At 40.7% G+C, this 810,000-nt stretch overlaps 15 protein-coding genes and 2 long non-coding RNA genes across 87 annotated transcripts in view; 9 read left to right on the top strand and 8 right to left on the bottom strand.

Moving 5' to 3' along the window:
- LOC139746171 (uncharacterized) overlaps positions 1 to 206,471 on the bottom strand; it is a 254,221-nt gene extending 47,750 nt beyond the window's left edge. For 3 of the 41 annotated variants that reach the window (XM_071657068.1, XM_071657063.1, XM_071657058.1), the window contains exons 1-6: positions 206,337 to 206,471; positions 192,791 to 193,004; positions 192,486 to 192,665; positions 188,588 to 189,074; positions 162,421 to 162,444; positions 100,279 to 100,353 (exon numbers count right to left, since the gene is read on the bottom strand). In XM_071657068.1, the coding sequence (XP_071513169.1) occupies positions 100,279 to 100,353; positions 162,421 to 162,444; positions 188,588 to 189,074; positions 192,486 to 192,665; positions 192,791 to 192,976 (952 nt within the window). In that variant the 5' untranslated portion in view covers positions 192,977 to 193,004; positions 206,337 to 206,471. The other 38 variants (XM_071657072.1, XM_071657066.1, XM_071657061.1 and 35 more) reach the window with 36 other exon arrangements.
- LOC139746175 (uncharacterized) lies at positions 16,843 to 20,255 on the top strand. Its single transcript, XR_011712085.1, has 2 exons — positions 16,843 to 17,633; positions 17,738 to 20,255. It is a non-coding gene; the product is annotated as an uncharacterized lncRNA (long non-coding RNA).
- LOC139746174 (uncharacterized) lies at positions 82,828 to 92,221 on the bottom strand. The gene is made up of 2 exons (XR_011712084.1): positions 85,638 to 92,221; positions 82,828 to 85,606 (listed from the first exon to the last, which is right to left on the bottom strand). It is a non-coding gene; the product is annotated as an uncharacterized lncRNA (long non-coding RNA).
- Positions 206,472 to 218,042: 11,571 nt separating the features above from the next.
- Positions 218,043 to 239,212, top strand: LOC139746306 (uncharacterized). Its single transcript, XM_071657424.1, is given in 11 exon segments — positions 218,043 to 218,437; positions 218,922 to 219,177; positions 220,472 to 220,599; positions 222,021 to 222,197; positions 223,119 to 223,293; positions 224,653 to 224,831; positions 225,282 to 225,493; positions 227,811 to 227,933; positions 231,556 to 231,744; positions 234,707 to 235,192; positions 235,194 to 239,212. Coding segments are annotated over 11 exon segments (2,973 nt in total). The 5' UTR covers positions 218,043 to 218,434; the 3' UTR covers positions 236,239 to 239,212.
- A 594-nt stretch (positions 239,213 to 239,806) lies between these two features.
- On the bottom strand, positions 239,807 to 255,518 carry Tfb4 (transcription factor B4). 2 transcript variants are annotated; one of them, XM_071657422.1, is made up of 5 exons: positions 255,397 to 255,518; positions 251,092 to 251,307; positions 247,430 to 247,652; positions 244,263 to 244,417; positions 239,807 to 240,547 (listed from the first exon to the last, which is right to left on the bottom strand). In XM_071657422.1, the coding sequence occupies exons 2-5, from the start codon at positions 251,296 to 251,298 to the stop codon at positions 240,293 to 240,295; spliced, it is 840 nt and encodes a 279-aa protein (XP_071513523.1). In that variant the 5' UTR covers positions 251,299 to 251,307; positions 255,397 to 255,518; the 3' UTR covers positions 239,807 to 240,292. The 2 variants fall into 2 exon arrangements, with proteins under 2 accessions (XP_071513523.1, XP_071513524.1); XM_071657423.1 differs by lacking the exon at positions 255,397 to 255,518 and adding an exon at positions 255,254 to 255,390.
- A 1,758-nt stretch (positions 255,519 to 257,276) lies between these two features.
- Positions 257,277 to 264,834, top strand: LOC139746294 (uncharacterized). 2 transcript variants are annotated; one of them, XM_071657384.1, is made up of 3 exons: positions 257,314 to 257,373; positions 259,615 to 259,811; positions 261,560 to 264,834. In XM_071657384.1, the coding sequence occupies exon 3, from the start codon at positions 261,641 to 261,643 to the stop codon at positions 264,518 to 264,520; it is 2,880 nt and encodes a 959-aa protein (XP_071513485.1). In that variant the 5' UTR covers positions 257,314 to 257,373; positions 259,615 to 259,811; positions 261,560 to 261,640; the 3' UTR covers positions 264,521 to 264,834. The 2 variants fall into 2 exon arrangements, with proteins under 2 accessions (XP_071513484.1, XP_071513485.1); XM_071657383.1 differs by lacking the exon at positions 259,615 to 259,811 and having other exon boundaries at positions 257,277 to 257,373.
- LOC139746296 (putative 3-methyladenine DNA glycosylase) lies at positions 257,296 to 270,053 on the top strand. Of its 2 annotated transcripts, none has more exons than XM_071657385.1 (5): positions 257,296 to 257,410; positions 264,736 to 265,179; positions 266,895 to 267,101; positions 268,852 to 269,012; positions 269,355 to 270,053. In XM_071657385.1, the coding sequence occupies exons 2-5, from the start codon at positions 264,804 to 264,806 to the stop codon at positions 269,559 to 269,561; spliced, it is 951 nt and encodes a 316-aa protein (XP_071513486.1). In that variant the 5' UTR covers positions 257,296 to 257,410; positions 264,736 to 264,803; the 3' UTR covers positions 269,562 to 270,053. The 2 variants fall into 2 exon arrangements, with proteins under 2 accessions (XP_071513486.1, XP_071513487.1); XM_071657386.1 differs by lacking the exon at positions 257,296 to 257,410 and having other exon boundaries at positions 264,801 to 265,179; positions 269,355 to 269,522; positions 269,650 to 270,053.
- On the bottom strand, positions 269,325 to 279,955 carry LOC139746297 (transmembrane protein 231). Its single transcript, XM_071657387.1, has 5 exons — positions 279,770 to 279,955; positions 277,068 to 277,228; positions 276,736 to 276,864; positions 275,667 to 275,892; positions 269,325 to 272,219 (listed from the first exon to the last, which is right to left on the bottom strand). The coding sequence occupies exons 1-5, from the start codon at positions 279,906 to 279,908 to the stop codon at positions 271,954 to 271,956; spliced, it is 921 nt and encodes a 306-aa protein (XP_071513488.1). The 5' UTR covers positions 279,909 to 279,955; the 3' UTR covers positions 269,325 to 271,953.
- Positions 279,956 to 283,582: 3,627 nt separating this feature from the next.
- On the bottom strand, positions 283,583 to 352,417 carry LOC139746195 (exportin-T-like). Of its 3 annotated transcripts, none has more exons than XM_071657121.1 (20): positions 352,214 to 352,417; positions 350,968 to 351,110; positions 346,823 to 346,939; positions 346,312 to 346,431; positions 344,212 to 344,373; positions 340,738 to 340,854; positions 338,345 to 338,445; positions 335,961 to 336,129; positions 331,728 to 331,807; positions 328,202 to 328,343; positions 327,630 to 327,836; positions 325,901 to 326,083; positions 317,346 to 317,546; positions 311,669 to 311,801; positions 309,518 to 309,702; positions 307,266 to 307,409; positions 303,502 to 303,690; positions 303,126 to 303,335; positions 298,498 to 298,644; positions 283,583 to 291,921 (listed from the first exon to the last, which is right to left on the bottom strand). In XM_071657121.1, the coding sequence occupies exons 2-20, from the start codon at positions 351,025 to 351,027 to the stop codon at positions 291,637 to 291,639; spliced, it is 2,952 nt and encodes a 983-aa protein (XP_071513222.1). In that variant the 5' UTR covers positions 351,028 to 351,110; positions 352,214 to 352,417; the 3' UTR covers positions 283,583 to 291,636. The 3 variants fall into 3 exon arrangements, with proteins under 3 accessions (XP_071513222.1, XP_071513224.1, XP_071513223.1); XM_071657123.1 differs by having other exon boundaries at positions 325,940 to 326,083; XM_071657122.1 differs by lacking the exon at positions 352,214 to 352,417 and adding an exon at positions 351,483 to 351,985.
- A 119-nt stretch (positions 352,418 to 352,536) lies between these two features.
- On the top strand, positions 352,537 to 366,779 carry RpL18A (ribosomal protein L18A). 2 transcript variants are annotated; one of them, XM_071657130.1, is made up of 4 exons: positions 352,537 to 352,687; positions 356,971 to 357,150; positions 361,805 to 361,981; positions 366,591 to 366,779. In XM_071657130.1, the coding sequence occupies exons 1-4, from the start codon at positions 352,670 to 352,672 to the stop codon at positions 366,750 to 366,752; spliced, it is 537 nt and encodes a 178-aa protein (XP_071513231.1). In that variant the 5' UTR covers positions 352,537 to 352,669; the 3' UTR covers positions 366,753 to 366,779. The 2 variants fall into 2 exon arrangements, with proteins under 2 accessions (XP_071513231.1, XP_071513232.1); XM_071657131.1 differs by lacking the exon at positions 352,537 to 352,687 and adding an exon at positions 352,821 to 352,844.
- A 2,776-nt stretch (positions 366,780 to 369,555) lies between these two features.
- On the bottom strand, positions 369,556 to 554,579 carry LOC139746192 (uncharacterized). 7 transcript variants are annotated; one of them, XM_071657115.1, is made up of 43 exons: positions 554,508 to 554,579; positions 538,467 to 538,619; positions 529,495 to 529,591; positions 526,915 to 527,790; positions 511,308 to 512,213; positions 510,367 to 510,444; positions 506,198 to 506,287; positions 504,255 to 504,388; positions 500,905 to 501,292; positions 494,496 to 494,564; positions 492,538 to 492,627; positions 485,581 to 485,798; positions 479,403 to 479,598; positions 476,408 to 476,652; positions 475,767 to 475,974; positions 474,464 to 474,529; positions 473,021 to 473,278; positions 465,310 to 465,498; positions 465,041 to 465,103; positions 464,266 to 464,352; positions 457,968 to 458,206; positions 455,903 to 456,092; positions 452,328 to 452,530; positions 452,006 to 452,228; positions 445,742 to 445,920; positions 440,351 to 440,503; positions 432,859 to 433,000; positions 429,459 to 429,551; positions 425,260 to 425,489; positions 419,903 to 419,987; positions 419,154 to 419,246; positions 417,644 to 417,729; positions 415,901 to 416,065; positions 409,012 to 409,159; positions 407,903 to 408,025; positions 406,469 to 406,542; positions 406,265 to 406,345; positions 403,081 to 403,296; positions 398,811 to 398,969; positions 398,584 to 398,688; positions 390,986 to 391,078; positions 380,715 to 380,933; positions 369,556 to 371,212 (listed from the first exon to the last, which is right to left on the bottom strand). In XM_071657115.1, the coding sequence occupies exons 5-43, from the start codon at positions 512,152 to 512,154 to the stop codon at positions 370,985 to 370,987; spliced, it is 6,753 nt and encodes a 2,250-aa protein (XP_071513216.1). In that variant the 5' UTR covers positions 512,155 to 512,213; positions 526,915 to 527,790; positions 529,495 to 529,591; positions 538,467 to 538,619; positions 554,508 to 554,579; the 3' UTR covers positions 369,556 to 370,984. The 7 variants fall into 7 exon arrangements, 6 of the variants coding, with proteins under 6 accessions (XP_071513216.1, XP_071513212.1, XP_071513211.1 ...); XM_071657111.1 differs by having other exon boundaries at positions 526,915 to 527,001; XR_011712100.1 differs by lacking the exons at positions 538,467 to 538,619; positions 554,508 to 554,579 and adding an exon at positions 531,078 to 531,216 and having other exon boundaries at positions 408,914 to 409,159; positions 526,915 to 527,001.
- Positions 531,289 to 548,664, top strand: LOC139746200 (LYR motif containing protein 1-like). Its single transcript, XM_071657132.1, has 3 exons — positions 531,289 to 531,402; positions 536,833 to 537,060; positions 548,525 to 548,664. The coding sequence occupies exons 1-3, from the start codon at positions 531,342 to 531,344 to the stop codon at positions 548,662 to 548,664; spliced, it is 429 nt and encodes a 142-aa protein (XP_071513233.1). The 5' UTR covers positions 531,289 to 531,341.
- Positions 554,580 to 554,607: 28 nt separating the features above from the next.
- Positions 554,608 to 605,823, top strand: rin (ras GTPase-activating protein-binding protein 2). 5 transcript variants are annotated; one of them, XM_071657125.1, is made up of 12 exons: positions 554,608 to 554,749; positions 566,637 to 566,746; positions 573,521 to 573,695; positions 575,294 to 575,416; positions 577,653 to 577,853; positions 579,106 to 579,144; positions 584,065 to 584,199; positions 585,859 to 586,149; positions 588,987 to 589,158; positions 594,687 to 594,802; positions 600,911 to 601,054; positions 603,509 to 605,823. In XM_071657125.1, exons 2-12 carry the CDS (start codon positions 566,652 to 566,654, stop codon positions 603,746 to 603,748), a joined length of 1,731 nt encoding a protein of 576 aa, XP_071513226.1. In that variant the 5' UTR covers positions 554,608 to 554,749; positions 566,637 to 566,651; the 3' UTR covers positions 603,749 to 605,823. The 5 variants fall into 5 exon arrangements, with proteins under 5 accessions (XP_071513226.1, XP_071513229.1, XP_071513230.1 ...); XM_071657128.1 differs by having other exon boundaries at positions 554,609 to 554,749; positions 594,705 to 594,802; XM_071657129.1 differs by having other exon boundaries at positions 554,617 to 554,753; positions 594,705 to 594,802.
- A 4,311-nt stretch (positions 605,824 to 610,134) lies between these two features.
- Positions 610,135 to 643,599, bottom strand: Cog2 (conserved oligomeric Golgi complex subunit 2). Its single transcript, XM_071657124.1, has 13 exons — positions 643,231 to 643,599; positions 640,720 to 640,953; positions 637,478 to 637,593; positions 634,851 to 635,046; positions 629,834 to 630,010; positions 629,145 to 629,263; positions 627,867 to 627,987; positions 625,253 to 625,392; positions 623,904 to 624,150; positions 622,004 to 622,262; positions 618,689 to 618,971; positions 610,632 to 610,812; positions 610,135 to 610,537 (listed from the first exon to the last, which is right to left on the bottom strand). The coding sequence occupies exons 1-13, from the start codon at positions 643,306 to 643,308 to the stop codon at positions 610,442 to 610,444; spliced, it is 2,247 nt and encodes a 748-aa protein (XP_071513225.1). The 5' UTR covers positions 643,309 to 643,599; the 3' UTR covers positions 610,135 to 610,441.
- A 201-nt stretch (positions 643,600 to 643,800) lies between these two features.
- Positions 643,801 to 717,534, top strand: LOC139746194 (CCAAT/enhancer-binding protein zeta-like). 4 transcript variants are annotated; one of them, XM_071657117.1, is made up of 20 exons: positions 643,801 to 644,030; positions 644,522 to 644,682; positions 647,015 to 647,277; positions 652,403 to 652,543; positions 655,365 to 655,500; positions 667,846 to 668,037; positions 669,912 to 670,108; positions 678,193 to 678,428; positions 681,725 to 681,860; positions 686,063 to 686,265; positions 688,518 to 688,665; positions 694,439 to 694,663; positions 699,164 to 699,409; positions 699,745 to 699,901; positions 701,581 to 701,713; positions 708,644 to 708,822; positions 709,005 to 709,211; positions 710,396 to 710,457; positions 712,570 to 712,717; positions 717,296 to 717,534. In XM_071657117.1, the coding sequence occupies exons 3-20, from the start codon at positions 647,017 to 647,019 to the stop codon at positions 717,481 to 717,483; spliced, it is 3,195 nt and encodes a 1,064-aa protein (XP_071513218.1). In that variant the 5' UTR covers positions 643,801 to 644,030; positions 644,522 to 644,682; positions 647,015 to 647,016; the 3' UTR covers positions 717,484 to 717,534. The 4 variants fall into 4 exon arrangements, with proteins under 4 accessions (XP_071513218.1, XP_071513219.1, XP_071513221.1 ...); XM_071657118.1 differs by lacking the exon at positions 644,522 to 644,682 and having other exon boundaries at positions 643,821 to 643,934; XM_071657120.1 differs by lacking the exon at positions 644,522 to 644,682 and having other exon boundaries at positions 643,845 to 644,030; positions 647,064 to 647,277.
- Positions 717,535 to 723,296: 5,762 nt separating this feature from the next.
- On the top strand, positions 723,297 to 757,094 carry LOC139746268 (uncharacterized). Its single transcript, XM_071657307.1, has 7 exons — positions 723,297 to 723,593; positions 732,693 to 732,945; positions 735,487 to 735,749; positions 740,940 to 741,103; positions 746,339 to 746,479; positions 749,427 to 749,576; positions 753,153 to 757,094. Exons 1-7 carry the CDS (start codon positions 723,485 to 723,487, stop codon positions 754,734 to 754,736), a joined length of 2,664 nt encoding a protein of 887 aa, XP_071513408.1. The 5' UTR covers positions 723,297 to 723,484; the 3' UTR covers positions 754,737 to 757,094.
- LOC139746269 (uncharacterized) lies at positions 755,356 to 798,483 on the bottom strand. Of its 12 annotated transcripts, none has more exons than XM_071657313.1 (7): positions 796,604 to 796,728; positions 795,528 to 795,666; positions 794,034 to 794,182; positions 790,904 to 791,119; positions 784,589 to 784,800; positions 781,901 to 781,974; positions 755,371 to 755,494 (listed from the first exon to the last, which is right to left on the bottom strand). In XM_071657313.1, the coding sequence occupies exons 3-7, from the start codon at positions 794,154 to 794,156 to the stop codon at positions 755,448 to 755,450; spliced, it is 672 nt and encodes a 223-aa protein (XP_071513414.1). In that variant the 5' UTR covers positions 794,157 to 794,182; positions 795,528 to 795,666; positions 796,604 to 796,728; the 3' UTR covers positions 755,371 to 755,447. The 12 variants fall into 12 exon arrangements, with proteins under 12 accessions (XP_071513412.1, XP_071513409.1, XP_071513414.1 ...); XM_071657314.1 differs by having other exon boundaries at positions 795,528 to 795,756; positions 796,604 to 796,681; XM_071657315.1 differs by lacking the exon at positions 796,604 to 796,728 and adding an exon at positions 796,219 to 796,532.
- Positions 798,484 to 810,000: the final 11,517 nt, after the last annotated feature.

Here is an 810,000-nt window from a genome sequence, read left to right as displayed (position 1 = left end):
CCAGTGCATTTCCACCACTGACCCTCAACAGTGCTCAGTACAGACAGACACACGAGGCTGCCAACAACATTCACTCCACCAAATACTGCTACCTCCTCCTCCTCACACATCCCCCAGCCACCTTCCCATGCACTACCTCCTCCTCCTCCTCCTCCTCACCCATCCCCCAGCCACCTTCCCATGCACTACCTCCTCCTCCTCACCCATCCCCCAGCCACCTTCCCATGCACTACCTCCTCCTCCTCACCCATCCCCCAGCCACCTTCCCATGCACTACCTCCTCCTTCTCCTCCTCCTCACCCATCCCCCAGCCACCTTCCCATGCACTACCTCCTCCTCCTCCTCCTCCTCACCCAGCCACCTTCCAATGCACTACGTCCTTATAAGTATTTGGTGTGAGGTCAAATCATGAAAGAATTAGAATAGCGTTTAATTGCCTCAGACAAATCATTGTCGATTTATTCAGATATACATGTGTGTGTGTGTGTGTGTGTGTGTGTGTGTGTGTGTGTGTGGGTGGGTGGGTGGGTGGGTGGGTGGGTGTGTGTGTGGGTGTGTAGAGTGAGTTGTGACTTTATCAGTCATTATAATCACCTCTTGGCTTACTGGTCTATATACATTAACATCAATGTCTTCTGCACATCCCATTTTCTACAAGTGCATCACCAGTTTCAATTAGCAGCTATTGTGTACCGTGGTGTGAAAACGATATTCATATATGTATTAAAAGTTTCTGGGCGAAAAAGTTCGTGTTAACTGCAGTGTTTTGAGTTCACCATTTGCATCTGGCTATATTTTCTCTCAATACGTATCAAAACATCCCCCTTTTTCTTTGTTTATTTCAAGCATCGTTGACTTATGGGTTGGACGAAGTGGAGGTGCGAGTGGCACGTGAAGGAGAACAGCGCTCACACGTGAGAAAATCGAAAAGACGAAATTAATGTCAATTCAAATGATGACAAGGAAGGGTCAGGGGGAGAGCGACTGGCGTGCCTTCTTAGGAAACCTTCTACGTTTTCCAGTTCACTGACTGCTTTCTGTGTTCTCATTCCGGGTGTTGCAAGGATGTTGCTCGTGTGGCCAAACCAAGTGACAATTGTTGCTAAAGACAATAAAAATGACGAACCCTCACACACAAATAATGTTCATGTAGGTTCCAGGACTCTATATAAGCGTCTGAACCTGTCTTTATTACGTGTTCAAACAGAGGGAAGGGTTTGTCTTTAATATGGGTAGTAGTAAGATTATATCAGAGAGGCGCCAACTAAACAGAATGACGTTTCACTTCTGGCAAAAATATCTGGCCAAGATCTTATTGCAAAAGGTGTCCAATTCCCTCATACATGTCGAAATGGGCGCCTGAAAACATCAAGGACTCCCGGGCAAAAACTAGCAGATCGGGATACTCTTTCAAACACCTTTAAAAAAAGAAGTGAAATTGTGTGTTTGTTAAGTGTATTCTAACAGCCATATGGGGCTCTGTAGAGCGACACCTCTCCCTCTCTCTGCAGCGGATCTGTATGCAAGTCTCCGGCAGCGGCCTCACCAGACACAAAGCTCAACATGTATGTGAACAGATGATAGAATTCTCCAGAGCTTATAAAAACTATACAGATCAAGTAACAAAGAGGGTTTAATGGCTTGACGTCAAAAATAAAAGAGAGGCTCTATGAAGATAATGCCAAACAACAGGCTAGTTCTGAGAGTCATTTCACTATGTAAAAGAGGCGGAGTTTGACCCACAGAACCCTCCATCTTACGCAAGGTAGTATACACGACCCAACACAGCCTCTGATATAAGAACCACAAAAAAATGAACATAAGAGACACTTCCTAAAAACGCGCACCATGTTTTCAAGTCTTCTACGGAGAATCTGATGCAAAACGGGAATCAGAATAGGTAGAAAGACTTGCGAATTCACAGTGAGGATGACGCGTTGGCGAGTGGCACCATACTGCCAGGGGGACACCACCTTCTGTCTTGGTCTCCCGCTTGAAACCATGGAGTGGAAAACGGCGCTGAGGGTCTGAGTGAATATGGACACCCCACTTGAGCGATCAGACTGGCGCTGTTCGAATCCAAAGAACCATAAGACAGCCAAGGAAGTGTGAGATCACGATCAAATACATGATGTCAGATTGTCGACCTACCCGCAGGTCCTGCAGGAGACACAGTGACGATGGATATACTGAAGAACTGTCAGCCAAGTAGCCACATGACACAGTACGGGTTGGCTATGGAAACATGACGATTGGTGAGGGAGAAACACACCATCCCCTCAGTGTACAAGCCAATCTTAGACAGAGCAAGACAAATAATCAAGAAATCCCCAGGTCTAAAGGAATATTACAGACTAGAGGGGAAATACCAAGGGGAAATACCAGGAACCATGTAGGACACCAACTATATCTCTGTTTCAAAACCAGTTAAAGAAAGAACATGGAAGATGGACATAAAGCCATGGGCCAGCCTAGGTTAACAAGTATGAGTCTATAAGTCTCATAATGGCTGAGGAAAAAAAGAGTCTGATTTTTTTTTTTTCAAATACTAAGCTTTACATTGGTACTGGAGAAATATAGCCTCAAATAGTGTCAAAATATTCAAAAGTAAATACTCTTGTGTATTCAAATTTTGGTGGTCATTTTGACATATTTCTGACCATCTAAAACAACGATGTCAAGAAAATCAATATCGGAAAAAATTAAATTTTATTCATACATACCAAGAGAAAAAATTAAATCTAATCCGTTTAGTTTTATTTGTGCACATATTTATTTCTTCGGCAATCTAGAATTTGTGGTACAACGCCTGACCCAATTTCTATCTAAAAGGGGGAGGAGGGAGGAGTTCGTTTCAGAATTCAGCTTACTTCTTTACCTAAGAAACTGTCTTAAAGCTTTATTGGGGACAAAGACCCCCCCCCCCCCCTCAGCTGTGGGGCTAATGTCTCGAGTGGGAGATGTGGGTGTCTGCAGTGACGTGTGGGTACTGATGCAACCTGTGGGCTGTGTATGTGAGGGAGGAGAGAGAGTCTGTGATGTTGGGGGAAGGGGGGTGCTGTAGCTTGTGGTGGAGTGGTGGGAGAGGCGTGTAGACCTGTAGGTACTTGTGGAGTGGTGGGAGAGGCGTGTAGACCTGTAGGTACTTGTGGAGTGGTGGGAGAGGCGTGTAGACCTGTAGTTGTGGTGGAGTGGTGGGAGAGGCGTGTAGGCCTGTAGCTTGTGGTGGAGTGGTGGGAGAGGCGTGTAGACCTGTGGGTAGTGGGAGAGAGAAGGAGAGGCGGTGGGACGGTTCGTGAGAGTACTGGCCACACGCGGTTCACACTGTGAACCAACCTGAGACGAGACCCCAGGAGGCCCGGGCGGTGCGGGAGGGTCGGGCCAACTTGGACGACACTCCTCCTGCAGTTTCGGCTCCCCCCCTGAGGCTCACTGGGAGGGCCCGGGCAGCTGCGGGTGCAGGAGCTGGTGCGACATCTGCGGCTTGTGTTCCCCGAAGTCCACCGGAGGGCCGGGCAGGGGTGCCGGCAGCTGCGGGGACATGTGGGGATGCGGCAGCTGGGAGGAGGGCTCCAGCAGCTCCACCGTCGGGAGGGGGACGGGTCCTGGCTCCCGCTCGCGGTGGTAGCGGGAGATGTGGGAGAGGAGGGAGTTGCGGGAGGAGTACTCCTTGGAGCAGTGCGGGCAGGTGAGGCGTTGGGGGCCCGAGTGCCGGTCCTCCATGTGCGTCCGGAGAATGTACTTGTTGGAGCACACGCGGCCGCACACGGGGCACCTCACCGGCGCCCGGCACGGGAACCTTTCTCCTCCGCCACCCGCCACCGTCACGCCGCCGCCGCCGCCGCCGCTCACGCTGACGCCGCCGCCGACGACGCCACCGCCGCCGCTGGCCACGCCGCCACCTGAAACAGCACCACCACCTCGTACAGCCTCCATGGTTACAAGCATGAGCCAGTGAGGCACACAGGTGGTCTGCCCCACCATGCCTCCACACCAGACCCGACCACCACATAGCCAGCACAGCCACCAAGACAACCACTTGATGACCATCGCCACTAGTTACACACGACACACTACAGCTGTGGCGTCATCACTAACACATACGCATGCGCAAAGACAGGGGGTTAGTTAGTACGTACCGCCACCCATGACGTCATGGCAGATCTTGCTAGTGGTGTAAGGTATGTGGCAGGGAGGAGCCTGGGCACATGGGAGGTGTGAGGGAAGAAGAAGAGGTTAAATAATGAAGAATGAAAAGGATGGATGGATGGATGGATGATGATGAAGATGATGGTGATGATGATGATAACTGTGGTGATGATGGTGATGGTGATCATGGTGATGATGATGAGTCAATCCAGAAAAGCATAATCGATAACACAAAGAGTAACTGGAACCAAGAGACAGACAGACAGAGAGACAGACAGACAGAGAGAGAGACACACACACACACACACACACACACACACACACACACACACACAAGTCAGCATCAAAGGCTACAACACAGGAGGAGGAGTCAGGAGGTGGTGGGGTCTCAGGGAAGAAAGAGGAACCAAGAGAGGCTACCGAGAGAGCGAGAGTCTCTCTCTCTCTCTCTCTCACTCTCTCCCTCTCTCTCTCTCACAAGGGAGATCCAGCAGTGAGACAAAGACAGACGAAAAGCAAGGGGGAATGAGAGGTCAAGTAGCGGGAGGAAAGAGGCTTGGGCAGCGCGTGATGATGCACCGAAGCAGAGACGCTGCCATGAGCGACAGACCCACAAGATGGCATCCACCACAGTAAGACACACAAGAACAGGGACACGAGCTGTAACCCGTAGAGTGACGGGTGTTTCACGTGGAGGGGGCGGGGGAGCTGGGGAGTGGGGTCATGTCTAAGAAAGAAGAAGAGGGTCAGGTCACAGGCCAAGACATTCGTATCTCATGAGCTCCCCCCACCCCGCACTCGTGCTCAGGGAGGCGTGCGCACGGAGATGGAACAGGATCGTGAATGAGGGACGCGTTCAACAGGTCATCACCGTCAGGATACGAAGAGCGAGATGGAGAGGACCACAAACCCTAACGTCGGAGGCGGTGCAGACGACGATATACAGAGGAGGCGGCGGCCGACGACGCGAAGATGAGAGAGAAACGAGAGCAGAGAAACAAGGATAAATGGTGTGAGCGGCCCACACCACCCCCCACAGCAGCGAGAACCCTGATAAGGTAAGTCGTGCTCTGACGTGAGGCGTCGGGCCCCTGAGGGCGGGAGGGTGGGGAGGCCGGGTTTGGAAGGAGGGAGGGAGGGAGTGGGGGTGTTTGGAGGCTGGAGGGAGGGAGGGAGGGAGGGAGGGGGTGTTTGGAGGCTGGAGGGAGGGAGATCGGGGATGTGGGGAGGGGCGGGACACAGGGTTGGCAAATACAGGACTGGTACAAGGGTTGTAAAGCGGAGGTCGGTCGGTGGTGGTATAGGGTCACGAGAGGCGGGTTGTAGAGTGAGGCGGAACCGAGATTGTGGTCGGGTTGTGAGGTGGGCTCTCGGGAGGATGGGGGTGGGGTGGGTTGGGGGGGTTAAAAGTGGGGTCACATAATCAGGTCACGGGTCAGTAAAAGAGGGCAGGACGAGCCAGGGACTGACAGGGGAAAGCTTGAGACAAAGGCATGTCGTAATGATGGGCCGCAAGATACGGTAGAGTGAAGGGTCCAGCAGCAGAGTGAAGGGGGCCTCTGACAAGAGAGGCGGGGGTAAGGCAGCAGAGTGAGGGGGGGAGGGGCTGGCAGGGTAGAAAGAGGGACGAAATAGCAGAGTAAAAGGTGTGAGGCAGAGTAAGGAGCCTGGTCGAGTAGAGCAAGGGTGTGACTTGGTAGTTCGAACGCCTTGATGGGGCAGAGTGAGAGTGAGGGGTCTGACATCTTAAAGTGAGGAGCGTGATAGGGTGGAGTGTGAGGGTGACGGGGTGGGTTGAGGGCATGAATGAAATGTCTGACAGGGTAGAGTGTGGGAGGTCTTGACTGGGGTCCCCCTCCCCTCTCACTCTACCTTGTCAAACGAGGTAGGGTGAGGCAGGAACACACCAAGAGGGACGATGACAGGAGCCAGAGGGTGAGGACCGAACTAGGGTGAGGCGGGAACACCAGGAGGAGGGACAGGGGTAGCGTGCTGCCCTAGCGGGTAGGGTTAGTACCCTAGGCCACCATCTCCACACTACTACTACTACACAAACTAGAAGCTATAATAGCAGAAGTATAACCAAGGTCAAGAAGTACACGTATAACCAACGTTAACAAGCAACCAAAGTCTAGCAACAACAGCACAACCAAGGTTTAGTAGCAATAGTACAACCAAGGTTTAGTAGTAACAGTAAAACCAAGGTTTAGTAGCAACAGTACAACCAAGGTTTAGTAGCAATAGTACAACCAAGGTTTAGTAGCAATAGTACAACCAAGGTTTAGTAGCAATAGTACAACCAAGGTTTAGTAGTAACAGTAAAACTAAGGTTTAGTAGCAATAGTACAACCAAAGTTTAGTAGCAACAGTACAACCAAGGTTTAGTAGCAACAGTACAACCAAGGTATAGTAGTAATAGTACAACCAAGGTTTAGCAGCAACAATATAACCAAGGTTTAGTAGCAACAGTACAACCAAGGTTTAGTAGCAACAGTACAACCAAGGTATAGTAGTAATAGTACAACCAAGGTTTAGCAGCAACAATATAACCAAGGTTTAGTAGCAACAGTACAACCAAGGTTTAGCAGCAACAACACAACCAAGGTTTAGCAGCAACAGTATAACCAAGGTTTAATAGCAACAGTACAACCAAGGTTTAGTAGCAACAGTATAACCAAGATCTAGTAGCAGTAGTATAACACAAGTTAATCAAGAACATGATGAAGATGATGATGATGATGATGGTGGTGGTGGAGGTGGTGGGAGAGTGTCAAGCTAAGCTGGTGGGAGAGAGTCAAGCTAAGCTGGTGAGGGTTCGTACAACATATAGCTTAGTTTCCTCTGTGTTAACATATATCGTCAGGCTGTCTCCCTTCCCTCAGGTGGTGTTCGTGTTCATATGGCTCTAGACAGGACATTATAATAATAATATCAAGAGTCAGCACTCAATAGAAGATAATAATAATAATATTATGAGTGAGCTATGATTTTTAGCGTCTAGGGTTTCACTCGCCAGCAAATGTAAACATCATTCTCAATCGAAAAAGTTCATTTCTTTTTTCCGTTCCGTTTTCTTTCAGCAACAGAAAATGTCCGCGTTCTTTTGTTCCCACTGATACATATGTAAATGACAGGTTTTATGAAGTATCAAAATACCATTCACAACGCGTGTGGCATAAACCATCTCAAGTGAAGCAGGTGACGATCAGCCAGCGATCGGAGGAGGAGGAGGAGGAGGAAGAAGTGAAATGAGAAAAACAGGTCATGGAAAATTCATGAACAAAGGTGGGTGGGGAGGGGCGAAGACGAAGCCAAGAAATGGGTAAGGGGGTAATGGAAATTCTGTCTCAATACGAGTCCCGACCTTAACCGTCTCACCTGGTAACGATATAAAATAAGAGGGACTTCACAGGAGACAAGAGCCTCCGGGAGGAGTCATGACAGTGTTGCAGTGATGACAAATGTGTTGGTCGTGAGATCCTCCCCGACAATGGTAACAGTGTGGGCTGGTCGCGTCAACCGCCGGCAATCTGACCCCGGTTATATGGCCGGTATTCCCACAGAATAAATCATCTCCCGCCTTCCTTAACGGCTCCAGCCATCCGCCTCCTACGGCTATGATGGAGGGAACACCTACGGGTATTTCCTGATATTCCGAGATACGAAGGACGACACTGTTTGTTTTATCTATGGTTGACATCCATTACACCCGAACCTCCTCCGCCCACAGCCCTGTGTGGGGCTCCTCCCTCACCCGTCAAGACGCGGTAATACGTTATAAATCTTCGACGCCACCTTCCCCTGCGTCAGTTGCGAGGTTAGTGGCATCGGTTATGACAAACGTTAAATGGTCCGCCACTGGCAGAAGCGCCCACTAGTGTCAGAGTCTTCACCACTGGGAGTCTCCCCCCAGGTGGATAGGCTCTCCTCGAGTGGATGCGTCTCCATTAGTGGAGTCTTCACCAGTGGATGGTCTTTAAAGGTCCTGACCAGTGGAAGGTCTCCACCAGTGGCGAATCTTCACCAGTGGAAGGTCTCCACCAGTGGCGAATCTTCACCAGTGGAAGGTCTCCACCAGTGGCGAATCTTCACCAGTGGAAGGATCAGGGACCCCTCAGCATTTACGGCCAAAAGGTCAACAGTGCACCACTCAGCAGAGCTGCTGTTTCCACCAAGCCAGACGCCCTCCCGCCACACCAGACCATCACAATGTTGCCCTCATATACACAGTAATTTCAACAAAGAACGTAAATATTAAGAACCAATACATAATTCGTAACATCTCTGTTGTTCTTTGTTGCAAAAAAAACAAGAATTCATTTCTACTCTGCTCTCAAACATACCAGTACCAAAATCTATGCATCACGGCCTCAATGTTCCATCGTCTAGAACCTGATACGAAATTTCTTAACCAGCGAACAAGCACGATCTTATGACACTGTCAACTCTAGCATTACCCACGACACCATGGACATGGGCATGACAGCAGTGAAGTTTCTTCATACTTTTCAGCGAGCGTCCGCGGTCCAGATATGAAATTCACCTGGCCATCAACGTCTGGCAGGAGCCACAACACCCTCACAAACCCACAACGCTTCCTACGTTCACTGCCTTTGACTCCTTCTCCAAATGACTTCCCAACAATTGCTGATCCTCCTGTCATACATACGTCTGACGCTTTGGCCCATGATGTTCATGGGAGTATAACCCCAAAGTGCCAAGATATACCTGTATAATTATGTATCATTTTCCGGTTATATAAGGCTCATGTCATAGATTGAAGTCTTCCTCTGGGTCGGATCTTCAATGAAGAGGAAAAAATAAAAATAACTTGGTGTCAGGCCTGTTGGGTCAGTGTTACAAATATGTTGATGATGGGAGACTTTATTAACAGTGCTACAAACTCTGTCGGAGGCCAGAACGGCAGACGTCAAGCAGTGTTACAAAGTCTGTGGGAGGACAGAGAACAGCAGTCAAATGACTATGTTCACCATCATCTCACTAAGACTATTCCACACAACCTCCAGTCCGTAATACTGTGGTAAAGGCCTGCCACCACCTGTGTTCAGTCCCGGTCCTCACACAACAAGCTAGGCTGTAACACAAGGCCCAGGACCTCACAGGACAGGCTAGGCTGCAACACCAGGTCCCGGCCCAACAGGATAGGCTACAGAACCAGGTCCCAGCCCTCACAGAACAGGACAGGTGCAACATCCAGGTCCCGAGCAGGATAGGCGACAGCACAAGGTCCCGGCCCTCACAGAACAGGATAGGCCACAGCACAAGGTCCCAACCCTCACAGAACAGGATAGGCCACAGCACAAGGTCCCAACCCTCACAGAACAGGATAGGCCACAGCACAAGGTCCCAACCCTCACGGAAACACCCGCACTAATTGCGTCCTACCCACTACCACTACTACTACTACTACCAAACTCCAACATTGCTTCAGAACACTGTCTTATCAGGGTATAACGAGTTCCGAACCCCTGCTTGCCTTAGTCACTTTGGATCAAGAGACCAACCAGCCAGTGGCGTCTCCTTCACACATATTACCATATATATCTTACAAAGTTACCATATATATATATATATATATATATATATATATATATATATATATATATATATATATAGTATTTTTTGAACAATGTTTGCAAGGCGTTACACGCCAGTCACAGTAACGAGCCAGTAGGCCGTTACTGACCTACTTTTGGTAATCAACTCAAACTATTGTCATCCAGAAGAACTTCACTGAGACTTGGAGGATGAAAACAAACACATCAATCTTCTTTTTATCTTTATTAAGTAAAATAATACGCACCTGGCTTTTTATACTATATAAGTGAATATATATCTAGGCCTGTGAGACTGCATAACTGTAACACAAAAAAAAAAAATATCGAACATGATAAATGACACGTTGGATGATGCGGTAGGAAAAGCCATAGACGATACAAAATGAACTACAGGGCTACCGAGAGGCCTGGGGGAGAGAGATCCGGTACCAGACACCTTGCTGCCCCTCAGCACAGGTCGCCTTGTGTGCGTGTCCGGCTCTCCGGAGGCACTGGGCAGCGTTACTGTAGTACACGTCTAGAAAACATGATATATATGTAAAAAAATAACACCAAAAATATAAAGTGTGGGCGACCCAATGTTTCTCTTGCGGTAAACGGGTGCGTACTAGATTGTTCAGGAACAGGTGTGGTTTAATGACCTGAGGTTATTGTGCTGCCAGCAGCCCAGCCAACGTAAGGAACACCTTCTGCCACATTCCCCACACATACACACACATACACACACGCTACACACCTCCACAGGAACCACATTGGTAAGTATGGTCTATCTTAAATGCCGGCGACACATCCATCGGCGTGCGTTAACTTTAAACGCCTGGGAATCCTACATGCTGGGTAAGAGACCAGTACTCCACCAAGCCAAACCAGGCATTTAATTCTTAAATAGCATAAAAAAACACATTAAATACTTTCTACATTAGTAACTGTACCGTTATTTTGGTTAGTATTTGGAATAAATAATGTCCACCTAAATTTCCCATCAGGCTGAGTATTTATTAAAAAGGACTGAACCGCGCGGGAGGCAAGTGTTTCTTGATCAAGCAGCAGCAGTCCACACCCTCTGCTGGATATGTGTTTCAAATCCTCCCACAGATCCGCACGAAGGACTCGGTAAATGAGAACCCGTCGTGGATATGTACGGGGGGAACTTTCTGTCCTCTCGGAGGTCAAGGCATCAGCAGCAGCAGGAGGCTGTTCCTTCGCTCAGAAGCCGCATTTATAAAATGATTACCCTCAATGGAAGAGCTACACCCGTCTGTGGTCTCTATGGCAACGGCCCACACTAGGCAAAGATGACGCCAGCCGCTGGCCACAGAAACCGGTCTACTTCGTCTCCTCCTCCTCTTCTTCAAACTGGCACAACTTTCGCGCACTTATATTTATCGGCAATATAAAAAAAAAAAAAGTTATATACCAAAGTTGGTTTTATAGTAAGTCACGACTTCACAAGAACCGTCCCGGCTCAAATGAGTTGGGTCCGGGGGTCCACGAGCGTGTAGGTAGTTCGCAGCACACCTCACCCGTCCCTCCACCTGCGTCAGGAAGGTCCGACCCGCGCTACTCTCAATAGCAGTCGTCCACACACACACACACACACACACACAGCTTGCGAAGATCTCCTTCATGCCATGGATAGCGCTGTAGCGCTACAGAGACGGCTGATGCCTTTGAAGGAAGTTTGGTGAGAGAGAGAGAGAGAGAGAGAGAGAGAGAGAGAGAGAGAGAGAGAGAGAGAGAGAGAGAGAGAGAGAGAGAGAGAGAGAGAGAGAGACCTCGGTTATTGATCTGTTGCCTCAGTCATCGCCTCAAACTACACTAATTATTCCTTCCTTCGTTCGCCAGACAAACACACACACACACACACCAGGCAGTCATGGCAGAATCTTCCAGGTGATCTTAAGTGATCGTTGCGCTGCTGCAAGACAAAAATGATACAACAAAGACAACAAAAACACCATAGTCTTCACTGACAGTTAATCTTTCACAAACGGACCCCCCCCATATTTTTTTCCCCCAATTCTCCAGCCCAGGAGGCTATGTGAGCCCACCACACAATACTTCTTGATGTCCGCTATGCGATCGAACGGCAGCAATCCAATAGATTAGGTTACTCACAATACTTGACAAATACTCGACTATATTAATCATCTTACAGACCGGCTGCTCTGGCACAATATTAGCTGGACAAGCTTCGGTAGTGTCGCAACCTCACAACACTGGGAAAAAAGGTGCATATATATATATATATATATATATATATATATATATATATATATATATATATATATATATATATATATATATTCCAGCAGGTGTTGAGGGACCGGAGGGAGCGTGTGCGGAAGGAGGGCAGAGCAATGGGGTCCAGTCTTGGAAGAACTCGTGGGGGTTTTTTGAGAGCAGACCATCATCGCCTCCTCCTCCTCCCCGACGCCTCCCTTCCACTCGACACCCGCCACACTGAGATGGGTAGAGTCCGGTCCACTCCTCCCTCGATCCACTCCACATATCGTTATTCAGTTACGGGGGGGAAACAATGGCATAAAAGGAACATGGGTTATACCGTCGGGTTGACAGTAACATTTAACGTGTGTACTGGCTAGACAAAACCTATCACTAGAATCGCTACACACTATAGGTTCACACGGGCGCGCGCGCGCGCGCCGCGCCCCGCCCCCCCACGATTCAAGACATTAGCTACTACTCCTAAAAACCATCTATCAAAATGTAAAAAATAAGCAAAGGTGTAGAAAATTACTAAATAATTCAAAAGCACTGTATCCTTCACCTCATACATTCAACAAGTACTTAAAAATCGCCATCACAAATTTCTAAATCGTTTATCTTTTTTTCTTTTTTTTTTTGACAAACTTTGACTAACCCCCATGAACACGAGGGTATGGCCCCTTTGGGTATGATGGTCTAGCCTTATACCCGAACCTCCACGGTCGGGTATAAGGTTACCACATCCAAACCCCACGGGTTCCATCCTCATACTCGAGGGGGTTACGTTGTGTGTGTAGTCTTACTGATGTCATCATAAAATATAATATTCTGGAGATTGACACGTCTCACCTTAAGGTCTAATGATAAATATAAGTCACATATTTAACTAATGGCTAGATTGACCCTCTAAAGCTAACTAGAACCAATATAAACTTGACTACGTATAAAATCGTATACAACTGATATCAGCGCTTGCCACTACGACAAGCGGGAAGAGATCTAGTTCAGCCTCGAGGAACGCTCGAGACTTCATTAAATTTACGTCTAGGAACTTCTATGTGTAATGTGTATAGACTATACATGAGGCTAATAACATACACTGAAATACAAACTGATTTGATCATGACAACGGCCCTTAAACCCCTCCTTCTTCTCCCTCCTCCCCCATCTCCTGGCGTCGGCCACACCAGCAGGCGATCTGCTGCCTGCTGGTGTGGCCGTCCACGGGCGTCCGGGGGAGGTGGTTGGAGAGGACCTGGTCGTAGAGAGTCATGCATCAGCCAATGTCACCGGAGAACCATCTCATGGTTTGGGTGATGCAGACAGCAGTCTACCAATTGGCACATAAAGCACTACTGCATATATGACATTTTGATAACAAATCAATTCAATTTATTGCATAATAGACAGCGCGTATATAGCAAAATAATGTACCACTAAAACTCGTCAAACAAATACACATTCTGCTCAAACTTTATACATTACAAACGGGCGATCAAGCCTTTACGTCACCCACGCACATTTTACAACTTAGGAGCTTTAGTGACGCTCTCTACGAACATCCAATATCTGAGTCCTGATTTATTCACACACACAACAACAATAATAATAATAATTATAATGATAAAAAAAAAATACTGAATTAAATCTTACATATATGACAGGACTGTGTCTGTGTGACAAGCTCAACTAAAGGTGTTCTAGTGCGTAGTGGTACTGATGAACAAACACACACACATACACACACACGCACGCACACACCACCACCCACACCCCTCCCTAGCAAAAAAAAAAAAAAAAAGAAAAAGAAAAAAACACACACTTTCACCTGTGCTACTCAATGAAGGGAGGGAGCGTCATGCTGGAAACCAATCTGAGAACTACATTAGGAAATGCGAGTGAGAGCATCATACACAGTAACCCAGGGTGCTAGAAGACTAGTCAGTGGTGGTGCTGCGAAGCCAGATGGTCCAGGAGGAGGTGCTGGGGGTAGTGATGCTGCTGCTGCTGCTGCTGCTGCTGCTGCTGTTGTTGGTCTTGTGAGGAGGGCTGCTGGGACTGAGGGGGCTGGGGTTGCTGCTGGGGCGGCGGCTGCGGCTGCTGCTGCTGCTGCTGCTGCCTCTTCCTGTAGCCCCTGTGGGAGAGACTGATGTGGTTGGTAAGCGTGTTCTTGGTCTTATACACGCGGTTACACACGGGACAGGTAAACACGTGTTGCACGGCAGAGTGGATGTCGGCAAGGTGAGTCCTTAACTTATACTTGTCTCGCAGTATCTTGAAACATATTGGGCACTGGGCCCCGACCCATGCAGGCCCGGAAGTAACGGCAGCAGCAGCAGCGGCAGCAGCAGCAGCAGCAGCAACAGCAGCCCCCGCCGCCACGCCCCGCCCACAGCCGCCCCCAGCCGTCACCACACCACTGCTGCTGCTGGTACCGCACGTCACCACCGCCATTGGTGAGGTCTGCGGCGGTGGGAATGGTGGTACGAAGGTGGAGGGCACCGAGGCTGGTGGTGTGGACGACAACGGGCCCCCTGGAACGACAATCACGCATTTAGCATCTCCCTGACACCAAGAGCTGCTGCAGAACACCCATCTTGAGGGATGGCGCCCGTCTGCTCTCGGGGTTAGCACAACACATGTAGCTATGCTCTAGCGTAAGCCTCAACACTTGTAATACTACTTTCACACTCATCTTTCTTTAGACTTGTCACACATGATACACTGGTATAGCTATTCACCTTGGTTTAAGATGCAATATATATCTTAACATATCAAGTACATGCCTGTCTCAGTACAGCATGTTCGTGTTAAGGAACCTTGACGAGAAACTGTTTTGTCCTCAATGAAACCTATAAAAATCTTTAAGTACAAAACACATTCATCAGGTAACAAAATATATTTTTCACTGAGGTAATTTTTTTTTTTTTAGTACTATTTTGTATGAATAAGACTTTGACAGTCAGAAGAGCAACAGCTTCTTATGTTAGTTAATTTCATAAACAAAGCTTGTTACAAAATATAAAGTCCACAACATTATTATTATTTTTTTTTCGATTCACTTTTCAAAAATTGATATCACCCATGAGATAAATCTTTGTGGTTTGATTGGTCGGGGAGACAGCCGCCAGCGGGAGCTACTCATCCACAATCTCGGTGACAACGTATTCCTGCTGTGGGGCCGAGTTCTTGTGGGCTAGCTGAGGACTGGCTGCCATGTCAGTGTCCCCCTGCAAGAGGGACTCGAACCCGCCCGCGCCCTGCCCGAGCTCCCGCGGGGCCTCACTCTCTTGTAAAGCGGGCGCCGAGGGGACGGGCTGGGGCTCTACGGGCAGGGAGGCCTCGTGGGACATGCCCTGGGAAGCACTTGGGATATCGCGTGCTGTGTGTCGGGCGGCTGCCTTAAGTGCAGCCAACTGGTGGGCGTTGGTAGGTCGGAGGACGGTGTAGGACGGGTAGCGTCCCCGCCGCCCCCTGGTGCCCGTCGCCCCGCGGTGGTACACGCTCAAGTGGTTGTGGAGGGAGTTCTTGGTGCGGTAGACGTGGTAGCAGATGGGGCAGATGTGGGCGCCGCCCTGCGTGTGCTTGTCCTCAATATGGCGGCGCAGGCTGGTCCATCGACTGAGGCCCTTGTTGCAAAGTGGGCACCGCTGCTGGCCGGCTCCGACAGGGCTCCCGGCTGCGCCACCTGCAAGACAACCTCCATCAATATCCGTAGCGCCTCTCTCTCTCTCTCTCTATCTCTCTCTCTCTCTCTGCAGCCACCGCTACCACCCCACCGCCGGCACCATCACCCTCACTAAAGAAGCAGCTACAACTAAAAAGCTAGTGACTCTGGTCACCAAGTCAGGCATGTGTGTCATGTAGTGGTAGGGCCCGCAGGTCCCCCAACCCTAGTGGTGTCAGCAGGGGTGGTTGGAGGGAGGATGCCGTGCCAAGAGTCGTCCTCTTGAAGACTGTAGGTCATCAGTCAGCCACAGTCACCACCTCACTCCACCACGCCCCTCCACAACCACCTCTTCCATACTCCAACGCCTCTCCACCTGCCCGTGGTGGCGTAGTGTGCACCACAGAAGTCCATGTGCCTCCGAGTTGTAAAAAAGAGCTGAGTGTTAAATGACGTGTGCTAGGGGGGAAAAAAAGAAGGGGGGAGAGGTCAATAATACGGCAGATGAGGTCTAGCAGTTTATTTGGAAATGCCAATACACAGCCAGTACACTACAAGCATGGAGTGTGGGCCGCCGCAGCCGGCCACTCCGCATCTACGTCAAAGCGTTGGGGCTGCGAAAACATTTCACTTCATACCTAATCTCGTGTGTCAGATAATATAGTAATGCGTTCTAGGCAAATTTGTCGTAACAAAAATAGTTTCACTTCTGTATATAAAGCGTGTTTAGGCAACCACAATATCTCGGGTAACTTACGGCTATCTATCACAGCACTAGTTGTATATGACACCTATAGAAAATTATCATATAGTCTCGACCTAAAGCTATAGAGCTAGAGAAGCACAGTATCTCAAGACATATCTTTCATATAAAACTAGTCACATTTATAGGGATGGGAGGGAGGGAGCAGTGGGGCAGGGCACTGATGTGGGGGAGGAAGCCAAGAGGAAGTCGGGGTAAGGAGGGAGGGAGGAAGGAAGGAAGGAAGCCAGAGAAGGGAGAGGGGGGGCGGGGTGCGGGTGGGGAGTCAAGAGGGAGGGAGAGCCGGGAGCTTAAGAGATGGTGGGGTGGGGAGGATAGAGGAGCGAAGGGAGAAAGGGAGGGAGGGCTGAGTGGCGGAGGCTCGAGGGAAAGACGGAGCGGAGATGGAAAAGAGGGCGGGGGGAGATGAGAGGGTACGAGTTGGGAGAGGTAAGCAGGGAGAGGGAGGGTAGGTGATGAGTGACGGGGGTGGGGGGCGCACAGTGAGGAGGGAGGTCGGCAGAGGCGGGAAGATGGCAGGGTGAGGAGGAGGAGGAGGCTGGCAGGGTGAGGTGGGAGGGTGGCAAAATGCTGGTAGGGGTTGGGGATACTGGCAGTGTGAGTGGAGACTGGCAATGGGAGTGTAAGGCTGACAGGGTTAGACGGGGATGGTGGCAGGGTGAGGGGTGGCGGCTGGCAGAGAGAGAGAGAGAGAGAGAGAGAGAGAGAGAGAGAGAGAGAGAGAGAGAGAGAGAGAGAGAGAGAGAGAGAGGTTGGTAGAGGGCTGGAGACGGTACCCAAGAGGGTCGGGCCTCAGGACGCGGCAGATCACCAGGTGAAATCAATGGAACATATAAAGTAAACATTAGGTCTGTTTATATCCGTGGACCACGAGTGATCACCTTGAGATGTGTCACGAAGACTGGCTGGCACACGCTGACTGTCTCCCTCCACCTGACAGGTACACACACTCACTGACTGCCTCCACCTGACAGCTACACACACTCACTGACTGCCTCCACCTGACAGGTACATACACTCACTGACTGCCTCCACCTGACAGGTACACGTCCTCACTGACTGCCTCCACCTGACAGGTACACACACTCACTGACTGCCTCCACCTGACAGGTACACACACTCACTGAATGTCTCCACCTGACAGGTACACACACTCACTGATTGCCTCCACCTGACAGGTACACACACTCACTGACTGCCTCCACCTGACAGGTATACACACTCACTGACTGCCTCCACCTGACAGGTACACACACTCACTGAATGTCTCCACCTGACAGGTACACACACTTAATGACTGCCTCCACCTGACAGGCACACACACACTCACTGACTGCCTCCACCTGACAGGTACACACACTCACTGACTGCCTCCACCTGACAGGTATACACAAACTCACAAACTGCCTCCACCAGCCACAACCTTCCATGATTTCCAGCATGACGTTACAACCGTTAGTCATGGATAATGGTGTGACCTTTCGCCCGACTCTTCATGAGTCAGGTCAAAGGTCACGCCATCAACCCGCACCCCTTTCCAAGGATCGTACCGTCAAGCTCCAAGACCGTCTCCGCGTGAACATACCCATTCAAAGAATATTTTCTGAACGTATTCGTAAATAATCAATGAAAGCTAAACTTCATACAATCCTTCTAATTTGCAACTATTATATGTCTATTCCTACACAACTTATTACACAAAAAGAGTCGACCCCTCCACCTACATCTGGGTAAGTTTCCCTGCCAGACAACGGGTCGTACGTATTATTAAACATGTGCCCCATGTTTTGCACCGGGATCTCTCTCTCTCTCTCTCTCTCTCTCTCGGGGGTTAAGAAAATAAGCCGACAAGTCGAAGCGAAAATGAATTCGAGACTTAAAAATAGCACATTATGGATTACGTATCCCATGATAAGGGGGGGAAGATGTGGCTGTCAAGAAGGAAGACGTATCATTGTGCGGGACGTCGACCAGCGGTGGTGAGGAGAGAGCCGCCACGACAGTCAACAAATAAAGGGGTAGGCCCAGGCGATGCCTCAGAGGACGAACTGAGAGGCTAGGGGCGGAGGTGTGTGTGTGTGTGTGTGTGGTGAGGGCGGGGGTGTCTACGAAGAAGGAAGGCCTACCCCCCGAGGAAGGAGAGATGATAAGTTAAGAAGCGGAGCTACTGAGGTTTGAGGGGGGGTTGGGCGAAAGATCAAATGTGGGTTCTGGGCTCAAGCAGAACCCACGGAATGGGAATCAGGTAAGCAACACGTTACAACGGAATGGGAATCAGGCATGTAGCAAAATATGAAGGGCTGGAAAGGAGACGGTGAAGCTGGGAGGGTAGTACCTCTGAGGTCATTGTGACCCAAGTGTGACGGGGACAGCAGAAGGCATGTGTGAAGGGGATACAAGGAGGAAAGTGTAACGGGTATAGAAGGGGGCATACTAGACAGACAACAAGTAGGGATTTTTCCCCTTTATTGGTTCACTTGATCGCCGTTTCCCGCGTTAGCGAGGTTGCGTCAGGAACAGCCGAAGAGAAGCCGCATTCGCTAGCATTCATTCTATACCTGTCATGCGCAGTACACCAACACCATAGGTCCCTATCCACATCCATGCCCTACGGGTCTTTCCATGGTTTACCCAGGACGCGTCATATGCCCTGGTACAGTCCAATGAAAGCACTTCGACCCCTGTACACCCACATCGTTCCAATTCAGTCTATCCCGTGCACACCTTTCATACTCTTGCATGATCAGGCCCCGATCGCTCAAAATCTTATTCACTCCATCCTTTCATCTCCAATTTGATTTTACCCTTCTCGTTCCCTCCACTTATGACACACATATCCTCTTTGTCAACCTCTCCTCACTCATTCTCTCCCTATGTCCAAACCATTTCAGCACACCTCCAGCTCTCTCAACCACACTCTCCTCATTATCAAACCTCTTTCTTACCATTGTATTACTCACTCGATCAAACCACCTCACACCACATACTGTCCTCACACATTTCATTTCCACCACATTCAACCGAATACACACACACACACACACACACACACACACACACACACACACAAGAAGGCAGATGAGATCAAAATTTGCTCCTCGAGGAAAAGCTGTATCACAACAGTCCATCCTCGTATGGCTGGTCTTCACACAAAAAAAAAAAAAAAGTGAAGTGCAACAGGCATGCCTTTCCCTGTGTCCAAGTCTTACTGGTAGGGTCACAAAGACGGAAGAAGAAAAAAAGGTGCTGAGAGAGAGAGAGAGAGAGAGAGAGAGAGAGAGAGAGAGAGAGAGAGAGAGAGAGAGAGAGAAGAGCCACCCACCCAGGGGTATGCAAGCAGTGAATGTGACCTCTGCAGATATGGATCAGCTACTCACAAGAGAAAATACCTGCGGCAACACCCGCAGCTTTTGGGATGCAAATTCTGTGGCGTTCTCTATCTTGGGTTTCCAGGACAGGGTGGAGACCATAGCTCTGCCCAGAATGTCTAGGGTAATGTGATGTCTTGAAAAATTTAGTAGAGAGAGAAAGGATTCCAAAGGATATAGAGGTAGAAACTGCCATTTTGCTCAACTGTACTCACACGGGTTACTCCTTCCCTCTGCACAAGTCTGAATTAAGGAGAAATATGACTGGTGTGAGGAGGAGGAGGAGGAGGAGGAGGAGGAGGAGGAGATGGAATGTGCGATGATGTATGCAGAGTGAAACCATCAGCATAAGAATGAAAAAAAAAAAGGTCAGAGGAGGAGGAAAGACTATTCATGGACAGAAGACAGAGAGAGAAAGAGAGAGAGAGAGAGAGAGAGAGAGAGAGAGAGAGAGAGAGAGAGAGAGAGAGAGAGAGAGAGAGAGAGAGAGAGGGAGAGAGTAAAAGATAAAGACAGAAGCTCTTCAGAACAACAATGCTGACACGGGAGTCAAGTCGCACAAGTAATGAATGATTACCGAGAAAGAAAACGACAAACGAAAAACTTGTGAATTACAGAACTATAAGACAAGTAGGAAATACACAGGAAACTTATAAAGGCCAGGCTTGAGTGATGCAGAGGAAGTGGGATGTTCAAGGGGATCCGGGGCATGAGTTAGGGTGATGTGGCAGGCTCTGTAGGTAGGGCAGTAAGGCCAGAACCATCGTCAAGGGTAAATAAAAAAGTTAAAAGAAACAAAAAAACATGGGAGGAAGGAACTGCAGCGGGTCAAGGTGGTGACATCAGGAAGTAGAGGGTGGTAAAGAGTGGCAGGAGGGCTGGAGTACATGGTAAATAGACAAGGAGGCGGGAGGGGGAGGGAGAGGGGGACAGGGTGGTGTGTGGTGTCATGTTACAAATCTAAGGTCTTAACTATTATCTATAAAAAAATGGTGGGCGAGGAGACGGCGCACACACTGGAACATGGCATGACTACAATCAGATGAATGGGTTGTGTGTGTGTGTGTGGGGAGGGAGGAGATGGTCTATGGCAGAGGATGTTAGGAACAACGTAAGAGCTGGCGAAGCTAACCAGCTCCCCATAAAACGACCCTGCCATGTATATGGCAAGGGGCGGTGTGTCTCACAATCAAGTGTTGCGCCCTACAACTATTGATGCTCCATAATCGTAATCTCACTATTTCATGTTACAAATCTAAGGTCTTAACTATTATCTATAAAAAAATGGTGGGCGAGGAGACGGCGCACACACTGGAACATGGCATGACTACAATCAGATGAATGGGTTGTGTGTGTGTGTGTTGTGTGTGTGTGTGTGTGTGTGTGGGGAGGGAGGAGATGGTCTATGGCAGAGGATGTTAGGAACAACGTAAGAGCTGGCGAAGCTAACCAGCTCCCCATAAAACGACCCTGCCATGTATATGGCAAGGGGCGGTGTGTCTCACAATCAAGTGTTGCGCCCTACAACTATTGATGCTCCATAATCGTAATCTCACTATTTCATGTTACAAATCTAAGGTCTTAACTATTATCTATAAAAAAATGGTGGGCGAGGAGACGGCGCACACACTGGAACATGGCATGACTACAATCAGATGAATGGGTTGTGTGTGTGTGTGTGGGGAGGGAGGAGATGGTCTATGGCAGAGGATGTTAGGAACAACGTAAGAGCTGGCGAAGCTAACCAGCTCCCCATAAAACGACCCTGCCATGTATATGGCAAGGGGCGGTGTGTCTCACAATCAAGTGTTGCGCCCTACAACTATTGATGCTCCATAATCGTAATCTCACTATTTCATGTTACAAATCTAAGGTCTTAACTATTATCTATAAAAAAATGGTGGGCGAGGAGACGGCGCACACACTGGAACATGGCATGACTACAATCAGATGAATGGGTTGTGTGTGTGTGTGTTGTGTGTGTGTGTGTGTGTTGTGTGTGTGTGTGTTGTGTGTGTGTGTGTGTGTGGGGAGGGAGGAGATGGTCTATGGCAGAGGATGTTAGGAACAACGTAAGAGCTGGCGAAGCTAACCAGCTCCCCATAAAACGACCCTGCCATGTATATGGCAAGGGGCGGTGTGTCTCACAATCAAGTGTTGCGCCCTACAACTATTGATGCTCCATAATCGTAATCTCACTATTTCATGTTACAAATCTAAGGTCTTAACTATTATCTATAAAAAAATGGTGGGCGAGGAGACGGCGCACACACTGGAACATGGCATGACTACAATCAGATGAATGGGTTGTGTGTGTGTGTGTGGGGAGGGAGGAGATGGTCTATGGCAGAGGATGTTAGGAACAACGTAAGAGCTGGCGAAGCTAACCAGCTCCCCATAAAACGACCCTGCCATGTATATGGCAAGGGGCGGTGTGTCTCACAATCAAGTGTTGCGCCCTACAACTATTGATGCTCCATAATCGTAATCTCACTATTTCATGTTACAAATCTAAGGTCTTAACTATTATCTATAAAAAAATGGTGGGCGAGGAGACGGCGCACACACTGGAACATGGCATGACTACAATCAGATGAATGGGTTGTGTGTGTGTGTGTGGGGAGGGAGGAGATGGTCTATGGCAGAGGATGTTAGGAACAACGTAAGAGCTGGCGAAGCTAACCAGCTCCCCATAAAACGACCCTGCCATGTATATGGCAAGGGGCGGTGTGTCTCACAATCAAGTGTTGCGCCCTACAACTATTGATGCTCCATAATCGTAATCTCACTATTTCATGTTACAAATCTAAGGTCTTAACTATTATCTATAAAAAAATGGTGGGCGAGGAGACGGCGCACACACTGGAACATGGCATGACTACAATCAGATGAATGGGTTGTGTGTGTGTGTGTTGTGTGTGTGTGTGTGGGGAGGGAGGAGATGGTCTATGGCAGAGGATGTTAGGAACAACGTAAGAGCTGGCGAAGCTAACCAGCTCCCCATAAAACGACCCTGCCATGTATATGGCAAGGGGCGGTGTGTCTCACAATCAAGTGTTGCGCCCTACAACTATTGATGCTCCATAATCGTAATCTCACTATTTCATGTTACAAATCTAAGGTCTTAACTATTATCTATAAAAAAATGGTGGGCGAGGAGACGGCGCACACACTGGAACATGGCATGACTACAATCAGATGAATGGGTTGTGTGTGTGTGTGTGTGTGGGGAGGGAGGAGATGGTCTATGGCAGAGGATGTTAGGAACAACGTAAGAGCTGGCGAAGCTAACCAGCTCCCCATAAAACGACCCTGCCATGTATATGGCAAGGGGCGGTGTGTCTCACAATCAAGTGTTGCGCCCTACAACTATTGATGCTCCATAATCGTAATCTCACTATTTCATGTTACAAATCTAAGGTCTTAACTATTATCTATAAAAAAATGGTGGGCGAGGAGACGGCGCACACACTGGAACATGGCATGACTACAATCAGATGAATGGGTTGTGTGTGTGTGTGTGGTGTGTGTGTGTGTGTTGTGTGTGTGTGTGTTGTGTGTGTGTGTGTGTGTTGTGTGTGTGTGTGTGGGGAGGGAGGAGATGGTCTATGGCAGAGGATGTTAGGAACAACGTAAGAGCTGGCGAAGCTAACCAGCTCCCCATAAAACGACCCTGCCATGTATATGGCAAGGGGCGGTGTGTCTCACAATCAAGTGTTGCGCCCTACAACTATTGATGCTCCATAATCGTAATCTCACTATTTCATGTTACAAATCTAAGGTCTTAACTATTATCTATAAAAAAATGGTGGGCGAGGAGACGGCGCACACACTGGAACATGGCATGACTACAATCAGATGAATGGGTTGTGTGTGTGTGTGTGTGTGTGGTGTGTGTGTGTGTGGTGTGTGTGTGTGTGGTGTGTGTGTGTGTGTTGTGTGTGTGTGTGTGTGTGTGGGGAGGGAGGAGATGGTCTATGGCAGAGGATGTTAGGAACAACGTAAGAGCTGGCGAAGCTAACCAGCTCCCCATAAAACGACCCTGCCATGTATATGGCAAGGGGCGGTGTGTCTCACAATCAAGTGTTGCGCCCTACAACTATTGATGCTCCATAATCGTAATCTCACTATTTCATGTTACAAATCTAAGGTCTTAACTATTATCTATAAAAAAATGGTGGGCGAGGAGACGGCGCACACACTGGAACATGGCATGACTACAATCAGATGAATGGGTTGTGTGTGTGTGTGTGTGTGTGTGGTGTGTGTGTGTGTGTTGTGTGTGTGTGTGTGTGGGGAGGGAGGAGATGGTCTATGGCAGAGGATGTTAGGAACAACGTAAGAGCTGGCGAAGCTAACCAGCTCCCCATAAAACGACCCTGCCATGTATATGGCAAGGGGCGGTGTGTCTCACAATCAAGTGTTGCGCCCTACAACTATTGATGCTCCATAATCGTAATCTCACTATTTCATGTTACAAATCTAAGGTCTTAACTATTATCTATAAAAAAATGGTGGGCGAGGAGACGGCGCACACACTGGAACATGGCATGACTACAATCAGATGAATGGGTTGTGTGTGTGTGTGTGTGTGTGTGTGTGTGTGTGTGTGTGTGTGTGTGTGTGTGTGTGTGTGTGTGTGTGTGTTGTGCGCCAAGATGCGGTGCTGTTGATTGTTCCTTAGTTTAGTCGCCTGCTCGTGTTGCAGGGCACGTCAGGTGAGGTGAGGGGGGGTTCTGAGGAGGAGGGCGGTGGCACACACACAAGACACACACACACACCCTCCCCCCTACCTCCTCACGCTATGCTCAATCACTGCCCTCGGAGAGAGCCACATACACACGTATCTCATGACATTGTTTACAAAGGTCTATCGGTGTCCGGCTTGCTGGCCAACCCAAACCACGACCCACCACGCCACCACACTCGCCCAGGGGCTCCTCACCTTGACACACCTTCCACTCGGCTGTCTTTCTCTACACTCTTTTGCAACTCTCCTCATACCATACATGTAGGTGACCAATACGACAGCGTCATGACAACGGTGAAGGTGTGGTGTCGTCCTGGCGACGAATGGTGGTGGTGTGGGCAGAAGACAACAGTGGCGAGGGAAGGAATGGGCCAACGTGCCACCTGTTCCGGAGCCTGCCGCCCGGAACAAGGCACGGACCAGGCACTTCAGTACACCATACCACCTCTCCTTATCACAAACACTTGGCTAAATTCTCCTCTTTTGCCACATTTATAATTTATCTCATCAGTTTCCTTCAAAAAAAAAAAAAAAAGACTACCACTAATTTCTTTTTGTTTTGTTTCAACCACATCAAAATAAAGAAGGGTCACCTTTTCAGTTATCGTTAGTCCACATCTACAATATATATATATAAAAAAAAAAAATCCTTTATTCTAGCACAAGACTATGTGGTTTGAAATGAATTTCCTTAACAACTCTGAACTTGTGGCACGATCATAAGAAAAAAAATAACATATGTTTCTCCGATACTGTCCACACAAGCAGCACCCACCAGGACACTGTGATCGCCACTCAGGTTTTAGATCATCCTCAACATATTACTTGTGTACAATAATCATGAACAAAAAATAAAAAAAAGGGGTTACTTTTCCAGCGTAACATATGGCAGTGTAAAATTACAAAGTGCTACATTGGTGGTAGGCAAAAGGACACCTACATTGCTTGCAAGCTCTAGGTCTGCCGTATACAGTATGTTGACAAGAATGCCTTTAATACTACAGGTGGTGGAGGCCAGGACCACCATCATGTTCACTACTGTGATCACAGCTAGAGTCAAGGTTATTCTCAGACGCTGTAGTGTGCTGGGAGGCGGGTGGAGGCACCCCTACCGCTCACAACCTTAGCGGCCATGATGACGGGCAAGCAGGGCGCCGTTACAGGAGGCTGCGGCGCCCTTGGTCGCCGCCGGCGGGCGGGCCAGGTCCGGGGCAGCGCTCCTACTGCTGGTTTACGGGAGCGGGTGTGCTGGCGGCGGCGGGGGCATCCTGACGCCTCGGTGACGGATGCTCATGTGGTTGTGGAGGGAGTTGCGCGTCTTGTACACGTGTCCGCACACCGGGCAGGGGAAGGCGTGCTGCAGCGACGAGTGTTTGTCCTGCACGTGGATCTTTAAGTTGGACCTCGTACTCAGTAACTTGTAGCAGACTGGGCACTGCCACTTGGGCTTGTTGTCTGCCAGTACCCCGCCCACGCCTGCAATGACAACAACAGTGCGCCCGTTACACTCTGTTTACCGGACAAAGCCACTCCAAGCCCCACTACCATCACACACTCCCGAGCAGCAGCTCTCCTGCGTCAGCTCGGGCCTCTCTGCTCCTCCACCCGCTGACACAAGGAACTTCAACATATTGTTTACAAGACAAGAATAGAACAGTGATGAACGTGTCTGCGTCAGGAGTTGGAATGCTCACTGTCAAGGTGGATGTGTCATGTCATATGTCAATGTTTTAAGAGGTGGTGTGGGGCCATGTGGGCGGGCGTGAGGGCGGTGGGTGGGTGGGTGGGGGGTGAGTTGTGTGTGTGTGTGTGTGTGTGTGTGGGGAGTTGGGGGGCCGAGCAGCAATATCCGGGAGACTCACAAGGTTACCTCGCCTGCCCTCACCACCCACCCAGTCATCCCGCCAGCCCTACACGCACCGCTCACCTCGCCCTACTCATCTCTACAAGTAACCCACACTCCTAGCATCACAATTCGTATCCCACTACACTACGACTTCCCCCCCATGAAATTTGTATCTAATTACTGTACTTAAAATATCAGAGGAGTACAAATCAGGAATACTTCGTGGACTAATGTTAACGCAAACAACGACGGGTCAGGTCCGTGTTCAGGTCAGCCACGCTTCTACATCTCTCTTTATGGTGTTTCTAGTGCCATGTGCACCTCTTTTTTTTTTTTTTTTGGAGTGTTTCTCAGTACCACGCTACACCTTTGTTACTGAAAGTGTTTCTGACAGGAGGCAAAACGCTGTAAAGACCGTGACCTGACCTCTGTTCGGTACTACAGGCTTGCCGTCTGACCTCGAACGATCGGAAGGTCTAAGATCAACACAGGGGGGCGACAGCGGTTCACATCTTGGGCATCTTAAGTCCGCGGTGCCGCATGGAGAAGTGGTTGTGGAGGGAGTTGCGCGTCTTGTACACGTGCTGGCATATGGGGCAGGGGAACACGTGCTGCAGGGGGGAGTGCTTGTCCTCCATGTGCGTTCTCAGGTTGTATTTGTTGGAGAGGACCTTGAGGCAGACCGGGCACGCGGCGGGGCCCTCCCAAGATCCTGACCCACTGCCGCCGCCCGCGCCCACTATCACCCCTGCAACGAATTTAAACATGCCCTCGTCAGTCAAGGACCTCGTACCCTGATCTACTGCTAATACTACTAACACTCCTCTAGTTACACCACAAGGTTACTGCGGAGAGGGAGGGTTGGTCAGGTGCGACACAGCAGCAAAGGTTGGGAGGGGCAAGAGACACCCGTGATATAGAAGTCACTGTTGGCCACCTCACCTCCACCATCTACCCTCTTTTTTTCCCGCCACACATACACACAGACACACACACCCTAGATGGCCACCACCAGTGCAATCGTTGTACATGCCAACTCCCGTATTGTACGAGCGTCTGGGTTGTCTAATGTCCGTGGAGACAACAGATAATGTAGGACAAATATACAAATGGGTTAGCTAAAATAGTTTTTATTAATATGTAGTAATAATGATAATAATAATGATAATAATAATAATAATGATAATAATAACATGAGAACGGCTTAAAGCGGGCGGGAAGAGGGAAGCATCTGGATTTCATAGCGAGAGAAGAGTGTGGCAGCTGAGGTGAGAGAGGTTGGGGAAGGTTTATATGGATGGGCCAATCTCAGCCAACCCCCCCCTCCCTCCCTCACGCCACCAACCCCCTGCCCCTCACGCTAACCTAACCACATTGTTCATCACCATCACACACTCTTCATCGTCTAGCATCACTACACACATTCACCTGTCATAACCAACTCACACATCCGACCTCATCGTCACTATCACAAAGTAGTTATCACCACTACACCTACCCGACCTTCTGTCATCACAGCAACACACACACACACACACACACACACACACACACACACACACACACTACCTCACTCATCACCACAATCTACCTTTCTGTCATCTACCTTACACTATCTGTCATCACCATGTTACTCGTCCATGACCATCATCGCATCACCATGTCACTATCAACCTACACTCTGCCTCTGTCATCATGACCACAATCTACTTCACCATCATCACCATCCCACACTCCCTCACTCATCATCTAGCTACTCTCTACTTCAATCTACCTCACTATAATCATCACCCACCCCCCTCACTATTCCCGTTACATACAGTCAATACCCCCCCCCCCCCAACTAATCACTTCAAAAGCTCGTACCTTAACTAACCTTAACTATCAACCATGTCACACTCATATTCAGTACCTCATTATCCCCTCCTAACTCGTATTTACTACCTATCATTACTTCACTCACACTCACTTCCTCATAATCATCTCTCATCACATCATAATCACTTCGCACTTTCACTACCTCATCATTACCTCACTCACCTAAACTACCTCACTGTCAACTTAATCACCTTCTCTATCTCATCATTATTGCCTCGCGTCTCCAGTCCCTCGCCATCACCATCTCACATTCTCACCTTCGCTCCCTATCACCACAACTTCAATCAACCTCAATCACCATAACCTCAATCATTATCGCTACCATCCGGTGCCTTCACTGCCACCACCTCACACTACAATTCACCATCCCACAATCACCATCTCTACTTCATTATCACCAACGCACACTACTACCACCACCATCTAACTCCCCTCGGGCTCTCATCCAATGTATTTCACCAACTCAGATCCACTATCGCAGTTTTCAACAGCCATCAACTTCACCTCATTATCATCAGCGCCCACTCATTTTTCATTACCACCACCTCATTCACTGACCTTCATTATCTCACTATCACCTCACACACCCCCACCTCCACCACTTCATCATAATTATCCCCCCCTCACACACTCATTATCAATGCACCCCCTACACTAACTCCCTATCCCCACCTTCTCACTACCTCCATCTTACACACTCACCCTATCATCACCCTTTCACATACCTTGATCCCCTCATAAAACTCTCAGCACCTATTATCTCATCACCCGGTAAAACCACCTCACACAACACACACACACACACACACACACACACACAATCATCTTCACTACCTGTTATCCTGCGCACACATCTTCACTACCACACACACACACACACACACACACACACACATCTTCACTACCACCATCACTGGTATTTATTACCTCACTATCACCACCTCACACTCACCTTCACTCCCTTAACACCACAACTACACAATGGCGTTTCCTGCCTTTCTCCATATATCATCTTTCCGCCCCGTCGACAGTTTATCCTCTGCGACCCATGTCGAGAGCACAAGCTACTGAGAGTATGGCACATGATCATTAATGTTCTGCTCGGTGAAGAGAGAGATAGAGAGACCGACCCCCTCCCCCACTAAGTCCGGGTACTAAGCGATGCCGTCACACCAGCGTCCAGAGCGCCAGCCTCCACCGTTGGTGTGTGTGTGTGTGTGTGTGTGTGTGTGTGTGTGTGTGTGTGTGTGTGTGTGTGGAGGGGAAGGGCAGGAGCAGGGACAGGCAAGGGAGGTGGACGCATCCGCTAACTCTCTCAGGCATAAGGCAACAGACATGATGTAGCCAAAGGAACTAGTACAGGGTTATAAACCCCTTGCGTACGCTGGCCTAGTTTCCCTCATGGCCTTTTAGGGAGGGTATAAGGCAAAAAGAAAAAAGAAAAATAAAAAAAGAGAGGGGTGAGGCCATGCCATCGTACGCAAGGGTCTCAGAGCGCCGTGTTTTGGAGGTTTTCTTCTTGAAAGCAAGGGCTTGGTGTTGTAATTGTGCGTGTGGCGAGCCGGGCAATTGAATCCCGACTCGCGCAGTAAAGTACTCGATTTATATATGTATATTGGAATCACTCATACTAGTGCTACACGTTCAAAATATATAGTTCTCTAAGTTTTAACGTAAAGTAAGATCACAGCTGAAGCATCAGTAACATTTTCTGGCGGCGGGGGTGGTGAGGAGCCACGACAGAAGACGTGGGAGCGGGCTGGAGATGGGGATGGGTTTAGTGCTTAGTGGTGGCTGTGTGTGTGTGTGTGTGTGTGTGTGTGTGTGTGTGTGTGTGTGTGTGTGCCGGACACGCTCTATATGGCACAAACACACACACACACACACACACACACACACACACACACACACACACTGGGGTAACAATACCCCGACACCCGGCCACCACCCTCACCTCTCGCCCGCTGGACTCCACCGATAACCACTCATATCATGGTATCCTGCCCACAGCCACACCACACACTACCCCCCAGCGGGGCCGTGCCAGCACGAAGGCGTAGGTATGAACATCAACCAACTAACAATGTATGAAATATACAACTTTATAGAATGGAAGCGAACAGGCTGAGAGGATAGAGGGGAGGTGAGGGAGGGAGGGATACAGGCCGTGTCATCCACACCGGACGCTCTCCATCCTACACAATGTTTACGAACAGGATCTAATGAACTATGTACACTGACAGTATAAGGATGACACTTCGGTGCTGGGAGAGATAGATATATATATACATGTATATATATATATATACTGTGATTTGGCCAGGCGCGTCAGTATGTGTGTGTGTGTGTGTCATTACTATGTGTGTTACAGGGTGAGGGAGGTTTTATAGTGAGTGTGTGTGTGTGTGTGTGTGTGTGTGTGTGAGGGCATCTCATGAGCCAGGCCACACACGTTCTATATCACAATTCAATACTGGTGTATCACACGAGGGGGGGTCCTGGCGACACTGTGGGCTACTCCAGCCCGGGGAAGGACTGGAAAGAGGGCAGCGACTGGGCCAGACTCTGGGCCATTGCCTGGATCTGCTCGTGTGTGGGGCCCCCTTCCAGCGGTGCTGGGGGCAGTTGTGCCGCCACCTCGGCCAGGGAGGGCCCCTGGCTCCCTGACGAGGTCATGGTCGGCACTGTGACAGAGCCCACGGACACCCGAGGTTCTGGCTGCAGTGCCTCAGGCACTGTGATGGCCTGCTGCTGTTGCTGCTGCTGTTGCTGTTGTTGCTGCTGCTGCTGCTGTTGCTGCTGCTGTTGCGGCTGCTGCTGTTGCTGTCTGGTGTCAGGATGAAGCGGGAGGTGTGGGGCGGGCGAGGGGTGGGCGGCGCGGGCGTGGTGGTGGTGATGGTGGTGGTGGTGGTGGTGGGCGGCACGGTCACCGCGGTGGACGGTGGAGGTGTGGGTGGCCAGCGAGTGCTTGGTGGAGTAGACGCGGCCGCACAGCTCGCACGGGAAGCGCTCCGTCTGCACTGTGTGCTTGTCCAGTATGTGCGTCTTGAGATTGTACTTGTTACTGATCACCTTGTTGCAGTACGGACAGACGCACGCCGTGTGCAGCAGTGACCGCCGCCCACCTGAAACAGCAAAACACACACCTTAGAGTGCGGGCGGCGGTCACCTGCGACCCCCTCCCCCCAATTGGGTTAGTTAGCGTTACCCCGCCCGCGCGCGCCTCTCTCTCTCACCCGCCAACTTGTTGTTATCCTGCCACCCACAACCATCTGCCGCCCACAACCCCTGACACCCACAACCAGTGACTCCCACCGCAGCAGCTCACCCCTCCCCCAACCCGCCTACAAACACACAACCCTGCAGCAGAAGAGCTACTACGTTTAACCCCATCAGTACGACGGCACGACCCTTGGGTTGGGAAATGGCACGGGTCGCGGCGTCGTGCTCAACACTGAAGCAGGTCACAGTATAATGTATAATAAGACTGTCATACACTGGTTAATGATATAAATGATATATAATACTTTTATTTCACTGTAAAATAATCTACACTGGTTTGGCACTTAACACAATACTGTCCTACACTGCAAACATAAAACTTGGTAAAGTATAATACTTTTGATTATCAACTAACACACACACACACACACACACACACACACACACATACACACACACACACACATACACACACACACACACACACACACACACTCAGCTTGCCACAAACGACAGGCTTAGAGGCACTTACCCCCCAAGCACAAGCACTCACACACTTTCCTACCGCTCTGCTACACAAAAAGCTTCTTTTATAAAAGTCCATGTACATTAAATATCATCATTATTATCCAACTGAGAATTAATACGCTACTTAAGGACTACGAACATTGCACGGATGACTAAAATAGTGAAGGTGACAACAGGAACCTTGAGGAAGGCTGGCGGAGCCGCGGCGGGCTACTGGGGGTTGGGTGGGGTTGGGTGGGTCCCACCACCCGCCACCGGCTCCCCTCTGGTGGCAGATCAGCTGTGAGACTGACCTCTGCACACACACACACACACACACACACACACACACACACACACACGACAGAGATCATGAGACATTTGCACACTTCGTCTGGTCACTAGTATAAAAATCCAAAATGACAGGAACATACCAGAGTTAAGGAACTTTTCATCTCCTCACATTTACAACGACAGCCCGAAGTACTACGGCCATGCCATCGGCGTACACAGTGTTAACACGTACTTCAGGCGAAAGAGGACAGCAACTTCCCTCCCCCCGACATCAGATGACACCACAAACGTGCATGGCCAACTGGAGCCAAGTTTCTCAAACCATTCCGTGAGGACAAAAAGTGAATGCTGACAGTAGAGTTCGTCCCTCCCAGCTGAGGCTGTATGTCAAGGACGCGACACTAACCAATCACTGTCAACTGTGCATCATCGTCAGCTGGCTAAGGTGCTGTGCCAACCACACACGCATAAACTCACACACACACACACACACACACAAGCACACACGTGGTTCAGAGCGTCGTCACAATACCAGCAATGCATCAGTAACCATCTCCAGCCGACCACGTGTAACCAATCTCCAGCCGACCACGTGCATCATACGTTTTACCACTACAGATCTGGGCTTCCTGGCACACAAGAGCTGGAGGGGTGTAATGGTGGCTCGGGGGCGCTCCAAAAAAAAGGGGGGGGGAGGGGAGGTATACTCTCATGGGGTATACCAGACCGGGGGCAGGGTGTAGAAGTCTGGTGTTGGAGTGTACCCCGCCTGGGTAAGGTATATAAGGTGTGCTGATATCGAGTTACCCACATGAGAAGAGGGTGTGGTGTACCGAAGGAAGGTAGACTGTGGCGGTGATGCACCGCAAGAGGGGTACGGTGGAGCGATGTAGTTTTACCACAAGGGGACAGGGTGTGTGGTACCACAGGATGGCCAGGTATGATAGCGTAGCACCAAAGGAGGAAAGACTGTGGTGGTAAGTGTGGTGAAGCACAGGAGGACTGAGAGGATGAGTGTGGTGTAGCACATTGTGTGGTAGTGTGATGCACAACGTGACGGCAGGGTGTAGAGGCTTGGTGCACCACAGGGTGCAGGATGTGGCAGTGTGGTGACACAGAGGAGGGCAAGGTGTAGCAGAATGTGAGTGAGGATGGCTGGGTATGCCGGTATGATGTACCACAGAAGAGCAGGATGTGGTAGGGTATGGCGGTGTGGTGCCACCACATGAGGGCAGATTGTACAGGTGGTTTAGAGTACTACAGGAGGGCAAGGTGTGCATGTATGTGGTGGTGTAGTGTACCACAGGTAGGACAAGGTGTACATGTAAGTGGTGGTGTAGGTGTACTACAGGAGGGCTGGATAGGGCGGTCTGGGGTGTGTGGTGGTGGAGCGCGCCCCAGGAGGGCAAGGTGTGGTGGTGTTCCAGCTGGGGTGTGGTTCAGGGAGCTAGTAGCGCAGGGGAGGCTGCTGCTGTGGCTTTTTGTGAGTGCCGCTCATGTGTGCCCGGAGGGAGTTGAGCGAGGCGTACATGCGGTGACACACGGGGCACTGGTGGCTCTGGCGGGGCCCGTGCATGTCCCGCAGGTGCGTCTTCAGCACGTACTTGTTGCACAGCACCTTGCCGCACACGCCGCAGGCCACCTCCTCCCCGGTGGGCGGTCGGCTGCGGGCGGCCGGCGGGGTGAAGCCCAGGGCGGTGAGCGAAGCGGCGGCCGTGGTGGTGGCGCTGCTGCTGCTGGCGGCGCCTCCGCAGGGGTCGGTGCCAAAGCTCACTTGTGGGGAGGTGGCCTCCAGGTTGGGCAGGGAGGGTGGGCCGGGGCCGGCCAGCGGAGGGGCGCCATAGTCGCCGTGGGCCGAGGGCGGCGGGTTGGAGGGCAGCTCGCACACCGACGCCCCAACGTCATACTCGGCACTCACTACTGCCGCCGCCGCCGCCGCCGCCGAGACCATCCTGAGCCCTCCGCCTGAAACAGCCGACCGACCATCAGTTGGGGACACGCCGAGGGTGGTGGGTGGTGGTGGTGAGCGCCGCCTCCCCCAGCACCCCTCGTGCAGGAGACACGTCTTACTCTCCTTCCAGCAAACCATATGGACAACGAACAAGTTTTTTTCGGGCAAACATTTGTGTTAATGAATGTGGCTCCAAAAGGGGGGAAAGAAAAAGCATCAGCTAAATGTATGATGGCCTTAACATTACCCAAGAGATATAAAAATAAGTATTTCAGTCATAATACTGATGAAAAATTGAATAACTGAGGTAATGTACAAGTACATACAATATAAGGACTAGCTGCTCCGTTCCACTATTGCTACAACTTCCTCGGTACACACGATCAAGGAATAACACAAAAAAAACTAGAACACTGCCTTCAAAAAATTTTCTTTTTCAACCACAAGAAAATCATGAAACTAAAAACTTATTTGTGAAGGATGTCAAGCTACAGGATTAAAAAAAAAAAAGAAAAAAAGAGAAAAGCCAGGCATCCAGGCTGGGGAGGCTGCACAAGTCTACACACACAAGCAACACTCCACCTCACACTACCTCCACAACTGAATTTTTTTTTTGATCCAACATTTATGAAATATGTCGTCTGATGACTTGCCAAGATGGCAACTATGGTTCTGGACACTGTGTCAATGGCGCTTCCTCAGTGAGCTGTGCTCCCCCTAGGTGTGGCAACCCTGACCGCCGCCGCCGGCACCCCAGGAGCCAGAGAGCACCAGGACTGGACCTAACCCGTCTGGGTTCATGTTCTGAGGGTCTTCCTGAAGAGGGCGGCGATGGCGGCGGCGTCGGAGGGGTCGCCCTCCACCTGGTACAGAGGCTGCGGCAGCAGCTCCTCCCGCGCCAACATGGCCGGATATTCCTCGGGATGATATTTAATCTGAGGCTGATGGTGAGGGACAGGATGCTGCTGCTGCAGCGACGGCTGTTGCGGCTGCTGCTGCTGTGGCGGCTGCTGTGGTTGCGGTGGCTGCTGCTGCTGCGACTGCTGTGGCTGTTGTGGCTGCTGGGGTTGCTGTGGCTGCTGTGCGAGGTTGATGTGCAAGGAACTCAGCGAGTTCCTCCTGCGGACGACCCCAGTGGGATGAGAGTTGCTGCGGTGGACCTGAAGGCTGTTGAGTGAGCTGTACTGACGGTTACACAGATCGCACACAAACTTGGCGCCGCGGTTCAAGTGCATGTCCCGCTCGTGCTTCTTCAGGTTGTAGCGATTGCTGCACACCTTGCCGCAAAACCTGCACACATTGGCCTCCTCGCCTTCACCTGCAACACGAAGAAAACAGCTGGGGTGAGGGAGGGCGAGTGTAGGTGCAGGTCAGGCGTGCAGGGCAGGTCAGGCAGGCAGGCAGGCAGGCAGGGCAGGGCGGGTCAAGTCAGGCGGGCAGGTCAGGCAGGCAGGGGGCAGGTCAGGCAGACGGGAACACCAGAACACACGTCACGCCTCACCCTCACAACAACCAACATGTCTACCACACAACCAGCTGGTCCAGGTGGGGAGCCAAGAGCCCAAGATCCCTGTGTGTGTATATATATATATCCGGGCTCCCAGCCTCCCTCAGGACCCAGCTGCCTCCATGGCCAGTGCAAGGTTAACCATCAACGCCTCACCAATTCCTTTCATCAATACGTCACAGAGTGTCACAGATACATCACTACCACGTGCCTTCCTTATATCTGTCAACATGAATCGCGTCATGTATGTATGTATGTATGTATGTATGATCAAAACCATTCCATCAGCCCCTCAAGTACGACGGTACGACCTCTGTGTATAATACCGAGGTCTGGCCGGGCCATTAGTACCCTAAAGTCGTACCGTCGTGCTGACAGGTCGTGCCACGGGAGGACGGTACCATAGTCATATGGGGTTGAGAAGGACGTGAAACACACACAGAGAACACTACACGTCACATAAGGAGCCAGCAGGACTCACGAGGAACGTTCACCTCAACACGTGTAAACACATCAAACAACTACAACTACTAACACTACTACTACTACTACTACTACTACTACAGCTCAGTAACCCACACGTCAACCAAATGCCACACCAACTACATCAGCTGCTCACAAAGACACCCAGTAACTTCATCCCACAAGTCTCTCTCCCCAGAGTCTTTGAACGCTACCCATAACAGTCGTCTTTCTATTGCCCTTCCGAAGTTGCATTAAGGGACCAAAATACATATAAGAAAACGCATTATCTTTTCTCTCTCTCTCTCGCTTTCTTTCTTAGCTGATATCAGCTCTTAAGATAATTTGGCTGCGTGGCCAAAGCAGTCAGTCATCACACGACATCCCATCCGGATGAACGTAACGAAGCGACATTACCCCAGGTAAATACAAAGCTTTGATCCCTTGAGCAGGACGGCAAAACGCCTCGGCTATAACACGGCAAGTATTGTTTTCATATCATCCCTCTAGGTCAGGTCAGAGGTCATGCCAAGATACCCAGTATAGTCGTCCTCCAGGGGTTTCATTCACGTAACCAGCAATCATTCACACGGCGAGCTGGCGACACTGTCAGCCACCACCTCCTGCGTACCGCCCCATACGCCACCTCACATTGCCCCCAGAACCCCGACCATAATGACCCAAGCCACGAAACAGATGACAAAGAAGAAATTCAGAAAAAAGCGGTGACTAAAACATCTTTTTCTATGCACTGATCATTTTTTCATATTATATATATATATACATATATATATATATATATATATATATATATATATATATATATATATATATATATATATATATTTTTTTTTTTTTTTTTTTTTTTATACTTTGTCGCTGTCTCCCGCGTTTGCGAGGTAGCGCAAGGAAACAGACGAAAGAAATGGCCCAACCCCCCCATACACATGTACATACACACGTCCACACACGCAAATATACATACCTACACAGCTTTCCATGGTTTACCCCAGACGCTTCACATGCCTTGATTCAATCCACTGACAGCACGTCAACCCCGGTATACCACATCCCTCCAATTCACTCTATTCCTTGCCCTCCTTTCACCCTCCTGCATGTTCAGGCCCCGATCACACAAAATCCTTTTCACTCCATCTTTCCACCTCCAATTTGGTCTCCCTCTTCTCCTCGTTCCCTCCACCTCCGACACATATATCCTCTTGGTCAATCTTTCCTCACTCATTCTCTCCATGTGCCCAAACCATTTCAAAACACCCTCTTCTGCTCTCTCAACCACGCTCTTTTTATTTCCACACATCTCTCTTACCCTTACGTTACTTACTCGATCAAACCACCTCACACCACACATTGTCCTCAAACATCTCATTTCCAGCACATCCATCCTCCTGCGCACAACTCTATCTATAGCCCACGCCTCGCAACCATACAACATTGTTGGAACTACTATTCCTTCAAACATACCCATTTTTGCTTTCCGGGATAATGTTCTCGACTTCCACACATTTTTCAAGGCTCCCAAAATTTTCGCCCCCTCCCCCACCCTATGATCCACTTCCGCTTCCATGGTTCCATCCGCTGACAGATCCACTCCCAGATATCTAAAACACTTCACTTCCTCCAGCCTCTCACCATTCAAACTCACCTCCCAATATATATTTCATATTTCTTTTTTCATACTATTCGCCATTTGCCGCATTAGCGAGGTAGCGTTAAGAACTGAGGACTGAACCTTTGAGTAAATATTCTCACTTGGCCCCCTTCTCTGTTCCTTCTTTTGGAAAATTAAAAACGAGAGGGGAGGATTTCCAGCTCCCCACTCCCTCCCCTTTTAGTCACCTTCTACGACACGCAGGGAATACGTGGAAAGTATTCTTTCTCCACTATCCCCAGGGATAATATATATATATATATATATATATATATATATATATATATATATATATATATATATATATATATATATATATATGTGTGTGTGTGTGTGTGTGTGTGTGTGTGTGTGTGTGTGTGTGTGTGTATAAATTCGCTGGACTCCACCTGCTCAAGGTTACACTGTAAGTGAAAAGTTGCTTTCGGCGAAGCTGTGCCGCTGGGAGCACAGTGTTTGTCAAAGGACTTCTCAATAACAAAGCAGTCCACATTTCCCTGCGACTGAAAACAGCGCAGCCTTCTCCCTTGAGGTGAGTTTTCTCAAAAAGATTGTGGCCCCCCTAATGATACAGCCTCGCCAAAGGTGTTGCATTCTAATCTACATCAACATCGTCGTCTACCAAAGGTGTTGCATTCTAATCTACATCAACATCATCGTCTACCAAAGGTGTTGTATTCTAATCTACCTCAACATCGTCGTCTACCAAAGGTGTTGTATTCTAATCTACAATCAACATCGTCGTCTACCAAAGGTGTTGCATTCTAATCTACATCAACATCATCGTCTACCAAAGGTGTTGTATTCTAATCTACCTCAACATCGTCGTCTACCTAAGGTGTTGCATTCTAATCTACCTCAACATCGTCGTCTACAAGATCTCTCCTATGTCTTATCCCCATCCACGCTTCCTCCTATTTCATATTCAAGACCGCCCTATTTCCAGCCTACCGTCAGTCCACTACAGTTGTGGGGGATGTCGCACACTCTGGCGCACGTCTGGTGCGCGGGCTGTTAGGTGGCCCACCACCTCGGGTCAACACAGTCATAACAGCTCCTCCTACTGACGGGAAGGAAGGGCCATACCTCGACACGTTCTTTGCCCCACCCAACCCAGCCCCTTTCCTCTGTAGCGTGCGGCTCTTGTGGTTTCCAAGCTGCACTGCGCTCATCATTTCTGTCTAACGTCACCTTTATAATCTCATAAAATCACCGTGAGGGACAACTCTCACTGTGAGGTATAACTACTAATTCTCACTGTGAGGTATAACTACTAATTCTCACTGTGAGGTATAACTACTAACTCTCACTGTGAGGTATAACTACTAATTCTCACTGTGAGGTATAACTACTAATTCTCACTGTGAGGTATAACTACTAATTCTCACTGTGAGGTATAACTACTAATTCTCACTGTGAGGTATAACTACTAACTCTCACTGTGAGGTATAACTACTAATTCTCACTGTGAGGTATAACTACTAACTCTCACTGTGAGGTATAACTACTAATTCTCACTGTGAGGTATAACTACTAACTCTCACTGTGAGGTATAACTACTAACTCTCACTGTGAGGTATAACTACTAATTCTCACTGTGAGGTATAGCTCTCACTGCTCGAGGGACTGTGGCGGGTCTCCAAAAAGAAAGAAAAAAAAATGTACTATGGGAAGCAGGAGTCACGGCCCGCGCCAGTCATGGGTCGAACGCAGCCGCCCCTGGTGACTGTCAGGGACAAATGCTGACGGCTCACGAGAGCAGCCAGCGGTCGCTCAGGGGAATATGGACGACCCAGCCACATGCCGGCGTGACAGGGAGCGATGGCTGGGGAGAAGTGATACTGAATATAATATAATATATATATATATATATATATATATAGAGAGAGAGAGAGAGAGAGAGAGAGAGAGAGAGAGAGAGAGAGAGAGAGAGAGAGAGAGAGAGGGGGGGGGGGGGGGGAATGCAGTTCGACGCCCAAGAAGATCAAGTGAGGGAGGAGGGTGGGTGCACCTGCCTCCACGTTGATCGTCTGGTGATGCTGATCAACACACCACAGTTGCCGCTCCGGGTTCGTCCGTCAGTCAGGCCACATCCATTTCCCTGGTGGTGACCCCCATTAACATCCAGCCTCTCGACCACAGGCCACTGCTCTACAAACTGTTCATATATATATATATATATATATATATATATATATATATATATATATATATATATATATATATATATATATATATATATATAATCCCCAGTCGTATCTCTCAAAATTCGTTTCCAACACTGAAGTTTACATTTTCTTTCACAATCAATATGGACTAGAATGTCTTGGAATGAAGTTCACGTTCCGAATATGACCTGAATATACTGAAATCCCTTCTAAATCACTACCTACATAATTCAGCCGCGGTCCCACAGAATATCATTTACACTCGAACAACGAAGCCGAGCACTATTAACCTGACCAACATACTGGCTACGTTAGCTGTAAATACCAGAACACACCTGACCTAGACACATATCAGGTTCCCACACCAGAACTCTACACCTGCCAGAACCCTACATCTGGCAGGCTCCCACACCAGACCCTACACCTGCCAGGCTCCCATACCTGATCCTACACATACCAGGCTCCCACACCAGACTCTACACCTGGCAGGCTCCCATACCAGACTCTACACCACCCAGGCTCCCACACCTGACCCTACACCTGCCAGGCTCCCACACCTGACCCTACACCATCCAGGATCCCACACCAGACCCTACACCACCCAGGCTCCCACACCTGACCCTACACCTGCCAGACTCCCACACCTGACCCTACACCTGACAGGTTCCCACACCAGACCTTACACCAACCAGGCTCCTACACCAGACCCTAAACCTACCAGGCTCCCACACCAGACCCTACACCTGCCAGGCTCCCACACCAGACCCTACACCTGTCAGGCTCCCACACCTGAACCTACACCACCAGGCTCCCACACCTGCCAGGCTTCCACACCTGACCCTACACTATACCCTACACCTGCCAAACTCCCACACCAGACCCTACATCTGCCAGGCTCCCACACCAGACCATACACCACCCAGGCTCTAACACCAGACCCAACACCTGCCAGGCTCCCACACGCGACCCTACACCATACCCTACACCCGCCAAGCTCCCACACCTGACCCAACACCTGCCAGGCTCCCACACCAGACCCTACACCTGTCAGGCTCCCACACCTGAACCTACACCACCAGGCTCACACACCTGCCAGGCTCCCACACCTGACCCTACACCATACCCTACACCTGCCAAGCTCCCACACCTGACCCAACACCTGCCAGGCTCCCACACCAGACCCTACAATATAATTTACCTGATGCATTACAGATTTCCCCCAGAACTTCCCACTGGCGCTGGCGAACGCTGACTCGCTCTCGCCACAGACACAACCTCCTCGGCAATTTACTCTCTCGAGCACGACTGTTCGACGGGTAAGGGCCATGAGATTGGCCAAGCCGTCCTAACTAATGGTTCAATCACTGACCACACGAGTCGTACTACCCGAATCATGCATGGGTCGTAACAAACGAGAAAGAGGTCGGTGGGTCTTAGCACACCTAACCTGCAGGTCCAAACGCTTCCACGATCAACCACAGAACAAGCGTGTCCAATCGTCATTCGTACTACATTACCACAAACAAGGCACTACCCCTTATAGCCCAGCACTGGCACTAGCTAACAACGCCACAAACAAAGCAGCAACACCACACAGGGGGCAAACAAACAATACCACTAACATAGCAATATTAACACATTAAATATGGCACTACTGCAGACATCAGAGTATTACCTACAACATAGGAACTTTATAACTCACACGACAGCACTGTCTGTAACACGGTAAAGTAACTTACAAATATAAGTAAGACAACCACCAGAGAGGCAACACCAGTAACACATCGGTGCAACACAACATCAAGACTAATTTCACCACACAGCCACTAACACAGCAACATGTGTACAACCGTGCACTTCCACGCCACATAAAAGGATTATACACAACACTTATAAAAAAATATACGACTAACACAACACTTATAAAACACCACTAACACAACACTTATAAAACACAACTACCAAAACACTTATAAAACACCACTAACACAACAATGCACTGAAAATAAAAGCCATCAACTTACAAAAGTATAATTTCATAATACAACCCACTTAACAAAACACTTCACAAACAAAACATATTCATAGAGCATTTTTCTAACACTGACACTACCCGCAAGCCATACAATTCCGCAAACCACGCACACACACTGAACGAGCAGAGGCAAACAAAACAAACAAAAAACCCAGTAAAATTACAAACACATCAATCACTGGCACTAGATGAAAAAAAAATTAGTTAACATCATCACCACAAACAATATTAATTGGACTACAAACATCACCACCACAAACCAGTGTGCAAAACCATTAACATAATCGTAATATTACTTATGTAAATACTAACAGACAAACTGGGCTACTACCTCTACTACTACTACTAATACTAAGACAACAGAAATTCTAAAAGACAAAAAATCCATAAACAAAACAGTTCTAACAAGCAAAACAGCTCTAACAAACAAAGTAGCAATATCACCAAAGAGCCACAAATATCACTTGACAGCTCAAACTACCAACAAACAAAACACCAGTATCACTAACAAGCCACAAACACTACTAACAAAACACCAGTATCACTAACAAGCCACAAACACCACTAACAAAACGGCAATATCACTAACAAGCCACAAACACCACTAACAAAACGGCAATATCACTAGCAAGCCAGCACAACACCGCCTAACTACCCATACCAAAAGAATCCACACCTGCAAACAACGAGCAACTGCTACTAAGTAGAGCAATACACTAACCAGACTGCTTTGCTATTAACTAGAGCAATACACTAACCAGACTGCTTTGCTATTAACTTGGGAGCAATACACTAACAAGATAGCTTTGCTATCAACTATAGAGCAATACACTAAAAAGATAGCTTTGCTATTAACTAGAGAGCGATACACTAACAAGATAGCTTTGCTATTAACTATATAGCAATACACTAACAAGATAACTTTGCTATTAACTAGAGAGCAATACACTAATAAGATTGCTTTGCTATCAACTAGAGAGCAATACACTAATAAGATTGCTTTGCTATTAACTAGAGAGCAATACACTAATACGATTGCTTTGCTATCAACTAGAGAAGAATACACTAACCAGACAGCTTTGCTATCAACTAGAAAGCAATACACTAACAAGATAGCTTTGCTATTAACTAGAAAGCCATACACTACCAAGATAGCTTTGCTACTAACTAGAAAGCCATACACTACCAAGATAGCTTTGCTACTAACTAGAGAGCCAATACACTAACAAGGTTGCCTTGCTATTAACTAGAGAGCAATACACTTACAAGATTGCTTTGCTATTAACTAGAGAGCAATACACTAACAAGATAGCTTTGCTATCAACTAGAGAACAATACACTAATAAGATAACTCTGCTATTAACTAGAGAGCAATACACTAACACGATAGCTCTGCTATTAACTAGAGAGCAATACACTAACACGATAGCTTTGCTATTAACTAGAGAGCAATACAATAACACGATAGCTCTGCTATTAACTAGAGAGCATTACACTACCAAAGTAGCTTTGCTATTAGCTAGAGAGCAATACCCTAACCAGACTGCTTTGCTACTAGCATAACATTAACTGGCCACCACTTCCATGAGCCATAACTAAGACCACTAACACAACATATCATCCGTGGAGCCTCATTAACCCACCACCAACAGCATGCCAGACCATCCCCCACTAACTAAGGAGCACTGGCACAGTGCCACAAACAAGAGAGCCACCTCCATAAACCAACCTGCATCGCCACTAACCACGATACGACTAAAAGCAGCGCTCCGACATCATGCGCCACAAACAAAGCAAACACACACACACACACACACCAGCAACATTATCTACCAACCGGCCAAACTCTACATTAAAGACTTGTCTTCTTTGTCATATTCTTTGTTTTGCCTCCGTGGCGTGGCGGGAGCGCCGCTGACCGTGGCGCATTCACGGGCCGCCCACGGTTGAGCGTATAGGTTCGAATTCTGGTTGTGGGAGTCTGTCCACAGTCAATCCACCTGTTCATCTTCCCGCGGGGTTGGATGATAAAATGGGTACCTGGCTTAGGTTTTGCATATATATATATATATATATATATATATATATATATATATATATATATATATATATATATATATAACGTTCATGGGATGACCTTGATTTGGCCATTCAGTTGCCCGTGCCGAGAGAGAGAGAGAGAGAGAGAGAGAGAGAGAGAGAGAGAGAGAGAGAGAGAGAGAGAGAGAGAGAGAGAGCCAGATGTGTATATAACTTGCAGCACTTGGACAGAGCCCGTGTGTGACCGGCTTTAATGGCTACCTACATCGTTCCATCTGATGATGGTAATAATACAAGATGGTCCACGCGGCGTCGGGCAAAAACTGGCTGCGCGGCCAATGGGCCCACCAGAGTCTAACGCTGGCTGGGTGTGGTGGCCACCACGGACGGAGGGAGGCATGTGGAAGGAATGTGGTCGGTGGAGGAGGGATGGGGGGTGTTGGTGGAGACAACGGACATGGGAGGACGTATATCAACACGGATGGACGTGGGAGGATGAGGAGGCAACGGACAAATGAAGGGGAACGTGCACACCACGGACGGATGGACGTGGGAGGATGGGGAGGCAACGGACAAATGAAGGGGAACGTGCACACCACGGACGGTCGTCTGTAGGGAAGTGTCAACGTCACAGACGGGCCGGCGTAAGGCAGACCTTCCGCCCACCAGACTAATGAGGAGGAGGAGGATGTGATCAGAGAGTGGCTGCCAGCCTCCTGTACCACTGCTGCACGGGAGGGGGAAAGAGAGAGAGAGAGAGAGAGAGAGAGAGAGAGAGAGAGAGAGAGAGAGAGAGAGAGAGAGAGAGAGAGAGTAGTATGGTGCACGCGCGTTCATGTCCAGGAAGAGCAGGGTAAGTAATCGAGTACTAAGCATTCCATGTCTTTCTTGAGGTGTAAGCAGTTGTATCGTGGCCATGAAGGGTTTTGGTGTGTGTGTGTGTGTGTCGAAGCCATGTCTGTAGCGTTGCAGGGTTGGATGACTTCCTGAACGTAGACGGGAAAATGTGATTCATATCTGTCTGGAGAGTGTGATTCGTATTTGTCTGGAGAGTGTGATTCGTATTTGTCTGGGAAGTGTGGCTTCTGATGTGTGTACGTCTGGTTGGGATGGTCGTTTAAGACTCGAGGAGGGGAAGTTGGTTGTCAACAGTACTTGTTGGGTTATTTCAGAGACCATGCGTTTTGTTATTGTTATATCAGTTGTGGGTAGGGAGCTCTGTCAGTAGAGGTTACTGAAGTGTGAGGCAGGGGTAAGCTTTTTATTTCTACTTGAGGAGTTGGTAGTTAGCTATGGTGTTGTTTGGTCGAGTGATGTTGCACAGAACCGAGCCCCAATTATGTTCAGGTGGGGTTGTATTGGAAAGGATCATGATTTCGTGTCTGGGTTTCGATTGTTTCTGGAAACACTAACTTGAGTGGTCTACAGCTTTCTTCTATTTGGTCTTGAGAGAGCGAAGGATCAGGCGGGAGAGGCGTAGCGTAAGGAGGATGTTTAGCGATCAGTATCTCTCTCTCTTTCCAAATATTGTGCCCGTCACTGTTATATGGGCTTTTTGTTTTTTATTTGCTTTTGTGTTGATGTAACTGCGTGTGGAGAGTCAATGCCATGTCTGATGTATTTGATGACTAAAACCTTTGGTGTTTGGTTCACTGAGAGTGATTTTCTAGTCAAGGTAACAAGAAGTTGTGAGCTGAATTCATCTCTGTCTGGGGTTAAGAGTGACTCAAGACTTTTGTGGAGATTCAGACATTCTGTTCTGGGTTAGCCAATGTTCCAACTGTGTGATGTAGTGTTGCATGTCTGTTTTTGCTGTTGTGGCGTAAGGGCGTTGTGGTGTGCCTGTGAAGTCTGCCTATGATCGGACCTTCATTATCGTCGAGTACGAAGAGACTGCAGAGGGTTGGAGAAAGAAATGCCCCTTGGGGAACTCCATTGTAGATATCATTTCAGAGTTGAAGCTACTGTGAGTGGTTCTGGCCATGGCCGCCGAACTATAAAGTCGACCAACCACTTTTCGTCACTGTTGCAGTGGAAGGTGATGCCATGTACCTTCCAAGGTGATGAGGTGTCGGGGGAATGGGTCGAATGGTTTGTTGACATATACTGTCACTAGTACTGTGTGCGGGAGGGGGGTTCTGTGGCTGGTTTAAGCCATCTAGGGTAAGTTGTGTATGGCCGGAGTGTTGCATAATGGTGATGGGAGTTGGGTAAGATGCCATGTTGTGTGGGTGAAAAAAGGTGCTTCGTTTGACTCTGTTGTGGATCAGTTTCTCGTGGTTATACAATGATCATATATATATATATATATATATATATATATATATATATATGTGTGTGTGTGTGTGTGTGTGTGTGTGTGTGTGTACCGTCACTGTAAAGCCACCTGTGGCAAGGTTGCCTGGTCAAAAGAATTTCTCATTCCAAATGAGTGCATATTTCCCTGCAAATGAGAGTAGCGCATTCTTGGACTGCAAGAGAGAGACTGGAAAGAAGTTCTGGATTTCTTTTTTTAAAAAAAAACAACTTGCGGATTAATAATAATAATATTAACTTTCTTTCCCGACACCTCATGTGTTTCCCGATAATTATGATCTGCCACATTTTAAAGACAGGTTTTTTTTTTCTTCCTCCAGATTCGAAAATACATTCCCGTGTCTGAACGTTTTTTCCCTTTCATTAACCTCGCTTATATTTCAATTAAGGCCCAGCCCTGATGGGAACTTTTGTCTCCAACGTAATAATATATATATACATATATATATATATATATATATATATATATATATATATATATATATATATATATATATATAGGATGTGGGCATGTGGAAAAAGGGTAGCGAATGGGTGAGTGATGGGATGAGAAAATTACAACCTATGTGAATGAGAAACGAAAGGAGCGTGTGCATTATCTGTGAAGGGAAGGCGTAAGAAATATTGTACATCAATCAATCAAAATTTTCGAAGTACGTATGGCTGAGGGTGAGTGAGGAGTCTGAAGACTGGCGAAATGACTGCATTAGTCCTAGCAGCTGTATAAAGGCGAGGGAGGCAAAAGTGACCATTCACATTACAAAAGTATTATCATCTCGATCAATATACCTCCAAGCTGTATGGGAGAGTAGTGGTATATTGACAGTGTGGTGGCAGGTATAGATGTGGTAGGATTAAATCGTCTTTATGAGAGGTAGGGGATGTGTGGATCAGGCGTTTGCTTTGCCGTATCTATGCGAGATAATCCGATGAGAAACAGAAGGATTTGTATGTCAAATTCATTGGATCTAAAGGAGCGTTTGAGAGCGTCAATAGATGCTTTATGAAAACTGTTACGAGTACATGGTGTGGGAGGGAAGCTGCTACAAGCAGTGAGGAGTTTCTAACAAGAGAGTAAGGAGTGTGTGTGTGTGTGTGTGTGTGTGTGTGTGTGTGTGTGTGTGTGTGTGTGTGTGTGTGTGTGTGTGTGAAGCTGGGTCTGCGGCAGGCGTAGGTGATATCACCACGGCTCTATGTTTATGGATGGAGCGGTGAGGAGGCTAAATGCAAGTGTCTTGGAGACAGTAGAGCGGGTCTTCCGTCACTGACGCAACGGCGCTGGTGGCAGACTCGAGTTGAGAAAAGTGGAAGAGATGGTCCCCGAGTTCAGAAGACAAGTGTGAAAGACGAAAGCTGATAGTTAACATAAATAACAAAAAATAAGATTAAGAAGTTTACGAGAGAGAGAGAGAGAGAGAGAGAGAGAGAGAGAGAGAGAGAGAGAGAGAGAGAGAGAGAGAGAGAGGATGGGGGGGGGGTGTACAGGTGGGAGCTCTTGTACGAAGTGAACCCGAAGGAAAAGGCGAGGTTTTGACACCTGGGAGCAGAGATGACAGTGGATGGAACGATGACAATGAAAGTAAGCCATAGGGAGGGTGTGGGGGAGGGGGGGAGACTATGGTCCTGGGTGTTCTGAGGAGTGAGTGGAGACAGGTTAAGAGTGTGCGAGGAGCAAAATGGATACGATCGAGTCCCGGCAGTACGGCTTATGGCAGGCATGGAGGGAAAATATAGCACAGGAGAGGGTTATAGGATAGCATGTGGTGTGAGGAGGTTTGATCGAGTAAGAAATGATGAGAGAGAGAGAGACAGGTGTGGTAGGAAGAAGAATATGACTGAGAGCGATAAAGGGGTCGTACTGAAATGGTTCGGACAGAGGGATGGGATTAGCGGGGAGATGCTAAGAGGGTGTCCGAGTCAGATGTTCAGGGGAGGAAAGAAGGGAGGAAACCACACGGGAAATGGAATGGACGAAAAGATGCTTCAATTGATCAGGGCCTCAGTATGCAAGAAGGTGCGAGGCTTGCACAGAATAGAGCGACCGGGAATGCAAGAATGTTACATGATGACAATGGGCTGAGACAGGGCACATGAAGCAGTCTGAGTACACCACAAAAAATATGGTCCTTCTGGCCTTGGTTCCAATGCATTATACCTGACATGTAGAGTGGATGTGATCAAATGAGGCCATTCTTGGTCTGTTCCTGGCACTACCTCGCTACGCAAGAAACGATAAACAACTCTAATATACTGGTGTATGTAAATACATAAATGAATAATCATTACGTCAATTAATTCTGGAGGGATGACATGTATCAAAGTACTTCCTGCATTACAGTGTAGTGTAGCAGAACTTGATATATCTAATCCCTTGTGGTGGCGCAAGAGAATGTGTCTCAATATTTCCACAAGAACATTCCGAGTTGACTAATTGACTATGGGCAGCAGGAAATACAGGTAAAGATCACTCAAGCCGACACACTCAAGAGTCGTTACCATCTCGATCAATACTCGCCACTAATCAAGAGCTCTATGTATCTGGTCGGTGTACACAACTGGCGCTCTACACCTCAAGGTTCTTCACAGCTGTTAAGTGGTCAAAGGTCCGCGTGTGGGGGGAGCATCAAGGCCTGCTATAGCAGCAGCCCGGACACACCCCCGCGTGGCCGGTACGAGTCAGCCTCCACGCACACCGACCACAACTTACGACACCCGTCGCCACCACCAAACTAACCCATGGGTAAGATGCTTGCCTGGCCTTAGGGGGTCAAGTCAAAGACCAGGCCACCATACCCAAGGGTTGTATAGCCAGGCTTCAGGGTCGCAGCATCGACCTTAAGGATTGAACTTCATCTGGTGCTGTAGTTAGCGACCCAGCTGGTCAACATTACACATACAAGACACACTTGGTGTTTGTATGTCTGCCTGTCAACCTCAGGTATATATATATCCTCTCCTACAGGATCTATGGTCTGTAACATGATATATATATATATATATCTTCTCCCACAAGATCTATTGTCTGTAACATGCTATATACCTTCTCCGGCATCTATGGTCTGTAACATGCTATGTGCTATATCTCCGCCATCTATGGTCTGTGACATGCTATATGCTATATCTTCTCCGGCATCTATGGTCTGTAACATGCTATGTATCTTCTCCGGCATCTATGGTCTGTAACATGCTATATGCTATATCTTCTCCGGCATCTAGGGTCTGTAACATGCTGTATACTTCTCCGGGACCTATTGTCTGTGACATGCTATATGCTATATCTTTTCCAAGATCTATTGTCTGTGACATGCTATATGCTATATCTTCTCCAGGAGCTATTGTCCTTAACATGCTATATACTATATCTTCTCCGGCATCTGTGTAACATGCTATATATACAACATCTTCTCCAGCTTCTATGTAACATGCTATATACTATCTAAACAGTTTTGGAAAAATCCCTAGATCATTTTCAACTGATATACGGTATCTATCTTATCTATAACAGGATTGATATCAAAGACATGATACTTAAAAGAGTTTACTACAAAAATGTACATAGTACATATGAATCAGTATTAAACCGAACTGATTGTGTCACCTATATAATCGATATGTCTAAGGAGGCATTTTTTTGTTTTTGTTTATTACAACCCAAGACAACAACAGTTCTCTGGTTCATCCCAGTGTTGTTAAGTTTTGATCAGAAAATGTTAGGAATACATTACAAATACTGTTCATCATGTGTTTGTCCCGACGAGGGAAGGTGTTGAGTAGGTCGGTGCCTATGACCCCTTGTGAGGGTGGAAGTTTGTGTCGTGGAATGTAGGCGAGGCGAGGCGCGGGCTGGGCTCCTGGGGGCGCCCTAGTGCATGTGCCGCGCCCCCGGTGGGCGTGGCGGCGACCACCACGGGGGAAGCGTACGGCTCCCGACCCTCCTGACACAGGCCGAGCCGCGGCCGCTCACCGTGGTGGGGGGCCGACGCCAGCACGTGGGGGTACTGGTCGAGGTAGTGGTGTGTGGATGTGGTGGTTGTGGTGGTGGAAGTGGCAAGGTGTGAGAGGGGGTGGGCTGGTGGGGTGGTGGGCGAGCCCCCGGGCACACTATTGTGGTACATGGCTCTCATCCTGTGCCTGTTGCTGACGTGGCCGTGCTGCTTGATGGCGTGGACACGGAGGCTATTGGCGTTCTTGAAGGTGCGGCAGCAGGTGGCACAAGTGGGGCGGGCGCCTTCCTGCGTCTCGTGTTTGTCCCTCACGTGGATGCGGAGGTTGTACTTGTTGCTGAGCCGCTTGCCACACACCGGGCACGACACCGCCCCACCCCCGCCCACCACCCACGCCCGCGCCCCTGCAACAAAGACAACACGCCGTAAGCGCTGCTCGTCTACTGCCTTGACACACCCAATACTTCATCATCACAAGCAACATAAACACACCAGGCAGAGAGGAAAACTGCAAAACTGACTACTTACGCTACTACTCAAGAGTAAGAAAATCTTTTTTTTTTTTGATCATTCAGAAAATTGTTAAAATAAATACTCTATACTACTACAACTTATGTGATGGGTGTATCATCCAATGCGAGGCGACACATGCATGGGCAGCGAGGCGCCCTCTACTCCCAGCCATGGCAAGTGACGAGGTGCGTGTCACATCCGCCACAGGTAACACTGGTTACCCCGACAGTAGAGAGAGTGTCAGCAGGTAATGCTACAAGGAGAGCACAGAGGGAGGCGGTCCGCAACCCCCGGAGAGTGCCTTGCTGCAGGAGGCGTTCCAGCTGCCCCACTACATCTCCTCCTTTTGCGACAAAAACCCTAGGGTTTCTGGGTGCATGTTACGCACATGGGTCTTGAGATTGTACTTGTTACTGATTTTCTTGCCACAGACGGGGCACAGCACCGGTATGTACACGAGCGGGCTGCGCATGAAGGTCGGCTTCCCTGCAACGATACAACACCGCGGTGAGTGCGGGCCCAGCCACTACCTCCCTCCACCTGCACCACCAAACCACTCAAGAAAGGAAACAAAAGTAGCCACAAACTGTTCAGGTGAGTGCCCACACTGGAGATCCCCCGGCAGCCGCTGCAGACAAGTGACGCCTGTCGCACCCGACCCTCCCAACCCCGTCCACAGTCCACCACCCTTCCCCTCAGGTCAGTATTACACCCGTGAGAAAGAAGCACATGATACACACACACACAAAAAAAAAAAAAAATCCCTCTGTCTAGCCTGAGATTCACAACATTGCACACATGGTAAGGGAAGGATAAGAGAAATACTGGCCGACCATCAACCTCTTTATTATCACTGCCCAGACTACATAACAAGATCACATTTTGGCACATTGTTCTTCGTTTACAAAAAAAGGGGCACTTCAATAACCTCCACTGTTAATCATATGGTAGCTAAAACGAGGATCCACAGTGTGTAAAGATGTCCACGCTAAATCTTTTTTTTATTTTCCGAAGGATCCTAAAGTCGTTGAGCAACAGTTGTGTCGACTACGTGAGGGTGTAGGGATGATGACTAGAGAGCCAAGATAATGATGGAGCGGAAGTGTGGCGGGACGGCACTACTGGGCGGCGCTGGGGGCCACGCTCGGGTATCTGTGGTACTGGCTCACGTGACTAAACAGCGTGTGTTTGTTTTTATACACTTTATGGCAATATTTGCACTGGTAGCCAGGGGAGGCGGGGGCGTGAACACAAGCTATGTGCTGCTTGAGGCTGCGCCGCCCACCCAGCACCTTGTTGCACTGGCCGCACCGCACCCACTCTGCAACAGAAGAGACAGCGCCCCAGTCAGAGCAGACAGTCACCGAGAGGTAAGATCACAGTCACGGCACTCAACATAGTACAGTTCTAGATATTAAAGGTGCCGAAAACAAGGAATACAGGACACGGCAGTAAACAGGAAGTATAGAGTATGTGAGGTGGTGTGTAGTGGTGGTGTTGTCAACGGTACCACACTAGCTAGGGTGCAAAAGCTACTCCTGAGATTTGCAGGAACGTGAACCATACACATGAGGGGGGCCTCGACTTGCTCTCTCTCTCTCCCCTACACCACTGGCCTCGGTACACCTAACCTCCTCAACCTGGTCTCTCCCCACACCGTCACACCGCTGACCCCGGCACCTAATTCCTCAACCTGTTCTCTCCCCACATCACACTACTGACCTCTACAGCTAACCTCTCAACCAGTTATCTCCTCACACCACCCGCCTCTACACTTTAACCTGTTATCTTCCCACGCCACTGACTTCTACACCCCAACACGTTCTCTCCCCACACCATCACCCCCATCAGCCTTTACACCTGTTATCTATCCTACCATTGCCCGCTACACTAAACTTGTTGTCTCCCCAAACCACTAGCCTCTATAATTAATCCTCCAACCCTTTATCTCCCCACACCAATGGCCTCTACACTTAAAACTCCACAACCTGTTATCTCCCCACACCACTGGCCTTACAAACTAACCTCTTAACATGTTCTCTGCCCACACCACTGGCCTCTACACCTGTCAATAACTTGCCTTCAACCACTTGGTATCAATCCCTGCACGACTAAGTCTTACAGAATCTTGACAAAAGTTGGAAGATTAAGGTGGGTGGAGATAAATGATGATTGAGGTGGGTGGAGATAAATGATGATTGAGGTGGGTGGAGATAAATGATGACTAAGGTGGGTGGAGATAAATGATGATTGAGGTGGGTGGAGATAAATGATGATTGAGGTGGGTGGAGGTAAATGATGACTAAGGTGGGTGGAGATAAATGATGATTGAGGTGGGTGGAGATAAATGATGACTAAGGTGGGTGGAGATAAATGATGATTGAGGTGGGTGGAGATAAATGATGATTGAGGTGGGTGGAGATAAATGATGACTAAGGTGGGTGGAGATAAATGATGATTGAGGTGGGTGGATGGGTGGAGATAAATGATGATTGAGGTGGATGGAGATAAATGATGATTAAGATGGGTGGAGATAAATGATGATTGAGGTGGATGGAGATAAATGATGATTAAGGTGAGTGGAGGTAAATGATGGTGTTGGTGATGGCAGCGGTGACGTACTGAGGGTGGGGTAGCGAGTGTGTTCATGGTGATGATGATGGCAGTGTTGGGAGTGACGGTGGTAGCAATGAGGTTATCAGGGTTTGGGGGGCTGATGGTTTATACCGACGGCTGACAGCAATGGTGGTTAGTGTCAGTCAACTGACGGATCACGTCGGCGACAGGTCCTGGAGCACTGATGGCCTGGTGTCTTTCAGTGGACCCGTCAGTACAAGGGTCAGGTCAAACACCAGGCCACCATACCTGAGGATCATATATGCTCTCGTGCATATGGGGGGGTCGAGGCACTGTATGGGGGCGGCACGCGGTATGCACGACCATACACCAATGCTGACCAGATGGTCGGTTTAGCTGTGGAGTTGACTGGTTTAGTTAATGCAGAGCGGTCATGACTGACTGGTTTAGTTCACGCAGTGTAGACATGACTGACTGGTTCAGTTCACGCAGTGTAGGCATGACTGACTGGTTTAGTTCACGCAGTGTGGAGATGACTGGTTCAGTTCACGCACTGTGGTAATGACTGGTTTAGTTGATGTAATTTGGACATGACTGGTTTAGCTGATGTACTGCTGAGATGACTGGTTTAGTTGCTGCAGTGTGGAGATGGCTGGTTGAGGAGGGTTTGATGATGACCAGTTGACTGGCTTGTTGATGTTTTGTGATGACGACTGGTTTAGTTTCTGCAGTGACGACTGGTTTCAAAATGATGCAGATGACTGGTTTAACTGATACAGTGATGACTGGTTTAAATGACGCAGTGATGACTGGTTGAATTGATACAGTGATGACTGGTTTCAAAATGCGGCAGTGATGACTGCTGTATGGTGCTGGTTTAGCTGATGCAGTTTTCACTTTAGTGACGACTGGTTTAGTTGACGGTGATGACTAGACTAATTGATCCAGTTCAAAGATGACTTGATTTAGTGTGTGTTGTGATGACTGGTTTAAATGAAGGTGATAAATGATTCCGGTGGGCTGGTTTAAATGCGCTGTCGTGAAGGCTGGTTTATCTGATGATGGTTAAATGGTTTAGTTGACGTAGTGATGATGACTGGCTTGGCTGGAGAGTGGTGATGACTGGTTTAGTAAGGGTGTGGTGATAAGTGTGACGACCGTTTCAGTTAATGACTGTGATGAACGGTTTGGTTAAACAAGTGATGACTGGTTCAGATATGATACTAAAGTGACGACCAGTTTAGCTGACAAGTGGTTTAGGTGCTGACACCAGTGACGGCCAGTTAAGCTGACGAGTGGTTTAGGTGCTGACACCAGTGACGACCAGTTAAGCTGACGGGTAGTTTATGTGCTGACACCAGTGACGAAGTTTAGCTGACGAGTGGTTTAGGTGCTGACACCAGTGACAACCAGTTAAGCTGACGAGTGGTTAAGGTGCTGAAAATAGTGACGACCAGTTTAGCTGACGAGTGGTTTACGTGCTGACACCAGTGACGACCATTTTAGCTGACGAGTGGTTTAGGTGCTGACACTAGTGACGACCAATTAAGCTGACGAGTGGTTTAGGTGGACACCAATGACGAAGTTAAGCTGACGAGTGGTTTAGGTGGACACCAATAACGAAGTTAAGCTGACGAGAGGTTTTGGTGCTGACACTAGTGACGAGTGGTTTAGCTGACGAATGGTATCAGTGATCGTGGGTGTGGGACGAGACTGGTGCAGACGATCCACTGGTTTCTGGGGAGGAGCGATGTGATGACACAGGCAGTAGGGGGAGCAGATGGGGCCACTGATGTGTACAGTGGTGGTGGTGGTGAGCGGTGCTGGAGATGGTGCGCAAGACACACTCACACTTAACACCTGACTAAAGTACGACGAGTATTGGGTAGGGGCGCTGTTGCTACTGTCGGCCAGACTGTGATGTGTGACGTGTGTGTGTGTGTGTGTGTGTGTGTGTGTGTGTGTGTGTGTGTGTGTGTGCGACTGCTGGACACGATGGCCAGGCCTTTGACCTGACCCTTTAGGGGGTCCGTCCAAATTCTACACCAGTATCATTAAACCCCCCTCGTGCTCAAGGGCCTGACACCTCATACTACTGTCTTAAGTAATGAGCGAGACTTGCGGCAGCTGGGTGAAGTAAGACATGTTACTACTACTACTACTACTACTACTACTACTACTACTACTACAGCAGCCAGGTGACGTATTAAGTACGTCCATAAGTTATTTTCCTTACAGTGTCTTCTGACTGCTGCTGCTGTCTCTATCACCAGCTCTTCTACTTTCGTGTCTCCGTCAGCGTTCGTAAACATAAGTTTGGAAGCTTGAGAGCATACGTCCAACAAACGTACCGACGCTCTCTTACGTTCCTGGCAACATGAAAGTGCACGTTACGACAGCCTCTGCATACGTTCCCAGCAGCAGGATGCACACGTCAACACAAGTTCACCATGTTGGGGTGTTTGAACCAAGATACGTGTATTGGCAGTATGTGTGGGTCAGTGTTACATCAACCAAAGGTATGTTGAAAGTTATGTCGTATTACTATGTCCTGCTGGTCAGTGTTAACTTCGCTCGAAGACAAGGGAGAGTGTTGATCTGCAGAGTCTTTTAACTCTGCTTAAAGACAAAGGAGAGATAAGCTGTAGAGTCTATGTAGAAACTCTGCTTGAAGACAAAGGAGAGATAAGCTGTTGAGTCTATGTAGATCACAGTACTAAAATCAACCTATGATTAAGGACAGGTCAAACAACGTACATAATTCGTGTAGGTCAGCGTCATAAGTGGATCGGAGGTGAAGGAATAAAGTCAAGTCGCTTTAAGAGCCAGTGATAAGCAGATGTCAGGGTAGAGGTCAGCGATAAGGGAGGGACCAACACGTGTCCGTGGTGTTGGTAGCCGAGGCCAAGATGCCATCGAACGTCCACTTGGCCCTGAGGTTGGTGTACTAGCCACGCTACTCCAGGTATAAACGAAAGTACAAAATGAATACCTACATGACAATCACACTACGTCATTGCTAATACAAACTGTACATGGGAAGAGTCTCTACCTCAGTACGACCTCCGTCAACGGACAGACCTAAGACGTGGCAGCAGTTGTGGTTGTCTCGAAGACGTTGACTGCCGGAAGGCCCATAACACACTACAGGAGCACACGCGCCGAGAGACCCTCCAGCCAAACACACATAGAACATTGTACTATAAGACTAAAGAAGTTCTTGCCGTCTTCCTCAACCTTGCCCTTACAGGGATGACCCGTGGTCAGCAGCAACAAACAGGGCATTGAAACAAGAACCTTTAAAAGACAGGTCGTACAAACAGGACGATATGACGCCTTAGATCAGCAAGCGATGCCTAACCCTCGCGTGGGACGACTTATAGCAGGAGATGCCTGAGCGCTGGAAGCACAAAACTTGTTCGACGACCTATCCCACTGGAAGCCAGACTCAGGATGTCATGGTACTCCTTTGCTCCTTCGACCCGGAGGTTCGACTGGAGCCAACAATGAACACCCTGTCAAGTCAAACTGTCCCAGGATCTTGTCTCAGCCCGAGGGCTGCAATGATCTACCTCGCCCTCAAATGGTTGGCGAGGTTGCGCTAGGTCCTACACAGACCACCATCCAGCACCAAGGCCTCGCCGTCAATACCAGACCCATCTTGCAGCCAGTCCACCGCAGGCAAGCGAGAGAAAGGTGATTGATCAAGAAAGCATCTCATCCCTGAGGCAAAAGGAATGAGATGTATCCCTTCAGGACCTAAAGGCTCCCGCAGTGACTGAAGTCCGGAAATGAAGTGGATAACTGCGGGGATCGCAAAAGTTCGCCGCACATTCCCTCCGGGTCTCATGAGAGCAATGTAACGCATTTGCAGTGACATACACCGTCTTGATATCAAGCCCGCGTATTCTTGCGTTCGACTAATTCAGCCCCTTGAAGAAAAAAAAGAATTCCCAAAACTTACAAAAGACTATCTTGCGTCCAACAGAAACCTGTTATTGGCCGAAATACATTTCATAAGATGGTTTGTCAACCAGAGCGGCCGTTCAGTCAGGTAAACATCTGCCCAGTTTCCATTTCTACTCTAAAGTTCATACTGTGCCTTGTACTCCACTGATCACTAGACACACATACTTGACTACTACCAAGTCCCAGGTACACGACCCTGAAACTTTCAGAGAGCGCAGGCTGACCAGGGTCGGACATCTGGTGAGAAGAGACAATCCTGGGATCTTTCTAAAGCTCAACTCGTCATGGAGATAGAGAGGCTTCCGGCCCGACCCTGGAACTAGGGTGTACTGGACTTGAGGAACTTGAGTGTCAAGTGGTCCCCGGGTGGAGGCGAGGGGTCAGGAAGCACTAAGGTTGGGGAGGAGTGAGGGTCAGCGCGGCCCCCTGGGTTGCCTGTGGTAGATGCTCATGTGGTTCTGGAGGGTGTTACGCGTCTTGTAGTGGCGGTGGCAGAGGGAGCACTGGTGGTTGTGGGAGGAGGGCGTGTGCACGTCCTCTATGTGTCGCCGCACTTTGTACTTGTCTCTTAAACACTTGCCACAGTGAGGGCAGACGCAGGGCTCACCACCACCGCCGCCGCCGCCCACGGTAAACCCTCCACTCTGACCAGTAATGGCAGCTGGCACGGGCAGTTGGACGACATCCGGAGGGCCACAGATTGTGGCTGTGTTGGTGACCCCGGTGGCGGGGGCGGCGGTAGGAGATGTTGGGTGTGAGGGCGCGGAGTGTGGGGCCCCTGGAAGACGCCCCCCGCCTGGGTCCCCGGATGGGAGGAGCGGGCCGGGCGTCAACTCGGGGAGCCCACACGACCACGACCTCCCCAGGCCGCCTGCAAGGAGGAGCACCGTCAGAATATTACACCTCACACACCACACCACACCACACTCCCTTCCTCCCTCCCCACACCACACCACACCACACCACACTTACATACACCCTTCCCTCTGGATCAGCATGCTCTTGTATCATAACCCTCTACACACGATGACTCTAACATTCATATTTCGTGATTCCTCTACTGGGAAAACATCACATTTTGCAGCTTCAAAGACACACTCGGAGGCGTAAATTCAATGTCCATGGAAGGTAACATGTGGGGACCTTAAAGGCTTACGTCCATGGCGGGCTGGGAGGAGAGCGCTCCAACCTTTGGACTGAGATGGTTTACTTCCTCTACAGGTTCAGGAAGGAGGGGAAACGAGCACATTGCTTGTGAGTGGCGCAGTTTATCATCAGTGTGAGTAACATATTATTCTCAGTTGATCAGGGTAGGCTTTCCTGTACCGAGACTTCATTTAACGCTTCTCTATTCAAGTGTACATCACGTCAGTTAGACAGGCGTTCCGTGACCATCACATATACCACAAGAGCTTTATTAGGTTAATGTCCTCCACATCTACCATTTGATAACCAGAATCCCTATCTGGTGCACTAAGGTGGCATTTTAATTATGCTCACGACGGAAGGAGGTAATCCAGGGTAGCAAGAAAGGAGAATAAAAAGGAAAGCAAAGACAAAAAGACGAGACAAAACAAGTAAGAAAAAGACGGGAGGGAGAAGAACTTTCAGCCCTAGTACACGCCGGCAAGGACGAATGGAGAGTCACAAGCCACCTCCGGTGGAACCCTGGCTGCTAATGAATACAGGTACCTGGCTCATAAAAGACAAGAAGTTGCACTTGTGTTTTTATCTTTATCCTGACGGCCAGTACTAGAGCAGCATGGCCAATACTGCGACCACATCTCGTCCTTCCCCGAGGGGATTTAGCAAATACATGGAGAGGGAGAACCGTTTCACCTTGAGGGAGTGTGATTTGGTATAGGAACCTCAGCCTAGTCATCGTCCACCAATACAGCTGATCCACCACTCTCACCAACACCATAAGGTAAACAACCAAGAACCATCAACTTCCATCACCAAAATGCCCATAGCCTTAAAGACCCACACATATCAAGTCAAAAATAATCTCAAGGAATAACAAACCCTTTGTTTAATCAGGTGTTCGACCCTGAACACCTTTAGTTTGATGAAGTGTTCGACTCTGAACCTGCTGAACACCTTTAGTTTGATGAAGTGTTCGACCCTGAACCTGCTGAACACCTTTAGTTTGATGAAGTGTTCGACTCTGAACCTGCTGAACACCTTTAGTTTGATGAAGTGTTCGACCCTGAACCTGCTGAACACCTTTAGTTTGATGCAGTGTTCGACCCTGAACCTGCTGAACACCTTTAGTTTGATGAAGTGTTCGACCCTGAACCTGCTGAACACCTTTAGTTTGATGAAGTGTTCGACCCTGAACCTGCTGAACACCTTTAGTTTGATGAAGTGTTCGACCCTGAACCTGCTGAACACCTTAAGCCTGATCAAGTGTCGACTACCACCCTGCTGCATAGCTTTGTGTTTTATCAAGTGTCGACCTTAACCTAACCTGTCTGCAACCCCTGTTATCAAGTGTCGACCTGAAACCTAACCTGTTTGCAACCCCTGTTATCAAAGTGTCGCCCCCAAAACATGACCTGCTGCACAAACTCTCTGTCTTATCAACTCCCGCCCCTCAATATGTTCTGCGGCACACCCTTTATCTAGTTGGTGTCCACCCTCAGCCCCGACCTCCTGTACATCCCCTGAGTTATCATCCACTCCAAGTGGGCGCCATGGTCCTCGAACAGCTGATAACACGAGAGTTCTTCCACCTCTGGCGACTCGCGGCTTCTAATCCTGTGATGTACGATATTTCAACTTCGAGATGATTCGGTGTCAACCCTGGGGTGAATCTAGCTATCTAAATCACCCAACCGCCTTCTGGTTTGACATGTCGGTGTGTGTGTGTGTGTGTGTGTGTGTGTGTGTGTGTGTGTGTCCCCCCCCCTAGTGATCACAACCAGTGGGGGTGACCAGACCCCCATGCCGGACGGAGACCTGGCGAACCACAAATACCAACAACTGCACTGTCTGGACACAACGCCAACAACTGCACTGGACACATGCCACTCATAATGTAGATAGCAACAGCGTATTTGCAAAGATATGCAGCATCCTTTTCGCCGTATCTACTGCCTCCTGAACATCTGCATCGCCAAGAGATTCTCATAAAATGCCGCCGAGTGCATCGCGAACTCCCATAACCGACGCTAGCTAGCCCAAACTCTACAGGGAAACGAGTGTATGATTGACAACACCAGCGGCACTGAGAGCCGTGTAGGTCAAGACGGTACCTTAATCATAGCATCACTATGGTCGGGCCTTGCCCTCTCGGTGATCACACCAGAAGAAAGTCAATGATATATTGGCTCCATAAACTGTGGCAAAGACTCCAGCCATCATCACACGAGGTAAACACATCAGCTGTGCCGCGAATGCTTCCCTCAGAAGAGAGGTGCTAACGTCTTCACGACTTCATTCTTTTGTTCTTTCTTCGAAATGCATTTATTTCATTCATCATTCAGCCTCATAAACCGACGTGCGGTATAAACTTTCTATCCTTATCTGGGCAACAACATTTCATTTCTGGCAGCAATCACTTCCCGTGCGGGAACATGTTTGTTTCATAGTATTTTTGGGTATCACACTGTGAAAATGGGTGAAGCCTAAACTTGCATAAAGAGATACGGGTCGACCTTGGAGGGAAAACAAAATAATGTTAAAAATTTTGGTCATTTTATTATCACAAACTAAATACATGTACAGTACAAACATAAATGCACCTACTTGGGACTTAAATACGAGATCAAGTCTACTTCAGCAAAACTAGTGACTATATTATTCATCTACAAAACTAAATCTACATTTTGACACTGAACGAGCCTTGGGTTCTTACGGAAAAATAGGAATTCATGGCAATATATATATATACATATATATGTAATGGAAAACTGTTCCTCTTAAGTTGGAGTGTACAAAATTTTCAGTTCCAAAATGTTCACTTTGTGAAGTAGCACGAAATATGGCACCAGTTTTATATGAGTCGTATACATGATGAAAACTCTGTAGGATTATCACAAAAGTCTTACACCACGCGTTGGTGGTGGTGCTGCTGGAGACTGGAGTGATAGGGTTAGCTGGGTGGTGTTCCACCTGCCCCCTGCAGTATAAATGTACACAATGATGAGGAACCCTGGAAGCCGTGTGCCTCAGTGGCATCACAGGTTCTGTGTTGGGGAGAAGGTGGAGGTGAGCACCCCAGGGGAAGGCTCGTGGGTGTTGTGATGAGAGGTCCCCGAGTGTGTCAGGTGGCCGGAGCTCGGCGACTCGTGAAGACTTGGGCGAGGTGTGGTTACCGCGGCCTGTGGGGCGGCTGGTGATTCTATCGTGTTGTGGAGGGCCGTCTGGAGCCCTGGCAGTGTTGCTGTGGTATCGTGGCTGCTGTGGCGGGGTGTGGTGGTGGAGGACGCGCCCACTCCCAGCGCTCCTGAGGTACCGTCCTGTGTATTGTGGCGAGGTGGCGAGGGGCCATGCCCCCGGCCTGAGAGCAGCTGACTGTAGGATCCGTCGCGGCAACTATGTTGCAGTGGCGGGGAGGAGGAGAAAGCACAGCCGTCTTGTGCGAAGGTGTGAACCTTGACCATAGCCTGTCGGGTGTCACTAGTGCCACCCCCCACAGAGCCCACGCCCATGGCCTGCAGCGCCGCGCTGAAGGTGGAGGTGCAGCTGGGGTCGGCCCGGGCGTAGGGACGGGTGTGGAAAAGGTTCTCGCCGTGCGCCTGAATCATGTGTCTTTTGGCTGAGTACTTATTGAAGAACCGCCGTTTACATAGTGGGCACTCTGCTGGCGTGTACAGAATGCTGGTCTTCCCTGCAACAGGAAAGGAAAGTGCCGTTACAATCCACTCTCGGTCCAGCCTCCCGCCACCATCATGGCGGGTACAATAGGTTAGTGTCCCCCATAACTCGTCAATACCTCTAAGTGTCTCTGCCTTAATCATACATCATGCCTTAACTCCTGGGAAACTAGGTCATTGTTTCAGAGTTTTCTCTGTGCTCAATTGAAGATGTCAGAGAATGATATGACTTTGTCCGGCGGGGTATGGTTCTCCGGGGGAGGGGGCGCCCCGTTACTGAGGCCCGGGGTGCGCGGGCTGACGTGCACGGAGGCGCGGGCAGCGGCCGCCGCCGCCAACAGAGAGGACAGCTGGTGAGGCACGGGAGATGGCCCGGGACTCTGGCAGTGAGATAAGGTATCGTAATCAGGTCCCGGCAACTCCGTACGCTGCCGCCGGTGATAGCGGCTACAGTGGTTCTGGAGGCTGTTGGGAGTGCGGTAGTGTCTGTGACATATCTTGCATTCGTAAGAAGTCAGGTGAACTGTATGCATGTCCTCAAGATGTTTGCGTAGACTTGTGCCCCTCAACAGTTTGTGGCAATGGGGACACTCTAAGCGACCGTTGTTCTCTGCAAGAGAGAAGGAAATGGTCATGTGGCGGGGGTTGAGAGCTGCTCTACATGGCATGCCACTACTACGTAGGCTCTGGCTACAAGGCTTCAGGAAGCAAGGCGCACACTACCACTCCTACAAATAACTCACCCTCAGCTCTTTCCTTCTCTTTTGTGGTACACATAGATATGATTTTGGAGACTATTTGGCGTGCGGTATTCTTTGTTGCAGACGTAGCAGCGGTATGAGGTGAGGTGGACAGTGTGCCTGTCATTAATGTGCCTGCGCAGGCCATGGCTGGTGCTCAGCACTTTGGAACAGACAGGACACTCGAATCTGGCACGCCCTCCCGCCATGGGCGACGCCCCCATCCCGTCCCCAAACAGCCGGTACATTTCTGCAACAAACAACACAACCCGTCAGTACGGCACACTCCCTCCACTGTCCAGCCAGCCTTTGCTACTTGCTGCGTCGAAACTAGAACACACACACATCTTCCTCAAGAGGAATATGACATGTTGGTTTATTTACCGACTACTACAGGAGGATGGGAGGGTGGGTAGGGTGTTGTTGGCTCAAGTAGCTCGGGGTTCGGTGCCGGGTCGGGTGGCCGCGCTACCGTTACTTCCTTTATGATAAAGGCTCATGTGGTTGCTCAACGAGTTCTGGTTCCGGTACGACTTGTGGCAGATACTACAGGTGACCTGAGTGTTGGCGGTGTGTTGGTCTCGTATGTGGGTCTTGAGGCCCGAGTGTGAGCGGAGGAGCTTGTGGCAGTAGGGGCAGGCGACGGTGCCCTGGGTGGGTCCCAGCGTCACGTGGCCGGCCAGGCTCGGCCCTCCACCCACCAGGTAGGTGGGTGGTGAAGTGGCCCCCGCCAGACTAGTGGTCCTCAGGCCGCCTCCCACTGTCCTTACCCCACAGGTCGGAGGCCCGCCTAGAGGCCTGCTGCTCCCTGACAAGGCTGGGGTGTCCTCGGGGGGGCCGCCCTGGGGAAGGGCCTCGCTCACGACGCCCGCAGACACCCCACCTGCAACACGAGACGCCCACGTTACCCTCCAACCACAAACCTGCTCACTGGACGCTACATTCCTGCAGTATTGTGGTCAAGACTGCTCAGGCTACACTGTCACAGTCTTGTCATCAAGACTACTCAGGCTACACTACTGCAGTATTGTGGTCAAGACTGCTAAGGAGGAGGACCCAGGCCCCTACCGTCATCCACACTGCACACTCCCCCTGGCCTCACTTCCACGCACACCAGCCCCCACCTCCCCGTCTTAAGGACATGCGAGTTCTGGCACATCACTAGAAGCACTTCTCAAACAGCCTCACCTTTCACAAGACACATAAAACAAAACATTAACAAGTGGTTGGACAGCATTTGGACAACTGTTGTTAACATGTGGTGGCTATCTCATTATGAGTCAGGTGAAAAGGCCCATTTACGGCATCGTCCACTCCATATAAACTTCCTGTTTCGCATTTCACTGGTGTAACGAAGTCCTGGTGGGAGGGACAGATGTAAGGAAGTCCTGGTGGGAGGGACAGATGTAAGGAAGTCCTGGTGGGAGGGACAGATGTAAGGAAGTCCTGGTGGGAAGATGTAAGGAAGTCCTGGTGGGAAGATGTAAGGAAGTCCTGGTGGGAGGGACAGATGTAAGGAAGTCCTGGTGGGAGGGACAGATGTAAGGAAGTCCTGGTGGGAGGGACAGATGTAAGGAAGTCCTGGTGGGAGGGACAGATGTAAGGAAGTCCTGGTGGGAGGGACAGATGTAAGGAAGTCCTGGTGGGAGGGACAGATGTAAGGAAGTCCTGGTGGGAGGGACAGATGTAAGGAAGTCCTGGTGGGAGGGACAGATGTAAGGAAGTCCTGGTGGGAGGGACAGGTGTAACGAAGTCCTGGTGGGAGGGACAGATGTAAGGAAGTCCTGGTGGGAGGGACAGATGTAAGGAAGTCCTGGTGGGAGGGGCAGATATGAGGAAGTCATGGTGGGAGGGACAGATGTAAGGAAGTCCTGGTGGGAGGGACAGATGTAAGGAAGTCCTGGTGGGAGGGGCAGATATGAGGAAGTCATGGTGGGAGGGACAGGTGTAACGAAGTCCTGGTGGGAGGGACAGATGTAAGGAAGTCCTGGTGGGAGGGACAGATGTAAGGAAGTCCTGGTGGGAAGATGTAAGGAAGTCCTGGTGGGAGGGACAGATGTAAGGAAGTCCTGGTGGGAAGATGTAAGGAAGTCCTGGTGGGAGGGACAGATGTAAGGAAGTCCTGGTGGGAGGGACAGATGTAAGGAAGTCCTGGTGGGAGGGACAGATGTAAGGAAGTCCTGGTGGGAAGATGTAAGGAAGTCCTGGTGGGAAGATGTAAGGAAGTCCTGGTGGGAGGGACAGGTGTAACGAAGTCCTGGTGGGAGGGACAGATGTAAGGAAGTCCTGGTGGGAGGGACAGATGTAAGGAAGTCCTGGTGGGAGGGACAGATGTAAGGAAGTCCTGGTGGGAGGGACAGGTGTAACGAAGTCCTGGTGGGAGGGACAGATGTAAGGAAGTCCTGGTGGGAGGGACAGGTGTAACGAAGTCCTGGTGGGAGGGACAGATGTAAGGAAGTCCTGGTGGGAGGGACAGATGTAAGGAAGTCCTGGTGGGAGGGACAGATGTGAGGTACTCCTGGTGGGAGGGACAGATGTAAGGAAGTCCTGATGGAAGGGGCAGATGTGAGAAAGACCTAGTGGCAGGGACAGATGTGAAGAAGTCCTGGTGGGAGGGACAGATGTAAGGAAGTCCTGGTGGGAGGGACAGATGTAAGGAAGTCCTGGTGGGAGGGACAGATGTAAGGAAGTCCTGGTGGGAGGGACAGGTGTAACGAAGTCCTGGTGGGAGGGACAGATGTAAGGAAGTCCTGGTGGGAGGGACAGATGTAAGGAAGTCCTGGTGGGAGGGACAGATGTAAGGAAGTCCTGGTGGGAGGGACAGATGTAAGGAAGTCCTGGTGGGAGGGACAGGTGTAACGAAGTCCTGGTGGGAGGGACAGATGTAAGGAAGTCCTGGTGGGAGGGACAGATGTAAGGAAGTCCTGGTGGGAAGATGTAAGGAAGTCCTGGTGGGAGGGACAGGTGTAACGAAGTCCTGGTGGGAAGATGTAAGGAAGTCCTGGTGGGAAGATGTAAGGAAGTCCTGGTGGGAGGGACAGATGTAAGGAAGTCCTGGTGGGAGGGACAGATGTAAGGAAGTCCTGGTGGGAAGATGTAAGGAAGTCCTGGTGGGAGGGACAGATGTAAGGAAGTCCTGGTGGGAGGGGCAGATATGAGGAAGTCATGGTGGGAGGGACAGGTGTAACGAAGTCCTGGTGGGAGGGACAGGTGTAACGAAGTCCTGGTGGGAGGGACAGATGTAAGGAAGTCCTGGTGGGAGGGACAGATGTAAGGAAGTCCTGGTGGGAGGGACAGGTGTAACGAAGTCCTGGTGGGAGGGACAGATGTAAGGAAGTCCTGGTGGGAGGGACAGATGTAAGGAAGTCCTGGTGGGAGGGACAGATGTAAGGAAGTCCTGGTGGGAGGGACAGGTGTAACGAAGTCCTGGTGGGAGGGACAGGTGTAACGAAGTCCTGGTGGGAGGGACAGGTGTAACGAAGTCCTGGTGGGAGGGACAGATGTAAGGAAGTCCTGGTGGGAAGATGTAAGGAAGTCCTGGTGGGAGGGACAGGTGTAACGAAGTCCTGGTGGGAGGGACAGATGTAAGGAAGTCCTGGTGGGAGGGACAGATGTAAGGAAGTCCTGGTGGGAAGATGTAAGGAAGTCCTGGTGGGAGGGACAGGTGTAACGAAGTCCTGGTGGGAGGGACAGGTGTAACGAAGTCCTGGTGGGAGGGACAGGTGTAACGAAGTCCTGGTGGGAGGGACAGGTGTAACGAAGTCCTGGTGGGAGGGACAGATGTAAGGAAGTCCTGGTGGGAGGGACAGATGTAAGGAAGTCCTGGTGGGAGGGACAGATGTAAGGAAGTCCTGGTGGGAAGATGTAAGGAAGTCCTGGTGGGAGGGACAGATGTAAGGAAGTCCTGGTGGGAAGATGTAAGGAAGTCCTGGTGGGAGGGGCAGATATGAGGAAGTCATGGTGGGAGGGACAGATGTGAGGTACTCCTGGTGGGAGGGACAGATGTAAGGAAGTCCTGGTGGGAGGGACAGACGTGAGGAAGTCATGGTGGGAGGGACAGGTGTAACGAAGTCCTGGTGGGAGGGACAGATGTTAGGAAGTCCTGGTGGGAAGATGTAAGGAAGTCCTGGTGGGAAGATGTAAGGAAGTCCTGGTGGGAGGGGCAGATATGAGGAAGTCATGGTGGGAGGGACAGATGTGAGGTACTCCTGGTGGGAGGGACAGATGTGAAGTACTCCTGGCGGGAGGGACAGATGTAAGGAAGTCCTGGTGGGAGGGACAGATGTAAGGAAGTCCTGGTGGGAGGGACAGGTGTAACGAAGTCCTGGTGGGAGGGACAGGTGTAACGAAGTCCTGGTGGGAGGGACAGATGTAAGGAAGTCCTGGTGGGAGGGACAGATGTAAGGAAGTCCTGGTGGGAGGGACAGATGTAAGGAAGTCCTGGTAGGAGGGACAGACGTGAGGAAGTCATGGTGGGAGGGACAGGTGTAACGAAGTCCTGGTGGGAGGGACAGATGTAAGGAAGTCCTGGTGGGAAGATGTAAGGAAGTCCTGGTGGGAGGGACAGGTGTAACGAAGTCATGGTAGGAGGGACAGACGTGAGGAAGTCATGGTGGGAGGGACAGGTGTAACGAAGTCCTGGTGGGAGGGACAGATGTTAGGAAGTCCTGGTGGGAGGGACAGATGTAAGGAAGTCCTGGTGGGAGGGACAGATGTAAGGAAGTCCTGGTGGGAAGATGTAAGGAAGTCCTGGTGGGAGGGGCAGATATGAGGAAGTCATGGTGGGAGGGACAGATGTGAGGAAGTCCTGGTGGGAGGGACAGATGTGAGAAAGTCCTGGTGGGAGGGGCAGATATGAGGAAGTCCTGGTGGCAGGGACAGATGTAAGGAAGTCCTGGTGGGAAGATGTAAGGAAGTCCTGGTGGGAGGGACAGATGTAAGGAAGCCCGGGGGAGGGGAGATGGGAAAAGCCTTGGAGGGCAGATGTAAGAATTTGGGGGGGGGGAAATGCGAGAAAGTCCTGGTGGGCTGAGGTACCGAGGAACAAGGCCACATAAGGGAGAGGAGGCTGACGGACGAAACGACCACAATTTTGCCGATATTGTGATACAAATGGATGGTAGAGACTCCAGGAAGAGGGCGAGTGGAATCGATAAACCCCGGGAATTTAGTTAGAACGCGAGTTTTAGGATTATGTAGCCCAATGGATGGGGCGGAGGGGTGGTGGAGGGGGGGAAATTAAAGCGATGCAGAGTCTACGATGTGGTTAAATGAAGAGAGAGAAGGCTGCGGCCAATGTGTCACTACCAATTTCTACAGTAAGGGGAAAGAGTTCTAACTACATTCAGGGGGGGAGTTCCATCTCTGAAAATTTGTTTCCCATGAAATTCTTAAAATTTTTAAGCTGTCACATTCCACATCATCATTCTTCCATTCATCCACTACAATCTTATAAACCAAGCCCATCTTTTTTATTAATTATTTGTTTTTTTTTATGGCTCTGGGTTTGGGCTATCCCTGATCCCCGCTACTATGTCTTTAAATGGTCTAAAAAAAGAAAGGTTTTATCGATTCCCCCAATCTTCTCTCCCCCAAAATGACAAATTCTTGTTCCCTTCCCCCTTTAAATCATCAAACTGGTCTAAAGAACTTAAATGTTGTGACATCAGTATCCCCGTCTAAAACTGGTCTAAAAAAAACTTATTGTTGTGTATCAGATCACCCCCTTTTTTCTCCTCCAAAGGTGACGAATCGACCCCTAAAATTTCCTGTAATCAGTCATAATTCGGTACCAGTTGCCCCCCCCCCTCTTGACCCTTTTTATTAGTTTTTGTGTTAAATGCGGTAAACCCAAATGAGAAGGTGTCCCTTTGGGTTTTGGGATGATGTAGGAGGGAAAAATTGTTGAAAAAACCCCTTTGCCTGGGTTGTATACGTGCCAGCGAGGCTTGTCTCTTTTGTTCTTAGTGGGTCTGGACCGCGTAAGGAAAGGTCTATCCCCAAATCCACATATTCAGTTCCTGCAGATTTTATATATAAAATTTTTCAGGGTTCTTGAATGCCTATGGATAATACTTTGCAATGAGTCGTGTGGAATGTCATCAAAGATGTGTCAGACCCCCTTGAAAGGGATAGGACCCCAGGTACGTGAAGCAATCCCCTTTTTTTACCCCCCCACGACTTTCGGCATCTCCGCAAATGTTCGGGTTTGGGAATAAACCCATTGGCGATCATTTACAAGAGAGAAGGGAAACCCTATCCCCCTTGTGATTGACCCTTTGAGAAGGTTCCCTGCATGCTTCCTTTGATCCCTTCCACTTATGCAATATTCTATCCATCAAAGGAATTTCCTCCCTTATTCTGGTCTGAACTTTACGCTTCTTTAACCACCATCGTGCGTGGAACAGTGCCAAATGCTTTTCCAGCAGTTTGCATGAAAACAAAACCCCGCCCCGCTAAACGGGTCCTTCTCTTAGAAATTATGAGCTTCTTAAAAAGCAAAATTTTTTCCCAAAATCCGACTCCCGCTGCAAGACGTCATCCATCTACTTTCTGATTATCTTTTTACTCATTACTTTGGCTTGCTGTCATTCCCATCATCATCACGAACAACTTTCCAAAAGGTATGTCAAGTGTATCTGCACATATCTTTAGCACACGCACAGACATATTATGAGGGCCATGGTCATTACATGGGTCAAGACCCTCAACAGCTCCTTCCTCCGTATCACTTGTTAATAACTGTTATGTATCTAACATTATACTCCTAATCAACAGTTGGTAAAAGTTTTACTTTCTCTCCTGCCTTGTCCACAATATTCCTTTCAAAGGGTCACTGTTCCTACTCTCTTAATCTGCTCTACTACCATCATCAAATGCTGACTGACTTAACCACATATCCCTTTTAACTCTACCTCTGTAATTGAATGGTAAAAGTACTTATGTTCCTATTACTTCCTTGCAAATTTCACAGAACCCTCTACCACAATGTATGGCTCCTGGCAAAAGAACTCTATTTTCCAATTTATATTACAGAGAAACTCTTGTGAGTTTTATATCATTCCCGTGATCATACGCTTTTTTTTTTTTTTTTTTTTTTTTTTTTACATCCTCATTAACCAAATAGTCAAACTCCAGCAATAAATGATCAATTTTCCAACTGATGTATCATATATATTCTTAATACTCATGTTATGGTGTGAAGGTAATATCAAGTAGCGATGGTGTATCATTCATTCGGGTGATAGTGAGATATGTGACATACCGGGGTGGGCAATTCTCCTGCACACAATCTCAAAAACTTGTGTCTTCATGACCCTCGCTCGCTATGATGATCCAAATTATTCCTGTCTCTTTCTCTTCATAATCAAAATCCTACATTATTTGTCTTAAATAAAGCGTGTTCTACATTTTACGTACCATCCTGACTGCTCTTTCGTTGTATATCTCTGTATACTTTCCGCGGTTCATTACAATATTTTCGAGGATTCTATATCAATACCACTATGCACATCTCTCCTACAATGTCTTTATCGATGCATTGTTTACATGGATCTTCTAACTGCATTTCCTGAAACTTATGGGTTTTCTTATCCGGGGGAGCCAACCCCCCCCCCCCCCCTTTTTTCCTTTTTCCTTTTTTTTTTTAAAAAAACCAAACCCCCCCCCCCCCCTTTTTTCTTCCCTTTTTTTCTAATTTTTCCCCCCCGGGGAAAAAAGGTTTTCTTTTGGGGGTTTTTTCCCCCCTTCCCAAAAAAAAAACCCCCCCCCCCCCCCCCCCCCCTTCCCAACTTAAAAAAAACCTTTTTTTTCCCCCCCATTTTTTTTTCCCCCCCCCTTTTTTTTAAACCCCGGTTGGGGGTTTTTTAAAAAATTTTTTTCCCCCCCTTTTTTTTTCCCCCCCCAAAAAACTTTTTTTTTTCCCCGGTTTTTTTTCCTTTTGGGAAAGGGAAAAAAATTTAATTTTAAACCCCCTTTTTAAACCTTTTTTTTTTAAAAATTTTTTTTAAAAATTTTTCCCCCAAATTTTTTAAAAAAGGGGGTTTTCCCCGGGTTTTTTGTTTTTAAAGGGGTTTTTATTTTTTCCCCCCCCCCCCAAAAAAAGGGGGGGAATTTTCCCCCTTTTTTTTTTTTTAAATTTTTTAAAGGGGAACCCGGGGGAAAAAAGGGTTTAAAAACCCCAAAAAACCCCATTTTTTTCCCCCCTTTTTTTTTTCTTTTTTTTTTTTTCCCCCCGGCCCAAATTTTTGGGGGTTTTTAAAAAAACCCCAAAAAAAGGGGGGAAAAGGGCCCCCCCTTTTTCCCAAAGGGTTTAAGCAAAAAAAAAATTTTTTTTTGGGGGTTTTAAGGGGGGGGGGGGTTTTTTGGGGGGTTTTTTCCAAAAAAAAAACCCCAAAAATTTTTTAAAAAGGGGAAGGGTTTTTAAAGGGGGGAAAAAACCCCAAAAAACCCCCCCGGGAAAACCCCCCCCCCCCCTTTTTTTTTAAAAGGGAAATTTGAAATTTTTTTTTTTTTTCCCTTTGGGGGGTTTTTCCCCAAAAAAAAACCTAAAAAAAAAAAAAAATTTTCCAAAAAGGGAAAGGGGTTTTTAAGGTCCCCTTTTTTTTTTAAATTTTAATTTAAAACCAAAATTTTTTTTTGGGGTTTTTTTTAAAAACCCCAAATTTTTAAAAATTTTCCGGGGGGGGGAAAATTTAAAAAAAAGGAAAAAAAAGGGGGGAAAATTTTTCCAAACCGGATCTAAAGGGTCCTTCTGGGGAAAGGGGAAATCTTGCACAGATTTAATGCCAACCTGATCTCAAGACCCTTTCTGGGAAAGGGGAACTTACGATTTAAATTTCCAACCGTGATTAAAGATCCTTTGGGGAAGGGAATCTTGCACAGAGTTAATGCCCAAAAACCGTGATCTCAAGACCCTCTGGGGAAAGGGGAATCTTGCACAGAGTTAATGTCCAAACCGTGATCTCAAGATCCTTCTGAGGAAGGGAATCTTGCACTGAGTTAATGTCCAAACCGTGATCTCAAGATCCTTCTGAGGAAGGGAATCTTGCACAGAGTTAATGTCCAAACCGTGATCTCAAGATCCTTCTGAGGAAGGGAATCTTGCACCGAGTTAATGTCCAAACCACTCTCATCAATGTTATGTCTTCCCCTTACATTATAACATGTTTAGAGAACTTTGGATGTTGGTCACATACCTCACTTCCTCTACCAGTAAAAACATACTCATATGAAGAGTTAAGTGTCCGTTTACACCTAGAGAGGAAACTTTAGGCCAAGTTCTTTTGTAACTAACATTCATACGGAGCTCACAAAAAACTTTCCATACAGACTTTTAACTTTACAACATCTGAATTCCCCCAAGGTTATGGACAACGTTGACCACTTATAGAATTTGTGGCTAAAAAAAAAAAAATCTGGAATAGTGGTCAACAAAAATATCTTCGGGAATAGTGGTCAACAAAAACATCTTCGGGAATAGTGGTCAACAAAAACATCTTCGGGAATAGTGGTCAACAAAAACATCTTCTGGAATAGTGGTCAACAAAAATATCTTCTGGAATAGTGGTCAACAAAAACATCTTCTGGAATAGTGGTCAACAAAAACATTTTCTGGAATAGTGGTCAACAAAAACATCTTCTGGAATAGTGGTCAACAAAAACATTTTCTGGAATAGTGGTCAACAAAAACATCTTCGGGAATAGTGGTCAACAAAAACATCTTCTGGAATAGTGGTCAACAAAAACATTTTCTGGAATAGTGGTCAACAAAAACATCTTCGGGAATAGTGGTCAACAAAAACATCTTCGGGAATAGTGGTCAACAAAAACATCTTCTGGAATAGTGGTCAACAAAAACATTTTCTGGAATAGTGGTCAACAAAAACATCTTCTGGAATAGTGGTCATCAAAAACATCTGGAAGTGGTCAACAAAAACATCTTCTGGAATAGTGGTCAACAAAAACATCTCCGGGAAGTGGTCAACAAAAACATCTTCTGGAATAGTGGCCAACAAAAAACATCTGGAAAAGTGGTCAACAAAAACACCTCTGGAACAGTGGTCAACAAAACAACTTCTAGGAATAGCGGCCAACAAAAACCTCTGGCAAACACAATCCAAGTTTTCTACCTCACGGGCCACAAGCACAGTGAGAGTGTATGTGGTCATATAATGATCTGTTAACACCTGAAGTATATTTCTCGGTTGTCGGATGTGGCTTAACGCCCCAGGTAGTGGATGAAAGGCCTAAAGCCAAAAGCAAAACCAACCAAGTTTCGATCTACAAAATGTTTCTTATAACTTCATCGTGGTTTTCCATACGCTCCCACCACTGGGACACTACCTTCAAAATGTTTCCCTACAAGAGAGACACTACCTTAAAAATGTTTCCCCACTACGGAGACACTACCTTCAAAATGTTCAGCAACTTGTCACTTTCCTTTTCAAGCTGTTGGCATCAGAGATCAATTGGAAAAAAAAAGCCTCTTCAAATGGAATTGAATGCCTCTCTGTGATACGTATGAAACTGTTGACTTTCTTAAGTGTTCTAGCTGCATGATGGGACAAACATGGCACAGTCTAGTACTAATGGAACGACTGGAGGAACGTGTGGTGGTGGTAAGAAGCAGAGACTGATGGAGTGGTGGTAGTAGGGGGAAGGGACGTGTGGTGGTAGTAAGGGGAAGGGACGTGTGGTGGTGGTAGTGGGAAGGAGAGGCTTGTGGTGGTGGTAGGAGGCAAGGACTGGTGATGGGAGGCAGGGACTGATGATGGTGGTGGTGATAGTGAAGTCTAGGTCTGGGGGAGGAGCAGGGAATGTTGGCGGTGATGGTGAAGGCCAAGGTCTGTTGGAGGAGCAGGGAATGTTGGTGGTGATAGGCAGGGACTGACGATGGTGATAGTGATAGGCAGGGACTGACGATGGTGATGGTGAGAAGCAGGGACTGGTGGTGCTGGGAGAAGGCACCTCCCTTCCCTAAGAACCCAGACTGCCATGCTGGCGGACAGGATCCTTGACGTGATGTCACTTACCTGAGACACCAACGCCGCCAGGATACAGGTCTCCACATGACGCCATTACCTGCGTCGCTACCAACCCTGGGGTGCCTCAGCGAATGTGCCAGTACGGTAGAAGGAAGAGGAACTGTGGCAGAGAGGGGGAGCTGGAAAGCTGTAGTGAGAGATCCAAGAAAGGGAGGAAAGGGGTTAAGAAAGAAATCGTGATGGAATCCAGAAATAAGTAGTGTTTGGGGAGGAGGGTCTAGTCTCTGGGAAGGATGGAAGCTATGGGAATGGCACAGATCTGCGGAGAGAGGTAAGCGGGAGGGGGGTACACGCACGGTGCACGCGTTACGACGAGAGTTGCCGAGGAGGACTGGCGGTGTGGAGGAAAGAGCCCGGGCGTGGCCCGAAGAGGGAGGGGAATATGGCAGGGAGAAAGGAAGTTCACTAGCGAATAAAGGAGCACTGATGGCGGGGAATACAAGGAGCTACAGTGATAAGAGTAATACACAGGTGCTGAGGTGAGTCTGGTTCGCGGAGGTGTGACGGCTACGACATGAACTACGTGGAGGGAGGAGGCAACTACGCCTCCAGGTTTGGTATCCACCATATCCCCCAATGTAAAAATGAATCCAAGATCATATATGGACACCGCAAACCTTGAATACTATCAATATAATTCTGACGCCAAGAGACACCAGACGATGAAGCAACCTCTCTCTCTCTCTCTCTCTCTCTCTCTCTCTCTCTCTCTCTCTCTCTCTCTCTCTGACAAACATTCACTGATGGTCACCACCTCCCAACTTCTATTTCACGTGGAACAAATACTCAAAACGAGTCGCATCAAAATTCGGTGGTACTTAAGAAAGCTAGAGGTCAAACTTCAATGGTATATGACGAGGATAGAGTATATGACAAATCCAGAGGTCAAAATACAATGGTATTTGACAAAGCTAGAGGTTAAAATTCGGTGGTATCAAACAAAGCGAGAGGTCAAAATTCAATGGTATTTGATAAAGCAAGATCTAGGTCTAAATTCAAAAGTATTAGACAAATCTAAAGGTCAAAATTCCATGATGTTAAACAAAAGCTAAAGAGACAAAACGCTTGAAAGCAAGTGGTTAAAGCATATTTCTAAACATACAGCGCTTGGGTGGGGAAAACCATGGACGCAAGATTCACCTGCACCTCAAAACTTACCAATGGAAAAAGCAATTAAATCACCAGAAATGACTTAAGCAGCATTGGCATCATAAACGTGAGGTTTGGGAAGTACGTTTACCACGTCCACACGCAGCGTGGACCCAACTCTTTCTTTATCTTACAGTGTATCAGCTCAAAGCCATAGGATCAAGCATTGCACAATCATCATCATCATCAGTCTACATGTGACGGAACCGAACAAAAACCTGCTCACAAATTGAGGAGAAAAAAAAACAATAATATCCAGTGGAACAAGTTAACTATCGGATAACTATACCTTCCATTCTTCACATACAATGATGGTGATGATATGATAACGATGATGATGATATAATAATGATAGTGATATGATGATAATGATGATGATGACTGACCATATGAGGTCATCTCGACGAAGGTATGATGCGAGGTGTCAACTTACGACACCTGCTACAGTAAAAACCCACGACTGGCTGGCAAGGCCACCTTACTGCAGCCGAGCTCCTAGGGCACTGGTGACAATGTGGGCAAAAAGGGTTTCTAACACTATCACAGTGGCATACTATATGAGTTATTCCTCAGTGGTAAGGATGGAGAGTGGTGCATCAGTGTGGGGAGGTGGTTCTACAGAGGCACTGGGAAAGGGTCGTTACAGTCATCAGTGGATGGCGATTCGACTGGACCACTGGTTACCGGTGGTTCCACACTGGTAGGGCACTAGTTCCAGTGGTACAGCAGTGGGACCACTTTGATACTTTTACTAACGTCTATGGTAGTGTATGTGAGTACCTGTTCTTGAGTAGTATGTGGGAGTACAGTTCCAGGATGGTAATAGTACATGCTGGTTCTACAGTACCACTGGTGGGGTCTGGCACCATGGTAACCCATGGTTCAACAATGGGGTGGGGTGGGGACAGTGCTGGTATCACTGTGGTACCCGTAAGAGCCAGAGTGCCTCGTACATAGACAGTGAAAGGTGCAACTAGTGAGTACTAGTTGCCAAGAGATATAGCGGTACACCAACAGGGAGTGATGGTAGTGGTGTATCACTAAGAAGTGGAGGTAGTGAGGTAGTGGTGTATCACCAAGTGGTGGTGGTGGTAGAGGCATCAGGATGGAGTGGAGATCGTGGTGTATCACAACAGTGGTGGTGTTAGAGGCATAAGTATGGAGTGGAGAAAGTGGTGTATCACCAAGAAGTGGTGGTGCTGGTAGAGGCATCAGGATGGAGTGGAGGTAGTGGTGTATCATCAAGTGGTGGTGGTGGTGGTGGTGGTAGAGGCATCAGAATGGAGTGGAGATCGTGGTGTATCACCACAGTGGTGGTGCTGGTGTCCCAACACTCAAAGAGTATCTGTAGCACGTAATTTACTACCAGGAGCAGCCTGACATACACTGAAGCCGAGGTAAGCGAGCACACACACACACTCTTGGGAGGAGAAGCCATACTGATATCTGGAAAAGGCTGGGAAAGTAGAAACAATACAGAGTGGAAACTGAAGCCTAGTGGTGAGGTAGGGCAAGGGGTTAAGGCGCAGCTATGTCTACCTGATCTAATGATTTGATTTTACGAAATTTGCATAAAGCTCTACAATCTAATGGTTATTATTCTGCGATTCTCAACAGGAGAGAAAACATGTTTACAACCTACTTTTTAAATATATGTACACGTAAAACTGGACTCATTGTGAAGATGTTTAAAAAAAAAAAGCTTAAAACTATCAATCTAAAACTAAATACCTTGACTTCATCAAATATATATATATATATATATATATATATATATATATATATATATATATATATATATATATATATATATATGCTTTAATATTCCAGAAATTCCTTCTATAATATATATATATCTTTATTTCCACCGTTAACATATTACTAATAGACTAACACCTTGCCTCTCCGTTACTACAAGTTCCTCGGCAATGTGGTGGTGGCATATGTCATGTACTAGGGCAGGTCGCGATCTCTCCATTTAAGTAACTATGGGGGTCTGGTAGCACACGGTATGGCCACTCCTCAGTCCACACCAGTCCGTCTCAAAAGGCGATTCCTCCCGACCGGAGAGGGACTGCCATCCCTGAACACCTTTCTTTATGCCGTGTAAGGAGAGGCCTTTGTCCACCATACTTGAGGGACAGATGAATCACCACAAATAGCTCTAGCGGATGACCCCAAGGAGACGTGCATTCTAGACCAGAGAGGACACCCCAGGTTCCTGAAGGCAGTCGTGAAGCGCTGGCCATATGGATCTCTCACAAGACTTAACATGGTGAAGTCACGCGTATTGATAACATAACGAGGATATGACGATCATAAACTTCAGAGGGACTCATAAAATCCCTCATAAAGCCAAGAATGGATTTAGACCTTCACAAAGACATGTGGCTCAAAAGGTATTAAATGTAGGTAGATTACCTCTACCTTACCATGAGATATACCGGATATTGCTGGACATTAAACGGTAAGTGTCAGGAACAGCTGTGCTGGTGTGTCAGGAAGTTGTTGTTGTCATTAAGAGTCGTGGTGGTGTTATGAAGAGTTGTGGTGGTGGTCGGGAACAGTTGTGGTGGTATGTCTGAACAGCTGACAGGTGTCAAAAAGTTGTGGTGGTGTGTCAGGGACAATTATGGTGGTCTACAAGGAAAAGTTGTGGTGGTGTGTCTGGTACAGTTGTGGTGGTGTGTCTGGTACAGTTGTGGTGGTGTGTCAGGTACAGTTGTGGTGGTGTGTCTGGTACAGTTGTGGTGGTGTGTCAGGTACAGTTGTGGTGGTGTGTCAGGTACAGTTGTGGTGGTGTGTAAGGAACAGGTGACTGAGGTGTCAAAAAGTAGCGGTGGTGTGTCATGGACAACTATGTAGGTGGCAATGTGTAAAAGCTTACTGTGTCGGCAAGTTACAGTGGCTCGTCACGAACAGACGGGGTGCTTTGTCGGGATCGGCTGTGGTACTGTCTGGATATGTGTGACTGCGGTGTGAAAGGGACAGTTGTGGTGTTGTGTCGGCAAGTTGTGGAGGTGTATGGAACAGATGAGGTGTCAGGAGCAAATGTGGCGGGGTCAGGTACAGATGTGGTGTGTCAGGAGTAAATGTGGCGGGGTCAGGAACAGATGTGGTGTGTCAGGAGCAAATGTGGCGGGGTCAGGAACATGTGTGGTGGGTCAGGAGTAAATGTTGAGGGGTCAGGAACAGATATGAAGTGTCAGGAGTAAACGTGGCGGGGTCAGGAACAGATGTGGTGTGTCAGGAGTAAATGTTGCGGGGTCAGGAACAGATATGAAGTGTCAGGAGCGAAAGTGGTGGGGTCAGGAACAGATGTGGTGTGTCAGGAGCAAAAGTGGTGGGGTCAGGAACAGATGTGGTGTGTCAGGAGCAAAAGTGGTGGGGTCAGGAACAGATGTGGTGTGTCAGGAGCAAAAGTGGTGGGGTCAGGAACAGATGTGGTGTGTCAGGAGCAAAAGTGGAGGGGTCAGGAACAGATGTGGTGTGTTAGGAGCAAAAGTGGTGGGGTCAGGAACAGATGTGGTGGCGGTATCATAAGTTATGGTTGTGTCTTCGGAATAGTTGTTGTGGCGTGTCGGGATGCGATCTAATGATGTGTGTGAAACAGCTGAGGTAGTTACAAGCATGTGGTGTGGTCAGGCACAGCGATAGTGGTCAAGGACACGCGGGGGTAGTGCATCAAGGAGACGAGTGGCGGTGGTAGTGTATCCAGTGAGATGAAGGGTGGTATTAGTGTACCATTAAGACGAGTCGTGGTGATAGTGCATCAGAGACGAGTGGTGGTATTAAGTGTCCCAGTGAGACGAGTGGTGGCGGCAGTGTATCAGAGACGAGTAGTGGTGGCAGTGTATCAGAGACGAGTGGTGGTGGCAGTGTAACAGAGACGAGTAGTGGTGGCAGTGTATCAGAGACGAGTAGTGGTGGCAGTGTATCAGAGACGAGTAGTGGTGGCAGTGTATCAGAGACGAGTAGTGGTGGCAGTGTATCAGAGACGAGTGGTGGTGGCAGTGTAACAGAGACGAGTAGTGGTGGCAGTGTATCAGAGACGAGTGGTGGTGGCAGTGTAACAGAGACGAGTAGTGGTGGCAGTGTATCAGAGACGAGTAGTGGTGGCAGTGTATCAGAGACGAGTAGTGGTGGCAGTGTATCAGAGACGAGTGGCGGTATTAAGTGTCCTAGTGAGACGAGTGGTGGAGGCAAAGTATCAGAGACAAGTGGTGGTGGCAGTGTATCAGAGACAAGTGGTGGTGGCAGTGTCAGTGAGACGAGTGGTGGTATTAAGGGTCCCAGTGAGACGAGTGGTGGTGGTGGCAGTGTATCAGAGACGAGTAATGGTGGTGGCAGCTTATCAGCGAGACTGGTGGTGGTAGTAACAGCATATGAACGATGCATGTCTTTAAAATGGTGTTCCTGAAACGAGAGGCGAGGAAATCAAGTGACCTTAATCATGCATCTTGGCAGGAAACCCTATGGTTCCACAAATGGGATTAATTTCACTCTAATTTTCCCCAAAACCGGCTCATCTTGGCCAGCATTTTCCGGGACGTTCGGCTCACGCTAACATCTCGAGGAGTTGATGGGTTCTACTGAGAAATGAACGTCTTCTGCAGTCTGATCCCTCTCGGCTACAGAAGCAATACTTCAGCAAGTAGGACTCGAAATTAATGTTCAGCTTACACACCTGCCTTACTGATGACACTAAAGGAGAGAGTGTGGCTAGATCCATATACAAATGAACATCTCTTGGCTCTACCACTTTAATTATTTCAAATGTACTTACTTCAAACACTTACTCTATCCTTTACGGGCCGTTTAAACGTCCAAGATATGTAGACCCCTACTGATGGCTGCTTCTACAATTATCTTTTAGACATAAAACATATAAAACAAATATATGTTGGTCCTCAGGTTCCTGGTGTTAGATCTTACACCAGGAGTCCCGTGTCACCACTAAATGCCCCACATCCGTCAACCATATACCCAAAAGCCACTTGAACATTACTGGCCTCTTATGAATTAGACTCAAATTAGCCTAACATTCATTACTGGACTCTATCAAGTAGACTTCAATTAGCCTAAGTTCAATGCTTAGAGTATCAAAGAAACTTACTCTCATTCAGGTTCTTTCAAAATACTTCTAATCACTCATAACTACAATAAAAATAAATGGATTTAGAAAGTGATATAAAGTATGTAATAACTGCTATCCTGCCTTCGCTACAAGTAACATGCCCGGGAACCCAAATGCTTCTGCTTGCACCACCACATTTCTTCAAACCATTCGAGCAATAACCAACATACACATGATCATTATAATTATCTGATGCTAGTCTTCGTTAATGTGTTTCCTTTTGCCATCTCAGTGACTTGTATGATAAAGGGATTCATTCCTACAAGAATTTCCTTGTCTTTTTTTAGTAAAGTTATTCCCTTAAGCATGAGGGCAAGACACTGAGGTACGATGGTCTACAGGCTCTGACCTGACCCTTCCGGGTTCAAGATATACCTCATCATACCCAAGGGTCCTACCATGGCCCTCACAAGGTGAACAATACTATCTAGACATTACTTAACCTCGCAAGACTGTCATGAGCATGAAATATTACTGTGTAGCAGTGAGAAGTTTGTTAGTGCCATATTATGTATATAAATATATATATATATAATAAAAATGGAGTTATCATTACTAGTAGTTGGTGAGGACGCTGCACCTTAGGTGGGTGGGGCGGGCGTGCTGAGCTGCGGGGCCGAGGCCGTGGTGGGCGGCCCGCTGGAGGTCACCACGCTGCTGGCAAAGCTTCGCGGCGCTAACCTGGTGATGTGTGGTGGTAGGGATTGTGGCGTCCTCTGGGGGGTTAGCGAGAGCGAGTGTTGGGCAGGAGGCATCGCAGGTCGGCCAAGAGCCAGCGTGGGTCCGCCCCTGGACGCGCCAGAAGGAGACACCTTGACCGAGCCGTCGGGGACCTGACGCCGATGGTAGACGCTGCGGTGGTTCCTGAGACTGTTGTTGGAGCCATAGTACTTGTGACAGAATTCACACTGCCAGGGTGTGACCTCGGCCCGGCCAGCGACCGACCCCCCGCCTCCCGCCCGCCCATACTCGCCTCGCCCACCACCTCCACCACCACCACCACCATAGTCGCCACCCCTGTAGCGCACCACCACGCCGCCGGCCCCTGCAAGTGACCAGACACAACACCTCAGTACGGCCGCACCAACCTCCCGTCACCCGCACCACACCTCCAGCTCCACGCTGGTCAACATGCACCAATACAAGAACATAACCTTACCATTCATCTCGTCTCCCTCGTCGATATGGTATACATAGACAAGACAATTTCATCAATTTATTGTTGAGGTAGGACTAGAGCTACACTAGCATCGTTACAAAGCAATCTACTACGTGTTACACACCAAAGTTAGCACAGCTTGCTAAGCCGACTAGTATCCTAATGCGTTAGAAACGCATGCATCATCATTTTGGCTTCTCATGTAAATCAAAATTTAAAAATAAATGATTTTTGTTTGTAAAGTCTTAATATACAAAATAATCTTGCATAAAAGTATTTCTTTGACATGTCCGTCATAGACAAAAAATTTGAACATAAATCTGAGGTTCAATGGTATTATCATCAGCTGCGTCATGAAGACACATGTATAGGAATTGCTTTTGGCAGAGAAGCGTTACAACATGGCACTTGTAGGCCACTTGGGCCGGACAGGACAGGAGCAGCGGCGGCAGCGGCGGCGGCGGCGGCGGCGGCAGCAGCGGCAGCAGCGACGACTCACACCCATCACGTGTTCTCCTTGTCACGTTCCAGGATCCTCTGGAACCCTCGGGCATTCCAGGACTGTTCCCTATGATATACACTCTTGTGCTTCTTGAGGGAATTCCATGTGGAATACTTCTTGAGGCAGAAGGGGCACTGGAGATCGTGGGCGGGTGCACGCGGGCGTGGGCGGGAGTGGAGGCGGAGGTGGGCGGGGAGTTGAGCGTGTGAGACCACAGCACGACACATGGGGCAGGCCACAGCTCCCGAGCCCGCCTCTCCTGCAAACAGAAAACAGCTTCGTCAGCCCACCTGGTGCCAACCTGCGACGCCGCCGCCCGCGCCCCACACCTGCCCCACCACTCACATCACCACCCCCGCCACTCTCACGGGGGCCCTTGCTGAGGTCCGGAGGGAAGGGACTGCTGCTGCTGCTGGTGCTGCTGCCGGTGCTTCATGCTCATATGCACCCGGTAAGAGTTCTGTGAAGCGTACACCTTGTTGCAGATGGAGCAGGTGAAGAAGCGGCGGACTTGCGTGTGTACGTCGCGCATGTGCACCTGGAGGGCATACTTGGATGAGAGTGTTTTGCCGCACACGTCACACTGGCGCCGCCCGTACCAGCCACCTGCAACAGAGTGGGCGGTGAGCGCCGTGTGCTGGCTGCCCCCGCACGCCTCTACACCAAACGCTCACACGTCGCCACCGTGGCCACGTTCGGCCAAGTGGCCACATATTAACATATCTACCAACTTGGGGGGTTTCCACCGCTTCGTGTTTAGGGAAGCGTGTGAGAGACACACACACAAGCACTATCAAACAATAGAAACGGGCTTTCTTTTTTATTTCATTTATCTTTTTTTTTTTGCGACAACTAAAATGAAACTAGCAAGATATTCGCACTAATTTATTAGCAATACTGCGCTATAATACACGACTAGGTCTATAAAGTTACTGTGGAAGCGCTACTATGGTTCACAATTTGGCAAATGAAGAACCTATTTAACAACCAGTTGTGTTACTGCACAGCATATACTTGTCGGCACCAGTTACACTTGGCAAATATGACTTGACAATACACCAAACTCTACAACAAACAAAAAGGTTTTAAACTAATATCGGTCCCCAAAATACTGTCATTCCCACAATTCCCAATAGCACCCACGTCCCTCAACCGAGTCCCCACCCAACGATTGCGGCGCTAACTCCTCCCCACAAGGTGTCAGGACCCCACCCGACTACTACAGTGGATGTGCCCTCCCCCGCCCCAAGCGTGAGGCAGGGGAGACTAGATCACCTGAGGAGGACCACTCTCCTTCGCCCTTACCTCCCGTGAGGCAGGGCAGGTTGGATCACCAGAGGATGGCCACACTCGCCTCCACCTCGCGTGAGGCAGGGTCACCCTCACCTCGCGTGAGGGCAGGGGAGATTAAAGACCACCTGAGCATGGCCCACTCTCACCCTCACTCCCCGCGAGGCAGGGGAGATTAGATCACCTGGGGAGGGCCGCTTCTCACCCCCACCCCATCGTCCCGGCCCGTCATCACAACAATGCAGACGCAACAATAGTATCACGAGAGGCACTAGCGCTATCACAGTAGCCGTCCGCCTCGCCGTCAACCATCCGACCACCACCACCACCACCACCTACCTCCTCCTCGTCCACCACCACGGCAGGCGGGTCGCGCCTGGCGCCCCACCCGACCCGTCAACACTGGGAGGGAGAGAGGCGATGGGGGGCGGCCGAGAGGGACGGGCGTGCAGACCTTCATCCCACCTGACGGTATCACAAGTTTTTAAAGCTTCCGAACTAACCCTAAGTATGTGTGTGTGTGGTGACATGTGACACACATGACGCCTCTCTCTCTCTCTCTCTCTCTCTCTCTCTCTCTCTCTCTCTCTCTCTCTCTCTCTCTCTCTCTCATACTATACTCTCACGAACCGTGAATACCCCACACTACCTCACGCTCACGTCACGGAAACAACAACGTCGCTCTCATGTACCCAGCCGAAGACGTAAACTTATAAAATGGTTGTTCTGACGTACTCACAGCCGAGTTGCAATTCCTCACAGCCCTGTTACACGATCTCTCCAAAGCTGTTACGAGCTCAGCTGTGTTACGTACTCTCACCAACGTGACGAACACAACCGTTACACAACCGCGTTACGTAACTCAGCCGTGTTACGTGCTGCTCTCAGCCGCTGCCTACTGTCAACGCAGTGTTACCAACCACACGCAGGCGTCTTATGTGCACCCACAACGTACATTCTCACAGCCGTTACGACAACTGAGCCATGATACGACCACTTATGGCCATGTTACGTACCATCTCAGCCCTTCTGACAAACTCACAGCCATGTCAAGTACACTTGGCCGTGTTAAGAATACACAGCTGTGTTACGGGCACTCCAACAGCCACGTAATGTACACTGGGAGCAGCGTTTATGAACAATCTCAGCCATGTTGTGTACATTCAGCCACATTAAGTACACTTAAGTCATGTCACGGTACACATACAGCCGTGTTACATACCCAGCCGAGTTCTGACCACTCGCCCGTGTTAGGACCCCTCTCAGCCGTGTTACGTATACACTCACAAAGCTATGTTACATACGCTTTCAGAGCCGTGTTACACATGCTAGTACAGTCACGTTTACGCAATCAGCCGCGTTACACGCCCTCACAACCGAGTTATAGGACTTTCACAACTATTTAAGTAAACTGTTAACAACCATGTGACGAAAACTTTTACAACCGTGTTGTGTACACTCACTCAAGCCATACTGTCTACACAAGAGCCAAGATGTTACACACACACTCACTGCCACGGTGTTTACACAGCCATGTTACGTACATTCTGTCATGTTACGCACACACACACACACACACACATAACAGCACCGTCAATCACGCAGGGCAAACAACAAACAACAGGACGGTCACTTCCGGCAAACAACAAACAACAGGAGAGTCACTACCAAAATCATGATAAACAAACACACGTACCTTGCCTCCAGGCACACACACACACACACACACACACACTACCTATCACGTAGACGAGTTTTCACTGTCAAAGAGACTAATCATTTGTCACAGACTATCACTGCCAATCAGACATGACCTACCACGCTCAGACGATTACTACTTTCAGTCAAGACATATCACGCAGAGCAGGCTACCACTGCTAATCAGATATAACCTAGCCGGCTATCACAGCCAATCAGATAGCCGGCTATCACAGCCAATCAGATATAACCTTGCAGGCTACCCCTGCCAATCAGATATAACCTAGCCAGATATCACAGCCAATCAGATATAACCTTGCCGGCTATCACAGCCAATCAGATATAACCTTGCGGGCTATCACAGCCAATCAGATATAACCTTGCGGGCTATCACTGCCAATCAGATATAACCTAGCCGGCTACCACTGCCAGTCAGACATAACCTTGCAGGCTGCCACTGCCAACAGACATAACCTTGCAGCCTGCCACTGTCAATCGAACATAACCTTGCAGGCTGCCATTGCCAACAGACATAACCTTGCAGCCTGCCACTGCCAACAGTCATAACCTTGCAGCCTGCCACTGCCAATCAGACATAACCTTGCAGGCTGCCACTGCCAACAGACATAACCTTGCAGCCTGCCACTGTCAATCAGACATAACCTTGCAGGCTGCCATTGCCAACAGACATAACCTTGCAGCCTGCCACTGTCAATCAGACATAACCTTGCAGGCTGCCATTGCCAACAGACATAACCTTGCAGCCTGCCACTGCCAATCAGACATAACCTTGCAGCCTGCCACTGCCAATCAGACATAACCTTGCAGGCTGCCATTGCCAACAGACATAACCTTGCAGCCTGCCACTGTCAATCAGACATAACCTTGCAGGCTGCCACTGCCAACAGACATAACCTTGCAGGCTGCCACTGCCAACAGACATAACCTTGCAGCCTGCCACTGCCAATCAGACATAACCTTGCAGCCTGCCACTGCCAATTAGACATAACCTTGCAGGCTACCACTGCCAACAGACATAACCTTGCAGCCTGCCACTGCCATTCAGACACAACCTTGCAGCCTGCCACTGCCAATCAGACATAACCTTGCAGGCTGCCACTGCCAATCAGACATAACCTTGCAGGCTGCCACTGCCAACAGACATAACCTTGCAGGCTGCCACTGCCAATCAGATATAACCTAGCCGGCTACCACTGCCAATCAGACATAACCTTGCAGGCTGCCACTGCCAATCAGACATAACCTTGCAGCCTGCCACTGCCAATCAGACATAACCTTGCAGGCTGCCACTGCCAATCAGATATAACCTAGCCGGCTACCACTGCCAATCAGACATAACCTTGCAGGCTACCACTGCCAACAGACATAACCTTGCAGCCTGCCACTGCCAATCAGACATAACCTTGCAGCCTGCCACTGCCAATCAGACATAACCTTGCAGCCTGACACTGCCAATCAGACATAACCAGTCACGCAGTCATTCAAACGAACCAAAAAAAAAAAAAAAAATCGCATTGACACACGACCAATACCACTCATGCATCACTACCTATCTTCAAAACGTTACCACTACTACCATTCAGGTAATCACCACCAGTCACCATGGATACCGCGTTACCACCAATACACCATACGTGTACTCTGCTATGGTAAAGGTCGTAAAAAGACGACTACCACTAAAAGCGTAAAGTACCAACGAAACGGAACTTCGTCACAACCATTCGAACAAAAGGCCATTCCCAGTCACACACGTTACCACTACCAGTCACCACACACAACTACCACAGTCACTCTCTCACTCTCGCTGGTCATGCCACACGCTACCGACACTTGAGTCATTTCATTAGCATGTCACCGAGTACTGTCACCACCAGTCAGATACGTTACCATTACCAGTCCAATCTGATGTCATACCCAGTCATGTTACCATCAACCAGTCAAACATGCTACCATAACCAGTCAGACATGCTACCATAACCAGTCAGAAATGCTACCATAACCAGTCAGACATGCTAACATAACCAGTCAGACATGCTACCATAACCAGTCAGTCATGTCACCATAACCAGTCAGTCATGTCACCATAACCAGTCAGATATGCTACCATAACCAGTCAGTCAGGTTAACATCACCAGTCAGATACGCTACGATAACCAGTCAGTCATGATAACATCACTAGTCAAATAGGCTACCATAGCCAATGCCATAACCAATCAAGTCTAAAATGTTATCACCAATAAATAAAAAGCAAAATAAATGTAAATTATTAGACACCACACCAGTGACCATCGAGCTACCATTACCAGTAACAACTCACAACCATGCTACCATTACCAGTACCAACTAGTAACCATTCTACCATTACCAATAACACTTGTAACCAACCACAACCATTCTACCATTAACAATAACACTTGTAACCAACCACAACCATGCTACCAATACCAGTAACACTTGTAACCAACCACAACCATTCTACCATTACCAGCAACACTTGTAACCAACCACAACCATACTATTACCAGTAACACTTGTAACCAACCACAACCATGTTACCAATACCAGTAACACTTGTAACCAACCACAACCATGTTACCAATACCAGTAACGCTTGTAACCAACCACAACCATGTTACCGATACCAGTAACGCTTGTAACCAACCACAACCATGTTACCAACACCAGTAACACTTGTGACCAACCACAGCCATACTACAATTACCAGTAACACTTGTAACCAACCACAACCATGTTACCAATACCAGTAACGCTTGTAACCAACCACAACCATGTTACCAATACCAGTAACGCTTGTAACCAACCACAACCATGTTACCAATACCAGTAACGCTTGTAACCAACCACAACCATGTTACCGATACCAGTAACGCTTGTAACCAACCACAACCATGTTACCAACACCAGTAACACTTGTGACCAACCACAGCCATACTACAATTACCAGTAACGCTTGTAACCAACCACAACCATGTTACCAATACCAGTAACGCTTGTAACCAACCACAACCATGTTACCAATACCAGTAACACTTGTAACCAACCACAACCATGTTACCAACACCAGTAACGCTTGTAACCAACCACAACCATGTTACCAATACCAGTAACACTTGTAACCAACCACAACCATGTTACCAACACCAGTAACACTTGTAACCAACCACAACCATACTACAATTACCAGTAAAACATGTAACCAACAACAACCATACTAAAATTACCAGTAACACTTGTAACCAACCACAACCATGTTATCAATACCAGTAACACTTGTAACCAACCACAACCATGTTATCAAGACCAGTAACACTTGTAAATAACCACAACTGGTACTGATAGCATGGTCATGACGTTACTAGTATTCCATTACCAGTAACACTTGTCCCACAACCAGGCTACCAATACCAGTAACCAGCCACAACCATGCTACTAATACCAATAACCAGCCACAACCATGCTAACTACTAGTAACACTTGTAACCAGCCACAACCATACTACAATTACCAGATAACTAGTAACCAAACAACCGTACAACAATTACTCGGAACCAATCGTAAAACCATGCTACCACTACCAGTAACCCTGGTAACTAGTCACATAACCTCTCTATCGTTACCGGTAACCAGTCACATAACCACTATCGTTACCAGTAACCAATCACATAACCACTATCGTTACCAGTAACTAGTCACACAATCATGTCCCCTTTACCAATAACTAGTAGTCACATGCCCACACCTAACATCACCCAGTGACCATTCACACAACCATGCCACCAATACCAGTCACACACACCCACCCACACACAATGGCAACCAGTCACAACCATGCTACCATCAGTAGTACTGTATACATTCGTAACTCAGTAACACTACCATCGCAAGCCACATAGGCTGATCAACCACGTCTAGTCTGTCGCAGTTACGTTACCATTATCGAAAATCCTACTCGAAAAACCGATCAATAAATAATGATAATCAATATACCAAATAAACCACTCTAACCATGACGAGAGTAAGTAATGTTTGTACTATACATGTCTGACGTATGGAATAGGTTCTGGCTGAACGACCTTCACCTGTCATCAGAAACAACAAAACATATATAATGTGCTAACAAGGCGAACAGCACACGCTCCTGACGAAGGCGCTGCCGCAACACTCGCAAAACAAACAACCAATTACCAGTCAATCATCAACCACCTTGGGTTGAATGACCTAGCCAGAGACCCGTTAGGGGTCGGTTCTATGAAGTTATACCGTCGAGTCCAAGAGGTTTGAAGATGTTAGCCAAACCCTTCAAGAAAGACACGAAACGTACTTCCATACAGAGCAAAATCCTGGTTAATTATTTTGGATATCTGGATCAAGCAGAGCAATTAACCCATCATCAGTCACACCCCGGCCATTCTATTACCTTCAGACCACCAGCGTTAACAACACTTAAGAGGTGAGATGACTTATCTGGAAATTAACTTGTAAACATCCACGTCAGGGAAACTAACAACCATCCACGTCTCTAAACAACCACCATCCACGTCACTAAACAACAACCATCACGTAACTCATAAAACAACAACCATCTATGCCACTAACAAAAGCCATCCACGTCTCTAAACAACCACCATCCACGCCACTCATAAAACAACCATCCACGTCACTAAACAAGCATCACGTCACTCATAAAACAACAACCATCCACGTCACTAAACAACCATCCACTCATAAAACAACCATCCACGTCACTAGACAACAACAATCACGTCACTCATAAAACAACAACCATCCAAGTCACTAACAAAAGCCATCCACATCACTCATAAAACAACAACCATCCACGTCACTCATAAAACAATAACCATCCACATCACTCATAAAACAACAACCATCCACGTCACTCATAAAACAACAACCATCCACATCACTCATAAAACAACAACCATCCACGTCACTCATAAAACAATAACCATCCACGTCACTCAAAACAACAACCATCCACGTCACTCATAAAAACCATCATCCACGTCACTCACAAACCACCATCACCCATGCCGCTCAACAAACTACCCCATGCCACGTCAGTCCCAACGACCCACGTTCCTCATACCCCAACCACCATCCATGACATTAACAAACAAACAAAACCATCCGCGTCACCCGTCAACCCACCACCATCCATCAGTCACACGACCACCCAACCGTCAGTCAACTCACACAGGCTACGTGCACCCGTCCCTTGGACCACCGCTCTCGCACGCCAGACCGCTCGCACAGCGGCTACTGGCTGGCACCAACTCCGCACACCTCACTCACTTGGCTGCGGCTCCCTCAAACCCCATTCATCAGGACAGCCCACAGCCAATAATTACTCAGTATACGCACACATTCCTCTCTCTCTCTCTCTCTCTTCAGCCACTGACGCAAGAACCAAGCTGCCAAAATCACCACCATCACAGACCACCAGACTAACCTTACACTTTACTCAAGGGAAAAAATCACATTCTGCATTCTCAAGCACCAGCAATGTCACTTATCTTCAAGGTATAATGTTATTCCCAAAGGCAAACATTCATCTCATCCTCTTGACATTATAGAAAAAAAAAATTGTGTAAAAAAAAAAAAATTCTTGTCTCCATACAAGCACCATACGTGTTTACTTCCACCTTGCATCTGTTTACACTCACATTTACATATGTCACCTGCGTATTTAGTATACATATTGCTGTACAAAATAGCTACCAATTCATATATCCTAAACCAACGGATCACAGTCAAATCTTTGATAATGTACTCCCGTCCTTCGTTCACCAGCATTATCACCACCTTACCGTAATTTAGCGAACTATACAAACTGTGTGGAAAATATTTACCCATCTGGTATCCTTACCCATTAAATCACAGTCAAAGCCATCATATATCACTAGAACGTGTGGCAGCTCCCCATGAGAAAGGCCTCTTGGTTCTGGTCCTATTCCATGTAGCTATTAGCAAACTGCCATGAATGGTTTTTTCCAAGGAGCTAAATATGGAATTATATAAGGACCCTGGGACAAATATCAATCAACAGACTCCCATGTTTTTCTTTGTTTTGTTTTGTTTTTCCCCCCCTACCCACCAATCAATAAAGCTGCACTCTTATCTTCCCGTTCTAACTAGTCTTTGGAAGTGGTGACTTCCAAGTCTTAGGTCAACCCTTTTTACTCAACAGTGTAAACATCTTAATGTGTAAAATATACTTCTATCTCCTTATGACAAGAGAAATGTCCTTAAGAGTTGAAAACTCACAGATGAACAGTTACGGATGTACATGTCACACTATATATCCATTATGTGACAAGGCGAGGACTTTTGAACGCGCTTATAAGTTTCTTCCTCAGCTCTATTGTTTGGTATATTGTATTCACTGAGAGTGTCCTGAATATATATATCCCTTAGTGTACATAAAAAGATTTGTTTAGCCAAGCGGCCCGCTAAACGAATGTAAAAGTAGCCATATGCACCTCCTTGCAAACCTCAAAAGCTACAAAATAAAGCCTTTTTAAACTGTGCTCTGGACTAACAAGTAGACTAAAACACAAACTTCGGGTGATGTATTTATCCAAGCAATGTCCTTACGGAAATCTGGCAGTGTTATTTAGAAACTTCCCCAGCTTCTGACAACTGTAAACTTCATCTCACCCACTTCAGTGTGTGTGTGTGTGTGTGTTTGTGTGTGTGTGTGTGTCCTTAAACTGTATTCAAGAACCTCATCATGTGAAGACATTGTTCCCAATTACTACAAAGCCTTTATAAATGTCAACACCTGTTACACAAACGAAAGATAACACATCTCACATTCCCCCCCTCCTCCTCCAACACTAAATTAAGCTCTTGGCGATTTCCATGTACAAATAAATCATGTAATGAACAAATTAATAAAAAGCTATCATTTACTGTAGCTAACCTACTCCTGAATAAAGCAGAAGTCAACGCCCATAGGCAGCTAGCTAGCTGGCTGGCCCTAATGAACATCCATAGTTGTGTGTGTGTGTATGGTCATTGTGTGGTCAGTCGGAGTCGTAAACCCCGGGTTCTAGTATATGAAACACTACAAGAATATCCGTGTAATGATGGGTAGTAACATGACCAGCAGAGGAACGCTGGAGGCTAATCTTTAACGGCCAGGAGCCTCTATAGTCTGACACCCGCCCATCAGAGTAACCCCTTAATATATATATATATATTTATATATATATATATATTATATATATTTATATTTATATATATTTATATATATATATATATATATATATATATTCAATAAATAACAAGGTTCTGTACACACCCATCAACATGAAAACTGACATCCCATACTATACCTGGATTATCATATCTGTGAAACGAAAACCCCCCAACATTTATCATACTACTCTTCAGATGAAAAATGGAATGCATTTTAAAAAGAAACCCTACAACTTGTGAAAAGCCTCGACAATCAAACACTTTGAGAGCAGTTCAGTGACTGTACCTTGCATACAATCAGAAACAGCTTAGTTCTGAATGATGATGAGGTAGTTTGAATTTAAGTTAAGATTTTACCTGAACAGCAGTACAAGAAGGATTGGCCGGAATTGTAACTATCTATAAGTAACCTCAGAGAAGAGATGTTACGTTCACTGTATCCATCTTAGGTTGAACCTTCCCCACCAACCCCCCCACAAAAAAAAATTTAAAGACTGCACTCACCCTGTCATGTAACTGTGCAAATATAGTTCATGTTAACAAACCGAATCGACTAAATCAACGCTCCCTATTCCTTTATATGAGAAGTGAAGTTACAATGTCAGTGTAAATAACAAGTTCCCCTTCATCACCACACAAGCAAGAACTTTTTTTTTTTTAAAGTCAGGTATGACTTATATAAATTAAAACAGCCTTTATTTCCCCCAGTATTAGTAGTATAACGAGCCAACACCACAAAAAAAAAAAGACTATTGTGGTGCCATGTCAGTGTTTCACAAAGCAGAGGCAGCCGCGAGCGTGTATGTGTATCACTTGGCTGCAAAAAGGAGGCATTACTCAACGTTGGGTTGGGCTACACTGCTCAAACCTAGTTTCTTTGACATTCATTAAATAGGAACACTTAAACTTCCCCGGCAAGCTTTCTTGTGTTTTATATAATGACCAGCGCGGGTACATTTGTACAGCTATATCGTTTTTCCCTCTGAGTGGGCGTAACCAGGTTTGAGAGAGAGCAACCAACAGTATATAGGAACGAGTTGAGGGCTCTTTTTAAAAGGTTATACACGCATAACGTGACTTAAAGGATTCTCAAAGGCAGGCCCCTGTGGTAGGTATAGTGATGCTTCTGAAGAGCATTTTTAGTTTTGCATAGACTGCCGCAGATTGAACACCGGTAGGGCTGTGTAAGCATGTGACGATCCTCAATATGCCTTAAAAGACTTTGGCGTGAGGACAACATTTTCAAGCAATGAGGACACTGCTGCTGCTGTTGTTGTTGATGATGGTGAATTTGGAACGACAACAGTGAAGAAGGACTGGTTGGTGTGGAGGGGGTAGTGCCTGTTGCTGACCGGCCTGAAAAAACAAGAAAGAGGCCCAGGTCAGTCAGGTCACAAGACCAGGCTTCCACATCAACGCCAATTAAGAGCAAGTCATCCTACTTCCACAAGGCCACTTTTAAAACTGTTTACTTCAGCCCTCCCGTCTGTTTCTTACTGCTTTTTTTTTTTAAACTGCAAAACACAATGGTAAACTCAATAAGAGAGAAAAAAAAATATGGGATGCAGTTCTCTCAAGTCTCACATGTAATGAGATGGGATTATTAAATAAAATAATAATAATAATTGAAAAATTCACTCATTGTGTGCATGCTCTGCATTTTCACAGAACTGCATAACCCAAGCTAGCAGTGATGACTCGCGGTTCTTCAATGCTTTGTTTTAACACATATGTTGAGAAACAAAAAATTTCAAGAGTCTTCCTTACAAACTTTCATCTGGTAAAAAGAGCACAAAAACACATCAAAAATTCCTCTTTTCTAACATCCAGGGTTACACGAAACAACTCCTACTATTTATCTTGAGTATTTTATTGTATATATCTACTGTACAAATACCCTGTACATGTGGGTTTGTGATTATGTTGTGTACGTTATTTCATTAATTAATATACATACATATATCTATATATATGATCAACATACATACACTGTGGAGGTATATGACATGAGGTTTGCGTTTCCTGGCTGTCTTTGGCACCTAGGCACTAATGTTAGCAGTGACTAAAATAGCAATATCTATATAATTCTCTTTTGATCCCTCAGTCTTGTACGGCAGTGGCATTTTTACAATTGAGGTTGGGATGGTTTGTGATACATTTGAATATGCTGAGGAATTAGTTTAAGACGAGAGGTAGATATGATTCTGGGATGCATAGCATCTCCAAATGAGGTGATAAATTGAGGCGTTAATACTGCAGGAAATGTATAGACCCCAAGGGGCCATTCTCTGTCAGTGTTTGGGGTGGTACTTGAGAAGGTGTTGCCTGAGACCATTTTTGCTGGTGGTTTGTTTGCCACACAGCGTACAATAAAATGCCATTTGTATGGGATTAAAGTGGACGTCCTGCTGGTGTACTTTAAGGTTGTATCTACGAGTGAAGCCTTTCCCACAAAGCTCACAAGGAAATCTGGGGCGAGACTCCCTGAGATCCCCACTCAGCCACTCGTAGCCTGAAAAACGACAGTGGTGTGTGTTACTACCACGCTCAACTATTTCTGGATGACCCAGCTACACAACCTATAGTCTACAGCTAGCCAAGTAATGGCACCACAGAGCCATTCAAAGTGCTGGTTGGCTCCTAAGTTTCATCCTGTTACAGATGTATACTTCGATGGTAACGGTGTACATGCATTTTGAGAGCTTTCTGTGTCGCAGCAGTACGACCACATTCTCTACACTTGAACACTGTATCAGGTCGAGTGAAGTGGGAGTCGCGCTGGTGCACCTTTACAGAGTACCTGCGAGTGAACTCCTTCCCACACAGCTCGCATGCGAACTTGGATCCATGTGGTCTGGACCAGCAGGTGGGTTCTGCAACTATCCTTGGCTGCCACGACCCTACACAGTCAAGGCCGCTGTTGTCACCGCAGCCATCCCGGCCACCACCAGGGATGACAGGGGCCAGGGGGATTGTGCTGCCCACGGAGCCTGTAATGAGACACCACAGGGGTTACTGCTGCACGGTCAGGCGTGCAGGCGCGGGTCATCCAGTGCCTGTGTGGTGGTAGCAGAGGTAGAAGGGTTGGTCTTGCTGGCCGGTTTGCGGTGGTAGTTACTCTTGTGCACTCGAAGTGTACTCAGATTTTTGAAAGATAGGCCACATATCTCGCACTTGGCACTGCCAAGGCCTGAGTGCTGGTCCCGCATGTGGACCTTCAGATTGTACACATTACTGAATGTACGACCACAAACTGAGCATTCATACCGGATCTGCCTGCGTTCACGGACCAGGGGGAAAAAGCACAAACCTGTAATGACAAAACAACAACCTTTACTATCTACTGCTATGACAGGAGTAGCATCATGTGAGGGCATGCAAAGTAAGATGCAGGCAAGTCAGGCAGCAGGCAAGTGGACTACAAAAGTCTACAGTCCCGTGACTTACTGGCAACATGCTCTCACTCTACTGTGCCCTGACACTTGCCACCAACCTCTTAGAAAAGCTTAATCAAACTTGTCGGACCCACAGCTGTTGAAGGTTTCATTATGGCTATATACTCCAACTTCAAAGTTTATAGCCAAACAAGAAGCCATACAAGACAAAAAAGCTCAAAACTACAAATAATGACATTTCTTACACAGTGTCACTGCCTTACAAGAGAGAGGGACCAGCTCTAGCACAAGGCATTGACAATGAGGCCGGCTTTAGCTTTCACCCGTATACCAAGCTCAGAGGACCTCTTGTTTACCCTTCATTATAGACTCCTTATAAGCCACTTATGGACTCAACATCACCAACAACCACATACATTATATTCACCCTACATCCAAATTCACAAGGCCTTGGTGTTCACTCATTCTTATCACTGTGCCAAGACCCATTTCAAAAATACACAGGAAGTATCATACAAAAATAAAAAATTAAATCTTTTAGCAGTTGAGATAATCTGAGGATACGAGCTTGTGATTTCCTCATCAAGCGCAAATAAACAATTCTGTGTTCCATCCTAAAAGCACCATTTCATGCATACATCTAACTCTCACTGTCAGCTTAATAAGCACTTAGTGGACACGATTTGCAAGCATGGCACTGGCCAATCCTACTGCATCCTGAGTGAGGTGCCGTCAGTTGACTTTGTTGCGGTGGTGCCTTTGTATGTGCATCCTCAGGCCCGACCGGGTTCTTGACACTTTATCGCACATGGAACATGGGAAGGGCCCATAGTTGAGATGTGCATCTTTAAAGTGCACCCGGAGATTGCCAATGGACGTGTACGTTTTGCCACAGTATGGACAATGAAGTAAGCCCATATAGGAGCTGGCCCTGCCTGGAAAGAGACGGAAATCTTAATGTAGAGGTTGTGAAGGAGTAGGAAGATGGGGAAGGAGTGGGTGCTGGAGGTGTCTATGATTGCGATGCATGTGTACGCGCAGTCCATTTACACTCTTAGAGAGCTTGTTGCATAGATGGCAGATATAGGGCCCGTCCGTACCGTGCACATCACGTATATGTACACGTACATTGGATACACATGAGAATACTTTGCCACACTGCGGACATTGTGGGACCACTGACTGAAGTTGCTCACTGACATTTGATGATGGTGGAGGCCGGCCTGCAAAACGAGAAGACACTGCTGAAGGGACCTGTGTTTCAGACACATAACTTCACAGTCTAAAGCCTGCAATCTTCTGTCTCAGCACTACTGCACACATATATCACGACTAGAAGCAACAATTATACAGTGCTCTGCTACATTCAGCTATCACAAGCTATCACTACTATTCCACCCCATGTCCACAGACTACAAATCACTGGTTATCACAACGCCTGTGATTCCTGTGAATGTGCACCCTCAATGCATTCTTATTTTTGGCCGGCTTGTTGCACATGGGGCACCAGACAGGGCCACTTGCAGTGTGTATGTCCCTGATGTGGATGCGCAGGCTACCTGCGCAGGAGAATAGTTTCCAACAGTGAGGACAAGGCAGGCCCGAGGATACGACACGGCCTGGAAAGAGACCAAAGGCCTTCTTAGTCTTGCAGATGGTTGATGCTGGTTTAGTTACGATGGTGTCTCTGGATGTGCATTCTTAATCCCGACTGACTCTTTGAGGGTTTGTTGCAGTGGGGGCACCAATACGGGCCACTATTGTCATGGATGTCTCGGATGTGCGTGCGCAGGCTGCTAATGCACGAGAAGGTTTTCTTACAGAAGCTACACACAACGAACCCAATGTTTAGCCTTCCTGTAACAGAGAAGACAAGGGGGCTCTTAATGACTGTTGGAGGTGGATGGAGTGTGATGGTAAATGGTAGCTGCTGCTGTGGGGGTGCTAGTATGATTGTTACCCTTCACCTTTATGCCTGGGTGTTGCCTATAGGTGTGCGTCAACATCGAGTTCTTGGTGCGGAACACTTTGGCACACACCATGCATCTGAACTGGTAGTATATTCCAGAGTGCATGTCGGCTATGTGTTTTCGCAGGTTACTACGGTGCCTGATTACTTTACCACAATATGGGCAATACTGGCTTGAATCGTCTGAGGCCAGGCTGGGCCCTGCAAGAGTGAAAACATCCCACTTAGAATTTTATACAGGCCAGCTTTTAGGACACAGCAACCACAGTATGGAAAGTTTAATCTGAATGAAACACAATATGGCTTCATCCATTTAATTGACAAATCTTACAGGACTGTAGCATAACATTAATACAGTACAAAGAGAATTATTGCGGGTACAATTACATTACAGGATAGATATCCTTACATGTCATTTCTGACTAGGAAATTAGATTGCAAATTGTCAAGATATAAAGCACCATTGGAGGTCAAACGCTCCAGACGAGAACTTCACGAAGTGTTTTAAGTGGGCACTTGTTTACTCATAGCTCAATGCTATTCACATCTGCATCGTAAAGCGTTCAGTTATTACTGTAACTTTAGCAACGCTGGACAAATGTTTCACTTAATTCAGGTAATACAACGAACACTTTCACTCTTTCCATCTTTCTTCCCCATAAAAAATAATAATAATAATAATGATAATAATAATAATAAAGGTAGTAGTAGTAGTAGTAGCAGTAGTAAAAAAATAATGAAAAATTATTGATAATAATATGTGAAATCACTTTCTCTTTATGACTTCTTTTTCTTGATCATGTCACAGACTTTGATGGCCGGATGTGTCTCTAGGAGGTGTTTGGAGAATGAGCGGCGGCAAAACGTGCTAAAGTCACACACTGTACAACTGTAAGGCCGATTGAAGCGCACTTTGATCCCTCCTGAAACGGTAGGAAAAACCGGCAATCAGAGTCTGACCTCCAACAACATGGCCTTATAGCACAATTATGTGTAATAATGTCATTGAGTTCCCCTCACCAGTCTGTGGTACTTGTGTTAGCTTTAATCGCAAGAAGCTCCAAGAAGGCTAAATAAAGCCTGGTTTCATATATATATAGATTTTTTTTTGACTTTTGTTTGAATTCATCATATATATATATATACTTTTTTTTTTGTTACTTTCCTTCATGATATTTGCTAGACATACGAATCCTGCAGGAGGCACATAAGAGACTCAGGGTGAAAACTTCTGTCCATAATATATGATACTTTTGCATGTCAGGGTTTTTATCTTTTTTATATATTTATTTTTTTATATATATTTATTTTTTTTGCTTTTGCAAATGACAGTTTCGGGATTGGTGTTACTTGTGTCACAGTTCACTCTACACAGGTGCAACTGCCATTCACCTACCTGCTCATTAAAACAGCAAGAGTTGTATATTCTAGTAATCATCAGGCTATTTAAAAAAAGATCCCTTCATTCATATTCACACACATGTGGACTCTCTAAAATTCTCAACTTTACACAATGTCCAAATAAAAAAATTTTCCTCAGGAAAAAAAAATAGACATATACATATACATATATAGATATATAGATATATTTATATATACATATGTATATATATATATAGTACTAACAGAACTCACTGTTTTAAGGCAGTTGCAGAAGAAGCATTACCTCATGTCTTGAGATATTACTTCTCTCTTCTTAAATATATTGTTAATTCATAATCAAATGGATACTACAAGCCAAACACCATATGAGGTTAAGCTTCAGTGTAACTACTGCATGACAAGTTCCAAATAATGTAATAAAAGAGACACTGGTGTTTGGTAATGGCCCAACCAGTATATATGCAACAAAAACATAGACCACAGGGTTCCCAAGAGAAGAAAAGAGCTACTATAAGTCAATACAACCCTAATCCACAGTGGTATATAAAAAGGACAAATTGCTAGCCCCAAATATTTTCTTTTAAGAAATAACAAATGAGGGCAAGAAGAAGAACAATGACAATGACCACCAAAAATACTACATCCTAATCTATGCAAGACAGAGATGATTGGGCCATTTCGGAATCTACATCAATAAACAATAAAAATAAGAACTGAATATTCACACACAATATTCAATTCGTATCATTAAATAATCAAGCACTCAATTGAAAGAGCAGTAAAGGGGCAAAATAACATGTCTCGAAAGTGGAGATACTGGAGACTGTAGAGCAATGCATCAATAACTTTAAGCTTTCTCAAAGAAAGAAATGAAATGATTTGCAGAGGAGATTTATCTTGTTAATTATGCCCATTTACTATTACTTATTCTATCATAATTAGGAATGACTGAAAACCATACACAGACTGACTCAAATAAGTATTCATGACAACATTGTATTCTGAAGGCTACAAGAAATGCTTTTCTCATATTCATCATCTGGTTTTCAATCATTCCACTGGAACTTCACAGTCTTTTAATTTCAGCTAACAAATGCGTGACCATTTAAAACATTCTTACTAATTTTGTTCTTTATCAATTACAAACAAAAATGTATAAAAAAAATAATAAAATCTACATTTCTCAAAGAGTACATCTTTGAAAAACGTGTAGACAACCAAGGAGCCAAACAGGGCCAATTCACAGTCAAGTTCAAGTGGGGGGGAGGGTGTGAGACTGTGATGTGCCAAAGTAAGAGCCATGAGAGTGAGCAAATGGTACATACCTTGGCTGGCATCTTGACTAGCAGCACCTTGTGACATGGAAGGGCCCGGCAGTGCCGAGATCCCAGGAGGAAGGCCTAAGTAAGACACCATAAGCAGCCATTAAAAAAAGGGAACCGTCATGGAGAAAATTAAATTTAAACACATTCATAAACAGATGCTAATCACGTACGTACATAATGCACACTGCAGGAAAAAAAATTTAATATTTTTTTTCTTTTGGATAAAAATACAGAATGTTTAAGACCCACACGAGTAACACTCCATCTATCTACAGCACAACTAGGTAACTAGGTACATATTCAAATCCATATAAATACATATTCATCAACTGACTCGTAAATCCTCCTGAATCCCTTTCTAAGAATGGTTCCAGGAGTTTCCCCAGGACCTTCCTTCTTTCCGGACCCACTTCCAGCTAAAGGTTTGGCTACTTCAGGTGTCGGCAAAATAACAAAGACTCCTCAGCTGTGAGAAGTTCTTTGATGAAACTGTACTCCTACTGATACAGTCTCGCTAAAGCTATAACCTCGTACAAGAGGAGTCATATATATATATATATATATATATATATATATATATATATATATATATATATATATATATATGCATGTGTATGTGGGTGGGTTGGGCCATTCTTTCGTCTGTTTCCTTGCGCTACCTCACTAACGCGGGAGACAGCGACTAAGTATTAATACATATATATATGAAAGCGTTCCATTATTACCTATTACACTTTTACATGCTCATGCAGCCCAAGGTTGCAATACAAGTACCTTGGAAATGTAGATTCCTGTGGAGTGACAAAGCCCTGCAAAAGGTGCATTTCCACTTCAGGTGTAAGCTTGAGCAAGCACAGAGAGAGAGAGAGAGAGAGAGAGAGAGAGAGAGAGAGAGAGAGAGAGAGAGAGAGAGAGAGGAGAGAGAGAGAGAGAGAGAGAGAGAGAGAGAGAGAGAGAGAGAGAGAGAGAGAGAGAGAGCCATGTTGTATGGAAGTGAGGCTTGGACTATACAGATACGGCTGTGCTGAGGAGGGTGGTAGCACTGTAAATCAAATGTTAAAGGACAATTTGTGGTGAGAGGTGGTTCGACCGAGTAAGCAATAAAAGGGGTAAGAGAGAGGTATCAGTGGTGTGTGTGTGGTTGAAAGAGCTGAAGGAGGCTGTGCTGAAATGGTTTCGACTTACAGAGAGAGAGAGTGAGGAGAGGGTGATAAGGAGGATATGTGTCTGAAGTGGAGGGGACCAAACTGTTGAAAAAAGGGAACTGAACATGCAAGGGGGTGAAAGACATGTACGGGACAGGGTGAACTGGAACGAAGTATAGCGGGGTCATGGTATTCCGTGCGGTAGTGGTTAGCGTTTCTGACCGTGACGTATTCACGGGTCGCCCAGAGTTCGATTTCTGGTTGCGGCAGTCAGTCTACAGTCAACCCACTGTTCATCCACCCCTGGGAGTTGGTGGACAAAATGGGGACGTGGCTAATGCTAGGATATATATATATATATATATATATATATATATATATATATATATATATATATATATATATATATATATGAGAGAGAGGGAGAGCAGTGGTGTCAAGATTCGAGTGAGAAACTGTAGAAGCTGGTGACTTGAGTTTGTAGGAGTATATGGAAGGAGAAAGTTGAGAGTAGATATAAATAAAGGGAAGGTTATTAAGGTTCATCAAGGTTGAGGGAAAGGTTGGTTGAGGTGTGAGTTTCATTGATGAAAATTTGGAGGAAGTGAGGAGTCTTAAGTACCTGGGAATGGACATGACAGCGAATGGAACCATGAAAGTGGCTGCGAGTCACAGAATGGGAGAGGCGAAGGTTAAGAGGATTTGCGTGTAAGAAGTGAAGGGTACAAGGAAATAGGGAAGATCAAATTTTTGGAGACGGAAAGTTGGAGTGAAATTTTTTTTGAGCGATCGGGGCCAGAACATGCAAGAGGGTGAAAGGCGTGCACGTGCTGTCAATGGACTGAACCAGGGCATGGGAAACGTCCGGGGTAAACCAGGGAAAGTCCTGCAGGGCCTGGATGTTTACGGGTGCTAGGCATTCAATGATAACTGTAAATGCACTATTTTGTGTGACTTCTATCTATATTTGCTTTTAAGAGGGTGGATGAGGCATAGCTGAAAGTGAAACAGATGAACTGTTTGTAAAGGAAGTGGAATTCTAGTCCTTGCTCAAATCTTTTGCCAGTTAGTGATCTGAGGGTATTTACCTTGTTTGTTGATAATACCGATGAGGGGAAAATAAGTATGATTCTGAGAGAAACAAAAGGGGGAAAGGGGAAGAATGGTCAAGGAATGTTTTAAAGAGTAAAATCTGAAGTTGGTAAAAGGCAAAAGCTAAGGAAAGGGTAACAATACTGTTGAAGCAGGAGTTTGGGGAATATGTCAATGTTTGTAAGGAAGTGAGCCCCACACTGACGTAGGTACAACTGAATGTGAACTGCGAGAGACGGGTAATTATTAGTGCTTATGCACCTGGCTATGAGAAGAAAGATGATAAAGACCGAAGTGTTTGAGAACAGCAAAATAGACTTGAGTGCAGAATGTGAAAAAGGAGAAATTAAACGAGGCTAGGAAAGTGGGTGTGGGAACAGAAGGTAATTACGGAAGCACTGCTGGCATAAGCGAGAGAAGTGTGTGGCATGCGAAACGTAAGAATCAAGCAGGTGAGAAAAGGTAACGAGTGGTGGGATGAAGGTAGGTTGCTTGTGAAAGAGAAAGGTGAGGTGTATGGGCGGTACTTACAGGTAACGAGTGCCACTGTTTGGGAGATATACAAGAGAAAGTGACAAAGAGGTCAAGAGGAAGGTGCAAGGGTTGAAAAAGAGGGCAAATGAGAGTTGAGATGAACGAGTATTAGTAAACTTCAAGATTTTTTTTTTTTGAAGAAGGTTCACAGCGAGAGAAAAACAGGAGAAATGGAGACATCTGTAAAGGTGGCAACTGGAGATGTGGCAATAGGGAGTGATGAGATGAGAGACAGATGAAGTGAGTATTCTTAAGGGCTACAGAACGTGTTTGATGACAGGGTGGCAGATGTAGGGTGTTAGGGTAGAAGAGTTATGCGAAGTGCGAGTCCTGGAAAGTGGTTTGGTGAAGAGAGAAGAGATGGTGAAAAACTTGCGTAAAATGAAATAGGAAAAGGCGGCTTGAGTGGATAGATTTAACCCTCCTGCCGTTTTCTTTTGTACATTTCCCGATCATTCGTAGTTCTTCCTATATACTTTAAATACCCATTCTCCTTCACAAGCAACTTCGTCATCGACCACTCACTGCCCTTCTCCATTTTCCCACATCCCATCTTCTGCATGCCATACATATCTTGATGGTGATTTTTTCTCACAGTGTAACCACAAGTGCGCTCGCACGCACACACACGCACGCACACACACACACACACACACACACACACACACACAGAGGAACTTCACACCCTCCGAAGTTGGTCTGATACACGACGGATGAAATTCAACCCAAGCATATGAAAGGTACTGGGGATGGGTCCACGTGAAAGAAGAGCTCAACACGGATTATGATCCAGCGGGGAATACGCTTCACGATTTTATACGAGAGGAGGACCTGGTAATCAACATCTTCCCTAACCTGACGCCAAAATCGGACGGTAAGACAACAGTAAAGGTGACAAACTGTTCCGGCAGATCATATTTGCCCTCCGATTATATGGATATGGAACTATTGAGCACGCCCTTCGTATCCTACTGAGAGGCAAAACTACAATATCCTTCTCAAGATGGGTCAATGCAGCAGCAGCAAAAAAAAAAAAAAAAAAAAAAAAAAAAAAAAAAAAAAAAAAACACAAAGATCTAAAAGAGGAAGTCCAGAAAAGGGTTACAGAGATGGTACCGGAATGACGAGAGGTAAGTCAGAAGGTAAGGGGGTAGGCTTTTTCATTTTCCCATTTGGACGAGAGAACAGGGATGGGTGACTTAATTTGAAAGTCTTAGGAAAAGATCGATGATACGAACAGCTGCTAACAGTCTTCGAGAGATGTAGGGACAGAGCAACCAAACAACCATAACATGCAACTCAGGAAGAACCTTATAAAATGTAAAGAAATTTATAGAGTACGAGAGGCGGATGAATAAGCCAGCATTCATAAATGTAAGAGGTTGTATGTATGACAGTACTAGAGAATGCTCAAGAGATGGGCCCAACGAATGTACAGCTAGCTCCCCACAGAATGAATCACATACATACATATCTATGTAGTTATAAGACAGGAGAGAATGTTCAAGAGATAGGGCAACAAGAGTGTCAAAACACCACGCCATACAGTACAAAGAGGGAATTACATATGCAAAGCATACATAAATTCAGGAAGTTGTACGCAAGAGATATAGCCCCACGAGCATAAAACTCCCTCCCCATACGATACATACAGGTAATTACACACACACACACACACACACACACACACACACACACACACACACACACACACACACACACACACACACAAATCCTCAGCGTGGCAATCGGGCTACACCCAACCCTGCTGCCTGGTGTTTATCCTCACCCCGGGGCTGGTGGATAAATGGTTGCCTGCCTTAACCAGTGTGTGTGTGTGTGTGTGTGTGTGTGTGTGTGTGTGTGTGTGTGTGTGTGTGTGTGTGTGTAAGTACATACGACGAAAAAAACAAGGTACACACACAAGGTTACGAGACGGGTCAACACGAAAGTAATACTATCTCCCAGTAACACGAAAATAGTAATCAGAGACGCACACGGGGTTCGGTTCTGGGAACCACCACTCTTCTGGCTCTTAGTAAATGAGTTAAAGGGATGGATTCCTACCTAAATACGTTTACATACGATGTACAAGTCATGAGGGAAGTGACAAGCGAGGAGGACTGCATCAGCTTGAAAAGGAACCCATACAGACGAAAGAGTTGGTCTGAGACATGATAAAGAAACAGATCAGACTGACTAAGGGCATGGTTACTGCAAACAGCAAACATGAATGTAAGAGACTGTACGGTAAAAAAAAAAAAGAATGTTCAAGACAGAGGGGTTCTACGTGTAAAAAAAAAAAAAAAATCCTTCCGGAAAGCTGCAAACAGGTGGTTACAAACACTACTTCCAGCAGAAGGGGACTTTAGACTCCTCTGGAGGGAGAAGTTCTTTGACAAGACTTGTGCTTACAGTGATAGAGTCACTTTTCACTCGCGGTGTAATCTCGACCAGATGGGAGTCCAGTAACACACAAGCGAAAAAACTGTGTGTGTGTGTGTGTGTGTGTGTGTGTGTGTGTGTGTGTGTGTGTGTGTGTGTGTGTGTTGGATTTGACTGGACTCCACTTTCGACAGGTTATACCGCGGATAAAATGTCACCTTTGGCGAGGCGGTATTACTAGTGGTGCAGTCTCATTAATGAACTCACCCCAATAGAGACTACATTTCCCTGCCACGGGAAGAAGCGCAGATTTAAGCAAGAGGGGCTTTCAGAAAAGGTCCTGGGTAACACCAGGATTCTTACAGAAAGTGGTCCTGGGATAATCACACACACACACACACACACACACACACACACACACACACACACACACACACAATCCCTCAGGATTGGGGAAAAAGAACACTTCCCACGTATTCACTACGTGTCAAAGAATGGAACAGGGGAGGAGGAGGAGCAGAATGCTGGAAACCCTCCCCTTCTTGTATTTCAATACCGAGGGTTGAGACAGGAAGAGGAGCCAAGCGTGGATTGCTGCTCCTCCTCAAAGGCTCAGTCTGAGATGTGTCAATGCGTTTACATATGTAACGAAGGATGAGAAGGAGAGAGAGGTAGAGTGTTTGAGGAAAGGAACCTGAATGTTCTAGCTCTGAGTCACATAAAGGGGGAAGAACGGTTCAGAAATGTCTAAGGGGTAAGGTAAGGGTCAGAGTGAGTGCAGGGGCAGGGTGGGTAAGGACGAGGGAGCACTCACACTGAAGAAGGAGTTGATGTGTGAAGGTGGAAGGAAGTGAACTCCACACAATGACGTGGGTAAAAATGAATTATTATCAGTCCTCATGCACCTGGTCACGAGAAGTCTGACGAAGAAAGACCAGACTTTTGAGGGACCTAGTGTTAGTGATAAGTGACCAGTGCAAAAACAGGTGATAAGGAAGTTCATGGCACAATAGGGGGGGATATTGAGCAAGGTGAATGGTGCACAGCCTGTGGAGTTGGAGGAATGGGCTACTGAGTGAGGGGAATGAAAATGGTCGACAAGTAGTGGAATTGTGCTAAAAAAAAAAAAAAAAGTAACTGGTAATACCAGGTTTAGAAGAAGGGCATACACAAGTATAAGCGAGTAGAAAAGATAAGATTCCATAATAACTAATAGGCGTACAAGAGAGAGACAGAGACTTCGGGATGCGAAATGTGCTGAGAAGGGCAGCTGGTGGGATGTCTGATCATTACCTACTGGAAGTGAGGGAGAAAATTCGTAGAGGTTTTCGGAAAAAAAGAGATATGTGGGTTATCGATATGAGGGCGGTGAAAGCAAATGAGCTTGGAAAAGAGGCTTGTGTGACGAGATACCATGAGAGCAGAATGGCAAAAGGTAAGAGTACATGAAGCTAGTTGTGGGTGAGGAACGGGAGGAGCTAAGGGAAGCAGTGCTGACGTGCGAGAGAAGCGTGTGTGGCATGCAGAACGTTGGAGGTGGGCAAACGAGACAGGGTTGTGAGAGACGAACCTAAGTTGCTGGTGAATGAGATAAGAGAGCTATATGCGAGTCACTTACGTACAAGGAAGGACTGTGACCGAGTGAGAAATGTACAAGAGAAAGCGGCAGGAGGTCAAAAGGAAGGTCTGAGGGACAAGCCGAGCTGGGGGTGAGCGAGTACCAACAAACTTCAGGGTGAATATGAAAGTGTTTTGGAAATTAAACGTGCAAAAAAAGATATGAGAACATCAGAAGGAAAAGAATGAGGAGGTGATAACAAGCACAAAATTGGTGAAGAGGAAATGGAAGGAGCACTATGAAGGATTCTTAAATGGCAGTTGTAGGATGACTGGGTTGGGGCGGCATGCGAAGTGACTCATGGCAAGTGGTGCGGTGGAGAGATAAGAGGCAGTGAGAACCTTGTGTAAGATCAAAAGTGGCAAAGCAGGTGAAGTGGATGATACTGCAGTTGAATTTCTGAAGACTTAAGGAGGTGGCTGTGCAGTTGACTGGTTGGGATTTTAAAGGTGTGTATCATGGTGAGGTACACAATGCCTGTATAATGCTAACGTATCAACGAAAGGGACACAAATGCGGGTGATCGAAACAGCTGGACTTGTATGTAGTATCTACGTATCCGAAGAAAACATATGATAGATGCCTCGAGAGAGGTTTTGCGAATATATGTGTGGGAGGAAAAGATATCGAAAGGAGTGAAGAGTTTTATCATGAGAATAAAACATTTGTGCAAGTAGGTAGTGCGGAAGGCGAGTGGTTCCATGTAAAGATAGGTTTGTGAAAGGCTGTTTAATTTGTTTACGAATAGCGATGTGAAGGAGGCAAATGCAAGGGTCTTTGAAAGAGCAGCAGCTTTAAAGGCTGTTGAGGGTGAGGGAGCTCATGAGGCAAGTCAGTTGATGTTTCCTGATGAAAAGGTGCTGGTGACAGATTCGAGTGAGAAACTGCAATTGTTAGTACCTGAATTTTTGTGTTTTGAAAGAGTGAGAGTCTGTGAGTTATGAGAGTATGTCAAAGAAGAAAGCAAGAGAGAAAACGTGAATACAATAAAGGTTATTAGGTATAGCAGTGGAAAGTGACAGATCAGCTGCGGTGTGAAGTGGCGAAGGTTCTGAAAGCGCTGAAAAATGTTTGGAAAACGAGAACCCTATCAGGGAGGCCGAAAATGGGTCTGTTTGAAGGTATATTAGTCTCCCTGATGCTGTATGGAAGCGACGCATGTGCTATAGATGAGAATGTACGGAAAGGGATGGATGGATGCGTTTTAAAAGAAATGCTTGTGGACAATATGTTGTATGAAGAAGGTTCATACAATAAGTATTATATGGGTACGAGAATAGTGTGGTTATAAAAGGAGTTTGGTTGAGAGAGCTGAAGCGGCGTGCTGAAATGGTCTGGACGTGTGGAGAGAATGAGAAAGACAAAGAGCATGGACGTCAAAAGTGGAGGGGTCAACAGGGGGGGAAACCAAACTGGACATGTAAGGATGGAGTGGAAAAGACTTTAAGGTCTTGAGGGCTGAACATGCATGTGGGTGAAAGGCGCGTCGGAGATAAAGCAAATTGGAGCGATTTGATACACAAGGGGCGACGTGCTGCCTCTGGACTGAATTGGGGCATATGAAGCAGCCAGAGGAAACCACGTAAAGGTCGGTGAGGCCTGGCTGTGGATAGGTGACAGCGGTTTTGGTGCAGTACACGACAGCTAAAAACTGGATGAGAGCGAATAATGCCCATTTTTCGTCTGTTCCAGGTGATCCCTCGTTAACTCGGGAAACGGCGATGAAATTATATATATATATATATATATATATATATATATATATATATATATATATATATATATATATATATATATATATATATATACACACACACACACACAAAACCAGGCCCTAAAACTTTTCATGGTTTACCTCGGACGCTTCACATGCCCTAGTTCACTCTAAGGACAGCACGAGCACGTCAAACCCAGAACACCTCATCGTTCTATTTCGCGCTATCCCGAGCACGCCTTTTACCCTCCTGCATGTTCAGGTCCCGATCCCTCAAAATTTATTTTTCACTCCATCCCTTTATCTCCAATCTGGTCTCCCCTTTCTCCCAGTTCCCTCCACTTCTGACACATATATCCTCTCTATCAACCTTTCCTCTCATTCTCTCCATATGTCCAATTTCAGCACACCCTCTTTAGCTCTCTTATCCACGTTATATTACCACCTCTCTCTACTACCCTTTCATTATCTACTCGATCAAAACACCTCATGCAAACATATCCAACCTCCTCCCTACGTCCTAATCTATAGCCCATGCTTCGCATCCATATAATACTGTTGGGGCTACTATACCTTCAAACTACCTATCTGTGCCCTCCCAAATAACGATCTCTGTTTCGTCACATTCTTCAGCGCTCCCAGAATCATCGACCCCTCACCCACCCTACGACTCACTTCCGCTTCCATTCGCTGTCGTGTCCACTCCCAGGTATCTGAAACACCACTTCCTCCAAGTTTTCTCCAATCAAACTCACGCCTCACCAAACAAGTCACTTAACGCTGCTAAACAGCATTGTTTCATTTACATTTGCTCTCAACTTCCTACTTTCACACACTCTTCCCAGCTCAGACACCAACAAACAACAGACTTACTTCCCAGGCCCTGTCATCCACTTACAGAGTGCATACATGCCCCTATATATATATATATATATATATATATATATATATATATATATATATATATATATATATATATATATATATATATATATATTATGCGCGCGGGTGGTAAATTCGAGAAACTGAAGAAATTGAGGTTCTTAATTTTGGAAGTGTGTATGGAGACCTGAGCATAAATGTGAATAAAAAGCAAGGTTAAAAGTTTAGCAGTGGAGAGAATGCGAGTTCGAATGGAAAGAACCTGATGGAAGTGGACTGTTTTACAAAAATGAAAGTCGATATGGCAGAAAATGGAACTATAGGAGCGGAAGTAAACCATATGGTGGGTAAGGGGGTAAAGGCCGAAAGAGAGGTCACTGTCTTTAGAGGAAAAGATGCTGTATGTCTCGAGGCGTGCTAAAGAACACGATGAATTTGTTGGAAATGTAATGTGAGGATATGTGATGTAAGGAGGGTTAATCGAAGATATGACTGATTAAGAAAGGTGGATAATGTGTGAGAGCTGAAGGTGTGCTGAAACATTTCGGACATAAGGGGAAGATGAATACGGGATATAAGTGTCAAAGGTGGAGTGAACAAGGAAAAGGAGGAAAACAGGGAGGTGGAATGATGAAAAGAAAATTCTTTAAAGATTTGGGGGCCAGGACATGCATGAGGATGTCAAATGTGCATGGAACCGAGTGAACTGGAGTCAAGACGGGACAACGTGCTTTCAATGGGCAGAGCTAATGCATATGAAACTGTTGGGGAAAACCACGGAAAGACGCGTGGGGTCTGGTTTAAAAAAAGAAAAAAATTATAGATGAGAGTGGAGGTAAGCGAATGAGGTCCTATCATATCTTCGAAGCCTCTTCCTAACATTACCGGGTTGACGTAGGAAACGGCGAGGTATTAATAAAATCACTAAGCCACTGCGAACACCGTTTCAACATATCCCAAAGACTGTTGATGTCCAAGATGCAACTACAATAAGAAAGACACCAAGCACTAAGTATCCAACCGCCATGTTCTCTCTACACATAGACGCATAAAATATCAAACACTCGCCTCTTTTTTTCAAGTCCTCTGATTTTCTGATGCATAAGGACTAATAATCATCCACCTCTTATAATCAACTATCATATTTAACCACATCAATGTGAGGCTCAATTCCTTATTCTCTTTCACACACTCCCACAACCCCTCCTTCAGTAGAAGTGCTAACCCTTCCTCTGCGTTTACCCTCACACTTACCCCCGACTTTACTACCCATGAGACATTCATCTTCGGCTTTGTTCCACTTAAAGCGACAAAGAACAAATTACTCCCAGACATACTACCTATCCATCCCTTATTCTCGTCTTGCTTCCATCCACACGCATCCAGACACCCCTAGCCTTAGCCTTCAAGGAGAATCAGCACTCCTTACTTCGATCCTTCAGTTCCAACTTTTAGGAATTAAAATATAAGCAAGGGAAGGTTTACAGACCCCTAGTTCCGTCCGTGGTAGTCTTACATAACAGGCAGGAAATACGTGGGGAAGTTTTTCTCCCATAGCGTCAATGACAAACTAAACATATTGAAGTCAACACCAATGGCATAAGATACACACTTACACAGAAATACTCGACCATCTCCGAAAACACATCCGCATACCACTCATCCAAGAAACTAGATTCATACCCAAATCCTTCATCTACAATGCGCAACCAGGACAACGAGGTGAGACTCGTAACACTTGTCCTCCATACCGCATCACTCTCAATCACCAATGACAATACAAAGCAGTTCACGAAGAATGACACCACCTTAACATCCATGTCCATACTCAAACTTCACGGAACGAACTCAAACGCAGTAAACACACACCTATAAACCTCCTTCCTTCACATGCCCCTCTAGATTAACTCCCCAGCGACAAAACCAGACCAACGCGACCAACAATGTGGGAGATTCCAATACCCACGATGCCGCTTGCTGGGCGCAGCAGCACTCACACCCAAAAATTCAAGGTAAGCAACTCATAAACCTACAGCAAACAGCCAGTCACATTCACAACCCATCACCTTCAGCAACCAACCTCGCCACGGGTCACCTGCTGACTAACCCTACAAAACACGAACTGACCCGGGCACGCTACATGAACCGTCTTCTGACCACCTGGTCATCCTAATAACCCTCCACCTAGGCCACACAACCCATACAGCCATCTGAAAGACTGACACAAACTACAGGAAAATATAAGGGCTAAGCCTTCACACAGGAACAAAGCTTCAAAACTTCGCCACAGATGACTTCCCATCCATAGTTATGCTATCTCACGCTTCAAATATTCAAAAACAAAAGAAGCTATGTAAAAGCACCTAAACTTCTCCCCATAAGTTAAACATCTCACGAAACAAATAAACCAGCTGAGACAAAACCACTCATCCTCAGCAGAGATCAGATAACAAAGACAACCTTTAAGTAAACATCACTAACCTAATCATGGAAAAACAAACTGCAAATTGGCACTCCTTCCTCAACATAATGAGCCGCTAGACCCAACATCAAACAACTCTGGTTCTGGTGCATGCTCTCAAGAAGATCTGCACCAATCCAACACCCACTCATGAAGCACTCTTGACCCATTCCAATGACACCCCTTTTTCCCAAACACAACACAAACTCAAGAGACACTACACACACACACAAAAAAAAAAACTAACCTCACCCTTAAACAGGAGTCATGACGAACCTACAGAGTCCACCCAGACATAGTGGCCACCCACCTTTCATTCCCAATGAAAATATTATCCCAACTCGCTTCAATTCAAATACAGTACCGTACCTCTATCTAAAAAAAAAAAAAGTGATGGACAAGATAATCAAATAAAACATCCCACTCTCACCCACAGAAATGTTACACAATGACCGCACACAAGGCCAAGCTAACTTCAACCAACCACAGTTCCATCTCGTGCATGGCACTAGTGACAATAGACATCATATTCGAGAGTGTGCCACAACACATCCTCACACACAACACGCGTGACGCCACCCATAACAACAACAACAACAATAAAAAAGTGGCTGGCCGATTTCAGGGCCGGTCGCCATGGCAGTCATTCACAATGGCTTCACCTCAAAAACACTTGGGCTCTACAATGGAGTCCCCCATGGTACAGTTCTTTCTCCACCAAGAGCAGAATGTCTGCATCGCCACAGGAATTTTCAATCACTCTTTTAACCCCCAGAAAGGTACGAATTCAGCTTACACCCTTTAACACCTTGAATGGAGAATAACTCCCACTGAACAAAATACGAACCATTCTAGGCATCACATATGACACACAATATTCACTCTCTACATAAAAAAGCGACAAACAAAATGACCTTACACCACAAATCCATTAAAATCCTCTATAAACAATTCATCCGTTCTACTCTTAACTACACCTCACCTGCACGTTCAGTTCCACTCTCTCGAAAGCACATAAAACAAAACTGCAAACCACACATAGAAAATAGTACACACTCAAAACAATCACTGGCTACCAAGTAACCACAAACACTCAACACCTATACAATGATACGAAGAGCCTATCCATACAATCCCACATCTACTTGCTCGGCAATCAATTCTTTGCAACGGCATAACACTCCTCTCTAACCCAAACCACTCCATACCTAACCACTAACCCAAAGTAGAAATAAATGGCTAACTTAACCCTGCCTCCCACTTCAGCATCCTTTACTCACTAATCCCCAAACCCTAGCCAACATAACAGACACAAAACATATAGAACAATGAGATAACCGTCAAGCGATAAACAACCACTCTTTAAAATTCAACCCACCGGAAGTATATGCGTCAGAAGCAACACTCCCCCAGACAAAGTCCGAGTTAACACTTCCCGTCTACGTTCTAGAGATCACTCATCCCAACAACTCCACGACCACCGTTTCAACATATCTCAAGACCCTTTATACCCACGATGCAACTACCGCAAAAGAAGACACCGCGCACTAAAACTCAACTGCCCGGCACATAGACGCACTCACACCATCTGGTGTGGCGGGGTGGGTTAAGGTGTCTATTTTGAAGTGTGCAAGAAAAGCGAAACAGAGCAGAAGGATGTATATATGACATCTACGGATCTAGAGACAGCATGTATCAGGAATGGCTGAAACGCACAGTGGAGCATGTGACTAAGATACGGTGTAAAAGGAAATATCAGAAGCAGTGGGGCGTTTCTACCATCATGAATGTAATGCACGTATGGTCGAGTACGTAAGAAGGAAGGCGAGTGGTTCCTGGTGAAGGTGGGTCTGCGACAGGGAGTGTATTATGTCACCATGGCTGTTGAATGTATATATGAATGGGGTAACGAAGGAGGTAAATGCAAGGGTCTTGGACAGATGGATAGGTATGCAGTCTGTTAGGGGTGGGGGCGTCTGACACGAGAGTTTTGTTTGCTGATGCTGGTGGTAGATTAGGAAGAGGTTCTGTACATATTGGTGTTTGAGTTTGGGAGATTTCGTGAAAGGAATAAATTTAGAGCAAATGTCAATAAAGGCATGGATATGAGGTTTAGCAGTGGAAAGAGGAAGGTTGGTTTAGTTTGAGTATAAACTGAGAAAACTTGAGAGGAAGAATTGTTTTTGAATTCTGGGGGCGGACATGGCAGTGACCGGAAACAAAGAAGCGGAGGCGGGTCATAGGGTGGGTCAGGGGGGCGAAGTTTCTGGAAGCAATGAGAAATGTGTGGAAAAAAAAAGAAGTGGTGTATGGATGTGACGCATGGACTATAGACGTAAATGAAATGTTTGAGGACAATACGTTGTGTGAGGAGGGTTGAACGGGTAAGTAACGACTGGGAAGTAGAGAAGTATAGTAATACGACGAGAATAGTTGAAAGAGCTGAAGAGAGTGTGCTGAAATAATTTGGAAAGAATGAATGAAAGAGGTTGACAGAACTGATATATCTGTCAGAAAAGCGGGGGACAAAAAACGGAAGAACGAACTGGAGGTGAAACAATAGTGAAACAGCTCCTGAGTGTTCCCACCTGGACATTCTGGAGAGTGAGAAGCGTGCATGGGATAGAGTACAGTATAGCCATGTGGTATAAATGTGGATAAAGAAGAGCAAATGAGGCCTTTTCTTCGACTGTTCCCGACGCTACCTCTCTAACAAGGAAAACTACTAAAAAGTATGAAATATATTAAAATATATTAAAATTTATTAAAAAAGGGGGTGACTGTATTGTTGACTGGTTGGTAAGGTTATTTAATGTATGTATGACTCATGGTGAGGTGCCTGAGGATTGGCGGAATGCGTGCATAGTGCCATTGTACAAAGACAAAGGGGATAAGAGTGAGTGCTCAATTTACAGAGGTATAAGTTTGTTGAGTATTCCTGGTAAATTATATGGGAGGGTATTGAATGAGAGGGTGAAGGCATGTACAGAGCATCAGATTGGGGAAGAGCAGTGTGGTTTCAGAAGTGGTAGAGGATGTGTGGATCAGGTGTTTGCTTTGAAGAATGTATGTGAGAAATACTTAGAAAAGCAAATGGATTTGTATGTAGCATTTATGGATCTGGAGAAGGCATATGATAGAGTTGATAGAGATGCTCTGTGGAAGGTATTAAGAATATATGGTGTGGGAGGCAAGTTGTTAGAAGCAGTGAAAAGTTTTTATCGAGGATGTAAGGCATGTGTACGTGTAGGAAGAGAGGAAAGTGATTGGTTCTCAGTGAATGTAGGTTTGCGGCAGGGGTGTGTGATGTCTCCATGGTTGTTTAATTTGTTTATGGATGGGGTTGTTAGGGAGGTGAATGCAAGAGTTTTGGAAAGAGGGGCAAGTATGAAGTCTGTTGGGGATGAGAGAGCTTGGGAAGTGAGTCAGTTGTTGTTCGCTTATGATACAGCGCTGGTGGCTGATTCATGTGAGAAACTGCAGAAGCTGGTGACTGAGTTTGGTAAAGTGTGTGAAAGAAGAAAGTTAAGAGTAAATGTGAATAAGAGCAAGGTTATTAGGTACAGTAGGGTTGAGGGTCAATTCAATTGGGAGGTGAGTTTGAATGGAGAAAAACTGGAGGAAGTGAAGTGTTTTAGATATCTGGGAGTGGATCTGGCAGCGGATGGAACCATGGAAGCGGAAGTGGATCATAGGGTGGGGGAGGGGGCGAAAATTCTGAGAGCCTTGAAGAATGTGTGGAAGTCGAGAACATTATCTCGGAAAGCAAAAATGGGTATGTTTGAAGGAATAGTGGTTCCAACAATGTTGTATGGTTGCGAGGCGTGGACTATGGATAGAGTTGTGCGCAGGAGGATGGATGTGCTGGAAATGAGATGTTTGAGGACAATGTGTGGTGTGAGGTGGTTTGATCGAGTAAGTAACGTAAGGGTAAGAGAGATGTGTGGAAATAAAAAGAGCGTGGTTGAGAGAGCAGAAGAGGGTGTTTTGAAATGGTTTGGTCACATGGAGAGAATGAGTGAGGAAAGATTGACCGAGAGGATATATGTGTCGGAGGTGGAGGGAACGAGGAGAAGAGGGAGACCAAATTGGAGGTGGAAAGTTAGAGTGAAAAAGATTTTGTGTGATCGGGGCCTGAACATGCAGGAGGGTGAAAGGAGGGCAAAGAATAGAGTGAATTGGAGCGATGTGGTATACCGGGGTTGACGTGCTGTCAGTGGATGGAATCAAGGCATGTGTATGGGGGTGGGTTGGGCCATTTCTTTCGTCTGTTTCCTTGCGCTACCTCGCAAACGCGGGAGACAGCGAAAAAAAAAAAAAAAAAAAAAAAAAAAAAAAAATATATATATATATATATATATATATATATATATATATATATATATATATATATATATATATATATATTTTGTGTTGCTGAGAGTAAATGTGAATAAAAACAAGAATCTTAGGTTTAGCATTAAGGAGAGAGAGGTTACTTTGAGCGATAGTTTGAATGAAGAAAGCTTGGAAGATGTGGAAATGTTTCAGATACGAGAGTAGACGTGGGAGCGAATGGAACCTCGGGACATGAAGAACGCCATAAGACGGACTAGGAGGCAATGGTCCTGGGAACTCAGAGGAATATGTGAAGAAGGGTCACTGTCTAAGAGGGCAAAGATGTTTAATAGCACAGTAATCCCATCAGTTGTAGGGACGAGAGGCACGGACCACTGGAGGAAAAAGAACAGAAGAGGATGAATGTATTGAAAATAAAATGTCTGAGGATATATCAGGTCTATGGGGCCTGGATGTGGATGGGGCCACTGTGGTTTCAGCGTAATATACACCCGACAGCTAGAGAACAGGCGCGAGCGAGACCATTTCTTCGTCTGCTCCTACCACGACCATGTAAATGCAGTGAACGACGAACATCATTCTTTTTCTATGACAGTGTCCTGGTGTTCCCCAGGGTTGCTCTAAAGGCTCCAGCGGCCCAAGGGTACGCTACCCTCAGTAGGGAAAAGTAAACTCATCGGCGAAAGAACTTCTTTGACGAGATTAGAGACTACTTTCAGGGATACAGCTACGCTACAGGCAACTTTCCACCGTGTCTGGGAGTGGCAGAGACCAAATCCACAAAGGATCTGATCCTTTGAAGTCGAATCTATTCTGCCCGGAGGGGTGCAATGTAACAAGAGGAGACAGACAGGGCAAAGAAGGGAAGGTTGGCCCTCTACTAAGAAAAAACAAAAAGGAAATCCAAATATCAGAATCGCTGTCAAGTATAAGTATCTATTTAGTATACTGTTCATAACCTAAGTTGGGCAAGAACTAGAAAATGGTTACAAACTTAATTACAGCATCTATCGGAGCACAAAGTGCTAATAAAGCCGAGAGGGGAAAGCAAAAAGATGGTACAGAAATCAAGAGACACGAGCAACAGGCTACAAGCCTTCCATTTGCCAACCATGAAACAAAGGAAGGTGAATGTAGACCGAATAAGCTCAAACTTCTTACAACAGATTAATCGTACTGACAGTAAGCCTTTCCTCGAGAGATGCTGGGAGAGGATAACTAGAGAATATGGCATGAAGTCAAGCAAGAAACTTAAGGAAGATGTAATATTTTCACAAAATGACGAGTGGTGGATGTGTGACATAAACCGAAAGAGGATGCGGTAAATATGGACAGCATACAACGGTTTAAAAAGCTGTATAAAACCGAGCAATTTTCAAGAGATGAAGCCCCACCAGTGTAAAACTCCCTCCCCCCAGTACATTGCTCATAAAGTAACCATTTCATTCATCTTTCCTATCATCAACCCAGGCCCTCTTCCCACTAGAGTAACTTTTCCTGATGTGACCCAGGGTCTCTCTCTCTCTCTCTCTCTCTCTCTCTCTATCTCTATCTATCTATCTATCTCCTTCAGCCAAGGAAGCACTGCTTCCAGTAGCAGGGAAATGTGGACTCCTTATGCTTGAGGATACGACAAGATTGTAACCGTTTGGCGAGGCTGTACCGTATCATCATCCAACTGTCAGAAAAATCTTCTCTGCTTCAAAGAAATCCATCCTTTCCCTCCTACCCAACGCAGTGCAGCCTTAAAAGGTGGAGGAACCTCAGAGAAGCTAGGGAAGGAGTCCTGGGGTTATATAAACATATAAACCTTACTGAACACTTTATGTTTGAGTTTACACCGCGAGTAAAGGGTAGGATGAATCATATGTGTGAGAGAGAGAGAGAGAGAGAGAGAGAGAGAGAGAGAGAGAGAGAGAGAGAGAGAGAGAGAGAGAGAGTGTGTGTGTGTGTGTGTGTGTGTGTGTGTGTGTGTGTGTGTGTGTGTGTGTGTGTGTGTGTGTGTGTCGTCAAATAACCCATTGTTCTGAAGACGTTCGTCCTGTCCCTGCTACTATGTATGGCACAACACTAAAACTGCAGGCGCCCCTAGATAAAGAGGTATTTTTTTTTTTTTTTTTTTAGCACCACGACCCCTTCATACAGTCAATGCTATATGACTGATCTACCCCTACAACATGCCCTTCCCGATATATTCCCAACGTGTAAAAACCTGGCCAACACACCCGTCGCTGTGGAGATTTCAATGCCTCCATCAGTACGTCAAGGGATCAGAGCCTAAGCTTCGCCATTCTTTAACATTTTTTCAAACCCCACTTCATATTCTATTCAAAATAAAAACCCTTGTCCTTCTAAACCATCGTTACGTAATAAACTGCACTCAATTCTTTTTTATGGGCTCGTTGCTGTCCTAATTTAGGACTTTGTTTCGTTAAGTTTATAAAAAGAAAAGTTATAAACGAGAGAAATGGCCCCTAGGAACATGGCTGAGCCTCCCTTCTAAGGGTAAAGGGTACTTGTTTGCACCGAGGACCGTGCTAGCTTTCGCGGCCCCTGTCCACGATCCCGGCGGTGAACCAAAAAACCAACACCATTCCCTTAATATCCTCAACCTTGAAACCAGCCACTCAGAATTCCAACCCACCATCTCTAACAGTCAACCTCACCAAAACAAGACCTTCTGAAGAGTAGTGTGGTTTCAGAAGTGGTAGAGGATGTGTGGATCAGGTGTTTGCTTTGAAGAATGTATGTGAGAAATACTTAGAAAAGCAAATGGATTTGTATGTAGCATTTATGGATCTGGAGAAGGCATATGATAGAGTTGATAGAGATGCTCTGTGGAAGGTATTAAGAATATATGGTGTGGGAGGCAAGTTGTTAGAAGCAGTGAAAAGTTTTTATCGAGGATGTAAGGCATGTGTACGTGTAGAAAGAGAGGAAAGTGATTGGTTCTCAGTGAATGTAGGTTTGCGGCAGGGGTGTGTGATGTCTCCATGGTTGTTTAATTTGTTTATGGATAGGGTTGTTAGGGAGGTGAATGCAAGTTTTGGAAAGAGGGGCAAGGATGAAGTCTGTTGGGGATGAGAGAGCTTGGGAAGTGAGTCAGTTGTTGTTCGCTGATGATACAGCGCTGGTGGCTGATTCATGTGAGAAACTGCAGAAGCTGGTGACTGAGTTTGGTAAAGTGTAAGAAAGAAGAAAGTTAAGAGTAAATGTGAATAAGAGCAAGGTTATAAGGTACAGTAGGGTTGAGGGTCAAGTCAATTGGGAGGTGAGTTTGAATGGAGAAAAACTGGAGGAAGTGAAGTGTTTTAGATATCTGGGAGTGGATCTGGCAGCGGATGGAACCATGGAAGCGGAAGCGGATCATAGGGTGGGGGAGGGGGCGAAAATTCTGGGAGCCTTGAAGAATGTGTGGAAGTCGAGAACATTATCTCGGAAAGCAAAAATGGGTATGTTTGAAGGAATAGTGGTTCCAACAATGTTGTATGGTTGCGAGGCGTGGACTATGGATAGAGTTGTGCGCAGGAGGATGGATGTGCTGGAAATGAGATGTTTGAGGACAATGTGTGGTGTGAGGTGGTTTGATCGAGTAAGTAACGTAAGGGTAAGAGAGATGTGTGGAAATAAAAAGAGCGTGGTTGAGAGAGCAGAAGAGGGTGTTTTGAAATGGTTTGGTCACATGGAGAGAATGAGTGAGGAAAGATTGACCAAGAGGATATATGTGTCGGAGGTGGAGGGAACGAGGAGAAGAGGGAGACCAAATTGGAGGTGGAAAGATGGAGTGAAAAAGATTTTGTGTGATCGGGGCCTGAACATGCAGGAGGACCTTCTGGAGCAAGCAACACAATACGTCCTTAAGGACCTTCTGGAGCAAGCAACACCATATGTCCTAAAGGAGCTTCTGGAGCAAGCAACACAATATGTCCTTAAAGACCTTCTGGAGCAAGCAACACATTATGTCCTTAAGGACCTTATGCAGCAAGCAACACAATATGTCCTTAGGGACCTTCTGGAGCAACACAATATGTCCTTAAGGACCTTCTGAGCAAGCAACACCATATGTCCTCTCACCACCTTCCCACCCTGGTAACCTTCTACCTCGCCCATCAAATCCAGAGAGCCACCATTAAAAGACCGTTTCGTATACTACTCGCAAGATGTCAATGGAGAGAGGAAAGTAAATATCAAGAGAAGGGTAAAGAGCAAACATCATCTCTATATATAAACAGGGAGACCCAGAGCAGGTACTGAACTAAACACTGGTCTCAAGTGATGAGTGCGGCCGGTAAGGTTCGGGAAAAGATAATCGGACATGAAGTGGATGACTTTCCATTGAGGAGATATTAACGAAGGGAGAGACATCACACATTTAGGAAAGGGACGACCCGTCTAAGTAAGTAGCCTCCAAATGAGTCGAGGTCACCCAGCAGAATGCCGAGGGTGTCTGTGTCTGTGTGTGTGTTCTGATCTGGGGCCCAATACTCTCCCTGATCTTTTGTAAATGACTTGCCTGAAGGTGTGGACTCCTACCTGAATATGTTTGCACGGGAGGCAAATGTCATGAGGGACGTGAAATACGAGATGGGCTGTGGTAACTTACAGGGGGAACCCACACAGACCCCGAGCAAGTAATGAGGACGGGTCAAAGTGAAAGAAAGGCATCAAAATAATTCTCATGCAGGAAATAAGCTTCAGGAATGTTACGTGACCCACATCAGAATAGTTCAAGAGTGACACTGTCTGCCGGCAAATATTGGAATATCTTTCCAGTGTACTGATAAGGAAATACCCAGCAAGCTCTTCATGAGGAACATAAGGCTAGTATCAGGATAAGGTTTTCTAAAGTTTGGCCACCGCACGCAAAGAGACACAAAACGTTAATTGATAAAGTTAAAAGGAAGGTAAAAGAATGATAGAATCTAAGTTACAGGGAGAGGATAGAAGCCTTAACCCTCCACGTCTTGGAATAGATAAGGGTGTGGGACAACCTGACCACAACTTTTAAATTTCTAGATCAGATCGATGAGTACAAGAACGAAATAAAAAGATTGAAGATATGGTTAATGCAAACAATATACATAAATCTGAGTAGCTGTAAGATAGAGGAGACAGTTCAAGAGATGAAGCCACACCAGTGCTAAACTTCTTCCTTGTACAATACACGGGTAATTACACAAACTAAGGACTGGCCAACTTTCACACACTACAAGGAATCAAAAGATCTCAAACTGGAGAGGATTTTTCAACCCTACATCGGGCATTCTCACACTCCATCAAAATCACTGACTACATCATCAAAAAACATACACTACGACGAGACACAGAACTTGCAAACTTCATCAAACAAAGAATCTGGTCAGACAAAACCACACGCCACCTACTGAAAGGGAAAAACCCAAACTCTTAATAACACAATCACTTACAACAGCAAACTAGCACTCATTCCTCAACATAAAGAACTTCCAAGACCCACAGCAACACTCTCTGGTCCACGTTTAAGAAGATCCGCACCTACCAAGCAAACCAAACCCCACTCGAGAAGCATCTTTGACCCGGTCAAATGACATCCCTTCTCCCAAAGAACACACAATCAATCATGAGGCACAACGTGAAATCCATTAAGATACGACTGTTCACCCACCCTCCACTACCAGTGACACAAGTAATGCAATTAAAATCTACACAACTTTCCTGCAACAAGCCAATCCTTCACATACAACACTAGGCTAGTTCCAACTGGTGTGTATAAACCTGCCGACATATTACCAATCCTTAAGACTCTCTCTAAATCACCCAAACCCCACTCTTCCTACTACCCTATATCATGTCTGTCTTGTCCTCAAACTCTTTAAGGAACTGATCCAAAGCACAAGGTAAATAGTCAACCAACAGAACAGGACTTCATATCGAACCACTCCACCACCACAGAACACAAACCTTGCACACAAAATTTCTAGATAACTTAACCCAACCACAAACCCCGTCCCGCACAATGCATATGCAAACAGGCATCAACAAAGCATTTGACACAACCCTACACAACATAATAAAAACTGGTTGGCCAACTTCATATCTGGCCGTCACACCAGTCACTGACAACGGCTTTACCTCTTAAAACCTTTCAACCTCACACAACCCTCACCCACACGATGCTGGACACCACCCTCCACAACCCTCACCCACACGATGCTGGACACCACCCTCCACAACAGTGACAAAATGTGGTAGGCCACCTTCATAGCCAGCCACCACACAAGTGTCATTCACAATGGCTTCATCTCCGAAACCCTTAAGCTCTGCAATGGAGCTCCCCATTCAGCAGTTATTTCTGCAACCCTCATCCATCTCTTCCTACATGGCCTCCCAATACCTCCAGCATACCACAGCGCGAAGGTCCACAAACAGGGAGACAGCCTACCAAGCACACAACAGCCTGACACCACCGCAGCAGCACTATACTTCAAGGCTGGTACAATGACTTACCCAGAGCAGAAGGCCTGCATCTCAAGGAAAGTCTTCTACCACCCTTTCAACCCCAGAGACACGAATCCAACATGCACCCGACAGTCACCTTGAATGCACAATCACTCCCCCTTCAACAAAGTATCAATTATCCAGGGTATGACATACGACACACACACATATGCCATCGATCCCCCACACCTCAAAAGCAACATACAAACGATGTGTCAAAACTCCGGCACCAGATTTGGACAAGATAGAATGAATCCCTTGATGTCGCCTTTCTAACAATTCACCTTCACACTAAACTATGCCTCGCCTGCCTGGATGTCCACCCTCCCAAAAGCAATTACAACAAAACTGCAAACCACAGACAATGGAGAACACAACACAAATCACTGTCTGGCAAGCGAGCACAAATACTCAAAACATACACGAGATAAAGATTTCCCCCATACAATCCTCCTCAACGTGCAGCACTCAAGGTTATAGGTTATTTCCAACAGCTCTAAGACCCTTCCCACCCAAACCACAACTCTCAAAGGAAAATATAACATGAAAATACACATCTTGCCTTTGCTTAACAATTCAGCAACCTCTAATCACACATCAGAGAACATATACACACCGATAGGACCAAACAAGCACTAAACGATCGCCCTCCCAATTGTCTTAAACATTCTGTTACTAAAAGCCTAAAATTCAGCGTCACTAACCTATCACAATTTGGATATTTTGAGGCCAAGGCGATCCAAGCGTTCGTGATACAATGCCAATTCCAATACTACCATCAACGTCTTCCAATATTTTTCTGATATGTACATAATCGTTATAGTCTTCCTAGATCGACTGTATGTATATAGTATGTGCTTAAGATTTACGTCATTTTTTACGAGTAATCTTGAGACTTTATAACTCGTCATCCGAAAAATTGGACATGGCCGGCTTCCTGAGCGCTGCAGGAGCCTTACGTAAGATAAGAAGGGATATCTACCTATTTCTATGTAACTTGAACAATCCTGCATTGTACTTCTTAATTCTATGTACGATGTCTACATTAATTAATTAACCACGTCTGCAGTCATTTTACTCCAATGATCCACCACTCATACAGCACACGTACTAAAACATCTACTAATAAGTACCAAAACATCTATTAACGAGTTTCTCGATTAATTTCGTGTGTCCTCTGGCTGTTCTATCTCCAACTCTCTCGTATTGCTCACTTTCTACATCACCAATCTTTCAAATTCTGGCGCTACCCATTTTTGCTACCAAATCCTTCAATGTAGTATTGTCCATATCTTGTCTCTGCACCTTTCTAAGAACTCTTCAAACGAACCAAACACTACGACACGTAAGGCTTGCAATTTTCGAAACGCCCCATCTACTTCCTCGACTATTCCGTCGCAAAATCCGCATTATATTCTTTAAACACTTCGATCTTATCACCTGCAGAACTGTGCGTGTGTGAACCTTTATACAGCGAGTCTGTTTATCACACCCCGACCTCGCTCCTCTGTACTTCCCTGTACTGTGGAGAGAGGGTGTGTGGCTGGTTTAGTCCCTCCTTCTATTAACTGAAGAACAACAACACATACTGAACCCTCTGGCAATTTCCCTCCCCACTGTTGTCTGCAGGTTCGGTCCTGCTTTAGTCCTGTCCTCTACGGGAATATAACTGCTCATGTTATCGCTCCTTCTGCACCTTCCCTGCCCACTAGTGACACCAGGTTTCGTCGGCTATGTTTCATTCCTCTCCTCCCAGTGAACGAATTCTGGTACATCTGCACACCCATCAAACCTTACTTGCTTTTTACTGACCAATTTTCTCAGGATTTCCCATCAAACCTTAATATCTTTTTATTGGCTTCATATATTTTTTTTCTCTGAATTTCTATCTCCTAAATCCCTTCCGCCATACTGATTTTTTTTCTTCTTATCCAATGACTTTAAATACTCGAATCCCCCAATTTCCTCTCTCATTTCAGGACACATTTCATGATCCTGAAATGACTCCTCAGTTTCCTCAACTACAGCTGAAGTTATGTTACGTTCTGGTATTGCTCCTTAACACTGGCTACGTTACGTATCTTCCTCCTTAACAGTAGTAATGTTACGTTTTGATCTTGCTCCTTAACACTGGTTATCTTACGTTTAGATCTTACTCCTTAAGACTAGTTGTTACGTTCTGGTATTGCTCCTTAACACTGGTTAGGTTACGTATCTTGCTCCTTAACAGTACTTATGTTACACTTTGATCTTGCTCCTCAACATTGGTTATCTTTCGTTTTGATCTTACTCCTTAACACTGGTTATGTTACGCTCTGGTATTGCTCCTTAGCACGTTACGTTACGTCATGATCTTGCTCCTTAACACTGGTTATGTTACGTTCTGATATTGCTCCTTTACACTGGCTATTAATCTTCCTTCTTAACACTGTTTATGTTACGTTCTGATCTTGCTCCTTAACACTAGTTGTTCCATTATGATCTTGCTCCTTAACACTGGTTATGTTACGTTTTGATCTTGCTCCTTAACACTGATAATCTTACGTTTTGATATTACTCCATAAACTGGTTATGTTACGTTTTGGTACTGCTCCTTAACACGTTACGTTATCCTGCTCCTTAACAGTGGTTAGGTTACGTTAACAATGGTTAAGTTACTTAACAATGGTTAAGTTACGTTACGTTTTGATCTTACTCCCTAACAGTAATAATGTTACATTTTGATCTTGCTCTTTAACACTGGTTATCTTACGTTTTGATCTTGCTCCTTAACTCTGGTTATGTTACGTTCTGGTATTGCTCCTTAACACTGGTTAGGTTACGTTTTCATCTTACTCCTTAACACTGGTTATGTTACATTTTGATCTTGCTCTTTAACACTGGTTATCTTACGTTTTGATCTTGCTCCTTAACTCTGGTTATGTTACGTTCTGGTATTGCTCCTTAACACTGGTTATGTTATGTTTTCACCTTGCTCCTTAACACTGGTTATGTTACGTTTTGATCTTGCTCCTTAACACTGATAATCTTACGTTTTGATCTTGCTCCTTAACTCTAGTTATGTTACGTTCTGGTCTTGCTCCTTAACACTGGTTATGTTGCGTTTTCATCTTGCTCCTTCACACTGGTTACGTTACCTTCTGATCTTGCTCTTTAACAAGTTCTCAAAACATTTCCAAGTGTTCCTCTGCTGGACTCTCTTTCGTATCCTCTTACCTCTACACATCTGGTAATGTCGGAATCTATACCAGACTTTCTTGGCACTGGAGTCGTGCCATGAGGGCTCGAGGTCTTCAACTGATCCCCTTCATAACATTACAAATAACACAACTTTAGCTGATTAGCACATGAAGCATCATTTATGAGAATTTAATCATAAAATGAGAGATACCTTTTTGAGTTGCAAAATTTTACTCCCTTTTGTCCAAGGAGAACTGAACTGTCTATTAGTGTGTGTGATTAATCTTTTTGCATTGTACGGGGGGAGGGGAGTTTTGCAGTCCATGTCGCCCCATCTCTTGATTTTTATCTACCATCATACAAGTTCTTACAGTATGTATACTGCCCGCATTAACCATGTCCTCAAGCCATCTTATACCCATCATCCACCACTCATATATCATAAAAGTATTCGTTTTCAACTTTTATTGTTGAAAGTTTCTTTCTTCATGTTATGTCCTCTGGTTACTCTAGCCCCACATTTCTCGAGAACTGTTCCATTTCTAAGTCACAAAATCTTTTTAAAAAACTTAGGGGCTGTGATCAGGTCTCGCTTCGCTCTTCTCTCTGCCAAGATGGGAAAATACAAAGCCAATAGCCTTTCCCTGTAACTAATACCTCCAAATTCTGGTACCATCTCTTGTTACACTTGCTCGGGTTGAACATGGCCAACCATATATATAACACCAAATTTGGTCTGTTTTAAGTACCCTTGTAAACTAATGCAATCCTTTTCGTTATTATTTCCCCCTTGACCTTTGCCACATCTGCAAACAAAAACAGGTGGGAATCCATACTTTCAACTTAGTAATTTACAATGCTCGAGAAGAGAAAGGGCCACAGAGAAGAACCCTGGAGCACTCCGCTGGTCACGTTGACCCAATTGGAGGAGGTTCCTATGCCACGCGCCCCTCGTTCCCTTCCACCGAGGTCAGCTATCCACTGACGAGTTTCCTGATTACTGCAATGTGGTCTCGTATCTTTCAATGAGCTTCCCATGCGGTACAGTGTCAAATGCTTTCCGGCAGTCCTAAAACAAACAATTCAACCAGTCTTCCTTTATGTCCCAGGCAAAGCTCACCCTCTAAGAGAAATCTAAACAGGTTTCTTTTAAACATGACCTCCTTTCTCTAAAACCGTGCTCTCTCTCTCTCTCTCTCTCTCTCTCTCTCTCTCTCTCTCTCTCTCTCTCTCTCTCTCTCAGTTCATCTCCCCCCTCTGTTAAAAGTCATCCATTTGCTTTCAATCTTTTACAAAGTCACCCATGTAGCTTTCTAACAATCTTTTATAATCTACACTCGCCATTGAGACGGGTCTGTAGTTCTGCATCTGTTACTCGTCTCCCTTTCTTATAGCGAGGTCGCCCTATTCCTTCCCCTTAGGCATAGTCTTCAGTGACATCTAACAACAAATAGTAGTACTCATCTTCACCGTACGTGGCGCAATTTCATCAGGAGCATAAGCCTTGTTTAGGTCAAGACCTTTTCGTATTCTGCTCACTTCATTTGTGGACATCTCGATGTCTTCTAAAAAAAAAAAAAAAAAAAAAAAAAAAAAAAAAAAACTCCTTCCCTTCCCATCTCAGTGGTGTTGTAGGGTATAAAGTCTTCCAAAGAGAAACGATTATGAACTTAACGTAATTTCCTTTCCTCGCACCAGTTCTTCCTTCGAAATCCCTTACCCTCATGAGCTGCTTTGGAAATTACAAGTGACGTCCGGTAAATCTATGGAAACAGTTCGGACTTTTTCCCTTTATTTTTTTTTTCTTGATCTTCTTTTCAAACTTTCGTTGTTCCTCCTTCCTCATCCTGGTGCTCTCACTCACCTCTCTTATAACCCTGCAGGTGCTGGCCGGCTGGAAGGCCCTCCACCATATGCATTCACCACTGCACTAGCTCCTCTGCTTTTTTTTTGCTATTCATTTTACACCTAATCTTTCCTCCTCCTCCTCCTTACTATTCATTCCCTCTATATAGGAGGCTAGAGAGATTCCCCTCCTCCCGGTACAAAGCCCTGGCTTCTGGCTACTCGAACTCCATTGCCGAATCTGTCACGACGAAAACTCTTGCTTGTATAATAACCACTATTATACCGCCCCTCTCTCTCTCTCTCTCTCTCTCTCTCTCTCTCTCTCTCTCTCTCTCTCTCTGTACCTCTGTATGACACCAGGTCTTTGTTCCTCTGCATCCACCTTCAAACACTGCCTCTGTCATCACCCAACGAAAACTACTGCCTTCTGCATTTTCTTCCCCATTATCAACAAAGAGATTCAGCATATGTTTTAACCCTTTCCTCTAACCAGATCTGCTGCCAAAATGACTCCGTCTATACCTACACACTCAATACTGAAAAGATTCTTTGACTGTTTTAGTCCTTCCTTTAAAGTGAACAGCCTCTACATCTCGACCGGATCTATGCGACTTCATTGGAAAAAGAATTCATTTTCTCTCTCGTGATTGTGTATGTACCTCCGGAATCCTATCAACTAAAAATTCTTTTTTTGGCTTCCCAATTACGATATTTATCAGATCCCTCAACTCCTCTCTCTCATCCCATGAAATCCCTCAAAACTGTTCGACTGACTCCTCAGTCTCTTCAATTCGACCTCAAGTTTGTGTTAAATTTAGGTCCTGGTCATTAACAATTTCCCATATCTGGTCCTGGTCATTAACAATTTCCCATATCTGGTCCTGGTCATTAACAATTTCCCATATCTGGTCCTGGTCATTAACAATTTCCCATATCTGGTCCTGGTCATTAACAATTTCCCATATCTGCTCCTGGTCATTAACAATTTCCCATATCTGCTCCTGGTCATTAACAATTTCCCATATCTGGTCCTGGTCATTAACAATTTCCCATATCTGCTCCTGGTCATTAACAATTTCCCATATCTGCTCCTGGTCATTAACAACTTCCCATATCTGGTCCTGGTCATTAACAATTTCCCATATCTGCTCCTGGTCATTAACAATTTCCCATATCTGCTCCTGATCATTAACAATTTCCCATATCTGCTCCTGGTCATTAACAATTTCCCATATCTGGCCCTGGTTATTAACAATTTCCCATATCTGCTCCTGGTCATTAACAATTTCCCATATCTGGCCCTGGTTATTAACAATTTCCCATATCTGCTCCTGGTCATTAACAATTTCCCATATCTGGCCCTGGTTATTAACAATTTCCCATATCTGCTCCTGGTCATTAACAATTTCCCATATCTGGCCCTGGTCATTAACAATTTCCCATATCTGGTCCTGGTCATTAACAATTTCCCATATCTGCTCCTGATCATTAACAATTTCCCATATCTGCTCCTGGTCATTAACAATTTCCCATATCTGGCCCTGGTTATTAACAATTTCCCATATCTGCTCCTGGTCATTAACAATTTCCCATATCTGGCCCTGGTCATTAACAATTTCCCATATCTGGCCCTGGTCATTAACAATTTCCCATATCTGCTCCTGGTCATTAACAATTTCCCATATCTGCTCCTGGTCATTAACAATTTCCCATATCTGGCCCTGGTCATTAACAATTTCCCATATCTGGCCCTGGTTATTAACAATTTCCCATATCTGCTCCTGGTCATTAACAATTTCCCATATCTGGTCCTGGTCATTAACAATTTCCCATATCTGCTCCTGGTCATTAACAATTTCCCATATCTGGCCCTGGTCATTAACAATTTCCCATATCTGGCCCTGGTTATTAACAATTTCCCATATCTGCTCCTGATCATTAACAATTTCCCATATCTGCTCCTGGTCATTAACAATTTCCCATATCTGGCCCTGGTTATTAACAATTTCCCATATCTGCTCCTGGTCATTAACAATTTCCCATATCTGGCCCTGGTTATTAACAATTTCCCATATCTGGTCCTGGTCATTAACAATTTCCCATATCTGGTCCTGGTCATTAACAATTTCCCATATCTGGTCCTGGTCATTAACAATTTCCCATATCTGGCCCTGGTCATTAACAATTTCCCATATGACCAAAAACTGGTTCTCTTGTGGTTTCTCTTCCATCTAGATCTCTGTCGCTTCCCTATGGACCTTGTTATGACTGACTGAAATTGGTACATATCCTTACAGGGTTCCCTCCCAGACCGTAGTCCTATTTGAAACAAACTCCTTAGTACAGTATTTTGGCTTGTCCTGTGTTTCGTAAGCTTGTCCAACACCTCCAGTCTAATTTTCCTGCCCAAATCAAAACCTGTAATTCCTGTCTTCTTGTCTCGTGCATTGTTAACGGTCTCAAATTGATCCCCCCAAAGTAATTCCATTAACAGTAATGAAACTTACGAGCAAAAAAAAATCTTAAATCGTGAGGAAAACTCGTATAATTTACCAGACTCTTGACAGCGTTCCATTTTAGTTATACATAAACTTTACACACTTTCATCAAGTCAGAGCTGTTATTCTATATATCAAACATGTGGCAACACTTATTCACCACCCTAAAGTTAGCCATTCTTTCTCATAAAAGTCGTGACTCTTTATAAAACGCAATACATTATAAATGTGTGTGAATACTATTTGTGCAAAACGGGTGAGAATTAAACGTCTCTATATGTTGTATGTGTGTGTGTATATATATATATATATATATATATATATATATATATATATATATATATATATATATATATATATATATATATATTGTGTCTCCCCTGATGATGTTATTACACGAAAGTGCACTTGGGAACTTTTCGCGTTTCATTTTCCCTGTGGACTCGTAGGAATATATATATATATATATATATATATATATATATATATATATATATATATATATATATATATATATATATATATATATGTAGGAATATATATATATATATATATATATATATATATATATATATATATATATGGTAAACAGTGCATATGAACGCGCACTACAATATAACATACTAACCTCCAACAGCCAGGATCGAACCCGGGTCCCCTGCGTAGGAGGCGGGAGCACTACTGCTATGCTATAGCTAGGATATATATATACATAGACAGGAACCCATTTATGAACCAACTCAACGAGAGAATGATAAACACCTGAGTTGGATGTAGGCCGAGACAAACCTAGTTTTTGCGTTTTGTTTCGTAAATTACCTACTTATACTGTAGGATGGAGGAGGTTCACACAAGCGAGGGCCCCATAGCTTCAATATTCTTTACTATCATACACCTCAAAATATGAAGTGATGCTGTCCGCATTAACCATGTCCAAAGTCATCATGTTTCATTCACCCACATTCTTTCTTCATGCTTGATCGCCGTTTCCCGCGTGAGTCGCTCATTCCCTAATCATTCCTCAATGACCCGTTCCCTCTGCAAGTTATCGACATTTCAAAAAAAAAAAAAAAAAAAAACTGAAAAAGTTATAATGGGTCACCCCTCACTCTTCGCTCTTCCAAAGTGGGCAAATTTAAACCTTTCAGCCTCTCCTTATGAATTAGCTCTCTCTCGCCTCTAAAACCATCTTTTAATCTCCTCCTTCCTCGATCAACTCTCTGTGTTTTTCCAAGTATTTCCTTAACCATTTACTTGAAAGATATTCTTACAGCATCTACCAACACGCACAGGTTTGGCTCGCTTACGACTTGTCCCAACGTGGGACTCTGTTGGCAGGTTAGGGACGGGGTCGCCCCCCCCCCCCCCCACGTTCTTCCCACAAATAGTAGCCTGAATCTCTCTCTCTCTCTCTCTCTCTCTCTCTCTCTCTCTCTCTCTCTCTCTCTCTCTCTCTCCTCACTACCAAATGGAAGCCTGTGATATTTAACCTCAACCCTGGACCACACCAGAGAGATGTGCCCACAATGTCAACCCCCCCCCCCCCCAATCACCAAAGGAGCTCTGGCCTCTACAGGTGCCCCAGCTGCCTTCCGAGGCGGTCACCTCCAAAAGGGACGACTCAAGCGGGCCCCTGGACACGCAGCATCCACTCAAACACTGACTCAAACCCTGACAATCGCACCACGCACGCACACACACACACACACAAACACACACACACTCACCAAGCAGCAACACAAAATACACAAACACAACCTTCACAAAACTAATCCTACGACTCCTTTACCAACCCTAGTCACACACACACACACACACACTTGTCTACAGCAGAGAGAGAGAGAGAGAGAGAGAGAGAGAGAGAGAGAGAGAGAGCGCATTCACACATTTCAAGCCCCCCAAACCTTCATCACAGGGCATTTCTCACTCCCGTATCATCTCGCACTTCAACACATCCAACCAGGCCAGGAAAAAAAACACCAAAAAAACGAGGATAAAATATAAAACAAAATGTAACCCAAACGTCTCCCCACAATTTGCCGAGCACACAAAACGCAGAAATACGCTACCCACGACATATCCAAACGTTAAGCAATGCCATCAACTAACCTCAGCCCTGAAAGGCAAACTCCAAACTGGTACTCCTTTCTTATTAACACTACGAACTACGAAACCACCATAAAACAACACTGACAAGCGATGATGATAACGTTCACATCGATCACACCCAAATACATATATAATGGCCTTCTAACCCAAACCAACGGAACATCCCTTGCTTCCAAAGACAACAAAAAACCACTCATAAACCACGACCCACCAATTATCAGTCAAAACACCAACCATACCCTCGAACTGGACAGTGGCGCAAAACATGCATAAAACATATGCTGACCCCACCCTTCACAACCATGACTGGCAATGCAAAACCTTAAAACAGTTGTTCCCTACGACACACACTCTCAAAATATACCTCCAACTTTCAAAAAATCGCTTCACACCAATTGCAATCCTAGTCAAAATATACGAAACATTTGGAAACTTCCAACATAAAACTCGTCCTAAAGCCATCGAGGCCACCAAGCTCTGATCTCCTCCTCCTCCTAACACCCAGTATCAATGATGTCTTCATTAGGCATTCTCCCTTGAAAAACTGATCCATAACCTAGTTGAGAAATATATTCAACTCACGCCTACACACAATTCTGAGACCCAATCACTCAACCAATAATAAACTCACACAACACATCCTGGACGGTTGCAACCAACCACACACACTCCTTGCCACGGCGTTACGACCAACGGATAACATACCAATTCACACAGTTTTCTCTGTATATATACCTGGCATCACCTTCCACAATAATGACAAAAAAAGACACGTAAACCAAACTCAGTGTAAGCAACCACGCCAGAGTCACCCACAAAGGCTTCCCCTCCAAAGTCCTCAGGCTCTACCATGGAGTTCACCAAGGATCAGTCCTTTCTCCAACCCAGTTCCAATCTCCCTCGACAAGACCTTTTCCCCTCTCATCACCCGCAGTAAGTCGTCTCATACCAGATGACGTCAGAGCACACAGACATCACCCATCGGCCACAGTCTCAGCCCATGACAGCCATACTAACGATCAAGCCACTGTCTTAGCCCAGGACAACCAGGAATACAACCTGCCCCTTGGCATCACCCTGGCCAATACGTGAATCCACCCGATCAATCACTCGCACCCAACAAAACTACGACCATACTGGGAATATAATGAGACACATGACGTTTGCTTTCCTACACCACAACCATCAAACACAAAGCAGGCCTTAAAACAAACTAACTGCCCTTAGAGAACTTAGTGGAACCTAAAATTTGGGGGGGAAAAAATCACTCAAGTGTCCTATACATACAATTCATCCACTCCACCTAAACTACTACTCAACTCCCACGTCATTCACCCGTCCAGAGCAAAATTTACGAAAAAGCTCTGAACCACACAAAACATAGAACTATGAATGATCCCCAGCTGCCTAAGTACCGCAAACATTCAACACCCGCACAAGGAAACAAACATACCATTAATACATTCTAATCACAATGTGCTTGGCGCTTAGTTAGCATCCAGATCAACCATCAATATCCAAGCATAAATAAATAAATATATAAATAATCACCCCCTACCTCACATTTCAACAAAATATATGGACAAATTCCCCCCCTCCCCATCAATAAAACAATGAAAAAAATGTATCAACACTACAATGAACCCAACCTTAATAAGCCACCACCCTTCCAATCCAGTCTTTATACACAATCCCATCTCATACACTGGCCCATCTGAAACTACACCCCACTCCAGGCGTGTGTGTGTTACTCCTCTCATCCGTGTTCTAACCAATGCCAAGCATGTTGCCCAAACTGTGATTTCCTGCGACAAATGCCTTTCCAAAGTCAAGGAAAACAATATCAGTTCTTTTTCCTTATATCAATCCCTCATATGTGTGACAATGTAATGGGCTGCTAATAACTGGGATTGCGTACTTTATCCTGTTGGCACAAAAGGATTCGAACTGTATGAGTATCAGCTTGGATCTTCCTTTGTGTCTAGTGTTACATTTGCAAATTTCCTTTCATCCAGACTGTACCTCAATCATCACTGCTTCCCGTAACTGCTGGTTTTTTTTTTTTTTATCTTTTTGAGGAATATGGCTAGGATTCCATATGGACGTGGAGCTGTATTTTCTCCGAGTTGCCCTAATCCCACCGATTATATCATCATCTGATATCTAAATATATCTAAGTCAGTTGCATTATCATCATACTGACCAAACGGTTCATCTACCAATTTCTCGTTCCATTCTGAGTTTAATACCAATGTATACAGTTCAATCATTACCATCCAGCATATATCCTTGGAGTCACATTCGTATTCGCCTTCTGCCTTAAAAGGTCCAGAAAACCTCTTTTTTTTTCCATATATGTGAAGTGTCTTTGGATTTCTTTCCATGTTCAATATCACCTTTTCATTCTTTTTTTTTTCTTCAATGAAATTTAATCATTTCTTCATGTACATTCTTTCTCATCTCACACAATACTTTCCTCTTATTTCCTTTCGTCATTATCCTTTTCTTCTCTTCCCAGACCTTCTTCTACCCATCTACAGTTTCCTATCGGTAGGTACTTTCCATTTTGTACGTATTCACCCTTTCTCTGGCATCTGCTCGGTGATTTTCTGGCATAGCCTCTCTCAAGATGCTTGTGTTACATACAAGGTTACTTTCTCTAAAGATCTCGTTATAAATTCCAATCGCTTTCTCAAAATATTTATAAAGATCTCGTTATAAATTCCAATTGCTTTCTCAAAATATCTAATTAAGATTTGCGTTTAGAATCCTCTCTCAAATGATCTTTTTCCAGTCAAAAAAATTGTCGTCGAGAAAATCTATACCAGAACCCACTGCTTTCTGCTGTTGTATCACGTTCACATTCATTTATTTCCACTTCATACAAGCAGCCATTTCTCTATTATGAGCTGATATAGATGAATAGAGCTTACATCTACTTCTGTATGTGAAAACTGTCGTGTCGTTTGTAGAATCATGATCTACATGTACTGCTATCTACTGTGGGCCTGGGGTCTACCTGCACAAGGCTGAAGGAATCACACAAGTTGATCACTCTGGTCTTGAGAACTCTTCACTTTCCCAGGATGATCCCCTTTTTTTTATCTTTATGGTCGTATCTACCGTCTACTGTGGACGTCACCAGGCCATACTATCAACAAGAGTCTGGATTCTCTAATCCCTCCAAGTTTCCTGCCACTGGAGTCATCTAGTCTTGGCCTGTACGACACGATCTGTATAGGACTGATCTTCGACATATATATATTTTCCCTTTACATTTACAGACGCATCTTCGACATATATGTTTTCATTCTACATTTACACAGACTCATCTTCGACATATATGTTTTCCCTCTACATTTACAGACACATCTTCGACATATATATTTTCCCTCTACATTTACAGACGCATCTTTGACATATATGTTTTCCCTCTACATTTACAGACTCATCTTCGACATATATGTTTTCCCTCTACATTTACAGACTCATCTTCGACATATATGTTTTCCCTCTACATTTACATACTCATCTTCGACATATATGTTTTCATTCTACATTTACACAGACTCATCTTCGACATATATGTTTTCATTCTACATTTACACAGACTCATCTTCGACATATATGTTTTCATTCTACATTTACACAGACTCATCTTCCACATACGTGGTTTCATTCTACATTTACAGACTCATCTTCGACATACATGTTTTCATTCTACATTTACACACTCATCTTCCAAACATGTGGTTTCATTCTACATTTACAGACCCATCTTCGACATACATGTTTTCATCTTACATTTACATAGACTCATCTTCGACGTATGTATTTTCCTTCTTATCATCCACAAATATTCCTGCTCCTACACCTTTTTTATAAACATGGTTCTATCTGCTCTGAATGTTTCATAATGTTCCCAGATCGCTTCATCTTTCACATTTTCATTAAGAAGTGCTTGTAACATAGGACTGTTTTTACCTTTAAGTATTCATCAACGTAATTAACACTGGTGATTTTTGAGTTCTCACTATATATATATATATATATATATATATATATATATATATATATATATATATATATATATATATATAATCACGTAATTCCCTCCCACAGCAGGGATTTGTACCGCGCACCATTTGCGTGGCAGCATGGAACGCTAACTACTCGGCTATGATCACCCATAATAGGGAAATGACTATTCGATTTCTAGTAATCGAATACACTTCGTCACACATTCGATTACTAGTAATCGAATAGTCATTTCCCTATTAGAGGCGATCATAGCCGATTAGTTTGTGCTCCCAACTACCACACAAATGTTGCGGGGTTCGAATCCTTGCTGTTGGTGGCCATTGTGTTCTATAAAAAGTGCACGTTCATTTGCAATATATTGGAGTGTATATATATATATATATATATATATATATATATATATATATATATATATATATATATATATATATATATATTCCAAAAATTCGCTTATGTCAAATCGATGGTTTACTTTCTCGTATTTAGTTCACATATGATTTTAGGAGAGGGAGGGAAGGAGGGAGGGAGGGAGGGAGGAAGGGAGGGAGGAAGGGAGAGAGAGAGAGAGAGAGAGAGAGAGAGAGAGAGAGAGAGAGAGAGAGAGAGAGAGAGAGAGAGAGAGAGAGAGCAGAATACATGGGGATCTGTGCGTCTTCTCGAAGGCCACGACCACGTACGTACTCGTCACCCACCAGCTCAACCACGTCATTGTTTCAGTGGGGCCCGAGGTGTTTCGTTTCGTCATGGGTTCATTCTGTACAGAGTGAGACCCGTGTCATTTCCAAGTCTCGTCGTTCTCCCCTTGCCTCTGTATGCACAGCTCTGTGTTTTATGGACATAAATATGGTGTGACCAGCACGAGGGATCTGTCTCAAGTGTCCCTGATAGGTGGCTGACGTGTTCAGCCAACGGCTTGCGTTGTCACTTTTCAAACTTTTAACCATTAATTGCCCGATACTGGGAGTGAACACATGCATCCTTACCCCCAACAAAGCATTTACCCTTCTTTAACGCCTGTCTACACATGTTCTGGGGAGTTGAGACTTACATTTTCCTTAATATAATATGCCTCTCTGGCCATATTTGCCAATTCCATTAATACACTACCGAATCTTTTTTTTTTCTCCATGGCATCGCCTCTCATCACACTCGCTGTGCCTGTTTCCTGGCCTCGACTCGCTCCTTCCCTCACTATCTCCACTTGTGCCCGAGTCTCTCTCTCTCTCTCTCTCTCTCTCTCTCTCTCTCTCTCTCTCTCTCTCTCTCTCTCTCTCTCTCTCTCTCTTCGCATTCATGTCTGAGCTCGAGAATTCCTGGCCTTCATTTTTTTCTCCCTCACTGTCCATACTCGAATGTGTGTGCCTGTCTCCTCCTGCGCTCATAATAGTGGCTAGCGACGCAAAGTCCATCCACCCCCCCCCCCCACACACACACACAAACACAACTTTGAACGTCCTTTCCTACATTAGAGTCTCTCTCTCTCTCTCTCTCTCTCTCTCTCTCTCTCTCTCTCTCTCTCTCTCTCTCTCTCTCATCATCATCATCATCGTCATTTTCCTACACTCTCCCTTTACACAAAGAACAGCGTCTCAGAGCCGATGGTTCCGACACCTTCACAGTCAATTTCCGCATCTCCTACCTCAGTGTCTTTGCCACAGTGGGAAGGGTGCACACTGGGTTTCTCCCACATGACACAGAGCGAAGGTTAATCATGCGCAAACTAACTCACTCTTCCATCCCCAGACTCCCATTCACCATACCACCTGCCCACAAGTTACTGGTGACGATTATAATTCGACAACGGAATATGTTTGCTGCTGAAATGAGATGTCGCTTTACCAGTGCATGCAGTTCACTGATGATCGAACGGCCGCCCTGCACATATAAGCAGTCTCCAGTCATTTACCAAACCATATGTTGCCCTCTCCCAATACAATGATAGTGAATATTCTATTATTTCGGTGTCATGTCTCTCCCTTCCTATTTGTTACCTTTTTTTATGTTAGCTGAGACGGTAGGGATAGCTGAGGCCGTAACATTTATATATATATATATATATATATATATATATATATATATATATATATATATATATATATTTTTTTTTTTTTTTTTTCATACTATTCGCCATTTCCCGCGATAGCGAGGTAGCGTTAAGAACAGAGGACTGGGCCTTTGAGGGAATATCCTCACCTGGCCCCCTTCTCTGTTCCTTCTTTTGGAAAAAAAAAAAGGAACAGAGAAGGGGGCCAGGTGAGGATATTCCCTCAAAGGCCCAGTCCTCTGTTCTTAACGCTACCTCGCTATCGCGGGAAATGGCGAATAGTATGAAAAAAAAAAAAAAAAAAAAAAAAAAAAAAAATATATATATATATATATATATATATATATATATATATATAATGTTATATATCCCTGGGGATAGGGGAGAAAGAATACTTCCCACGTATTCCCTGCGTGTCGTAGAAGGCGACTAAAAGGGAAGGGAGCGGGGGGCTGGAAATCCTCCCCTTTCGTTTTTTTTTTTTTTTTTTTCCCCAAAAAGAAGGAAGGATATATATATATATATATATATATATATATATATATATATATATATATATATATATATATATATTATCCCTGGGGATAGGGGAGAAAAAACTTCCCATGTATTCCCCGAGTGTCGTAAAAGGTGACTAAAGGAGGGGGGGGGCTACAAATCCTCCCCTCCAGTTGTACTATTCCAAAAGAGGGAACAGAGAAGGGGGCCAAGTGAGGATTTTCTCTCAAAGGCTGCTCAGTCCTCTGCTCTTAACGCTACCTCGCTAACGCGGGAAATGGCGGATATATATATATATATATATATATATATATATATATATATATATATATATATAAATATATATCCTATCGTGGTTCCAACAATGTTGTATGGTTGCGAGGCGTGGACTATGGATAGAGTTGTGCGCAGGAGGATGGATGTGCTGGAAATGAGATGTTTGAGGACAATGTGTGGTGTGAGGTGGTTTGATCGAGTAAGTAACGTAAGGGTAAGAGAGATGTGTGGAAATAAAAAGAGCGTGGTTGAGAGAGCAGAAGAGGGTGTTTTGAAATGGTTTGGTCACATGGAGAGAATGAGTGAGGAAAGATTGACCAAGAGGATATATGTGTCGGAGGTGGAGGGAACGAGAAGAGGGAGACCAAATTGGAGGTGGAAAGATGGAGTGAAAAAGATTTTGTGTGATCGGGGCCTGAACATGCAGGAGGGTGAAAGGAGGGCAAGGAATAGAGTGAATTGGAGCGATGTGGTATACCGGGGATGACGTGCTGTCAGTGGATTAAATCAAGGCATGTGAAGCGTCTGGGGTAAACCATGGAAAGCTGTGTAGGTATGTATATTTGCGTGTGTGGACGTATGTATATACATGTGTATGGGGGGGGGGGGGCCATTTCTTTCGTCTGTTTCCTTGCGCTACCTCGCAAACGCGGGAGACAGCGAAAAAAAAAAAAAATCCTATTGTGAGCCAGGTAACCATCTTATCGATACCAACCCCAAGAGAAGGATGAAGGGCTGGGCTGACTGTGGACCGAATTCCGCAACCAGGATTCGAACCTATTCGCTCGACCCTGGGCGGTCCGTGAATGCGTCACGGTCAGGAACTTATAAATCTACTCACTATACAGCTACAGACATATCTGTAGATATATACCATCTCATTTTTAGCATTTTTTTTCTCGATTTCTTTTTTAATATCAGTTTTACCCCCATCTATTTCCTCTATCGTTTTATCTTTCGTGTCAATTATTCTTTTTTCTTGACACTTTACTCCTCCCTTCTCAACTCACACATCATCCTCCGCAGGTGGGTGAGGGTGGCCAGCAGGCTCTCAAACTCTATGTTCCCACGACTAATTTCTATGAAACAGTCCTCATGTTAACCTGGACTTTGGTAGCTTCTTCTAAGGCCGAGGGCTGCGCTACTTTCAGTAACAGGGAAACGCAGACTTCTCCACACCGTAAGGCCAAAAGGTAACAGTGTGCAGTATATCACAAAGAAAAACTCCATCCATCCCTTTCCTTTACCTTCTGACAAATACATACATCTCTCTCTCTCTCTCTCTCTCTCTCTCTCTCTCTCTCTCTCTCTCTCTCTCTCTCTCTATGGAGTCACTCGTTTCATATAATGCAAAAACACGACACACAGAAAAACTAGAATTTTAAGGAAGCAAATGTGGTGTGCAAAAACTCTCCCGCCCAAGATGTGGGGCATCGCTGGGATACACATGTCAACGGTAACTGTGTCTTTACATCTAGGGTTACGTAACCAGCCAACACTCACTTGTCATAATAAATGCAAACCCTTTACAACCCCAAATGTAACAGCGTCTCGAAAGTACAAGAAAAAAATAAGGAATGGAAAATCTCTGAAGAATACCGAGGTGCCTGGCAAGCTAAATGAACTCTCCCCCCCCCCCCCTACACACACACACACACACACACACAAAATATGGGTGCATATATATATATATTTTTTTTTAATTTTCCAAAAGAAGGAACAGAGAAGGGGGCCAGGTGAGGGTATTCCCTCAAAGGCCCAGTCCTCTGTTCTTAACGCTACCTCGCTATCGCGGGAAATGGCGAATAGTATGAAAAAAAAAAAAAAAATATATATATATATATAATATATATAAATATATATATATATATATATATATATATATATATATATATATATATATATATATATATATATATTTGCCGCTGTCTCCCGCGTTTGCGAGGTAGCGCAGGGAAACAGACTAAAGAAATGGCCCAACCCACCCCCATACACATGTATACACATACACATCCACACACGCAAATATACATACCCATACATCTCAATGTACACATATATACACACACAGACATATACATATATACACATGCACATAATTCACACTGTCTGCCTTTATTCATTCCCACACACACACACACACACACACACACACTCGTGGATAATTAATGTATCCATTCCCAAAGTCGAAACATGAAATAACTAAGACCTCTGATACACTGAACCCGCTTTTCCCATCTCCACTCCGGTGATTACCATTACCTTGGCAGGCCATCATCGCACTGAGTGAGGGTAAATCAGGTCCATTTCTACGTTCGTCCTTTCAGTGAGAGGGTCTGTTCACCATACCGGTCGCCCATGCCATCATGTACTATATTCGTCTTTGCTTACGCTGAGAACACACGTATTTGCTTCACCACCATTTGGGATACTTTATCTGGCTCACTTCATCCGACCCAATGCCCTACATAGGGCTGAGAATTACGACCAACTTCCCTACAAAGAGCTGAGGATTACGACCAACTTCCCGACATAGGGCTGAGAATTACGAACAAATTCCTTACATAGGCCTGAGAATTACGTCCAAATTCCCTACATAGGGCTGAGGCTTACGACCAAATTCCCTACATAGAGCTGAGAATTACGTCCAAATTCCCTACAAAAGGCTGAGGATTACGACCAAATTCCCTACATAGGGCTGAGAACTACGACCAAATTCCCTACACAGGGCTGGGAATTACGACCAAATTCATGATCCACAACGTACCTTCCCAGCACAGTTGCCAAGTTAGTACATCCTGCAGTGCTCGCATCCTCTCCCCAACCAGGAAATGGCACCACTGTGCTGCCCCAAGGTGGCATCTGGCGGCGGAAACTCACACATAAACAATGACTCAGTCAGCTGACTGTCACCACCCACTCCATGATTCCTTCGCCTCTCTCCTATCTTTAACTTTGCTCGCATTAATATCTAATTTCTGGGCATTACAATGTCAGGAAATGCTGTGTAACTGTCGTGTTTTATAATGTAAAATGAATAATCATACCACGTCCTTTCATATTAAGATTTTTTTTGTCTCTACCATGTGTTCATCGTCACGAACGTAATAAGGTGGAAGACATTCAATACACTTCAGGATGATTGTACGTCATCCGTACACAACTTCCCACCAGCCCTAAACAATCAGATGTTGCTTTAAGAAACACTAATGTCCGATGTGGTAAACTGATCGCCTTCCCTCGAAACATAGAAAAAAATTGTAAAAGAGGCCGTTAACATTTTCACTTTCTACGACAGAACAATCTACTTTTCTTTCTCATTAAATAAGTTAAAAGTGTAATGACCAAAGCAAATCAAGAGTTGGTTCGAGTTGTACTACACACTAGTCCACCTTCGCCAGCATCACATAACATAGTCTTCTGTCTTAGCTGGTATGTACATATCATCGTCTTCATGGCTGGTGTAGTTCTTACAGCTGGCTTGATATCAATACCTGATTTCCCTCCAACTGGCTCTGACGTTGCTAACTTTCCTTGTGTAGCTTCGGTCTACTCTACATATTTCTCGGTATTCTTCCTCAGCTCAATTCTCTCATCCAGCCAAGTCTTTTGTATCATTAAGGAGTATCACCATCACCTTCACTTGTATAAGTCACGAAGATCACAGTTTTTAGTCTGTATTATTCCCGAGTTAAGGATCTGGGTGCACACCTACATAACACACACCTATGATTGGTCGACTTCCCTTCCTTCCCGTGAGTTGTTCTATTATCTTTAGGTTTTTGCCTGCCCTGTTTCACATGGGGAGTGAATGACAAAATCTAAATGCTAGGGATGAAGTACCACCCTGGGAAGACCACCATCTCCTTGCTTCAAGCCCGGGGATCGCGGTGTGCCTCCCGCCTCCAGGGTAAGTGAACTTGAAGGAGGAAATTCCACCAATACCTCAGTAACATCGAGAGTAAGCCTTCGATGAGGGAGTGGTGGAAGACTGGTGGAAGACGAGCGACATTAAAGATGCTGTGAACAGCATCGCACAGTCGTGGGAGGAAATCAAACCCACAACAATCAACAGAGCCTGACGTCGTCTATGGCCTGGATATGTAGCATGGCTTCTCGGATTTGGGGGGCAGGAGGAAACACGGACTCAGATCCTGCAGACAATGATTGCTCCTCCTGCCAACAGTGCTGCTGGCTTTGTACAAACTGGAGCAGATGATGCAACCGAGTTGTCAGAGACGTATTCCGAGGATCTGACATGTGAGCAACTCAAGGAGGCAGGAAAACCCCACGAGAAGGAATGGTCTAGTGGTAGCGGCATGTCTCCCCCAACTAAAGGCTGAGTTGGAACCAACAGCTTAGCGGAAGTGTTACATCATGTGGACAAAGCTGTGGCCCTCAGTGTAAATATGGATGCCAACAACGAGCATGTCCAAGTGACCTAGAGAGAGATTAAAGATGCCCTACTTGCCTGTAAGGGGATTTACATTAGAGAAATAGGCAGGTCACACACCTAACACTGAATAATAAGCTTTTCGAAACACCAAAGCACGCTTCTCCTCCCTCCTCTCCAGCTGAAACGGCTGCTGAATTCCATCGCTCCGAGGGGAATGTGTGTACATACGTCTAGTTGCTTCCTTCCTCATCCCAATAACCCTCACTTCATCAACAGGTCAAGTCGTCGTCACCACCTGTATCATATATAAAACCCGTCTGAATTACCTGTCATATGGCCAACAGCAGCTGTCGGATCAAGACTGTCTCAATTACATCATACTGGAGAGTGGTATACGGATGGTAGTCTAAGTTCTTGTGGATATAACCCATAAATATGAGTTAGATCAGGGAACTGTGTGTGTCAAGAACATAACTCCCTCGTAGAATATGGGGTTTCAATGATCCACCATCTAGCCACAACGAAAAATATCCAGAAGCCTTCAGTACTTTGGTTGTCATTATTTTCTGTATGGTTCATCGTCTTGGTAAATCTTTTCCTAACTCTCTACTCTCCTTGACCGAGCAGCTTTTCGGGTTGAAGACGTTTTCTTTCACAATTTCCGTTTGTGGCCATGTGTGGTATACCACCATGCAGCTTTCTCTTCTCTGTCGGCTGTAGAGTTCCGCTTCTTTTTTTTTTCAGCCTTTCATGACTTAAGTAAATTTCATCCATCCCCTTGATACTTACTGCTCGTGAGATGCTTCAGAATTCTCTCTGCTTTGTTCACTCCCATTTGTTTCATCAATAACCATATGCCACAGTAGTGTTCTACTTTTAATATGCACATGAAGGTTTCATCCGCAGGTTTTCTATCTCTTGTGGCGAAAGTCCTCCTACTGTGACCTCTTCACCTGCCTCGATGGTGTTCATCTTCTCAATATGTTCTGTGAAATCTGGCAGCTCAGTCTTGATGGTAGCCAAATCTTTCACATCAAGATTCCACTTTCTATGACGAGCCATCGTTTGGTGCTACCGAAGTATTTCTATTCGTTAAAACTTGCTAAAAAAAAAATCTGTTCATTTAAATCCCATCATGTTCACCTCTGTCACACTCGTAAATCATCTCTTGAAGTCTTTCTCCAACTACTTTTCATCCCTCTCTTACCCCGGCGTTCTCCTTCGTCCGCTGTCATCAGCAGAGCTCCTTCCTCACTACACTTTTCCCTGCTTCCCTATCCGTGTCTTATGTAAGAGCACTGTACTGATACTACCATTCCCTCTGGTACCCAAGACAGGAGGACCCACACCTCACCCTCCTCCAACAGCGTTCCATTCTTTCCACTTCGAACCTTGTCATTTAGAAACTTTAATCTACCCGTTTTAGTCTCATTTAGAAACTCTTTCATCCATCTCCCTGTTTTAGCCTCATTTAGATACTCTTTAATCCATCTCCCTGTTTTAGCCTCATTTAGATACTCTTTAATCCATCTCCCTGTTTTAGTCTCATTCATAAACTCTTTAATCCATCTCCGTTTCATTTAGTCTCATTTATAAACTCTTCAATCCATCTCCCTGTCTTACTCACAATGTTTTCTTTCGCTACTCTGCAGATAAAAAAGTTGTCTGTTCCTCTTCCGTTCAGTCCTCGTTCATATAAGCCACGGTGGTGAGCTAATAATACCCGGGTTTACCTGCTTTTTTTTCCCTCGTTCAAATCAATGTTGGCCTTCATCATGAAACTGGTCTTGCTGAGGCGGTTTTAATATTTGTCTTAGAGTTGCAAGGTTCCGCCTGCCCGATGTTACGACGCCAAGTGAACTCGTCGCCTTCAGCGAGGCTGTATGAATTGGGAGCGCAGCCCCGTCAACCAACTCGAAACGAGACTACTCCATTTCTCTGCTACTGGAAGTAGCACAGCCTTGGGCCTGAAGGAGTCTTTTAGACAGGTCCTGAGGGTAATCAATATATGTCCTTTTTAATCACTCCTTCAAGGACTTTAAATTACATGTCAAGCTTATTCGCCTGTAATGTTTACGTACTGGATTGGATCCTTCTGGATGTATTGGTGTAGCATAAGCAATGTTACTTGGTTTGCTATTTCTATTTCTTTTCTTCCTTTAATCACGTCTCGGATCTTATGTCCTGGAGTCGAATTTCCCGAGCTGATCGATCGCTCTGATTATGGAAACTCCAGATATTTTGATATTTTGGAATACATCTTAAATGTACTGAAGTTCCTCATTCAAGTTCTCCTTACGTCATGGGCTGCTTGCCAATTTACGCCATTCAAACAACATCCAGCGTATATATCCTCGGGATCATTTTCATATCCATCGGCTATTTTAAGTCCAATATCTGTGCTCTTTATTTTTGCTCTGTGCTGTATTACTCGCTTTTCATTCATATTCTTTTTTTCTTCAATGAAATTTTACTACTGTCACGAGCGCATTCTTTATTTTCTCGTAGAATTCTTTCATTCTTGATCCTTTCTTTGTTTTTCTTGTCCTCTGCTTCCATGCCTTTCTGTTCATCCACAGTTTTCAATCCCAAGTTATCGTCCACTTTGTACCTGTTTTCTTGATCTTTGGTGTCTGGTCAGAGATCACTAGAGAGAAAGAGACAAGAGAGTACCATCTGTGACACTGATCACGCTATTGCTCTCTGCTGTGGCACAGTCGTTGCACAGTCCATCAATTCTGAATGCCATCAATGACACTGATCACGCTATTGCTCTCTGCTGTTGCACAGTCCATCAATTCTGAGTACCATCAATGACACTGATCACGCTATTGCTCTCTGCTGTGGCACAGCTGTTGCACAGTCCATCAATGACACTGATCACGCTATTGCTCTCTGCTGTTGCACAGTCCATCAATTCTGAGTACCTTCAATGACACTGATCACGCTATTGCTCTCTGCTGTGGCACAGCTATTGCACAGTCCATCAATTCTGAGTACCATCAATGACACTGACCACGCTATTGCTCTCTGCTGTGGCACAGCTGTTGCACAGTCCATCAATTCTGAGTACCATCAATGACACTGACCACGCTATTGCTCTCTGCTGTGGCACAGCTGTTACACAGTGCATCAATCCTGGGTTCATCTGGGACTGATCTCAAGCGCCTCAAAGTTCTCTCGCTCTATGTTGAAGCAGACTGGAGGAGACTGAGAGAGAGAAAGACCCGCCCTCACTACAGTGTCTATGACTGAGATTCTGCCATGATAGCAGGGCTAGCTAAAGTGTAGCGCTCACCGCTACCTTGTCTCGTGTGCTGTTGTATATCTTAAAAGACTTTCTCTCCGTCTCCCATCCACTTGTTATGTTTGTATATCCCATCCATACACACGACTCCTGCGACAGAGTTATCATCCCAAGATTTGTCTGGAAATGTCTTCATCATCCCAAGACTCGTCCGGGACTGTCTTCATCATCCCAAGACTCGTCCGGAACTGTCTTCATCATCCCAAGGCTCGTCCGGAACTCTCTTCATCATCCCAAGGCTCGTCCGGAACTGTCTTCATCATCCCAAGGCTCGTCCGGAACTCTCTTCATCATCCCAAGGCTCGTCCGGAACTGTCTTCATCATCCCAAGGCTCGTCCGGAACTGTCTTCATCATCCCAACACTCGTCTGGAACTGTCTTTATCATCCCAAGATTTCTGGAAATGTCTTTACCATCCCAAGCTCGTCTGCAACTGTCTTCATCATCCCAAGGCTCGTCCGGAACTGTCTTCATCATCCCAACACTCGTCTGGAACTGTCTTTATCATCCCAAGATTTCTAGAAATGTCTTCATCATCCCAAGACTCGTCCGGAACTGTCTTCATCATCCCAAGACTCGTCCGGAACTGTCATCATCATCCTAAGACTCGTCCGGAACTGTCTTCACCATCCCAAGACTCGTCCGGAACTGTCTTCATCATCCCAAGACTCGTCCGGGACTGTCTTCATCATCCTAAGACTCGTCCGGGACTGTCTTCAATCGAGTCTACTCCCCATGAACGTTTCTGTACTCGCACCACACAAATTCCTTCGTCCACCAAGTACTGCACGAAACAAGACAGTCCTAGTCTCATCCCTGGACACCGGTGTATTCTATCCAACTTAAATGTTATATTCTCCGGAATTCCACCTGACAGTGATTCTTTATCTTCTTCATCACTGAGTCCCTACCAAGGTTGGAAACCATATTCTTTATGCTCTCTCTCTCTCTCTCTCTCTCTCTCTCTCTCTCTCTCTCTCTCTCTCTCTCTCTCTCTCTCTCTCTCTCTACATGTGTATGGTTTCTTCAAATGCCCCCACTGATTCGTCTTGTACATAGTCTCTACATTCTCAATATCAAAGTTTATTCCTATCTGCTTTCCTGGTAACCATACAGCAGAGCGATATTAAATCTTACCTCTTAAAACAAACATTGGACATTTTCATTATCAACTTCTTGTATAGGTCCATGTCATGCCACTCGATACTCGGCTTGTGAAACCACCTCACCAAAGTCTACCTTAAACTGAAGTTTTTCATTTACAATATTTCCAAGATCCTTGACTTTACAATCTTCTTGTCCTGTATGGCCTTTACATGTGGGTGCTGAAATATTGTTCGTTCCCCTTAACACATTCGTTCAAATTTCTTAAATTCTAAGTTCTTACTTTGCCCGTCTGTAATTTACATCCAAATATCTCAACATTTTTGTATTTTCCATTTCACTCATGTGTACACATCTCCAAAGACCGAACTACACCATCTACCACTTATATATCCAAGTCTGATATCAAAATTTGAAACGGTGTTGAAGCTGGAACAGTTATGTGGTACACCTGAAAGTCCATCTTCAGCCATGTTTCCATTGGCAACTACTCCGAGCTTCCTCTTGCTTAGAAATTCTTCAGTCCGCTTCCCTATCCTTCCTTTATATGTTCTGTCTTGCTACTTTCTTTTGTGGCCCTGTGTCGTAGCCTTCATCATACGCTCTTGCAAAATCAAGAGACGTCCTCTTTTTCCCATTTAGCGAAGTCTGACATGTCATTATTGTGAGTTATTAGTATAGTCTCTGTGCTTCTCTAGGTACAAATCTGTGGTGTCTATCACTTACGAGTTAATTTGTATCAAGACGATCCATTACATCTATATCACTTGCTCATATATTTCAAGTGCGTTGCTAGGCTAATAATGATCTGTACTGTTTCAGCAGCAATTTGGTTCCTACTTCATATACTGGTCTTATGTGGGCCATTTTACTTTCATCTGCTAGGCTAGATTATAAGAGGTGTGGCTATTATTCCCTTAGTCTTTTTTTCTTTAATGTTGCCTGAATTCCATCTAGCTTTGGTGGTCAGTTCTCTTTGAATGACTATATGTCTCTTTCAGCATTTTACGCAGCGAGGTCACGTGATGAGTACCAAAACATTTGGCGAAGTGGCAAATTCCACAATAGCATGACGTCAATTTCAATATAAATGGGAGGTTATGGACGGTGGTGGCTGATTCATGTGAGAAACTGCAGAAGCTGGTGACTGAGTTTGGTAAAGTGTGTGGAAGAAGAAAGTTAAGAGTAAATGTGAATAAGAGCAAGGTTATTAGGTACAGTAGGGGTGAGGGTCAAGTCAATTGGGAGGTGAGTTTGAATGGAGAAAAACTGGAGGAAGTGAAGTGTTTTAGATATCTGGGAGTGGATCTGTCAGCGGATGGAACCATGGAAGCGGAAGTGGATCATAGGGTGGGGGAGGGGGCGAAAATTTTGGGAGTCTTGAAAAATGTGTGGAAGTCGAGAACATTTTCTCGGAAAGCAAAAATGGGTATGTTTGAAGGAATAGTGGTTCCAACAATGTTGTATGGTTGCGAGGCGTGGGCTATGGATAGAGATGTGCGCAGGAGGATGGATGTGCTGGAAATGAGATGTTTGAGGACAATGTGTGGTGTGAGGTGGTTTGATCGAGTAAGTAACGTAAGGGTAAGAGAGATGTGTGGAAATAAAAAGAGCGTGGTTGAGAGAGCAGAAGAGGGTGTTTTGAAATGGTTTGGGCACATGGAGAGAATGAGTGAGGAAAGATTGACCAAGAGGATATATGTGTCGGAGGTGGAGGGAACGAGGAGAAGAGGGAGACCAAATTGGAGGTGGAAAGATGGAGTGAAAAAGATTTTGTGTGATCGGGGCCTGAACATGCAGGAGGGTGAAAGGAGGGCAAGGAATAGAGTGAATTGGAGCGATGTGGTATACAGGGGTTGACGTGCTGTCAGTGGATTGAATCAAGGCATGTGAAGCGTCTGGGGTAAACCATGGAAGGCTGTGTAGGTATGTATATTTGCGTGTGTGGACGTATGTACATGTGTATGGGGGGGGGGGGGGGGTGTTGGGCCATTTCTTTCGTCTGTTTCCTTGCGCTACCTCGCAAACGCGGGAGACAGCGACAAAGTATGAAAAAAAAAAAAAAAAAAAAAAATATATATATATATATATATATATATATATATATATATATATATATATGTGTGTGTGTGTGTGTGTGTGTGTGTGTGTGTGTGTGTGTGTAAATTCACATATTTCTTCCCTGTACCTCCCCTGACGATGTGATAATTACACGAAAGTGTACTTGGGAGCTTATCGTGTTTCAATTCTCTATCCCGCGCACACCTTTCACCCTACTTCATGTTCAGGCCCCGATCACTCAAAATCTTTCTCACTCCATCCTTCCATCTCCGATTAGGTCTCCCCCTTCTCCTCGTTGCCTCCACTTCTGACACATATACATCCTCTTTATCAACCTCTCCTCACTCAATCTCACTATGTCCACACTATTGCAGCACACCCTCTTCATTTCTCTCAACCACACTCAATCTTATTACCACACATCTCTCTTACCCTTTTATTACCTACTCAATATTATTACCACACTTCTCTCTTACCCTTTTCTTCCCTACTCAATCAGACGACCCCCTTCAAACCACACACTGCCCTCAAGCATCTCATTCTAACACATCCACTCTCCCACGTCAATTCTTATCTACGGCACATGCCTCCCATTCACACTAAGTCCTTAGTACTACTATACCTTCAAACACCTTTTCGTCCTCCCAGACAATGACCTTTCTTTCCACACATTCCTCAATGCTCCCAGGACCTTCGCCCAACACCCATCCTATGACTCGCTTCCGCTTCCATGGTTCCATTCGCTGCCACGTTCACTCCTAGGCATCTGAAACCCCTCACTTCCTTCAAATTTTCTCCATTCTAACTCATAACGCATCTAACCTATCTCTCAACCTTATTAAACCTAATAATCCCATTTTTCTTCACAGCTATTCAACAATTCCTTGTTTCATTCGCTCCCATAATCAGTCGCCAACATTTTCAGTTCCTCACTCGTAACTTCCACCTGTGCTGTGTCCTCCACAAACAACTCACTTCCTCGGTCCCTTCAAACTTAACACCCCTGAAGTTCGAGCGTTCGCCTGTAACCCCCTTGCCTTCGTACCAGGGCATTATAGATGCAATCAATCCTCAGGCACCTCCCCCCATAATCCACACATACAATGAAAAATCGTAACTAACGAAACAACACCACAGCCATCGACTCCAGCCTCCTTGCCCATTCTAATCGTACACAAGGCTTTAAGCAACCTCCTGACCCTCCTCATAACATCCACCCGTCACATAATATTCAAGTATATCATTCCATTCAATGAAGTAGTAACATAGCAAGACTCATAATAAGAAAAAGTCGAAGTGTGCAATGAGTATGTAAAACCACCAACATATTTCATGTCAAGTCGTACAAAATAGCAACAAAGGACCGTCTACTTTGTGCCAAGCGTATATATCTTGCGATGTCGAGCGTGGCAGCGTAGAACAATGTGCTGGATGATAATATAATATCCATTCTTGTAATCACATATTTGCGCATGAGCCAAAAGAACTATATTTGTTTTCTACATTCTATGACCTTGACCTCTGCTATTCTAAGAAGAAAAAGTTTGACCATAAACAATGAAATTCCCAAATTTTACGGTCAGGGAGAAACATCATTTTTGAAGACGTTGAAAGTTCAATGGAAGAGCATCCTCGCATCTTCACGTTTACGTCCACATCCTGAAGATGCATGGCCATCTTCGAAAGAGATCGCTGACTAAAGGCTTTCCTGATAAACACGTTCGTTATGATGTAGACGCATCTCTCACTGACACAATAAAGGCGAGCGCCTGCTGAAGCGCTCGCCCCACACTCGCGTTCGTACAGCATCGCTTGTAGTCGGAGTATTTGCTGGACGCTTGGGCACACGGTGATGACGGTTCAAGTGGGGCAAAAGCGTGGAAACACACCAGTGGCAAACGGTGAGTCGTCCCTACTCACACTGGATGCAACATTAACATTTTCCGGATTCTTTTGACGACATTTACCTAACTGTCCTCCACGACTCTGTCCAAACCCAAGCTTGCGCAGGGTATCAGGGCGCGAGCCAGCCGGCAAAGTTGGGAAGGATCGCTGTGGATGTTGAAGGCATCACAAAGTACCTTCCTCAACCGGGGAAAACGAAAACCCTTCCACACATATTGCGATGAAGGGCCAGACCCCCCCTAAAACTTCGGCCTTTGCTGCCTATGTTGATATCTATTTCAGTCCTTGAATGATGTTGACGACTGGGAATGCCTTGTCTGCGACTATAATGCAAGGGAAGGGGCAGGTGGAGGACCTCTGCGCCAGGAGTCCTTCATCACATCGAAAACGTCTTTTTTATGTTCTCGATTTGCCTGGGTAAGTGACGTCGCCGACACCGCTGCAGAGGAGGTTTGTGTAATCCCGACACCATGCTTGGTATTTTCGTGTAGGTGCTAAGGACCTGCTGAAGGAGAGGTCGAGGAGGAGCTGCTTGTGAAATGCCACCAGCTCACTCATTAGTCTCGGCATTAATAACATTAGGATCTCAAGGGCACTTCCCAGGATCGGCACTGAGAATGCCGTCTTTAGTATGGCGTGTACCATCTCCATAACAGATCAGTTCACTTTTTGTTCTTCCCACGTTCAGTCTCGGTAACAGATCAGCGAACCTTTGGTTTCAGCAGGGAACTCGTCACGCTCGTAATTTCTGGCATCACTTCTACGAGTGTTCTGATACGTTCACAAACAATGGACTACACCCGAACGAACTTCAAGCTTTTGAGTTTAGTTACACTCCTTCGTCAGTAAATCTATTCAAGCGGGTTTTTTCAGAGAGCTTAAAGCTTTTCAGTTTCGTTACACTTCGTCAGTAAATCTATTCAAGCGGTTTTTTTTTTCAAAGAGCTTAAAGCTTTTGAGTTTCGTTACACTTCATCAGTAAATCTATTGAAGCGGTTTTTTTCAAAGAAAATAAAAACGCAGCATGTATGGGGCAGCCGTCCCCTTCTATAAGTACTTTTCGATGAGTCAGACTCGTACCAAAACATTTTCTCTTAATGCACAGACGATCATACGGAACACAATTCTTGGCAACAGACAACTGTATCTAAAAATTATAAGTTCTAAATCTTGATTTCATATCAAAATGAGATTCCCTCTCTCTCAATACGCAACAGCAGGTTAAGCTATGACACTAAACACATAAGGGAAATAAAGTAGGCACTCGTGCCTTACGTTCCATCACAAGCTCATCTTCAACCCGGGGTGAAAAATGTTATGGTCGTTGATAACAACCTCAATTATGTAGACATTAATGATCAGTTTCGTACGTACATAAAACAGGACTAGCTTATACACCCGCCCGCCCCTACCCCGGGTAAAGATACCTAAGTAGACGAAGGACTTGGTTCTCAGCGACACAAAATTGTAAACCAATTAGAGAGGAACACCATGCGGTAAGCAAATCTCAGCATAGTTCTCCACTATATGGTTAAAGTCCGAAAAATACGATTTATTTACTTCTTATGATCTAAACAACGTGTAAGGGTGAAAGTAAAGCAGCTGTCTTTTTTTTTTTTCTTTTTTGAAAGCTTTTGTGAAAGTTCGTCATCGAAGGCTATTATTAGCGAAAGTTAAGTCATGAGGGACTGGTAGGGCTGTGCTTCGGTGGTTAGGAAATTGGCTGACTGGCTGTAAACAATGGGAAGAGCCTCTCAGAACAGTTAGACGTAAGAAGTGGTGTCCCTCGGGGACCAGTTCTCGAACCAGTTCTCTTTCTCATATACTTTAGCAATGATAATGGGTTGCATTGTAAGATATGAACATTCACACACGACACTAAGCTGGGAAATAATTCTACCAACAAAGTTGAACGTCTACAGCATCAAACTGGACTGGGCTCACAGGTGGCCAATGAATTCTATTAACGGTACGTGCAAAAGTTTACAAACTGGAGTAAAAAAAAAAAAAAAAAAAAAAACGTGAGCTAATGCATGATTTCTGTTGAGCTGCAAGAGGTACGTGAGGACAAAGACATGGGCGAAATAACCGCTGGTAACCTAATGCCAAGCAAGCAGTGCGCAGTAGTAGTCGAGAGAGAACAAAATTCTTGGATTCATCGGAAGGGATTTCGGATTTAAATAGGAACTTTATAATTCACTGGTGCATCCCTATCATGAATACTGCGTTCACTTTCGGTCACCCCACTTGAAAAAAGACAGACTTGAAAAAAGAGAGAAAAAAGGAGCGAGTACAGTGTCAAGCTACCAAAGTGATTCCCGGACTGAGAAACAAATGCTAGAAGAGTTCACTAAATTATATAAATCCATTTAACTTAGCAAAGAAACTGTTCTGAGGTGATCTAATACAATTCATCAAAATATGGGCCTTCATACGTTCCTTATGGATTGATTTGTCGGATTTCGCTTGTACTAATGGATACACTCAGGATACACTCATGGGCCGAAGTTTTAACTCGAACGAGATGAAGTACTTTCTCTTCGACACAACTGTTAACACTTATCTATTTGCCAAAGTACTTTCTCTTCAACACAACTGTTAACACTTATCTATTTGCCAATCAGTCACTGAAAGTAATGCTGGCATTATTTGCGCCTCCTTTATCACATGAACGATTTGCAAGTTATTCTCTCTGAAATATCCTAGGCCTTTAATACCTTTTTCACGACACTAAGTTTCTCATAGCTTCCACTGCCACAAACAGCCTCAAGGACCCGCTGGTCTGTTGCTGTCTGAATTCCTTTGTGTTTGTATGCGGTGGGCTGGTGACAGATGTGATAGCTGAATGATTCGGTTGGAAATACTTGGGACAAAATAGACATTCCGGTGGCTGTACGAAACAAAATAGAATGGAAATGGTATAAAAAAAAAAAAAGAAATAATTTTCAAAAAATGGAACAGAAAGCAAAAGGAGGTAATCTTAAGACAACCTTACGAACTTCAAATTCCTCCATTCTTCGAGTTATGGTCTGGGTTTAAACGTATGGGAATGTTAAAACGCACAACTCATAGCCTTCTTCGACCTATAACCAGCTGAATTCCCTTGCCGCCGTAAAAGCTGGCGAAGAGACTGAACGAACTTTGGACGCCCTTTAAACCGCTCGGTCTGTCGTCGGCCACCGACTTCTTGGTCCTAATTTCGACCTCTACTGCAGACGGAATGATCGACTTCGAAGATGTAGAGTCCCTCTTCACAAATGTAACAGTGGACCAGAATATCGAGCTGATCCTCAATCTAATATGTAGAAACAACGACACTCCCATACTGGATATCACTGACTTAGCCATCAAAACCCTCCTCCAGCAGTGTACCAAGAAGGCCCCATTACTGCGTCCCCACAGACGGATGTACTTCATAAGGACGGCGTCGAAAAGACACCAATGGACTGTCGATAGGTGGACGACATCTTCGAGTTCGACTGACAGAGACAGAGACGCACGAGTTGAGGAGGAGGTTTATGGACAAGTCAAGCCTCAACTTCAAGTTAGAACTCAGCACCGAGGGCGCCCTCCCTTCCCTAGATACCTACTCAAAGCGATAGGACGACCACTTCGACACCACCGTTTACGTCAAAGCCACCAAGCCTGGACACTGTCACAGTGGCAAGAATGAGTGTCCCCAGCGGTATAAGGACTCCACCATGAGTGCTTACGAGAGAGAGGCCCTATCTCACCGTTCGTCGAGGGACTCCAGCAAGCAGAAACTAGACCAGGTCACTCAGGTCCTGGTGATTAATGGATAATCAAAAAGGGGGAAATCTGGGCCTCTATTCGCAAGAACCAGAAGAGATGGTAAAGAAGGAAATACACAGGATATCATCCGAAGTACACGCTCCCAAATCAGACAGCTCCCCCTGACTCCATCCGCCTTTACTACAAGGCCTTCTCGTGTGATCAAGGGCATAATCAGCAGAACTCTGAGGTCTACCAGCAACGACCAGAAAACGGATTTCATTATCTATTACCCAAGGGAGGAAACATCACATCTCTTGCTCAGAAACAACCCAGCACCAAGACCAGCGACTTTCCAGAGCAGTCGTGTCATACACGAACTCCGATGCCTAGAAGAGGAGTGCACGGCCCGTCCGTCATATATATATATATATATATATATATATATATATATATATATATATATATATATATATAGGCATGACCCCCATTAAATTGTCCCGAAGTATTTCGTGTCATTTACAAAGCGGGAGCCCAAAGAGACACCGGAGATCCCGCCACATCACCACCCTCACAAAGGAGAAGTTGGAGAACGGAACGTCTATGTTCGACACTTCACCCGAACCTTGGCGCTTTCAGACCCTCGAGGTCCAGCTCTACATTAAGGAGAGATACCTGAGCAGAAACCTACAGACTGGCGGATCTTCTTGCGTGACCGAGTGCTCCACATGTGACCTGTTGCAACGAAGGCGAGACGACAACTGGTGGCGGCACACATCACAGCAAGCCCGTCTGGCCTACAGCGGGCCAGCGTTCACTGGTCAGATAAGGATAAACTGCCTAACGTAGTCATCCCTCAATCGTCAATAACCTTCCCTTTGATCTTTGATTTTTTTGTGTATATAAACCTAGACCAAACCGTACTGTTCTTACCGCTGAAAGTGTGACACGAGATACGTGGTGTGTTGTGTTGTGCCGTGTTACCGTATACCTAAGAAGAACTACACTAGTGGTTCCGACGTCTGGTTCTACCCCTGATATGAACTTGTCCAGCTAAATTTATTGGTGATCTACCTCAGCAGTCCATGAGAATCATTTGAAAAGTTGAGAATATCAACAAGAAACTGATAAATACTAAATTAAGTTATAATGAATGATACATATCTGAGGTCACCTGCCGAAATACAGTTCCTGACAATATGTCAAACTTATCACATGAAACACTATGGCCCATTTGAGATATTTGCAACTACTGCCTACACAAAGAAATCGCGCCATCATCTGGAAACTAACCACCATAGTAATACCAACCCTAAAACCACCCAATTCCCGCTACTCCTACCGCCATATATCACTTCTAACCTCAGTATCCAAACATGTAAAAAGCAAGTCATACGAATCAAATACTACGTCCCTGTCTCGCCCACACAGCAAGGCTTCAAACCCAACCACTCATCCCACCATCCGAGATACTGACGTCATATAACAAATCCTGGACGGATTCAACCAACCACATCCCCCATCCCGCAAAGCCCTTGTGGCAGTAGTCCAACGAAGTATCTCGAACCGTCTCCCAACACGTCCCTAAACAAAGAATACTTAACCTCATCCTCCACAACAATGACAAAAAAGGGGCTAGCCTATTTCACAGCTGGCCACCGTGCCAGTATGCCGACTTCATTGCTGGCCATCCTCCCAGAATCACTCGCAATGGGTTCAGCTCTACAAGACTAAAGCTATAAAATGAAGTTCCCGGGGAAGATTTCTTTCTCCAGTTTCCTTCAACCTCTTCCAACACGACCTCTCATTAACACAGGCAAACCTTAAGAAGGTCCTTTCATATGACGGTAACCTCACATCACACCCTGACACCGCAGCGGAAACTTGAAACACAGTGGCTGACCCAGAACAGAATGTCTCCATCTCCACACAAGTCTTCAATCCCTCTGTGAACCCCAGAGAGACAGGCATCCAGCTCACAACCACCACCAGTCACCTTGAATGGACAGTGTCTCTCTCTGAGCAAAACACCAACCGTTCTTGTCATCACATACGACACACATATGACATTCCCTCCCAACACCAAAAACAAACAAACGAAATGCCATCAAAACATTAACTGGAACTGGATTCAGACGAGAAAAAGAATCTCAATTGAGATACCCTCGACAAGCAATTGATCCTCTCCACAATGAACAGTTTCTTTTTCCACCCCCTCCCGAGCATACATAATAAAGGAGTAACCCACACGAAATAGGGCACTCGGAACAATCCTAGGATGCCGAGCACCCGCGACCACCAAACATCTTCACAACGAAACGAATCCTCCCAATAAGCCAGTTCCAGCTAAACATGCTTGGCACTCAGTCCATAAAACAGTACTAGAAGTAGATATGAAAAGCTCGCCCATGCCTCAATTCAGTAACCTTTACTCAAGAGATCACTCTACCCCACAACAAATATAGCATAGACAAAACATTTACAATAACATGAAAGGCAGTAAATAACCCGACCTCCCAACCCAACAGGGATACACCAATCAAAAAACCACACTCCCTAGACACACCCGAGTCACACTATCCCCCTTACGCTCTCGACAAACCCTCATCGACACAACCAGACAACCATCACTTCAACATACCCTCAGACCCTTCATCCACACGGACCAAACTACCATAAAGAAGATACAACAGAGCACACTTAATAATCACCCGCCCTGCACGCTCTGCATAGGACACATTTGACGACTACTTCGGTGAGGTAAATACCACGGTGACACTTGGAGTTAAGACATTCAAAGATGTAACACATGAAGTACACAGACCAAGAACAAAAGAGCTGTGGTAAAACCTGGCTAGAGACAAGCCGAGCACAAGGGTTGATGTTAAAAGGGTGAAGGTGAAGGCCACCAGAAGTTACATATGTGATGAATATGTCTGCAGAAGGAAGGAGTATGGATAAGCCACACTGGCCACGGTCAAAGAAAGGTGAAGGGAAGCTGTTCTTTGTTCATAAGACTTTATTTCATAGCACTTATAAAAAAAAAAAAAAAAACTGCATTCAACATGAAGATGAAGCCTCAGACAGTGCCAAAATTCATAAAAATATGAACGCCCAAGAGGTATTAATGGAGGTAAGGGAGATACATATTCAAAATGAACGGGATCATTGAATACGACATGAATTAGGCACATCCCAAACACTTGAAAATGCTTCCCAGGGAAACCAGCCACAGAGGAGTTGAATGTTTAGATGTGTACCGGCAGCAAGTATTCTATCGTCCCTAATGGGTCAACCGTCCTGAATAACATCATGTTCCAATGGGATCAAAACTTTGCCAAATATAAACGACATATGCACACCTTCAGTAATGGGGTCATCCATTGCCCAATATCCCATACCTTAACAAAAACAGATCACTCGGATTTTCAGCATGAACCAAGTGTATGGCAACTAAAAATTTCCTTTAGCACAAAAAGCTACACTTTTACTTCTCAATAAAGATGGGACTTAGTCCCAGGTAAGATTAAATTGCAATTTCCTACTCAAATCTTTTATCTATTCAGTGTGAATGACTTTTCCGCTTTATCTGACGAGTTTGTATCAACATACACGAATGATTAACGACCAGTTTTCTGATCAACTTAAGTATCAAGCATACATTTCGGCAGGACTCGAATGAGTAAGCCCCACCACCTTAGTACAACTAGGGGAGCAGTATATGACAAACATGCATCTTGTGATATATACATACATAGAGAAAATGGACAGAGGAAAAGATGAGGAAAAATCAACGAAAGAAAAAAACTTTGGCTCATTAGAAAGGCAAGAAGGAATATGGGTATAGGATTGGCATTCAAAACATTAGCAGTGAAAACATTCACTACTGTTGATTAGTGATATATATATATATATATATATATATATATATATATATATATATATATATATATATGAGTAAAACAAGTATCTGTCAGCTGAATATGAAGACATAACAGCAGAAAGTACACTACCATCAGCATTATCAATCATAGTAAGAAGAAAACAGCAAAACTAAATGACCTACGATCAATGAAGCGTTTAGCGGCAAGACAGGAAAAACGTGTAATACGTATCAATTACGATCATAAATGCGTATACGAGCGTAAGATGTGTGTGTGGGGGGGGTGTCTACCCTGCTGAATTTCAACCCTCCAATAGGCTAATGGTGGATCCGCCCATTAACTAAGTCTGCCCTTATCTTTTATCAGTTGTGTGCTTCTTTACGGCAGTAATTACAAATGCTGGCATAAAAAAAAAAGAAATCACAGGTGACATGCAAATAGCTCATCTAGCTCCACTTCCCTTATCTTGATGGGTATAACCTCATCTCTAGCTCCACTTCCCTTATCTTGATGGGTATAACCATATCTCTAGCTCCAATTCCCTTATATTGATGTATAACCACATCTCTAGGTCTACTTCCCTTAATGTATAACATCTCTAGCTCCACCTCCCTTACCTTGATGGGTATAACCTCATCTCTAGCTCCACTTTCCTTATCTAGATGGGTATAACCTCATCTCTAGCTCTACTTCCCTTATCTTGGTGTATAACCACATCTCTAGCTCCACTTCCCTTATCTTGATGGATATAACCACATCTCTAGCTCCACTTCCCTTATCTTGATGTGTAACCACATCTCTAGCTCTTCTTCCCTTATCTTGATGTATAACCACATCTCTACCTCCACTTCCCTTATCTTGATGGGTATAACCTCATCTCTAGCTCTACTTCTTATTTTGATAGGTATAACAACATCTCTAGCTCCACTTCCCTAATCTTGATGGGTATAACCACATCTCTACCTCTACTTCCCTTATTTTGATAGGTATAACCACATCTCTAGCTCTACTTCCCTTATCTTGATGGGTATAACCACATCTCTAGCTCTACTTCCCCCTTATCTTGATGGGTATAACCAGGTCTCTAGCTCCACCTCCCTTATCTTGATGGGTATAACCACATCTCTAGCTCCACTTCCCTTATCTTGATGGGTATAACCACATCTCTAGCTCCACTTCCACTTTTATCTTGATGGGTATAACCACATCTTTAGCTCCACTTCCCTTATCTTGGTGGGTATAATCACATCTCTAGCTCCACTTCCCTTATCTTGGTGGGTATAATCACATCTCTAGCTCCACTTCCCTCATCTTGATGGGTATAACCACATCTCTAGTTCCACTTCCCCCTTAACTTGATAGGTATAACCACATCTCTAGCTCTACTTCCCTCTTATCTTGTTAGGCATAACCACATCTAAAAAGCGACCACACAGTAGTAAGTGACTGGCCTACACCAATGACTTTACGCCTCACCTTGAAGAGGGACTGATAACGTGAACTTGATGTACAATGAAGTGAATTTTACTTTTACGTAGCAGCCATGTCTTCATAAATGCAGTCAATGGAACAACAGACATACAAATCGCACTTCACCCCCGTCTAAACTGTGGTAGTCCCGTCTTATAAAAGCGCATTTCATTTATCAACAATTACTTAAAACAATCGGCCTCAAGGGATTTAGGGATCAAACCGCTCCTAAGTGGGATCAAACTGCTCCTAAAAGTGACTGCTAATAAATGTGAAAACTTGTTCATTCTTCACGGATTGAATGTAGCTGAATTATAGAGACTTTCTGGGTGTGCAGATCTTGAACACTAAATAGGGCATAGGCATGAGCAAGCACACATTATGTACGTCAACAAAAATGCAGTTCACCAACAATAACTTGATGTTCATTTCTTTTCCCTCCCCCTCAGCAACCTTATACATACCATGTATTTACGACCCAACACATCACACAACGCTACCGTTTTAACGAAGTCATTTACTAAGTTCTTTAAGAGGCAATTACGGCTGGACGAACAACGTGGGCACTCCCAGGAGCCCTTACATCAAGCCCTGACATATCAAGGGGTCGCTGGACACTTTCGAACGGTATGAACTTCACCAGATATCATGGCGCTTCGAAGAGGTTTACGTACACACATGGAAAAGGAAAGCAAAGAAAAAAAAAAAAGAAGGGAATGCCTTAGCTTAAGACTACAGCTACTTACGTGCAGCCAACTAATGCAAATATGACTGCAAGCAAAATGCTAAGCACTTCTATAATAAGAATCTTCGGTCCAACACAAGGAGTGAATTTATGGTTTAGTTAGACGTCAAAAAACAATAATTTCATATTCTCATTTTTAAAGATTGTATTCAAGAAATCTAAATAAGGGAGGCAGCTGCACCCAAGTGGGAGAGATTGTAATAGTATAATAGTAGAGATGAAGCAAGGATGAGAGATACAAAAAAAATATATATATATGCAGTATAAGATAGGCCAACAATGTAGTCATGACATACAATAAATGGCTCCACAGAAACAAACCAAAAGACACAACATATTCAAGAAATGTGTCCATACAAACACATATCCCAAATCACAGCAAAACTAACTCTTCCTACCTTTGTTATTGTACAGGCAGGTGTCTGAGACAGAGACATGAAACAAAAAGAAATGCACATGTACTATCTATCTATTATCTTCAACTCCATTCCCATTTACATGGGGGCTCACCAAGTGCATGCATGCACCGTGTGCGATTCAAGTTTTCCAAAGGGTTGGGGTTCCTAAACCCCCCAACCCCGACATGTATTCACAATATCATCATGCCCCCGTAGCCAATATTCGCAAGGGGCCACATCACACCTTAGTGGAATCTAGATACAAACTATACTGACACAATTCTTAATAAACCCAACAAACACAGGACAAGTTTCTACAGACAATCAAGGTACAGGAAGCAACTTAAGGCAACGGCATGCAACCACATAATTGAAAAGATAACATGCCTAATCCATACAAAGATGGCAATAAATTCAATATCAATATAATCATATCACTTACTGCAGCCCCAAGACCCTCAACCCCAAAAATGTATAGAATAAAACCATGGTACGGCCATGACCTGATTCACATGCAAATACCAAACACACACATACAGTAAATTGATACTGAAATGACGAATAATTTGTATGAATCATAAGTTTGACATGCCAGCAGCTTATAATTTACTTTAGTGCAGATATCCATATGCATATGACGAGTATTCTTTCCTTAGGCATCCAGCTAAGAAAATAATCAATTTACTGAACAAGAGAGAAAATGGTAAGACCTGAACAAGGTTCTTTAATAATGGGTATTAAGAAAATAAAAACTGTGGGTCAAAATGGAATCTCATTCGAGTAATGCTTGACCATGGAAAACACAACAGGGGGATAAAGATGACTATATATGACAAGGAGAGGTGACAGTGTGGAGGCAAGCACAGAATATCAGACAGGGAAGGAAGGATGTGGATCAGGCATTTGCTTTGAAGAACATGGGTGACAAATACTTACCAGAGGGATTTGTATGTGGTATTCATGGATCTGAACAAAGCATAGGATACGGTTGACAGAGATGCCTTAAGGGAGGTGTTACGAATATATGGTGAAGGAAGAATGCTCCTAGAAGCAGCGAGGAGTTTATACCGAGTGGTGAAAGTCGCTCTGCGACAGGGGTGTGTGTCACCATGGCTGTTTAATTTGCTTATTATGGATAGGGTGGTAAGGAAAGTAAATGCATGGGTCTTGGAGAGTGAGGCCTGGGAGGTAAGTCTGTTGTTGGTTGCTGGAGACACGGCGCTGGTGAAAGATTCTAGTGAGAAACTGCAGATGTTGGTGTCTGAGGTTGGGAGAGTGTGACAGGCGAGACTCGATAAAAATGTGCACAAAAGTAGTCATTAAGTTTGGCAGAACAGTGAAATAAGACAGGTTCGTCGAGGCGAGTGTGAAAGGGAAGTGTTTTAGATAAGTAGGAGTAGATATGGCAGTGGATGGAACCACGGAAGCCAAGCATGACTCAGTGTGGGTGAGGAGGCGAAGGGTTTAGGAGCATTGAGGAATGTACGGAAAGAGAGACTGCTATTTGGAAGGGCAAAACTGGGTAAGTTTGAAGGCCTGACAGTGTTGGGACGGATGCGAGGCATGGGCTATAGCTAAGAATGTACGAAAGGGGGTGACCATGTCGGAAAAAATATTCGAGGACAATGTGTGACGTGAGATGGGTTCATCGGGAACGTAATAATAGGGCATGAGAGAAGCGTGGTCATGGGAATGGTTAAGAAAGCTGAAGAGGGTGTGCTGAAACTGGAAATATTGACAGGATAAGTGAGGAGAGTTTGACTGAGAAGATATATGTGCCAGAAGTGGAGAGGACAGGGAGAATGGGGAGGCCTAACTGGAGAAGGAGAGATGTAGTAAATAAGATTTTGAGTGCTGTGGGCCTATACGTAGAGGGCGAAATATGTGCATGGGAATTAACAAATTGGAGTGATGTACTTTACAGGGGACAGTGCTGTTAATGAGGTGAACCAGGGCATGTTAAACAGTTGGGGGGAAACCAAGGAAAAGTCTCTGGGGCCTGACTGTGGTGGATAGGGGCCATTTTTTCGTCTGTTCCTGGTGCTACCTCGACATGGCAGGAAATGGCAAACATGCATTAAAAAATTATAGTTATATTTTATATGAGAGAGAGAGAGAGAGAGAGAGAGAGAGAGAGAGAGAGAGGTACCTAACCTAACCTACAAGACATTTAGCCATAATGGCGTGTCTAAGACAGTCAGCACACGTTCTGTGTGAGGAGCAACGACCCGCTTTACATAATCATCTACCTGGGTTCATCGGCGACTAATTTCAGCCAGGAGGAAGAGTATTCGTTAAGGTGTCTCAGTAGTTCGTCCACCCAGACATGTTTCTGGCAACTAAACCGATCACTCATTTGTGTTTCCTGGTTGGGTTTATCATACACTTTTGTCCCGATACATTTAGCATTGTTCCACAGTATTATCAAAGACAATAACAACTCTGTATCTTCCCTGTAGTGAGGCTTTATATCTTCAATTGGTGGCCAAGCGCAGATTACCATATGTTATGACTCGCTCTCTCCTTTTCTTTCTCAAATATTATTGCAATTCTTGCAGCTTTTTGTGCTGTTCCATCCCCCTCAATTTTACTTATGAGGTGCTTCTGAATTCTCAGTTTATTTCTACCATTTGTTTCACTGCAGACCATACAACACAGAAGTATTCCACTTCACTTCATATATATATATATATATATATATATATATATATATATATATATATATATATATATATATATATATATGTGTGTGTGTGTGTGTGTGTGTGTGTGTGTTTGTAAACCTTTTCATCAATGTTTTTTTCTCTCTCTCTTGTCGAGAAAATTCTCAGAATCATACCACTCATCACCTGACATGCTGGCGATACCTTCTCAATACGCTTTCTGAAATCTTGAAAGTTTCTCATTCCCAATGACACCCAAATCTTCCACTGTGTTCCACCATGACACCCAAATCTTCCACTTTGTTCCACCTTCCATCAATGTCCCTGCTGAATCACAGATTTCCTCTGGGTGACCTTCATCAAATCCCATCGGGTTGGCTTCAGCCCATACAGATGTGTCAGTCTCAGTCTTTTCGCATGTCCTCTTACATCAACTTCTCATCCAAACATTCTACTAACTCTGGGGTGTCATCAGCAAAGCCCCCTTGTCGCACTTTGCCCTTGATGTCCGATAACATTCCAATGAGCACTGGGGTCAACACTGCCCCCTGTGGTTCCCCCAGATGGAACACCCTCCACAGATATGGTTCTCTCCGCTACCACACTTTGACCTGGGTCACGTTAGAAAATCCTCGACTCATATTTCTCCCTTTTCATGTTATGTTCAGCAACCTTCCCCAAGCAGAATTGAGCGTTCATTTCTACCTTTTCTTAATGTTATGTTCTGCAACCTTCTCCAAGAAGAATTATGCGTTCATTTCTACCTTTTCATGTTCTGTTCAGCTACCTTTCCCAAGCAAAACTGTGCGTTCATTTCCACCTTTTCTTAATATTATGTTCTACAACCCTCTCCAGGCAAAATCGTGCGTTCATTTCTACCTTTTCTTAATGTTATGTTCTGCAACCTTCTCCAGGCAAAATCGTGCGTTCAATTTATCAAATGCTTTCGCAAAGTCGTGGCAAACAGTATTCATTATTTTTCCCCTGGATTAAACTTCCTTATTATAATGAGGTAATAATTGGGTTTGCCTTATATCATTTTTTTTTCTGGCACAGATCTATGTTGGCCTTCGTTTAATGAAGCCATTCTTGCTTACATGGCTTACTGACCAATTCTTCCATCACTTTTCAAACATGGTTTATGACCAATTCTTCCATCACTCTTTTAAAACATGGCTTATGACCAATTCTTCCATCACTCTTTTAAAGACTTATTACAATCGAGGTCAAGCTCAATGGCAAGTATTATTTAGGCATTTGCTAACCTACTTTGTGTGTCAAGTGTTACATATGCCAATATGTGAATGTCTGCTATTCTGCTCTCATCTCGACTATGCCTCAAACATCATCTGTAATGCTACTGCTATATTCGTCTTGGTGACACATGTGGCTGCGATTCCACCTGGAGCTGGAACTGAATTTTCTCTGGAATGACCAATCTCCCTCAATATATTTTCCAATATTTCAATATATATGAGCTTATTTTCAACATGCTGGCTCTCTCTCTCTCTCTCTCTCTCTCTCTCTCTCTCTCTCTCTCTCTCTCTCTCTCTCTCACAAATTTTGAGCAGACTACCCATCTATATTGTTCAATCAATAAATTGCAAATTTCCATAGACACGTTTACGTACTTTCTCTCCCACCATCAAGGAGGTAATCTCTGATTTCGTATAATTCCTGATTTCCCGTTACTCCTACTTCATGTATGTGTATATAATATCTTTGGGTTTCTTTCCTTATCATTCGTAGTTTTCTTCATTCATTCTTCCTTCTCATGGGAACTCACTACTTCTCTATCTACAGTGTATCTTTCATTCTAACTGGTGTTTACATTCTTCGCGGGTGATCTTTTTCCAGTGTGAACCGTCTGGATGGACAGCTTTCACCACTCAGCCGATGTATAACATTTCACGTTCACTTCTACATTAAGCACTACATGGATCGCCATCAATGTATGATCTGAGAAACGAATTATTTACTTCTATATCTCAAAATAGTACCACGTTATTTGCTAAACTCTTCTCGGTGTCTGGTTCACACATGCACAAGGCTAAACGAATCACAGAAATCACTTAGTCTTGGGAGCTGTTATCTTTCATCGCCAGATCCAATGAATCACATAAATCACTTAGTCTTGGGAGCTGTTATCTTTCATCGCCAGATCCAATGAATCACATAAATCACTTGATCTTGGGAGCTGATATCTTTCATCGCCAGATCCAATGAATCACATAAATCACTTAGTCTTGGGAGCTGTTATCTTTCATCGCCAGATCCAATGAATCACATAAATCACTTGATCTTGGGAGCTGTTATCTTTCATCGCCAGATCCAATGAATCACATAAATCACTTGATCTTGGGAGCTGTTATCTTTCATCGCCAGATCCAATGAATGACATAAATCACTTAGTCTTGGGAGCTGTTATCTTTCATCGCCAGATCCAATGAATGACATAAATCACTTAGTCTTGGGAGCTGTTATCTTTCATCGCCAGATCCAATGAATCACATAAATCACTTGATCTTGGGAGCTGTTATCTTTCATCGCCAGATCCAATGAATCACATAAATCACTTGATCTTGGGAGCTGTTATCTTTCATCGCCAGATCCAATGAATCACATAAATCACTTGATCTTGGGAGCTGTTATCTTTCATCGCCAGATCCAATGAATCACATAAATCACTTGATCTTGGGAGCTGTTATCTTTCATCGCCAGATCCAATGAATCACATAAATCACTTGATCTTGGGAGCTGTTATCTTTCATCGCCAGATCCAATGAATCACATAAATCACTTGATCTTGGGAGCTGTTATCTTTCATCGCCAGATCCAATGAATCACATAAATCACTTGATCTTGGGAGCTGTTATCTTTCATCACCAGATCCAATGAATCACATAAATCACTTGATCTTGGGAGCTGTTATCTTTCATCGCCAGATCCAATGAATCACAAAGATCACTTAGTCTTGAGAGCTGTTATCTTTCGTCGCCAGCTCCATTCTCCTCCCTGATGAATACTCTATCTACAGTCAGAACCCATCCCTCTGCTCCAGCCAATCAATAACAACATGGAAGTTCAAATCTGCAGCCCAGGTTATTTTGGCATCAGGTTTCGCTAATTCCTTCGGCTATGACTCAAATTACTCTAATGCCAATTAGTCGTTTTTGGTCTAATCATGTCAATTATTCTTGTGTTCGGTGGTCCGCATGACACACACTTATTCTACTGTGTGGTGGTCTGCATGACACTATTGTTTGGTGGTCCGCATGACACTTATTCTATTGTTTGGTGGTCCGCACGACACTATTGTTTGGGGGTCCGCATGACACATTCTTGTTTAGTGGTCTGCATGACGCTTATTCTATTGTTTGGTGGTCTCCATAACACTTATACTTGTATTCGGTGGCCTGCATGACGCTTATTCTTGTGTTCGGTGGTCTGCATGACACTTATTCTTGTGTTCAGTGGTCCGCGTGACACTTACTCTCGTGTTCGGTGGTCTGCAGGATACGTTTTCCTACATGGTCTACATGACACTAAGTTCATTATGTTCATGTTCAGGTACCCTTTTTATCGACCAACCCCTAGAGGTGGATGAACAGCTGGGTTGACTGTGGACCGCCTGCCGCAACCAAGATTCGAACCAATGCGCTCGACCCTGAGCGGGGGCCCGTTGAACGCGTCATGCTCGGGAACGCTAACCAATACCCCTTTTCTTCCAGAGTTCTCATTCAGACCTTGTCCACATAATAAGTATATGATACGCTCGTTGTCTGTCTTGGACAATCACATGTTTTCCAAATGGCGTCCTAGCTACGTCTCTTCGTTGTATATCAACTGACTTTGTTATATTTCTCTCTAGTGTCTTCCCCTGATGATGTGATTATTACACGAAAGTGCACTTGGGAACTTAAAAGTGTTTCATCTTCCCCGTGGACTCATAGGAATATATATATATATATATATATATATATATATATATATATATATATATATATATATATATATATATATATATATATTTCTTTTTTTTTTTTTTGCTTTGTCGCTGTTTCCCGCGTTTGCGAGGTAGCGCAAGGAAACAGACGAAAGAAATGGCCCAACCCACCCCCATACACATGTATATACATACGTTCACACACGCAAATATACACACAACAGGGTATTTTTTCCACTTTTTTCGTTCTATATTAAAAGAAAATTCCGTTTATCAGGTACGAGTTTCCGTGGTGGCCATAATGCGAGCAATGATTGCTATAGCTCTCCTTCCATCTTGTTGTGTTGTCAATAGACATCTCGTGTTCTTGCCATAATCAATTCATAGCAACATACATACCCTTCTTGCCATCACTGCCCCATACCAACGCACCATTCCATTCCTGCGTGGATGGTGTTATGTATTCTCTACAGACATATACTCAGGCCCCTCTGGATTACGTCTTTTGCATGGCATCTCTGGTGATTTCAATGCTTCTCCATCTGTTTCCTAGATCATGTTCTATTTCTTTCTTTTGGTTTCCATTTAATGGTCTCCATTTGCGTTCGCGTCTGTCAGTACTTCTTACTGTCATATCTATGATGACTGTCATTCCCTACCCTTCCTGCATTTTCACTATCTTCTATACTGGCTCTTTTTACATCCCTATCAAAAGATTCATTTCACGCCTCTCAAGATGCTTCTAACGCACATAAGACCACTTTTTAAGAATCATATCTGCATGAAAGTTAATAAAATTCATGACTTCTGAAGACCTACGTAAGCCCTAAAATACAATGATTTTAATACACTATTTTTCAGAGAAAAACGATTCAAGTTCACACAACGAACATTAATCTTTTAGAACCCCCTTTTTTTTTAAGATCTGACGATAAAGAATCTAACAAAACCGCAATTTCAAGCCAGGTTACAGATCTTAATGGTAGAATTTTCAATCACTTTGACAAAAGCATTTGAACCCTGTAAAAATCACACAAAAACCAAGAGTAGGTGAGATTCGATGGTGAGGTAAGACTTCTGAGAATTTTGGTCAGTAACCAATTCACAGGAAGTGAGGGTTCATCAACTGGGAGAGGAAATTGAGTGCTTTTTCTAGTTATCAGGAAAAAGGAGCATTCTGAGTACTTATCAAAGGTCAAGTGCAAATGTAATGCTATCTGCTGTTAGAGTAACACATGTGACTTGCAGCAATTTCTTGAAAAATTACCTCAAATAACAAAGCCAAAATAACAAAGACAATGACCATACATTGCTGTGGTTATCATGTGCTAACTCATCAATAATAAACAGATCTTCATCTCCATTTCAATCTGATTTGAGGGAGAAAGAGGAAAATTTTGAAAGATGTAAACTACATAACTCTGAAAAGACAGGAACTAAAATAGCGAATGAGAGGGACGTAGTACACGCAAGGATTAAAAACAATCTTAGCTTCAAGCATGACCTCTTGAGCACACACTGATCAATTCTGCTGCTAAGTCTGCTATACACGTTGTTCTACAATTCAACTTCTGGCGAGAGCAGTTAAAGACCAACACTAGGAACACCCACAGATTGGCATAATGGAGGGCCATTTTCTAATGCGAGCCAAGGATCAAGTGATTTCACCAAGTCTGAGCCCAATTCAATGTGACGGTATATAATACACCACCAAGCTGGTACATAACAAAGAGACAAAGCATTAGTATCTATCCAGCCTCTATACTCAAAGCAGAACTCAAACCTTATAAGCAACGGCGGAATGTCTGTCTTTGTTCTTTCATGACACGGCAAAGATGACAGATAATCAATACACGGATACCAGTGCGTGTATTCTGTAACTGAAGATTTGGCCTCATCTCTGAATACAAGATGAGACTCACAGAAATGAACTATCCAAACAAAGCTGCTCAGCGTCCATCCAGGTCCAATAAGACCGTAGTTAACAAAGCGATTTTCAACGCATGTGAATGGCCAATCATGTGGATGTGCAAAGTTCAATATTCTACCCAACTTTGCAGGCCAAGATGGATGAAAGTGTTATTCAAACACATTCATGAATAACACATTCATATAAAAAATGTGGTGTATATCATATCTTTTACAAGGACTGCTTCTGCTACAAAAACAAAGGTCGTATCACGAACAAATAAGTCTAAATTGCACACGTCCAAGTCTCCATCTGGCACACAGAATCTACTCAACCCCCCCAGGTGTTTACCATCCACAGGTAAGCCACACAGGATACCCCACCAGGCTCTCCCTTGATCCACTTCATATGCCCTGTGACTGCAAGCCGAGACCCCCCCTATATACTACATCAATTCCTTCCATCCCACATCTGCCTCTGTTCCTATATGTTCTGTCCCCAATACTCCCAAAGCTCCATCCACTCTAACCTTCCACCTCAGTCTCCCACTCCACCCTGCACACTTCACTTCTAACACGTAGATCCTTCGAGGTCAGCCTTCTTTCATTCCTCTCCTCTCCACGTGCCCTTAACAATGAACCACCACCAGCAAAGAGTACCCGACCAGCTAAAGCTGCAGCGGCATTGCGAGCCTAAGGGCCGCCTGCAGCTCCCAACTGCGTGACTGATGAATGATCCAATCCAGCAGTCTAGGCCCATCCCGGGCTGTAGGGGGGTGAAGACCCCCGAAGACTCCACCAGGTATTGATCGGGTCATGTTTATATAAACAGTCTTGAGTCAAAAGACAACTATATCAAGTATCCAGCCCTCTCGGACAACTTTCCGAGAAGGTCAAGTTTCTAAACCTGAGGGAGGAGGGGCGCCCTAGCCAAACTGTAGCCCAACATCCACCTGTTGGGGGTCTAGGGAGCCAAAGGTTCCTAACTGAGACAAATCTTCAGCATCTGAAGGGTGTCAGAGACAACCTCTCGTGTCAACAGTAACTCACTGTCACACCTGGGCATGTCATCATTTTGTTTTGAAAATTTTGAAAAAGTAGAAGGTTGTTTGGCAAGTAGGAGGGTATCTAGCCATTAGCCTCCTTCAAATGAGACTACATGTTATCAAAATCCAGAAGTTTTGCAAAGCTGCCTGTTGGAAGTCACTGCACAAAACGTAAGTGTGTGGGTGATTCGGCCGAAATTGTAAACAACCAGAATGATACGTAGGAAATCAAAACCTACACAGCAACTGCAGCCAATCCATTTGGGCTTTCTAAAAATCAGCACAAACTGAACAGCTGTTCCAACCAGCCAAAAACAAAATGCAATCAATCACTAAGCATCTAGAAATATTCAACAACTCCCATATACCGAAATATTATGCCTTTCAGCTGCATGCAAGGCTTTTCGTAGCCTACACTACCATTTCTGGTCCCACCAAAGGTTCAACATACCTACCAAGGAAAAAAAGGTCGACAGAGCAATGGTAACTCCTTTCCTACATTACTTGACTCTGTATTGATCACACAGGAAGAAACAGATGAGCCTTCAGTTCAAACATCTACAACACATCAAGGGGATCAAGAGGCGAGACCGAATTCCAAACCACCAGGGTCTTGGCAACAACTGGAATTCCCAGTATGAAGGCAATGGTTACCTCCTCTCCTCACAGGTGAGATAACTAAGGCACCTAACTCGAACGCCTTATCATCAACAACCTAAAATCCTTTTTTGGGGGGTGAACCTAAATAGGGAAAGAGTGCTCCAAGTGGCCAAAATCTGCACTTTAAAAGTGTCCGGAAATGACATCTCACGACTGCCACCAAAAAAGTGGAAATGAAAAGAGGAACCAGAAGCCAACCATATTAAGCAAAGAAGTGGTGTAGCCGACTCGGCCATGTGAAGAGCAACGAGAGGCAAATCAGTACCAGTAAAAGACAAATTCTATCCACAGACTCACGTCTCATGTCCACGGTTCTGGACTTTCAACCCAGCGGCACACCGGAAAATGCTTTTTACTCTCCACAGTCATCATCATAACAGACGAACAAAAGACAACTGAACATCAATCTAATACACCTCAAGAGCCATCATGCAACAACCACAATGATTCCACTGTTCCATACACTCGTAGGTCATCACTTTTATGACCACCTGAGGTCACGCCCAGAGGAGTGCCGCTTGTTTCCTGAAGGCTGCTACAAGGGCGCCCCATACACAACAGGAAGGGCTCCCTGTGCAGAAGGGGTAATAAAGGCAGTGTGCATCAAGTGTGTTACGTATATGTCTGTACGTTTACTGTACAGGGAGTTTTTTTTTTTTACTCATGAGACCCCCATCTCTAGAACAATCACTAATATAATTTAAAGTGTGCGTTTGCTGTCTGCATCAACCATCGACTTGAGTCGTTTTACCACTGTTCCATGTCTCCCTAAAAGGAGTCCTCCTTCCCAATTACTGCCTGGTGATCCAGTTTCTTAATCAAGACTCTTAGACAATACAGTGTCAAGTGGCTTCTGATACTCCAGATACATACAATCCAACCAGCCTTCCTTCTCGTCTAAGAGAGCTCATTCTCTTGCAAACATGATCTTTCCCTAAAACAGCGCTGTATCTCACAGTCATTTCTCCTCTGTAGAAAGTCATGCACCTGCTTTCTAATTACCTCCTCCGGGACCTTACAAACCACACTCCTCCTCAATGAGACCAATCTGCAGTTCAGTGCCTGTCTGTCCACAAGTCTCCTTTCTTTGAGACGGGTATGGTCTGCCCTTTTCCATTCCATTGTCACTTGGCCCATCTAATGACCCCTTAAACAGTGCTTCGAGAGGTTTCCCTAGCATTTCTGCACATATCGTCAGCACATCTTGTGAAATATCATCACGACCATGGGCCTTGACTGGGTCAAATCAAGACATTTTAGTATTCGGTTGATGTCTTCTCGAGAGAGCTGAACGTCTTCAAAAACATTCTCACCATTCCATCTCACTTGTGCTGGGATGAAAAAAAAAATATGTTATCTAGTTCCTTACTTATGTTTTCTTTCATCCTTTACAGTTCTTCCCTTCAAATTGCTTAGCCACATCACAGCCGCTCTTCAACTGACAACCGACTCCAGATGAACGTATGGGAGACTCGTGGATTTTCTCTTCCCTTCTACACAACATCCTTTCCAAAGTTCCTTTGGTCCTACTTTCTTATACTGGTATGATCATCCCTTGCGCTCTCATACCTTGCAAATGCTGGCGGAGTGAGTGCTGTCTGTATATGTATTCGCCACTGCACATCTTGAAGGTATCTTTGCTTTTGACATCTTTCAGAGAACAATTCTTTTCTTTTTTTTTACAATTCCCTCTATAATTGAGTCTAGAGGTACTTGTGTTCCTACTCGAATGTAAATCTCTCAAAACCTCTGACCATAAAGCCATAGCTCGTGGCAAGTGACCTCCTACCTCCTAGTCTGTGTTACCTTACTTTCTATGCTGTGGTTTGCGTAGTGTCCATCATCTATATTTCCTCGCTATATCTTACTTAACCTTTACTTTTAATGTACTTATTTACCACACCATCAAACTCGAGAACGACAGGGTCACTCTTCCAGATAGCGTCTCGCATGTAATGTTCTCAATATCCATGGTAGTATAACATAATTCATCAAGAGAAAGTCATCAATTTGCTTTCTAATTATTATCTTGACCAGAATCTTGTAGATCATGCTTATTAGCGAGTCCAGCCAGTAAGTAGTTCGCAGCTCGTTCCAAATCTCCTTTCTCAATACATAGGAATGATGTTTGACCTTCCCCATTCCCTTGTCAATTTGTCTCTGTTTCTGTATGCCTGATTTGGTCCATACTTTTCCATCTCAATCTTCAATCTCCGTCTGCTGACCAGCCACCCAAACTGCACCTCTCTGCCTACTAGCGTCAGTAGATTCTGCGCGCGTTTTACTCCTTCACCCTAACTGAACAGCTACCAATATTGCTCTTGCTACACCTCCCTGCTCACTATTGTCAACTGACTGTAGACGGGTTGGTTCTCTCCTCTGACTGAGGAGCCAGCCTCTAGGACATCTAGAAGTAACCAATGATACCTTATTCAGTTTCTAATGACTTTACAATCTTTCCTCTAACAGTGCACCTCTTCAATCCCTTCCACTATAAGAAAAAAAAAATCATACCCATCGATTAAATTTTTCAGTTCCCTCTGATCCTCTCTCACCTCTTGACACACAACTTGCATATCATCTTACCCTCCCTGAAGTGTAATATTACTCGCTCACCCTAAATCTTGTTTGCCCCTTTTTTCAACCCCTGCTACATCCTCTTCACTCGTTGCTACTTGCTCTTGTACATCTCCCAATCATTTGCATTATTTCCCTATAAGTACTGCCTAAACACCTCTCTTTCCTCTAACACTAACAACTTTACTTCGACATCCCATCCCCTACTACCCTTTCTCAACCGCCCATCTCCAACCATCCTCTTGATCTCCAGCCACTTTCTCCTTTTTGTACATCTAATCATTCACACTCCTTCCCTGTAAGTACCGCCCATACACCTCTCCGTTCATTTTCACTAGCAACGTTAATTCGACATCCCACCACTCACTATCCTTACACACGTCTATCTTCCACCTTCTGCAAGACGCACACTCCTCTCACATACCAACAATGCTTCCCCAAATGCCAACAATTCCTCATCCAATCCCCTCAGCTGCTCCCAGGCACTTGCCTACCATCATCTTTCTTCTCATGGCCAGGCGAATAAGCACAAATGATAATCCATCTCTCGCATACCTCCATCCACATGCAGACACCATAAACCTTCTCGTAGTTTCCCCTGACTGCTTCATAAGCCCTTGTTCAATTCATTAACAGTACATTGCCTCCTGTATACCACATCGGTCCAATTCAGTCTATTCTGTACACACCTTTCACTCTCATGCATGTTCAGGCCTCGGTCACTAAACGCATTTTTCATTCCGTCCTTCCATCTCCAATTTGGTCCACCTTTCACCATTTTCCCTCCACTTCTGATATATATTCCTCTTTGTCAACCTCTCCTAATCACTTCATCATTACTTGTTACAATTTCCCCATTCAATCCCCTCACCAATGTCACTACCAGTTACCATTTCCCTATTTGCTCCCTTCGCGAGTGTTCCAAATTGTTCTCTTGTTTTTCTAGTTTTTTAAACACTTATCCTCCCTACAGTTAACAGGCAATATCGGTAAGACGCAAATGGGGAAGTGGTAGCAAGTAGAGAGATGTTGACAGTGTGTATTTGGAAGGTTTGTTAAATGCATTTGATGAGAGTGGCAGATATGAGTTTGGGGCTGGTAGGTATGAAAAGCGAGTCACGGCGAGTGGCTTGGTTAAACGAGAAGAGGTGGTGAAAGCCTTGCGTAAGATGAAATGCGGTAAGGTGGTTGGAATGGATGTTATTGCAATTGAATTTCTTTAAAAAAGGAGGAATAACTATGTTGTTGACCTGTCAGATAACATTTTCAGTGTTTGTATGGATCATGGTGAGGTGCCTGAGGATTGGCAGCATGAATATATGGCGCTATTGCATAGGTGCAAGATGGACAAAGGTGAGTGTAGTTGGCAAGTTATATAGAAGAGTGGTAATGAGATGGTGGTAGCATGCACACAGCAACAGATCAGGGAGGAACAATGGGGTTTCACGAGTGGCAACGGATGTGTGGATCAGGTCTCTGCATTAACAAGTGTGTGAGATAAAGGAACGGAAGAATTTGCATATAGCATTTATGGATCTGGAGAAGGTACATCATAAGGGTGATACAGATGCCCTTTGAAAGGTGCTACTGATATATGGAATGGGAAGTAAGCTATGACAAGTAAAGAGTTGTTGTTAGCAAGAGACTTAGGCATGTATGCGAGTGGGATGAGAGAGGGATGAATGGTTCCAGGTGAAAGTAGGTCTTCGGCATGGGTGTGTCATGTCACCATGGCTGTTTAATCTGCTTATTGATGGGGTGGTGAAGGATGAGAATGCAAGTGTATAAGAGAGATAAGCAGGTGTGCAGGTGTACAGAAATGGTTCGGTCATATGGCGAAAATAAGCGAGTCAAGGTTGAAAAACAGGATATATGTCAGCAGTGGAGGGAATAAGGAAGTCCAAACTGGAGATGGGATATAATATTGTTGTGACGAGTATACCTTCAAAAATATCCATTTTTGCCTTCCCACACATCCTCAGTATGCCCAGAACTTTCACCCCTTCACCCATCCTAAAACTCCCTACCTCTTTCATGGTTCAATTCGCTACCAACCATCTCCACTCCTATGAATCTAAAACAGCTCGTTTCCTCCAATTTTTGTCTCATTTTAAACAAAACCTTAGTAACCTGTCCTACGAGACCCTACAACGAGGCTTTTACTCACATTTACTCAACGTTTCCTCCCTTCACACACTTGCAAACTCAACAACTTCAGCAGCTTCTCACATGAATCTACCTCCAGTGCTGTCATCTACAAACAACAAATGACGCTTCCCAGGTCCCTTCATCCCCTTACAGACTGCATCCTCGCCCCTGTCTCTAAGACTCTGGCATCTACCTCCCTCACCATCCCATCCATTACAAATTAAACGACCGTAGTGACATAGCAAACCCCTGCCGCAGACCAACCTTCACCAAGAACCACGCACTCCTCTCTTCCTATCCGTTCACATCCCTTACACTTGTAACAAAAACTTCTAACTGCTTCTTCAAGCTTTCCTCCCAAACCACTTTTTCTTTAGACTTTCCACAAGGCATCTCTATCCACCCTATCGTATTATAATTTCTCCAAAACCATAAATGCCACATGCAAATACTTCCATTTCTCTATATCTCAGACAAACATTCTTTAAAACAAAGACATTATCTCGCTAACGCGGGAAATGGCGAAAATAGTTTGAAAAAAAAAAAAAAAATTATCCGCAAACCCTCCACCACCTCATAAATTACACAGTTCCTCCCCAGTCTTATGCTCTGCATACCTTCACCCTCTCAATCACTACTACCCTATCAATTTTCCATGTGAACTCAACAAAATTACACCTCTGTAGTTTGAATACTCATCTTTGTTCCCCCCTTTGCCATATACAAAGGCACTAAATATGCATTCCATCAATCCTCCAGCACCTCCAACCACTGCTCTTATACATCCCCTTATCATTTGCACTCGTATAACTACTACCCATATACCTCTTAACTCTCCTTTATAAGCCACTTTACTTGGCCAGCCCATCCTTTCTAACCTGCCCATCTCCCAACTTACACATGCCACCAGCACCGCTTCCTTAAATACCTCCCATTCCATAACCACTTCGCCCACTTTCCATTTATTCTTATATACCATTCTACACCAAATAAAGTCTTTTCCAAGCTCATTACTTTCACCTATATCTTCTCATCCAAAACGTTTTCCCCCTTTCCATATACTTCTACATGCCTTCACCCTTTCCTCCACATGGTAATCTTCAGACACCCCATCAGCTGCCCCTTTCAGCACATTCACATCCAAAAGTCTCTCTTTTACATGCCTAGCCATTACTATGTAATCCAATTATGCCCATCAGCCATCTATCCTACTCACATAAATTAACTTGTGTATGTCCCTCATTTTAAACTCATTTTAAACTGGTCATCTTTACATTCAAATCACCAATACCTAGTACCTTGCACCTCGTGACACTTTCTCACCTACTCTAGCCTCTCACGTTCTTTCTTCTCGTGGCGTGGTGCGCAAGTACAAAAAAAAAAAAAAAAAAAAAAAAAAAAAAAATCTTCATCCACTTTTATCTTTAATTACGTCAGTGTTGAGCTCACATCCTTACACTCTTTCACATACACTCCTGAAGCAGCAGTGCTACCCCTTCCTTAGCTTTCACTCCCATACCCAACCTCTGACTTTATTAGTAAGGCATTTCTAAACCACTATTCCCCCTTGCTCTTGAGCTGCCTCAAGCAGCCAAAACATGTTTCATTTCCTCAAACACACTGCCTAACTCTCCGTCTCAACTTCGTTACATCCAAACACATTCAGACAATCCAGCCTGAGCTGGTGAGGATAATGAGCACTCCCTACAGGACTCATTCTGTTCCACTGATTAGATATGGCAATACAAGGATTTTTCAGCACCCAACTCCCGACCCTTGTAGTCGCCTTCTACTACTACACACGAGGAAAACAAGGAGGTAGATTTTCTTTCTCATATCCCAAGGATATAAACTAAAATAGGGCACGTGAAGAGGCCGGGGGGGAGAGAGAGAGAGAGAGAGATGGAAAGGTCTGCGGGGCCCGGCTGTGGTTTCAGCGAAACAGATGGGGGCCAAGCGAGGAGTTCTCCCTCAAGGCTCACTCATCTGTTCCTCGCTAACAGGGGAAATAGTATGCATTATATAGATAGGGTTGTGCACAGGAGGGTGGATGTGTTGGAAATAAGATGTTTGAGGACAATATGTGCTGTGAGGTGGTTTGATCGAGTAAGTAATGAAAGGGTAAGAGAGATGCGTGATAATAAAAAGTGTGTGGTTGAGAGAGCAGAAGAGGGTGTTTTGAAATGGTTTGGTTACATGGAGAGAAAAAGAGTGGAGAGACTGACATTAACAGCAGAATAAGGTTTATTGAAATGGTTTGGTCACATGGAGAGAATGAGTGAGGAAAGATTGACAAAGAGGATATATGAGTCAGAGGTGGAGGGAACGAGAAGTGGGAGACTAAATTGGAGGTGGAAAGATGGAGTGAAAAAGATTTTGAGCGATTGGGGCCTGAGCATGCAGGAGGGTGAAAGGCGTGCAAGGAATAGAGTAAATTGGAACGATTTGGTATACCGGGGTCGACGTGCTGTCAATGGATTGAACCAGGGCATGTGAAGCTTCTGGGGTAAACCATGGAAAGTTTTGCGGGGCCTGGATGTGGAAAGGGAGCTGTGGTTTCGGTGCATTATACATGACAGGAAGAGAGTGAGTGTGAACGAATGTGGCCTTTGTTGTATTTTCCGAGCCCTACCTCGCGCGCGTGCGGGGGGGAGGGGGGTGCCATTTCATGTGTGGCGGGGCGGCGACGAGAATGAATTAACGCGGCAAGTATGAATTATGTACATGTGTATATATGTATATGTCTGTGTATGTAAATATATGTATACGTTGAAATGTATAGGTATGTATATGTGCGTGTGTGGACGTGTATATGGGTGGGTTGGGCCATTCTTTCGTCTGTTTCCTTGTGCTACCTCGCTAACGCAGGAAATGGCGAAGATATGAAATAAATAAATATATATGTATATATATATATATATATATATATATATATATATATATATATATATATATATATATATATATATATATATATATCATATCTTCGCCATTTCCCGCGTTAGCGAAGTAGCGTTAAGAACAGGGGATTGAGCCTAAGAGGGAAAAATCCTCACTTGCCCCAATTCTTTGTTCGTTCTTTCGGAAAATCACAAACTGAAGGGAGGGAGGGGGAACCTTGCACTCACTCACTTCCCTCACCACCACATCCATCAACAACTTAAACAGCCACGGTGAACTCACACTCGCACTGCTACACACCCACTTGCACCAGGAACCGCTCCTCTTCCTCTCTCCTTACTGGCATGCATGCTTTCTTCTTTTCATATATAAACACTTGCTTCCTGCAGCTTTCTTCCACAGGCACACATTCGTAATACCTTCCGCAGAGCATCTCTATCAACCCCGGTAACATACTTTTCTCCAAGCTCCATAAACACGACATACAAGTCCACATGTTTCTCCAACTCTCACAAATGTTGTTCAAAGCAAAACTCCTGATCCAAACATCCTCTACCACTCCGAATGATTACGTTGTTCTTCACCAATCTGAAACTCTGCATGCCACCACCCTCCCTCTCAATCACCACTCTTCCCTACAACGTAACAGCATTTCCTATAAAAAAAAAAAAAAAAAAAAAAAAAAAAAAAAAAAAAAAAAAAAACTATCTCTGTAATTTGAACATTTACTTCCTTCTGTCCTCCGTGTCTTTATGCAATGGTACTATACAGGTATTTGCCAGTCCTTAAGAACTTTACATAAGCCATACTTACAATGTATCTCCTCACAAGCCAATCACCAGCACAATCATGCATAGTCATTCCTTTTCGAGCACAATCATCCCCTTTCTTTAAAAAAAAAAAAAATTACCTGCAATCTCATCCATTTTGCTGCGCCTCGTCTTCCACAGGGTTTTCACCAACTTATTTTTTTCACCACACCACTTTTCATGACACCCACTTCGCATATACCTCCATGTCCAAAACACTGCACGTCTGCCACCCTCTCAACAAACACACAAACAAAAAAAAAGAAAGTACTCTCTCCATCTCTCTTCACCTGATCACTGCCTGTTATCACTTCCCCCAATTTGCTTCCTTCACTGCCACTTTTCTCACACGACTATATACCCCTATCCAAACATAATTCCAGTTCTCCCTAGTGTGTGCTAATACTCACTCAACTCGTATTTGCCCTCTTTTTCAGCCCCTGTACTTGCTCTTGACTTCCTATGGCTTTCTATTGTACATCTCACAATCACACGCACTCGGAATAATGCCCATGAACCTCTCTTTCCTCTTCACTTGCAACTTCATTTCGTCAACCTATCAACTCACTACCCTTTCTCATCTGCCCACATGACTATCAACTCACTACCCTTTCTCATCTGTCCACATGACTATCAACTCACTACCCTTTCTCCTCTGTTCTCATGGCATTTTTTCACATGTGACACAAATCTCTTTAACATGTCAACAGCGCTTCCCTAAACATCTCCCATCCTTCACTCACTCCCCAAACCTTCATTTACTCCCACCTTTGCCATTCCACACTCAACATCTCTTGGTATCTCATTTCACAAGCCTCTTTTCCAAGCTCACTCACTTTCAAAGACCTCTTGTAACCCAAATCATTTCCTTTTTCCCTGCGGCTTCTACAAACATTCTCCTTCACCCTCCTGTAGCTTTCTCCCTTAGACTATGCACTAACTATAACCCAAAAGACTTTCCACGGCCATTTTCTTACAATTTCCCTTTCAGTTTTTTCGCTCACGGCTAAAAACATCCTGGTTCCTCTCCTTAAAAATATCACCAACTCTTCCTTCTCCTCATCTGGGTTATATCCATACACCAGTGCCTGAGCCTTCGTGGGGGGATGAGCACCCTTCAAACAGCACTTTCTATTCCAACTTTTTAGAAAAAGTTTTTTTCTTTCCTTCTCCCTTTCGTAACCTTCAATGACACAGGCGGAATACATGGGAAGTATTCTTTCTACCCTATTCCCAGGGATCCCACCCCTTTAACCTGTATTCTCCAACAAGCAGGGAAAACATGCAAAGTATTTTCTTACATATCCTCTGTAATTTCAACATTAACTATCGTAACCCTTGCCACTATACAACAGCACTATACAGGCTATTCTGTCAATCCTTACGCACCTCACTACAAGCTAAACATACACTGAATACCCCAACTTAACAATCAATATCATGTTTCAATGGCAATTTCATCCACTCTAACCATTTTGCCACTCTGCATCTTACGCAAAACTTTCACTTCTTTTCTTTTCACCAAACCACTCACCATGACTCCCTCACTTCTCATACCTCTACATCTGAAACATCTCGCATGTCATCCTATAATCAAACATTTAACTAATCCTTCAGTGTACTAACTCCATCTCTCCACCTCATTTCTGAATGTTGCCACTTCCCCATTTACTCCCTTACCGATTTCCTATCTTTCTATCGATATCAATCTACTTCAACATTTTTTCATTCTCCCTGAAATTTATCGAAGCTTGCTCATCCCAATTCACATATTCTCTACTTGTCAGCAAATGAAACCACCTACCTCCCTGACCTACTGGCACTTTTTCTTGGACATCTCCAAATTAACCGCACTCCTTCCCTACAAATAAGACTCACACACCTCTCATTTTTTCATTCATCAGTAACTTAATTCACTCATTCCACCACTCATTACCTTTTCTCACCTGTCCACCTCCAACCTTCTCCATGTCATACACTTTTCTGGCACATGTGAATCCCTCCTTTTGCTAACCCACTCCACAAACTTTTTTTCTCAACCTTTCTCTCATTCTACATTCAATCTCTCCTGGCATCTCTTCATGCAAGCCTCTCTCTCAAGCCCACTCGCTTTCAACAACCTCTTCCCACCTTTTATCATTTTCTCCTTTCCTACAACCTCTATTAACCTTCACCCTCACCTCTAAACAATAATAATCACATCCTACAAAGCTGCCTCTCTCAACACATTACTACACAATAGTGCCCCTTCCACAATCCCTATCCACCTGTGTATACTCATGCAAGTCCCTGGTTTAAATGGTATTCCCTATTACTAGTCCTATTTCTGCAAACAACTCCAAACGCTGTTCACCATTTTCATCCACAACACTGGGTACACCACAATCCCAAATCACACCCTTAAATACCACATTAACTACTACTGCATATGAATAACTCATAACAAACCCTCAAACCTTTAGTTTCAGAACTGCTGACATGCGCACTCAGCATGTTTGCCTCTTCCTTAGTCCTCTAATTTCCACGGGCAAAAGCATTCCAACCACGTACCTCTCATCACCATTTTCACTTTTACCCACATCAGTCTGTGCCTTACTTCCTTACACTCTTTCACACATTCCCAAAACTCCAGCAGCAGTATTACCCCTACCTTAGCTCTCACCCTCACACTACCCGACTTTAGCCGCAAGACATAAACAAACCATTCTTTCCCCTTCCCTTTAAGCTTAGTTTCGCTTAATAACAGTTTTTTCTCCTCAAAAATACTACCTATCTCTCCCTTCTTCTCTTCAGCCAACATTCAGACACCTCCAGATTTGAGCGTTCAAAGAGGAAAAACACTCCTTGGTCGGCGTCTTAGGTTCGAACTTTTAGAAAAAAAAAAAATACAATGAGAAGAGGGTTAGCTCCTGTCCCCTTCACTACCCTTCAAAGACATGCATGCTAAGTATTCTTCCTTCCTTATACATGTTTCCTAGAACCCAAGTCAGCCCCAGGAACAGATGAAGGAATGGCATCATTTTCTCAGTTCCACTCTCTCACCATCATGCATAATGCTCAAAATTCAAGTCCCTTTCCACCACTAAACGCTACAGACCTTTCTGTAGTTTCCATCGACCTCTTCCTTTGCCCTAGTTCAGCCCACTGACAGCACATTGTTGTGTGTCCCTTGTGACACACCACTCCCATGCACTCGATTCCTTGCAAACCTTACACCCTACATGTTCAGACCCTAAGCTTTCAAAGCATCTTTCACTCTATCCTTCCACCCTCCTCTGGTTCCTCTTCCACTTCTGATGTGTTTACCTTCTTTTTCATCCAATCCTCACTCATAGTCTTCATATATCCAAACCATTTAAGCAGACCTTCTTCAGCTCACTTTCTAACACACTTCTCTTTTACCCTATTAATTCATCTTCAATCAGCCATACTTGTACCACATACTGTCCTCTAACATATAATTTCTGATTATTACGATTATATCATTATCATTATTACTGATCGACGATTCCCGCATCTGAGAGGTAGTGCCAGGAAACAGACAAAGAATGGCCCATCCGCTCATATACACATATATATAAATAATTTTCCCCGTGGACTCTTATGAATATATAAATAAACATCCATACACACACATATACATACATATACATATAAACATATGCACATATATACACATATACACACACAGATATAAACATATACACATGTACATATTCATACTCACTTGCCTTCATCCATTCCTGGCATTACCCCACCTCACAGGAAACAGCATTGCTACCCCCTGCTACAGCGGGGCAGACAGGAAAAAAGACAAAAAGGCCACATTTGTTCACACCCAGTCTCTAGCTGCTGTGTTATGCACTGAAACCACAAATTCCCATCCACATATAGGCCCCACAGACCTTTCCATGGTTTACCCCAAACATTTCACACAAAGAATGTGGGGAAGAGAACATTATCTTGGAGAGCAAAAATGGGTGTTTTAGGTAACAGTAGTTCCATCAATATTATACGGCTGCGAGGCATAGGCTATAGATAAGGATGTACGGAGAAGAGGGTGTGTTGAATGGTTTGGACATATGGAGAGAATGAGAGGAAAGATTGACTAAGAGGATACATGAAACTGAGGTGGAGGGAACAAGGAGAAGTGGGAGACCAAACTGGAGATGGAAAGATGGAGTGGAAAAAATTTTGAGCAATCAGGGCCTGAACATACAGGAGGGTGAGAGGCACGTAAAGAATAGTGACTTGGAACGATTTGGTATTTCAAATATATTCACTATATTCTTTACATTCTTGACCTAAGACCACGCCTTACATCCATGCAATAACAACAGAACTACTACATCATCAAACATACTCATGTTTGCTCTTACAAACAGTGACCTCTTTCCACCCATTCCTTAAAGCAACCAAGACCTTTGCCCCTTCACCCATCCTATGGCTAACTTCAGCATTTATGCTTCAACTCCCAAGCACCTAAAACACCCCACTTCCCTACAAGTTCTCTTCAATCATACTCACACTCCACATAACCTGTCTCTTTTCACAATTCAACGTGAAATGCTTGCTTTTATTCACCTTAACTCTAAACGTTTTCCTCTGACACACTCTTCCAAACTCAGACATTAGTTTCTGGTTTCTCATTATTCACTTTCACCGTATAAACTTTTTCCTTTGAAGCACTCTCCTAAACTCGAGTCACTAGTTTCTAAAATCTCTAATTCAAATCTGCCAACAGCACCTTATCTTATGCAAACAACTGACTCTTCTCCCAGACCCCCAACATCAGATGACTGTGCAGCAGGTTATACACCTGCACTTCTACCCCAGATCTCCCTCACAACCCTATCCACAAACATGAAACAGCTAGTGGAAAATCACACAGCCCTGTCCCAAGTAAAAAAAACATCCTCCTCTCTCAAACATGCATTACTTTCTTGATAAAAACTCACTTCTTACAGCCTTCCTCCTACACCATATAACTGAAAACAACCTCCATGACAAAAAGCAGTCTGGCCAATTTCATAGCTGGCCACCAACCATAACACTCTCACAATGGGTTCAACAGGTTATAAATCACAAACTCCACAGAGGAGTTCCTAAATAGCAGTTCTTCCTTCTAGTCACTTCAATCTATTCCAACACAACTTCCCACTACCTCGAGCAAACCCACAGGAGGGTCCTTTCATAGGCAAACAACCTCACATTCACTACACAATTGTAAGGGACTCACCAAGAAAAGAATGTCTGCATCTCCAAAGAAGTTTTCAATCATTCTTTTAACCCTAGACACAAATCCGACTCACACACTCCACTCATGAGTGTTAATCTAAACACTCCCACTGAATAAATCATCCATTCTGGTCATCACATGCGACACACGAAAATTGGAACAAGGCCCCACTAAAAAGAACATCCTCATCTCCACAGAAGTCTTTTAACCCTACACATGAATCCAACTCACCCATTCTAGGCATCACAGACAACTCGCACAACATTCACTTCCTTAGAGAGAGAGAGAGAGAGAGAGAGAGAGAGAGAGAGAGAGAGAGAAGAGACTATATGCCCTCAGAACACTAACTGGCACCAAATATTGGACAAAACAAACAAACAAAAATACTGCAACATCCTCAAAAAAAAATCATGTTCCACTTTATGCCTCAAAAACAAACATGACAACACTGCAAACCACACTAAATACTTCACTCAGAACAATCACTAACTGCCTAGAAACCACAAACACTCAAAGATCCTCCTGATACAATCCACATCAAATTGTTCAGCACTAGACAATGTAAATTTACAAGGTTGTGATAGAAGAAACTATTAAAGAGATGGGGCCCCACAAACGTAAAATTCCCTTCCCAAACAGTAAAATTAGGTAATTACCCAAAACACTTCAAGACTAACTAACTACCAACCCCCAAGTATAAACCAAGTATAAATAAAAAGCTTAAACCTGCCCCACTCTTAAGTAGCCTATAATCACAGATCATTCCACCCAAAAATATACAACACTGGCAAAACAACATGGAAATAACCTGAGATTTTATCCTAGGGAATAGGGGAGAAAGAAAACTTCCCATGTATTCCCTGCATGTCAAAAAAGGTGACTAAAAGGGGCGAGAGCATGGGGGGAGGGCTTAAATCCTCCCCTCCTATTTTACTTTTCCAAAAGAAGGAACAAAGATGTGGGCCAAGAGAGTATTTTTCCCTCTAAGGCCTAGTCATCTGCTCTTGATGCTACCTTACTAAGGTGGTAAATGGCAAATATGTATAAAAAAAAAAAAAAAAAAAAAAAAATAAGCATTTCACCCTCCCATCTCAAGTCTAAAAGTCCAACTCATCGGAAGCCACACCCACTGACAAACACGAGTAACACTTTCCTGTCTATGATCCTGACATTGTCAATCTCTAAAACACCACAAACACCTGAATTTCAACATATTCTAGGACACTTCATGCCCAAGATGTAACTACCATAAAGAAGACACCGAGAAAATGCTACTTAAAAGTCTTGCACACACCACCTAATGCTCCTCCCTAAATGTTCATACCTACTACTACTATCTACTGCTCATATCATTTTGCCAAAAGGCAGGAGTTGCACATGGTGCTCACCACAGGAAAATCTAGTTACGAAGAATGAGCTGCACAAGTTAAAATCCAGTTACGACGAATGAGCTGCACAAGTTATGTTGCCAAGTTATAATGACAAGGAAAGATTGTAAGTTAGTGGACAGAATGCCAGTAGTACACATGTTAGCAAGGCAGAAAGAAGAGACTGCTACCTGAATCAGAGGAGTGCAACTCGACTCACTAAAGTGCTGGCTCACTAAGCAAATGTCACTAACCCTACTGGGTAGCACTGGTAATATACCTCCCTGATCATTGACTGCCACACAAACATCAGCACAGTTTATGACCTACCTATCTACTATCCAAGACTGTAACTTTATCTTTTACCCAAAACAAAAAAAGGCAAAAACCACATCCAATACATAACCAACTGGAACTCTTTAAAAATCAAACTAAAATACATTTAATACTAAACTTTAACTATGAACTATCAAGTCTTCAGGTCTGTATGCCTATGACATTTTATCAAAAATACCTTAAACCACTGGAAATTCGTAGAACAAACAAAAAGAAAGCAGATGTACTAAACAATGGGGAAAAGCACCATACCATGGAATAATTAATCCCCTACACAGGCATTTATAGAAATCTACATTAAAGACAAAGTTTAGATGAAAATTAGAGCTTAAGATCATACCATCAATGATGAGCAGTAGGAAATGCTATAAAGGTAGAAAGGGGACTTATTAGCAGCAAAGGCTAATGCTTTGAAAGTAGAAAGGGCACTTATTAGCAGAGACATTACAAGAAAAACACTAAACTAGCTGAATTACAAGATGCTCTAATAACTACAGCCAATAAGCTAAAATGTGATAGCACAAAAGATGCTGGAAAAAAAATGGATAACAAGTAACAGGTGCTTACCTTGAACTCCCTCCAGTGGGTAGGGTGGAGGTCTTGGCATGTCAGTAGCACCTTGAGGGAGGAAGCCCGGACTCTGGCCCATACCCGGCAGGAACGAACCAAACGATTCTTGTAACTGCTGCATAGCTGCCTGGCTCCTGCTAATTGTTACAGATTCTGAGGGACCAAAGCTTCGCTCCTCACTGTCTTCAATATCTGTCTTTATTAAATCTTGCTCCACACTCTGACTTAACGCATCTTCTTCCTCATTAAAGTCCTGAGGTTCATTTTTCACACTACTGTCCCTGGCTTCACTTAGCACCGTTTCATTTGTGTCTTCTGCAGAGTGTAAAGACGCCCCTGACCGCCGTCTCTGTCGCTTGGGTGGGGGTGAGTCACTGAGGTGTGTATCAGGAGCACTACTACCCTCCTCGGGCCGAGGCGACCCCGGATCAGGAGGGTCTCTAGGTGGGGGAGGCGAGCTGGACTCATTGTAGTTTTCAGCATCCTGAAGAAAAATTTCAGAAAAATCATTACAAGAGAGCTCATATATCCTCTACTACATCCCTATTTATCATCATATCACTTTCATACTGATATCTGCCAGATATCCAACACAAGCATGATTCTACTATATGCTTGATATTCTGCACAGTGTAATTTTACTATCTACCAAATATGCAGCACAGTGCAATCATAAATCAATAATTCATTTGATTACCTAAACTTCAAATCATGGGCACAAAAGATCTTGCCAAATAAAATGATAATCATACCCTTAACCCTCAAATAGCGGGCTAACACCTATAAGTGAATCATTACTTTTTCCAAACTATTCACCATTTTATGCGCTCTGTAGATAACACATGGAACAAAAAAGATTTTGCTTCATTCACCCACATCCACTCTCATGTGTAATGTACCAAAACCAGATCCCCATACACAACCAGCCCCCAAAAAACTTTCCTTGGCTTCATCTGATTACTTATGCCCTGGTTCAGTCCACTTACAGCACAATGCCCCTTGTATACCACATCGCCCCAGTTCACACTATCCAATGCAAGCATCACACCTTAAGGTCTCCTCCTTTCCTTCATCCCCATACACTTCAGACATATATCTAATGTCAACTCTCCCCATTATTCTCTCCTGATGTTCAAAACATTTCACCACCCACTTTACAGCTCTCTCAACCATACTCATCACACCTTTCTCTTACCTTAACATTTCTTACTCAACTATAAGATTTCATTTCTCATCTAGATCTCAGGCCTTGGATCAAGACAAAACCATTGGGACTACTATACTTTCGAATATAGCTATTTTCAACTTCCAAGATAGTGACCTCTGTTTCCAAACATTCGTTGATGCTTCCTGGGCTTTTGCCCCTTCATCCACCCGATGACAAACTTCAATTCCAATGTTTCTATTCCCTGCCATGTCCACTCCCAGGTATCTAAAACACTTCTCTTCATCCAAGTTCCAAGGTATCTAAAACACTTCACTTCCTCCATGTTCCCGGGTATCTAAAGCACTATACTTTCTCAAAGTTTTTGACATTCAAACACATTTACCAACCTACCAGTGTCTGTGTCTCCAATGCTCAATTCAACCATGCTACAGATCACATATGATCTTATCTCTCTCTCTAATACACTTATAAACTCAGAAAACAACTACAGTAGTTTCAAAAACAAATCTATCACCAGTATGGTGTCATCAGCAAACATATACATTTTTCATACAGTTGCCACTTTCCACATTAGTGAGGCAGCTACGAACAGATGAGGAAATAACCATTTGCTCACATCCACTTTCTTGATGTAATGTATAATACACCAAAACTAGAACCCAACATCCACAACTAGGTCCAACGGACCTTTCCATGGTTTCCCCTACTGCTTCATCATATGCCCTAGTTCAGCCCAATGAAAACATTGTTTCCTGTACAACACGTCACTTTAATATTCTCTATTCCTTACAATCCTCAAACCTTCATAATGTTCAGGACTCGGAATCCTCAAAGAATCTTTCACTGCCTCACTGGTACTAATTTTCCTCATTTCCCAGCACTTCTGATATGCAAACCCTCGTAGTCACCCTCTCCATTCATCCAACCCATTTCAGCAAACCCTCAACTTCCTATTAAAACCAAATCTCTCTCATACCCTACCATTTCATGCGAGATCAAACCCCCTCACCCCACCACATAGTCCTCAAACATTTTATTTCAAATGCATTCACCTTCTTTTCATTTATGTCTAAACCCCATGCCTCACATCCTCACAGCACAGACGGGACAACTATATCTTCAAACAAACTCATCTTTGCCCTGAGACTGACCTCTCCACACATTCCTTAATGCTCCAAAGGACTTTCCCCCTTACCTACCCTATGGCTCACATAGCCCTCACTGTTCCATTTACTGCCATATGTACTACCCAGTATCTAAAACACTCAATTTCCTCCAAATTATCTCTTTGCATATCTACCTGACAATTACCTTACACCAGCCATCCATCATTTAACAAATTCAATAATCCTTCAAAGAACTCACTCCATCTCCAACGTACTTCACTTCATCTCTGCCTGTTACTACTTTCCCATTTGCATTCTTCACTTACGTCCCCATTTGCTTTCATTTCTCTCTTTATTAACCACCGTCCAGAACATTTTCTCATTCTCCTTAAACTTTGCTAATACTCGCTCAATCCAACTCCCATATGCCTTCCTTTCTGGCCCCATATAATACATAAGAACAAAAAAAACTAACTTTCTGTTCTCTGTATACAAAATTAAACATACATACAAGTAAAGGATATGTACACATTGGAGAGCTGACACCACTAACATGACCATGGTATAAATCTAACATGGATATCGCCTAATGGTGGTGGAGGAGAGAGAGATACAGAGTGGGGTGGGCCTTGGGATGAATATTCAATATCAACACTATTCTATCTATCTATATGTATATATATATACATACATACATACAGATAGATGGACAGGAGAGCAATACTTCCCACGTACTCCTGTATTCCCCACGTGTTGTAAAAGGCAACTAAAAGTGGAAGGAGCAGATGGCTGAAAATCCTTCACCTCCAGATTTTACTTTTCCAAAAGAAGGAACAGAGAAGGAGGCCATGGGAGGATTTTCCCTCTGAGGCTCAGTCCTCTGTTCTTAACGCTACCTCACAAACATATACGAAATGGCAAATATGGAAAAATATCTATATATATATTCATATCACTGAAAAAAGGCATTCCATAGCCCATGATGTCTTATCTATGAAAAAATAAAAACATCCCAGCAGATTGGGTGATGGAAGAAGGAATGAAGTGTGGAGGGGAACTTCGATGCCTAAATTCACTAAATGATCCATCGCTATTTTGATTATTTACATGTAAGTCTACACGTACAGAATTTACATTTATTTACATAAATATCTACACTATAGGTTTGTCTTCAGACAGTGAAGAGAGCACCCTCAGTAATCAAGGTGACAATTAGAAGCCATACAAATTTCAAAACATTGGCAGGGGATTTAAAAGTTTTCAAAAATCAAGTGCTAATATGATGATACCTATTCCCTAAAAACCAAAACTTATCACAGCTCGAACTAGTTTAAAACGAAATCCGACACTGGCAAATATGCAGGATACAAATAGAAAAATCAATATGCTAATAGATAACCATATAAAGTGATATACACTTAAATCCTTACAGCATATATTAGTGAATAACAAATACTGCATATTTCCATATTGTGCATGACCAAAACATTTATCAAGCTTCAGCTACAGGCTATGGTTTTCAAAATAAGAAAAAATCAATGAATTTACTATATTTTCTGTAAAACCTTCTTAAATCAAATCTAGAACTATCTAGAAGTTAAAGTAATAAAGTAAGACTTACTTTCTTCTTTTCATCTTCTGCTAGTCCTCTAACTTTGAGTGCCTCCGCTGTCTTAAGGAAGGTAGCAAGCTCATTATGTGATACGTTAACTTCTCCATGGTACATAAAGTCCAGGATAGAAGTTAGATTGGCGAAGGTCACATCCTTAAGAAATACTATGGGGTGCTGACAAGGGTTACCCTGAAAAGAATTAAAAAAAATAGTAAAGATACTAGATTCTAAACAAACTTTATACACAAAATTAATGCATTAATATGAATTACATTAAAACAAAATATAGCATTTCTTCTTTACATGGTACTAACTTTTAGTAAACTTCTGAAGTATGGACTACAGGCACTAAGGACCATTTTGTGTGCTTTTATCTGCCTGCCCTCACAGGCAAGTGTGATGTCGACAAAGTCCTCATCATCTCTCAAGGACTCAAATGCTGAGGTAATGTTAGAGTGAAAATTGTTCCATCGGAGGCAAAATTGCTGATCTGCCCCCATCCTCGCCCCCCTCCACCTTGTATACTATCTGTAAAAAGATGATTAAAAGATATTACAATAAGATAAAAGGTGAGCAAGTACAATGACAAATTTTGAATATTTTCCATATATCACCTTGCCATTAATAAAGGCTGCCATCTGTTATTGGCTTGGTTTATCAATAAAATTTGCTTTACTTCAATGAAGGAACCAATACTAAAAAAATGTATCAACATCAGATGACACTTCTACTCTAAAGCAACCACTTACAAATGAAAATGTATCAAATTCTGGATCAGATTTACGACATTAGTTGAGCCTTGGGCAGTTACTGTAAATATATAAATATCTACAAATTGTAAAGTTTTTTGTTCCACAAATGACAGTATGAACTCCATTTTCTTCCAATAATCCTCTATCAATCTAATATACAATTAAAATCCAGTCTATTTCCACAGTACAAAGGAAAATCTTCCAAATCAACACACTTTAAAAAGCTCAACTTAGTATAGTGTTGAGGCTGTATGCCAGCGCTATAATGTTACAGAGGCAGTTTGCCTATCCAATTTCATATAGTGATGAGGCAAAAATTTGTCAGTGTAACTAAATGCTTTCTAAGTTTCCTTACTACATTTGCAATTGTGCAGTTAAGATTAATATATTCATGTATATACACTTGCTTTCCTGCCCCAAGATCCCCTTCTGTAGTGCTCCAACATTACTCAGGAAGCTAACCACATACACCAGGATGGACCAAAGGTCAAGAACTTTGGTAATTACATGTAAGGTGAGTGCAGAACAAACAAGAAATAAGGGTTTAGTGTCCTCAATAATGAAGTTACATTTTAGATATAAGGGGACCTATGATGTAACAAATCAGTGCTTGTTATGTTAAGGGAGATGGATAGCATTTCAGGGGTCCCCATTATACAAGTATCCACTTATAATACAAATGTGTGACTGTAACCAATATATCTGATATAAAGGAGCAAAAATTTGTTTAATCAAACATTTACCTTAAAATATTTTCAGCTACATGCTTTGGCTCACTTAGTCAGGACGACCTATGGTGTATAGCTACTACTATTCACTTTCCTGCGCACAAGTTTATGTAGCCATCATCATCTCCTGTGCCCCATGACTACATTTTTTCATGTTGCACAGATATTCATCCTTACACATATCTAAATCTGTTCTAGTCCACATATGCTACCTGTAGTGAGTGTTCCATGTTATGAGTCTGCTGATCTTTACTGTGAGTCTTAACACTTTCTGAGTGACCATCATCTTTTGTAGCAAAAGACCAGCAAGTTCTGTGTACTACCCTCTCGCCAAAAGGCATCATACACCGCTTAATTTGGGTGAAGCTAGGTATTATAGAGACATATAAAAATTACCAGACTTTTGAAATTGCTAGGGTGTATGGATTAACAAGCTCAATGGGGTGCAATGTTATCAAGAATGCCAAGAAAATCAAGGAGTGGGGAGAAAAAGTTACAACTGCTAGTGCAACAAGACATGGGTATGTAGTTTATCGAAGCTACTTGTTTCTTCTATGTTGAATATTATATTCTTCAATGTTGCATATTATAAACTTAGATGATTACATTGGGAAAATTGGCTGAGGTGTCCCAATGCCCAAGACCATGAACAGATATGCTCCTTTTCATATCTAACAATAGGTTAATGATACTGATTAATAAACATCTACTGTACAAGCAGTTTTCTAGGGAACCCCCTATGTGGCATATATGTATAAGTATATACATACATATACATGCATATGCATATACTAGATCACGCGCACCACAGCGACCTCTTGCAATACATACATATGCACACACACTATACATATACTAACACACATGTATACATTATGTGTGTGTGTGTATGTGTAATGGACATAAGGAGATGATGACTAAGAAAATATACAGGTCAGAAGTGGAGTGAACAAGGAAAAGTGAGAAACCCAAGGATGAGGTGAAAGTGAAAAATGCTTTGAAGGTTCAGGGCCTAAACATGCAGGAGGGTGCAAGGCATCCTTAGGATAGAGCAAATAGGAGAAAGGTGGTATACCACAGACAACATGCTGTCAATGAACCAAACAAGGGGATATGAGGCAATCTGGGGATACCACAGAGAGGTCTGTAAGGCCTCATTTTCTACAGGAGGTCCTTTTTTCAGTGCATTATACATGGCAGCTTGAGTGTGCATGTCAGCAAATGAGGCCATTCCCTTACCTGTTCCCTGCACTATCTCACAGATGTGGTGAATGGTGAACATTTATGGGGCAATAAATACATTTATGCTATTAATCTTATCTATTATACTTAATCGCTGTCTCCCGCGTTAGCGAGGTAGCGCATGGAGACAGACAAAGGATGGCCCAACCCACCCACATACACAAGTATATACATAAACGCCCACACATGCATATATACATACATATACATTTCAACATACATACATACACATACACAGACATATACATTTTTTTTTTTTTTGCTTTGTCGCTGTCTCCCGCGTTTGCGAGGTAGCGCAAGGAAACAGACGAAAGAAATGGCCCAACCCACCCCCCATACACATGTATATACATACGTCCACACACGCAAATATACATACCTACACAGCTTTCCATGGTTTACCCCAGACGCTTCACATGCCCTGATTCAATCCACTGACAGCACGTCAACCCCGGTATACCACATCGCTCCAATTCACTCTATTCCTTGCCCTCCTTTCACCCTCCTGCATGTTCAGGCCCCGATCACACAAAATCTTTTTCACTCCATCTTTCCACCTCCAATTTGGTCTCCCTCTTCTCCTCGTTCCCTCTACCTCCGACACATATATCCTCTTGGTCAATCTTTCCTCACTCATTCTCTCCATGTGCCCAAACCATTTCAAAACACCCTCTTCTGCTCTCTCAACCACGCTCTTTTTATTTCCACACATCTCTCTTACCCTTACGTTACTTACTCGATCAAACCACCTCACACCACACATTGTCCTCAAACATCTCATTTCCAGCACATCCATCCTCCTGCGCACAACTCTATCCATAGCCCACGCCTCGCAACCATACAACATTGTTGGAACCATATACATACATATACATATTCATACTTGCTACCTTCATCCAATCCCGTAGCCACCCCGCCACACATGAAATGGCACCCACCCCTCTAGCAAGATAGCACTAGGAAAAGACAAAAAAGGCCACATTCATTCACACTCAGTCTCTAGCTGTCATGTCTAAAGCACCGAAACCTCAGCTCCTTTTCCACATCCAGGCCCCAAAAAACTTGCTATGGTTTACCCCAGACGCTTCACATGCCCTGGTTCAAATCCACTGACAGCACATCCACCCCGGTATCCCACATCGTTCCAATTCACTCTATTCCTTGCACAACTTTCACCCTCCTGTATGTTCAGGCCCCGATTGTTCAAAATCTTTTTCACTCCATCCTTCCACCTCCAATTTAGTCTCCCACTTCTTGTTCCCTCTACCTCTGACACACATATCATCTTTGTCAATCTTTCCTCTCATTCTCTCCATGCGACCAAACCATTTCAACACACCCTCCTCTGCTCTCTCAACCACACTCTTTATTACCACAGATCTCTCTTACCCTTTCATTACTTACTCGATCAAACCACCTCACACAACATGTTGTCCTCAAATATTTCATTTCCAACACATCCATCCTTCTCCACACAACCCTATCTATAGTCTATGCCTTGCTACCATATATCATTGCTGGAACCGCTATTCTTTCAAACATACCCAATTTTCTCTCTGAGATAATGTTCTTGCCTTCCACACACTCTTCAACGCTCCCAGAACCTTCAACCCCTCCCCCATCCAGTAACTCGCATCCATTTCCATGGTTCCATCCACTGCTAAGTCCACTCCCGGAGATCTATAAAATACCCATTTTTGCCCACACAGATCACTGATCTCTCCACGCATTCTTCAGTGCTCCTAGAACCTTTTCCTCCACACCCATCCTATGACTCACAACCCACCATGGAAGCAGAAGTGAGCTATAGGATGAGTAAGGAGGGAAGGTTCTGAGAGCGCTCAAGAATGTGTGGAAAGAGATCATCATCTGTCATGAGAGAAATGGTTGTTTGAAGATATGGTAGTCCCAGAGGCATGTGTGGAGGAGGGTGGATGAGTCAAATGAAATGTTGACTATGTGGTGTGCCAAAGTGGTAATAAAAAGTGTAGGTGAGAGCTGAAGTGAGTGTCTTGAAATGGTTTAGACATATGAAGAGAATGAGAGAGGAATGGTTAAAAGCATGTCTGTCAGGTGGGGAGGGAAGAACAGACACACCTAATTGGAGATGGAAATATGAAGTGAAAAAGAATTTGAGTGATCCTGACATGAATATGCAAGAAAGTAAAAGGGTGCATGGGTCAGGGTGAATTGGAACAATGTGATGTACAGTAGTTGAAATGGGAGGACTCTAGGACCTAGTTGTGGTCTAGGGGTGTTTCAGTGCAATCACAGGATTGTTTCAGTACCTAAATCAGCATTTAAAGCACGCGAGAAAGACAAGATGAGGAAATAAAGACCTTGGTAGAACCTGCACCTACCTACGAGTACCTACGATGAGATTTTGCCATGATGGCAAAGCTAGCATGTAGCACCCACTGCACAACTTGTTTGTTGAATGATGTTTCCCTCGTCCACCACCCCTCCACTCATCATATATCTTGCTTGCTGTGTAATGCTGTATCTTTTTTTTTTTCTTTGGTTATTTTGCTGGTGTTATCATCTATTTGGGGTTCATCTGGTATCGTCTTCAACGTTGACACAAATCAAATCCTCTTTTGAAAATTTCTGTGATCAGTCCATACACATTTCTTAGTTCTCCTGGCTCCGCATTAACATCTCAAATGTCCAAATAAATCATTTTTTTCCCAACCCCTAAACAATTTAAAATTTTCAAGTTGTTTGAAAATGTATTCAACATCACAATTTCAGATATTCATAATGAAAAATCACCTCAAAAGTATTTCTCATCCACCACTTTCACTATAATAACATAAAAGTTTCGTAAATTTCTACATAACATGCTAAATGAAATGTGCAACTGTAAGGTGGAAGTGTCAAAATGAATACCTGGTGAGGGAAGTCAGTTGCCAATGCACATATTTCACCACCAGAAAACTGATTACTGATCATTATCGTTATATTCTATAAGTCTTTTCAGTTATAATAAGTGTCATGCTCAGACCGCCTTTTTTTTTTTTTTTTATAAAAGTCTGCAGAATTAGGTGCCACACCAGTCAGAAGTGGTGCTGCCAATGTCAAGCTGGAGCCAGCAGAGCTGCCTCTACTTCTGCTAGAAAATCTTTTCCTGCCTCACACTGGTCAACTTTTGAAAATGAATCAATGTCCATAAGATCACTTTCCATATAACCCAGATGCATCATCACTGTCAAATAATTCAGGGTCATCACCTGCTTTGTCCTTTAAATCTAGCAAAAAGCTGCAGAATTTCCTTTCCAGAATATTCATGCAAATGTGCTCTCATCAGCATGGCTGGAGGATGACTGACTGCGAGGATTGCCTCCATATCAAGGCAAGAAAAACAGTTTGAAAATATCTAACTAAAGGTGTTGCCTAGCTCATGTAAATATCCATCTGGAAGCATCAAGGGTTTAGAAATCCACTCCAGTTTCCTCGCAGGGCAGACATTCATGTACTTATGCTTGGTGCCTTTTTGCTATATTTCCAGGTACTAACCTTGTTATAATGATTGTTTCTACCTCTCTAAGTTGCTTTCAGGTTTTATCAATCTGCACCTTAAATTCACAATTTTCATAAGTAATTATCAACAAATCTTTAACAATACCTTAACCCTCAATCTTTTTTCCTATAGGTTCTTTGTATACAGGCACTTAAATGATGTTCCTTTTGCATGGCTTATTTATTCAAATCTTTCATCAACTTTCAAAAGATTCTTTTCTACCCATATGAATATGTTGACCAAATCAACCTTGTATCACCATCAAAGCTCCTTCCTACAAACTCATTTACAACTTCATCTACGTCAGATACCATAATTACAGTAATAAGTAATACAGTTCCCTGCAGGATACACAAATCATGTCATATGCAACTGCATCAGAATTGGTACAATACACCAGTAATATTACAGAAGACCCAGTCAACTAATAAAATTTACATTCGTATCAACAGTTTATTACTTTTGTCTATCTTTTTAAGTGAAAAACTATTTCTCATATCAAAACTAAACCATCATATAAAAATATAAAACTACTAAGAAACAAGTGATACAGTCCTCAACTTACCCGAAGGAGAAATGAAAAACTTTCGAATAAGAGCATATTAGTATGATAATGGTAAGTGCTATGCTGTATGATGTCATTTCTTGCTTGGCAGCACTTATTTCTTTTTATATTTGAACAACCCCACTTCCCAGTGATGTATCATGGATAAATACCCTTGTTCTGCATATTTCCCAAGATGTGTATATAGTTTCATGATAACACACATTATGTGGTTATGGGTGCACTGCACAAAATGGATGTAAGCAAATGCAGCTTCCTTCCATCTGTTCCTGGTGCTACTTCACTAATGCAGGAAATGGCAATCGAGTATGTCCATCTATCTATGATGCCTGTTTCCTTCAAGACCTCCTCACATCAAGAGGGTGGCCATAGCAAAAGTCTCCACATATCCCTGTCCTTAGAGGGATACATTCACCATACATACATACATACACACAAGGACACCATTTCACGTTCTGACACCATTTTTCTCCTTCCAGTACTCTTACCCTCTATTTCCCCAAGTCACAAGGTCTTACTCTCCCACCAACCCCTTTTAATCACACTATAATACACTATCCTCGTAAACTCCTCGTTCTGCAGTCTTTCAATGTGCCCAAAACACTCTCCTTGGAAACTCCTGTTTTTGCATTTTCTTTTTTTTTCTACTAAGAATAAGCATTCTTATTCTTGAAAAATTTCAGTTCCTGACAAAACCAGAACTCTAAAAAAAGGGAGGGGAGTGCATTCCTGCCAGATGTAACCAACAGGAAAAAGTTCTAGAGCAACACTAAAATTAATTCCCAACACAACAACCGTTCCACCAAAGGATTTCTTCAATCTTCAGCCATTCCAATTTTGTGTAAATGAGCAAGCTCTATCTGAACATTTTTCTGATATGTCTACCAACTCTTCTAATTTACTTATTGTTTTACAGTTTGATATAGAAATATGTCAAGGGATCTTGTGACTATATAAGTTCACATAAGAGGCAAGCATATTAAGTCAAGCTCTAAAATGAGGAGTATATCCTACCAACGATTGCAATTCCCTCTAGTGGTGAGGTATTGAAGCAATGTTCCATTATTACCAAGGAATTATACCATCACTAGTATTAGAAATTGCTTCAGTAATCCTTATCTAAATACGTTTGAAATAAGACCTTTCTATAGGATTTAACATCAACTGCGGCAGAAACAATAATGTTAATCAAAATTGTTTCATAATAAAGTTAAAAGTATAACATAATGAGAAACCTGTAAGATTTATTTCAGTCATATTCACCAAGCAACAGGATTTAGTAAACAAATATACCATTATATTGTTATAAAAATAATAACTACTACTACTTTTACATCTATTTCCATAGTCAACAGCAAATGTAAGTCTATTTAAGTAGAATAGCAAAAAATGAAACATCATATAACGACTGTCCAATGATTGTTACCCAGCAGCGATCCTTTTACTTCCAGTACAGTACCCTGACCTTACTGTTGCCACTGTTTCTCATGAGTCAAGACTGATGCAGTCAAGAACTTTACTGTTACTTATCACATGGTGCCACAAAGACTACATCGCAATTCCCCACTTAGGTAAGGAAAGTCAGAAAGTGGGCAACACACAAGCCACATTAGCAGGGCCATCCAGTTCTCACCTCTCACAACACACAGCCAACAGCTCTGAAACTGAAGAGCCTTCACATCAACATAGCAACCTCAAAGATGGGCAAAGCCGCAATGATTTTTAGCACAACTTAATTCTCCTAACCGAATAAGCCAAATATTAATATTTGTAATAATACATATTTGATCAAGCAAGGTTCATATTACCTTCACATAATGTACATAAAGATCCAAACATGTCTACTTATTGCAGGAAATATGAAGAGTACACTGCTTAGTTCCATGAACTGATTGTGAAACAGAATTTGGAAACTGCTGCAAGTCAAGGATGAGAGAGTAACCAATGAGTGTGTTACTTATGAACAATTATATGCAAGAAATCATATTTAGCCAATAAAATTATCACTTAGAAGCTGTATTAGCATGGAGAAAGCCCTCTTATCCCCCTCTCCTCTTCTCCATTCTCAATACTCCTCATTCCACACATACTCATAAACAAACCATTTCCCAGTCTTGCTCCCATTCTTTAATGCCACAATCAACTGATGAGCTAATGAACATCTTATATCAATCTGGTGAACATTATACACGAGATATGTTTTTGCCAGCATTAGACTATTGTAACGAACCTTTCTATTTTTGTGAATAAACTTAATGGGTCATAGCACTACAACAATACAATATAATGCCTTGCTATTGTTAAGCACCTTGTATATCCACTCCTGTTGCTTACCAAATATACCTATGAAATAATCATTACACTCATTACAAACATATCATTTTGTGCGTTTCATGTAGGTTACGAAAGCTTAAATTTAATAACCATCATGTAAAGATAAGGTGGAGAACTAGGTTATTACTTGCTCAAATGTACTCCAGTATATATACTTGTAGTTAAGTGACTAAAGTAATATTTTCCTTTGATTATCCGGATGACGACGGTAGCTTCCAATAGTAATACTTTAAGTTAAAACATCATTTGCAGTTTTTCTCTTCTTCAAGGGTTTATGGGCTGTTTGGTATTCATGAACTATAAAATGTTTGATCAACGTTCAATGAAATGATGCATCATGCACGATAAGCCAGCAGTTTTTCAACTCATGTACAGTCACACGCTAAATGTCAGGTGAATACTTGTCGGTGAGAAGCCATATCAACAAGCAATATAACTAGAGTTTCCTATCACCAATTTCAGTGATGTAAATAATCTGGGAATTATAAATACTTGGAATGTGTTATGATCATAGAACCTTGCACAACCTAGGAAACTCTGGTTACAATGTTCAGTGGTTTGACTTCTAACCGACAGGTGGAGCCAAACATTTCTAGTAAAGAGATGCTGTTGTGTATCAAGGAGCAAGCTCCTTCTATGTGTAAGGGTGTGAGCTACCATCGTGTGCTACGGAGTGAGACACCATCATATGTAGCCATCATCTTGTGTCTAGAAGTAAGCTGCTGTCATGTGTTTGGAAGTAAGCCACCAGTTTGTCAGAGAAAACCACCATCATGTCAGTGAGCTAGACAAACACAAACATGGCTTAAAGGAAATACTAGAAATATTTTGCCTGTTTTTCTTGAATTCAATTTTCAAACTGAGAAGTAAACCCGGAGAGAGAAGTCTGGAAGACCTAAACTTATTCAACTTACAAAAGGAGTGGTTGGGAAGTGATTTGATATAAAGTTTAAAAAGCATCAACAGCCTTCATTAAAGCATCAACTTAAGAGTGTTTGGGAAGTGATCTGACATAATCATTATAAAGTTTAAAAAGCTTCAACAGCCTTCATCCAAGCATTAATTTTAAAGGTAGAATTGTCCGATTTCACTCATAGTAATGAACATAAGACTCTCAAGACAAATATGTTCCTTCAAATGAGTCACATTACATTTTCTCAAACAGGGCTACCTTACAAGGTGATTTAACAACAAAAGCAGGTGAAAGTACCACTTTTAAATATCTACTTGATGAATACTTCAAGTCCAAGACTAACACTGTTTGCAACTCAAAGTTCAGAGGTACATCTCGGCAAGTAATCTGCTTTAGCTTTTTACTCTCAAGACAGTCTCAAAAGGATACAAGTCTGTTGCTGTTTACTTTCCTTTGTTAATCATCTAATGAACCTCATAAAATTGAGATGCATCTTACATAAATGCAATGACTAATTAATGCTCAAATGTTCTCATCTGTGGTAGCAAATCACTGCAACAGACCACTGGGTCCTAACGAAGCTGCTTGTGACAGTAAAAAAAGAACAGAAACTCAAGGATTACTGTGGTACGAGAAGAAAGACAGATTTACTAAAGAAGACCTGTAAACCCTTCATATAGCAGAGGAAGCACAAATAATGTCAGCTGTTGATTTGAAGGATAATATCTAAGCTTCTGCTTAAACATATCCAATATACTGCTCTCAAACACTATCAACTGGTAAATTATACCATATGTTAACAATCCTCTTAAAGAAAAAGTACTCTGCCTCATTCAAGGAAAGTGTGCAAACGATCCTATATCCATTACGAAGTGAAATCAGACAAATCTTTTCTTTAGTATTTTATTAGATCAAGGTTATAAAAAACTGTAATGATTTTGAATAACTATTGGATCACCTCTCAACTTTTTCTTTTGTACGTTAAACCTAATTCCTTTAATCGTGTCTAGCAGGATTGGATTCTCAGGCCAGAAATCATCCTGGTAGCGCACCTCAGTACTCTTTCCATCTTCTTTGTCTTTTCCCAAGTAGTGTGACCAAAACTGAACACAACATTCAAGATGGGGACAAAACGCGAGTTGTAAAAGAAAATAATTTCCCTCAAATTTAAAAGCCCGAACAATGAAGCCAAAAACTTTGTGGTTTTTACTCATTCAATGCAATGCTTACTTAGCTTCTGATCATCTGATTATTTTATTCATGTCTTATCTTCATATTAACCTTTCGAAACCCAACAGAATTCATTCTGTAGCTTACCTTTTCATTTTTATTCACAATATGCAGAACTTTGCACTCGTCAATATTAAAATTCATTTAAAGCTGTAAACTTCTAATTTGCTGTACATTTATCTCCCAACATAAAATCATCTCCAAAATATTGATATCTTAGTCACCCATTATCAATACAATCAACATATATAAATATATATATTTTTACTTCCAATTTTACCATCAAGAACAGCCAAAAAGGCCTCATTAGCTTACGTCCACTCTCTAGCTGCCATGTGCAATGCAGAGGAATCACAGCCCCCTATCCACAACCAGGCCAAACAGACCTTTACATAGTTTACTTTAGCTTCCTTTAGGCCTTCGTTCAGTCCATTATCAACACACTGCCACTGTATTCTACATCGCTCCTATTCACTCTATCTTGTGGATGACTTTCACATTCAGGCCCCAATCAACAAAAAATATATTTCACTCTATACTTCCACCCCTGGTCTCCCCCTTCTTTTCCCATCCACTTCTGTCTCATGTACCATTATTGTCAACCTCACCCATATCAGTTTGTTCATTGTTAATTTTTCTTGCATGGCGTTCTTTCGTTTCATGATGGGGTGTTCTTCATTGTACTTAAATCACACGTTTTTTATAGAAACAGAATTATGGAATCACACCATTGGGTGGGACATCAAAAAATGGGTACAAGATAGCATGACTGCTGATATCAACAATAATTTCACTACATGACTGGGTCTTCTAAAGTATTACAAGTGCACTGAACCTAATCTAAAGCAATCCTCTTAAATTTCGGAGGTATTCTGAGCTGAGGGATACTTTACAGTTTCTGACTGCTTATTATGGTGCCACTCTTTAAGCCACATCTGTCAAAGGACACTGTAACTCTGGCTCTACTTAAAAAAAAAAAGATCTGGCAAGCTAAATCAATAGTGGTATGATTCAAATATCAAAGATCTTCCCATGTAATTTCACAGAATAACCAAATCCAGTACTTGTGAATATCATCACTTCATCCTAAACACTCAAATTTCTGTCTTCTCTGACACATTTCAAGCTATTTGGGCAGAACGGGAGCACTGCCTTCATAAATCAGATGAATGGTTTACATTTATCAAATTATTGTGCCAAGAAACTAATTTTGTAAAAACTGAATTTTATCCATCAAGTAATCCAAACTTACTTCCTAAATGCAATATCACTTGTTCATGACTCCAGCCCTAAATATTTATGCCATTATATATATATATATATATATATATATATATATATATATATATATATATATATATATATATATATATATATATAGTGTGTGTGTGTCTGTGTACCTGTGCGCGTGACCACATGTGTTTAACACATTAATCTTTGTAAATATATATGCAAAAATACGCCTGTTTTTAGTTTGAGCTTTGTACTCTGCTTCGAAAACGTAATCCTTTACAGATACGCCATTGAAATACGATCTCAATGATCATATGGCATATCCTGTACCAAAGTTAATATTAACACTTTCAACATCACTCGAGCATCATAGCTCCACTAGAACTCATATAACCCATCCAGTTATTTCAGACGATGTGGAATGGATGGTTCTTCTCAAGAAAACTACACGCGAAACAACATGGCACGAGGATATTGCCTGGGTCATAGTCTTATTTTCATGTAAACACCTGACGGACACACACTTCACTCCCTCGGCCGTACACACACACAGGAACTTTGCAACTTTTGTAAACAAACAATTTCAGGACAAATCCGTACTTTTGAGACCAAACTTCATCCAGGGATTTCGGGCACGCACCACACCACAGTCCACGGCACTTCACGAACAAAGGCAGTAATTTCTGCTCACGCACATAGTTTACTAAGCAAAAAGATCGAAACAACTTCAAATTTATTAATCAATCCAGCCCGGGTGAGAGCTGGCAGCAGCGCCCGTCGCTCGGTAGCGTTCACTAACGATAGCTGCAACATTAGCAAGCTCCATCCAATAATTTACACTGTAGCCTGGGGGTTAAATGAGCGAGAGGGCAAGCAAGAAATGGACGCCTTTGGCTGTTTCTTTGTCTGTCCCGAGGGCTGGCCGAGCCGCGGACGCGATCTCCCCAGATGCCATCATCACTATTGTCTCACACTTCCATGCCTGTTAGGCCTCCAAATACCGGACAAACTCAACGGATGACTATTAAGCAACCGATTCTCCACTGCTGAACTGACACCAAGTTTCATTGTGGGACAAGGTAAGTAAAGTGTTACTACGAATAATTCCGACTCAGCAACCGCAGCGCGCGTCCCCTCCCGGCAACGGACGCCGCCAAACGCCCAAATCCCGGAACACGAAATTCAACTTCCGATTTTCACATATTTCAACCTTACTTCAAAGAAAATCACTACAAAAGTTACACCAGAATAATCTCTACACGAAACCTCAGTTAATGGTACAACTCTACAGCGTAAACAAGGCGTATTGCCAAAATTACGGGAGGGAAATAAATCATACTCACATATCACAGCCAGACAGGAACGTGCGAGACGCTTGCAAATGGCGGGAGGCGCTGGGCGGAGGAGTGACGCACTTGTGACGTCATCAATCAATACACGCGTAGGGGGTAAGCTTTCCAATTGTCGTTGAATTATTTCTTATGAATCACTCTATATCTTAGTAATAAGATGAAATTATTATAATTACGTAAGTACAATCGATCTGGCATCATCGAACACTTATATTTGTTAAGAAGTACTACCTTGGATTTGGCACTACTTTTGAAAAATATATGTAGCGCTCTTGGGGCGATCTTGGATGCTGTTTTGTTGAAATCAATCTCACTGCACACATTTATTGTATTTGGTGTCCTTCCATAATTCAATATATTAATGGCAATTAAGGAAGGTGTAAGAACTCAAGATAAAACGTAAAAGTAACCCTTCAACATAGCAATGAAAAGGCAAATGATAAGTATTCAAGGAGTATTGCTATTCTTAAATTAAACCATGACCTTAGCTAGATTTAACCAGAATGTGGCTAAAAATATACTTTATCGCAATACTTAAATTTGTATGCTAGTATTTCGTTAGTATATACAACAGACAAAGTTTGATCGTAAATGTCTCTCTTGGGTGGGAAGCGTCTCTTTGCGTTCTGAGTTCTTTTTTAAAACAAAGACATGCCTATGAGCAGTGAATGTGGGGGAGAAGAATAAGAATATTAACCTGGACTTGCCATAGACTCGAATCTTACAACAGTGTGATCTGATCACGATTTAGCGGTGTTCGCTGATAGTCTAGAAGTCAAAATTAAATCATTTTTCCAAAGCATAGAAGGATTTAATCTATTCCTTAATGCGATTAACCTCTTTAATTTTCAAGTTGTAACCTAACAGTATCAAAATCATTAGTTTTATCATTCATACATTGCCCTACCTCTAGAGGGAAATATAACCTCGAACATTACTTTCACAAATCAAAGTCCCCTACTTTCAAAATTACTTCGCCGCTATTGGTGATTAAAGGGGGGATTTATAGCAAGTTGGTGACACAATTATTTTCCTAAATATATATGTTTAAATGTACTGTACAAATTCTAGCTTTTCATAAAACCATTAAAACCAACAAAATACACAGAGGTTGGCCGCACAGGCAAAGTTGAGAGTGAGCTGCCAGACGTAAGATTAACAAAAAAGTGACAAATTCACGGGTTTATCTTAACGAAAAATGGCTGTTCTGAAATGTGGATCTTTTGATTTTCTGATACTTATATCAACTTATAAATCTGCAAATCAGAATTAAATATGAAACGTGAACGAGACACAGGATTCCCACCTTACCTGACAGACCTAAGGCTTATGATTCCTCTTAGTTACAGCCATACCTGTAAATACATGTAAGTCAAATATATTACCAAAGTGTAACAGAAGGTTCTTAACTGTAATATTCATTTATGAACAGAATTATAATTCACAATGCTTAATACGAGATGAAACTGGCGTATCACATCCAAGGGAAATCAATTCTAGAAATAACTTCTGACCAATATGAAGAGTTAGGCCTCCTAGCCTTAGCCAAACCCAAGAACAATGTCCTTTCATATGTAGTTTTATGGCAGTACTAATTACTGCATGTATCGGAGGCCCCCAACGTACTGGTACAGTAATTCTCCTATGGATTACTGTTGCCCAGGCGGAGATAAATTCCAAAGATGCATCATTAGTAAATTAATATAAAAAGTTTTTACAAGATTAGGGGCAAGTCCGAGAGAGCAAAGATGGCAACTGAATACATTAAACGCACTTCGTGTGATATTCTTACACTTCTAAATACTTTCGGGCCTACTGACCTTTATTTTAAGAGGTGTTCCAAAATCTTAGTCTTCTCGATCCTCTAAGTTCGTTTAAAGATGGATAGTTCAGACCTTAAGGTAGTTTATCCTTGTTTCAACAGGTGATCCAAAATTTAAAGTCTTTTAGATCCTTTACAGATGGCTATCTTAGGCCTTAGGCCAGAGAGGCTATCATTTATCAACGAATCTCTAAAAGAAATGATGAACAGCTGGGTTGACCAATGCCACTTTGTCTTCTCTTTCCAGATAATAAACTTGTAAAATTCGCGGACGGCAAACCACTAAACCACGGCAGACATTTGTGGACTGGATAGTGTTGACACCATAACGTGAAACAAATGAATAGAGGGCTTCAATTTTTTTCTTTTTTTTTACACTAAAGTTAATAAAAGTTTTATGTCCATAGAGCTTTTAAAGCTGTAAATTAGGTTGTATTTTTTTCCTTGCTTGTCAAACATCATACAACGTTTGCAAACGTCATAAACCCTTACAGTGAATTTTTGAAAGAACGTGAATTGTAAGGAATTTTTTTTTTTTTTGAAAAAGTGAGCTATAAACCAGGAGGGTGAATGTTTAAAACATGGGTTGGAATCCCGTATAGTTTTTATGGCGTGTGGGTTCTAAGACACATCATAGATAGTTTAGAGTAGTTTAACGTGGGTCGTTAGTCTACACATCATTTTGATTGTGAAACATTTATCTAAGGTTTACAATTTGATACTTTTTCGTTTGTTTAGCGTAATATAGTTTATAAACTTTTTTATCTATAAAGGTTATAACGCTGCGTTTAATGTAATTAATTGTGAAATACTTTTTGTTTATGAAAAGTATATTCAAATCACAAAGATGTTTTGCATGTGAACTATAGGATGCAATGCCGTAGAATTTTTTTTTTCATTTATGAAGCACAAGTTGTAAATCCATAGATATATTTATTTTGAGTTAGGAGAGATGGGGGAGCAACGTAGGTTGTGAGCCTATGAGCTGTTTTGCTCGTTACAGTCGTAATCATATATCTACCTATTTTGTCAAAATCGAATTGTAAGTCTGCGGAATTTTTAGAGGCTTAACATGCTATTACAGTCGCTCAATTTTTTGTTTTCTTAATTTATGTTTCACGAGATACGCTCTTCAAGTGAAAAGTTAAACTTTTTAGAAAAAGTATAACTATGTCAACAGTGTACAGAACCCACCCCTATACACTTTTGCATCCCAGTAAACGTGAGATATTGTGGGTCCTTCAGAATCATCCTGGAAATAAACGGATTTCATTCATTACCTCTCTGTCCACAATAAAAGCAGGAAATCTGTAGTATTAACTGGTTTAGCCTTTTCATTTGTGCCACACACACAAAAAAAAAAAGTTACTGAAGCTTTCCTGAAATTGCGTTACCTTAGAGGATTACTCTTACACCTGAGTAACAAGGCGAAAACCCATGGAGAGGCTTCGGGCTAATGACTGGGAAGTAGGCAGGGCTGGGCCAGCTAGCCTAGCTGATGCTCATACGTTAGTTTATACGCGTTTATACAGAGAAGGGGGCCAGGTGAGGATATTCCCTCTAAGGCCCAGTCCTCTATTCATAGCGCTACCTCGCTAATGCGGGAAATGGCGAATAGTACGAAAGAAAGAAAAAAAAAAAAAAAAATATATATATATATATATATATATATATATATATATATATATATATATAAAATATATATATATTCATTTGTTTATTTGTTTTCTTTATTATACTTTGTCGCTGTCTCCCAGATTACCGAGGCAGCTCAAGAAACAGACGAAAGAATGGCCCAACCCACCCACATACACATGTATATACAAAAACGCTCACACACGCACATATACATACCAATACACTTCAACGTATACATACATATACATACACAGACATACATCTATACACATGTACATATTCATGCTTGCTGCCTTCATCCATTCTCGTCGCCTCCCCGACACACATGAAATGACCCCCCCCCCCTCCCCCGCGCGCGTGCGAGGTAGCGCTAGGAAAAGACAACAAAGGCCACATTCGTTCACGCTCATTCTCTAGCTGTCATGTGTAACGCGCCGAAACCACAGCTCCCTTCCCACATCTAAGCCCCACAAAACTTCCCATGGTTTACCCCAGACGCTTCACATGCCCTGGTTCAATCCATTGACAGCACGTCGACCCCGGTATACCACATCGTTCCAATTCGCTCTATTCCTTGACCGCCTTTCACCCTCCTGTAGGTTCAGGCCCCGATCGCTCAAAATCTTTTTCACTCCATCCTTCCACCTCCAATTTGATCTCCCACTTCTCCTCGTTCCCTCCATCTCTGACACATATATACTCTTTGTCAATTTTTCCTCACTCATTCTCTCCATGTGGCCAAACCATTTCAATACACCCTCCTCTGCTCTCTCAACCACACTCTTTTCATTACCACACATCTCTCTTACCCTTTCATTACTTACTCGATCAAACCACCTCGCACCACATATTGTCCTCAAACATCTCATTTGCACATTTGCAACACATCCATCCTCCTCCGCACAACCCTATCTATAGCCCGTGCCTCACAACCACATAACATTGTTGGAACCACTATGCCTTCAAACATACCCATTTTATCTCTCCGAGATAACGTTCTCGCCTTCCACACATTCTTCAACGCTCTTCGACCCCGGTATACCACTTGGCTCCAATTCACTCTATCGCGTGCATACCTTTCACCCTCCTGCAAGTTCGGACCCCGACTTCCCAAAATCTATTTCACTCCAATCATCCATCTCCAGTTTGTTCCACCCCTCTTCATTTCCCCCTCCACTTGTGACACATATATCCTCTTTGTCAACCTCTCCTCACTCATTCTCTCCATTCGCCAAGACCATTTCAGCACACTCTCCGGTTCTATCTTCCACACTCTTCTTATCACCACGCTTCTTTCTCTTACCCTTTTTATCACTTATTCGATCAATCACCCCACACTACACTGTCTGCAAAGATTTCATTTATAATACTTCCAACCTTCTCCGTATATTATCACCTATAGCATCCGTACATTAACGTTAGGACTACTATACCTTCAAGCATAATGTCCATTTCGCCCTCTCAGACAACGTTCCTTCTTTCTACGCATTCTTCAGTGCCCCCATAACCTTTGCCCCTTCACTCACCCTATGACTCACTTCAGCTTCCATGGTCCCATTCGCCGTCATGTCTGACTCCCAGATATATAAAACACTCCACTCACTCCTAGGTGTGTAAAACACTTCACTTCCTCCAATTTTTCTCCATTCTAAGTCACACCCCCAACTAAACTGTCTCTTTACCACGCTAAACCTAATAATCTTACCAATTGGTTACATATGATCTCAACTTTCTCATTTTACACTCTCCCAAACTCAGCCACCAACTATTGCAGTTTCGCACCAGTGCTGTATCATCAGTAAACAACATCTGACTCACTTCCCAAGCTCCCTCAGCCCCTACAGACTGATATATACACTCGCCCCTCTCTCCCAGAGCATTGTATTTACCTCTCTCGCCACCCCAACCATAAATGAATCAAACTGCCATGGTGACATCACACACCCCAGCAACAAGACTCACATTCACCTAGAAACACTCACTCTCCTCTCTACCTCCTCACTCACCCCTTACAATATAAATAAAAATTTATCACATGTCCTAGCTCTCCCCCTACACCATATATTCGTAAGATCTTCCTTAAGGTGGCTCTGTCAACCCTATTATATGCATTTTCCATATATATATATATATATATATATATATATATATATATATATATATATATATATATATATATATATATATATATATATATATATGGGGATAGGGGCTAAAGAATACTTCACACGCATTTCCTCCTTGTAGAGGGCGACTAAAAGGGATAGGGGCAGGGGGGGACAGTGAGGGCTAAAAATCTTCCCCTCCTGGATTTTTTTTTTCTTTACATTTCCAAAAGACGGAACAGAAGAGGGAGCCAAAAGAGGATTTCTTTTTCCCCCTTTGTGGCCCAGTCCTCTGTTCTTGACACTAGCTCGCTTACGCGGAAAATGGAGAATACGTATCATCCATATCATCCTTGAGGAAAAGGGAGAAAAAATACTTCTCACGTATTCCCTGCGTGTCGTAGAAGGCGACTAAAAGGGGAGGGAGCGAGGGGCTGGAAATCCTCCCCTCCCGTCTTTTACTTTTCAAAACAAAAAACAAGGAAGCCAAGTGAGAATATTCCCTGTGAAGCTCAGGCTTCTGTTCTCAATGCTACCTCCATGGTGCTGGAACTGGCGAATATGTATGATATATATATATATATATATATATATATATATATATATATATATATATATATATATATATTTTTTTTTTTCAAACTATTCGCCATTTCCCGCGTTAGCGAGGTAGCGTTAAGAACAGAGAACTGGGCCACTGAGGGAATATCCTCACCTGGCCCCCTTCTCTGTTCCTTCTTTTGGAAAATTAAAAAAAAAAAAATTGAGGGGGGAGGATTTCCAGCCCCCCGCTCCCTCCCCTTTTAGTCGCCTTCTACGACACGCAGGGAATACGTGGGAAGTATTCTTTCTCCCCTATCCCCAGGGATAATATATATATATATATATATATATATATATATATATATATATATATATATATATATATATATATATATATAGACAAATTTGGGAAAGACCACAAGTGATAATGACTAATGCATATCGCATATCTAGCATGTGTATGCACAGGTGCAGCAGACACTTGTGTTTTCCAGGTATGAATTAAGATTGCAGAAAAGAAATCTGCAATCACTCGAGATAAAATCGTAACTCAAACAACACAAGTCTGATGAATATAACACAACATGGATTTAGAAGACAGGCGTCATGCTCTACAAACCATGGTTTTTTTTAACCATAAATCATTCAACCTTGATTTTTGTCCGGTGACATAGGAAACGAAGTAGAGGCTAGGTTACGTAATAGTTAGCAAGGAGTCGTAATGAATGGGGGAATCATTACCATGGTCACCCATTGCTAATGGGGTCCCCCAGGGGTCTGACCTGGGACCTATACCTTTTATCATTTATATTTATGACATTAATATAGGGATGAATGACTTCGTGTCCAAATTTGCAGATCAAACAAAGATCGGCAAATCCACATTGAAGAAAATAGGCTAAGATTACAAGATGGTCTAGGTAAAATAGCTGAATCATCTAGAAAATGGCAAAGGCCTTTTAACCTAAGTAAATGTCAGGTGTTGTAGGTAGGAAACTTCAAGAAGAAATTCGATTGTGTACTGATGAGCCTCAAATTTTCCCAGCATTGTACAGGATCTGCGAAGAACGAATATAAAGATGTTTCGAATTTCTAACAGAAACTTTACACATAAAAGCATGGATGTGGCATTGCCACTACACATATTTCTAGTTAGACCTGTCTTGAACATACGGTGCATATTCTCTCTCTCTCTCTCTCTCTCTCTCTCTCTCTCTCTCTCTCTCTCTCTCTCTCTCTCTCTCTCTCTCTCTCTCTCTACCGATATTCTTGAATTGGAAGCAGTACAGCGAAGAGCAACTAAACCGATTCTTTCCTTACGTAACTAACCGTATGAAGACATACTACGAGAATTGAATTTGTCCTCCCTAAGAGGCACCTCCGAAGCAAGTGAACGGAATGTTTTACCATAAAGGATTCAACAATGTCGGTATAGGAAAATTCTTTACAGTCGCACCAGTGCTGCTAACGAGAGAAATTAGACAAAGGTGGAAGAAGCTGGCAGAATATGTCGTTCAGATCAACACTTAATATATTTAGAATTTGGCTTTGTTCGTTACCTATCACCTTCCGATATTGAATATATCTCTTAAATTAATCATCATAATGTAATGGTATAGTGTACGACCTTGTCAACCACTGATCACGCCTTAACCATACTACGGTAACGAGCCAACATTAATTAACCCGAGCAGTCTGCTTCAAGGGCAGAAGATGGAATGACTGTATAATCCTTCCACATCATGAGTAATATAGACATGGTAGGCCGCGAGGCTGGGTCTCAAAATTTTATCATTAATCATTGTCTTTAGAGCTAATACTGCAAGGATGCTGGTCTTTGGCGATAGGATGCAAACCGTGTTCATGTTCATTTTAACTTCTGACTTTCCTATAAACATTTCCTTCGGGCATTTTACTCCTGCAAGGCATTTTTTTTCCTATGTTTCCTGTCCGGCGTATTGCCGGAGGGAGTGGAGGCTGCAGAGAGCCCCTTTGCTTTGCTATTCAAGGCCAGACCGACTGGCTGATACCTTGGGGTCTGTCTATGGAACTCAAGTATTCATTGCATTACGTCCTTTTACGTAATAAAAAAGATTAATTCTATCAATACTGTCTGGCAGGCTCTGGCATCAATTACCGTTATGTTAGTAGCCAGACTTACAGGGCAGGAGGTCCGTGCAGGGTAGGCTACGATAGCTGATACAGCTGTATCTAAGTAATTTCAAAATCACGTAATCGTATTACGGAAAGGATTCACCTCCATGGATCTCATATATGAGCTAATACCTCCAGAGTTGACGAGTGTGCGATGGGAGAGGACAGAAATAACCGGTAATGAGCATAACCACATCAGCGAATTGCTACCACCATACACACAGGTAGCTCATGGACCCCATATTGTCCAGTAATGTACTACTTAATTTGACGTTCCCACTGAAACCAGCTGACCATTTACGCGATTTTCAATACACTGTAAACTAACTGAGGCACAAGCCTAGAAATTATTCATCGACTGCGCCCAAAAAACCTAGAAAATATACATCAATTGCGCCCAAAAACCTAGAAATTATACATCAACTGCGCCTCCCCCCAAAAAAACTAGAAATTATACATCAAATGCGCCCAAAAACCTAGAAATTATACATCAACCGCCCAAAAACCTAGAAATTATACATCAACTGCGCCCAAAAAAACTAGAAAAAATACATCAACTGCGCCCAAAAACCTAGAAATTATACATCAACTGCGCCCCAAAAAACTAGAAATTTTACGTCAACTGGGCCCAAAACCCTAGAAATTATATATCAACTGCGCCCCCCAAAAAACTAGAAATTATACATCAACTGCGCCCAAAAACCTAAAAATTATACATCAACTGCACCCAAAAACCTAGAAATTATACATCAACTGCACCCAAAAACCTAGAAATTATACATCAACTGCGCCTAAAAGAAACTAGAAATTATACATCAACTGCGCCCAAAAACCTAAAAATCATACATCAAGTGCGCCCTAAAAAACTAGAAATTATGCATCAACTGCGCCCAAAAACCTACAAATTATACATCAACTGCGCCCAAAAACCTAAAAATTATACATCAACTGCGCCCCCAAAAACTAGAAATTATACATCAACTGCGCCCAAAAACCTAAAAATTATACATCAACTGCGCCCAAAAAAACCTAGAAAATATACATCAACTGCGCCCAAAAAACCTAAAAAATAAACATTAACTGCGCCCAAACCTAGAAATTATACATTAACTGCGCCCAAACCTAGTTTACATCTCCGAAGGCACAAGCCTAGAAATTATAGATCAACTGCGCACAAATTTAGTCTGAATTCTCCGCTGATTGTAACGATTTTCTTCGCTTGGCATAGTTGGTATTTAAGGTAATATGGCATATATTGATCCAGTGAACGGGGCAATCAGGATAAGTAGCTGACGCCATTGCACTGTGAGGCTATTCCTCTCTGTAAGGCTCAGCTTCCATCACGAGACAGATCATGAAAATGGTCTCTTCATGATTTGGAAATCTGAATTTCAGTAACCTTAGAAGTTAATGCCATTTGGCAGCTTCTCAAGCAGCAGAGCACGACAGTATGACCCTTGAGCACGACGACACGACCTTTAGGTATATGATGACATGACCTGACTCTCCCAGGTCAGGTCAAAAGCCAGGCCATATTCTAGTTACTATTTACACAACAACGAAACTACATCTCACTATGCATAACCAAGCACCATGGACTATGTACTAGATACCACATACTTGACGGCTCATCGTCCCCCATATACCACATCGATGCAGTTCATTTTATCCCGTGGACGCCGCTTGCATTCGAAAGTACACCTGGTCGTTCTCCAGTCTGATCCAGACACCATCTTGGGCGTGAGAGGAAAATATATTCCTTCCTTAATACCTGTTTACTGTTTCCTGCGTTAGCGAGGACACGGCGAAAGGTTTCCCTCTTCATCGAACTTAAATGAATCTTCTTTATATCTAAGTATGCCTCTTCCATGTTTATTTGAGGCCTGGCTTCAGTAAAAACTATCCTTCATAACTTGATTCTTAAAACACCTGAAAGAAGAAGAATAAAAGAACGATAAGACGAAGTTCCATCATTCATAGATAGGTGTTTTGAGAACCTATGAACTTATGTTTGAATACAACAGAACTTCTTATAAGAAAAGATCAAACCTATCTAACCATTACGTAAATTAATTATCACGCCTTAAGTTTCATTTCGAACGGCGGCTTTGAAGGAACCGGTCTCTTTCAAGTTCGGCACCGTGCTATCTTAAGATGGGCAAGATTCTCGACCTGGCGTCACTGCTTTACGCGGGATGCTCAAAAAGCGTTACCACTCAATTACTGAAAATAAATGTAATCGGTTCAAGATCCTGATTGATACCGTTACCTTTAATCAGTTGACTATAGTATTCTGTTTATCGCTTGAGGCCAGGATAAATGGCATATGCAGTAAAGTGGATAAAGGGTGAATGTTTAAATCTTTATATTGCTTCATGTAGTTAATAATCTCCCAATTGATGATGATATATCAATTACAGGACAATCTATCATATGACTTCATGTGAAAGACCTTCATTCTTAAACTTTTTCAATACTTCCCATTAGGTAATGGTGCACGTGTGTCATCTATATACTGCTTGTGAAGTTTAACAAACCTTCATTTTTCCTTAAGTAAGTTTATGGTGATAGTGCCTAACGAATAATGATAAAATCGCAAACTCTAGCCCTCAGAATCTACAACTATCATTTTCCTTTTTACTCTTCTACCATCAGTCCCTTCACTTTATACTTCTTTCGCTATATCTCTCGAGGCACTGACCCCAATCTCTTCTGCAACTCTCCTTTCCTCATTAATGTAATCCATAACTTTGACCGTATGCGCCCTAAACTTATTACAGTTCCAACCTCATCTTTGAGCTCCAGCAGCATTAAACAGAATTAATTTCATTAATTAAGATCCAGCGGAACTATTCAATTATACAATAAGTGTTTGCATTAAAGGAATGGCTATCATTCAAAAGTTCGTGTTGGAATGTACAGCTACTTGAATGGAGATGCGGTGGAACTAAAAGCACTATATATATATATATATATATATATATATATATATATATATATATATATATATATATATATATACACAAAGGAATAAGACTTGTACGACTTCTTATAGCATGAAAAAGATCCAGGATGTATTAATTAAAGGTAGTGAAGTTGCAATACGAAAAGGTGTATCTAAAAATACATATGTACAGTAACAAATTGAAAAAAATTGGTAGTCCAGGTGAAAATGAAACTAGAACTTCGGCGTTAACAGGATTATGTTTATATTATGTAAGAGGGAAAAGAATCAAATACTTCAATATTGTTAGTGTTCCCCAAAACAACAAATTTGGAAGTTTTATACTAACTATAATTTCAAATTTGTTAAATAAACGGTGATTATGAATCATAAAACGCTATATATCTACCTCACAATGGGTCCAAAGCTTTATAGAATTTATCCCTGAAATTGTAAGGTACGATTTACATTTACCATCCCTAAGGCACGCAATGTGTTTGTAAACAAATTGCTACCAGATAACCTGTCAAGTTTAGACTCTGGAGATGTGGTCTAGTCTCAATATTTGGAAATTGAACGGATAATAAGGACGTAATTGGGCGATATGACAAAAGAAATGGACAGGAGGTCAACATTACGTGGAATAAAGAAAAGATGTTCGTTTTTTACTTTAGCAAGGATTGATAAACGACCTATGATATCAGTAACAAGTCGCGGGCAGCGACAGTAAAAAAGAATTAAAAATGTTGACTTTGATGGATGTGGAAGGGTGCTAACGAAGAAAATCAACGGTCTTGTGTGTGATGATTATCCACTGTGGTTAAGATGACGGGCTTTTATTAGCAAATATATTGGCTGAGCCACTAGAAATGATCGACTTATTATGGTAATTTTTCCGTTGAAGTTCTTACGTGGTCTAGTACAGATTTTGACGAGTGGTACCACTATAGAGTTGATATAGTGAGTGGGATTATAGGTGTAGCAACTCCTACTCCGACAATTTTAAGTTCTCGTTAAGTGGGTAGGGAAATTGTGGGGGTAAATACACCATGTCAACAGCTGAGACTGCAGAGAATACATTGATACCAACTTCGTCGAAGTCTGAATGTAGATTATGAACAGGAGAGCCATCTATGGCGTCCCTTCATCTTTTTTTGTCATTAATGAGCTTCGCTCCCAAAGTACACTTTTACCTAGATAAATACTGCTGAATACTACACAATTCATTAAGTAACTAGATTTATTAGTTATACTAATATTTACAAAAAATATTCAAAACATTGTTTATGAAATCAGAAATATCTAATTATGGAACACGTAGAAACTTATGACCACAAATGTCTTATAATCACCTGTTTGTATCATTCCAGGCACCTTTTAACAGGAAGGCTCAAAAGTCCCTGAACATGCAACTGCTTGGAGAAACCCTTACACGTCACTATAGATTAGCCTGTGAATTATATGATACTTATCCAGCTGGGCGCTTTACTAATCAACTTTCTCAAGGAAACTTAGATCTCAGTTTATCTGAAGTTGATCTTGGACATTTGGAGGCATTGTGTCATGTCATTCAACACAAGATATCTCCTTTGTGTATTCACATTAATATTTCTACTGAAAAAGAAGGTAAAGGTGTTAACTTCATTATACGTTTTCTTGTTTATTTAGCACTTGCACAAAGAATCATGCAATATTGCTGTCAAGCATTACATTTTACAGATACCCATATATAAGTTCTTGTAGGAGCTTTAGGTATCCTTATTTTTTTCTCATCCATATCTGAGAATGTAAGTAGGAACTACTTGTTTTGTGTCAGAGATGAACCATATGGCAAAATATTTTGGTAAACATGCAAAGCTTTTCATTTAAAAATCATCTGTAAATTGATGTGAGGAGGTTAGTATACAGACAAAAGAGTGCTGTATGGAAATGAGGCAAGGCTCAGTAATAGATGGATAGTCTCAATTTATAAGGGTGATTAAGAGACAGTTAAAATATGAATGCTATTATGTGCATATAAGGAAGTTGCAAGAACTCAAGAAAATTTTTAGTGAATTTCTAGGGGAGATCAAGTTGCTAAAATGGTACAATTCACTCCCACTAATGGAGACAGAGATATTAGTGTGAAATGTTTGAAACTAAATACAGTGCATGTGACCTGGTTGAGTTTTTAAGGTCAGGTGAAATTTGGAAATCAATTGATGTATGCTTGATGTAACTGATAAAGTATAAGTGATGAGGTGACTTAAGGATTTAAACCATTTAGAGAAATCACTGGTTGCTTTAGAACAACAAATACCTGCACGACAAAAAACAAAAATACTCCCTGTATAATTTTGCTTCAACTTGCTCAGCACCAAGTTCTCTGTAACAGAGCTAACTCCCTCCCACCCAAATCACATCATAATGATCGAGTAACCTTCACAGCAATGGTGTGTATCATTAAGAAGCAAGGTAAGTCCTGCTTACCAAATGAAATTTATTCTCATGTTTTTATACATAAAAAAAAATCCATGCTGTTATGATTTAATTTAATGTTATAATTGCAATCCAGACCTACAAGACAAAATTATTTGAACTTCAGAAAAGTTTCACTTGATACAAAGTAACAGGGTTTGCTTCTTGGACCTTTCCCTACATTGGCTTAGCTAATGATCTGCCAGTGACAGACAAATGGTAAAAGCTGTTAATTTAAAATACAGTCAAGCACTTCTTCCTTTATCCAAGGTAACATGCCAGACATATTGTAGAAGCTATTGATTTAAAATGCAGTCAAGCACTTCTTCCTTTATCCATCTATCATTCTGTCAGTCAGAGCCTCCTGGGAGAACCTTCTCCCCTTTCATGTTGTAATATGAAAGTACTTAAATGTATAATTGCAAATTCATAATTTTTGGTGAAATAAAATTATGTTTTACAGTTGGAGTGAAGGTCATCCAGCGAACTCTGCAGGGAATCAGTGTGTGTCTTTCAGTGTCACAGACTCTTGCAACTCTTGAACTGTACAATATCAGACTGAAAGGGAAGAACCTTGATATACTGTGTCAGGTAAGGATTAGGTATTAATTTAGCGAATGCACTACTTATCATATATGTTGTAGGTAATACTGTTGTTATTATTATTATTATTATTATTATTATTATTATTATTATTATTATTATTATTATAGAGAAAAATGTAAGAGAACATGTGATTCACAAATATGCTGGTAGCCACATGAAGATTCAAGCTCTTTTGTGATATTTCATGGCTTCAGGAATACACTACCAGCACATTACTTTCATATAACACTAGCAACCCTCTATTGAGGTTTTTACAGGTAGAGGCTGCTATCCACATGGAAAAAGGGTAAGATGGACTACTTTGAAGTGGGAAAACTTTAACAATGCTCTACTGTACTCTTTTCTGTCTGTTCATGGTGATAAAATTTCATCGAAGGTGACTTCCCACTTGTGGTGTTTCCATCTACAGGTAGAGTCTACAGATACCTATATATATATATCTATTTATGAATTTACAATTATCCCAGCTCAAATTTCTATTGTACCATATGGGGAGGGAGTTTTAAACTTGTAGGGGCCCTTCTCATGAACATTCTCCACTATGTATGCATGTATGTTGTAGAAAAGCATAAGAAATTATTGCATTGATGTTAATATTTAGATAATTGTTAAGAAAATATTGACTTCTTGAGAATCAACCCCAAATAGGTAACCTTTGTGTAAGGGTAACTGTTAAATGCCCTGGGGATCCAAAAGACCCCAGTGGAAACAAATGTTCTACTTACATTTCAGTTACATGAGGAACATCGTACTCAAAGCCTTTGTAATAATTTTAGTACAAAAATAGATCAGTATTTTGTTAAGAAGTAATTTCACTTAATTTGTATTAAAAAGTAATTCAGCCTAAAATTAAGTTCTAAATGAGAAGTAGATACTGGATTCCATTACTGTTTCGGTAATAGTGCATTTCCCTGTAGCCACATACTTCACAAAGCACTCCAAATTTGTGGTTATATATAATCCATTGTGTAATAACAGCAGTGACAGCTGCAAATTGTAAATATCTAAGGGTCTATTGGACCTAAAGCATCTCAGTAGCACACAAATAAAGCTTGTCCTGTACCACAAAGACAGTGCACTGCGACAAGCTCCTACCATGTAGTGTCAAAAATCTCTTAGGCTACCCATGTAAGGTTTAAGCATATATATATATATATATATATATAAATGAACTTTGTATATTTATGAATGCAGTATATCTAGGGCATGACAAAAACAATATTCCCTTGAGAATGGTATGAAAGTGAATTAATTGAATACAATAATATTTGAGAAATATTTGGCTCATAATTTCCATATATTGCTTGTATGTGGAAAATAGTACTAAGTAGTTTCTGTTTTTATATTAGGAAAAAACTTTATCTTTAGTGTATACATAACTAAAAATTACTGTATTTTTGTTTAAGGGCCTTGTGAAATCACGAAATCTGAAATCTCTGAGCTTGAATAAATGTGACCTTGGAGATGTTGGGGTTCAGAATGTGTGCCATAGTATCAAAAATATACCCAGCATCACACATCTCTCTCTGATTGATTGTCATTTAGCAGACAAAGGGGCTTCAGCTGTTGCTAGTTTGGTACAGGTAAGATGAAAAATAAACATTATGATATTCTTGCCAAGATGTCGGGGCTCTGAAACCCTAAAGCTATCTTCTACAGTCTATCCTTCTATCTCTAGGGTCTTCCCTTTCAACCTTGCTCCTTCCACTTTTGATGTATATTTGTTGATCTTTCTTCACTCGTCCTTTTCACATGTGTGAATCACTTTAGCTTGCCCTGGTCAACCTTCTTGGTCAGACTGCACTTACTACCAGACCTCTTACTGACATTGTCCATATATGATTAATGAGTCTGACACCTCGTACTGTCTTCATGTTTTTCTAATATATCCATCACCTTTTCCTCTGCACTCATGGCTCAAATCTTACATCCATACAACGCTGAATTACTATACCTTGAAGCATACACATCTTTGCATTTACAGACGGTGATCTGTCTTTCCACATGCTACTTAATTCGCCAGAACCTAAGCCTACTCCTCCACCCAGACTTGATTCAGCAACCATGGTTTCATGTGCTGCTACATCCACTCCCAGATATCTAAAAGACTCCATTTCCTCCAAGTCCTTCCTAGCCATACTCACTCAAATCATGCTGTTTCAACCCCTGCTACAACCTTACTTTTGTTCTTGTTTACTCTCAAATTTCCTCATACACACACTCTCCAAAACACTACAGTTTATCTCTGGAGTATGCCATCATAGTTGTGTCATCCAGACAGCAACTGATTTACCTCCTTATATAAAATAAAATTTGCAGCATTCAATTTGTTTATGTAGAAATCCTTGATACATAAACTGAGTAATGCTGTTATATTTTAGACAATTCAAGCTGGGATACAGCCATGAAACATGTTACTTGAGTAAAATTATAGAAGTATCATTGGCTTGAATGCAGAGTATGTCATACTTGATGCTAATATTTATCAATTTTCAATATGATAGCACCAAAGGATGAATCGAGATTCTGCTATGTGGCAAGACACTCTTCGATTAAGACAACCACACCTAGATGGAATGAGAGGTCTTCGCAGAATAACTCTCAATCACAATCCCAAGCTTAATGACAGTGGAGCAGCATTCATTGCTAATGCCCTTATGGAAGATCTGTGGATCAAAGGTAATTATAAGAAAAGTCAGTCGCTCAGTAATTGTAGATAACGTTCAAAAAACAAAAATATATTATTGGGAGTAAATTTGATAATAGATACATGTACACGACAGAAAAATGTTATTGCTGATGAGTTTTCATGCTTAATAAAAATCCTGAGTATTAATTAATGATGTTAAAGTGATGTGCACAAGAGATTGAGTACAAATTCAAAGTAAAATCAGACATATTTGTTTAAAAGAAAGGGTACTGACAGATTAATGTGAATGAGTTGTGATATTTTTTACAATCAGTAGGGGTATGAGTTTTGGGAGAAACATTAAAAAGAAAATATTAAATATGTAAAGTAAGAATATCTTTAAATATGAATTGCAGCGCAACAGCTTCTTTAGGGAGCACTAAATGCTTATGAGAACTTTCAGTAAAATAACCATACAGATGAGAACAGTCATCACCACAAATTTTACGCCTTTTTTGTTAAAATGGTACAAATTATTGTGGCTGAGTAATAAAAATTGAATGTTTCAGTTGTACATTGATTTCATCGAGCTAGCAAGATATGTTTTATATTATTTCCTCTTGAATTGTCATTTCCTTCTTCCATTTCATTTACATCCTCCTTTTTTACATTTCATTTTCAATCTATCGTTCAATAACCTTTATATTTGAAGATTCAGTTACTGATTTCAGTCTTTTATCATCACTGCTTCTTTGAATTATCATTCCATCCTTCTGATTTTCTCTTTCCACATCCTATCCTCACTGTTTGAGATACAATTTCATCAACCTTTGCAAATGCAGTCTTTACCTCTCTTTCTTTGACTCAGCTTTTATCCTTTGTGCTTTGGCATTCACTTCTCTAGTCCAGAACAGTTATTATTATACAATTCCATGACCCTTTAAATGGGGCTTCTGAAGCACTGAAGCTACAATACACAGAGGGATAAGGAATGGTGGACTCTTTTGGAGCAAGAAGATCCTTGACAAGATTGTACTCTTTTCTGTCCATTGATGATGGTACAACCTTTCTGAAGTTTACTTCTTGTGTACTCCTTTCTGTCCACTGATGATGGTACAGCCTTGCTAAAGGTATTGTACAGCCTTGCTAAAGGTAACTTCTTGCTTGCAGTGTAACCATTAGCAGGAAGAGTCTCAAACACCAGTCTTAAACTATTCTGAAAAAGACTGTACTAAGCTACCTAATCCCCCCTGTGATTTGATAAGATCCCACCAAATCTTTTCATCGGCTTATATTCTAAATATGAAAATGGTGAAGAACAAATATATTACCAACTAATAAAAGCATTGGTATTGCTAAAGAAGACACTGATAAAATCTCTTGGGTATAAAAAATAAAATTCCCCTCAGCCTTGGATCTTCAACACTGTGGTATTGGTGCTGAGGGAGGACTGCTTTTGAGGAACATACTAAATGCTAACCAGACATTGGAGGTGCTAGATTTAAGACAGAATCCATTTATTCCAAGCGATTTACTCGATGAAGTGACAGAGGTACTTCAAGGACGGTGGGATGACTCAAATATGCAGGTGAGTTCTCATACCATACATTTCATGAAAATGCATTAATTAGAGTAGGTCAACCCAACTTTCCTAAAAACTTTTTCTAATCTGTGGACTACATTTTCTATTATTCTTTCATTAATTTCTACAGTGCATCTTTAATTTACCCATCATAATAACACTTCAGTATTTCATTCTCACTTAAATATTTGAAACAACTTTTACTATTTTCTGCTTAGGCTGCCAGAGTTCACATTCTGACTCCTTAGACCAGTCACTAATTCCTTCACTTCTTGAAACATTCATTACTGTATTTGTAATAAACTCACCAATATTTGGAGCTTATATGATGTAGTTACCATTGTTTAAGAAAGTAAGAGAATCAGTTTTAATCCAGTATTTTTCTTTTTGCAAACATCCAGATATTTATCCAATAAGGTTAGGGTATATTATACAAATATAAGCTTATGATTCCAGTACATGTGGTTGGAACCCTCAGAAGGTAAATATGTCAAGCAGCAAGAGGTTTCTGAGAGTGGAAAATCAAGAGGATATTCTGCAACCAGAAGAATAAGCATTTTTAAAAAAGGGAGTCATCACACAGTTTATTTTCCACCCAAAAAGGGACCAAAACCTCCTGGACAACTTGGGGTACCATGGAGAGTGGAACATAGATTATTTGAACGAAGGTAATACTGATTTTACATCTGGATATGTATTTACGATGATTATTATTGTAAATATTTCCAGTAGTGCAAATTTGCATGTTACTGCATGTCTGGAAATGTGGTTATATGTACAGGGAGACATCATAGTATTTACATATACATAATTCTTATGTTTTTTTCTGAAACATATATCTTCACACAAAAGATACTTGATACCATCCTTTGTCATAACAATGACAAAATGGTTGGCTGATTTCATAGGTGTCTACCTTTGTCTTTTTTTTCCAAATTGCTTGCCATTTCCTGCATTAGTGAGGAACAGGAACAGATGAAGTGGCCTCATTCACCTACATCTCCTTCGATGCCAAGTGTAATGCACTGAAAGTACATTCCCTATCCACAATCAGGCCCAACAGACCTTTCTGTGGTTTCCCCTGGCTGCTTCATTTGCCTGGTTCAGTTCATTGACAGCATGTTGCCCGCTATATATCACATCTCTCCAGTTCACTCTCTCCCATACAGGCCTTACATTCTCTTGCACATTCAGGCCCCAAACACTCAAAATCTTTTCCATGCCATCCATCCATCTCCAATTTGGTCTTCCCCTTGTCCTCTCAACTTCTAGCACATATACCCTTTTTATCAACTTCTCGCCCATTCTATCCCTATGTCAAAGCCATTTCAGCAAACACTCTTCAGCTTTCTCAACTATACTCCTCTTATTCCCACAACTCTGTCTTAATCAATCAACCCACCTTACATCACATATTGTTCTCAAGCAAGTAATTTACAACACATTCACCCACTTTTGTACTGTCTAATCTAAAGCCAATGCTTCACATCCATACAACACCTTCAGGACGATTGTACCATTAAACCTAGCCATCTTTGCTCTTACTAAGAGTGACTTCTCTTTCCAAACATTCCTCAATGCATTCAGGATCTTAGCCCCTCTCACCCATCCTGTGGTTCATTTCAAGCTTCCATGGTTCCATTTGCTGCCTTGTCCACTCCCAGGTATCTAAAATAACCCATTTTGTTCTGGTCCTCTCCATTCAGACTCACACTCCAACTAACCTGGCTCTCTCACTCTCCACTGATAAACCTGCTCTTACTTTTATTTACATTTACCTTTAACTTTCTTCTTTCAAACACTCCTCCAAATGCAGATACCAGCTTCTGCAGTTTTTCCCTCAAATCATCATCAACAGATAAAAGCTGACTCACTTCCCAGACCCTCTAACCCCTGAGCAGATTGCTCCTCTCCCTAAAACCCTTGCTTTCACCTCCTTCAACACTCCAACCATGAACAAATTAATCAGCCCTAGTAAAAATCACACATCCCTAATGCAGACCCACCTTCTTGTGGTTCCACTCAGCCTCCTCTCCTCAAACTTGCCTTACTCTCTTGATTAAAAAACTCTTCAATGCTTTTAGCAGCTTTCCTCCCACACCATACATTCATAACATCTTCCACACAGCATCTCTAACAACCCAATAATACACTTTCTCCTGATCCATGAATGCTACATACTAGTCCTTTCGCTTCTCTACACGTTTCTCATACACATTCGTCAAAGCAAACAACTAATCTATTCATCCTCCACTACTCCTGAACTTACATTGCTCTCCCCAATCCAAAGCTCTATGAATATCCTAATTAGTCAACAACACAGTCACCCCATTTCTAAAGAAATTTAATTGAAATCCCATCCATTCCAACTCCTTTGCCATCTGTTTACCATTTTTATTCACGTTATACCTCTAAATGCCTGATTACCTACTTTTGCATTGAAATGACCCATTACTAATACTTGATCCCTTGCATCAAAACTTCTGACATATAATCTTGAGAGCAGTGATTAGATCTAAGGACATTGCATATAAGGATTCTATTGGAATGATTGGCAATAGGATGCAGTGGAAGCATTTTGTGTATTGAGGTGGTATGATTGGAGATGCTGTCTCAATGAATTAACTTAGTGTTAGGGTGAAAGGCCTTACTTCATGTTCACATGTTGAGCATGAGTTAAAAATGTCTGACTGATTTTTGGAGGTTACAGTTATTTGATCAGCCAATTAGGAACAGTATGTTGATAACAAATAGATAGATATATAGATTTTTGTGGTACAGATATCGTTGTAAGATACAGATGATCTCTTGGTGTGAAAATATTTGAGTATGAATGTTTTGAAACCTTTAACTAATTTTCTGAGATAATGCTGCAATAAGTGAGAGGCCAGTTTGTTTTGAATTTTATAACTCCATTGGCACTTGCTGTTAAAACATTTCATTTGAATAATCAATATTACCTTTTTCTATATTCTCTATTTCCAGGGAAGGTTTAGCTCCTGGTTCAATGCTGGATGCCTTTCATAAAGTACAACAAAGCAGCAATCTGGTATCAAACCCACCTCAACAGCCTGATGAAGAGGATGTAGAGGGCTTAACAAAAGTTAGGTATGGTAAAAGATTGATAAATAAAATGAAAACGAAATACCTTAATATTTAGTAATCCTTGCAAAGAGTTTGTAAATCATGATGAATCATTGTTATAGGAATTTAATTTTGACAATTTTTTTATTTTCACAGTTACATTTTATACACCCACACATGCATGTATGATTACATGCACCTCCATACTGTAGGGAGAGCTTTAGCATCCCACGATAGAAGGTTGTAGCGAGTACCTGTCCAAAAAAGCACTACCTTCCTCATTTGGGAGTGTTAAAGGTATTTCCTGGAATGAGCTTACACTATCTATGTCAAGGTTGTCTTATTATTATTTTTTTCATACATATTCACCATTTCCTGCATTAGCAAGGAAGCAAATTATTATTATTATTTTCATTATTATCATTATTATTTTATTTTTTTACGGAGGCACCGGTGACAGACAAAAGACCACATCAAGGCTGGGCCTTAAATGAAATACAGAGAGGTTGATGAAAGGGAAAAAGGAAAGACAAGGGAAAGTATTTACAAATTCTGGAGGAAGTGAAAAATCTGTCGTTTAAAATGTGCCAAGTCATAGTTATTGGGAAAGACATGAGAGAGTAGAGAGTTCCACAGCATTAAGATGTAGGGAAAGAGACAGTTATTAGAATGAAACAACTAGGTTAATCTTAATATCTCCCCATTCCTCTCAATTTTTGTTCACTTTTCACACTTTTTCATACTACCTAATGTTTCATTGTAAATTGCAAATATTTTATTCATATAACAACAGGATCCTGTTTATGAAGCTCCTGTAGCTTTAAGGCTGCACTATAAGTAGTAAGGATGTGATAGAATCCTTTGAAGTGAGAAGTTCCTCAATGAGGTTGTACTTCTTTTCATTTGCTGATGATGATAAAACATTGCCAGAGGTGACTTTTCACTCATAGCATACCCACTTGCATGCAGGGTCCAATATCCTTAAAAATATTTGTGTTTTTCATTACAGCTATAGAGTGCTTTTCAAAACGAAGGTTTTCCACCTCCTTCAACTCTTAGGTTAAGCCTTGCCTCATTAAATTTTGCTCATGATTTTGGATTCTTCAACATAGATTATATGGATGATTGTCAGTGCTTATGCACCTTTTAGTGAGAGGAATGAGAAAGAAGGGTGTCAATGGGGAGAAGCCAAGTGAGTGTAACAGCTACTTTGATGTCTTCATGAGGAATGAGTATTAGTGGTGGGAGATTTGAATGCAAGAGTGGGTGATGTGGCAGTAGAGGTATTATTTTGGGGGGGACGTTGGGTACCCAGCTTAACTGAAGAGGGTGAGCAGTTTGTTGTGCTGTATGCTGAAAAATTATTGGTGACTGGGAATACCATATTAAATAAAGTGCATACATAAACATCCTTGGATGAGATGGGTTCAGGGTTACCAGCCTTTATTGGATTTTGTTTTAAATGACAGGCGTCCAAAGGAGAGATTGTTTGATGTTAATGTGCTATGATATGCAGCTGGTAGGATGGCAGACCACTTGATGGTGGAGCTGAGTGTGAATCTGTAATAGTTTTAGAAAAGAGAGGAAATGCCATAGGTGAGAAGTGGGTGGTGAAAGTGAGTGAACTTGAAAAAGAGGCTTGTGTGTGCACATACCAATAGAGATTGGTAAAGAATGGCAGGTGATAACAAATGAAATTGGGGGGGAGTGAGCAAGAAGTGGAAGGCAATTAGGGAAGCTCTGACAAAATACTAAACATAAAGTTCTTCATCACACCCCAGTTACCCAGGTCAACCCCAACCACATGATCCCCTTAACCACTCTCCCTTTTAACAGTTACTACTACCTAGTCAAAGCAGACAGTAGTTGGTATGTACCGGCTGGTGCTAGATGGCGGTATCCAGTGTGATGCTGGGATTTCAATAACTTTTTAAAGTACCGGTAACTGAAGAGGTGGATTGTCCCCATGAAACATGTTGTGCCACATGTATAGAAAAATTACATGTTGAATAAGCTTGTATGAACTCCGACTAGGTGTAATTTCACCTTCATATGATTTATTATTATTATTATTATTATTATTATTATTATTATTATTATTATTATTGGTGGTGTGTAATTGGTTTTCTGCGTCAGCAAGGTAGCACCAGAAAACAGATGAAGAATGGCCCATCCACTCATGTACACATAAATGGGTTGATGTGCTATCAATGGACTGAACCAGGGCATGTGAAATGTCAGGGATAAACCATGGAAAGGTCTGTGTGGCCTGGATGTGGATAGGGAGCTGTAGTTTCAGTGCATTACATATGACAGCTAGAGACTGAGCGTGAAAGATTGTGGCCTTTGTTGTCTGTTTACCTGATGCTACCTCACTGGAGCAGGGAGTAGTGATGCTGTTTCCTGTGAGGCAGGATGGCTCTGAGAAGGGATGAAGGCAAGCAAGTATGAATATGTGCATGTGTGTATATGTAAATGTCTGTGCATGCATATGTATACATGTATATAAGTGGATGGGCGGTTCTTTTCTGCTTCTTGGCGCCACCTCGCTGAAGCAGGAAATGGCTATTAAGTATAATAAAATAAATATATGTAGTGATTAGTGAAATGAAGAAGCAAAGTTGATAGGGAATAAGAAAAGAAAGGCATTGGGATGATACAAGGAAAGAGTGTAAATGACTGGGAGGTGTATAAGAGAAAGCGGCAGGAGGTCAAGTGGAAGGTGCAAGGGTCGCAAAAGAGAGCAAATGAGAGTTGGGGTCAGAGAGGATCATTGAACTTTAGGAAGAATAAAGAGATGTTTTGGAAGGAGGAAAATAATGTGTGTGAGATGAGAGAACAAATGGGAACATTGGTGAAAGGGTCAAGGGAGGAAATGATAACAAGTAGTGAAGTGAGATGTAGTGAGTATTTTGAAGGATTGTTGAGTGTGTTTGATAATAGGGTGGCAGATATAGGGCATTTTGGTTGGGGTGGTGTGCGAAGTGAGAGAATCAGGAAGAGTGATTTGGTGAAGAGAGATGAGATGGTGAAAGCCTTGCAGAAGTTGAAATTCAGCAAGGCGGCAGGACTTGGTGGTATTGCAGAATTTATTCAGAAAGGGGGTGACTATGTTGTTGAATGGTTGGTTGGTAAGGATATTCAATGTATGTATGGATTGGCAGAATGCATGTATAATGCTCCTGTACAAAAGCAAAGGAGGTAAAGGTCAGTGTTCAAACTACAGAGGCATAAATTTGTTGAATATTCCTAGAAAATTGTATGGGAGGATATTGAATGAGAGGGTGAAGGCATGTGCAGAGCATCAGATTGGGGAGGAGCAGTGTGATTTTAGAAGTGAGAGAGGATGTGTGGATCAGATGTTTAATTTGAAGAATATATGTGAGAAATACTTAGAAAAAAAGATGGATTTTTATGTAGCATTTGTGAATCTGGAGAAAGCATATGATAAGGTTGAAAGAGATGCTTTGTGGAGGGTATTAAGAATATATGGTTGTAAATTGTTACAATTCACTTCATCATGCTTTCACTGTAGAGTAATTGGTTACAATATTAATCATTCGTATCCAGACTTTACAATTTAATAAGTCTCATCCAGTTCATCAAATGGATACTTTAAAAAAATTTACATATATCTTTCCAACAGAAAGCAGCTGAGCCTTTACAAGAGAAAATATCAGAAAGAACGAGAACGAAGAAAACATACTGAGAAAAAACTGACCCATCTGCAAGCACGTTTGGAAGAGATTCACTTCTTAGATGAAGAAACTGTCTCTCACATAGAAACATGCTTTATGAAATTTCAAACATTTTTAACTCATTTACAAAGTACTGGGTAAGTAATATTTTCTGCCTGCTTGTCAAAATCACAAAGTCATGCCTATGACCTGTCTAATCTAGAAGCAGCATTAACCCTTGGGAAGCAGGAAGTCATACCAACTTACAGTGGTCAAAACCTCCTCAAATTACAGAGCACTTATCAGGTAAGAGCTGAACTGACTGAGACAGACATTGTAAGCCAGTGACTAGGCTAACTAGCTGTCAGTAACATGAACACATTCATCCACATGGTACACTACACCAGGTGGCTCCTTAGAAAAACATCGTCGGAGAAGCAGACTGTAACAAAGCAAAACAGAGTAATTCCTAAGGCATTATATTTTGTATAGAACATGAGGAATTTAACAATTTGGGAGATGGTAGGGCCTGACCATCATTCTAGGTGAATCTTGGGTGCAGCACCTAGCAATGACTGGCTTGTACATGTTTACCCTTTTAATTTGTTCATCTTTTCATTCATCCATTTGTCATCCAGCGACAAAGTATAATAAAAAGATAAAAAATAATAATTTGTGTCTAATATATATATACTCCACAGCCACATCAGGAGAATTATCAATGGGACAAATTGTCTGCTGGCAAATATTAGAACTGAATTCAAGTATATAAATAAGATGTTTGGTAATCAAAACATATTAAACTATTATATATTCTTTTATTTTGCTTTGTCGCTGTCTCCCTGCATTAGCGAGGTAGCGCAGGGAAACAGATGAAAGAATGGCCCAACCCACCCACATACACATGTATATACATACATGTCCACACACACAAATATACATACCTATACATCTCAATGTATGCATATATATACACACACACACACACACACATATACATATATACACATGTACATAATTCATACTGTCTGCCTTTATTCATTCCCATCGCCAGCTCGCCACACATGGAATAAAAACCCCCTCCCCCCTCATGTGTGCGAGGTAGCGCTAGGAAAAGACAACAAAGGCCACATTCGTTCACACTCAGTCTCTAGCTGTCATGTAATAATGCACCAAAGCCAGAAACTTCTTTTCGTGTCAGGTCACTGCACCTGAAGAAGCATAAAGGTTAAATTCTAAGGGTCCAAAGAGGAGCATTACCTTGGCTGAGGTCACCAGTGGCATGCCACAGGGTAGTCTTGGGCCCATTGCTGCTCTTGGTATATGTAAATGACTTGCCTTATGGGCTGAACTCTTATCTGAACATTCTGTAGATAATGCCAAGGGCAAGAGAGAAAGAAAGAGTGATGATTGCATTAGCTTACAAGAGTACCTGGATGAACACTAAATAGTTGATGAAATTTAATATGAATTAGCACAGAGTAATAATGATTGGACAATGAAAGAAAGCAGTAGCACAATTATTACTTGTTGGGAAGTAAGCTGCAGGAATCATTGTGAAAGAGACCTAACACTCAGCATTGTGCCTAACCTGTTGCTAAAATTCCACACAAGGAGAACTGTAAAAGAGGCGCACTATTAGCAAATACCTGAATTTCATTACAATTTATGGATAAGTAAATGTTTGACACACTTTGAACACCATAGACCAAAACTGGATTGTGCTTCTCAGGTTTGGTCAATACATCTAAAGAAGTGCATAGTGCAAAGATTTAATTGAGATAATCCAAAGAGTGGCAATTACGATGGTACTGTACCTGAATGAATAAAGCTGAGCTACAATAAGAGGCTGAAGGCTAAGGTGACCTAATTATGAACTTGAAAGTTTCTGAATCATTTGGATGATGTCAACAGTGAATAGTCTTTTGTGATAAGCAATGACAGAATAACCTGAGGCCATGACAAGAAGCTAGGCAAGAGCTTGTTGGAAAGGATAAGAAAAAGTAGTGTTTTATATGAAAAGTAATGGATGGTTGGAATGGACTAAGCAGTGAAACTGAATGTCAGCGGTATGCACATTTCAAATGTTGTGTGCCAAAGTTGGTTGCTGTGGGTCTTGTAACATTCTTTTGAATGTTACTGTAGTCACTTTATGTGAATTCTTAGTTCTGGTATTGCATAAAATAAACACTAGTTTCCTCACAAGGCATTCATTGACCTTAATTTGGTGCCTTTTCCTATATTTATGGATATGACATATGATTTGTTATTTCTGTATCTTCCTTGCAGATTGCTTTCAGTTTTAGGATGTTTCTATCATCTATTTGTTGTCAGGCATATAGTACCATATGTCTTTCTGTATGTCTCTCTAAACAATATAGTTAAAACTTTTCATTTTTTCTTGGTAGTTCAGACATTCAGGTCCTCATATTCTACTGGTAAAGTGTTTTTGAGTTCACTCCAGTTTAACTTGCTACCATACAACACAGCAGTATTTCAGCTTTACCATATATACAAAGGTTCTTAATATCATCCCACTCATTATTCTGTTAGGGGGTGTTATCAAGGTGTTCCCTAAGAAAAAAATTGAGAGCTGATTGTTCTTTTACCTATACCTAAGCATACTGCCTGCTGGAGGTTAACTGTTTGAAAATCATTCTAAGGTGTTGCCAGATTAGGAAAGTAAACTCTTCCCATGATTAGTGGGTGCTGGTGGTTGAAGACGTACCCATTCTGTTACATACTGAAATTCTTGTTTCCTGGATGTCTTTGCTACCCATCATCCAGGCAGGTTCAAGTTACATTCCTTGTTCAGAGGTACAGCAGCCAGCCTCAAATTTTTTTTTTTCAAAATCTTTGTTGTCATATACCTAAATATAGCTTTATATTATGAACTATGCCATTCAGTGATTATTGTATTAGATCTTGTGAGTCTTGTCTGTTCTGTAAGTGTCAGCAATGTATACTGTGATGGAAAATGTCAACAAGTTCAGACATGTCCTACCTTAGCTGTGTTCTGTTTCTTAATACAGAAAGATGAAATTTAGTGTTATGGAGATCTGTTAGTTTAAGTAATGCTGTTGTGTGCTGTCTAGCTCCTAATTGCTTTTCTTTAAACAGATTTCACTGGCAGTCATCCTCATCTGAAGTCAAATTACAAGATGGAGAGAATGGTACCAAAGCCAGCAATACATCACAGACCATTGTTCAAGCAGCAGCCTCATCTGAGCATACCACTTTTTTATCAGCAAATGCTGAAAACTTTCCTCCTTCAGATATACCTATTCCAGTTATTTTTGTAAGTAAAATAACAGAAAGTGATCCATCTTCCCAGGGAAATTGTGTAGAGACAGATAATCCATTAGAAACCGTCAAAATCATGAAAAATCCTCCTGTGAGTTTTGGTTTGGATTTTAAGCCTACAGAGAATACACTAGCATTAACACTTAATAGAAAAGATGATATAATGGAAGAACTTAAAAAAGACATCCAGAATGGGAGAAAAATGTTGTCTTTTCAACCAAAAGATGTAGTTCTAGAAGAAAATATGGAAGATATAGTACAAGAGAAAAAAGTTGTTGATATGAATGAAATATTTTCTAAAGTTCATGAAGAGTTATCAAAAGAAAAAGAAAGCACTGAGGAAAATTTCCCATGTGCAGATGTACCTGAAAGGAAAACTAGAACAAGGAAATTATATTTTATGTAAAAATCATGTTAGTGATAAGACTTACTGTGAAACAGTTCCTAAAAAGTGTGCTTCAAATGATGAGCCACTGATCAGTGAAAATGAGTTGGGCATGACTAAGTGTAAGTTAGTTCATAATGATAATGAAACAGATGAAGAGGATGTACCAGATTATGAGCAACATTCTCCTCTTAGGTGCTTGGAGGAAAAAACAGAGAGAGATATTTCTAATCATATAAGAAATAAAAAGATAATTAGAAGTGAATTGTCTGAATTAGAGTTAAAAAGACAACAGGAAGATACAGAATTAAACAAATCACATATGGAAAGAAATTCACCTTTGAACCTAAATAAGAAAAAACATGACAGTGATGAAGATAGTACAAGCTTTATTCATAAAGTCAAAGCTAATGAACAGATTTCTTTATTTAACAAAAAGAAAGCAGTGCTTGTGGACATATTTCAGACATCTGCCGATGAAATTCATGGATATGAAGAGACAGTGACAGAAAATCAGAATTCCCATGTTAAGGAATATAGTCATGGTACTGATTTGGCTGAAACAGATGATGAAAAACTTAGAATGCAAAAAAACTCCTTCCAAATTTCTAACAGAAGTTCATCTGTGTCATCAGTGAGTATTACTGATCATCTTAGTAACTCTCACTTTCGCTGGTCGAAAGGAAGTAAAAAAAAATCAAACAAACATGGGTATTCAGAATCCAATTCTTGTGAAGCACCTAAAGTAGAAGTGACCAGAAGTAAAGACAATGGTAGAGTGAAGCATGATAAGGTGAACCTGGGCACTCATTCACCTCATTTTGTAAAGAATGAAAATGGACTTCAAGATTATGGCAGTGATTTTGAAATTAGTGATGTTGAAGGAATCAGTATATCTGCCTCGTCTTTGACTACTACTTCCATACCTGATGATCTTCTAACACCAGGAGAGGAAGAATTTTGATCATCCAAGTTTGCTTTTCCTTAACATTTTTGATAAATATCATGCTCATCTACTATCAGTGATAGTAATTTCCTGAACCTTCCTTTGTTTCAAGATTATTCCTGACTAAAAATAAGCTACCGTGGCTAGACTTTACATCTTCTCCATAAATACCTATCCTTTTCATACCTTTCATCTTTACCCTTTTCTTGCTTACTGTTTTCAATTTTCACATATTTTTCACTTTGAGCCTGGCTGGACAAGGACTTGTGCCAATTGTTATATCTTCAAGGACTGTGAGGTGTGCAGCAGGCATACTGGTTCAATCCACGGACAGCATATCGACCCCTGTATACCACACTGTTCCTATTCATTGTATCCCGTGCATGCCTATCACCCTCAAGCACCATTCAGGCCCCAATTCCATCCTTCCATCTCCAATTTGGTCTATCCCTTCACCTTGTTACCTCCACTTCTGACACATATACTCTCTTTGTTAACTTACCCTCACTTACTTTCTCTGTATGTCCAAACCATTTCACCCATTTGCCAAAAGACAAAAACACATAAGAAATTCAAATCAATGGGAACCAATTAAAAACAGGAATTAATCAAAATTCAAACAGAGTATAAGAAGTAAACGTGAGGAAGAAAAAATAATTTCCTTGAAAGTTAAGAATAATCCTAAGGAATTCTTCATATATATAAGAAAAAGGAAGGCAGTAAAAGAAGGAAATGGACCATCACGAAATGAACATGACACACTAACAACTGACGACAATGAAATGGCTACCATACTAAATTATTCCTTTATATCTGTATTCACAATTGAGGAAACATCTCAAATACTGCAACCAATGAAAATATTTCAAGGATCTGAAGAAGAGTTGAAATTAGATAAACAGATAGCTCTGAAGTACTTAAATACCTGAACCAATTAAAACCTAACAAATCCAACAGCCCAGATAACTTAGCTCCAAGATTTTTAAAAGAGCTTAGGAGACACCTGATACACCCATAACAAAAATATTTAACATATCTTTATCAGACTGGGAAGTAGCAAGTATTACTCCTATATATATAAAAAAAGGAGACAAAAAGTGTGCCTTGAACTACCACTCATTTAGCCTTACATCAGTATTAGGTAAAGCAATGAAAAAAATAATACAAGATAAAATTTTCACATTTCTAGAACACAAAATTATACCGGACAATCAACATGGTTTCCACAATAGAAGATCCTGCATGACAAATTATGAAAGTTACTTGGATGCCCAGCTATAGTCTGGTGACCACAATTTAGTAATTCATAGCATAAGATCTAGTAGGTAAGAACATTAGGTAGAAACCCCTGCAAACACTGCACTATAGTTGTTCTCTCCCGGAGGCCTGTTAAGGGTGAGGCACTAAAGGCTAAGACATGGTACTAGAGTTCACTAGTTATGTAGACTATTGCTGTGTCCATCCCCTGAGGGAGTTCTTGGGGGAACAGGTGTCAGTCTATAAGGATAGACTGAATAGATGAATTCTGCACATCTCTTTTATTCTTTGCTCAGATTTAGTGTGAGTCTGCCATTAAGAAAGAACTCTAATTACAAAGGCACCTGAGTAATTAGGTTAACGTGCATCACACGTTTTTTGACAGACGGCTATTGGGAACAAGTTGTATAAAATAAGAGGTATCCACATGCTTTTCACATATCATGTATGACATGTAGTAATTCATCAGAGTTACATCAGTCAGTACCCTTTCTAAATGTTTTTTATCTTTTTGTGCTGATTTGTGATGACTAATGTAATTCTAAAAAGATTTTCACTGGGAAGGTACATTTACTGATGAAAGAAATAGCATGTAGAAGTGTGTGTGGAATAAGATATTTGAAATAAGATTATTGAGAAATATATACATTTCCATGGTAAATCATCGAGTTTTGTGGGGCCTGGATGTGGAAAGGGAGCTGTGGTTTCGATGCATTACACATGACAGCTAGAGACTGAGTGAGAACGAATGTGGCCTTTGTTCTCTTTTCCTAGCACTACCTCACATGCGTGTGGGGGGAGTGGTGACAGGAATGGATGAAGGCAGCAAGTATGGATGTGTACATGTGTATATATGTATATGTCTGTGTATGTATATGTATGTATATGTTGAAATGTATAGGTACGTATATGTGTGTGTGTGGGCGTTTATGTATACACATGTGTATGTGGGTGGGTTGGGCCATTCTTTCATCTGTTTCCTTGCACTACTTCACTAATGCGGGAAGACAGTGACTAAGTATAATAATTTTTTTTTTTTTTTTTTGCTTTATCACTGTCTCCCGCGTTTGCGAGGTAGCGCAAGGATAAATGAATAAATCTACCAAGAAAGAAACTTTTGTGATGATTATATTTAGAAATGGTTTAAACAACAATGTTTCCAACATCTTTTCAGAAACTGTGGTGCGATATTGGTGTTAGTCTCATATACAGTGTTTTTAGGATGATGGATGTAGAAAAAAAAACTGTGAAAGCTTCAACAAAAAGCAACTCTATTTTTAAGCTTGTTCCTTCTGTTTCTAACCTTTAAAATGTCAAATTATGGAGGATATTACTCAGTAAGCAAGTTTTAAATTTTCATTTTGAAACAGATGTTTATACTTGAGGATCACTAACCTTATCTTTTACAAATTTGGCACTTAAGGCATGCCCTATCAAAAATATCTGTGAGTCTAACTCATTATTTCAAATTTTTCTAGTCTTAGTAGTAAGGACCTTAGTACTAAACGCAAGTAATTACAGATCTACCATCCGTGGTACGCTTTACAAAAGAATCAGCAAACCTTACTTCTTTTCTCAAAAATTTGATTCATTAAAATCACCCTCAAAGATACAATAATAAGGGTATCAAAGAATGGAATTAAGCTTTTTTCAAATCAAAGTCAAATAAAGCAAATATTTTCTAAAAAGATCATACTGCAGGGTCCATGAAATATCATGATGTACAACGTGCTGACATGAAGTACTTCATGATCACTAGCAAATCCAACATGCAACTGGAATGCCAGTATTTTTGGACTTTGCATTAGATTTTAGACGACTTTTTATGAGGGTTTAACAATCGCAAAGAAAGAGTATCAAGTGACCCAGTTCAGAATACTACCTACATACCTTTTAAACTATGAATGGTTTCCTCTTTCTAGCATTCATGGTTAATAACTTTGCATATGCCTTTTTCTCCTAGTTACTAGTTATTTATAATTTGAGTGCCTTTGACCTGCATAACCACAGAAGTCAAGAATTTGTAAATATTCAAGATTTATTATAATGAAAACCAATAAATATGCTCCTACACAACATACTTTCAGAATTTCATTACCTAAATGATTTTTCTAAAACTTGTTCCTCCCCAGCCTCAAAAGGTATCAGAACCAGAAATTTTTTACTCCAATATTTCATCCAAAAAAAACGACATCCAATATAACTAGATTATGCAACTAACATGGATCTTATGAACTTGGAAAAAAAAAAAATCTGATCCAGAAATTACCTATGCAAATATACAGCCTTACAAGCAAGCTACTAAGCACATCAAGGGAAATTAAAACCATTCTCTTTCATGCCATTTATGACATTGACATAAGTTTTATTGGTAAAACTAGTTTCTCTTCTCCTTAGATGGTAATCTGACATTGTTTCCACTACGACTCCTTTATTTAGTCCTGTCTAAACTAAAATCTGCCCGAGTCCTACAAACCTGTGTTTCATAGACCAAATACCAATTCCCTATGTCTAAATATGCACTGCATAAGCTTTTCGTTGTATGCCCTTTAACATTTTACAGCAAGACACTTTTGTAAATCATAACATATGATGATCACAACATACTTATGACTAAACTAAGGACCAGATGCCATGATCTGTTTATTACACAAATGATTTTATGAAGTTTCTTTAAGTCTTCTCTTATTATACGATAACAAAAATGATATACTTTACAGTATATTCCTGTCTAATTAATTCTGTGAACGATATGGTCCCTAAGTGAAGTATCAAATAATCATTATCTTTATATTGAGATAATTACCTTTCAAAACTATTTTTTCTTTTTCACTATTTTCATGAGAGGCCTGTCAGTCTGAAAGATAACATTACATGTAGTACACAGTGGTACTGCTTTGCAATAGACTGAGAGGCAATTGGAGCAAACATTGCCCATATCAACAAGTGTGCGGTGGCAAAAGCATGCAGCTCGATAATCAACGGTGTCAGGTGGAGGTACATTTAGCTTCTTTCGTGTAACAACATCTGCCTGATACATCAATATCAGAGACTGAAGTAGTTCTGATACCTGGAATTTTTTTTACAGTTCTATTAAGATGAAAATTCACTAAAACAGGCATGTGGTTATTACAAGGCAGGGCCATATATATTAATGCTCATTATATAACTAGTATGTGCATATTTCAAGTATAAAATTTTGAGTAAGAAAGTGCTGTGATTATTTATGTTAATGACCACTGTTAAATAGTGTAATTAGTGGCTTTACTGAAGAGTAGCAAAATATACATATTGCTTCCTTACTGTGAAGTGTAACTCAAGAACAGAATCATTACTGAGGAAATATTAAGGTATGAGATTACTAAAGTGCAGAGTATAGTCATTAGAGTACTTCATAAAGGCATAGAATCAATAATATTCACAATATGACCCTTAAATGCCATATGACTTGCTATTATTTATCACAGAAAAGATAAAGAATTATGATCTTCAAATTCTCAGTTTCCTATCACAAAACGAAAGAAATATGTATATAACACAACTTACGTGACTAGGGTATAATGATAAAGTAAACATATATCTGGTCTGAGGAAGGGAAGAAAGGGAGAGCTACAGCAAAGAATTAGCCTTGTAAATGCATGTTTAGTAAATGATACTTCAATAATTGTGGTTAGTGTTTACATATATAAAAATATACTCACATTTATTTACATATATATTTACAATTCAGAATTATTTACAGAGTGGTACAATTATCAAGATACTGGTGGGACAGTTCAAAAGAAGCCTTGTTACAAAACAGTGCTTCATACGGAGACTCCCAGCACCTAATATGTAAGTCTGCAATCAAGATGCCCAATGTCTAAAGGTTAATGATTAATGATGTATGTCACAGCCAGAATGTGTTGTGAAATACCAGCCTCTACATACGGTAAAATCAAAGCACATATTAACATGGTAAAGCTAAACACGTTCAGTGCCTATGCTAGTCAAATCAAATGTCACATCCTTCTTTTCCCTCTTTCTATCCCTCTCGCTCACCTCCTTTCTAAGTACCCATCATTCTTTGTTCTTACTTTTCTATCTCTCTCCTTCCCCTGTCTCCCATCCCTCTTTCTATTTTGGAATACAATATGTGGCATCATGTCACTAAGGTAGGACAAAGCTAGCAAACATGACAAAAATATTACAAGAGATTTGCTTTATGAGACCTTGTTTATCAATCTGACCAATGTTCCCAGAACCCACCTGCCAATGGTAACACAGAGAGTGAAAAGTCATCTTCGATAAGTCTATAGCACAGATAGTGAACATAAAGGGGTATAGTGCCACTAAGAAACTTCCTGCTCAAAAGGAGTCTACCCTGTCATCCCTAAGTATGGAGCACAGCTTTAAAGCTGCAGATTCCAAATAAAAGGAGTTCTGAGGTTGCACAATAATAATAATGAATAATAATATCAATAATATCATTATTATTAATAATGATAGCATTTTGGGAGCACTGAGGAATGTGAGGAAGGGTGAAAATGGGCATGTTTTTGGGTATAGTAGTCCCTACAATGTTGTATGAATGTGAAGTATGGGCTATAGATAATGAGTAGAGAAGAATGGATGTGTTGGAAATGGAATATCTTAGGACACTATGTCGTTTGAAGTGGTTTCATTAAGTTATAAATGGGTAAAAAAGAAGTGTGGATATTAGAGAAGTATGGTTGAATGAGATGAAATATTTTGGACACATAACAAGAATGAGTGAGAAGTCATTGACAAAGAGAATATATCCATCAAAAGTGGAGGGGAAAAGGAGAAGGGGAGGCCATATTTGAGATGGAAAGTTGAAGTAAAAAAGATTCTGAGTGACTGGGGCCTGCACATGTAGGAGGGTGAAAGGTGTGGATGGGATAAAAAAAGAGAACTGGAGCAATGTGGTAAGCAAGGCGTGATGTGTTATCAGTGGCCTGAACTAAGGCATACAAAGTAGGCCTGGTTGTGGATATAAGCCATGGTTTTGGGGTATTTTACATGACAGGTAGAGAATGGATGTAAGTGAATGAGGCCTTTTCTACATCTGCTCCTTGTGTTACCTTGCTGATGTGGGAAACAAAAAACAAGTATAGAAAAAATAATAGTAACACAGGATAATAATAATAATAATAAATGGAAATGAGATGTTTGAGGACAATGTGTGGTGTGAGGTGGTTTGATCGAGTAAGTAACGTAAGGGTAAGAGAGATGTGTGGAAATAAAAAGAGCATGGTTGAGAGAGCAGAAGAGGGTGTTTTGAAATGGTTTGGGCACATGGAGAGAATGAGTGAGGAAAGATTGACCAAGAGGATATATGTGTCAGAGGTGGAGGGAACGAGGAGAAGAGGGAGACCAAATTGGAGGTGGAAAGATGGAGTGAAAAAGATTTTGTGTGATCGGGGCCTGAATATGCAGGAGGGTGAAAGGAGGGCAAGGAATAGAGTGAATTGGATCGATGTGGTGTACCGGGGTTGACGTGCTGTCAGTGGATTGAATCAGGGCATGTGAAGCGTCTGGGGTAAACCATGGAAAGCTGTGTAGGTATGTATATTTGGGTGTGTGGACGTATGTATATACATGTGTATGGGGGTGGGTTGGGCCATTTCTTTCGTCTGTTTCCTTGCGCTACCTCGCAAACGCAGGAGACAGCGGCAAAAAAAAAAAAAAATAATAATAATAATAATAATAATAATAATAATAATAATAATGGGGATAGGGGAGAAAGAATACTTCCCACGTATTCCCTTCGTGTCGTAGAAGGCGACTAAAAGGGGAGGGAGCGGGGGGCTGGAAATCCTCCCCTCTCACTTTTTTTTTTTTTTTAATTTTCCAAAAGAGGGAACAGAGAAGGGGCCCAGGTGAGGATATTCCCTCAAGGGCCCAGTCCTCTGTTCTCAACGCTACCTCGCTAATGCGGGAAATGGCGAATAGTATGAAAGAAAGAAAGAAAGATAATAATAATAATATCCCAGGGAATAAGAGAGAAATTATACATCCCACTAATTCCCGGGTATCACAAAAGGCAACTTAAGAGCTGGAACCCTTCCTTTCTTTTTCAATTTCTAAAAGTTGAAGCAAAAGTGGGAGCCAAGTGACAGAGTACTTATCCTCCTCGATGGTTCAAGCTGTGGTGTCTGAATGTCTTGGATGAAACCAAAAGATGGGAGAGATAGGTAATATGTTAGAGAAAATGAACTTAGATGTTCAAGCTCTGAGGTAAACAAAGCTCACAGGTATATGGGTAAATGGCTTACGAATATCTTTGGGGTAAAAACAGGGGTATGTAGATGAGAGATAAGGAAGGGGAAGCACTTCTACTGCAGGAGCTGTGGAAATGATGCATGTAAATGGAAATGGATTACAAGAGATGGGTAATCATTAGCACTCATGCACTCTGCCTTATTTGATCATGTCAAAACCCTTAAAGCTTCACACAAGTACAAATAACTGGGTGTAGCCGAGATGTAATCTGCCCTAAAAACTCTTTTAGAGATCTGTTAACAGTTTATAACTTTAAAAACAGGCCTCTAACTGCTTGCAGGTGTTCTAGCAGTCAAACCGTGTTTGCATTTTGGACTTCTCTTTGATGTTTAAGTTAAATGTGATGAATGATGAAAGCTTACAGGCTGAAGTAACGGAAGTACCTTTTTCAAAACAAGTAAAGAGCAAAAAAATGGTAAATTATACATGATAGGCTGCTAAACCTATTGGTCTCCTAGCAAACAAATGTTTTTTATTCAGGACAATACTTAAATGCTTACCTCTGGAACACAATGGTAGTAGCCACCACTGATGTCCGCACCTTGCTGAAGCAACCCACAGTCACTTCCAATAACACAAACATCAATTGGCGTGCTGATTTTCTGTGCAGTTAGGTAAGTATTGATATAATTCAGGTATTGACTACCTGTGTCAACTGTGAAAGAGACAAATTGTAAATATTAATCCACATGCAAGATATTATTTTACAACATAATACTCTGCTAAAAAAAGCTCATATTTAACATAATACTCTGCTATAAAAGCTCATATTTAAACATAAAAACTATCAGAATTTTATACATTATAGGGCACCACAGTGCAAGGATAATTTTCTTTGTTCAAGCCATAAAACAGGTTTCTGTCATTCAGCTAAGGTTATTCACAAAGGTATAATAAAAAGCTGGTCACTCATGTTCACTTTTGATGAGATACCTCACACAATATTTGGGTGAAGCATCAAAGATTGTTTCATTAGCTAAAGCACTCTGACAATTGTTATATCATTTCATATTCCAGGCAGCACAACCACCCATCCATTAGTAACATTTCAATGACAGTAGATGTTATAAATTATAAGCAACCCTAAGTATATGCATAATAGCAAAGACTATCTGCCAACTCTACCCACCTACAAGAACAAACCAATCTCAACAAGTAGGGATTTAGACAAAAAGCTATCTCGGGGCTATAAAGATGATCCCCAACTTAAGATGAGATTATGTTCCGATAAATCCATCATAAGGTGAAAATACATTTAATACATGCAATATTGTTGATTACACTCGTGATCGCATGGCTGACTGGAAGCTGCAGCTCACTGCTGCTGTGCAGCATCACGAGAGAGTATCATACCGCATATCACAAGCCTGGGAAAAGATTAAAATTCAAAATTCGAAGTATGGTTTCTACTGAATACTTATTGCTATTGCACCATCGTAAAGATGAAAAATTGTAAGTCAAACCATTATAAGTTGGGGATCATCTGTATATCTTTTACGCTTACATTTGTGAATCTTGATGATGTATATGTATTCATTTTATTTTGCATCTAAAGTGAATGTAAATATTTTTGAGGATGCATCTGATTTGTATAAATTACACTCTTTACACTAAACCAATATTCTTATTAGCAAATGAAGAAATAACAAATTTCAATGTAGATGCGGAGAACATTTTACTTTAAGTAAAATATTCAATGAAAAGAATGGACTAGATATGATGTCCGCAAGCACAAGCAATAAAGAAATAAATGACTGTGCACAAATGCACAAAAAGAGCTTGATATCAAGAGAATTGCAGATCAAAGAACACCCATAAAAATTTTCCTACATAACAATGAAGCAAGGATGTGGAGTTTGATGCTCTGTATACTTAAAAAATGTAAAATAAAAAAATTATTCAACCATTACATATCATACTGTTCTTAGTACGGTAGTTAATCTTTATTCCAAATATATCTATATCTTGAAGCACAGGTGGAAGAAATACAGCAACTAGAATCAAACTTCCCAAAATGAAAAGACAACCAGGAAGAATAAATAATGTCCTTTCCTAAAGCTAGCCTGAGGCACACTGAGTCAGGATGCTGATGCTCACACCAAAAGAAACACTAGTCTCAGCAACCATATATATAATACTTTCACCCTGAGAGTGTCATATGATTGTACTGTACCCACAATAGACCTTTGCTGTGAAAATATTTGGGAGGCAGACAATGTTTTTTGCAGACACTGAACCCGAAAGTGGAAATGGCCAGGGATGGAACCATGGGAATTGAAGCAAGTCATAAAGTCGGGAAAGCAAGCCAAGTTTCAGGTTGCACTGAGGACTGTGTGGAAGGAGAGGTTCATGTTTGTTATGGCAATGATGGGTATGGTTGAAAATAGAAGTCTCAACAGTGTTGTGTTGATCCAAGTTTTGGGTCCTGAAAGAAAAGATATGGACAAGGGTGGAAATGTTGAAAATAAAATGCCTAAGGACAATACATGGTGTGTGTTGCGTTGATTGTGCAGAGAATGAGTGTAAGATAAATGTGCGGTAGTAAGCACAGTTTGATTTAAAGAGCAAACCAGGATGTGCTAAAACAGTTTAGACATAGGGAAAGGATAAGTAACAAAAGATTGATGAAGAGGATCTGTGTCAAAAGTGGAAGGAGCAAGATAAACCCTAAGGAGAAAGAAGGATGAAGTGAAAAAGGCTTTGAGATATCATGGCCTGAACATCCAGGAGAGTGAGATGTGTGCACGGAATAGGGTGAATTGGAATGATGTAGTATATTGGGGTGACATGCTGTCAACAAGTTGAACCAATACATATATAAAGTGGTCATGTCAAGAAAAGGAATGGTCTGTGAATCTTGGAATATAGATGTTGGGCTCTAGTTTTGGTAAATCATATATGACAGCAAGAAATTGGAAAAAAAAATGAGCATCATTTGGACGCAACAAATACATCAACTTGCCTCACTTTTCTCTTCAGTTAATTATCTCATCACAATCATCCCTTCTCACTCTCAATTCATGCAATACCCATTCATAAAATCATTAAATAACCACAGGGACATCAGAAAACCTTGACACAGTCCATTTCTTTCAAACCACTGCTTAATCTCATACATGCACTACTTCCACCAAAAAAGCTCTGAACAGCATTCAGAATTCCTCCATGCTCACCAACAGAGTCAAAACTTTCCAAAAAGCTCTCCTATTCACTTCATCACATCATTTTTATGAATTCATAATTGCTGCATACCTCATCTTTTCCTCTAAAACTCTCTCCATCATGTGTTTGAGTGTAAAAGGCTGATCAATACATCCTCTCTTACTAAACCCATCTTGTTCTTCATAAACAATGAGTTCTCTGATCTTTTTAACTCAATCAATCATTACCCTACCATACACCTTGCCAACTATGCTCAGGAAAATTATTCCTATATAATTTCTAGACTCAATTTTACTTCCTCTTTCTTTATACGGTAGAACAATTACTTGCTTCATCCAGCCATCAAGTAAAAAACCACACCGGAAATCAGAAGGAAAAGACAGCAACCTACTGCAGTGCTGAATTACTACCACTGTTGTAACTATTCTCCAGAAAATCCCTAATTTGTGCCTGCCTAACATTTGTGACTTTATATTTATGTGAACTAAGAATAATGAATACCTACTTGATATTTTGATAACCAGTATCCTTGCATGAATTTTTTTTCCTAATATGTTTTCTACTTCTTGTCGCTTAATGTACAAGAGAGCTCGACCAAGGGCCCCTGAGAGAAGGGATTCTGTCTGGGCAGCCTTTGAGTAATGCATGATCATACTTCTTAATTCCTTTTCAATGTCTTCATCTACTTGTCCCAAGAGTTCTAGTCTGCCATCCTTTTGGTGGTCAACCTAAAATAAAAATGAAGCAGTGCTACACTGTCTCTCTTAATGCAGTAAATAAAGTGAGTTCTACAGAATTAAAAACTGCTTCTCTCTTGGCTGGTATCCTGCAAACTGAGAGAACTTCTATGACCTCTTAGGGTTAGGAGCCTCTAACCCCTACCCTCTGGTAAGGTTAACCCTCATATCCTTCACTGACTAACCAAGCATAGGTTGCACCATCAGCTCACTCTGGGAACTCTACCTTCCAATCAGCAATCATCACCCAGTGATGTCATCATCATACTGCTGGTTGTCAGGCTGCATGAGGCTGATCACCACATAATTATTGAAAGCAAGGACATCAGCCCAATGGTGATTAGTCAGTTTAGAAGTTTATCAAATCAGAGGGAAAGCTAAGGTGAGATAACACAAGAAAAATTACTCACAGCACACTGCCCTGGAGAGAGACAGTTCTTTCTTCAATATTCAATTTTCTCTCCAAGGTAAATTTGTTCCTTGAACTATGAAAGAATAACAGCATGGAAGTAAGGGTTGGAAAAAAAATTCTTATCTAAGAGAACATATGACCATTAGCATACCCACATGTTATTTCTTTCTCTATATCTCCTCTGTGACAACTTCATGAGGTTGAGATTGAGGGTGAGGTTGCTGTATAATACTGTGTATGCTTGACAAAAGCATTAAGGGATTTCAAATACCTCTTTAAAACTTGCTTAGGGAAAAATTTCCTCATAAGAGCTTGTATAGACATATCCTTCTGACATCATGATTCTGACATAAAAGACAAGTTGAGCCAACAATACCAGAACAATTCCAGTCTTTTCATCTAAATGGAAAAATTCCCGAACATAGATTTCAAATTGTCTAGACAAACTAAAAAGGATGTTCCTCAATGCTAGTTTCTAAAGATCTTAAGATATTCTTAAAGATAATTGGGAACACAAACTGATGAAAAATATAACAAATATAAGAAAAAATGAAGAAAAGGGAAAAACAAAAGGGGTAATCATAGCCATACTCTTGTTGGGTAACTACGCAATAGTATCCAAAATTCAGTTTGCATAAATTCTACAAAAAGTACATAAAACAACAACCTGACTTCAATACTAACCTGCTGATGCCAAGTCAGCTCATGAATGAAGACAATATGTGCCACCTAGCCCTGGTTAGAAGAAATCACTAACAGTGGCTTAGCAAACAGCATCAAGGAAAGCCATGTTGTTAACATGTCTTGCCCCTTCCTCACCCACCTCAACTCCACTAGAAACTTGCGGAACAACCACTTCACACACCAATCAGCAGACTTTTTGATAAGTACAACTTTTTCATTTCCTCTACAATTACACATGAGAATATCTAGGTCCCGAATTACATATTATCAATAGCATCAAAAATGTGATTATATTATGTTTTTGGTAAGAAAAACTTCCTGTAAGAACATATTTTCAGTTACATAAGTTAGTGGGAATTATGATTCAATTTATGAAAAATTGAATTAAGAAAAGATTTTTAGGAATGGAACCTTTCTGAAACACAAGGAATAGGTGTACTTCTTTTCCCCAGTAAATCTCCCAGATAGAGCTCTCCCCAAAACCTTTTGTTTCTTCAAGGTTTAATGACTTTAGTAGTCACAGTTGATTCTACAAGCATTCCTAGACTACTTCTAATTGGAGTTGCATTTTCAGATTAGAAGCACTAGGATTTGGAACTTTTTTATTATTATTATTATACTTTGTCGCTGTCTCCCGCGTTTGCGAGGTAGCGCAAGGAAACAGACGAAAGAAATGGCCCAACCCCCCCCCATACACATGTATATACATACGTCCACACACGCAAATATACATACCTACACAGCTTTCCATGGCTTACCCCAGACGCTTCACATGCCCTGCTTCAATCCACTGACAGCACGTCAACCCCGGTATACCACATCGCTCCAATTCACTCTATTCCTTGCCCTCCTTTCACCCTCCTGCATGTTCAGGCCCCGATCACACAAAATCTTTTTCACTCCATCTTTCCACCTCCAATTTGGTCTCCCTCTTCTCCTTGTTCCCTCCACCTCCGACACATATATCCTCTTGGTCAGTCTTTCCTCACTCATCCTCTCCATGTGCCCAAACCACTTCAAAACACCCTCTTCTGCTCTCTCAACCACGCTCTTTCTATTTCCACACATCTCTCTTACCCTTACGTTACTCACTCGATCAAACCACCTCACACCACACATTGTCCTCAAATATCTCATTTCCAGCACATCCATCCTCCTGCGCACAACTCTATCCATAGCCCACGCCCCGCAACCATACAACATTGTTGGAACCACTATTCCTTCAAACATACCCATTTTTGCTTTCCGAGATAATGTTCTCGACTTCCACACATTCTTCAAGGCCCCCAGGATTTTCGCCCCCTCCCCCACTCTATGATCCACTTCCGCTTCCATGGTTCCATCCGCTGCCAGATCCACTCCCAGATATCTAAAACACTTCACTTCCTCCAGTTTTTCTCCATTCAAACTCACCTCCCAATTGACTTGACCCTCAACCCTACTGTACCTAATAACCTTGCTCTTATTCACATTCACTCTTAACTTTCTTCTTCCACACACTTTTCCAAACTCACATGTATAAATTTTCTCATACAATTATACAGCCTAAAAGTTGGGAAACATGTGACATCAACTTACTTCATGATATCCATGTGTCTACTCAGTATCAGTTAGTTTTAAACTTTTTCAAGTATTCTTTAAGATTCAGATTCTTCTAGGATTTCTGAAGCTCTCTTTAGAATTCTACTCTTAAAAAGAAGTAACTCCCATTATCAGGAATTCTGGGATTAACCTGTTTGGGACCTACCAGGGATAACTTCTCAAGTTTTTTTTTAGGAGAATTTTTGCCAACCCTCCCCATGCAACCTAAGTGGTGACTGGAAAATACCTTGGTATTGTCACAATTAAGGGCTTTCAGGCTATCCAGCAACAGGAAATATAATTTTTGATGATAACATGTCTTAGGTTTAGATGCTCTAACATAGAGTTTTGGTAAAGTTAAGCACGTAAGTTTTGAGTACCTTTACATTGCTTTCTTAAAGACTAATATCAAAGATCATTATGGCTTATATCCAGTTACACTACTTGCAAATTCCAGAATATTTTGTATAAAAGAAGAAAATAATGTGCTTTGACATTACCAATTTTCAGTATTTCATCATCATCATGGCAAGCTCATACTTCTCCCCTTGAAAAAATCCTGAGTACCTAACATAATCAAGTGTAAAAAATAATAAACTTCCATGGGCAATCATCTCCCATGGTTCTCTGAGGTTATTGTAAATTTGGCAATACACAATGGCTGCGATGAAACATAATATCAATACATTAAAAATAATCATCTTATTCTCTTTTTCATGGACATACTTTGTATATTTACAATAGTAACTTTACCTTTTCATCTGCAGTCTGAGGATAGAGGAACCGTGTTTCTAAATGATTAGCCGCTATAACAGCAAGTGTGTTCTTGACACTGGCTGCCAGGTGAATATTAGCAAAGGAGATGCAGGCATTAAAGTAGTTCTGAACATTAATTTCATGTTCTGCTATTTGGGGGTGCACATCAATCACCATCACCAGCAGGCAACCATCACCAGCCATGATCCAATTCTGGAAATCATTTCACATGTTAACATCAGTAACTTGGTATGGCTATTTAAAAAAAAAAAGTATTAGAAACAGGGAAAATGGGTTTCTTTGATATATGCAATAAATAAGTCTACAAAAAATTTTGCCAGTCAGCAGGTGCCCAGTATAAAAAAAAAAAAATCTAAGAAAATTTTTCTTTTCAAGCACTGTGTTAAATCAAGAAGGTGGAAAACAAGATGAGAGGGGGGCCAAAGTGAGGGAGAAATCTTGATGAGGGAAAGAACAAAAGGGATGGCAAAACCAAGGGTGAAAAGAGAGCCAATGAAGGTAGTTTTGTTGGAAGAAGCATAGTGAATACCTACAACAAGATTTTTGCCTTTGACCAGGGCAAATGTGTAATGCTTACTACAATAAAATTTCTCACTGAAAATAAAGTTGAGTTATGTGTGAGATGGAGTGTGTTTGTGCTAATGGACTGAAGGCTAACAAACCACATGCATGTGGCCAGTTGGTCTATTTTATTATATTTAGTGGCATTCGTGCAATGTTGAATCATGAGTGTGAGTGGTATACTTCGACTAAATTTTTAAAAAGGGTATTATTTTACATTAATTAACACCATAATTTCCTTCATATATATATATAGTTCTTATTACTATCACCTTTTCAAATATCAATCAACAGAATAAATTTCTCCAAAATATTGCAACACAACTGTTATTGGCAATCTATTGTTAACAGACTTCAATAAGAATGACAAAACTTTATTTGGATCACCATATGTATAAATGGTTATTCTTTTTTTTCACATTTATCTGCCATTCCCACATTAGCATCAGGAATAGATGAAGAAAGGCACCATTCATTCACATTCATCCTCTAGCTCCCGTGTGTAATGCCCTGAAACCACAGCCCCCTATCCACAGTCAGGCCCCACAGATGTTTCCAGGATTTCCCCCAACCATTTCACATGCCCTAGCTCAGCCCACTAACAGCATGTCTCCCTCTCTATACCATCTTTCTCCAGTTCACTCTATCTCATGCATGCCTTTCACCTTACTGCATGTTCAGGCCCTGAGCACTCAAAATAGTGTTCACGCCATCCTTCTATCTCCGATTGTCTCCTTTTTTTTCTTGTTCCCCTCCATTTCTGACACATATTCTTGTTAACCTCTGTTCACTCATTCTCTCTATAAGTCCAAACCAATTCAGCACACTTTAGCTCTCTCAACCACACTCTTCTTATTGACCACAACTCTCCTACTCTTTTGTTACTTATTAAATCAAACCACCTCACAGCATTTACATTCCTTAAACAGTTCATTTCCAAAACATCCACCCTCCTTGGCACACAAACATCTACCGCCTATGCCTTGCATCATACAAGATTGTTGGGATTGTTCTATTTTCTATACTGTTTTACAAATACATATGTCAAATACGGCAGCAGTAGTGAGGGTTATAAAGATCTATGAAAATGTAGGGTTAATGTAAAAGTCCTGGCATAAAATTCACCAAACTTCCCCTAACAGTTGATATATGGTTGGAATGTACCACTATGGCCTGCTGCTGGGGTCCACATTGAATGTGAGAAGGTTGGGCAGTGGTGTGAATGGTCACTTAGTCTTTCTGGTTTTTCAAAGTGGGCAGTTGGGATGAGGCTTAATCATGGGTATATTTGATATATTTCAACGAGAATATTGAAAATCAGAATAAATCTTGACTGCCAAGGGAGGTTACATGGTTTTCATAGGTTGATTCTTTTAATGTAATTTACTTACTCTTACATTAATTAACCAAACATTTTCTCTGATATTCACTATCCTTAACAGCACTGCCTTATTCAAATAGAGTGAAATACAATACTACAAATTATGCTTCATAATTCTTTAATGTATTCTCTAAGCACTATATCTACATTTCTGACACCTGCTCCATGCTGGAACTCTTTCAAGGGGGTGACAATGCCAATAGAATCTTTATACTAGCTCTGTTAAATAAAATACTCATTACCTAATGCAGGTTTTGAAAAATAGCTAAATTGAGAATTATTGGATGACATACATTAAGAAAAATGTGGGGTTAATTTATGTAAGAGGAGGTAATAGACATAAAACAATCAGCATAACTTGTGAAAACTTCATCTAACCTACATAGCAGTCTTACTTCAGTGTTTTACCTTTTTCATTAATACCTCATTTTTTCTGATATACATAACCCACATTAGTAATGCTTCATTCAATATATATACAGGGTAAAAGTCTACCATAGCTCTGTGCTACTCAGAGCTACTATGTATATCGAGTAATTTTGTTTTGTGGTGCTAGTTTAATACTTAGAGAATACAAAAACACTTGCAGAGCAATGATGTGAGCATTATATTATACAGAAGATACTAATTATGGCGCGAGTTGTAAGGATTATGCATACAAGGGAAACTGTTGGGTTTATCAGTGCAAAGGTAAGTGATTCACTTGAATATCAACAGAATTTATATAAACCTCACCAGAATAAGACTGAAAAAAGAATTAGTTTAGGAATGCCACCTTTCTAGATGAAAGAAATCAAAATTTTTTTTCAGGAATGCATTGTCACAATGTGTACAGGAGACGGTGAGTGTAAGATTGTAGAAGTAGCACCTGTAACTCCAACAATTTTAAATTTCCTTAAAATGGACAGGGTTCTGAAGTATTCGTAAAACAGGAAGGACTTTGAAATAAAACGAAACTGTGGGGTAAAAACACTCAAAATCAACCCAGGACAGTTTAAGTGATGTATTTGTAGCACTTTCATGAAATCCTGCAAATAGTACAAGAACAAAATGTCTTTATGCTATGTATGAGGACATCAGAAAAGTGACTGTCCCAAAGACAGCTGACCAAAAACATTCACCTGGTGCTTGTTGAGAATCAATAGAGCTTTATTCAATTTACAAACCAATTTCCAAACCAAAACCATATGATGCCATAATGAAGCAAAAAACTTGCCTGTAGCGTGCAAGAAATGCATACTATTCTTTACTAAGTATGCACTCCAATGAATGCACCATGCCTCGTAACATTTCAATCCAACTTAATCAGAGTTTTGGAAATATGTTGGTTGAGTTCAGATATCTACATTAAGGCTTGAATTAATGGTTATGAGATTTATCCCACACAGTGTCATATTTTTCATATCACTTTAAACATCTGTGCTCACTAAATGAAAAAAACATGGTAGAGATAAGTGGAGTACTGTACATTTTTCATATGAAAATATAATTCTGAAATCTTCATAAGTGCAGTCTTTAAACATTAAAAATGTAAATCATTTGATTTCCATATTTCATAGTATCACAGTATTATCATTTCATCCCAGTTTCCTCATGTTTCATGAGTCAACCACTGACAATTTGATATCGACAGTTAGAAAGAGTATTAAAGCACAATTTCACACTTTTATATCATTCCTTTAGTAACCCCATAGATTCCCTAATCTAAAAACTAAGATATCAAACACATAAATGTGGCGTCTCTATTCTAGAATTTGAGTTTACTCGAAGTCATTTGCACAGTACTCCATCAAGCGTTTGACCAGTATATTTTGGCTACAGTTAAGAGAGGTTCTCTCATGGTTTGATGATATTTTACATGCATATTAACTACTTTTACATTAAGTAATCCCATCTTTTCCTGATATACTATTACAGTAATCTCTTCACATTCAGTACAAAAGATGATAAAGTCTGTGGTCCTCCGCAGGTATTTGCATTATCACAATCAACTATATACAGCATTTGATCAGTAAGCAGCCAAAGCTAGTTCTAAGACAAGAGCTAAAATGGATATTTAATAATACAAAGCTCCAAATCATGTTCTGTAACCCTTTCTGTATTCTCCAATTAGAATCCTATCCTAATGTATTACCATTTCCACTTATCTACATTGGATGGAACATGTGTGCCAACATAGGCCGGAGTATTACGTACCCTACAGCACTACGGCCACTTATCATGTACCCCATTTGTCCTTACGTCTTGTGGGGTTGATGGCTACCCATACATCAGTCAGCCATGAAGTCACACATCATTAAACTATCATAACTGTCTAACAATATCTTTGATAAAGATACCTTTGATGATAATTCTATGGAGTATCAGTAGCCGTAATCCTCACCAACAGTATAATTCACTAACAACCACAATCATCAACTAGCCACTGTTACCATCTTCACACCAACAGTGTTCATAGATTTCATCCAATAAAGATTTTATTTCTCTATTTACTTACCTATATAACTACTCGTGCATACCATTTTCTTTATATAATCATCAATGTATATATATATATATACATATATATATATATATATATATATATATATATATATATATATATATATATATATATATTTTGAGAGAGAGAGAGAGAGAGAGAGGATAACATTTGCACGTTAAAGGTAAAAATAAAAACTAGTGGGCCTTTTGTTTACCTTATCTGAGTTTCTACTACTTAAAACATATAAAGATTTTCAATGATATCATAAATGTGATAACTATTATAAATATGTATAATTCAAAAAGCTTCCAAGACCCGCACAATGTGACGGTATCAAGCTTAAAAGTTCAGTAAATAAGCGTTGGCATGGACGGCTTGTTCCCGCTTTTCTTTCCTTTCATTAAATATATTCAATAATTTGTCCTTTAGACCTTTATTTTTTTTTAATGGCATTAACTGTGACCAGTGGGATTATGGTTAGGCTAATCCCCAACTCGAACAATTATGAGACAATTCCTCTTACTGATCAACTCATGTTTTAATAGCGATCTTGCTGTACGATCCATGGCATTCAAGTTCATAAAATATCAATCATTTCAATATTTTACCTGTACTAACAATTAGCAACATCATGTTAGCAGTAATTTACAGATAAAGCTGTACTGGGTGAAATAAAAGATCATCTGGAATGATCGTTAGCAATTAGGATCGTTCATTTTTACAGACTACCAGTAGCCGGTTGTGGCGATCGCTGGCATTGGTAAATGGCAGTGGTCACTGGCAATGGTAGATAGTGGTCACTATGAGCAGTTGCTGATAATGACAGATGGCAATAGTCACTAGCAGGAGCCACTGGCAATGGTCGCTCACAGGAGTCGCTGGCAGTGGTCACAAGCAGGAGTCGCTAGCAATGGTAGATGGCAGTGGTCACAAGCAGGGGTCACTAGCAATGGTAGATGGCAGTGGTCACAAGCAGGGGTCACTAGCAATGGTAGATGGCAGTGGTCACAAGCAGGAGTCGCTAGCAATGGTAGATGGCAGTGGTCACAAGCAGGGGTCACTAGCAATGGTAGATGGCAGTGGTCACAAGTAGGAGTCACTAGCAATGGTAGATGGCAGTGGTCACAAGCAGGGGTCACTAGCAATGGTAGATGGCAGTGGTCACAAGTAGGAGTCGCTAGCAATGGTAGATGGCAGTGGTCACAAGCAGGAGTCGCTAGCAATGGTAGATGGCAGTGGTCACAAGCAGGGGTCACAAGCAATGGTAGATGGCAGTGGTCACAAGCAGGGGTCACTAGCAATGGTAGATGGCAGTGGTCACAAGTAGGAGTCGCTGACAATGGTAGATGGCTGTGGTTACTAATAGGAGTCACTGGCACCGGTAGATGGCAGTGGTCACTAGCAGAAGTCGCTGGCAATGAGAGATGATATAGGTCATTAGTAGGAGTCACTGGCAATGGTCACTTGCAGGATTCGATGGCAATGGACACTTGCAAGATTCGATGGCAATGGTCACTAGCAGAAGTTGCTGGTGATGGTCAATAGCAGAAGTTGCTGGCAATAGTCACTAGCAATGGTTACTAGCAGAAGTCGCTGGCAATGGTCACTAGCAGTTGTTACTAGAAGTCGTTGGCAATGGTTGCTAACAGCAGTCTTTGATATTGCTTACTTCGAACGGATGCTAGTAGTCGCTGTCAGAAATGATCGCTGACAGTGGTTGCCAGCGGCGGACTAGTGGGCTCTGGTAATGGTTGCCAGAGGTGATCGCAACCGCAACATCAACAGAAAGTAGTGGATCTGCACACATAGTTGTGTACAGCACTGGTTATAGGTAACAGGACATTTTGAATTACCACGGGTTTTACCACGTAGGTACATGGGCTAGAATATCTCATCCATTTTTCTTTACATGGTGTGTGAGTATTGGCTGTAGCAGATATCAAAGTTTACCAATGGATGAGCATTAGTGATTTAGCAAACGATATTTAGTATTTAATTAGAACAGGATTAAGTTTCACTAGAATGCCTGTTATAAGTGGAACTGTAGAAGGCTACATCATGCTTGTGTCCTTATGGATTTAGGTTAATTATTGCGGATATGCTTCTTTCTCTAAACAGTGCAATGTACCTTTAGTTGTGCGATCTTCATACTAGATTCACGAAACCTCGAAATGTGTTGAAATGCATCAGAATAACATCACTGGTTATGCCATCCAAACTATCGAAGTTGTACTCAAATAAGATGGTAGGGCAGTGTTTGTAAAAGACGAAAAAAGTATTATCACAATCAAAATATCATTTCGCCTTAGTGTTCTCATCAGATTGGTCTCCGAAACTACAATAAACCTCGTAAGTAGCGAAATAAGAAAAGACATTCATTACAGCAGCTGATGGCCAGGAACATAACTCTGTTGAAGTGATGGCACCAGACTGGACCTGCTTAAGGCTACATCATGTGTGAAAAGTCACTTTGGGCTAGGTTGTATAAGTTCAGTATTATCAGGCTGCAGGAGCTCTGGGAAGGGGTGTCCTAGGTAATACCAGAATCCTTTCTTATGGTAGAGTACTCAGGCAATTGTAAAGACTAAACAAATAAATACATGATCTATTCGAGTTGAATAAATCAAGATATCTGTCAACTAACTTGTCAGCAACACTCAGCGGTAGTCATATTAAAAATAAAGCTGGGGCATCATTGACATGTCATTATGTATTTGTAATTTTCTTACTGTGTGTATGTATAATTACCTGTTAGTACTGTATAGGGAGGTAGTTTTACACTTGTGTGGTGCATCTCTAGAAAACTGTCTAATGTCTTACACCCTTTTAAACATCTGTATACTTTCCTTTTCTTCCCCTTCAGTAACCTATTCATATTTCAGTTAAGGCCTGGCCATGATTTGGACTTTTGTCTATGACTGGAGCTTCCAATGTAAAAAAAAAAAAAAAAAAAATGCTGAGTAAAGGTTATTAGATGCTGTATGTGCTTTTATGTGCAGAGAATGTAGGCAATTGAGCAGCTGCTGCTCAGTGTCTTCATTATGGTAGTTGCATTGTGGGTATTATGGTCTTGGGATATGATGAAATGGAGTTTGTTGTGTTGAAGAGATGAATGATGTCCAAAGTGTTTATGGGAAAGTTACCTGTGTTTGTCTGACGAGTGTAGCTTCTGATGATTACACGTCAGGAGGGTTAAATTTTAAAACTGCCTTGAGAGGGCTGTTCAGTGATTGTTGGGTCATTTCAGCATCTATGTGTTCCGTCTGTGTTATATTCCATACAGATAGATGTGTGAGTAGAGGTTGCTGAAATGTGAGGCAGAGATAGATGTGTGTAGATTGCTGAAATGTGAGGCAGAGATAAATGTGTGAGCAGATTGCTGAAATGTGAGGCAGGGTCAAGTTATTATTTCCACTTAGGGATTGGTGGTTAGTAATGGAGTAGTTGGAATAGAATTGAATGCTCAGGATGTTAATGTGAGACTGTAATTGGAGGATCGTCATGTAGGTATTGAGTGTCTGTGGTTGCTAGGCAGTCAGTGATTGTTCTGGGTGTAATATATTGTGTGATTTGCTTTTATTTTATACTGTATAAATTGAGTTGAGAGAAGACTATGCAGGTGAGGTGTAATTTATAGGGGAGCAAACGAATTGTTTGTAGATGTTTAGGGATTCTTTTGTCAAAATTTGGTGTTATTTAGTTTGTATGTTGTTTTTGTGTTGTGTTTTTGGTGTGGGGAGTGAATGTCATGTATGTCATATGTGATACTTTGAATGGTTGGTGTTTTGTTCAGTGGGAGTGAATGTCCATTCATGTTGACTGGAGGGTGTAAGATGGATATGTGTCTGCATGGGGCTAAGTGACTGTGGAGCTGCACACATTCTGTTCTGGGTGAGCATTGTTCCATTTTTTAGTGTATTGCCGTATGTTTGTTGTTGGTACTGTGGTGTCAGGGTGTTGTGATATGATTAAGGTCACCTACATATCAGAGGACCTTCATGTTGCTAAAGGCAATTATAACAAAGGTGCAATCACACAAATAATGCACTGAGAACAATCTCTCTCTACTTAGCAACCCTTCATGCCTATGATGCAGCTTCCATAAAGAAAACAACCAAGCATATAATTACTACCTCTGCACTGTCTGCACATAGATGTACACACATCACAACCCCTTTATGACCTGTGGTCCTGTCTGGTAGATGTGGCCAGCTTCAGGAGTACTGCAGAACTCTTAAGAACAGAAGAGACTCCTGAAGCAGCAGGAAGGTAAGTTATATTCATATATATTCATACTTGATCGCCATTTCCTGCATTAGCAAGGTAGCGTGAGAGACATGAAGAAAGGCAACAGTCACACATCAATTCTGAAGCTGTCATATGCAGTGCATAGAAACCATAGCCTTCTATCCACAACCAGGCCCAACAGACCTTTCCATGGTCTACCCTGTCCACTTCGCATGCCCTGGTTCAGCCTGTTGACAGCAAGTTGACCCCTGTATACCACATCATTCCAATTCACTCTATTCCATGTGTACATTTCATCCTCCTGCATGCTCAGGCCCTGATCACTCAAAATCTGTTTCAATCCATCCTTCTCATTCTGGTGGTGGTGTCTGATATACCCAGACCAGCATCTAAAGGGTTCAGTAACATTTGAATAGTTAGTATAGCACTCTTCAGAGTGAAAAGAATGTATTTTAGTCATATTCATTATGAATATACTGGATAAGCCTTTTCAGTCCAAAGTAAATCCTACTTCCAAATTATCATGGCAATTTTTGAGGATATTGCACCTGTAGTTATCGGATATTCCTGATACTTATTTGTTCGTTCTTTTTCACTTTCATAACTTTTTATCTCTATATCTGTCAGTCAACCTGTGTATTTCTTCATCATTTTGTTATCAGGTGATTATAATCAATATTCCATTTCTAGTTTAATGGAGTCGTGCAGGTACATACATTCTCCAAATAACATATACAAATCCTTAACATATGTCTAGTATGTTACAGTGAAGCACAGTTGTCCTCACTCATGAAAGTGCTTCTTACATTTTTACTTAATTCAACAGTCGATTCATCAAGTTAGACCAACATCTTCATCTCCCTACCTAAAATGTTTTCATTGCATTCAATCTATGGTTATTCCTTTATCACCTGGATTATCCCTAACCATAATGTTTCCTTTTACTTCATTTATTCATTGCTTTTACTTCTTATATCTTCTTGATCACCCTATTTCTACCTTTCTTTTTACACAACTCTAGCATCTAGAGAAACTTATCCAAGCACTATTTTGACATCATCGCACTTCTATCTTTTATGTCTTATCCTAATTCCAGTTGTAATATGCAAGTTATCTGTCTAATTTGCTCATATTTTTGTACCCTTTTTGAACTGATTACTCTAGGGCTTCATATCTTTACAACAGTAGTGGGACAAGTACTTCATACAAGCTTCTTGCACACTCTGAGCTTGAATATTTCCCATTCACCTGAACCTGTTTTAGTGCACCATTTTTTTTTTAAGAATTTACTTTTACTTTCAGCTTTCCCACCAGTGTCCTTGCTTAACTCTAAATATTTCCTTTCAAAATAGTGTTTGAATTGTACTTGCATTCACTTCCAGCATCCTCCTCCTAATTGCACTATCAAACCAGTCCACCAGTCTGTTCAGTTCCTCCTCAAATTAAGATAAAACAGTATCATTAGCATAGAAAAAATGCGACAGTTTCCATTCTATTTCCCCCTGGTTAAGTATCACACTGCATTCACCCTGCCATATTAACACCTCACAGAACGTGCCCCATCCACAGATATGTAATATAACCATAAGAGCATCACACAGCCTTAAAACACACTTTCTCTCAAGCATTTGCAACTTCCAATATTTATTGATTGATGATTGAATAATGTAAATGAGGTCATAGAATTGAGTGATTCAAATTTCAGTTACTGATTTTAATCTTATAATAAATATAAATTTATCATTAAATACCTGTTATTTATATTTCAGATAAGTGTAGAAGCTGGTGCTAAGTGAGGGATGTGAGATAGTATAGTTTAAGTTTGAATATTGTTCAAGAATCCAAAAAAAATGGCTCAGAGAAAAGCTCATAAACTTGAAGACAGAGAAAGAACAGATGACATTCTTATTGAAGAAAATGTAGACTTTGCTGGTATGTACTTATCAGATCAAGTGTTGCAGGGGCTAAAGGCAGCAGGGTTTGAGCGGCCAAGCCCCATTCAATTAGCTGCAATCCCTCTCGGTCGCTGTGGGCTAGATTTAGTCGTTCAGGCTAAGAGTGGCACTGGTAAGACATGTGTTTTTACTGTAGTTGCACTGGAAATGATAAGTGTCTCTGCCATAACAACACAGGTTCTAGTTATTGCACCTACTCGTGAAATTGCTGTGCAGATAACACAAGTAGTTAATGCTATCGGTAGTGGGATGCCAGGATTAAGAGCATCTACCTTTATTGGTGGGATTCATTTAGCTCAAGATAAAGCTAAACTTCGTTGCTGCCACATAGCTGTGGGAACACCTGGTCGCATCACTCAGCTTGTTGAACTCGGATACCTTAAATTAGATAATGTTAGATTGCTTATACTAGATGAAGCTGACCAGCTTCTGACAGGACAGTTTACTGAAAGTGTGGTCCAGTTGGCTTCTGCACTTCCCCTGAATAAACAGATACTAGCACTTAGTGCAACTTATACTGAAGATGTAGCCAAAGTGGCTGAAAGACTTATGCGATCACCAAACCATGTCCGACTTGGAAGGGATTCTCCTGCTCTACTTGGTGTTAACCAGTTTGTAAGATTACTCCCATATCACCATCAGCCATATCGCAGACAGCAGATCAAGTTCACAGAGCTTCTAACCATTCTCACCACAGTCACATTTAACCAGTGTCTTGTATTTTCTAATTCTCAGTTACGTGCTGAATCTCTTTGCAATGCATTACGAGCCTCTGGATGGCCTGTTTCATACCTGACTGGTGGGCAAAAACAGAGTGATCGTTTAAAGGCACTGGAGGAATTGTGCTCCTATAAATGTCGAGTTCTTGTATCAACAGACCTTTCCGCTCGAGGCCTGGATTCAGAACATGTGAATCTTGTAGTCAATCTTGACATGCCACGTGATCAGGCTACATATCTTCACCGTGTGGGACGTGCTGGCCGCTTTGGCTCTCGAGGAGGCGCTATTACTCTTGCTACAGAAGGAGATGAATGGCAGGCTATGAGGGCTATTGCATCTCTGGCAAATGTACAAGTTTATATGCTACAAGAGGATTGGAAATCTAGCATTGCCAGTAAAGATGTTGAGGGTATGGAGGAACTGGAACGACTGTCGGATGAAGAGCTGAAAATATGGCTGGAGAAAAATTTTTTGCAAATATATGATAAAAGAAAAGATAACAGCTGTCAAGCGCTAGAGCAGGAAAATACTTCACGCAAAAAAACATCAGCTCCAAGAGAAAAAAATGGTTTCAAAATGAAGTTAGAATACTTTGAAGACTCTGGTAAAGAAAATAGAGAAGGTGCAGTCTCAAAAAAACACACTCATAAGTTAAAAAAATTGCAAGAGTCAAAAGACACTATTAATAGGTATAATGGGGACATGAATGCAGACAAGAAAAAGCAAAACTGGAAAATGAAAGACAGTGAGAATAAGAGCACCACTGATGAAGAAGTGCTGAAAAGGAGGAAACAGGAAGCAAAAAGGAAAATGGAGAATGAAAGAATTCAGATTAAGGCAGAAACTTACAAAAAGGTCTTGACCTTATTACAGGGATTAAGCCCTAAATCACCCTCCGTGAATGTTTCGTATTCAGATATACTTCTAGACTGTTTAGAGAAGTATGACAGTATTTCAGTTACAGATAATCCAGTTGTAAGAGTACCATCTTTACCAAGCAAACTAAAACCAACTGAAGCAGATATTAAGGCACTTGATGATCACTGGAAGGATATACAAGAAGAACATGAGCAGAGAGTAATTGAAGCTGATGAAACTTGGAAATGCAGTGGGGCTGATATTGAGAAAGCTCTACAAGATATGATAGAAGGAAAAGATGCATGCTTGTTAAATCAGGTTAAGAGAGGAGAAACAAAAAGCAGTATGACAGATGACCACACATCAGTACTGTCATCTCAAGAAAATCAGTCATTTTCTGGGGAAGAATCGCATGAAAACCGTACTGCTGACAATGCTTTTAAAGCAAAACAGGCAAAGGTCTATACTAAGAGTGTGAACTATCAAGAAGTAAAACACAAAGTGCAGCAGACTGCTGATCCTTGTCTTTTGACAATGAGTTCTTCAGGTGATAATGCTGTCAATAATCAGTATCATAAAAAGAATGTCAAGGAGAAACATTATTCTAAGTCAAATAATTTTAGACAGAGTACACATGCCAAGCAACAAGATCAAAAGGGGCAAAAACCGTATGAATATTACATGAATATGAGAAGCATGGAAAACCCAAAGACTAAAAAGCATCTGAAAAAAAGATTACATAGTAAAAAGCAAACTTCATTTAATAGCCCAAATGAATGTTACATACATCAGAGCAATAATAAATATAATGATGGTAGATACTGGGGACAGTGGGATTATGGAACTAAGCCTATGAATGAATATCAGCACCAACCAAATTATACTGATCATAGGGCATGGCAGCAGAATGATAGTACTAGCAATATCCAGCAGCAAGGCAATTACTATGAATCTCAGGGAACTAATCCTATTGATACACAAACAGGTTGGACACCACAGCAAGAAGAGGAAGATTACCAAGATTTATACGGTGCATGTTGGGACACATACTATTCTAGTGCTTACTGGAATCAGAGATCATACATAAAAAGTACTTATAAGTTTGCATCCATGATGGATTATGTTCAAACTATGGGAAGAATGAGTGCATGGATGGCGAGAGACTTTTATACACGTAATGATGAAAGCAGTAGTTAGAACATGAACATGGAAGATAGATCTGTGACTTTTTAATTACAAACTGTGTTGTGAGATCAGTTGTGTTTATTATGTTGAATATTTCATTAACATTTTTTTAAACTTATGATTAAAGGGGGAAATGTCGAAGTTGAAAATTCCATTGTTATCTTTAATGTTAAACTACTGCACTGCTGTACCTTTAAGTTGACAGAAAATTTTATTACCTCTTTTAGGATAAAAACTATCAGAAGAAAGACAAAATAAACATTTGTAACGTTTCTTAAAGTACCATAGAGAAAACATGTCCAAAAGATTTCGTAGAAAATTGTCAGGTGGTGGTGATAAATTGCCGAGGACTTGTGATTTTTCCAATACTGCACTGGATTCAACATTAAGTCCATATTTTTCTAAACAAATCAGTGGGTCTTCGGACATTGTTAATGAAGGAAATGAAAAAGTGGAAGAGAGTACAAGAGGAACTAAAGAGGACATGAACACAATAGAATTAGAAGAGACTTCCATTAGAAGCAGATGTGTGAGAGGTAATAAAGTACCACAAGAGTTAAGTGCATCTGGTGGAGATTCACAGATTGCAGGAAAGACTATTATAAATGGACCAAGACTGTCCCAAGACTTCTATGACCAAGACAGCATTACTCTTGCTAAGGCACTTTTAGGTAAGTTCTCTTTATTTCAACATTGATATATTTTTTACTGTATGTTATGTACATTTTTTTCTTACACATATAATCTTTCCAAATATTATTTTCACAAGACATATTTGTCTGAGTTTCTAATCATGAAGATTATCGGGTAAGATTGTAAAATTTATACGGAATATACGGTGTATGAGGAAAACTGTAAGAATTTCTTTGAAAAGAGCTGAGCATGCACTATTAGTTACAGTTTACCAAAAGGATTGGGTTGCATAGTCATTGTATGTATTGAGAAAAACTATACAAGTGATGTTGATGGAGGTTTCCATGTACACTTTTAGAAGGGAAGGAAGTTGGACATGAAAAAACTGCTATAAATATACAGTAAGAAAATGTCAGGTATGCTGTTCTGTATAATGTGGTTGACAAAGTACAGTACTTGTATCATGTCATCAGTGATTTAAACATTTATGTGTTTTTGTAGGAAAAGAGAAAATGCTTGATACTGGATAAAACAGACTTGGTTAACATAAAAAGAGCAGTTGGAATTTATAACCAGTTGGACAGATAGCCATTTTAAAAAAGTTTATAGATGTAATTAATTTATAGATATAATTAATAATAATGGATTGGTGCAAATTATGTCAAATTAGATAGTTCAGTAAACCTTTGAGGAGCAATTAAAAGAAGAGAATAGAGCATCTAGGTGTAGTATAGTATGTTAAAGTTGAACTGGTCCAGCCCACTTAAGAATAGAATAGTTTATACTGTGAAAATCATAATGATTAACATGGGGCTGTGTGGGAATGGATTTAAACCCGGGAAATAGAATGAGAAATTAAGAAAGTGGAGAGTTATATTGTATTCTTAAAAGACATCTTGGTGCAAGGGAAATATGATTTATTGGCATCTTATGGACCATTTGTTTTGTTTTGTGGCTTTGGAGAGATGGGAGTTATAATTACCCAGGATTGTGTACAGATAGTTGCTTTTGAGTTAAAACCTTTCCTGCACAAAGTAACTGTTTTCTACAGCTGTTAAAGAACATCTGAAATATGAGTTGTTTATTGGGGTATTTTGAATGGAATAATCAGTCATTGACGTGATCACAGGTAAACTAATTCTGTCTTGTGGTAAAAAATTATTAAAAACTTTGTTCAAGTGACTTTAGCAGTTGATGGATAGGATTGTTGAGTAAGAAGATAATGATCAGGAAAATGCATGATGTTTATCGACAGTGTTTTTGTACTTGAGGCTGTAATTATCTATTTTTACTGTACTGGGAGAAAGTTTTACACTCATGGGCACCCAATTCTTTAACACACTTTACTATCATACAACATAGCAGAAAACTTCGCAAAGTGGCTGGACAGATGATTGGAGAATTATGTGAGGTTGTTTTACATGTATTCATATGATCTTAGCACTCTCCTTTGCCTTTTCTACATATGTTACTCTGTACCTCTTTATTATACATTCTAAATACTGTTAGCTCTCAGAAAAGAATTTTCAGGTGTTAGCTCTGTGGATCATGATTATATCTTAAAATACATCACTGCTGAACATATTTTTTGTGTATGTAAGGTTAATTTTATAGTTAAGCCTTTCATTCTACACCTGTAGAACATTTATATTAAAAGCCCTCAGCTCTTTGTTGTATTTGAGTTTAATCTACAGATGTCACTTTTTTCATAATCCTTTAAGTACCCTGTAATATACTGAAAATTTTTCAATAGGTCAAGTTGTTGTCAGGCTTGTGGACGGTGTTCGTATATCTGGATGTATTGTAGAGACAGAAAGTTATTTGGGTGGCCCAGATGTAGCCTCACACAGTCATAATGGGAAAAGAACTGCCAGAACAGAGCCAATGTACATGAAGCCAGGGACCTCTTATGTTTACTCTATATATGGAATGTACCACTGCTTCAATATATCTAGCAAAGGTGAGTTTGTTACTATTTTGCCTTTTGCTTATTTTCCTTACATTAATGTGTGGGTTTTAGATTGAGACTTTGTCTAAAACCTACAACTCATAGCAGTTTGTACATGTGTTTTATAATTGAAAATCTTTTTTCATATAAATGTAGTGTACAAAGATTTTCTTGATTGGAAAGAGCAGGCAACATAAGCAGTTACTCAGCATTTTTTATTGTAAGAAAGGTAGTTTGTTGTTCACTGTGAAATGATAATACTTTTATACCTTACTTTATTAATCATTGGAGATTCAGTACCTTTCCTTATAACTGAAACATTGGTTGGTTAATGACAACAGCATAACAAACCTAAGAAATAGTTATATTGCTAATACTAGCTTCCTTTTTTAAACTAGATATTGAATTCTTAAAAAAGCCAGCACTGATGAAAGTTCTGGACTGTACTAAGTTTTCGTGCTTACAAACATCAATACAGTTTCTTGATTTTTGTACGAGGAGAGGCTGACATTTGCCAAGATGGTATTTACAGTCCATTGCTGAGGCTCCCTCACCACTCTTTAGTCTTTAAAAATCTTGCAGCTTTATTTCAAGGTTTAACATCTATTTTGGCTTTATCATTTGTTGAAGCACTTCCAGGATATTTAGGGTGCAGTGCCATTAGCAAAGAGCACAGCTTCATGTAAGGAACACCATGAAGTACCTGGTGTCAGAAAGTTGCTCTTCCCATGATTCATTACAATGTTGACATGGAATCTCATTGTTGTCATGTTTCATTAATGATTTCCTTTAAAAATTTATCATGTAATATATTTTGATGGAGCTTTATTTCTTGGCTTAGAAGTGTCTGCAAATTTTGATATCTTAAAATGCAGCCCATTGCAATATCATTAATATATCTGAGAAAGAGAATCAGTCCTGTGGTACATCACTTACACCTAAACATTCTGTTGTTTCACCACTAATTACTACTGTTAATGGCCAGCCAACCAAGGTTACAACCACAAAAGTACAGTGCTACACTACATATACATTATGAAGGAACAACAGGTGGAAATCTCTCGTTTTTCTTTTGTACTTGTTTGCTGTTTCCTGCATTAACAAGGTAGTACCAGGAACAGATGAAGAAAAGGCCTCATTCAGTCATATCCATTCTCTAGCTGTCATGTGTAATGCACCAAAAACACAACCCACTGCCACAACCACAGATGTTTCTGTGGTTTTCTCCAGCTGCTTCATGTGCCCTGGTTCAGTCCACTGACATTATGTTGCCCCCCTGTATACATCACCACTCCATCCTCTGCACATCTTTCACCCTCCTGCATGTTCAGGCCCTGTGCAGTTGGTGGAAATATGGCTTGGAGAAAACATTGTAGGTCTGTGTACGATGGCCAAAGGTGAAATTTTCAAGTTATAAACTAGGTCATGCTCAGGATTAAATAAATCCACAAGGGACTTCATTCATGAAAAATCCAAACCATTTTTATAGATCATGGGTAACAGCTGCATGAAGAAAACAGTTTGATGTTTTTTTCTTTTTTTTAAGTACATTTTCAATGACAGCTGGAAAGAGGCTGTGTAAACAAAAAATGCCAATGTTCATTTGTTCTTGATGCTACCTCACTGAGGTATAGTCAATTAGGTATCAAAGAAATAATAATGAGCTTTAGAACATACTTCCCTGCCTTCCTAAATTTTTAATATTTGTTAATACCAGTTATTTCTCACACTTCTCACTGACATTTATCATTATTTTACTTAGGTGATGGCTCATGTGTTCTGATAAGATCATTAGAACCCTTGGAGGGCTTTCAGAAAATGGTAGCTGGCCGGAATCAGAGACGTAAGAGCTCAAGTCCTCTCAAAACTCATGAGCTATGCAATGGACCATCAAAACTTTGTCAAGCACTATATCTAACCAAGGTATGAAAAATGTTTAGCATTGTATATGTATTTAATATATCAAAAATTCATATACAGCCTGAGAGTCCTTATATAATGTATATGATCAGTCATTGTTCAACTTTCCTCCCATAAATAATGATTAAATGAACCTGTTTACTACATATTCACAGATTGTTTCCACTTCCTTAGTTTACTCAAATGCTTTATCTCACCAGTCATGAAAATAAATTTGACAGCTGTACCATTCATTTTTTCCTCAAGGAATGATCAATGATTAATCACCTAAATTCCCTCTTACAAGTTTGTTATTCAAACATAATGAATTAAGGCTTTTTTTTTCTTTTTTTTTTTTAATAACAGGACTCCTGCAATAAGCTGGACCTAACAGAATCAGATACCTTCTGGTTAGAAGTAGGCAAGTCCGTTCCTGAGAATCTAGTGGTAATCAGTAAGAGGATTGGCATCGAGTCATATGGTGAAGAATGGGCTAATAAGCCACTTCGATTTTACGTATTTAACAACAAGTATGTAAGTGTCAGAGATAAAACAGCAGAGAAAAATTACTAACATTTATCTGTTTTGCATGTAAAGAGAAAGGTCAAATTAGTTCTAGGTGTTGGACATGACATTAACTGGAATTTTTTTGCACACACAGATGACAAGCAGTGAGCCATCCACATAAAGATAAGGGTCAAATTAGTTCTAGGTGTAGGACATGACATTAACTGGACTTTGAGACAGACACAGATGACATGCAATAATCCCTACTTGGCTAAAAATTGAACTTGAATCTCCTGGATTTAGTGCCAATTTCTACCATTGTGCTATGATGCTCCAGAACAATTTACAGTATTATTAACTTATTGGTTTCTGGCATGAACTCTTCTCAAATATGAATACACTTATGAGAATCCAGTGACAGTAAAGTTATACTTAATGAAATTGTACTTTTAAGTAATATTAAGGTTCTTACATTTTCTTTTTCTGTAAATAATATTTTCGGTAAAGAAATTTTTGTCTTTTTAGCAAATAAAAGTTTTGTTTTATTTTACTGTCATTTATTTAAGTATTATTTTCCCTTCACTGTTGAAGTTTTTTACCTAGAGGGAGCATATTCCCTTTCATCCTCTAACATGGAAACAAGATATTGAAAACATCTATTTCATTGGGGGAGGGAATATATAAATGTATTTACCTCCCGCCCCAGAAGTCCCATCTATCCTTACATGGCTCTTAAAGCACTCAAGAAGCCAGCCAGGATTAAAGGTCACAAAGTGCTGTGATGCTGTGTGTGCATCTATAAGCAGAGAGTGCAGTGTAGTTCAGTTCAGTATAAAGTACTCCGAGTCTTCTTTATGGTAGTTGCAGTGTGGATATGAAAGGCCTTAAGATATGGTGAATTAGTATCTGTAGTGATGGGTGATGTCCACAGCATAATTAGCAGAGTGTGACTTGTGTCTGATTAAGAAGTGTGGTTTATAAAGGATGTATGTCTGATGGATTGTACTTTTAGAATGAGTTAGGTTGGTTGTTTAGTGCTGGTCTGGTTATTTCAGTATATATGTTTAACCAGTCATATATTTGTTCGGTAGGGGATCTGTGTGGAGTTTACTGAAGTGTGAGGCAGGGGTATGCTTTATGCTTTTCATTTCTACTTAGGGGATTGGTGACATAATGGTACATGAAATTCTCCCAATTTGTGTTTTTATAACTGAAATTATCTCTGCTTCATGCACCATCCTGAATGTTTCTTCGCTATTATTGCTGAACGTTTGATCTGGTTCACTGAAATTCTCTTGAAGAATACAAATTATCATCACCACTGCATAAGTCTCTCCATCAGTTTTTCTTCCCACTGTGTACCGTTTGAATGGACCATCCATAAGTATTTTCAGATAATTAATGTTTTCCATTTGTACTTGGGGTAATCCCTCAGACAGATTACATGTCTTTAGCATGTTTTATACCTAACTGCTGTTTCCCGCATCAGTGAGGTAGCGCCAGGAAACAAACAAACAATGGCCCATCCACTCATATACAATATATACACAAACACCCATACATATACATATCAACATATACACAGACATATATATACACATGTACATATTCATACTTGCTTGCCTTCATCTATTCCTGTCGCTACCCCTACTTCAGCGAGGCAGCACCAGGAAAACTGGCAAAAAAGGCCATGTTCATTCACACTAAGTCTCTTGTTGTCATGACATATTTTATTTTCTCTGGATATATTTCCCAACTTTCTGCCTTCTTCCAATTGTTTTATCTTTTTAACTGGAAAGACTACTATCTATACTTTTTCATCACAGAGCTCAGATTTCAGCTGTTTTGTCACATTTTCCTACTCTAACCGTTTCTTTTTCATTAGGAAAACCACCAAAATCAAAATCTACAATTGCCCCACTATGCATCCTAAGAGCAACTTGTTAAAATTTTCTGCTCTTTCTCTATGGAGACGACATGTGAAACTCTTTGCCTTTACCTTTAGTATATGTCTACTTCTCTCTGCTCTGACTTGTGTCTCATAAATCACACAGCAATAAACTTCTTAAGATTATCAAATCAAGTTGTACAACTGTTTAATGGATTGAGCAAAAGAAAAAAAATAAGTATGTGATGTATTTATCAGAAGAGGTGTTAGAGATTTTCTAATCAAGTGTCTGATAAGGGCAACAAAAACATATATAGGTGTAACAAGACTCTGTCTGCCTATTGTTACACTGCAAATGAAAAGTCACATTCTTTTGAAAAAAGTGAGCACAGCCTCTTCAAAGAACTTCTTACTCTAAAGGATACCATTATTTTGGAAGTAGCTGTTGGAACTCCAACAAAAGGAATCCTGGAGTAACACATGGACCCCTCTCAAGAAAGGGGTCCTAAGGCAATCATAAATAGATAAATAAACAAAATAATATTAATTCAGAATAACTTCTGAGGAGCCTCAACGCAAGTGGAATAACTTTTGAGGAGCCTCAACCCAAGTGGAAACTATCTGATTCTGGAAAACCCATTCCTTTAATAAACTAATAATATATAACACAATTACCAAAACAGATAAATACTGGATCCAAGCCCACTTTATGACAAACCAAAAACCTGGAATATATAATATACTTTGTTCTGGATAGTGCACTTGAAGACTTACAATGAAGGAGTCACTTTCTCCAGTCTGCAGACTTGTATAAGTATTGGTGAATCTTGTGGTTACTGAAAAATATGTACGAAATGGAAACATATACAAATGTGTATATACAAGCTTACATCAATGAGAGGGGTTTAGGTTAACAGTATTTAGATTATGTGCTATGTGAAAGGCTTGCAAATGAGAGTTTGTCAGAAATGAACAAACTGAAGGGGTAGCAGACGGGATGTTTGATATTTCCTAGTTAGGGCAAGAGAGGAAGTTTGTAGAGGTTTTAAGGAAAAGAGGTTATGACATGAGTGTGAAAGAAGTGGTAAAAGTGAGTGAGCTTGGCACAGGGTGAGAGTAAATGAAACTCAGCCATCAGTAAGAACATTAAGTAGGAACATCTGCAAACACAGTGCTAGAGTAGTCCTCTGACAGTGGCCTGTTAAGGGTGAGGCACTAAAGGTTAAGAGGCAGCACTGGAGTTCACTAATCATGGAGGCATTATTACTGTTGTGACCCCCTTGAGGGAGTTCCAATTGGAACAGGCATCAGAGATATAGGTAGAAAAATGAAATAAGGGGAACAGAAGAGTAATGGAAGGTATTTCTGGAAGCAGCCCTTGCATGTTCATGTGAAGTTTGTGGCACACACAAGGTGGTAGTTAGGGATATAAGAAAGGATAGAGAGGTGGGAATAAGTTTAGATGTTAAAAGAAAAAGAAAAAATAAAGAGAGGTGTTTGGACAGTGGCATAATGGAAGGCATATAATTTATTAGTTGTACCAAAGGAGGCAGCAGGTCAACAGAAAGGTAAATGAACTGAAAAAAGAGCATAAACATGGAGTAAGTAAATTTCAGGGAGAATAAGAAAATGTCTTGGAAGGAGGTCAACAGCCTGAGGAAAATGAGATTACAAACTGGAATGACAGTGAAGGAAGCAGTAACAGGCAAAGAAGAGGTAAAAAGAGACAGGATGAATGTTTTTAAAGGATTGTTGCAAGTGTTACACGACAGTGGTAGATGTCCTGTACTTGGGACAAGGTGGCAAGGGAAGCGAAAGAGCCCTGCTGAGCGTTCTCATGAAATGAGAGGAAGCAATGAGAGCCTTGCATGGATGAAGTGTGGCAAAGATACACGAGTGGATGGGATTGCAGTAGAGTTTCTCAATCAAGACGCTGACAGTGCTGTGGACTGGTTAGTCAGGCTCTCTAGTGTTTGTATCGCTAAAGATGAGGTGCTTGAGTACTGACAGAAAGCATGTACTGTATTGTGCCTTTATTTAAAGGCAAGGGAAACATAACAAAATGCTCAAATTACAAAGGTAAAAGCCTGTTAGAAATATAACTGACAAGGTGCTTGGGAGACAGGGGTAGTCTGCACAGGACATCTGCTTTGGTAAAAACAGTGAGGTGTCACAAGATGATGTGTGGACCAGGTATTTCCTCCAAAGAATTTGTGAGTGACATGCTTGGATAAAAAGAGTTACAGTAACTGTATGTGAAATTTATGGATCGGGAGGAATCACATAATAGGACTGACAGAGGGGCCTCCATACTGTTGTGGTTAATGATGCTGACCATGACCCATTCACAGGCCACCCAAGAACATGTCCACAAAGGTTCGAATACTGGTCACAACATCTGCTTCACAGTTAACCTAGTTGGCCAATAAAATGAATAACTAGCTTTGGCTAGGACATATATATGTGTAGACATATCACTCTTTTAACCCCTGACAGACATGAATCCAGCTCACATCCTCCAGTCACCTTAAATGGACAGTGTCTTCCATTGAATAAAACACTAACCATTCTAGGCATCAGATACGACACTCATGCAAATAAAATGTCCTCAGGCCTCTAACTGGCATCAGATTTAGACAAAAAAAAAAAGCATTCCTAAACATTTTATACAGACAGTTCATCTGCTGCACTTTAAATTATGCCTCGATTCCCTGTTCTTTCACCCTCTCAAGAGAAAATATAAAGCTGCAAACCACATAAAATAATGAACTCAGAACAATAACAACCACAGATCCTCCCAATACAGACCCACCTCAACATGCTCAGCATTCAATTCTATGCAACAGCCCTAGACCTCTCCTATCCAAACCACTCTATATCTAACCACCCATCCCAAAGTCGAAACAAAATACTTACCCCTGCCACACACTTCAGTAACCTCTACTCACAGATCCCCCTTCCACAACAAATATATTAACGAAAAAACATACACAATGAAATAACCCAACAACTACTAACCAACCAACCTTCCAACTCAGATAAAAGGGACTCTGGGAGAGTTAAGTAAGTTTTTAAAAGCAGTGAGGGTTTTCACCTTGATAATAAGGCAGACTTACGAGAAGGAAGGGACACTAAAGCATGAGTGCAAGGAAGAAGGGAGTAGGGTAAGTGTTTTTCGGTGCAGGTAGGTCACTGTCGAGGATGTGTGATATCACCATGGTGATGCTGTATCAATGTCAGTTGACAAATGAGACAACAATCTCATCTGAGAACTTCTTTCAAAGAAATCCATTCTGTTCCTGTAACAGAGTGAAGTTCAGTCTTTGTAGCTGCAGTTGCCCCTAAGGGGCCCTGGGATGCTGTCACTGGATTGAACCAGGGTCCGTGAAGTGGCCAGGAGAAACCATAAAAGGTCTGTGGGGCCTAGATGTGGATAAGGGCCTGTGGTTTTGGTGCACTGCATAACAGCCAGAGAATGGATATGAACAAATATAGCCTTTCCTTGTCTGTTCCTGGCAATACCTAGCTAATGCAAGAAATGGATATCACGTGAAAAACTATTAATACAAAATATAGACAGAAACATAAACAGATAAATAGATAGATATTGACAGACACAGATAGATAGAAAAAGAGACAGGTAAACTATTTCAAATATCCCTGGTTGAGAAAGTCTATGAAAAAAATTCAGATGTATAGTCTAATGACTATCATGATTCCACAAGCCTTTTACTATTACACAACAGTGTCATGCTCAGTTTACTTAAATCATCAGTAACTGTATATTACAAACTGTTCCATGCTAAAGTTCATCTCCCACACTCCTTCACTACCTGATGCGAAATTTCCCGTTATCTTACCCTGTATGTATTGTCCTTCACTTTAATCTTGTAATTTTTCTCTTTCCCTCTCTTAGGGTACTCTTATTCCCTCAGCATTTCATCTTTTACTTCATCAACCATATCTTCACAATTTGTCCTCTATAAAATTTTCATTTCTCACCCCATTTATCCCTAACTCCTCATCAATTTCTGCTAGATATCTAACATAACTGACTGCACTCTACTTTCTATTCTACTAAAACAGACTCACATTTATCTGGTATGTATGTAAGTGGACTAATTTCTTCCTTTCATGTCATTCATACAAAAAAGAGTTATTTACATGTCTTCTACAACTATCTGCAACATCAGCATCCAGTCCATATTTTCCTTGATCCTTGTATCTATGCCTTTTTCTACATTAAAAACATCCACAACATTACAAAAACTCCTCATACTTACAGTTCCTCTTCCAGTAGTTTGAAAGAATATGATGCAGTTTCCAGTCTTTAGCAGAGGAATATACTGAAGGTAAGACAGATGTATTGTACAATGAATGGATCCCAGAGTAAGGCAAAGGAAAGCGCTGATGAAGTGTCAGATCAGCTGAGAAGTAGACAGCAGATAATGGAATTCCACTACTGTGCTGAAGAAACCCTAGTCCTTCCAACACAGCTTCACACATGTGCTGTTGAATAATCAACATGTTACAGAGATATAACAAAGTCTTCTCTTAACTATCTATCAAGGTACTACAGGCAAGAGATCAAAAGATCAACTTTACACACAGAAGTACTACCAATAATTAAGTATTTACTCTCCTGATGATGGTTCCATCCTTTGACTTCAAATTATCGATTTGCTACAAACTCTTGAACACTACATGATCCATCAAACACTGTCCCCTCTCCTTTTACAAATTCTGAACTTGAAGTTTTAAGACTAAGGTAACCATAAAATATTTCTTAATCCTTTCAGTCCTAACAACAAACAACATATGATTTTTGCCACAGTTCTAAATACCAGTGCCTCACATCACCGTTTTACTCATTAAGTGGATGTATTTTTTCATACCTGATCCCCGTTTCCAGCGTTAACAAGGTAACACCAGGAACAGGCAAAGAAAGGTCACATCCTCTCATCTATTCTCTAGCCGTCATATGTAATGCATTCATACCACAGCTCCCTATCCACAACCAGTCCCCACAGACCTTTCCATGGTTTATTCAAGACCTTTCACATGCCCTGGTTCAGTCCATTAACAGCATGTCAACTCCAGGATACCATATCATTCTAATCCACTCTATCCTATGCATGCCTTTCACTAAGTAGCAGAAGAGTACATCCACACCAAACTGCAGGCAGCAACTACTAAATTAAGTTGTCTGTAAGGGGTGAGAGGTTTTTATCTCACCAAGTATTTAACAAATCCTCAAAAAAGTAACCCTGGAGAGAAAATGCTGTATATAGATTTAGTCAAAAAGCAAACATATGAAAAACATTTTTCAACAATAAATGAAATAGTACTTACATGCAATCTGTAGTCAAATGTAACAAGAAGGGTTGTGCCATACACTAATTCAGTGTTTAACAAAGGCAAAGTTACAGTCAAGTCAAGTCCTTCCAGTACACCATCATGGTTCTTGTCTATTTCATGAGACTGAAATAATACATCAATATCAAAATAAAAATAAATAAATAAATTACTCTAAGAATCCCTAAACCACCCTGTGCTTGCCTGATTCTTCAGACATGTATTTTGCTGTCCCACAAAGTTTCTTTCACTATGTTACAAACTATATAAATATAAACTACTAATTTTCAACTAAAAATAGAGCAAACAGAATAAGCAAGATTTCATACCTTAATTAAGGGAACTCTTAGATAATTCTTCATCAAAGAATTAAAGGCAGGGTTGGTAGACCACACAACAGGCCCTAAAGAGGTATCAGTAAGCATGAGCACTTGATGCTTGAAACGAATGTCTGCTTGTTCTCGAAACTCTGCCTCTTTAATCCAAAGCCCTGATGGAAAAAAGAAAAATACTGAGATCTCTGCACAGCATTTATCCATACATTTCTGCAGAATGTCATATTACAGTTCATACATGGAAAGGAAAAAATCTTTACACTTTCAAATCAACTTTGTTAGTTCTCATACACTCTGTAACATACTGATGGAGGCATTTATCCTGTATACATATTCTAGAGTGTCTCATTAGCTCTCTCCTTAAGGGTGAAGAATTTTTGTGGTCTGTTTTCCTGTAATTGAAATCCCCCATTATCAGGACTTTACCTTCTCCGTGGAGTGATTGTCTTGCCACTACTTTCACCATCCTGAATGTCCCCTCACTATTAACAATGTACACTTGTTCTAGGTCACTGTAGGTCCTTTGAGGGTTGTACCCTAATATCATCACTTTACACTTACTATGGACTATAACTGTATCCAAAGAGTATGATTAGAATGAGGTAACCATCAATGATCTTAGCAACAGGTTTATTTCCATGAGCACGAAAAAAAATTCCTGTTATGAAATGATAGACTGGCATGCAAAAGTAAAGGCAAAATGCTCAGGAAATATACATAGTCACTTTTTTGTTGGCTAGATCAACTGCTAAGTAGGGGCAGAATGGGGTGAAGTTAGCACATCTGACAGCTCCCAGTGATAGAGAAAAATGTGGAGATGTTTCTTTGTTTCTCTTGAACTTGATTGTACACACAACTCTTATTTCAAGTTACTGACATTGATGTTCGATAACATGGGTATATTTAGAAGTATAATATTGTAATCCTTAACCTTTTTACCACCATGGAAAAATTATAGATTAGGTAAAGTACTGAAACAAAGCAAAATGGAATGAGACATTAAAAAACATAAAAATGTCAAATTTTCTATTTCTTATTTGTTTTGAAGCCTTAATCACCATGTTGGCGTACAATAGATGCCGTAAACAAACAGCAAAATAGAAAAGGAAACAAAGCAAAATGGAATGAGACATTAAAAAACATAAAAATGTCAAATTTTCTATTTCTTATTTGTTTTGAAGCCTTAATCACCATGTTGGCGTACAATAGATGCCGTAAACAAACAGCAAAATAGAAAAGGAAATATAAATCATGAGCACGAAAAAAAATTCCTGTTATGAAATGATAGACTGGCATGCAAAAGTAAAGGCAAAATGCTCAGGAAATATACATAGTCACTTTTTTGTTGGCTAGATCAACTGCTAAGTAGGGGCAGAATGGGGTGAAGTTAGCACATCTGACAGCTCCCAGTGATAGAGAAAAATGTGGAGATGTTTCTTTGTTTCTCTTGAACTTGATTGTACACACAACTCTTATTTCAAGTTACTGACATTGATGTTCGATAACATGGGTATATTTAGAAGTATAATATTGTAATCCTTAACCTTTTTACCACCATGGAAAAATTATAGATTAGGTAAAGTACTGAAACAAAGCAAAATGGAATGAGACATTAAAAAACATAAAAATGTCAAATTTTCTATTTCTTATTTGTTTTGAAGCCTTAATCACCATGTTGGCGTACAATAGATGCCGTAAACAAACAGCAAAATAGAAAAGGAAATATAAATCATGGCCTTACAGGTTATAACATACAAAAGTGATAATGTTTTCTTAGGTTATTTGAATACCTACATGTTTCAGTAACTTTTCATTGAACACCTCCTCCGCCCATCTCCCTTTAAACTAACTGATATCCCTCCCCATTACTGCATATCTAATGGTGCAAGTCATAGTTCCCCATTCTGAATAACGTATGCTAATTGAAAGCAATTCATACATTATCTCATAGATGCCTGTAAACTGAAACTTTACCGAGTCATCCTATGGAGTTAAACTATTTGCAGATATCAAAATTCATATAACCATACAGTCTGATGAGGAGAAAAAGATCAACATTTGCAGATATCAAAATTCATATAACCATAAAGTCTGATGAGGGAAAAGGATCAACATTCATTGTACAAAGTCCGAAGAGGTTACAGGAGACTTCATACCAAACACTTTCTTAAAGACTAGACATTACAACTGACAATCATTTGATTTCATCATTATACAATGGTTTGCGTATCCATTATGTCCCCACCATTAACGAAACAATATTAAAAGACAGTTTTAAAGGGTGGTAAAGCAAAATTCCAAACTCATATCATTCCATCACTCCTTACAATGGCACAAAATATCATTCAAAAGAAAAACTATTAAACCTATCAAAGTGGCATCTCTATTCCTGACTTTTACGCTTTAATTATCAGTAAAACCCTAAGCTGCTGCTAATATCTCATCTATAAATACCATTGTCACTTGCAAATTCCTAAGGTTTCTGTAGATGTGCATACACTTTTTATGTGGTATTCTTACCATTACGGACATTTATATAGTGTCGATACTCGGCATAACTAATACATACCCTATTAGTATAGTCTTTGAACACTGCATAAGCAATATAGAACACAGTAAGTCAACATTCAAAGGTAATAAGCGAGTCGAATTATTCAATACAATCACCATACCTTCACCATCCAGTTAACCCTTACCATGGCTTCTGTACACTATCAGCAGTGGCGTTATGGCGGTCACCACAAAGGTAACAACGGAGAACAGAGTGGCCTTGGAGCAGAGGCTTGTCTTATAAAAGATATTCTGGGGTCTGTGGTACACCACGTACAAACCCATCTTGAAAAATCTCAGCAGCACAACAATAACAAAAGGATTTGTAGTGAAGACTGGAAACTCTGGTTGGTAATCACCGTTTTCTGTGATGGGAAACTCTAGTTGTAGTTTGACTTTTAATCAATAGATGTCACGTTGTTAAACCAACTCCCTCAACGTCTGTATATATTGTTGACAACCAGCCTATAATATTTATGTTTAAATTGTTGTTTTTTTATAGTTTACTGACGACGATTTTAACGTAATTTGTTACATCTTTAATACGTAACCTATACAGGACGGGTTGGATAAGCAGCTAACAGTAGTAGTGGTAGAAGAATGTGTTAAGTTTGGAAATCATGTAGGTAATTCAACTATACCTTCCCTCTCTCTCACATTATTTTCCAAAATTTATACATCAGGTCTTTAGAATGTTCTGTATTTTGGTTTCAAATATCATTTTTCATATCTGGTTCTGGTCAGCCATATATGGTTGCTGTAGTCTTCTTTCCTTTTATAGTTGTACTCGGGCAACAGAGGATGAAGAGACAAATTACTATCGCTGCCACAGTGGGTTTTTTTCTAGCCATCATTTCTCTTTTAATCTCTAAATTTCTAACATGAATTACTTTCCATATGCTTTGGAATACCATTCCTTTATTTTCCTGTCGTGATTTTCAGAAGATTGTCGTATTTTATCCCGTCTCTGAAATACCGTTCTGTTGCTTGAATCCATTTACCTATTTTCTCCATTTTCATTTCTTATATTATTCTTCCCAGTAGTTCATGTCCATTATCCTGAAAGGCATACTGTAGATATTTAATATGCCCTTCTTTAAATCATGCTCTCACAGTGAATGCTCCTGTCTCCCCTTTTGAACATAGTGAGGACCTTAACCTTATTTCATTCACCATATCCTGCTACCCGCCATGGAGCAATGCTTCCCACACAACACCTCACACATTCATTGTCAACATCTCTGGTACGAAAATTTTTTTGAAATCTTCATTTCTGAAATTTATATCTCCATTCATGTTTTTTAAAATCTCCATTCATGTTTTTAAAAGCCACTTTTTACAAAAAAAAAAAAATCCTGCATGAACGCATCTTCTGACACGGTAATACACGTGAAGATATAGTTTGTACTATGAAAATTCAAGATAATTTTTCAAGAACAAATTCTTTCCCTGAGTTAGGGGTATATATATGTAATTAAGTTAATTTGTTCTGATAACTCCTGGGAGAATTACACATACAAGGCCTCCATGGATTTAATAACAACTACCGATCAGCAGAAATTCATCATTCCGACCTGTAATTTGTATTCATGTTGATGATAATGGAATTCTAATGCAAAACAATTGCCTTTCTTTTTGGCCAGTTTATTTAATACTACATAGGAAAGAATTTGTGACGAGGACAGCTGTACCAGATCTGGGCCGTTACATGATTTTTGTTAGTGTTATTCTTACTAAAATTTCGGATGAAAAATTTTTAGTATTCATCCTTGTGACAAATCAAAAGACAAGTCACTTTGTATTCCGGAAAAAGTCCAGGTTAAGTTGTATAGCTTTAAATCATAAAAATTCGTTATAGTTAATCTTAAGAACTCAAAATATTTTGAGCTTTCTCCTCAATTGATTCTGAAATTTTTTTTTACATTTTTTACCTTAACGAAGACTTAAAATCTCACCGTTGGTCATAATCATCATGCCGAAGTGAAGGCACAGTATCTGTTAAACTTTGGCTCATTAAAATTATCATGTCAGTTATATGGTTTATCCCTTGGAAAATGCAAACACCTTGTAAAATGTAGATAATACCTTTGCTTCACGATATTAACCAAGTCAAATTATTCTTTTTATGGATCGTTACAATGATTTTCTATACCCCTATTAATGTAATTCTCTTTCTGGATGGGTACAATGATCTTATACACACCGAGTAATTTATTCTCTGTCTGGATGGTACAATGATTTTCAAAATGAACAAAAGTGTGTTGTTTCAGCCGAGTTGGGAAGCATAAATGCGACTTGCATTTCTCAATCATCAGTGAAGCTTCTATGTGCAGTAATTATCAAAATACAAAATATATTTTCCCTCTTAGGCAGATCCTCTGCTCTCAGCGATACCTCGCTAACGCGGGAAATGGCAAATATGTATAAAAAAAATAAATGATACATTATAATTTTCTGAAACATTAGCTCTGCATTCTACAATTTGCTTTACGCACACTGGGTAATATATATATATATATATATATATATATATATATATATATATATATATATATATAGTCTTTCTTTCAAACTATTCGCCATTTCCCGCATTAGTGAGGTAGCGTTAAGAACAGAGGACTGGGCTTTTGAGGGAGTAATCCTCACCTGGCCCTCTTCTCTGTTCCTACTTTTGGAAAAAAAAAAAAAAAATATATATATATATATATATATATATATATATATATATATATATATATTTATATTCTTTTCTTTTTCTTTCATACTATTTGCCATTTCCCGCTTTAGCGAGGTAGCGTTAAGAACAGAGGACTGGGCCTTTGAGGGAATATCCTCACCTGGCCCCCTTCTCTGTTCCTTCTTTCTTGGGGAAAAAAAAAATCCCTGGGATCGGGGAGAAAAATTACCGCCTACATATTCTCTGTTTGTCGTAGAAGGCAAAAAAAAAAAAAAAAAAAAAATGTGGGAAAGTAAAAACTGAAGGGGAGGATTTCCAACTTCCAATACATTTTTAGATGTCTTCTACAACATGCAGGGAATACGTGGGCAGATCCTGGGTAACACTGGGGGTTCTTACTTAGAAAGAGGTCCTGGGGTAACCATACATAAAATCATATTTACACTACATTCAACTTCCATTTAATCCTTATGGTTCTCTAATGATTTTTTTGCCATCTTTAGTGCAGAAAAAATAGCGCTTTCTTTACTCTTTAAGGAACACAAAAGACTGAAGCAATTTCTTTCTTAAAAATTAGAACAATCATTACTATAAACATAATCTACTGGTTAAGCTAATCACGAGAAATTTACATTTTGTATATTTTTCAATTTACATGATTAGCTGAAAAAAAAATATGAAAACCATTTGTTCCTTAGAATCAAGAGGTAAGGATTTTAGAAAGAAAAAAATATCTACCATATTGGCCAGGCCTACGTACTGACAGCATGGGTGCAGTGGTGGTTGGTATGGGTGGCACTGGGCACCACAGACATGGTATGTCTCAAGAAAAAGGTACAAAACCAACCACTGCGGCCTCCTGCAAGTAACTGAGGCCTCAGGGTAGCTTGTGACTCATTCAATGTTTGTGTTGTTATCCAAGGCGAACGAGCAGAGCTTACAATGCATAAGGAATTCAATTTGTGGTAGGATATTACATTTGGAGATTGATGCCATTAGCACACTGCTACACAAGCACAGACTGACACCAGACTGACACAAATAGGTTAAATTTGTTTGAGCATTAACCAAGGTCTCTATATTACTATTAAGGCTGAACCACAATAATAATCTAAATTCTTTTTTACATTACATACAATTTGTATTTACATTTTGTTTGAGCACAAACCAAGGTATCTGTGTTTACATACTCAGGACTGGAAAGAGATCAGTAACTTGAAGGATGCTAAGTGCTCTACTCAGTCTTCTGATTCAATCTTATGAATGATAATCATAATGCAACTGTTGTGGTATATTTTATTATAAAACATTTCCGGATGAATCTAGCTATATTTACATCTTTATCAATATAGGACAAAGCCACTTTTAGCAAAGTTAATACCATAACACTTCTTTTAATGTAAATGCCTTACCCCTCAGAATATTTTCAATGAACTCTCAAGCAATACACTGCAAGTTAAATATTGAGCATAAATGCTTCTAATTAGTCCTCCTATTGGAAACATGGAAAAGCTAAATGCATCACTTTAATGGCACTGTTCAAAAATTTAACTATCAACTGAGAGTTCACCATATCATTTGTGCTTATTCAGAGTCTAAATTTTCTCTACAACTTAAGGCACTTATAAAAACCCATTAGAAGTGCAGTGTAAGGAAAGCCATGCTTGAAGGAATGGTGGAATATACACAATAATAACTGGCTTAATATGTGTATATGTGTGTGTGTGTGTGTGTGTGTGTGTGTGTGTGTGTTTGTTTGTATGTCTGTGTCAGGAAATACTCAAGCTGTGGATTTAAAGATGATAGTACAATCTTAAATCTTTTTATAATAAAATTCATTTTACTAACATGCCTGTATATTTATTTCCTAAGGCAAGATATAACAATATCCTATATGTGATTTAGTACCCATGGAAATGTTTTATAGGTATGATGGAATGAACAATACATTAATGAGGAGTGAATATGTATGATGATAATACAGCAAAGTCGACAAACAAAGGTACAAGAAAATTTGAAAAATGTCAAAAATATGGATTATTCATGCAGGATTCTGCAAAAACATCACCAGTATTAGCTGTTACAAGTACAAAAGCCCAAAGTGCTATGAAAAATGCCCAAAAACCTAGTTTAGGCTTCTCAAAAAGAACTAATGAACTTACATGTATGTTTCAATGTCACTCTTAGTTTTGAGCACTCTAATCATATCTGCCTATCACAGTCAAAAAACACCCCTTATGACTGAATTTTTGGTCATGAGTATAGAATTACAAAAATGATGGATTTGCCTTGACATTTTCACTGTTGTCTTCATATTGCAGTTCAAAGATACTATTGAAGACCACTTCAATTTGAGGAATTCTTTTACATTTAAAGTAAAAATTTTCTCCTCATTGCATCCGTACCATAATGCCATAAAATAAAAGTGCCTCCTCTCAATAACAAATGTCTACATAGATTTTCATTAAAACTTGCAACTAGCAGTTAAATGAACATAAGCATGATAAACTTTTTTCATTAAGTCAAGTATGTAGTAAGTCTACCAGACTCCTCTCATTCAAACCATCTTACATAACTAAACACCAACTTCCAAGTAGAAATAAACAGCTTATCCCTGCCTTACATTTCACTAACCTCTGCTCGCAGATCCCCCTGCCTCGAAGAAGACACCAGCAAAACACAAACACACTGGAATAATCTGACAAGCACTAAACAACCAATCTCCCAAATCAGTCAAAAGAAAACTTCAACCCATCAGACATACACACCTTAAACCACATCTCCTAGACAAACATGAATTGCACTACTCCATCCGCTCTGGGCATTACCTATCACTACAACCCTACTAACACCATTTCAACACATCCCAAGACCCTTCATGCCATGATACATGATACATGATTCAGACACTGAATACTTACTACTAAATTGTCTTGGAGTCTCTTCACATAGTTGCATACACATCACAACACTTTATGACCTGTCTCAAGTTTGTTTCTTGAGCACGAGAATAGAAGGGACTCCTGGTGCAGGAAACTAGTTTTATATATGTATATACTTTCCAACCTACTTCCTGCCCCAGGAGCCCTTTCTATCTCCTGCAGTGCTCTGGAAGCATAGCATGTCCACTTGTTGGGACCATATGTCATAAAGTATTGTGATGATGTACATAAATAATTAAATAAATAAATAATGGTCTATTGGAAATAAAGTAGCCAATTGGCTGAAAAAACACAAGATGTGGTATTAAAAAAAGATATGACAGAACTGGGAAGTCGTGATAATTACTTGTCAACTAATAATGCATGAGCTTAAGATTAGGTGAGCTGGATATTTCAACACTTTGGATAAGGATATGGGTGAGGTGCATTTTAGGTAAACAGGGTGGCAGTTATAAAGGAAAGTCTACAGAGTAAACAATGTGCTTTATACAATATGATCTTGGTTGAATACTTACAGAAACACAGTTCGTAACTGACATATGGCATAATCTAACAAAAAGAAGTGTGTGTGCATCTGTGTGCTGAGAATGCACAGTAAATGTGTAGTAAAGTGCTTAGTGTCTTTACTGTGGTAGCTGCATCATGGGCAGAGTCTTGGGATATGATGAAACACTGCATTGTGTGTCTGGAGTGTAGCTGGGAAAGCGTGATTCATGTTTGTCTGTGGAATGTTGCTTCTGGTGAGTATATGTTTAGTGGGTTGGAGTTTAAAACTGTATTGGATGGGTGGATGTTTAGTGCTAGACAGGTTACTTAAGTGTTTATATGATTAGTCAGTGATATATTTGCTGGGGGTTCTGTGCTGCTGCACAAAACTGAGTACTAAACATGATGAGGAGGGACTGTAATGAGATCTTTGTTTCATTGTGCAGGTTTCCAGTGCTTTTGGTTACTAAATAGCCAGTTATTATTCTAATAGCATTATCTGTTTTGCAGATTTGTTATATTTGCTTTGGAGAGGGTGGAACTCCACTTAAGTGAGGCATAGTCTAGAGTGGAGCGGATGAATTATTAGTAGAGGATGTTATGGAAATCCACATCTCATGTCCCTTTGTGTTCTCAAAGCATTCAGTTTGGCTAGTGCTTTTGTGTTGATGTTACTGGCAGGGGTATTAAATGTCATGTGCATATCATATGTGATGTCTAGAATGGTTGGTGCTTTGCTCAGGAGCAATTATCCATTCAAGATGACTGAACGGTGTGAGCTGGTTTCCAGTTTGGGGTTAAAAGTGATTACAGACTTCTGGAGAGAGGCAGACATTTGTTCTGGGTAAGCCACTGTTCCAATATGCATTGCTGCCACTGTGATGACGCAGAGTTGTGATGTGAATGCAAGGTTGTCTGCATATGAAGGGACTTTCATGCTGTGGTTTTTGTTAAGGGTAATAGGAGGTCATGTAAGAAGAAATTGAAGACAATAGGAGAAACAACTGCAACTCTCTCATCACAATCAGTCCCCTGGTATTCAACAAATACTTCATAAGCCATGGTTCAAACCACTGACAGTCCATCATCCCCTTTATACCACACTGCTCCAATTCGCTCTATCCCGTGAATGTTTCACATCCACCTCCTTGGGTTACCCTTTTTCATTGTTCCCTCTACAACTGACATGTATACCCTCTTACTCATCCTCTCCATACATCCGAGCAATTCAGCACATCTTTTTAGTTTTCTCATACTCTCTTACTACCACACCTCTCTCTTACCCTACCACTTCTTATGAAATCAACCTTCCTGATATTACATACTGTCCTCAAACATTTCATTTCCAACACATCCACCTTCTTTTTCACATTTTGTACTCAACCCCATGCCTTGCATCCGTACATCACTGACCAGACTACTGCACCATCAAATGTGCCTATCAATGCCCTTGAAGACAGTGACCTCTCTTTCTACACATTCCCCAATGCACTTAGGGCCGTTGCCCCCTCATCCACCCTATATAGGCTCTCTTTAGCTACCATGGTTCCACCTGCTGTCACATCCACTCCCAAGCACAAAAAAAAAACGCACTTCCCCCAAGCTCTCTCCATTCAAACTCACACCATAAATAAGCTGTCTCTCTTCACAGGTAAACTTAATAATAACCTTGCTTTTACTCAAATATACTCTAAACTTTCTCTTCTCTCAAGCTCTCCTAACCTCAGACACCAGCTTCAACAGTTTCTCGCTTGAATCTGTCACCAGTGCCATGTCATCAAGAAACACAACAGTGTACCCTTGAATTCTCCTCACTCACCACTTCATCCATAAACAAATTAAAAAGTCATGGTGAAACAGCACATTGAAATACCTAAAAATCAACTGAAGCATAAAAAATTAGTTAAATACTGCTAATAGCAGGTATTAAAGTTTTTATCAAAGGAAACACATGATTATTCAGTTATTTGGTGTCTGATATAAGAACAAATAAATCAGTCACACCGAATATTATCACAAAGATGTTTCTGTTCATTGAAATGAAGAATAAACAATTAGTAGTGAACTTAATCTCAGTGTATACCAATGACTTTTAGTCAACCCTTAAACAGTGGGCATGGTCAAATATTTCATCACACATTGTGAATAAAATCTCTGATATGAGAGATATGTCTTCAAAAGTAAAAGAAAGTACTCAGATACCTAAACAGGTAAAGCATACAAAATTCAAAAACCTCTAAAATTCAAATGAAATTTGCTTTTCAACTTGTTTTTCTGGATCAGCTTGGATCATGTACACCCCAAAGGTTCACAATATTAAACATACAATCAAATGAAATGATATGGTAATATTTTTCATATAATTTCTGTACACAGTTCTCTTCAATAGGTTCTTACCTGATGCATGAAATGATATCATGTACATATTCAAAAAAATTACCAGAGTTACTGGAGAAAAATGGTAAAGTAGATGGAGGTCTTACATTCTCCTAAACACCACTGATTGTGTTCCATCAAAACTACCAAAGCTGAATTCCAATGAACTACAAGGACAATGTTTGATATAACAAAAGATTTGTAAACCAATCATTCAAAAAAAAAAAAAATTTCTCCTTCATGCTCACATCAGATTGTTTTCCTAAATATGAATACACATCTTTAATAACAAAACAGTAGTTATAAAAAAACATTTCTTTCTTAAGACATGAAAAACATCAAACAAGAATAATATAACAATCAAAAAATGTGATACTGTCAGCTTACCCAGGAAGAAATAAAAGAAACTTATGGGGGGGCAGAAAACTGGTAACCTTACCAAAAGATTCCTTTTTTTCCCCCATACAGATTCGCCATTTTCCATGTCTGAGAGGTAGCAATGAACATTACAGGGAAAATCCTCTCTTGGGCCCCCTATCTCTAGCTATTTTCTCTTATATTTTCCTACACATGTAGACTATTAGGATTTCACTCATCAGTTAGAAACCTTCAAAGAAGAATTATGTAAAAAAATATAAGAAATATATAATAAGCCATCTCAATTCATCAATATGATCTTGAATGCTTTAAAATGAATACGATCACTAATGACCAGTAGAATGTAAGACCTCAATCTATTTCAACCATTTTCTCCTCTAACTTTGCACTCACTGTGCATGGACAGAATTTTAAAAACTAAATCTCATTATGACAATACCCATGAAATAGGTGAATTATACCAGAATAACAATGTATGCCATCGAAATTGCCCAATTTGTGTTCAAATGAGCTAGCAGCAAAATGTTTTACATAAAATGTAACAAGATTGTTGTCAATTAAAGACAAAAACATTATTTTGCCCTAATGCTTACACCAGATTGGTCTCCCACATACGAAAATATATCTTTATATAGTGAAACTGTAAAGCAGTGAAAAACAACCATCATGAAATGAAAGATCATACTATATGAATAATAAAACATCCTTTCGTCTGTTTCCTTGCACTACCTCGCTTATGCGGGAGACAGTGACAGAGTATAATAAATAAATAAATGAATATAAAAAACAAGTGATGTAATCCTTAAATATCATCCACACTGACATATAAGAAAAATGTGAATGTACTGGCAAAGATGACGTACCAATACACACCCAACTTGTTTAGATATTTTCTCTTGCTACATATGTACAAGAAAATTTATTCAATCATCAAGAACCTTTTGAAAAGAAATGTGAACAAAATTTATACACTGATTTCTTTGGTTATAACTTGAATCTTGATAAAAACATCATCACCAACAACCAGTACACAATATGACATCCATCTATCTCACCTACTCTCTCCAATAATTGTCAGAATATGTAGATAATTTTCCCTGGGGATAGGGGAGAAAGAATACTTCCCACGTATTCCCTGCGTGTCATAGAAGGCGACTAAAAGGGAAGGGAGCAGGGGGCTGGAAATCCTCCCCTCTTGTTTTTTTTTTTTAATTTTCCAAAAGAAGGAACAGAGAAGAGGGCCAGGTGAGGATATTCCCTCAAAGGCCCAGTCCTCTGTTCTTAATGCTACCTCGCTATCGCGGGAAATGGCGAATACTATGAAGAAAAAAAAATGTAAATAATTATTAATTTGTGCATTAGATAAGACCATGATGAAGAAAACTAATTGTGTGCAAATAATATACGAAAAAAGCAATTTACCATATTCTATCAATTACATGTTGACTATTTTGAAATGAGCTACTAGGTAAGTATTCCATCTCAGTTCAACAAAACCCTGAAAATAGGTGAAATATACCAGAATAACACGGTGTATGCCATCAAAATTGCTTGATTTGTGTTCAAAAGAACTTGCAGAATAACGTGTGAAATAAGAAAAGTTCTGTAGCCAAAGGAAAAAAGAGAATTATTTCATCCTAGTTGTATCACTATATCAATTCAATTTGCATTCATTTTTGCACAGACACAAAGTTTAGGGCTCCATCTCCAAAGTCCAAATTTTCCAAAATTCACACGATGCCTGGTCCCAAACAAGTCCAATTATGAAAGTTATATCTGTATTATTAATTTTGTTTTTGCATGCAATTCTGACATAACTTTAAAAAATTAAAACACTTATTGGCTCCAAGCCATCCCAAATTTGAAAGTATTATATGTATTACCAACTTTGTCATAGCAAGTATTTCTGGCCTGCTTGCTCTCATTCAATGCTATGTTGTATTCTTCAAATACGAGCTGTAAATTTTTGACTGTAAAATGTTGATGCTTGCTCTCAGTCCTTACAATTCCAAATCATGTTGCATCATAATTTCATAAATCATGTTGCATCATAATTTCATAATTTCTTTTGCTACTTCCTTCTTCATTTGACCCTCATCCTCATCTGACTCAATAAGTAGATATCATGGCAGTGAAGCACTACTAATTCCTCATCAATCTGTTCATACTGATAAATCTTTTGAGCTTTTATTCAGTATCAGCTCCTAGTCTCTCCTCATTGATGGGAAATTTGTTCATGACATCAATGAAGGTTTCATCATTTACTTCTTGGTCATCATACCTCTTAGAATCATTCGTCAAGTGAAGAGGTTCACTTTCCTCCACACACACTTAAGTGCAGATTTCCTTACATTCTGCCTGGCAAACTTTAAGCATGTGACCTGCATCTAGGATTTCAGTTTTTCCAGGCTTCTTTCAAGTGTCTTAATCCTTGACCAAACTTGTACACTTGTAGTAAAAAGCTGTGGGTCTTCAGGATCACCAACGTTGATGGTTGTGGAGGAGGTAGCTGCCTGGGAATTGCTGAGCAGAATTCCCGGGAGTACATCTGTGTAATATTTCAAACAGCAATATGGAGCTACAACATGACGTATTAACCATATGGGGTGATACACCAATGACAGCAGCATGGATGGCCAGGTGTGACCCTGACAAGTAATGTAGATGGTGGGCGTTTCAAAAAAGCGGAGAGGTAGCAAGGGTGGTAGGCAGCTGAATACATGGAGTCAGAGTTAGTAAGGGATGGGTAAACCATCTAGTGATTAAATGAATGTTGATTATGTGAGCGTCCTCTGTATTTTCAGTACATGATGTGATGTAAAGTAGGTGTAATATACATTACTATGAATCTGTTTCTATGTACAATGAAGATGTATGAGCAGAATTTCCAACATTTGTTGGTGAATATAGTGAACACACAAAGCAAACCCAACTGTGCAATGATATTTATATTGCACCATGAATTCATTTTATGCATAAAATATATCTATACATATGAAAGACCAACACTGTCAATCACTTAGGATATCATAGCTATCTACTACTGGGTTTCAGCAGATATGACTAATTCATCCCATTAATGTTAAATTATATAATTCAGAATAAAAATCTTTGACAAATTTAAACTGGTCAAATTAAAAAATGCTAGGGGAATTCAATTTCCACACTTCATGATTTTTGCCCTCTGAAAGAATAATTTACTATAATTTCTAAATAACTTAGCATCAGAGGTGAGGGCCTGACAATATTCATTAATAAGTTCTGGTGAAAGTTCCATCGTTGGTAAATACTCTGAACGTAGATATGAAATTAATTCTTCTCCCTGTTTCTTATATACACTTTGCAAGCACATTACTGATTCATGTAGGGCCAAAATAGTCTGTGCATCATTCAGATCAAAATTGGTCTTGAGTGGTGCCAGGAAGCATGCTGGGACAACCTGAAAAATTAAATATACTGGAAATAGTGACTTTCATCAAAGATTAACTATGCTGTAACATAAGCAGCAAGTGTATGCACACTCACCCAGACAGGCAAATGGATAGGATGAATGGAAAGAAGAGACAGGACAGAAAAGGAGAGAACAGAAAGAGTAAATATACAAAAAGATAGGAGTATACCTATAACATAACTACTTACAGAGGAAATGACAAAAGATTACAAAGAGGTTTGTCAAAGAGGTAACTAAAAATTAGAAACATGGCATTTAGTGTGGTAAGAGTAGAAAGAAAACAGGTGACTTAAGGATAAATGACCATAAATTTTATATGTAACAAAGAGGGTTCATAATATCAAGGCTATAAAAAACTATGTTGGGGTAGACTGAGGTGCTTACATGGGTATTTGAATGCTTCCACAGGACAATCACACAATTACCATGCACACATGATGGGGTAAAGAAAGGTGGTGTGCATAAATGTTGTCATATTTGGCACTAACTATTGATCATCTATATTTTTTTTTCTTTTTTTTTTTGCTTTGTCGCTGTCTCCCGCGTTTGCGAGGTAGCGCAAGGAAACAGACGAAAGAAATGACCCAACCCACCCCCATACACATGTATATACATACGTCCATACACGCAAATATACTTACCTACACAGCTTTCCATGGTTTACCCCAGACGCTTCACATGCCCTGATCCAATCCACTGACAGCACGTCAACCCCGATATACCACATCGATCCAATTCACTCTATTCCTTGCCCTCCTTTCACCCTCCTGCATGTTCAGGCCCCAATCACACAAAATCTTTTTCACTCCATCTTTCCACCTCCAATTTGGTCTCCCACTTCTCCCCGTTCCCTCCACCTCCAACACATATATCCTCTTGGTCAATCTTTCCTCACTCATTCTCTCCATGTGCCCAAACCATTTCAAAACACCCTCTTCTGCTCTCTCAACCACGCTCTTTTTATTTCCACACATCTCTCTTACCCTTACGTTACTTACTCGATCAAACCACCTCACACCACACATTGTCCTCAAACATCTCATTTCCAACACATCCATCCTCCTGCGCACAACTCTATCCATAGCCCACGCCTCGAAACCATACAACATTGTTGGAACCACTATTCCATCAAACATAGTCATTTTTGCTTTCCAAGATAATGTTCTCGACTTCCACACATTCTTCAAGGCTCCCAGGATTTTCGCCCCCTCCCCCACCCTATGATCCACTTCCGATTCCATGGTTCCATCCGCTGCCAGATCCACTCCCAGATATCTAAAACACTTTACTTCCTCCAGTTTTTCTCCATTCAAACTTACCTCCCAATTGACTTGACCCTCAACCCTACTGTACCTAATTACCTTGCTCTTATTCACATTTACTCTTAACTTTCTTCTTTCACACACTTTACCAAACTCAGTCACCAACTTCTGCAGTTTCTCACATGAATCAGCCACCAGCGCTGTATCATCAGCGAACAACAACTGACTCACTTCCCAAGCTCTCTCATCCCCAACAGACTTCATACTTGCCCCTCTTTCCAAAACTCTTGCATTCACCTCCCTAACAACCCCATCCATAAACAAATTAAACAACCATGGAGACATCACACACCCCTGCCACAAACCTACATTCACCGAGAACCAATCACTTTCTTCTCTTCCTACACGTACACATGCCTTACATCCTCGATAAAAACTTTTCACTGCTTCTAACAACTTGCCTCCCACACCATATATTCTTAATACCTTCCACAGAGCATCTCTATCAACTCTATCATATGCCTTCTCCAGATCCATAAATGCTACATACAAATCCATTTGCTTTTCTAAGTATTTCTCACATACATTCTTCAAAGCAAACACCTGATCCACACATCCTCTACCACTTCTGAAACCACACTGCTCTTCCCCAATCTGATGCTCTGTACATGCCTTCACCCTCTCAATCAATACCCTCCCATATAATTTACCAGGAATACTCAACAAACTTATACCTCTGTAATTTGAGCACTCACTCTTATCCCCTTTGCCTTTGTACAATGGCACTATGCACGCATTCCGCCAATCCTCAGGCACCTCACCATGAGTCATACATACATTAAATAACCTTACCAACCAGTCAATAATACAGTCACCCCCTTTTTGAATGCAAAGGTGAGTAATGTGGCAGTTGAGGGAATAATTGGTATACATGGGGTGTTCAGTGTTATAAATGGAAATGGTGAAGAGCTTGTAGATTTATGTGCTGAAAAAGGACTGGTGATTGGGAATACCTGGTTTAAAAAGCGAGATATACATAAGTATACGTATGTAAGTAGGAGAGATGGCCAGAGAGCATTATTGGATTACGTGTTAATTGACAGGCGCGCGAAAGAGAGACTTTTGGATGTTAATGTGCTGAGAGTGCAACTGGAGGGATGTCTGATCATTATCTTGTGGAGGCTAAGGTGAAGATTTGTATGGGTTTTCAGAAAAGAAGAGTGAATGTTGGGGTGAAGAGGGTGGTGAGAGAAAGTGAGCTTGGGAAGGAGACTTGTGTGAGGAAGTACCAGGAGAGACTGAGTACAGAATGGAAAAAGGTGAGAACAATGGAAGTTAGGGGAGTGGGGGAGGAATGGGATGTATTTAGGGAATCAGTGATGGATTGCGCAAAAGATGCTTGTGGCATGAGAAGAGTGGGAGGTGGGTTGATTAGAAAGGGTAGTGAGTGGTGGGATGAAGAAGTAAGATTATTAGTGAAAGAGAAGAGAGAGGCATTTGGACGATTTTTGCAGGGAAAAAATGCAATTGAGTGGGAGATGTATAAAAGAAAGAGACAGGTCAAGAGAAAGGTGCAAGAGGTGAAAAAGAGGGCAAATGAGAGTTGGGGTGAGAGAGTATCATTAAATTTTAGGGAGAATAAAAAGATGTTCTGGAAGGAGGTAAATAAAGTGCGTAAGACAAGGGAGCAAATGGGAACTTCAGTGAAGGGCGCAAATGGGGAGGTGATAACAAGTTGTAGTGATGTGAGAAGGAGATGGAGTGAGTATTTTGAAGGTTTGTTGAATGTGTTTGATGATAGAGTGGGAGATATAGGGTGTTTTGGTCGAGGTGGTGTGCAAAGTGAGAGGGTTAGGGAAAACGATTTGGTAAACAGAGAAGAGGTAGTAAAAGCTTTGCGGAAGATGAAAGCTGGCAAGGCAGCAGGTTTGGATGGTATTGCAGTGGAATTTATTAAAAAAGGGGGTGACTGTATTATTGATCATCTATATATATACACATATACATACATAAATGCTCAAACACACTACCTTGCTAATGCAGGAGACACTGATTAAGAATAATAAATAAAACAAATATATATATATATGTGCGTGTATGGGCGTTTATGTATATATGTGTGTATATGAGTGGATGAGCCATTCTTTGTCTGTTTCCTGGCACTACCTCGCTGACACGGGAAACAGCGATCAAGCATAATGAATAATTAAATCAACATATACACATACATAGACATATACATATATACGTATTCATACTTGCTTGCCTTCATCCATTCCAGGTGCTACCCAACCCACAGGAAACAGCATCGCTACCACCTGCTTCAGCATGCTAGCTCCAGAAAAACAGACAAAAAAAGGCCACATTCGTTCACATTCAGTCTCTAGTTGCCATGGGTAATGCATCGAAACCATATCTCCCAATCTACATCCAGGTGATGATATGATTATCACACTAATCCATCATGATACCAATGAATGTGGAGGATACTGATGAATGTGGAAATTGCACTTCAGTTGCAGATCAGATATTCACTTCATTAGTACTTTACAACACACAACATGTTTTGCACAGAGAATCCAGCTCATCAACTGAAAACAGTTCATACAGTCTCAAATTCCAACAAAAGCACAAAGACTTGTACATCATTTCCATCATTCTAGAGCAGACACTGACCTGACTTTTAAAGAATCTCCTGAATGATGAATTACCAATATATGTCTGTGTTTAGTACAAGAGAAAATGGAGTAATTTATGATGAAATATCTAACTAAGAAGAATATGCACTTTCTGACAGTGATATATCAAGAGAAATAGCTGAAGCAACTGATCAAATTAAGAGAGCTAAGCAAGGGCCAAATATATCTCTACGAATATTTCTAAAAAAGACAAAGAAAAAATAGGAAAAATTCTCTTAATGCTAACAAGACAAAGAACTGACCAATTTAGCATATAAAAAAATGGCAAACACATCATCAATACATGGGGAGGATCCAAACTGCTGCCAAAACAGTAAAGACCATACAGGAGGATGTGAAACGTACTGGATAAATCAAACTCAAGGGATATGGTACACAGGGATCCTGGTTCAGCACACTGACAGCAGGTCAAACCCTGTATACCACATCATACCAATTCACTTTATCCCATGCACCTATTTCACCCTCCAGCACATTCAGATCCCAACCAATTGAAATCTTTTTCACTACACCCCTCCATCTCCAATTTGGCCTCCCCCTTCTCCTTGTTCGTTCCACTTATGACACATATATCTTTGTTAACTTCTCCATATTCATTTTCTCCATATGTCCAGATTAGTTCAGCACATCCTCCTCAGCTCTTTCAACTACACACTTTAAATTAGCACACCTCTCTCTCGTTCTTACCCTTTTATTACTTGCTTAACCAATCCACTTTAAACCACATACTTAACTTAAACTTTTAATTTCCAGCACATCCACCATCCTCTATTAACTCATGCCTCACATCCATACATCACTGGGACTACTATACCTTCAAATATACCCATTCTTGCCCTCCCATATAACACTCTCTTTCCACACATTCCTCAATGCTCAAAGAACCTTCTTCCCCTTACCCATCCTAAGGCTAATTTCAGCTTCCATGATTATATTTGCGACCATATCCACTCTAAGGTACCTTAAATATTCCACTTCATCCAAATCTTTCTCCATTCAAACTCACACCCTATCTAACCTGTCCCTCTGTACTGCTAAACCTAATAACCTTGCATTCATTCACATTTACTCTCAACTTTACTCTTCCTCCTTTGACACATTCTCACTATGTCCCCAGTCTGATGCTCTGTATATGCCATCATCCTCAATCATCATCAATCACCACTATCCCAAACAAATTACGAGGTACATTTAACAAATAAATACCCCTGCACTCCATCAACCCTTAGGCACCTCATTATGATCTACACAGTGAAAATCCTAATCAACCAATCAACAAAAAAGTCACTCACTTTCTTAAGAAATTCAACTTTAATACCATCTACTCCACCTGCCTTGTCACACTTCATCTTACACAAGACTTTCGCCACCTCTTCTCCCTTCACACCACTTTCCATGACTCTTTCATTTTACATACCTCCCTGATCCAAACACCCTACACATGCCACCTTATCATCTAATACATCCAATAATCCTTCAGAATACTCGCTATCTCCTCCGCATCTCATCACTGTCTGTTACCATTTACCCATCTGCCTCTTCATCGATGTTCCCATCTATATTCTTGCTTTTTCTCATACTATTAATATCCTTTCAAAACATCTTACTTTCCCTGAAATTTGCTAATCTTCTCTCAGTATTTCCCAGGTATTGCAAGGTGCAGATGAAGAAAAGGCCTATTTGCTCACAGCCCACCATCCACAACCAGGAACCACTGACCTTTCCATGGTTTCCTCTGCTTCATATGCCCTTATTCAGTCTACTGACAGCATCTCATTTTGCTTACAACCACCCCACCCAAGGAGGATGAGCTTTGCACAGGACCATAAACTCCCATACAAAATCCCACCCCCTCTTTCCAAGTGCTTCTAACACAAATTTTTCACTGTAATAACCTGCTCCATTCATCCTCTGCCTCTCTTGAAGCTACATTGTTCCTCCTCAGCCTGATGATTTTAACACTGCATCACTCTCTCAATAACCACTTTCCTATGCATCTTTTAAGTATGTAATATGAGCCCTCACTTTTGTTCTTGCCATCATATAAGGGCACTTTATGTTCATTCTGCCAGTCCTCAGGTGCATTACTTTGTGTCATACTTACACTGGAATTCCCAACTAATTAATCAACAACAATGTGGCCTACTCTCCTAAGAAATTTAACTGTAATCCCATCCAATCCTACTACTATGGCACACTTCGTCTCATGCAAGGCTTTCACCACTTGCTCTCTTTTCACCAAATCATTTCTAAAGATTCTCACTCCACATACCATCTAATACTAAATACCCTACCATCTAACACATTCACAAGTCTTTAAGATACTCACTTGATCTTTCTTAACCTCTTCTTTGCTTTGTTACTACTTCTCCATCTTCTTCCCTAGCTGACTCTACCATCTGTTTTCTTGTTCTCACTCCTTTACCTCCTTCCAAAACATCTTATTTTCAAACATCTTATTTTCCTGCAATTACACCAATCTTTTCTCAAGCCATTTATTTCATTACCTGAGAACATATAGATCCCTTATTTAAATGATGACTATATGCTGGTGTCATATCTTAATCTAAAAGGTTAAATCATGATTTATATATTTCTCTCACCTGCGTATAAAGAAATTCAACAAAGCCAGGGGGACCTGCATCTTTAACACCCCAAGCTTCTGTCAAACGCCTTAAGATTACAAAGCAGTTCTTCTGAGCTACTGGATCAGGAAACTCTACCGCTCCTTGCACTACTGACATCAGGACCTAGAAAAAGCATAAACAGGAAATCTAAGAGTAATGCAGTTATATATTTCTTAAATAACTGAACTTCATGTGTAAGAAAAAACTAGAATTAAACTTTTCTGCTACCACAAAATGGACATATACAATGTTGTCTTTACTCATTTAAAAGAATGGGTTCAGGCTGCACACAGTGAAGGAGTAAAAGAGCAAGATATGAGGAAGAACTTTCACATCTACCTGTATTTTTCTCATTATGGTTGATGATGCAAATTTTTATTAAAATATCATATTTTCTGGCATGTAAGACCAACCCTAACTTTAGAAGGAAATATTCTGCAAAAATCATGAACTTTAACCTTGGCATTAGACATTTATCATTATCAGTCCATCTATCTATATCTCTTGATGCCTGTTCCCTTTGGAAACTCCCTCAAGGAATGGCCATGTCAAAGCAGTCTCCATAACTGCAAACTCCACTACTGCTTCTCTGCCTTTAGTGCCTCACCCTAAACAGGCCAAAGGCATAGGACAATTCTAGTGCAGAATTTTCATAGGCTACTACCTAGTGTTCCTAGCAACTTATTACTACCTAATATGTTTATCTAATGTTCTTGCCTAATGCTCCCAGCTAATGTTCATACCTACTGCTTCTACTTAATGCTCCAGTCTAATGTTTCTTCCTACTACTTATATCATCAAACAAAAAAGTCAATTTAGCATGCATAGAATGCCTTTTCCTGAATATGTAATAAAAAGATGTTGTTCATGCAAAATCTGACCACAGATACTCTATTCCCTGGTAAGATCTGTTGGGACAGGCCTATTACTAGAGTGTAATTCGGTAATACCCTGGTTAGCCCTATCCCTTAAGGCACTGTTTCATTACAGTACTCTTGGTTTCATCTACGAGCTCTAAGTTTTACGACAATTTTTTTTTGAAAATCCATAAAAGAAGTTAATTTGAAAATCCATATAAGAAGTCAAAAGTCATGAGTCTGAACACTCACAACATGCCAAGGGCAGCCCTCTCTGTTTACACTCACCTGGACACTCAGAGCACCAAACACACATACATCCAATCAGCACATTCTTTCTGACTTACAGACTTGTTTATATTTTTGTAACTATTTTTCATCTATCATGTCTGGGAAATGGCCTACAAGTTCTAGTGCTGCTAATGCATCTGAAGTATTTGTGAAAAGACTATGCTCACATAAAGAATTAAATGTGTTAAGGCTGTTGGAAGCTGGTGTGTGGCACACTAAGGTCGGTAATGCTTTCAAATTGGATAAACTGATGGTTTAAAAACATTCTTATGAACCCAGACAAGATAAAATCTTCTGACATGACAACCATGACGTTAACAGCAACAAAGGTGATTTGCTCAAGGAGCAGTTTGTCAAACTGGCCAATGAAGTGGGACTGGGGGATGTTGATATAGATGATATGGAGGACCAACAGCAGTCTTCTGGTGACAGTCTTACTACTTACAAACAGTGGAAATTGGCACAACAATGAATTCAAAGTGAGAGTGACACTGCTAATACAGAAAAGCCAGAGACACCACCAAAGAGAAACCTCACCACAGCATTCCTCAGTGACAGCATCACCAAGATCAGATGAGTTTGATGAGAACATCCTACAGTGGGAGTGCAGCAACAAAGCAGTGAGGTGTTCTCTACATGATTTACTAATACAGGGAACTGCTTAGTGAGAGAAAACAAAGAAAAGGCAATCAACCCTAAATGCACTCTTTACGAAGTGTCTGAAATAAGAGGAGCCATTGCTCAGCCTGTCATCCCAGCAGCAGCCTCTTCTGTCCTATGTTATTTCCTGTTGCTGTTGTGATGTGTTGCTGCTTTAGTACTTTGTTGATGAGCACCCATAATTGCTACTGATTATTAAATGTGTTAAAAGTGTAGGTCTTACTGTATGACAAAACTGTATGTAGTTAACAGAAGCACCAGTGCATGGTATTGAGTGTGGTGGTGGGTTAACTGTCAACTGGTGAGGAGCACTTGACAATAAATCTGGTGTGTGTTGCCAATCTGCCTCTCTAATCAACCCTACCTTTCTGCTTTCTCACTCCATATTTCAAAATATTAAGTACTGTAATGATGAAGGTATAGAATGCTGCTCATTTATGGTTACAATTAGTTTATAAGGTAAGCATCAGCTGTTCAACAGCTTGTGTGCAGTGCTGCAGCCAGTGTTACCAAAGAAACCAATAAATGCATTACCTCCTTTCCACTTACCACAATCAACCTCACCACCACCGCAACACCTTCATCATCACCACTACCTCTAATAGCACCACCTAAATCATAATTTCAGAGATTAAAGATGCATTAGCTTTAGCCAGGACCTGTACAATATCCCCTGCCTCCTACCTCCCACCCACCTCACCAACACCCTGCATCTCTAATACATTATACAACAATTGTCATTATTCATCAAATGACTGTCATTCATGATAAAAAATTCTATAAACTGGTTAAATGTTATCTATGAATTAGTAAAGATATGTTAAGGTCATAATCTGCATTTACTGATACCTGTAACCCCATACAGTACACAATACTGTATACATCTCATAGGCAATAAATAATATTATCAGGAATACATCTCATATATGAATACATCTCATATAAGCAATGGTATAGTGACCCTGCACAGAGCTGTTTTGCTCTGTTGTCGAGGAACATATCTTGAGTGCTAATCATGGTACTATTGTAGTAACCCAATAATATCCTCTTACCATCTTTTCTAGTCAGACATGTATACTTATGTATGTCCATCCTATTCAACCAAGTCTTTTCTCAGCATACAACTTCACAGGCTGTTCACCATTCCTATTCACCTCACTGAATATCCAGGTCTCCCAATTATACCCTTAACTGCCACATTATTCACTCTTACATTCAAATCACCCATCTCCATTAACTGATTTCTAGCATCAAAACCACTGACACGATCAGCTGCTCCCAAAACAATTGTGAGAAAAGCAAGAGGACAAATGAAATGGCAAATGGGGATATGGTAACACATAGTGATGAGATTAGGAGATGGATTGATTATTTTGAAGGATTGTTGAATATGTTCGATAACAGGGTGGCAGATGTAGGGTGTTTGGGTCAGGGTGGTATGTGAAGTAAGAGAGTCATGAAGAGTGGTTTGGTAAGGAAAGAAGAGGTGTTGAAAGCCTTGCAGAATGTGGCAAGACAGCTGGAGTTGATGGTACTGCAGTTGAACTTCTTAAGAAAGGGGGTGACTGTGTTGTTGATTGATTAACCAGGGTTTTCTATGTATGTATGGATCATGGTGATGTGCCTGAGTACTGGCAGAATGCATTAGTGCCACTGTATAAGGGCAAGGGGGACAAAGGTGAGTATTCAAACTATATAGGTATAAGTCTGTTGAGTGTTCCTGGTGTGTTGTATGGGATAGTGGTGACTGAGAGGGTGAAGGCATGTACAGAGCATTATATTAATATAACAGGAGAGGATTCCTGTGTATTCAGAAGTTATAAAGGGTGTATGAATCAAGTGTTTGTTTTACAGAATGTGTGAGAAATACTTAGAGCAACAGAGGGCACTGAATGTGGCATTTATGGATCTGGAGAAAGCACATGATAGGGTGAACAGAGGAAGTTCTTATGAATAAAAGGTGCATAAGGAAAGTTGCCAGAAGTAGTGAAAAGTTTTTCTCAAGGGTGTAAGGCTTGTGTATGAGCATGAAAAGAGACCAAGTGGTTCCAAATGAAGGCTGGTCTGCTGAAGGGGTGTGTGATGTCACCATGGTTGTTCTATTTGTTTGTGGATGGGATGGCGAGAGAGGTAAACACAAGCATCTTGGGGAAAAGGGCAAGTACATAGTCAGATGGGGATGATGGGGGCCTGGGAAGAGAATAAATCATTCTTTGCTGATGATGCAGCACTGGTGGTAGATCCAAGTGAGAAACTGCAGAAGTTGGAGAGAGATTTTGGAAGTGTGAATGGAGGAAATCAAGAGTAAATGCGAGTAAAAGAAAGGTAATCAATTTTACCTGGCTAGAGTAACAGGTTAGCATGGGTGTGTTTGAATATAAAAAATTTAAAGGAAGTGAGATGTTTTAGATACCCAGGAGAGGACTGCAGCAAATGGAACCATGGGAGCAGAAGTGAGCAATAGAGTGGGTGAGGGGGCAGAGGTTCTGGGAGCAATGAAGAATGCGTGGCAAGAAAGGTCATTATATGGAAAGCCAAAATGAGTATGTCTGAAGGTATAGTAGTCCCAATGATGTATGGATGTGAAGCATGGGCATAGAGAAAGATGCTTGGAGGAGGGTGAATGTGTTGGAAATGAAATGCTTTGAGTACAATATGTGGTGTGAAGTGGTTAATGAAGCAAGTTATAATAGGGTAGGAGAGAGGTATGGTAATAATAAGTGTGGATGAGAAAGCTGAGGAGGGTGTGCTGAAATGGTTTGTATATATGCAATGGAAATTTAAAGAAATACTTACCTGTTGCAAAATACCAGAATCTAATGAAACCAAGATATCCAGGAGATTATTGGATACAATAGTTGTTACAAAAAGATAGTAGTTCCTCTGGAGTAGTCTTCTTGTTCTTTTTTCTTCCTCGTCATTTTCTTCAAGAGGTTCAGACAAAGCAGTGAAGATGGCAGATACGAGAGGAACAAATATACTTTGTAGGAAAGGACCAATATCTTTCTGAAAATCATAAAAGACAACCTTTAATTGCAAAAGACCAAATTATGAGTATATGGATACCCAACACATGCACTTTCATGCTATATGAGTGTGCAAATGACAATTACTATTACATACCATTACTTTTCTTACTTGAGAAAACTGAAAGTCTTTTTTAGGTTCTTACTTGAAATTTGGTGATAATCTGATTGATTAGAGGAAGATATTCAGTAAGAACTGTTGGTGAAGGTGTATGTAGGAGAGCCTGAGATGCTGACGGTAACAAGGGCAACAGGCTTCCTCCATCTAGGCAAACTACCAGTCTGTGCATCAACTGGCGCACACCAGAACCCACTATTTCGCGCTCCACTCCAACCTAGAAATACGAAAAAAATTAAAACATATCTTGAAGCAATTCATCTAGTAATATTACCTTAATACAGTCACATCAAAATGTATGTATTAAAAAGCCTTTTTTTTTTGACTGTCAAAAACAGATCTGTTTACCCTGGAATCATTAATGTAGATGCAAGAGTTCATGGAAAAAATAATTGCTTTTCCTCTAATCCTTTAATAATACAGAGTTCAAAGCAATGAATGTAGCCCAACAGAGAAATAAAGTATATTTCTAGTAAGGAATATTATATTTTTTTTTCTTTTTTTTTCCGCCGTCTCCCGCGTTTGCGAGGTAGCGCAAGGAAACAGACGAAAGAAATGGCCCAACCCACCCCCATACACATGTATATACATACGTCCACACACGCAAATATACATACCTACACAGCTTTCCATGGTTTACCCCAGACGCTCACATGCCTTGATTCAATCCACTGACAGCACGTCAACCCCGGTATACCACATCGCTCCAATTCACTCTATTCCTTGCCCTCCTTTCACCCTCCTGCATGTTCAGGCCCCGATCACACAAAATCTTTTTCACTCCATCTTTCCACCTCCAATTTGGTCTCCCTCTTCTCCTCGTTCCCTCCACCTCCAACACATATATCCTCTTGGTCAATCTTTCCTCACTCATTCTCTCCATGTGACCAAACCATTTCAAAACACCCTCTTCTGCTCTCTCAACCACGCTCTTTTTATTTCCACACATCTCTCTTACCCTTACGTTACTTACTCGATCAAACCACCTCACACCACACATTGTCCTCAAACATCTCATTTCCAGCACATCCATCCTCCTGCGCACAACTCTATCCATAGTCCACGCCTCGCAACCATACAACATTGTTGGAACCACTATTCCTTCAAACATACCCATTTTTGCTTTCCGAGATAATGTTCTCGACTTCCACACATTCTTCAAGGCTCCCAGAATTTTCGCCCCCTCCCCCACCCTATGATCCACTTCCGCTTCCATAGTTCCATCCGCTGCCAGATCCACTCCCAGATATCTAAAACACTTCACTTCCTCCAGTTTTTCTCCATTCAAACTCACCTCCCAATTGACTTGACCCTCAACCCTACTGTACCTAATAACCTTGCTCTTAACTTTCTTCTTTCACACACTTTACCAAACTCAGTCACCAGCTTCTGTAGTTTCTCACATGAATCAGCCACCAGCGCTGTATCATCACTTTAAATTTGTAGCTTATGGTATAGGCTAAGGACATAGCCCCCTTTTATTCACATTGGTCTACCAAAGTAACGATTTAAGAAGCTCCTGGCAAGAGTTTTTGGAAGATCCCTGCTTTCTGCAGAAATAGCATTTATCCAACATTTTGGACTGGAGCCTTACACCATGTCATTGCACTGGGTTGCAAAAGTGAACTTTACCAGGATCTGCTTTTAATGATGTTAACAAACTAAGGCCTTAGATTGTAAGGTAATCACAGCATCTGCATAATCACAAGCTTTGTCCTGGTGAAGACAAAGACAGCCAGTCTGAGAGTTGCACTCTATTCTTAGCCCTGTAAAGATCTAGCTGAGAACCTGGGATTAATCCCATCTGATGATGAAACCTACATTTTGAAATGTCTCCCTTTTTCAAAAACCTTGTCTGGTGCATTCCTCCTTTGATGGTGACAGCACCAGCAAACTGTTGTGGTAAGCCAAACCTATCACTCTAAGAAAGATAAGTTTACTTTGTAAAAGAAAATTTGGAGTGGCTATGCATAAACCAAAAGGCATCATCAAAAACTTTCTCATTCTTGAATGTATTGGAATGAGTGAATAGGCATCCTTTCAGTCTAGGATAACTGTCCAGTAGTTTAACTACAAGGTCTAGTGGATGCTCTGAGAAGTGATCATATTAAACTGTGATTAGGAATAACAGCATTATATTAATACAAGCCTAAAATAATTTTCTCTTGATTTCCTTTTTATTTTTTATTTTTTATTTTTTATTTTTTTTGCTTTGTCGCTGTCTCCCGCGTTTGCGAGGTAGCGCAAGGAAACAGACGAAAGAAATGGCCCAACCCACCCTCATACACATGTATATACATACGTCCACACACGCAAATATACATACCTACACAGCTTTCCATGGTTTACCCCAGTCGCTTCACATGCCTTGATTCACTCCACTGACAGCACGTCAACCCCGGTATACCACATCGCTCCAATTCACTCTATTCCTTGCCCTCCTTTCACCCTCCTGCATGTTCAGGCCCCGATCACACAGTAGGGTTGAGGGTCAAGTCAATTGGGAGGTGAGTTTGAATGGAGAAAAACTGGAGGAAGTGAAGTGTTTTAGATATCTGGGAGTGGATCTGGCAGCGGATGGAACCATGGAAGCGGAAGTGGATCATAGGGTGCGGGAGGGGGCGAAAATTCTGGGAGCCTTAAAGAATGTGTGGAAGTCGAGAACATTATCTCGGAAAGCAAAAATGGGTATGTTTGAAGGAATAGTGGTTCCAACAATGTTGTATGGTTGCGAGGCGTGGGCTATGGATAGAGTTGTGCGCAGGAGGATGGATGTGCTGGAAATGAGATGTTTGAGGACAATGTGTGGTGTGAGGTGGTTTGATCGAGTAAGTAACGTAAGGGTAAGAGAGATGTGTGGAAATAAAAAGAGCGTGGTTGAGAGAGCAGAAGAGGGTGTTTTGAAATGGTTCGGGCACATGGAGAGAATGAGTGAGGAAAGATTGACCAAGAGAATATATGTGTCGGAGGTGGAGGGAACGAGGAGAAGAGGGAGACCAAATTGGAGGTGGAAAGATGGAGTGAAAAAGATTATATTCTATCTCCCAATAATAACTTATTTTAGTCACATCCATAGTGCTGAGTTGCTTAACTCTTACAATGCTTTGGACTTCATCTGAGAAATCCATGAGAGCTCAAGACCTCATACAAGGAATTAGGGGTTCCTAACATCAAATGAATTAACAGTAATGTTTCGTTCCACCCCTTATCCACAACATAATTCAACCACAAAACAGGAAGAACATGCATGTAAGATGACTGGCATGTTAACATTCTTATGTGCCCAAGATTGTGTGATAATAACAATGACTGATGATTAAGATGAAGTGGAATGCTTATATATAGACATATTACACTTTAAGTCAGGTCTACAAACATCTGCAAAGCTCCAATTAATTTCTATTTGACAACTTTTCACCTGAGATGGCCTTGATTAGGGCATGTTATTTGCTCAAGCCATGTTAGAAAAAAAGCCAGAGGTTTCTAACCCACAGGAATCTTTGAGAACCTCTAACAGGTCATGTGACAAACTGACCCAGGAAGAGAAAATTACCATTCATAACTGATAAACATCCCGAGTTTATTTGTCTGCTTAAATACGAAATCTCTACAAATGCACTCTTCTCAATCAGTAAACAGCTCTTTTTCCACTAATCAAATCTACTGGATAGGATCCTCTATTACATAAATGGGTACTACACTAATTATGATTCAACTGGAAACAAGCTTTTCTTTTCATATCAAGTATTACACAAAAAACAGTGAGACAACATGGTAGAAAAATATACATACATTGAGGCAGTTGATGAACAGTTGCATGGCATCCAAGTACAACTGAACACAACCACACGCTTGAATTGAGTTCTGGTTTGAAAATGCCTTTGAAGTACGTGCTGTGACTGATGTTCCATGACAGATACTCTTTGCAATGCTCATCTGTAACATGAAAAAAAAGTAGGTTTTGAAATCTGAAAAACATTTTCTCTCCAAGGCAGTGTCCTCTGAGCAAATGAGAGACAATCCTTGGGATTATCAGAGTTCTGATAACTATGAACCCCAAAAATCGTGCAGATGCCCTTTTATACACACCCCTTTTCACTTGAATCACCCATCAACTGTACCACATTTGCTCAAATCAAGTTGTGCTCAGCCAGTCACTGGAAAGAATGGATCCTTTTTCTTGACTTTCCTAAGACATTTGATAAAGTAAATTAATGAATTCTATCAAGAAAACTAAGGCAGCAATACATAAATGTCAAAGTAGGGTGACTGAACAAGGGGTTTTAAACTAAGAATAAATCTAAAATAGTAGCAAAAGAACTATGATTTAGATGTTCTAATAGGTGTAAAAAAGGAAATAGTTCAAGCTCCAATGTTATTTATGACAATGGTATACAGACAGAGAAATAATAAATAAAAAAAAAATTGCATCCAGATGCTCTCCTGACACATTAGTCAGTAAAATAACACAATCAAAAGATAAAAGGAACATGCAAAAAGATCTATATATAATTCACAGCTAAGCTGAAGAGAACCTAAAGAAGATAATATTGAACACATAAGCTAAAGAAGGGTTAAAAATGTGATGGTGATCCAGTAACAGAAGAAACAGGGAGAGGGATAAAACATGAAGTAAACATCAAAGATCTGAAAATTTGAAACTTGAATTCAGTGAGCATACCAACAAAACAGGACTTTCAAGCCAAGTAATGAGTGGTATGATAAAGACAACTTTCAATATAAGAGACAGAAAGCTGATGATGAAAATGACCAGTGCATACATAAAAAAGCAAAATCAGATATTGGTGCTACTACACTGTATGGTCATAAACCAAACCAGATAAAATAAATAACCTAAGGAGAATTCAGAAACATTCAACATGCAGTTTTGAGAACTGAACATCATTACCACGAAAAACTTAAGTGAACTGCAACTGTACAGACTCAAGAGAATAAATGCATTTAATTATTTATGCATGGCAACACAGAGTCAGTAGAAGAAAAATGTTCTGGCTATAAAGCTTCACACACCATGGCTGCCTTGCAACAAAGATGAAAAGAATATTCAACATTCCATCATGTAAAATAACTAACAAGAGTGAGAAATGAATCCTTTAAAAGTAAACCAGAAGAATGCAATATCAACCAAAAACTGATAAGCATGGCTTAACTGTAGCACCAGAAAATAACAGCTTAGAGACGCAAGCACTTATGCAGTGAGCACTAAGTACTAGCCCTGCCCCAGACAAACTCATATTGAAAGTACCTATAGGTCCCTCCTCTTCTGATGTGTGGATCCTCTCATTCAGTGTTTTTTACTTATCCTCCCCATATGTGTGAATCATTTCACCACACTCCCGTTAGCTCTCTCAATAAGACTGCCACATCTTTATCTTACACTGCACCATCCTTTACTGGAGCAACCTGCCTCACACCACACATCATTCTTAAGCATCTAATTTCCAACACAACCACATTCTTCCTTTCTTTTGTGCTCATGGCTCAAGACTCAAATCTATACAACATTGTCATTCCTATTACAACTTCAAATATCCCATCTTTGCCCTAACAAACCTCCTCTACACAATCCACAATGTACATGGGACCCCAACTCTCTATGACCACCAGTGATAAAAGAAGTGCAAAGTTCCTAAAGTCATAAAAATTTGCTCATTCACAAAATTTGGTCAACTGTTAATATCCAGCTTATTCATAAGACAGCCAAATATCCTGAAATTCATATTGCCCATCTAAGTGGAAGATAACTCAATTTGTAGCTTCAACATTGTTTCTTTACCTTAAAATCAATTAAAAAAACAATGAAACTTTTTAATTCAGAATTAAATAAGAATACTACAGTATCTGCATAAACACTGCTTCATAATATATCTTAATTCTCTTTCTAACCTATATCATATACTTTTTCACTTTAAAATACACATGAAACTCCAGGTTCACTAACATTAACATAAAATAGCACATTTATGACTATATGCCTTGAAACATATTATGATGTTCAGATATTTCTAATGCATGGTACACACCTGTCTAACAGGATCCTGCTCTTGAGCTAGTCTTTCTGCTAGGCAACTAACTTTGGTGAAAACTGGTGACAGAAGATTTCTCATTAAAATTTCTTTTCGTTGTACTTCATTATTACCAGATATAATTAACATGGCAGCAGCTTCAAACACATACAGTTGATCATCATTTGTCAGTAATGGACAGACTGAAAAATAAGATTTCTATTAACGTAAGAACATTTAACACAGTATTATATTACGAAAATTTGACAACAATATTTCACAAAAACAGGTGTAACAGAGGCAAGCATGAAAATGTAAATGCGAATTCGAGTTTTGCCAATTGTCATGACTCCACTGAATTTACTCTATCAACCCTTCTCACACCATATATTTTACTCAAAAATTTCATCCTCTTCCATACATTCTCCTTTACAGTCCATGCCTTCAAACACACATTTTCACACTCTCTTTCCACACATCCTCAATGTTCCCAGAACCTTTGACTCTTCACTCACCCAGTGACTCACCTCTGCCTCCATCGTTCCAGTTGCTGCCATGTCCACTCCCACATTACATACTTTATGGTATTTTTTTTTTTACCAAGCATAACTTCAAACATTCTGTACAAACTATTTACATATAGTTTACATGTTCTACATATTCTTTTATTCTATATGCATGATCAACATACTTATGATTTACACACATCAAATTGCTAACATTGCAAATAAAAAAATCTATATTTTCATCTCATAAATAAACAATAATACACAAGAAACCATTAACTTTTCTATAAAATTGATTACTTACTACAAAAAATCTAGTTTTCTGCCATGATGATGCAGTTACAATGTTTTGGTGATTTGTGGATAACTGATGTGTGATATTACAAGTATTTCTAGCCACATTATGTTGCCAGTAGCATCTAAGATGTGGAGTCAGACATCAACTGGGAATTCAAATGAGGGCACAAAAGTTTAGAACCACAAGTTGGCTCAGTGTAATGTACTAAATCCAGCCACAAATGTGGCTTGGTATAATTAAAGGTTTATTACTCTTTGATGGTTTATGGGTGCCCGTGATGCATGATATTTTATCCAGCCATGCTGTTAGGTTGCTTGACATCTATGTATAAGATATGGAATCACACAACAGCTGGGAATTCAATTGAGGGCATGAAAGCTTACAACCACAACTGTGACTCAGTGCAACATGCTATGGCTGGCCACAACTGTGGTTTGGCACAATGAGATGGTTAAGATCAACAAATAATCCCTGAGTGTGGTCAGCTGCTGTGACACATTCCTGAATGATCACTAACCAAACTCACTGGTTCTCACATATCAATGTAACAGATTTCACGACCATTATACAGTGATTCTAAACTATCATTCAAACAAGACTCAGTATCAGAATTCTCCCACAGTTTAAAGTCATATAAACTCACTGGATTTACTCAAGGTATATGAAGTCAGCATCATGATGCACTTTTCAGTTTTGCATGCTTTAAAACTTTGTCACCAGTAACAGCAAGAAATTCTAGTTGTAGGGCACAAACTAAAGCATCATAAATTTCATACAACTAAGTTCATAAAGTAAAAGTATAAGAGAGGGATATTAATAGCAAGGTAGTCAGATGAAAAGTAAGTGCTTTTCTTATGAGTTAATCTCTTTGAGTTACTCCTTACAAGATCTGTTATACAAGGAAGTTGAAGTACGACTGTTACTTTCAACTGCAACTTATTATCAAATTGCTTAATAATGGTTTTCTTGTCATTTGATTAGGTCTTTTCGGGAACCAGTCATCAAATAAACAGAGGCCATTTCTCTCTGGTGAATGTAATGGTTATTCACCCATTCCGTAATCATTCATCCCTCTGCTAAACTGAGTTCTGTTTCCATGAACCCTTCACATGGAAGTTCAATTCATGCCTGATAACAAAGCTTCTCAAATACAATAATCACATTCCTTTCTACATACAATTCCACTGTGGCTCAATATCTAAAAGAAATGCTCACTAAAAGCACAAAACTCAGCAGCTGCTAAGTCACAAATGATGGCATAGCAAAGCAAATAAAATTGATGCAATGCCTTGCCACCTCAAGTGAGAGAGACTGAGAGATAAAAAAAAAAACTTAAAAGGTCTAAGACTTTCATCTGACACTTACTTTGGCCATTGTCAGGAGGTGCCATCACCAACAGCTCTGTAAGCTGACTTAGAATTTCTTCGGTGTAACCCAAAATGTGGTTTTTGAGGCAGCGAACAATGCGTGAGAACAAGTAACTTGCTCTACTGCGGACCTTTCAAGGAAAAAGTATATAAATTAATGACAGAGACATATGATAATAAGAGTACCTACCTAAATAAAAGTACCCATAACAAGAATTAGCAGGAAAGGTAAGGTTAGTTAACAGCACACTGCCTGTCTTACTTGATGGACTTTTATCTCCACTGTCACACACCTAACAACTTCCTTAACAACAATCTGAGGATAATCAAGGAATGACCTCAACCTTATGTCAAATTGCTTTATAACACACATGAAGCAATATGCAAAAAGGCACACAGGAAGTAAGGCTGAGGATGGGAAACTGGATGTTCTAGCTCTGGCTGAAACAAAGCTCAAAGGGAAGGGGCAAGAATTGGTTTGGAAATGTTTTAGGGGTAAAATCAAGATGAGAGCATGAGTTAAAGAAAGGTCAACACTTCTGCTGATGAAGTTGTGGGAATGTGTGAAAGAGTGTAAGGAAGTAAGCCCCAGACTGATGTAGGTAAAAATGACAGTGGATTACAAGAGGTAGGTGATTAGTGCTTATGCACATGGCCACAAGGAAACTGAGGAAGAGAGGAGAGTGTTTTGTAAGGAGCTGTGTGTGTCAGCAATTCTCATAAGATGGATCAGATATGAGTGATGGGTGATTTGAATGTAACAGTGGGTAATGTGCACTTTAGGGTATAATTTGGAGGCATAGGGTTCTCAGAGTTGTGAATCAAATTGTAAATAGCTTGTGGAGTTGTGTAGTGAAAAATACTGGTAACTGGGAAGACAGCTGGGTCACAATATAGAATAAGAAAGGTACCAAAAAATTTCACTCTTGAGCAAATCACATCTTTGTGACATCCATTTCCATGTAAGGGGTTGGGAACTGGGGGTGGGGGTATATACTCAAAACATGAAGAAATAATACACAAAATGTTATCAAAGCAATGAAAATAATATACAGTAGTGTCATGATACAGCGTGGTTCAACAAAATTTCCATATGGCACAAGCACCTAAATTACTCCCATTTTTTCATTATTGGTATAATATGGGTGGTCACAGTGTAACAAAAGCATGGCTGGCTGCATGCTGTGGGTTGCCAATGAAGTGCATGACACATATGCAATTCTGGTAGACGAGAATCATATATCAGTTAAAAACATTCATCTGTGAACGATAAACTGCGTTTCACTTATACAGATAATTTTTCTATATAGAGCCCTTCTGTAGGTTCTTCCTATTCCTTGAACTACTAATCATCCACATCCACAAAGACTATAAGACTAAACATTATCTTGACTATTCCAGGGCCTCAAAGGAACGGAGATGTAAGAAATGGGGACATACCTGTCTAACTTTTTCTGTACGCATTATAGATCATTCTTAAGTGTTACAGATAATTCTTATTTCTTGGGTAACATAGTGTTATTTGGTACATTATTTCCATTACTCACAAAATGTTTTGAGTGTATTTCATGTTTGTTTCTTTCCTCTATGGTCCTTAACCATTTACTTACATGGAAATGGATGTGAAGACATAATGCAATTCACTGCTACATAAACTTTTTTTGTACCTAAATCATGCAGTATCATAACCCAACTATATAAAGCATACAGAAAGTGACAGACATGTTTCTGCTTATAGGCCAGGTAAGGATTTGCTATATATTCTTTTGGAATGGTAGATAATCATTAGTTCATGTGTTAGGTAAGAACCTACTGAAGAGAACTATATGGAAAAAATGCCATTAGAGTATGAATAATAATAATAAAAAAAAAATCAGCTCATGCCTTTACTTTCTGTGTAGACTGTAGGTATTACATCATAGCTAAAATAAAGCTGAATTTAGCACAACTCACTGTCACTGTCTACAGAGCAGTGTACACCACCAAAGGACATTAATTCCCCTGAGCAACAGTGCTTCCTTCCCAATTATGGGGCTGTTATTTTCCTCAAGTAAAGTATAGCATGTCTTCATAACTAACAATAGCCCGAACTGAATTCATGTAATGTCGGGTTAGGCACCTTGTTCCTTGGGTAACAGTGGGTCAGGATGGGACCTCTGTCCCTTTTAGATCTGTTCATATACCTCCATATAAAAGTTGTTTGTTACTTTCCCCAAAGAGGTATCGAAAAACAGATTGAAACATGGGAAGATGTTCTTTCATTTCTTCTGAGTTAACAAAATTTTGCCTATCCATTGTGGATGATGATGATGGTACATGTTAACTTGCTGTCTACAGAACAGAGCATGCTACCTTCACTATCCACCAACGAACACTATTTCCCCAAAGAGCTTTCCTTCCCCAAAAGGAACACAGCTTCCTACCCACCTATGGGCCTGTTGTTTTCCTGAAATACAGGTATCCATTAATAACTCAAATAAACAATGTTTGAATAACAATATGGTAAAACTATTAGTAAGCTTTCAAAGATAAGCATAGGCTGTGCTTTGTTAACAATACTGTAACAACTTCATTCACACATTATTCATACATTATGGTACATCTTCATGACTCACCACTGCCTGGACTGAATTCATGTGAGGTAGGGTTAGGCACCATATTGTTCTAATGCCAGTGAGTCAGGTGCAGTCTACTTCTTCAGGTATTGGTGGGTCAAGCTAGGAGCCTTGTTCCTTTTAAATTCTTTCATGTACTTCCATGTACATGTATCATTAAACTTTAGGGAGAATAAAAAGATGTTCTGGAAGGAGGTAAATAAAGTGCGTAAGACAAGGGAGCAAATGGGAACTTCAGTGAAGGGCGCAAATGGGGAGGTGATAACAAGTAGTGGTGATGTGAGAAGGAGATGGAGTGAGTATTTTGAAGGTTTGTTGAATGTGTTTGATGATAGAGTGGCAGATATAGGGTGTTTTGGTCGAGGTGGTGTGCAAAGTGAGAGGGTTAGGGAAAATGATTTGGTAAACAGAGAAGAGGTAGTGAAAGCTTTGCGGAAGATGAAAGCTGGCAAGGCAGCAGGTTTGGATGGTATTGCAGTGGAATTTATTATAAAAGGGGGTGACTGAATTGTTGACTGGTTGGTAAGGTTATTTAATGTATGTATGACTCATGGTGAGGTGCCTGAGGATTGGCGGAATGCGTGCATAGTGCCATTGTACAAAGGCAAAGGGGATAAGAGTGAGTGCTCAAATTACAGAGGTATAAGTTTGTTGAGTATTCCTGGTAAATTATATGGGAGGGTATTGATTGAGAGGGTGAAGGCATGTACAGAGCATCAGATTGGGGAAGAGCAGTGTGGTTTCAGAAGTGGTAGAGGATGTGTGGATCAGGTGTTTGCTTTGAAGAATGTATGTGAGAAATACTTAGAAAAGCAAATGGATTTGTATGTAGCATTTATGGATCTGGAGAAGGCATATGATAGAGTTGATAGAGATGCTCTGTGGAAGGTATTAAGAATATATGGTGTGGGAGGAAAGTTGTTAGAAGCAGTGAAAAGTTTTTATCGAGGATGTAAGGCATGTGTACGTGTAGGAAGAGGAAAGTGATTGGTTCTCAGTGAATGTAGGTTTGCGGCAGGGGTGTGTGATGTCTCCAAGGTTGTTTAATTTGTTTATGGATGGGGTTGTTAGGGAGGTAAATGCAAGAGTTTTGGAAAGAGGGGCAAGTATGAAGTCTGTTGGGGATGAGAGAGCTTGGGAAGTGAGTCAGTTGTTGTTCGCTGATGATACAGCGCTGGTGGCTGATTCATGTGAGAAACTGCAGAAGCTGGTGACTGAGTTTGGTAAAGTGTGTGGAAGAAGAAAGTTAAGAATAAATGTGAATAAGAGCAAGGTTATTAGGTACAGTAGGGTTGAGGGTCAAGTCAAGTGGGAGGAGAGTTTGAATGGAGAAAAACTGGAGGAAGTGAAGTGTTTTAGATATCTGGGAGTGGATCTGGCAGCGGATGGAACCATGGAAGCGGAAGTGGATCATAGGGTGGGGGAGGGGGCGAAAATTCTGGGGGCCTTGAAGAATGTGTGGAAGTCGAGAACATTATCTCGGAAAGCAAAAATGGGTATATTTGAAGGAATAGTGGTTCCAACAATGTTGTATGGTTGCGAGGCGTGGGCTATGGATAGAGTTGTGCGCAGGAAGATGGATGTGCTGGAAATGAGATGTTTGAGGACAATGTGTGGTGTGAGGTGGTTTGATCGAGTGAGTAACGTAAGGGTAAGAGAGATGTGTGGAAATAAAAAGAGCGTGGTTGAGAGAGCAGAAGAGGGTGTTTTGAAGTGGTTTGGGCACATGGAGAGAATGAGTGAGGAAAGATTGACCAAGAGGATATATGTGTCGGAGGTGGAGGGAACGAGGAGAAGAGGGAGACCAAATTGGAGGTGGAAAGATGGAGTGAAAAAGATTTTGTGTGATCAGGGCCTGAACATGCAGGAGGGTGAAAGGAGGGCAAGGAATAGAGTGAATTGGAGCGATGTGGTATACCGGGGTTGACGTGCTGTCAGTGGATTGAATCAAGGCATGTGTAGTGTCTGGGGTAAATCATGGAAAGTTGTGTAGGTATGTATATTTGCGTGTGTGGACGTATGTATATACATGTGTATGGGGGGGGGGGTTGGGCCATTTCTTTCGTCTGTTTCCTTGCGCTACCTCGCAAACGCGGGAGACAGCGACAAAGTATAATAAAAAAAAAAAAAAATACTTCCATGTAATATTCTTTTGTTATTCCCCTCAAGAAGTCTAGGAAAATATATGAAAATCTGCAAAAATATTCTTTTACTTTTCCTGTGAGTTATGAAGATTTTGCCTACCCCACATCATTGTGGACCAACATTATCAAGGTATCTGTTAACTCACAAATCAGTCATCACACACACTTGCTGTCTGTGCAGTGGTGCATGCCACCTTCGCTTACTGCTATGGAAAACTACTTCCCTCAAAGGAACAATGTTTCCTCCCCAAATACATGTCTGTTGTTTTCTTGAAGTATAGTTCTCCACTTTATAATTAACATAAATAATGATTCTCAATGAGAATGCTGGTGTTGAAGTTGGTGGAGGTAGAGCATGAATGGTTTGTCAAGCCTTCCAAAGTAAGTTTATTCACTTCAGTAGGTGATATTCATGTCTGTTGATATGTTTGGCCTTTATATTGCCCACTTCAACATTTCAAGTTAGGTATCTCTCTCTTTTATGGCTTACTAAGAACATGAAATCTTGTTGTACCTTACAAGATGACCAACAAGAACTGGAATATAATGATCTCTGATGCCTGTTCCAATTGGAATGCCCTCAAGGGGTAGTGTCGGCAACAGTCTTCATAACTAGTGAACTCCAGCGCCACTTCTTAGCCTTTAGTGCCTCACCCTTAACAGGCCACTGGCAGAGGGCAATCTACTGCAGTGTTTGCAGAGGCTCGTACCTAATGTTCCTACTGACTACTACTATCTAATGCTCTTACCCACTACTTCTACCAAATGTTTCCAATGTCATGTTGCTGTGACATCACTGTAAAAGGCATTATAAGTGAAAAAACTTAGAATATACTTAAATATTTCAACAACAGAGACAAAATTTCAATAAAAGAGCACAGTGCATATCACAACTACAGTTATGATAATGTCTTACCCTTGGGGTCCTATTCCTCATTCCCCGAGAGTCAAGGAAAGCTGCAAGAATTCCTAGGATATATTGAGGTTCACAAGAGAAGAACTTTTCATATCGTGCTACACACTCAAAAAACTGGAGAGTGACAGCTGGATGGCTATGACTTGATACACCAGATGTTACCAGGAGACGCATCATTTCCTGCATTGTGGATGATTTCACCTGTCAAGACAGAAAATTACATGTGTCACAAGCTTTAACAAGAAAGTAAAAATCTTTTAAATGGGTCACAGAAACAGAAGTCCAAATAAATAAAGTGATGAAAATACATTTCCTGAAAGGGTGTTTAGTAATTAGACAAATTAATGTGTAAAATGAAATGAGAAAGATTTATGACAAATATGCAAGAGACTGCTTAAGTAATCTGGATGTGTAAGGAACAATCTAATTATATTTTCAGAGGCAAAATAAAGTGATGACAAGGAAGATGAAAACCACTCCAATATTTTCATGAGTTTGCTTAAAACATAACCATATTGGTACAGCTCTACTACAGGGACAGTTGTACAAATATCACTCTCACAAAATTCAGCTATTAGGATGACTTTTGGATTAGTGTATACATTCATTAGTTCTGTACTGAGGTGGTAATATGCATAGTGAATGCATAACAAGATTTATCTCTGACTTTGCAGATTACAGAATTCATGTTATATATATATATATATATATATATATATATATTATTATCATTATTATTATACTTTGTCGCTGTCTCCCGCGTTTGCGAGGTAGCGCAAGGAAACAGACGAAAGAAATGGCCCAACCCCCCCCCATACACATGTATATACATACGTCCACACACGCAAATATACATACCTACACAGCTTTCCATGGTTTACCCCAGACGCTTCACATGCCCTGCTTCAATCCACTGACAGCACGTCAACCCCGGTATACCACATCGCTCCAATTCACTCTATTCCTTGCCCTCCTTTCACCCTCCTGCATGTTCAGGCCCCGATCACACAAAATCTTTTTCACTCCATCTTTCCACCTCCAATTTGGTCTCCCTCTTCTCCTTGTTCCCTCCACCTCCGACACATATATCCTCTTGGTCAATCTTTCCTCACTCATCCTCTCCATGTGCCCAAACCACTTCAAAACACCCTCTTCTGCTCTCTCAACCACGCTCTTTTTATTTCCACACATCTCTCTTACCCTTACGTTACTCACTCGATCAAACCACCTCACACCACACATTGTCCTCAAACATCTCATTTCCAGCACATCCATCCTCCTGCGCACAACTCTATCCATAGCCCACGCCTCCCAACCATACAACATTGTTGGAACCACTATTCCTTCAAACATACCCATTTTTGCTTTCCGAGATAATGTTCTCGACTTCCACACATTCTTCAAGGCCCCCAGGATTTTCGCCCCCTCCCCCACCCTATGATCCACTTCCGCTTCCATGGTTCCATCCGCTGCCAGATCCACTCCCAGATATCTAAAACACTTCACTTCCTCCAGTTTTTCTCCATTCAAACTCACCTCCCAATTGACTTGACCCTCAACCCTACTGTACCTAATAACCTTGCTCTTATTCACATTTACTCTTAACTTTCTTCTTCCACACACTTTTCCAAACTCAGTCACCAGCTTCTGCAGTTTCTCACATGAATCAGCCACCAGCGCTGTATCATCAGCGAACAACAACTGACTCACTTCCCAAGCTCTCTCATCCCCAACAGACTTCATACTTGCCCCTCTTTCCAAGACTCTTGCATTTACCTCCCTAACAACCCCATCCATAAACAAATTAAACAACCATGGAGACATCACACACCCCTGCCGCAAACCTACATTCACTGAGAACCAATCACTTTCCTCTCTTCCTACACGTACACATGCCTTACATCCTCGATAAAAACTTTTCACTGCTTCTAACAACTTTCCTCCCACACCATATATTCTTAATACCTTCCACAGAGCATCTCTATCAACTCTATCATATGCCTTCTCCAGATCCATAAATGCTACATACAAATCCATTTGCTTTTCTAAGTATATATATATATATATATATATATATATATATATATATATATATATATATATATATATATATATTTTTTTTTTTTTTTATACTTTGTCGCTGTCTCCCGCGTTTGCGAGGTAGCGCAAGGAAACAGACGAAAGAAATGGCCCAATCCCCCCCATACACATGTACATACACACGTCCACACCCGCAAATATACATACCTACACAGCCTTCCATGGTTCACCCCGGACGCTTCACATGCCTTGATTCAATCCACTGACAGCACGTCAACCCCTGTATACCACATCGCTCCAATTCACTCTATTCCTTGCCCTCCTTTCACCCTCCTGCATGTTCAGGCCCCGATCACACAAAATCCTTTTCACTCCATCTTTCCACCTCCAATTTGGTCTCCCTCTTCTCCTCGTTCCCTCCACCTCCGACACATATATCCTCTTGGTCAATCTTTCCTCACTCATTCTCTCCATGTGCCCAAACCATTTCAAAACACCCTCTTCTGCTCTCTCAACCACGCTCTTTTTATTTCCACACATCTCTCTTACCCTTACGTTACTTACTCGATCAAACCACCTCACACCACACATTGTCCTCAAACATCTCATTTCCAGCACATCCATCCTCCTGCGCACAACTCTATCCATAGCCCACGCCTCGCAACCATACAACATTGTTGGAACCACTATTCCTTCAAACATACCCATTTTTGCTTTCCGGGATAATGTTCTCGACTTCCACACATTTTTCAAGGCTCCCAAAATTTTCGCCCCCTCCCCCACCCTATGATCCACTTCCGCTTCCATGGTTCCATCCACTGACAGATCCACTCCCAGATATCTAAAACACTTCACTTCCTCCAGTTTTTCTCCATTCAAACTCACCTCCCAATTGACTTGACCCTCAACCCTACTGTACCTAATAACCTTGCTCTTATTCACATTTACTCTGGTTTCAGAAGTGGTAGAGGATGTGTGGATCAGGTGTTTGCTTTGAAGAATGTATGTGAGAAATACTTAGAAAAGCAAATGGATTTGTATGTAGCATTTATGGATCTGGAGAAGGCATATGATAGAGTTGATAGAGATGCTCTGTGGAAGGTATTAAGAATATATGGTGTGGGAGGAAAGTTGTTAGAAGCAGTGAAAAGTTTTAATCGAGGATGTAAGGCATGTGTACGTGTAGGAAGAGAGGAAAGTGATTGGTTCTCAGTGAATGTAGGTTTGCGGCAGGGGTGTGTGATGTCTCCATGGTTGTTTAATTTGTTTATGGATGGGGTTGTTAGGGAGGTAAATGCAAGAGTCTTGGAAAGAGGGGCAAGTATGAAGTCTGTTGGGGATGAGAGAGCTTGGGAAGTGAGTCAGTTGTTGTTCGCTGATGATACAGCGCTGGTGGCGGATTCATGTGAGAAACTGAAGCTGGTGACGGAGTTTGGTAAAGTGTGTGGAAGAAGAAAGATATATATATATATATATATATATTTTTTTTTTTCTTTTTTGCTTTGTCGCTGTCTCCTGCGTTTGCGAGGTAGCGCAAGGAAACAGACGAAAGAAATGGCCCAACCCACCCCCATACACATGTATATACATACGTCCACACTTGCAAATATACATACCTACACAGCTTTCCATGGTTTACCCCAGACGCTTCACATGCCCTGATTCAATCTACTGACAGCATGTCAACCCCGGTATACCACATCGATCCACATCTATTCCTTGCCCTCCTTTCACCCTCCTGCATGTTCAGGCCCTGATCACACAAAATCTTTTTCACTCCATCTTTCCACCTCCAATTTGGTCTCCCACTTCTCCTCGTTCCCTCCACCTCCGACACATATATCCTCTTGGTCAATCTTTCCTCACTCATTCTCTCCAAGTGCCCAAACCATTTCAAAACACTCTCTTCTGCTCTCTCAACCACGCTCTTTTTATTTCCACACATCTCTCTTACCCTTACGTTACTTACTCGATCAAACCACCTCAAACCACACATTGTCCTCAAACATCTCATTTCCAGCACATCCATCTTCCTGCACACAACTCTATCCATAGCCCATGCCTCGCAACCATACAACATTGTTGGAACCACTATTCCTTCAAACATACCCATTTTTGCTTTCCGAGATAATGTTCTCGACTTCCACACATTCTTCAAGGCCCCCAGGATTTTCGCCCCCTCCCCCACCCTATGATCCACTTCCGCTTCCATGGTTCCATCCGCTGCCAGATCCACTCCCAGATATCTAAAACACTTTACTTCCTCCAGTTTTTCTCCATTCAAACTTACCTCCCAATTGACTTGACCCTCAACCCTACTGTACCTAATAACCTTGCTCTTATTCACATTAACTCTTAACTTTCTTCTTTCACACACTTTACCAAACTCAGTCACCAGCTTCTGCAGTTTCTCACATGAATCAGAAGTATTTCTCACATACATTCTTCAAAGCAAACACCTGATCCACACATCCTCTACCACTTCTGAAACCACACTGCTCTTCCCCAATCTGATGCTCTGTACATGCCTTCACCCTTTCAATCAATACCCTCCCATATAATTTACCAGGAATACTCAACAAACTTATACCTCTGTAATTTGAGCACTCACTCTTATCCCCTTTGCCTTTGTACAATGGCACTATGCACGCATTCCGCCAATCCTCAGGCACCTCACCATGAGTCATACATACATTACCAACCAGTCAATAATACAGTTACCCCCTTTTTTAATAAATTCCACTGCAATACCATCCAAACCTGCTGCCTTGCCGGCTTTCATCTTCCGCAAAGCATTTACTACCTCTTCTCTGTTTACCAAATCATTTTCCCTAACCCTCTCACTTTGCACACCACCTCAACCAAAACACCCTATATCTGCCACTCTATCATCAAACACATTCAACAAACCTGGGGATAGGGGATTAAGAATACTTCCCACGTATTCCCTGCGTGTCGTAGAAGGCGACTAAAAGGGGAGGGAGCGGGGGGCTGGAAATCGTCCCCTCTCATTTTTTTTTTTCTTTAATTTTCCAAAAGAAGGGACAGAGGGGGCCAGGTGAGGATATTCCAAAAAAGGCCCAGTCCTCTGTTCTTAACGCTACCTCGCTAACGTGGGAAATGGCAAATAGTTTAAAAAATATATATATATATATATATATATATATATATATATATATATATATATATTTATCTATATATTATACTTGATTGCTGTCTCCCGCGTCAGCAAGGTAGCATACTGAAACATAAAAAATGGCCAAACCCACCCACATACACATGTATATACATAAACGCCCACACACGCACATATACATACCTATACATTTCAACGTATACCTACATATACATAAAAAGACATATACATATATACACATGTACATATTCATACTTGCTGCCATCATACGTTCCCGTCGTCACCCCACCACACATGAAATAGCAACAGCCCCCCACAGGCATGCGTGAGGTAGCGCTAGGAAAAGACAGAAAAGCCATATTCATTCACACTTAGTCTCTAGCTGTCATGTGTAATGCACCAAAACCACAGCTCCCTTTCCACATCCAGGCCCCACAAAACTTTCCATGGTTTACCTAGATGCTTCACATGCCCTGGTTCAATCCATTGACAGCACGTCCACCCCAGTATACCACATTGTTCCAATTCATTCTATTCCTTGCATGCCTTTCACCCTCCTCTATGTTCAGGCCCAGTTACTCAAAATCTTTTTCACTCCATCCTTCCCCTCCAATTTGGTCTCCCGCTTCTCCTCGTTCCCTCTACTTCTGATACATATATCCTCTTTGTCAATCTTTTCTCACTCATTCTCTCCATGTGACCGAACCATTTATTATACTTAGCCACGGTCTCCCACGTTAGCGAGGTAACACAAGGAAACAGATGAGGAATGGCCCAACTCACCCACATACACATGTATATACATAAGCGCCCACACACGCACATAAACATTTTTTTTTTTTCTTTTATGCTTTGTCGCTGTCTCCCGCGTTTGCGAGGTAGCGCAAGGAAACAGACGAAAGAAATGGCCCAGCCCATCCCCATACACATTTATATACATACGTCCACACACGCAAATATACATACCTACACAGCTTTCCATGGTTTACCCCAGACGCTTCACATGCCTTGATTCAATCCACTGACAGCACGTCAACCCCGGTATACCACATCGCTCCAATTCACTCTATTCCTTGCCCTCCTTTCAACCTCCTGCATGCTCAGGCCCCGATCACACAAAATCTTTTTCACTCCATCTTTCCACCTCCAATTTGGTCTCCCTCTTCTCCTCGTTCCCTCCACCTCCGACACATATCCTCTTTGTCAATATTTCCTCATTCATTCTCTCCATGTGCCCGAACCATTTCAAAACACCCTCTTCTGCTCTCTCAACCCCACTCTTTTTACTACCACACATCTCTCTTACCCTTACGTTACTTACTCAATCAAACCACCTCACACCACACATTGTCCTTAAACATTTCATTTCTATCACATCCATCCTCCTCCACACAACCCTATCTAAAGCCCATGCCTCACAACCATACCCATACAAATAATAATTTATATGTATGTGTACATGCATGTATGTATATATGTCCATATGGGTCTTTCTTCATCTGTTTCCTGGTGCTACCTCACTGGTGCTGGAGACAGCAATCAAGAATAATAAACATATGAATATATATCCCCTTTAAAATTCTGTCATCTGTTCTTCTCACTACCTCGCTCATGCAGGAAATGATAAGCATATATCAAAAAATATTTTCAACTTTATTCCACTTGTCCTGGTTACTGTATTTCCTTGTCTTTCAAGATCTTCATGATTTATGTTGTTAAAGTCTGCATTTTTTTAGAGAAAAGAGATATAATCTTCTTTGTTTCTCTTCATATGATAGGTATCCCAGAGACGGAATTAGCTTTGTTGTCTGTCATTTTACATGTTCAAGTTTTCCCTAATCTTTTTCATAGTTTGGTGACCAGAATTGAGCTGCATATGGAAGGCTCAGTGTTATAAAAGCATAAAAGGGTGAGCACTGTTTGTGGTATTTTTCTGTCAATATTTCTGGCTATAAAGCAAACATACTCAGTAGACGAAACGCAATACAAATTGATATACAGCACAGTATCATACATGTAAATACATATAAATATCAATACAAAGTACAGCATAATAAGAAAATAAGAAAACTTACCAAATAAGAATAATAATAAGAAAACTTACCAAATAGTAATCTTATAGCTTTTTAAAAGAAGTGGGTTGAGGGATGGGTGAATGTTAAGTAAGCTGAGTGTGGCAAAACTGTCCATGGATGAAACTGCAGAAGTTGTGCAGGAAATTGGATGTGTAGACTCTTGCAGCTTCTCTTCTTGCTTTGGCTTGAGCATGAAAACTGATCCAAAGACAGATGGACAAACTTCATTTTCTTCTGCTATTGAATATCTTTATAACAACTGATGGCTTCAGCCACCAGCCCACCAACTGAAAATATGGTCTCTCCTTGGATTTGATCATTGTTAAAAAAAAAAAAATAATAAAGTCTTGTTTCAAAAAGTTTCTTCTTCAGCTCACTGTGATCTAAATTTCAACAAACCCTCACTTAACAAATTGTCTTCCTGTGATTGATATTTCAACAAACCTTCACGTAACAAATCGTCTTCTAGTGCTGCAAGTAACTCCTCTACAGCAGTCTCATCCACTTTCTTTTGGTGACAAAATTTCCTTTCCATTAGCATATTAGTCATCTATATTTATAGGTCGAGAAGATGCTGCCCAAGAGTAACAGTTTTAATATCTAAGTTTTCCTTAGCAAAATAACTTTTTTTAAGCTGGATGAGCACATGAAGACAACCAGTCTTGAAAGAATAATATTCTTATCCTGCCTTTCTAAACAGACAGCAAAATGAAAGGATGATGCTCTTTTATGCAAATCTTGGTGCCTTACGGTGATACATCAATAAAGTTTTCAGCTTGAAATCTCTGGAAGTATTCCAACCAAAGCAGCAGAGAGAAGCAATCCATTTTAGCTTTAAATGATTTAGAAGTCTCTTCCTTTCTACCTTTATCATAAAAGTCTTCTGTGCCATTTTCTTCCAATACAACCCTTTCCCATCCACTTTAAAAATCTAATTAGGGAGCAACCACCCTCTTCTATAATTTTCTTTATCTTAGCAGAAAATGCATGGGTTGCTTTCATATGCAAATGAGCTGCTTCATCAATCAGGCTATGTATGTTATGAGACCTGTTACGTTACTTTACACTTTTTTTTTCAATGGTAGCTGAGGCAGCATAGTCAACATAATGATGATTAGCAATTAATAGTGCTTTTGTATCTGGAAACAAGAGGAGGGAGGAGGAGAAGCAAGTATTTTGGGAGGAAACGAGCCTTTGTGTCAGCAATTTTGTATGTGAGACTGGGTTATGTGGCAGTTGAGGATATAACTGGGGAGAGGCATGGGTCATTCTACTGTGCAGGTAAATCAACTTTTATCACTGACCTGCAACTTATGTTCCTGAGGAGCAGCTGGGTCACCCACCTGGCTGGGCCCACAGAAGTGATTGCCATGCGATGCAGGTAAAGCTTCACCAAGATTATACAACAGTGACACAGCAGCTTCCACATCCTCGTATGATGATGCCTGCCATCGATTCAGGGTTGTAACAACATATTCCTTGCTCACCTAGGAATAAAAATTAGTTCAAAATTATTCCATCACATTCTGATATCATACATACAACCATGTATATTTTTTTCAAGCATGTTTGCCATTTCTTGCATCAATAAGGAAGCACCAGGAAAAAGACAAAGAAATGACCTTAATCATCCACTTCCATGCTCTAGCTGCTTAGCATAATACATCAAAATGAGAGCCTCCTATCCACAATCAGGCTCCACACACCATTCCATGGTTTCCCCGCATGCTTTATATGCCTTGGTGGCTTGTGCAAAACATCAGACTAGGGAAGAATAAAGTGGTTTCAGAGTGGTAGAGGATATGCGGATGTGTTTGCTTTGAAGAATGTGTGCAAGAAATAGTTAAGGAACAAGAAAGATCTGTTTGTGACATTCACAGATCTGAAGAAGGTATATGATAAGGTTGACAAAGATGTTCTGTGGAAGGTGCTACAGAAATATGGTGTAGGAGACAAGCTATTAGAAGCAATAAGAAGTTTATGTCAAGACAATACAGCATGTATTTGAGTAAGTACAAAGGAGGGTGAGCAGTTCTATACATGTGTCAGAAGTGGAGGGGACAAGAGTAAAAGGGAAGACCAAACTGGAGATGTAGGGATGGAGTGACAAAGATTTTGAGTGACTGTGGCCTGAATATACAGCAGGGTAAGAGGCATGCATGGGATAGAGCGAAATGGAATGTTGTGGTATAAAGGGGTTGATATACAGTCAATGGATGGAACCAAGGAATGTCAAGCAGCCACAGGAAACCATGGAAAGGTTTGTGGGGCCTGGTTCTGGATTCCACATGACAGCAAGAGAATGGATGTGAGCAAATGAGGCTTTTCTTCAACTGTTCCTGGTATGACCTCATTAATGTAAGATATGGTGAACACGTATGAAAAAACACTAATAATGGAAATTTGTGTGGTTGAGTAGACCATTTGTAATTCAGGTAGGCTTGACAAGATGAGTGATCAAAGTTCAGTCAAAAACCATAATTTTCAAATGACTGATATGGTAAACTGCATTTTATATATATTCTCCACATATTTTTTCAACATAGTTCTCTTCAACAGGTTACCTAATACATAAACTAATATGCATCTAATCTTCAGAAAGAATAAACAACAAAACCTTATTGCGCCTATATCAGAGTTCCAAATAAATGTGGATGTGACATATCGATAGATATCTGTCTATGATTTCCTGAATGTGGTGCATATCATTTTGATTACTTGTAGAACATTCTGAGTATATTTCTGTCTTCCCCACAGTTCAAAACCCCTTATTTACATGGAAATGGATGTCATAGCACAACTCACTGGTGTACAAACGTTTTTGGTACCTATCTCATGACCCTACTGTACAAGCACAGAACCATTGATAAGATATCTGGCCTGAACAGGGAAAGTACATGTGCATGGAAATGAATATGAACTAAAATGAATCAAATGTGCAAACTCTTTGATGTCTGAGTTAATGTCCATGTTTAATCCTCCTGTAGGAAAACAATGTACTGATTACAAAAGAGTAAAACAAAAAGTTCTTACTTTTAATACAAGCTCAGGTATAAGTGCTGCTAGATTATCAAAAACAACTTTAAGCTTTTTTCTGTAATCATCAAACATTGCTTCATCTTCTCCTGCTTGTTCAAAATTATATGATTCATCATATTTTGTCTTTGTGATTACTACATACAGCATATTCTCAAGAAGACCACGTTCCACATTTGATATTTGACCAGTCTGTTTAATCAACTGAAATAAAAAAAGAAAATATTAGTCAACTGTGTAAATGTATATGTCTAGGCAACTTTTCAGTAAAAAAGACAGGTACAACACCATTCTGAAACTGGTTCTCCCTAAACAATATCAACAAAGACTACATTTTCTAAATAGGTCATCAGCTTATTTCCTGTCTTCAACAGATACATTGTAATGAGTAGCAAGAAAAGGTAACAATATTCATGTAATAACATGAGACATCAACATTATGATGATAATGTATGTGTTTCTGAGAAAACTTAAGAGACCACTACTTCATTTCATGAATACATGATCACTTTTTTCAAATTGTGTCTCTCTCATCTAAAAATCTAAAACAGAATACAGCATAATCTTACCTGGATATAGTCTCGTGCAAAATCAAAAACTGCAGCAGATATGTCATCATAATCACTGGCCATGAATGTCAGAAGCAGTGTAACTTTGTTCTCCACAGCTTGTCGAATCATTTCCCTTTTACTACAGTCTTTCTTGTCTAGTCTATAAACATAAAAAATATTTTTTCAGTGATGGTTTTCAGAGCCTTTTCCTATGCCTAATAATGCACAGGTAGTGAAATATCTAAAATTGAATCCTAAAATGTACTCTGAAAAAGATTCTTTTCATCAGGCAGATGGGTACCTCTCAGCTAATCATGAGCAAGAAAAGGCAAATCTTAAACTGGTTAGACTACCCTTAAATGGCAGTACTAAAAAAGTTCTCAATCATACACAGCACTCTCAGAATACTGAATATTTCACAAAATATAAATCTATTTATGTCGATATAACTCCTTGCTAGATGAAAGATCAGAGCTAAATTCACTCAAGTAATAAGGAAGAAATCCTCAAAGGGATCATTTTGCCAGTATATGAGGAAAAATCTTTCTGAGTCAATCGCTCAATCTAGAAAATGAAGATATGTATCTATACTGTTAAAATTAGAGATTCACATTCCTGTTAACTGGGATGTAAAAAATAAATGCTTGAAAGAAAAGGGAAACTATGAACACTATACAAAACATGGAGCACCTACCTTCCACAAATTTGACAAAACAGTGTTATTCATTCTTAAATCACCTTAGAAATGTTCAATAACTTAGGGTGCTGTAAGTCAGAGCAGAAAAAAGAAACTTTATCAAATCTTGGCTTTACAGTTGAATCCCCATACAGCCTATAGATATATAGTCTAACCCCACACTGCCTACAGTTATGCTAAGCTTTATTATCAAACACCCACAATGTCTATTGCTTTAATAGGCTTCATACTTTAAACTCCACACAGTCTTGAGCTTTGCTAAGTTTCACACTCTAACCCCAAGACAGTGTATGGCTAAGCTATGCTATATACTCTATCCCAAGATAGTTTATCTTTAAACTTAGCACTGAAAAATCAAGGGGATATTTCAGAGACAAGCAAAGAGGACAGTGAAGATTCAGTTAAAGAAATTAAGATAAATGATACTACCAGAATGTCTAGTGAGAATCTGATCGTAAATTATTTTTTGCACTTTCAAAATGAAAAATGGTGGCCATGTGGACATCTAAACCATAAATGAAAGTCTCTTTGCTACGGTTATAGTATACAAAAGTTTAAGTACAGAATATACCCACCCAACGATATTTTAGAAATAGGCATAGGAAAGTTAGTATGAGAATTCAAGAGCTGAGATTAAGTAAAATGATAAGTCCAGGATATTTAGCATGAATCTGGAAGTACAGAAGTTTGTGGTCTTTCAAAATGAAAATAATGATACCAATGGGGAGATGGAAACATGCCAATTGAAAGGTTCTCTAGTATGGTAGAGTATGAAGGTTTAAGCACAGAATATATCAGCATGAGAATATGGTGTAGAAATTGATATTGCTAAGCCAGAAAACAAGATGAAGTGGACAAACTGAAAATCTCTGTATTGGAACATGACTATAACACAAAAAACTGAATGATTTAATTCATTTATTTATAACTGTCCCAGGACTCCTTTCTTGAAAGAGTCCTGGAGTTACTCCGTGAGCCCTTTGCTAAAAGCTGCTGTTGCTCTAAGGAAGCAACTTTTCCAGTGGCAGGGAAATGAAGGACTCCTTTGGAGTGAGAATTTCTTCTTGGAGAATGTATTCCTGATGATACAGCCATGTCAAGGGTGACTTTCCACTCACAATGTAACCTTGAGCAGGTGGAATACAGGAACACCAATACATGATTTCATATGTTAATTAATCCAGGACTAAATTCTGATAGTCTTATTGTTACCTAGGACCTCTTTCTGAAGGTTCCTACAGCCCAAGGATGTACTACTTCCAGTTGCAGTTACTCCTTTGGAGTAAGAGGTTCTTCGACAAGACTATATTATCAGTAATACAGCCTTGCTAAAGTTGACTTTTCATAAGCAGTGTAAACTTTTGTATGAAGAGCACATTAACACTCCAAATGATGATTAACATGGGTATACATAAACATGGGGTCTCCCAAGGACGAGAAAAGATGGATAAAGAAAGTGGTCTGGAAGTATTAAAAAAAACAATGAAGGGAATGAAAGACAGGATCTAGGTGATGGAAAAGAAAGAATACAGCCCACATATGGTAAGGAGTGGGTGGGCTCCCAGCCTTCCATTTTCTGCAACAGATATCAATGTGTGTGTAATTACCTATTTGTACTGCATGGCGAGGGAGTTTACACTCCTGGAGCCCAATCTTACAAACATTCTTTGCTATCATACAATCTCTTATATTCATGTACATTGCCTGCGTTAACCATGTCCTTAGTCGCTCTATTCGATTCATCCACCACACTTATAATGTGAAAGTACTTCTTTTTATCCTCTTTATCAAATTTCTTGCTTAATTTCATGTGTATTCGAGTGCAGTTACTTATTTATGTTGTATTATGAAGAAGTTTTACACTCATCGGGCACATCTCTTGAACATTTCCTACTACAGTATCATACAACTTCTTATAAATTCATGTATGCCGTCTGCTGTGTATGCTCTGCACGTGTGTGTGTGTGAATGTGTGTGTAACACCTATCTGTAATGCAGGGGAGGGAGTTTTACACTATATAGCACCTCCCCAGAGGATCTAGGTATCTACTTCACCACTCTAAAACAGCCATTTAAGGCATGTTAGCATACTTTCATTGCTGTTTTAACTTCTAAATAGAGTTATGCCATTACACAACAGAAAAGTGAAAATTTGACAATCTTATTTTTAGTTCAATTTGTGCGCAACAACTGCAAATCATCTTGGGCATGAGGGGTAACATTAAATTCTGACAAAATAAGACTTAATCTGCATGGTTAGTGAAACCAAAAATTTAACAAACACCCAAATCATATATCATATAACCCATGAAAATGTACCTAAAGTTCAAATCTAAGTGAATTCTGCCTAAAAACAAAACAGTTACAGTTATCTGAAGTTTCCAGTTTCAGCAGCCACTGCTAGGTTAGTTTGAAATTGGCCCTGCAGTTTCAGAGAAGACTGAAATGTGATAAGTTAATATATGGACAACACTGGCTGACAAGACACCAAATGATGGCAAAAGCTCACACATAGCCTTTGGTTAGGTCAGCTAAAAACTAAATAACTAATATAACTATCTTACACATGGATAAAAAAAGGAATGTTTGGAATTATTAAAAAAATTCTATGCTTCTTTTTATTTCAAGCAAACTGCACAAGCTTCACTTATAACACACCCAAAACCAAAATATGTCCTTGGCAAATGCTCTAGGCAACATTATTTCACCTTCACCTTAAAAGTGTGGATATGATGATCAACAACAGAATGTTTCGGGAATATTCAGGAAATATCCTGAAGAAGAAGAACTGCAAAGAGGGAAGTGAAATAGGATCACAAAGCTATGGTCAAACAAACAAAAACTTACTTTTGCCAAGACTGAATGAGCTGCACTCCAATCCCATTGATGAGACGAGCAAGCTTGACCAAGAAGTCTGAGTCATCATCCTGTAAATTTGATGATACAAGAAATTACATCTAATGATTAATATTTGAAAAGATAAACATTTAACTGAAAAAACAAATGGAACTTATACCAAGTGCAGTGATTCGGAATACATGATATGCCACTTTTACATATTTCTAAATATTTGTGCCAACGCAATTATCTTTCACACCTCATCATCACTGACCACACCAGTAAAAAGCATAAGTCCACTACTATCTATAAAAAAAATTTCTCCAAGTTCTCCATTCAAGCTCACACTTGACCTAACCCATTTCTCCCCACTACTGAACCTCATTACATTACTTTTATACACATAAACTTCAACTTCCTCCCTGCACACACTCTCAGCATTTGAAGTTTTTCACTAAGTCTACCACCAAAGCTGTGTCATCTGCAAAAAGCAAGTGACTCACCGTCCAGGCCTCACTCATGCATACTGCAGACCTTCCATTCTTTCCTAAACCTTCAAATCTACCTCCCTTAACCTATCCCTAAAAAGATTAAACAGCTACAGTGACATCATACACCCTTGCAGCAGACCCACTTTCACCTGGAGCCAGTCACACTCTTCCGTTCCTTCTCACAAGCATACCTTACTCTGTCTATTAACACTTCCACAAATTAATTCCATTAATGTCAAAAGCTTTTCCCAGATCCATGAATGCCATATAAAAATCCTTCTCTTTTTCTAGGTATATCTTTACCAAATTCTTAAAAGTAAATGAACTAGCCTACTCATCCTCTACCACTACTAGAGCCACATTACTCTTTCCTAATCTGATGCTCTGTGCATATCACCACTCTCTCAGTCACCAATATCCCATCTACATTACCAGGTACTCTCCATAATTCAAACAATCACTTTTGCTCTCTTTCCCCTTTTATTATAATACTATACAGGTATTCTCCTAGTCCTCTTGCTTCTCACCTTAAGCTATCCATAACACTGAAAATCTTGACATCCACTACAGCTACTTTGCCACACTTCAATTTACGCAAGGATTTCTCCACTTCTTTTTTCACAAACCATTTCTCAAGACTCTCTCTTGCTCCACAAACCTCATTCTAAACATTCACATTTATCACCCTATCATCAATACTTCTAAAAGTCTTTCAAAATACTCCATTTGTTCTTTACCTCTTCCTCACCTGTGACCTCTTCCCCATTACCTTCCCTCATTGATACCCCCTTTCTCTTGTTCTCATCACACAAGAGAAATAGGGGCATCAGTGTGGGGATTCGACAGCAAAGTGGTAAAGGGCAAGGAAAAGGTAAAGAAAGGATGGAGCAATTTCAAAGAACGTGGAAATGTTAGACGAGAGTGACATATAAAAGGGTGTTTGAGATGTGGAGGTATGTGGAACAAGAATCAATGGTAAGGACGAAAAAGAAGTGGGTGTGAAAGCCTTGCCGAAGGTGAAATGTGACAAAGCAGCTGCATGGATGGGACTGTGGTCGAATTTCTCAAGAAATGGGGTGACAGTGTTATTAAGACTTCTTCTAATCCATGGTTCAACTGCTCCTGTTCTGAGGCCATTCAGACACTATAGGACAAGAAGCAGCACTGGAGTTCACCAGTTTTGGAAACTCTTTTGCTGTGGCCACACCCTCCAGGAAGTTCCTAAAGGGAACAGGTGTCAGAGATATAGACAGATAGTATTGCTCAAGGTAAGGTATAAGAGGACTCCCTGAATGCCTGTTTAATCCCATTATCATCAGACCCACCCATTCACTCAAACTTATGTATGTCCCTCTTTTTAAGCCAGGTATTCCCAATCACCAGTTCGTTTTCATCACAAAATTCCACAAGCTGTTCATATTCATTCACACAAGGTACCCCATGCCCTGAGACATACCCTCAACCGCCATGTCACCCAAACTTGCAATCAAATCACCTATCAACATTACTCAATCCTTCACATAAATTTTGTTGATGCAATAAGTTAGCTTCTCCCAGAACACTCACTTCTCTTCCTCATTCCTCTTGCTACCAGGTATTATAGCACTAACAATCATCCACTTCAGATCACCCACTTTCACTTTCATCCTCATCAGTCTTGGGGTCACTTCACTGCACTTTCATTCAAGTCTTGGGCTCACTTCCTTACACTCTTTCACAAATTCCCAGATCTCCTTCAGCAAAAATGCCACCTTCCTCATTTGCTCTTATTCTCTCATTACACCTAAACTTTACTTCCAGTCATTCCAAGACCATTCTCCCCAATACCCACTGAGCTTTTTACACTCAGACAAAGAACACCCTAGTTCCTTTCCCTAACCATACTACCTATCTCTCTCTCCCTTTTTTCATCATGGTTACATCCACACACATTCAGATACCATAGCCAGAGCTTTCCAAGAGGATAAGCACTCTTTGCTACTCTATTTTTGTTCCATCTTTTAGAAATCAAAGTACAAGAAGCTTCTAGAAGGGTTTCCATCCCCTAACTCCTGCCTTTTTATATCATCCACAATACACACTGAATATGGTGGTAGTTTTTCTCCCCTATCCCCAGGGTCTGGGGGTTAACTTCAGGCAGATTTTCTAAATCCCTATCAAAACCTTTTCACTGCAACTGTGTCACATATGTCTCAGTAATTTTTTTCTATTTGCTACAGCTGGGCGTATACACCTCTGTAACATTTTTCGTAGTCTGGGAAAGTATGTGAAAGGAATAAGTCAAGAGTAAATGCAAACAAAAGCTAGGTTACATGGTTTAGCAGGAAAGAAGAACAGGTTAGTTGGGTACAAATCTGAATGGAGAAAATCTAGAAATCAAGTGTTTTAGACACATGATAGTGGATATGGCAACAAATGGAACAATGGAAATGGAAGGGAGTCACAGGATGGATGAGGGGGAAAAGTTTCAAGAAGCACAGAGGAATGCCTGGAAAAAGAGGTCATTATATGGGAGGGCAAAAATGGGTATGTTTCAAGGGATGGCAGTCCCAACATTGTTTTGTGGAAGCAAGGAATAGGCTATATATAAGAATGTGCAGGGAAGAATGGATGAGTCGCAAATGATATGTCTGGGGACAATGTGTGATGTGAGGTGGTTTGATCGAGTAGGTAACAACAAGGTAAGAAAGAGGTATGGTTATAGGAAAAAGTAGGTTGAGATAGCTGAAGAGGTGTGCTGAAATAGATTAGCCATATGGAAAGAATGGGACTAGAGAGATTGAAAGAGAGCATAAATATGTCAGAAGTGGAATGGAATATAGCAGGCATAGACTAAATTGGAGATGGAAGAATGGAGTGAAAAAGATTTTGAATGCTAAGGGTCTGAACATGTTGGAAGGTGAAAGGCATGCAAAAGATATAGTGATTTGGAGCAATGTTTTAAGGGTCTGAACAAGTTGGAAGGTGAAAGGCATGCAAAAGATATAGTGATTTGGAGCAATGTGGGATACATAATGTGCATGCTGTCAATACACTAAACCAGGGAATGTGAAGCTGCTGCAGTAAACAACAGAAAGGTCTGTGGGGCATAGATTTGAATAAGGGGTTGTGGTTTCAGTGCATGTGAGAGAATGAGGCCTTTTCTTCATCTTTTCCTGTGCTAACTCACTGATGCGGGAAATGGCTAACAAGTAAGAAAGAGACTTCTCCCAAAACTTTCCCATAAACTGGTCAGTATATGCAGGGATATCAAGGAAGTCTAGAGGAAATCTGCACTATAATTCTAGGCAATAACTTTTGAAGCAGTATCACTATGACAAGATAACAGACTTTACTGATGAAAACCATTGGTAATCACATGTGTTTGTGACAAAGACACTTCCAAAAACACAACAAACCTCACTAAATATGCCCAAAACTATTCCTTAAGTCCCTGATACACCTGGCAGCAAGGTAGCAGAAGACAATGGCTGCAAACCACAAGTAAACAATGTCTCACAGGTTGACTTATAAATAATTTCATTTAGAAAATAAGTTCTAGGTAATCACAATAACAAGCTTAACAAGATACTTTTTCCCATATTTTTGGATGCCCTATATATAAAGTGTACTTTAGACATTAGGAAAGCCAAAGTGAAAAGGTTAAAAATCTTAATGTACATGCAAAATATAGAGGTTAATTATTAAGTAAACTAAAGCAAAGCAATCAACCCAGACTTCAGTAAGTAAGGAAAGAGTACAGAATGCTTACATCTATCGGTTTCAAAACACCTGCTTGATCCAACACTGTGACAAAGGACTCAATGAGCTGTGTTTTGGTTACAGGATCCATGCCTTTTGTGATGATTTCGTGGATGCAGTCTGCAGCAGCTTCTCGAATTAGTGGTTCCTTAAGGTGGTCAACGAGTTTACGCACAAATCTAGAATTAATCATATATGTTTATGAATATTTCATACAAAGAGCAAAATAACCATTACTATGTCAGTGATGGTATTGGCTTACTAAAATAAGCTAATTGAAGAAGTAAGCTATATCAAACAGGCTGTTTACTTAAACTATTAAAGGATTGCCTAACAGCTGAGCCATACAAAGACCTTTGACTGAATCAAAAAGCAAAAACTTTTCAAAAATTATATAATGTCAAAAATGGAACAACTATCTTTTAAAATTTGTCAATGATTATGATATAGTCTCATTTCTTTCATTTAAATGTGCTCACATTCTAAAGTAAAACAGGAAAACAAAGAAATAGTATGTGCAGTAAAACAGGTGACAATGTGGAGTATGAAGAAACATACAGTATCTCTGGAATAGAGGTTCTGTATCCCCCACAATGCTCTACATGTGTAGTGAAATGCACAAAACATTAATCAAATAGGATCACATGGATGCATGGAACAGTCTGAAATACAGACTCTTTCTGTCATCTTTACATGATTTGAAATAAAAAAAAAATAAATAAAAATGTTTGTGAAAGTGGGTGATAATTCTAGAATAAGGTAAAACTCAACAAGCAATCAAATTACTTCACACTTCCTATAACAGACAAGTGTGTGGTTGTAGAGGGATGCTAAAAGATAAAAATTAAGTCAAAGCCAGCTACTTCTTAAACAGCAACTCTTAGATATACTGAAACACGACTATGCTAAGTTGAAATATAAAAAAGAGTATGGTCAGGCAAATATTCACTGAAACAATGATATAAAATACATAATTATGTAACAATACATAAAATGACTGTATGAAGATATTACATATGCATTCACAAGCTGCATAGAAGATAGAATATCTCACAGAAATAAATAGTCTTTGTAAAATCTACCTATCTATATTTCTGACACCTGTTCCCAACTGGTATTCCCTCAAGGGGGTTGCCAAAATAATAGTCTCTCAACAACTAGTGAGCTCCCATCACTCCTTAGCCCTCAGTGCCTCACCCTCAACAGGCTACTGGCAGAGGGCAACTTTAGTACACTGTTTGCAGAGGCTCTTACCTAATGTTTCTATTGACTACTTTACCTAATGCTCCTTCCTAATGTTCCTACCAACTACTTCTATCTAATGCTCCAGCCTAATGTTCCCATCTACTTCTACTATCTATTGTCCCTATCGATTTGCCAAAAGGGAGAGCTAATACACAGTGCTCACATCAGGCAAATCTATAGTTATGAAGAATGAGCTGAGTTAAGCACTGTCAAGAGATTTTATGTTTATAGATGGAATGCTAATAGTCCACGGGTGGGTGAGGTAAAAAGAAAAGACAGCTACCACGGTCAGAGGTGTGCAACTTGACAACCACAGAAAAATGGCTCACAACTCAGCCATTACTAACTTTCCCAATACTCAGGCTGGTGACTACCAACTATTACTAATAATATCCTATCCAAATCAGTAATCACTACATCCTCCTTTAATTATGAAAGAGCAAGAAGTCAAGCAAGAGATCAAATCATGTGCCTCACAATCATTATGGAGAAATTTCTAGATAGAAAAAAAAAAGCCAAATTATACTTATGTGCATCAGTATCTAATAATCACTTAACATCATAATTGCAGGCTAGGGGTCAGATTAGGAGAAAAATGAGACACCAGTTTATATATTCACCTATGGCAGGATTGAAGAGGATCAGGTTTACTTTAATGCAGAGAACAACAGCATTTTAGTAAAGCCTGTAAATCTCCACAGGATAAGAAAGCTTAAATGTCCCATTACATCTCTAGTAAAGCTTCAGTGCATTAAATATGTCTGGTGTTAATCCTTGAAACTGTACACACATCAGTGGTACAGCTCTGATGCCCTTATATGCTTCACTAGCCATTAATGCCAACAATAGCTTGAAAAGCAATCTAGTTTTCTTACTCAAACAAACATAGAATGTACAATGAAAAGTGATTAAAACTTCAGTGACTATCAAATCAAACTACAATTTCCTGATTAGTACAAAGTGTCTTCCTACTACAATAATGCTATAATAGTACATGCCAATCCCAGTATTAAATATTGTAAGAAAAAATAACACCACATGAAAATTTACTGGATATCACAATGCATGACTAAATTACCAAAAGGAAAACATAAAACAAAAAAAATCTGAAGATGGTATGAACCAAAAATCGAATTAGCTTGTACTTACCTGTCATTAGCAATAAGAGAGATATCGATCCAAGAGATGTATGCACCAATGACATCATGGCAGTGGCAAACTAATTCTGGGTTGGATTTGTCATATTTAACCTAGAAAATGAAATCATCATTTTCTTACCAGACAACCAAAGAAGACATATTACTCAACATAATTCAATAATATGTGCTTTGAACAATGAGAAACAAAATAATTATTTTGAACACATCTTTAATAAGACACTACACTTCAGATATGTCATTACCACATTAAACACCAGCCATAAAACCCAATCAATATTCTTTATTTCTTTCATACATGTTTGCTATTTCCCACATATGCAAGGCAGCACCAACCAGGGTATTGTACCTCCTTCCTGCCCCAAGAGACTCTTTTGTCTTTATGGGGCTCTTGCATTACTCAAGAAGCTGGCCATGTCCACCACTAAGAACCACAGAGCATAAAGTGCTGCGATGATGTGTGTGTATTGATGTCCAGAGAGTGCAGGGCACTTGAGCTCAGAAGACCATTACCACCATCTGGGTTTTTATTCTAGGAAGACCATGTGGTTGTCAAAACTATGGATGGCAAGGTAGAGGGTTTATGGGAAAAGAGCTGTTGGGGAAGGAAGTCACCCTTGAATACATACTTTAATGGACTCAAAAGGGTTAATGATAATCATGTTTTAGTTCATAAACAACAAACTTGTTCCATGAAAATACAAAGAAATGATGCACATATCTGTAAGGCAGTGGGAGACAGCGACAAAGTATAATAAATAATAAAGAAAAAAATATCTGTAAGGTAGTATAATGGCAGTATATCTCTATTGATGCTGTTTCTCCTTACTCCCACGAAGCAGCCAGCCATCTGTGTTGCACAGAAAGTTACCTTGATGCTTTCCCTAGTAACTATCTGTCTCTGACATCTGTTCCCTCTGGGATCTCCCAATCAAGAGTGTGGTCGTGGCAAGTCTCCATGTATTCCTGTTGTTACATGCCTCCCTGGCATACACCATTCCATGCATTCTTTCCCTGTTTCTCTCCCTCAAAAGCTCTTTTGCCCTGTCTCCCTATGTCTTAGATGATCTTCCTCTCACACCAACCGCTTTGATTGTACTATGATATACTCCCCTTGTAAACTCCCCAAATTACATTCTTTCCTCATGACCAAACTACCTCAAAGTATTATATTTTACACTGTCTACCTTTCCACAATTCATTCCTATTTCATTCTCTTCCATACCAAATCTTTCATACACCCTCTCATTTTTTTCTTTAATCCATATATTTATACCACATGCTCTTCTCAACTAGCCCATTTCCACAACTTGGATTTTTGGCCTTGTGGCATAATCTGCTAGTCATGACTGTATGAAGTCCGAGCATATGGGTGGTAGTGATACATGAAATGGAGGTCCCTTGCTGGCGTCCCCCCACCTTACTCCATCTAAAGTCTCTTTGTCATTTATATCTTCACATTTCACCTGTTATTCTTTTTCATTTTTCTCACCAGATGATACATTTGACAATTACTGTTTCTCTTCATTATAATGGTCATGGACCAATCCACTTATTTTCCAAAGAATCACTGTACTCATGACCTGAGGTCCACAAACATGCATCTACAATGATGATTTTTTAGGTATGTAGAGGATCAGAATTTTTTTTTAAACCTACCTGGTAACAGAAAAGTCATCTGTAAGATACTAATGTTACCATGAATCATATGGATATTTGGACTGAGGCAAAATATTTTTAAAAACTTTATGAGATGTTGGCTGCAGTTCTGGTAAGAAATCATCACGTTTATAGTTAAAACAAATCTTTTTTCCTATATTGAAACTTGGAGTCATGGACAACAGTCCACATCAATGCTAGACCTTAATGTAAATATGAAGTGGGATGAAGAAAGGGAGAACCAAGGAAAGAGAAAAAATCTGAGTTATTGAGGAAACAGACAAGATGCAACTCAAAAAGGGGCAGGTTGTTGGTATTACGATAGACATGAGAGGGTACATAATTCCAGAGCTTCAAGGTGTTGGGAAAGAACCATACATCATACTAACACATTCCAAGTTGCCAGCAGCCACACAGAAATTGTGTGAGAAGGTGCCTTGCCAAGTCTTACATAGTTTGGCAAATGGTGGAAGCACACAAGCACCCAGCTCTTGGAAGCATAAACCAAAGTGAGATATATTGAAGAGGGAAAATGGGCAAACTTCATGGAAAAGGGCAAGTGTGTCAAGTTCCAAGGTCATATTGAAAAGAATGATAAGATGTTAAAGTGCTTTGGAGGCAAACTTGCAACTGTATTTATGCATGTCACACTGTAGTTGTCAAAGTATTCTTAAAAAAAAATATCTATAGTATACAATAACTTAAATCTGAATTAAATGCACTTACTAAAATGTCATACCAGGATTCTGTCATGTCTACAACACAATGTTCTCGCATGGTATCTTTTATCAGGCTATTTCGGTCAGTCTCTACCTGACTGTGTATAACTTCTCGGTCCACAACCTGAGGAAAAATAAATATGCATTGTTATCAACTCAAAAATCACTTAAAAGAAAAAAAGATTACACCAATCTGTACATGCAAAAATCCCCAAAAAGGACAGTGATACTTTACAGAGTGTATTAAGCATGAGACACTACAAAATCAACAATGAAATATGGAAAGGCTTCTATGATGAGATCACAAGGATAAAGGCAAGTCTTAAGAATAAAAAATGGTTTCTCTCTATAGCAGTGTCCCATGAGCTATGAGGGAATCTCCAGGAAACTGGAACCTCTAATCCTCAACCTCTTTATGAAGTCTATGTCTGTCACCCTTTGCAAACCACCTAAACAGTGTTTAAGGAAATAACTCACTTCTAAAACTGTGTAGTGCCAGTGAGAATGGAATATTTTGCTTGATTCTGTCATGGATCAGTTTTTCAAAAAGCTTGGATATAGGGTGGGGTAAGGAAGCGAAGATGTGTTGTATGAAGAGTTTTAAAACTGGTACTATGTTGGCAAGTGTTGCTATGTTACAGATTTTGTTGCATAACCAGTAGTGGTTACAGTTAAGTGCCTAGATTGTGACTAAACTAATTGGTTTTATAAGAAAGTTTGATGATTGGTTAATTGGTTTTATATGAAAGTTTGGTATGGTGTCAGGGCCCGTTGCAAAGGAGTTCTTTCAGGTTTCACCAGCACTGTATGCATCACTGAGAAACAGTACACTCCAAGCCTATCAGCTGACTAAGACCAGCTGTCATGTTAAAAACAAGCAGCTAAACATTAAAATGAACCAGAGACCTCTTGATCTGCAGCTGAGTTCTCTACAATGAACTATACCCACTAGTCCCATCCAAATGGTATCTCAAAAACATTAAAAAATAATTGATATATCTGACATGCTTAGAGATCCAAAGAATTATGAAGTGGTCAACCTGATGCAGCCAAAAGGCCAGGGAGATGATGTCAGTGCTGGACAATGATTGGATTGGAAGGGAGAGTTTCAAAGCAAATTACTGCTGTGAACACTGTTTGGATGATTTGTGAGGGGTAAGAGGCATTAAAATCTCTGGGAGGAGGAGGTTAAAGGCTTCAAACCCCAGGAAGTTCATGGGGATTCATTCATAGCTCACAGGGCAAACTGACCCAATAGAGAAAATTCCACAAAGATGCTTTTATATAACTGTATACAAACATAACAGTTGTAACTTGATCACACTGCATGGTCTTTCAAATAGCCGACTGGAAGACATAATATATCTGACTTATACACTCTCAATGTCTCATACATACAAAATTTTCATACTCATTCTAGCATCCACATATGATAATAAAAGACTGGTGTTTGTATTTATGATTATGTTACATATAAGAAACAGCTTCTCATCATGGAAGCACCACACACTGCCTTGAGTTCAAACTGTAACTGTTCTTAACACCACCTCGCTATCACGGGAAATGACAAGTATGTATGAAAAAAAAAAAGATAATATTTGAGTCAAAAATCCCTCTCCAAAAAAAGCCTCATGCCCAAAGTAATAGTGACTTAGATTTCTTAAAAAGAGACCTCTGTGAGCTGACTGCATGGACATGCTGTCAATTACTATCCAAATTCCCAAATGGTAGTGAACTCTACTGAAGGGGACATGTGGGGATTAATGTTTCAAAAAGCAATATTTGGGTTACATGCAGTTTAATTGATTTTGGGCTCACTGAACAGTAATTCTTAATGTTTCTTTGGTTATTCTCTTACCTTGTACTTAACATCATGCATGTATCTTCTCATGTGAATGAGAACTTCAGATGACTTAAATTGCCATATCTGATCTTTTTTCTTTAATATTTGTCTACCATTTCCAGTGTCACCAAGGTTGCATATCATTTGCTCACACCCATTCTCTAGCTGTTGAGTGCAATGCACCAAATCCACAACCAGACCCTATCCATGGTTTTCCCCACATGCCCAGATTTAATCCACTGACTGTATGGCAGCCCCTGCATATCAAAATGTTCCAATTCACCCTATACTGTCCAAACCTTTCATCCTCAGGCATGTTTAGGTCCTGATTCAAAATATTTCTTTCCATCCTTCCCTAGTTTGGTCTCCCCTTCTCCTTATCCCCTCCACTTCTAACACATATATCCTCTCTGTCAACCTTTCCTCATTCATTCTCTCCATATGTTCAAGCCATTTCAGCATACCCTCTTCATCTATCTCCACCACTCACTTCTTATTACTACTCCTTTCTCCTATCCTTTTATTACTTACTTGATTAATCCACCTCTCCACATAATTTTCTCAAATATTTCATTTCCAACATTTCTACCCCATTCACACATCCTCATCTACAGCCCTTCCACCCTCCTGCACACATCCTCATCTACACCCCATGCCTTGCATCCAAACATCACTGGGACTACTAAACGTTCACAAATACCTATTTTCACATTTCAGATAATGACTTCTTTCCACACATTTCTTAATGCTCCAAGAACCTTCAACCCTCATCCAACATGAATCTCACTTCCAGGTCCATGAATCCATTTGTAGCCATGTCCACTCCCAGGTATCTAAAACACATTACTTCTTCCAAATTTTCTCCATTCAAATTGACACTCCCAACTACCCTGTCCCTCTGTACTGCTAAACCTAATAACCCTGTCTTTATCATTACTTAATCTCAACCTCCTCCTTTCTCATACACTCTCCCAAAATTAGTCATCAACTTCTGCAGTCTCTCACTCAAATTTGCTACAGTAACACAAAATCAACAAACAACTGAGTCACTTCCTAGGTCCCCTCATCCCTACAGACAGCATGCTTGCCCCTCTCTCCAAGACCACTGCACTTACCTTCCTCACCATCCTATCCATAACAAATTAAAACAGCCATGGTGACACCACACACCCTTGCCACAGACCACCTTTCACTCTCCTCTCTTCCAACTCTAAGCACATGCCTTTACACTGCTTCTAACAGCTTTCCTCCCACACCATATATGTACTTATGACCTTCCACAAGGCATCTCTATTCACCTTATTATATGCTTTCACCAGATCAACAAATGTCACTTACAAATCCTTCTATTTCTAAAAGTATTTCTCACAAATTTTTCAAAGCAAACACCCGATCCACTCATCTTATTATGTTGCTTCTTGGATACATAACCTCCATGAGCATAAAGAAATACATCCATTCCATATAAAAAGGTCACATGGTACTGTCATATTCTATTGATTCTTATATGTTACAGACATAACATACATTCACAATGCCACAATGTCTGTGCCATCAAACATGACCACGACGATTTAGTACACCTATCTGAATTACACCTATCCTACAGCCACATTATCAACTACATTTCTTACTCACCTCAGCATCAATAGCAAGAAGTATTCGCAGATACAAATCAACAGCATGTGGTCCCAGCTGAAGCATAGACAGGAGGTCAGCCATGAAGGAAGGCCAGCGAGATGGATAATCCACCACAAAAACTAATGACATTAACTGTGCTGTTTTATTCTGGATGAAAACCTGAAATCATATGAAATTCATCAATTACAAGCTTTTCAAACGGGTACAAAAACAAAAGGCCAACAAAGATCTACACATGTAGTAGCAACACTAGCAAGATATACTGTATGGCAGGAGGTCAATCAAGCAAGTAAGTATAAGATAACTATAGAGAAGACAAGCTCTTAACCCTTAAATGGTGGCCAACAACAATCTATGTGGTTAATCTTACCACCAAATTAAATATCCAGCTAACTTATTCTACCATTAGTAGCCTATAGAGGTTTTTTTCCACTGTTAAGACAGCACAGGAAAAATTCTGCTATTTTATGTACATAAGGAACCAGCATTATCAGTGCAAGACTGTCCCCATGAAGGTTGCACATACACGGTGACCATGCAGTAAATATGTAGTTTGTTCTATCTATCTATATCTTTGATGCCTGTTCCCACCTGGAACTCCCTCAAGTATCCATAACTTGTGAATGCCAGTGCCTCTTCTTAGCCTTTAGTGCCTCACCCTTAACACACCACTGACAAGGAGTAACTCCAGCACAGTGTTTGTGGAGGCTCCTACCTAATGTAGTTTACTGGATGACCTAAACTGTTAGAAATAATTATGTATCATTTTGTATGGAAGGAGAGAACATCATTAGAAACATTATGAAATTAACAGCTTAGAGAAGTGGTCCCTAACTTATCTAGCTGCAAGCCAAATTCTGGTCTCATTTTTATAATGACTGACATGGCGTGGACCAAACATACCCCAATCAAAAGATATCACATGGGAGAGTTAAAGTGGGAGAAAACAAGAGCAGACATAATCAGGGCTCTGCAGGCATTTGAAGCTACAGAGGTTATACAAAGCAGGAATACAAAAGGAGGAACAGCATTCCATACCTTATCTGTCTGATATCTTGAAATGGTCTTTATATCGTTGATTGCTATTTTCCACCCCGAGGGAGTTCCAGAAGGGAACAGGTATTAGATATAAATACAGATACAGCCATTTTCCTTTACTTCCACAGTTAATTCTCCTATACTATCCTATACTATTCTGAACTGGGCGATCACTTATTCTTTTTTTTTTTTCTTTTCATACTATTCGCCATTTCCCGCGATAGCGAGGTAGCATTAAGAACAGAGGACTGGGCCTTTGAGGGAATATCCTCACCTGGCCCTCTTCTCTGTTCCTTCTTTTGGATGAGCTTATCATTGGATTTGCAGATAGCTGTAGTAATAAGATGTATTTGAATGTTTTCCTGTTCAGGGTTGATTAAGAGAATCTTCATGATTATCAGACTCCTGCCTCCTGGTGACCTTCCTGTTTGTCATCCTTTGCCAACCACCCAAATACCAGTTTTGGCAATTGCTCAATTCTAAACTCTCCTCTTGAATCAGCAGTCTCCCTTGGTGATGACTGTGGGAATACAGGTTTTGTGGAAGCTTGAAAAGAGATGTACAGGACACAGCAGGGATCTCAGTTTGTGGTATTACATGTAGAAGTAAGGATGATATTGAGAAACAAATGTGTGAATATTTGAAAAATAGAATAAGTGATCGCCCAGTTCACTATTCTGAACTGGGCGATCACTTATTCTATTTTTCAAATATTCACACATTTGTTTCTCAATATCATCCTTACTTCTACATGTAATACCACAAACTGAGATCCCTGCTGTGTCCTGTACATCTCTTTTCAAGCTTCCACAAAACCTGTATTCCCACAGTCATCACCAAGGGAGACTGCTGATTCAAGAGGAGAGTTTAGAATTGAGCAATTGCCAAAACTGGTATTTGGGTGGTTGGCAAAGGATGACAAACAGGAAGGTCACCAGGAGGCAGGAGTCTGATAATCATGAAGATTCTCTTAATCAACCCTGAACAGGAAAACATTCAAATACATCTTATTACTACAGCTATCTGCAAATCCAATGATAAGCTTATGCAGTGACTTACTTTCTCAGGTTCATTATACATGCACAAAGTTGTCATCCACTGTGAGAGGTACTGTCTGAAGAGGGACTGTTCTTCAGGAGCAGCATTTAAATACCTAGTACGAGCATAATGCTCCAGAACCTGCAAAAGAAAATACTCTTTAATATGTACAACTATGGACAGTGTATCCCTTACTCAGCTATGGCCACTGTCCACTCTCCTTTGGCTACTTATTATGAAGGATCACAAGTGTTTCATCTAAACAACATATAACACTTCATTCATGACAAAGCTTTATGAGGATTATAGAAATAATTCACTCTATGAATAATATGACTCATCTTCCACAACAATGAATCTGATGATTTCAGTCTAAAATATATACACCATTAGCCATTATGTTCTGGCTCTTGCATCAAGAAATCCCAAGGAAAATAGTACAGCTGCATATGATTACTGGCATACAATATATACAAAACTTTTCTATTTCAAGCCCTTTTACCTACTGAATTTTGAGGAAAGCATTACACACCTGCAAGCATACAAACTTGACTTTCTCATCAAGTGGCAGTCCACCAGTGGTCAATGTTGCTCCACACAATTGCCAACCATCGCTACTCTCACGCACTTGCTGAAGGTATTCTAGTGCCTTAAACATAAAAAAAAGATGTTAACAATGTAAAAAATGCAATACCCATATCACTAAATTCTTACAAAAAAATGTACAGATGCCCAATATAAAACTTTTCATGGACAACTACATTTCAATCATACATATCCATATAACACACTAAAATGACCCCTTAATTTATTCTCTTACCCAATTTTTGGATACCCTTAAAAAAATCTATGAGCATTTCAACAAACAATTCCAACACATAAACACACACAACTTACTACATAGTATAAGTGCAGTGACATATTAATACACAATGTGATAAGGTTTGTCTTGTAGTATTATGAACCACTGACCTATCTTCACACCTCCCCTAATGAAGTACATAACCCTGTTTATACAGTACTTCTAAAATCCTGAAATATCAAATTCAAATATCTGTGCATTTAAGATTCCCGCCCAAAATAGTGGATGAGCTCCTAAAGAACACCTCTATGTAATGTTGTAGCCCATGCTAATCTCAACAACTTTTATAAGCAAGGTGGCAGTGCTAAAAGCTTTTCACTTTCATTTCTGTGGTGCTTTTGCCCTTATAACACTCATACCAGTGTTCACCATGCATCCAAATGGTAGTATTGAGTATGTTGGTGTGATAAGGATGCACTGAATACAAAAGTAATAAGCCAAAGTCAAGTTGATACAAAAATTGTGGGAGCATAGTACATACCATCACTTCATCCCTCTTCTCCCAGACAGGAAGTGAAGTGTTCCCAGTTCAAACATGGGATGCAAAAGTTTGGGGTTTGTGCGCACAAACAACTTTGAAATATCACAATCATAATGATAAAATCTCCAACAAAGAGGTGAAGCATAAAATGCAAAAATATTAATATCACCACAAGTTACAATATATACATTACAAAGTAATGTTCGACCACACTATTAACTCAGAGCAGACAAAATCTCTACAATTCACAGGAAAAATGAATAAAAAACTTTGCAAGCTTTTGTCTACTTTTCAAAATCTTATGAGGGTAAATCATACAAGAACAGTATGAAGTTATATAAAATATAAGGACATTCTAGATAACATTAGAGATAGCTCCACATCAGAATTGTTGGGGGTGAAACCTGGATAACCATTTCTAAAACCTGAGTAATGGAATCTAACATCAATCAACTGTCTGATGTTGACAGACACACATAGAGAGTTTTACAGCCAAAGGTGAACATTTCTTCAAATATGAACAAGGTTCATCCCTGGGGATAGGGGAGAAAGAATACTTCCCTTGTATTCCCTGCGTGTCGTAGAAGGCGACTAAAAGGGGAGGGAGCGGGGGACTGGAAATCCCCAAAAGAAGGAACAGAGAAGGGGGCCAACTGAGGATGTTCCCTCTGAGGCTCAGTCCTCAGTTCTTAACGCTACGTCACTGACACGGGAAATGGCGAATATGTATGGAAAAAAAATGAACAAGGTTATGTTTCCAGTTAAATTTTTTGAAGGTATAGTAGTTTCAACAATATTATGTGGGCTACAGCTAAGGCTGTGTGGAGGAGGGTAGATATGTTAGGGAAGAAATGTCCGAGGATATTGTGTAGTGTGATGGAGTAAGTAATGAAAAGGTAAGAGAAGGGTGTGGTAATAAGAAGAGTGTGGTTGAAAAAGCTGAAGGGAGTGTGCTAAAATGGTTTGGACATATGGAAAGAGTTAGTGAAGAAAGGTTGACAAAGAGTATATATGTGTCAGAAGTGGAGGGATCAAGGAGAATGGGGAAACCAACTCGGATGGAAGGATGGTAGTGAAAAAGATTTTGAGCAATGGGGACCTGAACATGCAAGGTGAAAGGAGTGCAGGTAGAGAGTAAACTGGAATGAAGTGTTATGCTGGGGTTGACATTCTGATGATTGACTGAACCAGGGAATGTGCAGTGTCCTTGGATAATAATGGAAAGGCCTGAGGGACCTGGTTTTTGATAGGGAACTGTGGTTTCAGTGAATTACATGTGACAACTAGAGAATGGATGTGAACTGATGTAGTCTTTCTATTTCTGTTCCTGATGTTACCTCACTATCATGGCATTCAAGTAAGGAATTTTTTTTTCATTTCTTGGGACACATCCACCATTCATAGTGAAGGAAGCCTGACCAAATAAACAAGATTAAATCTAAACAAGGCATACAGAAACATCACACTTAAAATATTCTAGGCCCACAAGAAAGTATCAATAATGCAAAAAAAATCCATAATTTGAACACATTTTAGCTCTTAGGATTTTAGACCAGAGATCTACCTGTATCTCATAATCTTTGCTGTCCTGCAATACCATCATCTCATCTAAGTATTTCTCAACCTCAAAGTCTATTATCATAAGTAACAATCGCACCATAACTGTATCTTCTTTCATCTTCTCTATATCCAACATTTATATCAACAGTAATAATAGAAAAATAAAAAACAAATATTTGAAAGATAGTGCACCGATTGGAAGCAAATTATGTTTTTGGCTATTTGCTGCACTGTAATGTGAATCTGCCTGACAAAAAGCCCACATATTCAAAAGGTGCCCCTCTAAAAGCAACCATAGCTTACTCAAATAAATATATATTTATTTCAATCTTATTATACTTTGTCGCTGTCTCCCACTATTCCTTCAAACATACCCATTTTTGCTTTCCGAGACAACGTTCTCGCCTTCCACACATTCTTCAACGCTCCCAGAACTTTCACCCCCTCCCCCACCCTGTGACTGACTTCCGCTTCCCTGGTTCCATCCGCTGCCAAATCCACTTCCAGATATCTAAAACACTTCACTTCCACCAGTTTTTCTCCATTCAAACTTACCTCCCAATTGACTTGTCCCTCAACCCTACTGTACCTAATAACCTTGCTCTTATTCACAATTACTCTCAGCTTTCTTCTTCCACACACTTTACCAAACTCAGTCACCAACGTCTGCAGTTTCTCACACGAATCAGCCACCAGTGCAGTACCATCAGCAAATGACAAATGACTCACTTCCCAAACCCTCTCATCCCCAACAGACTGCATACTTGCCCCTCTTTCCAAAACTCTTGCATTCACCTCCCTAACAATCCCATCCATAAACAAATTAAACAACCATGGAGACATCATGCACCCCAGCCGCAAACCGAAATTCACTGGGAACCACTCACTTTACTCTCTTCCTACTCATACACATGCCTTACATCCTTGATAAAAACTTTTCATTGCTTCTAGCACTTACCTTCCACACCATATACTCTTGATACCTTCCTCAGAGCATCTCTACCAACTCTATCATATGCCTTCTCCAGATCCATAAATGCTACATACAAGTCCATTTGCTTTTCTAAGTATTTCTCACATACATTCTTCAAAGAAAACACCTGATCTTAACCACACTCTTTTTATTACCACACATCTTTCTTACCCTTTCATTACTTACTCAATGTTAACCACCTCACACCACATATTGTCCTCAAACATTTCATTTCCAACACATCCACCCTCCTCTGCATAACCCTATCTATAGCCCACACCTCACAACCATATAACATTGTTGGAACCACCATTCCTTCATACATACCCATTTTTGCTCTCCGAGATAATGTTCTCATCTTCCACACATTCTTCAACGCTCGTAGAACCTTCGCCCCCTCCCCCATCCTGTGACTCACTTCCGCTTCCATGGTTCCATCCGCTGCCAAATCCACTCCCAGATATCTAAAACACTTCAATTCCTCCAGTTTTTCTCCATTCAAACTTACCTCCCAGTTGACTTTTCCCTCGACCCTATTGAACATAATAACCTTGCTCTTATTCACATTTACTCTCAGCTTTCTTCTTTCACACTTTACTAAACTCAGTCACCATATATAAAACTATATGCTACCAAATCATGCAAGTATTCTTCAATTCCTAAATGTTTTAAAACTATCTTTTAGCTTTTGGAAATTCAATAAGTAATGCTCCTACCATGCAATCAATTGCTGAAGCATGATGGAGGGAATGTACTATATAAAAAAAAATGGGTGAACTCATAAGCTATGTCCCATCTTACCTGAGTGTGCTGTTGCTGATTATCTGGAGCCCAAAGACCTTGAAGCATCTGGGCATCCATGTTACTCAAAAGGCTAGCACAAGTGCCAAATCCACTTATGCGTACCTCTTCATGTAATCTCCTACAGTACCTTTACCCCCACTCTGAAAAAAATATAAATGTAGTTTTAGAAAATTGAAAACCCTTTTCCACAATAATCTCAAGGAAAATCAGGGTCACGGGAATGCATAAATGATTAAGGATAATAGGCATTTCTATGATATATACAAGTTTTCTTGTTTGATTATCAAATCATTCACTTTGCATATCAACAAATGAAGTGAGTAAAGCTTTGTCAAATCTGAACAATCATCAAAAGAATTTTTTTGGTGAGCAGTCTATAGGACAGTCACTTTTCTAATACCCTTGTGAGAAGTACAAGGATATCAAAAAAAATGACATGATGCTGTGGGTGACTCTCCTGTTTGTATATTGCTTGCAAGGCTTCAATAACAGTGTATGAATGCACCACTTACACTATCAACAGTAGATTCTGAGAGTTTTCACCTCACAAATTCCCTTTACTTCAAATCCCTGTTGTCCAACTGACAATAAAACAGTCGATAGTTTTAGGAAACTACCAAATCACTTTCACCTTATTCACTAGTGCATTATAAACTGAAGAGTGCTTTACTATGCTCCACAATCCTTACTGTACCCTATTGCCTCACATTTCGTCAGCAGTGAACAAAACCAAACTGGGTTACAATGCGTGATGCAATTAATACATTTCCAGAAGCCAGTAAATAATGACAGTCCAGCAAACGTCGAATGAGACAAGTAGCATAATTACACTGCCATCTAGTCATCCTTCACAATTATCTATAAACAATGCAGGACTTTCCTGCCGACGGTATGATACGAGATAAAGTGGCATTAAGCAAATGTTTTGCACCAAGGCGGAAAAGATTATCCTGTCGTAAATTTCTATAAACATATCAGTATATTCAGGTATCAGCCCCGTGGTTATAATTTCTTGCAAGTTCTCGCTGAGAAGTGACAATACCGGGAGACATGTCCTGTCCACAAAACATGCCAACATGACATCTTGCTGACCTCTCGTCAGCTGTTCATTCAACGCTCCAAGACATCCCTGATGAAAATAATCAGAGAAAGTGCCTCTCCCTTATCGTTAAACTCATTGTCAAATGTACCAATGTGTAGGAAAATCATTTATATATTCTACCTCATCAAAGTTCTCTAATACCTCTTTAAGGTGTGTCAGGAACACAGTAATGTTGTGCTCCACCTTCCGCACGAGGATTCCAGGATTTTCAATGTTGTCACTTGACGTGTTCCAATAATTAGAGTGTTACAATACTACCATCTTTATATAATTTTGACCTGTCACGTAATATTATCAATATGGAAATTAACTACATAAATTTAGTTGAAGTTTGTGCATGAATTAGAAATGTTGTATCAATTGATTTTCATATGCGTTATCTCGTCGATGTTTTAATATTGAAGGAGTGATCAAAATAAGTAGAAACCACTCAAGTAAGATTTTAAGCCAAAGATAATCTATTCCTATTAAATCATTGTGAAATAAAGAACAGCATGACATATTTTTCCTTCTTTAAAAGACTTTCTATAGTCAGTGAAGTTCGGTCAGTGTTGTAGTAGCTGTTGGTAACATCTTTCTCACCAACACACCGCCACCATGAAGGCGTCTGGCATGGTACGGCACTTTATATTTACAAATATATGATTATTTGAGGCAAACATTTCATATATCCGTTCAGCAACAGTTACTTTAAATGCACGTCATGAAATGGAGCATGTTTTGCGTGTTATAACTTAAAGTGAAGTGAAAAACTACGAAATGAATGCGCAAGGTCTGTGATATGTGATGCATGTTTACGGCAAGAATATAATAAACGCGTATTGAAACTTTGGCCAAAGATTTACGTGAAAATATTGAATGGGTAATCTGCCAGTGTAATGTATGGTGTAATGGCTAAATATGGATGTGAAATGGTCGTTGATGCAGGAGATATTTGGCGATGGAGAAAACTTTTTGCCATGTCGGAGTGTTGTTGGTGTACAGTTGTGTAGTTTAAAATGAGTGTTGGATAATGTTGTCGCTGGCAAACCCATCTTGTGTTGTGTGATATTTATCCTTGTAAACACGTACACAGTGTGGAATGAAGTTTGAAATTGAAATTTGTTAGGTAAAGTATAGCAGAAGACATGTATAACAATAATTAAGTTTTGTTCTCGAATCGGTATTAGTTTTGGATAGATGGCGACTTCTTTTTGTGTAATATAATTATTTATGGGACCAGATTACCATCACTGTTTTACTGAGTACAGGAGATAGTAGTGAGTGGTATTTAGGTACATACTTAAGTCTGAATTCTAGTAGTAGGTCCAGTCTGGCCACTATAGTAATTCTATAGTCGTTATAGTCACAATGAGTGCATGGTTTGCAACAGAACTGATATTGCTTGTTTCTGAAAAGACTTTACTGCTTCAGCTACAGTAGGCGGTTAATGGAATCATGTCAGGCACTTTTGGGGGAAGTACCAATGAAATGGTAGCGTATGGATTTGGAAGACATGCATATTAAATTCCTTGGTAGAGATAGATTAGACGGGGAGCATGGTTTGGAACATTGGCATGGTAGTAATACGTAATCATAGGGGTTGGCTGATTTGGGAAAAATAAGGGAAAAGTAAAATTAACATTTCTGGATAACTGTGAAGACCATGGAAATTCCCTCGGGAATCTAATTTGTACGATGATATTTGAAAAATTCATTAGCATGTAGTTCCTGGGTAGTTTTGGTAATTAAAATCCATTTTTTTATGGGTTTGATATCTTAGTTTTTCTGATGTGGAATTGTTGCTTGCAAGTGTGTGGAATATGAGTGGGATTTTGCCTTACTGCTCTTTAAAACTATCTTTCTGTATTTCACTCATTAGTTGTAGGGTCATGAAGGATAGGGGAAACTTGGAGTTAAATGATTATGTAAAATGTGGAAATCAAATGATCAATGTGCACTTAACATTAAAAAATGCATTTTGAAGTTATTTTTTCATAATCGAATGAAAATGTATGGTACTCTACCAAAATCTGCTATATTCTTTGATTTGATTGGCATTGTGAGCAAAGTTCAAATGTCTAAAGAGATATAAGAATCAGACCCTGTGTGGGAGAGATCTCTTAAGAGTTAGTGCCCATAATTTATGGAGACACCTGAACACGTTTAGCTTATTTGCAAAACTCGGATTGTTGGATTTGGATGTTACAAGGCAAAGCAGCATTCATTGGAATGCATAAATACTGAAGGATTAAAGGAATTTCTACACCACAAGGAAGCTTTATTATTTTATCAGCACTGTTCACTTTGTATATTGTCAAATGAATTTGTTTCAATTAAAGCTCTATAGCATCTGAACAAGCTTAAGGTGAATGTTTTTGGTGAGCTGTCCACAGGATACATACATGCCTTAATTTTTTGTTTGAAATTCTTGACTGATTCTAGCAGCATTCTTCAACCCCATATATATGTAACATCTTCCAAGGAGCATCATTTTCAGCCTTGTTTGCTTTCTTTTGATCTATAAATGCCATATACAGATGTTTCTGTTTCACTATATATTTTGGCTTTTTTTTGTCAGCAAACATTAGGTCCTCTACCATTTTTGAAGCCACATTGTTCTTCCCCAGTTGAATCAATGTTCATAACATCCCCACTCGTACAACTTGTGCTTCCGTTATACCTCTCTGCTTTCTCCACAGATCCATTAATGCAACATGCAAATTCTTGTTTCACTAAGTATTTCTTGCTCACACTCTTCAAAGCAAACACCTGATGCACACATCCTCTGCCACCCCTGAAGTAGCATTTTTTTCACCAGTCTGAAACTTTGTTCATGCCACCACCATCCACACTTGTTTTGTTACTCTGATACAACTTATTATATACACCAAGCAAATGTATACCTCTGTAATTATGTTCACTTTTGTACCCCATTCTTTTATACAGTGGCGCAATAAACATTTTGCCAGTCTGCATGCACCTCACCATGAGCCATATAGGTATGCATTAAAAATTGTAACAAACCTATCAACACACAGCCATCTCCTTTCATGATAAATTTATTTACAATCCCATCCATACCAGCTCTCTTGCTACTTTATCTTAAACAAGGCTTTCACCACCATCTACCCTTTCACTTATCGACTTAAGACCAGTGCACTACCTCCCCACTATTTCATCTCTTTTTTTTTCTTTGGTAACCTCCTCCCAAATTATTTTCTTCCTGAAGTTTGCTGATACTTGTTCATCCCAACTTGTTTACCTCTTTTACAGCCCATACACCTTCCTTTTGACCTCCTTTTCTCATTTGCACATCTCCTAATCACTTGCACTCCTTTTCCTCAGGTCACATGCCTCAAAAGCAAAGAAAGCAGCTCCGAAGGAACCAGTCACCATCATTAAATCGTAGAACAAGTCACAGTTATATATATCACCATCACAATTATAGTCACTGAAGGACAGACTGAAAACTGGCTTCCCATTCTCAACACAATGACCATAAGACCAATAGCAGGATCCACACTTTCAGCACCAATCCTGCCCAACTCGTGATGCAATTTTGACCTATTCCAATGGAATCCCTTCTCCTAGAGAGCACACAAACATACTCGTGAGACACTAGCCCAATATCAGCCACAATTGCGCCTCAAACCTAAACAGGAAATTCATGAAAAACCTACACAAATCCATGTAGATGCAACTCCCCACCCACCCTTCACTTCCAGTGATATAAGCATGGCAACTGAAACCTTAATGAACTCTCCTGCTTCAGACCCAGACACCATATCACACTTTCTTGTAAAACATCTAGGGCCATTTGCAATTCAAGCACTTTCAATATTGTTGACCACTCATGGGTACACAGTAATATCCAGAATGTCTGGAAGTGCCAAAACAATACCAGTCTTAAAACCTTCCAAACCACCAAACAATCCCTCCTGGATTAGATCACTTCCATTCTCATTATCCAAACTCTTAAAAACTGGTCAGCATAAGACTCAAACAAAACATATGATCTCTGTATCCCAATATAAAGACTCGAGTTTACACAGCAGCCTCTGCCATTTTCGTGGGTTCTTGCAAGCCAAATTAGGGTTTATCCATATTAGTATGTTATATGTATTTAATGTAAAGGGTACTCTGGTTATATTGTATGGGTTTTAATGTTTTTATTGGGTAGTCTTATACAGCACATTATTATTTTTGAATGTTAAACTTGTTTCTCTACTTTTCAGCGGATGGAATATGATTCCAGTCAATTATTCTGGTGCTTGTGGGATAGGAAAATATTTTCTCATATGATTATAAAAGACATTAATTCTAAAAAACTTTCAAAGAATATGAAGCACCACAAACAAAAACTTTGTATTACCTTCAATGTCACTAATAGGAGGTGATAAGTGATTCCAAGTGATTTTCCTCAGTGCTTGTGGGTAGGAATCTAGTATTGTTTCAACATCATCATGAGAGATGACTGAAAAGCCCTACAATGTTGTTAAATATTTCATTAATGAAAAATATTGAACCTGTTGCTTTGTGAGGCCTTTGTGTCAATATAAGAATTTGTGCCCTAATTCATGTGTCACTGTATGAGCTGTCAATCTTTGAGGGCCCCAAGTTTTTACTTTATTGCATTTTTCCCCCCAACTTTGGTTGGCTTTAACCCAGTTTGTCTCGGATATGAAAACCTCAGTACTCTGTCTTTTTACCTGGTAGAATTAATGAAGTTTCTTTTTTTCCTGGTAAAATAATGGTTTTAGGAACTGCGAAGTTTCTTTTTTCCTGGTAAAATAATGGTTTCAGGAACTGCGGTTTCTTTTTTTCCCTGGTAAAATAATGGTTTTAGGAACTGGCTCTTGAAACAAAATACACATCCAAATGGTTGAAATATTTTAAATGTAATTTTTTACTTTCAGCTTAAAGAGTATAGCGTCATTGGGCGCAAATTACCATCGGATTCAGACCCAGAACCACAGCTCTACAAAATGCGCATCTTTGCTCCAGACAGAGTTACTGCCAAGTCCCGTTTCTGGTACTTCCTTTCAAAGCTTAAGAAGATGAAAAAGTCCAGTGGTGAAATTGTAACTATTAATCTGGTAAGCAAAAATTAGATTGAAGTTATATGCTTGCATGGTAGTTACTTAGGAATGTAGTTAGTTACTTAAAGATGTTGAAATAGTGCTCATTGTACACCCTGTGGTGAAGATTGCTTCCATTTTGTCTGTCATATCTATATTTCTGACAGTCATTCCCCCCAGGGACTCCCATCAAGGGGGTGGCCATGGCAAAAGTGTGTCCACTTACCCATGTCCTAACATGCCTCCCTCATACACACCATTCCATGCATTCTTCCCCCTTTTCTCTCCTTCCAGTACTCTTCCACTTTTACCCAGTGTTGCAGGTGGTCTCCCTTGAAACACCAGTCCCTTTCAATGTACTTTCGTACACTCTTGTAAACTTCTCGTCTTGCATCCTTTCCACGGGCCACCCTCTCTTCCACTCCATAATTCATTCCATTTGCATTCACTACCATACCAAATATCTCATACCCCCCCCAGTCATTAATTTATACATTCCATCTATTCATAGCACACAATCCTTTCGTATAACTGAATTCCACAGCCTGCATTCTTAACTTCTGTGACTCATCCTATGTCCATGTTTCAGCTGCTTGGTTTGGGCCGGGAGCATTGTTCTGTCCCTTAATCCTTTCTTCACTCCATACTTACACCTCTATACTTGTTTCATCATATCACAAAAATTGTGATAGTGCGTTAAACGAGATATTTTCCATAAGTTCTATATCTTTCTAACACACACATCTGAGGAATATGTGGAAAGAAGATTCATTATCTGGGAAGGCAAAAATGGTTATGATTTGAGGTATATTAGTCCCAACAATGTTATGTGGATGTGAGCCATGGGCTAGAGAATGGATGAGCAAGTGCAGCATTTCTTCATCTATTCCTGGCACTTCCTTGTTATTGCTTGAGACTGCAATCAAATATAAGAAAAAATTGGATATTTATTTATATACATATTTTTTTTTTTTTTTTTTTTTTTTTTTTTTTTTTTTTTTACTTTGTCGCTGTCTCCCGCGTTTGCGAGGTAGCGCAAGGAAACAGACGAAAGAAATGGCCCAACCCCCCCCCCCCATACACATGTACATACACACGTCCACACACGCAAATATACATACCTACACAGCTTTCCATGGTTTACCCCAGACGCTTCACATGCCTTGCTTCAATCCACTGACAGCACGTCAACCCCTATATACCACATGACTCCAATTCACTCTATTTCTTGCCCTCCTTTCACCCTCCTGCATGTTCAGGCCCCGATCACACAAAATCTTTTTCACTCCATCTTTCCACCTCCAATTTGGTCTCCCTCTTCTCCTCGTTCCCTCCACCTCCGACACATATATCCTCTTGGTCAATCTCTCCTCACTCATTCTCTCCATGTGCCCAAACCATTTCAAAACACCCTCTTCTGCTCTCTCAACCACGCTCTTTTTATTTCCACACATCTCTCTTACCCTTACGTTACTTACTCGATCAAACCACCTCACACCACACATTGTCCTCAAACATCTCATTTCCAGCACATCCATCCTCCTGCGCACATCTCTATCCATAGCCCACGCCTCGCAACCATACAGCATTGTTGGAACCACTATTCCCTCAAACATACCCATTTTTGCTTTCCGAGATAATGTTCTCGACTTCCACACATTTTTCAAGGCTCCCAAAATTTTCGCCCCCTCCCCCACCCTATGATCCACTTCCGCTTCCATGGTTCCATCCGCTGACAGATCCACTCCCAGATATCTAAAGCACTTCACTTCCTCCAGTTTTTCTCCATTCAAACTCACCTCCCAATTGACTTGACCCTCACCCCTACTGTACCTAATAACCTTGCTCTTATTCACATTTACTCTCAACTTTCTTCTTCCACACACTTTACCAAACTCAGTCACCAGCTTCTGCAGTTTCTCACATGAATCAGCCACCAGCGCTGTATCATCAGCGAACAACAATTGACTCACTTCCCAAGCTCTCTCATCCCCAACAGACTTCATACTTGCCCCTCTTTCCAGGACTCTTGCATTTACCTCCTTTACAACCCCATCCATAAACAAATTAAACAACCATGGAGACATCACACACCCCTGCCGCAAACCTACATTCACTGAGAACCAATCACTTTCCTCTCTTCCTACACGTACACATGCCTTACATCCTCGATAAAAACTTTTCACTGCTTCTAACAACTTGCCTCCCACACCATATATTCTTAATACCTTCCACAGAGCATCTCTATCAACTCTATCATATGCCTTCTCCAGATCCATAAATGCTACATACAAATCCATTTGCTTTTCTAAGTATTTCTCACATACATTCTTCAAAGCAAACACCTGATCCACACATCCTCTACCACTTCTGAAACCGCACTGCTCTTCCCCAATCTGATGCTCTGTACATGCCTTCACCCTCTCAATCAATACCCTCCCATATAATTTACCAGGAATACTCAACAAACTTATACCTCTGTAATTTGAGCACTCACTCTTATCCCCTTTGCCTTTGTACAATGGCACTATGCACGCATTCCGCCAATCCTCAGGCACCTCACCATGAGTCATACATACATTAAATAACCTTACCAACCAGTCAACAATACAGTCACCCCCTTTCTTAATAAATTCCACTGCAATACCATCCAAACCTGCTGCCTTGCCGGCTTTCATCTTCCGCAAAGCTTTTACTATACATATATTTTTTATTATACTTTGTCGTTGTCTCCCATGTTAGCAAGGTATCTTAAGGAAACAGACGAAAGAATGGCCCAACCCACCCACATACACATGTATATACATACACGTCCACACACGCATATATACATACCTATACATTTCAACGTATTTATTTATTATACTTTGTCACTGTACAAAGGCAAAGGGGATTGAGTGCACAAATTACAGAGGTATAAGTTTGTTGAGTATTCCTGGGAAATTGTATGGGAGGATATTGATTGAGAGGGTGAAGGCATGTACAGAGCATCAGATTGGGGAAGAGCAGTGTGGTTTCAGAAGTGGTAGAGGATGTGTAGGTCAGGTGTTTGCTTTGAAGAATGTATGTGAGAAATACTTAGAAAAGCAAATGGATTTGTATGTAGCATTTATGGATGTGGAGAAGGCATATTATAAAGTTGATAGAGATGCTCTGTGGAAGGTATTAAGAATATATGGTGTGGGAGGTAAGTTGTTAGAAGCAGTGAAAAGTTTTTATCCAGGATGTAAGGCATGTGTATGTGTAGGAAGAGAGGAAAGTGATTGGTTCTCAGTGAATGTTGGTTTGCGGCAGGGTTGCGTGATGTCTTCATGGTTTAATTTATCTATGGATGGGGTTGTTAGGGACGTGAATGCAGGAGCTTTGGAAAGAGGGGCAAGTATGCAGTTGGTTGTGGATGAGAGAGCATGGGAAGTGAGTCGGTTGTTGTTCGCTGATGATATAGTACTGGTGGCTGATTCAGGTGAGAAACTGCAGAAGCTGGTGACTAAATTTGGTAAAGTGTGTGAAAGAGGAAAGCTGAGAGTAAATGTGAACAAGAGCAAGATTATTAGGTACAGTAGGGTTGAGGGACAAGTCAGTTGGGAGGTAAGTTTGAATGGAGAAAAACTGGAGGAAGTGAAGTGTTTTAGATATCTGGGAGTGGATGGAACCATGGAAGCAGAAGTGAACCATTGGGTGGGGGAGGGGGCGAAAGTTCTGGGAATGTTGAAAAATGTGTGGAAGTCGAGAACGTTATCTTGGAAAGCAAAAATGAGTATGTTTGAAGGAATAGTGGTTCCCACAATGTTATATGGCAGCGAGGTGTGGGCTATGGATAGAGTTGTGCGGAGGAGGGTGGATGGGCTGGAAATGAGATGTTTGAGGACATTACATGGTGTGAGGTGGTTTGATCGAGTAAGTAATGAAAGGGTAAGAGAGATGTGTGGTAAGAAAAAGAGTGTGGTTGAGAGAGCAGAAGAGGGTGTTTTGAAATGCTTTGGTCACTTGGAGAGAATGAGTGAGGAAAGATTGACAAAGAGGATATATGTGGCAGAGGTGGAAGGACGAGAAGTGGGAGACCAAATTGGAGATGGAAAGATGGAGTGAAAAAGATTTTGAGCGATTGGGGTCTGAACATGCATGAGGGTGAAAGGCGTGCAAGGAATAGAGTGAATTGGAACTATGTGATATACCAGGGTCTACGTGCTGTCAGTGGATTGAACCAAGGCATGTGAAGCGTCTGGGGTAAACCATGGAAAGTTTTGTGGGGCCTGGATGTGGAAAGGGAGCTGTGGTTTCGGTGCATTATACATGACAGCTAGAGACTATGTGTGAATGACTGTGGCCTTTGTTGTCTTGTCCTAGTGCTACCTCGCACACATGCGAGGGGAGGGGGTTTTCGTTTCGTGTGGTGGGGTGCCGATGGAAATTAATAAGGGCAGACAGTATGAATTATGTACGTGTGTGTATATGTATATGTCTGTGTGTATATATATATGTATACATTGAGATGTATAGGTATGTATATGTGCTGTGTGTGGATGTGTATGTATATACATGTGTATGTGGGTGGGTTGGGCCATTCTTTCGTCTCCTTGCGCTAACGCGGGAGACCGACAAAATATAATGAATAAAAAAATGTATATTTTTTATTTATTATTTTGATTTATTTATTTATTTTTATTTTAAGGTAGTGGAACCCAAGCCCCAGTTGGTAAAGAATATTGGCATCTGGTTGCGATATGACTCACGCTCTGGAACCCACAACATGTACCGAGAGTACCGTGATGTGACAGTATGTGGAGCTGTCACACAATGTTACCGTGACATGGGTGCTCGTCATCGTGCCCGTGCCCATTCCATTCAGGTACGTCATTGCTTTAGGCATATTTTATGGCTTTCTCTCTCTACCTTTTTATGTCTAGTTAATTTTTCTTTTTTTCTTTAGAGGATATAATAGCACTTCAACATGATTGCTTCAAAATACATATGCTAAAATAATTATATGGATTACATGGGATGCAAAAATCAGTGAACCTTTGCTATATTGGACTAATTTGGGATTGATCCTGTCCAAAAAAGCCTCTCTTCTTTTACACAGTACTGTTAAATGGTTTTTGTAACAATAAACTGTAATGTACCACAACTTACCAGAGCAGTTGTTGGTGGCATGCTAGTACAGTACTTGTACTTAAATGCTTTTGGGGCAAATTACAGTAATATTTTTCCATTAACAGCTTTGGAAACACTTATCTGTCTTGTCATGTTTGAGAGTTTGTTCCAGTTTCACACACACATTCTGCATTTTCCCCATAGGAGTTGATGAAATTTCACCTCTGGAAACCATGATGCAAAACAGTAAAGTCAGTAAGAAAGCAGAAAACTAAGAAATTCATTTTGAAAGCAAAAAGTTAGTTTTCCCAAAAAAAAAGTCACAAATCATAGAATGCAGGTGATGTTGATAGCTTAGGTGGCATCACAAGACTGTGTAGGCAGAGATGCCAGAACAAATGAGCCTTTATGTGATATTGCTCTGTATACAGTATTGTTAATGCATTAGTTTACTAAAGTATATATATTTTTTTTTAATAAATATATTTTATTAGCAATAAGTGTGATGGATTACATGTCATTGACAAAATAACTGTAAAAGTTCATTCATGGTATGATGAGTTGTTTTTAAAAGATTTTAAATATTTTTATTCTTTTGTGTTCCTGCCAAAATATTAATTGTCTTTCCTGGCACTACCGTGCTGAAGCAGTGGGTAGTGATGCTATTTCCTGTGGGGCAAGGTAACACCAGGAATGGATGAAGGCAAGCAAGTATGGATATGTATATGTATGTATATGTCTGTGTATGTATGTTTTTATATGTATATGTGCATGTGTGGGCATTTATGTATGATTGTTTTTGTTTATGGATGGGATTGTTGGGGAGGTGAATACAAGAGTTTTAGAGAGAGGGGCAAGTATGCAGTCCATTGTGGATGAGAGGGCTTGGGAAGTGAGTCAGTTGTTGTTCGCTGATGGTACAGCGCTGGTGATTGATTCAGGTGAGAAACTGCAGAAGTTGGCAACTGAGTTTGGTAAAGTGTGTGAAAGAAGAAAGTTGAGATTAAAAGTGAATAAGAGTAAGGTTATTAGGTTCAGTAGGGCTGAGGGACAAGTTAATTTGGAGGCAAGTTTGAATGGAGAAAAACTGGAAAAAGTGAAGGGTTTTAGGTATCGGGGAGTGGACTTAGCAGCAGATAGAAGCGGAAGCGAGTCACAGGGTGGGGGAGGGGGCTGAGGTTCTGGTAGTGTTGAAGAATGTGTGGAAGGCGAGAAAGTTATCCCAGAGAGCAAAAATGGGTATGTTTGAAGGAATAGTAGATCCAACAATGATATTGTTGCGAGGCATGGGCTGTAGATAAGGTTGTGCGGAGGAGGGTGGATGTATTGGAAATGAAGTGTTTGAGGACATTATGTGGTGTGAGGTGGTTTGATTAAGTAATGAAAGGGTAAGAGAGATGTGTGTTAATAAAAAGAGTGTGGTTGAGAGATCAGAAGAGGATATATTGAAAATAGTTTAGTCACTTGGAGAGAATGAGTGAGGAAAGATGACAAAGAAGATATACATGTCAGAGGTGGAGGGAATGAGAAGTGGGAGACAAAATTGGAGGTGGAAGGATGGAGTGAAAAAGATTTTGAGCGATCAGGGCCTTAACATACAGGAGGGTGAGAAGCATGCAAGGAATAGAATGAATTGGAACGATGTGATATATCAGGGTCGACATGCTGTCAATGGATTGAACCAGGGCATGTGAAGCGTTTGGGGTAGACCATGGAAAGTTTTGTGGGGCCTGGATGTGGAAATGGAGCTGTGGTTTTGGTGCATTATACATGACAGCTAGAGACTGAATAAGAACGAATGTGGTCTTTGATGTCTTTTCCTAGTGCTACCTCGCGGGGGGGGGGTTCATGGGTGGTGGGGTAGCGACGGAAATGGATGAAGGCAGCAAGTATGAATATGTACATGTGTATGTCTGTGTATGTGTACGTTGAAATGTAGAAGTATGTACATACATGTGTATGTAGGTGGATTGGGCCATTCTTTCGTCTTGTTTCCTTGCGCTACCTCGGTAATGCAGGAGACAGTGATTAAGTATAATATATAAATATATATGTGTGTGTATATGAGTGGATGGGTCATTCTTTTTCCTTTTTCCTGGCACTACCTTGCTGATTCAGGAAACACCGATTACGTATAATAATAATGAAAAAATATTGATTTTTGATTAAGTATAATAATGAAAATTATTAATATTATCAATATTGTACACACAGTTACAACATAAGAATTATATGTTCTGAAACTACTGTACTTAGTGCAGTTGTTAATTACAAATGTGGTTTACTTTGAACTGTCAGGATAACTTAAAATAGTTCTAATATTGGGGAAGAGCAGTGTGGTTTCAGAAGTGGTAGAGGATGTGTGGATCAGGTGTTTGCTTTGAAGAATGTATGTGAGAAATACTTAGAAAAGCAAATGGATTTGTATGTAGCATTTATGGATCTGGAGGAGACATATGATAGAGTTGATAGAGATGCTCTGTGGAAGGTATTAAGAATATATGGTGTGGGAGGAAAGTTGTTAGAAGCAGTGAAAAGTTTTTATCGAGGATGTAAGGCATGTGTACGTGTAGGAAGAGAGGAAAGTGATTGGTTCTCAGTGAATGTAGGTTTGCGGCAGGGGTGTGTGATGTCTCCATGGTTGTTCAATTTGTTTATGGATGGGGTTGTTAGGGAGGTAAATGCAAGAGTTTTGGAAAGAGGGGCAAGTATGAAGTCTGTTGGGGATGAGAGAGCTTGGGAAGTGAGTCAGTTGTTGTTCGCTGATGATACAGCGCTGGTGGCTGATTCATGTGAGAAACTGCAGAAGCTGGTGACTGAGTTTGGAAAAGTGTTTGGAAGAAGAAAGTTAAGAGTAAATGTGAATAAGAGCAAGGTTATTAGGTACAGTAGGGTTGAGGGTCAAGTCAATTGGGAGGTGAGTTTGAATGGAGAAAAACTGGAGGAAGTGAAGTGTTTTAGATATCTGGGAGTGGATCTGGCAGCGGATGGAACCATGGAAGCGGAAGTGGATCATAGGGTGGGGGAGGGGGCGAAAATCCTGGGGGCCTTGAAGAATGTGTGGAAGTCGAGAACATTATCTCGGAAAGCAAAAATGGGTATGTTTGAAGGAATAGTGGTTCCAACAATGTTGTATGGTTGCGAGGCGTGGGCTATGGATAGAGTTGTGCGCAGGAGGATGGATGTGCTGGAAATGAGATGTTTGAGGACAATGTGTGGTGTGAGGTGGTTTGATCGAGTGAGTAACATAAGGGTAAGAGAGATGTGTGGAAATAAAAAGAGCGTGGTTGAGAGAGCAGAAGAGGGTGTTTTGAAGTGGTTTGGGCACATGGAGAGGATGAGTGAGGAAAGATTGACCAAGAAGATATATGTGTCGGAGGTGGAGGGAACAAGGAGAAGAGGGAGACCAAATTGGAGGTGGAAAGATGGAGTGAAAAAGATTTTGTGTGATCGGGGCCTGAACATGCAGGAGAGTGAAAGGAGGGCAAGGAATAGAGTGAATTGGAGCGATGTGGTATACCGGGGTTGACGTGTTGTCAGTGGATTGAATCAAGGCATGTGAAGCGTCTGGGGTAAACTATGGAAAGCTGTGTAGGTATGTATATTTGCGTGTGTGGACGTATGTATATACATGTGTATGGGGGGGGGGTTGGGCCATTTCTTTCGTCTGTTTCCTTGCGCTACCTCGCAAACGCGGGAGACAGCGACAAAGTATAATAAATAAATAAATATAAATATCTAGTAATATCCTGGCCAGGTTTTGGGTGTGTAATAAAGCCAATTTCTGATATGAAAAGGTTTGTGGGGCTAGGTTGTGGATAAGGGGGCTGTGGTTTTGGTGCATTACTTATGACGGACAGAGAATGAATGTAAGTGAATGATCTTTTCTTCATCTTTTCTTGTTGCTACCTTGCTAACATGGGAAATGGCAAATAAGTATGAAAGAAAAATGTGTGTTTGTGTTCTTTTCCCAAATATCATTAATATTCCCATGTTTTAACAATTCGAGCAGGGAATTTTGCTGGTCAGAATATGTCTTTGAAAAACAATATATCACATAGACCTTTTAAGTTCTGGATTTCAACATATGCACAGTAATCATGGGTCATTAAATATTAATGATTTATATCTAAACTTGTGCAAATTAAAAGCATCTTGTCGCCTCCATAAGCCTTGTTAAACAGCCATTGGAGTGAAGTAAGAGAGCAACAAATCTTAAGCATACATTTTTGGACAGGTAGGCCCAGTAAATCCTAATTCTCAGGGTAGAGTATGGAATGCTTTCTAAGTTCGTAATTTGTAAGTTATTTCATTTTAAACTATGTTAGTGCTTTAGTTTGTGTTACACTTTTCATATCTTGCAGATTATGCGTGTGGAAATTGTATCCGTTAGCAAATGTCGAAGGCCCTTGACCACTCAGTTCCACAACTCCAAGATAAAGTTCCCATATTTATCATACACCAAGAAGAAGAATATGAAGAAGGATCGTATTACGTTTAACAGGCCAGCTCCCAAGACTTTCTAAGTTGGTTCAAATAAATGCGTAATGCAGTTATGTGTTTTGTTTACCTATCAGATGATAAAGCATATATAAGCACTACAGTTTTAGATTATAGAAGTGAGGGTGGCTTACCAAAATGCTTTGTTCTAGGTAATGAGAAATGTCAATTAAACAACCCCAAGACCACATTTATAGGGACTCTCCAATTTCAAGGATACATTCCAATCAGGAGTAAAGAAATGACAGACACTTTTTAAGTGAAGTTCCTTAACAAGACTGTATGCCATTTCCCTTTGACCATCGTGTGACATCACTTGTAGTGTAATCATATGTGGATGGAGTCTGGTAAAAAAAATGAATACCATGAAGAGAAAAGTTAGAAAATATGAAGTTCTATCATTTTTCTCTGCAAGAAAGGAGGAAAGAAGTCTCCCTTCATTATGGACAAATTATTCATATTTGGGTACAAAGAAAAGTTATTTATTTATTTATTTCGCTTTGTCGCTGTCTCCCGCGTTAGCGAGGTAGCGCAAGGAAACAGACGAAAGAATGGCCCAACCCACCCACATACACATGTATGTACATACACGTCCACACACGCAAATATACATACCTATACATCTCAACGTGTACATATATATATATATATATATATATATATATATATATATATATATATATATATATATATACACACACAGACATATACATATATACACATGTACATAATTCATACTGTCTGCCTTTATTCATTCCCATCGCCACCCCACCACACACGAAATAACAACCCCCTCGTGTACGAGGTAGCGCTAGGAAAAGACAACAAAGGCCATATTAGTTCAAACTCAGTCTCTAGCTGTCGTGTAATAATGCACCGAAACCACAGCTCCCTTTCCACATCCAGGCCCCACAGAACTTTCCATGGTTTACCCCAGACGCTTCACATGCCCTGGTTCAATCCATTGACAGCATGGTCGACCCTGGTATACCACATCGTTCCAATTCACTCTATTCCTTGCACGCCTCTCACCCTCCTGCATGTTCAGGCCCCGATCACTTAAAATCTTTTTCACTCCATCCTTCCACCTCCATCAACTTTCAGTTTTACCCATATCAATCTAGAGTTTACTTTCTTACACTCTATCATGTACTCCCACCACTCCTGTTTCAGGAGTAGTGCTACTCCTTCCATTGCTCTTGTCCTCTCACTAACCCATGACTTTACTCCCAAGACATTCCCAAACCACTCTTCCCCTTTACCCTTGAGCTTCGTTTAACTCAGAGCCAAAACATCCAGGTTCCTTTCCTCAAACATATGACCTATCTCTCCTTTTTTCTCATCTTGGTTACATCACACACATTTAGACACACCCCAATCTGAGCCTTCAAGGAGGATGAGCTCGCCCCGCGTGACTCCTTCTGTTTCCCCTTTTAGAAAGTTAAAATACAAGGAGGGGAGGGTAGCAATTTTTTTTAAGGTGAGGGCAAAACAAAATAGTTCACGAGAGAATCCAGTATATAAATTTCGTTCACTTGTAATAAGAGTGACCTTCGAGGAAATGTACTGTTACCTAGTTTGTAAAAGTGGTAAAGACTATGTTGGGAAAAGGGGGGAGATTTGAGTTTAGCTATGTCCATGTGAGGGACTGGAAGTATTTGATGTAAAGCATGTCAGTAGATCTAGGAGGGGAGAGAAAGAAAGACGTCAGACCTATGAGCATCACACTAGAAAGAAAGAATGATGAGAATGGCCTTAAGATGAAGAATATTGGCCAGGGGGCAAATAGCATTTAATAGGCCAAACCTGTCACAGACATTAAGGTTTTATGGGTGCTTTAGAAAAAACTATGCCCGATGCAAGAGATAATTCTATCTTCAGGGAAGAATTAGAGAGACTTTCCAAAACCTAAGGGGAGGGTGGGACACAACAACCAGAAATCTGAGTTATCACTGGTAAATGAAATGGATGAATTTTAATTTCTTTAAAGTTTTATTGGCAAATTGAATTTGCAACAATTTTAAAGGAGTAAAACAATGGGTTTACTGAGATTGGATAAAGTACATAAGGGACTGTTAAACATGAAACTTATGATCTGACAGGATTTAATTATAGTGTAAAGTGGTACAGTAATGATCAACTAGGAAGGCAAGAGTTTTGTGACACTGTAATAAAGTTATGGAGAAAGTCACTACTAGTGGGTGGAGGTTGAATATTTAGTTGCAAAGATTCTGACTTGATAAATTGCTGGACTTGCTCAACATGATTGATATTCAGAAAGCATCACATACTGATTCTTTACTCTGATCAATTATCTGGAAAATGCTCAAGGAATATTACGGCAACATAGATGTTCTACTCGGGTTTCCTTAAGGCCAAAAATTTGTACTCTGATTTCAGTTGATGTCAAGAGGTTTTGTCTAAACTGGTTTCTATGTTTTATGAATGTTACTTTTGGAGAGAAGTATGCATCAAATTTCTTTCTATGTCCTATTACATGCCTTTTGCCAGCTTGGGTAATGATGATGACTACAATTCAAGGATGGGGAACCATCTACAACGAAGTTTTAGAACTTTTGTTCCCATGTAGTGGGTGATGGCTAGCAAGTCTGCTTTCCATGAAGTCTGTAAGCTTCTGGTGGCGAAGTGGGACAGGTGGGGTGACATGGAGCAGTAATTGGTCAGGGGACATATCAAATGACATGCTCCAGGTGGTCCTTTATATAATTCAACACAACAATAATTTCAACTACTTATGTCTGACCCACAGCTCCCTTCCTTCAAAAGTAAAGTACCGTTTCACAATCATAAAATGGGTATTCACACAACTTTAAATGCACCCTTATATTTAATGCATTACTGACAATATGAACACCTGTTTTATATGTACAAAAGCTTTGTGTTGGTACTGTTTAAATAATGTGATTTACAGATTCTACAAATAACCAAAATTCTAACTTGAATGAATTTCAATCATTGGGTGAAAATGTGAATAGAGTTAATAAGATTAATAAGATCCAATCTTCTACGAGATATGGTTAGAAAACAACTGATTTTTGTCTGCATTATTATATACAGGCAAGACTGAATTACAAATTGGGTACATCAAGAAAACATCAGAAATTATGCAACTGAAACTAGTTTCTCAAAACAAAAGAATTGGGAAGAATGTGCTTCATGATGCTACCAACATCTGATATAACGTAGCAGGTACTCTGTTCTTTACTAGGCTAATGATAGCTAAAAATGAAACAATCCTATGATTATTATGATAATGGAAATGGGAACAAAATCTCAACCAAAAATGTTTCTGGACAGCATATATATATGCACACACACACGCAAACATACACACGCACACATCCCAACGTACACACACAGACACACACATGCACACAATTCACACTGTCTGCCCCTACTCACCCCCATCGCCACCCCGCCACACATGGAATAACATCCCCCGCCCCCCTCATGTGTGTGAGGTAGCGCTAGGAAAAGACAGCAAAGGCCCCATTCGTTCACACTCAGTCTCCAGCTGTCATGTAATAATGCCCAAAACCACAGCTCCCTTTCCACATCCAGGCCCCACAGAACTTTCCATGGTTTACCCCAGACGCTTCACATGCCCTAATTCAATCCATTGACAGCACGTCGACCCCGGTATACCACATCAATCCCATTCACTTTATTCCTTGCCTGCCTTTCACCCTCCTGCATGTTCAGGCCCCGATCACTCAAAATCTTTTTCACTCCATCTTTCCACCTCCAATTTGGTCTCCCACTTCTCGTTCCCTCCACCTCCGACACATATATCCTCTTGGTCAATCTTTCCTCACTCATTCTCTCCATGTGCCCAAACCATTTCAAAACATCCTCTTCTGCTCTCTCAACCATGCTCTTTTTACTTCCACACATCTCTCTTACCCTTACATTACTTACTCAGTCAAACCACCTCACACCACATATTGTCCTCAAACATCTCATTTCCGGCACATCCATCCTCCTGCGCATAACTCTATCCATAGCCCATGCCTCGCAACCATACAACATTGTTGGAACCAATATTCCTTCAAACATACCCATTTTTGCTTTCTGAGATAATGTTCACGACTTCCAAAGGAACAGAGAAGGGGGCCAAGTGAGGATATTCCCTCTTAAGGCTCAGTCCTCTGTTCTTAATGCTACCTCGCTAAAGTGGGAAAGGGCGAATATGTATGAAAAAATATATATATGAATAAGAGACGGGATAAATTTTCTATCAAGTTTGAGACATATATGTAAATTGCTGGCCATCTACTGCTTCCATTATTACCTGACTCTCACTGAGCATTAAAACACCTTGATCACCAACTCCTGGCTGTACAACTACCATATGCTGGCCGGCAACTTCCCCACCCTCTAAACCAGGCATTCCATCAGCTACAACAACAACATGGCCTTCTCCATCACCCATTTCATATACTGATCCACCAGGATCCTGTATCACCTGAAAAGATTAGATGATTAACAATATTTGAAATTTCATAGGTAAAAAGTTGCTCGTATTAACTTAAATTATCCAGAAAAATGGTGACTTCGGTAATCAGGCTATGGCATAGATATAACATGATTTGTATTATTATTATTACAATTAATTGCCGTTTCCTGCATCAGCGAGGTAGCACAAGGAAACAGATGAAGAATGGCCCAACCACTCATATACACATAAATGCCCATACATGCATATATACAATCATATACATATACACACATGTACTTATTCATACTTCCTGCCTTCATCCATTCCCGTCGCCACCCCACCAAACAGGAAATAGCACCTCCCCCCTTTTAGTGGGGTGGCGCCGGGAAAGGACAAAAAGGCCACATTTGTTCACGAGTTTCTAGTTTTCATGTGTAATGCATTGAAACCACAGCTCCCTTTCCACATCCAGGCCCCACAGACCTTTCCATGGTTTACCCCAAACGCTTCACATGCCCTGATTCAGTCCATTGACAGCATGTCTACCCTGGTATAACAAATTGTTTCAATTCACTCTATTCCTTGCATGCCTTTCACCCTACTGTATGTTCAGGCCCTGATCGCTTAAAATCTTTTTCACTCCATCCTCCCACCTCCAACTCATATTTGCCAATGAAGATGCAGCTTATTTCCAGATTGGTCCAGCCCCATTGCTTAAGGAAAACATTCTGCTAAATAATGACATGATATACCACCAGTGCCTGATAATGATAACATTTATCCATTGAACATTTTGCCTTTCTCTGATAAAATATTGAACAATATTCCAAAAGGTTTGTCTAGTGTATCTACACACCTTCAGCACATATGGAGAAATTTCACCAGGAGCCTTGTTTTGGTTAAGACCATTTAATATTTTGTTAATGTCTATTCTAGAAATATCAATGTTTTCTAGAATCTCCTCTTCATTCCAGCTCACTGGTGATAGGGCTAGAGCACTTTCCACTCTGAAAATAGTTCTGCACTTTGGTTCTTTTTTTATCAAAATTTCTTCCTTACTCAACATCAAAGAGGTCAAGTCAGAAGCATTTGGCTCCTCTAACCATCAATGAGTTTTTATCAAGGGTGTAAGGCATGTGTGTGAGGGGGAAGAGGAGAGTTGGTTTGCAGCAGGGGTGTGTAATGTCACAATGGCTGTTTAATTTGTCCATGGATAGGGTGGTAAATAAGGTATATATGTGAGTCTTAGAAACAGATGTGAGTATGCACTCTGTAGGGGATGAAAGGGAATGAAAAGTGGGTCTGTCACCTTGCCAACAATACAGCACTGGTGGCACATTCAAGTGAGAAACTACAGAAGTTGATGACTGAGTTTGTATGTGTGTGTGTGAAAGAAGGCAGCTGGTGAGTGAGTTTCGAAGTGTAAGAGTTGGTGAAAGGCAGAAGTTGAGAAGTTGGTGACAGCTTGGAAGAGGGTAAGTGTGTGTGAAAGGAGAAAGTAGAGGGTAAATGTTAGTAAAAATAAGTTTATTAGGTTTAGCAGGGTTAAGGGACAGGTTAGTTGGGGTTTGGGTCTGGATATATATATATATATATATATATATATATATATATATATATATATATATATATATATATATATTTTATTTTATATTTTATTTATTATACTTTGTCGCTGTCTCCCGCGTTTGCGAGGTAGCGCAAGGAAACAGACGAAAGAAATGGCCCAACCCCCCTTCATACACATGTATATACATACGTCCACACACGCAAATATACATACCTACACAGCTTTCCATGGTTTACCCCAGACGCTTCACATGCCTTGATTCAATCCACTGACAGCACGTCAACCCCGATATACCACATCGCTCCAATTCACTCTATTCCTTGCCCTCCTTTCACCCTCCTGCATGTTCAGGCCCCAATCACACAAAATCTTTTTCACTCCATCTTTCCACCTCCAATTTGGTCTCCCTCTTCTCCTCGTTCCCTCCACCTCCGACACATATATCCTCTTGGTCAATCTTTCCTCACTCATTCTCTCCATGTGCCCAAACCACTTCAAAACACCCTCTTCTGCTCTCTCAACCACGCTCTTTTTATTTCCACACATCTCTCTTACCCTTACGTTACTCACTCGATCAAACCACCTCACACCACACATTGTCCTCAAACATCTCATTTCCAGCACATCCATCCTTCTGCGCACAACTCTATCCATAGCCCACGCCTCGCAACCATACAACATTGTTGGAACCACTATTCCTTCAAACATACCCATTTTTGCTTTCTGAGATAATGTTCTCGACTTCCACACATTCTTCAAGGCCCCCAGAATTTTCGCCCCCTCCCCCACCCTATGATCCACTTCCGCTTCCATGGTTCCATCCGCTGCCAGATCCACTCCCAGATATCTAAAACACTTCACTTCCTCCAGTTTTTCTCCATTCAAACTCACCTCCCAATTGACTTGACCCTCAACCCTACTGTACCTAATAACCTTGCTCTTATTCACATTTACTCTTAACTTTCTTCTTCCACACACTTTACCAAACTCAGTCACCAGCTTCTGCAGTTTCTCACATGAATCAGCCACCAGCGCTGTATCATCAGCGAACAACAACTGACTCACTTCCCAAGCTCTCTCATCCCCAACAGACTTCATACTTGCCCCTCTTTCCAAAACTCTTGCATTTACCTCCCTAACAACCCCATCCATAAACAAATTAAACAACCATGGAGACATCACACACCCCTGCCGCAAACCTACATTCACTGAGAACCAATCACTTTCCTCTCTTCCTACACGTACACATGCCTTACATCCTCGATAAAAACTTTTCACTGCTTCTAACAACTTTCCTACCACACCATATATTCTTAATACCTTCCACAGAGCATCTCTATCAACTCTATCATATGCCTTCTCCAGATCCATAAATGCTACATACAAATCCATTTGCTTTTCTAAGTATTTCTCACATACATTCTTCAAAGCAAACACCTGATCCACACATCCTCTACCACTTCTGAAACCACACTGCTCTTCCCCAATCTGATGCTCTGTACATGCCTTCACCCTCTCAATCAATACCCTCCCATATAATTTACCAGGAATACTCAACAAACTTATATATATATATATATATATATATATATATATATATATATATATATATATATATATATATATATATCTTTCTTTCTTTCAAACCATTCGCCATTTCCCGCATTAGCGAGGTAGCGTTAAGAACAGAGGACTGGGCCTTTGAGGGAATACCCTCACCTGGCCCAATTCTATGTTCTTTCTTTTGAAAAAAAAAAATGAGTATTTTGAAGGTTTGTTGTGTTTGATGATAGAGAGGCAAATATAGGGTGTTTTGATCGGGGTGGTGAGCGAAGTGAGAGGGTCAGGGACAATAGTTTGGTTGAGAGAAGAGGTAGTGAAAGCTTAGCGGAAGATGAAATCTGGCAAGGCGGTGGGTTTGGATGGTTTTGCAGTGGAATTTAGTAAAAGAAGGGGGTGACTGCCATGCATAAGGAACCAAAACCACAGCTCCCTATCCACATCCAAATCCCACAAAACTTTTCATGGTTTACCCATATGCTTCATATACCCCGGTATAACACACTGTCCGAATTCACTATTCCTTACATGCTGCTCACCCTCCTGTACATTCAGGCCCGGACCACTCAAAAATTTTTTTCGCTCCATCTTTCCACCGTCAATTTGGTCTCCTGCTTCTTGTTCCCTCCACCTCTGACACATATCCTTTGTCAATCTTTTCTCACTCATTCTTTCCATATGTTCAAGCCATTCAACACACCATATTCTGCTCTCTCAACTGCACTCTTTTCATTTCCACACATCTCTTACCCTTTCATTACTTAATCAAACCATCTCACACCACATATTGTCCTTAAACATTTCATTTCCAACACATCCACCTTTCTCCATACACCTTGCAACCATATACCATTGTTGTAACTACTACTACTACTATTCCTTAAAACATACCCATTTTTGCTCTCGGAGATAACATTCTCTCCTTCCACACATTCTTCATCGCTCCCAGAACCTTTGCCCCCATCCCCCACCCTGTGACTCACTTCCGCTTCCATGGTTCCATTCGCTGCTAAGTCCACTCCCAGATATCTAAAACACTTCACTTCCTCCAACTTCTCGCCATTCAAACTTACATCACAAATAACTTGTCCTTCAACCCTACTGAACCTAATATCCTTGCTTATATTCACATTTACTCTCAACTTTCTCCTTTCACACACTTTTCCAAACTCAGTCACCAGCTAATGCAGGTTCTCACTCAAATCAGCCACTAGAGCTGTATCATAGGCAAACAACAACTGACTTACTTTCCAGGCCCTTTCATCCCCAACCTACTGCATACTTGCCCCTCTCTCCAAAACTCTTGCATTTACCTCCCTAACCACCCCATCCATAAAAAAATTAAACAACCATAGGGACACCACACACCCCTGCTGCAGACCGACCTTCACTGGGAACCAATAACTCTTCCTACCTGTACACAACATACCTTACATCCTTGGTAAAAATTTTCACTGCTTCTAGCAACTTACCTCCCACACCATATACTCTTTGAAACCTTTCACTAAGCATCTCTATCAACCCTATCATATGCCATCTCCAGATCCATAAGTGCTACATACAAATCCATCTGTTTTTCCAAGTATTTCTCATATACATTCTTCAAAGCAAACAACTGATCTACACATCCTCTAGCACTTCCCCAATCTGATGCTCTATACATGCCTTCACCCTCTCAATCAATATCCTCCCATATAGTTTCCCGGGAATAATTGACAAACTTATGCCTCTGTAGTTTGAACATTCAACTTGATCCCTTTTGCCTTTGTACAATGGCAATATGCATGCATTCTGCCAATCCTCAGGCACTTCACCATGGTCCATACATACACTGAATATCCTTACCAACTAATCAACAAAACAGTCACCCTCTTTTTTAATGAATTCCACTGCAATACCATCTAAACCTGCTGCCTTGCTGGATTTCATCTTCTGCAAAGCTTTCACTACCTTCTCTGAACCAAATCATTCTCCCTGACCCTCTCACTTCGCACATCACCCCAACCAAAATACCCTATAACTGCAATTCCATCATGAAACATTCAAAAAACCTTCAAAATGTTCATTCCATCTCCTCACTTCATCACTACCTGTTTTTGCCCCCCCCCCCCCCCCCCCCCCCCCCCCCCCCCCAGAACGTTATTTGCCTCTTTCCTAAACATCTTTTTATTCTCCTTAAAATTTAATGATACTCTCTCACCCCACCTCTAATTTGCCCATCTTTCAACCCTTGCACCTTTCTCTTGACCTCCTGCCTCTTTCTTTTATACATCTCCCAGTTATTTGCATTCCTTCCTTGCAAGTATCGTACAAATGCTTCTCTTTTTTCTTTCACAAACAACTTTACTTTTTCATCCCAACGATCACTTTATATACAATACATTAAGAAATATTACTGTACTTACAAGAAATATCACAATCTTTACACCTGTAATAAGTAATGTTTTGCTTTATCACTTGAGTTTTTTTTTATTCTTAACATTACCACAATGATGTGTGGGGAGTACTCAGAAGTAAAAAAATATAATTCAAATTTTTTCTAAAAGCACCAAATGCTCTACAATATGGTTTTCCTTCAATCAGTTCATCTTATAATACAGAAAAATATTTTTATATTATATACTCTGTTGCTGTCTCCCGCGTTAGCGAGGAAGTGCAAGGAAACAGATGAAAGAATGGCCCAACCCACCCACATACACATGTATATACACACGCGTCTACACATGCACATATACATACCTATACATCTCAACGTATACATACATATACACACACAGACATATACATACATACACATGTACATAATTCATACTCTGTCCTTATTTATTCCCGTCGCCACCCCACCACACATGAAATGACAACCTCCTCCCCCCGCATGTGCGCGAGGTACCACTAGGAAAAGACAACAAAGGTCACATTTGTTTAAACTTAGTCCCTAGCTGTCATGTATAATGCACCAAAACCTCAGCTCCCTTTCCACATCTTGGCCTCACAGAACTTTCCATGGTTTACCCCAGACGCTTCACATGCCCTGGTTCAATCCATTGACAGCACGTCGACCCTGGCATACCACATCGTTCCAATTCACTCAATTCCTTGCATGCCTTTCACCCTCCTGCATGTTCAGGCCCCAATCACTCAGAATCTTTTTCACTCCATCTTTCCACCTCCAATTTGGTCTCCCACTTCTCATTCCCTCCACCTCTGACACATATATCCTCTTTGTCAATCTTTCCTCACTCATTCTCTCCATGTGACCAAACCATTTCAAAACACCCTCTTCTGCTCTCTCAACCACACTTTATTACCAATCATCTCTCTTACCCTTTCATTACTTACTCGATCAAACCACCTCACACCACATATTTTCCTCAAATTACAGAGGTATAAGTTTGTTGAGTATTCCTGGTAAATTATATGGGAGGGTATTGACTGAGAGGGTGAAGGCATGTACAGAGCATCAGATTGGGGAAGAGCAGTGTGGTTTCAGAAGTGGTAGAGGATGTGTGGATCAGGTGTTTGCTTTGAAGAATGTATGTGAGAAATACTTAGAAAAGCAAATGGATTTGTATGTAGCATTTATGGATCTGGAGAAGGCATATGATAGAGTTGATAGAGATGCTCTGTGGAAGGTATTAAGAATATATGGTGTGGGAGGAAAGTTGTTAGAAGCAGTGAAAAGTTTTTATCGAGGATGTAAGGCATGTGTACGTGTAGGAAGAGAGGAAAGTGATTGGTTCTCAGTGAATGTAGGTTTGCGGCAGGGGTGTGTGATGTCTCCATGGTTGTTTAATTTGTTTATGGATGGGGTTGTTAGGGAGGTAAATGCAAGAGTTTTGGAAAGAGGGGCAAGTATGAAGTCTGTTGGGGATGAGAGAGCTTGGGAAGTGAGTCAGTTGTTGTTCGCTGATGATACAGCGCTGGTGGCTGATTCATGTGAGAAACTGCAGAAGCTGGTGACTGAGTTTGGTAAAGTGTGTGGAAGAAGAAAGTTAAGAGTAAATGTGAATAAGAGCAAGGTTATTAGGTACAGTAGGGTTGAGGGTCAAGTCAATTGGGAGGTGAGTTTGAATGTAGAAAAACTGGAGGAAGTGAAGTGTTTTAGATATCTGGGAGTGGATCTGGCAGCGGATGGAACCATGGAAGCGGAAGTGGATCATAGGGTGGGGGAGGGGGCGAAAATTCTGGGGGCCTTGAAGAATGTGTGGAAGTCGAGAACATTATCTCAGAAAGCAAAAATGGGTATGTTTGAAGGAATAGTGGTTCCAACAATGTTGTATGGTTGCGAGGCGTGGGCTATGGATAGAGTTGTGCGCAGGAGGATGGATGTGCTGGAAATGAGATGTTTGAGGACAATGTGTGGTGTGAGGTGGTTTGATCGAGTGAGTAACGTAAGGGTAAGAGAGATGTGTGGAAATAAAAAGAGCGTGGTTGAGAGAGCAGAAGAGGGTGTTTTGAAGTGGTTTGGGCACATGGAGAGAATGAGTGAGGAAAGATTGACCAAGAGGATATATGTGTCGGAGGTGGAGGGAACGAGGAGAAGAGGGAGACCAAATTGGAGGTGGAAAGATGGAGTGAAAAAGATTTTGTGTGATCGGGGCCTGAACATGCAGGAGGGTGAAAGGAGGGCAAGGAATAGAGTGAATTGGAGCGATGTGGTATACCGGGGTTGACGTGCTGTCAGTGGATTGAATCAAGGCATGTGAAGCGTCTGGGGTAAACCATGGAAAGCTGTGTAGGTATGTATATTTGCGTGTGTGGACGTATGTATATACATGTGTATGGGGGGGGGTTGGGCCATTTCTTTCGTCTGTTTCCTTGCGCTACCTCGCAAACGCGGGAGACAGCGACAAAGTATAATAAAAAAATAAAATAATAAAAATCTCATTTCCAACACATCCACCCTCCTCCACACATCTCTATCTATAGCCCATGCCTCGCAACCATATAACATTGTTGGAGCCACTATTCCTTCAAACATACCCATTTTTGCTTTCCGAGGTAACATTCTCGCCTTCCACACACTTTTCAACGCTCCCAGAACTTTTGCCCCCTTCCCCACCCTATGACTCACTTCCACTTCCATGGTCCCATCTGCTGCCAAATCCACTCCCAGATATCTAAAACACTTTACTTCCTCCAGTTTTTCTCCAATCAAACGTACTTCCCAACTGACTTGTCCCTCAATCCTACGGTACCTAATAACCTTGCTCTTATTCACATTTACTTTCAGCTTTCTTCTTTCACACACTTTACCAAACTCAGTCACCAGTTTCTGCAGTTTCTCACCTGAATAAGCCACCAGCGCCATATCATCAGCAAACAACAACTGACTCACTTCCCAAGCTCTCTCATCCACAACAGACTGCATACTTGCCCCTCTCTCCAAAATTCTTGCATTCACCTCTCTAACAACCCCATCCATAAACAAATTAAACAACCATGGAGACATCACGCACCCTGCCGCAAACCGACATTCACTGAGAACCAATCACTTTCCTCTCTTCCTACACGTACACATGCCTTACATCCTCGATAAAATCTTTTCACTGCTTCTAACAACTTGCCTCCTACACCATATATTCTTAATACCTTCCACAGAGCATCTATATCAACTCTATCATATGCCTTCTCCAGATCCATAAATGCCACACACAAATCCATTTGTTTGGCACTATGTAAGCATTCCGCCAATCCTCAAGCACCTCACCATGAGTCACATGGAGAGAATGAGTGAGGAAAGATTGACAAAAAGGATATATGTGTCAGAGGTGGAGGGAACGAGGAGAAGTGGGAGACCAAATTAGAGGTGGGAGGATGGAGTGAAAAAGACTTTTAAGCGATTGGGGCCTAAACATGCAGGAGGGTGAAAGACGTGCAAGGAACAGAGTGAATTGGAATGATGTGGTATACTGGGGTCGACGTGCTGTCAATGGATTAAACCAGAGAATATGAAGTGTCTCGGGTAAACCATGGAAAGTTTTGTGGGGCCTGGATGTAGAAAGGGAGCTGTGGTTTCGGTGCATTACACATGACAGCTAGAGACTGAGTGTGAACGAATGTGGCCTTTGTTGTCTTTTCCTAGCGCTACCTCGCACGCATGCAGGGGGAGGGGAGTGCCATTTCATGTGTGGCGGGGTGGCGACGGGAACTTCTAAGGGCTGTATGAATATGTACATGTATATATATGTATTTGTCTGTGTATGTATATGTATGCATACATTGAAATGTATAGGTATGTATATGTGCGTGTGTGGGCATGTATGTATATACATGTGTATGTGGGTGGGTTGAGCCATTCTTTCGTCTGTTTCCTTTTGCTTCCTCGCTAACGCGGGAGACAGCGACAAAGTATAATAAATAGATATAAATAACTACCATAAAACTTTAACCACCTACTTGTCCATCAGGAATATCTGCAACATGAGTGTAATGTGCATGATCTTGGTCTGAACCAGTGGTGTCTGCTACAACTTGCACACCAGTCTGATACTCATGGCCTCCATCTTGAACAGCATCAAGCAATGCTGTTGCAGGAATATTTTCAACATACTCAGTTGATGGTGTATCTTCTGAATAAATCTTCCCTGTAGTTTCTTTTGACTGACCAGTCAATACCTGATAAAAAGCATTATGAGTATGGAAGCAAGCAAACATATGTTCTGGGGCAGGATTTTCTTTAATCTTATTTCTTAATAATAAAAGGAACTGTGAACTAATAGCACATATATCCTACTTCACATCAACTCAACCACAAGCATGCTCATTTATATGTAGACATAAACTTTTTATACCCAACAGTAAAACCCATGATGTACCATGTTCCTGCTCCTAATACTCCTATGGCTGGCTGCTAATTCTCAGTTTGTGTGTGGAGACCAGCCACATAAGGAAACACTATTTTACAGAGTATTGCCTTTTGCCATTTAATGAGGCTTAGGATTTCTCTTGCTTCTTTTATCTTTCCATACTCGTAGGATGAATGTTTTAGAATTGAAATGTTTGAGGATGATAAGTGGTGTGAGAAGGGTTGGTCACATAAGAAATGATAGGGTAAGAGAGAGATGTAGTATTAAGAGAACTGAAGATGTAGTACTATGAGAACTGAAGAGGATGACTAAGTGGGTTTACATGTCAGAATTGGAAGGAACAAGGAAAAGAGAAAACTAAGCAGGAGGTGGAAGAATAGATTGAAAGATGCATTGGAGGCTTGGGGCTTGAATACGCAGAAGGATGCAAGGCATGCTATCGGTAGAGCAATGTGATTTACAGGGATCAACGTGATGTCGGTAAGCTGAACCAGGGCATGGGAAGTAGTCAGGGTAAGCCAAGGAAAGGTCTGCAGGGCTTGGTTGTGGATAGAGGCCTCTGGTTTCAGTGCATTATGCATGACGGCCAGAGAGTGGATATGTGTGTAGGAGCCATTTTTTCATCTGTTCCTTGCATACTTTGTTATTGCAGGAAATGGTGAATGTCCATGAACAAAATTTATGAAAAGAGAAAATTCTCATAGACTTTGAAAATATTTAGACAATTTTTTCCAGCTTGTTACAAGTTGAAGCACATTATCATAAGTCTGTGCATTATACTCCAATTCTAAAGTGCCATAAGGTCTTGAGGCCTTCAGATATTCAAATCTTGTTTAATTCCACAGTGCATTATGTATGTAAATATATAAGAAACTGATTTCCTTTTTTTACATTGATTTTTAGACTATTTTATTTTTTATTTTTTTTTATTATTATACTTTGTCGCTGTCTCCCGCGTTTGCGAGGTAGCGCAAGGAAACAGACGAAAGAAATGGCCCAACCCACCCCCATACACATGTATCTACATACGTCCACACACGCAAATATACATACCTACACAGCTTTCCATGGTTTACCCCAGACGCTTCACATGCCTTGATTCAATCCACTGACAGCACGTCAACCCCGGTATACCACATCGCTCCAATTCACTCTATTCCTTGCCCTCCTTTCACCCTCCTGCATGTTCAGGCCCCGATCACACAAAATCTTTTTCACTCCATCTTTCCACCTCCAATTTGGTCTCCCTCTTCTCCTCGTTCCCTCCACCTCCGACACATATATCCTCTTGGTCAATCTTTCCTCACTCATTCTCTCCATGTGCCCAAACCACTTCAAAACACCCTCTTCTGCTCTCTCAACCACGCTCTTTTTATTTCCACACATCTCTCTTACCCTTACGTTACTCACTCGATCAAACCACCTCACACCACACATTGTCCTCAAACATCTCATTTCCAGCACATCCATCCTCCTGCGCACAACTCTATCCATAGCCCATGCCTCGCAACCATACAACATTGTTGGAACCACTATTCCTTCAAACATACCCATTTTTGCTTTCCGAGATAATGTTCTCGACTTCCACACATTCTTCAAGGCCCCCAGAATTTTCGCCCCCTCCCCCACCCTATGATCCACTTCCGCTTCCATGGTTCCATCCGCTGCCAGATCCACTCCAAGATATCTAAAACACTTCACTTCCTCCAGTTTTTCTCCATTCAAACTCACCTCCCAATTGAATTGACCCTCAACCCTACTGTACCTAATAACCTTGCTCTTATTCACATTTACTCTTAACTTTCTTCTTTCACACACTTTACCAAACTCAGTCACCAGCTTCTGCAGTTTCTCACATGAATCAGCCACCAGCGCTGTATCATCAGCGAACAACAACTGACTCACTTCCCAAGCTCTCTCATCCCCAACAGACTTCATACTTGCCCCTCTTTCCAAAACTCTTGCATTTACCTCCCTAACAACCCCATCCATAAACAAATTAAACAACCATGGAGACATCACACACCCCTGCCGCAAACCTACATTCACTGAGAACCAATCACTTTCCTCTCTTCCTACACGTACACATGCCTTACATCCTCGATAAAAACTTTTCACTGCTTCTAACAACTTTCCTCCCACACCATATATTCTTAATACCTTCCACAGAGCATCTCTATCAACTCTATCATATGCCTTCTCCAGATCCATAAATGCTACATACAAATCCATTTGCTTTTCTAAGTATTTCTCACATACATTCTTCAAAGCAAACACCTGATCCACACATCCTCTACCACTTCTGAAACCACACTGCTCTTCCCCAATCTGATGCTCTGTACATGCTTTCACCCTCTCAATCAATACCCTCCCATATAATTTACCAGGAATACTCAACAAACTTATACCTCTGTAATTTGAGCACTCACTCTTATCCCCTTTGCCTTTGTACAATGGCACTATGCACGCATTCCGCCAATCCTCAGGCACCTCACCATGAGTCATACATACATTAAATAACCTTACCAACCAGTCAACAATACAGTCACCCCCTTTTTTAATAAATTCCACTGCAATACCATCCAAACCTGCTGCCTTGCCGGCTTTCATCTTCCGCAAAGCTTTCACTACCTCTTCTCTGTTTACCAAATCATTTTCCCTAACCCTCTCACTTTGCACACCACCTCGACCAAAACACCCTATATCTGCCACTCTATCATCAAACACATTCAACAAACCTTCAAAATACTCACTCCATCTCCTTCTCACATCACCACTACTTGTTATCACCTCCCCATTTGCGCCCTTCACTGAAGTTCCCATTTGCTCCCTTGTCTTATGCACTTTATTTACCTCCTTCCAGAACATCTTTTTATTCTCCCTAAAATTTAATGATACTCTCTCACCCCAACTCTCATTTGCCCTTTTTTTCACCTCTTGCACCTTTCTCTTGACCTCCTGTCTCTTTCTTTTATACATCTCCCACTCAACTGCATTTTTTCCCTGCAAAAATCGTCCAAATGCCTCTCTCTTCTCTTTCACTAATACTCTTACTTCTTCATCCCACCACTCACTACCCTTTCTAATCAACCCACCTCCCACTCTTCTCATGCCACAAGCATCTTTTGCGCAATCCATCACTGATTCCCTAAATACATCCCATTCCTCCCCCACTCCCCTTACTTCCATTGTTCTCACCTTTTTCCATTCTGTACTCAGTCTCTCCTGGTACTTCCTCACACAGGTCTCCTTCCCAAGCTCACTTACTCTCACCACCCTCTTCACCCCAACATTCACTCTTCTTTTCTGAAAACCCATACAAATCTTCACCTTAGCCTCCACAAGATAATGATCAGACATCCCTCCAGTTGCACCTCTCAACACATTAACATCCAAAAGTCTTATTTTTAGACTATTTTATTTTCTCAAACTTCCTTATGGTATCTTACAAAAAAGAACTACTTTATATTTTTGGAATGTGTTACATCATATTCAAAATGGCATTTTATGCTAATTTCAACACATGATAGACTTTAAATGTTTCTCCCTCAAACCATATAAGTAAATGATTTTTTCACTTGTAGTCGCACTTTTTTACATTTATCTTATTTCATATTTTACAGTTTTTTGCATATTACAGTTATCTGCTTTCTTGCCAAAGTGCAGTGGATCACAGTTCTCCAACTACAGTGGTCCTTTTCTTCTCAGACAACTCAGTCATCAGTGCCCAAATTGTTACACAGCAATCATAAAAGTTTTCCTCAGTAATTTGATGAGAGGGAAATATAGTGTCCTCCCCTTACATGCCATGCACATGGAAGTTAGGGTGAAAATAATTGTATCATTTTTTAAATGACATGAGAAGAGTTCCAGTATGGATTATTAGGTTTCGTAGATATTTTTTTATTAAGGGAGCGGGGGGCTGGAAATCCTCCCCTCTCATTTTTTTTTTTTTTTTTTTTTCCCAAAAGAAGGAACAGCGAAGGGGGCCAGGTGAGGATATTCCCTCTAAGGCCCAGTCCTCTGTTCTTAACGCTACCTCGCTAATGCGGGAAATGGCGAATAGTATGAAAGAAAAAGAAAGAAAGATTAATTTTCTAATTCTAAGGGTCAGGTCTACAAACACATAAGCTCAAACTGATCACTACTGCTACTGTAATTACCTTTGTACTGTAGAGAGAGGGAGTTTTACACTCATAGGGGTCCTGTGCTTTAAATATTATCTGCCTTTTAACTTTGCATGCTGTTTGAACTCAAATTCTTATTCAGTTTATTCATCAACTACTATTTACTATAAAAGTACTTTTTTTTTTTTTTTTTTTTTTTTTTTTTTTTTTTTTTATACTTTGTCGCTGTCTCCCGCGTTTGCGAGGTAGCGCAAGGAAACAGACAAAAGAAATGGCCCAACCCCCCCCCATACACATGTACATACACACGTCCACACACGCAAATATACATACCTACACAGCTTTCCATGGTTTACCCCAGACGCTTCACATGCCTTGATTCAATCCACTGACAGCGCGTCAAACCCTGTATACCACATCGCTCCAATTCACTCTATTCCTTGCCCTCCTTTCACCCTCCTGCATGTTCAGGCCCCGATCACACAAAATCTTTTTCACTCCATCTTTCCACCTCCAATTTGGTCTCCCTCTTCTCCTCGTTCCCTCCACCTCCGACACATATATCCTCTTGGTCAATCTTTCCTCACTCATTCTCTCCATGTGCCCAAACCATTTCAAAACACCCTCTTCTGCTCTCTCAACCACGCTCTTTTTATTTCCACACATCTCTCTTACCCTTACGTTACTTACTCGATCAAACCACCTCACACCACACATTGTCCTCAAACATCTCATTTCCAGCACATCCATCCTCCTGCGCACAACTCTATCCATAGCCCACGCCTCGCAACCATACAACATTGTTGGAACCACTATTCCTTCAAACATACCCATTTTTGCTTTCCGAGATAATGTTCTCGACTTCCACACATTTTTCAAGGCTCCCAAAATTTTCGCCCCCTCCCCCACCCTATGATCCACTTCCGCTTCCATGGTTCCATCCGCTGACAGATCCACTCCCAGATATCTAAAACACTTCACTTCCTCCAGTTTTTCTCCATTCAAACTCACCTCCCAATTGACTTGACCCTCAACCCTACTGTACCTAATAACCTTGCTCTTATTCACATTTACTCTTAACTTTCTTCTTATTCACATCTTAAATTCTAACATGTTTCTTACATCATCGATCTGGTTTAAGAACTTAAAAGTAGTGATCAGGTCACCCCTCATTGTTTCTTACTTCCCTGAAGTACTGATTTAAGTTCTCTTGCTGTTATCTGTAACTTTATCTATCTATATCTTTGATGCTCATTTCGCCAAGAACTCTGTGATGAGGTGGCCATGGCAAAAGTCTCTACTATCCCTGTCCTTACATGCCTCTCTTACATACACCATTCTACACATTCTTGCCATTTCTCTCCCTTCAGTGCTCTTCCACTCTATTTCCCTATGTCACAGCTCTTATAATTTTGGTACCATTTTTGTTGCTCCCCTCTTAACTTCTATTGGCTTTTTGTGCTTCTTCATGGTCAAGACCATACTTAAGAAACATATTCTAATTTTGGCCTTATGTATGATGTACAAACCTTACTGTATATGTTCATATCCATATACTTGAAAGCTATGCTAATATTTGCCTGCAGACAGCATCTCTTACACTATTTTTCTCTTATGGTAGTCTGGCAACAGTTATCCCTATCATTGTTAGAGAAAATGTCAACTCCCAAGTCTGTCTCACATAGAAATTCCTGCAGCTTTTTTCCAGCTATATAATACTCATTGTGAAGCCTTCTTTAACTCTGTCCCATCATCATTACTTTAGATTTACTCTATCCATTGAAGGAGTCTCCCCCTTATTCCTACATAATAATCCAGTTTCATAATTACCCTATCATTCAGCAGAGTGCCTAAAGCTTTCAAACAGTCCAACTATAAACAATCCTTTCTCTTTTGTTTAACACTGAGCTAACTCTCATAGAAGTTGAAGAGGTTTGTTCATTGTGTATAATTTTCTAATTACCTACATGTATGGGAAGGAATTTTGCACATATGAGGTGAGAAAGTTTTGCACATGTGGGTTCTCAACTCATGAACATTCTCTACAATTGTACAACTTTTTAAACTTAATGCATGCTATCCACAGTTACCACACCCTCTTTCAATTTATTCCATTCATCCATTACTCTTCTACTCCAAAAGTACTTATATATATCTTTTTTTCTAACTAGTTTCTTGCTTAACTTCATGGTGTGTACTCTAGTCACTACATCCATACATCTTTAAAAGAAGTTTTCACAGTTATATTATCAATCTGTTTTAAGAGGTTGTGATCACGTCATCCCTCACTCCTCTCTTCCATGCTTAGAAAATTTAAGGCTTCTAGCCTCTTCCAGTAACTAAGCTCTTTTAATTCTGATTTAAACTGTGATGCCCTCGTTGAGGCCTTCTCTATTAGCTCTGAATTTCTATAGGTACAGTGTTGAAGTTCAAAAATTTTTCTTTATTTAGGATATGAAAAGCTTGCTGCATATTTCATTCATATGCTTGAAAACTATTTTAATATTTGTCAGCACAAAGTTTGTCTCCAAAATTATTCTTGTAAAGTGGTGCTCTTGTAAAAGGTTAGGGACAATGTCATCCCCAAAGTCTTTCTTACACACAGAATCCTGAAGCTTATTTCAGGCATCATAATAATCACATTAAGGCCTTCTTTCACTCTGACCTATCCTCATTATAACATTTACTCAGGTTCAATTTCATCAGCTGTGTGAAGGCTGTCTAGCTACCCCTTGTAAGTTGAAGCAATGCTCCTTGCTTTTCACTTCCCTTAAGATCTTTGCATCATCTACAAATATATCCTGGTTGGAGTCAGACCCTTTAGACATTCACATAGATCAAGAGGAGTTACGGCCCTAGAGCAGCACCCTGCAACACCCCTCTCAAGAAGGCTCCTCCAACGTGTTCTTTGTTCCCTTCCACCAAGATAGCCTTTTTCATCCATCAATGGAGTCTCCCCATTATTCCTGCCTGGTAATCCAGCTTCTTAATCAGCTTCCAGCATGGTTAAGTGTTAAATGGTCTCTAACAGTCCAGATACAAACAATTCGCCCAGCCTTCCCTTTTGTCTACAACTGAACTCACTATCTCATATCATGGAAATATAAGAGGTTCATTATATTTGACATCCTTTTCCCTGGAACCATGTTGTCCCTTAATTTGATGATTTCTCCTCTGTAAGAAGTAATCCATTTACTCTCTGATCATCTTTTCCAGTAATTTGTAGACCAAAGTCAGAGACTGGTCTGTAGTTTAGCACCTCTTCCTGGTTTTCCTTCTTAGAAACAGGTATGACATTTGTCCTTTTCAACTCATTTGGCACTTTGCCTTTCTTCACTAACATACTAAACATTATTTCATGTGATCTCTCAAATATATTTGCAAACACCTTTGCCACATATGCTGACTTTCATTTGGGCTACGAGCAGTAGTCAGGACCCTTCTATCTTCTGATTCTGCCTTTACTAGATATCTCAATGCTTTCCAAGACCTTCCCATTCCACAACAAAAAACACTTCTGAATTTGACATTCAGCCCCTCTTACTTCATCCTCTACAATTCTTACCTCTGAATCCCCTAGCTTGATTAGATGCTCTTTGACTGACAATTTACTCCTAATGAACTGAATGGAAAAGTTTTGGATTTTCTCCTCCATCACCACAATATACTTTTCAAAGTTTCATTGTTCTTTCTTTCTTATCCTCCTATACTTGTAACTTGCTCTTTATACCTGCTGACTGACTAGAATGCCACCTATATCTCCTCCAAAGCACATCCTGAGGCTTCATTCTTTCTCACATCTTCCATTGAACTATTTGTCCCTCTTTCACAATCTTCTCTCTGCATTTTGCAGCTAAAGGTACCCATATTACTACTTCACTGTAAATTCCACAGGTCCTTTCACAATACCCTGGTTCCTGAACCCTACCTCCCATTTTGTTACCAAAGAATTTGTTTGGTTCTATGCGGTTAACACAAATATTTTTTCTTTCAAACTGTTCGCCATTTCCCGCATTAGCGAGGTAGCGTTAAATCTTTTTTTCATTTCCTCTCTTTTTACATCCACATTGACCATAGAATTAAATCAAAGCATTATGTGATCACATTTTCCAACCATCACATATATAATATTCTTAATATCCATGCTAGTATTTGGGAAGATTAAGATCTAGTAATGATAGTGTATCAATCCCTCTCATCTAGGTTTGTTCACTGACATGATGGCAAAGGATGTTTTCTTACATCCTCACTTAAAAACTTGTGTCTCCATGACTCTGTGTCACCTTGAGACTCTAATCTCTCAGTCTATTTATAATCAAAATGCTCCACGATTTGTACTATTCCATCTCTACAAAATGCATGTTTTACTGCTTCAAGTATATTCTAACAGTCCTTTCATTATAATCATTGTGTATTTCTTCTGGATCACCAAAATTCTCTGGAGGATCATATAACATTAACACCACAACGCATCTCTTTCCTCACAGTTACTCCTCCCATTATGTATCATCTGAATGGGCCATCTTACACTGTTTCCTTATTAAAGTAGGAGGGTGAATCCCTTCCCTTGTCCTCTCTTTCCCCTTTTATTAACTACTGTATACCAATCTAGACAGAAAAGGGGAACTCTTATCTCTGTAGTAAGCTTAGTTTCATAACTCCAATAACATCTGGTACATTTTCCACAATACAATCCTCAAATTGTAGTTCTCTGCCATTTGCTATTAATCCATCGGGATTAGTTTACACTGCTTTCAGTCTCACATTACCATCACCTAACATTTCTGACCTCTCTCTGGTACTGTTGTGGATGTTCCATCCTTTTGTCTCATTTGGTGTCTCCTACTTTTAGCCTTATTACTGTTTTTTGCTTTGTTCCCACTCTTCCCTAGGTCAATCATGCTTGATGAATACCCCATAGACTTCCATCTTGTTTTCGAGTTTTGTAGCCTGCATAAATATTTCCTTGCTTGGTAACTTCAAAGTAAGTGTAACCATAACTGATCATCCCCTTATGCTATGATTATAACTACCAAGTCTCCTTTTTCTATCACAGAAATTGCACCTGGTAATCTTATAGCCTTCAATAATATTTATATAAACATTTCTTCTTTCTCTCTCCTTCCCTCTTTATCTAGTGTATGATCTACTAGTCCAAAGAAAATTTATATACATCTATAAACCTCTTGGTTCACACATTTTCCTCATTTTGGCACCTCCCACATAATGGCCAAGTCCTTCAGCACTGATTCATCAGCCTCTTCACTTTCTTACTTGAGACAACCAGGGTGGGAGCTATAAACTCATGAGACCAAAATTTTTATCCCTGTTATTTTAAGTCATATAGTTCTTAAACTTTCCTGTAATCTAACTTGTCCCATGAGTCCGCAAATCTATTGCTGAAGAACTGCTCCCTCACATCTCTCCTCCATACACCATTCTTATTTAACTTCCATTCATTCTCTGAGAAATTTGTGTGCAGTTATCATGTCTCCAGTTGTTTTTCCTTCAATATGAGCAGACTGAAGGTTTCCCTCCTCTCTTCAAATCTTATTCCACTTAAGTCTGTTGTGAATGCATATGTGCAATTTATCAAATAATATTAAAACGCGGGAGACAGCAAAAAAAAAAAAAAAAAAAAAAAAAAAAAATAAATAAAAAGAAGTTTACAACAAGGACACATAATGATACACTCTTACACTAAATATGGTAAAAGAAAAATATGTCAAACTACCTGGTTAATGATATCACTTGCTTTCTGTTCCCTCTCTTCCATGTACCTGTCAATGTCTCGCACAACAAAAGTAGGCTTTCCATTACCACTCACCTGAAAAATATGAGTTAATATTCCATTTATAAAAATTTGACTGCATTTTCTGTCTATGTAAGATTTATATATGTGCAGCTACATATGTCTGAATGCACCACAGTGTATTATCCCCTTCCAGCTCTTCTAAAATACTGTAAACATTTTCACTGGGATATCTGATGGAAGACAAATGGTTAGAAAGGAGGAATAATTACACAGATGTATGCTCTAAGATATATACTACAACAGCATATGCACTGTGCATTGAAAGTGAGGATGGAAGAATTAAAAAAACTCACAGGAAAGAAAATGAAAGAATGGCTAAAAAGTGGATTCATGAAGGAAGCTATTTGTAACAGGTTACATGAATGGATAAGCGAGAGATCCAGTGGAAGACAAGTAAGGTAAGTAAAGGGTTATTGATGAATATGACAATGAGAGATGGTATACAGAATGGGACAGCAAATATGAGTGTTGTAATTATTATCATTATTATTATTATGAAACTTCTAGCTAGAAGTTTCAGTTTTCTAAATTGTTTCTTACATTTCTCATATGTATATATATGTATGTGTGTGTGTGTGTATATGTGCATATGTATGTGTATGTGTGTGTATGTGTATATGTATATATATATGTATATTATCCCTGGGGATGGGGGTGAAAGAATACTTCCCACGTATTCCTCGCGTGTCGTAGAAAGCGACTAGAGGGGACGGGAGCGGGGGGCCAGAAATCCTCCCCTCCTAGTATTAACTTTCTAAAATGGGAAACAGGAGAAGGAGTCACGCGGGGAGTGCTCATCCTTCTCGAAGGCTCAGAGTGGGGTGCCTAAATGTGTGTGGATGTAACCAAGATGTGAAAAAAGGAGAGATAGGTAGTATGTTTGAGGAAAGGAACCTGGATGTTTTGGCTCTGAGTGAAACGAAGCTCAAGGGTAAAGGGGAAGAGTGGTTTGGGAATGTCTGGGGAGTAAAGTCAGGGGTTAGTGAGAGGACAAGAGCAAGGGAAGGAGTAGCAATACTCCTGAAACAGGAGTTGTGGGAGTATGTGATAGAGTGTAAGAAAGTAAATTCTCGATTAATATGGGTAAAACTGAAAGTTGATGGAGAGAGGTGGGTGATTATTGGTGCATATGCACCTGGGCATGAGAAGAAAGATCAAGAAAGGCAAGTGTTTTGGGAGCAGCTGAATGAGTGTGTTAGTGGTTTTGATGCACGAGACCGGGTCATAGTGATGGGTGATTTGAATGCAAAGGTGAGTAATGTGGCAGTTGAGGGAATAATTGGTATACATGGGGTGTTCAGTGTTGTAAATGGAAATGGTGAAGAGCTTGTAGATTTATGTGCTGAAAAAGGACTGATGATTGGGAATACCTGGTTTAAAAAGCGAGATATACATAAGTATACTTATGTAAGTAGGAGAGATGGCCAGAGAGCGTTATTGGATTACGTGTTAATTGACAGGCGTGTGAAAGAGAGACTTTTGGATGTTAATGTGCTGAGAGGTGCAACTGGAGGGATGTCTGATCATTATCTTGTGGAGGCTAAGGTGAAGATTTGTATGGGTTTTCAGAAAAGAAGAGTGAATGTTGGGGTGAAGAGGGTGGTGAGAGTAAGTGAGCTTGAGAAGGAGACCTGTGTGAGGAAGTACCAGGAGAGACTGAGTACAGAATGGAAAAAGGTGAGAACAATGGAAGTAAGGGGAGTGGGGGAGGAATGGGATGTATTTAGGGAATCAGTGATGGATTGCGCAAAAGATACTTGTGGCATGAGATGAGTGGGAGGTGGGTTGATTAGAAAGGGTAGTGAGTGGTGGGATGAAGAAGTAAGAGTATTAGTGAAAGAGAAGAGAGAGGCATTTGGACGATTTTTGCAGGGAAAAAATGCAATTGAGTGGGAGATGTATAAAAGAAAGAGACAGGAGGTCAAGAGAAAGGTGCAAGAGGTGAAAAAAAGGGCAAATGAGAGTTGGGGTGAGAGAGTATCATTAAATTTTAGGGAGAATAAAAAGATGTTCTGGAAGGAGGTAAATAAAGTGCGTAAGACAAGGGAGCAAATGGGAACTTCAGTGAAGGGCGCAAATGGGGAGGTGATAACAAGTAGTGGTGATGTGAGAAGGAGATGGAGTGAGTAGTTTGAAGGTTTGTTGAATGTGTTTGATGATAGAGTGGCAGATATAGGGTGTTTTGGTCGAGGTGGTGTGCAAAGTGAGAGGGTTAGGGAAAATGATTTGGTAAACAGAGAAGAGGTAGTGAAAGCTTTGTGGAAGATGAAAGCCGGCAAGGCAGCAGGTTTGGATGGTATTGCAGAGGAATTTATTAAAAAAGGGGGTGACTGTATTGTTGACTGGTTGGTAAGGTTATTTAATGTATGTATGACTCATGGTGAGGTGCCTGAGGATTGGCGGAATGCGTGCATAGTGCCATTGTACAAAGGCAAAGGGGATAAGAGTGAGTGCTCAAATTACAGAGGTATAAGTTTGTTGAGTATTCCTGGTAAATTATATGGGAGGGTATTGATTGAGAGGGTGAAGGCATGTACAGAGCATCAGATTGGGGAAGAGCACTGTGGTTTCAGAAGTGGTAGAGGATGTGTGGATCAGGTGTTTGCTTTGAAGAATGTATGTGAGAAATACTTAGAAAAGCAAATGGATTTGTATGTAGCATTTATGGATCTGGAGAAGGCATATGATAGAGTTGATAGAGATGCTCTGTGGAAGGTATTAAGAATATATGGTGTGGGAGGAAAGTTGTTAGAAGCAGTGAAAAGTTTTTATCGAGGATGTAAGGCATGTGTACGTGTAGGAAGAGAGGAAAGTGATTGGTTCTCAGTGAATGTAGGTTTGCGGCAGGGGTGTGTGATGTCTCCATGGTTGTTTAATTTGTTTATGGATGGGGTTGTTAGGGAGGTAAATGCAAGAGTTTTGGAAAGAGGGGCAAGTATGAAGTCTGTTGGGGATGAGAGAGCTTGGGAAGTGAGTCAGTTGTTGTTCGCTGATGATACAGCGCTGGTGGCTGATTCATGTGAGAAACTGCAGAAGCTGGTGACTGAGTTTGGAAAAGTGTGTGGAAGAAGAAAGTTAAGAGTAAATGTGAATAAGAGCAAGGTTATTAGGTACAGTAGGGTTGAGGGTCAAGTCAATTGGGAGGTGAGTTTGAATGGAGAAAAACTGGAGGAAGTGAAGTGTTTTAGATATCTGGGAGTGGATCTGGCAGCGGATGGAACCATGGAAGCGGAAGTGGATCATAGGGTGGGGGAGGGGGCGAAAATCCTGGGGGCCTTGAAGAATGTGTGGAAGTCGAGAACATTACCTCGGAAAGCAAAAATGGGTATGTTTGAAGGAATAGTGGTTCCAACAATGTTGTATGGTTGCGAGGCGTGGGCTATGGATAGAGTTGTGCGCAGGAGGATGGATGTGCTGGAAATGAGATGTTTGAGGACAATGTGTGGTGTGAGGTGGTTTGATCGAGTGAGTAACGTAAGGGTAAGAGAGATGTGTGGAAATAAAAAGAGCGTGGTTGAGAGAGCAGAAGAGGGTGTTTTGAAGTGGTTTGGGCACATGGAGAGGATGAGTGAGGAAAGATTGACCAAGAGGATATATGTGTCGGAGGTGGAGGGAACAAGGAGAAGAGGGAGACCAAATTGGAGGTGGAAAGATGGAGTGAAAAAGATTTTGTGTGATCGGGGCCTGAACATGCAGGAGGGTGAAAGGAGGGCAAGGAATAGAGTGAATTGGAGCTATGTGGTATACCGGGGTTGACGTGCTGTCAGTGGATTGAATCAAGGCATGTGAAGCGTCTGGGGTAAACCATGGAAAGCTGTGTAGGTATGTATATTTGCGTGTGTGGACGTATGTATATACATGTGTATGGGGGTGGGTTGGGCCATTTCTTTCGTCTGTTTCCTTGCGCTACCTCGCAAACGCGGGAGACAGCGACAAAGTATAATAAAAAAAAAAAAAATATCATTATTATACTTGATTGCTGTTTCCCGCATCAGGAAGCAGACAAAGAATGGCCCATCCATTCATATTCACTGGTAATTGGGAATACCTGGTTTAAAAAGAGATATACATAAGTATACGTATGTAAGTAGGAGAGATGGCCAGAGAGCGTTATTGGGTTTCATGTTAATTGATAGGCACGTGAAAGAGAGACTTTTGGATGTCAATGTACTGAGAGGTGCAACTGGAGGGATGTCTGATCATTATCTTGTGGAGGCGAAGGTGAAGATCTGTAGAGGTTTTCAGAAAAGAAGAGAATGGTGAGAGTAAGTGAGCTTGGGAAGGAGACTTGTGTGAGGAAGTACCAGGAGAGACTGAGTACAGAATGGAAAAAGGTGAGAACAAAGGATGTAAGGGGAGTGGGGGAGGAATGGGATGTATTTAGGGAAGCAGTGATGGCTTGCGCAAAAGATGCTTGTGGCATGAGAAGCATGGGAGATGGGCAGATTAGAAAGGGTAGTGAGTGGTGGGATGAACAAGTAATATTATTAGTGAAAGAGAAGATAGAGGCATTTGGATGATTTTTGCAGGGAAATAATGCAAATGTGTGGGAGATGTATAAAAGAAAGAGGCAGGAGGTCAAAAGAAAGGTGCAAAAGGTGAAAAAGAGGGCAAATGAGAGTTGGGGTGAGAGTATCATTAAATTTTAGGGAGAATAAAAAGATGTTTTGGAAGGAGGTAAATAAAGTGCGTAAGACAAGGGAACAAATGGGAACATCAGTGAAGGGGGGTAATGGGGAGGTGATAACAAGTAGTGGTAATGTGAGAAGGAGACGGAGTGAGTATTTTGAAGATCTGTTAAATGCTTTTGATGATAGTGGCAGATATAGGGTGTTTTGGTCAAGGTGGTGTGCAAAGTGAGAGGGCTTGGGAGAGTGATTTGGTAAACAGAGGAGGTAGTAAAAGCCTTTGCGGAAGATGAAAGCCGGCAAGGCAGCAAGTTTGGATGGTATTGCAGTGGAATTTATTAGAAAAGGGGGTGACTGTGTTGTTGACTGGTTGGTAAGGTTATTTAATGTATGTATGACTTATGGTGAGGTGCCTGAGGATTGGCGGAATGCTTGCATAGTGCCATTGTACAAAGGCAAAGGGGATAAAAGTGAGTGCTCAAATTACAGAGGTATAGGTTTGTTGAGTATTCCTGGGAAATTATATGGGAGGGTATCGATTGAGAGGGTGAAGGCATGTACGGAGCATCAGATTGGGGAAGAGCAGTGCGGTTTCAGAAGTGGTAGAGGATGTGTAGATCAGGTGTTTGCTTTGAAGAATGTATGTGAGAAATACTTAGAAAAGCAAATGGATTTGTATGGAGCATTTATGGATCTGGAGAAGGTATATGAGAGAGTTGATAGAGATGCTCTGTGGAAGGTATTAAGAATATATGGTGTGAGAGGCAAGTTGTTAGAAGCAGTGAAAAGTTTTTATCAAGGATGTAAGGCATGTGTACATGTAGGAAGAGAGGAAAGTGATTGGTTCTCAGTGAATGTAGGTTTGCGGCAGGGGTGTGTGATGTCTCCATGGTTGTTTAATTTGTTTATGGATGGGGTTGTTAGGGAGGTGAATGCGAGAGTTTTGGGAAGAGGGGCAAGTGTGCAGTCTGTTGTGGATGAGAGAGCTTGGAAAGTGAGTCAGTTGTTGTTTGCTGATGATATGGCGCTAGTGGCTGATTCGTGTGAGAAACTGAGTTTGGTAAATTGTGTGAAAGAAGAAAGCTAAGAGTAAATGTGAATAAGAGCAAGGTTATTAGGTACAGTAGGGTTGAGGGACAAGTCAATTGGGAGGTAAGTTTAAATGGAGAAAAACTGGAGAAAGTGGAGTGTTTTAGATATCTGGGGGTGAATTTGGCAGCGGATGGAACCATGGAAGCTGAAGTGAGTCATAGGGTGGGGGAGGGGGTGAAAGTTCTGGGAGCGTTGAAAAATGTGTGGAAGGCGAGAACAATATTTTGGAAAGCAAAAATGGGTATGTTTGAAGGAATAGGGGTTCCAACAATGTTATATGGTTGCGAGGCATGGGCTATAGATAGAGTTGTGCGGAGGAGGGTGGATGTGCTGGAAATGAGATGTTTGAGGACAATATGTGGTGTGAGATAGTTTGATCGAGTAAGTAATAATAGGGTAAGAAAGATGTGTGGTAATAAAAAGAGTGTAACCTAACCTCAACAGCTCCAGCAGTTTCTCACCCAAATCAGCTACCAGTGCTGTATCATCAGCGAACAACAACTGACTCATTTCCCAAGCCCTCTCATCCACAACAACAGACTGCATACTTGCCCCTCTTGCATTAACTTCCCTAACAATCCCCTCAATAAACAAATTAAACAACCATGGAGACATCACGCACCCCTGCCACAAACTCACATTTACTGTGAACCAATCACTTTCTCTCTTCCTACTCGTACACTTGCCTTACATCCTCGGTAAAAAGTTTTCACTGCTTCTAGCAACCTGCCTCCCATACCTTATACTCTTAATACCTTCCACAGAGCATCTCTATCATATGCCTTCTCCAGATCCATAAATGCAAAATACAAATCCATTTGTTTTTCAAAGTATTTCTCACATACATTCTTCAAAGCAAACACCTGATCCACACATCCTCTACCACTTCTGAAGCCACACTGCTCTTCCCCAATCTGATGCTCTGTACATACCTTCACCCTCTCAATCAATACCCTCCCATATAATTTCCCAGGAATACTCAACAAACTTATACCTCTGTAATTTGAACACTCACCTTTATTGCCTTTGCCTTTGTACAATGGCACTATGCATGCATTTTGTCAATCCCCAGGCACTTCATCATGAGCCATACATACATTGAATATACTTACCAATCAGTCTGCAACACAGTCATCCCCTTTTTTAATAAATTCCATAATAAATTATAACAAAAAAAAGTACAAGGATGATAAAGCACTGTATATCCTGTAAGGCTGTGTTGCAGTGGATGGTGTAATGCTACAAACATTAGGCAAATGGAGACTTACGGACCACACAGGTTGGTATACATTCTAGAGAAAAGCAATCAATAATTTTCTTATTCTGTCTCATAAATATATATCATTTTTTCAGTATTTCCAATAATCATTTCTAATCTCTCTTGTATACAGAGAAGTCGTTTAACCAGCACCATCAAGGTCCCAATGGTGCCAGATAATGGGAAGTTGAACATACCAGTCACAAACATAGACCACTGTAGTATAAACACATAACATAGTCTGAATTGTTGGTCTGAGTTTGCAGATCTACTAGATAGGTAATCATTTCTACACAATAAAATTCCTGAGTTATTAATAAGACTAAAAAGGTGATCCCTAACTTCACAGCTGGCCTTAACTCTTTGAGGATAACAGTTATCAGTCTTCTAAAATTACAAAACTTACCTACCAGAAGACTATTTCTCAAAGATCATGCACAATTCTATGACAAGCTAATCTTTTCTTGTTCAGAAGATTACAGTTACATAATGCAGGTCCCAGTGCAAAATTATACAACTTCCCCAAGATGTACACTTACTTGAAGGCTAAAATTATCATCCATGGGTCTCACTTGCCGATGAAACATAAGATAAAATGGAGTCTGACCACTTGCAGTAATATAAGTTGTGTTTATTTCATATACCTGTAATGAAATCAAAATCAACTTAAGCTAAATAGCATTATTTCACAATATAAATCCAACTAAACCTTACATAAAAAAGTTTACTCATGTTCATAGCAAACTAAAAGAAATTATAAGTCAACCTTTCTTTGAAGTAGATCATCCCAAATATTGCCAGATGCAATGGAATGGTGAAGAATTGCTGTCTTGATACTTGCTTCATCTGGACGGTTTATCTGAGTTTTGCTTACTGCTACAACATTACCTATGAGCCCTGTATCTAACGCCAGTCCCAAATTCAGCTGAAAGAAAAATAATGTGGTTACATTGGTAGGTTAATGTAATTTACTCCATATCCATTCACTGAGAAGTGAAAATCTTAACACATAATAACACAATTCCAACTAAATATTTTTTTCTACATATTCCCCATTCCCCACATTAAAGAACTAATGCTAGAAACAGACAAAGAAATGACCTAATTTGCTCTCATTTACTCTATTTGTCACAAAAGATGCAACTTAAACCAGAGCCCACTGTCAACAATCAGACTTCACAGACAATTCTGTGGTTCCCCCAACCACTTCATATGCCCTAGTTCAACCCTGTTTACCACAATGCACCAATTTGTTACATCCATTGCACTTCTCACATCCTCCTGCTTATGCAGGAGGCCCCAAACACTAAGAACATCTTTCACCTTATCCTTCCATCATCTAGTTGGTTATGCCTTTTCTTTGTTCCCTCCACTTCTGACAAGAATACCCAAGAATGTCCACTTCTCACTCATCCTCTCAATAAATCTAAATCATTTCAGCATACCCTTTTCAGCTCTCTCCTAAATAATCTTCTTACTACCACACCTTTCACACAAAAGGTCCAGCACAGCAGCTAGAAACAGCTTAAGGCTGCACTCCATGAAGGAGCAGGGAAATAGTCTCTTTGGAGCAGGTATTGGCAGACTTCACTTGCCTGAAGTTGCACTGTAAATGAAAAATCACCTTTGCCATGGTTGTATCACTGTCAGTTGATGAAATAGAGTAAAGTATCATCAAAGAACTTCTTGCCTCAAAGGAGTCCATCCTGTCCCTGTTACTAATTGTAGTGCAATCTTAAACTGTAGGAGCACATGAAGGTAAAGTCTGGACCCTTTCTGAAGTTAGTCCTACGGTAACTATAATTACTGTAAATATATATGTACACTAAAGATATTACCATATTCCACCTGCTCAAGGTTACATCATTACATCATTGACACCTTTGGTGAGGCTCTATTATCTGAGGTACAGTCTAATAAAAAAAAAAATCAATTCAAAATAAGTCCAGCATTGCCATACTAATGAGAGTAGTGCAGCCTTAGGAAATGTAAGAGCACTTAGAAAATAGATCCTGGGGCAATTATGAATAGATGATAACTTATCATTATACATTTTATACTTTCTCACTGTCTCCCACGTTAGCAAGGTAATGCAAGGAAAAAGACGAAAGAACGGTCCAACCCACCCACATACACGTCCACACAAGCACATATACATACCCATACATTTCAACGTATACACATATATACATAGACATATACATATATACACATGTACATAATTCACACCTGCTGCCTTTATTCATTCCCATCACCACCTTGCCACACATGAAATGACAACCCCCTCCCCCCCATGCGTGCGAGGTAGTGCTAGGAAAAGACAACAAAGGCCACATTCATTCACATTCAGTCTCTAGCTGTCATGTATAATGCATCGAAACTACAGCTCCCTTTCCACATCTGGGCCCCACACAACATTCTATGGTTTACCCCAAACACTTCACATGCCGTAGTTCAGTCCACTGACAGCACATCGACCCCAGTATACCACATCGTTCCAATTCACTCCATCCCTTACACGCCTTTCACCCTCCTGCATGTTCAGGCCCCAATCGCTCAAAATCTTTTTCACCCCATCTTTCCATCTCCAATTTGGTCTCCCACTTCTCGTTCCCTCCACTCTGACCATTTATCCTCTTGGTCAATCTTTCCTCACTCATTCTCTCCATGTTACCAAACCATTTCAAAACACCCTCTTTTGCTCTCTCAACCACACTTTTTTTATTACCACACATCTCTCTTACCATTTCATTACTTACTCGATCAAACCACCTCACACCACATATTTTCCTCAAACATCTCATTTCCAACATATCCACCCTCCTCCGCACAACTCTATCTATAGCCCACGCCTTGCAACCGTATAACATTGTTGGAACCCCTATTCCTTCAAACATACCCATTTTTGCTTTCCGAGATAAAGCTCTTGCCTTCCACACATTTTTCAACGCTTCCAGAACTTTCACCCCCTCCCCCACCCTGTGACTCACTTCTGCTTCCATGGTTCCATCCGCTGCCAAATTCACTCCCAGATATCTAAAACACTTCACTTCCTCCAGTTTTTCCCAATTCAAACTTACCTCCCAATTGACTTGTCCCTCAACCCTACTGTACCTAATAACCTTGCTCTTATTCACATTTACTCTCAGCTTTCTTCTCTCACACACCTTACCAAACTCAGTCACCAGCTTCAGCAGTTTCTCACCCGAATCAGCCACCAGCGCTGCATCATCAGCGAACAGCAACTGACTCACTCCCCAAGCTCTCTCATCCACAACAGACTGCATACTTGCCCCTATCTCCAAAACTCTTACATTCACCTCCCTAACAACCCCATCCATAAACAAATTAATCAACCATGGAGACATCACGCCCCCCTGCCGCAAACCGACATTCACTGAGAACCAATGATAACTATATGTTCTATTACTATTGCATGTCATGATCTATTACTTGCTAATAAATAATATATTTATATCATTAATTTTTCTCTTTCATATTGGTGTTCGCAAAGCTCATACTGTAATATAATTATTCATTAATATCTACATTGGTGGAAATTGAGAGGAAAACAACTCTCCTGGTTGTTCACACTGTTCTACATTATTCTATACCATCTTATATTCACTAATATTTATATGCTTGGGTGGGGTGTGGGACCTGCAAATGTTTTGGGAAGTGCTGACTATTTCATAGAAACAACCATTGCAATTTTGATGCAGATCACTGCCCTATATTGCACCATGATCATGGTGAGGAGCATGGAAAGGGTTAAATAACTAAAAAGCAATAATTGACTAAAGGTTATCAAAAGTAGAATTTTTTTTTTTTTTTGCTTTGTCGCTGTCTCCCGCATTTGCGAGGTAGCGCAAGGAAACAGACGAAAGAAATGGCCCAACCCACCCCCATACACATGTATATACATACGTCCACACACGCAAATATACATACCTACACAGCTTTCCATGGTTTACCCCAGACGCTTCACATGCCTTGATTTAATCCACTGACAGCACGTCAACCCCGGTATACCACATCGATCCAATTCACTCTATTCCTTGCCCTCCTTTCACCCTCCTGCATGTTCAGGCCCCGATCACACAAAATCTTTTTCACTCCATCTTTCCACCTCCAATTTGGTCTCCCTTTTCTCCTCGTTCCCTCCACCTCCGACACATATATCCTCTTGGTCAATCTTTCCTCACTCATTCTCTCCATGTGCCCAAACCATTTCAAAACACCCTCTTCTGCTCTCTCAACCACGCTCTTTTTATTTCCACACATCTCTCTTACCCTTACGTTACTTACTCGATCAAACCACCTCACACCACACATTGTCCTCAAACATCTCATTTCTAGCACATCCATCCTCCTGCGCACAACTCTATCCATAGCCCACGCCTCACAACCATACAACATTGTTGGAACCACTATTCCTTCAAACATACCCATTTTTGCTTTCCGAGATAATGTTCTCGACTTCCACACATTCTTCAAGGCTCCCAGAATTTTCGCCCCCTCCCCCACCCTATGATCCACTTCCGCTTCCATGGTTCCATCCGCTGCCAGATCCACTCCCAGATATCTAAAACACTTCACTTCCTCCAGTTTTTCTCCATTCAAACTCACCTCCCAATTGACTTGACCCTCAACCCTACTGTACCTAATAACCTTGCTCTTATTCACATTTACTCTTAACTTTCTTCTTCCACACACTTTACCAAACTCAGTCACCAGCTTCTGCAGTTTCTCACATGAATCAGCCACCAGCGCTGTATCATCAGCGAACAACAACTGACTCACTTCCCAAGCTCTCTCATCCCCAACAGACTTCATACTTGCCCCTCTTTCCAAAACTCTTGCATTCACCTCCCTAACAACCCCATCCATAAACAAATTAAACAACCATGGAGACATCACACACCCCTGCTGCAAACCTACATTCACTGAGAACCAATCACTTTCCTCTCTTCCTACACGTAGAAATATAAAACATATTTCATAAATCAACTAAGGAAGAAGACAAGTAATCTTACCTCTCTAATAAAATCTTCATTCTGGTCAGATACAAACTTTCTTGGTGGACCTTGCTGATATACTGCTGTTTGTAGTGCAGATGTTAAGTCTGAAACTGTTGTATCTCTCAGAGGTACTGCTATGGTATATTTGGTAAACATGTCAATGATGACAGCTACAAACACATGACCATGATCAGAAGTAACAAACTGTCCGATAATATCAATACTCACAACCTAGGGACAAAAAATTGAACGGTTATTAGTTAAAATGAAGCACTAAGAAATCATTACATTACTGGTAAAAGTAAAATTTTTACTGATACCAAAATTTTTTTATCAACAGGAAAGTAAAATATTTCAAAAACTACCTGTGTATGTAAAGACAGCTTACAAGGTAGTAATGCATTTTGGTTGATTTTTTTTCACACTCGTAATAACAAAGCTCTAAAATCATAATCTCTTAATATTTATACTTGTCCGGTAAGGTATGTCATCAAAAGGTTATCTCCCCATGCCTAAGATTCTAAAGCAGCAAATAATATGAAAATAAAATCCATTTGTAAGATAACTATACTTGGTATAACTATCTGCATATATATTTCTTTCTTGAAGAAAAGTTATTTACAAAGGTCATAACATCTATAAAACAAACTTGCCAACAATGGGGGTTACATTTTTGGAACATCCCATGGTTGTCAAAGCTGCATTTAGCAAGGTATTAGGACTAGGAAAAATAGGAGGTTGGGGTAATGATCATAACATCACCTATTCTAGGCATCACGTACAACACACACGTCATTGATTCACTACACCAATAAAATCAACACACAAACATAAGTGCTCTCAGAACAATAACTGCAACCAGATTTGGAGTAACAAAGAATCCCTCAACATCTTATGCAAATAATTCATCCACTCCACATTAAGCTGAGCCTCACCTGCCTGGTCTTCCACCCTCTTAAAAGAAAATATAACAAAGCTGCAGACCACACAAAATAGAGCACTCAGAACAACCCTTAGCTGCCTCGTAACTACAGACACTCAACACCTTCACAATGAAACAAAGATCCTCCCAATACCATGCTCAGCACTCAATTCCATGTGAAAATAATAGGCTCCTCCCACCCAAACACTATAACTAACCACCAACCCTCAAGTAGGAATAAAATGATTACCCCAGCCTCACATTTTAGTAACCTCTACTCACAGACCACCCCCTCATCCTCAACATATATAATATGCACAAAACATTTATGAATACACACTGAAATAACCTGACAAGCAATAAACAAATGACCTTCAATCTCGGTCTTTAACTCCAACCCATCGGACACACACTCATCAGATACCACGCTCACCAGACAAACATCAGTCACTCTCCCCCTTAGACTCTGGACATCAATTATCACTACAAACACCATTTCAATATATACCAAGATCCTATACACCCACAATGCAACTACCAAAGAAAAAGTACCATGCACTTACTACTCAATGACCCTGTACTTTCTGCAATCAAGTGCACACACAACACTTTATGACCTGTGGTCCTGACTGGTTGAGATGGCCAGCTTCCTCATTACTGCAGAAGCTTCATAAAGACAGAAGGGATTCCTGGGGTAAGGTATATATCAACTAAGTAATAAAAAGGTAAGACAGATGTGTGGTAATAAAAATAGGAGTGTGCTTTAGAGAGCAAAAGAGGGTGTGTCAAAATAGGTAGGACACATAGAATGAATAAGGAAGGTTGACAAAGAGGATATATGTGTCAGAGGTGAAGGGAACACTAGTCTGAAAATTTCCTGAAGAGGTAACCACACTTTAATAACAGTTCAGATCATTTCATTTATTGGAAATTTTCAATACACTTCATGTTTCACAAAAGAAATCCATCTCATCAGGTGAAAACAATGCACAAAGTTTCAACATGTAACACAAGCACGCAGACCTGTACACCCTTTTGCCACCATGCCAGAACAGAAACTATATCTTGGCCTTTATGGGGAAAAAGGGACAGGAGGATGCCTTGTGGTTAAGGGAATTAATGCTGGGGTGTTTGGCCTGGGTAGCTACTCTACTCATGCTACCTTGTTTTGAGAGTTCCTTCATAATGATTTGGTCGATAACAGAATGCTTTAAAGTTACCTTGCGAAAGGTTAAAGTTATTGATATTAGCAATTACGACAGATACAATGACATTACAGGTAGCATAATCCAACGAAAGTACAATGTGATTCAGTTTGAAAGTGACTTAAGTTTGGAATAATGCGATCATTATTGGGCTGGCAGTGTGGTGGTTTGGCATTGCAAGTGCCATGCAAGAAGCACACAGGTACAAGTGGATGCAGCCTATAGTTGTGGAATGCTACAGTATTTTGCACTGCAGTATACTGTACACTGCATGTGTCTTGCCCCTTGCAACATGCCACCAGGTACTATCCACCATGAGAAGACAATGAAGTCAAAACAGACTGCATTTCTATTTGAAGAAAAACAGACACTTGTAAGAAAGACCAGCCATCAACATCCAGTGACATAACAGCTCAACTCACTTGACCATCACCACCATCTTCCACAACTACATCATCTGACCCAGATGAACCCCTTCTCCAGCTGCTCCTACATTCACATCCTCCCTCTTCACCAGCACTAGCAAGAAATTCAGGAATAGCCATAAATGTAAGTATTGGAATTACATTTGTTATCTTCTGCTTTTATCAATAGAATTCACTGTACAGCATGTATATCATAGTACTTTATATTTCATGGTATGTGTATATAGTAGTTTTCACTGGTATACTATTCAGTACTGTTTTATCAATAACAAATCTTCCTAATCTTCTCCATTTGCATTATATGAGCTACATGACCATTATCAAGAAGAAACCATCACATAAATCATGAGGTTTCTGTAACTATGACCTGGCACTTTTTAGAGAAGCCTGTCAATTTCTCCAAAATTCATAAACACTTTTCCATGTTTCTTCCTTCTCTTTTCATGAACCTCCATATATTTCAATTTAGGCCTAGCTGTGATGTGGCATTTTGTTCATAACTAGAGAAAAGCAAAATCTGATTCTTGGCAATGCCTGCAAGAGATACTGTAAGTACTCCAGGTTAGATCTTAGCACCATAACTAATGTATAACCACTTAATGTATATATAATCAGACAGAGTAAAGAAAAGATTCTCAAAATCTCACCTCCCATGGTTCAGTAACACGGACATAACGTTGGTTTGGTCTATTGAGTTTGCTAAACTCACAAGTTTTACATCTAACAATCTGTGAAGACAGAAGAATATTACATGAACATGGTATACTTGTTAGACTTTATTGTTTATATCCATATATCCAGATCCATAAATGATAAGCAGAATGAAGTTGCTAAATATCAAAATAACTTACCATTGCAACAATGTCTTCTACCATACTTGTCCAATAGTATTTTTCTGTAAGGCGACGTAATGTTTTAGTACGACCTGTAAAAAAGTATATGGAAATAACAACGAGAAATAAAAACTACGAAGTATATTCCTTATAAATTGGTTGTCAAGCTACTACATTTGTCTTCAAATTACTCAAGAGCTAGACCTGATGAATACATTTGCTAATAAATACATAAATTAATGGGATGAAGGTGGTTGTGGCACTGGTGGTGGTGTGCCTGGTAATGTAGCTAATGGTAGAAGTTAGAGAGGCTACTGTATGATTCAAGGAAATATGAGAATGGAGCAATTTCTGCAGCCAGTGTATGTCATTTGCAGGTACAGTATAAACACAAATGCAAACTCATGTATGACAACAATCTGAAGCACTTAATTCACAAACATATTTTATCAAAATATAGAGAATCATCACTGGGGATAATGGGAGAAAGAATACTGCCCACATATTCTCTAAGCATTGTAGGAAGTGGCTAAGAGGGGCAGGAGCAGGTGGCTGGAAATCCTCCCACAAAACGTATTACTTTAAAACATAAGGGACTTATAAAAGAGCCAAGTGGGGACTTTTCCCTCCAGGGTTCAATTTTCTGTTCTTATTGCTCTGTCACTCACACAGGAAATGGCAAGTACATATACAAAAATTACATGCTAAACTTTAATTCTTACCAAACTGCGTCTTACTTAATACTGAGGTAGTATTATGTTGGTAGCATCATATGAACAAGAGCCTCATTTGTACAAATCCACTCTTTTATTTCATGATGGAGGCTCCAGTCATAGAAAAAAGTCCACATCAGGGATGGGCCTTAATATAGAGAGGTTTATGAAAGGGGGAAAAAAAATGAGGAAAAGTATTTAAAAATTTTGGAGGAAGTGGAAAATCTGTTTTTTTTTAAGATGTATTAAGTCACAGTTATTGGGAAAACATGAGAGGGTAGGGAGTTCCAAAGTTTTGAGGTGTAGGGAACAAACAGTCGTCAAAATGGCTCACCCTTCAGTCATGTGAAGCAGCAGCTTACTGAGTATTTTTGGGCCTAGCTGGTGGGGCGCACACTGATAAAGATGGGTGGCACTGATGATCTATTTGTAAAGGTTAATGAGGGAATCATTTTTCTGTTTAAAACTGGTGCCAGTGTGTGTTTCAAGGGTACTGAGCTTGTGTATAGCCTGTGTTAATCATTGTGGTGTGGGAAGTAAATATCATGTGTTTCTATATGGAGTTCTAATGAGTAGGAGTGTTTGAGGGTTAAGAGGAATGGATTATGTCTCTCAAGTTAAAAGGATGACATCGGATTTAAGCATGTATATCTCATGTAAGCAGACATATGAAAATAAAGTTTATCTGCAGCTAAAACAACAATATCTATGCAAAGGTGTTTCAAATAGGCCAACATACCACAGTGTTCTCCAGTCTTTGCAATTACATGGCATTCCTCAAATGCTTTATTCTTTTCTTCATTTGTATATAAAACCAACCGCCTTTCATTCCCATCCTTGCCGATGTAATACAATGTTTTACCTGGAAAGAATTTCTTGTTTTTAAATCTGGATATTCATACAATATAATAATTCCAAAACACAGTATGGTGTAATAAATCTACCACACTGTATCTTTCTCTGAACACCTGGATTCACTCTATTCAGCATTTTCACATTAATCTTAATCCCAACTTACCATATGGAGCTACTGCAACTTCAGTTTTCTTATTCTATGATCAAGGGTGGATATTTCTCGAGAAACTTTATACCTGATATTCAAAAGAAAATCTCTAAAATGTTTCCTACCTGCAAGATTATATTTACCAACAGACAGACAAAGAACTGTACATTAAACCCTTTATAATGAATCAAAGACAGCACAAGATCTCATCCTTGACTCAAAACTGCATTTAGACTACAAACCAAATAAACAAATTTCATGAGGTACAGTGGTTCCAATATTGCTATTTACCACAAATAACCAACCACCTGTTATGATCACATTCGTTTTGGAATCATCGAGCCAGGGTATACTAAGGTAAGCAATGAAGCATAATGAAAAGTAAAACTGAGCAAGGTATTCATGAAATGTAATATGTCAAAGGAAGAAAGGAGAAAAGCAAAGAATAAATCAGAAGACAAAATATTGGAGACACCAAATGGGGCAAAAGAACATAGTAGTCCTGTCAGAACTATATACAGGTCAGGAATCTTAAATGGTAACATACCTGGCAGACATTCAGAATAGTATCCTTCTAAGCTCACTATGAGGCTCAGCATAACACAAAATGCTTTATATCTATCAGCCTAAGCTAATGGACATCATGCTTACAAAATCTACCTCTTAGACAAAGGACTGACCACTGTAAAAATAGTCATAAAAACCCTGATTAATCCTGAAAAGTAATTATTCTCACTTTAACTGTACCTGAAAAGAGCAATTCCTTTCACTTTTCACAGTAATGTAAATGTGTTTAGCCAAACAGTTTTCAGAGACAGTGGAAAACCATTCTCCTTCAAAAGTACCTTCAATCATAAATTTTTTAGCAGATTTCCTTATGCCATTCTTCTCAGTTACATGAACAGAAGAAAGATATGCCCCTGTTTCCATATAGTGTCTAATCTGACGCAAATGAAGTGCTCCATCTTTACCTTTTCGTACCATTTCACCGCTCTGAAAGAAAAGTGAATAAGTTCTTGTTAACAATTCTGCAATTTTCACAGGTGATATATCAATAAAGATTTAAACAAAATATTCCCATAATTTACAAGCATCTGACACCTTTTCTTTGTCTGTTCATGGCACTATCTTGCTAATGCAGGAAACAGAGAATAAGTATGAAAAAATCCAGTAACAAAAGAAATCCATTAAGAGGGAAAGTATATATACAGCTAAACTTCACCCTTAAGAAATAACGTCATTCTAAAAAAGAATGCAACATCCCCTTATGCCCACTAATATGTGGATGCTGCATCTATGTACACATGACCAAATATGTTTGAGGATGATGGTAGTCATGGAAGATGTAAGAAGTGCCAAAACTGTGATAACCTTAAAAGTGACTGATACATGCTCCAGAGTTGGTCAGATAGTTAACAAGTGTTATCCAGGGCCTCATAACTCTCATCACTATAGGACAAAAGTAAAAAATGACACTGTCTGTTCATTGCACTACCTTGCTAATGCAGGAAACAGAGAATAAGTATGAAAAAATCCAGTAACAAAAGAAATCCATTAAGAGGGAAAGTATATATACAGCTAAACTTCACCCTTAAGAAATAACGTCATTCTAAAAAAGAATGCAACATCCCCTTATGCCCACTAATATGTGGACGCTGCATCTATGTACACATGACCAAATATGTTTGAGGATGATGGTAGTCATGGAAGATGTAAGAAGTGCCAAAACTGTGATAACCTTAAAAGTGACTGATACATGCTCCAGAGTTGGTCAGGTAGTTAACAAGTGTTATCCAGGGCCTCATAACTCTCATCACTATAGGACAAAAGTAAAAAATGACAATGTAGACTGAACCTCTGAAAGAATTATATAAAGAACCTACAACATCAGTAGCCATTTCCCAAAGCTAATTTTGATGCAGAGATAAAACAAACTTTTGCCAATTCAGTTTGGATAGCATGGGTTAACATAAGTTGGAATTGGGATGAATGATAATTGTTCCACACAAATCACATGGCACGCTACTACAGTGTTACTAATGTAATATAAATAATACTTAAAACTGTGGTTAATGTTATCTGTTGTGGGAAATCTGGAGAGATTTTTACACTTTGTCAGTTTCTGTAATTCTCACCTCTGCTAATTAGCCCCATATTTCCCTGAACTTTATGTCCCTCCCAACTATCACATTTCTTTCATCAATAAAAAATCCAATGATACTGAACCATTTGTAATTGTCTAAACATACTCTACACTTGCATCTCAAAACAATATTATTCGAATTCCACACATAACAGAGTGTGAGAATTAAACTGGCACTTAATCTGATGCAATTTCCATCACCATAATAAATGTACTGCCCCATCCTTTACCAAACTCTTCTCTTGCAGTGTCCTTTACATATTTGACATGTGAAGAATTAGGTATACAACAAATCTTTACATGATCTCTAAAATATTACGTTGATGTATGAGTTATAAATCAACGATTTCTGATGGCTAGGATGTGCAACAGACTGGTCTCACAAATGTAATGCTTCCTGTAATGGGCCTGTACCACTGTACCAGCAGCGGTGTAACACTTTGGCTAATGTTTTCTTAGAAGCTGCCATGGTATCCATCCTCATACACCATTAATGCACTTTATGTATAATACTCTAACGGTTTTCCCTTTCTGAAATAAAAATAGTACCACAGAATGCTTTTTTTCTGAATTCCAATGTATTAACTTTTTTTAATTGTATTTTTCTTCTTTCGTTTTCTCCGAAATCGAACTGGTGCTTCTCGTGACATATTTTCCAAAACAAAGGACTGACGTCACTGTTTGCTAAAGATGCCGGGATAGTAAATAACGTAATATATATTGGAAAACTTATATTCAACAAATATATATATATATATATATATATATATATATATATATATATATATATATATATATATATATATATATATAGTAGAAATGATAAGTATAATAAAAAAGATACCGGGATAGTAGATATCCTAAAGTATATAGGCAAACATATTCACAATATATATTTTTATATTTTATTATACTTTGTCGCTGTCTCCCGCGTTTGCGAGGTAGCGCAAGGAAACAGACGAAAGAAATGGCCCCCCCCCATACACATGTATATACATACGTCCACACATATAATATAAATATATATACCTACACAGCTTTCCATGGTTTACCCCAGACGCTTCACATGCCTTGATTCAATCCACTGACAGCACGTCAACCCCGGTATACCACATCGATCCAATTCACTCTATTCCTTGCCCTCCTTTCACCCTCCTGCATGTTCAGGCCCCGATCACACAAAATCTTTTTCACTCCATCTTTCCACCTCCAATTTGGTCTCCCTCTTCTCCTCGTTCCCTCCACCTCCGACACATATATCCTCTTGGTCAATCTTTCCTCACTCATTCTCTCCATGTGCCCAAACCACTTCAAAACACCCTCTTCTGCTCTCTCAACCACGCTCTTTTTATTTCCACACATCTCTCTTACCCTTACGTTGCTCACTCGATCAAACCACCTCACACCACACATTGTCCTCAAACATCTCATTTCCAGCACATCCATCCTCCTGCGCACAACTCTATCCATAGCCCAAGCCTCGCAACCATACAACATTGTTGGAACCACTATTCCTTCAAACATACCCATTTTTGCTTTCCGAGATAATGTTCTCGACTTCCACACATTCTTCAAGGCCCCCAGAATTTTCACCCCCTCCCCCACCCTATGATCCACTTCCGCTTCCATGGTTCCATCCGCTGCCAGATCCACTCCCAGATATCTAAAACACTTCACTTCCTCCAGTTTTTCTCCATTCAAACTCACCTCCCAATTGACTTGACCCTCAACCCTACTGTACCTAATAACCTTGCTCTTATTCACATTTACTCTTAACTTTCTTCTTCCACACACTTTACCAAACTCAGTCACCAGCTTCTGCAGTTTCTCACATGAATCAGCCACCAGCGCTGTATCATCAGCGAACAACAACTGACTCACTTCCCAAGCTCTCTCATCCCCAACAGACTTCATACTTGCCCCTCTTTCCAAAACTCTTGCATTTACCTCCCTAACAACCCCATCCATAAACAAATTAAACAACCATGGAGACATCACACACCCCTGCCGCAAACCTACATTCACTGAGAACCAATCACTTTCCTCTCTTCCTACACGTACACATGCCTTACATCCTCGATAAAAACTTTTCACTGCTTCTAACAACTTTCCTCCCACACCATATATTCTTAATACCTTCCACAGAGCATCTCTATCAACTCTATCATATGCCTTCTCCAGATCCATAAATGCTACATACATAAATATATATATATATATATATATATATATATATATATATATATATATATATACACGAATAAAGTGTATATGAACGTATATTTATATCTATATTTATTTTGCTTTGTCGCTGTCTCCCGCGTTTGCGAGGCAGCGCAAATAAACAGACGAAAGAAATGGCCCAACCTACCCCCATACACATGCATATACATACACGTCCACACACGCAAATATACATACCCATACATCTCAATGTACACATATATATATACACACAGACACATACATACATACACATGCACACAATTCACACTGTCTGCCTTTATTCATTCCCATCGCAACCTCGTCACACATGGAATAACATCCCCCTCCCCCCCTCGTGTATGAGAGGTATCGCTAGGAAAAGACAACAAAGGCCCCATTCGTTCACACTCACTCTCTAGCTGTCATGCAATAATGCCTGAAAACCACAGCTCCCTTTCCACATCCAGGCCCCACACAACTTTCCATGGTTTACCCCAGACGCTTCACATGCCCTGATTCAATCCATTGACAGCATGTCTACCCCGGTATACCACATCGATCCAATTCACTCTATTCCTTGCCCGCCTTTCACCCTCCTGCATGTTCAGGCCCCGATCACTCAAAATCTTTTTCACTCCATCTTTCCACCTCCAATTTGGTCTCCCACTTCTCGTTCCCTCCACCTCCAACACATATATCCTCTTGGTAAATCTTTCTTCACCCATTCTCTCCATGTGCCCAAACCATTTCAAAACATCTTCTTCTGCTCTCTCAACCACGCTCTTTTTATTTCCACACATCTCTCTTACCCTTACGTTACTTACTCGATCAAACCACCTCACACCACATACTGTCCTCAAACATCTCATTTCCAGCACATCCACCCTCCTGCGCACAACTCTATCCATAGCCCATGCCTCACAACCATACATCATAGTTGGAACCACTATTCCTTCAAACATAGCCATTTTTGCTTTCTGAGATAATGTTCTCGACTTCCACACATTCTTCAAGGCTCCCAGGATTTTCGCCCCCTCCCCCACCCTATGATTCACTTCCGCTTCCATGGTTCCATCCGCTGCCAAATCCACTCCCAGATATCTAAAACACTTTACTTCCTCCAGTTTTTCTCCATTCAAACTTCCTCCCAATTGACTTGACCCTCAACCCTACTGTACCTAATACCTTTGCTCTTATTCACATTTACTCTTAACTTTCTTCTTTCACACACTTTACCAAACTCAGTCACCAGCTTCTGCAGTTTCTCACATGAATCAGCCACCAGCGCTGTATCATCAGCAAACAACAACTGACTCACTTCCCAAGCTCTCTCATCCCCAACAGACTTCATACTTGCCCCTCTTTCCAAAACTCTTGCATTCACCTCCATAAACAAATTAAACAACCATGGAGACATCACACACCCCTGCCGCAAACCAACATTCTCTGAGAACCAATCACTTTCCTTTCTTCCTACACGTACACACGCCTTACATCCTCTATAAAAACTTTTCACCACTTCTAAAAACTTACCTCCCACACCATATCTTCTTAATACCTTCCACAGAGCATCTCTATCAACTCTATCATATGTCTTCTCCAGATCCATAAATGCTACATACAAATCCATTTGCTTTTCTAAGTATTTCTCCCATACATTCTTCAAAGCAAACACCTGATCCACACATCCTCTACCACTTTTGAAACCACACTGCTCTTCCTCAATCTGATGCTCTGTACATGCCTTAACCCTCTCAAGCAATACCCTCCCATATAATTTCCCAGGAATACTCAACAAACTTATACCTCTGTAATGTGAGCACTCACTTTTATCCCCTTTGCCTTTGTACAATGGCACCATGCAAGCATTCCACTATTCCTCAGGCACCTCACCATGAGTCATACGTACATTAAAAAATCTTACCAACCAGTCAACAATACAGTCACCCCCTTTTTTAATAAATTCCACTGCAATACCATCCAAACCCGCTGCCTTGCCGGCTTTCATCTTCCGTAAAGCTTTAACTACCTATTCTCTGTTTACCAAGTCATTCTCCCTAACCCTCTCACTTTGCACACCACCTCAACCAAAACACCCTATAACTGCAACTCTATCAACATACATACTAACATGTGCATATTCATACTTGTTTGCCTTCATCCATTCCTGTCGCTACCCTGCCCCACAGGAAACAGCATCACTAACCCCCGCTTCAGCGAGGTAGCACCAGAAAAACAGACATTAAGACCACATTCATTATCTCTCTCTCTCTCTAGCTGTCATGTGTAATGCACCGAAACCACAGCTCCCTATCCACATTCAGGCTCCACACACATTTCCATGGTTTACCCCCTCACATTTCATGCCCTGGTTCAGTCCACTGACAGAACATTGACCCTGATATACCAAATCGTTCCAATTCACTCTATTCCTTGCATGTCTCTCACCCTCCGGCACATTCAGGCCATGATCACTCAAAATCTTTTTCACTACATCCTTCCACCTCCACTTTGATCTCCTGCTTCTCCTTGTTCACTCCACCTCTTAACACATATATCCTCTTCGTCAATCTTTCCTCACTCATTCTCTCGATATGTCCAAACCATTTCAACATATCCTCTTCTGCTCTCTCAACCACAATCTTTCTATGACCACACATCTCTCTTACCCTTTCATTACTTACTCTGTCAAACCACCTCACACCACATATTGTCCTCAAACATCTCATTTCCAACACATCCACCCTCAGCCATGCAACCCTATTCAAAGCCCATGCTTTGCAACCATATAATATTGTTGGAACTACTATTCCTTCAAACATACCCATTTTTGTGCTCTGTGATAACATTCTCTTTCCACACATTCTTCATTGCTCCCAGAACCATTCCCCCCCATGACTCATTTCCACTTCCATGGTTCCATTCACTGTTAAATCCACTCCCAGACATCTAAAACACTTCACTTCCTCCAATTTTTCTCCATTCAAACTTACATCCCAACTAACTTGTTCCTCAACCCTGGTGAGCCTAACAACCTTGTTCTTTTTCACATTTAATCTCAACTTTCTCCTTTCACACACTTTTCCAAACTTAGTCACCAACTTCTGCAGTTTGTCACATGAATCAGCCACCGGTGCTGTACCATTGGCAAACAACATCTGACAATTTCCATGCCCTTCCAATCTTCACTTGGAGCCATTCATTTTCCTCTCCTCCTACTCGTACACATGCCTTACATCCTTGATAAAAACTTCTCATTGCCTCTAGCAGCTTTCCTTCCACAGCATGTATTCTTGAGACTTTCAACATGACATCACTGTCAACCTTATTACATTCTCTCTTTAGATCATAACTATATACCTAACCAGTTACATGGATGTACTCACCAATGTTTCATCTCCAAGATAATGGATGATAATATAGGCCTGTTTTCTTCTAGTTGTGGGTATCTCAACACCAACAGATGAGAGGTCAAGCATTCTCTCCCAAGTCACTCGAATAAAGGCATCAGACTTTGTTCCATCCACTGGGTCAACAGAGAGATACTTGATCTGGAAAAAAAAAATTGCCAAGTGATTTTTACCATTACTTATATGAAGTAAAATAAATTTCAGAGCATATGGATATCACTGTTAAGAAGAAGCAGACACATCATAAAGCATGCATAAATGAAGTAAAGAGCACTCTTCTTATTACCACATTTCTCTCTTAACCTACCATTTCTTACTTGATCAACCCTCCTCCATCCACATATTTTCATTCTCAACTGCAGCCCATGCCTGACAACACACCACTGGGGACTATCATACCTTCAAACATACCCATCTCCACTCTCCCAGGCAGTGACCTCTCTTCCTCAGTGCTCATAAGATCTTTGTTTCTTTGCCCACCTTATGACTCACCTCAGCTTCCATGGTTCCATTCACTGCCATGTCCACTTCCAGGCATTTAAAAAAACTTTACCTCCAAGTTTTCTCCATCCAAACTCACACCCTATCTAACTTGTCTTTCTGCACTGCTAAATGTAATAACCATGGTTTTATTCACAATTACTTCAAACTTCTCCTTCACATGCTCTCCCAAATTCAGGCACCAACCTCTGAAGTTTCTCATTGTTCATTACCACAAGTGCTGTGTCATCACCAAATGACACTAAAAAAAATCTCTGGAAGCTGGTGTGTTCATAAGCAACGAGTATAAACAAGAAAAGAACAAGTGCTGCCTTGTGAAGAAAAAGTAGTTGTAGGGATGCAGAAAAATTATGAAGATGAGGTGAAACAATGGTATGCTCAAAGGAATAGCAGTTCCGACAATATTATATGGCTGCAAGGAATGGGCTATAGATAGGGTTGTGCAGAGGAGGGTGGATGTGTTGAAAATAAAATGCTTGAGGACAATATGTGGTGTGAGTTGGTTTCATCGAGTAAGTAATGAAAGGGTAAGAGAGATGTGTGATAATAAAAAGTGTGTGACTAAGAGAGCAGGAGTGTTGAAATGGTTTGGCATTTATGTGCATATATGTGTATATGAGTGGATGGGCCATTCTTCATCTGTTTCCTGGTGCTACCTTGCTGATGCAGGAAACAACAATCAAGTATAATAAAAAGTAGGTTGTATGTTTGAGGAAAGAAACCTGGATGTTCTGATTCTGAGTGAAACAAAGCTCGAGGGTAAAAGGAGAAAAATGATTTGAAAAAGTCTTAGGAGTAAAGTCAGGGGTTGGTGAGAGGACAAGAGATAAGGAAGGAGTAGCATTACTCTTGAAGCAGGAGCTGTTGGAGTATGTGATAAAGTATTAGAAAGTAAATTCTAGATTGATGTGGGTAAAACTGAAAGTGGATGGAGAGAGATGGGTGATTATTGGTGCTCTTGCACCTGGACATGAGAAAAAAGATCATGACAAGCAAGTGTTTTGGGAGCAGTTGAGTGTCAGCAGCTATGATGAACGAGACCAGGTTTTAGTGATGGGTGATTTAAACGTGAAGGGAAGTAATGTGGCAGTTGAGGGTACAACTGGTGTACATGGGGTATTCAGTGTTGTGAATGGAAATGGTGAAGAGCTTGTGGGTTTGTGTCCTTGCTAAAGTTCATAATAGACAAGTATTAAAAAAAAAGGAATCTAAACTAACCTTACGCACAACTGGCCGTTTACCTCCAATGTGCTTTACTTGCCCTTCGCTCCATGTGAGGTTGTCATACATCATCTCCCTTTTTGCTGAAAAGGTTATTAAAATATATCATGTAAGAATCATTATGGAAATGTTGCAAGTTACATTTCACAACATCAAAAAATTTAGAGATATACCATACATTTATCCTTTATCCCTGGGGATAGGGGAGAAAGAATACTTCCCACGTATTCCCTGCGTGTCGTAGAAGGCGACTAAAAGGGAAGGGAGCGGGGGGCTGGAAATCCTCCCCCTCATCTTTTTTTTTTAATTTTCCAAAAGAAGGAACAGAGAAGGGGGCCAGGTGAGGATATTCCCTCAATGGCCCAGTCCTCTGTTCTTAACGCTACCTCACTATCGCGGGAAATGGCGAGTATGAAAAAAAAACCATACATTTAAACATATAAACAAAATGAGCGACATTCATGACAAGTGAAAGGACATCATAAACAAAAACTTTGTCAATCTTAATGGGGAGTTGGGGAGGGAACAAAGGTTCTGAGAGCGATGAAGAATGTGTGGAGGGCGAGAACATTATCTCTCAGAGCTAAAATGGGTATGTTTGAAGGAATAGTGGCTCCAACAATGTTATATGGTTGCGAGGCATGGGCTATAGATAGGGTTGTGTGGAGGAGGGTGGATGTATTGGAAATGAAATGTTTGAGGACAATATGTGGTGTGAGGTAGTTTGATCGAATAAGTAATGAAAGGGGATAAGAGATGTGTGGTAATAAAGAGTGTGGTTGAGAGAGCAGAAGAGTCTGTTGAAATGGTTTGGACACATGAAGAAAATGAGTGAGGAAAGATTGACAAAGAGGATACATGTGTCAGAGGTGGAGGGAAGAAGGCGAAGCGGGAGACCAAATTGGAGGCGGAAAGATGGAGTGAAAAAGATTTTGAGCTATCGGGGCCTGAACATACATGAGGGTGAAAGATGTACAAGGAACAGAGTGAATTGGAACGATGTGGTACACCGGGGTCAACGTGCTGTCAATGGATAGAACCAGGGCATGTGAAGCATCTGGGGTGAACCATGAAAAGGTCTGTGGGGCTTGGATGTGTAAAGGGAGATGTGGTTTTTGGTGCCTTACATAAGACAGTTGTCTGTTCCTGGCGCTGCCTTGCTGGTTTTTTTTTTTTTTTTTTTTTTTTTTTTGCTATTTTCATGTGTAGCAGGATGGCGATGGGAATGGATGAAGGCAGCAAGTATGGATATGTACATGTGTATATATGTATATATCTGTGTATGTATATGTATGTATATGTTGAAATGAATATGTATGTATATGTGCATGTGTAGGCGTTTATGTATATACATGTGTGTGTGGGTGGGTTGGACCATTCTTTGTCTATTTCCTTGTGATACCTTGCTAACGCGGGAGATGGCGGTTAAGTATAATAATAATAATAATAAAAAAAAGTTGAGTATTAATATGTATAGCTATATGCTAACTACATAGCCTATGCTTACCAAGATTAACAGAGGGAGCCTTGACAATATATACCTCACCAGCTTTTGGATTCTGAATTGGAAGATCGCACAAATGATACATAGGAGGGTCATCTGAAATACAAAAGAATTAGTGAATATTGTTCCAAAATTATAAACATAATCTAATACAGCCACATCAATAGTTTGGCAATAGAAGCACAACAAAGGTCTGGCAATAAAATAAAACCAATGCTGGCAACATGAATACAACACCAGTGTTGACAGTATAAATACAACAGAGGTTTGGCAATATAAGCACCCCAGAGGTCTGATGATATAAAAACACAAGAGGTCTAACATATCAAGCACACCACAGGACTGGCAATATAAGTACACCAGAGGTTTAACAACAGAAATACACCAGAGGTCTAGCAATATAAACATACCAGAGGTCTGGCAATATAAACACATCAGTGTTTACACACACCTGCCAGAGACCCACCTTCACCTGAATTTTTTTTTCTTTTTCATGTGATTTCTGCATAATTGGGTTCACAAGCCCATATATGCAGGTACAAAAGGTAGGTATAGCATCAAAATCTTCATAAAAAGCTATGGTATAAACAGCAACACATGTAACTTCAGAATAAGGGAAATGATGAAAGAGACATAGGAAAACAGGACCACGACAAGTGAAGAGTTTTTACAAGAATCATGACATTAAACTGACAGAAAGTTCACTGAATTCTTTAACTAAAGTTGCTCATATACCTCATATGATTACTCACTAATGATAAGCAGTGCATCTCTGTGTGTCATGGAAGCTGTATATGCCCTATACAAAGGCCCACAGCCTTGCCCTTCTGGTTCCTCCTGAAAAATTAACAGCACTTAATTTCCACACAATCCTGAGTTGAAAGACATTGTATAAATGAGTAATTTTTTGTAACAGATTATGGAGCAAATGAGATAAAGTTTATGGCTAAAAAAATACAAAAGTACAGGGAAAAGGGGAAATACAATCTATTTCTTTTTTTCATGCACCTAACCTTCTTCCAAAACACCTTATTCTCCCTGGAGTTTACTGAAACTAGATCACCTCAACTCTCATTTGCCCTCTTTTCCAACTCCTGCACCTTCCTCTAGACCTCTTGCCATGCTCTTTTGTACACTTCCCAATCACTTAAAACTACTTCCCGGTAATTACTAGACATACACCTCTTTACTCTCTTTCACTTGCAATTTTACACTGTCATACTACCACAAACTACCCTTTCTCAATAGCCCACTTTCTACCTTCTCCATTCCACTCACTTCTCAGACTAAATACCTCTCACTCTTCACCCATTCCCCTAGCTTTGTTTACTCTCATCTTTTGCCATTTCACAATCAATCTCTCCTGGTATTTCTACACACATCTCTTTTCCAAGCTCATTACTTTTGTCAAACTCTTCTCACCCATATTGCTTCCTGTTTTCGGAAAACTTCTACAAATCTCTTCATCCTTGCCTCCATTAGGTAATGATTAGACATCCCACCAGCCACCCCATAAGCACATTCATATCCAACAGTCTTTTGCATGCACATCAATTCGTATGTGATCCAATAATGCCTGCATATCATTTTCCCTACTCACCCTTGTCCCTGTTCTTAAACCAGGAATTCCCAATCACAGTCCTTTTTCAGAACATCCCCACAGGCTGTTCATCATTTCCATTCACCTAACTGAATATTCCATGCCATATTAGTAATTTTCACATAAAAAGCACCTATCACTAATAACTGGCCTCTAGCATCAAAACTGCTGACATTCACTAAGATACTCCCAAAACATTTGCCTGTCTCTTTTCCTTCTCTGCCAAGTGCATCAGCACTAATTAAAAACATCTTTTGCAATCCACTTTCACTCGTATCCACAGCAGACTGAAAGCCACTTTCTTACACTCTTTCACATATTCCCATAACTTCTGTTTCAGCAGTAGTGCTACCCCTACTTAAATTGCCCTCAAACCAATTCCTTTCTACCCCTAAGACATTCCCAAAACATTCTTCCCCTATACCTTTGAGTCTCTTTCACTCAGAGCCTGAATATCCAGGTCCCTTTCCTCAAACATTCTACCTATCTCTCTTTTCTTCTCATCTTGGGTACATCCATGCACATTCAGACAACCTAGCCTGAGTTTCAAAGATGAGCACTTCTCACTTGGCTCCTTCTGTTCCATGTTTTAGAAAGTGAAATACAAGAGGGGAGGGAATTTCCATACCCACACTCCACCGACCTTAGCCATGTATGACATGCAGGAAATAGGGAAGTACAATTCTTTCTCCCCTACCCCTGGGATAATGTATATACCTGAATCCCAACTTATGACCATCCGAACATATGAGGGAGAAAATGTAGACTAAAAAAATATGTAAATATAAAAATTACACTTGCTCGTACATCCACCACTGCTGACAGCTGCATAAATGAGATAGTGACTATGAGACAATATCCTGGCATTGTGTTCATCACAGCATCTCTCATCCAACTTCTGTCCATTTTGAGATAAGACCAGCTGGTCAGAAAAGAACTTGGACATATGTTGGGGAATGGCATGGTGAGATAGTGCCAGGAAAACAGACTAAAAAGGCCACATTCATTCACACTCAGTCTCTAGCTGTCATATGTAATGCACCAAAACCTCAGCTCCCTATCCACATCCAGGCCCCATAGACCTTTCCATGGTTTACCCCAGATGCTTCACATGCCCTGGTTCAGTCCATTGACAGCACGTCTACCCCAGTATACCACATTGTTCCAATTCACTCTATTCCTTGCACTCCTCTCACCCTCCTGTATGTTCAGGCCCTGATCACTCAAATTCTTTTTCATGCCATCCTTCCACCTCCAATTTGGTCTCCCACTTTTCCTTGTTCCCTCCACCTCTGACACATATATCCTCTTTGTCAATCTTTCCTCACACATTCTCGCCATATGTCCAAATCATTTCAACACACCCTCTTCTGCTCTGTCATGTGAAGCATCTGGGGTAAACCATGGAAAGGTCTGTGGGGCCAGGATGTGGATAGGGAGCTGTGGATTCAGTGCATTATACATGACAGCTAGAGACAGTGTGAATGAATGTGGCCTTTTTTTTCTGTTTTCCCAGTTAATATGTATATTTATATGTGCGTGTATTGAATTACGTGTTAATTGATAGACGCATGAAAGAGAGACTTTTGGATGTTAATGTGCTGAGAGGGGCAACTAGAGAGATGTCTGATTATTATCTTGTCGAGGCGAAGGGGAAGATTCGTAGAGGTTTTCAGAAAAGAAGAGAGAATGTTGGGGTGAAGAGAGTGGTGAGAGTAAGTAAGCCTGGAAAGGGGACTTGTGTGAGGAAGTACCAGGAGAGGTTGATTGCATAATGGAAAAAGGTGAGAGCAAATGACATAAGGAGAGTAGGGGAGGAATGGAATGTATTTATGGAAACAGTGATGGCTTGTGCAAAAGATGCCTGTGACATGAGAAAGGTGGGAGGTGGGCAGATTAGAAAGGGTAGTGAGTGGTGGGATGAAGAAGTAAGATTGTTAGTGAAAGAGAAAAGAGAGGCTTTTGGACGATTTTTGCAGGGAAATAGTGCAAATGACTGGGAGATATATAAAAGAAAGAGGCATTAGGTCAAGAGAAAGGTGCCAGAGGTGAAAAAGAGGGCAAATGAGAGATGGGGTGAGAGAGTATCATTAAATTTCAGGGAGGAGGGTGGATGTGTTGGAAATGAGATGTTTGAGGACAATATGTGTGAGGTGGTTTGATCGAGTAAGTAATGAAAGGGTAAGAGAGATGTGTGGTAATAAAAAGAGTGTGGTTGAGAGAACAGAGGCAGGTGTATTGAGATGGTTTGGTCACATGGAGAGAATGAGTGAGGAAAGATTGACAAAGAGGATATATGTGTCAGAGGTGGAGGGAACGAGAAGTGAGAGACCTAATTGGAGGTGGAACGATGGAGTGAAAAAGATTTTGAGCGATCAGGGCCTGGACATACAGGAGGGTGAAAGGCATGCAAGGAATAGAGTGAACTGGAACGATGTGGTATACCGGGGTCAACGTGCTGTCAATGGACTGAACCAGGGCATGTGAAGCGTCTGGGGTAAACCATGGAAAGTTTTTTGGGCCTGGACGTGGAAAGGGATTGGTGGTTCCAGTGCATTAAACATGACAGGTAGAGACTGAGTGTGAACGAATGTGGCCTTTGTTGTCTTTTCCTAGCACTACCTCACGCATGCGAAGGGGGAGAGGGATGCCATTTCATGTGTGGCAGGGTGGCGACTTGAATGGGTGAGAGCAGCAAGTATGAATATGTACATGTGTATATGTATATGTGTATGTGTCTGTATGTATATGTATGTATATGTTGAAATGTATAGGTATGTATATATGCATGTGTGGGTGTTTATGTACATACATGTGTATGTGGGTGGGTTGGGCCTTTCTTTTGTCTGTTTCCTTGTGCTACCTCGCTAATGCAGGAGACAGTGACTATGTACAATAAAAGATATAAAACATGTGTGTATGAGTGGGTGGGCCATTCTTCATCTGTGTCCTGGTGCTACCTCACTGACGCGGGAAATGGCGATTAAGTATAATAAAAATAAGATATATAGTCTGTGCATGTGTATGTATATGAGTATATGTTAATGTGTATTTGTGTGTGTATGGGCGTTTATGTATAAATGTATATATGTGAGTGGATGGGCCATTCTTCACCTGTTTCCTGGCACAACTTCACTGACGTGGGAGAAGGTGATCAAGTATAATAATAAATAGTAACTGAGTGGATGGGCCATTCCTTGTCTATTTCCTGGCGCTACCTCATTGACATGGGAAACAGCAATCAAGTATAATGAATAAATAATAAATATATCAGTGGGTAAGAACACTGGGCAGGAGCATCAGTAGAAAAAATCAGGTAGAACATGAGGTTGGAGCCTCTGGAAACACTGCGCTAGAGTTGCTCTACAACAGTGGTATGTAAAGGGTGAGGCACTAAAGGCTTAGAAGTGAAACTGGAGCTCACTGTTTATGGAGATGTTATTTCTGTGGCCACCCATTTGAGGGAGTTCCTAGAGGGAACAGGTATCAAATACATAGATAGATAGCAGGTGACACCCATGAAAATTTTTTTCATTTTCTTCCTCCACCTCCTTTCTCTGCTATCAGATGTTGTTTTTAAATGTTAATACCACATACGGAAACATTATGGTTTTGCCTTGTAAAACAGGATCAATTACCATTCAAATACTTTATGGAAAACTGACGTTTTCCAGGAATGTAAGTGGAAATTCATGTAGTGGCCAAAGGGTTAAACTAAATTAATAGAAATTAAAAGAAAGTGAAAGAATGTTGAGCAAGAGGATGGAAAAAGCTGGTTTAGCAGTGGAAGTCCTGTCAGTACAAAATCACTGAAGAAATTGTTCTCTCAGGCAGTAAGAGGAGGAAGTTAATGGCACCATCTCTGTAGCAGTATCTGACTGGCTGAAAGCAGGCCAGAAACAAGTAAGCTGTCCTTGCTAAGTTTAAGTGGACAACAAAGAGCAGAGTAGGAAAACATTAACTCACCAGAAATAATAAGGGTTAGAAAATCCTAGCCCTGATATTACATATCTTAAGAGAATCTTTAATGCCCAGAGGACAGACCTTAGAGGAAAGAAAGAAATTGTATATAACTGTAAAGTTACTTCCCTTGTATCTTCTTATGGGATTTGTCCTTCAATCTAATTTCATATTTTCTTCTTTACCAACTAACTACATTCTCAAATTCAAACACTGCTTGGTCACTCATCAAACCTAGGCTGCAATATCCATGTTTCCTCAGACCACCAATCCAACATGCTGCTAGACACTAATAATCCCAATGAATTTTTGATAGGTATGTAAGAAGGATGAGTCATAACCTAAACAAGGATGAAAGAGAAAGATGAAGGACATGGGAAACAATTTCAGCATACATGTCATTTTAAAAGTCTAAGGGTTTTTGAACATGACAGATTCATACTACTGAAACTGAGAAATGCTTGAAGCAATGCTAATCTTACAGTTGGGGATTTTCAAAATGACAGATTCATACTAATGAAAATAAGAAATGCTTGAAGCAAAGCTAACCTCATAGTTTGGTTTTTTCCCAACACACTGTACTTGGTGTCTTGGGTCACCTGGGATGTAATGGATAACTCTCAGCCCAGGAGTGCTCTCCCAGGAATAATCATATGTGTAGCGAAGTAATCGATGACTTATGTTTCCATCTTCTTCCCGAATATAGCTATATGTGCGTCGATATTTACCTTTCTTGTGTCCTGTTACATACCAGTTATAACAATCCATTCTTCTCACTTCTAAAAGAAAAATCATAAATAAATATTCTTAATATAATGACTAGTTCATTTTGGAATATCTTCATAACAACACAATCAACATATCATATGTGAATCAACAATAATGGTAAGTCAAAGTAATATACTTGTTGAAAAGAAGTAATGAAGTACTTTTACAGTATCAGGGTAATGAATGAAATGAAATTAGTTACAGAGTGAAAATATGAATGTTTAAAAAGCTGCATGAGAGCACAGGAATTTCCAGGGAGGGAGGCCCTACAAATGCAAAACTCCCTTCCAACAGAGTATGAACAGATAATTACAAAGGTTTAAGTGTCATATGAATATCTCTGTATCTGTGGTCTTCACCTCATTCCCAATTCAATGGAGTGGATCAGGTAAACAGCTTCCACAACATCTCTCACCCATACTTCCCTTCCTTTTTTCTGCCAATCCTCAGGCATCTCACATGATCCATGCAAACAATGGAAATCCTACCAGCCAATCAGCAACACAGCCACCCTCTTTCTTAATAAATTCAACAACAATACCATCCACTTCAGCAGCCTTGCCACATTTCATTCTTTGTAAGGCTTTCACTACCTCTTCTCTCTTCACCAAACCACTCTTCATGATTCTCTCACTTTGCGTACCAAACAAACCCAAACACCCTACATCTGCTATCCTATCATCAAACACAATCAACAGCCCTTCCATATATGTAATGTGAGGTGGTTTGACTGAGTAAGTTATGAAAGGGTAAGAGAGATGTGTGGTAATGAAAAAGTGTGGTTGAGAGAGTAAAAGAGAGTGAGTTGAAATGGTTTGGACTTATGGAGAGGTGGGGGAGGGGGCAAAGGTTCTGGGAGCGTTGGAAAATGTGTGGAAGGTGAGAACATTATCTCGGAAAGCAAAAATGGGTATGTTTGAAGGAATAGTGGTTCCAACAAAGTTATATGGTTGTGAGGCATGGGCTATAGACAGGGTTGTGCAGAGGAGGGTGGTTGTGTTGGAAATGAGATGTCCAAGGACAATATGTGGTGAGAGGTGGTTTGATCGAGTAAGTAATGAAAGGGTAAGAGAGATGTGTAGTAATAAAAAGAGTGTGGTTGAGAGAGCAGAAGAAGGTGTATTGAAATGGTTTGGTCACATGGAGAGAATGAATGAGGAAAGATTGACAAAGAGGATATATGTGTCAGAGTTGGAGGGAATGAGAAGTGGGAGACCAAATTGGAGGTGGAAAGATGGAGTGAAAAAGATTTTGAGCGATCGGGGCCTGAACATGCATGAGGGTGAAAGGCGTGCAAGGAATAGAGTGAATTGGAACAATGTGGTACACCAGGGTCGACGTGCTGTCAATGGATTGAACGAGGGCATGTGAAGCATCTGGAGTAAACCATGGAAAGTTTTGTGGGGCCTGGATGTGGAAAGGGAGCTGTGGTTTCAGTGCATTATACATGACAGCTAGAGACTGAGTGTGAACGAATGTTTCCTTTGATGTCTGCTCCTAGCGCTACCTCACACACATGCAGGGGGAGGGGGTTTTCATTTCATGTGTGGTGGGGTGGCGACAGGAATGAATAAGGGCAGACAGTATGAATTATGTACATGTGTATATATGTATATGTCTGTGTGTGTATATATATGTATACGTTGAGATGTATAGGTATGTGTATGTGTGTGTGTGTGTGGACGTGTATGTATATACATGTGTATGTGGGTGGGTTGGGCCATTCTTTCGTCAGTTTCCCTGTGCTACCTCGCTAGCGCGGAAGACAGCAACAAATTATAATATAAATATATATATATATGAAATATATCTTGTAATACAACTGAAATATTAAAAGAATTCTCTCAAAACAGGTCTTGACAATGAATCAAACATTCTTATAAAACACTATGACTTGATTCCAATCCAAGCTCCTACAGATATCTTCAACCACTCCTGGCTACACAACAAAATCCCTGACAATTGGATGGCTTCCAACATAGTACCAATCCTAAAGCCCTCTAAACCACCCAATTAACCTTCCTCTTACTTATCTATGTCACTTCTGTCCTCATGATACAAACTCCAAAAAATTTCCCACTCTTTAACTACACAATATGGGCTTAGACCCAGTCACACCACTAAAATACCTCACAACGACCTCATACAACTACCTTAAATGGCTTCAAATCCTGTTCTATACAGAATTTGTGGCTATAACATCAACAAAGCATTTAAAACCATCCCCCACAACAATAACAAAAAGTGGTTGGTCAACTCATAGTTGGCCATCAAACCATAGTCACTTACAAAGACTTCATCTCTTTAGTTTCTTCCAACATGACCTCCTATAGACTAAAGAGTGAGTCCTCTCATATGGAGATGACCTTACTATCAGATCACAGCACCCTGACATCAAAGAAGCAACAACAAAAATGCAGTATTAAATAACAATTGGAAGTGCAGCTCCTCAAGAACAGAATATCTTCATCTCTGCAGAGGTCTTTGGTCACCTTTTTGACCCTATAAAGACAGGAATCCAACCTGGACCTTCCTGGCCTTGAATGCCTAATTGGTTCCACTCAACTAAACAACAATATTCTGGGAATCACATATGACATACAGTTGACAAACAATGCAATCTGCTCCACACCCTACACCACCTCAACCTAAACTACACCTCAACTGCCTGGTCATCCAGCAGTCAAAAGTAAATATAATAAAGATGCAAATCACACAAAACAAAGTGCTCAGAATAATCGGGGCAAATAGCCTCCCAGTGCAATCCTGCCTCAATATGCTCAGCACTCAATTCTTGGAAACAACAACAGACCCTCCCCATCAAAATCATAGCATAACTAACCGCCAACTCCCCAGTAGAAATAAGAGCTTACTCCTGCTTTACACTTCAACAACTTACATTCACAGATTCCCTACAATAACAAAACATAAATGTATATGTTGCAATGTCCTCAAAAGCACTTACCAACTATCTTCCCACCTCAGTCTTAAACACTACCCCATTAGATGTACTCCTATCTAAAACTACATTCCCTTCACATCTGAGTTACACTTTCTTGTCTATGCTCTGGACATCATTCATTTCTACAGCATTACAATCACCACTTAAACATACCTAAAGACTGCTCATGCCCAAAATGCAACCTCCATACTAAAAATATTGAACTCTCACTTCTAAACTGTCCTGCTCTAACTTCACACTGACACACTCAAAACATCACCACACTCCTAGACCTATGGTCGAGCTCAGCAGACATAGTTGGCTTTCTGAGCAATGTAGGAGCTCTGCAGGACGGGTTCCTGGGGAAGGAATTTACGAGTAAACATAAAGGCATACAATTTAATCATACCTAGTTACTATTCCCACCTTGGCAAGGAAGCATCAAGAACAAACAAACAAGGGTCCCACTTGCATATATCCACTCCCTCACTGTCATGAATAATGTACTAAACCTAATTGTTACCATCAACAGCCAAGCCCCACAAAGTATTTCATGGTTTACCTTGACTACTTCATATACCCTAGTTCAGTCTACTAACAGCAGGTCATCTCCCACATACATAATGACTGAGTTTATGGTTAATGAAAACACCATACATGAATTCAAGAAGTTGTATGACAGTAGAGAATGTTCAAGAGATGGAGCCATGAGAGTGTAAAACTTTCTCCCAATACAGTACAAATAGGTAATTACAAAATGGGTAATTACACTGGTCTAATGTACGATATCTCATGCACATAAAAGTACTTAAATGACAGAGGATGAAATGAAATACAATTCTGATTGAGCTGAAAATTCTTAATATTCTACTATAATCCTGCAAAGGCATGTTACCAAAACTTCCCTGCTACATAACAAAATATCACTTAAACTCTAATATACTTCCAACCCTCTAAACCACAGACTTATGACTTCACTAGTGCATTTTTCTCCAACATGTACTTTCATTCACTAATGATATATGAAAACTTGACGTACCTCCTTTTCTATAAGGTATTGCTACAACATACACATCCCCAGGTTGAGGTTCAAGCAGAGGCAGAAAGGATATACGGCTTACATCTGGGTTACCTGGGTGAAAAAGATAACATATAAGTGATTTTGATTATATAACTCATAAACCCCATTCATGGAATTCCTTCAGCTCAGAGGATATGCTTATCCATCAGCAGGAAAATGCTGGACTCCTTTGGAGTGATAAAATTCTCAATGAGACTGTCCTGTTTTTCATTCACTGATGATATAACCTTGCAGAAGGTGATTTATCATTTGCAACATAACCTCATGTTGGTTGAGTTTACTACTGTCAGATCAAATACATTTACCCCTTTCAGTGCACCTGGGGCATAAACATACAGTTACTAATGTTACAGCGGCATCTCACACATTGTTTTCAAACACTACAGATTATATGTTTCCCGTACACTGGTCAGAGCATGTGGAGACATCCAGGAAGCATGTATGATTTATCTACCTTGCACTGTGCAACAGTTTCTAACATTGTATCACTCTTATCAGATGAGAGATTTCATTAAGGAAAATCATTAACAATCATATTTGTTTGCCATAAAAACACTACCAAAAATACCAATCATCTCACCAAAGATTGCCTGAAAATACTCCTTGAGTAACTCGTACACTTGGCATCACAGCAGCATAAGTAAAAGGGCACGAAGCAAATGTAAGCAATCTTTCATGTGACTGAAGTGCATATTGTTTTATTTAGTGACCTGTGTTGCAGTTAACATCTTTAATCACAATAATAACTTATAGAGATACTCTAGTTGAGAGAGCAGAAGAGGGTGTGTTGAAAAGGTTTGGACACACAGAGAGAATGAATGAGGAAAGATTGACAAAGAAGATAAATGTGTCAGAGGTGGAGGGAATGAGGAGAAGCGGGAGACCAAATTGGAGGTGGAAGAATGGAGTGAATAAGATTTTGAGCAACTGGGGCCTGAACATATAGGAGGGTGAGAGGCGTGCAAGGAATAGAGTGAATTGGAATAATGTGGTATACCGGGGTCAAAGTGCTGTCAATGGACTGAACTAGGGCATGTGAAGCATCTGGGGTAAACCATGGAAAGGTCTGTGGGGCCTGGATGTGGAAAGGGAGCTGTGATTTCAGTGCATTATATATGACAGCTAGAGACTGAATGTGAACAAATGTGGCCTTTTTGTCTGTTTTCCTGGTGCTACCTCATTGAAGTGGGGGTAGCGATGCTGTTTTCTGTGGGGAGGGGCAGCAACAGGAATGGATGAATGCAAGCAAGTATGAATATGTGCATGTGTATATATGTATATGTCTGTATATGGACATTCATATATATATATATATATATATATATATATATATATATATATATATATATATATATATATATATGTATATATGTATATATATGTATATGATAGAGTTGATAGAGATGCTCTGTGGAAGGTATTAAGAATATATGGTGTGGGAGGCAAGTTGTTAGAAGCAGTGAAAAGTTTTTATCGAGGATGTAAGGCATGTGTACGTGTAGGAAGAGAGGAAAGTGATTGGTTCTCAGTGAATGTAGGTTTGCGCCAGGGGTGTGTGATGTCTCCATGGTTGTTTAATTTGTTTATGGATGGGGTTGTAAGGGAGGTAAATGCAAGAGTCCTGGAAAGAGGGGCAAGTATGAAGTCTGTTGGGGATGAGAGAGCTTGGGAAGTGAGTCAGTTGTTGTTCGCTGATGATACAGCGCTGGTGGCTGATTCATGTGAGAAACTGCAGAAGCTGGTGACTGAGTTTGGTAAAGTGTGTGGAAGAAGAAAGTTGAGAGTAAATGTGAATAAGAGCAAGGTTATTAGGTACAGTAGGGGTGAGGGTCAAGTCAATTGGGAGGTGAGTTTGAATGGAGAAAAACTGGAGGAAGTGAAGTGTTTTAGATATCTGGGAGTGGATCTGTCAGCGGATGGAACCATGGAAGCGGAAGTGGATCATAGGGTGGGGGAGGGGGCGAAAATTTTGGGAGCCTTGAAAAATGTGTGGAAGTCGAGAACATTATCTCGGAAAGCAAAAATGGGTATGTTTGAGGGAATAGTGGTTCCAACAATGTTGTATGGTTGCGAGGCGTGGGCTATGGATAGAGATGTGCGCAGGAGGATGGATGTGCTGGAAATGAGATGTTTGAGGACAATGTGTGGTGTGAGGTGGTTTGATCGAGTAAGTAACGTAAGGGTAAGAGAGATGTGTGGAAATAAAAAGAGCGTGGTTGAGAGAGCAGAAGAGGGTGTTTTGAAATGGTTTGGGCACATGGAGAGAATGAGTGAGGAGAGATTGACCAAGAGGATATATGTGTCGGAGGTGGAGGGAACGAGGAGAAGAGGGAGACCAAATTGGAGGTGGAAAGATGGAGTGAAAAAGATTTTGTGTGATCGGGGCCTGAACATGCAGGAGGGTGAAAGGAGGGCAAGAAATAGAGTAAATTGGAGTCATGTGGTATACAGGGGTTGACGTGCTGTCAGTGGATTGAAGCAAGGCATGTGAAGCGTCTGGGGTAAACCATGGAAAGCTGTGTAGGTATGTATATTTGCGTGTGTGGACGTGTGTATGTACATGTGTATGGGGGGGGGGCCATTTCTTTCGTCTGTTTCCTTGCGCTACCTCGCAAATGCGGGAGACAGCGACAAAGTATAAAAAAAAAAAAAAAAAAAAAAAAAATGTATATGAGTGGATGGACCATTCTCCATCTGTTTCCTGGTGCTACCTCGCTGATGCAGGAAACAGCAATTACATATAATGATTATTATCATTATCATACTTAACCGCTGTTTCCCGCATCAGCGAGGTAGTGCTAGGAAACAGACAAAGAATGGCCCATCCACTCATATACACATAAATGCCCGCATATGCAAATATACATACATATACTGCCGTCTCAAACCCAAACCTCATCATTTTAATCCTCAACCTATCAATAAACCTGTTTCGGTTAAATGCATTATTACTGTTCCTGTCTCCTTCCCTGCAGCTTTTCATCAATTTTCCCAATCTTCACTCTTACAGTACCAGTACCCATATATCCTACAAAATCACTAAAATCCAGTAATTGAAAGTATTCTTTTCACATCTCAAAAACTTCATTCTTTATCAAAATCAATTCCCAAGAGTGCCTTGTCTAGTGCACCCTTACATCTTACTCTGTTCTTTTTACAGTAACCACCTTATTTCAAAGCAACTGATTAATCATCCTTAAATTGCTATCTATCTTTTTTCCAGATCCCAAATTGAAGGCAAGATGACAAGTTTGAAATCTTTCCCAAAACACTTCTGGTAAAAAACATCATCAAAAGCCACATTTAAACTGTTTCTGATAAATTCTGCTGCAGACTATGAACATGAAACTATACTTACAAAGCATGTGATCTAATTGTTTCTCAGTCAAGTTTTCCTGCTGTCTCATGTATACAATAGTTCGAGGTTCTGTAGTTGTGATCTGCAAACGAGTGCGTCGAAACTGTTCTCCTTCCTCACCATCCTCGTTTTCGTCGTTCTCCTTAAATTTGGTGAATATAACATCAATACACACACATATTACCTATACTTAATCAAAAAATGTACAGTTTATAAATCTCCCTTGGTGATAAATCTTTATCTACTTTCATCTGATGCCTGCAAGTGTTGAGTTCACTAGTTTGACTGTTTTTCCATTTCACAACAAAGACTTCAGTCATGGATAGAAACCTTTATCAAACCCAAGCCCTAAATGAAACAAATTTAAATTCTACTTGCTGAAAAACCTTTTCAAGGCAGTGTCCCATTAGCAGGGCAGATTTTCTAGGGTACTTGTCTTTGAAAATCGGAGTTATTACCTACTAACCCTCTGTTTGCTGGTGGAGATAAGTGGCTTCTTCATATATTGCAAAACTCCCCAACTAGGTAGCAAGTGCTCACTCATTCTGGGCCCACCTTTGGTCAATCAGAGACCACTATAAAGATAACATCATTGATCTATTTACTTCTGTCTGCCTGGCAGCTTAGAATTCACGAATAATGGGTATCAACCTAAAAAAAAAAGGGGGGGGGAGGCAGGCCAGGGTAGAAAAAATAAGGAAAAAAATTGCTTATACGATACCATCTTGAAGAGAAAAGGTTTACCAAATTTCAAAAGCTGCATTTCTCTCCCTTTAGGAATAAAGCATACCTATGTGAAGGAGAAGGCTTTAAAGGTCAACTTTCAGATAAGATTACCAAACCCAGAGGCAGAAATACCTTTACTGGTGAAAAGATGGCAAATTAGAATCTGTCTCTCCTGGAGGAGGAATTTCTAAAGCCCCCCCCAAAAAAAGAAATTCACAAAGTCTTAGCTCTGATGGTGGTGGTAGGTGAATGCCGAAGATCGCTTCTGTTGATTTTCACCAACAAAACATTTCTAGGGAAGCCTATATTAGAGGCCAACTTTCTCACATCACATGCTCTAGAATAAAGCTCAGGTTGAGCCATTAAACAAATATCTTATTTCATGTAGATATATTCCTCACCAAATGTTTCAAGGTCTAGAGGGCAGACACAAATGTTTTACTTGATAATCTGGGTAAATCTGAAATTTCTGCAAGAGATTTAACTCGGCACAAGGTATAAATTTTTCTTGGAAATTTCATCCAAAAGTTGATGGCAACAGGGGTCATTCTAAATTCAATACAGCAATTTCAATCTTAGCTTGCCATACACTGTCTTATGTGAAGTAGAACTGAAGTACTCATTAAAGTCAGAGATGTATTTCTGATACACAGATCATATTCAGTTCACAAAACCAATTTCCTTTTACCATTTCAATTTTCAAAGACATGCCAATTTCAAAAGTGTCATTTTCATTACTCCTCTCTAATCTAAGATTTAAAATGTCATCCCTTTAAGTGAATGATAAAGTTATTCAACACCAATAAAAAAAATTCTCATATTTAATGTCTATTTATCTATCTATATCTCTGATGCCTACTCCCAGCTGGAACTCACTCAAGGGGTTGACCACAACAACAGTCTCCATAACTAGTGTACTCCAGTGCTGCTTCTTAGTGTTTAGTGCCTCACCCTTACAGGCCACCGGCAGAGGGCAACTCTTGCAAAGTGTTTGCAGGGCTTCCTGCCTAATGTTCCGAATGACTGCTTCTACCTAATGCTCCTGCCTAATGTTCCTATTGACTACTTCTAACCAATGTTTTTATCTAATGCTCCAGCCTAAATGTTCCTAACTACTGCTTCTGTCTACTGTTCCTAACATTTTGCCAAAAGACGGGGTTAGCACACAGTGCTCATGGCAGGAAAATCTAGAGTTTAGAAAAATGAGCTATGTAGCTAAGTGTTGTTAAATGTTATGTATAACAAGAAAAGATTGTATGTTTGTGGACTGAATGAGTCCCAGTGAGGGGTGAGGCAGAAATAAAAGGCAGCTACTTGGGTCAGAGCAGAGCAACCTGACAACCACTAAAGTATTGACTCACTACACAGCCATCACTAACACTCCCAATACCCAGATGGGTAGTACTGGTGATATACCTTCCTGGTCATTGGCTGCCTACCAACTACCACCAACCTATTTACTGTTTTCATTCTTTTATATTCAATATCTGTGGTATACTGAAAATTACACACTGCATTTCTCTTTTTCCTGTGTCTAGCCTAATCTTTTAAAGTATGCAATAAATTGCCTTCACCTTCTACTTTTCTTTCCAGCACAGGGTTACAGCAGTGTTTTCAACATCTTTCCTCAGCTTACTTGTTTTTGATCAAATGAACTAACTACAATATTTTTCATTTATTCTTTTAACTTTTTCATAGATGTTGTCACTGTGTACACATTAAAAACATGGTATGTGCATGCATTAATAAACGAAATCCCCATCAATTGTATTATGTGAAGCAATCCTAACAGTGGCATTTTACCAATTTATTGTTTTTATTTCTGCTTAATCGCTGTTTCCTGCATCAGCAAGGTAGAGCCAGGAAATTGATGAAGAATGGCCCGTCCACTCATATACACACACATATATACATGAACACCCATACATACACATATACATACATATACATATACACATCAACATATATAAACACATACACAGACATATAACATTTTTTTTTTTTTTTTTTTTATACTTTGTCGCTGTCTCCCGCGCTTGCGAGGTAGCGCAAGGAAACAGACGAAAGAAATGGCCCAACCCCCCCCCCATACACATGTATATACATACGTCCACACACGCAAATACACATACCTACACAGCTTTCCATGGTTTACCCCAGACGCTTCACATGCCTTGATTCAATCCACTGACAGCACATCAACCCCGGTATACCACATCGCTCCAATTCACTCTATTCCTTGCCCTCCTTTCACCCTCCTGCATGTTCAGGCCCCGATCACACAAAATCTTTTTCACTCCATCTTTCCACCTCCAATTTGGTCTCCCTCTTCTCCTCGTTCCCTCCACCTCCGACACATATATCCTCTTGGTCAATCTTTCCTCACTCATTCTCTCCATGTGCCCAAACCACTTCAAAACACCCTCTTCTGCTCTCTCAACCACGCTCTTTTTATTTCCACACATCTCTCTTACCCTTACGTTACTCACTCGATCAAACCACCTCACACCACACATTGTCCTCAAACATCTCATTTCCAGCACATCCATCCTCCTGCGCACAACTCTATCCATAGCCCACGCCTCGCAACCATACAACATTGTTGGAACCACTATTCCTTCAAACATACCCATTTTTGCTTTCCGAGATAATGTTCTCGACTTCCACACATTCTTCAAGGCCCCCAGAATTTTCGCCCCCTCCCCCACCCTATGATCCACTTCCGCTTCCATGGTTCCATCCGCTGCCAGATCCACTCCCAGATATCTAAAACACTTCACTTCCTCCAGTTTTTCTCCATTCAAACTCACCTCCCAATTGACTTGACCCTCAACCCTACTGTACCTAATAACCTTGCTCTTATTCACATTTACTTTTAACTTTCTTCTTCCACACACTTTACCAAACTCAGTCACCAGCTTCTGCAGTTTCTCACATGAATCAGCCACCAGCGCTGTATCATCAGCGAACAACAACTGACTCACTTCCCAAGCTCTCTCATCCCCAACAGACTTCATACATGCCCCTCTTTCCAAAACTCTTGCATTTACCTCCCTAACAACCCCATCCATAAACAAATTAAACAACCATGGAGACATCACACACCCCTGCCGCAAACCTACATTCACTGAGAACCAATCACTTTCCTCTCTTCCTACACGTACACATGCCTTACATCCTCGATAAAAACTTTTCACTGCTTCTAACAACTTTCCTCCCACACCATATATTCTTAATACCTTCCACAGAGCATCTCTATCAACTCTATCATATGCCTTCTCCAGATCCATAAATGCTACATACAAATCCATTTGCTTTTCTAAGTATTTCTCACATACATTCTTCAAAGCAAACACCTGATCTACACATCCTCTACCACTTCTGAAACCACACTGCTCTTCCCCAATCTGATGCTCTGTACATGCCTTCACCCTCTCAATCAATACCCTCCCATATAATTTACCAGGAATACTCAACAAACTTATACCTCTGTAATTTGAGCACTCACCCTTATCCCCTTTGCCTTTGTACAATGGCACTATGCACGCATTCCGCCAATCCTCAGGCACCTCACCATGAGTCATACATACATTAAATAACCTTACCAACCAGTCAACAATACAGTCACCCCCTTTTTTAATAAATTCCACTGCAATACCATCCAAACCTGCTGCCTTGCCGGCTTTCATCTTCCGCAAAGCTTTCACTACCTCTTCTCTTTTTACCAAATCATTATCCCTAACCCTCTCACTTTGCACACCACCTCGACCAAAACACCCTATATCTGCCACTCTATCATCAAACACATTCAACAAACCTTCAAAATACTCACTCCATCTCCTTCTCACATCACCACTACTTGTTATCACCTCCCCATTTGCGCCCTTCACTGAAGTTCCCATTTGCTCCCTTGTCTTACGCACTTTATTTACCTCCTTCCAGAACATCTTTTTATTCTCCCTAAAATTTAATGATACTCTCTCACCCCAACTCTCATTTGCCCTTTTTTTCACCTCTTGCACCTTTCTCTTGACCTCCTGTCTCTTTCTTTTATACATCTCCCACTCAATTGCATTTTTTCCCTGCAAAAATCGTCCAAATGCCTCTCTCTTCTCTTTCACTAATACTCTTACTTCTTCATCCCACCACTCACTACCCTTTCTAACCAACCCACCTCCCACTCTTCTCATGCCACAAGCATCTTTTGCGCAATCCATCACTGATTCCCTAAATACATCCCATCCTCCCCCACTCCCCTTACTTCCATTGTACAAATACATATACATATTCATGCCTCCTTGCCTTCATCCATTCCTGGAGCTACACTGCCCTACAGGAAACAGCATCGCTACCTCCTGCTTTAGCGAGGTAGCACCAGGAAAGCAGACAAAAAAGGCCACATTCGTTCACAGTCTCTAGCTGTCATGTGCAATGCATGGAAACCACAGCTCCCCATTCACATCCATGCCCCACACACCTTTCCACTGTTTAACCCAGATGCTTCACATGCACTGGTTCAGTCCACTGACAGCACGTTGACCCCAGTATACCACATCATTCCAATTCACTCTATTCTTAGCATGCCTCTCACCCTCCTGTATGTTCAGGCCTCAATTGCTCAAAATCTTTTTCACTCCATCCTTCCACCTCCAATTTGGTCTCCTGCTTCTCCTTCTTCCCTACACCTTTGACTCATATATCCTCTCTCCTCACTCATTCTCACCATATGTCTAAACCATTTCAACACACCCTCTTCTGCTCTCTCAACCACACTCTTTTTATTTCCACATATCTCTCTTACCCTTTCATTACCTACTTGATCAAACCACCTCACACCACATATTGTCCTCAAACATTTCATTTCTAACACATCCACTCTCCTCTGTACGACCCTATCAATAGCCCATGTCTCGCAACCATATAACATTGTTGGAACCACAATTCCTTCAAACATGTCCGTTTTTGCTCTCTGAGATAACGTTCTCTCCTTCCATACATTCTTTATCACTCCCAGAACCTTTGCCCCCCTCCCCGACCCTGTGACTCACTTCTGTTTCTATGGTTCCATTCACTGCTAAGTCCACTCCCAGTTATCTAAAACACTTCACTTCCTCCAGTTTTTCTCCATTCAAACTTACATCCTAGTTAACTTGTCCCTCAACCCTACAGAACCTAATAACCTTGCTCTTATTCACATTTACTCTCAACTTTCTTCTTTCACACACCTTTCAAAACTCAGTCACCAACTTCTGCAGTGTCTCACTTGACTCGGCCACTAGAGCTGTATCATCGGCAAACAACAACAGATTCACTTCCCAGGCCCTCTTATCCACAACAGACTACATACTCGCCCCTTTCTCCAAAACTCTTGCATTTACTGCCCTACCCACCCTATCCATAAACAAATTAAACAACCATAGGGATATCACACACCCCTGCTGCAGACCAACATTCACTGAGAACCAATTACCCTCTTCTCTTCCTACTCATACACATGCCTTACGTCCTTGGTAAAAACTTTTCACTGCTTCTAGTAACTTACCTCCCACACCATATACCCTTAAGACCTTCCACAAAGCATTTCTATCAACTCTATCATATGCCCTCTCCCGATCCATAAATGCTACATACAAATCCATTTGTTTTTCTAAGTATTTCTCACACACATTCTTCAAAGCAAACACTTGATCCACACATCCTCTACCACTTCTGAAACCACACTGCTCTTCCCCAGTCTGATGATCTGTACATGCTTTCACTCTCTAAATCAATACCCTCCCATGTAATTTCCCAGGAATACTCAACAAACTTATGCCTCTGTCGTTTGAACACTCACCATTATCCCCTTTGCCTTTTTACAATGGCACTAAGCATGCATTCCACCAATCCTTAAACACTTCATCATGATCCATACATACAATGAATATCCTTACCAACCAATCAACAACACAGTCACCCCTTTTTTAATAAATTCCACTGCAATACCATCCAAATCTGTCACCTTACTGTATTTCATCTTCCACGAAGCTTTCTCTAACTCTTCTCTCTTAACCAAACCATTCTTCCTGATCCTCTTTCACAAACCACCCTGACCAAAACACCCTATATCTGCTACTCTATCATTTAACATATTCAACGAACCTTCGAAATACTCACTCCATTTCCTTCTCACTTCATCATTACCTGTTATTACTTTCCCACTTGCCCCCTTCAACGATGTTCCCATTTGTTCTCTTGTCTTATGTACTAATGTTATTTATCTCCTTCCAGAACCTCTTTTTATTCTCCCTACAGTATAATGATACTCTCTCACTGAACTCTCATTTGCCCTCTTTTTCAACCCTTACACCTTTCCATTGACCTAAGTATGTGCTAGAATGTCTTAAATCACCATCAACTATAGAAATACTGTGTACAGATCAAACAAATGCTTCACTGCCAAATACAAAAGAATATTCATTCTGAACATAGTCAAAACTGAAGTACTAAAATTTTACAAAATGAAGATCGGGCAATAATACTGAAACAAGTAATTCCAAAGACTTTTCCTGTGACTTTTGATACCATTCTTAGTACTTTCTTTCTCATATAAATCTGAGTTCATGAATATATCAATCACAGGACTGTAATTGATCCTCATCAATATAGAAATTATTTGTCATATGGACTTTACACCAAAATAATTTATTAATGGCACATATAAAAATAAAATGCAATGATCATTCTACATAATCTTCCCAACAAGATCATGCTGTACTGTACTTACATTCCAGTCCTCTATGGTTCGAGGAATAGCACGATAGGTGCCCCGCATTGTTACGTCTTCATCTTTTGGTTCAACTTTAGGCTCAGATAATTCAACGAGATTATCTAATCTTCTCTTTTTGGGAACATAATCACCAGGCTCCACTTCTAGGATCTGCAAAAATTTGTATCATCATTAAAGATCCTAAAGTTGTCATACTCAGCATCAGTTCCATCTCTTGACAGAAAAGTTCCTAAACAGTGAGCATAATATCCTTACATTCATTATCCTCATCACCTTTCCTCTTAAATTCAAAGATCTAGCTGTCTCATTTCTACCTTATTTACCTTTCAACACACACAAGTGCATCTCAATTTGCTATGCACCACATGATGAGTAAAGCCCCTTTTATAGCTTGTTTTGATAGTTTCCTAGAAACTTTTTCTAATGTACTTAATACTATATCATTCAAAATAACTGTTAACCCTTAGCTTTAAGAGACTGATTTAAATAAACACAAAAGAAAAGAGTATGCTGCAAAGCTTAATTCCAAAGGATGCAGTGTCCTTGACAATTTGGGAAAAATAGAAAAAAAAAATGTCTATTTTGTTTCCTTACATCAAGGGCAGAAAATACTGTAAAGCAACTTAAGTTTGAATTAAAGCAAGAATCAGCTTCTGAATCTCCACTCTGATACAAAAACCTTTTTAGTGATGAAGAAAGTCAAACCTCAACATCACAACAGCAACAGAAATCATGCCACTGTCTATCATAAAATGCAAGGAACTTATCGAAAAGTCTGCTTTGCGCTTGTCTAATGCCTGTTTTCAAGCTACATCATTCACTTACCCTCAACCATCAGATTATCCTACATGTGGGAAGAGCAACCATGATTAATAATTCCAAAATAATATCTAACACAGGCATATGTAGCCTTAATGTGCTCTGAAGATCATCTGAAAATTTTGCTTAACCTTTTACTGAAGCTGTAGTGTATACACCTTCATAATTCTTTTTTTCCTGTTGACTATTGGGCCATATAAACCTTTGCATATATATTTTTTTTCTCAGTAGCTTTTTTTTTTTTTTCATACTATTCGCCATTTCCCACACTAGTGAGGTAGCGTTAAGAGCAGAGGACTGAGCCTTTGAGGAAATATCCTCACTTGGCCCCCTTCTCTGTTCCTTCATTTGGAAATTCAAAAAACAAGAGGGGAGGATTTCCAGCACCCCGCTCCCTCCCATTTTAGTCGCCTTCTACAACACGCAGGGAATACGTGGGAAGTATTCTTTCTCCCCCTATCCCCAGGGATAAAGTGACTCACTTCCACTTCCATGGTTCCATCTTCAGCTAAGTCCACTCCCAGATATCTAAAACACTTCACTTCCTCCAATTTTTCTTCATTCAGACTTACATCCCAATTAACTTGTCCCTCAACCCTACTGAACCTAATAACCTTACTCTTACTCACATTTACTCTCAACTTTCTCCTTTTACACACTTTTCCAAACACAGTCACTAACTTCTGCAGTTTCTCACTCGAATCAGCCACTAGAGCTGTCATCAGTGAACTACAACTGACTCACTTCCTAGGCCCTCTTATCCACAACAGACTCCATACTCACCCCTTTCTCCAAAACTCTTGCATTTACTTCAACGTCTGTTCAACATTTACTTCTCAGTAGCTAAAGTATGTATATATGTGTGGAAATAAAAAGAGCTTGGTTGCGAGAGTAGAAGAGGGTGTTTTGAAATGGTTTGGGCACATGGAGAGAATGAGTGAGGAAAGATTGACCAAGAGGATATATGTGTCGGAGGTGGAGGGAACGAGGAGAAGTGGGAGACCAAATTGGAGGTGGAAAGATGGAGTGAAAAAGATTTTGTGTGATCGGGGCCTGAACATGCAGGAGGGTGAAAGGAGGGCAAGGAATAGAGTGAATTGGATCGATGTGGTATACCGGGGTTGACGTGCTGTCAGTGGATTGAATCAGGGCATGTGAAGCGTCTGGGGTAAACCATGGAAAGCTGTGTAGGTATGTATATTTGCGTGTGTGGGCGTATGTATATACATGTTTATGGGGGTGGGTTGGGCCATTTCTTTCGTCTGTTTCCTTTGCGCTACCTCGCAAATGCGGGAGACAGCAACAAAGCAAAAAAAAAAAAAAAAAAATATATATATATATATATATATATATATATATATATATATATATATATATATATATATATATATATGCTATTAATACTTAGAGTGGCATCCAACACATTGTTTCCAGACATGAGAACCAAAACACTTTTCATACAATTCCAAGCATATGCAGATGTCACACATGCTTTTATAAGATCTGTGCTCACATTATACAGCAATTTTTGAAGCTTTGTTAATTTTACAAAATGACTGACTTTATTGATGAAAACCCTTATTAAACATATTTGCTTGTGGCAAAACACTTCCAAAAACACCACACATCTCAATTCATACCTCTGAAAATACTCATGAATTACCTCACATGCCTGGCAATGGAGAGGAATAAGTTAAAAGCTACAAAGCATGTGTCACTAAGCTGAGTTATCATATCATTTCATCTTAAAATTTAACAAGCCTTCCTTTAGAGTATTCTAGATTATTCTGCAAACAAAGGTGACCTTAGACATTAGGATCATTACAATTAAAGAGTTAAAAACAATGCCATAATCACTCATTAAGCCATAACCACCTCACTCAGCTGGTTGTGCCGTCATGTCATTAAAATCCCTCAAAACAGTTGCCATTAAGCTACCAATTTTGGACTACATACATCTCAATCTAAATTTGAAAAGGATGGCAAAGTGATGGGGTGAGGGCAAATGATAAGTCAACCTCAAAAAATGTGCTTTAGGTCATTGTCCTTGAAGATCTCATTCCAATTTGTGTTTAAAGTCTTTTAATGGTTTCTTTCCTCCCACATATGTCATGGTAAAAATTCATGTTGCTCAACCTGTTGTTATCAGAGGTTGTTGTATTCTGTTCACATGCATTTATTTCCACACAATGTGATGTGTAATTTCTGATACTGTGATCTGATAAGTCTGTATTATTCACTTCTACTTCTGAGAAAAATGTCATGTCATTTGTAAAAATTTATCATATTCTTCCTCCTCATCATTCTGTGGCTCACGCATAAAGGCTCATTGATTAACACAAAGGTTTAATTGCCTCCAGAACTGTTCTCATCCATCTACTGAGATGTTATTCCTTTCCTTTATTTATATCTACATCTACAATCTAATCCCCTTTCCTATTCATATTTATTTTTTATTTTTTTGCTTTGTCACTGTCTCCCACGTCAGTGAGGTAGCACAAGAAAAATGATGAAAGAATGGCCCAACCCACCCACATACACATGTATATACATATACGTCCACACATGCACATATACATACCTATACATCTCAATGTATACATATATATTGACACACAGACATATACATATATACACATGTACATAATTCATACTATCTACCCTTATTCGTTCCCGTCGCCACCCCGCCACACATGAAATGACAACACCCTCCCCCCTTATGTGCACGAGGTAGCGCTAGGAAAAGACAACAAAGGCCACATTCGTTCACACGCAGTCTCTAGCTGTCATGCACAATGCACTGAAACCACAGCTCCCTTTCCATATCCTGGCTCTACAAAACTTTCCATGGTTTACCCCAGACGCTTTACATACCCTGGTTCAATCCACCGACAGCACGTCAACCCCGGTATACCACATCGTTCCAATTCACTCTATTCCTTGCACACCTTTCACCCTCCTGCATGTTCAGGCCCCGATCACTCAAAATCTTTTTCACTCCATCTTTCCACCTCCAATTTGGTCTCCCACTTCTTGTTCCCTCCACATCTGACACATATATCCTCTTTGTCAATCTTTCCTCACTCATTCTCTCCATGTGACCAAACCATTTCAAAACATCCTCTTCTGCTCTCTCAACCACACTCTTATTACCACACATATCTCTTACCCTTACATTTCCAAGTCACTAGTCCTTTTTCAATGCAAAACACCACAAGCTGTTCATCGTTTCTGTTCACCTTACTGTTTATCCAATGCCCCATACTTATAACCTTAACTGCCAAATATCCTCTTCTTACCCTTATGATTTCCTCATTTAAAAAATGTTACAAATCTTCACCTGAACTCCAGCAGGTATTGATCAGACATCCCACCAGCTGCTCCTCTGAGCACATTCTCATTATAAAGTCTCTCTTTTGCTAATTTATCAATTAGTGTGTAAAGCAGTAATACCCAATGACCATCTTTCCTACTCACACACATATATCTATACATGTCCCTTTTTTAAAACCAGACATTCCTGATCAATAGTTCTTTTTCAGGACACAACTCTACAAGCTGTTCACTGTTTTTGTTCACCTTACTGAATACCCCATGCCCATCAATTATCCCTCAACTACAGCATTACTCACTTTCACATTTAAATCATCCATTACTATTATCTGGTCTCTTGCATCAAAAAAGCTGATCCATTCACTCAACTGCTCCTTACATACTTGCCTCTCTTCCTTCTTCTTGTGGCCAAGTGCATAAGCAATAATAATCACCCATCCCTTGTAATCCACTTTCATTTTAACCCATAATAAACAGAAATAAACAAATCAAAGAGATTTCAGAGCAATTAAGAAAGAAAATCGAAGGGATGGAACATTTGAACTACCACAAAACAAAGAAAGAAGAGGAACTACATGGTCTAATGAAAAGAAAAGAGAGATTTATGATAAATTCAGTATGGCAACAAATTGGAGATAAAAAGAAAATGCACTGAACTTGAAATCCTCTCAAATAGGAAGACACTGAGTTATCTAATCTGCAAGAATACCATGGAACATTACAAAAATAAAGCAGTCAAAAACATATGAGAGCTCAGTCAGGAAACTTGAGTGGCTGTTCAATGTACTACCAGGAGTAATAAGAAACATGAATGGAACACAGACGGAAAAATTAAAAAAAAAATGACATGGTGTTGAAATCAATCCCAGATAACCAGAGAACAGATAATTATGTTACACAAGTGGTATCATAAAGGAAGAGTATTATTCATAACAGATATACTTTGAATACTATGCACTAGCTTTGCCATTTTGGCAAAATCTCCCCATAGATACTTGTAGGTAAGTACTCTACCCTGCTCCCTCCACTTCTGACATACATATCCTCATAGTCACTCTACGCTCATCCTCTCAGTGTGTCCAAACCATTTCAATAGAACTTGGTCAGCTCTCTCAATCATACTCTGCTTGCTATCACACCTCTTTCTTACAGTCATTTATGTGATCATCCTGCCTCATATCACATACTGTCTTTCAGCATTTCATTTCTAAAACATCTATGGTGCTTTATGGATACCTTCTGAATTGTTATCTTCGGCAGTCCTTCAGGAAAAAGGTCTTTAACAATATTGGTGGTTGACACAGATCCAAACGGAACATCTATAGGAGGAAGGTTGGCATCACGTAAGTGGTCATCCTCAGGTCGTGTTGTGAGGAGTGCTATGCGTCCTTCACATAACCCCTCAACCTCTCCACCTATGAAGAGAAAATAATTTTAAGTGAATGATATGGAGCTTATTGGTAGGCACATTGGAAACAGATGAAAATCTAAAACTCATAATTCTACTGCCACTATGAAACACTCTTTTTATAATTCCCAATAGAAATCTGTCCTTGAACATGAAAATTACTATGTAAAATAAATGTTCAATTCCTGTATTCTAATAATATTCATATCTATAACTAATGCACACTGGTAATTTCCTGCTTCAAAATAATCTGGTCCAGAGTCTATATTATGACTTGAATTGAGTCATTGTCTGAATACAAGGCTTTTCTTGACTGCAACGGGGTTTTGCAATTCATATTAGGATGACCTAAGCTTGGGATAAATATACTCTTACTGATCTTATATTTTTCTTGAAGGTTTAGATGACTGTATGTGCAGATGTAAGATATTTTGAGTGGCTATCATTATGCAATAAGAAATTCAAATTTCCTCACCATCATAGCAGGGATGATTAACACTGAACACTCAAATTCTCCCCAGTCCAGCCTACTTAACCCCATCTCAGATATTTCAGTCACTATGGGCTGATTCATTTCACTAGACAGGACAAATATGTTTTCTGGCCAGTTCTCTAATCTGAATTTAAATACTAGAAAATGTCAGTTTTCACTGTCCCTAATCCTATGAAATACACCCTCCTCTCTGTCTCTCTCTCTCTAGCACCCATATGATTCTGCCATGATGGTACTGAGTGGCCACATACACTGTCCTGCTGCAGAGGCACATTATGTTGTGATATATTTCCATGAGTAAAAAAAAACACACAAAAACACTGAATGCTTAGAATGAGTCAACACATTACAACATATTCAATGATTTAACACAAAGTGAAGTAAAAATTGAATTACAGCCATCTTGGATAATAAAGAGAGCTTTATCATTAAACTTATCAAATGATATCCACAGGCCTCAAATGACAACAAGTAAATATGTGATAGATATGTGATATTTTCTCCCGTTCAGTCTCTTCCATTTTGTTTACATTTATGAAACATCAAATCAACCCTTCAAACTGTTCCGTTGACTTTATCATACTTGAATATCATAATACAAGAAAATACTACGATTGAAAATGAGCTCAACCTGTATTTAATGGCTTTCCTAACCTTCTCTGGTTACTGGTAAGAGGACAAGTTTTATCAGGATTTCCATTCACTGTTCTACTTTTTTCTTTTTCTTTTGCAAAATATATACCTTTTCATCGTAAGCTATATGTACTATATGCAAATATCTAATGGCATAATATGAGTATGAGACCTCATATGATTGATATTTGCTGATAACTTTGACAGAGCCAAAGGCAACCTTTGCTACTTTACCCATGGGTTGTATGCATCTTTGAATAACATTTATCAAGCATGTATTTGCAGTCTTCCCGACAATTCAAACTTATAATTAAACCTTGGCATATAATACCCAAGTTTGGCTTCTATACCAATCTAACTCAAATTACATTAACACACCCTATGGTTATTAAGCATAATTTTGCTTCACTTACCCAAATTTACAAATCCTAATCTATCTTTGAATAACATTTATCAAGCATGTATTTGCAATCTTCCCGACAACTCGAACTTATAATTAAACCTTGGCATATACCTACGTTTGGCTACTAAACCAATCTAACTCAAATTACATTAACACACCCTATGGTTATTAAGCATAATTTTGCTTCACTAACCCAAATTTACAAATCCTAATCTATCCTAACCTACCCTACCAATATGCAGAGCCTATGCCCAAGAAATCCAATAATTACCATATGAAATAAGTTTTTCATGCATTATGCTTCATCAGCAGAGCAAATCCTATTACTTGCTTATGGTAGAGACATCATATCCTACAGTATGGTACAGTCTTAGATGACATGATATTACAACTCTTAGCCCCATGGTATTGAGAGCAGAAGAACATAATTTTTGTTTGCAATCCTTGTGTTAAGTGAAATTCTCACTCTTTCTGTGCAGGTGATATTTTCCTCTACAAACTCACCATGGATCTTACAGAGTTGTCCCAGGAAGAAAAGGCAAAAATATATTGTCTACAATCAAGACTTCAAGACATGCTGGCATGGTCAAGCTTCCTATTAACATGCTTTTTTTCTTCTTTCGAACATTGTACTTCACTGAAAAAATGGGTCAAGTTGCACTAGGAAAAAAAGGCAACTGATAACCTGACAGGGATATGTTTTTCAACACCATGCTTTATCAGGTCATCAGTCATCTTAATGGTCTTCTTGATCAACCAGACCAAGCTTCTCAGGGAGGGATGAAGTCAGAGGGAAAAAAATGTGGATGATGAAATCGGTCCCGCCAGTGGATCCTGAAATCTCATTTGCAGCCACATTTTCTGAACTCCAAAAAAGTAAGAATACAGGCCTTTTCTTCCTGGAGCCCTTTGTAAATTTCTGATAGAAAAAAATATCATCTGGAGGAGAACCAGTAAGAATATCACTAAATATAAGGACAGCAAACAAAAGTTATATCCCTCCAGTCTTAATACCACTATGTAACTGAGGCAACAAATCATGTCATCAGACTCCTAAACTGTACCATGTTGCCAATCTATGATATTCCCTAAATGAGCATAGAATAGGATTTCTTAGTTAAATACAACCTGATACATAAAACATAAAAGCCTTAACTTAAACAGTAACCCTTGGATCTGACTAGGCTGAAGTCATAAATTAAGGCTAGATGACTTACTCTGGCCTATCCTGAAGTAAATGATTGCAATTCAGCCGAGCAGATTCTTCCCTAATCTTACTGAATCTCTCTTAATAATTTCAAATGTTTGTGCATTCATGACCTTGTGTGTTTAAGCATACCTTTTTTAAGGATGAACTATATCCTAAATGTTGGGTATAGTACTTCAGGATCTATGCCAAGGCTTTAGGTAAATGCATGCTGGCCTTCAAGGTTATTTTCAAGCCACTAAAGACCACCAAAAGTCGACATAGGCTTACATATTACACTTACTTCACTGCACCTATTCAAAATAGGTAGCCTAGCAGCCTCATATTATACTCAAGGTAACTTAGGAACAAGGTAGGCAAAATGCAAGAATACCAGACCTGGGTCTTAAATGCCAAAAAGAAGCTACCTTTCAATCTTTAGACTTACAATAGCTTCATGTGGCATCTAGAAGCCCTGAATTTTGGGTGTAAGTACTTAAGAATCTAAGTGAGGTTTTAAGCTACCACACATTGGCCTTTGAAGGCCATTTTTATGCCACTAAAGCTATCAAATGCAACACCAACCTTATACATTGCTTAGTTCCCTGGACTCATTCTAAATAATTAACCCAGTAGCTTCAAAGATAATCAACGTACCTGAGGTTCTTAAGCAATATCCAAGGGTACCAAAATCTGTCCTTCAAGACCAACAAAATTTCATGTAGCAACTACCAGCCCCAAATTTTGGATGTATGTACTTCACACTTTCAGTAAGCAACTACTTTATGCAAGCCTTGAAGGCTGTTTTAAGATCATGAAAGGCCACCCAATCCTTATATATTACACTTAGTTAACTGCATTCACTCAAATAAGTGACAAAGCAGCATAAAATCATAATGAGGGTAATGAAGGATCAAAGGCAGCATCCAAAGGTACCACAGCCTGTCCTTAAACAACAAATACCACTTTTCAAGGATCAAAATTACTACAGCTTCATGTAGCACGAAAAGGCCCCATATTCTGTGTATAAGTAATTCAGAGTTTTGGCAAGGTTTTAAGTTAGCACAAATTGGCTTTGAAGGCCATTTTGATATGAGAACCTCAGATTATAGTGAAGGTACCTCAGGATCAAAGGCAGATCTGTAGGGCACAAGAGCTTGGCCTTAGAAGACCAATACAGGCCATCTTTCAAGATTCAGACTTAATACAGCTTCATGTAGTATGTACAACCCCCAAATCTTGGGTGAAGGTACTTAAGAATCTGGACAAGGTTTTAAGGTACTGCATGTTGGCCTTGAAGGCTACCTTGAGGACATCCTAACCTTACAGGTTACACTTAGTTCATGGCACTCAATCATAACAGGCAACCAAGCAGACTTAAATCTTTATGAAGGTACCTCAAGATTACAGGCTGGATCCACAAACACTAAAGCCTTGCCTTAAAGACCAACAAAAGGCAAATTTCAAGGTTTCAAGTTGCTGCAGCTTCATAGCATCTAGAAGGCCACAAATTTGGGTACAAGTACTTCAAAATCTGGGCAAAGCTTTAAACTAACGCATGTTGGCTTTGAAGGCCACTCCAAATTTTAATATTACACTTAGTTCACTGCACTCATTCAAAATAGGCAACCTAGCAGTTTCACATCAAGATACTCAGGATCAAAGGCAGGATCCAAGGGTACCAGAGTCTAGTCACCAAAGGCTACCTTACAGGGTTCAGAGTTCTTACAACCTCATTGCACTCACTGAACTAAGTGTGCTCATATTTCAAATTTTCAACAGTTGGCCTGGCCTTAAAGGTCACCTTTCAAGGTTCTCACTTGCTACAACTTCCTATAGCAATTAAGGACCATACATTCTGAGTATAGATACTTCAGAACCTGGGTGAGGCTCTATGCTATTACATGTTGGCCTTCAAGGCCATTTTGAGGCCACTCGAGCCAAATAGATTACACTTTGTTCATAGCACAAGAGCCACCTTTCAAGTTTCAGTTATTACTTCTTCCTGGTAATCAATTCAACTCAGAAGTGAGCACACATGATGGACATCTAAAAGCTAAAAAGAAAACGGTCATTTAGATAGAAATCCTTTTCCATGAAAGCAATTTCTTCTTGTGTAACACTGGGAAACCCTTCTAGTACTTCAAGAACCTAACCTAACATCACCTGTTTTAACATCACGTTCATGTTGAAAATGCCTGTTCTACCTTTTTGAAGCTTTCTCATACCACACATAATTTTTACATATATTTTCTTAATTTCATTATACTGTATAGGTTATTCACTGCTTTCCTTTTCCACTTATCCATACCAGGAAAATCTAAAGTTTTACAAGCAACATAAGAAGCAATAAGTACTTCAACATGCTGATTCATTCCTTACCCACTTTAATCTCAATTTCTTCCCACTCACCAACTCACTTTCATTGTATCACTCTACTTTCGGTTTCAATGTTTCCATTGCAATCCTCTCTGGACATCACTTCCAACTACTTAAGAGTTCTTTATGAATTCAAATCATTCTCCTGTCAAATTGATATTATACTGAGCCTGCTAATGAGAATCATGGAGTGTTATGAGAATACTAGCATTCATTTTCAATGAATAATTCTTACATACATCATCATAGCAATTTTCCACAGTAACCAATACTTCTTTTGATTTAATTAACAAAGCAGAATCATCTATGTCCATGTAAATATATGTGAAGCAGCTTTCATTCATGATCAGCTTGAATCATCCAGTCCTATTCACACCTCATGAAATAATTCATGAAACAACCATGGTACGAATACAAGTCCCTGGTGGACTCTCAATGAATAATTTCCCATCCTATACACAAACTTTACTGTGTATGCTCCAAACACTTTGTTCAGCAATGGTAACACACAAAGAGAACTGCAATGGAAACAGAAAGATGACTGGAGTGTTAAGCATATGACAGAAAAACACATAATCTTTCACTAGGTAGAGGCCTATGACAAAGAAGGGTGTATTACCAATATCATACAAGAGAATCAGGTACATATGCAGGAGAGTATAGGAAAGCCAGATTCACCTAAGTAAAATAAACAGTTTTATAAGAAAAGGATGTAATAGGAATTAGTGAAAAAAAAACTGAAGTGGTATGGAAAAGTAAAGGGGGAGAGGAGATTAGATGAAAATGATGGATGGAGAGAAAGACTAACAATGAGTATTGGTTAATTCACTTTTTGGAAGAACTAATTGAGACACATAATAAGCTAGGTGCTTGAAAAAACACCAAACAGAATCTTTTGGTGATGAGTATTTATGTGTATCAACACAAAAAATTAATAGTCTAAAGTATACTCTGAACTTCCAACTGTTCTTAACATAAATTCAAACACAAAATAATACCTAATTCAGCAAAGGTTTGATTTAGGGTATCAGTGTCCATAATATTGGATCCTAAACCAGCCAGTATAGAGCCCACAGCTTCAGTTGCAGCATCTCGGGAGCCAGACACTATTTCTGGTAGAGACAGTTGAGCTTCGTGAAGATTACTTGTGTCACTCTCAATACTGTTTCCAGATTTTTTTCTAATGTAATCTAGTTTTCTTTGCCGTTCCTCCTCTTCTACCTGGAAAGTCAAGATAATATTTTGAAAAGGGTTCTGATTTCTGAATCAAATGTTAAAATCTGAAATATATATTCTCAAACATTCTATCAGTTTCCTTACCTTTGCTCTGTCTATGTATGGCCTACAGTCCCCAAGGTAGTGGATAACAGTTCTGTTTCTGATAAGAGGTGTATGGTAGGTAAGGCGGGCAAACTGCCCTTCTGGCTCCCACTCAATAATAAAAGAAGTCTCTGTCAGTCCATAATCATTTGAAGATAATCGAATATCGCCCAAAGTTTTCCAACGGAAAAGATCAAGCTTATCTGTAAGCAAATACATATCTTAAAGTCATTTATAGATTGAGAAGCTAAATTTTCAATTCATTTATGTCAAATACACTGTTCTCACAATCTGCTATGAAGTCTGTCTTACACTTTAAAGTTACAGCATATCATTTCATGTGTGGCGGGGTGGTGACGGGAATGAATAAAGGCAGCAAGTATGAATTATGTACATGTGTATATATGTATATGTTTGTGTATGTATATATATATGTACATGTTGAAATGTAAAGGTATGTATATGTGCGTGTGTGGACGCGTATGTATATACATGTGTACGTGGGTGGGTTGGGCCATTCTTTTGTCTGTTTCCTTGCACTACCTCGCTAACGCGGGAGACAGTGACGAAGTACAATAAATAAATGGGTATGTTTGAAGGAATAGTAGTTCCAACAATGTTACATGGTTGTGAGGCATGGGCTATAGATAGGGCTGTGCAGAGGAGGGTGGATGTGTTGGAAATTAAATGTTCGAGGACAATATGTGGTATGAGGTGGTTTTATCAAGTAAGTAATGAAACGGTAAGAGAGATGTGCGGAAATAAAAAGAGTGTGGTTGAGAAAGCAGAAAAGGATGTGTTGAAATGGTTTAGGCATATGGAGAGAATGAGTGAGGAAAGATTGACAAAGAGGATATATGTGTCAGAGGTGGAGGGAACAAGGAGATGCAGAAGACCAAATTGGAGGAGGAAAGAGAGAGTGAAAAAGATTTTAAGCGATTGGGGCCCGAACATACAGGAGAGTGAGAGGTGTGCAAGGAATACAGTGCAGTGGAATGATATGGTATACTGGGGTTGAGATAAAGTTCTTGCCCTCCACAAATTCTTCAACGCTCCCAGAACCTTCACCCCCTCCCCAACCTTGTGACTCACTTGCACTTCCATGGTTCCATCCGCTGCCAAATCCACTCCCAGATATCTAAAACTTCACTTCCTCCAGTTTGTCTTCATTCAAACGTATCTCCCAATTCACTTGTTCCTCAACCCTACTGTACCTAATAACCTTGCTCTTATTCACAATTACTCTCAACCTTCTTCTTTCACACATCTTACCAAGCTCAGTCACCAACTTTTGCAGTTTCTCACCCGAATCAGCCACCAGCACTGTATCATCAGTGAACAACAACTGAGTCACTTCCCAAGCCCTCTCATCCACAACAGACTGCATACTTGCCCCTCTCTCGAAAACTCTTGCATTCACCTCCCTAACAACCCCATCCATAAACAAATTAAACAACCATGGACACATCATGCATCCCTGCCACTAACCAACATTCACTGGGAACCAATCACTTTCCTCTCTTCCTATTCGTACATATGCCTTACATCCTTGATAAAAACTTTTCACTGCTTCAAGCAAATTGCCTCCCACACCATATACTCTCAATACCTTCCACAAAGCCTTTTTATCAACTCTATCATATACTTTCTCCAGATCCATAATTGCTCCATACAAATCCACATACATTCTTCAAAGCAAACACCTGATCCACACATCCTCTACCACTTCTCAAACCACACCGCTCTTCCCCAGTCTGATGCTCTGTACATGCCTTTACCCTCTCATTGAATACCCTCCCATATGTGTATGTGTTTGAATGGAGAAAAACTGGAGGAAGTAAAGTGTTTTAGATATCTGGGAGTGGATCTGGCAGCGGATGGAACCATGGAAGCAGAAGTGAATCATAGGGTGGGGGAGGGGGCAAAAATCCTGGGAGCATTGAAGAATGTGTGGAAGTCGAGAACATTATCTCACAAAGCAAAAATGGGTATGTTTGAAGGAACAGTGGTTCCAACAATGTTGTATGGTTGCGAGGTGTGGGGTATGAATAGAGTTGTGCGCAGGAGGGTGGATGTGCTGGAAATGAGATGTTTGAGGACAATGTGTGGTGTGAGGTGGTTTGATCGAGTAAGTAATGTAAGGGTAAGAGGGATGTGTGGAAATAAAAAGAGCGTGGTTGAGAGAGCAGAAGAGGGTGTTTTGAAATGGTTTGGGCACATGGAGAGAATGAGTGAGGAAAGATTGACCAAGAGGATATATGTGTCGGAGGTGGAGGGAACGAGAAGTGGGAGACCAAACTGGAGGTGGAAAGATGGAGTGAAAAAGATTTTGAGTGATCGGGGCCTGAACATGCAGGAGGGTGAAAGGCGGGCAAGGAATAGAGTGAATTGGATCGATGTGGTATACCGGGGTTGACGTGCTGTCAGTGGATTGAATCAGGGCATGTGAAGCATCTGGGGTAAACCATGGAAAGCTGTGTGGGGCCTGGATGTGGAAAGGGAGCTGTGGTTTCGGGCATTATTGCATGACAGCTGGAGACTGAGTGTGAACGAATGGGGCCTTTGTTATCTTTTCCTAGCGCTACCTTGCACACATAAGGGGGGAGGGGGATGGTATTCCATGTGTGGCGAGGTGGCGATGGGAATGAATAAAGGCAGGCAGTGTGAATTGTGTGCATGGGTATATATGTATGTGTCTGTGTGTGTATATATATGTGTACATTGAGATGTATGGGTGTGTATGTTTGCGTGTGTGGACGTGTGTGTAATACATGTGTATGGGGGTGGGTTGGGCCATTTCTTTCTTCTGTTTCCTTGCGCTACCTTGCAAATGCGGGAGACAGTGACAAAGCAGAATAAATAAAATAAAATAAATATGTGTGTGTGTATGTGGGTATGAGTGGATGGGCTATCCTTTGTCTGTTTCCTGGCGCTACCTCGCTGACGTGGGAAACAGCAATTAAGTATAATAAAATAAATATATAAATATTTTTTGATGCATATTTGCCATTTCCCAAACTGGTACGGTATCGTCAAGAACAGAAGACTGAGCCTCAGAGGGAAATAAACTACTTCCCATGTATTCACTGTGTTGCAGGTGACAAAAAGGGGTGAGAGCAATAGGCTGGAAATCCTTCCCTCCTATTTCACTTTTTCAGATGAATGAACTCTTGTATGATGTGACCAGACACTTAACCACAAGGTGCATTTTTCCAATGAAATATTTCTAAAACACAGTGGCACAAGAGTCATCTGGGATGTGGTGATAATAACCGTGGTTTTAAACCTGATTAGACTGAGTCTGGGTTGAAAGTGAAGTCAGATAGATGCTACCCTGACTCTTGCAAAGTTACCTCTCTTTTTGGTAATTTGTGACAAGGTGAACTAAATACCCTTGAATGCTCAAGTAAAGTGATGATTACAGGAAATCTCTGAGGTCATACGGTTTATTAACAACAAATAAAGTTGTTCCTTCTGACATAGTAAGACTCTTTAGAGTATACAGACTTCCGACTATTCACCAACAACTGAATTCACTTACACTACATGGGTAAACATGAAACCAATGGACCTACCTTTGGCACCAAGATTGATGACGTAAACACCCCCTGGTTGTGGCTCTGACACGGGGTCCATTAATCCCCCTCCAGCATTTAACAATTCCCAGATATGGCTGGGAGGCAAAGGACTGTTGGTCAAAAGTTGTGAGTGTTGACCAAAATTTACATCTCCCAAAGACAGTAAAGTGTGAGTCTGAGTCCTTACCTGCAATAAAAAAATACACTACTGCACAAAAAAAGTATAAAGGCAGGAAGTATGAATTATGTATATGTGTATATATGTATATGTCTGTGTATAGGTATGCATATGTTCGTGTGTGGATGTGTACGTATATACAAGTGTAGGTGGGTGGGTTGGGCCATTCTTTTGTCTGTTTCCTTGCGCTACCTTGCGTTAGCGAGGTAGTGCAAGGAAACAGACAAAAGAATGGCCCAACCCACCCACATAAACATGTATATACATACAAGTCCACACACGCAAATATACATACCTATACATCTCAACGTATACATATATATACACACACAGACTTATACATATATACATATGTACATAATTCATACTGTCTGCCTCTATTCATTCCCATTGCCACCATGCCACACATAAAATGACAAACCCCTCCCCCCTCAAGTGCGCAAGGTAGCGCTAGGAAAAGACAAAAAAGGCCCCATTCGTTCACACTCAGTCTCTAGCTGTCATGTAATAATGCATCGAAACCATAGCTCCCTTTCCACATCCAGGCCCCACAGAACTTTCCATGGTTTACCCCAGACGCTTCACATGCTCTGGTTCAATCCATTGACAGCACGTCGACCCCGGTATACCACATCGTCCAATTCACTCTATTCCTTGCACGCCTTCCACCCTCCTACATGTTCAGGCCCCGATCACTCAAAATCCCCTTCACTCCATCTTTCCACCTCCATTTTGGTCGTGCCTCCTGTCAAAGACCTGACAAACCTTTCACTTCACCTCCATTCCACTACACCACTATCAACCTCAATCTCTAATCAACATTATCTTCAGTAATCATTACATATCCTCTAGTCTATCAGTGAAATGGCAACAGTTGCTGCATCAGCAAGTCCAAGTTACATCATGTTAAAGTGTGGTATACTGATGGTAAGCTCAGATGTTTCAGGTATGGTGCATACAAGAGAATTAAATTGAGGACATTACTGGTCTGGGATGTACACCCCCTTAAAAAATGGGTTTCAATCATTCACACAATGGCATTTCATTTGAATGAGGACCCACTGTACTAAGTGTAACTTTCTCCCAGTACGGGATAACATCTCGTGTTTTCTATATCCATGTTATAGTATGTAAAAATAAGATCCAGCATCAAGGTGACACTGCTCCTCCAGATCTAACGCTCTTCTTCAACTACTAAAACAAGAACTGTGCTAAACACAGTCAAATAATTAATATCTCCAAGATTCTATACATTTCATGTATTCAGGTGTTTTCACTCAATATATCTTTAGGTGAAATCATCCATGACTGGAAGTTTTCCATCCAATGAGACTGCTGCCTGCACAACTGTGCCTATTCCTTTATCATTCTCATCATATATTAATTCAAAATTTACAAAACCCTTAAGTAGGTATGCCCTTCTCCTAATTCTCCCATTATGAACTGCTTGAAACCAGAAGTTCCTGAAACTTTAAGCTACCTGTCACTAAAATGGCCAAGTTTCTCCTTTGTCTGTATTATATTTCCTTGCTACTGTTTATCATTTCTATTTAAAGAATTTGAAGTTTACAAGAAAAAATTGGAATATCTGTACTTATTCTAGATCTTTTATGCTTAGTCACAATTACTCAAGAAGCATTTTTCTGAGGACCCTTGCAACCTAAGGCTTCTCTACACTGAAGCAGGGACAGATAAACTCCTTTGAGGTGAAAAGTTCTTTGATAACAATGCACTCTCTTTTGCCAATGGTGACATCATGTGAAGTGCAACATCAAGCAGGCAGAGTCCAGTAAGATAAACATCTTAATTCTAATCAATGGATATTGAGACAGAGATATATCAACTAATGAAAATAAAATACTTCAGTTCAACTCTTATACTTACAGACACAACTGCACTCCTAATTTCCAGCATCATTTCATTATCTTTTGTTGGTACATAATGTACAAGCATAAGGTCTGTGTTAACTCTGAGGTGAACATAATCAATTCTGATGAGAGGGGGTGCCCAAGTTTGCTTCTTGTGTCTCAACAGCCCCCACCTCCACAACACAACTGGGTCTCTACGAGGAATGGGCTGCCAACCTTTTTGAGTCCACTTGTAGGAATCAATGGGTGCCTTAGCTGTAATTACATATTGAAAGCTTTAAGGCATTCCTGTGTTAGCAAGATGTAATTCTATATGAGAGTAAATGATATCAAAACTAAATGTCCTTTGGCACTTAATTTCTGCAGTCGTAAAGAGTAATGACAGATAATAAGAGAAAAGAAGAGGTATTCAGGTTCTGAAATGAGCAATCAACTTAGTTCACTTACTTTTTCAAGTTTTCCTGCCTTATGTGCTTGCCATCAGAGGACTTTGCAAAAAAATCAACCTTAATCCTATTTTTAGACAAGATGGAAATAATGTCAGCAGAAACTTTTAATAGCCGAGGGTGACAAATGTCCCTCTAAAAATTCTACAAAAAATTTAAATACATGGAGATGACCTTAATGACTATGAAAGTTAACCTTAAAAACCCCTTCTCAAGCTGTCTGAATCAATGGTACTCTTCTTGATTTTTACTGGAACTAAATCTATCAAGATCATATCAGAGTTGGATTTAATCATTCCTGTGAGGGGGTCAGTCAACTGGAGGACATGCACTGATCCAGCACCAATATAAAAGCACGTTACTGAAACATCATAACAATGAAAAGAGGCCATATGCCAGCCATCCTATCTAAATAATGATGTTATCAATAGCCAATGATGATTAAGATAGGGAATTAAAGCCAATGAGAGAAACCAGAAATGATGACATATCCCACAAAATTCAAATGGCAATGGGAACTGGACATTTCTTATGGAAACCCCTCCAAATCTACCTATGGATCACGTTACAATCTAAATAATCTCAAAACATAAAAATCCATAAACTTAATTGTCTGATCACACTGATGGTACAAAATTTAGAAAAAAGATGGATTTGTATGTGGCATTTATGGATCTGGAGAAGGCATATGACAGGGTTGATAGAGATGCTTTGTGGAAGGTTTTAAGATTATATGGTGTGAAGGTAAGTTGCTGGAAGCAGTGAAAAGTTTTTAGCAAGGATGTAAGGCATGTGTAAAAGTAAGAAGAGAAGAAAGTGATTGGTTCCCAGTGAATGTCGGTTTGCAGCAGGGGTGTGTGATATCCCCATGATTGTTTAATCTGTTTATGGAAGGGGTGGTTAGGGAGGTAAATGCAGGAGTTTTGGAGAGAGGGGTGTGAATTCAGTCTGTTGTGGATGAGAGGGCCTGGGAATTGAGTCAATTGTTGTTTGTCGATGATACAGCTCTAGTAGTTGATTTGGGTGGGAAACTGAATTAGTTGGTGACTGAGTCTGGATAAGTGTGTGAAAGGAGAAAATTGAGAGTAAATGTGAATAAGAGGAAGGTTATCAGGTTCAGAAGGGTTAAGGGACAAGTTAATTAGAAACTAAGTGTGAATGGAGAAAAATTGGAGGAAGTGAAGTGTTTTAGATATCTGGGAGTGGACTTGGCAGCAGATGGAACTGTGGATGCAGAAGTGAGTCACAGGGTGGGGGAGAAGGTGATGGTTCTGGGAGCGATGAAGAATGTGTGGAAGGAGAGAATGTTATCTTGGAGAGCAAAAATGGGTATGTTTGAAGGAATAGTAGTTCTAACAATGTTATATGGTTGCGAGGCATGGGCTATAGATAGGGTTGTACAGGGAGGAGGGTAAATGTGTTGGAAATGAAATGTTTAAAGACAATAAGTGGTATGAGGTAGTTTGATCAAGTAAGTAATGAAAGGGTAACTGAGATGTATGGAAATAAAAAGAGAGTGGTTGAGAGAGCAGAAGAGGGTGTGTTGAAATGGTTTGGACATATGGAGAGAATGAGTGAGGAAAGATTAACAAAGGGGATACATGTGTCAAAGGTAGAAGGAACAAAGAGAAGTGGGAGACCAAACCGGAGGTGAAAGGATGGAGTGAAAAAGATTTTGAGCAAACAGGGCCTGAACATACAGGAGGGTGAAAGGTGTGCAAGGAATAGAGTGAACTGGAACAATGTGGTGTCCTGGGGTGATGGGCTGTCAATGGACTGAACCAGGGCATGTGAAGCATCTGCAGTAAACCATGGAAAGGTCTGTGGAGCCTGAATGTGGATAGGGAGCTGTGGTTTTGGTGCATTACACATGACAACTAGAGACTGAGTCTGAATGAATGTGGCCTTTTTCGTCTGTTTTCCTGGTGCTAACTCACTGAAGGGAGGGTAGCAATGCTGCTTCCTGTTGGGGTGGGGTTGCAACAGGAATGGATAAAGGCAAGCAAGTATGAATATGTACATGTGTATGTGTGCATATGTTAGCATGTGTGTATGTATATTTATGTATATGCATGTATATGGGCATTTATGTATATATAAGTGTACATGAGTGGATTCACCTGTTTCCTGGAACTACATGGCTGGCACGAGAAACAGCGATTATGTAAAACAAATAAATAATACATATATAATACATATGAATATGTATGTATATGTGTGTTATCCCTAAGGATAGGGGAGAAAGAATACTTCCCATGCATTCCCTGTGTGTTGTAGAAGGCAACTAAAAGGGGATGGAGAGCAGGGGAGCTGAAAATCCTTCCCTCTTGTTTTTTACTTTTCCAAAAAAGGAACACAGAAGGGGCCCAAATGAGGATATTCCCTCAAAGGCTCAGTCCTCTGTTCTTAACGCTACCTTGTAAATGCGGGAAATGGCGAATATGTATGGAAAAACTGTATTTTTTTTTTCTTTGTCGCTGTCTCCCGCGTTTGCGAGGTAGCGCAAGGAAACAGACGAAAGAAATGGCCCAACCCACCCCCATACACATGTATATACATACGTCCACACACGCAAATATACATACCTACACAGCTTTCCATGGTTTACTGTATATGGTTTACTGTGTATTTATGTATATATGTATGTGTAAATGAGTGGATGGACCATTCTTCGTCTGTTTCCTGGTGCTACCTTGCTGACATGGGAAACAGTGATTAAATGTAATAAATAAATAAATCTATGTAATATATTCATTTCCATTTTCATTCAAATGGGATGGATTAATTAAACAAAGCTTTTTAGTTCATGTTAAAGCATCTCATGCCCTGTGTGCTTAAATGAATCATAGGCTTCCAGGTTATTATACATAACTTTTACTATTATCAAGCATGATCTGATGTCTGTCAGGTGAGACTTCATTCTCCAATCACATTTTCATCTACATATGCAAAGTTCATAAAATACAACTCCTAATTCTTCTCCATTCAACCTTATATTTCACTGTGCCAGCCAATGTCTTTCAAAATTAAAATTCATCTTGTTAGCATTTACTTTTAACACTGTCCTCCTATATACTTCAAAGCAACCTCCTACTTCATTCAACTCTCCTTGTTAAGCAAACAGAAAAGTACCTTCTTCATACAACTGTGGTAATCACCATTCTCTCAACATGGCTCATTAGCACACTGCAAACATCCCATCTCACTCTCACCTCACATAATGCTTCATCTATAAAACTTGATATACCAGTGGTAACATTAACCCTCTGATTGCTGATGAACCATGTATGAACTGGGGAAACTCTGACAGTTGATTGTGAGTATGCCATATACGGTCTGGTGCATTTAGAAATCCTGGGTGCACCAAATAGCAAAGGATTAAGTCAGGAAGGAATAACTGGCTACTCAGACACCATTTCCACATTTTTTGCACATATTCTTTCAACTCGGCTGGTCAGTAACTATCAAGATGCCATGAAGAACAGTATACTATTTTTCAATTACTCAGGCAGCAAATCTTTTTCTTATAGATGTACAAAGACGTATAAAGAATTATACTTTTTTTTTTTTTTTTGCTTGCCGCTGTCTCCCGCGTTTGCGAGGTAGCGCAAGGAAACAGACGAAAGAAATGGCCCAACCCACCCCCATACACATGTATATACATACGTCCACACACACATACACAGCTTTCCATGGTTTACCCCAGACGCTTCACATGCCCTGCTTCAATCCACTGACAGCACGTCAACCCCGGTATACCACATTGCTCCAATTCACTCTATTCCTTGCCCTCCTTTCACCCTCCTGCATGTTCAGGCCCTGATCACACAAAATCTTTTTCACTCCATCTTTCCACCTCCAATTTGGTCTCCCTCTTCTCCTCGTTTCCTCCACCTCCGACACATATATCCTCTTGGTCAACCTTTCCTCACTCATTCTCTCCATGTGCCCAAACCATTTCAAAACACCCTCTTCTGCTCTCTCAACCACGCTCTTTTTATTTCCACACATCTCTCTTACCCTTACGTTACTTACTCGATCAAACCACCTCACACCACACACTGTCCTCAAACATCTCATTTCCAGCACATCCATCCTCCTGCGCACCACTCTATCCATAGCCCACGCCTCGCAACCATACAACATTGTTGGAACCACTATTCCTTCAAACATACCCATTTTTGCTTTCCGAGATAATGTTCTCAACTTCCACACATTCTTCAAGGCTCCCAGAATTTTCGCCCCCTCCCCCACCCTATGATCCACTTCCGCTTCCATGGTTCCATTCGCTGCCAGATCCACTCCCAGATATCTAAAACACTTTACTTCCTCCAGTTTTTCTCCATTCAAACTCACCTCCCAATTGACTTGACCCTCAACCCTACTGTACCTAATAACCTCGCTCTTATTCACATTTACTCTTAACTTTCTTCTTTCACACACTTTACCAAACTCAGTCACCAGCTTCTGCAGTTTCTCACATGAATCAGCCACCAGCGCTGTATCATCAGCGAACAACAACTGACTCACTTCCCAAGCTCTCTCATCCCCAACAGACTTCATACTTGCCCCTCTTTCCAAATTATGTAAACAATGGGACTAATACTACTGGAAATTCTAACATATTTGCATAATGGAATGTGTATATATTATGCCATTATATTGGACACATTGCATGCCTTGCAGTGTTGCAGCTTTACATATGAGTAACAAGTTGCTATGGTGATGCATACATCACTTGTTCAAAAAAAGAGTTCTTTCAAAGGGTAAGATGGTAAGATCAAACAACTAACAGAATTCTTTCTAACTTTCCTATAAAGTGCTACACTGAGGGCACACTAAATATCTAAGTAGCCAAAGTCAGAGAATAAAACTATCTTGACTCATTTCCATATTCAACCCTGACTGTTCATGCTTACCAGCATTAACCCTCATAGAAGCAATACAAGTAGAAGACCCCAACTCAAGCAACCCAAAAACTGAAATGCTCCAAAAACTGGAAACAGAGCTACATCTACGAATATTACATATAACCAACTTGAAAGGAAGAAGCCAAATTAGGGAAGTTTGGAAAGCAAAACCTTCTACCATGTCATAAAACGCTTTAAAGATGTATGGGCCATGATTAAAGATTATGCAAGTCCCTAAGTGATGTAGTCATATCAGGAAGATCACTGGTATATCTTGTGCCAATACCATATTGATGATCTGAAAGAAGTATTTTAGAACATTAGAGTGAAGGAGAGTTTCAAAGATTTTTAGGACAACAGAAGTAAGAGCAATGGGATGATAGTCAGAAGGATTAGAATAATGTTTCCCAATAAACAAAGGCATACATACAAGAAAAAGTTTGGGTTTTTAGAAAGATGAAACAGATAGGCAAGGATCAGAGTTAAATCAACAGTGCATTCCTTTGGGGCTTGAGGAGGCATACCTTCTTGTAGGTGGAAGAGCATCCCTCAATAGTCTGTAATCATTCACATATGTAAATTCTATACTACAGTGTTAGTGCAACTTGCTTATATTTTACTTCTATGTTAGTGTAAGGCCTGTCCAATGATACCTTGCTAACAGTTGATAATATAATTGTAGGATGTAAAAAATATCCAAAGATAAAAGAGGCCAATGTGATTAGTGTGAATAATTGTAATGGTGAGTAGCAACTGGCGTTTCATTGGAAAGACTGCAAACAATGCCTGTAAACTGCTGAAGTAACATGAACTTTCATCAAGTATCAAATGTAGAATGAAAAGAGTTAGATAAAACTGCATGGATAACTTACAACAATATGCATTTAAATTTAATACTGAAAAGTCTGGATATCAAAGACTCCCATTACACAATATAATGAAGCTTCTGTAAGCTTACTGTTGGCAGGTTTTGTTACAAGATATGCCTCCCCGGCCTCAGGATTCTTGATGGGAAGCTGAGTCTTTTGACTTCTGTCCAGATTTTCTGAAAGGAAAGCAAAGTGGGCAAAAGCAAGATACAATCCATACAAAGAAACATGACAAAGTCCATCATTCCAAATACAGAAAATAGTACATTCTTTATGTATATAAAAAATACAATAAAGACACAGTACAATCACATTTGAAAAGCTTCTTATGATATTCTTTCCACATTAGAAAGGTAAATTGTTCTACAAAATATAAATTGGACAAAATATGCAACATAAGATAATCTGAAACTACAAAAAACAAAACAAGCTAATTAACATTAATGACTGCAAAGACATCATTATTCAACAACACATTCGTTAGATCTTTAATCTAAACACCAAAAGTATCAAGATAAATTGTATTCAAACAAATTCAAGCAAGTAAATGTGACAAAAGAAATGCAAAAATAAGATAGCCTGAAACAACAAAAATACAGTACAGTAACTGCAATACAGTTGTCCTTAACAAGTACAAAATCACAGGACCTTACTTATCTACTTCTCAAAACACCAATCATAACCTACAAGGGTTTATGCAACTAAACCTTTTACTGTAGACCAAATTCTTCACCTAAGAAAGTGCAATTTTTATCATTGTATAGATTTTCATGATTAAAAAGATTATCACCTGGATCACTAAATCCCTCACTGATATGGAGCAAATACTGTTTCATAAAACAGTCACAAAAACTTAATACATACCTAAGATACGAACTATTCGTTTCCTCATCATTCTATGACCATACAGGTATAGTCCAAGTTTATCTGTAGAAAGATTTAATTAGCTTAAAAAGTATTCTTTTAAATGCTATCCCAGAGAATCTTAGTGTTGCATTTACACGTTACTCAGTTTGTTATCAAAAAGATTTATTGAGAGAAAAGCAATACTGTGGGTATGTAAAATCAGTGAATATCATCTTTTATGCAACATAATACCAATGTAAAGTACAAAAGGAACAATTAAGAGTAACCTGGAGCTATGAGTTCTTCTTGCCCATCTTGCTGTTGATGTATTTCAGCTTTTACCTCAATGTCAAGGTCCTCTAATTTCAGGGGTATGCAGCCTACTTCCCTCATATGACTGGTGCTAATCTTGTACAGTTTTTCCTCAATTAAGGAATAGTCAGCAGGCAGAAATGCTTGTTGTTTGCTCTTCTTGCCTAAAAAGAATATCTCTACTAAGTGAAAAAAAAATATGAACAAATTGGAAGGTTCATAACAGCAGTAAAAAGAAGTAAAACAAAATGTAAAATCAAAACTGATAGGAAGCTGGTTAATGGCCTAGCTGAACTTTGATGCCCATGGATCTATCAAAATAAAGTAAAAGCCTTACAATTTTCCCTTCTGATAGTCCTTTTGCTCCAGCACATTTACACTGTAGCATCATGGTACTCTGCAACATATCCTCAGAAACTGTACTATTCACTGCACAGTGTTGCTCCAACTTCTCTGTCTTTTGCTCCTTTCCTTTTAGTTTATAATTTTCTGATTCCTTACCTCTACTCTTTATCCTCAATGTGACTGCTAAGGCACCCTCAGTCTATTCATACATCCTTACTTTTATGACTTGAAAAAGCATACACACCAAAATTGCAGTGCAGATAAATTTTGATGTACCAATTTACAACAGATGGGACAATCACCAGAGCATGAAAAGGTTACCAATTAAAGGTACAAAGACGCTGCTAACTAGTAAGTACAATATACCAAAACATATGAAGAACTTAATTGCAAGTAATAACAAGATGTTACCATGACCATCAAAGCAGGGTTAACGTAAAAGTATGAAGAACAGTACGGAGTGCCAATGACAGTCAGAGAGTTCTTAAGAACTTAGAAGATTCAGCACTATCATGGAAGGATGTAGATTTAGAATCTACCAGAAAACCAAAAAACACACAAAAAAGGCATTCTCAGACTGGCAAGCACCAGGAAGGAATATGAGCAAGGACAGTGTGTGTCTCTGTGCATATGTGAATAATAATGGAAAACATGAGATCTGTAATTGCGGAGTACGTTAAACAAGCTAGAGAGTTCTACAAGACTTTGGAAAAGGTTCAAGTTATCTGTTACAACAATGAGATTAGCTGATTCCTCCAGGATCACTTAGAAACTGCTTCTTCAGAATTTCTTTTTCAAAAGCGAAGAAGTATCTAGGAAAAAAAAAAAATTTCTACATCTGATGATCTGAAAGCAGTACTTTTCATCCTGCATTTGATCACCTGTGCTACTAAGGTGCAAAAGGGCACTATTCCTGCCTCTAATAATAATACCTCTGGTCCAGTTCATGAATCTAGTAATTACTTCACACAAGAACATATAGACTGAAACAATCAAAGCAGTACCTCACATTGCTGAAAGGCTAAAGCAAGGCAAAGCAGGAAAGGTGTGGAGCTACAACTTCCCCACAAAAGATACCTACAACTACATGAATATCATTTTCAATTAGGCTAAAAATTGGTAAAGTGTAGAGCTACAGAAACTGATGAAAGATTAGATACTGTAACACACAATGTAGACTTAATATTACTCTATACTTTTTTTTTTTTTTTTTTTTTTTTTTTTTATACTTTGTCGCTGTCTCCCGCGTTTGCGAGGTAGCGCTAGGAAACAGACGAAAGAAATGGCCCCCCCCCCATACACATGTACATACACACGTCCACACACGCAAATATACATACCTACACAGCTTTCCATGGTTTACCCCAGACGCTTCACATGCCTTGCTTCAATCCACTGACAGCACGTCAACCCCTGTATACCACATGACTCCAATTCACTCTATTTCTTGCCCTCCTTTCACCCTCCTGCATGTTCAGACCCCGATCACACAAAATCTTTTTCACTCCATCTTTCCACCTCCAATTTGGTCTCCCTCTTCTCCTCGTTCCCTCCACCTCCGACACATATATCCTCTTGGTCAATCTCTCCTCACTCATTCTCTCCATGTGCCCAAACCATTTCAAAATACCCTCTTCTGCTCTCTCAACCACGCTCTTTTTATTTCCACACATCTCTCTTACCCTTACGTTACTTACTCGATCAAACCACCTCACACCACACATTGTCCTCAAACATCTCATTTCCAGCACATCCATCCTCCTGCGCACATCTCTATCCATAGCCCACGCCTCGCAACCATACAACATTGTTGGAACCACTATTCCCTCAAACATACCCATTTTTGCTTTCCGAGATAATGTTCTCGACTTCCACACATTTTTCAAGGCTCCCAAAATTTTCGCCCCCTCCCCCACCCTATGATCCACTTCCGCTTCCATGGTTCCATCCGCTGACAGATCCACTCCCAGATATCTAAAACACTTCACTTCCTCCAGTTTTTCTCCATTCAAACTCACCTCCCAATTGACTTGACCCTCACCCCTACTGTACCTAATAACCTTGCTCTTATTCACATTTACTCTCAACTTTCTTCTTCCACACACTTTACCAAACTCAGTCACCAGCTTCTGCAGTTTCCCACATGAATCAGCCACCAGCGCTGTATCATCAGCGAACAACAACTGACTCACTTCCCAAGCTCTCTCATCCCCAACAGACTTCATACTTGCCCCTCTTTCCAGGACTCTTGCATTTACCTCCCTTACAACCCCATCCATAAACAAATTAAACAACCATGGAGACATCACACACCCCTGGCGCAAACCTACATTCACTGAGAACCAATCACTTTCCTCTCTTCCTACACGTACACATGCCTTACATCCTCGATAAAAACTTTTCACTGCTTCTAACAACTTGCCTCCCACACCATATATTCTTAATACCTTCCACAGAGCATCTCTATCAACTCTATCATATGCCTTCTCCAGATCCATAAATGCTACATACAAATCCATTTGCTTTTCTAAGTATTTCTCACATACATTCTTCAAAGCAAACACCTGATCCACACATCCTCTACCACTTCTGAAACCGCACTGCTCTTCCCCAATCTGATGCTCTGTACATGCCTTCACCCTCTCAATCAATACCCTCCCATATAATTTACCAGGAATACTCAACAAACTTATACCTCTGTAATTTGAGCACTCACTCTTATCCCCTTTGCCTTTGTACAATGGCACTATGCACGCATTCCGCCAATCCTCAGGCACCTCACCATGAGTCATACATACATTAAATAACCTTACCAACCAGTCAACAATACAGTCACCCCCTTTCTTAATAAATTCCACTGCGATACCATCCAAACCTGCTGCCTTGCCGGCTTTCATCTTCCGCAAAGCTTTTACTACCTCTTCTCTGTTTACCAAATCATTTTCCCTAACCCTCTCACTTTGCACACCACCTCGACCAAAACACCCTATATCTGCCACTCTGTCATCAGACACATTCAACAAACCTTCAAAATACTCATTCCATCTCCTTCTCACATCACCGCTACTTGTTATCACCTCCCCATTTACGCCCTTCACTGAAGTTCCCATTTGCTCCCTTGTCTTACGCACCCTATTTACCTCCTTCCAGAACATCTTTTTATTCTCCCTAAAATTTACTGATAGATAGGTAGTATGTTTGAGGAAAGGAACCTGGATGTTTTGGCTCTGAGTGAAACGAAGCTCAAGGGTAAAGGGGAAGAGTGGTTTGGAAATGTCTGGGGAGTGAAGTCAGGGGTTAGTGAGAGGACAAGAGCAAGGGAAGGAGTAGCAATACTCCTGAAACAGGAGTTGTGGGAGTATGTGATAGAATGTAAGAAAGTAAATTCTCGATTAATATGGGTAAAATTGAAAGTTGATGGAGAGAGGTGGGTGATTATTGGTGCATATGCACCTGGGCATGAGAAGAAAGATCAGGAGAGGCAAGTGTTTTGGGAGCAGCTAAATGAGTGTGTTAGCGGTTTTGATGCACGAGACCGGGTTATAGTGATGGGTGATTTGAATGCAAAGGTGAGTAATGTGGCAGTTGAGGGAATAATTGGTATGCATGGGGTGTTCAGTGTTGTAAATGGAAATGGTGAAGAGCTTGTAGATTTATGTGCTGAAAAAGGACTGATGATTGGGAATACCTGGTTTAAAAAGCGAGATATACATAAGTATACTTATGTAAGTAGGAGAGATGGCCAGAGAGCGTTATTGGATTACGTGTTAATTGACAGGCGTGCGAAAGAGAGACTTTTGGATGTTAATGTGCTGAGAGGTGCAACTGGAGGGATGTCTGATCATTATCTTGTGGAGGCTAAGGTGAAGATTAGTATGGGTTTTCAGAAAAGAGGAGTGAATGTTGGGGTGAAGAAAGTGGTGAGAGTAAGTGAGCTTGGGAAGGAGACCTGTGTGGGGAAGTACCAGGAGAGACTGTGTACAGAATGGAAAAAGGTGAGAACAATGGAAGTAAGGGGAGTGGGGGAGGAATGGGATGTATTTAGGGAATCAGTGATGGATTGCGCAAAAGATGCTTGTGGCATGAGAAGAGTGGGAGGTGGGCTGTTTAGAAAGGGTAGTGAGTGGTGGGATGAAGAAGTAAGAGTATTAGTGAAAGAGAAGAGAGAGGCATTTGGACGATTTTTGCAGGGAAAAAATGCAATTGAGTGGGAGAAGAAAGAGACTCTATACTTATGATTTATAAATAATGAATCTATAAACAGTGAAAACTGAAGAGCCATAAGTTGGTGAAAAAATCTGTTTATGGATGGTGTGGCTGGATGCTGTTCTTGGTTTCCATCTACAATACAAAATCAATCAAAACTATTTGTCCACCCACAATACTTTACTTCCCATCTAGATGCCAAAAAGTCTGACGCAAGGAAATTAAATTTTCACAGCAAATTGAAACTGTCCATCAAAGTCAGTATCAAATGTAAATATTCTTCACCTAACAATTTGATATAGTGGTGAAATTCTTAAAACAAGCTGAGAAGTATGTGCATTAAACTGTTAGTCAAATCTTAATCTACTGTGCCATAGTACAGAAAGAAATCATAAAACTACTTATGGGTAACAAAACATAAAATTACTTGTGGGATGCCACCGCAGAATGAAAGGTCTCTCCAACGTTAAACCTATATGTCTCTCCTCTACTGTTCTATCTTGCAAGCATGGACAGCTTACCCATACGAAGGAGGAGGGGTAAGAAGAGAAACTTTCTGGTAAGAAGACAATACCTAGAAGTGGATAAAATACCTTCTTATGGCAGACCAAAAACTCTCCTGACAGAGGAATCCCAGGCCACACAGGTTCTTAAAACCAATGTGTCTAGATTAAAAAACTAAGAAAGTCTACTAGAAAAAAAATCTCTTGAAAAAGATTTCTATGACTTGGTAACATAAGAGCTATTAGACTTGAGTCACACTTAACCAATTATCCTGAGTTTGGATTATTTTCGTCCATAAGTTATCTAATGTATACGTTCAGGGTGTGATAGGTATGCATGGGGTGTTAATGGAAGAGTGCTTGATAAAGAGGACTAACTTCCAACAGACCACAAGCATCATGCGAGAAAGAATATGGAAGAAATGACTAAGTCAAAATAGCTCATAAGTAGAAAGCAGATCATGCTGCAATTGTCTTAAACTATCATAAATAATAATGTTCTAGAATTATGTATATTATGTAATACAAAAAAGACCATAGGTCAATATATATATATATTTTTTTTTTTTTTTTTATACTTTGTCGCTGTCTCCCGCGTTTGCGAGGTAGCGCAAGGAAACAGACGAAAGAAATGGCCCAACCCCCCCCCCATACACATGTACATACACACGTCCACACACGCAAATATACATACCTACACAGCTTTCCATGGTTTACCCCAGACGCTTCACATGCCTTGATTCACTCCACTGACAGCACGTCAACCCCTGTATACCACATCGCTCCAATTCACTCTATTCCTTGCCCTCCTTTCACCCTCCTGCATGTTCAGGCCCCGATCACACAAAATCTTTTTCACTCCATCTTTCCACCTCCAATTTGGTCTCCCTCTTCTCCTCGTTCCCTCCACCTCCGACACATATATCCTCTTGGTCAATCTTTCCTCACTCATTCTCTCCATGTGCCCAAACCATTTCAAAACACCCTCTTCTGCTCTCTCAACCACGCTCTTTTTATTTCCACACATCTCTCTTACCCTTACGTTACTTACTCGATCAAACCACCTCACACCACACATTGTCCTCAAACATCTCATTTCCAGCACATCCATCCTCCTGCGCACAACTCTATCCATAGCCCACGCCTCGCAACCATACAACATTGTTGGAACCACTATTCCTTCAAACATACCCATTTTTGCTTTCCGAGATAATGTTCTCGACTTCCACACATTTTTCAAGGCTCCCAAAATTTTCGCCCCCTCCCCCACCCTATGATCCACTTCCGCTTCCATGGTTCCATCCGCTGACAGATCCACTCCCAGATATCTAAAACACTTCACTTCCTCCAGTTTTTCTCCATTCAAACTCACCTCCCAATTGACTTGACCCTCAACCCTACTGTACCTAATAACCTTGCTCTTATTCACATTTACTCTTAACTTTCTTCTTCCACACACTTTACCAAACTCAGTCACCAGCTTCTGCAGTTTCTCACATGAATCAGCCACCAGCGCTGTATCATCAGCGAACAACAACTGACTCACTTCCCAAGCTCTCTCATCCCCAACAGACTTCATACTTGCCCCTCTTTCCAGACTCTTGCATTTACCTCCCTAACAACCCCATCCATAAACAAATTAAACAACCATGGAGACATCACACACCCCTGCCGCAAACCTACATTCACTGAGAACCAATCACTTTCCTCTCTTCCTACACGTACACATGCCTTACATCCTCGATAAAAACTTTTCACTGCTTCTAACAACTTGCCTCCCACACCATATATTCTTAATACCTTCCACAGAGCATCTCTATCAACTCTATCATATGCCTTCTCCAGATCCATAAATGCTACATACAAATCCATTTGCTTTTCTAAGTATTTCTCACATACATTCTTCAAAGCAAACACCTGATCCACACATCCTCTACCACTTCTGAAACCGCACTGCTCTTCCCCAATCTGATGCTCTGTACATGCCTTCACCCTCTCAATCAATACCCTCCCATATAATTTACCAGGAATACTCAACAAACTTATACCTCTGTAATTTGAGCACTCACTATTATCCCCTTTGCCTTTGTACAATGGCACTATGCATGCATTCCGCCAATCCTCAGGCACCTCACCATGAGTCATACATACGTTAAATAACCTTACCAACCAGTCAACAATACAGTCACCCCCTTTTTTAATAAATTCCACTGCAATACCATCCAAACCTGCTGCCTTGCCGGCTTTCATCTTCCGCAAAGCTTTTACTACCTCTTCTCTGTTTACCAAATCATTTTCCCTAACCCTCTCACTTTGCACACCACCTCGACCAAAACACCCTATATCTGCCACTCTGTCGTCAGACACATTCAACAAACCTTCAAAATACTCATTCCATCTCCTTCTCACATCACCACTACTTGTTATCACCTCCCCATTTACGCCCTTCACTGAAGTTCCCATTTGCTCCCTTGTCTTACGCACCCTATTTACCTCCTTCCAGGTATATATATATATATATATATATATATATATTTCATGTGTTTCCCAAACGCGGGAGACAGCGGCAAAAAAAAAGAAAAAAAAAAAATTCATGTGCAACATCTGTATTATATATATGTATTCAACTTACACATTCCTTTAGTTCTATAAGATGGTTCTCCAGTATAATCATCAATGAAGATTTCACATTCTTTTACCAAGTATGGCCGTGTGTCTCCAAGGTAATGTACAAGCACTTTATGGGGAACCTTGGGAGAGGTGTAACATAATCGTATAAGGTATGGCTGAGCTTCATTAATCTTCTCACACACCTCAACAATCTGATATAATCTTGGCTGTATTTGGAGTTTTCCAAGTTCCTCCCAAACTAACAAGTCAGGAGCATCATCTGAAAATTGTAAAATTATCATATAGTCCAAATAATCAGGTAAGAATTGCTGATTCATGAAGTTAAAAAATAGAGAACCTAGGATCAGATTTCACGTATGAATTCGGTAAAAAATTTCAATGGCCTAAATTGATTGGGAGACTCCTTTCCCAAATCACTAAGATTTCCTAATCAATGTAACTAAGGAGAAAAAATTTAATTTGCAGTCACCAAAGCAAAGGCGAGTGGATGTGCCTTTCTTTGACTGTTTCCTGGTACTACCTAGCTACTACGAAAAACGGTGATCAAGTATGAAAAATATACATGTGTGATATCACCATGGTTGTTTAATTTGTTTAAGGATGGGGCAAGTATGCAGTCTGTTGGGAATGAGAGAGCCTGGAAAGTGTCATTCGTTGTTCGCCAATGATACAGCACTGGTGGCTGATTCAAGTGAGAAACTGCAGAAGGAGGTGACTGAGTTTGGAAAAGTGTGTGAAAGGAGAAAATTGGGATTAAATGTGAACAAGAGCAAGGTTATTAGGTTCAGCAGGGTTGAGGGAAAAATTAGTTGGGATTCAGGTGCGAATGGAGAAAAATTGTAGGAAGAGAAGCGTTTTCAATATCTGGGAGTGAACTTGGCAGCAAATGGAACCATTGAAGTGGAAGAGAGTCATAGGATGGGGGAGAGGATGAAGGTTCTGGGAGCAAGGAAGAATGAATGGAAAGAATGTGATCTTGGAGAGCAAAAATGGGTATGCTTGACGGAATAGTAGCTCTAACAATATTATATGGCTGCGAGGCATGGGCTATAGATAGGGTTGTACGGAGGAGGGTGGATGTGTTGAGAATGAAATGTATGAGAACAATATAAGGTGTGAGGAGATTAGACAGAGTAAGTAATGAAAGGGTAAGAGAGAGGTGTTTCCTAGTGCTACCTCGCTAATGCAGGAGAAGGTGGTTAGGTATAATAAATAAATATAAAAATCAAATAACTCATGGAGACACTGTATACAGTAACTATTAATATCATCTGTATCATCTCTGTATACTTTCAACCTTTGGCTGCTTATTATGAACGTCAAGATTAGAGCAACTTATCGGTCTTGCTATTTCAATAGGAACATCTCTTTATTAGTTTATCTAATCAAGTTCTCTACTATTAATAGTCACCCAACAGTGAGTTTAGTTATCATTATGACTTACAATCATCATTGTTGTGCAGTATTCCTTTCTTGCTTCTACAGGCTGAGTATCCCTTATCTGAAATGCCTGGGACCAGAAGTGTTTCAGATTTTGGATTCTTTTGGATTTTGGAATATTTGCATATATGTAATGAGATATGAGGAAAACAGGAAGGTATGGAAACAAACTCGTTAGAGCTGAGACATACCTCAACATTTCAACCATTCAATGGTCTTCCTCAGGAGATACTGATTCCAGCATTCAGCAGGGTTGTGTTCCCCAGCAAGTGATGGTCACCCAGTCAGACGCCTTGGCATATTGCTCTCTGACTGGACTGCTTGTCCACTCATTCACAGCATTCTTCTCTGCCTATCGTGATTAGTGGATGAACCCAGACCTTGTATCAACACTGACCTTAATCCCGTCCTCTAGGTAAGCTCTCACACTATCACTAAACAGTTTGTCACTTTCCTGTAGCTGCTTTGGCATCAACTGTTTATAGCATGAGAGCTTACTGAGAGGAAAGGATTAAGAATAATGTTAAAACATTGGGTTCATCTGTTGGTCATTTCAGGCAGCAGAGATCACTGTGAACAGGTGGAGGCAGCAGGACTGCCAAGCAATCCAATCATAGTGATATGCCAAGGTGTCCAACCAGGAGAAGAGTTCCGCTGAATGCTGGAATCAGTATCTCCTAAGGAAGACCACTAAACGATCGAAACATACAGGTATGTCTCAGCTCTAACCCATTTGTTTCCATACCATCCTGTTTTCCACATATATCATGATGGATAATAGATAATACAATATCTTGGGGATGGAACCCTAGTCTAAACACAAAATCCACTAATGTTTCATATACAACTTATACACATATCCTGAAATTAATATATACAGTATTCTTAATAATTTTGCAAATGAAACAAAGTTTGTGTAATGCTGAACCATCAGAAAGCTAAGGTGTCACAACATCAGCCGCCCATGCAGACAATCTGTGGTTGTTTGGCATCACCTTCATTCCTGACTCTGAATATGTATGCTACTGATAAGCAATCATTTTCTTACACTCATTCACACAGAGGGGAAAAAAGTGAACAATGCACATAGGCTTGGCAGTGATGATGGTTTGTAACAAACTGGCACCAACAGAGCTTCAGAGCCCAGCATGGGCAAGTGAGGTCAGGTGTGGAATTTTCCACTTGTAACATCACATCACCACTCAAAAAGTTTTGGATTTTGGATTAAGGATGCTCAACCTGTATCATAAATGTTTCAGCTAGCCCCTCTGCATAATGTAATAAAAGAGACTTAGACAAAATCTTACACTTTGTGCTGAGATAAACTCCTCCTGGCTGGGGTGTAATAATCTCCATCCTGACAGCACCAGGAAGATTAGCACTGCCAACATCCCTGGTAAGCAAGTCCCACACCATGATGGGTTTAAGACGTGTTGTTGAGGTGTGGAGAGGAGTCTCAGACTCGAGTTCCATGGTTTCCCATCCCTCTCTTGATAATTCTGTTGTTACCTGCATCTATAACAAATAAATATTCATCATACTAATAACAAATGCTCCAATCTAAATGTTCCTACCTACATAACTGGACAAAATAAACATGATATTCCTTACAATAATATGGGACCCATTTGTATCTTGCTACTATGTCAATCTTCCAGTTCTCAATTTTGACTTCGCTGTAAACAGATATTTTCCAGCTAGCTGGCTAGTTTTCAAAAAGGTAAATTTCATGCAATCTTTGTAAGGATACACTGATTTAAAGACTGTTTCATGTATGGACTATGAACGGCATGAGGAGAATAACTGCTGGGACATGGTTGACATGTTTTGGGTATCAGAGCTCCCTCTAGGGTTTAACTGCCTTATGTAGAAAGAAAGATCTATCTCATACTTTGAGCCCTGTCAATATATAAAGAAAAAAAGTGGAAGTAAAACAAACAGTATATACCTGTTTTGCAGCATTTGCTATGACAATGAATTCCTTGAACTCTCGTGTAGGCATGTAATGTACAACTCGCAGATCTGGAGATGCAGATGTGTGCTTAAATTCATGTCTCATTAAAGCTGTGCACATCGCAGTTCGAGACATTTTCATAGGGCAGTGGTAACAAAGTAATTTTGTCTCAGAACTACTCACTCCTAAAGGCCAGCGCTTGAAACCCTTGTCAGTCCATCTATAGTTGTCAATAACTTCTGTTGACAAAAGACCATGAAAAATGAAAGAAAGACATTAACAGAGACAAAAAAAAATTAATAAACAGAGAATGAGCACATACAATTGAAAATAATAATAAAAACAAATATTTCATTTATACTTCACTAAACTTAATCACTGTTTCTCATGTCAGTGAGGTAGCGCAAGGAAACAGATGAAGAAGGCCCACCCATCCACTCTATACATACACACATAAACATACACGCCCATACATGCACATATACATACATATACATATGAACATATACATACACAAACGTATATACACATGTACATATTCATACTTGCTTGCCTTTAACTATTCCTGTCGCTACTCCACCACACAGGAAATAGCATTGCTGCCTTCTGCTCCAGTGAGGTAGCGCCAGGAAAACAGACAAAAAAGGTCACATTCTTTCACACTCAGTCTCTAGCTGTCTGGCATAATGCACCAAAACCACAGCTCCCTATCTACATCCAGGCCCTACAGACCTTTCCATGGTTTACCCAGACGCTTCACATACCCCGGTTCAGTCCATTGACAGCATGTCGACCCCAGTATACCACATCACTCAAATGCACTCTATTCGTTGCATGCCTCTCACCCTCCTGTATGTTCAAGCCCCAATCACTCAAAATCTTTTTCACTCCATCGTTTCACCTCCAATTTGGTCTCCTGCTTCTCCTAGTTCCCTCTACCTATGACACATATATCCTCTTTGTCAGTCTTTCCTCAGTCATTCTCTCCATATGTCCAAACTATTTCAACACACTCTCTTCTGTTCTCTCAACCAAACTCTTTTTATTTCCACACATCTCTCACCCTTTCCTTACTTACTTGACATACCCTAGCCTGAGCCAGACACCCATTTTAACAACTAAACCCTAAGAATGGATGAACAGCTGGGTTGACTGTGGACTGACTGCCTCAACCAGTACTCAACCTATGCACTCAACCCTGGGCAGCCTGAGAATGCATCAAGGTCAGGAATGCTAACTACTACACATTGGAAGTCCATATCATTGCCTTGGCCAGCCCCTTATGGGTGTTTCTGAAGGGCACAGCATCAGAGATATAAATAGACAGACAGATAAATTATCTAGAGTTTAACTTTGTTCTCTGATTTCTGTTGATGGTGGGTGGTTTTGTCTGTTCTGATTTCTTTGCTTTATCAAGTGTGTAACTTGTTGGGTGAAGTTTTGATTGTATTTCCCTATATGCCCTTGTGGTATGTGCTTTTTGCTGAATTGATTGAAGATGTTGATGAAGTGTGGGGTCATATTATCTAAATATGAAAAATAACCTAAAATGAAATTTTGAAGCTTTATTTCCATGCAATGTGGAGACTGGCCAGCCTATTTTCCTGTACTTTGTGTAAATCTTTCTGATGGCTGTGTAGACTGGGTTCACCAGGTGGAGTATCATCAGGGTGGGCAGACAGTCTGAGCACAGTTCATGTAGCATGCTCCAGGCAGTGTAAGGATGGTAAAAAGGTGATGTCTGCTGAGTTCAGCTGCTGGAAGTAGCAGGCTGGGAGCCTAGTCGGCTGGAATAACCACACTGACATCACAAAACCTTGACACACTCCTACATTTATTTCATATCACTCATTCATACCACAACTTACTCTCATGTATGCGCTAATTCCATTTTAACAGCCTCCAAAAGTATTCCATGCAAACCACATCGAGTCAATACCCCCAAACTGCTTTCCTATTTCATCATATTCCTTTTCTAAATCACATATAGTGTGTACAACTTCTTTTCACTTAAACTTCCTGTTTTTTTTCTAAGTGCAAAAATCTCACCTATACTCCCTCTTCCCTACCTAAACCCACCTTGTCACCAACAAGAGTTTCACCAAACTTTTATAAATGATCAGCCTTTAGCCTGTCATACACCCTACCAACTATGATAAGGAAAATTACACTTCAATGATTCATTCACTCACCTTTAATCCCTTTCCCTTTACCACCTTCACCCTATCATCAGGCACCTGATCACTCTTCTATGCTTCCATATAAACTTTCCAGATTCATTCCACAGTAATCTCACCTCAACTCTTCATAAACTCACTCACCATTCCATCTATACCCCAGCTTTTCCCTTCTTTACAGCTCTTCTTACATCCTCCTATATAATGGTTTCCTATCCCATATACCTGTTTATCTTTCTTATCTCTATCACTATTGTATAAAAAATAAAAAATATCTCCAACAACTTTCATCAGTTCATTAAAATATTCTTAACATGTCCCACAAATTTCATTCTTTGTTACCAACATTCATTCAGACTTGTCTGATATACTCTACTTAAATATACAGGCAACTATCTTTTACTTTCAGTTACCCACTTCCAAATAGCTTATTATTTTCTTTCCGTTGCTGACTTTTTTTCTTCAATCCTCAGATGTTTTTCTTTTACTTATGTATACCACTCTTTTAATTATTCTATTCAGGGCTTTATATTCTACACTATTTGCACTCCACTCAGCAATATTTTCTGATAGATTCAGCTTCTCCCTCCAATCTCTTTTTCTTCCTTCTCCAACTTTTCTAATCTTAATTTCATCATACTGTGCCTGCTTCACACAACCCAAATACACTGCAGTTTAAAAAAAAAAAAAAAAACTTGTCATCACATTACCACATTACCTTAACCTCACCCAAAAACTGTTGTGAATCCTCTAAGAGAAAAATATTAAGTTACAAGAGTCAGAATAGCATTACAAAGGTAAAAGAAACTTACTTGAATTCTTTTCATTTGATAGTCTTAGAAGATAAACTTGGAAAGGCTGGGGATTCAAAACAGGAGCAGAGACAATTCTGTTTTCATCTGGGTTGGTTAACATGGCATCTACCAGAGAGAGAGTCATATTCGAATTGGATTCAGTATATATCCCAGACCGACGATCACAATCCTTAGTTTCTTCAGATTTTTCAAACTGCAAAAATCAAGTCACATACTAAAATTTTAATACTGCCAATATAAGCATAATAATAAAAACATGGTGCAAAGACATAGATACAGAAATTATCCCATGTCCCCCAGTTATACCCTCAAATGCCAAATGACTCATCCTCATATCTAAATCATCCATCACTAGTACCCATTCTATACCATCAAAACTGCCCAGCTGCTCCCATAACACTTGCTTCTCATCCTTCTCCTTTTCATGGCCAGGTGCATAAGCACTAATAATAATCAACCAACCCTTGCATCCCATTTTCATTTTAACCTATATCAGTCTGAAGCTCACTTCCCTAAACTCTTTCATCCATTACCACAACTACTGCTTGATCAGCAGTCCTAACCCTTCCTTAGCTCTTACCATCTTACAAATCCCTGACTTTACCCCTAAGACATTCCTAAACCATTCTTATAATCTATTATTGAACTTTGTTTCACTTAGAGCCAGAACATCAAAGTTCCTCTCCTAAAACATACTACATATCTCTCCTTTCTTCTCATTGTGGTTACATCTAAACTCCAGCCTGGGCCTTCGAGGAGGAATGAGCACTTCTCACTTGGCTCCTTCTGTTCCATGTTTTAAAATTGATATACAAAATGAAGGAAGGTCCAACCTCAAGCTACCACCTCTTTTAGTTGCCTTCTACAATACACAGGGAAGCTCATTCATCTCTATTATAATACTTGTACACAACAATTTGCGTCTATGAAAGATGTTGAAACTGAGGGTGAGTAAGAGCACTTTTCTTGTTTCTGGAAAAGGAGGGCTATCACAGTGCCACACCAGTATGAGCAAAACAGAATTTCTTGTCTTTCTTTCATGCTAATCATCCTTTCCTACATTTGTGAGAGAAAGCAAGGAAAAGATAAAGAAAAGGCCATATTTACTCACATTCATTCTCTAGCTGTCATGTGTGATGCACTGAAACCATTGCATCTGCAAGAAGCTCTACTATTATAAGCTTACTTATCTCTAGCATAATACAATATTTGTACAGCACAATTGTATATATGAAACATGTTGAAAATGAGGGTGTGTAAGGACAATTTTCTTAGTCCCTGACAAAGGAGGGCTATCACAGTGCCACATCAGTATAAGCAGAACATAATTTCTCATCTTTCTTACATGCTAATTTGTCCTTTCCTATGCTAGAGAGAGAAAATGGAAAAGATAAGGAAAAGGTCTCATTTACTCACATCCATATTCTCCAGCTGTCATGTGTAATACACCGAAACCACAGCCCCCTATTCACAACCAGGCCTCACAGACCTTTCCGTGGTTTAACCCAGCTGCTTCATATGCCCTCAATCACTCTGCTGACAGTATGTAGCCCCTGTAAACCATATTGCTCCAATTCCCTCTCTCCTTTCTGACAATCAGGCCCAAAGCATTCAAAATCTCTCCATCTTTCCACCTCTAATATGGTCTCCCCCTTCTTTTCCCCTCCTTTTCTGATACATATATCTTATTTATGTTGAAGGCTCCAGCCAGGGAACAAAAGCCCACATCAAGGCCAGGCCTTAATTGAAATATAGAGAGAATTATGAAACAGAAAAAGAAAAGACAAGGGAAAGTATTTACAAATTTTTGAGAAAGTGAAAGACCTGTCTTGAAATGTGCCAGGTCATAGTTATTGGGAAAGACATGAGAAAGTAGAGAGTTCCAAAGCTTCAATGTGGGGAAAGAAGCAGGTATCAAAACAGCCCACCCTTAAGTTGCCAATGGCCACACATCTATCATGTGATCAAGCAGCTTTGTCAACCTATCCTCATTCATTATCTCCATATGTCCAAATCATTTCAGCACACCTTTTTCAGTTCCGTTAAACATACTTTCTTATTATCATACCTCTTTCTTATCTTATCATTACTTATCTGATGAACCCTCCTATCCCAACATACTGTCTTCAAACATTTCACCTCCAACAAAATCTACCTTCTTCCATACAGTCTCATCTATAGCCTATGCCTTGCATCCATACATACAAACTATAAATAAGTTTCAAGTTTCTGAAAGTGATCAGTAAGGCTGGCAGGGGGAAAGCTTCATCTAAAGTTATTCAAAGAGGGAGAACTGATGGTGCAACAGAAGCTCTGTTGAATGGGAAGAATTTATAACTGTTTCTCTTGAGCTGATAATAAACTTAAAAGGAGAGGAGCAAAGTTACAGATGCGTTGTGTACGTGAGCCATCCCACTGAAATGAAAATGGAGTGATGATGATACATGCATATACAAACAGAGAGATAGTTTTTCTTGGTAAGAATAAGTGAAAATTGAGCAGTAAAGATGGATACCTTAAGTAATACACATGTAAATAGGAGAACAGATAAAGTAAAGGATGAAGATGTGAGAAGGATGTATGATGTGAAGAAATGATGGTTTTGAAAACTTAAAAGCCTTTACTATTTGATTATCTCTTGGAGGTCTATATATAAACTGAATTATATGCCTCAAATAAGGCCATTACTTTATTTAAATGCTCTAGTTCATCTCCTAATGCCTTGTTATCATGTTTGATTTTAAGTTTATATCCAAATTCTATGACACCTTTTTCCCATTCTATGAAATCAAAATTGAAGTCACTGGACAAGGTCACTGCTGATTGATTTTGGTTTGTCTATATTCTCAGGTATCTCGGTTTTTATTAACACTACACTGAATTCTGCCATTTTTGTTTTGGGTGGTTTGTCAGTTACAATGTTAGCTATTGCTTAAGGCTGAGATGTTTACTGCTAGTGGTGCAATGGTTAGTAAAGCAGACCTTAATGCATTCATGTGCTGCTAATGGTTGAGCCCATATAGGTTTAAATTCTGGTCTCAGAAGTCAGTTTGAAGTCAACCCAGCTATTCACATTCCCCTATGAAGCTTGTTGATAAACTGGGTACCCTGACTTATGCTAGGCTGTATTTATCTATTTCTCTTTCATACATGTTCACTGTTTCCTGCATCAGCAAAACAGCACCAGAAGCAGAAAGCTACGCTTTATCTATCTATTTCTCTTTCATACATGTTCGCTGTTTCCTGCATTGGCAAAACAGCACCAGGAGCAGACAAAGAAAATGCATCATTCACTCACATCCATTCCTTAGCCACTATGCATAATGAACCGAATCCACAGCCCACTATCCACAAGGCCTCATAGACCTTTCAGCAGATTCCCCCAAGTGCTTCACATGCCCTGGTTTGGTTCACTGACAGCAAGTTGTTCCTCACATAAAATATCACTCAAATTCACTTCATCCCATGCATGCCTTTCATCTCCCTGCATATTCCATCCCCAAACACTCAAAATCTTATTCTCTCCATCCTATCCATATGTCTAAAACATTTCAGCACAACCTGTTGAGCTCTCTCAAGTGTCCTCTACCTAATACATCCTTCTCTTACAATGTAATTCCTTATTCAATCAACCTTCCTCACACCACATACTGTCCACAATCATTTAATTTACAACTTATCCACCCTTTTCCATAGTTTTGCATTTAGGGCCTTGACTTATATTCATACAGCACTATCAAATGACCCATCTTTGCCCTAACAGATGGTGACTTCCCTTTCGACACACACCTCAGTGCATCTAGGACTTTTATCCCCTCATCCATCCTATGATTCACATCAGCTCTCAAAGCTCCATCCACTGGCATGTCCACTTCCAGGTAACTCAAGCAATCCACTTCCTACAGGTTCTCTTTATTCAGACTCACACTTAAAACAACCTGTCTCTCCCCCCTCCTAAACCTCATACCCTTATTTCATTGACATTAACTCTTGACTTCCTCTTTTCAAATATTCTCCCAACAGAACCATGTCATCAGCAAACAGCAACTAATTCAACTCCCGGGCCCTTCCCATCCCAAAAGACTGCAGACCCATCCCTCCAAGATCCTTCTAGTCACTTCCCTTACATCCATAAACACATTAAATAGCCATGGTGACATCACACTCCCTTTGTGCAGAACCACCTTCACCCAGAACAAATCATCCTCCTTCCTTCCTACTCACACCCACTCTTTCCTCTCATGATAAAAACTCTTCACTGCCTTCAGCAGCTTTCCTTCGATGCTATATATTTGCAGCACCTTATAAAAAGCATCCCAGCAAGCCTATCCTATGCTTTCCCCAGATTCATAAATGCAACATACAAATCCTTCTCTTTCTCCGTGTATCTTTCACACAAATTCATCAATGCAAACACCTACTCCACACATCCTCTGCTATTCGTGAGGCCTCATAGTACCTTCTCAGTCTAATACTCTGTTCATGCCATCATCCTCTCAACCACCACTTTCCCTTACATCATACCAAGTGTACTCAAAAGATTTATATCCCTGTAAGTTTCAGGCATTCACTTTTGTCTCATTTCCTTTCTATCTCTCACTATGTAGGCATTCCAACAGTCCTCAGTAAACTCCCCTTAAACCAAATATACAATGAAAAACTTGACTAACCAATTAACAACAGTCATCCACTTTCCTCAGAAATTCAACTGCAATCCTCTCCACTCCATGTGATTTGCCACACTTCATCTTATGCAGAGCTTTTACCACCTCTTCTCCTTTCATCAATCCATTCACCATGACTCTCAAATTGCATACCTCCTCATCCTAAATATCCCACAACTGCCACCCTATCATCTAATACACCCAACATTCCTTCAAAATGCCAACTCCATCTCCTCTTTACCCTTTCTTTGCCTGACCTCCCCTCTTCATTGATGCTCCTATCTGTTCTCTTGTTCTAACACTATTCACCACGTACAATACATACAAAAGAAGTAAGTCTATCTCCTCTTTACCCTTTCTTTGCCTGACCTCCCCTCCTCACTGATGCTCCTATCTGTTATCTTGTTCTAAAACTATTCACCACGTACAATAAATACAAGGCAAACCAAGGCAAACATAAGCATGAAATTCACTGAGACACAAATCAGTAAATATAAAAGAAAGAAAAAGGATACAGATTCATGTAATGGAAAAAGCCAGTCTGGTAGCAGCAACACTCTGACTGCAAAATCCCCAAGAACTGTGTGCTCTGAATGGATGAATGTACATGGGTCAATGATGTCATCCTGCTGGCAGTCAATAACTGGCCAAGGGTGGTTCCAAAACAAGAGAGCCAATGCAATCACAACTGTGTGGTTCGCAAAGGTTGAGGATGGCTGGTGCATCCTCACTGAAGATAATGAGTGCCTAAAGGTTTTGACACTATTTTTCCTAAAGATTATCCAGGAGAATCTTACATACTCAATAGGAAGACCATAAAGGAAAGAAATTACTAAAAACATAAATGAATGAAAACCTTTTAAGATGGTATGGCTATGAAGAACATATAGTAGATAAATTGTTGTATAGCTGAAAGTACAAAGGGAAGAGGTACACTGAAAGATATGGACAGAGGGAAAGTAATGTGAATAATGCTAGTAGCACTTAAGATGTTGTTATCAGAGAAATGATATTAGATAGCGTAGGAAGGAGTTCTATTTATAAAGGTAGGCATGTAAAATTAGGCTCCAATCTTCCCTGAAGAATTAACTCAGCATCCAAATTGAAAAAGGAAGGACCTGTATTAGAATATAAACCAATGTAATGCTTCACTTAGCACACCTGATATGGGGTAAGGATGTGTGTGAGTAAACTGAAAATCTATAGGAACTTCAATCACCCCACTGGTCCACAGAATATATAAATTGTAATCTTTTTCTTAAAAGAACAAACTTGAATTTCAAATAATACAACTTTAACCATAACACACAATTTATCCTTTCATGAATTTTGCTTTAACAGTTCTGGATTAAATCTGATTTTACAAAAAAAAAAATACAACTGCAAAGGTCATGTAATTAATGTAGCATCCATGCAATGAGATCCAACACTTTCGGTATTTTTTCACAAATGAGATCATATCATTATGAAACTTTCTGTAAATGAATTTCAGATTTCTTGTAATAACATACCTTTTGGACAGTTTTTCCATTTCCAAAAACACCCTTCTCATAATGAACAATACAAAGTGGAGGATCATTCTCGAAGAGTGTGAAAACAGATTTGCTGGCTGGAGGCAATGGGTAAGTGAATACATCCTTGGAATCTCGAAGAGTAAATCTTTCCATAACAACTGAGTGTGCCTTGTAGTAGTATTCTCTCACCCATGGGAATGAGTCACTATAAGGGACTGAAAAATGATATGTCATTATCAAATAATTTCAAATCACAAAAATACTGTAATGATGATTATAATGCAAAAATTATGTTACTCTTTTCTTTATTCCAAGTGCTTCTCCCACCTGAGAAGGTAATGTCAGAAATACATGAACAAGAGCCTCATTTGCACACCCCCATTTCTCTAACTGTCATGTATAATGTACTAAAACTTGAGTTTATCACCCTCAGCTAAACCCTATAGACTATTCCATGGTTTACAGTAACCTGGTTCAGCTTACTTATAGTAAATTACCATCATATACTGTACCATAAAGATTCAATTCATTCCATATCATACATGTCTCTCATCCTCCTGAATGCTCATAGGCCCTCATACCCCAAAGTCACCCTCACTCCATAATTTCATCTTAATGGTTTCCCCCTCTCCCTTCCACCCTCCACTTCTGATACATAGTTCCACCAAATCAGCCTTTCTTCTTTGCTTGTCCTCTCTGTATACCTGAAATTTAGAAATCATTTGTCATCTCTCTCACACAAACTGGGCTTCCTAACACAACTCTCTTATGCTGCCATTCTTTACACAGTCAATCCTCCCCATGCCACATATCCTCATGCATTTCATTTCAAACACATCATATTCTTCCTTTTTTTTGTTGTATTCTAGGACCACGACTAAACTTCATACATCATCAAAACTATTTCACCATCAAATATACTCATCTATGCCCTAACAGACATAGATCTCCCATTGCACACATTCCTCCATGCATGCAAGACCTTAGCCCCCTTTCCCACCAAAGAATCACTTAAGCCTCCATGGATCTATCTGCTGCCTTCTCCACTCTGTGACCAAAAACATTTCATCCCTCCCAAAGGTCCTCCCCATTTAAATTTACATTCATGCTAGGCTGTCTCATTCCCCTGCTGCACCTCTTTACTTTTGTTCATTTATACTCTCAACTTTCTCCTTGTGCACACTCTGCCAAATTCAGTCACCAGCTTCTGAAGTTTCTCTCTGGAATTTGGCACAAGAGCAAAATCATCTGCAATTAGCAGATGATTCATTTCCCATACACCCTCCCCACCATCAGCATACATTAGATACACTCCTCACAATGCTACTTTCAAATTCACCTCCCTCACCACTCCATCCACAGATATAATAAATAATCTTAGTAACACCACACATCCTTAATACAGGTCCATCTTCAGTGGGAACCAATTACTCTCTTCCCTTCCAATTTACATACATGCCTTACTCTCTCAGTAAAAACCACTCACTGCCTTTAGTAACTGCATACACAATATGTATATGTTTCTGTCAAATATGTCATAAGTTTTCTCAATAACAATAAATGCCACACAGTTTACTCACTTTTTCCACGTATTTCTCATTTAGATTCTTCAAGAAAACACCTGGCATTTAATTGATTGTGTGCATAATGGAAAAAGGTGAGAGTAAACAAAACAAGGGGAGTGGGTGAGGAGAGACTGATATAAGGGAAGACAGGAGCATTAGGTAGAAACATTAGGTAGAAGAAGCAAGCATTAGACAGAAGTAGTCATTAGGACAATTAAGCAGAAGCCTCTGCAAACACTGCAGCAGACTTGCCCTCTCCCAGTGGCCTGTTAAGGGTGAGGCACTAAAGGCTAAGAAACAGCACTAGAGTTCTTTAGTCATGGAGACTGCTGCTGCAGCCTTCTCTTAGGAGTTCCAATTGGAACAGGCATCAGAGATATAGATAGTGCTGGTATGTGTGAGAGAAGTGTGTTACATGTGGAAGTTGGGAGGTGGGCAGGTGAGAACGGGTAGTGAGTAGTGAGATGACAGAGTAAAGTTGATAATGAAAGAGAAAAGACTGGTGCATGGGCAGTAGTTAGAAAAAAGAGTGCAAATAATTGGAAAATGTAAATGAGAAAGCAACAAGAGGTCAAAAGAAAGGTAAAGGGGTTAAAAAGAGAGAGCAAACGAAAGTTGGGGTAAGCAAGTATGTAAACTTCAGGGAGAATAAGATATTTCAGAAGGATGTTAACAGAATGAGAAAAACAACAGGACAAATGGAAAAAATGGTGAAGGGGACATATGTGAAAGTGGTAACATGTAGCGATGAGGTGAGGCTAATTGAGGTGTGAGTTTGAATGGAAAAAACTTGGAAGAAATGAAGATTTTAGATGCCTGGGAGTAAACATGGGCACAAATGGAACCATGGAAGCGAAACGGAGTCATAGTGTAGGTGAGGAAAGGAAGGTTCTGGGAGCACTGAGGAATGTGTGAAAAGAGAGGTCATTATTTGGGAGGGTGAAAATGAGTATGTTTGAAGGTATAGCAGTCCCAAAAGTGTTGTAGGGATGTGAGACATGGGCTATAGATGAGGATTTGCAGAGAAGGGTGGAGGTGATGGAAATGAAATGTCTTAAGACAATATATGTTGAGAGGTGGTTTGATCAAGTATGTATTAAAAAAGGTACGAAAGAGATGTAACAATTAGAAGAGGGTGGTTGAGAGAGCTGAAGAGGGTGTGCTGAAATGAACTGGACATATGGAGAGAATGAGTGAGGAGGAATTGACAAAAAGGATATGTGTTTTCAGAAGTGGATGGGACAAGAAGAAGGGGAAAACAAGGTGGATATGGAAGGGTAGGATGAAAAATATTTTTAAGTGAGAGACCTGAACATGCAGGAGGGTGAAAAGCATGCGCAGGTTAGAATGAATTGGAACAATTCACCTCCAACAACCACAAAACTGACAAAACATGTACACATTGACAAGCACTAAACAAGCGACCTTCCAACTCAGGCTTAAACTCCAGCTCCCTATCAAAAACTATACTCCCCAAGCAAACATGAGTCATACTCTCCTGTCTATGCTCTGGACATCCAACAGCACTACAAACACCATTTCAACGTATCCCAAGACCTTTCATACCTAAAACTAAACAACCATAAAGATGACAATGAGCACTTGTTACAGAGGTCCCTTGCCCACCAAGGTTTTGCCAACATTTTTCAGTATACATGCTTAGAAAAATGTATATCATTTTGCTAACCACAACATCAAGTTTTCAGTTTCCATGGTTTTCCTCAGCACCACCAAAATTTTATTCATGCAATTAGGCAAGTGTCATGTGGTCATGGGCAGTTTGCTGTCCAATCTGACACCACCTATTTCTAGGCTGAGACATGAGGAGGGTCACACACAGGTTGAGGTGTAAGTGTGGAAGTGAAGACAGGATTAAGTGACAGCATAGACATCCCAACCCTGACCTATGCAGCTGAAACATGGATATGGAATAAGGCACTGAGGCCAAAAATCCAAGTTGTGGAAATGCACTGCTTGAGAAGAGCATGTGGTATAACTATATGGAGGTCAAGAGAAAGGTGCAAGAGGTGAAAAAAAGGGCAAATGAGAGTTGGGGTGAGAGACTATCAGTAAATTTTAGGGAAAATAAAAAGATGTTCTGGAAGGAGGTAAATAGGGTGCGTAAGACAAGGGAGCAAATGGGAACTTCAGTGAAGGGCGTAAATGGGGAGGTGATAACAAGTAGCGGTGATGTGAGAAGGAGATGGAATGAGTATTTTGAAGGTTTGTTGAATGTGTCTGATGACAGAGTGGCAGATATAGGGTGTTTTGGTCGAGGTGGTGTGCAAAGTGAGAGGGTTAGGGAAAATGATTTGGTAAACAGAGAAGAGGTAGTAAAAGCTTTGCGGAAGATGAAAGCCGGCAAGGCAGCAGGTTTGGATGGTATTGCAGTGGAATTTATTAAGAAAGGGGGTGACTGTATTGTTGACTGGTTGGTAAGGTTATTTAATGTATGTATGACTCATGGTGAGGTGCCTGAGGATTGGCGGTATGCGTGCATAGTGCCATTGTACAAAGGCAAAGGGGATAAGAGTGAGTGCTCAAATTACAGAGGTATAAGTTTGTTGAGTATTCCTGGTAAATTATATGGGAGGGTATTGATTGAGAGGGTGAAGGCATGTACAGAGCATCAGATTGGGGAAGAGCAGTGTGGTTTCAGAAGTGGTAGAGGATGTGTGGATCAGGTGTTTGCTTTGAAGAATGTATGTGAGAAATACTTAGAAAAGCAAATGGATTTGTATGTAGCATTTATGGATCTGGAGAAGGCATATGATAGAGTTGATAGAGATGCTCTGTGGAAGGTATTAAGAATATATGGTGTGGGAGGCAAGTTGTTAGAAGCAGTGAAAAGTTTTTATCGAGGATGTAAGGCATGTGTACGTGTAGGAAGAGAGGAAAGTGATTGGTTCTCAGTGAATGTAGGTTTGCGGCAGGGGTGTGTGATGTCTCCATGGTTGTTTAATTTGTTTATGGATGGGGTTGTAAGGGAGGTAAATGCAAGAGTCCTGGAAAGAGGGGCAAGTATGAAGTCTGTTGGGGATGAGAGAGCTTGGGAAGTGAGTCAGTTGTTGTTCGCTGATGATACAGCGCTGGTGGCTGATTCATGTGAGAAACTGCAGAAGCTGGTGACTGAGTTTGGTAAAGTGTGTGGAAGAAGAAAGTTGAGAGTAAATGTGAATAAGAGCAAGGTTATTAGGTACAGTAGGGGTGAGGGTCAAGTCAATTGGGAGGTGAGTTTGAATGGAGAAAAACTGGAGGAAGTGAAGTGTTTTAGATATCTGGGAGTGGATCTGTCAGCGGATGGAACCATGGAAGCGGAAGTGGATCATAGGGTGGGGGAGGGGGCGAAAATTTTGGGAGCCTTGAAAAATGTGTGGAAGTCGAGAACACTATCTCGGAAAGCAAAAATGGGTATGTTTGAGGGAATAGTGGTTCCAACAATGTTGTATGGTTGCGAGGCGTGGGCTATGGATAGAGATGTGCGCAGGAGGATGGATGTGCTGGAAATGAGATGTTTGAGGACAATGTGTGGTGTGAGGTGGTTTGATCGAGTAAGTAACGTAAGGGTAAGAGAGATGTGTGGAAATAAAAAGAGCGTGGTTGAGAGAGCAGAAGAGGGTGTTTTGAAATGGTTTGGGCACATGGAGAGAATGAGTGAGGAGAGATTGACCAAGAGGATATATGTGTCGGAGGTGGAGGGAACGAGGAGAAGAGGGAGACCAAATTGGAGGTGGAAAGATGGAGTGAAAAAGATTTTGTGTGATCGGGGCCTGAACATGCAGGAGGGTGAAAGGAGGGCAAGAAATAGAGTGAATTGGAGTCATGTGGTATACAGGGGTTGACGTGCTGTCAGTGGATTGAAGCAAGGCATGTGAAGCGTCTGGGGTAAACCATGGAAAGCTGTGTAGGTATGTATATTTGCGTGTGTGGACGTGTGTATGTACATGTGTATGGGGGGGGGGGTTGGGCCATTTCTTTCGTCTGTTTCCTTGCGCTACCTCGCAAACGCGGGAGACAGCGACAAAGTATAAAAAAAAAAAAAAAAAAAAAAAAAAAATTAAAGAAAAAAATGAGAGGGTGTATGAAAGATTTGCTATGGAAGAGAATGAAACAGGAATCAATTGTGGAAAGGTAGACAGGGTGAAATATAAAACTTTGAGGTAGTTTGGTCATGAGGAAAGAATGTAATTTGGGGAGTTTCCACGGGGAGTGTATCATAGTACATTCAAAGCAGTTGGTGTGAGAGGAAGATCATCCAAGACATAGGGAGACAGGGCAGAAGAGCTCTGCAGGGGGAAAAACAGGGAAAGAATGCGTGGAATGGTGTATGCCAGGGAGGCATGTAACAACAGGGATACAAGGAGACTTGCCACGGCCACACTCTTGATGGGAGATCCCAGAGGGAACATATGTCAGAGACAGATAGTTACTAAGGAAAGCATCAAGGTCACCTTCTCTGCAACACAGATGGCTGGGTGCTTTGTGGGAGTAAGGAGAAACAGCATCAATGGAGATATACTGCCATTATATTACCTTACAGATTTTTTTTTTTCTTTTTTGCTTTGTCGCTGTCTCCCGCGTTTGCGAGGTAGCGCAAGGAAACAGACGAAAGAAAATGGCCCAACCCACCCCCATACACATGTATATACATACGTCCACACACGCAAATATACATACCTACACAGCTTTCCAGATATTTTTTCTTTATTATTCATTATACTTTGTCGCTGTCTCCTGCTACCTTACAGATATGTGCATCATTTCTTTGTATTTTCATGGAACAAGTTTGCTGTTTATGAACTATAACTTGATTATCATTAACTCTTTTGAGTCCAATAAAGTATGTATTCAAGGGTGACTTCCCCAAAAGCTCTTTTCCCATAAACCCTCTACCTTGCCATCCATAGTTTTGACAACCACAGGGTCTTCCTAGAATAAAAACCCAGATGGTGGTAAGGGTCTTCTGTGCTCAAGTGCCCTGCACCCTCTGGACATCAATACACACACATCATCGCAGCACTTTATGGTCTATGGTTCTTAGTGGTGGACATGGCCAGCTTCCTCAGTAATGCAAGAGCCCCATAAAGACAAAAGGGTCTCTTGGGGCAGGAAGGAGGTCCAATACTCCTGCCAAAGCCAGGAACTTGAAAGGAGGATGAACAATTGGGTTAGCTGTGGGCTGATTACTGCAGCAAGGACTTAAATCCAGGCAGAAGCATACATGAAATCTTAGCCAGCAACACTAATCACTACACTATGGAGCTCTATCCAGGGCATGCCTCTTGCCTTTCCCTTGGACTCCTCCTGTACTGTAATGTTTCTACTACAAATTAAGATTATGACTTGAGGCTTTCCTCTGTCCACAGGAATATAAGAGAAAAACACTTACCAAAACTCTTATCAAGGACATATATGTCTCCATATTGTGGCGTTTTAACTTCACACTTGTGAACTGCAATTTCTCCTTGATGTACCCTTTCTGAAAAGAACATATATGCTAGTCTCATAATTTTTTTTTTAAAGTGATGCACTGCTTAAGCAGATTAAATTCTCATAAGATGATTATTATCATTAGAAAAAAGATGCTGCTGGAGAAAGGTGAAAACCACAGGAATGGAAAAACAAACATCATACCCATCTATAAGAAGGTCCAGAAGAGATACTGAAGTACAGACCAGTCTCCTTCATAAGTGTGGTCTGTAAGGTACTAGAAAATCTAATCAGAAAGCAAATGGATGATTTTGTTAAAAGGAGAAATTGCCTAAGCAAGAGCCAACACAGTTTTAGGGAAAGGAGGTCATGTGCAAAAAACCTCTTAGATTTCTTTGAAGAGTGAACTCTGCCTTAAACAAAAGTGAAGGCTAGATAGACTTTATATCTTGATTGCCAGAAAACATTTGACATTGAGCCACATGAGAGCTGATTAAGAAGCTAGAATACCAGGCAGGAACAGAGGGGAAAGTCCTCCAATGGATGGACAATTGTTTGTGGAAGTGAATTCAGGATGCATGTTAGAGAAGCTTTCTCTACATGGGTGGAGATCACCAGTGGAATGCCCTACGGTTCTGTTCTGGGAATGTAGCTCTCAGGTAGTATGCTCATGTGGAAAGAATACAATTTGGAGAGTTTACAATGTTTGCAGATGATGCTGAGATCATTTGGGAAGAGAAAAGCAAGGAGGATTGCATCAGCTTACAATGCACCTATATGGACTCCAAAGTTGGTTTGATACATGGTTGATTAGATTCAACCCAAGCAAATGTAATGATGATGGGACAAAGCAAAAGAAGGCCTCATTATGATTGCAATCAGACAAAAAATGTACTACAAGATTCTGCGTGACATGGACTTGAGAGTAAGCAATGTCCCTAATCTATCATCAGAGTCCCACATTAGAAGGATAGTAAAGGAGATAAAGTGTCTTCTGGTAAATACAATAGATAGTAAAGGAGATAAAGTGTCTTCTGGCAAATACAGTAGATAGTAAAGGAGATAAACTGTCTTCTGGCAAATACAGTAGATAGTCAAGGAGATAAACTGTCTTCTGGCAAATATAGTATATAGTAAAGGAGATAAACTGTCTTCTGGTAAATACAGTAGCTTTTATTTAAGTATATGGATAAGGAAATATTCAGCAAGCTATTCATATCATACAAAAGGCCAAAACTAGAATATGCTTCTCAAGTTTGGTCACCTCACCTAAAGAAGCACAAAGAGATAAAAAAGGTCCAGAGGAGGGCAACAAAGATGGTACCAGAATAAAGAAGAGCTAAATTACAGGAAAGGACTAATGCTTTAAATCTGTTGGCCCTGAAACCAAGAGTGAGGGCTGACCTCATTACAACCTTTAAACGTTTTAGAAAGATCGACGTGGACAGTGAACAGTTCTTTGACAGATGTAGGGATAAAGCAACTAGAGGACATAACATGAAATTAAGCAAGAAACTTTGCTAAAAATGGTATAAAGAAGTGCTTTTAATGTATAAGGGGAGTCTGAACAGAACAGAATGACTGAGGACATGGTTAATGCAGACAGAAAACATAAAATTAAGAAGTTGTATGATACAAGAGAATGTTCAAGACATGGGATCTCATGAGTGTAAAACTCCCTCCTCTTACAGTACAAATAGATGATTATACAAACATTCTGAAGGGAACATAAAGAAAAAGAAAAACATTAATGCAGACAGTGTAAACAAATTTAAGAAGCTGATGGACGAAACGTCAAGAGATGGGGTCCCACAAAAGTAAAATTCCCTTCCCATACAGTGCAAATAGCTAATTACAAATAGGTAAAGACACTACACTTCCATTAAGAATCAACTGCTTGAAGAAATAACAACTTACGGAATATCTCTTCAGCATCTGCATGGTATAATTTTCCACTTGTGTAAATGCGAAATGGACGAGATTCATCTGAAAAAATCATTTCATAAATTAGAATACCTCAAATTAGACCTTAAATTCTAAAGTCACAGCAATCTCAGTATATTGACTCAAGTTAACATGAATGTTGGGATATTCCAGGCTTCATGTTCATATTTTCAAAAGTAAAAATGTTATGGCCAGGACACAACTGTAACTAAAAAGCATTTCTCACCAAAAAACAATTCTGTAGCATGAGATAATTTGCTTACCAAGTGATTCTAAAAAATTTCCCACCCACTTGCTCCTCACTCTCATGTGCTAGGAGAAAAACCAGCCTGAATCATCCATATACTAGTCTACCCCTTATGCAAGTGCTAAAATGAAAGTGCATATGCCTGTGGTGTGGCCCAGGTGCAGTTGCATATTAAAAACAAATTCTAAGTGCATTGCAAAGGTCTATATATAAGTTTCAGTTCCATACATTTAGCACAGTGTACATGAGATTTCAAAACTAAAACAAACAATGACATGCAACTTAATATCATAGAGGTTTCCTGCATATAAGGAAAACAACAATCATACACCAACCATCATACACCAACTGAAAGCTAATGCTCAGAATTTAATGCATCACCCCTTCCCCCTTCATTGTATCTTTCCTTACCAGTTCTTTAAGACACCATGTACATATGCAGAAGAAATACAAAATAAGTATAAAGAAAAAGTATCCTTGGAAATCAAAATGAAATATTTTTCATACATGTACACCATTTCTTGCACTAGCAAGGAAGAGACAAATAAATGGCCTCATTCAATCACATGAGTTCAACAGATGTCGAGTTTAATGCAGTGAAACCAAAACAAAATATATCTAAGCATAAAATCCTTCAAAACAGACAAGCAACAAACGCTACTCAAACTGTGTTTTGATCAGCAAAAATTTTTTCTTATTAGGACTTTTATGTTGCTTCAGTAAAAGCCTACCAGCCCTATCAAAATTCCCATCACTATCAGTTACTGTCTTCATTGGCAAAGTTAATGACAAGCTTAAAAACCAACAAAACAGTCATTGCACTGCCATTACCCTACCCTGGAGTCAGGACAATGTACAAATGTGAACAAAGCTTTCATCAAATACAAGATAATCAATCAATCAATCAAGTGCAGAAAGCTCTGCTAAAAATAAATGGACCTATGGATTACAAAAAGTACCAATCAACTTCAAGAGCAACAAAGTTATTTGTAATCAAATACAGAAGACAGTGAAAGGCCAAACAAAAATTTATAAAGAATTTCTAAATTCTGTTCTGCCCTCACAGCAAAGGGCGATCAAAATTTTGATTGGGTAACTTTAATTTTTCTGCTTTATCTGAGAGCTTTCTAATATCAGGATATAATGAGCTTCTAAGTACTGCCCAAGTGCCTCTCTTTTCTCTTTCAATAGCAACTTTACTTCTTCATACCACTACTCACTACCCTTTCTAATCTGCCCATCTCCAACCTTTCACATGTCACATCACATGCATCCTTTGCACATACCATCACTGCTTCCTTAAATCCTCCCATTCCATGCCCACCACCTCACTTCATTTACCCCTCATCTTTTGCCATTCTACACTCAAGCTCTCCTGGTATTTCTTCACACAAGCCTCTTTTCCAAGCTCACTAACTCTCACTACTTTCTTCTCCTCGATACTGTTATCTCTTTTTTCGAAAACCTCCAAAAATCTTCAGCCTCACTTAACAAGACAAAGATCAAACATCCCACTGGCTGCCCCCCATTCTCCCCCTACAACCCCCAGCATTTTTCTTTTTTATAAGATCCTAAAGTCTCTTTTCTACATGCCTATCAATTAATATGTAATCCAATAATGCCTACTGAACATCTCTCCTACTCGCATAAGTGTACTTGAGTATAACCTCTTTTAAACCAGTCCTTTTTCACACAACTCCACAAGCTCCTCACCATTTCCACTCATAACACTGAACACCTTATCCACCCTAATTATACCCTCAACTGCCACATTATTTACTTCTGCATTTAAATCACCCATCACTAATACCCAGTCTCTTGCATCAAAATTGATGACACACTCACTCAAATGCTCCCAAAACACTTGCCTCACCTGATCTTTCTTCTCATAGCTAATAATCACCCACCCTCTTGCCATCCGCTTCCAGTTTTACCCACATCAATCTGGAATTTACTTCCTTACACTATCACACAACTTCAATAGTGCTACTCCTTCCTTAGCATCCACACACATCTAGACCCCCAGCCTGAGCCTTTGAAGACGATGAGCACTCCCTGCCTGGTTTCTTCTTCTGTTCCCTATTCTCAATACTGAAGCAGAAGGGAAGGTTCCACCTGCCTGCTCCTGTCCCCTTTAGTCACTTATAAAAATGAAAATAATAATAATAATAATAATAATAATAATAATAATAATAATAATAATTTTTTTTTTTTCATACTATTCGCTATTTCCCGCGATAGCGAGGTAGCGTTAAGAACAGAGGACTGGGCCTTTGAGGGAATATCCTCACCTGGACCTCTTCTCTGTTCCTTCTTTTGGAAAAAAAAAAAAACGAGAGGGGAGGATTTCCAGCCCCCCGCTCCCTTCCCTTTTAGTCGCCTTTTGTCTGTTTCCTTGCACTACCTCGTAAACGCGGGAGACAGCGGCAAAAAAAAAAAATAATAATAATAATAATAATATATTCATTTCATTTTGCTTTGTCACTGTCTCCCACATTAGCAAGGTAGCGCAAGGAAACAGATGAAAGAATGGCCCAACCCACCCACATACACATGTATATACATATACATGTCCACACATGCAAATATACATACTTATACATCTCAATGTATACATACATATACACACACAGAGACACATACATATTTACACATGTACATGATTCATACTGTCTGCCTTTATTCATTCCCATCGCCACCTCGCCGCACATGGAATAACATCCCTCTCCCCCCTCATGTGTGCGAGGTAGCGCTAGGAAAAGACATCAAAGGCCCCATTCGTTCACACTCAGTCTCTAGCTGTCATGTAATAATGCACCAAAACCACAGCTCCCTTTCCACATCCAGGCCCCATAGAACTTTCCATGGTTTACCCCAGATGCTTCACATGCCCTGGTTCAATCCATTGACAGCACGTCGACCCCGGTATACCACATCGTTCCAATTCACTCTATTCCCTGCACGCCTTTCATTCTCCTGCATGTTCAGGCCCTGATCACTCAAAATCTTTTTCACTCCATCTTTCCACCTCCAATTTGGTCTCCCACTTCTCCTCGTTCCCTCCACCTCCGACACATATATACTCTTGGTCAATCTTTCCTCACTCACTCTCTCCATGTGACCAAACCATTTCAAAACATCCTCTTCTCTCTCTCATCCACACTCTTTTTATTACCACACATCTCTCTTACCCTTACATTACTTACTCGATCAAACCACCTCACACCACATACTGTCCTCAAACATCTCATTTCCAACACATCCACCCTCATCCGCACAACTCTATCCATAGCCCACGCCTCGCAACCATACAACATTGCTGGAACCACTATTCCTTCAAACATACCCATTTTTGCTTTCCCAGATAATGTTCTCAACTTCCACACATTCTTCAACGCTCCCAGAATTTTCGCCCCCTCCCCCACCCTATGATTCACTTCCGCTTCCATGGTTCCATCCACTGCCAGATCCACTCCCAGATATCTAAAACACTTCACTTCCTCCAGTTTTTCTCCATTCAAACTTACCTCCCAATTGACTTGACCCTCAACCCTATTGTACCTAATAACCTTGCTCTTATTCACATTTACTCTCAACTTTCTTCTTTCACACATTTTACCAAACTCAGTCACCAGCTTCTGCAGTTTCTCACATGAATCAGCCACCAGCGCTGTATCATCAGCGAACAACAACTGACTCACTTCCCAAGCTCTCTATTCCACAACAGACTGCATACTTGCTCCTCTTTCCAAAACTCTTGCATTCACCTCCCTAACAACCCCATCCATAAACAAATTAAACAACCATGGAGACATCACACACCCCTGCCGCAAACCTAAATTCACGGAGAACCAATCACTTTCCTCTCTTCCTACACGTACACATGCCTTACATCCTCGATAATAACTTTTCACTGCTTCTAACAACTTGCCTCCCACACCATATATTCTTAATACCTTCCACAAAGCATCTCTATCAACTCTATCATATGCCTTCTCCAGATCCATAAATGCTACATACAAATCCATTTGCTTTTCTAAGTATTTCTCACATACATTCTTCAAAGCAAACACCTGATCCACACATCCTCTACCACTTCTGAAACCACACTGCTCTTCCCCAATCTGATGCTCTGTACATGCCTTCACCCTCTCAATCAATACCCTCCCATATAATTTACCAGGAATACTCAACAAACTTATACCTCAGTAATTTGAGCACTCACTCTTATCCCCTTTGCCTTTGTACAATGGCACTATGCAAGCATTCCACCAATCCTCAGGCACCTCACCATAAATCATATATACATTAAATAACCTTACCAACCAGTCAACAATAATAATAACAATAACAATAATAATGACAACAATAATGTATGTATGTATGTATGTATGTATATGTGCGTGTGTAGACTTGTATGTATATAAATGTGTATGTGCGTGGGTTGGGCCATTTTTTCGTCTGTTTCCTTGTGCTACCTCGCTAATGTGGGAGACAGCAACAAAGTATAATAAATGAATATAAATAATAACAATAATAATAATTTTTTCATACATATTCACCATTTCTTGCATTTTCGAGGTAGTGTTAAGAACAGACAACTGAGCCTTAGAGGGAATATTCTCACTTGGCCCCTTCTCTGTTCCCTTTTTTTTTTTTTAAGTAAAAATCGGGAGGGGAAAATTTCCAGCCCCCCGCTACCTCCCTTTTAGTCGCCTTCTACAACACACAGGAAACACGTGGGAAATATTCTTTCTCCCCTATCCCCAGGAATAATAACAATAATAATAAAAACAATGCGCAAAAACCACAGCTCCCTACCCAAATCCAGGCCCCACACACCTTTCCATGGTTTACCCCAAATGTTTCACATGCCCTGGTTCAGCCCACTGACAGCATGTTGACCCTGGTATATCACATCGTTCCAGCTTACTCTATTCCTTGCATGCCTCTTACCCTCATGCATGTTCTGGCCTCAATCACTCAAAATCTTTTTCACTCCATCCTTCCACCTCCAATTTGGTCTCCCGCTTCTTATTTCCCCCACCTCTGACATGTATATCCTCTCTGTCAATCTTTCCTCACTCATTCTCTCCACATGCCCAAACCACTTCAACACACCCTCTTCTGCTCTCTCAACCACACTCTTTTTTTATCTCCATACGTCTCTCTCACCCCTTTGTTACTTACTCAATCAAACCACCTCACACCAAGTAATAATTATCTACCTAATTCGACTGAAGCAGTAGCTGCTGCTCGTATCTCCCATTCACAGCCTAACTGCCATCATTTCCATTTGTTTTTCTTTAGTGGTAAAGCTGGATTCACTAAACAGTACTTCTTACATCATCCCAATGCACTGGCAGCTTGTCTTTATCCTAATGTATTTAATACAAATCCCACTGCTATGACCTTTCATGGATTCTCCCTTCTATGTAGTTTCTAGTAAGCTTCAGGTCATATTTCTGTGTTCATATTTTTTTATCATACTCAATCGCTGTATCCTGTATCAGTGAGGGAGCGCCAGGAAACAGACAAAGAATGGCCCATCCACTCATGTACACATGTATATAATATATAATAAAGTAATTTTCTCCAAATAATATTCAACCTTTACTGTGATTTAACTGCAAAGGTACTAACAATCAGAGATAATTATTAGTATAAAGAAAGGCCATGATATATATAAAAGTTTATCCCTGGGATAGGGGATTAAGAATACTTCCCACGTATTCCCTGCGTGTCGTAGAAGGCGACTAAAAGGGGAGGGAGCGGGGGGCTGGAAATCCTCCCCTCTCGTTTTTTTTTTTAAATTTTCCAAAAGAAGGAACAGAGGGGGCCAGGTGAGGATATTCCAAAAAAGGCCCAGTCCTCTGTTCTTAACGCTACCTCGCTAACGCGGGAAATGGCGAATAGTTTAAAAGAAAGAAGATATATAAAAGTTAAGCTACCAAAGGCAGACACAAGACCTAAAAGTTTTGTGTAATAGCAAAGATAAAATATGAGATGTATAGGTAACGTTTCTCCCATTTGCATGCATATGTGCAAGTATCAGAATATTTTCAACAGATTTACAAAAACCATCATTCATGGCAAAAAAATGACAGTACAAAACTATTATCAGATACAACATACCATCAGCATACTGTTGTTTCCTTCCATCTTCCTGCCCATCCTCAGCAGTAATGATTTTGTTTTTCTGACAGCTATCTTCCACCATCAGTGCCCTATTCCTTACTCTTCCAATTTTTCCCTTCCTTGTTGGGCATATCTTGTTCTCACATTCTTGCTTCAAAGATTTTCTATATGCACTAGTTTCATCATTTTCAGTAATTTGATTTTTTATATGGCTCTCAGAAACAGAGGCCCCTAAAGAATCATCAGAGATTTGTAGATGGAAGTCATTTTCAGCATTAGGGAAGTTCTGGTCAGACAAGATGAGAGGTTGTTCTAAACCCAGCATTCCAGATGCAAGATAATGGACCAAGCAGAATTGTGGATGCTTGTTTGTTCTGTATATTAGCTGGAAACAGTACAGAAATACAATGAATAATTCATAATGACAGGCATCCACCTCAATAGCTATTTCAACCTGTAAGTAGATTAATGAAGAGCAATAAAAATGGACATATTACAGTCCTCACTATCTCTCTTTGTCTTCACTAGCCTAATGACTGTGTTATGGAGCTAAAATGCAAAATGGAAAGAATTCAAGATGGGAAGTTTACAAGGAAAGTGTATGATAGTATGGCTAAAGGGGATGTTGAGAGGGGAAGACCACCTGTAACATTGGGAAATAGAGTAAAAGAGTCCTGGAGGGAGTGAAATGGTGAAAGAATGCATGAAATGGTTTTGTGAGGGAGGCATGTCAGAACAGGTTTAAGTGGAGATTCATATGCCATGGCCAATCCCTCGACGGAAGTTCCTAGAGGGAATGAGTGTCAGAGATATAGACAGACAGATAGATGTGAAATGCACAGAAAACAGATTCCACCATCCACAGTCAAACCTCACAGAGAATCCCACACATTACGTGACCACTTCATATGTCCTGGCTCCGCCTACAAACAGCATGTCATCTCCTTTACACTGATCTGATATGTTCTACCCCATGCATGCCTCTTACCCTCCTGAAGTTCAAATCCAAATAATCAAAAGCCTCTTTCACATTATTTCTCCACTTCCTTCTTGATCTGCTCCTTTCAATACTTTCCTCCACTGATACACAACCAAGATTTGCTTAAAGGTGAGGAGATAATGAACTCACCAAACTAATGATGAAAAGCTCAAAACAAGACTATGTAAGAACATACTATTTTCTCATGTACCATATACAAAATATTCTGGAATTACCAAATATGTACTGCAGCTGTTGCTTATTGTGGTCATTTTAGCATAGGTTTTTTTTCATGCCTGATTACCATTTCCTGCATTAGCAATGTAGTGCCAGGAACAAACGAAGAAAGGCTACATCAACTCACATCCATTCTTTAGCTATCATGTGTAATTTACCAAAACCACAGCTCCCTATCTACAGCTCAGCCCTTCAGACCTTTCCAGACCTTGGTTCAGCACCACTTTATCTCAAAGAATTTATTTTTTTGAGTCATTTGAATGTCAAATTAAATCACTAATATTAATCTACTAATAAAATTAAATGTAATTGCTGTAAAATTACTATGAGATTTCAGCAATTGTTTTTGAATAAATAGAAAATTAGGATATTTGATAACTAACAGCAATAAGGAAAAAGAGATTTGTTTAATTAAATAAATATGTATCATGAGATAAATTCTTTTTATCATAAACATTTCACTGTTTAGGGAAGGCGGTGAAAAAGATACACTGTTCCACTGGTCACTAAATCATTGAACCTCAGTTTAGTATACTGCATGCTGTTTTTCCTTTTGAGGTACTAATGGAGCTAGATTATTGTAAAAATATCTAAATCATCAGTTCTACTGAGCAAGGTTATTGTACGCTCTATAGCTCAAGGAAAGAGAGCATCTCTCTCTCTCTCTCTCTCTCTCTCTCTCTCTCTCTCTCTCTCTCTCTCTCTCTCTCTCTCTCTCTCTCACATACACACACACACACACAAAGAGGAGACACATGTAACCAATCATGGTCATGTTTGACTTAGAATCATCTACTAGAGCCAGAAGGAACTAACACAGGATAAGAAACTCAAAATAAGCTGGAATTCAATATATCATTCATAAAGCATAATAGACTAGAGGAAGAAAGGGGGGAAAAATAAAGAATATAGTCAGAAGGCAAAAAATGGAAGACAATAAATGAGGCTGGAGGAAAGACCATCCCTGCCAAGGCTGCACAGGGATGAGGAAAGTTAGACAGCGGTAATGGCAGACTGAAAGAATTGTATACAAATGCTGATGGATTAGAAGTGCAGGGTAAAGAGCTGGAATCTAAGGATTATATAAGGGAAAATGCACCAGATATCATTCTAGTTGTGGAAACAAAGCTTACGAAAGAGATAGAATTTCACCTTTTTTGTCCACAAGGATCTATAACAGTAAGGAGGGAAAGATGATACAGGAGGAGTTGGGTTGGCTCTCCTAATACGAGATAACCATAAGCTTCAGGAAACATTAGTAGATGCCCCATTAACACAAAACATAATGGGAAGGGTTACTGTAGAAAAGAAGTGCATACTTATGTTGATAGTAAATAATTCTCCAAAGAATTTTAGAGATCCAGAACATAAAAACAATGACAATAACAAAAGACAGGTCTAGATGGTATATGAATGGGTAAATCATGCACTTCACAAAGAAGGTAAAGTATTGATAATGGGGGATTTCAACTATGAATACATATAATGGCAGAATCTGGAGTCTCATGGTGACAAGGAATCATGGAAATACAAGTTTCTCGAGTGTGTGCAGGACAATTTCCCATACCAGCAAGTCAAAGAACACATTAGGAAGAAAGAGACTGATTCACCCTCATTACTAGATCTTATCTTCACAGAGACTATGGAGCATGGATGGTGAAAATATCAGGTACGACTAATCACTTGAAAAAAGTGATTTTGTAATGCTTAAGTTTATGTGCTGAATGAGAATGTTAAAGAGCAGAAATGAGACAGGACTTGGGAAGGGAATATAATGATACAGTCACATAAACTACACATAACAATTTCTATAGAAACAGAGACTGATATATGGGGGTCAATAGTCAGGAACCAGGGTACTGTGGTGACAGGTTCTGTGATATCTATGGTGGAGGGATGAGTGTAAAACAATAAAAAACAAAAATAGAGGCTAGGTTAATCAACAAAACAAAGTTCAGTGCAATATTGCGGCAACTGAAACTAGTATCATGTCCAGATACATTAAAATCTTCAGAATACAAGTTACAAATTATATACAGTATATATAGCATGATTCTGATTTTAAGATTTTACATGGACTCTCCCAATAGTTCATTTCACAAGGTTACAGTATAGCAAACTGGATACTCACTTTCACATCTGGATCTTTAACATCTGACCCAAGGCAAACTTGAGCTGACTTGGTTTTGTCATACCAGGTGACTGATAACCCTTTTCCTTGAGGATACCTGCTGCCAAGTATCCAAATATCACCATCATCCACAGCTGTAGAGTATTTTATGATATATCTATTGACATCAGTAATTTTCCTGGATACACTATCAAAAAATTATAAACATGCTTGAGCTAAAACAATAATACCAAATGATTCTAAGTAAGCACTGAAGGTAAATGAGGTAATGTTTAGGAACTATGATGTTTGAGAATACATTAACTTTAACTACACCAGAAATAAATGAACTTTCTGTTTCAGTGAAACACAACTTTTTTATTAGGCACTATCAGTTTCTATACTACAGAAAATTTACTTTAGATACAAAAGTTTCAGTTGAAGATTTCTTTCAATTCTTTTATGACGATGTATGAAGAGAAAGAAATGCTGTTATAAACTATAAAATTGGTTGGAGAAGGAGACCATCTCAGTGTGTAAAGAAAATAAATGTAAATGCAGGATTCACCATGAAATACCTTTTAGGAATAACGAGCAAGTTACATGGATGAACTGCGATTGGTTCAAATGGATTAATAGCCCTCTGTGAATATGAAGCAAAAAGGAGTATAGAGGAGAGGGTATCTAAAGTAATTTTGTGCATTAAGTCAGTTATGAGGAAGACACAAAAGAAAACAGAAATCATAAAATGTTTTGTTGTCAGAAAATGTATTCTTTTCATCTATCTATTTTATCATACTTTGTTGCTGACTCCCATGTTAGTGAGGTAACGCAAGGAAACTGAAGAAAGAATGGCCCAACCCACCCACATACACATGTACATACATACACGTCCACACACACACACACATACACATATCTATATATCTCAACGTATACATATATATACACACACAGACATACATATATACATATGTACATAATTCATATTGTCTGCCTTTATTTATTCCCACCACCACCTCGCCACACATGAAATAACAACCCCCTCCCCCCTTATGTGTGCGAGGTAGCGCTAGGAAAAGACAACAAAGGCCCCATTCGTTCACACTCAGTCTCTAGCTGTCATGTAATAATGCACCAAAACCACAGCTCCCTTTCCACATCCAGGCCCCACACAACTTTCCATGGTTTACCCCAGATGCTTCACATGCCCTGGTTCAATCCACTGACAGCACATTGACCCCGGTATACCACATCGTTCCAATTCACTCTATTCCTTGCACGCCTTTCACCCTCCTGCATGTTCAGGCCCCGATCGCTCAAAATCTTTTTCACTCCATCTTTCCACCTCCAATTTGGTCTCCCATTTCTCCTCGTTCCCTCCATCTCGAACAAAGAAATAATTAATGGAGAAACCATTCATCATGGTCTGGAAACAAATTGGGCCAAATCAATTGCCTTGTAGCACTGTACAGTTTAGCTGTTCCATTCTAATATTTCACTGCAAGAAAAAGATCAAAGAATAAATTCAGAATACTGTAAAGGGGAAGAGCAAAGAGTGACATCTTGATTATGGCCTCAGTTCCCTGTTCCGTCTCAATTAACATAAAAAAAGAGGGGGAAAAAAAAGCATCTCAAAGAAAGCACTGGTATTGTCCATATAATTCAATATTTTCTTAAAATTAATCACTAGCAGAACAGTAACATTCCTAAATGTTAGTTCCTCAAAGAATATGGCTTAAAAATCTTAAACTCTATAATCTCGAACATTCCTGCAATTACGATACTGGAAGCATCAGGTTTGGCCATAACTTTACAGTGGACAATGTTCTCATCATCAATTCCATGCTTTTACTTTTACAGCATTTGGGAATATTTCTGAGATGGCTTGCTTTGACAGGAACAAAGCAAATGTTCTCTTGACCTATTTGCAATGAAATAAACTAGTCAGAATCCATACTTACCAATATCATCTTTTAATATAAAAAGTTCTCCCAGCTTTGGCAAAAAGGCAGCGGATGCATAGACAAAAGTTTTCCCCTGGAGTATCATATCTGAAATTTAAGTATGAATGTGAAATTATGTACATCAGAAATAATAAGAATTGAACAGAAATGATATTCAAACATTTGAAAACCTATTCCTCTGAAGGGAAGTCCTGTGAGCATAAATATTAAGTATATCTGTTATCTGGTTGCGAGGCATGGGCTATAGATAGAGTTGTGCGGAGGAGGGTGGATGTGTTGGAAATGAGATGTTTGAGGAAAATATGTGGTGTGAGATGGTTTGATCAAGTAAGTAATGAAAGGGTAAGAGAGATGTGTGGTAGTAAAAAGAGTGTGGTTGAGAGAGCAGAAGAGGGCGTATTGAAATGGTTTGGTCACATGGAGAGAATGAGTGAGGAAAGATTGACAAAGAGGATATATGTGTCAGAAGTGAAGGGAACGAGAAGTGGGAGACCAAATTGGAGGTGGAAGGATGGAGTGAAAAAGATTTTGAGCGATCGGGGGATCGGGGCCTGAACATGCAGGAGGGTGAAAGGTGTGCAAGGAATAGAGTGAATTGGAACGATGTGGTAAACCGGCGTCAACGTGCTATCAATGGATTGAACCAGGGCATGTGAAGCGTCTAGGGTAAACCATGAAAAGTTTTGTGGGGCCTGGATGTAGAAAGGGAGCTGTGGTTTCGGTGCATTATACATGACAGCTAGAGACTGAGTGTGAATGAATGTGGCCTTTGTTATCTTTTCCTGGTGCTACCTCGCGCGTGTGCGGGGGGAGGGGGTTGTCCTTTCACGTGTGGCAGGGTGGTGACGAGAATGAACAAAGGCAGCAAGTATGAATTATGTACATGTGTATATATATATATGTCTGTGTATGTACATATATATATTCATATGTTGAAATGTATAGGTATGTATATGAGTGTGTGTGGACGTGTATGTATATACATGTGTGTGTGGGTGGGTTGGGCCATTCTTTCGTCTGTTCCCTTGCACTACCTTGCTAACGCAGGAGACAGCGACAAAGTATAACAAATAAATATCCGTATACAGTGAGGCCAAATGGCCCATCCTTAGGAGTTATCTTGCTCATGCCACAATTATCACCAGTACCACAGAGCTAACTTACAAATGTACCTCTAGAAACTCAGAGAGGTCTCACTCCCTACCAGTATGTGTAATGGAGAGGCAATGAGAGTGATTCATGCTAGGGTTAGATATGGGGATCAGGGATTTCCTGGGAAGGGCCAACTGAGTATAAATGACACCAAGACAAAAACAAATTAGCTTAATCTCTCTAATCGCAAGATAAAGCCAACGTAGGAAAGGGAAAAGCACCCAAGTACAACTCAGATGCTTCAAATGCCCTAGTTCAGTCCACTGATAGAGCAATGACCCTTGTATACCAAGTCTTTCCAATTCACTCTATCCTGTGCATGCCTTTCACCATTTTGCAGGATGAGGCCCCAATTGCTCAAAATCCTTTTCAATCCATCTTCCATCTCCAATTTGGTCTAATGTTCTCGTTTCTCCCTCCCTTCTGCCATTTACAGTCTATTTTGTCAACATTTCCCTGCTTATTATTTCTATATGTTCAAATCATTTCAGCAAACCCTCTAAACTTTCTCAACCACACTCATTTTATTATCACATTTCTCTCTTACTCTCATTGCTTAATAGGTAACCACCTCACACCACATACTGTTCTTAAACATTTCATTTCCAACACATCCACCCTCCTAAGCACACTTATCTGCAGCCCATGCCTTGCATGCATATGATGCTCTTGGGACTAATATACCTTCAAACATTCCCATTTTTGCCCTCGCACATAATGTTCTCTCTTTCCAAATATTCTTCAGCCCTATTAGAACCTTTGCCCCTTCATATACCCTATGACTCTCTTCTGCTTCCGTGATTCCATTTGTTACCATGTCCACTCCCAAGTATCTAAAACACTTCACTTGCTCCAAGTTTCCTCCATTCAAACTTACACCCCAACTAACTTGTCCCTCAACCCTACTAAAACTAATAACCTTGCTTTTATTCACATTTACTCTCAACTCACTCTTTTCATGCACTCTTCGAAACTCAGTCACCAATCTATTCTGAACACCTTCCTCAGAGCATCTCTATCAACCCTATCATATACTTTCTCCAGATCCACAATAGCCAAATAAAACTCCGTCTGCTTTTCTAAGTGTTTCTCACACATTCTTATGGGCAAACACCTGATCCATACATCCTTTACCATTTCTGAAACCACACTACTCCTCCCAAATCTGATGCTCTGTACATGCCTCACTCAATCAATAAAAACCCTCCTACACAACTTATCAGGTGCACTTAAGAAACTTACACCTCTGTAGCTTGAAAACTCACCTTTATATCCTTTGCCATTATACAGTGGCACTATACATGCATTCTGCCAATCCTTAGGTACCTCTCCATGATCCATATCAATAACACAGTCACCCTTTTTCTTAATAAATTCAATTACAATACCATCTATTCCAGCCACCTTGCCTTATTTCATCTTACATAAGGTTTTCACCACCTCTTTTCTCTTCACCTAACCACTTTCATTTTGCATACCTCCCAAATCCAAACACCCTATTTCTGCTACCCTGTCATCAAACACATTCAAAAGTCCTTCAAAATGTTCACTCCTCCTCACTTCATCACTCCCTGTTACCACTTCCCTTTTAGCCCCCTTCACTGATGTTCTTACCTTTTCTCTTGTTTTTTTTGTGCACATTAACAACTTCCTTCAAAAAAATCTTATTCTCCCTAAAGTTTACTGATACTCACTCACCCTCTTTCCAACTCCTGCATCTTCCTCTTGACCTCCTCCTGCTGTCTCTTATACATACCCAATCATTTGCACTCCCTCCCTGTAAGTACCATCCAATTGCTCCCTTTTTCTCTTTCACTAACAGCTTTACTACTTCATCCCACCACTCATTACCCTTTCAAATCAGCCCATCAGTCTCTCTTCATGCGTGTGTATAATCATCTGTTTGTACTCTAAAGGGAAGGAATTTTTACATCTGTGGAGCCCAGTCTCTTGAACATTCTTTCCTATCATACATCTTTTTAAATTTCATGTATAGAGTCTGTATCAACCATGTCCTCAGTCATTCTATACCATTTGTCCACCACTCTTATACTATAAATGTACCTCTTTATACCTTTTTTTAACAAGTTTCTTATAAAATTTCATATTATGTCATTTGATTGCTCTCTCCCTACATTTCATAAAGAACTGTTCACTGTGTACGCATGCATGTGATTACTATTTGTGTGTTACATGGCAAAAGTTTTTTATTTGTGTTGACCTGTTTCTCAACTTTGTATCTATGTACTGCATGCGTGCGTGCATGCGTGTGCGTGTGTGTGTGTGTGTGTATATACAATTTAATCCTAGTCTAAGCTTATCAATTATTCACCTTCTCTGTGGTTGGTGCATTCTTTTGTGTAGATCTTTAGATTCAAACTCCTTTTGAATAAACTGTTGTTAGATTTTCAATACTGACCTTTCTGGTGGAGTATCATATATCTAAATGTTATTTGTGTGCAGGCCCATCAAAAGGAAAGGGAACTGGAGCAAAACTGGAGTGGAAGGAAGGCTGATACTAAGAATATTAGGAAAGTGACTGAACAGAAAATATAAGTAAACATATTCTATGGAGATTACAATTCTTTGCAGTCTTTCCCTCTCGCCCCCATCCCCCAACCCGGGACAGCCACATGTATCCATAATATGCCAACTCTTTCCCTAAGACCGATGTGAGCTCTCAGCAACCCTGTCTGTGTAAATATGTAAATATATACTACATATGACATCTAAAAAACATCTATTTATAGTACTTAACCAAGCTTCTTCTACATCTGTTTCTAACAAGCATAATTCACAGAAGATGAAGTATCAGGGGTTGGCTACTACTGTAGGGCAGAACAGCAAAAAACACAAAAATAAAAAAATTAACTAGGTAAAGCATGGAGAACTACTGCATTGAATTCAAACTTCACAAACTCCAGCACCATCTTGGCAGGAGTCATAAACACTCAGACATTCTATATGTATTAACATACCACAATATCAGTGCAGAAAAATTCATATACTCTTACCAATTACATCTCTTATTTCTGCAACAGTCAAAACAGTTTCTGATGTTGTAAGGGGAGAAGGTATGTCAACTGAGTAACCTGCAAAAAGAAACACAGTAATCAAGATAACTACCATTAACCAACAACTTATCAGACTACAGTAAAGCATCCACTGAAAGAAAATAAAAAAGGGATATAAAAATCAGAACTGGACAATTCTTAATTTCTCCAACCATGATATCCACAAAACTTAATGTTTGCACTTCATATTCACACCAAGCTTTTCAAACCATACAAAACCCATCAACATAGTAATCATGATCTTTAGATTGATACTATTAGGGATGCAATTTCCTAATAAAGCAATTCACAAAAATCTTTCTAGTGACAGAAACTATAAAATGGCACTGTATAATAAGTACCATTAATTAGCACAATTACAGGGACACATATACTGCATCAACAAGCTTTAAAAGTATGTAGGGAGTGTTCTGAAGCCTAAAGGAATCTTACAGGAAAACTATCCTGATGTTTGCATACAAGATTGTACATTGATGGAAATTTCTGGGTTTCAATTAAAAGGAAAACTAAACACAGCCTGTAATTTAACTACAGATACATCAAACATAATGCAGTCTTTCATATAGGTTCATAAAAAACCTAATCTACATTCAGTAGGAAGTCTTAATTTACAAAAACTGGTGGATTGCACCCATCTCAAGAAACCATGGTTACAAATTATGGGGCAAAAGATTTGAAACTTGATTAAATGAACTTCATATAAAGTGAGCTACTCTTGGTGTTTTGTTCAATGTGATTTTACCTAAAAGTTGTAAGAATATTACTGAAACATGTAAGAGTACCAGCATACGTTTGGAAAGACACACCAACATAATCAGACATGTTTCAGTTTGTGCATATGTGTATCAAAAATGTGAAATACCAATATCAAAGGCACTTACTTATTAACTGGGGAAGCTCTTCAATTTCATTTTCCTCATTTTTCCTTCCAATTTTTTCAGTATCACTCTCAAAATCATTGGATTCTTCTCTACATAATTCTTCTTTACAGAATTCTTCTTCAACATTTTCATCCTCCTCCTCTTCATCATCATCACACATTCTAAATAAGGAAGAACTCTTTGGCTTAGTCTTCTCCAAGCCATAACCAGCCATCCAAATTTTATTCCCATGCTTAGATCCTCTTCCTCTTCCCTTTGGAGGTCTACCTCTTCGTCCCCTTGAAAAAACTCTTCTTCTAATTATTCCTAAAGAATCAAATGAGTCTCCATATATATCCTCATCATTGTCATAATCCTCATAATCATTATCAGACCTATCTTCATCAAAGGTATGATTTCTTGTAGTTGTCAATTCAACATTGTAAAGGTCTAAATACCGGCTATTTGGCTTTCTTCTTCTACCAAAACTACTTGCTGATGCCTGTGAATTTCTTGCTTCCTTTTCTGACAGTTCAGCATCTTTTTCTTTTTTCAACAATTCTGCAAGCTGTCTAAGCTTTGAGTTTTGTATTTCCAGGTCTTGTTTTATCATTTCATCTACATAATTAGGTAATTTCTCCATATACTGAACAACGTGAAAAGCAGTATCTGATTTAACTCTATACCGAACTCTAGAATTTTCCTCTCGACATTTTATGTCATCAACTGCAGCATCAGTTTTGAATTTATAAACAATCCTCACAGCACCATCACAAAGGTTATCATGGCTCCCACGTTTTTTATTGTAACGAACTTCAATCATATCTCCAAATGAATCCTCCATCCTTTCTGAGCTCAAAGCCCCCATTCCATCATGCTTGTGGTAGGATGTCCAACGATGTACATCATAACGGGCAAACCGTGCACCTAGAATAGATCACAAAGTCAATGTGAATATATCCAGTGAAGGTAGTGAGGTAGCGCAAGGAAACAGACGAAAGAAATGGCCCAACCCCCCCATACACATGTATATACATACGTCCACACACGCAAATATACATACCTACACAGCTTTCCATGGTTTACCCCAGACGCTTCACATGCCTTGATTCAATCCACTGACAGCACGTCAACCCCGGTATACCACATCGCTCCAATTCACTCTATTCCTTGCCCTCCTTTCACCCTCCTGCATGTTCAGGCCCCGATCACACAAAATCTTTTTCACTCCATCTTTCCACCTCCAATTTGGTCTCCCTCTTCTCCTTGCTCCCTCCACCTCCGACACATATATCCTCTTGGTCAATCTTTCCTCACTCATCCTCTCCATGTGCCCAAACCACTTCAAAACACCCTCTTCTGCTCTCTCAACCACGCTCTTTTTATTTCCACACATCTCTCTTACCCTTACGTTACTCACTCGATCAAACCACCTCACACCACACATTGTCCTCAAACATCTCATTTCCAGCACATCCATCCTCCTGCGCACAACTCTATCCATAGCCCACGCCTCACAACCATACAACATTGTTGGAACCACTATTCCTTCAAACATACCCATTTTTGCTTTCTGAGATAATGTTCTCGACTTCCACACATTCTTCAAGGCCCCCAGAATTTTCGCCCCCTCCCCCACCCTATGATCCACTTCTGCTTCCATGGTTCCATCCGCTGCCAGATCCACTCCCAGATACCTAAAACACTTCACTTCCTCCAGTTTTTCTCCGTTCAAACTCACCACCCAATTGACTTGACCCTCAACCCTACTGTACCTAATAACCTTGCTCTTATTCACACACACACATATATATATATATATATATATATATATTATCCCTGGGGATAGGGGAGAAAGAATACTTCCCACGTATTCCCTGCGTGTCGTAGAAGGCGACTAAAAGGGGAGGGAGCGGGGGGCTGGAAATCCTCCCCTCTCACTTTTTTTTTTAATTTTCCAAAAGAGGGAACAGAGAAGGGGCCCAGGTGAGGATATTCCCTCAAGGGCCCAGTCCTCTGTTCTCAACGCTACCTCGCTAATGCGGGAAATGGCGAATAGTATGAAAGAAAGAAAGAAATATATATATACATATATATATATATGCCGGCAAGGCAGCAGGTTTGGATGGTATTGCAGTGGAATTTATTAAAAAAGGGGGTGACTGTATTGTTGACTGGTTGGTAAGGTTATTTAATGTATGTATGACTCATGGTGAGGTGCCTGAGGATTGGCGGAATGCGTGCATAGTGCCATTGTACAAAGGCAAAGGGGATAAGAGTGAGTGCTCAAATTACAGAGGTATAAGTTTGTTGAGTATTCCTGGTAAATTATATGGGAGGGTATTGATTGAGAGGGTGAGGGCATGTACAGAGCATCAGATTGGGGAAGAGCAGTGTGGTTTCAGAAGTGGTAGAGGATGTGTGGATCAGGTGTTTGCTTTGAAGAATGTATGTGAGAAATACTTAGAAAAGCAAATGGATTTGTATGTAGCATTTATGGATCTGGAGAAGGCATATGATAGAGTTGATAGAGATGCTCTGTGGAAGGTATTAAGAATATATGGTGTGGGAGGAAAGTTGTTAGAAGCAGTGAAAAGTTTTTATCGAGGATGTAAGGCATGTGTACGTGTAGGAAGAGAGGAAAGTGATTGGTTCTCAGTGAATGTAGGTTTGCGGCAGGGGTGTGTGATGTCTCCATGGTTGTTTAATTTGTTTATGGATGGGGTTGTTAGGGAGGTAAATGCAAGAGTTTTGGAAAGAGGGGCAAGTATGAAGTCTGTTGGGGATGAGAGAGCTTGGGAAGTGAGTCAGTTGTTGTTCGCTGATGATACAGCGCTGGTGGCTGATTCATGTGAGAAACTGCAGAAGCTGGTGACTGAGTTTGGAAAAGTGTGTGGAAGAAGAAAGTTAAGAGTAAATGTGAATAAGAGCAAGGTTATTAGGTACAGTAGGGTTGAGAGTCAAGTCAATTGGGAGGTGAGTTTGAATGGAGAAAAACTGGAGGAAGTGAAGTGTTTTAGATATCTGGGAGTGGATCTGGCAGCGGATGGAACCATGGAAGCGGAAGTGGATCATAGGGTGGGGGAGGGGGCGAAAATCCTGGGGGCCTTGAAGAATGTGTGGAAGTCGAGAACATTATCTCGGAAAGCAAAAATGGGTATGTTTGAAGGAATAGTGGTTCCAACAATGTTGTATGGTTGCGAGGTGTGGGCTATGGATAGAGTTGTGCGCAGGAGGATGGATGTGCTGGAAATGAGATGTTTGAGGACAATGTGTGGTGTGAGGTGGTTTGATCGAGTGAGTAACGTAAGGGTAAGAGAGATGTGTGGAAATAAAAAGAGCGTGGTTGAGAGAGCAGAAGAGGGTGTTTTGAAGTGGTTTGGGCACATGGAGAGGATGAGTGAGGAAAGATTGACCAAGAGGATATATGTGTCGGAGGTGGAGGGAGCAAGGAGAAGAGGGAGACCAAATTGGAGGTGGAAAGATGGAGTGAAAAAGATTTTGTGTGATCGGGGCCTGAACTTGCAGGAGGGTGAAAGGAGGGCAAGGAATAGAGTGAATTGGAGCGATGTGGTATACCGGGGTTGACGTGCTGTCAGTGGATTGAAGCAGGGCATGTGAAGCATCTGGGGTAAACCATGGAAAGCTGTGTAGGTATGTATATTTGCGTGTGTGGACGTATGTATATACATGTGTATGGGGGGGGGGTTGGGCCATTTCTTTCGTCTGTTTCCTTGCGCTACCTCGCAAACGCGGGAGACAGCGACAAAGTATAATAAAAAAATATATATATATATATTTTTTTTTTTTTTTTTTTTTTTTTTTTTTTTTTTTTATAATTTGTCGCTGTCTCCCGCGTTTGCGAGGTAGCGCAAGGAAACAGACGAAAGAAATGGCCCAACCCCCCCCCCCCATACACATGTACATACACACGTCCACACACGCAAATATACATACCTACACAGCTTTCCATGGTTTACCCCAGACGCTTCACATGCCTTGATTCAATCCACTGACAGCACGTCAACCCCTGTATACCACATGACTCCAATTCACTCTATTCCTTGCCCTCCTTTCACCCTCCTGCATGTTCAGGCCCCGATCACACAAAATCTTTTTCACTCCATCTTTCCACCTCCAATTTGGTCTCCCTCTTCTCCTCGTTCCCTCCACCTCCGACACATATATCCTCTTGGTCAATCTCTCCTCACTCATTCTCTCCATGTGCCCAAACCATTTCAAAACACCCTCTTCTGCTCTCTCAACCACGCTCTTTTTATTTCCACACATCTCTCTTACCCTTACGTTACTTACTCGCTCAAACCACCTCACACCACACATTGTCCTCAAACATCTCATTTCCAGCACATCCATCCTCCTGCGCACATCTCTATCCATAGCCCACGCCTCGCAACCATACAGCATTGTTGGAACCACTATTCCCTCAAACATACCCATTTTTGCTTTCTGAGATAATGTTCTCGACTTCCACACATTTTTCAAGGCTCCCAAAATTTTCGCCCCCTCCCCCACCCTATGATCCACTTCCGCTTCCATGGTTCCATCCGCTGACAGATCCACTCCCACATATATAAAACACTTCACTTCCTCCAGTTTTTCTCCATTCAAACTCACCTCCCAATTGACTTGACCCTCACCCCTACTGTACCTAATAACCTTGCTCTTATTCACATTTACTCTCAACTTTCTTCTTCCACACACTTTACCAAACTCAGTCACCAGCTTCTGCAGTTTCTCACATGAATCAGCCACCAGCGCTGTATCATCAGCGAACAACAATTGACTCACTTCCCAAGCTCTCTCATCCCCAACAGACTTCATACTTGCCCCTCTTTCCAGGACTCTTGCATTTACCTCCTTTACAACCCCATCCATAAACAAATTAAACAACCATGGAGACATCACACACCCCTGCCACAAACCTACATTCACTGAGAACCAATCACTTTCCTCTCTTCCTACACGTACACATGCCTTACATCCTCGATAAAAACTTTTCACTGCTTCTAACAACTTGCCTCCCACACCATATATTCTTAATACCTTCCACAGAGCATCTCTATCAACTCTATCATATGCCTTCTCCAGATCCATAAATGCTACATACAAATCCATTTGCTTTTCTAAGTATTTCTCACATACATTCTTCAAAGCAAACACCTGATCCACACATCCTCTACCACTTCTGAAACCGCACTGCTCTTCCCCAATCTGATGCTCTGTACATGCCTTCACCCTCTCAATCAATACCCTCCCATATAATTTACCAGGAATACTCAACAAACTTATACCTCTGTAATTTGAGCACTCACTCTTATCCCCTTTGCCTTTGTACAATGGCACTATGCACGCATTCCGCCAATCCTCAGGCACCTCACCATGAGTCATACATACATTAAATAACCTTACCAACCAGTCAACAATACAGTCACCCCCTTTCTTAATAAATTCCACTGCAATACCATCCAAACCTGCTGCCTTGCCGGCTTTCATCTTCCGCAAAGCTTTTACTACCTCTTCTCTGTTTACCAAATCATTTTCCCTAACCCTCTCACTTTGCACACCACCTCGACCAAAACACCCTATATCTGCCACTCTGTCATCAGACACATTCAACAAACCTTCAAAATACTCATTCCATCTCCTTCTCACATCACCGCTACTTGTTATCACCTCCCCATTTACGCCCTTCACTGAAGTTCCCATTTGCTCCCTTGTCTTACGCACCCTATTTACCTCCTTCCAGAACATCTTTTTATTCTCCCTAAAATTTACTGATAGTCTCTCACCCCAACTCTCATTTGCCCTTTTTTTCACCTCTTGCACCTTTCTCTTGACCTCCTGTCTCTTTCTTTTATACTTCTCCCACTCAATTGCATTTTTTCCCTGCAAAAATCGTCCAAATGCCTCTCTCTTCTCTTTCACTAGTACTCTTACTTCTTCATCCCACCACACACTACCCTTTCTAAACAGCCCACCTCCCACTCTTCTCATGCCACAAGCATCTTTTGCGCAATCCATCACTGATTCCCTAAATACATCCCATTCCTCCCCGACTCCCCTTACTTCCATTGTTCTCACCTTTTTCCATTCTGTACACAGTCTCTCCTGGTACTTCCCCACACAGGTCTCCTTCCCAAGCTCACTTACTCTCACCACCTTCTTCACCCCAACATTCACTCCTCTTTTCTGAAAACCCATACTAATCTTCACCTTAGCCTCCACAAGATAATGATCAGACATCCCTCCAGTTGCACCTCTCAGCACATTAACATCCAAAAGTCTCTCTTTCGCACGCCTGTCAATTAACACGTAATCCAATAACGCTCTCTGGCCATCTCTCCTACTTACATAAGTGTACTTATGTATATCTCGCTTTTTAAACCAGGTATTCCCAATCATCAGTCCTTTTTCAGCACATAAATCTACAAGCTCTTCACCATTTCCATTTACAACACTGAACACCCCATGCATACCAATTATTCCCTCAACTGCCACATTACTCACCTTTGCATTCAAATCACCCATCACTATAACCCGGTCTCGTGCATCAAAACCGCTAACACACTCATTTAGCTGCTCCCAAAACACTTGCCTCTCATGATCTTTCTTCTCATGCCCAGGTGCATATGCACCAATAATCACCCACCTCTCTCCATCAACTTTCAATTTTACCCATATTAATCGAGAATTTACTTTCTTACATTCTATCACATACTCCCACAACTCCTGTTTCAGGAGTATTGCTACTCCTTCCCTTGCTCTTGTCCTCTCACTAACCCCTGACTTCACTCCCCAGACATTTCCAAACCACTCTTCCCCTTTACCCTTGAGCTTCGTTTCACTCAGAGCCAAAACATCCAGGTTCCTTTCCTCAAACATACTACCTATCTCTCCTTATATATATATATATATATATATATATATATATATATATATATATATATATATATATATATTCACCTCCCTACAACCCCATCCATAAACAAATTAAACAACCATGGAGACATCACACACCCCTGCCGTAAACCTACATTCACTGAGAACCAATCACTTTCCTTGCTTCGTACACGTACACATGCCTTACATCCTCGATAAAAACTTTTCACTGCTTCTAACAACTTGCCTCCCACACCATATATTCTTAATACCTTCCACAGAGCATCTCTATCAACTCTATCATATGCCTTCTCCAGATCCATAAATGCTACATACAAATCCATTTGCTTTTCTAAGTATTTCTCACATACATTCTTCAAAGCAAACACCTGATCCACACATCCTCTACCACTTCTGAAACCACACTGCTCTTCCCCAATCTGATGCTCTGTACATGCCTTCACCCTCTCAATCAATACCCTCCCATATAATTTACCAGGAATACTCAACAAACTTATACCTCTGTAATTTGAGCACTCACTCTTATCCCCTTTGCCTTTGTACAATGGCACTATGCACGCATTCCGCCAATCCTCAGGCACCTCACCATGAGTCATACATACATTAAATAACCTTACCAACCAGTCAATAATACAGTCACCCCCTTTTTTAATAAATTCCACTGCAATACCATCCAAACCTGCTGCCTTGCCGGCTTTCATCTTCCGCAAAGCTTTTACTACCTCTTCTCTGTTTACCAAATCATTTTCCCTAACCCTCTCACTTTGCACACCACCTTGACCAAAACACCCTATATCTCCCACTCTATCATCAAACACATTCAACAAACCTTCAAAATACTCACTCTATCTCCTTCTCACATCACCACTACTTGTTATCACCTCCCCATTTGCGCCCTTCACTGAAGTTCCCATTTGCTCCCTTGTCTTACGCACTTTCACCCTCCTGCATGTTCAGGCCCCGATCACACAAAATCCTTTTCACTCCATCTTTCCACCTCCAATTTGGTCTCCCTCTTCTCCTCGTTCCCTCCACCTCCGACACATATATCCTCTTGGTCAATCTTTCCTCACTCATTCTCTCCATGTGCCCAAACCATTTCAAAACACCCTCTTCTGCTCTCTCAACCACGCTCTTTTTATTTCCACACATCTCTCTTACCCTTACGTTACTTACTCGATCAAACCACCTCACACCACACATTGTCCTCAAACATCTCATTTCCAGCACATCCATCCTCCTGCGCACAACTCTATCCATAGCCCACGCCTCGCAACCATACAACATTGTTGGAACCACTATTCCTTCAAACATACCCATTTTTGCTTTCCGAGATAATGTTCTCGACTTCCACACATTTTTCAAGGCTCCCAAAATTTTCGCCCCCTCCCCCACCCTATGATCCACTTCCGCTTCCATGGTTCCATCCGCTGACAGATCCACTCCCAGATATCTAAAACACTTCACTTCCTCCAGTTTTTCTCCATTCAAACTCACCTCCCAATTGACTTGACCCTCAACCCTACTGTACCTAATAACCTTGCTCTTATTCACATTTACTCTTAACTTTCTTCTTCCACACACTTTACCAAACTCCGTCACCAGCTTCTGCAGTTTCTCACATGAATCCGCCACCAGCGCTGTATCATCAGCGAACAACAACTGACTCACTTCCCAAGCTCTCTCATCCCCAACAGACTTCATACTTGCCCCTCTTTCCAAGACTCTTGCATTTACCTCCCTAACAACCCCATCCATAAACAAATTAAACAACCATGGAGACATCACACACCCCTGCCGCAAACCTACATTCACTGAGAACCAATCACTTTCCTCTCTTCCTACACGTACACATGCCTTACATCCTCGATAAAAACTTTTCACTGCTTCTAACAACTTGCCTCCCACACCATATATTCTTAATACCTTCCACAGAGCATCTCTATCAACTCTATCATATGCCTTCTCCAGATCCATAAATGCTACATACAAATCCATTTGCTTTTCTAAGTATTTCTCACATACATTCTTCAAAGCAAACACCTGATCCACACATCCTCTACCACTTCTGAAACCACACTGCTCTTCCCCAATCTGATGCTCTGTACCTGCCTTCACCCTCTCAATCAATACCCTCCCATATAATTTACCAGGAATACTCAACAAACTTATACCTCTGTAATATGAGCACTCACTCTTATCCCCTTTGCCTTTGTACAATGGCACTATGCACGCATTCCGCCAATCCTCAGGCACCTCACCATGAGTCATACATACATTAAATAACCTTACCAACCAGTCAACAATACAGTCACCCCCTTTTTTAATAAATTCCACTGCAATACCATCCAAACCTGCTGCCTTGCCGGCTTTCATCTTCCGCAAAGCTTTTACTACCTCTTCTCTGTTTACCAAATCATTTTCCCTAACCCTCTCACTTTGCACACCACCTCGACCCAAACACCCTATATCTGCCACTCTGTCATCAGACACATTCAACAAACCTTCAAAATACTCATTCCATCTCCTTCTCACATCACCACTACTTGTTATCACCTCCCCATTTACGCTCTTCACTGAAGTTCCCATTTGCTCCCTTGTCTTACGCACCCTATTTACCTCCTTCCAGAACATCTTTTTATTCTCCCTAAAATTTACTGATAGTCTCTCACCCCAACTCTCATTTGCCCTTTTTTTCACCTCTTGCACCTTTCTCTTGACCTCCTGTCTCTTTCTTTTATACTTCTCCCACTCAATTGCATTTTTTCCCTGCAAAAATCGTCCAAATGCCTCTCTCTTCTCTTTCACTAATACTCTTACTTCTTCATCCCACCACTCACTACCCTTTCTAAACAGCCCACCTCCCACTCTTCTCATGCCACAAGCATCTTTTGCGCAATCCATCACTGATTCCCTAAATACATCCCATTCCTCCCCCACTATATATGTTAAAAAGCCACGGTGACATCAAACAGCCTTGCCTCACACCCACATGTATACTAAAACTCGCTGAACTATTCATCCGCTCTTACACATGCATTTGCTCCTACATGGAAGGCTTTCACACCATCCAACAGTTGTCCCCCTACTCAATATATCCTTGACACATTCCATAAAACATTCCACTCAACTTTGTCATACACTTTATTCAGATCCATAAAAACTGCATAAATCTTAACTTTTGCTACATACATACATATTCTCACTGCAAAATTCGATCCACACATCTCTCACCTTTCCTAAAACACCCTTGCTCCTCACCTACTCTGCATTATGTCATTTCCATTACTTTATCAATCAACACTCCTGCATTCACTTTTCCTGGCATACTTAACAGAATTATTCCACTTTAATTACTACATACAACCAAAGCACCTTTTCCTTTGAATAAAAAGAATAAAAGCTTTCACCCAATCCTCAGGCACAACCTTTTTCTTCCATGCTAAATCACATGTGAAATGCATCCACTTTTATCATGCTTTCTCCTCCATATTTCAACATCCAAGCCATAATCCCATTCAACTGAGGTCCCTTTCCTATCTTCAACCTCATTATTGCCCTTTTTTACCTCCCTTCTTGTTATCAGCCCCTGCACTGCATTCTTTTCCTTCTATCCTCTATACCCATGCATGTAACAAATGCTGCCTCATCTTCTCCCACATTCATTAGTTCTTCAAAATACTCTTTCCATCTTCCTTTCACTTCTTCCTCTTGATTCAGCAACTCCCCTTCCTCACCATTACAATTACATTTCCACTCTTACATCCACCTCTTTCCTCATTCACCTCCTTCTAGTGCAATATCTCATTTTCCCTAGACTTTCTACTCAACTTCTTTCCAAAACCTTTATCTATTCTTTCTTTGTTTTCCTCTGTCAGCTTCTTAATATTCTGCTTACACATCTTATATTCTTCCCTCCTCCTTTGCTTTACTTCCACTGATACATTCCTTTTGAGCAATCTACCATATGCCTTTTTCTTCACTTCCACAGCATTTCTCATCAAATCCATCCATCATTAATTTCCTTTTTTATTCTTTTATCTCACAACCTTGTATCCAATTACAAATTCTACAACCTTTAACTGTCTTTCTCTTTACATTTTAACTGCTTCATTCACATGACTGCATCCCTACACTTACTGCACTTTCATCTAAACTTTCTGTCACCCTTCTGTCATACTTGCATTCTTTCTAATTCATCTTGCTTGCCAACATTTTTACCTATCCATTTTCCTTTACACTATACCTCCACTTATCCCTGAAACTCAACTTCTAACATCCAGCTAAATATTCAATCAAACCCTTTTGTTCTTCTCTTCCATCATTTTTCCTCCATGTATATCTGTGTATCATCTTGTGCTGAAAAAGGGTTTGCAATGAATCCCTCTCAGCACTGATATCCACAAGATAATCCTCATTCTCACGTACTCCAAGCACTCCTCATTTACCAACTATCTTGCCAATCTCATAAAATCCCACCTTTGAATTCATATCACCCATTACAACCAGTTTCCTTTTTCTCTCAAATCCATTCAGACAGTCATTCAAATTTCTCCAGAAATGCTTCACTTCATCCTTACCTCACACAGTTCTCATATTCACAAGCACATGCATCACAATTCCAATCTTTCTATCCAATCACTGTAACACCCCCCATACTCTTGGTGAAGGCACAAATGCACATCCTTCTTTCCCTCTTCTCTGACAATTTTCATTTGTTCCCATTCAAACCACTCCTCCTTATATGCTCTCCCATAACTTGTATTCATACCCTCCATTTTCACTCCATACAACCTGCAAGAGTTTTGGAAAGAGGGGCAAGTATGAAGTCTGTTGGGATGAGAGAGCTCGGGAAGTGAGTCAGTTGTTGTTCGCTGATGATACAGCGCTGGTGGCTGATTCATGTGAGAAACTGCAGAAGCTGGTGACTGAGTTTGGTAAAGTGTGTGAAAGAAGAAAGTTAAGAGTAAATGTGAATAAGAGCAAGGTTATTAGGTACAGTAGGGTTGAGGGTCAAGTCAATTGGGAGGTAAGTTTGAATGGAGAAAAACTGGAGGAAGTAAAGTGTTTTAGATATCTGGGAGTGGATCTGGCAGCGGATGGAACCATGGAAGCGGAAGTGGATCATAGGGTGGGGGAGGGGGCGAAAATCCTGGGAGCCTTGAAGAATGTGTGGAAGTTGAGAACATTATCTCGGAAAGCAAAAATGGGTATGTTTGAAGGAATAGTGGTTCCAACAATGTTGTATGGTTGCGAGGCGTGGGCTATGGATAGAGTTGTGCGCAGGAGGATGGATGTGCTGGAAATGAGATGTTTGAGGACAATGTGTGGTGTGAGGTGGTTTGATCGAGTAAGTAATGTAAGGGTAAGAGAGATGTGTGGGAATAAAAAGAGCGTGGTTGAGGGAGCAGAAGAGGGTGTTTTGAAATGGTTTGGGCACATGGAGAGAATGAGTGAGGAAAGATTGACCAAGAGGATATATGTGTTGGAGGTGGAGGGAACGAGGAGAAGTGGGAGACCAAATTGGAGGTGGAAAGATGGAGTGAAAAAGATTTTGTGTGATCGGGGCCTGAACATGCAGGAGGGTGAAAGGAGGGCAAGGAATAGAGTGAATTGGATTGATGTGGTATACCGGGGTTGACGTGCTGTCAGTGGATTGAATCAGGGCATGTGAAGGGTCTGGGGTAAACCATGGAAAGCTGTGTAGGTATGTATATTTGCGTGTGTGGATGTATGTATATACATGTGTATGGGGGTGGGTTGGGCCATTTCTTTCGTCTGTTTCCTTGCGCTACCTTGCAAACGCAGGAGACAGCGACAAAGCAAAAAAAAAAAAAAAAAAAAAAAAAAAAAAAACCTGTGTAAAAGTGTGTGATCTCACCATGGCTGTGGTAAGGGATGTGAATGCAAGGATCCTGGAAAAAGGAGTGGGTATGTAGTTTGTTGAGCATGGGGGTGCCTGGGAGGTGAGTCATATGCTGCCTATTGATGACACAGTGCTGGTGGAAGAATTGGGTGAGAAACTGCAGAAGCTGGTGTCTGAATTTGCAAGTCTGTGTTAAAGGAGAAAGTTGAGAGTAAATGTAAATGAAAGCAAGTCAAATAGAGTTAGTAGTGGAGACAGGTTGGATGAAATGGTTTGAATGGAGACAACCTGGAGGAAGTGGGGCATCTGAGACACCTGCAAGTGGATATGGCCACAAATAGAACCATGGAAGGTGAAGTGAGCCATAGGGTGAGTGAAGGGGCAAAGGTCTTTGGTGCATTGAGGAGATGATGTGTGAAGAGGATGGTGAAAGAGAGAGAGCTTTGAAAAGAAGCTTGTGTGAAAAGATACCAAAAGAGATTGGGTGTAAAATGAGTGACAGTGAGAATAAATGAAGCTACAGGAGTAGTTGAGGAATGGAAGGTGCTTAAGGAAGCAGTGGCGGCATGTATTAGAGAAGTTTGTTGCATGAGGAAAGTGGGAGGTGGGCAGTTGAGAAAGAGTAGTTAGCAATGGGATGACAATGACAAAGATAACTTGCTAGTGAAAGAGAAAAGAGAGGTGTATCGGTGCTTCTTATAGGGAAGGAGTACAAGTAAGCAGATTTACAACAGAAAGTGGCAGAAGGTCAAGAGAAAGGCACAGGAGCTGAAAAATAGGGCAAATGAGAAGCAGTACATGAGTATCAACAAACATTAGGGAAAATAATAAAAATGTTTTGGAAGGAGGTTAATAATGTGAGAAAAACAAGACAACAGGCAGAGATGAGGTGAACAGATGGAATTAGTACTCTGAAGGACTGGTGAATGTGTATGATGATAAGGTGGCAGATGTAGGGTGTTAGGGTCAGGAAGGTATGCAAAGTGAGATAGCCACAGCAAGGCTATGGAAGTGGATGGTATTAATGTTGAATTTCTGAATAAAGCAAGTGACCGTGTAGTTGATTGGTTCATTGGGATCATAGTGAGCTGCCTGAGGAATGCCTGTATAGTGCTACTGCATAAAGGGAATGAGAACAAAGGAGAGTGTTCAAATTACAGAGGCATAAGTTTGTATATAAGAGTGGTGATGGAGAAGGTGGGAACAAGCACAGTGCATCACATTGGGGAAAACAATGTGGTACCAGGAACGACAGGATATGTGTATCAGGTGTTTCCGTTGAAAAATGAGTGTGTGAAATACTATGAGAAACAGAAGGGTTTGCATGTGGCAATGATGGATCTCAGGAGAGCATATGATAGGGTTGATAGAGATACTCTGTGGAAGGTGCTACAATATAAAATGATGTATGAAACCTATCAAAAGCAGTAAGACTTTATCAAAAGAGTAAGGGATATGTGAAAGTGAACAAAGAGGAGGGTGAGTACTTCAAGGTGAAACTGGGTCTGCAGAAGGGGTGTGTGATGTAACCATGGCTGTTTAATACGTTTATGGATGGGATGGTGAGGAAGGTAAATGCAAAGGTCTTGGAAAGAGGAACAGGCATGCATTTTCTTTTTTTTTTTTTGTGTGTGGGTGGGGGCTATCATTTATTGTTTGCTGATGACATAGCACTCATAGAAGATTCAAGTGAGAAAGTACAAAAGCTGGTGTCTGAGCTTGGGAGAGTGTGTGAAAGGAAAAGGGATATTTGGCATGTAAGTTTAAATGGAAAGAGATTGGAGGAAGTGGAGCATTATAGATACCTGAGAGTGGACATGGCATCAAATGGAACCAATCTGATGTGAGCCATAGGGTGCATGAGGGTGGAAAAGGTCTTGGGCACATTTAAGGAGAATGTGGAAGGAGAGGTCACTGTCTTTAAGGGCAAAGATGGGCATGTTTGATGGTAGAGTAAGCCTTAAAAAAAATATAAAGGACATGGTAAATGTATTAGAAATGAAATGCTTGAGGAAAGTATGTGGTGTGAGGAAGGTTGATCGAATATGGAATGACAAGGAAAGACAGAGGCATGGTACTTAGAAGAGTATAGATGATGGAGCTGAAAAGGGTGTGCTGAAATGGGTTGGACTTATGGGAAGGATGACTAAGATGGTTTACATGACAGAGGCAGAAAGAACAAGGATAAGGGGGAAACCAAGGAGGTGGAAGAATGGAGTGAAACATACTTTGATAGCTCAGGCCCTGAACATGCAAGAGGGTGGGAGACTCAAAAGGGATGGAGTGAATTGGCGCTATATGGTTTACAGGGAACAATGTGCTGTCAATGGGCTACACAAGGGCATATGAAGTATTCTAAGGAAACCATGGAAAGGCCTGTGGAACCTGGTTGTGGATAAGGGGCTCTGATTTCAGTGCATCATACATGACATCTGGAGATTGTATGTAAACAAATGAAGCCATTTCTTCATCTGCACAACCTTGCTAACGCAGGAAATGGTAGACATGTATAATTATATGTGTGTGTGTGTGTGTATTCAACATATGGATAAAATATTTGCAGTATTTTGTGGGATATGATTTGGCATATACATCAATGAAAAGGATGCCTAGGAAAACAACAAAATAAAAACAAACATTTATATACAGATTTAACCAAATATTACTATCTACCTTTCACCTGTTTCAAAAAGGCATAATATACATTAAAAGGCAGCACATAAGTCATTTGAAGAAAATCTTGCAAAGTATATATTGCTTTGTTGAGCATATTGGATTGATAAGAATGACTTATTATAAATGAATATCTGTTGACATACAAAATTAAACAAGAACACTAACCTGCACATTCAACTAAAAATACTTGTCCAGCTTTAGGTGAGGTTACATGAGACACTACAGCTTTGGATACAGCATCATCTTCACTGTCTAAAGAAATAATTTTCCCTTTGTCATCTTTATATACTTATAAATGGCAAAAAAGATTTAATGTAATTAATGAATCCATTTATAGACTAAACATGATAAGTAGAGCTTTTCTACTTTAACTCATAAATTCAGTGGGACAATGTCATAATCAAGTAAATTACATGACAGTAAAATGAAAGTGTAAGTACCTATTTGTGCAGTAGAGAGAGGGTGTTTTACATTCATGGCATGGTGCCCATCTCTAGAGCTTTCTTACATTTACAGTTTGACCACTATGCTTTTTCCATTCATCCACTACTCTGACACTATTAAAGTACTTCTTTACATAGTTTCTTACATGATGCTTGTTCAATTTCTTGTTACAGCCTATACCTACTCTTTATCTTTGCATCTTTTGGCAAAATGTTCAGTCAACATCAAACTGTTTATGAAATTTGAAGGTCGTAATTAAGGCATCCTTTATTCTTCTAACTTCTATGGTGTGTAAGTATATGGCCCCTAACCTCGCAATTTAACTCAGTTCTCTTAAAACTGGTAACATCTTTGTTGCCCTCCTATGGACAGCATTATTATGATAATGCTTCTTGTGAATAAATATCAGTGGAGAGTCTTTGGATAACCTGAAATATGCTTGTAAAACATTGATCGGAGCAATATTTCTAACTTTTTCTCCTCAGACATTTGCAGCTAGATTTAGATAACCATGTAGATGATCATGTATTTCTTGATGATGATCTGACTTCAGAACACGAGATGGGTAATCTTATAGGCAATATGGCTCCTTCAGGACTGAAAGTTGACCAAAATGAGGCATGAGAAGGTTTCCTAACAAAAGTGGAGGCATTATTGCCAACACCTGTCTGACCTTAACAACACTGCGTCTGATGCAGCTGGAAATTTCACAAAGTTTTATGGTTTTGGTGCAAAGAAAAATCATAACTGAATTAAACTGATTATAAGGAAAACAATATTGTAAGATAATTAATAAAGATAATTAGCAACACATTATTCAGTATATATATAAATGATAAAATATGGACAGTGTCGTGCCAAAACATCTGAAAAAAAAATTCAACATATTATTAGGGAAAAAGTATTGCAGAAAAAGTTCTTCTAAAATTATTCTTATTGCTATTATGTAAATACCTTTGAAACTGTAAGACTGAATAATTTTTTGTAACAACTCTTAAAAAAAAAAATGTGAATCTTAAAGGTTGAAAAGGGAAACTTAGTTGTGCGTTTAGGGGTTACATCTTATATCATCTCTAACTTTTAACATCATCTTTTACCACAAAATCAAACATAAGTGATTCTGGCGACCCTAGTTTGTTCACTGACATGCTAGTATAAAAAATACTAATGTATACACTCTATACACTTGCCTCCATGCCTAACTGTTAGCATGAGAATCCAAATTCCTCCAGTCTGTCTCTTAATAATTAATATCCCCTATTATCAGTACTCAATCATCTCTGAAAAGTGCCCATTTTACTGTTTCATGTACCATCCTGATTGTTCCTTCATTGCTTTCGCTGTGTATTTGTTCTGGGTCATTACAGTTCTTTGGAGGTTTACATATCACCAGTAGGCACTTCTTTCCTGAAGTTACTCATTCTATTATGTATTGTCTGAACGAGCCATTTTCCATTATTCCCTAAAACATATGGTCAATTCTTGTAAGGAGGCAGATATTCCTCCTCCCTGTGATCATGTGCCCCCTGGATGGAGCAGGCATGATCTTATCTCTTTAGTAAACTTTGTTTCCACAATTATAACAACAGCAGGTCCACTTTCCCTTGTATGATCCTTAAATTCTAGCTCTTTACTATCTACTAATAATCCATGAGAATGAGAATTTGTGTACAGTATATAAGTCTAAGTGTGACATTAACAATAACAAATGTCTGATCTCTCAGCAGATCTGGGAAGGCTGCTTAATCCTCTTGCCTTACATGATATCTTAAACTTTTTGCCTTCTGACTGTGTTCTTTGCTTTTCTATTCTTCCATTGGTCTATGATTTTTGATGAAATACTCCATTGAATTACATCTCATCTGTAAGTTTCTATAGGAACACTCACCTTGGAAAGTAACCACTTGTAAATGGAGATCATAGGTCACAATGTTAAAAAACATGAAAAACAAGGAAAATATAATCTGCCCGGGAAAGTTTGCTATATATTTCACAAGTTTTTACTTACTTATGATTATCTGTTTGCTGATATATACAAAAATTTCATCTACTTTTACAGTACTTAACACCAAATTTTTCCAGATCTTCAGGAACTTCTCTAGTGTCATTACTTAATGATGCAGGAATTGAGAAAATGATTCCAGTCCAGCCCTCCTAGTTTCAATCTATCTATGCCTATGAAATAAAACTATTTCCAAGAAAATCTATAAGGTTTTACATTTAATGAGGTGCAGAGACTAAACTGGAATATTACCAAAAATATCAATCTGTATAGTTACAAGAATATCCTGTACATCTTACCAAAGATTTTGCACAGCTGTTCCACTGACAGAGGCTCATGCTGCACAAGGTATGGTTCAGGATCCTTCCCAGGTTTCTTCTTTCTCCCCATTTCTGTCTGTAAGTATAAACAGTCTATGTCATTTCTATTACAAACACTTTATAATTTGATTTAAGCTACTACCCATCTGAAACCTAACAGATATGTGAAGAGGGTTTCATGTAATGAAATCCTACTTTGACCTTTATATCTTACCAGTATATGTAGCATTTAAAATATCCAACAAAAGAACAAAAGTCTAGTAATACTGATGTCAAGACTTAACGATTACTCTTAATATGATTCTCCTGCCATCTAACAACCATGATATGCTGAGACAAATTGTGCAGGATGAGTTCTGGTGAAAATCTTTTAATACAATAGCAGAGCTAAAAAAAGATGTCTTGAAACTCTGGAAAATATAAATGTCTAAATATATGCTTGTGCCTACAGTCTAAATGCAGCCACATAAACCTCGAAGAGAAATATTAACTGATCCAGATGATCAAGAATACATTACAAGGGTTTTGTACAAACACAAGATTTCCCCTAATGAAATGGATATGGTATCAACAAAAGCTAAGATACAAGTCATTCATAGAGCTCTGACCTAAGATAGCACCTCCCCCCCAAGTTAGAGGTTAGGTATAGTGACTTGCTTTGACTGTTTTAAACTAACACATATCCATACATCAAGATGGCAATGGGTATGAGTCCTATCATGAACCCAGGGGACTTTGTGAGATTATTATCAAACTTTTCACTCATCAAAACTGATATTTCAGGGACTCTCAAAAGTTATCAATCAAATGTTGACAAATCCGGTCAAAAGTGAAGTCAAGAAAAAATTACTAGTCATAAAAAAAATAGTTCATCCATCATTGCCAACAAGTAGGCAAATAACCATAGCCATAAAACAATATTGGTTCCACAAAACTAAAATCTAGGAAACAAAATACTATGTCTTCCAGACTCTTTCTTGTTATGCCATCAAAAATACTATGTATTTTCTCCACTTACATTTCAAAATAATCAAAAACGTTTTTATACCAATTAATATTATGAATTATAATTACAAATTACATTTTCTATTGTCATCTGGTTGTTTAGTTACTTTAGTTAAAATAATTATAATCAAGCAATACCAAGTAGAATATGGTAATTCTTTCCTCCTGGGTTTAATTACTTTAAAGTTAGAAATGATCATAATTAAGCAATACCAAGTTGAACATGGTAATTCTTTCCTCCCCTAAAAATTAAGATGATCTGAGTACAAATGTAGACTGCCTCCTTATGCTGATTCTCCCACTCTACAGTATCTAGAAAAGAAAAGAACACAGCATACGATAATATTCAAAATATTGTAAATGGAATGGTTGCTACTTAAATATGTTGACTACAAATTGGAAAATAAAATGATCCTTAGTTTGACCGTTTTAGAACGCCTAATCTTTGAACTTCTGTGACCGCTAAATATTTTTTAATTTCCCCACAAAAAATAGTAAAATGTAACTGGACAGCCCATTCTTCTAGCTATATTAACAGTATTTGATATATTTCTTACCTCTTACGCTGGAAAAATAACAATTTTGTGTGAAATTGTAGAATAACTCTCAGCAAGATGAGACACCATTGACGAAGTGTATTTTCAGGAAATCAAGTATGCTATCAAGATGACCATTATGTTTCAATATAATGTAGGTATGAAGGAACGATTTTATACTGATAGGTATGTTAATTTCTCCATAATTACTGTCTGGACTATCTGTGCTCATATAAGGATTAGATTTTCATTCAACGTCAAAATTCCTGACTACGTTACGTTTTCATGAATATTGTTACGGTCGTCAGATTTGTTTATACTGAGGTCAAGCTTTCGAAAATACAATGTAAGAAAACATGAACATTTTTAGAGACTTATTTTAAAGCAAGGTTATGACTCAATATATATCTGAGAGTAAAATATCAAGGTGTTTTAATCGGGGAACAGTGCACAGATAACAACGAGACCAGAGAAAAAAGTTTACACTGGAATTCGTAGCATTTTCATAATTTATCTTCTATGATAAATTTGATAAGTGACAAGGGGTTATGAAGACCAGGGTAAATGTAGGAATAAAATATTATATTTAAAAGAATCAGAGGAAAACCATGTAACCTCTCAGCAGCCAGGATTTGTTGTAGATATATAACAAAGTGAATGGAGTCGACTAGTGTGAAATTCATGAGATGACCCATCGTAGTAAATTTGGGCCACGAACTGACACCTACCCTGCCCTCTGTCTGTTTGCATTTGCCAGCTGACGTGACTGTAAAATCCTGTGCGATATATTTCGACTATATCTTTGAAAACGGATAACATTTCGCCTTAGGTGAAGCTCTGATTGGTGTGTGCTTCATTTAACACCACATTATCCTCTCCTTATAACCCTCCTTAGTAACTTACCATTAAAAGATAGAATTTAATTCTCCCGATCACTGAGTGCCAGTCTACATCACTTGTGTTAAGAAAACGAGTCTGCTGATAGGCACCTCTTCCAAGTTTGTAAATTATTTCTATGGTACCTTTTAAGTAAAATTTTACCCAAAGTACCCTACAGGGAATTAATCAGTAATGAATGTTTAGCCTGTGTAGGATATATAGTTATCTTCACTTGTGCGAGGGTTAGTATTATTTAGGGACTGGAAACCATCTGTACAGAAGTTTTAGAGCTTAGCTTCCTTGTACTGTGTGTAGACTGGCTAGTCTGCATGCCTGTAGTTTGTGTGTTTTTCATGGTTGTATGGACTGCACGAGCCGGTTGGAGTTGTATCAGGATGCACAGTTGGTCAGAGGACAATTCATGCTATGTGCTGCAGGCAATCTGTGTATATAAGGTTGCTCAATGCTGAGCAGATGAGTTTGGCTGTCAGAGGTAGCAAGCTGGAAATCTGGTTGATTAATTGCATAGGTTGAGGATATTGAGAGATTGCAGCTGGTTTATGAGCAGTTCACCTCGGGGGACATTGGATGAAAGTGTTGTAAGTATTAGGAATGCAGGTCAAGATTTCCTGTTATGGAGTGTATCTGGAGGGGTATGTGGAAGTTGGGTAGGTATGTAGATTTGGTTGTTTGAAGGTATAGTCGTCCCTACAATTTTGTATGGATGCAAGGTATGGCTTACAGCTGAGGTCGTGCATAGGAGGGTGGACGTGTTGGAAATTAATTGTTTGAGGATATGTAATGTGAGGTGGTTTACGTGAATAGATAATGAAGGGGAAGTGAGAGGTATAGCAGTAAAAAAGAAAAAAAAAAAAAAAAAAGGTGGCTAAGGGAACTGATAGGTTGTACCAAAAAGGTTTGGACTGAAGGAGAGAATGAATGAATATATATATATATATATATATATATATATATATATATATATATATATATTTTTTTTTGCTTTGTCGCTGTCTCCCGCGTTTGCGAGGTTGCGCAAGGAAACAGACGAAAGAAATGGCCCAACCCACCCCCATACACATGTATATACATACGTCCACACACGCAAATATACATACCTACACAGCTTTCCATGGTTTACCCCAGACGCTTCACATGCCTTGATTCAATCCACTGATAGCACGTCAACCCCGGTATACCACATCGCTCCAATTCACTCTATTCCTTGCCCTCCTTTCACCCTCCTGCATGTTCAGGCCCCGATCACACAAAATCTTTTTCACTCCATCTTTCCACCTCCAATTTGGTCTCCCTCTTCTCCTCGTTCCCTCCACCTCCGACACATATATCCTCTTGGTCAATCTTTCCTCACTCATTCTCTCCATGTGACCAAACCATTTCAAAACACCCTCTTCTGCTCTCTCAACCACGCTCTTTTTATTTCCACACATCTCTCTTACCCTTACGTTACTTACTCGATCAAACCACCTCACACCACACATTGTCCTCAAACATCTCATTTCCAGCACATCCATCCTCCTGCGCACAACTCTATCCATAGTCCACGCCTCGCAACCATACAACATTGTTGGAACCACTATTCCTTCAAACATACCCATTTTTGCTTTCCAAGATAATGTTCTCGACTTCCACACATTCTTCAAGGCTCCCAGAATTTTCGCCCCCTCCCCCACCCTATGATCCACTTCCGCTTCCATGTTTCCATCCGCTGCCAGATCCACTCCCAGATATCTAAAACACTTCACTTCCTCCAGTTTTTCTCCATTCAAACTCACCTCCCAATTGACTTGACTCTCAACCCTACTGTACCTAATAACCTTGCTCTTATTCACATTTACTCTTAACTTTCTTCTTTCACACACTTTACCAAACTCAGTCACCAGCTTCTGCAGTTTCTCACATGAATCAGCCACCAGCGCTGTATCATCAGCGAACAACAACTGACTCACTTCCCAAGCTGTCTCATCCCCAACAGACTTCATACTTGCCCCTCTTTCCAAAACTCTTGCATTCACCTCCCTAACAACCCCATCCATAAACAAATTAAACAACCATGGAGACATCACACACCCCTGCCGCAAACCTACATTCACTGAGAACCAATCACTTTCCTCTCTTCCTACACGTACACATGCCTTACATCCTCGATAAAAACTTTTCACTGCTTCTAACAACTTGCCTCCCACACCATATATTCTTAATACCTTCCACAGAGCATCTCTATCAACTCTATCATATGCCTTCTCCAGATCCATAAATGCTACATACAAATCCATTTGCTTTTCTAAGTATTTCTCACATACATTCTTCAAAGCAAACACCTGATCCACACATCCTCTACCACTTCTGAAACCACACAGTCCAAACCTTTTTGGTACAACCTATCAGTTCCCTTAGCCACCTTTTTTTTTTTTTTTTTTCTTTTTTACTGCTATACCTCTCACTTCCCCTTCATTATCTATTCACGTAAACACATATATATATATATATATATATATATATATATATATATATATATATATATATATATATATATATATTTTTTGCTTTGTCGCTGTCTCCCGCGTTTGCGAGGTAGCACAAGGAAACAGACGAAAGAAATGGCCCAACCCACCCCCATACACATGTATATACATACGTCCACACACGCAAATATACATACCTATACAGCTTTCCATGGTTTACCCCAGACGCTTCACATGCCCTGATTCAATCCACTGACAGCACGTCAATCTCGGTATACCACATCGATCCAATTCACTCTATTCCTTGCCCTCCTTTCACCCTCCCGCATGTTCAGGCCCCGATCACACAAAATCTTTTTCACTCCATCTTTCCACCCCCAATTTGGTCTCCCACTTCTCCTCATTCCCTCCACCTCCGACACATATATCCTCTTGGTCAATCTTTCCTCACTCATTCTCTCCATATGCCCAAACCATTTCAAAACTCCCTCTTCTGCTCTCTCAACCATGCTCTTTTTATTTCCACACATCTCTCTTACCCTATTATTACTTACTCGATCAAACCACCTCACACCACACATTGTCCTCAAACATCTCATTTCCAGCACATCCATCCTCCTGCGCACAACTCTATCCATAGCCCACGCCTCGCAACCATACAACATTGTTGGAACCACTATTCCTTCAAACATACCCATTTTTGCTTTCTGAGATAATGTTCTCGACTTCCACACATTCTTCAAGGCTCCCAGGATTTTCGCCCCCTCCCCCACCCTATGATCCACTTCCGCTTCCATGGTTCCATCCGCTGCCAGATCCACTCCCAGATATCTAAAACACTTTACTTCCTCCAGTTTTGCTCCATTCAAACTTACCTCCCAATTGACTTGACCCTCAACCCTACTGTACCTAATAACCTTGCTCTTATTCACATTTACTCTTAACTTTCTTCTTTCACACACTTTACCAAACTCAGTCACCAGCTTCTGCAGTTTCTCACATGAATCAGCCACCAGCGCTGTATATATATATATATATATATATATATATATATATATATATATATATATATATATATATATATATATATTTTTATTTATTCATTATACTTTGTTGCTGTCTCCCGCGTTAGCGAGGTAGCGCTAGGGAACAGACAAAAGAATGGCCCAACCCACCCACAAACACTTTTATATGCATACATGTCCACACATGCACATATACATACCTATACATCTCAATGTATACATATATATACACACAGACATATACATATATGCACATGTATATAATTCATAGTCTGCCCTTATTCATTCCCGTTGCCACCCCGCCAATGGATTGAACCAGGGCATGTGAAGCGTCTGGGGTAAACCATGGAAAGTTTTATGGGGCCTGGATGTGGAAAGAGAGCTGTGGTTTTGGTGCATTATACATGACAGCTAGAGACTAAGTGTGAACGAATGTGGCCTTTGTTGTCTCTTCCTAGCGCTACCTTGCGCACATGCGGTGTGTGCGTGTGTGTGTGTTGTCATTTCATGTGTGGCGGGGTGGTAATGGGAATGAATAAGGGCAGACAGAATGAATTATGTACATGTGTGTGTATATATATGTATACGTTGAGATGTATAGGTATGTATATGTGCATGTGTGGACGTGTATGTATATACATGTGTATGTGGGTGGGTTGGGCCATTCTTTTGTCTGTTTCCTTGTGTTACCTCGCTAACGCGGGAGACAGCGACAAAGTATAATAATAATACATGTGGGGTAGGAACAGGAATGGATGAAGGCAAGCAAGTATCAATATGTACATGTGTATATATGGATATGTCTGTGTATGTATATGTATGTATATGTTGATATGTATATGTGTGTGTATGGGCATTTATGTATGTATATGTGTATATGAGTGGATGGACCATTCTTCGTCTGTTTCCTGGTGCTACCTTGCTGATGCTGAAAACAGCGATTAAGTATAATAAAAAAGAATAATAACATATATGCGTGCAAGGAATAGAGTGAATTGGAACAATGTTGTATACCAGGGTCGAAGTGCTGTCAATGGACTGAACCTGGGCATGTGAAATGTCTGGGGTAAATCGTGGAAAGGTCTGTGAGGCCTGGATGTGGATAGGGAGTTGTGGTTTTGGTGCATTACACATGACAGGTATAGGTTGAGTGTGAATAAATGTGGTCTTTTTTGTGTTTTTCTGGTGCTTTTTCAATGACACAGGTGACGATACTGTTTCCTGTGGGCGCCAGGAATGGATGAAGGCAGGTGGTAGACAGAAATGAAATATGGTAGTAAGTTTTCCCCTTAGATATAAAAAATGCAAGATGTAATTAAAAAGTATATACAAGTGTCCTGAATTTGTAGACTTTGGCATTAATACTGAGTCCTGTATCCTTTTCAGGTATTTTTCATCTCATGGCAAATAGTCTAAGAAGCAGAGTTTTGGCTTTGTATCGACGCATTCTGCGTATCGGCTTTTCATGGGAAGCTCAAAATCCTTCAGAAACAAAAGTAGAGCAGAATTACATTATTAATGAAGCAAAGCAGTTGTTCAGAACAAATAAGAACATTGTAGATGTGAAGACCATTGAGCAGCATATTATTGAGGGAGAAGCCAGACTTGAAATTGGTTAGTGTATGAATTGATTTTAGTGCTTAATAAAGAATTAATTTAATCTGATATAATTCATTTAAGCTTCAGTGTAAGTTTTTCATTCAGTGAGTCATCCAAGAGAGCACGTCACCGGGGTAGAATATATATGAAACACACCACTTGTAAATATTTACTCATTTTAGCCTCACTGACAAGACAGTAGTTCTCAGAACACTTGTGAATGTCTGTAAATGGGTTTAGTTGCTCCTCAGGTGAAACTGACACTGAGGAAATCATATAAATAGAATCTGCTGAGAATGAAGACAAAACCACTGTAACAGTAGTAACACATATATGAATAAAGTGTAAGCATTGTGAAAATGAGCCATTATATATGTTAAGGTTCATGAGGGAGAGTGTGAAAGTACTATGGATGTAAAATAGTGAAATATTATGTTAAAGAGAATAAGTAGCATTTGAATATAAGCAACTAAGATAGGTTAGAGGTTGTTGAGCTGTGACGATCAATAAGGGGAAAAATACAGTAGAAAAAATAATGACATGGTTACATTAAAAAAGTAGCATCAAAAGTAAAGTGATGAGGCATTCAAATTGTGTTGACATGTAGAGAGAAATGAATTAAGAAAAACAGCAGTGTTGTGATGGTTCTCTTTTGTCTCATTCTCACCGACTCCTCCTCAATTGGTGGTGTCAAGAAATATTTACCCTTTACAGTGTCTTTCAAAGATTGCTTTATCCCTCTCGATCTCAGTTATGTTTCATTTATAAATTATTCTAGGCAGGTCATGCTTTTGTGCCCAGGGTATGAACATTTGTCATTTGCGTTGGAAAAATAGCAGTAATGAATGTGGTAAAACTTTATTACTGGTTCTCCTCCTCATATTTAGATCATCAAAGGATGCTGTGTAATAGCAACAAAATGGATGCCAAAATAATTGTACTGAAAAGATAAATTAAGAGTTGTGACAGTTGACAGCAATACATACAGTGCCTACCAATGAAGTATGCATGAGTGGGCCTGCAACAGTTACACTGCAGCAAAGTATTTTACTCCATCTAAAATAGTGTTGTTGTCCACCATGAATCTGGCACCCTCTAGCATACAGTGGCAATCATGTGATGTGCCAGCATACCACATAAGTCCACCTCAGTAGCAGTTTAGCTGTTGTAGATGGGAATGCTGTGTAATGCTACCCATTTTCCTTTTTTTTTTTCTTTTCCTTTTTGTACCCCTACCACCTACTATTGTTGGAAATACTAACATTTGACAAAACAGATTCTATAGTTGCATTTCACAAGTGAAAGAGGCCACTTTAGAAAATTTCTAATATTACCAGTATGAGCTTGAGGTCAGTACAACAATAGGAAGAAATTTAATGATAGCAGTGCCCTGGGAAGGCCAGAAAAAACCTTTCACTTACCTCTGAGTGTTCTTAAATGTCAAGGGAATGCAAATTGATTTAAAGAAAAGGTCTTAGACTGCTCAGTGATGTGTTGATAAGGATAGTGTAGGACCCCTTACATGAGGACCTTGAGCACTGGAGCTGCAGGCAGCATCCCAAACCTCTCATAACCTGTAGGCACCAGAAGAAAAGAGTAAATTTTTGTAAGAAGTATGTAGTGTGGGATATGGCTGAGTTCAGAAGTGTCTTGTACACTGATAAGTCCCCCTTTTCTGTGATACGTGGCTGTAGTACAGTTGACCAGGATGTGATCCATTTGACTCCAAGTACACTGCAAGCACTGTAAAGCTCCCTGCTTCTCTTATGATATGGGATTGTTTTAGTTATTTTAGTGTGGGAGACCCTGTAGTGCTGCCAGAGAATGAAACTGTTAACAGATACTTAAATTGAGCTACTGTGAGACTGTCTTCCAGATTCATTCAAAAAGTGCAAGACTGAGGTTTTCATGCAGGGTGGGGCTTCCTGCCACACTGCCAAATTAGTCAAAACTGACAAAAAAGACTACATTCATTCACACTCAGTCTCTAGCTGTCATGTATAGCGCATCAAAACCACATCTCCCTGTCTCCATCCAGGCCCCACAGACCTTTCCAAATGGTTTACCCTAGTAATTTCACATGCCCTGGTTCAGTGCATTGACTGCACGTCGACCCTGGTATACTACATTGTTCCAATTCACTCTATTCCTTGCACGCTTCTCACCCTGCTGTATGTTCAGGCACTGATCACTCAAAATCTTTTTCACTCCATCCTTCCACCTCTAATTTACTATCCTGCTTCACCTTGTTCCCTCCACCTCTGACACATATATCCTCTTTATCAATCTCTCCTCACTCATTCTCTCCATATGTCCAAACCACTTCAACACACCCTCTTCTGCTCTCTCAACCTTACTATTTATTTCTACACATCTCTTACCCTTTCATTACTTATTAGATCAAACCACCTCGCACCACTTACTGTCCTTAAACATTTCATTTCTAACACATCCACCCTCCTCTGTACAACCTAATCTTTAGCCCATGCCTTGCAACTATATAAAATTATTGGAACTACTCTTTCTTCAAACATACCCTTTTTTGCTGTCCGAGATAATGTTTTCTCCTTCCACACATTCTTCATCGCTCCCAGAACCTTCACCCTATCCCCCACCCTGTGACTCACTTCGGCTTCCATGGTTCCATTTGCTGCTATGTCCACTCCCAGATATCTAAAACACTTCACTTCCTCCAATTTTTCTCCATTTAAACTTAATCCCAATTAACATGTCCCTCAACCCTACTGAACCTAATATCCTTGCTCTTTTTTACATTTACTCTCAACTTTCTTTCACACTTTTCCAAACTCAGTCACCAACCTCTGCAGTTTCTCACATGAATCAGCCTCCAGAACTGTATCATCAGCGAGCAGTAACTGACTCGCTTCCTCGGCCCTCTCATCCCCAACAGACTGCATATATGCCCCTCTCTCCAAAACTCTTGCATTTACCTCCCTAACCACACCATCCATAAACAAATTAAATAACCATGGGGATATCACACACCTCTGCCATAGACTGACATTCACTGAGAACCAATCACTCTCCTATATTCCTACTCATACACATGCCTTACATCCTTGGTATAAACTTTTCACTGCTTCTAGCAACCTACCTCCCATACCATGTACTCGTAAGACCTTCTACAAAGCATCTCTAACAACCCTATTGTATGCCTTCTCCAGATCCATAAATGCTACATAGAAATCCATTTGTTTTTCTAAGTATTCTCACACACATTCTTTAAAACAAACACCTGATCCACGAATCTTCTACCACTTCTGAAACCACACTGCTTTTCCCCAATCTGATACTTTGTACATGCCTTCACCCTCTCAATCAGTACCCTCTCATATAATTTCCCAGGAATACTCAACAAACTTATGCCTCTGTAGTTTGAACACTCACCTTTATCCCCTTTGCCTTTGTACAATGGCACTATGCATGCATTCCGCCAGTCCTCAGGCACTTCACCTTAATTCCATACAAACAATGAATATCCTTACCAATCAATCAACAACATGCTCACCCCCTTTCTTAATGAATTCTACTGCAGTACTATCCAAACCTGCCTCCTTGCTGGATTTTATCTTCTGCAAAACTTTCACTACCTCCTCTTTCTTAACCAAACCATTCTCCCTGATCCTCTCGCTTTGTACACCAGCCCAACCAAAACACCCTACATCTGCCACTCTGTCATCAGATACATTCAACAAACCTTCAAAATACTCACTCCATCTCCTTCTCACTGAATCACACTATATATTTAATGCTTTCTCGTCTTCATCTATTCCCGGCTCCACCCCAACCCTGGATGTTTCACATTCCCTGGTTCAGTCCAGTGACAGTATGTTGACCTCAGTATACCACATCATTCCAAGTCACTGTATTCTTTTGACCCTTTTCACCCTCCTGCATGTTCAGGCCCTGATCACTCAAAATCTTTTTTTCACTCCATCCTTCCATTTCCGATTTGGTTGCCCCATTCTCCTTGTTCCCTCCAGTTTTGAAACATATGTCCTCCTTGTCAATCTTTCCTCACTCATTCTCTCCATATGTCCAAACATTTCAACGCACCCTCTTCTGCTCTCTTATCCGCACTCCTTTTATTACCGCACATCTCTCTTACGCTTTTATTAGTTACTCGATCAAACCATCTCACACCACATACTGTCATCAAACACTTAATTTCCAACACATCCAGCCTCATCCACACACCCCTAACTATAGTCCATGCCTAGCAACCATATAATATTGTTGGAACTACTAATACTTCAAACATGTCCATTATTGCCCACACAAGATAACATTCCCTCTTTCCACACATTCTTCATTACCCCCTCCCCCAACCTAAGACTCATTTCCGCTTTCAAGGTTCCATTTGCTGCCAAGTCTACTTCCAGATATCTTAAACACTTCACTTCCTCCAGTTTTTCTGCACCCCCATCCTTGATTGCTGTTTTCCATATTATCAAGGTAGTGCCAGGAACAGACAAAGAAAGGCCACATCTGCTCACATCCATTTTGTAGCTGTCATGTGTAATGCACCCAAACCACAGCTCCATATCCACAACCAGGTCCCACAGATCTTTCCATGGTTTACTGTAAATGTTTCACATGCTGTGGTTCAGTCTATTGACAGTATGTTGGCCCCAGTAGACGAATGTGTATAGTAAAGTTAAAGCATGAATAAAAGCAAGATTATTAGGTTTAGTAGGGTTGAGGACAAGTTAAGAGGGGTTTGAGTTTGAATTGAGAAAAATTGAAGGAAGTGAAGTGTTCTAAATATCTGGGAGTGGTCATGGCAATGAATGGAACCATGGAAGTGGAATTGAGTCAAAGGGTGGGGGCAAAGGTTCTGGGAGTGCTAAAGAAAGTGTGGAAAAAGAGAACATTATCTGGGAGAGCAAAAATTGGGTTGGTTTAAAAGAATAGTAGTCTCTGTATATAGCCCTTGTAAGGCAAGGCCTATATATAGATAAAGCTGTATGGAAGAAGGTGGATGTTTTAGAAATGAAAGTTTGAGGACAATATGTGGTGTGAGGTGGTTTGATCAAGTAATTAATGAAAGAGTAAGAGAGATGTGTGGTCATGAAAGAGTGTGATTGAGAGAGTAGAAGATGGTGTGCTAAAATGTTTAGACATATGGAGAGACCTGTGTGAGGAAGTACCAGGAGAGACTGAGTACAGAATGGAAAAAGGTGAGAACAATGGAAGTAAGGGGAGTGGGGGAGGAATGGGATGTATTTAGGGAATCAGTGATGGATTGCGCAAAAGATGCTTGTGGCATGAGAAGAGTGGGAGGTGGGTTGATTAGAAAGGGTAGTGAGTGGTGGGATGAAGAAGTAAGAGTATTAGTGAAAGAGAAGAGAGAGGCATTTGGACGATTTTTGCAGGGAAAAAATGCAATTGAGTGGGAGATGTATAAAAGAAAGAGACAGGAGGTCAAGAGAAAGGTGCAAGAGGTGAAAAAAAGGGCAAATGAGAGTTGGGGTGAGAAGGAGGTAAATAAAGTGCGTAAGACAAGGGAGCAAATGGGAACTTCAGTGAAGGGCGCAAATGGGGAGGTGATAACAAGTAGTGGTGATGTGAGAAGGAGATGGAGTAAGTATTTTGAAGGTTTGTTGAATGTGTTTGATGATAGAGTGGCAGATATAGGGTGTTTTGGTCGAGGTGGTGTGCAAAGTGAGAGGGTTAGGGAAAATGATTTGGTAAACAGAGAAGAGGTAGTGAAAGCTTTGCGGAAGATGAAAGCCGGCAAGGCAGCAGGTTTGGATGGTATTGCAGTGGAATTTATTAAAAAAGGGGGTGACTGTATTGTTGACTGGTTGGTAAGGTTATTTAATGTATGTATGACTCATGGTGAGGTGCCTGAGGATTGGCGGAATGCGTGCATAGTGCCATTGTACAAAGGCAAAGGGGATAATAGTGAGTGCTCAAATTACAGAGGTATAAGTTTGTTGAGTATTCCTGGTAAATTATATGGGAGGGTATTGATTGAGAGGGTGAAGGCATGTACAGAGCATCAGATTGGGGAAGAGCAGTGTGGTTTCAGAAGTGGTAGAGGATGTGTGGATCAGGTGTTTGCTTTGAAGAATGTATGTGAGAAATACTTAGAAAAGCAAATGGATTTGTATGTAGCATTTATGGATCTGGAGAAGGCATATGATAGAGTTGATAGAGATGCTCTGTGGAAGGTATTAAGAATATATGGTGTGGGAGGAAAGTTGTTAGAAGCAGTGAAAAGTTTTTATCGAGGATGTAAGGCATGTGTACGTGTAGGAAGAGAGGAAAGTGATTGGTTCTCAGTGAATGTAGGTTTGCGGCAGGGGTGTGTGATGTCTCCATGGTTGTTTAATTTGTTTATGGATGGGGTTGTTAGGGAGGTAAATGCAAGAGTTTTGGAAAGAGGGGCAAGTATGAAGTCTGTTGGGGATGAGAGAGCTTGGGAAGTGAGTCAGTTGTTGTTCGCTGATGATACAGCGCTGGTGGCTGATTCATGTGAGAAACTGCAGAAGCTGGTGACTGAGTTTGGTAAAGTGTGTGGAAGAAGAAAGTTAAGAGTAAATGTGAATAAGAGCAAGGTTATTAGGTACAGTAGGGTTGAGGGTCAAGTCAATTGGGAGGTGAGTTTGAATGGAGAAAAACTGGAGGAAGTGAAGTGTTTTAGATATCTGGGAGTGGATCTGGCAGCGGATGGAACCATGGAAGCGGAAGTGGATCATAGGGTGGGGGAGGGGGCGAAAATTCTGGGGGCCTTGAAGAATGTGTGGAAGTCGAGAACATTATCTCGGAAAGCAAAAATGGGTATGTTTGAAGGAATAGTGGTTCCAACAATGTTGTATGGTTGCGAGGCGTGGGCTATGGATAGAGTTGTGCGCAGGAGGATGGATGTGTTGGAAATGAGATGTTTGAGGACAATGTGTGGTGTGAGGTGGTTTGATCGAGTGAGTAACGTAAGGGTAAGAGAGATGTGTGGAAATAAAAAGAGCGTGGTTGAGAGAGCAGAAGAGGGTGTTTTGAAGTGGTTTGGGCACATGGAGAGGATGAGTGAGGAAAGATTGACCAAGAGGATATATGTGTCGGAGGTGGAGGGAACAAGGAGAAGAGGGAGACCAAATTGGAGGTGGAAAGATGGAGTGAAAAAGATTTTGTGTGATCGGGGCCTGAACATGCAGGAGGGTGAAAGGAGGGCAAGGAATAGAGTGAATTGGAGCGATGTGGTATACCGGGGTTGACGTGCTGTCAGTGGATTGAATCAAGGCATGTGAAGCGTCTGGGGTAAGCCATGGAATGCTGTGTAGGTATGTATATTTGCGTGTGTGGACGTATGTATATACATGTGTATGGGGGGGGGGGTTGGGCCATTTCTTTCGTCTGTTTCCTTGCGCTACCTTGCAAACGCGGGAGACAGCGACAAAGTATAAAAAAAAAAAAAAAATATGGAGAGAATGAGTGAGGAAGATTGACTGAGGACAAATGTGTCAAAACTGGAGGGAACAAGGAGAATGAGGAGACCAAATTGGAGATGCAAGGATGGAGTGAAAAATATTTTAAGTTATCAGGGCCTCAAAATGTAGTAGGGTGAAAGGCTTGCATGGGATAGAGTGTATTGGAACGATGTGGTATAATGGGGTCGATGTGCTGTTAATGGACTAAACCAGCTCGTGTGAATCATCCAGGGTAAACAATGGAAAGGTCTGTGGGGCCTGGATGTGGATTTGGTGCATTATACATTGCAGCAAGAGAATGGATGTGAGCAGATGTGGCCTTTCACATGCCCTGGTTCAGTCCATTGACAGCATATCGACCCCAGTATACCACATTATTCCAGTTTACTGTACTTTGTGCATGCCTTTCACCCTTCTACATGTTCAAGCCCTGATCATTCAAAGTCTTTTTCACTCCATCCTTCCATCTCCAGTTTGGTTTTCCACTTCTTGTTCCTTCCACTTGTGACATATATATCCTCTTTGTTAAACTTTCCCCACTCATTCTCTCCATATATCCAAACCATTTCAACACACCCTCTTCTAGTGTCTCAACCACACTCCTCTTATTACCACATATCTCTGTTGTCCTTTCATTACTTACTTGATCAAACCACCTCACACCACATACTGTCCTCAAACATTTGATTGCCAACACATCCACCTTCCTACGCACAACTGTATCTATAGCCCATGGCTCGCAGCCATATAGTAATGTTGGAACTACTATTCCTTCAAACATACCCTTTTTTGCTCCCTGAGATAATGATCTCTCTTTCCATACAGTCTTCATCATTCCCAGAACCTTCACCCCCTCCCCCACCCTGTGACTCACTTCTGCTTCCATGGTTCCATTCACTGCTAATTCCACTCCCAGATATCTAAAACACTTCACTTCCTCCAAATTTTTCCCTATTCAAATGTACATCCCAACTAACTTGTCCCTTAACCCTGCTGAACCTAATAACCTTGCTTTTATTCACATATACTTTCAAGTTTCTCCTTTCGCACACTCTTCCTAACTGAGTCATTAACATCTGCAGTTTCTCACAGGAATCAGCCACCAGTGCTGTATCACTGGCGAACAACAAATGACTCAATTATCAGGCCTTTTCATCCCAAACACACTCCATACTCATCCCTCTTTCCAAAACTTTTGCATTTACTTCCCTCACCACCCCATCCATAAACAAGTTAAACAACCATGATGACATCACACACCCTTGCCGCAGACCAGCTTTCACTGTGGACCAATCACTCTCCTCTCTTCCTATTTGTACACATGTATTACACCCCTGATAAAAACTTCTCTGTTCTAGCAGCTTACTTCCCACACCATATATTCTTAAGACCTTCCATAAATCATTTCTGTGAACCCTATCATATGCCTTCTCCAGATCCATAAATGCCACATACAAATCCACCTGTTTTTCTAAGTATTTCTCACACACTTCAAGGAAAACACCTGATCCGCACATCCTCTCCCACTTCTGAAACTACATTGCTAAATCACTAGAAATATAATTGGAATATTTTTCACCCATAGGTGCTATGATAATGATATTTTAGATACATTTAAGTAAGTACTGTGAAAAGTTTCAGACAAATACTTCAACAATGATGAAAGCTATAGATTATTTCACCTGTAAGTGTAAAATCTATTATTCATCCCAATGATGTAGTATCCTATTAAATGGTCATAGTAAACATCTCTCAAGCACAGAACATTATTACCTCATAGAAACTAGTCAGTTATATGCACTTTATCCACATGCCTCATGTCGATCATGTGATAAGTGCATTATAGCTCGGATTTTATTGGCCCAGCCAGCAAAGGGATAGCTCATCTTTCAGTCGCATTTGAGTGCTCTTAGAGGAATGGTGTCATGTTTATTTTCATTTGTGAAATGGCAAACTGCAGTACTGGGCAAGCAACTAAATGTCCAATATTTGGTCAACAAGAACAACTGAAATAAACTGTTTTACCAACATATCAGGAGTTAATTAAAGCATGCCAGTTAGAGCAACCAACATACTAACCAATCAACAACACAGTCACCGGCTTTTTTGATAGTTTTAACTGCAATACAGTGCAATCCCACTGCCTTGCTGGATTTCATTATCTGCAAGGCTTTCACCACCTCTTCTCTTTTCACCAAACCACTCTCCCTGACTCTCACTCTGCAAACCACCACAACTCAAATACTTTCTCTGAAACACATATACTTGTTTGCCATATCCTGCATTAGCGAGGTAGCACCAGGAACTCGTGAAAAAGAGGCCTCATTTGCTCACACCTTCTCTAACTGGTTTGTATATTACATTGAAACCACAGCCCACAGCATTCAACTTGGCCCTCAGCATTTACCTCCCTCACCACCTCATCCATAAACAAATCAGTGTGGTGACATCACTTCTGTAGACCTACTTTAACCTGGAACTACTCACCCTTCTCTCTGTCTACTCTCAGACATGCATTACTCTCGTGATAAAAACTCCTCACTGCTTCTAACAGCTTTTCTCTCACATCATATATCTGTAATCTCATCCAAAATACATCTTTATCATCCTTAATATATGCTTTCTCTTGATCCATAAATACCTCACACAGATCCTTCTGGTTTTATAAGTATTTCTCAGAAACATTCTTTAATACAAGGACCTTATCCACACATCCTCTACCACTCTTGAAACCATGTTGTTCTTCCCCAGGCAGGTGTTGTGTGTGTGTGTGTGCCACCAGCCACACAGTCACTGCTCTCCCATACAACTTACCAGATACACTCAGTAAACTTGTATCTCTGCAATCAATTTCAAACATGTTGGCTTTAAACAGTGCAGTGCTTTACATATTTCCTTTCCTTGTGGCAAAAGTAAACTGATCAATAGGTATATAATTACATATTTTCTTTGGAAGCTTACTAGGTTATATTCATTAATCTTATTTTGTTCATCCGAAATTTTTGCTTAAATGATTTATGTGTCTCCTGTATGTTATACGTGATCTGCTGGAGAAAGTCCCTCTCGAAAGACAGCATAACTACCTGCTGTGTTGACCGATTATAATTTTGATATGAATTATGCTGCTTGTCCACTTTATGAATTTTAAAGCACTTATCTAAATATCTGCATTGCAGGTGGGTCAGTCACTAGCAATTATTTGTTTTAGATTTTGGACTTAAAATCTCTAATGTATTAGTCAAGATATGATTCCTTAATCAGGTTTTTTTTTATTCACCTAGGAACATTATTTTCAAAATTCATATGTATCTAAACATAGTTTAAGTTCAATATTTTCCAGTTTGTATCATTGCCATAATTTATGGCAAATAATTTTGAAAGAGGAGTGGATGTTTTTGAGTGATACAGTTGTCATGTGCAAGTATTCTCCTGTTGAAATAAGCATGTATATGACGCTATTTTGAGAGAAAAAGAATGTTTTATGGTGATATTGAATTCTTGAGGGTGATAAAAGTTTGACAGACAAATTCATCTGCCATCCATACATCTTACTTGTTGAGATGTATCAATGTATTTTGACACCTGAAATCAATCGCTCTTGTTGTCAGATGGGATGTAGATAAATTGCATGAGATGTGATGGGTGATGATCTAATTTTTGTTTCAGTTATTCCAGCTGTAACTGACTGAGCTTTGATAACCAGTTATTTGTTAGGAAAGTTTGACTCTTGATTCTTGGTTAGCATAAACTGGAGAGGACTGTCAAAGGTGTCTGTCCTGCCTCCTCTGCTTAAAAGACAAAAGTTTGTTTTGGAATTTAAACTGATTTCTTATTTGATTTTGATTTTTTGTCTTGCACTAATTTTTTCCCCTTTACATTAAGAATGAGAAAATAATGATCCTCACATAAACCTGTATGGGTCACGAGAAATCAGTATCATAACTGTTTTGCACATAATCATTATTCATCTCAAGTAACAAGATATCAAAGTTCAGACTTTTAATTCAACACTCATTTTATCTTTCCAGCATTACATTACAAGAATCCTTATCCAAGACCAGTGAATATGCCACCAAACACTATAACCAAAGGATGGGGTAGGGGCAATATAAAACGTCAAAGAGTCTCTAGACCAGTCTATGTAAAGTCACTTGATAACAAGACATGAATAAAGTATTAAGTAATCCTTGAATGTTATGTAAATAGTCATGGATTAGGCATATGTGTAGCATTTTTATGTCTTTATTATAGTTATGCTCCTGAACCACTTTACATTTTTCTTTCTTGGAGACGGAAAACTTGCATGATCAGTATCAAGGAAAAAGGACATTAATCATGCTCCAGACATGACAGCCATTTATCAAATGTATTATTTCATCTCAACTGAAGTGTGATTAACTGTGAAAGTATGTGATCCTTATGATATGTCTACTGACAATAAAGAAATTTGGAAATTGCTATACCATTTGGTATTTTATTCATCAAACCTCAAAAGATGTGATTTGCATCTGGCAGTCCCATAACCTGCTTAAATCTTTTGATATTCATTTCCACCTTTTTCCCCTTTCTTCCTTTTCTGAAATATGATCTTCCACAACAAAAATAACCACTGAATTACTCATATCAACCTCCTTCTTTACAAATCTTTCTGATTTTGGTGCTCTTTATGCTCACCCTAATCCTGTCATGAAAAAAGTTACAGCCAATGATAATGTCAAGGTCAATTTTGCATAAATTTAAAAGATAAGGTTCATTAGAAAAATAACAGGACTAGTTTAAAGGCCCCTTATACAGACACCAGAGACAGAAGAAAGATTTGGTGACCAGTTAACATAAAATGTAATGAACACAATTAAATCATAGCACAAAATTTTACCATACCAATATCTAAGTGGGGAAAATCTCTTTCCAATAGCTCCAGGGGCAGACTCTACTTTGATATGCTTGATATTGCCCCTATCCAATTCGATGAGAATCCTATTTGCACTTAAGAACAGAACACATACAATATTCTAGCAAGGGAGGCATGTCAGAACAGGGATAAGTAGAGATTCTATTGCTGTGGCCATCCCCTTAATGGAGACCCCTTGAGGGAATAGGCATCAGCAATATAAGACAGATAAAAAGATCTAGCTACACACTAGGATCTCATTAATAATGCTGACGAAGAAAAGCTCAAAACAAGTGATCACTGAAAAATTACCTTCAAGTCTGTGAGTAATCTCAGTCAACATGAAAGTCAGGAAAAATATGAAGGTCCTTTCATATGCAGGTGACCAAACAATCACACCACAACACCCTGACACCATAGTAGTAACTACACACATGAAACTACATCACACTGTTAGAACAATGGCTCACCCACAAGAAAATGTCTGCATCTTAACAAAAGTCTTCATTCATTCTTTTAATCCTTAACTGACATGAATCCACCTCATACCCTTCATTCTCCTTGAATGGTCAAAATCTCAATCATTCTAGGTATTACGTATAACACCCACAACATTAACTCCCCACATCAATGATATAAGCACAATAAAACACACAAATGCTTTAGCACTAGATTTGAACTAAAAAGAAAAAGAATCCCATGGCATCCTCTATGAACAATTCATCTGCTTCACTCAAAACTACCTCTCATCTGCCTAGTCTTCCACCTTCTGAAAACCAAATATAACGAAGCTACAAACCATACAAAATAATGCACTCAGAATAGTCAATGACTGCCTACATAAACTAAAGCCCTCAGAATACTATCTGGGACCTGAATTGGACAAGAGAAAAGACCCCTTAGCATCCTGTATACACATTTCATCTGCTTCACTCAAAACTACCCCTCACCTACCTCTTCGACTACCCTTTCAAAAGTAAATATAATAGAGGTATATACCATACAAAGCAATACACTCTGTACAATCAATGACTCTCTAGCTTTCACAAACAGTCCACATCCACACCGTGAAGCAATTCCACCACAACACAGGCTCACTGGTCATTTCTTTGCAAAAGCACTAACTCCCCTCCCACTCAAACCTATCCAAAACTAATCGTTAACCCCAAGGTAAAAACAAAACACTTACCTCTGCCTTACACTTCAGCAACATCTACTCACAGGTAGTATGTTTGAGGAAAGGAACCCGGATGTTTTGGCTGAGTGAAACGAAGCTCAAGGGTAATGGGAAGAGTGGTTTGGGAATGTTTTGGGAGTAAAGTCAGGAGTTGGTGAGAGGACAAGAGCAAAGGAAGGAGTAGTACTACTCCTGAAACAGGAGTTGTGGGAGTATGTGATAGAGTGTAAGAAAGTAAACTGTAGATTGACATGGGTAAAACTGAAAGTGGATGGAGAGAGACTGGTGATTATTAGTGTCTATGCACCTGGGCATGAGAAGAAAGATCATGAGAGGCAAGTGTTTTGGGAGCAGCTGAGTGAGTGTGTTAGCAGTTTTGATGCACGAGATCGGGTTATAGTGAAGAGTGATTTGAATGCAAAGATGAGTAATGTAAAGGTGAGTAATGTGGCAGTTGAGGGAATAGTTGATGTATATGGGGTGTTCAGTGTCGTAAATGGAAATTGTGAAGGGCTTGTAGATTTGTGTGCTGAAAAAGGACTGGTGATTGGGAATACCTCGTTTAAAAAGAGGGATATACATAAGTATACGTATGTAAGTAGGAGAGATGGCTAGAGAGCGTTATTGGATTACGTGTTAATTGATAGGCACACGAAAGAGAGACTTTTGGATGTTAATGTGGTGAGAGGTGCAACTGGAGGGATGTCTGATCATTATCTCGTGGAGGCGAAGATGAAGGTTTGTAGAGGTTTTCAGAAAAGAAGAGAAAATGTTGGGGTGAAGAGAGTGGTGAGAGTAAGGGATCTTGGGAAAGAGACTTGTGTGAGGAAGTACCAGGAGAGACTGAGTGCAGAATGGAAAAAGGTGAGAGGAAAGGATGTAAGGGGAGTGGGGGAGGAATGGGATGTATTTAGGGAAGCAGTGATGGCTTGCGCAAAATATGCTTGTGGCATGAGAAGCGTGGGAGGTAGGCAGATTAGAAAAGGGTAGTGAGTGGTGGGATGAAGAAGTAAGATTATTAGTGAAAGAGAAGAGAGGCATTTGGATGATTTTTGCAGGGAAATAGTGCAAATGATTGGGAGATGTATAAAAGAAAGAGGCAGGAGGTCAAGAGAAAGGTGAGAAAAAGAGGGCAAATGAGAGTTGGGGTGAGAGAGTATCATTAAATTTTAGAGAAAATGAAAAGATGTTTTGGAAGGAGGTAAATAAAGTACATAAGACAAGAGAACAAATGGGAACATCGGTGAAGGGTGCTAATGGAAGGTAATAACAAGTAGTGGTGATGTGAGGAGATGGAGTGAGTATTTTGAAGGTTTGTTGAATGTGTTAGATGATAGAGTGGCAGATATAGGGTGTTTTGGTAGAGATGGTGTGTGAAGTGAGAGGGTCAGGGAGAATAATTTGTTAAACAAAGTGAAAGCTTTGCGGAAGATGAAATCCGGCAAGGCGGCAGGTTTGGATGGTACTGCAGTGGAATTTATTAAAAAAGGGGGTGACTGTTGGTGAGGATATTCATTATATGTATGGCTCATAGTGAAGTGCCTGAGGATTGGTGGAATGCATGCATAGTATGTAAGAAAAACTTAGAAAAACAAATGGATTTGTATGCAGCATTTATGGATCTGGAGGAGGCATATGATAGAGTTGATAGAGATGCTCTGTGGAAGGTATTAAGAGTATATGGTGTGGGAGGCAGGTTGCTAGAAGCAGTGAAAAGTTTTTATCAAGGATGTAAGGCATGTGTACGTGTAGGAAGAGAGGAAAGTGATTGGTTCCCAGTGAATGTCGATTTGTGGCAAAGGTGTGTGATGTCTTCATGGTTGTTTAATTTGTTTATGGATGGGATTGTTAGGAAGGTGAATGCAAGAGTATTGGAGAGAGGAGCAAGTATGCAGTCTGTTGTGGATGATAGGGCTTGGGAAGTGAGTCAGTTGTTGTTCGCTGATGATACATCGCTGGTGGCTGATTCGGGTGAGAAATTGCAGAAGCTGGTGACTGAGTTTGCTAAAGTGTGTGAAAGAAGAAAGCTGGGAGAAAATGTGAATAAGAGCAAGGTTATTAGGTACAGTAGGGCTGAAGGACAAGTCAGTTGGGAGGTAAGTTTGAATGGAGAAAAACTGGAGGAAGTGAAGTGTTTTAGATATGTGGGAGTGGGTTTGGCAGCGGATGGAACCATGGAAGTGGAAGTGAGTCACAGGGTGGGGGAGGGGGGGCGAAAGTTCTTGGAGCATTAAAGAATGTGTGAAAGGCGAGAAAGTTATCCCAGAGAGAAAAAATGGGTATGTTTGAAGGATTAGTGGTTCCAACAATATTATATGGTTGCGAGGTATTGTGCGGAGGAGGGTGGATGTGTTGGAAATGAGATGTTTGGGGACAATATGTGGTGTGAGGTGGTTTGATCGAGTAAGTAATGAAAGGGTAACAGAGATGTGTGGTAATAAAAAGTGTGGTTGAGAGAGCAGAGAGGGTGTATTGAAATGGTTTGGTCACATGGAGAGAAAAAGTAAGGACAAATTGACAAAGGATATATGTCAGAGGTGGAGGGAACGAGGAGAAGTGGGAGACCAAATTGGAGGTGGAAGGACGAAGTGAAAAAGATTTTGAGCGATCGGGGCCTGAACATACAGGAGGGTGAAAGGCGTGCAAGGAATAGAGCGAATTGGGGTCGACGTGCTGTCAATGGATTGAACCAGGGCATGTGAAGCGTCTATGGTGCGTCTATGGTAAACATGGAAAGTTTTGTGGGGCCTGGATGTGGAAAGGGAGCTGTGGTTTCGGTGCATTATACGTGAAAGATAGAGCCTGAGTGTGAACGAATGTGGCCTTTGTTGTCCTTTCCTAGCGATACCTAGCGCGCGTGCGGGGGAAGGGGTGTCATTTCATGTGTGGCTGGGTGGCGGCGAAAATGAATAAAGGCAGCAAGTATGAATTATGTACATGTGTATAAACGTATATGTCTGTGTATGTATATATATGTATACGCTGAAATGTATAGGTATGTATATGTGCGTGTGTGGACGTGTATGTTTATACATGCGTATGTGGGTGGGTTGGGCCATTCTTTCGTCTGTTTCCTTGCGCTACCTCGCTAACGCGGGAGACAGCGACAAAGTGTAATAATATAAAAATTTCCATTTTATCTACTGTATTTTATAAACAAGTTATATGTCCTATAATATAGGTAATTACAAGCGAACGCAGGGCAGGTCACTGAAGAGGGTACACAAGGTTTATTTTGTGCTTGATACAATGCTATTCTATGCTTAACCGGTAACGTTAGTCGTTAATGTCAATATACCCACATAAGTAGTACTACTCTTGCTCAAATGCTTTTCTCACTGAAGTGCCCAATTCGGAAATAATGCACGGAATCCACTGGAAATGATTGGAATGGCTCTCCCGGATCGACATGGGACCCATGAAAATGTAGTCGAGGGGACCATTGTAACTTCTGTATTCTCCATAAGCTTTCAAGTTTTAATTTGTATGAACCGTGTAGCAATGTAAAGATTCTTAGTTGTCTTTATAATTAGATTAAAAGTTAGGGAAACTTATTTGGGTAATATCCCTGGTGTTTCTTAGTGAAGAGTAAATACTCATTGCCATGTCGTCCGGGAGTCGCCATTAAACAGGTTGCCCTTTTTCGAGCACTCCCGGTAACGTTTATGTTGCGCCTAACACAAAATCATTCATATACATGAATGAGGACGTGTTGCACAAGGAAAAAAATAAAGTTCGAAGTCCAAAATAGGTGTGCATAAATTCTATATATAGTTTATACTGGCTATACATGCTTTACAGAAAATTTGGATTTACCTCTCGACTGAGTCTACACAAGTTTAGAATGTTAAATCATCTCTTCCATTCGTTATATTTAGTAGCATAATAATACATGGTTTAGTAAACTACATCTAGGATACGTTTTAGGAAAAAAAAAACATACCACAGATCATGAGGAAGGTGAATGTGGTGGCTCTCGGTTACGCCATTTGAAGGTGGCGGCGGCTGCGGGTGCTGGTGGAGATGGATCTCGTCACCAAAACGTGTCAGGCCTCGGGACCGCATGGTGCGTTTTTGGGTTTGAGATACGCGGGTGCGCGCTCGCCATTACGCACCATCACAAACAGCCATATTACAGAAGGAAAATACGTCATCTATTTAAGCAAGTCTCTACTCGCTCGTAAAGTACGTAAGTTATTCCCATCAGGAGGTTGTGGAGGGGTAGTTGATAGATAAGAGTGAGGGATTATCTCTCCATTTTCGAGGTAGACTGAGAAATAACATGGAAATAAACATAACAAGTTACCGGTGCCCCACTCGACGGAGCAGTGTCAGGCCCTCACCAGAGTTCTTTGTGCTTCACTGCTTCCCCAGCTCATGCACGTATGTGTGTTTTGTGAGAAGGAAACGTGTAATGAGTCGGTAGGTGAAATTCTGTAATACCCGTTAAGTTAGGGAGGTTTAAGGATATACATGTATGTCGGGTAAACAATGGTGGTGGGAGTATCACGTTTTGTGAGGGAGAAGGAATCCTTATCATCCGGTCCTCACAGGTCCCGCTGTCTCTTCCCTTGTTGCTTTATCATTACTATTGTGTGTGTGTACTTTAGTGCCTACAGTTGTGTATCTTTAGATCGCCTCGTACCGAAATCGCGAGGCTTAAAAAGCTGGTAGATTTTTGTACAAGTCGAGGAATGAAATCTTTTGATAGATGGACTTGTCCAGCAACGTGTATAAAACCTAGTACAGTGCAGGACGGTACACCAGGTAAAGCAGCCTTCCTTCAGAGTGAAAAGCTGTTACGGGTTGCCCGTCTTTGGGTATGGAGTCTTTGTAATGACGATTCCGATTGCATGTAGAGGTATATTCTAGTAAAAGCGTATTTAAATGGATAGAAGGTATGAGGAAATCACGCTAAGTAGAAAGGTTGAGAAATTACAGACCTGAGGTCAAGTAAACGTAATGACGATTCCGATTGCATGTAGAGGTATATTCTAGTAAAAGCGTATTGAAATGGATAGAAGGTATGAGGAAATCACGCTAAGTAGAAAGGTTGATAAATTACAGACCTGAGGTCAAGTAAACACAGGTTTGAGTCATTACAAAATACTCTTGTAAAGATGATTGAACAGTTTGAAATGATTACATGAGTGGTGCTATTGTGTAGTTAATCCAAAAACATTATGGAAAGATTGAAAAAAATGATGATTCACTTGATGTTGATGTGATAATTCACCCATTGAGCGACCCATTAAATTTAGCTATGGTTATTGATTTAGCTCTTAGTTTATTTTGGTTCCACATTGCTGTTGAGGTTGGATAGATTAATTTTGTTCTGCAGCGCTAGAGTACTGTGAATATGTAGAATTACAAACAACATGAATTCTAGATTTGTTTTATTGAATGAAGTAAGGCATTCATAGTGAGGCCTATATATTTTAGGTAAATGAATGTTAGTGCATATGTAGGTAAATGTAAATGATAAGAAATTTTTAGAAGCCCCACCTTACTATGTTTGATAGCTAAAGTTATAGTAGAAATACTACAATAATTTCCACGTCTGCCAAGGATTGAATGTCTGTATATTTTATTTTTATACATTTAGTTGTGTTTGCATGGCACTTAACCTAGGGTTAGACAAGAATGTTTTGACCATAATTCTAAACATTAAGATAATGACAGCTAAGGAGGTTAGGTAAGTTTTTCGTAAGATTGTTTTTTAGAAGTTTGTCAAGTGTATTACTGTAAGTTTCCCAGATGTACTTCATTATATTTCTTTATGATTATCCGTGGACCATTTTTTCTGAGAAAGCCCTGGTGTTACTTGGGACTTTTCTTAAGGTTCCTGCAGTCCAAATCTATAATGTTTCTAATTGCAGGGAAATGCAGACTCCTATAGAGTAAGAAGTTCATTAAATTTACTCTTCTTCCCCAATGATGATCCTTGTCAGACGTGACTTTAAACTTGTATAACCTTGAGCAGTAGTCAGTGTACCGCAATCACCCATGATATCATTTAGTTGAAAAGCAGATAGACCAGTCGTCCATTAGTATTTTTGTAGTTACAACACATTATTTGAAGCATCCAAAACTTAAAGAATATGCTAGACGTAGCTTTGATGATTCTAAACCAAAGAATTTGCCAGAGGCAGCTTTGATGATTCTAAACTGAAGAATTTGCCAGAGGTAGCTTTGATGATTCTAAACCGACGAGCAGTTACTTTTGGGTATTTTCCGTGTACAGTTACATGTGTTTCAGTCTATAAATTTTGATTAAAGTTGTACCACTAGATTTCCAATTATCAGAAACTTAGAAAATGTGTTTTCTTAAATGGATGAAGTATCTGAATTTGTTAAACAGCATAGGACTCAAAAAAATGTAGAGGAAGAAGTTTAAGCAGAAGATATTCTATAAGTAACAATACTTGGAAATAGATTTGAGTATTGAGGAGAAAATTAAGACCACATATCATCCATTATGGTCCATTATTCAAAGTTAAAAGCAATGGTGTCCACCTGAATGATAGGGAAAGGCACAACAATGAAGACGCTGAATGTAATCTTTGCAGGGGCAAGAATTATGAACTTAGCTTGCGCTTTGGTGTCCTGAGTTATTTGGAGAGGAATGAAACATCTGTGCAACTATGTAATGAGAAAACAGAAAGGATATTAGGGAGCTTCTCTGTTAGTGACTTTAAAACCCCTAAAAGTTTTGGGTAAAAAAAAAAAGAAAAAAGTCTAGCACAGATGATGGCATTTGGGAAGAAAAAATTCAGGTGTTTATACAGAGGGATAACTATCTATATATCTATTTATATATGTGACTCCTGTTCCAATTGGAACTCCCTCAAGGGAGTGACCATGGCAACAGAGTTGCCATAACAAGTGATCTCCACTACTGCTTTTTTAGGCTTTAGTGCCTCACCCTTAACAGGCCACCAGCAGGGGGCAATTTGAGTGCAGTGTTTGCTGAGGCTTTTTTTTTTTTTTTTCCAATTGTTAGTTGAGTGCAGAGCTGAGTGGATTGTGTGAAAGTTAGTAAGGTAAGACTATATATATATATATATATATATATATATATATATATATATATATATATGTATATATATATTTTATTTATGTATTTATTTTGCTTTGTCGCTGTCTCCCGCGTTTGCGAGGTAGGGCAAGGAAACGGACGAAAGAAATGGCCCAACCCACCCCCATACACAATGTATATACATACACGTCCACACACGCAAATATACATACCTATACATCTCAATGTACACATATATATATATATACACACAGACACATACATATATACCCTTGCACACAATTCACACTGTCTGCCTTTATTCATTCCCATCGCCACCTCTCCACACGTGGAATACCATCCCCCTCCCCCTCATGTGTGCAAGGTAGCACTAGGAAAAGACAACAAAGGCCCCATTCGTTCACACTCAGTCGCTAGCTGTCATGCAATAATGCCTGAAACCACAGCTCCCTTTCCACATCCAGGCCCCACACTACTTTCCATGGTTTACCCCAGACGCTTCACATGCCCTGATTCAATCCACTGACAGCACGTAAACCCAGGTATACCACATCGATCCAATTCACTCTATTCCTTGCCCTCCTTGCACCCTCCCGCATGTTCAGGCCCCGATCACACAAAATCTTTTTTACTCCATCTTTCCACTTCCAATTTGGTCTCCCACTTCTCCTCGTTCCCTCCACCTCCTACACATATATCCTCTTGGTCAATCTTTCCTCACTCATTCTCTCCATGTGCCCAAACCATTTCAAAATACCCTCTTCTGCTCTCTCAACCACGCTCTTTTTATTTCCACACATCTCTCTTACCCTTACATTACTACTCGATCAAACCACCTCACACCACACATTGTCCTCAAACATCTCATTTCCAGCACATCCACCCTCCTGCGCACAACTCTCTCCATAGCCCACGCCTCGCAACCATACAACATTGTCGGAACCACTGTTCCTTCAAACATAGCCATTTTTGCTTTCCGAGATAATGTTCTCGACTTCCACACATTCTTCAAGGCACCCAGGATTTTCGCCCCCTCCCCCACCCATTGATTCACTTCCGCTTCCATGGTTCCATCCGCTGCCAGATCCGCTCCCAGATATCTAAAAGACTTTACTTCCTCCAGTTTTTCTCCATTCAAACTTACCTCCCAATTGACTTCACCCTCAACCCTACTGTACCTAATAACCTTGCTCTTATTCACATTTACTCTTAACTTTCTTCTTTCACACACTTTACCAAACTCAGTCACCAGCTTCTGCAGTTTCTCACATGAATCAGCCACCAGCGCTGTATCATCAGCGAACAACAACTGACTCACTTCCCAAGCTCTCTCATCCCCAACAGACTTCATACTTGCCCCTCTTTCTAGAACTCTTGCTTTCACCTCACTAACAACCCCATCCATAAACAAATTAAACAACCATGGAGACATCACACGCCCCTGCCGCAAACCTACATTCACTGAGAACCAATCACTTTCCTCTCTTCCTACATGTACACATGCCTTACATCCTCGATAAAAACTTTTCACTGATTCTAACAGCTTGCCTCCCACACCATATATTCTTAATACCTTCCACAGAGCATCTCTATCAACTCTATCATATGCCTTCTCCAGATCCATAAATGCTACATACAAATCCATTTGCTTTTCTAAGTATTTCTCACATACATTCTTCAAAGCAAACACCTGATCCACACATCCTCTACCACTTCTGAAACCACACTGCTCTTCCCCAATCTGATGCTCTGTACATGCCTTCACCCTCTCAATCAATACCCTCCCATATAATTTCCCAGGAATACTCAACAAACTTATACCTCTGTAATTTGAGCACTCACTCTTCTCCCCTTTGCCTTTGTACAATGGCACTATGCACGCATTCCGCCAATCCTCAGGCACCTCACCATGAGTCATACATACATTAAGTAACCTTACCAACCAGTCAACAATACAGTCACCCCCTTTTTTAATAAATTTTAATATATATATATATATATATATATATATATATATATATATATATATATATATATATATATATATATATATATATTATCCCTGGGGATAGGGGAGCAAGAATACTTCCCACGTATTCCCTGCGTGTCGTAGAAGGTGACTAAAAGGGGAGGGAGCGGGGGGCTGGAAATCCTCCCCACTCATTTTTTTTTTTAATTTTCCAAAAGAAGGAACAGACAATTGGGCCAGGTGAGGGTAGTCCCTCAAAGGCCCAGTCATCTGTTCTTAACGCTACCTCGCTAATGCGGGAAATGGCGAATAGTTTGAAAGAAAGAAAAGAAATATATATATATATCTTTTTCTTTTTCTTTCAAACTATTCGCCATTTCCCGCATTAGCGAGGTAGCGTTAAGAACAGAGGCCTGGGCCTTTGAGGGAATACCCTCACCTGGCCCAATTCTCTGTTCCTTCTTTTGGAAAATTAAAAAAAATGAGAGGGGAGGATTTCCAGCCCCCCGCTCCCTCCCCTTTTAGTCACCTTCTAAGACACGCAGGGAATACGTGGGAAGTATTCTTTCTCCCCTATATATATATATATATATATATATTTATTAATTCATTTATTTATTTTGCTTTGTCGCTGTCTCCCGCATTTGCAAGGTAGCGCAAGGAAACAGATGAAAGAAAATGACCCAACCCACCCCCATACACATGTATATACATACACGTCCACACACGCAAATATACATACCTATACATCTCAACGTACACACACATATACACACACAGACACATACACATATACCCATGCACACAATTCACACTGTGTGTGTGTGTGTGTGTGTGTGTGTGTGCCTGTGTGTGTCTGTGTCAGAGGTGCAGGAAACAAGGAAAAGCGGGAGACCAACCTAAAGGTGGAAGGATGGAGTGAAAACGATTTTGAGCAATCAGGGCCTGAACATACAGGAGGGTGAGAGGCTTGAAAGGAATAGAGTGAACTGGAACAATATGGTAAACTGGGGTCGACAAGCTAGCAATGGACTGAACCAGGGCATGTGAAATGTAAAAGTATGGGAAGAAAAACAAAAGTGAAGTGTAGGTAAAGCATATATATATTTTTTTTTTTTTTTTTTTTATACTTTGTTGCTGTCTCCCGCGTTTGCGAGGTAGCGCAAGGAAACAGACGAAAGAAATGGCCAAACCCCCCCCCCATACACATGTACATACACACGTCCACACACGCAAATATACATACCTACACAGCTTTCCATGGTTTACCCCAGACGCTTCACATGCCTTGATTCAATCCACTGACAGCACGTCAACCCCTGTATACCACATCGCTCCAATTCACTCTATTCCTTGCCCTCCTTTCACCCTCCTGCATGTTCAGGCCCCGATCACACAAAATCTTTTTCACTCCATCTTTCCACCTCCAATTTGGTCTCCCTCTTCTCCTCGTTCCCTCCACCTCCGACACATATATCCTCTTGGTCAATCTTTCCTCACTCATTCTCTCCATGTGCCCAAACCATTTCAAAACACCCTCTTCTGCTCTCTCAACCATGCTCTTTTTATTTCCACACATCTCTCTTACCCTTACGTTACTTACTCGATCAAACCACCTCACACCACACATTGTCCTCAAACATCTCATTTCCAGCACATCCATCCTCCTGCGCACAACTCTATCCATAGCCCACGCCTCGCAACCATACAACATTGTTGGAACCACTATTCCTTCAAACATACCCATTTTTGCTTTCTGAGATAATGTTCTCGACTTCCACACATTTTTCAAGGCTCCCAAAATTTTCGCCCCCTCCCCCACCCTATGATCCACTTCCGCTTCCATGGTTCCATCCGCTGACAGATCCACTCCCAGATATCTAAAACACTTCACTTCCTCCAGTTTTTCTCCATTCAAACTCACCTCCCAATTGACTTGACCCTCAACCCTACTGTACCTAATAACCTTGCTCTTATTCACATTTACTCTTAACTTTCTTCTTCCACACACTTTACCAAACTCAGTCACCAGATTCTGCAGTTTCTCACATGAATCAGCCACCAGCGCTGTATCATCAGCGAACAACAACTGACTCACTTCCCAAGCTCTCTCATCCCCAACAGACTTCATACTTGCCCCTCTTTCCAGGACTCTTGCATTTACCTCCCTAACAACCCCATCCATAAACAAATTAAACAACCATGGAGACATCACACACCCCTGCCGCAAACCTACATTCACTGAGAACCAATCACTATATATATATATATATATATATATATATATATATATATATATATACAAGTTTAGATAGTGTAAGAAGAGGTTGGTTAACCAGTAGTGTGTAGGTCAGTAAGAGGAAGACAAAGGTCAGACTGCAGATAGCATAGGTGGAAGAAATGATAAGAGGCAGAACGAAGTGTGGTTGGGCCCTCCCTTACCTTACAAGGCTCTACCCAGTCCAGCTTCCAGCCTTTTTCGCTGTCCAGTGCAGCATGACAGACAGGAGCAGCATGTGATTCTGCCAAGATGCCTACTCCCCCCACCACACAGAGCTGCCTTTGGGAACTGGTACTTGCCATTGAACCTTGGGGGGGACAAACAGCCAACTGTCTCCCACTAGTGCACAAAGGGGGAGATATGCCCAACCAGCATGAGGGCTGACACCAGATGTTCCATGGCAGGCAACCAAGTTTTTACCTGTGTTCTTGGACCACATCCTGTAAAGGGAATAGGTCCAGGTTAGGGCTTTCATGGAGCACACCTCCAGACCCTGGTTTGAAAGCCCTACCCTTCTGATAGCACTTGCACTCTCAACACCATGTGCCTCGCCAATTAATTGTGATGCATCTCGTGCTCACAGTTTCTTTACCATTTAGTTCCTGTATTCCCTGAAGGACTTCCAGGGTGCTGTAGTAGCTGCACATAAGATCATGTGCAGCTGAGAGCGCAAAGCAAACTCCAGAGACCTGTGTATTGATGATGCAGGTCTCTGACCCTGCAATAGGAATTTGAGGCTCACAGACCCCCTTTTGACCCTTTTGCCTCAACTGTCTGGCTAAAAAGGCATTGATGTCATGCTGTTTGACTCTTCCCCCGTGGGTACATGGGCATACCTGTGTGATACGCCCAATCGTCCCGGGCTGTTGACATATGTTACAGAGGCTGGAAATGTCGGGCCGGCCTCTTTTAATCCCGGTGGAGTGGGAAGTGTTCCTGATCACGCTTGAACAGCTTTAACGTAGTCACTGCCTATGAGGAGTTGGGTCCCACTGGTAGCCCCTCTACTGACCTGTGATACAGGAGCAGATAGGGTGAGACCTAACCCATTGCAGGTACTAACTAGGTCATAATGCCATGTGTGCGGTCGTTCAGTCTTATTACTTTACTGTCAACTGGCAGTGCATGCAGGGCCTGACCTACTCTGCAGGTTCTTGGACCACTACCTGAATCACTGGATCAGACAAGGTAAGCAGTTTCTTGAAGTGGACTTGTTTATTTAGCTGCACAGTCGAGACAAAGTCGGGTATACCCAAACTGCCATCCCCTGCCGCTGTGTGGAAGAATGCGTAGGGCACATCATGGGGCAGCAACGGTGAATCTCTACTCTAACCTGCTTGTCCATACGCTCTAACTGCATCTTATATACCTCCCCCAGCACCAAGCGATGCATTAGTTTGGGTACAAGATGATCTACAGGGATCGTAATCCTCTGCTGAGGTTTTAGAGGGGCCCTGGTGATGGTAGCAAGACCCTCTTCAAGCAGGGCACCGTAGGATCTATGCCTACCCCCTGCCCCAACGAGAACACCGAGGTACATGTCATCCTCAGCATCCATGGAACCAATAGTGCTGCCCAAGACTTGTAACTTCCTGTTCTTATTGATGTACCAAGTCTTGCATTTGCCATCAATTTGCTTGCTAAGGGACTGACATTTTCCTGGGTTCACTTGAAGGCCATCCCCTTGTAAGTGTCTGCCAAAACGTCAGTTGCTTTTTGCAGACCACCCGCCGTCTGTGCCACCAGAACCAGGTCATCAGCAAAGACTAGTACTGGCACTTTCTGGTCTCCAAATCTCACCCCCAGCACCCACTTCCTTAACTGTTGTGACCCTTTCATCGCTGCCTTTCAATATGTGTGAAGGCTTGGTTGTATGTTGAATGTATACCCTGACTGGGGCAGGATTACCATTCCGCGATATGGCCTGCTCGATAGTGCTATGATTAACACTATTGAACGCTTTAGCCATGTCGAGGAATGCCAGGTGCACAGCATGAGACTATCCCTGCATATGACCAACTATTGCATCCAGGATCGTGAAGTTCTCAAGACATCCATCTACAGGGACGAATGCCTTTTGAGCTCCATTGGTCTGGACGAGGCTCGAGATGCTGCTGCTCAAGATTTTTTTTTTTTTTTTTTTTTTTTTTTTTTTTTTTTTAGCAAACAGACTACAGCACATGAGATGGTGATCAACCTGTAGTCCTTGGGCTGTGTGGGATTCGGTATCTTTGGTATCAGTGACATCCTATTAGCCTTGAGTGGCTCAGGCAGTGCAGAGGTGGCAATCCACAGATTGAACAGAATAGACTTCAGGAGCCTCGTCTGCATTCCATCAGGATTGGGGACCAATGTTTTAGTAGCTTTGAGGTGGTGTGCTACCTCTCCTAAGGATAGGACCTCTGCGAGTGGTTTACTTAATCGGTCAAAATCGGTGATGGAATATCTGTCCGGTTCGGATGGCTGTGAAAAGAGGGCTACCCAAAAGGGGTAGAGGGTTTCCTGCCCAACTGTCATTGGCAATACCTCCCATTCACCTTTAAGTACCTGTCCAACGGTCAGCGACTTAATCATTAGATAAAGCCACTGTATCTTTTTGTATTGTTCCCTTCGCAGCTGATTGGCATGCACAGGGACTTTGTCAGTCCAGCAACCATTGCCTGCATTCTCTGGTTGTTCTGATCTGCCCACACCATGATTCTGGCCATCTAAAGGCAAGCCACAGGAACTTACCAGTTTTCTGGCGTGTTCTGTGGCTGCCCTGATGGCAGAGAGGCTGTCCCCATGATGCAAATGCCTGAGGGAGGCATTTAGCACTTCCTCACCCCATAGAGGATTTGTGGGGCCAGGCTCTAGTGTGTTGAGGTAAGACACAGTCTCCGCAACAAAAGAGGCAACGGGTTGGGGAACCCGCTGAGCGTAGGGGACAGATAAAACCGTAGGTCAGCAGCACCACCAGGAGTGACAGGTTCCCCTCCTCATGGGTGCCACTCTGTGTGTTGTCTCTTTTGTCAGCTGGGACATGACTCTCACATGACACACTTCACACCACCTCCCCACCTACACTGATCTCGTGGTGGGCGTTAGTGTTCAGGATCAACTCCTGAACACAGGTCTTATATGTTGCTTTCCATCGGAGGCTCTTGATTGCCTCCACCGACCGGTAGGGAACAGTAGCCTGTAACTGCTGGTTCAGGCCCCGTACGCCTTTTAAAGAGGGACCAGCTGCCATCGTTGCCTCTGCCCTAGTGAAGAGCTCAATCTCCTTGTTGGTCCATCTTGCCTTAGACAAGACATGCCATGTCACCAACTCTTGGTGAATGAAGTTGGTGTGTGCTCCCCACTTGTGGACCCTGCAGCCTCGATAGCTGGTGAACATATCCCAACAATGTGGGGAAGTGGGAGAGTAGTCATCAGCCACTCTTGGTTTGTGTCGGCACCCGATTTGCCAACAGTGGTTGGCACGTAATTCCTGAGAGGTTTGTTTCTGCATAACTGTTACCTTGGAATGAAAACCCGTGACAATGATAGACATCCTGGAAGATTTAACGCAGTGCTACTGCATGAAGACAGCAGAGGACCACAGTCAAGTGATGGAGGCTGCCACATAGGGGAATCCCTCCAATGCATTAGAAGGTGGAGAGGGGAGAGTACATATAACTGTGCTAGCAACTTTTTATTGCATGTTTTTTCTAAGGTAATTCTTTCCTGGGAGATTTAAGTTGACACACTTAACCTGAAGTTGCAGAGGGGGATTGAAGTACAGCACGACACACCTTTCCACAGACCAGCATTATTATGAGCTTATTGTTGCTCTCAGCTATTTCACAAATCTAGGGTATGGGACATTCAGTTGCTTCATTTAGTTTTCACAGTTCTAACTTGTTTTATTCAGGTGTTTCCTTGGAAAAGGTTAATTTCACAGGCCTACTGTATATGAATGAAAATAGTTTTACACGAATAACAGTGGAAATATTTGTGGTATAGTAGAAAGTTTTGCAAATCCTGCTCTAATATTACCCTACAAGGAAGGCAAAATTGTGGAATTATAAAGTTTTCAGATATCTTTCACAGCTGGCATTAAAGTTGTAAAGGAATTAAATGGATACTGGGGACGACTGAGATCACTGAGGTTGTACTCTGGAGCGCATTTATATGTGTTCAATCCTTTAAGGCATGGTCTCCAATTTGTAAATTAAATGTGTAAGGTACGTTCTCTTAACCAGCATATTCTAATACTTGGTAATGCTTAGGTCTGGCAGATGCCAGATAATGTTACCTTTTGTAAGCTATGTTACACAGAGTTTGCGTCAACATAGTGTTAAAAACAAGCTCTAAGAATTAATTGTTGGTTATCACACAACCCAGAAAAAAAAATTTGAAATGCATAAAAATACTGATTTGGTTATTGATCTGTTCGGACGGATACATATCTTCATTACTCCCCCAAAAAAATCTTATTGAATTGTCTCTAATAGTTACTGATTATTTAATTTTTTGTGTTTCTTTGATAAAAGTCATTAACCTTTAGTGTAGATAATCTTAATAGGGAATGCATCTGTGTATTGTGAGGTAGGCTTCTCTATCCTTTTTTGGCTCTGCTGATGAATCAGATTGATTTGGAAAGGAAGCCTCTTTCTTTTCATGTGTTTTATTTAGTCATGATTGGTATGATCTTTAGAAATAGATTGTTATTTTGCTTTGAATGGTTAGATTTTCTCCCAGTAATGTTATATTTGGATTATGAAATGGTTCAAGAAAAATAATTTTGGTTTTCCTGCAGGAGTTCTAACAGAGGATGGTCATGGAAACTCCATCACCGCAATGCGTTGGCCTTGAGTTTGTGCGCCAGTACTACACGGTGCTCAACAAGGCCCCCTTGCACCTCCATCGGTAAGTATACCCACGTACGCTGACGTACTCCAGTACATTGTCTGACATTCACATGATACAACACAATTTGCCCCATAAAGTAACTTATCACATCAACATTTAGTTATATACATGTGTATGTGGGTGGGTTGGGCCATTCTTTCGTGTGTTTTCTTGCGCTACTTTGCTAACGCGGGAAACAACGACAAAGTATAATAAGTAAATATACTTAGTTATATGAAGATGTACGACAGACTATCTCATCATCTCCCTCATCCTAGAGAAATGCAAGTCCTTAGTGGCTTTCTCTTTCATTGATTTAACTAGAGCTTTGTAGGTAATCACCTACTACATAATGATTTAATAAATGTTGAACCTTAGGTTGCTAAGAAGTGTCATTCTGTAGGTTGCAGACTTCTCCAGTGAACTTAGTCTGGCTGTATGCTTCCAAGGGACCTCAACCACTTTCCATTTCTACACTTATGGGTTCCCATTGGGCTTAAAGAGTACGCTCCTTCATCATTTTATATGATACCCTTTTGGATACACTATTTCATTGGAAGTACATTGACTTATTTGCTTTGAATATCAATATTGACAACTGCCTCAGATACATTGCCTATCAGGACAGCCTCAGCAGCCAATAGAACTGGACCACTGCCAACTATTTCACCATTAACTAACCCAAAGCTAGTTGTTTATATCAGTTTTGCTTCCAGTTACAGTATGTCCCACCCTTTCCATTTCTCATTAGGCCTCATTTCCCTTCAGGTTTTTTTATTTCACCAAGCATCTAGAGTCATTCTGAATGACAAGCTGAGCCGAGAAGAAAAGGTCAGGGTCATTATAAAGTATTTCAGTTATCTCAGTGTACTCTGATGATTCATAACACTTGGATCCAACACCTGAACTGAGAACTTGTACAGTTTTCACTCTTCCCAGTTGTACCTATGTATTCCCTACCTTGCCTTAAATGTAGTATTTGAAAAGATACAGAAAATAGCTTGCAACGTGATACTCACTCTTTTACACGACATATCAAGAAGCACACTACACACAAACCGCTCCCAACTTTCTCAAATCATGTCCTGGACCTACTTTGACCGCTTGGGATGACACTAATTCACCATGCTTGTCACCAGCACCACATTAACCCCTCCCAACTCTCTCAAACCATGTCCTGGACCTAGTTGGACAGCTGGGGATGAAGGTGTTGCACCATGATTTCACCAACACCACCTTCCACTTCAAATCCCAAGTCCACGAGTTTTAGATTAGGACCACAACTCCATCAAACCCATGTGAAGTTGTATAGGCTGTTGTAAGAGCAGTCCTATCTCTTCCATTGCAAACATCATTAGTTTATAGCTGACTGCTTATAGATTTATAATGTATTAGTAGATAGATCATTTTTTCAACTTTGATATTTGATTCATCTCTGATATGTAGAGTAAGAACTGTTTTTCGACAATTTACATACAAGTTCATTGTCCACTTAAGCACATCCACACTATGCTTAAATTAAATTTTACATTCATATATAGAGATGGTACTGGACTCTGCCTGTAAGAGGTTACACCGCAAATGAAAACTTGCTTTGGCTAGGCTGTACCATCAAGAGTACAGTCTCAGACTGAAATTGGTGATGAACTCCCTTACCTCTTCTCAAAACACTGTACCTTTTTCCTCAGTCTTAGGCACTAATTGTCATCCACATCTCAGTATCCTCTTCCAGTTTTCCCCCATTAGTCTGGTGGTCACTTCCTTATCCCCTTTCATGCATTCCACATCTTTATCATCTGTGCTGTCTGTCTTTTTTTTTTTCCCCATATCTCTTGCCATCGTGTTAATCCCAAAGGCATTCACAAACCTTTCTTCCCCATACTTTGTTTCACTTTGGGCTAGAAATAATGTTGATATTGATGTCAATACATTTTTCATACATTATTGCCATTTCTCACATCAGTGATAGGAACAGATGAACAAAGGCTGTATCTGCTCACATCCATTCTATAGCTGTCCTGTGCAGTGCATCGAAACCACATCCCCATATCCAAAACTAGGTCCCACAGACCTTTCCATTACTTCCCTTGTTCAGTCCATTGGCAGCTCATCGACTCCTGTATACCCCGTCTTTTCAATTCACTTTATCCTATGCACGTCTTTCACCTTCCTGCATGTTCATTTCTTGGTCACTCAAAATCTTTTTCACTCTATCCTTCCATCTCCAGTTTGGTCTACCCCTTTTTGTTCCCTCCACTTTGGACACGTATATCCTCTTTGTAAACCTCTCCTAACTTCTCATTTTTATGTCCAAACCATTTCAAGCACACCCTCTTTAGCTCTTAACCACACTCTTTTTATTGCGACACCTCTCTCTCTCTCTGACCCTTTTATTATATTACTTACTCAATTGGATCCTCACGTACTATATATTGTCGTCAAGCATTTAATTTCCAACATTTCCACCCTCCTCTACATGTCCTCATCCATAGCACCTACCTTGCATCCATATATCATTTTCGGGAATGCTATGCCTTCAAACACCCATTTTCGCTCATTCAGTTAAAGACTTCTCTTTCCATTTATTTTTCAGTGCTTTGAAAAGCTTTGCCCCTCACGCACTTTGTGACACTTTTGCTTCCATGGTTCCATTTGTTGCCATGTCCACTCCCAGTTATCTGAAACACTTCCCTTGGTCCAGGTTTTCTTCATTTAGACTCACATCCCAAGTAACCTGACCCTCTGCACTGCAAAACCTAATAACCTTGCTTTTTTCACCTTTACTCGCAGCTTCCTTCTTTTGCACACACTTTCAAACTCAGTCACCAACTTATGCAGATTCTCACTCCAATCTTCCATCATTGCTGTGTCATCAGCAAAGAACTAGTAATTTAATTTTCAGTTTGACAGCATACTTGCACCTCCCATCTTCATGACTGCATTATCATAATGATGATAATAGAAATAAAAATGTTAGGATAGCAGTCATACTTAACATTGTTTTGAGTGGGTTTACTTTTACCTGCATGAGCAAGGTGGTATAAGGAAGATGAGCAAGCATTAAAGGAACAAATCCTTGCTTAACTTCCTCTGTCCCCTCTTTTGGAAAGTGATACAGGAGGGTAAGATTTCCAGTTCTCTGCTCCAACAACCATGATTGTACCAATAAAGATAGAAATAACAATAGTAATGGTAATGATAGCAGCGGAGAGGAATGAAAGTATCAGAGAAATGTTTGTGTGAATAGACTGAAGAATTTTTAAAAGCATCTGAAATATGTGAATTTACTCAGATACCTTATGACACTTCCACACCCACCAATATTTTCAGTAAGCAAGAAATAGAAGAGATTTGGACTTGTGTACCATTACCATAGATAGTATGGCCTTTCTATCCATGAGGAGCTAAGAATGCACTCATGTGAACTGGAAAAGCTTAGACTTTCGTCATGCACTGTGTCAGTTTCCTTTCCTATATACTCCATGAAGTTTAAAATAGATCTTGTCAATCACAAAGTGCAAAAACTTAAGCTCCAAAACAATGACATTTTGAGGGTGTATATATAAGGATTTGTATGTAGCATTTATGGATCTGGAGAAGGCATATGATAGAGTTGATAGAGATGCTCTGTGGAAGGTATAAAGAATATATGGTGTGGGAGGCAAGTTGTTAGAAGCAGTGAAAAGTTTTTATCGAGGATGTAAGGCATGTGTACGTGTAGGAAGAGAGGAAAGTGATTTGTTCTCAATGAATGTAGGTTTGCGGCAGGGGTATGTGATGTCTCCATGGTTGTTTAATTTGTTTATGGATGGGGTTGTTAGGGAGGTGAAAGCAAGAGTTTTGGAAAGAGGGGCAAGTATGAAGTCTGTTGTGGATGAGAGAGCTTGGGAAGTGAGTCAGTTGTTGTTCGCTGATGATACAGCGCTGGTGGCTGATTCATGTGAGAAACTGCAGAAGCTGGTGACTGAGTTTGGTAAAATGTGAATAAGAGCAAGGTTATTAGGTACCGTAGGGTTGAGGGTCAAGTCAATTGGGAGGTAAGTTTGAATGGAGAAAAACTGGAGGAAGTAAAGTGTTTTAGATATCTGGGAGTGTATCTGGCAGCGGATGGAACCATGGAAGCGGAAGAGGATCATAGGGTGGGGGAGGGGGCGAAAATCCTGGGAGCATTGAAGAATGTGTGGAAGTCGAGAACATTATCTTAGAAAGCAAAAATGGGTATGTTTGAAGGAATAGTGGTTCCAACAATGTTGTATGGTTGCGAGGCGTGGGCTATGGATAGAGTTGTGCGCAGGAGGATGGATGTGCTGGAAATGAGATGTTTGAGGACAATGTGTGGTGTGAGGTGGTTTGATCGAGTAAGTAATAATAGGGTAAGAGAGATGTGTGGAAATAAAAAGAGCGTGGTTGAGAGAGCAGAAGAGGGTGTTTTGAAATGGTTTGGGCACATGGAGAGAATGAGTAAGGAAAGATTGACCAAGAGGATATATGTGTCGGAGGTGGAGGGAACGAGGAGAAGTGGGAGACCAAATTGGAGGGGGAAAGATGGAGTGAAAAAGATTTTGTGTGATCGAGGCCTGAACATGCAGGAGGGTGAAAGGAGGGCAAGGAATAGAGTGAATTGTATCGATGTGGTATACCGGGGTTGACGTGCTGTCAGTAGATTGAATCAGGGCATGTGAAGCGTCTGGGGTAAACCATGGAAAGCTGTGTAGGTATGTATATTTGCATGTGTGGACGTATGTATATACATGTGTATGGGGGTGGGTTGGGCCATTTCTTTTGTCTGTTTCCTTGCGCTACCTCGCAAACGTGGGAGACCGGCAAAAATATATATATATATATATATATATATATATATATATATATATATATATATATATGATCCCTGGGGATAGGGGATTAAGAGTACTTCCCACGTATTCCCTGCGTGTCGTAGAAGGCGACTAAAAGGGGAGGGAGCGGGGGGCTGGAAATCCTCCCCTCTCGGTTTTTTTTTAATTTTCCAAAAGAAGGAACAGAGAATTGGGCCAGGTGAGGGTATTCCCTCAAAGGCCCAGTCCTCTGTTCTTAACGCTACCTCGCTAATGCGGGAAATGGCGAATAGTTTGAAAGAAAAGAAAAAGATATATATATATATATATATATATATATACTTGCATCCGGCCACAAATTTCAAAGAATCATGAACTTTATCTGGGATTTTCTTTATTCAAGAATTGGCTGGGTTATCTGAAACTTCTCACATCCTTCTACAAGTTGTTTGTTGCCTACCAAATGAATGACTCAGTGGTTAGAGAAGACAATAATGAGACATTAGCTTTCCAAAGATCATCTCATACAGATCACCCATTGTCCAGTTGTCATTTGTTCTCTTTATGTGTGGCATAAACATTACACCGAAAAAGATATATCTCATCCTTGGCAGTTTCCTTCCATTAAGCCAGTGTACAATGAGATGAAAATGGAGATGCTGATAATGTTTCCACATCAGTCTTTTTTCATTATGCTTGTATCAATAAACTCAGAAAAAATCAAGTTCCTCTTTGAGTTATTGAATACTGTATAAGATCTGTTATCCCTGAGTTTGTGGAATCAAACTTAAAGCCTTTTGGCATGAATGGCACAACCTGCTAGTCCCATTTCCAGCCTCTTGCTGTATCACTGACACCCTCACCACTAGCACAATATGTTTGTTTTGGTGGCAGTGTGTGTGTACATGTGCATCATCTCCCCAGATTCTCTGTGCCTTTCATCTTCACTAAAGGGGCATTCATCTTTTGTTAATTCACCAAGTTGAATTTGAGTCATATCTAGGTAGAATATTAGCATAATTAGTGGGTTCAAAGGATTGGATGGTTAGTGTGGCAGCAGCTTCCTGCTGTTGCACTGTCCTCTCTGTCATGATCAAGCACACTGACCCATGCAGGTTTGAAAAAAATGCCCATGTCTTATGGTAACATTAAGAATTTTGCTAACTAGGCCTTTTTATTTTTTCCCCAAAAATTTGCCTGTGAAACTCCTGTCTGGGCATTTTGAATACAAACTCCATATTTGTTCCAGTGGCATTGAACCCCAATTGTCCAAAGATAACACATATGTATCAGCAGGAGTGAATGAGAAAGTCTCCCTAACTCCTGAAAAAAATAATGGAGAAAACTTGAATGTTCTTGACATATATGTGCATATAGGCAGGAAAGAGTATTATATACATTTAGGGGGGAAAAAGGGTAGTGAAATTGGAATTGTAGTTTTTCATAGGAAGACTGAAGCATGCTGTCAGTTCAAAACATTCCAAATATGACTGTTAAAAGTTATTAAACTGTATTTTTCATATATTATTTCTTCAACTTGTACCTTTGTTATCTTCACATTACCCAGTCTTTCACATCACTTGCTTTTTAGCTCATCATTTTCTTTGGATAAAGCAGTTATGTAATTTGTATTGTACACTGTTAATTTAGAATACTTTGTGTCATTCTAGACTTCCTTAGTCGTTTAGTTTTCTGTGGATAAGTGATACTATGTTAGTAATTGTTTTTTAATGTGAACAGAATTCTGTTGTATGACCTAGGGAGGGGTTGAAGAGCATGAACCCTGTTTCTCTGTATGGAAGTAGTAATTTTTTTTTCCATGTTTTTCTCAAGGTTTAGGGTACGAGGGGGAATTATATATGCTAATGAATACTTCAGAAAAAATGGTTGTCCAGTAGCCATTTTCTGGAAGACAGCATTGTGGCTTACTTGCAAGTGATTCTTATGAAAGATGTCTTCATTTTATTATTTCTTTCAGGTTTTTCAGTCATAACTCATCTTTCATGCATGGGGGCCACAATTCCATGAGTGAACCAATTATTGGCCAAGCAGATATACATAAAATGATCGTGAGCCTCAACTTCCGTGACTGTCATGCCAAGATCAGAATGGTTGATACACAAGCCACGCTTGATAATGGAGTGGTTATTCAGGTAACTCATTTTCCTGTGCCTGCATTTTTTGGAAGTAAGTTAAGTTGAATACCATTACAGGTTGAGCATTCCTAGTCCAAAATCTGAAATGCTCCTGAATCTGAACCATTTTGAGTGGCGACATGACGTGGAAAATTCCATGCCTGACTTCACTTGCCCATGCTGGACTGTGAAGCTCTGTTGTTGCCAGTTTGTTACAAACCGTAGTCACCACCAGGACTACATGCATAACTCATTGTGATTTTTGCTTTACCTCTGCTCTGTGTGAATAAGTGTAAGAAAATGTTTGCTTATCAGTAGCATAGAAATTCAGAGTCAGGAATAAGGTGATGCCAAACAACCACAGATTATCCACATGGTTAGCTGACTTTTGTCACCTTAGCTTTCTGATGGTTCAGTGTTACAGCAAACTTTGTTTCTTGAGCAGAATTGTTAAAGATATTGTGTACATTACCTTCAGGCTGTGTATAAGTTGTATATGAAACATATATGGATTTTGTGTTGAGATTGGGGTACATTCCCCAAGATATCTAATTATCCATCATGACAAATGTGGAAAACAGGATGGTATGGAAAGAAACATGTTAGAGCTGAGACATACCTCAATGTTTCGACTGTTCAGTGATCTTCCTCAGGAGATACTGATTCCAGCATATGGCGGGACTATTCCCCAGCAAGTGATGGTCACCCGGTTGGACACCCTGGTATGTTGCTCTCTGATTGGATCACTTGTTCTGCTGCCTCCATCTGTTTCTGATCTTTGCTACCTGATGTGACCAACAGTGATCTTTGCTACCTGATGTGACCAACAGATGAGTCCAGACCTTGTGGTAACATTCTTAATCCCTTCCTCTAGGTAAGCTTTCACACTTATCACTAAACGGTTGATGCTAAAGTAACTACAGGCAAGTGACAAACCATTTAGTGATAGAGGAAGATCGTTGAACAGTCAGAACATTGAGGTATGTCTCAGCTCTATCCTGTTTGTTTCCATTTCATTCTGTTTTCCACATACCTCATTATGTATATGCAAATATTTCAAAATCCGAAAAAATCCCAAATCTTAAACACTTATGGCCCCAGGCATTTTGGATAAGGGTACTTATTCTGTATATAAGTTACACGAGTTAAGGATTAAGACAGCTTTTTAGAGGTTATGATTGTAATGAACTTCTGCTTTGTATTGAAAGTATTTTGGAAGCAAGAAGAATTTATGTCTGGATAAAGTGTATATGGTGTGAAAAACAATATTTGATAAAAATTAAGTTAAACTTTCACTACAGTTTTAATAGGGATAGCTGAAATTATATAAGAATATGCAGACATAGTTCATAGGCAGTGTAGGTGTAGGAGGCTGCATGCTGTAAATTTTTATGTGGTTGCTCCACGTAGTCTGACATGGTATGCATATCTTTTTTATGCATAGGTTCTCCATCAACTCGCAAGGTTTTTTGTTTGTTGATTGCTCAATCACTTATTAATGTTGGCAGGTCAAGGTCATAAAGCTCATTTGTAGTCATATATACCCAAAAAAATATATATTTCTCATGTGTGTTGACTTCATTGAGGATCAGTATTAACTAAATGGTTGTTTCTAGGTAACTGGAGAGTTGTCCAACAATGGTAATCCAATGCGACGATTCATGCAGACATTTGTCTTGGCTCCGCAAACTCCCAAGAAGTACTATGTACATAATGACATCTTCCGTTATCAAGATGAGGTAAAAGATGTTTGAAATTAAGAAAGTATCATGTAGATTATTTGGGAAAATATTATCTTACTAGTTGGCTTGATGGGTTTTGAATCATTTAGATATTTAAAGAACTTACTTAGGAGCTAAGGTAGGAGAACAGTTAAGGAACAGGAATGGAGTGGGATGAGAGGGATGCTGGTAAGGTGATGGGAAAGGTTAGAGGGGAATGTTTGTGGGATGATGGAATGGTGAAGAGAGGGATACTGGTGTGAGGGGAAGATGAGGAATGCAGGAAGAATGGTGGTAAGGGGGGAAGATACAGAAGGTGTAGGGGAGAAGAGGTATGTAGGTGGTGTTGAATTTAAGACCTTGTCCTCTTGTATCATTGTGTCAAGTTTAGTGCTTATTTGTATATAGATGTGAAAACCTATAAGGTTTACACACATGCACACAAAAGGGAAGTTGGATGGATTGTATTTGTCTGGACTACCAGAAAATACTTGACAGTATTACTTTGGAGGTTTATTTTGAAAGTGGATCACCAGGCAGAACTAAGAGGAAAACTCCTATTGATAGAAGGTTATCTTTGATGGAGGGAATATAAGATGCATTTGAGAGGAGCTTTATCCAGATGAGTCAGGTTGACCCTCAGAGTGCTCCAGGGCTCTGTTTAGGGGCGATTATTCTTCTATATCTGTATAAGCAGAAATGTTTGCAGATGACATAAAGGCTGTGTGGGAAGTGAAAAGGGGACCCAACAGACTCCAAAGTTGGTCTGTTAAATGGTTGATGAAACTCATCCTAAGAAAATTTAAAGAGATTAGGTTGGAACGAAGTGAGGGAAGGCCTCAGAATTATCATTGTTTAGCAGGAAATAAACTGCTAGATTCTGTGAAAGGGACTAGGAATTTATCATCCTGAATCTATTGCTAGAGTTGCACAGTAGGAGAATAGCTAAGGAGACAAATTGTTTGCAGGCATATATTAGAATAGCTTTCAAGTGTGCAGATAAGGGAATATTTAGGAAGCTGTTTACATCATGAATATGGCTAGAACAAGAATGTGCATGTCAAGTCTGGTGACTTTACCTATAGATGCACAAAGACCATTTTGAGAAGTTCCAAAGGAGGGCAACAGACATTATACCAGGATTAAGAGGATGAGAGGCATGTGTTTTGGGATGAGCGGGGTGAGTTTGCAGTTAATTTTGAGGCAAGTGATTGAATATTTGTTGTGGGTGGTATGATTGTGAGAGTGGATAAAATGTGACAGTTGAAGGTATAAAAAGGGGGCATGGGATCCCCACTGATGTCAATGAAAATGGTGAATATCTTTTGGAGTTTACTTATATTTTTCACTCCATCATACCATCTCCAGTTTGGTCTCCTCCACTCCTGACATGTTTGTCCTCTTTGTCAACCTCTCCTCATTCATTTTCTCCTTTTTTCCAAACCATTTCAACGCATTTTTTATGTACAATAAGCTACATTCTTCTTATTACCAAACCTCTCTTACCCCTGTATTACTTAATCAAACAGCCTTACACCAAATATTGTACTCATCTGCCCTTCTCGGCATTCCTCATCCAGTCCTCTTGCACTATTTACACTCTCCTATTGCCATTCTACACCCAGCCCCTACTGGTATTTCTTCACACACATCTCTTTTCCAAGCTTATGTACTTCCACCACCCTCCACTCTGTGGTAATAAATAGAGTGTGGTCAAGAGAGCAGAAGAGGGTATTTTGAAATGGTTTGGTCATATGGAGAGAATGGGTGAGTAAAGGTTGACAAAGAGGATATGTCAGAGGTGGAGGGAACATGTAGAAGGAAACCAAATTAGAGGTGGAAGGATGGAATGTAAAAGATTTTGAGCGATCGGGGCCTGAACATGCAGGAGGGTGAAAGGCATGCATGGATTAGATTGAATTGGAATGATATGATATACCGGGGTCGATGTAGTATCAGTGAACTGAACCAGGGCATGTTAAACATCTGGGGTAAATCATGGAGAGGTCTGTGCAGCCTGGATGTGGATAGAGAGCTGTGGTTTTGCATGACACATGACAGCTAGAGAATGGTTGTGAGCAGATGTGGTCTTTCATAGGATGTTTCCAGGGTTCACGTATCATACTTTTAAAATTCATACTAAGTTAGATGTATTTATAAGATGTATTAATTTTCCTCACAGACTTTGAGCACAAAATTGTTGAAATATTGCTATTTATATACTCTAATATCACTATTTTTGTGATTTTTACAGGTGTTTAGTGATGAAGAAGGGGGAGATGAAGCTGGCAGTGAAGTTGAGGAAGATATGGAAGCTCCAATGCCTCCTCAGAATTTCACTGCTCCTTCAGCCACTGTGAATGGCTCAGCTCATCCCCCTGAGCCAGAGCCAACACCGCCTGCTGTGCCTCAGGCCCAGACTCCAGTTGCTCCTCAAGTTCCAGCTCCAGTACCTGTAAGAATATTGGTCTTGAAAATGCATTTCCTTTGCTACTACACAACATTCACATCCACTTGAAACAGCCTATACACTCACAGATGCTTGGTTCAACCTGTGCCAATAATGGTTTCCCCAAGAACTTTCTCATTTACAAGAGACTTTGCCAGGCATAGATTTGGTGAATCTTTACAAACACACATTCCCTGAATCATTACAAACACACATTACTATACCAGTATGTTATTGAGCAAACTAGGATGAGAGGGACTGATGTATGATCATTGCTATGATCATCTTCACTTAGACTAGCATGGATATTTTGAAGGATTTGTATAGAGAGATGGCATGCTCCTTTAAAGATAACTATTGGCTATAGAATTGCAAGCTGCAGTTTTCATGATGAAGAATTAGTGGTTACCATAGAGATATAACAACAATTCATTGTTTACATTTGATTTAGAGTCATGTAGCAAGGAGACACTTAAGCAAGCTAAGGAATTAGAGACAAGGTGAAGTTCAGTGAGATATTCATCAGATATCTAAGATCAAAGGAAGAGTGGTAGAAAATTGAAGAATACAGTCAAAGGCAAAAAGAAGGAATAGATGCTTGTCTACACAAGATATGAATGCTAGGTCAATGGATTTAGAGCAGACTTATCATACATCCACCTAACTGTACACAGTTCTACCTCTTGTTTAATTTCTGGATGTTGCAGGTCAGAAGTAAAGGTCACAAAGTGTCAGTATCATGGGGGTAGGTAAAGAGTTTAATGCAGGTGTTATAGTATTTTACTAAAACTAGTTCAAGTTATACATGTAAACCTTATATCATCACTGATGAATATCAAGTTTGTATCCTCTTGAAGTAGCTAATCTTGTTTATTCTTTGATGTGTGATCCATTTTGGTTTAAGAATGATAGAAGGGGAACATACCTTTGTGTGCAAAATGTCATTTGCTCAAATGTAATACAATAATCCATTGTTGTAATATTGCCTTGGATCTGTGATTATCCAAATATTTCCTCAACTTCATTCTTATGCAATACAATGATACAGGGTTGTATTATTCCTTTGTATCTGTGATTATTCAAATTTTCCTTGACTCTTCAGATGAATTATGATTCATGTAAATTCCTGACCTAGATCTTACAGTGGATTCATCACTGCAAGATTTTTGCACCCGTTTTATTTTCTCCCATTTACCTTATCCGAGATGTTGACATCAGAAAGTATGTGCATACATTTTTATCTTTATTTACATTTCAGACTGAGTGGGGAACCCAGACACAGCAGAGCTTGAGAGAGGTATGTGCAAAATCTTGCATTGTTGCAGCACAATTTTGGTCCTTTGAAGTTCAAGGTGTAATGATGTTAACAGTAAATTAACATTAGGTAAATTTCTAAGATCCTTAGTTTTATTAGTTTTCTTTGACATTATGTTAAACTGAAACTTTTTTTTATTTATTATACTTTGTCGCTGTCTCCCGCGTTTGCGAGGTAGCGCAAGGAAACAGACGAAAGAAATGGCCCAACCCCCCCCCCTACACATGTATATACATACGTCCACACACGCAAATATACATACCTACTCAGCTTTCCATGGTTTACCCCAGACGCTTCACATGCCTTGATTTAATCCACTGACAGCACGTCAACCCCGGTATACCACATCGCTCCAATTCACTCTATTCCTTGCCCTCCTCTCACCCTCCTGCATGTTCAGGCCCCGATCACACAAAATCTTTTTCACTCCATCTTTCCACCTCCAATTTGGTCTCCCTCTTCTCCTCGTTCCCTCCACCTCCGACACATATATCCTCTTGGTCAATCTTTCCTCACTCATTCTCTCCATGTGCCCAAACCACTTCAAAACACCCTCTTCTGCTCTCTCAACCACGCTCTTTTTATTTCCACACATCTCTCTTACCCTTACGTTACTCACTCGATCAAACCACCTCACACCACACATTGTCCTCAAACATCTCATTTCCAGCACATCCATCCTCCTGTGCACAACTCTATCCATAGCCCACGCCTCGCAGCCATACAACATTGTTGGAACCACTATTCCTTCAAACGTACCCATTTTTGCTTTCCGAGATAATGTTCTCGACTTCCACACATTCTTCAAGGCCCCCAGAATTTTCGCCCCCTCCCCCACCCTATGATCCACTTCCGCTTCCATGGTTCCATCTGCTGCCAGATCCACTCCCAGATATCTAAAACACTTCACTTCCTCCAGTTTTTCTCCATTCAAACTCACCTCCCAATTGACTTGACCCTCAACCCTACTGTACCTAATAACCTTGCTCTTATTCACATTTACTCTTAACTTTCTTCTTCCACACACTTTACCAAACTCAGTCACCAGCTTCTGCAGCTTCTCACATCAATTAGCCACCAGCGCTGTATTATCAGCGAACAACAGCTGACTCACTTCCCAAGCTCTCTCATCCACAACAGACTTCATACTTGCCCCTCTTTCCAAAACTCTTGCATTTACCTCCCTAACAACCCCATCCATAAACAAATTAAACAACCATGGAGACATCACACACCCCTGCCGCAAACCTACATTCACTGAGAACCAATCACTTTCCTCTCTTCCTACACGTACACATGCCTTACATCCTCGATAAAAACTTTTCACTGCTTCTAACAACTTTCCTCCCACACCATATATTCTTAATACCTTCCACAGAGCATCTCTATCAACTCTATCATATGCCTTCTCCAGATCCATAAATGCTACATACAAATCCATTTGCTTTTCTAAGTATTTCTCATACATTCTTCAAAGCAAACACCTGATCCACACATCCTCTACCACTTCTGAAACCACACTGCTCTTCCCCAGTCTGATGCTCTGTACATGCCTTCACCCTCTCAATCAATACCCTCCCATATAATTTACCAGGAATACTCAACAAACTTATACCTCTGTAATTTGAGCACTCACTCTTATCCCCTTTGCCTTTGTACAATGGCACTATGCACTCATTCCGCCAATCCTCAGGCACCTCACCATGAGTCATACATACATTAAATAACCTTACCAACCAGTCAACAATACAGTCACCCCCTTTTTTAATAAATTCCACTGCAATACCATCCAAACCTGCTGCCTTGCCGGCTTTCATCTTCCGCAAAGCTTTCACTACCTCTTCTCTGTTTACCAAATCATTTTCCCTAACCCTCTCACTTTGCACACCACCTCGACCAAAACACCCTATATCTGCCACTCTATCATCAAACACATTCAACAAACCTTCAAAATACTTGTCATATGACTGAAACTTGTCATATGATTCTTTGTCTATCTATATGCAGGTACGTTTTTTATATTTCCTCAGTTTTAGGAAAAATCCACACTCAACCATTTCCTCTTACATCTTTTAGACAGTAATATAGGATGGTTCACAGGGAGTGATTTATTTTCTTTGTATAGATCCATGGCAGTCAGAGGAAAGGTTTGTGGGACCTGATTGTGGATAGGGTGCAGTGGTTTTGGTGCATTAAACATGATAGCTAGAAAAAGGACGTAGTCAAATGAAGCTGTTTGTTCATCTGTTCCTGGAACTACATTGCTAGTGTGGGAAATGGTGAACAAGCATGAAAGTTTTTCATGTTCACCATTTCCCACGTTAGTGAAGTGGCGTCAAGTACAGAGAACTGAGCCATAGAGGGAAATTCTTCACTTGGCCCCCTTTTTTGTTCCTTTTGGAAAAGTAAAGACTGGAGGGAAGGAATGGCCCATATGCGCACATATACATACATAAACATTTCAACATACATATACATATATACACATGTACATATTCATACTTGCTGCCTTCATCCATTCCCATCACCACCCCAACACACAGGAAACAGCACACACACACACACCTCGAGGTAGTGCCAGAAAAAGACAAAAAGGCCACATTCATTCACACTCAGTCTCTAGCTGACATGTGTACTGCACCAAAACTACAGCTCCTTTCCACATCCAGGCCCTACACACCTTTCCATGGTTTACCCCAGATGCTTCACATGCCCTAGTTCAATCCATTGACAGCACGTTGACCCAGATGTAACACATTTTTCCAATTCACTTTGTTCTTTGCATGCCTTTCACCCTACTGTATGTTCAGGCCCTGATCACTCAGAATCTTTTTCACTCTATCCTTCTACTGCCAATTTGGTCTCCCTCTTTTCCTTGTTCCCTCCACCTGACATATATCCTTTTTGTCAATTTTTCCTTGTTCATTCTCTCTATGTGTCCGAACCATTTCTACACACCTTCTGCTCTCTCAACCATTTTTTTTTTCTTTTTTTTTTGTTACCACACCTCTGTCTTACTGTTTCATTACTCACTTGATCAAACCACATCACTCCACATGTCCTCAAACATTTCATTTCCAACACATCCACCCTCCTCCGTGCAGCCCTATCTATAGCCCATGCCTCTCAACCATATAACATTGTTGGAACCACTATTCCTTCGAACATACCCACCTTCCTCACATTCTTCAGCGCTCCCAGAACCTTTGCTGCCTCCCCCACCTTGTGTTTCACTTTGCTTTCAGGGTTCCATCCACTGCTAAGTCCACTCCCAAATATCGAAAATATTTCACTTCCTCCATTTTTTCTCCATTTGAACTTGCTTCCCAATTAACTTGTCCCTCAACCCACTGAACCTAATAACCCTGCTCTTATTCACATTTACCCTCAACTTTCTCCTTACACACTTTACCAAACTCAGTTACCAGCTTTTGCAGTTTCTCACCCGAATTAGCCACCAGCACTTTATAATAAGTGAACAACTGACTCATCCTCAACAGACTGCATACTCACCCCTCTCTTCAAAACTCTTGCATTTACCTCCTAACCACTCCATCCTTAAACAAATTAAACAACCATGGAGAGACATCATGCACCCCTGCCGGAAACTGACATTCACTGGGAACCAGTCACTTTCCTCTCTTCCTACTCTTACTCGTGCCTTACATCCTTCTTGACTTTTCACTGCTTTTGGCAACTTACCTCCCACACCATATATTAAAACCTTGCACAAAGCATCTACATTAACCCTATCATATGCCTTCTCCAGATCCATAAATGCCGCATACAAGTCCAACTGTTTTTCTAAGTATTTCTCACGTACATTCTTCAAAGCAAACACCTGATCTACATGTCCTCTATTGCATCTGAAACCACACTACTCTTCTCCAATCTGATGCTCTGTACATTCCTTGACCCTCTCAATCAATACCCTCCCATATAATTTCCCAGAAATACTCAACAAACTAATTTGAACACCTTTATCCCCTTTGCTTTTGTATAGTGGCACTATGCATGCAGTCTTCCAATCCTCAGGCACTTCACCTTTATCCATTAATGCATCGAATATCCTTACCAGCCAATCTACAACAAGTCACCGTCTTTTCTAATAATTCCTCTGCAATACCTTCCAAACCTGCCGCCTTGCCTGCTTTCATCTTCCGCAGAGCTTTTCCTTACCTCTTCTCTGTTTACCAAACCATTCCACCTGACCCTATCCCTTCACACACCACCCTGACCAAAGCACCCTCTATCTGTCACTCCAAACACATTCAACAGACCTTCAAAATACTCGGTCCATCTCCTTCTCACTTCATCAGTACTTGTTATTACCTCTTCATTTTCCTCCTCCACCGATGGTCCCATTTGTTCTCTTGTCTTACCCTTTTCAGCTCTGTCAGCCAATATTGTCCTATTGCCATGCCTCTCTGTTACCTTATCATTATCCTTAAACATTTCACTTCAAACGTTCACTCTTTTGTATATGTATATATATCATCAATAGCCCATGTTCCACATCCATACACCATTTTAGCCACCCCAGATGGTGAACTCTCTCTCCACATTTCTGAATGCCCCCAAAATTATCCCCCGGAAAAGTGGAGAAAGGATGCTACATGTGTATTTCCTGTATGTAACAGAGAGTGACTAATGGGTGTGATGTAGAGTGGAAATCGTCACATCCATTATCATCACTTTATGAATGGAGTAGCAGACAAGCCTTTTTTTTCTCTAAGGATTCTATTCTTGGTGCTTCCTTGCAACAGTGGGAAAGGCTTGCAGATGTAAAGAATGTTTTATGGTATATTGACTTTGTAATGTGATAATATACTCTTGATAGAAAATGTTATTTGTATGTAGGTGAAGGGTGGTTCGGTCTTGTAATGAAGATATGATTCTCAGGTTGTTCCAGTCCCAGCTGCTGGAAGCACAACTACAGTAACCACTCCACCTGTTGTTGCCCCTCCATTGACCCCAACACCTCCAGCGCCAACTACAACTGAATCTGTACCAGAAGCTCCACCCACACCAGAAAAAGTTAGTTCATTATACTGTTTTAGACAAATTTTCATGATTTAGACATTGTGGTATGTTTAGATTTCTCATCATACCTTTGTAATGACTGAAGGTATAATTACTTAAAATTCAATTATAATTTAATTGAATTATTATTTTCTCAAAGGATGATCAGAGTTGAGGCACACCTTTGTAATGACTGAATGTTTTTTTTTTTTTTTTTTTTTTTTTTTTTTTTTTTTTTTTTTTCTTTGTCGCTGTCTCCCGCGTCTGCAAGGTAGCGCAAGGAAACAGACGAAAGAAATGGCCCACCCCCCCCCCCCCCCCATACACATGTACATACACATGTCCACACACGTGTATACATACCTACACAGCTTTCCATGGTCCACCCCAGACGCCTCACATGCCTTGATTCACTCCACTGACAGCACGTCAACCCCTGTATACCACATCGCTCCAATTCACTCTATTCCTTGCCCTCCTTACACCCTCCTGCATGTTCAGGCCCCGATCACACAAAATCTTTTTCACTCCATCTTTCCACCTCCAATTTGGTCTCCCTCTTCTCCTCGTTCCCTCCACCTCCGACACATATATCCTCTTGGTCAATCTTTCCTCACTCATTCTCTCCATGTGCCCAAACCATTTCAAAACACCCTCTTCTGCTCTCTCAACCACGCTCTTTTTATTTCCACACATCTCTCTTACCCTTACGTTACTTACTCGATCAAACCACCTCACACCACACATTGTCCTCAAACATCTCATTGCCAGCACATCCATCCTCCTGCGCACAACTCTATCCATAGCCCACGCCTCGCAACCATACAACATTGTTGGAACCACTATTCCTTCAAACATACCCATTTTTGCTTTCCGAGATAATGTTCTCGACTTCCACACATTTTTCAAGGCTCCCAAAATTTTCGCCCCCTCCCCCACCCTATGATCCACTTCCGCTTCCATGGTTCCATCCGCTGACAGATCCACTCCCAGATATCTAAAACACTTCACTTCCTTCAGTTTTTCTCCATTCAAACTTACCTCCCAATTGACTTGACCCTCAACCCTACTGTACCTAATAACCTTGCTCTTATTCACATTTACTCTTAACTTTCTTCTTCCACACACTTTACCAAACTCAGTCACCAGCTTCTGCAGTTTCTCACATGAATCAGCCACCAGCGCTGTATCATCAGCGAACAACAACTGACTCACTTCCCAGGCTCTCTCATCCCCAACAGACTTCATACTTGCCCCTCTTTCCAGGACTCTTGCATTTACCTCCCTAACAACCCCATCCATAAACAAATTAAACAACCATGGAGACATCACACACCCCTGCCGCAAACCTACATTCACTGAGAACCAATCACTTTCCTCTCTTCCTACACGTACACATGCCTTACATCCTCGATAAAAACTTTTCACTGCTTCTAACAACTTGCCTCCCACACCATATATTCTTAATACCTTCCACAGAGCATCTCTATCAACTCTATCATATGCCTTCTCCAGATCCATAAATGCTACATACAAATCCATTTGCTTTTCTAAGTATTTCTCACATACATTCTTCAAAGCAAACACCTGATCCACACATCAGGTGTTTGACTGAATGTATGATTACTTAAAATTCAATTATAATTTGATTGAAGAATTATTATTTTCTCAAAGGATGATCAGAGCTGGGGCACACCTGCCTCTGATAGCTGGGGTGCATCAGGAGAACCACAAGGTTCATCCTGGGATGAGCCAGCTGTTCCTCAGAAGGAAACTCCAGACCCAGACCCTCCTCAACCTGATCCTGTTAAGCAGCCTGTGTCAAATGAGCCTAAAACCTATGCAAATTTATTTAAAAGCCCTCAAGGGTTAGCTTCAGCTGCAGCTGCACCACCACCTGTTTCATCTACATCACAGCAGCCTTCTACACAGCCAGCACCTACACCACAACAGACCCAACCACTGGTGAGTTGTTTTTGAAACTTTTCATTGTGTAAAAAGTTTATTTATTGATGAGACGCGTGGCTTCTGCTCTTTTAATCTTTCATAGTTGTTTCGTTCCAGATATTTTACTGTGAGATGTTTCTATATTCTCTGTCCATAAATTCAGTCTGCTTTACTAGTGACCACACACACACAAGCATTTGGGTTTATTTATTAAACAGGTTCCTTGCAGAATGATGGGTGACATACTTGGCAGTATGGTGTTATAGTGGAATGTCTTTGTATGAGTAAATACAGCCCATGTAATAAGGGTGGTTGTGTTCCAGACTCAAAATTTCCCAAATTTAATTTGCTATGGATGGATTGTACCTGAAATGGGCTACCATCAGTATACCACACTGTATTATGTTGTAAATTAGATTGATTCATCAACTGTTGCCATTTTAATCAGGCAATACTGAATTACTTTTACTGAGGTAGTTGATGGTGGAGTGAACAGTGTGTCAAGTTTCCCATATTTGTGTTATTTGTGTTAGTATGTGTGTAGCCATATATCACCTTTAACATTTTCAAGTGAAGTAGGTCTCATTTTTATGGCACATCAGCAATATGAACTCTTGTTGTTCATTTCAAGGTGACACCAGGTGACTGGAATGATGTAAGAGTCTATTGTTATTTTGCTTTATTATGATTATAAATACACCAAAATCACAGTGGTTTTGGTGCATAGATTAAACAGTCTTTTTGATATCACACACTCCAGCAAGTGACCAACCTTCATGTGGAACCCCTCACTGTCATCTTTTCCTGCTCATACACACTTATTACACCCTTGAAAAAAAAATTACTGCTTCTTGGAGCTTTCCTTCCACACCATATGTTTGTAAGATCTTTCACAATGTGTATATGTCATCCCTTTCTTACTTATGCCCAGTCCATAAATGCCACATACATATCCTTTAGTTTCACTAAGTGTTTTTTATACACATTTTTTAAACAAACACTTAATCCACACATCCTTTACCACTCCTGGAACCTATTGTTTCCCCCAGTCTGACACGCTGTACATAGCTTCACCCTTGTAATCATCACTCTTCCATTAGACTTAACATGGACAAACTTATACTTCTGTAGTTCAAACACTTACCTTTAAACTGCTTGCCTTTATATAGTGGTGCCATACATGCATTGTGCCAGTCTTCTGGTACCAACCTCATCATGTAATGCATACATACATGCCTTGAAAATCCTGATTAACCGATCAACAAAATTCTAATTAACCAATCAACAACAATGCCATCAAGATGAGTAGGAAGGAGAAATAGGTAGCATCTTTGAGGAAAGGAACCTGGATGTTCTTGCTCTGTAAAACAAAGCTTAAGGGTATAGGGGAAGAATGGTTTGGGAATGTGTTAAAATTAAAGTCCAGGGGTTGGGGTGAGGGCAAATGCCAAGGAAGGGTAGCACTACTGCTGAAGCAGAAATTGTCAGACTGTGTGAAAGTGAATGCAATTGAGTTAGACTAATGTGGGAAACTGAAGGTGGATTGTGAGAATAAGTGAATCTTAGTGCTTATGCACCTGAACATGAATAGTCATTAGAGTCAAGTGTTTTTGGAGTGGCTGAGTGCATCAGCTGTTTTAATGCAAAAAAAAAATGGATATTAGTTATTAGTGATGAATTATTTAAATGTGAAGGTGGGTCATGTGGCAGTTGAGGATATGTTTAGGAGGCATTGGGTATTCAGTAAGGTGAATGAAATGGTATCTTGTGGGGTTGTGAGCTGAAAAAGAGCTAGTGATTGGGAATACATGATGTAAGAAAGGGACATAAACAAGCACACATAGATAAGTAGGAAAGATGGTCACTGCTTATTATTGGAATACATACTAATTGTTAGGCATGTAGAAGAGAGGCTCTTGGAGTTAAATGTACTTTTTTTTTTTTTTTCATGTCAGAGGCTCCAGTCACAGACACAGGTCTTTTATCGAAGTATCAAGGTTAATGAAAAGGAAAAAGAAGAGACAAGGAATTATGAATTTTAGAGGAAGTGAAAAACATGTCTTTTGAAATGTACTAGGTCATTAGCTATTGGAAAAGAGGGTAGAGAGTTACAGGGCAGGAGCATGAATTAGAGTTAGTAGGTTGGAACATTAGGTAGATGCATTTTGTAGTAATACTTAGTAGGAGCATTGAATAGGAGCCTCTGGAAACACTGCGCTAGAGTTACCACCTGCCAGTGGCCTGTCAAGGACAAGGGTCAAAAGGTCAAGAAGCATTACTCGAGTTCTTCAGTTATGGAGACTTGCCATGGTCACCCTCTTCAGGGAACAAGCATCAGAGATAAAGATAGTTAGACAGGTATGATTATCATGAAAGTGAAGAAGTTACTAGCCGCTGCTTCTTTATGAAATAAAATCAGCAAACAGATCTACTTTGTTATCCCTGGGGATAGGGGATTAAGAATACTTCCCACGTATTCCCTGCATGTCGTAGAAGGTGACTAAAAGGGAAGGGAGCGGGGGGCTGGAAATCCTCCCCTCTCGTTTTTTTTTTTTCCCCCCCCCAAAAGAAGGAACAGAGGGGGCCAGGTGAAGATATTCCAAAAAAGGCCCAGTCCTCTGTTCCTAACGCTACCTCGCTAACGCGGGAAATGGCGAATAGTTTAAAAAAAAAAAATCTACTTTGTACGTTGTCATAAGAAAAAACAGGAAAAAGATTAAGGGTATAAAAAATTTATTTTTAACATTCGATGGTTGATATTTATGGTAGATCACCATCTGATAAGCAGGAAAATTATTTTCAAGATATGTGGTACTTGCAGGAATGTTATCATAAAGGTTTTCTTACTCTTGCAGAATCGCATTGAAATGAACAGCCGTACTCCAACAGCTTCTATTGCAAATGCTGCACCAAGTCAACCCCAGTCAGGAGGTGGATTTACCCAGCGTACACCTAGGAATACACAAGGGCGAGGACCACCAAGAGATCGACCCTACAGGCCCAACAATGAAGACAATTCAGAACAGGGTTGGTGTTGACCAGTAACCGTGTTGAAAAACAGAGGGATTCAGTGAACTACAGGTTACTTACTCTCCCTTTGTATAGATACGTTTTTTTAAGGCTCCACTCCTGCATAATTGATTTCTCACTTGCTTCCCGTATCTCGCTCTAATAAGCATTGTTGATATTTTACAGTTTCACCATGTCTATAGACACCATAGGCTCCATTAACTGTTTTATTTTACACCACAGTATATTTATTTATGAATTTATTATTCATCTGTCATTATTATTTTGCTTTGTCGCTGTCTCCCGCGTTAGTGAGGTAGTGCAAGGAAACAGACGAAAGAATGGCCCAACCCACCCACATACACATGTATATACATACAAGTCCACACATGCACATATACATACCTATACATCTCAACATATACATATATATACACACACAGACATATACATATATACACATGTACATAATTCATACTGTCTGCCTTTATTCATTCCCATCGCCACCCCACCACACATGAAATAACAACCCCCTCCTCCCTCATGTGCACGAGGTAGTGCTAGGAAAGGACAACAAAGGCCACATTCGCTAACACTCAGTCTCTAGCAGTCATGTAATAATGCACCGAAACCACAGCTCCCTTTCCACATCCAGGCCCCACAGAACTTTCTATGGTTTACCCCAGATGCTTCACATGCCCTGGTTCAATCCATTGACAGCACGTCGACCCCGGTATACCACATCGTTCCAATTCACTCTATTCCTTACCCTCCTGCATGTTCAGGCCCTGATCACTCAAAATCTTTTTCACTCCATCTTTCCACCTCCAATTTGGTCTCCCACTTCGTTCCCTCCACCTCTGACACATATATTCTCTTGGTCAATCTTTCACTCATTCTCTCCATGTGACCAACCATTTCAAAACAACCTCTTCTGCTCTCTCAACCACACTCTTTTTTATTACCACACATCTCTCCTACCCTTATTATTACTTACTCGATCAAACTACCTCACACCACATATTGTCCTCAAACATCTCATTTCCAGCACATCCACCCTCCTCCGCACAACTCTATCCATAGCCCACGCCTCGCAAACATATAACATTGTTGGAACCACTATTCCTTCAAGCATACCTATTTTTGCCTTCCGAGATTATTTTCTCGACTTCCACACATTCTTCAACACTCCTAGAACTTTCATCCCCTCTCCCACCCTATGATTTACTTCCGCTTCCATCGTTCCATCCGCTGCCAAATCAACTCCCAGATATCTAAAACTCTTTACTTCCTCCAGTTTTTCTCCATTCAAACTTACCTCCCAGTTGACTTGTCCCTCAACCCTACTGTACCTAATAACCTTGCTCTTATTCACATTTACTCTCAGCTTTCTTCTTTCACACACTTTACCAAACTCAGTCACCAGTTTCTGCAGTTTCTCACATGAATCAGCCACCAGTGCTGTATCATCAGCGAACAACAACTGACTTGCTTCCCAAGCTCTTTCATCCACAACAGACTGCATACTTGCTCCTCTTTCCAGAACTCTTGTATTCACCTCCCTAACAGCCCCATCCATAAACAAATTTAACAACCATGGAGACATCACACACCCCTGCCGCAAACCTACATTCACTGAGAACCAATCACTTTCCTCTTCCTACACGTACACAAGCCTTACATCCTCGATAAAAACTTTTCACTGCTTCTAACAACTTGCCTCCCACACCATATATTTTTGATACCTTCCACAGAGCATCTCTATCAACTCTTATCATATGCCTTCTCCAAATCCATAAATGCTACATACAGATCCATTTGCTTTTCTAAGTATTTCTCACATAAATTCTTCAAAGCAAACACCTGATCCCCACATCCTCTACCACTTCTGAAACCACACTGCTCTTCCCCAATCTGATGCTCTGTACATGCCTTCACCCTCTCAATCAATACCCTCCCATATAATTTCCCAGGAATACTCAACAAACTTATACCTCTGTAATTTGAGCACTCACTTTTATCCCCTTTGCCTTTGTACAATGGCACAATGCAAGCATTCCGCCAATCCTCAGGCACCTCACCATGAGTCATATATTATTTTTTTTTTTTATTATTTTACTTTGTCGCTGTCTCCTGCGTTAGCGAGGTAGTGCAAGGAAACAGACGAAAGAAATGGCCCAACCCACCCACATACACATGTATATACATACACGTCCACACGCAAATAACATTAAATAACCTTACCAACCAGTCAACAATACAGTCACCCCCTTTTTTAATAAATTCCACTGCAATACCATCCAAACCCGCTGCCTTGCTGGCTTTCATCTTCCGCAAAGCTTTTACTACCTCTTCTCTGTTTACCAAATCATTTTACCTAAATCTCTCACTTTGCACACCACCTCGACCAAAACACCCTATATCTGCCACTCTGTTATCAAACACATTCAACAAACCTTCAAAATACTCACTCCATCTCCTTCTCACATCACCACTACTTGTTATCACCTCCCCATTAACCCCCTTCACTGAAGTTCCCATTTGTTCCCTTGTCTTACACACTTTATTTACCTCCTTCCAAAACATCTTTTTATTCTCCCTAGAATTTAATGATACTCTCTCACCCTCATTCGCCCTCTTTTTCACCTCTTGCACCTTTCTCTTGACCTCCTGCCTCTTTCTTTTATACATCTCCCACTCATTTGCATTATTTCCCTGCAGAAATCGTCCAAATGCCTCTCTCTTCTCTTTCACTAATACTCTTACTTCTTCATCCCACCACTCACTACCCTTTCTAATCTGCTCACCTCCCACGCTTCTCATACCACTAGCATCTTTTGCGCAAGCCATCACTGCTTCCCTGAATACATCCCATTCCTCCCCCACTCCCATTACGTCCTTTGTTCTCACCTTTTTCCATTCTGTACTCAGTCTCTCCAGGTACTTCCTGACACAAGTCTCCTTCCCAAGCTTACTTATTCTCACCACTCTTTTCACCCCAACATTCTCTCTTCTTTTCTGAAAACCTCTACAAATTTTCACCTTTGCCTCCACGAGATTGTGATCAGACATCCCTCCAGTTGCACCTCTCAGCACATTAACATCCAAAAGTCCCTCTTTCGCGCGCCTATCAATTGACACGTAATCCAATAACGCTTTGGCCATCTCTCCTACTTACGTACGTATACTTATGTGTACAGCGCTGGTGGCTGATTCATGTGAGAAACTGCAGAAGCTGGTGACTGAGTTTGGTAAAGTGTGTGAAAGAAGAAAGAGTAAATGTGAATAAGCGCAAGGTTATTAGGTACAATAGGGTTGAGGGTCAAGTAAATTGGGAGGTGCGTTTAAATGGAGAAAAACTGGAGGAAGTGAAGTGTTTTAGATATCTGGAAGTGGATTTGGCAGCAGATGGAACCATGGAAGCGGAAGTGGATCATAGGGTGGGGGAGGGGGTGAAAATTCTGTGAGTGTTGAAGAATGTGTGAAAGTCGAGAACATTATCTCAGAAAGCAAAAATGAGTATGTTTGAAGGAATAGTGGTTCCAACAATGGTGTATGGTTGCGAGGTGTGGGCTATGGATAGAGTTGTGCGCAGGAGGGTGGATGTGCTGGAAATGAGATGTTTGAGGACAATGTGTGGTGTGAGGTGGTTTGATCGAGTAAGTAATAATAAGGTAAGAGAGATATGTGGTAATGAAAAGAGTGTGGTTGAGAGAGCAGAAGAGAGTGTTTTGAAATGGTTTGGTCTCATGGAGAGAATGAGAGAGGAAAGATTGACAAAGAGGATATATGTGTCAGAGGTGGAGGGAACGAGAAGTGGGAGACCAAATTGGAGGTGGAAAGATGGAGTGAAAAAGATTTTGAGTGATTGGGGCCTGAACATGCAGGAGGGTGAAAAGCATGCAAGGATTAGAGTGAATTGGAACGATGTGGTATACTGGGGTAGACGTGCTGTCAATGGATTGAACCAGGGCATGTGAAGCGTCTAGGGTAAACCATGGAAAGTTGTGTGGGGCCTGGATGTGGAAAGGGAGCTGTGGTTTCGGTGCATTATTACATGACAGCTAGAGACTGAGTGTGAACGAATGGGGCCTTTGGTGTCTTTTCCTAACGCTACCCCGCACACATGAGGGGGGAGGATGTTGTTATTCCATGTGTGGCAGGGTGGCGATGGGAATGAATAAAGGCAGACAGTATGAATTATGTACATCGGTATATATGTATATGTCTGTGTGTATATATATATATATATATATATGTGTACATTGAGATGTATAGGTATGTATATTTGCGGGTGTGGACGTGTATGTATATACGTGTGTATGTGGGTGGGTTGGGCCATTCTTTTTTCTGATTCCTTGCACTACCTCGCTAACGCGGGAGACAGCGACAAAGCAAAATATATAAATATGAGTTGTTGTATTTTATTGCCATTTCCCACATCATCAAGGTAGTGCCGTGAAACAGAAAAAGAAGAGCCATCCTCTCATACATGTACATAAGACATATCAACATAAACACATGTACATACCTATACATACACATACACAGCCACTTACATATATACCCATATACATATTCATACTCGCCTTCATCCATTCTCTGCACCACCCTGCCTCACAGGAAACAGCATTGCAATCCCTTGCATCATCAAGTTAGCACCACGAAAAACCACAACTCCCCATAAACATCCAGGCCACCATGCCCCAGGTTCAGTCCATTACCAGCACATCGGCCACAGTATACCACATCATTCAAATTCACTCTGTTTCTTGCATGCCTTTCACGGGATGCTATTTTCACACTTTCTGATTGTAATTATTGTCTTCCGTCACGTTGAGAAGATATGTACATTATTTACCATGAAATACATTATATGCGCAAGGTAACAAGATGAGTACTTGTGTATTAGTGCATGTGAGAGCAGTGAAGCTACTGTTGCTAGGTGAGGAATGTTTTGACAAGAAAATGCTTAGGAATGGTTGACATGTACTTTAAACCATAAAGCAGGCCTATATATTCAGAAATGGATGTAAATATAGACCCAGTATTTTTTCTGTAGATCCTGAATGGATTAATGTATTAAACTAAATTTTGTGATGCATATTGTGTCCAGTGTATACCAGTGCGGAGCATATTGAGTCAATCATTCATGAGTGTTATTGCAATTTTTAGGTTAGCTGACTTGAAAATTATTTTTGGCAGTGCTGACTTTGTATTTTTTTCTATAGCATGATAACCAATGCAGAATCATGATAGTCCAGCTTCTGAACAACATTGAATAGGTGTTAGGAAATTCACACCCCATACTGAGTGTTTATATATTTTTTTATGAATATTTTTTGTATTGTGCACTTGTTCATGGAAGCAGGAGATAGGTTTGGTAAGCTGAATGTTCGCAGAACCTCTGCATTTTTTTCAAGTGTGTTTAAGAGTAGTCTAATTTATGTATGTTGGTAGAATTGCGTTGAATTTAGAAAACTGATTATATATATTTTGTTACAGTTGCTGTGCATTTTAGGTAATAATAATAATAATTTATTCAGCTTTTCATCGTACTTCAGAGAGTTTGGGTGAAGAAAGACGACGAACTCCTATGCCTGACAGTCAACAGATTTTTGTGGGAAACCTTCCACACACCGCTGGTGAGGAGGACCTGAAGGTAAAATATGCTGAAGTATTAGTTACTCTCTTTATCTATCCATTTATTAATCTATATCTCTTGATACCTGTTCCCTTCAGGGACTCCCACAGTAGGGTGGCCACAGCAGAAGAGTTTTCATAACTGGTGAACTCAATTGCTACTTTTTAGCCTTTAGTGCCTCATCCTTGATAGGCCAGAGGGCAACTCTAGAGCAGTTTTTGCTGTGGCTGCTACCTAATGGTCTTAAGGACTACTACTGCTTTTTTTTTTTTAACCCAATTGTTAGTAAAGTTGCTGAATTCTGGTAAGGACTGTTTACAAGTGTTGATAGTGAAGGAAGAGGCTGTTAGCCAGAGTAGTGTACATCAAGAAGGGGAAGACAATAGGTCATACTGCTGATAGTAAAGGCAGAAGAAAGGATGAGACATAGGCAGAATGAAAAGTGGTTAGGCCATACCTTACCTTATAGGACTTTCCACAGTTGAGCTCCTAGCACCGCTCACCATCCATTTTGGCCTGACGGACAAGAGTGGCAGGCTATCCTGCCAGACACCTACTCCCCTGCTACGCCAAACCTCCATCGGGAACTGTTACCCACCATGAAAGCCTTTGGGGGACGAACAGCCAACTGCCACCCACAAATGCTCAAAGAGGAGACCCGCCCCAGCCAGCCCGAGGGCTGACACCAGATGTTACGAGGCAGGCGGCCGATTACTAGCCTGTGCTCTTAGACCACATCCAGTAAAGGGAGTGGATCCAGGTTAGAGCCTTCACTGAGCACACCTCCAGGTCCCGGTAAGAAAGCCCTAACCCTCTGAGAGCACTCGCACTCTCTTGACACCATGTGCCTCACCATTTAAGTGTGGCAGATGTCATGAGTTCCCACATTCCCTGAAGGACTTCTGGGTGCCATAATAGCTGCACTTGTGTGTGTGTGCAGCTGAGAGTGCGAAGCAGACTCCGGAGACTTGCATATCTGTGATGCAAGTCTCCGTCCCTCTGGAAGCCACAGTGTCCAGCTTCCGGAAGGACCCTGCAACAGGAATACGAGGCTCGCAGACCACCTTGTAACATTTTTGCCTCAACTGTCTGGCTAAGAAGGCATTGATGTTGTCATGCCTTTTCACCTAACCCCTTTGGGGACATGGGCATATCTGTTTGATATGCCCATTGTACAGGGCTTATGACAGGTGTCACAGAAGCTAGAAATGTTGGGTCGGCCTCTTTTAACCATAGCAGGGTTGGAGAGTGTTCCTGATTGCACTTGGACAGCCTTAACATAGTCAATGCCCGTGAGGAGTCTGGTCCCACTGGTGACCCATCTGCTGACTTTTGGTACAGCAGCAGACAGAGTGAGACCTGGCCCATTGCAGGTACTAACTAGGTTAGCCCGCCATGCATGCGATTGTTCAGTCTTATTGCTCGTTTGTTTACCAGCAATGCATGCGATTGTTCAGTCTTATTGCTCGCTTGTTGACCAGCAATGCATGCAGGGCCTGTCCAACTCTGCAACTTCTTTAACACTGCAGGTTCCCGGAGTGCCACCTGAATCACCGGGTCAGACGAGGTGAGCAGTTTCTCGAATGTGGCCTGTTTATTTAGTTGGACGGTTGAGACAAAATTAGGTATTCCCAAACCACCATCCCCTGCCGCTGAGTGGAAGAATGTGCAGGGCGTGTCATGGGGCAAGCAGAGCCAATAGCGAATCGCCACTCACACTTGCCTATCCATACACACTAACTGTGTCTTATATACCTACCCCAGCACTGGGCGATGCATTAGTTTGGGTTCAAGGTGATCTTTGAGAATGGTGATCCTCTGCTGAGGTTTTAGAGGGGCCCTGGTGATCTTGTTAAGCCCCTCTTCTAGCCGGGCACTGTAGAATTTCCACCTACCCCATGCCCCGATGAGAACACCGAGGTACTTGTAATCATCTTGTGCATCCATGGAGCCAATAGCACTGCCTAAGACTTGGAACGTCCTATATTTATTGATGTACCAAGTCTTGTGTTTGCCATCAGTCTCCATGCTGAGGGACCAACACTTTCCCAGGTTCACTTGAAGGCCACCCCTCAAGAGTCTCTGCCATGATGACAGTTTCTTTCTGTAGACCGTCCGCCATCTGCGCAACCAGAACCAGGTCATCGGTGAAGGCAAGCACCGGCATCTTTTGGTCTCCAAATCTTATCCCCACACCCAGCTCCTTAACCCTTGTGATCCCTTCATCGATCAAAAGGTTAAAAAGAATGGGTGATAGGAGATCGTTATGTTTGACCCCACAAGTCATTTTAATCTCTTCTGACATCTCGCTGCTGCTTTCGATATGGGTGAAGGCTTGGCTGTACGTCGACATGATGTATTCCCAGATGGGCAGGAATGCCCTTCCGCGACGTGGCCCTCTTGATAGTGCTGTGATTAACACTATTAAATGCTTTATCCATCTTGAGGAATGCCAGGTGAACAGCCTGGGACTGTGCCCACATAATACCAGTGATCGCATCCAGGATTGTGAAGTTCTCAAGGCATCTGTCTACAGGAACGAATGCCCTTTGAAGTCCATTGATTTGGATGAGACTCAAGATGCGGCTGCTCAGAACCTTATGAAGCAGATGGACTACAGTGCACAAGATGGTAATTGGCCTGTAGTCCTTGGACTGTGTAGGATTTGGTACCTTTAGGTATCAGTACCATTCTGTTCACTTTGAGTGGTTTAGGTGGTGTAAAGTTGGCCATCCACAGATTGAACATCTTGCAGAGCATCGGCTGATGAATAGACATCAAGAACCTTGTCTACATTCCATCAGGACCAAGGGATGATGTTTTAGTTGTTTTCAGGTGGTGTGCTACCTCTCCCATAGTTAGAACCTCTGCCAGTGGTTCGCATGTTGAGTCATAATTGGTGTGGCACATCTGTCTGGCTCAGATGGCCATGAGAAGAGGTCGTCTCAAAAGGGGTTTCTGGCTCAACTGTCATTGGCAGTACCTCCCACTCACCTTTAAGGACCTGTCCAGTGGCCAGTGACTTATTTTTACAGTAATGCTGCTATAGTTATTTGTACTGTTCCTTGCGCAACCAGCTTCCGTGCACAGGAGCCCCGTTAGTCTGGCGATCATTGCCCGTATTCGCTTGTTGTCCTGCTCCACCCTCACCATGATCCTGGCTGTCTGAGGGTGAGCCACAGGAACTTACCAACTTTCTGGTGTGTTTTGAGGCCACCCTGTTGATGGATAGGCTGTCCCTTTTGCGCAAATGCCCGAGGGCGGCACTAAAGCACTTCCTTGCCCCACACAGGATTTGTGGGGCCAGGCCTTAGCATGTCAAGGTAAGACACAGTCTCCACAACAAAAGAGGCAACGGATTGGGGGTCCCATAGAGCGTTGGGGACAGATAAAACCGTGGGGTACTCTCCCCCATCAAGGACAGCCCCTCTCCCCCACCGGTGGAGCCTACCCCACTGAAGTTGGTGTGCACAGGCCTTTCCTCGCGTATTCCTCTCACCTAGTACCCTGGTTAATTCTCCTGTCTAATGTTCCTACATACTACTACTATCACTTCCCCCTACCATTTTGCCAAGAGGCTGGGCAAAAGCATATTGCTTAACGCAGGAAAAATTGAAAGTTACAAAGGAAGAGTTGTGTGAGTTAAGAGTTGTCAGGTATTTTGTATGACAAGAAGAGATTGTATGTCTGTGGACAGAATGCCAACAGTCCACATGTGGCTGAGGCTGAAACAGAAGATTACATCCTGCATCATAGTAGTGCAACTTGACAACCGATGATGTGGCTTACTACACAGCTGTCATTAACCCTCCCAATACCCAGATGGGTAGTACTAGTAATATACCTCCCTGGTTGATGGCTGCCTACTATCTACCTCTGTTAATGCTGCAAGTCTAAAGAAAAAAAATTATTTAGCTTCTGTCACAATATAGTTCTGTTCTAAAAGAAAAGAGGTGATTGAGCAAAGCTCTGTGTAAAGAGTTATCTGAATTATTGAAAAATGTTACTGGATATCCACCACTTACAGTAGATAAAACATAGAAATATGCAGTATACAGATATATAGTGGCAATATACATGTATTCTACCAATCCTCAGGCACCTCACCATGATGCATACACCCGATGAAAATCCTTACCAACTAATCAACAACAACATCTTCTTTTTTAAGAAATTCAACTGCAGTGCCATCCTCTCCTGCTACTTTGCTGAATTTTATCATATGCAGTGCTTTCACCACCTCTTTTCACCACACCACTTTCCATGACTCACTTTGCATACCATCCTGACCCAAGCACCTTACATCTACCAACCTGTTATCAAACAAATTAACCAGTTCTTCAAAATGCTCTCTATCTCCTCACTTCATCATAACCTGTTCTCACTTCCCCCTTTGCCCCATTCACTGATGTTCCCATTTGTTCTCGTGTCTTTCATACATTATTTACATCCAGAACAACTTTTTATGCTCCCTAAAGTTTACTGGTACTTGCTCATCCTAACTCTTATTTGCCCTCTTTTTTAACCTCCAGCCTCTTTTTCTTATACATTCCCCAGTCATTTGTTCTCCTTCCCTTAAAGTACTGACCAATTGCCTCTTTTCTATTATACTAGCAACTTCTTAATCCCACCACTAGTTTCACTTTCTAACCTGCCTGCCTTCTGTTTGCCACATGCATCTCTTGCACATGCAGGCTTTGCTTCCCTGGATTTCTCCCATTCCTTAACAACTCCCCTTGCTTCATGTATTCTCACCTTTTGCCATTCTTCACTCAATCTCAGCTGGTATTTTCTCTCACGACAGATGCTCTTTGACTTAGGATGGGGTTTCGTTCCAATAAACCCATCGTCAGTTGAAAATATTTTGTCGAAAATGCATTTAATACCGTACCTCAAACCTACCAAACATAACTTTGCCTATCCTACCTGAAACATTCTCAGAACACTTACATTAGCCTACAATTGGACAAAATCATCTAACACAAAGCCTCTGTTTGATAATAAAGTGTTGAATATCTCATGATTCATTGAATAATGTACTGAAAAAAAAATGGGTGTATGAGTACACACCATTAGCATACACAGCTGAAAGCACACTGAGCCTGAAGAATGTTTGAAGCATACAACACTATAATTGATTGCTAGGTTGAGAACGCTACATCCAGCACTCCATGATTGAATCCCTGGTAGACTGTGGTTACAACCACATGTCACTGACACTTATTTTTTAAGTAGTCAGCATGCCTCACACTGCCATTAGGCATTCCATTTCAATCATATGTGCCCTCTTTGCTTTGCTCTTAGGGCCCCAAGACTCTTCAATACAATACTGTCTGATAATAGAGCTCCAAATGTACCCTTTTGCCCAAATGTACCCTGGTTTTTCCTTCAACACACACTCCTCAGTATGCCCAGGATGTTAGCACACTCTTTCACCCTTTGGTTCACTGCCTTGTTCACTCCCTGGTACTGAAAGCACTCCTTTTTGTATAGGTCTTTCTCAAATAAGGTCAAACAGATGGACTGTTACATTAACTCCCCTCTCATTCCTTGCACTTATTACTCTATTTTGTTTACATTAACATACTACTATCCCTGGGATAAGAGAGAATGAATAGTTCCCACGTATTCACTGCTTGTTGTAGAAGGTGTCTAAAAGGAGAGAGAGCAGGGGGCTGGAAATCCTCCCCTCCAGTTTTTACTTTTTCCAAAAGAGGGAAGAGAGAAGAGGGCCAAGCGAGGATTTTCTCTCTAAAGCTCAGTCCTCTGCACTTAATGCTACCTTGCTAATGCAGGAAATGGCGAATATGTATGAAAAAATTACTATCCAACTTTTATGTTTTGTTTACATTAATATATTACTATCCAACTTCTGTGTTTTGTTTACATTAATATATTACTATCCAACTTCCATGTTTTACTTGCACACCCAAACTGTACTACTTGCCATTGTTTCTCAGAAGTTTGCCACCAGAGAATGATAATGCAAGGTAACTTACTAATAAATGTCACTTACATCTCAAGATTCTGTGGATGTTTACCCATGCTATTTAACTATATTTTTCTCTCTTTTACATAATGTAAGTTCCAGATCTGTGTGATATTTAATGTTTGTTCTCTTTTCAGGCCGAGTTCTCTAGATTTGGCAAGATTGTGGATGTACGCATAAATACAGCTAAGGGCAAGACAGGTCCAAAGGGTCAGGTTCCAAACTTTGGTTTTATCACATTTGATGAAGAAATTGCTGTTTCCAGGGCTCTAAATTGTAGGGTAAGTATTATTATAACTTTTAAAGTATACTATTATAGTCTAATTCATGTTCCCTCATGATGTTCTTAACACAAGGATGCTTTTGGGGCCATCCATCTGACATGTGGAATAAAACAAGGCCTTCAGTAAATGATTGTGAATGGTCTCAAACCAAGTCAATTGGAGAAGAGATGTCACCAAAGCCAAGCATTATTATTACCATTTTTTTTATTATTTATTTATTTTGCTTTGTCGCTGTCTCCCGCGTTAGCGAGGTAGCGCAAGGAAACAGACGAAAGAATGGCCCAACCCGCCCACATACACATGTATATACATACACGTCCACACACGCAAATATACATACCCATACATCTCAATGTACACATATATATACACACACAGACATATACATATATACACATGTACACAGTTCATACTGTCTGCCTTTATTTGTTCCCATCGCCACCCCGCCACACATGGAATAACAACCCCCTGCCCCCTCATGTGTGCGAGGTAGCGCTAGGAAAAGACACCAAAGGCCCCATTCGTTCACACTCAGTCTCTAGCTGTCATGTAATAATGCACCGAAACCACAGCTCCCTTTCCACATCCAGGCCCCACACAACTTTCCATGGTTTACCCCAGACGCTTCACATGCCCTGGTTCAATCCATTGACAGCACGTTGACCCCGGTATACCACATCGTTCCAATTCACTCTATTCCTTGCACGCCTTTCACCCTCCTACATGTTCAGGCCCCGATCACTCAAAATCTTTTTCACTCCATCTTTCCACCTCCAATTTGGTCTCCCACTTCTCCTCGTTCCCTCCACCTCTGACACATATATCCTCTTGGTCAATCTTTCCTCACTCATTCTCTCCATGTGACCAAACCATTTCAAAACACCCTCTTCTGCTCTCTCAACCACACTCTTTTTATTTCCACACGTCTCTCTTACCCTTATATTACTTACTCGATCAAACCACCTCACACCACATATTGTCCTCAAACATCTCATTTCCAGCACATCCATCCTCCTGTGCACAACTCTATCCATAGTCCACGCCTCGCAACCATACAACATTGTTGGAATCACTATTCCTTCAAACATACCCATTTTTGCTTTCGGAGATAATGTTCTCGACTTCCACACATTCTTCAAGGCTCCCAGGATTTTCGCCCCCTCCCCCACCCTATGATTCACTTCCACTTCCATGGTTCCATCTGCTGCCAGATCCACTCCCAGATATCTAAAACACTTTACTTCCTCCAGTTTTTCTCCATTCAAACTTACCTCCCAATTGACTTGACCCTCAACCATAGCTACTGTACCTAATAACCTTGATCTTATTCACATTTACTCTTAACTTTCTTCTTTCACACACTTCACCAAACTCAGTCACCAGCTTCTGCAGTTTCTCACATGAATCAGCCACCAGCGCTGTATCATCAGGGAACAACAACTGACTCACTTCCCAAGCTCTCTCATCCCCAACAGACTGCATACTTGCCCCTCTTTCCAAAACTCTTGCATTCACCTCCCTAACAACCCCATCCACAAATTAAACAACCATGGAGACATCACACACCCCTGCCGCAAACCTACATTCACTGAGAACCAATCACTTTCCTCTCTTCCTACATGTACACATGCCTTACATCCTCGATAAAAACTTTTCACTGCTTCTAACAACTTGCCTCCCACACCATATATTCTTAGTACCTTCCACAGAGCATCTCTATCAACTCTATCATATGCCTTCTCCAGATCCATAATTGATACATACAAATCCATTTGCTTTTCTAAGTATTTCTCACACATTCTTGAAAGCAAACACCTGATCCACACATCTACTACTACTGAAACCACACTGCTCTTCCCCAATCTGATGCTCTGTACATGCCTTCACCCTCTCAATCAATACCCTCCCATATAATTTCCCAGGAATACTCAACAAACTTTTACCTCTGTAATTTGAGCACTCACTCTTATCCCCTTTGCCTTTGTACAATGGCACTATGCAAGCATTCCACCAATCCTCAGACACCTCACCATGAATCATACATACACCTTACCAACCAGTCAACAATACAGTCACCCCCTTTTTTGATAAATTCCACTGCAATACCATCCAAACCCGCTGCCTTGCCGGCTTTCATCTTCCGTAAAGCTTTTACTACCTCTTCTCTGTTTACCAAGTCTTTTCCCTAACCCTGTCACTTTGCACACCACCTCGACCAAAACACACTGTATCATCAAACACATTCAACCAACCTTCAAAATACTCACTCCATCTCCTTCTCGCATCATCACTACTTGTTATCACCTCCCCATTAACCCCCTTTACTGAAGTTCCCATTTGTTCCCTTGTCTTACGCACTTTATTTACCTCCTTCCAAAACATGTGTATAAATTTTTTGTGTTCTGATGTATTATTTGGAGCAATTTCTAAAGAATGTTTTATTTCTTTCAGCCAATTCTCCTTAATGCTGAACATCGGTTGAATGTAGAGGAAAAGAAAGCCCGCCTTAGAATGGACGGTGGAATGGGTCGTCCAAACAGCGGTCGTGGAGGCATGGGTGGCAGTGGTGGCTTACGTCAAGGTCCACCTGGAGGCCTCCAGGGTCGTGGGGGTGGTCGTCCCAATTTCAGTCGCGATAGTAATCGAGGTGGACCTGGAGGACCAAGAGGAAGCTTTGCCCCACGACGTTAAGCTGACCATTTATATTCACGCTGGCCTACTCTCTATTACATAAGGGTAACCTGTGTCCAGTGCAGCATGTCTTAACAGATGGTTGCATAGGTGGTCCAAACATCTAGAAGAGGACTGTTAAAGTTAAACCTTCAGTAGGGCCATTGTACAACTTCATGGTGTGCTTCTTGGTGAACAGTGCCGTTTTGATAATGTAACTAAACAATGGCCACTTGAAAATACTGGTGCTTGAGGTGATGACATGAAACAAGTGATATGGTAAAAGAAACTTCACAATAACTTAAGTGGCTTCTTTTGTAATTTAGTTACTCCCACTTCTCAGTAACTGTTTTAGAATATCAGATTGATTTCCATTTTGTGAACATAAACATTTTCCACTGATGACTTGTACTTAGACCTAGTGCCTCCCTTGATATAGACTTGTTTAATGTATTAATATGAACCTTCCTGTTTGGACGGTTGTGATGGAATTCAATCTCATTAGTAATTACTAGCATTTGGTAATAATACAAACTGTTATTGTGATTACCAACATCATTCCCTTTTTAACAGCTACTAGTCAGGATTGAAACGTTTTTCAAAAAGAAATCATTAAAAATGTATATTTGAAATATGGAAGAAGTGGATTAAAATGCATATTGTTGGAGATTTGATTTCTGTGTTGGCATTTGATTCCAATGATGTTTGTCTGTGTTATAATATTTTAACTTATTTTTTGAGACTTCAGCTGAGACTGATGTACTTTAGTACCTGGCAACAGAAGATTGGTGAGATTTAGTCCACTTTTCCCATTAATGAGCTTGCAGACACAAATTCTCTGAGATGCTCATCTGACTTGGCCAATCATCATTGCTCACACTAGACATGAACATTTTTTTTGCACTATTGTCACTGTGGGCATTACAGTAAAATACAGTTATTCCATGTGATCCAGTCATTAGTGGCCAAGCACAGATCCGCATCTATGCATATATAGATATATATATATATATATTTTTATATATATATATATTTATATATATATATATGTATAATGCGTTTGGGTAAAATTGAGTGTTAAGTAACATTCGTATTTATCCACTTGGTAAGCTGGAGGAAGTATGAAAATGAACTGTCCAAGGTCACATTCTTTTTGTAGTAAATCACTTCTTATCACTGCTGTTATACTTGATTCGACTACATTCATTTGTTTTAGTGTGCTAGTATTCACCAGATGGAAAAATATGGAGCATTTATACTTCACATGTGTGAGTTGTAACCACCCCAAAGCATTTCTAATAAAAAAAAAGTGTGCAAAAGAGAAAGAAATAGCCTTATCACCATCAACACTGTTGCAAGTATATCAACATTTGTTTCATTCCAAAGGGATTTGGTTCAGAGTTTGTCTAAGCATGCAATGATTTTCAGATACTGAAGATGGTCTTTTTTAAATGTACAAATCTTTTTTTTTTTTTTTTTTTTTTTTTTTTTTTTTTTTTTTCCCTGGTTGTGTTACAGTGGCAATCTTCCACATTACAGTTGGATGTGCAGAAATGTGATATTAGTTTAGATAGTGTGAGAGCAGGTGCGTTGTTTCCTGAAAGTAATTGCATGTCCAGGCAGCTTTGAAACTGTCCTCTTCTGATTGTTATAGAAGGGTTTTTAATACTAATTGCCCAGTGTCCAGAGCTTAAATAACCTCTGGGAAATCACCAAAGTGTGTAGGAAAAGAATTTAGCTTACAGGTCATGACTTGAAATGCATTAGTTTCATATGTCAGAACAAAAGTAATACTACAGTTTCATTCAAAGCTTTTTACTTGATAAAGTTTAACACAACTTTTAAATTTGGAAGACAGTAACTATTAATTAGCTATAACTGAAACTTGGGCAATTCAGTCCCAAATTTTCATATATTTGGATCTTTGGGAAAGCATGATTAACCTTTGATCTGTTTATTTGATTGAAGGTTTTCTGAGAGGTACAATGCTTTTTCTACAACTTTATTTATGGTCTGTTCTCGCAGCTCCTCCTCGTCAGAATATTTGTGACGACAAATGCAGAAGAATGAAAGTGAGAAATAAAAGCCTCTTTTCATATTTGTTTGTTGTCACCTTATGATAAAATATATAAAGAGGATTTTCTTATGAAATAACTCAATAGTGAAATTGTTTTGCACTGTTACAAGAAGTTGGGTATAGAACATACATTTGTGTAATTAACAAAGAAAACATTTAATTTGGGGGGAAAAATTAATTCATAATTCTTGATCATCCAATGAATGGTATAAAAATCTCTTAGGTATTTGATTTTAATGAAAAATTTACCTTAGGCATTGCAGAGGAAGAATGCTACTCATCTGCCATAGAAGAGAAACCAGAGGGGCAGAAGAGAGGGATTAGATGTCTTTTTCTACAATATTGTCACTGGTAACCAGGAATGGAGGAAGAAGCCAAACAATGATTCTTCCATCACGGCTCTGTTTTCTACCTGACATTACCTTGTTTAGGTGGGACAAGGCAAAAAGCTGTATATAAGTGAGGAGATACCAGGTAGGTATGTAGCTAGTAGTTGGTAGGCAGCCAACAACCTGGGAGGTATATTACTTGTACTACCGGTCTGGGCATTGGGAAGGTTAGTGATGGCTGTGTAGTTAGACAACAGTTCATTGGTTAAGTTACACTCTTCTGACCTAGGTAGCTGTCTTTCTGCTTCACTCACACATGGACTACTGACATTCTGTCTACAAACATACAATATCTCCTTGTCACACATGACAACACTGAACTCACACAGCTCATTCTTCATAAATACATATTTCTGTAGAGAGCGTCTGCACTAGCACTGCCTTTTGGCAAAATGGTGGCAACAAAAAGTAGTGGTAGGTAGAAACATTAGATAGAACAGTAGATAGGAGCATTATGTAGAAACATTAGTAGCTGTAGTGGATATGAGCATTAGGTAGAAGTAATCAGTAACATTAGATGGGAACTTCTGCAAACACTGCTTTAGAGTTGCCCTCTGCCAGTGGCCTGCCTTGGGGAGGCCCTAAAGGCTAAGAAGTGGTACTGGAATTCACTACTCATGGAGAGAGGGGGGAATGCATCCCCCCCCCTTTTCTTTCCCGGTTCCAGTTAACAACCACATTAACTTGTGAAACTCTGAGCAATTATGAAAGAAAAGAAAAAAGTTTGTTGACTGTGCCTGACAAGTTGTATGAGAGTGTGGTGGCATGCATAGAGCTATAGAAGTGGTAGATTTGTGGATCAGTTGTTTATGTTGAAAGAATATAAGTATGAAATACTTATGAGAAACAGATAGGTTTACAGGTGGTTCTTATAAATATGGAATAAGGGATGGTAGACATTCTCTGTGGAAGGTGTTGTGAATATCTGGTGTTGGAGGAAAGCTGCTAGAATTAGTAAAAGTTTAATTGTATTGAGAGTTTAGCATGTATGAACATAGGGAAAGAGGAGGGTAGATAATTCCAAAAGAAGATAGGTCTGCAGCTAGAGTACTTGATGACGTTAGCTTTTTAATTTATATATGGATGGGGTCATCAGGTAAGTGAATGCAAGGGTCGAAGAGAGAGGAGCAGGTTTGCATTTTTTTGGGGGGGGGGGGTGTCACTTGTTTGCTCATGACACATGCCTTGTGGCAGATTCTACTGGGCAACTGTACAAGTTGGTTTCTGAGTTTAGGAGAGAGTATCAGAAGAGAAAGTTTGGAGTAAATGAGAATAAAATCAAGGAATTTGTTTAGCAGTAGAAAGAGACAGGTTTGCCAGAATATAAGCTACAATGGAGAATAGAAACTTCATTGCTTCAGACACTTGGAATTAAAATACGGTAACAAATGGATCCATGGGAGCTGAAGTCAGATGTGTATGAAGGTCATGGAAGTATTAAGGAATGTGTGGAAGAAGAGGGTACGTTTTAAGGTATTTTAGTCATAACACTTGTATTGATCCAAGGTGTGGGTAGTAAATGAGATTATCCAAAAGAGGGTGAATGTGTTGGGAAAAGAAATATTTGAGGATTATGTGGTGGGAGAGGGTTGATCAAATAATAATGATTGGGGGAAAGAAAGGTGTGGAAATTAGAAGAGTATATTGGAGAGAGCTTAAGGGCATGTGCTGAAATGCTTTGGACTTTTGGGGAGAAAGAGTAAGGAGAAGTAGACAAAGATGGTATATATGTCAAAGGTAGAGTGGACAAGGAGAATTGTGGGACTAAATTGTAGTTGGAAGGACAAAGGTAGAGTGGATGAGGAGAATTGTGGGACTAAATTGCAGTTGGAAGGATGAACTGAAAAAGGTCAGAGCCTGAATATACATGCACAAGGGTGTAACGCAGGCACGGGATAGAATGAATCAAAGTGCTGTGGTATTCGGGAGGCTGTGTGATTCCATTGACTGTTCCAGGGCATATGAAGAGGTCAGAGGAAAAATATGGTAACATCTTTGGGGCCTCATCATGGATATGTCTTCATCCGTTACTGGCAATACTTCACTAACGCAGGAAATGGCAAACAAGTATGAAATCTTTTTTTCATGTTCTTCACTTTCAGTATCAGCGAGGTTGCATCAGGAACACAAACAAACATCCTTATTTGCTCACCTCCACACACTAGCTGTCATGTACAATATGCTGACACCATAGCTCTCTATCCACAACAATGCCTCACAGACCTTTTTGTGGTTTCCCGACTGCTTCATAGGCCCTGGTTCAGTCCATCGACAGCACCTCATTCTCTGTGCGCTGCAGCACTCCATTTATCTCTTACACACACACACACCTTACACATTTGGAAGACTAAACTATATCTTGCAGCTTCCCACACTCGCCAGATAGTTGCACCACCTTCCACAAAACATCTCTCAACCCTATCCTATGCTTTCTCCATACAAGTAATGTTTCTCAAAGTATTTCTCTCACTCATATCAGAGTAAGCACCTACTTAACACATCCAGTGCCACTCCTGAATCCACATTATTACTCTGAAACCCTTAATATCTTTGTATATTCCACGCCAGCCTATGATTCACCACCCTCCCATGCAACTTTGCAGCTACAATAAAAAAAATTCATATATCTGTAATTCGAACATTTACTTTTTCTCTCCTTGCCATTATGCAATTGGGAGTCAACATTCTAATGGGCTAATTTAGGAGGAGGATAGACCATTAGATGTTGATCCATTTCATCTCAAATTTTGATATGGAACTTTAATATAAAGGAAATGTTAAGTGTAATGGAAACCTACCTTATTACTATGAGGCTAATAGTGTTCAGTGATTATCAAAGACTGTTCTGAATAAGAAAGAAATAGCTCAAGGGTCAACTGGATTTACATGTTACTGTCCCCACATTCAAGATATTCCCTAATTTTCAGCAAAGCTGAGGAGTTTCCTGGACCTCATAGCACATGTAACACAGAGCGGTCTTAGATGCCATGAATTTAATGCATAAAAAACACCACAACTGAGTGAGAACAAAGGCTCTTCAGTTTGTTTATAAACTGACCCAACAAACTCTATCTCAGACTGACAGGCACTGATCAGGCTCTCTTGTTTCATCTCCAAATTTCTACTGTAATCATCTTTGTAGTTGCAAGGGCCCAAAAGGTAATACTGTACCTTTAAACTATTGTTAAACCCCATGTATGAATACAGAGACCATTATACGATAGTAAAACAAAGTGAAATTTTTCTAGGTGATGTGAAACAGGCAGTCACATATTCTCTGATACCCTGTATTCTGAACTGAGGTAAGGAACAAACGGATTATTCTGTTACATCCCAAACTTTGTTCAATAGGTCTCTAAATAAATTTAATTTCCATTGTATTGGGGCTTTACAGAAATTTGTGTTTGATCGCAAACATTTATGTGGTTAGATCTAAAAGGTTCACTAGAAGCCTAACTGTAAAACGATCATTCAAATGGGTGTACAATATTCACAAGTTTTTATTTTTTCTGACTTGAACGTGCCCTTGCCATATTGTCATGTTAATTTAAGGGAAATACATCTGAATCCAGGACTTTTGAGTCTTGAATGCCTTGACAGTATAGAAGAAATCTGGCAAATTTGAAAGGGCAGATACATGAGTGTGAAAATATGGATAACTGACTAGAATACCATGGAAGAAAATGCTGGGAAGGGGAAATTAATGCAACGGGATAATTAAGGAGCCTGGAATCAAAATTAGCACACAGTCTCAAGATGTCTCTCCTGGGCCTGATTGTAGTCTAAACTAGGGCAATGTGCCTCACCTGTCCTAGGGCTTACTACACTTGAAGAAACCTATCCCATTTTTCAGCAAATCTTTTGTCAAATATATGAAAACAAACATGAGTAACATTCACAGCAAGCACAAAGCTCATTACTTGCCAAGGAAACCATTCACCTTTGAACATATTTTTATATCTCACTGTGCAAACTGCTGCCCTTAAGTGACAACAATAAATAATTGCCTTGGGCAATTGCTTATAAATTACAAACAAAATGTAATGATCACACAGTTAATTTTCTTTGGGTATCACAAATGGGGAAATCAAGAAAAATGAGAACAGTAAAATAACTAAAAAATTATGGTTTTAAACAATGTAATACAGAATATCAGCATCACATAAAAAATCTGATGAAAGTATAGACCAGAAATCTGATGAATTCTCCATCTTTAAGTTTTAACTCCCTATACCATTAACATTTTCTTCATGGTATAAATTTTCCATCCCGAGCATTCTGAACCATTGTTAGAAGGCTGACAAACGACTCAATGGAGTTGACATCAACAGAGAGGGATCTTATCTGAAAAAAATATAATTTTTTTGGTAAATAATTCTAGTCTAAATATGTACTTAGTTCATCATAAAATGTATATTTGGTTTTAAAAGCTACCTACCTGACTTCCAAGGTACTCCACATCAAGGCAGATTTGAAAACGAATCTTATCATCATCTGAGAGGCCACCACTGACTTCTGCACCCCCTTGAGCTCCTCTATCCCTTGCACGTTTCAGTCTTTTCAAACTCTCTTCCATTTTGTGGACAGAACTCAAGACATCATAAGTCAAAGTCCTGTACCTGGAAAAAGCAATATTAAGTCCAAATACCTCAGTACTAAACTATCTGTAAAAAGCAAGTATTTTCTAGTCCCAAATACCTGGTATTAACCTCCAATTCTGACACACAATATCCTCTTTGTCAACCTTTTTACTTGCTCATTCACCATATGTCCAAACCATTTAAGCACACCCACTTCTCTCTCAATCACACTTTTTATTACCACAAATCTCTTTTCCTTTCATTCCCTACTCAGTCAAACCACCTCACACCACATTTTATCCTCAAACATTTCATTTCCAACACAGCCTTATGTACAGCCCACCTCTCACATATATACAATTTTCTTGGAACTACTATTCCTTCAAACATACCCATTTTTGCCTTCCCAGATAACGATCCCTCTTTCTAAGCATTCTTCAATGCTCCCAGAACCTTTTATTATACATGGATGTGGAAAGGGAGCTGTGGTTTCGGTGCATTATACATGACAGCTAGAGACAGTGTGAACAAATGAGGCCTTTGTTGTCTTTCCCTAGCATTACCTCGCGCACATGTGGGGGAGGGGGTTGTTGTTGTATGTGTGGTAGGGTGGCGACGGGAATGAATAAGGGCAGACAGTATGAATTATGTACATGTGTATATATGTATATGTCTGCGTGTGTATGTATATATGTATGCATTGAGATGTATAGGTATGTATACACATGTGTTTATATACATGTGTATGTGAGTGGGTTGGGCCATTCTTTTGTCTGTTTCCTTGAGCTACTTTGCTAACGTGGGAGACAGCGACAAAGTATAATGAATGAATGAATATGAATATTTTTTCATACTATTCGCCATTTCCCGCATTAGCAAGGGAGCATTAAGAACAGAGGACTGAGCCTTTGAGGAAATATCCTCACTTAACCCCTTCTCTGTTCCTTCATTTGAAAAATTAAAAACGAGGGAAGGATTTCCAGCCCCCCGCTCCCTCCTCTTTTAGTCGCCTTCTATGACACGCAAGGAATACGTGGGAAGTATTCTTTCTCCCATATCCCCAAGGATATATATGTATATATTCCTATGAGTCGATATGTATATATATTATTTTTTTTTTTTTTTTATACTTTGTCGCTGTCTCCCACGTTTGCGAGGTAGCGCAAGGAAACAGACGAAAGAAATGGCCCAACCCCCCCCATACACATGTACATATACATGTCCACACACGCAAATATACATACCTACACAGCTTTCCTTGGTTTACCCCGGACGCTTCACATGCCTTGATTCAATCCACTGACAGCACGTCAACCCCTGTATACCACATCGCTCCAATTCCCTCTATTCCTTGCCCTCCTTTCACCCTCCTGCATGTTCAGGCCCCGATCACACAAAATCCTTTTCACTCCATCTTTCCACCTCCAATTTGGTCTCCCTCTTCTCCTCGTTCCCTCCACCTCCGACACATATATCCTCTTGGTCAATCTTTCCTCACTCATTCTCTCCATGTGCCCAAACCATTTCAAAACACCCTCTTCTGCTCTCTCAACCACGCTCTTTTTATTTCCACACATCTCTCTTACCCTTACGTTACTTACTCGATCAAACCACCTCACACCACACATTGTCCTCAAACATCTCATTTCCAGCACATCCATCCTCCTGCGCACAACTCTATCCATAGCCCACGCCTCGCAACCATACAACATTGTTGGAACTACTATTCCTTCAAACATACCCATTTTTGCTTTCCGGGATAATGTTCTCGACTTCCACACATTTTTCAAGGCTCCCAAAATTTTAGCCCCCTCCCCCACCCTATGATCCACTTCCGCTTCCATGGTTCCATACGCTGCCAGATCCACTCCCAGATATCTAAAACACTTCACTTCCTCCAGTTTTTCTCCATTCAAACTCACCTCCCAATTGACTTGACCCTCAACCCTACTGTACCTAATAACCTTGCTCTTATTCACATTTACTCTTAACTTTCTTCTTCCACACACTTTACCAAACTCCGTCACCAGCTTCTGCAGTTTCTCACATGAATCCGCCACCAGCGCTGTATCATCAGCGAACAACAACTGACTCACTTCCCAAGCTCTCTCATCCCCAACAGACTTCATACTTGCCCCTCTTTCCAAGACTCTTGCATTTACCTCCCTAACAACCCCATCCATAAACAAATTAAACAACCATGGAGACATCACACACCCCTGCCACAAACCTACATTCACTGAGAACCAATCACTTTCCTCTCTTCCTACACGTACACATGCCTTACATCCTCGATAAAAACTTTTCACTGCTTCTAACAACTTGCCTCCCACACCATATATTCTTAATACCTTCCACAGAGCATCTCTATCAACTCTATCATATGCCTTCTCCAGATCCATAAATGCTACATACAAATCCATTTGCTTTTCTAAGTATTTCTCACATACATTCTTCAAAGCAAACACCTGATCCACACATCCTCTACCACTTCTGAAACCACACTGCTCTTCCCCAATCTGATGCTCTGTACATGCCTTCACCCTCTCAATCAATACCCTCCCATATAATTTACCAGGAATACTCAACAAACTTATACCTCTGTAATTTGAGCACTCACTCTTATCCCCTTTGCCTTTGTACAATGGCACTATGCACGCATTCCGCCAATCCTCAGGCACCTCACCATGAGTCATACATACATTAAATAACCTTACCAACCAGTCAACAATACAGTCACCCCCTTTTTTAATAAATTCCACTGCAATACCATCCAAACCTGCTGCCTTGCCGGCTTTCATCTTCCGCAAAGCTTTTACTACCTCTTCTCTGTTTACCAAATCATTTTCCCTAACCCTCTCACTTTGCACACCACCTCGACCCAAACACCCTATATCTGCCACTCTGTCATCAGACACATTCAACAAACCTTCAAAATACTCATTCCATCTCCTTCTCACATCACCACTACTTGTTATCACCTCCCCATTTACGCCCTTCACTGAAGTTCCCATTTGCTCCCTTGTCTTACGCACCCTATTTACCTCCTTCCAGAACATCTTTTTATTCTCCCTAAAATTTACTGATAGTCTCTCACCCCAACTCTCACTGAAAAATGTGTGGGAGTCGAGAACATTATCTTGGAAAGCAAAAATGGGTATGTCTGAAAGAATAGTGGTTCCAACAATGTTGTATGGTTGTGAGGTGTGGGCTATAAATAGAGTTGTGCGGAGGAGGGTGGATGTGCTGGAAATGGGATGTTTGAGGACAATATGTGGTGTGAGGTGGTTTGATCAAGTAAGTAATGAAAGGGTAAGAGAGATGTGTGGTAATAAAAAGAGTGTGGTTGAGAGAGCAGAAGAGGGTGTTTTGAAATGGTTTGGTCACATGGAGAGAATGAGTGAGGAAAGATTGACAAAGAGGATATATGTGTCAGAGGTGGAGGGAATGAGAAGTGGGAGACCAAGTTGGGGGTGGAAAGATGGAGTGAAAAAGATTCTGACTGATTGGGGCCTGAACATGCAGGAGGATGAAAGGCGTGCAAGGAATAGAGTGAATTGGAACAATGTGGTATACCGGGGTTGACATACTGTCAATGGATTGAACCAGGGCATGTGAAGCGTCTGGGGTAAACCATGGAAAGTTTTGTGGGGCCTGGATGTTGAAAGGGAGCTGTGGTTTTGGTGCATTATACATGACAGCTAGAGACTGAGTGTGAACGAATGGGGCCTTTGTTGTCTTTTCCTAGCGCTACCTCACACGCATGTGGGGGGAGAGGGTTGACATTTTCATGTGTGGTGAGGTGGCGACGGGAATGAATAAGGGCAGACTATGAATTATGTACATGTGTATACATGTATATGTCTGTGTGTATATATATGTATACATTGAGATGTATCGGTAGGTATATGTGCGTGTGTGGACGTGTATGTATATACATGTGTATGTGGGTGGGTTGGGCCATTCTTCATCTGTTTCCTTGCGCTACCTCGCTAACGCAGGAGACAGTGACAAAGTATAATAAAATAAATAAATATTATTATTATCTCCTTCTCACATCACCACTACTTGTTATCACCTCCCCATTTGCGCCCTTCACTGAAGTTCCCATTTGCTCCCTTGTCTTACGCACTTTATTTACCTCCTTCCAGAACATCTTTTTATTCTCCCTAAAATTTAATGATACTCTCTCACCCCAACTCTCATTTGCCCCTTTTTTCACCTCTTGCACCTTTCTCTTGACCTCCTGTCTCTTTCTTTTATACATCTCCCACTCGATTGCATTTTTTCCCTGCAAAAATCGTCCAAATGCCTCTCTCTTCTCTTTCACTAATACTCTTACTTCTTCATCCCACCACTCACTACCCTTTCTAATCAACCCATCTCCCACTCTTCTCATGCCACAAGCATCTTTTGCGCAATCCATCACTGATTCCCTAAATACATCCCATTCCTCCCCCACTCCCCTTACTTCCATTGTTCTCACCTTTTTCCATTCTGTACTCAGTCTCTCCTGGTACTTCCTCACACAAGTCTCCTTCCCAAGCTCACTTACTCTCACCACCCTCTTCACCCCAACATTCACTCTTCTTTTCTGAAAACCCATACAAATCTTCACCTTAGCCTCCACAAGATAATGATCAGACATCCCTCCAGTTGCACCTCTCAGCACATTAACATCCAAAAGTCTCTCTCGCGCGCCTGTCAATTAACACGTAATCCAATAACGCTCTCTGGCCATCTCTCCTACTTACATAAGTATACTTATGTATATCTTGCTTTTTAAACCAGGTATTCCCAATCATCAGTCCTTTTTCAGCACATAAATCTACAAGCTCTTCACCATTTCCATTTACAACACTGAACACCCCATGTATACCAATTATTCCCTCAACTGCCACATTACTCACCTTTGCATTCAAATCACCCACCACTATAACCCGGTCTCGTGCATCAAAACCACTAACACACTCATTCAGCTGCTCCCAAAACACTTGCCTCTCATGATCTGAGTGAGTATTTTGAAGGTTTGTTGAATGTGTTTGATGATAGAGTGGCAGATATAGGGTGTTTTGGTCGAGGTGGTGTGCAAAGTGAGAGGGTTAGGGAAAATGATTTGGTAAACAGAGAAGAGGTAGTAAAAGCTTTGCGGAAGATGAAAGCCGGCAAGGCAGCAGGTTTGGATGGTATTGCAGTGGAATTTATTAAAAAAGGGGGTGACTGTATTGTTGACTGGTTGGTAAGGTTATTTAATGTATGTATGACTCATGGTGAGGTGCCTGAGGATTGGCGGAATGCGTGCATAGTGCCATTGTACAAAGGCAAAGGGGATAAGAGTGAGTGCTCAAATTACAGAGGTATAAGTTTGTTGAGTATTCCTGGTAAATTATATGGGAGGGTATTGATTGAGAGGGTGAAGGCATGTACAGAGCATCAGACTGGGGAAGAGCAGTGTGGTTTCAGAAGTGGTAGAGGATGTGTGGATCAGGTGTTTGCTTTGAAGAATGTATGTGAGAAATACTTAGAAAAGCAAATGTATGTAGCATTTATGGATCTGGAGAAGGCATATGATAGAGTTGATAGAGATGCTCTGTGGAAGGTATTAAGAATATATGGTGTGGGAGGAAAGTTGTTAGAAGCAGTGAAAAGTTTTTATCGAGGATGTAAGGCATGTGTACGTGTAGGAAGAGAGGAAAGTGATTGGTTCTCAGTGAATGTAGGTTTGCGGCAGGGGTGTGTGATGTCTCCATGGTTGTTTAATTTGTTATGGATGGGGTTGTTAGGGAGGTGAATGCAAGAGTTTTGGAAAGAGGGGCAAGTATGAAGTCTGTTGGGGATGAGAGAGCTTGGGAAGTGAGTCAGTTGTTGTTCGCTGATGATACAGCGCTGGTGGCTGATTCATGTGAGAAACTGCAGAAGCTGGTGACTGAGTTTGGTAAAGTGTGTGAAAGAAGAAAGTTAAGAGTAAATGTGAATAAGAGCAAGGTTATTAGGTACAGTAGGGTTGAGGGTCAAGTCAATTGGGAGGTGAGTTTGAATGGAGAAAAACTGGAGGAAGTGAAGTGTTTTAGATATCTGGGAGTGGATCTGGCAGCGGATGGAACCATGGAAGCGGAAGTGGATCATAGGGTGGGGGAGGGGGCGAAAATTCTGGGAGCCTTGAAGAATGTGTGGAAGTCGAGAACATTATCTCGGAAAGCAAAAATGGGTATGTTTGAAGGAATAGTGGTTCCAACAATGTTGTATGGGTGCGAGGCATGGGCTATGGATAGAGTGGTGTGCAGGAGGATGGATGTGCTGGAAATGAGATGTTTGAGGACAATGTGTGGTGTGAGGTGGTTTGATCGAGTAAGTAACGTAAGGGTAAGAGAGATGTGTGGAAATAAAAAGAGCGTGGTTGAGAGAGCAGAAGAGGGTATTTTGAAATGGTTTGGGCACATGGAGAGAATGAGTGAGGAAAGATTGACCAAGAGGATATATGTGTCGGAGGTGGAGGGAAAGAGGAGAGGAGGGAGACCAAATTGGAGGTGGAAAGATGGAGTGAAGAAGATTTGGTGTGATCGGGGCCTGAACATGCAGGAGGGTGAAAGGAGGGCAAGGAATAGAGTGAATTGGAGTGATGTGGTATACCGGGGTTGACGTGCTGTCAGTGGATTGAATCAGGGCATGTGAAGCGTCTGGGGTAAACCATGGAATGCTGTGTAGGTATGTATATTTGCGTGTGTGGACGTATGTATATACATGTGTATGGGGGTGGGTTGGGCCATTTCTTTCGTCTGTTTCCTTGCGCTACCTCGCAAACGCGGGAGACAGTGGAAAAAAAAAAAAATTATTATTATTATACTTAACTGCTGTTTCTCGCATCAGCGAGGTAGCACCAAGAAAAGAGACCAAGAATGGCCCATACATATAGATATACATAGTAACATATATACATATACATACACAGACATATACATATATACACATGTACATATACTTGCCTTCAGCTATTCCTGGCTCTACCCTGCCACGCAGGGAACAGCATCTCTACTCCTTGTTTCAGAGAAGTAGTGCCAGGAAAACAGACAAAAAAAGGGCCACATTCGTTTGAACTCATTCTCTTGCTGTCATGTGTAATGCACCAAATCGTTTGAACTCATTTTCTTGCTGTCATGTGTAGTGCACCCAAACCACAGCTCCCTATCCACATCTAGGCCCCACAGACCTTTACATGGTTTATCACAGATGTTTCACATGCCCTGATTCAGTTCATTGACATCACGTCGACCCTGGTATATCACATCGTTCCAATTCACTCTATTCCTTGCACGCCTCTCACCCTCTATATTCAGACCCCAATCACTCAAAATCTTTTTCACTCCATCCTTCCACCTACAATTTGGTCTCCCGTTTCTCCTTGTTCCCTCCACCTCTGACACATATATTCTTTTTGTCAATCTTTCCTCACTGATCATCTCCATGTCCAAACCATTTCAACCCACCCTCTTCTGCTCTCTAAACCACAATCTTTTTATTTCCACACATCTCTCTTAACGTTGGAGTTTGAGGGAATTATGAAACTGACTGATGAAGTGATGAAATAATGAAGCACTAGTGAAAGGCTTTCAAAGACTGAAATAACTGTGCATCAGTGAGGATATTTCGACTTGTTACATGAAGACACCTTAAAAGTAACAAATAAAATCAGAGTGCATGCAAATCAGAGCAGGTACAAAGAAAAATACTTCATGAAAATCTACAAAGAACATCATGACGTGTAGAAGAAATGAGCTTCATGGATATAACTAAATTACTGATGAAAGCTCCACTAATGAATTAAAAAATTAACAAGACTGCTACAGTGTGTTGGGAATTACATGAATAAAATGATATATACAAGAGACAACTATGCTACAGTTCCAGAATGACTTACTGTTCACATACTTCACTGCACACTTGAGTTAACCACTGAGCCATCAATTGAGAGTCCACTTTTCCTGAATTATCGTGATAAAAACCTGACAGTACTGTTGCTGCAGTTGCTATATACGGTTGGTGAGAGGTGGGAGGAGCACGGTTGGTACGGCGATAGAGACGTGGTGTATCTGCTACTTGACGTAATGATCCACTTGCTGCTCCAATTAGACTCTGGATTATCACTTCACTTAGTCCACTGTTTTGATCCAACAACTTACAGCTCTGCTCATGGAGTTCAACTGCAAGAATTATATTCATTTGAATTTAGAATACCAACACCCAAAGAACAAAATACTGAATAAAAATGAATTACTAATTCAAAGATTTTGATGAGCAAAATACTGATTTCAGAATAATTTCTGAACTCTGACGAGGGTTTCATAAGGTTAACTGGATGTAAGCTAGATCATCTTGAATTGTATTCTATCCCGTGTATGCCTTTCATCCTCCTGTATGTTCAGTACCTGAGCACTCAAAATATTTTTCACTTCATCCTTCCATCTCGAACTTGGCTTCCCCCTTTCCTCATGCCATCACTTTTGACACATATCCTTGATGTCAGCCCTTCCTCATTCATTATCTCTCTATATCCAAACCATTTTGGTAAAACCTCTTCAGCTCTCTCAACCACACTTCTCATTACCACACTTCTCTTACCCTATAAGTAATTACTCAACCTCACACCACATGCTGTTCTCAAACATATCATTTCCATGTCCAACCTCCTTTGCACATCCTCATCTACAGCCCGTGCCTAGCATTTATATAATATTGTTAGGCCTACCATACTTTTAGACATTTCAATTTTAGCCCTCCCAGACAATGATCTCTGCAAATTCCTCAATGTTCCTACAGCCTTCGTCCCCTCACCCAGCCTGTGACTTGCTTCTGCTTCCTTGGTTCCATTTATTGCCAAGTCCACTCCCAGGTATCTAAAACAAATAATTTCTTCCAAATTTTATCCATTCACACTCATACACCAACTACCCTCTCTAAGGACAAATTTTCTCCATTCGCTCTCATACACCAACTACCATCTCTAAGGAAGTGAAGGATGGGCGGGCATTTGTTTTTGGATAGATTTTGTGCAAATTTCTCGTGACCCTCCTGTTCAGCGGTGAGGTTGGTTTGTGGCTGATTTTTTAGTCGTGTCTCATGAGTATATCTGTGTCATTTTGGAGAAACCTAAAAGCCCCTCAACAAGGAACATGCAGGCTTATCATATCTTCCATAATACAATGGAACATACTGAAAAAATCAGATAAATACATATGACAGCCCAACCATTAAAGTAGAACAATTATTATTCAATGTACTGTATTCAATGTAACCTAACCATTAAAGTAGAACAATTATTATTCAATGTACTGCCAAAAGAAATAAGAAATGTGGTAACCCAATAATGAAGCTAGAAAAACTTTTCAGTATACTGCATGGAGAAATACGAAACATGCAAGGGACACGTAACAACGTAATCGAAATTGATCTCAGGTGAACCAAGAATAGACAACTGTATAAAGCAAGTGGTAGCTAAGAACTGTCTCATTAAACATGCAAGATGTGTGGTGAGTTGCAAGTGCTTTCCTTGCCATTATGGCTAAAGTTTGTTGTAGTTGCACATGTTAGGTACTAGTTTCTTGTGCAAAACATCTATAATCCTGTTTACATGCTTATCGATGTCAGTTATCGTGATTACTTATAGTACTGTTCCTTGTGGGACACCTAAAAGAACTTCTTTTGCTGGACACTTTTCCATTTGCAACTACTGTGCTATCAATCTTCAGATAGTCAGAGATTCTTTGACCCATTTCCCTATTTTTCCTTTTCTTTTATGTTTTGCTACTTTCTTTAGTAGTACTCAACGATCACATGTTGCAATGCTTTTAGGAAATAAAAAAATTAGCGTACATTCTTTTCCTGCTAATTAGCATTTTCATATGATAGAATAGACTGAAAGACTATTTGAACCATTTGGGTCTGAACATAAAGAATAGTGTGAGGCATGCAAAAGATGGAATGAACAGGAACAATGTGGTATACAGGGAATGTATTGTCACTGCTGCACCAGGAATTAGGGGAAACCATGAAAAGGTCTTTAGGGGCCTTGGTCATGGATTGGGGATTCTGGTTTTGGTGCATTAATTATAGACTACAGAGCGGACAGGAGGGAATGTAGCCAATCTTCATCTGTTTGTGGCATTCCTTGCTAATGTGGGAAATATATATATTAGGTTTTGTAGGGTTGACAGACAAGTTAATTGGGAGGTAAGTTTGAATGGAAAGAACTGGGAGTGAAGTGTTTTAGATATCTAGGAGTGGACTTAGCAGCGGATGGAAGCATGGAAGTGAGTCACAGGGTGGGGGAGGGGGCAAAGGTTCTGGGAGCGTTGAAGAATGTGTGGGAGGCAAGAACGTTATCTCGGAGAGCAAAAATGGGTATGTTTGAAGGAATAGTAGTTCCAACAATATTATATGGTTGTGAGGCATGGGCTATAGATAGGGTTGAACAGGAGGGTTGATGTGTTGGAAATGAAATGTTTGAGGACAATATGTGGTGTGAGGTGATCAAGTAAGTAATGAAAGAGTAAGAGAGATGTGTGGAAATAAAAAGAGTGGTTGAGAGAGCAGAAGAGGGTGTGTTGAAATGGTTTTGACATATGTAGAGAATGAGCGAGGAAAGATTGACAAAGAGGATATATGTGTCAGAGGTGGAGAGAAAGAGAAGTGGGAGACCAAATTGGAGGTGGAAGGATGGAGTGAAAAATATTTTGAGCGGTTTAGGCCTGAACATACAGGAGGGTGAGAGAGGTGCAAGGGATACAGTGAATTGAAATGATGTTGTATACCAGGGTCAACATACTATCGATGAACTGAACCAGGGCATGTGAAACATCTGGGGTGAACCATGGAAAGGTCTGTGAGGCTTGGATGTGGATAGGGAGCTGTGGTTGGTGCATTACACATGACAGGTGGAGCCTGAGTGTAAGTGAATGTGGCTTTTTTGTCTGTTTGCCTGGAGCTACCTTGCTGAAGCAGGGGGTAGTGATGCTATTTCCTGTGGGATGAGGAAGCACTAGAAATGGATGAAGGCAAGCATGAATATGTATATGTGTATATATGTATGTATTTCCCTGTGCTACCAAGCTGATGTGGGAAACAGCGGTTAAGTATAATAAATGGACAAAAAAGGCCACATTTGATCACACTCAGTCTTTAGCTGTCTATGTGTAAAGCACCAAAACCACAGACATAATTATGCAACTTTTCTTACCATCCATAACTGACAGTTTCTCTGAGGGAAGGTGAGACAGCAGTGGCTCAATTGATTGACTGTATAGCAAAGGAAGCTTTTGCGCCATTTTCTGTACATCGTGAACAAGACCAACTGCAGCATCTCTGCTCAGGCTGGACTGTATCTGTGATTTGTCCCCTGACTTGTCTGAAAATCTGTCAACATTAGGATTCCCTGGTTCATGTGGCTTTGTTGGAGTAAGGCTTTCTTTAATGGGCTGTGATGATGAAGTTGCTACCTGAAAAATAATTACATATTTTAAGTAATTATGTTTGATACCATCTAAGTAAAAATTCCTGAGCTTTGGTTTAACTTGACAAAATAATTTAATGTGCAAAGTATAAAAGAAGAAGTAGCTTTCTTAGCATGGACATTTATGATTAAAACAAATAAAGCTAAGGGTGTATATGAAAGAACTACTGGGATGCTGTAAGCATCTGACCCACCCTTGCAATTGGGAATGGAGCTCATGACAACATAAAATATTAGGGTGTAATAACACTTCTGTGCTGAAGAACCTTAAATATGGGGGAAAGAGATGTTGTGGAATGGAAGTCATGTGACTGGTGAAGAAGGGGTAGAAAGTTACTGTCCTGTTCTCACTACAATACAGTACACTTATCATGATAGCATACTTGTAAATAATGTAACTGATGTTTTTCACTGAAATTTTGCCCAGTGATGCATACTGACTGGGACTATATGGTAAATAACATCAATAATGGCCTGACTCAGTAAGAGCAAGCGTTCTTTGAAGTTTGGATGTTTTGTTTAGTTTCTATGGTAAATGAAATTTGGATACTGCAGCATAATCACCTAGGTACAAAGATGATTTTTCCATATTTGTAACATTTTTTCAACTTCAAAATATTCTTGGGTTTATAAGTTTATGTTCCCTAATTTTAAATTTCCAGAACCACGAATTTACATTAACTGGCTTTCCTTGAATTAAGGAAGTGTATTCATATAGCATGGACATAAAGCATAACAAGCAAACAGAATTGAGAGGTACGAGACATCAAGAAAAGAGTATAAGGGAATAAGGAATTAAGAGTACATAAAAATATTTCTTTTTTCTATTATACTTAATCACCATCTGCATTAGTGAGGTAGTGTAAGGAAACAGATGAGAAATGGCTTAACCCACCCACATACACATGTATATACATAAATGCCCACACACGCACATATACATACATATATACACATGTACATATCCATACTTGCTGCCTTCATCCATTCCCATCACCACCCTGCCACACACAAAATAGCACCCACACATGCACATATACATGCATATACATTTCAATGTATGCACATATACATATCCATACTTGCTGCCTTCATCCATTCCCGTCGCCACCCTACCATACATGAAATAGCACCCAGACACACACGTATACATACATATACATTTCAATGTATACATACATGTTGGAAAGGACCACAATTTTGCGCGTGATCAAGGTATTCCTGTGAGTCCACGGGGAAATGAAACACGATAAGTTCCCAAGTGCACTTTCGTGTAATAATCACATCATCAGGGGAGACACAAGAGAGAAATATAACAGTCAGTTGATGTACATCGAAGAGACTTGCTGCTTTCATCCATTCCCGTCACCATCCCGCCACACAAAAAATAATACACACACACCCAGTGAGGTAGTGCCAGGAACAGACAAAAAAAGGCCACATTCATTCACACACAGTCTCTAGCTGTCACGTGTAATGCACCGAAACCACAGCTCCCATTCCACACCCAGGCCCCACATGGTTTACCCCAGATGCTTCACATGCCCTGGTTCATAAAAAATAATAATATAAATTGTAATCTTACTGGGAAGAAGATATTCACATAACATGAGAAAACTATACTTACCTTCATTTTCTCTGTTGTAGTACTTATCCAGGTGCAATAGCGCGATACAATTAAGAGTGTTAGCTTCCAAAATCGATGGAGAAGTGGTGGAAGAAACACCTCTGGTGAGAAGCACTTCAAGAGGCTCTCCCATATAGTATGAGAAGATACAAAGATGAAATCCCCCCTGGCATTTGGTCCAACCTGAGCAAGACCATCATTATCCTGACTCAAGCTGCATTCTATTACCTGTCCAATTTCTTGATACCTGTAATCAATTATAAATTTCAAGTAATCTGCAAACAATTTTCTTTACAGAAAGTTGGACGATCATATCTTTTAATATTTCAATGCATCTTTTTCAGTGCCAGCTTTTACATTCATAATTTTTCATCAACATTTTACTTCATTTAGTTAATCTCTTTGCTTTTAATTTTCTCCTACTTTGCTTTGATTACATCACTGACTAACATTTCATGGTTTCTCTTTCTTCATTCATACACTCTAAATATCCATAACACCTCACAAATCCTTTACTTCATCAGAAAACACTCAACCACTCTTCATGGGCCTCAATATTTGCAAACTAACACAGCTTTATTACAAGATGACCACTTCTGCCCATATCTGCTGATCAGCTACTTCTGTATTTTGTTCACTATATCTCCACAGTGAAGAATGACATACTGAGTTTCTTCATTCCTCTCTTTTCTTTTACAGTTGCACACAATGCTGTTTTCTTGGAATGAGGAAGAAAGCAATATTTCTGTTGAAGCAAGAGTTGTGGGAGTATGTGGAAGAGCATAATGAAGTGAGCTCCAGAATGATGTGGGTAAAAATTAAAGTGGATTGCAAAAGATTGGTGATTATTACTGCTTAAGCTTCTGGCTATGAGAAATGTGATGACAGGTAAGTGTTTTAGGACTAGCTGAGTGAGTGTGTCAGTAGTTTTGAAGCAAGAGCTCCTCCCAAAATCCTTATCTTTCATCATATTTCTCTTGGCCACGTGCATAAGCACAAATGATCACCAATCTCTCATAATGCATTTTCATTCTTATCCACATTAGTCTGGAGCTCATTTCCTTATCCTCTTTCACATATTCCCACAACTCTTGCTTCAGTAGAAGTACTATCCCCTACCTTTTCCCAAGAGAACAGGAATCTGTGCAACTGTAAGTTATGGAAAAGGAAAGAGAAGGGGAATGAAGAAAATCAATACCTGTCTCTCTTCACTGTAAAGACATAGTGAAAATATACAAAAGTAGTGGATAAACAGAAGCTTGGACCCTATGAATTAATAATGTATCTGTACTTATTGTGGAATACCTTAATACAAAATTAATTTCATATTTCATCTTCACATAACTCACCTTATTTGAAAGTATACTGGCAGATTCCAGTGTTCCAGAAAGCTCTTGTATTCGATCATCTCACGGAAAGCCACAATTTTTGTCTTATTTCGAAGAAGTTTTTCAAAAGATTCCAAGAATTCTGTTGTTTCCAAATACCTCTGTTAAAAGGCAAAAAATATACACTGTATACGAGTCTACCATTTCTTGTTAAAGTCATGAAATCTCCCCAGTTCTTACTTCAAACCAACCTTACTCATAAATAAATCTGATTATAGCATTTCTCATTATATATACCAATGAACTTTCAGTGTTTGTTTCACTATAACAAATTTACAGTACACACTTCAGAAGCCAGTGTCTGAATTTGGAAGAATACATGAAAGGAGAAAGTATAGAGTAAATGTGAATAAGATTAAGATCAGGCAACTAGGTTTAGCACTGCAAAGAGACAATTTAGTTGGGATGTGAGTTCCAGTGGAGAAAACTTGGAGGAAGTGAAATGTTTTAGATGCCTGGGAGAGGATATGACAGTGAATGGAACCAAGGAAGCTGAGGTGTGTCACAGGGTGGGTAAGGAAGCGAAGGTTCTGGATGCATTTAGGACTGTGTAAAAGTAGGGATTATTATCTGGGTGGGCAAAAATGGGTACGTTTGAGGATTTAGCAGTCCCAAAGGTGTTGTATGGATGTAAGGCATGATATACATTTGAGAATGTACAGAAGAGAATAATGTGTTGGAAATTAAATGTTTGACGGCAATGTACTGTGTGAGGAGGGTTGATACAGTTCGTAATGACATGGTAAGAGAGAGGTGTGGTATTGAGTATGGTTGAGAGAGCTAAAGAGGGTTTGTTAAAAGGGATTAGATAAATAGATATAATAAATGAAGTGAGACTGACAAAAAGGATATATGTAAAAGAAGTGTAGAGAACAAGCAGAAGACTAAGAGCAAACTGGTGATCAAGGAGGGAGTGAATAAGATTGCTAGGGGACTGAATATGCAGGAGGGTGAAAGGCATGTATGGAATAAAGCATACTGGAACATTGTGGTTTACAGGGAACAATGTATTGTCAAAGGGCTGAACTAGGGTATATGATGCAGTCATGGGAAACCAAAAAGTGTCTATGGGGCATGCATGTGGATGGGCTCTGGTTTTGATACACTATACAATGTAGATAGAGTGCCATTCCATTCCATAGGCATCAGGAAAGGATTAAGGCAAGCAAGTACGAATATGTACATGTGTACCCTATCCATAAACAAGTCGAACAACTATGGTGACATCACACACCTCTATCACAGACCAACCTTCAATTAGAACCATTCACTCTACTCTCCTCTTAGTAGTACACATGCCTTACCCTTGATAAAAACTTACATCATCTAGCAGCTTTTCTTCCACACTATCAACCCTATCATATGCTTTCTCCAGATCCATAAATGCTACATACAAATCCAACTGTTTCTGTAAGTACTTCTCACACACATTCTTGAAATCAAGCATCTGATCCAAATATCCTCTACCACTTCTGAAAACACACTGTTCCTATCCAATCTGATGCTCTGTGCATGCCTTCACCCTCTCAATCAATACCCATCCAAACAACTTACCAGGTATACTCTCAACACACTTATACCTTTTTAGTTTGAACACTCCCCTTTATCCCCGTTGCCTTTACAGAATAGTACTATACATGCATTCTGCCAATCCTCAGCCACCTCACCATGATCCATACATACACTGAATATCCTTAGCATCCAATCAACAACATAGTCACCCCTTTTCTCAATACATTCATCTGCAATACCATAGCCTTCAGCCACCTTGCCACATTTAATCTTGTGCAAGGCTTTCACCACCTTTCTTTCTTCACCAAACCATTCTCCATGCCTCTCGCAGTTCACATACCATCCCAATTCAAACACCCTACATCTGCCATTCATGTCATCAAACACATTCAACAGTCCTGCAAAATACTCTCTCCATATCCTCACTTCATCAATACCTGTTACCACTTCCTCTTTTGTTCCCTTTACCAATGTTCCTATTTGTTCTCTGGTTTTTCGTACATTATTTATCTCCTTCCAAAACATCTTATCTACCCTAAAGTTTACAGATATCTGCTCACCCAACTCTCATTTACCCCCTTTTTCAACCCCAATCAATTTCACTCGTTCCCTGTAAGTACCACCCAGATGCCTCTCTTTTCTCTTTCACTGGCAACTTTACTTCTTTTTTCATCAGGAACTGTGAAATGCATCATTCACATCCCCTTTCTGGGCACCACATAGCACCAGACAAATCTAAGAAAATTCAATAATACAACTTTCTGTGAAATATCTGTTATTTCTTAAAGCTAAACTATCATTTGACAATGGAAAAAAGAATATTTTTCCATTTTTTGCACACTCCATCATAAAATTATTAGTGAACCATGCCTGCTGCTTATGCATTAAGGAAAATCATCAAGGACCCTAAACTGTAACAAGAAAAGGCCTCTCGGAGATAAAAATACTGACAAACCTGTTTCAATCAGATTACAAATGATACCACCTCCTTTATTCAAAGTTAGGTACTATAAGCAATGAAACATATGGAGGATTCATTTGCTATTTAATTTTGGACTCTTACTTGATGAAAGGTGGCAGGGTTTCCAGGACTGAAAATATGTGGAGTGCCAGTCTCTAAAGCTGTTACAATTTCTGGCCAGGCAGAACGTTCTAAGAAACTGTAACCTCTTACTACATCTGACCTGAAAGATAAAATAATCATAAATGCACTATGAAAGAGGGGTTGGATAACATTAACACAGAGGGAGAGAACTTCAAGCCCTATGCCCGTACTCCTCTAAGTTGCCTTGACCGAGGGATAAGGGAATAACATACTGCATACATATAAATAGGTATGTATCCTTTAGCTCTTTCCCATGAGCTTGCCTCTCCTGCCTTAGAAAGATAGTATCACGATATGAAACTATGAGGAAAAATCGTTTTGTTCCCTTTCTTCCAAATTCCAAGAGTGACATAGAGGAAGGATTTTGTTCTTTCCCTAACAAAAATATAGTTCTGAAGGTTGAGAAAACTTTTTACTCTTTGAGAGTGTTCCATAAACATCAGATATTCCTAAGAGAATATCAGGTCAGGATCACTCATACCTTCATAAAATTAGAGGAAACACTTTCACCCACTTGTTGCAGTTCATCCTCATATCTCCAAAGCATTTTGCTCAACTAAATAATATTCACTGTCAGCCAATCAGTGACTGACAACAAGTTGGCAACACTAACTCACCTGCTCTCAGTCATTCAGAGCTCACAGATCATAGTGCATCTCAGGATTGTTACAAAAGGTACAGAAAAGAGTTTTTGAAAAAGGAAGAACAGGCCAGGCAGGGCTAGAAAAACAGGAAAAGTGCTGGTGGGACACCACCCCAGAGAGGTTTTCATAACATACCCCTCTTGTCATATGCAATATGCATACCCATATGAAGGTGTGTTTAGTAAATGCTTTCAAATCAGACTATCTTTATCTATCCACCTATCTATCTACCTACATCTCTAATATCCATTCCTTTTGGGAACCTCCCCAAGGGAGTGGCCATGGCAAAAGTCTCTCCATAGCTGATAAACTGAATGACTAAAAGCATGTGGGTTGCAGTCACTGTTTGGCTGAAAACAAACTTGATATCTAAGCAAAAGGTTTTGGAGAACTGGGGAATAACTAAAGAAGGGAAGCAAAAGGAAGGAATGATCGAGATCTGGTTTTCCCTAAGGTATTTCTCATGCCTGCAGGACAGGCAAAAGATGAAAGAAAAATTTGGGCGTTTAAATTATGACAAGTTTTAATGATAACAATGTTTGGTCTTTTACAGAGTATCAATAACCAAAATGAATATATCATGAAAACCTACCCATGACCTGTAGTGACAGAAAGTAGAGGGAGACACACATTGTTGATGGCTGTCAAAGTGTTTGAGTACATGCCTGGGAGACCTCGAGGATCTGAGCGTAATGCAGATTCACTGATAACCTGCGAAATAAACATTTCATTCGTGCAGTAAGCTAACTTTGTAGTATAGCAATATGAACACAAGGAATATTTCTTTTTATCTATAATTACCACAGGACCAGTAAGTTCTTCAACAAGACTGTACTACCAATGATACAGTTCCACCAAAGGTGACTTTTCCTTTGTGGTGTAACCTCGATATGTGATAATCACTCACCCTATCTCTCATTTGCCCTCTTATTCAGCCCCTGAACCTTCCTCTTATACATTTTCCAATCATTTGCACCCCTTCCCTTTAAGTCTCACCCATTCTAATATACCACTAACAATGCTCTAATACTTAGCATTTTTTCAAAGACAAATTTTACCATACAGTCATCCAATATACTTTATGACGTCCATTTCTTATGAAGGTTATGAGAAAATATGCAGCTGTTAAACAAGATATCAGCAATTTTTTTTTATATTTATATTGTGTCTAAGTAGGAGTCACAGACAAGTATGTTTTATAAGTGCTCTCAGTGGTAAATGATGATAAATTGTCAAACTTTTACTGTACTTACATGCATATAAGATTTCATTCATACTTACATCCTCCAGCTCTTTTCTGATAAGGTCCCTTACAAGCTGGTGGGCATGATTAACACTTCCAAGGCTTGCATATGTACGCAAAGTCTGCCTAAGCATCGGTAAATCTTTATTGAAGACTCCTTCACGAAGGCCACGTTCTAAACCATGTTCCACAAACTGACATACCTCAGCAACCCTCTGAATGAAAGAAAACCAATTTCAGTACACTATCAATGCTTTATTGCTATTATATGAATGCGAAAATTCTGGGAGCCTTGAAGAATGTGTGGAAGTCGAGAACATTATCTCGGAAAGCAAAAATGGGTATGTTTGAAGGAATAGTGGTTCCAACAATGTTGTATGGTTGCGAGGCGTGAGTTATGGATAGAGTTGTGCGCTGGAGGATGGATGTGCTGGAAATGAGATGTTTGAGGACAATGTGTGGTGTGAGGTGGTTTGATCGAGTAAGTAACATAAGGGTAAGAGAAATGTGTGGAAATAAAAAGAGCGTGGTTGAGAGAGCAGAAGAGGGTGTTTTGAAATGGTTTGGGCACATGGAGAGAATGAGTGAGGAAAGATTGACCAAGAGGATATATGTGTCGGAGGTGGAGGGAACGAGGAGAAGTGGGAGACCAAATTGGAAGTGGAAAGATGGAGTGAAAAAGATTTTGTGTGATCGGGGCCTGAACATGCAGGAGGGTGAAAGGAGGGCAAGGAATAGAGTGAATTGGATCGATGTGGTATACCGGGGTTGACGTGCTGTCAGTGGATTGAATCAGGGCATGTGAAGCGTCTGGGGTAAACCATGGAAAGCTGTGTAGGTATGTATATTTGCGTGTGTGGATGTACGTATATACATGTGTATGGGGGTGGGTTGGGCCATTTCTTTCGTCTGTTTCCTTGCGCTACCTCGCAAACGTGGGAGACAGCAACAAAGAAAAAAAAAATGAATGCAGGGTATTTAAAGTGAAGGTTTGAACCACTGAGGTATACAGATATTTTTTTCATACATATTCACCACTTCCCACGTTAGCAAGGTAGCATTAAGAACAGAGGACTGAGCTTTAGAGGGAATATCCTCACTTGGCACCCTTCTCTTGTTCCTTCTTTCAGGAAAATTAAAAACAGGGAGGGAAGGATTTCCAACCCCCCGCTCTCTCCCCTTTTAGTCGCCTTCTACAACATGCAGGGAATACATGAGAAGTATTCTTTCTCTCATATCCCCAGGGATACATATATTCATTTATCTATCTATTTAATACACTCAGTCACTGTCTCCCACATTAGCAAGGTAGCGCAAGGAAACAGATGAAAGAATGGCCCAACCCACCCACATACACATGTATATACATAAATGCCCACACATGCACATAAACATATCTATACATTTCAACGTATCCATACAGACATATACATATATACACATGTACATATTCATACTTACTGCCTTCATCCATTCCCATTACCACACATGATATAGCAACACTCTTTTTATTACCACACATCTCTTGCACCCTTTCATTACTTACTTGATCAAACCACCTCACACCATATATAGTACTCAAACATTTCATTTCCAACACATCCACCCTTCTCCGCACGACCCCATCTATAGACCATGTCTCGCAACCATATGACATAGTTGGAACCTCTATTCCTTCAAACATACCCATTTTTGCTCTCCAAGATAATGTTCTAGCCTTCCACACATTCTTCAAAACTCCCAGAACCTTCGCCCCCTCCTTTATCCTGTGTCTCACTTCCGCTTCCATGGTTCCATCCACTGCTAAATCCACTCCCAGATATCTAAAACACTTCACTTCCTCCAGTTTTTCTCCATTCAAACTTACCTCCCAATTAACTTGTCCCTTAACCATACTGAACCTAATAACCTTGCTCTTATTCACATTTATTCTCACCTTTCTTCTTTTACACACTTTACCAAACTCAGTCACCTACTTCTGCAGTTTCTCACCTGCATCAGCCAACAGTGCTGTATCATAAGCAAACAACAACTGACTCACTTCTCAAGCCCTCTCATCTATAACAGACTGCATACTTGCCACTCTCTCCAAAACTCGCTTGTGTGAGGAAGTACAAGGAGAGATTGAGCGCAGAATGGAAAAAGGTGAGAGCAAATGACGTAAGGGGAGTGGGGGAAGAATGGGATGTATTTAAGGAAGCAGTGATGGCTCGAGCAACAGGTGCTTGTAGCATGAGAAAAGTGGGAGGTAGGCAGATTAGAAAGGGTAGTGACTGGTGGGATGAAGTAGTAAGATTGTTAGCAAAAGAAAAGAGAGGGTGTTTGGATGAATTTTTCAGGGAAGTAGTGCAAATGACTGGGAGATTTATAAAAGAAAGTGGCAGGAGGTTAAGAGAAAGCTGCAAAAGGTGAAAAAGAGGGCAAATGAGCGTTGGGGTTAGAGAGTATCATTATATTTTAGGGAGAATAAAAAAATGTTTTAGAAGGAGGTAAATAAAGCGCATAAGACAAGAGAACAAATGGGAACATCGGTGAAGGGGGCTAGTGGGGAGGTAATAACAAGTAGTGGTGAAGTGAGAAGATGTAGTGAGTATTTTGAAGGTCTGTTGAATGTGTTTGATGATAGAGTGGCAGATATAGGGTGTTTTGGTTGAGGTGGTGTTGGAAGTGAGAGGGTCAGGGAGAATGGTTTGGTAAACAGAGAAGAGGTAGTGAAAGCTTTGCGGAAGATGAAATCCGGCAAGGTGGCGTGTTTGGATGGTATTGCAGTGAAATTTATTAAAAAAGGGGGGTGACTGTGTTGTTGACTGGTTGGTAAGGATATTCAATGTATGTATGGTTTATGGTGAAGCGCATGAGCATTGGCAGAATGCATGCATAGTACCACTGTACGAAGGCAAAGAAAATAAAGGTGAGTGTTCAAATTACAGAGGTACACGTTTGTTGAGTATTCCTGGGAAATTATATAGGAGGGTATTGATTGAGAGGGTAAAGGCTTGTACAGAGCATTAGATTGGGGAAGAACAGTGTGGTTTTAGAAGTGGTAGAGGATGTGTGGATCAGGTGTTTGCTTTGAGGAATGTATGTGAGAAATTCTTAAAAAACAGATGGATTTGTATGTAGCATTTATGGATCTGGAGAGGCATATGATAGGGTAGATAGAGATGCTTTGTGAAAGGTATTAAGAGTATATGGTGTGGGAGGTAAGTTGCTGGAAGCAATGAAAAGTTTTTATCAAGGATGTAAGGCATGTGTGCGAGTAGGAAGAGTGGAAAGTGATTGGTTCCCAGTGAATGTCGGTTTGCGGTAGAGTTGTGTGATGTTTTCATTGTTGTTTAATTTGTTTATAGCTAAAAAAAGAATAAATAGATAAATAAATGGTAATTCATGGGTACACTAGAATCTGTCTCTCCTGAAGGAGGAATCCCCAGAGTCATACAGGGTGGATCCAAAATGTCTATTCTCAAGTACTATTTGTTGATTTTCTCCAACAAAAGCTTTCTTAAGGCTGAGATGCAGGCCATCTTCCTTACATCAAACACTCTAGCATAAAACCCAGGATGAGGCAATGTAACTAGTTATTTACTCTATTTAACTAGTACTTGACAAAAGGAAGTTTCAAGGTTCCACACCAAATACATAAATGTTCCATAACCCCTAGAGATGTCCAGAAAGTACCTAAGAGACTGAGCATAAGTATGATGCTTTTCTGGGTAAGTCTTCCAAGGGTCGATAATAAGACTATTTCTAAATCTAATAATTTCATTCTTAGCCAAGAATATAGGGTGTGACTTTATGTTAGCCCACAAGAGGTTATCATTGCAGAGAAGATTCTTGAGTCTGGATATAACATGTATTTTCACATCATTATATTATTTTTTTTATTATACTTTGTCGCTGTCTCCCGCGTTTGCGAGGTAGCGCAAGGAAACAGACGAAAGAAATGGCCCAACCCCCCCCCAATACACATGTATATACATACGTCCACACACGCAAATATACATACCTACACAGCCTTCCACGGTTTACCCCAGACGCTTCACATGCCCTGCTTCAATCCACTGACAGCACGTCAACCCTGGTATACCACATCGCTCCAACTCACTCTATTCCTTGCCCTCCTTTCACCCTCCTGCATGTTCAGGCCCCGATCACACAAAATCTTTTTCACTCCATCTTTCCACCTCCAATTTGGTCTCCCTCTTCTCCTTGTTCCCTCCACCTCCGACACATATATCCTCTTGGTCAATCTTTCCTCACTCATCCTCTCCATGTGCTCAAACCACTTCAAAACACCCTCTTCTGCTCTCTCAACCACGCTCTTTTTATTTCCACACATCTCTCTTACCCTTACGTTACTCACTCGATCAAACCACCTCACACCACACATTGTCCTCAAACATCTCATTTCCAGCACATCCATCCTCCTGCGCACAACTCTATCCATAGCCCACGCCTCGCAACCATACAACATTGTTGGAACCACTATTCCTTCAAACATACCCATTTTTGCTTTCCGAGATAATGTTCTCGACTTCCACACATTCTTCAAGGCCCCCAGGATTTTCGCCCCCTCCCCCACCCTATGATCCACTTCCGCTTCCATGGTTCCATCCGCTGCCAGATCCACTCCCAGATATCTAAAACACTTCACTTCCTCCAGTTTTTCTCCATTCAAACTCACCTCCCAATTGACTTGACCCTCAACCCTACTGTACCTAATAACCTTGCTCTTATTCACATTTACTCTTAACTTTCTTCTTCCACACACTTTTCCAAACTCAGTCACCAGCTTCTGCAGTTTCTCACATGAATCAGCCACCAGCGCTGTATCATCAGCGAACAACAACTGACTCACTTCCCAAGCTCTCTCGTCCCCAACAGACTTCATACTTGCCCCTCTTTCCAAAACTCTTGCATTTACCTCCCTAACAACCCCATCCATAAACAAATTAAACAACCATGGAGACATCACACACCCCTGCCGCAAACCTACATTTCACATCATACTTTTAGTATATATTTTAAGTAGGAAAGCTATAATATAATCCTTACTGGTTTGCAAAAGTCAAGAAGAGATGCACCCTCACAGTGAGACACTAGGAAGTTTAGGTGATTTACTTCAGCAGCTAAACGATCCACCAGATCACCTTCACCAGAGCTGCAATCTTCACTGGAATCTATATCTTCACAAATACCATCTCTTGCATCTTTTCTCCCAGATTTCAGTAAGGCCTCTAATCTCTCCAATCTGTTCACATAAATAAATGAAAGACAGTAAATTAAATGGCTATAGTTCTCTGCTAAAGCACAGCTGTGGAGTAAGTAGTACATTTCCCAACTGTGTTTACTGTCTGAAAACATACTACAAATCAAAGAGGTTGTCACTGTGGCTCCCAAACATTTGCAAATCCTATGTTCACCTGAAAATATTACCCTTTAAAATATTTTACACTGTCAGTGAGAGGTCAGCTTCAGCATGATTATCAACACCAATGAATGGAAAGGATTACTCTCTTGTCAAGGATCTTTTTGTTCCAAAAGAGTTTACATGGGTACATTAAGTACAAAGAGCCTTTCATTTCATTCACACAAGTTTAAACACTCTATATCATCCTCACTAAACATCACCCTAAATAACAAAAACAAATTCTGATTCTTCTTTGTTCAAAATGATCTGCACTATGACAGCTCATGGCATAATCTCATGCAAGTGGAATCCACTGAAAACTATTATCGTTATTACTCTTTTCATCATCAGTGGAGAGGAACAATGTGGTTTCATGAATGGTGTGGATCATGTGTTTGCCATGAAGAACTTGTATGAGAAGTACTTAGAGGAACAAAAGGATTTTTATTTGGCATTTATGAATCTGGAGAAAGAGTACGATAGGGTTGATAAGGGAAGGTGGGTCTATGGCATGGGTGCGTGATGTCACCATGGCTGTTTGATTTGTTTATGGATGGGGTACTGTGGGAGGTGAATGCATGGGTCATGGAGACAAGAGCAGGTATGTAGTCTGTTGTGGGTGGAGGCCTGGGAGCTGATTCGGTTTTGTTGATGACATGGTAATGGCAGATTTGAGTGAGATATTGTGGATGGTGGTGTCTGAGTTTGGGATAGTGTTAGAATGAAAACACAGTTACTATGTTTAGCAGTGGAAAGAAACAGATAAGCTGAAGTGTGAGGTGGATTGGAAAGAGCCTAGAGAAAATGGGGTGTATTAGATACCTGGACATAGACATGGCAGTGCACAGAGCCATGGAAGCTGAATCAGCCATAAGGTTGTGAGGGGACTAAGGTTCTGAGGGTACCAAGGAATGTGTGAAAAGAGAGGTCATTGTGAAAGGAAAGATGGGCATGTTTGTTAGTACAGTCCTGACTGTGGTGCATGGATGCATGGCATAGGCTCTACACATAAAAGTATGTATGAGGGTGACCATGCTGGAAATGAAATGCTTAGAAACAATATATATTTTTATGGGGGACAACTGAGTAAGATATGGTACGGTAAGAGATTAGAATGGTAATAAAGAATGGCTGAGAGATCTGAAGAGTATGTATTGAAATGGCGTGAATAAATGTGAGGTGAGGTGAAGTCAACAAAGGGTATATGCATCAGAAGATGTGGGGACAAGGATAGGAGACCAAATTGGTGATGGAAGGATGGACTAGAAAAGGTTTTAAGTGCTTGGATCCAAAACATGAAAGGTGTAACATATGCTCAGAATAAAGTGAATTGGAGTGTTGTGGTATGTAGGGGGAAATGAGCTGCCAGTGGACTAAACCAAAGTATATGAAGTAGTCTAGGGAAACCACAGAATGGTCTTTGGTTCCTGGTTGTACAAAGGGAGCTGTGATTTTGGTGCATTACACATGACCGCAATAGAGTGAAAGTAAGTGATTGAGGCCACTTCTCTGTCAGTTCCTGGCACTGAGGCAACCAAGTATAAATGAATCTTAGAGAATAAATATTTTCTTGTTACAGCCAGTCATTTTTTAATAATTTTTCATAACAGCAAATTCAAAAAATTGCCAGCCATATGAGTCAAAATGCAATGCTGTCAAGGTCAAGCAAGCACTGGCAATACTGCTTCCACTATTGCTAAAAACACATTCTATTGCCTCATTTTGGTCAATTTGCAGTGCTGGGAGAACCAGTGTCAACAAAATCATTCTCCATATGATCCAAAGGCAGATTATCTATATCAAGTAATTCAGGATCATCGTTTGCCTGGTCCTCTATATCTAGCTAAAAGGCACTCAGTTTCCCCTCCTAAAAACAAAAAAGAGCTGCCATTGGTATGGCTAGAGGATGACTGATTCTGAGGAAATATTAACAAATACTGTCACCTTGACTACCATCCAGGATTGATACATGGCCATGAAACAGTTGCTTTGCTTGAATCATAAAATCAGTCTAGAGGAGTTGCCTGACTTGTGCAAATTTACATCTGGACTAGTTAAGGAATCAAATGGCTCCCACAGTTTCTAAGTAGCATATCATCCACAAACATGAAAATGACGGACCCCTTTTGAGCAAGAAGGTCCTAAAAAGATTGCTAACCATCGATGATGATAAAGCTTCATTGAAGATGAATTCTCACCCACCATGAAACCACCTGCAAGCATTCTAGATAAACAGTAAACACAATGAAACATTAAGATGAAGATAAATTACCTGTTTGATATCTGTGTAAGCCTGTGCAGTAAGGCTTTTTGCTTAGTCAATGCTTGTCTTCTCTCCAGGTCCGTAGATGTTGTTGAAATAGCATCTACTAATAACTTCTCCACACTCTACGGAAAATAAATAGCACATACGACATGAAAGTAAATGTTTACCTCCATTGATATTCCAATGCATGTTTATAGTCTCTTTGCAAAGCTGCATATGCATGTGACTGAAGATTTTCAACTAATAACCCTTTCACTGCAATAGTCGTAACATCCACTGTACACTGTGTGTGTGAGATATTCTTAAACAGCCTGAAAATATATCACCATACATTGGTTATTACCACTAACTTGAACATAAATTTCCTAAAGAAATAACATACATCTTGAAGCTGGAACAGAATTAGGAACCAATTAGGGAGTGCTAATCCTTCTTGAAAGCTCAGGCTGACGTGTCTAAATGTATGCAAATGTAACCAAGATGACACCATGAAGAGGACACATTAAATGTAGTATAGATGGATGGTAATGATATATGCCATTTTGGGATACAATAAAGATATAATCATGGGGGATTCTAACTACAAAGTAATCAACTGCTAATGCCTGGGTACACTAAGGGGATGGCAGTCAATTTAGATGCTAGATTTATTCAGGGACACCTTTTTATCAATACATTGCTAAGCCTACTGAGAGTTAGAGGGATATATACACTATTAACAACTGATACCATTTTCATGTATAGTACAACCATTTCGAAACAAACTATTGGGTACAATGACCCACTTGGGAAAAGTAATCATACAGCACCTGAATTAAACAATGTGGTTCATGATGTTAGAACAAATAAATCAGAAAGGAGCCCTAACTCCATAAATGTAAGGGTGGTAACTTTCCAAAACTAAACAACTGCACCAGAAATAAAAACTGAAAAGCAGAATTCCATGGTCAAAATACATATCAGCACTGCAAAAAAATAGAGAAGGTAAGAAAAGAGAGATGTGGTTCAATTATGCTAAAAACTTTGAGAAAACCTGAATATAATATGAATAAGGTGCAGATAGCATGTCAGCCAAGCAACATCTAAAATATATGAGAGCAAAAACATAAGTACAGTAAATTGAAAGAGGAGGAAAGAAATTTCATAAATGAATACAGCAGACAGGGCAAATGATACTTTGCAGCTTTTCCATATGTTCACCTGGAACAACTTGTCAGTTGAAGAACAATTAAGCAAACCAAGAAATTCTGAGAAAAAGGCTGTTGAAACAATATAAGAAATATGTAAGAAGGTCAATGAGAAGCTCCACAGTGTAAGCACGCTGAAAGATATGTAATTCCTGACACAATAATCTTAATCTACCTTTATAAATATCCTACTGCAACTCATACAGAAGAAAACTCACTTTCTTACTCACTACCTGCCCCAAGAGTACCTTTTATGTTTATGAGGCTTCTGCAGCACTCAGGATGCTGGCCACATCTAATGGTTAGGAGCATAGGTCATGAGGTGAAATGACCTTTATATGTTTAAGTGCATGCCAATTGAGAAGTAAATGGTTGGCATCTCTGTGGTGGCTGCATTGTGAGCATAAAGGGTCTTAGGATATGATGATGAGTTTGCAGTGTTGTAGGGATGGGTGATATCCAGAGCAGACAGGAAAGTGTGATTTGAGTTTGTTTGGGGAGTGTAGCTGCTAATGGACTAGTTTAAGACGTGAGCCGGGAAGGGTACTTGTGGGTTGGAGTTTATAAGTTTATAAGACAGGTGATGCAGCAATGGTCTCAGAGGCCATTTTGAAGCTCCATAATGAGACCAAATCAAGCAATATAGCAATTTTTGGCAAATTGGTCAACCAGTTAGTCTCAAATTGGTGAGAAAAAGTCCTGCTTTGTGGGGGAAGTTACATGGGCTGTATGCCATGGCCTTAAAGGCCAATTTAACCAGTCAAGCAAATTTGGGCAAACAAGACAACCTGTATGTATGCTCAGTGAAAAATGGGTTGGTAATACCAGTTTTTTACTACCTAATGTAGCCTTTCAAATGTACCTGAGAGACCTTAGAAGGGTCTTGAGAAGCCCTTGGCAGAGCTTGGGAGTACCTGAAGCAGATCTGGGGAAGATACTGGGAAGACCAGGGGAAGATTTGATGAGGAACTGAGAAAGATTTAGGAAGGAACTAGAAAAGACTTCAGAAAGACCTTGGAAAAATCTTGTCACAACTTGTTTACATGTTTCTTTGTTACTCTTTCACTACAAGCCCTCAAATCTGGAAGTAAGTTCTTTAGGATTTTGGCAAGGTTTGAAGTTACCACATGTTGGCCTTTAAGGCCATTTTGAGGCCACCAAAGGCCACCATTTTGTTGCTGGACAATGTTATGTATCCTTCTACTTTCTGTATAATTCATATATCAATTCTTTAAACAGTCTAATTCATAAAATACCAGTCTCCAAGTATCCAATCAGTTGCATAAGGTCGTAATCATAATTTCATGTTCTCTTATCCATCCTACATTACAACACTGATAACAGTACATTACCTCAGTAAAATCACTTGTTAATCATTTCTGTTTTATTGTTGTTCTACATATGATTTCTTTTGATACATTATTACCATTTCTCTAATGATACTCCTTTTCCATTCTCAACAAAGATATATTTATCTACTTCTGACATCAACTAATTTGATAATATATGACTTTTCTAGCTTTATTTACTATTTTCTTACTTCCATATCTCTGCACCAACTCATTAATTTCACTCCAAATCATTTATCCAACTTCAGCAGAGTCTAGGCTCAATATCATTCATAATTCTTCTTCCCCAATTTTTACAACCCTTCTGTCTTTCTCTTTTGTCCTAATTCATCTTTATTTTACTTTCCTTCGTGCTGCTAGCTCCTACCTCTTCAATTTCATTACTATGTACCAGGCCTTTCGTTCCTTGAATAGGCCTTTTGTTCTTTATTTCTATCCTGAATAAGCCTTTTGTTCCTTATTTCTAACTTTTTATCTACTTTCATTCTCTAATTTATGCCTATATTCCTCACCTATACTTCTGTGGCAAGTTACATAATATTTCTAAAATTCTCATACAAATATTTAATTTTTTCATTAGATTGCCCAACCTTGTTCATATCTCTCTTTCACTCTTACAGTCTTCAGCCCCTTCACACTCCTATATTCTTTGCTTACACTTTAAAACATTAAAGTTAAGGTGCTAAGACAATAAATCTGGTATTTTTCTCACCAAGACTTCTTCCCTTAGTTGTCCCAATGGTGTCTTTAGAGCTTCAATCAGTCTATCTAGTCCTGTAAGGTTTGTTGAGAGGTTGACAAAGTCAGCATAGTCACGGTTAATAAGCTCAATCATTGCATTTCGCAGTATCTTCAGGTAAACTCCTAAATCATCCCGTAAACTCTCCAGGCCACCACTGCCAGCTGCTTGATGAACACGCACAAAGTTATCCACGGAGAAACCATCCTGAAAGTAAAGAAAATGCTTTTCATGCTGCATTCTGTTGAGCAAGTTTTTACTAGAAGGTAAAACAAAGTTAGGTTTTAATACCTTAGTTCATATTTGCCCCCTGCATTTACTGATTACCAGGATAGATTACTGATTATTCAGGATAGAAATAAAGAACAAAAGGCCTATTCAAGGAACGAAAGGCCTGGTACATAGTAATGAAATTACCATAGCATGTTGAAAATATAAACATTTTTCAAGCAAATAAATCTTTCAGTGCTACAATACATCTTCTTATCAAATTTATGATAACTGAAAAGTATAAATACTGAAAGAAAAATTACTTAAAGACAAAGCTGATAAAGGGGAATGTTCAAATTATAGAATCATAATCTTGTTAAGTAAACCTGGCAAGCTGCATGGGATAGTGGCAATTGAGAAGGAAGTGGCAAGCACAGAGCAACAGATCTGGGAGGAACAATGTGGCTTCAGTAATGGTAGTGGATGTGTGGAACAGGTGTTCGTTTTGAAGAATGTGTGTAAGAGATGCTTAGAGAAAGAAATTGATTTGTATGTGGTATTTATGGATCTGGAGAAAGTGTTAAATAGGAATGATAGAGAAGTTTTGTGGAAGGTGATGTGAATATATGGTGAGGGAAGAGAGCTACTTCAAACAATGAGGAGATTTCATTGAGAGAGTATGGTGTGTGTGTGTGTGTGGGTTGGAAGAGAGGAAAAGTGATCCCAGGAGATGTAGTCTACATCAGGGGTGTGTGATGACTGTTTACCCTGTTCATGGATAAGTGATGAAGACTGCAAATGCATGAGTTTTTGAGACATGCAAGTCTGCAGTCAGCTGGGAATTGGGAAGACTTAGAGTGAGTCAGCTGCTATTTGCAGATGATAAACTTCTGAAGGCAAACTTGAGTGAGAAACTGCAGAATCTGACATTTGAGTTTTAAAACAGTGTGTGACAGGAGGAACTGGAAGTTAATGTGAATTAAAGTAAGGTAATGCAGCTTCGCTGGGATGAGAGTCTGTGTATGAATTAAGTAAACCTACACAAAGTGATGCGTTCTACATATCTGAGAGTAAAATGGCAGCTGGAACTGTGGGTAAAAGATGAAATAAATCATGTGGTGATTCAAACTCATTCTCAAGAGAAAAAGGATTACATCTGCAATATGGTGAAAATTGATAAAGTGTGAGATTCTAAGTGCAGCACCTTCAAAAATTTTAAGTTATCATAAAGTGGGCAGGGAACTGAAATGAAGGGAAATTATGGGGTAAAGGCACTCTATATTATAAGAATTCATTGGTACCACTTTTGTCAATCTATGAACTAGAAGATGGACAAGAGGAATGCCTTCAATATTTCTGTCATTTTCTAATGTCTTAACAAAGGAAAAAGAGCTTCCTGTGGACATTTCCTAATGTCCTAGCACACAGGAAAAAGAATTTCCTGTGGACAACTGACATCAAATATTCACTTGGCACTTGCCCTGATTCTTTATAGCTTTAATCACTTTGCAGGTCTGTACCCAAACTCAATAAAGCTGTAATACAACAAAAAACTTGACAGTAGGGATTAAAAATGCCAATGTACCTTTGTTATTGCTGCATTCCACAGAGTACTGCCAAGCATCATAACATCTGAATCAAAGATTTGCAAACATATTAAGTGGGTTCAAAAATCTAAAGATACACAGATCGAATCAATGCTTAAGAGATATATCCCAAACACAGGCAAATTCCTATATCTCTTTAGATATCTTAGCTCAATGTTTTCCTTCTACACCAAGTGATCCAAAGCACATTTAGGTGTAGAACTCTTGAAAATAATGGAATTTCACCAATAATAGAACCCATAAGATACCTGTAGCATTACAAAAGGCAGGTTATCTTTACGTTTTTTATATTTATCAATAATTTACATTACTTGTTTATCATCTAACCCCACATATTCCTTCTCCCCTGTAAACCTACCTATAACATGTTAAGTAATATCAAACTCTCACTTAAGAGTGAAAAAGGAACATCCACATTTGTGAACCACTCTTTTCAGTGGTAACAATGATTCTATGAATATAACACAGACTATATTTATGAGTTTTTACTCAATAAATTCAGAGTCGAACTGCCTAAATCACCTCCTAAGCACTTATATGCATTTCTTCTTGGTGTTTCTGTGGAGTTTACCCTGAAACAATCATACTTTCATTCCACTGCTAATACCTTCTCAGCAAAAAAAAAAAAAGTACACTGGGGCTGGAACCACCTCTCAAAGTAACTAACCTTCATGAAATCCTCCTTCTCGAAACATAATGATGATGTGCCATAGAGCTGAACTGGTAAGCTCTTCTCTGATGTCATGTTTATATTAACAAAAAAAAAATAACAGACTTTTATCACTTGAACTGGGTTAGAGGCAAGACAGTTTCATCTTTCTGCAGTTCACTACCTTACGTTTTGCTGTGAGGTTCAGTCACGTTTATTTAAGTATAACCCCAAGTTCTCCTTTACTTGTTTACCTCTATTGTTTTTGTTTGTGTACGTAATTGCCACGGACGCAGAGGGATACCTATCTATCATTACTTACTATCTAATATTTTTAGCCATCTTTAAATATAACTCTTGTTTTTGTGATTGACTTTATATTTGTATCTATAAGAACACGAAACAGACAAATATAAGGGAAAGTTACACAATAATGTTTTGCACTTGTATATCCTACATTTCGTACGGCTCTCTATCATTTTCATGACGATTTCTTTTCGGTAAAATGTTTCCCACATATCAATTATTTCTCAATAGCGTATAGGTAGTGTATATTTTTTATATCAAATAACTTATCAATTGACATATAATTTTAGAAAAATATTTCCGATATTTATATCACATGAATTTATTAATTAACGTCAGCAAGTTTCTCCAATCCTGAAAACATGATTGACAACATTGTTGACTGTTGCGTGCTCCACCTCGAGGACGAAGAGCTGGTAATAAGTGATAATGATAAAGAGGGAATAAAAATTATTATAATTTAGATGGTTACATTCTAGATATTGTAGCAAGACGAACAAAGGATCATACAGGTAAGTGTCGAATTTGTTCGACCAACTCAATCAGGTTGTAGAGATTTGGTGAGGATTTTCAAAAATATTTGAAAAATATGTATATAAGAAGTTAACTTATTTAGAGTTTATTTTAGGTAAAATATTTTAATTTCACCTAGGATAGAACATGAAATTTATTTATTCGCAATGTGGCACTCATAATGCATGGAAAGTAAAGCATAGCAAGATTACCTTGTCCACCTCCCCTATACGTTTTCAAAGGCAATAGCACACCCAAGTTTTGTTACTTTATCTTTCCTTTGCCCTTCATTACCATCTGCAAGACGGGGCACGGAATGGGTAGGGTTCTTGATGTATTCTAGGTCCATGTTTTGGGTCCAAAGGGTCTTGAAATCCTCAATGAGGAAAGGAACTGATGAAGTGTTGCTTGAAGCAGCTGCCTGATCGTGCGTTCTGAGTGACCAGTACTCCTAGATATCTCACGTGTACCCTTAGTTTCCTGTTTTAAGGCAAGAATTCGGGGTTCCTTCTTCTTAGAAGGGGAAGAGCCAATCATCTTGAAGCACAAGTGGAAAAAATGCAGTACCCAGAAGCAAAATTCCCATAATTAAGTGTTATCCTTAGAGAGTGAAGAATATCATTCCTTCAAGATAACTTAAGGCACACTAAGGTAGGTTGCTGGTGCTTTCTTCATTAGAAACAGTCTCAGAGATTAGGAGTACAACAATTTCACTGTAAGAGCACCATATGTTTGTACCCACAGTAAACTTTAGCAACATATCACCCTGGAAAATATATAGGGGCTCACAAGTCTTTATGTGACACTGTGATCAAAAATACATTTAGTTCATTAGCACCTGACTCATTCCATATAAACAGTGGTATTTGCTGCCCTGCTCGTTCCCACATGAAATAAGATTGTTACAGAATAAATTGCAATAATAGTTAATTATTTAGATTAGCTCCATATCACTATTGTATTTGATGTTTGAGTGATATTATTTTGCTTGCTAATATAATGTTCAGAAAATACAGTAACAGTTGTGGAGCATTGTATTTTATTGCCCAGAAGTAAATGAGATGGTAGTAGTATACATGTTTAGGTAAATGTAGGGTTAATTAGTGAAGAGCAAGGGGGGTTTTTAGGAAAGGTAGGGGATGTGTGGATCAGATTTTTGTAATAGAGATGAATGTGGAAAAGTATTCAGTAGAGGGTAAGAAGTTGTATGCTGCTTTTATGGATCTGGAGAAAGCGTGTGATATAGTAGAGTAGAATGCTATGAGGGATGTGTTAAGGGTATATGGTATAGGGGGACAACTATTGGATGGTGTGAAAGCCCTCTATAAATGAGCAAATGCATGTGTAAGAGTGGATGGAAAGCTGAATGAAAGTTTTGGAATACATGTAGGCATGAGGTAGGGCTGTGTGATATCACCATGGTTTTTTTAATATATGTATGGATAGTTATGAGATGAAAACAAATTAGGGAAAAGACATACAGAGACGGAGTGTGACAATGAGGTATGGTAGCTAGTGGCAAGCCTGTTTGCGGATGATACTGTCTTGCTTGCAGAGATTGATGTTGTATGATGTGTGTAAACATAGATTGATGGTAAATGCAAGTAAAAGTAAAGTAATTGTTTTTGAAGGGAAACGGAGTATGGATTTTGTAAAACCATATAGATTGAAAGAAGAAAGTGTACTAAATTGTGCTGTGGATAATGGGGGGGAAAAGACTGGAAGAAGTAAGGGAATTGAAGTATCTGGGAGCTTTCTTAGGTAAGTGTGCTGATATGTAAGGAGAGATAAGGAAGAGAGCAGTACATGGTAGAAGAGTCATTGGGTCCCTTAATGGAATGATGAAGGGTAGAGGTGTAGGAATGGAAGTGAAGAGAAGATTAAGGGACAGCATAGTCCTTCCAAACCTGATCTATGCAGCCGAAACATGGACAAGGAATGAGGCACAGAGGTCAAGAATTCAGGCTATGGATATGAGCTATTTTAGAAGACCATGTGGTGTGACTTGATGGAATGAAAAAAAAAATGAAGGGTGTATGAGAGATGTGGTATGACAAGGAATGCAAAGGAAATGAATGGTGTGGTAGAATGGGTGAAACAATTCTTTGAGGTGGCTTGGGCATGATAAAAGAATGCAAGACTGGGAGTTTACAAGGAGAGTGTGTGATAGTTCAATTAAAGTGGTTGGTGTGAGTGGAAGACCACCTGTGACATGGGCAAATAGGGTGGAGAAATACTAGAGGGAGAGAAACCGTGGAAGAATGTGTGGAATTGGGTATGCGAGGGAGTCATGTAAGGACAGAGATAAGTGGAGACTTTTGCCATGGCCACCCCTTGATTGGAGTTGCTGTGTGTCAGAGATATAGAAAGACTTGAGGAAGTACTCCTACAGTATAAGAATAAAATGAATGAGGACATGTTTGATGCAGCAAACATATAGAATTAAAGAGTTTGTATGATAAAGATTATGACAGAACCAACGAGTGTAAAACTCTCCTTTTCCAGTACAGTTAGATGATTACTAAGGCTTTGGCAGTCCAGTAAATTATGTCCTCATCCAAAACTTGATGTGCTTAACTCTTGATTTACAAGAAAAACATAATGAATTTGATATGTTTTTGTGCACCTTATCCCTAAACTAGAATGAAGTTACTGGTTTTGACATTATTTTTGCACGTATTCGTCAAGAATTTTTTTACTTTTTGTGCACTGTAGACAGTGAAAACAGTCATGCATAGAAAGGTTTTACTCATGTCAGATACCCTATTGCAGTATCCAGATGATTTGTTGAATTATGCAGTTGATTTGACCGTTACAGTAAGGAAGCAGAAGCAAGATATACAGCACATTATTATTTGTGTAGTAGATGATGATTTTTTAGAAAAAAGATCTGAAAAAGATTAAACACCAGTGATTCTTATAAAACATACTGGTATATTTGTATTGTGATTATTTAGTATTTATTATATCCTCTGTATTTTAGAGATGGGAAAGGTCAGTATAAAAGAAAAGAAGATGGTAACCCATTTCAGAAACCAGAATAGGAAAGTGAAGAAATCAGTGTCACAAGACAAAACTTTCAAGACAATGAAGAAAACCTCTATTGTTAAACAGAATATTAACTTGGATAATCAGTCTAAGGGCAAGAAGAAGAAGAAGAAGAAGAAGAAAAAGAGTACTAAAAATAAATTCCAACCAATACAAAATAATGAAGTGTCCAGTTCAACAGCCTTAAGTAATGATCAGGTAAGTTTGAAGTGTTAATTGGTTAGAGTATAGTAAGTCATTGTTCCTTTTATATTTTTTTTCTTAATTGTGCACAGGACCGAGTACAGGTGATTATTACTGTCATCTACATTGGATTAAAATCCTGTTCCCAAATATATAGATAATTTTCTCATCACAAGTCTCTGTTTGTAATGCACACATGCAACTGTTTTGTTAATCAAAGCGCATGGCACCATCAGCTAATAATCTGATGTTTTTTCTCTCTTTGCCCTCTTTCATGAACACTCATTATTTTCCTTATTTAATCTCCCTTTTTTTATCATATGTCTCCTTCAGTGAATGTAAGGGAAATGAGACTAAGGATTCTTAACAGTTCAGTCTAATATCTTAGGTGCAATTTTTTATTTATCTGTGTACTGAATTCCTCATTAAACATGTGTCAGTCATTTCTGTCTGTCTTAGTGAGATTTTTATTACCTTTATTGCTTCTTTAGCTGAAGACTTAACAGGCTTATGCCTTGGTTGCAGTTTGGTTGGACTTGCAGTCATGAGTAAATGCATGCATTTGCAATTTTTCATTTGTTTGTGTAGGATTGCCCTCAGATTTTAGTAGATGTTTATATGACTTTACCTCCTTTTATCTGGTAAATTGATCAAAAACTGATTAGATTTTCATGAAATGACTAGATTACTTGAATATTCACTTCAGGTCAAGTTGTGGCCACTGTGGGCTATCTTGAGTTGTTCATGTCTGTGTGATGATACTGTTCATTTTCAATGTTTTAATATGTACATGTATATTTGCGGAAGATGAAAGCCGGCAAGGCAGCAGGTTTGGATGGTATTGCAGTGGAATTTATTAAAAAAGGGGGTGACTGTATTGTTGACTGGTTGGTAAGGTTATTTAATGTATGTATGACTCATGGTGAGGTGCCTGAGGATTGGCGGAATGCGTGCATAGTGCCATTGTACAAAGGCAAAGGGGATAAGAGTGAGTGCTCAAATTACAGAGGTATAAGTTTGTTGAGTATTCCTGGTAAATTATATGGGAGGGTATTGATTGAGAGGGTGAAGGCATGTACAGAGCATCAGATTGGGGAAGAGCAGTGTGGTTTCAGAAGTGGTAGAGGATGTGTGGATCAGGTGTTTGCTTTGAAGAATGTATGTGAGAAATACTTAGAAAAGCAAATGGATTTGTATGTAGCATTTATGGATCTGGAGAAGGCATATGATAGAGTTGATAGAGATGCTCTGTGGAAGGTATTAAGAATATATGGTGTGGGAGGAAAGTTGTTAGAAGCAGTGAAAAGTTTTTATCGAGGATGTAAGGCATGTGTACGTGTAGGAAGAGAGGAAAGTGATTGGTTCTCAGTGAATGTAGGTTTGCGGCAGGGGTGTGTGATGTCTCCATGGTTGTTTAATTTGTTTATGGATGGGGTTGTTAGGGAGGTAAATGCAAGAGTTTTGGAAAGAGGGGCAAGTATGAAGTCTGTTGGGGATGAGAGAGCTTGGGAAGGGAGTCAGTTGTTGTTCGCTGATGATACAGCGCTGGTGGCTGATTCATGTGAGAAACTGCAGAAGCTGGTGACTGAGTTTGGTAAAATGTGTGAAAGAAGAAAGTTAAGAGTAAATGTGAATAAGAGCAAGGTTATTAGGTACAGTAGGGTTGAGGGTCAAGTCAATTGGGAGGTGAGTTTGAATGGAGAAAAACTGGAGGAAGTGAAGTGTTTTAGATATCTGGGAGTGGATCTGGCAGCGGATGGAACCATGGAAGCGGAAGTGGATCATAGGGTGGGGGAGGGGGCAAAAATTCTGGGGGCCTTGAAGAATGTGTGGAAGTCGAGAACATTATCTCGGAAAGCAAAAATGGGTATGTTTGAAGGAATAGTGGTTCCAACAATGTTGTATGGTTGTGAGGCGTGGGCTATGGATAGAGTTGTGCGCAGGAGGATGGATGTGCTGGAAATGAGATGTTTGAGGACAATGTGTGGTGTGAGGTGGTTTGATCGAGTGAGTAACGTAAGGGTAAGAGAGATGTGTGGAAATAAAAAGAGCGTGGTTGAGAGAGCAGAAGAGGGTGTTTTGAAGTGGTTTGGGCACATGGAGAGAATGAGTGAGGAAAGATTGACCAAGAGGATATATGTGTCGGAGGTGGAGGGAACGAGGAGAAGAGGGAGACCAAATTGGAGGTGGAAAGATGGAGTGAAAAAGATTTTGTGTGATCGGGGCCTGAACATGCAGGAGGGTGAAAGGGAGGGCAAGGAATAGAGTGAATTGGAGCAATGTGGTATACCGGGGTTGACATGCTGTCAGTGGATTGAATCAAGGCATGTGAAGCGTCGGGTAAACCATGGAAAGCTGTGTAGGTATGTATATTTGCGTGTGTGGACGTATGTATATACATGTGTATGGGGGGGGTTGGGCCATTTCTTTCGTCTGTTTCCTTGCGCTACCTCGCAAACGCGGGAGACAGCGACAAAGTATAATAAAAAAAAAAAAATAAATATTGGGTTCTGGGTAAGAGATGTTTAGTTGTTTCATCTATTGGCATGGGACATGTAAGCCACATTAGTGTGTAGAAAATTGCCAGTAAACTCTTCATACACTCTGCTCTTGTGTGTATATAGTGCCTAGATAAGCTTTTCACCCATTTGAGTTCGGGAATTACCAAGGTGTGAAATTAGCTACTGGTACATTAAATACAAGAGTTAAATTCAGGGATCATAGAGGGCAAGATGACTCTTAAGCTGGTAACCATAATCTTCTATCAAGCAGTTGCGATTCAATGGAATTTCTGCCCATTCATGAGATCATAGGCATTCTTGAAGTAGACTCCAAACACCCAGCATGGTTTGTGAGTCAAGCATTGCAGTGATGCCACAGCTTAGTGATCTAGACAAGCTATTTCAAATAAGTATCAACCAGTTCCATCATCACCATGACAGGCTGTGATCAGGTGAATTTGGTAAGTGATGGGTGGGGAAAGCTACAGTCTCTGCCAAAAGTTAAGCGGATATGAGGTTCATGTCTGTTTTGTTTGTCTTTGAGTGATGGGTATTTTTTCCTCATTTGTCCACAACTTCCTAGCTCTTGTGCCATCCCATTATTCCCAGGAGAGTTACAGTGTCGGACATTGCAACGGTAATAGCTTTATACAAAGCAGAGCATAATTTGAAATATATCTCTTGGCAAACAGCATAGTGTCCAAAGTTTTGTTTGTTTGTTTGTTTGCTTATTTTTTATTTTTATATTGGAGGCTCCAATCATGGACAAAAGTCCACATCAAGGTTGGGCCTTAATTGAAATATAGAGAGAATTATGAAAGTGGAAAACAAAAGACAAGGGAAAGTACTTACAATTTTTGGAGGAAGTGAAAAGCCTGTCTTTGAAAATGTGCCAGGTCATAGTTATTGGGAAAGATGACATGAGAAGGTAGAGAGTTTCAAAGCTTCAAGGTGTAAGGAAAGAAACAGGTATCAAAACGGTCCACCTTTGACTTTCCAACAGCTGCACAATAATCATTTGATGCGGCATCTTGCCAATTGTCGTGTGGTCTACTTAGTGGTAAGGGCACACATGCAATCAGCTGTTGGGAATGAATACCAAAGTAATACCTACAGAAGAGGGAAAGTGAGCCAACATTGCAGCATCTATTAGGCCACAACCATTCTTTTTTTTTTTCATTTGCAACTTAACTTTTGGTGTAGACTGCATTGGTATCTCACTTTTATATTCTTGACATGGCAAAGGTAAAACATGCCCCTATTAAGGGCATGTCAAGTGAAAAAAAATACATGTAAGAGGAAAAGAAAGTAGGATTGAATCAAGGCTGTGCTGGTGTTGGTAGACTTGACACTTAAATGAAGATAGGTTATATGAAAAGGGAAAGACAAAAGAAGGAAGAGAATTCCACAGCTTAACTGTTTGAGGTAAGAAGGAGGTATCATAATCTGTCCTCAAGCGGCTAGTCTCCTCACAAAAACTGTGGGAGACAGCAGTCATTCATGTACCAAGGGCCCAAATCTTGGGTGTGGGGACACAAGCAGACAACTCACAAAAATAGTGTCCTGATAGTACCTATGAAATAGGTAGAGCAGCAACATCACAGCATACAGATGTTGCTAGGAGAGTTAATGAGATGGGAGGCTTGTGATTCAACTCAGATTAATAGAGACGAAGATGAGCCTGAGAACTGTTCCATACTTTGGCAAATAAAGCTCCTGTTGATATGACATAGCAGTTATTCACAAGAATAGTAATTAAGGCACCTTTACAACACAAAGCCGAATTTTTTTGTTGATCATGTGTGGTTTCCAGAAGAGTGGGAGACACGCTCATGCCCATCATGTAAATGCTATTACAGCGTTGAATTAGATGGAGCCTTTGAAGGGTCTGACCCTCTAAACTTTTCACTGCTCTTGAGACACTGCCTTAAAGAAAAAAGTGCATTCAGACTTCAAAACCTAAACTTCTGACCCCTTTTTCTTTTTCTGAAACTCTTAGATGTATTTTTCCTCATGTCCCCCCCACTTTCTCTTTTATCTTTCATTCAAGGTCTGACCATGATAATGTCTTTTTGTCTGTTGATGGAGCCTTTGTCAGCTTCATGAAAGGAAATTAGCTAATTGATATTATTAAAACTAGGATAAGAGATAGTTGACTAACAAAGAAAGTGTGCCATTTGTGTGGTTTAACCTTCAAGAGTTCAAAGGTCTGTCTCCCTGGACTACCTGTTACTTTTCATTTTTATTTTTGTTGAATATTTATCTTCAGAATTAGTAGAGGTATGGAAGTGAAACATATAAAGAACTGCTAGGCTTTTAAAGATGTGCATTTTTGGGATTTGACCTTGAGGATTTCAAGATCAGGGTTCCATGGTGAATTGATATTTTGAGGTAGTTATACTTGGCACTCTTACTGAAAGCAAAATTACTAGTAAGTATGGTATAATATGGTATTATATAAGTTCTTTTTATGAAGATGATGAACTTTCATAAAATGTAGTTCATATAGTGATTACAGTGTACTTATGCAGAAAACAGAATTCCTATAGAAATTATATTGTGTTCCTGATGAACACTACTCTTTATATCTCAGCAGTAAAGATAATGAATTCAATTTATAAGTTTCATAATATTCACAGATGCCAGACTCCAAAGACTTCATAACATCACAATCCATTGATGCTCAGAAGGGAAAGGAAGTAAATTTTTCACACTTATGGTTGAACTACAAGCCTCGTTCTACTCCACTTATCAGAGCTGAACATGAATGGCATTTGCAGGTTAGTAGCATTACTAAAAAGAGTGATGATATTGTGAAGATCCTTCATACAGTATGTGATCTGGCAGGTCCTTATTTTCCACAGATTTTGTGTGAGTGTTGGCAACTTAAAAGTTTGTGAACTACATGTCTAGCTATGCTGTGCTTTTCCTTACTTCCACTTTTTGTTTAGAGATCTTATCCATTAGGCCTGACATTGTTATTGGCCCCACTGCCTATGAAATGGTAGGGAATAATGATAATAAGAATGAAGATATGAATACTGATTATTTTATTATTATACTTAATCGCCCTGGGGATGGGGAGAAAGAATACTTCCCACATATTCCTTGCGTGTCGTAGAAGGCGACTAAAAGGGGAGGGGGCGGGTGGCTGGAAATCCTCCCCTCTCTTTTCTTTTAATTTTCCAAAAGAAGGAACAGAGAAGGGGCCAGGTGAGGATATTCCCTCAGAGGCCCAGTCCTTTGTTCTTAACACTACCTCGCTGACGCGGGAAATGGCGAATAGTATGAAAGGAAAAGAAAATTAATCGCCATCTCCCATGTTAGTCAGGTAGTGCAAGGAAACAGATGAAGGAATGGCCCAGAACTCACCCACATGCACATGTATATACATAAAACACCCACATACGTACATATACATACCTATACATTTCAACGTATACATACATATACATACACATACACATACATATATACAGATGTACATGTTCATACTTGCTGCCTTCATCCATTCCCATTACCAACCTACCACACATGAAATAGCGCACACACAGACACACACACACACACACACACCGCATGAGCACGAGGTAGCGCTAGGGAAAAACAACAGAGGGCACATTCATTCACACTCAGTCTCTAGCTGTCATGTGTAATGCACCCAAACCACATCTCCCTTTCCACATTCAGGCCCCATAAAACTTTCCATGATTTACCCCAGATGCTTCACATGCCCTGGTTCAATCCATTGATAGCATGTCCACCCCAGTATACCACATCGTTCCAGTTCACTCTATTTCTTGCATGTCTTTCACCCTCCTCTATGTTCAGGCCCCGATCGCTCAAAATCTTTTTCACTCCATCCTCCCACCTCCAATTAGGTCTCCCACTTCTCCTCATTCCCTCAACCTCTGACACATGTATCCTCTTTGTCAATCTTTCCTCACTCATTCTCTCCATGTGACCAAACCATTTCAACACCGTCTTCTCTTTCAACCACACTTCTTATTACCACACATCTGTCTTATCCTTTCATTACTTACTCAATCAAACCACCTCATACCACATATTGTCCTCAAACATCTCATTTCCAACACATCCACCCTCCTCCACACAACCCCATCTATTGCCCATGCCTCGCAGCCACATAGCATTGTTGGAACCACTATTCCTTCGAACATACCCACTTTTGCTCTCCGAGATTATCTCCGATGAATATTGATGTTATCAGTAATATGGGAGTGGCCCATTTAATTAGAAAACACTTTGTTTCATGCTGAAGAATAAGATCAGTATGGTAAAGAGGATATACTTGTTAGGAGTGGAGGGAACAAGGAGACCAATCTATAGATGGAAGGATTAAGTGATAAAGATTTTGAGCAATCAGGGCCTGAATTAACAGGAGGATGAAAGGTGTGCATGGGGTAGAGTGAATTAGAACAATGTGATATACATGGATTGATGTGATGTCAGTGGACTGAACCAGGTCATTTTAAGTGTCGGATAAATCATGTCTGTGGGGCCTGGTTGCGGATAGGGAGCTGTGGTTTGATGCATTTCACATGACTGCTGGAGAGTGGATGAGAGGATTATTTTTTTATACTTTTTAGTACACAGAGGAATGAACCAGGGAGAGAATAGTGTTCTTTAACCCTTTCATAACTACACACATACCTCAAACCCCTTTCATTCTTTCGTATGTACCTCTTTCTCTTGAGATTAGAGTCTTACATGTGAGATATTTTCTGATGTTTTCTGCCCCATATCATATATCTTGGAGCACCCTTGAGCCAAGTTAGGATATCATGTTACCAGCACTTATAATTCATCCTCAGAAATTTCACAGCTGTCAGTTCCCCTACAAGCACCATGATAGAAAAATACTTATCAGATTTTACATCTGGCAGCTGTGATAATGATGCCTGTGTATCTGCCAGCTGGAAACATGCACACACATGACAGCATTGGAAGAAATAACATGAATTTTGAGGGAGAATAGTGATATACATGGATATAATGATCATTGTCATAAACTTTTATTTGGGTCATATGCACAAAGTATCTTACTATTAAGGAAACTTAAATGGATTACAGCTGCTAAGAAAGATTTATTTTTCTCCTCTGATATTTTGTGTCTTTTAACATTATTTTAGATTAATTCATAGTCACTTTCTTTTTTCCCTTATCTTTTTTGAAAATTAAATTTTATGACCATATTGCTGCATTTTTTGTAAGTTGTCTTTAAATTTCATCAGAATTGAATAATATGAAATTGAAGTAACATGTTTAAGTCTTAAGCTAATTTTTTTTCATGTATAGTCCATGCTTAAGAAATGAATACAGAAAATTTCTGCTCAGATGCTTAACCTTCTTATGTGTTGAGTTTAATGTGCTGATTTAACAGTGTATCGCTTTGACAAGTTTTCCAGGAATTTAATCATGTTTTTCAGTTGTGGCTCTCAGAACATTTCTTTGCTCACCTTGATTATGTGGCTAGTTACGATTTGAATTTATTGTTGTATAACTTTTGACTTTTGTTTATGGATCTAATTCATCCCTTCAAATTTAGCTTCTGTCTAAGATCTAATCCATCCCTTCCAGCTTATTACTGAAGAATCTAAGACTCTGCACACTGATTCAGATACTGAAGCTTTGAAAACTGATTCAGATACTAAATGTAAACTAAAAGAGTTAGCTGTCCAAATTCTTCAACATGATGTTGCAAACTACAACAGAGGTTAGTAATTCACTTGTTTGTACAGTGGATGTAGAAATCAAACTGTCATATCAGAAAATTAGAATATGAAAGTTTTGCATGTAGAGTATCAAAGATCTATGATAATCAGGACTGTGTAAAGTGATTACTTTGGATTTGTACAGATTTAGAATGATAGGCCACAGATTATGGTCTGAATGCATATTTAACTTTAACGGAGTGTTTTGTTTACCTAATATAGGCTCTAGCTGTCATTTGTTTTTGGTATGTGTTGATACTGCTTGATACTCAAAGATCCATGATGAAAATTCTTGAAATTCATTGTCTAATGGATTCATATGTTCTACCAAGTTGAACCATAATATCCCAAGTCACTCATTTCAAATTCCAGTTTGTGTTTAATTCCACTTATTGTTAATAAGTGTCTCTAGCATTCTTTCACCAATGCTGAAAAAGTGTCACACACCTGAGTCACCCATAGATCATTCTAAAAGGTGCATATACATTGACTTAGCTCAATAGCAAGCACTTGCTATATGTGTATTGCTTAGGGCATTTGATTAATAAAAGATGAAGAGGAAAGCCTCTATGCATTAAACTTTTCAGATGAAGTAGAATATGAAGAGAATTATGTGTTCTTAAGGCAAAGCTATAAGTAGAACAGAAGTAAAACACCTTTAAGCATTTCTTGACTATAAAAGATGTAATTTATTGGGAGGCAAGTGAAAATGCTATCAATGTAGGTTGTAGCTTTGCACTGGCATTTAGGGATTCCATTGTGCTTATATAAATGTTGAAATTGTGAATGCATTTAGATGGTCATCATTCCATGTAATGTATTTACAATCATGAAGAAATCATGTGTTCATGTTTTGTAGTGTGTTATGTAAGCATCCATCCGTACAGCCATGAAGTGAAATATAAAGAAGTGGAAATTTAGTTTGTTTTAGAATAAGTAAACATTTTCTGTAGTCTTTTTTTCATATATGTTCACCATTTCCCACATGAGTGAGGAAGTGCCAGGAAGAGAGGAAGGAATGGCATCATTTTCTCAGATTTACTCTTTATCTGTCATGTTTATTGCACCAAAACCAGAGTTTCCATCCACAACTAGGCCCCATAGACCTTTCCATGGTTTCCCCTAACCACTTCACATGCCCTGATTTAGCCCAATGACAGCATATCTCCCTATGTATACCACACCCCTATAGTTCACTTTATCCCTTGCACACTAACACCCTCCTGCATATTCAGGAACAGTCATAGTGTCCTCCACTCTGTCATGCCACCTCATCCTTGGTTTCCTCCATTTCCTTGACCCTTTAATTTTATCGAGGATGTAAGGCATGTGTACGTGTAGGAAGAGAGGAAAGTGATTGGTTCTCAGTGAATGTAGGTTTGCGGCAGGGGTGTGTGATGTCTCCATGGTTGTTTAATTTGTTTATGGATGGGGTTGTTAGGGAGGTAAATGCAAGAGTTTTGGAAAGAGGGGCAAGTATGAAGTCTGTTGGGGATGAGAGAGCTTGGGAAGTGAGTCAGTTGTTGTTCGCTGATGATACAGCGCTGGTGGCTGATTCATGTGAGAAACTGCAGAAGCTGGTGACTGAGTTTGGTAAAGTGTGTGGAAGAAGAAAGTTAAGAGTAAATGTGAATAAGAGCAAGGTTATTAGGTACAGTAGGGTTGAGGGTCAAGTCAATTGGGAGGTGAGTTTGAATGGAGAAAAACTGGAGGAAGTGAAGTGTTTTAGATATCTGGGAGTGGATCTGGCAGCGGATGGAACCATGGAAGCGGAAGTGGATCATAGGGTGGGGGAGGGGGCGAAAATTCTGGGGGCCTTGAAGAATGTGTGGAAGTCGAGAACATTATCTCGGAAAGCAAAAATGGGTATGTTTGAAGGAATAGTGGTTCCAACAATGTTGTATGGTTGCGAGGCGTAGGCTATGGATAGAGTTGTGCGCAGGAGGATGGATGTGCTGGAAATGAGATGTTTGAGGACAATGTGTGGTGTGAGGTGGTTTGATCGAGTGAGTAACGTAAGGGTAAGAGAGATGTGTGGAAATAAAAAGAGCGTGGTTGAGAGAGCAGAAGAGGGTGTTTTGAAGTGGTTTGGGCACATGGAGAGGATGAGTGAGGAAAGATTGACCAAGAGGATATATGTGTCGGAGGTGGAGGCAACAAGGAGAAGAGGGAGACCAAATTGGAGGTGGAAAGATGGAGTGAAAAAGATTTTGTGTGATCGGGGCCTGAACATGCAGGAGGGTGAAAGGAGGGCAAGGAATAGAGTGAATTGGAGCGATGTGGTATACCGGGGTTGACGTGCTGTCAGTGGATTGAATCAAGGCATGTGAAGCGTCTGGGGTAAGCTATGGAAAGCTGTGTAGGTATGTATATTTGCGTGTGTGGACGTATGTATATACATGTGTATTGGGGGGGTTGGGCCATTTCTTTCGTCTGTTTCCTTGCGCTACCTCGCAAGCGCGGGAGACAGCGACAAAGTATAAAAAAAAAAAAAATATATATATATATATATATATATATATATATAAGAGTGAGTGCTCAAATTACAGAGGTATAAGTTTGTTGAGTATTCCTGGTAAATTATATGGGAGGGTATTGATTGAGAGGGTGAAGGCATGTACAGAGCATCAGATTGGGGAAGAGCAGTGTGGTTTCAGAAGTGGTAGAGGATGTGTGGATCAGGTGTTTGCTTTGAAGAATGTATGTGAGAAATGCTTAGAAAAGCAAATGGATTTGTATGTAGCATTTATGGATCTGGAGAAGGCATATGATAGAGTTGATAGAGATGCTCTGTGGAAGGTATTAAGAATATATGGTGTGGGAGGAAAGTTGTTAGAAGCAGTGAAAAGTTTTTATCGAGGATGTAAGGCATGTGTACGTGTAGGAAGAGAGGAGAGTGATTGGTTCTCGGTGAATGTAGGTTTGCGGCAGGGGTGTGTGATGTCTCCATGGTTGTTTAATTTGTTTATGGATGGGGTTGTTAGGGAGGTAAATGCAAGAGTTTTGGAAAGAGGGGCAAGTATGAAGTCTGTTGGGGATGAGAGAGCTTGGGAAGTGAGTCAGTTGTTGTTCGCTGATGATACAGCGCTGGTGGCTGATTCATGTGAGAAACTGCAGAAGCTGGTGACTGAGTTTGGTAAAGTGTGTGGAAGAAGAAAGTTAATAGTAAATGTGAATAAGAGCAAGGTTATTAGGTACAGTAGGGTTGAGGGTCAAGTCAATTGGGAGGTGAGTTTGAATGGAGAAAAACTGGAGGAAGTGAAGTGTTTTAGATATCTGGGAGTGGATCTGGCAGCGGATGGAACCATGGAAGCGGAAGTGGATCATAGGGTGGGGGAGGCGGCGAAAATTCTGGGAGCCTTGAAGAATGTGTGGAAGTCGAGAACATTATCTCGGAAAGCAAAAATGGGTATGTTTGAAGGAATAGTGGTTCCAACAATGTTGTATGGTTGCGAGACGTGGGCTATGGATAGAGTTGTGCGCAGGAGGATGGATGTGCTGGAAATGAGATGTTTGAAGACAATATGTGGTGTGAGGTGGTTTGATCGAGTAAGTAACGTAAGGGTAAGAGAGATGTGTGGAAATAAAAAGAGCGTGGTTGAGAGAGTAGAAGAGGGTGTTTTGAAATGGTTCGGGCACATGGAGAGAATGAGTGAGGAAAGATTGACCAAGAGAATATATGTGTCGGAGGTGGAGGGAACGAGGAGAAGAGGGAGACCAAATTGGAGGTGGAAAGATGGAGTGAAAAAGATTTTGTGTGATCGGGGCTTGAACATGCAGGAGGGTGAAAGGAGGGCAAGGAATAGAGTGAATTGGAGCGATGTGGTATACCGGGGTTGACGTGCTGTCAGTGGATTGAATCAAGGCATGTGAAGCGTCTGGAGTAAACCATGGAAAGCTGTGTAGGTATGTATATTTGCGTGTGTGGACGTATGTATATACATGTGTATGGGGGGGGGGTTGGGCCATTTCTTTCGTCTGTTTCCTTGCGCTACCTCGCAAACGCGGGAGACAGCGACAAAGTATAAAAAAAAATATATATATATATATATATATATATATATATATATATATATATATATATATATATATATATATATATATGTGAGAAATACTTAGAAAAGCAAATGGATTTGTATGTAGCATTTATGGATCTGGAGAACGCATATGATAGAGTTGATAGAGATGCTCTGTGGAAGGTATTAAGAATATATGTTGTGGGAGGCAAGTTGTTAGAAGCAGTGAAAAGTTTTTATCGAGGATGTAAGGCATGTGTACGTGTAGGAAGAGAGGAAAGTGATTGGTTCTCAGTGAATGTAGGTTTGCGGCAGGGGTGTGTGATGTCTCCATGGTTGTTTAATTTGTTTATGGATGGGGTTGTTAGGGAGGTGAATGCAAGAGTTTTGGAAAGAGGGGCAAGTATGAAGTCTGTTGGGGATGAGAGAGCTTGGGAAGTGAGTCAGTTGTTGTTCGCTGATGATACAGCGCTGGTGGCTGATTCATGTGAGAAACTACAGAAGCTGGTGACTGAGTTTGGTAAAGTGTGTGAAAGAAGAAAGTTAAGAGTAAATGTGAATAAGAGCAAGGTTATTAGGTACAGTAGGGTTCAGTAGGGTTGAGGGTCAAGTCAATTGGGAAGTGAGTTTGAATGGAGAAAAACTGGAGGAAGTAAAGTGTTTTAGATATCTGGGAGTGGATCTGTCAGCGGATGGAACCATGGAAGCGGAAGTGGATCATAGGGTGGGGGAGGGGGCGAAAATTTTGGGAGCCTTGAAAAATGTGTGGAAGTCGAGAACATTATCTCGGAAAGCAAAAATGGGTATGTTTGAAGGAATAGTGGTTCCAACAATGTTGTATGGTTGCGAGGCGTGGGCTATGGATAGAGATGTGCGCAGGAGGATGGATGTGCTGGAAATGAGATGTTTGAGGACAATGTGTGGTGTGAGGTGGTTTGATCGAGTAAGTAACGTAAGGGTAAGAGAGATGTGTGGAAATAAAAAGAGCGTGGTTGAGAGAGCAGAAGAGGGTGTTTTGAAATGGTTTGGCACATGGAGAGAATGAGTGAGGAAAGATTGACCAAGAGGATATATGTGTCGGAGGTGGAGGGAACGAGGAGAAGAGGGAGACCAAATTGGAGGTGGAAAGATGGAGTGAAAAAGATTTTGTGTGATCGGGGCCTGAACATGCAGGAGGGTGAAAGGAGGGCAAGGAATAGAGTGAATTGGAGCGATGTGGTATACCAGGGTTGACGTGCTGTTAGTGGATTGAATCAGGGCATGTGAAGCGTCTGGGGTAAACCATGGAAAGCTGTGTAGGTATGTATATTTGCGTGTGTGGACGTATGTATATACAAGTGTATGGGGGTGGGTTGGGCCATTTCTTTCGTATGTTTCCTTGCGCTACCTAGCAAACGCGGGAGACAGCGACAAAGCAAAAAAGAAAATATATATATATATATATATATATATATATATATATATATATATATATATATATATATATATATTTTTATACTTTGTCGCTGTCTCCCGCGTTTGCGAGGTAGCGCAAGGAAACAGACGAAAGAAATGGCCCAACCCCCCCCCCATACACATGTATATACATACGTCCACACACGCAAATATACATACCTACACAGCTTTCCATGGTTTACCCCAGACGCTTCACATGCCTTGATTCAATCCACTGACAGCACGTCAGCCCCGGTATACCACATCGCTCCAATTCACTCTATTCCTTGCCCTCCTTTCACCCTCCTGCATGTTCAGGCCCCGATCACACAAAATCTTTTTCACTCCATCTTTCCACCTCCAATTTGGTCTCCCTCTTCTTGTTCCCTCCACCTCCGACACATATATCCTCTTGGTCAATCTTTCCTCACTCATTCTCTCCATGTGCCCAAACCACTTCAAAACACCCTCTTCTGCTTTCTCAACCACGCTCTTTTTATTTCCACACATCTCTCTTACCCTTACGTTACTCACTCGATCAAACCACCTCACACCACACATTGTCCTCAAACATCTCATTTCCAGCACATCCATCCTCCTGCGCACAACTCTATCCATAGCCCACGCCTCGCAACCATACAACATTGTTGGAACCACTATTCCTTCAAACATACCCATTTTTGCTTTCCGAGATAATGTTCTCGACTTCCACACATTCTTCAAGGCCCCCAGAATTTTCGCCCCCTCCCCCACCCTATGATCCACTTCCGCTTCCATGGTTCCATCCGCTGCCAGATCCACTCCCAGATATCTAAAACACTTCACTTCCTCCAGTTTTTCTCCATTCAAACTCACCTCCCAATTGACTTGACCCTCAACCCTACTGTACCTAATAACCTTGCTCTTATTCACATTTACTCTTAACTTTCTTCTTCCACACACTTTACCAAACTCAGTCACCAGCTTCTGCAGTTTCACACATGAATCAGCCACCAGCGCTGTGTCATCAGCGAACAACAACTGACTCACTTCCCAAGCTCTCTCATCCCCAACAGACTTCATACTTGCCCCTCTTTCCAAAACTCTTGCATTTACCTCCCTAACAACCCCATCCATAAACAAATTAAACAACCATGGAGACATCACACACCCCTGCCGCAAACCTACATTCACTGAGAACCAATCACTTTCCTCTCTTCCTACACGTACACATGCCTTACATCCTCGATAAAAACTTTTCACTGCTTCTAACAACTTTCCTCCCACACCATATATATATATATATATATTATTTATATATATATATTATTTATTATTTATTTTGCTTTGTCGCTGTTTCCCGCGTTAGCGAGGTAGCGCAAGGAAACAGACGAAAGAATGGCCCAACCCACCCACATACACATGTATATACATACACGTCCTCACACGCAAATAATACATACCTATGCATCCCAATGTACACATATATATATACACACACAGACACATACACACATACACATAATTCACACTGTCCGCCCCTACCCATTCCCATCGCCACCCCGCCACACATGGAATAACAATCCCCTCCCCCCTCATGTGTGCGAGGTAGTGCCAGGAAAAGACAACAAAGGCCCCACTTGTCCACACTCAGTCTCCTGCTGTCATGCAATAATGCACCGAAACCACAGCTCCCCCTCCACATCCAGGCCCCACAGAACCCTCCATGGTCCACCCCAGATGCCTCACACATATATATATATATATATATATATATCTTCTTAATCATCCTCTCCACTTGTCCAAGCTGTTTCAGCACACTTTCTTCAGCTCTTTCTCACATACTCCTCTGTGCCATACCTCTCTCTTACCCTATCATTTTTTATTCAATCAACTAACCTCACGCCACATATTGTCCTCAGATATTTCATTTCCAACACATCCACCATCTTTCATACTTGTTTATCAAGTGCCCATACTTTGAATCCATACAATAAAAGTTGAAACTACTGCACCATCAAACATGTCCATCTTTGCCCTCATTGACAATGAATTCTTTCTTCTACACATTCTCAGTGTACCCAGATTAACCTCCCCCTCACCCTCACATTCACTTCAGCTTTCATAGTTCCATTTGTTACTTTATCCACTCCCTGGTATCCAAAACATTCTATTTCCTCCAGATTCTCTTCATTGAAACCTTTCCATTAATCTACTTGTCTGTATTATTATTGCTGTGTCAGTGCTTATATCAACATATATACACATACACACACACAGTCGTATACATACATACCCATGTACATCTTCATGCTCACTTGCCTTCATCCATTCTCGGCGCCACCTCACCCCACAGGAAACAGCATTGCCACCCCCTGTGTCAGCAAGTTAGTGCCAAGAAAACAGACAAAAAAGGCCACATTCGTTCACACTCAGTCTCTAGCTTTCGTGTAATGTACCAAACCTAGAACTTCCTATCCACATTCAGGCCCCACACACCTTTCCCTGGTTTACCTCAGACATTTCATATGCCCTGGTTCAGCCCATTGATGGCATATTGATCCCAGTATACTACATCATTCCCATTCACTCTGTTCCTTGCACGCCACTTACCCTCCTGCATGTTCAGGCTCCGATTGCTCAAAATCTTTTTCACTGCATACTTCCACTCCCAATTTGGTCTCCTGCTTCTCCTTGTTCCCTCCCTCTTTGACACATATATCCTTTGTCATCCTTTCCTCTCCCATTCTCACCATATGTCTAGACCATTTCAACACACCCTCTTCTGCTCTCTCAACCACACTCTTTTTATTACCACACATCTCTATTACCCTTTCATTACTAACCCGATCAAACCACCTCATACCACATATTGTCCTCTAACCTTTCATTTCCAGCACATCCACCCTCCTCTAAACAACCCTATGCCTTGCAATCATATAACATTATTGGAAATACTAATCTTTAAAACATACCCATTTTTGCTTTGTGAAATAAAGTTCTCTCTTTCCACACATTCTTTGTCTTTCCCAGAACCTTCGCTCCCTCCCCCACCCTGTGACTCACTTCCACTTTCATGGTTCCATTCACTGCCAAGTCCACTCCCAGATATCTAAACCACTTCACTTCCTCCAATTTTTTCCATTCAAATTCACATACCAACTAACTTGTCCCTTAGCCCTACTGAACCTAATAACCATGCTCTTATTCACACTTACTGTAAACTTTCTCCTTCCGCGCATTTTTCCAAACTCAGTCACCAACTTCTGTAGTTTCTCACTCGAATCAGCCACCAATGCTGTATCATCAGCAAACAACAACTAACTCACTTCCCAGGCCCTCTCATCCTCAACAGATAGCATACTTGCCCCTCTCTCCAAAGTCACCATCTTCTGCGGTTTCTCACTTAAATCAGCCACCAATGCTGAATCATTTGCAAACGACAACTGACTCACTTCCCAGGCACTCTCATCCTCAACATACTTGCCCCTCTCTACAAAACTTTTGTGTTTACCTCCCTAACCACCCCATCCATAAAGAAATTTAACAACCAAGGGGACATCACACACCTGTTGCCTCAGACCAAACTTCACTGATAACCAGTCACTTTCCTCTCTTTCTACTCGTACTTATACCTTACACCCTTGATGAAAACTTTTCCCTGCCTCTATCAGTTTACCTACCACACCATATACTCTTAAGACCTTCCACAAAGCATCTCTATCCACCGTGTCATATATCTTCTCCAGATCCATAAATGCCATATACAAATCTGTCTGTTTAAGTATTTCTCACACACATTCTTCAAAGCAAACACCTGAATCACACATCCTCTGCCACTTCTGAAACCACACTCCTCCTCCCCAATCTGATGCTCTGTACATGCCTTCACCCTTTCAATCAATGATATGTGAATATATGAATGATAGTGCATGCAATATGAAATCATTCCTGGAAAGAAACCATGAGTGTACTGTGCTTTGGTGTATATAGTGTTAGATTAATCCTGGGAAAATTTGTTGTTGTACACTGGTTACCTACCCACCTCATGATGGTCCATTCTGTACCCTGGCAAACAAATGTAAAGTGTACTCCTTTTCTGGGTTTTTTTCTTTACTCATGGGTTTTTATTTTTTTTGCATTAGTGAGGTAGCTTCAGGAACAAGTGAAAAATGGCCATATATGTTTACATCCACTCTCTGGCTGTCATGTATAATGCTCTGAAACCAGAACCTCCTATCCCAGCTGATCCCCCTAAGCTTCTCAGTGGTGTTCCTTGACAACTTCACATGCCCTGGTTCAGCTCATTAAGAGCACATACCTCATTTCATACCCTGCTTTCCTCCAATTCTCTCTACCCCACACATGCGTCTCACCTTTCTGCATGTTCAGTCTTCCATTGTTTAAGGTCCCCTTTACTCCCTCCATTCTTCTTTTCTTGGTCTACCCTTCTCCCTTGCTTCCTTCACTGGTGACATATATCTCTCCCCTTATCCTCACTTCGAGAACTCTTGGACTTTTTGTAGTAGGTGACAGTTATGTAGGTGATTGTAAAAGAATCAGCTCAGTGTTAATCAGCCAATAAGTCTGTATTTAGTACAACTGAGAATGAAGAAGTTGAAGTGAAATAATTAATGACTATGACGAATATTCACTGGTATATGAATGTAACAGAAAGTGACATAAACGAAGGAAATGATCAATTTAGAGAGATCTCAGTTGCAGAGTCTGATTGAATGCCAGCAATATTTCTGAAAAAGACAAGGAAAGCAATAGTGAAAGCTCTCGTGATGCTTCTAAGACAAAGCATAAGCCAAGCCAGCATAGTACAGATACAGAGAATGGCATATGTAACACCAGTACCCAAGGGGATCCAAGTTGCTGCTGCAGCAATACAGACCTGTCAACCTAACATCACTTATGATTAGAATATATGAGAGTGAAAGAGAAACAATGGAACATTTTACTAGCAATAGGTTAGTAAATGAAAGCCAGCACAGATTTATATGAGGTAAAAGTTCTTAAGCACAATTAGTAGCTCACCATAATGACATACTAAAATGAAAATAAAGAGGGAAGAGATTGGACTCCTATTTTCTGGATTTTTAGTAAGCATTTGACAGAGGACATTGTGAAGTATTACTGAAGAAAGTAACAAGATGTAACAAAGGAGAAATAGGAAAATGGCTGAGAGAGTTTTTGACTAACAGAGTACTCGAAAGTGGCTGCAAAATGAAGTGATTCTGAATTCTCTGATATGTTTATTTGTAATTGTTTAGTTGCTGACCATACAGCACAACAGTCTTCAGTTTTGCTTCGTATATATAGTAAAATATTTATTTATTTTGCTTTGTCGCTGTCTCCCGCGTTAGCGAGGTAGCGCAAGGAAACAGACAAAAGAATGGCCCAGCCCACCCTCATACACATGTATATACATACACGTTCACACACGCAAATATACATACCTATACATCTCAATGTATACATATATATATACACAGACGTATACATATATACACATGTACATAATTCATACTATCTGCCTTTATTCACTCCCATCGCCACCTTGCCACACTTGGAATAACAACCCCCTGCCCCCTCATGTGTGCGAGGTAGCGCTAGGAAAAGACAAAAAAGGCCCCATTCATTCACACTCAGTCTCTAGCTGTCATGTAATAATGCACCGAAACCACAGCTCCCTTTCCACATCCAGGCCCCACGAGCTTTTGCTTCTTGTGTATACATAAAACATTTTCATCAGTAGATTTCTATCTTTTGCAGAGAAAGTTCTCAGAATCATACCACTCATCACTTGATAGTGCCTTCTTCTCAATAAGCTCTCTAAAATCTAGTTTCTCATTATGATGACATCCAAATATTTTGCATTTGTACCCCTTTCTATCACTTTCTTTTTCAGGCCTATATGTGCCATTACTAATGAATCCATGCTTGAAATATGACCAACAGCAAGAAAAAGAGATTTTCCAGAAATTTTAAAGAAGTAACAGGACTAGCCTTTCTCCTCATTGGTAACTATTTTCCTTTGACCGGTTACACTGTTCCCTACATTCACAGACTTTACCTTATTCTTCAATTACTGCTAATTTCCCATTTTTCTGCCTCTTCTGTGACCAAGTGGGCATATTGTCTTTGGAGTGTTTGTCCATTCATACAGCAATCTGTCAGTACTTAGAGTGTATTGGATCTAGAATTCATGTTTCATTGAATTTGTTGTTCTTATTTTGGTAATCCTTACTAGATCTTTGGTATACATTAACTGTACATTATTGTTTGGTAAGAATTTTTGTGGCACTTTGTTCTGTATTTGAAACATATATGCATGTATGTTCACAAGCATACATTTTGGATTAAAGTTTTTGGGTTCTTACTTTGGCATCCCTTTGCCACATTCTCTTCACATTTGGAATGGACGTGTATGTATATACATGTGTATGTGGATGGGTTGGGTCATTCTTACGTATGTTTCCTTGCACTACCTCGCTGACACGGGAGTCAGCAACAAAGTATAATAAATAAATAGATAAATAAACTATAAATAGCTTCTTCAGTCACTTGTATCTATTTTTCTTAGCCTCTTGTGTTTGGTTATTAAGGCAACCCTCATTCCTTTTGCTCATATCTGTATCAGATAAGGGAAGCAGTCCCTAGATATTCAAGCAGAAATCACTAGTACATATTGTGAATGTTGATGTTGAGTATCCAACAACAGACAGTTACTGATGATGCTGGAGACCAAGCTATTTAGAGAAGATTTTGCACTTGACCTCCTGCTTTTTATTGTAAGACATGCCGACTTCATATGAGTTATCAGAAATTTTGTTTATTCATTTTTGTGTAGATATTTGGTAGCAGTTATTTAATCTCTAAATGAATTAATCTTGGATATTTGTCTTTTAGTTGAAGAGACTGGATTGAAGATGCAGGAGGTAAAGTTTAGGAAGACAATCCTTTCCCATGGCACCTCTCGAGATAAACTGGCTACACATGTCTTGAGATGTATGGAGGCTCCAGTTCACTCCTTGAACCACCTTAATGCTCTCATTGCTATGGTGTCAACTAAAGCCAAGAGAGAGTATGAAGAAGCCCTAAGTAAGTTTCTTGATTTGTGAGAGATTGTTTTTTCCTTGCTCTTCTTTCCTCATTTTCTGTACTTTTTCTAGCTCATTTGTTTCTTTGAAGTGATTCAAGTTGGGGACCCAGTGAAGTGAAGGGTTTCCTCCTCATCAAGATGTTTGGTAGATGAGTAGCTTATACAATTTAGACCTGGGAACAGAAGTGTTTGATTTATGAAATCTTTGATTTTCTTACAGAGCCAGAGTGTTGGGAGCTACTTTTAGATGATGATGACCATCCTAGTTATGGATGGGACTGGCAAGTCCCATACCTTGAACAGTATATCTGACATAGTGAAGGACAAGGCCACCTAAAGGGATTGCAAGACTGGAGTAATCCCTTGCAGGGCACAAAGCTTTCCCCCAAAACGCTAGCATTTAAAGAGAAGAGCATTCTTTTCTAACGTGCTTTTAGTCTTAGACCATTTACGATACAGTATATTTGGGGGCAGCTTACCTCAGCATCTTTTATGAACTCTTATCATATATCCTTGGGATTTGGAGGAGAGTTAGTTAATTTTCTGCTGTGTCAGGGTATTGTATCTTGTCTTTACAATCTACTGTGGGTTTAAGTAAACCATAACCATAGTTTTGACTTAGAATGAAATCTTGTAGTATCCTATTTGGAATGATATAGACCAAAAGTAGGCCTCTCTGCAAAGATGACACATTTGTAAAGCATACAACGTTTTTATGGATTTCAAACTTTTTTTTAACTTGAATGGTGATTTACAGAGATGGTCTACACCTTATCTTTCTCATAGAACCTTTTGTTGTAGGAAATTTATTTATTTGACATCCTTTTACCACCTTTGTTAGTGTTATCCCAGTTCTTGACATTTTTTATATATCCTGTGCCTCTAGGGATTCTTCCTTCTGGAGAATTGGCTTTTAGTTCCCTTCTATTTTACATTCTTTTTCCATTGAGGTATGTCTTTCTGAGGGTTTTTCCCTCATCCTACTTCTTGATGTATGTTTTAAAAGTTGAAAAACCTTTTTCTTTCAGAAGTAGTGTCCCATAAGTAATTCTTTATATTTTCACCCTTCCCTGCCTTCCCCCTTTTTGAAAAACCTTTTCCCTTACCTACTGTGACTGTCTTCAGTTGGTACCCATGATCTATCAAATGTGTGAGCTTTGTGGGGCAGGTATGTGGTGGGCATGTGTCATCATCCTGTAAGCATTAGCTAATTGGTCAAGAGCAGACTTATTAGACGAGCATTTTCTTTGAATAGCAATAAGTCATTCGCAAAGGAGTGAGTGCAGGTGGCTGTTTCCTCACTGACTGTGAGCTGGATAGGGTCCTAGTTGGTATATCCCAAAGGAATGTATCTTTTTCTAGCAGGAGACTGCTTCAAAGAGAAAAGTTACTTAGGTTCTCAAAACCTACATTTTTAAAACATGCATATGTGTACGCTTGAAAGCATGCATTTTGAGTTAAAGTTCTCGAGCTTTTACTACGGCATTCTCTTTTCCTTGTGTGTCCATCCCATTTCCTTTCCATCCGTTATATGCTTAGAGTGTGCATTTGAAAACTTGAACGTGGGAAGGATAATAATGAGAGTGTGTTATAATGAGGTGAAAGGAAAAAAAGAAAGGAGAAGAAGAATGGGTTGGAGGGACAAACTTTAAGAATCTGTGGCAATGATGGGTGTAAGCATGCATTGTTTGGATATGCTTATGAGGCATTTTGCAAACCTTCTTAGTGAGCATTGGGAGACAGGTTATTAGATATAGATAGATGGGTAGACCTCTTTATAAAGTTTTGGTACCTTGCACCACTGGCCATGATTAGTGATGCATAAGAGTACCCAGCTGGAGAGGAGTACCCTGATGAATTTTTCTTTTTCCAGGCTCTCTCTTAGAACTCTTTGAGTCAACCTTTTTGCCAGATGGAAGAACTGCTCGGAAGTTTGAAGCCCACAATTTTTTCTGCTTGAAACCAATGATTGTGACTAATCATGAGGTTGCAGAGAAACAGCTTGCACTATGGTACTTTGAAGATCAACTTGCACATGCTTACCAAAAGCTTGTCAGACAGCTTGCACAGGTATGTTTATTGTATAGAGTGAATTGGAACAATGTGGTATACCAGGGTGGACGTGCTGTCAGTGGATTGAACCCGGGCATTTGAAGCGTCTGGGGTAAACCATGGAAAGTTTTGTGGGGCCTGGATGTGGAAAGGGAGCTGTGGTTTTGATGCATTACACATGACAGCTAGAAACTGAGTGCAAACAAGTGTGGCCTTTTGTCCTTTCCTAGTGCTACCTTGCAGTGGGGAGGGGGGATGCTATTTCATGTGTGGTAGGGTGGTGATGCGAATGAATAAAGGCAGCAAGTATGAATTATGTACATGTGTTTATATGTATATGTCGGGGCATGTATATATATGTATACGTTAAAATGTATAGGTATGTATATGTGTATGTATATACATATGTATATGGGTGGATTGGGCCATTCTTTCATATGTTTCCGTGCGCTACCTTGCTAACGCAGGAGACATACACATGTATATACATACACATCCACACACGCACATATACATACCTATACATCTCAATGTATACATATATATACACACACAGACATATATATATATACATGTACATAATTCAAATGAGAGTTGGGGTGAGAGACTATCAGTAAATTTTAGGGAGAATAAAAAGATGTTCTGGAAGGAGGTAAATAGGGTGCGTAAGACAAGGGAGCAAATGGGAACTTCAGTGAAGGGCGTAAATGGGGAGGTGATAACAAGTAGCGGTGATGTGAGAAGGAGATGGAATGAGTATTTTGAAGGTTTGTTGAATGTGTCTGATGACAGAGTGGCAGATATAGGGTGTTTTGGTCGAGGTGGTGTGCAAAGTGAGAGGGTTAGGGAAAATGATTTGGTAAACAGAGAAGAGGTAGTAAAAGCTTTGCGGAAGATGAAAGCCGGCAAGGCAGCAGGTTTGGATGGTATTGCAGTGGAATTTATTAAAAAAGGGGGTGACTGTATTGTTGACTGGTTGGTAAGGTTATTTAATGTATGTATGACTCATGGTGAGGTGCCTGAGGATTGGCGGAATGCGTGCATAGTGCCATTGTACAAAGGCAAAGGGGATAAGAGTGAGTGCTCAAATTACAGAGGTATAAGTTTGTTGAGTATTCCTGGTAAATTATATGGGAGGGTATTGATTGAGAGGGTGAAGACATGTACAGAGCATCAGATTGGGGAAGAGCAGTGCGGTTTCAGAAGTGGTAGAGGATGTGTGGATCAGGTGTTTGCTTTGAAGAATGTATGTGAGAAATACTTAGAAAAGCAAATGGATTTGTATGTAGCATTTATGGATCTGGAGAAGGCATATGATAGAGTTGATAGAGATGCTCTGTGGAAGGTATTAAGAATATATGGTGTGGGAGGCAAGTTGTTAGAAGCAGTGAAAAGTTTTTATCGAGGATGTAAGGCATGTGTACGTGTAGGAACAGAGGAAAGTGATTGGTTCTCAGTGAACGTAGGTTTGCGGCAGGGGTGTGTGATGTCTCCATGGTTGTTTAATTTGTTTATGGATGGGGTTGTTAGGGAGGTAAATGCAAGAGTCCTGGAAAGAGGGGCAAGTATGAAGTCTGTTGGGGATGAGAGAGCTTGGGAAGTGAGTCAATTGTTGTTCGCTGATGATACAGCACTGGTGGCTGATTCATGTGAGAAACTGCAGAAGCTGGTGACTGAGTTTGGTAAAGTGTGTGGAAGAAGAAAGTTAAGAGTAAATGGGAATAAGAGCAAGGTTATTAGGTACAGTAGGGGTGAGGGTCAAGTCAATTGGGAGGTGAGTTTGAATGGAGAAAAACTGGAGGAAGTGAAGTGTTTTAGATATCTGGGAGTGGATCTGTCAGCGGATGGAACCATGGAAGCGGAAGTGGATCATACGGTGGGGGAGGGGGCGAAAATTTTGGGAGCCTTGAAAAATGTGTGGAAGTCGAGAACATTATCTCGGAAAGCAAAAATGGGTATGTTTGAAGGAATAGTGGTTCCAACAATGTTGTATGGTTGCGAGGCGTGGGCTATGGATAGAGATGTGCGCAGGAGGATGGATGTGCTGGAAATGAGATGTTTGAGGACAATGTGTGGTGTGAGGTGGTTTGATCGAGTAAGTAACGTAAGGGTAAGAGAGATGTGTGGAAATAAAAAGAGCGTGGTTGAGAGAGCAGAAGAGGGTGTTTTGAAATGGTTTGGGCACATGGAGAGAATGAGTGAGGAAAGATTGACCAAGAGGATATATGTGTCGGAGGTGGAGGGAACGAGGAGAAGAGGGAGACCAAATTGGAGGTGGAAAGATGGAGTGAAAAAGATTTTGTGTGATCGGGGCCTGAACATGCAGGAGGGTGAAAGGAGGGCAAGGAATAGAGTGAATTGGAGCCATGTGGTATACAGGGGTTGACGTGCTGTCAGTGGATTGAATCAAGGCATGTGAAGCGTCTGGGGTAAACCATGGAAAGCTGTGTAGGTATGTATATTTGCGTGTGTGGACGTGTGTATGTACATGTGTATGGGGGGGGGGGGTTGGGCCATTTCTTTCGTCTGTTTCCTTGCGCTACCTCGCAAACGCGGGAGACAGCGACAAAGTATAAAAAAAAAAAAAAAAAAAAAACATAATTCATACTGTCTGCCCTTTATTCATTCCCGTCGCCACCCTGCCACACATGAAATGACAACCCCCGCATGTGTGTGAGGTAGTGCTAGGAAAGGACAACAAAGGCCACATTAGTTCACACTCAGTCTCTAGCTGTCATGTATAATGCACCGAAACCACAGCTCCCTTTCAACATCCAGGCCCCACAAAACTTTCCATGGTTTACCCCAGACGCTTCACATGCCCTGGTTCAATCCCATGACAGCACGTTGACCCCGGTATACCACATCGTTCCAATTCACTTTATTCCTTGCACGCCTTTCACCCTCCTGCATGTTCAGGCTCTGATCACTCAAAATCTTTTTCACTCCATCTTTCCACCTCCAATTTGGTCTCCGACTTCTCCTTGTTCCCTCCACCTCTGACACATATATCCTCTTTGTCAATCTTTCCTCACTCATTCTCTCCATATGACCAAACCATTTCAAAACACCCTCTTCTGTTCTCTCAACCACACTCTTTTTATTACCACACATCTCTCTTACCCTTTCATTACTTACTCGATCAAACCACCTCACATCACACATTGTCCACAAACATCTCATTTCCAGCACATCCACCCTAATCTGCACAACTCTATCTATAGCCCATGCCTCACAACCATATAACATTGTTGGAACCACTATTCCTTCAAACATACCTATTTTTGCTTTCCAAAATAACGTTCTCGACTTCCACACATTTTCCAACGCTCCCAGAACTTTCTCCCCCTCCCCCACCCTCTGATTCATTTCCTCTTCCATGGTTCCATCCGCTGCCAAATCCACTCCCAGATATCTAAAACACTTCACTTCCTCCAGTCTTTCTCCATTCAAACTTACCTCCCAGTTGACTTGTCCCTCAACCCTACTGTACCTAGTAACCTTGCTCTTATTTACATTTACTGTCAGCTTTCTTCTTTCACACACTTTACCAAACTCAGTCACCAGCTTCTGCAGTTTCTTACATGAATCAGCCACCAGCGCTGTATCGTCAGCGAACAACAACTGACTCACTTCCCAAGCTCTCTCATCCACAACAGACTGCATACTTGCCCCTCTTTCCAAAACTCTTGCATTCACCTCCCTAACAACCCCATCCATAAACAAATTAAACAACCATGGAGATATCACGCACCCCTGCCGCAAACCAACATTCATTGAGAACCAATCACTTTCCTCTCTTCCTACTCGTATACATGCCTTACATCCTCGATAAAAACTTTTCACTGCTTCTAACAACTTGCCTCCCACACCATATATTCTTAATACCTTCCACAGAGCATCTCTAACAACTCTATCATATACCTTCTCCAGATCCATAAATGCCACATACAAATCCATTTGCTTTTCTAAGTATTTCTCACACACATTGTTCAAAGCAAACACCTGATCCACACATCCTCTACCATTTCTGAAGCCACACTGCTCTGATGCTCTGTATATGCCTTCACCCTCTCTATCACTGCCCTCCCATATAATATCCCAGGAATACTCAACAAACTTATACCTCTGTAATTTGATCACTCACCTTTATCCCCTTTGCCTTTGTGCAATAGCACTATGTATGCATTCCGCCAATCTTCAGACACCTCACCATGAGTCATACGTACATGAAATAACCTTACTAACCAGTAAACAACACAGTCACCTCCTTTTTTAATAAATTCCACTGCAATACCATCCAAACCCGCCACCTTGCCGGCTTTCATCTTCCACAAAGCTTTTACTACCTCTTCTCTGTTTACCAAATCATTCTCCCTAACCCTCTCACTTTGCACACCACCTCGACCAAAACACCCTATATCTGCCACTCTATCATCAAATACATTCAACAAACCTTCAAAATATTCACTCATCTCCTTCTCACATCACCACTACTTGTTATCACCTCCCCATTATTCCCCTTCACTGATGTTCCCATTTGTTTCCCTGTCTTACTCACTTTATTTACCTCCTTCCAAAATATCTTATTATTCTCCCTAAAATTTAATGATACTATCTCACCCCAACTCTCATTCGCCCACTTTTTCACCTCTCGCACCTTTCTCTTGACCTGCCTCTTTCTTTTTTACATCTCCCAGTCATTTGCATTATTTCCCTGCAAAAATCGTCCAAATGCCTCTCTCTTCTCTTTCACTGATAATCTTACTTCTTCATCCCACCACTCAGTACCCTTTCTAATCTGCCCACCACCCACGCTTCTCATGCCACAAACATCTTTTGCGCAAGCCATCACTGCTTCCCTAAATACATCCCATTCCTCCCCCACTCCCCTTATGTCCTTTGTTCTCACCTTTTTCCATTCTGTACTCAGTCTCTCCTGGTATTTCCTAACACAAGTCTCCTTCCCAAGCTCACTTACTCTCACCACTCTCTTCACCCCAACATTCTCTCTTCTTTTCTGAAAACCTCTACAAATCTTCACCTTCGCCTCCACAAGATAATGATCAGACACCCCTCCAGTTGCACCTCTCAGCACATCAACATCCAAAAGTCTCTCTTTCGCGCGCCTATCAACACATAATCCAGTAACACTCTCTGGCCATCTCTCCTACTTACATACATATACTTATGAATATCTCTTTTTTTAAACCAGGTATTCCCAGTCACCAGTCTTTTTTCAGCGCACAAGTCTACAAGCTCTTCACCATTTCCATTTACAACACTGAACACCCCATGTACACCAATTGTTCCCTCAGCTTTGCATTCAAATCACCCATCACTATAACCCGGTCTCGTGCATCAAAACTACTAACATACTCAGCTGCTCCCAAAACACTTGCCTCTCATGATCTTTCTTCTTATGCCCAGGTGCATATACACCAATAATCACCCATCTCTCTCCATCCACTTTCAGTTTTGCCCATATCAATCTAGAGTTTGTGTGTGTGTGTGTGTGTGTATGAGTGGATGGGTCGCACTTTGTCTTCCCTATGCTACTTCACTGACATGGGAAATGGCGATCAAGTATAATAGAAAAAATGATTTTTTTGTATAGATATATGATTGTGTGCATCTGCAGGCATGAGTTACGGGATAGATTGAATTGGAATTGTGTTTTATACAGGAGTCAACATTCTGTCATTGGACATGCGGGGCTGTGAAGTGATCAGGAGAAACCATGGAAAAGTTTGTTGGCCCTGCTTTTGGATAGGGAGCGGTGGTTTTGGTGCATTACTCATAGCAGCTGGAGTATGGATGTGAGTGAATGCAGCCTTTTTTGTCTGATCCTGGCATTACCTTACTAATGCATGAAAAAGGGAATGAGTATGAAAAAAGGTATATGATACACCCAGTCCTTTTGGGTGTGGAGTAATGATATGTTTATTTTTTTTTTTGCTGTCTCCCGCGTTTGCGAGGTAGCGCAAGGAAACAGGTGAAAGAAATGGCCCAACCCACCCCCATACACATGTATATACATACGTCCACACACGCAAATATACATACCTACACTGCTTTCCATGGTTTACCCCAGACACTTCACATGCCCTGATTCAGTCCACTGACAGCACGTCAACCCCGGTATACCACATCGATCCAATTCACTCTATTCCTTGCCCTCCTTTCACCCTCCTGCATGTTCAGGCCCCGATCACACAAAATCTTTTTCACTCCATCTTTCCGCCTCCAATTTGGTCTCCCACTTCTCCTCGTTCCCTCCACCTCCGACAAATATATCCTCTTGGTCAATCTTTCCTCACTCATTCTCTCCATGTGCCCAAACCATTTCAAAACACCCTCTTCTGCTCTCTCAACCACGCTCTTTTTATTTCCACACATCTCTCTTACCCTTACGTTACTTACTCGATCAAACCACCTCACACCACACATTGTCCTCAAACATCTCATTTCCAGCACATCCATCCTCCTGCGCACAACTCTATCCATAGCCCAAGCCTCGCAACCATACAACATTGTTGGAACCACTATTCCCTCAAACATACCCATTTTTGCTTTCCGAGATAATGTTCTCGACTTCCACACATTCTTCAAGGCTCCCAGGATTTTCGCCCCCTCCCCCACCCTATGATCCACTTCCGCTTCCATGGTTCCATCCGCTGCCACATCCACTCCCAGATATCTAAAACACTTTACTTCCTCCAGTTTTTCTCCATTCAAACTTACCTCCCAATTGACTTGACCCTCAACCCTACTGTACCTAATTACCTTGCTCTTATTCACATTTACTCTTAACTTTCTTCTTTCACACTCTTTACCAAACTCAGTCACCAGCTTCTGCAGTTTCTCACATGAATCAGCCACCAGCGCTGTATCATCAGCGAACTACAACTGACTCACTTCCCAAGCTCTCTCATCCCCAACAGACTTCATACTTGCCCCTCTTTCCAAAACTCTTGCATTCACCTCCCTAACAACCCCATCCATAAACAAATTAAACAACCATGGAGACATCACACACCCCTGCCGCAAACCTACATTCACTGAGAACCAATCACTTTCCTCTCTTCCTACACGTACACATGCCTTACATCCTCGATAAAAACTTTTCACTGCTTCTAACAACTTGCCTCCCACACCATATATTCTTAATACCTTCCTCAGAGCATCTCTATCAACTCTATCATATACCTTCTCCAGATCCATAAATGCTACATACAAATCCATTTGCTTTTCTAAGTATTTCTCACATACATTCTTCAAAGCAAACACCTGATCCACACATCCTCTACCACTTCTGAAACCACACTGCTCTACCCCAATCTGATGCTCTGTACATGCCTTCACCCTCTCAATCAATACCCTCCCATATAATTTACCAGGAATACTCAACAGACTTATACCTCTGTAATTTGAGCACTCACTCTTATCCCCTTGCCTTTGTACAATGGCACTATGCACGCATTCCGCCAATCCTCAGGCACCTCACCATGAGTCATACATACATTATATAACCTTACCAACCAGTCAATAAGACAGTCACCCCCTTTTTTAATAAATTCCACTGCAATACCATCCAAACCTGCTGCCTTGCCGGCTTTCATATGTTTATATTGAGATATTTTTGTTTTGGAATGGGTTTTGGTGTAAGTTTGAGCTTCAAAAGATGAAAGGCTTCATTTGATCATCTATGATAGGTAGTCATGAAATGATTTTGCTTGAAGATGCTTGGATATAACCCCTCTTCCTTCAGAAGAGTGGATAAATAGTGATGTAATTATGACTGGGAACAAGCAGAAGTGAAGAGGAAAGAAATAGAGGGGCAAATTATAGTTTTTTTTTGAAGAATGATGAAATGTTACTTAAACTATAACTATATTGAATAGGGAAGATTATACCTTTGTCTTATTGTTACTGTTTATCTTTGCCACTGATATACCATGGAAACAGTCTTAAGTAGCTAGCATTGATGTTAGATAATTCCTTGATTTCATATTGATATTCTTTTCCTGCTATTGAAGACGTAATGTACATGTTTTAAGAGATAAGTCACTGAAAAGATGGTAATGATTTCTTGTGATCAGGTTTCCCATGACACCTTAGATCAGAACAAGATGAAAGGAGTGTGGAGTCTCTTAGGTTTATTGACAAATAATCCCAATCAAGAGGTTGATTTCATCTTGGAGTGTGTTATCAACAAACTTGGTGACCCTTCAAGAAAGGTTGCTGCAAAGACCATGTACTGTTTAAGGGTACTGCTGCAGAGAAGACCAGTACTCAAAGAAAGAGTTGTAACTTCAGTTGAAACCATGCTGTTTAGGTAAGAATTCTAATTTTTGCAGTTTTTTATATACTATATGATTATGTTATCTCGAAAAGCAAAAATGGTATAATATGTTTGAAGGAATAGTGGTTCCAACAATGTTATATGGTTGTACGGCATGGGCGATAGATGGGGTTGTGCGGAGAGGGTGGATGTGTTGGAAATGAGATGTTTGAGGACAATATATGGTGTGAGGTAGTTTGATCGAGTAAGTAATGAAAGGGTAAAAGAGATGTGTGGTAATAAAAAGAGTGTGGTTGAAAGAGCAGAAGAAAGTGTATTGAAAGGGTTTGGTCACATGGAGAGAATGAGTGAGGAAAGATTGGCAAAGAGGATATATGTGTCAGAGGTGGAGGGAACAAGGAGAGGTGGGAGACCAAATTGGAGGTGGAAGGATGGAGTGAAAAAGATTTTGGGCGATCGGGGTCTGAACATACAGGAGGGTGAAAGGCATGCAAGGAATAGAGTGAATTGGAATGATGTGGTATACTGGGGTAGATGTGCTGTCAGTTGATTGAACCATGGCATGTGAAGTATCTGGGGTAGACCATGGAAAGTTTTTGTAGGGCCTGGATGTGGAAAGGGAGCTGTGGTTTCAGTGCATTATACATGACAGCTAGAGACTTGAGTGTGGATGAATGTGGCCTTTGTTGTCCTTTCCTAGCGCTGCCTCGCGTACACGCGGGGGAGGTGGGTGTCATTTTATGTGTGGTGGGGTGGCTGTGGGAATGGATGAAGGCAGCATATATGAATATGTACATGTGTATATATGTATATGTCTGTGTATGTATAAGTATGTATATGTGCATGTGTGGGTGTTTATGTATATGCATGTGTATGTGGGTGGGTTGGGCCATTCTTTTGTCTGTTTCTTTGTGCTGCCTCGCTAATGCGGGAGACAGCGACAAAGTATGATGAATAATGATTGAAATGTGGTTTGTTGGAAGGTGGGTACCAAAAATTGGTCTAAAGAGGAGAGTAAGAGATTTTGTGATTGGTTTTTAGAATGTGGTTTTTAGAATGTAAAGATATAACTTGATTGTCAATATGGGTATTGTTTTTGAATGGTTCTGCAACTTCAGATCAATGTCATAAATCTGATGCTAAGGTACAGATAAGGAATTGTCTGCTTGGACAGAGATTTTACAGCTTACTTCACACACCAATATGTGAAATGTTATTGTCTCATCTGGTAAGGTAAAGCATATGCCCTGAATTTTACTGGCAGTGTTTTGCCCGGCGCTGTGAAGATCAGCAGTGTAAACACATACTACCCATACCTTTAACTTTGCTGTCAAATGGTAAGTTGAGAAATAGCATGGAAGACCATGCAGTTTTTGTGATGGTGGCTGTTGCTAAAAGGAATGAAAATTCTGATGTCTCGTTGGATTATTTGCAGAATATGAGTTGGGTCTTACAGATACCTTTGTTTGACTTAACGTTTTCCTTAGATATACTTGGTACTATCATTCGAGAAATAATGTGTATGGAATTTCAATGTGAAAAGGGGCATTGAAAATATATATTTCCATTATGTTACCACAGTAGAATGAGAATGTATTTGGCTTTGTGAAGAAGTAGGAGCATAATAGTAAAAGAGACAAAAAAAGGAAAGAATTGAGGTGTGTTAATAGTGGTGTGAAGAAAATGTTAATAGGTTACAAGGTTAAGCATCTTTTTAGAAAGATAGAAAGGAGTAAATGATATATAAGAGAAGTGTATGACAAAAAACAGAAAAGTGAGAAAACAAGGACCAGTGCAGCAGAATGATGGCATAGTAAGAGTTACATAGAAGAATAAACATACCATTTAATGGTCCAGTGTTTGAAAATTACTGGGGGTATGAGAAAAGAATACAAAAGGAAATGGAAAGTTGTAAGATAAGAGAACAAAGAAGATAAAGGAAATAAGCAGATGATAACTTAGCTGAAAGAAAACAAGTAGTAATTTGAAACTGAAGTACCGAAATTGAGAAAGGAAGATAAAGATGTCCTTTCCTGTTTATCTTAGATGAAATGCAGACAGCCTTTGAGATAACTTACACATGTCATCCAGACTATCCCAATTGCTTTTAGCTACCCATTTATGTAAGTTCTACTAGTGAACTTTTATCCCTTCCTCAAATATTTGCTCTTGTTCTTTTATAAATATACCTTAACCTTTTCTTTTAGTATTGTATATACATAAACAACTTTTACAGTTGTTTATGTTACTCTTGAATAATGTAACAGACTTGTTTACCTAGGCTATTTTTTTTAACAGCTTGTCCTGGTAAAGTCTCATGCTTTCTTACTAAAACTACATGTGCTCTCACCTGATATGAATTGAATGAATTGATTGTTTTGACATTCCTTTATCCCAAAGGCCCACACTTCATACTTTACCAATGGACCTCTATGCTGTCAAACATACCCATGGTTGCCCATAAAGAGTGATTTCTCTTTTCACACACCTCTCAATGCATGCAGGACCTTAACCCCCTCATCCCTCATCCACCCAGTGCCTCACTTCTGATACCATAGTTCCATTAGCTCCCAAGTCCACTTCCATGCATGTGAAACATATCAGTTCCTCTAGGTTCTCTCCATTCAAAGTCACACTTCACCTAACCTGTCTCTTACCATTCCTAAAGCATATAACCTTGCTCTTATTCACGTTTACTTTCAATGTTAACCTTTCACACACTCTTCCAAACTGAGAAACCAACTTCTGCAGTTTCTTACTTGAATCTTCCTCTGACACTGTCTCATAAGCAAACAGTAACTGATTCACCTCCATTACCACCGTATCCATAAACAGATTAAACAGCCTTAGTGACATCACACCTCTGCTACAGTGCTGCCTTCACCTGGACCACACACCCTCCTCTTTATCTACTTGCACACATGCCTTAATCTCTTGATAAAAATTCCTCAGTGCCTCTAATAACTTTTTCCAACACCATATATTCATAACTCCTTCCACAAGGCTTTTCGATCAACCTTTTTATATGCCAGCTACTGATCCATAAATGCCTCTTACGTATACTTCGGTTTATTTAAGTATTTTTCACATGCATTCCTCATAGCAGATACATAATCTCTGCCACTGCTGAAACCATTTTGTTCTTCCCCAGTATGATACTCTGTGCAAGCCACCACCCTTTCAGTCACCACTCTCCCATGCATCTTACCAGGAACACTCAATAAGCTTTTACTTCTGTGATTTGAACAAATGTTTTTATTTCCATGATTTTTTTTTTTTTTTTTTGGTTATTGCTTTAAAAGATTTTCTGAAGTGGGATCTACTTTCAGGCCAAATGTAAGTGAAAAAGCACAGTACTACTGCCTTTGCTTTCTAAAGGACATGATTTTCTCCAGTAGAGACCGTAAGCTTGCCATCAACCTCATAAAATTATATTTTGGTTTCTTCAAAGCTTGCACAAAGAAGGTACGTGAAATATTTTCAAGATAAGTTAGTTTCTTTAGAAGTACAATAAATTTATTTGATTCAGAGTTGCCATCAAACATGCTATCTTTCTATGTATATTTCTGATGCCTGTTCCCTTTAGGAACTCTGTCAAGGGGGTGGCCATGGCAAAAGAGTCTCCATTATTGGTGAACTTCAGTCCCACATTTTCGCCTTTAATGCCTCATCCTGTACAGGCCAGTGCCACTTTTTTTGCCTTTAATACCTTACCCTGAACAGGCCACTGGCAGAGGGCGACTTTAGTGCAATGTTTTCAGAGGCTTCTACCTAATGATCCTACCAATTACTTCCACCTAATGTGTCTACCTATTACCTTTCCTTGCTGTAAAAAGCCTATCAAGTCTTATTCTGTTGTTCTAGACTTAATATATTTTCCTTTTGTTTGCAATACTCTGTGCATCCCCTTTTTTTAATCAATTGTCTTTCTATCCTTTTTAATATTCATTTCACTTTTTTATTCAAAATCTTTCCTTGATGAGGCCATCTTGTCCATGATTGGAGCAGTTTCATGAAGAATGAAAAGATTATGAATGTGAGATGATGTTTGATGATATTTTTAGGAAACGTTCAATAGATAGGTTTATAATGAACAGAGATAAGGGTTAGTGGAACTCTTGAATGAAATGGAGTGAAAGTGTGAAAACAAGAAATAATTTTGGTGATGTGAATATGTTGTTTTAGTTTTCAATACTTTTCAGTACAGTCAGCTTGTGTTTTGGCCATCAAAGAAAATTCAAGTGAACACAATAAGCGTTTGTAAAAAAAAGACAGACATTTTTAAGCTTTACATTGGTGAAATCAGAAATTGGATTTGAGCATTACCAAGGCTGATAAACTGAAAGTATGGAATATTGAGAGATTTTTCCCAAATTGCTCGCTCTTAAGTTTTTGCCATTACTCATTTTATTATCATTATTACTGTTTAGTATAAGTGTTATGTATATTATGGTTGTTTAAGAAATTTGACAAATGTGTATGGTTTGGCTGTAAGCGATTTTAGAAAAAAGTTCATACCCGCGTACCCATATAGTGTACTGGTATACTACGTGCTGGAATTATACAATGATACAGTCTGTAGTATTATACCAATGCAATAAAACTATATTTTATAACAGTTTTACTTTTTAATATGATGTTATATGCTTGTGGGAGTTGCACAGTGTAAGATAGGTTGGGAAGCAGTTATGGTGTAGAGAATAGGTTGTTACATCTGGAGAGAAGAGGCAGCATGGGAAAGTCATGTGCAAGGTGCTGCCTGTCTGCCCTTCAACATCCCTGCTTCTCCAGGCAGAGTAACCAAGAGCCCACCAAATGGACTATGGCATGTATTTGCTGCCATTACATTCAGGGTCTTCAGTATCATCCTCGGAGTGGGATTTACAGTGCTAAGATACTGTCAAGTTCATCATCATCTAAAGCAACAACCAGACACTGGCCGTTTGCAGTCTTGTAGCAGGGCATTGCAATGGGGTTGAACAGATGTGGTGTGTTATGTTTTAAGATCCACAGTATCCAGAAATATAGAAAACTCCAACACACACTTTTAAACAACACCGCATCACTTTTTTTAGAAGGGCATTTATGCTGGCACAACAGTGGTTGAGAGAGCAGAAGAGGGTGTTTTGAAATGGTTTGAGTTTGGTCACATGGAGAGAATGAGTGAGGAAAGATTGACAAAGAGGATATACGTGTCAGAGGTGGAGGGAACAAGGAGAAGTGGGAGACCAAATTGGAGGTGGAAAGATGGAGTGAAAAAGATTTTGAATGATCAGGGCCTGAACGTGCAGGAGGTTGAAAGGCGTGCAAGGAATAATTGGAACGATGTTTTATACCAGGGTCGACGTGCTGTCAATGGATTGAACCAAGGCATGTGAAGTGTCTGGGGTAAACCATGGAAAGTTCTGTGGGGCCTGGATGTGGAAAGGGAGCTGTGGTTTCAGTGCATTATACATGACAGCTAGAGACTGAGTGTGAACAAATGGGGCCTTTGCTGTCTTTTCCTAGTGCAGTCTCGTGCACATGCAGGGGGGAGAGGGGTTGTTATTTCATGTGTGGTGGGGTGGTGACGGGAATGAATAAGGGCAGACAGTATGAATTACGTACATGTGTATATATCTATATGTCTGTGTGTGTATATATATATGTATACATTTAGATGTATAGGTATGTATATGTGCATGTGTGGACATGTATGTATATACACATGTGTATGTGGGTGGGTTGGGCCATTCTTTCGTTTGTTTCTTTGCGCTACCTCGCTAATGTGGGAGACAACGACAAAGTATAATAATAATAATAATGATATGATAGTACACAATGGTTCACATACCATGACAGTTACCAGTTTTAATGAGTGAACTATTGTAAGAGACACTAACAAAAGCTTTATAATCACTTGTAAACACTTAACAAACAGTTTTTTTTATTTATTTGTGGGTTGTGTGGTGAGAGAGGTAAATGCAAGGTTCCTGGAGAGGGATGAGTATACAGTATTTAGGGGGTGAGGCAACATGGGAAGTGAGCCAGTTGTTTGCTGGTAATACAGCACTGATGATAGATTTGAGTGAGAAACTGCAAGAGTTGGTGTCTCAGTTTGGGAGAGTGTGTGAAAGGAGAAGGTTGAAATTTAATGTAAATAAAAGCAAGGTTATTAGGTTTAGCAAGGCAGAGGAATAGTTTAGTTGGGGTGTGAGTTTGGATGCAGAAAATTAGGAAGAAGGAAGTGTTTTAGATAACTGTGAGTGGACATGTCAGTGAGTGGAATCATGGACTTTTGGTTGTGACTGGAGCCTTTAAAAAAAGAATTGAGTCATAGATTGGTTGATGGGGCAAAGGTTCTGGGAACATTGAGGGATATATGGAAAGAGTTTGTTATCTGTGAAGGCAAAAATAGGTATTTTGAAAGGTATAGTGGACATGACATTGTTTTGTGGGTACGAGACATGGGCTATAGATGAGAAGGGTAGATATGTTGAAAAGGAAATGCTTGAGGATAATATGTGCTGTAAGGTGGTTTGAATGAGTAAGTAATGGCAGGGTAAAAGAGAGATATGGTAATATGAAGAGTGTGGTTGAGAGAGCTGAAGAGGGTGTGCTAAAATGGCTTGGACATGTAGAGAGAGTGATTGGGAGGAAGTTGACAAAGGGGATATATATGTCAGAAGTTGAGAGAAAAGGAAAAGGGGAAGACCATACTGGAGATGGAAGGATGGAGTGAAAATTACTTTTAGCAGTCAGGACCTACACATGCAGGAACTTGAAATGCATGCACAAGATAGAGTTAATTGGAGTGATGTGTTCCACATGGCTCCACTTGCTGTCACTTGACTAAGCTAAGGCCTGGGTGTAGACGGCTGTAGTTTTAATGCATTACAGGTAAAGAATGAATGTAAGGGAATAAGACCAACTTCTGTTTTTGACAATACCTTGCCAAGGTGGGAAATGGTGAACAAGCATGAAAAGAATCAGTTTATGATCCTCTTCTTCACTGCAAAGTTTAAATTCTTTTTCATATATGATATATTCCATTATAGCCCTGCCTTCTGGATAAGTGAGATATAATTAGTTTTGGATAATTTCAAACCCACACTGGGTGTGCACTGGTGAAGTAATCCCCATGAGGTAACTGAATGCATGGTAACTCTACCAGTTTAACCTCAAAACTTGACACTCATCACTTCACAAGGTAGTGCATCACACAATTACCATGTGGTCATTAGCAACTCAGTTGTGGGCCATTTTGATAACTGCTTCTTTCCCCAAACCTCAGAGCTTTGAAACTCTTTACCCTTTTACATCTTTCCAGGGTTTTTCACTGCCTCCAAAATTTTAAACACTTTTCTTTGTCTTTACTTTCCTTTTCAATAACCTCTTTACATTTCAGTTAAGGCTCGTGCTTGATGTGGATTTTTGTCCATGATTGGAGCCTTTGAAGTTAAAAAAAGAATAAATGATCAAATAAGATATAGCTAGATCTGGTCGGGGGCATTTCTTCAAGCTTGTAATGATGTTTGGCAACTTTTTGTACCCTTTACCATGTTTGTTCATCTAAAACTTAGGCATGAAATAGAGACTAAGTATATATAATAGTTATCAGGCCCCAGTATGTAAATTCATGTCAGTGAAAAAGAATTTAAAAGTAGATTGCAACTTTTCTTATGCAGGGAGAGGTGGACACAAGGCTTATGGCAGCTCTGCTGCGTGGAATCAACCGAGCCTTCCCCTTCTCAGGACTGCAAGGCAGTGCATTGGAGGAACAGCTAGATACACTATATAAATTGTGTCATTTTGTAAATTTTGCCATAGCTACCCAAGCTCTTCAGCTGATTTATCAACTTCTGAGCAACCAACAACAAGTTTCTGAAAGGTGATAAGTATTCATGCTCATAAGAATTTGTCATAAGAGGCATGCATATTCGTATACACAAGAATTTGTAATATTTGTCCCTGTTTGAAGTTTTTGTCTAGAACGCCAACATAGATTATGGATATATCAAATACATTCTTAATTTAAACAGAAATATGTCTGTTGCAGCATCTTTCAATTATATTTCAACCTGTGAATATCTCATGATGCTCAAGTTTTGAAGATTTAGTAGCAGTGCTTGAAACAAACATTTATTTTTTTATTATTATACTTAATCATTGTTTCCCGCATCAGGGAGGTAGTGCCAGGAAACAGACAAGGAATGGCCCATCCACTCATATACAAATATATTTACATACATGCCCATACATGCACATATACATATCAACATATACATACACAGAATATTCATTGTATGTATGGTTCATGGTGAAGTGCCTGAGGATTGGTGGAGTGCATGCATAGTGCCATTGTATAAAGGCTAATGGGATAAAGGTGAGAGTTCAAATTACAGAGGTATAAGTTTGTTGAGTATTCCTGGGAAATTATATGGGTGGGTATTGATTGAGTGGGTGAAGGCATGTACAGAGCATCAGATTGGGGAAGAGCAGTATGGTTTCAGAAGTGGTAAAGGATGTGTGGATCAGTTGTTAGCTCTGAAGAATGTATTTGAGAAATACTTAGAAAAACAGAAGGATTTGTTTGTAGTATTTATGGATCTGGAGAAGGCATATGATAGAGTTGATAGAGATGCTCTGTGGAAGGTAATAAGAGTATATGGTGTGTAAGGTAAGTTGCTAGAAGCAGTGAAAGGTTTTTATTGAGGATGTAAGGCATGTATACTGGTAGGAATAGAGGAAACTGATTGGTTCCAAGTGAATGTTGGTTTGTGGCAGAGGTGTGTGATGTCTCCATGGTTATTTAATTTGTTTATGGATGGGGTTGTTAGGGAGGTGAATGCAAGAGTTTTGGAGAGAGGGGCAAGTATGCAGTCTGTTGTGGATGAGAGGGCTTGGAAAGTGAGTGGTGGCTGATTCGGGTGAGAAAATGCAGAAGCTGGTGACTGAGTTTGGTAAATTTTGTGAAAGTAGAAAGCTGAAAGTAAATGTGAATAAGAGTAAGATTATTAGGTTCAGTAGGGTTGAGGGACAAGTCAATTGGGAGGTAAGTTTGAATAGAGAATAACTGGAGGAAGTGAAGTAAAGATATCTGGGAGTGGATTTAACAGTGGATGGAACCATGGAAGCGGAAGTGAATCACATGGTGATGGAGGGGGCAAAGGTTCTGGGAGCGTTGAAGAATGTGTGGAAGGTGAAAACGTTATCTCGGAGAACAAAAATGGGTATGTTTGAAGGAGTAGTGTTTCCAACAATCGTATATGGTTTCAAGGTATGGGCTATATAGTTAGGCTTGTATGGAGGAGGGTGGATGTGTTGGAAATGAGATGTTTGAGGATAATATGTGGTGTGAAGTGGTTTGATTGAGTAAGTAATGAAAGGGTAAGAGAGATGTGTGGTAATGAAAAGAGTGTGGTTGAGAGAGCAGAAGAGGGTGTATTGAAATGGTTTTGTCACATGGAGAGAATGAGTGAGGAAAGATTGACAAAGAGGATATATGTGTCAGAGGTAGAGGGAACAAGAAGTGGAAAACCGAATTGAAGGTGGACAGATGGAGTGAAAAAGATTTTGAGCGATTGGGGCCTGAACATACAGGAGGGTGAAAGGCGTGCAAGGAATAGAGTGAATTGGAATGATATGGTATACCAGGGTGGATGTCCTGTCAGTGGATTGAACCAGGGAATGTGAAGCGTCTGGGGTAAACCATGGAAAGTACATATTCATACTTTCTTGCCTTTGTCCATTCCTGTTGCCAACCCACTCCACAGGAAGTAGCATCGCTCCCCCCCACTTCAGCAAGGTAGCGCTAATAAAACAGACAAAAAGGCCACATTCGTTCACACTCAATTTCTTGTTGTTATGTGTAATGCACCTAAACCACAGCTCCCTATTCACATCCAGACCCCACAGACCTCTCCATGGTTTACCCCAGACACTTCACATTCCCTGGTTCAGTCCATTGAGTGGATGCACCATTCTTCATCTGTTTCTTGACGCTAAGTCTCTGCATACCTTAATACCACTTTATATTACATTAAGTTGATATACTTTATTTTAAAAGTTAATGAGTTTTTGTCAGTACATGATTTCTTTTACAGTTACTTCTGAAATGTTGACATAATACATGTTTTTCAGGTTTTATCTGGTGTTGTATAGACATCTCCAAGACCCAGCATTTGGAAATTCATCTGCAAGTACTGCCTGTTTAAACTTGGTGTTCAGGGCCTTGATAAATGATGACTCCTTGCATAGGATTCAAGCTTTTATCAAGCGTCTGCTTCAGGTAAAATTCATTATACATACGTTTTTTAAACCCAGGACAGCAAGCCAGTGACAGTGGGTTAATGACTATGTGTCCAGATGGACCAGAGAAGAATGTTAAGTCACCAGTTACACAGAACAGAAAACTAAGATATGATATTATTTTCAGCATGGTAGTGCCAGGAGAACAGACAAAAAAGGCCACATTCATTCACACTGTCTCTAGCTTTCATGTGTAATGCACAGCTCCCTATCCACGTCCAGACCCCACAGACCTTTCCATGGTTTACCCTAGATATTTCACATGCCCTGGTTCAGTCTGTTTTCCTGGAGCTACCTCTCTGAAGCAGGGGGTAGCGATTCACTGTTTCCTGTGGGACGGGGTAGCACCATGAATGGATGAAGGCAGGCATGTATGAATATGTACATGTGTATGTGTGTGTATGCATATGTATATGTTGATATGCATATGTGTGTGTCTGTGCATGTATGGGCATTGATATGTATGTATATGTGCATTTATGTATATATTTTTTTATTATTATACTTTGTTGCTGTCTCCTGCATTAGTGAGGTAGCGCAAGGAAACAGACTAAAGAATGGCCCAACCCACCCACATACACATGTATATACATACACGTCCACACGCACATATACATACCTATTCATTTCCATGTATACATATACATACACAGACATATACATGTATACACAAGTACATAATTAATACTCGCTGCCTTTATTCATTCCTGTTGCCACCCTGCCACACATGAAATGACAACCCCCTCCCCCCTCATGCACGTGAGGTAGCTGTAAGAATAGAAAAGAAAGGCCACATTCGTTCACACTCAGTCTCTAGCTGTCATGTATATATGTTATTATCATTATTATTATTATCATTATTTTTTTATTTTGCTTTGTCGCTGTCTCCCGCGTTAACGAGGTAGTGCAAGGAAACAGACGAAAGAATGGCCCAACCCGCCCACGTACACATGTATATACATACACGTCCACACACGCAAATATACATACCTATACAACTCAACGTATACATATATATACACACATAGACATATACATATATACACATGTACATAATTCATACTGTCTGCCTTTAGTCATTCCCATCACCACCCCGCCACACATGAAATAACAACCCCCTCCCCCCTCATGTGTGCAAGGTAGCACTAGGAAGACAACAAAGGCCCCATTCATTCACACTCAGTCTCTAGCTGTCATGTAATAATGCACCGAAACCACAGCTCCCTTTCCACATCCAGGCCCCACAGAACTTTCCATGGTTTACCCCAGACCCTTCACATGCCCTGGTTCAATCCATTGACAGCACGTCGACCCCGGTATACCACATTGTTCCAATTCAGTCTATTCCTTGCACGCCTATCACCCTCCTGCATGTTCAGGCCCCGATCACTCAAAATCTTTTTCACTCCATCTTTCCACCTCCAATTTGGTCTCCCACTTCTCCTCGTTCCCTCCACCTCTGAAACATATATCCTATTGGTCAATCTTTCCTCACTCATTCTCTCCATGTAACCAAACCATTTCAAAACACCCTCTTCTGCTCTCTCAACCACACTCTTTTTGTTACCACACATCTCTCTTACCCTATTAATACTTACTCGATCAAACCACCTCTCGCCACATATTGTCCTCAAACATCTCATTTCCAGCACATCCCCCTCCTCCACACAACTCTATCCATAGCCCATGCCTTGCAACCATACACCATTGTTGGAACCACTATTCCTTCAAACATACCCATTTTTGCTTTCGGAGATAATGTCCTCAACTTCCACACATTTTTCAAGGCTCCCAGAATTTTCGCCCCCCTCCCCCACCCTATGACTCACTTCTGCTTCCATGGTTCCATCTGCTGCCAAATCCACTCCTAGATATCTAAAACACTTCACTTCCTTCAGTTTTTCTCCATTCAAACTTAACCTCCCAATTGACTTGTCCCTCAACCCTACTGTACCTAATAACCTTGCTCTTATTCACATTTACTCTCAACTTTCTTCTTTCACACACTTTACCAAACTCAGTCACCAGCTTCTGCAGTTTCTCACCCGAATCAGCCACCAGCGCTGTATCATTAGCGAACAACAACTGACTCACTTCCCAAGCTCTCTCATCCACAAAAGATTGCATACTTGCCCCTCTTTCCAAAACTCTTGCGTTCACCTCCCTGACAACCCCATCCATAAACAAATTAAACAACCATGGAGACATCATGCACCCCTGCCGCAAACCGACATTCACTGAGAACCAATCACTTTCCTCTCCTCCTACTCGTACACATGCCTTACATCCTCGATAAAAACTTTTCACTACTTCTAACAACTTGCCTCCCACACCATATACTCTTAATACCTCCCACAGAGCATCTCTATCAACTCTATCATATGCCTTCTCCAGATCCATAAATGCTACATACAAATCCATTTGCTTTTCTAAGTATTTCTCACATACATTCTTCAAAGCAAACACCTGATCCACACATCCTCTACCACTTCTGAAACCACACTGCTCTTCCCCAATCTGATGCTCTGTACATGTCTTCACCCTCTCAATCAATACCCTCCCATATGATTTCCCAGGAATAGTCAACAAACTTATACCTCTGTAATTTGAGCCCTCACCTTTATCCCCTTTGCCTTTGTGCAATGGCACGATGCATGCATTCCGCCAGTCCTCAGGCATCTCACCATGAGTCAACCAGTCAACAACACAGTCACCCCCTTTTTTGTAATAAATTCCACTGCTTTCATCTTCAGCAAAGCTTTTACTACCTCTTCTGTGTTTACCAAATCATTCTCCCTAACCCTCTCACTTTGCACACCACCTCAACCAAAACACCCTATATCTGCCACTGTATCATCAAACATATTCAACCAACCTTCAAAATACTCACTCCATATATTTCTCACATCACCACTACTTGTGATCACCTCCCCATTAGCCCCCTTCACTGATGTTCCCATTTGTTCCCTTGTCTTATGCACTTTATTTACCTCCTTCCAAAACATCTTTTTTATTCTCCTTAAAATTTAATGATACTCTCTCACCCCAACTCTCATTTGCCCTCTTTTTCACCTCTTGCACCTATCTCTTGACCTCCTGCCTCTTTCTTTTATACATCTCCTGCAAAAATCGTCTAAATGCCTCTCTCTTCATTTTCACTAATAATCTTACTTCTTCATCTCACCGCTCACTACCCTTTCTAATCTGCCCACCTCCCACGCTTCTCATGCCACAAGCATCTTTTGCGCAAGCCATCACTGCTTCCCTAAATACATCCCAATCCTCACCCACTCCCCTTACGTCCTTTGTTCTCACCTTTTTCCATTCTGTACTCAGTCTCTCCTAGTACTTCCTAACTCAAGTCTCCTTCCCAAGCTCACTTACTCTCACCACTCTCTTCACTGAAAACCTATACAAATCTTCACCTTCGCCTCCACAAGATAATGATCAGACATCCCTCCAGTTGCACATCTCAGCACATTAGCATCCAAAAGTCTCTCTCGCGCACCTGTCAATTAACACGTAATCCAGTAACGCTCTCTGGTCATCCCTCCTACTTACATATGTATACTCATGTATGTCTTTTTTTAAACCAGGTATTCCCAATCATCAGTCCTTTTTCAGCACATAAATCTACAACCTCTTCACCATTTCCATTTACAACACTGAACACCCCATGTACACCAATTATTCCCTCAACTGCCACATTACTCACCTTTGCATTCAAATCACCCATTACTATGACCCAGTTTCGTGCATCAAAACTACTAACACACTCACTCAGCTGCTCCCAAAACACTTGGCCTCTCATGATCTTTCTTCTCATGCCCAAGTGCTTATGCACCAATAATCACCCATCTCTCTCCATCCACTTTCAGTTTTACCCATGTCAATCTAGAGTTTACTTTCTTACACTCTATCACATACTCCTATTACTCCTGTTTCAGGAGTAGTGCTACTCCTTCCCTTACTCTTGTCCTCTCACTAACCCCTGACTTTACTCCCAAGACATTTCCAAACCACTCTTCCCCTTTACCCTTGAGCTTCGTTTCACTCAGAGCCAAAACATCCAGGTTCCTTTCCTCAAACATACTACCTAGCTCTCCTTTTTTCTCATCTTGGTTACATCCATACACATCTAGACACCCCAATCTGAGCCTTTTAGAAAGTTGAAATATAAGGAGTGGAGGGTTTCTAGCCTCCCACTTCCGTCCCCTTTAGTTGCCTTCTACGACACATGAGGAATGCTTGGGAAGTACATTAATTAACCTTACCAACCTGTATTGTTGACATGTATGACTCATGATGAGGTGCCTGAGGATTGACGGAATGCCTGCATAGTGCCATTGTACAAAGGCAAATGGGATAAAAGTGAGTGCTCAAATTACAGAGGTATAAGTTTGTTGAGTATTCCTGGGAAACTATATGGGAGGGTATTGATTGAGAGGGTGAAGGCATGTACAGAGCATAAGACTGGGGAAGAGCAGTGTGGTTTCAGAAGTGGCAGAGGATGTGTGGATCAGGTGTTTGCTTTAAAGAATGTATGTGAGAAATACTTAGATAAGCAAATGGATTTGTATGTAGCATTTATGGATCTGGAGAAGGCATATGATAGAGTTGATAGAGATGCTCTGTGGAAGGTATTAAGAGTATATGGTGTGGGAGGCAAGTTGTTAGAAGCAGTGAAAAGTTTTTATCGAGGATGTAAGGCATGTGTACGTGTAGGAAGAGAGGAAAGTGATTGGTTCTCAGTGAATGTTGGTTTGCGGCAGGGGTGTGTGATGTCTCCATGGTTGTTTAATTTATTTATGGATGGGGTTGTTAGGGAGGTGAATGCAAGAGTTTTAGAAAGAGGGGCAAGTATGCAGTCTGTTGTGAATGAGAGCTTGGGAAGTGAGTCAGTTGTTGTTCGCTGATGATACAGCCCTGGTGGCTGATTCATGTGAGAAACTGCAGAAGCTGGTGACTGAGTTTGGTAAAGTGTGTGAAAGAAGAATGCTGAGAGTGAATGTGAATAAGAGCAAGGTTATTAGGTACAGTAGGGTTGAGGGACAAGTCAGTTGGGAGTTACGTTTTAATGGAGAAAAACTGAAGGAAGTGAAGTGTTTTAGATATCTGGGAGTGAATTTGGCAGCGGATGGAACCATGGAAGCGGAATTGAACCATAGGGTGGGGGAGGGGCGAAAGTTCTGGAAGCATTGAAGAATGTGTGGAAGTCGAGAACGTTATCTTGGAAAGTGAAAATGGGTATGTTTGAAGGAATAGTGGTTCCAACAATGTTGTATGGTTGCGAGGCGTGGGCTATAGATTGAGTTGTGTGGAGGAGGGTGGATGTGCTGGAAATGAGATGTTTGAGGACAATGTGCGGTGTGAGGTGGTTTGATCAAGTAAGTAATGAAAGGGTAAGAGAGATGTGTGGTAATAAAAAGAGTGTGATTGAGAGAGCAGAATGATAATCATATATTTATATATAATGATAATTATGTATTTATATATGTGTGTGTGTGTGAGTGGATGGGTCATTCTTTGTCTGTTTCCTAGCACTACCTCACTGATGCAAGAAATGGCGATCAAGTATTATGAATGAATATTTAAAATATTTTCTGTAGTGCTTTTTGCAGATTAAGGTTCCTAATTTACTTATAATACATGGAGGCAACTTAGTGTGCAGTTATAAAGGTACATAGACAGAAATTATGTATGGTATAGATATTTATCATCTGTTCAACTGTGTCGTCATTTTAATCTTTCAGACCTGCCTTCACCAGAGTTCGCACTTGGCATGTGGCATATTATACCTCATTGGAGAAGTAATACAAGAAAAACCAGAACTCAAGAATATGAATAAGAAATTGCTTCCAAGCAGTTTATGTGATGACGATGATGATGGTCTAGAGGTCTTCACTGATGCAGAAGATTTAGATGAGTTTGAAGTGAAAGAGGAAGAGAGCAAGAGAGATTATGGAAATGATCACAAGGTAAACGGTTATGGCTCTATAATTGGGAGATAAGACTATAGTTAGAAAATGTGAAAGTTTCCTAAAGTGAGAATTGATAGTTTCAATAAAAGGGAGATTGTAGACTCACTGATATATGCATGGTTTTATCAAGAACGTTGAAAAACGAAGAGATGAGGATAACATTGAAAAAGTCGAATAAGAAGGAAATGACAGAAAAATAGGAGAAAAGAAGTACTGAGAGTGCAGACACAGATGTGGAGGGTATATTGAAGATGGCTCAATAGAAGATTTGTGGTATGAAATAGGTTGATTGTGTAAGGAATGTCAGTGACAGTGTAAGGCTGCTTTTGACTGCAGTTAATATAGTCTGATTGAGAAGGATGACTAAGGTGTGTGTGCATGCAAAAATAGTTGGGACATTTAGGGAGGACAAGTTAAGATTTGGACGATTTTTGCAGGGAAAAAATGCAATTGAGTGGGAGATGTATAAAAGAAAGAGACAGGAGGTCAAGAGAAAGGTGCAAGAGGTGAAAAAAAAGGGCAAATGAGAGTTGGGGTGAGAGAGTATCATTAAATTTTAGGGAGAATAAAAAGATGTTCTGGAAGGAGGTAAATAAAGTGCGTAAGACAAGGGAGCAAATGGGAACTTCGGTGAAGGGCGCAAGTGGGGAGGTGATAACAAGTAGTGGTGATGTGAGAAGGAGATGGAGTGAGTATTTTGAAGGTTTGTTGAATGTGTTTGATGATAGAGTGGCAGATATAGGGTGTTTTGGTCGAGGTGGTGTGCAAAGTGAGAGGGTTAGGGAAAATGATTTGGTAAACAGAGAAGAGGTAGTGAAAGCTTTGCGGAAGATGAAAGCCGGCAAGGCGGCAGGTTTGGATGGTATTGCAGTGGAATTTATTAAAAAAGGGGGTGACTGTATTGTTGACTGGTTGGTAAGGTTATTTAATGTATGTATGACTCATGGTGAGGTGCCTGAGGATTGGCGGAATGCGTGCATAGTGCCATTGTACAAAGGCAAGGGGGATAAGAGTGAGTGCTCAAATTACAGAGGTATAAGTTTGTTGAGTATTCCTGGTAAATTATATGGGAGGGTATTGATTGAGAGGGTGAAGGCATGTACAGAGCATCAGATTGGGGAAGAGCAGTGTGGTTTCAGAAGTGGTAGAGGATGTGTGGATCAGGTGTTTGCTTTGAAGAATGTATGTGAGAAATACTTAGAAAAGCAAATGGATTTGTATGTAGCATTTATGAATCTGGAGAAGGCATATGATAGAGTTGATAGAGATGCTCTGTGGAAGGTATTAAGAATATATGGTGTGGGAGGAAAGTTGTTAGAAGCAGTGAAAAGTTTTTATCGAGGATGTAAGGCATGTGTACATGTAGGAAGAGAGGAAAGTGATTGGTTCTCAGTGAATGTAGGTTTGCGGCAGGGGTGTGTGATGTCTCCATGGTTGTTTAATTTGTTTATGGATGGGGTTGTTAGGGAGGTAAATGCAAGGGTTTTGGAAAGAGGGGCAAGTATGAAGTCTGTTGGGGATGAGAGAGCTTGGGAAGTGAGTCAGTTGTTGTTCGCTGATGATACAGCGCTGGTGGCTGATTCATGTGAGAAACTGCAGAAGCTGGTGACTGAGTTTGGAAAAGTGTGTGGAAGAAGAAAGTTAAGAGTAAATGTGAATAAGAGCAAGGTTATTAGGTACAGTAGGGTTGAGGGTCAAGTCAATTGGGAGGTGAGTTTGAATGGAGAAAAACTGGAGGAAGTGAAGTGTTTTAGATATCTGGGAGTGGATCTGGCAGCGGATGGAACCATGGAAGTGGAAGTGGATCATAGGGTGGGGGAGGGGGCGAAAATCCTGGGGGCCTTGAAGAATGTGTGGAAGTTGAGAACATTATCTCGGAAAGCAAAAATGGGTATGTTTGAAGGAATAGTGGTTCCAACAATGTTGTATGGTTGCGAGGCGTGGGCTATGGATAGAGTTGTGCGCAGGAGGATAGATGTGCTGGAAATGAGATGTTTGAGGACAATGTGTGGTGTAAGGTGGTTTGATCGAGTGAGTAACGTAAGGGTAAGAGAGATGTGTGGAAATAAAAAGAGCGTGGTTGAGAGAGCAGAAGAGGGTGTTTTGAAGTGGTTTGGTTACATGGAGAGGATGAGTGAGGAAAGATTGACCAAGAGGATATATGTGTCGGAGGTGGAGGGAACAAGGAGAAGAGGGAGACCAAATTGGAGGTGGAAAGATGGAGTGAAAGAGATTTTGTGTGATCGGGGCCTGAACATGCAGGAGGGTGAAAGGAGGGCAAGGAATAGAGTGAATTGGAGCGATGTGGTATACCGGGGTTGACGTGCTGTCAGTGGATTGAAGCAGGGCATGTGAAGCGTCTGGGGTAAACCATGGAAAGCTGTGTAGGTATGTATATTTGCGTGTGTGGACGTATGTATATACATGTGTATGGGAGGGGGGTTGGGCCATTTCTTTTGTCTGTTTCCTTGCGCTACCTCGCAAACGTGGGAGACAGCGACAAAGTATAATAAAAAAAAAAAAAGTTAAGATAGACTAAGAAAGGGGATCTGTATATCAAAATTTGGGCGAACAAGGGGGAGGAGAAAATCTAAAAGGAGGTGCAAGAATATGGCAACAAAGGCCTTGGTACGTTGATGCTTGAACATTTGGAAGGGCAAGGGATATGCCTAGGCTTTGGTGTGTTGGTGCTTGAACATTCGGGAGGGCAAGAATTGATTGGATTAATGTGTCATATGGGAGGCAACAAGCTGTTAATTGGTCTGAACCAGGGTATATGAGGCCTTGGAATAATCTCTCTGGCTTTCCTGTGGATAGCTCCATAGTTTATGTAGACAAATGAGGTTTTTGTTTGTTCTTGATGCCACCTTACCGAGACAAGAGAGCTTGTTGGTTATGAAAAAAAATCTGCATGTTTTTGGTGTTATTGCAGACTTGATCACTCCTTTTCTTCCTTGATGAAACTCTTTTCTTTGAACACTGATGTCAGGTTCTCTAAACCACTCAGTTGGTCATGTAACATAAAATAATGTACAATGTGCTCAAAAAATCTTGAAGGTTATATCTCACTTACATTTTGGTACTATGTCATCTATCCTTTGGGTTTGATTACCATCTGCAGACATTTGAGCATGGAATTGGCAGGGTTCTTGAAGTATTCTAGGTTCATGTTTTGGGTCCATAGGGTCTTTATCTGAATTATCTAAGATACTGATGTTGTTTGGCAGGAAGCAGCCACCTGATTGTGCACTCTGAATGCTCAGTGCAAGAATTAAGTCTTTCTCTTACTTAGGAAGGTATGAAGCACAGCTGGAAGAAATACAGTGCCCAGAAGTGAAATACCCATAATAAAGTGGCAGCTAAGAAGAGTAAAGAAGGAACATCCATCCTTCAAGATAGCTTGAGACATGCTGAGGCGGGTTGCTGATGTTTACACTGTTCAGGACTTTAGTCTCAGTGACCAGACATATAACGATTTCAACCTGAGAGTTTCATATGCTTGTACCCACAGTAAACCTCACCAGTTTAACGCCTTTGAAAATATATGGGGGGCAGACTGTTTTCTTATGGTCACTATGCTGCAGTTTAGGGGTTGATTCATTTTAGGATGTCCGAGGTCATGGTCATGTGTAATCAAATGGTACTACATGTTTATGTACACAGTATGTGAAGATTTAGGGAATTTTATACTGACCAAGTTTTTGAACACAGATACTTCATACAGTGTTGTGTATCTTAGTATTCATTTTTGGAGTTTAGAGATCAAGATCACAAGATAACATTCATTAAGGACATTGCAAAACCACATGAAGGGGACATGATTGTTTTACAAACGTTTTCCATTCTCCAGTGCAAGTCAGCATTTTAACTCTCATGTTAGTGGAATAAGTGCCACTATCACAGCCCTCTTAAATCACAGTAGAAATAATCAGTAACAGGAATTTTCAAGAACCCTGATTGTTATGAGTACTTCTGTCATTAGCTAAACTATCAGTTCCATGAAAAAATTCACAATCAGAATTCACATCTGTATTTACAAGTACTTATGTGTGAAATTCATAGACATGTATGAGTAGATATACAGGTACAGTATAGGGTATATTCACTCTTACATAATCTGTTTCTTCATGTTAGTAGATGTATTCATAATGTTTCAGTATCAGATAAGTGATTCACTGTTATGAAAGATTATATGTTGAATTTGCTTGATATGTGAGTACTCCAGTTCATTTATCTCTCTGCCTGTGTTGTCTTATACTATACAGCTAGGTAGATCTTACAGAGCCTCTTCCACACACAAAATCATTTGCACCTTTTTTTTTTAGATTGCATTGAGGTGCTGCATATACACTTGTCCTTCCTTTATACCTTAGTCTTCGTCATTATCTATTATAGCTTGCCTAATTGTCATACACTAATTCATGTATCCTCTCCACATCCATTTTTCAGCAGTCCTTTGGTGTTGTTTTCTCGTAAGTTATTTATTTATTTTTTCAGGAAAAGATGGATACCACAAAAAAGAATATGGAAAATTTACCTCGTACAACTGTGGAAGAATCTCATTTTAATGAAGAAAATGCCACTCAAAAGTCTGATGATAAATCTTCCATATTTTCATCATGGGTGCATCACTATAGTGTCAAGCGAACTGATGGCAGTCATGCAGTCTATGATCCTTACCATCGTAACCCTTCATATTGTGGTGCTGAGTACAGTCATCTTTGGGAACTAGGACGTCTTAAGGTGTGTAATCATTATAAAATGAAAGTCCTGAGTAGAGAAATTTATTAAATCTTTGTTCTGACACAACAGGGACATACACTCATCACCACATTTTATGACCTGTGAATTGCCCAGCAGTTGTGATAGCCTTTCTTATTGCTGTGGGACCTCCACATAAGTAACTGCTGTGTTAGCAAGGTAACATAAGGTAAGGTATACACACATGCATTTTTTCTTTGTGTACATGATCCTAGGGTATATTTTAGTCTAACTCACTGTTTGGTGGCTGGTTGTATATAAAGGATGTATATAATTTGTTGGAAATCATTTATTCTTGTGATAATTAAACTTTCCAGGAACACTACCATCCATCTGTGTCACTGTTTGCATGCAGAGTCATATCTGGTGAAGCTATTAACTATTCCGGAGATCCTCTTCATGATTTCACTCTCATGCGATTCCTTGATCGATTTGTATATAGAAATCCAAAGAAAGTGTCTGAGCAGAAAGATGGTAAGTTGATATTACTTTGTATTAATTGCTTGAATGAATTTATTGGCTTTAGTTTGTGCAGTGAATAATACTGACGGATATGTTTTTCAAAAGAAATGACTTCATCATTTATTGGATGGTTGGATGATCTTAAAACATTTCCTCTTGATTAATCTTCCCTACAAATATGCACCCATGCATGGACAGCACAGGAATATACTCATTTTGGATGGGATGATGAACACACCATATAGAAAAGAAATGCTCATTAAAGAATAACTAGAGTGTGGATTTGCCAGGTGTAATTATAATAAAGAAAAAAAAAGAAGAATTGTTGGTTATTGTAATCAAAGACATAAGAGGATGTCCAGTTATGGTGACATTTTCTTTCATCTGACCAGGTTGGCGAAGTTACTTAAGAGCAAGGCAGAATTCATAGGGGGCATCAGATGTGATAAACCAAGAGAGGATAAGTGGAAAATGTTAGATGGCACGAAATGGGAGGTGCCAAATGAGACAAAAACACCACCACCGGCACCACAGACAGATTAGGAATGTATGGTGATGGAAATGTCAGAAAGTTATACATACAAACGATGATAGATTAGAAGTAAATGGTAAAGAAGGACATTAGTTGGAATTTCTGGATTGCATTAGGAAAAATGCATATAATGTTGTGGAAAGAAAGCTCACAAGAGAGTTATGCGAGATCTCACTTGTTCCAGCCAAAAGGGTACATTATAGTGAGGAGAAAAAGAGAAGGCAAAGGAAGGGAGGTTTGGCCCTCTTGATAAAAGTTAGACATAAATTTCAGGAAATAAGTGGAACAGTTATTGTAGGAGAGAAATGCATAGTAGTGATGTCTTGTAATGGTACAGGAAGCAGTAAAATACTCACTCTCACCTTTTGCCATTCAGTATTCAATATCTTCCAGTATCTCTTGACTCAAACCTCTTTTCTAGGCACTTGTTAACACCTCTCTCTTCCCATCCATATGATTTCCTCTTTCGCAGAAGCCCTGCACATATACATATACCTACCAACATATACATAAATACATACATATACATATGTACACTTGCACTTATTCATACTTGCTCACCTTCATCCATTCCAAGTGTCACTTGCATTAGCAAGTTAGTGCCAGGAAACAGATGATAAAGGGCTGATATATATCAGATTCATTGTCACTAACATTGTCATCATTATCAATTAGGTTTTTATTTATCAGTCATATTCTTATAGAGTATCTTCAATTTCTTCACTTTCCAAGGAGCATTTCTTCACTGTATGGTTGTGATAAACTGAGGTGTTCTGTTGATATACCAAGCTTAGGTATAGTGTGAATTAGCCCTAAATGATGCATGCACCTCCATGTAAGAATATAGATTTCACAATGCTAGATAATTAAAAAGATTGTAGGAATCTTGTTTTACACTTTGCCAGTGCTAACCTGGGGATTCAGAAGCTGTGGGTCACATTTATGTGACAAAAACAGTGATTGGGTTCAGGGTTAAATGGCAAAACTGCCAGTTTCTTTAATTCACACAGTCAGAATAGAAAGAATTTTAGAAATTGTCAGAGCTTTTTTTTCGGAATTTGATGTTTCAGGATTCACCTATGTCAATCAGAGAACCTGTGTAATGAGGTAATGCCATAGAATAGTTATAATCTGTAGATCTTTCATTCTCTCATTTTAGATGCTGGTGGAAAAATATTGGGTCTACGATCTCAGTACATTCCTTCTGATGTTCGAAGAGTTGCAGTCAACACAGAAAAATTTGTTTCACTTGATCCAAAGGAAGTGCCTGAGGATGAACAATTTTTCCATAGGTAACATTCTAATTTTCAACAAAGCAAGTAATGTAGGTGTACGATTAACTTGAAGTGTAATAGATTGATTTCATCTAAGCTTTGCATTGTAAGAATTCTGTTTTGTTGAACAAAAAGCACATCTGTGGAATTACCCTGAAGTTAAATGTTGATTGTATTTATCTGACAGAACATATCCTATGCTGCTTCATTGTTTCATGACACAATGGACACCATGAACATATTTTATGTTGCTCCATTGCTACATGTCCCTATGGTTGTATGTATCACAGTGAACATTTCAAATTTGTTGAGCTGATTCATGTCACCATGGTTATTTGATTGACTGAGGATTTTTGAATGAGCTGAGATGATGTATGCACCAAGGAAAAGGGAGGTAATGATAATGGATAGATTGATAGGTTGTTTAACGTTTTTATGGATTGTGAATAGTTTGCAATGTTAGTGTGGTCTGATTACATTTTACAGCTGAACTTGGTTGAACAATGATAGTGTGGTCTGATTACCTTTTACAGCTGAACTTGGTTGAACCAACTGGAATCTACCAGAGAGTTTTATTTAGATAACTGCTTACTTTTTAGCTGATTTAGATGAATATTTGGGTACATTAATTTGTGCAGAAAGTGCAAGACCACTTGGTGTTAAAAGAGGAGACTTTGAAGCAGCTTATGTTTAAAGTTGCCCTTACCATTGCTATATAATGGTAGTGTTAGTCTATCTGTTGCTGATTTGAGCTCTGGAACTATATTATATTCTTTGGATATTTATTTTCTCCTTAGCATGCATTTCCAAAATAAGCCTTTTTCATTTGCATTAAGCTCTTACTGTGGCCAATACACATCAACTGCCACAGTCGCTTTAAACTCATGTGAGAAGACAGAAGTAGTGACCTTTCAGCACTGGCAGCCTTTCCAATGAGTTTCAAGTTATGTAGTTTCTGGTGCTTCCTTAACTTATCAAACCATCTTTACCTGCTAAGGAGGGCTTGCTGTAGGTGCTCATACTACTTCAGTGCAACCGAATAGATAATGCTTTGGCATGTTGACATCATTTGTTGATAATGGTCGTCAACCCATAGTCTCAACATTTTGTCCATCATATATGTCAGTAGACTTCTCACTCTGTACATAACCTTTACTGATAGTGAATGAATTGAGCTACTGAGATTTTAATCTTTTCTATATTCCTCCATGTTGAGCATACACTACTTTCTCAAATTATACAAACAGTTCATTGCTGTGGGACCATTGTCACTCTCATGGCATGAAATTACCTTATCTCAGCATTATGCTTTTCTTGGATATCTTCATGAGTTTTTTTTTTTTTTTCAAGGAAGGGGCATTTGTAGGACATCTAGGGTTGGGATGATTAAAAAAATCAGCTGCGTGGAGAAGAATGGATTGAGTAAGAGGCAAGACTTCATAGTAAATACCATATTTAAAGTGGTATAATGACCTCTTTGTAATTACTGTAATCACCTCTTTAAACTGTAATTGTACATTCTCTATCATCATGCATCTTCTTAGATTTATGTATGCTATTTCATGTGTGGCAGGGTGGCAATGGGAATGGATGAAGGTAGCAAGTATGAATATGCACCTTTGTATACATATATATTTATTTATTTATTTTGCTTTGTCGCTGTCTCCCGCGTTTGCGAGGTAGCGCAAGGAAACCGACGAAAGAAATGGCCCAACCCACCCCCATACACAATGTATATACATACACGTCCACACACGCAACTATACATACCTATACATCTCAATGTACATATATATATACACACACAGACACATACATATATACCCATGCACACAATTCACACTGTCTGCCTTTATTCATTCCCATCGCCACCTCGCCACACATGGAATACCATCCCCCTCCCCCCTCATGTGTGCGAGGTAGCACTAGGAAAAGGCCCCATTCGTTCACACTCAGTCTCTAGCTGTCATGCAATAATGCCCGAAACCACAGCTCCCTTTCCACATCCAGGCCCCACACAACTTTCCATGGTTTACCCCAGACGCTTCACATGCCCTGTTTCAATCCACTGACAGCACGTCAACCCCGGTATACCACATCGATCCAATTCACTCTATTCCTTGCCTGCCTTTCACCCTCCTGTATGTTCAGGCCCCGATCACACAAAATCTTTTTCACTCCATCTTTCCACCTCCAGTTTGGTATCCCACTTCTCCTCGTTCCCTCCACCTCTGACACATATATCATCTTGGTCAATCTTTCCTCACTCATTCTCTCCATGTGCCCAAACCATTTGAAAACACCCTCCTCTGCTCTCTCAACCACGCTCTTTTAATTTCCACACATTTTTTTTTTCTTTTTTTTTTCTTTTTTTTTCTTTTTTTTTTCGCTGTCTCCCGCGTTTACGAGGTAGCACAAGGAAACAGACGAAAGAAATGGCCCAACCCACCCCCATACACATGTATATACATACGTCCACACACGCAAATATACATACCTACACAGCTTTCCATGGTTTACCCCAGACGCTTCACATGCCCTGATTCAATCCACTGACAGCACGTCAACCCCGGTATACCACATCGATCCAATTCACTCTATTCCTTGCCCTCCTTTCACCCTCCTGCATGTTCAGGCCCCGATCACACAAAATCTTTTTCACTCCATCTTTCCACCTCCAATTTGGTCTCCCACTTCTCGTTCCCTCCACCTCCGACACATATATCCTCTTGGTCAGTCTTTCCTCACTCATTCTCTCCATGTTCCCAAACCATTTCAAAACACCCTCTTCTGCTCTCTCAACCATGCTCTTTTTATTTCCACACATCTCTCTTACCCTTACGTTACTTACTCGATCAAACCACCTCACACCACACATTGTCCTCAAACATCTCATTTCCAGCACATCCATCCTCCTGCACACAACCCTATCCATAGCCCACGTCTCGCAACCATACAACATTGTTGGAACCACTATTCCTTCAAACAACCCATTTTTGCTTTCCGAGATAATGTTCTTGACTTCCACACATTCTTCAAGGCTCCCAGGATTTTCGCCCCCTCCCCCACCCTATGATCCACTTCCGCTTCCATGGTTCCATCCGCTGCCAGATCCACTCCCAGATATCTAAAACACTTTACTTCCTCCAGTTTTTCTCCATTCAAACTTACCTCCCAATTGACTTGACCCTCAACCCTACTGTACCTAATAACCTTACTCTTATTCACATTTACTCTTAACTTTCTTCTTTCACACACTTTACCAAACTCAGTCACCAGCTTCTGCAGTTTCTCACATGAATCAGCCACCAGCGCTGTATCATCAGCGAACAACAACTGACTCACTTCCCAAGCTCTCTCATCCCCAACAGACTTCATACTTGCCCCTCTTTCTAGAACTCTTGCATTCACCTCCCTAACAACCCCATCCATAAACAAATTAAACAACCATGGAGACATCACACACCCCTGCCGCAAACCTACATTCACTGAGAACCAATCACTTTCCTCTCTTCCTACACGTACACATGCCTTACATCCTCGATAAAAACTTTTCACTGCTTCTAACAACTTGCCTCCCACACCATATATTCTTAATACCTTCCACAGAGCATCTCTATCAACTCTATCATATGCCTTTTCCAGATCCATAAATGCTACATACAAATCCATTTGCTTTTCTAAGTATTTCTCACATACATTCTTCAAAGCAAACACCTGATCCACACATCCTCTACCACTTCTGAAACCACACTGCTCTTCCCCAATCTGATGCTCTGTACATGCCTTCACCCTCTCAATCAATACCCTCCCATATAATTTACCAGGAATACTCAACAGACTTATACCTCTGTAATTTGAGCACTCACTCTTATCCCGTTTGCCTTTGTACAATGGCACTATGCACGCATCCCGCCAATCCTCAGGCACCTCACCATGAGTCATACATACATTAAATAACCTTACCAACCAGTCAATAATACAGTCACCCCATTTTTTAATAAATTCCACTGCAATACCATCCAAACCTGCTGCCTTGCTGGCTTTCATCTTGTGCAAAAGATGCTTGTGGCATGAGAAGAGTGGGAGATGGGTTGATTAGAAAGGGTAGTGAGTGGTGGGATGAAGAAGTAAGATTATTAGTGAAAGAGAAGAGAGAGGCATTTGGACGATATATATATATATATATATATATATATATATATATATATATATATATATATATATATATATATATATATATATTTTTTTTTTTTTTTATACTTTGTCGCTGTCTCCCGCGTTTGCGAGGTAGCGCAAGGAAACAGACGAAAGAAATGGCCCAACCCCCCCCATACACATGTATATACATACGTCCACACACGCAAGTATACATACCTACACAGCTTTCCATGGTTTACCCCAGACGCTTCACATGCCTTGATTCAATCCACTGACAGCACGTCAACCCCGGTATACCACATCGCTCCAATTCACTCTATTCCTTGCCCTCCTTTCACCCTCCTGCATGTTCAGGCCCCGATCACACAAAATCTTTTTCACTCCATCTTTCCACCTCCAATTTGGTCTCCCTCTTCTCCTTGCTCCCTCCACTTCCGACACATATATCCTCTTGGTCAATCTTTCCTCACTCATCCTCTCCATGTGCCCAAACCACTTCAAAACACCCTCTTCTGCTCTCTCAACCACGCTCTTTTTATTTCCACACATCTCTCTTACCCTTACGTTACTCACTCGATCAAACCACCTCACACCACACATTGTCCTCAAACATCTCATTTCCAGCACATCCATCCTCCTGCGCACAACTCTATCCATAGCCCACGCCTCGCAACCATACAACATTGTTGGAACCACTATTCCTTCAAACATACCCATTTTTGCTTTCCGAGATAATGTTCTCGACTTCCACACATTCTTCAAGGCCCCCAGAATTTTCGCCCCCTCCCCCACCCTATGATCCACTTCCGCTTCCATGGTTCCATCCGCTGCCAGATCCACTCCCAGATATCTAAAACACTTCACTTCCTCCAGTTTTTCTCCATTCAAACTCACCTCCCAATTGACTTGACCCTCAACCCTACTGTACCTAATAACCTTGCTCTTATTCACATTTACTCTTAACTTTCTTCTTCCACACACTTTACCAAACTCAGTCACCAGCTTCTGCAGTTTCTCACATGAATCAGCCACCAGCGCTGTATCATCAGCGAACAACAACTGACTCACTTCCCAAGCTCTCTCATCCCCAACAGACTTCATACTTGCCCCTCTTTCCAAAACTCTTGCATTTACCTCCCTAACAACCCCATCCATAAACAAATTAAACAACCATGGAGACATGACACACCCCTGCCGCAAACCTACATTCACTGAGAACCAATCACTTTCCTCTCTTCCTACACGTACACATGCCTTACATCCTCGATAAAAACTTTTCACTGCTTCTAACAACTTTCCTCCCACACCATATATTCTTAATACCTTCCACAGAGCATCTCTATCAACTCTATCATATGCCTTCTCCAGATCCATAAATGCTACATACAAATCCATTTGCTTTTCTAAGTATTTCTCACATACATTCTTCAAAGCAAACACCTGATCCACACATCCTCTACCACTTCTGAAACCACACTGCTCTTCCCCAATCTGATGCTCTGTACATGCCTTCACCCTCTCAATCAATACCCTTCCATATAATTTACCAGGAATACTCAACAAACTTATACCTCTGTAATTTGAGCACTCACTCTTATCCCCTTTACCTTTGTACAATGGCACTATGCATGCATTCCGCCAATCCTCAGGCACCTCACCATGAGTCATACATACATTAAATAACCTTACCAACCAGTCAACAATACAGTCACCCCCTTTTTTAATAAATTCCACTGCAATACCATCCAAACCTGCTGCCTTGCTGGCTTTCATCTTCCGCAAAGCTTTCACTACCTCTTCTCTGTTTACCAAATCATTTTCCCTAACCCTCTCACTTTGCACACCACCTCGACCAAAACACCCTATATCTGCCACTCTATCATCAAACACATTCAGCAAACCTTCAAAATACTCACTCCATCTCCTTCTCACATCACCACTACTTGTTATCACCTCCCCATTTGCACCCTTCACTGAAGTTCCCATTTGCTCCCTTGTCTTACGCACTTTATTTACCTCCTTCCAGAACATCTTTTTATTCTCTCTAAAATTTAATGATACTCTCACACCCCAACTCTCTTTTGCCCTTTTTTCACCTCTTGCACCTTTCTCTTGACCTCCTGTCTCTTTCTTTTATACGTCTCCCACTCAATTGCATTTTTTCCCTGCAAAAATCGTCCAAATGCCTCTCTCTTCTCTTTCACTAATACTCTTACTTCTTCATCCCACCACTCACTACCCTTTCTAATCAACCCACCTCCCACTCTTCTCATGCCATATCTGTGTATGTATACATTGAAATGTATAGGTATGTATATGTGTGTGTGTGGGCGTTTATGTACATGTGTATGTGGGTGGGTTGGGCCATTCTTTTGTCTGTTTCCATGTGCTACCTCGCTAACGCGGGAGACAGCGACAAAGTATAATGATAATGAAATGCATCTGCTTTAGCCACACTGTCAGTCATCTTGTACAGTTCATTCAGTACTCTTATACTGTAAAGGCCCTACTTTACTTCTTTGTGTCATGGGTGGCATATTCATCACAGGTTCTCTTTGAATCTCAGTCCCATACTCCTCAAATGCTGGAGTAAGAATATGCCATTTTATCACTTGATTCTGTAAATCACAAGATTTATCTGTAAATCTGTTGACACAAGATTTATCTGTAAATCTTGTGTCAACTTTGATGATAAATGTCAATTATTTACAGTCAGAACCATTTATAAAGAATTTGCTTCAAGATAGAGAAGAATGTATTGTACCTATACCTTTTCTTCATTATCAGGTACTTCTCTCAGTATAAAGGAAGAATCCAGAAACAGCCTGAAGATGAGCAAGATGACATCAGCATTGATGATGAAGAGATTGAGCAGCACTTGAATAGGATGAAAGAAGTGGATGTTGATGGAGACTCAGAAATGGATGGAGATTTAGACTTTGCTGCTGGAGCAGTTGCTGCACATGGTTAGTTATAATGACCTTTTAACAAGATGATTATTCAACAGTATGCTGACTACTCATTTCCTGTATTTTCCAGTGAAATTTGGCAGATTTTTCAGCATATACATTTATTGCAAATGTTTAAAATACTTACTACCTAAAGACATTTAAATGTTTTGTCACCCTTCTATTTTCTTGTCTTGCAGTTGGCAAGAATGATGTAGGGACTGAAGAAGAGCTGTCAGAGAATGATGGCAGTGTGACTGATGAAAACAGTATTGATGGAGATAATGAAGAACAAATCTATGATGATGAAATTGATGATAGTGAATGGCAGCATTTCACTGATGATGATGAAATGGATTGTACTGATGATGACAAAACCTTTGATGAAGAAAGAACAATATTATCAGGTAGGTTCTTATACTTACTGCCATTCCTGCTTTAGAAAAGTGTTTTCAGGAATGAATGAACAAATTTCATCATTTGTACACATCTAGTCTTTGCCATTGTGTTATTGCATAAAGGAAGTGAATAGTAAGGAAAACAAAGAAGAAATGTCGGTAATGCTGATGAGAGCAAATGAAGAAATGGTAAGATTAAAGTTTGTAAAATTGATTTAAGACAGAATGACTGTTTTGAAGTACTGCTTAATGTAGTTGATGATTGTGAAGCAGATGTGGTGACATGTGAAGTGAGAGAGTCCAAATGAATATGATAATCAAAAGAAAATATATGGTAAAAGCCCTCTGCAAATTGACTAAGAGGCACGTCAGAGTTTTGGCCTTATGCAAGATATGCAAGAAAAGTGTTTTCAGGAATGAATGAACAAATTTCATCATTTGTACACATCTAGTCTTTGCCATTGTGTTATTGCATAAAGGAAGTGAATAGTAAGGAAAACAAAGAAGAAATGTCGGTAATGCTGATGAGAGCAAATGAAGAAATGGTAAGATTAAAGTTTGTAAAATTGATTTAAGACAGAATGACTGTTTTGAAGTACTGCTTAATGTAGTTGATGATTGTGAAGCAGATGTGGTGACATGTGAAGTGAGAGAGTCCAAATGAATATGATAATCAAAAGAAAATATATGGTAAAAGCCCTCTGCAAATTGACTAAGAGGCACGTCAGAGTTTTGGCCTTATGCAAGATATGAACAGCTTGCAGGATATTTTCTTGTCCATGAACTTGATTGCAGTTCTAATACTTGTGAGCAGACTTTTGGTCTCCTTATATAATCACCTTGGATGGGACTATGGTGATAGGGTAGGGTTATTGTCGACCCCCAACTTGAATTTAATCAACCATGTATCAGACCAATTTTGAATTCTTAAGGTCCATGTAAGTTCATGTGATCCTCCATGCTATTCTCTTTCTTCTTGACCTTTGTATATCCTCTACAAGAGGAGTTCATACATTCTGGCCCTTCTGTTAAGTCATGTACATAAATCAAGAAGAGTAATGGTACCAGAACAGAACCCTGCAGTGCTCCACTGTTGACCTCAACCCATTTTAAGGAGGATTATCTCAAATGTATCCTTGATTTACTCAGAAAAGACTTTATGTGTAGATAACTAATGTTTGATTTTTTTTCAGATGATGACAGCTTTGAATTCAGTAAATCAGTAAAGAAAAGGAGGAGTGGAAACTTTTCATCGGTAAGTTATTGATATTTTTAGCATTGTTCTTATATAGACTTTTTTCAAATATAGATACTGTATGCTTCAAAGATTTTAAGCTGTGTGTTATCTAATTAAGTACACATATGCACAACAAAGCAAAGAAATGTAAGTGTAATAATCATATATATACAGATGGATACAGATTTAAAGAATGTACACACACACTCTGAAGATTATTTCATAAATAAGAGGGATAAATTTAAACAAAAAGAAGTTTGAGACATAGATTTGTCCTCCATGGAAGAGAGAAGATTAAGGAATGATATGATTGCACCTTCTGTCATTTTAAAGCAATTTGATGATGTCAACAATGTGTGGAGATCAGCTACAGTATGATTAACTGGTCTATCTATCTATCTGTATCTCTGATGCCTGTTCCAATCGGAACTCCCTCAAAGGGGTTACCACAACAGTAGAGTCTCCATGATTAAAGAACTCCAGTGCTGTTTCTTAGCCTTTAATGGTATGATACAGTATCTCCTCTCCTTGAGCAGCAAACTTGTGGAGTTGCCTTCCTCCTTCTGTCTTTCCCTCTTTCTTTGAATTTTCTATCTTAGAGAGTCAGATCTTTAAACACCAAAGGAGTTAAAATGTATTTTATTTTGTTTCTTGTACCCTGTCTCTGCTGGTGCCATGTCAGTAAATTAGAAAAAAATTATGCAAAAGATTCAAAGAAGTACTTTTATTGTATAAAAGAAGTGGATATATGAAAGAAACTTAGTGTTTGAAATGTGAATGTTCATAAGTAACTTTTAGTCATTCAGTGTGGAAGAGTACTGGAGGAAGAGAAAGGGGGGAAGAATATGTTGAATGGTGTATACAAGGGAGGCCAGTAAGTACTGGAATAAGTGGAAACTCTTTTACCATGGCTTACCCCTTGATGGTTGTTTCCAGAGGGATTGGGCATCAGAGACACAGATAGATAAATAGCATTCAGACACTCTTTAGAAATACCTAGCAGCTTGGGCAGTAATTGATAAGATCATAAGATTATGAAAAAATTTGGCTTTATGACCCAAAAGAGGTCCATGTTCATTTTCTCAGGAATACAAGTGAAATACTGAAAACTAGAAACACAAATATAAAGGTAGACAAAGATCTTGGTGTGCAAGAATTTGACAGTGATTACAAACGCATTGTACTCACTCTAAGATTTAATTTCCTTCACCGAGAAATGGACCAAGAGAGTGATTCTTCTTCTAAATTGAAGAAACAAAGTAAAGTTAATTACAGCCTTGGATATTCAGCCAAAAAACTCAAATGATGGACAATTCCATCAACAGGAAAAGTTTACATGAATGTCTTTCATAAAGGATAGTGCACCTAGGGTAACTGGTCCTGTCCTCAGACCTTGACCCACCCACCTTTTTTTTTTTAGTACACAGAGCACCTTATAGCAAACTTTAATTAGTTTTTGCCACTCTTGCAAGAATTAAGGGAAAGAGCACCAGATGTCTGACACTTTTCCCCATTAATATAACTCATTTATGACACATAAATTCACATGCCTATGCACAAATTGGTACGGCTGTATTTATACTCTCACTTATTTAAAAGAAAGATTTTAAAAGAACAGTTCCATGTGTAAAGGTGATAAGGGAAAAGAGAAATAGATGAACATTTTCAGTTAGTGAAGTGTTTGAGATTTGGATGTTTTTATTGATATTATTGAGGGAATTATTCTTGAACATGTCCAGTGATAGGACAGTACATGGAAAGAATGAATGGAAAGAGGTAGACTGAAAAATATGAACAGATTAACTGAGTAAGCCATGGCAGATGATAATGCAAGGGTTGATTGCTGATTATAAACATTTGAAGCCTTTAGGTTAAGACATTGGAAGGGAACATAGGGAATATTCCTGACAGATCAACTTATGATAGAAAGCGAATAACCATGAAGCACCTTACGAATACGGAAGACTCTGCTCACCTTGTGTTGCTTATAATCTTTCAGTAAATATGAATGTGTCTTTGAGTATGTATACAGTATATTTCATATGTCAGTATTGATAGGATGAAGGACAAATAACATCTTTAGAAAAAATCAGAATGTCATATCTGTATTTGTATTTTTGTTTTATACAGAAACAGAAACCATCAAAGAAGAGGATGACAGACTCACTGAGCTCCATGTTTGCCAGTGCTGAAAGTTTTGCCCATTTACTTGAAGAAAATGAAGAAAAGAACATGAATCCTATAACATTACAATCATTTGCTAATAAAGACCGAGCACGTAAGTAAATTTTGTTTAGTTGTTTTCTTTGCATGGTATATATACTATAGACTTGCATTTATCTGCAGATTTGGGATCAAGACCTTACCATAAAACTTTGTATGTGAGTGATAATCTCTTCATAGTATAGTATATTTTATTTATTATACTTAGTCGCTGTCTCCCGTGTTAGCAAGGTAGAACAAGGAAACAGACAAAAGAATGGCCCAACCCACCCACATACACATGCGTGTATATAAACGCACATATACATACCTATACATTTCAATGTATATATACACATACATACACAGATATATACATATGTACACATGTACTTATTCATACTTGCTGCCTTCATCCATTCCTGTTGCTACCCTGCCACACTTGAAAAAACAACAACCCGCGTGCTCGCGAGGTAGCGCTAGGAAAAGACAACAAAGGCCACACCTGTTCATACTCAATCTCCAGCTGTCATGTGCAATGCACCAAAACCACAGCTCCCTTTCCACATTCAGGCCCCACAAAATCTTCCACGGCTTACCCCAGATGCTCCACACTCCCCATCTCAATCCACTGACAGCACGTCGACCCCGGTATAACACATTGTTCCGATTCAGTCTATTCCTAGCATGCCTTTCACCCTCCTTATGTTTGGGCCCTAATTGCTCGAAATCTTTTTCACTCATAGTATAGTACTCTTGTATATTCCATATCCTGCTAATATTTATGTTAAGGTGCATCAATTATAACAAAAATAAGCATTTGTAGATGATGTAAAATTCATGAAGGAATTGAAGAGCGAGGGGGATTGCATCAGTTTACAAAGGGACCTAAACATGCTCCAAAGTTGGTTTGATACATGTTTGATGAAATTCAGCCAAAGGAAATATAAAGTAATGTGGATGGGACAAAGTGAAAGAAGAGCTTAATATGATTTTTATCTAGCAGGAAATAATTTTCAGGATTCTGTGTGAGAAGGACTTGGGAGTCAAAATTGTCTCTCATTTGTTGCCAGAGTCCCACATCAGGAGAATACTAAAAAGAGACAAAGTATTCTGACATATCAGAAAAGGAAATATTTAGAAAGCTGTTCATATCCTACATCAGGCTAGAAGGCAGTTCATGCTTCTCAGGTTTGGTCACTGCACCTAAAGAAGCAGATAAAGAAGGTCCAGAAGAGGTTAATAATGTTGGTTTGTTTTGTTTTAAAATAGTTGGACCTTTGCCTGGTCTGACACGGGCCTTTGCCTGTTGGCGGCTCATTCCTTGATTTTATGCATGGTATTTTGGTGTCTTGTGTGTGTGTTCAAGGTCTTCTGAAATGCAGGCAACCTCTTTTGGAGATGGTGCTGGGTGCGCTATTTTCATCTTGGAGGTGGGTATTCAGCTATAGTCTGAAGCGGGTGTTCCATTTGATAAAGTTGATACCAGAAATCACTGATGTGGACATTGACCAGTTCTTCAAGAGATGTTAGGACAGAGCAACTAGAGGATGTAACATGAAATTAAGGAAGAAACTTACTAAAAAAAAAAGATGTAAACAAGTATTTTTGTAGTGTAAGAGTGGTAAACAAATGGAACTGAATAGCTAAGGAGCTATATAGGTATTACAGACAGCATGCATATATCTAAGGATGTGATATACTGGGGTAGACATGTTGTCAATGGATTGAACCAGGGCATGTGAAGTGTCAGGGGTAAACCATGGAAAGTTTTGTGGGGCCTGGATGTGGAAAGGGAGCTGTGGTTTTGGTACATTACACATTACAGCTAGGGACTGAGTGTGAACGAATGTGGCCTTTGTTGTCTTTTCCTAGCGATACTTTGCGTGCACAGGGGAGGAGGGGGGTGCCATTTCATGTGTGACAGGGTGGTGGTGGGAATGGATGAAGGCAGCATGTACGAATATGTACATGTGTATATATGTATATGTCTGTGTATGAATATGTTGAAATGTTCTTTCTTTCATACTCTTTGCCATTTCCCACGTTAGCGAGGTAGCGTTAAGAACAGAGGACTGGGCCTTTGAGGGAATGTCCTCACCTGGCCCCCTTCTCTGTTCCTTCTTTTTGAAAATTAAAAAAACGAGAGGGGAGGATTTCCAGCCACCCGCTCCTCCCCTTTTAGCCGCCTTCTACGACATGCAGGGAATACGTAGGAAGTATTCTTAGGTATGTATATGTGCGTGTGTGGGCATTTATGTATATGCTTGTGTATGTGGATGCATTGGGCCATTCTTTCATCTGTTTCCTTGCACTACCTCGCTAACACAGGAGACAGTGACAAAGTATAGTAAATATAGATAATGATAGAGAATGTTCAAGACATGAGAGGTGAGTCATAAAGTAGGCAAGGGAGCAAAGGTCTTAGGGTCATTGATGAAAGTGTTGGAAGAGAAGCTTAGGAGTGTTAAAATAGGTTTATTTGAAGGTATATTAGTCCCATTGATGATGTATGGATGCAATTCATGGGCTATAGATGAGAATGTATGGAAAAGGGTGAATGTATTGGAAATGAAATGTTTAAGATCAGTTTGAGAGAGCTGAAGATGGTGTGTAGAAATGGCTTAGACATATGAAGAGTGTGAGTGAGAAAAGGTTGACAAAAAGGATATATGTGTCAGAGGTTGAGGTGAACAAGAATGGGGAGACCAGATTAGTGATTGAGGGATGGAGTGAATAAGCTCTTGAGTACTTGGGAACTGATTGTGCAGGAGGGTGAAATGCATATGTGGGATAGAGTGAATTGGAGTGATGTATTCAAGGGGTTGATGTGCTGTCGGTTAACTGAACTGGGTCAAGTAAAGCAGCCAAGGGAAACCACAGAAAGCTCCCTGTGGCCTGGTTGTAGATAAGGGGCTTTGGTTTCAGTGCATTACACAATCAACTAGAGAATGGATGTAAGCGAATGAGGCCTTTTCTACACCTGTTCCTGGTGCTACAAGTATGAAACAAAGAAAAAAAAAAGACTTTCAATAAGTTGTCACCGGTTTAACATAATAAATGTTTACATCTGATCTGCTGTTTTTCACTTCAAAATAGGATGTAGAATCTCTGCTTTATCCTATTGGTGGCTATTGTCCTTGTTTAAGGTAAACATAATCCGTAGAGCTATAGTTCTCAATGTAGCCACCTATTAATTTAGATTTCACACATTGTAAAATCTGTTGCCTGGCCATAGATGGCATTGCAAATACATGATGAATCAATGGAAAAGCTGAGAGGCTTCTATAACCTTCAAATAAGGATGAAGGATAGTTAAGGCCTTTTAGGGATAACCCCATCTGGAGTGCATCTATGGCACTTGGTGCGTTGCTGCCAGCCCCATGCACCAACCTCGCATGGTTTGCCATGATCCCATTCCATCTTTGACCTTGAAAATGAGTGCTGGATGAGTTCATGAAATAAAGAAAAAAAATCTCATGATCTGTCAGAAGTGGATAGAGAAGTGGAAAAGTACTATGTTGGTGGGAGTGAGGAGGATGCATTTGTAAGGATGAGATATGATCCCAAACAGAACCTAAAGGATCAAAGGTGAGTTCTAATTATGTTGGTAGAAGGAAGTGATTATAGGCCAATTTTGTATCCCTGTAATAACTGATTGCATGATTTAAATTTATAAGAAAAATAATGGTTTTGATTTTTTTTCCACTTCATTGATTTGGGAAAAAACATCTGTTGCTGATTTTATGCACACTGGAAAGTTAGCTAGAAAATCCATTTGAGTACTGAAAGGGTTAATAACTTAGTCATAGCTATCATTACATTCCCCTAGACTTGCTCCTTTTCTTGCCATTTTACAACTGCAGTCTACTCTTCCATATGCATATGCCCCCTTTCTGCCTTTTCACCTTATCTGTTGTATAGGCCTGCATCCTTGCTGTCATGCCATTGCACACTACTGTCCATTTGTACTTCACCCATTCTTTTGACTTTTTCAAGGTAAGCAAATCAACATTACCTTTCATCTACTTGTCCAAATCTATGTCTGCTCTACATTCCCTTCATTCCTTAGGCCAGTTTTGAAATATCTCAACATCCACTGCTTTTTTACACATGAATTGCACCATTGTTACACACCTGTAAGCTAACCTGTTATTTCTTGATTTTTAGTGTAACAGCTGTTTGTCTCACTTTCTGCCTCCTCTTAGCTCTCAGTCTTTTATTGACTCTTCCATAATTTTGTAGCTACTCCAGATCCTGCAATCCTTTTCCTGGCAAATGTGCTATTTAGGTATTAGCTGCATTCTGCATGCTGAAATACCAGTGCTGATCAGTTTTGTTAATTGACACCTGAAAGAGCTTAAATCTAATTTCTCCATATGTTTCATTACTGTAAATTGATAGAGCCTTGTGATTGAAATTATATTTCCAGTCATCTACCTTTTTCTTCCACTCGTATTTTTCATATGGATCGGTACCTATATAGCATAAGAGTATTTACTGATTTAGGATGTACATTAATTACTAATCATAAGTGAGTTAACTGCAATTGAACAGATTATGTGTTACTTTCATTTTCTGCCATTGACAGGTATTAATTTTAGATTTTAGCTGTATTTTTAATAAGTACCTAATATTACTGAATTTTAAACAGATACCAAGCAGCTCTCTTGGGAGGCAAAACGTCATGAAAATATCAAAGGAATTGATTGGCGTAAGATGAAAGGAAACCACCGTCATGTACAACAACAAAATGAAAATTTCACTGTTGGCAAAGCAAGAAGTCAACTCAGAGCAAAGAGAGGAGGCAGGAAGAAATTCCAGCAAGGAAAAATTCGTTAAAGATTATGTTTTGTGAACTTTGTATGATAGATAAAGATAATTGAACTGAAATATCTTTCTTCAATTTCTCCTGTTTGCTACAGAGATAAAACATGTCTTGAGTACTCATCAACGTTGCAGTAATTTAAATAATTTGGGAAAAATTAAATGATTTAAATGTGTAAATCAGAAGACACAATCAGTGATTTGAATTTAAATGTGATATATTTTTTACTCCTCTTCTGGGGTTGGGTGAGCAAAAATTCTACCCATGCATCTGTTACTTGGTGTAAAAGGTAGAGGCAAATAATGGGTGGCAGAGGAGGGCTAGAAATCCTCCCCTTTTATATCCTCACTTTCCAAAAGTTGGAACAGTCGAAAGAGCCAACTGGGACTTTCCTCTCATAGATTCAGGCTGGACTATATGATTGTGCATGGATGTAACCATGATGAGAGGAAAGTTGAAGGGGGAGGGTTCAAATGGTTAGGGAATGTTTAAAAGGTAAAGTCTGTGGCTAGTGAGAGGGCAGGAGCAGAGGAAGGGATGGTACTTTTGATGAAAGAGGAGTTGTAGGATTCTGTTACAGAACATAAGGAATTGAGTTCAGGATTGTTGTGGGCTTAATGAAAATGGGTTATGAGAGCTGGGTTATTTTTTTATGTTCATACACCTGATAGTAAGAGGAGTGAAGAAGAGGGTGTACTTTTAGAGAGGGGCTGAATGAGTGCTTGGCAATTTGATACAAAGGATCAAATCTAGTGCTAGGGGGTCTGAATCCAAGAGTGGCATATAATGAGGGTGAATTTGAAAATGAAGAAGGAGCTTGTCAAGTTGTGTGCTGAAAGAGGAATAATGACTATCCGTACTTGGTTTAAAAACAGGTATATACACATGTAGACATGGCTGTCTGGGGTATGGGGCTAAAGGGAATTATTAGATGAGTTTGTACTAACATGTTTGTAAGAGAGAAGTTGGTTGATGTGAATGTGCTGAGAGAGGCAGCAGGTCTGATGTATTATTTTTTGGTGGAGACGTGAAAGTTTATGATTGTGTTAGGAAAAGAAGAAATGGCACATGAAAGAGATGGGGAAAGGGAGTGAGCTTGAAAGAGAGGACTGTGTGCTGAGATGGCAAGAGACTAAGTGAATAGTGACGTAGGGTAAGAGTAGATGAAACAAGGGGAAATGAAAGGCAGCTGAAGGGAAGCAGGTTTTACATGTGCAGGTGAAGTGAGTGGCATGTAGAAGTTGGGATGTAGACATGAAAAAAGATATTGAGTGGTGGGATGAAGAAATTGAATTGCAAGTGAAAGAAAAAAGAAAAGTGTGGACAGTATATATAAGGAAGGAGTGTGAGTGATTTTGAGGATTGTAAGAGAACATGGCAGAAGGTCAAGAGAAAGGTATAAGAGCTGAAAAAGGGAAGATGAGAGATGAGGTGTGAAAGCATTGAACTTAAGGGAGAATAAGAAAATGTTTTGGAAGGAATGAACAGAGGAATAAAAGATAGCAAATGGGAGCAACAAGGAAGGGGAGCAGGTTGAGAAATGGTAACAGGCAATAGACAGGTGAAAAAGAGTTGGAGTGAAGATTTTGAAGGACTCTTGAATATGTTAGATGATAAAGTGGGGAATGTTCTCACAGTTTGGGATGAGATGGCATGGGGCGGTGAAGATATTTGATGGTCCACACCAGTCACACAAAGACTTTTCCATCTACTTGCTTGTTTCTTTTTTATCCATCTACTTGTGAGTGGTGGGATGAAGAAGTAAAGTTGTTAGTGAAAGAGGAAAGAGAGGCGTTTGGATGATATTTGCAAGGAAGGAGTGCAAATGACAGGATGATGTATAAAAGAAAGTGGCAGGAGGTCAAGAGAAAGGTGCAAGGGTTGAAAAAGGGCAAATGAGAGTTGAGGTGAGAGAGTATCATTAAACTTTAGGGAGAATAAAAAGATGTTTTGGAAGGAGGTAAATAACGTGCATAAGAAAGAGGACAAATGGGAACATCGGTGAAGAGGGCAAGTGGGGAAGTGATAAGAAGTAGTAATGAAGTGAGGAGATGGAGTGAGTATTTTGAAAGTTTGTTGAATGGGTTTGATGATAGAGTGGCAGATATAGGGTATTTTGGTCGGGGTGGTGTGCGAAGTGAGAGGGTCAGGGAGAATGGTTTGGTTCATAGAGCAAAGGTAGTGAAAGCTTTGAGGGAGATAAAATCTGGCAAGGCGGCAGGTTTAGATGGTATTGCAGTGGAATTTATTAAAAAAGGGGGTGACTGTGTTGTGGATTGATTGGTAAGGACATTCAATGTATGTATGGACCATGGTAAAATGCCTGAGGATTGGTGGAATGCATGCTTAGTGCCATTGTACAAAGGCAAAGGGGATAAAGGTGAGTGTTCAAATTACAGAGGCATAAGTCAGTTGAGTATTCCTGGGAAATTGTATGGGAGGGAATTGATTGAGAGGGTGAAGACATGTATAGAGCATCAGATTAGGGAAGAGCAGTGTGGTTTCAGAAGTGATCGAGGATTTGTGGATCAGGTGTTTGCTTTGAAGAATGTATGTGAGAAATACTTAGAAAAACAGATGGATTTATATGTAGCATTTATGGATCTGGAGAAGGCATATGATAGGGTTGATAGAGGTTCTTTGTGGCAAAGAGAAAGTGACAATAGGTCAAAAGGAAGGTGCAGGAGTTGAAGAAAGGGGCAAATGATAGTTGTGGTGAGCAAGTATCAGTAAATTTCAGGAAGAAATTTGGAAAGAGGTTAATAGTAAGTGAAAAATTAGAACAAATGGGAACATTAGTGAAGGGAAAAACTGGGACATGGTAACAGGTAGTGATGAAGTGAGCAGATGGAGTGAGTATTTTGAAGGACTGCTGAATGTGTTCGATGATAGTGTTGCTGATGTAGGGAGTCTAGGTCAGGGAGGTATGCCAAGTGATATGACTCATGGAAATTGCTGCAGCCATTGCTGCGCACATGTCAGCCTTGGGTTAAAGCCTTGTGTAAGATGAAATGTGAATGTGGCAAGGCAGCTGGAGTGGATGGTATTGCAGTTGAATTTATTTAGGAAGGGATGACTGTAGTTGAGTGGTCAGTTAGGATATACACTGTATATATGGCTCTTGGTGAGGTGCCTGAGGATAGGCAGAATGTATATATAGTGCTAATGTATAAAAACTAAGGGCACAAAGGTGAGTATTCATAATGGAGATGGATAAGTTTGTTCGTTGTACCTCGTAAAATGTGTGGGGAGAGTGGTAATTGAGAGGGAGAGGGCATTTACAGAGCATCAGACATGAGAAGAACAATATGGTTTTAGAAGTGGTGGAAGACATGTAGATCAGGTGTTTGCTTAAAAGAATGTAAGAAATACTTTCAGAAATAGAGGGATTTGAACATGACATTTATGGATCTGGAGAAAGCATATGATAGGTTTGATAGAGATGCCTTGTGGAAGATCTTACAAGTATATTTTGTGGGAGGAAACCTTGAAGTAGAGTAGTTTTTATCAAGGATGTAAGGTGCATATTCAGATAGGAAGAGAGGAGAAAGAGAGTGGTTGTAGGTGAAGCTTGGTCTGTAGCAGAGTTATGTGATGTCAACATGGCCATTTAATTTGGTTGCAGATGGAGTGATGAGGGAGGTAAATGCAAGAGTCTAGGAAAGAGGGGTGAGTATGCCATATCTAGGAGATGATGGGGGGGCTGGGGAAATGAATCATTTGTTGTTTGCTGATGACACAGCACTGGTAAGAGATTTGGATGAGACTGCAGAAGCTGGTGACTGAGTTTGGGAGAATATGTGAAAGGAGGAAGTTAAAGAGTAAATGTGAACAAAAGCAAGGTTATTAAGTTTAACTGGGTAGTGGATGAGTTTGAATGGAGAAAATTTGGAGGAAGGGAAGTGTTTTTATACTTAGGAGTGGACATGGTAGCAATTGAAACCATGGGAGTGTTAGTGAGTCATAGGGTGGGTGAGGGAAAATTGGTTTGGGGAGCATTGGGGAATATGTAAAAGAAGTCATCATGTGGTAGGGTGAAAATGGGTATCTATTTATCTATCTATGTCTCTGATACCTGTTGCCTTCAAGAACTCCCTCAATGGGTTGGCCATAGCAATATAGTCTCCATAACTTGTGAACTCCACTGCTGTTTTTTAGTCTTTAGTGCCTCACCCTTAAAAGGCCACTGGCAGAGGGGCAGTGTTTGCAGAGGTTCCTATCTAATGTTCCTACTGACTTCTACATAATGTTCCTACCTACTACTTCTACCTTTCTACCTAAAATTTGTACCTAATAGTCCTACCCAAATGTTCTTACGTACTACTTCCATCTGTTGCTCCTACTATTATGCCTAAAGACAGGGCTAGCACACAGTACTCACCACAGGAAAATCTAAGAGTTACAAAGGATGGGCTAAGTGAGTTAAGTGTTGTGTGTGACAGGGAGAGATATATTGTATGTTTGTGGACAGAATGTCAGTAGTCCACATTTAGGTGAGGCAGAAAGAAAAGACAGCTATCTGGATCAAAGAAGTGCAATTTGACAACCAATGGGTACATTTGAAGGTAAAGTAGTCCCAGCGATGTTGTATGGATGTGAGGCATAGGCTGTAGATGAGGATGTGTGGAAGAAAAAGGATGTGTTGGAAATTAAATGCTTTAGGACTGTATGTGGTGTGAGATGGTTTAATCAAGTAATGAAAGGGTAAGAGGTGTCTGCTTAATATGAAGGGTGTGGCTGAGAGATGAAGAGGATGTTGCGGTGGTTTGAACATATTGAAAGAATGAGTGTGGGTGGAAGGATGGGAGAGGGGGGTGACAAAGAGGATATCTGTTAGACAAGGAGAAAGGGAAAACCAAATTGGAGGTGGGAGATAGAGTAAAAAAGATTTTGAGTGGTAAGGGCCTGGACAAGCAGGAGAGTGAAAGGTATGCACAGGATAGAATGAAATGGAACGTTGCGATGTTTGGGGGTCTAGATGCTTTCTGTCAATGAACTGAAGTAGGGCACGTGAAGCGGTCGGGGGAAACCATGGAAAGGTTTGTGGGGCCTGCTTGTGGATAGGAGATGGTTCCGGCGCTTTGCACATGACATATAGAGAATGGATATCAGCAAATGCTGCCATTTTCTTTTCTTGGCGATTCATTACTAAAGCAGTAAACGGTGAAAAAGTATGGGAAATAATGATAATAATAAGTTGACTTTTCGGCAACAGTAAGCCCAACTATATTATGTTATTTCTTTTCACTCAATTACTGGATTTATCGAATTTATATTGTGAAAGAAAAGCTATTGCCAATATTGAAATTCATTCAAATATGAATTCTAATGAATGTAAGGGCCAGTTTTAATTATTAAGTCTAATGGGATCGCATACAGATCTCATACTAGTCTCAATCTTGGTCTGAACAAAGTGTGGGGTTAAAATGGTCAAACCCATTAAACTTAATCTGCAAGCGGGATAGGGACAAGTGAAGCCTATGTCTCCAAATGGCTGACCGTAGTCTTCCTCAACAAGAGAAAATAGACTAGAGGAAAATAAAGTCCGACTCGGCAATTCCAGCCAGACAGGAAAATAACATAGTCGAGATAATAACCCGTGTGGTAATGTTATTATAACATGTCAAGCCACTAGTTTTCTGGCATCACGCCAGTATCGCAGTGCTTCATGTGGTGGAATTATTGGCCTGCTAACTTGATTTCACGTGTTTTGTGACCCTGGCATAAATGTAGAGGACGTGGAGGAGACATTATTAATATTACGGGGATGTAGAAGGTTGGGAGCGTCTTGTACTGCCTCGCGTATCATATCTTTGAAGTTGGCGCCATTTGCTCCTCTCGCGCATTTCATACGTTGTCGTCATCTGTGTTGACATTTTCCGATGAAATCCAGCCATGAATCATGTTTTGCTAAATGCCATGACCATGGCATGTGAGACAAACCCCCGCTAGCATATGGTCGGGCATGCAGGCCCCAAAGATGCCAGGATTTGAGTGAAACCGTGACCCGAAGCCATGAGCTCGTTCTCAGGCAAAATAAAGGAGTTCCCGCAGATCTCTGTGGATAGATTCGATGGCCGCAACCTTGCCAGCACTGCTTATTTCCTCAGCCATGCTCACTCAGGTGAGTTGTAGGCCAGCAGCTTAGGGTTGGGAGGTTGTGGGCTAGCAGCCTGGTAGGGTAGGAGATTGTTGGTCAGCAGCCCAGAACCAGTAGTATGTAACAGAAACTTTTAGGATTGGAGATGGTAATCAAGTGTGTGTGACTAACAGATAAGTGGAGGGTTCTGGACCAGCAGCCTGGGATAGGAGGTTATACATTAGTAACCTGGGGCATGAGGTTATAGATTAGCAGCTTAGGGCAGAGGGTTGTGGACTAGGAGCTTAGGGCAGGAGGTTCTAGTGGCGGAATGTTACAGACCAAGAGGTTGTAGACCAGCAGCATAGGGGCAGGAGGTTATTAATCAGTATCCTGTGGGTAGAAAGTTTTGGACTTACTGTCTGGAGAAATGTTATGGACAGGCAACTTGTGGAAAGTTTATAGACCAGTAGTCAGAAAGCAAGTGATTTGGACCAGTCTGAAAGCAAGAGTTGTGGGCCCGTGGCCATGGGGCAGGAAGTTATGAACCAGTAACTGGGGGAGGGTTGTGGACCAATAGCCATGGTGTAGGAAGTTATTAACCAGGAACTGGGAGTAGATTGTAGATCAGCAGCTTGGGGGCAGGAGTTTATGAAATTGTAGCCTAAAGTATGGAGGTTATGAACCAGCAGTGTCTGTTTAAGTATCCTTAGGGGTGGGGGGGTTATGAATCAGTATCCTAAGAGCAGATTAAGGACCATTTCCTGGAGCAGCAGGTTGTGGGCCGGCATCCTAGGGGCAGGAAGTTATGAATCTAACCTTACGGCTAGGTATGGGGTAGGAGACTGTGGTTCAGCAGCTTGAGGGCAGGAAATTGTGAATCTGCAGCCTGAAAACAGGAGGTTATGGACCAAGAGTCTGTGGGTCAGCACCTTGGGGGCAGGAGGTAATGGACCAGAATTATAGGGGAGTAGGCTTCAGTCTGTAGCTGAGGACAGTAGGTTATAGACCAGCAGATATGTGGGTTGGAGGGTATGTGATCGGCAAGATTGGGCTAGAATCTTGAGAGCAGGTTATGAACCAGCGTCCTTAGGTGTTAGGATTTGGGCCAGCAGCCTGAGAGCAGGTTATGGATAGGTAGCCAGAGGGAAGGAGGCTATGAGCCAAGCAGCTAGTAGGTAGGAGGTTATGCACCACCAATTTATGGACAAGTAACCTGGGGGCAGGAGATTATGGGCCATCCACCTGGGGGCAGGAGGTTATGTGGCAGAAGTCTGGAGGCATGAGATTATGGACCAGCAGCCTGGGGCCAGTATGGTATGAACCAGCAACCTGGGGCAATGGGTTATGGATCAGCTGCCTAGGGAAGGTTATGGACCAGCATCCTAGGAACAGGAGGTTATTGGTCTCCAGCATCAATGCAAAATTATGGCAGCTGCCAGGGGGTAGAAGGTTATGGACCAGAAGCCAGAAACAGGAGGTTATGAATCAGGGGGACTGAAAATTATGGACCAGGAGGTTATGAATATACAGCCAGAGACCAGGAGTTTATGGAGCAGCAGTCTGAGAGCAGAAGATTATGGACCATTATCCTGGGGGCAGGAGGATATGGATCAGCTAGATGTGAGTTTGGGGTTATGCATCAGCAGCCTGGGGCTAAAGATTTGGACTAGCAACCTGAGGCAGGAGGTTGTGGACCAACAGCCCTGGGGTAGGAGGTTATGGATCTGCAGTCTGAGAGCAGGGGGTTATGGACCAGTAGCCTGGGGGCAGGAGATTATAGATTTGTGGCCTGAAAGCAGGAAGTTATAATCAGCAATGTAGGGGTAGATTATGGATTAGCAACCTGGAAGCAGGTCATGGGTATGCAGCCAGAGAGCAGAATGTTATAACCAGTAGTGTGGTGGCAGATTATGGACTGACAGCCTGATGGCCAGAGGCTATGGATCGACAGCTTGAGGAATGTTATGGACAAGCAGGTTATGAATTTTTTTTCTTTATGACAGCAGAAATGGCACGGGCAACTGAAGCCTATATTGAGGCCATCTTATTAACAATATATATATATATATATATATATATATATATATATATATATATATATATATATATATATATTAGGTACAGTAGGGTTGAGGGTCAAGTAAATTGGGAGGTGAGTTTGAATGGAGAAAAACTGGAGGAAGTGAAGGGTTTTAGATATCTGGGAGTGGATCTGGCAGAGGATGGAACCATGGAAGCAGAAGTGGACCATAGGGTGGGGGAGGGGGCGAAAATTCTGGGAGCCTTGAAGAATGTGTGGAAGTCGAGAACATTATCTCGGAAAGCAAAAATGGGTATGTTTGAAGGAATAGTGGTTCCAACAATGTTGTATGGTTGCGAGGCGTGGGCTATGGATAGAGTTGTGCGCAGGAGGATGGATGTGCTGGAAATGAGATGTCTGAGGACAATGTGTGGTGTGAGGTGGTTTGATCGAGTAAGTAACGTAAGGGTGAGAGAGATGTGTGGAAATAAAAAGAGCGTGGTTGAGAGAGCAGAAGAGGGTGTTTTGAAATGGTTTGGGCACATGGAGAGAATGAGTGAGGAAAGGTTGACCAAGAGGATATATGTGTCGGAGGTGGAGGGAACGAGGAGAAGAGGGAGACCAAATTGGAGGTGGAAAGATGGAGTGAAAAAGATTTTGTGTGATCGGGGCCTGAACTTGCAGGAGGGTGAAAGGAGGGCAAGGAATAGAGTGAATTGGAGCAATGTGGTATACCGGGGTTGACGTGCTGTCAGTGGATTGAATCAAGACATGTGAAGCGTCTGGGGTAAACCATGGAAAGCTGTGTAGGTATCTATATTTGCGTGTGTGGACGTATGTATATACATGTGTATGGGGGGGGGTTGGGCCATTTCTTTCGTCTGTTTCCTTGCGCTACCTCGCAAACGCGGGAGACAGCGACAAAGTATAAAAAAAAAAAAATATATATATATATATATATATATATATATATATATATATATATATATATATATATATATATATATATATATATATATATTTTTTTTGCCGCTGTCTCCCGTGTTTGCGAGGTAGCGCAAGGAAACAGACGAAAGAAATGGCCCAACCCCCCCCCATACACATGTATATACATACGTCCACACACGCAAATATAGATACCTACACAGCTTTCCATGGTTTACCCCAGACGCTTCACATGCCTTGATTCAATCCACTGACAGCACGTCAACCCCGGTATACCACATCGCTCCAATTCACTCTATTCCTTGCCCTCCTTTCACCCTCCTGCATGTTCAGGCCCCGATCACACAAAATCTTTTTCACTCCATCTTTCCACCTCCAATTTGGTCTCCCTCTTCTCCTCGTTCCCTCCACCTCCGACACATATATCCTCTTGGTCAATCTTTCCTCACTCATTCTCTCCATGTGCCCAAACTACTTCAAAACACCCTCTTCTGCTCTCTCAACCACGCTCTTTTTATTTCCACACATCTCTCTTACCCTTACGTTACTCACTCGATCAAACCACCTCACACCACACATTGTCCTCAAACATCTCATTTCCAGCACATCCATCCTCCTGCGCACCACTCTATCCATAGCCCACGCCTCGCAACCATACAACATTGTTGGAACCACTATTCCTTCAAACATACCCATTTTTGCTTTCCGAGATAATGTTCTCGACTTCCACACATTCTTCAAGGCCCCCAGGATTTTCGCCCCCTCCCCCACCCTATGATCCACTTCCGCTTCCATGGTTCCATCCGCTGCCAGATCCACTCCCAGATATCTAAAACACTTCACTTCCTCCAGTTTTTCTCCATTCAAACTCACCTCCCAATTGACTTGACCCTCAACCCTACTGTACCTAATAACCTTGCTCTTATTCACATTTACTCTTAACTTTCTTCTTCCACACACTTTACCAAACTCAGTCACCAGCTTCTGCAGTTTCTCACATGAATCAGCCACCAGCGCTGTATCACCAGCGAACAACAACTGACTCACTTCCCAAGCTCTCTCATCCCCAACAGACTTCATACTTTCCCCTCTTTCCAAAACTCTTGCATTTACCTCCCTAACAACCCCATCCATAAACAAATTAAACAACCATGGAGACATCACACACCCCTGCCGCAAACCTACATTCACTGAGAACCAATCACTTTCCTCTCTTCCTACACGTACACATGCCTTACATCCTCGATAAAAACTTTTCACTGCTTCTAACAACTTTCCTCCCACACCATATATTCTTAATACCTTCCACAGAGCATCTCTATCAACTCTATCATATGCCTTCTCCAGATCCATAAATGCTACATACAAATCCATTTGCTTTTCTAAGTATTTCTCACATACATTTTTCAAAGCAAACACCTGATCCACACATCCTCTACCACTTCTGAAACCACACTGCTCTTCCCCAATCTGATGCTCTGTACATGCCTTCACCCTCTCAATCAATACCCTCCCATATACTTTACCAGGAATACTCAACAAACTTATACCTCTGTAATTTGAGCACTCACTCTTATCCCCTTTGCCTTTGTACAATGGCACTATGCACGCATTCCGCCAATCCTCAGGCACCTCACCATGAGTCATACATACATTAAATAACCTTACCAACCAGTCAACAATACAGTCACCCCCTTTTTTAATAAATTCCACTGCAATACCATCCAAACCTGCTGCCTTGCCGGCTTTCATCTTCCGCAAAGCTTTCACTACCTCTTCTCTGTTTACCAAATCATTTTCCCTAACCCTCTCACTTTGCACACCACCTCGACCAAAACACCCTATATCTGCCACTCTATCATCAAACACATTCAACAAACCTTCAAAATACTCACTCCATCTCCCTCTCACATCACCACTACTTGTTATCACCTCCCCATTTGCGCCCTTCACTGAAGTTCCCATTTGCTCCCTTGTCTTATATATATATATATATATATATATATATATATATATATATATATATATATATATATATATATAGGTGAATATAGGTTTGCGGCAGGGGTGTGTGATATGTCCATGGTTGTTTAATTTGTTTATGGATGGGGTTGTTAGGGAGGTGAATGCAAGAGTTTTGGAAAGAGGGGCAAGTATGAAGTCTGTTGTGGATGAGAGAGCTTGGGAAGTGAGTCAGTTGTTGTTCGCTGATGATACAGTGCTGGTGGCTGATTCATGTGAGAAACTGCAGAAGCTGGTGACTGAGTTTGGTAAAATGTGTGAAAGAAGAAAGTTAAGAGTAAATGTGAATAAGAGCAAGGTTATTAGGTACAGTAGGGTTGAGGGTCAAGTCAATTGGGAGGTAAGTTTGAATGGAGAAAAACTGGAGGAAGTAAAGTGTTTTAGATATCTGGGAGTGGATCTGGCAGCGGATGGAACCATGGAAGTGGAAGTGGATCATAGGGTGGGGGAGGGGGCGAAAATCCTGGGAGCCTTGAAGAATGTGTGGAAGTCGAGAACATTATCTCGGAAAGCAAAAATAGGTATGTTTGAAGGAATAGTGGTTCCAACAATTTTGTATGGTTGCGAGGCGTGGGCTATGGATAGAGTTGTGCGCAGGAGGGTGGATGTGCTGGAAATGAGATGTTTGAGGACAATGTGTGGTGTGAGGTGGTTTGATCGAGTAAGTAACGTGAGGGTAAGAGAGATGTGTGGAAATAAAAAGAGCGTGGTTGAGAGAACAAAAGAGGGTGTTTTGAAATGGTTTGGGCACATAGAGAGAATGAGTGAGGAAAGATTGACCAAGAGGATATATGTGTCGGAGGTGGAGGGAACGAGGAGAAGTGGGAGACCAAATTGGAGGTGGAAAGATGGAGTGAAAAAGATTTTGTGTGATCGGGGCCTGAACATGCAGGAGGGTGAAAGGAGGGCAAGGAATAGAGTGAATTGGATCGATGTGGTATACCGGTGTTGACGTGCTGTCAGTGGATTGAATCAGGGCATGTGAAGCGTCTGGGATAAACCATGGAAAGCTGTGTAGGTATGTATATTTGCGTGTGTGGACGTATGTATATACATGTGTATGGGGGTGGGTTGGGCCATTTCTTTCGTCTGTTTCCTTGCGCTACCTCGCAAACGCGGGAGACAGCGGCAAAAAATATATATATATATATATATATATATATATATATATATATATATTCTCTCCATGTGACTAAACCATTTGAAAACACTCTCTGCTGCTCTCTCAACCATCTTTTTATTACCTCATCTCTCTTACCCTTTCATTACTTACTCGATCAAACCACCTCACACCACATATTGTCCTCAAACATATCATTTCCAACACATCCACCCTCCTCCACACAACTCTATCTGTAGCCCACGCCTCGCAACCATATAACATTGTTGGAACCACTGTTCCTTCAAACATACCTATTTTTGTTTTCTGAGATAATGTTCTCACATGCCACACATTTCTCAACACTCCCAGAACTTTCACCCCCTCCCCCACCCTGTGACTCACTTCTGCTTCCATGGTTCCATCCGCTGCCAAATCCACTCCCAGATATCTAAAACACTTTACTTCCTCCAGTTTTTCTCCATTCATACTTACCTCCCAGTTGACTGGTCCCTCAACCCTACTGTACCTAATAACCTTGCTCTTATTCACATTTACTCTCAGCTTTCTTCTTTCACACACTTTACCAAACTCAGTCACCAGCTTCTGCAGTTTCTCACCTGAATCAGCCACCAGGGATGTATCTTCAGCGAACAACAACCGACTCACTTCCCAAGCCCTCTCATCTGCAACAGACTGCATTATTATGATTATTATTATTTATTATTATTATTATTATTACATAACCTCAGGACCCTTATGTCAGTGATTTAGAAGCTCATGCAGCTTTGAGGCTGTGCTGCACTCATAAGGAGGGACAGGATGGATTTATTTCAAGCAAGAAGTTATTTGAGAAAACTGTACCTTTTTTTTGTCTACTTATGTTGATACAGCCGAGCCAAAAATGATCTTTCTCTTGTACCCTCAAGCAGTTAGAGTCCAGTAACACCCAGGTCAAGCCTTTCCAGATTTTACAATCAGACTTTTTCATTCGGATGTTATTAGGTCTTGATAAATTGTGTCACTTACCAAGGTAAATGTATTTATATAAGACACATGAGATAAGTTCTGTATAATCGTCAAACCAAGGGATTGGAGATGACACTCCTTCCATTTCACACAATTGTGTGGTTTCTGTGGTTGATATTGATGTGAATACAAGTTGTGTCATCCTTCACTTAAAGAAAGTTACTGAAATGAAAAATAAACTAAAATGAGCACTTGCATGGCTTTCTGCTTATGCCTCAAACAAAGCATAAATTGATCAAAGGAAGGTTCAGAAAACAGGAGTTCTTCCTTGAAACTGAGGAAAACCAAATTTAATCTAGATCAGGGTAGGGAAATGAAAGCTTTAACAGTACCAATTTTACGAGGTGTGTTGTTTTACATTCATGTTCATTGTCCAGAATCTATACTACAGGTTGAGTATCCCTTATTTGAAATGCCTGGAACCAGAAATATTTTGGATATTTTTTATTTTGGAGTATTTGCATATACTTAATGAGATATATGGAAAACATGATGGTATGGAAACAAATGGGTGCGAGCTGAGACATACCTCAACATTACGACCATTCAGCAGTCTTCCTGAGGAGATATGATTCCAGCACTCAGCATGACCATATTCCCCAGCAAGTGACGGCCACACGGTCAGACGCCTTGGCATATAGCTCTCTGATCGGATCGCTTGTCCTGCTGCCTCCACCCGTTCACAGCAATCTCTGCTGCCTGACGTGACCAGCAGATGAACACAGACCTTGTGTTAACATTGTTCTTGATCTCTTCCTCTAGGTAAGCTCTCAGATTATCACTACATGGTTTGTCACTTGCCTGTAATTGTCTTGGCATTGACTGTTTAGTGATAGTGTGAGAGCTTACCTAGAGGAAGGGATTAAGAACAATGTTAACACAAGGTCTGGTTCATCTGCTGGTCTCGTCAGGCAGCAGAGATCGCTGTGAATGGTTGGAGGCAGCAGAACAAGCAATCCAATCATGTTTCCCCTACCATCCTGTTTTCCACGTTTGTCACGATGGATGATAGATAATGAGATATCCTGGAAATGGGACCCAAGGCTAAACACTAAATCCATTTATATTTCATATGCAACTTATACACATAGCTTGAAGGTAATGAGTACAATATTTTTGTTAATTTTGCACATGAAGCAAAGTTTGCTATGACACTGAACCATCTGAAAGCTAAGGTGACACAATGTCAGTCGCCCATGTGGACAATCTGTGGTTGTTTGGCATCACCTTCATTCTTGACTTTGAATTTATATGATACTGATAAGCAATCATTTTCTTGCACTTATTCACACAGAGCAGGGAATAAGCAATAAACACAGTGAGTAATGCACATAGGTCTGGTGGTGACGATGGTTTGTAACAAACTGAAACCAACAGAACATCAGAGACCAGCATAGGCAAGTGAGGTCAGGTGTGGAATTTTCTACTTGTAACATCATGTTGCCACAAAAAGTTTTGGATTTTGGAGGATTTTGGATGACGGATGAGGGATGCTCAACCTGTAACGTTATAATTAGTGAAAGTTAATATTCATAACTATTTGTGGCTCATATTTAAAATATCCACATATTAAACTGTTCCTCAGCATAAGATGATTCTGGGTATCACTTCAACACTCTCATTTCAGGTATGTTAAGGACTTTTGTCATGGATATCTGTTAAAAATGTGATTATTTTCACAAAGTTATAATAAAAGAAACAAAATTGCCTGAGGACTTAGGATTGTCTAATGCGTAGTGTGGGTCATGTTGTTATACCAAGAATATTTCGTTAACATTTAGCCAATTTTTTAGTTTTCCAAAGAATGTAAATCAGTTGGTAAGTAGACTTTATGGACTGATCAATCGTCTGATTTTAAAAATTCTGTGTTTCTACAACTTGTAGATAAATGTAGAGAGGATGAACTACATTCACATGCTGAGTCAACAACACATTGCTACAGGCAACATCATTATTTTTATAATAACTTTAAAAGCCAGTTTAAGTAATGAAGCTATTTCTTATTGTCACTGATATTTTCTTGCAGATCACATGATTGGCCTGAGCTCTCCTCAATTCTTAGACCACTTAGAAAGCAATAGTGGTGTATACTTGTACTGCTCTGCTATCACTGCTCGGTTTCTGCAAGCATCTATCAGACACCGCCCCCTTGACCCATTTGTCAGACCACTTCCTCCAGAGGAACCTGTGAAGATCACTGTGCCCAATGTTGCAGAAGAGGCCAGCCATCAACTGTGTGTCACTCTTATACCTGCTGGACACTGCCCAGGCTCAGTCATGTAAGTTATATATATATATATATATATATATATATATAAAAAAAAATTTTCATACTGTTCGCCATTTCCCGCGTTAGCAAGGTAGCGTTAAGAACAGAGGACTGGACCTTTGAGGGAATATCCTCACCTGGCCCTCTTCTCTGTTCCTTCTTTTGGAAAATTAAAAAACTGAGAGGGGAGGATTTCCAGCCCCCCGCTCCCTTCCCTTTTAGTCGCCTTCTACGACACGCAGGGAATACGTGGGAAGTATTCTTTCTCCCCTATCCCCAGATATCTAAAACACTCCACTTACTCTAGGGTCTCTTCATTGAAAGTCACACTCAAGATAACCTGGGTCTTTTCACTGTTATACTTAATAAGCTTGCATTTATTTACATTTACTCTCAACTTTCTCCTTTCACACACATCTCAGACTCGGACACTTGCCTCAGCAGTTTCTATCCTTAATCTGCCGCCAGCTCCTTATCATCAGCAAACAGCAATAGACTCATCCCTCAGCTGCCACCCCATCACACATGCACACACACACCAGATTACATACCCGCTCTTCTCTTCGATACCTTTGCATTTACCTCCCTAACCAGTCCGTCTTGAAACAGATTATACAACCTTGGTGACATCACACACCCCTGCTGCAGACCCACCTTCACCTGGTACCACTCACCCTCCCCTTTGCCTGTTCACACATTTGCCTAACTTTCTTGATGAAAACCCCACACTTTCTGATGTCTTTCCTCCCACACCATATATTCAATACACCTTCCACATATACATTCTCCAGATCCATTAATGCCATATGCATATCCTTTTGTTTTTCCAAGTTTTTCTCACACGTATTTTTCAAAGCAAACACCTGATCCACATAACCTGTGCGATATGTTGAAATGGTTTGGACATATGGAGGGAATGAGTGAGGAAAGATTGACAAAAAGGATATATGTGTCAGAGGTGGAGGGAACAAGAAGTGGGAGACTAAATTGGAGGTGGAAGGATGAAGTTAAAAAGATTTTGAATGATCGGGGCATGAACATGCAGGAGGGAGAGAGGTGTGCAAGGAATAGAGTGAACTGGAACAGTGTGGTGTACTGGAGTTGGCGTGCTGTCAGTGGGCTGAACCAGGGCATGTGAAACATTTGGGGTAAACCATGGAAAAGTCTGTGGGGCCTGGATGTGGATAGGGAGCTGTGGTTTCTGTGCATTACACATGACAGCTAGAGACTGAATGTGAATGAATGTGGCCTTTTTTGCCTTTTTTCCTGGTGCTACCTTGCAAAAACAGGGGGTAGTGATGCAGTTTCCTGTGTAGCAGGGTAGCAACAGGAATGGACGAAAGCAAGCAAGTATGAATATGTACATGTGTATGTATGTTTATGCCTGTGTATATGTTGATATGTATATGTGTGTATTTGGGCATTTATGTATATATATGTGTATATGAGTAGATGGGCCATTCTTCGTGTTTCCTGGCACTACCTCACTGATGCTGGAAACATTGATTATGTACAATAAATAAAATATGAATATATATATTGGGAGCAGGGGGCTGAAAATCCTTCCCTCCACTGTTTCCTTTTCCAAAAGGAACAGAGAAGGGGGCCAAGAGAGTATTTTCCCCTCTGATGCTCCGTCCTTTTTTTTTTTTTTTTTATGCTACCTTGCTAATGTGGAAATGGTGAATATGTATGGAAAAATCAAATATATAATCAAATATATGTGGCAGTTGAAGGTATGATTGGTGTACATGGGGTATTCATTGTTGTGAATGGAAGTGGTGAAGAGCTAATGAAACAAAGCTCCTCCCATTACAGTCTCACCTCAAAATGCTTGGCATGCAGATCTCTGCAGGAGCACAAGATCCCTCCCACCCAAACTAATTCATAACTAACCTCCAGCAACAAATGCTCAGAGTCCAGTCTGATCCCCCTGCTGCATCTGTGTACATTAACTTTTTTCATGTAACTTGGAATTTTCTTCCTTAACATAGTCCAACACTTTATCAACATATCATAGAGTTTCTCTCTTGAGTCTTCCACCAGATCCTTGTCATGCATAAATATCAGTTGATTTGCCTCCCATGCTTGCCTGCCTCCAGTATACTGTAGTCCTGATCTTTGCTTCAGGAGCCTCTCATTTACCTTCTTCTCCACCATGCCCATAAACAGATGAAACAATTATAGTACCTTTACACATCTTTGATGCAGACCAGTTTTAAATGGAATCAAGGGGAATACGGTATTCGAGATGTTGATAGTTAATTGATTTACATAATGATAATTTTTTAGTTTTTCTTTGGAACTGATAGTTCGGTTGTTGCTCAGCTTACAGTTGCCAGTCTTTCATTTTAATTAATATCGTAACAGAAGTTTGTTTCCATCAGAATCTCGTTTTTTTGAAGTACTCTGAACATGGTTATAAGTTATCTTAAAAGGAAATTTAATCATATATCTGCTACCTTTTGGTAGTTTATGCTTTGAATTTGTCCATAAAAACAAAATTTGAATAATGCCTTTTATTGGCTTAATAGAATTATGATGTTTTCAGGTTTCTCTTTGAAGGGAGAGGAGGGACAGTTCTCTACACTGGAGACTTCCGCACCAGCGTTGGTGATGTTGAGAGAATACGTGCACTGCATAATGCTGATGGAACTGTAAAAACTGTTGACTCTCTACATATAGACACAACTTTCTGTCATCGTGATATCATGCACTTTCCAACGAGAGAAGAAAGTTCCTCAGCTATTGGTGATCTTGTTGAAGATTGGTTAGCCAGAGGAAACAATCATCTCATACATCTTGTGTGTCCAGGTTAGTAGGTTAGTATGAAGTTCAGATATCACAAATAAATACAGTCATTTGTGAGTGAGCATTTTAGTGATTTGCAGACAAAGTTTGTGATATGCAGGTAGGTAATAGAGATTGAAAAATTGTTTCCCATGAAAAGTAAGTTGTTAGAAGCAGTGAAAAGTTTTTATCGAGGATGTAAGGCATGTGTACGTGTAGGAAGAGAGGAAAGTGATTGGTTCTCAGTGAATGTAGGTTTGCGGCAGGGGTGTGTGATGTCTCCATGGTTGTTTAATTTGTTTATGGATGGGGTTGTTAGGGAGGTGAATGCAAGAGTTTTGAAAAGAGGGGCAAGTATGAAGTCTGTTGGGGATGAGAGAGCTTGGGAAGTGAGTCAGTTGTTGTTCGCTGATGATACAGTGCTGGTGGCTGATTCATGTGAGAAACTGCAGAAGCTGGTGACTGAGTTTGGTAAAGTGTGTGAAAGAAGAAAGTTAAGAGTAAATGTGAATAAGAGCAAGGTTATTAGGTACAGTAGGGTTGAGGGTCAAGTCAATTGGGAGGTGAGTTTGAATGGAGAAAAACTGGAGGAAGTGAAGTGTTTTAGATATCTGGGAGTGGATCTGGCAGCGGATGGAACCATGGAAGCGGAAGTGGATCATAGGGTGGGGGAGGGGGCGAAAATTCTGGGAGCCTTGAAGAATGTGTGGAAGTCGAGAACATTATCTCGGAAAGCAAAAATGGGTATGTTTGAAGGAATAGTGGTTCCAACAATGTTGTATGGTTACGAGGCGTGGGCTATGGATAGAGTTGTGCGCAGGAGGATGGATGTGCTGGAAATGAGATGTTTGAGGACAATGTGTGGTGTGAGGTGGTTTGATCGAGTAAGTAACGTAAGGGTAAGAGAGATGTGTGGAAATAAAAAGAGCGTGGTTGAGAGAGCAGAAGAGGGTGTTTTGAAATGGTTTGGGCACATGGAGAGAATGAGTGAGGAAAGATTGACCAAGAGGATATATGTGTCGGAGGTGGAGGGAACGAGGAGAAGAGGGAGACCAAATTGGAGGTGGAAAGATGGAGTGAAAAAGATTTTGTGTGATCGGGGCCTGAACATGCAGGAGGGTGAAAGGAGGGCAAGGAATAGAGTGAATTGGAGCGATGTGGTATACCGGGGTTGACATGCTGTCAGTGGATTGAATCAAGGCATGTGAAGCATCTGGGGTAAACCATGGAAAGCTGTGTAGGTATGTATATTTGCGTGTGTGGACGTTTGTATATACATGTGTATGGGGATGGGTTGGGCCATTTCTTTCTTCTGTTTCCTTGCGCTACCTCGCAAATGCGGGAGACAGCGACAAAGCAAAAAAAAAAAAAAAAAAAAATGAAAAGTAAATGAACTATGAACACATTGATAAGTAAACAGTTTCCAGCAGAATAATGGGTTGTATGATATTAAGAACCTTTATAACAAGGTTATAAAGGTAGTTAGTAGGTAGCCACCAACCAGGGAGGTATATTATTGGTACTACCTGTCTAGGTATAGGGAGGGTTAGTGATGGCTGTGTAGTGAGCCAGCTTTTCATTGGTTGTCAGATTACACTCATTTGACCCAAGTAGCTGTTTTTGCTTTCTGCCTCATCCATATCTTGACTGCTAGCATTCTGTGTGTAATCATACAGGCTCTCCTTGTCTCACATAACACTTGACACAACTGAATTCACACAACTTATTCTTTTTAACTGTAGATTTTCCTTCATTGAGTACTATGTGCTAGCTTTACCTTTAGGCAAAATGGTAGGAGCAATAGATAGAAGTTGTAGATAGGATCATTATACAGGAGCATTAGGTAGAAGTAGTAGATGGGGACATTTGTAGTAAATGGAAACATTTAGGTGAGAGTATTAGGTAGTAGTAGTAAATTGGAACTTTAGGTAAAAGTAATTGTAAGGAACATAAGGCAGGAGCTTCTAAAAACTACACTAAAGTTTCACTCTGCCGGTGGCCTTTTAAGGGTGAAGAACTAAGAGACTAAGAAGCGGCACTAGAGTTAAACGGTTATGGAGAGTTGTTTTTGCAACCCCCGTGAGGGCATTCCCGAAGGGAATGAGTGGCAGAAATATAGATAGACAGATATAGCAGGAGAAAGAGTACAAAAGATAGAGATATGTAATATATGTACAAGAAGTAGAATTGAATACTGCTCTGTTGTATGGTTACCAATCATGAAGGAATGATAAGTAAATTAGAAAGAATTCAGAAATGCTTCATAAGTTGAATTAATGGACTTGAGCATATGAACTGCCATAACAGAATGAAAGAGCTGGAAATGTAACGTTTGGAGAAATGCATACAAAGATGTATTGCAACAAGTAGATGGTATAAAGACTAATAAACTATGAACCTGAAAGCAACTCAGTAAGGTAGTTACAGAATCATTAAATCAGAGTAAAGATATATTAGTTAGTGGTTGGTAGGCAGCCAATGACCAGGGAGGTATATTATCAGTACTACCCACCTGGGTGTCGAGAGGGTTAGTGATTGCTGCCAGCACTTCACTGGTTGCAAAGTTGCACTCCTCTGACCCAGGTAGCTGTCGTTTCTTTCTGCCTCACTTGCATGTGGACTACTGGCATTCTGTCCACAAACGTACAATCTCTACTTGTCACACATAACACTTTACAATGCTCAACTCACACAGCTCATTCTTCATAACTGGATTTTCCTGTGGTGAGTGCTATCTGCTAGCCCTGCCTTTTGGCAAAATGGTAGGAACAATAGATAGAAGTAGTAAGTAGGAACACTTAGGTAGAAGCATTAAGTAGAAGTAGTAGGTAGGAACATTAGGTAGAAGTAGTCAGTAGGAAACACAGTGCTAGACTTTCCCCCTGCTGCTGGCCTTTTGAGGGTGGGGCACTGAAGATTAAGAAGCAATACTGGAGTTGGCTAGTTAAGGAGACATTGTTGCCATGGACAAGAATTTTACCTGTAGTGCCTTCAGAAATTTTCACAAGATTTATGATTCATGGTTGAAGACAATACCTGATGAGCCCCAAATAGATGACAGTGCCGATAGAGTAGCAGCCAAAAAAGCGTTATGTAAAAGGCAAATAATATGAGTAGAGGAGTGGTGGACAAGGGAAAGAACACCCAACAAACTTGTGAGCTGAGTGCGTTGTGCTAACCTTTTCATTATGATAAAATCTTATCATATTTATGTGCTTGTAATTAAGCCCTCTCCATAATTTTGTTAAGACTTTTGTCATGGTTGTTAACATCAAAACATTTAACAGGATTAGTCATTGGTCTTTGCTTTTTTAACTTTCTTCCTTTGGTTTTTCTGGTTCTCTCTGTTCCCTAGTGCATAGCTTCCTTTCTGATTGTTTCCTTGCAGTATTCACTGATAGAGTGACTTCTTTTATCCTATGAACAGTGGTGTCCTGTAGAGTTCTAATATCGCCCTCTCTCTTTCTTCTCTCCTTAAACGATCTATTAGATTTTTTCTTATGATGCACTTCTTATTTATTGTGTGTGTTTCAGCAAGGGGAAGCATTATGAGATATTTTTTCATGACCATTTGAAGTATAGAAGCATTTGATTATGTTATATTTCAGTTTTGAAATAAAAAGATTTTTGGACATTTTTGTCAGGGAGACAGATTTGCTGAAAAACCTTAGTATAAATAATGTGTTTCATGTTGAATATGAATCTTTTATAAGCAGTACTTTTTATTAAAGAATACGAACCTCATCAGTATGCATTTGTTGTCCTTCTATCTTATGTGCCTACCTCTGGTCCTCAACTCTTAGGGATTTTGGTGAAGCATTTTTTTCTTTGCCCTTGGCATCTCCAAAGTATTTTACAGGTTGTGTCATAAGCCTTTATGCCCTAAACTCCCTTCCTTTGGTTTTACTGCTCCTGTCTTTTCTCTAATTAATAGTTTCCTTTCAGGCCAATCCATTGCTGTGGTCATTGATGGAGCGATTTCCCCTTCATATTCCATCAGTAGTGGAGTTCCTCAGGTTTCTGTCCTATCAGTCACTCCCTTTCTTTTCAAATTATCTTCTCTCATGTACTTTGAACCCTGCTCAGTTATATGCTGATGATTCCTCTTTACATACTTCTGCTAACTTTTCCTCCACTCTTCCTTTTGATACTCATTCTTTCTCTTGTAGTGATCATATTTCCTTTCTCATTTCAGACTTTTGCAGCATTCCAGAATAGATGAGCCCTGTGAACTGTATAGTGCTAAAATGCAATTTTTCCCCTTATTTATTTCTAAGCATCATTTCTCTGTTTAATAACAAAACCACAGTTTAACCCTCTAATAATATGAATATGTTGGGAATAACTATATCCTCTACCCTTTCCTAAAACCTCTCATAATTATCAACATGACAAAGTCTGTTTCCCAAAAGCAGAGTGTTCTATGCTTCATAATTATTTTTCTTGTGAATAGCTGTTTCATATCAACAAAGGTTTTATTCCTTAAGTATGCTCACTTATCTGGTGTGGCTAACCCTCCACCTCTCTGTGAACTAAAGTGGAATCAAAAGCCTTTATTCTCATTAATTCTCTTGGTATCTCCTCTCTTCAGCCTTCTCTTTCCATATGCCACAGTAATGCCATCCTTTCTCTATTCCATAGGTATCATTTTGGACATTGTTCTCATGAAATGTCTGCATGTGTTCCCACCATTGCTTGATCCATGGTGTGCATTTGGCTGACGTGCCACATGAGGATTAGCTGTTATGGTACCTTCTGCCCTTTACCTGAGGAGTACTCTTCTTTCTTTTGTCTTTCCCTCTTCTTATAATCTTTCATCCTGTAAGATTCAGGTGTAGAAGCACAAATGGAGCCCTGATTAATTTCTACTTTCTTTTTCTTTCCCCCAAGATGGTCTTGAGTGGGGCATGTTATTTGCCCATGCCATGTCTGATGGTATTAAAAAAGATGTACTTATTTTCCTAATACTTCATTTGTATACACCTGTATATCATCATTGTCTCAGGTTAATTTGTAATTGCTCATTTATTATATTTTTCTACTTGAATGAAGTGACTTTATTTTCCTCTCCTAATCTAGATTGGTAACTAATGTTGCTTTATTTCAATGGGTATCTGTTTTCTTAGGTGTATGTGAGTTTTTGAATTTCAGGTCAACCTTAATTCTCATTTTAAAATTTGTCAATAATGAATCTTTCATCAATTTTCTCTTCAGCAAAGTATGGATATGAGTATGTCTATAGAAGCCTTCACGAACGATTTGGGATGCGTGTGCACGTCAGTCGATGGAAATATCGCATGTATCATACCGTACCTGAAATCCAAGATGCACTTACTCCAGATGCAACTGAAACATGGATTCATGCCTGTGACTGGAGGGTTAGTTAGTATGCATATACCTTTTTCTTTCATTTTTATAAGTGCTTGTCTTTTCCTGCTTTAGCAAGGTAGTATCAGGAACAGATGACTGAGCCCTTTAGGGAAAAATCCTTACTTGGTCCAATCTTCTGTTCTTGTAGGACTAAATATTGGTATGCATATGCATATATTCACATTCATATCCATTTTTATTTTTATTATATAATTATTATATATTTTAACATATATATTCACCCACATATACATATAGGAACATATAATATATTGTATTAAAACATAAAATTTTTCTGTAAACACTTAGAACTTTTGTCTCCATGATGCCCTGTAACTATTAGAATCCAAATTCACCTGTCTTTCTTCATGATTGAAATCCTCCATTATCAGTACTTTACCTTCTTTAAGAAGTGTAGGTAGGCAAAAGGTGAGAGCAAATGAAGTAAGGGGAGTGGAGGTATTTAGGAAAACATTGATGGCATGTGCAAGAGATGCACATGGCAAAGGAAAGGTGGGAGGTGGGCAGATATGTGGTGCGGAAGGTAAGCTACTAGAGGCAGAGAAGTTTTTATCTAGGGTTCAAGGCTTGTGTATGAGTAGGAAGAGAGGAGAGTGAATGGTTCCCAGTGAAGGTCAGTCTGTGGCAGGGGTGTGTGATTTCACAGTGGTTGTTTAATTTGTTTATGGATGGGATGGTGAGGGAGGTAAATGCAAGTCTTGGAGAGAGGGACAAGTACAGAGTCTATTAGGGATGAGAGGGCTTAGGAAGTGAGTAAGTTGTTGTTTGCTAACGAGACAGCAATGGTGGCTTATTCAAGTGAGAAACTTCAGAAGTTGGTGACTGAGTTTGGAAGAGTGTTTAGTTGAGAGTAAATATGAATAAAAGCAGGGTTATTAGGTTCAGCAGGATTGAGGGACAGGTTATTATCTCATAGGGAAATGGCTGTGTTTGAAGGAATAGTAGTTCAAACAATTTCATGTGGTTGTGAGGCATGATCTGTAGATAGGGTTGTACAGAGGAAGGTGGATGTGTTGGAAATGAAATGTTTGAGGACAATATGTGGTGTGAGGTGGTTTGATCGAGTAAGTAATGAAACGGTAAGAGAGATGTGTGGTAATAAAATGAGTGTTATTGAGAGAGCAAAAGAGGAAGTGTTGAAATGGTTTGGACATATGGAGAGAATGAGTGAGGAAAGGTTGACAAAGAAGGATATATTTGTCGGAGGTGAAGAGAACAAGGAGAAGCGGGATACCAAGTTGGAGATGGAAGGATGGAGTGAAAAAGATTTTGAGTGATCGGGGCCTGAACATGCAGGAGGGTGAGGGGGTCAATAAGCAGCTAGGTTGACAAGACCAACTGCCACATCTAGGATTTGAACCGATGCACTTGACTCTGGATAGCCCATGAATACGTCACTGTCAGGAATGCTAACTGATGCTAACTACTAATCCATCAGCATTTGTATGCATTATTTTCAGTCTGGTATTGCCATCATGTAACATTCCTGATCTGTTTGTGGTTCTGGCAGTGGTGGTTTGTGCTCTTGCCTCAATAAGTGGTTATGTTTTATGCCATCTTACTGCATTCTTTACTTTTCTCCTTTTCTATCATGCTTGATGAATACTCTATTGAATTCCAACTTTTTTTTTTTTTTTTTATACTTTGTCGCTGTCTCCCGCGTTTGCGAGGTAGCGCAAGGAAACAGACGAAAGAAATGGCCCAACCCCCCCCCCATACACATGTATATACATACGTCCACACACGCAAATATACATACCTACACAGCTTTCCATGGTTTACCCCAGACGCTTCACATGCCTTGATTCAATCCACTGACAGCATGTCAGCCCCGGTATACCACATCGCTCCAATTCACTCTATTCCTTGCCCTCCTTTCACCCTCCTGCATGTTCAGGCCCCGATCACACAAAATCTTTTTCACTCCATCTTTCCACCTCCAATTTGGTCTCCCTCTTCTCCGTGTTCCCTCCACCTCCGACACATATATCCTCTTGGTCAATCTTTCCTCACTCATCCTCTCCATGTGCCCAAACCACTTCAAAACACCCTCTTCTGCTCTCTCAACCACGCTCTTTTTATTTCCACACATCTCTCTTACCCTTACGTTACTCACTCGATCAAACCACCTCACACCACACATTGTCCTCAAACATCTCATTTCCAGCACATCCATCCTCCTGCGCACAACTCTATCCATAGCCCACGCCTCGCAACCATACAACATTGTTGGAACCACTATTCCTTCAAACATACCCATTTTTGCTTTCCGAGATAATGTTCTCGACTTCCACACATTCTTCAAGGCCCCCAGAATTTTCGCCCCCTCCCCCACCCTATGATCCACTTCCGCTTCCATGGTTCCATCCGCTGCCAGATCCACTCCCAGATATCTAAAACACTTCACTTCCTCCAGTTTTTCTCCATTCAAACTCACCTCCCAATTGACTTGACCCTCAACCCTACTGTACCTAATAACCTTGCTCTTATTCACATTTACTCTTAACTTTCTTCTTCCACACACTTTACCAAACTCAGTCACCAGCTTCTGCAGTTTCACACATGAATCAGCCACCAGCGCTGTGTCATCAGCGAACAACAACTGACTCACTTCCCAAGCTCTCTCATCCCCAACAGACTTCATACTTGCCCCTCTTTCCAAAACTCTTGCATTTACCTCCCTAACAACCCCATCCATAAACAAATTAAACAACCATGGAGACATCACACACCCCTGCCGCAAACCTACATTCACTGAGAACCAATCACTTTCCTCTCTTCCTACACGTACACATGCCTTACATCCTCGATAAAAACTTTTCACTGCTTCTAACAACTTTCCTCCCACACCATATATTCTTAATACCTTCCACAGAGCATCTCTATCAACTCTATCATATGCCTTCTCCAGATCCAACTTGTCTTTAAGTTTCTTTGTGCACCTAAGTATCTCCTAGCTAGATGACTTCAAATGTAACCTTAATCAGTCATCCCTGTATGGCTTGATTTTAACCACCAATTCATCTTTACCACAGAAATTGCATCTGATAATCCTGTTCCTTTCAGTAACTTTTTCTCTCTTTTCCCTTTTCATATTTTCTGGTGAATGTTTTTATGCATTCCAAAAATAATCAAAGATTTATGTCGATGAAGTTCCAGGGTTAATAATCTTTATGATTTAGGTGCTGTCCACCTAACAGTCAAGTCCATCAGTTGTGATTCATCTACCTGTGTGCTTCTGGCTTTCTCAATGCTATTCTTTCACTTTACCAAGAAGTGCTGATCCTGTATGCTCTGCATGTTTTTAAACTTTGCATTTATTGGACGATAAATTTTGGAGATTGATCTGTTTCAATATCTCCAGGTTTCAATTCCACTGCATAAGGCAACATACTCTAAGATTGTTGACAAGCTCTAGAAACTGCTCCAGCTCCCCCTCCTTGCCATCTATTTTCAGTAGTTTCTGTCTTTGTGTTATGGGCGTTTCTTCTTTTCCAACAGCCTTTTGGATATATAGAATAGCCCCCTCTAAAGTTTCCTACTCTTATTTATTTTAAACTCTTTCATCTGATTACAAACTTTACTATGTCTGCAAAAAAATTGTCCTTCCCCATATATTGAGTGATGTAAAAAAATATGTTTATGATTGTTACTATAATCCTTCATTACACAAGGTCCTCTTGCATCTCATGACACCTTTCCCAGTCTTTACTATCATGTCTAATTGTATTAACTTCTGATCCTCCTTTTAATTCTTTCAGATATCTCCAAACCTTTGTTCTTTGATGATGCATGTTTTATCTGTTCATCTTGCTGCCTGGTCCTTATACTTTATCTGATCTGAATCCATTTGTGACAAATATCAAATATAAAAAAAAAAAGGAACAGTTTGGTGCAATAACAGGTTTACCTTCACTCTCCTTACTGATCTATCTGGACTGAATTGGGCTTATTTCCCTGGGGCCTTGAAGTTGCAGGCCCTATTAAATGGGCCTAGAGTTGTATATAGTTATAGTGATATACATAGCGAAAGAGTTCCCCCTACCAAATGATTATAAGCTGCTATGTCTTCTGTTTTACACCCTGCTTGTAAAAGTATTGTTCAGTTTAAGTGTTTTAGATCTCATTTCTGAGCCAAAACTGGACATCCCAAGGAGATATACGCCGTCCTATCATCCACTTGTATTATTTTTCCTTTATATGAGATATAATTTTCTTGCTAGGAAGAGTATATAAAATGAGGACACTGCATGCAAAAGATAGGCCTGATGAACGTAATAGAAATAGATATTTCTTTACATTGCCTCATGGTCACAAACTTGTGTTGTCATATTAATTGTGATATGGTAGGTATTCTTCATTAAGTAGATGTTTATCCTTGTTGACATAAAGTGAAACTTGGTTTGGGGTGAAACTTGGTTGGGATATTCAAGCTTTTGTGTAAGCAGCTTGCTATGTCTTAGTACAGAAATGAGTTTCAGAGGAAAATGAGGACACTATACATGCCTTTTTTCACGAGCAATATTAGTCTTTCTAGTAAGTTATGTGATAATGCCTTCTTTGTTATAGATTAATTTTGTTTACTTGATTTCTTTAGGTAACTGGCAGTAGACAAGGAAGCAGATGGTTGCTGGAGTGAGCTTTAGGTGCATTGTGGAGTGTGTAAAAGGAGAGGTTAGGGCAAAGACATTTATATTTGAAGTTATAATAGTTTTGACATTACCATATAGATGTGCATCTTGGGCTGTAAATGCAGAAGAAATGAAGAATGTGAGTGTTACAAATTAGAAATCCAGGACAGGATGTGGTGAAGAGGTTGGATGTGTTTCAAGTTAAATACCTAAGGACTCTGTGTGGTGTAAGGTGGGTTGATCGTGTTAGGATTGACAGTGTTAGAGAGAGGTGAGCTAGTAAGTGCAGTCTGACTGAGAGAATCCATTAGGATGTGCTGAATTAGTTTGAACAAAGGGCAAGATCAAGCAAAGAAAGACTAAGAGGGTCCGTGTCAGAAGTGGAGACCACTGGATGGTAGGCTTTTGTTTCAGTGCACTGTATATGGCAGCTAGAGAATGGATGTATGCAAATGAGACTGTGTTTTATGTGTTTCTGAGGCTGGCTCATTATGATGGAAAGGGAAATTATCTGTATATATATTAAAAAAAATAATTTTGAATGAAATTTTTATCAATGTTAGTAATTGAACATATAATCATCTTTTTTAGATGAATGAAGTAGAAGAAGGCGAGGATCACAGTGATCGTCAACTACCTTGTCGATGTGTACCTTTTGGGGTGGACACTGCACCTAGCATACGTGTCATCCGACCTTCAGCCATATTCTATACAGTCTATCAGTCTGCTAAGGTATGGTTATTCATTTTTCAGTTTGAAATGATTGCTTATGATATACTCTTTGCATGCCACATCCATCTCTTGTACATACCATTCCTCACAGACTCCCTTCACTTCATTTATTCTCACCTTTTGCTGTTCTGCACTCAATTTTTCATGGTATTTTCTCATACATTTATCTTTTCCAAGCTCACTTACTGTCTTTACTCCCATTTCCATAACATTGTTTGCTCTTTTTTGAAAACCTCTACACCTGTTCACCCTTGCCTCCACAAGATAGTGATCAGATGTCCCACCAGTTGCCCCTTTCAGCACATTTACATCTAAGCCTCTCTTTTACTTGCCTATCAATTTATATGTAATCCAGTGATGCCCTGTGACTTTCTCTCTTACTCACATAAGTATTTTGTGTATACTCCTCCTTTTAAGCCAGGTATTTCCAATCACCAGGCCTTTTTCAGCACACAGTACAAGCTATTTACCATTTCCATTCATAACACTGAATACCCCATGCACTCCAATTATACCCTTAACTCATGAATCCATAATTATACCCATCTGCTGCCCCAGTCAACATATTTTCATTGAAAAGTCTCTTTTTATATGCCCATAAATTAAAATGTAATCCAGTAATGCCCACTGACTATCTCTCCCACTCGCATATGTATCCTTGTTTATAACCCCTTTTTTATATCAGGTATTTCCAGTCACCAGTCCTTTTTTCAGCAAACATTGCCACAGGCCGTTCACTATTTCTGCTCAGATCATAGAATGTGTTTCTGAATGTAGGGATGTGATAATTATGGTGTTACAGAGGAAGGTAATGATTGTGATTTTTTTCAAATGATGTTTGATCACACAATCATGGACCACATTATGAGTAAGACAATTAGTTGTTATGGATCCTTTACTCGTGAAACTGATGCTCATATCAAGTGGAAAGATAGTGACTTATATGAAATGAACATTTTCTTTGCATTAGTATTGTTGATGCCATTTGTAAAAAAAAAAAAGCATTCACTCAAAAATATCAGTAACAGGCCCTTTGATTCAAACATTTATGTTCAGCAAGCTTAACAGAAGAAATTACTTATTCTTACTTCAAAGATTCTTACAGTTTGCATTCAGTAATAGGACTGATGAAAATTATAAGCTTTACGTGGTAAAATATATGTATACCTACCAGAATGAATGTTCACAAATGTTCTGCCCATTTCAAATGCTTAATATTGATGACTTTTTCATGCTTTTCAAAGGTAAGCTTAGCTTCAAGCAATACATTCCATTTAATAATAATAGATTTGGAATAGAGGTCTTTGTGAGAGTGGTATAGTTTGAAACATAATTGTATGTACTGGTAAGCATGTGGATTTGAGTACAGTGATTGCATTGGACTTTCTGGTGCAATGAAGAAACTGATAAACAAATATTTGGGAAAGGGACTCATACTGTGCAAAGACATTTGGAATGAGAGTACCTGTAAGTAAATAGTACTGCTACTTGTGGTTCAGTTAGACCAAACGAAATACATGCCTCTTTTTCATCAGGAACTAAAGCCAAGTGCACAGCCAGTATTCTGGTATGGAAGTGATCAGATAAATGTGGTTTGCATAATCTCAACAATACACACTAGAAATATGATTTGGTTGTGGAAAGTAAGACTGCCATGCATGAGGCCAGATAGAGTAATCTTCAACATTCAGGACATGTTTGGTAGGTGAAGCAAACATGGAAATAGGATCAGTGAAATTCGAGAAAATCAGAAAAATGCTACTAAAAATCATACTTTTCATATGTTAGATGTTACTATGTTTAACTTTTAGTTTGTATTTAGTGAAAGCTGGTTAAAAAGAAACCATTGAATATAGCTTAAGTCCAGATTTTGGAAAAGCAGTGTCATGACCAATACTTTACATGCTGGTTGTGTTAGGATAGCATCATATTCATCAGTCTCCTGATACACTTGTAGCCAAACATTAGAATAAAAAAAGAAATGCCAAAATTTTTGTTTTGTGCAGAAAGATACAAGAAGAGAACCGTAGAGGTTAGACACGTTATTGGTGTAAAGAGTGTGATGTGGCATTATGCCTTAACTTTTTTAGAGATTATCACACTCTGCAAAATTATTGACATATATTAGTTTAAATACCTTTGTGAATGATTTATATATCTGAAACTTATGCAAATGTCATGTGTAAAAACTATGGTGCATAATGATTCTAGGTAATGTTTGTTATTTGTTGTGTATCATGTTGCAAATAGTCACCAAAAGTGTGAAGTTTGTGGCATAATATAAAAAAAAATATGTGATAACCTGAGTAAGTCTGTTGGTGGTTGAGGCAGACCACAGACAGATGTGCTGATTCATATTTGCTAAGCAAGCATATTCCCTTGTTGGTGCACCAAGTGTATATGATGTATGAAAAATAGTTTACCTTATCAGTCTATTGATTGTACGTTAAATCATTTGAAATGAATTCAATCACAAACATACTGGAGGAGGTAAAACTTACATCTGTTTTACCTTGGAAGGTTAACACCTGGTCTCAAGCATCATATGATCTTTTAGAAATGACTAAACTCTATTTTCCTGTATAGTTTTCTTGCTCTTTCTGTTTAATATATTCCCTCATACTGTCTTACCAAAGATTCCTTCTCTTTCTTTTCCCCTTACCTTTTAAGTCAGGTATTTTTCTACAGCTTTGCTGACTTAAAAGTATAATTAACATTAAAAGTCCCTCAACAAGCCATTTGAATTAGGGTTATTAGTCTGTTACACTTAAATGTTTAAGATTGTCAGTAGCCAAATGTATAAGAAAGATTATGTGTGTGTAGGGAAAAGATGACATGATATAGATGTATGGAATGAACTTTTGATGTTCAGTGTAAATCCAAAAGAAATGCTGAAGTCCCATGACTTGTGGCTCGACAAATAACTTGCATTCTCCTACATCTACAGGAAGTGAAACAAATTAATCGGGATGGGACTTTCTGCAGAGTGCTTTTGTCAATGCATGCATCTTGTTCAGAGGTTCTTGATTTGGTGTCCTATCTTCGGCCTCGAAAGGTCTACCCAAATGTTATTCCCATGAATTCTTCTAGAGAAGAGGTAAGACTATAAAAATTTCCTAGGTATTAAAAGTAATAAGATTAGGCTAAATATGTTTTAAGAGCAATCTCTCAGCAAAACTTTATTAACTACAGTTACAGTACTAGATTTTAAAAAGTATGTTTACTAATTGTTTTTCATATAAGGACTAGACCTTATGAATATCAGAGTACTTGTTGGTAGTGGGTTTAAGACATCATTTTACCTCCTAAAAAGAGTGTATCTACCAACATATCACCCTCTTCATCCACTGCAATATCTTTGAGGCAGCTATTTTTATGTAGAAACCCAGCAACTTACCTAGGTCTATGACATTATTGGCATGAAGATTCAGGTGGTGCCTACTTGCAGCCAGTCCATAGCACACATTTGTTCAAACAATTGCTTTTCAGTATTGGCTTTTTCTCCTCAGTCTCATCATTTGTTTTAATTCTTCCTTGTGACCTTCATGGCCTTCTGAGATAGATGTGTATCATTTTCATTTGATTGCCTTTGGTGATACAGATTGTAAGTACTTTTTTCTGAGTTAAATCCAGTTAGGCTTTTAGGTTCATGAGTTCACCTTAGTGTTACAGCTTACTACCTTTTTTTTTCCCCTGCATCACAGTTTTTTGTATGTTTCTATTGATTGTGTGCATCAGCAGACATGAATGTAGCAAATACACACTTTAAACATGAGGACATTCATAGATAGACATGTAATAGACACAGGGCAGGTAGGGTAAACAAGAGTATTGCTAAATTTTTTTTTATAAGAAGGAGTATTATAAGGAGAGTGGATGATGTTTTGTGTTCAACAGAGTTGGAAGAGGGTTTGCCAGATCATATGGTACTGATTTGTAGGTTTGTACTTGTGTATTGGATGAGAAGTAGCAATGAAAAATAATAGAATGATTGCTTTCCTGGAGACTGTCATGTAAGTGTGCAGTATGTCATGTATAGGGTGTAACAAGAGAGCTGAAGCATGGTGGAATGAAGGTTTGAAAAAGTTGTTTGATATAAAAGAGAGTCCAATCGAAGAAACTAAGATTTTCAGAAAATGTTGGTGAATACAGAACAAAAACTACAAACTTTGAAGCTCAAAATATGCCAAAACAGTTATATAGTATTGAAGGAAAAAAGTATATATAATTTTAAGAAGGACAAGCATTTTAGGAAGGTTGAATAAGAGTAGAAGAGAGGTGTGTTTTAGGAGTGAAAGTGTTAGAGATATATATAATAGAATGTAACAAAAGATGAAAATTATAAGAGATGGAGGGAATACTGTACTTTGAAAAAACTGATTGGAAATGGGGGTGAAAGAAGAGTGTCATTTGGTTCTTGGGAACAGGAGTAATGAGGAAGAAAGAAACACTTGTATAGGAAAGGAAGATGCTATGAAGGAGAAAGTTAAAAGAGGAATTAAGCTTTTATAGAATGGAACAGTTGGGGGCACAATGGAATGGTGATTGGTTTGGGGAAAAGGGAATGAAAGCAAGTTTAAGAATTATGGGGGAATAAGTATACTCTGCTTAGTTTGTAAAGTGTATGATAGAGTGGTTATTGATCGTTTGAAAAAGACTAGTGAACCTCTTATTCAAGAGCATCAGGATGGGTTTTAAAAGGGAGGAGGGTGAGTAAATCAGATTTCCATATTTAAGTAGGGAGAAAGTTTTAAGAGAGAAAGAAGATGTATCTCTGCTGGTACAGTGCTGGAAAGGTTAGAGGCTTTAAGGATGCCTACTGTGAAAGACAAAAGAGTAAAAAATGAACTGATCAAAACATTATAAGTTTTTGAACAGGTTAAGTATAAACATATTCGGTGTATTGATAAGGAAGTATTTAGCAAGTTGTATATATCCTAAATGAGGCTAAAATTAGAATATACTTATCAAGTTTAGTCACTGCACCTAAAGAAGCACAAAGAGCTGGAGGCTTTAAATTTACCCACCTTAGAGGAGGGAAGAGCCAGGGGTGACCTGATCACAACCTATAAGTCTATATCACAACCTATAAGATATCATTGTTATGGACAACTAACAGTTATTTAAATGATGTAGCGATAGATCAGCCAGAGGACATAACAAAATTAAGTGAGAAATTTGTTAAAACATATGTAGCATAAGAGTTGTGGATGAATGGAACAGAATGTTTAATAGTTAATGCAGACAACATATATCAATGTAAGAGGTGTTATGAGATAGAGAATGTTCCAGAGATGGGGCCCCACAAGTGTAAAACTCGCCCATTAGAGTACAAATAGGTTTTTACATGAAATTAAGCAAGAAACTTGCCAAAAAGTTGTAAAGAGCCACTATAATGGTATGAGTGATGGATGAATGGAATAAACTGAATGAGGAAATAGTTGATGGGGTTCATTATACAGAAGGTTAAAAAGTTGCATGATGTTAGAAAAGGTTCAAGAGATGGATCTCCATGAGTGTAAAGCTCCTTCCCCACATAGTACAAAGCAACCTCATACATATGAAACTGGTACCCTGTATAGTAAGTATGGTTAGGAAATTACACACAAACACACACTGCACATTCATGAGTAAAAAAAAATTAGGCTTTGGTTAGCTGTTTTTTTTTGCAGTATTATTAAATCAATGGTACCTAGTGAGAGTTGAAGCCATGATGACACTGTGATGTCATGATTGTTGCACTTTGGAGGGGGGGGGGGACTGCAAAGAGCTGTGTATGGAGTTTGGTAAGGCACCATTGAGTCAGTTTGCATTCATGATATATTGCTTGGATGGTAAGGCACCATCTGAGTCAGCTTGCATTCATGATATATTGCTTGGAGAAACTTTTCACTAAGGTTAAAAACTGGGGAAATTACTTTAAACATAGTATTTCATAAAGTGTCATAATGGAAAGAACTGGGAACATTACTTAAGGCATAGTATTTCCTATAATGTCAGTAGGGGATAATCTGGGGATATTACTTCAAGCATAGTATTTCCCATTATGATGGAATGACTATGACAGCTCGTGTAATGAAGACTAATGAAGATATCGCTGCTGGTTGCCATATAGCAAGATGCAGGAATGGCTGTTTTCAGGAAGTTGTATGGTATAATGCTCTACCAAAAATAGGACAAATATGAGCATGATTATGAGGAAAGGAGAGGATGACAGTAAAGTTGGCAGTGGAATAGAGTTGAGTTACAAGGTGGAAGAAAGAAAAATAAGCAGTGACCTAATGAGAACCTTCAAGTTTTTAAATCTTTGCACTGATGTCAGCAGAAAACTGTTCTTCAGAAGATGCAAGGATAGAACATCCTGAGGTTATAACATGAAATTAAGAAACTTATTAGAAAAGATGAAAAGAAGTACTTTTATAGTATGTGTTATGGATGAATAGAATAGAATAAACTGAGTGATGAAATTGTGAATGGTGACAGCATACAAAAGTTTAAAAAGTTGCATGACAGTGGACAAAGGTCAAGAGATGGGGCCCTACAAGTGTAGAACTTCCTACCCATACAGTACAAATAAATAATAACACACTGTCTTTCTCACCTTTTCTTTCTTTTCTCCCTAACTAATTTAAGGTTATATTATACATTTAGCATCAAATTGTATCATTTTCAGGTTCTGAAACTTCTTCATGAAGCCTTGAATCGTTCTGGAGACCATTATAGTATAGAATATGGTGGTACACAACGACGAAGCATGGGCTCATTCAAACGACAGTTGCAAAGTAATGAAAGCAACAGCAGCACTTTAGAGGCAGCCATGTTTGATGGGTACCTTACATCTCCAAGTAAACGACGGCGACATAGTGATAGTAATATGACCCTTGTCCTTCCTACCCCTCGAGGAAATATGAAAGGTTCACTGAGTTTGGAAGGTGAAACTAGATGTGATGCAACAGGAGATGTGGCATCTAGTTGTGGTATTGGAACCTCAGGAAGTCATGGGCCTCAGGGATCTCCAGGAACAAGCTTAGAGTGGGTAGATCCCTATACTCCATCTCCCACTTCATCTACGTCTTGTAAATATAGTGACACACCCAATTCTAGTCAAGAAGACCAGCAGTCTAATGCACGAATAACCAGTACTGCCAAAGTCAATCTTTCCAGTAAATTAGACTCTGCTAATTTAGGAAATACTTCATGTGATAGTGCAATACGAAATGTGATAGTGAAGGTATCACCACCTGTGACAAGTAAGGTGATAAGTGCTGGAACTAATAGGGCAAGTGATGTTTGTAGATCTAGTTTTAATTCTCAGCAAATGTCTGTTGATGCTGATGAAGAAGGGGATAATCAGTCTATAATCAGCATCATCAAAACAAACGAAAGTCAGGATAGTATTGATCTAGCAAGTGTGTTCTCAGATGATACCAGAGAAAGCACTGTGATGGTGGACTTCAAGGATGAGAGACCAGCATCTTCTGCAGGTGTTGCAGGAGAGAGTGCTATTAAACGTAGCCGCAAAATGTGGTACAAGCACAAATATTTCTCTACACCAGTTCATGAGGATGGAGATAAGCGTTTGAAAGTAGAGCCAAAGGCAACATTTGGACCCCGTTCCTCCTCACTACCTCTCCCAGAGCCTGACCGTGAGGGTATAGTTTCCCCAGACTTATTCCCTAGTCCAGAAGTGGACCGTAGTCTTCCTCTGATCACAGTATCCTCACCATCTGATCAAGCTAGTGAATCCCAAGTTTCAGATGAAACTAATGTGACTGTTGTTCTTAGTGGCAGCTCAGGAGAACCCTCTGACCTAGATGTAATGTTAGTTGATGAATTGCCTGCAGATCATCCACTAAGTAGTGAATCCTCTCATCATACAAGTCCTACAGCCTCACGGCCCTCAGTTATATGTGGACCACCATTTGTTCCTTCTGTACAAGGCAAGGAAATTTTTTCGGATGTGGAAGCTGGTATTCATGTTTCCCCAGGTGATGCATCCATCAACAGCTCTGCTGGATTCAGCCGGAATGTCCCACCTTTGAAATCTCCTTTATCCAGTAGCTCTTCAAAGGTAGTTGATCTGGTAAGTGAGAGCGATTGTACACCAGAGTTAGAGGATTTGTTAATACGCACACATCAAGTGACAGGGTTAACAGTAAAGACTGAAGAGTGCTCTGAGCGATCATCCTGCTTGAAGACCACTAGACGTAGAGATAATGAAGTAGAGGTTGTCACATTAGATCAGCAGAGTCTCTAAAGTATAATGTGCATGTTTGAAGAAGGTTAAACTTGTTTGGTTCAGGTAGTGTTGCAGTGAAGTTTTTTAAAGAAGTGTTGAAGCTGCACTTCTTGTTGACATTCCTTTTTTTTATTGGATTGTAATTAAAACTGGTATGTGTAAAGAAGTATGAAGAAACATCTTACTTTCAGATATTAGTAATGTCCAGTCTTCATTGTTGAATAGTAGTTGGTTTACTAATAATTAAACAGTGTGTAAATGGGCATGTTAAGACATAAAAGAGACGTGTGTTCCTATGTAGGAATGGTTTGAGCTCTGGAATGAATGTGATTGGATTAGAAGAAAAAAGTACTGCAAACAAAAAATAAAGTTATTGCTGTTGGATGTAGTAAGTATAGGTATACATCAGGAATTCCTGCTGTCTCCCATCCTACTAGCAAGAGTGGAGTCAGTTGCATGCTTGACCTAAGACATGACTTATGTAGTTATAATGGACTTAAATTTAATCAACTCATCTCGTCATATCTGATTTTCCTCTGTAATACAGTACATCTAGTCATCATTACATTATTTTTACTCCCTATTTGTGCTTCATCTTTTAATGCATTTCTTTTCAAAACTGTCCCCTTCAAACATATATTGACATCCATGAAAATTTAAGATCCTCTGTACTTATTTTTAACTGTTTTAAAAAAGATTGGTTTTAATCAGGCTCTAATATCCACTGCATCATAGTTGTTTGCTGTGTCGTTCACTCTGAGGAAGTGAAGATGATCCTGTGGAAGAAGGAAAGGAACCAGATATAAATTGCTACCTTTTTCACTGACAGCCATGGGAGAGTTTTTGCTTGGTAGTCAGCAGAATGAGTGAGTTAGGTCGTTGTTACTGATTTTACATCAAGCTAGGGAAGTAAGTGTGTATCAGAATGTGAAGATTTTTTAATAACAATATATTTTCTATTATATTGTAATTTGAAGCTTTAAGAAATCCTAGTGGATTTAGCAAATGATTACTCATGTTTACAGTTACAAAGTTCACAAATATTTTTTAACTGTCTTTTTACCTGGATTTTAAGCTCAACTATTCAGAGGAAAAGGAGAGAAAGTATTTAGTTATCTTGGTGTTAGTGTTGATGACAGTGTCAGCACCTCTGCTTGGTTAAATTCTAAGTGCTTGTGTCAGCTAGCTTTAATAGTTATGTTGTGCTGATTTAGCTTTTGTTTGTATGTAAGAATGATTAGATCTTTATTTAGAAATGTGTGACATAAGTTATGGTTAATACCATCTAACCCTTTATGAAAGATTTGTATATAGATTGTGTAAATAAAGCATTAGTGTGATCTAATGCTTCAGGGGAAAGAGTGGGGAAATGATGCAGAAGTGATACCAAAATATATGTTTAATTTGTAAGCTACCAAAGATTACTTGCTTATTCATTCAAACTGCATATAATGTACCTCATTTACTAAGTGGTGCCTGTTTACCTTGACATTTGATGATCAGCAGCAGTTTTATTAATGCAGTTATATAATTAGATGAAAGCTGGAAATATATGTTATGAAGTAACTTAATACCTGACCCATACCAAGCCTTGTAGATTACCATAACTTATCTTCTGTTTACTAGTAAGTATAGAACAGAGTTTTCTCAATTATCTTAACAATTAAGGAAACAAGTAAATCAATAAAGAAACAGGCACATAGTGGCAGACTTTCATGCAAGAGAAGTTATTTAAAGTCCCATAAGAATGAGAGTAATATGCATATCATGGCTCTCAGGCTAGAAACTTTATTCCACAGTAATGAACATTATGGGGTACAGAGTTGGTGAAATGGCCCAGTAAGTTATATCAAATGAGATATATTAAATGGTATGCAGCATAATTATAATTATTAGCTGCTTTTTTTATTGTAATCATTATTATTATTAAAGAAATAGTCTTATATTCAAACAAGTTTTTGCCCAAACTTTAAAATAAGCTTATTGTAGGCAAGAATGTTTGTGCTTTTAATTTGTCCCATGTGCTGTTTGTTTGCCAACCCCTCTCTTCATGCACACCAGTGAACATATAATCGAATATAAACATGCATGTAAACAAATATAGGAGGGATTATTAGGAGTGAGAATTCTAGAGAAGCATGCACCTTCTTTATTACTGAACCCAATTTGTATGCTTTCTGTGGGAATAGGAGTTTCTACATGAGCCAGATTTTGTTTATTGGGAACAGCATATCAGATATAGATAAATCTAAATAGAATCAAACTGTTGATATGCATATTCATTTTTTTAACATATAGTTTTTAAGACTTTACAAAATTGTCTTCAACTACAGATAGTTTTATAGTTTTTGTTAAATAAACCACAATAAAGTACAATGTATAATTCACCATTTAAAACAGACATATATTTCAAAAACAGTTATAATTTGTGTTATCTTTAAGTATCCAGTAATCATGTGATTGCATTTAAGGCAGTGTGGCATATACACACAACAGAAATCAGTAAATATACATTGAGGCTGAATCTAGTGTCAGGATATAAAAGGTCACCACTCAGAATAAATCCAAAAGGATTCTGCTTGCTGGTTTAACAGCCATCTAAATGAAACATTTCCCTTCTGCTTAATATCAAATTTTGTACAGATTGTATGAAAAGAATTGAAACATATATTCATGGAAAGAGGCCATAAGGAAAAGGTCTTCCTTATGAATCCTTATAGTTTTCCCCATGTCATAGTTAATCTATTACATATAAGCTTTCATACCTTCATACCCACAAGTTGCTATTAATCATGACAAAATGAAGTACAACTTTTGTGTCTTTTAGAAAGTCAGTGTTAGGTGTGATGAAGGTTTAACATTCTCTTACATATATAATACGATCTGTAAAAAGTTTCAAAAGGACTTATTTTATTATTATTGCAAGGCATGAAGAGAAGTATCCTTCCAGCAATCTGTGGAAGTAAACTAATTAAAAAGCAGTCTGAGAAGTTGCCTTCCAGTGACCTATGGAAGGAGACTGATTAAAAAGCAGTATGAATGTATCTAAACTCAATAAGCTAATTGTTAATTTACAAGAAAACTTTAATCCCAGCACTGTAGTGTACCTCTGTCCCAGAACTGCAGTGCACTTCTGCACTTAGTTTTGTCTCAACAGCAATGCTTGGAAAGCTTGGCAGAAATTTCCTTGTTGATTAAATGTTTCAGGCATTTTGGTTCAATCACCCAACTCTCAAGTGTATGAAAGTTATAACAGTACGAGTATTTTGATAATTTTTGTACCTGCCACCCTGCAATAAATGCAGGAATGTCTAATAAGACATAATATAGGTGTGCCTTAATGTTTTAATGGTCTCTGTATCTTATATGCTGTTTCCTGTCTTATAAGGAAATAGCACTTGCAGAATCTTGTCCAGTCTTTAAACACAGACATTTTTAACCCTGAAATGTTGAAGACCCAAGAGTTGTGCTTGAAATGTTTTTGAGCTATTTTAGTTTTAGCTTGATCTTCATGCAAATGAAGAAATTGCTAACTGCTTGCACTTTGGGAAACATAAAGAAGTGTTATAAAAAGAGTTCTGTTTCATCAAACACTTACAAGGGGCAAAGTATAAGAGATGAAAAAGAAAAAATTATGAGCATAGTAGAAGTACGGAAAACCATAAATGGTAGAAATAGGATGTAAGAGTTTTGAAGAACGGGCTATAGTTTGAAAATGTAGAACCATAGGAAGTGTTATGTATATATTTGGCCTAAGAAAAAATCACAGGGGGGAGAAATTGTGCTTCTTTTCTTCCTTTTCCATGGTTTACTATGGCCTAATGCATTTCAATCCTTTAGGCTTTATGCCATAATTAATTAACAGAACAGTGCTTTAACATTATTATTACTGTTACCAGGGCATGTGAATCATCCGGGGTAAACCATGGAAAGGTCTGTGGGGCATGAATGCAGAAAGGGAGCTATGGTTTTGGTGCATTACACATGACAGCTCGTGCGTGTATGGATGTGGCCTCCCTTCGTCTGTTTGCTGATGCTACTTCACTGATGTAGGGGGTGGCGATGCTGTTTCCTGTGGGGCAGGGTGGCACTGGGAATGGATGAATGTGAGCAAGTATGAATATGTACATGTGTATATATCACATAATGCCCTCTAACAGCAAGGACTCGAACCTGGGTTTGAGTCCTTGCTGTTGGAGGGCATTATGTGCTCTATGAAAGTGCATGTTCATATGCACTATATTCATGTATATATATATGTCTGTTTATGTATATATACATGTATGTGCATATATGTATACATATGTGGATGTGTCTTTTCTTAGTGTTTTACCTAGCGCTACCTTGCTAACACAGGAAATGGTGATCAAGTATGAACATTTTTTTATAATTGTATATATATATTTATGTGTATGTGCATTTATGTGAGTTTATGGGTCTTTCTTCGTCCATTTCCTGGTGCTACTTCACTAACATGGGAAATGGCAATCAAGTATAATAATAATAATATTATTATTATTATCATGTATGTAAGAAGTTATTATGAATGTAAGAAATAGGTGGTTTGAATGCAAATGTGAGTAATTTTGCAGTTGAAGGTATAATTGATATGAATGGAAATGGTGAACAGCTTGTGGAGTTATGTGCTGAAAAGGACTGGTGATAAAGAATAACTGGTTTAATAAGAGTGACATACAAAAAGTACTTGGAAAAGGAAAGATGATAAGCAGACTTTATTGGATTACATACTAAATGATAGGCAAGCCAAAGAAAAGCTTCTTGGATATTAATATAATGAGAAGGGCAGTTGGTGGAATGTCTGATTATTATCTGATGGTGGTGAGGGTGAAGATTTGTAGAGGGATTTAGAAAAGAGGGTATGATGTGGGTAAAAAGAGTGTGGTGAAAGTGAGTGAGCTTGGAAAAGAGGCTTGTGTGAAAAGATACCAGGAGAATTTGAGGGTAGAATGGCTAAAGGTAAGCGTAAATGAAGCTAGGGGAGTGGGTGAGGAATGGGAGATGTTTAAGGAAGTAATGCTGGCGTGTGAGAAATGCATGGTATTTGGAAGGTGGGAGGGAGGCAGGTGAGTAGTAGGATGATGAAGTTATGTTGCTGGTGAAAGAGAAAAAAAATGATGTATGGATGTTACTGTGAAAAAGTGTGTATGGGTGGTAGGAGCTGAAAAAGAGGGCAAATGGGAGTTGGAGTGGGTGGGTATCAACAAACCTCAGGGAGAATAAGAAAATGTTTTGGAAATATTCTGGACAGATGAAAAGGATGACTAAAGAGGATATACATGTTGATAATGTGGGGAACAAGGCAAAGGGAAAAACAAAGGAAGAAGTGGAAGGATGAAATGAAAGATTCTTTGAGTGCTCTTGGCCTGAACATGCAAGGGCTAGAGCAGATTGGTGCAATATGTTATACAGAGGGCAACATTCTACCATTGGTCTGAACCAAGACATATGAAACCACCAAGGGAAACCATGGAAAGTTCCGTTACACTTGCTTTTGGATAAGAGGCTCTGATTTTGGTGCATTTTACATAACATCTGATTTCTGGAGAGTGGATGTAAGAGAATGAGGCCATTTCTTTGTCTTTTCCTTGTGCTACCTTGCAAATGTGGTACATGACAAGTATGAAAAATTATACGTATAAGTGCTACTGGAATTGATCTTGAGCTTACACTGCAAATGAAAAGTCACTGTTGTCAAGGCTCTATCGTCAACAGTTGTTGAAAGAGCACAATCTCATCAAAGAACTTCTTGCTTCAAAGGATTCTACCTGTCTCTGCAGTCAAGTTTGTTAACGGACTCTGCCTGTATAAGGTTACATCACATACGAAGTCATCTTTGGTGAGGCTGTTTCATTGTTAATTTCCCATAGTACAGTCTTGTTAGAGAGAGATTCTCACACAAGGAAGTCAATCCTGTCCTTGCTGTTAATTATAGTACAGCCTTGGAGCTGTCCCAATCTTTTGCACTCCTCTTTATGTACCTCTCGTACACCCCTCTTTTCTCTTTCACAAGCAACTTTGTTTTGTCATCCCACGACTTGCAAACATTTCTTAACTGCCCACCTCCTCTCTTCTGCATTCCACATACTTCTGCAAATGCTGGCACTTTTTCCCTAAATATCTCCTGTTCCTCTCTCATATCTCTTCGTTTACTCTCATCTTTTGCCATTCTACACCCATCTCTTCTGGCATTTCTTTACATACATCTCTTTTCAAAGCTCATGATTTCACTGCCCACTTCTCATTTATATCATTTCCCCTTTTTATGGAAACTGCAAATCTTCACCCTTTCCTCTGCCAGGTAATGATCAGACATCCCACTAGTTGCCCCTTTCAAAACTTGCACATCCAGGAGTCTCTCTTTTGTCTGGCAGGCAGTTATTGTGAAACCCATTGGTGCCCTCTTACCATCTTTTCTAGTCGCTTAAGTATACTTATAAATGTGTCTGGTTTTAAACCAGGTAATCCCAGTCACCAGTCCCTTTTCAGCACAACTCCAGAAGCTGTTCACCAATTACACCTTCAATGGCCACGTTATTCACCTTTGCCTTTAAATCACCGACCATGAATATCCAATCTCTTGCATCAAAACTGCTGACCCACTCACTTAGCTGTTCTAGAAGCACTTGTCTTTTATTATTTTTCTTCTCGTAAGCACTAATAAATATCCATCTCTTGCAATACACTGTCATTTTCCCCACATTAGTCTGGAGCTCACTTTCTTACACTCTTTCACACATTATCATAACTGTGGCTTTTGCAATTCCCACCAACCCCTGACTTTACACCTAAGAAATTCCCAAACCATTCTACCCCCATACCCTTGATCTTTGTTTCACTGAGACCCAGAGCCTCCAGGTTCCTTTCCTCAAACATACCTACAGCCTGTCTGTTTTTTGTCATCTTGGTTACATGCACACCCATTCAGATGAGCATTCCTTGCTTGGCTCCTTTTGTGTTCCATCACTTAGAAACTGAATTAACCTCCAGATTTGTCCTGCCATCTTTCACCAAAAACATAACCGTAAAACAAGGTGGACAACAAGGACAAGGAGACCTCATAATGCTTATTCACCACATCACCCCATACACCAACACCCCCCAGAATACAAAACAGATCACAGACAGTGAGAATGCCCTCGAAATATAATCCTTAAAAGTGAGACTATGCAACACTTACACACCTACCCCAACTATATGCCTTCCCAGATACATTCTCCAATTACAGAACAAGACTAACACATATGTGTGGCAATTTCAGTGCCCACTCTCCTACATGACCCAACACAGTTACACCTAAGATCCCTGAAGTGAACTATTCATAAGCAAACTATTCTTTCAACATTATCAACCCGTACAACCATGTATCCAAACTCTCAACCCATCACTTTCAGAAGCCAACCTCACCACTGGAAAACATGACATGAACTGTCTTCTGAGCACTTAACCATTATTATAACACTCCACTTGGCCCATCCATCTCACATAGCCAACAAAAAGACTTAGGCAAGCTACAGGAAAGGGGACTGGCCAGCTTTCATACATTATATAGAATCCAAGCTCCAAAATTTCATCTCGGATAATTTCCCATCCCTGTACCGTGCTATCTCGTACTTCATCGACATCAACTAATCCAGCAAGGTCATACAAAATGTAATGTAACCCAAACTTTTCCCCTTAGATAGCATGCCTCATAGAACAGAGGAGCATGCTCACACAAAACAATTCAACATCAACAGAGGTTATGGAAGAAATCCACACTGTAAGGAACACTATCACTAATCAAATCACTGAAAAGCAAGCAAACTGGAAACTGGCATTCCTCCCTCAAGACTATTAACCTCTACAGCAGGCATTTAAAATTCCCAGGATTTCGGAAAAATGGATGTTTTTCCAAAGGAAATTAAAATTTTCTTTTATGAAATGAAAAAAAACATACAAGAATAAGCATAACTATACCATGGTTGAAGGGTAACTGAAAAACTTGAGAGTAATTCTTATATAAATAGACCAGTTGATATTCAATTATTAGCATGAAAGCACAAATTATTGATAAATGTGAGGTCTGGTTAAAGGTTAACCAAGAAATCCACACCAACAAACTCTTGTGAACAGTAAAGGAAATCTATACATCCCACACATGAAGCTCTTCCAACCCAAACCAACAACAACCCCATGTCCCAAAGAACTTACAAAGAGACTTGTAACAAAATATTAAAAAATCAGCCACAAACAAACCTCTCCTGACCAAGTCATGGAACACCTACCCAAAATCCATCATGAAACTACTCTCCCTTCACTCCTATTGATGCAATTAAGACCTTAAGTATTCCCCTGCAACAGGTCCAGTCAGTATTTCAAACTCCCATATACACCACAGTGGCCCTATTGCAATCCAAGCTCTTACAGATAAGTTCAACCACTCCTTATTACACATTAAAATCCCAAACATCTGTAAGCTTGCCAACATAGTGCCCATCCCAAAACACCTCAAACTACCCAATCACCCTGTTATTTTCAGGAGACAAACTTGCTGGAAAACTAATCCACAACAGAATCACTCAGTGTGTCACACTGCACACAAACCTCACACAACACATCCTGAATGGTTCTAACTAACCACAGTTCATCTCCCACACAGTATTATTATTGTCGAAGCATTCAACACTGTTCCCCATTAAAACCATATAAAAATAAGAAAACAACAGATGAACAAGTGCAATAGCCCTCAACTTATTCCTGGAAAAACAGTGAAGAAAAAACACCTGGTGGAAGCATATTGCTGAAATAACTCCATGCACTACACTGCTTGGCATCATCATATTTTGAGTTACCACCTCAAATATGTAGGGTATGATGTACTTGATTAGTTTTATCTCTATTGTATAAATTTTTGTCATCTATATTATCTGGATTGCCAGATACCTTATCACTGCTAAGCAAGTACTGCTTGGTGTCATCTACACTTAGCAGCCTGCAGTAACATCCAAGCCATGCCATGGCTGAAGGGTAACTGAGTATTTCTTGCATAAAGAGGCCTTAAGTATCTCATGCCATCACCTGAAATTAAACTGGTGATATGAAGACATTAATCATAAATTTATGTGAGGTCTGGTTAGTGTTAACCAAAAAAACAGTAACAATAGGCCCTTGTGAACTAAATAGAACATCCATGCATCTCGCACCCATCCCCTGCACATGAACCACTTGTAACCCATGCCAACAATACTCAAGAGCATGCAAACATAAATGTGAAAAACTAAAAAAGTTACCCGCAAACAGACCATACCCCTGAACAAGAAAGTCGTGGTAAACCTAGCTAGAATCTATCCTGACAACTGCTAACCCACCCTTCACTCCTACTTATGTCACAGTGCTATTAAGAGTTAAAAGAATTCCCTTGAAACAGGCTTAGACAACATACCAAACTTTCATATAAAACACTTTGACCATATTGTAACCCAAGCTCTTGCAGATATCTTTAACCAATAAGTGTTACACATTAAAATCCCAAATATCTGCAAGCTTGCCAACACAGAACCCCTCCTGAAACCCCTTAAACTAGTCAAACCCCCCCCCCATTACTGACCTATATTGCTGCTTTCTTCAGTATCCAAATTCCTTTAAAAACTGATCCACATTAGAATCACTCAGAATATCCCTCTCTCACCTACACAGTACAGCTTAAGATTGTCACTCCACTATATAAGATTCTATGAAATCTTCATTAAAGGTGTTAGAATATAGATATCTCTGAGGAGGAGAAAAACAGTTCAATGAGAAATGTCATAATATGAGAGATCTCGGGGATGTACTGTGGAGGGATAACAAAACACAGCAGCCAACCAGCATATAAAAGTTATAGGAGGGCAAGGGATGACTCCTGCAAAAGCAAGGAGGGAGGAGCAGAGAGATGTTACAAAAAAAGGAAAAAGCAAAAAACAATCCGTAACTTTTTACAAAAGTTCATCCGAAACAAAGTCCAAGTGCAAGAGCAACTAATCAGGCTAAGGTACTCGAAGGAATGAATTCTTGAGGGTAACAAAGAAATATGTGAAAAACTGAATTATTGTATAAAAAGTGTTTTCATTGTGGAGGACAAGAATGCACCAGCAGACCAAATTAGATGGGGGACGATGTTAATCCAAAGAAATGAGATAATCAGGCTATCAATACAACTTGACCCATATAAAGCCCATGGTCCTAATGAAGTCTCACCTAATGTGCAGAAAGACTGTGTCAAGGCAACTGTCAAACCACTAGAAATGTTCAACAAGTCATTTATGGAAGATATAGTTCCAAAGATGTGGAAAAGGGAAAACATTATTCCTATATTTTAGAAAGATCAGGAAAGTGCATTGATCTATATGCCAGTCTCACTAATACATGTAGTTTATAAAATAACGGAAAAGATAATCAGAAAGTAAATTAATGACTACCTGCAAAGAAGAAACTTTCTAATTGGAAGACAACTTGGTTTTTGGGAAACAAATTTATGCATAACCAATCTTCGACACTTGTATGACAGCATGAGCTCTATCTTGGATCAATGAGAAAGATGGTTAGACTGAGTGTTCTTGGACTGCCTGAAAGCCTTTGACACTATTCCTTATCAAGAGTTGATTAAAAAGCTAGATCTACAAGCAGCAGGAATATGAGCAGGCTCCTTTGATGAATAGAAAACTAACAGGTTGCATACCACAGGGCTCAGCTGGAATTTAATGGTCATATAAAGGGAATGTGTACGTGTAGGAAGAGAGGAAAGTGATTGGTTCTCAGTGAATGTAGGTTTGCGGCAGGGGTGTGTGATGTCTCCATGGTTGTTTAATTTGTTTATGGATGGGGTTGTTAGGGAGGTAAATGCAAGAGTCCTGGAAAGAGGGGCAAGTATGAAGTCTGTTGGGGATGAGAGAGCTTGGGAAGTGAGTCAGTTGTTGTTCGCTGATGATACAGCGCTGGTGGCTGATTCATGTGAGAAACTGCAGAAGCTGGTGACTGAGTTTGGTAAAGTGTGTGGAAGAAGAAAGTTAAGAGTAAATGTGAATAAGAGCAAGGTTATTAGGTACAGGAGGGGTGAGGGTCAAGTCAATTGGGAGGTGAGTTTGAATGGAGAAAAACTGGAGGAAGTGAAGTGTTTTAGATATCTGGGAGTGGATCTGTCAGCGGATGGAACCATGGAAGTGGAAGTGGATCATAGGGTGGGGGAGGGGGCGAAAATTTTGGGAGCCTTGAAAAATGTGTGGAAGTCGAGAACATTATCTCGGAAAGCAAAAATGGGTATGTTTGAAGGAATAGTGGTTCCAACAATGTTGTATGGTTGCGAGGCGTGGGCTATGGATAGAGATGTGCGCAGGAGGATGGATGTGCTGGAAATGAGATGTTTGAGGAAAATGTGTGGTGTGAGGTGGTTTGATCGAGTAAGTAACGTAAGGGTAAGAGAGATGTGTGGAAATAAAAAGAGCGTGGTTGAGAGAGCAGAAGAGGGTGTTTTGAAATGGTTTGGGCACATGGAGAGAATGAGTGAGGAAAGATTGACCAAGAGGATATATGTGTCGGAGGTGGAGGGAACGAGGAGAAGAGGGAGACCAAATTGGAGGTGGAAAGATGGAGTGAAAAAGATTTTGTGTGATCGGGGCCTGAACATGCAGGAGGGTGAAAGGAGGGCAAGGAATAGAGTGAATTGGAGCGATGTGGTATACAGGGGTTGACGTGCTGTCAGTGGATTGAATCAAGGCATGTGAAGCGTCTGGGGTAAACCATGGAAAGCTGTGTAGGTATGTATATTTGCGTGTGTGGACGTGTGTATGTACATGTGTATGGGGGGGGGGGGTTGGGCCATTTCTTTCGTCTGTTTCCTTGCGCTACCTCGCAAACGCGGGAGACAGCGACAAAGTATAAAAAAAAAAAAAAAAAAAAAATAAAGGGAAATGTGCCTGATATCACTGGAGTTATGGAAGAAAGCTTACTAAAAATATAAGATCTCACTCGTTCTGTCGCAAGGGGTACATGATACTAAGGAGGGAAAGAGAAAACAAAGGAGCATTGACCCTCTTCATAAGAGACAACCTTAAGTTTCAGGAAATGGTAGATGTACTATTCAGACAATACATACTGGGAAAGGTAACCATTGGAAAGACATGTAATGTGGTGTTATCATATAATCCATCAGAGAATTTTAATAATCCAGATCAAAAATACTATGGTAACAATAAAGGAACAATCACGATAGTACATGAAACAGTAAAACGTGCTTTCCTTACAATATTAATAATGGTGATTTCAATAGCAGAGATGACTAGTGGACTGTGGATTCTCATGGTGACAAGGAGTAATGGAGACAAGATTTTAAAAGTTGCACTAGAAAATTTCCTATACTAGCATATCAGTGAACAGACCAGGAAGAGAAGGACTGATACACCATCATTACTAGATCTAATCTTCATACATATGGCAGGAACACTGAGATTAGCATAGATGATACACCTGTTGAAAAAAGTGATTATGTAATGTTCAAATTTGAATAAATGAGGAAGTTAAAAGAGTAGAGATGAGAAGACTTATAAAAAAGATATAATGGGAACTACACAAAACTCAAAAATTTCTATGAAAACATAAATTCGGAGATGAAGTTCATTAAGCAGGAACATTTTGAGAGTGTGAAATTTACAAAACAACTGCCCATGTTTCCTGGTCCCAAACACTGTATTTCTTGCAAAATTTCACTCATTTATCCTTCTCGGTGGCAGTCAGTAGAGGCACAGAAACTATGAAATCCCAACTCATTATGAAGAAACTCTTGAACACTCCTTAACAAGATATGTTCAAGCAAGTTCAGGTTCTTGTGCTTGATTTCATGTGCTGTCAGAGCTGGACAGATCTTACATTGTCATGCAATCACTTTACACATCCTAAGAGAGATTAATCCTGGCCTTCAAACTTGGAGGCAGAGTTGGTAAAATGGACTCCCTTGATTCCTTAAACTGCTTCATCAACCTTTGGACACTGCACAGGCAGACACCTGTTTGCTCAGCAATATAATTTGAATTATGCTTTGCAAATCCTCCTTCACTGTAACTCCTGGATAAAATGGGCTGGCACAAGAGCTAGGTAACTGCAGACAAATGTGGAGAAAAAATACCCAACACAGGAAAAACAAAAACATACATGAACCTTATGGCTACTAAACACAAACTGATGGTTGGGACACATTACCACCGTGTTTGCTAAACGTACGAGTAGTGCTATCAATGTACCACTTGTTACACTTGCCAGAGTCTCTATATGAGATATGGAACGATTTCTGCAATCATTAAAATCAACTGCCCTCTAATGCCTTCCCTTTTGGCACATGCTTTCCATGTAAAAGAAAGACTTGTGAGTTGTTACCATCCCTCTCTGTTGACAGACTGCCACACAAGGAAACTGATTAAGATTACAAGACCAACTGTTTGCTACCAAATACTAGAATTGCTTCCAAGGATATGGAAATATTCACCTGAGGAAGCAAAAAGAGCTGATGGAGAAGGTTCACTAAGAAAGCATCAGAATTAACCTCAACTCCTCATCAAGGACTCATTTCTAATCCTATGAATCACCATTTTTCAAGGTGTTTGTAACTCTTCCAGACATACATGTATGAAAGCTGGAAGACTTACAAGCATATCTTTATGCAGCAAATTTTATGCTTGTATTTCAAGGCCACCTGCTGATCAGGCCTGGGTGATCACTAAGGTGGCAGTACACAAGAAAGTCTCAACGGTCAGTCACCTTCCAGTCATGAAAATAATATATTATTCTCAGAGGTTTTCTAGGAGTTAAACAGAGAAGCTGTAAGCTAAACTTAGAGAACCAGGTAGATGATCGCGAATTACTTGACAATTATCATCTCATCAGATTTTGTGAATGCTGACTTTCTAGCACTGAAAGTTGACCAAGATGAGGCAGGTAATATTTTTTCTAGCAAAGTAAAGGTTGTGGTGCCAGTGCCAATCTGATCTTCACTGCATCCAACAGGTGCAGCTGGTAATTTTGCTGTTAAGAAATAATTATCAATGAATCACTATGATTTTAACAAGAAAAGGTTCATTATATTACATAAAACATAATGAGAATATGTATAAATGTGTGTAATTAATTACCCATTTGTACAGTACAGTGAGGGAGTTAAACACTAGTGGGGTCCCACCCCTTGAGCATTATTTAATGGCATACAACTTAAAATTGAGTATGCTTTCTGCATTAACCATGTTCTCCATCATTTAATTCCATTCATCCATAACTCTATACTCTAGAAGTACCTCTTTACATCTTTTTTAAGAAGTTTCTTGCTTAGTATCATGTATTGGCCTCTGGTAACTCTTTCACTATATCCTCGAAGAACTTTTCACTATGTCACTGATCGATTTTATAAATGTAAAGCTTGTAATCAGGTCACCCCTCACTCTTCTGTCTTACAAGGTGGGCAAATTCCAAGTTTCTAGACCTTCCATGTTATTCAGCTCCCTTAATTCTGGTATCATCTTTGTTAACATCCTCTAAACTTTCTCTGTTTAGCTGTTCGTGCTTGTTTAGGTGCAATGACCAAACTTGAGTGACATATCCTGGTTTTGGTCTTATAAAGGATATGAACAGTTTGTACAATATTTAATTATCCATATATCTGTAAGATGTACTAATATTTGCCAACAGACAGATTGATCTCCTTTAACTAATCTCCTAATTTAGGAGTCCGATGTCAGATTGGGGATGATGCAGACACCCAAGTCCTTCTCACACACAGAATCCTGAGGCTTTTTTCCTGCTAGATAATCATACTGAGGGCTTCTTTCATTTGGTGCCATCCTCGTTACTTTACATATGCTTGGGTTGAATTTTATCAACCTTGTATAAGACCAGCTTTGGAGTCTATGTAGGTCCTTTTGTAATTTGATGCATGTGTTTATGTTTACATTTATGGATTGGATTAATGTGTGAATGCATGTGTGTGTAATTACCTGTTTGTACTGTATGGTGAGGGGAAGGTTCTACCCTCTTGGGGTCCCATTTCTTGAACAGTCATTACTATCATACAACTTCTTAAATTTATGTATGGTGTCTGAATTACCCATGTCCACAGTCATTTTGTTCCACTGATCCACATCTCTTATACTGAAAACTACTTCTTTACATATTTTTTAACAAGTTTCTTGCTTAATTTCATGTTAAGTCCTCTGATTGCTCCATCACTACGTCTCTCATAAAACTGTTTACTGTCCACATCCTCAGTCTGCTTAGAAACTTAGTTGTGATTAGGTCACCCCTCACACTTTTCTCTTCTAAGGTGTGCAAATGTAAAGGATTTAACCTTTCCCTGTAACTTAACTGTCTTAGTTCTGGTACTGTCTTTGTTTTCCTCCTCTGGACCTTCTGTATGAGCTTCTCTATGCACAGGGACTATGCCAGTAAACATTTGTCTCCTTTAGTATTCTCCTAATGTCTTTCTCACACACAGAATCCTGAGCCTCTTTTCCTGCTAAATACTAATTATACTGCTACAAGGAATTTGGTGGTATTATCAGAATAGGACAGATTCAGTTACAGGAATATACTAGTTAGTCAAAACAAGATTTTCAAGAAGACAAAATAAAAGTATAAAGAAGGCTATACATGAAAATGCCAGATAGCAAATATTTGAGGATGCCAAGCAAACTTGTGAAGGAGCAAGATTGGAGGATAACGCAACCAGAGCCAGAATTAAGAAGATTGAGGAAGTATTTCAAGGACCATGTAGGAAACAGAAAAACAGTTTAGGGGAGAAAATTCTAGACATACCAGATCAGAGGAAAAAAGATGAAGCCGTTAAAAAGAAAGGGAAGTCTGATGTGTCTTCTTTATATGTACTAGAGGCTGTGCAGTCAGAGGTAAAACTTACTAACAATACTGGTCAAGGAACTGCAGGAGTATTACTGATAACCTTTCAGATAGAGGAAAGGACAAAAAAGCAAACTGAATCTACTGGGATATTATCAAAAGCTGCTCAGGAAGAAAAAAGGATAAACACACTCATAAAGACTGATGAAAGTAGAGAGCATGAAAGATTAGGAAGAAGCAAATTCAGAAGCAGATCAGCAGAGTGTTAAGATGGGGGAGAGGAACATAGACCCAGGGTGGCAAAAACTGAGGTATATAGGAATTTACACACACTGAGTTTGGTAAAGTGTGTGAAAGAAGAAAGTTGAGACTAAATGTGAATAAGAGCAAGGTTATCAGGTACAGCAGGGTTGAGGGTCAAGTCAATTGGGAGGTAAGTTTGAATGGAGAAAAACTGGAGGAAGTGAAGTGTTTTAGATATCTGGGAGTGGATTTGGCAGCAGAAAGAACCATAGAAGCGGAAGTGAATCATAGGGTGGGGGAGGGGGCAAAAATTCTGGGAGCCTTGAAGAATGTGTGGAAGTCGAGAACATTATCTCGGAAAGCAAAAATGGGTGTGTTTGAAGGAATAGTGGTTCCAACAATGTTGTATGGTTGCGAGGCGTGGGCTATGGACAGAGTTGTGCGCAGGAGGGTGGATGTGCTGGAAATGAGATGTTTGAGGACAATATATGGTGTGAGGTGGTTTGATCGAGTAAGTAATAATAGGGTAAGAGAGATGTGTGGTAACAAAAAGAGTGTGGTTGAGAGAGCAGAAGAGGGTGTTTTGAAATGGTTTGGTCACATGGAGAGAATGAGTGAGGAAGGATTGACCAAGAGAATATATGTGTCAGAGGTGGAGGGAACGAGGAGAAGTGGGAGACCAAATTGGAGGTGGAAAGATGGAGTGAAAAAGATTTTGAGTGATCGGGGCCTGAACATGCAGGAGGGTGAAAGACATGCAAGGAAGAGAGTGAATTGGAACGATGTGGTATACCGGGGTCGACGTGCTGTCAATGGATTGAACCAGGGCATGTGAAGCGTCTGGGGTAAACCATAGAAAGTTCTGTGGGGCCTGGATGTGGAAAGGGAGCTGTGGTTTCGGTGCATTATTACAAGACAGCTAGAGACTGAGTGTGAACAAATGGGGCCTTTGATGTCTTTCCTAGTGCTACCTCGCACACCTCCGACACATATATCCTCTTGGTCAATCTTTCCTCACTCATTCTCTCCACATGCCCAAACCATTTCAAAACACCCTCTTCTGCTCTCTCAACCATGCTCTTTTTATTTCCACACATCTCTCTTACCCTTACATTACTTACTCGATCAAACCACCTCACACCACATACTGTCCTCAAACATCTCATTTCCAGCACATCCACCCTCCTGCGCACAACTATATCCATTGCCCACGCCTCGCAACCATACAACATTGTTGGAACCACTATTCTTTAAACATAGCCATTTTTGCTTTCGGAGATAATGTTCTCAACTTCCACACATTCTTCAAGGCTCCCAGGATTTTCGCCCTCTCCCCCACCCTATGATTCACTTCTGCTTCCATGGTTCCATCCGCTGCCAGATCTACTCCCAGATATCTAAAACACTTTACTTCCTCCAGTTTTTCTCCATTCAAACTTACCTCCCAATTGACTTGACCCTCAACCCTACTGTACCTAATAATCTTGCTCTTATTCGCATTTACTCTTAACTTTCTTCTTTCACGCACTTTACCAAACTCAGTCACCAGCTTCTGCAGTTTCTCACATGAATCAGCCACCAGCGCTGTATCATCAGCGAACAACAACTGACTCATATATATATATATATATATATATATATATATATATATATATATATATATATATATATATCTATAAACAAATGTTTTGGAAGGAGGTAAATAAAGTGCTTACAACAAGAGAACAAATGGGAACATTGGTGAAGAGGGCTAATGGGGAGGTAATAACAAGTAGTGATGATATGAGAAGTGAGTGTTTTGAAGATTTGTTGAATGTGCTTGATGATAGAGGGGCAGATATAGGGTGTTTTGGTCGAGGTGGAGTGCAAAGTGAGAATGATTTGGTAAAAAGACAAGAGGTAATAAAAGCTTTGTGGAAAATGGAAGCCGGCAAGGTAGTGGGTTTGGATGGTATTGCGCAGGGAAACAAACGAAAGAATGGCCCAACCCACCCACATACTCATGTATATACATATACGTCCACACACGCACATATACATACCTATACATTTCAACACATACACATATATACATACACAGACATATACATATATACACATGTAACAGACATATACATATATACACATGTACATAATTCATACTTGCTGCCTTTATTCATTCCCCTCACCACTCCGCCACACATGAAATGACAACCCCTACCCCACACATGCTCGCAAGGTAGCACTAGGAAAAGACAACAAAGGCCACAATTGTTCACACTATCTCTAGCTGTCATGTATAATGCACCGAAACCACAGCTCCCTTTCCACATCCAGGCCCCACAAAACTTTCCGTGGTTTACCCCAGACGCTTCACATGCCCTGGTGAGAACACATAGAACAGTCAAAATATCAACATAAACACATATACATACACAGCCATTTACATATATCCACATGTATATATTTACACTCACTTGCCTTCGTCCATTTCTGTTGCCACCCCACACCACAGGAAACAGCATGTGTGGATCAGGTGTTTGCTTTGAAGAATGTATGTGAGAAATACTTAGAAAAATGGATCTGGAAAAGGCATATGAGAGAGTTGATAGAGATGCTTTGTGAAAGGTTTAAGAGTATATGGTGTGGGAGGCAAATTGCTAGAAGCAGTGGTAAGTTTTCATCAAGAATGTAAGGCATGTGTACGAGTAAGGAAGAAAGGTAAGTGATTGGTTCCCAGTGAATTTTGGTTTGTGGCAGGGGTGCATGATGTCTCTATGGTTGTTTGATTTGTTTATGGATGGGGTGGTTAGGAAGGTGAATACAAGAATTTTGGAGAGAGGGGCAATTATGCAGTCTGTTGTGGATGAGAGGGCACAAACCTATCTATAGCCCAAGCCTTGCAACCATATATCATTGTTGGAACCACTATTGCTTCAAACATAACCATTTTTGCTCTCCAAGATAATGTTCTATCCTTCCATACATTCTTCATTGCTCCCAGAACTTTTCCCCCTTCCCCCACACGTGACTCACTTCCACTTCCATGGTTCCATTTGCTGCTAAGTCTACTCCCAGATATCTAAAACACTTCTTTTCCTCCAATTTTTCTCCATTCAAACTTGCATCCCAATAAACTTGTCCCTCAACCCTACTGAACCTAATAACCTTACTCTTATTCACCTTTACTCTCAACTTTCCCCTTCACATGCTTTTCCAAACTCAGTCACCACCTTCTGCAGTTTCACACTTGAATCAGCCACCAAAGCTGTATCATCAGTGAACAACAACTGACTCACTTCCCAAGCCCTCTCATCCCCATTGGACTGCATGCTTGCCCCTCTCTCCAAAACTCTTGCATTTACCTGCATAACTACCTCATCCATAAACAAATTAACCATAGGGACATCACACACCCCTGCCACAGATTGACATTTACTGGGAACCAAACATTCTCCTCTCTTCCTACTTGTACACATGCCTTACATCCTTGGTAAAAAAAAATTCACTTCTGGCAACTTACCTCCCACACCATATACTCTTAAGACCTTCCACAAAGCATCTCCATCAACCCTGTCATGTGCCTTCTCCAGATCCATAAATGTTACATACAAATCCATCTGTTTTTCTAACTATTTCTCACATATATTCTTCATAGCAAACACCTGATCCACACATCCTCTACCACTTCTAAAACCACACTGCTCCTCCCCAATCTGATGCTCTGTACATGCCTTCACCCTCTCAATCAATACTCTCCCATATATTTTCCCAAGAACACTCAACAAACTTATACCTCTGTAGTTTGAACACTCATCTTTATCCCCTTTACCTTTGTACAATGGCATTATGTATGCATTCTGCCAATTCTCAGGCACTTCACCATGATCCACACATACAGTGAATATCCTTACCAACCAATCAACAACACAGTCACCCCCTTTTTTAATAACTTCTACTGCAATACCATCCAGACCTGCCACCTTGCCAGATTTCATCTTCCGCAAAGCTTTCACTACCTCTTCTCTCTTAACCAAACCATTCTCCCTGATCTCTCACTTCGCACACCATCCCTACGAAAACACCCTATATCTGCCACTCTATCATCAAACACATTCAACAAACCTTCAAAATAATCACTCCATCTCCTTTTCACTACATCACTACCTGTTATTACTTCCCCACTTGACCCCCTTCACTGATGTTCCCATTTGTTCTCTTGTCTTATGCACATTATTTACCTCCTTCTAGAACATCTTTTTATTCTCCCTAAAGTTTAATGATACTCTCTCACCCCAACTCTCATGTGCCCTCTTTTTCAACCATTGCACCTTTTTCTTGACTTCCAGCCACTTTTTTATACATCTCCCAGTTATTTGCACTCCTTCCTTGTAAGTATCATCCAAATGCTTCTCTTTTCTCTTTCACTAACAAATTTTCTTCTACCCTTTCTAATCTGCCCACCTTTCTTATGCCACATGCATCTTTTGCATGTGGCATATATAATGTGGGGGTACCAGACTTCACCTGCTTGAGTTTATAACGCAAGAGAAAAGACACTTTTGGCAAGGCTGTATAATTTGAAGTACAGACTTGTCAAAGAACTTCTCACTCCAAAAGTCTACACTTCCCTGCCACTGAAAGTAGCTCAGCCTTGGGCTGCAGGAGCCTTTGGAAAGAGGTCCTGTGTAACACCAAGACTCTTTCATAGAAATTAAACTGAATTGTGGAGTGGGTATAAATAAATATGTATAATGTGGATCACTGTACAATATAATGATCAAATGGAGTGAATAGAATTCAGAGTCTAAATGCCATGCAGTATGAGTACTTAAAGATGTTAATTTCAACACATGCAATTTCAGTTCTAACTGTGTACTGTTTCAAGAGGTCTGTGCATGCATTAAACATTTGGTTTCAGGAAAAAATAACCATGTCTCTCTGATGTCAGTATAACACCACCATCATGTTCACACAAACTCCAAACACATACACATGTTTCCCACCTGTTATAAGATTATCCTTTAAATCAGTTTTAGACAAAACTTATTTACATGCAATTTATTCCTTTTCATTTCTTATGTTCATGCAGATTTGATTCTGTTGTCAGTGGAGATGTAAGTGCACTGCAGGTTCTGTTCATTATATAATTTGTAGAGTTGGCTCTCTAGGATAAATGAATATGTATGCTTTCCTACCACTGTTTTGGTGGTGTGATGATCTCACCGTTTTTGCTCATGTTTGTTGATAAACAGTAGACAAAATTGTTTTTAATCTAGGCTGTTCAATACCATTTTATTCCAATTGTGAGCATCTTTATTTTGCAATATGTGCCAGTTTGGGCTTCGGACTGTTTTCTTAACATATCCAGTTTTTCATATAATCCACAAAATGAGTTGCTTGTGTGGGCATTGTCACATTCATTTTTACAGTCCTTTTCCAATTAAAAAATTTGTAGGAAGATTGTGGCTACTTGTGTTAGAATGTCCACTTCCCTTCTGTGCAGCCATTTAAGGATGCACATCATTGTAGAGAAAGGTCTGGCCTTAGTAGTGTTTGCTGGCAGTACAATATAACAGAAGTATTACATTATACTTTTTCATTACACAAGTATTGGAAATTATTTATATGTAGTTCAGTTGTGATGGTTGGTAGTGACAGAGGTAATGTATAGAACACTGAAGATGAACTGTGTGTAGTTGCAATTCTGAAACACTTTCATTCTGGATTTTTGCCTTTCTCAGCTTGCTTTCTCTTACAGTATACTGTATGGTGAATGAAATGGAACTGTCATACTGTGCATGAAATCTAAGTTAATAATTGAATATTCTAGTTAGTTTTATGGAATTACTTTTGAGTAAATATTCATTGGAGCCCTAAAAATATAATTGGCTGGAAACCTCATAAATTCATATTGGTCAGATGTATCCTAGAAAGAAGGGATAGGGTGGATGTAATTACTTTAACACAGTATTAATGTATTGCCATGCTTCTTGTTCATATTGTAGATAAAATTATTTAATGTACAGTAGTATATGAGGTGTAAGTAAAATATTACCAAAGTATTTGTAGTTTTGATTCCACATGATGTAGTTAAGCTGACTTCATTAGTACTAGAAAGCCATCTGTAAACAAGTGTTTTGGTATTCAAACAAGCTTATCTTACTCAGGTATTTGAAGTATATATATATATGCAGGGTAACTATAAAATTCAGTGTGCAGGACATATGCACTGCTGGATTTTTTACATTCCAAAATTCAATAAGTACTCTACCACATTTCTAAATAGCAAGAAAACACATTAATAGAATACTAAAGGACCTGATCCACATTAGGCTTATGGTCCTGATGAATTTTCACCTCGTGTGCTAAAGAAGTGTGCTGCTACACTAGAAAACCCAATTGAATTGCTGTTTAAGATGTCAGCAGAGAGAAGCAAAATGCCAAGGGAATGGAAAAGGGCACATGTCATACCGGGAGGAGGCAATGGACTACAGACTAGTATCATTTATGAGTTCCGGAAAAGACTATTAAAAAGCAAGTGGATGACTACCTACAGAGGAGGAAACATTTCTTAAGTAAGACACAGAATGGTTTGAGGGAAAGGTCACATGTAACTAACCTCTTAAGAGTTCTACAATAGTGTGTGAGCTAAGTCCTAGACAAAAGGGAAGGCAGCAAAGACTTACTGTATCTGGACTGCCAAAAAGCATTTGACACTGTTCTACATGGGAGGATGATTAAAAAACTAAATCACCAGGCAGAAATCAAGGGGAAACTCCTACAGAGGATATAAGAATATCTCAGCGGGAGGGAACAAAGGACACATGTTAGAGGCGCCTTTTCCAAATGGATTGAGGTGAACAGCAGAGTGCCATTGGGTTTGGTTCTGGGATCATTACTTTCCTTGATCTATATTAATGTTTCAAGGTATGGAATCCTACCTGAATATGTTTCCAGAAGATGCAATGGTCAGGAGGCAAGTGAGGATTGAGGAGAATTGCATTAGCTTACAAGGGGTCCTAAACAAGCTCTAAAGTTGGTCTGAAACATGGTTGATGAAACTCAAATGTCATGAGGATGGGACAAAGTGAAAGTTGGCCTCAATGTGATGTCTACCTAGCAGGAAAGAAGCAAATATTATAGTTTACAGTTGCTCTCAAGTATATGGATAAAGAAATACTTTACAAGCTCTTCATATCCTAAGTAAGGCCAAAACTAGAATATGCTTCTCTTGTTTGGCCACTACACCTAAAGAAGCACATAGAGCTAATAGAGAGGGAAAAGATGGTACCAGAATTATGACAGCCAAGTAACAGAGAACGGGTGGAGGCTAAAAATTTACCCAGCCTGGAGAGGGAAGAATGAGGGATGACCTGATCACAATTCTTATGTTCTTAAAAGAGACTGATGAGTAGACAGTAAACAGTTCTTTGAGAGATACTAAGCATACACATTTTTATATCTATTTACTATACTTAATTGCTGTTTCCAGCAAAGTAGCACCAGGAAACGGACAAAGAATGGCAGAATGCATACATAGTGCCACTGTATAAAGGCAAAGGGGATAAAGGTGAGTGTTCAAATTACTGAGGTATAAGTTTGTTGAGTATTCCTGGGAAATTATATGGGAGGGTATTGACTGAGAGGGTGAAGGCATGTACAGAGCATCAAATTGGGGAAGAGCACTTTGGTTTCAGAAGTGGTAGAGGATGAGTGGACCTGGTGTATGCTTTGAAGAATGAATGTGACAAATACTTAGAAAAACAGATGGATTTGTATGTAGCATTAATGGATCTGGAGAATGCATATGATAGAGTTGATAGAGATGCTTTGTGGAAGGTATTAAGAGTATATGGTGTGGGAGGTAAGTTGCTAGAAACAGAGAAAAGTTTTTATTGAGGATGTGAGGCATGTATATGAGTAGGAAGAGAGGAAAATGATTGGTTCCCATTGAATGTTGGTTTGCAGCAGGGGTGTGTGATGTCTCCATGGTTGTTTAATTTGTTAATGGATGGGGTTGTTAGGGAGGTGAATGCAAGAGTTTTGGAAAGAGGGGCAAGTATGCAGTCTGTTGGGGATGAGAGGGCTTGGGAAGTGAGTCAGTTGTTGTTCACTGATGATATAGCGCTGGTGGCTGATTTGGGTGAGAAACTGCAGAAGCTGGTGACTGAGTTTGGTAAAGTGTGTGAAAGAAGAGTGCTGAGAGTAAATGTGAATAAGAGCAAGGTTACTGGGTTCAGTAGGGTTGAGGGATGAGTCAATTGGGAGATAAGTTTGAATGCAGAAAAACTGGAGGAAGTGAAGTGTTTTAGATATCTGTATCTGAGAGTGGATTTAGCACCAGATGGAAGCGGAAGTGAGTCACAGGGTGGGGGAGGGGGTGAAGGTTCTGGGAACATTGAGGAATGTGTGGAAGACAAGAACATTATCTCGGAGAGCAAAAATGTTATTTGGTTGCAAGGCATGGGCTATAGATAGGGTTGTGCTGAGGAGGGTGGATGTATGAAGTACACATGAAGCAACTAAATGGAATTACACAGAAAAATATATGAATGTAATTTACCACATAATACACCAAATGAAAGGCAAAAGTTTATCCCTGGGGATAGGGGATTAAGAATACTTCCCACGTATTCCCTGCGTGTCGTAGAAGGCGACTAAAAGGGGAGGGAGCGGGGGGCTGGAAATCCTCCCCTCTCATTTTTTTTTTTTTTAATTTTCCAAAAGAAGGAACAGAGAATTGGGCCAGGTGAGGGTATTCCCTCAAAGGCCCAGTCCTCTGTTCTTAATGCTACCTCGCTAACGCGGGAAATGGCGAATAGTTTAAAAGAAAAGAAAAGAAAGAAAGGCAAAAGTTATGAACACAAACGATATGACTCCAGGTAGTTGGAAAGGTGTTTTCCTGTATTTTTTCTAAATATGCATATAACCATTAGTTCATAAATTAGGTAAGAACATACAAGAAAACTGAGTAAAGAATACAAGTATATAGAGTACAGTTTTCTGTATCATTCACTATATAAGACACATTTTGAACTGTGAGACAACCACTTGCTTCCATAAACCGGAAAAGTTCTAAACTGTACATTACTGTACCACCCATATATCTATTACAGTCTTTTCTTTATACTATACTCTATGTTTTCTTTTAGAGCACATGATTATTCAAGAACCTGTAAAAGAGAACCGAGTTTAATAAAAATATACGAATACATTTTGCCATTTTACAAGGTTAGACAAGGGCAAAAACACACAAAACAGTTCTCAAAACTGTATAAACAATGAAAATAACATACAGTGGTATACCAAATAATACTTACCATCACTTAAACGAAGAAATATCTATAATACAGTACATACAGAACATAGTATAGCTATATATCTGCCACCTAATCTTGAGCTGAATCATGATGCAATCCAGACACTGCAACCGGTGCTGCATTAATGCTAACCATGATGTTATAACCCAGATCATCAGACTATTTGAGAATTAAACATATGTGTCTTTCCTCTTTATACTAACTTATTACTTTTATTTATCTGCATCTTGCTCAAGACATGTAATGTCCATGCAGCTATTAAATCTATTGTTGGTTCTCTTTCCAGAAAAGTTTTGTTTATATATTTACCCATCACTTTTCCCTACATACATTTCCATCATGTGCATACCTTGTATTTTATACTTTTCATTTTTTATACTACATCAAATTATTGAAAAAAATGTTGCAAATTATTGAAGAAAAACAAAAGTATACAAAAAAACATAACCAATGTATATTTTCATACCTTACAAGTGAAAATAATGCATTTTACCAAAACTTGTTGCACCTCTGTAGACATCTGGCCATGAAAGGGCATTCTCCAACCACCCTCTGACACAATCTTTACTAGCCTTTAAACCTGGAGCCTTTGTCTAAGCCCTTATCAGGTATATTTTCTTTAGAATCTTTTTCCAGTAAAGACCAGTTGCATGACTGTTCTATATCTGATGTGCTGTGTAACCTTTCTCCTCTATAATTTTCTGTAGTTCCACTTTCTCAAGCTTTGAAGCCTCTACATCAGTTGTTGCAGCTTCATCTTACAATCAAATTTCTCAGGTTGACACATCTGATAAAATTATGAAGTGAGCCTAGGCTAGTGGTAACTCTACTTTCAGTAGCACTTAACTTCTTTTCTTATCAAGTCTTCCTGAATCTTGATGCCTTTACATTCAGTCATTTGTCCAATTATGGGAAACTGTTGCACCCACATTTTCAGAGCATCCCCATCTTCACATATGTTGGATGCCATCTTCAAAATAGATGGTTGAGAAAAGGCTTTCCTGACATATTTGCTTTTCTTCTTTATGCTGCAAATGCTGTTCTCATAAACATCATAATGGCAAAGCAACAGCTGAAGTACTAGATCCACACCCAAGTTCTTCCTTTATCTTGAAATTTTCTTCCAACATAATGGTCTTCCTTACCCTCCTGGTAGGTTCATTCATAGTAGGACTACTTGCTGGATGGTTAAACACACTGATGACTGGTTCAAGTGGGCAAAGGTGTAGAGATATATAAGTGGCAAATGATGCTATCTTACTCTTTGAATGCTGATGTAGTGAGCAGAGTGGCATGTGTAGCACTGATACCCAAAGGAAAGTAGCCAGCTGGCCTTGCACTGTATCATAATTCATTATGTGTTATAATAAAAAATGGGAGTAATCTAGGTGCTCATGCTGTATCAATATTCATATTAAATTGTGCTATATTCTCACACGACTGGACTTATATACATGTACATGTACAGGTACAATTACCTCAGGACTCAGAACCAATATCTATTAAAGAGTTCTGTTACCCAAGACCCTTCAAAAGGCTTCTTTCAGCTCAAGGATATGCTACTTCCAGCAGCTAGGAAATGTAGAATCCTTTGTAGAGAAGTTCTTTGACAAGATTGTACTTCCAATGATACAACCTTGCCAAGGTGACTATTCACTCAAAGCATACCCTCAAATAGGCAGAGTCTGGTAACACCCTCATTTATTTATGACACACACATACTGATATGTCTTTACAGGTACTGAATCTACAGATTTATGGGTAACGAACCTGGGTCTACGTAATGGCTGAGTTCATCATAAGATTTTAGAAATTTTATCTTCCCATTGGTATTCTCATCCATCCTGAAACAATGGAAATAATGAAAGGTGTAGCAGTCTACCAATCATAGTAAGACAGGGTATACATATGCCAATAACAAGAATTTTTTTTTTTTTTTTTTTTTTTTGCTTTGTCGCTGTCTCCCGCGTTTGCGAGGTAGCGCAAGGAAACAGACGAAAGAAATGGCCCAACCCACCCCCATACACATGCCTTGATTCAATCCACTGACAGCACGTCAACCCCGGTATATCACATCGCTCCAATTCACTCTATTCTTTGCCCTCCTTTCACCCTCCTGCATGTTCAGGCCCCGATCACACAAAATCTTTTTCACTCCATCTTTCCACCTCCAATTTGGTCTCCCTCTTCTCCTCGTTCCCTCCACCTCCGACACATATATCCTCTTGGTCAATCTTTCCTCACTCATTCTCTCCATGTGACCAAACCATTTCAAAACACCCTCTTCTGCTCTCTCAACCACGCTCTTTTTATTTCCACACATCTCTCTTACCCTTACGTTACTTACTCGATCAAACCACCTCACACCACACATTGTCCTCAAACATCTCATTTCCAGCACATCCATCCTCCTGCGCACAACTGTATCCATAGTCCACGCCTCGCAACCATACAACATTGTTGGAACCACTATTCCTTCAAACATACCCATTTTTGCTTTCCGAGATAATGTTCTCGACTTCCACACATTCTTCAAGGCTCCCAGAATTTTCGCCCCCTCCCCCACCCTATGATCCACTTCCGCTTCCATGGTTCCATCCGCTGCCAGATCCACTCCCAGATATCTAAAACACTTCACTTCCTCCAGTTTTTCTCCATTCAAACTCACCTCCCAATTGAATTGACCCTCAACCCTACTGTACCTAATAACCTTGCTCTTATTCACATTTACTCTTAACTTTCTTCTTTCACACACTTTACCAAACTCAGTCACCAGCTTCTGCAGTTTCTCACATGAATCAGCCACCAGCGCTGTATCATCAGCGAACAACAACTGACTCACTTCCCAAGCTCTCTCATCCCTAACAGACTTCATACTTGCCCCTCTTTCCAAAACTCTTGCATTCACCTCCCTAACAACCCCATCCATAAACAAATTAAACAACCATGGAGACATCACACACCCCTGCCGCCAATAACAAGATAAAAGAATATAATGTGATGCTTATATAATCAAAAATGTTTGCACTAAACTATATTTTTCATGTCTGATTATCACATCATTAGAAAATAATCTTGAGGTACAACACATTTTTTTTCTTTCCTAAATCATGACTTCTTCACCAGTCACTGCATCAATGATGGAAAGCTGAGTTCACTGATGATGAATTCTGCTCACACAAAAGATCTTGCTCACTAACTCATGCAAAAAATGCATAGTCAACCCTATGAATGCACAGCTTTTTGGTTGAAGAAAAATCCTGGATGACAGTAACTTACAGATGTAGGAAATGGCAGACAAATGTAAAATAAAAGAAAAAACATAGGTGCTTACTTCCTGCCACAAGAGCCCCATCTATCCTCATGTAGCTCCTGCAGCACTCAGGAAACTAGCCATATTCACTAGCTGCCTTTTAGTTTTCCTTTATTTTGAAAGTAAAAACATCATATTTCTGCTTGCGAAGAGGGACTTCTAAATTCAGTAGGTCCAAATTACCAAAAATACACGTTCCCAAAAATTAACAACAAATCCCTTCACAGCCATGTTACGATTTGTTTTTAAAAAAAAAAAGGAGGGGGGGGGAAAAGCTAGCTCCAATGCTGCTCTTTATCCTTTAGTACCTCAGCCTTATCAGCTCACTGGCAAAGAGCAACTCCGACACAGTGTTTTGAGAGGCTCATATCTAATGTTCCTATTACTACCTAATGTGTTTACCTATACTGTACTAAACAAGGCAAAACTTTGTTGACTATGTGTTAAAATGGTTGGGACATATGGAGAGCATAAAAAAGAGCAAAGAATCAATAGTGAGGATTGATGTAAAAGAAGTGTAGAAAGGATGGGGAGGGAAAGACAGAGGGGATGGAAGGATGGAACAAGGGGAGATTTGGGGTATCTGGAACTTGAACATCATGGAGGGTGAGAGGTGGGCATGGGATACAATGAACTGGATTGATATGATACACAGGGAGCAACATGCTATTAAAAGACTGAATCAGAGGAAATGAAGTGGCAAAGGTAAACTATGAAAAATGTGTCAACACCAACACAAAATGTGCACTATGCTCCTCTGTTATGTTGATGAAGTAACTGACTGTGACTGTTCTGTGGAAACTTTCCACATCCAGACATGCCCCCTTCCATATCATTACCTAGAACATAGCCTGGAAATTGAGGCAGGTAGTTTCAGTACAGAGATCTCTGTCTAAGAATGTTGATAATGTGACAATAATTCTTGTATGTTAAAGTTAAATGGTTCAAATGGTGCTATTTTACTACTCCTGTGGTAAAAATAAGAGATATCTTTCAGTGAGCAATCACTTACATAGTTATTATAAGTGCATCATCTGACTCCATTCTCCAAATTCATAGATTCACAATAATCTAACCATAAATTATGCACAATAAATATGACTCTTCAACAAAGACAAGGCTCATTAACCAATTACAAATCTTACCATGATCGAATAATAATCCAGCATGCTGTGAAGAAAAAAGGAGCATTCAGGATGAGACATACTCCAAGCCGTTCTGGGTAGTGTTCACTCATAATAGTAAAAAGATTCTTAAGAACAACATAGTCCATACACATCATGCTGAAGTTCTTCATGTCAAATACCAGGCAAAGGTTATCAGGCCCATCTTCTGCACACTTATTGCAAATGGCTTCCTGTTGAGCCATAAAAAAAAAAATTAGAAGAATAACAAAATGACTTTACATCACTGTATTTAAAAAACATGAGTATATGTAACAAAGAAAAACCATGTATGTGTGAACAGAGCATAAGGGGAGAGAGTTTTAAATACATGTGGCTTCATCGCTTAATCTCCCCTATCCCTGGGGATAGGGGAGAAAGAATACTTCCCACATATTCTCTGCATGTCGTAAAAGGCAAATAAAAGGGGAGGGGGCGGGGAAATGAAAATCCTCCCCTCCAGGTTCCAATTTTCCAAAAGAAGGAACAGAGAAGGGGGTTAAGTGAGGATATTTCCTCAAACACTCAATCCTCTGCTCTTAACACTACCTCGCTAATGTCGGAATTGGCAAACGTGTGTGTGTGTGTGTATATTTATTATTTATTTTGCTTTGTCGCTGTCTCCCGCGTTTGCGAGGTAGCGCAAGGAAACAGACGAAAGAAATGGCCCAACCCACCCCCATACACATGTATATACATACACGTCCACACACGCAAATATACATACCTATACATCTCAATGTACACATATATATACACACACAGACATATACATATATACCCATGCACACAATTCACACTGTCTGCCTTTATTCATTCCCATCGCCACCTCGCCACACATGGAATACCATCCCCCTCCCCCCTCATGTGTGCGAGGTAGCGCTAGGAAAAGACAACAAAGGCTCCATTCGTTCACACTCAGTCTCTAGCTGTCATGCAATAATGCCCGAAACCACAGCTCCCTTTCCACATCCAGGCCCCACACAACTTTCCATGGTTTACCCCAGACGCTTCACATGCCCTGATTCAATCCACTGACAGCACATCAACCCCGGTATACCACATCGATCCAATTCACTCTATTCCTTGCCCGCCTTTCACCTTCCTGCATGTTCAGGCCCCAATCACTCAAAATCTTTTTCACTCCATCTTTCCACCTCCAATTTGGTCTCCCATATCTCGTTCCCTCCACCTCCCACACATATATCCTCTTGGTCAATCTTTCCTCACTCATTCTCTCCATGTGCCCAAACCATTTCAAAACACCCTCTTCTGCTCTCTCAACCACGCTCTTTTTATTTCCACACATCTCTCTTACCCTTACATTACTTACTCGATCAAACCACCTCACACCACACATTGTCCTCAAACATCTCATTTCCAGCACATCCACCCTCCTGCGCACAACTCTATCCATAGCCCATGCCTCGCAACCTACAACATTGTTGGAACCACTATTCCTTCAAACATACCCATTTTTGCTTTCCGAGATAATGTTCTCGACTTCCAAACATTCTTCAAGGCTCCCAGGATTTTTGCCCCCTCCCCTACCCTATGATTCACTTCCGCTTCCATGGTTCCATCCGCTGCCAGATCCACTCCCAGATATCTAAAACACTTTACTTCCTCCAGTTTTTCTCCATTCAAACTTACCTCCCAATTGACTTGACCCTCAACCCTACTGTACCTAATATATATATTTTCTTTCTTTTCTTTCAAACTATTCGCTATTTCCCGCATTAGCGAGGTAGCGTTAAGAACAGAGGACTGGGCCTTTGAGGGAATATCCTCACCTGGCCCTCTTCTCTGTCCCTTCTTTTGGTTTAGTCACCTTCTAAACCACGCAGGGAATACGTGGGAAGTTTTCTTTCTCCCCTATCCCCAGGGATATGGTGTGAGGTGGTTTGAGCGAGTAAGTAACGTAAGGGTAAGAGAGATGTGTGGAAATAAAAAGAGCGTGGTTGAGAGAGCAGAAGAGGGTGTTTTGAAATGGTTTGGGCACATGGAGAGAATGAGTGAGGAGAGATTGACCAAGAGGATATATGTGTCGGAGGTGGAGGGAACGAGGAGAAGAGGGAGACCAAATTGGAGGTGGAAAGATGGAGTGAAAAAGATTTTGTGTGATCGGGGCCTGAACATGCAGGAGGGTGAAAGGAGGGCAAGAAATAGAGTGAATTGGAGTCATGTGGTATACAGGGGTTGACGTGCTGTCAGTGGATTGAAGCAAGGCATGTGAAGCGTCTGGGGTAAACCATGGAAAGCTGTGTAGGTATGTATATTTGCGTGTGTGGACGTGTGTATGTACATGTGTATGGGGGGGGGGTTGGGCCATTTCTTTCGTCTGTTTCCTTGCGCTACCTCGCAAACGCGGGAGACAGCGACAAAGTATATAAATATATATATATATATATATATATATATATATATATATATATATATATATATATATATACATATATCTTTCTTTCAAACTATTCGCCACTTCCCGCATTAGCGAGGTAGCGTTAAGAACAGAGGACTGGGCCTTGAGGGAATACCCTCACCTGGCCCAATTCTCTGTTCCTTCTTTTGAAAAAAAAAAAAAAAAAAAAAAAAAAGAGGGGAGGATTTCCAGCCCCCCGCTCCCTCCCCTTTTAGTCGCCTTCTACGACACGCAGGGAATACGTGGGAAGTATTCTTTCTCCCCTATCCCCAGGGATAATATATATATATATATTTATTTTTTTATTTTTTTTTTTTTCATACTATTCGCTATTTCCCGCGATAGCGAGGTAGCGTTAAGAACAGAGGACTGGGCCTTTGAGGGAATATCCTCACCTGGACCTCTTCTCTGTTCCTTCATTTGGAAAAAAAAAAGAAAAAAAAAGAGAGGGGAGGATTTCCAGCCCCCCGCTCCCTTCCCTTTTAGTCGCCTTCTACGACACGCAGGGAATACGTGGGAAGTATTCTTTCTCCCCCTATCCCCAGGGATATATATATATATATATATATATATTATTATTATTATTATTATTATTATTATCATACTTTGTCGCTGTCTCCCGCGTTTGCGAGGTAGCGCAAGGAAACAGACGAAAGAAATGGCCCAACCCCCCCCCCATACACATGTATATATATACGTCCACACACGCAAATATACATACCTACACAGCTTTCCATGGTTTACCCCAGACGCTTCACATGCCTTGATTCAATCCACTGACAGCACATCAACCCCGGTATACCACATCGCTCCAATTCACTCTATTCCTTGCCCTCCTTTCACCCTCCTGCATGTTCAGGCCCCGATCACACAAAATCTTTTTCACTCCATCTTTCCACCTCCAATTTGGTCTCCCTCTTCTCCTTGTTCCCTCCACCTCCGACACATATATCCTCTTGGTCAATCTTTCCTCACTCATCCTCTCCATGTGCCCAAACCACTTCAAAACACCCTCTTCTGCTCTCTCAACCACGCTCTTTTTATTTCCACACATCTCTCTTACCCTTACGTTACTCACTCAATCAAATCACCTCACACCACACATTGTCCTCAAACATCTCATTTCCAGCACATCCATCCTCCTGCGCACAACTCTATCCATAGCCCACGCCTCGCAACCATACAACATTGTTGGAACCACTATTCCTTCAAACATACCCATTTTTGCTTTCCGAGATAATGTTCTCGACTTCCACACATTCTTCAAGGCCCCCAGAATTTTCGCCCCCTCCCCCACCCTATGATCCACTTCCGCTTCCATGGTTCCATCCGCTGCCAGATCCACTCCCAGATATCTAAAACACTTCACTTCCTCCAGTTTTTTGCCTGAGGATTGGCGGAATGCATGCATAGTGCCATTGTACAAAAGGCAAAGGGGATAAGAGTGAGTGCTCAAATTACAGAGGTATAAGTTTGTTGAGTATTCCTGGTAAATTATATGGGAGGGTATTGATTGAGAGGGTGAAGGCATGTACAGAGCATCAGATTGGGGAAGAGCAGTGTGGTTTCAGAAGTGGTAGAGGATGTGTGGATCAGGTGTTTGCTTTGAAGAATGTATGTGAGAAATACTTAGAAAAGCAAATGGATTTGTATGTAGCATTTATGGATCTGGAGAAGGCATATGATAGAGTTGATAGAGATGCTCTGTGGAAGGTATTAAGAATATATGGTGTGGGAGGAAAGTTGTTAGAAGCAGTGAAAAGTTTTTATCAAGGATGTAAGGCATGTGTACGTGTAGGAAGAGAGGAAAGTGATTGGTTCTCAGTGAATGTAGGTTTGCGGCAGGGGTGTGTGATGTCTCCATGGTTGTTTAATTTGTTTATGGATGGGGTTGTTAGGGAGGTAAATGCAAGAGTTTTGGAAAGAGGGGCGAGTATGAAGTCTGTTGGGGATGAGAGAGCTTGGGAAGTGAGTCAGTTGTTGTTCGCTGATGATACAGCGCTGGTGGCTGATTCATGTGAGAAACTGCAGAAGCTGGTGACTGAGTTTGGTAAAGTGTGTGGAAGAAGAAAGTTAAGAGTAAATGTGAATAAGAGCAAGGTTATTAGGTACAGTAGGGTTGAGGGTCAAGTCAATTGGGAGGTGAGTTTGAATGGAGAATATATATATATATATATATATATATATATATATATATATATATATATATATTTTTTTTTGCTTTGTCGCTGTCTCCCACGTTTGCGAGGTAGCGCAAGGAAACAGACGAAAGAAATGGCCCAACCCACCCCCATACACATGTATATACATACATCCACACACGCAAATATACATACCTACACAGCTTTCCATGGTTTACCCCAGACTCTTCACATGCCCTGATTCAATCCACTGACAGCACGTCAACCCCGGTATACCACATCGATCCAATTCACTCTATTCCTTGCCCTCCTTTCACCCTCCTGCATGTTCAGGCCCCAATCACACAAAATCTTTTTCACTTCATCTTTCCACCTCCAATTTGGTCTCCCACTTCTCCTCGTTCCCTCCACCTCCGACACATATATCCTCTCGGTCAATCTTTCCTCACTCATTCTCTCCATGTGCACAAACCATTTCAAAACACCCTCTTCTGCTCTCTCAACCACGCTCTTTTTATTTCCACACATCTCTCTCACCCTTACGTTACTTTCTCGATCAAACCACCTCACACCACACATTGTCCTCAAACATCTCATTCCCAGCACATCCATCCTCCTGCGCACAACTCTATCCATAGCCCACGCCTCGCAACCATACAACATTGTTGGAACCACTATTCCTTCAAACATACCCATTTTTGCTTTCCGAGATAATGTTCTCGACTTCCATACATTCCTCAAGGCTTCCAGAATTTTCACCCCCTCCCCCACCCTATGATCCACTTCCGCTTCCATGGTTCCATCCGCTGCCAGATCCACTCCCAGATATCTAAAACACTTTACTTCCTCCAGTTTTTCTCCATTCAAACTTACCTCCCAATTGACTTGACCCTCAACCCTACTGTACCTAATAACCTTGCTCTTATTCACATTTACTCTTAACTTTCTTCTTTCACACACTTTACCAAACTCAGTCACCAGCTTCTGCAGTTTCTCACATGAATCAGCCACCAGCGCTGTATCATCAGCGAACAACAACTGACTCACTTCCCAAGCTCTCTCATCCCCAACAGACTTCATAAATATATATATATTATTATTATTATTTTGCTTTGTCGCTGTCTCCCGCGCTAGTGAGGCAGCGCAAGGAAACAGACGAAAGAACGGCCCATATATATATAGATATATATATATATATATATTTTTTTTTTTTTCTTACTATTCGCCATTTCCCGCGATAGCGAGGTAGCGTTAAGAACAGAGGACTGGGCCTTTGAGGGAATATCCTCACCTGGCCCCCTTCTCTGTTCCTTCTTTTGGAAAATTAAAAAAAAAAACGAGAGGGGAGGATTTCCAGCCCCCCGCTCCCTTCCCTTTTAGTCGCCTTCTACGACACGCAGGGAATACGTGGGAAGTATTCTTTCTCCCCTATCCCCAGGGATATATATATATATATATATATATATATATATTCATACTTGCTGCCCTCATCCATTCCCATCGCCACCCCGCCACACATGGAATAGCACTCCCCTCCCCTGTGTGCACTAGGAAAAGACAAACAGTCTCTAGCTGTCATGTAATATGTATATATAATCTTAAGTAAATACATATTTTCAGGATTTAACAGCCAAGTTTTACGCAAAACATTCTCCTCAAGCATATTCAGCTCATATATTTTCACATTCACTCAACACTTTCATACTTTTACATATAAACCTGAACAATACTTACCAAGATGTACACTATGAATTGAGTCATGTCCTCTACATTTCTCCTTTGGATGCTATGATTTCGAACTGCAATGTACATAACAGGCCTTCCATTTCTGTCATACTGACTTATGATTACAGCAACTTTCGTATCAATAACTCTTCTCACACCTGGTGCTTCTCTGGTGATGCTTGCTACATCAAATTCTCTTCTCCAATCATTCGTTGCTAATATTTTCTGAAAGAAATGGTAAGAATTTTTATATTTATCTTCTCAGTGATACAGAAATTAACAAAATACGAGTACAAAGTGTAAGTTCAAGTTTACACTTTCTAAAATCCAAAAATGCATATTTCTCCATATGTAAGCATATAATCCCATTTTTCTTTTACATATATGGCTCGACCATCCATTATAAACTGTTGCAGTATTGTGTAATCAGTATGAAGGACTTCTTTGTTAGCTTTCCCTTCAGTGCCATGAGGTCTGCTATCATGATACACTCTGTAGCATAGATATTCATACCATCACTTTTAGCACACAAAACATAGCTTATCTGAGGTCCAAGTAACAAATTTATTTATTGCCTTTCAAAAATATTACTATAAACAAATGATTCTGAAAATGAAATGAGGTAAGTCAAATACAACTTAAAAGAACTTTTAACATCTAAAAATGTTTATCCATTATACCAAATGCACTTTTGCTGCTAAGTTACATTATGAAGCAACTACTTGGAGAGGACAACTTATTTAAATTCTGTTTTGTCTGGCTTTACAACTTTAACCCTAAAGCAGTTGATGACATCATCAATTACCCTGCATACCTATAATCAAGAGAGAAATCTCTCATCTCCATAAAAATCTTAAAAATTCCCTCCAAAATATTCACTTAGTGGAATATGGTTAATAAGCTGTTTTCCACTTCCCTCAGTACTATGATGATCAAGGACAAAATCCATTAGCACATGTCAAATTCCTGGTATCTATATAGTGACAATTAAACGGTGTTCCACACACCTAAACTGCTTCAAATACATTCATTTTACACACCTGGTTAATAACCTGATTCTCACACTCTATCCCCTCTTTCTATCTACATCCCTGATGCCTGTTCCCTCCTGGAATCGAAGCTCCATAACTGAACTCTGGTGCTGCTTCTTTGCCTTTAGTGTCTCACCCTTAACAGGCCACTTGCAAAGGGCAACTCTAACACAGTGTTTGCAGAGGCTCCTAATTAATGTTCCTACTGACTACTTTTGCCTAATGCTCCTGCCTAATATTCCTAAGCATACTAACTTCACTAAGTTCTACAACTGCAAATGTTCCTAACTACCCTTGTCTACTCTTCACCATTCGAAGACTACAATCATCCTGTAACCTAAAATTCAATAAAACATTACAACACTTCTCCACACTGCTAATCAAGTGGTTGAAATTCCCATTAATGCTCCTTTTGAACCTAACATGTGTATATACCTCTTCTATTACACCTACAGGTATTGATCTGCACTGATCTTCAGATAAGCTTTGCAGCGCAACACATCTGCCACTTGTGATTAGTATCAGGTCTGTAATCCTGAATAATTTCTACTTTTCATGCGAAGCACATTGACAAAAGCCCACATTCAAGGCTGGCCTAAATTGAATGGGCAATTGAGAAAACTAGAAATATTACAATTTGAGTAGTGGTGATTAAACATGCCGGTCAAGTTATGTTTTTAAGACATGAAAGGAGATCCAAAGCTCATGAGTGGGAAAAAGCAGTATCAATTAACCACCCTAAGTAGCTGCTTGGCCACAAAATTCATAGTATGCGCAGCTGCCAATATTGCATGTCTATACTATGGGGGGTAATGTCCAAGCAACTTCTTATTAGCTAAAATTCATGTAAGCTATTAAGAGGAAAGTGAATCCAACACTAGTAGTATAGGCAATGGGGTTAGAAATTGGAAGTAACTACGGAGTTTATAAATTTGTGAGTGTTAAACCACTCTTCATAGAACATCCAGCTAGTAACTATGTGAGGAAGACTATACAGGATAACCAATCCTTGTAAAAATGAGACAAACGCTCACAGAGTGTGACACAAAAAACGGATCACCCAGTCTTGGGCCAGTACTTAGCTATTCCCATATACGTGGGGTATCATAGAGAGTGGAGCAAGAATACCAAGTAAGTTACATAAGAGGGGAACTAGAACCATCAAAGGTATAGGCAATTGGGGGTCAAATTTGGAAGCTAACCTACGGCAGTTTATAAGTTGGACAGCTTTTAACTCTACTCTGTCAAGTAAGAATACACAGCTAGAACCACCCGAACTGTGAGAGCAGTACTCCATACAAGGATAACCAATCCCTTGTATAAATGGAGCAACTGCTCAGAAGTTTTGACATCTAAACGGGACACCCAGTTTCTTTGAGGCAGACTTAGCTATTCCCATAACGTGGGGTTTCCATTAGAGAGTGGATGCTACAGTAATACCAAGTATGTTCACCAAGTCAAGAGGTGGAACTACAGAACCATCAAAGGAGAGACGATTTGTGAGGAATTTTCGATAGAGAGATGGGTAGAAATTGGGTCTTGGAGGCATGAAATCTACCAAGATTTTGTGTACCCCAGTGAAATATCCTGTTCAAGTCTTAATCTATTGAGGAAGCTGTGTCAAGACGAGATGCAGACTGAGTGAGAGAAGAAGGAGCAGAATTGAAGGATATGGATGAGTAAGCATTAGCAAAACACCACCAGGAACAGGCAAAGAAATGGCCTCATTTTCTCACATACATTCTTTAGTTGTCATGTATAAAGCATCAAACCACAGCCCCCTACCAAAACCATGATGTCTCCCAGCTATACCCTGATTCAGTACACTGATAACACAATACCCACTGTAAAACATCACTCCAATTTCACTTCATCATGTGCATACCCCACACTTTCCTACTTGTTTAGGCCCTGAGAGCTCAAAAACTTTTGCACTCCATCCGTCTAACTCCGATTTGATCTCCCTCTTCCCCGTGTCCTCTTCATCTTGACACATACATCCTCCTTATCAACCTCTTGCCACAAGCCCCCACCCACACATTAACCCTATATGATTCAATGTAAAAAGTTAAAATTTAATAAGGAATTTCATATATTTTACTACTTACTTCATATGCAGCATCTACTGTTTGAAAAGCCTTCAAATATCTCTTTAATGTCTTCTCATCAATTTCCATGTGGCTGATACTGCTAAATGACAGTTTTTCTTGAAGTTGAGCAATTTCTGCCATGCCTAATAGCCACAAACCTGTAAAATCTGAAAGAAGCAATATCAAATTTTATGTGGATAACTCTAAGATGAAGTGTAAATCAACAGCTTTTAAGAAAAGTAATATATGTAATATATAATCTTCAAAATATAATATAATATAATCTTCAAAAATATCAGTAAAGTAGAAAAAAAAACTGCTTGCACATGTCTTCATGTACCAATCTACTATGACAAAAACTATACAATAGAGAAACATAGACAAAGAACACATTAAAAATCATTGACAGCTTACATTCACCATAACTCTAATCCTCACATTCATCTGCTCTTGAAATATCAGAAAGTAAAGGAAAATGTCTAAATCCTTTAAAATAACAACTAATTGACTCTACATTACTTTGGCGAAATACCTTAGCAAAGCTTCTACAACAATCAATGATGGACTTCTTTAATCTCAACAGTACTCGACATTCTAAGATTAATTGTGATAAGATAAATGATAAGGGAAATATTTGATAATTTCAAAACTTAAATTTCTAAAACTTCTGCCGATGAGATATAAGTACGGCATTACCTATAATGACATTCACCTTTTATGAAAATATAGCAATGTTTAATTCATTAGTGTCAATGAACTGGTAATGTGAAATTCAATTTCTTCAAAAACCTATCATCATTTCAACTAAACTAATTGTGATTTGACTTAAGCCATTACTACCTATAAAAGACATACCTTTTCATCTTTACTCAAATTTCTCAAAACCATTATAACTATTACATTCATATTTGTGCTTATTTATAGTCATACATCATTTACCATTATACTCACGGGACAAACAAAATCACTTTCAAAACATCTCTATTTTCTATAATTCGTTTTATACACAAAAATTTATAGCAATTGTTTAGAGAAAAGTTCCTAATAATACCCATATAATTTTTCATGGACTAGAATCTGAATTTGGCACATAATACATATCGGCTAAAGAATAAATGTGGTTAAATGAGGCCACTATATGTTCCTGAAATTACTTCTATAAGAAGGAAAAGCAATCAGGTGTAAGAAAATATAACAACAGTTGTGGATCATGATTCTGGGTATTATAATGAGTAAAATGATAATGAATAAGGTAATTAGTATGGAAGGCTATACATAATAAGATATGTGATCAATAGAGGTAAAAGCAGATTACCTGATGATTCAACCTTCCCCTTCCACATTTTTCTAGGTTGTTAGGTTAAGTTTGGCCAAAAAAGAATACCTTTAGTTAAAGTTAAAAAAACCTAAGTTAGCCAAACTTAAAAGAAAAAAAAAATTGCTAGGGAGGGAGGGGGAATCTTCAAGTGATCTAATACAAACTGTAAACTAATCAACAAAGGACAACCTTACCTAACTTTCCTTGCTGTCGAGTTATTCCAATGTTTAAATTCAAGTCGAAATACACCAGTTACATCCATGACTGAGCAACAAACTAATAATGCCATCGAGTGTCATCCAACATATGGCTATGAGATCTCCAGCGGCAGACCTATTACGATTGTCATGGGTTCACATGAGTTTTATGTTTCATCTTTATTAAAGTTAAACCCACATTTTCCCCAATTGTGTACCCTTAACACTACCGCCATATTTAAGAAGAGTTGATTAAAATATAATACTAACAAGTCTAACACTGTTAGATGTGACACTATACAAAACTATTATAGCTGCATGGCTAAAATGGTAGATTTCAACTATATTTCTGAGGTTGTACCCTTTAAAGAAGCATTCATGTGTTGAAACTTTGGGGTTAAAATACCACAAGAGTTAAAAGGAAATGCATGAAAAGTATGTCCAGTCTAAGTTAATTTCAAATACGCAGCGGAAATGTTAAGTTTATTTCAAATATGCAGCGGAACAAACTTTGAGAAATGGATACTTCTATTTTCAATGCTTTTTATGGTTCAATGACTACAAAAATATCCCCCAAGATGACATCTTATATCGCGCATAGGGATATGAAATACACTGACAACAGTATACCAAATAAAATTTAACTATTGTAATACACTTATTAATATTCTACAATAGCTGAGGAAACCTTCTTCAATCTCTTTAGCAGTTAGAATTTATCCTAATATTCAATCTTATCGAAATCTAGCAGTCACATATGAAAATGTTCCGCTAATATGGCGCTGATGGCAACAAACGGTCAGCGGGCAACCAAACCATCTCCAACAATAAACAAATATAATTTTAGTATTCGTCTATCATCACTTCCACTACTAGATGATGAATGGTAATTGTTTCAAGAGATTCTGATAATCATTTGCAGGTGTATTGCCTGCTTTTACATTAATTAACCCAAAAGTTTCCTGATGGACTAGACCATTGCATTTCCTGATGCATATATCCACTATATTTCCTGATTACGTAACCATTGCATTTCCTGATGTGCACAACCATGACAACTTTATCTGATATACTTTAGTAAAAAATTTTGTTCTAAATCATCTTCCACAACTGACGGTTTGTTGACACAACACCAGCACTGAACACAAATACACAATCCATATACGCAGAAAAGCTAAAAGCAATGCGATGACTTTGTACCCTAAAAACGAATATGATACTTTTAGGTTAGACTGAGTGTGGATTTTAAAGTTGATATTACACTAGTCTGGCTGCATTTAATTTGCTACATCTCCCAATACTTCTTCAATCAATATATTTTACCATTACCCTACCTAGGATTTGGAAATTTAAACTAATCTTGGGACACACTCCCGAAACTAAGGAAGCCCTAATATAAAACCCTAATGCACATCATGGATTAATATGAGGGTTGGTGTGGAACACGGCTGAGGCTAATTTCATCCAGAGGAACTAGTGGTCACCTGCAAACCACAAAACTTTATGCTCCATGTCCTGCGCGGGATAGATCCTCCATCGCATGACCATCCTATCCGAGAGCTAGCTCAATTTTTCTAATGAGCATTTCCACTGCTATTCACATCACTCGATGTGACTGGAGGTAAACTTTCATATAATGAAGAATAATATTACCACTTCGAAATTCTTGCTTACCCTGACATGACGATGGCATGAAACTGGCAAATCCTCCATCCCTGCACACTTCCTCGGCGGTGAGGCAGACATTCATATTTACCGCCAAATGGCAAAGACATTCATATTTACCGCCATAATGGTAAAGAAACAACTGTAGATGGACTGGTCGCAGGACGGACTCCTGTAGGGTATTCCCTATTAACCCTTCCTCATGGCTGCCCCAGGAGTATAGTCTTTGGTGCAAAACAATGAAATTCGAGACCACACTCGTTAATCTTACAAAAATTACCTTTTATGTGTGTATGTTACGCTTAATATACTACCTGTCTATAAGCTTTTTTTTTTAATGTATGGTAAACGCTGACTGCTCCTTAAGGTGATATTACATGAAGACTATATTCAAAAATTAGTGTGGAGGAAAGACGTTTCTTTTTTTTTATGTCGTTTAGTATACATCCTGGAACAAGGAATAAAATACCTGGGAGTGTCCCGTCAAGGTTAATGTCACCCCATCATCGTACCCCACTGTGCATTTCAATTAAATATGTTGTTGATGACATGAGCACACTGGTGCGTGATGATAATGACGATGGTGAAATTGTATTTCAATGGTAGTACTTCAGATAATTCTCTTTATTCGTAGTTATACACAATACACAACATGTTTCCCGGAGACAATCAACCTCACCAGGTGTAGAACACACATTAAAGTTTCAATTCCCAACACCAGCACAAAGGCTTGCACATCCTGTTCCTGCCATGCCAGTGTCTAATATATATATACATATATATATATATATATATATATATATATATATATATATATATATATATATATATATATATATATATATGCTGACAACCACGAAGAAAAATAAAACACGAAATAGTCCCAAGTGCACTTTCGCGTGATTAATATACCGTCAGGAGAAATATATCCATCTCTTTCCTGTATTTCCAATGACTATTTATTAATGACACAAAAGTGAGTGTGAGACATTGTTTCACTTGCAAGCATATATATATATATATATATATATATATATATATATATATATATATATATATATATATATATATATATATATATATATATATATATATATATATATCCTCTACAGATCAGTGATGCCCTAAACTTACCATTTATTAATGAGACCTGGAGAACAAGGAGCTCCAACGTACTACACACCTAACTTGGCAGGCCCAGCAGGCATACTGGCAGTCCTTGAATACTATCCTTTCGTTTAGTCAAGCAAGCAATTACATTCTTAACTGCTTACATTTTTACTGACAGGAGGGTTAACCACCCTGCCCTTGAATGAACGTGGGACATTACTGAAAGCACTAAAAGTTTGAAATGATCAATTTGTATCTAAATATAGTGTTATGGCAACTTTCTAGAATTTGCCATTACGTCGCTAATCTTGCATTTTTTTTTCATGTATATCCTGAGTGTCTGCATATTAATGTCATACAACAGCAGCAAATAGTAGCCATTTCAAAGACATGTTTCCCAATTTGGCGAAATATTTTTACAGCGCATCTTGTGCTACGATTTGCGTCGCACTATAATAGAATTGGCGTGGACCTGATGGTACAGCTGGTACAGTTGGTGTGACTGTAACTGTGGTATGGTTGATGGGTTCTTAGTTACTGTGGGTATGGCTCTGAATGTATCAAAGATTTGTTGTTGCTCTGGCTGTGTATCACGAAAGGTAATTACCCATTTGAACTGATATGAGAGGGATATTACATTCGTGGAGACCCATTTCTTGAACATTCTCTTATCATACAACCTCTTAAATTAGTGTATGTTGTCTGTATTGACCATTTCTACAGTCACTCTGCTCCATTCATCTACTATTCTTATACTATAAAAGTGTTTCCTTATCCACTATTCTTATCCTGTAAAAGTGTTTTCTTTACCTCTCTTTGTATACGTTTCCTAGTTATTTCATGTTATGTTTTTTGGTTGTTCTACCTCATTTCTCGAAGAACTTTACTGTCTACATCCTCGTTCTCTCAAAAACTTCTAAGGGTTGTGATCAGGTCTTTGTTCACTCTTACGGTTATTTAGGATTGCTACGACTGTAATTACCTAATGGTATTGGGTATTGTACATGTGGTTTTACACTCGCGAGGCCCCATCTTTTGAAAATGCTCTATTGTCATAGAACCTCTTAAATTTATGGATGTTGTCTACGTTAACCACATCCTCAGCCACTGTTTCATTCACCTACTACTCTTATAAGAATAAAAAGGATTTATTAACGTCCTTATTTACAAGTTTCTTAATTTCGATATGCCCTCTATTCCTGCATCTCTCACAGAACTGTCAACATCGATGATCTCTTATAATCTTAAAGGTTGTGATCAGGTCACCCCTCCGTCTTCTCTCTTCCGATTGTTATACGATCGGTGTGGCTGTTATGGTCGATAAGTCTTTGACTGCGTTTCAGGCCGGATGGTGTAGCTGACTACGTTAGGTTGGTGCAATTGTGTATAATTATAGTTGCTGGATCTCTTGACTGTTATGGTTGGTGGTCCTGTGTTAAGATTGGTAAGCCTCTGTGTTATGGGTCTGGATATCCTTGGTTGTTTATGCTATGGTTGGTATGGCTCTACATATTTCTAAGGCTGGTTTATCTCTGCAATTATTGTTATGGCTCTGGATGTCCGTGCAATTGTTATGGCTCTGGATGTTGGTGATATGGTTAGTGTGGTTCCAGATGTTGGTGCAATGGTTGAGTGGCTTTGGCTGTTGGCGCTATAGATGGTGTGCATTTGGATGTTAGTGACATGATTGGTGTGGCTTTGGCTGTTGGAATGGCTCCAGCGGCTGGAGTTACGTTTGTTATGGCTCTGCATATTCGTGCTATCACTGGAGAGGCTTTTTGTTTGTACTGTTGATAATGTGGCTCTGGACAATGGGCCTCAGGTTCGTTATAGATGTTCGTGCAGCTCTTGATGTTGGTGTTCTGGTTGGTGTGGCTATGGATGGTTATGTTTGATGTGGGTCTGGATGCTGGTGCTATGGCTGGTGTCACCATTGATAGTAGTATCATGGTAAATAAGCTTTGAATGTTAATGCTAAGGTTGGTATGGCTCTGGATATTGTGGTATTAATGGTGTGGTTCTGGATGTTGGTGCTACTGTTGGTGTAGCTTTGAATGCTGATGCTGAGGTTGTTACGGCACTCAAGTGTTAGAGCTACTGTTGCTATATTACGTCAATAAGGACATCTGGGGCTGATGTGCTAAGAATCGAACCTCGTACCGTTGATGCATTTTGCTGGGAAGCCTTCTGGAACTCTTAAGCTTCATCTGCCTCAATAACTTGATACCGTGATGCTTCAGAAACAGCGGCAGCTTCTATTAAATGTGTGAGGCTCAATGGAGCAAAAGCCAGTGATCTGAAGGTGACGATGTAGCAAACTGCAATACTATACAAGTCGAAACGGGGGGGGGGGGCCCTCAACCCACCTGTGCTGCCACCACTGTTCTTGAATTTCTGCAACCAGCCACTTGTGTACTTAAATATGCTCTTTCAAGCTTTAGTTATTTGTGGTAGATCACGAATTATTGCTTGATCAATGGGCCAGACACTGATTCAAAAATGAATTTCCCAAGGACCATCCCTGTCAAGTTTGGTTCAAATTGGCCAACGCAGTAGTTGTGAAAAGGTTAACTGCTGGATCTTTAGTGACAGAGACCATCTTGGATGGTGGTCGGGAACAATGGACAAAGTTTTGAAAATGACCATATAAAGGATAACTTCAGCAGTATTTGGTTCAAATATACCTAGTTGTTTCACAAATGAATATGTGAAAAGTCAAGACGAATTATTCTGAGTAATAATGGCATTCTTAGACGGTGGTAGGAGTCACTGGATATGATTTAGAAATACTATCCCATCCAATTTCTTCAGATCCACATACATTTCTTATTTTTTTTCTTTTAAAAATAAAGAGCTTACCGTAACAGTAACAAGCCAATGCAGAACATGAAAACATGTTGATGACTGGGCACTTAAATTCCTGCTTGTAAGAGAACCTGTCATAAACATGTAATCATGATTACCAACTTAATTCTCATCCTAATAAGAGTTACTTCCCTGAAACGTACAAGAAAGAAAGATATAGATAAAAAGAGGTCCTTTATTGTATTAAGAACTACTTTTATGGTAAGATTATGCAACAGGATGAACATATAACTAAAACGTATACTGCATAAAAATCACTAATGTACTCAGCATTTTAATTTTATTTCGTACAGTAAACATAGTACATTGTTTGTATCATTCAGCAGCAACGGAATGTTATTTGTGATATGAATTAGTTATATATATATATATATATATATATATATATATATATATATATATATATATATATAATCATTATTATACTTAATCGCTGTTTCTCGTGTCAGCGAGGTAGTACCAGGAAACAGACGAAGAATGGCCCATCCACTCATACACACACACATATATATATATATATATATATATATATATATATATATATATATATATATATATATATATATATATACTGTTATATATATATATATATATATATATATATATATATATATATATATATATACTGTTATTTCATTATACTTTGTCGCTGTCTCCTGCGTTAGCGAGGTAGCGCAAGGAAACAGACAAAAGAATGGCCGAACCCACCCACATACACATGTATACATAAATGTCTACACATGCACATATACACACACACACACACACACACATATATATATATATATATATATATATATATATATATATATATATATATATATATATATATCCCATGTGCGCAGGAGGGTGGATGTGCTGGAAATGAGATGTTTGAGGACAATGTGTGGTGTGAGGTGGTTTGATCGAGTAAGTAACGTAAGGGTAAGAGAGATGTGTGGAAATAAAAAGAGCGTGGTTGAGAGAGCAGAAGAGGGTGTTTTGAAATGGTTTGGGCACATGGCAGAATGAGTGAGGAAAGATTGACCAAGAGGATATATGTGTCGGAGGTGGAGGGAACGAGAAGTGGGAGACCAAATTGGAGGTGGAAAGATGGAGTGAAAAAGATTTTGTGTGATCGGGGCCTGAACATGCAGGAGGGTGAAAGGAGGGCAAGGAATAGAGTGAATTGGATCGATGTGGTATACCGGGGTTGACGTGCTGTCAGTGGATTGAATCAGGGCATGTGAAGCGTCTGGGGTAATTTCAAAACACCCTCTTCTGCTCTCTCAACCACACTCTTTTTATTTCCACACATCTCTCTTACCCTTACGTTACTTACTCGATCAAACCACCTCACACCACACATTGTCCTCAAACATCTCATTTCCAGCACATCCATCCTCCTGCGCACAACTCTATCCATAGCCCACACCTCGCAACCATACAACATTGTTGGAACCACTATTCCTTCAAACATACCCATTTTTGCTTTCCGAGATAATGTTCTCGACTTCCACACATTCTTCAAGGCTCCCAGGATTTTCGCCCCCTCCCCCACCCTATGATCTACTTCTGCTTCCATGGTTCCATCCGCTGCCAGATCCACTCCCAGATATCTAAAACACTTTACTTCCTCCAGTTTTTCTCCATTCAAACTTACCTCCCAATTGACTTGACCCTCAACCCTACTGTACCTAATTACCTTACTCTTATTCACATTTACTCTTAACTTTCTTCTTTCACACACTCTACCAAACTCAGTCACCAGCTTCTGCAGTTTCTCACATGAATCAGCCACCAGCGCTGTATCATCAGCGAACAACAAGTGACTCACTTCCCAAGCTCTCTCATCCCCAACAGACTTCATACTTGCCCCTCTTTCCAAAACTCTTGCATTTACCTCCCTAACAACCCCATCCATAAACAAATTAAACAACCATGGAGACATCACACACCCCTGCCGCAAACCTACATTCACAGAGAACCAATCACTTTCCTCTCTTCCTACATGTACACATGCTTACATCCTCGATAAAAACTTTTCACTGCTTCTAACAACTTGCCTCCCACACCATATATTCTTAATACCTTCCACAGAGCATCTCTATCAACTCTATCATATGCCTTCTCCAGATCCATAAATGCTACATACATACATGAAAGCCGGCAAGGCAGCAGGTTTGGATGGTATTGCAGTGGAATTTATTAAAAAAGGGGGTGACTGTATTAATGACTGGTTGGTAAGGTTATTTAATGTATGTATGACTCATGGTGAGGTGCCTGAGGATTGGCGGAATGCGTGCATAGTGCCACTGTACAAAGGCAAAGGGGATAAGAGTGAGTGCTCAAATTACAGAGGTATAAGTTTGTTGAGTATTCCTGGTAAATTATATGGGAGGGTATTGATTGAGAGGGTGAAGGCATGTACAGAGCATCAGATTGGGGAAGAGCAGTGTGGTTTCAGAAGTGGTAGAGATGTGTGGATCAGGTGTTTGCTTTGAAGAATGTATGTGAGAAATACTTAGAAAAGCAAATGGATTTGTATGTAGCATTTATGGATCTGGAGAAGGCATATGATAGAGTTGATAGAGATGCTCTGTGGAAGGTATTAAGAATATATGGTGTGGGAGGCAAGTTGTTAGAAGCAGTGAAAAGTTTTTATCGAGGATGTAAGGCATGTGTACGTGTAGGAAGAGAGGAAAGTGATTGGTTCTCAGTGAATGTAGGTTTGCGGCAGGGGTGTGTGATGTCTCCATGGTTGTTTAATTTGTTTATGGATGGGGTTGTTAGGGAGGTAAATGCAAGAGTTTTGGAAAGAGGGGCAAGTATGAAGTCTGTTGGGGATGATAGAGCTTGGGAAGTGAGTCAGTTGTTGTTCGCTGATGATACAGCGCTGGTGGTTGATTCATGTGAGAAACTGCAGAAGCTGGTGACTGAGTTTGGTAAAGTGTGTGAAAGAAGAAAGTTAAGAGTAAATGTGAATAAGAGCAAGGTTATTAGGTACAGTAGGGTTGAGGGTCAATTCAATTGGGAGGTGAGTTTGAATGGAGAAAAACTGGAGGAAGTGAAGTGTTTTAGATATCTGGGAGTGGATCTGGCAGCGGATGGAACCATGGAAGCGGAAGTGGATCATAGGGTGGGGGAGGGGGCGAAAATTCTGGGAGCCATGAAGAATGTGAGGAAGTCGAGAACATTATCTCGGAAAGCAAAAATGGGTATGTTTGAAGGAATAGTGGTTCCAACAATGTTGTATGGTTGCGAGGCGTGGACTATGGATAGAGTTGTGCGCAGGAGGATGGATGTGCTGGAAATGAGGTGTTTGAGGACAATGTGTGGTGTGAGGTGGTTTGATCGAGTAAGTAACGTAAGGGTAAGAGAGATGTGTGGAAATAAAAAGAGCGTGGTTGAGAGAGCAGAAGAGGGTGTTTTGAAATGGTTTGGTCACATGGAGAGAATGAGTGAGGAAAGATTGACCAAGAGGATATATGTGTCGGAGGTGGAGGGAACGAGGAGAAGAGGGAGACCAAATTGGAGGTGGAAAGATGGAGTGAAAAAGATTTTTGTGTGATCGGGGCTCTGAACATGCAGGAGGGTGAAAGGAGGGCAAAGAATAGAGTGAATTGGAGCGATGTGGTATACCGGGGTTGATGTGCTGTCAGTGGATTGAATCAAGGCATGTGTATGGGGGTGGGTTGGGCCATTTCTTTCGTCTGTTTCCTTGCGCTACCTCGCAAACGCGGGAGACAGCGGCAAAAAAAAAAAAAAAAAAAAAAAAAAAAAAAAAATAAAAATATATATATATATATATATATATATATATATATATATATTCTTTCTTTTCTTTCAAACTATTCGCCATTTCCCGCATTAGCGAGGTAGCGTTAAGAACAGAGGACTGGGCCTTTGAGGGAATACCCTCACCTGGCCCAATTCTCTGTTCCTTCTTTTGGAAAATTAAAAAATACCGAGAGGGAAGGATTTCCAGCCCCCCGCTCCCATATATATATATATATATATATATATATATATATATATATTATACTTAATCCGTGTTTCCCGTGTCAGCGAGGAAGCGCCTAGAAACAAATGAAGAATGGCCCATTCACTCACAAACACGCACATTCTGTTTACCATACTTAATCACCGTTTCCTATTTCAGCAAGGTAGTGCCAGGAAACATGAAGAATGGCCCAAATGCTATTTCATGTGTGGCGGGGTGGCAATGGGAATGGACGAAGGCAGCAAGTATGGATATGTACCTGTGTATAAATGTATATGTCTGTGTATGTATATGTTGAAATGTATAAGTATGTATATGTGCGTGTGTGGGGGTTTATGTATATACATGTGTATGTGGGTGGGTTGGGCCATTCCTCGTCTGTTTCCTTGTGCTACCTCGCTAACGCAGGAGACGGCGGTTAAGTATGATATATATAAAAAATATAAATATATGAGGGGATGGGCCATTCTTTCTTCATCTGTTTTCTGGCACTACCTCGTTGACTCGGGAAACAGAAATCTAGTTGTTATTTCATGTGTGGCAGGGTGACAACGGGAATGAATAAGGGCAGACAGTATGAAATATGTACATGTATATATACGTATATGTATATACAGGTGTATGTGGGTGGGTTGGGCCATTCTTTCGTCTGTTTCCTTGCACTACCTCGCTAACACAGGAGACAGCGACAAAGTATAATACATATAAATATAAATATATACATGTATATATATATATATATATATATATATATATATATATATATATATATATATATATATATATATATTTTTTTTAATTTTCCAAAAGAAGGAACAGAGAATTGGGCCAGGTGAGGGTATTCCCTCAAAGGCCCAGTCCTCTGTTCTTAACGCTACCTCACTAATGCGGGAAATGGCGAACAGTTTGAAAGAAAAAAAAAAGAAAGATATATATATATATATATATATATATATATATATATATATATATATATATATATATATATATATATATGCGTATATATATATATATATATATATATATATATATATATATATATATATATATATATATATATTTCTTTCTTTCAAACTATTCGCCATTTCCCGCATTAGCGAGGTAGCGTTAAGAACAGAGGACTGGGCCTTTGAGGGAATACCCTCACCTGGCCCAATTCTCTGTTCCTTCTTTTGGAAAATTAAAAAAAAACGAGAGGGGAGGATTTCCAGCCCCCCGCTCCCTCCCCTTTTAGTCGCCTTCTACGACACGCAGGGAATACGTGGGAAGTATTCTTGCTCCCCTATCCCCAAGGATATATATATATATATATATATATATATATATATATATATATATATATATAATATTTTTTTTTTTTTTTTTTTTTTTTTGCTTTGTCGCTGTCTCCCGCGTTTTCGAGGTAGCGCAAGGAAACAGACGAAAGAAATGCCCAAACCACCCCCATACACATGTATATACATACGTCCACACACGCAAATATACATACCTACACAGCTTTCCATGGTTTACCCCAGACGCTTCACATGCCTTGATTCAATCCACTGACAGCACGTCAACCCCGGTATACCACATCGCTCCAATTCACTCTATTCCTTGCCCTCCTTTCACCCTCCTGCATGTTCAGGCCCCGATCACACAAAATCTTTTTCACTCCATCTTTCCACCTCCAATTTGGTCTCCCTCTTCTCCTCGTTCCCTCCACCTCCGACACATATATCCTCTTGGTCAATCTTTCCTCACTCATTCTCTCCATGTGCCCAAACCATTTCAAAACATCCTCTTCTGCTCTCTCAACCACGCTCTTTTTATTTCCACACATCTCTCTTACCCTTACATTACTTACTCGATCAAACCACCTCACACCACACATTGTCCTCAAACATCTCATTTCCAGCACATCCATCCTCCTGCGCACAACTCTATCCATAGCCCACGCCTCACAACCATACAACATTGTTGGAACCACTATTCCTTCAAACTTACCCATTTTTGCTTTCCGAGATAATGTTCTCGACTTCCACACATTCTTCAAGGCTCCCAGAATTTTCGCCCCCTCCCCCACCCTATGATCCACTTCCGCTTCCATGGTTCCATCCGCTGCAAGAGGTGAAAAAAAGGGCAAATGAGAGTTGGGGTGAGAGAGTATCATTAAATTTTAGGGAGAATAAAAAGATGTTCTGGAAGGAGGTAAATAAAGTGCGTAAGACAAGGGAGCAAATGGGAACTTCAGTGAAGGGCTCAAATAGGGAGGTGATAACAAGTACTGGTGATGTGAGAAGGAGATGGAGTGAGTATTTTGAAGGTTTGTTGAATGTGTTTGATGATAGAGTGGCAGATATAGGGTGTTTTGGTCGAGGTGGTGTGCAAAGTGAGAGGGTTAGGGAAAATGATTTGGTAAACAGAGAAGAGGTAGTAAAAGCTTTGCGGAAGATGAAAGCCAGCAAGGCAGCAGGTTTGGATGGTATTGCAGTGGAATTTATTAAAAAAGGGGGTGACTGTATTGTTGACTGGTTGGTAAGGTTATTTAATGTATGTATGACTCATGGTGAGGTGCCTGAGGATTGGCGGAGTGCGTGCATAGTGCCATTGTACAAAGGCAAAGGGGATAAGAGTGAGTGCTCAAATTACAAAGGTATAAGTTTGTTGAGTATTCCTGGTAAATTATATGGGAGGGTATTGATTGAGAGGGTAAAGGCATGTACAGAGCATCAGATTGGGGAAGAGCAGTGTGGTTTCAGAAGTGGTAGAGGATGTGTGGATCAGGTGTTTGCTTTGAAGAATGTGTGAGAAATACTTAGAAAAGCAAATGGATTTGTATGTAGCATTTATGGATCTGGAGAAGGCATATGATAGAGTTGATAGAGATGCTCTGTGGAAGGTATTAAGAATATATGGTGTGGGAGGCAAGTTGTTAGAAGCAGTGAAAAGTTTTTATCGAGGATGTAAGGCATGTGTACGTGTAGGAAGAGAGGAAAGTGATTGGTTCTCAGTGAATGTAGGTTTGCGGCAGGGGTGTGTGATGTCTCCATGGTTGTTTAATTTGTTTATGGATGGGGTTGTTAGGGAGGTGAATGCAAGAGTTTTGGAAAGAGGGGCAAGTATGAAGTCTGTTGTGGATGAGAGAGCTTGGGAAGTGAGTCAGTTGTTGTTCGCTGATGATACAGCCCTGGTGGCTGATTCATGTGAGAAACTGCAGAAGCTGGTGACTGAGTTTGGTAAAGTGTGTGAGAGAAGAAAGTTAAGAGTAAATGTGAATAAGAGCAAGGTTATTAGGTACAGTAGGGTTGAGGGTCAAGTCAATTGGGAGGTAAGTTTGAATGGAGAAAAACTGGAGGAAGTAAAGTGTTTTAGATATCTGGGAGTGGATCTGGCAGCAGATGGAACCATGGAAGCGGAAGTGGATCATAGGGTGGGGGAGGGGGCGAAAATCCTGGGAGCCTTGAAGAATGTGTGGAAGTCGAGAACATTATCTCAGAAAGCAAAAATGGGTATGTTTGAAGGAATAGTGGTTCCAACAATGTTGTATGGTTGCGAGGCGTGGGCTATGGACAGAGTTGTGCGCAGGAGGATGGATGTGCTGGAAATGAGATGTTTGAGGACAATATGTGGTGTGAGGTGGTTAGATCGAGTAAGTAACGTAAGGGTAAGAGAGATGTGTGGAAATAAAAAGAGCGTGGTTGAGAGAGCAGAAAAGGGTGTTTTGAAATGGTTCGGGCACATGGAGAGAATGAGTGAGGAAAGATTGACCAAGAGAATATATGTGTCGGAGGTGGAGGGAACGAGGAGAAGAGGGAGACCAAATTGGAGGTGGAAAGATGGAGTGAAAAAGATTTTGTGTGATCGGGGCCTGAACATGCAGGAGGGTGAAAGGAGGGCAAGGAATAGAGTGAATTGGAGCGATGTGGTATACCGGGGTTGATGTGCTGTCAGTGGATTGAATCAGGCATGTGAAGCGTCTGGGGTAATTTCAAAACACCCTCTTCTGCTCTCTCAACCACGCTCTTTTTATTTCCACACATCTCTCTTACCCTTACATTACTTACTCGATCAAACCACCTCACACCACACATTGTCCTCAAACATCTCATTTCCAGCACATCCATCCTCCTGCGCACAACTCTATCCATAGCCCACGCCTCACAACCATACAACATTGTTGGAACCACTATTCCTTCAAACTTACCCATTTTTTGCTTTCCGAGATAATGTTCTCGACTTCCACACATTCTTCAAGGCTCCCAGGATTTTCGCCCCCTCCCCCACCCTATGATCCACTTCCGCTTCATGGTTCCATCCGCTGCCAGATCCACTCCCAGATATCTAAAACACTTTACTTCCTCCAGTTTTTTCTCCATTCAAACTTACCTCCCAATTGACTTGACCCTCAACCCTACTGTACCTAATTACCTTACTCTTATTCACATTTACTCTTAACTTTCTTCTTTCACACACTCTACCAAACTCAGTCACCAGCTTCTGCAGTTTCTCACATGAATCAGCCACCAGCGCTGTATCATCAGCGAACAACATGTGAATCACTTACAACTCTCTCATCCCCAACAGACTTCATACTTGCCCCTCTTTCCAAAACTCTTGCATTTACCTCCCTAACAACCCCATCCATAAACAAATTAAACAACCATGGAGACATCACACACCCCTGCCGCAAACCTACATTCACAGAGAACCAATCACTTTCCTCTCTTCCTACATGTACACATGCTTACATCCTCGATAAAAACTTTTCACTGCTTCTAACAACTTGCCTCCCACACCATATATTCTTAATACCTTCCACAGAGCATCTCTATCAACTCTATCATATGCCTTCTCCAGATCCATAAA

Source organism: Panulirus ornatus, chromosome 64 (genome assembly GCF_036320965.1).
Source record: "Panulirus ornatus isolate Po-2019 chromosome 64, ASM3632096v1, whole genome shotgun sequence".
Classification (NCBI taxonomy): Eukaryota; Metazoa; Arthropoda; class Malacostraca; order Decapoda; family Palinuridae; genus Panulirus; species Panulirus ornatus.
Note: the sequence above shows the minus strand (reverse complement) of the source record. Positions and strands in the feature narration are given on the sequence as shown.

Coding starts and splice junctions, on each gene's coding strand:
- Tfb4 (XM_071657422.1), bottom strand. CDS start 251,298: ATGGCTGGTGATGGTTGCCTGCTGGTGATGGTGATTGATGTGCACCCC. Junction 244,418..247,429: donor ACTGGTTATCAAAATATCAA/GTAGGTATTCAT, acceptor TCTCTTTCACAG/TTGACACAGGTAGTCAATAC. Junction 240,548..244,262: donor ACTACCATTGTGTTCCAGAG/GTAAGCATTTAA, acceptor AAAAAATTCCAG/GTATCAGAACTACTTCAGTC.
- LOC139746294 (XM_071657383.1), top strand. CDS start 261,641: ATGGCTCAGAGAAAAGCTCATAAACTTGAAGACAGAGAAAGAACAGAT.
- LOC139746296 (XM_071657385.1), top strand. CDS start 264,804: ATGTCCAAAAGATTTCGTAGAAAATTGTCAGGTGGTGGTGATAAATTG. Junction 265,180..266,894: donor TCTTGCTAAGGCACTTTTAG/GTAAGTTCTCTT, acceptor ATTTTTCAATAG/GTCAAGTTGTTGTCAGGCTT. Junction 269,013..269,354: donor AAGCACTATATCTAACCAAG/GTATGAAAAATG, acceptor TTTTAATAACAG/GACTCCTGCAATAAGCTGGA.
- LOC139746297 (XM_071657387.1), bottom strand. CDS start 279,908: ATGGGTTTGTACGTGGTGTACCACAGACCCCAGAATATCTTTTATAAG. Junction 277,229..279,769: donor GATAGTGTACAGAAGCCATG/GTAAGGGTTAAC, acceptor TTTTTCCATCAG/GGCTTTGGATTAAAGAGGCA. Junction 272,220..275,666: donor AAACTACTGGAAGAGGAACT/GTAAGTATGAGG, acceptor CATATTTTTCAG/TAACCACAAGATTCACCAAT.
- LOC139746195 (XM_071657121.1), bottom strand. CDS start 351,027: ATGGATGCCCAGATGCTTCAAGGTCTTTGGGCTCCAGATAATCAGCAA. Junction 309,703..311,668: donor ACCTCCTGACAATGGCCAAA/GTAAGTGTCAGA, acceptor CTTATTTTTCAG/TCTGTCCATTACTGACAAAT. Junction 291,922..298,497: donor TTGAATTTCTTTATACGCAG/GTGAGAGAAATA, acceptor TTAATTTTTCAG/GTTGTCCCAGCATGCTTCCT.
- RpL18A (XM_071657130.1), top strand. Junction 357,151..361,804: donor AAATTGTAACTATTAATCTG/GTAAGCAAAAAT, acceptor TTTTATTTTAAG/GTAGTGGAACCCAAGCCCCA. Junction 361,982..366,590: donor CCCGTGCCCATTCCATTCAG/GTACGTCATTGC, acceptor CATATCTTGCAG/ATTATGCGTGTGGAAATTGT.
- LOC139746192 (XM_071657111.1), bottom strand. CDS start 529,585: ATGGGGAGAAAGAAGAAACCTGGGAAGGATCCTGAACCATACCTTGTG. Junction 465,104..465,309: donor AGAAGAACTCATAGCTCCAG/GTTACTCTTAAT, acceptor ATCTTTCTACAG/ATAAACTTGGACTATACCTG. Junction 456,093..457,967: donor TTAGGAGTGCAGTTGTGTCT/GTAAGTATAAGA, acceptor TTTTTATTGCAG/GTAAGGACTCAGACTCACAC.
- LOC139746200 (XM_071657132.1), top strand. CDS start 531,342: ATGAATATTGTTACGGTCGTCAGATTTGTTTATACTGAGGTCAAGCTT. Junction 531,403..536,832: donor CAAGCTTTCGAAAATACAAT/GTAAGAAAACAT, acceptor TATCCTTTTCAG/GTATTTTTCATCTCATGGCA. Junction 537,061..548,524: donor AGAAGCCAGACTTGAAATTG/GTTAGTGTATGA, acceptor TTATCTTTCCAG/CATTACATTACAAGAATCCT.
- rin (XM_071657125.1), top strand. CDS start 566,652: ATGGTCATGGAAACTCCATCACCGCAATGCGTTGGCCTTGAGTTTGTG. Junction 566,747..573,520: donor GCCCCCTTGCACCTCCATCG/GTAAGTATACCC, acceptor TATTTCTTTCAG/GTTTTTCAGTCATAACTCAT. Junction 577,854..579,105: donor AAGTTCCAGCTCCAGTACCT/GTAAGAATATTG, acceptor TTTACATTTCAG/ACTGAGTGGGGAACCCAGAC.
- Cog2 (XM_071657124.1), bottom strand. CDS start 643,308: ATGACATCAGAGAAGAGCTTACCAGTTCAGCTCTATGGCACATCATCA. Junction 637,594..640,719: donor AACTAAGGGAAGAAGTCTTG/GTGAGAAAAATA, acceptor TATTTTCCGTAG/AGTGTGGAGAAGTTATTAGT. Junction 629,264..629,833: donor TCAGAAAAGAGCTGGAGGAT/GTAAGTATGAAT, acceptor TTTATTTCGCAG/GTTATCAGTGAATCTGCATT.
- LOC139746194 (XM_071657117.1), top strand. CDS start 647,017: ATGGGAAAGGTCAGTATAAAAGAAAAGAAGATGGTAACCCATTTCAGA. Junction 647,278..652,402: donor CAGCCTTAAGTAATGATCAG/GTAAGTTTGAAG, acceptor TAATATTCACAG/ATGCCAGACTCCAAAGACTT. Junction 699,410..699,744: donor GGGAACTAGGACGTCTTAAG/GTGTGTAATCAT, acceptor TAAACTTTCCAG/GAACACTACCATCCATCTGT.
- LOC139746268 (XM_071657307.1), top strand. CDS start 723,485: ATGAGCTCGTTCTCAGGCAAAATAAAGGAGTTCCCGCAGATCTCTGTG. Junction 735,750..740,939: donor CATACATCTTGTGTGTCCAG/GTTAGTAGGTTA, acceptor TTTTCTCTTCAG/CAAAGTATGGATATGAGTAT. Junction 746,480..749,426: donor CAGTCTATCAGTCTGCTAAG/GTATGGTTATTC, acceptor CTACATCTACAG/GAAGTGAAACAAATTAATCG.
- LOC139746269 (XM_071657308.1), bottom strand. CDS start 797,280: ATGAATGTCTGCCTCACCGCCGAGGAAGTGTGCAGGGATGGAGGATTT. Junction 784,801..790,903: donor AATTCATAGTGTACATCTTG/GTAAGTATTGTT, acceptor ATGGCTCAACAG/GAAGCCATTTGCAATAAGTG. Junction 755,495..781,900: donor CAGCCATTACGTAGACCCAG/GTTCGTTACCCA, acceptor CTTCTTCCACAG/GATCATCTTCACTTCCTCAG.